This window comes from Anopheles merus, chromosome 2R (genome assembly GCF_017562075.2).
Source record: "Anopheles merus strain MAF chromosome 2R, AmerM5.1, whole genome shotgun sequence".
NCBI classification, from domain to species: domain Eukaryota; kingdom Metazoa; phylum Arthropoda; class Insecta; order Diptera; family Culicidae; genus Anopheles; species Anopheles merus.
Window position 1 is genome coordinate 24399092 of NC_054082.1, and position 1095516 is coordinate 25494607.

The 1095516-nt window shown below is 48.1% G+C and overlaps 76 protein-coding genes, 4 long non-coding RNA genes and 1 other non-coding gene across 191 annotated transcripts; 39 read left to right on the forward strand and 42 right to left on the reverse strand.

Annotated features, from left to right (window-relative positions):
* The first annotated feature begins 628 nt into the window (after positions 1 to 628).
* On the forward strand, positions 629 to 8333 carry LOC121590460 (transmembrane protein 26). Its single transcript, XM_041910177.1, has 6 exons — positions 629 to 822; positions 2019 to 2689; positions 2779 to 2947; positions 5726 to 5896; positions 6155 to 6394; positions 7613 to 8333. Exons 1-6 carry the CDS (start codon positions 629 to 631, stop codon positions 7914 to 7916), a joined length of 1749 nt encoding a protein of 582 aa, XP_041766111.1. The 3' UTR covers positions 7917 to 8333.
* Positions 8334 to 18118: 9785 nt separating this feature from the next.
* Positions 18119 to 57744, forward strand: LOC121587999 (arrestin homolog). 4 transcript variants are annotated; one of them, XM_041905446.1, is made up of 10 exons: positions 18119 to 19459; positions 40049 to 40682; positions 42816 to 42860; positions 45224 to 45388; positions 45935 to 46055; positions 47246 to 47393; positions 47725 to 48110; positions 51154 to 51309; positions 53736 to 53874; positions 54475 to 57744. In XM_041905446.1, exons 2-10 carry the CDS (start codon positions 40612 to 40614, stop codon positions 55350 to 55352), a joined length of 2109 nt encoding a protein of 702 aa, XP_041761380.1. In that variant the 5' UTR covers positions 18119 to 19459; positions 40049 to 40611; the 3' UTR covers positions 55353 to 57744. The 4 variants fall into 4 exon arrangements, with proteins under 4 accessions (XP_041761380.1, XP_041761379.1, XP_041761381.1 ...); XM_041905445.1 differs by having other exon boundaries at positions 18119 to 18824; XM_041905447.1 differs by having other exon boundaries at positions 18119 to 18824; positions 47728 to 48110.
* A 288-nt stretch (positions 57745 to 58032) lies between these two features.
* On the forward strand, positions 58033 to 59111 carry LOC121588008. The gene is made up of 2 exons (XR_006004143.1): positions 58033 to 58480; positions 58565 to 59111. It is a non-coding gene; the product is annotated as an uncharacterized LOC121588008 (long non-coding RNA).
* Positions 59112 to 59567: 456 nt separating this feature from the next.
* LOC121588007 (sex-regulated protein janus-A-like) lies at positions 59568 to 60313 on the reverse strand. The gene is made up of 2 exons (XM_041905465.1): positions 60137 to 60313; positions 59568 to 60061 (listed from the first exon to the last, which is right to left on the reverse strand). Exons 1-2 carry the CDS (start codon positions 60195 to 60197, stop codon positions 59667 to 59669), a joined length of 456 nt encoding a protein of 151 aa, XP_041761399.1. The 5' UTR covers positions 60198 to 60313; the 3' UTR covers positions 59568 to 59666.
* A 101-nt stretch (positions 60314 to 60414) lies between these two features.
* Positions 60415 to 62742, forward strand: LOC121588004 (mitochondrial mRNA pseudouridine synthase Trub2). Its single transcript, XM_041905455.1, has 4 exons — positions 60415 to 60688; positions 60768 to 60959; positions 61035 to 61388; positions 61458 to 62742. The coding sequence occupies exons 1-4, from the start codon at positions 60559 to 60561 to the stop codon at positions 61715 to 61717; spliced, it is 936 nt and encodes a 311-aa protein (XP_041761389.1). The 5' UTR covers positions 60415 to 60558; the 3' UTR covers positions 61718 to 62742.
* On the reverse strand, positions 62479 to 67003 carry LOC121588000 (heat shock 70 kDa protein cognate 4). The gene is made up of 2 exons (XM_041905449.1): positions 66871 to 67003; positions 62479 to 65179 (listed from the first exon to the last, which is right to left on the reverse strand). The coding sequence occupies exon 2, from the start codon at positions 65177 to 65179 to the stop codon at positions 63209 to 63211; it is 1971 nt and encodes a 656-aa protein (XP_041761383.1). The 5' UTR covers positions 66871 to 67003; the 3' UTR covers positions 62479 to 63208.
* A 600-nt stretch (positions 67004 to 67603) lies between these two features.
* On the reverse strand, positions 67604 to 70163 carry LOC121588001 (serine/threonine-protein kinase mph1). Its single transcript, XM_041905450.1, has 6 exons — positions 70038 to 70163; positions 69894 to 69947; positions 69749 to 69817; positions 68711 to 69680; positions 68527 to 68633; positions 67604 to 68442 (listed from the first exon to the last, which is right to left on the reverse strand). The coding sequence occupies exons 1-6, from the start codon at positions 70151 to 70153 to the stop codon at positions 67794 to 67796; spliced, it is 1965 nt and encodes a 654-aa protein (XP_041761384.1). The 5' UTR covers positions 70154 to 70163; the 3' UTR covers positions 67604 to 67793.
* Positions 70164 to 70265: 102 nt separating this feature from the next.
* Positions 70266 to 71908, forward strand: LOC121588005. 2 transcript variants are annotated; one of them, XM_041905456.1, is made up of 3 exons: positions 70266 to 70401; positions 70475 to 71072; positions 71141 to 71908. In XM_041905456.1, exons 2-3 carry the CDS (start codon positions 70650 to 70652, stop codon positions 71543 to 71545), a joined length of 828 nt encoding a protein of 275 aa, XP_041761390.1. In that variant the 5' UTR covers positions 70266 to 70401; positions 70475 to 70649; the 3' UTR covers positions 71546 to 71908. The 2 variants fall into 2 exon arrangements, with proteins under 2 accessions (XP_041761390.1, XP_041761391.1); XM_041905457.1 differs by having other exon boundaries at positions 70266 to 70397.
* On the reverse strand, positions 71659 to 78410 carry LOC121588006. 6 transcript variants are annotated; one of them, XM_041905461.1, is made up of 4 exons: positions 72880 to 73065; positions 72733 to 72761; positions 72571 to 72652; positions 71659 to 72505 (listed from the first exon to the last, which is right to left on the reverse strand). In XM_041905461.1, exons 3-4 carry the CDS (start codon positions 72574 to 72576, stop codon positions 72032 to 72034), a joined length of 480 nt encoding a protein of 159 aa, XP_041761395.1. In that variant the 5' UTR covers positions 72577 to 72652; positions 72733 to 72761; positions 72880 to 73065; the 3' UTR covers positions 71659 to 72031. The 6 variants fall into 6 exon arrangements, with proteins under 6 accessions (XP_041761395.1, XP_041761398.1, XP_041761397.1 ...); XM_041905464.1 differs by lacking the exons at positions 72733 to 72761; positions 72880 to 73065 and adding an exon at positions 78390 to 78410; XM_041905463.1 differs by lacking the exons at positions 72733 to 72761; positions 72880 to 73065 and adding an exon at positions 73072 to 73126.
* On the forward strand, positions 73158 to 74939 carry LOC121588002 (E3 ubiquitin-protein ligase RING1). 2 transcript variants are annotated; one of them, XM_041905451.1, is made up of 3 exons: positions 73158 to 74380; positions 74467 to 74642; positions 74750 to 74939. In XM_041905451.1, the coding sequence occupies exons 1-3, from the start codon at positions 73327 to 73329 to the stop codon at positions 74792 to 74794; spliced, it is 1275 nt and encodes a 424-aa protein (XP_041761385.1). In that variant the 5' UTR covers positions 73158 to 73326; the 3' UTR covers positions 74795 to 74939. The 2 variants fall into 2 exon arrangements, with proteins under 2 accessions (XP_041761385.1, XP_041761386.1); XM_041905452.1 differs by having other exon boundaries at positions 74467 to 74639.
* Positions 78411 to 80056: 1646 nt separating the features above from the next.
* Positions 80057 to 93734, forward strand: LOC121588003. The gene is made up of 4 exons (XM_041905454.1): positions 80057 to 80578; positions 91102 to 91437; positions 92723 to 92903; positions 93002 to 93734. Exons 1-4 carry the CDS (start codon positions 80559 to 80561, stop codon positions 93440 to 93442), a joined length of 978 nt encoding a protein of 325 aa, XP_041761388.1. The 5' UTR covers positions 80057 to 80558; the 3' UTR covers positions 93443 to 93734.
* Positions 93735 to 94866: 1132 nt separating this feature from the next.
* Positions 94867 to 110697, reverse strand: LOC121588237 (ATP-binding cassette sub-family D member). 3 transcript variants are annotated; one of them, XM_041905957.1, is made up of 8 exons: positions 110550 to 110697; positions 108166 to 108980; positions 100432 to 101261; positions 96859 to 97270; positions 95918 to 96795; positions 95753 to 95842; positions 95560 to 95685; positions 94867 to 95485 (listed from the first exon to the last, which is right to left on the reverse strand). In XM_041905957.1, exons 3-8 carry the CDS (start codon positions 101037 to 101039, stop codon positions 95365 to 95367), a joined length of 2235 nt encoding a protein of 744 aa, XP_041761891.1. In that variant the 5' UTR covers positions 101040 to 101261; positions 108166 to 108980; positions 110550 to 110697; the 3' UTR covers positions 94867 to 95364. The 3 variants fall into 3 exon arrangements, with proteins under 3 accessions (XP_041761891.1, XP_041761892.1, XP_041761890.1); XM_041905958.1 differs by lacking the exon at positions 110550 to 110697 and adding an exon at positions 110436 to 110534; XM_041905956.1 differs by lacking the exon at positions 110550 to 110697 and having other exon boundaries at positions 108166 to 109266.
* A 1396-nt stretch (positions 110698 to 112093) lies between these two features.
* On the reverse strand, positions 112094 to 142304 carry LOC121589586. The gene is made up of 2 exons (XM_041908614.1): positions 141433 to 142304; positions 112094 to 114653 (listed from the first exon to the last, which is right to left on the reverse strand). The coding sequence occupies exon 2, from the start codon at positions 114635 to 114637 to the stop codon at positions 113399 to 113401; it is 1239 nt and encodes a 412-aa protein (XP_041764548.1). The 5' UTR covers positions 114638 to 114653; positions 141433 to 142304; the 3' UTR covers positions 112094 to 113398.
* A 4339-nt stretch (positions 142305 to 146643) lies between these two features.
* LOC121602093 (all trans-polyprenyl-diphosphate synthase PDSS1-like) lies at positions 146644 to 161847 on the reverse strand. 2 transcript variants are annotated; one of them, XM_041930866.1, is made up of 2 exons: positions 161767 to 161847; positions 146644 to 149136 (listed from the first exon to the last, which is right to left on the reverse strand). In XM_041930866.1, the coding sequence occupies exon 2, from the start codon at positions 149121 to 149123 to the stop codon at positions 147906 to 147908; it is 1218 nt and encodes a 405-aa protein (XP_041786800.1). In that variant the 5' UTR covers positions 149124 to 149136; positions 161767 to 161847; the 3' UTR covers positions 146644 to 147905. The 2 variants fall into 2 exon arrangements, with proteins under 2 accessions (XP_041786800.1, XP_041786792.1); XM_041930858.1 differs by lacking the exon at positions 161767 to 161847 and adding an exon at positions 149489 to 149580.
* Positions 156202 to 163029, forward strand: LOC121602057 (IQ and ubiquitin-like domain-containing protein). Its single transcript, XM_041930832.1, has 7 exons — positions 156202 to 156961; positions 157330 to 157466; positions 157548 to 157875; positions 160970 to 161316; positions 161396 to 161574; positions 161785 to 161920; positions 162050 to 163029. Exons 1-7 carry the CDS (start codon positions 156543 to 156545, stop codon positions 162592 to 162594), a joined length of 2091 nt encoding a protein of 696 aa, XP_041786766.1. The 5' UTR covers positions 156202 to 156542; the 3' UTR covers positions 162595 to 163029.
* On the reverse strand, positions 162758 to 165345 carry LOC121602066 (FAST kinase domain-containing protein 3, mitochondrial). 2 transcript variants are annotated; one of them, XM_041930843.1, is made up of 6 exons: positions 165263 to 165345; positions 164619 to 164816; positions 164354 to 164541; positions 163202 to 164261; positions 163057 to 163126; positions 162758 to 162971 (listed from the first exon to the last, which is right to left on the reverse strand). In XM_041930843.1, exons 2-6 carry the CDS (start codon positions 164812 to 164814, stop codon positions 162758 to 162760), a joined length of 1728 nt encoding a protein of 575 aa, XP_041786777.1. In that variant the 5' UTR covers positions 164815 to 164816; positions 165263 to 165345. The 2 variants fall into 2 exon arrangements, with proteins under 2 accessions (XP_041786777.1, XP_041786772.1); XM_041930838.1 differs by lacking the exon at positions 165263 to 165345 and adding an exon at positions 165001 to 165216.
* Positions 165346 to 165371: 26 nt separating this feature from the next.
* Positions 165372 to 168352, forward strand: LOC121602142 (MOB kinase activator-like 1). The gene is made up of 3 exons (XM_041930907.1): positions 165372 to 165987; positions 166135 to 166295; positions 166682 to 168352. Exons 1-3 carry the CDS (start codon positions 165974 to 165976, stop codon positions 167152 to 167154), a joined length of 648 nt encoding a protein of 215 aa, XP_041786841.1. The 5' UTR covers positions 165372 to 165973; the 3' UTR covers positions 167155 to 168352.
* Positions 168353 to 168591: 239 nt separating this feature from the next.
* LOC121602132 (retinol-binding protein pinta) lies at positions 168592 to 170335 on the reverse strand. Its single transcript, XM_041930899.1, has 4 exons — positions 169960 to 170335; positions 169534 to 169860; positions 169362 to 169457; positions 168592 to 169291 (listed from the first exon to the last, which is right to left on the reverse strand). Exons 1-4 carry the CDS (start codon positions 170169 to 170171, stop codon positions 169093 to 169095), a joined length of 834 nt encoding a protein of 277 aa, XP_041786833.1. The 5' UTR covers positions 170172 to 170335; the 3' UTR covers positions 168592 to 169092.
* Positions 170336 to 170356: 21 nt separating this feature from the next.
* On the forward strand, positions 170357 to 172293 carry LOC121602109 (abscission/NoCut checkpoint regulator). Of its 3 annotated transcripts, none has more exons than XM_041930883.1 (3): positions 170357 to 170449; positions 171004 to 171148; positions 171220 to 172293. In XM_041930883.1, the coding sequence occupies exons 2-3, from the start codon at positions 171101 to 171103 to the stop codon at positions 172141 to 172143; spliced, it is 972 nt and encodes a 323-aa protein (XP_041786817.1). In that variant the 5' UTR covers positions 170357 to 170449; positions 171004 to 171100; the 3' UTR covers positions 172144 to 172293. The 3 variants fall into 3 exon arrangements, with proteins under 3 accessions (XP_041786817.1, XP_041786823.1, XP_041786809.1); XM_041930889.1 differs by lacking the exon at positions 170357 to 170449 and adding an exon at positions 170818 to 170898; XM_041930875.1 differs by lacking the exon at positions 170357 to 170449 and adding an exon at positions 170862 to 170942.
* LOC121602084 (nucleolar protein 56) lies at positions 172190 to 174284 on the reverse strand. Its single transcript, XM_041930851.1, has 2 exons — positions 174138 to 174284; positions 172190 to 174055 (listed from the first exon to the last, which is right to left on the reverse strand). The coding sequence occupies exons 1-2, from the start codon at positions 174138 to 174140 to the stop codon at positions 172508 to 172510; spliced, it is 1551 nt and encodes a 516-aa protein (XP_041786785.1). The 5' UTR covers positions 174141 to 174284; the 3' UTR covers positions 172190 to 172507.
* Positions 174285 to 175048: 764 nt separating this feature from the next.
* LOC121589472 (protein FAM50 homolog) lies at positions 175049 to 176409 on the forward strand. Its single transcript, XM_041908415.1, has 2 exons — positions 175049 to 175889; positions 175953 to 176409. Exons 1-2 carry the CDS (start codon positions 175190 to 175192, stop codon positions 176327 to 176329), a joined length of 1077 nt encoding a protein of 358 aa, XP_041764349.1. The 5' UTR covers positions 175049 to 175189; the 3' UTR covers positions 176330 to 176409.
* On the reverse strand, positions 176396 to 177874 carry LOC121589471 (26S proteasome non-ATPase regulatory subunit 6). Its single transcript, XM_041908414.1, has 2 exons — positions 177752 to 177874; positions 176396 to 177684 (listed from the first exon to the last, which is right to left on the reverse strand). The coding sequence occupies exon 2, from the start codon at positions 177666 to 177668 to the stop codon at positions 176499 to 176501; it is 1170 nt and encodes a 389-aa protein (XP_041764348.1). The 5' UTR covers positions 177669 to 177684; positions 177752 to 177874; the 3' UTR covers positions 176396 to 176498.
* Positions 177875 to 180370: 2496 nt separating this feature from the next.
* Positions 180371 to 198651, forward strand: LOC121587850 (ABC transporter G family member 20). Of its 3 annotated transcripts, none has more exons than XM_041905065.1 (12): positions 180371 to 180521; positions 182878 to 183328; positions 190868 to 191035; positions 194197 to 194493; positions 194570 to 194789; positions 194941 to 195326; positions 196393 to 196627; positions 196714 to 197078; positions 197175 to 197263; positions 197337 to 197513; positions 197591 to 197677; positions 197751 to 198651. In XM_041905065.1, the coding sequence occupies exons 3-12, from the start codon at positions 190926 to 190928 to the stop codon at positions 197960 to 197962; spliced, it is 2178 nt and encodes a 725-aa protein (XP_041760999.1). In that variant the 5' UTR covers positions 180371 to 180521; positions 182878 to 183328; positions 190868 to 190925; the 3' UTR covers positions 197963 to 198651. The 3 variants fall into 3 exon arrangements, with proteins under 3 accessions (XP_041760999.1, XP_041761000.1, XP_041760997.1); XM_041905066.1 differs by having other exon boundaries at positions 180371 to 180497; XM_041905063.1 differs by lacking the exon at positions 182878 to 183328 and adding an exon at positions 190565 to 190640 and having other exon boundaries at positions 180371 to 180485.
* A 174-nt stretch (positions 198652 to 198825) lies between these two features.
* LOC121587849 (biorientation of chromosomes in cell division protein 1-like 1) lies at positions 198826 to 202538 on the reverse strand. The gene is made up of 4 exons (XM_041905062.1): positions 202173 to 202538; positions 201698 to 201972; positions 200692 to 201623; positions 198826 to 200629 (listed from the first exon to the last, which is right to left on the reverse strand). The coding sequence occupies exons 2-4, from the start codon at positions 201928 to 201930 to the stop codon at positions 198996 to 198998; spliced, it is 2799 nt and encodes a 932-aa protein (XP_041760996.1). The 5' UTR covers positions 201931 to 201972; positions 202173 to 202538; the 3' UTR covers positions 198826 to 198995.
* Positions 202539 to 203736: 1198 nt separating this feature from the next.
* LOC121591055 lies at positions 203737 to 204738 on the forward strand. Its single transcript, XM_041911406.1, has 3 exons — positions 203737 to 203945; positions 204027 to 204167; positions 204240 to 204738. Exons 1-3 carry the CDS (start codon positions 203827 to 203829, stop codon positions 204592 to 204594), a joined length of 615 nt encoding a protein of 204 aa, XP_041767340.1. The 5' UTR covers positions 203737 to 203826; the 3' UTR covers positions 204595 to 204738.
* LOC121591054 (beta-galactosidase-like) lies at positions 204676 to 208136 on the reverse strand. Its single transcript, XM_041911404.1, has 9 exons — positions 207295 to 208136; positions 207125 to 207218; positions 206888 to 207045; positions 206593 to 206807; positions 206342 to 206506; positions 206156 to 206260; positions 205747 to 206093; positions 205393 to 205671; positions 204676 to 205327 (listed from the first exon to the last, which is right to left on the reverse strand). The coding sequence occupies exons 2-9, from the start codon at positions 207209 to 207211 to the stop codon at positions 204791 to 204793; spliced, it is 1893 nt and encodes a 630-aa protein (XP_041767338.1). The 5' UTR covers positions 207212 to 207218; positions 207295 to 208136; the 3' UTR covers positions 204676 to 204790.
* Positions 208137 to 208229: 93 nt separating this feature from the next.
* Positions 208230 to 215045, reverse strand: LOC121590461. Its single transcript, XM_041910178.1, has 14 exons — positions 214867 to 215045; positions 213689 to 214003; positions 212920 to 213612; positions 212554 to 212832; positions 212335 to 212466; positions 212011 to 212262; positions 211753 to 211938; positions 210972 to 211094; positions 210725 to 210882; positions 210235 to 210449; positions 209990 to 210154; positions 209795 to 209905; positions 209337 to 209723; positions 208230 to 209267 (listed from the first exon to the last, which is right to left on the reverse strand). Exons 1-14 carry the CDS (start codon positions 214978 to 214980, stop codon positions 208468 to 208470), a joined length of 3930 nt encoding a protein of 1309 aa, XP_041766112.1. The 5' UTR covers positions 214981 to 215045; the 3' UTR covers positions 208230 to 208467.
* A 1655-nt stretch (positions 215046 to 216700) lies between these two features.
* LOC121591052 (unc-112-related protein-like) lies at positions 216701 to 235307 on the forward strand. Of its 6 annotated transcripts, XM_041911402.1 has the most exons (7): positions 216719 to 216904; positions 217849 to 218449; positions 227316 to 227464; positions 231895 to 232287; positions 232363 to 232931; positions 233026 to 233716; positions 233792 to 235307. In XM_041911402.1, exons 2-7 carry the CDS (start codon positions 218323 to 218325, stop codon positions 233990 to 233992), a joined length of 2130 nt encoding a protein of 709 aa, XP_041767336.1. In that variant the 5' UTR covers positions 216719 to 216904; positions 217849 to 218322; the 3' UTR covers positions 233993 to 235307. The 6 variants fall into 6 exon arrangements, with proteins under 6 accessions (XP_041767333.1, XP_041767332.1, XP_041767336.1 ...); XM_041911399.1 differs by having other exon boundaries at positions 216701 to 216790; positions 231895 to 232931; XM_041911398.1 differs by having other exon boundaries at positions 216718 to 216904; positions 231895 to 232931.
* On the reverse strand, positions 235245 to 236210 carry LOC121591056. 2 transcript variants are annotated; one of them, XM_041911407.1, is made up of 4 exons: positions 235922 to 236210; positions 235776 to 235853; positions 235619 to 235702; positions 235245 to 235546 (listed from the first exon to the last, which is right to left on the reverse strand). In XM_041911407.1, the coding sequence occupies exons 1-4, from the start codon at positions 235935 to 235937 to the stop codon at positions 235362 to 235364; spliced, it is 363 nt and encodes a 120-aa protein (XP_041767341.1). In that variant the 5' UTR covers positions 235938 to 236210; the 3' UTR covers positions 235245 to 235361. The 2 variants fall into 2 exon arrangements, with proteins under 2 accessions (XP_041767341.1, XP_041767342.1); XM_041911408.1 differs by having other exon boundaries at positions 235619 to 235699; positions 235922 to 236208.
* Positions 236211 to 236486: 276 nt separating this feature from the next.
* Positions 236487 to 237807, reverse strand: LOC121588566. The gene is made up of 5 exons (XM_041906638.1): positions 237482 to 237807; positions 237326 to 237400; positions 237177 to 237257; positions 236958 to 237108; positions 236487 to 236815 (listed from the first exon to the last, which is right to left on the reverse strand). Exons 1-5 carry the CDS (start codon positions 237579 to 237581, stop codon positions 236761 to 236763), a joined length of 462 nt encoding a protein of 153 aa, XP_041762572.1. The 5' UTR covers positions 237582 to 237807; the 3' UTR covers positions 236487 to 236760.
* Positions 237808 to 238433: 626 nt separating this feature from the next.
* On the reverse strand, positions 238434 to 255636 carry LOC121589916 (putative mediator of RNA polymerase II transcription subunit 26). Its single transcript, XM_041909172.1, has 6 exons — positions 255530 to 255636; positions 254252 to 254678; positions 246346 to 246530; positions 243290 to 243506; positions 242561 to 243145; positions 238434 to 241932 (listed from the first exon to the last, which is right to left on the reverse strand). Exons 2-6 carry the CDS (start codon positions 254283 to 254285, stop codon positions 239444 to 239446), a joined length of 3510 nt encoding a protein of 1169 aa, XP_041765106.1. The 5' UTR covers positions 254286 to 254678; positions 255530 to 255636; the 3' UTR covers positions 238434 to 239443.
* A 36709-nt stretch (positions 255637 to 292345) lies between these two features.
* Positions 292346 to 306076, reverse strand: LOC121588152 (ATP-binding cassette sub-family G member 5). Its single transcript, XM_041905793.1, has 8 exons — positions 305809 to 306076; positions 305373 to 305672; positions 304994 to 305292; positions 304772 to 304915; positions 293684 to 293851; positions 293408 to 293619; positions 293005 to 293335; positions 292346 to 292936 (listed from the first exon to the last, which is right to left on the reverse strand). Exons 1-8 carry the CDS (start codon positions 305860 to 305862, stop codon positions 292636 to 292638), a joined length of 1809 nt encoding a protein of 602 aa, XP_041761727.1. The 5' UTR covers positions 305863 to 306076; the 3' UTR covers positions 292346 to 292635.
* Positions 293960 to 301399, reverse strand: LOC121588150. The gene is made up of 3 exons (XM_041905792.1): positions 301017 to 301399; positions 299104 to 300918; positions 293960 to 296119 (listed from the first exon to the last, which is right to left on the reverse strand). The coding sequence occupies exons 2-3, from the start codon at positions 299422 to 299424 to the stop codon at positions 294053 to 294055; spliced, it is 2388 nt and encodes a 795-aa protein (XP_041761726.1). The 5' UTR covers positions 299425 to 300918; positions 301017 to 301399; the 3' UTR covers positions 293960 to 294052.
* A 601-nt stretch (positions 306077 to 306677) lies between the features above and the next one.
* LOC121589334 (ATP-binding cassette sub-family G member 8) lies at positions 306678 to 338421 on the forward strand. Of its 5 annotated transcripts, XR_006004297.1 has the most exons (10): positions 306764 to 306853; positions 308755 to 309086; positions 332963 to 333163; positions 334817 to 335182; positions 335671 to 336888; positions 336967 to 337110; positions 337187 to 337446; positions 337515 to 337795; positions 337875 to 338313; positions 338369 to 338421. XR_006004297.1 is itself a non-coding variant. In XM_041908158.1 (9 exons), the coding sequence occupies exons 3-9, from the start codon at positions 332985 to 332987 to the stop codon at positions 338118 to 338120; spliced, it is 2694 nt and encodes an 897-aa protein (XP_041764092.1). In that variant the 5' UTR covers positions 306678 to 306777; positions 308755 to 309086; positions 332963 to 332984; the 3' UTR covers positions 338121 to 338421. The 5 variants fall into 5 exon arrangements, 4 of the variants coding, with proteins under 4 accessions (XP_041764092.1, XP_041764089.1, XP_041764090.1 ...); XM_041908158.1 differs by having other exon boundaries at positions 306678 to 306777; positions 337875 to 338421; XM_041908155.1 differs by having other exon boundaries at positions 337875 to 338421.
* A 2321-nt stretch (positions 338422 to 340742) lies between these two features.
* LOC121588168 (protein D2-like) lies at positions 340743 to 342099 on the forward strand. The gene is made up of 2 exons (XM_041905819.1): positions 340743 to 341610; positions 341702 to 342099. Exons 1-2 carry the CDS (start codon positions 341117 to 341119, stop codon positions 341841 to 341843), a joined length of 636 nt encoding a protein of 211 aa, XP_041761753.1. The 5' UTR covers positions 340743 to 341116; the 3' UTR covers positions 341844 to 342099.
* Positions 342100 to 343164: 1065 nt separating this feature from the next.
* On the forward strand, positions 343165 to 344792 carry LOC121590118 (phosphatidylethanolamine-binding protein homolog F40A3.3-like). Its single transcript, XM_041909521.1, has 2 exons — positions 343165 to 343595; positions 343703 to 344792. The coding sequence occupies exons 1-2, from the start codon at positions 343174 to 343176 to the stop codon at positions 343854 to 343856; spliced, it is 576 nt and encodes a 191-aa protein (XP_041765455.1). The 5' UTR covers positions 343165 to 343173; the 3' UTR covers positions 343857 to 344792.
* A 1745-nt stretch (positions 344793 to 346537) lies between these two features.
* On the forward strand, positions 346538 to 347679 carry LOC121590117 (protein D3-like). The gene is made up of 2 exons (XM_041909520.1): positions 346538 to 347001; positions 347093 to 347679. Exons 1-2 carry the CDS (start codon positions 346783 to 346785, stop codon positions 347582 to 347584), a joined length of 711 nt encoding a protein of 236 aa, XP_041765454.1. The 5' UTR covers positions 346538 to 346782; the 3' UTR covers positions 347585 to 347679.
* Positions 347680 to 348720: 1041 nt separating this feature from the next.
* LOC121589324 (protein D3-like) lies at positions 348721 to 350057 on the forward strand. Of its 2 annotated transcripts, none has more exons than XM_041908132.1 (2): positions 348721 to 349419; positions 349498 to 350057. In XM_041908132.1, exons 1-2 carry the CDS (start codon positions 348768 to 348770, stop codon positions 349551 to 349553), a joined length of 708 nt encoding a protein of 235 aa, XP_041764066.1. In that variant the 5' UTR covers positions 348721 to 348767; the 3' UTR covers positions 349554 to 350057. The 2 variants fall into 2 exon arrangements, with proteins under 2 accessions (XP_041764066.1, XP_041764067.1); XM_041908133.1 differs by having other exon boundaries at positions 348721 to 349407.
* A 1507-nt stretch (positions 350058 to 351564) lies between these two features.
* LOC121590661 (yemanuclein) lies at positions 351565 to 360917 on the forward strand. 5 transcript variants are annotated; one of them, XM_041910518.1, is made up of 6 exons: positions 351565 to 353147; positions 354321 to 354557; positions 354641 to 357349; positions 357420 to 357495; positions 358893 to 359157; positions 359544 to 360917. In XM_041910518.1, the coding sequence occupies exons 1-5, from the start codon at positions 352842 to 352844 to the stop codon at positions 359036 to 359038; spliced, it is 3474 nt and encodes a 1157-aa protein (XP_041766452.1). In that variant the 5' UTR covers positions 351565 to 352841; the 3' UTR covers positions 359039 to 359157; positions 359544 to 360917. The 5 variants fall into 5 exon arrangements, with proteins under 5 accessions (XP_041766452.1, XP_041766453.1, XP_041766454.1 ...); XM_041910519.1 differs by lacking the exon at positions 358893 to 359157 and adding an exon at positions 357603 to 357794 and having other exon boundaries at positions 351567 to 353147; XM_041910520.1 differs by lacking the exon at positions 359544 to 360917 and adding an exon at positions 357603 to 357794 and having other exon boundaries at positions 351567 to 353147; positions 358893 to 358911.
* A 684-nt stretch (positions 360918 to 361601) lies between these two features.
* LOC121590663 (atlastin) lies at positions 361602 to 375620 on the reverse strand. 5 transcript variants are annotated; one of them, XM_041910524.1, is made up of 8 exons: positions 375326 to 375620; positions 366920 to 367419; positions 366689 to 366838; positions 366439 to 366594; positions 365722 to 366351; positions 365360 to 365640; positions 365188 to 365254; positions 361602 to 363729 (listed from the first exon to the last, which is right to left on the reverse strand). In XM_041910524.1, the coding sequence occupies exons 2-8, from the start codon at positions 367112 to 367114 to the stop codon at positions 363595 to 363597; spliced, it is 1614 nt and encodes a 537-aa protein (XP_041766458.1). In that variant the 5' UTR covers positions 367115 to 367419; positions 375326 to 375620; the 3' UTR covers positions 361602 to 363594. The 5 variants fall into 5 exon arrangements, with proteins under 5 accessions (XP_041766458.1, XP_041766457.1, XP_041766460.1 ...); XM_041910523.1 differs by lacking the exon at positions 375326 to 375620 and adding an exon at positions 372305 to 372394; XM_041910526.1 differs by lacking the exon at positions 375326 to 375620 and adding an exon at positions 370130 to 370148.
* Positions 375621 to 410372: 34752 nt separating this feature from the next.
* On the reverse strand, positions 410373 to 411597 carry LOC121590465. The gene is made up of 2 exons (XM_041910181.1): positions 411331 to 411597; positions 410373 to 411236 (listed from the first exon to the last, which is right to left on the reverse strand). The coding sequence occupies exons 1-2, from the start codon at positions 411595 to 411597 to the stop codon at positions 410373 to 410375; spliced, it is 1131 nt and encodes a 376-aa protein (XP_041766115.1).
* Positions 411598 to 425005: 13408 nt separating this feature from the next.
* LOC121588341 (mucin-19) lies at positions 425006 to 574139 on the forward strand. Of its 5 annotated transcripts, XM_041906142.1 has the most exons (13): positions 425647 to 426134; positions 437630 to 437710; positions 437900 to 440429; positions 467934 to 468023; positions 529802 to 530228; positions 538343 to 538719; positions 552231 to 552349; positions 552540 to 552760; positions 555540 to 555958; positions 566074 to 566739; positions 567151 to 570306; positions 570498 to 570576; positions 572425 to 574139. In XM_041906142.1, the coding sequence occupies exons 4-13, from the start codon at positions 468006 to 468008 to the stop codon at positions 572439 to 572441; spliced, it is 5499 nt and encodes a 1832-aa protein (XP_041762076.1). In that variant the 5' UTR covers positions 425647 to 426134; positions 437630 to 437710; positions 437900 to 440429; positions 467934 to 468005; the 3' UTR covers positions 572442 to 574139. The 5 variants fall into 5 exon arrangements, with proteins under 5 accessions (XP_041762075.1, XP_041762079.1, XP_041762077.1 ...); XM_041906141.1 differs by lacking the exons at positions 425647 to 426134; positions 437630 to 437710 and adding an exon at positions 425006 to 425412; XM_041906145.1 differs by lacking the exons at positions 425647 to 426134; positions 437630 to 437710 and adding an exon at positions 425006 to 425412 and having other exon boundaries at positions 567166 to 570306.
* On the reverse strand, positions 473215 to 476749 carry LOC121588344 (major facilitator superfamily domain-containing protein 6-like). The gene is made up of 2 exons (XM_041906168.1): positions 476269 to 476749; positions 473215 to 476201 (listed from the first exon to the last, which is right to left on the reverse strand). Exons 1-2 carry the CDS (start codon positions 476650 to 476652, stop codon positions 474936 to 474938), a joined length of 1650 nt encoding a protein of 549 aa, XP_041762102.1. The 5' UTR covers positions 476653 to 476749; the 3' UTR covers positions 473215 to 474935.
* Positions 574140 to 582915: 8776 nt separating the features above from the next.
* LOC121588342 (interference hedgehog-like) lies at positions 582916 to 663545 on the reverse strand. Of its 19 annotated transcripts, none has more exons than XM_041906147.1 (11): positions 663417 to 663545; positions 661597 to 662096; positions 644459 to 644463; positions 631538 to 631606; positions 605854 to 606092; positions 590734 to 591364; positions 590337 to 590653; positions 589419 to 590272; positions 587885 to 588700; positions 587623 to 587795; positions 582916 to 585935 (listed from the first exon to the last, which is right to left on the reverse strand). In XM_041906147.1, exons 6-11 carry the CDS (start codon positions 591325 to 591327, stop codon positions 585111 to 585113), a joined length of 3579 nt encoding a protein of 1192 aa, XP_041762081.1. In that variant the 5' UTR covers positions 591328 to 591364; positions 605854 to 606092; positions 631538 to 631606; positions 644459 to 644463; positions 661597 to 662096; positions 663417 to 663545; the 3' UTR covers positions 582916 to 585110. The 19 variants fall into 19 exon arrangements, with proteins under 19 accessions (XP_041762081.1, XP_041762083.1, XP_041762086.1 ...); XM_041906149.1 differs by having other exon boundaries at positions 644423 to 644463; XM_041906152.1 differs by lacking the exon at positions 644459 to 644463 and having other exon boundaries at positions 663451 to 663545.
* A 1155-nt stretch (positions 663546 to 664700) lies between these two features.
* LOC121603123 lies at positions 664701 to 666877 on the forward strand. 2 transcript variants are annotated; one of them, XM_041931852.1, is made up of 5 exons: positions 664701 to 665013; positions 665169 to 665333; positions 665442 to 665622; positions 665736 to 665948; positions 666029 to 666877. In XM_041931852.1, the coding sequence occupies exons 2-5, from the start codon at positions 665238 to 665240 to the stop codon at positions 666337 to 666339; spliced, it is 801 nt and encodes a 266-aa protein (XP_041787786.1). In that variant the 5' UTR covers positions 664701 to 665013; positions 665169 to 665237; the 3' UTR covers positions 666340 to 666877. The 2 variants fall into 2 exon arrangements, with proteins under 2 accessions (XP_041787786.1, XP_041787781.1); XM_041931847.1 differs by having other exon boundaries at positions 664702 to 665017.
* An 892-nt stretch (positions 666878 to 667769) lies between these two features.
* LOC121603023 (mucin-5AC) lies at positions 667770 to 756519 on the reverse strand. Of its 10 annotated transcripts, XM_041931787.1 has the most exons (11): positions 755828 to 756519; positions 725662 to 725704; positions 679485 to 680440; positions 679063 to 679314; positions 677062 to 677983; positions 676482 to 676991; positions 676205 to 676382; positions 675933 to 676112; positions 675249 to 675835; positions 674823 to 675167; positions 667770 to 674730 (listed from the first exon to the last, which is right to left on the reverse strand). In XM_041931787.1, exons 3-11 carry the CDS (start codon positions 680437 to 680439, stop codon positions 674157 to 674159), a joined length of 4503 nt encoding a protein of 1500 aa, XP_041787721.1. In that variant the 5' UTR covers position 680440; positions 725662 to 725704; positions 755828 to 756519; the 3' UTR covers positions 667770 to 674156. The 10 variants fall into 10 exon arrangements, with proteins under 10 accessions (XP_041787721.1, XP_041787719.1, XP_041787703.1 ...); XM_041931785.1 differs by lacking the exons at positions 725662 to 725704; positions 755828 to 756519 and adding an exon at positions 703490 to 704594; XM_041931769.1 differs by lacking the exons at positions 725662 to 725704; positions 755828 to 756519 and adding an exon at positions 701237 to 702273 and having other exon boundaries at positions 675249 to 675832.
* Positions 706412 to 707946, forward strand: LOC121603140. Its single transcript, XR_006006610.1, has 3 exons — positions 706412 to 707273; positions 707406 to 707494; positions 707599 to 707946. It is a non-coding gene; the product is annotated as an uncharacterized LOC121603140 (long non-coding RNA).
* Positions 756520 to 757148: 629 nt separating the features above from the next.
* On the forward strand, positions 757149 to 760933 carry LOC121603081 (leucine-rich PPR motif-containing protein, mitochondrial). Its single transcript, XM_041931810.1, has 2 exons — positions 757149 to 757239; positions 757337 to 760933. The coding sequence occupies exon 2, from the start codon at positions 757343 to 757345 to the stop codon at positions 760520 to 760522; it is 3180 nt and encodes a 1059-aa protein (XP_041787744.1). The 5' UTR covers positions 757149 to 757239; positions 757337 to 757342; the 3' UTR covers positions 760523 to 760933.
* A 1448-nt stretch (positions 760934 to 762381) lies between these two features.
* On the reverse strand, positions 762382 to 768782 carry LOC121603092 (zinc finger FYVE domain-containing protein 1-like). Of its 3 annotated transcripts, none has more exons than XM_041931820.1 (6): positions 767339 to 768782; positions 764335 to 765647; positions 763998 to 764196; positions 763617 to 763914; positions 763171 to 763344; positions 762382 to 763096 (listed from the first exon to the last, which is right to left on the reverse strand). In XM_041931820.1, the coding sequence occupies exons 1-6, from the start codon at positions 767384 to 767386 to the stop codon at positions 762591 to 762593; spliced, it is 2538 nt and encodes an 845-aa protein (XP_041787754.1). In that variant the 5' UTR covers positions 767387 to 768782; the 3' UTR covers positions 762382 to 762590. The 3 variants fall into 3 exon arrangements, with proteins under 3 accessions (XP_041787754.1, XP_041787763.1, XP_041787758.1); XM_041931829.1 differs by having other exon boundaries at positions 763171 to 763275; positions 767339 to 768781; XM_041931824.1 differs by lacking the exon at positions 767339 to 768782 and adding an exon at positions 765766 to 765869.
* A 290-nt stretch (positions 768783 to 769072) lies between these two features.
* Positions 769073 to 770666, forward strand: LOC121603115 (dihydroorotate dehydrogenase (quinone), mitochondrial). The gene is made up of 2 exons (XM_041931838.1): positions 769073 to 769321; positions 769421 to 770666. Exons 1-2 carry the CDS (start codon positions 769295 to 769297, stop codon positions 770588 to 770590), a joined length of 1197 nt encoding a protein of 398 aa, XP_041787772.1. The 5' UTR covers positions 769073 to 769294; the 3' UTR covers positions 770591 to 770666.
* Positions 770667 to 770883: 217 nt separating this feature from the next.
* Positions 770884 to 776162, forward strand: LOC121588529 (intron Large complex component GCFC2). 2 transcript variants are annotated; one of them, XM_041906582.1, is made up of 8 exons: positions 770884 to 771511; positions 772059 to 772384; positions 773312 to 773573; positions 773641 to 773817; positions 773901 to 774614; positions 774697 to 775432; positions 775518 to 775841; positions 775922 to 776162. In XM_041906582.1, exons 1-8 carry the CDS (start codon positions 771172 to 771174, stop codon positions 775977 to 775979), a joined length of 2937 nt encoding a protein of 978 aa, XP_041762516.1. In that variant the 5' UTR covers positions 770884 to 771171; the 3' UTR covers positions 775980 to 776162. The 2 variants fall into 2 exon arrangements, with proteins under 2 accessions (XP_041762516.1, XP_041762517.1); XM_041906583.1 differs by lacking the exon at positions 770884 to 771511 and having other exon boundaries at positions 772299 to 772389; positions 775922 to 776161.
* A 707-nt stretch (positions 776163 to 776869) lies between these two features.
* Positions 776870 to 787363, forward strand: LOC121588276. The gene is made up of 10 exons (XM_041906012.1): positions 776870 to 777518; positions 778496 to 778692; positions 778775 to 779966; positions 780062 to 780455; positions 780533 to 780752; positions 780833 to 781061; positions 781138 to 782111; positions 785882 to 786193; positions 786265 to 786505; positions 786578 to 787363. Exons 1-10 carry the CDS (start codon positions 777467 to 777469, stop codon positions 787063 to 787065), a joined length of 4299 nt encoding a protein of 1432 aa, XP_041761946.1. The 5' UTR covers positions 776870 to 777466; the 3' UTR covers positions 787066 to 787363.
* Positions 783489 to 785619, reverse strand: LOC121588277 (arginine kinase-like). The gene is made up of 3 exons (XM_041906014.1): positions 785287 to 785619; positions 784227 to 785202; positions 783489 to 784141 (listed from the first exon to the last, which is right to left on the reverse strand). The coding sequence occupies exons 1-3, from the start codon at positions 785293 to 785295 to the stop codon at positions 783735 to 783737; spliced, it is 1392 nt and encodes a 463-aa protein (XP_041761948.1). The 5' UTR covers positions 785296 to 785619; the 3' UTR covers positions 783489 to 783734.
* A 114-nt stretch (positions 787364 to 787477) lies between the features above and the next one.
* On the forward strand, positions 787478 to 787549 carry Trnad-guc. Its single transcript has one exon. It is a non-coding gene; the product is annotated as a tRNA-Asp (tRNA).
* Positions 787550 to 788475: 926 nt separating this feature from the next.
* LOC121590112 (bromodomain and WD repeat-containing protein 3) lies at positions 788476 to 801368 on the reverse strand. Of its 2 annotated transcripts, XM_041909509.1 has the most exons (10): positions 801205 to 801368; positions 800892 to 800950; positions 800752 to 800781; positions 799451 to 799510; positions 793795 to 797498; positions 793542 to 793712; positions 793174 to 793447; positions 790212 to 793100; positions 789784 to 790126; positions 789526 to 789673 (listed from the first exon to the last, which is right to left on the reverse strand). In XM_041909509.1, the coding sequence occupies exons 1-10, from the start codon at positions 801245 to 801247 to the stop codon at positions 789621 to 789623; spliced, it is 7626 nt and encodes a 2541-aa protein (XP_041765443.1). In that variant the 5' UTR covers positions 801248 to 801368; the 3' UTR covers positions 789526 to 789620. The 2 variants fall into 2 exon arrangements, with proteins under 2 accessions (XP_041765442.1, XP_041765443.1); XM_041909508.1 differs by having other exon boundaries at positions 788476 to 790126.
* A 626-nt stretch (positions 801369 to 801994) lies between these two features.
* On the forward strand, positions 801995 to 811673 carry LOC121590113 (E3 ubiquitin-protein ligase RNF13). 5 transcript variants are annotated; one of them, XM_041909510.1, is made up of 8 exons: positions 801995 to 802198; positions 805274 to 806129; positions 807538 to 807695; positions 807788 to 807879; positions 807974 to 808173; positions 808463 to 808661; positions 808749 to 809310; positions 809394 to 811673. In XM_041909510.1, exons 2-8 carry the CDS (start codon positions 805935 to 805937, stop codon positions 809842 to 809844), a joined length of 1857 nt encoding a protein of 618 aa, XP_041765444.1. In that variant the 5' UTR covers positions 801995 to 802198; positions 805274 to 805934; the 3' UTR covers positions 809845 to 811673. The 5 variants fall into 5 exon arrangements, with proteins under 5 accessions (XP_041765444.1, XP_041765448.1, XP_041765445.1 ...); XM_041909514.1 differs by having other exon boundaries at positions 801997 to 802198; positions 808475 to 808661; XM_041909511.1 differs by lacking the exon at positions 801995 to 802198 and adding an exon at positions 802248 to 803117.
* Positions 811674 to 811725: 52 nt separating this feature from the next.
* Positions 811726 to 813099, reverse strand: LOC121590115 (dehydrodolichyl diphosphate synthase complex subunit DHDDS). Of its 3 annotated transcripts, none has more exons than XM_041909518.1 (2): positions 812986 to 813099; positions 811726 to 812905 (listed from the first exon to the last, which is right to left on the reverse strand). In XM_041909518.1, exon 2 carries the CDS (start codon positions 812883 to 812885, stop codon positions 811887 to 811889), a length of 999 nt encoding a protein of 332 aa, XP_041765452.1. In that variant the 5' UTR covers positions 812886 to 812905; positions 812986 to 813099; the 3' UTR covers positions 811726 to 811886. The 3 variants fall into 3 exon arrangements, with proteins under 3 accessions (XP_041765452.1, XP_041765450.1, XP_041765449.1); XM_041909516.1 differs by having other exon boundaries at positions 811726 to 812888; positions 812986 to 813098; XM_041909515.1 differs by having other exon boundaries at positions 811727 to 812888; positions 812976 to 813099.
* A 340-nt stretch (positions 813100 to 813439) lies between these two features.
* LOC121603651 (F-BAR domain only protein 2) lies at positions 813440 to 835751 on the forward strand. 12 transcript variants are annotated; one of them, XM_041932700.1, is made up of 18 exons: positions 813440 to 813644; positions 817247 to 818007; positions 823555 to 823899; positions 823978 to 824193; positions 824365 to 824463; positions 824594 to 824690; positions 825769 to 826593; positions 828586 to 828855; positions 831080 to 831191; positions 831263 to 831435; positions 831540 to 831712; positions 832540 to 832793; positions 832859 to 833046; positions 833124 to 833307; positions 833398 to 833907; positions 833997 to 834226; positions 834291 to 834467; positions 834537 to 835751. In XM_041932700.1, exons 2-17 carry the CDS (start codon positions 817978 to 817980, stop codon positions 834440 to 834442), a joined length of 3858 nt encoding a protein of 1285 aa, XP_041788634.1. In that variant the 5' UTR covers positions 813440 to 813644; positions 817247 to 817977; the 3' UTR covers positions 834443 to 834467; positions 834537 to 835751. The 12 variants fall into 12 exon arrangements, 11 of the variants coding, with proteins under 11 accessions (XP_041788634.1, XP_041788632.1, XP_041788631.1 ...); XR_006006694.1 differs by having other exon boundaries at positions 813441 to 813644; positions 834291 to 835071; positions 835141 to 835751; XM_041932698.1 differs by having other exon boundaries at positions 813441 to 813660; positions 834291 to 835751.
* Positions 815840 to 816650, reverse strand: LOC121603652. Its single transcript, XM_041932710.1, has one exon. The coding sequence runs from the start codon at positions 816624 to 816626 to the stop codon at positions 816051 to 816053; it is 576 nt and encodes a 191-aa protein (XP_041788644.1). The 5' UTR covers positions 816627 to 816650; the 3' UTR covers positions 815840 to 816050.
* Positions 835752 to 836430: 679 nt separating the features above from the next.
* On the forward strand, positions 836431 to 862405 carry LOC121590827 (protein maelstrom homolog). The gene is made up of 5 exons (XM_041910865.1): positions 836431 to 836721; positions 836776 to 836827; positions 860335 to 860527; positions 860595 to 860796; positions 860887 to 862405. Exons 2-5 carry the CDS (start codon positions 836805 to 836807, stop codon positions 862068 to 862070), a joined length of 1602 nt encoding a protein of 533 aa, XP_041766799.1. The 5' UTR covers positions 836431 to 836721; positions 836776 to 836804; the 3' UTR covers positions 862071 to 862405.
* Positions 836808 to 840425, reverse strand: LOC121590826. The gene is made up of 3 exons (XM_041910863.1): positions 840035 to 840425; positions 839516 to 839896; positions 836808 to 839416 (listed from the first exon to the last, which is right to left on the reverse strand). The coding sequence occupies exons 1-3, from the start codon at positions 840136 to 840138 to the stop codon at positions 837001 to 837003; spliced, it is 2901 nt and encodes a 966-aa protein (XP_041766797.1). The 5' UTR covers positions 840139 to 840425; the 3' UTR covers positions 836808 to 837000.
* On the reverse strand, positions 854343 to 859257 carry LOC121590829. Its single transcript, XM_041910867.1, has one exon. It carries the CDS (start codon positions 858474 to 858476, stop codon positions 858021 to 858023), a length of 456 nt encoding a protein of 151 aa, XP_041766801.1. The 5' UTR covers positions 858477 to 859257; the 3' UTR covers positions 854343 to 858020.
* A 979-nt stretch (positions 862406 to 863384) lies between the features above and the next one.
* Positions 863385 to 871973, reverse strand: LOC121590828 (1-acyl-sn-glycerol-3-phosphate acyltransferase alpha). Its single transcript, XM_041910866.1, has 3 exons — positions 871018 to 871973; positions 864790 to 864923; positions 863385 to 864710 (listed from the first exon to the last, which is right to left on the reverse strand). Exons 1-3 carry the CDS (start codon positions 871200 to 871202, stop codon positions 863974 to 863976), a joined length of 1056 nt encoding a protein of 351 aa, XP_041766800.1. The 5' UTR covers positions 871203 to 871973; the 3' UTR covers positions 863385 to 863973.
* A 478-nt stretch (positions 871974 to 872451) lies between these two features.
* On the forward strand, positions 872452 to 873548 carry LOC121588218 (NADH dehydrogenase [ubiquinone] 1 beta subcomplex subunit 8, mitochondrial). Its single transcript, XM_041905926.1, has 3 exons — positions 872452 to 872593; positions 872796 to 873019; positions 873102 to 873548. The coding sequence occupies exons 1-3, from the start codon at positions 872509 to 872511 to the stop codon at positions 873315 to 873317; spliced, it is 525 nt and encodes a 174-aa protein (XP_041761860.1). The 5' UTR covers positions 872452 to 872508; the 3' UTR covers positions 873318 to 873548.
* A 179-nt stretch (positions 873549 to 873727) lies between these two features.
* Positions 873728 to 875418, forward strand: LOC121590158 (WD repeat-containing protein 5). Its single transcript, XM_041909588.1, has 3 exons — positions 873728 to 874115; positions 874179 to 874275; positions 874366 to 875418. The coding sequence occupies exons 1-3, from the start codon at positions 873984 to 873986 to the stop codon at positions 875178 to 875180; spliced, it is 1044 nt and encodes a 347-aa protein (XP_041765522.1). The 5' UTR covers positions 873728 to 873983; the 3' UTR covers positions 875181 to 875418.
* Positions 875419 to 882356: 6938 nt separating this feature from the next.
* LOC121589625 lies at positions 882357 to 883048 on the forward strand. The gene is made up of 2 exons (XR_006004330.1): positions 882357 to 882485; positions 882579 to 883048. It is a non-coding gene; the product is annotated as an uncharacterized LOC121589625 (long non-coding RNA).
* An 11919-nt stretch (positions 883049 to 894967) lies between these two features.
* LOC121588656 lies at positions 894968 to 918040 on the forward strand. Of its 5 annotated transcripts, none has more exons than XM_041906846.1 (4): positions 894968 to 895301; positions 897077 to 897411; positions 913376 to 916712; positions 917160 to 918039. In XM_041906846.1, the coding sequence occupies exons 2-3, from the start codon at positions 897193 to 897195 to the stop codon at positions 916634 to 916636; spliced, it is 3480 nt and encodes a 1159-aa protein (XP_041762780.1). In that variant the 5' UTR covers positions 894968 to 895301; positions 897077 to 897192; the 3' UTR covers positions 916637 to 916712; positions 917160 to 918039. The 5 variants fall into 5 exon arrangements, with proteins under 5 accessions (XP_041762780.1, XP_041762779.1, XP_041762781.1 ...); XM_041906845.1 differs by having other exon boundaries at positions 894968 to 895287; XM_041906847.1 differs by having other exon boundaries at positions 894968 to 895283.
* On the forward strand, positions 898740 to 899597 carry LOC121588658. Its single transcript, XR_006004201.1, has 2 exons — positions 898740 to 898771; positions 898945 to 899597. It is a non-coding gene; the product is annotated as an uncharacterized LOC121588658 (long non-coding RNA).
* LOC121588657 (actin-histidine N-methyltransferase) lies at positions 908198 to 919893 on the reverse strand. Its single transcript, XM_041906850.1, has 3 exons — positions 918078 to 919893; positions 909394 to 909678; positions 908198 to 909291 (listed from the first exon to the last, which is right to left on the reverse strand). The coding sequence occupies exons 1-3, from the start codon at positions 918773 to 918775 to the stop codon at positions 908802 to 908804; spliced, it is 1473 nt and encodes a 490-aa protein (XP_041762784.1). The 5' UTR covers positions 918776 to 919893; the 3' UTR covers positions 908198 to 908801.
* A 294-nt stretch (positions 919894 to 920187) lies between these two features.
* On the forward strand, positions 920188 to 922172 carry LOC121589272 (beta-1,3-galactosyltransferase 5). The gene is made up of 2 exons (XM_041908046.1): positions 920188 to 920729; positions 920797 to 922172. Exons 1-2 carry the CDS (start codon positions 920444 to 920446, stop codon positions 921711 to 921713), a joined length of 1203 nt encoding a protein of 400 aa, XP_041763980.1. The 5' UTR covers positions 920188 to 920443; the 3' UTR covers positions 921714 to 922172.
* Positions 922164 to 924220, reverse strand: LOC121589271 (acid phosphatase type 7). Its single transcript, XM_041908045.1, has 3 exons — positions 923320 to 924220; positions 922828 to 923248; positions 922164 to 922687 (listed from the first exon to the last, which is right to left on the reverse strand). The coding sequence occupies exons 1-3, from the start codon at positions 923940 to 923942 to the stop codon at positions 922340 to 922342; spliced, it is 1392 nt and encodes a 463-aa protein (XP_041763979.1). The 5' UTR covers positions 923943 to 924220; the 3' UTR covers positions 922164 to 922339.
* Positions 924221 to 928717: 4497 nt separating this feature from the next.
* On the reverse strand, positions 928718 to 948066 carry LOC121589935 (dynein heavy chain, cytoplasmic). 7 transcript variants are annotated; one of them, XM_041909208.1, is made up of 10 exons: positions 947637 to 948066; positions 945794 to 947421; positions 945207 to 945716; positions 944762 to 944800; positions 939891 to 944132; positions 939320 to 939346; positions 935808 to 938831; positions 935493 to 935733; positions 933758 to 933956; positions 928718 to 932706 (listed from the first exon to the last, which is right to left on the reverse strand). In XM_041909208.1, exons 1-10 carry the CDS (start codon positions 947902 to 947904, stop codon positions 928809 to 928811), a joined length of 14076 nt encoding a protein of 4691 aa, XP_041765142.1. In that variant the 5' UTR covers positions 947905 to 948066; the 3' UTR covers positions 928718 to 928808. The 7 variants fall into 7 exon arrangements, with proteins under 7 accessions (XP_041765142.1, XP_041765141.1, XP_041765146.1 ...); XM_041909207.1 differs by lacking the exon at positions 933758 to 933956 and adding an exon at positions 935087 to 935288; XM_041909212.1 differs by lacking the exon at positions 944762 to 944800.
* A 120-nt stretch (positions 948067 to 948186) lies between these two features.
* Positions 948187 to 952065, forward strand: LOC121589214 (probable leucine--tRNA ligase, mitochondrial). Its single transcript, XM_041907949.1, has 5 exons — positions 948187 to 948205; positions 948904 to 949220; positions 949282 to 951085; positions 951157 to 951635; positions 951724 to 952065. The coding sequence occupies exons 2-5, from the start codon at positions 948993 to 948995 to the stop codon at positions 952021 to 952023; spliced, it is 2811 nt and encodes a 936-aa protein (XP_041763883.1). The 5' UTR covers positions 948187 to 948205; positions 948904 to 948992; the 3' UTR covers positions 952024 to 952065.
* Positions 952066 to 952167: 102 nt separating this feature from the next.
* Positions 952168 to 958574, reverse strand: LOC121589213. 2 transcript variants are annotated; one of them, XM_041907948.1, is made up of 2 exons: positions 958467 to 958574; positions 952168 to 958050 (listed from the first exon to the last, which is right to left on the reverse strand). In XM_041907948.1, exon 2 carries the CDS (start codon positions 956963 to 956965, stop codon positions 952661 to 952663), a length of 4305 nt encoding a protein of 1434 aa, XP_041763882.1. In that variant the 5' UTR covers positions 956966 to 958050; positions 958467 to 958574; the 3' UTR covers positions 952168 to 952660. The 2 variants fall into 2 exon arrangements, with proteins under 2 accessions (XP_041763882.1, XP_041763881.1); XM_041907947.1 differs by having other exon boundaries at positions 958124 to 958574.
* Positions 958575 to 963028: 4454 nt separating this feature from the next.
* On the reverse strand, positions 963029 to 979369 carry LOC121588322 (lateral signaling target protein 2 homolog). Of its 9 annotated transcripts, none has more exons than XM_041906109.1 (4): positions 979231 to 979369; positions 976548 to 976765; positions 964107 to 964724; positions 963029 to 964025 (listed from the first exon to the last, which is right to left on the reverse strand). In XM_041906109.1, the coding sequence occupies exons 2-4, from the start codon at positions 976554 to 976556 to the stop codon at positions 963837 to 963839; spliced, it is 816 nt and encodes a 271-aa protein (XP_041762043.1). In that variant the 5' UTR covers positions 976557 to 976765; positions 979231 to 979369; the 3' UTR covers positions 963029 to 963836. The 9 variants fall into 9 exon arrangements, with proteins under 9 accessions (XP_041762043.1, XP_041762036.1, XP_041762040.1 ...); XM_041906102.1 differs by having other exon boundaries at positions 976548 to 976854; XM_041906106.1 differs by lacking the exon at positions 979231 to 979369 and adding an exon at positions 978893 to 979025 and having other exon boundaries at positions 976548 to 976854.
* On the forward strand, positions 969905 to 970396 carry LOC121588324 (eggshell protein 2A-like). Its single transcript, XM_041906111.1, has one exon. It carries the CDS (start codon positions 969969 to 969971, stop codon positions 970341 to 970343), a length of 375 nt encoding a protein of 124 aa, XP_041762045.1. The 5' UTR covers positions 969905 to 969968; the 3' UTR covers positions 970344 to 970396.
* Positions 979370 to 982070: 2701 nt separating the features above from the next.
* LOC121588255 (ammonium transporter Rh type A) lies at positions 982071 to 985160 on the reverse strand. Its single transcript, XM_041905984.1, has 5 exons — positions 984788 to 985160; positions 983922 to 984709; positions 983010 to 983228; positions 982850 to 982943; positions 982071 to 982307 (listed from the first exon to the last, which is right to left on the reverse strand). The coding sequence occupies exons 1-5, from the start codon at positions 984966 to 984968 to the stop codon at positions 982177 to 982179; spliced, it is 1413 nt and encodes a 470-aa protein (XP_041761918.1). The 5' UTR covers positions 984969 to 985160; the 3' UTR covers positions 982071 to 982176.
* Positions 985161 to 986340: 1180 nt separating this feature from the next.
* LOC121588257 lies at positions 986341 to 987634 on the reverse strand. Its single transcript, XM_041905985.1, has 3 exons — positions 987424 to 987634; positions 986775 to 986858; positions 986341 to 986700 (listed from the first exon to the last, which is right to left on the reverse strand). Exons 1-3 carry the CDS (start codon positions 987467 to 987469, stop codon positions 986537 to 986539), a joined length of 294 nt encoding a protein of 97 aa, XP_041761919.1. The 5' UTR covers positions 987470 to 987634; the 3' UTR covers positions 986341 to 986536.
* Positions 987635 to 987756: 122 nt separating this feature from the next.
* LOC121588254 (dynein heavy chain 3, axonemal) lies at positions 987757 to 1002292 on the reverse strand. Of its 2 annotated transcripts, XM_041905983.1 has the most exons (17): positions 1002061 to 1002292; positions 1001451 to 1002001; positions 1001281 to 1001378; positions 1000495 to 1001218; positions 999474 to 1000435; positions 999220 to 999404; positions 998864 to 999129; positions 997565 to 998785; positions 996208 to 997497; positions 995587 to 996140; positions 995321 to 995525; positions 992520 to 995253; positions 992326 to 992455; positions 989728 to 992259; positions 989324 to 989663; positions 988628 to 989251; positions 987757 to 988315 (listed from the first exon to the last, which is right to left on the reverse strand). In XM_041905983.1, exons 1-17 carry the CDS (start codon positions 1002188 to 1002190, stop codon positions 988013 to 988015), a joined length of 12849 nt encoding a protein of 4282 aa, XP_041761917.1. In that variant the 5' UTR covers positions 1002191 to 1002292; the 3' UTR covers positions 987757 to 988012. The 2 variants fall into 2 exon arrangements, with proteins under 2 accessions (XP_041761917.1, XP_041761916.1); XM_041905982.1 differs by having other exon boundaries at positions 998864 to 999404.
* A 42135-nt stretch (positions 1002293 to 1044427) lies between these two features.
* On the reverse strand, positions 1044428 to 1045905 carry LOC121589634. Its single transcript, XM_041908710.1, has 2 exons — positions 1044771 to 1045905; positions 1044428 to 1044697 (listed from the first exon to the last, which is right to left on the reverse strand). The coding sequence occupies exons 1-2, from the start codon at positions 1045425 to 1045427 to the stop codon at positions 1044686 to 1044688; spliced, it is 669 nt and encodes a 222-aa protein (XP_041764644.1). The 5' UTR covers positions 1045428 to 1045905; the 3' UTR covers positions 1044428 to 1044685.
* Positions 1045906 to 1050496: 4591 nt separating this feature from the next.
* LOC121590159 lies at positions 1050497 to 1052200 on the reverse strand. The gene is made up of 3 exons (XM_041909589.1): positions 1051917 to 1052200; positions 1050925 to 1051830; positions 1050497 to 1050861 (listed from the first exon to the last, which is right to left on the reverse strand). Exons 1-3 carry the CDS (start codon positions 1052105 to 1052107, stop codon positions 1050606 to 1050608), a joined length of 1353 nt encoding a protein of 450 aa, XP_041765523.1. The 5' UTR covers positions 1052108 to 1052200; the 3' UTR covers positions 1050497 to 1050605.
* Positions 1052201 to 1095516: the final 43316 nt, after the last annotated feature.

Sequence of the window (1095516 nt, forward strand, 5' to 3'; positions counted from 1 at the left end):
CATGGAACTACGACATACGAACAACAATTGAGACGGTGAGCACTGTAAGACTGCAACAAAAATCTAACATCTACCTAATCTACGTGTTTAAATATCTGCACTATTTAACCAATACGACCGAAGCCGTCACTCCTGAATGAACATACGTGCATGCCAGACTCTACGCCACCATCGCACGACGAAAGGTCGTAATAAAACGGACTAGAGAATCGTAAACTCAGCCACACAGTCGAATGCAAAATTTTTGCAATTCACGGCCAATTTGCCTCCAGTCATTGTGGTGTCGTTTACATTTCCAATAGGCCCCCCTTCCCCCTTATTCTCCCCTACCTATTTGATTTGATTGGTCATGGTTCCTTTGGCACCCCGGGTGAGAAATGGGGAAAAAAGGACGATTCGCTTCGGCCACACACTCACCATAATCCGCCCCCTCATTTAAGTGCAGTCAGTTGAGCGCGATCGTTTGCTGGAATCGGTCAATATTTGATGACAGTGGTTCGGTCGGGTTCGGTGGCACCATACCGTACCATTGAAAGTGTGTCCAGCCGCAAGTAAAATTCCGTAAAACCGATCCGTGTGTGTAGACCGCTTGCGATACACGACCGAGCCCCACGAGGCCCCGGGTGCGATGGCGAAGCTGCTCGCAACGTTCAAAGCCACGCTGACGAGGATTCTGTTTGCCGCCCACGGGTTCATTGCGATCTGGCAGGTGACGCAGAACAAGAAGGAACCCATCTACTGGTGTCTGTGCGCCCCGATCGGGGTGCTCTTTATCGAGGGCATCTTTACGCTGGCGATCAAGAAGAACCAAGAATGGCGCTGGTAAGAGGAAGCTAAGTAACCCCCGGGGACGGAATGGGTGGTAGTGGTACTAGCTAAATGGGGAACCGTAAAATCTAATTTCCTGGCCTGATGCTGATGCCTGTAACAGGACAACTCAGGTTGTGGTGGACGTGTCTGTGGGGGGGTGAATAAACAGTCGCTCCGTAGAAACGTCGGTCGGTACCGGTAGTTAAAGTGATTCTATTTCATTTCTTTCCCTCTCAGTGGGTTTGTGTGTGTGTGTGCCTGTGGGGTGGGTTGTCTTCCTTTTTGCTATTGTTAGAATTCATTCAAGCTGGAACTTATTTGTGCTTGTCCTTAATGTCGCGTGGAAATGGAGTGCAGGTGAGCTTTTGCGCAGCTCCAAATACAGAATACGCAAAGAGCGTACTTGATGGCAGTAACAAGACGGTAACAAAAGACGAAACAAAACCAGTGACACCGGAGGAAAGTTGTGTCTTATCTTGAGCTGTGAAAAATCGAATTTACAACACCAGTGTTTTTCGTTCCCTTTTTTGCTTGCATGCGTTTCCCATCACCATTCATTGTTGTGAATATACAAACTTTGTCTTCTAAGGAGCGCTAGCCGCAGGAGCTGGCCTTAAAATACTGGCAAAATACGATTCCGTTAGACAAAAGGGGATTTTTTAAAATTTAAAGGCTCTCTATGAAAAACATCCCATCAGTAATATTAAACTTTTCTGTTCGTCTTTTAATGACCTTTGACTTCAAGATTTAAAATTATGCGAATTTATCCGCTTCTTGGTACCGAGTTTAAGCATAAATTTAGATTAAGTGAGCGTTAAAGCACATTCCAAGCTTACCATTTTTCACGTACCTAATCACGAGCGAACAACCACAAAGGCAAAGACAGCCGCAGCGTGCGCCAATTTATTACCGAGCTTGTTCACTGCAGCCCCACCGGTCTTCTTAACCTCCTGCTCCGCGGTGGCATGTTAATGGGAAGCTTTATTTTAGTTATTTTACAGACAGCTTTTTGTTGATTTAGGGCCGGCACAACAAGTCAACGGTTCTCAAGACATTAGAATTAATACAGCAAGCTCAGTGCCATTTTTCAACCAGTTTCGTCCTGAACTGTGACGCTGTGATTCGACGGCAAACAAATGATTCGTTCGTGGGGCGCTAAAACACAACACATTCACCATTGTGTGGGGTTTTTCTTTCGTTGCTGGCAGGTTCTGCCCATCGGTATTCCTGTACCTTTCCAGCATCGTGCCCGCCATCTGGCTGCTCGAGCTGGACAAGCTGGACAAGCGCACCCGCTACCAGGACCGGATGCTGAACGAAACGATCAATCTGGCGGCGACGGTCGGCAAGGATCTGAAGGATCTGAACAAGATGCTGGGCGTGAAGATCCAGCTGCCCGACATTCAGCTCACCGCCGAGATGTGGGTGACGCTGATCGAGCAGTTCCTGATGCTGGTGCTCATCATCGGCCGGTGGATGCTGCCCAAGGGCGACCTTACCCGCGACCAGCTCAGCCAGCTGCTGCTCGTGTACATCGGCACGGCGGCGGACATTATCGAGTTTTTCGACTCGTTCAAGGACGCGAAGATAGCGAACGAGCCGGTGCTGGTGCTGCTGACGCTCAGCATCTGGTCCTGGTCGTTGCTCCAGTTCACGATCGTACTGTCCGCGACGAGGGCGCGCAAACCGCGCGGCGGTGGTGCCCAGCTGCGCGATGGCCCGGCCGACGATGCCAGCTGCTGCAATGTGGCGTGCTGTAACATCGACGTGTGGGGCATCGCGCTGAACATACTGCTGCAGGACGCACCGTTCCTAACCTTTCGGCTGCTCATCATCGTGCACTACAAAATCATCACCTACATGAACATCTTCTTCACCTGTGAGTGTGCGGTTTGCTGTCGAGGGTGATGCACATTTTTTACATTTTGCTTCTTCTTTTTGCAACACACACCACGAACACACTGAAAGGCAAAAATACGCTCGTGATACTGCTCCAGCTTTACCGGCTGTACGTGGTAAACTCGGAAAATCGGAAAGCGGCCGCCACCAAGCGGCGCCTGAAGATGCGCAGCAAGGCAGAACAATCAGCAAACCGGCAGCAGCAGCAGCAGCAGAAGCAGCGAAAAATCAGCAAAAGGTAAGACAAATGGGGTTGGTGGATGGGTAGACGGAAATTAGTTTTCATCTGATTCACGGCAAGACGCCCAGCTGAAGCCCAGCAATGCCATGCAGAACTCACAGGCACTCAGCAAAGATTCCGTTAATGAGCTAAACTAATTTGGTTCGCTTTATTGAGCGTTTTGACGTGCGATCTTGACGAACCCACGTGGAGAATCGAACGGAAAACGAGAGAGAAAGAGAGAGAGAGGGAGAGAGAGTGAATTGAATTAAATTAACCTAAAAATAATTGCTACTGCTTTAATCATGATTTTAAGCAGCTTATGCCGTTCAGTAGTTGTTAGCTCGGTTGTTCGTGGAACCGGGTAAGCCATTGGCGAGAGCCCTATTGATTTACTAATATTTACAATAACATCAGCTCAACGGGATGCTGTAAATACCGGCAGAAGCTCTCTTTAGCTTTGAATTCCATTCCACACACTAAACACACAAGCTTCATTATTTACAAATGAATCATTTTCGGCGAATAGACATCCCCCCCAGAGTCCGACGTCGGTGTACGTCTGTCTACCTTTACCATTGCCCTAATAGCGATGATCACTAATTGCATACCATTTGTTTCGCTGTAACCTCTACCACCACCACCACCACCACCACGCAAACAGTTGCGCGTGTTTGCGTAGACCGTTGGCAGCGTGTTACTTTCCATCTTCTGCCACTGGATCGTTAACCTTTTCCAAAACGGTGCTGTGAACGAACGCCAAAAAAAAAAAAAGACGCGACCACCCGTTCCCGAGGGAACGCCCCATTAATCATCCCGCCTGCGTGAGGCGCGATCGCGCGTTCGTAACGGAACGGACCACAGGAAAGTAGGCCACCGAAACGGGGATGTGGTTTCGGGGCAGTTTTGGAGTTCGCAATCGATGCCCCGTTTTTCCTGGCGTGTCCTTGCCGCCCCTCGGAGGAGGGGAAGGAAATGGGCTGTCGTCTCGGAAAGAGGCCCAGTTTCCGGTCGCGCTTTGGCAATCGGTTGTGGACGGGAGTGTGAATGGTCTTCCCTCGTTCTAGCACTTTCTAGCAGGAGACGCGTGTTATCGATTGTGTGGCAAACTTGATGCGTGCGGCGAGACACACCAATCGCACGCTCTCTCTCTCTCTCTCCTTCTAGCACATCGCTGCCTCTAGTCAAAAGTCACAAGACAAACTAATGGCAGAGCTTTCCGTCCCATTCCACCACCGTTCGAAATGATATGGTAATAGTGTGTGTGTGTGGCACGGCCAGAGGAAATACAGGCGGTGATTTGATTTGGCTCCCTCGGGTGGTGGGCTCGTGCGGTTCCGCCGCACTCGAGTATTGAGCGAGCGAATAGATGATACATCGATGGCCAAATTCACCCGTGGAAGGAAGGAGACAATTTTGCGCATTCACCACTCAGACCGCGGCGTCGTAATGAAGGATCGTGGCGGAGCGTGGCGCTGAAAGTTTGCACTGCCACGGGGGAAATTAAACTAAAGATGTTTGCCGAAGGAAGCGTCTCGGGCTTTTCACAGTCATTAGATGTAATTTATACACGAAATGTATTCCACGAAACGGTTCCCCCCAGTGCGAGGACACGGCGTGGTCGCGGGTCGAGGGTAAATGTAACAGGGAGAACTATTTTTAATGATCCGCTGGATGATGAACGACGCTTAGGCGCTTCTAGGAACGATTGATGGCAAAGGCACCTCTCACAGAGATGCATTAAAAATCACTTTCATTTGATAGCCAAGGCCAACAATCAAAACTTTAATATATAATGTCCTTAAATTTGACAGATATTCGTGCTAGAAATGAAGGCTCCACAACAACGTCACTGTCTAACAAATGGCCTCAGCAATGATTGATGGTAAATGGGACCGCTTCCTTGTCTAATTAGTTTTGATGTCCTTTCTGCTAACAAGACACCCAAACTGGCAGGAAGTGGCTGGGCCAATATCACGGCCCAACGAAAGAAGGCTTTTAAAACCATACCAAGCTGTGATGCTCGTTGTTTGAAATTCTCTTTAAAATTGTAAATTTAATTTCCATTCGTTCCGTTGTCCTATCACTCGGACCACCGGACGTTACAAGCTTCAACAGCAGCAGCAGCAGCAGCAGCAGCTTGCAAGTAAAACTCTTAACTCTTCAAAAACTTGCTGGCACTGGTCGATAGTCATACACACACACACACAGTCAGCCCTTGAGAATTGCCACTGTACAGCTGTTTCACCCCCTTTGGAGTGTAGATCCGCCAACGAAACCTGTGCTGAAAAGTTCCTCTCTGTTGCCAAGCAAAGCAATCTACCGCCAGCTGAACAGAGATGGTGGCGAAAGTTTCACCGTTCGTACGATACTGCAACACTGCTGGAACTGCTGGCTGCACCTGTAGGTAAGCTCAGATTGGTGTTCGGTTCCTTGAAAAATGAAAAAACAGCGGCAGCAAACGATGCACTTTTAATGCGACTTATAGCGTGCAGCGTGACTTCAGTTAGTTCAGTTTCCATTCATTTCCGCGTGCTGCTGGTGCTGACAAATGCGCTTGATGCTCATTCCGCGAAAGCACTTTCATTGATGGCCAGTAGAAAAGCCCGCCAAATAAGCGTGGGCCTTTATTTCGAAACTTTTCCTCTTCATCATGGACCATTTTGTTCAGCGGGAGAAGCAGCCATTGACGACTGACGTTGGTGAATATCAAATCCCACCCGAAACATCTGTTTTGTGAGTTACTGTTTTGTTTGTTGTCATGGAATCAGTCTCATCAAAAGGGCGTAATCGTTGACCCGGTCCGTACACATCCTCCTTACTGCTGTTGATTATCTCCTTTTGTGTTGTTTTATTTCCCTGTCTTCCTCGCACACGCACACACAGAAAAGTAGCCGACATTGCAGACGACGAACCGGACCAGCTGGACGCTGGAAGAAAGTCAAAGTCCCATTCACGGAAAAGCCGGTAAGTGGCAGGGAGGGCAACAGTTTCTCGTAGTCACCAGGGAACGGGAGTCCGCGAGCACGATTAATTATGCGCAATTAATCACTCGTGACGGCACACGGGCCACTACTGTTGCGCATCTTGACGCGTCTGCCCTATTAGCAGTGGCAGCAAGTGTCTCATCCCGAACGACTTGTCGAGCCTTATCATCATCGTAATCATCATCGCTTACTGCTGAAGACATGTCCCGGGTTCATCGTTCGCTTTCCCTTCCCCCAGGTCGTCCTCGTCCCGCAAGGACACTGGCTACTCGACGGCCAGCAGTCAGACGACGGCCGAGCAGCGGCGTCTGCGGAAGTCGGCGGCGAAGCCGCGGCCCGGTACCGAGTCGGATGGGGACGATCCATTGCCACCACCGATCTACAGTGACGAGGATGATGGTGGTGGTGGTGGTGCTGATGATCGCAACCAATCGGATGGCGAGCGTGTTGGACGCCGGTCAAAGGATGGCAAGGACAGGTAAACAGGGCTGCACATGACCTCCTTGTCGCCCCGTCAGGAGTGTTAAGGACAGATTAAACCTTGCTCCAAACAATTTCACCCCTTGCTTTCGCTACACATATACAAGCCTCAACATTGCTTACCTTTCTTTCATTATCCTTTTTATTTTGGCCATTTAAAAAAGACCTCGAACTGTAGCTTGAAATGACACCATGTACTCCATGTACCGCAAAACAAATGCCTTCCATTCTCATGTTAGCTTCCTGGAAAAAAGGTCCAGCTTCTCGTGAATGTTCGCTTCCCTTATGCTTCCTCTAGAGCCATCGCAGTAACGGTTGAGTGTTTCGAGCCTTACCCGTCGTCGTCGTCGGCGTACTCGATTGTTAATGCTCGATCGCACGTAATCCCATTTCACTGCGAAAACCCATCATCAAGACATGAAAGCCACGAAAATAGGCTCCTGTGCCGTGTGGGGGAAAGCGAAGGGCGATGATCCCGCAGCCCGAAACGGTACGGTATGTTGGATTAATATTAATTGAGAAAGATATCCTGTAACAGTGCCTCATAATCGTGGCGATGCTGGGCTTTCTCCCTCTCTCTCTCTCGATCTTCCTGCCCTGTCCTACGCCAAGCAAATTAAGCGTACACAGCACACGCACATTCGTGCCCGGTATTTCGGTGTAAGAAGCTTTCCGTAAAAGCAGTAGAGAAAAAAGCAGCGCAATGGAAGATGTTGGACGCTTCTTCACCGAAGGGTGATATTGGTACATGTGATGAAAACACGGCGTTAGCCTCATCCACACGGGACGTTGATGATGATGATGATGTTTGTGTGTGTATGAGGTGCTGCTTGTGCACACGTGTGTATGCGTTTCGATGCCATATCCTACGATAAGAGCATGAGGAAAGCAATGTTTCCACTTCGACGGACTTTTATTCCATTATAACTTCACCGGAAAAATGCTCCACCAACAGCCGAGGACGAGCTCTCATCCCCGCTAATGCTCGTGTGTGTGTGTGTGTGTTTGTGTGTTGTAGCTTCAGTTACGATATAAATATACATGTAGTCATCCTTCATTATTACCCTTGTCCCCCTTAGTTGAACCCCTCGACCGGAGTGTGTTCTGTTATTGTTGCAGGTCTCTTATCTCTCTTACTCTCTCTCTCTCTCTCTCTCTCTCTCTCTCTATCTCTCTATCTCTCTCTCTCACTCACTCACAATATATCATGTGGCAGAAAGTCTAGCTCGCGCCACACGGACGGCAAAACGGGCGGCGGCAGCAGCAGCAGCCGAAGAAAGCAGCGAACCTCACTTGATAGTGATCGTAGCGAGGATGGGGCAGACACGAGACATCAGCGCAAAAGCCGTAAAGGAGCTGACGGAGCCGGCGGTAGTTTCGAGATAATACACGAAAAATCGTCCACCGGACAGAAGAAGCAGACAAAGAAGAAGAACAACAAATCCAAACGGCCAGCGTCGGATGAGCTGTCCTCATCGTCCGAAGCTACGACGAGTGGGTCCAGCTCGGGATCGGAATAAATGTACACACACACACTATGGTGTGCGGTTGGTTGGAAAATTTCACTACCGGAGAGAGATCCTTCGCGGTATTGGGTGCTTTGTGGGCCTTGCGGGTCCGGACCGTGCCCGGGAAGCGTAAATATTTGCTCGACTGTTCAGGAAAGGAAAGCTACAAATGCATACCACCGTGCGAAGGATAAATCTCGGCTGCAAACAAAAGCCTGCAAAAGTGTAGGCAGTACTCCGTGCAGCTTGGTTGGAGTCTCTGTTTTCGTTGAAACTAAGCGAGTAGGAAAATATTGGATGCAAAAATCCAGTAAGATTTTTTGGTCAGATTATTCGCAAGCTTTAAACCGTCTACAGGCTCATTCCAATGCGAATGGAGATATGGTGCGTTTGATAACCTGTTGTTATGATAGGACCGAAAGGGTGTAATTAAATTTTGCATTAAAAAAAAACACGACATGAACAAACAATGAGCACCGCTGTCCTGTCCAAAAAGTCCAGTGCCTTCAAAGTGGATATTAATAGTGGTAAAGCAGTGTTATCTGCCTTTTTTTGTCTTGGTTCTGTATGCCCACATCGTACGGCATTTTCGCTATACGACACAACAAATAAGGTCCCCAGCTGAGATACTGCCACCGGCAGAGCCGACCATTTCGGACACCGCAGTGGTCGGTCATTGACAACACGTGACACGCGGCGGTTCGCTATCCTCTTTTCCCATTCCCCATGGTACACAACGAAACCACTCATTCATCGTTGACGTGCATCGCACGCGCTTCGATTGTGTGCAAGATAATGCTTGCCATTGATAGGCCGTATCGGCATAATCGGCACGTACCGTGGAACACCACGGACGAAAAGTCCGTCCTCCATCATCATGGAGACGCCTGGTTGCCCGTGTGCGTGCGATCCATTTGATTTTGTTTTTTTTTTTTTTTTTTGTGTGGACTAAAGCATAGAGGGGCAAGAGCAGATGTCTTTTATATTGATTCGGTGTGCAGGGGGGAAAATCCCGCTGAAATTTACTATGTGGGATTAGCACTGGATGGGGAAGCATCGAGTGAGCGAGATAAAAATGCCATTTTTCCATACAGATGCAATACGCTTTACCCACACACTAATTTGACGATGAGTTGATATGGGTTTTACAACTCCACTGTTAGGGGTAAAAGCAGCTTTAACGGGCAAACGTAGATGCAACAGTGTAAAAGGTTTTGCTGAGGGAGATTGTTTGTCTAACAAATTGTAGCGATAATTAATCGGAAACACAAACCGTATTCATGACAGCATACGATTATGTAACCGGTAACGGTGGCTGGATACGCGTATTGTGATATATTGTTGTCCCCCAAGCTCCCCCACAGACTACCCTCATTACCATAATTGCCCTAATTGGGTAGCATATGTTTCGATGCTGGTCGATAGCGGGCCCAACAGCGGCTAAGGGAGAACCATAAAACAAGACACACTTTGTGTTGGAAAGCGAGGCACGTGTTACCGTCGCAAAACATAACCGAATGGATGCAGTGGATGAAACATGGTTTTTTTTAGGAAAATTCTAAAAATATTTTGATAACAAAATAGTAAGTGAAAGTTTTGGTATGAATATTTGAAACGTTTTGTGTTGCGTTTTTAAAAAAGCAAACTACATTGCAACCCTTCAAGGGGCCTACAATAATACAAACTATTCCACAACAGTAGTGCCTGTCACGAACGAAACTTTTTCTTTCAAATAAAAACGAACAGTCAAAGTAAAGGACTAAACAAATCCAACGCGTGCCCAACCGAAAGCATTCAAAAGCCTCCCAACAATGAACTTGTAAGTGAACCGATCAATGCCTCAAAAATAAGAAAAATAAAAAATACACCCATAACGAAAGCTGAAAGAGCAGTGGGCAAAAATGAAAATAACAGCATATCGAACTCGTTTTCCCTATTAAGCTTGCACAAAGCCACCGGTACGCTTCACCGGATAGCGAGATTTGAATACCGGATTGAAGCACGGTCTGCCACGGTGGCATGATACACTGGTGGGATGAACACAAAAGTCGTTCGAGGTTTTGCTGCGAGCAACACAGAGCAACAACGACCAAAAAAAAAAAAGAATGGCAGGAATGGAAGAAGGAAAAAAAGCGCTCAGAACACAGCGTAGACAACGAAACCCGGAGTGGCTTGGTTATTGTGATCCGAGGATTTGTATCCGTCGAATGTGCTGGCGTGGCGAAAGTCGCACGGTAACAAGCGAACGGTGTAGAAAAAAGAAGATTGTATGGAGAATGAGTTTTTGAAAAAAAAAAGCATAGTAGGCATAGAGATGAAACCTACAGGGATGCATCACACGGAAGTGATACTTTTCGGTGAAGTTTGAAAGTCAATTAACGATCTAGTAGCCAACGACTAGCTCGCGCTACAGAAAGGATAAAGCTTGAAAGCTCTCGATAGCTGAACCATGATCATTTCGGATTTTTGCATTTAAAGGAACATATTTTTAGGCTCTGAATTTGGGAATTGTGGAATAGTGCTATGAAAATTATTATCCAAAAATTCATAAAAAAGGGGGAAAAGCGAAGGCCGCCATTTCTGTGCCCAGTGTTGCTGTTGCCAAAATTACTTCTCTCCACCGGTAGCAGTGTTTTGAGGCATGATTCCGAGCACGTAGCAGTATGATTTTATTATTATCATTACCATAATATAATCGCTTTCCGTGAGTTATTCGTGGCGTGAAAAAAGTAAACACCGAAAAGGAATCATGAGAAGTGGCTGGAACGACAGAGAAACCAAACAGGCGCAAAGGAATGGCAGGCAAGCCTTTTTTGCGCAGGAGGAAAATTTTAGGGCCGGAAAATGGCACACTTTTGCACAAAATTCTTTCGCCCCAAAACTTAACTGAGGCTGTGCGAACGGAAATCTGGCACGGTTGGAAAATTAGATTCAATTCGTTTGCTGTTCGTTGCTGCGGCGGAATCTGGTTCGTGTGAACGGACTCCTCCTCCCTTGTTACAAGACGTTGAGAGCAAACGCTAGACCAAGCAAAAAACGCACGCCGGAAAACTCCCCTCGCCAGCCTGTAGAGCCTGCCCGCTTTGGCACGATCGGCACGAAGTCCTTCCACGAAACGCTGGCTGCTGGAAGTTTACTTGTAAGCGGGTGCAAAACAGAGGCGGAAAAGTGAAAAGGAGAATGATAAAACTATTACCAACCGAAATCGGAATTCGGTAGCAGCTGTTCAGGTGAGGTTTTTGATGTTTTGGCAGGTCTGGCAGTGTGTCGACACACCGGGGGAACAGGATCGACTGTGGGTTGTGACGTGAGTAGTGGCAGAAGTTCGTTAAAGTGAATCAGCATCGGGCTGTTTAATGAAAAGCTTTTTCCGCCGAATTGCTGCCGAGCGATGTGATTGGTGCGGAAAGTTGGTTAAGGGTTTAGTTTTGGATTGGAAAATGGAAAATCCCTGCAGAGGCGTTATAAGCCAATTATAAATATTGTTTGTATAAAAGCGAATGAGAGCGATAATTATAAAAGCGATTCGTTTGGAGCAGAAAAAGGTGAAGCAAAAGCGATACACCGATTATTAATATTGCAAATAAGAACATTTTTTGACGACGGATGGCGTAAGTGTAATATAAATTGTTAAAGTTGAGCAAAAACAGGCGAAAAACAAGCGAACAATTATACTGTTTAGACAATAAATCAACGAAGTGATGTGGTCGTGTTGTGTGGAAGATTAATTTTATTAAATATTTCAATAAAAATTACTTACATATTAATATGGAACTTCAAACGAATTGTTCTATTTCCTAGAAAATGGTACACAAATAAAACGTAAAAAAACATGCATGCCATAAAACATATTCAATCTTGACCACAGTACTCCAGTAATAAAATCTAGTAGAGTCTCGAGTCAACCATTGCCGTTAGGCACACGTAATAAAAATGCCCGTAATATTTTTCCCACATAAAAGTAAGCTTTCACGGTTCATTTCCTGCGAAACGATTAAAAATTAAAACTTTAATTCAAGCTGCAAGCAAACATCCGTCTCAATGCCTTCGCACGGCCATTTTGTCTGGCGTAATTTATTTTCGGAACAATTAAATTCACTTAGGCCCGTGTCTGTGCTCCATCGCATGCGATTTTATCGCACGTGCTGTCAAACGCTTTTTCGTATAATATTGCGATTATTTGGATGATTTTAATAATATAACGATTATGAAAAATTAAGTTGAGATTGTTCCTACAAAACACCACACATTTAGTTTGACAGATAAAATCGGATGCGGCGTCCGACGAAATCAAAATTTTTTGATTCCGTCGTACGACGAAATCGCACGTCCGACGTTATCTGTCAAATCCCATATAAAATTTTGACAGGCCTTCCGATAAAATCGCATCCGATGGAGCACAGACACGGGCCTTACAAACAGAACGTCGCATGTGTGGCTGGGTGTATTGTCACCATGGAGACTATCCATTCGGGGTGTGACAATTGCTGCGACCCAGCACAGCGCGCCACAATACGTCCAAGTGTGCGGAGAATAAATTAAAGCTACCCAGAAATTGGAAATATGTATTACATTCTACATTGCGCTCGAATAAAAAATGGCCGCTTACCGGAGGGGGGAGGGGGGGGTATCAAGAGGAACCATTCTTACCAAAATGATGCTGCTGCCACAAAACGAACAGTGAGCAAAAAAAAAACGAAACAAAAAATACAGCAAACACGGGAAGCACCAAAAGCTCACCCAGGTCGGATCGATGCGCGGCGGCCCGCGAGGCTGAGACGTGCGACGGATCTCCCGGCGGGGGTTTGGCGTTTCTTTTTGAGTGGAATTTTGTGTCAACGGTGAATGTCCAACTGGGAAAAGCGGGCGCGTGCGTGTGTTTGTGTGTGCGTTCATGTGTTGTAAGGGCCGTTTTGACAACTTTCTTCGAAAGCACAATTTCTTCCACCGCTTCATCGCTTTTTCAAACGCTTCACAAGGCGACAATCGACGACACACGGCGATGGAAACTTTGGGCGAAGGAAATATTGCTCCGCATCTTGCTTTTGCTGCCCCAATTCTTTTTCCTCTGCCATGCCTTTTTTTTTGCCAGCACCATTGTGTGTTGCTCTCGCATCCCGGCAGGCAAGTGCATCCTTCCTCGATTGCTGCTACACTCTCGCCCGAAAGCTTCCGGTCGCGAGCAAACATAGGCCTTCGCTTTCCCTTCTCGTTGCGTGCTCACGCTTTACGCGCGAACGAACACATCAACCGGAAGCGCTGGTAGGGCCGGAAAGTGGTGCCACCAGCAAGTAGCAAAGTGTACTTGCTCGCTCGCTCGGTCGCTCGCGCGCCCCGCCATATTGCGACTTTCCTCCCCACCGTAGGGCGTTCCGCGGAAAAAAATGTAGCATTTGCCGTGCGTCTTTCCATCCCTTTTACCTTTGGCTTACTCTTCGGCATTGTTGAAGACTTTTTTTTCGCCCCCAAAGTGGCAACAATAAGCGATCTAGAGAGAAAACTCCACAATACTGTGTCGCAGACTCAAGTTTGTTGCGGCTACTTTTAACGCACCGTGGTTACGTTTTGGGCCGGCAAAGAAAACTTTTCCCCCGATGACTTGAAGGGTTGTTTTTGGGGGAGAGGAAGGGTCACCTTCACAAAACAAACACGGATTAGTCTCCCGTTTTTTTTTCGTCCCGTTTTCGAAATGCTAGCCGGAAGGGAATAAATGTAATCCTTTCAAAAGGCGAACCGGTGGTCCGTTGTTATTCAAAACCAGTCGGCTAAGAGAGCGGCGCACTTCATAGTATTACCGCTTTCGATGGCTCTAGCTGAAGGTTTTTGGGGCGCCATTCATTGCTTTCGGTGGGCTTTTATGTACTGCAAGAAAGCGCAGCTACAAGAGAAGCGGAGCTTTTGCTGCTTCAACTGCATTCAGCTTCAACTTGCGCGGGAGCAACACTTTATTCGCGACAGTTGGCCACGGTATTACACCGTTTGGTGGCAAATAGATAGCCGGTTACACAACGCTGTATGGTGGAGACAAAGATTTATGGTTATTTTCCGCCGTAAGAAGAGCATAGCAGTTAGCAACCAACCCGTGTGCGTGGGATTAACTATGGGCTATTTTTGCTGCTTGTATCTCTCTATCTTCTATCTGCGTCTAATGCACGATAAAGATGAGATTTATGCGAGTTAGTGGTCGAGTTTGATTGTACCGCGGGAATGGCATGTGTCCGGTGCCGTGGAATTGATGGACGGGAAACAGAAATACCCATTCCGGTGTAGCGTTGGTAGGTGATTCATTGTAATGTTGCGGGCAGCAGTTTCAATAAACGGTCTTGCTGAGTACACAGCTTCACTTCTTCGGACGCGCTGAACATTATCGATTAAAAGGGCTATACTGTAGAAAAAAAGATCAATGCTCAAACAGCCACTGCTTCCACAGGCTCTGCGTTCCAGTTCAACAGTTTCTGGGACTTTCCACCTCGACAGCCATTCGCTTTAAAGCGAGAAGTCGTGAACGTCGTGGCGTTTTTCTCCTAATCTGCCTACGGTTTTCTTGCCAGTGTTGCCTTTCATTCGTCGGTGTTGCTAGTGTGTGTGTGTGCGTGGCTTAAATTCAAACCGATACGATTTAGCATTTCCATTTCTCGGAAAACCAATCGTCCCATCAAACCTGTCCTTATGATTTATTGCTTCAGCCCGCCTTTTGGCGCTGGATAGCAGAACACCAGGCCACCTGTGTAAAGCTACCCGTTTCTTACATTGCTCCTTTTTTACAGAAGCAAATTTCTACCGCCCCAATGCACGAAAAGCGCCCACACACGTGCACGCTCTCGTTGGAACGCGAGAAAAGCGCGAGACGCCGATCAATGTGAGTCCGTCCTCTCCGGGGGGCTTTCCGTGTAATTCCCGGTAACCGAGCGTACCCTCCGAGCGTTTGATGGTGATGGGTTTTGGCATTTCACGGTTCATCTCCCTGCCAACGACCGTGAAGGGAAAGCTAATCAATTAAGCACTTTCGTCACATTTCCTCCACCTCTGGCCTTTCGCTCCTCTGCTCCATCAGTCAGCCAGCGCATCAAAGCCACAGCCCTGCGGGGAATCAGGTAGACCGCTACATCTGCAAGGCCGGGTAACCCGGTCCGGCACGATAACGGTAAGCCACCGTACGGGGACTAATTGCTTAACCGTTTCGGTAGGCGAGTTTTCGAACCACTTGTTTGCTAGTTGAATCGCGTTTGCAGTCTGACAGAGACCCGAGCGACATTTCCGAGGCGAGATTAAACAAACTAAACGAACTGACGGCTAATATTGATAGAATTGTTGTTCCGTTTCCTCGCAGAGATAGGTAACAGGTAGCGGAAAGCGGGGCAAAATGGGCATGTTAAGCAGCTTAATGAATATTTCATTGTTTTCCTACAGAACACAATTATTCTTTCATTATTATATGCCTCCACGATTTATCTATGGATTAAAATTGCAGCACAACCCGAAAATAACGTTGCTACATAAAAAAAGTTTAAAATAAAAGTTTATTTTTCACGGGAGTGCTATTTTGACACGCGGGGCAAAATGGGTATATGTAAACAAAACGTGAAACGTCAAAACACTGGGGGGCAATATGGGCCACAGCAACGGCGCTTAGGGAATGGTCAAAGCTTCTGTGCCCATTTCGCGAAATGTATTCTCTTCCTATCTCTTGTTTTGCTATTCAGAAAAGCCCTTCACATTTTTTCCCGAATTGTATTATTAAAATTAAAACACTTTTCACTCGCTTCAATCGACGAAATCGAATCTTTTGAAGCTGTACCTGTTAGCATTATTGTGTGGACAAATACAACACCATAGCCTCATCAAGCACCATCTATCAAAAGCATCTGCCCATTTTGACGCACGTGAAGCATTTTTATATTTGTTGTTACATTAATAAAATTACGCAGTCAATTGTGTAAAAAAAATTCAGATCAATTGTATAGAAATATCATATCTTTGAAAATATACCATGTATACAAAAAACATCCACGCGCATCTCTGTGACATTGATAAAAGCTTCAAAGTGGTAAAAATTACATCAAAATGTTACTAATTTTTTGCATTTTTCTTGTTTATTTTATTAACTATGAGTTACAAAACTTACATGGTGTTCAATAAACCCTCCAATGAATACATTTTGAGCCTTGGAATTTATCCTAGCTGTGAAATAATGCTTTAATTTTGCCTTTTTGTGAAGGTGCCTATTTTGCCCCGCACGCTTATTTTGCTCCTTTTACCCCTACATGATCCTTTTCGGCCCAACAACCCTTCTTCAGATCGTTAAAGATGTAAACGTTTGCATTGGCAAACACAATATTGGTCTTTTTGGCTTTGCTTTTATTTGCTTGCCTCTGGTCAGAGAATGCTGAACAAATTCCACTGTGAAGATGCAACCAAATTCCATCCCTAGTACAGGGAAACAGGTGGTGAAAATGCTTCACATTCCTGGCCCTGGTCGAACATTCGCCATCGATCCATTTTATTGCTGAACGTTACCGAACGCTTGTGTCGTTACATCTACTAAAACACTGAGAATATGTAAGGAGTTTAGTATTTAATTTAAATTTCAAAATTCTTGAAATTACCAATCGGCTTAAAGCAGTTGCACCGGAACAAAAATAGCTTACAAGCACCGGTGTGCCTTCCCAACCAGCTGCTGAACCGGCTAATATAAGCTTTCAAGCTCACAATACACTTTCCGCTTTCCTCCACGCTCGCGTACCGATCTGTTCCGGGACGATTTTCCACGTAACAGACTGGCGCATTCATTCACCTCCATTTAATTATATTTACCATGAAGGAAAACTTCTTTCTATCCATCGTAAACGGCTTTTTCCGAGCGACATTGCACCAATCCCGATCGTTCGTTCGATCGTATTGATGCAAAACTTTATCACTTTTTTCCCCCAACACTTTCCACCGACTGGGCTTCTGTCGAAAAGGTGGATTTGCATTTCCATTCGATGTCAATCGTACCGCACGGGGGAGCGGTGTGCCTTGCTGAACTTTTCATCGAAAAAGTTATCTTGCCGATGGTTTCCGTTGCCACACAGCCCAGCACAGAGTGTCGAGTGTCGTCGTGTCGTGTCGGGTTGGTGAAAGAAGATGTGTGACTCACCCGAAAACTTTGCCTTTGAAATACAACGGAACCGAACGGCAGGCTCTTGTCTTTGAACGACGTAAGGAAAGAATCCTCACACACACACACACACACCCGCACGAAGAGTGGAGGAAGCAGTGAAGGTAAATCCATTTTCTCATTCCATCCCTTCTTTTGGGCAATTCGGAACGGATCGATTCTGCACGACCTCAGCCACCATCCTGTTTGGGGTTCGGGTGTGTGTGTGTGTGTGTGCTCGCGCGTTCTGTTTCCAAGGTGGAAAACTGTGGAAGGAACAGCAGTAGAAAGCAAATACCGTGTGCCAGTGGCGGTACAAAGGCACACCGGGGTGGTGGCCGACAGGTTCAATAATCAAATTTACCCTTTCCATTGAGCGATTTCCCCACAGGGTATATACATCGACCGACGGTGTCGCAACCCCCACCCGGCCGCTGTGAGTTTGGCGCCCATGCCACAACCATGTCGCCCTGAATTGCCATTCCTCTAACCCTACCATCTCGTAAGCGCGCTCTCCCCGTCTCTCTCGCTCTCTCCACCGGTGTGACACATCAGGGAAAGTGTACGCGACACACGATTGCTTTTCTTTTATTGCCAGCGAGATCTTACAGACCACTTTTGCTTTCACAGAGAGCGCCCCCCGTGCACGCGCACGCACGGCAGCTGTGGTGGAGCCAGAGCGATGAGCGACCGCCCGGCGGATAATACAGCGATCAACACTAACGTTTGTACAAGTGCGCCACAGTTCAGTGTAGCCCGCTGTTTTAGTGGCCCCACGATAAGGGTTGATTCGAGTAAGATGATTGCGCTCTCTCTCTCTCTCTCTCTCTCTCTCTCTCTCTCTCTCTCTCTCTCTCTCGCTTGTTCATCCTTCATCTCTTTCGGGCATTGATTGTCTTGGAATTCATTTCTCTTCCCGTACATCTCCTTCGCGCTGCGAGCGAAGCTGCTGTGGCGCTCTGCTCTTGGCGCTCTGTAGTGAGAGCACGAAGGAGAGAGAGAGAGCGAGTGAGAGTAGCTCACCGAGTTCATCCCCATTCCCACAGGTTGCTGCTGTTCATCGGCACAGGTCGCAGCGTGTCGGTCATTCGTGTGCGAATAGTCCGACGGCATCGAAGTAGGTTTTGCGCGCGGTTTTGTCTACGGCACGGGTGCCACTTACTACAGCAGTGTGTGGCCAAAGCTTCTCCAGCGATCTGACCGTTGGTGGTGTTTGGACGTGTGTTTTGTGCAGCAAAAGAGCGTTCTGTGCCGTCGCTTTAACTCAACCCGTGTTCGTGTTCGGATACTATCAAGTTCTGTGTAAAAGTGAAACAGGAGTTTGTGAAGGGGCTACGAATGCTACGAAGCTCCATTTTGTGACGTCAAACAGTGGACGAACGTTTCCGGTCGATAGAGGATTGTTTGCTTCGTTGCTCCGGTTGGTTTAGTGTTCGTCCTGTTCCCATCCAATCGCTCCCAAAAAAAAAATGTGTTGAAGTTCTTGTTGAAGCTGCCCCCGCCGACGTCAATCCTGTCGTTGAATGCGCTGAGTGCTATTTCAAGTTAATCCGCAGCTTGAACCACGCCGAGTGTGGATTACGAGATGTAGCTGGAGGTGTGTCTCAGTTTCGGTTGATCCCCTGGGTCAGCCAGCAGCAGCAAGGAATGTAAAGAATTCGAAGCAGCGAGGAAAAGAATCAGCTGGCAGCAGCAGATTACGCGGGCGAAGAAGTGCTCAGGAAGGCGAACGACTAGACCCCGAGCTGCTGCTGTACGTTGTGTATGTTTGTGTGTGACTGGTGAGTGAAAGTGTTTCCAGGCCCTGCTGCACGTGCTCCAACGACAGACAGCCTGCTCGGTAGGGCGGAGGAGGCTGGAGCACGTTTTTAATTTATTTGCAGTTCGCTTCACTTTGGTACAGTTTTTGGGGCGCCATTTAAACAGCTAAGCGGTAGGAGATGATTTTTACGTAATCCCTCTAACGCTAATGCAGGGTAGTGCATACCACAAAATGAGATAAAAATATAACCTAAAATAGATTGAAGGGAAGGGGAAAGTACACACATTTTATCCTCTCCAATCATCATAAATCGGTGGAACGTTTCAAATTAAAGTGGTTCGCTGCCTGCTCCCTCGTACGCACATCCGCCGTGCTAAAGATCCAAGAATTGACATTCCAGAAAATAGGATTTTGATTTACTACTCCCCCGAAACCGTCCATCCCAGCCAACCGTGACGAAAGGTATCACCTTGCCAGGGTGCATGGGTCGTTAGAAAGAAAGGAAAGACCGAACAGCACTAAAAACGGTGAACCAGCCCCAATCGCTGATAAGATAGCGTTTTAAGGCGGGGTGGAGGGGGGGCGTGTTGGAAGGAGACAGCTCAGTCAAGCGCGCACGCAAGTACACGCTCGAAGCAGGCGGACGCACCGCAGGTAAGCCGATTCCGTGTCCTTTACCTCGTGATTTGCCATGTTTAATTAGGTCCGCTTCCTTCCGCGATCGACGGGAATTCAATTACGGAACTTAATTTGCGGCCCTAATGGCATAATTATTGACCGGCGCGGCTCACAGGATCGCTCATGGGGGGGGGGGGGACACACGGGCTGAGAGGGTTTGATTGTAGTTTAGTGCTTGGAAGTGAAAGTTGTATTCATTAGGGGGTGTGACAAAAAAAAAAACAGCGGACAAAGAGAGAAAGAGAGACCAAATGGAAAGATTTCACTGTAAGGAGCACTCTGCGCATCTTCCACGAGCTTCCAGTTGGCCACAGTAACGATTCGTTGACCTGTCTTCTTACAACCCTTACAAATGGTTTCGTGGAAGCGGCAATCGTCGTTCTGCTAATGAAGAAAAACTCCCTTTGGTGGGGCACTTTTCGCTCCGTTTGCCGTAAACATTCTGTTCGGTGGTTTTATTCTTCCTTGGAAACATTAAATGCGCTTGTTTTTATTGCCTTTAATACAAGCACAAACACACCTCCGCACACATACTCATGTAACATTTACCTTCACTTGTGGATGCCTTTTCCTTAATGCCTTTTAACCTCATCACGAAAGTAGGGAATTTCCCTTCAGGAAGCATCAAGGTGGCCGAGGAGGAAGCTATTTTCCTAATGTCATTTCCATTGATTAAACAGGCAGCCGACGATTCTGTTTTTCATTTGCAATTCCAATTCGATTCGGATGAAGAGGGACGGGAGAAAGGGAGCGGTCTGGTTTAGCGTCATCCATCTGCAAGCAAGGAACAGTGCCATTCTCGCCAGCCATAAATATGCAAAACAAACACGCAGTGAGCAAATTGTAACGATCCAAACATTACCGAATGCTTGAAGCGAGCAAAAACACGAATGATAATTTATTTGCGCTGTTGATTCGGCTCCGGCACTTTTGCGAGATCAATCACGGTTGTGCGAGCGACTTTTGTGTCCAGGAGTTGGTTGTACTCGCGGCCGATCGTTTGTATCGGCCACTCCGCCGTACCATCCGGCCAATGTTGCTAACCAATTGAGGCACTGAAGTTGAGGTGAACGTGAGAAATCGTGAGAGGGAAAAAAAAAATCACACAATCATCTCCATCTCCATCGCGCGAATGAATGACGTTGACCTGTTAGCAACGCGCCCCACCACCACCTGCCGACCATCGATCTAGTGCTCCATGCTCCATTTGAAACATGTGATAAACGGTGGAGGGCCGGGGTACAAAAAAACCCAAGCACACACACACACACACACACTGACAGAGGAGACGCCGGTCGAAGTGTTGTTTCTATTTATCAGATAAAAAAGCACTCAAGCGTCTGTATGTGTGTGTGTGTGTGTGTGCGTGTGTTTGGTGTGGTGGAGGAAAAACATTGATCGAACCAGCAGCAGCTCCGGCCGGTCGATGGGTGATTGTTGAGAAAACACACTTCACATGACCGCACCCAGCAGCATGCCCTTCGTTTGGGGGAAAAAAAAGGCGGCATGCTCCTCCGTCCCACTGCTGCGGGGCACTGATGCACCCGGGCACCCGGGCAATGTATTCTAATGCGCAGCGCACACACCGCGGCGTGCTGGGTGGCATCATTATTTATGGCGAAAGCGTGCTACCGAAATGCACGGCAAAGAAAGCGGACGAATAATCACGCCAGCATAATCGAGTCGCCCAGTGGATGAAGTGTGTCGTGCCGGCGACTGAAGAGGCAGCACGAAGAGAGTGTGTGTGTGTGAGAGAGAAAGAGAGAGAGAGAGAGAGAGGTACGTGCATTAATTGTTGTGGTTGAGTCGATTCCGGTAGCTGCACGTGATACTTAAGAAAGTTCCCGAGAAGTTTGGCGAGATATGATATGGGGTTGATTATTCATATTCACGGCACCATTAGAAATACAATTGAATTAATTGCAGCAATGGTAAGCCAAAACCGCACGTGTGTTTGTGTTTGCGGTAGCCGAAACGAAATGAGGTTACGTTTGACACTATTCAGTATGGTTAATATGGTATGGTAATCTTGCTTTCGAATGGTCCTCATGTGCCACTTGTCATTTGTGCGTAGTTTAGCGTTTCATGCTCCAAATGATGCAAAAAGCTAGCTTCGTTTGATTTTATTCGCTTTATGATTATGATGGCATTAATCTCCTTAAACTGATACATGCAGATTAAAGTAGTTGGAAGTTTACGTGCGATACTTTAAATTCGCGTAAAATGGCTTAGCTTTTGATGTAATTCACTCATAATTGTTTAAATAAAACCAATCCAATTAATTCTCGCTCGCCGGGACCGATTTCAATCCCACCCGGTGCGCTTGAATTCATTATTTATTGAATCAGCTTTCAACATCAATCCCTCTGAGTGCTTAGTTGAACCCGTAATCCAAAAATGCCGTCTCTTTCATCACTCGGTCTTAAATTCCTGCAGGGAGTAGAAAACGTAACACACCCGAGCCTGCCGCCTTACCTAAAGCACCGTGCAGCGAATGTAATTTCAAGCAAGGCTAAAAGTGAGTCGTTACCCCACGCGTGTACTACTATGCCATGGGAGGGCGAGGAGGGTGGTCTTATTTATCCTTTACACCCATGCGGGGCAAAATTTTAATCAATCGCTACGACGCTCTCGGGAACATCACCGGGTGGTAAAGCTCGGAGCAGGGGCTTCCTGCCAGCAAAGAAGAGCTTCCACTTGGCACGATGGGAGCCGGTTAATGTGAACCAGATAAAGCACTTCATCTTACAAAAACTACCCCCTACCCTCCCACATTACTCCCAGGCATTGACAGCAATCGAATTCCGGGCCAGGAATTGTCACCCGTGGGGTGAAATAAAGCCTTCCGCCATGCCATGTCCCTTCAAGCGATTGGCCGAGATCTCTCGTCCCTCTATCTCTCTCTCTCTCTCGTCTTAGGGATTCCATAAAAGTGTTGCCAGTGATTGGTACAGTGTGTTTGTGTGTATATGGGTAGTAGAGCAAGCGAAAGAACGGAGCACATAATCACAGCAGGACTTTTGATGTGTTTGCTTTCCACCGTTTCCATCATTGGATCACGTCTTGCGGAAATGCTTTTATCGGTTCCGCTGAGAAAACGTGCCCTCAAAAGGCAGCGGGAGCAATGAGATAATAGTTTTGTGCCGAGGAAAGAGCGCGAAAGAAGCAACTGTTGGCCACTTAATTTGCCCGTCATAAAACAAACGCTGATTAAAATAATTCTCTCCGGAAGCGAAGATAACGGAGCAGCGGCTATTATTAAAGATCCCGCTCCCGTGGTCAACTGCATTTAAACATTTCTATTGCGCAGTTTCCAATATTTGTCATGTTAAAATTAAATTTCTTTCCACGACAAACAGCTGTCAAATCTTCAGATTTACTGCACAAAACAACATCCACTTATGGTTTCCATTCAATTACGGGGACTAATTTGCAATAATGGTACTTCGGCGAAATACGCTGCCGCTTTCGAACTGGATCGCCGCAACACGCAGCACACGGAAGCATTAAAATTACCCAAATTGAGCAAACAACAAACAAGCTCCCGAACAGTGTCGTGGCGTAGGGTCACCCCGAAAACCGCCGATTTTAGATCGAAATGGTAACAGACACGAAGCAAAAATAGAAGCAACCAACCAAGAAACACACGCTGCGGTCAAAACACCGCAACCGAGGAGGTGGGGGGGGGGGAATCTCTCAACCAGCCTCCCAATTAGCTCCCAACCGGAGCGTCCCCATCAACGAGCCCAGCAGCCAGCAACGCTGCAAAAACTTTATGTCAAATTAACGTGTCCCCGGGCTACGAAAAAATGGCGTGTCCTGAATACACAATCAATGCCAATCGCCGCAAACGGAGCGAGCGGCAGCATGAAGAAGCACGGCCGGACGAATAATTGAAATCACCCACCGGGGTAATTTGTCAACAGCGAACGGTGGCCAGCAGTAAGGGAGTAAGAGCTCGGTTGTGCTTACATTATTTTTACAGCAACCTCCGCCTGTATACATGCTTTTCGCGCGATGGCTTTTATCATTGCCTTCGTTCGTTGTTTTGCTGCGTCACAGTGCAACAAAAGGTGGAGGGCTGGAGTTGCTCATTTGGGGTGGAGTTGCTCATTTGAATAGTTATGTGTCTTTAAATAAGATATTTGTGGAGGGATAACAAAATGGCAACACTGTCGCATGCATAGTTCAACTTGAACCGTTCTCTCCGCCCGAATGCAACACGTGTGGTTTTCGTGCGCATCAACATTAATTCAGTTCATTTGCTGTCCATAACTGTGCATCTAAATTTGATGCGTTGCCACACAGAACCGACACCACCTCCAACCGGGGGCGTTTGATTTTACATTCATCGATAATCGAGATTGCGATTGGACAGCTCTTCATATCACGGTTCATTTCGCCCCCTTTGGAGCGCATACCGTCCGGGTGTCGGCACAGCCAAATGGTGAACATAAATTATGCTCGGTTAAGCTTCACATTTAATCTGACCTCGGACCGAACGTCCTGAATATGACACACATACACGCATGGTGGGGCAAGTGTATCAACCGTATGCAGATCTGGCAGTGGCAGTATGTGGAAATCGGGAACCAATATTTCTGGCGCCAACAAACGTCAACATTGAACTCTCGGATGCATGGAATGAACGGCAACAAAGGCGAGATGATTGAACTGGATTATTGGATTGCAGATTTGTACAGCATGGAACAGTTGAATGCTTCTATCGCTAAGGCTTTTATTAATGTGATTTTTATAATCCAAATTAAATGTGCAGTCAACGCGTATCTGCCGTATGTACGCGTAACACTATTAGCAAACGACAGTCCGTGCAGTGATGATCCAAGCTCAACGAGCGCTTTAGCATACGTGAGAGAACTTATGCATCTTTAATGTAGCACTTACCACTGATAAAGCGGGTTTTACAGCTACAAGCTTCGGCTATAGGTTTTAGTGGTGTTTAACCCCCACCGACTTTGCCGTTGGCACACTTCGGCATCAGCATTCCCAGCAAACAACCATCAGCTACCGATTCATTGATCAATAAATGCACTCTGCACCGTCATCACTGTCACACCAGCACGAAGCCGCCCGTAAGCAGCAGCCGTTGGCCATCGTGCGCCTTCGTTTAATTGGAAAATGCATTCATCCGCTGGAAAATGCAACCTGTCAGCTTTCTCCTTCTCCTTCTCTCCCTGCTGCTCAGTCAGCATTTCCTACGCGGAAGCTTTGCTCGTTTGCTGGTGCCGTTGCCGCTGTAGGTGAAGTGTGATTTAATGGCATGAGCGGCTTTACCAGGAAAGTACAGTACACACCTCCCTCCCCGTGCTGCGGTCATTGATTTAATGGATAGGGTAAATGAAGTCCATCGCATAAGCCATTTTGTCCCGATTTTCGTCGCTGTTGCTCGTACACGACTCTTCAATTGTGTTGGTGTTGGTTTGTACAAGTGTTGGGAGTGCGTTTAATCTGTTTAATTACCTTGCAAACTTGCAAACAAAGCTACTGTTAAGCCGTGCGGAAGTTAAAATGAAGCTTAATTTCCAGCACTAAGCGCCTACAGTTATACCATCCGCATGACGCCACTGTTGGTTTACGTTCTTATTAGTGTGCTGTGGCGTTTCATTTTCCACAAAAAGCACGAAAAACAAACAATGTCAAAGGGGCATCATGTTGCCGACGTGAACGAAATGTCGAACTCTCTCCCCCTCTCACCGTCCTTTGTTTATCCTGACCCAGTCTTCTAGGCCTACTATTGATCGGTAGCTTTTGACCTGCGTCACGGAAGCACCACTTACCTTGGCCTTTTACATTCTTCCCCGATCACGGTGGCGGTTCGCTTCTGTGGCCCATTGGTCAGCAAAAGCAGGGAAAGTGAGGTGAAGGGAAGAGTGCCCTTCACACCACAAGTGCTTCCGTGAGTGAGTACGTGCTTCAAAATGGCTCCGTACCCGCCCAATTGACCGTTGTCGATTGGTTCGGATAGACAGGCGGAAAGTGTAGAACCAACCATTAGGATCTCCATCAAGTGCCCTCGATTGGGAAACTTGCGACCCACTCGGGTGCACGGGGGGGGGGGAGAAAGGGGACACCAGAAATGTGTGGAGATTTCTTCGAAAGTCAGGAGCGAACGAGCAAGCGGAGGCGTGTTCAACAGCGGCAACTAAACAGGGCAGGAAAACAAATCAATATTAAATTACCCAATTAGATCGCTACACAGAGCGGTTATGTGGGCGCGGTAACTAAAATTCTTACGTTATTAAATCTTAACAGCCGCCGGTTTCGATTGTTAAAAGCCGCGGCACCTGAACCATAGCTGTGTGAAAGCTTTCTAGAATTACTCAGAACAGGAGCCACTGCAAAGGGAACCGGTAAGTATGGACGTGTTTACCGCGAACTACCAGCGATTTTATGCTTTCTTAGAAGCGAACTTTAAGTGCTTTCTTTCCGCCATTTTCCATTGGTGCAGATGTGGCTAAAAACATTCACATTCCAGCGCCGTTCGCTGTCGAGCCTGGTAGCAAACGGCAGCTGATGATATTAATAATTTCACACACCGCATCGCATTGCACAAACGCTCTGGCAGTGTCAAACTTTTCCCATCGATCAACTGGGCGGCTCCACCAGAGCACCAGAGCACCAAGTGCCTTTCCTGTGGCCTTCCTGGCCAAGTGTTTTTGTTCGCGATACATTTACACCAGCTCGTAAGCGAGGACGCTCCAAGGCGTACGTACGTACCACTGTGTGTATATTAAAAAAGTTCTCCCCACAGTTCACCCGGAAAACAAAAACAAAACAAGAATTTGTGGTCCGTACAGCTCGGGCCGCTCATTAAGCGAGGAAGGAAAGCTTTTGTGCTCGGTTTTGTTTTCTCAAACCATTGTGTTTGTGTTTTCGCAAGTGAGCGCGCATCGACATAGCAGTAAAATGGACCATCTTTAAGGATAGAGGCAGGGGGAAGGGGTACTCAAACTAGGAAAGCGACTAATTGTTACACTCATTTAGAGGTTTTAGAAAGGCATTTTTGTTCCAAACCATTAAACTGTAGCCACGCTGATGTTTCCTATAGGAGCATTCGGTTGAGGGTACACCATTACTCTGTCTCTTACATTGCCTCCATGTAGCCCTAATAATTTACACCCAAAAATTTAAAGGAGAGAGAGAGAGAGAGAGAGAGAGAGAGAGAGAGAGAGAGAGAGAAAGACAGGACAAGTATCGCTGCTCAATCAACGTTGTAGTTCATGTTAATTTTATAATTGCTACCCGTTCCATTCCATTAAATTCGATTAAATTACAAATTAAATTACAGATGACAAAACCAAAGTAATAAAGCCATTAAAGTGGCTTAATTAAAGAGAATTAGCCCATTAGCTAATGAAATGTGTTCAATTGAACTGGAATTGTATTCAATGAGGCTGAACATTTCAAATTTCAACAGTGAAAAAGCGCGTTCAAGTACACAGCACACAACAGCACACTGGTTCAACCGTTTTATTCATCTTTTGAACAAAACTTTACAAACTCTCTATCCCAACACGACGGCAAATGAATGGACGGACAATCATCCACAACGCTAAAATCGCACCAGTAGTACTGCAAATGACATGAGGCAAATTAATTTGTTTTATCGCAAAACCAAGCACGTCCGTTCAACAAGTGTTTGGCGAACTTTTTTTTTTTATTGCATGTTTGTCCGGGGCACGGCTTATAAGCTATTCTGTGTTTGTTTGACACGAATCATATCGCGCGGCACCTGGCGTGCGGTTAGAAAAAAAGGCCACACATCCCCTTCAGCGTGTCACCTGTCCACTTTCCCCTGCTTTAGTGCAACAGGTGAAGTTTAGCAAAGTTTTATTAAAAAAAACGAACGAATTGCGAATCGCTCTCCTGTACCACGTTCGGATCGGTTGTGCAAGGCGTATGGGAATGTGTCATCGGCAGCGTTGCAGGTCCATACTTATCGTGAAGGAAAAACTTTGCGATGGGATTGTTTCTCCCCTTTTTTAATGAGCATTTGCCTAGAGTGGGAAAGTGTGTGTTTGTTTGTTCTTTTTGTCTGTTTTGATTGCGAAATAGTTGCTTCAGACAGCTTGTTACGTCAGTGGCATTAGGTGATGTGGGAGAAAAACTGTATTATTCCACTGAAAATAATCACCCCGTACTTCGAAGCAATATTTAAATTTCTTCCATTTCAAAATGAAAGCTTTTTCCCCATATCAGTTTCAATTTGTTGCTATGATGTAAAATCAATCCTACATTCCTCCAGTATCCAGAAGTCATCAAACATCAATTTCCAATAAATTATTTCTCAGGCTCATCGACGCGTACTGCAATCCATGTGAAAAGTAGAATTGAACCGTTCCACCCACAGTGGAAAACATGTTCATTGCGACCGTCGCGAATGCAATAGCTTTTTTCCTGCGAACGGAGCGAATGGGATGAAAGCAAAGTTTTTAACAAACTACATGCTTTTCATCATGCTCTGCTGCAGGCGTACCGGTCAGCGACCGTGCGCGAGTGATTCGATCGAATTGCGCAAAGGATCATAAGCACCGCAGTAAACTGGGACATCGCATCGGAAAGTTTCCCACTATCGAACTTCCAGGACAGTGCGATAGCGATTGCAAACATTCGGACAGGGTTGCTGGCCTGCTGTACGGAAGCTGTACCCCACCCCACTTGCTTTGCGCCCGACGCATCGCCCGATAGGGTCAAAGAGATTCCGAAACTTTACGATTATGTGATAATAGTGCCAAGTGTCTTCGTTTTGTCGTCGCTTTGCTAGCTGGCTTTGCCGCGCGGGTAGAAGTAGCAATGCGAACGCTTGCTTACAAAAGTCCCATCAAAGACGAAGGACGATTCCATTACGCGCCATCCGCCCGGGAAGGGTGGGTAAGCAGGCAAAAGTTTTTCCACCTATTTGACCGCCAACTGCATGTGACATGATACATGAAAATCCTTTCTCCTGCTTTCGGCGGATAAGAGCGCGCTTCATCGGCTTGAGAATCAAAACTTTCCGCCAGCAAGCACGGCTCGCTTTCCTTTTGACTGGTCACCACCTCCTGCTCGGCCCGGCCACACCAGCCACTAAAGTGAGGCAAAACTTTATCATCCCACCCGCGCACATAAATCGTGCGCTTTGGCCAAATTCTTCGTGGTAAAACAAGCGGTAATAAATTCAGTCTCGCTGCGCGCAGCCTGATTTATGCACCACGGGAAACGATCCGGGGCTCCCAAAACCGGGCAGAGCTTCCCTTACACACCCTCCCTTACATCCCACCCCACCCAGGAGCAGTATTTTTTGACAGCAACCGCTCCAGCAGGAAATGTCAGCTAGAATTATCAAGATTGATTATGGCCGCTCTGGAGCGGCCCAAGTTCGTGTGCGCGCGCCGGGATGTTCCAACATAACTTCGCGCCGGTTGTGTGAACGGGCGAAAGGATTCAGGGTAACAAAGGACGCTCGAGGCAGGGGTTTATGAAAACCGCCGGAGCAAAACGGATTAGCGTTTTATTGCGAGTCGGCACCATAGGATGCGCTCTCCCGTGTCGGGTTTCTGAGGATGCTGCCCACGGGCCGGCGAAGTCACATCATGTGGTGATAGACATCCCGCCAACCCTGCTGCCGGGCGAACCAACCGAACTCGTTAGACCCAAGTCCCGGACCCAACTCCGATGATGGACGGGTGCTAATCCTATCGCAAGGGGGTCAAACTGCGCCACTCCTCTCCCTTCCACCAAAGAACGTTGCCTTCGTCATAATCGTGATAATAGTGCTCGTTCAAACAATGCCCCAAGCACTGGCACAAAATGGCGACGATTGACGGGGCGATAAAAACGGGCGCACATTGAAAGACGCGAGTGACGATGGCTATGTGAGTTTGTGTGTGTGTGTGTGTGTGCCTGTTTGCGAACACTCGTGACAGCCAAATGTCAGCGTTCCGTGACACTTTTGGAGCCACTCAGCGCTCGTCACATATGCCACACGTGCTTGCGTACACACAAAAGAGCACACACACACATAGAAGGGAGCATAAAATCTTGTCATTAGTGTCTTTCGGAAGCGCATCTCAGCCCGCGTTTGAGGGGATAAGAGACGCCGCATATGAAGTCGCACATCGTATGGGAGATGCTTTTAAACCGAGAAGTCATCGGTCATCCATCCATTGTGTGGCGTTGAGTTTTCAAGTGACGGAGAGCATGATAAATGATGTGTCGCCAGTGCGATAAGCTCACGCCAAACTGACAAAAAACATGCACACATAAATCGAGACTTACATTAGCGCGGCTTTGCTACGGTTTAGTGCGGCCGATTTCACCGTCGCAACGGCCATCAAAACTGCACATTCAAATGTACGTTTTACTTTTAAGTATCTTCCGCGCGCCAGGTGCCATTCTCACACCTGCCATCAGTCTTCATTAGACAGGCGAACGTGCAAACTGACGTGCGACGAAATCTGGCCCGCGAGTTTACCGGTTTACGATCGAAAGCAGCAGAGATTGTGTTTTGTTCATTTTTTTCCCGCGCACCATTCTGCATCATCCAAAACACACACACCACTAAACATGGGATGTATGTGTTACTGTTTCGTTCGGAAATGAAACATATTCATCGAGAGCTTGTATGTAGCGCCGCCTGAGCAACGGCGGGAACAACACTAGCCACACGAGCTCGGAAATGAAACACGCAAAAGCTACGAAGCTACGAGAGCACACAACTAAACATCGTGGCCTGGCGTGTGAGTGTATGCTGACCCATCCCGCCAGGATGATGGATCGTGCCCCATCAGTAGGGTCAATAAAAGTGATTCCGTCCCTGCCGCTCATGGGTTGCCATTTGGACCCATCCTGGCCGCTACTTGTTGGGCACAGTAACGCCTTCCCATGCGATACAGAAGACGGTGGTATAAATAACTTTTGCTGCATAATAGAAATTAAGTGCATCGCTCGTCCCACCCGGTCCATTTCAGCTCCAAGTTTCAACAGTCCGAGTTGTTTTTTGGCGACAAAGCAGGAAGTCGCTTTACGATTGGGAATTTGTTTGCTAATAAAGCCGTTCGAGGGTGGATGCACACAACACAAAAGGCACAGTGTGAATGCGAAACATGAGGCAAAATCTAATCCCCACCAAGCGTACTTTATTTGCTTCTCCGTTGCTCCTCGCGGTCCTTTTCCTCCCATTGGTGGACGGGCACGGGAGGGTCTAATAAAAACCCAGAACCATATTAAAACAAACAACCATTTTGCCCCGCTTTTATGACGGCTAGTAAACTGTCCGTCGCTTGCTCGAAAAGGTCGCAGTGTTAGTGTAAGAAAAACCGTTTATCTACGATTACACTTCGTTCGGGATTTCTTGCCTCATCTCATCCCGTTACTGCTACTCACCAATATTGGTGGCCTTTGTTTTGCTGGCGAGTGAATGGTTCGTATACATTTCATCTATGTCTATCGCAAAGTAATAACGTGTGTAACGGTGCGCGGGATACATTATTCATTTCGTATAAATCTAATATAAAGTAATATAAAAGTAATGCAATTGCAAAAGCCGGCGAACGGAAAACAGTCCCTTAAATGAACAGTCTGGCAGCAGCGCGGCCTCACAGGACAAGCGTGCATGCTTCGAAGCGGACGCGTATCATATGGCATCAGGCAACCCGTAGGCTCTTCAATACTTTCTTGTGATGAATTTCTTTCGCTGCTTTGCGAGTGAAACAAAGAGATGATGGGTGCGCATTGTTTACAGTGATCTTAACAATACCGAAAGCATATGAAGCGTCAGTGTAAAACCACTTTACACAGCCTGCGGTAGCGATACGGCAGCGGGGAGTAGAAATTGAAAATAAATCAAATTTTCAAGCCCATTGTGTTTGCTTTCTGGGGGGGGGGGGTTGTTTTTCTCCATTTCGAAAATTTCCTCTCCCCTACGTAAGCGGCATCATGTGTAAAACGCGCCAAAGTTGCTGACTTGCTGCTGTTTTTGCTGCTCATTTTTCACCCCCTTTGCGAGACGAAGAATAACAAGCAACGATGCAGTGAAGCAACGTTTTATCTTCTACCATCTCCTGAATCCCAAGAACAGTACGAAAGAAGGGAGTGTGTATCGATTACGGTCATTTAAAATTATGGCATAATTCCTTGCCAACGGTAGCGCCGGGAAACGCTCGGTTTGGATCAAGGCAACTGAGACGTTACCGCCGGTACCGATGATGCATGAGACGCCGACGACGACGATCATGCCGATGATGATGATGTTCTTCCTCATCCTTGTGTATTCCGCCCCATTGCATCGCTCCGCACCCACCCGCGTGGAAGTAATTTTTCATCGTGCTCCACATCGTTTATATTAAAATGTGAACACGGCGACGGTCCCCAACCGACGCGAGCGCATCCGATTCCACACGGTGGTTGCGCTTATTGCGGTATGACGATGGAGGCGCCCGGTTGCTCTCTGATATATGTTTGTGTGTGTGTGTGTGTGTGTGTGTGTGTGTGTGTGTGTGTGTGTGTGTGTGTGTGTGTGTGTGTGTGTGTGTGTGTGTGTGTGTGTGTGTGTGTGTGTGTGTGTGTGTGTGTGTGTGTGTGTGTGTGTGTGTGTGTGTGTGTGTGTGTGTATGTGTGTGCCTCCCTCCCGCTGGTGTTTATTTTTAAACCGCCAAATTGGAATGCGACGTGCCGCTCGATCCGAGCGCCGCACGTGACGAGTGAAGCGTCGGTGCATGTACCGGACGGGGGAAAACAGCGTAGGATGAGCGTTTTCTGTAGGCGGTTCCTTCTGTGCCGATTAGAGGTGCGCTCCATTCCATCGGTTGTTTTGTTTTGCCCGCCCCGTCACTTTAGAATGGGCTGTATGGCCGCTCCTGGAGGGTACAGGATGAGCCTTACAGCTTCATTGTGCCGCACAATGGATGAGTGTTATTTTTGAGTAATTTTCCGTCGTTTTTTTTTGCGACAAACTTGCGGGAGACAAATTGCTTCAAATTGACCTGATTCTATGGCGTGCCAACAGCAAGCCTGAAGTAATACAAACGAAAAAAAAATTATAATGCTCATTCCCTCGTTCGCACGTAATAACGCATACCCGTTAGTCTTTCAGACTCATTGTGCGCTTATTGAGCGTGAAAAGAAAATTCAGATGAAATTGCCCCACACAAAAAATCAACTCCCCCGAATGCTCGGTTTTCGCAACGGTGCATTTCATAAATTTAATATTTACCTTCATTTGTTTGCCCGTTTTATCCCTCGGACTATTCTTTTGCTGCTGCTGGTGCTGCTGGTGCGTCACCACAAAAGAAACTAATTAAATGCTACCTTCGCTGTGCCACGCTGTGACTTTGCGTTCTATTCTGCATCGCGCAACGAGATCCGCCGAAACGACGCACCGACCGACGTTGGCGTGCACTGCGAAAGTGTCCCCAAATCAAAAACAGCAACATCAACAAAAGCCAGACGACGCCAGTTTACCGCAGCTCATCAGTGCCAGCGGCACGTTCGCTTGCTGCGCTTTGCTGCGGATGGTTGCTTGTTGTGCGTCTTTCTCTCGCGGCTAATTTCTTACAGATGAAAGCTCGCCCGGGTTCCGAAACGGCAAAAGAAATGCTCGCTGCCGCTTATCAGCTTCAACGTTGGTGGAGCGAAATAAAAAAAACTGAAACAATCTTCAGACAAAAACACACACACACACACAGCTGGATTGGGGTTTCCTTTCAAGACCGTCTTGTTGTCTTTTTATTTGTTCGCCACAATGATACACTACGGGAGCGTGGGTAGGAGCAGCTTTTGCCTGTGGTCAGCCATGGGAACGCAAATGAAAGCTTCGGTTTGGTTTAAAAAATCGGCTACTTGAAAGTCTTGCCCTATTCAGCATCAATCAAGTGTCATATCTTTAGAACTATTTAAACGCACGCATTGCAAAGAAACGCTCCGCTGAACAAAGCTTCAATCGATAATTTTAACGAAAATCTGTTGTAACAGATTACACTCACCACTTTCCCTCTTCAACCGACGGATTACGCTTAACTCGTCGGATGAAACGGGAGAAATTCCACAATCTCTTAAGAGCTTCAAGGTGATAAAAATATTATTGAACCATTCGCACGCTTTCAATAAAAACAGGCCCCCTCGGAAGGGCCCGGTCCAGCCCGTGGAGGCAATTCGTGTGCCTTCCGAGAAATGTCTTTTACCAATCGTCAATCGTCCAAAAATGGTATGCCCTGTGCCACGGAGATGGTTGAATGAAGGGTAAAATGTTTACGTTTTTCTGCGAATTTCAGTTGTTACCGTATACAAAGCTTTTTGTATGAAATGTGTAGCAAATCGTGGGCCGCCAAGAAAGGCCAAGGAAGAAATTAAGCTGAACAATCTGAATTAATCTATCCAAAGAAATGAATAAAAATAATAAATAAATTCACATTAATCGATTGCATTCGCCGGTACAAGCAGCTGGCTCTCCAGAATTTAAGCTCGTTACTGACTCAAAAACCAGTTAAATTTTCCTTCTCATCGCTGTCGATGCTACACTAATTGGAACAAACTGATGAAAAGCACTACCGCTTACACGTGCGCTTTCCAAGAAGCAGAACATAGCTTTTTTTCTCTCGTTTTGTTCCGGATGGGGTCCAGGTGAGCAATGTCACACTTTTTCCCAGAATGTAGCAAAACTCTGCCCACACATGCTCGGGATCGCTACACGCGAAACGGAAGGGCGGGAGCGTAAAAATGCAGCCTCTCCATCGTCATTATGCTGTAATTATGCTGCCGAGTCGGCGGACACTTTTGCCTACGAAGCCAACCCAGACGCTGTCTTCAGCTGCAAGCAAAAGGGGAATAGGAGAACGCCGAGTGCCTTTAACGGGCTTGCCACCCAGTGGCACGTACTCCAAAGCGCTGCCATAAATTCCACCGGAGTTAGCACCAAGAGGCCCAGATGGTGGCCACTGCTCACAGCCACATTCCCCGGGCAGAACGCAGCATACAAGCGTAGAAAAAAGAATGAAACGCTGATCACTTTCTCTGCCCACCCACCCATGGTGGTCGTGCGCTCGGTTTGACGTCACGCTGCAACTGCACTCGGCTGGAATCGACGTTTTCCGTTACAATTATCAGGAAAAACACTTCCACACCGTTGCGCGAGGGTGCCGCCGCATTCGTTCGTGGTGCTTTTAGCAATTTGGGACGAAGCTGCCCACAGCTTCCGCCACAGGGGAAGGACGCAATGGGGCTGAAATGGGGACTGGGACGAGGGAATTTAATTTCCATACACCTTCTAATTGCGATCCTCTCGGTTATGGGATCGGCTAATTCACCCGGTGCATTCGGCCCGGTCCAGGTGGTGTAATTGGAAATTTAATCCAAACCGAAACACACACACACACACACACACATATACAAGTCACGATGGATAGGTAGTGTAGGATTACCCGGCAGCATAGCAGAGCTGTGAAATTGCTGAATGCTTTTGTTGGAAAATGTGTGAAAATGACCGCAATTAGGAGGTGCGGTGTTGGATGGATTATTCAGCTGAGTGGTGTGTAGTGTGCAACAATTTCCACTTGCACACATACAAATGTTGGCGACTCATCGTGTGCATAGTCCATACAATATGCAGTTGACCCATTACCTCCAATTTCTGAGTCGTTCTTGTTCTATAGTTCAAAAATTCGAACGAATCAAGCTCGTTTAAACATATTGAAATTAAAGAAAGGAAAATACTGTAGTTCTACGACAGCAAAAGCGCCCAAAAGCATCAATACTCAGCGTATCCTGCGTCGCCTTTTTTCACTCACCTATACTGTTCTGCACCCTAGGTAGAAATACATGAAAAGTCGTGGCGTTTCCTTCAGGCAGTATCGATTCAAATTTTGAGCTTCAATGTTCCACAGCTCACAGCACAGCCGAACAAACTTTACAAAACAGATGTTTGCAAGCAATTACGCATTTTTGTTTTAACATCCAGCTTCTGCTGCTTGCCTGGAGCGTACTTTTTTTTTGCTTTTGCTGCCAATCAGTATCCTAAATTTCCATCCCTTCTCTTTTGCTTCAACAAAATTCTTTTTGCGTGATTTTTCTTCCACTCCACTTTTAAAATCAATCACCACCAGTTTCTGCCGATGCGCCCCAATTACTGTTGTGCGAAACAAATCCAACTCATCGACCGAAAAAAAAACCCCAAGCCAGGGAGGGAAGTAAGTAAAAGGGGAAAGACATGTTGAATTTCAAGCAGCAGGCGACGGCTTGTTGAATGATGATCACTGTGTGCGGAAGCATCCATCCATCAACGGTTGGGCGACATTTTTTTCGGCAACCGATAGGGACCGACTTTTCCCGACCCATTACACCCATTACAATTACAACCTTCCAGGCGCTGCACGTGCCATCGGCGGCAACTCCGGTTTATTGAGTTAAAACACATCCTCCCTCCCCATTTGTACCACAGCCGGGCAAGTTTTACGACCCACGGCTTGTTTACGCGTCGGCAAAGGGGCGGTGGCTTCGGTCGTATCGGCCAATATTTGCACAAAGCACACAGGTGCAGCTCATAGGAACATATGTATTTATTTGTGCTCGAGTCGTCGTTACACGTTACATGCCATACACCTCTCCCGGCCGCCGCATTGATGAGCGATGGTGAGGCCAAACCGCACTCGAGTAGCCGTCGCCGACGCCGCATCGGCGAAACACTTTTGCCGCAGCGTGTATTGTTTTGTAATGTTTTCTTCGTCTTCTGCTTTGATTTTACAAGACTCTACAAACGACGAACCGTCACGTGAAGGCTGTTTGCCGCACTACGGGCAACCTATCAACACTTTTCTATCGCTTTTTCGAGGGCCCTTCACACGCGCCCTCGATGCACTGAGTCAATTTGTGCGCGAAAGTAATCACATTTTTGCGATAAAAGCACATTTATTACTTCCTCGGTGTGCTGCTGCTCGCTCGTTCGACCGGTGGTTGCCTCTGTGGTGTCGTGTCGTGTGATAAGTGGCATATGACAGCAGCAGCAGCAGCTTCAGCTAGGGTCGACTCCGGAAAGGGTAAAGACAACGCTCACACCCCGGTGAACGTGCTTCAGCGATGAACAGACAAGTAGTAAGCAATCGAGTTGACACATGCACCTTTGGCAACGTTTAGCCAACGCTCTTCTGTAGGTAAATGGTAAATGGTTAAAGTCGGTTCTATTCAAAGCAGCTGGGTTGGTTCTATTCCGAGCGTGCCCAAACTATCAAACAAACTTGTTTATTTGTCCGAGCTGGTAGTGCTGGAGTTCACAACATTAGTTCACATCTTCCATCCAATACGGCAAAGCATGACTTTCAGCAGCACAGAATTCATGCTCTGCCTTCCACTAACTGCTGCAGACTGTTTTACCGTCGGAAGCAAACGTGCACGACAAAAGATCATTTCCGGCCTGGTGGGCACAATCGTTTTCGCACAAAAGCAATGCTTTTCCAACGCAAAGAAAACACATCCACCCAACCCTGCCACACACACACACAGAAAACCTCGTCGCGATCGTCGTGATTCGGCAGGAAGCAAATATGCTTCGCGTCAAGCGGTCCCCATTGAAACGTGGGAATGATTGAAACGCTCGGCTCTCCGAAAGCCGAGAAACTATTCTTAGCAAACGGAAATCTCGGGTCGAACCGTGCCAAAGGAAAGGGGAGAGTGCACAGTTTCCGTCTTTCATCTCATTAGTCATTGGATTTTCCGATTTTGGCCGACCCAGCCATGGAGCGAGAATGAGGGGTTTAATGAGCGGATGGAAAGCGATGGCGCTCATTTCCCCAAGCATGACCAGGCTTGACAGCTGTGTGTGATGTACGAACATTCGCACAATGAAAGTAACCGACAAACGGGGGTCAGTTTGGGTTCAAACCTTTTGTTTATTTTGACAAACGTTTGGAAGGTCCATTCGGCCTGTTTTACTTTTGGTTTGGGTCTAATGCGTCTTCAAGGGCCCGATGATCTGTATGACGTGCGTTGCTTGATGCTGCGTTTTGTGAGTTCTTGCAATTTCATAAGATTGTTCGAGACACAAACAAAAAACCGCACACCAATACACCGAAACACAATTACGCTTACCTTGCGCTGCAAGCGTGAACCGGCGTTTAACATCAATTGTCAAGTATGCTCTCCGCCATTGTCCCACCGAGCAAACCAACAGCGAATGCTAAGGAGGGGGAGCTCTATTGATCGCTTGCTTTGCGAGGCTGTTTATTTGCACAAACCCCTCCGCCCCTGCCACAGCCCCTGCCAAACCGAAGCGACGGAGTGTACATTTCCGGAAACATCGGAAGCTACCGAGCCGGGTGGGCAAAAGTTTATCGTTGCCTCCGCGTTCACCGAGTTTGTCGCTGCTGGCGTTGCCAAAATTCGGCATACTACCACCACTACTACTACTACTAGCGCGATAGAGAGATAGAGAGATGTCACAGGCAAGACAAACTTGCCGCACCCTCACCACAAAGCACAATCGCAACAATGCGCGGCGTTTAATGTAATCGACACAATCGACTTCCAAAGCACGTTTGATAACGTTCACCATCTGGTCGGCCTGCCGCTTTTTCGACCCGTTTTCCCTCGGCTTCCATCGTCCCCATCAGCCGTACGGCACAACGGTGACGCATTCAAGCCATCAGATCCATTGCGATGGGATTGACGTTTGCGAGCGTGACCACCGCCGGTCCGGGTAGACATGGTGGTTGGTTCGCAAAAGCAAACTTACCCCCATCGGATGGTGGGGTCGATGCTTCCGAATGCCACTAACACGCAGGTGTTACTATGAATCGCAAACAGGCGGGACAATCTTCGAAGGTCAGGCGAAACTAGGGGCCTCTCGTTCTGTGAAACCAAAGCGTGTGTGTGTGCGTCTGCGAAGCAAACGACCAACTTCTAAGACCGCAATGGTGGTTTGCTCGAGCGAACTTTCGACGCTGTGGGTCAATTAAAACTTTCGCGACACGTACTGGGCTGATGGGCTAAAGAGGATTGCGATGAGCGATGGTAAACTTTGGCCCACGTTTACGGCAAAGCTGTCATCGGTTAGCAGATGTTTCTTTTTATTGTGATTCAATCGATCGGCTTCCACGGTGCTGGAACATATTGGTCGATGTTTTTATGATAGAGTAAGTTAATTTTCGTCATCGTGTGTCGTGTGTGAGTCTATCATGCATGGATCATTTAACGTATAATTTATGTGAGAAAATAATCCCATCATTAGTTGTAGTTTTTTTGCAGAGGTTGCACTCTTGCAGCTTTGAGACAGTAATTAGAGATGAAAATGAACCAAAAGAAAATATAGGTATTTTTTGGTTCCATTTATTAACACATCAGGCAATAAGTAATTAACTTAAACCAGGCTATGGATATACATGGTGCCCCGTCATACTGTTAAACATATTAAGAATCATTATCATAAAACCCACATTTCACTTTAACATTCAAGCTATCTTCAAGCACTCCAGTATACCGACTATTTTTTTAACCACTTAAACAGAATAAGATTATACTGCTTATGTCGGAAAACATTCCAGATAAGATGAAAACCCTCAACCCCCAATTGGACCGTAATGAGGCAAGTACCATGGACATCTGGTGCAAAACTGCTCTTTTCTAGTAACGCTGTCAAAATGTAATAACAACGTACATACATCAAATAGACGTGTTGAACTGTGTTTCAACAGAACTCCCAAGCGTCTGGATTCCTGTACCGAATGAGTGTACCTTTGTGCTAAACCACATGCTAAGCCTTCTCCTTTCACCCTACGTTGCTATGATTTTTTTTGGAGAATATTTCACTCCTAATAAGCAACCCACTTTGCGGCGCAAATTAAACAACACCGATGAACGTACCATAGCATAGATCCCGAGACCGAGCGGTTGCCGTATGACTGTTGATGTAAGTTTGAGCTAAAACCGATACCCAGAAAAGGCTCGTGTGCACAGCAGGTTTACAATGCAACCTGCCTTGTCCAACATTTCCTCGAAATTTCACCGCACACAGCACAGGATTTAAGCTACTGCTGGGAGTTTTTTTTGTGTCGAGTACGCATCCCAACCACGGTCCCGCTAGTACCTCCCATCTGGCCCAGTAACTCACGGGTGCTCTGGTTTGGACTGGTTTGGTAAAATATTACTTCCAGCTGAAGGGAAAAATAGCCGTGCAGGCTCGTTGAACGATGCTATGCATTTTTATGTTCTGCCCCTTCGGAAACGCTTCTGGCAGCCATCAGCACCACTCAGCCCAGAAATTAGGCAGATAAATTTAATTTCAACCAACCGTTTGGCTCGAATGGCTAATAAATTAGTCAGCTCCCAGAGGCCTGGCCATGCTACACACCGTGCCCACCATGCCCACTTTCAATTAGAACAAATGGCAACGGGAGCCTCGCGTTAATTGTGTTACGCCGGACGCATCGATCATACGAGCCGAACGGAAAGGCGCAGACGAGTGCCAGACGACCATTCTCCAACAGCCGAAAGTGTGCGGGGGGGGGGGGGGGGGTGGGGGGAGTGTCATCTTTCATCCATTCTTACACACTGTCACACTCTTCTCTTCCATTATCTTTACAGCTTCATCGATCGTCCCAGTCCATCTGCCGGGGTGAGCAAAATCGATACTGCTGCGATATCATCCTACACGTTTCCTGGGCTGCTCCGGCAGCGACTTCCTTCCTTCACGGTACCTTTGTACCATGAAATGCTGACTTCTTTTATTGCCGGCAACTCCTGCCGCCTTTGCCGCTGCTACAATGGAAGCCGAGTTGTCCAACCATCGCTAGGCGGAAGAGCAACATAGTGCACCATACACACACACCGCTATCCCAAAGGACGGCGCAATGCTGCAACCTGTACCGTCGCCGTGCACCACCTACCGACGCCTGCCAATGTCTGTCAGCATTTTATCGCGCCGGCATCAGCACCTGAAGCAACAGCACCGGCACGACGGTGCACGCCTCAGTTAATACCGTCTCCAGCGACGTCAAGCGCGTGAAGGACACCAGGCCGGACCCGGCGGTAAGGCTGCGAAGCACGAGACGCTCTGTGCACCCTTGCGCCATCTACGGGAGAGGCCGGCACGCTTTAAAAGGCTATCCATCCAAAGCAAAGCAGAGCACGGCGTGCACGGCGCAACGATGTTGAAGGAACGGGACGACCAAGATCAGGAGATATGCAAAGCACCGTCACCATCGTCGACGGAGGACAGGTAAGGACCGCGTGAGATATAGGTGCATCGTTAGCGTCTAACGTGCTGCACCTTTGGGTGGGCCCAAGCGGGACGGTGCTCAAATTATGCTTAACCGTGCTCGCCGACGCTTGATGCGTGTTTGGAGAGGGCGTGTGTGTGTGTGTGAACGAAATGCTTGGTTGCAGTAAAAAAATGTGACCCACATTATCACACGCGTCGCAGTGTCGGTGTGCCGCTGCGGCAAAAAGTGTAAATTCCCCATGCTGTACCTGATTCCGCAACCCGGTTGAAGCGGTTCTGCAAATTTGCTTTAATTAGCGTGGAGTGTTTCCAGTGCAACGGGCATTATTTCTTGGGTACTAGTTTATCGCAGCATTTCCAGTGCAGTTTCTTACGGGATTAGTTGAAAAACACGCAGACATAGATGGCACGGAGACGATGCACCGACGATTCTATTTCATTATTTCTTCCAAGAGCGCCATTCCGTAATCTCGCACAGCCTCCGGCAAACAGTTTCTTACCATAAGTGTGCTGCTGCTCAGTGGAGCAGCCCCAAAGCAGCATTTATCTTCATTGCCGCCAACTCCAGCCAGCTCGTTAGCCGTTAGCAAAACAATCAATAATGTATCCGTCGCCCCCTTGAAAGCTTATCGCCGTCCGTACGCTCCGTAACACGCGCCCTGGGAGCCCCGGGAACGGAATCGAGGGCGCAACACATTCTCTGATTTAGACCAGGGCCACTTCGCAGCGGGCATACCGGTGCCATAAATTGCACCCGGTCGCTGTATGTGCCTGGGTGTGCCTGTGTGTCGAAGGACAGCTTCGATGCAATAAAAGCAGACAGTAATATTTGTTTCCCAGTCCCCTGTGCTGAACGATTCGCACGTCCTTTCCCCTCAATAGATGATCATTCATTCTTGGGGTCCCCTTGGGATGGGGGGCGGGGGTTGCCTCCACACTCCACAGCCGGCAACAAACGGTGCATGTAAATTTAATTCCACAACACCGGCAAAGAAGACTATCTAAGGAGACAGACCTAGAGACAGGCCCTCCATATCGGATCGGAAGCAAAGCGCCACGTTTCAGCGTTGAACATAATTCTTACGAGTGCCACCTTTTTGCCATTCCATTCGTTCGCATCCGCCAAGCCTCCTGTGTATTGTACTGTGTGTGTGTCTGTGTGCGACTCTACCTGTCCCTTCATCTCGTTCGGCCTGTTTTTGGGGCCCATTTCGGGATTCACATCCGGCAAACTGGATATATAAGACACATATCGGGCTGTCTTGGCTGCCAGCGAAAACTTAGCGTCGTTTCGCAGACGTTCGACAGCAGAATACAATGAACAAAACACACACACACACACACGCACACAAAACCGATGACAGCACAGGTGGGTGGTGTGAAGGGCAGCAAAGGTTATGAGTAAATCTTCAAAAGGGCTTCGGTTCGGGGCAATATTTTTGGAAGCCCAAACCACTCCGAGCACCGCCGAACGCCGTGCTGCTCGTTTTACGAAGAAAGCAGCTGGGCAGAGTTTATAGGCTGCTCCCTGGCGACGTCTTCTTCTTCTTCTCGATCTCGACCCATCTCAATCGCCAAGGGAAAGTGGCTGCTTCCGGTGGCCGACTTCCCTAATATCCTTCGTCAGCGAAAGCGGTGCGTATGCCTGTTCCATCGTCTTGAGAGTTTAACCTAATTCTTGCCATTGGTGGTGGGATGGGTTCGGTTTTTACCAAGCAGCCCGTTTGCCGTGATGAATTAGATTACGAAACGGTTTCGTTTTGCACACAGCCTTTGCACGGAACGCTCCGGGGGTTGGTTTGATTTGTGTGCGGTGATAGCAATGACTATCAAATATCAAACACCGCACAGAGCCGAGACGTGAAAGCATTCGTTCGGCGCTGTGGATTACCGGTTGTACCACTAACGAGCAAATGGTTGGGCAAAACTTTCCCAAGGCTGGCTTGTTAATTACACTAGAAGCGTATTATTTATCCTTCTCGGTACAAAGTGGCTCACGTTGAGCTGTCTGGCTTCATTTCGACTAAGGAGGAAAAAGAAAACCCCCTCCTGTACCTGAACCGAAATTGAATCGGAAACTGTTTGACATTCTTTTGTCTTTTTCTTTCGACTTCTTTTTTTATCCCACAGAAAGCTACACGATGCGTCCGATGCGGATCCGGTTGGCTCCCAACGGTAAGTAAATGGAAGCATCTGCGCCTTACCATCACCTTCTAGCCGGACGCCTCCTGTGCAAACCCAATGCCGGTTTGATTAAGCTCAAATAAAACAAACATACAAAGGAGGGAACAGTTTCCCTTCGGGGCAAACCAATCTGACAGTAAATAAATTGTAATCCAGCTTAAATTCCTGATGCCACCTTTGCGGTAGCTGGCGGGCCAAATGTGAGTCGGGACAAAACGTCTGCATAAATGCACCAGAAACGCCACAAATAATGGAGAACCGACCACTACTGTGTTGAGCGTAGTGAACCGACCACTACTGTGTGTGTGTGTGTGTGTGTGTGTGTGTGTTTGTGTGTGTGTGTGTGTGTGTGTGTGTGTGTGTGTGTGTGTGTGTGTGTGTGGTGTGTGTGTGTGTGTGTGTGTGTGTGTGTGTGTGTGTGTGTGTGTGGTGTGTGTGTGTGTGTGTGGTGTGTGTGTGTGTGTGTGTGTGTGTGTGTGTGTGGTGTGTGTGTGTGTGTGTGTGTGTGTGTGTGTGTGTGTGTGTGTGGCAAATCTTTCGCATACTGCAACAATGGGCAAACATGAAAAAACACTACATACCACTGCACTGCACACCAGCAAGGGCTGATATCCGGGCCAGCCACATTTGCCACCACTCGGCGTCGCCCTAAAAAAACACCCACTGCCCTCCTGCCTTCCGGGCGTAAAACCAAAGGAATGCAACCGGAGTCGGTGTTGATGTGTGTATGTGTGTGTGTATATACCTGTGGTTTTGGGTATCCCGGGGAAAATGGTTTACTATTCCCCACGAGCAGTAGCAGCGCGCGGTAGTCGTCGGCTCCCCATTTTGCAGTATCGGATAGGATTGGACACAATCTGTACCAGCCACGAGAGGGTTGAGGGTTTGGCTGGATTACATGCTTACACCACCCGATCGGAGTGCACGCTTCGATGCTTGGCTTAAGCTTTCTCTCCATGCCATGCTCATTCGGATAAGTGGCGTGTAATGCGGTAGTTTTGATAGCACACGCTGCACACTGGCGCTTTGTGCCATTTTTCTTCCTCAACGCTAGAAGTCACACGCGGCGTTACCGCTCGCTGTTTCAGTGCTTCTTGTTGTGTTGGGTTACGTTTTTCATTTTGTTGTTTTTTTTTTACTCATCTCCTTTTTCTGCTCTATTTTACCATGGTGAACTTACCTTCCACTTCTACTGCAATTTACTGCTGGAATGGCTAGCGAAGGTTGTGTTTTCTTTTTTTCTACTGAACTCCCAACCAGGTACAAAGCACCGTAGATGGTGTGAGCTCTCGCGGGGGCTCTTAAGGCATGGTTTTTTTTTCAAACACGATCGAAATGAATGGAACGAACGGATGGGGGGAACGAAATCTTTGAGGCTTCCCTTTGCGATTGCAGGATTTAGATTGGTTGGGCTTCGAAACCGGATTATTCCGTACCGAGCGGGAGTATCGGCGAGCGAGCTAACATATTCCGTGCATTAGATAAATTGAACTGTGCGCGCGATCGAAAGCAGCATTTCGATTACTTTCCCACACGTTTCATTTTAATTTTTTGTAAATCCCATTTGAAACATTTGATGCTTTTTACAACGGCGAAACAATACGGCAGAAGCCCAACAACCTTTGAAGCATTAAAAAAAAAAACTAATTACATTGCCAGGCACGGTTCGGTTCCAAAAATAAACTCCCACCGAGTGCCTTAAGCGGCAGCTTCCGGATTAGCATAAAATATCACTCCCCCCCGATAAGCCAACCAGTTTTGCAAACACACGCACAGTAGCATAATAAGCTAATGCTGATTTATGCGGGCGTTCGGCGTTAATTCGTTTCCCACACGCAACAAAGTCCCCAAACGGTATAGAAAAGTGTGTAGTATGTGCGGAAAGAGCGTTTTGGTTTATGGGACGGTTTTTATCGCCAACTTATTCCACAAGAGTGTTTTGTCCGCTTGGGAAAATGAACAGGTGCAACGTGTCTCCGTGTCGCGGCTTAAAGCTGCTAAAGAGATTGGGCTTTAAAACAATTGCTTTGTACAATCAATGCAGAAGATTTGTGGTGCCGTGACCAGGATACACCTATCAAAAAGGCTCTCCCGTAGAGGTTCTATCGACTTTTTTTTCACAATTTAAGTCTACCCACACAAAAATCCCTTCCCATTTCGTGCTTTCAATGCAATCAGGCTTATTGTGGACGCTTGACTGTTGCGGCTCGCATCAAAAAGGAAGTAAAAACAACACCACTTTCCTCCGATTTGCTTCCAACAACGCTTTACACACCCGAACGATCGATTTCTTCGTTCGAAATTGATTCCAAACCGATAGTACAACACACCACCGTTTTCCGTTTCCCTTTCAGGGTGTACAAGAAAACCTCCTCCAATCAACTGCTGACGCTGTACCTGGGCAGCCGGGAGCTGGTGGCGCGCAAGGGCGTCATCGAGCCGCTCAAGGGCGTGCTCTACATCGATTCGAAAATCATCAACGAGGCTAAAATTTACGGCCAGCTAACGCTAACGTTCCGGTAAGTTGCTCGTAAGCGGGACCAACGGTGTTTTAATCGCTCGTCAAACCGACCGGCTTGTCCGGTTTCTACCGGCACCAACCAGGAAAGATTTCATCACCCTAAAAGGGATAGAACTGAGGGGAGAGGGGATGAACAAAACTTCCGCCATGCTGCAGTGTCCCGCACTTTCTTTCACTAGATAAAAAACTTGCCCCGGAACGACCACTTCCGAGCAAGTTTGCCCTGTCCCATCACTTCACCCGGACCACTCCGGGTGACGCTTTCGAGCCGGGGGGAGATAAGAACAAAAAGAAGATCTTACATCCTGAACAGCAACAGCAGCAAAAAAAGTCACAAGAAGAAAGCAAAAAAAGCGCACAGTAATTAATTTTCCCTCCAATACCGTGCTTTATTAAGTTTGTGTCTGCAATTTTTCTTCCCCGCTCTTTCTCTAACATGCCCCTGTGCCACCCGATGGATCCGTGCAATTGTACGCGCCCGTGTATCCTGCTTCTTCGGTAACGATAATCGCTCCGGAAACACAACCACCCCTCCCCCACCCAGGTACGGACGGGAGGATGAGGAAGTAATGGGACTAAAGTTCTGCAATGAAGCCGTTATTGCCCTGCAGCAGTTTTGGCCACGACCGGTAACCGCCGAAACGGATTCGTTAACACCCCTGCAGGTATATGAGTTAAAGGGAAAAGTTATGCTATAATTAAGCGACCACCCACCACCAGAGGGATGTAAGCAAGGGAAGGCATGATAAAACACCGCTTCCAGAAGGATTATAAGAGGCATTTCTTTGCCATGTTCTAATTTTGTGTACGGGAAAATCCGTACAAATGGTTACATCCGTTCCACTGCGCTACAAGGAAATGCTCTTCAAACACACACACACACACCCTTATCGAATGTCTGACTTTTTTTTTCTTTTTACCTAAAGATGCACCGAGCATCCTTTCTACGAGATCTGGAGCAGTTTTTTTTTTTCCAAACATTTTCAGTTAACTCTGGGGGGGCCAAAAGAATGTTCCCGCCCTTCGGTTTAGTGTATTCATACGTTTTTCGGTGCAAAAAAAAGCCATTGCTTAAGGCGGTTCACAAATATGTTTTCCCATGTGAGGCGAGCAAAATAGATACGTTGTTTACCGTGCGCAGAGAGCGCAAACACAAACAGGGACCATTTCACGAAATTAATATTTTTTCTCCCCGCCTTGGCAAGTCTTGGCAAGCCTTGGCAGGGTTTCTCAATATTGCCACCGCTGTGGCGCTTGGTGGAGCTCGTGCGGTGGTGGTGGTAGCCGGCGCTACGTCAGAAAGTCAGCTAATGGGAAGTTCTATGAAATCGAGCCGAGAGAGCGTAATGTTGGTTCGTTTTGTTTTGTTTCCTTCGAACGAAAGTTTGGAGGGTTAGATGAACCAAAAAGAAAAAAAAATCCATACCACAACAATAGCATCAAGAGGTACCGAGAATGCGCCATCACGTTAAATAGCTTCCTTTTTTGACTTTAAGAGAGTTGAGAACGAGAAACAATTTTGTTTTGTTTTCGATTTTTTTTTTTTTTGTTTTACTGTAATTGAACACTGGCTATGTAGTGTCCCATGTGAAGCTATGTATTTTTTTACATTGAAATTTGATCAGTCTCGGCAATCATCCCAAACCCCGATAAGCGCAACAAGCGCACAAGGGTACTACCACTAAAAATAGCCATTCCGCACACATACTGTTGTGCTTTTATCACTCACCGATAACCGAACTAACCTAACCCCTGTTTTGTCTGTGTCCTGTGCTTTTAACCTGTGCCGCCGGAATATCCGCCGGGCTGCAACAAACGCCACCACTGCTGCAACGAAAAAAAAAAAACGCCACAGGAAGCACTGCTCGAGCGGCTGGGGAAGAATGCGATTCCCTTCGCGCTGGAAATTGGCACGCTGGCCCCACCGAGCGTGCAGCTTTTACCGGCCAAGCGGTACACCGGCGCACCGATCGGGACCAGCTACGACGTTCGCGTCTACACAGGTAAGTGCTCCCAATTTCCGCCTCTGTGCAATATTGCGCGAAATGTGGCAAAAAACGAGCCATCGCGCTGTAAATATGACGTTCCTAGCAGCCAGCGTCGAAGGGCGACCAAAGCCATCGTGTCGGCCGTCGGTCGAATGTGACACCTTGTGTCTTGTTTTTTTTTTTTTTTTTCCTACCCAAGGACTAATTGATTTACGATGTCCCTTCCGGTGAGGTTGATTGTGTTTCGTTTTTTTTCTCTTTGTTGCAAACAATTTTCCAAACATGCGACCGGGAACCGTGGACGCGCCCGTACGCCATTGCAAAAACGCTCATCCCCCACCCGAAGCAGCCGAAGCATCCGGTGACGAACGTGTCCAGCGGAGATCAACTGTGAGATTAGGTATAAGATTAATCCATAAGATCTGCCTTGATAGTACCAAAGCGCCGGCCGCACTCGAGACGGCCACCGTCAACAACTCGTACGGCGGCGATGCGTCCGGCGGGTCGGCCGGCCCGAAAAGCCCGCCGGCGCTCATCCCCCAGGCCTCGATCGGGACGGACACGGGCGCGCAAAGTGCGACCACCATCCCCCGGGCGCTCCGGTTGCGCCTGTCGCCGAAATCGCTCAAGCTGTCCTCGCTCCACCGGCACAGCAGCAGCGTGGACAGCACGAACGGCGGCATCAAGTCGTACGGCGATCATGCCATCATCGAGCTGACCGAGACGAACAAGGTGAGTGTGTGTACGTTTATTTACGTGTATGTGTGTGTGTGTGGTTGTACGTGTGTGGCTATGTAATTTATTGCGAAAGCCTACGAGGAAAGCCTTAACGGATGGCTAAGCTCTACTCTTTGGGGTGTGCAGGATGCGGGAAATGAAATGAAGGATAAAATGAATCCAATACAAACTGCAATCAATTCTCGGCAAAAAACAATAAAGAATGCGGGAGGGGAAAGGGGGGAAAGAGACGTTGTCAAACCGTTGTCTCGGGATTGGATTGGAAGGTGTGTGCGTGAGTCGGTGTGAGAAGGTTTAACTTATCAAAAAAAAAAACCGGCTACCGAAGGAAGAAGTTGCTACTTCTGCGAATTGTTCGGTTTCGAAGTGAGCCCAAATTTAGGAATTTTGTTTTTTTTTCTTCGTGGCTATATCCCATCTATGTTTTATTAACGAGAAATGTTTTCGTACACAGTTTAGCAAGAAAAACACATAACGGTTTGGTGAGAAGATGGATGTTTTATTTTTTATTCCCTTGCCTTGCACTTTACGTCATATTGCAGAGCTTTCTGAGGATTTTTGACACTTTTTCATGATTTCCAAGTATTGTTGAAGTAATATTGTGGAGTTTTTTGCTTGAAAACTGGTCGGTTGAGACGAATTCAAAGACATGCAACAGCAAACGATCAGAAATGATTGGCGTCGCTTTTTTGTTTAATTTTATGTTTCGCACACATACCCTCCTTATAATCTTTAACATATTTGAGTCTGTGTGTATTTAAATACCGAACCGAAATAAAACGCTCACACAAACATTGGGGCTGTGCAGGTAAAATGAACCCACACACGCGAACAACCCTCGAAAAGGTCGTTGTCTAACAACACGTTGCTGTGTATGTTCTATGGCCGCCAAGTAAATCATTACTAGCTGTCAAAATTTAACCACACACTACCGCGAGCACACCCAACAACAATCACACACAGGGCCAGTGACGCAAGCGTAACGTCTAAAATTAAGGTGATTTTCGTAAACTACCATGCGCCTCCATGAAAAATGGCAACCATAGTGCTGGTACCGGAAAACCATACATTCCGCTACTTTATTGCCAAACCGATGGAATTGTGACGCAGGCAGGAGACTTCCCCGGTTGGGCAGCAGGCCAACAATGCACAGACATAAGCACGCAGATAGTTATCATACATCGGCCCAAATGAGATGCGACAGGAGATCTGACTGGAACGGCAGGTCAAAAATACCCGCTGCCCTCGCTAAAGAGGATAAATTGATGACAAGCACTTTGGCCGACAGTTGCGTCAGTTTCGGGGAAATAGTAACTAACGTACGGGAGGTAGTGCTTGCGAGTAGTAGCAGCAGCAGCAGCATCATCATCATCATCGCCGTCGGTACGTACTTGGCCCATCGCGCACAACGTTGCGTATCATTTATTCATGTCCAGTGGGACCAAATTTAGCGCACAAATGCTACACACGCTCGATAATGACAGTCGTATAAGGGACAGAGGGAAGAACATTGCGTGCACACACACTGTCACTTTTAGCGGTAAATGGTTGTAGTTTGTTAAGGGTGGAGCTATTTTTAGGTCGCCCGAATAGCACAAAAGATCGGCACAAACTTGCAATGCGAACAATAGTACACCGGTACCGGTTGAGGGTGACAGCAAACGAAGCCAGCCAGTCGTTTTTATCTTTTCACTTTTGCTTTCGACCACATGCGAGATCCTGTGCGGCTTGTTTCCCAAAATCTGCGGCGCTATCCAATTATGAAGGTCATTATTTGCCTTTATGATGAGGGATGATTCCGGATGCGTCCTCTGCTGGACATCCTTCCAGCCGGGGTCGGGGCATCTCGGGCAAAAATGGAGGAGCAGAAGCGTATACCATGAATAAACAAAAAAACAAACACTCAAATAAAAACTGACCGCATCTCGAGAGGGATAACATTCCGGGGCACACTACAAGGGCTCGGTCAGCCACTCGGAACGTTGGCACAAGATCAGAACATTGTCCCCTCTGTCCTGGGCGAGATCTACCTCTAAGAAACACTAAGCCATCAGTGTAACCATGAGTACGGTACGTTCGAGACGTAAATAATTGATACCGAACAGATGCTGCTTCTTGGGTGGTAAACCAAGTAAACCAGGGTCACAATCGACGCAGAACGGGTTGTGTTTGTAATGCTGTAGAGAATTGCTTTTTTAATTTACACACAATCTAGCATCTTTTGTACTTTCCTTTCCCAGAAGAAGAGCCTGCAATACTTCAAACAGATGAACGTGGGAGAAGGTTGTTCTAAAGAAGAGATATGTTGATGCGAGAGGGTGTGAAATTGAAGAGTAAAAATCAAGAGCTATTCGAACGATCTTCAATTAATTCTTACGAGGAATTTGGTGGAGACTTAACACACACACACACTCACACACACACACACACACACACACACACACACACACACACACACACAATTGGTAACGTATTCTTGGTAGAGAATCCATTTTAATCCTCACAAGATCCTACCCATCCTTTTCATTATTCCATTCCAGTCACTAAGCCTATTACGAGTATTGTTTCCTGAATTGCATACTTGTAGGCGCCTTTTTTGTGAATGAATGCTTGCAGTTTAGTAGAGCCGCGCCACATCAATCGGTGCAATTTTAACAATGGGATTATCTTTTACGTTTTGAGCGGTATTTCTTGAGCGGTAACCAATGCATTTGATGCCATTGATTCTATGCACTCAATGTAATTCAATGCATTTGATGCCGTTAATAGCGTTCTTTGGACTTTTTTTAATACAAGAGTGCTATTTTACATATTAATCGCCGATGAAAGTAACTTTTATTAAGGGACAATTATCCATCCAACATGTCGAATATTCACCATTAACTATTTTAACATTTAATAGGATTTTTTACTTATGTGCTAGCTTTAAAAAAAAACGTCCATTTTTATCGAAAACCTCACTTTACTTACATGCATATTTTCTCCTGTATTTATTTTTTTATTTTTTGTTGGATTGCTGCCATAAATTTTCCTACAGGGTCCGCAAGTGTCCGTCGATAAGCCGTTCCTGTGGGCGGACGGACGCGTTAACCTGAAAGCATCACTCAACAAGGCTGCCTACGTGCACGGTGAAAACGTTACCGTCACGCTCGACATCAAGAACGACAGCAGGAAAATTGTGCGGAAAATTCGGGTAAGCAAAACCTCTAGGTACACACACATACAGAGAGAAACGCAAAAAACGCAGAAAAACAGAGCGCAACCTGTTCTGCAAAACCCACATCGTGTATCTTTGGCCGTTTTTTTAGTCATTTTTTTAAATGGATTTTTAACGATTTTTGTACGAGGGCTTTACATATTCTACGCCTCTCTAGCTGCATATGATACAGCTAGAGGGATAAACTCATACATATGAGCAGGATGGAGGGGTGTGGGACCATAGTTTAGTTGAGCTAGTTTTGAAACCGTCCTCAAAAAAAAGGTTATCATGAATCGTTTTCTATCCCTCAAGCGAGCGTTACTGTGGGACATGACGGTACATCGGTTCCATAAATTCAACACGCGCACAGAGAAGCTCTACAGATTGTTCCCGCCGAGTGACAGAACAGTGACATATTTCTGTCCCAACGAACTCACAGTACAATGATAAAGGCTAGTTTCTGCTAAATCACTCGTTCACAATTTATCGCAGAAGGAAAATCCTTCTACGAATAAAAACTACACAGTTTTTCTGGTGCGCAAGCGGTAAGGCCACAATTTAATGGCTAATTTGTAACAGATTTTCGAAATTCTCATGACTTTTTTCCGGCAGACACGACAACGCTGTGTTCGTTTTAACTATCCGCACATTGTCACAATACGCTTTGTTCAGCATCTCGGCATTGCACGTGCTCGTGGAACATTTATATGATTTAATTTACTCCAACAATGGTCAAGCTGAGGTCAAGCGGCCACCCTTTTGTCCTTTTTGCTGCTCAGCAAACAATGCATGATTGTTAAAATTTAATTATGCTGCAAAAATCCATGATACCACACTGTTACTGATACATTTTCGACATTTCTGGTCTGCCCAATCCCATTGTTCTTTGCAGTTTTGTTCCCGCACACAATCAGTATCGGTATCAGTGTACATGCGGGCGCCGTTTTTTTTTTTTTTTAAATCGAAATGCAATTGAATAGTTGAACATAAATGTAACGTGAATTCAATTGAAGAGTATTAAATTAAATTCATTACACGCATTTAACGTGTACATATGCGTGTGAGTGGCTCATGGCTCGAATCGGGCCCGGAAGGGATTTCCCAACAGGCTATCGGATTTAATTTCACGTAATGATAAGATTAATGCGCTACGTACGAACAAAACCCGAGACGCTATTTTATGCCATCTGCGCCAGCTGCCCATCCCTCGAGGGAGGTCAGGAGTGAGGGGCCAGTGGACACGTCCCAAGCATCGCAGCCTGCACGCAGAACGTGTCCTGAAAGAATCGCTAATGATAAACCAACAACGTCTCGAATTAATTAACTACGAGCACAGGCGAACGACGAAACCCAACGACGGGGTCGGTCCGGCGAAACCGTCCTTAATGCATACTTAACAACATTTAAAATTCCGTGCTCCGTGTTCGTAACGCTGATCCGTTAATGTGCTTTATTAGCTTTTTCTGCAGCCTTCCTACTTTCCGCTTCTTCTTCTTCTCTCTCTCTCTAGCTCTTTCTTTCCTTTCGAACAACCAAGTTGACCCTTTGAATTGACGGCAATTGAGCCCATCGCAAAAGCCACACTTATGGAACAGATTTTTCACTTGCTGCGCCTAACTCCCGGGCGTGTCTGTTTCCATTAACCGGAGCGGCAACTATGTCATAATGTTGCCTTCGCTTTTCCGCTCTCTTTGCCCCATTTCGTACGTCATCCGTCAACCGGCTAGTACATGCATGGAGTCCCTTTGCCGGCGAGGCAACGAGACATGAATATTCATGAGAAACTTCATCAAAACGGACACCGGATTTAGGCTTTGGAGTTTTGCAAAGAGCAAAAATGTAGGATTGATGTTGGAGGCTTTTCACACTGCAATAAGCAAGCATCTTCTTCTAGCAATCTTCCTAGCACAGCTAAGCCTATTTTTAAAAAATGTTAACATTACGCCCGTTACACACATTGAAGTAGATGTGAATGGATTCTCTCGTAAAGCCTGCAAGCCGGATGTCTGGGTGGATGCTGGCCTCCCAAGTTAATCTGGTTTACTGTATCAGCATGTTTATCCATTGCCGACAACAATAGACAAAACTACACCCTACAGTAAGGAGGGGGTGAAACGGTATTAATAGAAAAAGGCAGAATGCAGCTGTAGTACACCTTCCCGGTGCAATAAAAGCGAAACGAATACACTGCTTCACTGTGGAGAAAGGAATGAGCGCCCCAGACCCTCGCACACACAGCAAACTAGGCACACAACCTGTAAGCAATGTATCAAGCATCATCCTACAGGACATTCCTCGATGAGGGAGCGATTTTTGCTTCTTCTTCTGCTTCTGTACCTTCCTCTACAAACAACAAAGCATACTAATGCACCCTTCGTGCTTTCCTTCTTCCCTTTCTGTCTCTTCCGAACGCCCCTTAGCTGGTCGCGGTACAGCACGTCGACGTGTGCATGTTCAGCAATGGCAAGTTCAAAAACATCGTCGCCGAGGTGGACGTCAGCAAACACATCGGGCCGGGCGATACGCTTCACGCGTCCTACTCGCTGCTTCCGGTTCGTGGTAAGTGATATTTATGGGCAACAGAGGATGGGATGTGAGAGTGTGTGTGGGTTGAGTGTCTCGTAGATGTATCAAACGCACCAAGGATAGCACACTTTGAAAAGTGCTGGCGTGTTTGGTTTGCGTTTTGCGTGAAACGGGCAACGTGGAACGCGCCCGGAAGCGAGCAAATGTAGGCAGACATACCCGCCCTCCCCGTTCTGGCGGCAGTAATGCATGCCCCATGGTTTTATTTTTTTTTATTTTGCATGAAAGCATAAAAGCAAACTTGTGCGTGTGTGGCAACAGAAACCATCAAAAGGTCAATCTTTGCGGTGCTGGAATATGGTCGATAAATTATAACCATTCGAGATGACGAGGGCTGGGGATGTTTGGTTTGCAAACATTGAGGGGAGAGCAGCAACAGCAGCAGCAGCAGCTGAATGTCCTTATTTAACTCCGCACCACTAGTGGCGTTTGTGCGAGGAAGAAAAACGACTGCTCAAGGGGTCGTTCCGGTTGATGTATGCGTTATAAATTGATCTTTTGGGGGGCTTGGATTGATGGGCATTCCTGTTGCTTTCCGTTCGTCCGTTAACCGACACACACTCCCTTTTGCAGGCACCACCAAAAACTGGATCGCTGTGGAAGGTGCCTTATTCAGCAGCAACAGTGCCGACCCGAGCTCCTCCGCCTACAACTCCAAGCTGGCGACGAGTGCGCCCCGCGGCATGCTGTCCGCGCCCGCCACCACCGCCGAGGAGAAGAACGTGTTCGCCATCTACGTCTCGTACTACGTCAAGGTGAAGCTAATACTCAGCAGCATGGGCGGCGAGGTATCGCTCAAGCTGCCGTTCGTGCTCGGCAACGTGGAGCTGAGCAGCGCGGACGCAACGAAACCGCCCGACACGCTCAGCGGGCTCAAGCGGCTGCGCGAGCTGCGCCGCAAGTCGTCCGCCATCGCGACGAACGGCGGCGTTGGCGGCAGCCTCGATTTCACGCCCTGCCGGTCACCGCTCTCGAAGGAGCTGAGCCTGCGGGACGTGGACGAACCGCCGCTAGAGGTGGACGAGGGCGCGTCAAGGGTGCGAAACCTCAACCAGCACAATCAACTCTCGCCCGGCAGTCGGCGGAATGTGTCGCCGACGATCGCAGCCGATCGCGCCACTTCCGGCGGCGGTGAGCAGGAGCAGCAGGCCACCATCAACAGCCGCCGGGAGCTGTTCAAGAACTCCAAGTTCAACGACAACCTGAACAGTACAATCGACATCATCACCGAGGACTTCCAGGCGATAACGGCCAACATCTCCAGCCTGATCGCCAAGTCGGACTCGAGCAAATCGAACCTGAACGAGGCGGGCGTGTCCTGCTGCAACCAGGAGATTAGCGTCGAGGCCCAGATCCACTGTCCCCAGTCGGTGGGTCCAGAGCAGGCGCCGGAGGACCCCGAGCCGGGGGGTAGCACGCCGCAACGATCGCCCCAGCGGGAGGAACATTGATAGCGAAGGGCGAAGCCCGCGCCCAGCAGCAGTACGCTCTACTCGTGCACGGTTTACGTGCTTTTCGTCGGTGTGTTGTTTCGCTGTGTACGTGTACGTGTAAGTGTTCGAAGGATCGGAAGCAGCACACAAGAAGCTGCGGCAGTTTTCTATTACAAATCGAAGTGTGACACAAACGCGTACTTCGCTACAACAGCCTAAAAGTCCCCGTTAGCCAGAGGCGTTGTACTGAACTGTAGGCTGATAGTGGAATTGTACTGTGTGTTTTTAAGATAACATGTAGACTAGAGAGAAGATGGCACTGGTAGAGGGTAGAGAAACACGCCAGCCAAGAGAGCAGAACCTCCTTCCGCCAATTCGTTCCGCTAGACTGCCTTCGCCAAAGCAATCAGTCAACCACGGCCAAGCACCGAACGGAAAGTTCCCGTCTTGTAACTTTCGCAACGATTGTCAGGGTTTGTAGGGCGCTGTAGTAGCTATAACAGTTTACAATCACGGCACGCGACAAGACGTGCCCTCCTCGGTACAACACTATACACACATCCTTTACAGTAGAGGTAGCTGAGAGATCGAAGCACGTGCCCCTAGTCACACTTGTCTCCGGAGGCTAACGTCAAACCGTCAATCAAACCCGCCAAAAAGTAACCAAAAAAACCTGTAACAGTCATCATCCTGTGTGCCTACAATTTTGAACCGACTCTTGGGAGAAAGTACCGCACGTGCACTTCCACAAAGAGGAGGCAAAGAAAGTGAAAGTATCTTTCCCACCGCCTCCCCGCTACATTACACACAACACGTACAAATATTGCTCATATTGGATCACGCCATCGCCCGGGTTTCCGAATCCCGGCAGCTACCGCCACACGCACCAAATCTGTGAGTTCTATGAACTTTTTAACCAACTTTTGCATGCGTCTGGAACAACACCGGAGGGGGTTTTGGGATGTTGAGAAGAATGAATCAAGCGATATTGCGACAAGACAAGTCGATTGAGAAAGCTCTCAAAACCGTTTCTTCTGTTTTCCCCCATTTGGGGCTGGCGGGTGTTCCCCGGTGAAGGATCTTTACATATTTATATAAGCCCACTACTGTGTGTCACTGATACATATCGATACATAATATAGGAAAAAAATGGGAACTAAGGGACATCAGGCAAACGGAAATTATGGACAGAGACAAACGTTATGTATTTATAGTAACGTATGTTTTTTTTATATAGTCTTTCAAAGTTCTTCGCGATCGCTTTCAACATTTAATTAAATTCTATTCTACCATTCATTCGTTGTTCAGTTAAAAACGTGCTGATTGCTATTACTAATGAAATTATTCCTTTATTTAACTCTGGTTCGGTTTAATTCACTATCGATTGCCCATAATGTCAACGGAACGTCCTGTGCACAAAAGAGCCTCTTGTAACTCAATTGAATGTTTGTACATGTAATAAGTAGTAAGAGCATTATATGAAACACTAAACAACAGCGAGATATGTGAAGCAGCAACACCGAGGACTGTATTGTCTGATAAGTAGTTTTACTAAATACTAAACAGTAATTTGATAAGTTGCAAAACCAGGACACGCTAGACAAGTTTAGGCAATTATAAACACGGATGAAAGTAAGTAACTGTGAAAGGACGACTAAATAGGAATTAGTAGTAGCGCTAGTAGTAGCATTTAGCAGTAGCAGCAGGGGCGTATGGAAGATTGGTTATGTTTCACTTGTTGCTTTATTTATGCCATTCCAGGTGTGTGTGTGTCCAAAGATTAATAGGGCACAACAACCCAAGTTGGGACAAGCGGGCAAACTCTTCCACAAAGCTGGGGAAGTTCCTTAGATCGTGCGTGTATGATTGCGCATTACGGTAAGACATTGTAAGCAAAGCAGATTCTTGTGCTTAACTCCTTAAGACCATACCCTTCCCCAAAAAAACCAGAATAGAAACAGAAAACATGTCGCAGATGCTGTGCGTCTTGCGCTAGTATTTAGTGTGCAGCGTGTGCGAAAAAGGGTAGAAGAAGGTATCCCCTTCGCTGTACGTTGCTATATATACGATGCTCTAGACTATTGTTCGGGTGTATACTAATAGATATTGTGACACTATCATTAAATGTAGAGAAGCAAGTGTAGCGAGGAAATACATTTAGACCGGTTTGGAAGGGGAAGAAAACATGGTGAAGAGGGGGGGGGGGGGGGATAATGCACCAAACCAGACGCAACTGCAGTGCAATCAGTGGGCTGGACTTTCAGGCATAAGCTCTCCCTCACTTCTTCCCAATGCCGTTTGTATATGTGTGTGTGTGTATGTGTGTGGCTGCAGTGTGTACTAAAAGTGGCATAAAAGAGTTATTTAACACGAACGAGTAAATAAATCGATGTTTTGTATGAAAAACTAATCCCCTCCGATCGATTCATTGTTTGCCACCAAAGTGAAAACTCCTCAAAAAGGCATCGGAAAATAGATCGAATTATTTTAAAGGGCAGAAGCGTTAAGCTAATAGTACCTGGTATTCGTTACACTGAAGACATCGGGGATTGAGAAAATCGGACTTGAATTGAAAAGATCATCCTTCTCGGATATGCAGCCGATAAACGATCATTAATACCCTCAACGAGCTTACGGCTCCCCCGTCCATGTGCAAAAAAAGGTATGTAAAACCCATGCGGTGAGGTATTCGATGTTTTTTCTGTTTTGTTTTTTCAATCCTACTCACAGTAGGCGCTTCCATTTGCCATTGCTGTCGTGGCATTTCTGCGAAACACAACAATCTTAAAACCCACACCCGTTCCACCCCACTCCCTCAGCCAACAATCGAAGCAGACTAGAAAAGGGCAGGATAAAAAGAAAATCGTTCGACGTTACCGTTCAATGTTTTAAGAATTGCACGAGGGCCCTCCTTTGCCGCTACGAATCGGCTGGGCCGGGGTGGGCTTGGCAGCAATGGGAAGCGTGGCATCCCGTGAGGCATCCGCGTATAAATATTTATAGAACATTGGAAAGAAAACCGAAAATCGAGCCGATGGGCGAGAAGAAAACGTGGGAAAAGCTCAACCTTCCTCCATCTCGCGTTCCCCATCTTTGGGTTGGGAGGACGAGAACAGACGAAAAACCCCATCGGAGAAGAAAAAAAGGTGAGTAGCATATGAGCTTGTGGGGTTAACAAAAAAAAACGGATCTATTCCTCCTTCCCTTCCTACCTATGGGCCTGTGCAAAGGTTTCTTGTTGTTTATTTGAAGAATGTGCCGAACACGAAAACGACAGCGGGATGAGGTGTCCCGGGTTCACGTTTCGATGGATGTTGGGCATGGGCGGATCGCCTCGCTAACGTGAGATATCTTCTAGTGTTTTCCTTTCTTTTCCACCATTGCCACCGAACGCGGTGTTTATTCAAAAGGGTGCCCTTTTTCCCGAGGATTGTCTTTGTTAGTTTTTCGTGTGGTTGGTTCACCTTTTGCCACATTGTGAAGCGAGTTAACGTTTCAATACCGTATTTGGGAGCGGCGATGATTCGGCCGTATTGAATTGTTATGTATGGTATCGACAACAGGGTTAGCCGTTTCGTTAACATCAAGTAGAGCGCCTGTAAATGCGCTTTTAATTTATGTCGCTTTTTCTGCAAATTGTTTAAACATGTTTGGTGTTGCCCAGAAGGACTGCTTAATGTTCCCTTAAGAAGGAATAGAAATTGCTTCTGCAACATTGTTGCGTGAATTGTAGCAAATCCGATTGCCGACCGATTTAATCAATGGTTCAAATTCGAATAAAATGACCTTTCCCCTACCGATAGGGCTTTTTGCCCTTGTTTGCTCCAAACCGGTAACTGATATTTAATGTAATCCCTTTGAGCAATAGAGAATCGATTTCCACTCCGCCTATCATCGTTATCATTGCCTCCTGGTCGGTCTGGTCGCTTACCCTTCTCAGTTGTGTCCGATGACCCGTGTGCTCGAGTGGTGGTGTTCATTGGATTGAAAGAATTTTGTGATTTGTTTGATACACTTTTTAAGAGAATGTTACCAATAAAAAATAAAATTGTGTCTAAGTGCTATTTAAATCCTGATTTAGCTCAGTGTATGCGAAGGCTGTCCGCAGGGGAATCGATAATCCCGCCTATCTCTAAGGACTACAGATTAAAAGGTTATCGTAAGTTAATACCATCGGTTCAAACTTACCCTCCAGACGTGAATGCAACACAACTCCCATTTCGTCTCAGCTACTACGGACAAGTTCATTACGTGTATTCAGTTCCAAAACTTTTTGCATATAAATATAAAGCTCACAAGGTGTGCGGTTTCCACCCTCCCCTCCACCGTTCTTCAGTATCCTTCATCGGAGCAGGTTATGTTGTGGTCCGGGTACTTGGTCAGCAGTAGCATGCGCGTTTCGATGTGGTCCGCCTTGCCGTACCCCTGCGAGTACCCGTACACTTTGATCTGCTTCAGGTCGGACCGGTTCTCGATTCGCCCACCCCCAAGACACTCCGTCTCGAGCCCGAGTCCGAGCAGGGCCGAGCTGACCTCGTCGTAAATGTCCGAATGCCACTGGGCCCGGTTGAAGCCGCGCACGATCAGCTTGGACGGTGTGGTGCCGTCCGTCTGCTCCTGGCCGTACACTTTGATCAGCACGTACTTGAAAATGCCCTCGTCTATGTCCACGACCGGCACGGCATCCAGCTTGGCGTCGACCATTTTGGCGAATGTTCTGCTAACGACTGCAATCGGAACATGGGGAAAGTTAGGGCAAACGATCCTCCGGGGGATTCACGCACGGCTGCGAAGATATTTACCGTTTCCGGGAATAGTTTTCCGCAAAATATGTTTGGCACCAAGCCGGCAAATTGGGTTCATTCTTGGCGTCAACTGTCAATCTCGCCTGTCAGCGGAGGGGTTTTATTTTTCTTCTCACCCGGCGCAAGTGCCGCGCAGAAGCGTAGAACGAGTGAAAAAAAATCATCGAATGAATTGGGGAAAATTCATACCATCACATTTTCTCTGCATAAAGCTACTAAAGCACGGGGAAAACCGTCTGAAAACTCGAATTGTATCAAGACGCATCCAACCCTAGGTGTATAAACACACAGTCAATTAGCTAAACGTCAAATGCGGCACATTGCGGAGCCGCGCAAAATGTAAACAATACGCAGAACGGAAAATTACAAAACATAAACCGAATAATATACTACACTACTCTCTGTAAAACTCAATCTACATGGCATTGAAATTAGTCAAGGACGCTCCAACGGTATGGAACTATCTAAACGGGGTGGTGAATCTGTACAAACCAGCCGGAGTAACGGTGCAGCAAGTTCGGAACACAATCATTCACAACTTATGCCGAGGTAAGGTGTGTGTGTGAATCACCCACCCCAATGTGACTATTTTCATGCAGTAAAAACCATACTTCTGGACTTGTTTTAGATTTAAACCAACTCGAAGTGAGACCTTCGCTTCAGCGTGTCGTTATTGAAAACAATCTCGATGCGAAACTGGTTGTGCGAAAGGTGGAAGACCTTTCCGACAACGTGCTGGTCACGGGGCCTCGCTACCAACCGGACGATATCAAGTGTCGATTTTGCGCTAATCATGGACGCTTCACTAGTGGTGTAATAGGTAAGTAAAGCTGTAATATTGCTGTCCTATGTCCTGTGTGCATGATCTAAACAGATCTCATCATTCATTTTGCAGCGCTAGGCATCAATAATGGCACAAACCTTGCCTTCCGACTGCAACAGAACCGTCCGCTGCGGGTGTACCGGGTGACCGGATTCCTGGGAAAGGCCACGGAGACACACTTCGCCGATTCGCGAGTAACGGCACGGGCCACCATCAGTCACATAGGTTCGGAAAAGATCGGTCGTTTGCTGGCCGCAATACAGGCATCACATCAGCGCAAAATGTTCGAGCTGAGCGGAATCGACATACAGTCGCAGGCCGCCTACGAGCTAGCGTGCAAAGGTACGATACGTCCGGCGGACAATCGGCTACCAATGATATACGGCATACGGCTGGCAGAGTATCGGAAACCTTTCTTTACCATCGGTAAGAAGCAATTAGTTGAATGAAAATGTTTCTACCGTTCTATTCACACAGAACGTTATGAAATTTTAGAAATTCACGCAATCAACGAAACGGAAGCGTACCTCGGCGAGCTCATCCACGAGATTGGCATCAACCTGAAATCGTGTGCGCATTGCACCGGTGTACGCTGTATACGGCATGGCCATTTTCTGCTGGAAGATTCGCTGCTTAAAAAGGACTGGAACCTGCAAAACATCCTCAGCGGCATGGCACACACAAACAAGCTCGTAAATCAGCATCCAGACATGTTGCAGCAAAGTAGCTCATCCTTGCAAGGAATGGAAGAGTAAGCCCAGACACCGATCGATAGGTGGCCGAGAACAAAGTCAGCGGACTGTGGGCGTAACACCCACGACACCATTTTTGCAACTAGAAAGTTAATGGTAGCTCAAGGAAAGTGTGAGAACAAGTTTCTTTTACATGCGTTCATTGTTTATGGTGTTCTCTCTCTGTAGTATGGCCTTATTGGCTTGCGTCTGGAGCAAGTTGACCATTGTCACGTGCAATAAACGATCGAGGCTGCGGCGTCCGACCCCTGTGACGGCACGCAAAGTTGGCATTGAGTTGTAATTTAAACAGTTCGTTCATGCATTTGTTACAAGGTTGGCGCAGTTTGCCATGCCGACAATGTTTCGTGCGCGCATTGCATCGAGTTAAAAATAGAAACTCCGGTGAGAAACAGAAATAAAGTGCCGGTAAGCGCTCGAGAACGGACCAACACACAAACCCACGCATTCGCGGAGGTCACTTGTCTTGGAGACGAAAATTCCATAATAGCAATCGGCAGCTCGTAAATAAACAGCGGAGACACTTTTGAAGGCTGATTCACCGAGCGTATTTTCTCAAGTCCAGTTACCTCAATTCCATATACCATGCTTGATTCCGGCTTTAATAAAAATAAATGAAGAGATTAAGCATCCAAGGCGCTGAACCGTTGATCTTCGTAGCACAAGCAGCACGACTAATGGAAGATTTTTAACCATACAATCCCCCAATTCTTATTTGTCATCATTTCCCGTTCCCCCCAAGGCCCCAGTGAAGAGAACAAACGTTTTTCTAATTTCGCTCCAATCGTGATGTTGTTCATTGGAGTGTTAACAGAGCTCTTTCTTTTATTTATCTGTTTGGTCTATTTCTTGTTTCGTTTGATTAAAATTTCAATCAGCACATATGCGCGCATATCATTATTGGCTGGGCAAGAGAAGAGCAAGTGTTCGCGTGTGCAATCGTGTAAACTGGGTTGCGCGACCGCTCCTCCGTTCCCATCGCAGGAAGACGCGAGAAGCGCAAAATAAACTAACATTCAACATTAAAGTAAAATACTTGTCAGCATATATCACGCGAGCGCACGTGCACACTCGCGCTCACACAACGATCGCTGAAGTAATGCCTTTCTCCCTACCGAACTACAATGATAAATGGCCACTAATCGACTGGCTGCTGAGGTGGTGGTGTTTTGGTGAGAAGATGAAAAAGATCAAATGAAGACTGGCAGAAGAAAAGAGGGCTGATGCTGTCGGGTTTGGTTTTTCACTGCGAAAAAGCTAGCTTTCAAGCAGCATACGACGTGAAAATACAGTGGGGGCAAGATGATGTGTTGTCCAGGGGGGTAGCGCCGCTAGCTGAGCCAGAGAGGGAAGATGACACTGGTGGTAAATGGTTTCGTTGAAGCACGGAGAAGCGATTGCATTCCCGTCCTTTCCCCTCCCTGCTGACAGCATAGTCTTGTGGTACACACACACGACGACGCGCCATCATCATCAGTCGGAATGTAGAGTGATTTAGTCGACCTCCTCGATGGTCGGTCCCGAGCCGGAACCGGCACCACCGGCAGCACCGCCGGCCGCTCCGCCCGCACCCGGAGCACCGCCCGGGAATCCGGGCATGCCTCCCGGGGCACCACCGGCACCCTGGTACAGCTTGCTGATGATCGGGTTGCACACCGACTCGAGCTCCTTCTGGCGGTGCTCGTACTCCTCCTTGTCGGCCAGCTGGTTGGCATCGAGCCACTTGATCGTGTCGTTGCACTTGTCCAGCACCAGGGTCTTGTCGCTGTCGGTGATCTTGTCCTTCAGCTTGTCGTCCTCCATGGTGGCCTTCATGTTGAAGCAGTACGACTCCAGCGCGTTCTTCGCGGAGATGGTCTCCTTCTGCTTCTCGTCCTCGCTGCGGTACTTCTCGGCCTCGTTCACCATGCGCTCGATGTCCTCCTTGCTCAGGCGGCCCTTGTCGTTCGTGATGGTGATCTTGTTCTCCTTGTTGGTCGACTTCTCGAGCGCCGTCACGTTCAGGATACCGTTCGCGTCGATGTCGAACGTCACCTCGATCTGGGGCACGCCGCGCGGTGCCGGCGGGATGCCGCTCAGCTCGAACTTGCCGAGCAGGTTGTTGTCCTTCGTCATGGCGCGCTCGCCCTCGAACACCTGGATCAGCACGCCCGGCTGGTTGTCCGAGTACGTGGTGAACGTCTGCGTCTGCTTGGTCGGGATGGTCGTGTTGCGCTTGATCAGCACCGACATCACGCCGCCCGCCGTCTCGATACCGAGCGACAGCGGGGTCACGTCGAGCAGCAGCAGATCCTGCACCTCCTCCGACTTGTCGCCGTGCAGGATGGCGGCCTGGACGGCGGCACCGTACGCGACGGCCTCGTCCGGGTTGATAGACTTGTTCAACTCCTTGCCGTTGAAGAAGTCCTGCAGCAGCTTCTGCACCTTCGGGATGCGCGTCGATCCACCCACCAGCACGATGTCGTGGATGCTCGCCTTGTCCATCTTGGCGTCGCGCAGCGCCTTCTCGACCGGCTCCATCGTCGAGCGGAACAGATCGGCGTTCAGCTCCTCGAAGCGGGCGCGCGTGATCGAGGTGTAGAAATCGGTTCCCTCGAACAGCGAATCGATCTCAATGCTCGCCTGCGTCGACGACGAGAGCGTGCGCTTCGCGCGCTCGCACGCCGTGCGCAGTCGGCGCAGGGCGCGCTTGTTGGTGGACAGATCCTTCTTGTGCTTGCGCTTGAATTCCTGTGCGAAGTGGTTCACCAGACGGTTGTCGAAGTCCTCACCGCCCAGATGGGTGTCTCCGGCGGTCGACTTGACCTCGAAGATGCCATCGTCGATGGACAGGATCGACACGTCGAAGGTGCCGCCGCCGAGATCGAAGATCAGCACGTTGCGCTCACCGGCGGTCTTCTTGTCCAGACCGTACGCGATGGCGGCCGCGGTCGGCTCGTTGATGATGCGCAGCACGTTCAGTCCCGAGATGGTACCGGCATCCTTCGTCGCCTGGCGCTGCGAGTCGTTGAAGTAGGCTGGCACGGTGATGACGGCGTTCGTAACCGTCTTGCCCAGGTAGGCTTCGGCCGTTTCCTTCATCTTGGTCAGCACCATCGAGCTGACCTCCTCCGGGAAGAAGCACTTCTTCTCGCCCTTGTACTCGACCGCGATCTTTGGCTTGCCCTCGATCGACTCCACCTCGAACGGCCAGTGCTTCATGTCGGCCTGGATCGCGGGATCGTCGAACTTGCGGCCGATCAGACGCTTCGCGTCGAAGATGGTGTTGGTCGGGTTCATGGCCACCTGGTTCTTGGCAGCATCGCCAATCAGACGCTCCGTATCAGTGAAGGCCACATACGATGGCGTGGTTCGGTTGCCCTGGTCGTTGGCGATGATCTCGACCTTGCCGTGCTGGAACACTCCGACACAGCTGTAGGTCGTACCCAGATCAATACCGACTGCTGGTGCTTTTGCTGCTGCCATCTGCGAACACGCAACACACGTGCGAGGGAGAGAGAGAGAGAAAACGAAACCACAAACCATTTACAATTTATTCACAGTAAGGAGTACACACATCTCAGATAAATGGGAGAATCGTGATGTTAAAATAAAAATGTGCAACCCATGACCCTAACCTGCGCCCCGTTTAATCATTCGCAACACAACATACAACACATAAGCTTTAAAAAGCAACGGGGCGTTTTGCCATATACAAAAAGGCGCTCGTCGCAATAAAAAAAACTACCCCGGACAGCTGCAACCAGTCAGCCAACAGCTGCCCGTTGCCGCCACTGCCGCCACTGTCGCCGCCTGAGACCTAACGCATGATGCGCGCGCGGTACTTCCATCGCCTTCTTTGGGCATCATGGAAACACACACACGTTCCATCAACTTTTTGTCTCTTTCGCTCTCTTTCTCAGCAAAGGGTGGCCGGCCATGACATGTGCTATTCTTGGCGAAACATCATTGTAAAAGTTTGTTGGAATTTATCCAGCCACTGACGCGAACAACGCACGTGGAACTATTTCTAACAAAATGCTAAAGTACAGCACCACCACCACCGCTTGAGAAAATCACTTTTCAACCAACATGTGAGATTTAGTTGCATAAGCCTCCATTTTGTTTCCGCTATTGCCCTTCACCGCCTTCTTCTTCCAGTAAGTTTCTTCACACTCCACCCCGCTTCTCTTCACACGACAAAGCGGAAGCGAAAACCATGCGCTTGGGGAGCCGTAGATGTTTCCAGAATCGACTGGAACCGTGGTAAAACACTGCGCGACAGCTTCCAAATTGCGTATGATTGGGATTAATTCTTAGGATAAGTAATTTGCACAACCGAATCTATTTTGCGAAAATTGTGTGGTCGATTCATGAATACCACGTTTTTTTTCTTCGATTTTTCTCCATGACATCTGTCAAACTCCCCAATGCGGCATGATACGGCAAAAAATTAGGACATTTCTCACACGCTCGGGGCTCGGATACGTCTTTTCTCCCTAGAATAATTGGTTAGTTTTATCGAAACACATTAAAAAAATTTATAGCACTCTACGGTATTCGTAGCACTATACAATAGAAAGTTAAGTCATTTCATTTCCATCCGAATCTCCAGAGCACGCGTTGGTCTTAGCGAATGCAGCGTACTCGGCGAAATGGATGCGAGTCATGGGTCATCCACTAATTCCTACTAAATGTGCTTCGAATCATTGAACTTACAAAATACAGAAAAAGGTACTAAATTGTAATCCTAACAGCAGTGCTAATAACTTCAAAATCCATACTGCTTTCAGGGGAGCTGACTCCATTTTGTTTCCAAGCGTTCCGGCTCGTTCCAGAACATTCCCTCTTGCTCACTCTCATATACAAGCATAGCACGCTAGAACACCACGCGCTTTGCTTCTGGAATTTTCCAGAACAAACCGGTCACAATTCCGGTGACTCAGAGCCTGTTTGGTGTGCAGTTTTGCATCAGAAACTTCATCATGCTACTGAATTAGAAAGAAAAGCTACAGAAAGCAATGCTTTGCACAATTTTCAACGCCCCTTTTTCAACAAATTCCCTGAACGACACCACCCAAACGACTGGATGATGCCGCAAGAAAAAACCGGCCCATTAGACTATCCCCCTCTTTTCACACACTGAATTGCTTTAAACTTAACGAATTCTGGCTTACCTTTGATTATAATGTGTTTTTTCTGATTTACTGGTCACTGACTTGCACTTGGAACGAACTTCTCGCGATTTTCTGCTCGCACCGTCTGCTTCTTCTTCGCTTGGATGTTAAACAAGAATTAAACCAAGTGCCGCTGCAATCGCTCCAACTGCTGCTGGAAGCGCGTAAAATCCCTCCAAATCAAAATTATACGACGTTCGGGTTAGATCATTCGCTACGTTTGACAGATGAAAGGAAGTCAAAGAACGTGGTCTTGTGACGTTTGCTCCTCACCGATTAGTGTCGCTATGACCGTACGTGTTGCTCCTAGCTAAATTCATACGGCTTAACGCTACCAAATGAGAGATTTTTTTTCTTTAAATATTTATGCTGTTTGTTTAATTTTCCGCGTAACTTTCCTTTCGAATTAATTTCCGATGTCATCCGGACTAGTTTGTGAAGTGATAGAACCTGTTGTTTCCACACTGTTCTAGAAAGGGCTGTTGCCTGACAGTTCTGCGCTGCGTTTATAGATGCCTGGTTCAGTATTTGTGTGGATTTGAAATGTGTCGAAGCATTGCCCTGAATCAAAATTGAATTGTACAAAAGGGTTAAACGGATTCATCAGTTTTAAAACCAATTCGGAGCAATTCTATCTTTTTCTATACCCGAAACTTGCTTATTGAACACTAAATATATAGATAATTTAGAGCGTACACAAAAAAAGAGAACATGTAGTTTCGTGTACCACCCAATACCAATGTTTTCGTTCGTCATTTATATGGTTTATTCGATACAGTATTTTAAATCCTCTTAATAATGCGCTATAGTTGTTAGGGTGAAAGTGTAGTATACATAAAAATCATCAACAGTATAAATAGAATACCAAATACAAACGTACGCTGAGCCAGCCAAGCCATGCCTGTGAAACATTTGTGACCATCCTATTTGTTCAGCGGGATAACCATATGATACGGATACTCTAGCAGATCCGCCGTGGAAGCACGCGATTTGGCGTCGTACCGTAGGCACCGTTTCAGAATGTCCAGCAGCATGGCCGGATAGTAGCTGGCCAGCGGTGGATACTCAATGACCGTGTTGGGACTCGTAATAACGTTCACCTTCGTCACGACGTTTTTGATGTGCGCGAACGGGGTCCGCTTGTAGAGCAACAGGTACAGGATGCAGCCCAACGACCAGATGTCGGACTTTTTCGACATTTTTATGCGCGGCTGCGAGTTGGCCGGGCTCATTTCGCTCGACGTGTCGATCAGTGCCTCCGGGCTGATGTAGTTGAATGTGCCGGCCTGGGAAAATTTCATAATACTGGTCGAATCGAACGAAATGCTGCTCGCAATGCCAAAGTCGATCAGTTTCAGCCGGCCGCGAATCATGAGAAAGTTGGCCGGTTTCAGATCGAGATGGATGACGCCTTCGCCGTGGATGTAGTGCACGCACTGCACCATCTGATACCAGATGCTCATCAGCGTGTACAGCGGAATGTCCGATGTGTACCCTTGCAGGATTCGATGCAAATCGCTCTCGCCCCGTTCCATCACCAGAAACAGTTGGCTTGCTTCAGGGATATGGGCACTGAAAAGGAAGAAAAAAAAAACATGTTCCCTTGTCAGTATCAATTTGTGAAATTCTGAATAATCTCAGGGAATTGTTACTCACTAATCGTAAAGAGCAATCACATTCTCGTTCGTCTGCAGCTTTGCAAGCATTTTCGTTTCGTTTAGATAGCCTTCGACCAGATTTGCATCTCCATTCAAATTGACGAGCTGTTGTGTAACAAATAAACGGAACAAATCAGGCGTTTAGTGATTGCACAAATATACCGGCTAACGGAAGCACATACCTTAACAGCACACTCCAATCCCGTCGCAACCTGTTTGGCAAGAAAGACGGAACTCGATCCACCAGATCCTAGCTTTTTCATCACCAGATATTCCTTCCCATTGATTACGATTGGCCGTTCCTTCGGTTGCTGTTGTTGTGCTTCGCCGGATTCAACCATCCTTTCGACCGTTGCCGGTGCGGCTACAGCCGGTACATTCGGTGCAGCAACCTTATCAGGCGCGTCCAACCCACCAAAGAGCTGATTCGTCGATCGCTTGGCCATATTTTGCTGCTCCTTGATGGGTGACAAATGTTTCGATCCCTTCGCCCCGTCCGGTGTGTTGACCACCGAGTAGTTCAGACTATCGTCGGGTAGAAAGCTAACCGGTGGCCGTGACATTACCACCGGTGTCGCGAACAGAACCTTCTGCGACTTGAACTCATTTTCGATCGTGTTGCGTGATTTGCGCACCGTGGTCGAGGTAAACATCTTTGAGCCAGTTTCCCGCAGCTGCCCGAGCGGAAACTTGTCGCGTGGAGTCACGAACTGATGACGATTCTTTTCCACTTCCATCCGTTCAGGTGCTGTCTCCGGTGGTGTTGGGCTTTGCACGCCGACTGGAACGGGTCTGTTGGTTGGTCTGCGTAAAGATCCCGCAAGCTCGCCGATCGTGTCGACTGTTGCGCTTGCACCATACCCAGAATCATGGCTGCGCGTGGACTTGGTCGGTGACGAATCGTTGATCAGCTTGGGATCGAGCTGGCTACGTTCAACCAGTGGGGCACGCTTGACCGTTTTCGGATCGCCTTCCGGCGCAGCGTACGCGGCAGGAAGCTTATCTTCCAGCTTAATGCGTGACCTCGGCACGGCATCCGTCACCGTTCGGAGGGTTGTTTTGGCAGGTATCTTCTTGTCCACACTGTCATCCTCCTCGATGCACTTCGACGGCGTCAGTAGGAATGAATCATTCAGGATCGCACAATTTAAGCTGAAAGAGTAAATTGGTCAGAGAAGCATGTTTGTTTGTTTGTCAACTTCCGCTTCGTGTTCGCTTACTTTCCATCCCCGTCGGAATCGGAATCCGATTCAAGAGGGGGCAACTCGGACACTCGCTTCGGTTGAAAGCTGAAACACAAAGAAAAACATTAACAACCGGGTACCGGGCCAGACAGCACACTTTGCTTGCGAATGCGGGATTTACCTTCTCGTCGAGCGAAAGCACCGTGGCGATGTTTCTTCGCAAGATTCCTTCTCCCTGTACCAATTCATAAGGAAAGCAAAGTTATAAACGTTTCCAACAATGGTTAGATGGTCATCGCACTACGCAAACCTGCTTTGATCGTACATTGTTATATTTACGGCGTGTTGCTGCAGCCCTTCCGCTGCATGTTTTTGGCTTTCCAGTGTGAACGACGATGTTGCCAGTGCAACTGCAGGTGCTTTAGTTTCCGTCTGCGGCATGCCTAGCGATTCGTTCCATCGATTTCGGATATATTGTAAATGATAAATTTCTTTGCCGTCTTGAACACCACTTGCTGCAGAAGTCCGCTAAAAGCTGTTATTATTTTGTAAAATTCAAGTGACACAAGGCTTTGACAGACAGTTGAGGCTTTTGAAAAAGCAACATGGCTGCCGAGGTGGCCAAGGTGAAGAGTGCTGCGGTGATGAACATTCAAATTTGCAGACTCCAATTTCAGAGTGCGACGTAGGTATGTCGAGGAGTTTGTGAGAATGGAGTTCCAAAATCTAATCGTGTGATTTAATTAACTTCACATTCAATAGCTTTGCCCTTCTTTTGCGGTAGCATGAGGCCCACAATCAAAATCAAACAAACCAAACGGGAAGTTTTTAACGGTTTTCTTCGTTAAATTCGAAAATTCTTCGTTCAATCGAAAGTAAACAAAACAACCCTTTCGAAGCAGCCCTGCAGTTGTAGGATTTGTTTCACGCGCTAACGATGGCTGCGAATAATTTGCGCCAGTTTTATACGGAATTTATTTTATTGTACAAAAGTTTTCCCTGCCTGTGGGACATTACCTCGAAGGCGTACATCGATCGGGCGGAAAAGCAGAAAGCGTACGACCAGTTGGTACAAAAGTATAAAGAAATCGACAAGAATGCGACACGCCATACGGTTACAAAGAAGATCAACACTCTGCGAACGTGCTACCGCCGGGAGCTAGGAAAGATTAGCAAATCCATTCGATCCGGTGCCAGCGAGGAGAATGTGTACCAACCGACGTTATGGTACTTCGATTTGTTCACCTTTCTGGACGAAGGCAAAGGTCAGGATGGGGAATTGCCATACGATGGCTGTGATACAAGTGCTGCGGCACAGGATTCAGCTGTGGAAGAGATTGTAGAGCATATAGAAATAGAGGTGAGTGGACTGGCTTTTGTATGATCTGAAGGTGGAACATAACTTTGGCCGTTTTCTTTCCCATGCAGTATATTGACGATGAAACACACCAGAATAGTAACGATTATGATTCGACTGGGGAGGAGGAACGGCTCCTTTCACCGTGCAGTATGGGCTCCATCAACGTAGCTGAGCCGTCCGCTGGGAAAAGAAAATACTCTTTCATTGAACAGAGAGTAGATACACGAGCCAGCTATGGCAGTGCTAGCAATAATGTACCATTTACTTCAATGCGGGAAGATGCATTTGATATTTTTGGCAAACACGTTGCGTACAAACTGCGTTCCCTGAGCAAGGAGCAGAATATTCTGGCGCAAAAGCTCATTAACGACGTGCTGTTTGAGGGTGAAATGGAAACACTGAACCGACATTGTAAAATATCCATTCCAAACGATCGTCGACATAGGGTAGCGTGCACGAAACACGAAATTTAAGAGGTTTTTCAATGTTTTTGAAAAGAACAAGTAATATTTTGTGGAAAAAGCGAGAAAAGACTTTACAATTCAAACGTGTATTCATTTATTTATTAATAAAAATAATTGTAAGCTGCCCAAGTATCTTCTTCTTCTGGAAGAAATGCGAAGCTCTAAAACGTTACTATATAAACTCAATTTTAAGTTCGGCTCTAAGACTTAGAGACTTAAGACACATTACTGGTACATTGGATGGATAATAACTTAAGTATATAAAACACTGACTGACATGCGCGTGCTTTAAAGTGCAATTAAAGATGAAGAGAAAAAAAAAACGATTCAGTGTGATGCATCGAAGGGTTTGCTTTACAGTTTAGCTAAGTCTTCAAAAAGTCTTTGGTAAACTAAAGTAAAAAATGCGAGTTCGAGAAATAGTTTAAATAAAATAGAGAAGCATAGTATCCGTAAGTATGAATCTGGTATATACGAAAAAAAGCACATATTACATCATTTCTCGATGTTGAGCTTCCCTGCGTGCGCTTTGACTAACTTGCTTATAAACTTTTCGTAACACTCTGTCTCGCACAAACGGTTACTATATTCCCGCACGATAGCTTCCAGCACTTCCGTGCGATTAGCGGCAGTGCTTTCGTCCAACCGTTTGGCCAATTCCATGTCCATGTCTCTATGCTTCGCCAACTCTTCGACTGCCTCATCGCTCAAATCCGCCTTCTTCATGAGCTCCTCACACTTTTCGATGAGTTCGAGGTACTTGATAGCCTTGGGTTTCGGTCTCTTTCCCACGGGACGTTGCTTGGAGCCGGAAGGTTGTGATTCATCCTCATCGGGATAGGTTAGTCTGCGGAAGACACTGCGTGCTGTTTCGTTTTTTAGAAAATCTTTTACACGATCCGATGAATTGATGATCAGTTCCAGTTCTTCCTTGCTGAGTTTATCGCAGCCACAGCTACATTTAAAGCACTGTAAATACGACGAAACATAGCCTCATTCATTGGACCCTTCGAACATCGATGAAATATACTAACATTCATGGTTTCCGATAATGGGTATTTACGAAACTCTTCTAAATGGTGTGTAGGTCGCAAAATCTTTGATCATCCAGTCACGCTGCAATGGTTATTGTGTAGAAGAGAAACAAGTTTAAATTGTTGCATACCATGTCATTAACATTTATAAAACGAACACACCATGTGCAGGCGTACATGGACATATGAGACTGCAATAAAAATAGTACGAATCAATCTAACTCTCTCTTATCTACTGTTCTTATCTATGTTCAATAATTGTATAATTCTTATCGATAGTTCAGGAATGTGTTTTACACTATTCCGTACATATACCACATTATGTAGAAGATTCACCAAATTTAACCTTTTAACACTGCACACACGAATACCGTACACCAGGAAATCCGTAATATGAGTAAAATTCAAGGAACTACTTAAAAAAGCCACCAGACAATACGTGCATTTTCATCTAAACAATAATATTCACACGCCGGGCTTACAGGGGCAGATGTTTTTTACCTTTCGTTCATCACCACTCGATCATCCGTGTTTGACTGCGAATGTCAAAGCACACTCTGTCACCCCGTCTGTACATACCTTGTGCTTTTGGTAACAAATCTTGTTTTGATGCCATTTTTTCTCTTGCCTTGTTTGTTGCTGTTTTCGTCACAACATTAGTGAGTGTGGTGCGTGTAGAAGAATAATAAAAAACAGCACCCGTGCGTGCAAAAGTGACCAAGTTAAGGGAAGTGAACTGCACAGAACCCGCTAAGCATGGCGTCCATTGAGCCCTTGCAAAATAAAACGTGGGATCTGTCGCTGTACGAACTGCACCGTACACCGCAGGAAGCCATTACGGACAATACGGAGATTGCGGTGTCACCGCGCAGCCTGCACAGCGAGCTGATGTGCCCGATCTGTCTGGATATGCTGAAGAAAACGATGACGACCAAGGAGTGCCTGCATCGGTTCTGCTCCGACTGCATCATTACGGCGCTGCGGTCCGGCAACAAGGAGTGCCCGACCTGTCGCAAGAAGCTCGTCTCGAAGCGTTCCCTGCGGCCGGATCCTAACTTTGATCTGCTCATTTCGAAGATCTACCCCAGCCGGGATGAGTACGAAGCGCACCAGGAGCGTGTGCTGGCCAAGTTCAACCAGAGCCATTCGCAGCAAGCGCTGGTACACTCGATAAACGAAGGTATCAAGCTCCAGTCACAGAACCGACCGAACCGGAAGCAAAAGGGAGAAAACGATGGATTGGCACCCGCCAATCCAACCTCATCGTCCAATGCAGCTCCGGTCCCAGCATCGGCAGCTGCCCCAGCAGCGACAGCGAACGGTACCGGCGAGCCGGGCAAAGATAATCAGGTTGCGGGAGGTAATGCCGCCCCAGCTGGAACAGGTACGGGCAGCACTGGATCTGCGACAACCGGTAGTGGCGGAGGCGGTGGTGGAGGTGGAGGTGGAAGCGGGGGTTCAACAGCCGGTGGAGATCAGATGCGCCAGTCGTCGAATCCACCATCGGTGCGGAGCACCCCGTCGCCGGTCCCGTCCAACATAAGCTCCGCCAGCAAGGCCAAGCGTGCCCGATCGGTGCTGACCTCGGAGCGGTCGGAAGAGTCGGAAAGCAACAGCGAGATGGATATGCGGACGGAAGAAAACGACTCGAATCTCGATACCGAGGGTGAGGGCAACTCCGAGCATGGCAGCGACGAGATCGAGCTTGTCTTCAAGCCGCACCCGACGGAAATGGCCGGTGATAATCCGCTGCTGAAAGCGTTGAAGGAAAATTCGATCCGATACATTAAAACTACATCGAATGCCACTAGTAAGTGATTACTTGTATTAACTTTATAATCCGTGACACACACACATACCGACCTTTTCACTTTAACACTCTTCTTTTGCTTACAGTTGATCATCTCAGCAAGTATCTGGCGATGCGCCTTACCCTGGACCTCGACCCAGCCCTGCCAGAAACGTACCGGTTACTCAACTTTTGCATCTACATCGCGCAGCAGCCGAACCAGCTGGTCGTGCTTAGCGGCAATCAGACGCTGCAGCAAGTGAATGAAAAGTTTTGGAAGGTAGTGGTACATATGCATATAGCGAGCGCAACATTTCCTACCAACCGAAACGGTCAGCTAACCGGAATATCGCTTTCCTTTCTCTCTCTCTCCCTCCCCTTCTACCACAGGTCAACAAGCCGCTGGAGATGTACTACTCCTGGAAGAAATCCTAGAACAACCGCACATGAAGGTGGTAGCAGTAAATACTGCTATTTGCAGATGACCATTCTACGCTAGCTATTAATCAGATCGAACCTTATTATTGTGGGATAGTGTTAAGGTAATGAGTAAATAAACAATGAGTAGTTTGCACAAGTACGGCACTTTGCGTCCTGTCGTGCCTTACCCCGGTGGCCCATTTCCACGAAAGAACCGAAAGGAGGCGCATGCGTGAGCTTAATTGTGGCACTTGGCACGATTTTCCCACCCGTTTGCAATTTTTGCACGATCAATCAACGATGCAACCGATTATAAAATGCTGTAAATACTTAGAAAGAAACAAATTGCTCCGAAGCGAAATGTGCAGCGATGTACCCGGCATACCCGTTGCGGTGCAAAATGCAAAAAAAAGAAGATGAAGCCGACAACAACAAAAAAGTCCATACACCCGCGTGAGAAAACTCTTTCTCTCATTAAATTTTCCTTATATTCAAACGCACACGACGAGCGGCGGATGGTGCAGCAAGCATTCGAGCATACGCGGGCGGCCTTTTTGCCCCTTTTGTCTCTTTAGACCTTAACTTTGAACCAGTTTTCGTTTCTAGCTGCAAATAGTAATAAGTTTGGCTTTCTCCTCGTTGCCGTTTATGCGAGAAAAAGGTGGCTTTTTGCTTTTTTTTCCTCCCTTCTTTCTACTTGCAAAATCTCCCTACTGCTATGCATTATTCAGTAGCAGCAGCAGCAGCAGCAGCTCGCGGGGTGCATTATGCATGCTGCACGGTACGAATGCATACGAATGCATCCCGGATTGACGTTACCGTGCTGCTGGCGTGCGGGAACGAAGCTGCCATTTGTGTTGGGAGGGGGAGGGTGGGTGACCTAATGGTAAGCGGATGAAGAAGAGGTGTCGTTGACTTGCCGGCGACATTGACTGATATATTTTGACTTTCATTGGCGGTACCATTCGGGGACAAGGTTGGTTGGGGCTAGATAAAGTGGGTTGCGTGTTCTTTTTTTGTATTTGACCAGATCCGGTGAAAAATAAACAGTTAAACGTTGGATACAAATTTAAATGAATTATCACACAATACGGTGCCGGCTGCTTTGATACAAACTACAAGATCAAGGACCAAACGCAAACACGAATCCGTCGCTTGATCTTAATTAAGCCGTAAATCAACAACTGCCTCTTCGTACAAAACTACCTACAGAACGTACAGAAATAATGAGCCATTAAAATGGCCACACGACGTACGCGTATGCCAAAATGGCACATAAAAATTCGCAAACCCGCGCCCGCAAACGACCCAAAAAATGCTGTTCCTCATTGTCAGAATGATCCCACCATTCCACACCACCCGACCATTCAGAACCTCATTTGCAAACCCCCCTCCTCCTCACGCGCACGTGATTGTAATGACGCTCGGGACGCATCGAATTGCAATTAACGCGCGTTGGAAGGGGAGCGGTCAAACCACCCTTAAAAGGATGGAACATTGTTGTGACCTAGGTGTACGGGAAGAGAAAAGGGAGGAATGCCGCAGCCCTGCCTGCCTGTCTGACCTCGCTAATCAACCGGGGCAAGAAGTTCTCGTGACGCTCGCTCTCTCCACGTTCGCTTTTTCTACTTATTTCTATTTTAGTGCGCCGAATCGATCGATGATCGTTGGAATATTTATGTCCTCAGACTTTTACCACAGATGACCACGTCGGGTGCACATCATTCCATATAATCGCACGCGCGCGCATATGTGTGTGTGTGTGTGTCTGGCAGAAAGGTAAAGTCATTCCATATTTCAAACCCCATTTGACCTTTTGCTGGCGTACACGCGCACTGTACATGCGGCCACACGATCGTGCGCGAGCATAGAAGATGAACGAGGATCGAAGTGTCGGTCATATCGATCAATCTTTGTGCGGTGGAAAGGGAGCCCACGGCGGAGGAGAACCGCGAGTAGGCAGAAGAAAGCACACACACACACATACACACATATATACAAGCGCGCGCGGCAATCCAAACAACCGATCAGTTAAGGGTTGCAAAGCGTACCAACATCAGCATACGGCAAGCAGAATCGCACACGATCGATGAGGATCGTCACCCGATAGGGGTAAATCCAACCAGAGGAAGGCAAGGGGAGTAGATAGAAGGTATGGCAAGAAGTTCCATCTTCAGCACGCTGCTTCGCCTTGTTTCATTGATCCAACGTACAGACGGGAGGGAGTCGTTTGGCGCTCCCAAGTGGTGGCGAGAAAGTTTTGCCTAACCGTGTGTCGAGTGTCCGGCGTGTTCTCGTCCGTGTTCGACAGCTTCGTCGAATCATCGCTTCTTCACTTTTGCAACTTGTTTCGGAATGGAATGGTAAGCCTTCGTTTGCCTTTCTCACTCACTCTCTTTCTCTCTCTCTCTCTGTGCTTCGCTCTTCCCGCGCTCTAAGCCCTATTCTTGGCGACTGTTTCGTGTCCAGCGCCCGGGAAAGACACTGCCATGCCGGGAATCGCTATGAGAGGATCGGGGGCTAAAAGTCGTACCTCTTGGGAAACGAAAAATTCCTCCACCACCTAACCTCCCTAACCCCGATACCCACTACCCCCATCGCAATCGGATAATCCTCGCAAATCATCCCAAAACGCCATTCTTGGAAGCGCTGACCGCATTTCGTGATCGCTTGCGCTGCACCTAAATGCTCATACATCGGTGCCAAAGGGGGAAGAGGAGGGGAAGCTCAATCTATCCCCCCCCCCCCGGTACGGCAGCGGCTATCTAAGCCATTGGCAGCACCCAACCACTTGGTGCCCACTCGGTACTTGTCCTAGTTTTGTGGGCTTCTCCAACCATCCCAAGCCGCAGGAAAGTATTACAATGGGACGTCTTGTCCGACTGCGGGGACAGTGGGGTGGCCAGGTGTGGGGGAACGTGCGGGGAGGGTTGCACTCTCAAGATGCTGGGCGGTGGTGGTGTATGAAAAATGCAGAAGCGCCATCGTGCTGTTCGAACAGCGTGCTGGTTTGTGCATCGCGCTGCGCGGGGGCTACTTTTGGTTTGTGTGTGAGTTTTTCTATCCCTGTTCTTCGAACCACCCCACTCCCCCACCTCCTCCTCTCCCAATGCCCTCTCCGTGTCATCCCATGCCCTGTGTGCGTGTGTGTGGGCCTACGCGCTTGGGATGATGCATTTTGTTTTCGGGATGCGTTTACTTTCCTTCTCACACACCCCCTGGGCGCTCTACCGACCCCACCGTGGCTAACCCACACCCCTCCCGTGGCGAGCAGTTGGCAGCAGTGTACGCGTTAGAAGGGATCGTTTGTCTTGCGTGGTGTGATCGTTTGCTTTTCTGGGATGCTTTTATGCCACCCTTGCATGCCCCCCCCATCCACAGTGGGTGCAAACAGAACGACCGAACCGGGTGAAGCGCAGCGCAGCGGAATCAGAGAGAAAGAAAAGCGAAACATAAAATTGGCCGACAGTCGACGAACGGGCGGAGCGGAGCAGCAGGGCGATGAGAACAGTGCAAAGCGCGCTAGAAATATATATGTATGTACATGTGAAGATCGCGGGCGCGCGCGTTTTTTTTTTTTACGCAGAGGAAGATGATGGCTGGTACTCACCTGCGCCACGGTCATAAACGACCGACAGCGATGATGATGGTGATGATGATGGTGATGATGTACGCGCCCATCACATGCGCCCAGGCTCGTTCGGTTGGGCTCTCACATTTCATTCCCCGAATGGACGGGCGGTGAGCCACCTGCAAGAGTCAGCCTTGGCCCTGGGAAAGAGTTGCGTGCCTGCCATGTCCATTCGCTGCTGGTGGGGCTTTGGAGCTGAGTGGCTTACGCTTCTCACTATGGGAAAGATGCTGCTCAGTGGAAGGTAATATGATGTTTCAATTTTAGTATTATTCTTAGGTACAGGTTTGGAAAAGATCAAAGCGTTGTGTTGAGTTATATCCCAATATATACGAGAAGAAATTAGTTTAAACCTGGGGCATTTCAAGATGTTATGATGATCATCTCACTAAGACATCAAGTGTGTAAATGGGTACGAAGTTGCCTTAGATATCCGTTACAACTGTATGTTTCAAGACTGTATAAAGGCTAGAAAAGCGATATGATCTGACCGTTCTTCTGTAATAACGAATTAGATCGAGACTAGAGCGAAACAGATAATTTCTATTGTATCCTTTATGAAGTAGGAAAGAATGAGACTGTTGTATCAAAGCCAGTGGCGGCTTAACACGATTGGAGGACCTAAGCTGACACACGAATCAGAAAGGCCCACTCTGACGTGTTAAGCGAGAAGTTGTATGAGTAATTCTAAACTAAAGAAGGATGGAGAAGCAAATTTACTTATGAGCCGCTGATCAAAGCTCTTGAAATTCAACGGCTTGCGAACTCAACGGAGTCGCGAGCAATCGATTTAAGGTTTCGATTATCTCCCCCAGAAAAATATTAACCTACAGAAGTTACAAAGTTTGGCGAGAAAAAATACATTACTTTTAAATACCTTCAATTCCACGCATATTCAAATTCAATTGAGTCTTATTGATCATGATGACGATCCGATACTTCTTCTTCTTTGGCACAACAACCGTTATCGGTGTCAAGGACTCTGCCTGTACCACTAGTGGAGCTTGGTTTTCAGTGACTTATTGATTACCCATAAGGATATAGTCAGTCCTACGTATTGGGCACGGTACATTTGGAGTTTGAACCAATGACGGACATGTTGTTAAGTCGTACGAGTTGACGACTGTATCACAAGACCGGCCTAACGATGAAACGATTCAATGTATTTTAGACCCAAGAGACTAAAGCTTTTGCAATGTAGTGTGTAGTGAAAATGATGCATCTAATGCTCAAGTGGATCCAATTTCGAACAGATTATTATTCGAAGTACAACATTATCAGTTTTAAACAGGAATTTTAAAAACGAAGTACACTCAAAGATTTAGTAATATTTAACCTGTACCTGATCAACCAATTCATTGAAATCTCGAACCTGTCCCCTTATTTCGTAATTCATTTTCAAAACTCAAATCCCACTGTGCATTCTGCGGGAACTTGCCTTCCCGATGACTTTCGCTCGCTTTGCCGATCACTCGCCATCGTTCGGGACTCCACACCACCCTTTCACCCTCAAACGTACCCCTATAATAACCCCCCTCATCCTCATCGAAATCCCTCCGCGCAGCATCACGGTGGTCGCCACCCGAAGCTGACCACGGCCACTCACGCTCACTCACCGCGCTCTCAGTCGTCAGTCGTCGAGCGAAACTTGATCCGTGCACGCCGAAACGTTTCTACGCGCGCCGAACGTTACGCCTGCTATCTGCGCATCACCATCACCACCACCACCACCGACCCGGCCGGTGTGCGTTACCAGCGAAGCTTTTCCTGCGCAGACCAACCAGTGCGATCACTTCATTCTGCCCGGTTCCGTCAACGCGAACGGATTGCACGATTGCAGTGCAGAGCGCGATTTTCCATTCAATTTTTCCGCCCGTGAGCGACAGCAAAGGAGAGTGTGCAAAGAAAGGTGTCTGAATAGTTTTTTTTGAGGGCTTTTTTTATAAATTGCTGTTTAATTAAAGTGAGAAAACAAAGTGTTGGGCCAAGTGGTTTGCAAACGGGTTTGAAGTGCAAGTGTTTTCCACCGCTTGCTTCGATAGGCGAGCTGATAGTTTTGCGTGTGCTTCCCGTGCTTAGTGACAGTAACGTACGAGCAGAGCAGCGTGGCAGCTACTGGGAGCAGTTACCCAACTTCGGCACGACACGATGTTTGGCAATCGATTTTCGTAAGTACCCGTTTAATAACCGTCCAAATCCAGGAACAGCTTGCACGGAAAGAGGCCGGCAAATGGGGGGCCCACTGTCTACTGTGGGAAGCGCCACTGGAAGAAGAAGGCAGCTTCCGAGGTGCGTGCCTGCTCGACCCGAACGCGTTCTGCTTCGCGGTGGTCGAAAATTCCGAGGAAATTTGGTTCCCTCCGTCCGTCCGGCCGGAGATGATGGTGATGCTGCGCAAAAAAGCAAGTAATGCTAAAGCCATCCCATCCTTCTACCATCCGTCCGGCGTGGCGCTCCACACGCTCCACGTACACATGCACACACAAAAGCAGATGATTCATTGGTCCACGAGTCCCAGGGAACCCAGGTTCTTATGCTTTCGGCTGTGCTGCAGTGCAGCGAATCTTCTCCAGTGTGCAATGGCGCCCTCGGCCAACACCAAACACACACACGAAAAAGAAAAACACAAAACTCGAAAAGCAGGCTTTTGCGCAAACCGGTGGTAGTGGACGGCGCGCCGCACCGGAACAGGCCACTGGCAGAAGAAGAATTGGCGATTGCACATTTCCAGAATTTAATATTCCAAAACGCAACGCCCCGGAGTGCACCGGCCCCACATGCATGGCGCTGCACCAACGAAATGCAACAAACGAAATCCATAAATTTTGCGGTCCCAACGGTCAGTCGGCGGAACGAATCGGTCCGGTGCCGCGGGGGCATTAGATCTTTCCTCGCCGCCCATTCGCTTACCCCCTTTTTCCCAGGGCAGTTTTGGGATGCTTGCATCTCGAGCCTTGGGGACGCATGCATCGGTTCTTCCCTTCGGGTGGGTTATTCCGAGAAAAGCAAAAAACAGAAAAAAAACAGATTGCAAAGAAAGGAAGGGAAAAAACACATCACCCCACACACACACACACATGCACGCAAACACATGCAAGAATAGACGGTATATGCAGAATGGTATGCGCAAAGGCACCCTCTCGTTGCGTATTTGCCATTTTCTTTTGCATTCCTAAGGGGACAGAGGGATGGAGGAGCGACCGGGAGGAAGGGAGGCACCATACCCAACGGTACCGTTTAGAAGTGTGCGGTGGACGGCGGCTTAATGGTTATGACCGGTGCAGCTACGGACGGGTATCAGGTTTTGTCCAAGCCAAGGGAGGACAGGTTGACAAGTTAAAACCCGGTTCCTCCAACGAGAGGAAACTAATAAGTGCGAGGGGAAGCTGGGGGGGGGGGGATGAGCAACTGGTGGGTAAGGCATGCCTGGGCAGAAGAATGTGAAGATGAGCCAACCCCGTGGGGTCGACAAGTGAATTTTGAGCTGCGCTGCCCGTGAGTCACATGAGCCAAGAACTTCCCATCGGCTGGCTTGCCCGGGCTTTCTTGCCCCGCGGGGTGCGTGCGTTTGATGGCGTTTTGATAATGGTTTTGCTTGCGCTGCTCGTCAATTAGATAAGCGAGCGGGCTGGCCCGGCCCCCGCACCGACTGTGCCCCCGGAAGTGTGCGGAAATAGCAGCACTAAAGTTGTGGTAAAGAATAAAAACGGCACCGCGGGCGGGCGGCTCCAGGGAGGGAAAGCGGTCGGGTTTGAAGGTTGCAGGTTCACACGCCGCGTGCGCCAAACGCGCGAGGGTCATTGTGAAGATGCGCCCATGTGATGGCGTTGATGGCGTGCTCTAACGAAAGATGCGGAAGCACATCTTAGCCCGCTCGCGGACGGGTGAGAACTGGCGGTTAGAATAATGCGCCCGTTTCGTTTGTTTGTGCCGTGGAGGACGCATTCCGTGGTGTTGGTGTGTTCGCCGCATCGCCCAGCGCCCACCTTGCCCCGGAGTCCGGAGCTGTTGATGGGTGTTTGGATAGAGACTCGTATATTTTGGGCGTTGTGCTGTCTGCAGTGTTGAGAGGAGTTTTAAACATTTATAAGTCTTTCTCCTGCATTGCACAAGACGCAACCCGTCACCGGGCGAATGTTACTCGTTTCTATTATTCATTTCTATTACAACAAACTCACATACACAACCGCCCTGTTTTATAATGTTTGCACAAGAGTGATTGTGTTGTACAGAGGAAAGCGAAATTTATAATTTTTTTGCTCCCCTCAAATAGTTTTTCATTTTAAACCCACAAAGTGTAACGAACAGTTTGCTTCATTTTTTCGCCCCCTCTCTCTTTCTCCAACTTTATCAATTATCTCCTCTGTTCGGACATTTTCAGCGAGTAGTGTGGCACGCATTTGTAATTCCAATTGTTTTACTAAACGTTTTATTTTGTAAATAGATACTTCCTTCCTTTCTTCTATTTTGTTTTTAAATTACGGTTACATTCACTGCTGGAGCCGTCGCTCCTTCCCTGTTTGTTTATTTAGAATGAAACAAAAACGACAAAAAAGAGCAGAAAATTGACGATCTGTTTGCTACGATCGCAATCATTTCCTTTCTCATCAGTCAGCCTACATTCTGCTGCCTTCGTTTTAAATCCCCCTCGTTTGCTAGTTCCCGCGCATTAGTTGCTATGATTAATCCGTCTCGTCACTTCATTTGGTGGCCTTTAAACACTCACCACCACCACCACCACCACCCTTTTAACGAGCTAACCTCATGCACAGCTAACGGGATGGATGGTGCGGGACACAATCGGAAGTTCCGATCGAGGGCTGGGCGATGAAGCGACCAGCGTCACGATCGCTGTCCACCGGTTTCGGGACGCTAGAATTAAATAGAAAATCGTTTTCGGAGAGTTTTAGAAACACGAAAACAACCCCCTCGGACCGTGCTGAAGATGAGGCTGATGTTGCTGCTGCTGCTGCTGCTGATGATGATGATGGGGTATCTCCCGCTTCGATGGCTCCCGATCCCGATAAGCGAACCCCATTCCGGCCGCTTGCTTCCCATCGCAGCGGGGAGGTGCTTTTCTCTTCCCAAGGGGAAAACGGGAGCAAAAACTCGACCGGCTCTTCTATCCCTCCCGGGGGCAAAGAAGGGGTACTGCCCGATTTGCCAATTATTTTCCGCGTCTAACCGGGCTCGTTCAAAACTCGTGATTTTTCAAACCCTCATCGAGGGAGGCAGGGAACTGCATGCCAAAGCGTCCCCAATTTGTGCACATTTGCACACGCACCGCTGCGACCCCTGAGGAAATGGGCCGCAATTGCAATTTAAGCCACGGGATCACGATCAGCCACGATCAGTGAATGAAAAAAAAAAACACAACACAACGTAAAACCAACCAAACCCGCCCCATTTGGAGGAACAAATTGGAGTAAAACAAACTGTGCAAAGCTGTTTGCTCTCTGTGTGTATGTGTGTCCCGCCGTATCAGACAGTGCAAATTAGACGCCTGGTTGTTGGTTTATTTTTTTCTTTCTTTCTTGTTGCTTTTGCGTAGTCGCGGGGCGCTGAATTTGGGCGCTGTGAATTGTGCTGTGCTTTCACAGGGCCTCACACCCCGCGGGAGCTGGTAGTGAGATAGGAGCAAAACAACAAAAATCGAGAATCATTATTTTTGACACCGAAAATTTCACCCGCAAAAGCATTAATCATTGGCACACTCAGGGTGGGTCAGGAGCTGGGTGCTTTTTTTTTGTTTTCGTTTTCAAGGAAGGTACGATCCACCGTGGGGCAACGTGAAAGAACGCGCACAGCATGATCGCAACATAGTTTTTTTTTGTGTGTGTGTGTTTTCGTTTTAATGTTGCCGTTGTTGTGGTGGTGGGGAGGGGTTCCTCGGTTTCTTCACCTGCATAAAGGATCGGCCAATTTCGCCATCCGTGTGTTTGTGGCCCGCAAGGCGGTGGACGCGTGATGCGCGATGGAACAAATTGAAAAACCAGAACGTTGGGCTGTGTGATGAATATTTATCGTCCGAATCAGGCAGCTGGCTGACAACGAAAACGGGATTGGGAAATTAATTGCATTCCAGTAGATTCTTTTGCACGATAAACAAAACAGACCCTATCAGGATCAGACTTCGGGCGTATGATTTGTGCCTTATTATTTAAATCATTTAGCTACAAAAAATTGCATAATTTCACACAAATATTCAGTGTGAAAATTCTTTAAAAAAGGGAGAAAATGATCAATTCTTTGCTTTCCAAATGGATGCTCATTATGTTATGGGCGATCTTATCGTACAATAAGCAGCAAAATGTCGTAAAATGCAACCTGCAATAACGCTGTAAGATCGATCAAATGTCCTATTTAACAAGCAATTCCGGATGTACCGATTTACGATGTGACTATTAGTGCTAATGATGCTCGAATGATGTCCAATTTGAGGTTTAATGGCGCTCATTAGCTATTTTCCTAAGCATAGTTATTCACACGGCTCTGTCATGTCCAGCCACCGCTTGGTTTAGTGTATACGATTATACAAAATATGATCGTAAAATTTAAAGAACGAGCACACAAATTTACGTCAAGTTTATATCAATATTTCATATGATGGAAGTCATGAAGGAAGAAGCATTTCATAAAAATAGAAGAATCATCTTCAGGGTCGACAATATTATCCGCTCCGTTCCTGTTCTGCTCGGTCGTTGAAGTCTTTCGCGCGCTCAAACCGCACCACACTGATCAGCGACCTCATTAGAAAGCTCGCGAAGGTAATTGCGCGTTTATGGAGCCGCATGTAGGCGTCAGATTGTAGATGGGTGCAGGCCCCAGCCCAACCACCCCAAAAAGGGAGCCAGCCCGGTAAAGAACCAGCTGGTGACGATGACGATCAGCAAAAAGTCCCATTAACGCACCTGCTGTGACGCGGCTCGCTTATATGCTCATCCTAATTTCATCGCCTAATTGCAACTAGCTTCCTCATCCAGCCCTTTCCTGCCTGCCATCCTGCTCCCTGTGCCAACCGTAATAGCTTTACCACTCCATCCTTCTACCCCCTGAATGGATCTATTTTGCGGGTTAAAATCGTGAATCTTTCGTTTGGGTTTTTTTGTATTATTTTCTTCTGCTTTTACGTTATTTTGCCATTATCTCCCGTTTTACTGACGAAGAAGTAAGTGGTTGCGCAAAACGGGAAGGTTCTGCCTGGCTTTTTTTTGCTTGCCGGCTTGCGAGATTTTACACGAGATATCATGCATACATACCCACACACACACACATACACTTGAGAACGTCGCTAACGGTTTAGATTTGGGGGTGCGTTTTCGTAACGGCAGGCGGCGACATACAGGTGTGCCGGTGCCGTGGTAAAAGATAAGAACGAAAGATCCCGAGCCGGCCGGCGAAGGAGAACGAACCGGGACACGACGGCTTCCCCGCCGTGACGGACGATTTTATCCACACCACCCGGTGGGGGTATTCGGGTGGGGAGGGGACCCATTTTTTACGATCACCAAGATTCATTAAAAGCATACTTATTGGGGGGCTACGGCAAGCGCTTCAACATCTCCCATCAAAACCCCATTGACCCGTTTTCCCGACGATCGCTTTATTTGTTCGCCATCGTGGTCGTTTTTATTTTTTCATTTAATTTATTGGTTCGGAAGAGTAAAATGAGTCATTAAAGTGTGTGATGGGCTCGGGTAGGATGCACGGCCAAGTGCATCTTCGGAGTGATGGAATATTTTTACGATCATGCCGATCGTTCGATCGTTAAGTGAAAATCGAAGGAAGAACCGACGAATTGATGTTCCGTCCCGTTTCGGCGGGACGTTGTTTGATTTAATGGCCGTCTTGAGATGAGTGGCCGGGGCGTGCCTCAGTGTGTTTGCTCTCTATTACGCACGGAGCCATACGAGAAAGAATTTCGGTAGCACTCGCTGCCCCATCTGCCCTTTCGTAGTTATCGAAAATCTGTCATAAAACCGACAACCACCGCCACTGGGAAACTGCGACCCCCTTTCATATTGCGTCTGACCGCATTCTCAGACAGGAATGCAGCAGTTGGTTAATTGTTAACTTAATAATAATAAAACAACTCACTCTCGCCGCTGACGCTAATGAGAAAGTCACTAAAGCTTCGGGATCGATTGACCAATCGAAATAAGTGGAGGGTTTGGGCCGCTTGTTACCCATTTAGCGCTGGAAAGCTATTGTTCGCCGTTTTCCCATTATTTATTTGTCTTCTAACCGGTGGAAATCTGTGCCGATTGAGGGATGGGATTGGTTTGATTGATTTTTCCTCCTCCAATTTCTATTACCTTCCGCTCGCGTGTGTGTGTCTGTTTGTTTTTTTATTTCGTTTGCTTCCACCGGCAAAATAGCGAATAAAATGCGTACGAAAATCATCGCGGCACGGCTAAACATAAGCCACAGTAAAAGTGGAGTGATGATTTTTTCTTCTTTCTCCAGTATCGAGCCGCTTTGCTGATGTTTGCATTGTTTTGCAAAACCGCAAAAAAGTGAGTGGAAAGAAATGATTTATTTAACGGAAAAGATTTCCACTTTCTGGTCAAGCTTGAAAAGTCCAATTCCGGAAAAAAACCTTCCTCCCTTGCTTCCTATCGGCTTAGCTTTCTCTATCGATCGCGTTCTCCTCCGCCGCAAAGGAAATTAGAGCCCCGAAAAGAAAAAAAATCCAAACTAGCTTCTCGCAGCTTCCTCCGCTCCAACGCCCCGAAAAGGGTACGAGGAGTAGACCCCCGAGCGTCCACCTAATTGGCCTAATGAATGAGCTTAGATTAGCTTAGCATTGGTTTGGGGAGAAAAGTAGTGGCCGAAACGGCAAACAACCGAAAGCCACACCGATGTGTCCCAGTGTCGATGTACTTTTTTTGCCTTTCTTAGTTTTTTTTGTTGGTGTCCCCAATTAATGTGAACGCGACACCAGAACGGGCCGTCGGAGTTGATATTGGAAGAACTGTGGTGAAATTTCTATCGTCTCCACAGCTCACCCTCGTCCCTCGCTCAAGGGTCGATCGTGGTGGTGTCGAATTAGGTTGGGCAGCTAGATAGAAATGTTAGTTTTCGGGGCCGTGAGACAATTATTCAAACAATGTTGACAGATGTAAATTTCGCCCGGGCGCTCCCCGGCCGCAACGGTTGGGTGGGGCGAATATTAGCCAACGGGCCACCGGGTGGTGTGTTTGAAGTAGTCTTTCATGCATAATTAATTGGCGAATGAGATTGCCGATTTTTCTTGCAGTATTAAAGGTCGTGTTTACATCGGTTCGGCGATTAATCTGTTGATTTTAGTGAACCGATGTGTGCAGGTGTGCGGCACAAACGGTTTCGGTTGATCTTTAGCAAGCTTTATCGTAATCTAGTTCCATTTTTCCAATAAGCATATCTTGATTAAGTTGATTGAATTCAGTTTGGACAAATCATTTTTGCTAAAGACGCCATACAGCTATAAATTGTTTCTTATTTTCACTCCTGGCGAGGCTTGAGTATTTGAATTATATTTTCTTCCGCTTTTTTACATCCAATCTTATAGTTTATATAAAATCTTCTCTTATTAAAAAGAATGGTTTAATGATTGCATGATCCTGCTTAAATGTAATAGTAGTAATATTTCACCATCTTCCAGCGATTATCTTCCAGCTGAGGTCGTTCAACTTTAGCGGACTGGTGGATCCGTAACTAATGGTTTTGCAAAAGCATGCAATTAGAAGCCATTTGTGGCTATCCTAATCCAAATCTTTTCAGCTAGTTGCCTGAATAGACTGTAAACTGGATATGATCTTGTGCGCATGCCCTAATGCCTACTAAACAACATTCATTCTATTTCGTGAACAAAATCATACTATCTACTCTGATTTAAAGCGATCTTCGAAGCTTGAATTGCAAAACTCCTCAAGCAGTGCCCGTTGAGCGTTATCGTTACAAATTAATTCAAACGCATTACTCATAGAGTTTTTTTTGTTGGTGGCTATTCCAATGTTAGTCGACAAATTCCGATCATTCTGAATAACTGAAACAATCTTAGCACCGAAACGGTAAAATTCCATCATCCGTACTTCCATTGCGCAAATGGGAAGAACTTTTGATTTGCGCCAAACGCGAACAAAAAACCTTATCCCCGCTCAACATATTACTCATCAGCCGAAGCAGAACAACTTAACAATGATACATTTTTATCGCATGACATCATCGTTCTAATTGCACCATAAAACGCACCAAAATAAAGCTTCAGGACACGGCACGGCAATTGCGCCGCACAAATTCCAGCCCTGTCAGCGTAGCTGTGTCGTCGTTCAAATTGATTCCTCACCAAACCTCGGCGAACCGAAAATTGGGTTCGGTGACGATGACGGGTCAGGTTTACTTGCGGAGCTTTCGTGAGGCAATTATCAAGCAAACTTCGCTTCACCCACTGGTCACCATTTACAGCATGATTTCATGCTTCCCGTGGGTTGTTCTAACTGTAGTAGCATCGGCCTGACCGGGCATGCCACTCGAACCACCCAAGCAGCGCTTGCAAGAATGATGAACAGGTTTACCGGGCCGGGAGACACGGGCCATGGCTTGCCAGACAAGTACCGGACCAGCAGCAAAGGTCAATAGAACGGAGGCACTTCCGAGCGTTCTATTATTCCGACCAGACCGCAACCACAAGAAATGAAGACGACCCCAAAACAACAAAAGCACCACACACCCGGCCACACAATGCGGAAAGCGCAATAAATAAAAAAGCATCATCAACAACAAAAAAATCATTCCAAAATAGAAGCAAACGATGACTGAAGCTGTTTTCTAGCTTACAGTGGGTAGAAAAGCGTACAGAGGAAAACAGCAATTCCCCCCGGCAGCCCTTTCCCTTCGGGCGGCTGGCGCGAAAGCACGTCGCACGCGTCCAAACAATACACCCAGTTCGCCGCCCAACGGCCCAACACTTGAAGAATTTGCCCCGCTCCAAGAACGCCAACTCGTTACGGGGTGATTTCGCGCAATCCGACCGTATCGCGATAATTGCCAGAAAAGCGCGAAAATCCATCCGCACGGCGTTGTGTGCAGGGTACGTTTGGGTGGACGATAAAAACAAAATGGTCCAGCGCCGCGCTTCGGTTGAGTTCGCTGACAGGTTGGGGCGGTGATGATGTGTTCTAGTAGCGCAATACTAAGGGGAGGAGAAGGGGGAGGATAGAGGACGGTAGAGAATGACCATTGTGAAGTTTGCCGCTAGAACAACGCTGCTCTAGTCGGAACAGCTTGATTTTTTATATGACCCTTTGGCTTTGGTTTTCTGGAACAGATCGATCCGATCGATCCGAACAGCATTGCAGTAGATCCGCAATAGAAATGGGTCCACAGACGGCGTGCACGGGGGATTATTTTTTGCTTCTAACTTTTCCCACTCCCAGTTCGGTATCGAACAGATATGGATACGCGATGTACACCGCGCCCTAGCCGGTACCATACCTGGACAGTATGTGGACAGTGATCGCGATTCCCACCCCGAATCGAATCGGGAACCAAAACTGGGACCTCTTCCGCACTAGGGTATCTTCCCACAGACACACACACACACACACATACTCATGGGCGGTGTTATGACCGCAAATGGTCAACCCCGTTCGGAATGCACACATCCATCTCGGGACGTCCTCGATTTACTGTTTTCCTCCTCTCACATTCCCATCTCGACCGTGTACCGTAGGAAATAGGAGGGAGGCCTAAAATCCTCCCCGATCCGATCGACTATCGACGCACGATCACGAACGCGATGCTTCGACTTTCCTTTGCACAATCCGATGCTCGAGGTGCTAATGTCCTGTGCGACAGCAGCTTATCAATAATACATAACAGCTACGGATTATACGCTACACGGTCAGTTGCGTATTATAGAGAGCGAGAGAGAGAGAGACACACACACACAAGCGCGTGCGCGATCTTGCCGTAGAACGCAGTACGGTTCTGTTGGCGCAGGTTCTTGCACCGTAAGCGGCAATCCATTCCGGCTGATTTAATGACGATCTGGGCACGGCAAGAAGACAGCAAAAACAGCAAAGACGCACACGCTACAAAGAAGAGCGCAAACAGCGAACCCCTTATCGTCGGGCAGCGGGCAAATGATACTAACGGTACCGGCCCGGCCGGTGTGTGTGTGTGTATGGGGGGGAAACCAGCGACCGTGTCAGTGTGCATCGCACGAGGCCCCAGCCCAGCGTCTCCAGTCTATCCGGCGGTCGGTGGACATCGTCTTGCGTTCGTCATCGTCTCGCATGACGCCATGCTTCACGACATATTGCCGGTGTTCCGTGCGAGTGGCGTAAAATGGCAAATTTCCCGTCCTCCGGGGCGAATGGCACGCACTGATGAGATGCTTCTTTCGCCCTCCCGGCCGGGGCCTCTCCCCTTCGCTAGCCCGTTTTGCCGTGCACAGAATTAACCACACCTGCCCGCTGCAGGCGGACCTTATTTTCCCCTGCCTGCCTACCTACGAGCCGCACTATTTAGTACCATTTAAGGCCTAAAGACACTCAAGTATTCATTTCCCATCCGTTTCAGTCCCCTTCCGCGCCCGGACGCGGGGACTGTGGGGTCGTTCGACAGCCGACAAAATTTATTCATACGCGAATAACTATTTATTTTCCAACTCATTTTCTTTTTTCCCATTTTCGTGCCCGCCCGGCAGGCTGTTGCTGCTCGGCGCTACCCTCGTGCTTGGGTGCGCACTGGCGGAGAAGGCACCGGCCACCGTCGCTAAAACCATATCGACCGACCACGACACGAACGCGAGCCCCGGAGCGTCCCTGGTGACCGGAAAAGCTGTCCGGCTCGGCAAGGCCAGCAAAAAGTCCACCCCGATCACGTACATCAAGACGCTCGCGATGGACAGCAGTGCAGCGCAGTCGAACGAGCTGGACGCAGGAGCGCACCATCACGGGCCGCACAAGAACGCTAATCGGTTCGCGCCGAAATCGCTGGACGTTTCCGCCAAGAAGGATCTGAGCAATGCGGAGCTGTTCGGGTGAGTAAAGTGGGTGATCGAATCGGCTTAGGGTAGGGGAGATCTATTAATAGAACTCGTATCGTTGGCGAACAAGACAAGCAGGCATGGAGTGAAACGCCGATGGCCGATCGCGATCGCTGCGAGATCTGTTCAATTCGAGCTGATTTTGGAGATCATCATAAACCTATCATTATGACGCCTTTGCACGCGTTTGATGGGAAGATCCGGTGTTTAATGCAAATTTGGGAAGGTGATAGATCTACAGGGGTGTGCAAAACAGTGGCAGCTGTTAGATGGTTTAACATTGAAAGCCTTGATAATCATCATACGCAAGACTCTTATGATAATAATCAGGCAGCTTTTTTTATTGAAATTAACTGAGTAGGAGACAATTTAGCCTACAATTCCAGAAGGAAGTGTTCCTTCTCAAATGATCCAAGCGTAAATGTGCAATAACTAAGAAAGGAGGCCACCCAAAATTAGTAAAGGGCGTAAAAATCAACAAAAATTATGGACATCAATCAATCATAGTTTTACTAGGAGAACAAGCATTTCGCACGTGTAGGTAGCACAGATCTTGTACAACGCATTTGCAACAATGCCATAATCAGTCAACTCATGTTATAAACTTGCACTTCCTTCAATGGAATTATGGGTCATCTCTAACAATACCAACAGTGAACGAAGAAACTGCCACTGGAATTATTTTGCACACTGTTGTACGCAAAGAAAGATCCACAGATATACCTGTTTACGTGGTGGCACACACAGACAAAAACATATTTGTTTCACTATTGGAAACTGCTCAAAACACTCTGACCGAATCGCGTTTGGTGTTGGCCTTTTTTTTTTGGAGCTCATCTTTCATGCGCAAAAACCTACCCTGTAGCAAATTATCGATCAACGCCACACGGCCAGAGAGCAAAGAGCGAGAGATAAACACAAGCAAAACCCCAAAATCACATCTCCACATTCATGCACACTCATGCTTATTGTATAGCTATGGCTTCAAGACGTCGTTTCGGTAGCGAAATAGCGAAACAATCTTCGCTTCTGCAGCACACCCGCCATCAGCATCGTAGAGCTATGGCTCGTCTGCGTCTCGGACGAGTCTTCAAATATTGATTTTTCGATTGATCGAGAATCCTCATTCCTCGAGTTCCCCGACACCGGAATGTGCGTCATTTCTTCCTGACGCTGGCTCGTGGGCGAATGACAGCAATTGTGAATAGGTTTCTCCAATTTAGAAATTGCGCGTTGCTAACGCTGGTTCGACATTTCGTTGCATGTACTGATTTTGCAGCAAGCTCGGCCTGGGGAAGGTACGTCCCGCGACCAACCACCACAAGAAGCGGCTTGCGGAGGAATCCCGCCACTACGGCCGTCCGGACGATTCGCACATGTATGTCATCAAGCTGCCCCCGAATCCGTACTACTACACGAACAACGCCCCGCTGAACAGCATTTCGGACGTCGGCAAGCAGGTAAGATTGGGGAGCCGGCTGCTACTCCCCCCCCACACTGTGTCCTCATTTGCTAACCCTGCGGTCTGCGGTCTCTGTGTGTGTGTGTGTTTTTGTAGGTCCCGGTTGGATTCAAATCGAACGGCAAACCGGCACGCATCTACCACTGGAACATTCCGGTGCTGAAGAAGATGCTCGGCGCGAAGCAGAGCCGCCATCCGAACTCGCGCCGCCACGATGACATCGACGAGCTGATCGACATTAAGGAAATTCCGACCTGGAGCAAACCGTGGGAGGCGGCACCGCGCGAAAAGTCGCTGCTGAAGATGGGCTCGCACGAGCGCGACGGGTCCGATGGGTCGGGGCGGCTGGGCAAGCGCAAGTTCCCGACGTACTACGCGCCGGCCAAGAGGCAAACCGGCGGCGGCAAGTCGAAAAAGCACGCCAGTGGCAAGTACAGCACGGGCAGCAATGGCAAGCCCCAGAGTTTCTACATTCTGGGCGACAAGGGCAGCAAAACGAAGATCGTGAGCCACGAGAAGGCGACAGCGGGGGTGTAGTATGGGGCCGTGGGCAAGCGATTTAAACTTAGCAGTAGATATTAAGCTTCATACTAACTAAGCATGAGGAAGAGCACGAAGGGAAGAGAAGAAACAGTAGGGTAGATTGGAGAGAACCTCAACCAAACACCAAGCTGCTGTGGCGGATGGCTAATGCTTTCAATTGCTTCCAAAGGACTGTCAAATTTCTTCAACATTTATGTATGAAATTGCAAAGATAGATTTGTTTTTAAACCACATTCAAAGGAAGACACCTGTATCTTACACAATACTCCAACACTATCGCAAGCAATCAAAATGAAAAAAGATATAAAAAACTAGTTGTAGGTTTTAAAACGATCCACCGTGCGTGTCTTCTCACACGAAGGCTGAGGTCACGGTAACGTCGTCTCCTTCGGAGGAACTTTCGCTTATCGCATTAATTCTAACGCACCTGGTGCTGCTACTGCTTTACTATTTACTTGTACTTAATTTATTGTTTAGACCAGCATCACATTCTTCCCGCTCTGAAGGTTTGCTGCACTTGGTAGAGTCTCGCATATTGCGAACGGACGTGCACAGTATAGGGAGCGTTATGCATAAAACGCACGGCATATATATGTTAATGTACGATTTTTATACAAGATTTTTTCTCTCGCCAATCAAGCCAGCAACCAGCAAACAATTGATCGTATTTCCAGGTGTTGAATGTTTAAACTAACGATTGTTTTTAAAACGAAACAACATTCCAAACGAACTGTGCTGTATTGTGCGAACTGTGCAGAACGTTGTGGTGCTTATGGGTTGATTAAGCAAGTGCTTGTAAATAAACATATCTTAATCTTATACGAAAGGGTTGATCTGTACGTAAACCACTCATCCGAACAGAACATTTCACTAACGATAGAACATCGGATAAGCTGTAGTTGCCATGCGGGTTGCATAACTGTTAGGCGTATTCGTTTACAGGGTTTCTCAAGCCAGCTCAGCATCGTAACACTATTTTTCGAACAGGTTAAACCATTGTCAACATCGTACATATAATTAGAATCCTTAAACTATTTTTAATTTGGTAACACTAGGTTTTGGACCTATAAAATCCCAACTCGAATCTGGAAAATGTATAACGGGTGACAAGACAGCCAACATACATTTTCCAGATTCGAGTTGGGATTTTACGCGTTCAAAACCAAATCGAAAAGAGTTTACGGATTCGAATTGTATGTACGATGTTGACAATCGTTTAACGTGTTTGAAAAATAGTGTTACGATGTTGAGGTGGCTTGAGAAACCCTGTAAGCGATGCTTACGCTAGACCCGATTCGATCTAGTGCGCTTGAGATGTATGCAATCTGCTATACATATCCATAAGGGGTGAGTAGTAAACTTGGACAAACTTACTTACCAACCATCCAAACAAAAGTATTGAAAAGTTATGCTTGCAATTCGTTTGGTAAACTTTATTTATGATTGCACTAAGTACGAACAAATTAAAAAAGTAACATTCAAATTGACATATTCACAAAAAACAGCGTTGACAGCGCTCCAACTCGATTCTGCGCGTAACCTACGTAGCAGTAGTACACGTAGTCGTAATATTTATCCCATCCTACTCCCTTAATGCTGGACTGTCCAGCAAACTCACAAATTTTCATTGTTTTTACCATTACAACCATTAAAAAAACCTATCCTGACATCATTATTATATATTTATCCACTGCTTCCTTCCAAAACAACGGTTCCGTAAGGTGTTTTGACTTATTTTTGGCGTGATGCTTGTCTGTTTTTGCGTTATTTTTACAAAATCGAACGATATAGAACGTTGCTAAACGCAAACACTTTCAAATAATCTCATCGTTCGTTTGTCTGCCGCTTCCTCTGCTCTGTTTGTGTTTTGCTTTTCTGTACAATTCTGTCCTATAGTTTGCACCCGAACAGACGATCTAGCTGCTGGACGTGGGGTTGGCTTTCACCGTAGGAACTTTTTGCTGGGCACCTTCCTCTAGCTTCTCAAACACCCACCCACCTTGACCATCGAACTGCAGGATGTGCGTGTGGAATTTCCTGTTCAACAAAAACGATAAATGGGTTTTTGTGGTTAGAATGCATTCCGGTTTTGGTTCTTAGCCTCTACATACCACAGCGTTGGACGATGAGTGATGGTTAGCAGCGTGATGTCCATCGATTTGGCCGTTTCGTAGATACAGCTCTCTACATCGATCGATACGGCACTGGTGCACTCGTCTAGCAGTGCGTACTTGGGTCTGTAAGGAGTATTTCAAAACGTTTGTTAGGCTCTCATCTAATTGACACAGTGCACGCTTCTCATACCTATGATAGAATAGTCGCGCAATCGCCATACGCTGCTTCTCACCTCCCGAGAGCGTATCCTTCCAGTCCCGTATCTCATCGAAGCTGTCCCTGCAGGAGTAAAACATTAACCATTAAATTCAGTACGCTTCCAACCACTGCATCCATCCCATCCCCGAAACAAACCTGTCGAGAATGTGCTCCAGCGACACCATGCGCATAATTTCCCGCAGCTGTGCCTCGCTGATCCGCTTCGCCTCCATGTCCTTGCGCGTGTCCGGATAGATCACCTGATCGAGCAGCGTCCCGCACGACATGTACGGCCGCTGGGGAATGTAGAACATGCTCGGCCTTCCGTCGAACGATTTCGGAATGCGCAACGTGCCCCCGTAGATCGGCCACAAGCCACTCAGGATGCGGAACAGGCTCGATTTGCCGCAGCCATTCGGACCCGTAATGAGCAGATGCATGCCGGCCTCGATCGTGAGGCTGATGCTTGGCACAACGATGTCACAGTTCGGCGTCACCACCGGCACGTTCTCCAGCGAGATGCTGCTGTCTTTGGCGTCAACGGAGAACACGATCTTGCCCTTGGCGACTGGCTGCCCGTCCCGGAACTCCAGTATGCCGTTCAGGTTGCGCTCCTCGGTGTACAGGGTCGTTTTGCGATAGATGCCCCGGTTCACCTCGTCGAACACCTCGAACATGCCGGCCACGCGGCTCGTGTATCCGGCCAGTGCTACAATCTCTTTGTACGACGACATCAACCGCTCGATCGCGTCCGCACCGCTCAGGAGCAGGTTTCGGGCGGTGGTGAAGTATTGCGTCCGTTCGCTCACGCCCTGCTCGTCCGATTTGATCAGATTGCTGTGCTCGGGGCTGACGGGTGTGGCCGTTGCTCCGACGGTCAGAATCGGCAACGATACCATCACCATACCGGTACCGGACCACACGTACTTCATGAAGAACTGCTCCAGCATGATAAACCACAGCTTCTGCGTGAAGATCGTGTTCATCTGACCGACCAGCCGACCGTAAGCTTCCTGCAGCTGTGTATGTTCCACCTGTTAGGGAAAATGAGAGGACATTATGAGACTGCACGCAAGTTTCCGGCGGGATCTACTCACCTTATGACCGCCGTAGAACGCGATCTCCTCCGCGTTGGTGATGATCTTCGAGTGTACGTGGCGCAGATAGCCCGTCCGGTTGGCTTCCTCCGCCACGAGCTGGCCGAACTTGGGCGACACTATCCGCAGGATGTGAGCGGTCGTCCCAATCACGACGGTGGCCAACGCCGGACCCATCACAATGTTTGCCTTCATGCGGCGAGACGAACGGGCCATTGCTATGCCGATTAGCAGCAAATCGAAGCAAGGCTTGGTCAGGGAGCTGTACAGATGCGCCACCGAGCTGGAGAACGTGGAGATGTCGTCCGTCAGGCGGTGGTCTGCGTTTTCGATACGCCCGTCCAGGTTGGACACTTTGTAGTAGGTTTCGTTTTTGAAGTACATGCCGTACGCATGCTTCACTAGGCGTGTGCTGGAAGGGAGGTAAGGATATAGAAAAGGTTATTGATTAGATCATCATTCAATCGTGGAGATTATACACATGAAGATATTGTACATTGAACTCGTTTTTATAAGTTTCCATGCGAAAACGAAGAAGTCTTGTACTACTTCTTACACAGTCATTGCTATCGTACCACGTCGAGGCCATATAGAAGCTGTCCAATAGATGACGAGGCCGTCCTTGAGCACTCATTGAGAAGATCATAAATTAATTCTTTTGGAAACGATATCGTGGTACAGTCGTCAACTCGTATGACTTAACAACATGCCCGTCATGGGTTCAAGCCCCAAATAGCTCGTGCCGCCATGCGTAGGACTGACTATCCTGCTATGGGTGGTTATCCAAAAGTCACTGAAAGCCAACCCGAATAGTGGTACAGGCAAGCCTTGACCGACAACGGTTGTTGAGCCAAAATAAGAAGTTTGGAAGCGATCAACGTTCTGGTCATAATGCTAGCTTTGACGCCAGTGACTGTCTCTATTTTATTACTCCAATTACTATTTAAATACATGCTCTTGGCCTTGAACATATTTTCAGTTTTATTCTGAATTCAGTGTATTCTCCGATTAATATTTCTTGACCCATTCCTGATTAAATGTCTTAAAAACCCTACTAAGCCCTTGTTTCTGAAAGCCCTTTTCGACGTTTTATCATTATGGCTATGAACACTCAGGGTTCTATCTCCAATGTATTGGTGTTAGTCTCGTCGGTATGCCTCCGAATTTAAGAAAAGAAAATTATAATAGTAATTCACAGAATGAAATTAGGAGAAATTTGTAAATAGATACCTCACTCACCTTTAAAACCCTCGAACGCCCACCGCACATCAAATAAAGCATTTATTATCGTACCGGTGTTGTTTGAGACATTCAAAATTTCCCTTTTTTATAGCGCCCCCTTTAGTGAGACATCGAAAACGACCTTCAACGGTTTCCCCAAACATTCTATAACCTCGAACGGCCACCCGTTCCATTACCACTGACCTAATTATTGCTTTAACCGAGTCCCGGCTGTGCCTACCGAATACCGTTGTGCATAATTATCATCCCAGCAGAAGCGAAAGTGCTGTCGAACATTAGCTTAAGCTTGGTGATTTTAATGCAATGTCTAGATTCATTCACACCTCTCGATTACATCGGCAGTTCCATTAGTTGTGCGTGTGTCGCCACATACATTTCTTTTGAAAGCTTCCGTCTCTGGCCGACTCCAAATCATAAAGCCCGACTGACCGACATCAAAGAACAGCTGTAAATCGCTGCATCGCCTCAATCCGACGCACCAAAGTCAAATGTCACATCACACAAAACGTGCCTCTGTTCGGGCACCGTGTGGCATGAGTGAGAAATTATTCACCGGGCTGGTTGGCCGCGACTGCACATTTAACACCCACCTCTCCGAAAGGAACGTCCAGTGGACGTCCTCATTCATTCGACGAAGAGTGGCAGCGGTGGTGCGATGGCCATCAGTTCATTGGCGTCCGTGTATTGCCCAATCGGTAAACCCCCAGAACGGGCTGGCCGGTCTCGCCGTGCCGAGCCCCCGAACAATCCCGCCCGCTCTGTACCGTGCCGCGTGTAGAATGTCGGGCGCTACTTCATCATTGGCCCGCTGCTCGTCCGCTACTCAGGCAAGGTGAGCCAGATTCTGGTTTGGCGAATTCTTCTGCAAACGGTTGATTGCGACACTTCTTCTGCACCAGTCACAGTAGAGGCGGTTTTGCTTTGGTTAGATGAGTTAGATGGGTTAACCCCGAACAAGCAATCATAATCTGAACCGGAGAAAACCGGCGTGCAGAACTGCAATCGATGCGGCGAGAAGAATGTGGACAGCCTTCAAGAATTTATGGTTTCGTGTCGTTTATGACCGGGCGTTAGGATCATGTTAGCAATCGTTAAGCAAACGGGTGTCGGGTAGCGATACGGCAACCCCCTCCTCTCGACGCCGTTTTCATCCGGTTAAAATGCCAAAGGCAGTGGCCACACACAAGTACGGAACCGCTTACGCTCTCCTTCACGGCCCAACGAACAACCGAACCGTTTGGGTGGAAAAGCTGTTCTGCGTGTTTTTTCTCTTCTTTTTGCAAGTTACTGCACGTTTTCGCTTGGAAACCAGCTTCGCCGCGCTGTTTTGCAAGCGAACGGATTTTTCCCATGCAGCACATGCATTTGTCCCTCCATTTACTACCCGCCGCTCACCGCTGACAGGCTGCAGTTGTGCAAACATTCGTGAGTGGTAGCCAGATTTGTTTGCACAGACAAACTCTAACGTTACTTTGGCCGATCACGATCCATGTCTCCCTTCTCGCTCCGGGTGCAGTTTTTGCGCTTAATGAAATAAACTCCCAGATAAAGTTAACCGCAAAGCTGCACATAAAAACATTACTAACCTAAAATGAAATACGCAAACACAAAAGAAACGATTAGCCTTATCGAGCTGATACGCAACAAAACGCATCACCTGTGCGCGATAAGATAACCGTTGCCAAATTTACGACCAAAGCACACGACCTGCTTAATCCTTCTTCCCCCAAGCAAAGCAGTGCCCGATTAAGGCAAAATGCGCATTGTTAGCGAGCGGTCTCTGTGAGGTTTGAGGTGCGTTTTATCTCACCAAACTTTAGACTTTGGATGCGTGCAGTGACGTGCAGTTTTGTACACGGCCCCTCCTGCGGCCACAGTGTATGGAAAATACCGGGGCAATAGTCGCTTGTGATTAGTAGATAGCACCCATCAACTAACAACCGCACACCACACTTAGCACTGATTGCATCCCACAGATACCTCATTATCCTTTCCGTGTACGGAGGTGCCCCGGAGGCATGAAAAAGAAAGGGAAAAAAAACAATCTCCATGCGTGCTTCCCTGTCACCCAGAGGGACAGAAGACTTTCTCTCCGTTTGGACTTTCTAGCTAAGGAAAACCGCATCTGTTTTTGCACACGTCCCGTGCAGTTCCCTAGGCGTCAAGCAATGTGCACACATGTTTTCGCACCGTGGCTCATTACGAGCTGAACCGCAATTTGTGCTGTAGATTCAATCCGACTGTTGCGGTCGCTGCCAATCTCCTAATTCCTCTCGGGTTCCAATTGCAGCGGCAAGTTAATGAGTGGTTCGTACATACGGTGGCACTTACCGGAACGCGAGGGCAAGCTTGTTCTCCAGGTAGCGGATCATCGAGTTGATGAAGGTGGCCGGAATCGCGATGCCGAACCATTTCAGCAGCATCAGCACGAAGTTGCGCACGTCCTTCCGCACGATGAACTTCACGATCGCACCCTCCATCGAGGCGACGTAGATGCTGAGAAAGGTGCGCGACACCAGGCAGAGCGTGTGGACGGCCAGCAGGCCGGACTCTTCGCACAGCAGCCGTGGCACCATGATTCGGATGAGCTGGCGCAGCTGCAGCAGAAAGTCAATGTTCAGTCCCGGCTGCCGGCCTGCCTGCCGCTGCCGGTTCCGCTTGGCGATGATGATCTGCTCCTTCTTCGCCTCCGGATCGTCCGGCGGTGGCTGCTTGGTGAGGTTGTTGTTCTCATTGCGGTGGCTGTGGGCCGGATCGGTCGCACTGCCCCGACCGACGTTGGCGGTCAATTTGTCACGCACCACGGGATAGGTAAGGCGCAGACAGTACAGTGCGACCGCGCCCGTTATCAGACCCTTCGACACGAGCTCCCGGGAGTAGCCGAGACCCTCGAGCGTGTCGAACGATCGTTTCGCGAACTTGGATATGATGGTTGGCATGGTTGCGGGGTGTGTGGGGTGTATGCTTGCCGATGGTGAAGAGAGGTGTGATCGTGTCTGGTTGCTACCTGCTGGATAGGTTGATTTTTATCACAAACCCGTCATTCGATCTCGAAGGGTTTGGCCAGAAGGGTGTGCTATCGGGGTTTGGTTCTGAAGTAATCGGAAGAGGCGGTACGTTTCTTGTTTTGTTTTTGTAATGCCTACCGTTCAACCCATCATCTGGAAAATAGAGGAAAAGCAGACAGATACAAGCATTAATCAATTGATTGATCTCTTATTAATATTGGTTATTAATGGACAATATTGCTTTAATGAGGGAATTAATTATTTAATTCTGATCGAGTGGTGAAGAAACGGATCTGGATATCAGGTACTACGACGACCGTGAAGCGAGGATCACTACTCTACCAACTCTCGATCCGGCGGATTGCTCTGTCTCTGTACTCTCTTTTTCCAAAAACAAAAACGAACAAAAAAGTAATAATCTGCACGAGATGGAATTCCCTTCTCGCATTAATTGTACGATTCGGCACGCAATTGGATCGAAAATCCACACACCCTTGACACAGATCTCAGGACCTCAATTGAAGTGACGTTCGGTACACACCACAAACAAGAAACCTTAACACCGCCAGTACACTTCAGAAAAATGTCTTGCCTAAATGTCTCATTTCGCCCCACGAGGGGAAAAAACCCTTTCTCTCGATGTCTTGAAGCCCGCCTCGTTTCATCTTTCTTTCGGGCCCGGTACTGCTCACTGACCTTGTGATGCACGCGCTTCGTGCTCTTTGAACCTGTACATAACTGCGTCTGTGTGCTCGAAGAGAGTGCTCAATGAATGTGATGGCGCATTAAGTGTTCCAGCTGGAGTTGTAAAAACGCGACCGCGCAATAAATAAGGGCTTGAAGTTTTGTTCCCCATTCTGGAGGACGCTAGGCCGAGAAGTGGACAGTGAGTGAGGTGAGCTGCGGAACAGAAACAGTCAACATTGTCGGCTTGATCGCTATGACTCACACACAAGCACCAACTCATACAAACACATGTACGGGCCCCATCTACTTCCTGCGTCACCCATAATGGAACGGCACGTTCGTCGCCTAGTCCACATGGCCCGCATGTATGCAAACTGCCCTTGCCGCTGCTGCTTATTCTTGCTCTTTATCTTTCAAACAAAACGCGCCCCACACAAAGGTGGCATTGTTGACTCCAAAAGAGCTGCCTAGCTGTCAACATGCCACGCAGCGGAACTTCTGGTTTTGACTCACCGAAGGGTTCTTTTCTTTTTTTGGCCCGCCAGGGTTTGTCACGGCCAGCGTGCCGCCAAAAAGTGCATGTACTTTGCGGAAGCAACGACGAATTTTTGCCTACCCGGTTAAATATACAACTAAACACACACACACACACACCGACAAACAACACATAGACACTTATGCGTATTCATAAACAATAGGGAAGATGGCCTTCCGATGGCTGCGACAAGATTGAACCGAAGCAGCATGTTCCGTGGAGTCACGTTTTTCGTGTGGAAGGTGTTTTTCGTTGGTGGTGGCATGTTCTTTTATTTCAGTTCCTCCTGCGCCTTCCACCCCTTTCCAAAATGCCTCTAATTGAGCCGTTTTTGCGAGGTTCGTTGTTTTATGCCCGTACGATTATGCTTTGTTTTGTTTGCTGGTCGGTGAGCATTATGCAACGACTGGCCCGGCGTAATGCAAATGCGCGAATGGGATGCCCCGCTCGGAAGTGACGATCGTACGTTACGGAAAACGGGCCGCGGTTGTAATGGTTGGTTGGTTGGATGGATGTTCGGATTTGTTCGACGAGTTTTTATCTGAATTTGCACGGGAACAATGAAGCCCACGAAAGACAAGGTGGTAAAGGTCAGTGCAACGGGCAATAATCCAACAGGTAAATGGTTGGATGTAATTTCTGTTACAATTGTAGCCATTTGGGGTAGCGTCAATCATAGTCGGTGTCTTTTTTTCTCTCTCAGTTTACTATCCATTTATATCCATCTGGAGAAATATAAATGCAACGTTTTGTTATAATGCGCATTGTAATTTTATTATTTATCGCGATTATTATTGCAGTTTTATAGCTTTAATACAAGTTTCATTTTCTTCTGCAATAAAATCCCAAAAAATCGTAAGAAATGTATCATTACATTTTCTTGAGCTTCATAAGTGTTTCATGTATAGTTATTCTACATTCTCTAAATTCAGTTATCTCAGGATAGAAATTGTACTTTTAAAAGTTACAGCAACATTTTAACTACCTTCAATGCAGACCTTAAACCACAACAACTTCAATTCCTACCGGCTACCGGCAAAAAGTTATCGTTACATTTCAACCCCGTACAGCATTTCAACATTGACACGACGAAAAACAAAAAAAAAACAATACTCATTTCCTGAAACACACACGTACTGGCTCATGTCAAACGGCTGTGAAATGTGATTGATTGTACGATAATAGCTACATACAGCTGATTACACAATCGATCATACAACGCGGCATTAATGAACCAACGAGAATGAGAAAAGATCCACGGGCAGCATACCATGCATGCATGAAAACACCACCAACTAGTGTCGCTTATTAATTATCATTTTCCATTCGACCGCCCGCCGACCGGTCAGGGCCGAACTTGTACAAAAAGGGAACCCCGTGCTAGAACAGAGAAGAGCCTGGAAGCGCAACAATTCCGGTTTGGCTGGCTGGCTGCACTCAGCAGAGAAATGGTCACTGTCTAGGTCAGTAGCCGGTTTTTCGGGCTGCCTGGAAGCATCACAATGACCTCTTGCACTCAGAGATAGATGCACTGCGTTGTTCACTTACGCCAGGCACGGCGCAATGACCTCCCAGGCTCGGTGCAAAACGGTCATGGACGGTCATGGTAAGGAAGATGCGAAAATTAACGTCTTCCACATACGGTAGCACCTTCAGGCGAGAGTTTGTTTTCTACGGGTCTTGTGGAAGTTGCCCGTCCGAAAGACACGTAGAGCAGCAACATTAATTTAACGCACCGGTTAAACTGTTTTCCTTTGAGCCTCGCACCCTGAAGCACAATAAAAACAGCAAGAAACGAAGGTTGAAAAGGTTAGCGACACGTGCGAACGCTTCCAGGATTTCCTCCTAATTTAGACAAATTGTATCGCCCGCCTCCACGTGGAGGCAAAACATCTAGTTGAATCGTTCAATGAAGCCATCGATTACTCGCGCACAATTTATTAATACCTCTCAATCCCACCGGATTGTGCAAACGCTGGGCGGCAGTCAAAGGTCTCACGCGCCTAGCGAAGCGGTTTATGGCGAGAAAATCGGTACCCCAACGTGATTGTATGCAGGCAGGCAGTGGTGGTAGCAGTCGAGCAGGAAATCTCATACCGGGCCACTGATAAGGTGTAATTAAGCGAGCGAGTTAAACTATTACCGCTGAGGCCTTGCTTCCCTGTACGTGGCCCGATGGATGACGTGAACTACGGTTATGACGGCGTTGGCTGAGCTGAACGCGTAGCGTACATACACAAATATGCCTCGGCTATGGCTGGGCTGTTAGTTAATTTCTATTCACTGTTTTCAACTGACCTATTTTTGGACGGGGTTGGGGGGCGGGGGGGGATTTTTCTATCATGTTTGTCCCGGGAAGACACACTCATTGGACTCACTTGAGCCAACATATGTCCGATCGACACTACCCACAGCAAAAGATAAGAACTTCAAGTACCAATATAAGCGATAACGCTCTTTCCGGTATGAGTTGTACAAGAGGGGCGAAATACCGTGGGGATGAATTTAACGGGCAGACTTTGTACTGCAGAGGTTCTGTGTAAACGTATTCACATAACACGTGCCTGTTGAATGGAACGCTTCGCCGAATCAGTAGGGTAATTATTGTCAATGTGACTAATGGAATGTTTTACTCGCCAGACGACCAGAATCGGCTAAACTGGACGCTTTATTCTTTGCCGAGTCTTTTGTTTTGCTACTCAACTGTAAGTTGTAATCGCCTGAAAGTATGCAAATATTCAACCAATATTCCTTTCTTAAGCCGATTCCTTGACTTAAAACAACTTTATAAGACATTGTTTGTATGATACAAGCAAAGATTATTGCCTTTGATGAATCGGGACATTACTACTGAACCATAGAAACAAAGAGCAACGATCGTTCTTTCTTTCCTTTGTCGTACGCTGCAACAATCAATAGCAAAAGCTCATGCACTAGAACCATGTGCTAAATCCATCCTCTCACTCTCTTCCTCTCTCTGATCCTCTGTCATCGGATCGAGAAATGTCCACAATCCACTTCACCCAGACCAATAACTTCAATAGCCAGCAAGACCATCAACAACCAATTGTTAGGTCCACACGGGTCGGCAGCTACGTGATTCAGCACCCAGCGACTGCTTAATAAGTATAATTGATTTATGTCCCCTTGTTGGGCTAAGTACACACGGGTCACACCTAAAACCTCGCCTTGTGGTCGATGCAGGTTGCGATAGACTTTCAGCAATGTTGCTCGCCCTATTAAATGCAAATCGGGGCGTGTGGAGCCTCCGCTTCCAAACTGTGCGCTTCACTGTGCCAGTGTGCGTCAGTGAGACGAGAACAGTTTTGCTAACGCCCGTTTTACATAGCAATTAGTCAATCCGAGTGTGCGGTGTGCGTACGGGCTGCAGATCAATCGAGCAACCAAACCACCCCGATTCACCTTCACCCCGACCCCGTACAAAGAACGGTCGACCGTACGATTCGTCCAACGGTCGTTCAATGTCGGATACCTTTTGCTTTCTGCCCTGGCACTGGAGTAGGTAATGGAGGCTGCATTTACCCCGTTTTGTTCAGCACCGATTACCATTACACAGCATTGAACCGCCGCCAAGATGCTGCCCGGGCAGGCAGGCTCAAGAGGAGAGCCGTTCAAGGTCTAACGTAATTAGAAACTCACACTACTCCATCTCCCATCAAACGGCCACAGAGAGCTTACGTTTTTTTTTCAATCATCAACAGCAGCATCATCATCTTCATCCGTCCTCGGTGCGGTAAAGCCACATTACAGGACGCAGTATGTTCAAACCACTTTTGGCCACGTGACGGTACGCGGAGGCTCCACCGGTGCGCTATTAGCCTTGCGCACCGCCTTCTCGAGGCGATCCTTCTGCAATGGAGCGCGAGCAGTACTTGTGCGTTTTAACGATGGCTCTAGAAAGGCCCCTCCCCGCGAGAGAGCCCCGGTTCGCAATGACTTCTAACCTTTTCCGTGCGCCGTGGGGGAAATTAACGCGCGCAAGCATTTTGTACCTTCGTCCACCATCTGCAAACTAGTAGTGTTTTTACGTGCGTTTTTTGTATGTACACACGTTCGTCATCATTACCGTGCAGTTGTACGTACTGACGTGTACTTCTTGTGCACCGTGCTGTCCGCTGTCTGCGTCGCTTATCGTAACGTTGCTTAGCCGTTCGGCAGCGTTATGAGGCATGTGTTTGTTTTAAAGCTAGCGTCAAATTTTATTGCTTTATTTCTGTGATATAATGAGTCCGAGGCGAGTTCAAAGTAATCCCACCTCTGGGCTCGCTTTACCATTTCAAAGTACATCCTTCACGGATCGTTCAATAGTAATCGTCACTTCACCGCTAAGATTACTGAGGCCCTCGTGATAAGCCAATCCCTTGGATGGAAACACGCTTTGGAGGCACACAAAACAAAAACACACACACACTCGGCGTGGTTCGGCGATAAGCGCAACGAACTTTACTCTCGTCCCGGATTTACGGCTCCGTAAGAAGGACGTCTCACTTCAGTCTCGAGTGGACCCTACAAGTTTCGAGAATGTTTTTGTTTTTTTCTTAAGGCTGGCATCGTAGCATTTGCAGCTGCGTTGGATGAGTTTCGTACCGCGAGGACTTTTCCATCACCGTAATGCCATACGAGAGCCATTGCGCTCTAACGGCTGGAAGTGGAACCCCCGGTGAGTGGGTTCGTGTTGCGCAAGAAGCTAACCAACCCAACACACTAAAACCGGAGGAAGCTGGTGGGCTGCAAGAGATACATTACCCCCATCGGTAGTGCCGGTGGTACCCAGCGTCACTTCTACATTACGGCGGCCTGCCAACTGCAAACGATCGTTAGTTAGGCCTGGCATGCAGGAGGGGAGTTAGATGACTGTCTGTTGGCACCTATGCCGAGGCCCTGCGGCTCTGATCGTCTGATGGTAAATAGCATTACACATGTCTTGCAATCCGTTACTCTCCTCCATCCGCCCCATTTTGTTCGTCTCACTGTGTGTGTGGGACCATTGAATGTTACCCAGCACAACGATTATTCTATTAAAACGATCCGTGCCCCGTGGAGTGACGCATACCTTGCCATAATGGAAGCCCCGCAACCACGCGTTGGACTTCCATTACCGGGCCGGGAAATGGGAGCAAGAGTGGCTCACTTTCGCCACTAAATCCTTCTGTCTGCACAACTAATCCGTTTGCTGCCATCTGGCAACGGGAGGGAACCGTAAGTGTAGCAACAAAATAAACGATCTCCTCGGTCGTATCGCGATCGCGATCCACACGGCGTGCATTAACTGTGCATTCATTCCAGTAGAGAGATGTGCGCAAAGTTAGCATCAAGATACACACTCTGGTCTGGCTACAATGGGGCTTCACACAACGGATGAGGTAATCGTGCACTTCCTTATGGATGGTGCACCGAGAACAGCTGATCCCTCGGCTCGTGTACCGGGTCTAACTGCCCAACTGGCGAACCTGTTCGCTTTCTGCATATACAATCGATTATGCGTGTGTGTGTGTGCGTGTTGCTGCCATTTTGCCCCTGCGGGCTACTGCCACAGCTGAATGAAGCCTTGGGGCGGTATAAGTATGTACCATAAACCAAAAACCCGTCCTCCTGTATCGATTATTGGTTCACTGTACGCGTGACTGGTGAAATGCACATCGCGGCCTACTTTGGTGTACGCACCGCACACAGGAACCAGCCAGTGGACAACTTCCTGCCGCTTGCAAGGCTAACTACGATGCATCCTGTAGTAGGTAGAGGTTTTTCTTGTATGTCAGGGTGAAATTGATTGCAGGGAGATGCAAAGAAACAACAAACAAAACAAAAGCTTACCTGTTTCATTCCAATCATTTCTGACACAGTCCAATGCATCGACACGAAGCTACAAACAATTCACCCTGCGTCGTGGTTCACAACAACTCTCACTCTTAGCACACTTTTGGAACTTGCTGGATCGATTCTTCGGTTGTTGTTGTGGTGTGTGTGTGTGTGTGTGTTTTTTTTTTTCGAAAGGACCGTAAGTACAGGCTGTACGCACCTCAGCATGAAGCTTTTGCTTTCACCTGGCCGATTCTTTGAACGCTCGCGGCACCAGAAACAACAACAGCAGCACCAGTACCGTCTTGGCACATTCTTTGCACAGATTTATGCAACGTCGCGTTGCAAACCACTACCCTCGGCTGCCTTCGATGCAGACACCGCCGTCAAGCGAAGGAATATTCGGCACGTTCGCTGGCTTCACCGTGTACAATTTGCGGTACCACTATCAACGGCAACCTCGGACACCGCGGTTCTAAGGTGGTACGCGTTCGCGTTATACAAACACTCCGCTGTGCCAAATGTACGCCGACTCGCGAACACACTGTGAACACTATGATCGGCCCGTGCTGTAAAACCTTGAGCCGTGGAAGCGTTGCCTAGTAGTGGCAGGATCTTCCAAATGCGTTCCAGTGCGCACTAAACTCAACACCTTTCTTTGCTTTCCACAGCAAGCACAGAACGGATAAATTCACACCACACCTTCTCGGACGAACATTCACCGAACCTTCACCACTCATCCACCCCACAGGGGGCGGGCCGTGAGTCGATTTAGAAGTTGGGACCGTGCACACTTCCTTCCTGGATGCTTCTAACACGGCAACTACTCACTAGCAAACAGTCACACACATGGAGAAGCACACAAAACAAAACAAAAAAACACGCGTTACAATTTGAAGGCAGTCGGGCAAATATTTATATTTGCAAAGAAGATGCTTCCTTCACCGGAGAGCGCAACACGCTTGGGGTTGGGTGTGCGGGTGCTGCGTCTCCACCGCTACGCGAAACTGTCAGATGTGCGTTACACTGCTGGCCCGGAGCACACACGCGAACACGGTCGACCGCGCTGAAACCACTGACGGAGGACCACTGGTTTCTCGCTCGCGCACTGCACTGGTAATGGTCGCGGTGCGCATTGAAATGGTATGTATGTTACTTTCGAGTCAACCCCCTTCGAACATCATGCTACTACCCCATGCAATGAGTGTAATTGTACGTATCCCCGTACTGGTGGCGCAGCCAGCTGCTGCGTACATAGGCGCGTCGGCCGTACGTAAATAGCGTGCGCCAGTGGGCGTCAACTGTGCTCTAGGGGGACAGTGACTGTGGAATCGTCTCGTCATGCGATATTTTTGTATTAAAAAAGTAAAAGCATGTTTAGTAAATATCTCAATTTAATTTATATAAATTTCCATTTTCCAGGTGAACTATCAATTCGTATCCTCGCCTCTGAATCAATCTGTTCAAAATCACAAAAAAAACTGAATTATTCCATACAACTAAACATGAATCGATTCGTTTAGCTGTATTGTGCTATATATTAAAGGAATAAAAAATCGTTTAAAAATGAAACAATATATCCTACGTACAACAAATCCATCGTTCGATTGAGTGCCACTGGCATAAACAACATCTTTTCACAACCACCATCACAATGCCCGTCGGTGGATGTTGTCGTGCGGGAGCAGCGGGAGGGTTGGGGTTTCGTTGGTTTAGCACTGTATCGAAGGTTGCAGCTCCACCAAACGTAAGGGCGAGAGCAAGACAGGCTGTGTCGCTCTTTCGTGAGTCAGAAGCTACGCCGAAGGACTCCAAAACGGACAGGGAAGATTAGGCACCGAGCGGCCATCCTAGTGGTGGAGGGTGGGTTGTAATAAGTTGTACTGAAGTTGGGGTTGCTCGGGTAATTTGTGTGTGCGCCTCCACTCTATACAAAACAAATCGTACCCTTCGCTGCGCACTGCTCATTACCGCACCACAAACGGACGCAGCAGACACCGCGCTGCTGGCAGCATCACCACGCTAACAAAGGGGCCGAATGGTTAGCACAAACACATTACAAGCTCACCCACAGCCGTTTACACACAGTAACATTACTGACCGAGATGCACTTCTGCATGTCGATCTGCAAGTGCATGTGTGTGTGTGTTTGTGAGCGGTTGCGTTTATTTACACGATGCAATTATTGTGTGCATCGTTGCAATGTGTGAAGCAACCGAAAGGAAATGTTATTTGTTGGCGGTTTCTTCCCGTTTGCTTTTAGCGCATTAGTATCACCACGCTACCGTTTTATCGCTGACTAATATTTATCAGCACGCTACACCGTCAACGGCGGAACACTTTTATCACAACACCGCACGAAAACGAAAAGAACTATACACCCCTTTTCTATCGCTCACCGTCCGCATGGTCACTAGTGAAAGAATCCCGGCTCGCGTGCAATCACGAGCATGTGGGGCATTATTTTTAGCCCGGCCAGTCAGGCGTCTCTTCGCACCAGCACCACCACCAGCACTGAACGGTCCGAACGCAATGCGAAAGGCGCCTTCCATCATGTGTGCGGGAGGCAGATTGCACCAAATAGGCGTTCTGCGCAAGCTCCGGCCAAACCGGCACGCTCGAAACTGCGGCATCGGTTCCACCAACAGAAGAGAAAAAAAACATAGCATCCGTTCTCCCACAAACGGTGTGTGTCTGTGGTTGTGTAAAGTGTTTTTGGAAGGCTGCACAAACACGCAAAGCGAAGGCAAAACGCGCAAAAATGTAAAAACAGAGAATGAGGATGGCAACGGCAACGAATGGAGCTGCTGTGGCAGCATGGGAAGCGAGCACGATTTAACGTTTGCTGGGAGCGATAATAATTACATGCGTGTGGCGTTTGTTTCCTTTCCTGCTTAATGAAGGTATGTTGAGGTAAGAAGAATGTATCGCTTAGTTCCCGCAGCAAGAAATATGTAATTCGTTTTCAATAAGACACTAATTGAATAATAAGATTTCATATAAAATAGACAAAATTAATTTCATTTCATATAAAATAGACAAGTCTAAATTAATGAGTTTATTTACATTTAATACATAAAAATAATATTAAAATTATTAAAAAATCAAACGAAAATTTGCGAAACTTTTCAATTTATTCGCTAATACTTTGTACATCACTGTGCCCTCAGTAAGTAGTAGTTATACAATCCGCATTACAAGCCCTTCACTTCCAGAAACGCTTCAGACTCCAGCTGGTAAAGCGTTTTGTTCTAATGCGACTTTCTTGCACTATCTAACTTCAGGGGCTAACTATTATCTACTTTCAGGCGTGTTAGAACAGCTTGCCAGTGGTGAAATTGTGGGTTTTTTTTATTACATACAGTAGAACGCCGTTTTTATCGGTTTATCAAGTCCCGAATAGACCGTGCCCTCATACGTAGGACTTGACTATCCTGCTATGGTAACAATAAGTCACTGAAAGCCAAGCTCATTTACTAATGGGTACAGGCAGGCCTTGACCGACAGCGGTTGTTGTGCTAAAGAAGAAGAAGTTGGCTGTAATATTCGGATTGCCAAAAGCCGAAGAGTATAGATAAAAACCGTTGTGTCCTTTGCGGCAATCTATTTGCTACTGTTTATTCACTTGTCATTTCATTACATATAGTTCATTTGTTAGTTCATTTCATTCTAATCCTAAGAGTTCATTCTCCAATTCCAATCCGTAACTGATCTAGTTCAGTTGAAATATCTCACCATTTGAAACAATGCACGAAAGACATGCAATTTCAATTAAACAAGATTTCTAAACTAACTATAATTCTATTCAATTCAATTTCCAACAATATGTTCTTATGTAAACATGATTTTTTTTAGAAATTAATAAATCTAAGTTTTACCAAAGCATAGTGAATCTTTAAAATCTTAACGAATGTGTTAATTGAAAAACATAATTAAAAAATATAATAAATCATAGGAACCCATTGTCCTTGTTATTCTAATCTCCGGGCGAGGTCGAGTGTCGATAAGCCCGGATAAACAGCGTTTCATTCACGGGCAGATTAAGCACTGCACAAAATAAGCGGCCGCGTGGGACCCCGAGGTTTGTAGGAGCCCCGAAAAAGGGACCCCGCTCATAAGTAAATTTAGTTTTTAATCCTTCTCTAGTAATCCTTTTACAATTGCTCGCTCAACACTTTGTAGCGCCTGGTTGTATTCCTAAATCGGTGTCGTTATTTGAAGTTAGAAGGAAAGAAACCTTTTTCCACCACAACTTCACAAAGGCCTACATTCGTGTGACCGCTTAGGGCCTCCCTTCGTGTTAATCCGCCACTGATTCCACTGTATTCCACCTGAGCTGTATGCGTTGTGGTGTACCAATCTTTGCTTTTACAATCCAATCTTACCAAAACCTCTTTGCAGGACACATTTCTTTCTCAAAACAATCAAATTCGTACGCCGAATGCTTTCTCCATTTGTTGGCGTTGTGCTTTTTATTTATGTTTAATTTTAATTTTACTTCTTTAAATCAAATTTACTTAACCCTCCGCTAAATCACTAGTCCCGATTGCTGTCTAGTCGTTTGACGATCCAAGTACGAGTATTGTTTTGCATTCATTTCGCTTCTCGTTCTCGTTACATTACTGATAAATACCGTCGTGTCGAAGAAACGTTCCATCGATGGAGGCCTTCGCGCGGGAAGATGGCAATACGTCTCCCGCGAATCCCCCTTTTAGCTAGATTTCGATGCTTAGCACCTCGAAAGTGGTTAGCTAAAAAATGATTGTTTGCATCACTGGTAAGTAAGGATGCAGCAAAAAGCTTCTCTCCCATCGATGAAACGTTTCTCCAAGTAAGTCATTTTACACCACAAGCATCCTCTAGTGTGCCGGGTAACCGAATGGTACCGGTACCGAAAGTGTCTAGCGACGCTTAGTCTATGTCTAGTATTTTACTTTTTGCTGCCTTAAGTGGCTAATCCACACTAAGCCTAATCGAACAATAGTATGTATGTGTTATCGCAAGGGGGGCCACCCACCTCGATCAGTTCCGATCGTTCGCAGTATCGATCGCAGTGTTGTATTGTGTATGTGTGAATGTGTTTGTGTAAAGTTTTGCATGATAATCGTGATATTGCAGTAATGCCGCTAAGCTGGCCCTTCATTGCCAAATGCGTTTGCTATAACCATCCCGGACACTCCCCCTAAGTCCCCATGGCGGATGTGAGTCTTTCGCGCTGGTCCACCTGCACTCTCCGGTCGCACTCTCATTAATAGTACGAGTTCAGTGGACTCTGGTAGAGCGGGTTGAAGCTGTTTTGCAGCAGGAAAATCTCCTCCGGCCGGCCGTTGAACAGGAACGGACCCTTCAGGTGCGTAATCTTCGAGTCCTGGATGAACGGTGACGGTGCGAAGGCGGGTCGCTGTGGGCGCGGGTACGGCAGGGCAAAGGTTGGCTGCGGTGGTACCGCCGGAGCAGCCGGCGCACCGTTCCACTGGTAAATGCCGGAGGGTTTGCCGTTCGACACGAAGTTAATGGGCAGCTGGTAGAACGGACTCATCGTCACTGGCGGTGGTGGTGCGAGCTGCGGATACTGTGGGACCGGTGCGGCCATCGGCTGGATCGTTGGGGGTTGCGAGATGTAGCCAACACCGGGCACGAACATGTACGGCGTCGGGGGCAGTCGGATGTAGTAGATCGGCGAGTTCTTCACTGCCGGGCGACGGCGGCCAGCCTGGCTGTGGCGGGACAGGATGTCTTCATCGTCCAGCGATTGGAAGTTGTCATTACCGGCCGCAAAGCTGGCGGCGAGACTCTGGAAGCTTCCGAGCGCAGCAGCATTCGATTCCAAACCAGCCAAGTTGGCGAGCTGCGGGTTCGTGGCCTGTTGTTGCTGCTGTTGCTGCTGCTGTTGTCCAATCTGCTGCTGTTGCTGCTGCTGCTGTACGAGACTGTTGAGCTGCTGCTGAAGGTTCGGCGAAAGGTTACTCATCGTCTGGTACGAGCCCATTCCGTTCGCCATGTTGGCGTAGACATTCTGCGGGTAGGTTTGCATGTTGGCCAGCATGTTTAGGCTGGGATAGTTGTCCACCGGCAGGTAGTCGTCGTAGTAGTCCAGCATCGAGTGATACAGCGGATAGCCGTAGGGTTGAGCGTAAGCCGCAGCTGCTGCCGCACTTAGCGCCGCCGGAGAGTACAGCCCAAAGTAGCCCAACATCTTGTTCTTGCGCAGATTCGGCAGCGGTAGCGTAATGGGAAGTAGTGGCTCACGAATGTTGGAGTCAGCGGAGCTGCTCTGCTCGCCCTCCCCGTTCGAAGGCAACTTCCCACTTTCTGGCTCCTGTCCGGTGGGCTCAGCTTCCAGCTCCTGCAGGTAGCCCGCTTCCTTGGCGGCGCGGGCCTCGTACTGGCGCTGCATCGCCGACAGGAGCTGACTTTGACGGACGGGAATGGCCGCCACGGTGGACAGCAGGCAGACCAGCACTATCAGGCGACTCGTTTGCGTCATGATGGATAATTGTTTGCTGTAATTGGAAGAGCAAAAAAGGAAGACGAAAAGAGCATTTGTTAGTTGCCGTTTGTTGTAGTTTGTGTGTGTGCAGGCGCGCGCGCACACCCGACGGAGTACGCCCTCGTAAATCCCAAGTCACTCCATTTTCCCATGGGAAGCTTCATGCGGCTGTTGCGTTGATTTTCAACACATTCCATCCCCGATGGTTCAACATCATCAATAAACCGTTTTTCAATAAACGCGAACGAGCAGCGCGTGGTGATGCTCCAGTTTATAAATCTTGCCATAAACCGGACACTACACACCACGTGGGCAGACCATGCCGCTGCTACGCCGGGCTGCGGTTGATTGATATGGACCGCGTTGACGCATGTAGACCGTGTGTTTCATTCATTCGCTCGGTGGTCAACAAATTGGATTCTCGCTTCGCGACTTTCGCGTTGGCTTTGCAGCTTGCCAATCTGCTCCCGGTCCCAAGCCGAGCTTCGATCGAATATATTTACGATAATTGATTACTTTAAAATATTATATTTCCGCAGCCAATTAATTGTGCCCATCATCATTAGCGTAGTTTGCCACCGTTTGTGCTCAACCCTGCTCGGCATGGCACCCCGGGACCGCTTTTCCCACCGAACCTTACCGCACATTTCCATCATCATTACGGCGGTCGAGTGCATCGACGGCCGCAACGTCAATTTTATAGCTTTCCCGAGCCCTCCGGAGCCTTTGGAGCCCATTGGATGCCCCGATTATGACCTCAGCCGTAAAATGGCAATTGTGATTTCGATTTATTTTTTGCGATAAAAGCAAAGAACAACGACGTTGTTGGGAGCTTCCGTGCGACGGAAGAGTGTATGTGTGTGTCTGGTGGAGCATCACAAAATAAATATATATTATTCCCATTCCCGTGCGGCCGGCGGCATTCTGTGGCAGAACCCTTTCGTGGTCGTGAAGATTCCGTAGGAAAATAATGAGGAAAAAAGACAATAACAACACACACACAGTGAGAGTGCGCACCAAGGGGGAAGATAACATCACACGACCATAACAACCTTGGCGTGACGTGACAATTGAAATCAAGTGTGATTGAATTACCTCCAAACCGCTCATTACGCCACCGGAACGGATTGGCCGAAGGGCATGGAGCGATGCAGCAGGCCACGCGCGATGGCGCCGTTGCCCTTTTATATTCTATTTATTTTTATACTATTCGAAAGTGCATTTCGAGGGGTGTGCCCAGATGAACCACACGAACGCGATACCCGGCCTGGCGGCGTGTGATCCGTTTATGTTTTTATCTCCGATTCTGTCCATCATCATCATCATCATCGGCAGCTGCAGCAGAGCCGCTCCATTCCGTTCTTGACCCGGCTCCTCCTTAGCACGCGCATTCGTGCCGGTGATGATGAGCGCAAAACCGCCAATAAAGCCAGACCGCTACCTAATAATTTGCCACATTCTGATTAATGAGATCGTCCGTAAACGTAAGCCTCTCCATGGTATGTGTATATGTGTATGTGTGTGTGTGTGTGCAGGCGCAGAAATTATCACCAAGCCCATGCGGCGATGTACCAGGCGATATGACTCTTCCCCCTCTTTCGGATTTAAGGGCTTAATGACACCCGAGCGAACGGTGTACATTTCGCGGTCCCTGCCCTCTGACGCATTGTGGGCGTGTGTTGTGCGCTGCTGCCCTTACGCCGGTCTGTGCGGTGCGGTGTGAAGGAACAGGAAGGACCCGGATCGCTGAGCCCCAGCCCGGGCATCTTAATCTGGAGCGGTAAGTAACGATTTAGTACCCTATCTCCTTCGTGCAATCATTTCCTAGCAATGAAATTGCCACATCTCACCCCGGCACTAAAAAAAAATACGGTAGCGCCATCACACCACCACCCATCGAGCGCAACTGGGCGTGTGTGTATGCGGGCACTTTAATACGTAACCTTTAAACGATAAATCGAAGCCAAAGTTCAATGCTACTAGCTCCAGCGATCCAGATCCATCCCGCACCGTACCGTATAATTTGCGTTCGACTTTAAGCGCTCGCGGGCAAAGCTGCAAAGCGCTCTACAGCTCTAGCCAGAGGAAGTGCCCGATCATTAGGCCGGATGTTGTCCGGCTCGCGAAATAAAATACAATTTTATGACTATTTTGCTACCAACCTCGAAAACGGTACGGATCGGAAGAGCGATCGAGCAGTGCAGGAGCGCGCGCTAATCGTCCAATCTTGGTCTCGAGCGTCATCGAGCCCCACCATTATCTTCCGGCTTGCTTTTTGGTGGAGTGAATTTTCTTAATTTCTTTTAATTGAACTGAGCTTTTGTTGCACGAAAGCAGCCACCTCATTTCAATGGAAATCGGTGCACCAATGAAGCAGCGAGAAGCAAAGCCTAAGTCGGGAAGGGGGAAATACAGTTACAGCAGCAGCAACGATCTATCAATTGATTAATTTAGATAAGCTGACCAACCGTGCTGGGAGTTCTTTTGTTTGCATCTTTGGGAGACGTAGAAAGACAAGGGATTGAGTGGGAAACGGATAACAAGGTTCTGACTGGAACGGAATTCAGATTTCTAGTTCAAGGTGATCATCATTCGGCCGGTGGCTAATCTTAGCTAACTGCCCGAAAAAAACAGCCTCTGAAAGCCCTACATTTCACATGGCAAGACTGTTGCTGCTACTGAAATGAGCTTGTATTTTACGCTTATCAACTTCTTCCTACCACGGGTGAGAAAATGATGCTTCTTCGTTTGGAGGATCGACGTTGCTGACGCACGCTCGAGCGATTTGTTTCATTCCAAATAGCAGTGATCGCGCCCTCGCGGTAACGCTTCATCACTCACATCCTAATCCAAATACCGAACGGTGTGTGTGTGTGTGTGTTTGCGTGGAACAGGGAAGCCGTTAGTAAAGCGTAGCGCGCGACACATCTATCAACCAGAGCCTGTCTGGAGCCCCGGATATGGAGGAACTGTATGCAGATTCGCATTCAAGGCAACGCGGAGGGAGTTCTCGTATTCCGAGAATCATACCCGAGGGCCCGAGCGGATTAATGATTTCCGGATGGCACGAATACAACCATCATTAGTCTTTGCAGATGTCTTACAGTAGCATTGAAGTCTATTGAAGGTTCTTTAATGGAATTTCTAGCAAAATGGAATGACACTGACACTGGTGTGATTAAGTGCATCTAATGACAATCCGACCTTCCTCGGACTGATCTACAGCGCTTAATACTCTGGCAAAAAGGAAATGTCCTCAGCATCTGTCACAACGTCTGACAAAATCTGACAAGCTTTTCCGCTCCCAACAGAACGCTCCTAGCAGAACTTCCTAGTGATCTTTCATTACCGCGAAACAGTCACTGAACTGTTGAAAGAAAAACGGCTACAACTTGTACAAATTGTGTACACGCGCTCGCACACGAAAGCTCACCGTACCGTACCTAGCTCGCACGCGCGTTTCTCGGTTTCGTGCCGGCGGTTGTACCAGTGCGTGCGTGCAACAGCATTCCTGTCGGACCTGCCAAAAGTGGATCACGCCACTATCAATTACCACTCAACGTCCCGAGATTCATTACTCTTTCCCGACATAGTTGCATGCCAGCGTACCATACGATACGGCCCGGGAGGAGCGACATTGATCCTCCATTGATCCACTCCCCAGCCTACGGTCCCTGGGGATGGACGCACTGCGCGCGCTAAACGCCTCGCGCGCGCTGTCCGAGGTTTTGCACCCGAAGCTCGGGCGCACATACTTATCCAGCCTCCTGGACACGCTTCAGCAGTGCATAAAATAACACATGTTATTATGTGTTGCATCCCGCAACGGCCCCTTTTTTTCACCCGGGTAGCTTTGAAGCAGCCGGCCCCAACCATCTACCACTCCGAAAGTCGGGCCTCCACAGCACACGGTTCGTAATTAGCATGCCGACAGCCCATTCACCGATGCTGGCCATCCTCCTGCTCTATGCACCTGATGTAGTTGTTTTTTCCTACTTTCCGTGGCTAATGTTATCTCCTCCTTCTTCTTTTTCGTTCTCCGCTTCGCTCCGGCTTTGGTTCCCCCTTGGGTAAAGATTCATCTCCAGGACATACGCTCGTAAATGTCGCGTGCATTGTGAAATATTTGATTACCCCTGATGCTGCTGCTGCTGCCAGCATCGCTCTTTGCTTTACGACCAACGTCCAATGTTGAAATGTTGAACATCAACATGCGATACAAGAGCGCGCGGACAGCATTAAACGGTCATCACAGCGTCCGTGCGGCCCCCGGGTAAAGGCCGATCGTTTCGATCGTGACCTTTCGCGTAGTTTAGGTTAATTAACTATCTAAGCGCTCGGAAACCCTTCGGCCATTCAACTGTAATGTCTTCCGCTGGCTCTGGATCCGTCCTCGTGGGGCAGGCCATGGGCAAACATCCAACGGCAAAGGCCAGACCGTTTCGTCGCGCATTGACGCCTCGAGAGCAGGGGAAGCTAAATATATTAGCGGCACAACCGAACCGTAACATCATTTCACCGACCGTCATGGGTAATACAAATTCATAAGCTTCCCGAAAAAGGTAAAACAAAGACCTTTGATGGGATGGATGGTTGGAATCCAATCGCTTCGGAATCAAGATACCACACCGTACGGGTTAAATGATCCGTTTTGGGGGAGGAATCCGTGGAAATCCAATTTTAGACTCTAATAATTAAGTGTTATAAATCGTTTATTCATTTCCAGATAGCTGGCAATAAATCATACATGATTAATGGTGGAAGAGCCGGGAGTCGTCTTCCCGGGTGATTTCGTGAAGGACGGTCGAAACGACCAGCACCGGGCGGTGGGCAGTAACTGTCAGATTAATGCTTCTGACACGGGACATGGGAATTGAAGCAGCAGGCAGCCCATCAACCTCGGATCCCGATCGACACTTTGTATGATGACTGCCTTTTGTTGGTATAACCGTTACTGGAATGCCGCCCGCAAAGTGCACACACTGGAAGGCGTGGGGTGCATTCAGTTTTCAGTACAATTCTTCAAAATTTGTCCATCCGGACGACACTCCGGCACACTGGACAACGGGGCAACGTTCGTAAATCCTTTCACTCTGCCCGCATTCTTGCGTCAGCCCAGGCGCCGGAGACGAGAGTGACAGCTATCCGGGCCGGGGGCGTACGGTGACAGTGGGGTGGCAGTTTAATCACCCGCCGGAATCGTTTCCCGCGGCCCATTCTGGCGGCCTTTCAACTCACCTGGCTCGAAGGGGCTCGGTTTGTTAATCGTTCCCGGGCACCGGTGGTTTCCCGTTGCACATGCACCTGTTGCTGCATTTTTTTTCTTCTCCCGCTTTGCTCCCCCCATCTCGTTATCCCAAGGAGATCAAGGGATTACTTAACCACTTGTAAGGTGTCGCTTTTGTGTCCGGTTCGCTTAGCCGAGCACCCGCCCCGGAGTGCTGTTGGGGTGGACGGGTGCGATTGAGGTTAAGCAGGAGTAAACGAACGAGCAAATGAGCTGTCATAATCGTGAGGGCACGACCGACTGGTGGCTGACACCTTTCACACCCGTGTTCCCGCAACCCCGCACGGAAGTCAGCGATCCTTCATAAACTGTCATGGCATCTCGGGCCTTTGTGTTGGCGCGTTGTGGGGCAAGAATTTCGCACAAGAATTCGCCGCACTCTGGCTCGTTAAATCTGACCCGCTGGGCCTTTCCCTTCAAAAGGGAGGAAAGGGCGGTGGGATGGGTTGGCACTCGAAACGAACGCAAATCACAGGTTAAGCAGAACTGCATTCGTAATCGAAAATTCTCATCTCCCAGACACGATCTGTGCAGGCTGGGCTGACGAACGGACGGGCGGCACAGGCTCATGCACAAAGCGAGCACGAAGCTTCCCACAGCGGGAAGTGAAGCGTCAACCAGCGCAACCACCAAACCCCTTCCGTCCGGGGACACAGACTCCCATCCTCCTTGAAACAGCACATTACCCGTATCGAATTCGAGCCTTTGCTTTGTTACTCGTTCGCTCGGCTAAATTAAGGCAATTAGTTTTTCCCACTGGACAGTGGAATCCCAATTTTGTGCAAAACGAAACCAAAGCGAAGGGAAAATCCCAATGCGGTCTTGCGGTCGGTGCAACGAAGCGGAGAAAGTTGTGCAAAATGCCACTGAAGAGTGAATGGTTCGATGGAGCGTACCGCTGTACAAAAACCACTGTCGCAGATTGCGCGCAAAACCGACCATTTGCACACCAAACCGGGACGAACTGAACTTGAGAGCAGTATTGAGAATGAATGAAAAACGAAGCTATGGGAAAATTCAATTTCTTAAGTTAAGTAAGTTCAGAAGTAAAGAATAAATTAAAATCAAAACACAGATTTAAGATCAACTGTCAACTTGAGCTTGTATCGTCGAATCTCGCTTTGAACCGGGCATTTCGTAGAAAACCACCGAAAGGGAAACTTCTGCTCCAGCCCTATCAAAAGCTTCCCAAGTTTCACTCATTATCTCCCAATTGGAAAGTACATCACCAATCATTCGGGCTAGCTAACGCGCGTCTAGCATTCGGTCCCAATCAGCATCATCATCATCATCCCCATACGATTTTGGGCTTTAGCTGCAGCTACTAATAAACACCACCCTAATTGGTCCTTCGATCGCGGTTAATTCCCCGCGTGCGGATCACGGATCAAGGCGATTATAGTTTCGATCTGACTGCCCCCTATACCCGCCTGAAATGGGATCCAATTGTGTGCGGTGCGCAATATTGCCACTAATTCGTATTAATCGACACAAATCGTGGTAACGCGGTGGCCGACTTTTTACCCCCTCAAACCCGTTGCTTATGGGAGATTTACGTGCTTTTTTGTGTGCGTTGCTCACGGACGGCGCTACTCAAAACCCTTAAAACAAGAGCTGGTAAATTTCGATCCGGCGTGATAGTTATTCCCAGCCCACTGGCTGGGGTCTGACGGGGCCGAGAAAGTTTGATGCAGATTGGCACTGGGAACTACCAGCGCCTTTGCAGGGCTACTGTCTGGACGTCTCGGAAGTGTGTGTGTGTTTGATTAGCGAAAGCGAAAATGCGTTCAATTTGTGGGGAAGATACGTGTGGTTTGGGGGTTTTTCCACGATCGACAAGCAGGAATTCGATTAAACAAAGGTAACAACACTGATTGTTATGCAGGAAGTGATCCCTAGATGGATCAGTAAAGGGAAGATAATCCAATAAGCTTTATCTCCTTGGCGATGATGAGTTGCACGATCCGCTGGTAAATCGATTGCGCAACAACAGCTGTACGCAAATCGAGATAGATGTGAAAGAAAATGGGGAAAAAGATACAGTAAGACCTTCGGTCAATCAATGATCGGTCGGCCATGCAATAATGGATCACGATTCAATCGAATCAATAAGCTGACGGTGCTTGAATCGATCGATTTGCTCGCAAAAGGGAAGAAGGTTTAATCTAATGATCGCTATTTAATTTACATCTGAACAATATGTCTATTGACGGCTAACCGGCTGGCTGAAGTCAGCTTGCGCCGCACTACTCGTCTAACAATGGCAAGGTCGCCATACAAAGCAAGATTAGCATCATTGACTGGTTCGCTTTAGCTATCCTTCTTCCTATGATTTGATGAATCTAAGCAATCGCAATAAAAAAAAACACACACACACACAGTATTGATCTTCACGATCTTCACCCGGTTGAAACCGAGTGCCCTTTTCCACAATGACCACAGTGGTAGGAGTTTTAATGCTCAAATTGGAATGTGTTAGATATCGATCGACGTGCGGTAGGAGGGCTATAAAATTAGGATTCCCATAAAAATCGCACCACAAGCGATCGTGTCCCCTGTCCATCCAGAAGCTCCATTCGCCGTTTGAGCGTTGATGAGGAATTCACCTGGTCGGCCAGACCTACCGGTACCACGTCGGGCTGGAACCACTTACCCGTCTCTTGACGGGTGGATGGCAAATGAAAAATAAATAATTTCAGCAGCACACACGGCCCACGTAGACCCAAACGTGCGCTTCTCGAAGAAGATGCTCTAACCTCTATTCGCGAGAACATTAATACCGGTCCATCGCGTGGGGGCTCTGCGTGCTGACGAGGCGAAGATTTATTGCAATCAATCTCACCGTCGTCGTCGTCGTCGTCGTCGTCGGTCTGACAATAACACGCTGATGACGGGTGCCCGATAGCGAACAAAAGGATGGTGCTAGGGGTTTGAAGATCGGGCGCGCGCTCGCCATTTGACGTGGGAACGTTGGCAGACGTGTGTAAACAAGGTGTGTGTGTGTTTGTGCGGAAAAATGAAGCATTCAATCGTGGACGTGAAGGAGTAGGGTCAAGTTTTTTTCAGACAAGGCTCTAAAACAAAGCCACAGCAATGTATCTATTCAGCTGGAGATGCCTTTTGAGAGCTGTGAGGCCAATGTGTGCCAAATGGGTACCTTTGTCCCGAGAGGGGTTTGATACGTTTGACGCTAAGTGGTTGATAGGGAAACGATACAGAGAAAAGCAATGCTTCAACACAAACGCCAGAATGTATGCAAAGTGTGTAGGAAAGGTTGCTTATTAAGCCTTTTTTTATTAAACATTTCACTTACGTTTAATTTGCACATCAAACACACCCGCCCGAATGGGCCGAACGACGCTCTAACGCACCCTTCTATTACCACAATTCAATGAGATTGTTCAACATTAAGAACAAAGTAATCCGCCATTATCGATGCCAGGGTGTGTTTGTTTTGTGTGTCGATTTTCCCATGATCTTCTGCTATTAGGCAAGCTAAACCAGAGAACATTGGAATTTGGATTCCGCCAAACAAAACCACACTGCACCACCAGGTTGAATCAATATTGTGCCAGCAAAGTTAGCGCTTGTTTCATTCTTTCTCGGCAGTAGATTTGCGTTGCAAAAATACCGCTGCCCCAAAAGCATAAACACACACACACTCTTTAGGTACTCTTTGCCGCCCAATCGGATAACCCAATTCTATCCTCACATGGGGGAAGGAGGCTGACAGAGGCAAGGAAAGGCACACGTTTTCCCACATCTTGGCGTGTCTGCCTCTCCCTTTCGTTCGACCGGAACCAATGCGCCCGAAGATAATAGAATCGACCAGGCCTAACAGGACCATCATCGAGGGCTCATTAGTAGTCGTTTTGTCAAAATTGCACACATCGCTCCACCGTGTGTTTCTTTCTGAATTCTTGTGGCCCAGTAGCGCCACCCGGTGTGCATCCATCCGGTGGTACCGTTTCCTTCATCCCCCACTTGCACCACCCACGCGCGGCTGTGTGTTTAGATGCGTAGACACTCACCGGTCATTGGGCCAAACACGAAAAGAACATACGGTTGGCGCCCTCCACTCCACTCACCTCCTCTCACCACTTCCTGCCCATTGCCCTGAGCAGCGAAGTGGGCCATTCGAGCAGCGCTAGAAATAAATCCGGGCCGATCGCGCGGGTGTGGGATGATGGGCCCTCGCGTTCCCAATGAGTGCTGTTCCAGAATTTCCAAAGGGAATCGCGCGTGTGTGCAAGCGGCGGGAAGCGAAACCGAACGATTCTTTCATCAACAGAGTGGCGGAACATCGGTATACAAGAAGAAGTTAAAGAAAACGTCCACACACACACACACACTCACACGCTTCGAATACGCTTTTCTTTTGAGATCGATGGTGAAGCTTTTCCACTCCTCATCCATCACGGTTCTCCCGCGTGCGCTCGCAGTATGATTGATTTATTAGGTTTGTTCTTTGGCGCTCGAGCTGCTGCTATTTTGAGCCCATCATCAGCAGTAGTAGCCGTTGTTTGCAGCATGTTTCTTTGCAGCACATTCTTCTCGAGGCTGAGCTAGGCGCGGTAGAATTGGGCACGGAAATCGGTACCGCTTGCGAGGCGTTTGGATGACCGTGTAAGAGGGCCTCTTTCTGGTTGATGGGTGTAAGAAGTAGAAGAAACAACAGCAAACAAACAATCGGATCGTGGTCTGACACAAACACACACACACACACACACACACACACACACACACACACACACACACACACACACACACACACACAATCCATCGTCGGGAGAGATAATGACGAGCAACATTGTCCATTGTGGCGTCTAATTTCGTCTTTGAACTGGCGAAGGGCAACCGGGAGGGCCATATTGGCCAGCGCGAAAGCAATGGGACTGGGGTAGGCGTCGGAGTTGAAGAAGGATGCGGTTGGCCAATCAGGCATGTAGCGGTAGAGCCAAACCCACCTAGTAAGCCGCTAATCAGTAAGTAGCCTTAAGGGAAGGAACCACGTTTCACGTTCAGCCGAGGCCATTGTCCTAGTTCTTCTAAAAGGGTTCTTCCGCTTGCATTGCGCGCTTTGGAATTTGACGTTGGAATTGCAGTCGTTCGGTGAAGTAAATGAGGCATTTTCTTTGCCCGGTAGTCATTATCCAGGCTTTGCCTTCTGCAGATGAGCTTAAAACAACAATGTGTTTGTTTACCAATTAATTGCTCAATTGCAAATAGCAATTCCAGTTCTTGATTATGACCTTATTGGGGTTGCGATTAAATCTTCCAATAATAAACTACCCAAGTAATGAAGTTGTGATGTGCATTGATGAATTGTCGAGTTCTTATTACATTTGTTCATTAGTGTATCATCCCCTCGTGGGAAAGGCGGACAATCCTGCACGCTTCCGTGACCTTGATACCGAACGTGTCGATCCATAAAAACGCAACCCCAGGCGTACGCGAGTTGACGTGTGGCGCATTAAAATTGGGGGTGAATTTCTTTCCTTCTCATCTCGTTGCAGCGCTACACTACCTTTCGCCACATTAAAGAAAAGGCATCAATAAGTGCTTCCCGTACCACTTCCCGTACCACGATCGCGAGCCATGTACGCGCAAACCACACCACACCATTCCTCAACCAGATGTGCATATGGTGCCTGAATTTTATTTCATTACATTTGTTTGCCCCTTTCCAGCAAGCAAGACGATCGCCAGGAAAAGAAACAACACAAAACCCAAGGCCATACCCATGCAGGGCAGGGCGGTTTGTAGCAGCAGCAGTATGTGGTGGACCCGCAACCCAAAACAACGAGCATGTGCTGCCTTAAACTGGAGCATACCGAAATGTGGCGATCTTGTCCAATCTCAGCCTCAACTAGGTATCGTTACGAGAGGGTCTGGGGGCGGGGGGAGTGGGGTGGCAAGCAAGGTTGGCTAGCGGCTTCGGATGACTAAAAACAATGAGCCGGGAGGGAAAATGAAAGAAAGCAACCGAGCCGAGCGCTGTCTAGCCATTAGAGCGGTACGGCCGGCGGTTGGTGGGAGGAGATAGGGCGGTGTTGGATTACCCATGCACAACAAAAAAAAAGAAGTTTGGACCCCATTCCCGATGTCGTGCATAAATTGAGCGCATAAAGATCAAACGGTCGGGCCAGGGAGGCCAGGCCGTTCGAAAGCCGGCCGTGGTACCGGCTAGATATTTTTAGTAGCCATTTTAAAGGAAACGGCGGTAAAAACCTGTCGAGCACCGGAACCAATCGATGAAAATTTGCGATCTTTCTGGGCGATCGTTTAGGAAATTGGGGTGAGCATTCGCTTTCGCTGGAAACTGGTCAAACCACGACGGCAGGTTTTTTTGTGCCGGTGTTTTTGTCTCGCCGATGGTCAATTCTTTTATTGTAATTTATCTGCACGCGGGCGAGCAGTTTGTGTGGCACAGATGGAGGAAAGAAATGTGGGCAGCTTGATGGTGTGTGTCACCTGTGGGAAATGAGAGTTGGGCAACTGAATTGGATTGTACGAATATAGACATCCAAATTGGATTTATACCCATTGAATGAAGTCAACCGTTGGGATTAACGATGAGCATCACCAACCCGGCTTGAAGACGGTACAACTGCGCGGAAGTTTGCAGACAAAAATGCATCAAAATGTTCTGTTGTTCACTGCAAACTTGGTTAATTAAACCACAATTTATAATTTTTTTCAATTATATCCCACAGCACAATAGAAGGACATCAATTATTGTCTCATTATACACCATATTTAGCAGAATTCATAGTCATTCGTTTCCGAAGCTCATTATCTGGACATAAAAATAATTTTAAATCACCTTCATTAACACACCGACGCTTTAGCACGATGACGTATGCCCGGGAAGCGGTAATTTGCATCGCGTCCTCGAGCAACGACCAAGTGCAGCGACACGCTACGTACGGCAACCGAATATCACTCACACGAGATGCATTCTATTCGCGCGGCCACAGAATCGGACACACACACAGAAAAAAACAACCACCGAAAAAGGTAGGTCAACCACAACACTGATTGATGGGCCTAATTCACCGTAACGAGAATCAAACAGGCTTGTTGAACTTTTAGAAGAGAACAAAAACGAGAGAGAGAAAAAAAACAATCAGCCAGTCGTGTTAATTTACCAACCCGATGAGGGTACTCGAAAATGGTTGTTACACCGTCGATCGCATAAGACACCGTCGCGACCTATTGGCGAGGATGTGCAAAGAAAAAACACGAGTAACGGGAGATGCAGAGATGCGTCGTAAAATTCTTGCCAAAATTTGATCGATCGCTTGGAGTGGAGGAAGAAAGGATTGAGAAAAAGAAAAAGCCGTCTGTCTGTTTGGGAGAATGGGGCAGAAGAACGCACCTACATTCGCTGGGCGCCAGTCCCTCCCGGTCGCCTCTCGATGACTGTAATGAAATTTTCAAAAACAACAAAAAACCCCACTCCCAAACGATCACATAAAAAAGGCGAACTCATAAAATAGAATAGCAATAAAATTAAACGTCCATAGCGACACCACGCGTAAGCATGCGAAACGCCAAAATCCTAACCTGGACCGGAGATGTTTTCTTTTTGTTTCTCGTATATTTTCGTTTTATTGCGATTTTTTTTTTGTTGCAAGACATCCACTTTCCAAGAGATCTTCCCTAAAAACAAAGACGGCCCCAAAAAGACACCCGATTGCCATCTTTTATTGAGTGCCAAAAGGTGGAGATATAGACAAGGTTTTGTTGTTTCATTTCCCGCAGACCCGCAAGCAGTCGTCGTTTAACATTTTCTAGAAGATACCCTAAATCCGGCCTAACCGCTCCAAATAAGCTACGCGGAAAACCCTGTTCTATGAGCCCTCGTTTGAGGGAGGTTGAATGGTTACAGCCATAAAGTAATAAGGTTGTAAACGCGTCTAGCGGCCTGTTTCGGATGAAGCCGGATTAGATGTCTGTTTGTGTGTTTTATTGGCCTCTCCCCACCCTTTCAGCTACATTCCGGCCGACAGTTTACACTCCCCCGCTACTCCGACTCGCGAGCGTTCTCGATCGCTTGTTCGCTGACAAGCGTTTACATAATTGTTAACCTGCTTGCGCTTTGATGTTTGTCAGCTTGTTGGACACTAGACGGCTCAGTAAGCTCGGCTGCTCTAGTTCCCGGCTCCGTCGGTCTGCTGTGTGGCTTTTAATAGCTTCCCCTGCCTTAAACTGGATCACTCGTGAGAAATGATCTTGCCAACGCGCGTGTGTGTGTGTGTATTCGGTTCGGTGAAGGATGTAACCGAAAAGGAAGCAATGTCTGCACTTACATTGCGGAGAAACACACGGGAACGAAACATTTTGTTACTTAAAATGCCCCTTTTTTTTTGGCCGTCGTACACGTTGCAGCACGCATCTGCACTCCGCCAACAGGGTGAGAGAAGCGAAGCACGGGGCAAGGGAAATCCACGTGGGAAACTCTAAACGAGCGATTCATTTTTTTGCTACCTCCTCCAATTTCCAAATGAGTCAATTAAGCGCCCTCCGCACCGCACGCTCGCCATGAACTTGCAAAAGGGTCGACTTTCCTCCAACAAATGCACTAAGAGAAGTGGGGTGCGACAGGAGGGTAAAGGGCTAAAGGAAAGGTGGAGCTAATCTCACCCGCCGAAAATAGGCGCGTGGGTACGGATGGCCCCACGGCTGGCCCCGGAACCACCGACAATCATCATCATGATGATGATGGAGATGAAGATGTCGGCGTAATGAATTGGACGCTTCCCGCCTGCGCGATCATGCAACACGCCGAGGGGATGCTCATTTAGCCGTCAACCTCGACCCCGGGCCCCGTTTTCGGAAGTCGGTCAAATTCCGGACCGGGCCGTGCCGTGCCGGGCCAGCCTCACGCCTCAAACAAACCGCTCTCCCTCGGTGGGAAGGGCAAAGGCGGCTTGCTTACGTCAAACCAGCGAGCGAAGGACGGACCGACCGCTCCTCACGATCACGCGTGATCGGTGTTGATAATGGAGTGATCGATTCCGATGTTTTCGGTTTGCCCGTTTTGCCAGTTCTAGCCCTTCTAGCGGAACCGTACCGATTCGGGAGCAGCCGATTCCCGCCTGTCAAAGAACCGAAACGGTAGCTCTAGCGAACAGCACAGATGCTACCAGTAACTTACGCCGCACGAGGCGACGAAACTCACACCGGAGCGATTTTATTATTTTTTTTTTTTTGGAGGAAAATTACAATCCTTTTGTCAAGCGAACCGGCTCTAGTTTTCAGATTTTTTTACGCCCCACAAACGGTGTGAGCAAAACTTGAAGCGTGAAATGAATTTAACGGCTGTTTTTAGAGTTCATCTTTGCGGCCAGCGCGACCCATTCTTGATGCCGTGCTTGCTGTCCCGTCCCCTCTCCACCCCGCCACAATGGGAAATCGATGGACCGGTATTTTGGGGGGCGAAATTGAAAAAAAAATCATTAAAACGCTCCCTCCATTCTAGGGGCAATTGGACGGACGGGCACAGATGGTCCACACGGCGGGCGCGTTTCTGACAGAAACGTTCTTGATACCGTTCTGAGCGTTTTGGTTCGGGGCATCGTACCACTAACCCTTGATGGTTAGAAAGCACATGTTTGGCAGTGTTTTAGGTCGGGTTAGCGTTGAGCTGCGATGCTGGCAAGAATTGTGGATGATTAGTTGCTTGCGTTCCCTTCTGTGTTTGGTATTGATATGCAATTAGCATTTACATTTCCTTTCTTCTTCACCAATCACTGATATGCTGTTCATTTCTGAAAAGAAACACTAAAATATAATGGTTTAAAATAACTCTTTTACGGACAAAAAAGGAATTTAAAGCGATAAATCAAATTCCATAATTACTTCTCAAGGGTTTGAAGAACCATCGTCAACTTTATTCCTGTCCCAACGGAGATCACTGACAGACAGATTGTTCCCTTGCTGATTGGAAATTCACAGCATCCTCCACAGCTCATGAAATAAAAATTAAAACCATTGCTTCCATCGCATACTCCTTCCCACCGCTAGCCATGGGCGTGCTGTTTCGATCCAGCGATCATCTGCGTCATCATTGTTGCATTCAAGCAAATGCACCGCTCTGTGTGTGTGTGTGCGCCGTACTGCTCACCACCGCTCCACCCCGCGAAAGGTGAAGAACATAAAGTATATGATGCCAAACCACAGCAACACATCAGCGAAGTGGTTTATTGATAAATGCCGAACGCCATTTTCCCACACACACACACACACACACTCCCAACAGTGGAAAGAAAAGTGGATTAAATCGTGCGTTACCGCCTCCCTCTTCGGTTTTGCTTTGCAAAGCGGGGAAACCGGTGAAGCAAAGGACTATTGGCGGTCTGATGGCCTTTCAGGAAATACGTTTCAAGCGAAAGCACACACCGAACAATAAAGAAAAAAAATTCTCCTCCCCGTACAGGGCCGGAGCAGTTTGGGTGAGCGGGGGCAAAATGTAATAAATAGAAGAAATTACGATCGGGAATGGTTTATGATGCGGGAACTATGCGGCATAATGGTTTGGGATGGGTGGGGTTTGGATAGGGTCGAGGGAGTGCGGGTAAAAACGGAACATCATGTACCATCATGTCTGGCCGCGAGAGAACCGGTAGCCGGTTGCATCCCGCGCCGCAGCGAGCGAGTGGAAAGGAGAGAGAGAGACTAAGATGACTAAGCGCAAAAACGGAAGCCATCTGCGTGCGTTTGCGCGAAGCATTCCGGTATGAATGGACGGCACGATTGGAGCGTGAACCTTCCCTATTCCCATACAGAAAGATGTTTTTTTTTCACCTAAAACCGCAACACCACACTGATCGGGACAGGTCGGACGCGTGATCCCGGCTGTCTCGGTTTCGGAACATGATCCGATTTGCTGTCTGCCGGACGGACGTCCGCGGCCTGTCTCTTCGGTCCGTCATATCAAAGGGGGAAACAGGGTAAATTGGATACACAAAACCCAAAACCCTTTCGCGCAATCTTGCAACAACGGAACGCTTAACGCAACGCTTCCGTCTCGCGCACCCCTTTTTGCGCTTTATTCATCCTATACCAACCCACACCATTGCTGACCGGGGCCGGGGAGGTTAACAAGCGACCGGCACTGTGCCGTATGATTACACGTGCGTCATACGCGAGGGCGACCTTTCCACTGACGCCGTGATCCACTGACATGGAGAGCGTCACGGGATCACGGTATCCCTCCCTTTTCCCCCCTCCATGAGGCCGCGCTCCCGTAGAGAACGATTTATTTTTAGCTGCAATGCCGCGGATGCTGCTCTACCCACGGGGAGAAAAGAGCGAAAGACCCGAGGCTCGAGATAGCGGCCACTGGTCGGTAGGCAAGGAGGCGCACACGGGGCTCGTTCCGTTAAACGCGCAGCGAACGGGCGCACCACGATGGAGCGAAATGGTACGGCGCAAAAATCGCACTCACAAGATTGGCAGCATACGTAGAGGAAGCGATAGATAAACGTAGCAAAAGGTAGGAAACTGCACAATGGTTCCTGAGTGTATGTGTGCGCGTGTGTGTGTTGCCAGGAGAAAAGAAGAGAAGGAATGGGGTGGGTGGTAAGATAAACACAAACACGATTTTTAGCCGTCCAAACGAAATTATACCCTATCTTGTACCTTGTCCCTGACCTGAATGCATATAATCAAACCACAATCGCGGGGCAAATTCTTCGCAACCCCCCCTTCTATTTTTCCCCGATATCATTTGGCACGCCATTGCACGCGGTCGCGAACATTTCCTGTCTGCCACCGGGCCGCTGCAAACGAGCGTGCGAAAAACGACGTGTGTGTGTGTGTTTGTATGTGTGCCTGTGTATGTGTGTGCATGATTGTCCGGCACGATAGTAGGCTGGGGCCGATGGTGGTCGCAGCAAAAGGATGGTGCGCGCGAACGCGGCCAAATAAGTACAAACGACTTAAACGCCGGTAAACGAGACGAACCCGGCTTTTCTCTACACGGCAGAAATATGAAATTTTCATCCATAAAGGAGGTTCGTTCATTATTATTATTATTATGGTTTACATTGACCATATAAAAGTTTTTGGGGCTTTCTTTTTTTTCTCCTGTAGCTGTTTCTCCTCCTCCTCCTACAAGCTGTTTTTGAATTTCATGATTGGAGGGTTGCAAACTGCGGGCGCTGTTTGGTGGGTGTGTTTAGTTGCTTCCGCTGTTCGGTGCTATTTTTTGCGCTTGCTTCACAAAAAAACACCCAAAAGAATGCGCTATAAGTAGACTTTTCCTTCCCGCATTTTTTATTGCTGCTGCTGCTACTGCTGGTGTGCCTAGTTTAGTTTAATGCCGCACAGGAGTTCGCTGATCGGTAAAATGTTTCCATGATATTCTATCATTACTGCGAGCCGGCTCTTTTGTTTCCCTGCGTGCGAGTTTTTTCTTCTTCTTTTTCTTCGCTCACTACAGTGGTTGTAATGTACTTAAACGTCTCTCTTTTTTTGCACTCCAACAGACTGCAGAATGATTGCTTAACTCTCTTTTTTTTCTCACCACCCCCTTTGGTTTACGCACGGGGGCAGGCAGGCAGGCAGGCAGGCAAATTGGATATGATCGAGATTGGCTATTCGATTCAATCTTTACAACGGGCGAGAGGTCGTACGCCGATAGGACTTGGTGATCGTGGTAGTCGTCGTCGTCGTCGTCGCGGCAGACGATCGTTTGCGCTCCGCTGGTGGTGCTGTTCATCAACATTTCACCATTAATTAATCATTGCACGTATCTACACCGTGTAGCGCGGTGACGGGTTTCCCAGTGGCTCTGTCCCATCCCCACGGCATCTCGGTGGGGGCACCCAGGGAGCAAGATGACGACCTGTGAACAGGTAATTTCTTTTTTTATCCATCTTTTTCTCTCCACCACCACCGCTGGTCCACTCAAGAACGAACGGCTCAGAATGTCCGAACCGGGCGACGCTACATTCCTGCCAGCTCCAGGAGTGTGGTGCTGTTGTTTCACTTCACCTGCCAGGGCGTGTGCGCTAAGTGAACCGGTCCACGCTTGATGTGAAAGGACCAGGGAGAGTAGGGGAGGTCCGTGGCGGGGCGGAAAAACAGCGTGTAAGATTCGCCCCGAACGGTCGCCACTTTGCGCTGGCGAATGGTAAACATTGCGGTAGGCTATCCCCGGGACAGGCGTATCACATGACTGCGACACGGTCCCCTTTCCAGCCGGCCCGCCTCCGGCTCTCTCTAGTCTCTGGCTCAATTCGTATAATTTAGATCCTAGAGCACGATCTAATATGGATTTTCCCTCGGTGCACTCAGCGCCATGGTTGTGAGCGAGTGAGCGAAACAAACCGACCAACCAGCCTCAGTCAGTGCAGATCGTGAGAGCGTCTTGGTGCGGAATAAATTTATCCGGCGCAAGAATCCGCTACCTGGGCTACAGGAAATGGGCAATCGATCTCGCTATCTGCACCACATAGCACCAGCAGCAAGCCAGCGCACGCGCACACACACACACCGGGCGGCACCAACAACAGCGCCGTACTTGCGCGGCATCGATTCAAAACTGCGCGCGCACCTGCGCCATTCTGCGGGCAATCAAACGGAGGTGATCTTCCCCGGGCCCGTTCACATGGTTCGGGGGGGAGGTATGGCGGGTTGGTAGAATCGGTGGTCGTAAAAATTCCTAATGTATCTCGGAAACGTTACGCGAGCGTTAGACATCTTCTGGCGTGCTAAAAGCTACAGTTTCGTGGTGCTCGCCAATCACCACCTCTTTCACTATCGCTTCGAAACAGCATAGGGGATGACGGTTGGAGCAAGGGAAGGGGAGTGTAAAAGTCTGTTTAACATTCCCGCACTTTCTACCACCCTGTGGTGGTTAGTGCGCTAGGGTGTCGCGTCGCTTTACGGCCACTAATTTCAGCCGCTTTGTCAGTCGTTTTTAAGCTCTGCTCTGTCCCCCGTGCCCACTGGGATGCCCGAGCAGAAAACATGAATTAGACAAGACCCCTTCCACACGTGTTCGCTTTGGAAAGGCGGAGAGTAAAAGGATTAGGACGTGGAAAGAGTTGTTTCAATAAAATCGTTTACAGCGAGCCACACTTTCCTGTCACTATCGGTAATCTCGCACTGGAACGCCTTTATGGGGCAAAGGAATGCTCAACTGATAGGCTAATCGCTCTGCTCGAGGGAACATGCATTTTGTGCGGGTTGTAAGCGGTATTGTTTAAGTGAGTTCCAGCTGGTTCCATTTACAAGCGATCGATTAGATCGTTTGCAGCATGCAAATTGTCATACACTCTACGGACGTCGGAATGGCGTCCTTTGAAGATACTGCATCTTTTCGAAGATAAGGAATTAAAAGTATCAGTAAATCTTATTCCACAGCGATAAATGCACAATAATATTAGAAGAGTTATATACAAGGGCTGTATTGATTCAATGATATGGACAAGAGTATCATACAAAATTATATCGTTAAAGGTAACATAGCAGAGTTTATATCAAATCAAATTCATATTTTTTACGATATCCCATCAAAAACCCAATGAAACACTACCCTTTTATTGATGTTTATTTATCCTTTGATTGATGTTAATGCCACATTTCGCAAAGTATGTGTTAACCATGCACACCAAGGTCACTGCGCACGCCAAGGTCATCAACGTGTTGAGCCTGACCGAGCCGAACGCTGCCATCATCAATCAACTTAAAACAAACTAACAAATCGACGCGCGGGAATAAGCCGCACGTCTCAATTACAGACGCAGAGGGTGGGGGGGGGGGGTAGGGAAGGCAATATAAATCTATGCTTTATGATTCCGCTTCAGCTACCCGTACGGGCCCGCACTAAAGCTCCAATTAGCACCGCTGCTAAACGAAACCTAATTAGTGCCGCGGCTCTGCTTCAGGTGTGAAAACGAACGTGACGTGGATGCGTGAGAAGCCGATGGTCCACCCGAACCTCGACAGCCTTCCGTTTAATGCCACCGGGCAACCAAACATAACATGTCGTGAAATATGAAATCCAAATGCCGGGCTCGAGAAAACCCCGTACGTTCAACCAGGCTAAAGGGGCACGCAGCGTCTTGGCCGTCGTTAAACACGATCGCTTTTGCGTGGAGCGGAAATTTTGGTACGAAAATTAGAAAGTGTACAACCGTTTTTACTACCCTTTCCCTCTCCCCGCCACCCTGCAATGTCGGTCCCAGTGTCCGGGGAAAAAACGGATCGGGCTGGTGTGGAAATTTTATCCCGTTCGACGCGATTGCCTCAAAGTTTGGCAAACCGAACCTGGCTTAACCAACAACACAACCAACACAACGTCTTGTCACGAACCTGAGCGGGGATGTTATCATGCCGATGACATTATCCTATGACAGGTGATCTCAAACCGTGATGTATACGGTTTGCGATTTTTAAAGTGGTCCAGCGGTTTGGGGATGAACAAAAGTATCACGACCTTGCTCTGTGTGGCAGGTGTTTGTGTTGCGCGCCGGAGCAGTGTTGTTCCGCGATACGATCTTGCACCGGCCGTAATGTACACCACCGGCAATTTTGCCTTAACGGGACCGTGCACCGTGTGTCGGGCGGCTTAATGTTGAGGCGGTGTTTAATTGAGTGGACAAAGGTTTGATTAATTCCTATCAGGTGCATAAATCTTTGCCTGCGAAAGATATACGATAAGGCATTGGCACGCTAGCCCGAAGATGGTCTGTTTATCTGGCTAATTGAACGAAATTAATCTGCCTGAAAGGGGGTAGTTATGGGATGATAAAGTACATCATTTGGCGGTTGTTTTTTTGTGGCAATGGCATTGAAGCGTAATGTAGTCGGAATGACGGTGTTTCTTTGTACGTTCAGCTAGCTGCAAAACGGTAAGAGGAAAGCATAAAAGATATTAGGAATATTTTGTTACGATTCAACCTATCTGGATGGTAAATCTGTCTTCGGGGGTAATTAGAGCGGCAAATCATTTCGATAACATTAATCACGTATGATTTGCGCGTACGAAAGGAAAGACTCAAAACGACAAACCTGATCTACGCTAACGTTTATAGGAGGAACATTTTAAGAATAGAAGGAACATAACATTTTAAATTAACTGATCTAAAAATATCCTTCTTCTGACGTCATAATCATCAGCTACCATTTATATTACCCACACAGAACAACAACAGTAATTTATTGAGCAATTTATACAATATACAGCTTTAACATTTCAAAGCACCGAACGACACATTCCCGGTAACAAAGGAGCCATAATCTTCCGACATTGAAATGAACAAACAAGGTTAATTTGTTCGCGGCAGCCAATCTGTCCAATATGCAACACATTACATTCCGTTGCGGCGGTTTCCGTTAATCGGGGCTCGCCGGGCAATGCAATCTCACTTACCGAATTATAACCATTTTCCGGTTTGCTGGTCGGATTTGTATTTCGGTATGGTTTTGGTATTGCAAGCAGTTTGTGCATTGTTTGCCACTGCCGCCGGTGCCGTATGCTCCGCTTCCTTCCATTTAAGCAGCAGCTCACTTTCGGCGGGCGACACCGTGGAAAGTGAGCCGATTAATGAGCTCTACTCTACGACGGGCCAAAAAGGAAGGCGCGCAGCAGCAACAAAAGCAGTTTATCGCCTCGTTAACGGTGTTACTTTCGGTGTACGGTGTGTTTCGAGGGAAAAAAACGGGGGCAAAAACCAATTTCCATTCATATGCAACCGCGCACGGGCGCGTGGCACGGTTGGCTGGTTGGTGGTAGTGTTCGGCGCAAAGGCGTTCCGTAAGAAGCAGCGAAGCCAGCTTAGCCAGGTACGCAGCACGTACAATGCGGCGCGGATCTTATCGGATTGCATCGTAAGTACAAGCGAAAAAGTGGCAATAAGGTCAGCGTCTGAAACCGAGTTGGGTACGTGTGTGTGTGTGTGTGAGTGTGATAAGCCATTCAGCCGTTTTCAGGATTGCAATTCGGAAAGCCCGGCTGAGACGTTCTTTAAAGGCCACCAATCGCTTGGAACGGGGAAGGGAAACCGGAGCGTACAGTTTTCTCCGCCCGATTGCATTCAGGGGCCTTATTTGCTTGTCCCAAATCGACCACCGTCCCAGCGTGTGGCTGTGCCGAGGCTTTAATAGCTTTGTTCGCTGCCGAGCTCGCCAATCAAAACCAAATCCCATTGTCTATGGGAGAACACCCTTCTTCCCTCCAAAAAGGGGAAGTATAGTCAGGGGGAGTAGGCACCACCAGCAGGTTAGTAACTCATTAATTTTTGCACCTAATATTATCGCTTTTTCACTCCATTTTTTGTGTGGACTTTCGCTTCCAATCACGATATGGAGCATGGCGATGAAATTACTATTTTCTTAAGGCAGCAGCCGTCCCGTTCGTGAGTCAAGGTCTTCTCGCTCCCGTTCAGGGCTTGTGCGTCATCATCCATCTTCAGTTCAGGGGTTCAGGTTTGGTTCGGTTTCGGGTAATTTATTTTTCCCTACCCAAACCACTTGTGGTGGTGTGAAAACATTTTTAAAAACGTAAATCTCCCAAGCCCAGGCGAAAACAAACGAGCGATCTAATCAGGTTGGCGCACATTTGCGGTTCGATTTCGTTTCTTGATTTGAAATTCACACTCGCAAATTAGACTGCACAAGGGTGGGAGAACGTTGTTGTTTTTTTTTTTTTTTTTTTTTTTTTTTTTTGTTTCGGTTGGGAGTGCGAGAAATGGGATTGATTTCACTTTCCCCCTCCCGGCTAAAGTGGTTAATATATTTCGCTTCAGCGCGCATCGATTCGTTTTGTTGACTTATTTTGAGGGGGAATAGGAACAGGCGGCTGGGTTTTTTCGTTTTTTTTTTGTATACTTTTCTTGTGTTGGTTCCCGTTGCTAATGTGACAGTTTTGATGACGGTATCATCCAGTATCGTCACGTCGGGTTGGTCAGTCCGTGTTGTAGCGCAGCCAGCACTACTAACGGGATCTGCTACCACCTGCTGTCTTACCAGGCCGAGACTGTACGCTATATAGCGTAAAGCGACGAACCCGATTAAAGCGTGACATCTTCGCCGTGGCCTGATTGTACTGCCTTCCGAGCAATCCCGAAACGCGTGCAAATTTAATCGCGTCTGGCTATTGATCACACAGCGATCGAAGGTATTGCCAGAACCGAAGCTCGGAGCGATGTCGATTAATTGAGCTATGATGGATGAAATTAATCGATCGTACCACGGCGCAGATAACACCTGTGGCGAGTGACTGGAGCTGGAGCGTCCCGAAATTATGCACAGGGTTCAATTGGGAATGAGATTCAAATCGATTCCCTTTTTTGGACCCCGAGAAGATGATGCTACGGGTCTTTTTGGCACACTCTGTCTGTGCCGAACCTTGCTAGCGTACGAGGTACACAAGGTCTGTCTCAGGTTGGAGTCGTTGGAGCGCGATTGCGCAAGCCACAAGAAACGATCCCGTACGAGAAGCAAGAAGCGAATGACACGGATGGATGCAAGGAGAGCAGAATAAGAACGGAGAAGAAATACACTTAAAAAAACTATAGGAAACCCGCTCCTCAGCACCAGCCAGCAACGGGACGGATGCGACACAATAACTCGAGAGCCACAGAAACCAGTTTTAATTTAATCGTTTTTGGATGGACCCCTTGACTGGGGCCGCGCTTGGGAATGCTGGCACCCTGTGCTTCACCAGCTCTTTTTTCCCCGCTAGAGCTCATTCCTCTTCTGCTTCTCCTCCTGTGTGCTTAGAGCTGCTGCTGGTCAACTTCGTCCTGCTTCGAATGCGCGGGGTCATTTAACTGCTCGGTACAGATTTCAGCAGGCGCACCAGCACCAGGCTCATTATTTTGTGGTCATCGAGCATCCTCAGTTTATTTTTTGTTGCACCCCTTCAAAGACCCAGTGGACAGTTTGGTGGAAAAACGATGGGCTGTTCCTTTTTGTCACATTATCACGCATCCACCAGACCAGTTCCCAAGTCCAACGCTCTCCGGAGTTTCTGCCGGCTGTGTTCTGCGACTTAAGATTGCTGTGTTTTCGTGTCCCCTCTTCTATTCCCAGGCCCCCGTCCGCTGGAGAGTTATCCGTTCGCGCTTTATTTTTATCGCCTTCTTCGTTGAAGTGTTGCAAAACAGGACGTCGAGACGTCTTGCGAACGGGGGACCTTTTTTTTCAGAACCTTGACCGTCGTTCCACGGGCAAGGTCATTCGCGCAGCTGCCTTGGTGCGCGAGGACGTTAATTAATATTTTGCGCCGCCAAGACGAGTGGAGCGACGATCGAGTAGCATCGATCGATCCCATGCCCGTCGAGCGAGAACGGGGAAAAGGGTCGATTAAATGTTGCGTGTTTCTTGTTGTTGTTGTTGTTGTGCTTCTTATGAACGTGTGCAGAAGATACGTCGCGAAGCTAAAAGCGTGACGATTTACTAAACACTGCCGATCTGTCAAACAACGGGGAGCTGCGATCGGTCAGACGTTTGAATGTGACGATCGACTGCAGATGACACTTCGAGACGAGCAGCAGTACGTAAACAGATGCTGCACTGATTACAGTCGGGATGTACGCCCATCTTGCCGAGTCTTAAAAACGCGTCGATAAAGTTCTTAATGAAGCCCATATTTATCATTTATCTGGACCGTGAATCGCGGCTGAGTGTGTGGTTCTTCTTAAGAGAGAGAGAGAAAAAAACAAACAAAACCACACCCTTAATGGTGCGTTAATGAGCTAATTCATATGCGTGCCAAAAATCCTTATCGCTGCGGCCAACCTGATCCGATCACTACATGGGCGCATGCATGTGTGTGCTTAATTTTCGCTGATCACCAGCAATCACCTTGGCCCAGGCAGAGCGCGTTAAAAGCGATTCCGTGACCAACGTCGCCGTCGTGGTCGCTGTTGTTTGCGATGTGATCTTGGGCGTCCGTGTCGTTAACCCTACGGCCAGCAGGAAAAAAAGCAGGATTCGTGTCCCGCCCTTTCGCCAGTGCTGTATCCCTCCCCATTCCTTTGGAGGCCCAGAAGTGCAATTTTTGGACGGGTTGGTACGTGTGTGTGTGTGTGTGTCTGGGGACTCTTGTGCGCCAATCAACACGAAATAAAGGGAGGAAGACATAAAGTACTGCGTGTGTGTGTGTGTGTGCCGGTTGAGAGGCTGTTCGCTTCGGGGACTTGGCCGTTGTCGAGTGGCGAAATATGGCAGGACGGATCGGATACAAGACAAATTATAAGAATCGCTATTCTTGGATACACACACGCGTGCGCATAACAAAACCTCATCCCTTTGGTTCGATCTTTTCCCAGACCATCCTGACCATAATCACGGCGCGCGCGCGCGCACGGGACTGTTTTGCCCAGTTCAATGCCCTGGCGACTCCGTTCCCTCCGTTGCGAGATCGTACGTGTGATCGGGGCGATATGCTTCAATGACCTTGGGCAGTTTGGCGATGGCCGTGAGAGGCATTCTGCCCGCAGGCATCTCCCGTACCCCAGAGATTCAGCCCGATCCCGCAAGATCGATCGACCGACCGGCCAGTAAAGCATGCTCGAGCCTGATGAATCCAACACCGCGGGCAAGAGCCACAGGTTTTGTTGTTTAGCTAAACACTCCCTGCCCACCGAAAAACGGTTGCTAAGGCGGGGTGGTAGTTGTTCTTGTCGGTTGTGGGAGGTATGGAGATAACAAAAGTAAAGCTAAAAGAACACCGATAGCCGAGCCATCCCGAGAAGGCGGATCTCGGTTGCGTAAAGTTGCCGCTGCGTGGGGCAAACAAACGCGAGCAGCACGGGTGGGGATGGGAGCAATTGAACAGCGCACACCCACAAAGTACGTACGGCTTCTGGATCGAAAAATCATCTAACGGCACTCCCGCGACGTACAATGTGGCCGGATCGATTCCAGCATCTCTAGTAGCGCGCGTGTACCTTCTTCACTTCCCCAATCAACCGGTTGGTTCGTTGGTACATTTTGCGCCCCGCTGCTGTATTTCGTTATTGTTTCCTTCTACTGCACGTTGCTGGAGTAGACACACAAAAAAAAAATACATCAAAATCATCCCCTAAAGCAAGTAGCCGATCATCGTTTCTCTCGATCAGGAACTAAAACCAAAATACGCACACACACACACAAACACAAAAAACAACGGCGATTGATGATTGGAATAGATCTTCAATTCAATTCCCCAAAAAAACTAAATGTACCCTCTCTCTTGCGCCCCGAACGTCCGGTGTGTAACTTTCTTTGGCAAAACTACACACTGCCAAACCCCCAGCCCGTTGCGTGCGTCCGCCCGTCCGTGTAAGCCAGTGAGTGCATAAAAGCCAGCGAAACAACAACACTTACAGTTCGCAAGCAACTCATCTGCATGCTCCCTCCCGAAGGCTTTACTTTTTCCAACAAAGGCACCACCATTATTAACCCCCATTCCGAGACACACTTCCCTCCGGGGGATGGGAGGTTTGTCTAACGCGGTGAGAAGGAGTTGTACAGGTAAAGTAAATACAGTATCACATACCACTTGATCGATTCCGGTCGGATTGGTGCTAATGTTGCAAAAATATGCTGCTTCTGCTGCTGCTGCTGCTGCTGCTATCTGCGCGGATCTGCCTCTCCCGTTGGGGTTGGATGCAAATTTGCCCTCCTCCGAAGCGGGCCTGCCTCGTCTGGCCGGATGCTGTGTCACCGATTCACCGACGCGTTTGACCCGCACACCACGCGGTAATGGACACACTGGCACACTGGACTGGTGCGGACGGACGAGCGAACGAACCAAAACTGGCACGGACGCACGCGAGACCACGATTACTCAACGCGACGCGCGGTTGGTGATCACTATGCCACAATTATGTCGCTCGCCTGTCCCGGCGATGCGCTGCCTGGCTTACACCGCACACCGATACGACCCGATTCTCATGCACCGACACACACACGCAAACGCACATACGCACTTTGGGGAACACGCACGCCAAGAACGGGATCGAGCAGATGTCTCCGATGGGCGATGGAAATGGAAGCGTCGTCGAGAGACAGCCGAGACTCTGGGCACTACTGCGTACGAATCTGTCACCGAACGAATCCGAACGAACCTTTCAGGCTGGAGGCTGCGCTGCGTACGTTACTAAAGACGACGGCTTTCTTTGCGTCTGCACCGCTTGATGGACGGAAGTGAAATGATCGCTCGCATCACCCGGCCGGTCGGTAATATAGCAGCGGGCCTCGTGTGTTTTCGCACCGCTGGTACCGCTGGCGCTCTGGCGCTCACTCTTCGGTTCGGCACGGGGAGACAGGGTACGGTGGCAGGCTGGTTGGGCGTTTCGCTGGTGAGCTCCAGATCTTCCGCGAGCGAACGATCGAGACCCGTCGATCGGTTCGTTCTTGGCGCATCTCGCGGTTTTTGGCTCTCGCTCGCGTCTTTCACCATCATTTAAGCTAACTGCGCTTTGGGGTGGGTTTTTGTTCGCTCTCTTTCTCACTCCTGCTTCCCCCCATCCTTGGGCTCTCCTTGGTGTTTCGTAAGTCGGTAGGGAGAGGGGTAGCTGGCTTCTTCTTGTTTGATTGGCGATTTTGTTGCTGTGTTTGCTCCCCGTTTCCCTGCTTTACATTCTCCCCTTTGCTATTTGTTTTAACGCAAACTCTCAGCTGATCGGACGCCTTTTTGGCAGCGTGAACAGTGAAAAGCTTTCAGGTAAGTATGAGAAATTGCATGATCGCGTATGATGTCTATTAGAAAAAGCTGGTCGGTTTTTTGTCTCTTTTTTTCGTCGGTAAATATTACAAAACTTCTTCCGCAAACGGTAACGATCTACGGACATACGAAGGTGCAAATACACTTCGAAAATGTTTTTTTTCACATTTGCAACACAAAATACCAAACGAGGTATGACGAAGCTCTGTCATACGCAGCGTCCTTGCAGCACAATCTCAGTTGACGGTGTTTTGATGTGCATTTTTTTGTTACAGCGACACCGCGATTGCTTAATTATTTTTGATTCTATTTGCAAACCGCTGTAAACTGGAGCTTAAGTGTTCGTAATTAGTGGGATAGATGAATTGGCTTCCCCCTTCTTTTTTTTTCGACAGTTCTCTCTCTCTCTTTCCCAACCCCTAATTGCGTCCTTCATCTCCATTCTAACGGAAGATGAGCTCATTTCGGGCGATGGAACGCGGTCGTGCATTGTGGCGAAGGGTACATCAGCTTGCTAGTTATTTTCAATGTTTATCCTCACTCTTTTCGTTGACGTTCATTCATTTTGATGGTCTGTTTCAACGTGATAAAGAGACGAAAAGACGTAATGTGCGGGATGTGGGAGAATGTAATGAATGATGATAAAGTCAAATCTAATTAGCAACCCTGAAGTGAAGCGCAGTTAGACGTGTTATCGTGGTACACATTACATTTGTATAACTGCACTAACGCAGGTGCCTGTTGTGATGTTTGTAATAAAAATGTCTATCAAATGGCAAGTGATGGCGATAATAATATACATAATTTCATGTTCACAGATTCATTTTAAGTGTGTGTTTTAAGATTTTCAGACACATTCATCGTCGAAAGTTCGGGTTCGTCGCTTGTAAAAGTAGAGTCATACGAATCTTTCGATTATTTCGTGCGTTGATGAAGAATGTACCATTTTAAATTATTTTTTTGTTGATTCCTGCGAATCAGTTTACCAAAAAAAAGTTTCCGTCCACAAAAATTTGAAAAGTTCCGTTTTTTTTCTACAGTCTCAATGATCGCCGCATAATATTCAAATGAATAGTTTTAAAATATACTGCCTAACAGTTGGGCACTTTCTCACCGAGGCTATGATAGATACAATGCTGCACAAACCGTGTTTCGGTATTGCTTGAGCCTAAACTTCAAAACAATGCCTTTAACGAGCCCATTCTTATCATCGCAATTCTTTCGGATGCTTAACCATCTCCGAACAGCATGGTCACATCTTTAACCTAAAAAAAAGAGAATGCGAACCATAGAATAAGCACAAGTGCTAGCAATTTCGGCATTCGAGTGCTATAAAAAATCATTTTGCAAATAAAAACCATCATCACACGCTCAACACCATCCCGAACAGTGGGCCATCCTAAGCAAGGCGCACATTCCTGCTTAAACATAAATCTCTCCTCACATAAATTTCCCCTTTTTATATCCTCCCCCAGCACGGCAAGGGTGTTAGGCTGCTACACTTTACCACACAAACATTCTTATCCCACCGACACGATCTACTTTGATGTGCAAAAAGTAGCATAAAATCGCAGTGAACCGCACGCGCAAAATCATTGCCCCAAAAAAAAAACAAACAAAATACAGCACCGTTTACTTTTCCCTGCAACGACAGTTCCATCTATTGTGCAAAACACTTTGCCCTATTTCTCTATCCCGCCCGCGGATGGACCAGTTCACGGGTTTAACCCCAAAATGGCGATCACCTGCCGCGTCAAGTCAAGCAGGGTGATCAAAACTCTCAACCCGCCACTTCGGTGCGATTGCTCTCGATAGTTTCAGTTTCATTTGCACACCACACCCCGCCCGAAAACTGCACAATGACAAATCTAAATTTCAATGAAGCGAAGGTGGAAAAGTTTTCCCTCCCACATACAGAATGGGGGTGAAAGAAGAAGAAGAAGAAAAAAGAGCGGTTTCAGATGCCCTGCCAGATTCATGGGAAGCGCGATGACCCGCGGAGGTGTGAGGGTTCAGGATGAGAGACAGCAAGAACCACGGCCACAATGGGTCCGACCCGGACAGGCAAAGACGACCACCCTCCAAAAATCAACCATTACCAGTGGTCGCTTTTACCCACGGTCATGTTTAGAAGTATCAGCGGAAATCACTCAAAACGTAGCCAAACGTAGGCCGGCAGGCCGGACTTTGGGTGCTGACGCCACCTGTGCTGCTGATGGTTGTGCGCGGTACCGCGCCTGCAGCCTATCGCCGAAAAGCCAAAGCAAAAAAAAAACCCCGGCTACCCCATTCCACAATACCGACGCGGGGCGACGGTTGGAAAACTGGACCGCGCCAGCCAAGTGCCACAGTGTGTGGACCGGTGAATTGTGAAAGCATTCCAAAACGGAAATAATGCATTTTTTCCGGAATTCATTATCGTTCCGGAGTGGGCTCCCGCCCGATTTTGTGTGCCTGGCCGCTTGGTGGTGGTGGTGGTGGTGGTGGTGGCGGTGATGATGATCTTGTTCCAAACCGCCCAAACACCCTGCCCTGCTGCTTTTGGACGGCTAACTGTCTGTCGGCGGGCTGGTTAACGGAGCAAATTCGCGCATTTCGTATGCCCCCGGTGGGACGTCACTTAAACGGAAGGAAGCAAATGTGCCTGCGAAACAAAGCTGGCAAAAAGGGGGCCAGGAAGGGCTGGAGCCGCCGCCGGTTGATGAGGTTGGACGTGCAAAGCAAAAACAACCACCGCACACAACAAGACACTTAGCGGGAGGGAAAGCAAATGAAGAACGCAAGTGTTGAGTGGAATCGTTGCAAAAAAACAAAACAACACACAACGCAACGCATAGGCATTTTAGCCACTAAGCACACACACACGTACACAGTTAAATCGACGATTTTTCCCTGGCTGAGCCGCAAACTGAGCCCTAAAAAACTGAGAAGCAAAAAACACAAGAGGAAAATAATCGGACTGCCTGTACGGTAAACAAAACTAATCACCCTTCCCAGTGTGTTGGCGAGGGCGAGGGAAGTGAGGTTGGTCCCCGCCGCTCTCATCACCAGGGCGGCGGAGAGGCGGGAGGAAAGACCCATGCCAAGGGTGGCAAATATAGAGCACCTTCCGCGCGAGTGCTGTTAGTGAAAACCGTGGAAAAGCGCTGGTTGTCTCAACGAAAAAGCGCACAGACAGAAAGACAGAGACAGAAAAGAAAAGAAAGAACAAAACAATCCTTAACTCTAAAATCCACACACTCGCTACAAGACTCGTCTCTGGTGTGTCAAGAACCGTTTTCGACGCCAAAGTGCATTTCGTCGTCGGGGGCGCACTGCAACGGAAACGGCAGGCAGCAGCCACCGACCGGCGGGCGCGGATGGCATTTCCCTTGTAATTAAAACAATTTCGAACAATAGCCCAGATCTTTAACAGGTTTTTTTTTTCCTTAGGCCGCTGCCGGCTGCATTCGTTTGCTGTCCCTCTTGCAGGCTGCTACCAACTCCCTCCCCCTCCCCTTCTCGGTGTATATGCATCTTCCTGGAAGCAACGGGAGGCGAGCGCAATGTTACGCTATGTTGATAAGTGATTTATTAACCACCTCACCCGTGATTCCCGGTCTGCGCATCTAATTATGCTAAAGCTAACAATCATTCACTCGGTTCGCCCATTCATCGGTTAGACTCGGGTACCCATTCCCCGCCCCATCCGCTCCTCCTTTTGGATCCGCACGGTGGGTGAAGGGTTAGTCTTTGATTTTTGTTAGATAGTTTAAAAAGACGTTTCGCAGGTTGGTTCAATAAAACAATCCAACACAGCTAGAAACCACAAAATAAAGGCTTTTCATAAATGAAGGACTTTTGGGACATTTTTGGGAAAGATCCATTAACATCGAAAAAATAAATATGAAATTTTGAGAGTGGATCTTTTTTATGATTTTTTTTCATTATTATTCACTATGATATTTTTAAAATATCATTCAATTTTAAAACCAAATTTTCTTCCTTTCTTTCAACATGTAACGCACGCAAATCTATCAAAAACACACATAAAACTTTAATTAACAAGTAAGTAATTCAGTCCACATTTTATGCCAAAAATTGATTTTTTTTAAATAATGTTTAAGTCTTACACTTGCGCACCGATTTGTTTTTTTAATCCCAACATGGAACATTATCCTCAACCAATCACTCACGAGCGGCGCATTTTGTTCCCAGCGCTTCCCACTGTACGGGAGGACACGGCGGAAGCATCGGAAAGGGAGTAAGGGCGCTGCGGTTTTCCCCCCTGCTTTTTCCCGAGCGAGAGGATGAACCAGTTGCAATCCGATCCTCGCCCCGTGCTGTGTTAGTGTGCGGGGAGCCAATGCAAGCCACACGTACACATCATTCATTTACCACACCTAGCGATTCTACGAAATGCGCGGCCCACCCTGAAGTGCGGACCGTTTGGCAGTGCATTCCCGCTTGTTTAAGCGCGCCCTAATTGGGGGAAAACAACACAGCGCCATGACGAAGAGGGGTGAAGGGGGGGAGGAGTGTTAGGGCGTCATCCTTCCCGCTTTTCGCTCATTAGATTTTTGAGATCGCTACGGGCTAGCTGGGCTCGTCGCTTGTTGACGCTTGCCTAAACAGACTGGTCAATGGAACGAGGCTACGCGCGTCAAAGTATCACCCCCAAAGGGGGGGGGGGAGAGATGGCTAAAACCGATCCCACTAACGATATTCTAGGAATGATTTAAGGAGAGAAAACAACAGAAAGAAAGGCTTGAAAGAACGAAAGCAACAACAGAAAAAGGTGATGAGTGCGGGAGTGCGTGAGCTTTATCGTTTACTCCATTACACGCGTGCATGTTAATGATCGACATTCTTCGTGGCCATAATGATCGGTTGATGAGAACTGCATACACACGCACAGACACATCTTTTCATGCTTCTCCCGGCGGGTCCATAAATATGGAAGTATGGTTGAGCGCGTAAAAATACAATTACTTGCGTAGTGGAGGATTGCATTGCGTTGCGTTTCTGTTGCGTGCCCACGGATAAGGATCGAATCCGTTCGTTCGCTGCCCCCCCACCGCCCGCACAACGTTTTAATGAATGATTTGATGGGCGAGATTTCAAGCGTAATTTTGGGTTTCGGCCGCCGCAGTCCCCGCAAGACGGCTTTTCTTGTGCTTAATTGACAATAAATATGTTATGACTACCGCAATGACTACCGCATGTTTTTAGCGTACATTTACAGATGTAAAGTAGTAAACTGTGTACAGGCGTGTAGAATAGTTCAGACTCTCTTTGGCAGCGCGCGCTTAAACGCGCTATCACTACTTCATCCGGTTCAGGACAAAGTCACACACCACCACCAGGGCCTGCTGGTACGGCGACTCGTCGAACTGGCTGGCGAGCCGGCGTGCCTCGGCGCAGTGCTTGCGGGCGAGGAAGCGCGTCTGCTCCAGCCCCTCCGACCGGTGCACCAGCTCGTACGCACGCTCAGTGTCCCCTTCCCCCCGGAAGCGGCGCACAATCATCGCATTCAGCTCGGGAAACTTCTCGCACGCGAACAGTACCGGGGCGGTGGCGAGCCCAAGCTTCAGGTCGACGGCCGCCGGTTTGCCCATCGCTTCCGCGCTCGACACAAAGTCGAGCAGATCGTCCACCAGCTGAAACGCTAGCCCAAGGTTCCGCCCGTACTGGAAGCTAATCTCGGCGGTCCGTTCGCCCACCCCGGTCAGTACGGCGACCGCCTTCAGGCTGTTCGCTATCAGCGATGCCGTCTTCCGGTAGGAGCGGGCGAAGTAGTGCGCAAAGCGTTCGTTTTCCGTTTCCTTCGTGTCGAGCTGCATCAGCTCGCCCTGCACCAGATCGGCCAGTATCTCGCTGAGGATGAGCGTCACGTCGTTGTGCTGCAGCCGGGCGAGCATCATCGACACGACGGCGAGGATGTAGTCGCCGGCCTGGGCCACCTGCTGCTGGTTCCACAGCACGTTCACGCTCGGTTTGCCGCGCCGGGCGAACGACTGGTCGATGACGTCGTCGTGCACCAGGCTGGCGGTGTGGATCATCTCCGATATCATTGCTATCTGCCGCTGGCCCTGCGTAACGGGGCGGTCGCTATGGAGCGCCTTCGCCATCAGTATCGTAATCATCGGCCGGAGCGCTTTGCCCTGCCCGTCGAAGTAGTAGGTGGCGATTCGGCCCAGCTCCGGGTGGTTTGTGGCGAGCACGATTTCCTCCCTAATGTCCTGGTAGATGTGCCGCAGCTCGCCTTCCAGCAGGACGTACGGATCGACCGTTTCGTGCTGCTTGGTGCAGAGATGTTGAAGGATGGAGCAGCTTTTCTGGAGCACCGATCCAACGGGTTGTGCTGCGATGGGTTTTACTCGTTGCGAGGGGAGGAAGCATTTGCTGGCGGTGGAATGAATTGGACTGCGCGTGACGGTCGCTATCGTTGGCGTTCGCCATCCTGCTGGGTTGATGTGGCACAGCAGCGTGCCCGCAATCCTGGATGCTAGCGGCAAGGCTTGATTGTGCAGGATAATCATTGCCAGACTAAGACTAGAAGAAAAAGAACAAAATGAAAGGTTTATAAATACCACGAAACATTGCATCGTATCAATATGCTGGTGCTATATTTGATGAGTCAGCTCCAGCACAGTCCCAACAGAGTCGATTTCCAACCAGACTCAGGACTCATTTCAACCGGATGCGTGGTACTAATAGGGTCGACAGCTTGTGCACGACGCTGTAGCAAACATTCTGCATCTTGGTTTCTTTTTTTTAAAGTTGGTAAACATTAGCCAGCAGAGAACTCAGATAAATATTCCCTTCTTTTGAACCTGACAACACACTAGTTGTTTAGCAGTAAACTAACAGTAGCATAGCAAAACAAAAGGTCACTTTAGCTTACCATCAGCGCGAAGGATAACAACAGCATTGCTCTCCCTGTGCTGGCGTTACCAACTGCATCCGAAAACAACTGAATTTGCATAATGATCCAAGGACACGATGTACGATGTTTACAAGAGGAGAAGACGAAATAAACATCCTTACTGCGCATGCGTGTGCCGTATGTTCAAAGATAAACAACAAGGGTGTGGTGGTAGTCAAGACTCTCGCCGTTTAGGGACACACACGCAGTCAAGAGAAGAATTGTAGTAAAAAGACAATTGAAGAAATCTGAATCTGACTAATTATTATAAATTGCAATAATTGATAAAAATTGGATTTCAAACATCAAAGACATGGAAAATAGGGAAAATAGGTTTTTGCGTGCATTTCTCCTGAGCCCTAACTAGCAACAAAACTGAATAAAAACAACTATTAACATGGCATAAATCACCACAGCAATACACACAACACCGCGAACGGACTTGGCCAGTTCAACCTGTTCGCATGAAACCCCAACGTATCATTTCGGAGAGCACATAAATCAAGTTAGTGCAACGGCACATCCAGGGGACAGGCCAGCTAGCCAGCCAGCCAGCCGACCGGTACCTCGCATTGTCCCGTTCACTGTCCCAGCACCAACACGAATCATTTAACAACAACCCCTGTTGCTCGCTGTTGCTTTTGATGAATGGTTATTAAAATTCTAATTGACTTGTTTTCCATTTACAATTACATCATCGTAAAAGCAAAACCAAACACAACGCCACGATCGATCTGGGGAAATGAAAAATCTAGTTTACACCAAACCACGGGGCGGACTTGGAACGCGCCATATCTCGGCTAGAGAAATCGATCATTTCGTCATAAACTTATCATTACGCGGCGGTCATCCGATCAACCGTTGCATCCGCTCAGGGCCGCTTCAAAATGCGCCACCAAATCCATTTATACTCCCGCGTGCGCGCGTGTGGCCGGTGTGTGCGCGCTCGTTTAGTGATCATAAACAAGAAATGGATACCACCGGCACGGCAGCGCACGATGGGAGCTTCCTCGGTCGGTGGCAGAAATGAAGATATTCTCGACATAATATACCCAACAGGGGAGAGCGGCTATTAGAGAGACCTCCATAAACCAAAAACGTGAACCAACCGCCACACGAGGGAAGTGGACCACCACCCGTCCGGCAGTTGTGTGATTTGTGATCGTTATTCCTGTGCTGACGTTTATTCCCTCGTGCCTTTTGTGTGTGTGTGTGTGTGTCTTGGTTTTTCCAACCAAAACCGAAAAAGGGTGTCCAAAGCTTTCCGTTAATGGATCCGCGGCTGGTAGGCCGCCAACGGTCAGCGTTGGTTCCTCCTGTCGTCGTCGTCGTCGTCGTTGCATGGGCAGTATGCAATGCAACTACTTCTTTCCACCAAAGGGAGAGGGGAAGTAGTAGTCGGTAGGAAGTTTTACCAACCGCTTTAGGTGTGCCATTGGGTCAGTATGCTAATTTCGCGTTATTATTTTCCACTCCGCTTTCGACCGAGACACAGCGCGAGGGGGGCAAGTGCAGACAGGCGTCATCTTAAGCAGGTGGAATTAATTTGTACCAAATTTTTGGGCCCAAGATGCGCCTCCAACGGGCTACCCGTAGTCATCCAGAGTGATTAAGTGTAGAGAGTCCAGGGACCGGACGACTAATGTCTTACCTTCTGCGCTCCACGCGACATTAGAGCAGTGCGCCGGCTTGTCCACCCACTCGCGCTGAATGAGTCTGGGCTTGAGAGCTTGGGAATTCGGTACCCGAAAAATTATTCCCCAAAAATGGCCCTACTGAGTGAAGCAAAAAAAAAAATGACTGAAATGAATTGAGCGGCATTAACATTGGTGACATTCTCCAAATCGCATTCTGACGACTCCCTGACGACTCCCGATTTCCCGGTGCCCCGTTCGGGGAGTCTCCGTCGACCAGCATGACAATGAAATGGATACATCTTTCGACGGGATGCCACAGCCACACAGCCCGGTGCGAGTGTTCGAACGTTCCCAGACTTGATAATGAGCCAAATGAGCGGGGGCCATTGGGGACACAGTTCTCGCCAAACGTAATTGTGCGAAGGATTGTCCACACAGTTACCAAGTACTGTTAGCTTCTTTTTTGGGGAAAGAGTTGGTGGTTTGCATTTGAAGTCTGGATCAGAGGGCGAAGACGAAGCGTTGAATATTCATTACACATTACACCGTTGTTGTTATTCTGTCTTTTTTTGCGATTCCGCGTGACGTCCGGTACCGGATCGAACGTTCTTGCGCATCGTTCTTGTACCGTGTCTTCTAGAAGTGGCGCGCTCTTATGTCATAACACACCCCGACGCAACCATGGAACCTTTCTCTCCCCCACCAGTGTGTGTGTGTACAGGCACATTTGCATGCTGTTTACCGTCGCTTATTTATAGCTCCCTGGTGGGCACGGAATCAAACCGACCACGGCACAAATGGATAAATGGATCGGCAAAGAAATGCTGACACCCAGCAGCAGATTGTCATAAAACAAAAACCGGCCTAGCAGCAGATATTTCTATCACGTTTTCCTTCAAAATGATCCACAACCCCTTTTAGATCGGGACGTCTTCATTAATCATACCCCTGCGTTTGCATGGCTGTTTCCATCTTCCTTTACTTTCGATAGAGCTTATCTTAAATACTAATTTTCTTCCACCATTCGGACCATTTTGTGCCCGAGTTCATGGTCAACGCTGTATATGGGCGGAGTTTTTTTTTTTTGGACAGGCCGACTACCGATCACTTACACCCGGCAGAACGCACCCCAATTCCCAAAAGCCGCAATTTGTGCTCTAATTAATGCAAATCGAATCACAACTTCTCGCGGTGCTTTATCTCCTCGGGCCACACACATTAGCCGCCCGCCGCCGGCGGGTCGGCCGAAGGTGAAGGTTAACGAGAGAGCGCACGGTGTCTGCTCGTGATCACCACACTTCGTGCCTCCCCTCCCGCCCGTTTGCTACTGTTCTGTCCCGGAAGCGACAGAAATCTCACGATAATGATCGCGTGATGTACGATGACGGTTGTTTGAAAGGTTCGCAAGAGTGGCGCTGGAAACGCGGCCTCGAGGCCCGAGTCCTGTTCGGTCCTTTCTTGCCCCACAGAAGCACATTATCCAAACAAAGGCATTGAATAGAAATAAAAGAACACGCCACGGCCCGAACGCAAACAACCCCCGGCACTCGTGTTCGGTTTTCGCGCAACGGTTGGCGGTCTGGTGCGTTCCCCACCAGCGCTTCCGGTAAGGCGTACGGTGCGCGGAGCTGGAAAACGTTTGGAATGGAGAGAAAAGATTGATGACTTTTAATTTGATCACTATTCATGGCTCAAACCGAGACAGTGTAGGGCAGCATCGCTCCCCCACCAGCACACGACACAGGCACTACTGCACTGCGCCAATCGGCACGCCAAAATGGGGTCAAATTCTTGCCTCGCACGGGCGCACTCCGGTTTTCACAGGCAGACTCGCCTAATCGACTGATCGGGACGGAGTCGGATCTAAGTTTGTTGCAGCACACGGGCAACGCAGCTGGGCAGTAACTGGAGCCGAGGGCTTCCCATGGGACGTCGCCCAGGACAGGGACAACGTGGCGGAAAAGGACAAAGCTCTCACCACACGCAATGACAAGCGGTTGACATGTTGACATGATACGCAATCACTTCCAAGCTTACGCACCCGCGGCCCGAACCCCGGGAGAAGGTTTGAGGTTTTGGGGCCTTTTTTGTCTCTGTTGCATCTTGTTGCGTGCAAAAAAAAAAAAAAAAAACATCCACCACAACAGCTTCCCTCCTCTCCTGGCTGATTGTGGCGGGGTTTGTGTCATTTGATGCTCGTTCCCAACGTTCTGCGGCGCATCATCCATCACGCGCGACTGCAAATCAATGGCTGCACATAATTCAGCACCGGCAGAAACAGTTAGGGCGGCCCGGCCCCCGTTCCATTGCTGATTACACCCGTACGCGTGGTAAAGTCACTCAGACCGCGGGCGTCCCGCATCACGTGCATCAGTTTTGCCGGGCCATCGTTGCCACCGTACGGCACACACACACACACACATTTCCCACGCGAGGGCACACCGAAACCGCAGAATGGATTTAATTATATTCTCGTTCGTTCGCCAGTTCGTCCCCCCCCCTTTTTTTGCGGGAAGGGTCTGAGAGTGCCAGATCGGCTGACAAAGATTTGAACCAAACCGAAGCGACTTTCTTCCCCATTTCGGTCTCCATTTGGTGTACCTTTTGGAGCGGGGCAACGATTGCTTCATGGTATTTTTCTTGCCCCGGCTCCATCTTCGTATCCTTCCACCTACACTGCACACATCCCGGTGTATCTTGTTGGTGGATGTTGTTTTTTGCGCTACGCTCTACTATCCCGTTACCCCACCAGAAAGACATCGCGAAAGGGGAGAACGCGAAAGACGCGAGCGCACACCCGCAAAAATGGAACACTGCGCGCGAATGACGAAACCCCGATGGCCCCGAATTTCATCCATCCAAAACCACCAACGCGCCAGTGAGTGTGTTTTTTTTTTTTGCTGCAAAGAGCTTAGGGTATTTTTCTTGTGCAACAAAAAATAACCCTTCCCGCACGCAAATAGACGCAAAAACAGGAGCGCAGTATAGCGTACCACCGGGGGTACGCGGGTTCGTGGTTTTCACTTTCGCGCATGTTACTTGTTTGTACGCAAAATCGATCGATCGATCGTTGTTGTTCGGTACCACAAGGGGAGTAGATACGTAAGGAAACCGTTTCTGCTTCCTTCCAAGGTTTAGAAATTGATCACTATCGATCAGAAAAAGAAAAAAAACATGAGCGAGCTGGGGAGGATCTCCCTATCCTCCCTTTTTTTTTAAACCCGATCGCCGGCGTTATTTAAAATGGCCATAGGAAGGAAGCGTACGATCAACGTTGGTACGCGGAAACCGACACCGTTTACACCGTTTCTTCTATCGCAAACGTGCGTACTAAAGTGTCGAGTGCTGTGCTGTGCTGTTGCGCACCGTAATTGATGGTGTGCTGGAAGGGCGATAAACGTTCCATGAAGGCTCTGCTGCTTTCACTGCGCGCTGTTGAGGCGTCGTGCCCTTCGGCCCTTCTGTAAAACACGGATGTCAAAACGGCTGCTGTGATTAGTGCATCGGATTAGCGTGCGCTTCCGCACCGTAAGGCTCGGCGGATTGGTGGGGTTTGAATCGGCCGGGTAACGGGTTTGAAGGAACGGCAAACTGCTAGACGTTCCTGTACGACACAGGCTTTACTAGGTCAGTTATGCAGTAAATTTAATCACGATAAAGAGCTTCAATTATAGTACTAAATAACGTTAATTTTACATTGCGTGTATGCAAACATGTGAGTGTGAGCTATCAAATTTTTCTTTTTTTTTGCAACAGCCTGACCGATCGTGCGTCAATAATAAAAGAGCAAAAAATAATATCACAAAAAATATTGTTTAGGATGCGATCCCTTTCGCTCAAGGTATGTAGAGGCTAGTTTTTGTACACAAATCACGACCGTCATATATTTCATGTTGACCTATTTTGACATACAAATTCAAAACACAAAACAAAAAATACAAACAGCAAAATACTTTACACTGTGAAATAACAGACAGAAAACGTAGAGGCAATAAACAGGAACGTTTGTGGAACCCTTTCTCCTACCGTTCGATCACATTCTCTCCCTCCCTTTTCGCATATAAAATCCAATATCGCGCAGAATGGTTTTAAAACGCCAGTGATTTGTGATTTCCGCACATTCCCTATCGTGGCGCCGAAGGTTCTGCATGTTTTGAGTTTTCGTCGCTCGCTCCAAAATCGATTCAAATGTTGTCAAACGATCACAGATCCCAAAACGGTCTACAAAAAAAAAGCTCAACGGCAATCTTAACCAAACACAGAAGATACATCGATACGGGTTGGCACATGTGGGAAAAGCACATGGCACACACTCACTCACTAAGCAGTCGTAAGGGCCGGCCAAGCAATAAGGGCGAACTGTGTGTGTGTGTGTGTCTTTGTCTTGCCACATCAGGGCGAAGAGGCGAATTGTACTTCCACTGTCTTTACAGTTATTTATGCGATGGCAAACATCTCATAATTAGCGGTTGGCGGCACCCATTTCCCTCCCGGTAGACGAGCGGGACCGGTGGGCAGAAACGAAGAGCAGCCGTAGCTATGAGAATCGTCATGTTCTGTGCTCTCTTTCGGTCACCTTTTATGCACTGCGTATTCTAAAGCATTATACATTTTCACTTAAGCCGACGGGGGTCGTAGGCCCCTCATGCCGGACGGATGAGTTTTCGAAAAATGTATATTCTTGTCTATGCTCCCCCGCCCGCCCGTTAGTCATGCTGCTCCTTTTTTTTTCTCCAGCGAACGATTCGATCCGATCGATCCGAATCGTGCCGCGTGGTGAGTCTTGACCCGAAGACGGTCGCGGGGTGATGGGGGGGGGGACAGTGTAATAATCATCATCATTGCACCTACCCACCCGCCTCGTATGGAATGGAGAGTGACGTTGGTAGGCGGCGTTCTAATATCACATTCTGCCACAAGGGGCCAAATCGCAGGCGCCGACAGCCTTAGCAACCGTCGCGCCGCGTGAACTCCGCGCGTTACCATGTGAACTGCCGCCGTTGCCGGTGCTGCTGCTACTTCGATGTTCGTTATTTGTTTTTCACCGCTCAACAGCGCTTGGGATGCTTTCCATCCGTTCTGCTGCCCTTTGCTTCAGCTCAGTGCACACACACACACCGAGGGGCGGAAAAAACACACAACTGCTAACGTCACGCGCTTCATCGCAACGCACCGGACATTGCTTTTCTGCTGCTGCCGCTGCCGCCGCTGCCATCCGGGGGAAGATAGTGTTTGCCAGCGGTTCCGGCAGTTCCGGCCGAAGTTCCAGCCTGTGTGTGTGTTTCGGGAGAGGGGTGAAAGTGACGAGCACGCAGGTCGGCGAATAACCTCCAGCAAACAGGGCGCGCCCACCCACCCGTACAGCAATATCAATTACAAACGAGCCGCCCTCGAGGATGGGTGGTGAAGAGGGCGAATCATTCTCGGTGGCGGGCACGAGCGCTTCCGGCGGCACGCTGTCCATCTCGGTGCCGGGCGGTGGCAGCAGCAGTACTGCCGGTGGTGGCGGTGGTCCCGGTGCCCGTACGACCGGCCGAAAGGATGTGACCGTCAAATTCCATCTCATGAAAGCACAAGTGGTTGCCCACGCCTACCCGCGCCAGCACACGCTGGAGGAGGTGAAGGAGCACATTGCGTGCAAGTTTCAGGTGAAATCGAAATTCCTGGTGCTGCGCCAGGCGGGTGCGGAGCTGCCCGGCCACCGGCGGCTGGAGGAGCTGTGCGTCAGCGAGTACAACGTGTGCGATCTGGAGCTGCTGCTGTCCGAGCCCGCCCGGGAGGAGAATGTGCAGCTCAACCTGAAGCTGTACTACCGGTAAAGTGGTTGTGGTGGTAGTGGTGGTCGGCTGGGAAGCCGCCGTGGGAAGACTCCCACTGGCGTGGCATATTTTTAGCTTAATTGGGCGGCAAGTGGGTGCATTTGCTTTCGGTGGTTGCAGGAGCGCGTTTCCAGCACAAATTCCCCTTGGAGATGGAGTTTTCCTCGCTGGGAAATGGTTTGAAGTTTAATTGTGGAAAAGCGGGAAGAATGTTTGAGTAGAGCGCCTCCGGGGAGGTACATTCAGTTCGAAAAAAGCGATTTTTATTCCAGCAATCAGACATTCTAGAAATTCCAATTCTTCAATGGATATTAATTGGGTCTGTGATACTGCATAGAATATTAATGTGTCTATTCCTTTCCAGCAATCTCACCCTGCCCGACATCATAACGGTGCGCATTGCAGGCGAGGACGGCAAACCGAGCCGCGACGTAGTGGTGGAAATTGAGAACCAAGTCATCACCAAACCCTTCGTCGGGGGCTACATCAACAAGCAAAACAGTAAGCACTGCACAGTTCGTCCCCCCCCTACTTTCCCGCCCACCTTTAACGCTTCTGTCCGCGTTTTGTCGCCATTTCCAGACGTTGAGTACCATCACGCCTTCACGCAGACGGGCCCACCGGCGGACCGGTTAGCTCGGCCCGGGACCAAATTTAGCCGCGACACGCAAACCGTATGCGAACGGACGACCACCACCACCATCCCGCGCTGCCAGGCCGTGCAGCATTCGGGGCTGGCGGTGGCCGAACGCAACGTGCCCGACGGACCGTGCCGCCAGCCGCTGCCGTACGAAACGGCGCAGGAGCTCGAGCGGCGCAAAGACGTCGCCGGCAAGGTGCTGCTGATACAGCGCAACTTCCGGCGTGTGCTGTGGCAGCGGCTCGTTAAAAAGAGTGCCGCCGAATGGAGGTAAGCGGTGTGCTTGCGCAAGATGATCAATTAATTTCCTCTCCAACTATCGCACTATTATTATGGTCGACAAATTGTGCAAAAAAAAAGCAACCAACCCCATTGCCTTTTTTGGGCATATTCGGGTGGATTAGACAGGCGTTACGGCGGGCCAAATGCATAGAAGGAAAACCCCCTTTTTGCTCCAGGAAGTGGCCCCTTTGTCCATCACGGCACCCAGCCAAACGATTGCAAATTTGTCAAAACAGATGAAAAGCTTACCCGGCATAGGTCCACTGGGTTTGGGTCCAGGGAGGAAATTGAAAAAGGTGGTGAACAATACTAGCCAAAGCGTACACTGCCCCTGATGAGATTCGTTCTACACCACCACGGTTCCGTACCTTTTTGGCGCACGGTGTGCGCCTTCCAACTGGTGAAAAGTGTAGCGGAACGCCACAGTTTTGCGCACTCAGCCTGCGCACGCCTGCCTGCGCAGAATCGAACCCGGGGAACAAGGTTTTAACCGCAGGCCATAAACCTGCATCTGGACCGGTGCGTGATAAAATCTCAATACATAAGTTCTGGGTTTCCCCGGTTGTTTGGGGGAGGATCCACCGCGTGCCGTTGGCCGGTCAGTTTTCCTGCTCGTTCGTTAGTTCTTGACCAGTGAGCAGGTGTGGCCGCCCGGTGAGGTGGGAATGTAATTGCGAGTGACGTCAGCGGTGCCGCTACCAAGCGTGCACTCGATGTGCATTCAATCTTAGGCCCCTTTGATGCCGCTAGCCACACATCACCCACATGCCTAATGTGTCGTAAGCATGCAGCAATACATCTTCATCAACGAACGCACCACCACCCAGGGGAAGGTTTTCCTTAGCAACAAATGTGTGGATTTTAGCAACATTTTAACGGACCGTTCCATTGGGGACCTACCGCAGTGTGTTTGCGATTTATGTTCCGTTTTACAGTTCCCTATTAATTGTACTCACCTATTCGGCTTTCGGTTGGGAATGTAAATAGAGCCAAATACTCCCAACTCCTCCTTTTTAATGCCTTGCCGACCCACTTGCTAAGCCGTAACAGCGCAGAGTGTGCTGTTCGGCAGCTCATCTCGTCATCTTTCGCTCGGCTAATGATGCGCGTTTAAGTGTGGCAGCCCCCGCCGTCCAGTTCGCCCGGATTCGCGATCGGATCATCGGAATGCGTCAGATGTCCCATTAAATTGCTTAACTGACCAACGCTCATTAGAACGCTCCACCGACTCACCGGCCGGGAATAGTGTCGGGCTGAAATAATTGCAATCGGGTACTGCCGGGAGGGTACCGACCGCTAGTAGCGCCACACCGTTGCCGCGTACCCCAGAAGGAAGGTTGGTTGCCACCGGGCCGATATTGATTCAGGGCCTCTGCATTACACCGATTAATCTTACGATTTACTGGCCTCCACACCCCACCATCGTTATGATCGGAAAAGGGGCACTCTGCTCTGTGTCGTGATCGTGGCACGATCGCGTCCCTACCATTGGGACCCGCTTCGCCGCTCACTCGTGGGCGGAACAAACCCAATCGATGATTACTACTCTCCTCGTTTACCCCGCAACGGGAATGAATTTATCGATCACTTCCTTAACGGCAGCGTGCGATCGGACACACGCCGTAGCTACGAATTAACAAGCTTATCAAACGAATTCCTGCGCAGGCGGCAGCGTGCGACGGCCTCGTGTCCCGGCTGTTCGCGAGAGCCGCCGCAAAAGCATCGGCCCAGCAGTCTGTCTTCAACCTCGTTTCATGGTTTAACAGGGTCTCGCTATATAGCTATTACTCTGCACAAATGCACACCGCGTGGGGAATATTAATTCATTAGAAGGATTTGTTATGGTAATGGATATTGTCGCACACGGTGGGTGTGAAGGGAAGGAGCCACCCCCCCCCCCTCCACAACACGGTTGGGTGGATGAAAAACGCGAAAAGTGGCAGTTAGCAGGTGGGTCGGCGCGCGCATGGGTCTACCATTTGTGTTCATTTCTCGCCGGCTTTTCATAATAGGAATTAGGACGAATTAATCTTTTACTCCCAGGAGCTGCTGTTGTTGTTGCCAGAGAGCAGATTTTGCTATAATTATTGTTTAACACGTTGGCAGCCATGCGGTTTAGAGCGAAGTTCTCCGAAGTGCTACAGGAATCGGTTTAAGGCGCACGCTGCATGGTTTTGGTGCTCAGTGCTTCCCTCGCCTCGATATGATGCTTTGTAGATTTTTAACAATAATATTTATTAAGATTTAGAGTTCAACAATCTAAAATCTTAGAAAAAGCCATTCAGGTCTATTCTATTCTTATAATCGAGTCGTCTCGCCGTCGAGTTGATGAATTCATCATGGAGATCATTTTCTCGCCTCGAATCGAATCGAGTTCAGAATAGAATAAGCTCAAAGAGTTATAAATTTGTAAAGAGCCATGAATCTCTAATCGCCCCGAACTTGAGATGATTTTTGGACGACTAGAATCGCTCGCACGAAAAGCATAGCATATCAGTCATAACCCAACATTTCGACGAGACATGGAAATGAGGTCGAATTCGCACAAAATCGCTTTGAAACAAGCCAAGAATCATAGCGCAAAAACCAAGTTTCAAGAATCCTTAGAGTCTTTGGAGAATCAGACATTTTCAGAGGTTCCGACATCTTCAGAGATTCATGTCATGTGCTAGGATATTTATGAATCTTAAAGCTGGCGATTCAGATTCAAAGATTCAGTTTGAAGATTCATTCAGATCCATGAAACTGAGTCCGTATTACCCATCTCTATAGTTAGTACGTGTAATATATGCTACTGCTCTATATGTTTAGCAGGAGTAAAGAGGACGGCCCATTCGTGCTGATAACCTTTTCTTGTTGTATGATGTGTCCTCACCTTGAAAGCGGGTGATGTGCCCCCGTTGGAAACAGTACCATCACCCGCAAACGAGCCCTTTTGGAGCTTTTTAATCCTCATACTAGAAAGCAAACCCGTTGTGCCTGAAGGCATCAAAACAGACAACTTGGGCCACTTTTGCACCTCAAATTTCGCAAACAAATTGCACAGCTCTCCCTTTCCTCTGTCCCAATTCCTACTCACCAGAGCGTTGCAGCAACGGCAGCAGGCAAATGAAGCCGGTGCACAGGAATCGAAAACCCTCGCGCACAACAAAACGGCCGTCGCCCGGGCGTACCCCAAAACGAACGAGGAGTTCGACGCACTGTTCGCTCAGATTCACTGCTGGAAGGAGAACGAGATGAAGCTGATCCGCGAAAAGTATTCCGGGGCGCCCAAAATAGCCGAGATGAACATACTGCTCGACAAGGAAATTCAGCTGCTGAACGGCGTCGAGCGGCAGCGGCGCGCCATCCGCCGGGAGCAGCTGGAGGAGGTCGTCGAGCGGCAGCTGGCGAAAATCAGTGAACCGAAGCGTTGGGTCGGCTACAACAGTAAGTAGTACACCGTGTAGAGGGAGCGTGGGACACGCCGGCTAATGGATAGCTTAATATCCCTCGCCTCCTCTTCCAGATCGCGTTATCGAGATGGAAACACCGCAAACGCAACGGGCCCGCTTTCTGTTGGTGTACTATCGTCGGTTAAAAATGGCCCTACCGCCAAGTGCCGGTGGCGATCCGCAAGAGCACATGGCACTGCTGGACGAACTGGCTGATGTAATTGTGCAGGAGAACCATCCCGCCACGGAAGAGGTACAGCTTACGTGCTCCGTTTGACGTTTAATCACATGCTTCAGTGTGTGTGTGCGTGCGTGCGTGTGTGTGTGTGTGTGTGTGTGTGTGTGTGTGTGTGTGTGTGTGTGTGTGTGTGTGTGTGTGTGTGTGTGTGCGTATGTGTTTGTTTTTGGCACAATTTAAAATCTAATTCTAATCCTCTTTCCTTACCGCAATTCAAACGGAAAGCTGGAAAACTTGCTGCAACGGGAACGCAAACTGCTACTCTGTCATCTGCGCACGGAAGATTTGTCGGTTCTGCGGAAACGGCAGCTAACCCTACTGGCCGATATTATACGCACCGATCCGGAAAAGGCACGCGAAAGTAAGTGCACATCCCAAGAGTACACAACATGCGAATTTGGCTTTGGATAAGTGTAATTCTATAAATACCTGTCCTACGGTACTCTTGCTCTCTTTCTCTCTCTCTTTCTTTCTGTCTCCAATTCTAAAGGGCCGGTTACGAAACTGTGCCGCAAATGCAAAAAACTTCGCCCAGCAAACGCATTCACCGTGCACACACGCCAACGATCGGCTGACGTTTGCGGCCAGTGCACGTCACTGCTCGGATCGACCGTTGATATTGCCGTCTATCGCTCGATCCTGCGTGCAATACGGCGCGACGAGCGGAAGCGCGGTTCGCTCGCGTCCTACGCGTTCATCATACAGGAGAACGACATCAAGCACATAGTGGAAAACATTTGGCACGGCCATTCGGTCATCTCGAACGATACGGATCGGGCCGACCTGATGCTGCCGCGCTGGAATGTCGCCCAGGACTGGTCGCCGTGGAACTGTATCTGCCTGACCGAGCAGGAAACGCGGGCCCACCTGAAGCTGCAACGGCTGGACCGCTTCTATCAGCCGAGCGTGCTGAAGGAAATACAAAGCAAGCACGCACTGGCCCGGTCCGTGTTCGGGCAGCTGCGCGAGATCGACCAGGAGTTTACCGAGTCCGGCGACTGGTGGCAGGTCGGGCTGGACGAGAAGCTGGTGTAAAAACGCCCCGCGAGCCGGGGTTTGCACACACACACTACGTTTTAGGGGTAATATTTTATTCTCTTCATTCTTAACGACATAACCGAGAGCAGCCCCGCGCCGACCGGTCACTAGGTAGCGAGGCGAGGAACCTCCAAAGGATGTAGCGCAGCGCGAGCGGCGCCTACTGTTTGCTGGTAACGATGGATTTGAACTTTTTCTGCAAATATTCCACGCGCTTCAGCAGCTTGTCGCTGGTGCTGAACTCGTTGTACGGTATCGACAGTACGGTGTAGCCCTCCTGCTCCAGTAACCGCATGTTCAGTGCCTGTATGCCGTTCAGCGCGACGTGCGGTCCCTGACACATGTCGTGATAGTCGTGCACTAGCAGCGCAATCCTGCGGACGAATGGAACCAGAAAGCGAATAAATTTATTTTGATTGTGTTTTTGGTAAATTTGTGCTGGTGAAAGGACTCACGTACCTCGTGCCTTGCTCATGTTCCTTATCAACGGGCAGTGGCAGGCATTTATTATCCAAAACGCATTCAGCATCTGAGAAAAGAGAAGAAAAACACTCATTATTTAGTACTCCTTTAACCCCTCGCCAGCTTTCAATTCGATGCCTACCAATCGTGAATCCCATGGTCGTTGTCTGACTAATTTTGACCATACTTTCCGACGGTATTAGACTCTTCAGCGCGTCCAGCATGCCCGTCACCAGCACTCGCTTATCCTTCGACGGTTCGAACGGTACAAACAGCTCCGTTCGATGGGTGGCAAGCAGCGATTCCTTCGCACCGGGCACCCGTTTGGCTGCTGCGGCCATATTAAGTAGCTTGATTTTCATCGAAGGTTGCAAATTGCCGCGTCGCTCGTCCTGCAGCCGGTGGAAAAAGTCAGCATTCAGCACGGACGACAGCTGCTCGCCGCTGACACAGTTCAGAATGGTTAACGACCACACCGTGTTGAGCCAATCGGTCGAGCGTATGAAATCGTTCTCGGACACGTTCGCCACCAGCTTCGCCTTTATCGTGTCCATACTGATCGGCTCGTAGTTAAGCGTGGCCAACGAAAGTAGCAACGACCCGAGCTGGGTCGGTTTGCACAGCTCGTGGTGTGCTGCGATCCACCCGCACAGATTGTCCAACACCGCGCCATCCCGATACCGCAGCATGCCCAGGCTCGTCAGCACCGACACGATCGGGGCCATTTTGTCCGTATTTTTAGCCAGCTCCCGGTCGACATCGGCACAGATCCGTCCGGTCAGCACAACGTCGCGAAAGTTGAGGCACGCCATCGCGTACAGCAGATCGCCACACTCCTTCAGGTTCAGCTGGCCCGGACTGCTGGCAATGTTGAACGACAGCGAGCGAAGCAACGGAATGCTGCGCTTCTTCTTCGCCGCCAATGATGACATGACTTTGATCATTTGAGGCAGCGTAAGACCGGCGATGAGTTTGGCCGCTTCATCATTGGCGGTGATGCCCAGCACGGTCTGTAGATCGTCGCCCTGCAGCTCGGTCGATTTTGCCGAGGAACCCCCGCCATTGGTACGGGCGCCGCCCGCCGTGCGCTGCGTTCCCGTGCGTCCAAGCAGACTGCACAGTTCGACAAAGCGTGAATCGTTCTCAAAGTCCGACAGGTTGACCTTCTTTATCGAGCTCCATTCGGCCAATATGGAAACGATCTAAAAGTGCAAACAGACAAAAAAAAAACAAACATACACTTTTAGCACGTGGTGCAATTGGCAGCGAAGGCTTCTCCAGCGAGGGCACACACTTTCAGCGCTTGTTTTCGATTCACTTTTGTCACGTCCGACACGGCCAATAGCTCTGCGACCGTGTTTGCCTTCATAATCATCTCATCGATCTGAACGTCCTGCTTCGCATCGGAACCGCCGGCGGCACTATCCTCCCTTCCATTCTCGTCACTGCGCAGGGAAGCAAAAGCGGCTGCCACGATAGGATCTAAAAGGACACCCAACAGATGTAACGTTAGTTAACAAAGCCATCTCCGGAAGCCAGAACATGTTTGCTCCCTTTACTTTTGGAACCTCCTGTCACTACTGCACTGCCGGTGCTGCCGGGTGTGTTGCGGGAAAGTTTTGGTTGCACTTTGATGCGGTCCCCGTTGCCATCCGCAGCAATCGCCTTGGCCGTGGCGGCACTCGTCGATATGCTGTAGGTGCGAGCATTTAAACAGTACCTGAAGCTGCGACCGATACATCGTAAGTTAATCATATCTGTTGTTTGGGAGGGTGAAAAAAGCACAAAAACACATTTCACAACCGGGTTTACAGCATTTTATGTAATATGTTTATCCGCGAGCGGTGCCAAGGTGGGAGCGGTAGGAGCGGTTTGACGCGCAAACTGGCCATTTGATGGGAGAGTTTGGGATGCACTGGGCCACCCCTGGTGTGTACTTACTGCTTATTCTAATGTTGCACCAAGAAATAAGTTAAAAAACTCTCTAAATCTAAACTTAACCGGATGATATCTTGCGGTACCGAGTGGCCCCAAAACATGTCAAATTTCGATGCGTGCAAAAATGACAGCTGGAAAATGCAGAATTCAACAACAAGAAGACATTTTCCCTTTCTGCTCTTATCGACCAAGGAGCATATTCAGAAAATTGGACTTTTATCTGTAAAATTCTTACAAAATTAATAGAAAATTGAAAACAACACACCAGACGAGAAAATTCGCCAAACCAAATCAGCATCGCCACCTGTTGAGTCGTCGAGAGGCGTGTGTAAACCCGCACCGCCACTGCGGTGGGCTGTCAAAACCACACACACCACCACCACTCGGAACAACAAATCCAACACAAACGCCCACACATGCATCTGGCCATAGGTGTTTTATTGTACTACGAGAAGTGTCGCTCCACTGCCCAGAGTGTGTTCCAAAGATTCGTTTTGTTTCGTCTTTAATTTTTGACTTTCTCAATTCGCCTTCATGTTGCTCCGTTCGTAAGTTGTTCCAGTCCATTCCGAGGCAGGCCGTACTATTGTTTCCGTCGTCGTCCCATCGTTTCGGTACCACGGCAGGTTTCCTCACCCTCTCCCGGTTTCTCGACCTGTTACGTTTCGGTCCGTCTCGGTTCAGTTTCGCTTTCTCGGTTTTTTGGTGTGATAAGTGCGAACCGCCGTTGTTGGCCCAATATACCGTCGAGGACCGTTCCATCCCTTTGGCTTGGGACAGTGCAAAGGGCAACGAGTGGTAGGGTTCTGTTTTTTTCTTTGACTAGCCGACCACACCGGGAGCAGGATAGGATCAGTCCGTCCTATCTGCGCGGTCTATATCGGAGTGTGGGCCCCTTTCCCTCCTTCGTTTCGTCGATCTGGGGGTAGAAAGCAACGAGGGCCGAACTCATTCAAGCAGCACAGAACCCAGCGCAATGAGCTTCCTGTTGTAAGTATCCGCTAACCCCGTGTCCCGTGGTGAAGAAGATTTCGAGTGCACCTTCGCAGCCCGGGACGGGGGCCCCAAAAATAACACCAAACACGCCCGCCCCGCAAAACACTAATCGTTTGTCTTCCATTTCCCCTTTCCCGGCAGTCGCTCGAGCAAAACATTCAAACCAAAGAAAAACATTCCGGAAGGCACACACCAGTATGACCTTATGAAGCATGCGGCCGCGACGCTCGGGTCGGGCAATTTGCGCAACGCGGTACAGCTTCCCGACGGCGAAGATCTCAACGAATGGGTGGCAGTCAACAGTAAGTGTGCCGCTGTGTACCCCCCTCTTTCCTTCCTCTTTCCCCCGTTTTCCCGTTAACTTTCCATTGCGCACCTGGTATGTATGGTGCGCATGTGGCCGTGTGTGTGTTTACATCCAACCGAGCGCAACCGGGCACGTTTCCGCGGACGTCACGTTCGTCCACTTCCATTGATAAGTTGGTGGCAGATAATTTTATCCTCGTGTTGGTACGCGTGTCCGGCCACCGTATCAAACGCCCGTATCGTAGTTGTTCTTGCTTTGCGCCCACCTCTCAATTGCACGATTTGCTGCTCCCATCCCCCCGCCTCATAACACCGCCACCCAACCCTTACCGTTCCATCGCCTAACGGGACCCAAAATTATGCCTCTGCGTTCTATTTTTAGCGGTAGACTTCTTTAATCAAATCAACATGCTGTACGGTACAATCACGGAGTTTTGCACCGAGGACACATGCAGCATTATGTCGGCCGGACCAAAGTACGAGTACCACTGGGCGGACGGGCAGACGGTGAAGAAACCGATCAAGTGCAGCGCGCCCAAATACATCGACTACCTGATGACGTGGGTGCAGGACCAGCTCGATGATGAGACGCTCTTCCCGTCCAAGATCGGCGTACCGTTTCCGAAGAACTTCATCAACATCGCCAAAACGATCCTGAAGCGGCTGTTTCGCGTGTACGCGCACATCTACCATCAGCACTTCTCCGAGGTGGTGCGGTTGAGCGAGGAAGCCCATCTGAACACTTCCTTCAAGCACTTCATCTACTTCGTGCAGGAGTTCAATCTGATCGATCGCCGGGAGCTAGCGCCACTGCAGGATCTTATCGACAAGCTCATCACAAAGGATGGCCGATAAGTGCGACCGAACGCCCGGCTGTCGGTTTCACACTTACCGGGGGGAGGGTTTGGTAAGATTCATCCAGCGTGATGGTTGCGGGACGATGTGACACACAACACACAACGACTCGCTCCACTCTACTTCCCCCCCACTCCTATTCTTAGCGGCCTCATCTCTCGTCCTTGCACCGGAAATCCGCGACCCTCTCTCACTAAGCTAATTTATTTCTTTTACCGCTACGATGTTCTCGAATGTGTTTTTTTTTTTTAAATTAAAGTACGTTTTACATGTTAAGAGCTTTGTGCCCGTGCCTGGCTTCAACCGGGAGTCCCTACTCGCTTGCAGATGATAATAATGGAGCAGAGAAAAAAAACGGTAGGGAGCCTAGGCTCCAGCGGCAGAGAGGCGGCAGTGTGGTGTAAACGGGTGGCATTTTATGAAAATGTCCTTACAATGTTTGTGTCGTACACGGTCGCAGTCGGGTTCCGCAATCCGCAATTTTGTATATATCGTTGATAGATACCGCCTGTGTTTCCTTTTTCGGTTTCCTTTCGTTTGATTGATACGCACTGCGAATTTTGTGCAATTGCAATTGTGCAACCCAGCCAGATGATCGTTTCTGTTCGTTTGCTGCTACAAGAGCAGAGAGAAAGAGAGAGAGAGATACAGAGAGAGAGAGAGAGAGAGAGAGAGAGAGAGAGAGAGAGAGAGAGAGAGAGAGAGAGAATGGCATTGGCAATTTAGTCCCAAGAGTAAATCGAACAAATTTCGCGTGTCCGTGAATGCATTTAGTGGTACTGCTTGATTTGAATTTTACTTCCCCGTACAAAGAAACAATAATGATCTAGGGAAGAGTATTGGTTTGAAGAGATATGCCTGTCCGTGTGGAGACAATTTAAACCCCGCTTCAGCATTCTGCACGCGAAACAGAACAAGCTCGGTACGACAGAAAGACGATTACACTCGACTTTCATCGCCGTTGATACGCTTTTCTGTGAACACGCTCCTTGTTTCTGCTTTGCGGACACTATTTAAACATCAAAAAAGACAGGGAAAGAGTCTAAATGCAGACACGAACGATGAACGAACGGACGAATAATATGCTAAAAGCAGCGCCAACAATTGACTGATGACGATGGAGAGAAATAAACAACAACAAAAAAAAAAAAAAACAATGCACAGGGCAGCAAAGGAAACGGATAGGCTTACAAGGAAACATACAATTAAAGAAAGTAAGAATTATACTATACAACTCCGTAGCAACAGTAATGTGCCCCAGGAAATGTAAAGAGAGCTGGAAATGGAGCATTTTTAGATTTCAAAGAACGAAAAAGAACGAAGCTATTCGAGTGAAGCGCGGATGCAGAAACAGGACATGGGGGCTGCGTTTGGCCGATGATTGCAACGTGCGAAACGATGTGAACGCATTAAAAACAAAAAGGTACGATAACTGTAGATTTCTTTTAATTCGCATGTGTGTGTTTTGTTCCCATCCAGTGGATTAGGCGAAGAAACGATGAGGCAGCGAAAGAAATGTCCCTCTGCTCTGTTCATGACCCTGGTCAATGGATGGTGATTTCCGCTGGTTGATTGGCATTGTGTACTGGCAGTCATTCGGGTGTGATAAGAAACACCGCCATCCCCTTCCTCATTGAAGCGCGGATGTGTTATCTTGCATGGCATCCCCGAACGGCACACCGATGGTACGATAATGGCAATCGGGGTTGGATTATCGTCTCGGTTGAACGTCAATCAATCTTTCGTGGCCGGCACAAAAACAACATCTGCTTTAGCTGTGTTCACACTAAAATGTGCTTAAAAATTGTATTCTAAAAGTCATTTAGACATGCTTACACATCTATTCCGCGTAGCCCCGGAAACCTTATTCCAATAGGATATGATTCATTCAAAGTAGCGCTGCTCATCATTCCCCCCCCCCACCCCCTCACCTCATCCCTATAAGTGGAACACGTTCTCTTCCATTTTGGCATAGAACGACGCATTGTCCTGTACCATTTGCTTCCAGTGCTCGGAAAGCTCGTAATAGCTCTCTCCATTACCGCCCAGCTCGAGCGGCAATGTGATCGACTGCTCCAGCGACGAACCCTTGCGTGATATGGTGACGCGTTCGCGCATCTTCGCGCTCATGAAACTCCTGCAACGGGAACGAAAGGAGATTAGTTGACCGTGTTCCGGGCAAAGCTCCCGGTTCGCATGCTACCTACCTAAACACATTCAGCACAATGTTCACGTGCACAGGTACGTTAACGAACTCGAGCAGCTTCGGTTTGCAGGGGTAGTTCTCCCAGCTTTCGACGGATCTAACGGAAATGAGTCATTCGCACATCCAACCAGTCAGTATTACACCAAGAATGGGCATTATCTCCCCGTACTCACTTTTTAATCATGGACGGCGTTAGCTGCAGTGCGTGGCCAAGCGTGACGCCCTGCATATCGAATATGGCCACCACCCCGTGCACGGAAACCGTCTCGTCCAGGTGCATCAGCAGATCCAGTATCATCTTGTCCACCTTGAACACATCGTCCTGCTTGTGCTTCTCGGGATCGTGTGCGGCGGTGCGGATGACCACCACCTGCCGGTTCAGTGCGTCCTTCTGGTGCAGCGGCAAAAACACCCCAATGTCCAGCAGCTCCTGTATCTCGGGCCGAAACGGATCCCGGTCTTTGAACCATTCCGTGAGCTTCTCTCTGTTGTTTAGAAACCTGCGGCCGGGTGGGAGAGACAAAACAAAAAAATACACCAACACGTCACGCTTTATCACACGATTGGCACACCAGAAGGTTCCACGCGATAATATTTACGTCATTAGCTTCCGCTTGGCTTTGTCCAGGTCGTACTTGGTCGTACGCAGGAAGTACAGTATCAACCGCGAGCCCTCGGGGATGACCAGATCGGGCCGCTCGTCGAGCAGCCACCGCGTCACGGTGGCAATGCTGGTCGTCCGCAGTTCGGCCGTCTCTTCCACACCGTTTCCAACCATCACCACCGGTCCCTGGTCGGTCGTCGTCTTCATGGTTGGAGCTCCTGTTTCCCCCCTCTCCTCCTCACCACTTTCCGAAACGGGTCACTTGCAGCTAGTAGGCGCTCCGTGCTGTACGCTTCTTCAAGCGCGAACGCAAGAGGGTTCACTGCGGCAGCGCGCTGTCGGCGTTCTAATCGGCGAGCACGCTGTGTTAAAAGCGGTCACGCTGCTGGCCTGCTGGCGCACAGAACGATCTAGGTGTATCGGTGGTAATTTGATAACGCTTCGCCACGGAATGATAACGAACGCTGGAAGTGCGGGAAGTGAGTGTGAGTGTTGCAACAAACCTCAATTAATAATGACAGTGTAAAGTCTCGCGCACACAGGACGGGCGGAGGAGTGTGTTTCCAGTGCAGCACAATGAGTTAATTGTTATCTCACCTCCTTTCCTTCCGTTACCTTCCCCTCTCTCTCCCCTTGCCGGACCGGTGGAAGGTTGTAATGCTCCCGGCTAGGCGACGACGCTGATCTCCGACAGTCACGCTGCTTTCCGTGCTACTGCGATTCCATCAGGGCAGCATGTTTTTGTTGCCTGCGTACTACGCAAGTCCCTCACTCATTCCCCCCCCCTCCTCCTGTTCGCGAATGCAGCACGGTTCTCTAGTCAGCTGTTTGACGTTTTGTTTACACTGGCGGGCGTAACGGTGTGTGTGCGTGTGTGCCCGTGCGAGCATACACTGTCAAAACAAAACAAAGCGCTGCTGATCGGCTGCGGAAGGTCGTCTTTTCTTTTCCTTGAATTAAAACAGTTATTTTTTTTAAGTACGCCAGTGGAAAAGATTGAAAACTGTAAAGGGAACAATACAATTATAAAATATTGCAGATAAAATAGACAAAGACGGAAGAAAATCCCTAGTGAGTCATCGTGTTCCGTCGGTCGCGGTGTGACTCAGCGCGCTCCCCGCGGAACAGCAACAGGAATGGCCTGCACTATCTGCGCCAAATCGTTTGGATTTTTCAACAAAGAGGTAACCCGTATTGTACTTTGATGTGCTGAATGGAAAAATGTGGAATAAATGCATTTTTTGTACCGTTTCAGCACGGCTGTCCGGTGTGCAAGTTTTCGTTCTGCTCGGGCTGCCTCAAGTACAAGCTGGTGCGCGATGGCAAGAAGCTGAACGTTTGTTTGCGCTGTTCAGCGCTTGCGACTGTGAGTGTGAATGAGGCTCCCAAAAAGAAGGCAACAGTTGCCCCGAACCATCCAACGCCCAACGATGACGCAGTACTGGCGCAGGGCTCGAAAGAGCCGCCAACGGAACCGGATGGAGATGAGCTAATACGTAGCAAGCTGCAGGCACTGAAGGCAATCGATTTGGGCGAGGCAGTCGCACCGAAGGAAGGAGAACCGAGCGATAATACAGATATAGAAAAGCGTTTGGCAGCGTTAAAGGGAGTTGAGTATAAGGATTACAAGGATGCGTCGCATCGGTTCATGGCGCCGGACAATCGGACGGAGGAACAGAAGGTGCAGGACCTGCTGGGCCAGTTCGTTGAGGAAACCAAGCTAATAAGCGTGATGGACGACAAGCGTACCGAGCAGGATGAGGAAATAGCGAAGCGATTGCAAGCATTGAAGCAATTTCCAACAGCAGGTGATGGAACAGAGGCGACTGCGAGCGGCAACTCTAAAGGAACGACACTCCCGGACAGTGACTCGGACGAAGGCCTGACGGATGAGGAGTTGGCACGAAAGTTAGCCCAACGGTACGCCGAGGAGGGTAGGCTGGAGGCAAAACTGAACCTGGAAAGTGAGCTGGAGGAGATTACACCAACCCCGTCTTCGAACGTTGAGGAAGAGCTGCCTTGGTGTACGATCTGCAACGAGGATGCAGTCCTACGGTGTCGAGGATGTGATAACGATCTGTACTGCAGGGCGTGCTACAAAGAGTTCCACTACGACGAAGATCCGCCGGAGCATCCAACGGTACCGTTCAAGGGCGGAAAAGGGCCAACACGTGTTTAACACGTTTTTTGTTCGAATTTGCGATACCAAACGACAGCCGGCTGAATAGGTCTTCTACGGGTAAGTTTATTCCGATACATAATTGTACGAAGACTCTAGTTACATGTTACGAAAAAATAGAAAAAAAGTATGCTTTTTGTGGAAAAATAACTGAAATACGTTTGCAGAAGAAAGAGTGTACGAGGACTGGAGCTCCGTACTCTTCCCTGAGGGGGCGCCTCCCTAAGCTATGGCGTTTAACTCAACGCTTCCCTATTCCTTATGCTGCGAGTGCCTTACAAATGCCTCACACACTACACACACACTCATACACAAACTTATTGTACCTTAATGTCGATTACTTATGTCCGCTCCCTTCCCCTGCTCATGCTTCAACGGCCGATTGCCGGTTTTTGTTTTTCTTCTTTTTCTTCTTCTCACCATTCGTAACGTTCATCGAATCGTCAAGGACGGCGGAAGTATTGACCTGCATCATCGACTCTTCGGCGTCCCCCCCGTTGGTATCGTCCAGCGCCGCCGCCTTCTTCTTCTTCTTCTTGGCCGATCCGTTCACCGCGGCCTCCCCATTGCCGTTCGTTTCCTCTGCCTTGCGCTTTTTCTTCTTGCCTCCCGTTTCCGCCTGCTTGCTGGCCAGCTGGATCGCTTCCTTCATCACGTCCAGGTTCTTGCGGGGCGTTTCCCCCTGCTCGTAGAACTTCAGCCGCTCCTCGACCTGGCCCTTCAGCGCCTCGCCGAACACGGTCGATGGCGTTTCGGCGAAGCAATCGATACGCGACGCGATCGTACACTTGTTCGCCAGGAAGCGGGAAATGCGCCCCTTGTTCTTTGCGTTCGCTCGGCCGATGAAGGACGAGTTAAACAGCAAGCCGTACTTCGGTGTGTTGGATTTGGTCTTGAGCGCGCGGAACAGGGCCTTTTCGGCGCCGAGAATCTGTACGGTCGAGGCGGGGAACTTGGCCAGATTGGTCAGGCTGCCGGCCTTGGAGATGAGCCGAGCGCCGACCTGGTCGCCGATCAGGGCCTGCAGGTTCGGCGCCACGCTGTTCATCTTCGAGTGGAGATAGTTGGCCAGCTGCTGGCGGTAGTCGGACAGCTTGATCACCCGCTTGGCGAACATCTCGATGTTGATCAGGTCGACCACGGAAATGTCCATGCCCATCGACATCTTGCCGGCGTCCAGCACGGCTTTAGCCTTTTCCGAGTCCATCATCAGCTCCTCTAGCTCCTCGAGACGGTCGTCTGTGAGCGACTTGCGATCCTTGATAAAGTGCGCCACCTTAGCGAACATGTAGTTGTCCGGCACGATCTTGACCAGCTCCGGGAAGTGGTACGAGTACCACTCGCGGATACGCATCGAGAACGTGTTCACGTCCTTGTCGAGCTGGTCGAGCAGCGCGATCGACTGGATGATCATATTGTCCGACCGGTGCACGTTGAACTTCACCTTACAGCGCGAGTAGCTGTGACCCAAGCCCAGCTGGGCCACCGCAGCCGACTGGTCGGTGAAGCCCTTCACCATGCCGGCAAAGTGGAACCGGATGCCGCGCAGTATCTCCGGCACGGCACCGATGTGCGAGCACTGCACCTCCAGCGCTTCGGCAATTGCGGCACCGAGCTTCGCATCGCTCACGCCGAGCGTCACCTGCTTCTTCTTGCTCGACTTCGGCAGCGTGGTGTCGAGGAAGCCTGACAGATCGTCCGGCACGAGACCTTCGGAGATGGCATTCACGTTGTTCAGCGCAGCGACGGCCGTCTTGAACGGATGGAAGCCCACCAGCTTGACGATCGCGTTGAACCGGGACAGGTCGAGGATCGATGCCTCCACCTGCGGCAACAGCATGCCGATCTCCTCGAATTCCTTCACGCTGAACAGCCCATAGCCAGCCGCGTGCTCGTACAACACATACAGAGCCTATCGTACGGGGATGGTGAAGCAAACGGTGGAGCCGAACATTAATATAACGCGCACAAACGAAGCAACTAAAGTTACCTACCATCTTTTCACCTTTCTACAACCAGTATGAACAAAAACAACAATTATTTTCTTGTTTAATCGTCCAAAGATACAGAATCCATTCCACCTGCGCCAAGCGGGGTGGTCAAAAAAGAAAACAACACGCGGGGTTCACTGTTTGACAGCAACCGGAAGTTTAACTATGGCGCTGTTCGTGCGGCTGACAGCTTTGCGAAGAGACAGTGGGCGACGGCTGCAGGGTTTGAGGGCACTTCTGTTAAATTATTTAAATTGACCGTTTGTCACACGCGATTGTTCTATTCTGCTATGGGTAAATCAATAAGGTAGCGATAATCGCTATTGCGGGGGTCCGGGCGTGCGTACTGAAAAATCAAAATTGTTTGATTCTGAAGCATACGGTTTCAAACTGTCCCTTGCTGTGAGTGTCAAATTCTATACATTTTCGGAAAACGCACGCACGTCCGCATCAGTGACTACCTAATCGCTGCCTAAGACACTGAAAGCCAAGATCACTTCACCAGTGGGCCGACAACGGTTGTTGTGCCAAAGAAGAATAAGAAGAAGACGACAAAAGATCTATGAAACCTTTTTACAGTTCACTGAGCAATGCTCTGGTTAATCATATTGAAAAAAAAAAACAGATTCGGTGGTTTTCGATTGACTCATCCTCTGAGTAGCTTCTCAATTTTACATTCTGAATGAATTGATAAAATTGGTCTTTTTGGTATTTTAGTTATTCTCTTAGTTTATTTGCCATTTAAAGAAATCATAGCTCGGAAAACATTGAAAGCAAAATCACAAAAAGGGAAATTCAAGTGAAATCCACCTGTTCCGAAATGTTTCTCATCCATGATTTCTCATGTTCGAATTCTCACATCCACTTCTCACGAACCGCGACAGCAGCATGAGAGTAGAAAACACCCTTACCAAAACGTCACTTGATTGTTTACGAAAATTTCTAGAAAAAAACAAAGCTGCAAAACCAATTCCTTCTCTCTGTGTGGAAAATTTTGTAAAGCATTTCGTGCACTTCAACTAAACGCAATATACAAACTGTGAACCAAATAAGCGATGGCGTACTACAAGGGAGCCGCCTCGGAAGGGGGCCGTGCGGCCCAGCTCATGAAGCGGCGCGAGCTAGCCCAGCAGGAGGTGGAGTTTCGCAAGAAGAAAATCGAGGAGGACCTGAAAGTGAGCAACATCGAGAACAAATTCGCCGCCCATTACGATGCGGTGGAGCAGCAGCTCAAAAGCTCCACCATCGGGTTGGTCACCCTGGACGAGATGAAGGCCAAGCAGGAGGACATTGTGCGGGAGCGGGAGAAAAAGCTGGCCCAAAAGAAGGAGGAAAAGGACAAGGAAAAGCTGAAGGCACTGGAAGCGAAGCTGGCGGAAAAGGATCGCCAGAAGCGACAGATACAGGCACTGTCCTTTGATCCGGACGATGAACCCGATGGGGATGATGATAATGATGGGGATGAGGGGTCGGGGAAGGAATCAGAAAAGGAGGATGTCAAGGAGGAGCTGACCGTTGTTAAGCGGTCCTGGAAGGAGCAGGTACCGAGCGGGGTGAAGAAGATTCGTAAAAACCCGGACGTCGATACGTCGTTTCTGCCGGACCGGGAGCGTGAAGAGCGGGACAATCGTTTGCGCGAGGAACTGCGCCAGGAATGGGCGATGAAGCAGGCGACACTGAAGGACCAGGAAATCACGATCACGTTCAGTTACTGGGACGGTTCCGGGCATCGTAAATCGGTCGCAATGAAGAAAGGTAGGGACTTACCAAGAGACTTACGAATCAAATACTAACGGGCTTCATTATCCTTATTTGCAGGCAATTCCATTTACCAGTTCCTGCAAAAATGTCTCGAAATGCTGCGGAAGGACTTTAGCGAGCTGAAAACGGTGATGGCCGACCAGCTGATGTACGTGAAGGAGGATTTGATTTTGCCGCACCACTACACGTTCTACGACTTTATCGTGACGAAGGCTCGCGGAAAGAGTGGACCGCTGTTCAACTTCGACGTGTACGACGATATCCGCATGATAAGCGACGCTTCGGTCGAGAAGGAAGACTCCCATGCGGGCAAGGTGCTGCTCCGGTCGTGGTACGAACGTAACAAGCACATCTTTCCCGCTTCCCGCTGGGAACCGTACGATCCGACGAAGGTTTACGACAAGTACACGATTAAGGACAAAAGTAAGAAGTAATTTAAGAGATTTTTACCATTATTAGAAGAAAGGTTTTAATGAAAACTGCCTCCGAAGTGGCGAAGACGTTTGTTTTGGGGACAAAATTCATTAGCTTTATTTTACGCACGTTCCGAAAATACAAAATTAAGCGACCAACCTCAACTCGCAAACCCGGCCCTCCAAAGGCTTAGATGTTGATGACGCGGCTGAGCTTCTGCACGCGGTTCAGTAGAATATCACCCTGCTTGATCGTGGCCTGATACTGCCAGTTTTTACTGTCCGGCCGGTTCGTCTCCACGATGCCGCCGACTCGATCCACCTTGCAGTGCAGTCGGCCGGCGGAAATGAAGCGCGACAGTTCGGCATCGACGTAGTCCACGCTCACGCCGAACGCGTCCGCCATGTACTGCAGCGTCAGCGAGCGGTACGATTCCAGCAGCTGCGTGTACGCCAGAATGCGCATCTCGCGCACGTAGTAGCGGTAGTGCGGATGGAACAGAATGTCGTTGCGCAGCACCGCTTCGACCGACGCCAGATGCTTGAAGAAATCGGCGTACTGGCAGTTGTACAGCGAGAACAGGTACTCCTTCACGTCGGGCGTTTGGTGCAGCACCTCCTGTATTTCCGCCCCCTTGATGACCTTGTCGCGCAGCTCGTTGCGCGGCAGGCTGATCATCGCCACGTACACGGTGTAGCGCACGAACGTCGCGTACTCCATCAGCTCGTAGCTGGTGAAGGTGCTGACCGTGTCGAGGAAAAAGTTGGCCGCCGCCTTAAAGTCGCGTATCGCAATGCAGTACGCACCCTGGTACACCTTCAGCCGGTTCCGGCGGTCCCAGTCGCCGCCCTCCTCGATCAGATACTTGGCCTTGTCGATGTTGCGAGTGATCAGATCGTGATCGAGATAGAACAGCCCGATGCGGATCTGGTGAAACACGATGTCGAGCCGGTGGCCGAGCGAAACCGTCTTCTCGTACGTCTTGCGGAACGCCGTTATCGCGCCCTCCTTGTCGCCGATCCGGCACAGGTACTCCGATTTGCGCAGATTCGCCTCCCGCACCTCCATCTCGCCCAGATTCTTCTCCGCGTCCTCGATGGCGGCATCGAGCTGCTCCAGCTTCTTGCGGTTCGTTTCCCGCATCTCGGCCAGCTGCTTCTGGTCGACGGTCCAGCCCAGATCGGTGCACACCTGCTCGTACCAGGGGGCCATATTTTCCGTCTTGATAGCGGCCAGCAGCTTCTCCGACAGCTTCTTGTCGCTGGCAAACTCCGGCAGACTGAGCAGGAACTTGCAGTGCGACAGCTCCAGGTTGGGGTTTTTCTCCAAGCCCTGCTCTTCCAGATTTTCGACCGGCATGATTTTCTACGAAGTGCTGCGAAAGTGCGTCAGTGCGTTAAACCGTTGCGAAGCCTGCACGAAGGTGGCGTAAGTATACTTACATTTCTTTTACGGAGAGAGAATTGAATGAATTTGCGAAAACAATAAACACACGGGCGACGTTCGATCTCAATTTTTGAGACTCATCAAACTAGTGATGGTCCGATTGGGGGTTTGACAGGCGAGCGTTGCACAGCGGAACTGTCATTTGAGCAATCCGGGTCGCCATGTTGGATCTGTTTTTATCGTGACAAGATGAAGGGCGTTTTTATTTAATTTCTAGTTATCTATTAATTTAAATTATTGTTTTCAATAAGCTAAAATCTGGGTTTTCTTGATAAATGTTAATTTTTGTGATAATTGTATCACTAGAATTTAATCAATATATTCAAAAGGAATGTTCGACCTTTGCTCTCATTCGACCAAGGTTGGTAGAGCATGTGTCGACCAAATCGACATACGATCATGGTTTGAAAAATGCGTTACAAATGGTTTTCAGTGATTTTCATCGATGAAGCCATTTTCTGTGTCATTACAATTAGTTTGTTGTTTATGGTTTCAATAAAACGTTTTTGGGGTGTTTTATAATATTCAGTAATATTTAAAAAATATATAATTTCATGTTTCATTTGTTGCGCTTAGTCACGAATCTTAGAAATAACGGTCTTGCTCCTTTATCTTTTAATTTTCTTCCTGGCTCAAACGTAGAATGTGGCAACTGGCCACTTCTGTTTGCACATATTACTTCTTTTCGGTGAAAGTGCCTTACACCATTCGGTATAGCTCCCCACACATTTCTTACAGAATGCTTTGTCATGAAAGATTTTTTTTCTAGAGTTGATTTTAATAGATGCCAGCCAGTAGTGGATTTAACGTTTACCAGACTAAGCGGTCAAAAGGCCCCAAGGATTATATGTACAGCATATAGGTTAAAGACAGGGTACTTACATTATTGTATCGGGTAGGGGTATCCCGGCACCAAAACTCCGCTGCTGATGCAAGCTGATCCCATCGCACTATCTAATATCCTATATTGTAAAAAAATAATAGATATTTATATGAAATTTTAATATTCCTTTTGTATGATTATTTCCTTTGCAAAAAAGATCATAAAATCCTTGAATAGTAGACCAACGCCAAACGCGCAACTGACGTCACAGCCCCGGAAACGAAGATCCACCTTAATCCACCCAATAAATTTATACTTCTTTTTTTTTTAACGTGTTCGAATTGACGTGACAAGTAGAATGAGAAATACCCACCATTAGTATCTTAACTGCGGCAATATTGGCAGTTGGCGATTGGCAATATTGGCATGCAAATCATTTCACACACGCAAACGATCGCAAACACGTCTACGTCACACACTGATGTGTGGTTTCGCATCTGCATACCGTGAGCGTGCTGAAAGCTTTCCTTTTTCTTCTTGTTTCGAGAACATCCTTTTGAAAAATAATACTTGCTTTACCATGTTTGGTGCAAGGGGGGGGGGGGGGGATGGAAGGACAAAGCATTCCGAACGCGAACCGTGGGCCCCGACACCGCACAACACCCGGGCAGCATTTGAAGGACGAAGCGAAAGCAAAACGCCAACTAATGATGATCAGCAGCAGCACCCTGACCACCGTTCGTCGCCTGTGTGTCATTGGAGTCGTGCAATTTTTGGACATGTTAGAGGACGGTCGCAGAATTCTACTCCCGGCGTTCACCAGCGTGCAGCGGTCATCTCGTTTGCCGTTTGTTGACCCCCCCCCCCCACTCCCCTCCATTTGCGCTGATCATCGATCGACATCAAGTCGGCATCGTCATCACCCGCCCTGCCATTTGAGATGATGGATTAGGAGAAGGATGTTGATGAAATAATTATTGTGCTTCAATGTAATTTAACACTTACTGCTGCCCCCAATACCCCAAACCATCGTTCGGCACAGCCTTGGCAGAGAGTACTAGCCCCTAGTCCAAGCCGAGAAGGCAACAGTTGGACAACAACAACAACAACAACAACAACAGCTCGGGGTGGGAGGGGGTAATTCATCAGCACTAACTGTGAGCCGCACATGCGACTCATTGAAGAAGACGTGTTTACCAATCGATCGATGCCACATTACCCCCCCCCCCCCGCCCCCAGCATCCTGTGCTTAGGGAACGGGGCAAGAAACCACCCCAAACATTAAACACAATGAGAAGCCCGAAAAAGGTACCAATCAGCATCAGCACGGGAGCGAGAAAAATGACTCTAAAATAGAAGAAAAAAACAGTCGAGCAGTACAAACACATACACAACATAAGCTGCCCAAGGGAGAGATAGAGAGAGAGAGAGAGTCTGTAAGCAAGAGAATGTGAGCAATAATCGGTTTTGGCATCCCGTCCATACGCCCCCCCCCCCCTACTGTTCTGTGTTATGCTGGATGCTGCCAGTTGTGTCCAACATACGTACAGACGCACATAAACACACACACGTACACAATTCCTCCAGACCCCGTCCCGGCACATCGGATCACTTTTCGGGCGGTCTTGCTCTTCCCGCCCAGGCGCGCCCGAAGAAACCGCGCGATGAGGTAACCAACAGCAACCAACGAGCGGACCCGACCGACCGACCGACCGACCTCTGCCTGCCTGCTGCGTTGCTGGTTCGTGGTTCGCCGCGAGCTGGTGGGAGACACTACACTACACGCCAGCCAGCCACCGTTGTCCAAGCGACCCGGGCAGGCTTCAGTTACAGCTCGCCGTCCGTGCTGAACAGTTGCACACGTGTCCCCCCGCGCTCTTATCAAACTCTCTCCTGTGACTGTGACTGTACGTGCACCTGTGTGTAATTCGACAGAACATTGCGTGTGTTTAAGATTATTTTGGTTTTATTTCTGGTGTTTGCTATTGATTGCTTTTTTGTTTGTTTTTGTTGGAAAATGTGAATGCGCGCGTGAGCGAGTGGCGGGTGAAATGGATTCAGGATTTTTGTTTGGTGTATCCGATCGCTCGCGTTTGTTTTGTGTGTTTTTGCCACAGGAGATTGTGCAATTTCAACCAACCAACCAACTCTCGTCGTCATCGCAAGGCTAAACGAAACTGACCACCGTTTGGGAAGTGCCGGCCCGATCCAGGCAGCAGCATAGGGGGGATGGGGTTTGCAAGATAAATGCTCCCTTTTGCGTGAACCCTGTGACGGGCACACGGGGCGACGTGCGTTCCTAATCGAACCGAAATCGATGAAGAAATGAGCTAACGGTTTCCCTCTACAAACCCCCCTTCCGCCCCCCCCCCTTGGGTGGCTCCAGTATAGCATACACGCAACCTCTTACACAAAAGGGGAGGCGGTAGATCGGTAGGGACCTTCGCTTTCCCGCACCAGCACTACCCCGTAAACCTGTGGGAGCGAAGGATGAAGTTGAGTCACCTTATTATTTTTTCTTCGGGGACAGATACTTACCCCCGGGGGAACCGGGCTGTGCGTATAACGCACGCGAGCTGCCCCCTTGATTCCCTGCTCGTACGAGTGTTGATTTTTGCTTGCACTCCGCCGGCCCAGGGACCGCGGCCTCGGCCTAGTTTAGTTTGGTCGTTTGTTGTCGTTTCGGTGGCGGTGGCTCGGTTGCGGTTGCATTTCTTGCCTGCTCGTTCAAGCGCGCAGAATGCGATGTGTATGTGTGTGTGTGTGTGTGCACCATTTATCTCGCGCCGAGTTGTGGTGATTGTCACGGGTTGACGGTTGTGCTGTTGACGTGCGTCGAAAAGCGTGTGTGGAGAAAAGCGACGAACCCCCCCCCATCGCCGAAAGTGAGCAGATCAATCGAGAAAGATCGTTTTTTTCTTCTTTGAAACACTTTTTACTCCACCATTATGCAGTTTGCGGGATGAAAATGGAAAGGACAGAAACAAGAAACGCATAAAAATGTAACAACGAATTTGTTGTGGCTCGGTGGTGCGGTGCGGTGTGACCGTGAATTTGCTAACGGAACGAGAAGTTGTACAAATCCGGTTGGCTCGCGTTCGGCCAAGTAACGCCAAGCGAGAAGGCAAAAAGACAGCTAGCATAATTATGCACACACACACACACACACCCGTTTTGCATATTTTGAAACGAACGAAAAGGCAACATGCCGAGAATGATCGCGAAGCGCATCGTTGGAAGCTATTTTTAAAACGCGAAGCAGCGCAAACGGAGCGATGGAGGGAAAAGTGACTTTTCTTTGTGAACGTCGTTGGGGCAACATTTTCGAGATCAATCTTGATGTGTCCGGCGATTCACGTTTCGTTTGAGTGGTTTGAGTTTTTGAGTTCTATTTTTTCCCTTATTTTTAACATTCTTTTCATTTTACTGCTTAAATGCGATGAAAATGTGTGCTCCTCTTGCATCTTCGATTTTATGTAATAAACTTTATTTCTCAATTATGCGCCGGGGCACAATAATTGCTGGTGCCTTTCTTTCCCCTCCTTATATTCATTTTTTTTTATGTAAATGTCTGTTGCTCCATCTCTGCCCCGACGCCTACTTTTCACGACCTCGTGTACACGCTCACTGAGCTGTGTGTTCCACTTTTTGTCCTCTGGTTTGGTTTTGTTTTTTTGGGGGGTTGCCCTCCCCAAACCAAAGGGGATAGCGTTATCACCACACACATCTTCTCTTGGTGGTCGTTGGGCTCAGGAGCGAGAGGGGGGGGGGGGGCTGTATTTTACCCCTCTCCATTCGCTGCAGACAGCCGGAGACGGCGGCAGAAGGCAGACGGTGGTGCGTATCTTCTTCAGCCCCCGTTCGCGCCCGATCGAGACGATCGAGACGATATTTACTACATAATGCTCTTTCCTTTTGCGCTACGCGAGATGACGTTACATAAGCGAATATTGTCTAATTTCTTGAATGAAGCAACCGACAACAACGCGACCGCGGCGAGCGTGCTTCTTTTTTCTACAGCTCTCGCGGTGACGAAGCGAGCGCGCGCGCGCGCCCGCAAACACGCGATAAACCACCGCCGACACGCAAAGCAAACAAATAGAAGACAGTTTAAGAAAAGACAGAGAGAAGGAGAAACAATAACATTAAACACGCTTCAAGCACACACAAAAAAAATAGAGGAAGCGTCGGCAGACGAGCACGCGTTCGCGCCGACAGTTGTCCCCGACCGAGCGATGGTTTAACTGTAGTTTTAACGTTGTTGTGCTTTTGTTCCCTATCGTCCACTATCGCGAGCAGCCAGGTAGCCACCAGGTAGCCAGGTACTACCAACTAACACTCTCCCTCCAGGCCACTAAAACCGTGCCCAAGTGACGGGGATTAGGCGTAAGCGGCAGAACGGTGTGTAAGTGTGTTTTCTGCGTCCAGTGTGTGTTTGTATGTGCGTGCAGTGTATGTGCTAGTGCCGCGAACCTCCTCGTTGAAAGTGAAGGTGAACGGCGTCCGTGTGCCTAGCTAGTTGAACGGCGGTAGTGTGTAGGAGAAGCAGAAGTGGAAGAAGGAAAAGAGAAAAAAAAACACCTCGTGCTAAAAAGGCTTGCAAACGCGCGTGCTCACTACAAGGGAAGGCGGCTGCTACAACGTGTGGCGAAGCCCCCAACCCGCTTTCATCACACTTTTGCCGCCCGCCTACCTCGATCCGCACCGTGCCTAATCACAGCCGCTACTAACGCCGCGTTAAAAAAAAAAGGTAAACCAATCAATAGCATTAACAACAGCATCAACAACTACTACCACCACATACACATTTTTAAAGGGAAGGAAAAGGAGCAAACAAGGCAATGTATACCATCTCACAACAGCCGTTTTTTTTTTACTTCACCTACTGCCACCTACTCACACAGCGTGTGATCGTGAGCGTGATCGTGAGGTGGGATCGGTTAAACTTGAACTAGTTTTTTATTTCTCCTCTCTCTCTCCATTGGTGCCGTGGTCCGGTTTGTGTCCCGATTTTCGATGCCCGTCCCATTTCACCGTTCGTTGTCCTTTGGTGGTCCGCCCGGTTTTATCAGCGCGCGGAGTGGAATGTGGCACACTGTGTACGCTTTTTACCAGGCGTGCTGAACTGATAATGGTCAGTAGTGTGTCTCCTGCCATTTTGTTGTAGTCTTTTTTTAACATGGGATTGAAAGATAGTATTGCAACTGATGGAATCGTCGGGTTGGTCGGGTTCGTCGCTTTTATGCGCTATGCTACAAATTGTTTGAAGTGGCAAACAATACAATTTTATCTGATTTTACGAGGTTCGTCGCTTTAAATTAGCTGTTGAAGTCTTTCATATTCTGCTATATTAATGGGGAGTTCGTCACCTTCAATTAACTGTTGAAGTCTTTTGTATTTTGATAAATTAGTAGGGGTTCGTGTCTTTAGAGTAGCTGTTGAAGTCTTTCATATGTTGCTCGATAATAGCGAGTTTGTCACTTTTACTTGGCTGTTGCAGTCTTTCGTATTTTGCTCGACCTTGCCTGAACATTATTGTTTGCGAATTAAATTCATATGAAATTATACATTTACATTTATTTAACATGCATTTTAAATTGTGTCTTGGTGGAGCATTCTTGATGCAAATGTTGTGCGGCTCGCTACTAATTTGCTTAACGCGGGTGAACGAAAAAAAAAACAGCAGAGCATTCGATGATCGCAGCCTCTGCAAACGACACAATAGCTCTTGAAAGAGAAACCGGGTTTGCTTGGGGGATAATGAACAACGCGAATGCGACCGCAGCCAAGCAGCAACAACCACCAAAAGCTGCAAATCGATCCACACCGGCAAGGAGGTTGTGCGATTTCTTCGGACTTTCTTATTCTTAGCAAAACCCCGGTGGCCTTGCCAACCGTACTCGTGTGATGCAACGCATGCCAACAGCAGCAGCAGCAGCAGCACACACACACGCAGCCCGCGACACAGCTGAAAACTGTTATGACAACGTGCAGCGGGTGCACACGGCAACGCACGCACGCACAGACACGCCAGCGCGTCAAGGCAGCTCGGACAGATTCGGAAAGCGTGCCTCCAAACGCTCAGCCCGCCCGTGGTGGGAGGCAATGAAATGGCCACACAGAGGACATCGGCTTTTTGGCGTGTTTCGTTGTTGCGCGAATGTCATACAGCGGCACTAGCAGCAAACAGCGTGTGTACGCTGCTCGACGGAGCGCAAGTATGATCGCTCGCGCCCGCGCGCGCGCACACACATTAATGATCGTGAGCATGCTGCGCATTAAGGGAGGAGTAAATTACACACACAAAAAAGCATTTAAGCCCAAATGCTTTGGCGTTGTGTGTTTGTTTTAAGGTAGAATTGGTGCGATGTTTTCCGCTGATAGTGTGACGGAAATGAGTAGCGATCGGTCTACCGACACGGCTAATTTATTCCGCCCATGTGGTGTGTGGAGCTGGGGGTCGTTTGGGGGTGCATTAGGGTGGGCTGCTCATTCAGCTGATTTGAAGATAATTGAAAGTATTCGGCGAGTAAAAGGGGTTGCGGAAAGGGAATGGTAATTATTCCGCACAATTTCGTTTGCTGACTGATTGTGGTGAAAAGTGGAAATTGCGATCTGGCCCGCTCGTTATTGTTCACCGTTTCTGCCGGATAAAGCCCACCGCAAGCCGCTATCAATCCGTTCGATCTATCGTTCCCCAAAATTGCCACCGCATAGACAACCCGTTTCTATGTTGCCGTTTGGCTCCCCATTGGCGTTTTTTTCGTTCGTTCGTTCGTTCGTGGAGTAAGCACTCACATGTAATTACGCTAGCTGCCTGTTTTTTGCTTTGTTTTTCAACTGCACACAGGGTTGATCAGCTAAGCAAAGGCCTCTGCCCTTTCGGCATCTGTTTAATGATAGCATTTGCGGCTGCTCGAACTAATCGAGAGGCCAGACACCTTGCCGTGCAGGGAGGGAGCAGGGTGGGTAAGAAAAATGCTCCTCCTGTCTGAGTAACACCTGATCGCGTCGGTGCCCGATTTGCGTGCACAAGGGCCTCTTTGAGCTTTTTGAGCTTCAATTACCGAAACCGTGCACCCCGAACTCCGATGCTCCCAACTCCAACCGCCGCCCACTCGATCCCAATGCCGTGGGTGAATCGATTTTCACCATACCGATCCATAACGATGGTGTCTGGTGGCGGCCGCGATCATCGTAGGCGACCGGTACACTGTTCACTTTTGATTTTTGTTCCTATTTTTGGCCGGCTTTGGTTGCTTCGCCCGCCCAACGGGCACTGGAAATACCGGTACGCAACGGGGTAGGCGAACGGGTGTGGTGATCTTGAAGTAAGGTTTTCCCGCGCGTGAACACACACACATACACGCATGCACACACGGACACGAGCACCACTCTCGTCGTCCCGGAAAACAGCCCCTTTTCTTTGCCAGCGTGCCAGTAAAGTGTGTCACGGTGTAATCGTGTCGCTGCTCGCTGTTGCGTCGCCTGTTGCTGGCAGAAGAGCCGGCGGCCAAATGTGGGGAACGTGCGGAGCGGTCGTAAATGAGTTATTCCAATATTTGTCAACACGAATCTTGGCCAACACACGACGCGGAAGGGTGTGGAGTTGCGGCGCATCTCAATGTATGCATCGCTCCAGCTGCGCACCGTGAATGCAATCATGCGCAACGCGATCGCGCATTGCGTTGTAAGAACGCTTCTTAATTTACGCATTGGCGGAAAGGAATGCTAATGTTGTGGCGTGCGAATTACAACTGAAACTTGTGCACTGATAACACACACACATTGGATGTTTTTTTATTGATGTTTAGTCGATAATATACACGCCCCTTTTGTTTGCTCTTTGTTGCCCGTTTGAACCGGCTCCTAAACCGCAATGGCCGGAATTGTGCGTCACGCTTACATAAGAAGCGGCACGAAAGTGTGCGGTAGCCGCGATCTTTTATCGCGCATATCACAACGTATCATAAGATTGATGAAGCAATAAACAGATTAAAATTCTTCTCTAAGAATTAATGATACATCAGGCAACGTTTAATCGGTGCGCCCTACTCAATCGCGTGGTGCGTTTGATCGACAATTTAATTGGAAATAAATATGTTTTAATTACTGTTACTGAAATGCATTATTTTCATCACTTCTGCTCTCAATTGGAATTTGGAATAAGTTAAAAAAAGAGTTTAATTACCATATCAAGAACATGCATTCTCGAGGGCCTATAGTTGCATAAAAAGTTGGCTCATTAAAAAAAAAAAGAAACAAACCCACCATAAGAGCGATTTCCGAATCGAACCATTCCGATCGGCCAATCGGATGTTGATCGGAGCATTGTGCAACACGTGCACTGCCTGCACCATACGTGTGCACCATATTTAAGGACTTGAGGCGCGCACACACACACGCATGTTTTCCTCGTGGTGGCCAACCCCGTCCGTACGGGGAAGGGTTGCCGCTCTAGGGCTCGCTGTTGTTTTTGAAGGTGAACCGGTGCGAGAAGTAAATGAACTTCAATGCAAGCAGCGTGTTTGTGCAATCGCATGGCGACCCCCAGTGCAAAGCCGGTTCTAAGGCAGCAACAACAACAACTAAAAAAAAGGCTCCCTGGAGAACGCAACGCCGGATTGCGTTCTGAGCGGGTAGATGACCAACGCGTTGGCATTGAGCGGCATCGGTGGTTTGGATTGATTTTGGATTTGGAAATTGGACAGGATTTTGCAAAGCCACTCGCCGCACCGGTCGTGGTGCACGATCGTTGCACTCCTTCCTCAGGCTGGTGACGGCTTCAGGGCGACCAGCCACCTTGTACTGGCGTCTAAACACCCTTGTGACAACCCCCCCCAGCAACGCTGTACATGGTGTACATACAAAAGCACTTACACACGCACGCACACACACACACGCCGATCAGTGACCGATCGCCGGTAACGAGAGGATGGCGCAATGGCGCGAGTGAACTGTGAACCAATTAAGTGCGGCAGAAGAGAAACGGTGCGCAGTGTATAGTAATCATCGCCCCTGGGAGGGCGGTACGAGTGCGAATACTACTGAGACAACTACCACCACCACTACTACTACTACTATTACTACTGCGTCTGATGGTCCATCATCCGTTGCTGCTGTACCAATTATAACCGCTTTTCTATTGCATAAATTCAGCCATGATTACGTGTTGCGTGAAAGATGTGTGTGTGTGTGTGTGTGTGGATTGGATGAGATTTTCATTCCGCCGGTTTTGTGGATCGCATGTGGGGCGATCCATGCGATCCTCAAATTTGCATATCCGTTTGCAGCGGAGCAAAAACAGCAATCAAGCGAGATTTTACTCCACGCCACGATCGATGCGACAAACTGGAAGCCTTGAGTACCTTTGAGAGAGAGCGGCAAACAGCGTCGTCGCACGGTAGAGTGCTACCCCTGGAAGCACTGCGGGACAGGATCGGCCCAATATGATCGATCGATCGAGCTGTCAGATTTGTCCTTGTGAAAATGCGTGCATCGTGGCGAGCAAGGAAGGGGGTACGTCGTGGGGTTAGGACCTGAGGTTAGGAGGTGCGTACGTACTTACCACCCCGGCAATCAGGGGGTAACCGTTTGGAAGATGTGAGGTGAAGTTACTCCCGCCGCACAAGTGTGTGACCTTGAACGGTGCGATTATGCTCGGTGTGTGCTTCATTAATCGCCAACGACAGGACAGGCAAGGTCTTGGTGCTGGCGTACCGCCGTGCACTACACTTTGGACGCGATCCTCCACCTTCCGGCAGGTTGTGTGTGCGGTGATCTTCAGGTGGTACAAGAAACGAACCGCTGGAAAGAGCAATACAGAAAGAGAGACAGAGAGGGCCAAAAATTGAGACACTGGAGAAGCATCACTGGACACTTACATCATCCGACCGATCGATCGTACAGATGTGCCACTTCGACATAGCTCCGTCGCATACACACACGCACACGGTCTGGATTGATTGGGCGCGATCACTTACATAAGCTCGGTGTGGCCTGTGCGCCACACGACACAGACCTGCCACCGCTCGGTGCTACGGATTCGAGAACGATTGTTTACCTCGGAGCGCCTGGATTTGCCCGCTGCCAATTGTTTGCGAAAGGTGAGGTTGGCACGGCGCATGAGCGACAAACCGAGGCGAGGTACTTGGGAGCGAGAGCAACAGGCCTACATCGCCCGTCATCCGTTTGCCGAGCTGTAAGCCATTAGCGTCATCTTCGTTTGAGTTGTTTGCGCTGCTCTTTGTTACAGTTACACCGCACAGATCCCACCCGGCAAGTGCAGTGCTCTGAGTTGAGTCTGCGTAGGGGAATGTGTTCCAACCGACCCGAGCGGAGCGTAAAGGAGAGCCCGGTCTAGCCTCTCCGGGCTCTGAAACCGGATCACGCATGACGGGAGTTTCGCTTTTCCACCGATCTTCGCCGAAGGTGAACGAAAGTGAACGTGAAATCTTCGCCGGCCCGCAAACGTAATGCGAAAAACGCTTTCCTCACATCTGGCCGACGTCGCAGCTACTACTGCAACTACGCGTGTTGGTCTGTTGCGATGCCTCTACGAATGCGATTTTTTTTGTATTTTTGGCACACCGAAAGTGAGTTGTCGTCTTTCGCTTTCCGTACGATCGTAGTATCGGCGTTCTCTTTCATATTTTTTTTTTGGTTTTGGCGGTGGGGCGCATTTGCGATTTTGCTTTTGCTACGCATTTTCGCTACAGCCTCAGAGCCTACGAATCGAGGCCACGAAACCTCTGCCCACTGTTCGCTGCGCGTTGGGGGCTGAATTCGTTGACCTAGTAGGGCCCCCACCTGGTTAATGACCCTTGCCATCGTGCCGGCGGTGTGTTTGAAGCTGTGCGCGCGCCGAAGGCTACTGCCGGGCTGTCGTCTGCGCGTCCGGATTTTGTTCCAGTGTTTCCAACATTCTCACCAGAATGGGCATACCGGGAGCAAAACCGGACTGACAGGTTGGGCAAGACCAATGCTCGATGCCAACGGAAAGACGGCGAACGCATCAGCAATGGGGTTGAAGGATGAAAAAAAGAAGACCAAGATGAGTGTTTTAAACACTATTTGTTTTGGGCGATCAAGCCAGACCGCTGCCGGTAGCTGGCACCATCTTGCGATGACATTTTGCGACGATAAATAATAACCGGTACAGGGAAGGATACGCATGTACAATGTCAATGTGTTTGATTTGCATTCTGACGATCATGTTCATTTCCTGTATTTAGAATTGCATTTAAACCACACTCACAGTTCAATCTACATTGCTTTTAACTTGAGACTCAAACTGTAAGTCCGGTTGCTTAGATGCGCCAGTACACACAAGGCCAGACGTTGATCGTTTCCCATGCGTACTTTATTCATTCTTCTAGTCTGCTGTGCCCTGAAGCATCTCTGCTAAGTTCCAAAAGGAATTAAACCGGTTTTTGAGCAATTTTACGGTGAAAAATAGAAGACAAAGAAAGAGAGGATTTAAATCTCTCACGCTACTCTAGATTCTAGATTCTGAAGTTGGTTATCTGCCAGAAGCTGAAGTTCTTCACATTTGGCGATACCAAAACATATTCTCGAACCAATCAAGAATCTCATTTCAATAAATTGAAATCCCAATGGACGACGAACCCCAACAACGAAACTCTGCTAAAAGAGAATCGCACGTAATCTCCCACCGGTTCCGTTAGGCCAGATATTTTTATGTGTCTTCCCACTATCGACGCCCAGTCCAGATCCGGGGAATAGATATCGTTCTTGCGAAATACGCGACATTACACAACTAGCTTTCCCAGTGGCCGTAGAACCTAACCCAAACTCGCCCTGTTGCAGAGAAGGATTGTTGTGATTCAATCGATCAGGTTGTTTGTATCACACCTGCTTACTAACCAACTACACCTCGAGACACACACACGCATCACGTTTCGCTGCCTGCGGCAGTGTTTTAGAAGTGCCGATTTTATTACCACCTATGTTTGCCTGCTTATAGCATCCAATATTGACCACCGTGACGGGGGTGTGTGTGTTTGTTGCTGGCTGCACCAGTGTAATTACATACTAACCAGGTATACCAAAACACTTCAACCGATCTGATGATTGCCGAGAGAGAGAGAGAAAAAACCCCATTACGCGTCATGAGTTTTATTTCCATTTGTCAAACCTTAAGCCTGCTTAAGATCCAGTATTGATCGTCCTTTGTCTTCTGTGCACAAGTGCCCTTGAAATAAGTTTCTTGAACCTGCAACGACTTAAGATTTGTTTTTTTTTTTCGCTTTCTCAACTCTTTCCACAGGGGAGGCCCAGACAAGAACGGCAGGCGCACGCACACACACAGCAACAACGGCTCCAACATGACTGCGGTGGAAGTGATATCCGGCTACAAATACTATGGCAAGGCGAACGATCCCAACAAAAAGATCGTTCTGAATCATCTCAACATGAGCGTGACCCGCGGCTCGATGTAAGTAGCCCAGGTGTTGGCGAATGTCCACACCACGAATGTCCAGCGTTTCGCTAGTCTCAGCGCACAGCAACAGACTTTATAGATTCTTTCAACCATGGGTAACACGAAGATAGACGCACACCTGGTCGGGCAGGTTTCGAAAGGGATGTACATCGCTCTCTGTCCGTGCTTTCGGTGAGATGTTGTAGGAATTTTTAATGAACTCGCAGACGTGGCCCTTACCTGGGTGACTTTGAAAAAGGGAAATCAGGACGGGAGCACAAAGGCGCTGTAGCAAGATGGATGTTCCGGGGTCGCTTGGGAAATTGGATGCGCACAAGGCTAACGCTCGACGAAGTTCAAGTGGCAAGGATGTGTCGGGGCGCACATCGAACACCAAGTGGACGTCCTCCAGGTCACACCGCTGCGCCGGAACACACGACACACGTTGATCCGGGCTTTGCCATTGGGGTCGTTTCATGGTCAACGACAAGTTCTCCACCCGATGGGACGGACAGTAAAGGGGGGGGGGGGCTGTCTGGTTCTCGCTTTCTTGTTTTCGCTTGGACCGCACGCCCAAAGCAACATACAGGGGCGCCCAAGGAGTATCATCAGATAATAACAGGGGGGGGGGGGCGAAAGCGGTTTTCACTTGTCCTTCAGAATGGGTGGCCCTACACTAGACGTTGTTCTTTGACTTCCGAGCGAGCGCTCAACCTGGAGCCCCCATTAGGAGTCGTTAAGTGGATCTCGATCTCAAGTTCGTACGCAAATGCGAAGATCACGCAACAATGCTCTAGCTTTTTTTTATTTTTAAATCTTTTGTGCTACGATGTGAGAGCTATCAACACACCATTGAGCATTCCTTTTTAGGGAGTTCCCGCGCAAATACTGACGATGGTGACGATCTGTCCTTCCACACGCTGGAATGAGGTTGCCTGTGTTGTGTTTTGTGTGGGTTTGCTTGCAACCTCCTCGCGTGTTTCCGCGTGCGTGTCGTCAGGGATATAGAGATCCATCAGCAAAGGTAACACCTATCTCCCGGTGTGAAAAGTACGCCATGTCAAGGCCATGCACCATGGACGCAGTGACATACGCCGCATCTTATACCGCTTTCGTCATCCTTCGTACTGATAGTCACCCGCTCCGTTGTCGTACGAAGGAGTTGGCCGACGGCAAACGGTTACAAGCTTCCAATGATGAATGGGTCGTAGTGTAACCTCAAAAAAGAAATTCATGCCCGAGCGCTTCATGGCTGGCATGGCGGTGTGTGTGAGTAGCAGCGAAAAGATCATCTGTCTACGAGCTGTGGCAGACATCGCTGAAGACACATTCAATCACATTCAATTTGATTTGTCCGAGCGGGGGGAATGGATCGGTTTTCTTCCCCAATTCGATGCGCAGCTCTTTCGAGAGCTCTCTTGTTGCCAAAAGCCACGGTTACATAAGTGTGGTGAGCGCGAGTATCAGTTTATGGTCCCCACGAGTGGGCACTGTGTCATAGAGAACCGGTTAGGCCTTTCGGGAAGACCTTTCGGGAGTTCGGGGGGCCTTTTTTTTTGGGGTTGGGGTTTGGGAACAGCGGGAGCTTAGGAATGCAACGCAATGGGAGCGACTAAAACTAGACTTTAATGATGATTGTTCTGGTAATTAGGGGGGGAGGGGGGGAAATAGAAGGCAAAGGAAGTTGCTTCTCGGTATAAAATATTGATAGATTTAATACATCTCGCCTACGTCAAACGGGTTCTGAGCGCTCCGTAATTAACTGCACGCCACCGAGCGGGCGGGTATCGATAGCCGTGTACATAAAGCCACATGTTTCAAGAGCAATTTAAATCCACCTTTTTTCCCATGGCACGCGCGCGTTTGAAGGCATGGAGTGGTGCCACCCCAAATTGTGTCACTACGAGCGCACGCGCGCCTATGTCACCCGTGGTAATGCCGAATGCATTGTTTGACATTGCACAACATCAAGGGAATTAATATGTCCCTTCTTATGCGGCGTAACCACAACCACCTGAGGTGACAACGAGCCCGCCGGGTCGTAGCTAATTAATGTTGGTGCCATTAATTATTCGGCCACTTTCGGCCATCCGGTGCTCCAGTTAAGGTGCTTTGACCCATTTCAAATCGCAGGGCGCGCTGCGTAAGACCGTGAGATAATGTAATGCAGCAACCTCCCCTAGCAGCAACTAGAAAGAACCTCCAGTTCACGTTCAAAAAGTGAATTGCCAAAAAAAAACATGAGTTAATGCTCCTGTCCTCTGTGTGTTTTTTTTTCTACTTCGTCTTGTGAACGTCAACGGAAATCGTACAAGACAACACCGCACAAGCCGCACGTGTAACGGTAGCTAACGTCTTGTCCACTTTGCCACTACAGCACTGTCCCGCTCGTTAGTGAAGTGTCGGGCCACCAGTTCGTCGCCGCCAAGAGAATGTATACACATTGTTTGTAAGCATTTTTCGCAGCACTCAAAAAAAAAAAAACAATCATAACCTGAGGAAAACACTCACCGAAAATGCATTGCAACCTTGCGCGTTGCAGAGAGGCACGCAGAGGCGGCGGGCTAGGAGGAAAGGCATTGAATCGCTCGCTCGCTCGCTCGCTCGCTTGCTTGGGGGTTGATTAGGGTTTTCTAACCTGCTTTCGTTGGCCCGTGGCAAGCTTTTTAAAAGCCTATGACCTCCTTCTAATCGATCGGACTGTTCGAGAGTGTCATTTTCTATTTTTTGGTTACCGCTGATTGCCCAACACGTGCGACCGATCGGTTGTTAAAGGCTTGACTTGGTTTGGTGGACTTGTTAAGTGCAGTTTGATGTAGATCGGGGCACATTTTATGGTTTACACGTCTTTTTAACACTTTCAATTATGGCGATCCGGTGGTTATTGATAGGAGACAACGAGCTATCAGACGACAAAACCGCAGCACTGAAGGTCACACCACTGACTGAAGTTGTCATAAAATGATACTCAAAAGGTTGTAGAAATACCTTGGAGGATCGTTTTCTGTCCCGAGGTTGTCTAGAAAAAAGGTTTCTCGGTCAGACATCAGACATTGGATGCTTCGGTTGGAAGTGATCGGACAATGATCGACGATAGAATATCATTGCAGATCATTTGCATCTGAACTTTTTTGTATCAATTTTCTCACGAAACATCTCATCTTACTTTGACACAGTTACGGGCTGCTCGGCGCTTCCGGTTGCGGCAAAACGACACTCCTCTCCTGCATCGTCGGCCGAAAGTTTCTCAACGATGGCGAAATCAACGTGCTCGGGGGCACACCGGGCACGGCCGGATCGGGCGTACCCGGGCCCCGGATCGGCTACATGCCGCAGGACATCGCGCTGGTCGAGGAGTTCACCATCAAGGAAACGATCTACTACTTCGGCCGAATATACGGCATGTCGAAGGAAAAGATCCGCGAGCGGTACAAACTGCTGAAGCATTTGCTCGAGCTGCCCGGTGACGAGCGGTAAGTGTGTGATGGCTAACACCAATCTGCAGCCTTTGCGTGACGGTACCGGTACCCTGTTTTTCTCGATCCCCAGGTACGTTGGCAACTGTAGCGGTGGCCAGCAGCGGCGTGTGTCGTTCGCTGCCGCCATGGTGCACGAGCCGGAGCTGCTCATACTGGACGAGCCGACCGTCGGGCTGGATCCGCTGCTGCGCGAAAAGATATGGCAGTACCTGGTCGAGACGACCAGTACAAGCAAAATGGCTGTGATTATAACGACCCACTACATCGAGGAGGCCAAGCAGGCGGGTTTTGTAAGTACTCATTGTGGTCCCTCCCCGCGGGGAGAGTGGACGTCATAGCAACCCAAGAACGTCACCCTGGAGCGATCGATCGCTTAACTTCGTTTCAAGCACTCACAAGCTAAAGCTCTCTTGCGCAACTCTTGCCACCTCACCGTAACAGATCGGGCTGATGCGTAACGGCATTCTGCTGGCGGAGGACTCGCCCACCAACATCCTGGAGCGGTTCTCCTGCACGTCGCTCGAGGAGGCCTTTCTTAACCTCTGCCAGAAGCACGGCCCTTCGGAGGAGGCCGACCGTACGACACACCAAACGGCGACGCTGCGGGCAATTGCTGGCGCCCAGGACCTGAAGAAGGTGATACCGGCGCTGGGGACGAACGAGCAGAAGGCCAAGGACGGCGGCGGTGGTGGCGGTGGCGGGGGCCTGTTTGCGGAAAAGCGAAAACCGCTCACCAGCACAATCAAGGAGCTGGTCAGCTTCACCAGCAAGCGGCGCATGAATGCACTGCTGTCGAAGAACTTTCTGCAGATGATCCGACAACCGGCGTGAGTAGCTTACGGAGTTAGGCAGGCATCGTGTTAGTCGGTTAGGCCCCAAGGCCCGGGGCTAGCTAAAGCCCTTTCTCCATGGTTGTTGTAATTATACGTGTTTGCTTGTGATTGTGTATGTGTGTGTGTGTGTGTGTGTGTGATCTGGTTTGAAAGAGAAGACTGAATGTTGCTTACAACAGATACTAGACAGTAGTACTACATTTCATCGCCATCTCCATTATCCATCTCTCATAGAACGTTTCATCGGTCAAGCAACAACGGACTGTTCTGCAGGACATCTACAGATACACACAAGACACATGTGGGAAGTGTATGTGTGTGTGTGTGTGTGTGTGTGTGTGTGTGTGTGTGTGTGTGTTTTGAGGGGGGGTTTTATGTTAAACAGGACGTTTCGGGGCACTGTGGGGCAAAATATTAATCACTTTTTCGTTAGCACTCTGTGGACTGCATTGCACAGAAATTAAGACCACTTGGACATGTAAATATGGCGCTTACTACTCGAATTGATACATTCTCGGACGCGTAGAACAACTAAACCCCATTACCTTACTGTGACTATACTAACTGATTAAGACATGAGAAAGGTGTGTACACTAAAGAAGTGCTTTCAACGCTTTTATAAAATTCGCCCGCCCTCTACAGTTACTGTTACCAACATTAGAATTCCCTTACTAAACAATGTCGCTTGCACATAGTCGCTTTTGAACGTGTTGGAATGATTTCGACAAAAATGATTAAAAAAACGAAAATTTAGTTTCCCCAACCCATTAAGCCCTCTCTTCTAGATGACGCCACAGGTACAGGTACAACAGTACATGAAACATGAACGTAGAACGTAGACCGCGACAACCAACAGCACGTTTCGTTCATTAATGCCCACCAACACCTCGTTAGCTTCATCGATCGTCCAACAGATCATCCTCTTCGACGCGTATCGCGATCGCGTACCTACTGCCGTGTCTACACTGACCACGCGTGGTTCCGGTGCTAGTTGCGAACTAATCGAAACATTTGGTTTTTCATTTTCGGTGAAATCTCCCCGCTCCCCATTCCGAAACAGTGGGATGGTCTTCCTGTTCCTGTATCCGATATTTCAGCTGGTAAGCTTTTACGTCGCAGTCGGCGGCAACCCGAAAGATCTGCGGCTCGGTATCGTGAACGAGGAGCTGACCAACATACGGCAGTGCTTCAACGAGTCGCTCATCACCACCTACTACCGCGAGGACTACGACTGTGATCTGTACAAGGTGTCGTGTAGGTTTTTGGAGAAGCTTAATCGGAGCGTTGCGATACAGGTAGGTGGCTGTAGATCTCGCAAACTCATGACTTGCTTCTTACAAGACAAGGTTTCTTACAACGTTACACACACTACCCGTTGCAGGAATACTACGACACGTACGAGGATGCGTATCGCGATGCACGCAAGGGCAAGATCCTGGGCTTTATCCACTTCTCGGAAAACTTCACCGAATCGCTGCAGGACGTGCGGGACAATGTGCGGGACGCGGACGACGGATCGTTCCACACGTCCGAGATCAAGGTGTACCTGGACAAGTCGGACCAGCAGATCACGTTCTTCATCGAGAAGAAGCTGCTGCAGACGTACCGGGAGTTTGCGGAAAGCCTCATGACCGACTGCCGGCTGCCGAAGCAGCTAGCCAACATACCGATCACGTTCGAGACGCCCGTGTACGGCACGTTCGACGAGGAGTTTACCGACTTCATGGCACCGGGCGTCGTTATGACGTAAGTGTTGGTGGGGTTAATGAGCGTTAATCGAGACTTTTGAGTGTCTTCTCTTTTTTTGTTGTTGCTTGTCGCTTTTCACCCCTGATTGTGTAGGATGATCTTCTTTCTGGCCACGCTAATTACGGCCACAATCTTCATCACGGACCGGTTGGAGGGTGTTTGGGATCGGACGATCGTAGCCGGTACGTACGACGAGCCGTGGTGGAACGGATGGGGCGGAACAATTGAACTATTTCTCCTTCCATTTGTCTGCAGGCATTACGGCGCTGGAACTGCTGATTGCGCACATCATCACACAGACGTCCATTATGCTGCTCCAGTGCATAGAGATCATTCTGCTGGCCACCTTCTTGTTCGATGCCCAGAACCAGGGAAGCAATATCACGGTGGTCGGGTTGCTGATGCTGTTGGGCTTTGCGGGAATGTTGTACGGTAAGTGGTATAGGAAGCTGTCTGGCAGTAGTGGATGAGTTTTACAACCCCCTTTGATTTTGCATTCTCCATTGCAGGCCTTCTAATATCCATCTTTTGTGATGCGCACTCAACCGCCAACTTTATGGCGACCGGTAGCTTCTACCCAATGATCATCCTGTGCGGTAAGCGCTACTGATCTCCATCGCCCTCATTGAGCCTGTACTTACTTTGCTACGTGTTCGACCATCTTTGCAGGGATCCTGTGGCCCCTGGAGGGCATGCCCCAGTATCTGCAGTACGTCGCGTACTGCTTCCCATTCACCATCCCGTCGATAGCGGTGCGGAACGTCCTGACGAAGGGTTGGAGCATTACCAACTCGCAGGTCTACATGGGATACGGTGCGGTCGGCGTGTGGATCATCAGCTTACTATTGCTGTGCCTGCTTGGTTTGAAGATAAAGAAATGATCATGCCAGCGTCCATGGGGGCAATTTAAGGGTGAACCATTTTCTGGTAAAAGCTATAGATATTATTTAATGTATTTGATACCAATCCGGGGCGAAGGAACAGTGGGGTAGCATCCCCGAAGGCCCGCCCTAGGCCACTGGTTTCGGGAGAGGGCTAACACTTACATTGGCATCCCTCCCTTCCCTTGCCATTCCCTTGCTTTCCCAAGTGTCCTTATCCTTCGCAGTAGTGAGTGCTAGCGGAACCCTCCCCAAGATCCCCAAAATAGCGAGTAAGAATGTGCACACGCACGGGTTTACGGGTTGTATAGGAATGCTTCTAATCCAACCCCACGTCCCAATCTGCTCAACCTGGTCACCGACCTGTTCCCGGACAGGAGACCCAATTTGGCTAATTTAATCAGCGCGTGTGAATGTTTGTTGTATATATAGGACTGTATATTGTTAGCCGGCTGCGCAATACATTTGGCGCAGCGCCGCAAATCTTACAAACGACAGCAGTGTTGGGTTTTGTGTTTTCTCTTCCTTAGCGTAACGTAATATCTTAGTCATAGGAGGACGGCGAGGAACGAACGACCCTCGAGGAGCAGAAATGTGTAACAGTGAGCAGTAAGCTAAGGAAGTTTGTGCAACCAAAATCGAGATAGAGGACGCAATTTAGCAGTAAAGAGGCGGGCGTACAATATGAATAGCAGAGCTGGTAGAGCTGTAAGGTTTCCGTGTTGGAGAGTCTGTGTCCTAGGCTAAGAAACTGTTTGTACTATGTTTTTTTGCTTATTTTGTGGTATGTAATGAAAAAATAAACAGAAATGCATACAAAAGAATGCCTCCCAATTGTCTCGGTGTACGCAAAACTCGTGATATAAAACTAATATAACTCTTTATTTACGCTCGTAATGATCATCGAAATCAAAGCCTAACAGTTAATAAAACCCTCCCTCGGAAACTGGACATTGTTGTCTTTGTCTGACTACGCCTTTAATAGCTACTCTACACACGCACATCCACACACACACATACACACACGCCCTTCTTATGCGTCCGTTCCGACGGACGGCGGTGTGCTTTTCTCAACCAACCGATTCCTGATGGATCGTTGCTTGCGGATCGTCGCCAAACCGGCCCGCTTGCTTTCGTCTTCCACCGTAAGGTCCAGCTTTTTCGCCACCCCGTTAACGGTCGCGGTACGCTTTGCCTTGCCACTGCCCGCCGTACCCGGCGTGGCAGCTCGTTTCGCTACCTTCGGCGTTGCCACGGTGAGCGAGTAGACGATCGTACGGTAATGCTGCACCTTAAAGTTCTTACTGAACGTGACGCCCTCCGTCTTGGAGCGCAGAAAGTCGAGCCGCTTCTCGTCGAGCTGGAACACTTCCTGCTCCTCGGGGAAGTACCGTAGCTCCGGATCGCTCCCTCCACCCACCTGCACACTCTCCCCCGTCGGTTCCGCCTTCGGGATTGGGGAAGAAATGGTCGGTCCGGGCGATTTACGCGTCCCGTCGCACACAAACTCCAGCTCGATGCCCTGATCCTCCATACAGCGGCCGCCGAATGCTTTGCTCTCGCTGATGTACTTTTTCGCCATCGCTAGCGCCTGCTCGCGACATTTCTGCTCGTGGCGCTGCATCTGCTTGCGCACCTTCATCAGGCGCCGCGCTTCGGAAAAGTTGGAAGCAAATTTGGGCTTTCGGATCCTGCCCTCCGTCGACTGCCATTGCCGCTTGAGCGATTCGAGCGTTGCATCGTTCGTGTGTGTTTCGCCGTTGAGCAGTCGTTCGATTTTGTCGTCCTCCATGCTCGTCAGCATCTGATCGATTACGACCGGCTGCACGGGTAGCACGATCGATTCCGGCTTGCTGTACGATTTGAGCGTTTCAGGGCTCTTCTCCGAATCGTCGCCCGACTGGATGCCGGAGGAGGATGAATCCATGGGCGCACCTTCACCGGTCGGTGTGACGGATCCACAAAGTCGGTCCCGCTCCTTGCTTAGCATCAGTGGGTCGATCCCATCTGTAGGCTCTTTTGCGGGGGATTTTTCCTTCTCGGGAGCTTTCTCACTGGATTCCTGTGCGGAGGGATTTGGCTTCTCTCCTGTACCGTTCGCCGATGGTGCTGCTGATCCGCCCGAATCGTGCTTATCGTTACCATCCTCCGAATCACGATCGCTCGATCGACGGTTCGGTTCATGCTTGCGATGCTCTTGGTAGTGATCGTCGTCGTCTTTGTCAGATTTTGGACTTTTATCCTTCCGTTCGGTATCTTCCTGTACTTTTTCCTCCTTTGTTTCTTCCATTGCTTTCTCTTCCGGCTTTTGTTCATCATTCGCAGCTTCGGGTTCCGGGTCGGGCGGAACCTGTTCATCTTTCTTATCATCTGCAGGAGTTGCAGGAACATTTTTACCATCGTCATCGCTTTTCACGCTGCAGCTGCTGGCGTCGGTAAGTCCTTTCATCTTTGACGGACTATCCTGAACCGAGACGGGAGCATCTTTGGACTGGGAGTCTTTCGTATTGTCGTCACTGAACGAGTCTTCGCAAATCTTAAGCGAATGTTCCGACTGCGACGTTTCCTCATCCTGCAGCGTGAGGTTCGGCTCTTCGGAGTCTTTGGGCTTGGTTGGTGTTTCTGTTGGTGTTTCCGTAGGCGTAGCCGTCGGGGTACTGCTGTCCTCTGCAAATATGTTGTTTCGTAATGTCATCAATTTATTCCACAATTAATAACTTCCCACTTACCTTCTGGGTCTGGCTCGCGATTACCTTCGGCGTTGCTTTCCTCACCCAAGGTCATTGCTGACGGACGCTCAGTGCCAACGAAATCGTACTCATCCTTCTTGAAATCGAACGTAATCTTCTTACCCGCTTCTTTGCCCTCCTGTTCGCTCTCGTTCGAGCTGGACAGCTTGTCGGTGGAGCTGCTGAACAGCGTTGGCATTTGCGCCTCCTCGGTAATGTCCAGCCGCTCGTTCTCTTCTGGCGGTTGAGCTTCCTCGCTGGAGGATGCGGCCGTCGCCGTTAGCAGCTGACTGTTGCTGGACACCTGCGACAGCTGCGAGTCATTCGTGGGCGCCACTTCCTGGCTGAACTCGGAATCTTTCGTCGTTGGCGTTTCCTGCTCTTCGCTCGGAGGCACACTGGTGGTTTGCTTGGCGGCCGCGTCGGCCACCGGATTATGTTCGGGCTTATCGTCGCTCTCTACCGACTCCTGCGACGTTAGCCCGCTGATAACGGACGAGTTGGAATCGTTCGTATCTTCCTTCGGTTTGCTGGGCGATCGCATTTCGAGCGGTTCGAAGGCGGGCGATTCGAAATCATCCTGCTCCTTCGACTCGTCCAGCGCATCGTCCTCCTCGTCGATGTCCATATTCTCGACCCCATGCTCCTCCGGCTCTTCCGGCGGTGGTGGTTGCGGTGGCAGGGGCGGTGGAGATGGCGTGAGACTTCCTTCGGACTTTTTGTCCGAATCCGGGCTCACCGCTTCCAGGTCTTCCAGCAGCGATTCTGGCCTTGCCACTGCCTGATCATTCCCATTGACAGATGATTTGGGTTTCTCGATGCCGAGATAGTTGTACACAATCTCTTCCACCTTTGGCTGGAAAATTGTAGCTATTTTGGGGTTCACTACCTGGTCTACTATTCGCTCCACGCCAGTGTCCAAAAAGCCCGATCTGCAATCAGTAATCAGTGAAAGTGAAATTAGCACCCCTCGTATAACCCCTTCCAACCTCATTCAACCACATACTCGATGATGTTTTTACGCAGCTGCTCTCGGAGTTGATTTTTGTACCGGATGTTGTCGGACCATTCCTGCTGCCCGAGAAACTTGTTCACCGTCCCTTCCACGCGCTGCCGCAGGTTCTGATAGGCGGGCTTCGTGTCCACGTCGGCCAAACACTCCTTCCGGAACTGATCGAAAAGACCTTGAGACTTGAGCTCATGCACCATGGCATCGATGAAATGCGGATCATCGATCATGATGGCGGCTGTTACACACGGGTACGGGTGCGTAAAGCTTAACTGCAAAGAATGGGGAAATGGAGAATATGTTTTTATTACAATTTACTTCGGCCAATCAGCAATGAAATGTTTTCAATGAACACGATGCTCAATGCCACGGGGACAAGGCCACTATTGCGCACTATGTATACCAAACAAGAGGGGTGATTTAGGGGTTAATTCCTTTTCAACCCACAAACTGTAGCATCATATTAACTTACCTAGAATGAAGAATTTATATTTTACACATCAAACACAAAATTATCGTCCCGAACTCACTCAAAACAAATAGCTTTTGCAGCAAAATACGAAACTTTTCACATAAACAAACCAACGCCGACCAACACACGGGCAGTGTGGCCAGATTATTTTGGCGGTTTTCGGTAGGCGCATCAAAATTTTATCGGTAGTTTTCGGTAGGTTAAATGGTTGCGTTCTTAATGCTGCTCCTGCCGAAATCTGCCAATATAATCTGGCCACACTGGTCCGGAGGGCAAAAGCTCGCTCGAAAGGTCAATAACCGTCGCAAAACGTCAAAAACGACCGTCGCCAGCGCCTCGAAATCGTTGCGAGTTTCGCTCGCTGGCGACGTCGCTTTGCAGTACATGCGACGTCGCTTTTGACGTTTTGCGACGGTTTTGCGACGGTGGCCGCCGAAAAGCTCGCCTGACCTGCGAACCAGTGTGGCCAGATAATATTTTCAGATTTCGGCAGGAGCACTGTTGAGAACGCAACCATTTAAATTTAATCTATTATTTTAACGATCAATTTCTTCTTACCCTACTAGCATAGAGAATGAAAAAGTGTGCGTCTTTTATAAATAATGTGTGAGGTTTGAAGTAAGATTTTGTGAAGCTATGAAGTGAAATGTGCGTTTAATTTGCAAGAAAAGTGATAAAATATTTATAAACCAAGTTTGATGTGTTAAAGTTTTTCTTTTGATTCGGGTGCACCAAGTCCGTGTAAAGGAAAGCGCACAGCGCGCTAAGAAAGAAACGAGCGGGAGGGGGTTTCAGTCCAGCGCAGCGCAACTCGCTGGAATCAATTGGGGTACCAATTCAGCGCAGCGCAAGCCGAAAGAAACGGAAAGGAAGGCGTATAAGGAAAATACAATGAAACGGCGCGAGCGACCGTTATTTTCAGTGAGAGCGCCTCGTGCATTTTAAAGGCATGCAATAGAGCGCATTCTTTCCGTGGTAGCGCTCCATCCGCCATTTTTAATTTTTAGCCCAAAACAACGGACTTCGGATTCGATCTTGAGCCGGACCCCCACCGTGTGTTTCTGCTTACCCCTCGCCTGAAAATTTCATTCTCTTTGTCTGTCGGGTAGGCTTTAACCGCCGACAGCGAGATTCAAATTCAAATTTAAATGATTTTCTTTCACGAGCAATTCTCGGAATCCACGCAACTGACATTTTCTACTTATTATGAACATTACATTTTAACGGATAAAAATAAAAAGTGCCAGGCAAACAAACGTGCATCAGCGCGATAAGTAACAAATGAGGTTAGCAATCCTTGAAACAGCATCCCAAGCGCCACAGATTAAGCTTAAACGACTGAAATATCAAATATCTGTGATTTTCGGTAGGTTAAATGAAAAATCGGTAGTTTTAGGAGGCTTATCTGTGAATCGGTAGGCATATGAAAAATCGGCAGGAATACAGATAAATCGGTATTTCTGGTCACTCTGCACACGGGTCCGCCAATTGACAGCCGTTTGACAGTTGAAATCAACCTCGCACAAGATGCATAGAAAAGCGGTGTCGTCTTTCGACCAGGCGCGTGCGCACCTTGTTGTTTTGGTCAGTTTCGTGATTTTGCCGGCAAGCGGTTGTTTACGTTTGCCCCAATTACCAGTAAGTGCATGCAAACATGGACAAAATGCAGCAAAATGGCACAGAAAGTGAAGCGATCACGGAATACTACGATCCGGTAGCGATTTTGCTGAGCAGCGTCAATTACGATACGGAAAATCTTACCGACGTGCTACGGTAAGTGTTTGTAGGCTCCTTCGCAATGGTCGTTGGCCACGAGGAACGATGCTGTTGTAACCCAATCTTACCTCTTTGTAGACAATGTGGCGTCAAGTACAACCAGCTCAGTGGTTTGGTGGAGGAAGATTTGCGCCTCATGGGCATGAGCAACAGCAAGGCGATTGAGGAAATATTATCGGAGCTATCAACGCTATCGAATCAAACGAGACTGTACGACAGGTAAGCAAAACCGTGTTCATGCTCATTTTAGAATGATCTTTTTTAAAGTAACCCATGCCTTTTCCACTGTAGCGTACTGCGGAACGAATTCAACCCCAACGAATACGCACAGACAGTGTTTAAGAACAGCTCGGAGCACGTGGAAGCGATACGATGCATGATTGAGCTGGTAAAGCTGAAAACGCAAACGAATTTCCCGCAAAACGTGCTGCTGGATGATCGCTTTTACGCGTCGGAGTTTTCCTTGCAGGCGGTCGATAAGATTGCCGCGAAGCTGACCGATATACAGTCGGTGCTGAACGAGAAAGCCGAGTGTGATAATGCACCCTCTCAATTAAGCGCAAGGAAATTAGGACTTACAATACTACTAGTCTCGGGTGCCGTACTGTTAGCGGTCCTGTACCGTAAAGCTAGAGCATTACTTTAGAAGAAATTTATCAGGTAAGCTTTCCGCGATGTTATGTTGAACTCAAAGTGAACGCCAAGCGTTTTGTACAAAAGTGAAATGTGAAATTATTGATCAATATTGATCGGAATGAATTTTTATTAAACCTTACTGCATCTTTATTATGTTCACTGTAATATAAGTTCCATAAGTACTGCGTTTTGAGAAATTCCCCCACTTACATAAAGATCGGCTTATCGATAAACTGCACGTACGGATGCTGGATGTGCTGCTGGTACTCGATCATGACGATTTGATTGTTTCCCTTCTTAAGAATGTGTCTCGGCACGTAGAGCGTAATCTGGGGTCCAGCCAATGGCCAGTAGCGGCCCAGGTTGAAGCCATTGATAAACACCAACCCCTTGCCCCACACGCTCGGGTACAGGTAGGTGTCGTAGATGGTGTCGCTACTGATCGTGAACGTGCCGTAGTACACCTGTGCTCCCGCCCCATCCAGATCTTCCTGCTCGGTGGGCTGTTGGGTTAAGAAGTTCTCCAGATAGCGATAGCTGTCCAGCGGGAACGAGGTGATGGTCCAGTTGTACAGTGGTTTCGCATCCACTGTCACTGTCCCGAGGATGCCCTTGAAGTCGTTCGGGATGTTGTAGTTAATGCGTCCCTGGCTCTCCACTAGGAGCTGCAGCCGCGTACCAAGTCCAACGCTCAGCGGAATCGTGTTCGTGTTGGTTTCGCGGGACAATATACCGGCAAAAGCCTGGTGGTGGGATAAAAGGCGGTCGTTATTCTGGTTGTCTATAAAAACCGATTCTTATTGCTTACCCCGTCGATATGCACATAAGCACGATCGTGAAGATTTTCCACCTTGAGCGTGTAAGGATCACGATTGTACCCAGCCGGCAGCTGGGTTTCGTACAATACAAACCCGGAATGCTGATTGAGCGCTTCGAAGGACACCGGCGTTACGGAAGTAACTATCTTCTGTGCGAGCATCGTTCGACCGTGCTTCGACAGCATCGATCCACGCCGTTCCAGCCACACCGTTTCGAGCGTCATTTTGGGCAGCTTTACCGGTGCCGGTACGCCCGGATCACCGAAATACTGTACAAGTGGAGGGAATGCAAACAATCGGTTACGATAGAGACACGGAGAAACAAAACACAAATGCTCCCTTACCTCAACGAGCACCTTCCGGATGGCAAAATACTTTGGCGTCGGATCGCCCGCCTCATCCAACGGTGCGTCGTAATCGTAGGACGTTATGTCCGCACTATACTTACCCGGCCCGACATCGTTCGCACCGGCAGTGAAACCGAAGTTGGTGCCACCGAAGAACATGTAAAAGTTTACGTTCGCCTTCTGGTTAAGCATCAGCTTGAGCGTGTTGACGACCATACCCGCATCGACACGGGCCGTCGGTTCCATCCAGTGCGTTAGCCAGCCGGGATAGTACTCCGCGTTGACCAGCGGTCCCTTCGGCAAATACTTTCGCAGCTGCTGCCAGAACGCGTTCGGATTGTTAGCTGCAGGAAGCGGAAAATAAGTGGTAAAAAGGGAATGCGAGAAGCAGCAAACGATCTATTACTAATGCCAAAGTCCAGCGTGGGTAGAATGCCAGGGATAGAACCGCACTTTAGAAGCTCCGGCCCATCGTTCGTAAACAGCACCGCTTTATCCTGCACGAAATGGACTGAAAATGGGGAGTAAAACAAGAGGCAAACATGAATCTAACGTTACATGAGTGCGAAAAAGAATATGCCTTATGCCTTACCGGTTAAATTCTTGAGAAACTGCATGTACTGCCCATCGCAGGCCTTGAATGAACCATACTCATTCTCAATCGAAACCATAATCACTGGACCACCATTGCCGTACAGATAGCGGACGAGCCGGGGCATCAGCTGATTGTACCAATTTTGCACCTCTCTTAAGTAGTCTGCAGAGGGGTTGCAAACAAGCAGAGTAAGACACAATTTTAATTTAAGTAAACAATTTATCATCTAAAGATCACTCTGCAACTACCTGTATCGTACGTGCGCAGCTTGATGGAAGGATACTTTGTCAGCAGCCAGTGGGGGAAACCGCCCATATCCCGCTCGGCACAGATGTACGGACCGGGGCGTAGGATCACGAACAGATTCTCGCTCTGTGCTATCTCTATGAACTCCTCCAAATTGGCGATACCCTCCCACTGGTACTGGCCCGGCATCGGCTCGTGCAGTGACCATTCGATGTAGCTAGGCGTACACATTTACTCCCTTCGTTAGTCACTCGCATCCCAAAACCAGACGGTTTCCCCTCCCCCGCCCGTACTTACGTCATGACCGTGTTCAGTCCGGCCGCCCGCATCGAGCGCAAAATGTGGCGCCACGATTCTGGCAGCGCGCGGAAGTAGTGAAACGAGCCGGAGATAAACTGGAACGGTTGCCCATCTTTGGTGAAGGTATCGTTTTGGAAGTCGATATCAAACTTTCGCTAAACACAGGGCCGGTGGAAAAGGAATCACGCTTAAGATTGCGCTCGTCTGTTGCTTAGCAACGCTAGCCCTACTTACGGGTGGTTGTTGGGCGGCCGCTTCAATCGTGGCAGCCCAGCCACTAAGGCACAGCGCTAGCAGCGGTAGCACTCGATAAGCAATCATCTTCGAACTGATGAATTAAAAAACACTTGAAAATCTCCGAACGTGAAGTGGCGTTTGAAGTGGGCGAACAGAGAAAAACACACCACGGGATGATCCGTTGGACCCGCGGGCACGCTCACGACTGTTCTTTGCAGGCACGGCCAGGCACGGCTCACGTCGGAGTTGGGCTGACGGTGAATTGGCAGTGTGCGATCGCGACGAGAACAGGGCGAGATGATGCCCCAAAGGAGGAAACCGGTTGTGGCAATTTTTTTATAAGTGTCTTGCTTGTTGTAGTGGTACTCCCCAAGTCCACCCACATCAAACAACAAACGGGAACGGATTTCAGCACGTTTGAAGTAGGAAGATGACCCGCTCACAGTACGATCGACACATGATCGTGACGGGAAACTTCGTTGTTTTTTTTCACTTCAAAACTAAACAATTATTGTTACAGCAAAGAGCAACAGCTTCATAAAACCTTTATTACAAAACGCTCAACATCAACCCCCTGTACTGTTCACGATCGCTCACACTGGGCACAAGAACACAGAACCGCTCCGTTGCAGGTGCACGCCGCTACTAAGCGACATTCGATACGTACCGGGTCTAAACAACGAACCCCTCTGCCAGCGGGCGCCATCGAACGCAGGGGGGCTTCTTATCGTCATCCCGCCGGCGTCGGCTAATCAGACCAGCCCCCGAAGCCTTTGTTCGTGTGTTTTCACTTTACCTCCCGCAACGCAACGTGGCCGGGCAGAAAGGGGACAGTTTTATATTTAAAAGTTTGTGATCGATCAAATCAACTGCTACAGCTGTTAGAACATATGCCAAACATACCCATCGACATCACAAGAGAGGACACCCCGTTTGGCATACATTCTGGGCCCGTTTTGTGTGTGTTATGTCTTACGAACACGTCCAGTGGCGTTAGTGTTGTCTCGCGCGCGGATTGTTTTTTGCGGAATTTGTTTGAGGAACAACACGCGACACGTGTTTTGTTGGCGGAAGAGTGCTAAAATCGCTTTATATTTTTTTACATTGTATGTCAACAAAAGAGTGGGATTGTTTGGGTCGTTAGTGTGTACGATTTAAACCTACTTACTTACACACCCGGCTACTTAAGAGGCGTCTCAGTGGCTTAAGTGGGAGACGCGTTTTGTAACAGTGCTGCGCTACAATTCGGTATCGAAACCAGGTCGATCGATCTGGAAATGCGCACAGACGATAAGATAGAACCACGATTGCAGCACACGAGCAGCACGATAACAACGCGCTCAGTTAAACGAAGGAGTTGCCGAGAACTTGAGCGGCGGTATCGAGTCACCAAACTCCTTCTGATACTCGATCACCGCCAGGTAGTTGTTCTTTTGCGTTAGCAAATGCTTCGAAAGGTACAGCGTAACCTGTGGCCCCACCGTGGGCCAGTAACGACCGAGCAGGAACCCGTTGACGAACACGATGCCCTTGCCCCATCCGGTCGGATCGAGATAGGTGTCCGCCAGCTGTCCCTCGATGTCGAATATCGCATAGTACAGGGACATTGGCGTGCCGGCGGTCTGTGACGCCCTGCGGACACGGTGATGATGCTTCCGGTGGTGCCTAATCGCGTGGACGATGGGCTTAAAGTCGCTCAGCGGCAGCCCGTACATCGTCCAGTTGTACAGCTGCCGGGTGTTGACGAACACGCTGCCGAGGATGCCTTTACCATCGTTCGCAATGCCAAAGTTGATACGGCCCTGGTTCTCGACGGCGATGCGCAGCGTCTGGCCAGCGTCCAGGGCGAGCGGCAGCGTGTTGATTTGGTTTTCGCGCGATAGTACACCGACGAACTGGTCGCCCACGAACACGTACCCCCGATCGTGCACGCCTTCGACGATCAGCTTACGTGGGTCCGTCCTGATGTCGTCCGGTAGGAGCGTCTCGTACAGCACGAGCCCGGACACTTGATTCAGTGCCTCGAACGACAGGGGCAGTCGGGAGGTGACCGTTTGCGTGGCGAGCCGCTCCAGCAGGGATGGGTCGAGAAGACTGCCCAGACGCGTCATGTTCAGTGGTGGGAGTTGCACTTTGTTAGCTGCAAAACGAAACAAAAGGTGTGAGCTACACGTGCCACTGTCTTTAGGCCACTTCCGGGAGGACGTACTCGGTTGGGGCACGGGCAGATCGGGCTTGGGGAAGTACTTCAAGATTGTGTCTCGCAGGGCGAAATACTTGGGCGTCGGATCGCCGGACTCATCGAGCGGTGCATCGTAGTCGTACGAGGTAAGATCGGCTGCGTATCCCCCTGCGCCGATGTTGTTGGCGCCAGCCGTGAACCCGTAGTTGGTCCCGCCGAAGAACATGTAGATGTTTACGTTGACTTTGTTCCGGAGCATAAAGTCCAGACTGTCCACGACCGGTTTGGTGTCCGTGCGAGCCATGTGCGGTTCCTGCCAGTGCGTCAACCAGCCGGGATAGTACTCCGCGTTTACCAACGGGCCCTTGGGTTGCGTTTTTCTCAGCGTGGTCCAAAATCCATTAATTTCATCCTCTGCGAATAGTGCGAAGCGGGGCTCAGTTTTTAGCGTAACTGATTGAGCATTCGCAGACATTCCAGCCTACCTGTTCCGGGTCCAAAGTCGAGCGAGCTTAGAACGTGCTCGATTGCGCCGCATCCCTCCAGCCCGGGCCCATTGTTGGTGAAGAGGACCGCATTGCCCATCACGTATCGCTCTACGGGAGACGGAGATTGCATGAAAGGTCAAATTATTAGGAGAGAGAGCTAGAGCAGGAGAGGAAGCCTCGGTGACATTTTACCCGTCTCGTCACGCAACCAGTTGAGGTACTTGTGATCGCACGCATAGAACGAGCCGTACTCGTTCTCGACCTGTACCATTATGATGGGACCACCCTGCCCGACGAGGAACCGCTGGACGCGAGACAGCAGCTGTGCGTACCAGGTGCGTACCTCCCGCAGGTACCCTGGGTATATACAAAAAGTAAGAAAGATTAGCAGCACATGAACCAAAGCACAAGGGCCACCATTTGTTGAGCATTCCTACTGAGATCGTTTGTGCGGAGCAGTATGTCGGGATATTTGTGCAGCAACCAGGACGGGAAGCCGCCCATATCGCGCTCGGCACAAATGTACGGTCCCGGGCGCAGTATAACGTACAGGCCGGCGCTATCGGCCAGCTCGAGGAAGTGCTCGATGTCCGCCATTCCCTGCCAGTTGTACACATCCTCCTTTGGGTTGTGCAGGGACCATTCGACGTACCTGTGGGAGAGAAAGTAGAAGGCAAAAAGAAGTTGAATGACCGCGCCCGGTAGAATGGTTCCATTTGCAACGCGTGCTTATCAGTTTCTCCACTGCAGGGCGACAAATAGACGTAAAAAACTGCGTGCTTATCTTGCCCACAAGTATCATCTACTTCACAGACGCCCCCTTGATTAAACCTATTATGCTGTCATCGCACAAACCCCCTGGTGGAAAGCTCGCTATCCTCATGCAGTGAGATCTTGATCACTTTGCATTGTTGTTTATACACTCACGTCGTAATTGCATTCAGGCCGGCGGCGCGCATCGACCGCAAGATGGATGGCCAACTCTCGGGCAGGGCGCGAAAGTAGTGGAACGAGCCGGCCACGTACTGGAAGGGTTTACCGTCCATCACGAAGGTGTCGTTATCGTAGTCGATGCTAAACAGTCGCTGTAGAAGTGAAACAGTAAACAGCATCCGTTCGATTAGGCCCCAAAGCGTTGGGTGGATGGCAATGGGAAAGGAGCGATCGACCGTACCATATCGACCGACCGGGGAGCAGCAAGCAAGAACACCAAAGCGAACAGAGTGCACACCACGTTAGCCATGTTGTTGGTGCAGTAGGTTTTCCACAGAGCACATTTCCTACGGGCACGCACCGATCAACTGAGCTGCGGGTTCGGCGTCTACCGCACACATTGCGCCTAGAGCGAGTGTCCCGTTGCCTGGGTTGGAACTCGCATGTAGATAAGCGTGAGACGCAAACCGACCATTGCCAGAGAGCAAACAAAAGTACACTGTTGTCCCCGAGTGGCGTATTTGGGGGGGTTGGTCGTGCGTTCTTTAGGAGGCAATTATTCAATTGGCTATGGTTCTGCTGTTCGCCGGCTGTAAAAGTCAGTGAAGGCAAAGGTCAGGGTGGATGTATTTTGGCATGTTTGTGAGAGACCATGGACGACCAAGAGAGCAAGAGCATGGATGAGTCAAGCTGGACTGGGGGGTACGTGAGTGAGGAGAGAAAAGTTGTAGTTGGAGTAGTGAGAGCTGATTGTGATATGAACGAGAGTGTTTGGCCAAGAAGCCGTGGAGCTAAGCAAATTCGATAATATGCTTCAGAAAGAATTTTATCTCGTGTGATATCATCTTGTGATATCATTCTTGTGACATGATCATACGTCATAAGCGATCGCAATTTTCACTAGTCACAGCTGAGCAGCAGTGTTTGTTTCTGATGCTAAATAAAAGATGGAATGTATTTATTCATTTTTCTGGTGGCTCTTTTCGACCACCAATCGAGTAACGATCGCGTTTCCACGGTTAGGCTTCGTCCAAAATAGCCTTCGCAGAGAAATGCAGCATACGATCGGCGGGTACCTTCTGCTGTTCGACCACCACGATAGTGTTGCCGGTCGGTTTGAGCAGCTCCTTGGGCAGGTAGGTCGTAACCTGCGGTCCAACCACTGGCCAGTAGCGTCCCAGATTGAAACCATTGATAAAGATGAAACCCTGCGGAGAAGCGAAGCAAATATATCTCACTAAGGACCCTATGTATCGGGAGGGAACTGATCGACACCGTACCTTGCCCCATCCGTCCATGTTGATGTAGGTATCGTGAATCTCGGACGCCGGAACGTCAAACACCGCCTTCAGCACAACCGGCCCATGCACGGCCATTCCGCGACCATTCACACCGGAACCACCGGAAACGGTATTGATGAACTGTTCCACCTTGCTGTAGTCATCGAACGAATAGCCGGTGATCTTCCACTGCTCCAGCTCCTTGGTGTACGGTTCGGCGAACGTTTGAATAGTGACGTTGCCCAAAATGCCCTGCGATTTAGGAGTCAAATAAGAAGGGTTCGGAAGCAGTACAGTTGAACAGCTCTCATAATGCCGGCTTACCTTGTAGTCATCGAGGATATCGAAGTTGATGCGCCCTTGGTTCTCCACGAGAATGGAAAGCTCCGAGCCGTAACCGGCGGTGAGGGGAAGCGAATCGATAGCGTTCTCCCTAGCCAACGTACCGGCGAGGAACTAAAATTTGGTAGCGAAGAAGAGCCAATTGATAATTGCTACACTTATCAGGATTATGCCGGCATTCGAGTCGTATCTGTACGCTACCTGGTCCAAGTACACCTGCGCCCTATCGTGCAGACCGTTGATAGTGAGCATATTGGGGTCACGTGTCAGCTTCGGCAGGGTCGTCTCGTACAGCACGAAGCCCGAGTTCTGGTTCAGCGCTTCGAAGGTAAGCAGCTGGCCCTCCTTGTTGGCGGCCTCTACACCGAGCATTGCCCGGCCACGCTCCGAAAGAATCGTATCAACCATGGTCAGGTGCATAGCTTCCAGCGTCATCTTCGGCGCTGGATCCGGAATCGGCATCACTGCCAGCGGAATGTACTGAAAAATGTATCACAATTGATATGATATGTTAGTCTTTCACTAACACTAACACTAACATCACAAGCACCCTCCCTTTGCGCTTACCTCTCCAATGATGTCCCGGAAGATGGTGTACTTCATCGTCGGATCGCCCGCCTCATCCATGGGTGCATCGTAATCGTACGACGTAATGTCCGCCATATACTTGCCCAGCCCCCAATCGTTAGCACCGGCCCAGAACCCAAAGTTAGTGCCACCGAAGTACATGTAGAAGTCGACGTTCCAACCGTCCCGCAGCATCTTGCGCAGCGTGGCCGCCAACGGTTGGGCCGGTCGGCGCTGGTTCGATTCCTGCCAGTGCGTAAGCCACCCGGTGTAGAACTCGGTGTTGACCAGCGGACCCTTCGGTTGGTACGAGCGCACCTTGGCCGCGTGCGTATCGACCTCCTCCTCCGTCATCAGCCCAAAGTCGGTCGTTATGAACACACCATCGATCTGGCCGCAACCGATCTCGTCGTCGTACGGCCGGTCGACCGTGAACAGCACCGCCTTGTCCTGCACGTACCGCTCCGTCTGCTGCTTCAGGAAGTTCAGGTACGGCTTGTCGCACTTGCCGAACGCACCGTACTCGTTCTCGATCTGCACCATGATGATGGGCCCACCGTTACCGTACATGTACGGTTCCATGCGGCTCATCAGCTCGCCGTACCACTTGCGCACCTCCTCCAGGTAGTTGGCGTCGCTGGTGCGCACCGCAATGCCCGGGTACTTGTTGAACAGCCAGTACGGTAGACCACCCTGATGGGAGAAGAATATCGCGGAGATTGAAAGGTTACAAACTTCCACCCGTTTCAGTGTTGTGGGTTGAGCTTACATTGTCAATCTCGGCACAGATGTACGGGCCCGGGCGAAGGATCACGTAAAGATCCTCCTCGATCGCCGCCTCGATGATGTCGGTAACGTTCGCGATACCCTCCCAGTTGTACACGCCGTCGCGCGGGTTGTGCAGTGACCACTGGACGTACAGGTCGACCGCATTCAGCCCGCCGGCACGCAACGTGCGCAGCTTCGTGCGCCACGTTTCGGGCAGGGCGCGGAAGTAATGGAACGATCCAGCCACGTACCGGAAGTCCTTACCGTCCATCACGAACGTGTCCCGCTCATAGTCGATTTTAAACGATCGCTCCGCCTTTGGTGGAAGAAGCATGAAACGAAGATAGTGAGAATTGAAATCAATCGCAAACCTTCCGTCGGGGTGTAGCGGCAAAGGCAAAGTGTTCGGATCGGATGATATTCACTGCACATATCATCACACGTTACCTTCACCGAGCCAGCGAAGGCCAGGCACAGCGCCAGGACGGTGGCGCTACGAAGCCACATGATTTGCAACACACACACTTTTGCCAAACACAAACAGAACTCCCTCCCCGTATATTCCTAGGTCAAATTTGTGCGAGACCGTGGCGGCGTGTGGTGCACCGGTCGGCAGTCAGCGAAAAACTGATCATGCGTTGTTGCACGGTAGCGTTCATTACAAAATCTCGCGACTACCTTTTATTTACCCCAGCGGCGGCGGAGCAGGTGGAGGGGTTGGTTTATCATCAATCGCCAACACCAATACGGTTTGATGGCGTTTTTTTTTTAATTTCGTCGCCGAGCTGGCATTAAGGTAGCGCGGTACCGCCGCCGAAGCGTGCCAACACTATCACAAGGACGAGTGAATCCTTATGCTAATTCGATACTCCACGGTGCGCATTGGACGTTTCAGTGGAAACATGGGTAAACAAACTAATTTAAATATTAATTTCAATCGAACACGTTGCCCTTCTTGTCCTGTGATTTGTGATCACCCTTCTCCTCACATGATGCCCCTAGCTAGCGTGTGGCGGAAACGGGACTTGTGATAAGACAATTATCGAGAAGCTCCCAGTCTATCTGGTGATGGTTCTTCTCTCCTGTTGGGTCAGCTTGATAAGATTGTACCGCCTAATTATTAGCCAGCCGGTCGGTGACCAGTGTTTGGTCGCGTTTGGAATAATGGGAAAATCTTACTTCGTCCCCACCGTCGTCGTCACTCTGCAGCCCGAACACGAGCCCCAACGTTAGCGCCAGCACCACCACCAGCACGACACCGCAGATACCGAGCAGCTTCGTTCGACGGATCATCCTCACTATTACTCGCCGTTGTGCATCCGTTCCCACAGGTAATGCGGACAAGACTGATAGGGCGGTTAATCTGGCTGTTGCGTTTTAGCGTGCTCTGATACGGGATTGGAGTGTCCTTCGGGATGATAATACACTTGGGGGTCGATTTAAAAGTACTTACGGGTAACCGAATTAGATTTTTTAAATTCAAATTTGAAGTGCATTTTGTCGCACTTATACATAAACAATAAATCAAACGTTTTCTCGTTAATTAGCTGAGCATCATTCTGATAGATTCAATCAACCAATCGCTTCCCGCATAATTGAACTGATGCATAATCGGAACGTAGTTAGGCGCAAACATGTGGGTCACATCGCTTTCACTGTAATTGGTTTAAACGGAGGATTTAAGTGAGGACAGAGGATTAATAAGGGTAAGAGCGAGGGGAAGATGTGGAATTTTTAATACCCGTACATAAATTTATGAATCTCGGCACAAAACTCGACGTTGGAAACATTTGAAAAAAAGACCAAGTTACAGCTACCGGCTAACAGATGGCGCTACAAGAAAGTACTTGCCGACGGCTGTTGTTTGCAATGGCAGCGAGTAGAACCAATTGAGCCGTTTTTTTATGCTTCGTGTAGTTTTTAATGTAGTTTAGCATGTTTTACATATACACAATGTTTAAACGTTAATAAAATACAAATGAAAACTATGTCATTCGACCCAAAAGTGCACCCTGAGCGCGTATGGGACTGATCTAGATCAGTTGAGCATATTTTACCCCTTACCGTCATCACGGGGGTTGCTCATCGGTAAATAACACCCTCTCTCTCACACACATACACACATACATTCAACACCAATGTCGTTAGATATGGGCACGAACGATGCTGCTAATGCGCCGTTTACACACATAGGGCAATGCGTTCGATCGATCGATGGCAAATGCAGCGCTGTTCCCTTCGACCAAACAAAAGGGCTGGAAAACCAAATTGATGAATATCGTTACATGTTTTGTTGGTATTTTTAAAATGTTTAATAACATAAAAATAACAAATATTTTTTATTTTACCCACAGTCAGAGGTTACGAAATTATTGGGAAGCATTTTTTTTTCGAAAAATAAACAAAATTAAAGGATGTTTAGCAGATGACAGACAGAGGGATTTGGGTATGAAAAATTATCAGGTAAAATTTTGTAAAAATCCAATTTCATAAATTGACTAATATTACTAATTTAGTGAACACATAACGCAACGAAAAGCAAAATCAACATCATTCACAAATGATTAAAATTTGATATTTTGTTACAGTATTTTAGAAATTGTAAATAATTACTTTTAGAGCCGGTCTGGTGGTACAGTCGTTAACTTGTACGACGTAACAACATGCCCGTCATGGGTTCAAGTCCCTAATAGACCGTGCTCCTATACGCAGAACTGACTATCCTGCTATGGTAACAATAAGTCACTGAAAGCCAAGCTCACTTTACTAGTGGGTACTGGCAGGCCTTGACCGACAGCGGTTGTTGCGCCAAAGAAGAAGAAGAAGAAATAATTAATTTTAATTGCTAAACCAATGTTAGACAGTGATTATATATTCGATGAATCACAAAAAAGATAGATCGCCCACAGCACAGCATAACGCCAACATGTTGTACCACTTGTCCCTTCGCCATGGAAACTGCGCAGAAGCTGCCGAAGATTGCACGCACACATCGCTACACCCGTCCGCGCAAGCATGCATTCCGAAACCCGAACGGAACGCACATTCGTTCGCCTCCTCCTCGGCTGTGCAGTGGACAAATCATCAAGCCCCCAACAGTAATGTTAGTCGCTCTCGGCAGCACCTAGCACACAATAGCAGTGTGGTGTTCGTTCCCGGTTCCCTTGCCAAACGCGACACGCCAGCGATGCCGCGCTAAGATACCAACAAGATCTCGGTGCGTACGCCGTCGTTTCGCGTGACCCTCGCTGCGGACGACATTTATTATTGTATCTGCCCACTCCGAACCCTGCGTGCGTGTGGTTTGCGGAGGTGCTTTAAACGCGTGTGTGGTGTTCTACCGTCCTTCTTCTTGTTTGTTCAGCAATTGATTGATTATAATTTCTTTTATCGTGGGGTGTTTCTTTTTGTATGTGTGTGTGTTGTGTTATGTGAATTTTACACACCGCTAGCGCTTGGCTGGTGGTGTAGTATGGGTGAAGATTCCGTGGCAGCGCATTCCAACAGAACAGTGAGTGAGCGTGTGCGCTTATCAGTGTCGGCTGCCCCGGTGGTTGGTTCCGTGAGCGTGGATTTTTTTTTAGTTTTTTGTGGCCCAAGCCCCTTTGGAGTTCCCTCGCCCTGGCACTGTCCTCGGCGTGCCTGTACACGTAAACACGTCAAGACATCAAGCGCTGGCGTGTTGTATGGGGGTCGGTCGTGCAAATTCTCGTCCACCATCATCATCACCATCATCATCAGCACAGCACCCTCCGCAAAAGGGGGTTGTAGGTAGCGCGCACCCCACGACGACTGATTACGTCAACGTTTATTCGAGAAGCGCTTTTGCTGTTGTGGGGCAAAAACCACGAACCGACCAACCCACTCACACATACACACACACACAGAGACAGACGCACGTCCCTAGTAAGGGGTTGGGGATTGGAGAGCATACTGGTACGCGCGATCGACGTTCTAAAGGGGGGTGAGATCTTCTCGCGCGCGCGAACCAACTGATCGCATGTGTAAACGATCACGCAAAACAGCGAGAGAGAGAGAGAGAGAGAGAGAGTGAGGGCTAGAGACTCCGTGCTGTGCCTATATCGATTCATATTCATAGAAATTAATTTATGTGTTTTTCTCCCTCTTCTTCTTTTTTGTATTCGGCATAATTTGGTACAGTTTCAGTGTGTCTTCCCAAGCAACACAGCATCCGTTTGGCCACTGTTGGCCGTTTGAAGATTGTTTCGTTCGCAAAAAAGTCTCGTTTTCTGCACCGAACCGCTCGAGAGGCGTGTAAGGTACAACGGCAGAGAAAGTGTCGTGAAGAAAGTGGCATTCCAACGGGGAGGCCAGTGCGTTATCCGGGTCTGAGATCAAGTGCCTTCCAAGTGTGTGTTTGTGTCTGCGAGTGTGGGTATGTTCATGTGAAGAAGTGAAAGATAAGATTGGCAGTTTTACATCCCATTCCCAAAAAAAAAAAATCATAAATTTTGTGTACTGATTCCTGTCCTGTACGGCAACGTGCAAAAAGGGCGTGCAAAGTGCACTTGTCCCCTGCTGGTGTGTGGTAGTGGCTATAAGTAAGTGAGTGTGTGTGTGTGTTTGTAGCGAAGGTAGCCGGAGGCGGCGGTAAAAGCGGCACAACGCGACAACATGATACACGTAGGTGACAATACCTGGAACCTGAAGGTCTACATTACCGACCTTCAGGTGCAGAAAACGCTGCGTGTCCGGGGCGATCTGCACATCGGCGGTGTAATGCTGCGTCTGGTCGATCCAGGTAAGTGTCCCCCCCCCGCCCCCTTCCCTTTGAACGTGGTGGGCCCGTGTTTCTGTGTGTCTGTGTTTGTATGTGCGTGGATAACATTGTGGTGAGAACGACGGCCGCGGTTGCACACCAAAACCGGACCACTTGCGCGAGCTAGCTGCTGGTGTCTTTGTGGGGAGGGAAAAAGGAAAATAAACTCGCGAAAGTATATGGCGAAAAAATCTCCTCCAACTGGACATCACTGGCGGGAGGTTGCCGGTGGACCAGTTGCGTTGGCCTGCGGTGCAGTTGCCTTTGGCAGGCGGCAGGTGTGTATGACCCATTGGAATGCGCTTTTACCCATCACACGGCACTTTGGTGTTAAAAGATTGTACCCATGGGTGGTGTTACGCATCGTAACGCATCAGGCGTTATGTTTACCTTATCTACTGTAAGGCTTGGACAGTAGTGGGCTGGGTGATAAAATGAGCAAAATTCAAACAAAGTGGCTTTAGAATGGTGTGCAAATTACTCCCAAAACAGAGGAAATAGTCTTGAAAACACGATTAATCTATTTTAAAGCAGTAACAGCTTTAATATTAAAAATTATTCTACTTTTTGTAGTCAAATTGAATTCTGTTGCACCACACTTGTTGGGTATTCTATGGGTAACACACATGAGATCGTACCTAAAACTTTTACCAGTTGCATATTGCCACGAGTCACGAGAACCGAAATATGACTCAGGCAGAACTAGATTAATGGTGTGTTGTCACGGAGCAATGAAGCAGAGGCACTTTCACGAATGTTTTCCAACGATTGTCAAAGAAACTATTCTATGAAGTGCATATCCTCCCGATTCGTGCGCAGGAATCTTCAGCAATTGGAGTAATTATGCATAATACTTTATTGGGTAACGAATTGGGTATCATAGTAGCACAGTCAAAGGCATAAAACAACATCATATTCCACTTAGAAACAGGACATGGATTAATTGATTTTTTTAAATAGCATAACCATCATGGAGGAATTCTACAAAAAAAGGACTGGGATACTCGTGAGATACAACTAATTATTCAGAGCTATACTTCATATACGTAGTAAAGTATTATACTAAATAACGATACTAAAAATTTAGAAAATAAATCCCGACAATATTGAAAATTAAAGTAAATTATTGGACAAGAAGTAAGAACGGCAGGTCCTCCGATCATCCGATCTTATTGTCGCTTGAACTAAATTGTAAACATAACTATAGGTCTAATGAAACCATCAAAAGACTTCTTTGATTCAAGCCTCTACATCTAAGGTCACAGTCACCGACAGCGGTCCAAAGATTGCTGAACACGCTCTCGTCCACATTATAATGTCTGTTTGCACTTACCGCAGAGTTAATTAATGCCCCCGCGAGCGGGGCGGCGCCGATAAGATGTCGAGTCCAACTCCAACTGTGCAAAAAGCTCTCGGGCACGGGTGAACCTGCAACCAAATGTGCAACACAGTTCGCATTTTTCGCCTTCTGCACCAGTGCATGGTGCGCCGCCGTGTGTTCCATTGGCTCCATTCCATTGGTCTCTGTGTGCGTGTGTATGTGTGTTGTGTTTTACGGCTTGTCAGGCCCCAGTGCAAAAACCCGTTCCCAATACTGGAATGCCGTCGTTGCCCGTTTGCTTGCAAAAAAACAAAAACAACACCACTACACTTGAAGAAACCTCCCCGCGCGATTGGCGTTCCAAAGTTCGCACTGTGTGTGTGTGTTGGCGGAACCAACATTTTCGCCCATCAAAAAAGGGGAAGGATTGTCCAAGGCACGCGCTCGCAATCAAGTCCCCGCGGGACCCGTGCTGGCTTTTCAACATTCACGTCGTGCCAGCGCCTGGGCTGCCTAACAAATCTCGTACCGGATGTACGTACCCCCCCCCGCCCTTCACCGGAACCAACGCAGGCCCGGATGTGTGTGTGTATGTGTGGGGATCGAAAAGTTGCAGTTCAGATCAGTGTGACTCACGGACCAAAAATAATTATTTGGCCATCATCCCAGACGGCAGGAAGGTGAAGTGGCTGCTTACGTCATCGTCGCGTTGTTGGACTTCCCGTCGTTTGAATGCAGGAGGATTGAGAAATAATTATGGTGCAAAACTTCGGTTCCGGATGTTGAACTTTCTTATTGTTCGTCCTTACGATTTACGAGTTTTTTATTTTCCTTGGTGTGTGTGTGTGTGTGTGTGTGTGTGTGTGTGTGTGTGTGTGTAACTGATTTCATACCATTTCACCTTGGCCGGTCGCGTTCGCTCATCATTGCTAACGCACCCTTTATTTACATTCTACAGCATCCCCTACCTAACCCTCAGGGCCATGCATGCAGGCCCGTGTGTTTGTGTGAGTGCGTCGTCTACAGGCGGGGTTTAAAAAGGAAAAGAAAGTGTTTGTCTTCCCAGCGGGCCAGGAAGGTAACTCACCATCATTTGGCGTTAACACGTCAGCGGGAAGAGCGGGCGAGATCCGTCCCTCCTTCTCGCGCTGGTACGATCGGTCCCTCGCGTAGATCGGTTGCGGCGTCTTTCGGTTTGCGGCTCAGTTTTCGATAGTTATTAATAGAATATTTTCATTTATTGAGGTGTTTGAAGCGCGAGTAAGAAAGGGCAAGTTGGGAAAGAGAACGCGTTCTTCATTCAGTTGCGATTGCTCGTCCTGCGGGGATCGCTCGAGACGATGCCCTTCTACGCAACTCACACTAATGTTTTGGGCGTCAAACGTGAAGGCACCGGGCGCGCCTACCGCAGATCAACTATTCGTCTGTCATCAACAACAACAACAAGAACACGTACACTAATAGCACGAAGACACGGAGGGAGGCGGGGGAGTAGTAGTACGTGCCGAGGCCGAAGGGCTGACCGGTAGCAATTCGAGATACCACCTAATACACAACACTACTGACCCGCAAGCTGATGACGCAGCACTTACGACGAACGGTAGCCACCCAGCACAGGCAGCTTATGGCCGCGGATGGATTGAATCTGCTGCTGCCAACCACACCTCGAAGCGAGAGAGCACTACATACACACACACACACACACACACACCGAGCGCGTTCGAATAATGGGGTGAGATAAACAAGCCGCGCGCGCGCGATCCTCAGTGATCAGCAGCACCAACACCACTTTGAACTGCGCGTCTCGACGAAAGATTTATCTTCCCTTTTGGTTGGTCGGTGTATGTGTGTGCTGGGTGCTGATGAGTCGCTCGAGTGCTGCACCGTATCGCGCCTATATGGGCTGTGTGTAGAGGTACGCGCGATGCCTTCATACACCTGATAAAGATGGCAATGGCGACGCTACTATCGCGACCCGGTGGTGTATTAAATGGCCGTCGGTTCTCGTGGTAAACACTAATTGAAGGGGGCGTTCCTTTTGACGATTTGTTATAATTTTACCTACATTATCGGACCTTCTTGCTCCAAGGCTGGATGGATTGGAATTTAATTGGGAAAAGTTTGTTTAAAACTAAAATATAAATTGCACTACAAAGGGAAAAAAGGGAAAGCAAAACTCACCATCATACGCTGTCGCAGCACGGTTCGTTCGCTTGCATCCATCCGCACCACAGCCGTATAGCAATGTGGTCTTGTTCTTGCTCCATCTCCATCCCAACCATCCAGTTCGGTTCACCTCAGTTCACTCCTTCCCTCAAGCCCATAATACGACGATGGCATACACTGCGAAGGTACCGTTTTCTTTGCCCGCCGCACTCTTACCATATAAGGAACTCGTCCTTGGTTTCATTTTAAGCTGTGTCCGCGCCAGTGCCTCCGGTTCCGCCATCGCGTTATGGTCGTCGTGCGTGATCATGCTGCAGCAGCAGCATCATCATAACTACTTCGCTCGCACAGGGTGTTTCGGTGATCATCGGGTCTCTCTGTCTCGCTTCATCGCCCAAAAACAGCCGTGTCAAGGAAGTTCGAACTGCTTGTTCGAGGGTGTAGTGGAAGGGAGAAACCTTGCACAAGACGGGCGTGAATTCTAATGCATTCCCCTCTCGCACCAAGTTTCATCCCCGCACACACAAACATTACATTACCAGCACACATGGTGTTTAATATTTTGTTTACGAAAATACGGCCGACCGTTTCCTTCGGTCGCTCTTTTGCCCGGATCGATCCAAGACAGGCGGCCGGGGGAGCAAGAGAGGGGGCGGATACGACGCACGTAAAACAAAACACATCAACACACTTGTTCCCACACACCTCATCGTTCGTGCGGAGGCAATCTGCGTCCTCCCTTCCGATGGGGCTATACTGGGATTCTTAAAACCATCAAGTCCCTCAATCATTTCCACACGGACCAAACGCAATGTAGCGCGTCCGCGCGTACACACACACACACACGCACGCATACCATCACTCCCAAGACGCGTTTGAATGATGCACAACAGACAGAAAGACCTTGTCGCGCACTGGTCTTGTACTCCTATCCGCTGCGTAGCCATGGTTGCGCGTTGAGCTAATGGTTCGGCTCCATGCGTCTATACACCTTGGGCAATAGTGCGCCTACGAGCGAGCAAACGAATGATGATCGTTTGTGTGTGTGTGTGTGTGCGGGTTGAGAGGAAGTAGAAGTGAGGGGACACACACGCACACATTCAGGCCCACTCCGGGAAAGGAAGTAGCGCAGACGGTTCCGATCGACAATCTCGACATCGGAAGAAACCCCGATGGTGCTAGAAACTATTCCATTGAGCACATTGAGCACGCCGTGTTTCTTCTTCCTCCACCTCCTCTTTCACGTTCACGTTTGTCAGCCCGTTGGTACTTGGTACCGCAGGCCTGCTTTAATCAGAACTCCTTGAAGCGGATGATCTAATGTGTGGAAGGAGGTATTGCGGAGGTGACTGGTCAGGCCGCCGAGGGATTTCATCGCAGCTTGTGTCTCATTTACATTCGAAGGATCGGGCGTGTTTGTTTATGCTAAATTAATGGTGGACAATCTCCGATACCGTCAAACGGGGACGGTTCAGTAGTCGCCACAGCAACCCTAGATCAGATCGATTGCGCCATCTGAGTTGGCCTTGGATTGAAAGGAATGATGTCGTGTTGTGTGTTGAAGTTAGGTTCAGGTCTATGAAAATGTTACATGAACCATTTTCGGACGTTTTTTGCATACCAATACGGATACAAACTAATTTCAACATAATTTTAAATTACGTTTTGGGAAAAAATATGTAATTTTTTTTTAAATAAATAGAAAAATCCGGATATGCTATTGGCATTGAGCAAATGTTGCCGCAACCCGGGCCTTACAAATACATTCGTTGAAGCAATGTTTTTATGAGTTGTTAAACCCTTTTACTCATTAAAATAAACCCTTTCTTAAGAGCTTTACATACATTCTACAGAAATCCTTCAACCACTTCCACATATTACAAAATGTGTCCCCGACAATAAGACTCGTGGTTAACGCGACAAACCATTTGTCCCCGTTTTTTCGTTTTAAACCCCCAAAAACGCATCTTAAAGCACACGCCCTTGAGAAAAACAACGACATAAACGAGCGAGCGAGAACATTATGACTGCATGTGTTCCAATTTTTTCTCCCCCCGTCGTTTGACAGAGGAAACACCGACACGATGTTCGGTAGCAGCAGCAGCAGCAGCAGCTGGATGTACTTCACCAAACTCCCTCTCTTTGTGCGTTGTGAGCACGAGGCGCGGGCGGCACTCCATCCTAAACCGCCAGCCGACCATCCACTTCTAACCTTCTACGAGGCGTCCAGCACCACCACAAACGCGGCCCTTCCTTTCATTTGGATGGCATTTTTGCTTCGAATCATGACAGTTTCGGCGCAGCTGCTGCTGCTGCTGCTGCTGAACCCTGACCAGCCGCTAGGGCGGATCGCGTACGCAAGGGAAGCACACGAAGCGCAAAGCGCAAAACAAATGCTGGCATTCAAACATCGCACAGCGGCGGTACCGACCCTGATTTCCAACGCACACTCTCCTCTCCTCCAGCCGTTGGTACGATAAAATTCTTTTCGCACATACGCCCGGCCGCGGCATTAGCTTCCTTGTTTTTTCGTGTCATTCGAGGGGCGTCGTCGCCGTGATCCCGTCGGTACGATAAGGCGTTGCGTTTTTTTTTTTTTCGATGGGGCACCGCGCGCGCTTCCCCAGCATTGACATTGAATTCCACCAACCATCGCCCCAAATGGCGTACGTTGGCAGCAGAAGCTCGGGCGCGCGCTCGAGCCTAGACCTACATTCGGAATCTTCCGCTGTTTGCACAGTTTGCGGCAGACATCACGTGTACCATTCCACCACTGCCATCACCATTAGGAACACTATCAAACACAAGACACCGTGCCGTGGCCGTGCCGTAGCTACGCGCGATCGAAAAAAGGGTCGTGGTGTGTCCGCTATCTTTTCAGCACCGGATAACTCCCACCCGTCCAGACACTGCAGCCAGCCACAGTGACACTTTTACCGTCATCGGCGCTGGATTAAATGGGCAATTTTATCACCAGTGTTCGGTGACGGTGAACCAGGGTTCCGAGTGGACGGAAGGCCGGCTCTAGGCGGGATAGTGAGCAACCTTTCCCCCGATATTGAACGGAAGGAAGCGGGTTAATTTCCTACCACAAAGCCGCCCGCACAAGGTTATGGCGTGTAAATTGAGTGATTAATAGTGGCTAATGGAGCAATAAAAATGTCGGTGGCCGGTGTCCTGCGTCCAGGCGGGTCGATATTAGAGGTTTAGAGAGGATGTGAGCTGGAACAGCAAGGATATGATGGGGTTTACTGTTAGCGTCTTGTTTGATTGATTAGGTCAGGATATAAAATGGATGATGCGGGAGTTTTGTGCAATAAACTAAAACAGAATGAGATTTAATATTCGATATTAAACGCATTACTATCCCTGAATCATATGCTTCTAATTAAATTGCTTCGAAACACCTTGCAACACGGCACGGTGCCACCCCGTACAAAGAGCGATAAATAAAACTCGAACACTCCTTTCACCGCCCCAAAAACCCTCTTCTGTCGTATCTTCTGTCTAGTGAAGGTTTTGTTTTAGCTTGAAACACACGCTTCCTCGCTCGCCACGAGATGATGCTCAAGTTCGGCTAGCGGTTTTTGTACTATTTATAGCACCAAGAAAAAGCAAAAACCCATCGCAATCGCACAGCCATGCATAAACCATTCTCCTTGGGAAGAATTATTAGGGCGAGCGAGGAAGGGAGGTAGGTAAGATCGGAGTCTAATGTTTTCGAAAAACAATCGCCTTCCCTCGTATCACCTCGCACTTCGCTGCTCGGTTAGAAATCTTCCACTGTCGGAACTGTTGAGATATTGCCGAGCATAACTTTAACCTTCGCCGATGTGTGTTTCGAATTCTCATAAATATCTGCGAGCATCGCTTTTTATAGCTCGCACAACAAAGCCCCAGTTCCCCCGGATGCCGAGACAACTGAGACGACGACGCCGCCGCAACCCGCCGCGCTCGTAAATGTCGACTATAGTCGGGTTGGCAATGTTTCGGTTCGGTTGGCAACTTTCCGTCCAGGGACAGGGCGGGTCCCGGGCCCGCGGACGGATTCCAGTGAAGTGCGAAGGGAATTGGGAAAGCCGGAGAGTACACCGGAGGTGTCATTACGGGTCGGAAGAAGATGCAAAAGCCTTTAGAGGAAATCTGAATCCATCCGGAGAGCACTTGAGATGAGTTACTGTGTGTGATCCTCATGTGTGCGTGTGTGATGAAAACCACACATCTGCAGTTGGTTGTGTGCTTATGATTACTGCTCTACGAGTTCTTGCGAGTGATCGATGCCAAAACGACCAGGAAACCCGCATTCTAGTCGTGTTGGGTTATTTTTAGGGTCATCTTCCAATAACCAACAACTGACGAATCATTGCTGCAGTAGTCTTTTAAAAACGTTACCAATATCGATACTGACCGATCTGAATGTCTTTCAAGTGGTTGCACAAATTCCGAAATCAAACCCAAATAACGGCCCATCAGTGTGGACGTTCCTGAAGGTCCAACCATTCAGAGGCAGGAGAAATAGACAAAAAGGAGCGGAAAATGAAGCGGAATGAATTACACTGTGCAACGCGCATACACACCCCCGGTAACTGCCAGCAGATGGTTTTGCTCTGTTGGGCGATGGTACGGAATGGGCCGGGCAAGGGGGCAACAAATGTACGGGACTGTGGCCGCCGGAGATCTGTGGGCAGGGTTTAAATAACGACCCAAATGTGCGGCGGTGTGCGCATCCCACTGGGAAGAGAAAGTATGCACACAGTTGCACTAAATCAAGCGAAAGTTGTTGCGAGTGAACGACGCGTACATTGTAAAGGGATATTGGTGCAACCATTAATTGTGTGCATCCTTTTGTTACATTTTATCGGTTTCAAAGGGGATGGCAAATTGACCCACCGTTGCGCCGTTTATGGGCCATCGGGCCATCGACCAGCGGCTGCGGATGTTTGACAGCTTAATCTACCAACGGTTTATTGCTTCGTGGCAGAGTGTTGTTAGAACCATACCCTGTAACGTTTTCTGCCAACAATGTAGATTAGCACCGTGGGTACTGGGGGTCTTATCTTGGCAAATGTTTGTATGTTGTATGATGTTTTATTTATCTTGGAAATAGGTCAACATATCAAGTAATGTACGATGTTTACAGCAACCGTATAAGGATCGTTGGTTGGTACTTAACAGATCAGCAGTTTGAATACCGTTTGAATCAGCATATACAATAAAGCTTTACATTATCGATGTCAATATAGCACAAAAAGAAAACTTAGGAAACATTCACTAGGATTACTGTGATAATCTAAACCACTCACTGTTGGCTGTTATGGCGGATTACTTAAACATCTTCTCGTTTGTCTTTCCATTTTCCAGAAAACCCGAAAGATTGGTCAGACCACGCACTGTGGTGGCCGACCCGGAACCAATGGCTGACGCGCACCAAGTCAACGCTCGACCAGGTGGGCCTACACGCGGACGCCCTGCTGCACTTCACACCGATGCACAAAACGTTGCGAGTTCAGGTAAGGAACGTTCAGGAACGAACCCACTCTGTACCTGTTTTATCGCATCAGAATGGGTGGATTATCGTTGCTACCCTGTCCAACACCAACAGTACACACTGGATCTTAAGCTATGTAAAGAAACCGTACACGTTGGAGTCTCAAAAATCCATCTCCTGGCTCTACTGGAATGGCTTAATTGGCCAATTTAGTTGCTGTAGTTTCCGGTACAACGACGCCATCTGTACGAAAACCGCAACGTGGACAATCATTTCGCAGGTCAACGAGCGGGGTCTGTTTGGCGGCCTTTTTCTCTTTGAACGTGCTCTTGTGGCGGCTGCTGCAAATGAACAACACTCGATCGGTCAACAAGATGATCGTGTTATTTGACTATCCCAAAAAAACAGTTGTCCCAACCCTCCTCAAGTATTGCGGTATCGAATTTAGCACCGCAGCAGCGTTTGCTGGTCTTGCGTGTGTGTGTGTGTGCTATTTGATCTTCGCACGTCCCACACAGAACCGATCCGAGAGCAACCGTGCGATCACATAGCAGCATACAGAGTGGGAGGAACGGTTATGAAAACCGAAGACAGTGCCCACCCCATCCCTGCGCACATCTAGGCCATTAAAGCAAACAAACCAACAACAACAAAAAAGGGCCAACTCCGACGCTAAAAATATGAAACGCGACCGATCACTTTCTGGCGTACCCTAGGTCCGCCATTTTTATTGCCTATTGACCTTTTTCGGGGGTTCGTCCGTTCGTCGTCCCGCCACAGCAAAACACTCTCTTAACGAGCACGTGTGTGCGCGGCTTTTGCAGCGAAGATGCGCGAGCTTCGGCACTCCATCACCGCACGGCCGATCATAACCGGAGATGACATGGCCACACTCCATCCCCGTCCTAGCCTAGAAGAAGGAGGCCGTGTGTTGGCGTGGCGTATCGAAATGAACCACATCCGCTGGCCCCACGCTGCTGACCAGCCGAGTGCGCGATCAGTAGCGCGATCGTACACAGCGGCTTTATTTTTAGGCATGAGAGGCCATCCCCGCCCGCCCCGGGTTGATGTCGAAGTCGAACGTCGAACGCGATCGACCAGCGACGACAACCCCGGTGGTGGGTCTCCGTGCGTCCTCCCCACCCTCCCCTGCATACGATTGTTTTTGTCGAGCGTAGGTTTGCCGGTTGCGCAGTGTAACGCAAATGCATTAGCATACGAGTGTGGCAGGGGTTAAAATGTACCGTACAACTTCGCACGAACCACCTAATGAATGTGTCTGAAATGTGGCACGATGGGCGGGTTTTTGGAGCTGTTGGCTCACTGGAGCGTAAAGCTTTCCGCCAAGTGCATGGTTCTGCGTACGGGAGGCGTCAGGGAAATTCAATCTCCACCTCCAGTGGTCACATTCCAGCCGCAGAAGGATTCATTAATCTTGACTCGGGAGACACCTTACTGCCGCCGAATGGCGTTTGTGAGTTAGTTTGGATCTAGTTTGGCCACAACTCGAGTCGGGTCTGCTTTGGGGCCTGCGCGTGGAGGCGTTACGGTGCGATCGACGCTTATTATGTGGATATGCATATTTTAGAATGTTAAATGACTCCCCCTCAATGGTGAGCGTAAAATGTCAAGTGGTGGCGAGGAGTGCTCGTTCCGCAGTGATCGTTAATCCAATTATGGTACGGTTTGGTGACGTATTGCGCTATCAACAGTGATCCGCACCTTTGCGCGGCTAGCAACATCCGGTCTCCGTTGGAGTACGTTCTCCCGCAGCTAATAAGGTGTGCAGTGTGCAGGTTGGAAGCATTCTTGCAAGCACACCACAACGCTCCACGCCGTTGGTCGATCTCCTTAAATCTCCCACCGGATGGGTTTGGTTCAAGGTTTGAATCACGCTCCCCGCGGCAGAACACTTTACCAAGAGAGGGACAGAGCAACCAACACACACACAGACACCTACGAATGGTTACAGCAGGGGGGAGCAGCACCTGTTGGTTGGTTGGTTGGCCCGTCCAGAACAAACCTGGCCACCGGCCAACTGTTCGCGTTTGGGTGCGTTTGCGCACCAAACCGTGGGTAAATGCCAATTTGAGGCGAGTGTTTTAGAATTTTTCGAAGTAAAACTTTCTTTCCCCCGGTCGGAATCTTTTTGTTTTTAAGTAGTTTAGCAAAACAGATTGTGATGGGGGACACCCACACACACACACACACACACACACACTGTGCGCTACAAAGTGGTGGATACTTGACATTTGACGCGAAGGGCGTCGAAAAGTGGCCGCCTGGTTTAAGTGGGCGACGACGTCGACGATGGCGACGTGATTGCAACAGCGGCCCAGGCTGCTAGCACACAGGTTGGCCTTCTTTAGGCGTTCGGAATGGACGTGCGTGTGTGTGTGTGTGAGAATGCCAGAGTCGTCCCGACCATTCGGTATCAGAACCGCGCGTATCTCCCGATCCACGGCCCCGCATGTGTACCGTGGTGTATTTGCTCTGTTTATCAGTGGGTACACTAACTAGTTCCCCACAGTGCACCGTTAAGCCCGTGGTGTTTGTCATGAAACTCAAGCATTTTTATAACCCCTTTTGCTTGCGCTGGTTCCATTACAAACCTCTACCAGATGGTGAAGGTATCGGGTTCAGAGTGAAAGAAAGAGGCACGAGAGAAAGATGGTAAATGGTAAATTAAGTATTAAAACATGACGCAAACACTTCGTCGTCGGTTATCGATTGTAGTAAATGGTTGAATAAAGCTATTGATAGTTCTATGCGTTGAGTTCTCACTTGAGTCACCCGCACAACTTTGAAGCAATCCAAAAGCGAGAATCGAGACCACACATTTACCCATTTGCGTCCCAGCTCAAAGCAAACACATGCGATTGGGACGATGCTTTTTGTGATGCATTTGCAAGCGCTTTGTTGGCGCCTAACCTAAAGCAGTTGTGCTGCCCCGTGGTTATACGCTATCGCGACACGGAAGGGGGAAAATGGAGTGCCAAGGCCCCAACCGGACCAACCAACGGGACACACTGAAAAGCGAAAAAAAAGGGCGCTCGCTGATCACACTTTTTCGCATGAATCACTATCACTATAATGGATGGACAAACATAAACCAGGAATGACTCATGCAAAATGCTGACCGGCGCGCTCGTGCGGCACCGCAACGAACACTTTCTCCCAAAAAAGGTCGTGATTTGTTTCGTGACACGCGATATGATGAGGATTTTCGGCAAAAAAAGCTCGACCCAACAAATTAGGATTAAATCTTCATTTTGCTGCTAAAAACGGCGACCTGTGCCAGCTCCAGCGGACAAGCGAGCCACACTAAAAGTTGATCAACGGCGAAGCTGTGAATGAGCGGACAGGCCATTTAACGCCTTTTCAAACAATTCATTAGAGTACACGCACAACTGGCGACGCCAACAGAGAGAGAGAGAGACAAGAGTTACGAATTAATTATTCCGTTTTGGCGCAGCTCACACACTCGGAGAGCTTTTGGGGCCATGACATCAGTGCGATACACAGGCCGTCCAGAGCGGCGTCCAGTTTTGCACGCGCCATCGAATGCCCGTTTCGGAGTACGGTGCTGGCCATTGGTCACGATTTTACCGTGCGCCATGCCGTATGCGGGAGCCAGGGATGGAATAACTTTGCTTTGTTTCGGGCACGGGAGGATTATTTGTTCGCTCCTCGCAAGATAACGAAACAACGGCCGCTGTTGCTGGGACGTAGAACCAAGGCACACACACACAGAATATCGCGGCACACACCAAAGTGACTGGAAGCAAAAACAAACCGCTCCAGTATTGGTGTGCTTTTTTCACGCGATGACTGGATAACGGAGAAGATCGCAGCGCACATGAAACTGGGTCACCGAAAGTCCCTCAATGCGTCCCCCACGATGATCGAGAGAGAGAGAGAGAGAGAAGGGCAGAATTTGTTTGTTTTTATTAACTAGTTGATGGGCCAGCCAGCGATTAAATCAATGAATGAGCGGGGGAAGTAGGGGAGCTGTGATTTTGTGCGCATCAGACATTTAAATTCTCTCGCAAGACTTTCTTCCCGTGCCGCGCCGTCGGCGAGCGGAGGATGGGCATAGCGCGTAAGGAAGTGAAAGCGCGCGGGGTTAATTTAAACGGTTTGCTGCCCTGCTAATGAATCTTAATTGAAATGTGCCACCAACACATGCCAACGGTTTGGTGCCGCCCGCTTGGGGTATCATCGTCACGTTCGGCACGTTGTGCGCACGGGAATGCGTTAGCCTTTATTATTATGGGGCTGCGGACATGAACTAAATTGCTAGCCACAGTGTGGGCGAATGACGAAGGTTCAAGGTTCTAATTGATAGCTAGTTTGTGGTTTGCTTTATGACACTCTCGTTCACGATTGCATGGAACAATGCATTAATCATAGACGTTCTCTTGCATCACATTTACTCCCTCCATTTTTTAGATGCCGGACCTCCGATACCTAGACTGTCGGGTGGACTTCTCCATCAAAACGTTCGGTGCGGTGGTCGCACTCTGCAAGGATCTTGGCATCAGACACCCGGAGGAGCTGTCCCTCTGCAAGCCGCTCGAGCCGATGCATTTGAAGAAGAACTACGCCGACCTGGCGAAGAAGAAGATCCCGATCGAACAGAATGGCAACGGGCGGGACTACATCCATCTGGCGCCGGACACCAACACGTTCATCCCGGTCGCTGCCCACAACCTGAACGGTAGCAACGGTAGCCTGGACGGCCCGGTCAACCAGGGACCGTTCTCGTGCGCACCGGTACCGAACGCGCACTTCTCCACGCCGAAACCGGCCCTCCAAAGCACACCGATCAGCTCACCGACGGGCGTAAGTTGTAGCTCCTATCGTACCTCTTCGCTAGCTGCAACCGGTTGTAATGGTAACTTCCCGTTCCCCTTTCAGACACTACGACACGGCCATGGGTCGGGCAATAGCGATTCTTCGTCCAGCACGGGCGATGGGAATGAAAACCTGGCCTACAGTCCGTACGCACCGAGCCCGGAGGCACGATCGCGCCTGCTCAAGCCGAAAACGCTGGTCGAGCGGGCGCGCATGAACATTAGCTGGCTCGATTCGTCCCTCTCCATCATGGAGCAGGGCATACGGGAGTTTGAGACGCTCTGCCTGCGCTTCAAGTACTACACGTTCTTCGACCTAAACCCGAAGTACGACCAGGTGCGCATCAACCAGCTGTACGAGCAGGCCAAGTGGCAGCTGCTGAACGAGGAGATCGACTGCACCGAGGAGGAGATGCTGATGTTCGGCGCACTGCAGCTGCAGGTGAACAAGCAGAACGAGGTGCCGCAGGCCGACTCGGGCATCGACACCTCCAGCCTGGACAATGCGGCGGACGACGACGTGGATGCGGCACTGCGCGAACTGCAGATTACGCTCGAGGGCCCGAGCAATGGGGTGAACGCTGGCGACATTACCCACATCCCGGAGCTGACCGATTATTTGCGATTCTTGAAGTAAGTGTGTGTTTTCGGTGCTGCTTGCGCGGGAACTGTACGCTTTTGGGGACGAGACTTTAACGTACCCTTTTTAATCTTCCCTCTTTTGCAGGCCGAAAAAGTTCACCCTGAAGGGCTACAAGCGCTACTGGTTCACGTACAAGGATCTGCATCTGCATCTGTACAAGTCGCGCGAGGACGCGCGCGCCAACAGTGCGCCCCAGGTGACGATCAATCTGCGCGGGTGCGAGGTGACGCCCGAGGTCAATCTGGCGCAGAAGAAGTTCAACATCAAGCTGGAGGTGCCGCTCGAGCAGAGCATCAACAGCGAGATGTGGATCCGGTGCGACAACGAGGAGCAGTACGCAAAGTGGATGGCCGCCTGTCGGCTCGCGTCCAAGGGCCGCTCGCTCGCGGACAGCTCGTACGACAGTGAGGTGGCCAGCATCCGGTCCTTCCTCAGCATGCAAAAGCCGGCCCAGGCACCGGCCATCAACATCAACCCGGGTGAGATCGATCCGAGCGAGTATCTGGCACCGCGGTACGCGAAAAAGCTTAAAAGCAAGGCCATGATTCGCATGCTGGAGGCGCACGCGAACGTGAAGGATCTGTCGCTGATCGAGGCGAAGCTGAGCTACATCCGGGCGTGGCAGAGCCTGCCCGAGTTCGGCGTCACGCTGTTCGTGATCAAGTTCGACGGGCACAAGAAGGAGGAGCTGCTCGGTGTCGCTAGCAACCGGATCATGAAGATGGACATTGCCACCGGCGACCATTTGAAGACGTGGCGATACAACACAATGAAGGTGGGTAGTTTTGTTGTGGGGAGTATAATCTACAGTTACTGACTCATTGCGCTCTACGATTCTGTTTCACTGCAGGCCTGGAACGTCAACTGGGAGATTCGGTGCATGATGGTACAGTTCCAGAACGAAACGGTCGTATTCTCCTGCCTGTCGGCGGACTGCAAAGTGATACACGAGTTCATCGGTGGCTACATCTTCATGTCAATGCGTTCGAAGGAAACGAACCAGACGCTCAACGAGGAGCTATTCCACAAGCTAACGGGTGGCTGGAATTAGGGAGGTGAAAAAGGGAGGCGCCAATAGCATGCCGTTCCCAAAACAAACACACACACACAACCACAGTATGGCATGGCGATGCCTTGGCATAATTTTACTTGTTTTACGTGTAAACTTTAATCATCGTTTTGACTCTTTTGTTGTACTGTACATAACATTAGTTGATTAGAGAGTATAGCGTTTACTGTATAATCGTGTCCCTCTCCCTATCCATTGGGAGGGGAAGATCCCAATTAACCCATTTTCCGTTTGTATTCTTTTGAGCCGTTGCTTCGGGATTATGTTGTGGCAGTTGGACCAAAGATCGACAGGGTCCCATTGCTGTATCACAGTTTTCTTTGGCCAAACACAAAGCTTTTGTTGTCTAACAAATTTCTGCAGCAACAAGCAGAAGCAAAACCAATTCGATTTAGGATATGTGCGACACGTGAGCTCGGGCTTGGCGTCCTAGCTCCAGCGTGCGATTTGAACTATTTGTGTACGATTTTTAGCTAGCAATTGTTAAAAGAAATATTGGAAGCAAGCCCGAAGGAAAGCAAAAAGCGAAAATACAATCAAATTGCCTTACTTATTGATAATTAGAAACGATTAAAAGTATTGAGGTGGCACGGTGTTTACGGTGGATTTGCGCGAACCGTCCGTATCGAGCGGGATTGAACGCGTGAGGACAATCGTGTCCGCGATAGCCTTCCAAGGGGGTTGTAGTAGGTCCTGTACTGTCTTCCTGTACCTTTCTGCAGGAATATCAAGTGACAAAAATTAGCGAGAGTAGAAACAAACGGTGCCTCTTTGCAAAAGGATAATGGCTGACGTAGGCTGTAGCATGCATCTATGCCAACGATGGCAGTGAATGTGTATGTGTTTGTTCGTACGTTGTTTAGTATGTTTGTAATTGAGTTGGTCCCTTTTTCCTGCCTAATTTTAACACGCTACTGGTTAACAAAAACTTAACTTGAAACAGCAACAACTTAGTAGACGAACCAGCGAGCGACGTAACTGTCGAATGTAGACGCACCAAGCCCTTATCCGAAGCTACTTAACATGCTCGCACGGGGTGGCACTTAGCGAACGACTTACGCCTGATTGGTGGATATCCACTTACAACTAGCACAAACTAATTCGCTACCTCCCATGCACTCGCTGTTGTTCGGGTTCGGGACACGGAGCGAGGACGCACGCCAGTTTGCAGCGACAGGGGGGACGTACTGTTTTTTTTTGTCATGTGTAATTCGTTCTTCTTTTCGTCGGCAAACATGTTAGGACTAATTTTACTGTTGTACTGAAGCAATAAATTCGATTAACAATTAATAACTGATGAGCAGTGGTGTTTTTCTCTTTCTCCTCTCTCTGTGACTGTGAAATTAGAAGATTATGTACCACTATTGGCGTTGGCTGGATCGTTGGGAGCAGTTTTTTGTTCGCGATGTTTCAAGGTGAAATTACGATGCCGAGCTAGGATCTCCGTTTCGAGTTTGTCTACTAGTACCATTTTCTTTATAGCCGACACCAGACACGCTTTGTAGCTGGATTTGACACACTCTCCCGTTTTCGGAACTAAAGCAGAACAAGAAACCACAAGCAAACGTGTCCGTTGGATGTTGGAAGGATTCGTTATTCGTTACTTACGAGGTTGTGTGGTGCGTGTCCTTCTTGTACCCTTGGTTTGTATCTTTCTCTTCCTTTGTGGTTGCACGACATGGACAACGTCTGCTAGCAGCGTAAATGACAACGTTTGAGATTGGCGGCAATGTTAAGTATTTTGAGTCGGTTTTGTTGGACCTACCTTGGATTTCATGACCGTTGCCGGATGGGTTGGTTTCTACGCTGTAGTTGAACGTTTCCTGGGATGAGAAGCTTTCAGCTGGAAGGTAAACGTGCCATTAAAATCGTCACCAAGCTGCTGTAGCAGATGCAAAGCATATGTTTTACCTTTCTCTTCCGACATGTTGAATGTTATATGTTGACTGCTTGATGACTTCACGGTTCGATTTTGGCTTGAAAAATGAACTACCTGTAGATTTTTGTTGTACCACTGGAATGACAGCTCTTGTGGTTCTGCTCTTTTCGCTTTCTATGTGTTTTTTCGCCTTTTATACAGTTATCTATTGTATTCCACGAACGTTTCTGGCTGAATTGCTATGTGAAATTAGCAGAAAAAGAATTGCCTTTTAATGAACACGAACGAAGGAAGCAAACAGAAGGTGTAAAGTGACGTGCCGATCCCTGGAAAGCCGATGTTTTGCAATATGTTTCCTATAAATTCCGATAGATGGCGCTTTGCGCAATTGTTCGTCTAATTTGAATTGACGGTTACACGACTACATAATCAATTGTTATCCGAAAATCAATTTTACAACTGTTTAATTTATTTGCGTCATTTACCGTGTACTGTTATTACCATTTTTATGCAGTTTTCCAAACACAAGGGCAAGATCCTCGAACTGAAACATAAACTCATGTCATCATTGTGCGCTAAAGTTGGTCGAAGATCATCTTTGTTAGCAGAACCCGAAGATTATATTTATCCATATTGATGTTACAGACGACACGATGGTAAAACAACTATTCAATCCGCTCTCTCGCCCTCTTTCTCTCTCCCTCTCTAAAAGCCAGTGCTGATGTACGCGTTAGAGCACATAATAGAAACGAAGGCGCAACGAAGTACGAGGTGAAACAAAACGCTTCGAACCAAACCGAAGATCGAAGTTTGCAACGCGAGATCATGACATTGTGCTCTAACACACTTCCCAGTAAGGCGGCCCGCTGCATTAGGCGGCCGGCCGATTGATTCCCGGTGGTCGATAGTTCGTGCTGATGACACGCCTGAAACAGATGTGGAGATGTTTAGGGCTGAGACCAGTGAGGAGCAGGGACAGGGGGTACTGGAAAGCGTGCAGCGTGCAAAACTCGTCCTCATGTGAGCGATTAAGGGTTTGCAGGTGGAGGAATGGGTCAGTCTATTTACACTCGATTAGCGGCAGGAATGGCCCAGCTCAGGATAGCACCCGGCGACCGTTTGGGGGTGATGCGCGGAAAGTAAAAACGGGTCGCTTCCTTCACCTGCTCGGCATCGTCCGTCAGCGGTGCATCGAGATTGTCCTTGGCGAGCATCATGTCTGGTTGGGGGTGATGATGGACGACCATTAGTACACAATCACTTTGAGCGGTTCAACATTCTACTCACTTTTGTACCTGTTGACCGTCCGTTTCTCCAACGGTTCTCCCATCCCGAGATCGGTGAACGAGCTTGGCGTCCTGTAAAAGACTGAGAGGAGATTCATTGTGAACACTAAGCCAAAGCAGGCAGTATACAGTTCCAAACAAAGGACTTACAAAGCTTTGGTGCTTCGAACTGATCCTCTGCTATCATTCGCTCGACATCGTCCTCATTTTTGTTACGCAACCAGTCTGGTGGATGAGGCAATGATTATACCGTTGGTAAGTCTTATTTAGGCAGCATAAAGGAAACGCAATGCTTCATACACGAACCTTTGTAGAAATTCACACCTTCGGGATAGGATTCCACCAAGCACAGGAACCAAAACAGCTGAAAGGCAAACAGCCACAGGCAGCGCTTGTTGACTTCCATCGCCGTACGATGGAGAGTCCGTTTGATTGCCGAGTGCTGAGCGGAGTGTACTTCTCCAATAAACCTCCCACTCACCAACACGAAAAACCAACTGTTCGTCTCAGTCAACGGCACGCACTAGGGGTGCCCTTAGCACTTGGCAAGCACTATAACTTCAAAACTCCGCGAGAGCGACTAATTGCTCCTTCCAAGGGTGAAAAGAATACTAAACGCTTCCAGGCCGGGTGAATCCCGTTTTAAATAGCAAATCGCCACTGTAACGATTTACTACGCAAATCGCACACAACGACTGCATCCCACGGTGCGTCATACCAGGCGAACGCAGTGGATGTATAGGAAGAAATAAAACGAACCTGTCACCCGCAGGCAGAGCTGCGTGATGCGCCAAACAGAGGGGCACTGGTTGACGACGAATAAGGTAGGTAAGGGTTCATTTAGTTCCAAAAGCCAAGTTTAGGCAAGTTATAACAATTTTGCTAAAATTTATCATTTGTAATTAAAACAATAATCAAATATATTGTAAAGAAATGTCTTATATTGGACAATATTGTGTAATACAACTCGAAAATGGCAAACGAAATGTTACACGTGTCACTTGCAGACCGTCCGTTAGATTCTCTGCCCCCGTCCATTTGGCACGTTCATCTTCGTGCACGTGACTACCAACAAAAGGATGTATATATATACAAAACAAGAGAAAATAATCTTCAACATAGGTCATCGTGCATTGCTCAAAAGCAAAAAGTCAAGCAAGAAGGAAGAATGTAAACAGTTCGTATCTATTTTTCAATGGTTACCCCTTTCGGATGGAATCTACTCTCCCGCCTAGAAATCCCACGCGCTCGGTTCTGTTTGATTAAAGACATTTATTTACAAAAAATCTTTTCCTCCTTAGCTGTCTCGTTACCACAATAGTCGGGGCACTTTTGGCTTTGGAAAAACCGTCTTTAGCACCTTTTTTGCATTTTGATCAATTGCGAAAGAAAAGATTTGTGGAACGAATTTTTCCTAACACTATATGTGGTTCGCGTGCAGAATGGGAAGTTGCTCAGGCTCAGCAAGTGCTCAGGGTTGAGAAAAGGAAAGAACATAGGATCTAAGCGACGTATTCTAACCTTTAAAGGGAATTTAAACTCATATGGAGTAATTGTGTAAATAATATCATTTGACATGATTTTTCAAGAAAGGAACAGAAAGAACAGAGAGGAACAGATAGTAAAAGAAGGAGAAAACAAAAGATTGCTATGTGATAAGGCTATGTGCCGGAAAAGATGGATACAGTGCGCATTTCTGAGTGTACTACAAATACTGGCTTCCTGCTGGGATTTTGGGGACTGGTGGACCCCGGAAAGACATCTATCCTTTAAGCTCCTGCATCCTTTCTACGCACCATCTGTATGTGTGTAAGTTTGTGTGTGTGTGTGATTGTGTATGTATGTATGTGTGTTTGAATGTGTGTGTGTATGATTGTTAACGCTAATGGCAGTATATTATCATTATTATGTGTAGCGTTTTATATTCGCAGCGACATCATCCCGACGTTGTTGCGCTTCCCCGCCACTTCTGCGTTGACTTCGACGTATGGGACGCGGGTCAGAAGAAGCGCCAGACTGATGTGTCTGGTAGCCATCGCCGCGGTACTTACAAGCAAAACAATACAAACCCAAAAAACTAACTTATTCATTCATCCCATTCACTCACGCTCACACGCGGCTACTTCTCCCGTAAACAACTAATTCCACAGACACTCCATGCAGGAGGATCACGTCGCGCAGAGGACGCAACGCGTCCAGTGCACTTCCTCACACACGTACACTTCGCGCAAGCATTCTTCCGTTTAAGACTACCGGCTCGTGCTGGTTTTACACCCGCTTCCGACCAAAGTCCTCGATGATGTCGTACTCGGGCACATCGGGACTGCCGCTGTCGTAGTACGCGTAATCGTAGCTATCATCTTCCGGCGGCCGTTTCGTAATCGTGGCGTTCGGTGGGATCGTGGGCGCCTTGGAGAAGGGTCGGGGAGTGGCATTGCTGGTGCTGCCGCTACCCTTCGCCCCATGGGACGACTTTGTCCGGCCCGAGGAGTCCTTCGAGTGGTGGTGCTGCTTCGACGATACCTTCGGCGTGACCGTTTCCAGCTGCTCCTTCCGTGCCGTTGTCGTTGGCTTGACCGAGGAGGACGAGAAGAACTCGTTGATCCGGGCGGCTGCCTGGCGGGCCCGCTCCAGTATCAGGTCGTTACCGCTCGCGGCAATGTTTTGCGAGTGTGCGGTGCGGAAGATTTCCTCCTCGTCGCTCGTGGAGAGCGATGCCAGTCCGTTGGTGTTGCGGGCCTGGGCAAGGGCGGCCGCCGCCTGTGCCTTCGCCTTGACGCGGTTCCGGTAGAAGTCTTTCTCGTACAGCTCGGGATGGTACTGCCCATCGTCTTCGTCGATTTCGGCCTGGGTTGGTTCCGGTTTCGCCGAGGTAACGACGATCGGGGATTGGGTGAGCGGGTTCGACACCTTGGCGACGGGTGGTTGGAAGAAGCGATTCGGTGCCGGTGGTGCGTTGGAAACAGTCGTGGTGGTAGTGAAGGGAGCCCGGGTGGTGGTCGTGGTGGAGGTAGAAGTTACTGGGGGAATGGTGGGTATGTAGCCCGGATAGCGAGTCGTCGCCGGGGCCGGCGCCTTCTCCGTTGTGGTGGTGGTGGTGCTGCTGGTCGTGCTGGTGGTAATGCTGACCCGATCCGTGAACGGGGACTTCTCGAGCCCGATCACGCTCTTCTGGTTGACGAACTGGAGCAGCGCCTTCTTGCTGATCGCGTTCGGTTTGAAGGTGGTCGGATTGTACTGATCCTTCGGGACGAGCGTGGAGAACTTCTTCACCGTCGAGGGCGTGTGGCCTTCGTTGCCGGAGCGCTGAATCGATTGGTAGCGATCCTTCGGGACGGCCTTCTGCACGATCGCCGGCGGGATGGTCGTGATGGCGGGGGCCACCGTGGACGGGTTGCTGAAGAAGGGATTCAGGAAGGAGCTCTGTTGTGGCGCCCGCTGCCGGAAGTTCGCCTGGGAGGGAGCGAACGTTGTTGGGGGCACTGGCGTCGTGGTCGTTGTAGTAGAGGTAGTCGTTGTGGTAGTACTGGTGCGACTACCCTGATACTCGTTGTAGTTGAACTGATTGAGCCGGTTCGGATCGACGTTGAACGTGCGCGACTGCGGACGGATACGTTGCGATTCCTGCGGCGTTGTCACGGCGCCCTCATCGAACGAACGTTCCGTTGCCCGATTATCGAAGGTACTGCGCGGCCGGACGGTGGTCGTGGTCGTCTGGGCAGCGAAGAACTGGAACGGATTGTTAACCGGGGCCGAAGCGGACGTTGTGCTCGCGATCGGGGCCTGCTGGCGTGGCAGCGCGTTGAAGTTAAACTGTTGCTGCGGCTGGCTGAAGCTTGGCTGACGATCGTTCTGGGGCGAGGTGACGGTAATCTTGAAGTTGTTCGTGGCGGGCGGATTGCCTCCGAAACGCTGCTGTGGAGCCGGCTGGGTCGTGGAACTTGTGACCTGCTGTAGCTGTTGCTGCTGTTGTTGTGTGTTGAAGAACAGAGTGTTTCCTCGGCTTTGTGGCTGGGCCGGTTGCTTAGCGAAGGGAGCCGGTGTGGAGACGATGGCCTGTCCGAAGGATGGTGCCTGGGCGGAAGACTGTTGCGGTTTCAGTACCGTCGTTGGCTGCTGCCGGAAGTTCGGGATCTTCGGAATGTCCACAAAGTCATCGGGTGTCGTCGTTTGTAGCTTGGTGTTTTGTTGGCGTGCGGGCTGCTGTTGCGATTGCTGCAATTGCTGTCGTTGCTGTTGCGGTTGCTGCTGCTGTCGCGGTTGAAGCTGCTGTCGTTGCTGTTGCGGTTGCTGCTGCTGTTGCGGCTGAAGCTGCTGTCGTTGCTGTTGTGGGAACTGCTGCAGTGACTGGAATGGTTGTCGTGGTGGTTGTGGTTGCTGCTGCTGCTGCTGCTGCAGTTGCTGTCTTTGCTGTTGTAACTGTTGCTGGTGATTGAACTGCTGTTGGTTTGGTTGTCTCTGCTGCTGTTGTTGCTGCTGCTGGGGTTGCTTCGTCACACTAACCGGTGTAGTACTGGTGCTCGGCTTCAGCTCATTGCGCAGCGCATTCAGATGATGGGCCCGAACACTTCCCCGACCACGATTACGACCCCTTGACGTTGCCTGAGTCGATGAGGCGCGGTTCGCTCCGGTCGCCGCCGCCGTCGATCGAGGCGTCGTTGTCGACTTCCGGTATAGCTCCTCCTCGTAGTCTTCCTTGCCATTGTTGCGGTTGTTGTAGAAGTGCGAGCTGTGCGAACCGCGGAAGATCTCATCATCTGCGTTGGCGAATTGGGTGGCGTGCAGAACGGGTTGCAGCAGGACACATAAAAAGGCGAGATAATAATTGGAAAGATGGAAAAGAAAGCAAAAGAAAAACAACACAAAAAAACGGAAGCAAAATTAAGAAAGCGAGAAGAAATGAAAAAGAGAAGAATAAACGGTTCCATTTAATAAGTGTGAAAACCCATCAGTAATCATTCAATTATCTTAGTTCGATCTGGTGGTGAATGATGAAGGAAAAAGCGAATGGTGCCACTCCCCAACCTCCAGGTCCAATTGGGCCTGTGTGAGCCTTCCCAGATGCTAAAGCGGCATGCAAGAGTGGAGGAAGCGTAGCGAGTCCGGTGTATGCTGTCAGCGTTACAGAAAGCCTTCACAGCCTGCGCCGGTGAGTGAAATGAAGCGCGTAATTATCAATCAGTCCAGTTTGCCAGTCTAGAAATAGTGGTTTCGCTACGTCCGTGAGTCAAGTGTAACAGCTGATGGTCGAGCCCCGGGAAGGAAAACTTCCGGGTGTCAGATGTCCGTCCGGCAAAATGGGTAGCGATGGAGATCTTGATGAGGTTGATGATGATGGCGATGATGATGAAGACCTTAACTAAACACATTAGGCTACGTATTTACTGTTGAAGTCGTTGTGCTGCGCCGGACGGGACTGTGGCTGCTGCTGCTGCTGTGGCGAGCGCTGCTGTTGCGGCTGCTGCTGAGGCAGCTGCGTTTGTGGTTGCCTCTGCTGTGGTTGGGGCTGCTGTTGCGGCTGCTGGGATCGTGCAAAATTGTTGGTGAAGGATGGCGTTGTGGTGCGCAGCTCGTCACCCGCCGGGCGACGATCGGCAGGTGTGGCCGTAGCTGCTGCCGCCGTCAGCTGACGGAAGTGCTGGGCCTGCAGGAGCTGCTGCTGATTCAGCAGCAGCTGGTGCTGCTTGTGCTCCGTGTGCTTTTGATGCAGCTTCGTGGGTGCTTGGCTCGTTTTGTAGAAGATGTTTTCCACCGGGGTGAACGGGGTGGTCGTTGTGGTCGTCGTCGTGGTGGTGCTCGCCGTGGTGGAGGTGGTCGTGGTGGTCGGTGGCGTCACCGGTTGACGGAAGTATTGCTGGGGCTGCTGCGGATAGGACGGTTTCTGTACGCCTGGGATCTGATTTGGGCTCGGTGGTTGCTGTGGCTTGGAGCTCTGGTTAACAATGTACTGCTTGCTTCTTCGAGCATCGCCTGCAGAATATGAAGATCGTCAGTTTGTGTGGATCGAATCGAATGCAGTGTAGCAGTGTGCAAATGTTTAACTTTAGCACAAACGCATTACCTCATTGGCTCAAAATAGAGAAAAAAAGATAACATCAACAAAAAGACACTTACTCGTTTCGGCACGTTGCAGATGGAAGGTGGCCTCCTCTTCCTCGGCGAACGGTGCCCGCTTGCTCTCGAAACCGGAACCCAACCGGTAGAGGTCGAAGTTGTCACTGCCGTAGTACAGTGTGGCCGCCTCACAGTCGACATCGCCCCAATCGGCACAGATCTGAGCTTCCTGATCGAAAGCCGTACCATTGGGACAGAGGAAGCGGAAATCTTGCACCTGTGTGTGTGTGGGTTTGAGAAGAAAAAAAAGGAGAGTTTGAGAACAATTAAACTGTCATCCAACAAAGTCATCGTGGTAGAGGAATTTTCCGTTGCAAGATCAGCGGAGTACGATCGTACGTGGTGAGAAAGAAAGGAAGAAAAAAACGATCAAATTAATTTGTGAGAAGTTTTGATCGAGTGGTGGAGTCGTATCTGAAGAGTGAGCAAGAGCACCTAGGTGCTAGTAACTTCGCAAGAATGCAAGAATATAAAACAATAGAAAACCAACAAACAACACCACTCGGAGTCGGGGGCAGGCATTATTGGGTGAGGTGTGAAGTAAGCAATCGCTAGAGAGGTGGCGCAATACGGCACAAGAAGGCCACCTTGGTGCGTATCTCACTCATGGCGTACGAATTCGCACGCACTACCATTCGTGGTCTTGTTTGGTGGTCTGTCTCCACTGATCTCCACTGGCGCTGGAGCTTAACCCGCTGCTTGGAGGCTGAGGTAGGCACCAGCGGACAAAATACATCATCTTAGGGCTCGCTGCTCGGTGTAATTACCGGCTGGCAAGGTTGTACACACGCGAACGCACGTCGGCACGTCAGGTTTGGTTCTCGTCGCCGCTCGTGGCTCTGTTTCTCAGACAGTCTGGCGCCGCCGCCGCTCGTAGCAAATGTTTAGCAAGCGCAGTAGCAAGCATTCATTCGACGGCAGATAAGATTGGGCGGCAGATAGGACGGGCAGCAGTAGGCAGCATTGCTGGCAGCGTACCAAACAGCTCTGGTGGCCACCGGCGCCACCAAAAGGTGGTGTGTGTGCGCACGTTCGGTGTGAATATGATGATTAATTGTGAGTTGGCGGGAGTTTGTTTCTCATGGGGTTTTTTTTCTTAAATGCTCCGTCCCCCAGTGAAGCAATCGGCGATTTGATTAACTACATCACCACCAGCACGGTGAAGGGAGTTTGAAAGGGTGGAGTTGAATTTGTGGGTTTTTGTGGGCATCGCACCACAATCCGTCTAAATAATCGTTTATTATTCATCGGGCACTGAGGGCAAATTATATAACGATCGTTGCTGAAACGATGGTTTCGTTTTCATTGCCATTAAGAAAAAATGGACGATTCGCCTGAGACTGCGCGAAAACGATGAAACAGCAATAAAATGTAAACAGTTTCGTGTTTGATTGATAAAAAAAATACTGATGTGCAGATTGGTAAATTGTTTCTGTGGCCCAAACCGAAAGTGAAAGGAGGATGCTTCGCTAATTGAAAGTAACATTTCAACAACGATTTGCAATTTGAAATTCAACTTCCAAGACGCTTACCGGTAGCTGCTGTACTTGGACGCCGCTGAACGCCCATCTGCTCCACAGTAACAAATTTCTGAGCAATTATCTCGACCGCTCATCGGCAGTAACGGTGTGAACTTTAAATGTGACCTGATTTCGGTTTTCCGGTTGGAGGTTTGTTTTTTTGTTCTCTTTCTTCTTCTTCTGTTTGCTTACCAAATAGCTGGCATTGTATCGTGGCGCCATTGTTGGAGGGTTTTTTTTTTTAGTTGGATTTCGTTTGATCCACAACATGCTCTCGAGGATCATCGTAAAAGCCCGGATCTCCGTTTTTCGAGCCATAGTTGCGAAGGTGTGAAATGTGGGTCCACATCGATCGACGAATTTGACTTGAATTTGAACATGTTTGCCATTTCGGTGTGACGTACACGGCCTCACACGTTACGAAACGTCCTTTTCGGGTTGAACGTAGTAAAGCCTTGAAGCTGCAAGAAAAGATGCTGCCAGCTTGATCGTAAACTATTACGAAGCCAAATTTAAAACAAAGTGTTTATGGTGTATCACTTCTCCCCCCCCCCTTCACTGCTGCGGGTTCGATTTGATGCAAAACTAAAGATAACTCCTACTGGAGGTCTCTTCTCGCAGTTTGTGTGTGTGTCTCATTATCTATTCCATCGGTGGCATTTACCAGGGCCCGACTTATGGAATGCATCGTGCAGCTTACAGGAGCGTATACAAACACCGTGCCACTCTTTCGAACATGCCTAACACACCCCTACCGGAGGTGTGGACGTCCTTGGGTGTTTGGAAAGGACTCCGCCTGGAGTTACATGAGTTCCGCTATTTTTTTTTGGATTGGTGACTTGACACCTGATCGTGCAAAATGTGTGTCCGTTTGCGAGTGGATGGATCACGCTGGTGCAAGGACGTCCTGCTGCTCCACGCGGGTGATCACACACACACACACACACATAGTGGCCACAGGTGGCCATAAGCAATGAGATGCTGGAAAAAAACGCAACCGGCAAGCGACAATAGAAAATCGTGTGGCAAAGGGGCGACAATCCGCGAGAGGCTCGAAAGGCACGAGCCCCAACTGGAGGTTCGAGAAGTCAACGAGCGTCAACCCACCCTTTGATGGAGCAAACCCACCCCCTTGATGATGCCATGCTCGTGGCACTCTCGTCCCACCACCCGCTCTCCAGCCGCGTGCATAGCTTCGATCGGCCGCAAACGCTTCACGCTAAAGGTCACGAGAGTCTCTTGGGAACGGCCGCTCGGCCGACGGAGCGGAGACGATCTGCTGACGATGGTGCGGCCGTCCCACCGTGCGGCACCATCCAACCTCAGCCCAACGTCATCGATTATGTGAAGCGTTTATTTTTGCCGTGGTTTTGTTGCTGTTTTGTTTCTCCGTTCGGTTGCGTTGCTCCCACACAATTAGGAGCGAGCGACCCCTTTTTCGGCACAGTGGGGTCAACCAGTGGGGTCGTTGAGGTTGTGAGAATTTATGACTTTTTTTTTGTGGAGAACATGCCTCCCCGTAAACTTCATACTTACACCGACACCGGCCACCTTCACGCACACGTGAAACATCTGGCATTGCGTTTCCGAGTCCGCGTAGTACCCGCCGAGGATCTTGTCCCGGCAGGTGAAGCCCGTCTTGGGCATGTTGTCCAGGCTGTAGCGCGGTCCGGGCAGGAACTGTCCATTGTTGCTTACGATTGCGGCGACCATCAGAAGGGCTGGGAAGGTGGATGGTGAAGAAGGAGATTATTAGAAATAATTTACGATCATGCGACAAAGCGGGTATCGTTCGCAAAGGTAGGAGCCGCTGCAGTCCTCCGAAGGTATAGAATAGCTCCAAGCATTCTGCGCGACCTACCAGCTTAACATTTAGAAGATGTTCTGCACCGAACCAAAAGGTCGGCAAATGCTTCACGAGAATGTAGCAAAGAGCAAAGATGCTTGTGTGTGTGTGTGTGTCTGTGCAACGGCCTTTACTGCCACCCAAACGACTGCTGTTAGACATTTCCTGTGACACAACGCGAGACCCTCTCCCCTTTGGTTGTGGTTGGCGGCTAATGTCACCAGCGCCCTAATGTCGACCTAATGCCGATTCGATAGCGAATATTTGGAAGGTGCATCGGTACAACCGAAACGGAGGGGCTGTCCCCTTGTTCTGTGTTTTTTTTCTGTGCCCCATGTTTTATGCAAATCGCAACCGAGCGATCCGCATGATGATGATCTTCGGTTTGGTATTACAATGGCGCTCTCCAAGCTGTCGCTCTACCATTGTTGTTCGATCCGAGAGGCGGTTTCCAGCACTGCATGCAACAGAAACATCTTCAGCGATCGTCTTCTGTGTCGCTATTATTGGCCTCTATTTGGTTTAGAAAGAAACGAAACAAAAACACAACAAAAAACGAAGCGAACGAAGCGCAGTGCGCGTGACCGGTTGCGGCGGCGTAGCTTCTTAAATGCTGCAGCATCCCTTCCGGTTATCACGATTTAGGTGTAATGATTGCCAGACCCACCGCTGCGATGCTTGGGTCCCAAGCTTGCTGCTACCCTCTCGTGGTTATTCGTTTAGTTACAATTTGGTTTCGTTTGTTTCAACGACGTTTCCGTGAAAGTTGACCTTTTTTATGCGCGCTATTTGACCTATTGGGTGGTGAGGTCTGGTAGCAAAAGGGTCTCTGTGGGGGTTTGCATGTCTGGCTGTGTGTTACAACGGCTACAATAGAAAACAGTGAGCGATGTCCCCCGATCTTGCTTCCTGATCGATTCGCTTGGACGGCTCTAACACCGCCACAGTGACTCCGGTGCACCATAAGACCACGCGAATCTTACTGTCCGTCACCCGGGTTTGACATTGGGTGCAGCAGCAAAAACCGTACACCAACCCAACGTGTTGCACAATCTGTGTGCGTAGCTTTATCGAGATTGAGCGCGAGAATCATCCGCTCCCGCTTTGCGGGTTTTGGGGACCAACCGGTCCCCTCATTAAGCTGTCCATTGTGTCCATCAGCTACGCGAAGACGGACGGAAAGCGTCCCTTTCAGTACTACACGCTCCGGTGCAAGCGCTAGCCCCAGCTGTCAACGGACGTGCCTCCGCCAGAGGGATACCCCCGCGGTCGAACATTTAACCTCAAGCTCATTACCCAATTACGGAGGATCGCGGCGAAGCTTTGGCGAGGGTGAGCAGTTTTGTTTTAGGTAGACGTGCCCGCAGTACTTTGCCCGCTGCTACCGTTAGCGCTACCGTTTTGTGTGCCTTTCGCTGCAAGCTCAACAACACCATCCTCCCGATTCTACAAATGCACGGACATCACATCACGCTGTAAGACGCTGCAAAAAAAAAACAAATGCTCCTCGTGGGCACAATTACCACCGCACTTTGGCTGGTTTGGTAGATGATGGTGATGATCTTATTTCGACATTGCACAGCAGCAGCAGGTTGATTTCGATGCGATGATGCTTCGACATTTCGTTCCGAAGGTCACCGAAGCGATGGAATTCCAAAAATGGTGTTCACATAGGTTGTTAGGCACGCTACGCAAAATGGAAGTGAATTGTTTTCGGACGGTACGGCGACAGCATGAGGGTATTTAGAAATGTAACAAATTTGATTCGTTATGAAAATAGCTGTATGCATACAGTATACACAGTATGATCAATGATTGGCCGTTAGAAGGATTTTAAAACCTATGTAAGAGGCGCTGGGAAATGCTTTTGTAGATGTGCATAAAGTTCAATGATAAATTGAATAACATTTGCAGCGTTTGGAATATGTAAAAATGTAAAAAAAGAAACATAATTATGAAATAACATGAAAATCCATAAAACGGATATAAAACTGTAAGGCAATCGTATTAGATTAACGAAAAAGATGAATAAATAGGAGGATAATAATCTAATTAGAAAATTTCAAATTAGGATAAAAGACAACAAGAATAGCAAAATGCTTAAAAATTAACAAGAATGCACATTATTTGAAAAGGACAGCATTTAGTAAGGCAAAATCGGTTATTAAACATAAATTCCTCACACAGCCATCAGGATTGAACTGAAACTAGTAACGATCGCTAGTATACTCTTCGTGTATAACAGTATACCAGTTCCATGTCATAATCCCGAAATTTTAATATTCCTTTCCAAACACGCCTGGAATACACCCGGTATTATAAATGACTTCTATGTCGAGATATTACACAACCGCTAAATAGATATTATTTATCAGCCATATCTGATCCATGTTGCGGTATAGTTTACAGCGAATATAAATCATCCATTTCGTTCGTTTGTTTTTTTTCAAACGGCATCAAGAACCTCCCAAACATGCCACCGGTACCAAACCATCTGCAATGCAACCGATGCAGGATCGCTCGTTTACATTAAACGGCGCCGAAAAATTCCAGCCCCGCTGCACTTTCGCAAAAGACGGCGAATGCTCCGAAAGCGATGCAGCGATCGGTCCGTTGCGCTGGTATGATTGATGAACACCACCAACACCAACAGTCGCTCGGTGCGATCTTTTTACCTGCATTCGCGGATTGAACTCGTGGGGATCATTATTTTTGTTCCAACAATCCAGCATTGCACACCATTGGCAGTTAGGGCCCGCACGGTAAATTGAAAGATTGCTTCCATTCCAGCTGAGGCATCCGTGCTGAGGGTGGCCGCAGAGAACTCTCTACACTCGTGGTCGCAGGCGGCGAAAACTGCAAACCAATGGTGAGTGAATGCGGGAGCGAAGAGGGCCGATGCCAAGAAACTGCAATCCAGTGGCGAAAGCAACGGTAACGTGGTTTTCCTCCCCAATTACACCATCCGAAAAAAAAAAATCGGCAGCCAGTTGAGCTGGTTTCGTCGGTTCGTGTACGAGCGCTTTTGCATGCGCGTACGTCCAGCACGTGTCCAGCAGAAGAAAACAAAAAAAAAAGCCCCAAACAATGCATACATTGGCGCACGGTGGAGGTCACCGGAGGCCACCGAACTGGACCGACCGGGGACGGGGTTTGAACCGGACCAGATACGTGGACGGGCTGGCGTGATGATGAATGGAATCGTTGCTGCATTCGCCACATGGACGTCGCGACCGCTCGGCGCAATGCAAGCCGACCGTTGCACACCCTGCTGATGCGTTCTTGCAGCATCAGTACCGAGGCGCAGATCCACAACGCCACGGTGGCGGTGTGTTGTAAGGCTGTAAGCAGCTGGCGGTAAAATAAATTACAGCACCCATCGTGAAGTGGAGTGTTTGAACCGAGGGGTGTACGGCGATTTTTTGGAACGGGGCTAAGGAATTTTCGGTAGCGCGCCGTTACGCAGTTACGCATCGCGATCATGGTCACAAGGTCAACTGGGCCGTTTATGCGGCGGTGGCCGACCACTGCCGGTGTGGTGCTGGTTAGATCGGTAGCGGTAATTAGCAAAAAGGTGAGCTGATCTTCGAAATGAGCGCCCAAATGCGGTTGCGCACGGGGTGATGAGAACCGTGGGAGTCGTTTGCGGCCGGCCGGTGTTGCATAATCACGCGATCGCGGCTACCATCGAGCTCGCTGGGGATGCTTCCGAGCGCAAACCCAGCAAGCAAACAATTGCAGCGCACGAGCACGATCAGCCCACGGGGTTTGAGGTTGATGCATGCATGGCGAAGTGTGGCAGAGTGCGGGCCTGAGTGCGCTAAGAGATGTTGTACTGGATGAAGCATATTACGACTGTGCGGTCAAAGGTGATGTGTGATCGTAAGACACGCTTCATCCTTTCGATCGCCAAGATCAGCTTATCCACTCGACCTGGTTGACCTTTGGTCAATTCTAAGTACACGTACCACAATACACAAACAAAAAGGAAACACAACATCAACCGTACCAGCGATCGCGTTGTATAACGATGCGTTAGCTCCCCGCAAAACGTGAAGGTTCGTCTTCTGTCGATTAACACGTGGAAAAATCATTTCGATTTTTATCACCCCCTGAAACCTTCCTCTCCAGTCCTTCAATTAAGGGTTCGAAGCGAAGGTTGGGGATGGTTCACCAACGATCAGGATGGAATGCCATTTTCGCACCCATTCACTTTCCTCTTATCTGGCAAACGCAGCGGCGGAAGCGAACGTTGCACACGAAAAGGCTGCAATCCCACCCCATTCCGTAATCAATCAGCGCTAGGGTTTGGGGTTATGATCATTATGTTTTAATTTATGTGTCTTTTTTTGTTGTTGCTTCATTCCAATCCCCCCCTCTGCAGGGTGCGAGAGTTCATTATCAGCACACAAAAGTGTTCCGCCCTTTGGGTAGTCGTTTGGCGGCGGATGAAGATTGTGCCGCGATTAGCGCTGGAATCCAATCCCAGATTGCCAGCTCGCAGCTGAGAATGTGTAGCTCGCTTGCCTTGCATGTTGCTGGATCGACCAGCTGTGTTGGCTGTGTAATAAATTAACGCCCCAGCTGCATCGGATCCGAAGATCCGACCCGCAGCCAAAGAACACTTCGCGCGCGCGTGTGTGTGGTGTGTGTCTAGTTGTTTGCTAACGAGGTCAATTATGTAATGCCGTTTGTAACCGATTGGGATCGGAAGTAGGATTTAGCCGGGGGGGGGGGGTTTTTTGCTTCACCACCCCTTCGACCATTGTATGGAAAGCAGCGGCAACGAAAGCTGCCAAGCGAGCCTGCCTATGCAGTGCAAATCGCTGCTCATAATGATGCGGCTGTAATTTATGCTCGTAAAAAACTAGGCATCATCAGCATTTTCTTTTCGCTTGGGAAATTGGGTAAAGCAATGCGAGCGGGCGTGCGGGCAAAGGATTGGAAAACAATGCAGCCGGAGTTGTGATTAAAGCATGGCAAAGCAAATTATTGTAATTCAACAAATTGTCGATTAATCACAGTGCAGGCGAAAGTGCCAAAAGGTTATGCGATGCGTTCTACGGGCCGGCTGTGGGGTTGAGTTTTGAAAATATTATTAAATTAAATTAATATGCTTGATGTGGCACTAGGCAGCGACAGGCAGCGGGGAAACCCATGGTACCAAGGAAATGAGTTGTTTTGTAAAAGGGGGTTTGAGGTTGCATAATTGCGCCTGCAATGATTGTTTGATTTGTTTTGTTTTTATTAAGCAAAACGCGCAATTTAAAGATTGAAGTTAATAATTATGTTGTTTGGGTACGTTTACTGTGAATATATACTGAAGGCTACAACCAACATAATGGATCGAATGCTTCGCTTTCGAGCCTTTCAAATGCTCTTGTGTTGAACTTAAAAAAGCTATTTTTCTCCAAGAAAAGTTGTCTACAGCACAGAGCAAGAGTTGCTTAATGAATCCGTACAGTACAGGGCTCGTTGCGTGGCTGCATGAGTCATTTCAAATTAACCTCTCCTACAAATTCCTGCCTATTGCACGGAAGTTGGGAAACACGGCGCTACATCTGCAGTAACATTCGTTGCTTCATTTCCCCACACGTGCTCCTCTCGTGGCTGGTGGCGCGGGTGTACGTTTGAGAGTTTCCCCATCAAGCGGACGAATTAAAGTTAGAGGAATACTCACATAAAGACCTCCCCCCTCCCTTATTGAGCCCATAAAACTAGCATCACAGACCCGGGTGGGTCGCGCGGTTTTCAACAAGCCACCCAAAAACCAGAGGCACCGCTGGATGAAATAATTCTTGCAACCGAGCCGACCCGCTGCAACTCCGTCCATTAATTTGCTCGCATTTCAAATCGTGGCACGCTCCGGCTCGCAGTGGAGAACCAGCCGCGGGTTGATATTTGTTTGAAGATGTACCCTCAAGGTTAGCAGCGGCACCGAAAGGGATTGCGGTTTGCCGTAAAGTTCATTTCTTCACGCGATCACCGCGGGATGCGCTGTGCGGCCGCATTGCCCAAGCCTAATGGAATTGGGGGGTTTGGGAATGGGACAAGAATTTTTCTCACGATCGGTTGTAACGCCACCAACGCCGATCAATGCCCTCTTTCCTCTCCCCCGGTTCGAATGTGCGCTCGTGTCCGGGTTGATTGCTATTTTACCGCTACAAACGACCGCAGAAAGGATGAGTACGGTTCTCGATGAGCAGTTTGGTTTTTTTTTTTTGTGTTCGTGCTACCGAATGCGAGCAGAGTGGCCTTTTCTTGGTGGCGCACGAATACCTTTGCTCGATTGCGCATGCCCTCGAGCGCGTGCGCGCTTTTTTAAAATGTCGGTTAAGGTGTCAAAATGCTGATTAAAAATCGACTTCCAGCTGACACGGGTGGGGAACGGTCGGTGATGATGGTATTATTACAGGCGGTGGTGCCGATCGTGCGATCTTCCTGACCGTAATAGGCAAATCCGGCAAAGGCAATTGCGGGGTCGAATGGTCAAGGTTGTTGGTCGGGCGGGTGTGTTCGATCCATCCCGGCCTAGCACTCCAAGAAAGGTGTGGATGCCAAGGTACTGCCTTTTTTTTCGGTGGAGGGGCGAGAAGAAGCGATCCAGATCGTTAAAGACGAAACCTTTAATTGCGACATTGAGAGCGGGGCGGCAAAGCGTAAACCAAGGCCGGATGTAAATTTCCTGTGACAGTGACAGTTTTGATGCGTCTTCGAGACGGGCTTTGCATCTTGAGCTGATTAGGATGAGCATGGCCGCGCGAAAGGTCAGCGGAGATTGCATCTTCCTGTGCGGCATAATTACATGGGCGTGTGTGGTGCTTCACTACTCTCAACAAACAAGATAATGTTGGGGAAGATCCGGCTTAATATCAAGCGGATCACGGTAAAACACGTCGTTTTTACGGTTAGTTTTGCTAGATAGTCGTTAATAAATTTTAACAACTGCTCTATGTTATCAGCACGCTATCTAAATGCACATTCGCATCAACTTTGCCAATTAAATCAACAGGAGCAGGACACTCATCTCTGCCTTAAATTCAAGATTGTGCCACCTTTTGGAAATAAATCTCATCAAAAAGCAAGCCCACACCTATCACACTCCCGACCAGCTGTGCCGTTCGGGTGTTGATCGCGATCCTTCAACACCCACGAGCAGGTCTTCAAGATTGGGATGGGAAGCATTTGCATATCCAGGGAGTTGCAATTTGCCCGCACGACTAATGGTTGTACGGTGCGGAAAAAAATGGTGTCGAAATGTGTCGTGATCGTGGATCGTTGGTGTATAGCAGCGACCGAGTGAAGCTGAAGATCGATTCAAAATACCTCAGCATAATGTTAGATGTTGCAAGTGACTACCGAGCGACTTTATTTGTTGTTGTTAATATTCTGCGTGGGCTAGAACAGTTTTGCCGAGGCTTCGCTAATTGGTTTCGCTGTTGCAATGCTTCGCTGCACAATAATTGGAGGCTTAGAAGCGTTGAGATCAATCTCGAAATACAACGTGCTGCTTGTGAGTCATATTTTGGAGTTATGGCTTTGCAGTTCGATGTCTATGACATAGCCATATATTATCGTATTATCGAAAATACTTACCCGTGCAAAGTGTAAGCTGCTGCATCAGCGCCATCATGTCTCGAGCGCAATGCCTGCTGCTCAGTATTCAGACGAATGCCACAACTAAGGCTCCTGGGCGATATTCCACAGCAGTTCTGGAACCAAGACAATCCTCTCACCGGGGCACCGGTTGCCAACAGCAAGCTTAAGCTTTAGTACACTTACACTCCTCACCGAGCCAAATTGGTGGCACTTTTCTTTCCCGAATCCACAAAACCCTTCAATCACTATCCCACTAAAACGTACGTTCTATTCACTATCACTATCGTTTGCTATTTAATTGGTTTTTGTTTTTTTTTTTTGCAGCCACAAAAAACAATAAACACTTAAAACGTCGTCACCATTAAGCGCACGATCGAGATGGTCATCTCTTGAAACAGAAACCTAGGAAAAAACATTGGAAAAACTGCGAAAAATAAGTGAACTACAATACAGGAAGGTACACAGCGAGTAGTACACGTAAGGTTTCACTCAACCGGAAGTTCTGAGAACCGTTTCACTGGCACCGTAAATCATAACTGACAGCGAGGCACGGACCGCGGAGCCCTGAAGTTCGGAACACTGAACCGTCCACCGTCACTGGCTGCCAGCTGTGGTTCCGTCCTCTGTACGTGCGGGAGGGGACACCTTAGAGCCTTCTCACATTCGCGCCCACGTGAAGTGCATTCCATCGCCCGGTGGCTGTGGAATGCATTTCCCGGGGTGCGATGCGAGTTCTCGTGGCGTGGGACGTCGATGGTTGACGGTTTATGATGGTGGAAGGTAGTGACGGCGGACGGGCACAGAACACAATGCGCTGCAGACACCTGCTGCAATCAGGGTCTCACTTCCACCGCTCCGTTTGTGCGCGGGGAGGGAAAACTTGCAGCCAGTAGTTGCAGTCAGCAGTTCTGGGAAAACGGCTCAACTGAGCCCCGTGAACCGGAGAAAGAACCGGCGTTGGGGGCCATTGTTTGGGAGGGCGAGTGATTTATTGTTTTCTGCAGAAACAGTATGTTCGCACGTTTGTGCTGCTGGGGGGGCTTCCAATTATCGGGGCCCTAATTCACAATTTGATTGCACAAAACCGAGCTCCGAGAGTGGAGCGATTCTTCCAAGCTGCTGCACTTATTCTTCCACTTGATAAGTCACTCCGCTGGCAGCTGCTAGAACGTTCTGGTACTAGTAGAGTAGTTAACACTCCTCGAAAGCTAATAGCAACTGTACACTCTGGGCTGTGGGCTGCACAACACAAAAGAAACGGGTGCGAAACGTTACCGAGCGGGCGTCCGGATGTCTAACACTGGTGGGCATCCGTGAGGCACTGGGTTTAGCGCTCGATCCCCCGAGCTCGACTGCACTTTCCTGCGGTTAGTATCGAAGTGATGCGAGCTGAAAATGAAAGGAAGAGCTAAGACCGACCGACATCTTCAGCGCCTGATCCCCGCTGGCTTTTCGGACGGCGCGAGTGTCTGTCTGCCTGTGTGTGTGCGAGAGCGAGAGAGAGGGAACTTGCCAGTGATCGTGCAGCTCGGGTACTGCGGGCGAAGATGCTGTGCTATGCTACAGCTTCTTCATCGTAACCCTCCCAGACCCCAGATCGGTACTACACCAGTAGGAGGGGATCGGTTCATCTGCTCCCCCGTTTTCTGGTACCAACGCTTCTCGGATCGCGTAATGGGTCGTACTTTTTGTTGTGTTACGATCTGCAACAAGCGTGGCCTCGGGTGATCGAAACGGCAACCCTTCATTGCCGCGCTTGCGGCGAGAGACATTCTGATCGTTTGGCTTACTCGCTCGGGGCTGTTTGCGAGTACCTGTGTGTATGTATGGTTTATTATTTTCTAACATGGGTCTAGTTTTTTTTTGTGAACCGTGCTTAAAGATGACATACGTGGCACAGTGAAGCGTGACTTTTGAGGGCTTCGGGAGGGGGCGAAGAGTGGTCTTGTAGGAGACTAAATGTTAGTGGTGACGCTGCGCGGGGTGTCTGCATTGGGGATGATCTTGTCTCGACGGTTGGTGACAAATTCCGGATACTGGAGCATCGCTACAGTTAATTTTCCTTGTGACTTTTAATGGAGGATCTGTGTATTTTGTCTAAGGTCATTTGAAATACGAGTCTGGATGTACAAAGATTGCTCTTTGTAAATTGATTATTTTAATGCGCTTCTTGAAATTTAAACTTAAAGTAAACCTTTTGATGATTCTGGAGTAGATTTGAAGAATCAACAATTTTACAATTTTACAAAAAAGTGACCTTTTTGGACCTTTTCAATTGTTGTTGTTTGTTGTTACAAAACAATATCTTACGGACAATTGCATTCACAATTCGTATGATCTAGTGAGCATCGGATAGAGGCATCACATAAGCATCGGAGGATCAGCTGAGCCGCAATTTATCTCTTAGAATCTCCGTATTTTGTAAACTTGGGTCCACAAATATGCGATGTTTTTGAGAGAACTAGAGGGATATGTTCAGAATTTTCTAAAGTTCATCAACAGCTGGATTCTGGACATCATTATATATCATTGTTACATTACTAACACAGCACAGAGGATTTTAAAAGTTCTATAGTTTTGGTTAAGTAATTTGTTTATATCGGCTTATGATGAGATAAGACTGACAACTCAAAAAAATATGTCCTGGATATCTATCGGGAAATCTCTATATTTCTAAATATATATGAATGTATTCAAAATACTTAATTGAAGACTTCATTTCTCCAGTGGTTTCGCTGGACAGCAACCCATCTAAGATCCAGTCTGTTTTCTTCAGACATTCTTCAATATTTCACACTGATTGCCATTTGAAGCTCACACATCAGCTTTAGCATGAACTTAACAACAATTCCAGCGTCCATTCCTGTTCAAATACTAGCCACATACGTACACATGGGCATCCTAGCCAAAAGGGCATCGTTATTTGGTTGAGAGGCTCTCCGACACTCCCCGAATGTCAGTAGGCTTCCCCATTACGTCACCGTCAAATGAGGCTTTCACTTACTTTCATTATCGACCGTACCACACAGCCTACCTTGCCGTTATGATTCTCCAACTACCCCTTTAAACCTAGGCTGCAGTTGACACAGTTCGAAAGACGAGTGCCATTACTCCAGTTCCTCCCCCGTGCCGGCAACATCTTCAAATTTGCTACGAAACCTCCACCCGCTTCTGCTCGTACACTCGATTGCTTAGGGGGGTGTGTGCGCATGTTTGACATTTATTTCTTTCCGCAGTTTTGTCCTTCCCTTCTCCGTCCCTTTCGGCATCCTGTGCGGGAGGAGGATACACAACGAACCCGCTCCGTCCACCGGTTTGGGTGATACATTTCAATACACTTCGCCGCGAGCAGTGGCATCTTCGGGTGGGAAGAAAAGATCGCTCGTACCGACCGAGCCGCACGGTAAAGCCATAACCTTAAAATGTCGTTTCCGTCCGCATACTGGGTTCAGCGGGAGTTATGCAAAGGGGAGGAACAGAGGTTGGATTATAAGCAACCGTCTTTATGGCAATCTAACGATGCGCTTCTACGACCAACGGGGTTGCATTCCGTGAGGTCGGGTTAAATGGTTTGACGACATTTCACTGCGAACGGTGGACAGGGAAAAAGCGGACTGAAATGGGTAATACCGAGAGGATGGTGTATCTGGCAAAAACAAAACGTTATAGAACAGCTGAACGGTGCAATTTGCCCGTACTTTGGCGTGTTAGGAAGTTGAGCGAGTAATAAAATTATAGAAAAAAAAAACGAAAAACCCCAACCAACCAATATCCGAGTCTAGCCGGCATCGTGAGTGATTGATGTTGGAAAGTACCGTCGCAGATCTTGAGTCAAGGAGTGTTGCAGTTTCCCACGCCGTGTCTACGGACACCCTCCAGGCTCCAGCCTTGACATTCGACTCTCCGGCACTGGCCTGAAGCACTCGCTCGAAAGGGACACCGGCCGGCTAGCCACTTTCGCATAATAATAATCGAACTTAAGGGTACGCAAATTGGAGGCTATCATTTCATCATCCACTTTAGCGGCATAGACAACAGCCACTGCCGCGAAACTCACCTCTCGTCGATGATTGGTTTTAATTGAGGAAAAGTGCTTTGTTTTCGGCATTTTCTTTCGGCTGCGGACGTTTGTAATGCCGTTGTTTCCTGCGGCGCGCGTAGTGCGGCATTGGTTGGCTTGGGAGCTGAAGTAACACTCCAAGCTGTTGAGGTGGTGCTGTATTTTGAACCCTGGATCTAGTGGCTGGTGTGCGTGTGTGCTGTGTGGATGGGATCCGAATGTCGTCCGATCGATCGGCGCTTCGGCGAATTTTCGTGGCCAATCGATGGTCAATCAAGGTCATACGGATCAACCACATAGTAACAAGACGGATCAAGTTCAATTGTGTCTGTATAGTTGAATTAAGCTAAGTTGACCGCCTCTTGTATGTACATTATTGAGGTTTTAAATCGGTAAAGATATATGTAGCAAGTAAGGTTATCTTAAGTATTATTTTATTTTTAATATTGTAAAGGCCCCTGCGCGCACCACGCAATTATCTTAAATAAATAAATAAATACTTTAAAAAATATAAAACCTATAAAAAAACAAACAAAAAAAACATATTATTATTAAGCTACTATTTCATAAAGCAACATTACTAAGTCATTGTTCGTCATATTCATCGTTCTGCATTCATGATGATACAAATACCATATATTTTCGATTTTCTTTGTCAAGAATTTGATTATAAAAACACGGCATAATGCTCTATGCATGCTACCGCGACTCCAAAAAGTCTGCCACGGTTGTTTTGAGATAGAATGAGCAGCCCTGTAATGATATTGCAACACTTTCGTTTTTCCCTAGTGCACTAATTTCACTCTCGTATTGCCGTTACTGTGGTAACGACGCTCCTCCTATCTGCTTTTTCTTTTTACATCATTTCTTTTTGCCAGCATTTACTCTCTCACCCTCAACATAGTGCCCTTTCAGGGGCGTACAAGCTCACCCACCCGCCAAGAAGCTGCTCGACCAAAAACCGCAAACCGGCAGCCGGTCGTGTGAGGTGCTCGGGTTAATTTGACTTTAATGCGCACGCTATCCGCCGGGGAACCGGGGATAATCTGGCTCGCAAATTAGTCATTAATTTTCGAGCCGTGGTCCGCGGTTCCGAAGATGCCAGTGGTTGGCATACGTACTTAAAAACCCGATCTCTTTTTGCGTTGTGGGTTTTTTTAGTGACAATCAGAATGCCAATCAAATTCGAACGCTTATCGATCAGTTGTGCGAGAAAAGAAGGAGGTTGACTTATCAGCCTTGACTTAATTGTGTTTTATTTCGTTCACATTTCGCTTAATCCCGTTTCATTTGCTAACACCTTGGATGAGCAGAGTCCACCACGCAGATTCACACAAAGCTAAGTGAGTGCTTCGCTTTTGAATAGAGCCTATTAGGCAGCGGCGACCGCAAAACACCGAAATTACCCTACAAAAACGGACATTTGGCCTGGCTGAAGCGTTACGCCATCGGTGATGTGAGAAATGCGGACGGTGTTTCGGAGCATCCTGTGCGGTGGGGGGGGGGGGGGAGGTGGTTGTTCGGGATTGGGTGGGATGCATGCTAATTGATTTTATGATCATGTGGAGTTCAGTACCAGTAGCAATAGTAGCCACAAACCTTCTTTTTCATGCCTGCCCCTATGCCATGTGTCATAACGTTTTATGGTGTTTATTTGTTTGGGAGGGGGGTCGGACAAATCGAGCAGCCGAAAAGAAGCGTCGGCGAAAGCCATTCGCCAAGATTGTTTGCTTCAAACGCCACCGCAACAGTAATTTCCCTAAACAGTCCTGTGCTTGCTTTTGTGTGGAACAAAATGCGTTCTCTATTGGGCGAAAAAGAGTTGCATGCGCGTGGAGTTGGCCAGTTTTATTAGCTAACCCCGTCGTAAGGGTGACCGATTCAGATAAATGTAGGAAATCAAAAGGTAGTTATTTGCACCAAACTACAGAAACAAAACAAAAAAAAACGCATTGCGAAACAATGACACCACACTGGCTTATCATTGCATCATAATTCTACCAGTGCTCAGTCGTAGCATTAGTTTTCCCAACAAAGCGGGAACCCCTCGAAAGGGAACGAAAATGATGGACATTTCTTCGAAAATAATAAAACACATCCATTACAGGATAGTGTCGTTACGGTTAAAGCCATAATTTTAGCACCATTACGAAAGGGTGAGGTGAGCGATACCGGTGCGAAGGTGGGATTTTGGGCCGTGGCGGGAAGCAAAGATCGAAAAATAATCGCCAACTAACACCCTTGCGGTGGGTCGGTTAGCCTGGCCGGACCGACAACCTGTTGCGTAAATATGAACCACCCACCGGGGCAAGCGGTCCATCAGCGGGGCGTGAATTTTCGACCACTTTTCCCGCCTGCAAACGGAGCTTGAGGACGATCATTTTTGGCTTCACTGATGTTTGTCAACGAAGTGTGAAGAAGAAGAAGGAGAAGAAGAAGAAGAAGGAGAAGAAGAAGAAGAAGAAGGAGAAGAAGAAGGAGAAGAAGAAGAAGAAAGGAAAACTTTCATTTATGACACACTCGAATCAAATCGGATTAGAAAGGGTTGGATGAGAGCAAGTAGAATCGGTACATATTAGTTGGAGGTTGAACACTTGAAGGAAAAAGGGGGACCAAAACCTGTCGTGGCATATGTTCACAATTGTGGGGTCGTACAACATCTTAGTGTCAGTTTTTCCTTATTTTTCCTATAAATTTGAAGCTGTTTGATAACATTCAAACTATCTTTCTCGCGAAGTTATTTATTTTTACTTAAAATAACGACCTTATTATCGGATCTAGACCAATTCCAATACTAATTGTGTCTTTCTTTTAAATACCAAAATACATAAAAAAAGTCATACAACAAATATCTGTTTCATTCCAAAACAAAAGATTCTTTGGCAATGAATTGTTCTCTCATCTCGAAAAAAAAAAGATTCTCCACTCCAACCACACTTTACATAATTAACGATTCGCAGTGCGGCAGCGCAAATATTCAATCGTTACTCACTATCCCCAATCTCCCAAAGCCAAACCGTCCGGGGATGGTACCGTCCCCCGCCCGCAGGGGGGTAGGGGGGGGGCAGGGTGGGAATTATTTTGCAAATGCGCCATCGCTCCTAAAGCTAAAGCGACACCAAAACTGCCCGGGCAGGCGACCCGTGCCAATGCGCGACACTCGACCGACCGGCTTTAGCGAACCGGGCTTGGGCCTGACGCTCTGATCTGTCCATTGGCAGTCGGTCAGCCAACGCAAAAAGGGGGATCTTCTTCAACGCGCGCAGATGAAGCAATAGCAATGTCGGCATGCTTGCTGCTGCTGCCCGGTTGCATAATGCTTTCCACCTGAGGCACCGGACAACGGGAAACCCTTGAGGGAGAGGGACGGTGAGGTGCAGGATGGAACATTGAAATGGCCCAGCGACACGATGCGCGAAACGTAATGAAGACGATTGCTGCACAGCGGTGGTGAATGTGTGAGGGAGGCCGAAAGTCGAAAGCACGTCGCGGGCGTCGCATCGCTTGTTGATAGTGGTGGGTAGAATAGGAATAATCAATGCTTCACTGCTTCTATCGGTACAGGGCAGTACAATGAGGAATGATTGTCCGAAGAAAAATGTAATTTCGAAGGTATGTGAATGTGATTTTCATAAAAAGAGAAATGAGAAATGACACATTCCGTGGATGCTGCTTTTTTTTTCCTAGACGTCATCCTGACCGATCGATTGATCATCCCAGCGATGACATTCCGGTATCGCAGAGTGCTCTTTTTCTTTTCGCTTCATTTACATCATAACTTTCACTGTTGATCGCCGCACGACGCACAAACAGAAACAACAACAAAAACCAGTGCACAGCCTCACCGCAACCACCGCGCTCCGGTCAGTAATTGTGACGATCGGACGATCTTTATTTTAAGAGCAGAGAAGAAAGACAACCCATCCCAGTTCACCGCACGCGAGGGACGCGCCATAAATGCACGGTGTTTATTTTGTGTTGGTTTTTCCCCTTCATTTGAGCCATCTTTAAGGTTTATGTCTATTCCAGTTTTCCTTCAATGTGCGTTTGGCGTTTGCTGTGTTTCACATTTTCGGGGCCCTTGTAACACCTTTTTTTTTGTTCTTCTCTCGTTTGCGGCCGCTCAAGCAAGCCAGCCCGCGCGTATTGCACGCGTGTGTCGCGCAAAGTTGTGTGCTTCATGCGCACAACAACCAAAAAACATCGCAGCCTTCCCCCGTTAGTATGGACGGGCGTTATGTTGGGCCCCCCGTTTCTTCTATCAGCCTCATTTTACTATTATGCTGACGCTACGGTGGAGGAGTTTGCAGCGGCAAACGTAGGGAGAGGATGTGGGAGTTTACTGTTGACTAACATGGCCACGATTAGACACAGCACGGCACGTTGTCATGGGCTACTCGCGGCTTCCTTTTATCGCGCGCGCCTTGGCTCCTCTTCTTCAATTCTCCAGCGGTTCGCACGTCAACGTTGGTGTGGCGTCGGCGGGATGGTAGTGACGGTTGGTTTTTGTGTTTGTCGCTTGTTGCTGCAATTTTTTTTTCTCAGCTTTTTTCGTTTCTTGTGCTTCAATCGCTTGCTGATGTAAGAAAGAAAAGTAAAAACACACACACAAAAAAAAAACTTAATCCCTCGTACCCCATTCACCCCAGACCAGTTCACTAAAGTGGCCGCGTGCGGACGGAATTAGACCGAGCGCTAGTGCGCCCCGCGGCACACAATTGCTCCATATTGTGAGAATTTCGTATCGGAATCGCCCATTTGGCAGGCGCGACGCTTGGCACGAAAATGTGGGTCATTTCCGTCATTTGGCAAGGTGCCGAGATATTTGCGACGAGAAGAATTTTTAGGGCACTTTTTATGCCTTTTGGTCGGTGTGAGGGCGGGTTGGTTGTTTGTTTGTTTGCTTTTTTGCGGGGTTTTTCATTGCTTGCCTTAATTAAAAGTGTGGTGTGCAATGGTGCTGCTGTCGAATGTGAAAAATTAGCGAAGGAATTTTCACTCGCCAGCGCTTAAAGCGGGGAGAAAAGTGTCCAAGAACCGCTTAATTGGGGCTGCGATTTTCTCATGCAAATTAGATCGATGTGTGGTGAAATTTCAGGTTTGTGGTTCGATGTGAAACATCAAGAAGTTTCAAATTACTTCCTTTATGTTTTGCAATAAGTTGTAAGTCAATAGTATTAAGTTTTTATTAAACATATTTTAAATTCCATGAACTATTTTTAAACAATCTTCACTAACGAATGCATTTCTCGGAACTGATTATAATTATCAGCGAAATGGGTGTTACCTAAGCTACTGCAAACCGCGCGAACACAATGCGCGATTCTTGTTTTCAAACACATTAATTCGGTCGTTCACACCAGCGCAACGAAACAAACCAGCGGTAAGCTTCCGTACCTTGTAGCAAAGCCGAAAATTCGCACACTTTTATTTCGAAAAACAATTATTCATCAACGGAAAGGTTGGACCCGTGGCCAGTGCTCGCTGAAGACAGGGAAAATTCGCAACGACGAAATTAACTAAAACTGCAATTCAAAAAAAGCAAAATAAAGACAACCTCGGAAAAGTCGAAGAGAAAAGCAAGCTGCTTTTTAGATGATATTTAAAGCATTTTCACTCCCAGTAGCGGTGAGTGGTTCCAAAAAAAAACTGTTGCGGTTGTGTTTATGCATTTTTTGCCGCTAACATTTGCAGTCTATTTTCAGGTCCATACTTTTCGTGCAACACTTTTTACTCGCTATCTCTCCCTCTCTCTCTCTATCTCTCTCTCCCTCTCTCTCACACACACTCACACACCACTTCAGAGCGTAACGCCATCAATGTTAGAAGCGAGGAGAGTGCGATGTCATTTCGACGAGCATCAGTCAGTCATTAAGGCGGTGACTATTTTTCCAAACCGGCTTCCCGCTGCCTGCCCGCTCGAGGTCGTCCGTCCGAAGCACCACGGAGTGTGGGAGTGTGGGAAAATGTGCAAGCAACTGGGCCCACCACGGGCTCAGACACAGGGCAGACACGATAGCGGCGCGCTGCATTCGATCTCGATCTCGCTCCCTTCCGAACGTAAGCGACGAACCTTTGCTGCTCGGTGTGTGTGTGTTTTGCTTCTGCAATATCAGTACGCTCCATGTTCACCTTTCCTTTAGTTGCATTTCCCTCTGACTGTGTGAGTAGCAGGAAAAGAAGGGGCCTTGGTACGGTTTACCTCTAAGACGATGTAAACGAAGTGGCATCTTTAGAACATCCCTTAGTACCGGTGAATACTTTTTTTGCGGTGAATGCTTTCGCTTTTAAAGCACTTTTCCCCTGTTCGAAACATCCCGCTCAGCCGAAAAGGGGAAAGATTACGTAGCCCGTTCTGCACACCGGTACCATTTTTCACTCAATTCAATATCCATATGCTTCGGGTGCAGCTATTAGGCGCAGCATTTCAGCCAAAGGTGTCGATCGATACCTACCGCTAATGACTATCATTAATGACAAACGATGGCAACGGTTAGGTCGTGGAGCGGCGTTGGTGGTGGTAAGGAAATTACAGTTTTTTTCCCGACAAAAGCTGCAGCTGGATTGTCGTGAAGCAGGCATCACGCTGGATTACGTGTTGGATTCGCGAATATTATGTGTGAGAAGTGTCTGCCGGTGCACGGTGAATGGTAGAGTTCACTGTGCCGCTCCGGATGCAGAGTGAACGATCGATACGTCACCCGGAAATTGCATTAAAGCTTACCGCTGTGTGAGTAGTAGTTGGTAGCTCCTGGGAGGGATGGCAGCGTGTCCGCTTCGGTGGGTAAAACGTGTGTGATTTTGTCTAAATTCCAAATGCTTTCGATGTGCTAATTAAGATCCATCAGCAATAATGCACGGCTTGATCGCTTCGGGAATAGCACGAACAGTGAACCATTAATTTCACTATTTTACTATAGTTTTTTTTGAAATACAAATATTTAATACTAATTTTGAAATAAAATTCTAATCTAAAAATAAAATAGCAATTTTTTGTGCATTTTTGTTGTCGTGTTGTTATGATCTTGTTAATTGATTCACTTACCGCGATGAATCCAATCGTCCGTTAAATCTCCGGCTGCATCAAGTCATGCATCCATGTTTCATTATCTTAACGTTTATGATTTACGGTCATGTGTTTACATAAAGCACACCACAACATGATCAACTCGCGCGACAAACACCCATAAAGAAACAGTGGAAATGTCCCATAACCGTCGTCGTCGTCGTCGTGCCGCAGCACTGTTTTTTATCGTGCACCACCCCCCTTGGTAGGACATTGCCTGGAACGAGCTCAATAATTTAAGCAAAACGTATGCAGCCACATTATGTACAAAGTCCGGCGCGTCCCTCGTCTCTTGCGCTGCATCATTAGTGGTGTAATAACTTCATCGTATCACCCGCGCCGTACAGCTGCAGTGGAGCTGCCGAACGAAGCTGCCGATCGTTCTAGCCGTTACGTAAGCGCCGCGCCGTGGGACGAATCACGCTGCCGCGATGCAGCGAGCATCGAGACGCCATAGGCCACGCACCTTTCTCCTTCTCGGTCGATAAAATGGGCACCTTTTGGGAGACGGTCGACGGCCAGCTGTGGTAAATTTGAAAGCATCCAAGCGGGTGGATCGAACACTGAACACGGTGCATAGAGGAACCATTGGGCAAGCCAAGCCCGGCCCGGTCCCGGTAAGAGCGCAAGAGGGAAGAATTGATGCAGAAATGGAGGTGATAAGTACGGAATCGCGACATGCTAATTGTACAGCTTGTTTCCTTCGCTGCTCCACTCCATCGGACGGCTTGACCCAATGCCCTATTGCGTGCATGCGGTGCGGTAGGGAAGGTGACCGACGGTCCGTATTGTTCGTAGGGCGGCCGGTCTGGATGATGCATATGCCACTAACCCAGTTCACGCGAGCCGGACGGGTTGAGATTGTTTATGAGATGCAGTAATTTTAATACGCTTTTAATTGCACGTCGCAAAACATTTCACCATACCATAGTGGTGTGGGTCCATTCATGCTGCCCAAGTCTATTAACAGGGGGTGTATGAGTGTGGTATGCAAAAAAGCAGCATCTCCCCGCAGCAGCCTACAGAATCAGCAATTGTCCACCGAATTGTATGCAAATCGGGCGTTCAATTTCTCGCACAAACTGGACCGAAACCGGTCCGACGGGCGTACGCGCAGAAACAAAAGACTTGCCCGTACGAGCAGGCGACGAACGTTACCACCTACTCTTGCTGCAAGAATCGGCCGGTCGGGGGTGAGGGCGTTTTTTTTTTTTGGTTTCTTTTTGCTTCCAATCTTGACCTGTTCGTGTGTACTCACACCTCACACCCTCCGCGGGTGGGTGATTATTTTGTCACCGTGTGAGATAAATACGTCATTCCGCCGGGCGCCATTCCGATGTGGGGTGGCCTCCATTACAACGTGCAAAACATGATTATGACACCCGAAAAAAGGTACGCCGAGGCGAAGGAAGGTCGGTCGGCAAGGGGTAATCGTTTTCGTTTCGCTCCACATTCAACCCGGGTTGTGAATGAAAACTCTTTTTACTGGCTGTAAAGAAAAACACACACACACGCAAACGAGACCGTGTATGGCGTTCGGTTGGTTTCCCATCGCACCCGGTGCACATTTGTCACAGTGCAGTGTGGTCTGGCAGTTGGACAAATTTGACAAAATGAGCCCAGTGTGTGCGAGAAATGAGCTCCACCCGTTTTGGGGGCAGGGTAGCAGCGGTAAAGGGCTAACCGTTTGTTCTCACCACTGAATTAAGGTCGTTTTTTATTGCCATCCCCTCCTCCCCATACACCAGAGCAGTATGTTTGCTAAGTAGGTTGAGCTTTTGATTTCCGAGTTCGATACGTCTGTCAAGGAGCGTAATGGCCCACGGCCCAATCAGGCTGGCTCCCGCTTCAGCTGCGTTGTTCCATTGATTTTGCTGATGGAAAAGGGCATCTGTAGTTATTGATTTGTTTGTTTACCGTACCGTTCTGTTTTGTTTCTGTGGCCGTGCCGCCGAGAGGCCTGCGTTTGATCGATTTCGATGTGTGAGAGCTTGCAATATTATGCTCTCAGCATATGTGGCCGCCGCCCAAGAGCACCGCGAAACAATAACCAAACCAGCAGTGTTGCAATGCGCGCGTGTGTGTGACCCCCAGTACTGTGCGGTTCGAGAGGTGTCGATGGCATTGGCTGTCGGCAATTCGTCAGCAGCCGATCAATCGACAGAACGGATCCGATTCGATTCGATCCGAGCTCTGATTTCGCAAGGCGTTGAACTGCAAAAAAAGAAGGCATGAAACCGTACCGGAGCAGTTGACGAAAGCACTGTGTTTTGGGGTGGATCTGCGATGTCGATCGCGAAATGTCATTTGATGGGTTACGCACTTTTTGTTTGATTTGGTGCGACCCTTACAGGGGTGCTTGCAGGCTGATGGAAGGCAAGCAATTGTTCTTTTTGTTTGAAATTTGAAAATAATTTTTATTGCTTGAATTATATTTGTGTGATGATCACAATTGGATTCATATAGGGTTAACCATGTGGAAATCCCATAAGAATGCACAATCTTCCCATACAATCAAGCCATACAGAAAATAACATTTTAAATTAAATTGAACGAGTACACTTAGGACTTTGACGAATCTCTGCAACGAGCCCTGCATCGCAGTGAGCGAATCGATTTCAAATCTCCCATCATCTGACCGATCGATTCGGCATAATGCACGCATCGCCCTGCATGGTGCAACAAACCATCGACGGCGGAAAGGTCGTCATCGAATCCGCGCAAAAGTGACCAATTAAGCTAGGCAACTTCCAATTTCAGTGCCCACCTTCTTCTTGGGTTGCCGCTGCTGCAGTCCGGTTCAAAAAATTGTGTAAATCCGTCGTTGCAGGCTCAACTTTTCGACGCTCTTGCGGGGGGGTGGGTGGGTCGGAAATTGTACCTTTCTTTGTTGCGAGCGGCGGCACGGCGATCGTGAGCGGCACCCGCTCCATGTCACAAGCGTGCACAATTTCGGTGCGCCAACACCACCGACAATTAGTCCGGCCCTGGCGCCGAGCCTGGGTACCATCTTCCCGCTCTGCCAGGGACGGATCGACATTTGCGGATCCAATCGAACGAAACCCACCAATCAGCCGCTATCCGCCGCCGGGGGGGGGGGGGGGGGGAGAAGAGCCCGTCCGATTCGGGATGTACTGGGTGGGAATCGCGGCTTCCTTCCCGGGGGTTTTTCGGTTGCCGGTAATCGATGACCACATCGCTAGGATCATCAATCGACACCGAATCGATCCGCTGTGCGGAAGACTGCCGTACGATCGTGATCGTACCAACCCACCACAAAATGACCAGCAGTCCGGGGGGCAGTCAAATTTTTATGAGCCATTTAACACGTTCGCTCACGAGTGCCGTCCCACAGGAACAGCCTTTCTTTTCTGAAAAGGTGCGCTGGAATTAAACTGATTGCAGGGCGCATTATTGTTGTGCGATTGCGTGATTTGAGATTGAGTGAGTGCGATCAATGCGCGTGCGACATTTGCCAACATTAAAAAAAAACGCGCCTCAGAATGTGGACGATATTACGACAATGGTAGAAAGGTAGAAGGCTTTAAAGACCTTCAAATCTGGAACAAGCTCATCTAGAAGATCATCTCAACACACAGAGCGTCAGACAACATTCCACCATGTTTTACCTTTTTGCAGCTCGTGATGAGCTCAACACAAACACACATACACACACTCGTAAAATCGCACGCAGAGAGATCGTGTGCATTCTGCGCCAAGGGTGCTGCTGCGTGTGCCCTGGGGAACGGAGGGGACTTCAGCCATCCGAAGAACGCTCGCCAAAACCCGGTGGCGAGCGGGCTTGAAAGTCAGCGATCAACGTTCATCCCGGCCGGGTAAAGATCATCTCGCCTCGCGACGGTCTAGATTTATGACGGCTGCCTGTCGCTACCGATCGGCGTTTAGCCGCGTTCGAAGTAGAACTATGTGTGGTTGGCAAATGTGTTGCAAGCCACCTCCGCAAACGAACCTTTCCCTTTTTTTTTGGTCTGTTGCTGTTGTTTCTTCTACTACTAGTGCAGCTCCCTGGGCTGACATTTTACATTCGATTCGTCGGCGGAGTGGCGGTGGTATATGAGCCCAATCGATGACCTGAGCGCCATTCTAGCTGGAACCGATCGTTTGTTCTGCGCATTTGTTGCGCGAAGGTGAGAAGGTCAAAGGATGAGCTTGCTTTTCGAGCATGAGCGAATGGCGCAGTGTAAGATGGTTGCGAAGGAGAAAGGATTCGCATTTTACTGTGCACCTCGTTCCTTTCACCCGGCTTTGGATGATAAGCTCTTGCGCGAAGGTGACATCGATTTGTACCAACTACAGGATGGGTTTCTTCTTGACTGGTAAGATTCAAGGCGAATAGAAAGCAAAAGTTGGGCAAGCAAAAAATGGGCAAAGAATGTAATAAAAGCTTAAATAAAATAAAAAGGCGTAATTTGATACGGTATTGCATACATTAAGGCGTATAAATTATAGATGGTTCGTTTTATTTCATTTCAGCCGCTTATAAGCTCAAAATTGACAAAAAGTGTTCAAAGATTAGCAGGAAGAGATGAAACGGTTAAACTTACTTTCAACATTTGATTTCAAACATTTGCGAAAACGACGGATCAACTTCTCAGCCTTTTTCTTTCGTACATTTCCCCACAAAGTTCACGCAAAGCCCCCGAAACCGAAACCTGTCCCACGATAGCAAACGCTCCAGTTTCAATCACAGTTTCAATCACAGGGTAAGTTTTGGGGCTGGTCGCTATTTTCTGTTGCATTTGATTTACGATTTAGCGATTCACAGTTTTGGGACGGGTTTAATTGTTTTGCCATGCCGTGCTGTTTCCCAGCCGGTGGCGGGTTGCAAAAAGCCGAACGAAATTAAACGCGTGCACCATTCCGGGCGATCGCTCGCTCCGGTGTGCAGAAATCGCTCTGTGAATTGCAGTGCTTTTGTTTGATTTTTTCGATTCATGCCAGCATTCCACGCGGGGGGGGGGGGGGGATTGTTGGAATAAGACTGCACTGGACTGCTTTGCATCGCCCCCAACGGGCTAAAGGGAAGATTTGAAAGCAATAAAAATGTCAGTTCAGATGATTTCATTTGTTACGTCACTTTGTCACACCGTCATTGCGATCGGGAAGGTTTTTTTTTCCAAGTTTAATTGTACCCTTTTCTCTACCACACATTGCCTTTCCAACGTGTCTAAGGTGAGCTGCAGTGCGGTATTCTTAGCATTATGTTTATTACACTCTACATCTCGCCGGCACTCGCCTCTTCCTTGCGATCCCGAATGGGAGGTTAATTGAATGAACTTTCGGTGTGGAAATTAAAGGCCATCTTCCTCACGGATACCGGTCCCTGGTGGCAGTGCCCAGTGGCAGCAGCCGGCTTAGAAGAGGCACGAAAACGGTCACAATTCAGGCAGAAAAGACAGAACAAAAAAAAGAGCATTCCAAACAAATGAAGCATCATCCTCTCTTTCGTAGAGTTCACGGTATCGTTTGCGGTTTGCGGTCGCATTGTTGGGCGGTCATACAGAGCGCACGAGCGCCAGCGAAGATGGACCGCCAACCACCGGGAGAAGAAGGCCACCGGCTTCACATGGCGATCCTTTCCAGAGTGGTCGATCCGATGGACCGACCTTCACACCAGCCGATCCGGGTTGTAACGTGTGCCGGCAAACACGCAGGATAAATGTTAATGGAGAATCCGTTTTTATTGGCATTTAGCAAATGGCACATAAAATTAGAGGAAACATTAGCGAGGCAGTTGGAACGGTGTGTAGCGAGCGGGTGGGGTATGATCTCACCCCAGGCATAATCAAGCGAAGATGCAAATGGTAGTTTAATCCATACCTTAGTGGAGGGGATAATTTAATGTGTGCGTTTTTTACGCTTCCATTGCAAAGCTGCTTACGTTTAAGCTATTGGTTCTGTTCGCAGCGGAAGCTAGAACGTGGTGTAATAAGCTTATTAAAAGCTAATGAATGGGCTTGATTGCTTAATTTAGGGTACTTAACCTTTATCATTATTTAATACATTTTTCTCCCTGATGGGAACGGGTTTTGCTTTGCAAGATTGAGAGAGGAAAATGGCAAAAAATCCCATTACCTGTTGTGTATTTTGCAGACGATCGTTTTCTAAGTTCATTATATTGACTGTCTCGCAGTGACGCTGTTGAGAAGATGCTGCCTCCACATCGTGTCGTACCAATTTTGGATAACAAAGGCTACCATCCTATCCCGGGTGTCACAAAAATTGGCATCAAACCCTGCGTATCATCTTCCCCGCCCGGGGTCGTCGACTTGCTCGACGCAGATCAGGGATCATGCGCATGCGTCGTTCGCCTCATCGTTGTCAGCATGATGAATGGGTTTGTAATGAAAGTGAAATCATCTCTTTTTTTGCGTAATTCCTTCCCTCGATACCCCCTCATTGATTGGTGTAAGGCATAAAATAAACATAATCACGCCACACATATGGTAGGTTCGCTGGCAGCATCCATATGCAACGCGCTTGCCTCATTCAGTCGTTTGACCTGACCGACCGCGTGCTGGGTTTTTTTTTCTTACATTCGACCTTTCCCGTGCAGGTTCGTCGCTTGATCGTACCAACAGCTTCCCGGGGGCTAATTTTATTTCATTTTTTTTCGTACCAACACTTCCAAAACGGGTTGTTAAAACACGAACCTTCCCGTTTTATGATGAGACGGTGATTTATGAATCGTTAAGTAAAGACACCCCAAATGTCACATCTCATGCAAGCAGGTACGGTTCATGGTTCGAAGTGCCAATTGTAGCGAAGATTTGGAAGAGCTAAAAAAAAGGGAAGCAAGAGTGGAGACAGTGGATTTAACCATGTTTGGGTGGGTTTGTATTGGGGTGACCTTGAATTATTTGCAATTCAAAACGGCGCACGATGTTTCTGCTGAGGCAACTTGTTCGTGACAGTTCAGGTCCTTCCACTTTACGAATGTTGTACAGTAATAGTACAAGTGTAATTTGTCGATTTTTCAATTATGTGTACGGCCCTACAACCTCGAAAGTGCGATTAAAACGTTACAATAACATTGCTTCCTGCACAGAAAGCGCTCAAACCTTTGCAGAGCAGAAACGGGTAGCCGTAATGTTTAATGCACGTAATAGATGTGTTATTATTTTATTACGCAAAACGGATCATCAGCACAACGGTTCCCACGCCCTTGATGCGGATGCGATACAGAAGATGGGCAGCCGAAACAACACACAGCCAAATTTCACATATTTATCTATCATGTGGTGTTTTTTTCCCCCGCTTTTGAAAATTTACAGCAACCAGTCGAAGAACCGAGGTCGCTGTTCATCTTCTCCCGGTCGGGGCAGAAAGAGGTTTGATGTTTTTAATTCGCTGGGCGCTTGTAAAATAACAACCACATTCGAATGGCGTTTGTGCGAATTGAACGAGTTTGCGTCTATTTGTTGGGTACGAAGCAGAACGCAACGCAGCGTAGGAACGATCGGTCAAGCTTTGTGTCATCGTGGGTAATTGGGCATGCGATCGTACTGCGCATGAGTTTCGCGCCCGTTTGGTTTCACACAGCCAATAATCTGCCGGCCAAGGGATCGCAATAACGGCCGACACAAACACGAGGAAACGAAAGTAAAACTAATGAAACGTACAATCAAATCGAGTGCGTTTGCCTTCATGAAGTTACGGGGGTAGTGTGAGTAGAAAAGGAAGGATAAAAAAGGCACAAATGCATAATTGCAACATGATGAAATAGTTGCTTGGGCCGCTGGTCGGACGTTGCCGGTATGATGACAGGAGAGTTACATGTAAATGCCCATTTGGGTTGTATTTTTTATGATCAATCCGATTTTTTTTGTTCCCATCTGCCATCAAGGTTTTTGCTTCGGCAAGTCGTTCGCTACGCCATCGAAGGTCGACGAAGAGTGGTGAAGTGCACACTGCTCAAGTGATTCTATTTTTACTTTGTTGCAAAAATAGTTCAATTTTTTTGAAAAATATTGCATGAGCGTTCAAGATGTTGAGCCACATCACTTTGTTATGAAAATTTTATCAAAACACACTGCCAACAAAGTTCCTACGCCCGATAGCAGTTGTCCATGAAGGCAAGGGCGTGTGTATTTGAGATGATCTTTTCAATAGAAAACAAACTACAAAAAAGAAGACACTTTTACACTTTTTCTTTCAACCCCCAAGTGGCAACATGTGTCCATGTACACCTGCGGTGCCAACAATCGACAAGAATGCTGAAGGCTATGCAATTGAGCACGATCGCTAGCGCGTCTTCACGTGGCCGATGGCTCTCTTAATCAAACCCAACTGCGAAACGAATCGTCTCCAATTCCATTTCCACCGGCCAATCGAACGGCCGGTGAAGATTCGGTGTTTGTCTTTTACGTACGAAAAGGCGATTGTGGGCACAGCGTTACATGGAACTTTGTCTCCAAAACCGTTTTAGTCAGCGACGCAGCACTCGCAGCGGGTGATTGGGATGCGATGGATCAGGTCATAAGGTGCACGTGCAGTGCCGTTTGGGGGGGGATGAAGCAGAATGGAAAGGTTGTTGCTGCAATACAGCTAGCTGTGACAGTAGTGTGTGTGTGTGTCTTCTTTATGAAATTGACCACAAAAAGTTATTTTCGTTTAATTTTTTCACTGTTCGCTGGGGAGCCAAAAAGGTCGCCGACGTTTAATAGCATGCAACGGAAGAAGCTTCTACCTATTTATAATATTCAGTGAACATTATAATCTTCAATGAAAGCAGCGAAGTAAACATGTAAATGATAAAGCTTCCCATTACCCTGGTTGAAACGGAGCTGTACATGTTGCAACACGATGCGCGAGCACTAGCGAGCGCATCGCAACGACCGCCTGGAGGGAAATTCCTTCACCACGTCCGAATCATTGGAACGATCGATTACATCGGAATGAAGAAGATCGGTTGCGTCACCGTGGGGTCTTGGACGTAGACTACACGAACGGTACGCGACAAACCAGGGCCTGAAAAAAAAGCAAGCACGATGCAGTATGCAATCCAGCGCTGTCCCTTTACACCTTGAAGCATGCTGGTTAATGCAGTTTAAATTTTATCACATTTTAATTTTATTCATAAAATGATGAAAAATTGCAAACCGTCATCACTTTAAATATGGTGATGTTGCAATTTTAATTAACTTAATAAAGCTACGATACACTGTGCACCTTTTACATTTTAAAGGGAAACATAATTGACTACACAATGGCACAAGAAAGCGAAGAAAACTTCGTTAAGAAACCATAAAAAGCGATCTACAGAGATAGTTTAAACGCACGAAGAAGCTACGATATGATGCAAGCCTGAAGCGATCACATTTTGCAATGCTGTTCAAAGATAAAACCCACACAGGAAACGAAACAAATGATTCACTTACCGCGTTTGACGGCGCAGCGTGACAACAAATCGCTTTATGATGTGTTGATCAAAAGGGTAAAGAAAGCTCGTCACGCTTGACCAGCCAGGCAGTATGCTACTGGGTCACCCGCAGGAGCATCCCGCTTACATCACGCGCCAGCGAGACTTCAATGCGCGCGAAGATGCGCGTCAAGCGACGAACCTGCGGGGATAAAAATCTGTCCCCGATTCGGCCCCAACGGCGTCCTCAGTCCCATCACCCATCGCACGGCAGGTTGATTAATGGTTGAGGCTCTTTCTCCTGCCTTGGATTGGCCATTCGTCGACAATTTCTCGCTGTTCGTACCCTATAATGAATTGGTTGTCCTGCGGCCGGCCTCACGCCGGACGTGGGAAGATTGAATATTACAATGTCCGTTGTTTATAAGCAAATAAAAGGCATGCTTTGAAAACATTCGCAAACGCTGGCGCCATACGGCGCATCGCAAGAGGACAGCGGAAGCGCGGGGGCTGAGCTGTTTTGACATTTTCAGCGTAGGTCGAGGGTTTTTGCCGGGGAGGGTTAAGTAATTTTTCATCCCATCGTCACTCGCGGGGCGTACGCGCGGGAAGATTCATTCCTTGCCCACAGGCTTCTCACAACATGATATTCGCTTTTTTCATGGTTGGAAGAAAACGGGCCTTGATACAGGTGACGCTGGGAGCGTTCATTTATTAACTGAATGAGTTATTAACACCATGTCCGATCGGATGAAAGCGCACCATTATGGAATGGATGCTCTCCAGTGGTTTGTACTATACCAAGATTTGTCATCGCAAGGGGATGATCTCCAGTGGATAGACATTCGTTTGACGACGTTGCAATGCGACTAAAGCTTTCAAGAGAAGGTTGAGCTCAATGCTTAAACATTTTGGCTTAATGTGGATGGAACTTCAAGTTGTCAAAAGAAAAAGGTTTTTTAAAACTTCATACGCCTGTTATATAAATCAAAGCTAATCCTACTTTACTTTCTTATTTAGTGCTAAAACTTTTGATTTCAGGTGCCCTTGCTACAACACCTTTTTGTCATAAATCCTGTTGAAAGTAACAGAAACATCCTACTAAAACATAACTCCGTCCAGAAACACCTTCTCTCCACTCGCGCACAAAAGACTAGGCTGGGGTTCTGCGCATGATCATGCCCACCGAGCATTAGCAAACCGCAATAAACCGTGTTCCGTTTTGTTGTTTTGCATCATCAACGCTCGCATACGGTACTCGCTGGAGGCAACCTTGAAGGCCACCACCATCCACCGGCCGCATTCAAGCATAACGCGCGGCTGTGAGAACCTGCCGGCACAGCTAAATCCGCCTCCGATGAGCCGCGCTTCCCCATAGAATCACAAAACCCGGAGCCGGAGCTGGAGCGTATCCCCGGGTCCGGGGAGGCACAGGCAGGACGCGGCGCAAGGACTGACCGAAAGTGACCGATTTTCCATCGTGCGAACGGAGCGCCGCGTGGTGCAAAAGTGGTTTACCTTGCGCCGGTCACGTGTCGTGCTGGCTCGCTCGGCTACAACTGCTGCTTCACCCGTTGCACCTGTGTTCTGGCCGATTGCGACGACGACGTGTGTTGCAGGGTCCTCCCCCCTTTGACGCGGGTGAATCGTGCCTCAAGGGTCCGTTCGTCCGTCGATTGTTTGGCTGCAAGGGTCGTTCGAATTCAAACGTTCTCCACAGGTCCTTTCCCTTCCCGGCTGGCCGTCTCCCTTTCGGACCGTAGTCTGCGGTCGTGCAGGAACCATCACAACTATTCAATTATTGGAACCCCTTCGGTGGTGGTGGTGGTGGTGCGGGAGGGTTTTTGTAGGGATGGATGGTGTTCGATGGTCTGTAGGATAGGAGCCCACAGTGCTGGCTCGCTTATGCCTCGGTCGGTCATTATTTGTATCTGCTTGTGGGGGGTTTGTGAGATGGTCCGTTTCGAGCAAGCCCTCGACGGGTGAAAGACAGCTGAAGGTTCTAGAGACGTGATTCACTCGTCCCTTAAAATGGTGCGATGTTCTGCATGTGTTCAAGTGGCAGTCCAGCAAACGGTAATATTTCCTAACCGTTACCATAAACTACTGCATTAAATGAAGTTGATAGACAACATAGCTCATTTTAATGCTTTTATTCAAAAGAAACCACTTTCCCGCACTGTTAGTAAAAGGCAAATACTTCAACAACAACAACAACAACAACAGCTAAATGCTACTTGCGGCAGTCTAATTTCACAATCCTAGCGCTTCAACGGCCACCGGCACACCCACTGTATTGCAAGGGACGGGGCAATGCGCTGGCGTAAATAATTATGGTACCCAGACAGTGGGCCACCGCGAAATACCACTGACCGGTTGCTCCCTATTTGAATGCTGCTCTCCGCTTTGTGCAGGAAAGAGTGCAATCTTCGCGCGATGAAGATCGACTTTCGACCTCCCTTCCCATCCAGCCACGGTACGATCGCGTGTGTTGCAATTTCCGGTGATTCTTTTAATTATTTTACCTCACTCGGCTGTAACATGGGCAGGGCTGGCGTTGTGGTTAGGAATGGTGTGGAGAACACTCTTATGAGACCATGCTGGGCGCATGTTTGAGTGCTGAGTGCTTTGGAAAAGTAGAACATTTCCTGATTACCACCATTCAACTGCGCGGGGGATCAGTGGCGGATTTAACGGTACGCGGACTGAGCGGCCGCGGGGGGCCCCGTCAATTTAGGGGCCCCGTGAATGGTAATTCCAGCATATGCAAAAATGTGTACAGTAGCCTCATCGAAAACTTCTGTGCCCAATAGGGGCCTCATGGACGAAGAGACTCATACTTGGTGTTTAAAAATGATCTAGAGCTATCGCTTGATATTTTTTTATTATATCGTTTCCTAGACTTGAAAAAGACATCAAGTATAATTATTCTTTGTTAGGCAGTGTGTTAGATTGTCATCAAAAAGTTTGTGATCTAGTTTACACTGTACTCTAGTTTAAATTTCCATTTACACGTTGACAACACTGTTAACAAGGCATACAAGATGCTAGACAATTCCGTGAATGTAATGATGTCTTATTTCTTAAGTCGTTGTTTACTGGTGTGCTCGTGCATGGAATATTGCTCAATTCTTTGGTTTCCGAATTTTACTACGATGATTAACACAATAGAGGCAATAAAACGGAAGTTTACAAGACTTGCCTTAAAAGGTGACCAATTCGGAGGACTTAGAACCATACCAAATTATCGCTCACGTTGCCTTCTGCTTGGCCTATAGAAGCTCAAACACCGTTTTAAGGTAAAACAGTGTGTATTTGTTGCTAAAGTATTCGTCTAAAAACGAATTAGACCTTTTTTTTATTCTAGAATAGCAACATCTACGTGCCATCGAGACCTCTTCGCTCTCATAACTTGCTTGTTGGTGAGAGCAGACATACCTTATATGGATACAATGAGCCGTTACTAGCTATGTCAAGGCAATTCAATACACGGTCCTATCACTTTGATTTAATTCAAAGACCAACATTTAAAGAGAATATTTTACTAATTTGCAATTTTGGCGACACCAGATTAAGGCAGATGTTAGGGGAATAAGTCAGGGATTAGGTGTTAAATAATTAGTAATAATAAATTAATAAATTAAATTATTGATTAATAAATAAATTAATAACCTATCCGAGTAGTTCAGGGAACAAACCCCCCCCCCCCCCCGGCAGCAAACCGTCACGCTGAGTTTAAAACAAAGCCAAGTGTAATACCCTCCCTCACCCTCGCTCGATACCAACAGGGGGCCTCAACTTCTTTTACCGCTTAGGGCCCCCGATACCCTAAATCCGCCACTGCGGGGGATACGCCTTGGAACGTGGTATGATGGATGAATAACTCTGGTTTGATGAAAATGTTGGAATTTATGTTTATTTACGAATAAAGGAAGCATTAGAAATTGAAAACAAAATAAAATACTAGGCAGTTCCGTTTCGATTCCGGTAGTGGTTTTAAAACAACACTTAAAAAAACTGCGGAAAAAGCAGAAAAAACACGCTTCCATAAAACGATCCATCACGATGGTATTTGAAAATCAAATCATTCCATTTTATTGCCCGTTCCTCTATTAATCCTTTGTGGACGAAGCAAAAGTCAGAAACCGGATCTCCGCAATCGATACGACCGTAAACACGTCAGAAATAAAGCTCTCCACAGGCAGCGTGAGCCGGTGCGGTTGATGCGGTGATCTTCGCTTGGAGTTATTTCGAACATCACTGGGCATGCAATATATGTTCCAACCCGTTGTGTGTTTTGTGTGCTTCGGACAATGCGACGATGAAACGCATGCACGGGCTCAAATGTCAAGGATCTTTGCTACGAGGGATCCGTGGGAGATCTAATCGCCGCCGGACGGCTCTGGCCAGGACTCCACGAGCACACTAATTAGTGTGATTTCTAATGTACGCATCGAATCGGACTTCTGGTGTGGAATGCGATCAAGTGAAAGGATTAGATGGCCGGGCAGGCCGGTCCAGCCAGTGAGTATCCGGAATGTAGGCTACACGAATGTACGAGCTATATTGCGGGGTCGGTGTGTCACGTACGGTAGATCACATATGACGGTGATAGGCAACGGTTTGATGAGCTACAATCTCTGACCAATCTTTCACTCAATCGATGACGAATTGGAGATGGTTGGCATTTAAGGTAATCGAATGCATGATTTTTGGTCGTCTCAATTTAAGTAGATAATCGTTAAATCAGTCTGACAGGGATTACCTACAATTATGGCTAGATGGATTGAAATTGATTCAATGTGAATGAGAGTTTTTCAATAATCGATTAATAATGGCGAACACGATTAGATAACGCATATGGAATTAAAATAATTTCACTTTAGTTTTATTTATTTGTTTATTTACATATTATTCTGAATGCACCTCCTTTTTTAGCCGTTTTTGATATGAACAAGGATTTCAGAATGCAATCGAGAATAGGTGGTACTTTCCATGATCGCCCAAATAGTCTATTTGGTAAGTGCACTGAACTATAAATAGCAATGAAAGGTGAAGTAGTTCAATTCTCTCCACCTGAAATGTTATAGTATGTGGAATGTTTTGAATATTCGCTCAGGAATCTTTTTCTCCAGTCCGTTCACCTCCACAAACCCTAGTCGAAATGTGTACGCGAGTGTGGGCATTCGCAATTGAAAATGAACAACACTTTTTGAAAGTCCACATTCCACCACAAACTGTTACTATGAGGCAGTGATAACGCAATCTTAATAACCGCACCATATCGTGTCCCATACTGTCTGCCCAGTTTCGATTACATAGTTACCACCACCGCGTACCGCTTTTATGCACTCCTCCATTTTTAATACAACATGCCGAGGAAGATTCCCCGCATTCAATGGACGTCGGCGCATGGCGGGGCGCACGATTCTGGCACGCTACGATTCGATAATCAAAATACGCGAATCGCCCGCAGCCATTGCCAGCGTTGCAAACATTGCGAACCGATCTGCACACTGGCAGCCAGCAACGCTGGCAAGTGAAAGGGCTACACACGCTGGAGAGGATGCACGTGTACCTTGTGGCAGAGACGGAGGACCGATTGCCAAAGAAGCTGCTTGAGTCGCGCAGCTAGAAGCGAGAGAATCATTCGAATCTCGTACCGATCTGCCGCCGACTGGCACAGTTTATGCGGGGGAAACTTGTTCCAGAGCGCGCAACACTGTGTGTTCTCGTGGTCCACTTGTGGACCACGTCCACGTGCAATTGATATGTTACGCTCGTCGGAGGTTGTCGTTTGCCCTTCCAGCGACAGGCCAGTGCAGGAGATTTGTGGATGAGGGTGGTTTTGGTTTTGCAAAATGAAGCAGTGGCCGATGATTAACTACTGCCCGAGATTGTAACTTTAAGCTGCAGAAGAACCATCAAGCATCGCTGAAGATGCGCCCGGGTCTGGGGCCGTGCCTAGCAGATGGATGAGAATGTCACTTGATGAGATGTGTGCAACGCGTGACACATAATTCCTTCATTTGAAGCGTTACTGGTGGCAGAGGCCGTTAATTAGAGGCGCTCTAATGTCTTTGAAATAGGTGCCTTTGCTCAGTGAGCTGCCTGCGCTTTGCTAAGTACGCTGTGAGATGAAGGCACCTTTGAGCAGCCTTTCACTTCACGTCAGCTGATTATTGATGCGCACTGTTCGGTGAAAGGATCGCTTGGGGTGAACCTTATTAAAATAAGTTTAATTCAATTAGCCCCTCAAGTAGCGACGCAATTGAACCCGCGCGTACTAAGCTGAAGTAGTCAAACCAATAGAGTACACAGCACGGTACAGCGAAGCCACGAATAGAATGACGTTTGCGTTTGCTTGCCAACAAGCAGCGTGCATGTAAGCATGAAAAAACATGATGGTTGTTTTTATCGTTTCGATCTATCTTTATGATGGCTCTATCTAATGTGTTGTTTGGGAACATTACGACCTACAGATAAATAAAAGGGTAGGAAAAAACAGGCTCGTTTAAACAGTGCAGTACAAGCTAGCTTCGCCCACGGGAGTAGGTCGCTCATAAGTGTCGATTGCATAACCAGGTTTCTCATCACATTCCCCTTGTTCCCCATTCGAAGCCACTCCGGCGCTGGACGCTGTCCGTTGAACTTTGACACCTTACGCGAGGGACACTATCTGTGCGCTCAACATCTGCGTATGCTCACCGGTTCACGCACATCAGGCGGTGATGGTCAATTTAATTAGCTGCGGGCTCGCTCGCTTAACGACCCCGTCAAATGTGTGTCTCACACCTTCTCGGTGGTCACCCTTTACTTCTACCTATATTTTACGCCCTGTTGTGTATGTGAGCTTGGTTTTGCACTGGAAGATAGTGGACGCGTACCACCTCATCGTCATCATATCAACGGTGCTATGCTTTCGCAAAAAAACACAGTACCCGCACGGCGTGTGCTTTCGTTCCACCCCGTTTGGATGACACTTGGACAGCGATCACGATTTATCACTCGATTCAACGCGGTACCAACCGTACCGCCAAGCACGCCCAAGTACGCACGCGTGGCTGTGTCGCCCGAGTCTGTACAGGGAGGGGTGCGTAGTACATTACGCGTATCACTGTGCACGACGTGTGGCGCTGTAGTGGAAAATTGTTTCTCCGTCATACACCGCGGCATGGAATTGGGCGGCTCCAGGGAATGCACGATGTCACTGGGACAGCGAAGAATTTGATCGTGGTACGTGTGGCACGAAGTGAATGGGGCCTGCTAGGAAGTGGAAAAAAAACATCTCTCCCAGCTCTCACCCCACAGGCTGCTGTTCGGTGTAGTTTGTTGCAACTTCTGGTCCACATCGTTAGAGCGAAAGGTTAGGCTGGAGGACGTCCTCCAGGCCCGGTTCGGTGACGCTGTGCCATATTTTATGCAACCGCGCCACCGCCACCGAAACGGGCGTGAAATGTGATTTGCGGCGCAAGTCGAGGTTCGTCACATACGCCTGTCCAAGTCTTTCGATTATTCTTCCGTTCCGTAAAAGCGGGGTTCGTTGCTTCAACGCTGGTTATTTCGTACAGTGCGAGAGGAGGTGGTGGTTTTTGCTTGCAAGTAATGGTACAAGGAGGTACGTCAGGTCGCGCGCAGCTTGGAGGATACTCGTTGCGGGCCGGGTAACTCGATCTGCCCGGCAGGCAAATTGATCGTTTCGATGATCGGTGGCTCGTAGCACTTCTTTCATCTCGACAAAGTCCGGGAAAGAAGAGGTTAACGATGGTACGCAACGCACGTTGCATCATCGTGCTCGAGTGCTGAGGATGAGCTGCAAATTGTTCAACTACCCCCATCAGCTTGCGACTCGATCGATAATTGTGGGACAGCGACGTATTGCGCGCATATATTATGCACGACCCTGACATGTTAATCTCTTCTGCGCTGGTTTTTGTCACTCTCGCTGTACCGTTTCGTCGTCGATTTTTGAGTGTCTTGCATCGAAAGGAAGGACAAAAAAAAGCCTCCGAATTCGTCCTCTCGAGTTGATGCACGCTGAACAATATAAATCGCGCAAAATGGGTATAGGTGTGAACAGCCCGAATCGAATGTGCCACGCCAACCGACGGAACCACCCATCGCACGGCATCAATAAACTTTATGGAATCGTCACACAGGCGGCACCACAGGAAGCATTTGTTAATGCACATACGCCATCGCAATTTCGAATGGTGCAGCCAAGGATCGGTTTTTTACGGTGTGTTCGCGGTCGGTCCGCGAAGGAAAAGGTTAAGCAATGGAAATGATATGGCAGTGCCGCACCGTGGCACGTTATGCGGGGGCGTTTGATCGTGTCTCGCGCAGCAAAAGCGTGACAGGTGTGCGCAGGGGGAGCGAAAAAAAAACGGGGACGAATGTGTGAGAAATGTGGTCGGGAATTTCACGATGGTACGGTCGACGGTTGTTTATTCGTATAAAACCAGGGGAAATAATACAAAAGGCTGCAAATATCATGGGTTGATATTTATTGCAGGGTGGCAATTCGCTGTGTATCGTGCAGGAATGTGTCGCTGGGGGAAAGTTTTAAAGGTTTATGATACCGTTAAAAATAAACAGTAAACTACCAAGGATCGCTTTGAGGTTTTGTTATACCGCTTGCGCACCCTTCGCGACGCTTGTGATCAACCTATGCATAATTCATCCCGAATGAGTAATTACAGCTGTTCGAAACCCGATGTACACATTAACCTACACCTATCAAACATCAAAACAGTAGTCAGCAGCATTCAATTTCCATCAAATCAAGCATCAAATTAGCATAATTTCCTCCCATCCCGCAGCGTCGTCCCACGATTATTCGCGCTTCACGAATTAATCAATTCCATCGTCGTATTACGTTGGCTCGCGGTGGCTTTCCTTGCACCCGGCCCAGACCCAGCCACGGGTCCACTCACGGTCGTGCTGAAATGACCATAATTTATCCCCAAAAAAAAACAAAAAAATCACTACCTCCTCCCTTCGGGCGATTATTAGTGGCCTGCTGGCGGTTGTAGCGGTTGAGCCGTTCGACAAATTAATGCTCACTGCTCCCGAGGAACTGCGCCGCCAGCGATGGCCCGGAATAGCCTTTCCGACCCCAGCACCACCGTCATTAACCGGAAGGTATCAATTTAACGCCGAAAGACGAAAATCGATCGTGCCCGTTTTGGCTAGCGTTTTTGGTGTTTTGACCCACGCGAGACACTAACACGACCGACAACCAACCGGCAGAACAAATTGATTGTCGATTTTGAAGCGTTCATACCGAAGCGGTAGCGATCCACGGTGACAGTTAAATGATAGACAACAAGCCATTGTAAGTTGGTTCCGTAATGGTTTGTGAGTGGAGTGGTGAGCAATGTTGAAGCAATGACCCGAGGGTAGTCTCATCATCTTTAACACAAAAATGCAAGGACACAGCGGACGGGACGGACAGGACGGACCAAAAAAGGTTAAGATACTTCCTGTACTTACCCGGATTTTAGTTTTTAGGTGGTTCGCTTTCGCAGTGCACGATTTAACTGGGAGCAAGTGAATAAATGAGCGCAAAGATCGATCATAGTGACAGATTAAACAACGCTGGTGAGCCGTGGGAACTGGGCGCTTAATTTCCACTGTCCAAGTCGCCACATCAAAACCTCTAAATGTTAAAATACGCATGTCAAAAGTCACCCGGCAGCAAACGATCTCATTAGGCAGTGTACAGGGGCGCATCCCGGAGCAAGTACTTGCCGGGGCCGGGGGTTTTGTACTTTTACTTTCTCACAGGTGCTTTTCGATTGAGAGGACGCACACACACACACCTAGTCTGATTGAGCATTTTGTCTCCTGAGCGGGGAAGCTCTAGGCAATGGGCGATTAATCACGTTAGATAATATTCGTTGACTCTCTCTTTCTCTCTCAGTTGCTTCTTTTTTGTTGTCGTACAGAATCGCTAATGAGGTGAAAAGTAAGATGCACCAAAGTTTACTGATTCAGATCTGGTGGCCGTGGCAGTGCGTAGTGGAGTGTGTGTGGGAATTAATTTGTTTTACGAGCAAGTAACGGTCAGTGAGGATAAGATGAAACTTTGGATGCCGTTAAATTATGACAGAGTTTTTTTGCAGCACCAGGGATATTATTTAAAATTAGATTTTACTATTAATTGGTTGTTAAAAAACCATTTAAACAAGGCTAGAAAGTTATATTTTAACTAATATTTCGTTTTTAAGGTCAAGTTGGAATTCATTACTCTTTTCGGAGTGCTAACCGTGATCATCCACAACCTACAATGTAACACACAAAAGCAGAGCCGCCTACCGATCGTACACATAATCGATCATTCCTATCACTATCGAAGCGCCGTCAACTCTTTTATCGCGATCCGAAAGCACAATGCCAACACAAGAAGATGAACACCGACGCGAAGATGTCGGAAAAGCATCTGCACGGAACGCGACAGCACGGTTCTGGGTACGGGGGTCCCAGGGGTTGTGTAACCATTACCGGGCCACTGGAAGGGAAAAGCTGTGGGAAAAATTGATACTGTCTCTCAGTGCCCGGGTTTGGATATCACGTGGTGGCAGCAAGCTGTTCCCTTTCGTGCCGTACCGTCATCATGCTGAACCCTTTCCTTCTGGCAAGTTTGTGGGCTGTCAAAAATGTTGTTGCCACTATCGCGTGATCGATCTTGAACCCGCCGTCGGTATGCGCGATTGCTCAACGAGTGGGATTTTGGGGTGGCAACGGACGGGTGCGGAGGATGGGGGATATATATTGGGGAGGGGGCATTCCAGGGGGCAAAGATGAACAGAGGTCTCTCCATTAGGACGATACGTGGTGGTCAAACATTGCACTTAACGGTGTTTCCCGTCAGATACGTACGGGGTTTCTCGCTGGATGTTGCGTTGAAGTCTTCCGTTCGATTTGCTCAATCGGGAATGTCGTTTCAGTCGATGCACAGCGGGAAATGGCAAATGTTTTAGCTTGATTGGGGAGGATATCGGTTCGTTCTTAATTATACGTTTCAGGGAATGATTTACTGTACGTGTTGGGTGCAAAAATGAACCACAAGATCGCAGTCATCGTCTGCGGGATATCTCACATTAATAGACAAATGAACCCTTTCGTGGGATTGGCAGATGTTTACAGGAGGAAGGCATTATGGAATATTGTATTTGATTGTTTCGCCTCAAACTGGGTAACAATTTCTGTTACATGCTTTAAGTAAAACAGATAAAAATGAGTTATGTTTCGCGTCCCATGTTTATGAAACGATAAAAGAAACTGCATTTTGGGTTTGTCTAATTACAAATTCCAGCATTGTTGCGACATTCAGCCAAGATAACGGAGGGAAGTATTTGTAAGCAAATTTTATGCACGGCAATTAGGAGACCGATACGGACAAAGAAAATTCCTCCTACCGGCTAGGGGATGCCATCCCATAAACACTACAACTGGTCGTGTCATTACCATTTCTAATGAAAATTTACAATCAAAACTATACTGCGTTCCGCCTACCGTTGAAGTTGGCCGGAGATGCACAACAACCAGGAACAAAGAAGCTATAGCTTTGTCAGTCACGTAGTCAGTTTTCAGGCTGTTTTGAACAAACTTCCACGCTCCCCGAAAACCATTCCGCTCTCTCTCGTTTGTACATGAGACGATCGCGAACTCTTCACATTCCGGGGGGGGGGATCAGTTTTTTCGGATAAAACTTCACAAAAGAAAAGGAAAAAATAAAGCCAAAAAGCCCATATTACGTGCATACTCACCACGGTCCTATAATTATCACATCGTCATTATTCAGGTCCTACAAAACGAGGAAAGAAGGCAAAAAAAGGTAATCCACTCATGGTACGGTTCCTTTTACTTTTTGTGGCTTCGCCCTACAAATCATCTCATAAAATGTAACACATCTGTGTGTTTAGAAAAGGGAGGCGAAAAAAACAGAATAACAAATAAATTCGAGAGCTTCAAACAACATTAAACGGTGAAGGAAAGATGTTCCAAAAATTCCCAAAATTAAACGATGGTAACGGGCTCTCATCAAGATGGGGATTTGTTTATTTTGGGCAGCGTGTGTTATCACGACCTCACTATCTTTTACACTATGGTGGTGAGGTGTTAGAGTTCGCTACTGGTTTTTAGTAACTCAACAGCCCGGGGGAACAGGTTTAATACAGGTGAAGGGAACAAATTTGCTTAAAAAAAAACGAAAGGCAATGGTGGAGTTAGTAAAAGTGAATTTAATTTTCATTACATAAGCAAAGAATTCAATGCTTTGGATTTCTTTCTATGGCATCATATAATATTTGACGTAAAAGCCTATTAATTATTCGTAATTTCACATGTTTGCATAAATTAGAATGCCTTCTGCATTTATGATTTAATGTACTGTTTAATGTGATGTTGAAAAAATTAATTATACGTCAATTTTTATTTTAGCAGAATATTTAATATTGCCTTATATTTCTGTTGATTTTAACCATTTTTTCATGAATTCATGTAGAACGAACAACCACAAAAAAACTACTTTTCCTTTCTCACGCAAATTTAAATAAACACTTCCATGTGTAGTGATTTGTAGTAACAACAAGAAGAGAACAAAAAAAACAAAAAATGCCGACACTAGCAAAAAATAAATAAAATAACCTACGCGGCAGTCGGCATCTCCAGCAAAACACATCGGGGCGTACGTGGCAATGGAACGCCCGCAAGCACATGCGTTCCCTCCCATAGATTTACTTCCACCCTTTCTAACCATCTCTCACACACACAGACAAACATACCTACAAGCTAAAGGTATGTTGCGCGATTCAGGGCGGTTTAGCCGAAACCACCCTCGTGTAGCGAAATTAGCCCGTGGGATCCGAAAAGGTAACGCCTCGCCACCTCGCGCAGAAATCAACCGAACAGACCAAATTCGCAAATTACCCCGTGTGCGCGGTCGCGTTTTTCTTACGTTACGCAATAACTGGGTACAATAACAACAGTAAAAAAGGGCCTCACAAACAGCAAAGCAAAAGCTCTCGGTGGGTAAACACAGTTTAGGGTTGATTGGAGTTTTGGGAGTTGAATTTAGTTTAATCGTTTCGGGCGTTGTAATTGTGTGAGCGTCGTGCCCGATCTTACTAGATAACAGAACGATCTGATGTGTCAAACCCAAATCATGCTTGACTGGCCTTGATGCTGGACAGGCGTATAGAACACGACGGGGAAAAGGAACACCTGAGACAGCTTGGAAAGATCTATTTTACAATTGCCTTGGCATCTTCGTGTCATCTTCAATAGAGGTTCTTCCTTTAATTTAGTATTACCTCTAGTGGAGCGAAAAACAAAAACAAAAGATAGAAAGATTATTCTCAGAGCAATAGTAGAGGCAACTTAGGCTTCCTGACACCCCCAATTAGGTTGGTAACCCAGTCGACCTTCCAACTCAAACCAGTGCCCTGGGGGTTCGGAACAGCACGGAGATCACACGCATTATAGCAAGCAACATCCCCCACTCCCCCTCCTGTGAACCGAAAGGAGGTTAAATTCTGTCGTGACCTTGGCAGGTTGGATGATTTTTAATTGCTACCCGCTCGCGCTTGCTGTCGAAGTGAAGATTTACTCGAGCTTCAGTCAGATCTGCCCGATGACGATCAGATACTTGCTTCCGTGGCGTGGCGAAGAGACGCACCTAGCAAGGTGCACGATCAATCGTTAGATCGGTGCGATTGTGTCGGAAAATCTTGCCCATCCTACGCTGCCCGGTGCAGCGCGGTCACAAGAATTGGATGTTTTTTTGTTGTTTCTTGCTGTTGTTGATGCTTCGTCTTAGCTGACCCTAAAAAGACGCGCGTTGATGCGTTTGTTTGAGCGCACAACGATATTGCGTTCCGAGTAGATGGGCGGGTGGTAATTTGGTATTAACAATGCAAATTCTTCCCTACCTTCTTGGAAGCTCCCTGGCAAACATTAACGCTTTATTACTGCTGTCCGCCATGATTATACAGTGCGCGCGCTCGGGCAGAGTTGGTGAGGTTCTGAGCATCACGTGGCATCAGGGGCAGGGGTACGATTGTAGGCCTCACTTATTATGATCCAACCGTGTGGCGCCCGGTGGTCAGTTGCAGCTTCATTCGAGTGTGATGAAACCGTGTGGTTAAACGCATCGCGACATACTAGTACGGCCAGGCAAAAATTCGCAGCCTGGCAACGAAAAGAATGAAGCATCAATTTTTTGTTGGTTTGCGATACTTTGCATCTCTTCTCCTTTGGTGGGTGCATTTTTTGTTTGCGATCACATAATTCACCAAAACCGGGTGCTAATCATGCCATTCGACGCTCCCCCTCCGTGGGAACTTTGTTGGTACGCGAAGAAAAGGTTAAGAGTTCTGCTGAAATCGGTCGGATTGGCTCGACATGGTAAATGAGGCGCAAAAAAGCAATGCCGCCGCATTAGCTGAGCTGGGCACGAGGCTCGAGAAATCGAGAAGATCTTAATTGGGTGGTTGGTTTGGCGCTTCGTCAGGTTCGGTATGCCGGTATGGCAGGTTTGATATGCACCCGACTGCCCATTATGTATATTTCTTCTTTCTTTTTTTTATTGCAGCATGTTTAGACTGTAAAGATTTGTTTGTTTCTTGTCAAATAATGAGATCTTGTGTGAAATGTGTCAAACGATTTGTGAGGGAAATTAAATTTAAAAATAACTGAGCGTACGTTTAAGCTTCAGTGATCAGTGTTGCTATTTAAAACTTATAATTATGATAGTATGTTACAGTAAGCATACAATGTAATTGATCGACGCAATTTATGCTCTAAGCAGACTTATCAACTGCACATTACACTTATTTAGGAACGAATCTACTAAAATCGATCTTATTTTACCCTTCTCGTATCCTCCAAAACGCGTCTTCTTCAAATACAAGCAGCCCTTTCAACGCCATCACCCGATCGCCTGCCACCTTTTGCCTTTCGGCCGACGACAGCCGCCTCATAATTCTATTCATCATCCCGCCCTACTGCCCTTCGCTAACCACCGGGTGATGGTAATTACCGATGGATTAATGCCTTCACGTTGTAAACGCCAAGTCGTTGTCGCACACCCGCACAAGACCGCCTCAGCTCGGGACACCGATTCTCGATCCCATTCTCCATCCGTTCGCGCATCCATCCGGCTTGTGCGGCTTGTGAGTGCCGAAGAGAACGCGCGATCACGCGCTGATGCGCAACCTTCTCCGGGACTGGACCTTCAAATAAGTGAGAGCGCACACGCAAGATCTAGTTCAACTACGACGGCTGCTGCTGCTAATGAAATACTTGTAAAAAGTTCGAGCGATCAAAAAGTCGATTGTTCTCATCGGTGATCCTCCGCTTTTACGACCACTCGCACTCACGCGCGTATATTATTGTCTGACCTCTGCACCGCTCAGGGGTCGGCAGGCGACATCGGCAGCGGTAGCATCATCCGGTCGGTGCGGAATCTGCACCGCGTGGAACGGGACCTCACCGGGCTCGCACTTGTCACACGGCCTTTTCCGTGTTAATGGCTTAACGATCGTTAAATCGTTCACCGATCGGACGGACCAAACCACACGCGATATCTTACCAACGGTTGCTTGATCTTCGGGCAAGGACGGCACCGTTGGCAGTGCGATCAAGATCAAATCCCCCAAAACGTTCGTGAAGCAAATGCAACGGAAACACAACAATCGAAACCAATTCAAACCACACCGACTGCGATCGTCGTTTCGGTTTTATTAGCTACGGATGGCAACTCTCGGATGGCTTCGCACAGCTAGGTAAGTATTGTTGGTGGTAATTAACCGACTTCCTTTGGCACGAAGGGAAAGGGACACATCGAAAGGTGGGTAGAGATGGCCTCCTTTAACAGGCTCCTCTGTTAACGTTCTATAGAGTCAGCGGTCTGTGGAATGTTTCATCTACATTGCGAGCATTTTTGGCTACTGAGTTAACCTTTGCGCTTGTTTTGTGAGTTTGTGGAGCGGATATTAATGGGAACTGCATTCAATGAAATCCAGAGTGGAGGGATTCATTACAAACAGGAGAGATGGATCTAACTATACGTGTGAGACTGCTAATGGAGGCAGTGAAGTAAATTAGTCAGATTGGTTTAGTGTTACGATAATGGGACAAAGTTCAGAATAGACCGATGAACCTGAGACTTTGTGAGTTTTATTGTTTGTAACATAAGAAGCCACGAAAGCCTTATAGGCCGGCATGTCCGCGTAGGACATTACGCCAAAAATTGAAGAACACAAGAAGCATAAACTGTATCTTTTGAATCTTTCTAATAATTTAGTCAAAATAGTTTTGCTTCATATTGATACTTTAATGATCACTTTAAAGTATTGGACGTATCGTATCGTGTATAAGTGGACCGTTGGACGTATAAGTATCGTGGAACTATTTTGTTGAACAAATTGAATACGACAAAAGTCCCTTAACCCTTTGAAAAAATCTTTGAGCCATGCAAATAAAACAAAATCTTCTGGTTTACATTTCGTTGAAAATGGTAAGCTTGTAAAATCGTCTCATTTGTTTTGAGTTTCAAATCCCTGGTAAACATATCATTTGAATAAAATGGTTTGATTTGAAAAACTTTACCATTGTGATCTGCTTTCGTTACGATTTGTTCACAAGATTGAACTCAACTACCGGGGGTGACTCGTACACAACATTGCATACAACTGTACAATGCAACCTCACCGTGCGCCCAGACATACCGCGAAACAGCGACGCGCCGTGAAGCGTGAAACTAAAATCAGTGATATTTGATGAGAATGATTCTTGGTGTGTGTGGGCGCATGGTCACCATGCAACGCATTGGAGCAAAATCCTGGTTCAAGATTTTTGCGACCAAGCACAAAATGACCATGAATTTTGCAACCAAGAATTATGCGACCAGGTATTTTGCTATCAAGAATTTCGCGAAGATTTAGCAAAAATTAAAAAAATCTGCAATTGTCACAAACCCAATTCTCCAAAACCAAGTTTGCAATTTTCGGATAAAAATGTGTTGCGATTATCGCAAAAAAAGAACTTTAAAATAATGGAAAGGGTAAAAGAACGAAAGAAACGGTAAGCGGACAAACAAATTCATATTCACAAAAAGAACTGTACTATGAAATCAGTAGACTGTATTTTCCTGAAAATATCGACATTTTTCGTTAAATGTGATATCCTCAAATTTATGAAAATGCCAACATAAAACTAGAGGAAGATAGCACAAAACTAGAAGAGATGAAATAAGTATAATGTATGAAAAACTGTATTTTCCCAAAAATTTCAACATTTTTTCATTAAATATGATTTTTTCTCCAAATTTATGAAATTTAATTTATAAAAAATGAAAAACTTTAAACTTAAATATCCCAGAAACTATGAGAGATATTGCAAAAAGGACTTCAAATAGTGAGTATTACTCTTAACACCATTCGACAGATAAACTTCCAGTTTAGGGGTCGTTTTCGTCGGTTTGAATGTATTGAAAGTGTTTGAAAGTGTGCAATAATTGGGTTTAAAGTGTGCAATAACAGAATTTCGAGTTTTTGTAAGTATGCAACAATTGAATTTTTTATAGGTTTAAATATCTGTATTTCTTGATATTATTCATAATTTTTCTGCCTACAATAAAATACACGAACAGTTTTTAGCAATAATCATGTATACTAGGCTCGCATAACATGCATATTGTGATTTTATCCATCTCAAACATATTAATTACGTTGGTCCTAAAATGTGCCACAATTGGCAAATTACCCTAATTAAACTTAATTTAAATAAAATACAATTATAGATTATCCTTAGACTGCACGATAATCTGTAAAGGTATATCTCTCTCACTCTCTCCCTTTCGCTCTCTACTCGCGGAACTTCCGTCGCACAAAGCGAGGCATCGGTAGTAGGTACAGTATCATGTTGAACGCACACAACCCCAGGGCAAAAGCAATGCTGGCGGCAATATCGGTCGTTTCCTGGGGATTCGGGCGGCCCAGCCGCTCCATCAGAAAATCAGCCGGCTGCGGACATACGATCCCGTTGGCGGGTGTGCAGTTCATCTTGCGGCCCAAAAACGTGGCCGTGTGCAGCAGCGAACTGGCGTACTTGGTGTGCACGCCTTTAGCGTTTTCCTGCAACCATCCGGGCAATCCTTTGGTGGATCTGTGAAAAGGGGAAATAAAACATTAGCAAAACAGACGTAGAAAGTCGTATTGAATGTTCCACCTTACCTGATAGTACCACTGGCGAGCGTGAGACACACGATCAGTATGTACGAGGTAGCGATCGCCGCGTTCAGCTGTGACTTCATCACCAGCAAAAACATCACGCACAGCTGCTCGGCCAGCATGAAGCTGGTCCAGAGCGCCACGAGCAGATACGTGAACGTCATACCGTCGGGATTGGACGGATCCAGGACGAGCGGGTACAGCACACAGGCAGCGACGGCCGACGAGATGAAGGAAAACGGTATCGAAACGGTGTTGTACGCGATCAGCATCGTTGCGCCAGTGTAAAGGCCCTCCGCATACTCCTGGCAGAAGCGTTTTCTCCACGGTGGAACTAAAGGGAAAGAAATGAGGGTTAATGCTTTAGCAAAAATGCAAAATCTTCTCGTTTACAACTCAGCCGTACACAGTGAGATTGTTGCCCATATGCCGACACCGTAGCTGAGTGCCAGTACGCTTAGGATGAGACCACCCTTGCTGAAGAATCCGTGCGCATCGTCGCCAGTTTTGCCGTAGAACAGCCACAACAGCCCCATCGTTGCGGGCAGCGCGAGAAGACGCAGGAACAGCGCCTTCATACCAGCATATCCGCAGGAAAACGTGGCCGCCAGAAGTCGTCTATCGAAAGAGGTAAGTAAGGTTAGTTTCATATTGGTCCGATTTACTCAACAGTGTTACTCACAGATAAAGGATGCCCCATACTTTCAGCTCGCCCGGTTTTCCGTACGCCAGCGGTATTTTGCCACTACCGATCGGGTTGATCGGTGCTTCCGGGATGGGTGTTTCACGGGCGAATCGTTCCACCAGCGCTTCAATCTGCTGGCTTGACTCCAGGAAGCGATCGCGCGATCTAAAGTGTAAGTCAAACAAATTCAACTGGATGTTATCAAACGCTCAAAGTCTTGCTTCCACTGTTTCGGACGCTGCAGGGTTCCGTTTTTATCTCAAGAAGAACCAGTTTTAAAAATTAATAAATATAAACTTTATTCTTATATCCTGCAATGACTCCCCTTCTCTCCCCCCCCTGCTCTCACAAAAAAGCACAATCTTACTACGGACTGCTCACGTTCTGATGCAGATACATCACCATATCGAGCTCGCTATTGCTAAGCGCGAGCCGCCGCTTCTGCAGGTCCCGCTGGCCGGTCTGACCGAACAGCTGCCGCATCTCATCACAGGCCGCAGGAATGTTTAGTATGCGCCGGCACAGGCGCTTCAGCAGCGGGAAGGCCGTCTCGTTCCGCCAGTACGACATGATGTCGACCGCGCTCTCCAGCTTCACGTCCACGTACTGCTGAATCTCGTCGTCCACCACGTCCTCGCACTCGAGCTTCAGCGAGGCGTCCATAAACTCGTAGAACGGCAGCTCCGACGGCGCCAGCGAGCTGCGCCGCTTGCGCACCCCGTGCGTCCCGTACTGGCCCCGCTTGACCCGCTCCACCCCGTCGAGATCGGCGTGCAGGTGTTGCTTCACCTTGGCAAGCGTGTCGTTCCGCTCCTCGTCCGACAGGAAGCGCAACCCTTTGAACTTGGGATCGAGGAACACCGCTATCCGGTGGTAGTCGTGCAGCGGGAAGTGTGCCCTCAGCTGGTCGAGCAGCGTTTCCTTCAGCAGCCGCACGTCCTCCTCGTCGTCCGGCTCGGGGCGGAAGCTAAGCTCGAGCTTTTTGCGCCACAGCACCACCTCGCTGATGGTGACGCCCGTGTCGGAGGCGAGCCCCCGGATCGGCTCGCGGAACGGCTCGAGAAAGCGCTGCAGTACCGCCAGCTCCGCCGGTACCGTCTCGTCCTCGTCCTCGCCACCGAGCACGAACCGCTCCAGGTAGCGGCCACTGTCGTACTGGAACATGTCCAGCACGCGCCTCATAATGCCCCACAGCATCGTTACCGCGCACGGTATCAGCTCGTACTGTTCGCGCTGGTTGCGCAGCGTCCTCTCCGGCTCCGGGCAGTCGTCCGCGTCCGGCGGGCCCCCGTACACCAGCTTGAGCGGATCGGAGAACGACCGGGCGAGGCTGTCCTCGATGATGCGCTGCAGATGCTCGACGTAGGCCGCCTCCTGCCCGGTCACGTCCAGCGTTTTCACGTGCAGCGGCCGGAAGTAGTAGTCGGACGCGACCGTGTACGCGTTGATCGCGACGTACGTGCGCCGCTCGTGCTCGTGCCGGAACAGGCTGAAGCTGAACGTGAGATCGCAGTCGGACAGCACCTTGTTGAGCTGGCCCTTCGCCTCGTGGTACATGGCGGGCAGTACGGTTTCGAGCAGGGCGTCCCGGGACGCGAGCAGCCCGTCCGGCTGCTGCCCGTAGAACGCACCGATGTTGACCAGCATCTGGGCGAGCGTGCGGAAGCTCGGCTGATCGAACAGATCCGCACTGACGATGTCTTTGTACAGGACGCAGGCCTGCTGCCGCACCAGCTCGTCCTTCACGTTCTGGGGCAGCACGCCACCGTACTTCACCATCTGCGGCGGGGTCGTCGTGACGGCCGTGCTGGACGGTGGCACCGCGGGCTGCACCACCTTTGCGGCGCCAATGGCTGTGGCCGATTTGGGCGCCGCGGGCGCTTTGCCGCCCTGCGAGCTGTTCCAGCTGCTCGACACTTTCGGCTCCAGCTTCACCTCCACGCCGGAGGGCAGCTTGATCTTGCAACGGTGCCGCAGTAGGCTGCCCGTGCCGGTGCTCGCTTTGTGCAGCACGAGCCAGCCGCACTCGAGGCAGCGCACGTAGTTCTGCTTGATGCCCTTGTAGTACATCGGCATGTAGCGCTGCCAGGTGCTGTTGTTGTTGTGGTGCTTCCGGTACTCCAGCTCCGGGTCTTTGTCGCTGATCATCCGCTCGAGCTGATCCTTCGTCAGCAGCAGCGGATTGTGCATGGCGGCGAGCGCACCGGATTTGAGCATCTGGTCCGTCAGCTGGTACGTCACCTTGCCCATCTGCAGCCGGACGACGGCACCCTTGGCCGGGTAGCCGTCGGATGTGAGCTTGCGGAAGGACTTGTCCGCCTTGCCGGCCCGTATTTCGACCTCGGGCTCCGGTGGTGGCGCTTCATCGTTCGGCGTGTCTTCCAGGACCTGCACCAGCGCGTGACCTTCCTCCAGGGACAGTTCGGAGTCAGCCTACGGGAAGGGGAGATCGTTAGTTTGGTTGTTCTAAGCGTAATCCGGCGAACCTCGTGGGCATGATGGTACCCGTGACAGAACGTGACTGAGACAGAAATGGCAACCGGAGTGAGAATTTCTTCCACAATCGACAGAAAAAGTGGATCGTGGAAAAAGAAGGGAAAAAATTAGTCCTACGTTAAACGGGCGTCAAAAATCAACAAGTGGCCTCGTGTCTGTGAGGTCTTTTTTTAAACGGCTGCCCTCGGGTCATAAAACCACCTCTTCAGTGGGAGCCATTTTGAAGTGAAGAGAAAATACGCACGAGATGAAAAACAGAATCGTGAGAGAGGGAGAGAGAAAGAGAACGAGCAGGTGGGCAGCAGAGTGTGTGAGCGAGCAGGAGCAAGTGAAAAGGAAAACAGAACAACGTGAGCCACTGACTGAAGGGAGCTTTTTTCGGTGCGCTCTGTGATCCAAGATGCCTTTGGGAACGCGCGCTGCTTCTTCATGCCCGCTTGAAGGCAATCGGAACGGGGAGATGCAAAAAAAGGAAGAAAGAAAACAAGCCAACACGAACGCAAAGAACGAACAACACGGAATGGAGAACGCGCAAGAAGTCAACATCATGCGATGGGGGAGAAGGCGCAGAGTTGGCACGATCGAACCTCTATCCAACGGGCTCGTGATGGAGTAGAAAAAGGGAGCTGGCAGAATGGGGAAAAAAATGTTCTGGAAGTGAAAGAAAAACCACCCCTTCCCTCGATACTCGAGCGAAACAATGAGCTAATGTGGTTGAGTGCAGTTCAAGGGAATGGTTCGCGTGCACAGGGAAGACACGGGGAAGAACTCCAAGAAGGCACCATACCTTCACGACCATCCCTCACACGCGGGAGGAAGATGTCGTACAGTGATCGGAGAGTTTTGTGTGGTCTGCTGGAAGGTCTGCGAACCGCAGCAAGAATCACCAACGCTAAGGGATGTGGAATGCGCACAAGAGCAGGCCAGCCAGCACGCTGAAGCGCTGAAGAAGAAGTAGAAGAAGTAGAAGAAGAAGAAGGAGAAGAAGAGGAAGACCAACAAAACAAACCGCGCCGCGCACAACAACAAACCCGGCGTTTTGCGTTAATTGAGGGGGATGGTTCGAGGGAGTAGTACACACAATCAACCCCCTTGCCTTGCACCTACACGCTCCAAGAGAGAGAGAGAGAGAGAGAGAAAGAGCGCAGCAGTTGTACTCTCTTGGCGGAATGAGAGAAGCGTGAAACGGGCTTACAGTGCTGTGCACGATAATTGCAGAAGAAATCAGTCTTGTTTTAAATTAGTTGGTCACACAATGAAACCTGGGAGATGTTAACTGTCGAGAATGAAAAACATGATAACGCTAATTTTACGCTAACGTTAACATTAAGCAACATGATCAACATGTCCAAAAAGCCACAGACAAAATCTAGTCCATATTTTGTATCGGGAACAAATCCGGTCCACTCATATATGTAGAAGGATAAACAAATGCCGCTTTCGATAATCATTCGAAAGAAGTTGCTTTTGAACCGGAACATTCACAAAATAAAAGAGTTGATGGACTATAGCTCAAAAACTACCGCAAAGCTTGCTTTTAAAGTTCATGAATGTGTTTAACTGCGCTTTTGTATACGTTACTTGCTTACATAGCATAACAGTTGATTGTTTATTAGATTAGATTAGCTTTACCAGACGAAAATATCTGTCAAATAGTTAATTTCGCCGTGTATTTCACTCATTGTTATATAATATAGCAAAATTGGATAAATTCGCCCTAAGCAGACATTCACATTGAAGAGCTCAACATTTAATGTATTGAAGACATCTTAGAGTGAATTTACTGTATGTAGAAAAACTTTGTTGACTTTTAGTTAACCTATAAATTCAACGTATGTCCGAATTTTAATGTAAACATTCCATCCAAAACATCAAGACATAGGAGTTGCCGTATGAGAATCATCAGGAAAAAATGGTGTTTTAAAGACATTAGTTATACATTTTGGTACACACTGTACAACGCAGGAACACGCAAATCTTATCTCTCTAGATACTTCGGACAACAACAACAAAAACGCGTGAGCACGATTCTATTACGCTCCGTCTCATTCACTCGTTCACTCTCTTTCTCTCTCGCACACGATTCCATTGCTCTTTCCGTCTCGTTCTAGCGCACGTGTGTTTTGGCAGCCTCAAAACGGAGCGGTAGCCTACCGAGTTGTGGCGAAAAATGCGTATCTCATTAGGTCGTTTGTTTGGCGTGCAAAATGTGTTGTGAAAAATTTAAAAACAAAAATCAAACTAAAATTAAAACTTTACCAAAGCTTGCACGCCGTTTTTTTAAAAACCTGGAGCTAAATATTTAACATAATTTCCAATGCTTTCATTTGAGCCAAGTGGGTTTCTGCCACCGCTGTCCGGTGGGGTGTGCAACACCGAAAGGTGGGATTTGCGTGCAGTGATGCGCGGCGGCACAGGGAACACAGAGAACCACTCTACCGGACGATGTGCACGTGTGTGTGTATGACAGTGTTTGAGTGTGTCTGTAATGCGCGTGAGTAGAGGCAATACAACAGAACGCACAAAAAAAGCACACCATCTTTGACGTGACAAACGCTGTGACAAAAACGCAGCAGCGCAATAATAAAACGCTCACTCTCTCTCTCTCTTTCTCTCTCGGCGACCGTTTTGCTAGCACTAATGAAGGAGTCACACAACCTCCCCCGGGGGGGGGGGATGCGAGGAGGGTGTAAAGTGTGGGCAAAACCAAAAATTTGTCGAGTCAGATTTTGCAAACAAAAGTGGAGCATTGGCCGGGTCCCTGCTGTACACTGCCATCACACCTGCCTGCCTGCCTGTCTGTTACGATTTTGCCCATTCGGACAGCGTAATGTGCGTGAAAGCTGCCCACCAAATGGTCGCCATTTTGTCTGTCACGAACTGTGCGTGCTGTGCCGCGTGGGCACACCGCCCCTTCCTACCTGTATTTCCGGTTCCGGCAGCTCCTCCTTAATGTTGGCCAGCCCCACTGGCATGTAGAGCACCTGCGCTACCGATGGTGGCTGGCCGGTGACGACGGCCGGTGGTGACGCCGCCTCACAGGTGGACGCCGACGAGCCGCTGGTCGAGGAGGAGATCGAGGACGGGGCGCTCGGGGAGCTGCTGCTCTCGCTTCCGCTACCGCCCGTCGCCGGGCTGAGCGGTGATTCTTCCGGTGAGTCGCCGGCGGAGGCAGCGGCGGCGGCGGCCGCGGCAAGGATGCTGCCGGCACTAAGCGTACCGACAACGGCGGCGTCGTTCATGTCGTTTTTGCTCCTCTCCGTGCAGTGGGGGGGGGGTTATTTTTTTCCTTCCCCTTTTTTAGATGGTGACGAGTTTTGCGACAATGTTCTGATCACGTTCACGGTGCAAACTCACACACAAGACGGGTAGGGTGCCCCCTTGAATCCTGTTTTTGCTTCTTCTCTTTGTTCCGTTACTGTTTCACGTTGAGCAGACAAGAGCTTTTAACCTTGGCAAAAAGCAACGGCGGGGATGGTGGCACGGTTGTTCCGTGTCCGTGCTGCACGACGGTTGTTGTCAAAATAGATCGCGCCCCGTTCGAAGGGGAGAGAGCTTGAGCTTGGGGCGTACGTGCACGACTCTACCGAGCGACGGCGACCGTGGTGGCACGGAGTAGCAGTAGGCTGCGTCGTGCCGTGTGGTGTGCGTGAGATGACGCCATGATTTCGTGCGCACCCGTGTGCACCCCCTTCTTCACCCACCCTTGCGTTGTGGTGTCTGCCGTCTACTGCCGTTACAAAAGCACACACAATGATAGTTCTGTGTGCTCTCTCTCTCTCTCTCTCTCGTAGCGCAACACACACCAGCCGAGGGGAGAAACGTTTTAATGTTGTCACGAAACGCACACACTCACACACACGCGCTTCTGTCACGAACGAACGAGAGCCGGTGGTTGTTTTCGAAACGTTTGTATTTGTGTTTGGCTCCGCTGTGCGCTGCCCGCTTTTGTTTCGGTGAAGCCCCCGGTCGTTTTGACGTTTGCCTGTGCTGTCACAGGGTGCGTGCGTGCTTGTAGAACGTTCTGCAAACGCACACACTCACACATACAGCTCACACCGTCACTGGAGGGTGGTTGTCCACCCCGCACTGAAAGCGGAACGGTTAGGTGTAGTTAGATTTTTGGAAAAAAAAACACGCACAAAACGAATGCCCGGTGTCCGGTTACCGGTTAATTCCACCTCAAATCGCACCGCGGAAGTTAAAAAAAAACACACACACACACACACACAATGCGATTCAATTTCCGCACTCGCTCGCTCACACACAAGCGCTTTCTCGGTTCGATGCCGTAGCCGTGCGCTCGCTCTCTATCTCCGTCTCACATTCACACACCGCCAACTGTTTGTGACGCACAGGTTCCCGAACACGGCGAATGTGTGGCTGCTGCTGCTGCTGCTATTCCGTGCCAGTGTGCGTTCCTCTCTCGCAGGATTCCGGTGAACGATTGAAAGAATGCGAAGTCAGCGCATCAAGCGTGAGCCTCGAGGTTGTGGCTCGGGTTCTTGACAGTGCGCCCGGTCTCACTCTCTCCCACCGGCGCGGTCTCTTTCGCTCTCTCGCCCGCTCGCTCGCTCGCTCGCTCATTCACTCTCTCGCGCACGGTATAGGCTCACGGCGGGATTCTCGATTCTACGCAACCTTTGCTGCTGCTGCTGCTGCTGCTGCTAGAAGTTATACCCTTTGCTCACGGCACGTACACACACAGAGACACACTGTCCGGTGCCCGTTTCGTTCTGCGAAATCAACATCCACGGTTCAACATTCTATATTCACTCACGTTTCTCCTGGCCATCCCCTCTCTCCGACAACCCTTCACCCCCCTGTGGCTTACCCTGCCCTTCCAGCGAGCGTCGTGTTGCGTGTTCAAATTCTCCTTTCCGTGTGTGCCGCGCGTCGTTGGTCACGTTTTTCCATTACACACCCGGTTCTGCTGGTGTGCAGCCGCCAACAACGTCACACCTTCCGCACCTACCAAACCATGGTTCCCTGCCCGGTTCCTGGTTTGTTGCTGTGGGACACTGTGCTGCGTCCGGATGTCACTGTGTGGTGTGGTTTTGCCTGTCTTCCTTTCCCAGCGACCCTTTTCTCACATGTGCCCTCACACACAAACACACACACACACACACGGGGTTGCTGGCTACCTGTGCCCCCTTGTGCCTTGCACCTCCACACAGTCGTTAATGTGAAGTTTTGTTATTTATTTTTTTAGTTTCATTCTTTGTACCTTCCAGCATCACAGCTAAGGGTTGGGGGGGGAGGGGGGGGTTGACGAGAGCATAAAAAGCATAGCGGTGCCCAGGGTTTTGAGCTCGTGAAACGGCCAACAGAGCGGACACGATTTCATACGTTTGCTTCCTGATGTTAGTTTTCCTTTTTTTGTTTGGGATTTTTCCAATTTGTTTCTATATTGTTTACATAAATTTTTAACTATGAATGTTCTATAATAAACAGTACACAATATGTTTCAGTACTAACAGTAAGTAGTAAGAGATAAATGTTGTAATAAAACCTTCACAGTGTTTATAAGTAAAAAAAAATATAGATAACAGTTTTAAAAAAATGAAATTTTGTAATTTTTTCAGGAAAATACAAAATACTAAAAATGGTTTAGTTATATTTTGTTACTAAAAACATGAACAAATAAAAACAAAGAAGGAACTAACGAAACTGAACAGGAAAACGCTTTCAGCTTTTAGCTTTTTTCAAGTCAAGAACACATCAAATACACGTGTGCGTGCGTGTGTGCGTGCTCGTTGATCTTCATACAATCTTCTTTCCCATCCATTCTTGCACAGGTCAAAACGACGGTTCTTACCTCGAAAACATAACAACAACAACAACAAAAAACAACAACCCTGCAGAGCACCTTTCGTGATCAACCTAAAACTATGGCGCATTTTACCATTTTGCGTGACTGGATCTTCTTTCTCTTCTTCTTATTATTCTTCTTCTTCTGATTCTTCCCCTTCTTGTGCTGCTGCCTGCTTTGGTTCACTTCCCTTTTCCTTCCTAAAGAGGCCCACGGCAGTACACGGACCGACCGTTTGCTTGCCCCCTTTTTAAATGTGTGTGTGTGTGTGCTTTTTCTTTGCGCTTTTTCCTTTCTCCTTCCTTTTGTGTTGCATCTTCGCACCTTCCGCAGGACAAACGAAGCAGGCCCCTTTCCCACACCCCCGTTCCCGCGTGACAAGTGTATGGCTACGTGTGTGTGAGTGTGTGTGTTTGTGTACCTATGTGCGCGGTACCGTGGTAAGAGGCTGGTGAAACCGTACGCAAAGCGAACCTAGAACGTTCAACTCGCCAACCGTCGCAAACAAGACGCACGCACCAACCACCCCCAAAAGGGAGGGGGTTACAGCTCAGTGTCTTTTTTTCTTTGTTTGTTACGCGGAGCAGCGTACGGTTCGTGCGCGTACCACGAAACCACCACCACCAACGTACGAACGCTCTTTCACCCTCACGAAAACTACCCCTATAGTGGTGGCGTGCTCCATGGCGCAAAACGGGGGAAGCTTTTTTTCTGTTCCGTTTGCAAGACGCAACATCTCACCCGTGGGTTTCCGTGGCAGGTGAGCTGCGAGCTTCAAGTGAGATGAGAGCCGCGTGAGAGTGAGCAAGTGAGCCGGCGTGATGTGTGTGCGTAGCGTGAATCACACTATCGAAACGGGGCGCAAAGTACGCAGCCACATTTCAAGTTAGAATCCGCGTTTGTTGGACAAATAAACACACTCATTGAGCTTGGTTTGGCTCCACAGTACAAGGTGGAGGTCAGCCCTAAACCCTACCGATTCCCTCAACGTGACATGCTGCAGATTTAATACTGTGTCGCTCGGGTAGATGGGTACTGTGCAGTGGCATTTGTTTTGCGCTCCGTGCACGGCGCACCACAAAATCGTGCCATTTGCACAAGCCAGCACGCTGGCAAGGCACGGATGTGGTGAATTATGGGCGGACGTTTTATGGTCGTGATTGTAACGGAAGGTAGTAACGGAATGACGTTGGATTATTTTAATATTTGCACGTTTCGTGCGATAGTGTTTATGGTATTGGTCATTATGTTGCTACCATTAGCAAAAGTAATAGAGCATAATTGCAAAAATATTTTACAGCGTGGGGTATGATTTTAAAAGTTGTATTTTTTTATTTGTTCGAAAACATTTAAAACGGCACTTGTGTTGTTTGTTTTGAATAGACAGAAAAGTATAACAAAAAAATGGAAAAGAAAACACAATAACTATAAAAGCAAACAAACATGATGAGGAAAGTGGCACCGAACCATCTAAATCTAACAATGGTAATAGTTTGAGCTGGAGGATTCATTACATAGGCAACAAGATGATTTATAAAAAAAAGTTGTACTGCGTTTGTACATTTACTAACTATACCAAATTTACTTAATTACCTAAGTATAATTTAATTTGAAATAATTGAGCATAAGACATTGTTGAAATCGAGCTATTTGAATGAAATTTGATACATTTGTAGTGGAAAATATCACTTCATTTTTCCGACTGGAAACGGGTAGAGATCATGTTAGAATAATAGGATGAAAACAAAAATTATTCCTCTATAAATGTCTACAACACAAAATTGTTCAGATAGCCTCGAACGAATGCATGATGCTTGAATTCTAATTACACAATATAACAAAAACAAAACAATGACTTTTCATAAATTATTCCCATTTGCCATAGCAATATATATTAATTTTAACACATTGAGTCTAAGAGCAAGAGCAAGAGTTGCAAGAGTGCAAGCGTTCCTGGGGGCCAAGCACATTTTGTATTCATAATTTATCGCTATCATATATGGAGGAAAGTCACGTCCCCCAAGGAGGTATAATGGAATATAAGCATACTAAAAAAATATTTAAAATAGTAATTTTAATACCTTTATGAGATAATTTCTAGTGGTTTCCTCGTTTATATTGTGGGTTAATTCATCAGCTCGGGAATATTACAGTTTCATGTTGTGTATGGTTAGGATCTCAACAACATATTTAATTTGATGGAAATGGAAATACCGATCATATAAACAGCGTAGTATAATATTTAATGATTATTTTGTAGTTATATTTGCTATCTATTAGATGGTTTAAAAATTCACTATATAGCTATAACATTTTTGGCTACAATATATTAAACAAAGGAATTGTTAATTTCGATTTCAGTAAAAAACAAGATTTGAAGTCAGTATTCTCTATTCCTTAATATATGATAGTCATATCACTCAATGTGTTAAGCAAAACTTAAAAAATCTAAAAGAAACAATCATGAACGACCATGGCCACACTTAATGATCACCACTACCTTAATCCTAAAAGCTTTTTTTCATTGAATGAGTTGTTCGTTTTGCAATTACAAATTTAATTTACGATATTGAATGAACATTATCGAAAGGTATAATATGTTGTTTCATTTTATGGTATAAATACTTGCTTATAGTGACAGATGTGTTTTTTTTTTAAAGATAAAACTAAAAATGCACAAAATGACAGTTTCATTGACAGAGTATGTAACTATGAATATTATGTAGAAATTCATAAAACAACAATTGTTCGATATAAAACAAAGCAATGGCACTTACCTTCGATCCACCGTGGACAGGCATAGATAGTACATGAGAGGATTTTCCAGCTGGGGACACGGGAAACCAATACCGTGGAAGTACTCCAGCATGGCGCGGGTACCGCCAGAGTAAACAGCACCTCCCAGGCACAAGAATAATGCCCTAAAACAAAAAGAAAAAATACAGCCAATTAGTCAAAAAAAATCACTGTTAAGCAGCGTTTGATGCCATCCAACTTACCTATCTAAAAAGGGAAACACATCCGACCGTGGCTTCTCGAGCGAAAGCAATATACCACAGCCCGTTTTCTTGGCCGAGTTAGACAGTATGCTAATCAGCAGGTAAGCGCTCAGCGGATCAAGCCCTTGCGTCGGTTCGTCCAGCAGCAGCATCACCGGATCGCGCACCAGCTGAATACCGATCGCAAGCCGGCGCTTCTCACTGATGTTGAGATTTTCCACCTTCTTGTGGGACACCTGCGACAGGGCAAGATCAGCCAACACCTGGCGTACTTTGGAGCTTTTCAGATAACCTCCCAACTGGTAAACAAACATGGGGAACGAGAAATGAGTTTAATTAAGCAGTCTAAATATGAGTTTTTAACTCAGTTATCACTTACGATCGTTGGTGTGTAGTGAAGCGTTTGGGAAACCGTCAGCCCGGGAATAAAGTCACAGGCATGCGTGACATATCCGCACCGCTGCTGGAACAGTGACTTCGTCAGCGGTGCCCCATTCAGCAGTACCTGGCCGCGGGACGATCCATCCGAGCGGCGGGCGATCACATCGAGCAGGGCACGCTTTCCACTGCCCTTCGAGCCGAGGATGGCCATCACCTCGCCGCTGTGCACGGTCAGATGCACTCCCTTCAGCACCAGCGCTGACTGGCCGCCGCCATTGAAGCACCCGCCCGTATCAACCTGCCAAACCAAAACAAACGACATCAACGAGCGCACAGGCACAGAAAGGTGCACCTTGAGAGTGCCTGATCGCTGCGGGAGCACGTTCGCAGCGTACACAGCGTAGGACACTCAGGTGGTGGCTGGGTGTACGTACCTCGGTCGTGTGGTAGATGTTGTGTGCCTCAAGCACGTAGTCGCTCCCGATCATGACGATCTGACCTAGTGTTGATGTTCGACACAGCACAAGCGACGAACCTGAAGCAAATGAAATGAGCTCGATCGCTCACCCACTGAGTGCGCGTGGTGAGTGGTGCGTGGCGCAACCCTTGACAGATGGTTACCGTGGCACAGCAGAACGGCCACCGATCGGGACAAAACAGCGCGCAACCTCCACCGACAACGTTAGAAGCGAGACTGTCGGGTCGGTTCCATCATCCACGATGTGTCGGCCCGTTTCGTACGCCATTCCGGTTAGGGAGGGGGGAGTGTTGAGGAATCGTTGACCGGATTCTTCAACACTCGTAGCCGGATGCGTCCGATGGTTTGCTGGTATTGGTAATGCTACGGAATCTGACGTTGAAATGGGGCCTTAAAAGAGATTTTAAATGCTTCGGTACTTTTCTTATGCTGTCAATTGGATTTTTTTCATCTCCATTTTTGAAATATTTTCTCTTTTTTAAAGATATCATCAAAAATTATTTAAAATCATTACTGAGTGTTATAGTCTATATTTAAATTATTTATATAAAGTATTGTTTAATTTATTTTCTCATTTATCAGACTTAATTGTTAAATGTTTATTTTTCATTATATTTACGTTTTTACTGTTGATAATCTTTACAATTGATCATCAAAACAAATGCACGAGAACCTACCCTGTTCCACTCTCACCCCCTAGGTGGCTTTGACTAACCGACTCTCTCATCCCTCACGCCCCTGACACAATGTTTACCTTTTTGCCCACGACACGGCTGCAAACGTACCGTGTGCGTCACAACCCACACAACGCCAGCCCCAGACGCAACCGCGCTGTGTGTATGTTGGTAGTTGTATGCGCGAGTCACAGCCGAGGCGTATCGATCGCGCTTGGAGCCACCCGAACCAACATGGCGTCCCGAGCAGGGTTAGTTGTAGTTTCGCCTCGCTGCCAGCAAGCCGCAGCAGCGCATCAACCGTTTCAGCAGCGCGTGCCCCATGCAGTGAGTTGCACTACCGTGCAGAAGCTCTGTGTGCACTCTGTGCAGCTTTGTGAGTGAACCGCGGACGGTCGGAAAACTCCCTCCCCTTCTATCAGTGTGCAAATTGTCCTCCGCTTAAGAATTACTCATCAAAAGTGAAGAAGCTTTGCATTCCAACGGGTGTACCGATTTCCATCTGATGACTGATGCTGACTATGTGCTAGGTGTGTGTGTGTGTGTGTGTGTGTGTGTGTGTGTGTGTGTGAGTGTTCTGTGATTTTCTGTGTGTGTGTGTGCGGGTGTTTTGTGGTAGAACGAAAAAAACGCACAGATTCACCGAAAGTGTTTGATTAAAATGCAAAACACTGCTGTGATCCGCGTGCCTGAAATGAGATCACGCTTTTTGAAGGTTACCACAGTGCCCATCGCATTGTTTCACTTTTCGTTTTGTACCGCGTGTTTCCGCCGACGCGCAAGGCGCCTCAACGTTCTGCCGTATGCTTCGTGCTTTTATTTTCCTCCCCTGGGGCTTTTCTGTTTGGCGTTAGATGCTTATATTTTTTGTTTTGTTTTGTGTGTGTACATTTTTCTCCAATGTGTTGGCTGTAGGGGGTGTTAGAATATTCTATGAATTGGTTTCGATACAGCTGGCCGGCAGTAGTAGCGAGTAGGTGGAAAAAAGCGTGGCCGTTGCACAATTGCACAACCGTTTGCGGGCTGCATTGGCTCTGCGCTTTCGCAACGCTTCATTCTTTACCGCTCTGGCGTTCTATGTTCGCAACACACCCATACATTTAAAGAGGGCGGCGAGCATCGGTTAGACGCGCTCGGTCGCTCGGTCAAAATGTTTCATGCCATGATCGTGAAGAGTTTTCTTTTGCCCCGTTCTGACCATCGGGTTTTCGGGTTTCTGGTACAGGATGAAGAGGAAATCATTATTTTCAACCAAATTAATACACCAATCGAACTAAACTCCAATGCAGGCTAGCGCTGAGGAGATGATATTGAAGAAAGGTTCTTTTTTGCGATTACCCCAAGAAGAGTGTGCGTGAGGGTGTGTGAGTGTGTTTGAAATGTTGAGAATGAGTGGATGACACCAGTTCGCGATCGTCATCCAGGTGCTCTTTCTCCATTCGTGCTCCACACAAAGACAGCGTTCCGCAAGCGTTCAGCAAAACGGAAGATTTCAACGATGGTAAAAGCGATGAAGCTGCGATTAATTCTCGATCGCGCTGTAGACACCACGAGAATTCTTTTATCGTGCATCAAGTTTTTCAGACCCCCTGACTTTCAGACATTCCAAACAAATATCATCCCCTGGAGCGAACAGGTCCCGAGAGAGCAGGTTACTTTTTTATTTTATCTTTGGCTTCCTTTTCTGTCTGAAAAAAAGTCGTTTCTTTTTTGTCTTTTTCGTCTAACACTGGACGTAGAAAGAAAAAAAGCGACAGAAGACAGGTGTGAAAATCGAAACCCTTTTCTAACCTCACCATGAAAGAGGTGAAGAAAGCAATAAAAAAGAAGTAGAAAAAACGGCAGACACACTTAGAATGTAAAACAGTTAACCCCGATTCGGTGTGAGACAAAAAAAAAGTGTGATCGCGGTGTTTAGCCTTTAAACTCGTTGGTGACACAGGGTGGAAGGGGGAAAAACCCCCACTGATCCCCGAAAATGACCAAAAATTCCGACCAACTGACCGTGAAACAGTGTCAAGAGTGAAACCTTCCGTAGGGGGAGCGTAGAAATGGGAACTGTGAACCACTGTGAAGACGATCTCCACGGTCGCCAAACAAGCGATCATCAATGTGCCCGGAAGACGACTGATCTGCCGCCCGATTCCCATGCCCCTGCATTAATGTGGTCCAGTTCGGGGGTGGTGGGACTCGTTGTTTTACTTTTCTAACTTCGTCTCGCTTCTCAGTGCCGCCCTCTAGCCCGTTCGACGATTCGACAATGTGAGCGCGCCGTGTGAACGCGCGGAATGTGTTAAGAAAGTGAAAGAAGCTAGTTTGCGGGTGAAGTAGATTGAAAATAGTTTTGAAAGGGCGAAAAGCCTACGCACAAAAACAAATATTTCGAGTGATCGTTTTGCCAAGCGGAAAGGAAATAAACAAATAAAAAAATCACAAACAAGCAGAGTGATACAGCATCACAGTGAAGCCCACGAGGAACACGGGAGAGCAGTCGAAGAAAAATCGTTCAACAGTGACCGATTAAAGCCTCATCTTTAACATATTTCTTTGGAGCAAAACGGTAAGTGAAAAGATCAATTTTCAGCCGTCATCAAAGCCGTTGCGAAAATCCGGCCCCAGGCCAGATGATGACGATAGCGATAGTTTTCCACACACGTAATAGGCGATAAAGGAAAATGGTTGGATGAAGCTTTTAATTAATAAAATGCAAATTTAAAGACGATTCAACCCACCCAAAGCTATTTAGTGTCGAAAAAACTATGAAAAAAAAACAAGTCTTTGTGTTTATCCTCCAGCCGACTAGTTGGTGGAGGTCACAGCGTCTTCCTAAATACACACATACACTCACACGCGAACGAATCAAAAGTCATGGTAACCGAAAAAGTAACTCAAGGTTTTCTGCGGACCAAGATGCGATAGGTCTTTTGCCCGATTGCGCTTGTTTTGAGCGTTTGGCGGGGATTCTTTCTTTGCGCGGGGTTGGATTCAAAGACAGTCGCCGAGGTGGAGAAGGAAATGGTGCATCGGCTTTTCCGGCTTCCATTCCCCTCTACGTCGGGCCCCCGGGCCAGCGGAGGAAACCGAAAAGCCGGCCGTCCATGAATTATGGATGAACCTGAAAGCAACTGAACCACGTCCGCACGGAGCCTGCCTTTGCCTTTGCCAGCGGCAGTCTTCGGTGACTTACCGGTGGCACCCTCGACGTGACGTATGGTGGTGGTGTGCGCAGAGATCTCAGCTGAGACCTCAGCACGCAGCGTTCATCGTCGCTGCGTTTTGCTTCTGAAGCTGGGTTTGCGGTTATGTTTATGTGCGCACAGAGATTTCCTGAGAGGTGCACCTATCGCTCGTTCGTTTTGTAAGCTTTTGTGTGATCGCGCCCAGGCATGTGTGTGTGTGTGTGTGGTTAGCAGCATTTCTTTTGGTTTCATTTTTTAAACGAACTTGCACGGTTACAGCAGCAACTATCGTCAACCGTCGCACAAAACGACAATGGTCGCTCGAAGCCTCAATGAGGTCAGGCACGGTGCAGGCCTGCAATCGGGGCGGCTCACTCGTGCGTGTTCCGCGCAGGGCCGCCCCGATCAACCTCATCCCACCGCACCCAGCGGCAGTTTTATACGAGAACGTGTAACTATTAGGAAAAACATAAAAACATTACCAAATGCACACAAAGGAGGGGTCCCCCCCGGGCTCAGAGGTTTTCTTTGGGAAGTGTTGTTGTTTTTAATCTCCCGTCACTATCATAACATCGTAGCAGCCAAGGCTATATATATATACCGCCGTGCGAGTAGATGTCTGTTTTGCTTTCGGAAGCTTAAGCCATACCGTGCGCGACTACACGAGTATCATAACGCCGTATAAACAAGCGACCGCTTTATGGACCTTAACGGTTACCTTCAAAGCAAAGCAAGGGCCACTGCTTTTAACAAAACCGTTCAATAAACCCCTCCAACCGAACTGATTGCACGGGGTGCATCATGGTCGATTAGGGTTTGCAACATTGCGTTACGCGTGCCATCGCGCACGGTTTGCTGCACCGTATATTGCTGCAGCTGGCGCATTCCAGGTGGCTAATAAAATGTAACATAATGACCATTAACAATCCGAAAACTGCACCTGCACTGTGCGGTTGCAAGGGTGGAACGTGCCGTTTAAGAGGTTGCAGGCGTCGAGGATCGTTGGTGCAAGATCGTTCCCAAGCTTCCGAGATGCGCTACGCGGGTAGGAAGCAGCCGCCAAACAATGCGTGCCATACGTGGGCAAACAGTATCAGAAACGACACAGATTTGGGAAGCTGTTTAAAAGAAAACCAACTTGAAAATTGGCAAACAGACGCGATTGGAGCTCTAGCGATGACTTTGTCGGAATGTCGTTTAAAATACATTTAGTGTACAGAGATTTATTGCTTGGTCTTGGAATATTAGTGCACAGTAGCTCTAATGCCAACCCGGTTGCTAAAAGCTTGTTGGAGATTTCTGAAAAGTCATTTTGTTTGCATTGCCGTAACATGCTACGTTTACATAGTAAAAGTAATTATTTGTAATGGTCTGTTTTAACGGTGGTAGAGCAAAAGTGCAATGTTTCAATAGTATACAAATAACTTTCTACATAGTTTTACACCATAAAGCACACAACCAGCTGAAAGCCTTGAGCAGTATCTCTTGTCCAAGTACAGGAGACGCTCGAGGAGATACAAACCCCCCGAGTTTTACGACTATTTTGATTCTGACAGTTAAAAGCTGTCATTTAGAAAAACAATGAAGGATTTTTTTTTAATTTCTCACTCATATTCATTACATACACATTCCCCAAAATTCCCCAGCTACTCGAACTTGAATACAGTAGAACGCCGTTAATCATTTTATCTGGTTGTTCGTATATCCCTGTTGTTTGAGAAATGACAGTTCAATACAAAGATGACATTACGTACTGAAGAGAATCGTTATCAGAGCACATCGTCATAACAAAAGGCACAAAATTTTTTGGCAAATTTTCAATATTTTCGTTGAAATAACATGAAGTTCATCAAAAACTGACCAGGCTTTATCAAAACAATATGTATATCTATTAAAAAAAAAAACAAAACTTCAAGAATTAGTGATAAAAAAAAGTTCTTGAACCCAATATCCGTGTTATTTAAGTATTTGGGCTAGGTAGAGTCCCGATGAGCCCGGATATACGGCGTTCTAATTCTGAAAAAACCGACGTTGGAATAAAATTAATACATTATCTAAAATTGTTTTCGTATCCCGGGGGTTTCCTGTAATGAATACATAAATCTGTTGATTTTGTTTCGAATAATATGAAAATTTTGACAAAAAAAGCACCTAAAAAGTAAGACATTTCATTCAATTGCATTGTAGAAGCTCAGTATCGTTTTTATTTGTAATGTCCTACTCTGAAAGAAGTATAAAATACATTCGATTGTAGAGGGTGATGAATTTATCAGTACAAAAAATAGTATAAAAGTTGCTCATACTATCCACGCTACTACATGCACAGCTTGAAAACTAGAGCAAGAAGATATGCTTGCTCAAACGGGCCCAACTAACACGTTTTCTAAAGTGGGATCAACTGGGACCCACACCTGGCACATTACGCCCTAATACGGCATGGCAATCGCGACTTCCGCGCCAATGCACCCATCTCGCGATCGCATTGAGCTCATCGAACCCTCATCATTTAGCACCCCCTTTTGATAACCGAAACGTGTCTACCCCTAAACCGCACTCGATTGCTCACAGAACGCGGTAAAAACTGCCTCCCCCCTCCGCTACCCAACGGGTAGTGTGGTGGTGGCCCAGTTTCACCAAGCGCCCGCGTAAGTGCGTAAATAAATAATAAAAAAAAAAAACGCAAATAATCGTGTGGCCAAAAGCGCAACCGGTCGGTAACGGTGCTGGTTGGTGGGGAGAAAAATAGAGGGGGGGGGGGGGGTGAGATGCAAAAGAGAAGAAGGGAAAGAGAAAGAAATACCATCAAATCCTAAAATTGGGTTCACTTCTTGATGTTTATGTGTTGTGGTTTCTTTGTTGGGTTTTCTCGAGCGCCGAATTTCCCAGCTCGCAACGCATCGCACGTACCACGGAAGTGCGTGGTGATCGATTTGTGGCGATGTGTTTGTTTGCACACATAATGCGTGGTTTCACTTGCAGCACCCACTCTGCCATCCTCTTGGCGCACCTGTATCGATCGAAAGAAATCGCTACACCGAAGCTAGAGTGGAGTGGCAGACGAAAAGTAGATTAAACGAGAGAGAGAGAGAGAGAGAGAGAGAGAGAGAGAGAGAGAGAGAGAGAGAGAGAGAGAGAGAGAGAGAGAGAGAGAGAGAGCTATCGAAGCGCATTCCTACACACACCGCGGACATCATACATCGAACGTAAACAAATGAACAATTAAGTAATATTTCAATTTACCCAATTTTACATGCACTACTTCGGAGCGATGATGAGGGCTTATGATTGACGATCGTGAACCGCGATGGAAAGCCGGACCGGAGCGAAAGCGGTGCAGGCAAGCAAGTGCGGAGGCAGACCGGGGCAGGAATCATCTTTCCAATCGATTTACGATGCGTTTCGCATATCGACGGCAAACCGTGCACCATTTCATCGTCGAGATTGCAATTTGCATTAGCGTATCGCATGCATCGCATCTCTCGAACGCTCGGCGGACGGCCGGACGGGTGGAAAATCGATCGATCATCTTCCATTTCCGGAGCTTTCGCCTGCCCGGCGCAATGGGGGAGGGAAAGCCAGGGAGGGCAGCATGGGTAAGAGTTCATACTGTACCAAAAAGGGGGGGAAAGGGGTTGGTGGGGGAAGCAGGAAGGGTGGTAAAGAAAAGCAGCAACATTTGCACCAAACGATCGGAGTACATAATTTCTGGCCAAAAAAAGAAAAAAAAAGGAAAACAACACTCACACACATACTTTTGGAGAAAGAAACGCTGAAACCCACAAAGTGTTCCGGTAGTGTGCCGAGTGTAGCATAATCTTCTCAAACGCTTCCCCATGTCCACCTCGCTACCACCGCGCAGGCTCGGTTCAGGCTGATCGGATTTGGTTTGGCTGATCGTGCCCGAGCAGTAGAAATGGGGTTAGGTGGTTTTTCGTTTGCGGTTGATTATTTTTCCCTCCTCTTTTGCCAATTTTGCGCCCCAAGCTCAACGCTACTTGCTCGCGGTCATGTAAATATATGGACGGAGTGGGCTGCCAAGATCATGTTGCTGCTGCTGCTGCTGCTGGTCGTGGTCGTGGCGGTCAGAAGAGATTTTGGAGAGTTTTGAGTGCAAAAGAGAAATTCAATGCTCGTCGCGATGTACGTGTATGGCGGGCCAACCCGGCCCGGTTGTGTTCGGTAGCGGATTTTCGGGATTCTACGCACGTCATTTAAAGGAGCCGATGGGCCGACATTGGGCGCGTAATATTGTAATCACTGCGCCACGTTGAAGTTGACCGATGAATAAAACATATGCTCAAAGGTGCCACGAAGCATGTCAGTGGGTGCGACTTGGTTAAACATATTTGCATAAATCGTGTGGCCCACGAATGTTTTTGAATTGGTAGCATTTTTTTGGGGGCGGATTAGTTTGCACTTTGTGTGTTATTTCGCATAACATTATCATCACGACATCATCGTTCAATCGATTATTGCTGACCCAATTCAGTGGCTCAATCATTTGTATGGTCGTGATGGTTTGCTAGAAATTTGACGCTTTTGCGAGCTGTTGATGTATGTCTCTGGTCAACACATGTTAGAGCATTTAGCTTCAAATCGCATTCAATTCAAACGAACCACCTGCCTCAAGTTCCCTTCAAAGAAAGACAGAAATAACCAATTTCTCCTCACCGTCCAATCCGAATCGTTTCAATCCAATTGGATTTTATATCGTACCTCTCTCGTTGCTTTCTGGTTATCGAAAAGCTCTGTCCACTGTCAACGTTTTAGCCCAAGCCACCCATTAGCATACCGCAGCGAAAAGCCCTTAACGGTATCGTGAGTATGGGGTCAACGAACCGTTGCCCGATGCGTGCCATTAAACCGACTTGGGGTGGACCGTTCTAGGCCTGCGATAGGACTTCACCCTAGACACCGCCGATCGAGTCCGATCGTTCGATTGAAACGCATTAAAGGGCTTTTCTCCATTCAAATTTACACCCGTACCAATACCGCTGGCAGCCACAGCTCGAACGATTGTCAGTGCGGGATGGGGAAGTCTCGGTTGATCTCTGTCGAAGGAATGCCAAAAGCAATTAGCAACCGCGTCGCTATCGTCATTTTTCTTTCTTCTCAATTGCACTCTCTCTCTCTCTCTCGCTTGGTCATTGATCGAAAGGGGGTGAGAAGGGTAGGCCGAAAGGGCTACTTTCTTCTTTGCTGATGCGCGATCGTTCGGTTCGGGTAATTTTTTTACCGGAATGGAGGCCACCGACGGAGCTCATCGAAAAACAATACAATCGATCGTCGTCGTCGCTGTCGTCGTCGTCGCTGTCGTCTTCGCAGCCGCTGGGAGGCTTGCCTTTATGGCTTTGTAAAGTGTATATTGCTCATTCCGTTCTCATTCAGACGCTCTCTCCCTCTCGATCTCATATCAACATCAATTCCATTTTTCCATAACAACAAAAAACCCTCTCTGTTCCCCTTTTCTTCACTACTATTGGTCCTTCATGCGGCGGCACGGTTGCGTCGGTGGCACAGGCCACTTGTGCCTTCCGCCTTCCGTCAAAACGTGGCTTCGTGAAAGTGAAACGCTCGCAGCATTCGCGGAGAAGAGTTGAAAACTTTCCCCCGCCGAAGCAACAGCAGCGAACAAAACCACGCGATGCAATAAAGCGTACAAGCCCTCCCACATGCCTGCCGCACGTTTCCCTTCTCTAAATCGCTAGCTCCACAATCGCCTGGAAGACATCGTTTTGTTGTCTCGCGTCTCGCATAAAACACACGTCACAACATCACGTGAATGCAGGTATGTGGTGCACGGAATTACCACTTTCGCCCGTGCAAGTGCATACGATTGTTCTCGCCCGGGCGCTAGATGCCGCCTGCAATAGCACAGCGCGCGGCCCACGTGGCACAAAACGAAAGACTGCGGATGAAAGCGACGAACCCTACTTGCGCGACGCGACGCCATTAGCGTCACGGAGGTGCATAGAGCAGCGTTTGCGGGTAGTAGCGCCGTGCCCCGGCGCAAGGGATCGCTGGGCCGTACGGTGGAGTGTAGTGGCCACGTTTAGCTTTCGAGCAGGGTCGAGCGACCGGCCGGCCGGCATTATCACTCTGCCCGAGCGGGGATGATAAATGAGATTGGTCGGGATCGAAATGGACGCTTTGCGTGTGCTGTTCGGCTTTCTTTTGACCGTGCACGTGTGTGTGTGTGTGCTGGCGAGCAAATTGAACCTGTTTTGAGGACGCTTCGAATGCCGCGGGGCCTACACAGAGAATGGGGCGTCCGATAGCAATGATGGCCAGCGGTGTATCTCATCGGTAATGTAGCCGAGCTCGAGGGGCGTGGAGGTGCGGCTGACCTCAAATTTGGGGGAAGATTTCGGGCTCGTTTCCATTACAAGCCGCCAAGCAGAAAGAAAGTTGGTCACCGTGATTACGACGAGGCCATTCTCGCTGTTGGAAGGGGGAGGAATCCATTCAAGTTGGCGCTGTCGGGCTTGAGAAACTGTTATCATGTGATTAGAAATGGAAAGAGTGAAAACAATTACATTTATCAACCCAATTCATCACAATGATAATAAAATTGCAATTTGTGAGTAATGTGAGCACACAAAAAAAGAGAAATTGTAGAATACAATGCAACATTTCAATGCTGAACCACTTTGCAGCGAGTGGTTTAATAATATTTCAGTGAAATGTAATCTTGGATTTAAAAAATTGTTATCTTTTTCATGATGGATTGATGTTAGGTATTTCATTTTAATGAAACATAAAGCATTCAATTAAATCATACACGCACTCAAAAATTTCTATCGTCCAAAAATGGTTTACCCTTATTCCTCCCATGATACAGTTACCGGATCGCTGAGATAGGATCAGCTGCCATCATCACTGTGCCATGGTTACATCAGAACGGCCGTGTGCCTGACGCGTGAAGCGTTTTACAAACTCCTGATCCGTATCAGTGCAACCATGTACTACCAGCTCTTGTCTCGCGGCTGCCGTTGTCTTTCCCTGTGTCGCTTTTCTTGAGCGCTTTCCACCATCGAAACCGTCATCGTGTAACATCATCCATCACGAACGAAACTAACCACTCCATTTCCCGCCACAAAAGCCGCCATCCCCTACACCTGGGTCAGCTGTCATTGTCCTCCAAATACGCATACGCCGTTCGTGCCGTCATACAAAAAAAAGGTTGAATTGAAAAACGCTGTTTCTTGCTCCCCTTCCTCCCCAGTAGTGGTGCGTATCCAATTGGACACCCGGTTGTAAATGATGTAAAAGCGCGCAAAGGTGCTGTACCGATAGAACGAACCCGTTAAAAATGAGTTCCAGTGGACGATCTTTAGAAAATGGTTAATTGTTGCGCTGCCGTGTTCTTTTACCACTGTCCACAGACATTATGGCGCATCGTCGCAGGCTGTACGCTGCTGGGTGAGTTTAAATGTATCCCCCTCTGTTGACACATCCCATGCACAGTGCCGAGGCCACTGAACCTGCCGCATTACGCATGCTTGCAAGGTGAAAAGTAATATAAACAAGCTCAAGAATCGATCCGTTCCCATCCGGCCGCTGCCAACGGGAAATGCGTGGACTTTCGTCCGCCCTGCGGAAACTCATTTGTTACCATTTGTGTGACCAGATGGGAATGGTCTTTGCCGCGCGGAAACAATGAATCGAAAACTGCACACTAAATAAAGCAAAACCCTCTGTCATCACAGCCTCCAGGCCAAAGTGTAGCAAATAAACAAATGTCACGAAAGTGATCAACCAAAAACATAAACACAAAAAGCCCGTCAACCGTCGTGCTGGTGGTACAGAAACTTTCTTTCACTTTCAACACACTGCGGTTAACCTGTGGTTGATCGCGGGGAACCACGTATGAGGTCGCGTGTTTATTTGCATAGCGACAAGTGGCTGTTGGTGTTGATGCTGTCTCCGTCGGGTCGGACGCCGCGGTCGCGCTCGGACGAAGGTTTGAGCGCATAAAATCTTCACTCTGTGTTGGAAGAAAGCATTAAAACAACAACAACAAACTAATACGATCGACTCCACTCTGCATCTCTCACACTGTGCGACTGTGATCTGAACTCGACCGGTCACTCAACTTTCCCTACGCAATGTTCGCCGGCTGGGAAGGAGATATTTCGAAGAAAAAAAAACCATCGCGAACGCGATGTGAAGGCGTTTTCACTCCCCGGGGAACCGGTTCACACGCGGAGGGGGAATAAATCTCCAGAGCTCGAGACATGTACGGGCCGAAAATAAATCGATTCCCGCCCGTCCCCCGTTATGCAAAGTGCGAGAATCGGTAGGTTGAATGCACCGCGCGTGTGCGAATGCTTGTTGCGGAAGGGCAGCAAAGTGGTCGGGAAGATTTCTCTCAATAACTTACACCCAAATCCCAAGCACGTTGAAGCGTTAAAGTATCAGCCAACGAGGAAAGAAAGAACAATCATCCGACCATCCGGTGATCGTACCCTGAAGAGGCTCGCGCACCTAAGTGTCGCTCCTTAGCGTCTGATGATAGTGTTTATCTTCCCAGTGGATAGGGAAAAAACATTCTTTCCCCGATCTTGTTGAACGATCACGAACCAAAAAAACGGAGCGGCCTTCATAGTTACGTACGTTTATCAGCTGTCATGGTTATGTTTCTTCGGGCTGAATTCGAAGGAACGAAAATCTTCCCCGCCTAAGTGTTCTTAACCGCCTGCAGCAAAGCTACTCTCCCTCTCCCAGCATTCAGCAGCATCAAAACAGCGTTGGGATCCGATTTTGATAGGGCCTCTTCCGTTCGGGAGTGCGCTTGCTAATGCTGGTTACAGTTACTTCCCTCACTGGACCTGTTCGCTAAGGCCTCCTGCTTCCCGATTGAATGCTTAAGCACACTGCCGAGGCAGGGAGCGAGCTAGAATTAGAATAAAGACATAACAAGCGCGGCGATACTTCTCACCCGCAGTAATGTCCGTCCGATTAGAGTTAAAGTAACAAGCGATGGGATTGTAGCTACTACAATTTAAAAAAAAATCTAGCTCTCACAATTGCTTGAAACGTTAGCAGAGAAGCAGCACCAACCAATTGATTGGTGGAAGTGTGAGCATCGAAAGATTTAAATGAGTGGTAGAAAAGGAATGTTTACAGACATTTTTGCTTTGGCTGTTTTTGAGTGCTATTTGCTGATGATTGTGGTTGTGGAGAAGTGGTTAAGTGCCGTATTTACTAGGAGAAATCAATTTCTTTAAAATTGAGTGTAAAAATAATGCTATTTAAGAGTTTTACATAAACAAAACTCATCTCGATTCGCTGTAATTTGTACATTTTACTACAAATTTAGCTGTTGGGCCATACATACCCAAAATGAACAACATTTCCACAACAGCATTTTAACAACCATACACACAACAAAAAAAACCCGCAAGAATATATCTTGCAGGAGCAGCAAAAGGAACGCCAAAGCAAAAGACGCCAAACCGCCGCGGGAAAAGGTCAATGGCACAGCGGAGCAAGCAAACACCCGCACACAGACGTAAGCGTATCCAAAACGACGACGAAGACGACGCGCTTAAAGACGGCCACCACCGCGAAGACGGTTCACGTGAGCTACCCCAGGCCCATTCGTGGGCAGCAGCGCGTTCTTACGAGGGTGAAGAGTGCGCGCGCGCGTAGGCCCGGAGGAAGCCAAGGTTACGAAAGCTTCGCTATAAAGTGAGATGGGTGGGCGTACGAAGCAACTTGCGGAAGACATGCGGCGGACGAGAAGAAAAAAGGGAAAATTGCTACTGTGTGAGTATCTTCTGGAGGGATGAAGGGCTGCGTTTAGAGCGCCGTAAAGGTAGTTTGCGCATTTTTCCTGCTCGCTAGAACTGTTTCAGCATGAACTTGTAACCGCATACGCAGCATCCGTAACTTGAACACACCCGGGGCCGGTACAAGGCGATCGCTGGCATGTCATGCCCGTGGACGATCACGCCTGACACCGTGGCCTCCAGTGCTTGGTGTGTCGCAGCGAGTTACGCTTACGTTTGACAATTTTGACAGCTGTCAGGTTGACCCGTAAAAGGAACCGGGGCCGGACCGGAGGAACCAAATTTGCAAATTCAAATACAGCCTGCAAGCATATGGCAATCCGTGTACAGCGACACACCGGAACGGTACCATCCCCACACAAACCCCCGCATAAGGAAAGCTGCGTCTGCACATGTGTTATTTCCTTCGCAAGTGCTATTATTACACCAAACCAGCGTTCTTATCGCGCGCGCCGTGAAAAGTTCAGCGACTTTTCGCCTCACTCCCTCACTGCAAACCCGTCTCCAGGCCTTGCGTTGCACTGCCGCGGTGCGATTTTGTCCATGAATTTTCCACCGTTCTGCTTCGGCGTTTTTTTTTCTTCGAGTTCCAAGCTTTTACGCAAGAAGATGATGGTACGTTCGGTTGGAACGTCCGTTTCGTTCCAGCCACTCCCCACAGCCGCGGGATGGGTCGTACCGGCCGTGCAAGGTTGTGTTTGTGACGAAGCGATCTTTGCCGTCCGATCTGAGGGGAAAAGTGGAAGAATTGGCTTTTCCTACCCATCCCGGCGTCGTTGTTGGGACGCTGTAGAGGTAACGAGCGCGATACGCCGCCCAACTCGGAGCTCCGGCCTGCCAGCTGAGCGAATTGACGCACAAAGAGTACGGGCGTTTTTTCTGTTACTTTGGTTCGCCCCTTTACGGCAGCCCTCAGAGACGTTGCGTTCGAGAGCGAGAGAGCTTCGAGCCATTCTTCGGGCTTTGTTTAATAAGATAAATGTTTAGCAAATCCAATAGGAAAAACATTCGACCGCTCGGAACGTGAGGTTCTGTTGTTACTCGCGATGGTATTTCGTTGACATTTTTATGCGCTCCCTCCGACAGAACACACATTCAAATTCGCTATTTGCCATAAACGTCAAACGTGCCCATTAAAGGGGAAGAAGTCAGCTCGACGGAAAGTTCTACGCAACCTTAGCTCCCGGATCTTGGCAGGGGTGGAAAAGCTGAGCGGTCTAGGCACACATCACGCGGGACGCACCACATTCGTTCCATGTGACGCTCCAGGTGTTTACAGTTACGTTTCTTACCCTTACCACGCGTAGAGCAGAGAGAAAAAGATAGTGATTTAGCGTGATGTTGCAGAGACTTTTGCAAGAAGCACTTCAAGAAACTGGTCGAGAACGGCGATCAAGCGATGACTCACTGAGAGAACATGACCCTACTGTTAGTAAAGCCACACGTGATTTTCTCGTTGAAAACACTCTCGCAGACGTCAGCAAACATCGGCCGAACGTCAGGGCCAGCTGGTAGGTAGTAATACAGGCGCCACGGTGACACGTCAAACGTTCCCTCTTTACCGCCGCTCGAAGCCTACGCTACCCACCAAGTAAGTCACCAACCAGCGGCATACCGACTTGGTGTTTCCGAAAAGTATAGACCATCTGGAGTAACAGCAGAGCAGTGGATTTAGACTTCACTCTGCATTTTGTCTCTCTCTCTCTCTCTCTCTCTCTCTCATTTTTTGTGGGCTGCTTACTCAACCTAGTATAAACAACCGGTAATTTACTGGAAATCACACGACCACTATTCCGGCCGACGCTTGCGGTGCTCTCGTTTGCTCTTCCCGCAACACAAAACTTCGTAGAAGTCGCCGTGCTGTGTGGGGATTTGTGCCTACCGTGGCACGTCCGAAGCGCCCCAAAAGCGCTGAAGCACGATTGATCGACTCTCAGTGGCCGCCGATCGTTTCAAACAGTTCCTGACCGCCGTTCCTACTACTGGCTAATTTGTCTTCCGTTCCGTCACTCGGCGACTCGGGATCGCCACTGGACGGACGGATTGAGACGCCACGAAAGCCACAGCTCGCTCCAAAATGAGAAGACTTTTACTTTAATGGGGTTTGGGCCCGCTTGTTGGCCCAATTCGACCCGGTACCCGCGTCCCGGCCGTCGTCCGAATCCCCCGGGTATGTGCTACCGGTGTTTGTTGTTGTGTCATGTTTGGAAATCTTCTTCCCCCAGTTTTCTTACCGAAACTAATAAACAGACGAAACAAAAAAACATTAAAATATTTACCTCCCCATCTCATATACTCAGTGGTAGCAAAATGATCGCGAAAGTTTGATGCACACTGAGCGAGCATCATCAGAGCGGGTTCTTTCGCTCATTAAAATAGGTTTGCAATGTTTGCTGCTTTCTTCTGCCGCAAGTGATCAAGTCACGGTCGAGTGTATGATGGTCAGCAAGGGTTGTTTTTTGCAATGAAACGTAAAGCTGTTTTTTGTTTTGGTTTCGTCTATACAGCAGTCTGAACAGTTTGAACGGTGAATGCCAAGGTAGCCGCAAGATAAATTGCGTGGGAATGTAAATGCCAACGGGAAGCGCAAGCGAAAACAATGGTACGTATTGGAGCAAACGATAGCTTCATGTTGTTGCGTATTTTTTTTTGTTTTTGCCTATCGTCAATGATAAACGATCGTACGCAAAGTAGGTTAAATAATTTGTGATAGGCAGGCAGGGCAGCGTACTGCCGAGGTACCGTTCGTTCGATGGCGCGAACACAAGAAGTGTGTGCATCAAAGCAACGAATCCGGTTCGAAGGACCAAACTTAGCAGCACGCTGCCGTTTGGTACGCTACTGCAGGAACGGGTGTGAAAATTCTAATCCAAAAGCCCGTCCAATCAATCTTCCAAGCCAATTTGAAGGCAAAACCTAAAGCTGAACTGGTCGCACCGACATGACATAAGGTATCATTCGCCGCGAATTGAAGGCAATTGAATGCGCTGCTAAAACTGAGCGACACGTTGCAGCTGTCCGATGCACTAAAATCCACTTCTCAAGGTCGTAAACGTTACCCGTGTAGAACGGCTTTGGATGGCCGAAATTGGCGGCACCGTTGCAAAGCAGAAATAAAGCAAAGCTTAAAACAAACACAGTTTGTGGCCTCACGGTGTGGCCGGCACAACTAAAACAATTTGACAGCAGTTCGTGGTGCGGTTACCAAAGACGTACAATCTTCGGCAACCGGCCCGGGTCCTGGAACCGGTAAGGGAGGCATAGTTTCAGATTATCAAACCTAACGGTGATATCACTGCCCGTTGGAGTTGCACAGTTGCGTAATGTAGCCGTTGCAACGTTTCGTGTGCATCGCTGGATTTGGTGAGAGCGGGTGTGGTGCCGCAATAGGAGATCGATCTAGCTCCCTCCAGTTTTTCTGATCGGCTGTTTGGTCCGGAAAACTGGACCTACGATAGGTCCGCATTCCGTGCGTCCAAGCTGAAAACTGGAATTCTATCCTGTTTTGGGTCCCTCTCTCTCTCTCTCGCTATATCTATCTCCGTGCAAGATGCAAAGATGTCACTCGCCCGTTGGCAGTTGCCATTTGTCGGCGTGCAGTGGTTGTGTAGTTCAAGTGCAAGTCCCACCGTACGCCTTCAGCACATCTCGAGGCCTGCCAACGCATCACATTTGCGTCTTGCTGTGGGATATTGCATTACCTGTGCATGTTCACTTTGACATTTGTTACTCTGGAAGTGTAGTGGGACAGCCGCGCTCGACTACCTTTTTTTTTGCATGATCGATGAAGCAATCGGATTTGTGCCGCATTCCAGTGAAATGATCGATGATCGTGAGAGTGTAGCAAAGGAGCAATTTGTTGGAGTGGAAAATGCATGCATCTTTGTGTTTGTTTTGATTTGACGTAGGCAAATTACTACTAAAAGGTTGACTAAGATGTGTTTATAGCGTTGGGTTGACTTCTTATCGAGTCGATAGATAAGTTCGGCGTATTTGAACGGTTTAAATGGGCACATTTCTAGAAACAAACACCACAATGCACGTCGTCTTGATGGTACAGCTTTGAACAATCGTCACAAATTCATTTTCCGAGGATGTCGCAGTCATAAATCGGAACCTCGACGCAGACACACTTCCCCTCTGTCTCGCCGGAAATGTCAATTTATTTGCTTGCCATCCTTCAAGGACCTAACCGTGACATCTAAACCACAACTTCAATGCGCAAAAGCGAAAACATCTTCAGCATTGTTGCAGCCTGTTTTGTTTCCTAACTTCAGCTTCCTATTTCTCCTTCTATTCCTTCCACTGGGCCGGAAGTTCATTAGTATTCTTTTGTGCACTTCATCATCTCCTCAGAATGCGCGTAAAGACAAAACAGAAACGTCACACAAACACAACGTTGGCGCTGGTCGAGAGTGCAATTTGTTTGCTGTTCGAGTTTGCGCTAGCCTTAATTGCAATGCTTCGCGACATATTTGGGTCCGCATGGAGTGGAATTTAATTGAAAGCAAACAAACCGCCGACGCCAAAGCGCACAAAGCGTGGTCGTAAAGTGGGCCGCGTAACCGGACGGGTGAGCCGTTGAGGGTGAAAAAACATACACCCAGGAAAGCGTCGAAACGCATCATTTACTTGTTCAGCATTTCAAGGTGCACCGCCTAATGAATCGCGACCGAACGGTAAACCAATCCCGTTTTTTTTCATCAAATAATTGTTTGACATTCACCCTCAGCCATCGTTTGCAAATCGATTGGAGCAGATCGAACGGCTTTGTAATGTGATCAGTATGCCCGAAAGGTGTGGTTGGCGCAACATCATTCAACGTATTGATCGACTAAAAATGAAAGCATTTCACACAAAGCGGCCACATCAAACCAACCGAAAACCGATCCCATAAATGCAGAGGAAAAAGCTTCTCTCAATGTTACAGAACTGCAGGTTAATTGAAACGGACAAAATATACAAAATCAGACGCACACAAGCACAAACCCCGCACAGATGTGTTGCAGGAAGTTGACCAGCAGGAAGACCTTGCCTTTGTTGTGCTGTCTGTCTGCATGTGCATTCCGGGTTGGGGTTATATTCGGGTGAGCTATTGTTTACGCAGGGCGGGCCAAGGTTGACGCGTTGCTTAGAATTTAATTTTATAGCCCTTTGTTAGGGGGTTTGTGTCTCGCGTTGTGTTTAAAAATAGAATTTAAGATACAATTGAAGGGGCTGAAACATATGCACGACGAAGGTGACTCTCATAACTTTGAAGGTTATTAGCAGACACTTCACTGTACTATAATTAAAGCTTAATTCCATTAAAAGAAAGCTTAAATTAGCTTTTGTTTTTCTTCTTCTTCACATCCATAAGTGAAACCGAGCAAATCATAAAAATCAGAAAAAACATTATCGCGACGCATTAACACCCTTTTTCCCGTACCCGTGTGCGCGTGTGCGACACGAAAGCGTTCATTTCATTTGCGCCAGCGTGTTATTAAGTCAACCTCTGCCACCCTTTGCCTCTAGTACCGACCACGCACTCCCGCAAAAGCTGTTCGACTGAGCGCTCAATTACGGGTGCACAGTGCACCAGCGTTTGTCAAATATCTTTATTTAAACTAATTACCCACAAAGTAAGCGCCCTAAGGTAAGGTAGGTGTGTCTGCTGGTGTTGTGTGGCTTTCTCAGGGCTCAGCCGAAAGGTGGCCGCGTGTCGACACTACCCTACCCAGACTGCCAATGCTTTGCTCCCACGCAACTTTCCCTGCGCGGCTCGGCTCGGTTCGGCATGCCGTGGCAGGTTGGTTTCCCATGCTCCAGATTTGTCACCACTCTCGCTCTCGTCTTTCACCGAAATTTGGGGATGCACTTCCCAGCGTGAGATGCGGTGCGTGATGATTGCACACTTTATTGCCCTTTGCCATCTTCCATCCCCCCCTGTCCCTAAGCTCAATGAATCGTTTAACCGATTTGAATCGGGCTGGCGAGTTTTATTGCCGGTTTGTTTGAGAAGTTTTGGAAAAGTTTAGCGTCTCGGGCTCATCCATACATTCATTGGCGGTTGGATATCGCTCTTCTCCACCGCACGCCTTTATGAACATTTCCCGCACACACGCGTGCACCCTTGGGCCATTGTTTCAAGGTGCAATTTCGGTGTCCGCACCCTTGGCACAGGCGCGGCAGCGAAAGCGGGATGGACCAAGCAGGGTGCGCGAACGGTCTACGGTCGGTGCGCGAATTGATTAGAAGGTTCACACAGGGCGGCTGAATTGCCCTTCCGAAAGCGTTTTTTTTTTAAGCAGAGAGAAAAACAAAAATGGGCGTCACAAAACACGAACCGGCGCGGTTCGTCGCCGTACCGCACAGTGAAGTCTTTCGTTCGGGTGTATGCATTTGCGCTCGAAGCTTGATGCGGACGGCTACGCGCGTACGCCCATCGCAGGGGAGGGAAAGGGCCACCCTACTTTTTGGGGTCAAGCATCCCCCTCCCCTCCCCTCCAATCGTCAATAGTCCCCCGGCCTGCGCAGGTCACGGACAATCGGACGACGTCGATTGACGATTCGCTACGCGCGTAAGAAAATGCCGTAGCGCGGGTCGGTAGGAAGTCTCGGTTGCCTCACCGTGGGCGCTGCGATGCGACAACTGGACAGTGGGAGCCCTTTGCAGCGGGCCGCTCGATTGAAACGAGGCCACCGCTTTGAAGCCAATTTCCGTTTTCGGGGTCTGTTTCGGCGCATCTGCGCGCTGTGACACACACTGTGCGAAGGCGGAGCGAAGGGTGTTGGAAGATGTGTTGCAAGGAAAGTGGTAACGGACGTGGCTTCGCATTTCGTCTCGCGTATTGCGTACGTAGCCGTCCGCGTACGCGCACATCGAACGGCAAACGGACGTTACGACGTACCTGTGACTAATTTGCTTTCCACTGCTGCGCTTTTCTCACCTTTACACGTGATTTCCATAATGCAGTGGGGCTGCCCGCAAGCAGTAGGAGTACGGGGGCCGTGTCATTTACTTTTATTATGACACCTTACGTGAGACGACTTACATACTCAACGCAACGCATTTAGACTGTGCTTCCTGCGATTCAAAAGTGTGCTTTCTTTCGCTCGTATCACCACCGTATCGCGCAGTCACACAACAACTAAAAAAACCCTTTTATGCGTTAGCCAACACACCTAGCCAAACTCCCCGCGAGACGATTAGTTCCGTGGCATTATGCGCGATGATGTAATTTAAATACTGAGCCAGGTTATCGCATTACTTCAGCACCCTTGTTGGTTTGTTGATTTGCTCTCTAGCGGGGAGCCGTTTTACCCGCTTTTCTAAAGATGTTTGATTATCTACCCACCCAAAACCCTCTCCCGGGCGGATTCAGGTCAATCAAAGGGGTTCGGTAAGGGGGTAGATGCCGGGGGGGGAGGGAAACGAAAAAATCTCGGTGTTAGTAGGTCATACTGGAATTTAAAATAATCAACACCTCCCCTTCCCGGCAGCTAACGAGCCGGAATTCGGAAATTCGAACTGAAATAGAAAAGAAACAAGCAGGGCTTGGAATATAATGAGTGCTGCACCGCAACAACAAACCCCTCCGAAAAGCTCACCATCCGATCCGAACCGGCAAACGGCAGGGAAATTTGGGCAGCATCTTCCCAATCGAAACGAGCTGATGAAAGCAGGCCCGTTAGTCGCCAGCCAGCTCGCTCAAGCAGCTCGCCTTCTACTGCAGCAGCTGATCTTGCGGCTAGCACGGCGGCCCGTACAATCGGCCACTGCCCTTTCCCGGGCACCATACGGTACATACGCGGGAGTAGGGTCTGCGAGCGTGGAAAGGAAACAGTTCCAGCACATCCACTTGGTGGATAGGAAATTCCAGCGTTAAATAATATAGAAAAAAAGGTTTATTTCTTTCCACAGCCCTCGAAAACAGCCGTTACAAGCACGGTTTCGATGGGTGATCGATCGATCGATCGAAAAGCAAAACCCAAAACTCCACGCTCCCCTGGTATCCAGTTCCGATGGGAGCCATCGCCGGAATTCGATACGATCGAGTGGAGTGGAAATATTGGTGTTTGGCGTTTGTGCGGGCTCGTCCGGGGACTACGCTAGCCACATTGACCTCGGGCCATCGAGGGCGACAGGTGAATGAAGCTGGCAAAAAGGGAAAAGCGACCCGGCTGCCCTGCGCTTGCTGAACTTGAACACTTCCAAGGGTTTCAAGCGAGCTCGGAATGGCTAATGAATTGCTAATGAACCGTTTCGACAGTTCGTTGTGGTGCGGTGATTTCGTTTCTATTTGATCACAAAGCGTTTGGGGCGGAAAATTATGGAAATGCAAGACGAAAACTATTTTTCAAAGATTTTCATGCTTTTATTAGGAAAAGTTAATCGGTCTAATTGTGTACTCGTTGGAGGGCAGAGGTGAAAATAATGCTCGTTAAAAGGGATCGTTAGCACAATCAAGTATTTATTAAAGCCTGTTGTGGTATTGGAAAATGGAAAGTTTTATTATTCATAACTTTGTAATAAAACAGTAAATAGTACAGAAAATCATGTTCATTAATTTAAAACAAAAAAACTTAAAGTTTAAGCAAACAAAAAATAAATTGATCGTGTGGATATAAACAAAGCAATACACATGTAAGGAGCCCAATTTTGCTTTCATATTTCAACACACCATTTGCTTTTTCCGATTAGAGTTTCGCCTTTTAAAAACCTGTTTTGCTTTGAAATTAGCAACCCGACTGTAAATTAATTTACTCTCCATACCCCCTGTTTACCTTAACCTTCGATCGAACTTTTTCCTACTTATCCCTACCACTCGCACTCGCACCGAAAGCACCACCGCCCCCCGCCACAGGTCCACCGATAAAACCGAAAACCGAACGCAACACAAACAGCACTTTCATCCCATCAAAACTCCATCAATTTCGCTCATGATCGCCACCGCCACGAAATGGACAACGCGCACCAACGCCCCTTTTTATGCCATGCTCAATCATAACCACCTGAATCGGCACCACAGCACACACACACACAAACACGCGCTATGGCTCTTGGGACATTCACTGTCTCCGTGTGCTGGGAGAGCCTTTTTGCCCTTAGGGGCGACAAATTTAGACTCCTATAGCTGGGGAATGACATTCAGCGAGCCACGCCACGATGAATGGGGCTGTACCATGGGTGACGAAGCAACGCGCGAAAAGAAAAAAAAGGATGCAAACGAGCAACAGGGACAGCGGCGCGGGGAGACATATTTGTGATGAAAGTTTTCGGAAACAAACAAAATCGCGAACGTGCGGCAGCCACGTCCGGGGTGGAATGTGTGTAACACTTTCCCTGGCAGTTTTGGTACGGCAAGAGTTTGGTGCTGCAGTTGGGCAGACAGATGAGGGCGGGGCAAAAGGATTCGCGAGGTAAATTTATGTCGGCTTTTGTTGGAGACATTTTTTTTTTCGGACGCGAGAAAGTGATGCTGAGATTGATCACATTATTAATGGCTGTTCGAGCTGACAGGCTTTCAATGATTGTATGCGATGTGTTTATTGTCTGTGCACAACACAAAACCCTTGATGGTTTAAACAAATCGAAGCGTACCATTTACCTTGAAATTAATAAAGAAATGGTAAATAGAAACCTTCAGCCCGGCGTGACTGGGTAAGCGAACGGAGCGATGGTCCGCTCATTGCAAGCAGACTGTCCGTGCCGCGAAATGGTAAAAGACGGCGCAAATGCAGCGCTAGCACAAAGCGAGCCATCCCGTGCTGTGCAAATGCAACCCTTTTGCAGGAGGGAATGGTCAGGAAAACTGGGCGATCACGGTGCTATGGTGAGCGTTCGGTGCCGGTGGAAGCAGAAGATCCCGCGGGAACGGGAATGTAGAAGAGAATCAGCAACAGCCACTACCACCAGTGCAGGGCAAATAATCATCATAAACCGGTATGGCAATAGGGAAGAAAAAACAAACCGGTGAGATGGCCCGTACCCGTGTACGGATTTACAATTAGCGTTAGACGAGCAACCAGAGATCGGCGGTCTGCGGGGGGAAGCGGTCGGGGACAAAGCAGGGAAGGGAAAAGTGTGTTACGCTTGGGGGAAATGGACACACGGTGGTTTGGAACGCTGCTGGTCGCACTGTTTGCCCGTCGTTTATCAAGACGACCGAAAACCGGACCGCCGGCAAGGCGGCCAGGGAACGCAACCGCCTGGAATCGGGACGGATCATCGGGACGGGCTGCCGGGTGATGATGATGATGATGATGCACCGAGAGCACCGAAGACACATTTGGTCGAGTTGGGTGGAAAAGCAGCGCTGCTGGAAATGTTGTGTTGCTGTGTGTTAGACGCGTAAAAACGAGAGCCTAGAAATTCATGAGCTAAACTGTGCGAACTAGAAATGTTATTCATTTCCGTAACCATTTGAAAACACATTATCAGCTTTTTTGTTCTCATTTTAGCTAATTTTTATCGTAGGTATATGAGAACATTCGATTTCACGAAATAAGTTAGGATTTTTTAGCTTTTAAGCTTTCATGCGACAAAAAAATCAATTTCTGCTAACAAAATCATTACTTTTGATAAAACCTTTGCATACATTTGGGCGCTAACGATGCAATGCGTTACATTTTGCATATTTTAGCGTTTCAGCACTCTTTGCCACTTTTCTAATAAGAAAATCTTGAACTCCTAGCTGGACACTTTCATTATTCAAAACAATTTCCAAAGACACTTCACCGCCTCCACCCGTCCACCGATCGATCGCGGGTCGATCGTTATTCGCTTGCATTCGCCTCTAGATTCTCTCCCAGCCTCTTCACCACATATCCCACATGGCTCGTGGCAAAAGGAGCTGATGGTGATGGGTGTTGTAAAACAATAGACACACTTTCCCATCTAATTACCTCTTTTACACCCTCACCCGGTGCCCGGCCCCGCGCGAACCTTTGCGCGATCGACGTGAAAGTGACGTTAGGGGTTGCCGTGGATTCCAATAAGCAAAAAAGCACAATCTCATCCGCCGGCTCCGCTCTAAAATCGAAAGCAGAAGCAGCACAGAATTTGCGGGATCGAATAGAGAGAGAGAGAGAAAGAGAGAGAGAGAGAAAAAAAAGAGAGAAAAAAAATACAAACGAATGTAATTAACGGACCAAACGGACCAGGTGCAGGGTGTTCTGTGGCTGCTAGGAAGTGAAGTGAACACACTGGAACACGCTGGACAATCATCCCACCTACTCGGCTAACATTTGTTGCAACTCAGCCACCCCCCCCCCTCCCCTGAGATTGGTTTACTTTGTCCTGGGCTGCTTAAAAGTAACGTTACACACCCGTTGAAAGCCATTTTGACGGACAATGCAAATGACGTGTCGTGCAGTGTGAAGAGGGCAGCATCGAGGGTGCTTTGGTACGTTCTACAGTAGCCTGTTGTGATGCACAGAACAGCAAAGACCACTTGCGGAGGGGAGAAAGACATGAGTCGCTTCATCTCCCTGCATGGTGTCTTCCGCATTTCCACACAGCCCTTGCACCTCTCACCACTCGCACACCGGGCAAAAGCTGCACCATCTTCAGGCAAACCCACCCTGTCCATCTTGTGCGTGTGTGTGTGTGTGTGTGTGTTTGGTGTGCGGATCTTTCTAACGGCATCTTTCGTCCACGGTGTTGTGGTCCACACGCAGCGCCAACTCATAACTGTACGTGATAAGGCGTGTAAATTGTGGCATCCCCGGGTTGTGGCAGCACGCAATGGCATAATTTCTTCATCCGACCGCTGCCGAGCATGCGTCGGTACGATAACGGATGCTTTCGGTGTGCTGCGTCGCTGGCGTGGCGCACCGTGGGGATGCCGTCGTACGTGATTCTCGCCAGGGTCATCTGCAACGGGGGTTTTGGGCAGCTGGGAAATCACAGCCGGTTTAGCAGGCGCATGGGACGAGAGGCTCAAAATGCAACAAACGCAACAGTCATGCGTGCGTTTATGTGACAGCTCAGCAAACGGATTCGTTGGAAAGGTGTGTGTTTTACTCATCAGGCCTGGATCAGCCGGCCTTTGACGTGCACCGTTTTGTTGGAGCCGTGTTGTTTATGGTCACGTCAAAAGATTAAACTAACGCGTTTATATCACCCGAAGTAAATAGCTTTAAAATTATTCAGTTTAAAGTGTTTCTTGGAGACGAATGTCTAAAGTCTTTCAAACCATGCAGGTGAAAGTGGAGCCTACGGTTGCATACGTGTAGAAATGTGATGGTTTGTACCAGAAGAGGAGACCAACGCTGAACACAAAAAAAAAAGAACTTTGTAGAGACAATGTGTAAACCTTGATCTATTGTGCTTTTTTCTGCTAAGACTTTTTGCCCCCCTCACAAACTGCATCTTGCATTTACTGCACCGCTGCACACACTCGCCGGAGTGGTGTGTGTGTGTGTGCAATTTTTAAGCCCGGTACGTTACTTGTACTCCACGCCACGCGATAAGATCTAATCCCATCTAGAGCTGGAGCCGTCCATCAGGCTCCATTGTCGAACGTCCAGTCCAGTGTGGACTGATTGAAGCATAACCCACGACCAAACTCACGAAATGCAGCTTAAAATGCATTCCAAAAGGAATGGAAACGTTTTGAGTTTTTCCTTTTCGGTACAGCGCCTTCCACCAGCCAATCTATTCGTTGATGGTGAGGCAGAGGAACGAAAATCAAAACCGCTCATCCCATCGACGTGCCCAACGGTACCACGGAGTAAGCCTCGAGAAGTCCCGATTGCGCAACTGTGCGACTGTGGGTTTGAGCTGAAAGGAGCTCGGATCGAACGAAGGAATCTCACAAACACTGTGTAGGTTCATTTCGTAACACCACCCCGGCACCCCCGGTCGAGTTTATGATTTATTGATAAGCGATGGATGAAATAAAAAAAGGCGCACACTTTGGTGGTATAAAAGTGATCTGTGCGTCCTGCAAACAGCAAACGTAAGCAAGCACCTCACCCAGCTTCTCCGCTTGCGGGCGGGCCAGTACGCTAAGAAATGTCATGATGAAATCAACCGAACGGAATGTCCATTCCGTTGCGCCTAATGGATCGAATGAATGGCCCGGAAGGGTGTCGGATCATTACAAACAAAAAAAAAAACGAAGGGAGCGGTCCCAGGCACCACCCCCCGTTAGTGGAAGTGGCGGAGTGATTTAGTCAAACGCTCTTGCGGTGACGAAGCTCTCCGGAGAACCGGAACCGGAGATGAAGCCCCCATTACGCCGTGATGGACAAATGTGTCCCATGGAGAGGGAGGCACATGATGGCTGGGAAAATTGTACGAAACTGCGGCACAGTGGCACAGCTTATTAGGGAAACCATTCTGCGCTAAAGTCTTGTCTCAAATGACACCAGAGTGTGTTGTGTGTGAAAAATAAAACATTGAAGTTTTATCACATTTGTATTGAATTACTTCTAATCATCTACCTCGTATGTTCTTATTCTCCACCCTCTTTCAGACCCCCATCGGTTCTGCATGGTATGGAACTGCGCAAAATGAGTACGGCCAAGCAGCAGCAGCAGCTCCAGCAGCAGCAGCAGCATCAGCAGCAGCAACACCAGCAGCAGCGCGAAGATCGACGGTACTCGATGCCGCACGGTATGCACGGCACGCTACCACCCGGAGCAACGGATGATCTGCACGCGTGGTCCATCTATCGGTAAGCGGCACTTCACACCCGCCAGCATAGAATGGAGGTGTTGAAATATGAAGCAAACAAAAAACTGGAACGAAGCGATGTGAATCTCATCGCTGTGTGTGTGCTAAATTCTAGGCCGACAATTAACCGTAAGCGCGCGTAATTAATTTGTATCGGGACTTTGTTTTGGCAAGGTAGTTCTTTTCCCGGAGGAGAGCTATGCGTTGCCAAACGTAAGATTCAATTGAATTGAACTTTCTTGTAAAAATGCCCAACATTGAAAAAAGGGACAAAGAGAGCGAAAATCACATCCAACAAACTGAATAACATGACAGACAGAAAAACGTGTTTAAAAACGCATTAAACCAATAGCCCCACAATTGCTACATCTTTCCGACACCTAGATCGAACCAAACCCCTTTTCCACCTGGGCAAGAAAATAACAACTCACCCCAGCCCGAATGATCGTTAATCGAGCGGGAAAACTGATCATATGATACCAACAGGCGTAAGCGCGCGCCCACCACCGGATCGCATCAAATTGAATTGCGCAAATCGGGGCGCGCACGAAACGTGCCCGTGTGTGCGCGTGTTAATGACGCTACACTTTTCCCGAACTTGTTGCCCGGTCGAAGGGGAGGGGGGGGGGAGAGTGAGAAAAGCCACCGGCTAGGTGCGGTACGCACTGTAAGCCTAATCGATTCGTGAGCAGTTTGGCTGACCTGGATACCGAACGAGCTTGTTCGAAACCCTTTTTCAACGAGTTACATCGAAACTTCTAATAAGGTTGCAGCAGTCTGTGTTTTGGATGGGCGGGAAAAAAACGGCAAGGGCACGGCTTTTCTTACGCCTTTGAATGTCTCTCTTTGTCTCTTGTGAAGCAACTTGAACGGATCGATTGCAAAACGGTTTCGGCGTAGTTCTATGGGAGGCCCGTGCAAGGAGAACAGGCCCAACCCGCTGTAGATTGTCACCTTCGACTCCATAGTTGGGATCGATTGTTGCAATCGTACGGCACTAACGAGGGGGGTTGCATGGTCTCTTAAATACTCCACCCCAGGCAGCCTAACCTTGCGCGTTTGCAACGCCTTTAGCAGTGCGGTGCGCTACGAAAAACCACGCCAAGTCTAATTTCAAGCCCGTGAAAGCATTTCCGTCGCGGCATTCGGGGACCTACCCTAGCAGCTGTAGCGCCCACAGCTAGGTCCACCGTTTACCCAGTACCTGTGTGACCTTGGGCGGTAGGCATCGACGCCTAAAACCTAAAACTATGCTACAAAGCCTATCCGCCAGCGGAGACTGACGCTAAAGTGCAACGTACCAACCTAATGTACGCCTCATCAGACGCAAAAGGGAACGGACATTGTGCAATCCGACAGAGCGTATGTGTGTCTGTAGGGTATACCCGTAGGCAGTGCTGCGCCGTTGGAATGTAAAAATGCATTGTGAGTGTGTTAAGCCGGCCGGTTGTTTATTATTTGCCGTAGACAGCGCTGGCAAGGTTTTACGAGAGCGTGCTCCAATGACTAGAACCTTGATTGTACTTTACGTTGCGTGACTTGCATGCAAATCTTTGCATGATAATGCACTTGCCTATATATGTGTGTGTGTGTATGATCGCCAAATTCAATTAATCTTTTGCACCGTTTTTGTTTTCGATTCTCCCCATCACAGCCAGAACCTCAACTCAGACTTTGCCGACTCGGCGCTCGGCTCGTCGGACAAATCGCCCAAACCGTACGCCTCCCAGTACCATCAGCGAGACACAGCCATCCTCAACCATCCGCGCTATGGCCCGAAACAGAACCCGATCAACAGCAACATGTACACCTACCTCAAGTTCGGGCTGCCGCGCGTCTTCCCCCCGAACGGTGGCCAACCGATGGCGAACGGGCGGCCGGGCCGGGCCTCCTCCAAAGCGAACGGACGGGGCCGGGTGAATCGCGGATATCGGGACAGTACTGGGCCCGGGCCCGGCTCGTCCGGCTACGACAGTAGCGACAACGAAACGAACCGCGGTCGTGTGCCAGCTAATCTAAGGTATGTGGTGAGGGTATGGGGTTTTGCAGCGGCTCTGTTACTTTTGGCACACTTGCTGAACTCCTGGTGTTGTTGCAAAACTCGACCGAAATATCGCAAGAACCTAAGGAACGATGTTACAGAATTGTTTGTAAGTGGATCAGCTAACGATGACTTATTGTTGACAACTAGTCCGAGTTGTGATATGGATCAAATCCATGATGTCCCTGACGTTTATATCCCATATGTTTCTACAAAGTAATGATTATTTGAATCCCACATGTTTCAATGAAAGTTCAGAAATTGTACCTAAAGTATCAGAACTAATGAACCATAGCTACTAGCCATCGTTGTTGAATAAAAGTATGAAAATGGGCAAGCAACAAAGCTGCATCTGCTTTCAAATCCAACTACAACTTTTTGGAAACAATGTCGCCCAGAACAACATTTCATTTAAGGTCTTCGCTTCACCAAATCATCTCACTAATTCCTTCCTTCTCGAATTGCAGAAAATACCGCAGCGAGTCCGATTTCCGAGCGATCGGTGCCACCAACACGTCGCGGCCGAGCTCCCGTGCCCAGGGCATACCGCTGGCCGCCCTCAAGCAAGCGAACAGCCGCGCCAGCATAGCCGGCACACACGTCTACAACCCGTACGCGACGAACCTGCGCCATCACAACCTGCGCTCCCAGAGCGAAGCGGACCTGCTGGCCGAGTGGGACTACGACGATTCGCCGACGTACGGCGAAACGCGCCTCTACCCGGAGGAAGCAATGTACGCCACCCAGAGCCGGCGCCACTCGATGGCCGGGCTGGTGTATCCCAACATCCAGGTGCACTGTCTGGACGTTCTTCCCGGGCTGCGTGGCGTTTCGCTCCAAGCGAAGGCGGGCGATCTGTTCGCGATCATGGCGACGGCACAGCGCGAAGGCACGGCACTGGTCGAAGCGTTGGCCGGTGTGCGGCAGCGTATGGCCGGTGAGATTCTCGTCAATGGACAGCAGGTAAACAGGCGCATCCTGCGCCAGCTGTGCGGGTACGTCCCTGCGCTCGATGCCGCACCGCTCGATCCGCGCATGAGCGTCCAGAGCACGCTATCATTTGCGGCCGCCCTGCGCGGCCCGTACGATCGAGCAGACCTGAAGGAACGCATCGACATACTGGTCGAGGACCTGGGCCTAACTGCTGTCCGTTCGGCGAACGTATCGCGCCTGACGCACTCGGAAAAGCAAAGACTGAACGTGGCCTGCCAGCTGCTGACGCAGGCGTCCATCCTGCTGCTCGACCAGACCACCATCAACATGGACATCTTCGACACCTTCTTCCTGGTGGAGTACCTGCGGCAGTGGTGCAGTGCCGGCCGGATCGTCATCATGACGCTGCAGCCGCCCACGTTCGAGATCCTGTCGATGTGTTCCGGCGTGCTGCTGCTGTCCGGCGGCCGTACCGTTTACTCGGGCAGCCGGGCCGACCTACCCCGGCACATGGGTCAGCTAGGGTATCCGTGTCCGCCGTTCAAGAACCCCGCCGACTACTATCTGGATCTGGTCACCCTGGACGATCTTTCGGCGGCGGCATTGCTCGAGTCGTCCGCGCGCATCGAATCACTCGCCAACTCGTGGGATCACGTCAACTCGGAACCACCGCTAGCGGCACCCGTTGCTAATCTGCCCGAGCCGACGCGCAGTGCCGGTTTCTTCAGTCAAATCAACGCCCTAGCCAAGAGGTAAGAGGTGGCATTTGTCGAACGATCTGTAGAGGAAGCGGGACTCTAAACATAAATTATGATATGTTCTTTCTACAGATACATGACGTACAAGCAGCCGGGATCGCTACTGACCTGGATTAGCCGGCTCATTCTTGCCGCCGTTCTGTCGCTCCTCATCGGCTGTATCTTCTGGGATGTTCCAGCTTCCGATCCCCAGCTGAACCTGAACGATCGTCTTGGGTGAGTGGAGTCTTAGGCTTTATAGGATCTCTTAAAAGGAGAAGATCGCTAACGACGAGATCTTTTATTCTCACAGCTATCACCATTGCATGATGATGGTTGCACTCTGGCCGCTACTACTTCTTCAGATACGAGACGTACAGGAGGATCGTAGACACGCGGAGAAGGACCTCAAGCTAGGCCTGTACGGTCGCTTTCTGTACATGATCATTCAGAGCACGCTGAGCGTGATGCCGAGCCTGTGCATATGGCTTGCGTACCTGCTGCCCGCACACAGCATGGCCGGACTGTACTCCTACACCACCAACAACGATACCGGCATCTATTTGTACATGGGTAAGTGGACACTGCAGTGCATACGATGCTCTATTCGTTGGCTAACCAACCTCCGATCATCTTCACAGGCTACATGCTGCTCTATCTAATGGCCATACAAACGATAGTGCTGTTCATCGCTCACCTGGTGCCGTGCGGCGTGACCGCCTCGATAGTGACCACGCTCGTCCTGCTGACGATGGCCGCCGTCGGTGGCTTTGCCGTGCACGTCGCCAACGTGCCCGACTATCTGCGCTGGATGGAGCTGGTGGCGCCGCAGAAATGGCTCACACCGCTGCTGACCGAAAACGAGTACAGTGCGGAAACGCTCGCAAGCATCACCAGCCAGCAACAGTGTCGAAACAAACAGGTACGAAAACAGGACTGCTCCAGCCCATCAGGATCTTAACGGCTCACTAAAACCACCACCCCTCTGCGCTCAATTCCAGGTTCAGTACACTGAGATTATCGTGCAGCAGCCGTGTCCACCACCGAACGGTACCTTCGTGCTGGCCGACCATCAGCTGCTGCCGCGCGATCACGTCCTGGATGCGGCCGACATGTACACCTCGACCGTGCTGGGACTGCTGCTGACCTGCATCGTGTTCTTCGCCCTTACCATGTTCGTCTTCCTGCTGAACTGCCAGTCGTTGATGCGAAAGAAGAGCACGGGCCGTTCCGGGAAGCGCGTGTAATGGCAAGGCCGTTAGAGAGGGAGCCCCCGTTGAAGCATTAGACCTAAGCCTGCAGGATGTAAAAGTGCTAGTTAATTTTATTCCTAATTATCATTTCCCCCCTGATACGACCCTTTCGATCCATTTCCGCATACGAAACGGTCGGTGCACGGCGATGGAGCTTCCCGTATAACACAACCGTCCAGATTAGGTGGTATGTTTCGCTTCCGTCCTTTCATTATGTGTATTATGATGTTTTCTATTTTTAGCGAAATAATCAAGGTAGCAGTTTTCTTTTTACATACATACATATACAGCCAGCCAGTTGTAACCGACTGGTAAGCTAGTGCATAGGAACGACGAGCAGCTGTTAGCTAAGTAGAAGAGATCGATTTTAATGGTTCTAACATAGATGACATGCAGATAGTGGGAGTAGCAGTTAGGGGCCAGCATATCTACGCAACTGGTTCGTGTTACGTGCTAGCGTACGCGTGGCATTTAGGACGATTTGGGAGGGCAGCGGCAAAGTAGGATACATGCATTAGACAACGGATAGAAATTGAATGAGTAACATTTCTTTTAAATTAAACGACAATGATGTACGAGGGAAACAATACCTCGAGGTTGTTAGTTCTGTTCTGTTAGTTGATGACATTTCTTTTTCTTCTTTTTATTCTTCTTCTTCTTCTTCTTTTTCTTCTTCTTATTCTTCTTCTTCTTCTTCTTCTTCTTCTTATTCTTTGTTGGTCTGGTGACGGTTGAGCACGTTGTGCTGACATTGCTAGATGTTCCCAATATTTCTCTAGAGGAGCTGATCTTCATAACATCCTACTGGTGGTAGTCCTCTGAGTCTCGTACAGAACCTCTGTATATCATCAAATACAAGTACAAGCGGGGCAATTGGATCTATCATTCTTACAAGCTAAGCAGGCAGACCAGCTCGAGATACAGTGCCTCGTGATAGCTGAGATCCGCTACCAAAATGGTTTCCGATGATCGATCGATTAAAAACGATCGTAAGTGCGTTGCAAAATTCATCGATTAACAGATTTTTTGTTCTACTTACTTCTAATCTGTTGCAAAGTTGCAATCTGTTACAACATCCCTTCATTTAAATTTAAGGTTATTTAATTTCAAGTTATTTAATTTACTTTAGTTAATAGCGATTGCTCCTGATAGATCGATAATTGAACTTTTTTTTTACATTAAAGTTCCTTTGTTTTTTTTTTAAAGTTGAGCCACACACAAGCACTTAAATGATAAAAAATGCTTGTTGGCTGTCAATAGGCTCATAAAAAAACCTTTTACCAATACGATAGCGATCATTAATTTAGTCTGCGATAGTTCATCTGTTGTGCATGAATATCTGTTGGGATTTATCTGTTCTGTTCGCCTTCCGCAATGTGATTGGCTGAGAGAGAATGTCGAGCAAAAAATGGGAGGATTATAAGGACCAACCGCTAAGCTGAGGATCAATATGTTTACCACTTACATGCATAATTTCGTGGTAAGTTGCTCAAGCAACAGACCTCACTGCATAGTGCGTCACAACCAAAACCGAACATAAAATTTGAATTGCAGAGTTTTCCAGTACTTTTTCTCATGGGAAGTGAACTTCATATGATGGAAACACTCAAATAAATAAAAAAATAAATAAATAACATATTCTTGCTATGCAGTGCACAAGCTACGAAATAATTAATGACGTCGGCATTTCCCAAACAATTTGAACTAAATGAGAAGACACAGCATGGGAAGTCCACACTGTTCGGGAACAATTATCACTTTACATTCACTTGCATCTTCACATTGATCACAAATCATGTATACCGCAAAACAAACAAACCTGAAGTGAGCTATTAGCATTAGCGAGTAGTACCATCGACTCCTCCAATGTAACGAGCACAGGTGAGCAGTGTTTGTTCTGTACAAAAATTGTCATTCGGTGTGTCGAATCTGTTTTGCAGCTAGCGTGACAATCAACCAGTCCCCTCGTTTTGCACCCAATTCATTCCCCCTTTTCGGTGGGAGGGAGGGTCACACATTTAAAGTGCCCGCTAATGCAAACAATCGTTTGGACTGTACAATGTCTCTAGTGCGCGTTCACATTAGTTGCCGCTTGCAGCCGGCCGGCATTAAAAGTCAATTATCATGCGCTGTCCGAGGTAGCTGCACACCACATACACATTCGACGGAATCTGTCTAATGATAACCCGTGCAAAGGCATGCAATGGTCGAGCGGGTTGTGCACAGCAGGAAAGGGGGAGTGGGGCAAACATATGATTTGCGAACGTGCGGGTTGAGGGCAGTGCACGCGGGGTTCCATCGTCAGCAGCAACATCATCATCAACCAGCATTACCATTTCACAAACACAAAGCAAGCTCGATCATCATCGAGCTCGGCAAGCAAAACGGCACACTCTGTCTATCGCCCGGAACGAAAAAAAAAATCGGGAAATGGGCTGTACATGTGTGTGAGTTGTTGTGTGCGGCAAATCGGGGAAGAGCCCGCACGATGGGGTGAAGTGTAGTGCGACGCGAAGGGATCATGATGGATCGATGTGCAACCCCAGCAAGACCGTCTGACTCGTCTCGTTGAAAGTGTCTATGTGTGCTGTAAACGGCTGGTGGGTATATAAAAGAGCATCTGGAACGGTGCTTTACATAACCGGTCCACGGGTCTGCTGTCGTTGTAGCCCGTCTCGTACATCGCGCTTGATCTGCCATCGTCAAGGAAGGGGAAGCGTCTTCTAAGACGCAGACGAACACAAACACAAACGCCCATCGCAAGGGTCCCACGAACTGGCTGTCCGTTCGTCCGTCCGTCCGGCTGTCTGTCTGTCTGTCTCCGCCGTCTGGACACTAGGGGACCCGCTACGAACGGCCGCAGTCGCAGTCTTTGTTGTGCACTCGCTCCGAACGGAGTTAACGTCGGCGAGGCAGTAACGTGGCCGTGAATCGGTCTTTCCACTGAATAAAGACACACACACACACAGGTCGAGTGAAAATATAAAAAAATGGCACTGCTACTCCGTGTGACCGTTGCGTGCGGTGCAGTTCTAGCGCTGGTGACCGTTCGCGGTCAAGCGGCGAACCCGACAACCGAAGCGTTTGAGCGCAACGAAATCGTGCCGGATCTGATCGACGTCGCGCCGGAGCAAACGATCAAGATCACCTACCCCCAGTCGGACGTGGAAGTGTCGCTCGGCAATCAGCTCACGCCGACCCAGGTAAAGGCCCGCCCGAAGCTGTGCTGGGAGGTGGAACCGAGCGCCCTCTACACGCTGCTGATGGCCGATCCGGATGCACCGTCGCGCAGCAATCCGGAGATGCGCAGCTGGAAACACTGGCTGGTGGGTAACGTCCCCGGCGCGGACGTCGATGCGGGCGACGTGCTGGCCGATTACGTCGGTTCCGGACCGCCGCAGGGTACCGGGCTGCACCGGTACGTGTTCCTCGTCTACAAGCAGCCGTCCCGGATTGTGTTTAACGAAACCGTGCTCAGCAGCAGGTAGGTTTTGGCGCGTTGCGGTTTTCCAAGTCCTTCCAGTAACTGCTTTTTTCTCGACTCCAAAAAACCAAACCCCCCCCCCCCCCCCCAGGAACCCGAACCGTGGCAAGTGGAATCCGGCCGAGTTTGTGAAGGACTACGAGCTGGGCGTCCCGGTTGCCGGCAACTTCTACCAGGCCCAGTACGACGACTACGTCCCGGAGCTGTACGCCACCTTTACGGACACTGCGTAGAAGTTTGCGAACAACAACAAAAAACAAACGAGGCAGGATCTTCGTTAATCGTTAAACTCCCCTCCCCAGTTGCCCTTGCTTCCTTCCGTTGCGCTCCTTTCCCGTATCCTCTCACACTCCCCCACACACACACACACACGCGCTCTCCCATGTCCCCACACACAACTTGTTTTTCGGTTCCATTCACCGCACAAAATCACCGTGTTACAATAAAAAAAACATAACGAAAAAAAAGTACTTCGCAAGAAGAAACGAACCTTTCGATGTTTGCTCGAGTGTTTCCTTTTTTTCCCCCACTATGACACAGACACACACACACACACACACACATTTCGCACATTTGCAACAGAAATAAGGGAAAGGATTGGGGTTCCACTTTCGCTCATCGCATGGAATGGAAGGGCGAATTTGTTCGCGAGTCCTTGGCGTGGCACTACCGGGAGCCGCCTCGTTTGACAGCGATGGCGTCGGGGCTGGAAGTTATTTGTTTATTATTATTTGGGCAGTGCGGCAGGTCCAACATAAAAATGCGCCTTGGGGGAAGGGGGTGTGGCAGAAGCCTGGAGCCCACTTTCATGCAGCGTGCGGGGACTGTTGCGGAGTGCACACAGCGTGCTACGGGAAAAGGCTTCGGTGGCCAGAATCGGGCTTTCCCTTAAGAGGATATCTTGAATGTAATTTTTCTAAAAAAGGGACATTTGATTCTCTTTTTTACGATGCACCGATGAGGTCATTAAAATTAGGCAAACAGCATTTGCAGGTCATTGCACGCCAATGGGCGTGCCGCCCCAAGAGTTATTAGCAACGATTTCCGGAGTGGAGTTTGGAAGTTGGAAGGTGCTGTCAGCGCCTCAAATGACACTCGCTTTATGTTTGCATTGAGCGGTGGGAGCGGAGGGAAAGCAAAAAGTTTAATTAATTGCATTCAGTTTCTTTCTACACTTTTTCGCTGGAAATTTGTCGAAACTTGAACGCTTGGAACAAACACGACGCCTCTCTTCCATAGTTCGGAACAGTGTCGGCGAAAGAGGCTTGCGTGTTTTACCTTTCCTTGGATTTTCCAACAGTGCTTCGCGTTCTGGACGTGTTGTAGTAGTGGTAGTAGTAGTAGCAGTAGCACCAAACGACCTATAAACCTAGAACACAGCCCCACAAAACTAGCGCACCGTGGGCGGTAAAGGTTTTCTCTTTCCACCCCCCAATGCACCACGGATTTCTCCCTACCGCCCACAAACCTGCTTCCGGTGTTGTTACGGTGGCTCCTGCACCCGAAGGATGGGTGTTGTTGTTCGCCAGTGCCAGTTTGTCGCGAACGTTCGCCCCCGGCAGGATGTCGGACTTTGTGCGCGATATGCGCAACCACAAGATAGTGCCGGACGTGGTGCCGGTCCCGCCCGAGAGCCTCCTGCACGTGACCTATGCCGGCGGGCTGCGCGTCAACCTTGGCAACATCCTCACCCCGACCGAGGTGAAGCACGTGCCGGAGGTGGCCTGGCCGGAGGCGGAACCGGACGCCTACTACGCGCTCGTGCTGACCGATCCGGACGCGCCGAGCCGGACGGCGCCCAAGTTTCGCGAATGGCACCACTGGCTGGTGGTGAACATACCCGGCATGGACATGGCGAAGGGGGACACGCTGTCGGATTACATTGGCGCTGCGCCGCCCCGCAAAACTGGCCTGCATCGGTACGTGTTTCTGCTGTACCGACAGAACGAGCGGATCTACTACAAGGAGTCACGGCTCTCGAACAGGTAGGTACGGGACACCTTTTCGTACCGGGTTGACCCCACGGAAGTGCCAACATAACACTGACCCGCGTGCGCGTGTGTGTGTGTGTGTGTGTATTCTTCCTTAACAGAAGCACCCAGGGTCGGGGCAAGTTCTCCACGCACAAGTTTTCGGAAAAGTACGAGCTGGGGCTGCCGGTGGCGGGGAACTTCTTCCAGGCCCAGTTCGATGACTACGTGCCGAAGCTGTACCGTCAGCTGGGACACTTTCAAAACGCATTCTAAATGCTGCCAACAGTGCGCAGGATGAAAGAGAGATAGAGAGATAGAGAGAGAGGGAGAGAGAGAGAGAGAGAGAGAGAGAGAGAGAGAGAGAGGGAGAGGGAAGAAAGTGCGCATCAACTTGCGACCATGGGGTCGTTCAACTTTCGGGGTCAGAAGCAGGATCTTTCTTGCGATCGGTTGAGAGGATAATGATAAAGTGCGATGCTCGTGGTCTGCTGCGCAATAAAAACGCACACAGACACACACACACACACATTCGCACAGACAGACAGACAGACAGGAACGAACGGTGAAGCAAACAGTTCACAGCATCTGTGAGCTCTGTGGGGAGGATGAAAGGATTTGTGAAGTTGTGGCTAAAAAGGAGAGAAAAAAGCCCAAACGAGTGGCTGGCATAGGGCAGGATACATAGGCCATGGGATGGAAATGATCATCTCGAGAGGGCAGAATGGCATACACACACACACACACACACACAAACAAAGACGTGCTTCGCAGATCGATTTAACGTCCTGTCTCACCTGTGGTGCCGCTGTTGTTGCCATGGTGCCTTCGGAAGGGATCTTTGCCACCGAGCGGACAATTCCGGCGAAGGGCAAAGGCTGCCAGCCGGTTGCTGCATCCCCCCAAGCATCCTTCGCGCGAGCCGTGGAAGGGCAGACAAAAAACGATAAAGGATAAAGCGAAAAGAAAAACCGAAAATTAATAAACAGCAAGAAAGGAAGAAGAAAAGCGCAAACAAACAAAGGAAAAACGGAAGCAGAAGAAACGATTTTATGTAAAACAAAGATCCCCAAAGATATGTGGTTGTATGGGTAGAGTGATTTAGCATATAACGCTGTACGATCATCAAGTCAGACAGTCAGAAGAGGATGAAAAAATAAGAGAAAAACAAGCACTAGCGAATGTACGTTTGCACGTTGAGGAAGGGCAGTGGAGTGATGAGAGAGAGAGAGAGAGAAAGAGAGAGAAAGAGAGAGAAAGAGAGAGAAAGAGAGAGAGAGAGAGAGAGAGAGAGAGAGAGAGAGAGAGAGAGAATAAATCGATTTTATTATTCTTATTACTGTTTAGTCGCAAGTTCCGACAATAGGTGGTATGTGTTTCACGAAAGGGCGGTAGCAGTAGGGTAGGATAAACGGGGTGCCATCCTTGCGCTCACACACAGGGCTCACGCTATGTGTACGTGTGAGTGTGTGTGTGCTGCAGACGATGGAACTGCGACAGTTGGAGTGTTCAATAAAAATTGCGACCTCTTCGTGCGCACACGGCAGTGCTGGGCGGAAGGGGCCAATGTATCATTGTATCGTATCGGTGTCCTTTTACGTACCCGGTGAAGCTTGCTGCGTGCGTGAGAACAGGGCAAGAAAGGGGCACAATGTTGCAAGCGCGGCTGTGCGGCTGGAAATGGATTGGTGCTGTTGGGATGGAGCGAAGGATTTGGACTGGGTTTTTGTTTTTTTTTTTTGCTCGAAGGTTTCCGCAACGCAGGACGTAAGTTCGATTCTCAGCCTGATCGCTCGCCGCTCCGTGTACGGTATGATAACAAAAATAGGTTTGTAAGACTTGTGTAGAAAGGAGACACCATAACCACACATTGTAGAACGTTGCTCCATGGAGAAAGAAGGATCATTTATCGTTGTTTTATATTCTTTATTTATTTATCTTCCATTACAACGGCATATGTTTGAGTCGTTTTTTAGCCCTTCAATGTTGATCTACTTCAACGCATTTCGTCCGTGCGAATTTCCTTATCTTGAACATACGCAGTTTATCTCTTTTTTCAATAATTTATTTATCCTAAGTATTACGTTGAAGAGTTACAGAGTTCCTGTGACTTTTTTTTAACATTTACTCATCATTTTTATATGTTGTTTAAATCATTTCACCAATTATGGACACTTCCCCAAGTATTTGCTCAATCTGTGCTACTTTTTATTGACTGGTTCTCGACGTTTTCAACAGTGTGTTTCATACAATGATCGGCATTTTAAAATACCCTCCTCTTACAAGTTTAGATTTTTTGTACTTTAAGTAGTAAGTATTTTTACTTAAAAATAAAGTTTTACTAATGCATTAATTGATTAATTTTGTGCAATACCAAACCATGACTAGATAGCGAGGTTTGATTAAAAAGTGATTGTAATAATAATGTATCAAAATTGGACAGAATCACATCGATTGGTGTTACACAGCTTTAAACATCATACTCATAATAGGTAAAATATAGTTAAAACGAAAAAATATTTCATTTTTAACAAAAAAAACTTAATTGAACAAACATAAAATTGTAAGAAGTGGGTACTTTAATATGCCGAATGTTTCGCATTATTAATTGGCATTGATCTACAATTTTTGAAGCAAACTTTTCCAATAAAATTAGAAACCAAAGAGTATGGAGCCAAAACAGTATGGAAAGAATTCAAAAACGTTTGAGAAGCTTTGAGTTTGAAGTTTAAAATATGCTAAATTTCACCCTATCCCAAAAAAACGGAACAAAATAACAAAGAGAGATACAATTTGTTAGAATTGATCCAACGACACACATCAAACGCCTGCACACACCAACACAATCAACGCGCCGCCCTACGCAGCTCGATCGCGTCAAATGTTGGGGGCACGATGTCACGCAAACTATGATAAAATGGATGTGTTAGATTGAACCCCTCTACTCCAAAAAAACAAAACCGGAAAGGTAGAAAGCCTCTCAACAGCTCGAGAGGGACAGACAAGACTCTCGTCATCTCGTGACTGCTGAACGCACTCAAATCGTCCAGTCCAGCAATCTCTCCCAGATCGGTGTGTTATCATCGCACGCCACGTCTAGAAGAGGAGATTAGTGTTTTGTGCTGTGGTATAGCACTGCAAACAGGCACACATCTAAGCTCACTTGTAGCTTGTCAATTGTTCATCGTGCGAGATAAGCGTGATGGCACCGGCACGCCTACCATCAGCCCGTCGCCGTACAGCAACGGTAGCGCTAGTTTCGCTCTGGCTGTGTTTGGTGCTGGACGACATTTCGAGTGCCAGCGGTGACGCAACGACAGCCACAACCTCCAACAACATGACGACCGAGGTGCAACAGGTTTTCGCCCAGCATGAGGTGATTCCCGACGTGATCGACGCCGCACCGAAAGAGTTTGCGAAGGTAAGAGAGCAGTGGTGGTACGCTTGTCTGTTGGCCAGTTTGCAGTGATTGATATCTCTCTCCCCCTCCCCCCCCTTTCGTTTGTTGCCAGATCACCTACCCGAGCGGTGTTACCGTGAGCGGCGGTAACGAGCTACGACCGACGCAGGTGAAGGACCAGCCGCGCGTCGAATGGACCGCCAAGCCGGACGGCTACTACACGCTGTTCATGGTCGATCCGGACGCACCGAACCGTCAGGAGCCAAAGTTCCGCGAGATTGGCCACTGGCTGGTGGGTAACATTCCCGGCACGCAGGTGGAGGACGGTGATCATATGTACGCGTTCGTTGGCTCCGGCCCACCGAACGGATCCGGGCTGCATCGGTACGTGTTTTTGGTGTACGAGCAGCCGGGCGGCAAGATTGACTTTTCTAAGGCGCCTCGAGTTTCGAACCGTAGCCGCAACCATCGTGTGAACTACCGGCACCGGGAGTTTGTAAAGCGGTACGGGCTCGGCGAGCTGGTGGCCGGGAACTTCTACCAGGCGCAGTACGATGACTACGTGCCGACGCTGCACGCACAGCTATCGTCCGGCACGGAGTAAGCGGATGATAAGGGCGGAAATGTATTTTTTTTTTTTGAGCTCTGAATCTGTTCGAGGTATTTTTCGTAATAAAAAAAACAAATCTGGTGGCAGCACAGGCCGAGTTTGCATGCATCAAATTATCAAGGTTTTTGGTCTCATAGGCATCCACAGCGGAGTCATTATCACCCGATTCCATCCAATTAGGCTCAGTTGAGCATAGTGTGCTCTAATGATCGATTTTGCTTGGTCTGGGCTTTCGTATAGTGGTGGACTGTTGTAATCGGAACTATTTGGGTCCGATTCATGAAACTATCCTGAAAATAATTCCGAATGTACCCTGGAGTCGATTCCGAAATCAATTATGAAGCCTCTTCTGCAATCGATTCTGATGTCTGTAAAGCATTCGATACAGGTACCGTAACAGGTTCCTAACCACGTGGGTTCAAGCTTAGAATAGACCGTCCCCTCGTAGCAAGGACTGACTAACCGGTTGCGTGGTACTGAATAAGTCGACAGATGCTTCCGACTATAAATTAAGACTTAAACATTGCATAAAAGAGTTCGCATCATCGTTGAAATTGAACCTGTTTAAAATGTAGACTAAAATCTACTCATTCTGATCTCGGATTAGATTCCGATTTCGGAATCTAACTCCAATCCCGAATTTCATGTCGATTCTGGAATCGATTCCAATTCCGAAACCTATTCCGATTCCAATACCGATTTCATAATCATTCCAAATCCGGAACCGATTCCAGAGCCGATTCAGGTTTTGCAACCGATTCCCAAGCCGACTCTGTTTCTGGGCTTATGAAATATATCGATATCGCTTCCAGATAAATTAGGAGCTTGTCGGAATCGATACCGTCTGCACCACTTCATTATGTCCATCACTACTCTCGTGTGCAGAATGCAATGACCCGTGCTTGTTAGATAATCGATGCACAAAGACGGACGGGCATCTGCTCTCCGTTCACTTTTCACTCTCACACCGGCGTGGAAGTGGAAAATTCTACGCATCGTGGGGGTGTCCTCATAAGGGAGAACCAGTTTTTCGCAACGACACAGCCAGCTGCTGTGGGCTATTGAACGGTTGCAGCATTCGATGTTAGAGGGGATTAGTTTAAAAGGAAAATCTCACCACCGTCCGGAGGACAGTTAGCTGACGCCATTCGTGACCCACAGTGTGTTCCCCGGCAGAATGTCCACGTGCGTGCGCGGTGTAGCGTTGTTGGTGGTTTGTTTGCTGCTGCTAGAATCTCGTGCCTCGGACATACTGAACGATGCGCACGTGTACCGTGCCTTCGCCTCGTACGAGGTCGTGCCGGATGTGATCGACGAAGCACCCGACTGTTGGGCCCGGGTGTCGTTTAAAAGTGGCCGCCAGGCAGAAGGAGGTAATCGGCTAACTCCAACACAAATACGAAACCCTCCGGTTGTGAGCTGGAACGCGAACGAGCGTGCGTTGTACACGCTGATCCTGACCGATCCGGACGTACCGTCACGGGATGATCCGCGCTATCGGGAGTTTATCCACTGGGCTGTGGGGAACATCCCCGGCAACGATATCGATCGGGGTGAAACGCTCGTGGAGTATCTGGGAGCGGTTACGCCACGGGGCACAGGGTTGCATCGGTTCGTGCTGCTGGTGTTTGAGCATCTGCAGAAGCTGGACTTTTCGGCGGAACCGAGGATCACGGCACAGTGCGGTACGGTGCGGCGATACTTCTCTACGCGCAACTTTACGCGCAAGTACGATTTGAGTGGCGTGTACGCGGGCAACTTCTTCCAGACGCAGTACGACGATTACGTGAACACGCTGCAGGCACAGCTGCGCGAATGTGAGAGCGAGCGTGAGTTTGACTGGCTGGTGCAGTGAGTTTGATGCTAGAATTTGTTTTGCTCTTTCTTTTCCCGGTGTCCCCATCTAGGTTCGCTGAACGAACTGAACGGCGCGCGCAATGGAACCGTTTTCGGTGGGCCGTAGGTGGCAGAAGGGTTAGCCCAGTGCTGCCACTGTTGCTTGGTAGGGGCTGCGACGTGTGTAAATGTGGGGAAGGGGGTCTTCATTTATGGGGAAAAGTCGTGTGTGTGTGTGTGTTTTGAGAAGTAAATAGTTTTTTTTTATGGTGGAATCAGTAGTTGTAAGATAAACGTAACAAAATCAAAATTTCTTCCAAAAAATCTCAGCTTGGTTCAGCGTAATAGAAAAAAAAGAATAGTGGTGATACAGATAAATAGACATCCAACAATAACATTGATGTATTCATTATGTTTTGAAAGAATTGTGTTGACGGTTGAACTTAGAAGAAAAGATAAAATTTAAATATCATCAGCATGACCATCCCGTACCGGTAACCATAGCAACGGCCTGTGAAGCTCTACAAGTGATGTGCGGTAACCGACATTTGTAGGGTTTTCCCAAAAAGCTTGTTGAAGCAAGAGCATCCCCAACGAACAGTGAAATGTTATTTAACGTCGAATAAAACTTCAAAAAAAAAAAATGGTTTGAATGGTAGTACCTTATACAACTACGAATGGAAGCACTGATTCGAATGTTTTAGCCGAACTTGTCATGAAAGAATGTTCGGATTTGGCTTGAGTTCACACACACACACGCTTAAAATTCGCTGATTTTACGTGAATTTACTAATGTAGTGGTACAATTTAGCACGCCGGACTTGCATGTGCAGAATATCACAACCATGTGTATGAATTCTTTCTATTTACAATTCATTCCCTCATGAACTTTTATAATTTTTTGAATGTAAGCTATTTTGCTATCCCGTTGTTCAAGAATTACTGAGCAATTTTAATTTTCACTTCAATGTTGATGGAAACGATACGTCCGTCTTCATCGACTTTCGGTAAACTTGGTTTATGTGCGCGTAACTCGAATATCCGCGTAAGTCGAATTTCACGTTTTTTGACTAAAATACTATTGATTACTTGGAGTTTTTTATTTAGTAGTACTTTTATACACTTTACCATTTATTTGATATGATTCGTGCAGAAAATTCTAATATTTCTGACTTTTAAGTGGTTTCAATTTGTTAGCAAAAATGCAATTTTTACCGAACTTGAACCAAATTGTACTGAATCGACATTTAATCTGTCAAATTTAGAAAACCGCGTATCTCCGAATCCGCGTAAGTCGAGAACCGTATAACTCGTGAACAGACTGTACTGTGTTTGGTGCCACCGTACTAGCAAAATATGACATGCTTTCTCGCTCTAGCATAGAAGAAAATTTTCAAATTATTTGTTTATTGGGTTGACAGTTTGCTATGGCAGCAATGGTGAAAATACCCAATTAACAAATCTGCAACACCGGATCCTGTAAGGCCGGATGTGAATTGTTTTCCATTCAGGTCGTTCATCTCAATTCATGAAAGAAGATCCTTCGCAAAAGGGTCGTCTGTGAGGATTTTAATTGAAACAAAAAATATATATCTTTTGATTTCAACTGTTCTAAATTCACAAACAAACATGTTTTGCTCGCAATGTACAACGATAAGGCCGCAAATACACGACGCGCGTTTCCGCGGGCGCGTTCAAACGCGTATAACAGTTCCGCAGAGATATCCAGCAAGAGCATCTCTGCGTTTCCGCGGTAACGCGTTCGAATGACATTTCATTTCTATGGCTGGATTGTTATACGCGTTTCCGCGGGCGCGGAAACGCGCGTCGTGTATTTGCGGCCTAATAGATATAAGACGCATTTTGCTGTGTGAATCAGTTTACGTGATAGATATTTTATTGATTTTTTTTATTGAAATTAACTTTATTTTAACAGAAAAACACGGTTCAAAGTTGAGACAGTAGTTATGCAGTTATGAAAATTGAAAAAAAAAAAAATACGTTCTAAAATAGCAGAATTACATAATTGAGTTTAAAAATCCATCACGAAAAATGCATGTATTCCGCTCTGAGCCATCAAAAAGAAAAACCCCTTTTCCAACTGTCAAAGCGAGCAGACTTTGACGCACGGTCGCATTTTGTTCGCTGGGTCACCGAGCCGCACTGACGTTTACGGGCCGATTGTTTACAGCCGCAGAAGCTGCAGACGGAAGGCAGGAAGAAAAGTCTGATTGTCCGTGTTCTCGATGCGTGCAAGGGCCGACCAATTTTTTTTGTGCAAAACCAATCGAGTGAGAAGAGTCACTGGTGAACTATAACATAACCTACGGAGAAAAGTGTGTTTCCTTCACCCTCCGTTGTGCCCGTGTAAACGTTAGTGTGTCCCGTCTTGTACTGAATCGTGTAATCGTAGTTGAAAAGCAGCGGACAGTGTGCCACACTACCAAACGGGCACGTCCAGCTGCAGGTCCCCAAGGAGAAACACACACACACACACTCACACACACGCATATCACAAGGGTGTTTTTTCTTCTTCGTCTCATTGCAACGTGCGTGCCGTGTATTGCCTTTCTCGCGCGCGCATATGTGTGTATGTGTGTATGTATGTGGAGTGTGAATTGTGTGCGTGTCTCATTTAGTGCGCCACGGGAGAAGGTATCGCGAAAATCGAAGCAGCCGTCCCTAGGAAAAAGCCTCGTGTGTGTGTCGTGTGTGTTTTTCTACGGTGCATTTCGCTGAACCGACGCGTTCGTACGGAAAGTCCTGCCGAAGCTCCATTTTGTAAATTAGCCTACCGCTCTCCTCGTTTCCCGTTGCGTTCGGGAGAGCGTTACCTTTTTTTGGGGCTCTGGTGGTGGTGGTGTTGATGATAAGTGCCGTTCGGTTGTGTCCTCCGTAGCCGTTTTGCACACCTTTCGTTACCTTCCATCATCGGTGACCGCGCGCGCGAGTGCCTTTGTGTTTCTGCGTGAGTGAGTGTGTGCGTGCGTGTCGATTTCATTCTCTATCCCCCCCGTCCTACCCCACCCGTGTTAGCGGGGTCGTCACCCTGCCAGCCTGTGTTGCCGAATGAAGGGGCCAAACGGAGTAAGCGCCGCCGGCCCCCTCCTACCAGTACCATCGTCATTGCCGTGCCGTGACGGTGTGCAACGCATGTAGCGTGGCCAGGAGGAAGTGCAGGAAGCCGACGTAACGAAGAAGCCACCGCGTGTGTCCGCTCTCTCACACACACTCACACAGGCACGCCACACATCGTTTCTGCGTTCACCGCTCCCATGAAGAGGAGCCAGCGCGACTAGAACGAAGGGCCGTGCTAAGCGAGGAGGAGCGGGTGCAGCGTGGTAGAGAGTGAAGAGTGAAGAGTGCGTGCACAAGCCACGGCACCTTTGCTGGGGGGGGGGTTGGTGGACAAATAATGTCGGATGTAAAACGCGTCACACTCACGACGATCAGTGATGTGGTGAAAAAGGGTGGCACCAGCCCGTTCGGTGCATTGTCGTCGGCGTTTGAGCCGAGCACCGCCGCGGCAATTCACCCGTTCGGCAGCAGCAAAGGAGGGGAGACCACAAACAGTGGACCGAACGCCGGAAGTGGTGGTGGTGGTGGTGGTGCGACAGCAGCGAAGAAGCTCAAAACTGTCCGCCTCGAGCTGAACCTGTTCGAGCCGACCGCAGACAGTTTTCCCGAGTTTAACTTTTCCAAGCTGATCCACGTCGAGCAGGTAGGTAGCCGCAAGGCGGTAAGGGGGAATGTGTGTAGAAAACGTGGCCATCTTTGTCGTGTCTGTGTGTGTGTGTTCGGAACGCAGTTTCTGCTGTTTTGTTTCCCTTCAATTGTCAAATTCTGTTACGGAAGAAGGCGAGGGGGGGGGGATGTTTCGCCTATTTGCCAATCCTTAGTAGGCTGGGGAGGAAGGGTACTCTCCGCCTCATTCGCCCCTCTCCACCAGAGTGCATTTCCACATCCGATGGCGTGTATAGAGTTTGGTGCGCATCATTAATTCATCGCTTTATTACAGTGCAATTGAGGTGATTCTTTTTAGGGTGTGCGTGTGAGTATTTTGCTCGCGTTTTTACCCCTCCCCCCTCCCCCCTTACTGCCACCACTCCTTACCTGAGGGTTGGAATAGTGCATGTGTGTTAGTATAGTGTATAAGTACGCAGTTTTTGTGTCTTTTTTTGGTAACATATACTCATGCTAAAATGTTTTCTGTTCAAAGCAAGATAACGCACTTTGCTTTTATGTTTTTTTGTGTGTGTGCGTATGTGCGTGGGTGAATGCAACCCACAGAGCGAAGAGGAGGGGTGTGGGAAGAAAGATGTCACTGCACCGTGCCTGTGTCTCGCTTCCCCACCTACCTCCTGCAATCGATTGATGCGCTTCCGTTCTAATTGCGCGAATCTTGCGGCGGAAGATAATTCTCGCGCTTTTTTTGTTGTCGCGCTTCTTCTTGCGCATTATCTCCCTTTTGCGTACGTGACTTCGGGCGGCTGGTATGCTGCTAGACGTGTGTTTTTTTATGAGTAGCAGCGCAACCCATGGTCAAAAGGGATGTGTGTCAGTGTGGTAATGTGTGTTTGTGTATGCGTGTGTTTTGGTAGAAAAGAAAAAGAAGAGAGGTGCGTTTTTGACGTTTCTTCCCAAAGTTACGTCAAAGTGGTGCGATGAGGGGGTTTAAATAGATGTCAACTGTTGTGTTTGACTTTTCTCTTTTTTTTTGGTTAATCGAGAACGACAATTTATGAATGAAACTGTGTGAATGGGCCATTTTTGGAAGGAGTTTGTTTCACTTACTTGAAACTACTTTTTCCCCTTAATTAAGTTGACTATTTTCTATTACATTTTGCATTTCCACCGATATTAATTTGTGTAATGCTTTCTGATTTCGTTGTAGAAACGGCTGAAGAAAGCACAGAAAAAGCAGCAGCACGACGATGAGGCGAACGGGTTCCTCTCCGACCCGGAGCTGGACAACGACGTTGCCCGAATGGCCCGGGAGCTGGAGCGAAAGTACGGCTCGGGTTCGGACTACGCAACCAAGGGCAAGGCAGCCCGTCCCTCGAAGCTGGACTACTACGATCGTGGCGCCGGCTACGACGAGGAAGACTCGTTCATCGATAACTCCGAAGCGGTAAATGCAACTGGCTCCCTATTTAATGATATTGAAGAATGCTTTTATTTATTTCTTTTCCGCTCCTCCTTCTTCCTTTACAGTACGACGAACTGATCCCGCAAGAGATAGAAACCGTCGGCGGTGGGTTTTACATCAACTCGGGCCAGCTGGAATTTAAGCAGCTGTCGAACTTCGAGCGCCCCGAAGATGCGCACCGGATGCCGAAGCCGAAAAAGCGCGCCCTCTCCACCACATCCGAAAGCAGCGACGAGGATGAACCGGCGGGAGAGAAAAAGAAAGCACCGGCGGCGGAGAGTAGCGCCAGCGGCGTACCTGGGCAGTCGAAGCAAACGGTGGAGAAGCCCGCGGTCACGGCTGGCGTGCTGGAACCAGGTCGGACTCAACCGGACGGAGTCGAAAAAGGCTCCGATGCCGGCAAGACCGGTGCCGGACCGGAACCGGAGGACAAAGCGCGCACGAACGGACACGTGGCCAAGAAGCAAAAGATCGTAGATAATGGGCAGGTGGCGGCCGAGCAAAAGAGCAAATCGTCCGCCAACGAAGGACAGGGAGTAGGAGGTGGTGGCAAAGAGAAGGCGAATGGTGTGAAGGAAAAGGTAGCGGTAGCGCCCGGCGGTGTGTCGTCTACGGCTGGAGGCGATGAGGCCAGCAAAAAGGACGAAAGCGGTATGAAAGCGATCAAAACGACCACCGTGAAAGATATGCTGCGGGCCAAGCGGGACAGCTTGCGCAAGATGGAGCAGGAGAAGAAGGGACGCAGCAGTGGGTCGAGCCGCGTGTCCAGCTCGGAGGCGGAAGAGGACGGCGATGGTGGCGGGGACGACGAGGACGAGGACGAGGAGAATGACGAGGAAGATGACGAAGACGACGAGGAGGAGGAGGAGGAGGACGATGAGTATGATGAGGAGGGAAGCGAGAAAAATTCGCCCGAGTCCGGTTCCGAGGTGGACATAGCGTCGGAAAGCGAGAGCTGCCATGGGAGTGAAAAGGACGCCAGGGCTGGGAAGTCGGGCGACCCACTGCCGGTGGCGAATGGAGCGCTGGACGGTGGTGAAGGTGCCGCCGCCAGTGAGCCGGCCAAGGAGCGCAAGCAAAAGGAACGTAAGCTTCCCGAGGACATTCCCGACCAGCTGCGGCGCGATGTGGATGCGCTGAAGGAGCTAGCGCGCGGCCAGTCCGGTGCAGGAGGGAAGCTGAACTTGTTCGAGAGCAAAGTGGCGGACCTGCTGCTCCGCATCGACGACGGGGCCCGCGCGTCCGGTTCCGGCAGCAGCACGCGCAATGCGGTGTTCCGCCATCTCGAGGCGCAGCTGTCGGTCAGCCGGCAGTCGCTGCAGCTGAAGCTGAAGAAGATACGCATCCGGAAACTGGAGGGCAGGACGAAATCGCTAGCATCGAAGCTGGAGGACGTGATCGCCGATACGATGCCGGCGATCGTCACCAAGTACGAGCTGAACTGTCTGAAGGTGAACGAGCTGCGGCTGGCGGCAGCTCAAACCGTCACCAACAACCCACTGCCAAACGGGGAGAAGGGTGATGCTCCACCCAACCCAGTCACGCAGCAGATACGCAATCCAAAGAAAAAGTACACCTGGAACGAGCGGTCGCGCGATCTGCTCTGGGAGCTGTACAACGTGCGCCAGCAGCTGTTTGCCCTTGTGCGGCCGCGCAACCAGTCGGAGGACGAGGTGCTGGCGGAGTTCATGCGCACGAAGGTGGTGCCGCTGTGGCCGAAAGGTTGGATACGCTACGAAGACATACAGAAGGAGCTGGACCGGCGGAAAAAGGCACTGGCAAAGGATCAGGCTGCTGGTGCTACTGGTGGTGCGCCGCTTCCGACGGGGAAGAAATCTACGCCGGTCGTTTCCCCGCTCGTGTCACCCAGCACGACACCGTTCGAGTCGGCGGCACTGCCCGTGCCCACTCCGAACGGTGTGAAAGCACACGATGCTGCCTGTCCACCCCGTTCGTCCACCCCGGTAAAGTCGTCGGGGACCGGTAAGGGTGGAGTGGACGGTGACAAGAGCGCCGCCACTGCCACACATCACTCACTGTCGGCGGCCGCCAACATGTCGCCCAACGCTGCCCACAAACGTACCTCGGACCATAGCATTATCAACATTATGAACTCACCGCCACCACCGCCTACGGCGGACAAGCAGTCCGCCGGCGATCAGCGTCGCTCGTTCGACGCGATGGACACGTCCGGTGCCCCGTTCGCCAATCCGGACACCGGTGGGACGGTGGGCAGGGACAGCTTGAAACGATCTCCTGCCACGCCGGCAGACAGAAGGAACCAGCTGCCCGATCGGCAGCGGTGGAACAGCCGGGAGGACGACAGCGACAGCAGCATCGAGATTATAGCGGAATACAACGTTCCTAGGGCACCGGTTGGTGGTGGTGGTGGTGGTGGTGCGGCAAGCGTACCGTTCCAGGCGGGGAAGCTGCCCGCTTCCGCGACGGTGCTGCAGATGACGACGCCAACCCTGCCGGGTGCATCGAATCTGCCCGTGCTGAACAAGGAAAAGTATAAAAACTTGATCGCGGCCAAGCACAAATCGTCGTCGCACGGTGGCAGTGGCAGCAGTGCGGGCTCTAGCCCGATCGGCATGGGTGGTGGTGTGATTGGTTTTGCTGCACCTTCGGGCAATGTGAGTGGTGGTGGTGGTGGTATGCATGTTCCCGATATGGCCGGTGGCACTGGTGCTGGGAGCGTCCGGCTAAAGGATACACCGTCGCCCATCGATGTGGACGTCCATCAGATCATGAAGGATCTCAAAGAACTGCAGGTAAGTGGAACGGGTAGGAACTAACAAGAGCCATTCTTATACTAAAATGAGGCTTGATACTCGTTTTTAGGAACTCCAAAAGCAACACAACACCAGCGGTAACCGGAAGCCGGATAGTTCAGCGTTACAATCACAACAGCAGCACGGTAAGTGGAAAGGACTTTACCCTCTCACTCATACTAACACGCGTTGAGGCGATCAAATTCATTGAAAGTACACAACACATCACTTCTTGTCCCTATTAACAACGTAGTGCAACAAGTTCCACTGGCCCAGTTTGTTCCACGATCGTAAAGGTTGTCCCGGTCGTGATGCTGCATCCCTTTCATACTTCAAGGGGAGGTCCGTCATATTGCGGTGCTCGTTTAACGTAGGAATCGTCGCAATCCGACCGATGTGCTGACGGATCATACAATAGCGTTGCGTTCGCGGTGGAAGGTGGAAGGTGTGGATTTTGAAGTATTTTAGCACTAAATTTGATTTGTTTGTGGCTTGCCGTGTTACCGTTGTTGCTCGATGTGCTTGTTTTTGTAGCGATCTCGTTAGAGAATATTTGTTTGTTTTGCTGTTTGCTTTTTTGTGTATAATCGGTCTTGTAGTAGCATGAAGTCATTTGCCTTTGTGGATATAATCGAAAACGATCGTCAAATCATAGGGTTGTGCAGTGTGTCGCGTTGCTTAAACTTGTTCGTCCTCACGGGTTCCCGTTCCCGCTCATGGGTTTCCGTTGCCTGAATTACAAAAATCCTGTATAACATGTTTTTTCTTATAAGAATGAATGGTGTTTTTTCTTATCAACAGTTTAGTTGTTCACTGCTAAAAGTACAAAACTTGGCTTAACGTGATACACCATAAGGTATACTCAATAATCATATTCACCTACAAAACCAATCCGTCAGGATTGCGCAGCTCAAAACTTTTCGGGCAACTCCGGAATCAGCTCCAGAATGGGCTCCGGAATCGGTTCCGAAGTCAAATCCAGTATCAGCTCCAGTATTGGCATCCGGAATCGGAATCTGCTTCGAAACGGAGACGATTTCGAGATCTCATTCTCATTCCGGAGCTAATTCCATTTCTGGAGTCAATGCTGATTCCTTTACCGGGGCAAACTGCAATTCCAAGGTCGATTTCGATTCTGGAGCCGATTCTGATTCCGGAACTGATTCCGGAACTGATTCCGGTCGCTGAATCGACTCCGGAGCCGACTCTGGAATCGGCTCCGCAGTCAACTCCAGAATCAGCTCCGGAGTCAACTCCGAAATCAGCTCCGGTATCGGCTCCGAAAGCAACTCCAGAATGAGCTCCGGAATTTGCTCCAGAATCGGCTTAGGAATCGGCCCCGGAATCGGCTCTGGATTTGGCTCCAGAATAGATTAGCTCCAACGTGGTGAGGGCCGTTGTCTCCCTCTCACTGTTTGAACCATCGCTCGATGAAAGTGATTCTCCCCCCTCCCTAATCGCTGTCTCTCTCTTTCTCTCTCTCTTTCTCTCTCTCTCTCTCTCTCTCACTCTCTTGGACCTTCGTGTATGTTCTCCCTTCCAGCCGCAACGGCGACCACTACCACCACATCCAATGCAGCAGCCCGCTCCAATACTGTTGCCGATTACTTTATCGACTGTGATATGGATGAGGAAGATATACTGTTCGCCACCAACTTCACCTACGGTGGGGGTGCGCACAAGAACTGAATAGCTGTCCCCATGTGCATGTGCTTATAGAGTAGTGTCGTCGTCCTTCCTACCCATCCTGAAGCATATCTCGGAAGTGTGTCCCATTCGCCACAGTATGTCGGTATTGCGCAGTGGAGGTAAACTATGACTGTATGCCGGATAAAATGGTGTTTAGACAGGTTGTTCCAATTGATCGGTGTCTGGGAGTAAATAGTCGTATCGTGTAGAAACCGGTGGGTTTACGTAGAATAGTCTTTTGGTGTCTTTAATCTGCTCTCTGGTGTCTTTGGGATCATACTGCTGTACCATTAAATCATACACAACCCGCGGACACTAATTGCCGACCTACACGCTAATTGCCCACACTTTCCCGCCCACTCATCGCTCTATACTGATGCTTGCATGCTTCTTGTTAGTTTTAGTCGCTTATGTAGTGATTATTGGTTTAATTGGTGAAATTCTAGTTGGATACCCAAAACGTGTTTACTGATTACCTGTCGTTTCTCAAATCTTTTTTTTATAGATCGTTCTGATAAGAAAAAAATGGCAGCATAAAAAGTACCGCGTGCGGCGGGAGGCGCGCGGGGTTCGTTACTCGCGCGAATTCAATGGAAAAATTGCTTTCCTAAAAAGATGACCCCTCATCACCCACCCCAAAAAAGGCAAACGAGGATAGGGCTTCTCCCGCGCGCTGCGCATGAATGCGCCCGAGCGCAAAACGCCACTGCTGCGTGAAATGTGGTTTGTCCGGTTGCGCTTTTGTGGGAAACCGCGTGCGCGCCCGCCCGCCCGTTAATGTGTAGCGAATGGTTAACAGAAACCCCTCCCGGAGACTAATTGGCAGTGTATCGACACGGACACAGCTTCTGGACACAGCAATGCATATAATTGATCCGAGGGTTTAGTTTAGGACGTGTGTGTGTTAGGCTATAGCAGGCGGCTGTACTACCCCGCACGCACTTCTTCTGTTGCTCACGAGAAAAAACAAATGCCAGTGGAAGTGTAAGAAGTAGGTTAAACAAAGGGCTAAAACGATAAGAAGAATATTGATTCCCCGTGTGGTGGTGGTGGTGGTGCGTTTAACGACAGATCCCATCAACCCGATTCAACTCGCAGTACTCTACCAGAGAGATCTATGGGTGCATTTTTGTTTCACACTCTGTTTTGTACATTCGCGTTAGCAAGGCGACACACACACATAAACAGTAACCACACACCCACACACTCGCGGGGGTTTATTGTAGCATAAATAGAACGTTGATTGTGTATGAATTGTAAAAAAAAACAAGAAAGGAAGAGCTAGATGGACTGCATACAAAGATAGCCTAAAAGAGCGATAAGAACGTAAGATAAATGATCATTTTAAATTGAATAATTTTTCATTCAACTTCCCACTTCTCGTCCCCTTCGTTACTGCCTAATGCAGGTGTTACTTACGAATGTTTTTGTTTTGCTCATGTTATGTATAAAGAGTGCGTGTGTGCTTTTGTTTTGCTATACTATTTATCCCCAACAAGTTTCTTTCTGTTTTCCGATTTCCACTTCTACTGCTTACGTCCCTTTTAATGTAGGATATGTTTTGTTTTCCAAACACTCTGGGAACATTTTTTGTGTATAATGTTTTAACTTTATCCAACATCGTGCTGTGTTCTCTCTCTCTCTCTCTCTCTCTCCAGACTGGGACGGAGAGGATGGGTAGAGGATCTACCGTTACGTTTTCTAATGAACTCTCCCAGAGCACAGGGTAAACGAGAGGGGAAGAAAAGGGGCATGGAGTCTGGCAAATGAATCTAAAATTTAAGCCACTGATTCAACGGTTCTCCACCAACACAGAGTTACAGAAACAAACACACTTAGTAAGATGTAATAAAAACGGAAATTAGATTTCTACACTGGACGAACTGTTGTTTAGGGATTTTGCTGATAAAAAAAAACAAAGAAAGAAAAGGTGCTTATCAACATGCTGCTGCTGGAAAGATAGATTGTTTGGAGTGGAGGTGTAGATATTTCACTGCTTGATTCTGCGCCACTACAGCAGGGTAAATGAAACAGCAAAACGGCTTACGTTTTTTGACAATCGATAAAAGGTGGTAAATCTTTATTTAAACAACCAAATGATATTTTTTGCGAGTGAGAGCACGAAAAATTTTCAGTCACAATACCGTGTCGCAATCGAAATAAAATTCACCTCAGCTTACATTCTTCCCTTTTTTTGTTGTTGCTCTGTGTGTCCTAGCTAAACCTTACTGCTGAATTGCTAGCGTTAGAGAGAAAGAGAGATGCATAAATAGGATGGTGTTGTGTTCGCAGAAAAAAACCGAAATTTCACATTTTTTCTCACCATGACACAATTACAGCGAAAAGCGCATTAGTCAGACCGAATCGAAACCGTTGGTGTTGTTGTTTGAATGTGGGTTTAAAAGGGTTAAATTTAGAAAACGAAAAACTATAACAGCTTTTTGTACAGTAGTACTACAAAGTACTTGAAAAGAAAAGGGGGGTTATTGTGTGTTTCTTTCTTCGACTTTTACACGCTGCCGACGATCGGCGATTGACACACAGCAGAGCAAGAGGCGGGTCGGCCCAGTACTAGCTTTTATGGTTTTATATATGTACAAGAGAATTTGTTTTTAAACCGCTTTTACATTGCTTTGCACCCTCTTTCCGGTATCCGTTCTACTAACAAAACAAATATTACGCATAATATAACAGAACAAAAATATATAAATTCTTATCAAAATCAAACAAACAAAAAAAAAAACACATTTCGTAAATGGCGATGGCGCGAGCGCCCGCTGATGATTGCGATCTTTGCGGGTAAATCCGTTTCCCCTGTTCTGCATCTTCCTTTCCTTTGTGTTTCAATGCACACACTGACGATGCTGCTTTGCAGTTGTGTGTGTTTTCCTCACCGCCGGTACGTAATTGTGGATTTTTGTGTTTCATAATAGTTTGAAAAGCTCGATGCTTTGTTTTGCCTCGATTGTTATTCATGTTCCGTGTTCCGTGTATGTGTGTGTGTGTGTGTGGTTGTTGTTGTTGGCAAGAGTTATTAAAAGAATACACTATATGCTATATGCGCAGAAGAGAATTTGCAATGCAAAGGGCGCTCGCCAAAGGGCTGCATGCGGGGCGTTTGTTTCAATTTCTTTCGGCTTTATCCAAAATTTTTGAGCGTACGATGTTCTGTGTGGGTTTGATTTGACCAAGAGACAAACGCCCGCCAAAAAGGAGCTTTTGTGTGTGTAAACCGATCTGTTCTAATTCATTTCACATGTTTTTAGTAACCGTGTAACACCGTAATATTTCCACAACGTTTGGCACAATAACACTATCTCTCAATCGTTCTAAGCGGCGCTCTCCTAACTGCACATTAATTCTGTTTTCACGACGCTGCTGTGCTGGCTCCACAAAAATGCAGTATGTAAATAGAGCGCGCGCGCGCGTGTGTGTGTGTATAAAACAAATAGCGCATATTTAACAAATGTAAAGAGTTCAACAAAGTAACGTAACCGTAAACAAAACACCGCGCAAAGATGCATGAGCGAACGACGAGGACAGAAACGGCCCCACTCCGCGATCCGTTCTACAACAAGTAATATAAAGTGGGTGTGTCTAACATGGGCACGGGCGAGGGAAGGGAGAGGGTTTAGAAGCTGAGCAAAATTCCCTTTTTTCTCGTTAGAGTGTTCATGTGTTCGTTTTTCGTTTACTCAAAAGGGATGGTTAATATAGGGATATGAGGGACAACACTTCAGAGGAAAAGAGAGCGCGAGGCGCGTGACCCTTCCAAAACCTTCTTATGTGCGCCGGCTGTTGTTGTTGCGTATTCCATTTGCCGTGGGTGGTGCTGCGACCTCCCCCGTCGGTACTTTGTGGCGTCCCCGCTTGGTGCAATCGGTGAATTGTTCGTTCGAGCAGCCACCGCCGGTCGCTCGCTTCATGACGGACGTCGATTTGATCACCAGTGGTCTCGTGCTGCTGTTTCTGCTGCTGTTGCTGCTGCTGCTTCCTCCGTGATCATCGCCAGCTCTCAGCAGCAGCTCGTTGGTCCTGGCGTCCTGGCGCTGTTGCGTACCGCACCCACCAGCAGCGTTGCTACCAAAGGCGTACTTAATGCTACTGATAAATTTACTAAACCTAGTGCCGCCGTCGCTGGGGACGGCGGGTCCATTGCCACTATCACTACTGCTGTCGCTGTCGCTGCCCAACAAGCTGCTGCTATGGCTTCTGCTGCTATTCAGGCTGTTGTTGTGGTTGGTGTTGTTGCTGGTGGTGGTGTTTTTATTGCCGTTGCTATTGCTGAAGGTGGTTGCTCGGTGGAGAAGGATCGTTGCTTTACGGTCACCCGCGGCAGAAGACGCCACACAGTACGCGGACGTCCGATCGGGTGCGTTGTTGTTCGTTGGTTCTATAGCAGCAGCAGCAGCAGCAGCGGGCGTCTCCACCACACGATACCATCGCCAGGACCATCGCCAGGGCCAACTGCCGGAAGTGCTGCTGCTGTTGGTTGGCGGTGGTGGCGGCGGCGGCGGCGTCGTCGTCGCTACCTGCCATCGGCTGGAAGCGTACTCTCAAGAGTGCTTCACCTTGCCGTTCAGCTGACGGCCGCCGCCCGCATTGCCGCCGCTGATCGCGTACTCGGTCGCGTGCGTCGCCACGTGCTGGATGCCCTTCTCCATGCATGACTGGTAGATTGGTTTCATCATCTGGAAGTGGAGGGGAGAAGAAGAAGAAAAAGAAAAGAGCACACATACGCATTGCGGCGGATGGTGGGTGAACAAGTACTCGAGCGATTAGAATCCGTAACGGAGAGACGGTGAGAGAAAGAGGGACTGTTCTTAAATGCTATACCCAAAGGGTTTGTAATCGACACAACTCCACACACCTTGGACGAACGGACACACACATATATACATGCATTACCCCTTTTTTACCATAACCCGCTGAAGGACACACAATTTCGGACGGCACCACAGAACGGAACATGGACTCATACCCCTTCCCCCTCCATACCTACCTACCTAGATAATGATCGGAGACGAAAGGCAAGCAATGGATTCGAAAAGGAAACGAACAAGAATCTATATCCCTCCGGCAGAGTGGGGAAAGAGAGAGAGAGCGGAATGAAAGAATGAAATTTTGATTTCATTTTGTTAAAGGAAAAAAAGCCAATGATGTGTGTGTGTGTGTTTTTTTTTGTAAAATGAAAATATAACATAAGGAAATAAAACAAAACAAGAAACAATCAAACAAAAACAAAACTAAGAACAGAAAGCAAAGAAAACGCAACACATTTACCCAAAACATAAAAAAAAAACTGAAGTAAATAACATTGAAGCCACAGACAAAGTAAGACAGAAATTAACAAATCAAACAAAACGACACTAGACACAGCCAGGACACGAACCCCCAAAAGGAAAGAGAGAGATAGAGTGATCGAGTACGGTTTCGTTTGGTCAATTTTGATTGACTTTCTTTGTTTGTTTTTTTTTTCGCTTTTTGCTTTTACAATTGCTTTCGTGTTAGTGTTCTATTTCACTCAGAGCTTTGGTTTTTTTTCTTACTATTTTGAGTTTGGGTTGCGCTTTTTCTTCTGTTTGGGGTTTTTCGATAAATAATCTTGCGCTTTTTCTTGGGTTCCAAAAGGTATCTCCCGTTCCTTGTTGTCAACAATCATAATACACCACACATCGTACTACTGTTAGCATCCACACACAGGAGAAGGGGCTATTTCACACCTGGTTTGGGTCACGCTTTTACTTGCTTTTTGTTGCTGGGAGGATTAGTAGCAGCGGCTTCTTCTTCGTCCTACGGTCTTTGAACGGGATTATTTGTAGGGTATTGTGTGTGTGTGTGTTGGATGCTCTCTCGAAACGCGTGATAAATAATATATTGCTAAATTGAGTTAACCCACCACCCACCCGCCCACCAACGACCTACCCTATGCACACCCAACACGCTAGCCACACGATATAGCTATTCCCGGCATCCCACCCGCTACAACAGAACACTACAACACACACCGCCCGCCCCATGCCTTCCCCGTCCGCTCCGCGCTTCTACAGTACGTTCAGCATACGCATATAGTACACGATCTCGTCCTGGTGCAGGTACAGCAGCGCGCCGACACCGACAATATAAAAGGAATAGCAAAAGTAACTTACATTTTCCCACAGCAGGTTCGCGATCTCGTCTAACCGTACGCCAAAGTCGCTCAGCTCGCCGCTATACCTGGGGAGAGGAGGGAAACGATCTCAGTAGCACCATACCGGGGTCCGGGTTTTGCTCCTCCACAACACCCCACACACACACACACACACACACACACCCACGTACCTGATGTAGGCCCACGTGCCTAGCGTGATCAGCGCCACGCCCATGATGAGGTTGGCAAAGTTGGCAAACGTGTACAGACCGACCAGCCCGAAGATGCCGCTCATGATGTACATTACCATCGCGATCACGAAGTAGACGGCGGGCGTGCGGGCGGCCTTGAAGATGTTCTTGCTCTCGTTGTGCGCCCGGAACGTGACGAACGTTTCGTCCAGATCCTGTTCCAACTTTTCCCGATACTTTTCCGAAAACTCTTCGCCGCCCATTTTTCGCTTGGACGAAAACTGCAAAACATTAAAACCCCAATTATGAGCATTTCGATTCACCATTACGGTTACTTCCGCTTCCATCGCGGTCCTCCCAACCTGATGCAACGCCTTCTCCTTGATGCGGTTGTGCTCCGAGTCCAGGTGGGCCGTGCTGAGGTACGGTTTGGTGCCTCCGCACACATCCTCCATCAGCTGCGTGTAGATTTCCTTCGCTGCGGCGACCGCCGTCAGGTTGTTCGCTTCCGCCGTGGCCACTAGCATGCTTTTCGGCTCCGGCAGCTCGTTGCCCTTGTAGATGGCCATGTACGATTTGAAGTACTGCACCAGATCCCGGGCCTTCACCCGCTGGCCGTTGATTTCCTTCACGATCAGATTTTCCGGCGCCAGCAGCATCGGGACCAGCTCGCGCAGGCTCTTCTTAAACTCGGGCGTAATGTCGGACAGGCGGCCGTCGAAGCTCGGATTGGTGGCGACCGTCAGGCCCGGGTGGGGCATCAGGAAGCAGGCGATCTCGGAAAAGCAGGACGTGATGTGGCGCCGCAGCGATTGCAGCTCCGGGTGCTGCTTGTCCGACACCTCCAGCCGTCGCTGCAGGATCAGCTGACCGCCGAGCGCACCGTACTCGGCCTCGTACGGGAAGCTCCAGTCGCGCACGAGAAACTGTAGCCGCTGGAACGGCTTCTTGCCCGAGTCTGCCAACGCCAGCCGGCCGTACTCTGTGAAGAGCTGCGAAACGAATTGAGAGAGGGAAGCAAACATTTGGTGGTTAGGACGGTTGACAGAGAAAAGGCCTACCCCTTTTCTACGATGTACCTGTAGATGTTGCAGATCATCTTCCTGTATGTTCTGTGAGAGGTTGTAAATCTGCACGGAGGATAGCATGGTGCTGAGGGCGAACACGGTTGCACAGTCCCGCACGGTACTCTGGCTGTCAAAGGCGCCTTGTGTGTCCATCAGTATAATTGCCAGCTGAAACCGTGCCAAACACGAGTACAATTAGAATCACATTGGGTGACCGACGCCTCTCTTGGCCAAATGCACCCTCCTCCTCTCTTCTCTTTACCTTCTCGCCATTGGCTCTGTCGTGGAGGAAAATGTCGGACCACATCAGGATGCCCGTTGTGTCACGCTCGCTGCCACCGCGCCACGAAAACCCGGACAGTGGTTCACTCTCATCGCCCAGCCACTCCAGCACGCTCTGATGATGCACATACTGCAAACGGACAGACGGAATGAGTTAAATTAGCGATGCACAAACCATTCATCCCCAATCGAGCCAAACCACCACCCCTACCTTGGCGTACATGTAGCGGAGGAAAAAATCCAGCAGGAAGCTTTTGCCTTTGCGGAAGGCACCGGCCACCGAGACGACCACGATCGCCCGGTCTTTGATGCTGTCCTGCAGCAAAATTTCTGACAGTGCCTCCTCGTTCAGCAGAAAGCTGTGATCTTCGCTCGTCTCCACGACCTGCACCGGTCTGGCCTCCATGCTTTTGGCTGTGTTTTCTTTTCGTTTATTTTTGCGCACTCTATTTTAACTATTTCGAAAGGGGACACGAACGAGCGCGCTTTTGCCCTACTACTACTATTATACACTAGATTTATTTTCTATCTAAAAATTTGCACTAAACCGGTTTCTTATTTAAGTTACACACACGCACACCTCTATTTCTGTTTGTGGTTCGTGGGAGTTCAAAACGTGCTTAAAACGTATTCGTCATTTATACGCCCGACCGTGTGTGGGTGTGTGTTACACTGTTGCTGGGCGAACTTTAACACGGCGTCAGATCCGGGCTGTTGGGAAAAAAACAAAAAGAAACAATTTAATACAATGCTAACGTTTCAAGCTTCTATGTGATCAATTCTTTGAAAACATCCGATTATGCGGTGAAACCCTTTATACTTCTATTAAATAACATGATATTAAAACATCTGAAGATCTCCATAACTCCGTACGATGCAGAAGGATGGGAGAAGAATGCGTCACACATTTGGAAACTGTTTTTTCCCTCTCTTTCTCTTCAAGATCGCAAAGAAACCATCTCGACGCCGAACGTGCGACTGGACCGAAACCGTCTAATGCGTTAGAAGTGGCTCAACATTTACGGCGCAACCGCGATCCTCAAGGTCTTCCCCGAACAGGGGGCCACTTGGACGCGCGTGTAGATGTATGCTATAAACACAAACACGCCGAGAGCGTATCCAAAACGATCAACGATCAATAACGACACACTGGTGGGGCGAGTTGCGCGATATAGTGTACCGAACGATATAGTGGGGTCGATAGTTGGAATTAATGATGGAGTGAAGACTCGCGCACAGTTACTACCACCACTATATATGGGAGGTTGGGTTGACGGACACACAATTACAACCATGAAACACGGGGTGGAAGATCGCAAAGTCAAGATCAGTAGCGTGTTGCAGAGCGCCGTAATTGGCCTGTGAAGCTAAAATGGGCATATACTGGGTTTGCGATCGAGCCACGGTTAGAAGATCGAGACGAGACTTTTACTGATCTCATCTTCTTTGAAGCAACTCGAGAGCGAAGTTCAACTTCACAAACACATGGAAACTCTCTCTCTCTTTCTAAATACACAGACCCGAACAGGTTCTCTAATGGGCGTTCTTGTTATGGGGCTTTATGGCTATTATATCTGCCTTTCGGTGACAGCGCCCTGTTGCGATTACAATCCCTACTCTCTTCGCTGGCGGCTCGCCGGGTGACCTGCTTTCTTCTTGGGTTGACTTTCCAACCCGTCAAACCGGAATAGGTGTAACCAAATCATGTATTTGTGTGTGATAAAGGTGCACGTATAGTTTTGATTTTTCCAAAACCACAAAGACATTAAAGATCGCGCGACCAAAATGTTGCATTCTTTCCACCGCAATGACCCTGAAAGGATAGACGAAAAGACTGTGGCCAAAACAGTGTTACATTAGGCTCAAAGGTTTGAAAGGTTTGAGACCTTTGCAACAGGAAGATGGTGTATAGTACTGAATTAGAAGGTTCTTATAATTGGCCAGTTTTTTTTTCTGGGATGACAACCCCATCCAAGCCCTTGGCACACATTTTAGCACAACAGCAGCAAGGGTGTAATGTACGGCGACAGCTGGGCAAAACAAGTACAGCTGCAAACAAATGATTTACTGAAGGGTGGAGAAGAACACATTCTTAGTGTGAGCTAGTTCTTACTACTAGAGCGGGTCAGGGTGCTAGCTTTTTGGCGTACGAACACGAAAAGCGCATCTTCCGTTTGGATTTCAAGAAGCCGGGCACCATCATATTCCTGAGATTTTTGTGCCCGTGAACTATTAATAGAGCATCCCCCGCCCGCGTGGTTGAAACAATTTTTGATGGTTTGTTGACGACGACCGGGGGCATCGCATCCGTGAGATTATTTCACTCCCGCCACACAAACCGCTTGATCTTCTGCTTGCTAGCTTCTTGTTAGTCTGTATTTCGTTGAGTCGTTCAGTCAGGATCACAAGTGGTTCAGGGAAGAGGAGAGGTGGTGCAAACTCCTTCCCTTGATGTCATGCGCTTTAACCATCTGACAGACGTCAGACCAACACACTGGGGGTTGGTAAGATTTATTCTCGCCGTGCTTGATGCTATTACATCACTTGATCTTGTAATGCGCCGGATCTGCCTCTGTCTGCTTGATATCTTCATGCTCTATGTTTGCGTGATGCAGTTGTGCATCCAGAAGGCGCCGCCCCATACCTCGGGAATGGTAGGAAGCGGCTGAATTCCACAACAAAATTCACTCTCCATGCAGGGAATTTGACCCATCAGCCGTCTCGATTACGTGTTAATCGCTGTTTTATGCCCTCTGTTGCTTCACTTTCGACATCACACACACACACAGCACATTGTTTATATGGTGGTTGTTGGCTTTTCTTTCTTCTGCCTCGTCTTCAAACAACTGGGCCAGAAGGCATGGGGAGTTCGGAGTTGAAGCAGCGAAAAAACGGTTATCAGGGCGCATTTTCGTTGGACGCGGGTGTGCGTATGTTGTGTTGCATATATCGAACGCTTCCATCTTCGATAGTGCGCGCACGACTCAGCTACTATTGCGTGGAATGTAGCAGTGTAACTTACACTTGATTGGCTGTTTCGTTTTCGATGACGCGCGCGGGGTCGTCTCTTGATCATCGATCGCGATTAATAGAGCGTGTACTATGATCGTGTTTGAAGAAGAATTGATTAAAGCAGGTACCCATGTTAACACCAGCAAAAAGGAGGGCATATGCATTAGGTATGGGTAGGTGCATTTTGAAGATGTCAAATTATACAACTTAACACTAGTTGTGTTATTGTACATCATTCCAAACATTCCAAAGAAGATCACAACCGGGGATGTTTTCCTTTTCAAACTCACTAACAACCACACTGATTCGCTGTTTCGCGATCACGCTGATTGATGGACGAAATCAGATAAGGCTGCCTCGGAAGAAAAGAGGCGCCCATTCCTTTAATCTTCAAACGAAAACAACTCACTTTCGGTTTTGGATCGGTCTCGGTAGAGGGCTTTGAGGAAAGAAAAAAAAACAGAGAAATGGAAACATCAGTAGGGCTTCGAACGAGGCGGGGTGGGTGAGTGTTTTTGTGATGCGTCTGCAACGCTGGATGAACTTGAATTAGTTTCCCACCACGGCTGCTGCTGCTGTTGCCCATCGTAAGCCGTGTGCGCAGACATTGACCGATATTTCGTCATTGCGGGCGCATTGCGTAAAATATATGAAAAAGCAGACTTCAACCACTCCACCACTGCTGTTTGTGGATTTAACTTTCAAATCCATCACAATAAAATTCAACATGCAATCTCGTGTGCGGGAGGGAGGAGTGGAGGGGCAGTGCTTAGATAACTCTTATCGTGCGCTTTTGTTTTTTGGAGCGAAAACATGAGTTAATAATGAAAAAAGTAATAAAATCATTTGATTATAGAGCCATTATTTGTTAGTTTTTACGTTCCAATGTAAACAAAAATTAAAAAATGAAAAAATATCTTTTCTATCTTGAATGTTCACGTTGCAAATTGAAAAATATAAAGTTATAAATAAAACCAATTTGATTACGCAGCACAATCGCGCACTTGTTTGCTTCCATGGGTAAGAAGACGCACGAAGACACGCAAGGCGATATTCTACCTGTGCGTTGTTGGCTTAAGTCCAATTAACCCTGATGTGCCCTCGACAGTGGTGGACCAGGTAAATGGAACAGAGAAGGGAGAGAAGAAGGAACTAGAAAAAAGGGCATCAACGCAAAAATAATACACAAACCATGTGTGTGTGCCTGTGTGTGCGTGTGTATTTGTGAGCCTCCCTTTGCGACTGGAAAGGGGGTTTGATGGGAGAAGCGTTGCGCACTGTACTTTGACCAGGATCAGCAACACAAAAACACACACACCACTTTGCAATTGCAAATCATTTCCAATTCCTGGAGCGCCGAAGGTTTTTGAGGGGTACCAGATAGGTGTTTGCTGTATACAATTTCAATTTGAGAGGTACAGCCAATCTCATTTTACTTTAAATTGGGACATCAGTCGCCCCAAATTGAGGTTGCACAATTGTTGTTGTCGAAGATGACGTGGCATTCGAGGCTCGTTGTAAGAGTTTCAAGTCAACTTAATAGAGCCAAAGGTAGACAACGGTGTACGATAGGAGGTGCTGGTGTGTCCACGTGCAGCCTTAGGGGGAGCTGTAGCTTTTGCTAATTAATTTCTCCGCCATTTGGAGCAGTAGTGTGTCCGGGGGAGGTTTCCGTTCTGATGATGTTGGGATATTCTCCACCAACAGCTCCTTTCCGACTCTGTGGCGTGTTCGGATGGTATTCCGGTCTGATAAAACACGCTACACCTGGCCATTTTCACGCAAACACCACCACAAACGCACACACACACACACACACACACACACACACACACACACACACACACGCCGAATAGATTGCTCTCAATAATTCACAATTGAGCTGTTGTGCTGGAAAAACTCCACCGAAACGGGGAGGCTTCCTCGTGGAAAAGGGCAAATGAATCGCCACCAACACCGAGATCTTCCACCTGCCGAGAGCCCGTGTGCGCCGTGTAATGTGCTGTAATCATCATTTCTCCGTGCTCCTTTTCTTTCCGGTAGCAGCAAATGTAGCAGAAAACTGATAACGATTAGAAGAAGGTGTGAACGATGCACATAAACACACCCACACACACATGTTCACTCACACACACACACACCAAAGATTATCAGCTGCGTGGATTAATTTATCGCGCCAATCATCCCCACGAAAAAACACCCAGTATATGGACTATGGCCTGGGTTTTATGAGCAGAAAAAGGAAAGGAAATGGTTACGCGAAGCAGCTGTTCCACACATACACACACACACATACGTCAATGTGATGTGTTCACCCACGCACTTTCTTTTCGCTCTCTTTCCATCACGCATTAAGCATTAATTAGTATTAGAAGGGAGACTTTGGTCTGTGCTGCTCTGTTTTTTTTTTGGCTTTTTGTAGCGCTCCCTGGTCAGAGGGTTTTTGGGGTACTATTTTTAAGGACCCATCGACACACACACACAGGCGCGCGCCACCTACGAGACGGGGCGCGACGGGGACAGTAGCGGTCACGTTCTGCGCCTTTCTCGTGGCGCAGCAAAAGCGAAAAGCGGGGAAGCTTACACGAAACCACCCGGGAGACACACGATCACGGCGCGCACCACAGACGACGACCACACGGAGCGTACTGATGAGCCGCGCGGCCGTCGAGCCGTTTTCCATCGCCCCGTGTTCATGTGTTTGTGTGTTTGTGTGTGTGAGCGTGTGCGCGCGCGTGTTGGACCGACCGTCGTGGCGGTTTCCGTGGTCCGGTTGCGCTGTGTACGTGGGGCTGCGCGTTTGCGTGTACGTTTGTGGTGGTGGCCGACGTGAGCAGCATATATTCGCGTCACGCGCCGTCGATCGTCGCGTTGTTGTGTGAGGATGGCTGTGCGCGATCCCCGGCAAACTTGAACGTTATGTCCTCCCCTCTTGCCTTTCGCCGTGTCCCTTGGGAGTGACGCGCCACCAACACCTACATATTGGTGGACTTTTTGTTTATTTATATGCGATGCTTCCCATGCGTTCGCGTTCTATGCACTTCCATGCGGTGACGGTGGCTAGTGAAGGATTTCCAGGTGTATTTTGAAGAGAGATGAGCACGTTTCGCCGTTAAAGAGGAGAATGATAACAGAGATGTGTTTATTTTGTGCACATCTTAACTGGACGCGTTGTGGTGGCTTTGAACTGCTGGAATAGGCAAAAAAAATGTGTAAAATTAGCTCGGTTGCAAAGGCACGCATCTTTTCTCCACTTTTGTATGATGTAGAAGAAGCAATTCCCAAATTCCAACTCACCCAATTCGGAACTGTGGTAGCAAGGGCAATTTTCAATTCAAAATAGAGCATTACTCTACTTCGGTATCTTTCGCTGTACATTTTCCAGCTCAATCAATGGTGTTAATTTAACAGCGCATTACTGACACGATGCTTCCTCACCACTCCACTGGTGTGTTTCCGTGCGGCGTTGTACACCAGCAGGTTTGATAGGTTGATAATGCTTCTTCTACTCCGACGAACGAACTGTTTGATTCGTGGTCATTCCATGCAGCAGGTCGGCCGGGCGGCTTTATCGTCATGGATTTCTCAGGGTCGGTCGATCGGTCGGTAGCAACTGATGGGTTTTTGGTTGGTCAAAAGATAAGATGCAGTTTCGGTTCTTTTCGATGTTCGGCTGACGCAATTCGGTGCAAGAAAGCGCGGAAAAAGGTGTGTGTGACGTGGAGGACGGACGCATTATTTTGTAATCAACTTAATGAGGACTGTTGGGCGAATATGCCGATGGCGCATGGAGTGGCAAAATTTTGCTGCCTGGTACGGAGAGGATGGAGATTAATTTGCGTGGAAATATCAAGCTGCTTCACAAATACAATATTTTTACATTGTTGGGGAGCGCATTTTGTGATTAAAGAGGCTTTAATTTCTCGTCAATTCATGTTGATTGTGAAATTATACTTCTCTTTCTATTGTAATGTGCTTTATCTGCCTTCAAAATGTCTTCAAAATTCAAATAATGCTAAAACTCAATCTGCATGCGAATTCCTTTAGTGATTTTCAGTGAGTGAAGCGAAACAGATCAGCAGAAAGTGCTTCTAAATCATACCACATCGCGACATAAAAATGGGACACAATTTTCATCCGGAGCGCCCGCATCCGCCTCAATGCTTCCCCAGTGGGGATTTTTAAGCAGAAAACCTCATCAAAAAAAAGGGGTAGACAGTGGCAAGAAGGTGAAAGCCAGCATCGTGTGTTGTTGGGACGGGGTGGAGTGAAAAAGAAAACAAAAAGAACAACATAACACACAAACACACGGCCCACATACAGATTTCCCCTGGCGGGCGCCTCTGTTGTGTAGAGTGCTGCGTTTGCGCATTGCCACGAAAACAAATACCGTTCCGTTCTCCCCGTTTCCCTGCTGCTAATCGCCTTCTTTCTCTACCCGAGTGTGTGCTGGCTTGCATTCATGCTGTCCGAATCTTTCTGCAAGCCAGCGTCCCTTCCCTTTCCACGTGGATCCTCTCCCGAGACACAGTGAGCTTCCTGTTGCACTGGGGAGAACCATTCTCGCGCCCTTCATGTGTCCACAGCCAGGGGGTAGCACAAACAGAGCAATGCGTGCTGCTTCACCCGGAGGCCTACTCCTCTTTGGCAAGGGCAGAAGCATAGCAAAATGATGTCCAAATTTTGGACCGCGTGCACCTTTATTCCCCTCTTCTCGGTTGGTATCGGCAATGGTGGGAAGGTTTGGTTGTTTTTGTTTCTGTTCCATTCTGCCACTGGAGTCTCCATCTTTGTGGAATCGCTGTGTGGATTTGGCTTTTTTGTTTCGTCCGGGAAGGTGAACAATGGCCTGTTTTGTTTTCACTCTCTTCACGGCCGCTGAAAGCTGTGGTTCCATGGTTACTGCGAATGGCCCTTGAAGCAGCGTGCTGGGAATGTAGAAGTGGAGCATTATTAAGGCAGGCTGTGTCAAATCGGTAGCCCTTGCATTTGGGACCAAACATTCAGCCTCTTTCGGGCGGCGCTGGAATGTGCTGCATTTTTCGCATTCCTTCTTTGTGGGACCCATTTTCCACGCACGGAGCAGCGGCGCTTTTCTATGGTCAGCAACGGAGATTCTTCTTTTCGTTCCACACAATGCTTCGTGTAACACGAAACATTTCGCTGCTACTGTGAGTTTTCGCCTTTCACCTGGCACACAAACGTACACCAGCTATCCCCCCCCCCCTCCGTCGGCCTGTGGTAGCCTGCGTGGGGACACAAACATTGTGGATTGGAAAGGTGATTGGGGCCAATTCAACAGACATAGCCCCCCCACACACACAAACACACATACACTGCTGCATCTCGTACTTGCACTTTTTCCACACTACCAACACTACACCAACTTCGCTAGCACGTCAGGGTCGCACTTCGGCAGGAGCCACCTTTCTTCACACCAGTAGCTTCCTCCATCACTTCACAAGAAGAAAAAACACGACTCGATTTGCTGAATAATGCAATGTCACCCTAAAAGTGTTGACTGATTGCTCGACAAATTGCATTCCTCCAGCAGGAGAAACAAACCAAACAACCAAACGAACCAAAGGAAGAAAATATTACGCACTTATTTTGATCTTTTCTCTCGCTGCTGGTGTCGACGGAGTTGGTTCTTCATCAACAAAAGTTATGACACGATGTTGCTCCACGCGCGCACTGCCACTGCTTTTCAATGCCAATCGTGCACCACCGGATGTACGATAAACGATACACTCTGCACTTGCTAATACGCACAGCACATTTTAGGACACGCAATTTTTGCCAATTTGGTGTAGCACAATTTACATCACACATCAGCCAGTGCGATGATGGAAAAGATGACCCGTACTTCGGGAAATATCAGCGCTAATGCTGCCCGAACACGATGACGTTTGCCCCTTTGCAAGCAGTGCTGTTGGCAGTGTGGCCAGATTATTTTGGCAGATTTCGGTAGAAGCGTCAATATTTTATCGGTAGTATTCGGTAGGAGTTTCAATTTGTATCGGAAGTTATCGGTATGTTTTGAAATGTTAAACGATGGCGGGGGGGGGGGTTATATGAGAAAATACATCCTTTTTTTATTTTAAGGAGATGCATCAGATTTGGTCACACGAATGAGGCCTTTCTGAAGTGTCGATCTGAAAGATGTACTAGAAATTCTAAGTCAACGAAGGTTTGAGATGCATAATTTCTTTTGAGCGGTGGCGTTTCCCTTTTCTCGGGGTTCCACGCGGCCGCTTAGGACCTGTCGCAGTGGCAGTTCTTCTTCTTCTGGTTCTGGTCGATGGAGATTTCGATATTACATCTGGAGTTTATAGTATTAAATCGTTTGGGAAATAGTTTTATGACTTTTCGATCAGTATTAAGAGATAGTTTGTGATTTTTGGTAAGATAAATGAAAAATCGGTATTTTTAGGGTGGTCATCTCTGAATCGGTAATCATATCAAAAACCGGTAGGAACACAAATAAACAGGTATTTCTGGACACTCTGGCTGCGGGGCGGATGACGTTTTGGGATGTGCGTGTGTTTATGGTGCACGGTTGAGGGCGCTGCTGGTTTGCTTGAAAAAGAAACCCAAGTGTACGGTTTTCTTGTATAACAGTTGAGGGCTTTTGCATTCAAAAATATACGTAACGGTAATGTTAAAGGGAGAAATTGTGAAAAATATTTAAAAAAAGATTTTGAGCTTGCCTGGCCATTTTTACATAGCCTACTGTAGTTTATTAGGCTCCGTTAGGTCTATTCTTCTTCTTGTTTGGCACAACTACCGTTGTCGGTTTTTGTAATTTCGTCATAAAACAATCGTTCCGTGGAGAGTTTCAAACCCTCCTCAAACATAAAAACAACTACAACAGGTCCAACATTCGAAATGGGAGTTAGATGTGCGAGGCTTTATTGGGAACTGGGAACTGGAAAACTCCTGAAAGTATGCAATAGATTAATGCTAAAATGTTTTAAAGAAATCACATTGCATACGTGAAGGCGTTTATTAGCATTTGTTAGAGCTAAAGCTTTCAAATATGCATTTAAGTAGAAAAACTACAACGTAGACACAGCTTTGCCGACCGTAGATGAAGTAAACAGTTCGGAGTAGTAGTAGAGGGACTTCTACCAAGTACCAGTGCTATTGAAAACATAGTTGCTGGATTGGAAAACAGGCAACCGCATTCTCTGGTGCGATTGCCACGCCGAATTGTGACGTATCACGCTTACTACATTGTTCTGCGATTCCTGTTAACCTTTATTGTAAGAAAATAGAAAAAAAACCCGTAATATACGCCTCTAAATGATAGTATTTAAATTCAAAAATTTGTGAGAAATGACACAGCATCGCCAGCGGCCCCCAATTTTCACCGACCGCACATCGAGTTTGGGCCGTATAAAATGGGTACGGGTCTGCTGGCGTACCTTTGTGTGCTGTACGTTTTACCTTTGATTAAATGTCAGCGTGTCTGTGTGTTTAAATTTTATCGACGCACTGTTCCAAGAAGGTGAACTCAAATGATGGTGCCACTCTTTGCGCGAACTACTGCAAACACTGCCACGTCATGTCGAGGATAACGTTAAGTGATTACCGTTTCGCAGAGTGAATAATTGCAACGGACCATCTGCTGGTAAATTGTAGGATGTTTCAGTGGAAAATACTATCTGCGAAAGGCTCTAAACATGATCACTATCAGCGTTCTGTCTGTCAGAGTTCATGGAAAAGTTCAATCGCGGCAGTTGTTTAATGTTCAAAATAGAGCGCTGATGTATTAAAGTACATTCAATTGTTTTATTCCAATGAATGTTGTTGCATGACACTTTTTATCACAACTCACACTCACCCGGTGTGGATGTGGGAGTTTAGTATCTCAAGCTTACCTTTTCGGCAGCAGTTAATGTTGGATGAAACAGTCTTTAAAATGAATTACTGTTACATAAAACCACGCACCATTCTCTACGGTTTGACATTCTCGGGAGTGCGAATGATAAGATAAAGCTGTCGTGTACCACAAAGTACTTGAAACTTACAAAACCGCAAAAACACTTCTTGGGGCGGTTTTAATAAACAATCGCTCCGGTACGGATGGGCGACATCCGGTTACGAGCAATTAATCGATTGAGTACCGGTAGTAAACCGCGTGCTACTGTCGAAATATATCGTTGTTTTTTTTTAACGCACACCGCATTGGAAAATTGTGGTAGAAAGTTGGCAAAAAAAACACTCCCCTTCTCTCGCAGTTCTACAGAACACACGTTCTGCGGGGTGTGGTGGATTCACGGTTGAAAGTGACAATTACGACCACTCGAGCATGTGAAATAAACTCACCACCTCATCCGGCAGCGTGTTTGCAGTCGTTATAAAACGAAATCGACCGCGGTAGCGAACAGTTTAAGTGTGTCATCTCGAAGGCGCGCGCTGCCTTCAGGTTATGGAGGAGCCACCGGGTGGGTGACGTTTGTTTCGGCACTCCCTTTGCTGGAACATTTTCTGCAGTTGATGGGTTTTCTTAGTAGAAAGCAAAGTGTCATTAAAACGTGGCAAGGTGCAGGAGTTATGCCCGCTGAAGATCGACGTCCTACCGCGGCGAGGGGGCCGTTATCGGGGGACGTCTGTTGGGTGTTGGGGGAGACGACGAACCTTTCGCCATTTCACGAGATGATTCTTTCCGCTTGAAGGGGGAAGAGGATGAAAAAAATGAAAACGCTTTCAACCATCTCTCGAGCGCGCTTGCACCAGATGTGTCTAACGACGCACTCTCGTGGCAGCAGGTAATGCATCAAACGCGGTAGGGGTGGCGCCTCACCAGGCTCAGAGCCTCTATAGAGTGTGACCGGCAGCACCGTCTTCTCGAGGGTGCGGCTGAGTGGCGTTCTATTAAAAAGTCGTTTCCGACAGCCAATCGGTGCCATTGGCAACTGGGTTGAGATTTTTTGTTGTCGCTGTGCCTTTCGATGAACCGGAAACAGGAGTAGCAACCGTCCCTTGCACTGGGCTGATATTGTTTTGGCTTTCCGCTTTGTGTTCTTCTGTTGTATGTTGGGTGTTTTTTGTTGCTGTTGTTGCTGCTTTGTACAACATCACATGAAATAGTGTAAAGATTTTGATCGATCGGCTGCATGCGAATGGGAAGGTGCCGGATAAGCGATTGGTGCGACAAGCATATGAGCAAGAGCGTACTCTGGGCGCGAGTGCCCTCGAGCGATGGATTGTTGTAGAGTTTATTGCATTACGATGCGTAGGATACCTTTTTTTCACTGGCAGGCGCTTCCTTATGCACAAGTGGGGCAAACAAATCCCAAACATCCAGTCAGATTGATAGTATGCTGTCGGGTGCGTGGCACGGATTAATAGATACGGTAGATCTGGGTTCAATTCGTGCGTCCCAACAGTATGGGCTGATGAGTGAAACAAAAATAATAATAATTAAGCTGCAAAACAAATTGAATGGAACTATTTTTAGAGTAATGTGAGATACCCACATGAAACCACAAAAAAACATGCAATTTTCTAAAAATGATTCCAGTCAAGGGAAACAATTGTACCTTTCTTTCAAACACCTCTGAAACTAAGTGCGCCTAACCGTCTGCAACATATAAATCTAGTTGGCTGGCTTTGCGCCTTAAGATAAGCAATATCGTTACGTTTTTTCTGGCAATGTTTTGTGCACAGTACGCCTGAAGGTATGCAATAAAAGGTAGCTCAACTTATAACTATTTGAGAAGCTTATTGAGAATGCTGAAACAGCTAACAAATGATATCAAAGCAAGACAATACGATGTTATAAAAAAAGTGGGGTTTCGTTGTATTTATTCGACCCACTGTCGGTAAAGTAGAGCAACGCCTTTCCAATGAAATTATGAACTCGAAATGATGAATTTAATTAACGAAATTGAATCCGGTGTAAAACAAATACACCGTATTCGATGGAATACCTCAATGCATTGCACTTTCTAGAACGCATTTCATTGTTCAGAATTACATGTTGAGAATGCAATACCACACCTGTATTGTTTCACGTGAAAGAAGGTATACGCTACCGTCACACATGTACACAAGAGTGAGTTCATTGTTAGATTGTTGTCAAACCAAACACACTAAAGGCCACGACTGGACGCGTCTAGGTCAGCAGGGGCAGCAACAGTGCCTAGTAGTCACCCGCTGGTTTGGATCCGAAAAACGCTGGTCAGCATCTCAACTCCGATTGTTAGCCGGATTGTTTCGGTATTCCAAGAAAAAGCCGATGCTCTAGCGAGATACGCACACAGGCCCTCATCCTTTTTCCCTTGAATTCCAGCCATAGCAGCCTCGAGCGGCAAAGGCTGAAACGGATACGTTTGATTTGATTTGTTCGCCCATCCCTCTGGATCGCTCTTGCCCCACATTTCACCGCTCACGTGAGTGGGTGGAAATAAAAATACATTCTCTTTCCATTATTTGAACGCTTCAGTGTATGGCGCAACAGCAGCACCAGTATGAAAATTCCACGGAAAACCCCGTTTTTACCTGAAGATAAAGGTTCCAGCACAATGTACAGGCTGCCCAGAAGCAGCAGAACTCTCTTTCGCTTTCTCTGTCTCTACCACATTGATCCATTTTGCTTTTGTCGTTTTTGTTTTTGGGTGGGAAGGGGGAAGGCGGCAGGAGGGGGCTAACGATCGCGCGGTCATTGTTTGTGCTCACTTTTGTGAAAAGGGAATTTTATGGTGAAAAGACGGGCATTGATTCCCGCGAAAAGGTCATGTGGAAAGTGAGAGCCCGTGTGCATGTGTGCGGAGGCTGCCGTAGCAACGTGTTGCGGCGCTACCTTCGTTCGTACGGGGCAACAGGTGAACAGGAACCCCTTTTCCCATGTCGGTTTGGCATTGCGTAGCAACAGCCCGAGCAGCCCAGTGGAGTGGTGTAGTGCATCAACAACGTGAAAACAAAAACAAACAACGGCCCAGGAAAAAGGGTTAAAACAGCATAATACTTTTTTGTTGTTATCATTGTTGTTGCTGTTGCTGGATCGTAAGTGGCAGCAGGTGAAAATGCGAAGAAAATGTAAACATTTTCCATACCCATTAATTCGCAAGCATTTGGAGGGAAAACACACGGAGAAATGATCTGTGTGCTGTAAGCCGCATTAGGGCTGTCTCCGGTGCGCTCTGTATATATGTGCCACAGCGTGTGTGTGTGTTTATGTGCAGAATTATTCCTGTGCAAGGGCGTGTTGTTCTTTAGGCAAGCCGATAACAATGCCCGACGGTTTTTGTAGTGGCAAGCCCACGCTTCCTTCCCCATGGTACGTATCACCGTGATAGGTGGGTGTTTTGTTTATTGAATTTGTGCAGCACTTGTTAGTTGGGGCTGGTTGGTGGTGGAGTGGTACCTTACGCGGGAGAAGAAAATCATAGAATTGTGCGCGTATTACACGAAGGACGAGATGACGAGAGAGACAAATCGGCGAATTGAGTGCGAACGGTATTGCGGAAGCGTACGCATTCGGATTGAAGGTTCGGGCAAACAGTGATGGGTTTTGGGAATTTGGAAACATTTTCTTGAACCCTCCTGTCGCCCCTACCAATGTGGCACCGGTTTCTGTAGGACGGCATTGGGAATGTGTGCACAGTGAGAGTGATTGCTGGGTAGGGATTTATTTTTGGTCACAATTTCGTGCGTTGGTGGTTTATTCATGTTGGCAAAGTGATGGATTGCTAGTCATGGAGGCGGTTTCCAATGACCGATCAATGACGACCGATAGTTCATTCTGTGGAATGATTCACTGATGAACAGGTTTTTGGTTCATTTTTAGCCAAAATTTGTCCGCTGGGGGATCGTTGAAATTCATTTTTGTTAATTTCAGATTCATTACAGGGGCCTTCACGATTCTAGTCAGTTTTTTGTATGGGGTTTGTCAGTTGGAGGCTGAAATCATGTAAACACTCCATACAAAACCACACAAAAAACTAGCCTGCAATTTTCAGTCTAGATTATTCTAGTCCAAAGCTAGAATTACATTCGAGTACCTGCTCGAAAACACGGTATTGTTTACATTTATCCCAAGGTGCATTAAAGAGATCAGGTGGTGGAATCTAGAATCAAAGTGTATGTAGTCCAGGTGGTCTCATAGCATGTTTTTTTAAACCAAATTTGAATATCACTTTTTGACAGGATGGGTGAAAACGTTTGTTCAAACAAGTTTTCTTGAGGCTTGACGAATACTCAAAACACTCTTAAAATCTTCATTCAGAAGCAGAAGCGATAAAAATTAGCCTTATGAATTCATACACCTTGGAATAAGCCCACCTGTATATTATACCTACTTAGAAAGCTGCTCGAAAACTGCTATATAATGCAAACATCTGACAGGCTGAAATTTCAGCCTAAGAACTTACAACGGAAAGGGCCCCATAGTTCATTTTGGTTAATTTTTTATTCATTTCATGAAATTTTTATTTCCTGGGTCGTGTTATACATATATTCTGAAGTTAATTTTTGTTCATCAAGTTCATCGCAAACTATCGATCATCATCGATCGTTGGTCAGAAAGGGCCTCATGCTATGTCCGTTTTGCGCTGTGAGTTTAATATTGGGGAGTAAATTGATGATATCTGCTATGGGACGATAGTCGATTGGATAGGCGTGCTGGATCCTAACAAAAAGGGCGTAGTTCGAATCTCAGCCTGAATGTTTTATATCAAGCAAAGGCAGAATATGCTAACATTTCCTTACCCTTTCAATTACGAAAGTGCATTATAACCGCAGATAATCGCATAAGAGATTAATGTTGAGGGTTCTAGCTTGCTGAAATTGTTGCAAAATGTTGAAATTGATCACCATTTATGTTTGGTAAGAACGAGTGGTTTAAAGGTGTCCCTGTGTACTTTCATAACATAGAGATCAAAAGATCGATTATCGTACGATAGTTTTAGGCACTCTCCTATCGTTTAATGCTTCCGCATCATTCGTCCCGTTATGTGAGACTACAAATTAAAACATATTTTCATCAAATATTAAAAATCCTACCTCCAATACTGTCCCAATGTTCGAAACTGTTTCACGTATAACGAAACGTTGTTATTTTGAGAATGGTGGCTAAAACGAACAAGGCGAAGACTTCGTGTTCGAACCAAAAAGTGTACCGACAACATGCGGGATGTTGTCCAATCAGCAGACATTCACCTCAATAGCAGCTACACGGATACGGCTAGGTTGAACCACCCGTGCCTTGACGAGCGCGCGCGCGCTGCAAACGCTTTTAAGTGCTTCTCGTTCGTACGCCAGTCAAATCTTCCGTTTGCTAGTGGAGTCTGCTGTCCTGGAAGGAAATGTTGGTAACTGTTTGCCAGTGCGTTTTACACACGCGACACACACACACGGGCGTGGGCGACATTTGCCATCCGTCCCATTCGGGAATCAGGTACGAATCTCTGCCACAACATCACTCGTCCCCGTTTGGCGCGCCAAGCGTGTTTGTTCGCCCCGAAACTGCTCGTTTCCGTTTCTTGTCAACGGCAGCAGGCATATCCGTGGAACGGGGTGTTTTTCCCCTCGCTAAAGTCGTCATCCCGAGTGAAGCGCCACCGGTGGTAAGAGTTTCGCTATTCTGATTGCTGCTCCCTCTCTCGCTCCGGCTGCCCGTGCCCGTTTGAATTCACTGTAAGCGTAACGAAGATAAGTGATGAATGGGTAAGGAAACTGCTGCTTTCAATTTGATTCAATTGCGTCGTCTTATGTCCGCAGAAGGAACTAGTTTGTCATTATTTGACGAAAACTTTGTACCCGGTGTATGGCTATTCTGTCGCAAAAGTATCATTGTTGAGCACACCGCGGTGGAAGCAAGCCAAAGTTGTCCAGTTGCGCATTGTCATGGTGCTGCTTGAAGCGCCTTTAAACGATGGTAAAAACTCTTTCTGGACGATTTCCAGTGCAGGGCAATGCTGCAGGTGGGTGGGCTGCTGATTGTTTCGGTAGGCATTAACAAGGTCGTTCATTTTGGAAATTTAATTTATTGCTTCGCTGTATTCGCTCCGCAACGTCGGAAGCAGCTCAGTGACAGGGCGATCTGCTCGCTGTGTACCCATCGCAAATGCGACTCTATCGAAAGGATTATGGAGGAACGGGGATGAGGCCCTAGAATGGGTGCATGAAACGGACGGAACCGGTATTAGTTTCCGGTTGCGTTGGTTGCTTCTTCATTGCTTCAACTCTTTCTCCTGTAGCTTCCTTCCACTCGAGCCACCAATGGCAGGGCAGCAAGATGATGCAAGCGATGCTTTGATGATGCTGTTGTCCGTGGTAACAACACTCGCTAAGGGTGGTCTTTAAAATGAAACACAAGGGCATGAGTCGCTGGCTCGAATTAAAAGCAAATTGATTTCGAATGTCATTTTGCTCGTTCGGTGCTGTCCCGGTCGGATAGAAGAGAGGATTGGAGATTAGAAGCACGTTGAGCAGGAGTTGTTTTGCCGGATGCTGGCTGATGTTCCTCTGAGTCTTGGGGCACCGGACCCACTACAGCACGGCTCGAGTCGATTGCCCTTTTAATCCACGCTACGACCGATGGACCGTGCGGATTAGCGAGAAATTGATGTCTAAGCTGTGGTGCTCAGGTGTTTACTGTGCGGAAGTAGAAAGCTAGGATTAGCACTACCTAACCCCCTCTGCTTGGCGAGCGTGCCGGACCGAAGATGGTGGAACGTGGCGTCCTTCCAGCTGGAGCTGAAGTGTATCGTGGTTAGTATGGGTGACTGTTTAATGAGCGTGAATGCAAATTTCAGCGTGTACGCTCACAACTAGGCTATTGTAAAACACACACATACACACACGGTGAATTTCAGAGTAGCAGTAGAACACGGTGCAGCTTTTCATCACAAATTCAATTAGCGTTTGATGGTTTTGATATTGTTACATTTGACTATTGTATTCTTTGAAGCTTTGAAAGGAGAATTAGTTACGCCGACAAACAAGTGTGTAGTTCTACTATACTATGTCCGATATTGCTTAAATCTATTGGAAATGTTGGTATGATTTAGCTACACCAGGTGAAGAAAAATACGCCTAAATGTATGCAGTGCTCTGAACAAATGTGTATTTTTAATGCTGAGTATTAACTTTTATATAGTGCACGATATTTTGAAATGTAATCCATTACAGTTCATATCGTCATGCAACTAACAGAATGTACATAGTGCAAGTACCAAGTAAATAAAGAATTAGACGAATCTTCATGTGCGCACGGGAGTGTTTTCCCATTGAGGATTACTCAAGATTGAATAAGAAGCTACCATTTTTCCAACCAGACACTAGATAAAGGGAGGACAACGAGCATCCCGCTTACCGAACGGTGCGAGCGAGAAAGTAAAATGATTTGAACTTCATCGGGTGTGTCTGTTCGAGTCCAAAAGTAAACTTCGCGTCTCCCCACTGTTGTGGCACTCCGTAGTAGTGGCAAAACCCATTGTTTAGATACTGCGTACCGACTGCCAGACAAAACCCCCCCCTGGTGCCACTTTGTGACAGCTTTCCTATCAGCATCATTTTTACGATTATGACAGTTGAAGTCGTTTATCGTGTGCTGTCTTTACGCTTTCACTGTCCCACTCTCACCGGCTGTCTCGCTGTCTTCTAATTCCCAGCCGGGCGAGCTCCGAACCTCGATTGTGCTGCTGCTGCTGCTGGTGCTGCTCTGTTGTCACTGTTGCCCGGCAAATCGAATCATCACTGTGCAAAACTTCCTCGGGGACAGGCTCCTCGAAAGGGCCCCGGTTCTCCCGGTACCGGTGTTTTTGCGAACTCCAGGGCCCCGAGACACCGTCATCATCGAAACTATGCCAATCGGAGCGAAACTTTGGAGCGTACCGGCCCGGGGACCAAATCCTCGGCGGTGCGGCAGGCATCCGTTGCAGGTAAGTAGTTGACGATAAAAATCACACCCATTGCGTTGGTTACGGTTGGCGAAAGGTGTTTGTGTGTGTGTGTTTTACTTGGAGCGTTGAGTACGCAGTAGAGATATGCAGTCGTAACCCTCCTCCTGGGGGCGATGTTATCCAGCGGTGGCAAGATGGGTTGCCACGACTGGTAAACTGAGTTGTCTGCAAGGTACTAGACAGCCGTGCTGGAGGCACTTGATGCGTTTGGATGCTGCGAAAGACGAAAAGTGCTTCTGGCTGTGACGAAGACGAAGAGGTCCTTACCTGATTCTCGGTACGTGTGAGTGTCTTGCCCGCGCAAAGACATGGTTGGTGTTCTGTTGCTTTGCTACCTGCCGGCCTTCTTCTGGACGTGTGCCAGGTGCAGGATCTGCAGATGAGCACACTCGTAATCGCGTCGAGGAAGAGCGCTGTCGTTTGGTCGACCCGGTAGTTGGTGACGAGCGGGCACTGTTTAATTTCCTCCTGGCTTTGGTGCGGGAAATTCGTTGATATGCTTGAGCGATTGACGTTGATTTATGGAACGGTGCTCGAGCACGGGCGGAGCGAGCACGTCGGTCAAAAGTACTGCTATCAATTAGGGTATAAATCTTGTGTCCTGGGGTATCGAACGACAGCAGCAGCGTAGCAGGATTAATGTGTACCGAGCACGTTCGGAATTGAATTGTAACGAGGTTGCTAAATTATTCACATCTTTTGACGATTGCATTACAGCTCCGGCATCAATGCGTCGTCGGGCTTGAGACAAGCCGTTCGGGCTGGAAAAGCATCGATGGAAGCGGGTGTGCTTAAATAAGCAAACAGCAGTAGAATGTTTTGGAGCGAATTTGCAAATCTCATGTTATGGTTTCTCTTATTTTCTACAAAGGGTTTCGCTAGAAGTTTTAGAAGAATTTGCACAATTTTCTGGTAAATGTTTCAACAATTAAATGCGTTCCCAAACCCATCCCGATGAACATCAGATTCTCTGTTGTTTCGAAGAAAATTCATCCCCATCATCTAACGTAGAGCGTTCCTGTTTGAAACGATTCCTGTTGGAGAACGATTCTTTGTGCAAATCTTCAAACAACGCACCAACAAGCGCATCCGGAAGGCCTCTCACGTACTTGGGCGAGAATATATTTATCGTTTGTCGAAAAATTCACCCCTACCGTGTGTGTGTGTGCGCTCTCGTGTGTGTATGATGATGGAGGTCGTGGTTGAGCTTACCGGGTACGATTCGGTCGGTTCGAAGTACAAGGGAATTAATCCTCCGGGATAACATTTATGACAGGAACCGGCTTCTCCTGATATTTGCCAGCCCCGTTCCGCATACGTTCCCGCTCGTGCAACCCGCCGATCAGTTTCGTCTATCTAAACTGAAAGCAAAACCCCGTTCTGCACATTCTACGATCGTACGACAAACAGTGCTGGAAAGTACGGTACCAAGCTGCTGTGCAAGCAGCTCGAACAACCTTGTGACGTGTGCTGCACATGCAACACTGTGCGGTGGTGCTTCGAACACCAACGATATGATTTGCTGATATGGATGTCATAAATCCAGGCCATCTACTCGGGCGCTCTCCCGTCGTCCAATCTGGCTAATGTGCAACGCTCGGAAAAGTGCACAGTGCAGATGAAGGGTTGTCTTTGGGCGGCCGTTGCTGATGCACTTTCAGCCTAAAGGCTTGGGGCTATATGAAAACTGAAGCTCTACCCTTACAGTAGTGGAAAATCTTGGAAATAATTATTAAAAAGTACTCTATGAGGCTCTAGCAAACGTCGGGTGCTAATGTTTTCGCCTAAATGTATGCAACAAGAAGTACAAAAAATCACTTGAATGATCGTTTTTTGCGATTTGCTACCGATAAGGTTTATATTGCAGTGTAATGCTCCCGCACTACAACAATCTGACGAGCACGGTTGAGTGGAATGGGAGTGTTGTTAATCTCCGTTCCCTTGCAACACAATTTATAGATGGCAATAATCTCATTGCTCGTAAGCTCTCTCTCTCTCTCTCTCTCTCTCTCTCTCTCTCTCTCTCTCTCTCTCTCTCTCACACACACACACACACACAAACTCTTTTTTAAAAGCACCTCTTCTCTTGTTGATGTTGAGATATTGTTAGTTCCCGGTCTGTTTTTTAACTATATTTGAGCGGAAATGGTGCTTCACTCATCCGTACCCGTCGCCTTACTTCCGTCATTACTTTCGAGTGCAGCCGAAGAATTCTTACGCTTCATAAAGTTGTGTCTAGTTTGCTTGATTCTTTTCAACCACCCTCCCGTCATCCACAAGAACCGGAAGTGCATCGCCGGCTACAGCTTGGCCGGCACAAGCGGCCGGTCGTCCGGAGGTGGTACGAATATTTGAAGAACAATATTTTTCACTCCCACTGGCACAAGGCATAAATAAGGCGAAGCAGATGCACTCGAACCACCGGTAAGGCTGTGTGTGCGTGCTTTCTTTTTCGCATTCTCTCTACCATTCCGAGACGCTTTTTTCAGGGGCGGAAGTTTGCTTATCTTTAATCGTGCTTATTTATATCTTCCTGCTGTTTGCCGCCGCTGCCCTGGGCTCTGTTTGCCGCCGCTACCCTGGGCTCTGTTTGCAATGCCAGCATCCGGTTTATTATGTTCGGTTGCGGGCTGGTGGGGCTACCCTTTGCCCGGTGCCTGGTTCTGGTGGCTGGCGTTAAAGATCTTCCCGGCATCTTTGCGTTGGGTTTTTGCACACCAGTGGACACGTTTCCGGCCGTCGGTTCCATCGGATGAAAGATGAGCGTTCACGGTGCAATACAGCGGGCACGCTGGCACTGAGACACTGGGACAGGGAATTGCTGTCGTCGCATTTTCACCACGACCCGAGGTGGATTCATCATAAACGCCGAAAATATTGTCGATGGCTTATCGTGATCGGGCGGCGGCGGTAGTGTTGGCGTCACACCGTTGCCTCTGTTGGAGCTGGAGCCTTTTTCGTGGAAGGTTTCGTTACTGCTCGATTAAAGAAGGAAGTTTCCGGCAATGTCGTGGGCACTGGCCAGGTACCTGGGTCGGGGAAAAGAAAGTAAATAATCAAGAGAGTTGATTGATGGGAGGGGGAATAACAAAAAAAACACCGTTCTGCAGCATCGGCGGATGTCTGCTGACAAATATGGTTCCCGATGTGCTCGCCCAATACGCCAGCCATAGTCTGTTTGTGTGGGCAAAAACAAGCCACGGCTCGCACAAACAGCGGAAGCTGCGAGGCAAACAGATCCTGTTAATAGTAATCGTTCTCCATCTCGGTGTGCAAAAGCTTTCAGGCAGGATTTTGTTGTTTGCCGTTCAAGCAAGCATCAGCACATTTTCGGCTGTTTACACAGATCGCTACAAGGGCTTTGCATTGAGCTTCGACAAATGGGAGCAATTAGTTTGTGGAGCGATGCAATAGCTCATTCTCCTGGAAATGTATGCTTTATGCGGGAGCCGTTGACGTGGTGCAGGATTGTTTGGTTGGTGTTGATTTGAATTTTAGAAACGTTCCATAACGTTATAAAGTTGATTCTTAAAGTGATTCTTAAACAGTCGGTCGATGTGAGAATTGTGTAAAGCTTATTGAAGAACTTATAAGTACTCCTATTGTTGTCGTAGGGTTGCTCTCTAGAATTTCTTCACATTCTTTTCTTTTTTTTCTCGAAGATTATGAGGCGGTTTCCAATGAACTGGTCAAGAATGGAGGTGCAAGACTAGAAAACGAGATTCATCAAATCGTTACTGAGGTGTGGGATAGTGAATCGATGCCTTGTGATTGGAATCTCGGCATCATCTACCCCAGGCATCATCTGCCCCCATACAAGAAGGGAGACAGGTTGGACTGCAACAACTACAGGGGTATTACGGTGTTGAATACCGCCTATAAAATATTCTCCCTGATCCTTCAGGATTGCCTTGTCCCGCACGTCGAAGAGATAGTCGGAAACTATCAAAGAGGATTCCGAAACGGAAAATCAACCACTGATCAGATCTTCACCATGCGGCAGATCTTGGAGAAGATGGCTGAATACAGACACGACACATACCATCTCTTCATTGACTCCAAAGCCGCATATGATAGCATAGCCTCTTTTGGAATCCCGGCCAAACTGATAAGGCTAGTTAGAATGACTATGACCAACGTCACATGCCAGGTGAGGGTGGATGGAAAACTCTCAGGACCTTTTGCTACCACCAAAGGTCTGCGCCAGGGGGTCGGGCTTGCTTGTCTCTTATTCAATCTGGCGCTAGAGGGGGCCATCCGTGACTCGAGGGTGGAGACTACGGGAACCATCTTCTATAAGTCAACCCAGATCCTGGCATACGCTGATGATATAGACATCATTGGTCTACGGCTCTCCTATGTAGCAGAAGCCTACCAAGGGATTGAGCAGGCGGCAGAGAGCCTCGGATTGCAGATAAACGAGGCAAAGACCAAACTGATGGTGGCAACATCAGCGAGCATACCAACGAATAATCAGAATCTACGTAGGTGTGATGTGCAGACGTTAGACATGGACACTGTCCAAATCTGACGAAACCCTCTTAGCCGTGTTCGAGAGGAAGATGCTCAGAAGGATACTTGACCCCGTATGTGTGGAAGGACAATGGAGGAGCCGCTATAATGACGAGCTATACGAGATGTACGGCGACCTCACTGTCGTACAGCGCATCAAGCTCGCCAGGCTCCGGTGGGCTGGCCATGTTGTACGCATGGAAACGGACGACCCAGTCCGTAAAGTCTTTTTAGGCCGTCCACAAGGACAGGGGAGGAATGGTAGGCCCAAATTCAGATGGCAAAGCGGTTGTAGCGCCGGATAAGTAAGTAAGTAAGTTCCAATGACCGATCGATGACGATCGATAGTTCATTCTGTGCAATGATTCACCGATGAACAGGTTATTGGTTCATTTTTAGCCAAAATTTGAAAACTGGGGGACTGTTGCAACTCATTTTTGCTCAATTTCAGAGTCATTATAGTTCATTTTGGTTCATTTTTATTCATTTCAGGATTTTTTTATTTCCTGGGTCGTGTTATACATAAATCTCAAGTTCATTTCTGTTCATCAAGTTCATCGCAAACTATGGATCATCATCGATCGTTGGTCAGAAAGGGCCTCTGTATCTGTTTGTCCGTCACTAAATTTGTTTGTTTTCATGATCATTGGGTGTAAACTCATCATAATACATATATTTAAACATAAACAGTGGAACCCCTCATAATGAGTAACCATTATGACGAATTTTGACATTAGATTGCGCATAGATTTGCTAAATGTTTTAAAAATGCTCCTCTTAACGAGTAAAATCGTGCATAACGAGCAATTTCATTTTTGATCCCGATTAGAAATCGTAATCATTTCGAGAGTTTTATTAGTAATCTCTCCACCTCCAAATAACTCTTATCAGATCAAATAGCAGAGCTGAGAGTTTTGCTGCGCTTGTCGACAGGTGGAGTAAGTGAGGTAGTGTCTTCAGTGTAATTGCTCCATTTCCTTCCTTTTATTTCCTTCTTATTTAACAATATTGGAGTCTCTTCGGCATCGGCAGTGGAAGTGGACAGGGCGTAAATTTTAGTATGAAGTGTGTTTCACCTCCTGAAAAAGTATGTGTTTCACTAATGTGAGGTGTATTGATGAATGTGTTCTTGCATGTATTCTTGATTTACTTGCGAGAATTTCGATATTAAAAATTGAACAATGCATCACTGTTGCCGCTTGGAGATGTTCTTTTTCTAGTCCTAGAACCAATAATTTAACATTTTATACAAATTATAAGAAAAAGAGCTTCCCGCATAAAGGATATTTTTTCGCATAACGAGCAAGTCATTGGAATAGATTAAATTCGTTATGAGAGGAGCCACTGTATATATGTTACAGTTGGTTTCTTCGATGTAGCTCCTGTTTCTTGTTCAGTTTCTTGCCCTCGCAGTCCGCATTCTTGATCGCATTCCTAGTTTCGCATAAGCGATGATGCAAATTTCAATTTTTGTTATCCTAGAACTGGAACAGTTCCAACTTCTGTAGAACTGTGCAATACAACTACATCGATTAGACCGAAGAACTACGTCATCCGTTAACTTGGCCATATTTTATCACCGGCTTCCAAAGGTCGTTTCATCGTATTCACTTACATAAATCACAGAATATTGCAATCATAAATGAGTTTAAATTGTAATTAAAAAATATCCATTGAAGCATTTCTTTAACAAAAACCATGCTCAACTACCCTCGTCGTATACACTTCCACACGAGTCAAGCGAGAAGTAAATCACTGAACACAGTAAAAAAGAAGGCAAACAGCTTCAGCTCTATACCGTTCGCCAAATTACTGTGTTATGAAAAGGATGGGTTAGAAAAGGAACGGCAAAAAAAGCCCAATGGAACGCAAAAACTAGAAATGTTAGTTGGAAACCCCAAACAAAAAAAAAAAAAAACTTGATCAGGAACTGCAAATCTTTCCCGAAACGTGTGCACCCACCATTCATTCGCCCGCATACATTTGCGATGTAAATTTGTCTTAATTCCATGCACAAACCTTACATAAATTAAAAGACAAACACGCGTCCGGTAGTGCGGTGCGGTCGGTGGGTCGGTGGTCGGCGTTCTAACCACTCTGCTTTCCGCTTGTCCCGCGATGTGAACTTCCCGCAGCTAAACTCGTGGTACCCGGGCTGCTCGGCAAAGGGCCCGGAAAAGAGTTTAGACGTTCGCCCCGCGGGCTATCGGAAAACTATGTCCAGCTGTGTGCGAACGCTTCTCTGCCCTGTCTCCTCTGCTTCCTAGCAGGCTGCCCCGAACTTGCCGAGTGCGGTGGTACGATTTGTTCAAATTTAGCGTTGGGTGGGGTTGGTACGCTGGGTACGGCAGTAAGTCGGTTGCCCTTGCGTTGATCGGTCGGAGTGGATGGGATTTGAAAGCGAGCGGAAGGGAAGGAAAAGCCATCAAACAGAGTTGAATCCGATGTTTTAAAGTCTCGCTTCCTGCCTTGTCCGGTCCGGGACGGTGAAAATGGTAGAACAGCACGAGAGTGTGTGTGTGTGTGAGAGAGAGAGAGAGGTGGGGAGGAAAAGGAAATATTTTCACTTCCGATTCCGCTGTCCGCAGGGAGGGGGGGGGGGGCAGGATTTTCACATAGTCATCGCCGGATGTCTTGACCAAACTTTCGCCTTTCACCCTCCCCCACCCAATCGTGCCGTGTGTCGCCCTGTCGATCTGCTGGCATCGCTTCGGGTTTTCCACCACGCCCAAGCGCTGTTTGGTCAGCTTAGAGTCTGACCGTGACATGGGCAAACATTTGCACATTCACAGACCTAACACACATACACACATACACACAAATATAGCCGCGGGCACACTTGTACAACCACCCATCCGGGTTTGTGCTGGGAATGGAAAACCGAAATCTGCGGGCAGTAACGTTTTGCCAGTGAGCAAGCAGGTGAACTCGTTCCAGTTAGCTGTACGCTAGTGTGTGAGAGTGTTTTATTTTTTTAATTTCTCTCTCTCTCTCTCCTAGCAATCAGTTCAGTTTCTCGCCCACAGCCCCACCTCCAGGTGCGGTGAGTTAGTGTTTTCACTGCGAGGGAAAATGATTTTACATACTCACATTTTTTGTTCTTTCCATCACTGTATCTCTCTCTCTCACACACTCTCTCTCTATCTATCTATCTGTTATCCTGTTCCGTTTGATAGCTATAGAATACGTATTTTTCCCACAGTTTGCTATAGAAATCTGATCACGTGCGCAAACAAAAAATAGAACACGCTTGTACGATTAGAATCGTAAAAGTTCGTCCCCCTGCCTGTTCGACGAATCGCGCACGGATGGGCTAATTTGTTGGCGGCTGGCGGGGCCAGAAACAGCGCATCTCCCCTTCCCTCAACCTGCCACCACCCAATGGATGATAATTTTCAATCTATTGCGGAAGGCGGAAAAGAAAACGTACAAATTGGGTGGTGGTAATTTTGTGGCGGTGTAAATTGCGACGGTAACACTCCCCAACACACCGAGGGTGACCAAAGGTGGAAGGGAGGTTCGGGTTGTACGCGTAAGTTCGTGCAACTTTTGTTTGCGATTGAAGACTTTGTAATGAGAAGTGGCAAAATTGTGAGCGGTTTGTAATGCAATTTGCATACCTTTGGGCGATTTTCATCAGTCGAGCTGCAAAAGGCAGTAAAGCCGCCTAAAGGTATGCAATTCGATAAACTCGAGTTAAAACTTCATACACCCAACACACGCAACGCGCACATACCGATCCTACCCGCATTCGCCCATCTGCCAGGTTTAAGGCCCGGAAGAGGAAACAACCTCCTTCTTGGGGGAAAAATTAAAGAAAACATGTTACATCTTTTTTGAGCGTGGGCGTTCTTCGAACGACTCTTCGAATGGGGGCGGGGAACCGCCAGCGCAGAAAGCAAACGCACCACCCTGGACCCTTCGTTGGCGCACCATCGAACGGTGGAAATCGAAATCGACCCAATTCGCTGCAAAATCGAAAGCAAAACTGCTTCGTTTAAATTCAAATGAAAACAAAATCCATTTAATGCTTCATAAATTTCTCCCTCCACACACACACACACACACACACACACACACCCCCCGCCTTCTTACGGTTGCACAGGACGCGCTTTTCGCCTCGGCGTGGGGAGGGAATGTTTCGAATGGGAAAGTTTCGATGTGAATCGAGAAAGCCCTCCCGAGCGACCACTCTCGAGCTCCGGGGGTTTTTTGAGGGAAGGAAGGAAAGCGAAGCAATAGAATGGGAGATGTAGAACTTGAAATTGGCTCACGGGGCGCCGACTGGTGTTGTATGCCGAGATGCCGAAAGGAAGCTCGCAAAAGGCAATTCCGGCGCTGGTCATTGGTAGGGAAAAAGCTATTTTCTAGCCGCCGTATCGTATTCTGTCGTATCGAGGCCTGCGCGCTAGCCGGACGACTCTTTCAATGTCGATTTTTCCTTCGGACGGATGCCTCTAAAGGTCTTGCCTGCCTTGCCCTCCCGTGCCCTCCATCCTCCCACTGTAGGTTTTGCAGGTGAAGCAGGCCAACCGAAAACAAGTGGCGTTTGGTGTAATATCGGTGTGTTGTTTTGCTTTCCGTTTTGCTTTCCGTTGAGTTATCTCGCCGACGTGTACACTTGACCGTACACGGACGGACATTTGAGCAAATGGGGATGGGGATGAGTGAAAGGATGACGGCGGCGGCGGCAAACCATTCGCACGTGCAGTTCGTTCGTCCACGCTCCGCTTCCACGAGCGAGCCTTTCACGGCTCAACGGTAGCCTGAAGTGTCTGACGCTTTCTTTGGCGAAGCGAAGATCAGGTGGCCAAACTGAGTGCATCCTTTGCCCGTGGGCCGTTATTCCTGTATACGTATCTACTTATGTAGTATTTCACCATATCGTTTTACCTTCCATGGCGGCGACTACGAAAAGGCACAAAAAGAGCTATACTAAAAGGGTTGCGTTTTTTTTGTGTTACCAACAAGACACGACAGGTGTGTTATGCTGCTGCGTACCCGGTGGATGTAACGCTGCTCGGTGCGATAAAATTGAGCTGTAAAGTCGAATTAATTACCGTGCATACCGTGGGCAGTGTGGCGTTACACAGCGCCATTAACGGTGCTCCGCGCTTGGATTGTGGAAAACGTGCGAATCGTTAAGGCGTGCGGCCATTACGGCGATGCTTTAGGGGTGCATGGGAACGGTTGAAAGGTAGCAAAGAGACGGGGAGAGAAAATAAATGATAGAGATAGCGTAGAAAATGCACACACACACACCCACAAATATACGAAAGAGGGAAGGAATTTTAATAGAAAATTTTGTTCGTGTTGGAACTTTTTTTCTCATTTTGGAGGCCACTTACAACCTTTGACCACTGATTTAAGGTAATGGGTTGTTCAGTAATTCTTCATTTCTTCATGATTATTATGGAATAGAAAGCTGGATTAAATCGATGGCTAAAGCTGCAGCAAGGTTTTACCGGAATATTAACATTGGTATTTATATATTGTATTACTTTGATGTAGAAAGGATGCACCAAACAATCTTAAAATATTAAAAAAAATAATGAAATACTAGACGATAAGCTATCATCAGATAAAGAACCATAACTTAAACAGAAAAAAACGCATAAAGCCAAATGCTAGAAAAATGCACAAAAATAAGCAAACAATTGTAGAATTTGAAATAAAAATTGAACTGCGCTACTCAAACCCGATCACGCAACACACACAGCCAGGCTGAAAACAAAAACTGCTTCAGCGCCCCCGTGGAAAACCAAAACCAAACAACAGCAACAAGCAGGGAAGCAAATGCGAGGGAAAAATCATAATAATGGCCGTTAGATTGGCGCGCGCGCTCCGCCGTCGTCGTCGTCATCGTCATCATCAAGCCGGGCTTCGGAGCGCCGGTCGGACAGCAGACAGCACACCGGTGCTGTGCGCGAGCCGCGCTTCACGGAGCATAATTTAGAAAACAGTAAATTTTATTAAACGCTCCACTGATCACCGTAATTGGGTTGATGATTTTATTGAATTTATTTCGCTTTATTTATGGTGCGGCTGCTGCCACCGGCCCGAGGGGGGGGGGGGGGCTCCCTTGTTGGTCTCCTAGGGAAGGGTGCTGGGGCAGACACGGGCAGCTTCGGACGGGATACGTGAAGAGCAATACAATGAATTTCCGGCCTGGATGGTTTCCTATCTGGGAGATGGGAGGTGGAAGGTGCTGTGATTTCGTGTTTTTTTTTGTCTATTTATGTTTTCGAGTTTTTTCTTCTCAACGATGCTTAATATCCGATGGGATTGCACTGATAGGCTTGATGGGGAGGACGTGATAAAAAACACGCAACACACACACACACTCGCGTAGGGAAAAAGCTAGCATGAATGGACCGGACAGGATCCCATACAAAAATGATTAATTGAATTGCGCTGTTGCGTGGCGCTCTCGGCTTGAAAATGCTCCTGCGCCGATGGAGGACGCCTGGTCGTTTGTGAATTTTTGCCGTGCCTAGCGAGCGGGCAGATTGCAATTTTACGATTGCGTGAGCGAGCCTGGTGCTTTGCCTCCTTCACCGTAAACGGAACACGACCTGGTCCTTCTGCTCATTATCATATACTGCTGTTCGTTGGGCTCGGCTTCCGGAGAAGTGTTTAGCTTTTCGCCAGAGCTGGGCGCTAATGTCGGTCAGCTTGGTTCGTCCATTAATACGCTCAGCTTGTGGGTGGGTGTGCAACATTCCCAAGAACCCGTTTTGCCCGCTGCTCGCCACCCCCTCTAGTCAATGAACACTGATTGAACGTAATCAAACCGGTCGCTCGTACCGTCGATTTTGTGCTCCAGTAATTTCCAGCCATGTTTCAATTCGCTCGCCCGCCGACACCGGCGCTCGGGAGTGAGCTTTCACTTGCCTACCGGTCGCCGTCCATGGAACAGGCTTTGGGATGAGATTTCTAAGTACAATATCATCATGCGTGTATGTGTGCGAAGAAATGGATTCACACGGGACACAAATATAGCAAACGAACGAACGAAGGTGAGCTAAGCATCGGTTGATGTTGATTTGTTGGCTTGTGACATATTTATTTAGCCGCACGACCGTTAAATTATGGAATATTATAGCTTTCGATAGCCAGTGCTAAGGTCCTGCTGGCTGGCGGGAAGCAAAGGGGGAGACCGTTGAATGCAATCAAGGTGAGCTGTCACGTATAGAAAAGACCCGATAGCCCATTCGAAGAGCTTCACGGTCGCGCAAAGGTTGGTAGACTGGAGCGAATGGGATACGAGAGGGCTAGGCTGGCAGGCTGGCTGGGTAATTTTCTCTCGCACCAGTTTGGGCCCTGACCGGTCGGGCTTTGGCTAGCCAGGGCTGCAGGAAATATGCACCATCAAACCCAATCAATGGGACTCTCGGCTCCCAATAAATCGTGCTGCCTACGTGCTATTAGTTTGGCGAACCGAATTTGTTTCAAGCACAAGCACACACATAAGCGGCTTTTGGTCGGGTGTGTTCGTGAGGGTCCTCTCGGGGACGGAGCGAGGCAGGTAGACGGGGCGAAACTTTGTCTGGATGCTATCGCTGTGGCAATGGAAGAACAGGCACGTTTCCGGGTGAGCAGTGAAACTGTCTCACAAAATCGATCGCTTTAATTTATGGAGCATTAGAAGTTTTGGCGTAAGCTGTGGAGCTGGAATCGAGAGATGATGCTTTATTGTTTTTAAATTAAATTCGTTTGAAATTGTGCCTGAATAGGCATGTAATGAGGGTGTATGTAATTTATAAACATCATTGGATATGGTGCGTTGTTTGCTTGTTGATAGAAGGTACAAAAACAGCAATGTTTTACCAATAATGTGTTTTCTTTATCAATGTCTCTGAAGATTCCTCGTATTGTGTAAAGTTTTCTTATCAATAAAAGTTCTTTTTTTTGCGTTTAATGTACGTCGGTACCCATTTTTCTCTAATAATTTATCGTTTAATGCTCTCAAACCGAAGCTGTACGTTTTGTAACCATCCCAGCGGCTGTCATCGTATGCTGTAAAATCTGACTATAATTATCAATTTTATGGCCGCACACAGCAAGCCGCAATCATTCGGCAAGGTGAGTGCGTACCAGGGAATGTGAGTGTGTGTGTGTGTTTTTTTTTCAAATTGAATTTTAAATCTGATAATAATTGGCCCGGCGGGAAAATTACAATCTTTGCATAAAATCATCATTTTACCCCTGTGGTGGGTCCCTTTTCGTTCGCTCGCCAATCATCCACAAAGCGCACCAACGCACTACAGACACAAACACACACACATACATGGTACTGGTGCGATTAGGGGATGATCAATTAATTTAGTTCGACAATAAATTTACATCTCATTTGGCACGGCAAGACAGTAACGCCGCCCCGCCAAAACGGTTGCCGCCGGAAAAGCGGGGGGGGCTGTATTGTTCCGATTTTATTATGAATCTTCACTCGAGACACGCTCCGGTGGCCTCTCCGTGGTCGCGAACCCGGTCCCGGTGTCAGGCACACCGATTGCCATAGTCTCAAACTACCACAAATCACCATAAAACGGTACACCGGCACCTCCTACGGCGGCCATCCAATCACCACCTGCATGCTACTCGGTCGGTGAAGCGCTAAAGACCGGCAGGGCGAGGTAACACCATGGCCTCCGCAGCGCCCCCACTCCAAACAGCATACGCATAAATCATGCGCAATTGGTTGCGCGCGCGATAATGCTAATTGCTGGCGCTTATCAGCGAGTGGCGCATCGTGGAGAATCTGCGACATATACTCCGCTCCGTCCGCCTCGCCGCGTGCTATCGATCGGCAGAACGGCTCTTGGTCGGGGGTTCGGCGGCTTCCTAGCGGGTCGGTCGGTGCATTTTTGTGCAATTCGAAACCACAAACTTCCGCCTACTGCACCGGCGGAAGGGTTTTCGGACCGGTTCGCGGGATCGTTCTTCAACGAAGCGCAGCGCAAACTGGGGAGAAATTTTGCGTTAGGATATCCGCGGCTGGAATTCGATTTCAATATCGATTTGCAAATTATGTTTGGGCCACTCGAAAAGCGACAGAAGAACAAGCGGTACGTGTGTCTGTGTGTGTTTGTGTGGGGAGGGGGGCTGTGTTCTCAACGGCACCGGTGGTACACAAACGCGCACGTACAAATACACATAATTGCCGATCGGGAGCCAGCTATGGAGCTATGGTGCGTGTGGTTTTTGTGCCCATTTGGGGCGGAAAAGCGGGATAAGGAGGGGAAAGGGGCAAACGACGTGGAATTGTGGAATTGTGGCAAATCAAGAGCTTCGCTCGAACCTGGAAACCAATCGAATGCGTGTTTTTGGTTTAATGAATTTTTAGCATCCAATAGACAGAGGGGCGGCTGCGGGTGGGCTGTGGAGTGCAGAAAGCGGAAAGCAATCACATCCACCTCCAGCTAGCACACTCCCAACAGCTCCCCTTTCCCGCTCGCTCCGTTGGCGCTCCGGTGCGCTCCGTCGGCTTTACACTTTTACATTCTTGCTCGAGCATTTAATGAATATTTGCGTTACAATGTGCGGCAATGTCGGCACTGGTTCTGGTGAATCCAGCTGTATGCCGGGCGAACCGGGCGGTTTAAATGCAATCGGGGCAATCGGTAGGGCGGTGGGAGGGTGGGGAAGAAGGTGGAAGAATTTAATAAACGACAAATTTATTCCATTTCATGACAAAAGTCAAACGGATCTCGCACTGGGTGGAACGGGGCCAGGCGTATCGATTGTGGATGTAAAATTGTATTTATTTACTTAGAATGACAGGGAATAGCGTGTCAACCGTGGCAAAGGGTGGTGGTGGTGGTGGTGGTGGTGAAATGTGCTGCATCAACAAGCTAGAAACGCTTGATCGAACGCTCCGTGTGGATTGATGGCGGACAGCGGAGCAAATAAATCAAATGTAATCAGGTCGGTACGGTGTGCAGCTCGGCCTGGTAGAGGATGCACTTTTGCTGCCTGCTGTTCCAGAAATGGATTTCATTTATGGATTAGTCCAAATAGGACAGCATAGCAAAGACTGTTTGGAGTATAATTTCCAAGAATATCTGTTCTCTGTAAGCCTACGATGATGGATAGTTGGGAAACAATAGGGATGATATCAATTGCAAATGATTCGTTGTACAATGAAGGTTGGATGTGTTTTTTTTTAAATAATTTGCATCTATTGCATGATAAACACTTGGGAAAAAATTCAGGTGTTTTAAAATGGAAGTCAAACAATGCCATTCTCGGTATTGCAGAATACCTAAAAGTATGCATCAGTAATATGATCATCGCTAAAAATGCACATTTGTTGTTGTGGTGCTTTGATGTTTTTAAAGCTTTATTAACAAGAAAAGAAAAAAAAACAATTCATGAAAAACAGGCGCCTGAAGGTTATGCAATATAATGTTTTGAATTAAATATCGGGTTATATTTGTCGAATATTATTTTACTTATCGATACTAAGTGTAACTAATCGATAGTTTAAATTTCAAATTGAGCGAAAATCTGTCTACAAATGCTGATGGATTATGAATCTTTGATGACAAAGAATCAAAAATGTACACAAAAACGCCTTAAGTTATGCTTGCAGCAGTACAAAATCACATCAAAACAGGGCCATACGAAAGAAACATACAAACGTATGGTGTTTAAGCTATTCTTCTAATTCTAACTACTGCCTAAAACTACAATAGTCGAGACACAATTCATGTCGAACGTGCGTCATAACTCGCACTCGCGGCTACACTGAAACAATTAGTCAGGATTAGATCGTTCAATACCGCGTGGAGGGCATGATGATGAATATTTTCCGACACGCACAGTTGGTTGCCCTGTTTCTCGCCGCTGCAAAAAAGAAATGTGACGTAATTATTCAGCCACGTTGTAGCGCAAAAACACACACACACACACAAACACACCACTTGAAACACTTTCGAGCGGGTGCCGTCAACCGAGGATTAACCGCAAATCCTTATTGAAACAGATGAGCTCCGGGGACGCCAGCAAAGTGTCGGTTCATCATCGAGCGGCGTACCGACCAGATTCCAGAATCGGGCCAACACCGACATGTTCTGGCCGTGGCAGCCACCCACCAAGCAGCAGCTGTGAGCGCTGCTTGGCTTGGAAAACTAAACGATCCGGAGCGTAGCAAATGCGTCAAGCGACCGATTGCTGTCGTTGCTGCTGTAGCTGGTTTTGTTTTGGCGTCAGCAGCAGCATCTTCAGCAGCACCATTAATAGCGTGAGATTGTTTTCGCCCTCCAGAAAAGACAGTGAACGGTAGGGCTCGGTTCTCGCACCCACCGTTAGCAAAGTGGTGACCATTATTTTAAGGTAAAGCTCATTATTCTTCATTCGCGGATTACATCTCCTCCACGTGGGAATGCTTGCGGGACAGCCAAATCGAGGTTGGCGAAATCGGTTTGTGGAATGTAAACCATTTTTTTTTTCGGTTTTCCGTGCGACCGTAACACCGGAACCGTAGCGTAACGAAAATGCGCAAATTCGAAGATAAAAACAGGACAATTTATCACCTGCGATGTTGTTTTTTTTTTTTTTTCGTTGGGAAATAAATGTCGGTGCATTCATTTTAAAACCATCGGTGTCGCGTGCATCGTTCGTTTGTTGTGTTGTACGGGTGTGAGTTCCCAGTTTGGTGCACAGTTACAACGTGAGATCGAACCGTGCCGTGTAACGGAGAGCAATTTAATGTAGTTTGGTTAGAGTGAAACTGCAATTGCAATGATAGCGCGGGAAAGAGCGTCGGCAGCATCGGTAAGAATAATGTGTAAGTAATAGTCATTGTAAGTTCACAACGGTGGATTAATGTGATCTACTGTACAATAAATTTACTTGGAAAATATTAAATCACGTTTTATTTTATGGTGGATTTTAAGAGAAGAACAGAATTGAATAAATTCGTTTTTTGTTTTGTTTTTGCACATGACTTCGGCTCCGATTATAGCTACGGAGCTGAGCGAATTACATACGCTAAGGCGGATTGAAAGGAAACGCCTAATATTATGCAATGTATTAAAAAGATTTTTTATTATTTCTCATCATTTTTCATCGTTTTGTTGTTTGGCTTGTGGAAGCTTGCATCGTTGTGTAATGCACACACCAGTCATCTGTATATTTCTGGCCGCTTTTGTATGCCAAAGACTTATTTACCTAACCTAATATACGTTCCCTCTCTCGCTGCAGGAGTTACTATCACATCAAAAGCCACCGGCTGGCCTCAATAAATAAGCTGACGTGTGAAATATTTCGCAAACGCAGAACCACAATGCATGCGACACAGCGAGTGCAACGTGCATTCGCCATCGTAACCACAACCGGTGCGGCGCCTGGTTCGGATTATCAATTATGTTGTTTGTTTGTTCAAAGGGTGACAATGCAGTTCGAATCGAGCAAATGAACAGGCAAGCTGAAGGACGGACGATAGTTTGGAACGATGAGGAAGAGTGGTGGAGGGCATTTGTCTGTGTGTATTTATGTTTTTTTTTGCTGCTCCACTTACCCACAAAGCATTAGTGTAAACCAGGCGCTAGCTTGATGCAAACAGTAAACAAATGGCAAAGCGTTGTACTATTATCATTAGCTTAGCACAATGAAATGCAAACACACGCACACACACACACAGAGCGTACACCCCTACATCCTTTGCAAATTGCACTAATGCGGGCAGCACAGCAGAGAGTGTAGTAGCAGGGCCGTGTTTCTTCGCCGCTGAACAGAATCGAAAGATCTTTGGTTCTCTGGCAAGAAGAGAGTGTCGCCTTCTAGCCAGCCGAATGTCTTATCCTGGCTAGCAGGATCGTTCCAGTGTGTGTGTGTCTGTATGTGTGTCTGTGTAAGAGCAAGTTGTGCACATCTTCAATGGTGTTCCGTTTTCTTCTAGCACCAGCGACCGAGCGCAAGTTCATTGTTTGGTTTAATGGTTTCGCAGGACTTTAAACTTTCAGCGAAGGTGGCCGCTGGAACGCGGGTGCGGTGCAAGGATTTGGCTAACGATTTTGGCCTCGACACCATGCAAGATGGCTGCCCGACAAGGGGTACCCGTTCGCTCGCACTGGTACACTGCGCGTGCACTGGTGGTGGGCGGTGGGCGAGGGTGAAATTTATGTGTGTTGTTGGAAAATTCCACCCGTAAATCATGTAAACAACATTCAAGCGAACCAGCAGCGTAAAATCAAAAGGAAGCTGCTGCAGCTGCACCTATTCCCGGTTGCTACCCACATCCGGCCTGTTTGTCGGTTTGTGTCTGTGTCTGTTTTTGTGAGTGTGTGCTGAAGAATGGCAATGGCAAGAAGAAGCGGCTCTTCCGGGGTTCTCCGGATTCGCACGTTCGATGGCCACTCTATCGTCCTCACTATTGCTCTTTCACGTGTGTCTTCTATGTGTGTCTGTGTGTATGTGGGCTGGTGGGAGTGGAACTAGCTTTTGTTCCATGGTGCAGTGTTGCCGCTTGGCTACAATTTACCTACGAGCTGTTTGTCCTTGAGAGCACCACGCTGCGCAACGGATCCAGAGTCCAGAGACGCAGCGGAAGAGCCGCAGCCAGGGCAGGGCAGGTAATGGTGATGCTCAGTTAGTGCATTTGTTATTCTAATGATAAATGATTTTTGCCCGCCCGTTTGCAATTTGAACAGCTGAGTCCGTCTGACGATGGCGGCGATGCTGCTGCTACCGATGGAATGAGGGGGGGGGGAAATCGCGCGCCAACCATTCGAAAAGACCGATGGCTGGTACGCTTTACTACGCCACCGTGTCATTGTAACGTCCTTCTTTTTTTTTCGTTCGTTGTGTAATATTATTACAGTTGACGACGCTGTGTACGTGGGAATATGGGCTGCATGTTATGGCTGCATGGTGCCGGGTGAGTAATTTGCATGGACGGGAAGTCACGCCGCACATAACTGTCACATACGCACAGGGGGGCTTCCTCGAATCTGCGAGCGATCTGGGAGCGTTGTTTTATCCGAGTGGGAAAGCAAGTGGGATGCTTTTATGATCCGGTAACGTGACCTTTATTGATGCTGCAAACGGGATGGATAAGGGCGACTCACTGTCTCAACACTCTTGAAAAATCGTTACCGACCCGTACTTGCACTCGATGACATTCAATATGACATGCCATTTTGATGTAAGTGCAATCGTCATTGTTTTGGCGGGAAATTTCAATCGAAGATCATGCAAGCCCTTTATTTGACTGATTGAGGCACCTCATATGTGTGGCAACTGTTGCAACCCTGTCGCAGGTCAGTTGATTTTACACTCAAAGCGTTATGGCTGTGATTCTACGTTTGCCATATTGGCCATAAACATCATCATGGTGTAGATCATTCGGCACGTTTTAGCAAACAGCTCGGCCGATACCGTGGTCATCCCGCCGGCGGAGAAATCTTTCGTCATGTTTGCCTGCATCATCATCAGCATCATCGGCCGCTTGATGGTGCGTCCGTAGCGCAGATACTGGGGCCAGCTGAACTCGTACAAGCTGGTGCTGACCTTTCGATTCTGAAGCATAAACAACGTGTGTTGTGGGATTAGAAAGCTAGCCTGTTCAACTGTTCGATACATACCAACTGCACCAGCATCTCCACCAGCATGCACATGCCGAACGTTTCGAGGAAATAGATCGACGTCGCCATCAGCGGGATGGCCAAGCCGAACGCCGACCTGCCGGGGATGATAGAGATGCGCGTCATAAACGTGGCCACGATGATCATGTAGAAGGAGAAGTGCACTAGCGAGTAGTTGCGCAGCAACGTACGCAGGTGCGTCACGACCACGACCAGCTGCGAGTGGTACCGTGCGTGCTCGTACAGCAGCTCCCGCAGGATGCGCTCCTCGTCCGGGGCGCCCTGCGACTGCTCGCGACGCTGCCGCAGCTGATCGTCCAGGCTGTCCAGCGAGTGGAGAAACACGCGAAACTCGGTAATGGCGTAGCGCAGCAGGACGATGATGGTTAGCTGGGTGGCCCCATGGTACCAGCCCCAAACGTACCCGACGAGGCTGTAGCACAGGTCGGCCGCCCGCTCCAGCACCGGTGCCCGCTCGGACAGGTCGACCGGGAAGCTGGTAATGATCTTCACGAACGAATGTTCCCTCACCATGTTCTGGATCACGTACATCGTTACCGTGAGCGAGTGCATCACAAGGGCCACGCCGAGGTAGCGACTGTTCTGCAACGCAACGTTTCGGCGGCTCTCATCGGCGTACGGTGTGCCGACGCGAAACGTTGGCCGCTTTTCCAGCCGGTCCAGTGCGTTAATGTGCGCCAGGTACTGGCGCATGCAGGTGCTACGCAAAATGATGGAGACAAAGAGTGACAGCATGGATAGCATGTCCATCGCAAGACGCACATCCGTCTGCTGGCTGAAGTCGTACGCTAGCGCTATGGCGTGCGCAACCATCACGCTCAAGCAGAGCGTCTTCAGGGCGACCTCCAGATTCGAGCGTGGGCGCTGTAGTAGCATGGCCGCTGGGGGGAAATAAAGGATGTTTAGAATGCGCTTACGTGCGAAAAAACTCCAACTCGATCACGAGACACTGACGGGATACAACGTCCAGACAGCGCAGCAAGAAAAACTGTTCCGTAGGATGTCCAACATTGAAGTGGCGCTGGATAAGGTTGAAGCCAAAGCTAACGATGCGGTGCACTACGGTCATGTCTGTAGTTGCCCCTCTGGTTGAGAGGGTTTAAACTGATGCTACAACCTTTCGATAAGGTACTGAGACAACTGCCCAACATTCGTTGGGTTTTATAGAGGAAGGCATGGGAACTGACACGTGGAATCGCTCACAGGCGTAAGCTCAATTATTGACTGTTTGCAAGTGTTTTGGAATGTAGAACTATGCATTTCAAACCATGTTATGTGATGCTTTCGAGAGTTTCGTTTTACAAAGAGACTTGATGATGAACGTATGACGATTGATGTGTCTTTTCAATAGAACATAGGAAATATTTACAAAATAATCATTCGTGAGGATTTCCTTGTCAATGTTTCGATTTTCCTTGTAGTTTAAAGCGAGTTTGTTTTCTTTGAAGAAAGGGTTCTATTTCGTTTGGAATGAACTAAAACCATTATTTTGAATTCGTTGTGTAAAGTTGCCACACATTTCAATCATCACTCATCACTTGTATGCTGCAAATTTGTGTGCTGAACCATTTTATTCCCATAAATCTCAGATATTCAACGTGTACTTCAAATTTTCAGTTTTCAAAACCTCAAATAACCGAAACCTTTTCCATTCTAAATGGAAACCACAATATAGTTAAATAGTTGTAATAAATCCCCATTTGATGTGTAATTTCTCTCTCTCTTCTTTTCCTTGTCTGCCTTCTTTGCTTATGTGAATAACTTTCACATGAAATTTAACACACAACTCATCGAATCCCAGAACCGAATGCACGGTACGGTACGGTACGTAAAATATGATCAAACATATTACCGGTTGAACCTTTGGCAAGTATATTTACTATCCGCTTCAATGTGTCTGAATGTTGTTTGATGGGCGGGGTTGTGTAGCATGCCCAAATCAAGCTATTTCGTCAATAAATGTTGTTAATTTAACGTTAACTTTAAATTGAGCTTGTGGTTTATGTTGGCTACGCTATATAGTTATATACAAAATTGCTAATTTCAGCTACTAAAAGCATGCCGAGTGCTTCCCTAAATAGGCAACTTTATTGATCAACATGTTTCCAAAACAAATTAGATTGGAGCCTGAAGGCATATGCTTCGACAGAAATGGTAACTGTTGGACGGCAACTGCCTTATGCCACTGCCCCGCTTATGCTTAATTTGATGCATTTTCGGATGATTGGATTGCAACCGTCGGCCCAGGTCGGGAAGATCGGGGGTATTGAAAGAGTCCTCCACATCAACAACAACAACCAGACCTTCTAATGATTGCAGAAGCATTCGATGCAGTTGGCTGCAGTTCCGTTGCGCTGCTGATATTCGAGTACTAATTCCCGGCAACTGGCAAACCCGATCAAGTGTGAGGTTATGAATTGCTCATGGCTGGCATGGTGGCTTTCAATCGATATTTATTTTTCATCAATGCAATGACTGTTGGCTCTATTGCTGCCCAGTACAGTCAGTACCACGGGCACGGTGGGTGGGCAAAAAGCCTCTTTCCGGGTGGTTCGATGATGCGTTCGAAGGAATCAAATCGAAGGGAGACATATATTCTTCGAGCCGCACATGCATACGTATCTTGGCAAACGGTTTGGTGACGTCGTGTCGATGGGATGCATATTTCATTGCGAAGCACTTTCTTTTGAAGTTGTCGCTTTGGACACACGCTATTTGTGGAGAGTGTGTGTGTGTGTGTGCAGTTGTGTACCAATCGAACGTTGTCTTCTGCTGAGCTTCTGGTCGCCCGTGTCTGGTACCGTACGTGCATTGGGCTTATTAAGCTTCGAGCGAAATAAATAATTGACGTCGGAAGTATGTTCGTGGAGTTGTTTTGTGTGTTGAGCGTTTGTCTGGAAACAGGGCATAAGTTCGTCGATAAATGCTAGTAAAAGAATTTGATTCTAAATTGTCTCTAACACAGGTTAGAACCGGTCAGTTTCGAAAAGATCCAAGTTTGTGATTGCTTTTTGAAGTTGTTGTTATTGTTTGAGTGAAAGAGTGTAGGAATGCAATTAGCAACAGACTACAGATGAATGTTGTTGTTCTATAAGGCTTCGGCATTAACTTAACCGCCAGTCATTGCCAATCAAGGCTTACCTGTTCCACCAGTGGGCTTGACTTTCAGTGACTTACCGATTACACATAGCAGGATAATCCGTCCTACGATTGGGAACACGGTCCACTCGCGGCATGAACCCATGACGGGCATATTGTTCAGTCTTACGAGCTGACACTGGCCCTACTAACCTTCGAATGTCTACATATATAGATACTATTAAGCTTTCAATATACGTTGATTTTTTTTCAATATCGGAAGAATTACGAAGCTTCACTAAGCTTGGTTTTTCGAGTGCACGGTATGATTTTCTACTCTCCAATTGCTAGTGCCAGACCACTTGTCTTTGCGTCCTACCGTGCTTCAGTGTGCACTGTCAAGTACGCCAGATATTTTGTCCGGAAAAGCCAGATGTACTTCTGTTCAGTTTCCACCGATTTCGCCATAAATTGTAAACTGTCACTTGAAAAGCGAAAGAAAATTTGGCTCCGGAAAACGATTAAACGATGTGCTACTTGTCTCTGCTGGAACGATACTCCGTGTGTGTGTGTGTGCACCTATTTTTTCGCGACATACATTTGCCAGGGATTTTGGGGAAATAAGCCATTTCAACAAAAAAAAAAAAATCTTGTCTTTGAGAATGAGAGCAGATTGCAGCAGAAGTAATATCTAACCGCCCCTCTAGGGGTATAGAATGTTTCTCGGGGTCGATTGTGTCTTGTTTCCAGCAGTTAGTTTCGCAATTCTGGCCCGCCTGGAACGGGGCTTCAGTGTGCTCTCTGGGATGTGCAATTCGGCTAGGAAAGTGGTTAACTTTTTTGTGCCGCAGCAAAAGAATGCAGTTGGAAGGGAAGAATATCTGAAGAAGTATTGCATCTGAGAAGCATTGTGAACATTTGTGAGTCCTTGTGGAAGCAATAAAACAGATCTCTTGCAGTAAAAATGTGGCTAAAGTTTGAAGCGATTCACGTGCAGTTGAACATACGTCGGTTTTTACTCCGTATTTCAGAAGATTATCTTACCTTTTGGGGGTTTTCTTGAATTTTCTACTAAAAATCATTTTCGAAAGCATAGAGTAATGTTTACAACCATCTGCAATTAATATTATACAATCATGATGGCGCAGAATGGCAGTTAATGGAAGTTGTATTTAAAAATCGCTTAGAAAGGAACCTTCAAACCCTCATCTCAACGGCATCCTTCAAGTTTCGGCGCTGGATGCCTAACGAAAAAAGCCTAGCCTAACGATCACCTCATCTCGTATCGACCAAAAGCTCAGTTCGGAACTTTCAAGTGACCATAACTACCAAATGTGCGATTTGTGGGACAGGTGGGTTCTTATAGGCGTTACTTCTTTTTTTATTTTGTGTGTGTAAGGGCAGGAATAATTCTCCTCCCCTAAGCTGACTGCTCTTTCCGTATCAGAGTCCACTCGACTTCGCACCGGCCGGTCACAATCCAACGACGGAATATTTATGAATGCAATTTATTTTTATGATGCAGTCGCTCCGTTCCCATGTGCCGTTTTCCATTTCCTTCTCTGTTTCAGAGTTCTCTTCTCTACGAGCGCGGTATGCGTGGTCTCTACTGTGTTTCAGCACAATTTCCTCGCTGTGGAAGCACACCTGCGTCAGCCGGTGCAGAGCCGGAAAGGTTGGGAAAGTTGAAAATCCTACGATAGTCCTTGCGCGCCCGACGACTGTCTTCAGTGTCACCATGGATACTTAGGAAGTCAGACATTGCACACAATCTTTACTGCGTTGCATTTGCTCGTGTTTGAAAGAAAGCAAAGAAAAAACATATATATATATACACATACGCAAGGCGAAGTTGCATCCGCGATGTCCCCGGGAGTTTTGGTTAGTTTTAGTACGGCGGAATGCAGTATTGTGAAACGGAATGGTTCGGCGCCCCTTCTTCGATAGCAACATCAATAGCAGAATGAAGGAAAATACTGAGTGTTATTTATTAGGGCAAAGAAACGTAGCGAAATTAAGAGCTTTTAATATGTTGCAAATGATATATGGCTTAAAACCATTGCATTCCTACACGTCTTGTGGTTTGTGATGGGAAATTGGTTTTGCAACAAGCTTACCTTTTTCGTGGGGACTGCTGATTTCTCGTGCACGACGAAGTATGACCGTGCGTGGCACACACAGGCAGAGAAGGAAATAGTTTCTTCCGGGTAGCAAGAAGTGGGAACATTTACACCCGTACCGATTTCCGGCTAGAGCAATGGGCAACTGTAACCAAATGTAGTCACGGGGATGGCTGCAAGTTGTGAGGCTCTGCTAGCGCAAAGGTGTGGTATTAGAGGGATATGAAGAATTTATAGGTCCATCGATAAATGGGGTACATTTCATTGCGACCACCGCCCGACGATGGTTTGTGCGAATGGATGCATTTAAACCTGGCTAAGACAAGCTCAATGCGCACCGGTGTTGATGCTTCTGGTGACAGGTGTACAAAACGAGAGCAAAAGGGATTTTGAGATCGTATTGTTTTGCCGCAGCTCGCTTACTTAAACTGTAAAAGCATCATAATGAGTGAGTAGATAAATTGCACAACGGAGGCAAACAGCTCAGTAGACAGTTGATACATCCCACCGCACATGAAGCGCAACGGCACCTGGGCCATACGGATCGTGATCAGCAGGAATGGTTTCCACTGCATGATGGCACCCGCCCATGGGGTTGAGTAGACGGCGAACGCTTGACCCTCGTGCAGCAGCTCCATCTCATCCACCTGCCAGCAGTACTGGAACAGCTCCAGCAGATAGATCAGGATCATGCTGCTAGACAGTGCCAGCTCGCTAAGATCGGTGGTGGTGGTGCACAGGCGTAACCCATTGAGCGCAAGCAGGCACACGATAAACAACAGCTCCAACAGAACGCTCCCGTTCATGTGTCGCTTGATGGTTCGGATGTGCTGCAGCAGTGCCGCCTTGTAGACGACCCGTTCCTTCAGGAATGCCTCTAACTGCTGCGGGTCGGTCGGTGCAGCAGCGTACGAATCGTTCAAGATGCGAAGCTCGATGGTAAGCGTCAGCAGATAGCTGCTCGTGATGATATAGCTTCCGAAGAAGGTAAGCATCAGCTGAGCGTACGCAAGGTAAGCGTACAACCGAAACGCTACCTTTGTGACTAGTGGCCAGTGGGAAGCGTCAAACGGTAGATAGATGAATATGGGCAGCAGCACGTCCTGCCGGTGGGCCTGCAGCTCAGTTAGCGCGAACCAGAAAATAAGCGTTACTATCTGGACGGCTAGGAGCGAGGACAGGAATCGGGCTGCGTTGTGGATGGTTCCGGCACGGATCTCTTCTGCTCGCTCGTTAAGATGGTGAAATTTGCAGGCATTGATGAACTCGGCCGTGTCCTTGAGCTGGGGACGATAAATGTTCTGGAAAAAAATGGGATAAACCATATCATCACACTACCCTTTGCAACCGAGATCAAACGCGCGGAAAGCTGCCTACAATCGCGATGACACGGGACAGGGTCAGTAAAATGCCACCGAACTGGTTGAACTGTTCCGCAAACGTTTCGAGCGAGATGGTGTCGCTGCTGCACAGCACTGCAAAATTGTAGCCATTCAGCAGCTGCACCAGCTGAAGGGCGTAAAACGTGTACTCGAACGCCCGAGCTAGGCGTGAATCGTCGTGCAGATGGATCCCGTTGATCGTGTCCATCCAGCCGATCCAGCGAAGGAAGCAGATGCTTGATGGTTGGTTTGCCGTACCCATGGCTTAGAGTTGTTGCACGGTGCAGTGTTGCCGAGTGACTTAATGCCATGGTCATATTCGCGAGCGTGTTTTATCAGCTTTCTACCGCATCGCGAACAATTATTTTGATTGCAGTGTTCAGCGCCTTCCGTTCCATGTGCTCTGTGATAATGCTTTCAAGTGTGGAATGTTGGTTCTTTGATCGTGCGTGAGTAACAGGTGTGATCGTGTCATGGATATTGTAATAGACAGGTTTATATTTCTATTCATTTCTTTCTATGGGTTATAATTTATTTTTCAACAGTTCAGTATGGCATTATTGATCAGTTATTTAAGGCAAAATTTTACTTTTTCTAGAGTTAGTTGTTTGCTTTATTTGTATTGTGGTTCTAGTTGTTTTGGACACTTTCTTCCTCTTCCACTCTCAATCATAGTTTTCAAATCTTTAGTGTTTTAGTGCTACTGACTTCCGGGTACTACCTACTTACTTATAATACTTCTTCAAAGATATTTTTTCAATTTATCGGTTATTGATAATTTTATCCATTAATGCAGTTTTGTATTTCTTTGTATCTAGTGCTTGAGTTCATCACCAATAATATTTCTTCTATTCCTTGTTTTCTCTGTTATTCAGTTCTGTGGTCCATTAGCGCCGACTGTCGCTCCAGTCTTAGTGTGTGACTCTGTTCTGGCCCAGATGGCTCTTAGTATCAACTTCAATTCATGAATGTTTTGTATCTCATTTACCGTTTATCTCGTAAAGCTTTCCATGTCATAGGAAATATTCTCATCCAGGATTTACAGCATTGTTTATTCCTTCTAACACTCCAGTCCTGATGTTAGTATTATAGCGCTTTTTTCTATGGATTACTGATAATTGAGCTGGAAACCCGTTTAAATAGCAAACCGGCATGATTTCGTAGGTAGCTGCGCCGAAATTAAGAAGTATCTTCTTCTTCTATTTGGCGTAACGTCCGTAACGCGGACATGCCGGCCTATACAGGCTTATCGAGACTTAATTCATTACCACTTAACCGGATAGTCAACCCTTGTTACGGGGGGACGGTCCATGCTAGGCTTGAATCCATGACGGGCATGTTATTAAGTCGTTCGAGTTGATAACTGTACCACGGGACCACCCTGGAATGAAGAAGTATTAGTATCGCGAATTGAATTATTACAGAGTTTAGCAATAATTGTATGCAGCATTAGACATACAGTAAGTTTAAAAAGTATTCGTCTAGCTGAATATTTTACAGAAAATGCGAATTATGGCCGCAATAGGTATATGACGGTAAAAATAATGGCTGCTAGCGTTAAACGAGCTTTTGCTGCTGTATCTTAGTAGAATGTGTTCGCTATATCAGACGGCAGCCGTAGTACTTTAAAGTCTTTTTTTTTATTCATGAGGAACAGCTTTGCCGTATTGCTTAGAACTTTTACGTCTTAAACTTGTTTAAGTATTTTAGTAGAGCCTAATTTGAAATTAATTTTGGAAGGTTTTTGATACTCCTTACCAGATTTGGCCACTTTCTGCGTACGGTATTATTCAAACAAAAGATTTGTGTAACAACCCACTCATTCAAGCCATAACATGACCAGGTACAATGAAATGTAGCATGACCGAACAACCAAATGTGACCTATCTCGTCTCCTGATCTTATTGGCCATCATAAAATGCACTGATTCTTGGATTATGGTACTTTTTTTGGACTTCAAACCGCTTCTTCTGTTAAATAAACGGTCAAGAATGGCGGCTTAGTTGACAGTTTAACACACAATTAGTGGGGCCCTTTCTGTTGTAAGTTCTTAGGCTGAAATTTCAGCCTGTCAGATGTTTGCATTGTAAAGCAGTTTTGGAGCAGCTTTCTAAGTAGGTATAATATACAGGTGGGCTTATTCCAAGGTGTATGAATTTATAAGGCTAATTTTTATCGCTTGTACTTCTGAATTAAGATTTTAAGAGTGTTTTGAGTATTCGTCAAGCCTCAAGAAAGCTTGTTTGAACAAACGTTTTCACCCATCCTGTCAAAAAGTGATATTCAAATTTGGTTTTAAAAAACATGCTATGAGATCACCTGGACTACATAAACTTTGATTCTAGATTCCACCACGTGATCTCTTAAATGCACCTTGGGGTAAATGTAAACAACACCGTGTTTTCGAGCAGGTACTCGAATGTAATTCTAGCTTTGAGGCTAGAATAATCTAGACTGAAAATTGCAGGCTAGTTTTTTGTGTGGTTTTGTATGGAGTGTTTACATGATTTCAGCCTCCAACTGTCAAACCCCATACAAAAAACTGACTAGAATCGTGAAGGGCCACAGTGTCAGAAAAATGGCCAAACGCTGATCAAATGAAGAACCTTCCACATGTTTTGTAACCTTGCCCATGCCAATTGTGGCCATAATTCGCCTTTTTCTGTAAAATATTCAGCTAGAGAAATACTTTTTGGACTGACTGTATATGGAATGTGGGCATAGAAGTAAATATGCATTAGCATCGAGCAGACAAACTACATAGGCAAAGGTCACTGCAGGCGAATACCAGCAAGCAGTTCGCAGTGAGTGTGTGCTGCAAGTTGCAGCAGCATTTACGGAACAGCTCGCAAATAAATACCGCCATCATGTGTGGCCGCGTACGAGATAGGAGAGATTTATCGATTTTCCATCCGTGCTGTCACTTGCTCTCGCTCAATCGCATTCTACCTGTCTATCTCTCTCCCTCTCTCCCTTTGTTGTGGAGTTTCTATGCATTCTGAATTACGTACCTGCCTGTCGAGCACCCACACTCAATCATGGAGTCGCGCCATTTGCTTCACCACGGCTAGGCGTCGTTCGGCGTCCTGCTACTAGCTCGTGGCGCTTTGGGATGGTATGAATGAATGGAACGTGTAACAGTTGGCTGTAATACTCACAGTTACTATGGTTTCCTTCGACCGTCTGATTTCCAACGAATGGCGGTACTCGCGCATTTTCCGCACGGAGGTGAGCAGGGAGGGCAAACGAGCGAACCGTTGCTAGGGTGAGCGCTCGAGTGGCGGGGGCAGCTCGAAAGCGAACAAAACACCCAGCACTGGATCGAAAATGGTAAATTGAAATAAATAGACTGGAACTGAGAACAACAACAAAAAAAAAAACCCAAAATGTTATGAAAGGAGAGGACGTGTGAAAGAAATGATGCAGCGAGCGAAACAAGTGGAGTAAAGAAAATGGAAAAACATTGAGATGTTTACAGCATCGTGCAGGATCTTAAAATTATGATGTACTTTCAATTGCGCTTTCCCTTGCGTTTGTCACACTTGTTGTTTATGCTCCTGTCACGTGTTCGCTGTACTTTTGCAGTGCTTGCAGCTTTACTCGCTTGCACTTTCTTAACTTTGTCAGTTTGAATATTTATAGCAGTCTGGTGCTTTGGTGCGTTTTTTTCTGCCATCCTTCTTCGAATTCTTCGTTTTTGCAGAACAGTTTCTAATGATTTTTTAGAAAACATTTGGTACTTCTGCATTTTTTTGCTTGTGTAAGTAGGTAAGAGCGCGATTTTAACACTGTTTTGTTTTTCCAACTTCCACAATCAACCGGCGAGCACTGTTGAAATATTGCTTTGCAAGTTATTCGGGTAAACTGGCAAGCTCTTTGCTGCACCCACGGATCGGCAGCGACGAGATCCCCCCGCAAACCGGGAGGAAGCAAGAGTCCAAGCGAGCAAGGGGAAGGTTTGCAAAAGTAAAACTTACTTTGCGTACACTTTATAATCTACCACCTGTGCGTTCGCCGTGCTGAAAAGCTGACCCCTTTTTGCGTCACCCAACGAGGCAAAGTTTGATCGCATTTTCCGTGCGAAAGAAAAGAGATAGAGTAAGGAGGAGGGACGGGGGGGGGGAATGTTTATTGAGAAAATTGTTTGCTCATAAAATGATGAGCGCACTCTCTATCGGCCGGTGGAGAAGCGCCCAACCGTACGGGTGAGAGGAAAGGATTTGCACCTACAGCGTGCACAATGAGCGTCAGAGCTGTTGCTGCCGTGCAGCTTATGTGCCTCCGCATGGCACAGCTTTCCATTACATATTAATTTGCAAAATCCATGCTCAGCCTTCAGGTTTTATGCCGTTGGTTGTTGTGTTTTAATGAGAGAGTGTACGGGAGACACTTACAAAGGTGGGTGCAATGAAATGTAAGCAAATTGAAAAATGGTCCCAAACGGAGCACAAACGCAACACCAATGGCTAAAAAAAAAACGTAAGCTTAACCCCGAGCATGCTTTTGGGGGAGAGAAAAAGAGACGGACGGGAAAGAGTGAGGAGACTTTAAGAGGAAAATGATTGCGGGTTCGAGGAGCGTGCGGAGGCGTATGCATTTGTGATGGAAACAGTTAGAACAGGTGTCTGTGGTCAGTGTACGGTTGGAATGTTATAGGGCGAATATGCTGCTTGGAGGCGTATCGTTTGGGTAATGCAAGCAATTTATGTACGGTAGCGTTGTGTTGGTGTGCCAAATCAAGAGTCGTTTATCTGGCCTTACAAGTTTCCCCCGTTTGCCCCTTTCGCTTGCCGTAAGTGCAGCGCCACACGGTGCAATGGAACGGCCCTTTTGGTCGGTAAGTGATTAGCAGGTAAAGTCGAGCGAAAGTATGCTTCCGCATATTCATAGTGCATATTCAAGTGAGCTTATCCGATTTAAATTGAATATTTTCCTAATGCTCCTGAGCACGTGCAAAAGAGCCGTGTACCGAGTGTGTGTTTGTGTGTGTGTGGGGAGGAAACCAATTTGTGTGAAATGTTTCCCCCCGTGTGAAAGTTGCTTGTGCAAAGTGTTTTGCGAAAACCTTCGACGGTCTCGGTGGTAAAGGGGAGAGATCGGCGCACCGATCTGCACATTGTTTCGAGACATGCTCGTTTGCTGAATGTTTCGTTTTTTTTGTTGTGGTTGTTTTAGTCTCTGCTGCTCATCAAAAACCACATCTCATCAATTAGTGAGCCCTCTGGTCGGGCATTAGTGTGCGACACAACAATATATGTATAAATATACATTCATAATCTACCCCTTTACGGTGATGAGTCCTTCCACTAATTAACTCCTCGTACATTTTGTCACTTTTGATGTTTTTCCCACCGCTGTGTTAGATTTCAATCTTTGCGCTGTTGTTGAGTGTTGCTTTTTCTTTCTCTCTCTCTCTCTCTAGAATGTGTTTGATCGTGTGATTCGTTGGTTGGTTGTAATTTCATTAAGCATGATGAAAGCAGCAGAAGCTAAAGCTGTAGGAGACTGTGGTACAGGGTGCAGGTTCGGTGCCGTCGGCCATAGCTGTTGATGACACGCACAATAGGTTGTAGAATTCGTGGAAATTCTGTCCGCAGGCAGCATGTATGTATGTGTGTGTGTGTGTGTGTGTGTGTGTGTGTGTGTGTGTGTGTGTGTGTGTGTAAGTGTGCTCAATGTGGGATCATCTATTGTCTGCCGCACTCTTCCTTTTCATCCTCGGACAGAGAGAGAGAGAGAGATAGGTCGGCGGTCGGCGTACAAGTGTCGCAAATGCGAGAAGCTGTAGGTTATTTTTTAGTGTATTTATTTTAGAATCTCAAATACAATGCCGAACACTGCATGCAGCGAGGTTGAGGGGTAAGGGCTGAAGGGTGAGGAATGGGGGGGGGGGGTAGGTTTGATGCCGGAGGAGGGAAATTAAATGATCTTTCTACTAATAAAAATAGACCGACTTGTTCTTGGGGCTATGTTGCGTCCGACTGTGTGCTTGAGTCGCACGTTTGATAAGCACCGTGTGACCTTTTCGTGACCGATGCTGTGATTTGGGGAGGAGAATTTTTTTTTTTAGTAAAAGTCAAACGAAGGCCTTACACAATGGTTTTTGTGTGATGGATTGACGGATTATTAGTTTTTTATGTTAATTTATGAAGAATTATTTATTATCATTTCACTTTTCATTTTTCACATTTCCATTGCGTTTTGTGAGTCTATGCAGCGTATAATATTGCATTGCACATTTTCAGGCTCACATCAAAGTGTGTTATTCCAATACGGAATGCCCCTGAGTTAATGCAATCTGATTTACAAAATCAGCTTGAGACGAAATTTCGCCTGTATTGTTTGACATTTATTATTCTTAAGATAAAGTTCCAAAATTGAAGATCTTTAAAAGCAAAGCATTTTCATTTGTTTGATCTATTTATTTTTTTCTTTCTTTTTTATGACAGACACGAATCTGTGGTTTAATTTGGCACTCTTAATCTTGATTATTTTCCCAATGCTTATTCTGAATATATCATTATATCTCACCTCGCATCGTGTTTGGTAGTAATGGACGATCGAGCCGCCACACGCTGGCGGAACCACATTCATGAATGGTTTGGCATCCCATTTGACCTCTGGGGTCAGTCGCTTGCCCGCCCACTAAATCACTTTGGCAGCGGATGCTGGCACCAGTACATGGGGGATTGATTTGGACCCGGTTTCCCGGCCTACCACTCGCGACGGCCAGGTAATGGTGGCCAACAATTTCATCCACAAAACAGCGACATCATCTGTTTTCATTTAACACACAAGCAGCATTTCTTACATTGAGCCAACAGTAAACAAAACAACATCAACAACAACAAAAAATTGAATATATGGAGACAAATCACTCGGCACAATGGACGGAAGTGAGACAGCAAGTGAGACAAAAGCGCGCGATCGCCGGTAAGGTGGTTGTGTGTTTTAAAGTGGAAGGAAATGGGTGGGTGACAGACTCGTCTTCCCATGCTGCCCGCTCCACGCCATCACCTGCCCCATCTCCGGCAAGGTATAGAAAATAAATGGATCACGACAGTTGATGTGTTTCTAAAATTAGCTATTTTTTCACGCGCACTCTATCCCGCTCGCGTGCTCGCGTCCCTCGCACCCGCTCTCTCTTTCTCTCTCTCTCTATCGGGCAGTGTTCAGTGTTTCTCTTTTTCCTCTGACACTGTACTCGCATTTGTTGATTTGTCTTCTTTTGTTTGACGTTCTTTTTCTAGTTAGATAGCAAACAATCGTGGCCGTGAAGCAACACAACGCACACATTTTAGACACAATGTGGTTGGTCTTCGAAAAATAAAAGCCAAACAGTACGGAATCGTAGCAGAACAAAAAAAAAACCATACCATCAATAAAATGACATCGTCCACAACAATTGCCAGCACGACCTGGTCCTCCTCCATTACTGCCTTTTCCACATGGTGGCTCAAAACTCCTGCCCAGCACAGCACGAAAGCTGTGCTGGGTGGTGCACGGTGTGATGTTACTTTTTTGTTTGTTTGTTTTCACTGTTCGTTATCTTTACATATCTGCCTGGGTGTACATGTTGCATTGTGTGGCCGTTTTTCTTCTGAAAAAAAAAAAAATCATTCGCAATCAAAATGAAGCATAGATAGGAGCGGAGGAGAGCATGGAACAGATTTCACTAAACCCGGTGGGTGTTGACTCACACACACACACACACACACACACACACACACACACACACACACAACGACAAAAAAGACACCCTGTGCACCACTCCCAGTAACGCAAACAGGACTTCGCAATCTAGACTTGTGAAATTGTGTAAATTAAAATTGACATTGCTTTGGTGGAAGTGTTCCTGGGGTGGTTTGTTAGATGGATGGCAGATATTGAGAGATGAGAGATGTGGTCAAACTTTAAATCTGTTTGTGTTGCCTGCTGTAGAGCAGTGCTTGGTTCGAATTGGTTAAAAGCAAACACTTGGCTTTTCATATATATATATATTTTTTTTAATTTGCACAATCTATGGTTCACAATCTAATGTTATTGAGTATTGCTGTATTGTTATATAAATGTTATTTGATGTTTAAAGCATGGGTGAGCTGTAGACAACTTTCTTTCATGCTCGAAACATTCAGGGTCTAGCTCACTGCAATTTCATTACCACTCCTGCAGCACGAGGGGTGTTCGATCAAAGCATGAGCTCTTTCAATCATCGGCGGAAACCACAAGAGGATGGAAATTGCGTGCGTTAAATATTATTCGCATTAGACAAACGAATTCGGAGAAGCGTCACTCAAATTCGTTGCCATGTTTTGCGTCTGTTTCATTTGGTGTTAGGGCTCCCCCTCGGTATGTCCGGTGTTAAGTTTGGGTTGCGTTTTCTTACATCCTGGTAATGTGCATTATAGGTTGAAGTGTGTTCAGTAGATAGCAATGGCGGACAGGGAACCAGAAGTAAGTAATTGTCTCAAGCCCGCAGGAGCACGATGCAGACGACAATTGTCGGATGGAAACAGAGCGGTGGGAATTGAATTAACGACGATAGTCTAGGGCAGGGTTTGGCAAGAGAATGAATAAGATGAATATTCTCTTCTTCTTCTTCTTCTTCTTCTTCTTTGGCACAACAACCGCTGTCGGTCAAGGCCTGCCAGTACCCACTAATGAAGTGAGCTTGGTTTTCAGTGACTTATTGTTACCATAGCAGGATAGTCAGTCCTACGACTGGGGGCACGGTCTATTCGGGACTTGAACCCATGACAGGCACGTTGTTACGTCGTACGAGTAGACGACTGTACCACCAGACCGGCCCAAGATGAATATTAGGAACTTGAAAAGAAATTAGACAACGTTTCTTCTGTACCGTAAATGTCTCATATTGAAGTTTTGTCTTTGTTTTGCCAAAAAGAATTTGCCATGAGGTTTTCCAGTCGAAAGAGACTGCCAAACCCTGGCGATCTGCTTATCTTTTGCCTTGATGAAGCTGTGCTACGAAGGTTCTTCCCCCTGTAGCGCTGTAGATGGAGACGAGAGGAAATTTTATTCATCACTTTCAAAAATCTTTGACAGTCGTCAGTTGACCGTGTGGTGGAGAGGAAAGGGAGACGCATAGACCAGTAGCCACTGTACGCAGTGAAACTTTTTGGCCGCTAGCACCGGCGGGCAACTGCGGGATTCAGATATAGCCCAAGCAGTACCGAGTACGGACCAATCTCGAATTAACCGTCATTCCGTGAGATGGATGGGGCACCGGGCAAGCAAGCTCGGGAATGTCTAACTTTCGGCGAAAGAAAATTGACTTTTCATGTTCCGCCCAGTCCAGACGTTCCGATCAAACTACCCCACAACACACAGTCCGATCGTTCATACAGCAACCGTACCTTATCGGTTTCAGCGAGGTTGTTTGTGCAAAAATATCTATTAACTTTATTAAATCGACGTTTGTTTGTGGACTGTTTTGCAAACAAAAAAAAACCCTTAAACGAAATCCCTTGTTGCAACGACTGCGCAGGCACAGCAGACATGTTGTATTGTGTGTTGTAGTTGTGATTTTTAATAATATTTTCCCATTGATCGCGCTTTCTATCGATCCCTTGTTCTCGCTCCCTTCTTGGTGGTTTATTCATTTCACGAGCAATCGAGGTCTGTCAATAGCATCGCGACTGCGGAGAGCGTATTCTCTATCGCTGAAACTGTTTATTGAATCCGTTTGTCCGTGAAAATTACAATTTTCCGTATTTTATTCCACGATTTTGTACTGTTTTTTTGTTTTCTTCTTTTTCAATGACGATTACTACGTTAACGAGCAGTTTATGAAGAGATGAAAGCTGCTTGTGGCATGATGATTCGTGTTAAAAACGTATTTATACAACACAGAATTCATAAATAATACGGTTTATACACACAAAATGAATTGCAATTCGATGAAAAGCTTATATTTCATAACCTGACTATTAGCAACAAAATTACTTTTCTTTCTGTTGATCAATCGTATCGCTAGTTATCCCCATCAACTACCGCATATACTGCAGGAAACGCTCGAATCGTAATATTTTTCGATATCCTGCCCGAATTCTACGAAAAATGCTCTGCTTACCCGGTCGCATACATTCTTCAACCAACCTGCCACTGGAATCGACGCAGCACAGTGACATTTCACGATGGAACTTTTCTAATTTCCCCCAGTCGGTTGTTTCGCGTGCCTTTCACTCTTCAACACTATCTCCTCCAGGCCACCTACACCTCCTTTCCTTTGGCGCTGGTAACCGATGTGCCGTTTGTCAACTTTTATCAGCTCATCTGGAAGTTTGTCCCTAGCATCTTCATCTCGTATCACAGGATGAGCAAGCAAGCGGAGGCAGCGGAGTCCGAAACCCCAAAAACGGGCACTTTGGGAAGTGAAAGGCTTGGCATAGAGATAACTGTCCCACGCAGTACAACTGACGGTACATATAAATAATTCATTTTTGCGGTACCACCTGCGATGGGCATTGCAGCAGTAACCCTTATCTCGATCGGTTACTGCCATTGCGCCCATTAGTCGGTGTGTGCGTTGGTTGCTGCCGTTCTGTTACGAGTATTATTAACGAAAAACCCCATCGAAAAATACGGCAACTGGTCGGAACGGGTCATATCTAAAGGATCGTCACCATCGCGATCCGTGCAGTGGGCACGTGGCACCCATCATGTGCTTCAATTAATATGCGGTCATCCGTTCAACCGAATCCAGCAGGTCGTTTGTATGTGTGTGTGTGTGCGCCAGTAAATGAAGGCTTATGAATTACGGCATTGGCTTTAAGATTAAAGCCAAACGCCTTCTGTCGTGCGATGAGTGCGTGAGATAAAGTTCAACGTGCCATAGATGGAAAAAGCAAACACTAAACAGATTTGATTGTGGTTATCGGAGAGCGAGCATTGATTGATTTGCGAGCGAACTTGCCATTGTTTGTAATTAGTGCTAATGGTCTGGATTCTGGCGACGAGCTACGAGATGGCGAACCTACATATGATGTAAATTGATTGCAATCAGCCTGCAATCACTGTATTGATGCAATCATTTGTACAAATTGGAATGGACGGATGGATTCGAAGAAGCTTTGTGGTGGTATCAAGTTAGCCAAACGCTTTCATTACTGTTTTTCTGTTGAAGTTTGTGGGAGGTTGTGGGAGATCTGTGCGATTTATTTTAATATTCGTTGTTTCTTTGTATTCAAAGTTATCACGAGTCTAGAATGTGAAGTTTTTTATGCAACATAAAATAAAGCTCCGAGGAGAATTACATTTGCTTACAGTTCTGATGTGTAATTGCCCTCGTCTCCACTAGTGATGGGTAAATACAATTTTTTTCCGGAGTCGGATCGATCCGACTCCGGCACCCCTCGGAGTCGGACTCGGAGTTGCTCCGGACTGTTTAGCGGGGGGGGGGGGGGGGGGGGTGCATACGGGAAAACCCTCGGACTCATCAACTCCGAGTTCGGATCAGTCCGGATTACTCCGGATCACTCCGGATTACTCCGGATTACTCCGGATCACTCCGGTTCACTCCGGATCCGGAATGACTGTCCATTATCGTTTAGACAATTCTTGATGAGCTCATTGACTTTGAAGTCGTACATCGAATATGTACGAAAACTGATCCGGACTGATCCGGACTGATCCGGACTGATCCGGACTGATCCGGAGTGATCCGGAGCGATCCGGAGTGATCCGGAGCGATCCGGAGTGATCCGGAGCGATCCGGAGTGATCCGGAGTAATCCGGAGTGATCCGGAGTGATCCGGAGTATTCCGGAGTAATCCGGACTGATCCGGAGTCGAATCCAGTTATGATCCGGAGCCGGAGTCATATTTTGCGCACCGGAGTCGGAGTTGATCCATGACTCCGCTCCGGATTACCCATCACTAGTCTCCACCCACGTTCCCGAGCAACATGTTGCGGACTTTGTTTTTTTTTTTTGTATAGGTAAGGCAGCGCGGGCTGTATGCACTCATGTATTTTGCAACCAAAGCCAGATTACAAGGGCGTAAAAATGCAATTGTTCCACGCAGCTCGTGGCAGTAATCATGGGTCCATTATCAAACCGCCTGAAACCCGTACAAAAAGTGCTTTATGTTTATTCTATCGTTTTTAGTTCCCATTTTCACAACTGAATTTACGCCGGATTATGGGGCCGGTTTTTACTCGGCAGGGTCGTGATGGACTGTAACGCAAGAGCAGCTGCGAAAGGGTGTGAAGTAACATATTTTACCTTCTCGAAACATTCGGTCGATTTTGGGGCGAAAAGCAATGATGGATTCTCGGTAGTAACCGAACGGATGGTATTGTTTATTTTTGCACTGCAGTTCGATTTAATTTCAATTTGCGAACACTCATCCCGATAGGTGCGTTGAGGAAACAAAAAAAAAATGGAACATCAACAGGTAGTTTGTGACTCGCTGCTTTTAATTAACTTTTCCCTTAAATTGGTAAACATGTTTGCCGAATTGATACAGAACACCATTACACACTGTTACGTAAAGTTGTTCCATTTGGTATCAGAGCTTATACGGCTCGGTGAGTACCACCAGTTTAACACAAAAAGAAGGCAAATATTTTTTTTTTGATAACGTAAAATAATCCTTAACTAAGCACACGGTAGCTTATTTGCTTGTGTGTGGAACATATTCGTAAAAAGTAGCTTTTGATTTTAATAGCACTGTACGAACATGAATCGATTCTATGTAATTTAATATTTAGCTTTTTTGTGACTCTTTCTCTCATTCGTATTGCTTTGCCATGAAAACGGATTTTTTTTGTTCCCTGGATCGCAACTACGCATAAAAAAAAAAGATGCTATAAAAACACCCAAACAAAAACACAAACACTTACGAAAGGAAAGGAAAGCGAGCAAAACCTAACGAATGCCAACCATGCCGACGAAACTTAACGAAGGTCTGGGATGTGTGAGTGTGTGTGCGTACGCTTTTTTTCTGTTTTGCTCTTCTCAAATCTCCACCATCTTCGGTGCGCGTGGCGTAAAACGTGCTAAGGAATGCGAGAGAAGCTGAGTGTGAGCACATGTACACTCTCAGCATGTTTTGATGGCCGATGGCATTGTGGAAAACAACGGCGCACGTTTTGCACATCACTCAGCATCCCCTCAGATACTTTTGCGGCGAGAGATGCCGAGAGCATCTTGCTCCGACGTGGAAAAGCGCCACAACTCAACCTCTACTCAGCTCGGTGCCAAGGCTCTCTTTGTCCATTTTCCATTGCTGCTCGCGACACGCACACAAATTCTTTCTCTCTTTCGCTTTATCTCTCTCTTTTACTCTTTATTTCTCGCTTTCTCGCTCTCTCTTTCTCGCTTCTTTCTTTCTTTATCTCCCGTCTCACACGGTGTGTTTCACGTGGTGCGCGTGCTTGCGCATGTTTCACGCTTACGATCCTTTGCCCCCCCCATTCCCACGCGGTACCGACCCGCGTCGGAAGGATTCGTGACCAGTGAGCGCCTTCACACATCCTCCCGCTCAGTGCGTGAGCAGACGGGAGAGCGCCTCCATCGTGACCATCGGGTGGCCATCATATTCCATCACTGTACTCTCTCGCTAGCACAGCTCTCGCTCTCGCGCATCGCGCGCGTGCTCTCCGCTGGGAGGAAAAACCACGCCGATGGATGGATGGAAATTTTCATGCTGCCGTTTGGTAACGCGAAACAGTGGCGTTGGGTTGCAGAACGCGCCAGTTGTTGTCTCCGATCATAGCCCAGCTCTCGCTCATCACAACACACACACACACATTGCACTGAACGCGCGGGGTGCAAGAGCGACGGCATAGCAGCCATCCCCACACTGTGCAGGACTTCCACGCCCGTGTGGAAGGAGGAGAAGAAAAAGCAGAAGAAGAAGAAGAAGAAGAAGAAGAAGAAGAAGAAGAAGGACAAACAACAAAAAAAAACAACAAACAACAAACCGATCGGTACAGGTACAGCAGGACACTGCGTGGAGTAGCCAAGCAAGTGCGTGTGACAGGAATTGTTCAAGCCACATTTTGTGTGTTGTTTCCCCTTGCACAGTGTGCATCGTTTGTGCTGGCAGTAAAGGTATGCAAAGGGGGGAAAAGGGGGATTTAGTGTCGGGTGGATGGGAGAAAGGGAAGGGATTGGGCTTTGTTGTTGAGGAGGATAGTGAAGTGCTGTGAGTCGTGTGAACAACAATGCACTGCAGGTGCAGGTGCTAGCAGGTTCGAAAAGGTGTTTGTTTGCGTGTGTGTGTGTGTGAAGATGCACACCTTGTCCATGGTTGACCTGATTTTGTGTATGCAAGCAAAGGTGTGCAAAGTTTGAAGTTACCAACTTCCCATGTAAAGCAGACGTGTCCCGTCCCGAGCAGAATCCGTTAGGGAGGAAGTGCAGTGAAGTGCACTACCGTGCGGCACACGTGCGGTGCCGTTGTGAAAAGGTGTCAGTGTGAAAGTGTGCGATGGCAGCATAGAACGTTGCAAAACCTTCCCGGAAAATGGACAATGTTGTGCAGCCGACGAATGCTGAGGTTTCTAGTTTGTGCAACGTGCTGCCGAATGGAGTTTGAAGCGCCAATGTTCACTCGTGTGGATTGTGCAAATTGCAGCCGAAAGTTCACTTTAACAACTGAAATATAGTTAGCGCCCTTCCAGCGTACAAGAGGCTACATGGAAAAGCATTGGAAAATGCCGTCGGTACCATTGAAAATCATCGAAAGCTGTTCGAATACCCGTTCGTGTGTACGCTCTTTACGCGGCTGGATAAAGTTCTGCACCAGGAAAATCCCCGTTCAGGAATGCAATGTAAGTAGTGCTGCAAAAGAGGCTTCACTCGTTCATTTTCACTGTGGTTCAGGTGGAAAAATGCCTTTAACTTTCTCGCCCCTGCTGGCGTGCGTGTGGAAGAGACGATCGATGAAACAAAAGCCAACGTTCGCAGCGAAATCTCACACCGTGAAGCGAATATGATCATGATGATGATGATGATGATGATGGTGGTTATGGTGGTTGTGATGAGCTTCAAGTCGTAGGAAAATCGATTTTCCATTCTCTTTCCTCAGCCTTACCAGCCCATCATCATCATCATCAACAACAAGAGCATCATCGTTTGCACGGACTTTCTCGAGCCATATTACCCAATGGTTCCGGAAACAACACTCAATGCAGAAGCGCTTTTCTGCCATACGGTGAACAGCTAAAACTGCACACACGCACACACACCCACACTTTCACCTTTATAAACATACATACACACACGCATACAAGGAAAAAGGTTCATGGGCTTGGTTTTGTGCTAAATTACCATGTGTGTGAATTCTTTCGGTGAGTTTTTTTGTTCACTTTCTCGCGCTGCTCTGTCCCGTGCTGCTGCTGATGCTGCTGCTACTGTATGGCTGCTTTATCATCACGGGCTGTTTCACACCATTCACCCGTCGGAAGACACACGCAGCAAAAAAAAACCACGTGGGGAAAATGGGGCAAAATTCGGTTTCCATCCTCTTCCGTCACGTTTTCCTTCACACAAGCACGAAATGGGTAAACGAGAGGCGAGGATGCTGACGGCTCGGGTTGTAAAAATGAGCGGCAGGAGAGATGTGAAAAATGAAAACGGAACCCCTCTAACCACCCCGGCCAGGTAGCACACGGCGCTCTGCTGGAGTGAACAAAGGAGCTGAAGAGGTCGAAATGTTAAAATGGCTCACGAAAAGCAAAAAACAAAAAAAAAACTGCGGAAAACGATTTTGAGGCCCGCTTTTTTGTATGAGTGATTTCCGTGCGCCATTCCAATGCGTTGGTGTGCGTGTGTGTGTGTTTGTCTGTGTGTGTATGTGTTTGTGAGCGAGTGTCGCTCAGGCTTAGTATGAATGAAAAACAGCAACCTTAAAATCCTTCCAGGAAAGCCGAAAAACCTTCCTTAACCTTTCATTATGGAAATCTTTGACGAAAAGCGTTGTTTGATTTAGAAGGGTTAGAAGGGAGGGACCAACAACCGCGACAAAAGATTGCTTTTGCGCAAAATGGGGATCCGCTTGTCAGTGGATTGTTTTCGGCTGATGTTGGCGCTGTTTTTTTTGGTGTTTTGCACAATATGCTTTAAATGCAAGATGTATTTGTTTTTGTCACGTTGCTTTCTGTCACATACCAACACCTCTGGAAACTGCTGGCTTCGTGGGGCGGACGTCGCGGTGTGACGCATCTGAACATGGTGTTGCTTTTTTAAAAATAAGTCATTGCTCACGGCGGTACCGGACGCCTCGACCGCAAGCAAACACGAGCAGTTTAAAAGCAAGAATAAAAAAAAACGCATCTTCCGGACGCATTCCGTATTTCGCGACAGAGAGAGAGAGAGAACAACAAAAAACACTCCACACGACGCATCGCGCCGTTGCAAAACCTATTAATTCGCATTACGCTGTGATGTAAACGCATCGCATCGTTTCGCCAGCCCCCGTTTTGCAAAAGATGCTGTAACATCACACGTCCTTGAACTCGTTGAGAAAACGGCACGAGGGTTGCAAAACACGGCGTGGCACAGTTGCCACTGTTCTGTTGTGCAGTTTTCAACCACCCGGCCACCACCTTGCCGCCGCGTAAAAAGCAGTGAGCACGCAAGCAGCGAGTTCACGTCGCCCAAAACGCTCGCGTGTGACGTCTGGACGCAGCGGGAGTAGCCGCCTGTCTGCCTGCCTTCTTCGTGTGTATGTGTGTGTGTGTGTATTGGCAGCCCCCGGTCCCCTTGGCACCCCGTTGTTGGTGTCACCGTGTCACCCGGTGACGATCGGGATATGTGTGTATGTGGTCGACCTTCCTCCGTTCCACGCGTTCCGCATTCTCTGCAGCATCCTTCCGTTCCTTCCGATGGCCAAAAATAAGCCACCCACTGAGTTGCTGCTACCACCCCATCGCCGTGCCACTGATATGACGTGCGTGTTGCGTGAATGCGAAGACCGCCAGTCCTGTTGGAGGATTTGACGACCGTTGATGATGCACGGATTACTCCGGGCTGGTGATGGATTGAGCCGCAATTAACGCACGCTAGCGCCGCTAGCTCCCTTCGGGAGGCAGGAAGGGAGCGAGTAGGATTGGGCAAGGGGTGTGTGGGTGTTTGGGCGCACGAAGCGGAAGAGCAGCGTAACGCGAGACAGCGTGCGTGTTTGTTTGACTTGCATCGGCGGTTACATTGATTGTGGATACACATTAATAACAGTTGATTGGGTGGTGAGCAAGATAAGATTAGGCTGGAGGCTGGCGGGTGCATCCTGGGACCAGCATGCTGCTGCCATATTGGTATGGCGACACGCAATTTCAAGGACGGTTTCCTAGTTGCATCTGCAAAACAGTGTACCACATTGTAAGGTAAATATAGGAAATATATCCAACGTATGTCGAATGCAGCTTGAGACGTGCACAAGTCTAGCTGGTTGTGCGTAAGCTTGATGGATATGTTTTACCATTCATGGAAACATCATTACAAGGTAAAAATGTAAGAATCTTACCTATGTTGCATAACATCAGGCGTTGTTTGTGTTCATACTGTTCGCCTACAAGTATGCAATTTTTTGTACCAAGTTGATTTTTGCTCATCATTTGAAGCTTGTTAGCTCAAAGTGGTTGTTTCAAGGCCTGTAATCTACATATATTGATATATTTATACATATGCGTCTGCAAAACTGTGTACCACATATATCCAATGCATGTCGAATGCAGCGTGCACAAGATTCGCTATACATATACTCTATTATACATATATTGTTATATACTCCTTCATTTACCGTACCCGCTGCATGCATGTTATTACAGCGGCCTAGAAAAAAGCGTATTCCACCTATTTCAAATAACAAAAAAGCGCACCATACGCTACCCGCTCATAATTATGTATTCGCAATGCATCGTCAGCCATTGGTAACGCCGCGGTAACGCTGTTATTATTTAGTTTGCAATTTTCGCTCCCACCCTACCACACTCCCAACGTTTCAACGGCAAGGGGTTGAATGCAATGCAATAATAATGAGCAATTAAAAATACGGCTACATTTAATGATGATTGATGCATTTCACGCAGGTAAACGCATAGTTAGTGCGTGAACGAGCACCGTTGTCGTGCGGGTGGACAATTACTTTTAATCAACCAATTCACGCAGGAGCGCACGCACGCGGTGTATCATTAACGGCACCCTGCGGGATAATTCGCTTTTCGCGCGATGGAGGAGGGGTGGAGGTTCTGGGGGTTTCTTTTTTTTTTTGGTTTTTAAATACCTGACACTGATGTGCGTTTCTTTTTTCCGATTTTGTGACTCCCTTTGTGATGGAGTTTGGAGTAATATTGGTCCCAAGTACTTTGGTCTCGGGAGAGCATGAGCAAAATCTTGCACAAAAAAAAACGTCACCAAGGTGTAGTAGGGGAGGTGCAATAAATTACATCAATCCCGCCACAGTCTGATTTTCGTGACGATACGGATGGAGAAACAGCGAGCGCCACCACATGAACGAACCTCCCGTTGATGTGTGACACAAAATGGCTCATTTTGAAATTTTTATACCTTTTTGATTGCATCGCCAGCCCCGGAGCTTCTCACGGACCGACACGGCGTGGCGGACGAACGGGCTGACGGGCGTTTTGTTTGCATGTTTGCACTTTACATTAACGGCACTGTAATCGTTAAACGGCGAGAGCCAAAGCTCATGGAGCAGGAGAACGAGCGCGCGCTGGTGTTTGTGTACCAGTGTTGCTGGGCTGGGTGGGTTGTTGTTGGTTGTTTTCTGCATTGTGACTACTTCTAGCGGTAATTACAAGGCAGCGTTCGCTCGCAGCGCCCAGGTGCCGAGGTAAATGGGGAAACCGTTGCAGGTATTGAAACGTACTTGTGCAATGCTTTCCACCATTTTGCTGCCGTAATGGTATGGGAGCGTCGTTTCGAAGCCGTTTTATGCGCCACGAGTCATTTGATATTCATAGCATACAATGTGTGTGAGTGTGTGTGTGTGTGTGCAAAACCGGCCAGGCGGATGAGGAGGAGCAAGAAACGAGGGAGTGAAAAACTTCACAAATTTAAATACAATTTTCACGTCCCTTCTTGCTCCTACCGCCGTCCGACGCTCATTTCTGCTGCCTTTTGTGCTGGTGTGAAGTAAAAAAGAATCGAAGGAAACAAAAAATCATCACTCGGCTCAACTTGATCATAGCATAATAATGGAATTTTCACCAAGGAAGTGGAAGTGCCATTTTCTGGAAAAGGAAAATAAGCCTCTGCGCCGTCTTACACCGAGCTTCTTCAATCGCTTCTTTTCGCCCTCCGCCCATCCCCGGACCGGGCGATGCGTCATCGGATACTATCAGTTTTGCAGTGTGGAAAATGAAATTTCTGATTTACGACAGTTTGCAGCGAAGAGGCGAAAGTTAGCCGCCATTGGTTTTGGGCATTAAAGCCGCGTGAACACCACGTAAGCTCGAGGGTAAAGTAATACCACTGTCGCTCTCGGTGGATTCAAAGAAGGTCCTTAAATCTTTCTTTTTATTTTTTTTTCTATCCAATATCATATTTTGTTTCGGGGCACCTTCGTCCTGTGCATGCTGTTTTGTGGACGGCCTTGAATCAGTTTGTTTTAGGCTAACAACGAAAGTAATCCTTGGAGAGGGTTTTTTGGGCTGTTTTCAGCAAAATGATGCAAAGTAACAAAACTTGCTAAAAGAAGATTCGAGAAAAACTGGGAAAAAATATTAATCTTTGAAAAACCCCGTCTTCGTGCTGGAGGGGCTGGATTATGCTTTTGTTTCTGGGGGTTTGGATCATTATAGATCAAGCGGGAAGCAAAAAAAGGAGGAGGAGGTAAAATCACATGCTTGGACAACCGATAAAAAAGGGCGACAGGAAATGCCCGCCAGGCTGGAACGTTTCTAACACTCGAAGTATAGCATTAATGATGCGCAGAAGCGAAACGCAAAATCGCACGTAAAATATACACAAATATCAAGCAGAACGGGGAAAAACAAAATACATTGAAAACTCATTTTCGTTTCCCAACTTCGTCGCTGGGAAGAAACAAAAAAGCCCCCGAAAGCCCGCAAGAACCGGCCGAAAGGAATTTTTGCTGGCCTGCCTGCGAGGAATGAATCCAATTAATACATCACCGATTTAGCGGCCGGGGATTTTGCTGATTGGGCTGCATTATCGGGAGTAAGGGGATGTTTCTTTTTTTTTTTGGTTACTTTCGTTTGTTTGCCTGCGTGTGCGTGTTTTGTGGGGAGCATTTTGAGCCCGATTTGTGTCCCGATCGTGACGATTTTTGGCTCTCTGTGCGAGTGCAGGATTGTTTGGATGTTGGTTGAGATTGATTGGATCACGCACAGGATTCGTTTTCTCGGTATTGGCGAAATCTTTCAGCAACGATACTGTCGACGATTAGGTGTGTGTGGCACCAGGAGATTTGGAAGCTTTTAAAACAATTAGTATTTTATTACAATTGATGTATTAGACGGTACTTTAGTGAAGAGTTTATAGGTTGTTTCTCGAAAATGTGTTTTCCGTTGAACAAAACTTGTTTTAACCCATAACTAAGCTGATACATTAATACATTCCCGTCCCTACAACATGTGAAACAACACCAAGACAGTTCCGTTCAAAAAATCCACATTCCAATGTGTTTGCGTTTAGCAGCAACCAAAGAAAAACCCACATCAGCCGTCCCGTTGAGACGCAAACGCATGAGAAAAAAAGCCAACAAAATCATTTCAAACACTGACAAGCCAAAAGACACATAAAGCGAACAGGAACGGCTTCTGCTTCTCAGGCCCCACATTACGACCCTAGCGGGCGTGGGCGTAATTGTTCCAACACGCCCCCTCCCCCCCGCGTAGGGCTGCTGGATTGGGACGTTGGATCATGTCACTGAATGGCTTCAATGCCGCCGAGTTTACCCTTCGAACTGGCGCGTTTCGTGGTTTGGTTCTGTTTTTCGCGTCTGCACCGTAGATCATCAATCATCGACAGCAACACCGGGTTTGCAGTGATCGCGATGATCGCGGAATTTACTTTGTGCTTGTGTGTGTGTGTTTGTTTTTTTTTTGTACGAATAAGGTGCCCGCAGGTGGTCAGGAATGTGAATGGGAAGATTTTGTATTTATGGCAAAAGAATATGGTACGCGTGGGAACTATTGTGTCGTGGTGGTGCCGCGTGTATGATTTCCACCGCTCCTGACGCCATTGCAGGAGATGTGGAAGTGATAGACGCCGCTTCACTATCGTTTATTTTTCACCCTGGTGGAAAGTTAGACCGAGAAACGATAGACCAGCGAACGCGAGTAAGGAAAACTAACCTTTTTGTAGTCAGTGAAGTAGTCATTTGCAAACAAAATCGTTGCCCGCTTAAATGTTAATAGCGCTGGTAATAAATGCAACCGTTTAGTGTCATTCTGTGCACGGGTGCGGGTCAACTCTATCCCTCTTCCATCCACCTACCCCCTCCCCCCACCACAATCGTTTGAAGTTCTTTACGAGAACGATTAATTACCGGGGGCTCCTTCTCGCTGGGGCCCGTCGTTGTGCTGCTGGGAGTTAAAATTTGCTTCATTTTTCATCACCAAATTTGAGCATAATGTGTCGAGCTAGGAGTGTGGAAACCGATGGGTGGATGGGTGGTTGTTGACCGTTTGTTAGAAAACGACCAACTTTTACGCTGTCATTTTTCCCGCTAGTTTTTTTTGTCCATTCTCATCATTAACCGGACGGGCTGCTGCTGCAGGTCCCTCGACACGTACCCCCGCTTGACGCCCCCCCCCCCCCCCCCCCCGAAACGTTGCGTCGTACGTCATCCGGCGCTCTCCGATCCGCTGTCCGGCAATCGTTTGCTCCCCGGGCCCAACTCCGAACCCCCGGCCTGGTGAATATTTTCTTTTCGCCCACCGGTTCCATTCCATAGCAAACATGTTGTGCCGCCGCAGCAACGACCCGACGACCGACGTTTGCTTCGCGCTGCGGTTTTATTACTCCGCGTGTCGCAACTGTGTTTTGTTTTGCTCGGCCTCGGCCTGAACGCGGCTGGACGGTTACGGTACAATAATTACTCTTCAAACTGTCGGAGGACGCCAACGGTTTTGCGTCGGGATGAATGAAACCGCGTACCCCCGGGCAGCGCGTGATCGTCGGATGGAACGGAAATGGAGTCGTCATCGCAGCAGGGGTGTGTAGGTAGTTCTGTAGAAAAGCAGTACCGCCACCTTCCGCACACTCCCCGCACTGCCACACTAATGATGATGTCCGTTGCCCCGCACGGTGCTGTGGCCTTCCGCCCTTCGTTTTCGCTCGGGGCGGCACTGTGCGGTGAACGCGCGATGATGATTGATTGGAGAATTGCGAAAGATAAATTACTTATAGCGGTGATCGATGTCTCGAAATTCGGTCGCGGAAATCGTTTTGTGAAGTGAAGAAGTTTGCTTAATTCGGAGAAGCTCGCGAAGATAACCGGCGGATGGTTGGCGTTAGTCCTGAAGTGACTTCAGGTTTTCGATTGATTGATGAAGTGGTTCGCGTGTTTGCAGCCGCGGTGGGGAAGAGGGTGGAAACGATGTTGCGGATGGGATGATTTGAAACTTTATTTTCGAATCGAAGAAATGTGTTTCGGTATTGGTTGATTAAATGCGCCCGTTTCGCGAAAGGGTTCATCGAGATACGATGCACAGGAAGAGAGTGGGAGGTTGAGAGTGTTTCGTTCTCTTGAATCCTACACCAGATCTAAAGGTAAAGGCCTTTTGGAGTGTTGTTGTGTAAAATTTACTAATATTCCTTTGACAAGAAACAGTGAAGCGAGAGAAAAGATTTCAATAAAAAGGCGAGTAGCTTCGAGTGACAAACACATCACTAATACCGCGTAAAAAGGGATGAAAGTTATGCGGATTGCATAATTTAAGGCGCATAATAATGATTTGTATTAACACTATTTGGACGTTATTTGGACTCTGGTCAATGTTACTCATTGGGATTGAATGTCTTTAAACCTCGATGTTTATTTTTGAAAATTAATACAGAAAAAATCGTTCAACACATTCAAGGATCAAACATTTAGGCTAATAGGATCGAACATTCAGAATTAAATTTCAACAAGTCCATGCCCAACAAAATCGACAAATCCAATCACCTAAATGCCGTATGCAACAACTTGGGTGTGGCTTTCTATTTGCTCGTTACGGTTCATTAAGGATAAGTTAATTTACACCGCAGCAATGGGAGGAGGCATCCGCGTACACTGCACATAAAATCAACCGTACCAAAAATCCCACTGGACACACACACACACAGGCCGTTTTTGGCAAATAATCATAATTTAAAGCTAATCCCAAAGTCTCGCGCCAAAAATCCCATGGCTTCAGAGCTGGCGAATGGATGGCGCGGATTTGTGTGCGGCCAGCCTCATGAGTGGGTTTTGCGGTATGTGGCTGTACTGAATGCACCCGATTCCTTTTTTCTCACGAGCGCGTGTGTGTGTGTTTAATGCAGGGACGGTTACCAACGTTGGCGCAAGGATTACGTTGAAATCCTGCTCCCTTACTGGTGATGCTGGAATGAGTTTATAAGCCCTTTTCCCGTTCTTCAACCGCACATGAAAGCCTGTGGATTGTGATGGTGAGCAGCGCGACGAAAACTGAAAGGCACGAAAGCGATCGTATTACCACCAGCGTCGATGGAGTTGTTTTACAAATTGAAAACTTCCTGGAAGAGTTTAATTCTCGTTGATGAAAGTAAATGCTTAAAATAGGCTTGTATTGGCACATGCTCACCAATTCATCAACAGCAGATCGTTACAGACAATCATGCACTGAGCCATGAACAGCGTTGCCTCGACAACCTAGCTGGGAATATCTCGTGCCTGAATGAATGGATCTCTGTATGAGCATGTCCCTCACGATTCTTGCGCTGATGAGCGTTGTCTGGGCCTTTTTGCCATTTGCGGTGTCCATGGGGTGTGATAAATAAATCATAAAAATGGACAATGTCTCGACGAGCCGATCAACTGTACGCTAGGGCAGTTGCAGGACTCGTGGAGCCGACCTGTTGTCCGGAGGGACCATATGTCGCCGTGCTGAATGGATGGATTTTACTAATAGATTTTATCTATTATTATGATCCATTTCGAACCGCACGTGCAGGGATGGGAGCTTCGAGGATTCGGTAAATATGTGTGAAGTTGCTAATGGAAAGGTGGTTTTGTGCCGCGGAAATCCATTCATAAACGAGAGAGAAAGAGAGAAAAAGCGATAAAGGGGCAGAATGAAGGGGATAGTCATGATAATTGATCATAGCTAGTACTATGTTCAGGTAATAGACCTTAAATTAACTCTTCGTGCAGCGGAAGACTCTCTCTTTCCTCGAATAGTTGACAGAGGCAGCAGAAAAAAGATAATTAGAAGATGAATAACCTCATCAAGATGCATTTCCATCACCGCGCGGCCACATGAGGTGAAATATACAGCGAAATGAACTATTTGACAGGCGAAATATCTGTCAGATAACGCATCACAGCAACCAGGTGATGTGCAATGTAAATAAATAACGTGCACAAAATCGTAACTAATTCCATTAAAGAACTTCAATGTTAAATATTTCGTTAATTTTCATTCAACAATTCATCATTTCTTTCATTTTGGGAATGTTATGCTTAAGAAGATATCCTTTTAAAGTTACTTTCGAAAGCGGATGTTGTATCACCCGCAACCCTTTAGCAGCAGCTGTCAGATATTTCACCTGTCAAATAGTTCATTTCGCTGTATATTTCATCTCATGTGGCCGCGCGGTCACACTCACTGCCCTTTCATGTTTTGCATACGCTTTTGTACAATCTCAGTCTTTCCGGTAAGCAGCAATAAAGGACATTCCTTTTACGTAAAAACACACGGCCTGTGCTGTGGTTTGTTGTGAACCAACGCAAATTAATTCCAGTGGGAATACAAGCTTTACAGTGTCTCTCGTGCGTAACCGTTGCCATCGTGACAGGCTAGTCCGGTTGCGAGAAAACAGACCATCGCTGCACGGTACGGAAACCTATCCAGCAGTCGGGCAAGCAACCTCGGGCACGGTAGTTAGGAGCGTTCATAATTAATTACATTTACATAATATTCCACAACGCCTGCCGTTTGTCTTTTTCCGCTGTCCATCTCACTGTGATGTATGGGTGTGCAGTGTGTTCCCTTATTCATTACGTGTATTTAGATGTGTGTGTGTGTGTGTATGTATTTGTTTTGAAGCACCTTTTACATGGACCCAGAGGGAACTACCGAGCGCGCTCGTGTGTCGCGGGCGGCGTCGAGTGTCATTCTGCTGAGGCGTTGTGATTTTTCCTCCGCAAATACGGCCAAACGGAGCCGTGTCACCCTCGTCAAACGCGTTGCTAATGGAAACCCCACGGGCAAATGCGTACTGCTTTCTTCCAGCCCGCTTGGCCTGTGTGGCGTCTGTGTTAGGAAATTTCTTTTTTTTTTTTTTTTGGTCCTATTTAAGCATCTATTCTACGTATCATCCTGCTTTTTGTGTGATGTTTTTGAAGGTAAAAGCAAATGTCCTGGAAGGTTTGGAGAGCACTCACCTTGCGGGTGCGAGTGAGAGATAGATATTCGAGAGAAAAAAAACAGGTGAAAAAGGTATTTCTTTTTCGCAAACCACTCACCTCTCCCGCGTGCGCCGCCCCGCAAAGAGAAGAAGGCTCGAGGGTTTTGCGATACTTCCGTGCGGATACTGTCAGCTGCGGGAAATGAGGGAAAATTTAATTTTCGTTTTGAAACGTTTCCCTGCGCTCGTGGGAAACTGGGGAGTAGGGAGTGCGGGAATGGTGGGGAAATTCGAGGAAACGAAATATTGTGCGGTGAACAGCCCCGGTGCTTGATGCTGGAATATCGCTGCCGGCTTGCTAAGCTGGCGGACAGTAATTACGAAATTGAAGAAGCGCCAGCGCGGCCGTTTCTTTGTAAGTGGCGAGTGTGTTTCTTGGGAATGGACATTGGAGGAAGAAGAAGACGAGGAGAAAAACTGGTATGATCAGCTTTAAGCAGGCTTTGCGGAGTCGTAATGCTGTTTGGAAGCGTTGAATGGAGTTAGGGCACGTGTAGAAGCAGATGAAACGCAGCATTTGAAGGTTAATGGTTAATTGAAATTGATGTTTATGTTACTATTTTCGCTGGAAGCGCAATGCAATGCGTCTTTTGTGGTCATCTATCGGGTCTAGAGCTGTGTAATCATTCATACTTTACTGTACATAATAATAAGCTTCAACCATTTTTGCTGATAAAAGTTCTCTTTTACTCTTTCTTTTCAGAAATTATACTCGTAAAAGATATCAGCAATCATCGCATGACTGAGAGGAGCTGCAAAGCATGCAGCAGTCGTAAAGGAAACGGTTAATATTACAATCCATGGACTCTTAGCGCTGTGTTGTGTGATAGTGATAAGTGTTAGGGACAGTTAAATTGCTCTCCAAAATATGTAAACGAACAGCTCAAGAATCTACAGCGGCGAGAGTGTAACGATGACAGTGTTAGCCTAATTCATAAAATCTGCTAAACCATATTCTACTATTCTCTTTCAGCATCCTCCCCGGCCATGTAGTGTAGTGTACAGTGAAATCGCTCAAAAAAAAACTGCAAAAATGTAACCGTTCGTGTGTAACGATTTGCCCGTTAGCAGTGTAAGCGAACCAGTGTACAGCAGATGCATTACCACAGTGTGAAGTGAAGTGTTGCGTTGTACCGAACTGTGCCACCAATAGTGCAGCCAGCACGGCAGTAGCAGTACGTCGGAGAAGCGGAAGTGGCATGAGGCACTAGTAGTAGCATCAATAGTATTAGTAGTGTAATACATCGCTCAACTATTCTTCTACCCAGTGAAGTGAATTTCGAAGGTTGTGCACACTCTAATGTTAATGTTTTCACTATCGTGTACCGTGTATCTGTGGTTGTGCGTTAATTCTGTCTTGTTTTCGGTTGATGTTGATGAAGCGTCGCGCCAGCTGTGTCCGCCGATAGTGTTGCAGTAGTGTCGCTAGTGGTACGTGCTACGTGAGCTAATGCAACTACCTGGCGCTACCGCTGTAACGCGTGTACGAATGGATGTTATCGATAATAAGATATTTTCTATCACCTGTTTATACAACGCATTATACATCTCTCGCTCACTCTCGCTCTACATGCATACGGACAAGCCGTAGCGTGTGTAAACCAAAAAAAAACCCTGTGTTGTGTATAGAGTAAAACTGTGGTAGCGCTTGGCGTCTATTTTGTCAAGGACATTCACGTGTGTGTGTGTGTGTGTACAAAAATTAAACCCAAAAGCCCTCCTGCCGAAAACCGGTGCACACCCATTGGCACACGATTGACGGACGGGCTGGAGTGTAGATCGAAATCGCGAAACCTCGTACGGTTGTGAGCCAGTAACGGTTGGCCGGCAGGCCAAAGCCAGCAGCAGTGCTCGGCGCCCGTGGGGCGAATTCTCGGTCGCTGCAGTGGTCTTCCCGCGGTCAGACACTTCCCGAGCGGAGTAGGCTGTGCAAGCAATTGGTGTACAGTGTAGCCAGCAAGCTGAACAAAACAGATAACCAATAACCGTCCTCTTTAAAGTGTAAGTGTAAGCAAGTAACCGTTGTCCCGTCTGCGCGGGACAGAGCAGCGAGTTTGTCTCGTTCTTTTTAACTCATCAGCTCATCCATCTCTTTCACGGTGCAGGGCGGTACGTTACCGTAACGCTACCGCGCACTGTTACTGTTTGTAGTTCAACTTATACGTGTAATATTAACCCACGAGCGAGTGATTGGTACGATAATCAGCGAAGGAAGGGAGTCAGCAGCAGCACCAACACTGCAATCCGCTTGAAACGTGTGTGCCAAAAAAAAAACCCCAACAATAATCCACCGAACTGCAACGAGCGATACAACGTAGAGTGCTAAACGGCAACGAATCGAAGAGGCCACGCTCAACGAAGGCAATTGACAGGCGGCTGTCATTTAGCGTGCGACTCGGTACGAATAGTAGTTAGGTCGGTTTACCGCAAGAGGGCCACATGCGTAGTAGTGTCGGTGGCCGGTTTACACGCTGTAACCGTTTAATTTCCGGTGCGGCGGAACAAAAAAACACAAATCCATGCAACAGTTTGCATGGGTAAATGGGTTAAAGCCTAATTTTCGTTTGCCAGCGCGGTAAGCCGTGGGTTGTGACTGTGTAAAACAAAAAGCAACGAGTGTTACTAGTGCTATTGCATCCAGTACGCATCCTGGCAAGCGGTGATAATGATGGTACGGCTCGTTGGGCGTGATTGTGGAACTGTGGCACCACCGGAAGGACCGGCAACGCGATGGTACTGAAGAAAAATGGCTTCCTTAAGCACCGAACGGCGCTGGTCGTTGGCACCGGTGATCGAAGCAACCGGTGAATCAGTAAAGGATTCTGTTGTTTAACGTGGTTGTGAGCAAGGTGCGTGCGTGTGTGTGAGTGTGGAAGGAATGTCAAAAGTGCGTGCGTACGGGTGTGTACGAAGTTGGGAGTTTTACCGTGCCCGGTGCGCTGATGGTGCCGTTGCTTTCCGGTAATTGCACCGCACGAGCAAAAGCTTCCCACCCTCCTCACCGCCTACAACTGGCAGTGTAACAACCCGCGCGGGATAACGATTGCGATAAATGAGCTTTGCGAACGATTGTGACTGCATGGCGTGCGTGTGCGATTGCGATTCGTGGTGAGGCAGAAGGACGCCGAAGGTGAGCGGAAGCGACCGTGTGTTAGTGAGCGTGCCAGAATATGTGTTTGTGTGTAAGCAAAAGGTGTTGGGCTGAAAGAATTTGCAACAACAAGTATCCCCTTTAAGCATCGCGTGGGGAAGCAAAGTCGGGGAAGGCGCATGTGGAAAAGTTATTTCACGCGCAATTGGAAAATCCACAGCAGCGGCCCAAACGGAACGCGGATCAATTGTGCCAACCGATTGCCTGTGAGAGTGTGTGTGTCTGCGTGTGGGTGTGTGTTTAGCTGGCAACGGGCCTCTGTTTGTGTTTGTGTGTGCGTGCGCGCGTACGTGGATGTGTTACGGAGTTCGTGGCTGTCCTGAAGGAGGAACCGTTCGGCGTGGGTGTTAAGGTAAGTGAACGGGGAAGTTTTCTCTTTTTCCTCGCTCCTTCTCGTACGCTTCAATACGCGAGGCGATGATTGCTTTTTATTAATTTATGTAGTGTCGGTCATAACAAACGATGGCTTATGGGACGGGTGGATGTGGTGTGTGTGTGTTCTTTGCGGGCACCACAACAACAACCGTCGGGAGAGGGAGTAAGATTTGCTCGAGGCTATGATGATCCTGGGCCCCACAGGGAACGGGGAAGTGGGTTATTAATGAAATTTTTCTCACCCGCTCCATGCTGCCTTCGCTGTTGCTGCGGCGTTATGCGCTGCTGTGTGCAATGTTTGAATGGCAATTTAAGAAAGGTTTATCAAACAAACTGGCATTACGCTGTTGGGTGATTTGAACGTTTGTGCAGGGCTGTGAGTGCGATGCACTTTTTAGTTCGTTTGTATTATTGTCGCTTTGACATAGAGCCTTCACTGATGTGAGTTACTTTACTGAGTAGATAATATAGCTAATATAACCTTTATCCTTTCCCCATCTAAAATAAACTATAATACAAAATTGTTTGTTTGCTTATTTATGTGTATATTCTTGTACGCCGCGTTCGGCTCAACAAGAGATAGAGATGAAATACAATCATATCACATTAGCTAAACTAATGCTAGCAAACGTTGATACAATCGAAAAATAAAGGACCTTATTGTGATCGTTGGATGACAAGTTAATATCAAAATAAGAGTAGTATAAATTGAACCTACGTGCCATGGCAGGTTTTGTTCATTTGATGCGCAAAATATGTGACACTCCACTTGTACGAAACTGTTCTGCCTTGAACTAGATCTCGGAACGTAAAAATGTATTTCACTAAGAAGGCTTGGCGCATCTATTTCATTATATCACGCGCACAATTCGCTCTATAAAATCAGTTTTGCATTTTTCCGACGATTTTCTAGGCTTTCAAAACCTAGTAGCAAACACCTTGATCTGCAGGGAATATCAGAACTGTTTGGCCATCTAAGAAGTCGTACAGTATATCTAGTCATACTTTTTTTAATCTTTTTTAATTCGTTTTATCCAGCGATCTGCATAAGGGAATCACACTACAGAAGAGAACTCTAATAAAGAACGAACGTGACTGACAAATGCCATTTCAATACACATAGGATCATTCAATTCATTCGTCATTTTACGTACCAATACATTGGCGTAAACAGTGGCGTACCAATACATTGACGTTACAGTCCTATTGGCTCTACTTATTATATCATCGTAGTGGTCACGCATTGATAATTTGTCGTCGAGTAGTACACCTAGGTCACGGATCTCATTGACGCGTAGCATTGGAATCCTCGTCTATTGTATAAATATGGTTGATCGGCCGTCTCAAACGACTAAATGATGCTGCAGCACAAATTTTTGGACACAAATGACTGAGTAGTTACTAGTACACCAGTTTGAAAACAAGTCCACACGGTGTTGCAGTTCTCGAAGACAATCTTTTTCACATTGTTTCTGCAAGATCAGCTACTTAAGACGGTAAAAGTAATATTCATACCAACCTCAAAACGTCATCTTCTGCAACGTCTTTATACCTTTGAGGGAAGTTCCGTTCGGAATGATTGCCTTTGATAACGAACTTGGCAACGAAAGCAACGAAAAAACGCAAAGCTGTATCTATTATGTACTACATGGAAATCTGCTCCCAGGTTTGCAGGTAAAAAAGATGTTTACTGCTACCTGCTGGCAACAGTAGCGGGCGCAGGTTGTTGTACCACATATATATCATACATGTAAGATCGTGCGTAAGATTGCAGAGGAAGCTCAGCCTCGGAAACATTCCCGTGCCGTTCCGTGACACAATGTTCCTCCAGATTGCACACGCACAATTCACGTACGCGGCAGCAGATCTCTCGGTCACACATACAAGAACACACACACATTGAAAACATACACATACGCAATATTTATGTAAACGGGGTCGTAATTTATGTTAGCTGGGCAAAATTTACGGCCCACCTTGCCCTTTTACATCCAATAAAGATGTTTCGGTTGTCTTACGTTTTTACGCGTCTAAACAGCGAACAAGAACAACACACACACACACACCCTCATGCGCGCGTCTAAGAACAAACACCGACCAAAACTAAACCCCTCGTGATGGTATCTCCGGCCCGTAAGTGAGGTTGGAACGAAATCATTGACAATTTTATGTAGCAGAAGGCAAACAAAAACACACAAAAAACAAAACTGCAACAAAAATAAGTTATGGAAACGCGTTTTATGTCGCAATCCGGCACGCCGCGTCCAGCGAATGGGGCGACACAAGGTCGCCGCTCGGAGCATTTGGAGGCAGGTGTAAAATATGTGTGACCGGTGTCGAAATAATAATGCAAAAGCTTACAGCCGTATGATGCCACACCGGCACTATCTCCCCCTCGCTCCCTCTCTCTATTTGATGGTGTAAAATTTATCGTTCACCAGACCGTGCCAGTGGACGTGACAATGTATGTACCAAGGTTGCCCGAAGTTTGTCGCTTTGTTTTTCGTGCCATTCCGAGGGTGGTTTTTGTTATTGATGACGAACCTTTTGTCTTTGGTCGAATTGTTTGCCAACGGGGTCGTAAAAAAACGGGTCACCCGTCTTCAAGATATCGACACATTTTGTTTGTATGTGTGTGTGCTTTTCTTGTGCCCATCGCCAGGCCACCGGCACGTTTCGGTGGAACCGTATTATTTGCCAACTTTCCCACAGCGAAGTGTTTCCGCACAGCGACGAGAGTTGCCCGAGGGCAACGTCAGACAGTACGGCCGAGAATAATTAAAATTATAGCGAAGATAATTCGCCATTCGGTTTCATTGCGAGTTGGCGCACACATTCCGAGTGCTGCTCCTTCCCTACTGCAGTCCGCCGAAAAGGGGTAACGCGTACGAAAATAGACGCCATCTTCAAGAGACGAATTTATGTCCATTCGGCTACGACTGCTGGTGGCGATTGTGTTTTCTCGGAATTTAGAGGAATGATGGAGGTAATTTTAACTCTCGTTACTGCACGGTCGGTACCAATCGTGACGCAATGAGGGAGAGGGAAAGGGGCTGTACTGGCGGGGGGATTGTTGAGAGGTAGTGGTCGCAATAGGGTATTGGTGTAGGGTATTAGATACAACGATGAGAAGTGTCTTACAGTGTCTTGCGGCTCGGCATGACGAGTCACTGAGGATGCAATTGTGGTATGTTTTTATTACCTCATTTGATGATGCTCGTTTCGATATAGCTGTGTGACTGTGTGTGTGTGTGTGTGTGTGTGTGTGTGTGTGTGTGTGTGTGTGTGTGTGTGTGTGTGTGTGTGTGTGTGTGTGTGTGTGTGTGTGTGTGTGTGTGTGTGTGTGTGTGTGTGTGTGTGTGTGTTTTTCTGCCTGAGCTCATGCGATAAGAGAAGCAAAAGATGGTTAATACGAATATGTTCTGATTTATGATCTATTTATGTGGCGATTCCTCTCTTTTACATCAAACTTGTTTGTAATGCACTAATTGGAAAAATAACTTGATGCAATTGAAAGTTTCTAAGTACATAATAAATTGCAGAAAACATTAAAGGAATATGAAATCAATTGAGCTATTCAAATTAAAAAAAATAATGGTAATGATTGGGCTAAAATTGGTAAAAACGTCAAGCAAGATTTGCAAGATTATTATTTGTAATCAATTGTCGATGTACTTCAATACAGATACTTTCGCAAGATATAGAATCAATTTCCCTTCCTCCATTCTAGTCGGGCACACAAATACACACACATTGCTAACACGGTAAACATGAGCCTCACAGCCCTTTTCCCTACTGCCTTGAAGAAGGGTTCCGTGGTGTGCCGAACGAGCAAGAACAAAACGTCGTTTGGCTGATTGTTATTCAGCACAACGACGTAATGGGACATGTGGGTTCCCGCTAGCACATTGGAATTCCCCGACCGCCCTTTGGGCCACTTTTGCGCGCGCCCAGACATCGAAGACATCAAAGGCGCACGGTACACGGTGCAAAATAATGGTGTCGAAAACTTCTCCAATCCATTTATCCACCATCGGCAACGCATGTGCTCTGGCATACCGGTTGTGTGTGTGTGTGTTGTTGCTGCTGTGCTTGGAGCGTGAGTAGTGCAAAACCACTTGAAACATGGTTGTTCTTGTGCTTGTTTCTTTTGCTCCGTTCCCTTTTATTTTACGCGAAAAATACAACGCCTCTCCAGTGGCATCGACAGTCGACACTTGAGTGGAAGGCGTTCGCGAAAGGGCGTCTGCTGTTGTTGCTGTCATCGTTTGGTGGGACCGTGGGGCCACACGCATCCAACGCCACCTGCTTCTTCAATGGCATGAGGTGGGCAAAAATGGTTCTTGTTTTCACTTGTTACCCTGCCAGTGTGTCTGTGTATGTGTGTATTGGCCCAGAATGTATATTGGTTGCGGGGCGTGTCGAGTCAAACAATCATGTCGCTCCGTGGCTGGTGTACATTTGCTGTTGCGTCGAGTGTCGAGGGGCTTTGCACAAACGCCTTCCCGGCCACTACACGGCTGTGGTTGTGAACAGTGCGCCCAAAAGTGGCCCGAATATTTCTACCAACAAGTTGTTTGATTCATGCAGCTCGTTCGAGAGGGTGTAAGAGTAGGGAAGGCACAAACTCCCGGCCAACTCATCAGCATCGTGCAGCAAAAAGGACCTCTTATCGCCTCGTTCTCGACGCGGTCCACTTGGGCCCGGGCGTCGAGAAAAGGGCTCTTCTGTTAATTATTCTTAATTTCTTATGATAATTTCTTCATCTGCTTATTTTGGAAATGAAATGTTTTTTTTTTTTAATTCACCCTTTTCTATTGCGTTCGTTTGCGCAATGTGCACTGACGCAAATAGAGAGTAGGAAAGTGAGAAGGAGAGAAACGAAAGGAAACGGTGTGCTGATGGAGTTTTCCACGAAACGGCAAAGGTATGCAAACATAATCCTGCTCGAGTGAAGTGACTGACGTTCGGGGAAAGGATCCAAGCTGCTTGCAACTGCCGTGCTGGGTGGTTGATGGCATCGCTGGCTGCTGCTGCTTGTGCAGATTGCTACGTTTGAAGACGATAGTGCCCTGTGTCGGGTGAAGCGTAAAAATACATTTTGAATGAGAAAATATTTGCGCAAGATAGCTTAGCACGAAAGGCGCTCGATCCGTGCGATGGAAGCCAGCGCCATAATGAAAGTAATGGCAGTGAAGCATAAATCAAAGAGCGTATGCTCATGTTAAAACATGGTTTTGTGTTCCCGGTTTTGGTGTGAAGCGTTGAAACCCCTTCCCGGTAGTAAATTTGTATAATTTTCTCATGGTTCATGCAATTGTGAAATGGCAACTTTAACCTCTGCACCTTCATTTTCAACAATTTTTAAACACAATCGCCTCGAGCTGGAAGTTGTTGGAGCTCAAATTATTATGCAACACATTCGATAACGCTCAACCCGTAGCCCCTGCCTGTCGTCGGTGGAATGAAACTTTGCCAAACTGTTTCACCATTTTCTCTGTGCAACTTCTTCCACCATCATCTCGCAATCCTTTTTCCCTCTGTAGGGACGTAGTCCTTTGTGTGCCGCAACACGAGTGGTCGATCAAAAGGCCACCACTGTTTCCATCCCATGGCTAGTATCTGCGTTGTTTGATAACCATTCTGGGAAGGGTATTCCCAGTACGTGTCACCTTGCTGGACGTAAAGCCGGCCCTGCTCGCCAACTGTCAAGAGGTAGTCAAGTGTGTGTGTGTGTCTATGGTCCAAAGGATGGGATGTTTAGACGTTAGATTTCCTAATTAGTGGCTTGTGAAGGAGTGCTCCGGAGGGTGCTTACAGGCAGCACAGGGAGCGGCAGCAAGGAAACTTTTACATCCGTTTGCTTACTGTAGCCAAGCAGCCCGAAAGGACATGCCAATGCCACTAACGCCAAAGGCAGGAAGCGAAGTGAAACGATGTTCGTTAGGTGGAAATTAAAAAGGAAGTAAGGATGGTTTGCTAGGCAGCTTGTGGTACTTCCATCGCCGTACTTTGTCCTTCGTTTGAAGCACTTGCACACTATTAGAACACACACACACACACACACACACACACACACACACACACACACACACACACACACACACACACTACGATGCGTACGATAGTAATGAATATCTTTGGGGCTGGCAACATTTCAAGACGCACCCGCCGCTCCGTTCGCCATCTGGGGCACTTTGGTCGTGAACAGCATAAACAAATGCCACCCGAGACGCTTTGCCCGCTTGAGCTGGAGTGGTCAGAAACTTTCCCTCGTACGATGCCTTTAGTCTTTTAGTTTCTCCAATCGCCGAAGAGTCTCGTAAACTACCGGAACAAACTTTCATCGATCGAGATGCACTCCGAAGATATTGGTCGCTTGTTTCTTGGGCAGAGTTTTGTGGGTTGCTAAAGTTTCCCGTTTCTGGGTGTGACATGTGATGCAATCTAATACACTCTCTCCTTCTCTCACACACCCATGCGCCGAAATGCGTCCACTTCTTGAAAAGCGAGTTTGATTTTCAGCGAAAGTTTTACGACACTTTTTACGACTGCATTTATGTTGCATCGTTTTTGGACATGTGTCCGGCACAAATGAAGTGTTCGGCTAATATTGTCCTTAGCATCGGGTTTTTTTTCTCCTTTTTGCCAGCTTTTCTTGCGTAGTGTTGGGGCTGTTGCTGGCAAGCAGTGTAATCAGTCGGGTGGTTTACTTTCTAAACTGCAGTTGTTTTTACGACGGCATCCATCGACTACCGAAGCGTGGCAGACTCGTGCAACAGCGCCAAAATGTAGTATTTTGTCGATAGAAAATGATAACGATGGCGATCAATTGATTTGGTTACTGGTGATTTCTTGTGCAATAATCTTTAGCATTTTAATGCAACAGTAATTTTTTGACTGCATCAAAAAGCACTTTCTCTAAATTATTTTATAAATATTGCATTTTATTGTTGGTTTTTGTTCTACTAAACTGTTTGTTTATTGGGAAGTGTTTAAATTTTTATTAAAGCTCGTCAGCTTGAATGCACATGCAAAAGCAGCACCTACAAAGACAAGCAAGCGGGCAGATATGCACACAGAAAAAAAAGTTGAAAAGAAGTAATTAAAAGCAAAACAAACCCTCTCCAGGAGTGATAACAACGCAAGGCAAAGAAGGAAAACCGTTTCGAAAAGCATACAAAACCGGGCAGCATAACAGAAACCCTCGTTGCAGCCAATGATGAAAAAACAGAGACAAGAAACAAAGATAAGTTAACGAAGCACTGGTGGAAAAGTTGACTTTCGTTCCACCGTCGGTCCTGTTTTTTTTCCACCTCCGTAGCGTCCCATAAGCCAGGCGATTACAAAGCGAAAGGTCCACTTAAGAAGATTTTGTTTTATTTTTGCTTCCCGGCCCGGCCTTTCAACTGCCGCTGGCCTGCCTGCCTGCCTGCCTGCATGCCTGCCTGTACACTGTCTGCCGACAAAGCAGCAAAGTTATTTGCCTTCCACCTTCCAGACACCCTTGAGGTCGGAAGACCCGTTTTCCAGGGTCCCATGCTGCACCCGCTTGCACCCGGTAGGATGTTGGAAGTTGAGAAAACAAGTGATAGAAGCCGCCAACAAAACACGTTCAGGCAGCGGCAGCATCATTTTGGGGATTGTGAAAATGAAGAAATGAAAATGACCAAAGTATCGCAGGTTGACAAGTGGATGGTACTTCTTTTTTTTCAGAGCAAATGTTTATCGGCTTTCTTATGCACACACACACATACAAACACACATAAACACAAACAGCGTTTACTGTTCACTCTGTCCAACGCTCAGCCAAGTCAGCTTGACTGCTGGACCTCCCCTGGGCTATCTTTTCTACTCCGTTCGTCGGCCGGCAGTGCGAAAAGGTCTCCGCTGCCAATTGAAATGCTAAGTTCAAAGAACCTAACTTTTTGCTACTCAAAGTAACAGAAACAAAGCAAGAAAGAAGTGGCTCTATCCTCTCCTTCCTCTACCCAGACAACGCAACAGTGCGCACAAGGGTGGGAGGATAGGAACACGAATACGAAACTACGAAAATGCCACCGGTCGGGTGGAATTCAACTAAAATGTAACATAATTAAATTTTTATCATTAAATTACGCCTTGCGTCTGCTGCGGGTGAATCTGCTTTCGCTGCCGCTGGGTGCTTCATTTTACTCTTCATTTGTGTTTTTTGCTCGAGGTTCGTTTAGTGCGCTGATGGTTGCTTCGGTTGCTCGGTTTTGCGCTTCACTCGCTAGCTACCAGTGGGCTGCCGATGAAGTGGGGGAGCGGGGTGCGACATTTTGCGAGATTGGTCGACTCGAGATAGGAGACTTACACTCTTGCGAGTTGGGAGCGTCGCGAGACAAAACCTTTCCTCGCTGAGGCAGGCCGGCTTTCACCTTGGGTGCGCCGCTCGCATCAGGTTTGAGTTCGCTGGGCCGAACGGCTCGGTGCAACCATGCGGTAGTTTTCCTCATCAGCGTGGAAAATCTGACCGATTCATCGCAGGAAAGCATCCGTGGCGTGGCCGCTCGCAAGCATTTGGAAGTGACGTTTTGGCCGGGTCGTGGGGACTTGGGGACCGCTGCGTGGACCTATCCATCCATCTATCCACGGGTGACCGAAAGACACACGCTGCTGCAATAGCATGAAAGCGTCGGCAAACGAGCACCGACTGACGCTGGCAGGTGTGGCCGATTCGTTCTCGACCGAGAAAAGCGTTCGAGTGAACGAGTCATTTGAGCGAAATCACATTAGAAGCGCGAACGGGCACGGTTGAGAAGGGGGACAGCGATGGTTGATGGTGATGGTCGTTTGATACAGTGTTGATATAGGCGTTTTGGCACCGTGTGTTGTCGGTGTGGAAAGGCGAAAGGCGGCACCGGCAACAAACCCCATTACGGCAGCAGGTGAGCAGGGATTAGGAATTATTTTGGACTCCATTTCGTCCGTCGCAAATTTATCGTATTAATCTACGTCTGCGCTGTGTTGTTGTGGTTTTTTTTTTCTCATCGCCCAAGCTTGTTGATGATGGAATGGAAACGGTTGCTTCAGAACATTAGCAAAATTAATGGAACGGGAATGGCAGCCTGTGTGCCGCTGTAGCGTGGAATGTGTCGTTTTTTGTGCTTTTTTTTTCATTTGTTGTTGTTTTGGAACAAATGGGTCCGTTTGTTTCCATCGCGACACAACAGGCAAACTATCAAGGGCAGTTGGAAGTATTTTTAAAACGCGTTAATAGTTAACTGCCTTGAACAGGGTGGTCAATCCGGCTACTCTATCGGTCAAGAATGGAGACGCCTGGTCATGACGACGCCCGGCCATGGAGACGCCCGGTCATGGAGACGCCTGGTCATGGAGACGCGCGGTCGTGGAGCTGCCTGGTCATTTACACATTTCGGGTTTTAGCAAAATCGTCGAAACAAAGTTGAAACGGTAAAAGGTGTCTTAAATTTGTCTCAAGCTGAAAACCATTCCTGTCTCTTGTTGTTTCAATCATAAATCATCTCTTGATGTTTGTCCACGGCGAAGGCGCTGGATGTATGGCAATGTTTAACAGCGTTGCTTTTCCAAGTGCGCGCGCGCACGGGCCATCAACAAATATGACACAACGCGCTGTTCGTATTGTGAGAAAACATTGAAACCGTCCCAAAACAAACACTCGGTACGGTTCAGTTCAACGTACCAATTTGGGCACCGGTCCAAAGGTTTCCCTCACAGTGCACGGCGCGGCGGGAGTCGAGGTCCTTGTTGGCAATAGTATCATATTTCGGTGCTACATGAAGGTCTTGAGGCAACTTGTTTTCGGTAACAAACATCTAGAAGGATAAGTAAGTGAGGATTTAGATACTCGTTCGTTGCAGTAGGCAATGGCTTGAATGAGACGGTTTGATTTTAGGGCATGGAATGTCTTAAGTTTCATCCAAATCGTGTCCTTTTGTTGTTGAGGTGGAATATTAGATCACAATGGGAAGAAGGTTGTTCAGAAATATGAGTAGTGTGAACGATAAACACTCACGCATACAACGTGAAATGTGTCAGGAAAAATGAAAAGTGTAAAATCTGCAACAACATCTTGAAAGAAGCTTTTATTCGGGATCAAGAATCAAAGAACGCTTCGGGCGATCAACACCTTACCCGGCTGCATCACCTTCGCTCCACTCACCTTGCGGTGCCAGAATTGTCAAGCTCATCTAGCCCCCCTCCCGGAATAGTTTATTCCGCGCGTCCTCGGAAACAATGGGCGGGGGCGAAAGGAATCGAATAAATTGAAAATTCAGCGAATCGACAATCGCAACCGGGAAATGGTCGTGGCCCGAAGCAAAGGTTTGGAGACGTCGGTGGAGAAAGCAATCGAGGCGTTTCCATTTTGGTACATTGTTTTTCGCCGTTTCGGGCCAAATCCCCAGCCTCGTCGTCGTTGATCGGTTCTTGGAGTCTTGGAGAAATCCTTCGCCACTCAAGTGCCGTGAACGGTGGATGGTAGGGGAAGGGTGAGGCGTGGTGGGTTTAGGGATTCGATTCCATGTTGCCATTGGGTATGTCGTTCGGTTGCGCTCAATGCCGGTCGACACAGGATGACGGGGCAGACAAAAGCAATCGGCAATACGGAATTTCGGACCGTGCCCCAGAAAAGGTTCTTCATTTGTACGTTTCCGGTTGCCTTCAATCATCGTCATCGTGCTCACCTGTTACCAGCGCTGGGAGGGTGGGTCGGGTTTCTCTCTTTCCATCGAATGCTGGAAGGAATGTTCTAGTCAGGATTTTACCTTTCCTCTCCTTTTCTTTTTTGCTCCAATAGAAAAGGGAAAATTTAAGAGTTTCCTTCGAACGGCCAAAACCAACACTCGCAGCCCACATGCAGGCACACACACGCCCGTCCAGGTGCCCTTTCGGTCGCACCCGGTAGACATACACATTCGGATTCATTCGATTTTTCTCCCTCCACTTCCGACCCACTTTTTTTTTTTGGCTGATAGGTTTCGATAGCTTTAGCAAATGGATTGACAATGTGCAATGGGAGGAGGTGAAAAAGCAGTGTACGACGCGAAGGTGAAAACTCCTACACACTCTGTACCACCTGGCACACCTGGAGCAGGGAGACGGTCCAAGAACTGTAGGGAAAAACAAAATATATAGAAAATCGAAATCCAACAGGAAAGTGAAGGTGATTCTTCAATTTTACTCTTGAATAGAAACGATAATGAATATCGAATAAATTGCTTTTTTCTTTTTCGATGCTCTCTCTTTCTATTTTTTCACTCTTTCACACACACACACATACATACAATTGAAGAAAAATCCGTGTTCGGCGTAACAAGCAGTTCGTTTGTGTCTACGTTCGGAATTTTCTACGCGTTGGCTCTTTCCCTTGCTACACGCTTTCAGGCCCGTTTCCTCGCAGCTCACCGCCAACCAAGGGATGATTTTCGCCATTTTAACGCTCACCAGCCCGCCAGTGTCCGATGGTTGCCAATGCCGCTGCGATTGGGATTGGGTTTTGGGCCCCTCAATGTAAGCATCCGGCTGGTTCTTCCGGCTTGAAGCTGGCGTACAACGACGCCGAACCTTCACAATCAAACCAGGTCGCCGGTGAGCATGATTTATTTCGCACCGCTCGCTCACTCAATCTGGCTGCTGGCTTTCAGTGCTGCAGAGCAACAAAAAATCGCCAATTCATCGTACAGCGGCAGTGCGGCTTTAACAAAAGGTTTTTGGGCCAAGCAACTGCGCGTCTTGCCGGAAGCTGCTCGGAAGCAGAACGTCGTCGATTCTCGTAGCAGCGTGATGGATGGGAAGTCATAGGTTGGTGTTAGTTTTTTGTTTGGCCGATTCAGCACCACTACTTATTTATTCATAGTCACGTACCAGCGGCTGTCTTGGCGTGTGTTGCCCGATGGTTCAGATTTTTTTTCCTTTTGCCTCCCTTTGTTTGCCCCCTTAGAACTCGATCGAATTGGCAGTCAGTTCAATTTTGCTTGATTTGCGCTAACTCAGTTCCATCTCCTTCGGTCTCATCGGGGCAGAAAATAATTCACTTTTTGTCTATTTCCTTTTCTTTGTCTCTACTTTTCACGCTTGCTCTCACACAAACACACACACACACACACACGGTGTATTTGTGCTCGTGACACGTGTTTGCGTGTGGAGTAGCACTTTCCTCCGGTAGCACTAATCTGCTTCTAATCTTATGTTCGAGCGAGCCCGCGTGTACAAATAGAAACGGGGCCCGTTCCGGCAGGGAAAACATACATCACCGAGAACCGATCATAATGGTACCGGGAAAGTGGGGCATGCCGGGGGGAGCATGCTTGTGGTCGGAAAACAGTGTCGCTTCATTTGGCAGCGAGGTCGCTAAATTGATTGGGGTCGATTAAATGCTATTTGTCTCGGTATCGTCCTGCTGGAGGCTGCAGATGATAGCTGCTTCGTCCAGCGAGCGTACAATTTTACGACAACACCATGACGATACCGTTAAGCGCAAAACCCGCGGCCGGGATTTTATGGTCCTTCCGTATCCGGGCCGGAATGCTGTGACCAGTGGGCTTGAGTGGAAAAGAATGTATGGAAAAGGGAGGAAAAAGAATGAGTAAAAACTGATCCATTTTATTATATCCCTGATTTTTCCCCGATTTTCCACCCATACTCTACTCCGCCAACACGTAGAAGCTGCTGAAGCATTTGATTAGAGGGTGTGTGGACAAAAGCGTGTTCGCTGTTAATTACTTTGTAGAACAAAGTCTTCAGACATTGCCTCCTCCGTCACCGTGCACCAAATCCTCGACATTCGACCGGCTCGCGCCGGTACGCCTGGATGCCAATCAGTGGCGCCGACTGCTGACAAGCCAGTGAAAAACTTCTGCCCCTTTCCGCCAACTCGGCCATCCTTTCCCGCTTCCGCTTCCACTTTGCACCACTGTTCCGGTGCAAAGTTGTTCACTCTTTTTTTTTGTTGCTCACGCTCTTTGTTCTGCTTCTATCTGTTTAGTCCACTTGGTCCATCAGCTTACCAATTAAAAGTTTTTAAGTGCGGGGCCCTGTCGTCGGCAACAGTGAAGTGGCTAGCTAACATAATTTTGGTGCCTGTTGGTATTTTGTCGGAGCGTTCCTTTTTTTTTTTAATTTTCAAACTTGTTTAGAATTTTTCATAAATCGGAGGCTTGGAGCACTGGAGGATTGGGCTTGAGCGGGGTTTGGCAGTGGTTACTGACGACGAGTTGCTGCTAACAATCCATCGCTAGACATCCCGCGCGCGAGATCAAAGGATAATGAGCACGGACTGGCTGATCAGGGCCCGTTCATCTCTTTCTCTCGCTTTTATCCGCTCTCGATGGTGTTTGGCGCTGCAGAGGGTGAAAGTTTTGCGCTTCAAAACCCTTGCCAACTTCAGGCCAGGCCTGGAATAGAAGAGCTTCTTGTTGATTGAGATCTCGTTTGATCATTCGATTAGATGGATATTTAATTTGAGTTAAAGTGTTATCATCAAGATTGTCAATTTTCGTTTCACGGTTTAAACATTTTGAACGATTGAGCTATTCATTACCTTAGCTGAAGTTGCTTTTACCTACAGTATCTTGCTTTCATGCATTTTATGCTTAAATTAATATCTGCTTTACGCCTATTAAAAAAAACCAAGTTAATTCTTTTTCACCCAGCGTTGTTGATACTAGCAAAAGAAGGCTCTTGGGTAACACTTCATTCATAAAAAACAGCATCCACACAACATCTCATTGCCAGCAGATATTTATACTACAACATGAGTTCGTGTGTGTGTGTGTGTGTGTGTGTGTTTATGCTGATCTCTTTGCATTTTCTCTTACTTATAATTACCGCCCTGCCCGTGTTGGTGCTGGTTTTGTGTGCTTCTTTGTTCCTTTCCAAGTAGAACGTTTGTCGCTTTACGCTCGTAAGACAAGCCGCAGTCTAGGGCGGCTGCTCTGTAGCCGATGCTATTAGCATTGCTCCCGAGCAGAAGCACCGCAACCATGTGCCGGCCGTGCCGGAAAGATGAGCTACGCAAAGGTTAAATAGCACTTGAAGCGAACACACCAACACGCGGTCGGTTGGAAACGGGGCGTCACACCAGCCAGCGATTCCGGTTCGAAGGACCAAATGAGGCGAGCAAGCATTGGGCAAACAAAAGCCTGGGCACCGTGTTGTGCGCCTTTTCGCAGAACGACCCCAGGACAGCGGTGTGCAAATACGAGGGCCGAGGCTTTCGGTTCGCTCTTCCTCTCGGGCTCGTGCTGCTCGGCAAACCGGCCAGCGTTTGTGTGCAGCAAGAAGGGGAGGAGTTACGGTTATCAATTTGGTAAAATGCCGCTCACCTGCGTGCTGTCTGGGTAAGACGTTTCTCGGCAGGGGTGCGAGGCCCGAGCGCTGTCGGTTGTGAAAATCTTGTTGTTAAGGACGCACCTGATGAACTGACAGGTGCTTCTGGGTACCGTGGTGAGGTGGGTTTTATTGCGAGTGGGCGCACCGAATGCCCACCGGCAAGCGTGGTGTTGATGGGGGAAATAATTAAATTAAATTTCTCAACAGCCAGCAATAGCGACTACCCAAACACAGAGCAGCAACAGCAACAAACACACAACCGCTTGAGGGAGGTGAAACGAGCTGGCGAAAGTCCAGCGACGACGGGTGGATCTGGCGATCCGAGTGTTTGTGCTTTCATTGAGCGACTGGTTGGCATTGTGGTGGCACAGCAAAAAAAAAAAAGGACAAAACAATGTGCTGCACCGGACAGATAACGGCTTCATTTAATCAAACGGGGCGATGTTAGCACGGTTGGCAACATTTCAAACCTACGCCTTCGGCCGGCCACGGTTTTGGGGTTTTTGTTGGCATTCGGTGAGTGGGATTGTTTAAATGAATGGGTGAAAATGAGACCGATTCCCATCTGTGCCTGGTGTATTTGTACGACAGACTTTATGATAAATGATTGCTTAATTTAAGATTGATAGCGTTTTCGATGTTGATTGGTAGGAACCCCCCCATATGCTCACTGAAATGAATATTATGATGGTAAATTTGAGCGTGTTTTTGTGTATCAGATGCTCAATTTGCTGCCAAATAGCAAACACCCTCTACTATGTGTGCTTAAAAATGGTTCAATTTATGCTTAACTTTGCCAAGAACGGCGGGTGTTAGACTTTTCCATTCGCTAAGACATTTTTAAGCCTTCGCTGGGCTGGAAGCGCTTGTAGCTCAAGATTACATCTCACCCATTGTAACATTTGCTGTTGAGGATTAGCTGTGTGTGTGTGGTGTGTGTGTATGTAAAAGATAACAGCAGAATTGCAAAAGTACAAATGGATTTAAAAACACGAATTAATATTTTGTTTGTGTCTGCGCGCTCCAAATGCGTGCTGCTTTCGAGGGAATTACAATGCATTGGAATGGAATTTGGAAAATGGAAAGCAATCGCCGACAGCAAATGGATCATTCCTGAGGCGAACGCAAATGGAACTTTCCAACCCCGCAGCTTCAAATGGAATAATTTAACAGCATGTTTGAAGAGATAACACAAATGTTTTAGGCCGAAAGAGCAGCATCAATGCTCTGCCGAGCGTACACGCGTGATGTTTAATGTCAAAAGGGCTTAAACGTTAATCCATAGGGCAAGCGTTCACGGTGTGTACGTTGCAAAAGGCGCTGCGTATGTTTTGAAAGCAGCTTTGGCTCCTCCAGATAAAATCATCATCCAGAAACCAGGGTGTGTTCATTGTTGATTGTTTATGCTGTTTACTTCTGTACGTTATTCGCTACGTTAACTGCTCCAATTTTAACCAGATCCACACAGACAGTCGTATAACAAAAATACTCCCTTTTGCTGCAATTAATAATCGCTTGCACCGGTCTTAATTAATGGTACGTACAATTTTACACATGTTCACCTGCGGGCACACGGGCGATGGAAACATTGTTCATCGCTCTGTCGCTCTGTCTGACTCGTAAACCACACACCGCTCAACAGATTCATCACTGTCGCACTCGCCCCAGTCGGTCGGTTGCATCTCTTCCGCATTCTACCATGCACGAGCGTAATGTAAAACTCTTCTGCACGCATCCAACACACACTCACACTCTGGCCAGACACTCTATTTGCGCCTAACAAGCGCACGGGAGCGTCGAAACGCAGAAAAGACGACAAACCGAGCAAAATAAACGACGTCGCACCGAAGTCATCTTTGTGTGCACCGAATGCACACCGCTGCACCCGGCAAACGCCAGAGCATTTCGTGCATAGTACACACATTCCCCACATTTTCGCCACCCAAAGCAGACGGGTTGAACAGCAAAGGTAGGGCGGGCGGTGTCTTACCGCAAGGGTCGGAAAAGTCGCAACACACGCGCGCACTCGCTTCTTGTTTTACTAATTTGCCCGAATAGCTCACCTTTGCGTATCTCGGCTATCGTCTGTCTGCAAGTATATGTGTGTGAGTGTTTGTGTGATTTAAAGACGAATTTTAATTAGATGTTGGATGTTTTCGCCACACCATTTGCTCCGCTACACCTCCCCCTGGTTCAGCCATGCTGCGAGAGCGCATAGAAACTTAACGCAAAATTCGAGTAAATGGTGATGTATTTTTTTCTTCTCCGTTTCGCTCCGGTGACACAGTGCGGTGTGATTTTGTGCCTGGAGTGTGTACCACTGTACTGTGTACTCGCTTTTTTAATTCGCACTCATGGTGCGTTAAGAAAAAAACAACAAAACCCCACGCCCCAAGATACACCGACAAAACGGGAAACGCAAAAGTGAATAATGAAGGCGTGTTATTCAAAAATTAAAATACGAAAAAGCAATCTTCTCCCCGGCACATGGCTTATCGTATGGCTTTGGCTCCGGAAGCAGTGCTGCAGGATAACAATGCACAATCTGGCACCATCCAGGGTGGGAATGTGAATGTTTTTTTTTTTTCGTTGTGGTTGTCTTTGCACGTTGATAGCGAAAAGAAGCAGCGCATCGCTTTTCTCAGAACACTCGGCTGCGGCTTTCTCCCAACGAGACAATAGGGCGAGAAAGTTGGTCGATGGGGCGCCTTGGTGACATGGCGAGCGGGATGGGACTGAAATTCCCGTTTTCCTTTTTCTGCCTTCTCACACTGTCTCTCTATCTCGTTCTCGCCCATCTCGTATCCAAGGAGAAAATCGCACGGGAAAGATTAAATATTCACTCGTGGTGGCGGTTATAAAATTGTATAATTAGCTTTGTTTTGCAACAGAATGTGGCTGTACGCGGGGTATCAGTAGTGCGCAGGGGTGTGTCTCTTGTGTGATATGCCGGTTTGTGTGTGTGTATGTGTGTGTGTATGTCCACTTCTAGAGCAAGTAAAACGCAGAAAGCACATCCAACTCGCTAAAGGCAACGGGGTTTTCTCCCTTCCGAAACGGCTCGCCCTTGTCGCACTCCGCTAGGCTTGCCGATGCAGGGACGGTTGCATAGTTGCATAGTTTAGACGACGGCCGTCCAGCAAGGCAACAGTCCCCATGGGAATGGTCGTTAAGGGCAGACGGTTGAATGCAATTGTTTTACCATCCAAATGAGCAGCTAGATGCGTTTCCGGGGCAAAGAACGATTGTGCGCTTCCGTCTTTTCCATTCTTTTGCCTTTGCACGGTCCCACAGGGCGCGTCCCGGTGCGCATTGTTCAAATTCAAATGTCCTGTCCATTTTGTTGCACAGGAAACGGTATGAACTAGGTACGAAAGTCGAGCAGTGGAATCGAGCATGTACGCGGGTGGCTTTAGTGATTTGAATAAATGTGTTTCCGTGCGTCTTGTCTTGCTTCGGTATTTAAATTCATTCAGACAATTATTAATTGGCAGAGGATGATTACTTTTTAAATAGATTTAAATTTAACTCTATCCCGATTTGAGAAACTAACATCTTGTGTCTATTTACACCCAAGCATCAACAAACACTTTTGATTGTTTTTAGAGTCCTTTGGAGGGTCCGCTCACACCGTGTCTGGTCGTTTCAAATAATCAACACCCCACCAACATTTAACCCCTGCAACAAATAATCATATTAAAGCGTTGCGCTGCTACATTCGTTGTTCTGTTTGCCGCATTAATAAACCTCGCCAGGTTTGGTGGCGCAGGACAGTAGTGGCACTTCGGCACTTCGTTTTTCGCTCTTGTTGCTCCCTTTCTGCTCTGCCCTTCTCGGACCACTGGACTACACGCACCGTACATTGCCCGTGGCGGTGGTGAACCGTTTAGAAATAATTTAATCGAAAAAAAAAGAGGTTTCGGCAGTGTTTTTGGTGCAAAATTTCGAATGCAGAACCCGTTTTCGCATGATGTTTTCGCCAGTGGTTGTTATTGTTGTTGTTGTTGTGTGTGTGTGCTCCCACTTTCGGTCCGTTCGCATGCCGGTCAGGTATAATTTGGTACGCGCGCCATTTTATGCGCGTTGCGTTATTGGCTGGAGCTCCCTGTACAGTGGTGTCTGGTGCACACACCCTAGTGCCGACACACAGCCGAAAGGGACAATTGTTTTGTAAAATGAAACCGTGTAGTGCTTTGGAAATGAATGTTCGCACGTACAAAAGGGTTCCATGGCAGTACAATGGTCAGTTGCGCACGGCCACACGGTGTTGGTTGATTTTTGTGTTCTCATTTTGTACCCGCCTGGGAAGCTTAACATAAAGCTGTGCTGTTTTCAATTCTGAGTGTATTAGTTTCATTGCAAGCTTATTGGAAATGATAGCAAAGCACGTATTTTAACAATTATACTATTGAAAGGAACATGCCGGTTCTGTAGGTAGCCTTGCAGCGGACGCAACTCGTAACATAAGTTGGTGTACGCCACAAAGTGGAAGACAGAATTTATCATCCCTCCTTAATGTCGATTGACTCGAGCCGCACAAAAGGCATCGCCATAACAGCATCGACGAATAAAAGTAATTAAATCAATACGATATTGATGGGTACGATTATGGCAATAGCTTCATTGCTTCTCCACCGGCCATGCGCTGCGTTGCTATGTTTGCGGGGTTTTTTTTGTCCTGCTTTTCTCAGCTTTCCTGCCGCACTCGAGCCTTCCCATCTAGTCAAGCTTCGCTCCCTACGCTCTGAACTGAAGTGAGCACATCAGGAAATAATATTTACTTCTACGGTGCGCTCGCAAGCGTTTTCCCTATTTTCGGCCAATCCGGTTATCCACAATAGAATTCGTAGAGCCGTTTGGGAGGAATGGTTGCGTAGTTTGGTATCAATATTGGCCGTACCATTCCGGCAAGCTGTTTATCTTTGGGTGGGTTTCAGAATGCAAGGATAATTAAGGAACTGCCTGGATGAGGGGCCAAACTGAATGCGGTAGCAGAAATCGAATAAATATGAAGCTGATTTGGGAGGATTGGATTTTTTTTGCTTTTTTGATTAAAGCGGAGAAAGTGCTGGTGGGGAAGCAGGTAGGAAACACTAAACTGGGGTGAATTGCGTAGTACATATTGAGTTATGGTTTGGGTGTGTTGGTAGGTTGTTGCTATATTTCTCTTCATGCTTTGCTCAGAAACCGAACGCAGTGGATACGACCAGGAACGCTCACATTAATCTAATGCTCATAAAATTAACCATAAAATGTAATTGTAACAGCAGTCATCCAAGCAAAGCAACAGATTTGTGGCTGTAAACACGCTCTAAAGCAAGCACTGTTGCAAAAGACTGTCGAGAACTTTCTCGTTACACCCAAACCCCTGCGGCAGGACCGATACGATCAGCCTCAACGATTTGCTGTACCGCTCGTTCCCATCCTCAGCAGCCGGGCCAGTAAGTCATGCAGTTTATTTTGATGGAGCTGAGCTTTCCCTCAGATAGGCACAGTTGGTCCGCCATACACCCTCTATACCCTGCTTCACCGCAACACTTTTTTCACCCCCGGGCTGAACATGTTTTTCTCGCTGGGAACGCATTCTGCCGGCGGGCAAGCAAACTGATTCCCGTGAGTGTGCTATCGGTTAGATTCTACCATGTTCCCCCCCCCCCTCCCAACACAAAGGCTTGAACGGGGCAGACCGGGAAGACCGACCGGTCCGGACGGACCGAGCCCCACTGCTGCTATCATTTGTCGGGAGTTATTGATTCCGATGACCTAATTTCGCCGCTTCCGGGGGTAGAGTTGGTCCTGGTCCTGGTCCTCCATTTTGCTGGCACTGCTGTTCGCGTTGTGCTGGGCGTAGAATGTTCTCCTGTGCTGTAGGGCCGTGCACAGGAGAGCAACTCGTGCGATAAAAACAAAACTTCCTGCAATAGCAATCGAGGAGGGATAAAAAAACTGCCGTATCAGAGCAAAACGTTGGAAATTACATAGTTTCACCCTGTGATAGTGGGCGATCTCGTGGAGCCATGCTTCCCGCTGCCTTCCGGTTCGGTACAGTTCCGCAAAACACAAAACCCTGTGAAGTACTTTTCATATCGAAATGTTTCGAATCGCTGCGCTTCTCCGGCACCGCCCAACTCCAACGCCATGAGCGGAGATACACTACATTTTACACTTGTTATGTTGTTTGGCCAGTGCGGCCAGCGCTCCTGCCTCTCCCGCGCTTACAGCAGTAGTGTATGTATTGTGCGCGATCTGCCGTTTTTGTTGCTGTTTGGTTGTGCGTTTTGTACCACCATCCTCCAACCGGCAGCGGGGAAATGCTGCCAAAAGGGAAATTGTGCACGTGCTCTTGTACGAGCCAATTTTGAGCGAAGTTTTGTTTCCTTCTTTAGAGGTGTAAGAAGAAGAGAGAAAAAACGCGCAACTCGGTATGTAATGCAGACGTTGCATGAACATGGGTAAATTATGTAGCTTGTGTTGTGCGTCTTTTTTGCGTTTTGTTGGTGGAAAGATTGTTGTTTACGCAAGTGGTTGAGTAGATGTTATCTGATTTTATTTCAGGCACAGTCCTTGGGTACAATTGTTGTAAACAAAGGTTTAAAAACATGCCGGGCAAATGTGCTGATTTGGCACGCAATAAATGAGGTACATCGAGGCGCATCACAGAAACATAGAAATGATTTATATAATAAGAAAATGATTTGATCGTACAATTTGTCTTGTAATTCAATAGAATGACCCGAACTGTATTGATGAACATCATAATCCACATATTCAACCTTTTCATCTTTCCATCCAGCAAAGCATTCAGCACTTTCCGTCCAATCGATCAGCCCTTCTTAAATAACCACAATTAGTGGTTTCACACAGTTCACACCCATTCCCACCCAAGACGCTCCTCCTGGTGGTCGTCGTCGTCCTAAGCTGACACCCAGTGACATCGCTGACCACCACCCAAACACTGACAGTTACGAAACCGCGTTCGTGTTCAAACGAGGGGAGAGGAAAACGAACCATATACCGGGGGTGGCCGATCGAACCGGCAAAAGAAGACTTGTAGGCGTGCACGTTTTGCTACCACCACCTGCCAACACCCCGAGTACGCCGGTCACACGGACGGACGGGACCTGGCCCGAGACAGTCTCAAGTGGTTTACAGCTCAAGACAAATATTTATATTTTCATAATTCCCTTCCCTTCATTGCTGGCCCCTGCGGTGCGGAACTCTGAACTGACCTTTCGGGATCTGCATCATTCATCTGATTCGGGAACCGCGTTGCCGTCCATCACCGTTCGCCGTTCACTGCCCGGCTCGGCCGCGGATGCGTGTGAATTAGATTGGCTGGCCGGTGGTCGATTGTTTGTCTTTTGAGGAGCTTCCTCTCGAGCAGTTGAGAGGGTGCTTAACTTTTCACACTGCTTCCGCATCGGCACCATTCGGCCACCCTTGGCCGACCCAATGGGCGCCGTGAATGAATGGGCAGCAGGGGGCTTTCGGACGGAAGCAAATTTTTGGCCCGCGACTGAATGTCATAATAGTGTGGCAGTGTTTTGGGATAAGCTTTCAGCTGTGGAGAAGAAGCACCTTTGGTGAAATGTGAACAAAAGAGTGGTTGATGTTGGTAACAGTAGCGTTCCGTGTTCCGCTCGGGTTCGAGTTGTGAAGTACAGCTAATCGTAAAATGCAACGGAGGATTTGCTCACCGCAGTTGCAGCTTTGAACACGCATAAATCAAATCGGTAATAATTCGGTAGCGCTTACCACTCAACTCTTTAGCGCTGCGTGCTCCTCGAGCATGATCCAATGCCTGCGCGCGATGACTTAATCACGCCGCCCCGGTAATAATACGCAGATGTGTCATAATAATAGCGAAGTGCGAAGCGATTTTATTTTTAGCTCCCATCTCAAGGTGTCATCCGTTCACTGGTGCTGCGGTGGTTGGTTTGTTGTCTGTTGCACCGTGCCGCAGCTTCGATGTCAGCGGCATCTAGCGATGATGAAGTGATGTCTCACTCGGTTGTTTGTTTTTATTTTCCGGCCAGCACGCGAAGGTGACGCGGTGCGTCGGGGGTAGGCAATGCAATGTTTAAGAAACGGGAAAATGTTTATCGAGCGATGTTGGCTGAGAGTGGTCAGAGGTTCGTCAGACTGTCAATGAGGATGTTGGTAGCGTTTGGCTATGTTTGTTTGTTTTTGATTTGCTTCATTAAACAAAAAAAGTGAGAAAGATGATTAATAAAGCAAATACTTGCACACTCAGAAATGAGCCGTAAAGTATGCAACCCGCTAAACAAAATTGGTAGTAATGTGCAAAACAGCTCGAATCCACTGCATGATTTAGTATTTTACAGAGCAAGTGGTGTAAATACATTTTTTATGAAACAATAATGAACAATAAAGCTATTTCAATTGCAAACCATCTTTTCTGTTTGCTCTGTCCCGCTTTGGTCCATCGGTACAAGAATTCCTTGCCCAGTTGCTGCTCCATTTTCGCACTCGGGCTCCCAAACCCCAAACGGACACCACCAAGGGGAAAGGAAAACCGCAGCCCAGTTCGGTGGTTTGCATCGAGCCGCTTCAATTAAACATTTTGCACCGAACTAGGAAGGAGGCTGCCTATCGTACCATGAATCAGGCGCGCCCAGTACACGGTGGCATCCAAACTAAACGAGTCAAACACAAAACCGAAGCTGCACGAGAAACGGTGACCGGTACACATTCGTCTTGCGGCGTGCGGAAGGCACTGTTACGGCGGGTGCACACAAAATGCAATTTATTCTCGAACACAAGAGCAGATGCTGCCCGCCCCATTGGCTGAGGTTTTGGCGCGGCCAGAGCGCGTGGTGGAACAACGGGGTGAGGGAGCTACACTCCCAGTGGCTATGAGTTCCCGTTTTGTACGAGAATCGGTTGTTTTGTGTGCCGGTGCTGCTTTGGGCGGATGGCCAGACAAAATCCAACGCTGGATTTTGGGGTGGCAAGGAGGTGGAAGGAAGGGGGGTGGGCTGAATGAGAATAATTTAAATGTTCATATGTTTATTTATTTGCTCTGGCAAACGAATTGGATCTATACGGTGGTGTTTGGTGTTGGGAGTAATGAAGGAAAACAGAACGCAAAGGATAGAGCAGGAAGGAGATGAGGTGAAAAACAGAGAAAAAGAGAGATAGAAAGAGAGTCAGAGGGAATGCTTGTACGAGAGTATGGGATACGGCTATTCGAGAACGTAAATTAGAATTCGGCGATAATTATATCCCATTCGCTGACGCTTCGTTACCACCATCGAATTGGAAAATCGTGGTTTGCTCGTTGTGCAAGTGAGCATGAACGTAGCAGGTACACAGAGGAAAAAGGGAAATAAAAAAAAACACATACCCACAGCACCGAGTCCTGCGCTCGTACGGTTGGAATCTAAATCATTCCCGCTCGGCACAGGATGCATCACTAATCGCGTTCTGGCAGCGGCCGCACCCGATGCAATACGATCGGTGTCTCTCAATCAGGCAGAATTTGCAGTAAATCACGAGCGCATCATCAATAAACATTTTTCTCTTGTTGTCCAATCCAAGAGGCATCGGGGGTCGGGTGGATTGAGAGAGCGAAACGCGATGTTCGCGGCACGAGAAAAATGTGTGCGCGCACACGCGGACATTGCGCGGTGGTAGGGCGCATCGCAATTAGCGTGCGGACGGGACGACACACCGGGAACACACCGATTCGATGCAAACGTGTGTACGTGGAGCGATTCATTTACATAAATTATCGTACCAAGGTGACACGTACGTGCCGGCGACACCGCTTGCCGCTGTACGTGGAAGGCTGTTGTATAAATTTAAACCTTGTCAAACGATTCCGTTCGAAACGCGAGAATGCGATTAGATAAGAGGCCTGTTTTTTTCAAATAGGATCGTAATTAAAACTCTTAAGCAAACGGTACCGGTCTTCAATCAACGCCCATCGGTTGGTCCAATTTTTCCCATGGCCCTTGTATTAAGCTGCTTTCAATTTGCTGCTAAATAATTAATATTTCATCGCGTAATGGAACCATTTTTATGCCCGAAGATTTCCCATCCTTCGAACGAGTTGCTGGAAGTATTAACTTTTGTGCCATAGAGCATCACCGAGGGCCCTTGGCCGGGGCCACGAACCGTTAAGTGGTGCTGGCTGCCTTACTGGGGAGCCTTCTGCGACCGGTGAAGATGGACCGGTTTGCCCATGAGCATGCAGGCGGGCAGGGATCAGGCCTGAGCCATAAAACTTGCCTCCACTCAATCATCCACCCTGGCCGAAATGGAAAATCCATGTTTTCCGTGCCCAGCCAGAACGGACCCTTTTTGGCGGACACGCTTTTGGCGGGAGCGCGCGCGCCCACCGGCTGAGAAGGGCAGGTGAGGTGAGCGTATTAATTAATGGCTAATTAATATGATCTGCAGCAAAAATAGCGCAAATAATTCATTTTTGGTTGGTGTTCACTTTTTTTGTTGTTGTACTGTTGTTGTTGTTGTGGTCCAACCAAAGCGGTTCTTTCAATTTTGCTGGGTTTTTTTTGTCGGGTTGTGTCGGTGAAATCCGCTTCGGTGGGCCGTGTCTTTATTGATTTTGTGAACGTGTTGACTGGGTTAGTGGTAAAATATTCATGAATTATACTTTGGGTATTAAAACAGAAATAGAATCATGTTTGTTTTCTACTAAAGCTGTACATTAAGTCTTTAATTTAATTTATATTTTTAAACGCAATCAAAACTAGCAACAATCAGCTTCGGTGCCGTGACCAGGATGCGGATATGACATACCGCGCCGTTTCTATCGTACAATAATGTAAAATGCTATCTTTGGCGCAATTAAAAAGTTGATACCATTTCTTTTCGCTGCCAAACACATCGATCGTGCCAAAAAGTTGACACACTACTGTGACGTAAAGTGATCCAATATGTCAGCTTGCCAATTGAGCGGCGTCCTGCTGTTGGCTCTAACCTCCACTCAAATAACAACTCAAATATCGATCGAATGCCTCAGTTTTTGTTCTCTGTCGTTTTCTGAATTCCGCACCTCACTGTCCCATCTTCTACAGCAAAAAAGGGCGACACACACACACACACACACACACACACACACACACACACACACACACACACACACACACACACACACACACACACACACACACACACACACACACACACACACACACACACACACACACACTCACACACACTTTTCCCAAACATTTCTCATGGGGCAACGATCGAGCGGAGATATTGTGTCGAAATAATTCGAGTAGAAATTCGAGTCTGCCTTGCGTTCTGGGCGGTTCGGTGTTTTGTCCTTGTCCATATCATTCGTTCATTTTCTCTTGCTGGTGGGCTTTCTCTACATGTTGCGGGGCGTCGTTGCTAGGCGCCGCAGCAGAACAATCACCAGCCCGCACGCCAGTGCAAAATGGCGGACGCGCATTGTTTTGGCAGCGGTCCCAGAGCGGTCTCGGCACTCCGGCTGCGGTTACTTGCGAGTGCAGTGCTGCCGCGCGATCTGACGGACCGATGATGTGCACATGCCCGAAAGTGCATACCCCAACGGTGGGCAGGTTTGCACGCGGGAGGGAGGTTGCGCCGGCGACGAGAATTGCAGGGTGGTGCAATTTATCGCCGGCTGAAATTTGTTTACCGTCTGACGGCTTCCGTTCCCCTTGTTTTCGGCCGTGCTGCACGCTTTCCTCCCAAAGGCCTCCGCATCCTCTCGTCTGCTGTTTGTGCCTGTTTGTCATGTATCGGGCTCGAGCCGGTGCTTCATGTTGTGGTTGGGCCGTGTTTGTCACACTTGCGATGAGTGTGTGTACCGTCCCGTACTCGTCCGATGCGATTGTGTCCTTTTCCGACGCGCTGCCCGTTCCATTCATGGTGCGGTGGCAACCGCTCTGAGGTGCGCGCGGACGCACCAGGACGAAGATGCCGCTACGGACGATACTTTCGCTTCGCTAGGTTTTGCGGTTGCGAATTGTCCAAGGATATGGGACGGCTGCCAAGTTGCCAAATCGACCACCGTTGGGCGCCCGAAAATAGACTAGACCGCGGCGATGATGACGGCGGCGAGCGAGCTGAGCGAGCGTTTGGGCATGAGTCAGCCGCACTACCTACTTGGCACATAACCACCGGTACCCAGGTCGGTTGACCCATTCCCGCCTGCTGGCTTATCCAATGATCATATTGAGGATTTGTGTCTGCGTTTTATTTTTTGCTGGTGTCGTATGGTGTTTGTTGAGACGACAACGAAGATCAGCGGACATTCCTGGGGAGGACAATCTTTTCGTACGATTCACGGTTGAGTCAGGCAAGGGTTACGAGGCACGTTGAATAGCGAGGGCTACCACGGCTACCAGCAGCACACATGCCCGGCCGATGTTGGTCAAGCGCCAAACAAACGGTGACGGGTTGATCATGGATTCACCGTTGCGTGTGTGTGTGTGTGTGTGTGTGTGTGTGTGTGTGTGTGTGTGTGTGTGTGTGTGTGTGTGTGTGTGTGTGTGTGTGTGTGTGTGTGTGTGTGTGTGTGTGTGTGTGTTTGTGTGAATAGTTTTAAGCACGGGATTAGAAAGAGAGAGACTGGCTGAGAAGAAGTAACGAATAAAAGTGGACGAACTGACGCTGCGTGTATCATCATTTGACGGGCACGGTGGCGGTGTTTCATTGCATGACGTTTCGGATCGCGAAACAAGCACAGTTGCGGGAAAGTAATCTACACTAACGAGGTGAATTTGTGACGAAACAATCAATCTTAGCATTGTTACTTTTTGGTTGAAACGTGCTTTGTACGGCTCTATAAATAACGCAACCTAATTTTTAACTCGGATCATAAAAGACGATCTCTGTAAGCATGGAGCTGTAAAGAGCCATTTTTTTGCTGCCCTTGTTGCGGTAGCTCAGGCGCATTGTGTAGCTGTGTGAATATTGCATTAGTTTCTATTGATATATTTTCGTTAGGAATGCTGGCACTAGCTACCTATAATTTTCTTGTTTAATTTGTCTTGTACAGCCAAGATGGAAATGCCCATCAATACATTGTTAATCATTTGCACCGCAGTACCTCGATAATGTAATTTCCCATCGCTTCATACCACTTCATACCTAATTTTTCTACATCTACTTTTACTTCTAGCGGTGAATCGCGTCTCGTCGTCCGCGTAGCAGCAAAACAGCGTTATCCTGGTACACGTGAGAAGGACAAGCGATGGCTGCTGTAAACTCGGTAAGTGTTGATTGGATTTTGTCCCTCATTTTCGATTGCTTGCTTTGAATATACACTAAAATCTCTTTACCGAGCTTGCACTTTACAACGAGTTCATTTGTGCACCTTGTGCAAGGGACTGTAATAGCGAACGGTACAATTTATTGTTCATGCTAAGCGAAACCGCCAGCTGAATTATGCGATTATGACGTGTTAATAGCAGCGTTCGCGCTCCCTCGATCGCCCAGTCGCGCAATTACCGGGCGAATAATCATTCAACATCAACCTAGTTTGCGTCTCCACCTTCTGCTCCTTCTTCTCCTTCCTACTCGTTTCCCACGCTGCAATATAAAGAATGCAGAAAAGAAGCGAATACCACAGTGGTCGAAATCAAATCGATAAAAATGTTACGAATCAATGATCAGCGATCAGCGATGCATGGAAATGGAACACGATGTGGCAAGCGGGGTGCAAAAGGGACAGAACGATCCAACGGCAAGCAAAGAAGGAATACAAAAAAACACGACCGGTTGGAAACAAAAACCTTCTACAACATCGTTGCGACCTATTTTTATTTCGGTTTTCAAACCTTAATGGGCAGCTATTTATTTACTCCCTTGGCTCCCATTTACCTTACCGGGCCGAGGCATCACGTGCCAGCGGGCGGATAGCGTAGCTCTCTCTCGCCCATTCTATTCTCTTTTCGCTTCTTGGACAGGGATGGTGCGGTGGGAAGGGGGTTGAAAATAAAAACGCCAAGCGCCCAAATGCCTGTTACGTGACCGGAATTTGGAACGGCCGTTCGATCCGGTGTCGTCCGAACGGCTGGGCCCGAGTTTTCACATTTGGCCACCGCCACACCGTTACACCGTCGCACTCTTCGCGCCGAGAGAAGTTTCCTTTTCGCCCGGTTTCCCCGGCAACCGCACGCGAGCTAATGGCTTTTCTTTGGGACGGTGCGGTGCGGTCCCAGGGCGAGGGCTGTGCAGGGCAGGGCTTTTGTTCACATGGTCTGCTGCCATCGCATGGGTAAGCCCGTACTGTGCGCGTTTGATTTTTTGACCAGTTTTATTTTCCATCCTCCTCGTCTGTTGTACCTTCCCAACACTTCGTTCGGGGCCCGTTTGTTGCGCACCGAACACTAGTGAGCTGGAAAATTGAGTCATTTTGATTGAGCCCAAGCAGTGGGTCCCGGGACAACTGCCTCCGGGGAAGGATGGTTGTGTATTTCTGTGTACGAGTTTTCGTTCGCACAAGTAGAGCGAAAAGTAAGGGGTCCCAACCGGGACCGTTCGGCAGGATTAATGAAATTGGCAGTGCAGTGGCAGTAGCTTATGGTTGTGATTTTCTAACCGTCTCCCTCCCTTGCCGGTTCGGGCGAGAGTGAGCGAGAGATAATGGCCGCTAAACGATGCTGCGATGATTGATTGGACGCGACTGGAATCGAAATGTTCGGTGTGATTCGGTGTGATTCGGTGCGATCGAATTCAATCAATTAGCGCGTGACTGACGAAAGACACTAACCGGTGGAAGCACTTTTAAATTTAATCAGAATAATAAGGGAGGTTGAGTGTTTTAGATTTATTGCGGACGCTTAAATCAGGCGAGAGGGAAGTTTGTTTGCTTTCAGTTGATGACCATTGAGAGAGGGTTGCATCAGGTGGTATGCAAAAAAAACACCTTCAAGAATTTAATTGGAGCATCATTTCATTTTACTAATTATGCATAATCACAAGCCTAAATAGATTTGTTGTAATAAAACCTTCACCATAAAGGCCAGGGGGACATAGTCCGTACTCGCTAGTGTAATTTCGATTTTCACTAGCCCATCTGGCGGTGGCTGGTGGAAGCTTTTTTTGGTCATCGAGGGAATGGTCGTGCTGGATCTCAAAATAAAGTATTGTTTTCATCGCTTTTCAACGCGAAAATGGATGCAATGCGTGCAGAACATTTGTATCTACAAAACTTTTCTTGGCCGATTGAAGTAAAAAACATGGAAAAATAACAAATTTTCTGAAGCGGCTCCAAATTGTTCTGCAAAATGCTTCGATCAGCGGCCGCCAGATGCGCTAGTGAAATTTGAAATTACACTAGCGAGTACGGACAATATGTCCGCACTTCGTGAAAACGTTCCAAAATCCAAAATTCAAAAATGCTCAAAAATAATATTTCTACCTCCAATGGAACAATGCCGACATAATCAGCTCTGTTTGAGTTTCCTTCCCTTACTACAAAAATAACAAAAATCCAAACAAAACGATGAAATCTTTACACGCCTCCATTGAAACGCGGAAAACAAACGAAAGCGCACATCTACGCTCACGCCGCATGCAAAACTTCCCGATCCAATCCCCGTAACCATTACGCATACACACCCACACACACCCACACACACCCACACACACCCACACACGTATCGCAATCCTTCATTTCGGTGATGCAATAGCATCCCTCAACCCACGCCCGCGAATGGATGCGGTGCCCGTGCAATGTACCCCAACGGTTGTTTGATTCATGATCTGTTCCATCGGTGGACGCTCGTGAGCATTTTGGCCTCCGCCACTCCACCAACATCTTCCCCGTTGCAGCACCACCGACAAGCATGTACACAAGGCCATGTTTGTTTTGTGGCTCTCGTTTTGTGCGTTGTTTATTTTCGTCTTCTTCGCCTCCCGCGTGGATGTGTTGCGGGATGAAAACGTCTGCTTGGAATTGTGGGCAGTGGGTGAAACATTTTGTATGGTGGGGGATGGTGGGGTGGGGTGTACGCATGATGGAAATACCGAACCGCGTAGCATCGTTACCGGTTTGGCTGGATCGTTTGTTTACCTTTAACTCCATTTTCACTCACGCATCATGCGTTTGCAAAACACATTTTCTAAAGTGCGTAAGGTGCGTGGTCAGGGAGCGGGGGGGGGGGGAGGAAATCATCCGGTGGTGGTGTTTCTTTTGTTTTACTTTACGGAAGGCGTAGCTGTTTCGGTGAAGTGGATGTGTATATGTATGTATTTTATGTTTTCCATTTTTCACATTTTCAGGGGGCCGTTTCGATTTCGTCCTGTTGTGTACGCTAGACGTATCGGTGGCGAAACATTAGAAAGTCAGTATTTTGTGGGCGAGTGTGTGTGTGTTGATTTAAGAGTAACAAAGCACAAAAAATGTACCAAACGCGACTACAACAGCAACAACAAATTGGATCGAATTCCATGACGTATGTGTTACCGACGATATCATATTTAATGGAAACGATATAGCATTACGGAGAATGGTAGCTTATCGAACGATTCAAATTCGGTCGAATGTTTAAATGTTTGTGCTCTTGGTTGTGGATGAAAAGTTCACGCTGCTCAAGCAGCAAATAGCATCGTTCACTCCCACCGAGCAGCTGCCACATGTAGCAGGCAAAGGTGAAATTTAATCTTCTTCGTAAGCACATGCGGCATAGCATGATTATCCCTCTCATTTGCATTGCTGGAAATAAATTATAAACACATTTGCTGCCTGCTTGTTGACTGCTACTACTCGTGTACGACCTCGTTACCTATCGCTGGTTCACACACACAGACACACATGCACATACCGCCCAGTAGGAATCAATTCCTCCGTCCATAAGGCGCATGCTTAAAGATTCATTCGATTCACGGAGCTCGCACGAACTGCTTATGAGACCATTAGCAAACGGGTTCGAAGAATTTGAATCATTTTTTGTGTGCCTGCTCCACAACACCTTCACTGTCCAAGTATTCAAAGCGCAATGCAAAGTGCCTGGCAATGACGTAAAATACGGTCCAACGGCGTAACATTGACGTGCTGCTGGCCGCGTGCATCCGGCGCAAAATCCGCCTCGCCAGAAAGGTTATTACATAGCAATGGAGTCTGGTGGAAAATGTGAAAGCATCATCTTTACCGTGCACCGCATCTCCTTCCTTCCATCTCAACTGTGTGTGTGTGCGAAGGGAAATAAATAAGACGCTAATTAAATGATGATGTGTTTTCGTCCTCTCCAAACAACTATGTGTTTGTGAGTGTGTATGTGTGTGTGTGTACATGCGTAAGAAAGCCATGCCCCCACGCTTAACATGTGGAACAGGTTGTTGTTGCTTAGCCGCTAATGAGCGACATTTGATGGAAAGCGCCGCAGGCCCGTTTTTACGACGCGTCTCGCAACTTCTCCGCTTCCGTTTCGCACGGACCGGATGACGTGGATGTGAGGCTGGTGGCTAATGGATCGTTTTGCTGGAGCGTGTCGGTGCCGTGTGGCAGCTTTTCATTCATTCGGCCAAAACCCATCGACATCGACACTTCCACTCATCGGAAGCGGCCGTTCGCAAACAGCTCACACGCTTCCCGGCATTCCCGGGCCCGCACTGACAGTTATGGTTCATAAAAGCAGCGTTCGTGGGAGGACTGTGGCTGGTGGACGTTCTATCTTAAGCCTTCTCCGGCCTCCGTGAGCCATTTCGGCACTAATGCGCTTTAGCTGGACGATGGGATGTGTGATGCGCCAGCGTAATTACGTCCCCGTTTGATCGCACGCGGTATTAAAGTCTTTGTGCGGTTCAAACTACCGCCCCGCAGCACCAGCGGGTGTGGGTGGTGATGGTGGCAAATAGGTACATCATCAGCGGATTGCACGGCCATTAATAGATAATGAATGTTTAGCAAATGATAGCCCGTTTGGTGGGATGTTGTTGCGCAGATGTGGCCTGGAAGCGAATCGTACAACACAGAACGGTTAAATTGTTTGTTGTTTTGATAAAGATGTTTTGGTTTTTTCGATACAGTTATTGGTATACATCAAGTGATTAAAATAACACCAGGCAGGCTAAACCAGGCAGAGTTGAACATATTTGAAACCTTTCGAGCGCTGTTGCTGAAAATGCTTCAAATTATTGAGGAAGATTAAGTAAGTACAAATACAGTAAATACAGGGTTTCGAATCACGTAAAGGAATAGTTCAATCACTTAGGGGAATATTGAAAATCGGTAACGGAATGTTGAAAGCAAGCTGTGGATGTTTGCAAACATATAGCGGAGCGTTGCAATGGACTAGGGGAATTTTGCAAACATACTGTGGAGCTGTCATCAGATTGTGGGTGCCGCTGTAAATACCTCAAAATATTTTCTTTAATTTTACTAACTTATCATGTTTAATTATGGCTTTGCAGCGTGATTTATTTAGCTTCACATTTAAAGCTCACTCAAACACAAATCGAAAAACATTCAAAAATTCTTCTTCAAAAGTTAATTGTTACTTGCCAAGAAATTGAAAAGGCTTAACATTATTCCAGGTTTACTAGCTCCTCCCCCGTTAACTCCGGAGTTAATCCGGATTCGAATCCGAAAGCAGCTGGATTCGGATCAATTGAATAAATCAATTTTTCCATCACTAGTTCGAACCTTTTCTCTTGAAAAGTGTCCATGTGTTACGGGTTCAATAATAAATTTACTTCAGTGAACATTTTGTTCTAAACTTCCGCTCAATGAAGCTGTATCCACGTGTGCCACGATGTCCCGATTGGAAATCTAATTAATTTTGCGTATGCAATGAAGCCAACACGGCATCCAACAGCGATTTGATGCATTTGTTTCACTCGCAAATCTGCCCCACGAAAGTTTACGCTCCTTACGACTGTGTGCACACTTCCAAAGGATGTGCTTCTAACAAAAATAACACCGAACGATGAATTCAAAGTTGCCCCACCAGAGGCCAAAGTTTGCGCAACGCATGGTGGAATACATTATTGAAAGAGCAAAACGGCCTCGGGGTTTTCATCAGAGTTTAAGGGACCTGCATGGTAAAAAAACTCAGTGAATCAAACACACACACACTCACACAAACCATAACCAAACCACCCTGCTTTGTTTGGTGACAATCCACGCTTCTAGGTCAGCGGATGCAGATCCACTCCCGTGCGATCCACCAGTGCACTCTGCGGAAGGTCGGGCCAGGTGTGCTGCAGGAGGCGCACCGCAGCCGTTAGAACTTCTGTGCGCTTTGCCTCCCATGCTGTGAGTGTGTCGGTGTGCTGGGAGATGTTTCCCAGTGTTTGTGATCGTACTTTGAAAAACGCATCCTGCCCTACACCTTTCCCATCAGCACGACTCCCTGCACTACCACGGCGCAACTTATTCGCTCACGGTCGGCAGCATTAGAAGCACGTTGTGGGGAAAGTTTCAAGAAAGAAAGAAAAAATATAGCACGCTCCCATCCTGCCACGGCCATAAACTAGACGAGTCGTTAGGATGCCTTAAACCCGGCACCCGGACGGGGAAGCGAGCGCGCACGCGGGCAAAGAATAACGATTGGAAACTTTATTAATAACGAAAATCAGCATGTGGTCTGCGGTCGTTTCGATTCCGCTATCGGGATGTTGGCAACGCGGGAGAGGACACACCCGCCCGTCCTTGGGGCAGCCGGCGGGCGAAGATGTTGGAGGAGCGTTTCATTAAAGTTTAAAGTATGTGATGGCAAAGTTTTGGATGGCAGCAAAGAAACTTGATTGGAGGCTGAAAGGAGGTTTTTTTTGTTCGTTCCTTTTTTTTTACCTCTCGGTCCTTAACGTTATTATCTTCTGGCCTTTCCTGCGAAAGCAATCGAACGAATCGGGTGGGATCGGGAGCTTCAAGTTTGAGATATGAATTATCTGAACGGCATATTGGTATTGGTAGCACACAGCCGCACTGTATGGAAGCACTGGGAAGTTATGGAATACTTTTTGGAGGTGGCTCTTTCGACAAGAAATGGTCCAAGCTTTTTTTTTATTGTGCCCAAAAAACGAGAAACAACCTTCAAGTAAGTTTTTTGTTCCAGCAATAATGGCAACAGTCGTAACTTATGGTACACCTCCAGGGTTCCGATAGCAAAACGATCACGTTCCAACAAAGCGAAAGCGATTTTATGGCACTATTGACATTTTCTCCAATGGAGGTCTACTCTTCAGCACCCTCCTTGTCATGCGCATCTTCCGCTTTCGTTCGTGCGAGTCCACCGAACGATACGACACTGCCGAACTGATCAACCTTCGGCAAGATCGAAGCCCTCCGTTTCACCAGCTCCTCCACGGCACGTACGGGTTCCCGGTCGGGCAGCGCTCGTCCATCGTACCTGTGCAGCCATAGCAGATGCACCAGCTTGTACAGCACACCGCAGCCCACGGCCATATACCCAACATAGCGGAAGGCCAGCACCAGCCCAACGCGCGCTATTAAAAACCCACCCACAAACGCACCAACGCCCTTCCCGAGACAGAAGTGCACCATCCCGGCAATGCCGATCAGCGTAGCGACCAAGCTGTTCGGCGCCAGCACCGCACAGTACGTCGTGGCGACGACCCACATAAAGTAGCACGAGATGGCTTCGTTCAGCTCGATCGGGAAGCACCAGTACGGGTTGGTGATCCACGAGTAGCCGAGAATGCGGAGCGCGTGGGCAAAGAACGCCACCACGAGCAGGTTCACGTGGCCGACGCGCTGCGTAATGCGCTCCAGCAGGTACATCATCGGTATGCTGGCCACCGTCCCGACCGTGTAGGTCAGGCCGAGCAGATAGTTGGGCGACCCCATCGCCTTCATGATCACGAACAGGTAGCTCTCGATGAAGCCCCAGAAGTTGCCGAGCAGAAACAGAAACGCCAGGAAAGCGAGCACGGGCGGCAGCCGCAGCAGGCGGCGCGTGTCCTTCATCACGCTCTCGGACGGGATCTTGCGGCCGATTGGCATCAGCGACACCGAGACGAGCGAGCCGAGCAGCAGCAGATCGTAGGTGTAGAAGGCGGGCGTGTAGACGGTTTCGGTCGGGCCGGACCCGCTCGACCAGGCGTCAATCATGAGCCCGGTCAGGGGCGTGAAGATCGCCATGCCTACGCTCGAGTAGAGCTTCTCGCGGCCAAAGTCCCCGCCGTGCTGCTCCACCATGTCGAGCGCGATCGGATCGGTAATGGTGAGCGTGGAGGCGAGCATGGACGCCGCCACGAACCGCACGGCAAGGTACGTCCAGAACGTTGCATCGTACTCGCTTGCCGGTGGGATCGGTTCCAGCAGCATCAGCGTGCCGGCTGACAGCGCAGACAGGGCACAGTCGGGAATGGGAAGGTCGGCGCAGCTAGTTTCACTCGCAGCGAGGTACGTCGGTAGGGAGGTAGTGCTGTTGGAGCTGCAGGATGCGTTGAGGTATCCTTGGAGTGGACAGTTCGTTCCCTGAGAGCAACAAAAACGCAGTTAACTTCGAGCCGACCACTCACAACCCTTCGTCCTATTGACCTACCTGTAGAAGCAGAGCAGCACCGTCGCCAGCAAGCGACACGTTCCAGCTGCGGTGCGTCACGATGACGTTTCGGGCCGGGATGAAGTGGATCAAGTGATGTGATACGGCATTAAGCACAATGCTCGTCAGCAGAACCGGTTTGTAGCGGCCAAAGCGATCGATCAAGTAGCCCGTCAGCGGCGGACTGAGGCAGGAGGTGAACAGCAGCGTCAAGTACACCGACGCGACCTCCTCCACCGTCAGTCCGATGCTTTGCATGTGGATCGTCAGGTAGGGCGTGAGGGCGCTCGTTGCACCGAACAGGAGAAACAGTGTCACCTTCAGCTGCACCAGCTGCGGGTTGAACCACCGTCCGCTTGGCACACTCTTTGGCTTCGTATCCATTGCTGCAGTTGAGCGACCGGGAGAGAGCGCGCTATCTTCACACTACCACGATCACTATCACAGTGAATAAGGGGGCAGATCACAGCACTTTGGCACACTGGACGTACAGCAAGACGTCGAGATAAATGACGGTGAAGGTAATTGAAGGTAATTTGTACATCTGTCCACACGTGATAGCGCCCGCGGGATTGGGCGGTCGCTTATCGGGCCCCGCTGGAAACGCTGGAAGCCGGGAGTGTAAACGAACGCTAGCTGCTTTACTTTTTTTATGCGTTTATTGCGCTCATAATCGGTGAGAAATGATGGCCCTAAACGTGATGCTTGCAACCCGGGGGAAGTGTTTTAGGTTAATCCATCAACCTCGAATTAGCGTGATAAGTTGAGCAAGCAATGGTGCGTGATACGAATGTATTGCTCTCTATGTTCGCTTGCTCCACGAGAGCAGCCGCTTGGCAACTTTCTTTGTTTGCCGCCTTGGTTTGACGTTGGCCCGAGGGAAAGAGCTTCGAGCAGGGTCGGGCAAGGCGAAACGGTTCAAGCCGACAAACAAGCGGTCCTGAGTGTAGTCAATTTAATTTTACTCCTTGAAACATTGCTTCACGCTACGGTGCAAGTTGGAAAAGTCAAATTGGGCCAGGCTGGCTGTGGAAATCCATCAACCGACATGGCTCCGGTTCTTTTATTCTCTATCGCTCACAAACACACACACGCACACATACATCTCTTCCCATCCTATCTCTCTCTCTCTCTCTCTCTCTCTCTCTCTCTCTCTCTCTCTCTCACACACACACACACTTTAACGTTCGTTATCAATGTGGGAACGAAAAACTCATTTGAAAGTTCTATCATTGCAAACCATTTATCCGTTGGCGCTGTTTCGTAGGCTGTGCCTTTTGGCGACGCCACATCAGTCTTGGTGCGTCACTGCTTCTCCAGCAAACCGGGAACGATTGGAGAGATCGAGTGGACGGCAGCAAACAAACAAAAAACACATTTGTAAAGCAGGACCTGCAAGGGACAGCAGAAGGGTGGGCGGCGAAACAGAATAAGAAAAACGGTAGCGCTAGAATGGAAAGTTTCTGTCCGCCTTTGCCCGAATGACTGACGAGCTGGGTCGATGGCGTTTTGTTTTTATTTTTGTGCTTACTAAGTTTTTAGTTTGTGCACGGTGCTTTGTTTTGTATCATTGCTGTTCAGTTGTGCCCTTCGAAAAAATAAGCCGTGAAGGGAGGTGGGGGGGGGAGGGGGAGAATCAGCCAACTTCCCGTTTCCGAATCGGCGTTGCGTAGGGCACGGCGGGACGAGTAACGTTGCTTCGAGGAAGGAGCGCGAAAAGTTTGCAAGGATGCTTGGTACGCAACCGGAAAGAAAATGTCGAATGCGGTACGATGCTGTGCGCCGGTGCTGGAACCAAGTGGAGCGATGCGCAATGGGAATGTTTTTATTTACTTTATACCGAAACAGTATCGTAAAATTGAAGCAGAACGCTGGAAGTGGAATGAATTGTCCCTGGGACTGAGGGTACGGTGCCGTTTTCTTCGAAATTGATTGCATCAATAATTGAAGCAAGAGTGTTTTCTTGGCTAAAAATAGTTGCAATGATGCGTAGGTTTTTTTTATACAAAATGATTGTATTTGATTGAAGTAAACGGTATTAAATATTGCTTGGACATTTTTCCTCCCAAATAAATTATCCTATCATCACCAGAATTTATGGATGTTACCCAGAAACGCAACAAAACTGGAAACAAAAAACCGGCACCCATTTGTCAATGGGACAACCACGGACATAAACGAATTACACAACACCACCGTCCACTCATTTACACCTTCGCAAGTGCAATCTCATTTGTCAACAGTGAGGATGTACCGAATCCTCGGTCCGACTTTTAGTTTGGATACGTCTAGAAGCAATTCAAAGACAATAATATTGCTGCGACTAAAATATGCGGATTCGCTTCCACCTTGTACGAAGGGAACGCGCGTAGCAGCGTAATAACACACCCAATAATTCAGCACACAATTCGTTTATTATTGTGCTGTTTTCGGTTCGGTGTGCAGAAACACAATCCTTGACTGGCGGTAGAAAGCAGACAAACAAAATTAACTATAGGAAGAAGAAATAGGGTAACAAAACGACAACGGAAAGAGACACCCTCTGCCATGTACAAAACAGTGGCCCCAACCGTCGGCCCCCCCTCCCAACACAATTAAATAGCTCTCAACATATTTGCAGCGCAAAGAAAAGTCCTACGTCCTACGAAATCAGTTTCACACCTTCTTAAAAATAAACCACCAAAAAACACCAAGACGTGTCCGCTTCCACGCGTTCGCCGTTTGGCACTTTATGCTCTCAACACATGTAGATCAAAAGGGGAGCAGGGGTGCAAACAGTGCACAACGATGAAGACGTGTTCCCGAAGCTGATGATGGTCAGTCGGTTTGAAGAGTTTTCTTTTACTTTACTCAACCCTCCAACCCATGGCGTACCAACCAAAAAAAAATTAAAAAAAAAATCAAAAGCGACACAACAATACAGATCATCTTCCTGGTGTCTTATTTCTTTTGCCTTACTTTTCTGTTGCACTCTACAAGGGGAGTTTTTTTTTGTCTCTTCCCCTTACAGATCGATCCAATGACACAGATCTATGCTTTCCTTAGCGGCCCCCAAAAGGCCGAGGATTAATGGCGTAGTGTTTGCGTAAAATTATCTCACACACAGAAACACGCGTGCACGATCGGGAACCGTGCACACCTAGCAAACGAACCGCATGGTTGCGAAGATTTATGACAAATCGTAAGCGCTACCGTCTGACCCGGCCGGCATTTTTATGTCCAATACGAAGTGCCCGCGGTATTTGCTTCGGCTTTCCAAGGGAGCGCGGGAAACCGTCTCCGACCTCGCGCGCCCGTATCACGTCATTTGGATCGTTTCTCGGAACTGATTCTCATATACCCTCCACTTTACGCATCCCACAACCCCGGCTGCTCTGTTTGATGACAATGAAAAACGAACTTCTAGGCGTAATGCTTCACCCTGCTCCGAATGCCGTTCATGATGTGACCCCGTACAGCCCCATCGCCCAAATTCGATCAATTAAAATAGAACCATTAAACCCCTAGCAGTACAATAACACACATTCGCACTCGAGAATGAAAATAAAAAGGCAACGCATGTAAATTCCACCGCCAAAGATAACCCAAATAAGCTACGAAACCGCCGAATGTGACAGAGCACGTACTCTGTGCGTTCTATATACTATCGCCGTTTTTAGAGATTGTAACAGTTTTTAAGTGTGCTTTCTTTATGACGTTGGCGGCTTCTTTCGTACGCTTTACGGGCACCAGCACGATAGAGGCCAGGCCGGTTCTATGTTGGTGTCAAAATTATTCCCATTTTTATTGCTTGCGTCTCGCGTCCTTCGGTTTATGGGCGGCACAGCAGCACTGCATGATGAATGTCTTTCGTCACCCTAACTTTGAGGAATCGGGTGTTTGAAGAAGAGACTGAAAGAAATTTTACCGAAACTGCAGTGACCTGTGAGAGGATTTTATATTTTTACGAGCTTCAATTTATTGTTCTTATTTGCTTAAATTCACCAGTGGTTGGTTGAAAATAGTCTTACGAAATGTCATGCATAGCAAAGGATGGTGTTTTTTTTCTCATCATAAACAATCAATTGATGATATCATTTGGCTGAAATTCAACTCTGAAAAGTAACTGCACGTGATTCCTCTCCTAGTATCTTCTTCCCGCACGCCGCCGTAATTGAACACGGGTCTGCAAACTTTCCCAAGCCCAATTCATCTCGCCACACACACACACACTTTGCCGACATCCACCAGCATAGTTGAGCTTTGCAACTTCAAAAGCAGCGCTCCGCAAATTGACAAGCACGCACGCACGCATACGCAACAAGCGTTCGTTTCAAGTATCATCGTCTGCGGGATACGGTAGAAAGCGTTTCGCATTGCAGCATTGGGTATGTATGTATATACTGGCTTGCTATATGTACATGCTGCTCTTGCGGCGTGCCTTCTGATTTGCTGCAAACTATGCGAAAGTCTTGAATGCCGCTGGGGTCTGGTGCCGGCTCGAAATTGGAATACTGTGGCTAGCCGTCCTTTTGCGGGGTACTGGGAAGGTTCATACACAAGCTGGAGCGGGTAGGGTGACGAGACGAGGCGAGGAGTGATGTGATATTTTGCCATTTTTCCGAACGCCTTTGATGTGCTGTGGTGATGTTGTACGTATTTTTTTTATTAAAAATGCCTGAGCTATAAATAGTAAACTGGGCCAAAAATAATACTTTCATATGATAATACACATTACGGTTACACTACCAACAACATACGTGCAGGTTTTCACCACTCTTTCAGTGCGCAATAATGAGGCAAGGAAACAAAAGCATTTCAATGTATATAAACCATAACAACCAACGTCAATTATTGGGGAAATGTAATCTTCTCTTACACACATTTCTGGTAACCAGCAGCATGTTAATGGTGCACGTTGTTGGTTTTGTTTTCAAACGAATTGAGTTATGGTTGGTGGTTGTAATAATGATTGATGATAACGGTGCGCATTCCATACCTTTGCATTCACGGGCTTCAATCATTTATCATGTTGCTTCAAAAACCTGTCTAATGCACAAACAGGGAAAAAACACACACACATACTTTCCTCCCCGTAATACTTGATTGCCAACCCCGTGAGCTATTTGTTTGCATTGTCTATAAACGGAAAATTGTACTGGTTTTCCTATCCCGATACAAGTGTGTAAACGTAAAAAAGCGTTCAATTAAACTGCACTATTTGCACAAGCGGCATAATTAATTTGCAGAGTTTTTCCAGCTCGCTGGCCGTAAACAGGTTTGTGGTGGGACCGATGTATAGCGTCATTTGTTCCCGTGAATCCGCTGTGTGATACCACAAAAATCCGCTTAGCAACGCAATGGGTTGTGTTTCACAATACACATTTTGAAACGTGTTTGTTTAGTTCAGGATTGAAAGTGCATTGATTGGACATGGTAAAATACTTACAATGGATAGCACTTGTACGTGTATCTGTACCACCAACGATCGGTGAGTGTGTGCACTGTTAAGCTGATTTGATTTTAGCGGAACGATATTTTAAATTTCTCTCTTGCGATTTGTGCAGGCAATAAACACATTAAAGTAAATTGTACATTATATAGTAGAAAAATGCGTTCATTTTAAATTAAAACCATACGTTATGAACTATTGTTTCGAATGTAGCTAAACTATACATGTAACCCGTACACAACAATCATGCTGCAACTACTTTGGCTATGAGTCCGACGATGCATATCGCCTCAGAGCGGCTTCATCGACTGTTCAAAATCTCAAATCTCAAATGCTTTGCACGAATCTTAATGGCACTCGTTGAACGAGATAGCATAGAACGAGGCTCACGCGCATACAACTACAGAGAAAAGTGGTGTTAACGTAGCCAAACGTACAACCAGTGAGTACGGTCGCAAACAAACATTGCACAATAGCATATATTTTGAGGAGCACTGTCGATGTATTTTGTTTTCCTTTTTTCATGATTACACTGTCGACGTCTCTGTACAAAGCCACAATGGGAAGCAGTTGGATTTTGTTAAGGGCGGCTTTATTTTGTCTAAATATTTTATTCTTTTTACCATAAGCACATTTAAATTTCAACATTTACCACAAAAAGGTGTTACTCATTTTCCTCTTATATCTTTAAACGGGAAACCCAAAATTTGACCCAAATGCACGCCAAGCTGTAGCTACTGGGCATTGTTTTTCTCCCATTACCAGACGTGGCCTTAGAACTTTCATTTAGCCATTTGCTGCACCCTAGCTCCCGCTGTCTGCCACCGGCCGATCCTGCCACTGGTCGACAGTAAACACTTGAATGCGGCACTAGCTGTAATACAATGGTTGTGAGCGCTCGCCCAGGCAAAACCCACCACCTCTCGGACACCCGTCTGTTCAGCGTGCAGGGCTAGAGTTGTGCAAGTTTCTTTGGCAGGACGTTATCACATTAAAAGCATTCACAAGGCTGAGTATTTTCCAGCGAGGAGCATTTCTTTTTTTTTAATTCGCTCGTGCTTCAGCATTCTTTTTTCCCCGATGTTTTTAGCGGACTTGCAAGCACCTTCTGCGCGAATCGCACAACATACAGCCCTGTGGATGGGTAGCGCCGTTCTCTGCAGCGATTACTTTCCCGCTGGTTTTTATGCTCTGCACAAAGGGGATAAATCCGCCGATAGTGCTGGCGTGTTGGGAAAACAGGAATGGCGTAAAGAACGGGTGCAGCACTCCATGCACCATATCCTCCATCGCGTTTCTTTGTTTTACTTCGCACTTTCCACCCTTTGGGACCCACGTACTACCCCTTTGCTTGTTCGTTAGTGCTTGAACATTATCGAGTTTCGCTGCCGAGCGGCAGGCAGTTGGGTGAAATTCAAGCGAGAGACAAGGCGATGTAACGTCCCATTCGTCTTACCCGTTAACTATGATGTCAATAGCTTTTCACTATTGAAAGAGCTGGCACACCAACACACACATGCTGCTCTTGTTCTTGCTTGTGGAGCTCGAGCGTAAGTGGAAAACTGCTGGCTCGAATGATGATGCTGTGCTGCTGCCTGCACTGGGACCGTCAGCACTCACAATGGAAACGGAACTAGGGCGCCGTTTCGACAATCGTACTTCATCAGAGGGGGGGGGGGGGGTGAAACCGTGGGATCTCCCCGTCATGAGGCGGGAAGGTGTTGCATTGAAAGAGAAAACTTCAGCACCTGCATCTTCTCGAAAGGGTAAAAGACTGTAGTGGGCGAGTAGAGCGAAAGTGTACCAACACTGTACAGAAGCAGCGAAAAAAAAAAACAATAGCAAAATCGATAACAGTTGCTAGGAACGTTGACAGAACGATACAACCTTACTTTTTGTTACGGGATAGCAACCCAGAAGATAGCGAATGCGCAGCTGTAAGATTTACCGGGTTGCGTTCCAGCTTTTGCACGAACTTTTGCACATCTTACTGAAATTAAATTAAGGATAGTGTATTGGAAATGTGTAGCTGTTGAGCATTCCTTTTAAATGTTTTGAGAGAATTTCAGTCTTTTAAGTCACAAGCTACGCCAAGCCAATAACCTACGCAAGCTAAGGTATGTACATACGGAGCATATAAGCTGGTTTTAACGAGCCGCTGTCGTTTATGCATACTTTTAGGCGTATTAGGTTGGTTTGGTTTAACTTGTAAACGCTTGGTATGTTTACAGCTTTCATTTATTTTAAATTCCTAATTTATCAAAAACTGAGCAAATTGATGAATTTTTACTCATTCCCCTATCCTGCAATAGTACATTGATATTCAAACACATATATTTAAGAGCTTGAACCAAAATATTCAACAAGCTCATCTTAAGTAAACCTTAAAGTGGTACACCTTCCCTACCGATCATGATTGGCCCATCACCACTAGCCCGAGAGCAGGAACGCATAAACTCTTCCACCCCGACAACATCGGTCGACAGTCGGCTTAATCCTTCCGACAAGACTGCTGGCAGCAGAAACTTTTACAGGCAGTAAACTTTCGTTACCACTTCATTACCCCTCGAGCGGTGTTGCCGTGCGTAAATGCTGCTGGAGCGGCAAAACGCTACCAAACATACACGCACAGAGCGTTTGCTGGGTATGCTGATAAAGGTTCTCGTGTTCTTTTTTCACTTTGTTTCGAAAACTTACTCGAAAAACTTAAGCCGAACTGAAACGGGGCGAGAAAGCGCACGTTAGCGCACACCGCTCGCATCGGTCGGGCAGTGTTTGGTACCACTCGGCGAACTTCCCGGACCCGGCACACCATATTGATTGAATGCAAGGCAGCGCTCCAGCACAAGTAAATCCTATCCGGCCCGCTGGAGCGGTTTGGAACGAAGCCGTCGAAGGGTAAGGGGGCCAGCAAAATTGAACAAGGATGAGAGAACAGCCCAAAATCAATTACTTAAATTAGCAGCAGGCGTAAGATGTGCTTACTTCGCGTTGTTTGGGGCAGTTTTTCTCTTCTTTTTTCCTGGTTTTCCCAAGCGCTCGAATTTCTTTTCTGTTGCCCGATCTGCTCAAGACCCTGCCCATCATCAATTCCCGTTCGTTGGTCTGGTGGTTTTTTGGGTCGTTTTCGGATAGCTGTTTGCTTCTCGAGGTTCGAGCGGAAGTTCGTCGATTCAATCGAACCCCATTCCGCACCAAAGTGGATTGGTTCGAAGTGCGGTAGTATGTACAATTTAAATACCATCCTGTGAGTGGAGAAGTGGACGTTCGAAGCAGAGCTAGGCTGCTGTTAGAGTGATGAGGTTTTGCGATGCGCTCCGCAGGCAGCAAGGTTTGCTATAGCTGGGTAATACGAACAACGAACTTCGAACGCTACGGGTGAAAATAACGCACAGATCCCTTCTGCCCCGTTGCGATAGAAAACGAAATTAATTAACCGCAAAACTTTACCCGCCTGGGGTAACTTTCTTCTCCTCCTCTCTATCCTTGCAATTGTTGGGCCAAAATTAGTGCATTGAATGAAGGCGAACGAAAACGGCCTGCAGCCATTCGAGGCAATGCTGCACGATGGTCATCATTTATCTTGAGCGTCGGGGCTGCCACATCTCAACTGACCGGCCTAACCACAAACAGCTTTCATCCATGTTCTCGATGCTCGCCACGGTGCTCGGTTGGTGTAATATGAGCCGGTCTCGACAGACACTACATTACTATTTGGTCGGATTTGAGCAACGCAGCCACCATTACGCCTTCTTCGGGTAAGGGTTATTAAAATATCCCTTAACACATCACGGTGTGTATATTAGAGCGAGCGAAGCAAGGCACCTGGTAGTTCTTGGTACCGACAAACGCTTCCGTCTATTACAGTAGTATGCAGGTGCATTGTTTCGGCTGCCCTGCAAGCGCAAGGGAAGCAAGCGTACACACTATAATTAATCCTCTTGACGACACCCTGGAGGACAAGCACAAACTTCCTCCGCTAACGCAAAGGACAAGCAAAACCCAACATTCCTCCCTTTGCATTAACAATCAATCCATCAGCTGTCAGCGGATGATACCGGGCGCATCTTGCATCCGGACGCAACGGTGCATCGCCACCACCACCACCACCTATTGTGCGGCAGCTTCAGACAACAGCGTTCACGCGCGCGTGTGCAGTTAATTATAACTTAATTGAATATTTGCATCGGCAACTTCCAACCTCCGGTTCCATCCGGCCCAACTGCAAGACATCAAAGCAACTGCTGTGGCTCGAAGGCTGTGGCGTATTGACTAAGCGAGGCCATCCGGGTGCGTACTAGCTTGGAATGCACCAATCTAATTTAGCCTAGTCGGGATTTTGTGTGTTAAGCGTTCATAGGTTTTGATAGTAATTCAGCATAAAGTGTGGTAAGCCAAGAGTCTTTGGTCAGTATCTTCCGAATTATTGGTGATTGAATCACAAGCATTAAATGTCCTACCATTACAAACATTGAATTCAGCTCCAAGCGCTATAAAGTATGGAAAATGAATGTCAAAACACATTCAAACCTTGAAACTTAGACAGTTGCTTGACGACTGGGAAACATTTTCGAGGAAATTATGTACCAAACTTTTGTTTCCTTTAATTCCCTCATTAAAACACTATTAAAGTCCTACAAATCGCAAAGCCCGCTAAGTTGAATTAAAGCACGAATGTACGCGCTCGTCATCATGCTGCATCGAGTACACCCGCCTTCTTCCCTTTCATCCTTTTGTGAGCACTCTAGAACAAAAGTTTCCTGTATCGCGTACCGCACCCTACACATTCCCAGACCACCGGAGGACAGTTGGTTGCACGTCATCGTAAAATAATGCTACCACCGAAGTGCTGTTGCTGGTTGCTGCATCATGCTCTGTTCTGGCCGAACCTTCGAACTGATAGATCGAGTCCCGTATGGCGTACGTGCAAACAATAAGCCGCCCCACCCTTTTCCCAGCCCTGCCCGGCCGGCGGGATTAAGCTGAAAGGGCTCAACGGGTGACCGAAACTCTTCAATTTGTATAATTACTTGTCATGTGCACCGTCATGTCCCGTGTACCGGCGCAGCGCATCAAACTCATCGATCGAACATGCGAGCAATACAGCAGTGTGTGTCCATGTGTGCGTGTGTTCCAAAGGATTCCCGAAACTCGACCTGAAACTCGAATGGATCGGGCGGATCGAGCACAAGTACACGAGGGTTCCGTTTTTCCGTGTTGATAGTAGTGTGGTGATGCTGTCGTTGATGATAGTGACGATGGTTTACGGCATTGGTTCGTTTCAGCAGCCCTTTGATCTGCATGTGGGCGGTATGGTCTAAAATCGAATCACAATCGAACACCGCAGCCACTACTTGTGTGTATGTATGTGTGTGTCGCCATTGTACGTGGCTGTGTGATATTGTATTGTGCAAAGGGGGTGATGGTGGCTGGGTTGGGAAAACGGGTCCGGATGACAATCTTCAAAAGGACGAGGCGCCCCATTTGATACAACGCGTCGGCCCGATAACGTACCATACCCCTGAATCGTGATAATGGTGTTATTGGTTATTGGAAAAATAAAATGGTGTCCTTCGGCGAATGCGGCCCGGCGAGTGCAGTGCCCTGTATGCAGTGGCGTGGGTGCGTAGCATGGAAAAGGATCAAAGCTAGGTTGTAGAGCGATACAACAGGGATCAGCTCGGGCTGTTGCATTGTACCTGTGAATTTACTTAGAATGTTTATAAAAAATTCTGTTTCAAAGGTTCTGTACATAATGTTTCACTTCAATTGATCGAGATAACGTTCTTTGTATACCCTCAATCTATCAATTACATTTAAACACACATCTAACTAAGTGCAGACGACCCCAAAAATGTTGGCCCATGTTGCGGGCACAATCAGGGATTAATAGCGTGATTTACTCCGGTATAAATTATGATTGCCATTAAGAGAGTTTATTTCTTTAGCGGCCGCCGCCGCCGCCAAACTGTGCGAAGCTTCTGCACACTAATTCGGTCCGATAATATATCGACACTTTTGCTCCCGCGGGTCTCGTCGGACCCGGCCGCTGCCAAAATATGAGGCAGATGAATCGATCCACTTGGAAAAAAGGCGGTGAATCGGCAAAGGCAGCAGACCGGAGAACCGGAGCCCGGGAGGGGCAGAACGAATGCGAAGCACAAATATTATTCCACTGTCAGACACAGTGCCAAAACAGGATAAATACGGAAACTTCGCAGCCCGGAAACGCAACGATCGCCATGGTGGGTGGGGGGGGGGGATATCTCACTCACACCAAAAAAGGTTTTTTGTTTGTTCTTTCCGGCTGGAACTTTAGACTTTTTGCGAGGATGAGCCAAGTTTTTTTGTTTTGTTTCACCCGCGTCTGACCCCTTGCGGGAAGGTGGCGGTCTAAAGGGGACCATAAATCAACGTCATTACATCACTTAATCGAAACAAACATTCGCGTTACATAATAAAGAAAGGTTTGATTTATCTCTTCCGGGCTGAGTTTTTATGCGGTGTATGGGGCATTTTTTTGCTGAAGCCAACCAAAATAGCACAATTATTTTCCCCGGCAAGCGCGGGTTAAAGCGCAACCGAATTCGAGTGAAAGGACGAATTCCGGTAATGGAGACAACGGCGGAAGCGTTGGTCATAAATGCAGATAAACGCAGATCAAAAACAGAACAGAACTGTCCTTCGGGCTCTGGTGCCCGATCCATAACCGGGAGAATTGCACGTGTGTGCAGCGAATGGATGAGCTGTTTTATGGTGGTGTAATTTATTTGCACAATCTTGGTTTCGATTTTTGTGCGAACGAATAATGGAGAGTACATTATTGGTGTGCTAAAAATAAAAAGAAGAATTCGTTCATTGATAATAAATACGTGCTGTGAGTTTAACAGAAACAAAACAACAACGATGGACTCTGTGCGCTCATAAGAACCGTATCCATTCTGGACAATAAAATTAAGCAAGAAATTCACAACGCACCGGAGATGCTTATGTATTTTTTACGGGCTTCCTTTTCAATCTCGTCCGTTTGGGAAATGCTGTGAAAATGGTGCTCATAATTCATTTTATTTTTACCATAATCTCGACCAAAAAACAGCAGAAGGTTTTGTGGCGGTGTCTTTTGCCGGACTGTTGTGCACAGGTTAAACCTTCCGAAATCTTCCCGGGAGGGGAATCCTAGCCGCCTTCGCGTCTAGTGAAATCATAAAAATAATCTCGATCCTAATTTACTGCCATTCACGGACGCATCGATCTTGGGGTGCTGTGGATAAAGCATAACACACAGGCACACAACACATAAAATGATAAAACAAAATATTAGCTCTCCGGGAAATGGATCGCGAAAGGGCGAAAGAAGACACGCACCGTCCCGATATGGGTTTGTTTACGAAACATATTTGATGAAGATTACCAGCCGTTACACGGCTCGAAACGATGTAGTGATCCCTGGGACAGGAGTCGGTGATGCCGAGCCATCACGAACTGTGGACACTGCCGCATCGTCCATCGTTCGGTGATGGTGGAATCGGATTGAAACGAGCCCACTGTCTAAAAGCAGTCGTTTATTATTATTATCATCATTGGGGAGAACGCGTGGCCGGCAAAGGTCACCGTTGCAGGAGGAAAGACAGCAAAGGGGATGGATTGTTTTCCTCCCAGTGATTAGTTAACAAGTTATCGGAATCGGAAGTAGGTCGTTAAATGGGTGTCCCAATCAACGCTGGGCGAGTTTTGTGTTTATGTGACGATTTCGGGACAGCAGCTGATGATAGGATTATTCATCGCATTTATTTTGCAGTGACAAAACGCAGAAGCAAAATAATGGATAACAACAAGCAAACGTTTTGTTGTAATTGTAAAAGTGAATGTTGTTGAGCTTGTTTGCTGTGGATAGTATTTTGTTTGCTATAATATCTTACATTTGATTCTTACATCGTTGCCCGTTTCCTGAATCTTACCAAATGATTTGTTGAACCGAACAGACTCCTTTTTGCTACTACAAGATACGTAACACAAACCGCTAATAAGATCCCTTGCTCGTGTATATGCTCCAATCCACACTCTCCCCTTCAAACGTGTGTTCAATCCCTTCCTTCCACACAGTACTACACAATGCAACCGGCATGCGGACATGGTCCAGCGTGTACGTGTACGACCAACCTCTGATATGTTCTTTAGGGGTTTGGTTGGATTTTTGTACGCTTGTTTGTGCCCACCGTCAAGTGCTTCCACCGTCAGCATGCTTCCACCGTTCAAACTGCCATCGTGCGTGAAAAGATGCTCAACCATTTGGAAGGCATGCGAATAGCCCGATGCTTTGGACGGATTGAACTCATACGCTTGTAACAAGTTTGCCGATCTATTAAAGCGTTGCGTTTCCAAATACACAGAACGAGCCGATCTCGTTTACCTTTTGCAGTGTTTCAATCAAACCACACAGTGCACAATGTATTCGTGCAAAAATGAAAGTTTATTAGTAACATAATTTTTGCTACCAAGCCAAACAAACATACAGCAGCCGTACGCTCTAATTTTGCACAACGAACGTCGCCCTTCTGCCAACAAGTGACTATGACAACCGGACCCGGCACAACACAGGCATGACAAACTTTACCGCTGGGCTCATTTTTGCAATGATTTTGATCATCGTTCGCTTTTCGGTGTTTGGTGAGTCGCAGTAAAATACTCTGTGCTAATGAGAACGACAGAGAGAGATACATACACAGTGGAATGAGCTGTGTGAGGCGCAGCATACGACTACTGGGAAGAGGGAGTATGAAGAGCGCTGGGTGAGGGAGGATACGAACACGGTGGCAGTACAAGATGAACGATGTCAGCAAATGGATGTTTTCAATCAGTTGGACTTTAATTAAATTAAAATAAACCTTCCTTTAAGGCAGGTTGTGGAGACAGTGGCGCAACGTGTCGGGTTGTGAGTGAGTGAGTGTAAAAGAGAAGAGAGATAGAGAGAGATAGATAGAGGTTGAAACAGCAATCAAAGCCATGCTCGTCGTTTTTGCTGTGAATTGTATATAATATGGTTTCAGCGGAGCTCATGCTCTCGTATGGTTGATATCACTACGACAAGACAAGCCGATCTGGCAGCGTAGTTGACAATAGTGGGAAGAATCAAGCGGAGGAATGTCTGCTCCGTCCCAGCGGTGGGGCATGGCATGTTCATCTTTTACCCTGCGGGTAACATATCAAGAATAATGCCACACACGTTCGCATTGACCACCCGGTGGTCGGTACGGATCAAACCATACGATGGTTTGATTCTTGTGATGTGTTCTCCGAACCCGGATCGATGGCGGATGATGAACAGGTGGATCCCGTCAGGTGGCAATTGTTGAAGCTGAACGAACCGGCTGCTTGATTGTGACTTCCGGCTGCTGTAGCCAGAGAAGAGCTACTCGATTGAATGACCTCTTCATCTTAATGCCATTATGCATGAAACCGGCACAACAGAATGGTACACGGCTGGATGCCAGCTCCTGTCGGAATCGGTACGGTTGCATCGCGGGGGAAGTGCACTGACAATGCAGAAACAAGAATTGCATCGCTTTGCTACCACTCGCTGGGTATCCTGCTAATGAATTTTACCTTTATTTTGCTGCGAAGCACGCTGGTTTTTCACACACAAAGCAAACACAATATTTTTTTTGTATCTTGAACTAATAGGCTTCTATAATTTTTACTCTTTGCAGGTAAGACAACGCGGACAATGAAATGCTAATCCCTGCCTGGTGCTTTCATCAGTAGAACAATATCGCAATAGAGGTAGCGTTGACTCTTGAATTTTAAGTAAAAATCGGTTTTATACTTCGCTGCCTTCAAAAACTGTGTTATGAAGAACGGTATTTTTTTAAAAACATGATTATTATTTTTAAAAAATCTTTGCACTTTTTAAAAGCTATCATGCGTCTCCATCCCATTTTATTTGGTATGGAGCGTTCTTCTTTAGGTATATATTTTTTGTTCATTAAATCACTTTATTCAAAGAACAAATATATTGCAAAAAAAGTCATAAATGAAGTAACATGACCTATAAATTGACTTTTACCAATCTACATGTACCAAACTTATTCATCGAAAAAAAAAAAACAAAATCTGTTGTAAAACCACCCACTACCGTCGAGGGCAGGCAAGGCCATGAGATTTATGGTTGATTTTCGTATCTGATTTTAATATGCGCTACTGCTTTGCCGACCGACCGACCGACCGCCACCATTTCCGGCAACATTCGCCCCACGGCACGGCAGGAATCTATGCTGCTGCTGCTGCGTCACAGGAAAAGCGCAAGCTGGTACGAGGGAGGGATTGCACTCGGGGCCACTCTATCTCGACGGAACGTCACGTGTGTTATTGTTATCGTCGCGTGGATCCCACTGTTTTCGAGAGCCGTTTTTGCGTACCACTGAATTGTTGTTGGTGTACACTGTTTTTTTATGCTTGATCTTACTTGCCGGGATGACACACAGCATACGGTCGGTTGTACGTAGTCGGCCTCGCTTAGCACGGCCTCGCTCGCCCCGAGTGTCGTCCCTCCCTGAGGGATGTTTTTGTTTGATTTCGAAGTGCCTCATCGCACATAGTAAGTGCTCCTGCTGCGGAGACGGTGTCCCGTTGCGTTTGGTTGTTATTTCCTTCGTCTGTTTTTACATCGTTTTTCCTAAAAACTCGTCCAAGCTCTCACCGGCAACGATGCGTTGGACGGACGGTGAAAACTGGGGATGCGTGGTGCGTGGGAAATGGGAATTTCTAAAAAAAAACGAAGGCAAATAAACGACACGAACAACTCTCAACAAAAACCCCCTAGAGTGAATAATTTGTATGCAGATTTCGTATTCACAAAAGTCAACCCGAATGAATGGCGTGAGAGAGTGAGAGATAAAGTGAAGGGAAGGAGCATGAAAAGAAAACTACGCAACGGAAACGGTAAAAACTGTCTGGATCCTTTTTTTTGTAGCTGATCGCGTGAGGAAGTGTCAGCAGGATCAGGTGAATCACAAGTCAGTGGGAATCTTCTTGCACTTGCCTGTGGCCCGTGGATCGACTATATGAAACTCCCACTGTGGTGTGCTTTTACTATCGCATGTTTTATAAATGGCACCGGGGGGGCAGGATTTGAATGCAGGAAAATGAAGCGAATTTTTGTGCTTGGCAATTTTTTGTGTGCTCCAACTGTTTTGGCATGAGCATTATTTTTACTTGTGTAGCGTAGTGTGAGACAAGTGTATTTCAAGCGGGTATTTGCATCAAGGTTTGAATGTGAATGTTTTAAAAAAACCGGTTCTTTTCGATGTAGTTGTCCATTTGTTTTGACTCACTAAAACTGTGCACTTTCTCTCTTGTATTGTATTGCAATGCTGTCATAGACATTGTAAAGTTTTCACCACTGTTTCATACTCTAAAGATTTCGTTCAATACACTTACTACTAGCAGTCCAGTACTCTGATCGCCTTACACAAGCTTAAGAGTTACTTTGCGCTTCATCGTGAAGCGTCAATAATAATTTAATAAATTTTGGCGAGCTCTTTCCCGACTGATTTTATTTGCGATGAGTGATTAAGAATTCAGGTGAACCACTGTGGCACACTTGAGTGTGCTGCTGGATGGTTTGGAGTGCAAGAGTATATATGTGTAAGCCTTACTATTACTCACAGCGTAAGTGACCGATGGATAGTGGTACTGATAGGTGAAATAAAATGAAAAACTTTGATTTGCCTTCAAGAGAAAGTGCAACAATTAAAGCTTTTGAAGGTGCATTAACAACCCCCTGAATGGATTATGTAATTTCCTGTGAATTTCATAACGTTTTGCAGTGAAAGCTTTACAAATTAAATGATCTTCCCCGCCAGGCTTTCGCTTGAATCAATCGGTAAAAAGAACTCTACAAACATTAATTCTTCCTTGCTGAATATAAAATAATGCGATTCGTTTTCTACGAACATTTCCTTCCAGCCGTTCTGCGTTTGAATTCCTACATTCCAATAATGACGCTCAGCATTACGAAAGGATTAATTTGCTTTCCGTTGCTCGTGAATCATCCAGATAAAATTGAACTTGCTTTTCATTTGGTGGTGCTGTCCCCAATCATCGCTATCATCGAAAAACTTACGCTTGCACACTGAAATATGAACCCCGTTGGACACAAACGTCGGGAAGGCTGAACACCTAAGCTTATCTTTCAATTCCCGCTCCCATCCGACCGCCCGATGATAAGGAAATTTAGCTACACATTAATCCTACTCCTGATGAAAGTTTAGCATAATCGTTCAAACTCCCAGCCAAAACTACCAATGGGCTGTGCAGGGGGATCCTGGTTGAGAGAGGACGGAGGTAGCCAGACGACACTTACCAACCCATCGAGTGCTTCGTCGCACCCCGAAAGAGCAAAAGCGAAAGAGAGGGGTGGCAGAGCGTATTCGGGTATTAAACCTCTTCTCTTGATGGAACCCTCATCATCATACCATAACGTTGCGGGCGATGGAAAACTTGTTCCTGCCAAACTCGGGCTTTGGAAAGGGGACCTCAGTGGAGGAAAGTTTTCGTGCCAACGCGTACACTAATACACCTGACTCGTTACGTTTACACGACTGAAACTTTTGACGCAGTTGTCGGCACAAAGAGCTGCCACAGTGGGTACGACGTAGCTACACATTATTGCGCACAGTTCGTTTTTCACCTACCAGGAACATTGCTGATATCAAATAAGAGTTTTCCCAACCCGACCAATCTCATTTATGTCGTCCGTTAGATGCTTCACATGCAGGGTAATTAAATTTGAACATTCATTTCACTTGCGCGCGACGATCACAGAAAACAAGCAACAGCAGGAGCACACCGTAACGTTACGCTGAACTCCAAACAAACAGACACATAAACCATCGAATTTAAGAAATGGAGAATGTTGTACACGCTTTCTGTACTAAGCACTGGGTGCTTTAAGCCACGGTCGAATTTCATGCAATCTACACCTAATAAACTTCAATTACGCTTAACGTTTCTTGCTCGCAACATGAAACGCTCCGCTCCGAACCAGGGCTAATCCATCTGGGTGGAAAATCTGCAACGCAAATAAACTGTGTGTGTGTGCGTAAAGAAAACATTCTTTGCTGGTGGTTTTTTCCTTCTTAGCTTTCGTTAGCTTTTCACATCCCCTTAAACTTCACACAGTTCGTGCGTTGAGGTGTGCTACTATGTGCTTGCCAGCCCTAAGCAGTAGAACATTCTCATTTGCGTACACGAACAAAATACTTGGTCGTAACTTGGCCTCCAAAGAGAAGTGGGCCCCACAAGATGCCCTCCCTTGCTTGTGCATGTCGAGTGAGGGAAAGCTTCCACCGCGTGTGCCTGTTTATGCCCCACTCGCTTCGTGTTCTTCTCGCGTACGCTTTACCATCAACGCGCACCAAAGGGCTTCTACGGCCATATTTGTAGATCCATTTCGTTCCACTCCGCAAACGAGCTGCAAATTGATTTGAACAAGTTTTCAACTTTCCAATCCGTCTCTGGGGATGGCATGGTGATTTGGGGGAGGAGAAAACCGACTTGGGCGTATTTTAATACGTCGTCGGAAAAAGCCCATCCGTTATGGGAAGCAAGCCATTTCAGGGTAGTGTGCGTGCGGATGGAAACTCCATTAGCCGCGTTAGGCAACTTGGCTTGTGATCTACGAGTTTGGCAATCGTATGGAATGGGAAAGCATAATTTAATTCTGCCGCTGTTGATGGCGTATGGGAGGGAAAAAACACATATCATCAGCTTGTATCGGTTGGAAGCGATGAGAGCTTATTAAATATTCTACATATGTGATCGGGAATATTAAGTTGGGTGTAACAGAAATGAACTACAAAAAAGATGAGTTTGATACAGAAACTTATGAGAATTATGCTTGATTATTTTTTAGTTATTTGATACTGTACTACTTTTCCAAAACAAGGAAACTTTCAAATCATTTTTTAAAGAAAATTTAATCATCCTTATCGATTTTGACTGTTATTGTTCGCTGTACCACAGACCACGTTGAATTATTAAGACATGACATTAAAAACAAACCAATTAAAATTAAAATTACTCTTTTTAATTGTCCTTGTTTTGCTGCTGTTCTTTTGTTTACATGTTTTTACATCCCATGATACCAAACAGCGCTCGTTGAACGCACACCAAGTCTTCTCCAAGTGTCTGCTGGTGTTTACATGCTCCCCAAACGAGCTTCTTACACCAAACCCCTTACATCTTCAATGCGGCCTTCCCTGCGTTTGATATTTTCTATACCACGACTGTAAGAACACAAGCACACACAAACACATACTCACCAGGACGTCAGCAAACTTACAGCAGGAAGAAACAGCGGGACAGGGCAAGCATCGCGGGACGGCACTTTCCGCTGGCACAAATTCGGCGCACACGCTCGTAAATTTTCCACAAATCCCAATAAATAACAACCTTAATTTAATTATGATAATAAATATACGAACGGAGCCGGCAAGTGTGGCAAACTTCTGGTCTGGTTGTGGTTTACGCTTCGTTTCGCCCTTTGGAAGCGAAAAATCGTGATTGTGTGAAGCAGGAAATGGAAGAAACTCCATGCAACAGCAGTAGCAGTAGCAGCAGATACTGTGATGCTGCTAAGCGCTGTGTATTTTGGGAAGTGAATGAAATGAGCTCGATGCGATGCCTAATGTTTCGTCGTTCGATTGTCGTTCGTCGTTCAAAATGACTGATTAAGCCTACGGGCCGGTTCGCCCCAGAGCATTGGGAGTTTGCCGTCTTTGGACGATTTTCAAGCGACTCTACATTAAGCCACAAAACACTCCTCCGCCCATACGTTCGTGGGTCGGGCAGATATGGTTTACGACGATGTACGGCATCGAGGACACCTGATTTCCTCCTACCCTCTCACCCCTCCCCATCGTACACCCAACGCTGGGGGTTTGTTGAAGCAAGGCTGCCATTTGCAAACATATTGTAAATAATAAATTACCTCCCATCGGGCCATCATCAGCAAGCGGCGGTCCGAAAAGCTTTCTTTATCGGGGCAAGGCGACCGAAGTGGCAGATACATCTTGCGCGAGCTCTCTCTCTCTTTCACACAAACACGCGCTATCGAAATGAAAAGCCACGAGAATGGTGCATGTAGCTGACATGTTTATACCGCCCGAGAAGCGCCGTCGACAGCACGGGAACACGGCCAGAATTCTCTTGAGAAGGTTGAGCGCTTCCTTCTGGTTCCGCCGAGACAAAACCGGGGCAGGGCGCAAATGTACATAGGCGCTGGGAAATAACAAGTCGAGTTATCTCGACTCCTACTGGAGTTGATGGAAAATGTGAAATTTAATCAAAGTGCAGAATTAATGGTGAGTGCTTGATCGCAGCAAATGGATTATCGCTGAGAGTAACTAGCTGCGGGGAGGCGGTTCAAGCCGGCTTACATTGTTTGCGGGTTATGGCGTCATTTATTCGACAACTCCGCTGGGAGGCGGGAATAGATAATCAAACTGTTGGTTTACGCAACTGAAGCAATTTTTGGTAGTTTTTTCCCCGGCCAATGAAAACCTAATGCTTTCTTTAAATAAGAGCTAAACGTGTAATTTGTGATTGTTAAAAAGATTAAACTGTTGGGGATTTTTAAGGTCCTAAACTAGACAACAAATGAAAGCTAATGCAGCTTGTTATTAAACAAAAGTATCATTTTTTTTAAATTGGGTACACAACAAGGCTTATCCTTCAATCAATATTTGCTTGGATTGTTAATGATGCAATTATGCAGTGAAGATAGTATAACTTCAGGCGTTTAGAAATGTTCAATGCATAATAAATCATAATAATGAATAGTAATAAAGGGTTGAGCAGTAAATTATATGAATTTTCTTATACAAATCAAGATTTCACAACAAACAACAGTACAATACCCTCTATCGGTTCTATTCGCAACCTTCTTTATTATGTATAAGGTTCATTCCAGAAAGCTCCCGTGAGACGTTTTCCCGTCATTTCGAAACAAACTTTTCTTTCCACAAGCAAACTTTATCTTCCCGTCTGTCTTATCATCCAGAAAGCCTATGTCAGTTTGAGGCCTTTCAAGGATTAACCCTACAATCACTGATAAGCGCTACACTACGACACACATTTACTTTCCTTGCCTGGCCAATAGTCAACCGTTGCCTAAATTCCTGCCTTGCCTGGCGGAAGATAATCTTGTGTCTGTTCATCTCCCATCTCCCGCTCCGAATAACAAGGAATAATAATAAAAAAAGCCAGTCGAAAACACCAGCACGCTTTCGTTAGCTCTTGCCTCGTGCTCTATTAGTGCCACTTGAAGGCACTTAGCAAGACAAACTTTGCCGTTTTGTTGTTGCGCATCGTTCGCGCCTGTTCGTACCGCGCAAACACCCATCTCGATTCTCTCGCTCTTCTACCAAATGTTTTACAAAGGATACATATTTGTCGGTCATATTTTATAGCCAAGATCACTTTGTCATTCAAAACATCCTTTCCTGCGGGCCGGCCCCTTCAGCCCGAACGATTGTCCTTTTCCCAATTGCCGCGCCAAACCGACCCGACCGGCCGGGTTAGATTACGCTGGATCGGGTCTGCCTTGTTTCGTCCCGCGTGTGACGCTCGCCACTTCATCATGCGGACAAGCTCTTGTCGAAAAGTTTGGAGTGGACTGGGCGATTCCCGAGCGGGAGCGGTTTTTGCTCGTGTTACACCAAGTGTCAGTCAAGTAGCGGTGGCGATGGTAGTGGTAGCAGTAGTGTGGATGGCAATCGACCGACGAAGCCGGCGAAATGGTATGGTGCAAATGGTCGTTTATCATCGACTCTGAAGTGGGGCCTTGTTTCGGCCCACTGGCAGGCAAGAAAAACAAACAAATCCCAAAACATCTCCTTCCCCCTTGCTGGCGCTCCCGCGGGTTCGCTCGCTGAGCTGCTTCCGTACCGTCCGGTGGATTTTTTAGAGAGAGAGAGAGAGAGAGAGAGAGAGAGAGAGAGAGAGAGAGAGAGCGAGAGAGAGAGAGAGAGAGAGAGAGAGAGAGAGCAGGCGAGTTGGAATTGGATGCCAGGGACAAACGCCGCCGCCTTACAGCGCTGACATTGTAAGTGGCTACTTTTAGTCTGCAACAACAAAAACAACAACAACAAGAACGGCAAACAAAACAATGGCCACATTTCGACAGCTTCCGGTCGCTCTTCTTCGGGCCTATTGATATATCATTCCGCCCTTTGTCTCCACGCACCAACGGGCCCAACGAGTTGCGTGGGCGCAGCGTTGTGCTCGCCCTGTCGTCGATGTAGGTCGAGAAACGTAACAGACCAGATCGCGGATAAATAACAGTACCGTAAGCGCAAGGCCACGGCGAAAGGCAAACGACATGCGACAGGGTGTGGAAAAGTTAGAAAGCAGACCAGAGAAAGTTAATGTGTATTTCTCGATGCGGAGGAGTTGCCCTCCCCACCCGGAACCAGACCGACTGGCCCCTGTCTCGAACCGCTTCCATTTCGGGTGACTTTTGCGTTCGCTTCTCCACCGGCGTTCTCCCACCGCTGCAATGCTGCCCTTTTGTTTCGCTCCCCGTTCGTGCTAAAAAACTTTTCACTTAACATCAACCGAAACATCAATTTTCCAGCCGAGCGTAAAAACACAAACCGCAAGCATCGCTCACACATATGGGACTTTCCGAAACACTTTGTTTGGAACTTTGCGGTCGTAGCTCGTGTTTTGGCCCATTTTCTCGCTTCCGCTTCCGCCTCCGCACCGAGCCGATGCTTCGTTTCCTTGTTTCGAACGATATAAAGCAACAAATTCGTACCATCCATCGTTTTGCGAAGGTGTTTGAAATGTTTCACTGCGTGTTGCATATTTTACGCGAATGCGAATGGAATTTAAAACTGACCAATGCTTCGCGCTCGCATGGAACTCGCAAAATCGGAACATGTTTTGCCACGATTTGTCTGTGTCGACCGTGTGTGTGTGTGTGTTTGTGTGTGTCCGCACAATTATCCATCAACACGTCGTCGGCGGAAGGCGACCAAAGTCGAGCAAAAGTGTATGCCCTTGGGAGCGGGAAGCAATAACATAGCACAGCCAACGTTGTGCTGCATATTTGACAACGGTGAAGAATGGGTAGCGGCCACGAATTCCAAAACATTCCTGCAATCGTGCTCACGAGAGTGGCGTCTGCAGAGGTGAATTTGAGGAGAAATTCAAGAGGTGAATTTGAAGAAGAAGAAAAAAAAAAGACGTCGATACCGATGACATCATTATGGGTGCAAAAGTATTCTGAACATTTTTAACGCAGCAAAATATTTGCTGTAATAAATGTAATAAAAATGGTCATTTTTGTATTTGTAAAAAACATGAAAAATGGCCACGAAACTCCTAAAGGTACGCCATCTAAAGAACTCATTTTATGTGCTTCATTTTTGGCACGAGATTTATTAAAAAATCGACGAGTTTTTCTCAACTTTTATATTTTCTACAGCTATAAATGCTAGAGCTTTTCCATTGTCTTCTAAAACTAAGCAACACTATCAAAATCGATAGTAATTTGTTCCACAAGCTACAAACTAAATAAACGCACAGTCAACCAACATCGCCAAACGGTGGCTACAAGTGTGATTCTTCCCAACTCATCGGAAACGACACGTTCGCCCCCTGCTACCCCAAAAAAAGGGACGCCCACGCCGCACACATGACACGGTTCGCTAATTAACTACCAGGTTGACGACTTCATGGTGATGGTGTGCGCCTTGTGCGAACGTGCGAACACTTTATGGGAGCCGCCCGGTCTGTGGTTTCGTGCGCTCGACGCTTCCGGCAGGATGAAAGTTCTTAATTAATAACGAGAAAATATAACAAAGTTAGAAAATCGCTTATCGACCCTGTCAGCAGAAGCGGCCGGTGGGTGTGGAGGGAAAGGGAAGGGAACAATAACGGATGAAACAAAATAGAATCGGAATAGCCACCGCAGGAGCATAATGATGGTAGATGGGTTTGGGGTGGACGCTGAAGGACACCTGCCGGGCATCGTACGGTTCGACGCCTAATGTGTTGCGGGCAGTCGCTCCCGGAAAGCCATGCAATCCAAAGTCCTCTCTCCCCCCCATTCACAGCAAACGACACAAAGCGCGGGAGCCCTCGCTCGATGTCCCTAGCAGTCGGGGCAAGCCATCGTGAACAGCTGTGGCTGTTGCTGCCGGAGCGTCCAGCGGGTGCGCTTCCGGCACAAAGTTTATTTACTAACCAACTCTCCATCAACGGGCACGTTTGTCACACTGCCGCAGGGGCTCGGGGAAAGGAAAGTCGGCTGCAAACGAAGAGAAAAATTACCCACCCGGTCGGAACAACGAACGAACGAGCGGCAAACGGGTCGGCGACGACGCTACAGATACGACGTAACAAGCGACTAGCGATTGTACGGTGAACTTCCACCTCCTGGGCCGGAACTGGACCTGTGCTCCTTTCTAGCTGCGGGTTCAATAGTAGCCACCGTCGGTGCCATTTCAGTGCACAATGCTACGGTGTCGTGCTCGCAAACTAGTTACACGTTCACAGCGAGATTGTGGTTCATAATTTCCTGGCCCCCGGGCGTCGGTATACCGACGGGGCAGCGCTGCACGGTTGATCAATGTATCGTTCGATAGTATCGTTCGAATCGGCGGAAGCGAAAGTAAATAAAACAATCGTTCGCTCGCTGTCAGCACCAACTGTGAGTGATCCGATTTATTTTCTCTTCTCCACTATCAAACCACATTACCGAGTTGTTATCTCAGTGGAGCGTAGGAGCGCAACTGCTGCTGACTACACTAGCCGTTGAGCACAACAACAAAAACAAACAAAATCAGTCACAAGGAAACATTGCTTTCTAAACATCTGTAATAGAAGAAAACGTGAAGCAAAGGTTCAAATTCTCAATTCAACCCACAGGACAACACGGCAGCGACTTGCACGAAGGCTGCCTCCCAGAGCACGCTCTGGCAACGTGTCGCTCTAAATATATGACCATGTCAACCTTTTTTCCGCGTCTAATTTTAATTTGATTTGTCACTCGACAGACCCTGAACTGGGGGGGGGGGGGGCGTAGAGGGCAGTGTTTATACCTTATCTATGACGATTGATGCCGTGATGGAGTAAGCAGTGTTTGCACGACGTTAACAGCTAATGTAAGCAAATGGGAAGGATACTAAACTAATCACATCGATGCGGGGTAAAGCTTTGAGCAGATTAGAGCATTTCATTACACACCAGCAAGCAGCACCTTCTCGCTGCCAGAGGCTTGAGCACAACGCCATTTAGTGAATTTTTGCAGCAACGTTATCGCTGTCCTCGGCGTAGAAACGTGAGTTGTACGTGAAGCGTTACCGGCTGTTCTAGAAGGTGTTTGTGTGTTCTTGAGACAGCGTGCTCCGCAAGGCTCATAAATATCATAAAGTGAGCGATAAATTTACACTGCGAATGGCCAAGCACAGCGCAAACGGGGAAGCGAACAACTGCTATTAACATTCCTGTTGCTTGTAAATAGTTTAACTTCGAATCAATACAAGCAGAGGGTGAGAAAGAGAGTTATGCAGTCCCGAGTGCTGAGCAAACGGTTTTGCTGTATCTCGTTAGAACATTGAACGGAATTAAACAGAATATTTAATGCAAACTAACAACAAACAAGTTTCAGGGGCAAATATTGTACATACGACGAGCAGAAGATTATCAACTAAGCCTAGAGCAACGGGGCTGCGGCCTTGTAATCGCTAACCTTCGCCGCCGAAGCCACACAGCCAAATCCCCGAATGAAAAATGGCGTACGCTTCGGAAACCGATAAAGCCCGCCGCGCAACACATCACAACCACCAACCACCGTCGTTGGCCGTCGACGGCGCGGTACGCATATTTTTATGTGCGTTTGATTTTATTCATAAATTTCACCGCTGACGGCGGCAATGAAGTGTTTATTTTCACAATTAATCTATGCACAGCGAGCAAGCGCACGTCTCGGGCAGGGGCTTTACACGCACACGCATACTGCCACACTTAACGGGCTTGGGCCCATCCAAACCCTTTCCACCTCGTTCCATCTTCATTGTTTTCCGGCACCTTCCTGCTGCCGTCATTGTGTGGGTTTGCTTCGTTTGCGCCATCGCAATTTAATACACGCAACATGGGTTTTATCGGCTCATTGCTTCACGGCATAAGGACGGCGAGGAGTGCCGGTGTGACACCCAAAACCCTCGCGCAAAACCAACTCTCTCTCTCTCTCGCTCTCTTTCTATCTCGGTCTCTCTTTCTCTCCCTCTTTGCTCTTTCCCTCCCCGCTGGTCGTATCTCCAAAACACGGAGCATTTATATTGTGACACGAAGATGCGAGCGCTCAAGTGAAATGCTAGATTTACGATCCACTGCCGCTTTCTGTGGTTTATTGTGGCTGAAAATAAATTCCCACTCCCGGCACCACTTCGTTCCCTTCCCCCATGCATGAAATCGGTGCCGCTTGCGTGTCGTGGCCCGGTAGCCGGATTTGTGATTTTCTTCGCAACAGTAACAAAGCGTCGCTCCCCCCCCCCCCCCCCCCCCCGAAGGTGAGGCACAACTATTTCTCCACCTTCCCCGATTGGCAGTAAGCATCCGACGCTGCACATTGTGCGGACGGTTGTGTGTCGAATCACGAACTATTTGTAACGGTTGGATGAAACGTTGTTTTCTTCTTGCCTTCGTACTCCTCCTCCTTTTCTCTTTGCCGTGGGTCTGATGAATGCCAAAACGAAGGGAACTGTGTAATAGTAAGCATGGCAAACTGCTTTCCATTCGATGTTGGCCGTGATAGTACGCGTCGGGTTCGGTTTGTAGTATTCTTTGCCCATCTTCCTTTCACGAAGCGATAGTGGAAGAATGTTGGATGCTTTCTGTTACTTTTCCATAACGTGCAACAGAGCGTGAGGCAATGTCAAAAGGCGACGGCAGTAACGGTTTCTCCATTTTCCACCATCGCCCCACCGCTTTATCGAACGCGACGAAAGCCATCATCGTTCTGACCGACCCCGGGAACGCTGAGCGCATCAGCATTCCGCATTCAGCGGCCTGGGTAGAGGGAAGGTTTTGATAACTTCCATCGTAATGGCATGCAACGCTAACTCAGTGTGTGTGTGTGTGTGTGTGTGTGTGTGTGTGTGTGTGTGTGTGTGTGTGTAGGGTACATAAAAAATGCAAACTCTCTCTCTCTCTCTCCCGTGCGAAACGATCGCAGATTGTCGATTGTGCTGATGGAGCGCCGCCCCGTCGATAAACCTCATCAGTGGTAATGATTTTCGATTTCGATTTCGACTGATTGAAAAGCTTCTATGCCTTGCCTTTTCGCACACGCTCTATCTCTCTCTTTTGCACATCAATCTTTGTATGCTAGACTAATGCGAATGATAGTTCGCTGGCAAAATTTGCTGCCGCTTTTCTCCAAAGTGCAACATTGTGCAGGCGGCTGGTGAGCAATTGTGCGAAACACGAGGCCACCCACTTCGTCGATACAGCCCCCCCCCTCCCCCCCGCAAAGTTTGGTGCTGCATTGTGCTGCGCCATAAAATTGTACTCCCAACGGCTGCATCCGGTTCTTTTGGCCTGCAATCGCCCTCCCCACTGAATGACAAATGGTTAAATGCAGATCGAACGCGGCTTCCGGTTCGCGTACACGATTGACTCCGCACTTGAGCCCGGGTATCGCTGGCCTGGCGTGCCTCAGCAGTAAGCCTCCGCAACGAGTAACGGCACCGGAAACCGATTGATCTAGTCCATTGAGCGGCGGAAGGGTTGCTTTGCATGGGTTGATGAATTTTCAATTTCCATCGTACCGCTGCGCCCGACAGTTGACAGTTTGGATGTAAAATATTTCTATTGCCACGGACGATCCCGGCGAGATGATTATACAGCTGGACGGTAGATTAGCTGGCTGCGCGATAACGGGCGTCGGACGCTAGCTAGCTCGGTGGTTAATCAGAAGCTAATGAACTCGATTTATATTGTGATTGGTGGTGGGTTCATTTGAAGGGCCAGGGATTGTGTGAAACTGGCAGCTGCTGTGAGCGCTGTTCAATCGAGCAAGAGCCGTGTACAAGTTGGGGTGAGTTTATTTGTTCGCAGTTTGGTGTTTGCTTATTGACTTTAATTATAGTCTTTTTAGTTAAGGTAACTTGATAATACATTTACTCCTGAATAAATAAATAAACTTGATAATACATTAAATAACTTTTGTATGTGCTATGTAAAACAACATAAAAACTAGATTAGATAAGTAAGAACTTGCCACGGCTAAACTAAATATCTTTCCTTGTTTTAAAACTTCATATTACATAATGAATGGATTACATAATGGACATGATATACCATTGACATACTTGAATAAAAATACAAGCCCTGTAAAATATGCATCATTTGCACACTCGATATGAACATTGTACGCATACCTTGGATGATATTTTCGGCACTTCTAACCCTTCCGAACCGATTATCTACCATCAATGACCGAACCAACCCCCATTGCAAAACGATCCTCTCGAACCTTTGCATTGGTGTGCGATTGGTGTACTTCCATCGCCAGACAGGGTTTTCTCGGTTTCCATCAGCAGCTCCAAACGGGAACGATACCCAAAACTAGGGCTCCATTTCCGTCCATCTTATCGAAACGCAAAATGAACCCAATTGCGCCCAACCACCGCTACACGTGCTGCTCAAATGGTTCAACTTTACTAACGTTGCACCCCCTGCACACCACCGCACAACAAATTACATTTTTGTCACGTTCGACCATTGGCGAACCGTTTCGTCTGGGCTGAAACAATAACTGTCCAAACTGGCTTCAATTCCCTCGCCGGTGCGGTTCTGAAGAGCGATGCAATTATCCACTGGGCTCGGGACAGTAGGCCGCTTAATGACTCATTTCGATCACGTATGACCTGTCTCCGAAGTGACTGCGAAGCAATGGAAATGGTATTATCATCTCATTTCAATTACCCTCCGACACGGTGAAACGGAAAGCTCCTGCCGGAAGTCACGTTGCGCGTCTCAGCGGCAGCGACGCACAGCTCGTCACGTCCAATTTCGCACGACTTGCTGCAGGAAGCGGCGAAACACATACACCGCCACCGACACACCGTCGTTGCGTCGATATTGAATAATGATACAAATTTTTGCCCCTTCGCTTGAGAAGAATGCAGTCCTGCAGCTGATGGAAATAGAAACAGAACAACAAAAAAACAATATCTCCATTTTATGCTACCATACCAAGCTGGGTTGGATGATTCTGCAACGGTTGCTAGCGTGTCTAACTAGCCCAACACAGGCACGGAAGACGGCCCCGGAAGCTGACCTGTAAACTGGTCAGCTTGTGTGTGTGTGTGTGCTTGTGTGTGTGTGTGTGTGTGTGTGTGTGTGTGTGTGTGTGTGTGTGTGTGTGTGTGTGTGTGTGTGTGTGTGTGTGTGTGTGTGTGTGTGTGTGTGTGTGTGTGTGTGTGTGTGTGTGTGTGTGTGTGTGTGTGTGTGTGTGTGTGTGTGTGTGTGTGTGTGTGTGTGTGTGTGTGTGTGTAAAAATCTGCCTTCCCATGGCATGTGTGTAGCATACAGGTAGGGACAAACGGTTAGAGCGGAATGTTACACGGTACTAACACACGCAAGCCTGCTCGCCTGCTGCTCTGCCGTACAAGGACACTCGGACAATAACGGGCAAAATTATATCCGATACGTGCCGTTCGTTGGACGATGTAGATAATGGTGCTGCTGCAGGCTGCCCCATTTACTCCCCTACTCCCCCCTTGGTAGGTGGTAAGATAATTGGAGATTGTGCGAAGGAACAATGCACGAAGAAAGCACCGACCATCGTGCGGAGCGGTTGATGAAGCGAGTATTGTATCGAAAGTTACAAAAATATGTAATAAATGGTGCTTTCGTAGAATCAAACAAGAGCTGAAAACTAAGCGCACTGGGTGGAATGGAATGCAGGCAAAATGCTATAAAATTATGTACTTATTTCATACTAAAACAAGACCGACCGGTACATGCAGCAATTATTCTCGTAGGTGGATTTGTTCGTCTACCTCGTTGGACACTGGCTGTCACACGATCCTGCTACACCTTCGATGAACAGCTCTCGTTGCTCGGGGAATTTGCTCGGGGATGCATTGGAGCATTATCCAACCCCGGGTTTTACCAGCTTCACCTTGTGCTGCATTCTTTGTTTTATGAGCTCTAGCCCCGTCTCCACTCACTCGATTCCCGACCACTGACCGGGATCGGGGTTTTTGCATCGTTCTTAGTTGCTAGAACCACGCTCAGTCCCTCTTCGTAGCAATGTCTGCTCTGCTCGCTTCCGTTCCGGTGGCACGGTAACAAGTTCTATTTTCCGAGCGACAATGGCCGTTGTGTCCGATGTGCTCGGACCAGTAGTGGGTAGTGCTGCTTTTCAATAAAACCTTCCTTTCACACACACACACATACATACACACTGCCACATCTTGTAAAGTACGCCTCGAATCAACCTTATATGCACGTAATTCCTGCTAGAAAGTTTTCATTCTTTCTGTTTCGTAGTATCCCTTTGCACGTACTGAATGTTCTGCACATTGCAAGTTTGAGAACCGGGTTCGTTCCACTTTTCCACCCCTCTCCCAATGCTGTCATCCACCCACTCGGGCCCAAGTTCACACCCCGGGATGACAAGCGAGCGTTAATGAACGTCTTGTGAAACGTACGCAAAAGATTTAAGCTTAGCCGTAATGATATTGTGCGGCTTTTTGGCGTAAATGGAGAAGTTTTCGTTGGTTGAAAGTTTCAAAAAATCTTTCGCTTCTTGTTTCTTGCTTTGCGTGCCACTGCCACTGCCGGTTCGGTAATGTCTTAAACATTCCTTGCGGACCCGAAGAGAAAACATACAAGGACAAATTTTCCTGCACGCACGTACTGTGTGATATACGACAAAAGTTTTTGCTACCGTAAAGCTAATGAAAAGTGTTTTCTTTCTTTTTTTTTGCTTTATTATTGCAGGTAAGTGAAAATACGCCTTTCTATGGATTTGACGAGCTTCATCTTCCACCGGGTAAAGTAGATAGAAGGATTCTTGTTACTAGAACGGTTTGAGTAAGTTAAATTTGTAATGTTGCATGAGTTGAACAAATTTCACAAACCAGTAAACCAGTCGTTTCAACTAAAATCGCCTAAAGTTATGCAATCCGCATATCATTTACATCTTTTAATGACACCACTGTATGGCTGTGGGCCGGTTAAGTTCCCTTTGGGCTGTAGCGAAGAAACCTTTGTTGCTCCAAAATGAACACAGCTCGATAAAATCAGCTTAAATTTTCCAGCTTGTTAACATAAATTCATTACGTGGGTCGGGGGCTGACCACCGCATCCACCATGTTCCCATGTGGTTTGTTTTCGGTTTGGCTGCTAGCATGGTAGCTAGCGCACTGACGTGCTCTAACCACCGTAAACTACAATATTCATCAAGGGTGTCCGTTGCCAAAGAGCAAACGATCATTAATGTACAATTTCCTGAAACTTCAGCCGTAGCACTGCTTACTTTTAGGGGAAGTAGTAAACGTAAAAATAAACCGACCCAGCCCAAATCGGGTGCAGTGGAACAGTCTCTTTCGAACAGAACCACTCACACCCGTGGCAAGCATGTCGGTGGCGTGTGTGTTGTATGTTCTCTTTCTTTCTTTCGTCTATCTTGCCCCGCTTTCTCCACACTTATCACTTGTATAGAAAAGGGTATCGCTTATTTCCTAGAAGGGAGTAAAACATATTTAAAAAAAAACTCTTCGCAATGTTTTTGGCTTTTGCATTTTATATTACCCCTTTTTCGGGTGAGTTTACGCTCCGACTGCTTTCGGAGAAAGTTTGCTCGGGCAGAAACGTTCCCCATACTGGCCTCCATTTCCTGCGTATGCCCCGCCCCGCGTGTATGGGTCGGTTGAGAAGGAAGAGAAATTAATTCCCACGTACCCGCTCTCCCGCTCGGGAAGCGTGGGCAAATTAATTTGTGCCTGTTTAATATTAAAGCCAACGGTACGATTTGTGTCGGCAGTCTCGTGTTTTCCCCCCTTTCGGGGGGTTTCGTTTGTTGTTGGACAACGTTCGAGCACCGGGACAGTGGTTGAATAATGCATGCCTCTGGGCGTTGGGAACTGTTGCACGAGGACAAGCAAAAACGGAACGACAAAAAAAAACATGTGCTTTTTAAGCCACACCGTATACATCATTCATACTGCACCTGCCCTTCCCTGTGAGTGTTTTAGTAGAAAGTAATCCTCTTAAAGGTAATGAAAATTCTGCTGCTCGGAAAGTTTCTAAAAAAAAAGAAGCAAGAAACGCAATCAGCTTTTAACGGGTTTAAAACTTGCCAGTCACAAAAGCTTCGCACTGAACGATTAGCGCCAACAGTACTCTCGGCGCTGCTTCCGGACTCTTCCGCTTCGGCTTTGCGTAAGACGACCGTACACTCCAGGCAAGTAGTACACTCCAGGCTTCGCTGAACCGGAAATGCACTTAAGCTGGTAATAAATTAGCACCGAAATGGGGACCAGCCCGTTCGCAGCAGGGTGGCTACTGCTGGACATGAAGCGAGAAAGAACGAGAGAGATGGTGTATGTATGTGTGTGTGTTTTTGTATGCGTGGGTTAATCGGCCATTCGCATCCAGCACCAACACTCCCATACAGCCGAGTTTGCAAAGCGCTGAATGATAATGAATGGCTTTGTTTTTACATCCTTGCAGCTGGAAAAGCAATGGCAGCAATGGTTTATGTCTGAGCTTTTTCTTGACAACACTTTCCGCCCGGAGAAGGAGCTTCTTCCGGCATTTTCCCGTTTTTTTCTTTCTTGTGCGTACGTTCTATCACTGTTATTGAAAAGTGGATCAGCCGCTTTTTTGTGTTGCTGCTACTGCTGCTACTCCGGCTTTTGTGTGTCGTCGTTCTGCTTTAAGTACGTCATAAGCATCCTTCAGCCAGCTGCTCACTTCACTGGTGCACTGGTGCAATGTGTTTTCCCGCTGAGCAGCTGCTGCTCCGGACTTGGCGCAATGCGTTTCCGCCTGCCCGGCTTTTACCACGCTGCACAAACACAAACCAGTGCACACACATACACACACACTCACAACGCAATGCTCCCGTGAGTCATTCGTCGCCGCTGATGATGATGCTTTCGGTAAGCTTTCGGTCAAGCATTTACGCACGTAAAAGAGCCCATTTGTCAAGTGAATGGTGCAGCAATGTTGAGCATTTTTTCCACCTTTTTCTTCTCAATGCTGCACACTCTCGTTCCCTCTTCCATTATTTTCCCTTTCGCCTGTGTTGTCCTGCATTTTGGCCCATTTGGCTCAGCAATGGATCATCATTAAGCTGGACAGGCGGGGTGGCCATGTAGGCGGCGAATGGTTGGCACTGGGGAGGAGATTAATGCAAAGACAAGCTTATCATATTCACCGTGCTGTGGGTACGCTTTTATGGAGGCCATTTTTGTAGTTCTCATCGAGAGAAGCAGAAAAGAAACATGCTTTAAAGGCACGCTGATGAATAAGTATATTTTGTACACACGCGTATACAACAAGAGGTGCTGAAATTTCAAATGTTTGGAGCTTATGTATTGAAATAAAATAAGAGAAATAAAAATATAAGAGTATTTAAAGATTAAATCTAATTTCAAGATCAATGGCTGAAATTTCAGACTATCAGCTGTTTGCATTGCATAGCTGTTTTTGAGCAGCTGTCAAAGTTGGTTAAATATACAGGTGGGCTTATCCCAAGGTGTATGTATTTAGAAGGTTGATTTTTATAGCTTCTGCTTCCGAATAAAGATTTTGAGATTTTGTTTTGTGTATTCGTCAAATGATCAGAAAGCCTGTTTGAGTAAAAGCTATCATCCGTCCTGTCAAAAAGTGACGTACAAATTTTTTTACAAAAAAAAAACAGGCTGTGAGACCACCTGGTCTACATACACTTTGATTCTAGATTCCACGACCTGATGTCTTTAATGCACCTTGGGATAAATGTAAACACGACCTTGTTCGAGCAGGTACTCGAAGCTTGTGTGTGGTTTTGTAAAGAGTGTTAACATGATTTCAGCCGCCAAATGTCAAATTCTATATAAAAAGGCCCCGCGTGACAGGCCCCAATATTGGTAAATTACTATAATGACTCGATTAGAAATACATAATTGTGATTTTTGGTTTAATATTCAACAGCTTATTACACAACTTCAGTCGATTTTGCTATACCGCTCTGACGTGTTTTTGTCGCAGCAACTTCGTTCCACAGTTCATTCTCTGCTTGCTGCATTAGCGCAAAACGTACATGACGTATCATTGCACAGCTTCTTAAACTATCTTCTCTGGCCACAAATTTTTCCAACCGAAATAAATTAACTTAAAATTGTGCTAAATGAGCACTCTGCCCGTCCGTTTACACAGTTCCCTTTTTGGCGCTTGTAGAGACGAACACTTTTACTGGGTCTGTTTGCACTCGCACCGCCAGCGCCATTCATTACTATCCTGCCGAACACGGGTGTGCAAATAGCACTCGCTGATGGATGCCAAATTGTTCGGCCATTTTGTGATTTATGGCAAGCGCCGGACGCTGCAGCACCGAACAATGGACACACTTGTTCCCGGCCGCTCCGGCGAAATGGCACACGAAACAACATTTAACGAACGACTTTCCAGGGCCGATCGTACGAACAGGAAAGGTCATGCCGTAGTTTGCCGTGGCGATGGTGGCGGCGGCGGCGGCGGCGGCGCAAGTGGAAGTGGGAAGGCTTTCACTTGCCGCTTTTGTTGCCCCGCATGAGCGAACAAAAGTTCCGCTTCCCGGTTTGCAGCTCCCGGGCGGGTTAACGAACGAATCCTTACGCGCGTGTGGCTGCGAATGCTGCGGGATTGCGAGGGTTTGAAAGCCTTTTTGTGAGTGGGTGGTGTGTGTGTGTGTGTATGTGCTTTTTGTTGCTGTATGTCGACCTTTTGCTTTATGCTTCCCCATTTTCTGTAATGTTCTTTCTCTTTATTTCCCGTTTATTCGCTCTCTCTCTCTCTCTCTCTCTCTCTCTCTTTCTCTTCTCTTCTCTCTCTCTCTCTCTCTCTCTCGCTCTCTCTCGCTCTCTCTCTCTTGCTCTGTTGAAAACATGATGACGGATGGAAGCACGGAATTGTGGCGTTTTTTTTTTCGCTGTTAAAACATTCAAACCAACCCTCAACATTCAGCCCTGTCCGCCCTCAAACACACACACAGACATATCCCATTCGAGCATGTTAGGCTTCTCGAGATGAAAATTTATGAATGCCGAGTATGTTGTGTACCAACACAGGTCCAAAAAATAACAACGACTGGGGGGATGAGAAGGGAAAATGAACCAGATTTTATGTTGCGTTAGCGCTGCTGCTTTTATCTCACTTATGCGCTTTTGTTTTTTCACCCTCGCCACAACGTTCGTACTGCGTCACCGGTTTTGGGGCCCCGGGTTCCCAAGCTGGTGGTGCATTTTTATGAGGATATTTATGCTTTCCCACCATGGAGTTTTTCCAGTTTCACAGCCGCACGGTGGTGGAGCCCGCACCGTGCTAGAGCCATAAACAGAACGAGTCTGTCGGTCGGTGTAATTTGCAATGACCTATATTCTAGGCCGTGTTTTGCGTGCCGGGATCGTTTGTTTTCGTAACCCCGGGATGGGACGTTACACCATTTCGTCGACGGGCGTGTAATAATGGTGCCAAACGGTTGCTGTAGGTCACCCGTTGGCCAACGGCTGGACAGCGGGTGGTAGTGCCGCGATAGTGCCACATTCAGCACTTTAGCAAATTGCAACATTTCACCTCGACCAGCGGCAGCCATTAACCGTTGCTGAGGGCGAATTCCCCCCCCCCCCCCCCTCTCCAATTGTACTGTGTGGCACTGGAGTGGTGCTGGCTTCGCTGGTTTGTGCGCGATGCTTCCTGGGAAAGTGCAGCGCTCCACACAAAGCATTGCTGATGAGCGGCAATTAAAGCTAAAATGCTCACCGCATCATTTAGCCACCCGGCGAGGGGATTGCCGATGTTGTAAGAGTTACATTGTGGTTGGATTAATGTTATGCTCAGTGTTAAGTTAAAAAATCTACGAAAAATCAAAAAACTCAAAGCGCCCCGATAATTTAATTAATGGAAGGGTTTTATACAAATACATACGTTTGTAATCACTGTGCAGGCATTCTAACTAATTTTGATTTACCATTATCATTGATCATTGAATATAATTGATAAGCATTTGGTACATTACATGCTACATTCGATTAGAACAATCATTCGATTTGCTTTTAAAATAAAATCATAGATTTCAAACAAAATAATGTTCAAAGTAACTTAACACAATAACTCAATTAACTAAGCACAATATTATCTTCACACAGCTAGGCAAAACAGAACAGCACCAATGCTTGACGCAAACAATATAAACACACTACTATCGTATATATATAATCGTCATCTTCTTTACGCAAAAGCAACGAACATCAACAACCCTCGCTTTGCTGACGACGGTCGGACGCAAAGTTCAGTTCTTGCATTGTGTACACAGCATGCGCTACTGCTGTACCCGACCCTCATATCGTGTGTCGTCTGAATGCAACCCACCCACCGCTCCACATTCCGCTCCAGTCGATTCCATCGATCGCTGTATGTTTGCCGACTTGTTTGTGTTGATGTACGTAATGGTGAATTTTTGATATTTTCTTACTTTACCCATTGCACGGTGGCCTCACGACATCCTCCCCTGGGAGTGTTCGAGATCAGAACTGTTGGGGGAGGCAGGGAGGCAAAAAAAAGAGTGAGTGGGTGTGTTTGCCCTCGTATGATGTGATAACGCTCGCCCGACCTCCCCTCCCATTCGGTCGGAGTAAAGTTTGTTTTTATGATTGTTTCGTCTTATCACTCGAACCGAGAGGCGCCATCCGTACGACAACTGGGTATGAGGGCACCGGGCTGGAACGAACGAAAGGGCCGCGTTACATTGCTGGCTCCCGCTGTGCGTCCCTTTACCCTTCAGCATCTCATCGGCTTACCGTCATCGAAAGCGATCCGAACGGAAACAACAGCAACGTGACAGTTTCATCTGAAATTGATATGACGTCGTTTACGTTGGGTAGTCGCGCATGGGAGGGTGGCGGGAAGCGTGGCAGGGATGTAGCTTTTCTTTCGAATCGCAAGTGTAGGGGGGGGCGGTACGCTTTTCGATTTTGGTTATTTTTCACCTCCACACAGCACCTTGCGCTCTTTGCCGGGGGTTTTCGTGGGAGCGTGTGCTGCAAAAAAATAATAATAAACGAGAGCTTCATATTAGGTTCGTTCGTAAATGATTACGCTGGAAGTGGCAGAAACGGATTTCGCAGTGAAATTTCCTACGAACGTATCGCTACCAAAACAGGCATACTCATCGTTACGCTGTTTGCTTTTTGTCGTGTTGCTTGTTTTGTGTGAAGAGAGAAAGTTGATGCTGCTGCTGTTGCTACTACTGCATCGCGGAAATCGAGTGGTAAACACACTTCAATCAGACTGTGTTCTGTGCCTCGACAAATGAGCGACAGCCGCGGCTGCAAGCGCTCCGAAAGGTTTAATATGCTTGCCTACCGAGTAGCTTTTGCACCGGATAGGAAGCGAAATTGAAACGCTTCACTATCAAAGTATCTATACTGCAAGTCAGTTTGAGCAAGTAGAGGCTCATCGTGTTTTTCGTCATGCTTTTGACGTGGAGTTTTACATCCTGTCGATCGGTGCAAAACCGTCAAGCTTTATACAAACTGTATCAACTTTCAATCGAAATTCATTTTGTAAATAGATGTTGCTGTCATGAAACAAACTCACTGGGCATGGGCACCCATCGGATCAAGCCAAATTTAGCTCATATGCGTACAGGCAACCACGCGCGGCTAGGTTTATCGCAACCGGAATGTGAAATCTTCCCTTCCGGTCTTTCGAAAAGCACGTGCACTTCATTATACGGCTGCCGGAAGGTTCCGGTTCCGTTTCATTTTCCTGCAACAAAGCAAAAGAAGAAGCAAAAAAAAAAAGAAAATCGAAACACACGCATCCGCTCGTCTCACCATAACCGCAACGATATGTGGCCCTCGGGCGCATGTGCGCAAGCTAACAATGAGTAACGATAAACGTTTTCGTACCGCCTTCCCTTACCATCGTTCCTCTTTGCCCTGTCAGCCGATTGCTAATATTCTTTCACACGTTGGCGTTTTTCGGCCCGGGTTTCATTCAAAAATTCAACCCAAAATCAACGACGCCACGATCGCTGTGCAAACAATGGGAGGGGGACGTGTATGGGCGAGCGCAAGTGCGCACCATTGCTTAGATAGCTTCGCTGCGTGTACGCGCGCCGGCACTGAGCAAAGCATGGCAAGCAAAGCGGATAGGAAATTGGGCACTGGCACACAAATAACATAATTTGCGAACACAGTGCGAGCGGTACGAGCTAAACATCCTAAGGAACGAAAACGAAAGCAACAACAGCAGCAGCACGCAACAACAACAAAAAGCACATCCTTCATGACGCATGGAAACGCTTTGCAATCGCATCGTTGATTTCACGGTTTTCTTGTATTTTTTTTTCTCCCCCCAGTTTGCTTACCGCGGAGCTGTGGAGAGATGCTGTGTTTTCATGCTGAAAGAAAATGAACCGTTTTTTTCCTGGCCACCAACTCGCGCCAGTGTGCGTGCACATCATGCTACGCAGAGTACGAAGCACCCGACAGGCGTATCTCGTGCGTACGCGTTGGTGCCCCTTGGTTTGTGACGCTGGATGGTTGTTGATTTTTCTTGCATCGCATCTCATCATTTTACTTCTTCTTTTTTTTTCTCCCCCTCTGTTGGGAAATCACAATGGTCCATTCCATTCCAGCGGCGGCGAATTGTGCGTGGAAAGGAAACATTCGGAAGCGTGCCGGTTATGAAACGGATATCTTCTCGTTTCGATTTGCCGAGCCCCGTCCCGGCTCTCCGACCTAATCAGCATGATTCAGGCCACGCACAATGGTTGGCAGTTAGCGACGGGCACGTTCCGCAGATAAATGTCCCCTTTTCCTCCGGCGGCGGGCATCTTCCCCGTTCGCTTGCACGAACACACTGTATCGCGTGGCCTCGATTGCTCACGGATTTGTTGTTTCGTTTGGGCCCTCGCAACGGGGAAAGCAATGCGCGCGCTGGTTGCTGCTTCTCGTTTACTGCTTTCCTCCTGCGCCGTATTACCGGTCCGTTATGCTAATCCAGCCAATAGAACAATCAATCTGATGAATTGCCCTACGGCTCTCGGGCTTGTTAATCATAAATGTATTATGATGGTGGTGCTTTGTTTTGCTGTTTTTTTTTTGCTCTCCTCGCCGTTCGTGCCTGTTTGGCACAGTCATTGCCCGTGGTAGGTTGCGATAAATGGTAAACGTATTTATGGTGCGATTGGTTGAGTATCATTCACTTACGATTGAGTGGTTTGTCGGAAGTTCTGGTTTTGTTTTGCTTTTATTTCTGCCATGGCAAGCATGCTTAGCAATCATTACATTAATCTGTCTTTCAAATAGTGCTGTTTGGGTTTAATATATGTAGATTGGTGCTTATGGTGTACAACTTGATTTGCACAGATTGGAAATTTGTTTAGTTTGATAGATGATCGATGGTTTTTTTTGTATTTTAAATGGTCTTTTAATTGACTGAACGAATTGATGAGCTCATTCTTTGCTACAAGTGGAGCTGAACAATGATGGGTTCTCAATAAAACTGACAAAAAGCATCAGGTATTACTCTTTTGATCCGCATGAGGAAACATTCGATGAAGCTAACGACAATGATGGAGAAGCCCAGTCGTTTGTAGTTTACATATGGGGCAGCCCAGTCGTTTGTAGCTTATGGTGAAAAACAAAACCTCAAGAAACGAACATTCAAGAGAGCTTTTGTCTTTGAAAGAAATTTATTTTAAAAAATACTACACGTAAACATACTACCTAAACCTAAACCATTACTAATAGAACAGCGTCTTATCGCGCAACAAGATTTAAAATGGAGAAGCCTGGTGCTTTGTACCGTGTGCTGTACATATGATGTAGCTTCATTTGATTTATGGCATTTTTTCACCACTGTAAAAGCCCTTACTGTACTTTCTTGCACAGATCGCTTAACTTTAAAGCCACCTACATTCCAAACGACCCTACATCGAGTGGATTCGTGCCGTTGCGTATCCTCTCAGTGCAATAAAAAGTGAGCCAAAATATCCTTCCCCAAATTGATGCTCCCGCTTCGGTTTGAGCAACCTTTATAAAAAAAAAAAACAAAACTCAAGCGCCCCCATTCCGGGAAGGACAAACCCGTCATCTCGACAACCGTCGGCAACCATCAGCCGTAGCAACAAATCATGTCCATTGTTTCACCCGCCCGCGTATCGATTGATCCATAAAAAGAATCGTCCCACCACAGCGCAATGTGCGCGTACGCAACGCATTTGTCTCTCGCGTACGATACAACACAGTCACGGGCTATTTGTCTTTGCCATCAAAGTAACGATGGTAAAGGTATGCACGCTTCCTTTCTTGCTTTTCCCAGCATTCTTTTTGTTTTGTTCGTTTGTTTCACAAAGTCATGTCCTGCCCTTTGACGCAAGGACACGCTCTGGCTGAGCTCCGATTTTGAGCGTGTGTGTGTGTGCACGCTTTTGTCCATGAATCAGTCGCTGTACTTGATTTCGTGACAACGCCAACAAAAAAAAAGGACAGAACGCAACAACGAGCTCGTCTACAACGAACGCAACTGCGTGGCTGAATGGCAATCGCTCCGGAACGGCATGAGTTGCCATGGGTCCGTGACCAGATTGCGTTGTCTTCGGCGAATCATGCACATCCGCACACGCCATCCTTTGCTGTGTGCAATGAATCAAAACAACAAAAAAAAGCTTCATGACTCATACCAGCCCGGCACAGGAAGTGTTTTATCTTCAACTGTCTTCTCCACTGACGCCGCCGTTCGTCCACACCGCACTGCCGAGCCGCTGGGCTGTAATTTTACGAACTTTCCCGTGCCACCGGGCCCGGGAATGCTTCACCGCCACATCGGCCAGCGCACACTGGCGGCTTACAAATTCGGTGCTCGCGCGCTTCACGTTCGCGGGTGCGTGTGTTTGCTCTCGGTGTGAAATATTTATCACCTTCACCGCCACCGGCGGCGGTACAATGTGCTTTCTTCGGCGCTGTTGTTTGCGGGATCACGGGCCCCAGCGCGGGTAACACTAACTCGTTTGCATTCCAAAGAGCAACCACCGTCAGCGTGTAATCCACGTTTCCTCAGCACGCTCGGCTCGGGCTCGGAATTCAAATACAGCACCCTGGAAGCGATTCGTCAAGAAAGGGAAGCGAGGCTAAAAAAAAAGAAAGACATCCCGAAAACACTAACCTACCATCTGACACCTGCAACGGAATACCTAATCCTGCGGTGTACCGTTTGCCCGTAGCGTTTGCTTATCAACAAGGCAAAGCCGTACTGTACCGTGCAGTGTTTGTTGGTGCTGAGCGCCTCCGGTTAACCACGTGCTACGGACGGTACAGCTGAACAATCTCGCACCATCCGAGAGCGCGCTGAGGAGAATTTGTAATATTTACAGCCTTTTCTCCACGGCCACTCGCAAGCTAGTTACGTCCAACAGCGCAAAACCGCGGTCGGATGGAGGATTTATAGTACTCCTTTCGCACTTTATGGTTCTTTGATTATGACGTTATTACTATTGCAGTAAACATGTACCATTTAACAAAAAAAGCTGCTCTTTCCCGCCGGTGCTCTGCCAATCCAACCAGGCGAGAGCTGTTAAATGAACGCATAAATATATTGTGTCCTGTGTGCAATGCGAGCACAGATTGGTTCACACAATTTAAAACTCGATGAGCTCTGCACACCGAACCCGAGCGATAGCAACATTTGTTTGCCGCGGTGTCGTTAATGGAGAGGCTCATCTTTTGGTATCCCCCTACAGAGCGTGGCTTTTTAACATGTTTTTCTACTCAATCAACAGAGAGCGAGGAGAGTAGAAGGAAAGCAAAAGCTTCATCTTACACACTTTGGCAGTGTGTTGCCCAACAGGTGTCATAATCGGATTTTAACCGTGCCCGCGCACAACGGAACAGTAGGATGGGGCCTGTGGCGCTTCTGCATTTCGCGGACACTGCTTGCAAAAATGCGACCCCATTTTTCTTATGCCTCTTCCACTTGTAGCGCCGGGAACGGGGGACGCCCTCCCTCCCATGATGGAGATTAATTTCGATCGTCACGGTGGTTCTTTATTAAAAATTTCATTACACTTACAGAGCAGTCTGCTTCCAGCGCGTAAGCGCTTACGCAGCCCTCGATGGCAAAGTGTGTGAGTTTGTGTGTGTGTCGTGGGTCATATTCTGTGCAGCTACCGAGCAGGTCATCACCGACCGAGCACCGAGAACAGCTCAAGATCGCGCCCCTGCTCGTGGTGAGCGAAGCGCAGAAAGTAAATAAATCGCTCTCCCCTTAATGTGGTTTTCATTTACCACCATTTTCGTGACCTTTCGCGCCAATCAACTTCAAAACTCCCGCACCCGCTGCAAACGAGGACCGGGAAACAAGCTGCAGTGGGGAATGTTTGTGTGTGTGTGCCCCGGGAACGGCGACGAGATTGATGAGTTGATATTTAATTTTGTGGTTGAATTGATTTGATTTGGGATTCCGGTTCGGGGCGTTTGCGTGTTTTTTTTCTTCACACACCCAGCCGTTTTCAGGGAAAGTATGTTTTCAGTGTGAGATGCGATGCGGTTTCTTTTTCTCTTCATTCTCCTCCACCCTCCACCATAAATCACATCCAACATTACCATGGATGGCTTCAGCGCAAACACTTGCAAACCCGGGGCACTAGCGATCATCCGACAGAATGTAATTCAATTAACGAAGGTTAAGCGAAGGAAATTATCACCTGCGGGGCGGCCAGCTAGCCGGAGCAGGATCGGATGTGATGTGACTCGCAAGCATTAACGGACAACCTTTTTTTTTTTTTTGAGGATAAAGATGCAGCACGAGCGAAAAAAAAACTGCGACCATTCGTGCTACGATTTCTCCAGCACAATTACGCCCGGGTGGGCAACTTTCCTTGAAAGGGCGCGTAATTAGTTGGATTTTCCAACCGGCACGCCCCATACACAGAAATGGCCGTTGGCGATTTGGAGTCTTTTTACCTGCGCCATTGATGGAGATAACTATATTAGTAGCGGATGGTGGCGTGTGTCAGGCAGGAAGATAAGTAACGATAAAAATGAAAGGGTTGCTGACGTTGCTGAACACGGCTATAATGAGACACGTTTGTAGTCATTCCATCGGCTCAACGTAATCATGCCAAACGTAACCGGGCAGGTGAAATTGTGCCGAGCAAAGCATTTTGCTGCAGGTTCCGTACAAAAATTGAAATGACAATTTTACCAAAAGTGTAGGAAGTCAAAAAGAGGGCAAATAGTGTGGAAAGAATGCTTAGAAAATCAGTAAAAAATGAACTGGTAGACGGTGCATACTTTTGGGCGCGTAACAAGAATCTTGTTTTTATTAGTACAGCTCTGTCATGCGGAAGCATACTTTTGGGCGTCTTTCGCTTAAAGTTAAACTCCATCAAGCTTCTACAACTAAATAGATAAATCTTTGGTCACATTTGCATAGGAAAGTTCATTAGCATAATAAATTAACAAAAGCATCCTAGCGCCTACAAACTCGTGTCTGCCACACGTCCAGAACACAACTTGCCCACTCATGATTAATACAATTGCCAATAATTTACTTCTCCCTTCGTTCTCCCTTCATAATGCTGCAACTAACAGCTTCAGATTTTCTGCATCTTTTGCAGGGTCGTTTTGTGCCAAAGCCAATCAACCCACTTTTTATGTCCAATGATAACTGATCCATATAATGCCGTACCTCTTGCTCCCTGGCTCACGCAAACTTATGAACACTATTTTGCAAAAAGCGACTAAGTAAGCACATTTTCATTTGATACCGCTTCGCACCGGCACCGAGCACGGTGGTCGTACGCAAATGAAGAGGACACTTCAAGATTGCTCCACGCGCTCGAACGCTCGATCCGAACAGCGAGTGCAGAGTGTGCGCTACTGTGTGCTACGGCGCTTTGTGCACCCCACACGCCCACACTGGCCAGCTGACACAGGCCGCGGGGAAATGCCGAAATTCGTCACACCATTTACAATTGGTTTCATTGCTGCAACGACACGAACACGGACCGCTCGCTCGGTGCGGGCGTTGTTCGTTTCCCGGCATTGTGGACATTTCGAACCGTCCCGATCGCCCGGAAGGGCGGGCCAGCTTTGTTCAGTTTATTGGCAAAATTAAGCAAAATGCAACACCGAATGACACCGAGGCAGAGCGAACGGTTACGACAGTCTGTCCATGGCTCCGTTGTCGAATGGAAAAGGGCCGGCCGGTGAGAATATGGAGAAAGCACGAGCGAACAATGAAGTGGGTAGCATTTACATGCTTGGTTCGTATTTTCCAGCAACGAGGAAGGTGGTGCCTCCTCTCGCCAAACCCAAAATGCTTCCGGTGCAAGCGACTGCTGTGCTGCACACCATGGCTTTCCGAGTTTGGACGCTTTTCCGATCGTCTGACGTCTGATACGCCGGTTTACGGTTACACGGGACGCGCGCTCAGTACGCTGCGATTGTCCCCTAGAGACGACGTGCTGGTGGGGGAGACGATCATAGGACGGTATCATAACCCTGGAACCCTGTGTTCGGCTAGTGTTCGGCGTCATGTCGTACAATAAACATGAATCGTAAAACTCAACTACCGTCGCTTGCCGGGGGTTTTCGGTGCAAAGTTTGTAGTGTAGAGTTGTGCTCGCTCGGCAGTTGGCAGTAGTTGGCTGGTAAACAATCATCGTGTCTGTTTTACAACGCGGTGGAAGGGTGGTTTGAACAAGACCAATGTTGCAAGTACTAACCATGGTTTAAAGCGACGAGCAGGTGGCGTTTGTTTTTTCCTACATTCTTATTACAGTTTTAGCGAATCAAGTTCTCCGTAAGTTAACAAAAAGCCAGCAAAGAACTATTGAGCGATTTAATAGAAAATAATTTAAATAACTTCCAAATTGTATGCAATCCTTTCGCCAAACAACTCAATATTGTTTCCCCACACAACACTCAATCCTCAGCTTTCCTTACTAAGTAACAACACCGAGCGGATAAAATGAACTATCTACGTGCTGCTCAAGCTGCACAACATCCACAACACACGCTCAGCTCAATTGCGTTAGCTCGAGAGACGGCACACGGCATCTCCCAGGCTGCCGGGCGAATTGTTACGCCAAACGAGCAGCGTGCTTGGAAGGCGCATGGAAAAAGACATCATAAAACGCTACCCTCACTTGAACCCGCTCCGACCCACCCTCCCGTCGTGAGAGTTTGGCACGTGTGCATAGTTTCATCTTACCCAAGGATGTGTGCAACGGATAATACCCGGCTGTGCACGAGCACACACACTCAATCCGAACCCGGGCAGCTCTCCAGTGCCGGTCCGGCGATGGATGGTGCTGATGAGAACCCTCCCCCGTGCCGACTCGACATGGCTCCCCGCTTGCGCTCCGGCATGGCTTGGTCGGACTGAATCATTGCTTTCTAATGTTGGGCTGAAATTCGAGCAACCCATCGGCCGTCTCGCCGGACAGCACACCACGCGCTGTTTGAAGTTTGATGCTGTTGCTTTGCTTACGCCGGCCTGTCGGTGCAATTTGATGGGGCTAAAAACTGGTCGCCTTCTTTTTTTTTTTGGGTTGTTGTTTTGTTCTCCCGACATCAGCAGCGAATATCAGAAGAAGACCTTTTGCCGGTGTACAGGGTGGGTAGGGAAGGAATATTCTTTTCGACCGGCTTAAACGAAACATGCCGATTGTAACGCCGGTTTGTTTTTTCTCTCTTGAACCGGATCACCGTACACGGGCGTAATCGATCTTTGGTAAAACGGTATGCAAACGCCATCCGCTCGAACGAGGCTGCAGAGGAAAGACGCCAGCCCTAAATTTGGCCCGATGATGATGATGATGATGATGATGCTGGCCGGGCGGTAATGTAATATTTTAATGCACTTTACATTCGACCTTTCGGCTGAGCTCTGGGGTACATTCCAACACAGGTAACACGATCGAGTCGGCACTTTGCGCTCCCGTCAGTGTATGAAACGTTCCAGACGTCGTCCGGCCGAGTGGAGGAATCGCCGAGTCGCGGGCCGCGCAAAATGGTGACGAGACGCAAACGGAGCAAAGACGACACGCTTTAAAGTGCGCTTTGGAACAAGGAACGCTTCGTTAACATAGGCTAGATAAAAAAAAAACCCACAGCGCAGCTCCAAAGACCAGCAAAAAACCAAAAACAAAAACACAACACTGACTCCTCAAAACCTTATTTACCCGCAGTTCGCAGTTTTCCATCGCTCACCGAGTGACTCCGGGTTGAATGCGTCATTTTTTATTTTTTTGTTGCGCGTGTCAATCCCGCACGCAAACACCCCTTTCACCAGGCCCGTTCAGCGGCAGTTGACGTAAATACGTTGGCGATGGTGTGAAAGGAATGCACAGAATTAAACAAGGCAACTGTGCGATGGTTGCCGTTCACACACACACACCGGGCCACGAGTGCGAGACCGTTCACGCGCACAATACGCATCGTGTTACGCAGACTGACATTTACGCAATGTTGGCAAAGGTGACACGGTGCGAGCGGGTGGTGCGGGAGGGTATGGCTCGGCCTGTTAGCTGGATCTTAAGTGCCGAAGCATCCGAGCGCGAATTTCCATTTCGGTAGTGGATCGATTGGAAAACTCGCACTCGATCTGAAGGGGCGAGGGTAGGGGAGAGGTAGGGGTAGTTATTTGCTATCCGTTGCCCTTCTTAAAGAGATGACGAAATATGCTGCGTGTGTGAGCGTGCGTGTGTGTGTGGTTTTGGCGTGAAATTAATGGATGCAAATGTGTTTCGGGGCTACTGCTTTTTTAAAGTGACCTTTCAATACTCTTCGCTTATGCAATCTATGACAGCGATGGAAAGGAATGTTCTGGAATTAGTTAGTGAGCGTTATGAAATGAATTCAAAAAAGTGGACAATTGTCTATCTTTAGGGTGGGATGATTGTACCCAGTCATCTCCATTTTGCATTAGGAAACGCTTGGAAAGCTACATTGTTTCCTACTACCATTCCTAAATTCTTGCATTTTGTTACACAAAAGTTGGTTATGTACACCGAAGAGAATCCCAAACCTCACTGCCACTCGTCCAGCAAGTCTCTTCCTGCTCCACTAGCGTTCTTTTCATGCTTTCCATTGTTTGCCACCGTACCCAAACCACACGTTAACTAGCGTCGCATGCCGTACACGCGCGCACTTGGGCCAATTGAATTTAATTTGGCAATATTGCGCGCGTCAATTTTAATCATCCCACACTCATCATCAGCCCATCATTATGCGTGTCACCGAGGGCCGGGCACTGCTTGCACTGCACACTGCCGCCCGGCCGGCCGGCGGAACAGCATGACAAAGGTTTCGTTCGAAACTCATAAATCAAACACGCAGTGCAATGACACTCAAATTAAGTTCGCGGTGGAACGAAGGGCGGAACATAATATTGCCCGTACCAGGCGTAGCATCGGAATGGTTGAAAAAAGGACAAAAAAATCCTCTCCCCACAGCCGTGGAGCCATGGCAAAGGAAGTGGAAAACGCGTCCACCAAATGTCGATCAATTTTCATCTTGCTTTAGCGTGCTTTGAGCGGGAGCGTTGAGCGGTGCAAATGAATTTTTGTTGTCCTCTTCTGTCTCTCTGGTGTCTCTGTTGTTTTCGCTTTTTTGTGTGTGTGTGCATGAAATAAATTGAATCGAATTTACCCTACAATGGGCTGCGCGGTGCGGTGTAGAACAAAACGTAGCCATCACAATGACAAAAATATCAACAGCAAACCTGGCAACCGAGCAAGAGCAACGCTGCAAAATGAGCAGAGCAATGCACACACACAAAAACACATTATTTGCGATCAAAAATCGTCCAAATGGAAATGGTTTCCGGCAAACCCGGATAACAGACACAGACACACAGCCACTCACACGCTCACCCACAACGGTGCCTACCGGGAAGCAATTTGCAAACTCAATACAGGGAGAGCTCGATAATAATAATAAAGAAAGAAAAAAACTGGTGAAAACTCTTCAATCCCGACCCCGGGCGGAAAATAAATAAATAAAACAATTTCATCATCATCACCATCATCATCATCGTCCGATCCACCGGGATGCGCTTCTCTTTTATTTACCCTAATTAAATTTTAATAATCACATCATTGCTCCATCGGTCGTTTCGGATGGGACACGGCAGGCGGGAAAGCATTCGAAAAAAGGATGAATAAAATACAGCTTCCCTCTCCTCTGGCACGCCCTATTCCAGTGCAGCTCAATATGGTGCTCCCTCCCCCACTGAACCCGGTTGATCACCACTTTCCCGCTACGCGACGAATGGCACTGATGACGGCGATGATCATAAAACATTGATAGATATTTGCGACCATTAAAAATGCAGCGTCCATCTCACGTCCGGTGAACGCACGCTGGCCATTGCTCGATTCATGGTATTCCCATCCCCGTACCATTTTCCCGCTTTTCCTCGCTGCCCTCGATTGTCGGCGCGTACGACAATCGCAATCGACAAGTCGTTCATGCGTTCACGCTACAGTGGCCGGAGCAAGGGTTTTGAGTGCGAGCGCCGTCTCGTTTCGGGATCAGCGCAGTGGAAACTTCGTCCGTTCGTCCGTGACTGGCTATTTTTCTCCGGCCCAGCACTTTCCGGCGAGTGTACAGAAGTGGAAGCAAAACGTGAAGCAAGCGCAGAGCCCGAAACCATCTACCTCTTTCGCCGAGGCATCGAGACAGCAGAAGACAGCATGACGCCAAACGGCGTCAGGCACTGCGAATGGGGGAATGAAATATTTATTTACCGGAAAACTGGCTGCCGGACGCCGCTGGCAAGCGTACGGGGCGTTGGGAGGGATACGTGGCAGTGTGCCCGAGGGGGAAGGTTTATTTTTATTTGTATTTAAACTCCGATCCCGCACTGGCCTGATCATTGTTGGGCAGGACGCTTTGATAGCGTGGTCAGAACTTTAAGTCCGTCCGACCGATAGGATTTCGATGCAAGGATGAAGATGAGCGTTTGGTTTTTCGTTTGAAAATACGCCGACGATAGTGAAGGAAGGGGTTTGATGGTGGTTTCATGATTGCGTCTCTCGTGTTTATTCCAAATGCCGCTCCTTATAGCATACATCAGTCGACCCTTCATAATTGCAAACTATCATTTACTGGTCGAAAACATGCTCATCTATTTATACACTCTAAATGCCCTGACAGCTTACCATCCCACACATCGCATCACCCGATGCAAACAGACAGCCAAACGTCAGCGGTTTATCTGTTCGCTATCGTAAGCATCATCGCTAATAAATGCACTCGGTAGCTCAGGCGCGCCCGTTTGCGCTCCATCAAAACGGCTCGCCGGGGGCTGCGTGATGGTCCCGCTGGCCGAATGTTTTACGATCCAATAACCATTCCCCTAATCAAATGGTCGATTTCGCACAAACAACTACCTTCGGTGTCCTCCCCGACAGTTTGGGGCGCGCGGTTGCGTACCTTCCTTACAGCGCTGCGAGGTTTAGTTTGTGTGTGTGTTTTTTTTCTTTCCCACTCTCTTTATCGCCTATCAACACATTTACGACGCGGGACGCGTAAACGGATAGGAAGAAAGATGGAAGCACCAGGCGGTTCACGAACGATTTGGATAGATTTTATTGATCACAAATAGCGAAAGATTTCCACTGCCCCGGGTGGGGGTAACCCGTTGCCCCACTGTTTTGGCAGCTCGGTCTTTGTGGCCATAAAAATACGGCTTCCCTCTTTCGTGCCCGGGAGCGAGTTTCGATCAATTTCCGAGGTTCAGTTTTGGCCAGTTTCTGTCAGTCCCGCGCAGTAACATCCGGCCAAACCTCGTTCAAGGGAGAGGCAGGTAGGGGCATCTTCCATTTTATGATGATGCTTTCGGACCCATCGTTCGCCGGAGAGGATTTGTTGATTGCATTTCTTCGAACAGGCGGGCTGGATGACGCCGTTCATTTCCGGTAGCAAGCGCCCGCCCCGGGCCGGAAATAAATACAATAAAACTTTAAGACCTCTTCGCCCGGCCCAGCACGACTGGCCTTCAGCGCATTGACCTTTGGGACGACCTTTTTTGACCGAGGGGGGCAGCTAAGGGATGGGTGGATGCAAAAACATATTTGCATTTGCATATCAGCGCAGCGCGTTGAGTTGGGCAGGCAGAAAGCAAAAGAGATTGGTGCTCTCACACACACATACACACAGATACACAGATACGTCAGATTATGTTAACTTTTCGCTTCCATACCGTTCCCGGCCACATTTTGAGGCACACATATGGTTTGACTGAAATCCAATTACATTCGCGGGAGGGGGCGGCTGGCAAGACATTGCAGCGAGGAAGAGCCATCTTTAGTGTAAGACGCGTCTACAAGATCCATAACAGACACCCGCATCCACACGCATATCGTGCTTAACATGCAGACCATCCGGTGGCTAGCCATAAAACAGCCTGCCTGCCTTAGGTGAATGGTGTCGATGAAGGGAAAAAAATATTAAAATTTGATTACGATCGGAGACGATTTGAAGCGTGCTTGTGTGTGTGTGTGTGCTCCTACCGCCGCCCGAAGCAATGAAACGGAAAATTGAAGTCCGATGCGGAAATGGTGGGTGAAAATTGCCAACAAGCCAGGAAGATTATTTGCTTCTCGCCGGGTAGGTTGGCAGTGCTTACAAGTGACACAACTTAACGGTGGATTTTATGACCACCATCGAAGCGAGGTAGTAGCCCGTGCGAGAACTGCAACCGAGCGATGCACATTCGCTTTGTTTGGCGTGCTCGGCTGGTGAATCTGAAGCGGTTTGCGGCGGGGCAAAACATATTGACCAACTTTATGGCGTTTGCAGGCGGTGGCGTTTCATAAAGATACTTCGGAGATGGTGGTTGAGAAAAATAACGCTCACCAGCCTTGCAGGAAGCTGTGAAGGTTTATTTTTCGACCTATGATGTTTATATGTTAATGGCAGAATTGAAAACTATTGTATGCGGATGGTCTCACATTCACATTTGATAATTGCTCAAAGCATAGTACTACGACTGTAAAATAGTTGTAAAAATGATTTGAACAAAGCTATAATTAACGAATCTGGTTACAACTTTAAAGCGAGTAAGACTGTGCACAATTTTGTTGGCCGAACGACTGCTTAATGCAAATGCTGCAGCAGCAACAAGCACAACATCCCCTGAGTGGAAGCGCAGTCCTAACTTTTACATGCAAAGTAGCAGCATACAAATTGCCATTCTAGCTACGCGGAGGAAAGGAACGGTAATGCACCAGCCCACGCCAACTATGCAGAACAATCCAACATGCAACATGGGTTTGGTTTTGTTTGACCCTGGTGGGATGGGCAACATATCCCCAACCAGCTTGTTGTTTAGATGTATAGAACCATGTCGATTTTATTCAATTGCCGTACATGGTTGGTATGCGGTTAGCAGAGGTTTCCTCGTCCACGAGATGTTGTTGCTCGTTGTAACGAAGCGTTTGTAAATTAATTTTAAAATAACCTTTGTGCGAGTACAAGCAAAGGAAACGTGGTTCGAATTCCAGCAATGCGGTAATCCCTGCGAGCTGAAATATGTGTGTATTTATAATTGAACAAAAAAAAACTCCAAAGCTTTGTGCTCTGTAATACCATGAAATGAGTGAAAAAAGCACTTTCCAGACGTTTCGCAGCATCATGCGAAGGGATCGCAGCCCTCCCTAGACCCACCATGAGAGGCGGATTTTTATTTCACTCTTGCAAATATAGCATGGGAATGATTTAAACCATCCCAGGGACGGTTGCCGAGGTGACGAATTTGGTTGATGAAAATAACTTTAACAAAACGGTTTTTATAAACTTTAGCGGTAGCAACACGACCAACAAAAAAGAAAACAAACCCCCTGGAAACGGTCTTTAAAGGATAACAAGCACAGCGGAGAGTAAAAGTAAAAACGGAAAAAAAGAAAGTACCAAAGAACTCAGCGCACTCTGCAAAAAAAGGGACTTTTTCGGTCGGCTGATGGGAAGGAAAAGGTCCACGAGCAGACAGACAGTGTGACAGTTCGGAAATCCTCGTATAAAAGAAAACCCATTAAAACGCAAATCCCACGTTTCGCGTGGCCCATCAACGGCGATACATCATTTCCCTTGGGAAAATGTACCACCGTTTGTTGTGTTTTTTTTTTGTTTGTTCTTATCTCGAAAAGCGCTTTCCGAAGCATGGTTTAAAATGATGGTTTACGGTTCTTAAAGGCTCCCATGCTTCTTTGTACGTGTGTGTGTTTTTTTATGTTTTAGTTACCGTAACAATTCCACCAACACTTGCCCCTGGCAGCCCACAGTCACGTGACAACCCACCGGCAGGGACGAACAAAACCGTTCGCTTACATGCACCGCGTGACCCATAAAAACGGTCACCAAACGATGGCAGTTATTCAAATTGGCACCGATTGGAATATGCCAAGCGGTATGTTTTATTTACTCCAGTTTTACGACACACGCAGCAACAGCAGCAGCGGTACGGTTTGGGTACGGGGAACGCGCGCTGCCGAGCAACTTTACGCAACTCAACGAGTCGTAAAGTTCCGTCAGTAGCGCCGGGAAGCAGCAGGGAAATTATCCACCGCCCGAGGGATGCGCATTTGTAGCGTGTGCTTAGGCAACGATCGTTAAGAGCATTTACCGTGGATCCGTTCCGTTGACATGAAGCGTTTGATTTATCTAGCAGATCGTTGGGTGTGCCTACGCCGTGCTATCAATCTCTGCATCGTAATTTACACTCGACACACTTTTCGACCGAGCTTCAATCTCCAAAATCGCAAACCAATTCAATCTTATCCTATTACATTTTGTCCCATTTTCTTGCTGCTTCCAGGTCCAGAACAGCATTCGGTTGCCGTTGGCCGGCCTGGCGCCTCCGCGCGTCCTTATGTGTAGTGCCTCGATGGGTGCGGAAGGTTCCGTCACACTTCAGCTCCGGGAAGCGGTACAGGCGCCCGATGCGGCCGGCTCGCTCGACGGAGCGCTCACGATCGGCTACCCGGATCCGGACATGCTAGCCGACATGCTGGGCACATTCCAGGGCGCATCGACCGGTGCGTCCGGCGATCCGGACGCGGGCAGCTTCGAGCTGCTGCAGGACAGCAACGGCAGTCCGGCCGGCGCTACCTTGCGCACGTCGGCGGCCGAGCAGCTCGAGCAGCTGGCTGGCGCTATCCTGACCAAGGCGAACAGTAGTAGTGGTAGCAGTGGCAGCAACGCGACAACTGGTGCGACAACGGTGACGATAAAAACAGAACCGGGTAAGTGTTGGAGAAAATTAAAACAGAGATAATGCACGGAATGATGGGGGTGGATGTTACTGTCCGTATTATATACGTTTAGAGTGACGTTTCCCAATAATTTCACAACAAATGGGGACAGCACGCTAAAGTCGGACATTTCATATTATTAATTAGCTTGTGACTTAGAGGCATTTTGTAAAATTTCTTCAACCAAGTATTAAAATAGCGTCTTTGCATATCGATCCGGATACTCTTAAGCATTGCCGCTGTAAATAACAGGATGATCTCGCGTGAAGCTAATGTATTCCTCTAAAATGCCTAATGAAATGGACACGCAGCTTGCCAATAGTAATGGGTAAAATTGGCAATAATCCGGAGTCGACTACGATCCGACTCCGGAGGGTAGGTCCGCCCAGCATTAACCAGAGTCGTTCTGAATCGTCCGGAATTGCCCGGAGTCGTCCGATGTCGTTCGAAATCACGCGCAAAGTGATAGACAAAAAAAACACAACGAAATGAAATGAATCATCACAAGCACAATCTGCTGGGCGGCTCCTGTTGACTCCGACCGACTTTGATTCCAATCGACACCAGATGACTCGGACTCCAAACAACTCCAGGCGACACTAGACGACTCTGGACGATTCTTGACGACTCCGGATGACTCCGAACGAAACGGCGCGACTTCCAACGAATCTGGACGACTCCGACTTCCGGCGGAATTAATGGTTCGGATTTCGCCGAAGTCGGGATCGGACTAGTAATAGCCGGAGTCGGATCGGAGTCGTGGGTGCACTCCAAAGAACACTTCACTACTTGCCAATATGGGCCAGTGCGGGGCTGATGTTGGTTAAGTATGGTTGTTGGTCATTATTGTAATTCAATTAACTGTATTGATACTGTAGGTGCGTATTAAATTATCTTTGTTTACTTGGGCTATAATTATAATAATACAAGTTATGAACATTCATAGTATGTTTTCACTTGGTTTTCAAAGAGTGTTTTAAAGCCTAAGTTTGAACATCCTAATCGTTATGCGAAGACGGTATTCCGGATCACCCTTGACATAGCACACCCAAAAGATGGCCAAGCAAAACCAGGCATTTGTTTCTTAAACGTGCTTGGTTTAATCCGGTAATTTCAATTCAACTCGCTCAGAAATCTGACCCAGCGTTACGTACACTTCAACAGTTTTGCTTCTTTTTTGTCATTAAATCTAAATATTCAACCCAGCAATCAATAAATGTACCATGCATTCGCTTGCAGCGTCTGGAAAACTCTACAAGTCCCACTCACTAAACGTGTTTCATCCACAGACAATAATCCCATCCTCAGCTACACCGAGGTACAACCTGTTGGTGCTGTTGTTTTATGAAACTAATCTCTTTGATAAACCCTCCAAACCATCAACTTTCAACGATGGGTAAATCGAAACCCGAATGGTAATGAACAATGAAAATCAGTGACACTGCACTACGCTGCAACTGGTTCTGAAGTATCGGTAGCTTGTTCGATGGATTAAATTATTTAGGCAAAGCTTTTTACTTGTTCGCGCGAACCAACTGCTCCGTTCGTTACTTTTTGTGGTATTAAACGGAAGAGAACCAAACGTATCACCCAAACAACTAGTCGATATGGGGGTTCCCTGTAGTTTGTTTTATGAAAATTGAGATTTTTCTCCTGAATTGATTCATGTACAATTGCCCTGTTGTTGCCAAAACCATACCAATAGGATGGCGCATGTATTGAACATGTTTTTTTTATGCAAACTTTGAAACATGAAACATGTTCTACTCCTATTATTAGAAGGTTTCAATTCGTGCTAGATTAACTGCACAAAAACCATGCTCATTAGTTTGCACAGCTTCCAGGCCACCCTTCAAACGCTCACAATCGTATTGCATCGCTAGAAACGCGGGGAAAAAGGGCAACGCATGAGTACGCCCGATGGCGTACACTGCACATCGTCATGGGGTTCTTTGTGATGTACGTTTTTCCCTCGCAAGCCTTCGCCCCATCCACCACATCGCTGCATTGAATGTTTATGCACTCGCCGGGCTCATGTTTCATGATTATTCAATATCCTATCGCCGTGCCCGTTCCGGGAGAGATTTTTCCCGCACTCATGCGAAATTCATACAAAAAGACTGTCTCGTTTTTTTGCGTTTTCATTGCTCAGTGGTTTTTTCTCTCTCTCTCTATTTCTCTCTCTCTCTCTCTCGCTCTCTCCCTCTCTCTTTTGCCTTATCTCGTCCTGCACTGTTTTGTAAAATTATCGATAAAAAATTGATCAAACCCGGCTCCGCACACTGTCCGCTACGGGCATCGCTTTCTAGCAAACACAGTGAAGGACAGATGGGTGGGGCAGAGGGCAGCACAGGGGCGCATACCGCCCCAGTACGGTACACACCAGCACATAAATTTATTGAAATAACTCTGCATATCTCCGTCACGGGTCAAAGGGAAAGGGGAAGAATGAACAACAGCAAAAAAACACTCATACACGCTCACACACAGACACACAGCTTCCATTCCGTACCTAAACGCTTCGAACCTGTTATACTCCGAGCAACATTTCGCTAACGGTCCTTATCAACGGACCAAAAGGATGAGTATCTATGTGTGTGTGTGTGACTATGTGCACCATTGAGTGCCGTACGGATAGGCAACCGTGCACCACCCACCATGTACCAGCAGTGCATAAACTTTTCAGCTAGGTTTTATGGTTTTAAAGCATATTTATGTGCATGCACATGAGCTTTGATATCGGACTCCCGCCGGACGGTATGCTTTCTTGTGTCTGGCCGTTCTCCCGCCCGGGGATGGTCTCGGGGATGGTAACCGGTGCCGTATACAATGCGCCCCCTTTACTCCTCTTCACTGCCACTCTCTCGTGCCCGTGAAACCGTAGCAAAACGGACAAATTCCAGCCTGTTTGTTGGAGGTTTATTTTTTGCGTTACGTTGGGTTGCTACGTCGTTGCCTATCGTGCACATGTGCACACGGCTCTGCCCCGCATACAGTCCACATTCTGCACCGTATCGAACCGATGGTAAAGTAAACTTTGGCTACACGTACCACCGCCCGCACGAGCTGGACACACTGTAATTGTGCTAACCAACAATAGATATGTGTCTGTGGTCGGTTGTAACAGGCGCATGCACACTCCCGAATACAGTGTGTGTGTGTGTGTGTGTGTGTGGTGTGTGTGTGTGTGTGTTGGGAAACGTAGCCGGTGCCCCCCGAGGAGATAAATCAGCTCCCCTAAAAACCCACCCTGCAAAGGGGGTAATTTTCTAGGCAAGAGCTTAATTGAGTTTCAATTTATGGTGTCAGTTGTTATACAATCGAGTAATTTTTTTTAATTAATTTTTTGTTCAAGTGTGTGTGTGTGTGTGTGTGTGTGTGTGTGTGTGTGTATTTTTGTAACTTTAAATGCACTTAGCACTTTATTTACAATCGATTTATTTTTACCTACACATATTAGTTATCTTTCTCAAGTGTCACTTCACCATTGTCCTGCACTGTAAACGTTCGCTTGGGTTCAGTTAAAATGTATCCCGCTTTGCTCCCGCATACACCGCATGCACATGTGCAGCGGCCGTTGAAGTACGAATGTGAAATGGTTTCCGGATCCCGGTACCCGGTACGGCCCCCTTCCCTTCCCTGCTCCCTTTTCCCCGCATTCCATCATCGCTCGTAACACACCGCACCGGTGTTTCGGCCCGGCCGATTTCCGGCCGCTGAGCCGCTTTAAAGCAACCTCATGCATATTTACATGCAATGTGTGTACTATTTGCATTTTATATTTATCTATCTAGTTTTGCGAAATTATAAAAGCAAGCCTTGCGGCTGTTCGACCGTCTGTTCGTGTGGCTTTGGGTGGCGGAAAAGGGGTAAGCAGGCGGTATTCCGATGCTGGCCAGCATGCCATCGTCGCATCCGAGCATAGGCCTAGGATTTAATGATTATCATTGCATTCATTTTCCCACCATTTGCTCGGTCGCAAGGTCGCCCTGATCTGGCCCGAGAGCCCCCGCCTTACTTGAATGTTGTCATCCTGGCTGGTCTCGATCGGGCGGAAGATAATAACCCTTCGGGTTGCAGACCACCTACCTATGGTTGTGGGAAAATGGACAAGAAATTAATGACACAGATTTCCTCCCGCTGCACACGCGGGTGCAGTGGAGGACCATTCTCCCCCACACCCTCGAAAAGGTCATTGGTTGAACGGAGGAACTGTGGAGTGATGGTGGCAACGGGCGGGTTGCAGGAAAGAGGGAAACGGCATGGGATGATACGTGAGCAAGCGCATTTGCATCGCTGCATGCTGCACACTCGGTGCAAACACACGTGGTCAACGGATGGCTCTCGATGGTCCGGGATGCAAACCAATGCCGCCCTCCTACCACCCGCTCAACCACTCAACCACTTCCAGTTCTTCCGCTTTAATGAACATGAAATGTTAAATGTCACGGTGATTGACGTTTGGGACCGGTTCATTAGCGCTGCGGGACCTTTTGCTGCAGGATTTATGCTCATAAATATAAATAGTGAACGCGCTCGGAGCGTATTTGCTTCCCGGTATGTGTGCATGTGTGTGTGTGAGTGTGTATGCATGCAATGGACACATTGACTAGCGCTGGCTTCATAATCAACGCTTTGGGTCACTGCCGGAGCTGCTCAACCAGATTCTATGGAGCTCATGTGAAAAGCCCTCCGGGGCTGTGAAAAACACACACACATGGGCAGGATTGGCCTTTGGACGGTGATGGGCGAGAGGCGATCTGCCTGTGACGGAATTTAATTATTGACTTTTTATCTAACAAAGCATACGCTGACGGTTGATTTGCTAGAACTCGGGTGATTGGGGTTTGTGTGGTAAAGTTTTAATTATTTTACATGACATAACCTCATACTCATTACAGTGTTTAATTTGTTTTGGCAAAAGCTAATACATGAAAAGCCAGTTGAATTTCTGCTTAAACATCCGCAGCCGTATGGTAATGTGTCAGTTAGACAGCATACTTTTGCACGGGCACATTGTCTGTGAACGCTATTGTGTTAATCTCACTTTGACATGTAAATTGCATATATTCAGGCGAATTTGTCAACGTTGGTAAGAGCTTGTATGAAATCCCTATACAATGCTTTCAGCACACACGGTATTGTTGACCTCTTTTTGATGTAGATTACTCTTCTACTACCCACGCTTGGAACACTAAATCCCTAAAATTTATTGTGAAATCTCCTTTGGCAACAGTTTATTTCAAGTCATATAACCCATACATAGACACTACCATTCATACAAAAATCCATTCGTTTGGCAGGGTTTTGATGTAAATGCTCGTATAAAACAATACTGCACACTTGCCTCACCAATTGTGCCCGGCATATTGTAATACCTTGGTTGTACTGTTTCGCTGTACATCATACCGAAGTTTTCTTGCCTCGCCAACATAGTCGACACGCTAGCATACCGTACTGTTCCAGCGCATGGTAAAAACTTGTTTAGAAGTCGCCAAGCATTCCTTAAACCTGCTGGATACGCTGCTCGTATGTCCTACCCTAACGAAAATATCACTTTACGCGCTTACCGCTTCCCATTTGTACGTGGATCACGTCTCCCGCGCAGCGCAAGCAACCGTACCGTCATGTGGCACTATAAACGTAACCTAGTGCAACCAACGATGCAGAACAAAATAGTATCCTTTTTCGCACTTTTAACACACACCCACACTCACTCACTCGCCAAAAAATCGATTGTGTGTGTCCCATTTTGTGTCTTTTATCTCGAGCTAGCAGCGAGTGTGCGGTGGGACGAAAGTGGGATAGAAAACTATGCGCCAGAGCGTGGCATACACAAAAGTCTTAGCCAAGGATCTGCGCAGAGCCCCTTTGCTCCAGCCATCCAATCAGCACAATGGGTAAAATCGTTCTCTCTGCCCGGTGCTGCCACCTACCTGATTCTATCATCGCAGATGGTTTTGTTAACCCGGGGAACCCTTACCGAGCGCACTGGCAAAAACGGCGACAGAGAATGCGAAAAAAAAGCACCGAAAGTCGCTACGGTACGGTACGGTACCGTCAGTCGGGGTGAAAAAGCAACAGCAACAACAACAACAAGAACAACAGCGAGCAAAAACGGCATACATTCGGGCGGGTTTGAATACTGCCATTTTTAACGATAAATAAATACACGTCAACACAGGGTTGTGCACGGTGAATGCGCCATCCTCCATCAAACACCCTCCCCCAGCAGGTTGCCTTCTCCCGTAGGGCGAGATGCTTTGCTATTGCTATTCGAATTTCTCTCGTTGAGCCGGTAGAGATCCCGGTCAGAGCTGGGTGGGGATGTGCCGTGGAACGGTGTAGAAAGAGGAAAAAAAAAGAAACATGAACTATCGGTCAGACTAGCAGCATCAATATAAATAACGGAAAAACGGAGCCAATTCAGTTAAACTAACGAGTGGAAAAGCTTCAAAGCAGAAGGGCTTAGAGTCTGGCAGAAAGGCGAGCTTCTAACCCCGCGCTGCCATTGTTTGCGAGTGGGAGTTTTTCGCAATTGCAACCGTGCGCAAAATGGTGTGCGATCGGCAGCGTGAATCGTTGGTAGGATTGTAGTGGTAGAGAAAAGTAAAGGCACCAGATACGACCAAGCTTGTACATTTCTGTGTTCTGCTTTAAGTTTTGGTTTTATTTCAAAAGAAACTTAAAATTCTTTCCCAAGCAAAATTGTTTAAAATTGTAAAGAACATTTGGGAGATGATAGCTTAGTCGCAGTCATAATAATGCAAAATAAAATAAAATTATATTACATTAAGTGGGCAACAAACTACAGGACATTTTTGGACTTTGACTTCATTAAATGATGGAACAGGCAAAATCAAGTGTTATAAAATGGAGATAATATTTTATTTTATAAAGCTTCTTCATAGAAATATAATTATCCGCCTAAAGGTATGCAAACATCTTTACAAATGGACTTTTTTAGTATAATATGATCACTTCTTTTTGCCTGGTTATATGGTTGTTTGCAATTGCGATGTTGCTCCTAGATCGCACGGTCTATTTTTCCTCATACACCAAACATCACAATTACTGTCCTTTTGCCATCACCGACTCTAATTAAATCGTGTTGCAAATGGCAAAACAATTTGCTAAGGTCGAAACCGAAAAGAGACCCCTACCGATCGGCTCGCACCCTACTGAAGGGTTGAAAGGGCTGATCCGGCTGTAATCTTTGTCGGTGTGTATTCAATGGGAAAGTTGCAATATGCCATCCCCGCCCCCTACATTCTTGCTCCCATCCCGTGTTGCTTTCATTTGCTTCATTAATTACCGGAAAGCTTTCAACTGGTGTGCTAGCCATGGACGTTCCACTCGCACTCTCCACGCATCCCACTATCTTTACTGACCGAAATTAATTTGGATTATCGACCACACACACACACACAAACACACAGATACATACATTTGCAATGCAATCGTATGCCACACGAACACACAAATGGGACAAATCATGCCAACTCGATCGCAGCGCTCGATGCATCCTTATTGCATTCCGTTCAATTATCCCTAATCCGGATAAATTCCTTCGCAACTACGAGCATCTCAAGCACACCGACATCAAAGTGGTGGTGTTTTTTTTTCAGTTTTCGATACTTTTTACTCTATCTCTGTCCCTCTTCCTCTGGTAAACTCGATGTCCTTTATTCGTTCCGACCTAGCAAGTGGTAGGAGGTTCTTTCGAACAGCGTTCGCCCTTCGATTGGCTCACTAGTTGATTTTTTTTTATTCGCTAAATCCTTCCAACTACGAGCAACGCAAACGAGAGCTAATCCGACAGACGCAATCTAAATCCTTACCCAAGCTTCCAGTGCTTAAAGCGGAGTGTGTCACACCAGGGCGACTGTGAGGTAGTCCGAATCGAACGAAGAAGGATTAGGAAATCTCATTTCGATAGTAACTCCATTGCAAAGCAAGTCTTCCGGTGTACGGCTCCCTTTTCCTGCGCCGTTTGATGCTGCTTGTTTGCGCCTCAAAGCGTATCGAAAAGTCAACCTGATATTGATCGGATTTCTTTCTATCGTTTCCCATTTCCCTCTTCCCTCTCGCTGTGGTACTTCCAGGGGCGAAATCAACCGCGGAAAAAACGAGCACAACCACCAACCTGCACCCGACTAGCCTCACGCCCACCAGTAGCATCGGCAGCAACAACCTGTCTCCCTCGTCGACGGCCATCTTACACCACGGCACCACGATGGTGACCGTGAAAAGCTCGCCCGGAGGAAGCGGCGGTACCATTGCGACCGCCGCCAGCCCAACCAGCCTCATCCTTACGACGGTCGGTCGGGCCGAGACGGCGTCGGGCGGTTTCGGTGGAAGCAGCGGCAGCGCATCGTCGTCACCGTCGGCGGCTGCCTCCCCCGTTTCGCTGAGCGGACTGGCGAAGAAACCGCGACCCAAGACGGTATCACCGACCCGGCACGGACCGCAACAGTGTCAGGTAAGTGTGGCGGGTAACAACGAACCTGAACCGAAACAGCAGTCTCTTTACTGATTTATTTGAAACGGATTTCTGTTGTGCAGTAATGAAATGACTTACGATCAATATTTTTCAACATATTTTTAACCCCTGCTAAACGATACATAAAACATCTTCAAACAATGCATATGTTTTAAACAATCGTCCTATACGCGGGGATTGTTCAGTGAGCAACGGTTTGATCCTCTACTTCCACAAAGCCCCTCTGATGGCAAACAATCGAATCAAATAACTTCTAATGAAATGCATAAATGCTATTTCCTCGCCGGCGCAATGTGCCCGCAAAAGCTAAATGTTGCTAGCAAAAGTGTACCCGGCGCCCTGGCCAAAAGCCCTGTTCAACATCGAGCAAATCCTTTGCCAGCACTCACATCGAAGCGCACTCCTCTCTACGTGAGCGCACGTGTATGCATCGCCGGTGATTGCAGTGCGCCACCGCTGGCACACAAGAAAACAGAACCCATCGGATGCCTTAATTTCGGTTCCAGCGAGCGAACGCTATTTATTTAATTTTCTCCTACGTGCCATCGAGAAAAGCGGATCGGAACGTAAACGGCTTTCGTTGGTGCGGATTGCTGAACAGCGAATGTACGGAAGGAGCGGCAGCCGGATGGAGGGGAAAGAATCTTTTTCACTTGCAGCTCGAGCGTAAATCCTGCTTTTGGGTCGTGACGCTTTTGCTATGATGAGCGAGTCGTGCACACACAGAATGGCGCTCATTTAGAAAAGCGTTTCTATTTAACCGTTTCGTATGCTGAAGTGGGGTATGCACGACGATTGATGTATGCTGTGTACGGTAAGGCAAGTAACGCGAGTGAAGCAACCACAGCGGAAACCTTATTAATAGCATAAAAGGGACAAAAGTGACACATTAACAGGCGAATTGCATACATTTGGGCGTATAATTTGCTTTCTTTGAAGCGTCCATTGCTGTGATCGTTCTAGTTGGTGAAATAATTCAAATAAGAAAACTACTATTTACTCATATGTCATCTTTTTCTTTAATTTGCATGTATCTAGAAAGCCTTCAAGAAACAATCCCACTAAACAGCCTGAAATGAAACCATCGAAAAAAAAACGCACCAACCAAAATGCTAAGGACCAAACTCAAGACGCTTCGATACTTCCCCCAAACTGCACCGCAAATCGGAAAACCCGGAAACGAGCCGGGTTTCCGTTTCACATGCCGTGTCGTTAATTTTTCTTCCGCCTTTGCGTCCCGTTCGCGGCAGACGATTGAGCAGCGCAAAGGGGTGCTGCGAGGCATTCGCGGTTTCGCTAAAGAAGAGAAGAGCAAGCTTCCCCACCCCCCCACCTCCCCTTTCTCATGTTAGCCTAGCAGCGAAAGTGCTCGGTTGAATATGAAAATCGTTTAAGAAAAGGAACCAAAGTTCTTTGCAAATATTTTCCCTCAACCCTCGGCGCTCGGTGTAACGGTTTTGCTGGCGGGAGATCGCCGTGTATGTATTTGTATGTTTGTGCCATTACGCTGATGGCAGCAAGGAAATGGAGCGAAATTTCACTTTAGCCGCTTTCCTCCGAGCTCGACTGTCTGCAAATGAACGCTTCCGAGTGTGGTTTATGCTCCAGATGCCATGTGTAGCGCTCACCCAATACCGCTCGCTATGATCGAGTTCACCCAACACTCACCCTACCTGGGCACTGCCGGGATTCGATCAAGGAAAAGGGGCGGGTAGGAATGGAAGAAAACGCATGACATTTCCGTAATGGAGACGCTCAGCGCGGTGGTTGTCCTGATTTTATTTGGCTCTCGTATCCGGCGGTACGATCTTTAGCAGCTCGCCTACGACCCTCAAGCCAAGTAGATGGTGAGGGTAGTACCGGGCGTAGCAAATCCATCTTAGCCGGAAAAATGATAGCGACGATAGACGAGAACTTCAAAGCAACGTATTTTCTTTTCCGGTGCGTTTGAGCGTTTGCGGGGCGATACTGTTTTTTTATATTTCATTTATTTTTTGCTTCACCTCTCCGGTCTTCCAACGAGCGGGAGGGCGAGCGACGACGCACAAGGACGGCTATTTGCGCTAGGGCATGATAACGATATCCATCTTGTTTTCACTGTCCGCCTGCACACACACACACACCCTTCGCCCGGTAACGACTTGCCGTGCTCGACGCGGTCTGGCAGGCACCGACCGGTAAACATTCAACAGATCAAAAAGATGTTCATTAAAAAGATGGTGCAGTAAACACGTTCTTTCTCGGAAGGGGGATCCTCGCCCTAGCAAGACTAGCGAGGAAGGAAAAACCGGCGATGGATGGGGCGGCTATCAAGCAAGCTATCAAGGGATGCCCACGCCCAGCATGCCATTAAATTGAGCTGGAATTTCAAAACAAAATTTCAATAATGCAAACGATTCTAATTGCATACATCGCAGGCACGGGGCCGGGCAGGTTGCAGAAGATTAGCCGAGATTTGTTTTCATGCTGCTGTTTCAATTGTTTCCTTCATGCGTGTGTGTGTGTGTGTGTGTGTGTGTGTGTGTGTGTGTGTGTGTGTGGTGTGTGTGTGTGTGTGTGTGTGTGTGTGTGTGTGTGTGAATGTGTTTGTTTGTATGTTGGGAGGCTATTAGTAGAAAAGAGCATCCGAGCCAATTCCTCAACAGTAATTACAGTGAAAGCTTTTAGGCGATAAGATTAAGTGAAATGTAGATCCAGCTTTTACAAGAATGTTGCTGCCCTACCATCCGCACGTTAACCTTGCATGGTACGGCGCTAGTTGATATTCGTTATCCAATTCGTTATCTTAAGTTGTGACGAGCAGGAGAGATGGGAAAACAATTTTCAGTCCCTTGTTTCCTTCTCTATACCTTTTCTCAATTTGCAAACCTATTTCCGAGCGTTTTTTTACTGCTTCCCCCTTTTTTTCTACAGCCCGACACCAACCCTTTTGATTAACATTTTTGGCCCCTTTTATTTTGGAAACGGTTCATGGAATCGCATGGCCTGCGCCGTGTGTTTGGTCCTAGGGCCACGCTTCAAGGTTAAATCAAAACGAATTTTCCTCCATTAATCAACTCGGTTGGGTATGGCGAGAAAATGAAGTTGGCCCGCCCGTGAGCAGCATCACTCCGGAAGCGCTTGCAGCCAATCGGGGAATCTTTTTAGCTTGTTGTTTCTTTTCCTTTTTTTTAAAGAAAACTTCATTGTTGTTATCGGTAGGTCTAGAACACTAAAGAAAGGGTTTAAAAATATAAAAGCAACACACTTTTATGTAGCTTAATATCTCCTGTTTCGCGAGCAATTGAGGAAATGATTCAAGTCATATTTAAGAACCATTATTGCTGTAACAGAGATTGACATCATCAAATAACATTTTCTAAGAAACTTGTTGTAGAGTAGTAATAATTCCAAATGATTAAATATCTCGAGAAATCCTGCAAAGTGTTCCAAAAGATAGTAACATTTCTAGTAGATGCTGAGTTTAGTCCACTGAATGAAGTAATAAACTATAAATCTTCATCTCAGACTCATTCCACTGCCCCAGCGCCGTTTTTCCGCATCGATGTGCCTGTTTCGGCCCCTCGCCATCCCTCGCTGTCCCTCGCACCCATCCATACTAACCCTTTCAAAGTGCACCTGACCGTTGCGGGCCTCGTTCCCATTGAAAGGAAAATCTAATCGGCAGGTAGCTCATTTGTAACTTTATGACAAGCCGGCGGAAACGGAACGACGAAACCAACCGGACACAAAAATACCGTCCCATTTCACCCCCACTTTATGGCGTCCAATGCTGAATGGAACGGCCAATCCGCCCAGCTGCTCGCTCTTTCTCTCTTTCGCTCTCTTTCGTCACGGGGCGCCAATTTCTTTGCGAAATTACTGTCCTTCAGCACACAGCGCTCCTTTGATGATGAAAGGCAACTTGTTAAATCCAAATCCTCCATCTCGTTTGCCCGCTCGTCCGTCCGAGTATCCCGGACGACGGCAGCGATTGCTTCGGTCGGCCGAGTTGGGCAGCGGAGAAAAAAGGACTCGAGATTAATAAGGATTTTCCTTTCCGGAGCGCACTCAATAGATCACTAGCAATTGAGGGCCATTAATTTGCACGTGAAACGAACGGCCCTCCGTCCGGGTGTTCGGGGATGGGAGCTGCCCGGACAGTCCGGCGCATCCGGCTGAAGGGGGCAGCCATCAAGGATCCGCTGCCGGTGTGCTGTGCTTTGCTTCGCGTGGCTGCACTTAACGAGATAAACCATTCGCCCCTTCCCCAAGGGGAAGGGAGGCATGAAGCGAAGGGTGGTAGAACGAACTGAACTTTGGCACTTGTTCCTATTAAGCTCAATTTGTTATCGAGGCGCCCTGTATCGTTCCGGCGGGTTGCAGCTGCCGGCCCGTTTTTGTGCCGGTTGTATCGGCCATCCTTTTTTGTTTTATCGTTGTTAAAGCTCCTATTCACTACTAGCCATCGCCTCTACTTGGCGCTCTATAATGAAGACAATTTTGCTGTACCGATCAGCCCAAAAAGGGTCGCGATCCGTGGGTCGTTAGGATGGAAAACTGTTCAAATGTTGCCATTTATCATAAAGCATTGGGCGTTACTTAAAGAGTTTGGTCGGTTGGAACGCCTTGCATAAGGAAAAGCCAAGCTGAAACCATTCCAAATGCACAACGCCACTTCGATCCTTAATGGCCTCTCTCTGGATCTCTGACAAAGAGGCACAGAGCAACTAGAATCCAATACCGCTTGCGGTGGTTTCCCGTTGGTCTTTAATGATCGTCGAACGGTGAAGGTTAAGGCAACGATAACATCTTGCCGCTTGGGGAAGCTACAGTAAAACAAAGCAGAAGCGAAATTAAAATCTCATTAACAGATATTGCGAGCCATGTAGGCGGAAAGGAAGGGGCACAAAAAAGGGAAAAGACTGAAAGCAATTCGTTGGCGTAAAAGTTTCTTCGATTTAGCGAACTATTCTTGCGTGCCTTCTCTCCGTGCCGCCGTTGGGAGCCTTCGGGGCCATTCGAACTGTGTGCAGCTGCTGGAATCTTTTGATGTCGATTAGGGCCATATTCTGCATTTTTATACATTCTCTTGTTGGAAAAACGATTTGCTAATGATGCTAGTTTTTCAGCGTTGCTGTTTATAAGACCACAATCCGTTCAGTCTTGTGAAGCAGAGCAAGCTTTATGCGCAATAGTTCAACGTATCTTCCGTACTAACCGCCTAAAGTTAGGCAATTTGTGTTGCAAAATCTGATTGAAAGTAACACTCATTGTACAAGACAGCAATTTTAACCGTCAGTTTCACAACTGAAACGGTATTGCTCGGTGAATTGATTAACACACACACGGTACATGATTAACACACACACACACGCACACACACACACACACACACACACACACACACACACACACACACACACACATACACACACACATCTCAAACTCTTAATTACGATTCCTAATGCTTTCAACCTGCACTTAAAGCTCCTTTCCTATTCGTATGTAACAACTTTGACCGTCGTCGAGCGAACCGAATGACGACAGCAGTAAACACCGACCAATCCGTAAACCCACATGTTTGCCCAACTCGTTAATCGACGCTTGGGCCTCATATTTCACGGGATTTTCGTGCACTCGAAATGAGATAAAGCGAGACGCCTTCCGGCAAATGAGGCACCGCGCATCCCTTGTCTTCGCCACCCGCATCCGCATCGCTTTAATCAATGGTGCCGTGTGAGCAATCTGTTCACAGCGTCTAAGGGCGTTAAGCCGCTTTGCAAAACCTTCACTTAAAAGAACATTTACGCTGCCGGCATATTGCATGTACTACATGCCTCACCGTAATGAATGGCTTGTGCGCTCATACGCCCGAACAAAAGGAAGCAGAAGGGACGGAAGGTGAGAAATAAAAAAGCACACACACATACACACACATACACCTTCTTATCCTCTTAACTAAGGCGGTACAATAGAAAAAGCTTCCTCGCCGGAGCCACAGCACCACATCCGACGCTTCCGCTGAAGTGAGCACGGTGAGTTACGGTGGAAATTGCTTCGACATAAATTAAAACTTCCTCCCACCTTTTAGCCGGCAAGAGCCGGAAGTGTGTCATTTGTAAGTGTGGTTTCATCTTCCCGCTTCGCACGTTGCGTCTGCGACCTTCTCTCGCTTGAGGAGCTGCGGGATGTGATTCTCTCTGAACTTGGATTTTTATTGTCTGCTGAAGAGCGGCACCCTCACCATCCAGCACCACGCCCCACGTTCCCTTCGGTGCTAATTCTTGAACTAACGATTATCCCTTTGCCATTCTTCCCTCGGGGGGGGAGCGATCTGGCTTGCTAGATTGGTAGCCCGTCGGTCGGCCATTGTGAAAATGGGCTTCGCACAGCTCACTGCAGCAGGACGGGGGGGGGGGGGTGTAGGGTGGAAACGGGTTGCTGGTTGGGATAGTAGTAATTACGGTTGATAGAGCATCAAATAATGCTCGGACTCTTCGGGCTCTGGCACGGTGCACGGATAGATTCCTCGCCCGACCTTCGGCCGGCGAAACCAAGACAGTTAATGAACTAATAAAAATAAAATGAGAAACTGAACGCCCTCCCGATTGTTCGTCCCTGGGAAACGCCACCATCATCATCGTCGCTTGCTGTTGATGTCCTCCGCGTAGCGCAGTAAACGTCAGAGTAAAAAGCGAAGCGGACGAAGAAGAGATTCGTCCTTTCATAGCAGCAAGGGCAGAATAAAACCATCCAAAACACACGCCACAACAAAAAAAAACTATCTCCAACGGAAACTTTCCTGCTGCCAAGGAACGAACTGGGAAGCAATGGGTGGAAAATGGCGAAATAAACATCGCCGCCAACGGTGGCACTTGGCAAACCGGTGCTCCGTCGCATCCCGCTCGTTGACCGTCGGGCTGCTAATTTACAAAACTGAGTGGAATAAAAAGTGGGGTTCCGTTTTCTGCACACCCTTGCCCGGGTGTATCGGGTTCAATCCATCTCCGGAGCCGGGAAGCGACCGCTCCATTACGAGGCTAATAATCATGGCCGGCGGGAGTTTCGTTCTGCTGGGGAATGATCGCTGGCGAGCGAGAGAACAAAGTAATTAAGCGCCCGGGCCCGACACTAATTACGAATTCCAACTAATCATAGAAATATGAACGCAATACGTTTCCATACCATGTCCATGCAGTGGAAGTATGGGTGTTTTTTGTTCTGTTTTGGTGTTTTTGTCTGTATCTCATGCAGCACGAATAATTAAAAACGAGTTTATTCTACAAATAGCTTGGAAAAATGGTATTTTATTCAAAAAGCATGCAAATAGAGTATGATTAAATCTCATAATGAGCAAATACCTCAAATGCATTTAATAACGCATGGAATGCTTTTGCGGGTTTTGCACAAACAGAGATGAACCTAATAGGCTAGCATCGACCACATTTCGCTAGAAAAGCTCCTCAAACCCTGTACCATTCCATGATTATTTACACCAGTACATTCAAGTAAGCAACAGGCTAGTGAAAAGCACACGATTGCCGGCCATTTTTTCCCCTCTGTAACGACTGCTTTTGGCAAACCTTTCAATCATCATCATGGCGCGTAAATGCCGGCAAGACATCGAGATGCCCGTGACTAATGGATGGGCGCCCGTGCCCGCAAACCCATGCAAACCCATGGCACGGCCCCGGGCAGCAACAAGACAAAATCGAAACCTTTTCAATCAGTCCGCCTCTCCTCCGCTGCCATAACACGACGACGCATCGACGCGTGTTCCGGATGGACGGGTGGAAAATTGAAATAAAATAAAACCGAAACCTCACTTTACGGCTAGCACGCGTACCCGGCGGACACGTACACGCACACGGAGCCGTAGGCGCGTAAAAACACGCCTAAACCATAACCATCAGGGCTCATCAATAATGCAGCCCTGCCTGAGCTTCGCTGTCGTAACGTCGCACGTTGCCGGGAAGGGGGAAGAGCAGAAAGCGGACAATCCTGTGACTGCTGGTGTTGCCATACTTTGCTCCACTCCACTTCCACGCTGGACTTCCGTTCGAGCCGCACTTTTTGGCGAATGCGTCCTCCTGCACGCCCGTCTGCTAACTGGTCACTGGGGAGCAACCGGTTCGCTTTTCACGCAGGCTTTCCGTCCAGACCGGCGCTAAGCACATTACACGCTCTCGATGACAGCGGTGGACGCGCACACGGCACGCACGGTCCCGGCGTACGGCAATCTCATTAAACGGTTCGCAGTTGCGTGACAACTAAATTTATCATATTTTCACGCAATCACACGCCAACAGAGCGCGGGCAACAGTTTGCTGCCCCTATCCCAGGTGACTTGCGTGCGCCAGATTTAACCTGCCACACACATGTTGCATGACTGGACTGGCATTTGGTGGAGGAGGCGGTTGGGTGAGCTTGGCACCGTGATTGTCGGGGTAATTACACGGCGGGCGTTTCTTGGAAGGGAGGCAAGCAATGTGATGGCGGACATTGTTTTGGCGATGAAAAGCAGCTCTCAAGTGATGGGGGCCGTTACAATGTAATGTCCGTGTTGTCGGTCAGATTTGTTGCCCGCTTCATCGTGTGTTTTATTAGTGGTGTGGTGTGTTTCTTCTTGAATCAACGAATCCATTTTACGGCAATAACTGTCTGTACAATCACTCTCTACCTTCCAACTCGCCTTAATTGAGCACAGTTCAGGCAACACTCATTAAAATATAGTCGCGTTTGATGCACCACCAACAAAAAGCGTTCGCCCACCTGCGCGTTCTTCATTGTACGGTGGAAACAATGTAAAACGAAACCACCCAAATACGCCCAAATGCGACACAGCGGCTACATACGGTTTCCGCTGTCGCACCTACGCGCAAGGGGATTAGAGCTGCTCGCTCCGGGCGGCAACGGTGTGAGCACGCCAGCTGTGCAAAAGCGGAAGCGGATGCTGCCGTGCGCTGCTGAAAACGCGGGAATTAATTAACGATGTATTGTGTGTGTGCGCCAGTGTGTGTGTGTGCAGCAGCTGGTTCGGTTCGGGCAGCGTCATCGGTGAGCTTTGCCGAAAACCCGCCCTCCCACCGATGCGATCAGCATGTTCCGTCATGCAGAATGAAGAAATTGGTAAGGAACCTGCCCCCATTCTGCTGCCGCCGTCGCGTGGTTTTAGTTCGAAAAACAGCTTTCCAGGCGTCTTGTAAGTATTTGCCACCGTATTTCGGTAGATATCGCTTACGGCGTGTAGCGTTCGCCTGTGAGATTGAATTCGCCTTGAAGATGATGTTGATGTCTAAGATGTTGCAAAATAATGCCCCATTCTCCAGGAGAAGACGTTGAGCGTTTGACGGAGACGGTGCCCGCCTGGCGGGAAACCTTTCCCGGAAGGCGTGTTACTGGTGCCGAAAGCACTCCCAAAGCACCGCATGCCGAGGAAACGAGGAGCCGTTGTTTGGAGAATTATTAATTAATTTCTCACCGCTTCCTGTCCTACCGGGTTCGGTTTTTGAGGGGCGTGGAGAGAGTTGGGGGGGGGGGGGGGGGCACTGTTTGAAAATTTTCACCAAAGCATGCTGGCGTCCTCCCAGCCGGGCGAGGGTGCACGACGACAAATCCATTGGCAGCGCAAGGCCTGTTCGCGTGCCCCGGTAATTGCTTTCATGTTCAATTAATGGTTCAATTTGTTTGCTGCGCGCGGGTCGCGTCCGGCCCGGCGATGCTACCAAGTTTCGCGAGTGATCATACTAATTTTTCACCCAAAAGTCAACCGCACTGCTAATTCAATTGACGGACCCAAAGGAAAATAGCGATCCTGCCAATAGGCGCGGGGCTGGAGGGCCTGTTCAGGAAACGAATTTCTTGCCCAAGAATAGAAATCACATTATTTCTCAGAATGCGTCTTTCAATTCATTCGTGATTGAGATTCTAACCGTAGGTACGCGAGTTAATTTAGCCGATGGATGTTTTCCACATTGTGCTGGCTACAGATATTTGCAGTCAAAACATTGTTGGATTAATTTTCCCTAATTTGATTCTCTGCTAGCAGCTGCGCAATATCACCATCCTCACTTTCAGTCCGTTAATTCCCATTAAATCTTTATGAATCGTGTACTTCATGTCACCCAAATATGCTATACCAGATCCTAAAATGCATTTTGTAAGTTTGAGATGTTTTCTTTCTTAATTGAGATGGTTAGAGAAACCCTTATTTAATTTAAATGTTATTCCTTCTAAATAAGTGTCTAAAAAGCAGACAATTGTGAAGCGCATTGCATACTTTTAGGCGGCATACTCAACACAACGCTTCAAGCGAATTTGATACACAAAACATTATTGAAGTATGAGAGAAACATATTGTGAATGTTGCTCAAACGCATCAACGCATCAATTAAAGCACATGTTGATTGGATTTTAATCGTCTAATATAAACATTCTTCTTCTTGATCTGCCAATTATGATTGTACGCCTTAAACTTTCCCTTTCACGCTTGCGGTAGCCACGCACACGTCCTCGGGCCTGCAACCGATGTCAAACATTTATGAGTTAACATTTTCCACCCCCTCCGGTTGCCAGCCCGACCAGCTGCAGGGCTTAATTAAAAATCTCTTAACTCAACCACCCGTTGCCCCCTTCTGACAGCTGCCGGTCGGCCCTGGTAGTAGCAGTGACCGATGCCGTAGCACAAGCTGTTCATTTTAACGGACACTTCACTGCGGAGTGAAAGTTTAATCGCTTCTAATATCGACAGTCGGTCCCACCGGCACAGCACAGGGGCGGGCGACTGCCAGGGATGGAGAAAACAAACGCATACCCCCGCCACGCACATAAACGATCCGGTCGAATGTCATGCGAGTGGTGGGCGGAGTGAAGGGGGTAGAAGCAACCGCTGGAAAACCGGATCTCGTCGTCCATTTCCTTCACCCAACACCCCCGGGTTGGCAACTGGACAGTTCGGGGCAGAAGCTGGTAATCGGTACCATTTTACGACTCACTGACCAAGCTGTCCGAGCGATTCATGGTTTTGATAGTTTTCGGACCCGCTCCGGGAACTACCAAGCACGGGGAGGGAAGGCGTGCTAGTTGGAAGGTTGGGACAATCGAGCTTAATCGGTCCTGGGAGAAAATTAAAAGCCATTTTGCTATCAACCGTAAAAAGGGTTGTAATGCCGATAGTGCGCACCGGGTTTGCAGTTACACGCCAGGGACCTGCGAGTGATAAACGTCACAGGCCGGAGCCGTCGCTATCCTCTCCACTTGCTACCACTACTGCCGGGGTCGATATAGTTCGTTCGGGCCACTTGGGCAACTGGGCCAATCGGCACAGGGCAGCAGCCGCAACCGTTGTTTATGGGACCGATGGTGCCGGGTTTATGAACAAATCCAACAAATATATTAGCCACGTTTTTTTATGTTACGCTTGGGCAAAGCATTTAAATCACTATCACCGAGTCCATAAACTGGACGGACGGCTGCTGTACGATAATCGCCTGTAAAAGCCGTGCGTGCCGGTGAATCACTTTCGCCTGTTTGCCATTAATTTTCCCACCTTAATACGGCCGTATCGCTTGACCATATCGCACACAGGTGTATGAGGGGGCATGTGGTGTCTGGAGAAAGGCGCCGAACGAGAAAGGGAAACGTAACATCCCTGATCTTCGATCTGCACGAGCGTGTATCAGCAAAGCTTCATCTCAAGCGCTTCCGTGCAGGTGTACATAGCTAGAATGTAAGACAGTTTCAAGCGTTTGCAAGCGTTGCCCTGTCCAGAGCGGACCTTACTCAAACGGAATGCGGCACTACCCCGATCTGGGCACTCGCTACAAAAACCGTTCTCCATCCGCTCGCTGACGCTAAAAATAAGCCCAAAACAAATTTCCGCACAAAAGGAGGTCGCCTTCCGGAAGGATAAACCCGGGTGCCGCTTTTAATAAGACTGGGTTAATAAATAACCGAATGGAGCATCCCTCGGCTCCCTTATCGGCTTCTGCTCCTTCCGTATCGATCGGCCAGTGGAAAAATGCTACGACACCAGTAGTACATCCTCGTCTGCTGTTTGCTTTAACCTTTCTCCCGCTTTTAAGCCGTCCAAAACTAAACCAAAAGCATTCAGTGGGGCGGGGGAGGGAGAGATTGCTGCAAGAATTTCTATCCTGCCTACACTTGAACGTGGCAAGATCACTTCACCAGAAAGGAGATTATTTGTTTGTTTTTTTTTGTTATCACGCTACCTACCCCAGCTTTAAGCTCGCCTCTTCTTCAGAGCATTTTTACGGTGGTTCTGCTTGCCTGCACAGCTCAAAGCACAGCTTGCTTTTTTTTTTTACTCAACCCTTCTCAAATGAAGTGAGGTTAAGTGGACGTCAAGGTACACGATCGGACAGCGGCTCTTTTCAACAAAATAAACAACTTACCATGCTCGGTGGCCCACCCACAGCAGCAGAAATGGACGACAAAAATGTTGCAAAACACCAACACACACACATACACGTTGATGTAATAACAGCTCTTAGGGCCGATGCATCAAACTGCTGGTGCCCGGAAAGGAAGGGAAAAGAATAAGAACGGAAACTAACCGAACACAAAAGCCTTAGAAATGGTTCGCTTTCTTGCTTCACTTGTTCCCATGGCAAGTACGTAGGCCACTTAAAAGACTATTTCTCCACCCGGCTCTTTGTGGGGCAAGAGAGCAACATCAGGTAAACCGTCATGATGACGGTGGTGAAAGAAGAAAGGAAAAAACAGTTCCCATCCTATGCAAAGAACCCGACAGCCGAGCGGCGAAACAGAAAAGGATACACATGCTTTCGCATCAACAATGTGACCTTTTTTTTTTTTTTTTTGGTTGACGAAAGTGCGTAAACCCTCCCGCGAAACAGTGCAAAACCCGGTCGATTCAATACCATTAAAGGCCGCCCCAGCAATTGTTTCATTCCAGGGCAGTGGCCGGAGATGAGGTGGACGAATGCCGCCTCGCAGCCAACCGTCCGGACCGACCGACCGACCGACCACGATAATAAAGCACACGAAACACGGGCCTGTCCGGTCCCTCCCCCGGAACACTGCGTGTTTTGGTGCCTGAATTATGCCCGAAAGCTTTGTGCGGGGGAGGTTTTGTTTGAAATGACAATGGAATATTCGGCTGGTGTTGGTGGAAAATGGGCAGCCAACACAATAGGGCAGCTCCCTTTTACCGAAAGGGTCTTGCAAAAACAAACTCGACCGGAGAGCGGTAAAAACACAATAACACAGTTTCGCATGAAACGGGCAAGACGCTCATTGAGGTTGGGATATCTTAAAACGCAAAGAAACAACCCTACCTAACAGCGACAACAATGCAGCATGGCTTTTAAGCGCGCACACACACACAAACATTCCTTTCCAAAGCCAAAGTTCCTTTTGCGGCGTCTGTAACATGTTTCGTTTTCTTTGTTTTTGGCGTTACATCTCCCAACAGTTAGTACAAGGCTTTAACGATCTTTTCCCTCTTATCTTCCTCCCACCACCAGGTCTGCAGCAAAGTGTTCGGCAATGCGTCCGCCCTCGCCAAACACAAGCTAACGCACAGCGACGAGCGGAAGTACGTGTGTGGCATGTGCTCGAAAGCGTTCAAGCGGCAGGATCACCTGTAAGTAGTCGAAGGGACCGATACTAGTTTCGTGCATCGCGTGTTTCATGTTTTGTACCACGAATGATGAGCCGGACTTTCCGTTTTGCTCCCTCTTTCTCTCTCTCTTTCTCTTTCTTTCTCACTCTCCCTCTCTCGCTCTCTCCCTCTCTCTCTTTCTCTCTCTCTCGCTACTCCATTCTCCACACAGCAATGGCCATATGCTGACGCACCGTAACAAAAAACCGTACGAGTGCAAGGCGGACGGCTGCGGCAAATCGTACTGTGATGCGCGATCGCTCCGGCGCCACACCGAGAACCACCACAGTGCGCTCGGGCTGGCGAACTCGTCCGGCACGGCCAGCCCCGGCCCGGGTGGCAGCAATGCTGGACCGCCCGGGGGGCTGAGCCTGTCACCGGCGACGGCAAGTGGTAAGTAGTCGTCTGCTCGTGGGCTAATGAGCTGCTGTGCTCTTCTCCGAATCTTACTGCAATTAATGATGAAAAGATGTATTAAAGCATGATGGTTGGTCATTTTTTCACTCGGAAAAAGAGGATCTCATGTGTGAATGGGGTTGTTTTGGCAGTACAGGTTGAAATGTACAGAGAAATCTAGAGAAATTCAGGGAAATATACCTGCCAATCTGATCTTTTATATGCGAGTAATCAAATTCCAGCAAATTGAACTTGGAAGTTGTCCCCCCGGGTTGGTAAACAATTTCAACATATTCCGGCTGGAAAGTTTAGTTTTCTATCTCTTCAGATCAAAATCTCTCAGCCCTTTTAGGGAGAAATTCATCAAACTGTAGAGTGAGCTGTCAGCAGATTGCATCCATCTCCAGGATAGCTGTAGCGTTGCACAATACAACAAAACAAGCTTGTTTTGTATATTTTCTGATTCTCTTGAATACCCCAGCGGGATGTAATGCAATTTCGCTGCGTGCAGGCGGTAACAAGTGCCCCGAGTAACGTTACTGGCAGTGCGTTATTTTTAATTTAAATTGAATGCAGGGCGCACATTCTCCCGCATCTAAAAGGGAACAAAAGTAGAGCTCTACTCCCTGTGTTCCTGTATGGTTGGTGGAATTCTAGCGTTATATGTTATTGATTGCATGCACGCATACAAGCTGAAATTCATTTTTCGATAGAACATGTTTGCCAAACCAAACAAACAAAGCAATTCCAATGAAGGATGGATGCAGACACGAGGCCGATTTATTGTTCTGCCGCCTCGGCCGTAACAACAGCCGTAAAAGTTTTCAGAATAAAAAAAAATAACTATGTTCAATAGAACAACATTTTTAATGCCATTTAATCAGATCAGCCCTTCTGGCTGTGACCTTTCCCGCTGTTCCCTTCCTTCAGTGATGCTTCGTTTTTTGTGCACAACCACTCAGAGCTACTCAGCCGTACGATACGAGCTAACCAGTGGGGAGTGTCAGCATGTGTGACACTCCTGCCCCGGTTCCGTACGGGCCGATTTTCTGTCTGCTGTGTGAAAGCTTTTCAGCAAAAACCCCAAACCAAAAAAAAAGAAAAACAGAACCACAAAAAGCCCCCTATCCGACACCCCGTGTGGGGGAAATGTTGACGAGAAAGAATTCATTCAAAGTACGTGCAAATGTGCGATTGTTTGCACAATTTTGTGCCCACATTTCTGCACGTTTATTTTCACAGATAGCAGAAATGAGGCAGCAAATAGGAAGCAAAAAAAAACCCCCGGCAAGGATGAATAAAAAACAACCTCCGTAGCACAACAACACAACGTTTGGTTTTGTTCGTTATTGTGGAGTTTGTGTGTTTTTTTTTCTTCTTTGGTTGATTTGGCGATTAGGAAAGAGACGGCCGCATGCATGCGAGCGGTGCCAAACACAGGTCCTTCGGTGAACTTCACAACCGATTCTGCCCTTCACAGTCGTCCGCTAGTGGGCGACAAGGATAAAGAGCAAAAAGGGATTGCTGTTGTCGTTGTTGGAAGGTTTCAGAGGTGTTTTTGTATGTGTGTGTTGCTCCCCAGTGAAAAGTTCGTTCCCGTTTCTGGTACACCTCCTTCATGCCTGCTGACGTAGCCCCATGCTCGATGGTGATGCTGCTGATGCTGGTGCCAAAAAAATGGGGGGGGGGAATCGAACTGCTTACGGACCCGTTTTCCCGAGCGCAGGTACGATCGACTGTGTATTCACGTTCACGTGAAAAATGAAAAAAAAAAGAAACGTAGCACCGGGGAAAATGGAGAGCAGGATAGGCAAAAATTTGATTGGTGCTGACAGTTTATTGAAATTGAATGGGATTTTCGGTTTCCACCACAGGGCTGGCGAAAAGCGGGGGAAGCAGCCGGGGGACGGAGCAAAACTTGGCCGCCCGCCATCTCGGTTGCGTTTGGCGCGCAACATATTTCGATTATGCGCAGGATAGGGTAAGCCAAGCGCCAAGCAAACTGCCAATCCATCGGCACTCTACCCTGGAAATGCTTTCTCATGTGCGCACTTTCTGAGATAAGTTCCAAATTTTTCCAAGAAGGAGGGGGGAAGCGCCGTGTGTCGATTGCACAATTTCCAAATTTGCTGATGCGATCTGTCGGAACGAACGTCGGTGTGTGTGTGTGTGTGTGTCTGCCATGTCGGAAAGTGACGCGTGTGGACGGGCTGAAATAGAGGAAAGCAAAAAATGGCTTGTGGATTCGTTCGATTTCTTTCGCCGTCTCTTCAGTTCCGTTGAAGTGCTTTCCACACGCGAGCCTTTGTGGTAAGGAACCGCTGGAACAATTCGAGCACGCTTCGCCAGTTTGCATTCGATCCGATCCGGCGGGCGCAGCGTGTTCGGCGAGATAAGGTGAATAAATCTGATGATTTCTGACGCTTAGACGCGCACATTTTGCATTACAAGCGGCGTGCCTGACTGGAGTGAAGGAATTGGCCCAAATTTAAACAAAATCTGAGTGTTGATAGGAGGGTTGGGGAAACGGAATAGTGAGACGGAATTTAGGCGAGGTCTTTTCGGACGAAAATTTGTTGGCGTTGGTGTCCAAGTTCGGTGGCATCGAATTGCAATTGTTTGCTTTTGTAAAATCCAGCCAGCGATTCATGGAAGCTACTCATGTGCTTTAAATGCAGACAATCCTTTCGTGTAGGCTTGGGGCTCCCGCCTAAAAAGGCAATTGCAGGCACCTGCTAATAACTCGTAATAATCACATTCATTCTCTTCCACCCAGGCGATGCGAGCTCACCGCATGGAGCAACACTGGTCCAGTACACGACCACGACCGGCAGCGGAACGCCCGGCAGCAGCAGCTCTAACTGCAGCCTTTCGAGCAGCAGTTCGAGCAGTAGCTCGAGTAGTAGCAGCAGCAGCAGCAGCAGCAGTAGCAGTGGAAACGTCAGCGACTCTAGCTCCAGCTGCAAATCGCCCTCGCCAAGCTCGCCGGCACCCGGCACAGGCAATGAGGGACTTACCCGCCAACAGCTCGATCTAATTTCCCAGATCATGCAGCAGACGAAGCAGGCGAATGCGGCAGCTGCTGCAGCCGCCGCCGCCGCCGCCGCCGCTACCAGCACCACCACGAACGGTAGCAGCTCGGTACAGTCCACCAGCCAGAAGGTCCCGGTACGACCACGCACTTGGAATATGCAGGTAAGCTTACCCCGTACGCCTCCAGACTTCCCCGCAACCTAATCAGCGCTAAACTGCGCAGCAGCAGCGAGCCAACGAAATGTGTGCGCTGCGAGTCCTTTAATGGTCGTTAGGCCGCACGATGGTAGCATCAAGCATTTTAACGGCACTTTCCCGCGGAGCCCCCATGATGCCCCCACGTGCTGGTCGCGCTGGGCATTCGCTTTTTGTGTCCCAACTCCCACCCAAGGAGGGTAATTTAATTCTTTCCGCTGCTCGCGGTCCGCGTCCGTTAAGAAAGGCCGGTAAAGAAGGGGAGAGAAAAAAGTCCCTCCCAATGTCCGTTTATATCCAGCGTCTGTCCGACGCGGGCGTACCTCGCGCTGGAAATGGATGCCATTATCATATCCTCATATATCCACACGCTGCACGGCCACCGGGGTTGGAGAGGACACCAGGGACACCCGAACGGAACGGAAAGCGCATTTGGTTGCCATTGCGCCCGCTGGGTTTCGGTTCCGGTGGCGGCGCAACCTTGTCCCGAGAACAATGTCCCGGCGCTGTTTTGCATTTTGATATGGATTCAAGCTTTCCGCTTCGTTCTTTTGCGATTTCAGCGAACATAACGACATTGGGAGTGAAGATATTCCGTCGCCATCCCGACTTCACTCTGATGGAGTTCGAGGGGATGGTGAGGCTGTATCGAAATGTGTCTGTGTGTGTCGCAATGCAAACGATACACCGTGTATTTTCAGCGATCCCAGTCCGAACAACAGCTTCCCACTGGGACCGCTAACGTTCCGCCATCTAGGCCACTCTTCCGAATCGCTTATGCTCTCGATGACAATAAGGGGGGAAGGATACCGAGTGATGTTTTATTCATAATTTGCTCTACCACCATCCACCGGTTCTCCATTTTTCCACACACACTCACACACACAACGTGTCTGCCAGAAAACTCCGGCATCGCGGTCCCGTTCGAATGGAAACTGTGTTTGATTGCGTTTCTCCCTTTTCTCTCTGTTGCTTTTTCGCGTTCATTTTTTTTTTCTTCCTTTTCCTTCCCGGCTCCCTGTGCGCACGTACGAGCGCAGCACTTGGAAACATTCCGACTTACGCCAGCCGCTGGGACGGGCGTGTTGTGTGCTTCGATTGGCACAATGCTTTGTGCCAAGCAGTGCTGGTATGCTAAATCAAAATGGCAACAGCCAACCCGCTCTCGCCTCCCCCCCACTCCCGTTTATGGTCGCACGGTTGGCACGCATTCAGCACGCGAATGGGATCTTGTGAAAACCCTTCGATGCGCGCATTATCGCTTCGGTAGCTTTTAGCGCACTGTTGGGGAGGGAAGGGGGGGGGATAAGTGTTGATGGAATTGCGTCAGCTGGATGTGCTGGAAGCAGCGTACCTTGCTGTGCTGCAAAACTAATGCACTGTTGGCACTTGTTGAAAATGGGCTGACGATACAGTGGGCTGCCTTGATTATTGAGTACGATGATCGGCGGAGTGGAAGCGAATAATGCGCACGAGCGGTTTTCTAAAGGGGCTATTATTCATCCCATTTATGGGACGTTTTGTGAAGCGCTATTTTTAGTAAAATAAGATTCAATCAGGTTATAAAGTCCAATGCGTTAAAACTGTTAAGAAGGGTACCTTGCTTAATGCACTGCATACCTTTAGGCGCTTCGTAAGTGAAGCTGATTATTAGCTTCACATGATTAGCATCTATTGTAGCTTAACAGAACTCAACATTTCTGTAGTTATCCCTCAAAAACCACAACTGCTACTGTTATTGTCCTTGCTTACGAATGATCTGCAAATGGCAGGAGCTAGATTTTGTCCCCAATCCCATATGCTGTATCTAAAAACAAAATAAGATTGAAATAGGCGCCCGAAAATGCCTCACCATAGCAGCATGTTAGCATCACCGATTGTAATCCAGTGTCGCCTAACGCCAAACAATGGTATTGAAAAGAGAAACCGTAATCTCGCCTGTCTGTAACGGTTCATGCGGACACAGGTGTATTTTCAATCATACCGAAGAATGCGTTTTCCCCTTCGCTTTTGTGTGTAAAGTGCATAATGATGCGATCAAAGTCCGCTTTACGAGAGGGACTGCCCATGTGACAATTGTGGCTAAGCAAACCAATTAGAGTGGCTTTAATTAGTGCCGACGTTGTTGCAGGGGTACCATTGGAAACCATTGAATCCTCCCTTTTTTCCCGCACACTATAGTGTCATCTAATTCGAAGCATCTTCCAAAAAAGCCTTTTTTTCGAGCACTTGTAATCTGTTTTCGATGCAATCTTTCCTGCTGCAGGACAAGCATCATGTTGGCTAGAAATAGTCCTATGATTGCCTACCGTTACATGCAATGTTCTACTTCAACACTGCCCCCGTTTCGTTTACAGCAAATGTACCCCCTGTCGCTCCTCTAGTAACGCAATCACACTCAGTTCTTTATTAACAACTACATCTACTGGCCACGTCCGGCAGAGGTGCCGTTTTATGGACAAGGGCCAAAATTCGAGGTATCAAGATGGGCAATGTTTTTTTTTTCGATTCCAAACCCACTGCGTACCATGTACCAACCAATATTGTGTCGGTGCGTTAGTTGTCTCCCGGTGCAGGTACTGTGCCAGTGAATTGCAAAACATCCCTACCGAATGGACACTCGCAACGCAATCAACCTAAAACCGGTGTCCTCCCCTTCGTAGTAGCTTGCTCACACAAGTGGGCACCTGAATGGAGAGACTCAATTTTCAAAAATTGCTATATCTTTTGAGAGCTCTCACCCAAACACACCACACCCACCTCACCCGCAGATAGTCCAAGAGGAACTCCCTTTCCGGTAAGGTGTGGTGTTGGCGCACACAAAGGCAACAAAAGGCAAGGATCAGGCAGCCGGAGCAAATGAAGTCCTTCGACCATTTTGTGCCGGGTTTCCATCATTACCATCGGGGGCCCTTTGCATCAGGGACAGGGATGGGTGTTTTTTTTTATTGTTGCCAGCTCACGGTGCCGATGATGCCGATGGCCGGTAAAGGTTCCCAAGGTATTATTATTATTATTATTGTCATTATCAACAACACCACCGTCATTAAAGTAGATCGAGCTTGGAATATTGGCAATTGTGGCGTGTGTGTGTGTGTGTGTGTGTGCTCTTTTCCCATCGCATCCTTCCTATCCACAGCAGTGTTTCTAGCACCTTCTCTTAACAGGTTGGCATCGACAACAAAGTAAGAGCGGGTACGGTCGAAACACCCGGTGTGAAAACTTTTTATTTTCCCCGGAGAGTTTGAAAACACCCGAAAAGGGAAAAGAAGGCTCTTCTACCGTTGCCGTATCACTTGAACAGTACTTTATAATTTTGAATTCTTAACCACCCGTTGGCTTTTCCCTGGCGACGTGTTTTCGTTTCTCTGCACCATGTGCTTTTTCCCAATTTTAGCAACGAAAAGAAAATACCCCCGCGAAAGCACCTGCTTGAGAGTGTTTTCCTATGAGGTTGGTTTTTTTTAAAGCCGATGAGTGGGGAAAAAACAACAACCCCCACACTCGCACACACACGCATAAGAATACTCATGCCTCCTTTTGCATTGGCAGCGCATAATGAAAATGATCCTCACGCACCGTTGCGAGCTGGGAACGGCAAACAACGGTTATCGGGACCTTTTTTTCGCACGAATAACGAAAAAAAAACACAAGATCTTAACAAGCCTGCTGCTTCTTCTACACACAAACGAATCCACCCAAAGTGGTAGAAAGTGGAGCGCATTATGATAATCGATATGGCAAGTGCTTGCTTTTTATTTCGCTCGCGAAAAGTGTCACGAAATAAACGCTAACGAGTTTTCCCTTCTCCTTCCGTGCCACGGTGTGACCCTTCCGCGTCGTGTGCTTTTCAGTTCAGTTTGCCTCATTATTTCGCAAAGGAGTATTTTTCAATTCTGTTTCAAGCACCGGCTTAGATGAAGGGGCAAGCGCGTCTGGCTGGTAGGGGACGACAATCGACGTGAATTCTTTTCCACCTAAGGTTTCTCAGTTTGCCCTCCCGCATCGAACGGAAGGGATTGTGCGTCCCTGTTCAAAGCCGTTTAAATAAAATACCACTTTTGGTAGCTGCTCCTGCTGGGCGGAAAAAGGCTGACTTCAATAATTCCATGTTTTATGCTATCGCCGTAACACGTTGATTAAAGAGTTCCATCGTTTTGCGGTGCCATTGTGCTTGAAAGTCACACCGCGCAGCGGCCCGATAAGCCGAACGGGCTTTACGCCGGCTCGAAGCAATTTAGCGTCCGAAACAAGCTCCTTGCAGGTGTAATGAAACGTCTTGCCAGCACCTTTAAAGTCGATTCGGCCTTTCCCTCGACCCGTGACGGTTGTAATGTTTCACGGGCTAATGAGCAGCGCGGCGCGATATGAACGCCGGTTGAGCAGAAAATGAAAATTAAGCACATCGGTTTATATCGGCTTCCTTGCTGGCACGGAAGCAAGCTCTCTCTCTCGGGGGTTTCCTTTGCTTGGGGGGGGGGGGGGGGCAGCAAGCACACAGGGGCACCAGATTTTGCTGCACGCCGCCACAGAATTGGTCCCATTCCGGGCCGTACCTTCCGGTATGTGCGGACCCAAATCAGAACCGTGTCAGCAATTCTCGGCCGGCTTATGAATTATTGCCTTCCGCCCCCCCGAGATGGGACGGTCCATTAATTTTGCCACAACTTCGGCGCTAACCCTTATTTTTCTTACGTTTCGCTGGTGTGTCTTCTCATTCGTCTTTTCGGGCTCCGTTTCATTTCCCTAGACGAAGGTGTCCTCCCTCCCTGTGCGGCAAGATAGTGAAAGCGATCGTTTGAGAGAGAGAGAAAAATCAAGAGAACACACACCCTTTTTTGTTTTTCTTTGTGGATAGAATATACGAGTACAAGATGTGGGCATCTAAATGGAGATAATGGTTAGACAATAGCAGTTTTCTCGGTGCGTTTCAATAGCATTGTAATCGATGTAGGCGGCGTAATAAGATAAAGAACAAGGACTAAGATTACGCTGTTAGAAACGCCTAAATGTATGCAATTCGCATCGCTAAAGTATCCTATTTATGGTATGTAAAGCTTAAAACTATGTAAAAAAAAAGGTTCCATAGTAAGGATACTTCTGCGCGAGTTGCAATCGATCGTTCTTCTTCGTAACCCATTAGCACATCGCCAAACACTGTGCTGCGCTACTAACGTACCTAAATGGCGTGGCACTTTTCGTGGGATTTTATATTCAAAGCCACCAAGGGCGAACGCTACAGCCATTGCTATGCTAGATTGAACCATTCCATTTTACAGCCACTAGCAAAACCCAAACAAAAAGCCTTTTACTACCCAGTAAAACCCCTTCCAAAACGGTACACATGTACACGGGCGCAGCAATTCCGGAGCAGTTATAAAAAAGGTGATCTCCACCGATATCGAAATCATCCGACCCTGGTACGTAACGCCGTACCCATCACGTCCATTTCGATGCGTCGTTGCAGGCCGCTTATGAAGAATGTGAATGGATGGCCACCATCATTCACCGTGGCTCGCATCCGCGCTTCATTTCCGATCAGTGCTTTTACGCTACCCTCAAATCAAATCCTTTGCCCAGGAACAGGCTGAGTGGCATAAAGGTTTTAGCGTTTTACCACTGCGTTTCCAGTGTGCGTAGCGCTGGTCTCCCGCGCGACGTGCGTCGAGCGGCGAACCAAACTAATATACGACTGCTTTCAACCGATCGTTACGGCCTATATTTACGACCTTATCCTTTAGCTCACCGATTCAGGGCCCTTCGCCCCAAGAATCCCTTTCGCCGGAAAGGTATTCAGGGAGATGATTTTAATGAACATACACTTTTAGCCTTTGGACGCAGCCGAAAGTAAAGCCCTGTCAGAACCACTCACCATCCGAAAGTTGTGAGTGTTTGTACTGTCATGTATGATTTGAAACGGACATCAAACCCAGAAAAAAGCACTGCTTCGTAGAAGGTTAGAGTATTGGTTCGAATGTACCAACCTTTCCCTTCGACCAACCACAACCCGCGGACGTACAATTTATAGCTCGATTTGGAACGATCCACCCCATGCCAGAGTGGAGCTATCTAGCCAGAAGGACAAGCCTCTGTGCCCCCGTTATTGATGGGCCCATTTGGCTGTAAAACGACCAGCACGGCACGCATATGGGTGTGTCTACAAATCGCTCGAGGTACTTTGATTTTAGCCCTATCTACCCCGTGTAATGGAGTTGCGGCAGTAAAGGATTTTGCGAATGTGGCATCATCATAATTGAGAAGACATCACATCAACCGTGATGTGGGGCAGGTACAGCTCCGATGCAAATCAGCCCGAAGCTTTTACCGTGTTCGTGTCGCTGCCAGATTGCCAGCGAAGCCATGCATGCACGGCACGATGGGTGTTGCGCCGCAAGACAAATAAGCGATAGATATATCTAGAATAGGGAGAAGGGAGGGTCCGGATAGCGCCGGTGGCGACGAGTGTGCCGACGAGAGCGTGTGTCTCTACGTGCCGGAAAAGTCGATGCGTCTCCCCGGATGGGGCATGGCTTAATTTCTTCCCGGTAAGCCCAGCGGTCGCGTTGACAAGCGTGATTGAGAGACAGATCGAAGGGAAGCTGCTGGGGATGGGAGCGGAACGGTTGGGTCGGTTCGCTCGTTAAGGTTAACAGACAACGGCAAACTTTGTCTGCGACTAACCGAAACCGTCCCAAACGCCCGACTGGAAAACGGAAGAGAAGGCAGGAGGACATACAGAAGGCAGGAAAGGAGGGAAGAGCGAAATGGCTACAAAGAATCCTTGATTCTGTGATCATACCGGTTGTATCCCTTTCGCTACCAACCACTTTCCGCCAACCGCACGTACTGGGTGCCGGCGTTTCCTTTCCTGGCTTTGCCATGCTTCCCGAAAATGAATATGTCACTTTTCATCAAGGATAAGTGATGAAAGATAACCGAAACCGAAGAACGGCACCCTCTCGACCGCCCACTCGCACATTCGTCAAGGGACTGCCGGCGCCCTGTCGCGCGCCCCTTCGATGCGTCTGTGCTCTAATGGGGAACATCCGACGTCTCTGTGAAGCTTACAGCAGGAGCTGGCGGGCCGATTCGCGCTTGGAAGGAGAACTCAGCCCAGCTGGCAGTCTTGTTAGTTTTTGACCAAACGAACCGAAAATAAGGTCATTAGGAATTTGTTTTTTTTTTTTTCACTAACGAAGGTGTTTGCGAACAAGAATGATCATCTGTAACGCTTGCTAAAGTCGCTTTCGATTAAAATACGCCCAAATGTATGCAATGCGTATGACAAAGATGTATCACCTTTTTTTACCTTATTACAATGCCAATAAGCTCCTTGACAGCTACAGCGCTGTTTCCTGGTGTCCGTTTTGCTTCGTAATGCAACCGTACGAACCTGTCTAACTCGCTTCCCAACAGCACTGCTGTACCACTGCGCGCTGCCAAAAATATCCTTCTAACTCGGCTCCCCACCCCCCATGCTCTCAAACCCTAAGCTCATTTGCCACGACGGCATGGCCCCGGTACAAAACCGAAAATCTCATTTAATGGGTTTCGAAGTTTGATCCCTCGCTCCGTCGTGTGCCAGTGTGCCATTCAGCAAATGGTGCCGACAGCGCACTACTACACACTGCCGGAATGCGCGCCCGGAATAGAGAGCAGCGAGACCACCACCTTTTCCTCCTTCTCCCAGGGGGGAGTTGAGAAGCGAGCCCAACGCAACGCTGGTGACGGATTGAATAACGGAATTTGATTGAATAGATAAGTTTCAATTGAATTACGGAGTTAGACGACGACGGCAAGCGCTGGGATGACACGGTCACAACTTTGGCCCTCGGCCCGTCCGACGGAACTGTCACACAGCAGGCGTGGCACAACTGGCGTGCGGGGTAGATTTCCCGGTAGAAGAAACCAAACGCCGCCTGTAAAGAACGTGCCCGAGACCATCGTCATCGGTCCCTCCCTTCCCTGGAGGGCATTGAGTGCTGCTGGAAAACTTCTTTGCCTAGAGTGCCTTTTCCGAACCTCATGACATGTGTACATGTGCATGTGTGTGTGTTGACGAAATGGGTTTATCATTGTAGCCGCGCTTGTCAGGTCGAGGGGGCGGCGAATGCCTGCCGGACGCTGCGTGCTAGCCGTGCCGGGAAAAAGGGCAGGCTAACGAGCTTTCGGGTTAGGGATTACAACAACTCGTCGAACAAACAACTTGTCGAAAGTGGTTACCCAAGTTTAGTCCCCGAAACCGGGATCTGTTGCTGTCGGTTTTTAGTGGTCCGAGTGCGAAAGAATGCTATGCGGTGTGCGGTGTTGCATACATTTTTACGGGGATTGGGCCGAAGATAAATGAAAGCGATATTTACTGGCAGAAGTTGCAGAACTTTTTGCACTAGTGATGGGTAAAGTAGGCAAAAATGGCCGTAATCAACTCCAATGCTACTAAACTAAAACACAAACGAGACTTTCGGAACCGACTCCGCAAGGTAGGTCCGCTCAGCATTATCCGTTGCCGCTTGGAGTCGCCTAGAGTCATCCGGAGTCTTCCGGAGTTGTCTGGTGTTGCCCGAAGTTGGAGTTGTCCGGAGTAGACCGAAGTTTGTAGTCAGGCTTTTCATTTCCGTTCCCGACTCTGGTCGACTCAAATGGCTATTCTTACAAAGAAAGAAAAAAATAAAACGAAATAAAGTGTCTCCTCTAGACTACGACTCCGAATGACTCTAAACGGCTTTACGACTCCGAAAAACTCCAGACGGTTCCAATTTTGGACGGAACTAGTAATTCCAATTTTACCGGAGTTGCAATTGAACTAATGATAGCCAATAGTATGATTGGAGTCATGGGTACAGTCCAGAAAGCATTCCACTAGCTTGAACCATCACTAGTAGAGTCGTTAGAAATAGATTTCGTCTATCAAATGTCACTTTTTGTACGCTTCTTTGCAGTGCTGTTCAAATAAGTTTTCATATTGGTTAGAATATTAAGAAAATTAATGTGTCAAAGCATCTTGAAAAAGAAGAATATTCGTTTTGCTCGGAACTGTTCATCTGCTGTTGATATACTTAATATCTATTCAACACTACAACTTTTCCTCTTTGCCGAAGGCTACTTTCGCAAAGCATACAGCCTCCAGTGCACTTCACTGCTCACGATTGGGTAAAAGCTTTTCCGGTTGGCTTTCCGTTTTTTTTCTTGCTTCTTTTGCTTCTCTCCACATCCCACTCACAAACCAGCCAGCCCTCCAGATAAGCACCGCTGTTCCTCTGCGAGGCACAAATTCCAGTTGCAAGAAATGTCCCCGCGCGTTCGGAGCGATTCTCGCTCGGAAGTTTAACCCTTGGTTGAATCCATAAATTTAACACCAAACCCACCCACGGCGAAAGATTAAGACAACTTGTACAGTCCGGTCTCTTCTCTCACCCTCCCGGGAGTGAACCGCGGACGAACCGCGTAATCTACCGGCCATGGAAATGGGCGACGACGAAACCGCCCATTAGTAGACCGTCCGGAAGTGCCAGATACCAACCGAAGCAACGGGACGGGCACAAAGGGCACATTTCCATTTTAAAAGATAATAATAGTTTTACTCTACCGGTGGGGAGGGAGGGAGTGGGGGGGGACACTATTCTCAGAGGGATGGCACTGTTCATTCTACGGCTGCAGTGTGGCTGCAGATGGCAGCTGGGAACAGAAGGAAGGAACACACACAAAAAAAGGCCGAACCGTAAATTAACATTGTGCTCCGTTGACTGCTGTACACTCGCTGTCTCTTCTCTCCGTTGGGGTGAAATAATCTAACGAGATAGAGTGGGGAAGAGGAAAAAATACAGCCCGCCTCTTTGGCTGCTCCGAGCGCTCCTGGGAACTGTCAGCCGGAGAAGTGGGAAACGGAATGACCAAAAGTCAAAAGCAGATTCTGAGCCCATTTGCGCAAGGCGCTATTATACCCACCTTCTGCTTGAGTTCTGGCCGAAACACGTCCCCTGTTTGAGCGTTCTTTGTTATAAGCACACACACACAGACATAAACTGGATAAAAAACGAAACACCATAACTGACTCACACAACGCCCTTTACCGCCAATTTCAGCTGCAGCTCAGCCAGAGCAAGCTATCCGCATCGACCACGGTGGCAGCGACGACAGCACCGACGGTCGTCAGCGCCGTCCCCGTGCCTTCAATGGCAGTCACAGCGACGACCACACTCTCCGCCTCGAACAGTGGCGCCACCATCGTGCACCAGAACGGAGGAACCCTTAGCGGCAACAGCAGCAAGGCGACAAGCGCTGGCAGTGCTAGTGCCGATCCTAATGGACCGGTGACGGCCACCCTCACGGTGTCATCGTCGTCTGCGGCCAGTACGTCCTCGCTCAGTGCGGTCAGTGCGGTTTCGGCGACCACGCTGACGGCTGGGACAGCAGGACCGGGTAGTGTCAGCTCTTCTGCTGCTGCTGCTGCTGCTACCCAACAACCTGCCACCGCTACCACCGCTACCACAACTACCACCACCACCACTACGACCGCTACCAAGCTGGAGCAGAAGCCGGTCGAGTGTAATCTGTGCCACCGGAAGTTCAAAAATATTCCCGCCCTGAACGGGCACATGCGACTGCACGGCGGCTACTTCAAGAAGGACTCGGAGGCGAAGAAATGTGATAAGAAGGAAAACACGGGCCCCCCGCTCCAGACGGCGAGCGTGGGCGTGCGGGCACTGATCGAGGAGAAGATTATCAACAAGCGCAGCAAGGATTTGAAGGTACGATATGCCGACTTTTAAATACGTATTCGTGTGTATGTGTGTGTGTGTGTTAGAGCCTTATTTTGTGCGTCTATTGCGATCGATTGTTTTGCTGAAGAGAATGTTCGGGCGTTGGTGCTTTTGCGAAAAGCAGATTGCATACCGAAAGGCGTTTGCTTAAAAGCTCCTGAAAGTATGCAATTTGTTGTTTGCAAATCGCCTGTCCAAAAGAGTTTTGGTGCATCATTTTAACGCTCCGAACGTCCCTTCCAAACGATCCCTCACGCTGCATGCATCGATACACTTATCGTCTCTTTCGTTTTCTCTTCCGTTCCGTTCCCTAATGTGTTGTGGTATTTTTTTTTTACTTTATTTTTTCCTTCGGTGTACCAATTCCGTGCCACCCCCGCGGCATTTGCGTAATGATAGAATCTCTTGTTGAAGGGTTCGTTCGTCGTGCCGGCACCGCCGCTCACCGCCCGCCGGCTGATCGACGCCAACGAAGCATTCCTCTCGTCCAAACCGAGCACGGTCGCGATCGTCTCCACGTCGAACGGCACCACGCAGATCATCAACACCGCCACCCTGCACTCCAAGGCGACCGTGCTGAGCGTCAGCAGTGCGCCGCCGCCCTCCAACAACACCACCACCTCCACCACCCTCGCGCCCTCGATAACGATCAACGGGCTGGGGGCGGCGGGCGCGGCAACGGAGCTGAAGGATGCGACGCTCATCGAACTGCTCAAGCGCGGCACCAAGGTGGCCGTCAAGCGGGCGATGGCGAGCGGGGACACCTCCACCGTGCTCTCACTACAGCCACAAGCCACGCCCAACCCAACGGTGACGGTGGATTCGACCGCGAGCAGCACCAACCCCGCCCAGCTGCTCACGTCCGCCAACACGCGCACGCTTACGGTTGTCCCGACCGGCCCAGCGCTTTCCACCAGCACCACCACCAACGCCGGCAAACCATCCGGTCAAACGATCGCCGGCCCAACCCTGCTGGCCAATGCCACCGCCAGCACCGAGCCGACGCCACTGTCGCTTACCATATCGCAAGCGCCGGCCACCACCCCGGGCGACGTGTTCACCCTCGCCTACTCGACCGACTTCGGCGACGGCGATGTGTACAGCGTGAGCGACACGGCCATGCTGCTGCAGGCTGTCGATCCGATCCAGCTGCTGCACGACTCCAGCTCGACCGAGCCGCTCGACGAGATCGCCCTGTCCGACTACGGCTCGATCAGCGACCAGGGCTTCACCCCGTCCCGCCAAATCCAGGCCGTGCTCGACTCGCCCCTGCCCGAGGGATTGGCCGAGTTTAGCGCCCTGCACGGCAAGGACTTTAGCGTCCTGTACGGTGGCACCGGTGCGCCCGCGACCGAGCCGAACGGCAGCAGCAGCACCACCAACACCAGCGCCCTGCTACAATCATCCCCCTCGGGGGCGCATCTTTCCCCGCTACCCTCACCGCTAGCCTACCCAACGCCACCGGCATCGCACGAAGCGGTCGCACAAGCGTCCCCCTTCCTGGACGACTCGCGCCACTTCACCGATGCGGGCTCCTTCTTCGACGACAAGCGCAGTGCGCAAAGCTTTCTGGACGATGGCTTCTTCAAAACCGAACCGAAGGACGGCGACTGCAAGGCGTCCGAGAGCGCGAAGATACTGGCGCTCAAGCACGAGCTGCTGGACGAAAACCACGACCTGTTCCGGGCGAACAAACACCATCTGCTGGACGAGCACTGCTCGGAGCTGTTCAAGACGGAGGACGGGTTCTTCGCCGAGTCGAAACCGTCGGCGGACGGGACGTCCAAGATGAACCTGGACTTTCTGGACGACGCGCAGGTGTTCATCGAGGAGACGCGCAACGCGTCCTCCCCGCTGTCGAATGCCTTCTTCTCCGCCACCATGTCGTCGGCGGCGGAGGTAAAGGAAGCGCTCGACGAGGTCCTGCCGAACGATGACGATGACGACATAGGCGTGTCCGAGGGCGACATCGACCTGTACTACCTGAACGGCCTTTCCTCGCTGCAGTCGCAGATGATGCCCAACTCGGACGATCCGCTGCTGTCCTCCTCGCCGAAGGACTTTGCCCACCGGCAGCACCAGAAGTTTCTGTTCGAGCAGAGCCAGGCGGCCCAGCAGCAGCAGCTCGCCCAGCATCAGCAGCAGCTGCAGCAGCAGCAGCAACAGCAACAGCAGCAACAGCAGCAACTTCAGCAGCAGCAGCAACAAGCGGGTGTTGCCACCACCGTCACCAACCACCACTGTATGCCTCCCAGTGCCAAAAAGTCCAAACCTTCCGACGTGGAAGCGAGCGGCACGTTCGGGGCGGACGCCAGCAAAGCACCACTCACGGTCCAAACCGACCCGATGCCAAAGGATGCCGACAGCGTGTTTCTCAGCCCGAGCAGCCTGTCCTCGCACAGCTGCTCCTCCTCTTCGTCCTCCTCCTCCTCGCTGTCGCTCGCATCCGTAGCTTCGCCCCGGCTGCAGCATGCACTGCTGGGCAGTGCCCACCCGGCCGCCGGTGGTGTCGGGTGGCCCCGCAAACGCTCCCAAACGTCCGCGTCCTCATCGTCGCCCTCAGCCAACAGCGCCGCTGGGAGCACCGCGCCCCATCCCGCCGGTCAGCGCAAGCCGACAGTCTACCTGTCCAAGCTGCGACGATCCACGGCGGCACTGCTGCCCGCCCTGCACTACACGCCCGCCCCGATGCTCAACCCGGAACGGTCCGGCACGGCCGGGCTGTACGCGAGCGTCGCGTACGGGCGGCCGGGCACGGCCGGCGGCTCGATCGTCGAGCCCGATCTCGACTCCACGATGGACAGCACGAGCGATATCTTTTCCGAGCCGCCGCTGCCGATCCGGCCGCGCATCAACCTCGGCCCCGACTATCAGGCGACCTTGCCGGACTGTACGCGCCCGGCCTACGCGGCGCCGTTCCAGCCCGGCGTCCCGCCGGTGCAGCGGCTCTGGGATCCGGCGCTCGCGCCAAACGACCGTCAGCTGCAGCGGTTCATCGAGCTGGCCCGTTCGTCCGCCGCACCGCTGGGTTGCCACTCGGAGGAGAATGCACTGCGCGCCCTGCTCGAGGCGAACGGTGAGATACACCAGGCGATACTGGGCATGCTGCAGGGCCCGCCCGCCACCATCCATCGCCGGTGGACGGCGGACGAGATCGAGCAGCTGATACAGGGGCTGGAAGAGTACGGCAAGGACTTCCACCGCATCGCTCGCGATCTGCTGCCCGGCAAGTCGACGGGCGATTGCGTGCAGATGTACTACTTCTGGAAGAAGCTCGGCATCGACTACGGCAAGGGTACGACTGCCGGGCCGAAGTACGGTGGACTGCATGGGGCGCTTTCGCCTACACCGTCACCACCGGCACCGACGCCGCCGGTAGAGGATCTGCTGCTCGATCATCTCGACTATACGGCCTCGGCAGGCGCTGGAGCGACGATGCCCCGGGGGCAACAGGCTGGTGCGTCGAACAGTGGCCATTTGCAGCCGAACGGGCACGGTAGTAGCACGGCCAGCGACGTCCGACCGCATGTGTGCGAGGTTCCTGACTGTTCAGCGGTAAGTCGAGCTATCTTAGTTTAACTTACACTAACAAAATGATGCTATAGACAAGGTCTTGGGCTGGATTTCGATCTAAAATACATTACCTAATAACAACACTAAGGGCCTGTTGTATCTCCTTTTTGATCTCTTTGTCTTCCTCTTTCTATTTCTCCCTCTTTCTATTTCTCTCCCCCTTTCTTTCGCAGAGCTTCTCGTCCAAAGCGGCCCTTCACGGGCACATTCGCATACACTGCATCGGGCGTAACCACAGCACAGTTCAAAATGGTAATTTCTTGAGTGCCGCCGGTAACCCCATTAACCCTAACCACATACCGACAAAGGATGACTATCCCTGCAAGGTGTGCGGCAAGTAAGATCACCCCATAAATGCTCGTTTTACGAATAACAACAACAACAACAACAACAACAACCACAACTCAACTTCACAGAAATACTTAGAAGAGAGAAAATGTTTCAGAAGCAGCACAGAACAACCAAAACAAAAAAAAGAAACAATGTTTTGCATTTGTTTTGCATTTATGTTTGCGCATTTTAGGTTTTCTTTTTTTTGTAGGGGCGTCCTCCTTTCCGAGTGTGGCGTTTGAATCGTTTTCGGGCCTTGTGGGTAGGAGCAAAATGGGGATTGGCCGACCCGCTGGTTTAGTTTTATGCTCCTTGTCGGTGTCTCCTGTTCAGCTTGAACGATTCCGGGTTGGGCCGTAATTACTGGGTTTCCTAGTTTCTTCGGGTTTTGCCAAGAAGGGTTAGCTTTGTAGCCAGCCAAAGGAAACTGGGAAGCTCTAGAACCTTCCAACACCAACCACAAGCGTCGAGAGCGGAAAACAACCCCTTGCCCGGACCGGAACTCGACGCCATCTCGTATCAGTTGCAGTTCTGTTAGCTCTGATTTCTAACTAGATTGTGTGTGCGTGTGCGTGTGTGTGTGCCTGTATGTATGCGTTAGTATGTGTGCGTCTGTATCAACAGCTAAAGAAACACACACACACCAAACACACTCCAGTACTCGGTTGCATTCACCACAACAACAGAACAAAATTCAACACGCTTAGTTAGGGGGGAACATGAGCCTTAGCAAGTGTTCCGGCATGACTCGTGTCGCGTGTGTCGCTACTAGCTTCTCTCTATCGATCTTTCTACCACTTAGAGCCCATCTGGCTGTTTACTTTACTCCACAAAAGCGATGAGAAATTCCTTCGTTTGCCCTCGTTAATATGGGCTCTTCTGTGATGTGTTCTATCTATTCTTTCAACAAGTTTGAGCATCTCTCTCTCGCTCTATCGTTCCTCATAGCTACTACTATTAGCATACATGTGTATGGGTGTGTACAGTGTGAAAGTGTGCGTGAATGTGTGTGTGTGTGTGTGTTGTTTATTCATGTAGATGTGTTTATGTGCTGTCTGTTGTCTGTCTGTTGTCGCACCAGCAACAAAGTGTGTGCCTTTTAAAACGAGCATTCTGGGTAACTCCCCTGAGTGCCCCCTTAAGTACTCCTTCTCTGCCGGAGTACTTCTTTCCGACTGCTCTCCTTCCCTCTATGGTTCTCTCGCTCTCTCTCTCTCTTCTCTCTGCTCTACTTCTCCTTTCTAAATGCTTGCTGCTTCACCTATGCCGTAGTGGAAAAGGACGGTCGAATGAGACTGCAATGCCCCTTTAGCTACTACCATACTAATGTCTCACTAATGTACACCTGTACAACTTACCTCTACTACTACTATCACTAACAAACACTACTGCCGATCTAGATCTACTACCGCAATCACTAATGCTATAACTCAAACCTTTTAGCTAGTACTATCTCTACTACTACTACTATCGCTGATTTACTAAACAGAAGAAAAGAGAAAAAAAAGATTACCAAATAAACCCGCTTCTTACGTCAGTGTGCGTGTGTTTGTGTCTTGCGTCCCCGCCCCGCTTCCTAGCGCGTAGTGAAAACAATGCCAAAGCAAACAACGACTCCCACTCAACTAACAAAACGAAAAACCCGAAACCAATCCACTCGCATCCACTGCGAGTCTGCTCCGCCAAACTAAACCACTATTAATTTCGTTTTCCCTTTTCTTTCTGTTTCCTTCCCATTCGGTGCGGTATCGCTTTCCGAACGGCCTGAAGGGTATTCAATAAGGTAAAAAGCCGAAGCGCTCACATGAAGTCACACCGGCCGCAGGATGCAAGCGATCAGCTGCAGCACCAGCTACAACTGCACCAGCAACAGTTGCAACAGCAGCAGCAGCAGCAGCAGCAGCAGCAACAACAGCAGCAGCAACGGCAGCAGGATAGCGAAAAGCCAGAAGTGCCCGAGGAAGGCACGCAACTGCAGCTAACAGTGACCAAGTGAGCCTAAGAATCGCGGAAGAAAGCGTTACGCAAAACAGCATCTAGACAATCTTCACAGAATACATCAAGGCGTACGCTACTGACGGGGTCGCCCCGAAAGCCAAGCCAACCAACCTGAAACACGTCTCACCGTTTTATTCACCACCTTGACCGAGGGGAGCGCAGGAGTGAAGCATCAAGTAGAGAAATAAGTAGTAGAAGATAGTAAGAAGAAGAAGAAGAAGAAGAAGAAGAAGAAGAAGAAGAAACTTTACACTTAACTAACGAAAGGTTGTTAAAGCTACAAATTACCGTGAAGAAAGCAAAAAAACTTAACCCCACAGAAGAGATAAAACAAACAGATTGTAAGAGAAGCTAACCGAGATGAGTGAATGGCAGAAACGCAAGCACGGGGAGGACACTAATGGTTCCCCTTTCCCTGTTTGCTACGGTGTACTATTGTGTAAGTACTGTGAAAATACCAGGTCAAATTATGTCAAAACTTCCAGCGATAACCCTACTATAACCCTACAGCTAAGTGCACGACGAGTGAATCCAACAAGTGAAGAACTTTAAAATCTCTCAGCAGCGGTGCGGTGCGACACCACCGAGTGTTCGTGCGTGGGGGGAACTCCCCAACCTTCGAACCTGCTAGCATAAACCACCTAAGGATCTATATACTTAAGGACCGGGTTACTCTACCGCCCCGGATCGGCTAGCAGGCGTGTGTGCGCGTGTATGGGGGGTGGGGGTGTTTGTACACAAAACAGTTTTTTGTGTTGTTAAATCTTTCTACTCTAGTCGTAATATTTGGAACTGCTCAACTTGCACACACACACACATACACCGACACACGCATCCTCTTCGTGTGCTTCGTGCGGTGCATAATATAAATGTAATATTAGAGTGTAACAAAAAAAGAACGTAAAAGGTTGTCGCCAACAAAGAGCAAAAACAGCACACACATTATAATGAAAATAGGCAAAGCTGTTCGAGCTGGCTTGATATCGATGTTTGTTTTTGTTGGTTCCTTGTAGATAAAAAATACCCCGACCCTCCCAGAGGATCATCTTGCATCTCGTTCGCTCATCGATTGTACATACAGAGAAAGACTTGGTGGTGTTCTGTATTTTAACCCACACACACACACACACATTCATTGTTATATCATACACCCATACACATATAGACACTAGCACACGTTTGTGTGTGTGTGCTTGTGTGCTTTAGGCTTAAGCTCCGTTGCGACGTAGTCCGCATCAGCCAAGCGTATAGGAAAAGACATCGGCAGCAGCGCGCACCTTGATCGCGTTTTGCTGTTTGTTTAGTGCAAGTGAACACCGCGCGTGCGCGCGTGTGTGTGTGGGTTTGTGCGGATAGAAGTAAGTGAAAGAAAAGTGAACGATTTTACGTTACCAAAAAAAAAAAAAGACGAATAATTGTTCATCCCTCACAGAGGAATGAACGGCCAGAAGAGCCGAGCGCACACTCGTCCCGTTTCCAGTATTAAAGAAACACTCTTCCAAAAAGAAAACCGCTCAACTCGATTACAATCACAAAAAAAAAAGGGAATTGTCCCGCCATGCGCCAAAATTCAATTTGTTGTGACACCTTGCCACCTATGCGCGGTGTGCAAACGAAAGTGAGCGGCAGACACGCAGCAGACATATGTAAAGTAGAGAAGAAAAAGAAAAAAAAACAAACGAAACACAGTGCCGTAAATGAGGGTGACGATTTAGCAGAGAAAGAAGGAAGACGATGGGAAATGGGATGAACAAGCTCCATTTGAAAGAAATTGAACAAAAAGACACACGTTCATGTGAGACAAAAACGAAACAACACACTACACTGACCGAAAGGAAGAGAGAGACAGAGAGAGGTAATGAAAGAGAGAGTGAAAGAGGAAGAAAGCGAAAGAGAATATATATACATATATAGATACGATAAGAGCGTAAAATACAAAGTAGTTTCAGTAACACGCGATACACACTCTATTTCCTGTCGAACTAACAAGTTTTACTAAAATTGTGTAAAAAAACAAACAAACAAACAACAAAACATGGGAGAAGAAAGGAAAAACCGTAAACTTGAAAAACATGGTTGTATCTAGAACTTAAGTGTTGATCAATGTTCTTAATATTCTATAAACGATTTAATTGTACGTAAAGCCTCGAGCGGGCGAGAGCTGCCCACAGTAGCACAAAGAGTGTTTAGAGTTAAGGAGAGAGAAAGAAGGAAAGCAAAACAAAGCACGAGGCGAGAAGAATGTGGTCCTTTTGTTAAGTGTGTAATAACGAAAACAGAAACACGATACGAGAGCGATAGCGTAACGAGTTAAGGCGAGAAGCAATGGGGAGAAACAGAACAAAACTAAGTGACTAAGCATTGAACAACACAGGGTTGACACGTACTTGTACACAGCAAACTTTACTATGGCGCACGCAGCAGCATCAGATCCCTTTTTGCTAATGCTCTCTCTCTCTCTCTTTCTTCCTCTCGCCCTAAGCAAATATCTTTTCGCGCACTTCACGAAAGCGAACGATGTAGCAGTGTGTTATACAGTAGTATACATTTATTTTTCTACTTCCAAATTTGATACGTGCAATGTTCGATCTTTCGAACATTGAACTAGTCAATACTAAACAAACAAAAATCGAAACAAAATACGAAAAGAACAGCACACACACACCCTCGCGTGTGCATTTGCTCATTGTTGCAAGCAGTCGCAAAAGGGGTGGCCGAACAGATTTAGTACCATTTGAGATGCTCAATTTCATTACATTGGTTTGGTCTGATTTTGTGAACGGAAAATAGTTTCTGTTGCTGGTTAGTGCTAAGCTGGACAGTTGCCGTTTGATGATGTGATAAATTATATTATCAACTTTACATGACTGAGTGAGTGAACATTTTAATTAGCTCTTTTTCTCTTTATCGCTCTCTCTCTCTCTCTCTATTTTGAGTGACAATCAGTCCGCTCTAGCACTCCGCTCAAATTGCTCATCGAATAAACACTACTTACAACGATAAATTGCTAGCCCCATTATTTTATAATAACGTCTCTGGCGCGTTAGAAACGAAAACAGAAGATAAAAACCGCAGCACAACAAAATCAAACCCGTAAAGTAAAGCACTCGGCAAGATTGATTGAGCTGAGCAGCTCAGTTTGCAAGTGCAAATAAGTGTGTACAAACAAAAAGGGAAAACGAACAAACAAACAAACAAACAAAAAGGCAAAATCAAATACTCCGCGTTGTGATTTTTAACGAATTAATGAAGAAGAATGAAGAGGGAAAAACACACACAAAATAGACAGTGAAACAACCAACAAATAATACCGAGCAGCAGAAAACTCATACTGTTTTTCTCACTCACTCACTCTCTTCCTCTCTCTCTCTCACACACACACACACACTCTAAACTTTTTGCTGAATATTCTACCACTACTACTATTACTACTACTACTACTACTACTACTACTACTTCGTTTACTGTTTGTAAATGGTTCTAGGACAATTTTTAGCTATAAATCTCGTCTCGGGCGGAATGTTTGTGGCGCTGTAGTTAAAATGGAGCAAGCGAAGCGGAGCGCGAAATGATGGTTCGTTTAAAACGAGCTCGCAAGTGAAATTCTATACAAGTAAATTGTGTTGTGTGAAAAGGAGACGAAGAAACAGAACGAAAAATGCAACAAACCAGTTACCTCCTTTAAGGAATTGTATTTTTCCGTTCCTGTGCTTTTGTTTTTCAGTGCTAAAGCAATGCGCCCTATTTAAGCGCTTATTTGGTTTTGGTGTCGGGAAGCAGTCTTTTGTGTCTTTCTTATGAGTGTAATGCTTTCTCTTTTTCACACCAGAACCGGTGCTTTGAACTAGTACTAGTTCTATCTTTTCTAACTCGCTGTGTTCTAACCCTGGTGAGGAGAGAAAGTGCTTCGAAGAAGAAGAAAAACGAAGGAAAACAAACAAAGTTGTAAAAAGATGTAAAAGTTTATAAAAAGGAAGCAAAAAAAAAAAAACAGCCGAACCGAACGAAGTGAAGCAAGCAAAAACGCAACCCCTCTAAAGTGCACGAATGAAATGAAATTGAGATAATAGAAGTTAATACATATCAGTTTTTTCTAGAAGAAATTAACGATAGACAAACGAAAACAAACTGGACAAACGCAACCCAAGCTGCAAAAAAAAAAAAAACGTGTATTTAAGGTAAGAGAAGCGCTTGTAAAGTCTTCGTCACTTCGGAAGAAACAAACCAAACAAGAACAGCACACAGAACTCTGTGTAGCTTGTGCAATTGTGTAGGGCGAATGGGTGTGGGGGGATAGGTGGAATCTCTTCCTCTTTTAATCTAAAACAAAAGAGAACACTAGAAACACTTTTTAAAATGCCCCTTTCAACACGTGGACAGAACTCTCGTACCCGTGCGGCTTGTACAGCGAAGCTCAAAAACCTTTACAGAAACGTTGTTGTGTACCTTATACTTGTATCTTTAAAAACAAAAGCAAAATACTATGATAACGTTGACAATGTATGTGTGTGTTTGTGTGTATGCGTGTGTTTGTGTGTGTGGATGTGTGTCGCCAAATCCGGAAGGATCCGCCTGTAGAAATGTGAATGCGAGGTGTATGTGTGTGTGTGTGTGTGTGTGTGTGTGTGTGTGTGTGTGTGTGTGTGTGTGTATGTGTGCGTTTAGTGATTAAGTTTCTTCGTTTCCCCGGTGGGATGAAGAAGAATAACAAAAAACGATGCCAAATGTAGTTTACTTTCTTGACGAGTCAAGGCGCATAGTGTGTAAAGGATGATCGTCAGGGTGTGCGTCGGCAGAGGAATGAGAGTGGGAGCGCGAGTAGGGCACGAGTGAAGGCCCCCCGAGTGTCATCTTCCTTGTTCTTTTCTGTTTTCTGAAAAAAAAGTCTTCGAACATTAATTTAAATCAGCCAACTGAACAGCCAAAGTAAGAGAATCTCAGTTTCAAAAGTTAAAGGAAAAAAAGACAGCGATGAAGCAAAGCGAAATGAAAGCGTTAGGGATGAAAAGAAGAAGAAGCCGAGGAGGAGGAGACGCCTTCCAGGGAAGCACAGGCGAAGAAGGTAAACAATATGTAAAAGTAAGACTAAATGACAATCCTAAGCAAAAGCAACAACATACAAAAATAATAAAAAAATAAAGAAGAAGAAGAGCAAAGCAACAGAAGACGGCAACGGAAATGACGCGCAATTAAACAAAGCAAGCGAGCAAAACAGATAAAGCAGGGCTGTTCTAGGATGACTGTCCGGTCCGGCTCCACCCATGCAAGCTCGTTCGTACGGAAGTGTGTGCAGCAGCAGGTCCATTCGTTTCGTTGTGCTAAATGCGATTAGTAGTGTGTAAGTTTGTCATAATGCAGATGCATTTCACTTTTCTGTAACACACACACATACACGCACACACGCGCACACACTCACATGAGCTAATGTTCTATATTAAGCTAATTTTAGTTGCGTTTCACAGTAACTCCGTTTGATCCTAACACGCGTGCCATCCATGGAACAATTCCAATACGAAAAACGAAATGCTCGTTAGTTTAGCTAAAATCCAATAGGCAGAAAAAGCATTCGTTTTCAAGTAAGACACTGTTTTTTAAGACACTACACAATTAATACCCTAAGGGTTGGGCGGGTGGGGGGTTGAGGGACCGCGTTTACTAAGCAGCATAAGGAACCCTCGGTTTAGATTATTCTGTTTTTTTTTTAAATTTTGTTTTTAATTCAACACGTTGACGTTTGAGACGGATCAACGAGCTAAATGAGCTTTGTTTAGTGAAAACTATTACACCCCGTCGCCTTGCGATGGTTTAGCGTTTACTTATTGTAACTTTTACGCACACAATTAACTAGCTAAATGTCACAAAAACCCTTTGAAACTGGTTTTCAAACGGAGTTTATTGCTTGTTTTGTATGTTTGTTTAACTTTAAAATGTTTGCGTGATTTTTTTATTTATCCCTACGTCCATTACGTTGATCGTTCGATGTTATTCTACCGATAGATATTAGAGGAATTCATTATTGCTTTATTGTATTGTAATTAAAACATTTACACCAAAACACACACACACACACACACATACACATACACTTTCTCCAACACCTACCGTCGCGAATGGGAAGCAGCTTTTACGCTCTTCTCTTCCTGTCCCGGCAGCAACAGCAGCAATCACCACCATTTTGAAAATGAAACTCTTCCTTACTTTTTACGCTTTACGTGGCTCTGTGTGTGTGTGTTTGTGGTTTTAAGTGATGTGCGCTGCGTATTGGAATAGTATGGATATATTTATAAATGGAATTATCGAAAGTATATATTATACACATCATTATAATTAATTAACGCAAATTAAGTAATCGTTATCATTGCGGAGACAAACGTGTGGTGGCGTGCGAATGGTATGTTAATGTAAGGCGTCTGCACAGCAGCCGCTTGCACACGAAGCTTGCAGGAAGAAACACAACACACACACAAACGCAGAAATTGTTTTCGATCCGATCGCAGCCAACATGAACATAAACCAAACAGGAGTAATCAACCGAGATTTTGAGGAAATGGAGGGGAAAAAAGACGGCAAAGGGAAGGTAAATGAGAGGAAGGAAAATATTTGCTTTTAAACCAACATGCACAAACAGTAAACTGTAAAGAGAAATGGCAACCCAAAACAACACACACACACACACGCTCCGGCCAGCCAGCCCACAGCAAAAACATAAAATAAAATATAAATGTTTTTCACTGTTAGTTTTTAATGTGATTATTACTTATAAGAAGATGCGAAAAGCGAAAGGCAAGCAGAAAGCATGAAAGACATATACACTATGGTGAAATGTTACAACAGCAACAACAACAACAACAACAACAACAACAGGAGAAAAAACAAACAACAAGTCGATTAGAAATTGACAAAAGATAAGAAAACGTAAGGAGCGCAAAAAGGAGCAGGAAACACGACGAAAGCATGGCAAGAAGTAAAACAGAAAGTGCACGTACAACAACACTACTCACCCTGAGTGAAATGAAGTTCTATTTTTTTCGTATTTTTACTACTAATAGTCTTCCTTTTTTGTTTCATTTCTTTTGCTTGTGTTGAGCAAAAGTGGTTACCTTTTTTGTTTGTTAATTGGTGGATGGTTGTAACAATGGTTCGCTCATTCATTGGTTTAGCACATTTGTTTACACTGTTTACACTAGAGCTTGGCTTCATTTTACTGCACTTTTATAAATAAAATAAAAAAGACAAATATCTGTTTTGCTCAAAAACTCTCACTCGTGGTTAGTGAAGCTGACTAGGAAAAGTTAATAAAAAAAAACAGCTAAATTCTGTCAATTTTGTGATTGAACGCTACGGTCAACCACACAGCTCAGCGAAGAAAAATAAGAAGAAGAAGAAGAAGAAGAAGAAGAAGAAGAAAAAGAAGAAAAAACACACACACATCGAACAGCTTTTAACAAACAAACAAACATATTGCAACACACATCGATTACTGCAGAACGGATTTTAACGCAGAACAGCGCTTTGGTTGGAGAAGCAGCACGATTTTAACCGATCACCTACAACAACGCATCCAAGCCTTCGCCTGGCTCAAAAACAACGAAAACCAGTTTTATTCATGCAGCGTGTAATTGCACCGCCTACTACTGCACACGCAAATGCTACTGTTGAACTTTATGGCCTACTGAGCCACTCAGGCTGATCGTTTTCATCGATTGTTGTGTTTTCATCGACATCTATGACAGCGGTACCCCGTACCGCCGTACAAAATCAAAAAGAAAATTGGGTTTGTTGGTAGAAAATGTGGCAATTCGGTTTGCTTTCCGCATTCACAACGATTGAAAAAACATTTATTTACGGTGCTTTATGCAATACTCACTGACTTTAACTTGCCAACAAAACCGAACGTAGAAGCGCAAAACAAAAATCAACACAAAACAAATAGAACAATCCATCACAATGTGGCCGGAAGAAATGGAAATGAAAATTAGAAAGAAAGAGAGAGAGAGCGAGAGAGAGAGAGAGAGAGAGAGAGAGAGAGAGTGAAAACTACAGACAAACAAAGAAAACTTTAAATAAAACATGTTAAAGTAGAAAGAACGTAAAAAGGGCAAACGAACAAAACAAAACAAAATGAAAAGAAAAACAAAATTCTGTGATTTCCAAAATTGCACTTAAATGCACCCTTTCCTTTCCTACTGCTACCAGAAAAAAAAGGAAAACTCAACCCATCTATGCAATTTGTGACGTAGGCAGTGGTGTAGGAAAACGGAATGATGATATCGATTTTTTTTACAAAAAAAAAAGCACACAAACACTTTTACCACTAAGACTAAGGAGGTCTGAGGAATGGACTGTTAGTAGCAAACCCTACGCGATGGCTCTGTAATTTTGTCTTTATTTCCTTCCGTATCTTGACGAAACATGGTTTTGAAGTTGTTGTTTTTTCTTTTCTTTGTGTAACTTTTAATTCTTGCAGGTGCTTGAAGTAAGCTTTCCCATTTTGTTGTTGTACAAATGGGAAGGCAATAACATACATTAACGCAAGTATGTGTGTGTGTGTGTGTTAAGCAAAATGATAAGAAAGAGGCATAATTACACAAACGCGTTGATAAGTAGATTAAACAAACGAAACGTTGAGCACACACACACACCGATTAATAGCAGCAGAAAACAAAAAATGTAAAAGAGCAAACAGTTAAATATTCCAGTGCCAGTGCTATTTTTAACACACAAACACAAACAAAAAAGACACGAGCAGAGAGCGAGGGAAGGGAAAGGAAGCTTCCTGTGCACAAAAAATTACTAGATGAAAGCGAGAGATTGTTTTAGAGAAGAAGAAAACAAAACAGAAAAACAAAAATTGAACCGAAACCATATGCCGTTCAGTGAAAGTTACCAACTGTTAAGACATTTAAAAACATTTCAAACAGCAAGGAAGGAAGCAAAGCAGAAGCTGATTGAAGAAAAGAGCCAAAAGGGTTTGAAGAAACATTGTAACCAGAATGTAGTGTTGAAGGAAGAGGGTGGGGGAAATCGCATACATTGCGCTGCTGGGAACGGAATCAGATGGCCGATGACCCAGGAAAAGAGTGATTGAAATCAACCAAACCACACCCACACACATACATGCAATACATGCAAATACAACCGAGGACCGATTGATTTTGGTAATGATGTAGTGTGGAGCGTATGTGTGTGGGTAAGAGGCTGGTGGTGGATAGTAGGACGAGAAACGATGTATATTTTAAACTAAATGTGTGTATAAAACCAGCAACAAGCAACCAGAACAACACAAAACAAGAAAAAAAAAACCTGTGAAAATGACAGAAAAAAAGAAAAGAAATATATGTAATGTAAATTCTATTTAAAAAAGAAACCAATCTGCGTGTTTGCTTATTTGCGTCATGGTAATTTTGTAATTCGATTGTGAAGATGGAATGATTCAGTAAGTAATAGATGTCAGAATTTAATTATCAATCAAACTTTTTTTCCACAATACACAATTGCTTTTAATTGCATCTCCGTTTATTCGTGTTTGTTAATCCTTTTTTATTTACAATATTTTAACAATTTTATTTACTAATCTTCCGCATCATACCAATGTTTGCACATCACTATACCAGTTAGCGAAGACACAAACCATTACAGCAAAAGCACAGTGTCTGCTATTCACCACGCTGAACATTCACCACGGCAGTTATCGAACACCGAGCACAATGTTCATCGAGCAGGATCATACATCCCAGCAGGTCGCGACAACAAGATTCGACATGCTGCAAAACAACGCACAAGAAGAATCGCATAGAAGAAAACAGAAAAAAACTAAAAAAACGATTTGCGCTGACACAACCTTTCCGACTGCTTGTAACAGTAGAGCATGCATGTCGGTAGGCAACACGCAGCGCAATACACACACGGCACGCCGTTCTGCCGACACTAACATTTTGCTACGTTTTTTAACAGGAGCACATGATCGATCGCAGTACACCGTGTTGTCGCTTTCATTCGCCCGAAATTAGTGTGTCGTGTGACGTGTGGTGCTCCCAGCACAGATTCCTGCGCTCCTGTTACTTTTTTCCATATCGCGTACGGGGTCAAAACCGATTTCGCTTTTTTTTTTTTTTTCTTCCATGGGATGCGTCGGCGAATGAGGGACGTCATTGCGGGATGAAATACATTTTCTTTCTTGTTTTAAAATGCTTACCCGTTACCATTGTTCTTCAATTTCTTTCCATTCTTCTGAGCGCATACAAATAATCAACACACAATTTGCATTCTTTTCACGGTTTTTCTTTAATTGTTTCGCCATTTCTTACAGGTGTTTCTTCTTGTTTTGTGCTACGGGGAACGTAGAAGCAAACGTAAGTAAGCATACACCCCCCAAAAAAAAAGACACGCACACACGCACACATGCCAACCGTCGTTATGCGATCATCTATCTCCCTCATCCTAGTACACAAAAAACGGACGTTTGCGAAGCGCTGATCAAGTAGAAACAAACAAACAAAAAAATGGACACGCAGACGGTGATGCTGGAATTATGATTTGATTGGGTGAATTTTTCCGCATTTTCCGCCGTTTTTTCTGCCTTTTCTCTATACTTGTTACACAAAATATACACGTACATCCAGTTGGTTCGCTAATAACTGCTCAGACTGCTACCGTTTGTAAGTAGATGGAGGTTTTTTCTATCCTAGTTTTTTCAGTGTCCTTTAACTATTCCTCTTCGTCGTTATTTACAATCCTACAAGGCGTCTACATTCGGTGTTTTGGAGCTTCTTTTGCTAAAGAACAAAACTATAAACAACGCAGAACAAACGTTCTCCAAAACATGCTAAATGGCAAACCGGCTGGACTCCTTAGCTCTCTCTCTCTTTCTCTCGCTCTCTGTGTCTGTGCGAAACGTTCGATCTGGAATACAATGGAACCTCTTATGGGTCTTCCGCGCATCTAGCACATCTAAAATACTATCGCCCGTTTGCTGCTGTGCGCTGGTTTCCTTCCACTAACGGTTAAATAAATAATTTACACACATTTGTATAACAGACGGCTGGCCGTCCGGCTCGGTCAAGCGTGCCAGGAAATTGTTAGCACTCCCCTCCCTTCCTCCTCTATCCTAACCCCATACATGTATATTTCGCTAATGATTAATCAGTGCCCATCAGTCAGTTAAAAAGAAAAGCTCAGTAAACATCTCACTATTATTCCCTAGTTTGCTCTTTCCGTTTCTTCCCGCCTTTTTGATTCGCCTTTCAAATTTGTTACACATACATATACATCTGTGCTACATTTAAATAGTGTTTGTTTCTGTGTTTGTGTATGTGCGTGTTACTATGGTGAAGCTAATGTGTTAACGGAACGATTGCGTCGCTTTCTGTTGCAATTGCATACCTTCCACGTGGCAAAGCGCCTAAATGTATGCAATTTGTTTGCGTTACATTGCAATTCAATCATACTTTTGAGCTACCAAAATCATGAAAAACTAGTTTTGAACAGCTTTTTAAACTATGTGCCAAACAGCACAGATTCTAACACATTGCATAGCTTTAGGCGCATTGCATCGCTAGCCATCCAGCAAGCAGGCCGAGAGCTAGCAGACTTGTTACGGTTCGTTTCTAGGCGTTACATTTCGGCCTCCTGATTGTGTTGTTTGTTGGTGTGATTATCTAATGTGTGTACGTTAAGTATCTGTAGTAGTAGTAGTAGTAGTATTAATAGCCGTATTAATAGCAATAGTAGTTATACGTTAAGTAGCACATTCACTGCTCGCCGCGCGTTAGTGTGTCTTTTGTCTTCGCCTGCTCTGCTAATCTGCACACACAGCTGTTAACAGTAGTTTCCCTCCCGTATAGCCTAAGTATAGCGTTCACGCCCCGTTCCAAACGAGGAGTCTTATTTACAATTATGCACCGACCCACTGTACCCGGGGCAGGGCCAGGGTGCCTTTCAAACGGAAAGCGAAAGGTACATCGAACTAAACGAACGACCGAGATTTAAGTACAGCAGCGGCACCCCTTCCTCATACGATCTAGCTTTAGGCACTAACTTAACCTTGCTAAAACCCACGCCCCTCGCTAACTCTAACTCAAACAGGATGTATACAGGACAACTCATGGACGGATGTAGTAGAAACAAAAAAGTAAAATGGGGGTCGAACCCCGTAAACCCGCTCTCAACCTCTAAACGCTAACCACCAGATCGTGCAGCACGGAGAGCAGCAGCTCGAACGGTGACACTCAGGATATTAGCCGGTACCCGTTCGCCCGCTCGTAGAACGCCTGCTTCTGGCAGTGGTGCTCCACGTCCTGCTGGGGCAGCTGGCGTGGCTTCCTGGCATGGCGCCGGCGCACCAGATACAGCAGCTTGAACGCACGCTTGCTGCGCCGCTTGCGGGTGATGGTGGATGAGGAGGACGCGCCGGTGGTTGCGCCGTCGGCGGCGGTCGGGACGGCGCCGGTCGGCCATTCTCATACCTCAATACTGTTCAAGCTGCCCGAGGACATGTTCTCGGCCCGGCCCAGCCTTGTCGCGGCCGATCGCTTCATCCCGGCCGCACGCATCGGCATCGGCGAGCGGGCAACGGTTACGCCCTGCTGCTGCTGCTGCTGCTGCTGAAGGAACTCGCTGCTGGGTCCTCGACCTATCCGTGGGCTGCCTGGGACGGAGCCGGAACCGCGCCGCGTACGCCGTATCGAGGACTGGCGGCAATCGACGGTCGGCTGACCGCCGTCCAGCAGCAGCTTCGGATCGACGCCGTACGCCATGGTGGCACCGTTCGGGATCGGTCTGACCGCGGTGCGTTCGAGCGTGCGCCGGTGGGGCATCGAGGCAAGCATTAGCTGTTCCTGCTGCTGCTGTTGGTGCTGCTGCTGCTGCTGCTGCTGCTGCTGGTGCGCTTGCGGAATGCCACAACTGTTCATTGCCACGGTGGCGGCACTCGGATGATGCAGCGGTGGAAGCCCTCCGATGTGTTGCTGCTGCAGGTGATGTTGCTGCTGTTGGTTGGGAATCGATTGGTGGTTGTTATTAGTGGCTGGCTCGTGAGGCATCGTGGCAGCAGCCGCTGCCACTCCACCCGGGACCGTCGTTTCGTCGCCCTCGTCGCTACCATCGCCCGTCCGTCCGCCGTCCGCCGGTTCGTCGCCCTGCTTCGGCACCGCATCGAGCGCGGCGTTTCGCTTCTTCCGTCTCCAACCGCCCTCGATGGCGGTAGCGGTGGCCGCCCGTGCCAGCCCGGCATCTCCCTCGACCAGCGTGTTCGGCAGGAAGCGCAGCTCCATCACAGTGCGATTCTAGAACAGTCACGCTGATTTCTGAGCTAGAATAAAACGCGTCCTCGCAAATCGATCTACACAGCAAACTGGCTACTGGGGTGGCGAGGAGAGGGTGGGGGAGGGGGGGGGTTTGAGGGTGACAGATGAAAGTGAGGAGCAGGTCAGGGGGAGCGAAAGGGAGCGGGGGGGGGATGTTTTCCCCCAAGAGTCGTGAAGCGAGAAAGAAGCGGCAGCTTTTATCCTCCACACACTAAAACAAAACAGATTGCCTACATTTAGGCGCTTCCTCGTGGAGAGCGCAAAGATTCAGTTCCGCCGAACGTAGTGCTGGAATTGTGGGCATCCGACCACAACAACAACAACAACAGCAACAAGTGAGATAGTAGTGTGTAATCGAAAAGAAGGGAAGGAAAGAAGAACACAAAGAAGATCAATAGTAAAGAGAAGATATAGAGCGCAATCGCAGTGTACGCACCACGTGATGATCGTATGGCGATCAAAACGGTGCAACAGGTAGAAACAGGACGGTTAGAGTAGGTGTAGAAAAGAAAAATGACTGTTAAACCGATCCTCTCCCCAACCCGGAAGCATGATGGAGCCGGGCAGGATGGGTGAAGAACGGTGGAAGAAATAGATGATGGGAAAGGTTTGATGAAAGTGGGAGAGAGAGAGGGGACGGGATTGTGTGGAAGGAAAGGATTAGCGAAGCGAAGCCTAAACCGAGCTCCTTCACCGTACCGAAACCGGGCGACCGTTAGGGCGATGGTAGAGCGAGCTATCCGTGGGCGACGAACGAGGAGTTTTGCTTGGGCTGAAAATTTGCGATTTATTTCTTGTGGGTTTTATTTTAATTTTTTTTTTTTGTGTATATGCAAGAAAGTACTTGTATAAGGAACGCTACGCTGTACACTAAAGGTCGATTTGGATCAATATTTACATGCAGTTTGAACTACGACAGGTAATGTGAAACATATGTACAGAAAGAGTGAATATTCTTCCATTCAAAGTGAAGTTCAAGTTACGTTTAATCATGAACAGAACAAAAAAAACATTCGAAATGACAAAAAAGACAAATATAAATTACACAGGAAAAACTAAATAAAGGGAAAAGTACGCTTAAACGAACGTGTAACTTAATTATGAAGAGTATCAAACATGCTCAAAAATTCAAGGAAAAAAAACAATATCAAAATAAGGACAACGAGAGCGAAACCAAACAAAAACAACATCAAATGGGAACAAAACAATTCAAAACCAAAACAAGGGAAAAGCAAAACATTCATCGCGCAACTTGGATAGTATACTTGTTCGCTTGGTCGTGCAGGGAGCGGTTGAAGGGAGCAGAGAGCAAGATGAAGCAATCACGCATGCACGTTATACGCAAAACTAAGGGCTTGTTAATGGAAGGGAGCGGGAAAAAAACATTAGTAAAGCAATCATTACCGGGCGGGCGAATAAACTATGGCGACTGACGTGACTGAAAACGTTGCGCGTGATTTGCGGATTGCATACTTTGAGGCGCAACGCTTGTAAGTCCGTTTTTGCCGCTGCGCTTGTAATATGAAGCTATTCAGCCGCCCCGCCGGGGTAATTGAGTAACAACGCACATGCAGTGTGGGGATTTGGGGGAAGGAAACGTGCGGGGTGGAATGTTGTGTCAACCGAACGCATAACACTAGCGGTACGAAGCGGCATGAAAGCTCACCGTTACCTTGTCGCCATCCTGTGCCAGCGGGTTGGGCGTAATGTTCATCCGTCCGTTCATGCCGTTCGTGCGCGTCTTGTGATGTGGCGGCGGGCCCCTTGGTCCCCCATTGCTGACCGCACCGGCAAACCCGTTCTGATCGACTGGTATGTGTACCTTCGCATCTGGTTCATCTAAGAAAAAAAAAATAAAGCAAGTTAAAGGAGCGGGAAACATTACACATTATGTTTTAAGTGGATTGACAGAAGAAGCTTCTGCTTACCTGCACCGTGGCCACGCTTCTTGCGCCGGCTAAAGCAGCAGCACAGAAACAGCACGAGCAGCACGCTCACGATCAGCACACAGCCGATCACGAGCAGATAGTTGACCGGGACGACCTGGCTACCGTCCGGCCCTTCCGCTGCCGCTATCACCGTCGGTACGGTCGGTGGCGGTGTCGGTGGCTTCAGCGTCCGACCGGTCAGGATCGCACTAAAGTCCGATGCGGCCGACGCGGTGAACGATTGCAGCTTAAACTCGTAGGCCGTGCCCGGCTCGAGATGGTCGATCTTGAAGTGGCGGGCCGTGCTGCTGTCGACCGTGGCCTTCGAGTATTCGCCCGCCGTCGTGGCCGGCCGGTAGTACGCGTAGAAACCATCGATCGGGTGCGGCAGATGCTGGGGGAACTGCCACTGCAGCACAACGGCATGCTGCGAGACGGGCTCGATGCGGGTGAGCGTCGGCGCCAGCAGATGGTTCTTGGTGAGGCCGAGCTGCGAGCCACGCTGCAGGTGGAATTTGCCCGAGGCGGCTCCCTCCTTGTTGTCGTTGTTCGAGTAGACCGCCACGATGCGGAACCGGTACAGGTGGTCCGATTTGAGGTTGTTCACCTCGTAGGAGCGCGTGTACGGTGGGATGTCTTCGTTCTCCGTCATCCACTGGGTGCGGGCGATGTTTTTGGTCGGATCGCCGAGCATTCGGTACTGCACCTTGAAGAACTGGATCGGCAGCCCGTCGCTGGACGGTACGGACCAGCGCACCATCACCGATTCGTCCGACAGCCGGGTAATGTTGGGCCGGGAGGGAGGTATCATTACCACTGGAAAGAGAGTGGGACGGGGGGAGAACAGTTAGGGAGGGTTTTTTTTAGTGTAAGGGCGTTGACAACCAACGGTTCACTGACAGCGGATCAATGCTTTCGTACACGTTCTATGAAACGTCAAACACAAATCTAAGTAACCACAGCGTTCATGTCACTCTGTTTTGGTTCCCCTAAATTAGGACTGTGTTTACAAATTTCCATTACAGTTTAAGTGAATTAAATTTTATTCAACTTTTTTTAAAGGATTTAACTCCAAAAATGTCCAAATCGAAAGGCAAAGGAGCAAAGGGTAAAAAGAAAACCACCGACCCCAACCTCGTCTACTGCGACGACAAACACTTTGACGAAGCGCTCGCCATCGTCCGCATCGAGCACTGCCTCAAGTGTCCCATCTACCGCACGATGGCCGAACGGACATTCGAACAAATCGCTCAAACCTTCCCGGACAATCGCTTCAAGCTGATCGTGAACGAGTTCGACCGGCTGGAACCACCGGAAGGTAGCTTCGAGCTGTCTATCGCCCGCAACTGCCGCCTACCGGGCCAACAGCTCTGGACCGGCCTCAACCGGGGACCGCCGAGGCGCGAAAAGTTCCCCCCACTACACGCCGATCATCCGGGCTGGCAGCAGCTTATCGAGCAGATCGGAAGCGTAATAAATCCACCCACGGCCCCGAAGCAAGCGGGCCTGTTCGGGATGCGCTTGCCATACTTACGGTTTTTGTGCTTCTTTCCACCCTTGCGCTTGGGCGAATGGTCCCCGCCGGCGCCGCCGCCGCCACCGCCACCGCCCGCCTTCGGGCTGGACGGGACGGACCCGAGCGGTGTCGTGCCGACGCCGCCCGGTATCTGCTTCGGGATGACCTGCAGCAGATTGCCCTCGCTCGCCTCCCCGACCGCGTTGCGGGCGAAGCACTGCACAATGCCGGCGTGGCGCTTTTCCACCGACTGTATGATGAGCCGCGTGCCGTTCGTGCGTATCAGACCGTCCCACTCGGTGTAGTCGCCGTTGATCATCCAGTAGATGTCGGGATGGGGCGAACCGCGTGCAATGCACTCCAGCTCCAGGCTGTCACTTTCGTTGGTGAGCGTCGAGCGGGGTGGAGCGACGATGCGCGGCGGCTCCAGCACGGTCAGCCACACGGAGTGTAGCAGCGGCGGATCGATGCCGTTCTGCAGCCGGCACAGGTACTGGCCCGCGTCCTCCGGATGGACGTTGGACAGCTGCAGGCCGTAGTCCTGGATGCGAGCGCGCACATTCAGCGGGATGCCGTTCGCTCTCGTCCAGGCGGGCACTGGGACGGGGTTGCCGACGCCCGGGCACTCGAGCAGGGCCGTATCGCCCGGCAGTACCGACACGTTCTGGGGCTGGGTGAAGGCACGCGGCGCCGACCGCGGAACGTAGTCGACCGTGACGGTGGTACGCTGGGGCAGTATCACTTCGCTGCCGGTGATGGAGTTAACGGCCGAGCACCAGTACGTGCCGGTGTCGCGCTGCGCCAGCGAGGCCAGTATGAGCCGGCGGCCCGTCTGGAGCTGCGTCACGTTCGGATAGATCGTCATGCCATCTCTGCGGGAAAGGAAAACATAAGATTACTTATTGCAATCAATTCCGTTTACGCCGGCACACTTACTTGTAGTAGCTCCAGATGGGCGGCGGGTTCGAGACGATGTCACCGCAATCGATGATAATACTGTTGCCGGGAAATACCTTAAAATGCTGCTGCGGTTGTATGCGGCGCATCGTCGTCGGTACCCGATCGTGCCGGCCCGGCACACCGGGCGCCTCCGCCTCCAGCCCGATCGTCGCCAGCGTCAGGCGGGCCGGTATGGACGCAATCGCCGACGCACCGAACCACGCCACACACTGGTACTCGCCGATCGTGGATTCGCTTACCGACACGCGCAGCTTGTACCGTCCGTCAACGACCGTCGCATTGTACCCATGGTGCTGGAACGAGAGAAGAGCGTTATTAATACAAAAAAACGGGCCCGACGATCCGTGTCCTAGTCCCCCTTCCCCCGACTTACATTGCTCTGGATTAGCACGTAGTCTTTGCGCTGTCCCGCCGTGCCCTGCGCCCGAAACCGCCAGTCCAGCTGCTCCGGCATCAGGTTCAGCTCGCACTCAAACAGCACCTCATCGTCGGCGGGTGCGATCGTCGACTCCGGCGCACGAATGATGTACAGGCCGAGACCGCTGCCACCGCTCGAACGGGCCGAGGAGCCGCCGGAGTACTGCTGCGAGGATGGCGGGACACTGCCGGATCCACTCGTTCCACCACCGTGTGCCGGTGCCGTTTGATGGTGATGCCCATGGGAGTGATGTGAATGATGCGAGTATGAGGACTGCGGGGAACCGAACACCGTGGGCAGGATGCATACGGTTAGCAGTAGGCACAGCAGTCCCAATAAGCTGTGCGATATCCGCCGGTCCGACCACCTACTGCATCGATGGCAGTGAGGCAGCTGCTGCTGGGTACGGCAGGTTCTCCTCCTACTGCTCACGAGTGGTCGCCGTGCTGCTGGAGGTCGTTTGCTTGCTTGCGTGTACATTGTGGAGCTGAGTGGCGCTGCTGACGGTTGAGTGGCGGTGTCGCTGAGTCGATCGTTTGCTGAACACATTGTTAAACGCTTCCCGGCTCTGGCTAGTGCATATCCACTGGAAAGAAACGGGGAAAAAAGAGCAGATATAGGGCTTCATTAGGGACATGAAGGCTGAATGATTGTTCATGTAATATCCCTTGGTTTTGTGGGACATAATAAACCTTTAAAAGAGGTAACTTTGGGAAGGGTTTCAGTGCGATAAGGGAATTCAGGATGTATCAGGGATCGAATGACATCGAATGGAGTTGCTGGTACGGGGCGAAGTTCACCAAGATGTGTTACACATCTGCAAAGGTTTGCGATGGTCTCATTCCCAACAGAACCTTTCCAGTTATCCCAATCCTTTCCCCAAATTTTCCCCCAAATCCCATACCGTTCCGAACACAAAACCGAACCAAACCCAAACCGATGGTGGAATGCAGCAGCAGCAAGCAACCAGAAAGCATTACGGTGCAGTTTACAACACAGCTCACAGCTGAGCCTCTACAACCAATCCAAATCCAAATTCGGGTCCCCGAAGTTTGGACGCTCGCCCGAAAGTGGATCGAAATCTCGGCCCGGATGAGTTGCGTCTTGACGTGGTCCGGACGTGATTGATGATAGATTAATCACATCGTCACGGCGATCCCTCACGGTGCGCGTTTTGCGTGTGTGTGTGTGCCTTGACGCTGCCTAGACGATTATTCCGACCCTTTACCCATGTCCCCTTCTCTTTCCTTCGAACGGGACCGACTCATGTCAGTGCCGTAAGCGTTGATGAGCTGTTAGATTTCCAAACAGTTTAGGTAGAGATTATTCCCGAAACCATCGCCCAGTGTCTCTGACATGTGTCTAGGCGCGTTCCATCACTCTCAAGCGCCTCAAGTGTGTGTGTCTGTGCGTGATTAGAAAAGGAAGGGGAGAAAAAAGCAATTAATCTTGTCCCCGAAACGTTCGAGCCGGGGAGAGAGAGAGTCTGCTTTATTTGTTTTCGATCGACATTTTGAAGCAAACGACGAAAGCGATAGAGTAAACGATCCTCATCTTCCTCCTCCTCCTCCTTCTGCATGATAACTGCGAGATCCCAGACAGAATGGACAGGACGGGAAAGGCGTTGACTTATCAACTACACGTACCACGAACGGAGAGCCCGTTCATTCCTGTAAAACCTTCCTATTCGATCGTTAGGTCTGCTTACAGGCAGCAGAGTTCTTAGAAACGCCCCACTAACGCCCCGAACGCACCGTTGACTAACAGACAGATATGTTTGATTCCGAACGGTCACAATAACTCAAACATCTTTCCGTTCCAAAAAGGACACTCGTCGATCGTAGTTTGTGTAAACATAGAATAATTTATCGTAAACACATCAATACCGTTTCGTTTCCCGCTGCCAACTCCCAGCACTGACCGATCACCATAAATTTGGGCACTTGATCAGGTTGCTTCCTTCCGGATTCGACCCTCTCACTCTCCCTCTCTCTCACACACACTGCCTACTAGTACCGCCATACTCACCGCACCACCGTGGGAAAACGGGAAGTCAATTTCCAACTCCTCCAACGACCGGGCGCGTTTATTTGAACCAATGTTTAATCGCTCGCTGCGTTGCGTTAGATAAACAAACACTCGCCTTGCAGCCGCGCTTATGTTTATCGCACTGTTTTCCAGGGGGGACGAGGTAGGAAGAATGATGGTTTGATTACACATAAACTGGCACGCAATGCTTAATTGATTGTGATCGATGAATGACGAAGTGAGTGAGTGGTAGTGAATAGTGATGGACCTTACAACAAGCAATGATAATTACCTGCCCCGAGATTGCGGAACTCACTCAACGACGATCGGTATCGGATAGGGTTTACGGGGTGGGTTTCGTGAATTGATTTGACGAAGGGGGGATTTTTAATTGATTGAATGGCTTTATCGGGGTTCCTCGCGTGGATACGATCGATCGATCGATGAACGAACGGAGAACAGGTGTATGAATATAGCACTCTTAGGGGGACGAAACTGTTCAACAAAAATAGAATGATTTATTCTATTCAAATACACCAAGCCAGGGGAAAGAATTTGTCAGCCGCTGAACTTCGAACTGATAAGCTGAACACTATTCCATCAATCATCGTTCGGTTAACATTTCTCAGCAACGCCACCCCTCTGCGCGCTGCGCTCCACCTTTTAATTAAAACTACAAATTCATTCCCTTGGAATGAACGCGATCAAAGGAAGCCATGCCAGGAGATGCCTTCCCTATCTCCAAGGGCAAAGTTTATTGCACCGTCCGTACTCCGGGGGCAGTAAAGTTTATGGAGCACAAGCGTTTATTATATTCGTTATGAAGCCATAATCGGTCCCTCGTCCCGTCGTTTGTTCGGTGGTCATTCTTTGGGCTTTACAAATTGATACGAAAAGGAGGAAAAAAAAAGACACCAACATTTACAACGCACGGTGCAGAAAATGCGTTCGGCTTCCATCGTGTTTCCAATGGAGTACAGCTCAAAGCACAGCGCACAGGATGTGGAGAATCGAACGCCGGCACCAACACAACAGCAAGAACAAACCCACACGCCCCAAAACGACCACGGGGCGGCAAAATAACACAGACAGCAGCATAATTTTACGACAATGTTTTGAAAACCATAAACCACAATCTCGTCAATGGATGGTGCGGATGGGGTGTCCCCGTGTGCCGGTTTGGTGTGTGTGTGTGTGTGTGTCTCCGTTCTTTAATATAATCTTGTTCTTTTCTTATAAGATTTTCGGTGATCTACGATGCGCTGCAGCTGCCCTATAAAATGGGGTTTCGAATTATTTTAATTTTAGATTAACGACCGTCCGACGATCCCTCCTTTCTGAGCTGGGGTGAGGAGGGTTTAGTGCTCGATCTGTCGTGCGAGTTGCGATTTAAGCGTTAAAGGGTATGCAGGTGCTATCGTGCGCATCCGGCGGCCGATGGAAGGTGGTGAATAAATTAGGCGTATTTTACGTTCCAGTTCCTTTAACTGTTATTCGATCGTGCACTTAGATGAGTAGAATTCTCTCTCTCGCACACACACACACACACAGCTAACATGTGTCAAATCGCACGAATTGGTGCATAAATTATGCTGCGAGATTGATTTTTCTATCAACCCAATATTCCACAGCGCATGATTAGTCGCGGACAGGTGCATCCTACATTTTAGGATTTTACTGCACAAGAATGACACCAAACGCTGCTCTGAATAGCTCACAATTTGATGTATTTTAACCTTGTGATCATGTGTGCGAGGGGGAGAAAACGCACTCCCCCAGAGCTGCGCGGATGATCGAGAAGAATTATGTTCGATACATACCGACCGCTACACCAGCACGCCGCCCAGAGCTTAATGGTGAAGAAATCAATCAACCATATTCCCGCGCCAAACACTGTTCGGACACTCGCCGCCTAGACGCATCGCTTCGGTTGAGCGATTGCCAATTTCCTAAAAAAAAGAGGTTCCTTCTTCACTAAAAATTGATCACCCCGATCTGGAACTCCATCCCACACACGGGTGGGCCGTGCGCGAGCGCGTGCGAACGCGCGAACGTGTTTCATCAATCTTAATGATGTAGTGCCGCGCACGATGGCCAATCCGTATCGAACGCTTTAATTACTGCACATTTTAACCCCTTTTTAAATTTATCATCCCCTTTGCCGCATTTTGTGCGGCACGATCCAGTGGGCGCGCGCGCGATCTTGACTGCGATCACCGTTGCCCCTCCATTTAACCATTTCGGAAAGAGCGTTTTTCGATGGACGGAATCGATCAGGCGGCAGAAGCATCACAGCTAAACCACACACCACCACCCTACGGAGCGAATTGCGACAATTGTACTGTAAATGGTGATGGTGAGGAATGGTACAGCCGGCCCCTGCCTTCCTTTGGCTGATCGTAAAAGAGATCACATTAGACACGAACCATTAGACGAAAAGCCGACCGCAGGGACCGTGCGGGTTTGACCCTGCGCATTCATCTTTTAAGACTCGTTCTCCGTCCCGTTGCCGCCACGGGCTGGGGGACTATGAAAAATCGCCCCATTTTCCCCTTCAAAGATCGGCAGCGGACACCCTGGTCGGTCGGCGTTCCGTGTGCGGCATTTATTCGTTCTTCGAGCGCAATAGGTATCATGATGCTAGAGCGTTTGCTTTACTAGCGTTAATGAGATTACATTACCTATTTGCCCATGGCTGGCAGTGAATCGGTGTTCATAGAGCACTTTTTTTTTTTGCCAAGACTTTGCAATCATGCGGAAATGATGACAAATCTGGCACAATTTGTGGCTCGCTTTATTTTACGCCCCCAGAGAAGACGATCCGATCCCTTAGCGATTCAGAAAGTTACGGTCAGTTTTTTTGGGACCGTGCAGTGACTCGTATTTAACGATGGAATTGGGAACTTTACGGATTTGTTACTGTTGCGCAAAAACGTCATTCGTGTGTAACCTTTCTGTTGGAGACTGTCCAAACTAAAGCCCACAATGTATCTGATCAAGGATATGATATGTCTTTTTGCTCCCATGAAGTCACCTCGATCAGGACACATTTGTTCACCATCCCAGCACAGCGATACAGCATTAATTATCGTTTCCTTTTCACAGCAAAAAAACGACAACACAAACGTACGCTTGGTGGATGGATGATTTGACGTTGTAAAAATTAGCCCAATCGAATTAATGATTGCCGGACGGCCATCCCAGACAAACGAGCAGTCACTCTTGCCGACCTACACCTCGCCGTTTCGCTCACTCCACACACTGTTCACAATCTAATTTTGACGTTTTCCTTACCATCATCACAACCTTTTGGATCGCGAATTAATCACAAGAACGAGCAATCTAATCAAAACCGCGCGAGCTGAAATCTGAGATTCCAGATCAGCCCAAACACACACACACAAACAAGCGCTCTAGGGCCGCTCCCTGCCTGGGCTGCCTCATTTCAAGAGAACTCGTTCAACAAATTTCATCGACCGCCCGGAATCACGGCCGCGGGGCCCCCGGAAAACACCGACCTCACCAACTTTACTGACTGCACATACACCGTCTTCTCCAGCGTCCTCCGAACAAACCGTCCCGCACACAATTTGTTGGCCAAAAGGTTGCTCCCCACAAACCTCAATGTGAATTCTGAAGCTTTTTTTTTGTTTTGCTTTCGTCCGTACCCCCCTGCATCATTACCCCTCATTTGTGTATCCTTCGATAAGTTCGATCGGGAACTGGTCGATAAGACGGCGGATAAGCGCTGGAGCTGGAACCGCCACCGCAGGTGGAAATAATCATAAAAACATAAACCCGCCTCCTCTTCTTCCTCCGAGCCCGCTTCCATCCGCCCGTAATCGACACAGCGACACCGACACGAACGTACCGGGAGGGTCATCATTAGCAGCAATTCATTGGCATTCTCACGGAATGTTAATTGATTTTAGTCTGCTGCTGCTGCTGGATGGGGTAGCAAAGAAATAAACAGTCTGCAAGTCGGGACGGCAGATTATGATTGGAGCACCTTGTGTTATTTGAGGCGGGCGAGCGCTCATGAACCACCTGCCCCGTGCAGTTTCGAGGGAAGTCGAACTCGAAGGGATAGAGACCCCTGGTCCTGGTAGCCTGCCCGCCTGATCAGCAGCGGGTGGTTGGCAAGATATTTTCCACCTCACATAACGAATAACGACAACAACAAGCAAAAAAAAGCTTCTCGATAAACACCGCTCGATTACGTTTGGAAGGGGGGACCAGCGTTAAGGAAGCAGCATAAAACAAGCGGTAACAATACCTCAACACTTATAACGAGTTATTCGGATGTGAGGTACACACAAAAACACACAAAAACACACGCACGTCAAACAAACGATGCGTGTGTATGCTGATCAACCCTGGAATCAGGCAAAAGGGGCAAATGATTATAGTTTTCTTTTCTTCGCTCTCCCGTTTTTTTCCTTAACTATTATCCTCCACAACACTAAACTAAAACGATTGAGGCGCACAGAACGCAGCAAAAAAGGCGGTTAACCAACAGAAAAAAAGCCAAACTGGTCATGGCGATTGGCACAACATGATAATAAATGAGAAGAATCATCGTGTCCCGATCGCTAAACGAGCGACCCATGAGCCGGGCTGGTTAGAATCCGTCAAGTGTAACCAAACTTAAAACCAGCCGAGAGAGAGAGTGAGCGAGAGGGAGAAAACATGAAAGCTCTCTCCTCCCCTCGAAAATGAAACATGATGAAGCGATGGATGGGACGCAACAACAACAGCCAAAAAACCACATACTTCAATTCAAGTTTCAAACCACCAAACCGCCCAGAAGAAGCGAACGTACGAAACCATTAGCAAAAAAAAAACAACCCAACCCCACTTGTAGTGGAAAATAAGGGGGGAGAGAGAGGGTCCTAATTTAGGTTGCAGCGATCAGCGCACACGATCTGCACAACAACAAAATCTCCAAGGATCATAAGGAGGATCGTGTCGCAGTGACTCAGCCCGCGACCACGGCATACCACGGCTCTCTCGGCACGGCTCTGTGTGACTAATCGTGTTTCAGGTGGCCTTTTTTCCACTCCACAGAATCGATAATGCCCCCCTACCGCTCTCCCCCGGCTCGGCTCACCTGCTTTCCATCCCACTAGATCCCAAGGCAAATTCGGAATGATTGGAATCTCGCCCGAACTAACAGCACACATTAGTCTCCCGCGAAAACAGTTTAAGATGATCGTGGAATTGAGCAACACACTCAAAAAACAACAAACCTCCAATGACAACCATCAGCACGACAGGAAGGCGGGGATATATGCTGGCGAGGAAGAGAACAGAGAGCGACAGCAAAAACAGCGCCACCTTAGATGTTAGTCTGCGCGGGGTGAACAAAGGGTGAAAAGAGTCGAAAATTACGCTCACAAAAAAGGGGAGAAGTTTCCAAGCGATGATCGCTCCACCAGGGCCGAGGGGCGCGCGGCAGGGTGTAATAAATTGATAAAATTTAAATTACAATATTTATTTATGCAAATCGATTGGACACAACTTTTGGGCGAACGTTTCTTCTCTCCTTTTTTTGTTAAAGGTGGTTTGGGGTTCTATTCCTCTTTTCCCCGTTTTTTTTTTTTGAATATGCGCCTCATCATCGTCTCCGCGGTACGCCATTGGCACGGCGCGAACGCAGCACCGTGACACAACAGCACAGCAACCTGTTGCTGCGTTGGAATGTGTGCGCCGGTAGGGAGCCCGAGAATGATCCGAGCACACTGGTGGGAAGACGGGCGCTGCTTTTCGTTGTTTTGCTCGTTGTTGCAGAGAGCAGACGGAGAACGCGGTTTACGGTTTTTTTTGTTCCTTCACGACCGCAAGAGAGTCAAATTTTAGCCATTTCCCTCCACCCCAAAACGCGTGAGCGAACGGCCGGAAAGGTCGGACAAATGTTTTATGGCCACATTCGGGTGTCAACCCGGACCCGGCGTCAACATTCGGTTCTTCTTCGGCGTACGGCTACGAACGGAACCACTTGTCGCACAGCGCGTGTTTTGTGTATCACAGCGCGCAAAAAAATGAGAGACTTCCTGTAGTGAGCCTGCCTGTGTATGTGTGTATGTGTGTGTTTGTGGTGGTGCAATAAATGACAGCCAAAGCAGCAAAGAAGAAAATCAAATTAACAAAGTTGCTCCCACAATCGATCGATTGTGCGAGTGGTTTTGAAACGACGGCCACTAGGAGAATAATTTATTGAAAAGTTTTTGCCCGAGCTTCCGTCAGCGCCGATGGGACGCGGAATTCACTTGTAATGAATTCAACGAAAGCTTTCAAGACGAGAAAGAGATGCGAACCGACGGAAATACACTGCCTCACGCCTGCTCTACTAGATAAATGATACAACTTCAACTGCATGATAAGATATCAGGTGGGAAAAGGCTGATCAAGACACACAAATTAATTAGCATTCTTAAAAGGGTTTGAAGGTGAATGATGGCATTTAACGTTGGGAGTTTTTTGGGCGTGAAAAGGAAGCATTTCAGATCGATAAAGCAGTACCTAATTAAAATATCAAGCTCATAGCTATCTTACTCATTAAAAGCCGATTGCGGGTAAAAAACTGTTAGACGCTTATTTTTGTGCTGCAGTTTGCATACCTTTGGGCGCTAAATAAGGCTTCACTTTAACGGTTAAAATTAATTGCTTTTACTCGATGCTTTCAATGCATCGTAAAGTCAAGTCAGCAGCTTCTCTAGCTACGATCAAAAGTGGGACAATAAACATACCCAAAGCACTGCATGAAACTCTGTCCAGCAATGTCGAAAGGGACTGCAAACCACACTAACACGTTCATCGCAATGCGGCAACGGTCCCCCCGGTTCTGGGGAGGACCACTTACTACGAGACTTTTTAATTTTTATTTGCTTCTACCTTCCCACCCTAGCAGTGGCTAGAGCTCAGGCCCAGGCATCAAGCCTTCTGTACTGACATTTTTCATTTTACCACCCACAACCACCAATCAGCATACCTTCTCCTCTATCCAGCTTTTGTCAGGCGGTTTCTACCGATTTGGTTGATGTTTTTTTTTTTTTTTATAATCCCGACTGCAGCCATTTTTATTTGCTTCCTTCTGCGGCAAACCCGTGCATGATTCAACGGCCGTGCTCTGGTGCAAAAGCTCGATCTCTCGTGCCCCGTAAAGAACAGCATTTCAGTTCAGGTCGTAAAGTACATTCCTTCGACCAGCTCGAACCGGGTGGTGGCGATGGTTTTGTTTCGCTGGCGATTCACCCACCATCACCCATCACAACCCGCTAGATTCGTTCTCTTCAGCAAAATCCGAGACAAAAAATGCGGCACAAACGATAATGGAATTCGCGTTCGATGCAACTGGCGAGCTGCACCGAAACGATCCGATCAGTCCACGCACTGCCAAAGCCTCCATCTAAAAGCCCTGGAGCCTAATCTGTGCGGCGGAAAAGTTCGCGCTGATTCATGGCGTCGAAATGTGGAAACGAGAGCGCGCAGATAGGCGCACACAGACACACACACACACACACACACACACACACACACACAGTCAGTGGCCGGCACCAAACATTCCGTGCTACCTGGCCGATTACGTGCGAAGCTTGTCTGCACCAGATTTATGCCTTCTCATGCTTCCCTTGCACCGGCAATCGGGGTCAGTTACAGTTTCCGCCAGCTACAGCTACCATCTTTTCCCTTCTGGAAAGCGACGACGCTCACCCGGGAGTGTGTTGTTTTGCGTTCCGGTTTAGGTCGCTCTCTTTTTCTATCTCTCTCTCTCTCCTTTGAATACTTCTTCATCCATGGCATGCTCCAAACAACACTTGTGTCTAAACGAGGTGAAAAGCTTTGTTAATGGGCACAGAGCAGGACGCTCCACACGGGGAGCGGTGACACTAAACCCTTCCTTATCCACCCTTGCCCTCCACAGTACACGGATTGAATTTCCACACACTTCATCCATCCATGCATGTAATGCCTGTTTGGTTGCGGAATTCGTTTGGAAAATCCCAAGCGTACAGCAAGGTGCAAAGCCGCTAAAAGGCCTACATTTTTAACCTACAAGTTAAGCCAGCTTTAAACCCCCCCGCAACAAGGAAGGATGTGTTTGAGCCTCTTCTGTATACGATGCACCAATTTTCCCATCCATCTCCATTACAAAAGAGCGAACTGGGGCCGGAAGACACTGCCACAGCCACTTCCTCGGCCTTCCTTAAGGGCGACAGCTTATCCAATTTCATTCGCACAAGTGTTTGCCGTCGGTCCTATGTCACCACTTCAACCACTTACCCATCGGGCATTCGTTTCGCGAAGCAAAAACTTTTCCGTGCCCAATTTTACTTGTCGCGTGGCGGGGAAGGCCAAGAGCGCCTCCGGGAACTGGGCTTTCTTTTCCTTTTCTCTCCCCAAAGTTTGCACAAATTGCGCGTGCAAATTAACATTCCCGAGTCCGAGCCGCGGAAATGAATTATCGTTTATTGGCGGGCCACAATTTTTGCCCGACGAGATTCCTCTACCGGGCCCCGCCATTTCCAGGCCGAGGACACGCTGATGAATGTGAATCTCCCTCCCCATCGGCGTTGCCAGTAAACTTCTCCGATGACAAATTCCCACGGTCGTGCATGTCACATTCTTTGCAAAGGGAGCTTGTTTTTTTGTTAATTTTCTTTCCAAGATATATTTCATTTTGATAGCTCCCCACACCTTCCACTTCCAGCTACCCCCGCGGGAGCCGAAAGCCTTCAATGGGGAAAGTTAACGAGCAGGATTTATCCGACTTGGGGTGGGTCCTTGAAAGGCATCTGCACCAAAGGAGAGAGCGCGAGAAACGGAGAAGCATCCAAGAAGGTGGTCTCGATGGTTGAGTTCTGCGAGCAACAGGACGACCACTCCATCACCCAAAGGCAACCTCCGACCAAAAGGAGCTTGTTCTTAATTTCATGATAAATCAAAATAAATTGACAGTCTCCAACTTTGCCGCAGCTGCCCGCGCCCACCTTTGCACGCAGCAACTGCAGCAACTCCTATCCGGACACTCGATCGGCACACGCACACGCACAAAAACGTAAACGAAACGAAGAATTATTGGCGAAATTAAATCCAAATTTGCTTCCCTGCAAGCGTGCACACCCTCTGCACTTAATCGCTTCCACAGCGATTAATATCCCCATTGCAGGCATCAGAAGCCTTCCGAACCTACGCCCAATCGGCCGTATGCCGCGGCTGTACTTTCCCTTCCAGCAGGAGATATTGCTCGCCGGTTTTCGGTGTTCCTCGTAATCTCTAAGACAAGATCCGATTTCCATTAAAAAAAACACAGCTTCCATATCTTTCTGTGCTGTCCTTTGCTTTATAGTTTTGGGTGCCACCAGCACTTGTTCTCGTTGGAGTTGGCTGCTATCTCGCTCGGCTTGAAGTATCTTTCCGTGCTGCTGCAGATATCCAAATCAATCTTTCGAGAATTTGCGAATCGAAGCATAACAACAAAAGAAAAAGCTCTGTATAAATGGCAAGACAAGCTGTTCGGTTCTGCTGCCGGTGTACTTCTTCTCCAGTGGTGACTGGACGGTGGACTTATTCGCAGAACAAACCACCAGCACCACCATCACCTCCATCCAAGGAATGTCAACCGGTAAAGTGTCCCCACAGAAAGAGAGGGAGAGAGAGAGATTAACCCACCAGAACTGAGCCGCAGAATGCAGATCAGGGAGCAGCAGCAAGCAAACACCCGCGGTCAGATCAATCCAACCAGAAGAGAGCCCGAATCGATCGCTGGTCGCGTTCGAAAGTCGTGGCCGTTGTGGTGATTACCGTGCGCTGATCTCGCTTGCAACCGGTTTGGGACAACGGGCATGATGATAGGCGCAACGGGGTGAATAAAAATACCAAACTGCTTCGCCCGCTCGCGAACTGTGAAAGCCAGCGGTGCACACATTCCAGACGCGCACGGCTGACAACCCACGGCCGCGAAAAGTTCCGCCTTTTGCTTGTGTGTCCAACGAAATATCTTGCGCACCGAAATCTTCGAACCCGTCTTAGCTGATGCTGCTTTTTTTGTGCGCAAAGACTAAGCTCTTGCGCCTTGCCGCCTGCCGCTTGCGGGAACACAATGTTCGCACAAAATCTTGACAACGACTCCCACCAATGCAAAAATGTTTTAATCATCCCCGGCATCCCGGGGGCCCGGTTGCAACCTGCATAAACGTGGCAGGAACACACCGTCGTCATCGTCATCGTCGTCCTTTTCGTCTCAGCGGGCGTGATTTATCCGTTCGCGACACAGGCCTTGGGATTCGGCCCCTTTCCGAGGCCACTCTACCCTCCCGCTGGCCATCCTGTAAGATGAATGGCTTTCAGATCTTGGTGGGATGATAATGTCGAACCGTCGGTGGTGGTACCAGCGCGCACCAGTCGTGACAGTTTCGGCCCCAAAAGCGAAGAAGAAACAAGAAAAAAAACGCTGAATGTGTCTTTTTTCCTTCTCCTTAGCATTGGAGGCAAATTGATACGACATCGTCCACCACTGCCGATCTGTTTTTGCAGCATTTTGTCACAAAGTGTCTTGTACAATATTCATAAAAAAGATCGAGAAGTTTTTGAAACAAAACTGAAACTCGAACCTAAACATCTAGTTTCTGCATTAACCGATAAAGAGCATATCATATTGACGTTGCATCACAACTCGTCATCAACGCGGCTTGCCGAACGTGACGATAGGGCGCGCACTTTGTCGCATCGGGCCAGCTGATTGACAGCTCGCGCGCCCTGAAGCACACACTCGGCGGCGGCATGTGCGAAATGTGCAAATTTGTGCAAACCGTACCCGGCATCAAGCCGGTCTATTAAGGGGCTTGGGGACTTTTCGGGATGGCGTTGCATCCGACTCGCCGCGCCTTAAACGGGCCGCAATTGAACGGCGAGGCGACGAGCTTTGGGGGAACACTTCACACCGCCACCGACTTCACACTTTGGGGCGGGAGTGTACTTATGGCACTCGCCTGGAATGGGGTGCCACACAGGAGTGACAGCGAAAAACTATCTGCCACTAACCGGATGTTGCGCCGGAGTGGCTGGGACAGACAGGCAGGGGGATTGTACAATCGCTGCGTTATCGACAGTGTGTGTGTGGACTTTGATTGAATGCTGAAGCGTAATAAATAGCAACGTCAGCAACCGTTGGTGCATGATTGTTGATGTGAGAGACAAGTATCATGTGGTTGGTTAATTGATTGATTGTCACGCAGATTGCATTGCTTCAGGCGTTTTGAAGTGCAAATAATGATTTTTTTAATTTCCAAATTGATCTACCCAATACGCCTAAAGTTATACTATAGCCAGTACAAAGTTACTCTTTTAACAGCGGATTTATTGTAACAGTGTTGTTCTTAGCTATATTATTATCTTTATTACATGTTTGTGTTGACTAAACAATAAACAGATTATCTTCTTCAAACATCTCGGGATTGTTTTTATTCCCAAAACCCTCCACCAAAGTAAATAAATACAAACAAGGGCCCATACTAAATGGTAGTTGGTTTTGTAAATCATAGCTCGTCTGTTTGCTTGCGATGCTAATTGTTGCAGTTTGTTGTTTCACTTCCAGGAAAGATTACATTCCCCCCCCCCCTCCTTCATCATCCGATCTACGCCCGATTACTACTTGCGAGCTGTGTCGATCGATCGGAAAACTACTACCACACCCCCCTCAATCACCAATGGGCGCCCTTTAACCGTACCACTAAATAAATAATACACCGTAATCAATTTACGCATGCACGCTCGGAGTGCAGATCGGCGATGCGATCGAGCCGACAACGATGAGTGCGGAGCAGTGGCCATGATCTTGCGTTCACCTCGAGATGTTCAGCCGGCGTCTTGCTCCCTCCCTTTTGCCGCCTTCTTATCGCACTTGGCGGATCTGGCAAGCTGGCAAGATCGTTGCAGTAGGAACAACCGCACAAGGACGCTCAATACATACACACACATACACACACACACGTGGCTACATACATTGGCTGCAGCGAGACGCTCCTGCTGCACACGGGGTTCACTCACAAACAATGCAGAGCAAGCGCGGGCCACCACTAAACGTGTCCTTTAGTGCCGCTGCTGTTGCTGGGATAGAGAGAGAGAGAGAGAGAGAGAGAGAGGTCACCGATGGTGTACAACGACAAACCGGAGGCATCCCGCCACTCCCCTCGCATTGCATCCCCTGGCAAACCGTACGCGGGATCGAGAAGCAAAACCAACAATCGCGGGCGGGAAAAAAAATCGCGCGATCGATGCGCGATCGTGAATTCGTTCACCGGGCGCGTACTAAAAAACACCATTAAAATGGAGTGGAGTGTGCAAGCCACAGTGGGTATACCGTCTCACCCTCCCTTCCTGCCACAACAAGCAAACGATCTCCTGCACTGCCGATTCGCGGTGGTCGCGCGAAACATGCATTCCACGCAAAATGAGGATAATTTTTTATTATTATTTTATGTTTACTTTAGTTTCGCTCGGTCGTTTCGCAAGCGCCCTCCCCATTCTCGGGTCCGATCTTGGGAGGGTTTTTGCTGATTTTATTGTACTCTCGCTCTCTCACACACCACCCACCCGTCCACCACGGCAGAGGATGCATTTCTCTCTTTCCCACCTGCCTTTCTGTTGATCCCTTCCTTCGAGGTGGGTTTCAAGCGCGTGTGTCGACCCCACCACCCACTCCACCGCTCTGTTTCTGCGATCATTTTCCCATCGATAGGAAGAAACAGATCTTGCGATTTCGAACGGGCAAAGAAATAAAAAAAACAACCATCAAACTAAATCGAGAGATATGTGCAAGAAAGGAGAAAGGAACTGTGCATGTGTGTGTATGTGTGTGTGTTCACATTCTTGCCACCCAGCATTCCCACCCTTGCGAGCCGCGGATGTGTGTGCTGCTGATCACACGGAAGGGGGGGGGGGGAGAGGAGGGATTTGTTTTATGGGATTATCTTGTACGATGGATTTGCTTCCACCGTGGGGATGGCATTGCCGTTTGGTAATAAATATTATCCCGCACTTACTTACCTTCAGTTTTGTGTTCCGTCTCGCTCGCTCGCTCGCTCGACGTTTTGGTCCTGGAGGGCCACACTCTGAGCCAAACAGCAGAGTGTGTAGTCTTTTAAGTTCGCTAAAAAAAAGGGGACAACGCTTTGGGGCAGTGTGCGTCCAGCGGACAGTGCCGGGCTGAACAGTTATCGATGGCTGTGAGGGCTGCTAACGTTCGCCGCGTCCTTTCCCTGTTTAGTTCATTAGCAGCCAATCAGCTGGAAAGAAAAACAACCCATAAAATAGATGCCCATTAGTAGCTGTTTAGTATGTACGGAATCTGTATGTTTATGTCATGTTGAATATCCTACATAAATCAGGTAATTCGCATAAGGTCATTTTATGCTGGCCTTAAGAGTAAGATAATCCGTCACCAGAATCAATTCAATTTGCCATAATTGAAAAAAAAACTTTAATAAATGTATAAAGCACTCCTCATAACGCTGCCAACAAACTGTTGCCTTACTTCAAGCTTTAACTTCAAAAAATCCCACTAAAAAAGAAAACCAATCACACTGATTGTAGGCGTGGATGCAGCATGCACCCTTGATGTTGCAATAAAGTCTTTTATGCAAACGCCAAAGCACACAAACACACACAGACACATCGATCCCGCCCCGAAACGGATCGAGAAGGCAGAGAATGGCGATTAAAAATGCATAAGAGAGCTCATTCCGTTGCCTCACCCAGTCCAAAATGCACCTTTCGAAAGCAATTAAGACACCGAGAGCAGAGCAGCACCGTTGGATTTGTACACCGTGAACAAACAAACAAAAAAAGGGGGGAAAGAAAAAGCCAAACCACGGGAATTCTTCCCGAGGTTTGGACCGATCCGGCCCATACGATACGATGCAGCAGCGCACGGCATACTGCAAATGCAAATACAGAATTCGTACGAAATGGAAATATCATACGTAATAGCCACGTTTCGTTTCGTTTCGTTCGGGCAAGTGACAAGGGCGCAAGGCGTAAGACATGCCCGGAAGGAGCGACACTGCATAAACGGACGTCCACGAGATCTGAGCGGGAAGAGCTGAAGAAGCTAAGGACCCAAAACCCGAAGGATGCCCATATCATTTCGGATGTATGGTTAATTGTGAATCGAGCGCTGAAAGGTAAAACACTTTCAGCAATCTAAATCTGCCCCCAATGACCATGCACCGACGAACTGCGACGGAAAGGTGATTTTCTCTCTCTCTCCCTCACCTGCTGTCTGCTGTCTGTTGGATCCCTGCGTACGTCCATCCGCCCAGGTGTCGCCTCTTTTTCCCACTATACTCCCCTGTATCCCTTCCTTCCTCCCCCGATGGCAATGCATTTAATTTGTGCAATTCCTTAAGTCGACGGCCGAGAATCGATTAAAATTCCATCTGTCCCGGTGTCTGCCTTCCTGTTGGCCCAGCCTCCGACCGTGTAGCCAACCATCAACATTCCGGGAATCAAATCTTTTCGGACACTTTCAGGCAGACGGATTAATTTCCTGCAAACGATGCATTTATGCATCGTTCTACCACCACCAACAAGCAGGCCCATTTCGCCATTTCCCCGTTCCAGCCGGAGCCGGAGTTGATGGCCGGCTGATGGAGTGCACAAATGGGCTGGCGAAATGGCTAGTCTCCCTCACTTGAACTTGTCATGACCATGCCTGCCACACAAAACGACAAGTTGTGCGATGACTCTGTGTGTGTGTGTGCGTTTCAAAAATAAAACACACAAAATCATATCACGGGCACAGCACCTGCGGGAGATTTATGTGTGTGATTGAAGCGAGGGCTTTCAGGGGATTGTGTTGGCGCATTTATTGCATATTCGCGAACGTTCGGATAAGATGCTTCGAACCAACCTAGCCTTCGATCGGATCCCGATGCCGGAACGGCTTTGACGCACAGATGTGACGGGGTCGGTCTGTCGGTGGGTCGGCTTTTTTTTCGGCCGCTCACGGAGTAGGTTCCACGAGCTAGCTAGCTTATCGAGAGTGGCCTCGAAGATACGGACGGATTACGAAAGCCGCCCTTCTTATGGAGCGCTTTCCAAAAAAAAAATGAACCTGAGCGCATATTAACCCCACGCGATGCTCATAAATCCACCGGTGGGTTGGGAAGCGAAATGCACCGTCCGAGTGGGTCGGTCCGCATCCGTTGGGGTGTAGGATGGGGCCAGCATCCCACGTTTACCGGAGCAATCGAATCGTGTGTGTGTGTGGTTGTGAAAATAAGCATACAATTGCGCTGCAGTTCGCTGGTGTGCGCGCAACGTACAGGCTGAGGTATTTATATGAAAACAGATAAATTAAAGCATCGCGCAAGCTTAAAGCGTAAACATAGATAGTTTCCCTTGCAATGTCAATATACCTGCTTGGACCTTGTTTTAGAGCTGCGAACAGCGAACAAACCGATGGCATAAAAAATGAGCAATTTTTGAGGTCTTCACCTCCTATCGTATCGGGCATATCATCTGTCAACCCGTTGCCGATGCAGGCAGGCAGTGATCGTCAAACCCGATTGCCCAACGGCAACCGCCGGCACCACATTTTGCTCCGGCGACTTCCGGTGTAAACGAGACGCAACCGTCCAGTATCGATTTCCACACATCACCGAACCAATGTGAAAGAAGACCCTCAAACATAACCGATTGTACCTTCTTTTTTATTTTGGTCATTAATAAAAAATATTACAAAATCCCCCCCATGCTTTAATCGAAAACTCATCGAAACTCACCCAGGCACGCGATTTCCCCTTCGATCAGCACGATTCGTTCCATTGCACTTTCCACGAAATGCAATGCACTGATGCAATCGTGCCAACCCTGCCAACCCCTGTGTCCGGTCCGGGTCCGGTGCAGACGGTTGAAGAAGAAGACGCAAAAAACCAAAACCACACCACCGAAAAGCCACACAACAAACCTCACCTCCCATCCCCCCCCCCTCGAACGGCGGAAATTGGTGTCCCTTTCCCGCTCAAAAATTGGGGAAATCACTTATTCAACCCGACTTACCCAAAACAACAAGCAAACACTTAGCTAGCGCGCACCCCAACCCAACCCAACACAGGGCAAGCCAACCTCTACTTCCTCCCTCTCTCTACGCAATACCTCTAGCGGCGAGGTCGGGCGCAAAAATTGGGGTGTGTGTGTATGTTGTGCAAAATATTTATTTTTATCGTCTTTCGTCTGCGAACGGTCTGTGAGCGGGCCCTTACATACACTTTTGGGCCTGACAACTGCTGAACGGACTGTTTACGATTTTTTCCTCTCCTCCCCCTTCTCATTTTATACTACTCCTTCCTTACCTCTCTCTCTCTCTCTCTCTCTCTCTTTCCCACTGTGCATTTCCGCCACTTGCAGTGGCTAGATGAGGATGCAATTTGTTTATTTTATTTGCTTTATTTATTTTGATGATATAAATGAATGCCAAAAGGGTGGCGAATTATCAACTCATTCTTCAACAAAAACTGCCCTTCCCAGTTGAACTTTATACACCGAGCAGAAGAAGCAAAAAAAAGAGGGACAGGGGAAAATGTCCTGAATGAAATTTTTACGACATCAAAAAAGAAATGCGATAGCCCACTCATAGCCGGACGCCAGCAGTATCGTTTCGTTGCCAAATTATTGTCTCATTAATTCGCGTGTGCAAATGCGCTGCCTCCCCCTCGCAAACGTATGTATCATGCTGGAAGTGCGCGCCGGGAAAGCAAGGGGCCGAATACTATTTATGAGTCATTCTCTGCCGGTGGTGACAAGCCAAACATAAAACGAAGCCAAGGTTTTCTACCTCAACATTCGTTACTTTGCGCGAGAATAATATGCACCATGTTGTGTTGACGATGGGATGTGAATTTTATGCTCCACGATGCTGAGCTAGAAGCGCTGTGCTAGAATCGAGAGGTTCATCCGTTTTGTTTGTTTGTTGGCTGCGTGCTGCGATTTAGCTGCTGACAGTGCAACATTCAAGGTCCGTGCGATTACGAAAACTGCAACTCGCACGCGTCTTTAGGCGACTTACAACAGACACCACACCACCGTCGCGACCACTATTGGGAGCACTATTTTTAATTTTAAACACCTCACACGCACACAAGCATCAGCAGTCCGTGGCGGCAGCATTAGAAAGAAAGTATACGCGCTTGGAAAACTGAAATCTAGTGCAGCCAACAGCACCGTGCAAACACACCGGACCAGTACCAATGTAGAGGCCAAAGTCATCGGTCCCCCAAAACCGTGTGTTTGACAGTCGGAAGTAAGTAACGGGTGCAGCAGCAGCGCGGACCAGGGAGCAGTTGGGAAAAGGGGGGAAAAAGGGCCATTCACTTTTTTGGCGCTGTACACTGCCACTCGGGGATGGCAGTGTATTAATAACTGCTTCAAAATCGAACCCCTTTCGACGACTGTTGGATCATGACCAACGAAATCGAGAGAAAACCCGCCCGAGCTAGAGCGCGCGGAGTAAACCGGCGAAACCTTGAACTATAAAGATAAATTGGAATCGATCGAGTCTATACTTTTATCTTGCCTTTTTTCAATGGCCACAACAATCACTGGAGTGAAAATAAGCGATAAAAAATACTAGGTACTGCGATTTCAACAAGTTTGTTCCGGATAACGGTACCGGGTAGAACAGTTCCTTTCTAATTGACAACCGATTTTAAAAGAGATTGTTTACGTTGAACATTCCGGCAGTATTTTTCACTTAAAGTTTCGATGTGCATTCCGGCATTCTTCACCAAATAGGTCATCCCCTATTTGCCCTGTTACACCATTCGGCCCAAACCACGCACATACCAAACCCCACGCCGAACACCACCACTTTGCAAGTGCGCTCCACTTACGATGCGAGTAAAGTTTATTGCAAACTGCTGGAAAGACATTAGACGCACGGCACACCCACTCGGGGAAAACCGAGAGGACACTCCCCTCCACCCTGGCCATCCCATACACCGATTGGTTTGGTTCCACTTGAGCGGACAGAGAGGATGGCGACTAAAATCTAGATATGTGTCAGAATCAGTATCGTCCACTCTCACACTCTCGAGAGTCCGCGCGGTACGGTGCGGGTAACTATAATTAGTTCATAAGCAGTAGCTACTACTACTACTACGTGGACGACCCGAAAAGCTGAATCCGCCCGCCGTAGGTTGGTCAACCCTCTGTGGTACTGGCGAGACCGCGCCATGTGTGTGTGTGTGTGTGTGTGTGTGTCAGATGTGTCAGTTTGTATTGAAACGTTAATTTACGAAAACGGATCCTCCGACGACAGCGACACAAGGCAGACAGCAACAGGGGAGGTTGAGACCCCGACAGGGTGGACAAACTTCAGCGTAGGCGATCGGTCGTCAGTGGTGCAAGTGTACCATAACACCATAATACCGTACGGAAGAGGTTAGACTAGTTTTTTGGATTGTTCAGGTGTAGTTCAGCTCTTGCACAAGAAGATTTTTACCGCATCCGAGACACACTGCAACCCTTTTTGCAGTATCTTATCAGTTTGAATTCTTCGGGAATTAATTTGGTGTCAAACTTCAAGGCCTACTGCCTGCAGACTACTGATGTAAAAACCTTCCCAAGCCAAACAGTCAACCAGTTAGCCAGTTGGTGGCAGAGCATGCTCCACTTACGTCAGCCGTTGGACACGCTCTCGGCCACCACCGATGAGCGTGTCATTAGTTCCGTGCCGTGTATCGTAAGTTCACTCAGTTCACTCAGTGGCGTCGTAAATTTAGCGTCATAATTTACAGCACTAACGAACACGCCCGCGCACATTAGTTTCTAACCATCGCTTCCTGACAACTTCACCTCTGCCCTGCAGGCCACAGCAGTGCCGTGTACCGGGAGAGGGTTGGCTGGCTACGCTCTTCATTCTATTGTTAATTAATTTTGCAAACCTAGCACCACTTTCCGGACGGCCGGGCGGGCGGGTTTGCGACGACACACACACTGGTGCATGTGATGGTGCTGCACAGGGGATGCTGTGGATCCTCCCCAACAAGAAGATACAACCGCAGGTTAATGGAGATACGCCATGCTTTTAACAGTGCCATTGTTGCCTGTTTCTGTAACTGCACTCCCCAAACCGAACTTGTTGAAGGGCCGCAAAAACTCGCCCCACAGCTGAACTTGCAAATCAATTACAGGCAGGCATGGCTGGGTGGATGGCTTCTTTTATGGATGCGGTGCAATTACTTCTCACACACTCACACACACTCACACGTTGACGCCTCAACGCTTGACTTTTACTTCCAAGATTTATGGTACGGTTTTTGGCACGGATATGATGCCTTCTTTCACCGGGCATCAGACTACTTGGAGCTGTAGGTGAGCTGCCCCCAAGGTAGGCAATTAATGTGGAAGCTTCTTTTCCCCTGATTTTTTTGTTTTTTACAGCCATCAGTGCCAATCAGTGTATTTTTGCTAATAAAAAGCCAGCAAAAAGGCACATCAATGCTTCGCAGGTTTCGTAGCTGCCGGCGTGTTCCCCAGGCCTCCGTCAACTGTTGCGCACGATGAAGATCGGCCGTGGCATACCAAACGAAGAGAGGAGGGGTGACAGAAGCTCCAGCTAGCTTCCTGCACCGTGCACAAACCATTCGAATGCCATCCCAGGAGGTATTATCAATTAAATTATGCCGACCGTGGCCCACCACCGGGCGGCACCCTTTTGACGCGCATCCACGGTGACTCAGACCACCGCTCGGAACCGTGGTCCTGTGATCGGATTTGAAATTATGCTGATTTCTGCGTGCCCGCTCTCCGATGGTACGACCGACCGGTGCCCGTGTCGTAAACTGTCCAATCGAGACCGGGCCCCTTCGTATCGGCCGTGTATCTAATCCCGAAATGGGATCGACATTTGCACGGTATTAAAATAAACGATTCCGGCCACGGTCTCGGCCACAGAGCTTCGACCGTGCTGGGTACTGGGACGCACGATCACGATAAGCGTCTCGAGCGGGGGGTCATAAATGCTGAACCATCATCGGAATGGGGGGGGGTGCCGAACGATCGTAAAAAAGAAAAACCTATCAGACCACATTTCACGGCGTTAGAGCGGGGCAGCCCGGAGACACATTTCGGGCTCGTTTCGCATGTGAATTATATGCCATCGCTTCGAGAGCGGTCGATTTGTTGGTAATAGTAAATCGCTTTCCTGCTTTGCTTCTTCGCAACACTCGACCGAAGCCGGTTCCATTTGTCATCAAAAAATCAATCCACCCCCAAAAGGGCGATAAATAATCATTTGGGAGCTCCACGGCAAATCTCGGCGCGAGCGCCATAAATCCATGACTAAGTGGCGGTTTATTAGCAACCAAATAGTGCTTAAATGTACGGGCAAAATGAAGAGGAGTACAGCACCGGATACACTCGCCCAGTGCCATCAAACGTCTAGACTAAACAAATAACACACCAGAAAGTGGTGCTTCGAGTGTCGAGCAATGGCACAACAATAACCTGCACACACACACAATCACACACGTCCGGAACAAAACATCCCAAAAATCCACTCGTTGGCAAAGTTGGAAATAATAAGGCCCCTTCCCCCCCTTTTTTTTGGAAGCAGCGCTTAGCGCCATTAGAAAACGAGAATCAAAAACCCCGACCCTGCCCACCAATGGACGGAATGGGTACCGTGACGCACCGATGCACCTAAAGAAAACAACGGCCACCCTTGCTCCTTCCCTTTCGGGTTCGGAGTACAAAAGGCCGGCCGCACATGAGAACTGCACTGTATGCAAAGTGCGGCCTGCGAGTGCATCAAACCATAACAGCACAAGCCAAGCACGCCCCGAGTCCCCATTAGCTCAGCAACGGCTGGGTCTGTTGCGTCGTCGGTTCGTTCTTCCACACCCCCCCCCCCTCCCCCGGGGAATGTATGTACCAATCTTCTCTCAGGCAGCAGTGGCAGAGATGCAGATATTCTCTAGTTGTTCGCTTGGAAACAACCGCCCTTCCTCGGTTGCTTGCTGCATCTCCCGCCCGAACGGGTACCGAACGGGCCCATTGACAGTAGCGGTTAAACATACTCACCACCGACCGGCACACACGACAAGGGTGCGCGAAGCATACACGACACAAATGCTTAGAGAGGCTGGCAATTGAAAATGCATTTACGATGATTATGATTATTGTTGTCGCTGGCGCGTCTCTACCCTGCCCCCTAGGGGGAGAGAACTACGTTTTTATCGCAATTTTGTGGCCGCGCAGACGACGACGCCGCCGCCGGAAAAAAGGGAGGTTTGCAGCGTTCTCCCAGAAGCATAACCCCTCCCCACCAAATAGCCGGAAGGGGCACCACCGCTGCCAGTGACCGATCGTAGGAAGGGACAATCTCCCTGGAGGGAATGTTGCCCGCTTTGATCCTCCCCACAGCTCGCCAAAACGGTCCAAACGGAACCAAAACAAGGAGAAAAGGTAGTGCAAACAATGGCACCGGCCAAACCGACGGCAGCATTTGCTAAAGTTCCTCGAGCGTACAGCACCGAACGTTTCCCGGTGTGATGTGGCGGGGAAAGACAAGCAGCACTAACCGTTGGTTTTGTAATCGATAGTTGCTTGCCTGTGTCTCGGCTGGCTTCAGTCCCGTCATCTTCATGACGGGAACGGGAAACGCGGCAGCTATGTTTGCTGTCATAAATCTCTGAACACGAACAAGGCAATCGCTTAATAGCGCGACAGGCACTGGGCGCACACATCGGGACCGATTATTGATTGAGGCGGATTGACAGTTATGACCCATCCGGAACGGTGCGAAACGCGCCGACGTCAAACGCGACATTCGGTGTACAGGTTGGGGTTGGAAAGGGGTAGAGACTCGACCCGATCGTCGGCCGGCTCGATCGTTAGCATATGAGCTGCTTAAGTAGTTCATTATTTATTTAAAACCTTCCTTCTAAACGGCGGTGCACAGCGCTTGGTTGTGTTTTATTAATCCTCCACCGCAGTGCGCCCCTGGTGTGCCCCTTAAAACGAGCGCTAGGTGCAGTTCCAACGACTCCCAAGCCGTCCCCGTGTCCGCACACGCGCTAAACCCTATCAAGCTAAACGGTACGGAACGATCAGGTTGGATATTTATGGCCGCTTCCTTCTTTCGACGGCTACCGAAATCAGCCTTCTATGCCTCAGACCAGTCGCCACCGACTGACGGCATGCAAACGCTTTGATGCGCGACGCGACGCGGCATAAATCTTCGAAAACGATCGCCCCCGCCATCCCTGACATCACACACCCGGTCACACGCCAACCTAACCGTGGGCAATTTGAACGGCTTTTGTAGCTATGTCTCCCGGGTGATGTGAGTGTTTCTTTTTACTAACCAGGAACAATTTTGATCACCTTCCGTGTTGTTTATTTGCTTGCGATAGCTGGTTAATAAATTCAGTCTATTTCTAACGCAACGTAAAGCAGGGACAGCATTACGTGACGCGTTATCAACGCTTTGAAATGTGCGTAAACAAACATGCCTAACGAGATGCTTTCGAAGTGAATAAACGCCTCTAAATGGAGGCGTCAAATTGGGACAGAACTATGTCAATTGGCATTTGGTTTCTCGTTAAAGCGCTGTAAGACACTGAAGACAGTTCAACTGTACACATGACACATAGCACCACAACGACTCTGTGGGACTGGTGCACAACTACCTCCTCAGAAATGCTTGGATCCAATCGCACTCACCAACGCCTACCAACTTCCGGCCCAGCGAGTGATCGATAACTGCAGGCAAAACACGCAAACAACGTTGCCCCATTCTGTCGGTGATCTCTGTTGCGATTTGGACGCTCACATCACTCGTACCGATCCAGCTGCAGGCCCCCCAAAGACCTGCACATGTCACCACAGGGCCTGGGGGGAAGAAATGCCGCGTGCGTAGGAAACTGAAATCTGAAATTATTGCGCGTGTCGCACAGCTTTGCACAAGCTAGCATGTGCAAATAAATCGACGAGGCGTCATCGACTCCGGTATGAAGCACGAACATATGATATTGCCTCTGCGACGCCATGATCTAACAGGTGGCACGTGAGCGGACACGGTACGCAGATTTAAAGGCTAAGTGTATGCCAAAGTGTGCCAACAAATTGCACGCAAATCTTACATTGTATCGTCGGCGGATCTGTACGATCGCACCGGGCGATAAACAGCCAAGATGCCGTGCAGCCAGGTGTGTACATTTCAATCAAGAGAGTGTTTAAGAGATCTTCCATTGCTGGCAAAATCGGCATCATCATTGGCACCGGATCGCTGCTGCAGCTGCTTGTCCCTTCGCTGGACTGTCTCGATCGCTCCCCCGTTTACCTCCGAAAAGTACCGTTCGCTCTGTTATAAATAGCTTCGCCAATCCTCACCAATCAGCAACATGGAATACCCCCTCCTTGCGACTTGGAATGTTCTTGGCCCAGTTATCGACACCCGATAACAGTTATCGAGTTCGCATGGAACCGGGCACCTGAAAACTGCACAACATAAGGGAACGCAAACGCACTCATTAATCGCACAACTGGAACAAGTGATGTGGCCCACTAGTTGTTCCCGTAGTCGTAGTCTTCTCAGTAATCGGCCCGCCAATGCCCATGTGTCGTCTTTCGCCCAATTTCCATGTACGGTTTGTTGGCGAACAAGAGCAACTTTTCCGTGTGCTTGCCCCGTGCGCGCCTGCTCCCGACAAAACCTAATTCGCTTTTGCCCTGAAAAACCTGTCTCCCGCGTGCTGTGTGTGTGTGTGTGTCCAGTGTTCACTTCTTCAACCCGCGAATGCTTCCGATCAGGAAAAGGATCAATCACCGATGCCCTGCACGCGTTCGGCCGACGACGAAAAGACGCCCGGGCTAGGTACCACCGCCAGGAGTAGCCTTCGTCGATCCCTTTTATGGTTGTAGATCAGTTGCAAGCGATAGCAGCCAACACAGAAGTCCCGTTCGATGGACGGGCTGCTACTGTGCCCGAAGGCTACACAGCCCTTTCCAGCCACAAAACCACATTCCGGGTATGCGTCTGGAGCGGTCAATCAGGAAAGGTTCGCCAGCCACAAACGTGTCGGTTAATAGGGCGACAAAAGTGTAAGCGGCTCGGAAGCGCAGCTTGAGACGATTTGGGTTCTAAACTGATTGCGAGAGCATTTACATCGAGAGAACTCCCTCTTGTACTCACAACTCCGATCGATATTGTAGTAATCGAACACCCGACGCATATCTTCGACCACATACATCAATCGGAGTGGGATGCTATTGTTAATGGAGTAAAAAGAAGCACACTCCCTAAATCCCATTCTGCCCATGACCTTCTTACTCGTGGAACAACGACCAACCAAAACACATCCGACCACACTCCAACTGATCATTATCGGCTTAATCGGTGCTTTGCCGCACGGCGATATACCTGCAGCTCCCAAACACTGGTCCGCCGATCGATCGAGGTCGAAGATCACCGATCCGTTAGATCGGGGCGGTCGGTCGGTCGGTCGGCGTACGGTTTTGTAGTCGTGAGCGGACCGTGAGGCATCAAATATTCGGGAAGCGGGTTAATACGATAATCGAACCGCTGCAGCCGTACAAGTTATTCATGCTCAAGTGGCTTCATCCAGCCACCAGCACGGCACAACCATGAGAACCGAGCCCGGGCTCGGAACAACAACACCACTAACATAAAAAAACGAACCAAACTCAGAGGTCATATTCATACTGCGGTCCACCTCGGTACAAAGAGCGAACCGATATACCGTTAAATTGGTTTGAAAAAAAAAGGGTTTATAAATAAATAATGCATGCAGGGGGGTGATTGGAGGCTCTCTCTCTCTCTCTCTCTTTCTCCATAAGGCGGCATGTTATATGCCGTTTGCCGGCTTACCGCACACGGCACACAGCAAGTTAAGCAATTCAACTGTGCAATTGCCCATCGGTTCAAACTTCCAGATGACAGGTAATCCGCCGTTGGATTCGCCGCACCAGACGCAAACCGCACATAACCCACACAGCGTTTGCCGCTGCCGCTGGTGCGGGAATGTTTGTAATGGTTGTACTTATTGACGATTATGACTTTCTATGGCTGCCTACCGTTTTATCGATCCTACCCATTGTGCTTGGAGAGGGGTCTAGCAAGGGGGGCAGCAGAACCGCAGCTCGATCGGTCCGTCCGGGATGGGTATTGGCATTATTGCAAAGCCTGACACTGGCTTTTGAATTGGAGATACCGAGGGTGTCGCTGCACCGATACTGCCGAAGCTGTGATGCCCGCCTTTCACTAACCACACGGCAGCGAGACCACCCATCGATGTTGGTGCCGGGTTTGTGCAAGATCGTTCAACATATTTCGCGATGGAAATTTTACCACCGTCTTGATACTATCCAGAGCCGGAGCCTGTCGTTGGGCCGCCGGTGCCCCCAAGCTACACGATCGACGGAAACGCCAACAAGAACGAAATGACCACAATAAGCACCAAAAAAAAACAACCTTTTCCATTCGCGCATGGAGCAGCCATTCTGCTGGATACCGCCAGTGGTGGACATTGTGTAAAAGGGGCGAAGGAAATTAAAGGTGCTCAGTTGAAGCTGTGCCTTTAATCGCTTCCCATCTGCTTTTTCCCCATTTCAATTTTAAAATCTAATTGGCAAACAACCCACCGCGGCACCAGTCTCGAGCCACAAAACATTCCCGATGTCAATGACATCCATGCACCAGGCAGGAAAGTCAATTAAAGGCCTGAGCAATATGGTCAGCTTCTTAAGCTCCACACGAACCCTTCGCGCGCATTAGGCTGCGGCGCAACGCATACGGTGTGGTCGATAGCGTTGCGATAACATACGATCTACCACCCCACCCGGCCGAAAACGACCGGCGGCCCTGTCTGTACCCCCTGTTGGTACCCCTTTTCCGAAACCGTGCAGGCAAACACTCCGCAGGTAAGTGTGCACGCGGAGACGATCGTAAAACTTTATCGTGCCCATAAAAACTTATTAATGAAGATGATAGCAGCATCAGCGCGCTACCACCGTTTGGGTTTGCGTACTGAAGATGGAGAAGATTAAAAAAAAACGGATTGAAATGCATCTTCAGCGGATGGAGTAAAAAAAAAACGAAGGGTAATTCAAACACTACTTGCACGATTAGTGCTTCGCGTAGACAGGGAAGGATATTGATTCTTTCAAATAAATAAAACCTAATGTCCATCGTGCGCTCTGTTGCTGTTGCCCCTTTTAGCTGGTTCGGGCTAACGGCCCGCGGACTCACTTTAGCGGTATTGGATTGGACCATCTAACTTCACGTAAAACACGTGAAGTACACGATTAGACTCCATTTAGATGGTGCACACGCCAAAACGCACTTAACGCTGGGATGGTGCAGAGCAGCAGTAAGCGCACACATTGCCACACATTGTTTCCCCGCTTTCTTTTCGCCATTTACGTCCCACGCCACGCCGTCCCCGAGCGAACTATAATCGAATCATTAGGAAAATTAAATTCCTTTTACCCGGTTTGGCCATCCCCAAGGAACACGATTCTAAGCTGCACGGTCGAGAGGCAAGCCGCACAGTCGTCCACAGCGCCACCCGGCAGGAGGAACCAATTGATAAATGGAATAAATGGCAAAGCAGTAAAATAAACTTTGTTCTCCGCGGGCGAAGGCAAAGGAAAGACAAACACGAACAGATGCGCGGTAAAATTGCAATGTGAGCGTTGCACTTCTTAATTCAATTTCAACCTTGCTGTGGCAGCGTGCTGTGGCCAAGCGGATTGCAGCCGGCTCACACAGAGCGAACAAACCGATCGGTAGCCATACGGCACCACCATCGGCAAATATCATAACCATTACGGCCGGGAAGACTGACACCGGACAGCATTGAAGATGCTGCAAGGAAGATGCTGGGTAAAGAAATTGGTTGCACGCTCCAGCAAATTGTGCTCCAGAGCCCGGGGAACTCGTTAGTGCAAACAACTGACCACTGGAACATGCTTTTCTAAAAGCTTTCACCACGTGGGTTAGAAATCTGGGAAAGAGTGTTTTTTCTGCTGTTATCATCTCTTGATAAAGTTTCCGAATTCTTTGCTACACAAATTAAGTTTGTGGACAAGTCAGCACACTTCAAATCGTATTGCAGCTGGAGCGATGGACCTTTTGCACCACGATGGACGTTCAAAATCTGCAATTTTTCATACAATTTTTGACACAATCTTTGCGCCACATCTTTATGTACACAAACAGCCGCCGTATCAGCGCCATCGGAATAATGGTGCACAGAAGCACTGCCGCGCTTGGTATAACCTCACTTTTGATCATTAAAAACCTACTCCAGAGCATAATACACACACCAGCTGGGCTCATTAAAATTTGTGGTCTATAAAACCCTGGGCCCACTTCACTGCTCGCCGAGTTCTACAGTTTCGCAGGTCCGCAAAGCATCGGCGCCAAAAGGTTCACCTTTTCCGTTACGTCCCACCGTAGACTCGGCCACAAAGCGGCAGGTGAGCAGTACCGCGGCCGGACACCAAGGTACCTGAAGGAGAGGTCAGTTTGGTGAATTTTTAAACCATTTCCATTCGCTGATTATAAGCATCACCCTTTCAGAACATTTCGGCAAATGGTGGGGGGAAATGCTTTCCAAAAAAGCATCGTTAATCGTCTACTTTACGCCCAGCATCCTTAGGGCCTCGGCACAGACGCTCCCAACACACACTGTGGTCGCTGTGTCCGCAATGCGGTTGCGGTACGGGCTCAGAGGCCGGGAGGCATTCTTTGAGGTTTGAATTGAATGGACGGTAGCGGCTTTTACGAGGGCACGCACACAGGGGATGGGCAGAGGAAAAGTTAATGAGCCCAAACCGCGGCGCTACACAGAAAGACATAATTCTATAAAGCCCATTCAACCAACCTTTCCAAGGGGGGTCCAAGCCTCGCTCTTCCCCTCCCCGCTCCATCCGGTGGTCAGTAATGGAGCCATTTTAACGTGGGCGGAGAAGGTGGTAAATTCCACACCGCAAGCGAGAGACATTTCATTTCCGTTTGTTAATGTTTGCAAATAATCTCCGCTCGGTGGCACCCATCAAAAAGACAGGCACGACGACGACGACGACGAAAACACGGATGCGAAATGATGAATAAAACGATGTCATAACGATGCCTCACAATGAAAGACGGTAGAGACGTGGATGGAAAATAAATTGCGGGCCCAAACTTTTGCCACCATAGCTTTGCAGAGCTCCGACCCGGCAACCGCGACAATAATGTGACCCCGCCCGGGCGTGCTTTGCTCACGGTCTGCAGGTTCATCTTTTGCTCACATTTACTACCCAAACCCCTCGCCAGCTGCCTTCGCAAAACAGATGGAACATTCATTCGCTGCTTGAGGAGGATGCAAGAAAAGCTAATCGAAAGACCTGTTCCATCTGGCGGGCTCGTTTGTAATCGTGATCTCCGCTTATGGACAGGACAGTACGCGACATCCTATAGAGCAGTAATCGTGAATTAGCGCTCTGATTTGGAACAGATTTACAGCCCAAGGGTAACTGGTTCCAACACACCGCCCACAGTGTTTGAACAAGTGTCCGACAGCCGGGACAGGAACTCCATAAATATCATACCCCAGCGTACAACGCGTGCCACGGATTCCACGAGCCGGTGGCGCTAATTTTTGTCGAAAGCTGACAAATGTTTTCGCATCTGTGGTTTATTCGTGGGGATAGTTTTTAATGACCCCCCCATATTCGAGTGGGGCAGAATACAGCATCGTACAGCATCATGTTGGGGACTGTCATGCCCTCTCTCCCTCTCGCTCTCTCGTTCGCTTTCAGCAGCAAACAAGATGACGCAAGATGCAAACACCACCACCGTTTTGTATGATTTATGCGTCCTATTAAATATGTGTCAAGTGTGCCGAAGCCGAAGAAAGCAACGGGAGCAATGTTTGCAAACCTTTTTGACCGGCTTGGCTCAAGACGAGCTGTTTTAACAAACCACGATCGCACTGCCGCTCACACGATCACGAGCACAGTATGAGGTGCAATTTTTCAGCACAATCTGTCAAAACACCGTTTCCCCTCTTGCGCGGTGTAAATGTTTGCTCAGCCGTGCTACTAACCTCCTGTTCGGAATGGGGGAAAAACATTGAAGCCGTACACAAGTAGGCACCCAAGACACAAAGACAAAAAGAAGGGGTAAAGAGACATAAAAACACATTGGGAATTCTGGTTGGTTGGGCCGATTGGAGTAGTATGTCCGCGCCTGGGAGGTCTTCCGGACACGCGTATGTTAAGCCCATCGATTTCTCGCACTTGAAATTCGTATCCAAAGCGACTCGAATGGTAAATTAGCACCACTTGTTGGCGGTGATCAGCGTGCTGGTTGGCGAGAGTTCCTTCCTGAAGCTGCGGCATGCGTGAGGTAAATCGAAGAAAAAGCATTTTCAACCACCATCCACTGCACAGAACACGCACGTACTCCACACGAAGTAGGGGAAAATGATCATTAGTGGTAAATCAAATTGGATTAACGCCACCGACTAGAGGCGATGCGGCCAGCATTAACCGCAACAAATTGAACATTTCGGAATAGATGCCGGAAGGGTTCGGGGTCCACGCGAGTGGTGTGATGACATTGCGTCGTGCTTCGCTGCGAAGGCGGAAGTTGACGACCTCCCACGTGATGAAGACCGACCATGAGATGTGTTGGGATGTCTTTGGAGAATGTCAATCGATGAGCATCACGCGATAGAAGGCTTGATATCAATGAATTATTTTAGTTTTTCATTAGAAGCTTCTTTCAATGCCATTAGCGATCCAGACAGATACATTCACAACGAAAGAAGTGCTGTAAGGCTATCCAGGTATTTCCTTAAATCTCAAATACCTTGAGCTTTACGTGGAGCACCTTGAACACAATTTATAATGCAAACCACCACCACCACCACTCATTCGGGAATATTTAGACGCTCATCTTTCCTTCTACCATCCTAGCGTCAGGCAGCTATTTATAACCGTCCTTCCCTCCTGCAACACTACCGTTGAATTTTGATGAAATCATGCACTATTTACCGTACGTGAGGTCTGAATCACTTCCGCCAAATCTTATTCCCATTCGCTCGCAACCTGGGCAGTAACGACACGAACATTCTTGTCGTACCTCTAACCTCTAAATCTAGATGATACTCTCCTCTCTTGCACCACCACTTTGTGCTTCCTCGTACGTAATAAGTTGTCCATCATTTCTTGCAGCAGTGAGACAGCAACTTACGACAGGGTAGAACATTCCGTACCAACCCCCGCAGCTGTTACATGATCAGCCCTGGGGGTGCCTTGGAAAATTCAAATGTAGCAAACCTTCTTTGCATAGTTTTGTGCGAAACTTTCCCATCCCAAAACCCCATCCGGGACACTGGCGAACGCGTGCTCCATCGACCGTATGTTACAACCGTTCGTTGTATCTGCGGGGTGGGAGAGAACAACTGCTATTGAATAACGAAGCACAGTTTAGCGACAACAGGTAAACAACAACGGCATGTGGAAAAACAAAACACAAAAGGACATGGAAAATTTTCCAATTTTCCAAAAGCTACTCTCTCGCACGGGTAGCGCTACCCTCCTTCCCACCGGTCTTCAGGCTGTGGCTGTGTTCCACTTTTGAATCGTCCACAAATCTCCGTCCACACAACAATCTGGGACGTCGTCCTCGGAACGGTTCCATCCTATATTACACTACCACCGCCACCAGCAGCAGCCGTGGGCTCGAGGGGCCGACCCGCTCTCCCGCAGTGCTCTGTCAGCACTATTTACATTTACCGGTTTCGCTTTTATTATGGACAAAAACCCCACAAATCCACATACAAACACACACACACACACACACACACAAAACACGCCAACTGGGCCAACGGAAAGGAAAGTGAAGTCCTTGTTGTATCGAATGGGTATGGACGGGCGGGGCCGCACATTCGTCAGAAAATGAATGTCATATTTTGTGTGGATGTGTTCACCGGTGTGTTCCGTCCACCCCGCTCACTGCCTGTGCAACCTGCTTCAACCCCGCTGCTCGAGCATATGCTCCCGCCGCCCCGCGGGGGCACGATGCACGATTGGCAGGCATGCAGATGGAGGCGAAAGTGAGAATGCAGTTCCCACAGGCCCCCAAACCACCCACCCAGAGACGACACAACACACAACAGCAGCGAAAGGTGCACACGGCAGAACTGCATCATTTTTCCCTGTTTGGATTGCGAAATGGAAATGAAAATCCGGTTCCCATCCCTTCCCCTCTTCCGCCTTAACCCCGGAAGGTGCAACTCATTTTCATTTGCACTGGTGCGCCACTGGTCGGTTTGTGTGGGGACGTGGTGCACGCTGCCGCCCTACCTTGACTCAAAGGCACCAAGAATACACATCAAGAGAGAGAGAGAGAGAGAGAGAGAGAGAGAGAAAGAGATGGAGGGAAAAAAAGAAGAAATATTGTCACAAAAATAGCTTCTTCCTTCCATACCATGTCTCATGTCTTCGATTCTTGCTTCTTCAGGTGCACTAGCAGACACACACTCGTACACACCGAGGAGCCAACGGAATGATGGTTCCGCGCGCCGTGTGCGACGCAAAAAGGTGTGCATTTGGTGCGCCTTCCATTCGTGTGTGTGTGTGTGGCTTTCGGTTTCTAGCTCACCCAGAAACGACGAGGTGACGGTAAGAAAAGTTGACTAAAAAGAGGGTGGAATAAAAACGATTTTAACCAACTGTCGATGTGGGTGTTCCTGGGAGGGGGGGAGTTGTGAAGGGAGGGAGAAAAAAGGTCAATCGTAGGCATGCAGTGTATGGGCTAGAACGCGAAACAAAACGTCAAATTTATGCACACTTACAATACTGTATGTTGCAGTATGAGAAACACGTTTAGATTTATATTATTTTTTCTCTATTTTTCATCACATCTTGACCATAACTGATTGATAAAAGTAATACGTTTTGAATTTTTTTTTTCTTAATTTTCCACTTAATTCCAGTGTGCCTGTCCCACCGTGCGTTGGTACGAACACACCCGCGATCTTTGCTGGGCTGACGAAGTGCCAACACTGTCTCTCCTGAGGGAAAGCGCTGCAAATGGTTCATTCCGGTTTGTCAACCCCGAGTCATTCCGGGTCGCTGCATTCGAAAGAACTCTTCGCCCCCTCATTGGGGAGGGGGAGAGGGGGGGGCTGGCTGGCATTAGCTTGTTGTGGCAAGATGTGACACGGCCTCATTTTTTTTTGTTACCAAATCGGTCCATTTTGTGGTTGAAGGATCATCCCCGTGTTTACCGGAGAGACCCTTATCTAAACCGCTTCCACTGGCTCTTCTCCCCATATCTTTGAGCATCATAACAACATTCAAACGGTCGGTTACATACGACGATGTAACCCGACGTGCTGCACCGCACCCAACCCGGGAACACACATTTAAAGGTGATGTGTTTGTTGCCCGTTCGTCTCGCGAGACTTCCTATGGAGCGCGCGCATTCAAAAAACCAGGTCAAGAATTAATCATTCCCACTGCAACTTGGAGCCTCCGCTGCAGCGGGGCCCATTTTCCCCATTGCTGTGTGTCCAAAACAGCATCAAACATCTCCATTTGCGTGCCGGAACGTTGGTGTAGTTGGTGTGCCCCGTTCGTTCAACTACCACGTGGGTGACACACACTACGACGACGACGACTTGCGTGTGGGGAGCACTGTGTTTTGATGATTAAGGTGGACCCTTAACGCACCTACACAGTCACACACACGCACACACCTTCAGACGCACTCTATGAATGGGTAGACTATCTATATGCCGTCCGGTTGATTTCGAGAAGGGCAGGGTTAGAATGTCTTCCCACCCAACAGTTAAACCACACACACACAAACACAGAGAGATAGAGATAAAAAAAGATGGACGGAACGGGTGTGATGGGTCGTGTTTTGAAAGCGTGTGTCAAAATGGGACAGTTCAATAAATTATATTTTTAGCAGCTAGCAGCATGCTTGTGGTGTGGTATCGTCAGGGGTTACTTTCAAGCAATCGTTGCGTATCTTTCCCACATAGCGTTTGAACCGTTTCGCTTCTTGAGTTGCTGTAAGGCAACCAACCATTCTCAGGTGTAAACGTCACGCCAACCCACTAGCTCAAAGGGCGGTAGTTTTTCTCCCCTTTTGGGCGGGGGGGGGGAACCGTCCTACAAAACGCTCACATTCGGCTCACGTTTGGCATAATCTTCGTGCCGCGTGAGGAAAATAAATGTCCATTCAATCATTTTCGATCGAGCAATTTCTTACCGCTCCCCTGTTGGTGGGTTTAGGTTTTCCCCCCCCCCCCCCCCCCCCCCCAAAATACACGAAAAACTGCGTCCCACGCTGCTTAGTATTCAGCCAGCATCCATCGAGCGTTCGATTGAATTGCATTAAAATTCATACCCCATTTTTCCATGCATCACTCCCTGTCCCCCGTTGGCCCATTTGGGGAGTAATTACCATCATCAGTGGATCTGCGAAAAAACTTCCTCCCAAAAAAAAAAGTCAAACCAGTACAATAATGATGCCGAGGGGATGCACTGTAAGGATGCGGCACGCCGAATGCATCATTCATTCGCAGCACTGCAGCACGTTTCGAGTGGATCGTGTTTTTATTTTCCAACCGGCTGCTGCTGCTGCAACAACCCACCCGAGAGGACAGCGATGGAAATTCGCTGTACTGCCGCCAGGGTTCACAGCAATGCCTTGCCGTTTTCGGTGGAGTTTATCCTCCACCCCGTTGTCACCGCCTTCGATGACCAACGACGATAGCACAGACGCTTGCTGCGGGAGGGGGGCTTTTTGCAAATTTTCTCACGAACTTGTTGCCCCAGCATCCGGCAGCCGGTTGCTGGAAAACATTGATTCTGCATTCAGTTGGCCAAGATTTTTTTTACACACACACACACACACACACACACACCGGCTGTAAAACGTCACCAACCTCTTCCTTTGCCCAAACCCTGAAAGCTTCGTTCGTCAGCGAAACGGAAAAATGCGCCCAGCTGCCTAAATGTCCTACAGGTTATTTCCGTTTCCGCAGCCCAACTCCAATGTCGCACAAAAGCGCACAAAAGTTTGGGTTAGGGAGTACAGCAGGAAGAAAAAAAAAAGCCCCCAACGACTCTGCTCCCGGAATACAAAGTATACTTTGCGTATTGTGGTTGTTTCCATTCCTTTTGCCACAGGGAGATTGTTTTTGTTTCGATGCTTTTGTGCCAAACAGGGCTGAATCTTCTCGGTGAGTAGCATGGCATTGCGATGCGTTTGCCGTTCCGTGCTGCAAGGCTGATGTGGCTGAGGTAAGCGGTGTTGCATACATACATTGGAATGATTTCGCACAACCTGTGTCGGCAGCCGTAGGGGCCATTCTCGGTTGAATGCATCCATTTCGATTAAAAATGCGTTTTTTTTTTTTGAGGGGTAAAAAACGGCTCGAATGGGAACTGTTCCCGCGTTCAGGTCGTTGCAGGTTTACGGAGGAAATATTTCAAACCTCCATCAGTATTGTTGTTCTTTCACAAGAAGACAATACCCTTTACAACTTCTAAGCTTTAGTCTTGGTTTGCTGATTGTCCTGTCCATTCGGGGTCGGGTTTTCTACCGTCGTCGGGCCAAATCCTTTGGCTTACAACAACACACACATAAACGTAGTGTGCTGTTGGGCCAAGGTAATTTTGTTGAAGCAGCAATTACAGGCAACCTCTTGGTGTGCACCATTTCTTGCACCAACCTCCAGGTCCCCGGTAATGATAATTACGTGACATTTACGAGAGCGTCGTGTCGTGTACGTCAGGCACACCACCTTGTTATCCATTCGGCAGAAGTAGTTCAGCTCGTACGGCGGCGCTCTGGTCTGTTGGCTGCATTAAATTTCGGCCCCATACAACCAGACTGAGGACGAATCAAGGGGACACCATTGCTCCGACGCGAACAATCAAATGGCAAGAACAAATCCCTGCCGTAGCATCACTTTCAGGGCCGCTCCTCGCTGTCAAAGCTCGTTCGCTTTTGCGAGGTATAAACTGATGCAACCAATAAAAAGTGGTGCTTCTCTCGTAAGACTCAAGTCGCGTACTTTTATTGCCAAGAACACCACCACCATCACAAGAGATCTTACTCGTGTCCTCGGGTCCGTTCCGATGGGGCTACGGACTATCACGTCTTGCCCGTCAATGCTTGGGCGCATGCACACCAAGGTTTGCTAATTACCGGTCGTTACGAGCAACGTTCCATATAAGGATAAGTACAGCTGCGGGAGCTCAAACGCCCCAGGACTTAACGGGTGTTTGCGGCCCTTGGTCCCTTGGTCGAGAAATCAATCAGACCGCAGCATCCCTGTGCTCTGGTCCATTCCCCGACCTTCGCCCACACCTCTTACCCGTGCGAGGCGTGGCGTTCCATTTTGTCACCCCGAAACTTTGACCCAACCAGTCAACCGTTACACACGCCAGTGCGGAGGATTGCTGATAAGCCGTGAGGATGGAGGGCAGACACGATACCAAGGCAACAAGGGGCAGAGGGGGGGGGGGGGTGCTCACGCACCGATGTGATAACCGGTTCGAGCATCGACGAACTGGAACCGAATCTCTCCTCTCCTCTGTCACGCTCGCGCAACATTCCGTAGCGCCCTTAGTAATCCTCCACCGGAAGAGTCGCCCTAGACGGTCGCCCCGAACACGCGGCAGCCCATGCGACAATTGATTGGCAGGGGTTTCAATTAAAAATCCGTCTCTCGCTTATCAGTTTCGGTACGGTTGCTGTCGCTGGAGTAGTTGAAGAAGCTAATCGTTGTACAACCGGGCACTGTAATACTCGCTGTCGTACAGCAGATCGAACGAATGTCACGTTTCACGTTTCTCGCTTCCAGGGGATGAGAGGGGTTTTGCTGGTTGCTGAATTCTTCAGTGTACGAATGCCTGTTCCTGTCGGATGTCGGCCGCCTACCGTTCATCATTAGCTGGCGCCAGTAGATCCAGCACCGGCGACTCTCACACGATACACTTCCAGACAATGGTATGGCTTGATTATGAGCTGATTAATAGAATTCCAAGAGGCAGCTTCCTTTCGTTTCTTTCCTCCGCGTTGAAGTGGTACGGCATTGTGAGCCACACGAACTCTGTCGAATGTTAGAGCTATCGTAGTTTTTGGTAACGGCCACCCAAATCTCTCTCTACACACACACACACACCCAATCATATTACACCGCTTCCTGTGTGAGGGACTACATAGAGAAACATGCAAGATGCGCACCGAAAAGGGAAAATAGATGTCGCCACCCTAATGAACGAGTCGTTTCCGACCGGAAGAGACGAGATCATTCATTCATCTTTCACTCCCTTCTTCCTTTTCATCATCGCACACGCTTCACACCAACCACCCCGTGTGCCACCGTGATCGAATCGGATATCGGAAAACGGAAGTGCGCCGCAGCAGCACGTGCTACACAACTACTGTTCGCTCCCTGCGGCTTTCCTCTCTTCTTGTTTGGCAGCACACGCGCGTGCGTACCTCACAGGAACCCCGAGAAGAACACCCGCGCACGTTGCGCAATCGCAGGCACGATCGATGCGCCAAGTCAGCATTGAAATACGCACGAAGATCGGGAAGATCACGTGGGAAGTGGTTGTGGACGCCACTTCACAACTCGTCTCGAGACAGAGTCTACGAGCCCGGTCTACACCGGAAGCCGCAGTTTTGTCCCCAACAGCCATCGGAATACAGGCAAGTGTTTTGCGGGGTGGTTGTTTATTTTTACCCGGATTTCCCTCTACCCCTTGTAGCACCAACGCGCGTGCTCGTGAAGCTCCGCTCGCATGACAGCTCCGATGAGCAATTACACTTTGGAAACATCACGCCTCAAGACTCATCGTCCAAACCACCCACGGCGTTTGTGTGAGAGAGCCGCTGCGAGATGAAGTTCTGTCTGGTGACGAAATTATTCACACTCAAAAATAGAAAGTGACGACCCATTTTTGGTGATACCGGCCAAACTGTTGGCCCCTCCTCCTCGTCGCAATGCTTATGTAAGATCAGTCTGATGTTCTGATCATTGAGCATTGCTTTTATAGTAACACCGATGACACAGATCATTCAATTCTGAGAGTTTTTTTAGCGGCATACTATGTTCGGAATTCTTTTGCAATTAAAATTCTTATTGACTCAGCTTCCCGATCTTGGACCGAAAATGCACTCAACCGCTTAATTTGGTCGTTCTTCTTAGATCAAACACATCTATCATTGGCAAATATAGATCTCCATCTTGCGTCAACTACCATATCAAGAACCAAAATCAACGCCAACTAAAACCAACCAGTTCAGCATATGCGCACAACCAGCCAGCGCTTCTTCACCGGGGCTGTGTTTGACAAACTAGCATGCCGTGACTACTGATTGATCGGTGTGTATTATGTACGCCACCAATTTTTAAAATAAACAAAAAATAAACGACCACAAGCACGTCTCGCCCAGCTTTTCGTTCCCTCCCGTGGCACCACCGTCTGTCAATTAGTGTGCGGAAGAGAAACGCGCACACATCGCCACTGCATACGACCTGCAACCTGAAACCGTATGAAATAACTGCTTTGCTGGACAACAAGCAGCGGTACCGCACGGCCTCCGAACGACGGCCAATGTCTCAACGCGATGGCGCATCCTACTCAGCAGCGCAATGTTGATGTTTTCTTTTTTTTTTTGGGAGGGAGAGGGAGAGAGAATAAAAACATAACAGAAGATATAGAAGAAGAAAAAACACCAAACACTACCAAACATTGGTAGCGCGGTAGATCATCGCGGTGTTAACCAGAATAGCTAACAAGAAACAAACAAAAACCTTTCGGGAGTGAATCTACAAAAGTCACATACCCAGGCGGATGCATATGGTTTCGTTGGAACTGCGCGCACTTGACTTGGATGCGTGATGCTGCAGAGCCAGCGTGAGGCTAACCGAAGACTGAAGTGACTACCGGACCGAAACGACGGTTTGTTTGGACAAGCATACGAGTGAGAAAATATGGTAGTGGTGTAAAACTTCTGGCCGACGTGGTTCTGGTCGGAGTTTGACTACGCGCACAGGTGGCGTTAGTTTGTTGATTCTTCCCGTTGCTGGAAGATATATATTCTCCCGTGTTTACGACTTACCCACTACGTACACGCCCTCCGGAAGAAGGAACGAAGTCACAGGCTCAGCCTGTAATCACAGGAGCTATCCTCAATTTACGTGGCTTGGTTCTATTAGCAGCAACAAAGTATCTGCCATCCCTACAATAGACGCAAAAGCGGTCCTCCCGATGCGGTGCGTTTGCCCAGCAAACGAGCAAATACGACCCAAAGCACACACGAACACGGACTTAATGAAATGTAAAGAATATTACTCATTCTGGTGCTGCTGCTTAGCTCTACCACCGTTGCCTTAGCGCCCTAGCCAACACACGCGTATGCAATGGTTGGCGTTCCGTGGTTGCTAATGAGATTAATCGGATAGCAAATAGGCACCAGTAATTAGGATACTGCCAAGAGACAACCGGTACGCCCGAAATCCTGCCAACCGGTAGCTCTCGGCACTGTCCTGAACCTCCCACTGAACAATGCCCCACTCCGTGATAAGTGTTCGCGGGTGAAATTACCTTCGCATAAGTTATGTCGCGCCATTTGCCCATAATGCACGCATGTAACCCTCGCACACGCACGTACCTTTATTTTGCCCCAGATGCCACTACGCTGATGCCGCCAAGGGGTGAGATGGTGGTGCCACACACTTATCTGCGGAAGAGAAGAGCAAAGATAGCGGAAATTGTATTTTTGTGTAACAAAGCTAATGTGCACAAACAATGGGATGGGGTGCGGATGCACACGCGTCTGGGAACGGATAACATATAATGGGCGGGTAGTTTGGGGATTTATCGCAACCCTGCGAACCGCACCATTCACGACGAGTTTCAGGCCCCCACAGACCTTAGATAAGGGTTTGTTAAGTTACACTCGCTCCAACGGTGCGTAACGCACTACTTCATATATAACAACCATCTTTCTTATCTATGTACGAACCAGAAACGAAACACCTTGCTCCAAATAAATCCGCGCAGAATTCCACAGGTCAGTGGGTCGTAAAAACGTTACATGGAGTACACTCCCACAACAACAAGTGCATCATAAATCAATCCCCCCTGAGTAACACACACACAGGGTTCCACGGTCCATATCCTTTCCACCTATTCACAGAGGCGCAATCTCTACACCATCGGCAAAGGCGCCGTAAATTGATATGAATGTCTATCTCTGGTTGGTTTGGTGTAAATTTGCCCTCCCTGCAGGCCCGATAAGACACTCACCAAAACCGGCCCCAACGGCTGTGGCCTATCTAAGATTTCTTTTCGAGCTTCATTAATTCTTCATATTTTTGCGTCGTGAAGGACGGCACCACAACGCTGAGTTGCTTCCAGGTGGCGGGACTTCGGGACCACCTTCGTCCGTTCCGACCGACAGACTGACAGCGGCAACGACGACGGCTCAGACCGGAGAGAAGAAGGAACTGTTTCTGATAACTATCGCCGCAGTCACGTCCGCAAGCGCTGGAGCTGCATTTTTAATTAGCCGCCCCGGGTCTGTCGCAGTAGTGTGCAGTGCCGGCCGGGGCACGAACTCGTCCCTGGACCTCTCACCCTGTTTGGTTCCACGGTGCCGTGCGGTAGATTGCTATCAAGAAAGGCCGACGGCGTACGCGCCGAATATTGTTTTCGTGTGATTTTATTACGTGGAATGTGGTTTTAACAGATTCGGCATTGCCAGAGCGATTAAAGATCTTTGAGGGAATGATGGAAGATAAAAGATTATTACTCCATTACCTTTTCTATGGCCATTTAAATTTTCAACATAATTCAATCGCAGAATTGATCATTTATTTAAGTAGTTTCATCAATTTCTTACTTTAAATTACGTATTTCCAAATGCAAAATATCCCCAATCTTACTTCAAACCATTTTTCTGCATCCCAAACACTATATCATGACAAATTCAATCCATCGAAACATTAAAAACTACACCATTAAAATGAACCCTTCTCAGAATGCCGTTGACAACATCTTTTCACGCAACAAAACTAACAAACAATTCGATTCAATATCTCCAGCCCAACAATATCACGGCTTCCTCCCAAACGGTCTTCTTCATTCTATCCCTCTTTGGCAGAAACCCACCGCGCCTCGCCTCGCATCACACCCGTAACGAAATTCTTCATTAAAATGATGAACATTTTGCAAAGTGGTGTCATTTTTATGGACCCAACCCGTTGCCCTCCCCAAGGGGTTGGTGTCGCGTTTTACTTCCGCCTTTGCACTGCACCCTAGTGGGTGGAAGGGGACTTCAATACTACATTTTCATCCATTTTGGCACGTCCGCAAGGCATCACATTGTTTACGCACACAGTCCAATAGCGTCCCGTCCTGTCGGTCCAGCCCGTTATGGTGGGGGGGGGGGGGGGGAGTAAGGCTGTAAACTGGAAAACGTTCCATTTTACGAACCGAGACGGATTGCATTCTACGACCTCCTGTTTATTGTTTGCAGCAGAGTAAGGTTGGCGTGAAGGAGAGAGAAGGATAAAAAACGCGATACAAGCTCTGTAGGGTTATTTTATTATTTCTGCTACGGGATATCCTGCCGCGGTTCTGAGTCAGACGAACCGATCTCATCATCATTGCGCTCGGATTCGTTCCCGTGGAAACTGATTCGCGCTACCGCAATGCAATGGTCGAAAAGGGAACAGCGTGCCAGCGGCGCAACAATGTGAAAAGTTGATGGATTTTGTAACCTCAACCGGGAGGACCGTACACACACACACACACACATTCCAACACGAGGACCACCTCCTACCAGGATCACCGCATCCGCCGAGCGATCGTAAAGTTGTATAAGTTACGCGGCAAAAGGATGCCGGCGCGCACACATGAGAGGAGGGACGAGTTTTGTGAACGGAATTGAGATTAATACTAGTGCAGGTATCCGGCTGGTGTTGGGACCGCACGCGGTCAACCCCCAAGACGACAGTCTTCACCCAAACAAAAAGGGGTTTTAGCTAGCGCGAAAAATGGTCCCACGACACGGCGTTCTGCGCGCGGCTCAATCGTTGAAGATATCAATAAACATGTATACTTTACGACCGTACGCTCGCCAAGGTGGTTCTGCACCACCGCTGACTACACCTGATTAGAAGCGCGCAGAGATGGAAGGATCAAGTTGTCGTTATAGATGGAGTGGGGCCGGTTTTTGTTTCTGCTTCTCATTACCCTTTTGTGATCGCCGAGCGTTCACGTTGATGATTCATTTTTTCATACACGCTACGATCGAGAGAACGGAACAGCCGTATGTATTCAAATTTACGTTTTACCACAAATATATCAACTTTTTATGAAGACAGCATCGCTTCAATCTCAACCAACCCCCAAGGTGGTTGGTTAATTTTGCAAGCCTTTACTCGCCGACAAGTCCCGCAAAAAAAAGTCCTCCCGTGCAGAAAACATGGCAAATAAAAAGGCATGGATCGTGGTAACACGAGACACGCTCGTTCAAGTCTCCCGCGCGCGCCTAATGTCTGGATCGTGGCTAATGACGTTGTCTGGGGCTTTGAGAACGACCGAGCCAGTGTGTGTTGCTGTATGTGTGTATGCCATTTTACCCTCCTTCAAAGCAAAAGCCTCCTCCCGAACGCAACATAATGATGGATCTCCCGCGCATCGGGTCAACCGACAGTTCGATGGGCACCCATTTCCGGTGCTGGAGTCGGCAATCAGGGGAGAGATCACATTCGCCGCAACCACAACACGTTCCAACGATGGAAATGGATCGAATTTCTCGTGTGGCGAAAGTTTCGCCAAAACGCAATCTCGGTGAAGCTGTAAAACTTGATCCCGTTTCTGTCTCACTCTGTCCGAGGATCGTTTGTCCTTCCATTCAAACGTTTGGACGGTACTGTTGCGGTCGTGCATATTCGCCAGCAACAAACCAGAAGCCAAACTGGAGCTGCACCAATTAAACCCGCTAAGCCGCTCATCAATCACGCAATCAGCACCCACAGAGAGAGGGAGAGAGAAACGCAGGGAGAATTGCCGAACGCCATTTAATGAGATCATTTTTAAAATACCACTGTTTTGCTGAATGGCTTACAAAGGCTTAAGGTTTCGTGCCGTAAAGTTGTTCTACCTATTTCGGGGTATCGGTGCAAAGAAACACATTAAGGAGCACACGTTCCGAGGTAGCCACACAGAAACAGAACAAAATGAAATGTTTAATTTAATTTCTTAGGTACGTTTCGTTATTTCGTTACTCTTGGTTGGAATTGTTGGCCGATTACGTGATCACGCTTAAACCACACAGCCTTTGAGAGTCTGCACGCATTGCGGGTAGGAAGCTCGTTAGAGCTTCAGTACGCTTTCAACAAAACCACTTCTCAGCATTTCGTTATGTGAAGATCGTTCAAGTTCTGCTCATCGAAACTGGTCAAGAGTGGTGTCCCTACTTGAATGTCCATTTAGTACTGAGCATTCGGTTGTGTGTGTTTAAGAGAGCACTACATACATGCAATGGGATGGATGATTTTTCATACATGACCTGTTCAGTTACTTTAGCTGTATGAGGAAGACACCTAGATTTAGTGACACAAGACATGAGTTTTAGACTCACATTTCCCTAAGTACAATTACACAAACAAATGAATTTAAACATTTCCACAAGAATATTACTATAATTTTGTAGCCACGTTTTACGATTTCATCTCAAACAAAACCCATAGTTCAACGCTTCTTACCCCTTTGTCCCTTTTAACCACAGCGCAATGCCGAATGGGAAAATCCAAAACCCTTCCCGGACGCTGAGAATTAAATCTCTAGCCTAGCTGAAGAGTGCTTTCATCAAGAGGCTTTAAACGACTGCAGTAAGGGGGCGATCAATAGAAGTCAATTTAGGAAAATCATGCCAGTTGAATTTCAACAACAATAATAACAGCAAAAAACACCCAATCCAATAGGACGAAGAAGAGAGAGAGAGAGAGAGAGAGAGAGTGAGAGAGAGAGAGAGAGAGAGAGAGAGAGAGAGAGAAGAAACACTTATTAAACGACAGCACCATTTCCAGCAGTTCGCCCAGAAATGATGAGCTTTCGATGAGAACACCCCACCGGCAGGGCATACCAGCATCATTTTCGGGGCTTTAACAGAGTTCTTTCCCCTCTTCGCTCCTTCCCACCTGTGCTTGCGGGCCTTTCTTCTTCGTTCAGCATCTTACACCACCTCACAAACGTACCCCGGTGCGTCGGGTGGCGCTGACGATCGAAGATCGAAACGGTTTTTTTTTCACATCTTTGATTTTAAACCAGCATCATCCAAGCCGCAGTTTCAATGCCGCGGTACCATCGGCACCAGTCTTCCGTTCACTAAATTCTCTCAAACTGGCCGCAAGAAGAAAAAAAAGTCCCAACGAACACTGCACCGCGTGCGATCGCGTGGCGAATGCGAAAAGAAAGGAGTTTGTGGCTGATGAAGGCAGACACACCAGGAAAAAAAATCACGAAACATAAGCACAGCAAGAGTATGGACGAAAAAAAACATTTTGGGAAGGTTTTGTGTCCACTGCGGATGCGAAGTGCTGAACATTTTTGGCCCCATATATATGTATGTGTGTGTGTGTGTATTTGTGTATCTCGTCTTTGAATGTCGGTAATGGGCTGACGTCGATGATCGCGTTCGATTGGCCGTACCTCGTTAAATCGTGCTCGCAGGCGGGACTGCGGCAACACGGACACGACGGGGAAAGGTCTCAGGTGAAGATGACCATCCTTAAGCGCGGTGTACTCTCTTCTGTTCATCGTTAAGTTCTTGTCCGCTTCTGGCAACACCGAGCCGAGCCGGACCGTGTGTCTGTGTAGCGTTTCGTTCCGTTCACGAATTCCGCATTCTCGTTGGTTCCTGCATTCTCTCTCAATCATTACACACCGCCGAGACGGCAATCGGCAGGTAATAGCGGGCGAGCGAACAAGAACATGGATGAAAGCCCGGCGCGGATAGTCGGGGCAGCAAAATTACCGCGAGGGGATCATGATGCCATCATAAATCGTTTCCCACCGGCTGCTGCTGCTGCTGCCGCTTGGGAAGCATAAATTTTCCGCTCATTTCCGAGAACGAAAAAGTGTGCGTCACACCATCTCGTGCACGCTTGGTATGTATGTGTGCGCGAGTATGTGTTTGCAGCAGACGGCGTCTTGAATTTGCGACAAAATATGTGTATGACGATCGACATCACTCGTCTCCCGAACGATCGATGATCGTTTGCCCCAAAGCTCCTACAATGAGGTGCCCCGAAAAAAAGTGCCCCACTCACGTCCATCTTGGCTGGCGAGAACGAGATGGGCATAATGGGGACATCGACATCATGGAAGGGATATAAATAATTACAGAAGCCCGTCCGATTGCATGATGCGCCGCCGGAAGCACCGCGAACAGCAACACATAAAATGGCGCCGGCAACAGTGTGTTCACGCGGCACATCACGCAATCCTGAGATTGGGGAACAATGGAACCATTTGCATTCCACTGCCGAGAGAACGGGCCACGGTTCAGCAACCTTTTGCACCAGATTGTTTATTAGAAACTCCTTTTTTCTGTAAAGATATATTGCTGAATCCAGAACACATTGATAATTGTGAGTCTTCATCGATCGCGAGTTACCGGTTCATCATACAAAAAAACCCTCGGAACTGGTTGGTTCGATGATGCCTTTCCAACTGTCCGTGGTTGTCTTCCTGCCATCGAGGATAAGCAAATAACATGGAATGCAGAAATCTTCACCCGCTTTTTCTGCTCCCCTGCGATCATATTCCAGGGCATGACGACGGCAACATCCCCCCGGGGCGACAGGTGAAATGCGGCCAGTGATTAATTGATCGTACCAGTTTCTTGGGCACCGTTTTTTTTTTTTTTTGCAAACCTGCTTCACCGGAAAATATATTAATGGACTCGGACATTAGCTTTCTTGGGGAATACATATATCAGCAGCAGGTTATATGCTTAGGTCTCGAATCTCGGCTATATGCTTAGGAGATGCCCTCATCTGGACTGAGCACAGATAACGAAGAACCGAGGTCGTCCATATCCCAACAGCTAGCAGATGCTCTCGAGAGGATTTTGAATACTGCAAACTATTCACCTCCATTCCTGGACGAAGATCACCACACTGTAATCCAGAAACTGCGTTCCAGAGATCCAAAAACGTTCATCCTCCTTCTCAAGAGACATTCACTGGATGAAATACTGCTTTTATCGTTTGTGTTACTCGCACTCTTGCTCCGCCCAACACCCATCAGCGAGGATTAACTCCTTCTCAACTTTTCACCGCACGATCATTCATTTCACATCCACCAGACCATCGCCAGGCTCTCTGATCACCACTACGTCGTCTGTGTTCGCTATTTCATCTTCCAGGGAGCCGACAGATGATGTAAGCCCCCGGCCAAACCGACTCCATTCCACCCGCCCCTGAGCAGCGGTTCCATCCATTATCAAAGATGAAGATGCCATTAATGTCACACACCCACCCCCAGAGACCCCAGGGACGGGTATATGTCACCCCGCTGACGACATCTCGACTGGATGAGGTGCTCCACTCGGCTGTACGGCTGTGCACCAGTTTCAACCATCATCATAATACGCACACTCACCTTTCCAAGAAGCAGCACAACAGTTTATTCTCGAGTTTGTGTGCGTTTCATTCATCATGGTACGGAGCCGGCTCGAATCACACAAGAACACCGACCTATTACACACCAGCTAGAGTACTTGTACACCATGTGAATGCATGCACAAACACCGTAACCAGGCCGGTAACAAGACTCCTCCAAACGCATTCCTCCCGGATCGGATGTGATCGTCAAAAACGTGGCAAACAAGCGCGCAGGAAGGTGGGGAAGAGTCTTCTTTTTAGAAAAAATAGATGAAGACACCTTCCTAGACACAACAAGATGAGTGGTGGTGGGTGGATCGGTTTTTGGTGCCTCACTGCTTGTTGGATTAGGTAATTATCTGTCAACGTCAAGGAAACAAAACTTGTAAAACTACGTCCGACAAGACGCACCCGACACCACACACACACGGTGCGGATCTTCGCCGCGACTAGATAATCCAACCAAACCAAACACGGCCGTACAGGAGGGCGATGTTGGCGGCCCATGTTGCAATACCGTTTCAACTTGTCAAAGGTGGATCGAAGACGGAATTTGTTTTGTTTTCTATTTTTTTACACACACACACACACACATACTCCCCTATATGACCAAACATAACAGAAACGAGCTAAGGTTAGGCTTGGTCGCCGTCACTGTGCGCCAGACGGTTGGCAGTGGGATGGATCGGATCATCATTTCGGACGCGGTATCGCTCTGTTAAGCCACTTATGGGGCGGTGCTATGCTTTATTTTGCTATCAGAATTGATCAACATCAGCATTTGGATTTCTCCAGTCCAGCTGAACCCCTCCACCAGTCTCAAATGGTCAGTTTCACTTTTGGTGTGAACCAAATATGGCGTCCTTTGTCGGTAATGAACTCCATTGGACATCAGGCTTCAGTTTGTTGCGACTCCGGACAAGGCGTGTGTAGATTTGTAGGCGGTAAAATGCATTCAAAATATTACACAATCAAACGTACCTTCTATTCCATTACTAATACCTTCTGCCATGAAGCAACGGAGCAATCGGTTTCGTATTGTTCGCAGCTAATGCTGCCTATCCAACCAACCAGCACTGATCGCAGGATGTGCGGCTGAGCTTCTCAACCACGCTCGATCTTCATACTGCCACATCAAGTCCCATTATCCGATGGATTTGCTTGCACAGATAAAATCATGTACCGCATCACATGTCGTCCCTCCTTCCTGAAGTGGGATGCAAATCCACCAACAAGCGAACGGTGTATCGCCATTGCCGGCGACAACGATCCGCGCTTGAGTAGGACGTCGTGCCCGTGGATTAGCAGCAGGCAGCAACACAGTGGGTCGCACGGAGGGACGAAAAGGAACTCGGTCGCCCAGGTTTGCCCCTCCTTTTCTTATCCGAACCATCTTTAAGTCGCGTTTAAAGCACACAATCCCAAAGGAAAATGGAGAGAAGAGCACAACAGAGATGCAGAGTGAACACAGCCACAAAACAATCGAGCGAGAAGCAGTGGGAATTCTTTTGGACCGCTGGAACCCGCTCTGACTAGCGCGATCGAGGTTTAAACAAAACACTTAAGCCTACTTGATGTCTCGGTTCGTTTCCAGCATTCTCCCCGCGCTTTGCAGCCGCTTGCAAGATGCTACACAAGCGGAGAAGGGAAACACACTGGAGACTGAAGAGGCAGCAGGAATTGCAAGCCCGGGTTCACAGGTAACCGAGGCTCCGAATCGTACGACCGGTCCAGAAAAAGAGATTAATCGTGCTGCATTCCGAAGATCTCGAGTGCTGCTGTGCAAACACATCGTCGGCATCGTCCTGGGGGAAACGGCGACGGGAACTTAATCGTTGGATTTAAGTTCTCACGTTCGTAGCCCAGCAGCGACAGCAGCAGCAGCAGCAGCAGGCTTGACCCAAACCAGTGTCCATTATGCTTCGCTTTGGAACTGTCAACACCGTTCGCTGGTGTCATTCTTGTGCACAACTCGTCACCGGTTGTACATATGCGCTGCTCTCGTTCTTTTGTTTGCAGTGCAGAATAATATAGCTTTCTCTTATCTTTTTTTTATCTGGTTGAGAAACTTTATCCGTAACAGGTCTCAAGAGTTTCTACTGACGCATTCTTGAGAAATTAACAACGGCACATACACAAAAAAAAGGATAGAGACACACGCGATCGCTCCCATTTTAACGACCGAAACGAACCATTTGTACCGAAACATTCCGATCGTTTTCATCGTCCAAGCAGCGACGCGTCTGCTACATCAACGTTCTACTCACGTTCCCAATGCCGCCTCAGCAGCAGCAGCAGCAGCAGGCTCTTACATCGTACAACTCTAGCAAGCGGATCCCTACAAACACAAAAAACCTGTCCCTTCAACACCCGAACTCGCAAGCCAGTAACAACAAAAAAGCCTCCTTGTCGATTCGATTGTACCTTTTTCCCTTCCTTCCAAAGGAGTTTTGGCTCAGCACGAGCAAAGGAATCGTACGGTTCGGAGATCGGGGTTGTGCATTGGGATGCATCATAAATCAAACTACGCGCGTAAGGACCACGGGGAAGGGTCCACGCCGTGCACACATTTCGTATTGCGTTTGCATCTTTGGCCGGCTTTTGGGTCCGATCGTAAAATGTGACCCTTGGAATGGTGACCATTGTGCTGAACCAGCAGGGAATGCAGCGCAGTGCACAGGACGAAACGGAAGCGATCGTGCGATCGGAGAAGATGAAGTTGTCAAAAAACCGGTCAGACAGCAGCAGCAACAGCAGCAGTGGCGGCTAAGGATTGTCAGGCTCTTCCCGGCACCAGAAAGGTATGTACCAGAGAGGTGTCTTTAATGGTTGCATCGTAACGTTAGTTGGTGTTGAATTTATTGCATTCATATCGTGCAGTCGGATCCGAAGTGAAACCCATCAGATAAGGCGCTGCTGAATGGTTGCGATAGGGAGGAACCGAAACTCCCAAACCAAATAGAATGAAGCCAACAATTCTAGAGTGCTTTTTGAAGCCAGCCGTTTTAGGCGCATATTTGTAGTTCAAGTTCAATATCCTCTCTCGAATGAGCAACGAAACCCGCATTGGAAATATACTTATCAAAACGCAAATAAAGCAAGGCACAACAAATAACCAAACACGCTCACCATAAAACAGACTTTATCACATTTTTTCCACGCTCCTTTTTATGCTGATCCTGGCCAAAAAAGACAATCACTGAGAAAGAAGAAAAAACGAATCTCCAACAAAAAAGTTCACCTTACCCCACGGAACTCATTCCCGCAAAAAAAGAGGGCGTAGGAGTGGGTGAGATATCGGTGTTTGCACAGTGAGGAATACAACTGCAAACGCTCAAAAAACGATCTCCCAACATAAAAAACAACTTTCTGCCCCACGCTTTCTGCCGCACGAAGGAGCGCAGCTTGTTTAATAGATATGACATTTTCCACAACATGCTTATCGCTGCAACTATTATAGTCCAATAAAGTAACAGCGAACACGAACAAAAACTGCAAACACGCACACGCAAAATATCACAAATATCGGACGGGACATGGCTCTTGCGCGGTTTCTTCTTCCTTTTGCGACAAAGGGCAGGGGTGGGCAAAGAATCAACAAAATAAAAACACATTAGGCACGCAAATATACCCGCCCCGTGGTCGTTTGTTAACGCTGGTTCCCTTCTGCTAGCATTTGTTATTTTTTTGTTTCCTTTTTTTTTTTTGTTCTGTTAATTATCAAATGTAGATAAAAAAGCCAATTAACTCTTCGACCTCCCTGCCATGCAAACGAAAATGCCCCGCCTGTGCAGCGAGAGAGAGAGAATTTGCTTTACATTCTATTTTCGATTTGTTTGTTGGCTTAAGCTGCAGAATTATTCGTGCGCTTTTGTGTATTTGCTACCAACAACACAAAGCTTCTCCCACCTACGTCGTAAAATGGGATGACAAATTTCAAACCAAACGATCACCTTCTTCACGGTTCGTGCAAGCGCTCCACTCAATATGGCGTGAAATTCATGATCTTCACTTGCGAATAAAATCTTATTTTATAGTATTTTAACGATCCTTACACAGCGCCCCGCTAAGGAAACACGATCAATCTATCGTTTCAATGGATTTAGCGACTTTGTAGCAGACTGTACGGTGTCATTCTGTGACTATGACCTACAGTCTCTAAACACTGTGGTTGTAGTTGATACACTGGAAAATGGAAATGGAACCCTTCGGGAATGTAATTATTGCTACTGTGATGCACTTCAACCGCGCCGAAACGCTGCTGCCACACTTTGGCGAATCCTGTCACAAATTATGTTGTTAAAAACACAGCCCCATCATAATGGAATTTCCACCTTCATTAACCCTCTAGCAACACACCTACACAGAGTCCCTAGACTACTGCGGTAAGGAATTATCGGTGATAAAGTTAGCTAGACGCTAGACCATAGGACCACACGGCTCCGAGCGAGAAAATGAAGGAAAGCGCACACGAAGCAAACTCTGCCAAAAGGTGTGGTTTTCACAGTAGTGACGGGGCGGTGCGCCGGGTACCACACACAAGCCGTGATCGTTCATCCGCGTTAATCTCATTAATTAAATGTTTGTTTTGGCTGCCGCGGGTAAGTGCTTTCTGCGACCGTCCCCAACCCGTCAAGCTGGCCAAGAAGCGAAGAAGATGGTCGGTCGGCTTACTACACCGCCCCAACGCCAAGGTGGTTTTCCCAACCAGCATCACTACCGTTTCCGTTCCCTTTTTGCATCGATTCGAAACGCAAGATCAAGTCGTGTAGTAGCGGTAGCGGTTGACGTGCGGCTGCTGTTCGTGCTGTACACTTCGAAAAGGTAAACTAATTTTTCTCACCGGGAAACTCTCACCAGGCCAGAGTCTAGCACGTTCGTTCGCATGTTTAAGACATGTTTTAAGCATTATCTCGAACTTGGCCCCAGCTGCGCACACACACACAAGCCACAACCACAAGGAGAGCCAAACGGTCTTTCTTATGTGCCTCGCACAAGACGTCAAGCCGAGTTTGATGGACAACTCGGAACGGCTAGTAGAACGAGCTAGGTTGCTGGTTACCCATCCTGCACGTCACTTTCGATCGGCAAACGGAGTGAGGGGACGCAAGCGGCGCTACTCGTGACATCCCATCTGCTAAATTAAACCTGATTTCCCGAAAGTTTGGTCGGTACAAAACTACTACCATAGGGAACTAACTGATGTACCTGGAGTTTTCATGTCACAATTCACACTTTTACGAGCAAATTATGAACACGAAGCTATGGTAAAGAAAGAAGGCTCCGTTTGCTGATTTAAAGAGGAACTGCTTGACAAACAGACACATACAACGAGGAACACACGCACGAGACTACTCATACGATCAATGACATTTCCCCAGAAAAGATTTTCGGTTGATGTCAACAATTTTGACAAGAACCAAGTAACAGAACACCAGCAACAGCAAAAAATGAAGCAAAAACCAATAATAAAAAAACAACACAAGTCCTCACCCGGTATGTAATATTCAAACACAATCCTCCCACCACTCTCTCTCTCTCTCTTTCGGTGGGTTGACGCACCCCAATTCTACACCCCATGGGTTGGAATGGGGCGAAGAGCGAAGGTTCTGGCGAAACTCGAGCTTCCAACTTGTTTGTTAGTTATGCAAATCAATACACTTACCGCGTTTGTGTTCCTTTGTGTGTGCGTTTTGTGTGTTATTGTAGCTTTTTTTCTTCTTCTTCCTTGCTATTGCGCTACTGACTCTCTCCCCTCCCCTTCGAATTCCTGTGTACGAGTCATCTTTGCATACTACTACCACTACTGCTACTACTGCCTCTACTACTACTGTTGCTGGAATTATTTATGGCACAAACGTCCCCCGAAAACGAACCTTTTGAACAGGAACCAGCAGGACAACCTCGCTTACCTCGCCTGCAAACGACAACGAAGAATGAAGGATAAAAAACACATATACAGTAAGCATGGAAGGTGAGTGGAAGCAGGTTAAGAGAGTGTAAGAAACGAGTCAATATTTGATGAACTTCACAGCGGCCGAAATCGGGTTGTAATGGCAAAATGAAACATTAATCAAAACGATTTAAGCGCAGTAGCAGCCCATTGCTTTTCCCTCTCACACACACAAACAAGCGCCACATTTTTTTCATCGCAAAACGCAACCCAGAGCGAGTATCTCAGACACAGAGCCGCAGCACCGTTTGATCGTTATTCTAGCAGGGCCAATGGTAGAAGTGGACGATAAAATATTGCCTACTTTATTGTCTCGCGTGGACAAATAACGTTATATACCAATGCCGATGTATCCAAATGAAATCTAAACCGGATGGATGGAAGAAAGTTTCTATTGGGAGGAGAAAAGAGGGGGACGAGAAAAAAAAATCTCCTTCCTCAAACGAACGAACGAGAACGAGAAGCACCTGTTTGTCTAACAAACAGTTTCTAAACCTTCACAGACCCGACCCAACCCGACCCGATGCGAGGTAAAACGCTTCTTGAAGCAAACTTGGAAACATCAATCATTTCTTTATTTATCTTTACCATCTCTTCCTCTCTCCCCCCTTCCCGGTGCTACATATCGTTTGGGTCATGGTGGGTCATAAAATCAGGTACCTTCTGCACGCCGACAAGTCCGACGAATAGTTTAAGGCCCCCAGTTTCACCCCCAGCGCACGATAAGAAACGATAACCTGCACCCTCGTCCCCTTCGTTTGGGAACCTTACAAAACGTCTGCCCTCAAAACCCGGCTGGCAGAAACTATGTCGGAACTATGTGTTGATAACTCCACACACTCACTCATGTAACATATTAAAAAAAGAAATTCCATTCCATCTCCAAAGGAGACCTCGTAGGAAGTCGCACCCCAACGCAAGATGTAGTTTGCCGATACGATAGCAACCATACCGTGGCAGAATACGGTACAGAGCTTGTCACCTGTCGCTAAGACAAGTGCGAGGACATGATAAACCGAGCCCCGAGCCGCCGATTACAACACGCTTGGACAGTCCGCCGCATTGATTAATTCGCCCAATTCTTTTGTGGGTTCTGTTTGGAGTTCAGCTCAGAAGAACGCTTCTTTGAAAATTTCGGGTTTTAAGACGTTTAATCCTCCCGTTTTCAAATACACCGAAGGTGAGACCTTATTTATCACCAAAACTTCAATTCGGGACGGTTCAAACCCATTTCAAATAGCTTCCAGTGTCCGGTCGAGCTTCTCGGCGCGCTACTCGTAAAACCTTGCTTTATGTCGTTCCTCCCGTCGTTCCCGGGATATTAACATTCGTGTCGCCACCATTTGTTTAGCCGAGGTGTTATCCGTGTTTTAATTTCCCCCATTTCCCTCCAGCACCGTGCTTTTAATGCCGTACGGTCGTTCGGCTGTGTTGTTTGGTGTCCTTCTGGGACACCGACACTCGGAGGTTTCGGCCGTTGGGCTTACCAGACACCGACAACACCGAGGCAACCAACGGCAGCAGCGGCAGCAGCAGCGAACGAACGACCAAACAAGTTACTCCCATTAACCGGTCCCTTCACCGTCAGCAAAAGCAGAAACTAACAACATTTCAGCTGACAACGGGCTGAAACGCTGAGCACACAAACTGGAACTCCGAGCGATAAAAGGCACTGCCAGAAGAACATTGCCCGGTGCCCATTGCCCTGGAAGCAAGCTGCTGGACACACCGATCGAGCCCGCTCATGCAACCTGGGACGCGGCCGAAGGTCAAGTTCTCGTGGGGCATTCTTCATCTTCCCATCGGAACGGTGAACCAGTTCTAAATAAACACCACTACATCCACAACACCGCTGGTAAAGCGCTGGAGGGTCATACTGGGCCCCTTTTGCCCGCTGCCCCGCTACCAAAAGCGAACGCTGTCGGACATGTGAGGACTTGTTAATTGCTTCGCGTCTTCTGCTCACACAAATACACATTCCACCGCGGTCAAGCTTGCGGTCGATGGGTCAGCCGTCGTCGAGGGCTTAAATCTTTACTAATTTCCTCAACCCCACCGTGGACAGGGCGGTACGAGCGACATTAGAAACGGAGAAATTTGTGCTGCCCGCTCCAATGCGTTTCTAAAATCGCCGGAAACGCGCGCTCCAACACGCGTTCTTGTCGGAGCGGCATCGTAAAACCTGCTAACAAACGATCGAACGCTTTACGGTTTTTTTGGGCTCTAGGAAGGTGGCACTCCTACGACACCGGGTGAGATCCGTACGTAGCGACACTTTCCCATTCTTCTCCAAATTCCATCTCGTAACCCCGTTTCGAAAACGGAATGCTGCTGACAACGGACGCTTATGGCTTTATGGCGTAATTCGATCCGGAAGTTTCCTCAACGGTCGTGGGAAGAGGGGGAGGGGTGCCGCTGCGCGCGTTCTTCGCTGAATGTATGCTTTTCTGGTGGGAATGCCGGCTGTCGGCAGGTATGTTTCGGGGGTCGTGTTTCATTCATAAATGGCTCGCGGTGGGCGAACGTGGGCCCCTCCGTTCAGAGGTAATGCTTGGCTGCCCGGGCTGCATCAGCATTCATTCAAATTTATCGCACTGGCTGTGGTGGTTCGAGGATTCGTGCCCTCAACAATTTACGATTATCTTCGTGCACCTGTGCTGAGGTACCGTGGATGGGGCAGGTGTGATAAAACATGTGCTAAACATGTCATAATAGAGCTAGAAAAGTATTTTTTCCTCCATTTTGTTACTAGCCATGAGGAGAGCCAATTTTTGAGGTAGCTTTTTTGCGAGATTACAAGAGTATTGTAAGAAGAAATAGCAGAGATATTGAAGTTCCCTACCGAGTCCAGTTTTTGTGGTGCAGACATAAGAATTCGTAAGTTTATGGCTATTCCCGCACGAAATCCTGGTCACGGCACCAACATAGAAATCTCCAACAAGAAGGCTCTCTAATATATTTTGATTTACTTTTACTTTATTTACTTTATAACCTTTTTTTAATAAGGCTCAATTAAGATAGACACTTAGTTCAACAATTCCGAAACCGTTCTACCAATTATTCCATTCTAATATTCCCACAATAACAAAGCTTAAGCCCTACAATCTGCACATAATCATACAGCATCATCCATCCAATCCCTTTCTTATCCCTTTCAGCATTTCAAACATCACAACTTTATCCCACAAACAACGCAAACACGTACACACAGCAGTGTGCCCCTTCCCGTTGACGCGTCGGGCAGCAACGGTTTGTGCAGCATTATATCATCAAACCGCCCAAACCTTTCCGGTTGCGGAACTGTAAATTTTGGCCGCCTTAAGACACATCAATCACCGATCCTGTGTCACCGGTTGCAATCATCGCACAGCAAAACACATACACAGGCACAGAGAAAACCGAAAGCCAAACAGAAAAAAAATAAATATGCTGATCTGATGCTGATGCGGTCGTCGGGTGCGCTCGCTCGCTTCGCCCGACTGCAGCAAACGCGCGTGCCATTGCGTATACGCAGCGCGCGCACACACGCACTAAAACAATCCGTCACCCTTGTCGCATGTTTACTTATGCTACCGCCCTCGCGGCACGTAATATCGCGTTAACGTTTAACACACAAACACACACACCCATCAAGCCCGGCCTCGACGTAATTGGGGCGAGTAAACAATATTTCAATCATCACCCACCATTTCCGCTGCGGGCTGTCGCTTGGCGCGGCCAAAAGGGAGCAAACTTTCTGGTATCCCTCACCAAACCGATGCTAACCATGTGTGTGTGTGTATGTTTTTTGCTACATCGTTACTTAAAATCTCATACCGCAGAATGGTTTGTTTTTATTTCGCTGTCAACAAAATAAAGCACACAAGGTACAGAAGGGGACAAGTAGCAAGAAGGGAAGCAAACTCGCCACCGATCGAATCGAAAGTTCTTGATCTGATTGCCGTGCGATTCGGCATCGGACTCGTCAGCAGCACTGGCAGCAGCATCATCAGCATAATGCTCCGAAGGTGCGTTACAATTCCCCCAGCATCATCATCATCATCATCATCGACGTCGAAGCCAGCCATGCTTTGGCTGCGATGCACATTAAACTAACGGTCGGTCGTCGTCTTCATCTTCGTCACTAATGGAGGCACCGGGGGCCTGCTTTGATCTTTGAGCCACACATCCCTCCCACGGAATGTTGGCCCGTTTGGGGCAGGATGCCTACAACACGATTGTAAGAACTCTGTGGCTCTCTGCTCCGCCCTTAAAATAGGGAAGGAAAGAAATTCGATTTAACAGCAGAAGCCGGCCGGGACCAGAAACTGAAACAAGCTTCTACGTACGTGCAGCATCGTAATATCATTACAGCGACAGCGTACGCAAAAGCAAGCGAGACGCACAGCTTACGGGAGAGTCATTTGGGAAGCGGCTTTTTTGATGAACTAGCAAATTTTTCTAAATCGTAGCAAAGTGGGTTTATGTTTTTTTTTTCTTTTTTTGTGTTGCTACTCTGGGGCAAAAACAATTACATGCTGTGAAAAAATGGGGGGATCAACCCACCATCAAATACAGATGACATTAACAGGAAGGTAAACAGACGCGCTAACGACTTCCAAAAACCTGGCACGGAATTTGTGCAGTATTGTTTTACGTTTGTTTACCGAAATAAATCATCTTTTAATAGTATTACATAACTTTGTTTAAATAATTTCTATCATTTGTTAACCTCCAACGATTGCACCGCCAAGCAGCTGTGTAGAAAGCTAAGGAAACTCTTAATAAATCATGCAAAACTGCTTCCACCAGCGGTTTGTTTGTTTATGTTTCTTTCGCTCCGCCCTCCGCCTGCTTCACACTCAATCGAATCTAGCTAGGTGCGCTCTCCACTTCTAGATTGATCTTTCCTGCCATTGCTTCAAATCGTTCAACACCCGGCACGATCAAGTCACCCGGGGGCGGTCAAGTACGCCTTGTCTAGTCGCGCAACGCGCAGCAGATGCGAGGGATCCGCGGACGAAACCGAAAATAGATTATCTCTGCCAAAAATCACAGCCCACGGCAGCAAAAAAAAACAAAAAAAAGACCACTCGTGCCCGTGCAAAGTATGTCCTTCTCGCGGTTCAAGCTAGCAGATCGAACACCACACTTAATCGCATCATCCTACCCCCCCCCCCCTCCCCATCTGCTGCGCTGGTTCATTCACGCACGCACGCACGCACGGGCATAGATGGTCGCGCTCGGCCAGACCTTGGCTCACTTATACGCCGGCCAACCCCTCAAGCTCGTTACTGCCCATCAATCCTTCGACAGGGCGGCAATAGCTCGCAACATCGTTGAAATCTCACACACACACAGAGAGAGAGAGACAGATACGTCAGTTGTGTAACGCCGCGTTACACCTTCTTCGCACCACCATCGAAGGGACAACTCTTCATGCACGCCGATCATTCATCATACTGCACGATGATTGGGGGCCACGTGGGGCCTGAGAGCACACCTGAGCAGAACCATTCTGCACAGATAGGGTAGAGGCGGGGGGGAGGGAAGAGGGGCTTTCTTTTTGCCACTTAAACCGCCCACCGGGTGAGTGGCGATATAGAATCGATTGATGTTAAGTAATGCCGAGTGCGCGCGTCAAGTGGAAAGAGCCAAAATGATGATTTGACATTTCCTTCAAATCCACTTCAAATCAAGCGTTACAAAACGGAGAAGGAAGAGTGTGTGGAATACACGCTTTTCCTGTTCGCTTTTGATGTTGGCGGAAGAAGTGGCTCTGATTGTGCAACCCCACCCAATATGTCCTTACGGTTCGATCTAAGAAGGAATTTATGCTTCAAATCACACACTCCGAACAAGTTGGGAATTCAGGTGTGCAGATATTCTTTGCAAACAACCAAAAATACTTAAAATAGAACGAAAAAACGGCCCTTTATAAAGGATAATATCAAACTGGTTTGCTCCTAACCTTAAGCTTACACAAACGGAAGCACCTTAAAGACCCCGGAACAGCCTAATTACACCAAGCGCTCCAATTAATAACCTTTATGCTGTTCGCCCCAAGGGATTTGTAACGCAACTGATCCGAAATTGGCAATTGGATTGAAATGGCTTGAACCCGACACTAAACAGCTTAATTAGCTTCCCCTCGTAGCGCCCCACCCACCCCTTAGCTTCGAGCCCCTTAACGCCCCAACAATGTGTCGCTTCCGAGAAGCCGTTGGCTTTCATTTTAACACCCGGAACACCATTGCACCAATGGACATTGGAAAAAATTTCAAATTAATTAACGTAGGTACGAAGGCCCAAGAGCGAGTAGCGAGCCCGGCACTTCCTAATTGAAATCAGACATTGCGTTCGCTTCACATTTCTCGCATTCTCGCACACTTTCTCCCAAACAAACCACCTTTAGCGCGCCAATCAACCGAAACACCGGGGGGAGGCGCGCGTTTCATTACCGAAAAATCCTACGCTTAGTCAACACATGCGCCAATCAGGGCTGAACAAATAGTGTCCCCCGTTGGTCTGTCCACAATGGTCGTGCTGGTGTGTGATCCCTTTTTTTTAACGCTACTAGGTACGATTCCACTACCAATTCGATTCCAGCGACTCCCCAACAAAACTTCTTTGGCTCGTCCTTTTGCCAACGAGACGAGGCACAAACACACACAGAGCATACCGACACGGTCACGCTCCGGGCTAATGATGTTTGCCGTTGTGAAAAAGGGGAGCTCTCCCCTTTTTCGTCTGAGCTACGTGCCCTTTTTCCCTATCTGATCTTTCTTTTTCTGTGTTTGGGAAATCCTTTTTTTCGCTCTTTATAAAAAAAAAGTAAAGCAAACGAACTGATTCTGATCAATGCACCATGGGACAAATTTTCACCACCCTTCCTCCTCTCCCCCAAGCCCATTAATGCTTCGTTTGATCCCGAGCGAAGAAGCGATTTTTGTCTCCTTGCACCGACCGATCTGTTGACGCGGCCGATTATTTGTGAAATCTCCGCGAACCGTGGAGTGCGCCGCCGAGCCCCAGTTCCCAATGAGCATCGCCGTCATCGTCATAAGCCTGCATAAGAATCCAATAATTCCGCACCTCTTCATAGCGCATTTGCACGCCCAGCCAACCCCAACCCCACTACGTGCACAACGCTGTTGTGAATGCTGTTGTTCGCCGTCGTCTTATCAGCTTGGCCGGGGAACGGGGGCTCGCCGTGCTTCAATTGCTACCGAAACTGCAACTGAACACACACACACACAAACACACAACTGCAGCTTTGGTTGATGCGGGGGACTTTGCTTGCACAGTTTGTTAAGATACGATAGCAAAGGCAAGCGGGAGGCGACGACGACGACGAGATGCTCCCGAGTGGAAGCGTGCCTTTGCGCACGTAGCCCACCGGCTAGGGCATGTGCCAAGCACCGGGGTGTGGGTAAACGAGATACTCTACTCACTCACTCGTTGGCAAGTGACAAACTGTTACCGCGTTTAACCCTTGACAAGTTGTTTGGGATGATTTAAAAATTGTAGGCCGCAAAACAAACGTAGCGATTGGGTAGTCATCAAATATCTATATCTTATCGTGAAAGCGGTTGCAAAGATAAGACAAATTGCTATTAATTGAGTTATTATTTAATAACCGGTTTATGATTAATTTTTTCTTCTCAACAAACGTTTTTGAGAATTTTTGAGATAAGAAAGTGAAGATAGAACAAAAATCAGTCCTTGTTGTTTTAAAATAAGTTCTAGACAGTTTGGGGGGAGGTTCAAGTCAGGATTCGAACGAACGTCATTCAGCTTACCAGTCGAGCACGCAGCCAACTACTCTATCTGCACCACTATCATACGAACAAGATAAAACGCCAATAAAAGCTCAGATTCAGGCAAGAATTTTTAATTTTCCAGAGGCAATTTTTTTGCCATTTATTCCTCTTCTTATTTGAACCGACATATTATCTATACCAAAAAATTTCCTTCACAAAACAAAATCATTTACATAAAATAACCCACTCGATGCTATAAAGGGTTCACTAGCGCCACAAACCTCGGTGCGAAAAGTTCGGTTCAAGTGCATCGTTCACATGCCAAAGCACCCGTCTGCCCCGTTGCCAAACAAATATACCACCCAACCTTTGGGGACCGGCTGTCTCAATCCGCCGTCCTAGTTTGGTTAAACTGACTCCGAAAACGAAGGGAACAAACCCCCCCCCCCCCCCCCCATCTAGGATCAAAAGCAAAATAACACACATAAACGCCAAAATAGAGCGAGAAAGAGAGCGAGAGAGAGAGGGAGAGATAGAGAGACAGAAAGAGAGACCAGGCTAGTGTCTGGGGCTAGTGTAGTAGCACCCCCAAAATGCGCAACTTGGAGCACGAATTTTAAAATTTACCCATCCATCCGTCACGTACTACTGCCGCCGGTCGTACTTTTCGTCGCAAGCAAGAAAAATCAAGCAGCAAGAAAAGCGAAAGAACGAATGAAGGCTTGTGGCCACAATATATCTCCTTCCCCCGGATTGCTGTTCTTTGCCCACCGTTCCCCACCCAGGAGCCCTGTGCTGTCGGAGGTACATTTGTGGCAACGAATGTAAACATCGACTGTTTATGCTTTTCCATATCATAGTGGAGACTGGAGAGGGGGGGTAGCGCTAAAAGGGGTTCTGGGAACAAGGACCGGGAAAGTGCAAGTCCGTGATCCTAGATCCAATGCACCAACCGGGCTCCGGGTATTTGCAATCTTTATTGCATTGCCAGCACTGCAACCGCGCGCTCTGCGTCATGTTTCAGCGTACACCGTCGTCGCCCCCCGTCGTGCAGGAAGACGCTTGGAGACGTGTGAAGAAGCCACGTTTCTTAAAGATTCACGTTTTGAATGGTCCACTGTGTTGGGTTGGAAGGCGCATGGATTTGTCAAAAACTGTACTTGGGAAAGAGCGCTTTTGCCCAAAAGCAGCAAACACTCATCGCCCTGTGTGTCTGCGTCCCGTTCCCTTCTCGCTTGCCGATGGGTCGAACGATGCTGCCAGCGGGTGCAAACAACGAAAATGATTCACAACCACATAGCCTCCCTATTTGAAGGGGAAGTTTTCGGCCCCAGTGTCTGCCGGGGGGCCATGTTTCTCGGTCAATAACCGGCGAGAAAAATATCGCAAACACGGTGCATTATTTCGTGCACTATTTGATGAAGAGGCTTTATTTGTAAATAAAGAAACACCTTTTAACAGCACCTCTTGCCGCGGGAATAGGTGACCAATGTTTGGCTGCCAGCAACCACACACCGCACCAAAAGGCTACAAAATGTGCAACAGTTTAACCCCTCCGCCAAAAAAAAACAAGCCAAACAACGCCCCAAACGCCAATCCATCTCGCTCCAAGCCAAACCAAGGCTTGGCCAACGAGCCACCACCACCACCACCACCACTGGTAGGGTTTCACAAATTGCGACAGACATTTTGCAAACAGCAAATACCAATAAAAATCCATCAAATGGCCTTTCCGTGTACAAGGGTGGGGCGTTTGTTTTTCTGCGCCCTGCCCGCGGGAAACAGTCCCGAACGCTCCCGCGCCCGACAAACGTTGGCATCCGACGTTGGAATTAAAACTGAACATCGGTAACAATCAATCGATGGCATTGGGCAGAGGAATGCCATTCGTATTTTATGTACGTGTGTGTATGTGAACCAGAACCGGAACCTGGATGCAATCAAACTGGCTTGTAATGTTTGCACTGACCGGAAGCATTACATTCAGGGCAGCGCCCGTCCGCACTACTCGGCACAGGGTGTATGAAACAGTGGTAAAAGCGAAATTGCGAATCTCTTGATATATTATCAAGCCATTTCTTCACTTTCCAACCCACGCCGGTTTAACGAACCCACCGGGGTGCAACGGACGACAACTGCTCGGCGATCAAAGTCAATTCGTTGAGGGGTTTTTTTTTTGGTTCTCAAACGAGTGCAAACATATCGCTCTACGCGAGATTGCTCGCACACACACACATACAAAAGCTCTTACCGAGGCCGTAATCCATTCGGGCGCAAAATATGGACCGGATGATTTTTTTTTGGCACGGACGAGATCAACCGAAGAAATCGCTCGTTAATGCAATTTTAATGCACTTTCACACACACACAGCATTGCGGGGGGCGGGGATGGCAAACTGGCAGGCAGGCTGGGTGAGTAATGTGGGTGACAATTTGAATTGTTCTTTTTTTTTGTTCTACCGGTCCGAGGATTGGTTTGACCGATGCGTTACTCCCCTCCGTTGCTCACGGTTTCCTCCCCCAGAGCAAGTGCAAGTGAATAATGGGGCGAGTAAATTGTCTAAAGTGAAAATGGCATTAAATGCATTTGTCGGAAATAAATCTTGCCAACGTTGCTTGCGAGAGAGTGAGTGTGTGTGTGCGTGAAATGAGTGTCTGTTTGTCGTCCGGAATCCGGTTCGAACGACCAAAAACTCGTATGGTCAGCAGATAATCTTCAGTTTGATTATTGAAGCAAAAGTCGTGCTCAGTTGATGTAAATACCTGACCTTTTAGCCAACGAAGAAACATGTTGAATACTTGTTCCATTGAGGTTAAGTTCATTGATTGTAGCAAAATAATCGAATTCCTGTACGTTACATCAGACACACTTCCTCTCTAATTCTTCCCATTCCCGACTAAAGGTTGCTTCCACCACCTTCCAAATCAATGCATTCTCCACCCTTGCTTTTCTTTTAAGAGCCAGCGCATTCCTCTAACAAGCTAACACCTCCCGTCAAGTGGTATATCGGTTAAGATCACTCGAAAAGGCGGTACGGAAACTGGCGAAGAATATATTGCCATAAAATCCACCCCCCTCCCGCCGGTCCGATCATTACAAACCAAACATTGGCCAGTGTGTAAACAATCTTCAACCCGCGCCCTCCCAATCCCAATCCATAGATCGGCGCATCGGCAATCACGGCGAACCCTTAAATCCCTCCTGGCTGGCTACAATAGGTGGTTTGTGCTCAACCGAACCGAACATGTGTGTGTGTGTGTTGCTTCAGGGCGTGCGAATGTAGAGGTTGTTGAAGTGTTGACAAAATCGATACGTGATCAAGTGACCGTGTCGGAGATGGGAATGATATCATGCCGAGGGAAGCAAAGGAAGACTTTTGCGAAAACATTTGCAGCAGATTCCGCAGCATTTGCTCGAACTCAAAGTCTATTGTAGCACCAAGCGTGTACCCAAGCATTGATTTGTGCAAATAAAAGCACAAGCGGAGAAGCAAAAATCGTTCCTTTATAATCAAAACATTCCAGCAAATGTAGCATTTCCCGAGCACAAACTTTGCAAAAGAAAACATTTCCCCCACAAGGTAATGAAACGTTGGTTAAAAAACTTTTCTCTTTCATTTCAGCGCTCGACAGCGAATCGGCTTGGCTCAACGGTCAAATCCCTCCACCTCAGCCTCAGCTTGCAACACACACACCACACTTCGAGGGGGTTAAAGCGATCGATCGTAATAAATTATATTTTGCCACCCCGTAAGGAGCTGGCAAGGATGAAAGACAAACAGACGAGCTCGTGACGCGGGCGAAGCGGCGAAACTGTGCGCGAGTGAGGGAAAACTTAACGCAAACACGTGCACCTAATCCTTTCGAAACCGGTGCGCTGGGATCGTTTCGTTTCCATGTGGAGCGCTTCAAACGCGCCATCCATCGTGCGATTGCTGCTCCCTCTGTTTGCACGCTGGCACGAGGAAGTCGAAGGATCGATATTGAATGATTCCGAACACCGAACTCACTTCCAACTATTACACGCGAAGGAAGCGGTTCATCACAATGAGCAAGGGCGACGATTCAACTTCTACATTCAGCTATCACTTTTATTACTTTAAAAATTGAATTCTCAGCGAACACACACACACATAAAACAACAGCGCTGTAATCCCACTGTGCTTTTGAAGTGGAATCACTACTCGATCCTAGCCCGATTACTTGCGGTGGCTGGAGGGAAAGGGCTTCGATTGTAGCCTCCACATCCATACTGGCGTTGGTTGAAACAAAGTTTTGTCGATCCCTTTTCTCGCCGCTTTCCCACCTCGCCGGCAGTGCACACACAATAGGATTTCAGCAACAGTCGGGCCTGTGGTAGAAGCACACACCACCAGTGTTATGCTTGCACCGCATTTCCCGAGTGCCGAGAAAGCTTTCCCATGTCCCATGCACACAGGTACTACTCAACATCCTTTAAGCAACGTTCAACAAATAAGCAACCGCGAAAGCCAACCAGCGCCACAGCCGATGCATCAGGTTAAGCCGATTGAAGGGTGCTCGAGTGGGGAGCCTTTTCACAGTCACACTTCTTGCACTTGCAGCGCTTGCATACGCAGTTCGCCAGTGTGTGTGTGTGTGTGTGTGTGTGTGTGTGTGTGTGTGTGTGTGTGAGCGAGTGTGAAACGAAGGAAATGGAAAAGCCCTGGAATGCATCAAAGGCTTCAAAAGCTCGAAGCTTGAGGGGCACTTCTGCCCAGCTCTTCCCGCCAGGTGACAGCAAAGCAAAACGCTAACGTTTGCGGACATGCAACCCATGCAAATGATAATGCTCAAGATGATAAGGTCCAATCAAGCCGTCAATCAGCCGGCCGGCCGGTACACGCAACTATGCGCGCTCCGCAGCCGAGCAGCAGCGCGGTTAAAATGGGGCGGACATAACAAACAAACAAAAAAAAGCAGGGCAAGAATGCCCGTTCCCATTTCGCTCACAACGTTTGCAGGCACAGTCTGACAACCCAACGCTGGTCAGGGTAATTTGGCAAGCAAAAAGAGGTTCGTAAAAAAAACAAAGGAGCAACAACAACAGCCAACAAGCCTCTCCGACCCGGATGGATTGATTCGTTCGGGTACGATCGAATGCTGTATATCAAGCGAAAGGCATTACTTATTCTTTATTTTATTTTGTCAGTAACTAAAAGACAGTTAAGATAACATTAGATTCACTTTAAGTCGTGATCATTCTGACACAAATCCCTCTCTCTCTCTCTTTCTGTGCCTAATTTTAACTTCCTGCAAGCTTCCTGGAACTCCTGACAGAGCGACGATCCCCAATTTGGAAACGATTAATTTTAGAAGCAACCGTGCAACAACAAAAAATCCCTCCAATCCAAGCCATTGACCCAACCCAGCAAACCATCGGTGGAAAGAATGTCTGTTTGCGGTCGCCTAACCCTGGTGCGGCATCATTCCCCCCCACGCTCGCATTCGCTACAGCGCGCAACCCTTCCCTTTTGGTGTGCTTTGGGTGTGGTAATTATCGGGTTGTTACCGAATCACATCCCTTTTTGCACGGTATTTATCTTCACCACCAACACCACACCACGATCAACCCCAATTTGATTTTGGCATGCTCAGGCAAAAAAAAAAGGAACGGCGCCCGGCCGCTGCACAGTTGAGAACGTTTTCGCAGGAAGCTAGCCGCCAACAGTCAACAATCACATTAGCTGCTGCATCGTCGTCGCACGGGGTTTTGCTTCATTCACAGTTTTGACAAAACACAGATCCTCCTGGGCCAGATCCTCCGCGTGCCCGAGTAGCCAAGCGCGTTGAAGAAGCGCGCGCCCCGACACGAAACGAAAGACACACCCTGGCAACAGGAAACGAACCCGATAATGACACAAAACTGCCTTGGCCGGTGTATCCGTACGATGTGCCAGTGTGTTGGTGTGCGCTCACTAGCAGCATTAAGCAACGGTGATCACTCTCCACGGTACGGTGGTGATGGTGGTAGATGAAGTGAAGGAATCGTTTCTTCCTTTTTTTTAACTGCAGTCACACTAAAAGAAGGAAAGCAGATGGACACGAACTGAACGAAGCAGACGACAGACAGAGCACCGGCACCGGCTCAAGTTGATGAGTTGGTTTTTGGTGCGCGATGTCTTGCGGCGGGGTGCGCACACTAGTGATGGGTAAGGATGGCCAAAAATCCAGAGTCGACTCTGATCCGGCTTCGATAATTTCGATACCAACTCCGGAAGATAGGTCTGCCCAGTATTATCCGGAGACGTTCTGAATCGTCTGGAGACGACCAGAATCGCCCGAAATCGACCGGTTTCGGAGTCGCTTGGAGACGCATGGAGTGGGAGTCTTTCGAAATCATAGTCATCCGAAATTGGAATCGTCCGAAATCGGAGTCGTCCTGAGTCGGCCGAAGTCCGCCTTCGAAACAAAGGCCTGTATACAAAGAAGCACATTGCACAGGTCGGATCAGGTTGACTCGGACCAGATCCGATTTCGGTCGACTTCGGGAACTCCGAATGACTTAAACTCCAGTCGACTCCGGATGACTCCAGACGACTCCGGACGACTTCAGACGACTCCAGACGACTCCGGATGTCTCCGGATGACTCCACACGACTGCGGAAGACTCCGACTCCAAGCGGAACTAATGGTTCCCCTTTTGCCGGAGTCCGAATCGGACAAACAATAGTCGTTGTCGGATCGGAACCATGGGTGCGCTCCAAAGAGCACATCACTACAGTGCATTCCCCCGACACACCCGACAGCCTAAAAGGATTGCTGGCGTCGTCGATAGTGTGCATAACAAGCTTCGGCGTATGTGTTCTGCACAGCGCATTCCCTTCCCCACCGGAGTGAGTGTGTAGAGAGGGAGATGCTGATGCTGATGGTTTGCCGTGGCGGAAGGGTTCGTCGCTTTGTTCTTCCTTCATTATGTGTGGGCCGCTTATTTGCGCTTCTTGCGGGGCAGGATTTAAGTTGTTCTTTTTGTATTTTGCTTTCATTTTGCAACAACCGGCGAAACCAGAACAAGTGAACAAGGATAACGAACCGAACCGAGGCTGGGGCGGCCCTCTGATCACATCGCCAAGCGGGCAGGCGGGCAGACAGCAGCAGCAGCATGCTGTTTCGCATACGATCGCCGTCATGCTGGGCAACGTACTATCAAATAAACGCAGCTTCAGGCGGCAGGGAATGAAAAGGGAGCATTTCTCCCTCCTTCCAGGAGGTTTCGTTTTGGGTATGAATTTCAACGCAAAATTGCTCACACACACACACACCCTTCCTCGGAGGGCTTGGAGCGGATGACACTCGATCGTGTGTATGTGTGTGTGTGTGTTTGTATATCGCTTGCATGCCACAACACCGAATGTACCGTGTCATCGATGTTGATCGGTACTGCGCGGTACGGCAAAAAGCGTCAAAGCACACACACGCACGCACAAACGATCGTTTAACAAATCTTCGATCGCACGTGCACAATGGAGCGGGAAAGGTGAAAGGTGCCTGTCCCACTACCCCCGCTGGGACGGAGCCATTCTCAAAGCCCTCTGTTGCGGCATTCGCTTTGTAGTTTGCGGTGCAATATTCAAAGTCACTTGCAGCCGCCGCCGCTGCTGCTGCTGCTGCTGCTGCAACAACAAAACGCATCATAGCATCGTAACCGAAGCGAAATGGAGGAAGAAAAAAAAACATATCGTCCCACCCTGTTAACGTGTGTGTGTGTGTGTGTGTGTGTGTGTGTGTGTGTGTGTGTGTGTGTGTGTGATAGGGATAAGAATTGTCACCGTGCAGAACTTGCCGAACGGGATGAACGGTGTGGAAGTGTTTACGCTTGGTGTGGCCTAAACTCGTACGTAAGCAGTCAATTCGTGTCGCACCGTTTACATTCGCTACGCGGTGGGTTTCCCGAAACCATTCAATAACTAACGCCCGTTCCTTTTTTCACATCAAAGGTTTTGTTTGGCATGTTTTTTTGTTGTTGCTCAATTCGTTTTGCTTGGGGAAAAGCGGCCCATAAAGGATTTGTTTTGTGTAAATAGATTTCTAAGGCTTTTTGCGATTGTGATTGTAATAAATGTGGGTTACAACACAACATGGTTAAACAATTTAATTTACTGCAAGTAATATCACCATTTTATATAAGAAATATGCTCACCAAATAAAAGCAGTAAATATGTTAATTTGAGTTTAACAAAATTGAATTTTAGAGGTTAAAATTTGAACGTATTTCGATCCAAAATATTCTATTTATTAACGATTTATTACGATGAATAGTTAATGGAAATGATGCTTCCAATCATCCTTTACGTGATTTTCTATTTTTTATGAGCTAAAACTTTATTCCCTAAAGATTTACAAAAAAAACACCTCATACAATCCTAATTGTTCTGCTTTTACTCTCCCAACTTGTCCCATCACAGAGGCCGACACCCGGAAAGCCCTCGCCCTTGTGTACGGTACCACTGCTTCCTCTCTCTCTCTCTCCCTCTCTCTCCCCATCCACCCATTCATACCGGATCGAATCCGGACTAGATCGATTCGTTTCATCGGTCGATATTGTACTCGATACTTGATCGTGCTTTCTTTCGTTCGGAATTCTGCCTCGCAGACGGCAGGCTCTTTGCCCGTCTTTCATTCTCCCGTTTTCTTAAACCTTTTCCACACACACACACACACCCAAACACAAAGAGCAGAAAGAAACAGAACAGACGGAGGAGAAGCAACCCATTAATACTGATACCTTGCCAGCGCGCCTGAAACGATCGCCGGGGAACGTTGGTGCCCCAAAAAAAAAACCCCTGGCACAGCAGAAAGCCAAGACGAAACCAAGAAGGAAGAAAATTTAAAAGAAAAGGAAAAGAATTTTCTTCCGATGCTGGCCGCCGCTCTGCCTCCCATCCTCCGATTCCACCCTTCCTTACACTGCCAGTGGAAGCTGTGTAGCGTTTTTCCCTCTCTTTCTCTCCTTCATGCCTTACGATCGTCGTGCTTTAGTTTGCCGTTTGCCCATATGATTCCCACAACACGGCGGGACGCTAAAATCTTGCAGCAACAGCAACACCACCACCACCACTATGAAACTGAAAACAACCCCGGCCTGGGCCATGCATTCCTGAGCCCGTTTGGGTGTATGTGTGCGTGTGCATCGTGCACGCATACCAACGCTTAAACGTCAAGATCACAGCAAGCGCGTCAAGACACGGGAGATGATGTACTTTATTTGTTGTTGTTTGCGAATGCTCCAATCAAAACTACTCGGAGACAATGCAGACAACCACACAGTTCATCAATCTTACTTGCTTGTTGGGGGATTGTAGAGAAATCTAATGGGGAAAAGTTGCTCAAAACTAACCTCTTTTGAACGAAACAAACCATCGGCTACGATCGTCGTATTCTCTCTGGTGAGGTTTGTTGTCTCTGCTTGCTGTCTTCCACAATCGTACACAATCGTTGTTTTTATATGTTTTTGTGTACACCACCGTCAAACACACTAAACTAAACACACTGAATACCCATCCACCCACACACATGCACACTGTAATACACACCCACACACACAGCACTACACTGCACTGCGCTCTTTACGCTATGAGATGAGACACTTCAACACACACCAAACCACACTGCTCATTGATTGATGCTATTTCATCGCACCAGCGATCGACGTCATTGAGACAGTGAGCGCGCACTAGCAGAACATCGCCACAGGCAAATCAAACACACACACACTCACTCTGCACAACGCCGCTGGCACGATTCTCGTCACCGTGCGTGAACTACACGCTAAACTACACGCACATACACTCACACTGTGAACCAAACTCGGGAAGAGATACGCACGTGTGCACTCGGCTAGGGAAGATCGGGCGAAACAAGAGGTTGAATGAAAAGTGGAATGAAATCACTCTGCAAACGTCACAGGCCGTGTGCGGTGATCAGTGTGTGAGAGAGAGAAAGAAAGATCGTTGCGAGAGAATGGCTAGCAAACGATCGCTTCTGTGTGTGTACGTTTGTTGTCTTTTTGCTTCGAACGCTTTCGTGCGCCTGAACGTTTCGACCGGTTTCGGGTTCCGGTGGGTTTGTGCTTCCTTTCAAAACATCGCCCAACACACACACGCAGTGATGATCGAACGAGTTATTAGAAGGTTAAGAAGAGCAGATCGAAAGCTTCACTCAACCTGATGATCATTTGTAACTGATCGTTTTCGTTTGTGTGTGTGTGTGTGTGCAGCGCATTTTAAGGAGAATACAGTAATGCGATTCCTCTCCAATGCAAACAGCAACTCCACACACATACAACACCGCACACACACACACAAACAAAAAGACAGAAAAAAAACATCGCAAGCCTGGCCGGGCAACCTTTTGGGTGTAAAAATATCATCACCATCCGCTACAGCGATGACAGAGATCGGGGAAAGATCGCCGCCGATCTAACGCACACAAACGGCAAACGGCGGCAATGCAAAACACACAAGAAAGCAAAAATATCACAGCACAGCTAAAACCAAACACAACGCACGAGAAGGATAGCCGCCTATACACAATCGCATAAAGTTTAATCTTTTTTTTTCACTTTTCCCAACATTTTTGTGGCAAATCTCTTTCCACCGATGTGTGGGAACAGGGCAACTGGGCTGCAACTGCGTTGCCTTGGAAACGTTTTGTGTGTAAAAATGGCTTGCCCAAAATTGGCCAAAATTTTTATTGTTTGTTATGAGCCAACGCGTTCAGCTGTCGCAACCGTTGACGGCACATTTGAAGGTTTGTTAGTTGTTTACCGTTTTCAGCGGGCGACTGTTTCGAAAAAAAAAGTGGTATCGTTTTTGTTTTTTTGGAGTATATTTTCAAAAACACTCCAACGTTTTGATAACCAAAAACCACACTGCAACACTTTTTTCTGTGGGAAATGATGGGTGACTGGGATTTTTTTTTTTTCGATAGTTTCCTTAGCATGGTGTAATCGCAAAACTTTTAAAACATTTGTAACACACAGTCACACACTAATCTCCACTTTTCCAACAGAACAATCAAACACTTTTTCTTCTCCTTGCCAAAAACGCGCTGATTGTTTCGATCGTTACTCTGCATTCAATCAAACCCACACGAATGCGTGATAATATAAAAATGTACCCCCCCCCCCCCCCCCCTTTTAAAAACACACGCACTCACTTGCACTTGCCACCAACCCGTCCGTCGATCGCACCTGATCACGGGATCTTTGACGCCGGCAGAATTTTCTACTGATCCGTTGCCCAGGCTTCGGGAGATACGTACGCGGCGAAACACACTTTGAAAGTAGTGCCCGAGCGTACAGCGAAACCTGCCCGTACGTCCGTTCGGATGTTGAGAGAGAGCGAGCGATCGAGAGGAAGAGAGATACGAGACAGCGAGAACGAGAGCGCACACCGTTCGTAGGCCGGGCGCGTGTAGCATAGCACCAGCATAAAATCATCGTCCGTATAGACGCAGCAGAGAGAGTGAGAGAGCGAAATACAGGGAGAGCGAGATGGAGAGCAATTATTTTGTTCTTTGCACTCTCTCTCTCTACTCGTACGCATCGCACCGGCACGCCGGTAGCTTGGAACATTGGGAAGAACGAGACCGAATGAGAGTAGCACTGGCTGCATCGCACTCACACACTGCGAGAGCGGTGAGCGTTATTTGGGGAGAGCGTTCGCTAAAGCGTGGTTTAGACTTCGCCAGCATCCAAATTGTGATATTTTGCAGCAGAGTTGAAATGAAAATTGTACAAAAAACTATATGAATGTGTTTCGTCAGTGCTTTAATTTTGTTTTGAATTGCTTAAATCGAACCTCGTCTGTTTTATTCAATAATATGAAATAACAATAGATAGAGAAGTTAATTATTACACAAGTGCTCTCAGCTCTTAAGTTTTTATGTAAACTTTTTAAATTTCACCATTTCCGTAATTCGATTACATTTAATTGTTTCTTCAATACAGCAATTAATCTTTGAAATAGCAACTGATCAATTCAACGTACCCGAGACACAAACCCCACCTTTTGTCGACTTTTGTCGACCAACCATGTTGTGCGCTTAAGCTGTCCGTTGACGTTTTCCTACAAACAAAAAAAAATAACTTAAAAAATAATTTAATTGGGAAAATTCAAAAAATAATTACATCAAAACTGTGGTACAAAACAATAAATCCTTTTAAGAAAATTTTAAACCGCATTTTCAACATGCTCCTGATGATGAAAAATTCTTCTTTATTATTATTATCCTGTCATTGGCTGCGTGTTTTATAACCCAGCGATTCCACTCGTTTTTTCGATTGTTTACGTTCACAAAAACCCCACGAACACGACCCGCTTCAACCACAGCGGCGCATGCTCCATGAATAAAAACATTACACACATCCCTTCCAGACAATCCCTTTCCCCCGCAAACCCACTGCCAGAGCAAGCCGCAAACCGAAAACCGAAGGACGACTCGATTCGATTTTTGCTCCCATCAGTCACGATGTAATTCTCTTCCAGCTAGGGACACAAACACAAACACCTCCGGGAACCTGCTGCTGGATCTGCTGCGTTCTCCGGCAAAGAAAGTGCTTCGTTTTGGTGCCAGTAGTGCACGGCCCCGTAAAACAAAGCAGATAGTCTCAGACCGTAACCTGGCGGAAATTTGCAACACCCCTTCCGTGTTTGACCAATTTGCAGTGCGTTTTCTTCCAAAAAGAACCAGTGAAAAAAACCAGGCGCCTCCATAGCAACTGCAAGGCACACTGCGCCATTTTCTGTACTCGGTCGGTAAGAAAGGGTAGAGAGCTGAAGTGTCGCAAAAAACACACACACACACAGCAACCTTTCCATAGCATCCTTTGTTCTGATTTGCTGGTGGCGCGTTCTTCATCCTAACATCCTGCATACCCATTCCTCTTTTGCCACTCTCCGGTGACAGGAAGTTGTCGATAATAATCATCACCAGCGCTCGGGCACTGGCAGCAGCCGAGCACCAGGCCGCAGCAAAATGCAGCTCGTTAATCGAATCATCGAGGCCGTCAACTTGCCGCTGTCGCCCAAATATCTGCGCGTCACGGCCATTCTCATCGCCATCTATAAAGTGGTAAGCGCGCTGGGTTGGTGGTTGGGCAATTTCCGCTCGAACCGTTGCGGTGCATCGCATCGAAGTTTTATTACGTGCACATTATACAACCCTTTCCCGCTTCCACAGCTGACGGCACACGTGTTCCTGTTTGTGATGCTGCTCGGGCTGGCGCATGCCGAGGAGATGAGCACCATCCTGCAGATGAGCATCGCCGACCAGAAGGACGGCGAGTACATCTGGACGACGAGCGAGCAGGAGGAGTCGATCAACGAGTGGCGCTTCAAGTCCGCGGAAAAGCTCGCTTCCGGTAGGTTAAGTGGTGGATGGCTAGGGTCGTAAAACTGGTAGAATTTAATGTCCCAACTCGGGCGAGGCGCTGTTTTTTTTTTTTTCATTATTATTTTTGTTTCCCTTTTGCAGTGACGCTTTGCGTGCTTTACATCGGCACAACGGTGGCCACCATCTATGTGCTGAGCTGTTTGGGGCTTTTGATCGGTACGCTTCGCAACCGGCACGAGTTCTTCATCCCCTGGATGGTGGTGGACTTCTTCGGTACGCTTGCCATCGGATCGGTGGTGCTGGCGTGCGGCTGCAATGACTCCACCTACCAATACGTGGCCGAGTGGGAGTACTGTAAGGAGCGCCGGAAACTGCTCAGCTTGTCTCTCGCTGCTACTCTCTCACCACTCCCTCCCCTCTTTCCTCTATTTCAGGGGGTTTCTGCACGATCATGTTCATCTTCAACGCAACCGTCTGGTGCGTCATTCGGCTCTTCTACAAGAATCTCGTCCACATGACCAAGCTGCGGGAGGTAGCGATCGTGGCGATTCCGTGCCCGGCTGCTGTACCGCCGACCGCAAACGGGGCCTGCACCAACACTACCACCAACACCACCACCACCACCAACACCGGCAAATGCCCCAACGGCATACCGCATCACTATCGCAAGGAGAACATGCACCTGAGCGACGGTGGACTGAAGCACATTCTCTTCGATGCCAACGAGGCCAACTATCTGGTGTAAGGCGGTGTCAGCCAGCGGACCGAGACACAGTTGGGCGACAGTTTTCGGCGTCTTCGTGCACGCACAAATGGCAATGATCGCGATAGTGGAATGGTACATTTATTGCTGTGAAAAGGAGGACGATGAAGGAGTACCATCTCTTTCTCTCGCTCCTCACATTGATTGTTCCAATCATCATCAACCATAAAAACTGCATTTTACTGTTAGCTGTTGGCCCACAGGCAGCCAGGCCGGCTTGCGTAGTTGGATCCTTCTGCTTCCTTCGCGTCCCTCCCATTGGAACGTTCCGAATGTTGCCGTGTGTGGTTGTCTGGTTGTCTATCCCCCTGGATTGGAGGGTAAATGGGAGAGGGAGGGTGTGGGGTGATTTTGTGCAAAGAGCGAACGATTTGCAAATTTAGACACATTGGTTTTGCTGACAGAAAAAAAACGATACAAGCAGCAGCACGTCACAAGCGCGCGCGGCTGCACTAGCTGTTTGTTGTATTGGAATATGTAGTAGAGGAAATTCTCCTATAATAAAAAAAATTACCAATAACTGGATGGATTAACCCTGGCAAAGGTGTTGGCTCTTAAAATTTAGAAGAGAAAGTCATCCGAGAAGAATTAATCCCATTGCTTCAAGTCTCAAATGAAGTCACCGAGCTCACATCACATTGGAACTTGGACGTCATCATAATGATTATCCCTGGACACTGTGGTTACTCCTTTTTTTTTGAAGATTTTTATTATTTACTCAACATTGGTATTCGGTACCACGGATCCACTGCACAGTGGCTTAGAAGAACAGCTCCTACCATTAGTCTTAGCCCATTCACGATCTTCGATCGATCTGCATCTTCTCTCTGCTCGTGCCCGTGCGATTGTATAGTGTTGACAAGCTGTCGGACTGTGTGTGTGTGTGTTCGATGCAAGGGAAGGAGGTGTGGTACTGTGTGCTGCTGATACGCTGTGTCCACACAGGCTCCACAGGCTCTACTTGTACCATGCCATACCATGTTGTATTGTACTCGATTCTTCGGCTTGCCATACGCACACCGTGTTGTCTTAAATTGCATCTCTTTTAAGGATGAGTGGTTTTTGTACAGCGGTACGGTACGGTACCAGGCTGCCTTCTACTGCTACAGCTGGTCGCTTCGCGTGAGAGAACTATGTGTATGCAATATGTGTGTGTGTTTTATTATTATAATGTTTTTTTTTTTGTTGTATAAACAGGTTAGTTTGCTTTTTGTTCCTGTTGTATTACCCATCCTTTGTATAACATACTTTTTGTTGTTCTTGTTGCTTTGCTTTGTTGTGTAAAAACCATGGTGTTTGAGTGAAGATTTGTTTTTTTGTCCTTTCTTTTTGTTTTGTTTTCTTTCCTTTTTATAAGAGCAGGCAAAGAGATTTGCTTTGGTAAGTCATTACTACTTCAGGCATTTGCTTGCTAAGTGTTGTTTTTTTTTTTTTTAATTTTTGTTTGTAGCATTTTTCTGATTTTAATACCCGGGGGTACAATATTTCTACGATTTCTATATTTTTGTTACTGGTTTTTATCTCTTTTTTCTCCCCTTTTGTCCTCTACCATATTCTTCCTCTTCTTTTCATTTTTTTTTTGTTTTGTTAGCTGTGTAAAGAGAGTAAGACATTGAAAAAGTGTATTGCTTCTGTGTTTTATATTTTTGTTTCATCTTTTGCATTTATAGATGCATGGTTTTGTTTGTCCCTTTCCTTTCTGCCTGCGACTATCTTCTCAAACAGTGTACGCACTTCTTTTCGTACTAATAATTTGTCTTTTTTCTTTCTTCTGCGTTCAATTGCACTACACCCAAGCCTACCCGCTTTTACTTCTTTGCTATGCTTGATTTTGTTTAAAGTTTACGAATGTATAGAGTAATTATTTTCCAGTGCAGTCTATTTTCCGTTTGTTCAACGATAAAGGATTTGTTTGTTGGTTTGTTTGTTTGTTTGCTTGCTTACTTGCTTTTGCCTTTCTACCCTTCCCCCCGTTCTTTAACTATATGTATATGTATATATATGTTTGCATGTATATATAATATAAATATCATATGTGCGAGTGATTTACTTGTATGTGAGTATGCGCTTTTTGTTGAGTGTGAGTGTTGTTATTTAGTTTTGCGGTTTTTTAGTAAATTTGTATGATTTAAACAAGATAGCTACAATACAGGGTATAGTGTTTGTATAACAAGCGAACCTAACGAAGGAATCCGCGCTTTTACTTTGTAGAGTTAAACCTAAACTTTAAAGCTCTTTCAGACAGTGTAACAACATTCATTGGGCATTTAGGCACCTGTTTTGAACCAAAATAAACACTCAAAATACAGAGCATCATACCTCCCTCTCTCTCTCTCTCTCTCTCTCTCTCTCTCTCTCTCTCTCTCTCTTCTCTCTCTCTCTCTCTCTCTCTCTCCCTCTCTCCCTCTCTCTCTCTCTCTCTCTCTCTCTCTTCTATCCTTTTAGGCTGCGAATCTTTCCTACAAACGTGCGTACGACGAAAACAACTTTACACTACATTCATTTCTAAACTCCAACTGGTAGTAGAGGAGCAGCAGCAGCGCAGCACTGCTATCTTAACTGTGTTCTGTCCAGTTTTAACATAAATAATAGACCAATAGTAAAGAAAAACAAATACATTTAGCACATTCAAAGGTAACACAGTGAACACGCGTTAACGCTTTGAAACGAACGCTTTGCTCTGTATCGCTCATGTCCTACGCAAACGGGGCCATAAGGTTTAGAAAGGTGTAAATATACATCTGGAAGACTATAGTAGATGATTCCCTTTTTCTTCTCTTTCCTTTTGTCCTTGCTCGGCTCTAGTATTCTAATATTTTTGTTTTGTTTTTTTCCATTCTCTCGCTTTCTATCTCTAATTTAGCTTTGGATTAGCTTAATTTTGTTACCATTTCCATCTCTCCTCGCTGGTAGATGTTTGTGAGTGTGTGGTTGATTTATGGCTTTTGCTTCTACTATTCAGCTACACACAACATACTACTATTTTGAAGGGAAACTTGTGTAGTTGTACCTTTAGTAGAACAGACTTGCCTTCTGACAGCGACATCGAACGAAACCACAGACAGAAGGAGGAGCGAAACGGAGAAAGATAGAGCGAGGGTGAGTGTGATAGGATGCTAGCTGCTTAACGGCTTAACAAATACACGCTATAAAGCTACAGTACAGTGGTTATTTTCGAGCGTGCCCTTTGACCTCGTTCGGGTACTTGTGTACCGAGGTACAGTGACCGATATTTATGGATACTGAGTTTGTGTGATGAGATGTTTGCTTTTTTGCTGTGATGATGTCTCTTTTCGTAATATATCAGAGGTTTTGGCACAATCGAAATATCGTACGAAGCAACTCTGTGCATTGCTTCTTGCGCCCATATATCTATGTTCTCTTCCTCTCTCGATCTACTTTGCTTTAAAAAAAACAACGGCTACTTCTATAAGGCTCTTTCTCTTACTAACGATAGTGCCGGCTGCCAGCTGCATAAAACACAGTGCGTGTACGATAAATTAAGGCGTTCTAGTAAATAGAGAGAAGGAGAGAGAGAGACAGAGTAAAGGGAAACTCTAAACAAACAACATGATTTAGCATTGAAATGGTAGTGCACTATGTTATCCATGTTCATACTACACCCACACACACACACACATGCACACACACACGTCCACTAGCAGCAACAGCAGCAGCAAGCGTACTAAATGATGATTATCTTTTTTATCCCCATGACCCGTTTGCGCGATATAAAATAATTCTCCCGTTTTCCCATGCCTCTTTACATATGTATATGCTATATGCGTTGTTGTAAAGTAATTTAGTGTTTATCTTTAGAATAAACAGTGATTTTTTTTTGCATGCTCTTGATCGACATGATTATGATTGTTCTGCGCTTTAAGTGTGTTTTGCTGGTGTGCACCGTTTTGCACCACCAGCAACCCCCTAATGAGGAAAGGAGCTTATTGCAGATGAAAAGTAGTGTGATAGGGGTGAGAATAAAACGAATAAAAGCATCCCCCCCCCCCCCCCAGAAGCGTTTGGTAGCGTTTTGCACTGCTTCATGGAATGACGATCGGCACAGCAGTCGTACATCCTGTATAATAAAAGCAAGAAAGAGTAAACTGAAAGGTAAAAAATATAAAAGAAAAAAAAACATCAAACGTAAAACGAGAGATAATAAAAGATAAACAATATAAAAAAGAAAAAAAACACTAAATAAGACCAAATAAACGAATGAAGAAGTGATAATAGACAAACATTATCAAAGTAGAAAAAAAGAACAGTATAGAAAAAGAAAAAGAGAATAGAGAAGAAAATACAACCAGAAGCAAAAAGTTAACAAAACGAACATAAAACAAATCAAAAACCAAAACAGAAAAGAAATAAAACAACGAAAAATGTTCTTCTTATTCTGAAATCAATCATTTGCTATTAAATATCATTTAGCGCCATAGTTTCGTATTACAATAAACTGCTGTGCTACTACTACTGCTAAACTTATTCAACAAACAAATCCACCGTCTAGTCCGTCTAGCCTAGCTCACACTAGTCGCACGTACGCTCACACACACACACACGCCCACACACAGGCGAGCATAGCGGGGGTCACCGATAAGATAAGCGAGCATTTTTACAACAACAAAAAACGCACACACTTACACCTCTTAAAGGCCCCCCCCCCCATCCGCGTGGCTATATGTGTGTGTTTCGTTTCTGGCTCAGATTTCTAATTGTAGCTAACTATTCACTAGAAAACTAGGAAATCAACAGTGTACATGATCAACCGGGATAGATATTGTATCAAAAAACGAGAGGGACTAGGTTTTCCCTTTCTTTTCTTTAGTTTAGTTAATAAGAAAACAGTTGCTAATAGTAACGCAAACAAACAGGGCTTAAGTTCGACAGGAAGCTACGTCGACGATAAGGCGGCTAAGGGGGGTGGGGGGGGGGGAGGATGATGATGCATTGTTGCTACTATATGCCTTTCATTGCTAATATAAAGGGGACTATATAAGTAGATGATTACGTTGCTTCTGTTGCATTGCTGAATGCCGCACCAGGACACCAGGTTCCTTCTCCTAAATCTGCCTGCTACCCCTCCCCTTCCCCTTGGTCCGTGCAGCGCGTTACACGTTAACATCCTTACTTATTTGATTGCTTATGTTAGGTGTGTTTGTTTTTCTGTTTTCTCTCTTTTGCCTACCCAACTACATATGATTGGCGTACGTGAAAAATACGTGATATTACAATTAGTAGTAGTAGTAGTAGTAGTAGTAGTAGTAGTAGTAGTAGTCAAACAAACTGTCAAACTTAAACAAGGAAGTATATAAAGCACTAGATAAACGTAGCAACTCAACCACCCCGGCTTCTCGCACATCATTAAACTCTAAAACGCGCGCGTTGCGTTCCACCGCTATTGGGAAAGCCATCCAAAGAGGGGGGGGGGACCGTACTGAAATCCGTTGTTCTTTTATCTTTTTCTCTTCCTACCGGCCCTGGTCTCCTTCTCATTCGATGGCATCGCTAGACGCGAACGGCTTACGTCGCACAAATTACACCTTAAACGTTAACCTCGTAAACAATAGTTTGATTGAAGCAACCGCCCAAATTGGGGGGGGGGGGGAGGGGAAATGGCGCTAACATCACGGTTGGGGACGGGGACCGAACACATTCCAACCCCTTCTCCCCGCGTCTGGTTTTATACCAAAATCGGTCAGGACCTTAATCGATAGTAGGACAATGGTGTGTTAGGGATAAGTGAATAACTAGATTGAAGGCGCGAGTAGATAAGTTCTGTGTGTTGACCACTTTCCTTTTTCTTCTTCTTCTTCTTCTTCATCTTCTTCTTCTTCTTCTTCTTTACCTGTGGTGTGGTTCGGTCGGTTTCGGAGGCGATGATCCCCTGACACACTCCTGCACATTCCACCTATTTTTCCGCTTATCATATCATAAATCACTCGTTTCTTATTCTTCTCTTAGCTGTAGGTAGATGTATATATATAGATATATAAATGTATGCATACAACATAACGTTAATTAGTCTTAGCAAGTTCGCCCCGCTCAAAGGTGTATATTTCTATACTACCGCCGCGGCTAAACGACACGTTTGCTTTGTAATCGATAACTGCTAACAAATAGGGCAAACATAAACACGGAGCACTAAAATCGAAACAACTGTTAAACAAGTATATAAAAACAAAAAAAATGCAATTTTGGTGCCATTTTGACTACGGTTTGCGCGTTTCCGCAACTTTTTCCCTCTCTCTCTCTCTATCTTTCACTCTCTTTCACTATCCCTCTTTCTCTCTCTCTTTCTCTCTCGCTTCATTCATTTTCTTTGTCTTGCTGCTGTTAGGTAAAGGGTTGCTTACATTACAAACTTCATTGATTGGCTTCTTGCAGCTTCGTTTTCTAAACGAGCACTGTACACGGGGTGGCCGATGCGTGGTATGCCGGATAACAGATAGCAGGGTCTTCCCCCTCGCCACACTCACCGATACGAACGCATCGTGTATCGAAAATAGTAAAACTCCTCAATCGTTCCTACATCTCTACACTACACTAAACCGGAAAAACAATTAAGCAAATGGTTGATTGTAATGGAACATGATGAAAACGGGGCCACAAAACACGGCCCAAAAAATAACAAAACAAGGTATACGCAAAGGCGAGGATTGTGTTCTACGCTAAAGGGACAGCGGAAACACCCTTCCGACGGACCACTAAAAACGAGCTCGGACAAGCTATGCTTGTGCTTCGGTGAACAAACTTGCGAAAGCATTAACGAACGGCCCCCTTCCTAACATGCTTCTCGCCCGCTTTCCGTACAACGGAGGCCTGTCTAACGAACCTATTCCAGCAGCTGGAGAACCATTTTTTGAAAACGATTTACAATTTCCTCTCTTAGAGATGTGTTGCTTGTTTGTTTTTTTTCTCGCAGAAGAGTTCAACTCTACCGAACCGCTTTGATGATGTCAAGTGGCGAAAACAACACACACACCTAACACCTAACTACTATATTACTACTACTACTGCATCGGTGCCGTGTTTTGCACCAAATCGATCCGCTAACACACAAAACAGCAACGAAAGATAGCTAAAACACGGGATAAAAACAGTTCGCAGGTGAACGTGATTGAAACAGATGCGCCTGGAGAAAGAGACACGTACGGTACGGTGGTTGCAAGCCGAAACCGAACCCCTATGGAGAGGGAGGAGATGGGATTGCCGAGGTAAAAAGATGCTAAGGTGTTCCAACATTATCACACTTTATACATTCCCCATACAGTGGTGTCCGCGTACCATGTACAGTGCCGCACTGTACACGTGCAATTGCAATTCGAAAGTCATGCAACCGTTCCCTCTCTCTTTCTCTCTCTTTCTCTCTTGCTGCTCCTCGCCGTGCGCCGTGTGTACATCAATAAGGCAATAGAGTGTTAGAATACCCGAACAAGAACATCTAAACGGGGAAACGAACAATGGAAGACATTGTTGGCCGTTTCCTATAGCTTTTCCTTTCTTCTCCCCCCACGCCAGCTCCCATCTTTCGCGGGGATGAGAGTTTCGCTTTTTAAAATATTAACGTGAATTCAACAGTAGTGTGCTTCGCTAAGAGCAGCAACAATAGTAACAATACAGTGCGCGCGTCCAGTGATGAATCTAGAGGTCCGCCCACCGCACCCGCCCAGAGCGGTGATGCGTGCGAGCGGTGCGGATGTGTGTGTGTGTGTGTTTGTGTGTTGTCAGTCGTTCCAGATCGGGACGGTACCGCAGCAGCGATGCGGCCGATGCCAACGGTGGCGCGACCCAGAGCATTACCGGCCGAGCGACTTTTTCTTCAGCTTCTTGAGCGATGAGCGTGGTTTGGTTTTCTTTGCCGGTGGCGGCGAAGCGTACTGGCGGGCTAGATCGACACTGCTGGTGCTGCTGCTGCTGCTGCCGCCACCACCGCCGCCGTAGTAGGAAACGATCGGCATCGTTTGCAGAATGTTGCCGCCGGCAGGAGTGTTTACACCCTGCTGCTGCTGCTGGTCGGCATGCATAGTATGCCCGTTCGCTTGCAGGTGATGGTGCAGATGCTGGTGATGTTGGTGCGCCGGCGGGAGCTGTGGCGAGCCCGTTCGGACGCGATCGGGCGAACCGGTGGCGGTGTGCAGCCGGTACGCGCTGTTGTGGAGCGGCGCGTACGGCGCGTCGGAGGCACCGTTGGCCGGTGCGGCACGCTTCAGCGAACCCGTCGACGAGGCGGGCGACGACAGCGTGGACGTGGACGAGGACATGGACGAGGCGGGCGAGTAGGTCATCTGGGCGAGGTTGAGCAGCGCGAACACACCTTCCTGGCGACGGCGTTCTTCAACGTCTTCGGCGGAGGCAACATGAGCGGGATGGCTGAGAGAGAAAAGACACACACACACACACAAGTTAGTATTAAACCACCGAAGTAAAAGCTTCATTTGCTTCGCATTCATTGCAGCACCTACCTTTCCTCACTGCTTTCGTACGTAGCGTCCGAGGAGGTGCCATTGCTGACGTTGTCACTGTGCCGGATCGAATGCTGCTGTGGCTGGTGCGCATGAGGGATCGCCGTGTGATGATGCGGTGCTGGCTGGTGATGGTTGTGGTGATGATGGTGGTGCTTGCTGTGCTGCGGCGGCTCGTACCGTTCGTCCGACGACGAGCAGCAGCTAATTCCATTCGCTACCACCGCGGCAGTGCCGCCGTTTGCAGCCGCTCCATTGGCGCCCGCCAGCTGCTCCTGCACGCCGACACCGCCGGCCGAGTACGTGTGGTCCTCGCTCGGGGAGGTGGTAATGACCGGTGGGTTGCTAAAGCAGGAAGAAACATCGGCATGAGATGGTACCTTCTCTTGCGCTCCACTCCTCCACGCGCACCCGAAAAACACTTACCCATTGCGGAACGAGCTTTCGGTGAAAATCTTAGGTCCATGCTTGAGCGCCAGCATTGCGGTGGCGGCGTTCACATCCTCTATCGTGTCGGCGCTCCATTCGCGCCCCGCCACGAGCTCCTTCGGCAGGCTGGCGGCACCACCCACGCTGCCCCCATTCATGTACACTACGCCGCCCGGACAGGACACAATCGTCGTACCGTCGGCGGTCGTCAGGTAGGTGGTGGTGGTGGTGGTGGTGGTCCCGGTAGCGCCGTTCGCCGCCCCATTCATGGGCGGTTCGGGTGAACCGTTGCTGTGCCGATGGAAGCCACCGCCCGCCACGGCAATCAGCTGCTGGTGAGCGTGATGCACGGCCGGCAGCGGGTGCTGTTGCAGCTGCTCGTGCGCTATGTGATGATGCTGGGGCAGATACGGGCTGTGATGTGGCGGTCCGCCGACACCGGGGGCCAGATCACCACTGGCACCACCGTCGTAGTCGATCGGTGTCGAGGAGCGGCTAATGTCGTCCAGATCGTCCTGATGCAGCAGACCGTTTTGTGCATCGGCCGGCGCCAGTCGGCTCGTCAGCTGAGGAAAGTTGTCCTGCTAGAAAGAGAGAGAGAGAGAGAGAGTGAAGTTTTTAGTAAAAAAAAACCCCAAATTCTCCATTCAAACAGTCACAAATCGTTGAACACACACAAACCTTGGAATAGTGTGACCCATTGCCGGTGGGGCTGGCATTGGTGGAGCGTTGCTGCTGCATGCTCTTGTACGTTGCCTTGTCGATGCCGGAACCGGCGTGGAACGGCGAGCGCGACAGTGCCTGCACCAGGTTCGGCCGGTACTGCGGCTCCACCATCCACAGCGAGCCTTTGCCGAGATTCTGCAGTGAGGATAGGGGACAAAACGTTTGTTTAAACAAAAATGTTGGCCAAAACTAAGGGGCACAATAACAAACAAAAAAAGGAAACCTACCGCAGCCTTTTCCACCTTCTGGAAGCACTTGTTGAGCGACAGATTGTGGCGCACACTGTTCTTCCAGCCGGTCGGGGCGGTTTTAAAGTACGGGAACTGATGCACGATCCAGGCGTAGATCTCCTTCACCGGCAGCGCCTTCTGCTGCGAGTTTTCGATGGCCATAAAGATGAGCGAGCTGGGAAGAGGAGTGGTAAAAAGTCAAATGAGAAATTATATTGAAAGCCATTTAATTTGTCAAATCAGAGCCTTATCGGTTGCTCACACCCATACACACCTAAAGCTGAACGGTGGCTTGCTGTTGACGTGTACAAGCGGATCGTATGGCACGTTGGTCGGATGCTTTGCCTTCGGCGGAGGTAACTTCGACGGGCTGACGGCACTGCTCGATTGTGGCGATGCCGGCATGGACGTGGTGGACGGTGGCGGTAACGGTTGCTGCTGCTGCTGGTGCTGCTGTGGTGGAGGTGTCGCAATCGGCTGCTGCTGCTGCTGCTGCGACTGGTAATGACTTGGATGATGCTGGATAATTAAACCGTTGCCCGTGCTACCGTTGTGCGCTGGCGACAGCAGCGTCGGCGAGGACACGGGCGATGGTTTGATCATGTTGAGACCACCGTACACGGTCACGGTGTTGCCGACGCTGTTGCCGTACTCCTCGCCGCTGACATTCGGCGAGCTCATGGTGCTGCTGCTGCCACCGTAGCTGCTGCTGCCGTTCTTGACCGGCGCTGCCGGCGGTGGATAGTGACGATCCTCGTTCACGTCATCCTCGTACTTCACAGCACTGGCAAAGAGAAAAGGAAAAGGGTTAAGAATGAGCACCGCAACAGGTGGAAATGGTGCTTCGAGTGTACCTGCCGTACCTGCTTGTTAGTTGTTTCATCGGTGTGACGAAGATGTTGCTGCTAGCGCCACCGGTTGACATAAGCGTGACTGTGCCACCGATGGAGGCGGTTTTTGGATTTGGTTGATGCTGTTGTGGTTGCTGCTGCTGCTGCTGTTGCTGCTGTTGCTGCTGCTGCTGCTGCTGTTGCTGTTGCTGCTGTTTCACCAGCTCCTCGCGAAGATACTTTTTGTGGAAGTGTTGATGCGGGGTGGTAGTGCTGGTGGTGGTGTTCGTGGTGGTACCGCTGCTATTAGCGGTAGTGTTGGAATTCGTGCTGAGCGGTGTCGAAGCGGCCACGGGTGCTGCCGCCACCGACGAGCTGACGGGCGAGGAAACGATTCCGTACGCCGACGGTACCGTGCCTGCTGCGGCGGACCCGGCCACAATGAACGGTGACGCTGCTGCCGGGGACGGGCTGGTCATTACCGACACCTTCATCGTTTTGCCACCATCCAGAATGACCTGTTGCTGGTGCTGCTGCTGCCGCTGCTGGACGGTGCTACCATTGCTTCCGGCAAGCGCGTGATGGTGATGCTGATTGACCGCTATGACCGGAATGCCAATGATCGTGTCCCCGTTCAGCGTGGTGATTGCCTTCGCCGTGCCGGCCCCGTGCTGGTACAGATGCTGGGAGGGTGTACGACGGTCGGGCGTACCCGGCGGCGCCGGATCGGTCGAGTAAGCCGACGCACCGACGCTGCTGCCCGTGCTCTGCTCCGCCGACGATGAGTTGGCCGACGAGTTGTTGTCCTCGGAAATGCTGGACGAATCCTCCACAAAGTCACTGGTGGGCGAGATGCGGCCACCGGCAACGCCACTGGCAGCGGCAGTACCGCCACCCTGCCTGGGACTGTCGGGCGATGAGACTGGCACTTTGGACAGGTTGATACCTGCGTAGGTGACACGCAACAAGAAGAGTAGACAGTGGTAAGTGAGACAGTGGTAAACTAAGACACGATTCCTGCTTCTCGTTCCCCGAAAAGTGCTACGCGTGAGTCGCCTAACAACGCGTCATCACAACACACACACTCACATGCACCGCCCAAAGCGATCGGTCATTTACCTTATGACACAGTCTGACACATTGCACACACATTACATTCCCCCCGTTACTAAGCTTGTAATGTCGGGGAACATTGTACGCATCATTCCCAGCATTGCCCTGCTGCTGCCTCGCACAGCCTCCTATGTCGACAAAGTAAGGAAATGCTAAAACGCGCCGTTGCTACACTGCTGACGCATCTGTGACCCTCGCTGTCTCTCCTTTGCAAGTGCGCAGCAACACGGCGACCATTCTCACCGAACGCGCATCGCGGGACGCACAATACGCACCACCAACACGGTGCGTAAACTGCGAAGAGCGCGCGCGCGCGCACACACGCCCGTACTACTAACTCTTCCTAGGCTACGGAACAACTCGCCACGCCTGATTCGGATGATACGTCATTGACCTGCGTTTTCGCGATAGCTGCCCCGTTCGTTTCATAGGGAATGGGGTGGTGGTGGGTGCGTTCTCCTATTGCTAGCTTAGGTTCTCGCCTGCTAAGGTATCTGTGCTTGCTGTCGGTTGTTTGCGCATTGCAGGAGAAGATTGAGAAAGAGCCTTCGCCTGTTCCTGTTCAAGCACGGCCACTCTTGTGAACATAGCACACTTGGTATGTGTTGATCGAGAAGCGGTGGTACGCGCTGTTGTGCATCTTCACCGCGCCATTGAGGTTAGTTAAACGGCAGCAACAGTGCGCTCCGCTGCGTGCCAAAAACAAACAAAAAAAAAACGAATCAAAACAACTCAACAGCAGAGCCGAGATCTCGTTGGCCTGATCTAAATTCCGGCATACTTCTGTACCCCCGTTTCCTTGCCACCCTTTTCCCATCCTACAGCGTACCTAAAAGAGCTAACCCGTCGTCGATGGTTCTTTTTTTGTTTTTGACTTTACTTTGCCGATGATGATGATGATGCGATCGTTACCTTTTAGTAAATTCTTATCCTGCAACCAGGACAACGACGTGAGCTCCTCGTCACCGTTCCCGGGCGGCCCGGAACCGGCGGGCGAACCACCGTGCGCATGGGCGGGATGCGCGGGCAGCGCGACGGTGCGCGTCGTACCACCCGCCGTGCTGATGATAACGTTGTTGTTAATGATGTCGTGCTCGGCCATATCCATCTGTTCCGTTGCCAGCAGCACGATGTTGCCACCGTTGATCGTCTCGCCCGTCGTGGCTACAGAGAGCAAGAGGAAGGTAGCACAGAAAAGGTTAGAAGCCTGATGGTATTTGCCGTTCAATTGCTATATGAAATATGTATTCTAATTGGAAAGCCTAACAAGGTCACCGGAACCATTAAATCCTACCCGAAGGAAACGCACAGACACTGCGCGCACCCGTACTTACTTATATAATCTTCGCCCGCGCGCCCCTGATGCAGCAGCACCAGCTTGCCCGTGGTCGTCGTGGTGGCGGTTCCGTTGCGATCCGTCACCACCAGCATTCCACCACCGGCGCTACTGTTGGTAGGAGCACCGAGCGATGCTACTGCCGGAGAGGAGGAGGAGGAGGAGGACGAGGACGGTGACGATGGTACGGCTGCATTGACCACGGTGGTGGCGGCCCCTCCGGTCACTAGTGCGAGTGCACCGGCCGTTCCACTGCGGTCGGACGCCATATTGCTGCTGCTGCTTCCGCTGGTGCTGTTGACGACCGGAGCACCGTTCGACGTTACCGTGGTAACCGTTTGGTAGTGGTTGGTGCCGTTACCAGCGCTGCTGCTGCCCAGACTGATGGTGTACGTTTGGTGGTGCTGCGACTGCTGCTGATGGTGGTGTGGATGCACAATCTGGTGTGTAACTGTGCCACTGCCGCTGTTGTTGTTGTTGTTGTTGCCGAGCAGGATGTTTTTCCCTGCGTGGCTACTGTTGTGATTTTTGAAGCTCGTATTATTGTTGTTGATCGTATGGTTCACGGTGTGTTGCTGCTGCTGCTGCTGGTGCTGCTGCTGGTGCAGGTGCAGAATTTGCTGGTGCATGATGGACTGGTCCAGGGGGATCGCGGACAGTACCATGCTGGTGCCGGTGGTTGCCTTGCTGGCGGCGGGACCCTCGGTCATACCAGCGCCACCGAGCAGGCAGGCGGACAGTGTCGTTTCCGCGCCGGGGCTTGGCACCGGCGACGACGTCTCGACCGTCACGTGATCTCCGACGATCGTTTCCGCCGGCTCGAGCAGCGTTTCCTCCTCCAGCAACTCTTCCTCGATCGATTCTTCCGCAATTAGATGGTGGACACTGGTACTGTCGTTGCTATCGCTGCTGCTGCTGCTGCTGTCTTCATCAAGTGTCCTTTCCGGGGACATCCTGTAAATTTGGGAGAAAAGAAAACAGAGGGGGAAAAGATGTTAGCCAAATGTTACTTCCTTTTTAGGTATTGAGGTTACTTGTCAGGTATTTGAACCTCCTTTAGATGTTGTTCTAACCCACAAGAGGGTAGATCCAACTTACAGAGAGAGAGAGAGAGAGAGAGAGAGAGAGAGAGAGAGAGAGAGAGAGAGAGCGAGCAAGAGAGCAAGAGAGCGAAGAGGAAGCAAAAGTCTTAAAGACTAAGCACACGCGTCGCACTGCTACCAATGCGGACCCTGCCTGCCAAAGGACTCATGGTGGAATGGACAACCACCACCAAAACCAAACCATCTGCTCCAAACATCTTCACCGTTTGCGATTTCGATTTCGCGCACCAATATTTGTTTCTTCCTTGCACAAACGGACGAACCACAACAAACCATAGAAACGGCGATGCGCGGCGAACCCCAAACACTGACGCCGTTCCAAAAAGGGCGAACACATCACCATCGTCGGATCATCGCGCGCTAACGCCACCCCCCCCCCCCCTCGATTTCTAGGGCGGTGCGGGTAAATCCCACCAGCATCGATTTAATAAACTCCGGCCGTGGTGACCACCCGTACCGGCCTCACACACGCTTCGAAGCTGTGGCCCGGAGTTGCCCTTCTTACCGCTTAAGGAAGTGTGCACCGTAGAGCACACTCCATGCCTCCCGGTTGATGGAGGAGCTTTTGCTTGTATATAAGCCAAGCCACCTAGATCCCGTGAGCAGTGCGCCCGTACATGTGCCCCTTACAACTACCACCAAACAGTGCGCGAGATGGTGTGGTCGCGGGCTGGTGGCTGTAACAAACCGTAACCCAGGGTAACGCTGCAAAACGAGGATCACACCACGGCGAGAGAAGCGTCGGTAAGGAAGGATTAGGCTTGAAAGGACCTCCTCTTGTTTAGGTACCGTGCCCGGTGTGTGCGTGTGTTTATTTTCCCCCCTTTTAATCCAGTTTGTTTGTCTAGTTTCCAAAACTACAACACACGCCTAGGAGGGGCACCGTAAAAAAAAAAACCCCGTCAAACCTGCGATTGTATGTACCATGTACCGCACCTCAGTGCATTTCGGCCAAATATTGAACTGATAGTGTGTCCTAGTCGCCGTGTCCTTCAAAGTCCTTTTCCCGCAGTTATCGAAGCGGCAGTAGTCCAAGGAAAAGCAGCACCTTGCTCACCTTCCGCCCCCATTGTAGCTTAATGTTGACCCAATTGTGCTTTCTTATTTAAGCTTCGTATTTTTTTTCTGTCGCTTTCCCTAGAAAAAGGGCAGCAATTCCTCCGGGATGGCTTGACGAATGGTGATGGACAGCGCTGCCCGTGGTGATCGGTCTGATAATCGGTACCAAGGGAATAGGAGAGTGTGTGAGAGAGAGAGAGAGAGAGAGAGAGAGAGAGAGAGAGAGTTTTCCCCCGTCGTGGCTCATCAAACATTGACGAAGCAAACGGACTAACAACCTGCTGCAGCCAATCCGATAGGGAAATGGTACAATTAACATTAACTTTTCTTTTCTTTCTCTTCCCCATCCTCCCTTCAGTATCGTCCCGTTTGCACCGTCAAGGATGAGTTACACCGTCTTAAGGCAGCAGGATTAAAGTGTGGCTAAAAATAAGCATCCTTCCGTTCTACCCGGGGAGACCTTTGCAGGTTTCCCTGTTCAATGCTATTTTCCCATCTCTTCCGTTATCTCTTTCTCTCTCTCTCTCTCTCTCTCTCTCTCTCTCTCTCTCTCTCTCTCTCTCTCTCTCTCTCTCTCCTTCTCTCTTGGGTGAGTAAAAATTGGTTTACTTGCGCGTTGAGACCTATGAGGCCAATATATAGATCAATATATAACACAAAAAAATCATTTCCAAAAGCATTTCCTTGCAAAAACCGAACTAAACTTTAGCGCTAAACGGATTTTGCTCCTATTCCAAGAAATTCAACAGTGCCAAATACATCAAATTAAAGTTTTCCACTAGAAACAGTACCATAAAGTTCGCACAGTTTTGCAATGAATGGGACCGACGGCGGCACCTGGAAACGGGAACCGGCACGACACGCGGCCACCATCATCGACGCCACGTTGTCGCCCGTCGTCCGGTGGATAATTTGGATGTGAAATGTTTACACACACACACGCTCCTGGAGGCTTCTGTGACAGCCAGGCAGGCAGGGTGAAATTGGATCAATTTTGTAACGCAAACACACACACATACTCTCGAGGAATCGACGAGGACCCACCTTCATCGCCTCTCCGTTCAAGAAGGAAAAGTTGCCTGGACAACTTGGCCCATGCTCCTCCTTTCAACGACAACCGAGCAATTGGAGTTTTTTTCTGTGTGTTTTTTGTTGTTGCGACTCCGAAGGGAAAGGCGAAACATTCCACGCGGAGGAAAGCATAGTCACAGCATTATTATACACCTGACCTGAAGGGTTATTTTGATGGGGGGGGGTTTTACATTTGTTGTGTTTGCAATGGCTTAAATATTACCAGGAACAAAAGGACACATACACACACACACACGTTGTAAAATAGTGTAATCAACAAACTGTGTATTATGTCACAATTGGAGCGGAAGTTTTCCTTTTCGGTGCAGTGTTTGCGTTTGAAGGACAGGAGGGACACAACCCTACACACAGGAATTGGAAGCTTCCTTTACCAAAGGCAGGGATTAGGAGGAGGTGGAGTTGGAGGAGGTACTGACTACAAGAGTGGTAGGTTCGGTTAGTGATTTTTTTTTAGCAGTTACCAAAGAAACCACCCTTCGACAAACAATTGACGGATCATGATGGAGTAAGGGTGGTAAGGCGACGACTGTGACTCTTCCCATACTAGGAAAGGTTAGTACTAACGCCTTGCTAGTGGTACTAAGAGCTACCAGAAAACAGGTCACGGAAGGACCAGGAAGGGGAGAGGCCTTGGAATGGCGCCGCTTTAGTGTACCCCTTTTCCCCCCTCACACACACACAGTCGTTGGTCGTCGTAAAACCGTTTAGTGTTGGTTCTTGTTGCTAACGCAGCACATTATTGCAACATCATCATCACAGTCCAGCCAATTTCGCTGCAAAGGTGCACAAACGCAGGGAGCAATATTGGGGGCAGCGTGAGCACTTGCATGCGCCACGCACAGAGCAATGCGCCTGCAGGGTATGCAATCCTGCACACGTATGCGCGGTGGTAATTGCTTTGAGGTTTGTTGAGGCTGTTAATTAATTTGTCGATAGAACGGAACGCACCTGCAGGAGGTTGGGTGGTGGTGGTGGGATCAGAACCTGTCCTGCCTACTTCACCCCACATACCCCCTCCTCCAAACCATTCACTGCTTGAAGTTTGTGCGAATAACATAACGATTTTATTTTTAAAAAAACAGAAAGTGAACATAAAACAAACAGGGAAAGAATGCGGTTCCGACTCGCTTGGACCGAGATTAGTGCATTAAACACGACCAATTTCGAACAGTCTCTCTATACTGACAACCAAAAAAAAAAAAAAGATAAAAAACGGCACACACCACACATACCAAACACGACAAAGAGAAAGGCACAGCGCGTCGCGACCGACGAGTGGTTGGTTTTCGGTGGTCTTCTCTTTTACATACCGATATCAACTGATCGTAACCGGGCTGCTTCTGCTGCTGCTGTTGGTTTGCCAGCCGCACCAAACCGCAACCACCACCATCACCACTACCCAGGGAAGGCTTGCTGCAACGCAGAACCTGCCACAAGGGTTGAACCAGAAACGTAAACCAAACAAAATAAAAACATGTTTCGGGTCAGTTGTTCGGGCAAGAGAGTTTGATCGAACTTGCAAAGCACTTGCTTTGCGGCTGATGGAAAGCAACATGAACAGCAACAGCGGAGCAATGGTGTAAAGACTTTCCAAATTATAATCCGATTGTGTGTGTGTGTGTATTTTTTTTCACTGTAATTTTGTATGCATTACAACACAGTGGGCGGAAATGGTATAAATTCTTGTACACCAACATAATTCCTTACTAACAACATTCCTTACCTTCCACAAAAAAACGAGGGTTAGAAAAAGAGGCCAACACGCCAAGCATTACATGATGGTTATGGAAGGGGAAGAGGCTCTTTTAAGGTCCTTTCGCCTAACCCTAAAGAAAAAAAAAACAAGTGCCGAGGAGCAGCAGCAGCAGCAGCAGCAGATTGATTTGTTGTTTGGTTGCCAACGTAAACAAAATTTCAACCTTCTTCTTGGTTACTGCCGCCCCCCCCCCATCACCGAGCCACACTCTCCCCTCTCGTTTTCTTCCACCAAACAAACGGTGTATTTTTATCCCACACTAACACACACACGCGCATCAGAAACATCACTCTCCTTTTTTTATACACTTTGCTCTCTCTCTTTCCATCGTTAGGCCGCTCCGTAGTGATGACAACGGCGTGTTGAGCCGAGTCCTTGCAATGTCAAACAACGCGTAAAAGGTAACCATCACACGCACACCACCAACATCCAGCGCGACGTCGACGGTTTTCCGCAGTCTACTATGCTGTGTCCGACAGTATACTGTTTGGTCGCCTTTCCTAGCAACCCTCATTGAAGGTGGCTAAGTGTGTCTGTGTGTGAGTGAGAGAGAGCGCCGACCAGCCTGACGACGCATACTCAGCAGCAGGCAAGTCGCCGCACACAACAGAACCTTGCTCGTCCTAGGGCACACCACGTAACAGTCTGTGTATGTATGTGTGTGTGTGTGTGTGTGTGTGAGGAGCGCAAAAAAAAGGTCAAGGTCACACACAGTGTGACAGCTGAATACGGAGAGGGAAAGCTTTCCGGTGTGTGTAGAGATGGCGACCACCACTACTACCACTACTACTACTACTGTTCGAAAGGACGAGAATGTGACAAGCAGCGCGCAGGAATGTAGAGTGAACTCACAGCTGCTGCTGCTTTGGCTGTGGAAGTGGATGGAACGAATGGACAGGGGGGGGAGCGGAGAGAACGCAAAAGCAGGATGTTTGACCGTAGTTTCCATAGCTGCTGCTGCTGCTACTGTGTACTAACAGTGCTATGCTGTGGTGTGGTTTTAGTTGCATCAAACGCGTCCTTTTAATCTAGTACTCTCCTACTCGCACACACACTCTCTCTCTCTCTCTCTCTGTTTCTCTTTCAAGTGGTTTTGTACACGGACGATGGGGATGATGCCCGATGATGGCCTGATTATATCACCCTCTGGGTGTGTGTGTATGTGTTTGTGGCCTGATTTGCCTTTGTGTTGTTTGACATTGTTTTTTGTTCGGCCGGTCGTTGCTGGCAACGCACAAGAAGCAAACGCCTTTTGCAGGCGCACAACGCTTGAAAATTGCACGGTCACATCAAACGGGGGGAGGGAGCACGCCAAGTTTCAAACAAAATAAAGAAAAACATTGCATAGGAAAGCGAAAATACGTCACGAGAAAAAAATTAAAAAAAAATAACAATGGAAGCACAAGGAGCAGGGATGTAATGATTAATCCTTCAAGCGCATTCGTTGATCCATTGTGTAGCAACAATCTGCTTGAACGGATTACTTTTATGTGCGTTTCTTTTAGATTGTTCATTATTTGGTTTTTATTATTGTTATTCTTTGTTTATTCTGTAACAAAAAAAAACTGTCCTAATTGATTGTTTACTAACGCTGGGGATATCAATCAGCAAACGTTTCGCTGGCATTCAATCAGCGTTGCCACAACCCTCGTCCAGCACACCAAATACAGCCCCCCCCCCCCCCCCTCCCGCTCCTCTCTTCCAAATGCGCCTTCTTCTAGTTGACCTTTAGAGAAGGAACGATTTTACAAATCATTTCTACAGCTGTACGAGACGAGACAAAAAGTGAAAGAACCTTTTAAGCCATATTCATCAATATATCTGTTGTTTTGGACACACTTACCACCACAAAACAAAAATTTCAAGGTTTTCCGGTAAGTGACACTCACCCTTCGCCGTATCCCCGTGTCGACCGTCTACCCTTTCGAGGGGGCTCGCACACACACACACAATCGCAACCAAATCAAGCCACATCATTCGCGCACACCGAGAGAAGAGGCGCATGTGAAGCTACAAACACGTGTCCTTCGCTACTGCGCGTGACAGCTTGGTTGATGACTCGACGCCTTTTGCAGCGAGAATGAGAGTGGGGGGGGGGAGCATTAGTGGCACTGGTGGCGCAAAAAGTGGAAGCGTCAAACGCCGGGCTCGCGAGATAAGACTGTGCGCGGCTGGTGTTTTCGAAACATGGAACCCATCCATGAGCCCTCTCTCTCTGCCTGCTCCCGGCGCAACGGAAAGCCAATTAGGAATCGGGCGGTGATGGTGGTAGTACCACAGTGCGTGTGTGTGTATGTGGGAAATTGGCCCTTACGCCACACACTTTGCTGCACACACAATACAACCTTATCGCATGGGAGCCAAACACAAACGCCACCGACCGTCCGACAGAGGCAAGCGTGAAACTTCCCCCCACGCCCGGGGGCAGTGACGGTGCGGGGTTTGGCGTGTCCACAGCCAGACCCAGGCGCGTTCATATGCCGCCGCACTGCCTTATAATGAGCATGAGCATGGGCAATCAAATATGCACACCCATACACACCCAGCAGTAGTGTGTGTGTGCCTGTGTGCGGACGATGGAAATGGGAAACCGCAACACCACTCGAACCTTCCGAAAAGCGTTTTTGTTAAGGAAAAAAAAAACACGCAAATCGAATTACAACAAAACAAGAGAACACACTTCTAGAACAACCACACACGACGATGGTGTGATATGCAACTTCATATTCCCCCATTTGTCTAGGGGGAAGGGAGTGAAGATCCGGTCCAAATCATAGTCGAGGACTTCATGTCTTACGGTCACGAGCACGAAACCAACCATCGCCAACATCGCCCCGCAAATGAAGCAATCGCGCGAACTGTTTGCAACTGCTCGCAAACGATTCCATACAACCTTTGCTTTCTCAAGAACATTTAAAAGACACACACGATGTTCACATATATGCATTAAGCACATACACACCCTGAAACACACGCAGCACGCAACAAACAAAGTGTGTGTTTGCTGATAAAAATGCAGCATTTTTTGGAACTGCACACCTATTCTACGGTACGGCGCCGATTATTACAAGCACAAGGGAAACAATATGCACCGCGCATAAATATTGATAAGTGTCTGGAAACAAGGGAAGTAGAGGGAATGAAGAGCAGCTAAAGCGCATACGGGGAACGGTCCCGTACCGGGGTTGCCGGCCGACCCCTTCACGAGTTGAACCGCTTATTTAAAGTCCACCACGCAGCCGGGTTGGTTTGGCTGCGGTGGTGCTGTTAACCCACAAAAAAAAAACACACACACACACATACAAACACGCAAATAAATGAGATATTTAACGTCTCAGTACAATGTAGCACCTTCGCACAAAAAAGAAAAGTCATTCTAAAGACGCGTAGAAGTACACTTTAACCTTTCAAATGACACGTGTATGACACGATCGGTGTGTACGGTGTTATGATCAGAAGCGACGAAACTACCACAACACAATCGCCATATCATATCGACGCTAATCGATTGGGGATTTCTCACCATTTCGATTCGTCTGGACGTTAATGGATTATTTCTTTTTTGCAAAAAAAACCCCGCACCAACACACACACACACACACACACACTAAACGATGAAGATAAATGAGACGCCTTGCATAACGCGCAATGGCGTCCTCCCAGTTCCCTATAAAAGGTTGTGGTTTTGATGAAACAGTCCCACCCCGTGTGTGTGTTTGTGTGTTTAAAGGGTTACAATTTATATGCTTCTTTCTTGTTCTTTTATTTTTTCGTATCGTCTCAATGTCTCAGCACAGCTGGTGTGTTGCCTTTTTGCGCTCTCGCCTCGCAGAGGCCCGCAAAATGGTAGGGAAGGTGTACTTTGAACCGGTGAAGGCACCCGGTACGTGTGTTACCACATACGAGGCGCACACACCATGCCACTATCGCCCGACTGCCGGACTGCCGGCAGCAACAATCTACTAAAAGGGGGTAGATAGTGGAATGAGAGCCATATTTAGCTCCTTTCCCACACATAAGCGCAAACGCATCTATATATGTATATGGAAATGGGGGGGGGGGGGGATGGAGCGTGAACCGCTTTTTGCAGTGTAAACTTTGTGTTAACTAATTAGAAAGTTCTGTGAAGTTGTGCTCACAGTCTATTCAATTGTCCTCCGTTGTAGCTTCTTCAACAACAACATATTGAGCAACGATCAATCCAGAAGCATTCATATAGGTTCGTTGCGTGATTGAGGTGTGATCGTCCACTGGTCTATTGGTTAGATGCACCGGCTCTTTGACAAAGTCGGATGTGGTTCGATTCCCTCTCCCAGTTTCAGTTTGATTGTCTGTTTTAAACAGTTTTTACACGAAAAGAATTGAGCTCAAGCGACGAACTCCTCTCCTCATGTTGGATCTGTACAACAGATGACACAATATATGATGCGCATACTGCAGCATAAGATCATCATAACATCTAGATATCACTAACAGTTTAAGGTCCTTCTTTTAACCATTGAGATAGGTCACACCTATCTACCGCAACTTGTTCTGGTTTTGTCAAAATATTAACGCAAAAATCGCTCTTTGTCTTTAAGTACCGCATTTTCTTCCATTGTTGAACATTTCCTCGCTCTGCTTTCAATTCCCTTGAACCACCCCCACCGTGTACTCTCAAAGCTGTTTGGGTGTGCTTCGGATCGGAGATCACACTCCCGTTGTTTGTCATTCCGAAACGTGTAACGGCAGCGACAAACGCACAGCCGACAACAATTCACTGTATGACATCCAACTGCAAACGACGTTCAAACGTAATTCCACTGCAGAGGGAACCTCTTCTCAGTCACACTGACCTCTCTCCCCCCTCGGTGCCACGTGATCATTGCTATTTTCGTAAAAATGGTCCACCAGCACCGGTCGCAATCTTCTACCTTTAATTCTTGCCTCGGTTTGGTTGCTCCAGTTGTACAGCACAGAGCATTGAGCGCATTGTAGTTTTTGCGTAGGCGACAGCACACCACAAGGGGCGTATGCCGAGGGGGCCAACATGATCTTCGTTCAAGCGGCACCCCCTACCCACCCGGTGGTCGTCGGGCGGTCGGTAGGAATTCGGCCAACGCAAACGACTACACAAACAACGAAAATGCGTCGATTTTTCCCGTCCGCCGCAGAAAAGGTTTCAAGCTTAGACGAGAGAGAGAGAGAGAGAGAGATAGAGAGAGAGAGAGAGAGAGAGAGAGAGAGAGAGAGAGAGAGAGAGAGATAGAGAGAGAGAGAGACTACAAAATCCCGGGGTGTGGCATGAGTTTGATTTGTGTAGTTTCGGTGTAGCACGGGGTTCTTGCGTCTTGCCGGCGTCTTTAATCCATTTCCACCACGCGCACGCAAACGCGCGCGCGTCGCGTACGCAACATATTTATGGCCAACAGGTGCTTGTTGCGCGAATGAACGAGGCCTTTCGCCCTCCTGAGTCGCGCTTACACAGAAAGATTACAAGACCGTTTGTCGGCGGCACAGAACACTGCACAGAGAGCAGACTAGAGAGAGATAGTGAGGAAGGGAGAGCCGAGAGACATCGAGACGCCCACCACAATCATGTCTCCGGCGCTGGGCGCATTTGCTGCTTGCCTAAATCCCAAAACATTTCGATTGGTGGCGCACCGCACTGCACAAACACCGAACGCTGGAAAAACCCCAGCGAAGTGGAAGTCGGGCAAAGGCAGCGAGCAGTCGCCCACTCTGTTCGATGTTGTTGCGCACAAACGTTATAGAGCATACGCATCATCATCATCGGGCTACCCCTTTTTCGTACCGCGCCTGCAGTGCACAACAACAACCCCCGGAATCGGGAGACAAACAGGCAAACGGTGTGCACACTGGAACGATCAGCCCGCTCCCCATTATTGTACAAACAAATGCGCGAACGGCAGCAACAATGCGCGCTTGGTTGCTGCATGGATATGGTAGCGTCTCTCGGAGAATTGATTTTCTTTTGCTGGGGGGGGGGGGAGTGGAACGATGGAACGATGAGGGAAAATTTGCTTGAAACAAAGCAAGAATGCTAAATCTTTGGGAGGAGCACGAGCTTGAGGAATGCGCCGCTGCCATTTTGGTGCGTTCGGCGATGACGCAAGAGCCACATGGGATCGAGCATATTGGAGGAACAGCACAAAAAAAACGATTGCCCCATAATGAAATGCTGAAATGAAACGATTGTAAACCATTGCGTTTGTCGGATACGGGAAGACGACCGTTCGATGTGCGTGATCAAGCCAACTTCAAGACAACACAATGTTTAGCAAACGATAAGCCAGCTCGGCATGGGAAGCGAATTTCCCACAGCACAGGAGTCCCTGGGAATCAACCATTCGGAGGCGTGCTGTGATAAACCAACCGCAACTCATGATACCGAACCATTCTCTTCTGCCGGAGGGGGGGCAAAAGAAAGCAAAAGTACAATGCGTCACGAAGATGTCACGTCAAGATTTGCTCCCAATTGCTCGACATCTACGACGCCTACGCCACCCAAAACCAAGCGAGACGACAGTGGCATTAGAAGTCAGCGGAAACGACTGGGACCGGGGCGCGTCCATCATTTGTCACGCGGAGCAACGTCAACTCCAAGGGGAAGGGGGGGGAATTACTCGTCTCCGTCCGTACGCACACCTAGCTTTTCTAAGCATGCTTTCAGAGGGGGGGGGGAGAGATTGTTTCCTACTTCGTGACCTACTTTCTAAGCAACGGTCATTTCGAACAAGAACAGAGGAAGAAGCGAAGCAGTTCTACTATTTCGGGGAGGTCGCTTTCCCTGGCTCCACGGCTGGATGTAGTTACAGCATACGGGCCACATGACCATAAACACCTCAACGCATCACTACGCCTGCCAGGATGACGACGCATTGCGTAACGCGTGATCGCGTAACGCCATCTGCGCAGAGGAACAACCATTCTCATCCGCAGCCCCGACTACACGTGTTTACCCACTTCGGTAGGGCACAAGCGTAGCGACGAAGACGACGACGTTCTTATCGTGGGACGCACTAAAACATTATCACGCCAATGTGGCCCCCTTCCCCACCCTTCCTTCACTGCTGCGAAACGCACGGCCTCGAGACGCGAACGACTTTTGGCGTGATGCAGCTAAAAAGGAAAACACAGACACACACACACACGCGCGCGCGCAAAAGCCACATTAGAAGAGAGCGAGAGAAAAAATAGGTAAAACCCCCCGGGATGGGATGGGAGGGGATCGCTTGACTGGCAACCTTTTTTTTTTGTTTTGCTTAACCTTGAAATTGGCGCCTCGCTGGAAAAGATGGCGTCGCTTCGCGTCAAGCGTGTAGCGTAAACATACACATGATCGTATATACTTTGTATGGGGAAGCTAAGGTGGGGGGGGGGGGGTGAAGGGCTGATCGAATGGGCAGCACGCGCCCATTACATTTGTGTGGTGGAGGGAAGGGGGGAGGGGGGATGGCGTATTGTGTGCGCGCACGAAAGAGGATGACACGCGCAATCCACCTGCCAACACAACACAGCAACGATTATGATATGTGTATGTGTGTGTGTGTGTGTGATCAATGATACTAACACACACACACACACACACACACTACCAGCTTGTGACTCGTGTAGAATGATGAAAAAAACACACAAACAAACGATAACGAGCCTATTTTACCCACAAAGCCTCTCTCTCTCTCTCGTTCTCTCTCTTACTCTGTGTTTGTGTATGTACTTAGCTTATATTGTAAGCGCACGGGAGACGCCATTGCTACTGAGGAGCTGAAAGGTTTCCTCATTTTCTTTTTTTTATTTTCGCTCTCCAATAGGAGGAGGAGCACTATTTATTATACGCCGCAACATTATAAAAGCCACGCGGGCTTCTTGTTTTGTTTGTTTCCAAACACACACACACACACACTGACATACACACATGTCCATGTGGCAGGCACGCGAAAAAGGCGTCATTTGAGCGTCTTCCACTGCCTGCGTTAGAGTGGTGACGCCTATTCCCTCCCCTCCCCCCCCCCCCTTGAATGAGACGTGTTACATGTGCAAAAAATAGAAGTAGAAAAAAACGTTCCACAACACACACACACACGTACAAAGACAGAAACGGAGCAATAAATACACAACAAGCTGCGTCGTATCGGTAAAACGTGGCACCAGTCGGCAGCAGCATCGTCATCATCATCATCATCATCATCGTCGGGTGTAGCAACTCCACTCTTGCTAACATGGATTAGTGACATGTGGGGAGGGGGGGGGGGGTGGTGCTTTCCAAATTAACAGTTTTAAAGAGAAATCAAGCACACGGACGCAGAGCCTACTGCTCTAATAAAACAGTAGACGACAGAGGAGGAGGAGGTAATATTTTCCAACTGCCAATAAAGCTCCCAAAACCAATATCTAATCGCATTTTAGCAGGCGTTGTTGTATACAACTGTGGTGACTGTTTCTTGCTCTCTATATCTACATCTCTCTCTCTCTTTTTCTTAGACGGTTTTTGCGATTAATGCTCAAGGTCAGAGATAAACAAAATTGCAGCAACAACAAAAAAGCACGCTGTGTTTGTGACACGTTTTCGTCTTGTAGCCTCGCAGAGAGACTTCCCCATTTCTTTTTGCGAGAGAGAGAGAAAGAGAGAGAGAGAGAGAGAGAGAAAGCGAGATACAGCCAAAGAAAAAGGTAATTCAATGAAGTGTGGTGGCATATAATACATATAATTGCCCTTTTAGTGGTCAGGAGCCTTCGAACTTTGTGCTCCGGTCACAGAAGAGTATTTTGGTTCCATCAAACGCAACACACGCGCGCGCGAGACCCTCGTACACTACACACTCGGAAGCTACAGCAGGGTGAATACATTTTGGGTGAAAACTCACCATAGCAACAGCAACAGCAGCCAACGGTCAACACTTTACCGGTGTGTCTGTTTGTACGCGTTTGCCAGCTTTTGGAGCGTAAAAAGCCGAAGCGAAAGCTTTCGAGTAAAAATAAACACACACACACACTCACACACGGAGGACAAAAAAATGGGAAAAGCGAGTACAGTCGATGGCACACTGTTTATGGGGCCACTGCACGCGTGTCGGAAAATGGAAGATCAGCAAAGATGGTGGACGCCGCAAATAGAAGGCAAATGGAGTGAGAAGCAGGAAGCCATACACACAGGCACACACACACACCATCCTGCGGGTTAAATACTTTTCCACGGCGCTTTTCATCATGCCCTTTCCATACTGGCAAAAGGACTCCGGGTGGCGTCTGCTGTCTGTGTACATCGTTTGTATCCAATGCTGCCCCCGCCCGTATGTTTGTGTTTGTGGGGAAGCAACAGAAGAAATAGAAGGAGAGAAAAAAAAACGATTCATCAAGTACGGCAGCATCCTCGGTGGGCAGAAACATAACCCCACCGACCACCACCACTACCAATCATTCTCAGTTTGTGGGGTGGCTGTCCTTCAGAAGCGGCCTCTTCTCGAAAAAAGGTGCACTCGAAAAAAGGCCACGCGTTGCTTGTAGTGGTGAGGCAGTAGCTTGCAATGAAGGCAGTAGCTTAGTAGTGGTGGTAATATTAGTAACAGAGAGGTAAATGCTTAAACGCTGCAGCTCAGCTCGGCTCAGGGCCCGTTATCGCTTGACATTTGTTTACATACACCGCGCGCGCGCTCGCTTGTGGCGCGGCGTCTTTCAGCCCCCGCTGCTCTGTTCCAAAACCGCGCTCCACGATCCATCGCCTGCTCCGTTTGCTTTCTGCTACGTCAACGATACAAACACACACGCGTAGAAGCTGCTGTGCAACGAAGCAGCAAATAAGACGAGTAGCACCACACAACAACAAAATAACAGCAGCAGCAGCAGCAGCAAGAGGAACAGAAGAGAGCAACCAACAAAAAAAAACATAAACCAAATAAACACAAACAACGCCATCTCGTTCGCTTACTACTAGTGTCTCTCTACTGGAAAACGGTAGGCCAAAGGAAAAGAAATGCGCCTTCGCCACACGGATTTTTGCCAACATCACCACCATCCCCTGCCTGGCTGCTGCTTGATCAACAAAACTCGTCCAAATAAACACATTTTTGGGGGCGAGCAGCAACGGCAGCAGCAGTAGCAGAAATGGTGACCCGCCCTGAATCATGATGACTTCATGGTTCTTTTTCGCACAATCCCTCTATCGTGGGTCGTGAAAATCGAGTTTATGGATAGGAGGTTTGTGATGAGTAATTGCACTAAACTCACACACACATGCCTTTTTATCAAATTGTTACAACTGTAAGCGCCGGTCATTCGTGTTGTGTGTGGCTTTCTTAACGGCGGGTGACGGCAATAAAATTGTTTCTTCATCGATCGCTATCTCTCCTACTTTGCAAGCAGAAGGTGATGTGTGGCCGCGCGTGTCCGGATGTTTATTGCACCGTCCCCTCTCTCACCCGGTAGCGCAGCTACGGAGCTTCGATGGACGAGCTAGTAGAAGAGTAGCGCTTCGCTTTCTGCGCAGTTTTTTTTTTTTTACAAAACAAATCGAAGTAAGATTGATTGGAGAAGCTCCCTCTCTCGAAGAGTTGCCAACGGTGGCGCACACTTGTAATAAAACAAAAGCTGTGTAATAAAACACGCCTCGAAACAGCCCCCTGCTTCTAGGGAAGGAGCAAGAGAGAGAGAGAGAGAGAGAGAGAGAGAGAGAGAGAGAGAGTTTAAAAGTTCATATTGTGTTTTATGTTTCACCCAAAAATGGATAGAACAAAATTATGCAACGATGCGGCATCGCGGCATTGTAAGTCTTCATAGGCTCTCCACCCTTCAACAAAAAACCACGCACTGTCATTGATTTTCCAGCACGCCACGAAGGCAAAACTCCATCCGCACCGGGGTTCGCACCCAAGAGAGAGCGCGCGCGCCGGTGTTACGTCATCGCGTGTCTCGTCTCTGGCGGAAGCAGACACACGCACGGAGCTACAACACAACACACGCGGTCATCAGAACAGCCACTCGATACACCTTGGATGTTCCCCGACAAACCAATCGAAACATACGAATTTACATCCCCAAATCTCGGTCACGTCACCACCACCGAAGAAACCTACACACCATACGTGTGTTGGTATGCGTGTGTAACGTTCGCATTACGCCGTTGCGCACAGACACCAAACAACAAAGTAGCGGTAGCGCCGCAATGCTATCGAACACACAACGAAAGTGCACACGGCGGCGCGGTTGGTTCGTGCAAACAAACAAATCTCCGCAAAACGACCGACGACCGTCAGATGACAGGTCTCTTTGGGGTCGGCCCGCTCAACAGACACCACCACCACTCTCGCGCTCGTGTGCAGCAGCAGGCAGGCTTGGATGACAGGTCACTTCTGCCTGTGTTGTTGGGGACGGATCGATCCCACCCAATCACGCTCTTTTTGTCCCTGTGTCCGTTCGCAAATTGTAGCGCGGCCTACATTTTGCGTGGCTGCGGAAAAAAATGGCCACCCGATGGTGGATTTCGCTTGCCCGCTAGCTCCCCCCACCTCCTATTTACTTTCGCCCCATATACACTCACACATGATGGTGACGCCGGTGGCGAGAGTAGCGTATTAAACGTGTTCGCGTTGCTATGGCGTGGCGAGATTACTGCTGACAGACGCGCACAGGTACGCCGCCTCTCGCTCTCCCTTTCTCTCTCTTTCTCTTTCTCTGTGTCTGGGGCACTCTCCTCGGAAGCTACAAAGCTTTGTTGTTTTGACAGCTAGAAGTACTACCCTATGGCTATGGTAACGATCCGGGTTGGCGACGGCCACCGTCTTCAAATCTACTTCCCTCCCATTGGAAAATGAATTCGGTGTGCGGTAAAAATACGGTTACATTTCAATATTCATTTACTACAACCCCAGTTACAGACCACACGAACGACTGGGTAGCTGCGGCTGGGTACTGTGACAGAAGGGGGTGCCAGAACACAACCCGATCGAACCAACACGGAAGTCTTGCGGCAGAAGCGTAGCAATCGGCACTGAACATTTACATGCGTAACAAACACCGTCCATAGTGTCCATCTTCTGTCACTAGCGCACAGAGACATTACCGCGAGCCAAGTAAGGAACCTTCTCTACCCTTTTTTGTTCCGCTGTCTAGTCTAGCCATCAAGCATTGACCAACCCTGAACACGGGAGGAGATGACGGTCGACCCCCCCCCCCTCCCTCAGCAGTGTAGCGCATCTTCTTGTTTTAAACTGCCCCCAGGGACGCAGCAGTTCCCCGGTACCGGCTCTTTGCCCACCCTTTTGGGTGTCTGTCATACCTTATCTGGGTCACAGCTAGACGGACTCTTCGTCCCCGGGAAGCGATAAACGATGCGATACACTTTTCGGTGTGCACACGATGCAAAACAGCTAATATATATATCACAAGGGAAGGATGGTTTGCGGCAGCGTTGAGGTTGATGGTTTAGGATGAAGGTGGGACGGTTTCGGGATTGCACAGCAAAACATCGCGCAGCGCCGCGTGATTGGTTTGACACGCGCGCATGACATCGTAACGACTACGGTGGGAGCTGCACACCGCCACCAGTGGAAAGCTTTACACAGTTTGTACATAACCAAACAAAACAGCAACAACAAAAGGAACCGGACCGGCCCGAGATAGTGAGGAAATGTTTTGTAGCGAAATTGGACGGTTGGCGCTAATTGGAGAAGAGCCACCTGACACACAGGTGCATACATCCCCATATACAGCCTATAGAAGTGCACGGGCGGACCACTGGCGGACAGGTACGAGCAGGAAGGTACCAACCGAAATGTGCATCACACGTGCAACGTGCTGCTGCTGCTTTTCTATTATACCTTCGGTGCCTTATGGTGGGGAGGGGGGGGGGGGTGTGCTCAAGTTTCCAACCACTGCGGGCAAAGTGTACATACAGCATACGCTGAAGAAGCGCTTTTAAGACGTTCTCAAGTACGAGAAACGCCATCAAGTGTTTATTTCGCACACAAACATACATTAAGCGGACATTGTGGGGAGATGGAGAGCGAGAGACAGCAGAAGAAGAAGGAAAGGAAGTCGTGAGGATGCACACATCCAAGATGTAACAATTAGTAGGACGACTTCGAAGTCCGGAGGGTGTTGGAGGCTCACCCAGCCTTTGATACCGGGGTCGGGAGGTTGGTCTTGTAAGTGCATCTTCAGAACCGCGAATGGTGTATGGGCGAGTTTCGGCAAGCTTTCTAGCAAATGCAAGACAATAGAGGTTACTAATGAACATTTGGAGATGTTTCGGGGAACTAAGAACATACGGAATGGAACATAATCTTACTATTGTGCAAACATTATAGAACAATGTTCTAATAGACCCCCCATCTATGGAACTTTTGGATGGAAGTTACGGGCACAATATGTAGATGTCTAAGACCTATCCTCCGGGAACATCGTCTAGATGTCTAAGACCAAATGCCCAACTTCCCCTTCACATAAGAGATGCCATCACATCATTGAAATTCTAACGGAATGTAAACTCTTTTATTTCTAGAAAACATCAAAAAAATCGCTGTCAGTTCTGGGATATTAATGATAATTCTTCATCCACATTGCTACCACAGCCAATATTAGATACTGGTTAGCATTAACCCTGATCTAGAGCAATGACTCAATGTTAGCATTAACCCTGATCTAGAGCAATGACTTAATGTGCTAAATAACGTGTCCAAAATAGCTTCATATTTTGAATAACAACATCTACAAACTGCAGAAGAACTAAGAATCCATTATTCTGAAGTAACTTTTACAAAACCCCGATGTTCCATGTCGCTTCTGTTCATCGCAAACATACCCATTTAGAATGATGATGATGAAATAGTTTGTGTATGGATTTGAGCTGCGTTTCGTTTTTAGAAGAATACTGGTGCCGATTTACACACGTCATTAAGAGTTGGCGAAGAGTTATAGCTTCATTGCGTACTGTTTCGTTGGATGCCCCAGGCTATTCCCCATGCCCTCAGGGGGGCGGTGACACAACACACCAAACATTCCCGCAACCAGGGGGATTAGGGGAGAGAGGGAGAGAGAGTGATGGTGGGTGTTAGGATAAGCGTCGTTTATCGCGTCCTGTCGCTTCACACACACACACAGACACTGTTGTGACGCATTCATCCAAGCGACGCCGTTGGACGGGGTCGGCTCAACAAAGTAGGCCCTCTGTGCTGTCGACTTTGAGGGGCAGGGGTTGCGTTATCACTGTTTGACAGCAACCATTTATTGTACCGGGGTATGGTATCTGTGTGCGTGCGTGCGTGCGTGCGTGCGCACGTACGTGCATGCTGCTATTTGCACTCTGTCGTACTATCTCTATCCTCTGCAATCGCGCTCTCTATCGCGCAACACACAAATCAACATGTGAAGCCCGTGGATCAAAGTCGGTTTGGCTTCTTTGGTAAAGCCTCCCCTCCTGAGACACACGGTACCCAGACACACACACACAAGGTGTCTGACATTCCTGCACAGGGTGGCAGATGAAGAGAAAAGTCCTCCTCTTTACAGACACCCCCCCCCCTACCCCCCTCCCCCGCCCCATAAATTTGCTCTTTTTGCTCTATTTTCGTACACGCACACAGCACACGCATCCGTGACGCGCTTTGCGTCGAACGGACACGGTGGAAATTGCTAGAACGGGCTCGTTTCGGGCGTATTACAGAGTTAGAGAAAATAGGAATGAAGTAGTCACACACACACACACACACACACACACACACACACACACACACACACACACACACACACACAAAGCTTCCTACCGCGAGTGGGTGCTTTACCAGGGCGAATTTTCTTTTATAACACAAAAGTTTCGCTTAGTTACTTCGAAACCAACAACACTAGATCACTTTGTGCACTCGCTCTTACTTTACATGCAACAAAATTGTTCTCGAAACACACACACACACACACACACACACACACACACACACACAGCCGATTCACCGTGTGCCGGATGACGTACTTGCAGCCGTAATAACGAACCGATTTACGGACCCGAGGACCGTGTGGCCCGGAGCAGCAAAAAGGCAGCACAAAAATTCCCAACCATTTGCAGCGCGTCATTCCCCGAGCGGGCCCCGTCAGCGAATTGATTTAATTCCTCACACACATTCCAATCATCCAATGTGTGCGGATGGAAATTAGATGCAGCGGCGGCGACGCACATCACCATAATAAAATGGTCGCACGTACGGTACACAGGCACAGGCACAGGCACACACACTGCGGTCGCTCTCTATCGGTGTGTTAGCGCGCGTCCATTAAATCGTTAGACGACACAATTTGTTTACTAACGCGGCGCTCGCACACACTACTAGCAGCAGCAACGGCTGCTGCTGCTGCTGCTTTTCAGCCATCATCATCATCTTCCACGGCTTGGGGAATTGCCACGACGCCAAAACCGATGTGTGCATGTGACAGGGCAGGCAGACATATCGATTGCGTCGTTTGCGTAGTAGCAACTGGAGAAACGAATGATAGCGCAGCAGGTAAATTAAAGTGGTTCATTTTTAACCGATTGCCAAAAGGTGTAAGGAAACAATTGGTACAATGTATGGCTATAGCGCAATGGATACAGCAACCTTCCGGTGTCTATTTTTGGCCGACAGCAATGCGATAAACACACACACACACACATACATAAACACAAACTATACCACATACCGATACAAGAAGGGCTTCAAATTCCGTCACATTGCAGCAGCGGTGGTGGTTGGTTGATTGGTATTACTTGGTGCTGCTGATGATAAGCAAAAGAACCAAAACGGTGACCACACACACAAACACAGCTGTAATGTCTGTCAAATTGCGCTCTCTCTCTCTCTCTCTCTCTCTCTCTCTCTCTCTCTCTTTCTCTCTCATGCCGAAAAGAGTTCCAATTTCTCGCAAACACATCATCATAGCAACATCCCCAAACTGGGTGTGTGTGCCATGGAAACGCGTTAAACTCCAACATTCCCTCCTTCCACCATCACTTCATGTGTATCTGTGCATCGTCCTTACTTGCGCACGTCTCTGTGTGTGTAAGTGTGTGTGTGTGTGTGTGTGTGTGTGTGTGTGTGTGTGTGTGTGTGTGTGTGTGTGTGTGTGTGTGTGTGGGGGGGGGGGAATACGTGAAAGGCGGCGGAGGGAACACAAACAAACATACACACACGAGCGCGCACACACCATCATACATGCTGGTTATGGTGCGCCTCGCCGGAAGGAACTGCCAAATAGGTGTTGTCATCGAACCAATTCTTGCTTCCCGATGCCCACAAGCACAACAAACACACCGATGACGCAGTGCCTCGACCGTGGAATAAATAAAAGAGAAGGATAGAGAGAAAGAGAGAGAGAGAGCAAGAGAGAGAGAGAGACTGTGCGAACGCTTTTTGAGTGAAAACTTTGCCCTAACCATCCCAGCTGCAGTACTGCAGTGTGTGAGTGTGTTTGTCGAACAAACAAGAAGTAGGCGGCGAAAGGGGTGGAAAGATTAGCACAGATTTTCTTGATCGGTTGCTAAGGAAAAGAAAACAACCGCACCAACACACACACAGACGCACGCACGGACCCACACCGCTATCCATCAGTCATAGCGCACATTAGCAAAACGCAAGCACACACACACACACACACGTTCTCACACACTCCAGCAACAGAGCAGTAGTAAAAAAAAAAAAACAAACAATTTTCGTGCGGCTGCTGCCGCTGCGCAATCTGCCTGCAACACAAACGGAACAAAACACGGCAAGAACCTACACACACACAGTCGCTCGCTCGCAAACGCTAGATGATGCGTAAACACACGGTGTGATGATGTAAGGGTAAACAGCGGGCAGTGTTGTTCGCACACGGCCGTACGCAAACCAGCCACAACAACCACCAACAACTCTTCTCTCCTGGCGACGCTGCTTGATGGTCGGAGGATTTATCCGCGTCACTAGTACTGCGGGCGCCCGACACATACACGGCAGCATACGACACGCACGACAATACCATTCCATCACAACAGCACCGAGCACCGAGCACCGACACTACTCTGCGGGAGAGGCTCTCCCGCGTGTGCGCGTGCGACTGTGCGCGAGCGTGTGTGTGTGTGTGTGCAGTATACGTGGGGGTCCTTTTTAGGGGGTTTTCCAGTGAAAGGGAACGATCGGGAAGGGGAGAGCTCACCAGACGCAATGTTTCCGGTTTTTCCAATCAGCAGCCAGCGCACAGACAAACACACACACATACATTGCGTAGAGTTCGTACCATATTGGGTAATGTAACATTTTGCTTCTCTCTCTCTATTTCTCTCTCTATCTCTCTCTCTCTCTCTCGCTCTCTAAGGTTTTTATCTCTCGCTCTCTTTTCAAAGTTGCGATAATGTAAACGGGATTGTTTCGAAAAGAAAATAACAAACGGCACACTACACAAGAAAGAAACGCATTTCATGATAAAGATGATGATGAGAATTAGCAATAAAAAAATCCTCACACGCACACCGGCAGCTCAAACTACTGTGCCATTTAGCCAATCATTACCCCCCTCGGTGGCCTTTCGCATAAATAAATGACACCACACATAGCGACAAACACTCCAACACACGGACACACACAAAAGATGGAAGCAGAATTTTGATGAGAACAACTGTCAGGGAAAGGGAAGGGGATGCGTTCACAGATTTTCACCCTCAAAAATGCCTCCCCGTCAAGCGCAAAGAAGTACAACAAAACCCAAGGCAACCAAAGTGGAGAAACCACACACAACATAGTTGATTGCGAATTGCGAAACGGGTTTATCAACGCCGATGCGCTGTCGCATTGTGTGTGTGTGTGTGTGTGTGTGTGTGTGTGTGTGTGTGTGTGTGTGTGTGTGTGTGTGTGTGTGTGTGTGTGTGTGTGTCGCCCTAAAAGCGGGAGAAAGCAGGATATGACGCGCGCTCGTCCCAGTGAGGAGGAGAGGGGGAGAAAAGAAGGATAACTGCCCTTTTCGGCTTGCTTTACCCACTGTCTCCACAATCACTGACCAATACAAACGTATTATGGGACAAATTCCATACGAAAGCATAGTGGAATGGAAGGGGGAGTGAGAGGGATGGGGAGGTCACACACAACATTGCGTCGTCAAGGAGCCGGAGCCGGAAAGCAAATTGAGCAGCACAGCAGCTACAAAACTCACAAAAAAGGACCATCAAACCTCACTTTTCCCTTGTGAGAAAACGAGATACGTATCAAAGAAAGAAAAAAAACTGCACTATTTTCCATTTTTTTAAAGTCTCTCATATAAACCCAAACTTCAGTGATTTTTAGCCAACACTCTCTCTCTCTCTCTCTCTCTCTCTCTCTCTCTCTCTCTCTCTCTCTCTCTCTCTCTCTCTCTTTCTCTCTCTCTCTTTCTTTCATTCTTTCTCTCCTTCTTTCTGTATCTGGTTTATTTTAGTTGTGTTTTATTTTAATTCCATTTTTTACTTCAAATCCACGCTGGCGCTGCCTTTGGGAACTTTCGACACGGTTCCAGTGACGTCACGATGCTTGGGGATAAAACTGTACTTTGCCAACAGGGCGGGGAAGGGCCCTAACCCTGAATAAAGCAGTTTAATCAGCGCAAGATGAGGTAACACTACTGATTGGCCCCTGTGTACCGCCGCCCCGACACGCGAATATAGCAATAAACACAGAAAGAGTGTAGGGAAAAATTGCTTCACAACACGCACACACACACACACTGCTTTCTCCTATCGCCCTTCAGTCGCCCTGCCTCTTTCCACCAACCCCTTTTTTGTCCACGATAAAAGAAACGCTATACCATGTTGTCATGCCAGGAAAGTGACATTTCTACATTTCGGCCTACTCTTCTTCATGTGGGCTACCCTAGATCGAACGCATCGATTTGTACACACACAGCTGCACACACACATACACACTTTTCGCGAAACTAGCACACCACACGCACGCACGCACGCACGCCCGCACACACAAGACACAAGTAAAGGCACAAATCGCGTCAGGGGTCAGGCATTTTACTTACCGATTTGTTATTTCGCTTCAATAAAAGCGTGATGCGTTTTGTGGAGCAGCGGCGGCGATGGCACTGTGGAGGACAACACCTCGGGCTGCAATGCGTGCGCTTACCCCGGGCACCTCCGTCCCTGGTCCCTTCTCTGGGGGCCACAGTGCGTGTGTGTGTCTGTTGGCCACGTTTTACTTCGAAAACTTTTCGCAAAAACGCACACCGTGCACAACGTACACACACGCACACACACACACGCCGTTTTCGCGTTCGCCGCACACAGGGACACACACACACACAGTCGGGCAGGTTGCTCCTTTCCTACTGCCCCGCGAGCGCACGCCACAGGTACCACCACACACCACGCAGCGGAAGCGCACACGCACACACCGCACACTGCGTGTGTCCGGTTTTTTTTTTATTTGTTGTACACGCCAGCAGACACTTCAGCACCCAAAAGGCGATGTGAAAATAAACCACAAACGGGGGGTATGGGGGGGATCAAACACGCGGCACTCTTCACTGCACTGGAGCAAGGTGTGCACCGTAATCGTTTGAATCCTTCTCCATCATGTAACAAACGCACATACACACACACGCGCAGGCAGACACAGAAACACACGCGCGTGCACAGCTCCGTGAGAGGTAACCCGGGGAAACCTTGGGACAAAACGTACCACGTCCGTGTGTCAAATGGGCCAACTGGTACAAAACTGTGCGTTTTTCGTGCGTGTGTTTGTCACGCAGTATGTACCGGGGGCAGGTTTTGATCCGTTTAAGGTGTTGTAAAACCTGTACACGCAGCCACCCCACACACACACACACACACTGCCGTCTTGGATGACAAAACGCCGCCGGAAGCCGATCTTGCCACACAGAAACTCTCCGGGCACAGACGGACCGAGAGAGGCGGACACACACGCGCGCGCGTTACGACGGTTCAAACTGAAATGAAATGCCACCGCACAGTCGGGGCGAAAAAGTGAGGCTAACCCAATGGGGCCGACAAACCAGAGCATGGCTGTGTGTGTGTGTGTGTGTGCGTATGTTTGGCGCTCGTCGCATTCGAGCGCAAACAAATTTACCCACAGCGTGTGCGCTCGCTCTGGCTCGCGCAAGCACAAACTGACGCACTCTCTGTTACTCGAATGCGGTCGCTCACCAGACGGCGCAGAGATATTCGCGAGAGCGGGCGAGAGTGTGTGACAGAGAGAGAGAGAGAGAGAGTAAGTGTGTTGCTGTTCGCAGCACACCACCGTTGGATGGAATTTTGTGTGCTCGTCGATCAGCTGTTGCTATAGTTACCGTCGCAGCACACCCCACTCACACACACACTCGCAGCGACACGGACGCGCCAAAATGCCGGTCGACAGAGCGAGACAACACGTGCGAGCAGCGCACTCATTTGTATGTACATGTGTGTGTGTGTTGCTGTGCAAGAGTGGAATCATCTCACACGGCCGCGCGCTTGTTTGTATACAAGTGTAAACAAATCCGCCTGTGCCCGCGAGAAGAAGCACCACCACCACCACCTACACCACGCGCAACCCCTTCCCGCTTTACACCTTTTTATCTAACGATCGGCCCGTTGACACGCGTGCAATTTAAAAAAAAAACAGGAAGAAGCAACGCTGCGATGTGTAGATGTGTGCCCGCGTGAGGTGCGATAATTCGATTTGATTCCCTCTTTCGACCGGCTGACGTCCTGCTTTCCCGCTTGTGCACACAGCGGTTGGCGGAAGGGGTAGGAAGATGGAGAACGAAGGTTCAAACATTCCACCGGAGCGAAAACACACACACGCAGAGCGCATAGCGAAAGAGAGAGAGAGAGAGAGAGCGAAAGTCGCAAAGCAACAAACACCGTTAGCAGCAGGCGGTGGCGAAGGGTGTTTTGAGAATGCGGCCAATGTTTACACGCCGCCTGTGGCGGTGTGCGTGCGTGCGTGTTGCATTTTGCAGACCGTTTTTGGCTGCGTGTTGTTGTTGTCGTTTTTTCTTCTTCTTCTATCGTTTGCTCATTCTCTCGCTTGCGCACATCGGGCGCGCGCGCTCGCGGCAGCAGTGCTCTCACTTTCAATTGAGAAAGACGCAACCGAACGGTTGTGTATGAGTGTATGGGTGTATTTTGGTATGGAAGAGTGTACGGAACGGGGGGAATAGCGCGATAGCATTTATCAGAAATCCACCCCCCCCCCCCCCGCCCCGACAGGGCACACACACACACACAGTGCTGTGTTGCAACGTGTACCAGCCGGCCCGTGCATTACGATCAGAGCGCACACGACACAAACACACCCATACTGACGCATATCTTTTCGGAGCGGATCCCTGCATCGACCTGGATTCGAACTCGAGACAGACGCGCGCGCGATAGAGAGAGAGAGCGAGATTGCCGGCGGTGTCGACGCACTATCCGCCCGGCAATCCTGTGAACCACCAATAAACCAACACAATCACAGTGCGCAGAGCCGATTTTGGGGCCGATATGATCGGTAACATCTTGTTTGGGGGGAGCAAATTATTAGCCAGCCAACGCCAACGGTAATAAGGTTAATAAAACCGCAAGCTAACAAACACACAACACGCAATTGTGTTCGGTACTGGGAACCCGGGAGCGGAGAGACACCACACACACACACACACATGCCAAATGCCATGAGCACGTTTTCAACCCAAACGCTTCGATTGCATGATGCAGTGGCTGCTGCAATGGGAGCTGCGGGGTTTGGCGTTTGCTTCCGCATCCTCTGGCCTTGCTTCACACACAATTCCGAGTGTCTAGTGCTTTCTGCTGAGACAGATGGACCAACAACGTAACCCAAGCAGCAATCACGAACACACTCACACACAAACAATCTTCCCGGATGTACACTTTTCTCCCTTATTTTAAACGCTTCAGTGTGCTTTCCTTGCAGGGGCTAAGAGAGACCCCCCCCCCCTCCCTCCGGAAACATCCGAAAATTCCCGTCGCCAGCGCAAAAGCACTTGAGCTTCCCACAACGGCAACAACACAGCACACCGGAAATCGATCGTTTTCTGGTGCGCTTCGGTGGCGCATGGAGAACATGGTCGCGGATCCGTGGTAAACCCTTCTGCAGCTCTCAACGACCACCATCAACACTCCCCCCACCCACCAAAAAAAAAAAAACAAGCAACAAGAGGTAGTGACCGACGGTGCCGGTCCATTAACTGCACGGTACATTAAGGTCTGGTAGCTTGAATTTTGATTTCAGGAACACACACTCACACAAGCCTGATCGCGTCTCTCTCTCTATATATATCTATCTCTCTCTCTCTCTCTCTCTCTCTCTCTCTCTCTTTATATCTCTCTTTCTACTCTCTCTCGTTGTTGAATGGCCAAATATCGAGCAAACTCCAACCCAGTAACCAACCCTGGACAGGTGAAAATGTGTTTTTAAGTACCATCACCCCTGTTTACTCTCTTCTCCTTTTCCCTTTTCCCACAACCGAAGCTGAAATGGTCAATACGCGTGGGTGTAATAATTGCCAACCAATAACTGCACACACACACACACACACACACACTGTGCGAAATTAATAAGAGAGGGCGAAGAGATGCATTCGATTCACCTTTTCGATATCTTTCCCGTTTCGCTTTCTCCCTTCACCGGAAAAGGAGGATTTAGGAGGGCGATGGATTACAAGAGGGGGATGGGAGGCAGGGGAGCGGGTTTACAAAACAACGACACAGCATTGGCAGAAGAACGGCGGCGGCCACTTGCCTGCAATCACATTTCATTCACGGCTATGAAGCAAAACAACATTACCACACTCTTTAGCTGTGAGTATTAGCGCACTTCTGTCCAAAAAGAGAGGACGTGGGCTTGCCATGGATTTGGTGGACCATATTGGGATGGAAGGAAACCGGAGGACACTACATTTCTAATCATTTTGATCCATTCCATCCATCCAGCAACACCGAAGAAGTCAAGAATCGCAGGTAACCAAATTCTGAATTTTGGTCGATTTTTGTAATGAAATAGAGCCCCCCAAAATATACATGTAAGCAACATAATTGAGCAACAGCAATAACCAATAAATTGCTTAAGGTAACAGAATTGGTCCACTTGATCTTCTTCTTATTCTTCTCATTTTGTTTTTTTTAGTTCTACGTACGGCTGGAACCCACGATGGGCATGTTGTTAGGTCGTACGAGTTGACGACTGTACCACGAGACCGGATACGCTTGAACATGACACAAAGTTGTTATTATCGTTCTGCACTGTTTGGCGTACACTTATGCACCGTATTTAAGTATTTTAAAGTAAGGCAAATGAGATCTCCAGCGGATGGATATGATTCGCCATCAAATTAAACACTTTTCACATAAGCCCGTCACAATGGGGAGAAATTGATACAATAAAAATCCTATTTCAGCTTGTCTTGTAGTAGGCACGTATTGCAAAAAGTCTAAATTTCCACTTCCACTTCAATCTCTGTTAAAGAATGGGACAATTCAGATAGCCACATGCTTCATCTTGAATAAATAAAAAAATATAAATAATTGTTAACTATCATATTATTACTAACAAGCTATCGGCTGTGAAAATGAAGCAACATTTTCGTCACACTTGTCACATTTTAAGGTGGAATTATATTGATCATCATCATATACATCCATTTTTATGTCAAGCGGCAAACGGAAAAGCAGAATATTTCCGTATCAAGCGTCAAACACTAAAATTACATCACATAGACGCTCGTTTGATTGCGACACCTCAACTGACTTTCATTCCTACCCTACAGCTTCCCCGCTATGCAAAAAAAAAGAGATCACACCTCCTGATTCTAAATATGAAACCCATAAACCCAGAGAAAAGACAGGGCAACATCCACCCAGGGGGGAAACAGCAGTGAGCGGATTAATCTGCGATAAAATACCTACACCAACCATTTCGCGTGCTGCGTATTAACAAATCAACGCCGTCCGCAGCAGAAGAAAAGAATAAGCAAACGCTCCGGACGCTCTTCTAAACGCACGGACGGTGTCAAAAAATCTGTCCTCCAAATCCAACCCCAACGTCCCCAAATCTAAAGGCACACCGCACACGCATAGCGAAAGAATTTCAATGTCACCAAAACCATTAGCACAACCAACCGCGTATCTCAGCATCCCAGCCAACGCTTATCAAATCGTAGCACACCATGGCTACGCAAACTCCCAACCAAAAGCAAAAAAAGAAAGGGTTTCCTTCCTCTCCGTACACCGCCGCACCAAACAAACCAAGATGCTGTTTATAGCGTCGCATCAGTTGACAGTTTTGGTTCCCTGCTTCCCACCACTCTATAGAGCAATAGAGAGCTTGCGGGGTAAGTGTTTCCGGTTCGTACAACAAGACAGACGCTAAAGACAGATCGTGCAGGTTGTACCAGACGACCAAAGGGGAGGTCTTTTCTCGAACACCGGCTCTCTCTCCCTCCCTCTCTCTGAGTATATCTTCCCGTTGTGTCACTGACACGTGCTAATCGATCCGCCTTTATCCGCCGGGATGTCAGGCGTGTCAGTGCTTTAGTAATGCCCGACTAGCTAGCTGGGGACCCGATGCCCATTTGCCCATTGCTCTAATTTATTTCCTGTGACAAATCGCGCGAATCCTCACCCTCCCACCGGATGGGGTGATTCTGTTTATGCTTCCAAAGATGAGCCAACAGTATGAGTGTGGTTGGGAGGAGATAGAGAAGATGAAAACGAGCATTTAAACCAAGCAAATTGTTGATAAAAACGTAAAACATTGTTGAGAATGGATCTACAAACGTTGGACCCTTCTCGGAGGAGGTAAGAGCTGCTCGTACATAGAAAAGGACGAAGCGCAAGATTTATTTACGCGCAGTTTCAAGGTTGCACATAAATTTAGACCATTTGAAACGTAACGATAATAGAAACAACAAATACAACAAGTGAAATGCTGCCCCAACGAAAACACCATCATCGTGTTGATGGTTCCGCTTTTGTCGTCTGCAAGCAAGTTTTTATCGTACAGAATTGGTAGAGTCTTTTGTAGAGTGTGGTCTTTTACAATTTACAATTTACGGTGCAACTTTTGCTAACTATTACACATGAGCTCCAGAGATGAGCTACCAAGACATCAAGACATTGGATGAACATCAGACGACTCTGCATACGAGATTATGGCTGATTATTACGTATTAGAGATCAAAAATCTCTTAAAACCGTCTGTTCTGTTGTACAACTTCAAGTTTCTCGAGCCTTCAGCCACCGCACCTTGCCGGTGTTTCCAATCGGGCACGGCTAACAAAACGTAAAGAGACACACGGCAACGTTCCACCAACATCACCACCATCACCACTACCAGTAGTGCTAGAATTCGGACAAAAGTTGAATGCGCTCGGTGCCACGGTTGTGCGTTTTAATTTAATTAATCCACCGTCCTGCTAAACACACACACACACATAGACCGCGGAAGCGGAATGGGACGTGAACGCATAACCAAATTTTGGGCGTCGTTAAACATCGTCGCCCTTTTGCGTGCACCCTTTACGGGTCGCCCTCTCTCCCTCTCTCGGGCCGAACGGGGACCAACACCCGTTGCGGACGTGCGACAAAACATGATAAAGCATTAGACATTGTGGCCACCGCGGTGGCAAATGGGGCAGGAATGTCACAGGACCGGCAGGCTGGGACCAATTAAGCCGCTCACACACGTTGATTGAAAAGTTTACAGAAACGATGATTATCGGTGTAGGATTATCGACTACAGACCAAGTAAAGAGGCAAAAAAAAATTTAAACGAAAACTTAAAAAAAGAACACACAAAAACTCAAAATCACAAAACTGACAAATGTATAACATGATCGAAATCAAAACAAAAAAAGAAGAAAACAACACAATGAAATTTGAAAAAAATGAGAATTTATGAAATAAACATCTAAACGCACAACAAAGATAAAAAAAAAACAAATTTTGTTTAAAAGTTAAGATAAAAGAAAAAAACAAGTATATAAATTGAAAACTTAAAAACAGACCTAGTAAAGACGAAAAAATATTAAAAAGTATTTCAAATAAAAAAAAAATCATAAAACTTGAAAAAAAACTATATATATATATATATATATATATATATATATATATATATATATATATATATATATATATATATATATATATATATATATATAACATGACCAAAATCAGAACAGAATGAAATAAATAAAAAAAAAAAACAAACAAAAAAGCAAAGGAAAAGATGAAACAAAAAACGTAATTAAACAAACCCTTCTAAATCTGTGAAGCGCTCAAAAACAACGACTAGAAAGGAAACCAAACAACACGCTCCCGATCACATAGCCAATGACAAAAGGTGACAAAAGAAGCAACGACACCGAGACATAGCTACGGTACAACCCAGAGCAAGCAAACGCAAGTCAGTTGTGCTCGTTTTGCTCTTTCGCTTTCAATCTGTAAACGCTGCCTGTATTGTGTGTGTTTGTTTGCGGACGCGCTCTCTCGGCTGCTGTGGTTGTTGTTGATTTTCCTTGCTAGATTGTGGCGGCTTGTGGTGGCTACCGACAACACCTCTATGTATCAGTTTGCCTTCTTCTTCTTTCTCAGTGTGCCTCTTTCCCGCGTCGTCGTCGTCGTCGTCGTCGTCGTCTTCGTTTTGGCTTCAACTAGACCGACTAGAAACAGCGCTTTGCTTCTTTGTTTTCGTTTCGGTTTGTTTGTTGTTATTTATACATTTGTTCTCAATACTTAAAAATAGCAACGCCGCTAATTCCATCGACGCTTCGCTATCGTACCATCGTGTACCGTATGTCGTTCGGTGTTAAAGTGTATGTGTGTCTGTTGGTACATACCCTCCTCTCCTTCACTTAAGCCTCTCTTTGGTCTGATCACCTCACAAGGGGGAATAGTACGCGATCCTCTGCGCTTTCGGTTTAATCGCTCATGACACAACAGCGTCGCCCCGCGATCCCCCATCACAACCAACGCTACCTCCCATGGTCATTGGCTGTGTGCTGGTGTGACGCTTTGCCACCGGTGCGACACGCGCAATCGCCCGACCCTTCTTCGGCCGCTTTTCACCGCGGAAAAGTGGCGTTGTCCGCTGCGCTGCGTTTGAAACGTCGACCACGGCGCAAAGAGGAGATGTCGTCGACGTAGATGGCGGCGGCCGCCCATCGTGCTTCGACAGTGTGCGGCGTCGTCGTTGTCGAGGCATTTTCTTCTTCTTCTTCTTCTTCTTCGCTTGTTCTCATCGAACGCAGTAGTTCGGGGTCCGGTCAAGTAAGATGTCAAGCATTTCTCCTTTTTTTTCTCTCGCTCTCTCTAATTGGTGGTTGGGGATTTTTCTTTTTTGGCAAATGAGTGTCACCACCAAGGTAGGCGCTGCTGTAGCAGCCGAGTAGGAAATACCTTGGCGGATTGAGCGATGAAGGATGACGGAGGGAAAGACAGCCGGAGAGAGCGAGAAAGAAAGTAAAGTAAACGAAATCAACGGCAGAAGGACAAACGAACGCGAGCGCGCACGCTCCCTTTTGAACAAACCTACAACACACAGTTTTATCGCTAGATTTTAAGTCTAATAAATTACCTAATTCATTCATTTTTATTTGTCTTCGTCCCTCTTTTTGCTACATAACTCCCACCGGCGTTAAACGGTTTATACTACATGGCGTGGCAATTTGTTGTTGCTGTTGTTGTTGTTGTTGTCTGGCCTTATTTATTTGCCGTCCGATACTGATAAAGCAGCGCTAATGTGCTGGTGGGGCAGATGTGACGTGACGGGGGAGGTAAGGGGGCAAAGATGACAGATATGCCCTTTTTGTCAATCGTCTGCCGGGGCGGGCGGCTTCATCGAAGGACAAGCTGAAGCCACAGAGCGTCCACTTATCGACAGCACAGGGACAAAAGAGTGTATGGCGCAGCTAGAGCGCAGTTTGTAAACATTTTTGGGACGTAGCGTGTGGCGCTATTTTGCAGCCCCTTTCCCGTGTGCAACAAAGTTGATCGATGGTAGGGTGACATCTTTAGAACGGAGTAAGCACTGTGTGGCTATGTCCAAGAGAGAGAATGTCGAAGAAAATTGCGTTGAAGACTGGGAAGAGTCAACACGATATGAAACAGATGCCAGATGGTAAAGTATTAATCATAGTGTAGATCTACATTCACAACATCATAAGACAGATCATGCACCCAAGATCATGCACAGATGAAAGCTCGTACACAGCGACAAGACTGTCCTACTTCTCTTAACAATTTCTCTGAACATCCCTTAATAATAATATTTTATTTAAAATAGGCGGAGAGAGTTACAGTTTCTACATTGTAAAGGCGTGATCCACCTAATGGAATGATCCTCCTCCAACGTAAATAATGTCACTATCATCACGCATTATAATTCCTCCGCCATGATGATTGTCCAAGCGTTCCACTGCCTGCAGAACGGGCCGGTCGGGCTTTGTGTTTCCTTGCACTACGCTACAAAGTAGCCACAACCGCCATGACAAACAAACACCAACGACGCACACGCTAAATCATGGCGTCCTTTGCTATACGCCCCACTATACGCTTCGAGCGAACACATCTTGTGTACACACACCCACACTCCCAAAGGCAAAGCAAACCTCGCCATAGTGTGCCGCAGTAGCAGCTCCTGCGCAACAGCATCATGGTGTGTCGTAGCCGTTTCGCTATGCGGTGAAGGCATGCGAAAACAGAGAGAGAGAGAGAGAGAGAGAGAGCGTAACTCACCACTTGTTGCTTGGTGATTGGGTTGGGTTCTCCGTTTGCCGTGGTGACGACGGTTTCGACGGGACGCCCCGGGGTTCCGTTTGATAATACATCTCCGTTGTTTACACAACCGTTGCTCCCACCCCTCCGGTGGGACCAAGACCACCCTCCCAAACTTGTCATATTTCCGCGCTGTCCATGGCGATCGCGATCAAACGGAACGATCGCTGCAGAATCGTAACAGACAACGGCATCGAACGAAAACAATCGCCAAACATTGAACGAGTACATACGCTTACGCTTTGTGTCACCACAGCGCTGATCTCGCCGTCGGAGAGGGTGCAACTGTTTTAAAAATAATCTCTCACTATCTCTATCTCGCAGGCATCTATTTATCATCGAGGGGGGCCTCCTGAGATGCCTTTTTTGGTCGCGGCGGTGGTCGATAAACGTAGCAAATGATTGGATTGAGCGGCGCCCGCAGCTGAACATGTTGAAGCATTAGTTGCTTTCTCCAAATCTAATTATCCTCTAAATCAATTACCTTAAAATGTATTTATCGGAGACAGAGAGAGAGAGAGAGAGAGAGAGAGAGAGGGAGAGAGAGACAGAGAGAGAGAGAGAGAGAGAGAGAGAGAAAGAGAGAGAGAGTAAAAAACAGTGAAACATCGATTTTTCAAGCCCGGAAGGCATCTGTCAAACGCAAATCAAATGCTGATTGAAAAATTCCAAAAAAAAGTGACCATTTCTTCGGCAGGGGGAATAAACATAAACACACAAATGAGGCCACCCTGCTTCCCAAAATGTGACTTTAAGTCAAGAAATGTCCTGGACGTGCGGTGTATCTAGCTAGTCCGACACCACTTCGAGTTGCAGATCGCGGCCCGCTCGGCTGGCTGATTGACAGACCCTGAGACGATGACGACCGAAATGACCAAGGAGGTAATAATAACAACAACAAAACTGAAGGATAAAGATGCTACGGCACTTTCAGTAAGCCAGACAGCGGGCAACACCCATCAATCGACAGCGAGCGTCACGACGAAAGATGTGTCGTGCGCGGAAAGGACCGTTGTCCGACCTGGGGCGACCCCCTCCCTTTTTCGTTACGTACTAGCAGTGAGACAGAGAGAAGAAGAAAAAGAGAGAGAGAAAAAAAAAAGAGAGAGAGAACCTTAATGATTAGAAGGCAGCCCCAGGATGGCCTACATTTGACCAGGAACGCTACACGATTTGTGGTTATGTTTTGCTTCAGATTTGTGTTTCGTCGTTCATTTTTCCAACGTTTTTTCCTGTAACACAACAGGGCAGGTAGTAGGTAGGAGTAGGGTTGAAAGGCGTGGGGTATACACCTCGAGTGCATTTCTTGAGCAATTAACTTCGGTCGCTAACGAAGTGTGACTCGGTCCCGCTCCCTGGGGGATGATTGCATCGTCCGTTCGAACCGATACAACCGAGAGTGCGAGAGGAGTTCGCTGCTCTTGCTGATGATGCTGTTCCACCACCCGTAGGCATCTAGTAGTAGGTGACATGGGGTGACATTTCTTTCTTCATGAAAATAAGGGAGAAATGCAAAGACAAATGTACTCAAGGTGGTAAAAATATGGTAGATGCAGCAGCCTTGGTAGATGCGTTATCTACCTTTTTCTTCGCATTTGTTCAATCGTGTAAACTTCCTCGTTAGGCCATAACGTTTTGATTTTTGTGTACAATTTTTTTCAGAAAAATCCGTAAAAAAAAAATCACAAAAACCTGAAATTTATTGAACAAAATACGTTTGGCTAAAAGGTTAAAAATATATTAAAATGCTATTTGTATAAGACCAAAGAAGCATTACAACGCGTTAATTAACAAGATTAGTTGTTTCTAAATATATTTCCTAAATTAGTAAATGTGGGAACTTAATACACGTTCGGAGCAATCAAACGTCTGATGTTCACAATCTATTTATCTGAAAACTCCAAATTCTTAAAGCTTTTAAATACTTTCCACAATCGATCAATCTTTTGTCCAATTACGCGCACTATTAACTTTACCATCATCATAAGAAAAACCCCCTCCGGCCATTCTCATTAGCATCATTTAACCGGTTTAGAATCCTTCAACGATTGCAACCTCTGCCCTTCCCACTACCAAGCACCTAACCTTCGCATCATCACTAGCATCGTCACACAGCGAAACACAGCGCGTCCCTGAGTTGCGTTGTGTCATCTGCTTCTACCGCCCAACATTGACGGTCGTGATTTTGGGGCATCGAAACACACGCACACACACACACACACTCACAGAAAAGATAGCGCTTTCCGCGGCGGATGTGTCTTTCCATCGTCAACGCCAAACCAACCGACGCTAATCCATCCAAACCGGGCGATTAGCGTCTTCGTCGTCGTCTAGCGCGACGCAACCGCAACACCGGCTGCAATGTTTTGTTTGTTCCGTTTGTGCGGAACACTGCCGAGGGTATCGACGGCTATCGGGTATAGAGCTGTACGTTGCGGGCAAGATAAAAACAGAAGCGGAACAAGGTTAGACAGCAGCACCGGGAGCGCTAGCTGGCTGGCTGGCTGGCTGGGGTCGGGTTGACGGAAATAAGCTAGCAGCAGTTTATCGGTCATCGGGTTGCATAATACGAAGAAATTTCATCACACACACACACGCGTGGGTGTGCATACCAGTTGTACCTTTTAAATCAATGCATGGTTTACTTTCACGGTGCCGATCGTTTCGACCATCCGATTGTTCACCATCAACCAGGCGCCTCCATCGCGTGTGTCCGCAACAGTGCCACTGTGACGTTTTTTGTTTGCTCTTTTATCCGAAACAAATTAAATACAGTGAGAGCCAGGGGGAAGCAAAACTAACTTCTACAACCAAAGAGGCCATCATTTTATCGCCTTTTAATCCTCCCAGCTGTCGGTGCAATCGCATACTAATCGCCTTACGATCGCGATCGTATTTTAAAGGATTGTCAAAATACGTTTCCTACTCTAACGACACACGCCGTATGGTGTGAGTGTGTGTGTGTGTGTCATAAATTCTTTTCCCGTTTTCAACAGTTCCCCAATTTCGAGCAATCTTACTTCGGGAAGCAAATGGTCACCACAGCCCATCGCCGGCACTGCATCCCGAGCAAGACGCATCAGGGAAGGAAGCTTGTTCCGGGCGCACTGAGCGTCGCCCGGGCGCTCGAACGACCCAGACAAACAATAATTTACCCCCGTACTGCCCCATTCCGCACTGCTCTTTTGGGGTTCGTAAATTATTGGCCTCACTGCTGTTTCCCAAGAGACACATAATAAAATAAAAAACAAGTTCCTTCCGCCATGAGATGCACTCATGATGCCATTGAGCTGCAGTTTTGGGACACTGAAAACATCAAGCAAAAGAGAAAACACGGATGGGAAGCGTGTTTGCAAACGTAAAAGATTATTTAAACTACTGGATAATTTAAAAAAAACCATCCACACACACACCAGTCACCGAAACGTCGTAATCGAAGCCAAGAGGACAGTCATAAACAGCCAAGTACAACCCTGAACCAGAACAGTTGAGTGCACAATTAAGGACAGGATAGGTGATATCCTGTGAGCCGAAGGGTCATAAAGCTCACGAAAAACCTTCAAATTTACCGCACGCACCAGACCAGACGTGCATCTCAGCGTTTGCAAGCGTTGCCGTGTGTCCCTTCGGTCAGTCAACCAGCCCCTGTGGAAAGTGTTTGCAGCTGCAGAGAACAGCCATCGCTCGCTTTCGTCGCCTTCTTTCTTCTCGCGTCTTTGGCCACCGCTTGATATTCTCACGGGCAAAATCCGACCACGACGACGACGACGACGACGACGGTGGCGACTTGTTGCCGTCCTTGCTGCTGCTGTCAGCTGCCGGGTAATTCATTGCCACCGGTGCGCCGTCGTTGTCGGGCGGGGAGGTCGTTGTCGGCGGTGCAGTTTGCATTAACCGGAGTGAACCGGGGAGCACCGTGTTTGTGGGTCGGTTTTACGCCGATTGTTTCTGCTTTGCAGCGATTTAGTAGATCACGGTCTTTGCTTTTGTGCCTGTTTTGGAGAGATGATTCATGGGAGAGGCTGCGCTGCTTGGCGTGGGGGGTATGACTAATATGCAGTAATGCTAGTTTAGTGAAGCGTCTGGGTTTGTTTAAATAGCAATAAATAAAGGATTATTGAGGGGACGTGCAGAAATATATTAACATCAACGTTGGAATGAAAAAAGGTTGAACAAAAACAGTTGTTGTTTATTTCATTCCAGAAGCAGCATTAATCGAATAAAGCATTTTCGTACGTTTAACCATGCGTAATAGTATTCTGTGTAGGAGAAATTACGTAAAATATCCCTCCGAAAGCTTGTGTTTTGAGCTTATGAAAACACAAAATTCAAAGATAATATTTTATGTGCATTTGTGCGAGTCATAAATATACAAGATTCCATGTACTACATCGACAGAGTTAAAAAATGCATCAAAATAAAATACCAAACACAGTAAATATCATTACTAAATCACACAAAACGGAATAGAATTGAAATTCTTTGTGTAACAAAAGCAACACCAAACATTACAACACACACACACACACACACACACACACACACACGCGCACACATCCACCTCTTTCACCGCTGCACCTAGCCGAACATACATAAACAATCAAGCAACAATCAAACAAAGGCTTGTTATTACGAAATCCGTACTGGCGTGCTATTTTTGAGCCAATCCATCGTGCCAGCATCATCACCATCATCATCACCGTTTTCCTTCCACGGCTGTGCCGTGTTTAATTTTCCAGCCAGCTCGAATCTCATAAAATTGTGTCCATCAAACACCACGGGGCCACACATCAACACGCTAATTCTTGCACACAGAGAGGAAAAAAAAAACGAATGTAAGAATTACCATAAACAACTGTGCGGCTGCCGAGAGTGCTGGGTGGTGCTGGTGGTTGCAATGCGTGATCATAAAGTATATTTAACCCAAATCTGGGCGTCGGAAGAGTAGACATTCGCGTCACCGTAATTGCACGCGGCAAGATTGGCCGTCGGCGAGAAGGAAAAATAGAAAAATAAGAAGAAAAAAAAATAAAATCATCCAAAAAGAGAAAAACGTTCAAAAAGGAAGAATACATTGGCCAAACGACAGCGACCACCATTAGGTGCGGCGCGTGCGGAAGATCAACCACAGCAAACATACAGATCTGGAACAAACACTAAAAAGAGCGAACGGTGGTGGTGTGTGGGAGCAGAATGAGATTAAAATGGAAATCTTAAAATTTGTGCACCATCATGACACCGCCATACTGGCGGGACGAGCCGTCCTGTGCCGTCACTGGTGTCGTGGTGCAATCCAAATCGCACATCGGAAAGTGCACTAGGTGCACAATGCTATTTGCGCCGCGATTAGCTTACAACCATCTTTTGCACCATCCATGGGCGATGGATGTCGAACCAACGATGGACCACCAAGGCGCACAGAGGAGATCTCCGATTTAGTTGTGTGCTAAATCTGCTACCGGGCAATAAAATCCGTGTCTGCACGCCGGTGTGTGGCCACTGTGAATGGGCAGCATTGTTTGTGATCGAAACCACCCATGACGTTAATGGCTAGATCATGGCTCTATGTATGTGACCCTGTGCGTTCGTCCGCGATCGTTTCCGGTCCTTGCTATGAGCGTATGCTGTGCGTTTGCGGTCCTTTAGGCTTTCGTATGTATCCAAATTAAATTATGTGAGCAATGATTGGTGTGACTTTTTGAAACAAAGGGTAATCTGCTTTTAGAATGAAATAATAAAAACAAGGATCAAAACCATGCACAAACAGAATCTCGAATAGAGAAATGGTAATAATAATAATAATAATAATAATAATAACATAACATTCGTTGTCGGCCAAGGTCTGCATAAAGAAGTACTGGGGATTTACTTGCAGTGACTTATTGAATATCTATGGCAGAATTATCACTCCTGCATATAGGAGCGCGATCCATTAAGAGCTTGAATGCATGATGGGCATTTTTTTAAAGTCGCACGAGGCCGACCAACAAATAGTCATAATATTAATAATAACAATCGGAATAATAATAATAACAATAATAATAGTAGTGGTAGTAGTAGTAGTAGTAGTAGTAGTAGTAGTAGTAGTAGTAGTAGTAGTAGTAGTAGTAGTAGTAGTAGTAGTAGTAGTAGAAGTAGTAGCCGTTGTAGTAGTAGTTGTAGTAGTAGTTGTAGAAGTAGTTGTAGTAGTAGTTGTAGTAGTAGTTGTAGTAGTATTTGTTGTCGTTGTTGTTGTTGTATTAGAAGAAGTAGAAGTAGAAGAAGAAGAAGAAGAAGAAGAAGAAGAAGAAGAAGAAGAATCAATAATAATAATAATAATAATAATAATAATAATAATAATAATAATAATAATAATAATAATAATAATAATAATAATAATAATAATAATAATAATAATAATAATAATAATAATAATAATAATGATGAAAATAATAAAATTAATAATAATAATAATAATAATAATATTAATAATATTAATAAAAGCCATACACTCCGAACTAAAACATGACCAACGGTCGTTACGTCCCTCGAGATGACCAACCAAACGACTCCTTTTTGCTCTCAATCTTCTGTGCACAAATCATTGTGACACACCCACGGTACGTTCATGTAACATGCCATACAAACACCTCACACTATTACACCCTCTCTTGGGGCGGGCCCGGTGACATGTCTGTCTTAATTTTGCTCTTCTCCTTTGAAACAACGACACAAAAAAAAAATCCAGCGCTACACCTCACAGTCGGCAATGAACCCGCATCGAGAGCGAGGTTGTGATTTTCCTAGTTGCAGTTAATTTCCTAACACATCCAGCAAAAGAACTAAACAACAACCAAAAAACAAAAAAATCGACCCTAAACCGACGCACCGTAGCATGCCAAACATGTCGATGTCGCCCCCAACGCCTGTGTTAGATTACGCGCGTGCGGGGGATGTGTGAGAGAAGGCGGCAAAAGACAAGCCACAAACTGCCCGAAAGCAAGCTACGCGAGTGCGAAGAATAGACCAAAAACCATCAAACCATCCACAAAAAAACGATACCTTATGGTACAAACACACATTATCGCCCACGGAACGAAGTCAGAGCCAGCAGCGCCATCCGCGGGGCGTATGTCAGCGACCAAATCACGTGCCAGTGGTGCGCGAGTTTTCGAACGATTTGTGGTTAATGATTGTTCTGCTGTGGACGCCATATTCCGGGCGACGACGATGCACCCGTCCGCGCTCTCGGTGGGAGGTTTTTTTTTTTTGGTTTGTTTGGGAAGTTTAAGCGCATTTCGTTGCCGTTGCCTAAACGCACCCACCCATTACTGTGGCAAGGCCATTAATCATGGGCTGAAAAATGACACAACTTATGCAGAGAGCGGGAGGAGGATCATGAGGACCCCATGGACCGATGAGCATGCGTTTGTGGGAAAAAGTATGCTGCTGACGTCCCCCCTTCTATTTCGCCGGGGTTAATCCAAGGCTTTTTTTTGTTTTCTTTGGGAATAAACTCTCAACAACACTTATGAGTAATAGCTTAATTTAAAACAAAAACGGACTCCGTCACTTCTACCGCCTACATGTACTCATGTATGACGTCATGTCAGTGTATGTGTGTGTGTGTTTATGTGCCGCCAGACCAAACGGCAGACGTTTCGTAAACATCGCTTCAAAGCTGCAAAGGCGGGTGCGCCATACGGTTGCAACTGTCGGCCGTCGCTCTGTATGCTGCTGCACGTGTTTTCTGCTGCACGACCACGGATTCTGGCACTGCACTCTTAGTGCCATTCGGAGTGCGATTCGCGAACGATAATAAACAACCAAACTTTACGCATCAACGCGTCTCCAGCATCAAACGCGCGCTTCCTTCGTTCAAACACACACACACACACGCCGCATTGGGGGAAATAATCATCCCGCAGCACGCAGTGTGCTCACGATACGCCAAGCACCACGCCGCTGCACAGCCTACTGCGCCGCGCGCAATGTTTTATTTTCGTTCCTGCCAAGCGGTAAATAAACAATCGCACCCTCCCCCCCTCCCCCCCCACACCGCTCGGTCGTCACACAGAGAGAGAGAGGGTGGAAAAACGATCCAGCAAAAACGCGACGCCGCGAAGGGAAAGCCCACGCGAACGGTCAAGAAAAGCCCAAGGTGTGTAGCGTGCCGGCGAAAACTGTGCCAACGAATGTTGTGGTCGCAACAACGCATTCGATCGCAAGAACATGGGACGATCGCGACGAGATGACAAATAATTAACTCTCTCTGTCACAGCCTGACGATACCTTTTTGGAGATGGAAGTGGAAAAGAATCTGCCCCGTGCGACCGGGCTAATGAAGAGAGATGCGCACTCCCGAGCTCGAGCTGCATCTGCAGCCGACAGGTTTTCCCCCATCGTCATCTTCGTCCTCCTCCGATGGGGGTTCACCCACGGGCTTACACACACACACACGGTGTGCATTTAGAGGCTAATGGAATTATAATTCACCACCCGGAGCTGAAGCACGGAACAGGCGGCTCGTGTCAGCACGATCGTAAATTTCTGCACGCAAACGATGATCGCGCCCGGCCGTGTTCTTAAGCCATGCCAGCGTAACAAAAAAAACTGCCCGTACAGGCCCGGACAACAGTTTGGATGCCTTAGTCCTCGCATCACACTCTCCCTCCCCGTTCGGCACCGTCTGCCACTTCTGCGGCACGATGGATGCAGTCTTCTGCCTGACGCCTTTTTCCACCCGCGCGAACGCTAGATGACGCATCGAACGCCGCGCGCGCAGACAGTGAAGGCGTGGGGAGCGAGGCGCACAAAAAACCGCGACGCTGGCGCTAATTTTAACCGAGCGCGAGTACGGACGGGGACGCGTCTGACAAATGGTCAACATACGCCCGTACAGTGCGGGCCGTTTGTTTTTTTTAATGCACCTTTTTGTGGTGTCTGTCTACCACCATTCCCGGTGGACGACGCTGTCTCGCGTTATCCTTGCCACAAGCGGTTGACAGCCAGCTTCTTACTTTGTAGCGCAGGTTCGGCGCAGTGCAAAATAACTGAGCGCTACACTGAGCACAGTGCATACGGGGGACAGCTTCCTGGCGATAAGGTAGGCTTGGCGTATGAATAATTATTTTAAAGGGTAGATCTTTCAGCGAACTAATTTCGCTGGCATTATCGCCAAGGAAAAAGAATTGATAACATTAATGTTGAAGATGCTTTGGAACTAGAATAAACTTTGATCGTACAGTTCAAGCGATCCAACATAATTAGAAAGATCATGTTTGACTCAGTTTCCTGCAGGCGGAACTGTTAGTAATGAACAGATTTTAGTTCATATTGTGTACAACTTCTAAATAAATTACATGAAGGAATAAGCAATGAGAATTATGGTTTAGACATATTAATTAACACAATTTATGGTCCAAAACTAATAAAAACATCGATCTTTTAGTTTCTATTAATATCTTTAAATCATCCGATCCTTTGTCTCATTACGTAAAATATCTATTCTTTTGCAAAACTCAACATTGCGAAATTAGCCCCTGGTATTGTGCAATCGATCATCCTCTCTTTGCGCTGCAGCGGGCGCAATTGACGCAATCGTCTAGGCCAAAACAAAGCCATCAACTATCTAACCTTTGCGAATTGTGCTGCTGATGATTTCACCCAAAATTTCTACGAATTCTTCAAATCAAAGTAGGTCACAACCGATGCATCCATATCGTGCACGAAGAAAGTTGATTTTAACGATCACTTTAGAATTTAATGATCCTGTGTGCGCAAATGTCCGTACAGCAGCCTTACTTTCTCTCTCTCTCTCTCTCTCTCTCTCTCTCTCTCTCTCTCTCTCTCTCTCTCTCGCTCTCTCTCTCGTTGTGCGTATCGACGTCCGGTAATAATGTGTCAATAAAACAAACAATACGCCGGTTGCAATCCCCCCGTCACAAGACAGTTGTTAGGGTTTCTTTTCGTTTACATTTGTGCCTTCTACTGCACAGCTGAGAGATCGTGTCATCGTGACTTGATACACACAGAGAGAGTGAGACATAATGATCATGAGTTTGCGGATTAAACTTGCTTTGCTCGTGTCGGCGGGGGGAGAGGTTAATTTTCATCTACTGAGATTCCCGGGCTCAGTCCCAATCGCTAGATCTTGGAGGTGACGATGACGCTGCCACTAAATCGTGCGCATCGTGCACCATTTTACACCCCCCGTGCGCGGCTAGGCTTGCTCCTGACACCGGGCGGAGGTGATCCGTCGCTCGGAGGAGGATTTCTCGTTACGGGCCATAAATTTTCCACACACCCGAAACCCCGTTCAGCCAAAATCCAGCCCCAAAACAGCAGTAACGAAGCGAAAAAAGAACAACAACAAACGAGCAGCAGATAAAACGAACTCCCTTTGAAGCGGTGCAGCTCCCGGTCAGACACTCATATGCAACCTGGCATGCCCAAAACTGTGGGCCGATGCATCGCTTATGCTGCTGCTAGGGAATACGAACCAACCACTCGATGCACACCTTATACGTACTTGGTTTAACCTCACGAAACTGTGACGAAACGAAGGGTATTTCACTCTAATTAATACACATTCGACCGCCGATCGCCGTACAACCCTACCGGGCACCCTACCGTGCACATCTTTTCGGTTGGAGAGGATGAAAACTTAATGATGGTGTTCAAATGCCGGTCGTCCTGATTGCCGTCGCGTTCAACTGCAACCATCACCATCACCAGCGGCCCGCTCTGGGCGGTAACGCGATGAAAGAAGCCTCATTGGGTCATTACTATTTCGAGCAATTCCGCACACCCAATCGGACGCTAATGGATGGGTTTTGGAGGGGGGGGGAGAATGGGAAGACGGCGAAGTTGCGTTGTCCCATGTTTTATGATGTTTTATTTTTTGCCATCGTAAATCTTTGCCCCCCCCCCCCTCCCTCCCTGCCCAACAAACTGCTTCTTCGTCCTCTGGTATGGTAAGAAGGCGATGCCAATCCCATGCTAAGGGACGCTCTTTCTGAGTGGGAAATTAAGTTGTGTTTTTTTGTTTTGGTTATTTACTTTTCTTCGGTTTTATTATTTCATTTAGATGTTTCAATGCTCGTCTCCTGAGAGGGTCGTGTCATACTCTGGACAAGTTTTACTATTACTTTGAATTTGTTTTAACAGTAAATAGAGATTCATTACGGTCAGCTACAAAAAAATAAATTTAAAGATCAACAGTTGTTACCACTAATATGACTGTCATTAGAAGTTACTATAATAGAAAAAAGGTATTACTAAGCATTTTTACAATCAATAACAATTATTTGTAGGACATAAGCATAAAGCTTAGTTCAATAAAAACGCTTCAAAAGTATTTTTAGCAGTTCACTCGATAAATCTTACCATTGAAAGCATGTACAAAGCGCTAAATGTTGACAAGTACACGTGATTTATTAGCATTATATTACCCCTCATACATTTAATTAGTTGAACGTTTTAAACGTTAATTAGTTGAGCGCAGTTAAGGATGACACACACACACACTTTGTTGTCCTATTTTTACGTAGTCCAATGACCAATTGATTTGAGCACCATTAAGGCATAACTTCATCAACCAATACAGCACCACACGCCCGAAATGCAATTAAAATGTCCCGCGCGCCCAAAGTAACGTGATCCTGTTGTTTTGACGATCATAAACGGTCACTTAAACCATGACAGTTGTATTTCAATCCACCCCCAGTGAGCAGGTTTTGAGTAGCTTGGCGCACGGCTGACGTTTTTAAAAACCCGTGCCTGATGCACACTTCGCCAAAAAAACAAACAAACAAACAAAATATTCCACCGAGGGAGGAAAACTGAACGCAAAGATATATCTCTCACCACCTCCGCTGGTCAGACCAAGCCCAGGCCCAACAGGCGGGATAAAACAGAGTCTGTTTTCGTTTAACAAGCGCACCCCGTGTACAAGCGCACCGGATAGAACGGAATGTTTTGACAGGCGCCTTTAAGACACGCGTCTTACGAACCTGTACGAACCGGTGACGTTTGGTTGCACTTGTGTCTTTGGCTGCTGCTGCCGCCGGTGCAAAATCGTGTGTTTGCAACGCATTGCAACCATCGTGGATTGGGCACGATAAATAATAATGCGCACCGGGGTTTCCATCTAGTACTCACTGCTGTCGTTTTAGGGGAAGAATTTAACCACAGTCGTGTAAAACAACCAGCCCAGACAGACAGACAGACAGATCGAACCTAAAGTGTCCCCTACGCGGTCACGTTCCACACACTTGTAGGGTACAATGATTTGTGCAGCCGTGTGAAAAAACAATCGGTAAATCATTATCTCTGTGACGGGGGTTTTCGGCAAACATACGCTAATTGTAATCCCCTAACAAGCGGATCGTGCACGCCTTCACAACAAACATCATCGTCGCCATCGCCGTCCACCTACCTGCAGCTGATTTATGGGTGAAATTTTCGTCGACTCTCACGAACTGGAAAGAAAAGAAGAAAAAAAAAAGCACGGGTTAAAAATATAGAGCAACATGAACAACAAGAGCAACAACAAAAAATACTAAAAACTCGTCGAGCATCGGTAACGTTTGCATCTGCTTACTAAATCCGCTCCTGCACCTCCACCAGCTAACGACCGATAATGGCGGGCGAGACAAGTGTGCGATCCATCATGTTTTAAAAATATTGCTCCCTGTGGCCCTGTGGCCCGCCGTCGCATCGATCCCAGGACTCACTTGCTGGGAGGTCCCGGGCAGGTCAGCAGCGCTGTGCGGCGATGTAACGTAATCCTAATGCACCTGGACAGAGTCCAAAAAGAAACGGTGAGTGAATCACGCGCGCACACAACACACAACGACCTGCAGCAGGAATGCATAACAGGGTACGACGAGCAGCCGTCTCTCGTCACGCGCCGATTGCCCTTAGCGAAACGCTTCCGGGAGAGACGACCCCGAGCGGGAGGGGAACGGTGGGGGCCGTGAATAGCATTAGCGAGCCGGGATGATTTTGGGCATATTTTTGGGACACCCAACCCGAAAACAACAACAACCCGTTTCGACGCGCAGACGACGAACTGTGCTCAGAACAAAGTTGTCAAGTACGCATGTCAAGCGGGCGAAGGACGCGTAAAGAGACGCGTTTATCGGTGAGTAATCTTTGTCAGGCGAGTTGGTCAAATTACCTCATACCTTGAACGATTCGAGAGGCGTAGTAAGTGGTGGCAGTGGCAACGGTGACGCTGTCGTAACCGAAAACGCGCAGCACACTAAAACGATCTGGTAATCGAGTACATCCGAGCATCGTATCGCCATGGTAACGGCGCGAAGGAAGGAGCTTCTTCGCTGTCACTCCCGTACAGGGCAACGTATTCTTCGTGCGGGATACTTTGTCGCCGGGCAAATGTAACCCTTGAGTGTCTCAGTTTCGTTGACTTTGGTTCTTACAGTACTATGCAAGATAAATTATGGTTTAAGGGTCTACCTTACTGGCATTGCAATGCCTTTCCCCGTTATTTCAATTCCTGATAAACTTCTTCAAGGGTTGACTTGAGTGTGTTTGGCTGCCCCTACACGATCGGTACACGACCAAAAGGCCAGCGACCCAACACTCCATAGCTTGCGCATCCATCCCGCAGCGGATAATTATAGCCGAGACAAACGAACGCGAGCGCCACACCGTGACGCGTTCGATATACGGATGGACTTCCTTGACGCTTCCTAGAATGCTGCCACCAGCTTCTGAACGAGAAAAAGGAAACCAAGGTTCGGGTTATTTGGGCTGTTTTTGGTCTCTTCTTTACTCATTCTCTGCAGACAACTCCTGATGCTATTTGTTGGCGTTTTTGGGGGGTAGAGCTTGCCTCCGAATCGTTTATTGGGGGCAGAAGATGATGCCTCACATTTCTTGGCTGTCGCACTAGTTCATTGAACGATCTGCAAGGCGTCGCCTCATGTTTTATTGTCTTGACGACGAAAGGATAGAATTAATTTGGGAAAAAGTTGGAATAGCTCAGTACGCGTTTACTTCCCAACCAGACTCCGTGGTGTTAATGTACCGATCAGCAAACATGTGTCACATTACTGTGGCACTTCAAAACCCCCGATCGCACTCACCACCGTCGGACGGAGCTCGATCGAAAGTGCAAAATTCTGACACGCCCTTTGATCTCCTGCCATACCACCCGAGTGCCACATTCTGCGCGAGGACGCCGACACCCTGCCGACAATCCCGAACTATGCGCACCGTCCGCGTCAACATCAACAGCCTCCGCGAACAAACATCGCGATCAGCCACTTGAAAACCACCACACATTCGCAGCATTCATCAAACGAATGCCAATGCAAAGCTATGCGCGCTCACTCAGCATGCCCCCGAAGTGGATGCTGGTGTTTTGCGTACCCATTTTTCCTTTGGAATATCTTGCAGCCGCGCAGGACGATCGTTCAACCCACCAACGCCCCCAAACGAACGACCACTCCAGCTGCTGATCTCGCTCATCGGCTGTCCAGAATTTGGGTACCACATCCAGCTCCCTCTTTTCCGCTCTTTTTTTCACCAGCCGACAACACACCACAAAAAAGCCGGTCGTTCAAAGGCACCTTTAGTGTCGTAGCAGCGGCCACCACCCCACGTGATGCGGTTGGCCCCGTGCCAAACCATACGACACACATCGTGCCCCGGTGTGGCACAAGGAATGATTGATCGTTCGCAGCATGGTGCTGACGCGGCTTTGGCACTTCAATTGAACGGTGTGGCGTGTCTGCGTCGCCGGGTTTTTGACGAAGGCTGACCCTACGACTGAATCGCACCGTGCAGCAGCAGCAGCAGCAGCATCACGTACGGTTCTCTTCCGGCGTATTGCGAAGGTAATGGATCTTGCGTGTGTGTAGCGAAGGGTTTGTAGTTAGATTTTATCAATATCAGCGGATGTTGTTTGATATAATTGACCGATAAGGTGATAACATCTTTGCTAATAATCGTTAAACCCAGCAGCGTAGCAATATGCAGCCGCCACCCAGCAAAAACACACACACACACACAGTGTGCACACAGCGGAGTGCAGCTGCAACATAACGCATGAGAGCCGCACATCTTCAGCCAGTGCCAATTTGCATATTAAAGCGGCGACTTTTACTTTCAATCGAGCGTTTAATTGGCATGTCGGGAGTGGTTAAAATCTGAGCCGAAGTCGAAGCGGCGTTTACGTGCCACTTTCTGGTTGCCCCTACGTTTACGTAGCAGGGTGTGCGCGTAATGATCGCCCGCCAAGAGATGATCGTAAAACAAGAGAAAAAGTCTTATTTTATACGCTTTATGGGGAGGTAATTAAATCGTTGAAAATAAACCTCTTTTGAAAGGATAACCATGTGGTACACAGAGCTGCGGATTTGAGCTCTCAAAAATACTCTCCCAAACTGTCAGTTTTCTGCAGCTGACAGCTGTCATAGAGTGACAATGTTGCACGGACGCACAAAATCGCCCGGTGCTATTCTTACGTTATTTAGATCTTTTAATTCATATTTTAGGCAGCTCAACAACAACGAAGGTGTTCATCTCTAACTACAAATTATAAGTCTAAATACACAACCAAACACACACGTCAGCTATTCCCGTAACTTGTCCATCCACACAGCAGCAGCAGCAGCAGCAATGGCAGCAGTGGCAGCATTCCTGATCATTAACTATGAAGTCATTTGCTGTGCGCCAAGCCGATCGTGCCGTACGTACGCTGAAAATGCCGGTTGCGTTAGACCGGCAAACTAACGGTCGCCGCCAACAAACCTCTCACCACCAGCCCACTCTCCCATATACCCCACCCGTCGTAGGGTATGCAATATAATCTCTCTCTCTCTCTCTCTCTCTCTCTCTATCTCTCGCTATATCTCTGCCCACCAAACCACACACCGATGACCGAATTTGTCTCGCAGGGGCGAAAGAAATTTGTTTAATTTTAGCCAAACACATCCACCGACGCAACCCTTGGGCTGCAGCGCAGCCAAACCCGCCACAGAGATGGAAGTGGGTGGGTGTCGGGAAAGCCATCCATTCACCGAATGGTTTTTCTTCCCATTTTCCGCATTTGTATCTTTCTTTTTTTTTTGTGTCTCGTTTTAAAAAAAAGGCATCAACGGTCCGTTGCTTTCCCCTTTTCCTTTCCCCTCACTCTACCCCTCTCTCCCTCTCTCCCTCTCTCTGTCTCTGTAACTCTCTCTCTTTCTATCTCTGACTCGACTAGCGACAAATGCGACAAAAATCCCAGTCAAATTGTTGCTAACACTCACCCCATGCCGGGGCCGTCAGACAGAATGTGGCGGCGGCGCAACAACCCCTCGGCATGACGCGCCGCGGAAAATTAAGCATTTTTCCTTCGCTTTTTCGCCCACGATCGTGTGTATGACATTTTAGAGTTGTATGTGGCGGGGGGGGGGGGGGGGGGGAAAGGGGCAGAGGGCGGCAATAGCAGGACACACCAACCAAACCAATGGGCCGGACCGTGTCGACGTGCCGGTCCAATTAGTTTCACCATCACCGAGCGGCCCCTGGACCCAAGAAAATACGGGAACGTTACGCCGGCGCGCGGTGAAAATGGATGGGAGCGAGCGGTTGCACTCCCGGCAGCAACAACACCGCGGTGGTGGGCGTGCATGCAATTTAGGTGTAGTGCGGTGCGACGGTCGCGATCGGATCGGAACGGTGGCGAAATTAAGCAGGTGATCCCAGAAGGATCACAATTTCGAGTTTTAACCATTTTCCGGCAAACTAAAGTGTTTCGACTGTAATTGTAGTTTGCAGGGTGTTCCAAGGGTTGTCATAGCTGTCGGACACTTTCTTGATTCGTTCTTATCGGAAATGAACTTCAAATGGACTGTATGACATCCTTTTTGGAGAGACTCCTTGGAAATTCTTATTGGATTCGCCCAACAAGAGTGCTATAGAGTCCAATTCCCATTACATTAAGTTCATTTCGCGTAAGAAAGAGTCAATAAAGTGTCCCACAGCTATGAGCACTACTGGAAAACCCTGTAATGTTATGGTCAAATAGAAAACCAGAAACATCTTACACTATAATTAAAACGGTTTGGTAGCTCACACAAGTCGAAAAGAAAGACAATGTACCACTTGTATCACTTCATTTCATTGTTTAGCTAGAAAAATGTTCCTCTTTCCAAGGAAAACACACTATAATCTAGATCAATAAATTACCCATTAAACAAATTGCCAGTGCAACACAGCGCTTGTAACGTTTGTACGACTTTATACGTCATTTTCTGCCGCCTCAGAGCTGAACGATTGTTCCGATCCGATCGACGTGTCGCATTCGATTAGTTTTTTCCCAATACCACCTTTCGCCCCCGATTCACACCCCACCCAGTTACACCCCTCATACACACAATCGTGCAGAGCGAATCAAGTTGATCAAGCTCGCGCTCGCGGTTGTGTTGTGTTGGTGGTTTCCGCTAATTGCGATTACGATCGCGCGGTGTGTGTATGGCGGTGTAGCTCGCTCGCTTGCACAAGATGGACGGCGGCGGCGGTGTGTGTGAGTGCGAGCTACCAGGTAAAGCAGGTTCTTATCTTATCACAACGAAAGATGCTCGCCACTCCGAAAAAGGCAAATGAGAGAGAGAGTGTGTACTTCGAGCGTCGTTTATTGCGCTAATCAATGTTTAGACCCATCGACAACTGTAAGTTGCTCATCACGCGTGATTAATTTTACGCGACGCCTATAAACGAAATGATGCCGCTGCGGCTTGTTAAGACGCGGTGGGGCCGTCGTTCTCGCCGTACGCACGATCCGTACGCACATATATTATGCAACAGGGCCTGAGCGGACAAGCGCCCTAGCGCGTAGCCGAACGCTGCAGAAGAAACGCGCGTTGACACCGATAAAGCCGCGCCGCGCCGAACACCTTACTCGATAATTAGCAAAGGCGAAAAGCGGTTGGAAACCACACCAAGCGCACGACGTGTCACAAACACCAACACCACACAAAAACGTACTGACGCAATGGGTTCTCTACGGTTCTTCTCCGTCCCGCGATCCCTTTGCAATCGACGTGTGCAATCTGCGTCAGAGGCCGCGTTCCGTTGTGCCAGTGCAGCACAGCGACCAATTAGAGCCCCAGCGGCTCTGCAGCGTAGAATTGATACATTAAACAGCGTCTTTTTAGGGGGAGAGTTGTCGTGGCAGTACTAGCAGCAGTAGCGGCGAACGACAGCCTCGTTTGCTGGAGTCACGCTGGACCGGACCTTCAAAGGAGATGCGCTGCAGTGCAGTGGTGGAGTAGAGCTTCACACACCATTAGCATTGCGGTAAAAATTGCTACACCAAACTAGACGGCGACGACTCCGCGCACCCACCCGACCCACCCGACGCTGGCTCATTCGGGGTTTCGGGGACACATGTTTCGTCTGTCGTGCTAAGTGACCGTGCACACACACACACACACACGCGGGTATGCACCACCATCAGGTTATCTATGCAAACAGTGGCGACCTTCATGCCGGGGTGAGGTAAAAATTGGACCAACTCGCGCACCACAGACACCATCATCGTGAGCCGGTGTACTGGTCTTGTTGGAGAAAAAGCGAAGTATTTTTATCTACGTTCTTCTGCAAGAGCGTTACGGCAGTGCCTCATCGACACAGGGTGAGATATGCGTCAACGCGTTAAGCAAGCGCTCAGGAAGTTGCAAGGAACCTCGTGCACACTGCTGCGCGAACTACTTATCAATCCTGTACAGGCAACTAAGTAGCTGCTGAGTGTTTGAATGCTTTAGAATATTGTTGAACAAACTATCTTCAATCTTCACGTTCTTCAATCTCGGATCAGACAAAATACGGCAACATTCACACATTATTGATTTCAATAATAAATGCAGCTCCCATGTATCTTCCTCATTCCAAGGAATTTAATGATAATAATTGCGATGCACTGTGCCTCAGAGCACAAAATGTGTTTGCGTAATTTAATTCATTACTCCACAACACTACCACCTGGACTATTCCGACCAAATATAGCAACAATTAAACAAACATTAAACCTTGCCGTATGCAATTATAATCCACACAATTGATTAGTGCGATAACGAACTAATCAAACTAATAAGTTGAGTGCAACTTCCTCTCCAGTGCTTATCTTTCTTTCGATGCAACGACCATTTGGAAAGAGAATGTTACGCAAGATGCATCACTTGCTCTACCTTTACGCACTGATAAACGTAGCTACTGGTTCTACACTACTATCGCCATTGCTTTCTCTGATCGTACAGCGAGAATGTAACACTCCCGGAATTGTAGATCTGCGTGTGTTGTTCGATTCTTCGCTTGCAGTGGACGGCATCTTGAAACCTACTACCAACCGTTCCAACTACTGTACGGGAGCCAGCATTCTTCAACAGCTATTCAGCAACGTTTCCTTCGGACATCATCTACGCAAAAGCCGACTGAACGTGGTGCATATTTCCAATCTCACGGAAAACAATGTACGGGAGGCGTCAGCAACGGTTAAGTACGATCCTAACACTAACGATTGTCCTCTTAAACTTCAACAGCTGCAACAAATTGGAGCCTACATTAAACAGTCCGCCAACTATGACTGGGGAGCGAAGTATCTGTTCCATCTACCCTCACTGACTGCTGACCAGCTAAGTAACTTCACAGCAGTCGCAACCATCCTTACCGGACAACGGCTGTACAACAATCTGTTTGCGATCAATCATAAACATCTCCTTACCTTTAACGTACTAAACAGCGCCATTCATCGCCACGATCAGATCCGTACGGCAGTGCAGGACCTATTCCGGGATAAGTTCCGCCAAATGCATCGCTACCATCTGGAGGATCTGGTCGATGTAGAGATTTATCCGTTTCACTTCGTTATTTACGGAAAATTGAAGATATTCAACCGGGAAGCTTACTTCATCACCATGGCCGCCGATCGGCTTAACCTATCGATGGTGGAACGTGAGGATCAACTAAACTTGGTCTTCAAACATCAGTTCAAGGATCACGTAAAGGAGAACAGTATCATCGCCACCTACGGCCACAGTGAGGGAGATTTCCGGCGCATATGGACCAACGATATGGAAGGTCTCTGCATAGTGGTTCCGGCTGCGAGTATTTTAACCATTTTCAACGACTTGATCGATCCTTTCGATCGGCACATCTGGCTGCTATGGTTCGTGTGTAGCGAGCTAACGGCTATCGTTTGGACGGTTGTTAAGTGTGTCCAATCTCCCACCGCCAGAACACCGATCGCGTTCCTCCAGCAGTACGGTGGACTTCACCTGGTTTTGCTGCAGTGTTGCGTCCTTGCACCGCCGCAGCTTAAATGGATTCGCAAAGTGGAGCAGCTGCTTCTGTTTTGCTACATTCTGGCCGTTTTCCACATCGTCACGGTGTATGTGTCTGTAGTCATCTCCAATCTATCCACCGTACGATATGCCAACACCCTTGATACCCTGCAAGACTTGATCGTTCATCAGACTCCAATTTTAGGCACGGATACTCAGCAACAAATACTACGGCAACGTGCGTACAATTTAAACTTCTATTCTCACGGAGAGTACGTAGCCAATGTAATGGGGTGCAGTCACGCACAGTTGGCGGTAAAACATTCGCCGAAAGTTTACAAGCTTATACGCGAGCCCTTGATTTCGCACTACATCGTTTATCTGCTGCACAAGGAGTCGATCCTGCAGGAGGTGCTGGAGCGATACGTTGCCCTATCGTATCAAGCCAACCTGTACCGGTACTGGGACAATTTTATCCTCCAAAAGGTACCGATAGCCCGCGATCGTACGGCACCGATGGCGGATGTGATTAAATTTGACGATATTATTTGGTTTTTCGTGCTGCTACCGGTTGGAGCAGCGCTTGGAATGGTCGTTTTCCTGCTGGAGATCGCCTGCTACCGCTTAACGGGGGGACGATCGAAGGGAATGTACAAGTAATTGCATAATAAGACACAGTTTATCGAGTGTTTTTTTTTTTGCATAAATGGGTACCTGTAGTCGATCTATACCTGTCTCATTTACTTCAAGGCTTATCTAATCAGTGACTGTATTTCACCAAATCATTGAGAAGCACAGTTGTTATTCCCTTTCCGAGCAACAATTCAAAAACACTCAAGTAAACGGCTAATAAAAATGCATTCTCTTTCTTCTTCTTACACCCAACATCGTAATATGACTATCTTTCTCCCCGAAACGCGCTACTACACCTCCACTTCCCGTAGTTTTGTGCGGGAGTCATTTAATGGCCCTCTTCTACCGACCGATACAACGCTATGCGTGCAGAGTTTAACGATAGTTTTGTTACGTTTTGTACTACCGTCGCCGGTTCGTCTTCTGCTCGCATTTGCTCAAGCCTACAAGCAAAACAAGCACACAACACCGAAACAAAACCCTCCAAACGTGTAGTACTGCGCTTTGTTTTTATTTCGGCAAAACGCGTCGCTACATAACCAATGGCTGAGCAGCTACCGGTGTGTCCCGGTAGTACAGCAGAGTCATCCATCCATTTGTGTGTTCTTTTTTTTGTTTTTTGTTCTTTTTTGTTTGGGATATTTTAGGAACAGTGGTGGCAGCAGTTCGATCTGGGCAAAGGATGGCACTGTACCAGGGGATGGGAAGAAGATGCAGGGGCCTTTTAGCCCTGCGTAATGCTTCTTGCGTATCGTGGTGCAGCACATCACGGTCCACCGATTGGGTCGGTTGCTGCGAGCCACCGGATCGTGTATCTAAGTGACACTTACCCTTCGCCAGAACTCCGCAGTACCCCGTTCCTTTGGGTGTCCCGTGTCTTCATTGGCAGTACCCTATTTATAGCGGTAGCATAGGTGACGCCGATCGGCATCTCAAACATCGACAGGCTTGTGTCGCGTCAGAACCGGGAAAAGCGCGTCCACGCTTTGCCGCAACCCTGCTGCGGGTAGAAAGGTACGAAAGGATTGTGCCTCTCGGACGCTGCTGCTCGAATAAAAAGCACCAGTGTACCCTTTCCCCCCGCCCTGAACACATCACGAAACGCGCAAAAATCGCTGTGATCGCTCTCTCAGCGGCTCTAGCTCTCGCGGTGGTGGTGTTTTGCTAGCCGTTTCTAACGCATACGAGTCGATAGAATTACCTTCCCGTGATCGTTCTCTCGAGTATATTTGTGTGCGCGTCACCTGCAATAACGCACATCTGTACATCATGGTAGTATACATTCCACCGCAGCTTAGCTCCGAGATATCGACTCTTCGCTCTCTACATGATTGTATCAGCGGCTTCACTCTCACACTGAAGCCTTCGGATCTGCTGTTTGTTATTGGCGATTTCAATCAGCCTAGCATAAGCTGGTCCACAGCTGATCCTTCGTCCTCGCCAGCATACTCATCAATCACGCACTATGAACCAACTGCGCGCTCACTGGCCAACAACACCTTTGTGGATGGATTTAAATTTAACGGATTAGTGCAACTTAATCACATCAATAATTCGCACGGACGCATGCTTGACCTGCTCTACGCTAACAATGCTGCAGCTAAATTGTGTTCGCCTGTCTTTCCAAGTGTTGTTCCGCTTGTACCTCTTGACTCCTATCACCCGGCGTTTGACTTCAATATACGTATTAACTCGTCGACCCGACGCAATTCGACGACTCGACAAAACTCGACGACAACCGCATTTTATCGTTATAACTTTGCTAAAGCTGACTATGTGAAACTGAACGACATGATTTCAATGTTTAACAATAGCTTTCATTGTTCCAATTTTATTTCACTTGACGAAGCAGTATGTTCATTCTCGTCCTTCATGCTGCAAGCCTTTGTTGTATGCGTCCCAGTTCAGCGTCCTAAACCTAACCCCCCCTGGGCGGACCGCACACTCAAACGACTCAAACGTGTAAAAAGAGCTGCTTATCGTCACTACCAAACGCGCCGCTGCCAAAGATCTCGCTCGATCTACTTTGACACGCACTCTTTATACTGCAGCTATAACAGGTTTCGATATCGCAGATATTTGAGTAAAATCCAACGTAACCTCTGCAGGTGGCCTGACTCGTTTTGGCGCTTCTACCACAGCAAAACAAAATCTACGCATACACCGAAATCCATTACGTATAAAGGAGCAACAAGTGCCAACACTAATGAAATGTGCAATCTCTTCGCGGATCGCTTCGCAGATTGCTTTTCACCGGCCATGAATGATACCGATACCATTGATGCTGCTCTCGTCAACACTCCGGCTGGCGCAATTAACATGAGCACTCCTTTCATCGACAGTGAGATCGTTTTATCTGCCCTAGCGCAACTAAAGCCTTCCTTCGCTCCTGGACCCGACGGAATTCCTTCTACCGTGCTGAAACGCTGTCAAACGACAGTAGCACCTATCCTTGCAAAATTGTTCAATGCATCGCTAGCCAATGGCTACTTTCCCAAAACATGGAGGAAATCTTGGATGGTTCCTATTTACAAAAAGGGCGACAGGACAGATGCCATCAACTACCGGGGTATTACATCTTTGTGTGCCATTGCCAAGGTGTTCGAACTAGTGATATACAAACATCTGCTACATGCATGCCGCAGCTACCTAAGCCCGTATCAACATGGATTCGTGCCAAAAAAGTCGACTACCACGAACCTGGTTGAATTTGTAACCTATTGCACTAATCAAATTGATGCCGGAGCTCAAGTCGATGCAATTTATACAGATCTGAAAGCAGCATTCGACTCTCTTCCGCACGCAATTCTTCTCGCTAAACTCGACAAGCTAGGAGTTCCCAGCTCGCTCGTACAGTGGCTTAAGTCTTACCTAACTAATCGCACATACACCGTGAAAATTGATAAGCACATGTCCAAAGAAATAGTCAGCAGCTCGGGTGTGCCACAAGGAAGCAATATTGGCCCGCTTCTCTTCATATTGTTTATCAACGATGTTACCCTGGCTTTACCTCCCGACAGTATCAGTCTGTTTGCCGACGACGCAAAAATTTTCTCGCCTATTCACAACACAGGCGATTGTACATTCCTGCAAGACTGCATCGAAATTTTCTGTTCGTGGTGCAAGCGTAATGGACTGACTATCTGCATCGAGAAATGCTACTGTGTGTCTTTTAGTCGATGCAGGAGCCCAGTGACTGGGACCTACTTCATGGACGGCACTGCAGTTAATCGACAGAATCATGCCAAAGACCTGGGCGTTCTGCTTGACTCTAGTTTGAACTTTAAACAGCATATCGATGACGTTGTAGCCAGAGGAAATCAATTACTTGGCGTGGTTATCCGGACAACTAATGAATTCCGTAACCCCATGTGCATTAAAGCTGTGTACAACTGCATCGTTCGTTCGGTTCTGGAATATTCGTGCGTAGTCTGGAGCCCAACTACCGCTTCTTCAATTGCTCGACTTGAGGCGATTCAACGTAAGCTCACGAGATATGCCCTACGCCTACTTCCCTGGCAGGATCGCAATAATCTTCCTCCGTATGCTGCGCGGTGCCGTCTTCTAGGCCTTGAACCTCTTTCGGTTAGAAGACGCAATGCACAGTGCTCTTTCATCGCTGGATTGCTAAATGGCTCTATCGACTCATCGCCTTTGTTGCATCGAGTCGATATCTATGCACCATCCCGAACACTTAGGTCTAGAGAAACTCTACGGCTCGCTCAACCCCGTTCCAGTGCTGGTCGGTCTGACCCTATGTTCCGCATGTCGGCTGTCTTCAACACTGTCTCGGATTGCTTCGACTTCGATATCTCAACTCAGTGCTTCAAGGAACGTCTCCGGCTTTTGCCGTGGCCGCAGTGAATTGCGATGTAAATCTTATTTTTGCTATGTATTTTTTTTTTTCTCAATTGAACTGTTACATCTTAATTAGGCCATACGGCCCGTTGAAGATTAAATAAATAATAATAATAATAATAAAACACGGCCCACCGGAATGCGTCGCGCACGAAAACCTTGAATCGAGCAACCGCGGCGAGAGACGGTGAAGAGACGCCGCCGTGTGATGAGCGCGCGTGCAAAAACAAATGGCCCGATGCTGGGCAGGGCGGTAGGGTGTTGATGCTTTACGATGATGTAAACACAGTGCCATAACTACTTGCGCTACAAGCATGTGAACCTACAGTAAAGCTTCTTTTAACAAAAAATCCACCCTATAGGAGGTTGCTTGCTCGAAAGTAGTCGATCTTCGTTGCGATCCTCCAACATCCAACGCTGTTGATCGATCGATTGCAGATTGCAGCGCAGTAGAATGCACCCAGATACGGCTACAAGATGGCGGCCCTTGCGGAAGATGGCCACATGGCCTCGATGCTCTCGATTGATCGCATCAAATTGAGCGGACAGTGGACGAATTTCCTTTCCGCTGATGCCTTCCTCGGGCGTGGTGGTGGCATTGCGTACCGGCGCGTTACACGTGCGCACGATAATGATAAGAACAAACTGATACACAGTCGGTGTTAAATCTCTCGAGACCGTCAACACACATCAACAGCACAGCTACCCCACCCCATTGGGGGTGCCCCCAATACCCACTTGTAAAAGCAGGCGAAATAAAAGATACTTTACTGCTCTCTCGCTCTCGACCCGTGGAAAGGGGTAACCGCTTTTTTTGCGTTCCGCGTTACGTCACAGCTCAATCACAGCCAATTATGGTAGTAAACGAGTGAGAGCGGTTCGTGGCACAGGCCGCCTATCCCCTCCCACCCCTCCTCCTCCCCCTCACACACACACACACAGACATTCTAAACATGGCGTCAGGCTGGTGTAACAACTACTACAGCGCATCAGTGGGTTGAAGGGTACAGCATTTCACTGTTCTCGCATGTTCGCAGCTACAACACATATCACACGCGGCATTGATTGCACGATCGCACGTCACCACGTCTTCCGTTGTCGGATAGCCTTCCAGTGCCCGGGTTTCTAGCTCCAGTTCTAGCGGTTGCCAGTGGCGGTAGCGCGGCCATGCTAATTTGTAGCATCAATTGATTGGAACAGGCGGCAGCAGCAGCAGCAGCCGTTTGTAACCTTCAGGAGGAGCTCTAACCTTTGCCGAACGGGGGGAGCACGCAAGCAAGCCCCAACCAAACAAACAACCGAACAGACAAACAAACAAAACGTGCCCACCAAGCGAACCCCACGTGTGATCGCGGGGTGAGCGTGGTAAGACGCGGTGTTTGCTCTAGTGTAGTGAACTGGTTTCGCGGATGCTTCTTTACTGTCTCAGCACACACACACTCACACACGCACCAGTGCAGCGGTGATGATGTTGGAACCATTTCGTGTATGATGGATGTCATATCAACCTCATCTGTGTACACGTGTGCGCGCAACCCGGACGCGCCACCGTACGGTGTGTGATACACGCGCGGGATGCATTGCACAATTGTTGAAGCTGCTGCAAAGCGATCTGCGTACGAAAGCGAGCGGGGCACGCGATACGCGAGCCCTGATAAATTGGTTCCGCCTTCACACCGTGGCCATAAAACATGGTGGCGTCCGGTGTGTGTGTGTGTGTGTGTGTGTGTGTGTGTGTGTGTGTGTGTGTGTGTGTGTGTGTGTGTGTGTGTGTGTGTGGTGTGTGTGTGTGTGTGTGTGTGTGTGTGTGTGTGTGTGTGTGTGTGATATCTCTCTACGTCGCGCTCGCGCCTACCAACGTCACCCGGTGCGCAAAGAGGCGTGATTTAGGCGGACTGTTCTAACGCCCTGCTATCTGAACTGCTGAACATGACGCCAATTATGACACACTTTTAAATGAAGACACTGATTTACATGTAACCTCAAGTCCGTTTCGGGGGGACGGGAGGCGTTTTCACGCAACAACCAAACAAAATGTCATGGCTGCCATTGCCCCTCCCTCCCTTTGCACCATGGCACACTGGGTTTACAGGAATCTAATCTACCCATCTGTCAATCTGTGTCGCTTCTGTCAGCCAGTGTGTGTGTGTTTGACAGCCGTAACGCTACATTTAACCCGATTCGCAGCAGTACACAAAACGGTATGAATTCGGAGCTTGGTCGGCTTTTGTTTATCAGCGAAAGAGATGGCGTCGTTGCAGCCATCGGTGTTGTGTTGCGGGCGGCCCAGAGGAACCAATCAAGGGCGGGATGTAAACAATATGTGTAGCCCCGCACACACCAGCTGAGCCGGCTTCCGTCGTTCGGTGTGTTTGGTTGGCGCCGTAAGCAGGGGGATGAGAATGATAAAACAGACACGCACACACACACACATACATGCAAAATTACCTCCCTGCGAATGGACGGTGTGGCGTAAATCACACACTCCAATCCCTCCTCCTTCCAATCGGTGCGCGTTAAACGAGCAGTGCCGGACCCGGAGGTATTGTTAGAGGGGCTGCCCCTGTTTACAAAACAATGCCATTCCGCATGGTTTTGCCCCATGATCTTCCCACTATTACCCAGCCTCCGGAAAACCTATCGATAGCTACACCCATGGGCCCAGCTTCTGTGCCATTTAGCGCCGATTTGATGCGAACCGTGTGGCCGTGGCGTGGGGTAAGCACACGCTCGATTCAACTGTCCAAGACGATATCGCAAGGCCATTCTCAGCCTTTTTTGTTTGGGCACCGGACACCGTCAAGCTCGCTGTGGCCGGATCATTTCACTGCCCGTGCACTTTCCCGTCGTGCGGTGCGGTGGGACAACGTTACGCGTTCGTCACCGTTACGCTAATCAGATAGCTGGCGATGCTCACGCGATTTCATGCCGTAATCGGGCACGAGCATGCCCTTGTGCCTCCCAGACGGGATTAGGCTCCTCGCCGTCGCATTTGCTCGAGTGTGAGCTTCCTTGAACGAATGGCAAAGCAACGCTACGCGCTCCACAAGCAGACAGGCGCATCAACGTGCAATCGGTTTTGAACGGATTTTTCTGGTATGTTCTGCTTGGGTCGTCAGAGGACTCTAAACACAGTAAGGGGGAGAAGTTACTGTCACAACAGGTTACATTTAGGCTAGGATGTTGTAGGGGTGACACTAGAATTAATTGCCAAAAATTAATGCAACTCAACGAACGTGATCTTAGGATCACTTTTTTATTTATTTCCTGTAAGCTTTAACGGGTTATCCTGCGTCATGCTAGTTACGTTGACAACGCCACAAAGACTGATACGCTCACGATTCTGTGATATTCCAACATCTACAAGATTTGTATTAGAAGCTACTTACTAAAAGTACTAAAAATTACTAAATAAAATGGATCGTACACTTTTAATAAAAAATACTGTAACTTTGACAAGTTGTCCCATGACTTAGATCTATTTTGTCTACAATTAAAATCGTCTTCAATGTGGTTCAAACACTTGTTTGAAACAGCATATTCAGAGGCTTACTCTCTCTTTTATTGACTTCGATTGTCTAGAGTCATACATATCATTAAAGTATCATAGTTCTCCAAGCTCCCAGCTTCTTTTTTGGAAGCTGTCTGTCATTTAACCATAAACAAAACCCTTCAAAACACGCTAGTTACTATGCCAGGCACGTCGAAATCATTAGAACCAGAAATCAAACTCCCACAGACACACACAGACACACAACTAACACCAGCAAAATATTCATAGCTTCGTACGCGATGCCAAACATTCCACCGAAACGATATGGCGCCACCGTACCAGCGGTACAGGTGCAGTCGGACGTACACTTTTCTGGCATGCTGTCGGTGGCGGTGGTGGTCGCGCCAGCGGTGCGATCTCGCACCGGCCAATAGCTTCCTCTTCGATGATCACCGTCATGCACCTGCCGCTGTTCGGCGGCCAGCAACAAGGATGCGCTCCTGCGTACCGACCTGGACCGAACAAACATTCACACACACACACCCGATGACCTCCTTTTTCGCTTACTTTCCCGTTCATGTCCGCGCTCTGCTTCTCTGTCGACCAACTCCCTCCCTCGCTCCCACGATTGGCACTACATTTCTTCAACAGGTTTATTGCAACAGGTTCGCATTTGCATACGATTAAAACAGCGCCGATTATGCTTCGCCAGTGACTTGCCCCCCACCGGGCCTTTGGTCCCGAAGAAGATGACCCGCCGCTTGGAACTCTTCTAGCGAAGCAAAGCGATGTCTTATTTGCGCACGATCGACAACAGCGCAAACGCATTCCCCGGGATTGGTGCTAATGGTGTGTGTGTGTTTGTGTGTTGCAGCCAGATCACAATTCTAACCTCAATTAGAAGCTTCATCTTTGAACGCAGAAGGGGGGGAGGCAATGATACTCCTCACTCTCTCTCTCTCTCTCTCTCACACACACACACAACCAAACACACGATCGAACGTTTGGCATGCGCGTCTCGAAAGAATGCGCAATCGTTCGTGATTGTCAGGCGTTCGTGTCCATCCACCTGAGCCTTCCCGATCCCAGCAGTCCCGTCTAATCACAGAAGCAAAAAGTAAAACCCGACCGAACGAAGAAAATAAATAAACCACCCCCTCGAATGCCACCCTTTCCCACTGTGTCCCACCTCAGATTCAAGGGCCGGCGTGAAGGTTGTTGTTGCGTGCGTTATACGGCGCGGGGCCCGGTCAGACACTGATCGGAGCATGATGCTGTACAACATCTGTAGCTGTAATTGCCACACGCACCACACAGTGGCTGTGCTTATGGAAACACTATCTGATGTGTGTGTGTGTGTGTGTGTGTGTGTGTGTGTGTGTGTGTGTGTGTGTGTGTGTGTGTGTGTGTGTGTGTTGTGTGTGTGTGTGTGTGTGTGTGTGTGTGTGTGTGTGTGTGTGTGTGTGTGTGTTGTGAATGTAGAAGCTGCCAAACACGCCTAATGTAATGTCCTGTTACCAAACCATAGAGAATGCTTCAGTACTCCACCCAAAAAAATCGGTCAAACCCCTCTTGGACACAGTGTCACAGATCGATGACAGTGTGTGATACTATCACGATCATCTCGATCGTTCTCTATGCCTTGCCCCTAGCAACAACGACAATCCCTCCACTGTACACACAACTCCATCGTTGGACAATCCGTTGTAAATTAATAACCTGTAATGTAGTTGGAGCCACGTGTACGAAACTCGTCGAGTCGATCAGTAGTGGAAAATCAAAGGCATTGATTGGCCTTCCCCAAAACGCTCCCCCAAGATCTGGTCTCCCACTCCCACTCCCGAAACCAGACCCGAGAATTGAGGGCACATCATGATAAGCATCAGCATAAGCAACACACTGTTAAACGGTTTCTCACCACCATACACTGAGAGAGAAGGGGGGGGGGGATAGATCACCCAGCAATGCTGTAGCTGTAGAAGCCGCACGGTCTTTACAATGTTTAGAAGCGGGCCAGGCTGGCTGCATACAACAAATCATACATTCGTGTGCCGCCAAGAATAGCCACCAGACGTGAAGGACGGAACACAGGTGGAAAAAGCCACGGTGGCGACCCATGGCAGTGCGGTGGTGTCCAAGGAGTCCAAGGAGGCGGACCGTTGAAGCGTAGGGCGGCTTAGGTCGGGAATGCAAATCATTCGACCGGTTTTTCGTCGTCGTCGTCGTCGTCGTCGTCGTTGTCATCCGGTGAAGGCGACGCACTGGCCGATAGCACCGGGGGCAGTGTGAGGTGTGAAGTTGCTAGGTGTGGGGAAGCGGAGGGCCGGGTGGTACATGTGATCTAATTACCGAATCACGATGCCATTTTGTTGTGTGTTTCGGGTCGGCCACAACTACAGAAAGCAAGCCCAGGGGCAGGAGGGGATTGAGAGAGGGGAGAGAGAGAAAAAGAGAGAAAGAAAAACGCGAGAGCACGCGATGCGGCAAACCGACGCGCACCACGATTTCCCTTTTGCGCCACCGAAACCAAGTGCTGGTGTTGGTGGCGGCGTAAAGGTCTCTTTCGCGCAGCAACCAAGACGCGTGGTGGCGTTCCGCTCGGCACTACCGGTAACGAACAATTGTGGGTATTGGTATGCGTTTCGCACAAACCGAAAACCGTTTGGGTGAGCGGTAAATAAACACACATACGTAAAAGTAGCGAGATGGACGAAACAGCCGCGTGTACGATCGCTTACCATATCTACGCCCTTTGCTTCTGTTAAAAAGAGATATTACCTCATTTTTTTTTAAATTAATATTGCCAGCTCATGGTAAAGCCCACACGCTAACATTGTACGCAACCTCACGTGGCACTGATGCGATCTTCGCATCATACAGTCGACACATAGCAAACCCTACCCCTGCCCAGCTGGAAGGGGTTGGTTCGCAAACAAACACGCAAACAAAAACACAACACAATTTGTGTATCCGACTGGCCGCCACACATCCGAGAGGCGTCTCTCTTTTAGTGCGATTGTACAACACACTGCTCTCCTATCGGTGTGTGTGTGAGTGTGTGAGTGTTTATCGGTGCCGCTGATCCTCGCTCTCTCATTGCGCGCTCTCAGCAACGTTGCCCCCCCCCTCTCCCCCCACACACACATACGATGGCGGACCGGTCGTGGTTGCCATGACAACCGGCAGCTCCGATGCTCCCCTATCTGCATAATGTCGATTGAATGAGGGTGTGTGCGTTGTTGGGGATGGTTTCTCACTCTCACCCCTGTTGGCATACTAACACACACTCAACCACCCAACACAGTACAGTAATCAAACAGAGAATGCCAACGTGGGGCACTGTTTGCCGTGTGTGTGTGTGTATGTGTGTGTGCGAGAGAAATCAAAAGAATTGCGTTGATTGCTCTTTCTTAACTAAAACGTTGCAGGTAATGTAACTTCAGTTACTAAACTCAACTTCTATCCCCCCTTCCGCCAGCACCACACAGAACGGTGTTGCGTCATGATGCTTCTTGGGGGATGGGGGTCGGGGTTTTTTTTTGGTAAACAAAATTCGCTGCTCACCACTACATGCGCGTATGCGCTCGTCTGTATTGTTTCTCTTTTCTTGCCTCTCACTCCCTAGTAAACAAGTGCCACTAAGACAGTGAACGAAACATAGATAGAGAGAGAGAGAGAGAGAGAGAGAGAGTGAGAGAGGGAGAGAGATAGAGAGAGAGAGAGAAAGAGAGAAAGAAAGAGAGAAGATCTCACACATTACAGGCGCGTCAAGCAACACCTGATTGAGACACTGGCCAATTGATAAGCGATCACGGCGTGCGAGAGCTTCCGAGGGCACCACCACCACAACCATCCCATCTCTCATACCTACCACCACCACCACCACCCAAACACCCGCAACAAAATCCGCTTTTATCTAGCGGCTCATCGATTTGGCTGTACTCTCTTGCAACAGAGCAGCGCACCAACTGAAAAAAGCAGTATCGCAATTAAAATAGCACACACACACACACTGTGGGACGGGTCTTGGGGCCGAGATGGCCAAAAATGGATTTGCCGGCCTAAATACCACCTCGGCTGGTGCCGACCGGTATAGATTAGAGCTGTGCCCGTGTGTGTGTGTGTGTGCGTGCATTACTTTCCACAGGTTTCCTCCCACCACCTCCCCCCTCCCCTCCCCTCTCATTCCCCATCGAAAACCAGTGCGCCGGTTGGCACCAAGTGTGCGGTACAACAAATATGCGTTCCGGTTACGGTTTCCCTTTAGGCCGATCAGTTCAAAATTGAAGGAAAAAGAGTGAGGGGGGATACATGGGGAGGAAAATTGAGTTGCTTTCTCTTTCTCTCTTTCTCTCTCTCTCGCTCGACCTGAGGGAGGCGGTGGAGGTGAAATGCGGTGCACAAAACTTCCGCCTCGTTGTCGGCCATACAGACACACACACACATACACACTCTGGGCGTTGTGCTGTGTTGGGCGAGACCGTATCGAGCCGGACCGGCCAGCACAACGCCCAGAAATGTTGTTTGACGCAAAGAATGGGAAGTAAAGACACCGAAAGGCACAATTCCAAATATGAGAACCACCATTCCCCCTTTCTATTCCAACCCTCTACCCACCCTGTTTTTTTTAAGGTTCTCTCCCTCTCTCAGATAAATTTGCTTCATTATTTGGCCACACACACCCAAACACACACACACACAAATACGCTCTTGCTTGCCGGTCATCGTACATGGTGGCATCGTCGTTTGCCGTTGTCCGCTAGCTTGGTGTCCAAAAACAGCCGGTAAAGTACAACAGCAAGGAAAAAACAGCTCCCCTAAACGCTACACATTGTGTATGTGAAAACACCCCAAAATGTTAGGTGAAAAAAAGCTTTTAAAAAGTAGGAATTTACATCTTAATTACTTATCTTATTCTTAAAAAAATAATAATAATAATACAACAGGCCAGTAATAATACAACAACACATACAAAACGAATTCATGCAACTTCATTTATATGCCGTACTTGGGGTGTGCAACGCGCACATCGAGTCGAGAAAGTTCTACCCGTTACCCAAGTGACGGGCGTTACATATGTAACCGCGCGGCCACATGAGGTGAAATATACAGCGAAATGAACTATTTGACAGGCGAAATATCTGTCAGATAACGCATCACAGCAACCAGGTGATGTGCAATGTAAATAAATAACGTGCACAAAATCGTAACTAATTCCATTAAAGAACTTCAATGTTAAATATTTCGTTAATTTTCATTCAACAATTCATCATTTCTTTCATTTTGGGAATGTTATGCTTAAGAAGATATCCTTTTAAAGTTACTTTCGAAAGCGGATGTTGTATCACCCGTAACCCTTTAGCAGCAGCTGTCAGATATTTCACCTGTCAAATAGTTCATTTCGCTGTATATTTCACCTCATGTGGCCGCGCGGTAATGAGCAGCCAACAAAGTCGCCGCCAGCGACCGAAAGCTCTCCGTACACTCTCCTGTCCTCGCGGGGAGGGATGATAGTATCGACATACTGTGTGTACTGCTACTACCACTACTACCACGCTATAAAGCTCCATTACTACAAAGCAAAGGATGAAAACATCACACACCAAGCTACGACGATCCACGGTCAGTGCACACACACACACATTATTGCTGTGTGCCAATGCTACCTTCGGAGTGATTGCTTTTCCTCCGCACAATTCGCACCCAAAAGGAAAACTGTGGGACTGTGTGTGTGGAGATCGGAGGGACAGAGCAGAGGGAAGATGATGGTTGTGAACTATTTTTAACCACGCCGCAGCCTACTGCAGCAGCATATATGTGCCCGGCACGCAAGCTTCATCGAACGCGCGTCCACTACGCACACACACACACACACACACACACACACACACACACACACACACACACACACACACACACACACACACACACACACACACACACACACACCACACACACACACACACACACACACACACACACACACACACACACACACACACACACACACACACACACACACACACACACACACACACACACCACACACACACACACACCACACACACACACACACACACACACACACACACACACACACACACACACACACACACACACACACACACACACACACCACACACACACACACACACACACACACACACACACACAAATGCCGTGAGTCGGTCGGTTTACCCCTGCCATCTTAGTTGTATTTATAAAAGCGTGTTTGTTTATTGACATAATACGGCTTATCGATCGATCAAATGGAACAGTGTATTTGTTTTTATTTGCATTTGAAAAAAAAGTCTCATTTTGCACATCCACATTAATTTGTGTCTTCATCTCTCTGTGTGTGTGTTTATGATTTTATAGTTCGTCAACATACAGTAAAAATGTAATATAAACACTCGTGCCATTCCTACGCCGCCCGCTACTACCTGGTCCCGGGGTCAAACTGGACTTAATTAATTATCTAATTAATGTCAGACAGTTTTCCTCGTTCTTTGACACCGCCTTTTTTTTTTGCTGGTCCAATCTTGGACTGCTTCTTTTTTTGCCAACCAAACCCGAAACCACCACCACACCACAACCCTGTTATGTGCGAATTTTTGGCAACATACTGAATTCCATTCAACCAGTAGCAGCAGCAGCAACGGAAAGAAGAACAGGAAAAAAACACCCGAAATTGCTGCTCCACAAGTGAAACATCGCTTTGCCACGCATCGGCGCACCAATGAAACATAAATCAATCAGCACAGGGCAAATACACACACACACACACACAGACACACCTGATCGTTGCCACCCCATTGGATGGTTGAAGTTAAATTAATTTCGCAAATAAGCAATCGTTTCGCATCATCGTATGTTGAGCAATAAAATTATGAATCCAAAGGAAATACCGTCTAATAACATTACACTGCTGCCCCACCACACTCGCTTCAGTGAAAATTGTCAAATCAGTAGGAATAAGGAAAGGCATTAATCAAAGAGCATAAAGTCACACACTCACACACAAAAAAAGAACGATACAAAAACGGTGTGCTAAACAAAACCACACCGATTGGGTGGGTGTAAATTTGGCAATCGCACCATTAACCATAACAGCTACAAGAGAAGCCAAAAACGCATCACCATAGGAAATTAGCGCCCCGTGTTACGCAGCATTAAAATGGATTCAATTTCGCGGCTCATAAAATAATATTGTGCGGGGTTCGCACTCGCGCAGAACAACAACCACTAAGAGAGAGGATATGATTAGCACTACGCAGCATCTACAGAACTTCTTCGTTCTGGTGCGTTTGAAGCTACTACCAAATGTCAAACCGTGTGACAGCTGTGTCTTTAGAAGTGTTTGAAATCTTTCCTTCTTCTTCTTCTTCTTTTTGGCACAACAACCGCTGTCGGTCAAGGCCTGCCTGTACCCACTAATGAAGTGAGCTTGACTTTCAGTGACTTATTGTTACCATAGCAGGATAGTCAGTCCTACGTACGGGGGCACGGTCTATTCGGGACTTGAACCCATGACGGGCACGTTGTTACGTCGTACGAGTTGACGACTGTACCACCAGACCGGCGACATCTTTCCTTAGTGTTTAATTAACATGAATATACATTAATTAGGCATTCCCAGTTCTTTAGATACATTCAATATGGTCTATTAGCGGGATGTATTAAATCGATAGGTTCGACATGGCAGGACGGACTATTTGAAGTTGCGATGTTCATTTCAAACTCGGAAAACAAACCCTGTATTACTTAATTACGCTACCCTCCTTATCGCAAAGTGCATTTGGGCACCTTCCGAAGTTCGCTCATTCCGCTGCAAACTCTCTTCCCACTTGCACACTGTGCCCCCTTGTTGAATCTTGAGCCTGACGAGCTCCTCCGAATTGAAAGCCAAATGGCGTCAAACGGCCAGAACTGATGATAAGAAACAACAGGCAGTGGCAGTGGTTTATGATTGCATAATCACCCCACCCGGGGTCGGAACCTGGAACGTATCCACCGCAGTGATACCGCAGCGATGGGTGAGGCGGCGGTGGTGGTAGTGATGGTGGTTGAGCGGTGCTAATAATCACAAACAACCTTGAGAATGAGAATACATTTGCAATTTCTGGAGGGCACCATGTGGCGCCATCTCTTGCATTTTGAAGCCAACGTTACGGTTTGGTAGGTTTGGTGGATGTGTTAGTAAGTATGTAAGAATACTAGTTGTAACCCCAGTACAAACACCTATTCAGTACTGGTTGAAATGATAAAGTGAGATATTGTTTGGATTTTAGGCAAAGAATGTCTCCTTATCTAAGGCATAACAATCGTGTCGTGCTTAGAAACTGGTATCAACAATGTTGAGGACTTGGGGGAAAGGGAGGCAGGGTGGTGTGGTAGAAGGAAGAGGAGGAGGAGAGGACGGAACATCAGCCAAAGAAGGTGTACAGGGAACAAAGGTTTACAAACAAAAGCGGTCTAAACAGCATGAAAAGATAGCCACAAAGAAGCTGATGCGCGGTGTGAACCTTCGATGCGCTATTGCAATGTTGGCTCCCAACTCACTCCAAACAATCAAACACACACACGCAAGCCAACGTGTCTTTTACAGGTTTTCTGCCTTACCTTCTCACCACAAAAACTGAACACTTGTTTGTTTGTCTGTGTGTGTGTGTGTGTGTGTGTGTGTGTGTGTGTGTGTGTGTGTGTGTGTGTGTGTGTGTGTGTGTGTGTGTGTGTGTGTGTGTGTGTGTGTGTGTGTGTGTGTGTTTTGTTCTGTTGTGGTGTGAAGAAACGTCGCGTCTTCAATTGATTTGATGCCTTTTTAACTCGCGAAGCGCAAACACACTACCACTACTACCACCATCAACGACGCATTGGGAGGGGATGGGGGGGGTTCTATATAACCTTGCCGGTGTGTTTCGGTTCGTTTGGCTCGGGGATCGGTTCACTTTTCTACGCAGTAGTGACCAAAAAATCATATCTGATAAGCTTGGCATATGGCGGCGAGCGGCGAGCAGCAGCAGCAGAGTTCAAGGAGAGCGTGTGTCGTTTCTCTTCGGCCGGCGTTTCTGGAGATGACCGGAACCACGCTAAGAAAACTTGCTATTGTGCTGGTACCAGTGGAACCTCTCTCTCTCTTTCTTCCCTACCACCACGTGTACCGATTTGTTGAGTTCGAACATGAGGTTGAGATGGCCCTCACACAAAACCCAAAACCACGTGGTCAAGCGCACAGCGCAGCAAAAAGCACGTGGAGCGAAACACAGCGGATGACAGAGCGAACGAGTCTATCTCGCTACAGCAATCCAACGCAACGACTACCCAAATACCCAGTTCCGTAAAATACAATGCTCAAACACACAACGCGTTTGCCACGAAGGAAGGGGACAAAAAGAGATAAAACAAAAGAGAGAGAAAGAAAAGGGATCAATGGCAGTGGCAGAGGGAGGCATGCTAAACGATAACACGCTCATAATAGTTTGTGTGTGTGTGTGTGTGTGCAGTGTGATCATATGATGGTAACGATGCGACGCCTGTGCCCGATAATGGTGGCCCAGATAGCCCGGGACGCGGACACGTTAAGCCGCAGCACCGCATAAACACCGCACTATTACTACTACGGGACACCACGGGAAGTTAGATAAAGTGAAGAATTGCAGGAAGCATTAAATTAATGTACCACATCATATCGTGTGTGCGTGTCTATGTCTGCGGCGCACGTACACAGTTGGAATGGAACTGCAGGAGAAGAAAAGTGGTGCAGGAAGCAGCAAAAGTTGCCCTCTGTTCCGGGAACAAAGGAAAGGCCGTAAAAAAGGGTCTTCCGAGGGGTCAACGGGTGGCAACGGGTCACCTGGCCAGCCTGGGAAGCGGATCATTGGACGCACCATTCTGGGGCAAAGGATAATCGCCCTGCTGAAGTGTGATCCTTGCGAGCGATAAGCGATCGTGCAGGTAGTTTAAGCGGTTCTTCCCTTTCTCGTTGAAAGGTTAAACGTTCTAATGAGTTGCGTCCTTGCGTAAGTGGGAAGATCATGCAACTATCATCGATTCTTCTTTTTTACTGCATATCATGCCCGATCGTATGCTGCCGTGTTGGTTTCTTTTCGTTCTGAAATTGTGATCACTATTCTGAGTCGCTTCCATTTGGTGTTGTTTCAAAAGCTTTGCTTTCGATATTACACACACACACACATACACCGGCAAGAATACACTCATCTTCCAGCCATAAACAGCGAATTAATTACGACGTCCGCTACTGCAGTGAAAGATGATGATGGAAACTGCATATGCCATCCATTACACATGGGTATTATGAGCAGTGGCGGTGGAAAAAAACGCCAATTGCAGCGTAGACGATCACACACAAACGTTGGTTACACTAGCAAAGACACCTTCTGCTCCTCACAACCCATCTCAAGCGTCTCAGTTAGACAGACCCTACAGGTACCCACATCCCACTTCCCAGACTCCCAAGCTATCACTTCGCACTAGGCCACGCAGGGCCATCCGACAGCGAGATGACGTTGTGGATGTCCAATGCCAAGACAACGTAACCAACGTGCGAGCGGGCTGCGGCGGCAGTAAGACCGATGCACATCCTGTTCCGAACAGACGCAATGCATTAGCCGAGACCGAGCAGACCACTGCTTCTCTTTCCCTCGCGGAATTTTGTGCCGCGAAACCCCACGACCATGGTGGTGTACGAATGCTAAAAAAACAACAAGAAGCTATATTCTGCCATAAACACCACCCACACATTGGGCGGGTATGGGAGCCATACTTATGATGCAGACGCCAGACGCAATGCAACCGACGCGGGCGGAAGTGCACTCGATGCACTCGAAAACGTTTTGCACCTGTGAATCATGCAACGCTCGTTCGCGCTAAAGTCGCTTGCATGCTTTTGCAAATCTTAAGTAACCTTCTCCGATTGGTGGGAGTAGTGGAGGCGTACCGGGGTCTGGGAGAGCATTGGAACGGAACAGATCATTCAGTGCATTGTATAGCTGTTTAGTTTACTTTAAGCGAAGAGCGAAGCAACGCTTTTTTTCGAGATTAATTCTTTAATTCTTGATATTGATATTAAATATTAGATTATGTACATATTTGTTTGGTTTACTATTTTTCTATTAAATTTTAAATGCCTGTTTTTTTCATACATAAACCCCGCAAATTACTCAGTGTTATCAATAAATAAAGCAAACGATTCACTCGAACTCAAATAACGCCACATTTCTGCATCATTTCACACCAATCAACGCTCGAGAGCCCTTTTTGGAAACTGAATTCCCCCCCCCCCCTCCCCCCTTTTCCAGGAACATCGGTCCACCCATTAGAAACCGAGCAATTGATCAACCGAACTGTCAAACTTACAGCGCCATCTAGCAACCATCGACATAGTCAACACAAACACACATGCGCTACTACTACACGATTAGTTGCTAGTGTGAGTGTGTGTGTATGTGTTATTTTGTGCAGCTGACTCGTCACATCGATTGACGCTGGCGTTGCGGCACACGTGCACAAGGAAAACGTCAACACCAACAAAAAACGGTTCCGTATCGTGCTTGTCACAAACCAAAAAAAAAAAAAAGTGAACAGTCACAGCCACTGCCAAACATTGGGATGACTGTCCAGACAACATTCGTCACCGAATAGCACCCTCCCTGTGAATGGCGGTCCGCAGCGTAACGTAACGGTCGCGTGGTTCGATGACGTAAGCCGTTCAAGAGTTGCACGGTAAGATGTAGATGAATTGGCTTAGAAGAATCCTACCCTGCCTTACCTGATACCTGGACGGCTTAATCGGCCTATTTTGATTCCTTTCCGGAATATCTTTTGCGCACCTCACACGCAACAACGGACTTCCTACCTTAGCTTAAGCTGACTGTCACGAGCAACGGTGAGTCTTATGGCCAATCTTAAAATGATTTAAAATCGATTCCACCAACCCACAAAATGGCAACAACAACAAAAAACTCCCCTGTTAGCGTTACACAAAAGGCACACTTTTACACGCACCCGCCAGCTAAGGAAAAGGAAGGATCTCGGCTGCTTTCTCAAACAACCAACACCACCGGTTGCACCTTGTTAGGTCCGCGTGTACCGATCGAGGCCACACGCCGCCCTGGTTGGTTCAGAGGTTTCGAGGGATGAAAGAGAGAGAGAGAGAGAGAGAGAGAGAGAGAGAAGGAGAGAGAGAGAGAGAGAGGAGCAAAAAATAAATAGAGAAGGGATGCGTTCTTCGTCCATGGGCTGTCTGCGGGTGTGTATGGGTGGAAGGTAGTTGCCCACACACAATACCAGAATTTAAAAAACGGTCAAAAACAGTGGCACCACAAATAAAAGCAACAGCAATTCTATCTAATCTAGCGCCAACAATAGAAACCATCGGCCCCAAGATATGTTTTAGAGGTGCGTCTTTTAATTTCTTATTGCCGATGGTCGTTGCCGTATTTGCCAATTCACCAACAACCATTGCAACAACAATCGAATTGCGCTCAAATTCCAATGCTTGGCACACACTTGTCACTATCGCCAAATTAGCGTGGCTGTAGCAGCACCAACGCTCGAGATAACGTGCATAACTTGCACGGAGCGGTGCCGTGGATGCCTCTACTACCGAGGATGAGGTGGAGGTGGTTTTGATCATACACACAGCTAGAAATAGACCTTCTAGCGGTGACCGTGCTGGCTAGGTAGTAGTAGTAGTGGTAGTAGTGGCAGCAGTTGTAGTAGTTGTAATATACACCGATCATGTTAGACTGCTCGTTTGTTTAGGTCTGGTTCGGTACCGACGCCAATGTTAAAATGTCCGTGAAATCGATCAACGCACAATCGGAACCAATCGATTGGTGAAGCAACAAAGGGGAACAGCAAGTGGGTAAGCTTTATAACGGAGGGAGAGCGAATAGAAACTGCAAATCTATGGACTAATATGTATCTAATAGTGTATCTTTGGACGAAACTTGGTCCCCAAAAGTGAGATCGTACATACGATCAGTAAGCAACACACCAAGCAAAACCCGTACACTAAATATTGAAATTTGATACTATGCTTTGACAGCTGTCAAAATGAAACTGAAAACAGCAATACACGTGGTAAGGGAACGACTTAAAAAAATGGAAAATTATTGCACCAACTCAATCAAGCAAGCCTCTAACCGACCGACTAAGTCGGCGTATCTATTTTAGCAGCTTTAAACAAAAACACAAACTGCTCCAAAAACGGCGTGATTCTGCAGATGAAGCCAGCGGCACAACCAACACCAAGACGCATCAGCATCAGCCAAGCAACCCCGGCCCGCGCGTCTTTTACGCAAACGAACTGTGCGTTTTGTTGCGGTGCGCGTTTCAAATAGTTGTGTTGCCGACGATTTGCGCCCCACAAGGACACACACACACACAGACGCGATGATGGAGGTGGTGGCGTTCTACGCCACCAGTACGGGGCTGGTACTGTACACGGGAGGAAAAGGGGGCCGAAAAAATTGGCCCCCCTCCGCACAACACTGCATCCCTCTTTCTCTCTTCCTCTCTCTCTCTCTCTCTCTCTCTCTCTGTGTATCGTTCGATTGTACCCGAAAATAATACCGGCCCCGTTGCGAGGGGGGCCGCCGCCTGAAATGGTTCATTTATGCTGTATCTCTACCCCCCCTCCACCCCTCTCCCCCTCCCCCACCACACAGCAACGGGAAGGTGGGTGGTGAGGGGATTTTGTTAAACCAAACGTTCGGGTGTAATGGCGGCCGGTGTATATCACATACTCTTCCGCCGTCGCCCCACAGGTCGCAGCCCGTACACACACACACACAAGTACCACGCGGGCACACATGTGGGCAGGGTTTCGGAGGTGTTTTTGTTGTTGTTGTTGTTGTTGAAAGCTATCAGCCCTGAAAGGGGATGATCAGCTTCCCAACGCAACTACAACCACTGCTTCTCTAGCTACCTTTCGTAGTAGTGGAAGAGACTACTAATTCCTCTACCCTCTCGCTCTCTCTTTCACACACACACACACACACACATACACCTCACCCATTGATGGATTGGTTGCTACGGGCAGCCGCGGCAAAGAAGAAGCAACCCCTGAACCCATAACAACACATGCACACCCATCATCATTGACGAACGTGTGTTTCGTTGCGTAGTTCACTGACGAGCCCTTGCGGGGACGTGGGGGACGCCGTTTTAACCCATTTCGATAAAGATACGTTTGTGCACAGTAGATGGAGGGGGGGAATGAAGGTTTAATTAGATGCAAACTAGATGATTGGGCACGCTGGGGGTAAGAAACTGCACACACCAGTATTGAACACTCTTACCTGATAACTGCCAGCCAATCGCACACACACACACCACGGTAAGTACAGTGCGTACAGTAATTATAATGCAATCCCCTAACTTTGCAGCACGTCCGGTTTCTTCCGCTGGAAAACCACGCGGACGTGTACACTGTAGCCCACACGGCTAGAAAATTCACACCAACGTACACACACACGCACAGTGACGGCACGGTCGCGTTGTCCACGCGATGGTCCCGCAATCAATCCCGTCCAAAGGTCCGCCCCTGCCCGACACTCAACACAACATGGGAGAAGCTTTTGGTTGGGTGTTTGGGCTTGCTTCGATTTCACTTTCCAGGCACACGCGCACACAAACGGGAAGGGCGATTTTTGGGGGCCAGAACGCGTCCCCAGCCTACTACTACTACAACTTCTAGACACTTCCTTTTTTCTGCACAATCACACCACACTGCGGTTTGCGGATACGCAATAGAGGACGGTAGAGCGTGTTGGTTTGCGGTTTCCTGGCCCGTCCCACGCGTTTCCGAGTCGTCTGCGTGTGTGTTGCAGCGTCCGTCCGTCCGTAGAAAGAACAAACACACAAAGAAAGAAAAAAAAGAGTTAGAAACGAGAGCAGCCGCGCAACCGAGTTCACGATCCGGGTGGCGTTTGTGCCGAGCGGTAAATAAAGCCGTGGCCCCGTGTATCGCCTGTACGGCCGGTGCGATCAAGAGGAACGGAGTACGCACACGCACACTGTGAGAAAGATTGGCACCGGCGGCACGTACACACACCCTGGCACAGCACTGTAATGTCATTCGCGGGCGGATGGCGGATCTGTGTTTTTGAATGAAAAGCGATGCAGTTTTTTTTTGTTTTTTTGAATGGAGCGTTTCATTCGGATTTCACTTTCCTGCCTCGAGCGGGCAGCGTAGCAAACAATGGCAAGCTTCGCGGAAAATTTGCCTGTAGTTTTTTCTTTAATAATGCTACACCCTGGTCTTTGTAGGGGCGAAAAGACATCGTTCTAGCTTCATTTCGTTCTTTTTTTTTTCTTTTTTTTTCTATTTATATAACGCATTTATTCATTTTCTTGCTCTTCTTTTTAACACTTTTCCATGCGTGACCTGAAAAATCGTGATCTCCTCAACGAAACCATCTCCAATGCAGTGTTTGATCATTCTTTCCCATTTGCTTACCTTTCAAAGGGCACAAATTAGCGTAAAGTTTACGCAACTTTTTTTCCTCCTCGCCACAAAACAAATCCAAACAATCGGTTTGTTTACATCACCACGTGCTCTGTCCGACACCGGGACGCGACGTCTCACGCACACACACGCACACAGTCGCGCCGTGGCAGCTGACACTGACGTTTCTAGCTGTCAGTGTGGTGCGCGATTCAAAACAAACCAACCCCCGGCCTCGACCGAGCAGCTTTTGCACACGTTCATGTAATCACTTTCCGAGCGCGCGCTGCACCGGGCGAGCGACTTTTGCGTTTCGTCCGTTTTCGTGACCGAGTGCTGTTCTTTCCCGTTTTTCTTTCAGGCCGCAATGAATCACCTTCGAGTGACCCTGCTGAGACGGGTGGTGGTGTGCCAGCGGGCCGCCCTACAGTGTGCTGCCGCCGGTTCGTGTTACGGTGCCGGAGTGCTGCAGCAACACACCGTACCGTTTGCCAGACTGCTGTCCCAGTCCGTTCGCCACTGCCAGACGGTCCCGTCGGCCAAGCAGCAAGAATCGACGGTCCACCAGCCCGATCGAGCAGCAGCGCCATCCGGCAAGCAGCAGCAAAAGCCGGTCGACAGTGTACGGCTGGTGGACGAACTGCGGTCCGATGCGATTGTGTACCGGCGCGTGCAGCTGGAAAAGCTGAATCAACTGCTAGCGAAACCGTTCGAAATACCGCCCGATGCGTACGAGTTTTTGCTCCAGTGCTGTGGCTCCCTGCTCTGTGCGGAAACGCTCGAAACGCGCATGAAGGTGTTCGAGCAGTTCTGGTTCTATCTGGGCGAACCGCAGCAGAAACACTGGAAGGTGCTGCTACAGGTGTACCGGGAGAACGAGCGCACCATCACGGACGTGCCGGCGTTTCTCGCGACCATGGGCGACGCGGTCGAGAAGGATGCCGACCTGTACCGGGGGCTGCTGGGGGTGCTGGCCGAGAAGGGCGACATCGCGGAGATGAAGCTCGTCGGGGAGATGATGAAGGAGCGCAACCTGCCGCTGACGGTCGACGTGATCAACCTGATGATACGCGGGTACGGCCGGGCTGGCGATCTGGACGGCGTGCAGATGGTGCTGGAAACGATGAGCGCCAGCAGCGTGTCGGCGAACGGCGAAACGTACGGCGAGCTGATGATTGCCTTCCTCGAGGACGGTATGGGCGACCGGGTGCTGAAGATGGTGCGCGACAAGGGCTCGCAGCTGCAGGAGCGGCACGTTCTCGAGCTGCTCGCTCTCGCGCTCGGTGCGAAGGTGCAGCCGGAGCTGGTGCGCGCCCTGCTGAAGCTACTGCCAGAGGAGCTGACCGGCGACGGTCGGATCCATCCAGTGCTGCGCAACGTGCTGAGCGGGCTGGTGCGGGCCGGCCATCTCGACGGCATGATGGCACTGCTCGACGACCTGCCGGCGCCGCAGTTCCGGGCGAACGAAAACACCGACGGCTACGGGACGTTCCTGATGGTGGAGATGCTGCGCAACGATGTGCCGTTCGATCGGTTGAACCGCTTCCTGCAAAGGCTGGTACAGACGGAGCGCAATGCACGCGCGTACCAGGTCGCGTGCGAGTGCGCTGCCAAGGCGGGCCATCCGTACTTTGCGCGGCTGCTGGCGGCGCTCGCGCCGCTCGAAGATCTGCGCCCGCACTACTTCTGGCCACTGTTCATGCAGCGCACCAAGACGGACGGGGAGGCCGGCGTGCTGGGGGTGCTGCAAACGATGCGCAAGCTGAAGGTGGACCCGGACCAGGAAACGCTCACCCAGTACGTGCTGCCCAAGCTGGCCCTCACGCTGAAGGATTCCCGGGCGGCGCTGAAGATTTTCGAAGCGTGCGGCGTACGGACGGCCGTACTGATGACACCGTTCATATCGCACCTGCTCTACCAGAACCGGTTCGACGAGGTGCTCGAGATTGTGCGCCGCTACCCGACCAAGCTCGACACGGAGACGCTGCTGTGGCCGCTGATCCTGCAAGCGAACGTGAACCGCTCCGGCGCCCACCAGCGCAAGCTTGCGGAGGTTATACGCGCGATCGGCGAACGGTCGGCTGACACGCGGCACGATCTAGCCGGCCAGCTGCTGCTCGAGCTGATCAGCAACAAGAAGAGCAAGCACGACGCGGCCAGCCTGCGGGCGCTGCTCGCCGAGTTCGATCGGTTCGAGATCAAGATATCGCGCATGGCGGCCGGCGTGCTGAAGAATCATTTCGGGCGTGCTGGGAAAGCAACGGGTGCGAACGGGGCCGAAGCGACCGATGCGCTGCTGAAGAAGGTCACCGACGACCAGCTAACAATCCTGTCGAAGGAGCTGTTCGACACGATCGGTGTGCATCCGCGCGACATGAGCTACGACGAGCTGGAGTGCCACCTGGTGGAGCTGGAGCAGAAGAAGCTGAATACGCGCGGCGTGCTGCGCCGCCTGCTGCAGCTCAGTGTGCGCGAGGGCCGGTACAAGCGGGCGCTCGAGCTGAAGCAGAAGTGCGACCAGGCGAAGGTGGACCAAAGCTCCGGCATGCTCGCCTCCGTGGTCGAGCTGTACACGAAGGTGGGCAACCCGGAGCAGGCCGGCCGCACGCTGGAGCAGCTACGCAAACAGTTTCCCGGCTTCGTGGTGGACGAGCACAAGATACTGGACTACGCCGCGCTGCTGGTCGAGCGCGGCCAGCTCGACGGTGCGAAGAAGGTGCTGCGCGAACGCGCAGCTGGCGGTGGTAAGCTGCGCGGCGCCGAGGAAGGCTCTACCAGCAAAAACGTCTGGAATCTGCTCACCAACACGGCACAGTGGGCGGCGGCCAACGCCAAAGGCGAGCAGGGAGGAAGTGCCTCTCCCAACACCACCCAGCAGCTGCTCGATTTGCTCGTCCAGCTTGGGTACTGTAACTACGACAACGCACTGCTCGGGCCGGTGCTGCGCGAGTACCTGCTGGCCGGCCACCGGCGGGCCGCCATCGACGAGTTCAAACGGATCGCCACCGAGAAACGGCGGACACCGTTGCAGCTGGAAATCATGACGCTGCTGGTGGAGCTTACCAACGGCCAGCAGCAGGACATTACACCAGCCGAAGCCAAAGCGCTGCTAAGCGAAACGATCCAAATCGTGTCGCAAATCCACGGACCGGTCAACACGAACAACACGCTGATCGTGGCACTGGCGGTCGGCGGCACCGAGGCACAGCTGCGCCGCATGCTTATCAATCCGGAGGTGCGCGTCAACCACGAGTACATCCTCACGCAGTGCGAGTTTCTCGTCGGCAGCGGCAAGCTCGAGCCCGTGCTGCGGTTGGCCAAGTGCGCCAAGGGGCTGGCGAATGTGCGCGAGTCCGACTTTCTGCAGCTGGCCCTCGGGCAGTACGTGCGGGACAACAACTGCGAAGCGGCCGTCCAGCTCTTCCAGCGGCTGCTGGACGAAGGCGACGAGCTGAAGATCACGACCGAGTTCGCGCGCAAACTGTCCGATCTGCTCGAGGCGAACAACTTCGAACTGCCGGCCGGGTTGCAGATGTACCTGAAGTGATGATTGAGCATTGGCCGGCTGCATGGACGTGTAAATAGTGTTAGTGATTTTTAGTTTTTTGCTTAGCAAAATGCCCGAGCGTACTTGGAAAAGATTAGCCTAAGCAATCGCAATAAAGTGCATAATCCTTATGTAGGGTAAGAGAGAGAGAGAAAGAGTGAGAGCGCGCGGGAATGATCGACAGTAGAATAAACTCAATCATTGTTGCAGAGAAAAATGAAAATCAGTTTTCCAATTCCTAAAATAGACACCGTGCTGCTGTTGTCCTCGCTTGACGTTGTTTTCAACTAATTACATCGATTGTCGTACCGATCATGCTTGGTGCTATTTTTATGCATCACGAACAATGTTGATCGATCGGTTTTGTGTACCAACAGCAGTACATACAGTGAATCAAATCCAATGCTGACCGTTTCTTTCAAAAGTCATTGCTAAAAATAATAAAGAAAAGAAAAAACATTAATTTATTCTAAAACTGTGCCATTCGAATTCTTCTGAAGAGTTATCGAAATATATATATATGTATATATGTATGTATCTTTATCTGTATATATCTGTTCTATATATATGTGGTTTTACGTGCCCGTACAGTACATACTAAGATGCCACACGAGGGACTGCCGGAGGGACACAGGAGTGTTGTTCTGCTGGAAAAAGGGGGAAATATCAATTACTTTAACTACACATTATCCGCCACATAAACTATGTTTACGCGGCCGCGCCATGGCGCAATTGCTCCGTTTAGCTTCCCGGGTTTTTTTGTTGTTGTTGTCGTAATTTGCCAGCAAACAGATACACACGGCTAAATCCGTGTCACTCAGCGCGCTCTTTTTAATCACGCAAAAATGGTACAGAGTTAAATTCAATCGCTTATGCTTGTTACATGTGTTTTGAGTGTGTATTGTGTGTGTTTGTGTGCATTGCAACACCCACAGTGTACTGAGGTGTACATATAAATACCGGATGGCAGCATAACCGTTATTTTGTTTTGGTTTTTTTATATGTTCGTTTTAGGAAGATGATCGTGGGTGGTTTGTTTTGTGGTAATTTTGATTCTGGCCGTGCCCGATCGGGCGATCGGGCGGTTTTTTTTTTTTTTTTTGTAGAGTTTTAAAACCATTTCAGGTTTCCTCGGGATGATGATATGAAGCGTACAATGGTTAGCATCATTTATCGTCACCATCATCCTCATGGCATTCGAAGTTGTGTCGCATCAGCATCATGAAGGAAGCGAGCGAACGTGCAACAAATTTCCAAACCTAATAAAGCCCTGCTTTGTTTTTCCTGCTACACACCAGATCACTCTTTAACACCAGTACAGCTTTTCTTGAGTTACGGAAAAACAAAATATCTATGAACAAACTGAACAAGCAAGGAATCAAATCGACGCGGAAACGATTTAAAGCTAACGTTCTAAACTACACTTTTCCTTCAACAACCCTACTCCACGCATTCAAATACTAGAGTCTTTTCCGTTTTCACGCCACAGTCTCTTCAAAGCCGAACCATATTAGGTGTACACACACAAAAAAAAACAAAATTAAACAAACAATCAAAATCATTATCAATATTCATAAGCTAAGAGCTAGTAAAAAAAGTGTTTGAAAACAAAGGTAAATATCATCACATTTTTGGTCGTTCGGCAGCCGTGACCTAGAATGCCACGCTGTCGCCACCACCTCAAGCTTGAAGCGTTGTTGTCGTTTGTTTTGTTTTTCTTTTGGCTAAACACACATTTGTTGTTTGTCACTTCCCCCGCCACACGGGTGAAAATGCAAAACTGGGGAAGAGAGGGCTTGAGAAGAAGCTTGAGCTTTTGGGGCGGCTGCATGGTGCCGCGGTGTTTTCTTTTTTTTTTGGAAGGAAGGATTTATCCAGGAAGGTTTCACATACAGCCACATTCACGCTAGCCCTACAACGGAAAGCAAGCTACAAATTGTACTAATAATTTGCTAAACGCTGGGTGTCAACGATCCGCGAGAACTGGTCTGTGGGGTTGGGGATTGGAAACGAGTCTCTGATGGAAATCTTACAAACTACTGGTAGCGTGCTCCCCCTAGGAACGCGCCTAATCTTCCGCCGTGTAGCAGCTGTTGCAAACGCGCACATCACTCAGCCATCCCCGTTTCGGTACGGGCCGACGGTTCTGCGAGCAGCCGGCACAGACCGCATTGCCACACGCCCGGCAGTGGTGCCTCCGGCGATCGATCGCTGAACGGTACGACGCCGAGCCGGCAGATAAACGTTGGGCCGGCGGCACACCAGCAACGCCAGCCTTCGGGGGAACGGATGCGCCACCGCCCGAGGAGCGCTGGGTTCCACCGCCCGAACGGGCCACCGGGTCGGCGGCACCGCTGCTCTCAGCCCGCTTGGCAGGCGACGCTGCTGTCGCCGGTGTCGATGTTCCGGAGGCATGGGGCGCTACTACTGATGCTGGGGCGGCAGGTTGGTTGGCAAGTGCTGCCAGCGCGTTCAGCTCTTCCGGCGAACCGAACAGCAGCTCGCAGATGTAGCAGTTCGGTGCCTCCGCATCCGGCACCCAGTAGGATGGGCGGGCCGATTCCTTGATAAAATCTACGCGAAAACAGGGCACGTTAAAAGCATGATACGAAAAGGAAAAAAAAAACATGCACACAAAAAACACACACCTTTCGGGTACTCCAGCACGGCGCCAATGTTGCTGATCGTGTTGATGACTGCCTCGCCGTAGCGCCGCACCAGCACGTTGTTCGCCTCGTCGATACCATTATTGCCTGCAGAAGAAGACGGCACGAGGAGGTCAGCCTCATCAGTAAGCGCTTGCTCAGCAAGTTCTTCCCGCTCTGTGCCGCGGACGGGATGGACGACGTGAAGGGAGAATCACGATCGCGTGTCATCGTGTAACACATCGCCACCATCATCACATCGCACGCACGGCGGATCGAGAAGTAAATAGGGAAACACAGAATCGTGCAGCAGCAGCAGTCGAGCCAGATTCAGCGCAATTTTGAACAGCAACGTTACACAAATGTTGGGGGGGGGGGGGGGGTGATGGGGTCGGGTTAGGATTTTCCCGGGCCCTGCCTATCTGTCTACGTCTGCGTCTCACACCTACCTGCATTCCGGTGCGTTTGTTCCGGCGAGTGATGGCGGTGGTGAGGATGGTGGTTCCCGTTCGATGTCATTCCATTCACGGCTGCCCCCGGACCAGCCAGCCCTTCCGTGCCCACGGTGCCACCGTTTCGGCCGTCGTTCCAGCAGCTGTTGCACACGCGCACCGGATAGTTCCAGCCGCGGCTCGGTACGGCCATCTCGTGCTTGGAGCAATGGTTGCAGAACCCTTCGCCACAGCTGCGACAGTGATGCTTCTTCAGACCCAAGCGCTCGAAGTTGCTGATGCATCCTTTGCAGTGCTATTTTTTTGGGGGGAAAGGAAAGGAAAATCTCAATTAAACAACGATCTATTTCACACGAACTTTACCCCAAGCACGCTTACAATAATTTCACTGTCCGGGCGCCAGTACGCGGGCCGTATTTTGTCCGTTACCCACGATTTGACCAGCTTCGTCGGCTGTGAGCCAACGCTGGCCATGGCATCGGTGATGTAAGCTACCCCGTCCAGCACGAGCTGAGCCGAATGGGTCGGGCCCTGCAGCTGCAGCCCGCCATCGTTCCAGACGTGCACAATTTCCGTCCTGAAATGAGTGGGGGGAAAAGCCAAAATCGTTAAAAAAAACGCTTCCCAATCGCAACGCTTCATGTGTTGCTGTAAGGGCGCCCTCTCGCGGGAAAAAAGCAAAGCAACTCGTACGACGAACGATGAAACAGCTTACCGTACTGCGTTCTGCTCCGGCGGCTTGTTCCCGTACCAGTGTTGCCGCGAGCGGTAGATCTCCCCGCAGTGCGGACACTCGATGACGGAGCCGCTCCACGCGTACAGCGCTAGCCCCATCCAGGACGAGTCGTTCGACTTTTGCGTCTTAATACTGACCACCACCTGGCGCCCGTTCACGTAGCACCGGTTGCACAGGTACACCTTGTTCTCGTGCTGATGCTGGTACTTGCAGCTGCTGCTGCCGCACCGGTGGTCCTCCTTCAGCTCCAGGTGGCCCATCGACAGCTGGCAGCGGGCGTCGCACGACTTGCAGTACGTCGTGCAGGTAAAGTACTGCTCCGGGAAGGCATGGAACGGCAGCGGGCTCAGCTCGCCGTTGAACTTGTTGTTCAGCGCGAGCAGCGCCTCGAACACGACCCGCGGCAACCGGGGCGAACGGACGGCCGTGTTGCGCACCTCCTTCTCCCACACCATGCGCAGCGGTTCGTAGTTGGTCGGCGGTTTCGAGGTGCGCACGCCCACGTACCGCAGCGAGCTGAACGCGCTCAGCTCGAGCCGCAGCTTGGCGAACCGTTCGCGCAGTATGTCCTCCTCCTTCTTCCCATCCTCGTCCTCCTTCAGCACCTCCGTGTTGTGCGTTTCGTGGAAGATGATGACGGCGGGCCCGAGCGCCTGGGGCGGACCGGGCAGATCGAGCGCCTGCAGCGCACCGGAAAAGTACTTTGTGAACGCTTTCGATGCCGTGCCGAGAAACTTGTACATGTCCGTGCGCAACCGTTCGGCGCGCGTGCGATAGATGATGATGTCGGAGATGGCCAGCACTTTGAGCAGCATGCGCATCTGGCGGTTTTCGTTCACCGTTTCACCCAGCAGCCCCTCGGTGTCGAGCGCGAGGACGTTCTTTTGCCGCTGGTACGCCGCCCAGATGCCCATCGTGCAGGACGCCTGCTCGGAGGAGGTTTTAAACACGTCCCGACCGCCGAACAGGGCGTGATTCATCGTGTGCGATTTGCCGTCGCCCGTGTTGCCGAATATGGACACGACCTTCAGCTTAGCGTCGGGCGATACGGACAGCCGCTTGCAGAACTGTTCGGCGGAGCGCACGCATATCCGCTCCTGCTCGTCCATTAGCAGGAAGCTGCGCTCCTTCTTGGTGCCGGTAGTATCGGTGGGTCCGCCCGCCCCGTGCATGGCCGGCGATCGCCGATCGTCGATGTCGTCCGTGTCGGTCATGTCGAGGGTAAGCGATGTGAACGGACCGGACACCACATCCGGCGGCTGCACTGCGAGCGTTCCATCCGTCGTTGGTGGCTGTAAAGGGAGAGAAACAGAAAAGAATGTTTAATATATGGAAAAAGCTGTATTAAAAAAGATAAACTCTACTGTCTGAACCCAATCGGTTACGACTTAGAGCCACACGCTTCCCTACCATGTTGAACGAGCCCACCGCTGGTAATGAACCCACGGCGGTGTCCCTAGAGGCTGTAAAATCAACACTTAAGTCGCAGCTTTAATCTTTTGCGTCATCAACTGTTTGCATCGCCACTCGCTTGCAATCGGACGACCTGCTACTACTGTTATCAAAACTGCTGCCCGCGGCCCCATGGACATGGGGTGTGGTGACGTGCCCGCGAAGAGGAAACAAATAGAATGATTACATGCTAACCTCACACATGGACCCCCCCCCCCCCCTTGTGGGAACGATCCTACCACCATGGTGAGAGGAGGGGAGGGATCGATTGGGGGCCACACCAGATTGCGCAGCGAACGGCGATCGCGCAAAGGCTCGGTTGTTGCGCGATAACAATCGCAACAAGGATTGGTACACCACACTAGGCACACGTTCATTTGACCCCCTTTTTTCAATTCGGTGCAACGGCGTTCGGGCCCCGGATGTACCTGTTCGAAGGGTGGTGGGGCCAAGCAATGCAAGCGATGCAAGAAAGAAGACACACTTCCGATAGGGTGCAACAAAGGTTCCGGAGCAGTAACAGCTGAGAAAGGGAGCGTTTTTTGTGTCGTTTCATGATAACTTTTGTTATTGATCTCACATTATGCTTGTGCAGCAACATTTGCTGTCGGAAGCTGTTGGAGGGTGGCTCCACAAAAAAATCAATTTTAATTCCGCCTAAGTAGGTCGCTTCGGCGCTGCCGCTCGTTGCTGAGGAAAGTGTTTGCTTATTAAAGCTGCTGATCGTACGCTCGTGTAAGTTCATTTGTTTGATGCCCGTTGTAACGGAAGCAGCGCCAAATGTGTGGTTGGCGCCTTTTGCATCATATTCGCTAAGCGCTGCAGCGCCTTTAGAACCAAAGTTGAGGATCAATGTCATGCGTAGAATATTAATTCGACCAGCGCAGCGGGGGCACGATCATACCATCCCCCTCCAAAACTCCGTCGCGCGTGGTTGTGTGTATGTGTGTATCAACCGTTTGGCCATCGGAAAGACCTTGAACGTCGAACGCTCTCGCTTCTAGCGCGTTCGCGTAGAAGGGAATGATGGTTTGGCTGGTGCACGCGCGTGGCGCTCGATACGCAACGCACAGTGGCTACGCTGCTGCTGCTGCTGGTTTTGTTTAAGACCCTCCAGCAACACAAAGCATTGCTTATGGGGCATCGTTTTACCACATGTTTGTGTTATGTGGTTTTTCTTTATCGTGTGTGGTCAGGCACCAGGCAGTTCAGTCGGTTTCTACGGTACGGGTCAGCGCCTATCTTAATTCCTTCAAACCACCACGCAGTGGTAAACAAACTCCCTTTTGGGAGAGGGGGGGGGGGAGCATGAAGTTCGACAAAGGGCTGCAAAACCGCATGCACCCACAAACTCTCTGTGCACACACACACACACCCACACCAACGCTGGGAGTTCATCGCTGTTGGTAACAATGGGGGGGGTGGTCAAAGTAGGCCAAACGCCGAGACGCATTTCGTGTAGCGTGTTGCTTGCCCTGTGAGAAACGAAAAAAAACCCTTTTACCTAAAGGTGGACACCTTTCGCCCTTACCTTATCACTGATCCACGAAAGGCTCTCGGAGTCCTCCGCTTGCATCATGGTTGCAGTTGCTGTGCTGTTGTTGTCCCCAGCGTTTCAAACCATTCGCTCCTTCAAGAAAACGTCGAAGAAAAGAAGGTTCCCCGCGCTAGATGCTCCAGGTGGGGCACGTGTGGATTGTATCTGTGTGTGTAGTGACACTTTCTCCCTGTGCTGGGCGCTGTCGCTGATGATGGATGGGAAGGATCGCTGAGTTTTCCCTCCCTCCCAAGTGGCCTTGGGTGAACCCTCTTCCCTATTGGGGGTTACTTTTGGCAAGAAAATTCACACACGCACACTAACACACACTGTTCACGGGGAAACCAGAAGGCTTCCTCACCATCGCCAGCAATCGCGTAAACGTAAACATGCAGAGCTATGCCTGCCTGCCTGCCTGCCTGCCGTGCCTGCGCTGCCTGTGCGCTAGCGGAGTGTCGCTTCGTGACCTTGGCTGGTCAAGAGGCTGCTCCTACTCTGTGCTCACTGTAAAGCCTTGCTCGAGCATTAGACGGACGGAGAGAGAGAGAGAGAGTATGAAAGAGCGAGAGCGAGCGTGCGCGCATACGTCAATTAGACAAATCGCGTACGAAACAGCGAAAGAGAGACAGGGAGCGTTGTAGCACCGTACGTAAGTTTGTGTTGGTCGCACTAGGAAACGGGTGACGGGTGACGATGGTGGGGATTTGATATTTCTACTACGCAACAGTTCCAAACGGAAATCCTTCACGCCACTTCCGGTTGACGAGACGCACAGACCTGCAGGTAGCAGGAGCTATTTCACTGGGTAACAGTATACCTTTGTCAGCATGGAAGCACGCCCCACGGACAAGGGGTTATGGCGAACATGCCCACTGTCCGAAACGGGAGGACGGGGGAGCAATTTTGTAAACAAAGAACTCGCACTCGCTGGCAATGGGGGGTTCACATTACCGTAACTACTTAAACTGAACGCATATACACTCGCGCACACACACACGCGCACACTTCTGAGCTGAACTGATATTGCACTGGAAATGGCAGTACTCCGGGAATTAAAACCACAGGAAAAGATGCACCCCTGGCAGGGCAGCAACAACGCCTTCTACGATCGCACCCGTTGAGCACAAAGAAAACAATCGCGCTGCTCCTGGCCTGCACGGGCCCCCGTCCTTCTATTGCGCCGAGCAAAGATATGATGGATTTCCTCGATGAGCTGCCTTTTCGCTGGAACAATCTTTACTTTTCCGACGAGGATATTCTGGAAAACACTTCACACAAACGCCTTTTGTTGCGTCGTCCAGTCGCGTATCAGCGATGATAAGCAGGTTTTTTGCACCTTTTTTCGGGTGCTTCTGTTTTTCTTCGCTGATTCACACGCACTGCCTCAGCGAGTTTTTTCTCCTCACTCCCGAACATGACACTTCGCAGGTTTGCAGGGTAGTGTGGGTGAGATCGGGCTGTATCAATAACAACACAACTTCGCCACTCGACTCAAGCCGGCTCGAAATGAGCTGTCAAAGGTGGATTGAACTCGGTTTGTTGTTGTTAAAAATGGAGCAAATTTGTTTCCCCACTCTTTTGCCTTTTTTTGTTTTAAATGCTTCGATTTTAATCCGATCATTTACATGTTTTTTGTAACATAAATATGCATTTTGCAAAAAAAAACCCTCTAGCAGCACACAGTGTTCCCGCGCGCCGCATTGGTTTGACATTTATGGCAAAACGTAAACAAAATCACCACATTTCCCCCCACAGCACACGCACACCGTGGAAACTTTCACTTTCTGCACGATTCACAAACAAGCAAAACAGTGAAGAAGTATCATCCGGTTCGGTAACGGACCTGTTTGAGCGTTCCTCCGTGTAAAGTGCATTTTTTTTTTTCGAATTAACGAACACTTTCCGACAAATTAAGCTTAACAATATTGCATTTAACCTTGCCATCAAACCATGTGTGCATGCCGCGTAAGAACACCGGTAAATGAACGCCTCCTCTTCTCCGCGTGGCCCCTGCCGTGACGTCGCTGATAAGGTTGAAATATCAAGGTGTCTTACTGCATTTCACTTTCTTTCCAGAATAAAATCCGCTCCTTGCTGAAGGTAACCGGGCTGGCGGCGGGAGTCTTCAGCGCGTACAGCGTGTGCCGGGGCGATGAGAAATTCTACAACAACGTGTTCATGCCGATCGTCCGGCTGATACCGCCGGAAACGGCCCACGATCTGGCGGTGCTGGGCGTCAAGTGGAAGCTGTTCCGCCCACCGTACCAGGACACGGACCGATTGCGCACCCGGCTGCTGGGCATGGCGTTCAGCAACCCGATCGGCATTGCGGCCGGGTTCGACAAGCACGGCGAAGCCGTCCAGGGGCTACAGCTGATCGGGTTCGGGTTTGTGGAGATCGGCTCAGTCACGCCCGAACCGCAGCCGGGCAATGCGAGGCCGCGCATCTTTCGCCTGAACGAGGACAAAGCGATCGTCAATCGGTACGGGTTCAACAGCGAGGGCCACGACGTGGTGTACGAACGGTTGCGGGAGTGCCGCGAACAGCAGCCACCGGACCAGCGTGTCGCCCTCGGGATCAATCTGGGCAAGAACAAGCTGTCGCTGGACGCGATCGCCGACTACGTGCAGGGCGTGAAGCGGTTCGGGACGTTGGCCGACTATCTGGTGATTAACGTGAGCAGCCCCAACACGCCCGGGCTGCGGACGATGCAAAGCAAGAGCACACTGCAAACGTTGCTGACGGAGGTGCTGAAGGCACGTGCCAGCCTGCCGGCAAATGAGCAGCGCCCGATACTGTTGAAGTTGGCGCCGGACCTGTCGGAGGAGGATCTGCGCGAGATCGTGGATGTGGTGCGGGCGAAAGCGTGCGCGGTGGACGGGTTGATCGTGTCGAACACGACGATCGACCGGCCGGCTACGCTGCGAAGCGTCAATGCCGGCCAGCTCGGTGGATTGAGCGGACCGCCGCTGAAGCACCGGTCGACGGCGATGATCGCCCGGGTGTACAAGCTGACCGAGGGCAAGATACCGATCATTGGCGTGGGGGGCATTTTTACCGGCGAGGATGCGTACGAGAAGATTGAGGCGGGCGCGAGTGCGGTCCAGCTGTACACGTCCTTCATCTTTCACGGGCCGCCGGTGGTGCCGAAAATTAAGCGCGAGCTGGACCGCCTGCTGGAAGCGAACGGGTACGCCAGCGTGCAGGACGCCGTCGGCAAGGGCGTGGACAAATATTTAGCATAAAATGTGATGTGCTCCTCAGGAATTAGTGTAAGCTACAAAAGTCGAGTCGAAATATATCTGTGTATTGTATATAGTTGCGAAATCAGCCAGTGTTTTTTTTTCTCTTGTTTTGTTTTGCCCATTTTTTTCTGAGTTTTATTTTTCCACGCGGAAATTTGAAGCACTCGACCGAGGATGATAGACGCTACAAACTTCACTGCAGATCGGTGGTAGTAGTTGTCTCTTTCGCTCATTGGTGCCGACTATTGCTCTTCCTTTCACACTCCTTCGGCAATGCGTCAAATAGCAACTGTCAAACGGGGGACAAGAAAAAAGGGGAATGAAAATTTTACTCTCGCCGTAGCAAGGGCAACGCTACTCCGTCTGGCGTGTTTTGATTCAATATTTCCATTCTATTTTGCGTGAAAAGTTGTGAAAAAGTGTTTCTTTCCATTTCGACCTCTGTTCCGCTAACTGGAACGGTGTTTGTGCAATGGTGACTTATCAGTAACCCACGCGAAACGTACCAAACACACACACCAGGCACCGTAGCAACAACAACAACAGCAGCAGCACACAGTACACAGCAGTGCGACGGTGCGATGTCGCTCTTCCGCAAGCCCAAAAAGCCCATCCAGCGGCGCGTTTTCAGCGGCTACGATGATGAGGACGAGGAAAACCACGGCTCGTCGGCGAAGGATTCGGTCCATCCGAACGGTGCCGGCAACGGGACACAGAACGGTAGCAGCGTCGACCGGTCCACACCGATGGACGTTGACCCCGTGCCGGAAGGTCCGGCGGTAGCGACGGCATCGGTCGCACCGTCCTCCTCCTCATCCAAGCGAAAAGAGCACCGTGCTGCGGCGGACTCTGGCTCGAAGGGCTCGTCGTTGAAAGCGAACCCGAGCACCAAACCCTCTTTGCTTAGTTTCGACGACGAAGGTAACAAAAAGCCTCTAATTTAGCTCTTCACGTACCTAAGAAACACACGCGTACACGCGTAGCCAAAAATGAAGCATTGTAGCCCATCGTCCCCCCGGTGGCAGTGGTGCGCAATAGTGTTTTTGCGTGAGTGGAGTAAGATCGACCACAATTAGAACGAAGAAGGAAGAGGGAAAGGGCTTCCCAGTAGTGTTTCCCAAAGCCAAGAAGAAAATGGTGGCGAAAAATGCACTGAAAGTGTGTGTTTTATTTGTCCAGCATTGAGTAGAAGAAATATGTGAAATTGTTGCAGTGGATGTCCCCTTACTGCTTAGAAGAGAGAGTGTGTGTGTGTTTGTTTGCCGAAATGCGAAAACGCCAAATTGCAGGACGGATGTTCACATTTCCCTTTTATTGAAAACCGCAGTTTCCGTCGTGCAGCTTTCCCCCCTCGATCCGCAACCGCAAGGGACGCATTTAATGGCACTTTTTTTTCTTCTTTCCGTCCGTCTTTCTTCTTCTTTCTCTTTATTTTCCGTACCCATCCCCTCGCTCACATCGCACACAGAGGAGGGCGGCGAAGTTTTCCAAGTGAAAAAGTCCTCCCACAGCAAGAAGGTGATGAAAACGCTCGACAAGGAACGGCGCCGGAAGCGGCACATGGAAAAGGGCAACGGCAGCGGACCGCCGGGATCAGCGTCCGGTGCAGTGGGTGCAGTGGACCAGGCCAAACCAACGAACGCACCGCACCGAAAGCCTTCATCGTCGTCATCGAGCGTGGCGGGCTCGTCGGCTCACGGTGGTACCGCCGACAGTAATGATAAGATAAAAAGAGAAAAGTGTGAAAATTCTAGCTCTAATATCCAAACAGAAATACGCACAGACGACTTTGTGGTAAGGTTATTATTATTCAATTTTCTACTACTCTTTTCTTTTAAGTTGTATTTAAACAAAAACAAAAAACAAATAGTACGTTTAAGTTTGTTCGAAAACACCCCCATACATACGCGAACAAAAAGCTAGAAGATGAAGGAGCAATGAAGCAAGCTACAAGCGAGAACAAGAAATGTCTGCTTCGCATTCGGTTTAGTTCGCATCGTCCTTTGTTACGATTTTTGGTTTTAATTATTTCGGCCGTACGTTCCTTGTTCCTTGCTTTTTTTTTTTAAATTCGATTGTGCCCTTCGCCGGAATTCATCGTGTTTAGTTTGATTGGTAAACTGTTATGAACGATTGGGCTACGATTTGCTTTGAAGCGGAGTCATTGCAAATATTTTACAGCACTTTTTGATTAGATTTTTTATTTATTTCGCAAATGGATCTGTTAGTTTACAAAGCAAAAACCAAAGCCACAGCAAGTGTAGCGTACCGAGTGCGCGATGAGCAAAGCTGTGCGTTAATTGTGTCCTGCAAATTTCAATCGATCCCATCATTCCCTTAACTGCACCCTGACCCCGTTACATCCCTACCACCATCATTACCTCACGCGATCGGTGAAATGATTCTCAAAACGTCGTACAATTGACAGGATTTCCATTTGCACCGCTTTTCCGCTCCCTCAAAATCCCCCTCTCTGTCTCTTTCTCGCTCTCTCTCTCTCTCTCTCTCTCTTTGGCTCGTCGCCTTGTTGTCTACCTTGCGTCTGTGAACCCACCATTTGAAAAGATGGCCATTTTAAGATTTCTGCTAATACTCGGTACTTTCCGGTTTTGCTTGCATTTTGCTGGGCCCTTGGCTCTCCTCCCCCACCTACTCTTACGCATCCCGGAAATCACACCCCTCTCCCCCACCGTTAACCGTTGATGTCGATGGATGGCGAAGCTGGTGGTTAAGAAATCGGACCCTGAGAATATGATCCTGAACGGGCGGGCGGCACTGTGCGCCGGGCGGAACGATATGTCGTCGGAGGATGACGGGAACGAGGAGGACGAAACGGATGGACGGATGCAGCAGCAGCACCATCATCATCATCGGTTTGCGAAGCCGCAGGACAACTTTAAGATGTGTCTGGAAAACGGGGTTATACCGGACGCGGCCATGATTCATGCCGCTCGCAAGCGACGACAGAAAGCGCGTGAACAAGGTTAGAAAGGATTGCAATTGTGTAGAAGTAGTAGAAGAGCTCATGTGTTATTGTTGCTTTATTTTAGGCGAATTTATTCCGGTCGAGGAGCCGAAGGAGGACAAGACCAAAAAGCGAACCGTGCAAGAGGACGGCGATGGCGATGGGTCCGATGAGGATGACGACCGTATCGACATGTCGGCCATAACCGGTGCCAAAGAGCGCGAGGAACGGCGGGAACAGTTTTACGCCGTTCAGCGTGAAGGTAACACTGTCGATTTAACGCTTGGTCCACTCGAAAAGACAGAACACACATGCTAATTGATCCTTTTTTTAATAAATAAACAGATTCCGATGCGGAAGATTCCGACGTGGAAACGAAGGAATGGGAAAATCAGCAAATACGCAAAGGCGTCACCGGGGCACAGCTCGTATCGGCACAGCAAGAATCCGTCATATCGCAGTACTTAATCGGCGGCAGCTTTAGCCAGACGTTCCAGAACAAATCCACCCTACTGCTGGACGATCAGCGGGCGGGCGACGATGAAACTGGCGAGTTCCGGGCACTGTCAACGGCTGCCCTGCTCGAGAAAGCGTACGCAGCGTCGAGCGGCATCCGATTGGCCGGTACCGGCGCTGGCAGCAAGCGTACCACGAATGCGTCCAGCAATGCCGGCAGCAAATCTTCCGACACGAAACCGACCGGTCCGCGTATGCCGCAGCAAATCCTGGCACAGCTAACCGAACGGCACCGTACGACGGCCGAACTGAACCGAAAGCACGACGAAGACATCGAACACATCACGCAGGAGGTGAAGCTGCTGCAGATGGATTATCGAGCGTGCGAGCAGCGGGCACCGGTTGCGGCGGCCAAGTACCGGTTCTACCAGGAGTTCCGATGCTACGTGTCCGATCTGGTCGAGTGTCTGAACGAGAAGGTACCGCTGGTGACGGCACTCGAGCAGCGGGCGCTCGCCCTGATGGGGAAACATTCCGGCATGCTGATCGAGCGACGCCGGCAGGATATGCGCGACCAGGTGAAGGAGGTCACGGACGCAAACAGTAAGTGTCGTGCTGCTGCTAGACATTGCAGACCTAAGATACTTTACCATTTACAATCCTTTTGTTTCTTTCGCTCCAACAGAAATGGTTAAACGGACTGGTCCAGAGGATCAGGAGCGTGTGCGAAGGGCGGCCGAGCGGGAGGGTCGCCGAACGCGGCGGCGGCGCGATCGCGAAAAGAACGAAACGGCCGAAAGCCACTTCGACGGCATGTCGAGCGATGACGAAATCCCCGACATGGACGCAGCGCGCTACCGGTCCGCCCTGCAGGCGATCGAGCTGGAGGCGCGCGACATCTTTGCCGACGCGGCCGAAGAGTACGGCGAGGTCGGCGGCATACTGGAGCGGTTCGAGCAGTGGCGCGAGCACGACCTGCCCGCGTACAGCGACGCGTACGTGAGCCTCTGCCTGCCCAAGATTCTCGGCCCGCTGATCCGCCTCGAGCACGTGTGCTGGAACCCGCTGACGATGGATGCGCTGGTCGAGCTGGAGAACGAAAAGTGGTACCGCACGGCCGCCCAGTACGGCTGCTCGGCCACGACGGAGGCGGCCCTCGCGGCCGATCCGGACGTACGGCTCATACCGACGCTGGTGGAGAAAATATTTCTGCCCAAGCTGACCGCGCTGGTTGAGCAGTACTGGGATCCGCTGTCGACGACGCAAACCTTCCGGCTGGTGCGGCTGCTGAAGCGGTTCGTGCGGGACTACCCATCGCTCCGGAGCGGCTGCCGGCCGCTCCGGGTGCTCTTCCAGGCGATCCTCGACAAGCTGAAACAGTCGATCGACAATGATGTGTTTATTCCAATCTTTCCGAAGCAGTAAGTATTGTGGCGGATCTGCCGATCGCGATCGTGCTCTGGGCGTGTTCCTCACAGCTATCTCTCTCTTTCCCTTTTTTTCCAGAGCGCAGGAAGCGAGGTCGTCCTTCTTTCAGCGCCAGTTCTGCAGCGGCCTGAAGCTGCTGCGCAACATCACCAGCTGGCAAGGGATTTTAGCCGATGCGGCACTGAAAGATCTCGCGATCGGTTCGCTGCTGAATCGCTACCTGTTGAACGGGATGCGCGTCTGCTCGCCGGTGGACGCGGTCGGCAAAGCGTCCACGATCGTGTACACACTGCCGCGCGTCTGGCTCAATCCGGGCGCATCGGTGGTGCAGGGCATGGATCAGTTCGTCACCATGCTGCGCCATCTGCAATCTCAGCTCGATCCTGCCCTTCCTCCGAATGGGTAAGTCGGTGTGGAAGGTTAAACAGTGCCGATTGTTTGCAGTAAATGTGTCCTTTCCTCTTTTTTCCCCTTTTTTGCAGCGAACTTGCCGAACAAATACGCAAAATTCTAACAAGCTTGCACGTGGCGGCAACGTAGTGTTCGTTGCCGGTGGGCAGCTGAAGCAAACGCAAAGCGAAGAGGTGCTTCACAGCAAACACCTCCATCCCGTTTGGAAAGCCGTTTTTTTCTGATCACTGTTTGAAGCAATACGCGGATGAATGAAGAATGCAAATAAAGTGCTCCCGATCGTTTTAAAACTGGAAATGAAAATTGACGGCACACGGCGAGAGCGAAGAATAATTCCGAAACAAAACAGAAAATGGCAGAATTTCAGCGAAGAAGTAAATGCGAAAAAGGACACGCCGAACACTACCGCCCTGCCGCCTTTTAAAGCAAGGGCCAAAGGCTGTTAAATGATGTTAATCAACTGCAATGCCGACGCAACGAACGATGATGTCATTTGGTTTGACCATCTTGGCGTGCCGTCGTGCCGGTCCCTTTTCATGTGCCTTCCTTTCGTCCTTGCCGGTGGGCTACACCGACAACCGAATACGTGCTATAAATAGCCGCCCCATTAAATTGGCCGCTAGATAGCTTAACGCAGCACGAGACTCCCGAAAAGTGCCGATTGCATTGACCCTGCTGCGTGCTCGGTCCAGTAGGCCCCAATCTGTTTTCAACCACATTCCTTGCCTTTTCTTTTAATGTTGCCTCTCTCTCTCTCTCTCTCTCTCTCTCTCTCTCTCTCTCTCTCTCTCTCTCTCCCTGCTGTGTAAATGGTTGCATCATCATTCGTCACGCGGGTCTGTGGGTCGCACGACGCCTTTTTGCGCGATTGTGCCCGACCCGAAGGACCACACTAAAACAAACGAACCGACAAGAGCTTATCAACGGTCTCGTACCGCGTACACCAAGCGCACGACACGACCGTGCTATGTGTTTACCATTCCAGGATGGGGCCTACAACGCGCAGAGCACAGCGCAGCGTGTAGCGCCAGTTCCTCCAACGGGCTAGGAGCGTGAAGACGCAAGTCAGATGTCCTATACGCCGAGCCTGAACGCGAAACGTTGATCGCCATCCGTCGGTTACTACTGTCGTATGACACCGCGCTGGGGTCACCGACGTCACCGATCGGACCGTATTTGTGTGTATATGTGTGTGTGTGTGTGTGTGTGTGTGCGGTTAAGTGACCGCAGCCGTCGACGCGTCCAGATTGTTCAATTGACAAACGCGCGCGCTCACACACATAACCGTCCCGGGCGCCGCGAAGCTGGATAAAACCAAGCCGATCGATGCTGGTCGCCAGTAATGCCGCGACGCTCGTCCAGCACGGACTGATTCGGCTGCCGGAGAAGAATGTGGTGATGTGTTGAGCAGTGGCAAGCGTGTGCCATCCAGTGCCAGATGATGTGTAACTTCGCTGTCGTTTATTAATTAATCAGCATACGAACGACGATTCCTACGAACGACTATCGTGAGCGGTGTTAACAGGAGTGACAAAATATTGCGATTATTGTGATCAGTAGTCGGTACTGTTAAAGCCAGAAAAACTGTCTGTGAGTGTGTGTCGGCGGCGGCAAGGATGCGCGGCACTTCGGCTCCGGCCAATCGACCACTTCCGGTGGTAGTGTGGGGTTAGTAACCACTTCCGAAATTCCTGCTCTTCCCAACGATAACGATTTTCCGGTTCCGGGCCAAACGGCGAAGAAAGGCGCGACGCGTAAGGAAACGAAAAAAAGCCGGCCCACCCGGTCGGTCAACACACTCCGCCGTCACGGCCCCGCCTGACGCTGACGGATGATGATAGTGGCTTATCGCGCGCTTTCGGTCACCACTACGGAATTTGTGGCACAAAAATGCATTTGCACATCCATCATTCCAAGCCCTCCCATCCTCACCGTTTCGGGGGTATGGGGGGAGAAGATGAAGAAGCAGCAAAGCCCGATGATAGTGATACGGAGGCGTGTTACAGCGAGCGAGCCTTCATTCGTTTGCGTTTCTTGCCTTTGCGCCCTCACAGTCTCGTGATCGTCGTTGACCTTTGCCGGGCGCGTTTAATTGCTTTCCCAGGGTTGGCCAAGGCGGCGCGGACTGACTTCTTCTGCTGGCTGCGCAAACGACCGTTTCGAGAGAGAGAGAGATAGATAGAGAGAGAGAGAGCAACCAATGTGTGTTGTTGAAGCAGAGTAGAGCAACATGTTATCGTTGGAATGTGTTTTTTTTCGGGTGTAGTAACTTACTGTCCATGTTCTTATTTCTACTGGATGCGTCACCATTGCAGTCCGTGCGAAAGGATATGCTTATCGCGGAGAGAGAGAGAGAGAGAGAGAGAGAGAGAGAGAGTTTGCTTCAACGCTTGCGCAACTTCCACCTTTGCTGTTGCCGCGACTGTTGCCCTATCAAAATTGTGCTGCGAAATGGTATTTCCGTTCCGAAGCGTGTCATTTGTTTGTGATTGATGCCTCATCTACCGTGACCCTTCGTGGGAATTTTCATTTCCATATTCTCGGAAATCGCACTCCCGCGCACTCTCTTATCGTTTAAGTGATGCCAAAGTTTGATTCTAAAATTTAGTCCATGCGTCACGCTCTCCTTTTGCTCCTCCTTTCAGTTCTGCTTGCACTGTCGCCGGCTCTAATCGACCGTTGCGATGCGTTTGATATTTTCCCTCCGAACTATGACATCCGATACCGGCTGGAAACGGACGTAACGCTAGTGCCGGATGTGCATGCGACCGACAACTACATGTGGTATTTGAACGGGTACCTGCGCGTTCATCGGTACGATGCCAAGAATCTCGCCGCTCAGGTAAGCATCATTATCTATTACATTCCGCAATGTTCAGCACTAGCAGCACTGAGTGTACTAACGTCCTAACGCCACCCGGCAGATCGAGCTCGATCGCCACCACATACCGCAAAGCGAGGGCGATGTGTCGGCCCTCCTGCAACCGTTCCGCATAGCGATCGCGAACGATACGATCCTGAGCATACAGTTCAAGCTGAACGAACCGATCTGGTCGGCCAACATCAAGCGCGCGCTGGCCTCGCTGCTGCAGGCGCACGGTGACGGTCCGGGTGCGTACGTCGTCGACGAGCAGGGCATCTTCGGCAGCTGCCCGACCGAGTACTTCGTGGTGAACAAGTCGAACGTGTACGAGATCTCGAAAACGTACGGCATGGACCGGTGCACGATCTATCGCGGTGCGATCTACCTGACGCGCAGCAACATCCCGCAGAACCACTGCATCCCGAACAAGCAGCCGCAGGCGATCACGTCGCGCATCGCCAACTACAAGCTGCGCAAGATCGAATCGTACCGGTACATGCTGACCGAGCTGGACGGCACGATGCGCACCAACATACGGACGCTCGAGTCGTACTATCCGCAGTTCCTGTACTCGCGCGTCGTGCTGCGGTACGACCGGCACCAGGTGCTGGAGGACGGGCCCCCGGGCCGGCCGGTAGTGGACATCGTCAGCGGGATGGCGCTGCTGTTCAGCCCGATCCTGTTCGACAGTCCCGATCTGGAGGCGACCGGCGGCCGCAGCCCAAAGTCGAAGGAGAAGCTAATCAAGCGGACCGCCAGCCTGCTGAACGCGATGGCGGACAATCTCGAGACGGTCGACAACAAGCTGAAGGAACCGTACGACGAGACGGTGTCGGAAATCATCCGGCTGATGGGCACGATGGATCTGGAAACGCTGAAGCAGCTGTACGAGGAGATCGATCTCGGCACGTCCTATCGGCAGGAGACGGCACGGAACATCTTTCTCGAGATAGTGCCGCGCACCGGGACGACCTCGACGATACTGCTGACGCGCGATCTGATCATGAACAAGCAGGTCAACCCGATGACGGCGGTGCAGCTGCTGATTTCGCTCCCGTTCTACATGGCCGAACCGTCGCCGGAGCTGGTGAAGGAGTGCGAGGTGTTTCTCGAGGTGGGTGCGGACCGGCCGGACATTAAGCATGCGGCCGTGCTGAGCTACGCTACGATGATCTACAACACGTTCGTCGCCGGCAAGCTGACCGCGGACACGTTCGAGAAGTACGTGAAAATGTACTTCGATCTGTTTCTGAGTGAGTGCGAGAAGGCTTCATCATTTTTAGGACTTTTTAGAAATGTTTCTTCTTCTTCTCTTCTTCTTTCTTTCTTCCATCACACACACACACAGACAGCTTCGAGTACGAGCAGCAGATGCTCTATCTCGAAGGGTTAGGCAATCTGCAGCTGGAAAACGTGGCCGAATATCTGGATCCAATCATTCGTGCCGACTATCCACAAAACACGGACATTCGCTTTCTGGCGATGCTGGCACTGCTGCCCACCGCCCATCTCCGCCCGAACCAGGTGTACGAGACGTACTGGCCAATCTTTCACTCGCGCACCAGCCCGCTGCAGCTGCGGGTAGCCGCCTTTACCATGCTGCTGTTCTCCAACCCAACGCCGGGCCGGTTGCTGGGCCTGTACAGTGTGATCAAGACGGAGAATGATCCGCACATGATCAACTTCTATCGCACGACCGTGCTGAGCATCTCCGAGACGACCTACCCGTGCTACCAGCATCTGTAAGTATGGCGGAAAGTGATCCAGGAACAGTTGAAGGATCACCCTTTTTAAACCCACGTACCATCTCCCTCCACAGCAAACTGCTGCTCGCCTACATGACCCGCCAGCTGCCGGATGCACCCGCACCCAAGTACTGGGTCACCGGGAACTATCTGTTCGACTACCGAGACCGCAAGTTCCACATCGGCTCGATGCTGCAGACGATGCTGATCGGTAGCCACCAGACCGATCTGCCGATGATTGCATCGCTCAAGTTCGACACGGAGGCGCTCGGACGGTTCACAGGCCAGCTGGGAGTAGGTTCCGGGAGGAAAGCGGTCCGCAATACCAGCGCGTGTGTAATGTTTCCATCTTGTTTTCCGATCCAACTTCACAGCTGTACATTAAGGCACGGGGACTGAGTGATGCCGTCATCAACCGGCTGACCACGTTCAACTCGAGCCACCTTCGGCTGGACCGGCTGAGCAGCATTCTGAAGACGATGAAGCTGTCCACCATCAGCCCGACGCCGCTGCACTTTGAGTTTATCGTGCAGTTTGAGGGCAAGGCCGTACTGTGCTACCATCTGAATCAAACGACGTTTCACAATCTTACCGATGGAAACAGTAAGTACAATGCATTGGGCGGGTTAGGGCTTTAAAGCCGAAATGTGATCTTACGAACAATTTTCCAACCTTAAAGTCATCAATCGGATCAATCTGCTGCGGGACAGCCACGTGAACATGCAGATCGTGCGCCGCCCGTTCATGATCAAGTACGCGCTGCCGACGCTGCTCGGTACGCCGGCCGACATACTGATCGAGAACACCGTGCTGGCGACGGTGCGCGGCAACACTACGCAGCAGATGATGCTGATGGATAAGGTGGCCCGCAGCAACCAGGTGGACGTGCGGTACTCCTCGTACGCCGTGGTCAAGATCCGCAGCTACAACCCGATCAACGATGTGGAGTACTCGACCATCCGCGAGCAGGGCTTCCTGGTGTACATACCGGTCAACAACGAGATTGTGTGGGACATTGCGGGCAAATCGATCAGCTATAGCTTCTACCGGCCCGAAAACATGACCAGTGGTATCTCGCTCAAGAGCCGTACGCGCAACACGCCGGCAAATGGGTCGTCGGCGGCGGAAACGCTCGAACCGAAGGAGGAAGATATCGCCAAGTACGGGTACCGGATCGACGATCTTGGCATTCAGCTGCTGGCCCGCGTGCATCAGGACTACACCAAGGACAATGTGATGTTCATGCTCGAGACGGACATACTGGACAATGCGAAGGTGCTGACGAAGGCACCGTTCTCGCTGGTGAACAATGTGCTGCGCATCGTCAGCCTGATCCAGCTGAACACGATCCACATCGGGCGCGACAAGCATCTGACGCTGCTGATCGCGAACGATCAGAAAACGCTCCTGCAGGGTACGCTCAAGTGGGACACGCAGAACTACTCGAAGCAGCCGGCCGTGCCGGAAAACGAGGTGCTGCGGGTGAACCTCATACTGGCGCACACCATCCCGAAGCCGGAGGGAAGCCGCGACGAGGTGAAGGTGCTGCACAAGTGGGACATTGTGTCGCAGTACACCAACTTCAAGTGTGACCGGGCGGCCCGGATCTTCTTCTCCCTGACGCGCCACGAATGGAACAGCTCTCACTGGAAGGTAGGTGGAGGCGGGGGAAATAGGGGGAGATGGGGGGGAGGGAGAGGTATTTTTTGGGATGCTGTGGGGGCAAGCAATCTGGAGCGTGCGCATCAACGTGTCTCGTAGCGGGCGCTCGTTCGTTTTTCAATTGAATTAAACTCAATCAGGGAAGGGTCAATTTTTTGCGCACCCTTCCGTTCTCATCACCGGCATCATCACCATGGGCGGCGCGGATTGCATTTCTTCGCATTGGACAATCGAATTGTTTTTAATTGTGTACGTGGGTTCGGAATCCGTGCAAATGTGCATACCACCCAGACAGCGCAGACTCGGACTCGACGACACCGAATATTGAATGTTGGATGATACGGAGTCGATGTCTTTGGACGGAGTGGTCAAACTTCGGGGCCCTCGGGGTCGTTCGGTGCATCCCGCTACCGCTTCAGGCCGAAATTTATTTTACAGTTCTGCTTCTGTGTAGTTTTCAAAAATTAAAAATTGCCTCTAGTTATTATACTGTCCATTAACGGACTGCTATTGTATTTGTGATGAGAAACAGTATAATGTCATCAATTCAATAAGTTGGAAGTGCAAAAGAGAGTCCAATTTCATTAAGAACAAAGGTCTTGAAAAATTCACACCGTTCTGACCAGTTTTTTCATGAAAGCATGGGATCGAAACCCTAACATAGAACTTAACATAGAACTTTGACTATTCTGCTATGGGGGGGAATCAATAAGTCCACTGAAAGCCAATCCCCACAAGTGGTACAGGGCATTTCTTGACCGACAACGGTTGTGTTGAGCCAAAAGAAGAAGAAAAGATATTTAACCTTATCTCTTATCTCGGGCATACTCGGCTGTGTGTTCATCCCGTCCTATTACTAGGTGTGGAATGATGTTTTGCTGCTCTCGGTTGCGGCTTTTAGTCACCAGAATATCACGAATAGGGATGCTCCGCTGTTTTCCGATTCTTTCGATTTCTTAAAGCAAGCAAGATCTTGCAGTTTCGAGCTCTCTACACAGGACCAGATGATCCATACCGTCTATACGATGTAGATGTGTGCGCCCGAAGTGATTCGACATAAGTCTAAACATCATTCGTATAAAGGCTCGATTGAAAAACTTGTGCTTTATGAAAGTGTTCACCGTTCTCGCAATTAAACTGTTATCACAGTATGAAGTGAAATGAACTGCTTTTGATTTTCTATAACTCGATAAAGTCTAATTTTTGGCCACTCGCGCTACAATATTAAGTAGCAATCTGATCAAATGAGTTTGACATCTCCGCCTTTGGACATTGAAACCCAATTGATTCTTTAGTATTTAATTTAACAGGCAATAACTGATTGGAAGGTCTATCATTATTTTAAAAAAATCAATCTGCAAGATTTTATTAGGGCTTCATTCAACGGTTCGATAAATATGATTTATTTTTAACTCATGTCTACAAATTTGCTACATCTCTGCTAAATCTCGGATTTAAAAGCAGCAGAGATAACTTCATTTCACGCCTATGCTGCTGCTGCTGCTATTGCTGCTGACATTGGTGATTGTATCAGCAAAAAAATTGTCTAGCTAAAGCGGATATGGCAAGCCGGCGGACCCGATGCAACTAATGGCACACAGCCCAGGAGCTATCTTACTCCTCTGCTGCCGGAGCCTCTTCTGCGGCGGCTTCACCACCTCCGCCAGCCTCGAGCTCCTTCTCCAGCTCGATCAGTGCCTTGACGCCGTCCACCATCTCCTTCACCGCCTCGAACTCGGTAAGCCCGAGGCGTCGCTTGTTGGACACATCCAGCACACCGTCACCGGTGTCCGTATGCTCACCGTGAACTCCGCGAATCTGCAGCTTGTGAGTGGCGGCCGCCTCTTCCATCCGTGCCTTGTCGGCGCTCAGCTTCGGCAGGCGAATGTGCACCGAAGCGCGGATCGCCGTGCCGAGGTTGGTGGGACAGAAGGTGAGAAAGCCGAGTCGCTCGTCCCGCTGGAAGGGAATCTTTTGACCCAGTGTCTCCAGCGCGGTAATGAACCGCTGATAGACTTGTGCTGCAAGACAAGTTGCCCCCGGATGGAATTATTTTTTTTTTTTTGGAAAAGGGAGGTTTTCAAAATCCCTCCAGTTAACACTTACCGATATCTGCGCCCTCCTGCATGGAGATGATGCGCAGATGGTCCTCCTCATTCACCCACAGGACGAACGTTTTGCTCTCGTTCAGAAAGATTGCACGTCCCGCCGGGAAGAACCGGTTCGCCTGTGCCTCGTCCAGAAATCGGTCACACTCCTTGAACAGATAGTGCCCCTCCGTCAGCTCCTCCTTCTGGCGGGCATCGAGCGCCGCGAGCAGGTGCAGCTCGCCTTGTAGCTCCTCCGGCAGGTCCTGCACGGCTTCCCGCACCTTGACGTAGATCTCCTCGTACTGGTCCTCCTGCATGCGCGGATGGAACGGCATACCCTCCACCGACCGGGCACAGCGTACCCGCGTCGACACAACGTACTGACCCTCCGGGTCCGGATTTTCCAGCTCGCTCGGTTCACCCCAGCTCAGCTCGGGCTGTTGACCATCCGACCCGAACCCTCCATGGTACTCCTCGATCAGCGGATCGAACAGGGCGGCAAACACGCTGTACGCCATCGGGTCGGCCGCATACACGCCCACGTGCGAGTCCCGATTCTTCAGCCCGGACTGGACGCAATCGAGCAGCGTCGACTTGAAGGCCGGTGTTTTCAGCTCCCTGAGCGTTTCGAGCACCTCGGGCGTAAGATGCTTCTTGAGCAGCGAATCGCACGCTTCGTCCTCGGCCAGACCCGCCAGCCCACTGTCGAGGGCAAGGTTGGTTTCGCTCGCGGTGCGCCGTACGCTCAGCAGTAGGCCTCGATTTTCGCGCTCCAGGTGCCGTATCCGCTTGCGAGCTTCGTCCAGTTCGGCCATACTTTCCGCCACCTGCTCGTCGGTGGGGCAGTTCTCGCACAGCACCTGGCGGATGAACTTGCACGCATCCTCCGGCTTGTGGTCTTCCTGGTACAGGCGTATCAGTGCCTTGCTGAGGCAATCGATAGCGCCGGCCGATTCGAGATACTTGCGGAACGCTTCACGCTTCTGGTCCAGCTGCCGCACGCGCGAGATAAATGGAAAAAAAGGTTGTGGTTTAAACCCAGCGAGGGGGAAAATGAACTCCCAATTTCCACTTACCGAAGCCATTGTACTTGTTTGAATGGATTTCTTTTTTTTTTTTCAATACTTCCCCGGACGGGACAACCTTGTAGGGCTTTCCAGTGAAGTGCACACTTCTCTCTCGTTCGATAAAATTGAATCCTTACCGTCCTCTTTAAGTGTGTGTGGGTTTGGTTTTGTGATCCTTCAAAATCCTTTTTACTTTACTCTCTCTCTTTAAAGTTCACTGCAAATTTAGACGGTTTCAGTTTTCCAGTGTATCACGATTTGCACCCTGCTCGTTGGATAGTTTCACCTTGAATGAACGATGCGACAAACATAGCAATGTCTACTGAGCCCAAAAGTGTGCACACGAGCGCAAGAAAAGCGAAAGTGGCTCCTCTGGTGAAGGAGCAGGACGGTTGGTGCAGCAGCGCTACCAACAGGCAGCAACCAAACAATTCTGTTACCATGGTGATGCAGGGCTTACTCCCGAGTAGGAAAACCCGCAATGGGCAGGTTCTAATGTCCCCCGTCTTCTGCATAAAGTCTCCCTCTGTAGTGGGGAGCAGGCATGGTCGTTCTATGGTGTGCGCGCCGTTTTCTAAACTTTTCCTTTTTTATTTCGTTTCAGATGTGCTTTTCGGCGGATTATCGACCGCTGGTGTTTCTGCAGCGACCGTTCGAGCTTACCGGTGACGTGGTGTTTGGTGAAACGCGGGTACCGAAACAGTGCCCCAAGGAGCCACGGATTGCGTTCAATGTGTCGTACCATCTGCCCGAGTACGTTGAGCGCATCTACCGCGCACTGGACACCAAGGATCGCAGCTGCCCGAAGGAGATTCTGCGACTGACGCCACCACCGTTCTCCGGGGAATGTCGCGCAAATCGGTTCAGCCCGCTGACCACCGTAACCGGCCTTGATGCACACCTGAAGTTCACTAAGGTTGGTGTAAAACAGTAGACTGGCTGGGATATCGTTTGAAGTTTAATGAAATTGCTTTAAATTTATTGTAGCTTCCGTCGTGGATCGATATGCTGCTGCACCGGTTGGATCATGCCGTCTCGGCCGTTGTACCCGGGCGCGTACAAACGCTCAACATGACCGACCACATCGATGTGCAGGCCCGTGTGCTGCAGTGGTCGAATGATACCGAGATTCAAATCAACGGTGGCACCATCTGGTTCCCTTCGCGCTTCTATCACAACGTCAAGATGCAGCATTCCTACACGTCACGGATCGAGTACGGGTTTCTGAGTAAGTGGCGCGTTTGATTCACCATGGCCTGCTGTGCTCCCATGCTAATACACCTCTCTCCACCTCCCGCAGGTGTGTGCAGCCTGATCTACGACAAGCTGACCACGTTCAACGATCGCGTCCTGCAGCTGACGAACGAGGTACGGGACGAGTACCGGGTGCGTGATAGCTTCCTGCTGACCGCCGACTGCTCGCTCACCCCGAAGATGGCCGTGTTTGTGCTGGACGACCAGAAGGGTGTGCAGATCTACACCGGCGGCAACTATCTGATCTACGAGCCGGGTGGCAATAGTTACAACGCCAGCAGCAACAGCTCGCCCACGATGACGGTTAACATTAACGATGAGCAACTGATCGATCTGCGCAATATCGTGTACCAGTACCCGCCGGACGATGAGTTCTACGACTTCCGGGTGTACATCGATCGGGAGGGTGTGCTGGTGGTGGAAAACCAGCTGAACGGTGCGGTCGTACAGTACGGACCGGCGGGCATAGTCAATCTGCTGCTGCCGACCGTCCACAAGGGCCAAATGTGCGGGCTGTGCAGTGATCGCGAGTAGACAGAGGCAGAGAAAGAGTGTGAGAAAGAGAGGGAGAGATAGAGAGAGTGTGTGTGTGTGTCTCGTTCGGACTGAGGTTTACAGGGGATTAGCATTGCCACAGCAACATTATCCGCCGGCCTCCCCCCATGTTGGTCTCTCACTATACGCGCGACGGCTGTGGGTGCATAAAGCTGTGTGTATGTGCAACGCAAGCGTAGCATTAGGTAAACAGAAAACCAGCGCATGTAAGCATATGGTTTTGTGTCTGTGTATGTTAGAGTGCTAGTGAATGATAATAAAAAAGGAGCTTTTAAAATAACCGATAATGGTTTCACTGATTTTAAATCCAGCATCATGTGCGAATATGCGTGCACGGATTAAAGTATTCGGCCGTGGTTGAAATGCACATGTAACGGCGCCTCTCGCAACGTCCTCGATAGTATAGTGGTCAGTATCCCCGCCTGTCACGCGGGAGACCGGGGTTCGATTCCCCGTCGGGGAGAGGAAGTTTTGTTTTTTTTCGTCGGGTGTGTTTTCATAACATATTTTACAGGGTTCTTTTCTCATAGTTTACATGTTGTTTACAACATATTTTTGGATGCTTCCCGAAACGTATTGGATTCGTTCTTTGAAATTGGATTGTAATAATGTTTCAAAAATATGTGTGAAACGATTGTAAGACGAATCTAAAAAAATATCAAGAAGCATCCAAAAATCTTTGGAAAACACTGTATATAGTACTTACTAACTTACTCAGAGACAACAAGAGAACGCTAAAATTGATTCTTAGAAATAGAAAAAAAGAGAAAACACATACAACCGTTCTTTTATATTTATCCACGTTTTTATTACTTTTCTGTAGCACATTACATCTCCTCTCTCGGTTCTAGTAGTTACTTTTGTTTCCTAAAATACGCGACACAGAGACACTCTTAATACGCTTAAACTCTACATTTTTAACCAGCGGGAGAGGATGATACCGAAAAGCACGATCGGTGTCCACACAACACCTGTTTTACGGTCACGTTGCACCACGAGAGAGATAGAGAGAGAAAGAGTTGCGGCGGTGACAACGGGAAATATTAATAATGATCGATTGATATTCGGTTCCGGCATTGATGACGATCAACACGGGGGGCGATTACATTTACACATCCTTTCCTTCCTCTTTTTTACAAACCGTGGTGTCGCCGCCTACTCCGCTGCTACATTCCCTTGATAGGTAAATTACTTTGCTATGTAAGGAAATTAACTGTACTCGCTCTCTCGCTTTCTCTCTCGCTTTCTCTCTCGCTTTCTCTCTCTCTCTCTCTCTCTCTCTCTATCTCTCTATCTAGTAGGGCGCTTAGGTATATTGTACAAAATTATGAGAAATTATTCCCGCGATCCTTTTCTTCCGCTTTCTCCTCTACTGTTACTGTTTTTTCGTCTCTTTCTTTAGTGTCACTTTGTTCACGCGGCTTGCTGTATAGCGGGCTGTGTGTGTGTGCTTATAAAGTAGTGTAGTGTACAACTTCGTTCTATCAGTAAATGATCGAATCTGGCAGCAGATGAGATATATAGACCCCCGGGGGAGTGAAACGGGGGGGAAAATGAACTGGTCGAACTAATATAATCCGATCGCGCAAACACCTCAACAACACCAACCAAACGCAAGATGGTGCGTGGGAGTGTGTGTGTGTGTTTGTGGGTTATCAGCAACGAATTGATTACCACGTTCGCTCTCTAATAATCAGTCTTACACGTTTTCCCTTGCGATACTTGCATCGACGAACGGACTAACGATGACTCAAATAATGGATAGCGGTTTTTCCAACGACCGACAAACCCTGCCCGCCATAAGTAAGGGATTGTGGTTTGGCGCTTGTTGCTTGGATGCAGCGCGCCCATTTTTTTACGTTCCAAGGATAAACTCTAGCTCCTCGATCGTTGCACCGGATGGGCTGGCGGAGAACATCATCACCTCGCCTCCTATGTCGTACACCACGTCGTCCACCTGCACATCGAGGCTGCTTACCGTCGTGGTGGTGGTGGTAGTCGTGTTCGCATCGTGCAGCAGCAGCTCCTCCACACACTGTTCGTCGGAATACTGGCCAAGTTGGAGCTGCTGCTGCTGCTGCTGCTGCCGGTGCATTCTGCTAGAATCGAGAAACATTGAAAGGTCCTGCTCGCTGCCGGAACTGCTCGCCGTGTCGCTGGTTCCCTCCTCCCACGCGGAACCATCCAGGGCGTAGTACTATTCGCCGAAAATCTTGCGCACCCGCGGATTGATGCGCCGTATGCGGCCCCGGCTACTGACGCTGGTGAGCAGTGTCGCGGCGCTTCCATTCTCCGCCCTCCCATCCTCCTGTGCGCTATCCGGCTCCTCATCGTCCTCGTCGCTGCTGTTGTTACGATGCCCCCGACCGTCCCCCCGTCCTCGTGCAAAGCGTGATGAAGGCCCAGCTGCTGCCGCTGTCGCCACCTCCGCTGCGGGCTGGTGCGGATAGTTGCTGCTACTACGCGGCGGACGACCACCACCAGTGCTGCTGCGGTGGTGCGGAGGCGAAGTAGTTGGCCGGCCCAAACTGCGCTCAGCTTCGTCGATGGTATCGCGTCGCTGCTGCTGACTGCTGCCGGCTGCTGACTGATGGCGAGAAGGAGGAGGAGTAGCATGATGATACGGTTGTTGCTGGTGTGTTGTGGTGTGGTGAGGAAGGTTGTCCACCACCCTATGACTATGACTATTGGTACTACCGTTGTTGGCCGCATCGCCGTCTGTGCCGTGCTGTGCCGCGGAGGAGGAGGAGGAAGCAATCGTGCGGCGCGATCGTTGCCGAATGTTGGCCAGCGCCCGTGCAATGTCATCCTCCTCGTCGTCGTGCTCGTCCTCGTCGTCATCATTCTCGTTGTCGTCCTCCTGAGCAGTCCTGAGCACTCGCTGGCGGGGCCGCATCGTGTGCCGCTGCGCTCGATGATGTGAATGGTGATTGTTGCCCGCGCCACGACGGCCGTCCTCTTCGTCGTTCTCTTCCGACTCTTCGTTGTACCGGGGCCGTTTCATCTTGCGCGTCGACCTTCCACTCGACGGACCGGGAGCCTAAAAGCATCAATCAAACATTTCAAATTATGCGTTTAAGAGTGCTATTTGTGCAATGAATTCAATGCACAAGGCAGACACTTACCTCATACTCCTCATCGGACGTGTACCGTTCCTTTCTTCGCGCCCGATGTGGCACGATCCGACTGCTACCGAACGACGCCGTACTGCTGTCGTTCTTTTTGGGCGTTCCGGCAACGGATGGGGGCTGCGAGCGACCACTCCTCGTGCGCGACGACGATGATCCCGCCATCATTTTCAGTGGCGTATTATCGTCATCGGAATCATCACTGTCCTCACTGTCGCCGGCTGCGGCACCGTCCTCCGGCAGGTCTTCCTCGTGCGATGACGAAATGCGCGTTGATTTCCTCTTCAACGGTGTACCACCACCACCGCCAGCGCCGCCTTCACCACCATCACCGCCAGCGCGCGACCGTAACTGACGTGCCGTGGTGGACCGTGACGATCTGACGGCGGCTGATGGTGCTGCCCTTAGCGGTTGATTATCGTCCTCATCGCTTCCATCCGCGGGCGCCTCCGGGCGATGAGGAGCCTCGGGCAACATCACGCCCTGATCGAGCTCGTCCGGATTGCGCTGATGGCGGGACAGCACGGTACTGCGCGTTCGCGTTCTTCTCATCGCACTCACACTGCCACCAACGGTCGGGACGCCAGCAGCAAGTGTCTCTCCCCGTCCCGCACTAGACGTGCCACCGGCAGCAATGCCTGCTGAAGAACCGCTCGTTGCCGCTGGCGTAGCAGATGGACCCGGCTGCTCGCCGTAGTTATGATCCACGGTGTGTGGCGGCGGAGTAGCCGTCCCACTAGCCGGATTCGCATCCATTCCACGCAACCGGCGGCCAGACGTACTGGTGCTGCTGGTAGCGCTTATCGTTCTTCGTACGATCGACGAGCCACTCGCCGTCCCGTTGGCGGTAACTATCGTGCTGGATGAGTTCATTTCCATCACCATACGACGTGACGAGCGCACCGAATGAAAGCTGGTCGAGGCGGCAGGCACGGTTGCTGCTCCCCCGGCTGCGGGGTGATGATTCCCGTCGTTGTCACTCTCGCTGGCGTACCAACTGTTGCGCGTGCCGCTAGATGACGCAGCTTGCGAGGCGTTTGGGTGATTTCGACCGACAGTCGCTCGCTGAGCGCGCTGCGTAGCCGAACTGCGCTTGCTAATGTTGCTCGTCTCCTCGGCGCTCTGCTCATGGTCGGACGGAAGCTTGCGTGCCCGCATCCGTCGACCGGTGCCGGACGATGACGAAGGTGCCGCCGTCCGACGGCTGCTCGATCCGCCGGCAACCGCTTCATCCTCTTCCTCATTTTCCGAACGCAGTTTAGCAGTACCACCCCGTCTTGCAACCTTCTCCTCAGCACCGTTGTCGTCATCATCATCGTCGTCGTCGTCATCCTCGTCGTCGTGCCTTTCTTCCAAACTGTCCTCGCTCTTGCCCCACTCGGCCTGTGCCCGCCGGACGCTGCCCCTGGTCGAACGGGACGGTTCGCCAACTTCGTTGTCCGAATCCGAAACGATCCGCGCCGTCTTGGGACGCTCCTTGTGGTAGCTGTGATCGGACTCGTACCGGCTGCGGTTACGTTTCGCCGGCGGTCCTCCACCCCGATAGGAGCGACTTTCACGCGCTGTCACCGCACTGCCCTCGCCGCCCCTTGCCACATCCTCTTCGCTTTCTTCGTTCTCCTCCTCCTCCTCCTCATCGTCGTCATTGTCGTTGCTGGAGTCGTCCATCTGGTTGCGGGTGCTCCGGCGCGGCCGCTTGCTGCCCAGCGACGATGTCTTTGGCTTGCTGTGATCGTTCTGCATCGACGATCCTGCTTCGGTTCCTGCTGCGTAGGAGGTAGCAGCACTCGACACGGTACCGTTGCGAAGCGCCCGTGTACCACCACCACCACTTTCACCACCAGCCGGCGAGGAAGTGCCGAACAGATCCTGCCGCGCTGCGCGCACCGCTGCCGATGGCCGCCGAACACCGCCACCACTGCTGCCCGCTTCCGGTGAGTCGTCCAGCACACCCGGGCGCTTTCGTTTCGTCGTCGAGCTGACCGTATCACGCTTGCCGCCCGCCTTCCGATGCACCTTCTTCTTGTTTCGTTTCTTCTGCTTCCGCTTCTGGGGCGACCGTTTGGTGCGCCGCTTGTACGGATCGTACATCTCGCCGGAGTCGTAGTCCGCCCGGTGCGAAACCGGTACGCCCGTGCTATCGTCATCGTCGTCATCGTCGCTGTCCGATTCGCTGCTCGTGTTGTCGCTGCTGCTCATATCCGACTCCTCGCTGCTGGCCGCCTCCTCGTCCTCCTCCTCGTCTTCGTCCTGCGACCGACGGCCGCGGCGCGTTAGCATGCGCGCACCGCCACCGGTGGCCGACCGACTGCCGCGGCTACTACTCGGACCCGGAATAGCCAACGGGTCTATCACATTGTTACTGTTACCTGCTCCACCACCGGCCGACGATGACGACACACCGTTCGAGCCGCCCGCCACGGTTGAATGACCACGGCGGGACGAGGACGCTACTAGCATTCCGCCATTGCGCGTACGCTTGCCGGCACGATGGTTCACCGCCCGGCGATCCTCCTCATCGTCATCATCATCGTCGTCGTCATCGTCGTCGTCATCCGAATGTGCCGCTGTGTGGCTGGCAGTGGCACGCGACGAGCTGCCACTCGTGTTCATCCCACTGCCGGAGCTGCTGTTCAGTGCGGCCCCGCCTCTTCGGCTGCTGCTCGGACCCGCCGCCGCCTCGTCCCGCCGATCTCGTCGGCGCCGTTTCGTGGACGATGCTAGCCCATTGCTGCTGCCGGTGGTGGAAAGATCGTGGTTTCTACCGCTGCCTCCACCGCCACCGCCACTGCCTCGACTGCGCCTTCGGGCCGATTTCCAGTTGTAGATAACAGCCTTTATGTGCGCCTCGAACAGCGTGCTCAACCGAAGGGTCATCGAGTAGATCTAAAAGAAAAGGGCAAAAGTGTTACATTTGAAATGGGATGGCACACAAATGGGAATGATCCTTCGTACTCACCCTCGAACGTTTGTTTGTGTTGTAATTGCGCGAGTTTTGAAAGATGAGCCGCATGTCTTTGCAGAAATCGTACGGCGACTCGTAGTTGCCGCCGAGCAGATCTTCCTTTATCGTGCGCAGATCCATCGGCGTGTCGATAATTTGCAGATAGTCCGGATGCTCGATGGTGTCGACCGGCTCCCGGAACGGTTCCGAATCATCGCACTGCCAAATCATCTCCAGCAGCTCCCGGCAGTCCACTCGCCAATCCCCTTCCGGTACCAGTCGTCTTGATCTTGAAAAGTAAATAGAGGAGAACGGTCGTTTATTGTACACCGACTGCATCGCTGCCGGGGAAAAAGCTTTCGTAGCGAACGGACGATGGTTACCTTCGTGATCCCGTTCGTCGATTGTTGGAAACACCACTTCCGGATGGACCAGCAGCTCCGGCCGAACTTGTCGATGGGCCAGGCCCGTGCCGCTCCGTTTCCGAGTCGGACGATAGGTATGTATCGACCAGTTGGTGGTACACAGCTGGCACATCGATTTCATTGAGATCACTGCCATAACACATTTGGGACGAAAAAAAGCATTGATTAGATTATGCTTTCCGTGCTTCTTTTTCCTGCTTCCGTTACTCACCTCAGTATGCGCAAGCAGAGATCGGTAATGATGCGAGCGTTCCGCACTATCGTACTGTGCGATTCGTTGAACTTTTCCGCGTTCGTCGCCAGGTAGCGCACGTCAAACTGGGCCGATGTGATGCGCCGGTAGAAATGGTTCTCGAACCGCGACTTGATCGTGTTCAGATCGATCGGATACTCCACCACGAACGCATACTCGGGATAGATGTTGAGATCGACCGGCGCAAGGAAGAGATCCGCAATCGCCAGCCCCATCACCTGCTCTAGCCCGGCGATAATGCGCCGGCATGACGCATCCCGATCGCCCCGGGGCCATTCCTCCGGCTTTGGCTGGTACAGTGTGGCTTGCAGCTCCTCGGGCAGCACCGGCACCGCACCGCCCACCTCCTCCGGCTGGCGCGTTTCGTCCACCGGCTCGAGATCCCACGGGCTCATCAGCTCGTACTCGCCATTGTCCCAGCGCACCCGGAAGCACATAAACAGCGAGTCCGGGAAGTCGGCCGACAGCTGGTTGTGAGATTCGATCTGCCCGGTCCACCACACGTCCTCGATCATGCAGCGGAACCGATCGCCCGGGCCCCAGCTCCGCCCGACCGACGTGTCGAACGTTTGCTTCAGCACCAGAAAGTCCAGTACGTCCGGCATATCGTGGTACTTGATGGCGAACGAGCGCCCCGTCAGCTCGCCGTCCTCCGTAATGATGGCCAGCTTCAGGCAGCAGAGCCGGGGCGGTCGGATCTCGTACTTGATGCCGATCACCTTGCACAGCTCGTGCGCCTGTATCTCCATCGCGGCCCACGGTTCGCACCGGTTGCCGAGATTGTACACCGACTTGGTGCGCACCGCTTCGAGGTAGCGCTGGTGGCCCTGCCGGAAGTACACGACCTCATCGCCCATCTGCGGGTAGTACGGCGCCTTGCGCGGAATCACCTCCGACAGCCATTCAGGCGGCCGGAACTGTTCCGGGATCTCACCGTCACGTGTCAGCGGTATCTTGCGTACCTTGGTCGAGCGACGACGGCCACCGCCCGTACCGCTCGTGCCCGGCGTCGCATGGCTCGGACCGGGCTGATCGGGATCCGGCGGCGAATAGGCACGGCGTTGCACGTGTTTCCGCTTCGACCGCTTCGGGGGTTCCAGATTGTGGCCCGGCTCGTGCGACACCCAGTCGGAATAGTCCGAGCTTTGGGTGTCGCTCGAGCTGCTCCCGGACAGGTCAAGCTTCTCCTCGATGGCGGTGGAGTAGTCGCTGTTGCTCGACTCCGATGACGACGATTCGTTCTGCTCTTCCGCCGCATCGTCTTCGTCCGGTTCGGGCATGGGTTCGTTTTCGCGCACAGCCCGCGTCCGGTAGGCTGGGCGTGCCCCGTTCGCTCCACCCTCACCGTTGGCCCGGCGCAACGAACGGTTGGCGCCACCGCCGGCACGAGCCGCTCGCCGACCGCTCAGCCCGGACGGACCGCCGGACGAGGAAGCACTGTTGGCAGTGTTGATCATGACCGGGCGACGGCGCATCTCGCGCCGATACACCTCCTGCTCCTGCACTCCGGCCGCGTACACGCGCTGCTTCAGATTCACCATCGCCGAGTAGCTCATCGGCCGCACGTACTGTCGCCGGTGAAACTTGAAGCCTTCCTCCGTGCGGTGCCAATTGCCTGCGGAACCAAACCCACGCTGCCCATTCCTACCGCCGGTGGGTTGATTCGCGTTGTTACCCGGTCGGCCACCGTTGTTCGCGGGCTGTAAAGCACCACCGGCGTCCTCTCCACGTGCCCGATCATTGTTCGAATCGGGCGCCTGTTGATCTTCTCCCTGGGCCGCTCGACCTGCTCCACCCCCCTCGACCTGTCGTCGATTGGCGAGAGCTTCGATCATACGATCGATATTCGAGTATGCCCCACCAGCAGCCTCCTGCGGGCCTGCCTGACCACCACCAACACCGCCACCGCCACCAATAGCCGGCTGTAGCTGCTGCTGTTGCTGCTGTTGCTGCTGGACCTCCGCGCCCTCACCACCGACACTGATGTTCGGTATGAGCTGATCCGTGGGACAGTTTTCCCTGCCCGGTACCAAGCGCTGTAGCGCCGGTGGATACGGATTGCCATCAATATCGACCAGAAACGGAGGCGGCATCAGGTGAGGCATCGTTTGCGTCTGCTCGTCCATTACGTGCAGCGCCGAGTCGCGTATCAACGGCCGATAGTCCGTGTGGAAGAACAGCTCCGGTGGCAGCTGCTTTAGCTTCTCGTGCCCCGACCCGTACCCGAACATCAGTATGTGGCCGTGCGAATCGGTCGCCGCAATCATCATACCGTCCGGGGACCATTTCGCATCGTAGATGCCGCCCTCGCAATGGTCGTCGATGCGGTTGACGAAGTTTGCCATCGAAACGCCCTGCACAATATCCCAGATGAACAGCTGGCCGTCGTGGCCGGCCGACAGGAGCACGCCAGAGTCCTTCTGGTGCGACTCGAGCACGTAGATCTCGTTCGTGTGCCCGCGCAGCACGCGGTGCAGCTTGCCCGTCTGCGCATTCCACACCTTGATCGTGAAATCGTTCACCGCCGTTATCACCCAGTTGTCCGTGTTGTCCCACGACACCATCGTTACCTTCAGCTTCACGTTGTCGTCCGGGTTGACGGGCGGACAGGTCGGCAGCCGGTCGCCCATGTTCAGCCGGATCGATTTCCACTGCTGCGACTCGAAGTGCCACACCAGCGCCGTACCGTCCTTGCTGCCCGAGATGAACTTCAGCCCACCGTGGGCCCACTGGATCGAATCGACCGTGTCGGAGTGCGATTCCGTCTCCAGGATGCGCTTCGGCCCGTCCTCCGACATTAGGTACACGCGCACGTGATGATCGGCCGAGCCGGCCGCCATGAAGATGCCGCCGGGCGAGAACGAGGCACAGATCATCTGTGCCTGACCCGGGCGCAGCTTTTCGTGGTAGGAGGTGGGCTTGGACGAGAATGTCGTCTTTCCGTTGCGCGTCGTGTACTCCCAGAAGGCGACCGAGCCGTCCGTGCTGGTCGTAACCAGAAAGCGCAGGTCCGTCTTGGGCGAGGGGCAAAAGTTGACCGACGTTATCATGCCGGTGTGGCCGGCCAGTACCGCTATGGGGCCGCCGTATTGCAGATCCCACACGCGCAGTATCCGATCCAGCGAACCGGCCGCCAGCATCGTGTTGTCGAGATTGATCGCGATATCGGTGATTTCGGCGGACGCACCGCGGAACGTGGCCAGCAGCCGGCCGTCGATGGCCGACCACAGCTTCACGAGAAAGTCATCCGCCGCTGTGATGATGTACTTGCCGGTGCGATCAAACAGGACGCAGTACACCGCGGACAGGTGGCCGAGGGTGCGCCGCTGCAGCGTTTGCTTCGAGTAGAAGGAGGTCGGGATGGCCTGGCGGCGCGTTAGCGGGCCCGCACTTTCCCGCCCGTACAGCACCTTCACGAAGTTGTGCGTGTTGTTGCGATTCACCACATCGCTCAGCGGTCGGTCGTGCCGGCGCGTGTAGTAGTCGAGCAGCTGGCGCGGCCGGGTTACGCTTTCCTTCGTGCGCAGCAGGCTCTGCCGCCCGGCGCCAAGCACGGACGAAACGCCGGATACGGCCGGGGGCAGCACTTTGTCCAACAGCGGTCCGATACGGCTGCATATTTCGAGCAAATGCTCTGGTCCAACGTGTGGATATTTCCTTTCCTAAAAAACAAAGAGGTAAATTGTAGGGTAAATTATATGGTAGGTATACAAGTATGACGAATCGACCAAATTACTATGGCTAATTTTTTCATGTATTTTTTACTCAAAAAGTCATTTAATATAAAATAAATTGTATTTTCATCGTCATGTTAGCTGTTTCGAACACAGCCAACGACGCGACTGCTCGAAATCATCACACAGACACAAGGTTGCTATATGGTAGTGGAGGGTCGCTCTACACAACACGCACACAGCAGTGCTACGTACATCGCATGACGAAATCGTCTGCGCTGGTAATCAGATGCCGCGACGGAAGATGAATTTACGAATTTACGAAACATTCATAATTTACTGAATATCATAACAATTTAAATCCTCTGAACATCTTTAAACATATAAAGCATTTCTGACTGATTATACTTTTTTACTAAGGCACGCATTCAAATTCCAATTTATGGTGTAAATTCACAGCAAAAACATTGTAAACAAATCCCGCAAAGATGTGCAATCGTCATTTGTTTTGATGCATTTCTACAGATTGCAGGCACAGCGTTGCTTCCCCGTCGAAGCGAACTCATGTACAAGGCAAAAACCCCACGGCAGCAGGAGTGCCGTCAAGCACAAAATTAAACTACACTACTCACACATACACACTCACTCGCTGCCAGACCTTTTACACAAAGAGCGCAGGGCCCTGCGAAACGTCGTACGCGATTCGAGCACTCTATGCTTCTGCGTACGAACATCCCATACCAACACACGGCGCGGCTTGGTGTAGTGGTGTTGTGGCACACGAAAAAATACAAACCCCCCGTCACGGACATAGAGAGGTGGTGTAAAAACGCAGAACGAGTCGCTGTATTTCAATTTCACATCACAATGGCGTCACAAACATAGTCTTTTTTATGAATTTAAATAATTGTTAGGTAGTTTATTTCACTAAACTATACAAAAAACTCACTTATTTGCACATTCGAAGCATACACGCACAGAACACAACACACAAAGCGGTGCTAGTTTACATTCGATGAAACAATAACACGATTCAATGTATATGTATGCACAAGAATCACAGCAGAATATCACAATGCAATGATGAATATTACATTTTATCAATTAAAAATTAAAATTCCATTCCCGACGGCGAAAAATCGAGCACTTTCAACACAGCGAAGCAGCTGCGTGTTACCATTCGCGCACACACACACTCGCACACTTCGCGTTCATTGGACAAAGCGAAGCAGGCGCTGCTTCGATTGAAACGGCTAATAGGGAGGGTGGTAGTGGTGGTGGGCGCAACGTACACTTCCGTCGCGGACGGGCTAGAGATGAAGTGGCCACCGCGTGCTGTTTTTTAAACCCGCCCTGGTACGAAATCAAGCACGACCGCGTCACTTCCGATGAGAATGAGAACCAACATGGCGGCCACCATTAGGTGGTAGGGTGTATGTTTGCAGCACAAAAACACGGAACCTGGTTCCGGATGTTCCGACATCCGGAACCAAGCACCGGAGGCACCGTCCGATCCGGAAGAAAGTTGGACATGGGACACAAGAAAAGTTTTGTCATAGAAAATATCATTTTTTTTTTTGCAATAGAAGTATGCAAATATAATCCAAAACAATTCCGGTAGTCACATCCGGCGCGCCACACCGGAGATAATCCGGATTGCAGTATGGCGACCTTCAAAACGGTCCGGACATCTAGGCGACACAGCACACCTTGGTGGCGCATACACAGGGGAGAGTCGCAAAAGCTGCGCCGCACACTAACACACCGACACGCCGACGCCCCTACGGACACGTTCGAGCTCGACTCGATTCGAGCGTGTGCGTGTGTAGTGGTAAATGGCCCACTTACTAGCCGTTCAGCATTTCCGGTGACTGCACCGTGTCCAAGCAATGGTACCAAAATTCAAACTAAATTGTTCATAATGTTATTACTATACTCACAAGCTCATCCAGCGACTGTCGATGCTCCTGTCCGGTCCAGTCTAGACGCCGGGGTAGGATCTGCTTCCGCGAACCGTGCAGCAACACAATTCCGGTCCGTTCATGCCACCGGAGGAAGAAATAGCGGCACAGGAGAGGAGGCAGCAAGAGGGAGACAAAATAAAAACAAAAATATTACATTTCATGTCAATGAACTTTGGAAGTCGAAAGACAGGAGAGCGAAGATGCGGTAGGAATAGGGCGGGGCACGGGATTTACTATAACTGCCACATGACTCATCGAGTGGTAAGGTAGGGCGGTGTGTGGGAAGGAGGGATGGTTGAGGAGAAAAAACATATAATTTCATATTGTCAATACTTTAACCCCAAAGTACCAAATGCGAGAAAGAAATAGCACAATCGCTCTGGCTTTTCGCTTCCTCGAAGCAAACCCAGCAACACTTGCAAGGGACCAACACAACAACAACGTCAAAAAAAAACAGAGGAAGAAGAAAGTCTCTTTTCTAAACTAGGACAAGGTCAAGGCCGAATGTATCAAGAGGGAGATTCCCGCTTGATTCAAAATCGTCATCTGACGTGTTACTTCTAGCCTAGACGCCGCCAAGACTTCGGGAATTCCCTACCATGGGGAAGGGGCAAGACGGACGGAAAGACGCACTGACCCTGCTGCTTACCGGCAAATCCAACCGGCAGAGGGCGAGAGGAGGTGTAATGCCAGTGGAAGGGAGGGGCGGGGTGAGCAATACACGTGCTCCGATGATTACTAACGATGCTACCCGTTTTTAACGGTGCGGCGATATGGCGCGTTCGCGATTGGAAACAAGTTTGCTTCTGGATGCCTTATTTTTTCGCTAAAAGTTCAATTTTAAACTTCATATGAAGAAAAGAGGCTCATGGTTATGCATAACAACAAACATAATTATCATAAAAGATGATCGCAATATCGAAAATGGCTTACGGAGAATCGAACGTTACGGTGCGCGCGTGTGTTTTTTCATTGAACACTTTTTCAATGCTCGACATACACACACACACGCATACACACTCATTCACGCAGCTACAAAAATGGTCTGCAATAACAGCAGCGTGTGATCTCTTTCTTTCTTGCTTGTATACACCACTAGTGGAAGCGAGACGCAGCTCTGTTTCAAGGTACTGCTGCTGCTGCTGCTGCTGCAGTGTACAACAAAGCTTGTATAGAGTAGACAGAGGGGACGACGGAAGGGTAATTGGAAAGGAAGCGGGATGAAGAGCCGTGGTAGAAAGATCGTGAAATGACAACAAAACAGCGTCTAAACTTACGTCCAAATGCTCCAACTCCTGCACCAGAACCTGCAAATAACAGACGGCGAATCAAAACACAAACGAAACGTCAATTAACGAACGCGAATAGGCGTACAGCATTGAGATTTGTCCACCGTTCCGAGCGTCCCCGCACTTACCTTTGCCGTCTCACGCAGTGGTCCATTGGCCAGGAATTTGGAAATCAGAAAATAAAGTTCTGTGGAAGAGAGCAAACAGAACGAAAAACCGCACCATTTAACCACAAACGTGAACAACTTTCCAGGCGTATGTTTTTGGGTTACAGTTCCGTCCCCATGTTTTTTCTACCACACAACCAACACACACACACACAGTCATAGGTGCGCGCTGGGCACACACAGAGCTCTCACACTACGCGAACCCCATCGTCTCGCGTAGGGCTTCGAGCGATTTCGTACGCCGAATTTAACCACTGCACGGCACCGCACTTACCTGGAACGAGAATGTTTTGCTTCACTAGGCTTTGATCTTCCATTTTTGCACTGGTTCTGTTGTCACACTCATACAAAACGGGTAGAAAAGTTCATTTTTTCGACGGAGCACCGTACGAACACATCCGCCATTACTTAACGCTGAGCTCGTAAAACAACCAAACCCGCTCATCCGGACGCACGGTCGACGCAGGACCCGCTCGACAAAATAGACCCGCCACTGCTCGACATGTTCGGGTCGCGGGTGAGCAAACTGCTCGAACATTTGAAAAGGCGAGAGATGTGCGTTATTCAAATGTGACTGAGGAATATTTTGCAAAAAAAGGAAAAATATTCAGAATAGCAGAAAATTATAATTATTTTCTTTTTTAGTCATTCTACGATTTGAGTGGACGTTTTAAATACAAAGGGAATTCTTTTTTCAGATCAAAAATTGTAAACTGGAGCTGGCAGTGCACTTGGCAGTTGGACAAACGTTTGCATCAACTTCATCCGCTGGCCAGCAATTGTTCGCATTGATGCGTTGACTACGTTGCAAATCATTTAAATTAACTCCTGAATTAGAACATTAACAAAAAAAAGTGTTAAAAAAACATTTTAGCATTTTTCGTTTCAGTGTGTTGAAGTGAAGTGCAACCAAGGCATGATGTCTTTGCTAAGTTCACCAGCAAACGGGCAGCTGATTGCGCTCAGTGCTAGAAACTCACCACCAACCTACCAAACCATTCCGGCTTTGTTGTTGTTTTTCTATGTGCGTCTCGCTCGTGCCCAATCCCACGAAAGCAATGCGCCAGAACAGTACCGACCAACGAGCTGAGCTACAGCTGTGCTCAGCCGTGCTGTGCTATATTCACCTCGAAAAAGGGCCCATTTCATTTCATTCAGCGCAGGCCGAAGGGAAAGAGTGCATTTTGTTGCCGTGCATTATTTTCTGCTGTTTGCAAACGAGAAGCAAGTTGGCAGCGTTCGGGCGCCGCCAGTACTCGGCAGCAAAGGTACGCGACAATTGTTCACCTGAATTCGCAACAAACGGCAACGGTGTGTGATGTTTCCGATCGGGATTTGTGATGGGGTTTTGCTTCGCTGTGACGCGTTCTGCGCTGCGGATACGGAAAGGCGAAGATTAATCACGCAGTAGAATAGTTGAGGCTCCCTCCTTCTCTCCCTCCACTGCTGGCTCTGTTGGGCAGCGGGCGATGGTAGTGTTGTTGTTGTTGTTGTTGTTGTCGGACAAGCAGACGAATCTCCTTGCGCAAAGCAGTGCCGTATTCACGTTCTTCTTGCTCATCTAGTCCAGTTTCTTCAAATGCATAGTTCTTGCGAAGTATTTCGTTCAAAGTGTGTTCTTTTCCAAAGGCCCCTCTCGGTGTGAAGCACGGAGCATTCGCTGCTGTTTGTGAGTGTATGAGTGTGTTGGTGTGTTTTGTGTAGCTGTGTGCGTCTGTGTTTGTACAATGCGAGCAAATGATTGCAATGTTTTCAATCGCTAAGACAATAATGGCGACCGCTGCTTAGTGATTACGTCCTCGCGATTCAGCGCCCAGTCAAGTGGTGGACGTTTTTCCATGCCCGTGTTTCATCCGCACCCCAACGTCAGCAGCTTCCGGTAGCACGGTGAACGGGAAATGATTCATTCCAGCCAGATAATCGAACTACAACGAGCAGCAAGAAGCTGAAAATTACCATCAGAGCACAGCACGGACGGTTTTTGTTTTGACTTTGTTCGGCCCCCTCCCGTTTTACGCTTTTCGCCGTCAGCTGTCATATCGGTGTGTCTTTTTGGTGTTTCTAGTGCGATGTAAATTGCGCACCGCCCGTACAAAGGAAAGTTAGGTGGAAAAAGTATTTGGATGGGAGTGAAAATCGCATTCGCCAACTAGCGGAAGAAACATACACACAAGCAATAGTGTGTGGGTAAGTGAAAATCCTTTCCGCTCCCCGTATATCCCGTACCGTGTGATCAATTTCGGTTTGTTTTCATCAAAGCAACAGCTCTATTTTGAGGGCCGTGTGTGTGTGTGTGTGTGTGTCCGTACACTTAGCAAACTACCAAACAGAGAGATGGTGTGGTGTGGTACGCTAATACAGGTACGGTTCGCTTTGTGCGTGTGTGTGTGTGTCTATCTCCCTTCAAAGGAAGGGAACAGGGTTGGTGTTGTGCATAGTTGGCCGTTTTTGTCTTCCTCCGGAACAGTAACAACCATCATCAAGCTGACACGAACAACGCGCTGACTGTACTATCTCACCCGGGTAGAGGACGGCAGACGGTACCAGCCCCAAGGTCAACACGTTCGACCAATAACTTACGATTGTCTGTGAAATTTGCATCCCTGGAGGGTGTCGAATTGTTGTGAACGTGTGCGCAGCGGTACAAGCGAACCGAAATTAAGCAGACGCAATCGATCTGGCAAAAGCTGCCCCGGTGTGTTGTTGGATTTGCTGGTAGATTACACCCCCCCACAGTGATAAGCGAAGTGTGTGGAAGAAGCCAGAAGAGTACGTGCCCTTTTTCCCCACATCTGGCTGAATGTGTGCGCGTGACTCAGTGCCTTGACTTGACTGTGTGCAACACACCTGGGAGATGATAACGCAAAGCTACAAACCATCCGACACACAATGCACAGGGAGAAAAGCAAGATTAACAAAGTATTTCAAGCTGAAAGGCGGTACAACACACAGCAAACACATAAACTCGGTTGCATATCGTTCAGCAATTATTGCAAGTGCATTAGGAATTGGAAAATCTGTTGCTGAAGTAGCCAATGGTGTTGGTATAAAGTTGCTTAGAAAATCGATCGCTGTTTTCCTTTCTTACTTCCTTTTCTTTTAGCTTATCGGAAGCAGAAATTGGTGTCTCCGTTTGTTGGTTGCGTTGCGTTTCGAATGGAACACATACGCAATACGCAACCAGAATGGAATGGCAGACACGCAAAGCACGCACTGCATGCATCATTCCCTAATCGCGTCTAAGCAATGTTGTCTCCTTCGCGTTGGCTTGGATGCGTTCTCTGTTCTCGCAAACACCATGATCAGCAGTTGTGTTGTATGATCATGCTGGCAAACACTAACAAACAGAACACACACACACACATAGCTGTGGGCAGTCATTCTAGAACGTCCCTCCTGGGGAGCGTAGAACATATGACGCATGCCAAACTCGAAAGGGCCGATTATATGTCGTACAACCCAAAATCATCCCCTATCTTTAACTGTACACGACCGCTAGACTGTCTTTGTGATTAAAGCACCCGCGCGGTAGGAAGTCGTATGGTGTGCGTGTGAGTGAGTGCGTAAAGCATCTCTCAAACCATATGATTGGGGCTGATTGATTGAGGCAGAGGATGAAAACGTAAACGAATGGTCGTTTACAACACCAACTACTAATACTAATAGTAACAAAGCGCATACAACTGGGTTTACGATCTGCAATTGTTTCTTGAATTATCATAATTTTAGCTTCATCAAACGAGCATCATGCGATGCACATTTGCATTATACTCCACCCTAAGGAACGAGGGTGATCGTTTTCTAAGCTTGATTTCACGGAGCTCTACACACACACATTCGTCCGGTAGCTTCGTTTGTTAGATAGTGAGAAGCAGCTGCTAAAATCGCGTTCAAACTTTCCGTGGTCGTGTACAGCGGGACCTTCTTGTCGTTCAAATTGTAAAGTGGTGTTTTTTCTTCTTCATTTGTTTTCGCTAATCTCCACGATGCTGCAACGCTCAGCGATACAGCGGGGTCGAAGCAAACGTGGTGGTGTGGTTTCGTGCGTTTGTTTGGGATAAGCAGGAAACAGCAACAGTCACCAACAGTCCTTGAACCTCCGACGCACATACACACAGTAGGCGCAGCGCTAGTGAACGAACGTACGTGAACCGTTTTTCTCCCCCCGGGGGTGTTGAACGTTTCGGAACAGGTGGCATCGTTTGTGTGCGTGTACGTTGCTTTCAAATCTTGGTTCGGAATATTTCAGTTGGTCCATTTTCATTATTCTAAAATAACTAAACAATAACAATCGATTTTCTTGTGTAATTTAATCTCTCTTTAATCCCTTTTTCTCATTGTAGATATCAATCAGGCTCGTTGCTTGGCCTTGCTGCAGGATCGCGAATATACACACACACCCCCCAATCAACCACCATCGGTAATGGGAAATACTAAATCGTGAATGTGCATTCCATCTATTGTTGCTTCCGGTTTGCAACTGTGCAAAGCAAAAGGTGAACGTTTCCTGCCCCTCCCCGCATAAAAGACGCATGTGAAGACAATCGTGCCGCGAAAACCACTAACCCTCCGCGATCCTCCTCTGCTTCCCGTACCTGATACGCTGGCCTCTAGCCTGATCTTGTGTTCCTTCGATGCCGGCTAGCTGAAGTGTGACCGTTAGACATGATCAGCACCATCATCATCATCACTCTCCTAGAGCCGGACAGGCACTAGAGAGCTGTGAACGCTGGTGCCGTTCACCCTTCCCCCCCGATACCCAAAGGGACGGCCGCGTGCCGCGTGAAAAGGAAAAGACAGACGAGCGAGCGCGTACGCGTTAAACCGACCCTAGCGCAAAAGGGTATCACAGACGGTGGACGGCAGGGGAGGCGACCGTGTACTCCAGGGGCACAAACCCTGAGTCGTGCGGGAGCTATATATAGAGTACGAATCGCGATTATCGGGTTTGTTTTGGGGCCCATCGTCGCAAAGCATTATCGCAAACGTTTCGGTGGATTGAACATGCTGCCGCAGTCGATGATAATGGTGAAGGGCGGGTGCGCGCGTTTGCCGATGAATCGGGCTCCGCACCGATCGCCGAGGTTCGTCCATCGGCAGTACCATCATCGGCTGTTGATGCTGGTCGCCATGGTCCTGATGTTGGCGCAGCCCTGCGTACGAGCGGACATACTCGTCTATCAGATGCTGAACGATCAGGTAAGTTGCTGAAAAGTTCGACCACCATGAACCTTCTAGATGGAAGGCCATATTGCCTGCGATTATGTGACCCCGTAACCTTCTACCAGAAGGTGCATCGTCTGAGGATACGGGTGTTATCTTCACTGACACGGGGTACACACAGAGAAGATTGTAGGGGGTGCTTTGTACGGTATGCAGCCAACAGCAAAGTATCCCGTTATCAGGCCAAACGGATACATAATACACCTTCACTTATCGCTGGATATGTTTTATCGTCTGCGTACCCCATCCGAGGACGCGTAATCCATTCGACGAAAGCAATAATGAGTATGAGTTTGTATAGAAGAATGAGTTTGGTTTAATTTTTTTTAAACATTGTCCAGTAAAGACATTTTCTTATGCGTCTGGGTGTCTGTGCCGGCGCAACATAGACGTCACTGCTTTCTGCCCATCTGGTGTTAAGAGAGTGGCTAAACAACAATGTCATCTTTTGCGAATGTGCTTCGTTTGTGAGTAGAATAACGATTGCACGAAATTCGTGACTGGTTACTTTGTACGGAAATAATTTCGATGTGATTCCTGCTAGCTGTTGCTGGGGGGAAAAGATTTAAAAGCATGTAGAAAACATAGTAAAATTTTAGGGTCGTTAACTTTGCTCGGCAATTCAAATCGACGGCTATTCGAAATAATGGAACGATTAATCGGTTTGAATCTTTTAACAACGATACTGTTCAAGTATAACTTAACAAAGAAAAATTGAAATAGAAGTGTGTCTTTGTACTCATTTGTATTTTGTATTTGTATCAGTCCTATCAAGAACACTACACCAACAAATGTAATCGCAAAACACGGTGCACGGTGCTTCACGTTGCACACACTACCGTTTGGCCCAAATCTGTCTAATGCAAAAGGGGCTCCGGCTTTAAGGTCACCAATAACATACGCAAGCCGTGCACAACGTGTTACAACATGCCGCCATCCGCAGGAACGATGATTATTGTTGGACCTTTTTTTTATTGCATGCACTCTTTCTAACCCCCTTCGGACCGTTCCTTACTCCTCCTCCGTAGTTGCCGACATCAGCCAGCTAGCGCAATGACCATTCGGTCGTTTGATAGCGTTAGGAGATAGTAGTGGCCGAGCTTTTGCACCGTATCAGTAGCCGGGCACGAGCGATTTTACTGTTAATAACCGTTCTTATGATAATACACTCCACATGCCACCGGCTAAAACAGAAGAATGAATACGCCTTGCGACAGTGAGCACGGTTCACAAAGAAAGTGTGTCCGATTGATTTATTTTTTGTCTTCTCTCCTTTTTTGTTGGCCGATTTTGCCGGCATGCAATCGTATTTCGATGCACTGTAGATTATTATGTTCAATGTTGTTTACTAATTTCCATTCGTTCGTTTGTGCTCTCTTTGTAGATCATCGAAGAGTTTCGTGACCTTCCAGCCACGTTCGGCGGCGAAATTCCCGACTCGGGGCTGAAGGTACTGGCGGACAAGGCGGACCCACCGGACGGTTGTACCGAAATGCGCCCAGCGCCGAATATAACTAGCAAGTTTGCGGTAGTAATCGCACGGTATGGTTTATTGAGTATAACAAAGAATCAATCCCTACCATTTGTGGATGAAACACTAATCGATGGTTTATGTGTCCAATTTCTCATTTTAGCTACAACTGTTCGTTCGAGGTGAAGGTACGGAACGCTCAACAGGCTGGCTATGCCATGGTTATCGTTCACAATGTGGGCAGTAATGATTTGGGTAGGTTTTGTGGCAACAAACAGCAAATTAATTAGAGATACAGTTGGGAGCGTTTGTGTAGCATAGCAATTAATTATTCCCCTCACTACCGCAGAGCACATGTCCGCCAACCATCCGCAAGATCTGCTAATACCGTCCGTGTTTGTGGGCGAATCAGCTGGACGCAGCATCATCGAGGCGTACCTGTACGATCACGACTACGCACTGGTCATAACCGATGACATCCCGTTCAACATTAGCAATAATCTGATTATTCCATTCGCCATCGTTGTTGGGCTGTGCTTTATCATTATGGTAAGCCCTTGTCGCTCGAGCCAGGACTTGATCAGGCTCAATCGATTAGTATCACCTGTGCGCGCGCGCGCGTGTGTATGGGTCATTTGGATCAAGTCGGACACTTGTTGTTTTTGGTTTGATTCAAAACGATTATCCTCTGGTTTCTGTGATGAATAGAGTCTTTTTAAAGATAGCTTTCGCATACGGGTTTCAAGTATATAGAGACAAAAACAACAACAACACCGCAAGTGTCCGGCTTACCAATGAGGCCAACTGTATGTATGTTTTTCCCGCTGATTTTCGGTAGCGTGTCTTGCAGGTGCTGTTCATGATCATTCGCTGCATTCGTGAGCGACGACGGCGGATGCGCCACCGGTTACCTGCCCGCGTGCTGCGCAAGATCGGCATCGTAAAGTTCGCAAAAGGGATGCGCTTCGACACGTGCGCCATCTGTCTGGAGGACTTTGTCGAGAACGAGCGACTGCGTGTGCTGCCCTGCCGGCATGGTAAGCCTCACCTTCACCTGGATCTCTCCAATGTTGCTTGTGATGCGATTATTTACAATGCATTGTTTTCTGCTCCTTGCGCCGCAGCTTATCATGCGATCTGCATCGATCCATGGTTGACGAAGAACCGGCGCGTTTGCCCCATCTGCAAACGGCGGGTAATTGTGCGCGGCGAGGCACGCCAACGTCGCTACTCCAGCGACAGCATGTCGTCGACGAATGCGGACGAATCGACACCACTGCTCAACTCGACCGAAAACAGTACTTCGGGTAGCGCTGCCGGTGTGGTTACCGCACCACCTGCTACATCGTCTTCCAGTCCGGTCACTGCTGCGGTTCCACCCTCGGGTAACAGTGGTGCCGGGGCGCAAACAGCAGCTGCTGCTGCACCGCAGCGTGATCAGCAGCAACTGCAGCAGAATGCCGCTCCCGACAGTCACGTGATGGAGGTACCACCTTCTGACGACGACGATGAGATGCTGGACGATCGGAATGTACCGAGTGCGCGCTGGCTGTTGCGTGGCCGTACTTCCTCCCAGCAGCAGCATCAGCAGCAGCAGCAACCGCAACAGCAACCCCTTAATGAGTCTCCATATAGTCCGATCGGTGACAATGTGGTTACTCCTTCCCGTTGGAGGTTTTTCCAAAGGTACGCTGCAACTAACAGCAAACTAGCGGGAAAAGGGTGCGATAACATGTACTGATTTTTAATACCTCATTCTCCAATGATAGATTTTTTACCAGAAGTACGGCGCAAAGCGATACCGAAGGCAGCAACATACAGGAACCGCCGGCAGCGGCGCAAGCATCGTCACCCCAACCGTTCAGTCCCACCGTGCCGCTCGGCACGGGTAACAACATCCTCAATGCGCACCTGTCCGGTTCGTTCCACGGCTCGGAAGACACGACCGACGACGAGCTGCTCGATGCAATGCAGCGCGACCGGACCAAGCAGCGCCAGTTCCGCTCGGCACCGGACATGCCCTCGACCAGTGTCGGCGCGCGTCTCGGGGTGGCCGCACTGCCGAACGTTAACTTCAACCCGGCGGTTGGTGGCGCAAACGCGCCGACAGCACCGGCAGAGTCAACGTCCGGTGCTGGTGCCCCGAGACGGTACCGCCGCCAACCGATGCCCCGGCATGAGCGTAAACGTAATGGCAACAACAATAGCCATATTGTGTAAATACGTGCCTAACCGAACGTGGCGTGACCCCTGGAGTGGCTGCGACGTTCGGAGGATGGTGGTACACACACACACGCGTGATTCGGTGTGCTATAGCGTTTTTCTTTTCTTCTTTCTCTCCCGGGTGCGGACCACTCCGCCCGAACCCCGCACCACGAGGGAGGAAAGTTTGGAAGGGTTATTTTAGGAAATCTTTTAAAGGGGATGGAGCGCGTTCAGCCGAATGAAGCGAACGCACTACGGATACCTAAATAATCATTATCATCAAGAATCCCCCCCCCCCTCCTGCATAATGTGCGCGACCATATTGATGTCGCTTACACACGTGATATAGAGTACATATATGTAAGCATAACACAACAAAAAAACAACAAGTAAGCTGGCCAAGATTTTGTTCCTTTTCCGGGGAGTTGTCCCTTTTTTCGAAGGCAAGATCGTGGTAGAGGTCCGGGCCAAACTGTCGCCAGCAATGCAATGCAGCATCACAACCCTCATCCATCCAGCCGTCAGTTATCTTGTCCAATCCGCGAACATTCCCCGGGGGGGAAGGCAGATATCGCTCGAATTGCGTGTCACAAAACACAACACACTCACACATAATATTTTTTTTTTGTAACAGTAGTGCAATGCACCACGTGTGTGTGTGATGTGGGCCGCGTTGTGGTCGGTGTTCGGTTGCAGGCTGTTCGTGAGCCCGTTGCATTGCGTTGTTGTTGTCTCTGCTTGTCTTGCAGGCATCCAGTAGCCCGGTGTGGCCGCTTGCTGTTGAAATAATTTACCTTATTTACCATTTAAACGTATAGTCATTCGTATATTAATCGTTTTTTTTCTCTTCATTTTACTAACGGAACTGAGAGCAGAGTAGTAGAGTGAGTAGATCGAAACAATCGAATAGATAGTAGTGTGCGCCCACCAATCGTGTGCTTGTGTGTGCTCTGCTTGTATTTGCGAGCAGAACAGTAATCAGTTTGTGTACCCTCCCAGCAAAAGAGTAAGTTTGCGCGCAGTGTGTGATTTTGACACACATGTGATTTTGAATTATTAGAGCGATGTTTTGTTTGTTTTGTTGTACAAAGAACAAACAAGCACCACGGTAAGGACAAGATATACCGGACAGTTCCAAGAGCTGTTCCGATATGTACTATCTTCCTTGGACCCCTTCCTCCGGCACGGATTTGCCGTACAGCGTTTTTGTTTTTTGGCTAAAGAGCGAAGGAAAGCAATAGAGAGAGATCCCTATTTTTAGTTGCTAACCACATTGTGCAAACGGCGCGTAAAGGTAGGGAGTTGGGAGTAGCTGGCACAGCGGTACTCATGATAATTAAGGGTCGCCACACATTTTGTTTTTGTTTTCCGGTTTTGCGTCCACTCTCATCATAGTTCGAACCGCGACTTGTACTACCACGGCGTTAGGGAAAATATTTGATAGAGAGAGGTATTTAGAGGTAGTGAGGAAATAAAATAGAAACCCCGAACTATCTGCGTAATCCATATATATGTATGTGTGTGTGTGCATTCGGACTTATACTGTGGGATGTGCATCGGTACTATGAACAGGATTAGTTCGGTAGGCTAATTTCGACGCATTCGTTTATCTAATCCGGACGATACACGAGCGCAGACAGTGAACTCTCACGCTGAAGTGGAATCATGAACGTTCTCTCAAGAAAAGGAAAGGAAGCGAGCGAGCCTTTATAGTGAAATAGCCGGAGCAGAAGGAGAAGCTTGCGTTTCTTCGCTCACGGAGAACGGAGAAAATGCACTATTGTAAACCAGATTATCCCGCGCTAGATGAGAAAAGGAAGAATAAACTGTACAATATAGTTGAAGAACACGTGTACACAGCTGCTCGGATGTATCGGAGAAAGAAAACTCCCGCGCAAACGGTAAGTGTGTGTGTTTTTATGCGATTTTCATAGTTCTAGCATTGTTTTATGTAAACGTAACACCTAGTGAAAAGAAAAAACAAAATTTTACACAATTCCCCGCACACGCTCACGGGCCACCCCCGCGGAGAGAACGGCGTGCTGTGCGCGGCGGCTCTACTTTATACCCATCCCCCGCACCAGCCGCACCAGGTGATGTTCCTCCTCCCGCTCCACGTACTCGAGAAAGCGGCCGACGCGTTCGTTACGCTTGCCGCACGCCGATGCTACACCCTCGTCGGTGTAGTGGTCTAGCGCCTTCCGCACGTCCACCATGCGCCAGCGCACCCGCTGATAGGAGAAGACGGCGCCGAGCAGATGCCAGATGGTGAACTCGGGCCACAGCGTCTCGGTAAAGTACATCACGGTGGTGGCCGACTGCCAGAGCAGAAAGTCGCTTAACCGCACCTCGCCGGACGTGCGCACCAGCAGATCCGGCTCGGCAGAATACTTGGTGTAGAGGCAGCGGGTCAGCAGCTCCTCGCTGACGTCGTCCGGCTCGAGCTGCCCATCGCCGACCGCCTGCGCGACGGTGCGGATGGAATGTGTGATCTCGTCCCGGGACGTGTACGCGAACGCCACGTTCAGGATCGCCTTGCGGTTGTGGCGCGTCAGCAGGACCGCTTCCGCGATGCTGCGCCGTATGTCCGGCTCGAGCAGATCCCAGTTGCCGATGATGCGGATGCAGATGCCGCGCTCATGCAGCTTGTCCCGCTCGGCCAGCAGGCGCTGGAATTTGTCCCTGGCCAGATTCATCAGTGTGTCCACCTCCTCCTGCGTGCGCTTGAAGTTTTCGATGCTGAACGCGTACACCGTCACCTCGGTGATGCCCACCTCCAGGCACCACTGGAGCGTCTCCGACAGCTTCTCGAACCCGGCCGAGTGGCCTTCCGCTTTGGCAATGTTCGCTTTCCGGGCGTACCGCCGGTTACCGTCCATGATGAACGCGACGTGCCGCGGTATCGGGCCGGCCTGCAGCACCCGGATCACCCATCGATGGTACCAGTGCAGGTTGCTCTCCCGGACCCAGGTCGAGGCAGGTGGTTCCGTTGCTGGTGTCGGTGGTGGTGGCCCCGACACTTCAACGGGGCGGACGCTAGCGGCGGAAGGTGCCATCGCCTGCAAAAGAAGGAGTACTGTGAGCTTGTGTGTGCGGACGGTCCATTTGATTGAGTGTAGAAGCAGGAAAGTGGATTGCGCGATTACCTGTAATTACCTGCTAAAATTGAACTATTTCATTGAGGTCTGCTAGAATTAGAATCACCAAAAGGGGGAAAGATCTTCTCGTGAGTTGTTTCTTGCCGATTTGGAACCTCACATGACAGCGGATTGTTTTGAAAACTCCCAGCGAAAAAACTATCCCACATGGTATGCTGATGTTGCGCATTCATCTTTCGTAGCTGATGCTTTCTCTTTCTTTTTGCTGAATTATTTTAACCATGTTGTTGGCACAAAGTTTGATTCTTGCACAGTTATATTTCAATGAAACTTTTATCCCACAAATAGGAATTTAAAAAAAAACAAGTTTTGCTTGTATTTAGGCAAAAATGCGTAACGTACTGTTCGAACATGAGCTCGAAAATGCCAGCGCCACAAACTGTCAACAGACGAGGGCCGGTGCGGCGACTGTTGTCAGGCTCCGCGACAAACAGTTGCAAAACAAGAAGAGGAAGAGCCCATTTGACAGCAAATTCCTTCATTCCGTCGTCGTTGTCTGGTGTCGTTTGGTTTTTTCGTTTGTTTCTGTTCGCTGTTGTCGGTCGCAGGCAGGCAAGAAAATCGGTGAAATATTAACGATTCGCTCCGTCTGAAAGTAGTGCAGTGTTGGGCAGTTGATGTGCGATTCATCCAACACTTCCGTCGGCGCTGCGTGATGTAAGCAGTTTGTGTGGTAAAAAAGACAACGGCGTAGAGCCGCCGTACGGGACCCCAGCAGCACCACCTTCCAACACACCCTGCTGTGCGCACCTTCGCTCAGAGGGTGATTAGCATATTCGCTGGACGATCTGTGCTGGGTCGAAATACGATATTCCCGGATAGCGAGTGGTGTCAATGGGTGTTAGCAAGTGTGAACTGCGACTGCAGAAAACAAGCAGCCAACTAGGCGCGCGATACGCCCACATCTCCAGTGCGAAGCAATTCCGTGTTTGATAGCAGGAATCGGTGTCCGGGGGATTCGCTGGAAGCAGCAAGCGGTGATGATAGCAAATGGCGACCGAAAGTGCACAGCAGGCTGCCCTCGCGAATGACGATGTATTGAAAGGAGCGGCCACCGAAAGGGTGTTTTCTCTCTATGCTTCAAGGGTGTCGTTCAATCCCCTCTCCTGCCCTCCACCGTTGGGCAAGAATGCAGCCTGCTTGAAGTGAAATTTGTGAATGTGTTCGCGAGGCTTTCGCAGTGTTTGTTACGGCATTCCCGTGTGTGTTCGGTGCACGGAATTGTACCACCCCCTTTCATCACCCCCTACCGCGCTGCCCCACTGTTGTTTCACATTGAGCGTGCAAAATGTCCATTTTCCAGCAGGAAAATATCGTGCAATCAAAGGTTCTGCGTCAGTGTGTCTGTGTGTGTGTGTGTGCATGTGTGTGTATGTGCACGCCCGGTCTTTAGTTACACGGGGGAGGGGGAGGATGATAGAATCAACAAAAAAGTTCAACGGTCGGTGCGCGACGCGTAACACGACGATGGCAAATATTCGCTCGAAGGTTTATTGATTCGAGCCGACCCCATTAACCGGGTTGTGTTTTCGTATTAGCCCCTGGAGAAAACAGATGGAAGGGAGTGGGTGGGATGAGGCTTACATGAAGGAGTGGAAATTGGAGGAGAAGGGTGTGTGTGTGCGTGCTGCACAATAATCGCAATGGGGCGGAACTGGCTCGACTGCCTACCATGTCATGCCATCCGTCCATCCGTCCATCCGTCCGTCCGTCCGTCCGTCCGTCCGTCCGTCCGCCCGAAGAGCAAGTTGCAAGCAAAGTGCAAGGTTGTCCTCCGAGAGCACGACAATAGCGGGCAGATTGTGTAACCTGCAGATAGTGTGTGTGCGTCTGAGTGTGTGTCTGTGTGTGTATGTTTAAAAAAGTATGAATACTTAATTATTGGAAAATCAGCAGTCGCGTGCCACTCTGCGAGCGTGTATGTGTGCGTGTTTAAACATGATACCGCATTGGTGCAACAACAAAAAAGGGAGGAAAAAACAGTTCTCGACCAAACTGTGTTTTTGCTTCTTTGGAAAAGTGCTTCACGGCCTGAACTCGTGCATGTTCCCGGTATTGTGTTGTGTCTCTGTGAGCGTGTGCTTTTCATGTTTCATGTCGAAATTTTATGCGAATTTCGCCATTTCATGTTCACATTTCTAGAGGAATGAGACGATTGATTTCTTACAGTGTCACGAAATATCTAAAGATTGGAAGCAATAGGAAACGTTTAAATTTAGTTTTTCGAAGCCTGTCGATTTGAAGTTAGTGGCTTTAACGTTGTTCGGTTATCAGGTTTATATCGGGAAAATATTTTTTCAGTGTTAGGCTACTAAGATCTCAATAAAACCTATTGAGGAGTGCACGGGTTTCAACCGGATTAAGGAAGCTTCCATTGCCCAGTGAATCGAAACTATTCCCTTTTTACCACCAATTCGGAACAAATAGTTTGCCTATTGCCTCGTTAATCACTATTAATCCTTCTTTCTGTCGTAATTAGCCGAATACTCATGGTTTCATTTCGATGAGCATGCAGTTCGGTCGCCTACTTTTCCGATCTTTTCGTTGTTGGGGTAAATGGAGTTTTTGCTTTATCACTTCCCAGTTTGCGTTCTGCGAAGCGAAGCGAAAGAGGGACAATATTGAAATTTCCAACATATTAAATGTCAAGTCTATGGTAAATATAGCGCATTTGAAGCCGTAGAGGTTTAGTAGACCTGTTTTTTTTTGGTGCAAGGAAGCAAGCTGGTCAGAAAGAGAGATAGAAGGTAGAAAAGGTTATTCCGGTGCCCATAATATTCATCCTTTCTCTATAATTCAACGAATGGAACGAGGGCACAACAAAACGAATAAATTAGGATATTTTTGTGCTATTGATTTTTTTTATTAGTTTTTATGCGTTTTTAGGCACCATCGCCGGCGCTCGTGCTCTAACACATACCACGCGCTGCTGATGATACCCTTACCCCTTCGGGCACAACACACAGACACACATCGAAACAAACGTTCCGTGCACATGGAAACAAACACGCAAAGAAGAACAGTACGGCTACTACACCCAACCAACACGAACGGGCTTCTTTTTTAAGGATGCAGCATTTTCAGATCGTGGCTGCACTTGGCCTGATGCAACAGTCCGACCAGATCGTGGAAGTGGTAGTCCAGATACTTGGCGATCGGCTCCTGGAAGCACAGCTCCTGCTTGTACGCGGCCGTGCACCGATCCGGGCAGGGCAGGGAGTTCTGCTGCAGGCAGACCAGATGGCGGTTGGAGAAGTTTTCGCAGCATTCGCCCAGCCCGAACTGTACGCAGTGCCGGTCAAGATCGGCACCCTTCTCGTCGCAGTACACGCCCAGCTTGATGGCGACGCAGCGCAGGAAGCACTTCGTTTCCGGATCCTCCGGGAAGATGCCGGACAGGTAGGAGGGGAACCGCTGCAGCGGGATGCGCAGCGTGTTGAAGCAGTCCAGCACGATCTCCATCACCTCGAGGAAGGAGGCGGGCCGGAAGGCGGGGCTGGTGGTGTGCTTTACAAACTCCACCGGTACGACCGGCTCGTGGGCCAGCACCGCCGCCGGATGGTGGTTGTACGGGTGTTTGTACATGAAGGCGTTGGCGCAGCTGGCCACGATCAGTATGCAGACGAACGGTTTGATCATTTTGCACTCTGGCTGCTCTGTCTGTGTGTGTGTTTGTCCTGCGAATGTCCTGCTGAAGCGCTGATGGAATGGTTTAAGCTAACCTGCCGCACTGTACCGGTCGGTCTGTGGTCGGGGTAGTTTTATACTTTGAGGCTACCACCGGCGGCATGTCTTGTGGACGATGGCGATTATCAGTGCGCCACCAATTCTCCGCAACCCGTACAGAGGTGATACGGCACGGAGCGCACGGTTCGCTTGCGTAGCGGGCCGCACTACCGGGTCCCGGCAGGCTTTTTGTTTGGCTAAATTTAAACCTACCTTTGGGGAGTCTCTTTTTGTGCATTTGTTTTATGTGTTTTTTTTTTGACGTCCAGCGAACAGATCGTTGAAACACACGTTTCGTTGTGGTGATATGAGAAAGCTACCCTTTTTTCTGTGTTGTGTTGTGCAGGAATGAAACAAATTGTTCTTTTTTCATTACATCAAATGGTTCTACTAGTTTCATAATGTACTTGAAAATGGCCTCAAAAATAGTCCTTTATTTATATAATTTTAATATAATTTTAAAACTTAGCTAATAGTTAACTCACTCATTGTGCTAATTATTTATTAACAAATTAAACGCTTTATTCACACAGAAGAATACTTGCTAAACGGAAGCAAAAGTTACACTCGCCACCAGATGGCAATGTGAGATTACCAGCCCTCAATCTGTTAGAACAATTACTCAGCGTTAAAAATGAGTGCCGGAAATTAGTCCAGAAACGCGGAGCATCTCCTCCAATCAAACAAAAGAACATAAAAAAAGAAAATTCTCCCTCGCCGCTAGGGAAAAGTGAACCGTTCCAGAACCATCCGTCGCGCTATTGCTTCCGCCCCGGCTCTCTCCAACCTCATCAGCCCATCCATCTCAGTGCTCTCGGCGGTGTTCGAGCGTTTGGTGTCCTCTTGGCCCATTGCCAAAGCGGCAGTGTGTTTGGTGGGGTAGCCTAGCATGGGCAGGTTGTAATGAGGCCACCACACTCTGGGCCCGGGGCATACGTCAATCGGAACCGGGCGGCACGGTGATGGAGCGAAGATGAACAACCACATCATCATGTCACGGTAGTAGTAACTGCTAAACGGTGGCCGGTGTGTGTGTGTGTGTGTGTGGTACTGGTGAAAGTGTCTAGTCCTTGCTGGAGAACAAAAGAAGCAAAGTGTCGGTGTACGTGTGTGTGTGTTTGTGAAAGTAATTGAAACCAATAGCAACCCCCCGGGCCAAGCAGTGTGACGCGGCGGCGGTGCAGAGTACGACAACGAGGCGCGATATATCGGCACGTAATTTCATTTCCGTGGGCAACGATTATCAATCCCAACCACTGACAAAATGACGGTCGATTTCAACGATTATTTTTGGGTAAGTGTGTCAATGTGCGATAAGGATTTGTTTTAGGATTTTCTGAACCTTTCTACCGGATTTTCTGTGGCTTGAAGTGGTGTTAGTAGTGCGACCGTGCATGGTTGATGCTCGCCCAACATTTCTAATCTTGTGTTTTTCCCGTCTCTTTTATATTCATTAATGTTTTACTTGTTTTACATACTAGAGTGCCACGGAATGTCGGCGGCAGTGCTAGAGCATATTTATCACTCTCGCCTGACCGTCCATAGAAGTAAAAAGCGCTTCGATGCTGATAATGTGTCTACGCTACTGCTTTCCATCACCACCATCACATACCTCCGTCGTCCAACCCAGTACCCAGTGCGGTCCATTTGCAAAACGCTTTATCTTTGAACCCGTCGAACTTGAACTCCCATGACACCAGGCAGGGAAACAACCAGTTTCCAGTTCGTGTACAGAAGAAATTCTCACGCATTTCCCTCCCCTAGCCTTTTGCCGTTCGCTGTTGCATCGGGGTGGGTGGTACGTTTGAGGATCGGAATATGTCGGATGTCAAGACAGAGCGAGCGCGTGTTATCATAGTGTTTTTTTAATGTTTTTTAGACGGACAAATGTTAGTTGAACCCAATGATACGAAGGTTTCATGGGTTTGTTGATAAGAGTGTGTAGCAGAACGAATGATAGTTGAAAAGCAGCTGGAAGTTTTGCAGATATTTGAACAGGACGTTTGAGAACATTTACATCGCTCTACCCTTGCAACTCTACAGCAACTTACAGGGTTTTCCAGAAGTTCTCATAGCTGTGGGAAACTTTATTGTCTCTTTCTTGCATGAAATGAATTTATTGTAATGGGAATTGGACTCTCTAGCACCCTTGTTGGACAAATCCACTAGGAATTTCCAATGATCCTGTCCAAAAAAGGTGCTATACAGTCGAATTTACAGCATATGGAATTCACTTCCCATTCCCAGGGCCGGTCTGGTGGTACAGTCGTCAACTCGTACGATGTAACAACATGCCCGTCATGGGTTCAAGCCCCGAATAGACCGTGCCTCCATATGTAGGACTGACTATCCTGCTATGGTAATAATAAGTCACTGAAAGCCAAGCTCTCACTTCATTAGTGGGTACTGGCAGGCCTTGACCGACAGCGGTTGTTGTGCCAAAGAAGAAGAAGAAGAAGAAGGAATTCACTTCCAATAGGAAAGAGTCTAGGAAGTGTCCTACAACTAACTATGAGAACCGCTGGAAAACCCTGTATCAACTATTTTAGAACATAGTCGTATGATCGTTCTTATGAGTTTCTCTCACTGCGCGCTGAATGGGATATCTGAGTGCTGAATTGTCCTGCTGCTGTAGTAAACGCCATTCAAAATGCCGCAGTTTGGCATAATCGGTGACGCAACATGACCATGGTATGATGGTGTAGGTGGTGGTGGTGGTACGGCCGACGCCCAATGCGCTGCTCACATTATACTACGTTCCGGGTGTTTGCCGCTGACTTGCGAGATCGTGTTACTTGCTCTCTGTTGTTTGTCTTCGTCTTCGTGTCGCTTATTGTTATTTCTCGTGCGCGCAGCAATGGGTGTGGGCTGCCCCTTTCGAGATCCCCCATAAGACAACCATCCTCCCACCTCCACCCGAAACCCCACTGCGGTCTCTCCAAACACCACTTCCATCCGCTTTAAAGAGCTAAAGAGCGTTGATGCTGAATGGAATTATCTTGCGCGCCGCCGCCCTGTTTCCACCCAAGTAGGCGCGGGGTTGTGTGATATTTGCTGCGCTGGAGGCGGCAGCCTGCGTATGCGCCACCGAAGTCGTTCGGTCGTTCGAGCAGGAAATAAAGATAAAATTACTCAAGTGCGCCACGTGCCGCTGCCCCGTTGTTGCGTTTTAAGCTCTGTTTTCGCGTATGCTACTTTCATGCAAGAGTGAAGGTCAATTTCGAGGGTTGGGTGAGATTGTAGCATGTGCCAATGTTTTGTTCCTATTGTTCGCGGTGGTGGTGGGGGTAGGGTGGGAGAACAAATAGCTAGTTGAGGCGCTGCCGTGTTAGACATAATTTGAACTAATTCGATTGTTAAAGTTTATAATTATTTTTCCATAATTGAGCGCGGTATAACACGTGAGGATACTGCGCTTAAAGTAACTGCAAACCGTATTATGTCGGTTATCACGCTAACAACATTCCTTATCTTATACGATTTGCTGCTGTTACACGTGTTTTACTATTTTGCTTGTTTAAAAACATTTTATGTGATCTATTAAGAAGCTTGCACGAATGCTGGGTTGTATTTGAGATGTTACTGTTCATTTTTTTACCCATTTGACCTCCAGCCTGTACTTTGCCACTTTTCCCGGTTATGATTAAGTGTACCGAATGACCGTTAACCTCCATTGAAATATAACAACCACCTCTTCTCTACTCTGTAACGTGTGTGTGTGTGTGTGTGTGTGTGTGTGTGTGTGTTGGGCAAAACTTCAGTATCAATTTCATTCTTTACACCCGTTTCTTTGTGTGGCTTTGCGGGTGTGGAGGGCGTGGGTCGGCGCGGGAGGGCCGGGATAAGGGCGTTATAAAATCAGCTGACGTGCGTCGTCGTTTTGCCCTGGCGCCGTCGAACGTTCCTTTCCGCTACTGTTCCGTTACGATGCGGTTCGTTGACTCGGACCGACCGACCGACCGACCAAGCACAAGACGCCGCCCGTTTGCTTTTTGCTGAGTGGCAAGAAAAATGCAATTGATCATGAAATAATACATTTTATTCTGTCACAATGTTTTACGCAACGACGGGATTTTCCTGCTGCGGTTGTGTGCCATCTTATGTGTGTGTGTGTGGGTGTGGACATTTTTGATGAGTCATTCATTTCCGCTGCGTGGGTTGCGATTGTTGTCGTTGTTGTGGCGTTGTAAGGGCTTTTCCACTTCATGTACGAAATGATAAGACGGTTAAAAATACATTTGATATGAACATTAATACATATTAGGAGCAATATAAATTTAAGATCTTGTAGCAGGGAGGGTGCTTTCCAACGATGTTTGTGTATGCGCATTTCAAGGTCAAACCCGTGAGATGTGATTTTAATAATGATTGCGTTTGTTTTTTTACCCGATGTAACGCCAATCTTTGTGTCCGAGGACAGGATGTAGTGAATTAATGCAATCGTGCTGCTTCTTCATTCCCCCCTCCCACCGTTGAATGATACAAGTGCAAAACCCAAGACTGTATAGGGGGGAGGTTGTCCCGGATGAACCATTCTGACCCGGCATCCAGACGACGGGGACACGAGCCTGCCCTGATGAAGGGAAGGTGCTGTCACACCATAAATGCATCCATTTGTATTCATGTGACGCAAATCGGTTGTAAATGAGCACTGCCTGCTGCCTGCCCGTCGAAGGTGTCTATCGCTGCCAGTGATGGTGGATCAAGATCGATGTAAAACAGACAACATTCCCCGTCGCGTAGCAAGTGTGCTTGAGTTGGTTTCGGAATATGTAAAAGGAATGCCGGACACGAGCACGCTTGAATATTGGGGTTGAATTTAGTCGAGAAATTTAGTCTTTTAGTACAGAATCGCTGCTGAACTTTGCTATCATTGACTAGCATTTTCCGGAGATACGCAACAAACAGCAAATATACTTAGGAACTAACTAATGCGCTCCTTCTGTATCTGGTGAAACGTCCAAACGAAATTAATTACAATTAAACTTATCTTTCTTCGGCAACCAATCTACTCGCAACTAGTCATTAATTTCGATTTATTGTACTGTACGGTTACAATCATTACGTTGCCCCACCATCCCCCACCCATCTTTCATTACGGTTCCGTGTTTTTTATTGCTTCCGACTGGCTAAAAATATCTTCCACGATGGTCAAAGATACAGCATACGCAGTGGCCGTCAGCGGCTCTTTCTTTCCTGGTTGCCAGGCTAGCTCCGATGTTTCGCTGGAAAGGCACCAAAACCACGTGTTTGCGCGTAGGAGTCAGAAGAGTCTAATCATCTACTTCCTTGCGCTTCCTGCGTTCGCGCTGCTATCCATCCCTTGTCGGAAGATGTTTGTTTTGTGTGTGTGTGTGTGTGTGGGGTATTCACTACACCATAGGAAGCCATGAAAAAGCGGACCAATATGAAGACACCATGACGACACTACTTTGTAACTGCGACGCGGCACAGGGTATTCGATGGAACCAACCATCATCTCGTCGTCGAATGAAAACCAATTTATACCAGTAATTTTATAGTGGTAGGAGTCAAATTAGTAGTAGCAGTCGTGTCGTGGTGGTGCATGTATGTACGCCGGACAACTCGTGGGAAAAATGCATTCCATACCACCTCAACCAACAGCGGTTAAGCGCCTAGCGCAATGAAGCTTGTTTTCATCGATGGATGGTTTTCTCATAATAAATCACCACCATGTCATGTTACCACTCGTGCTAGAACCGGTTCTGGCTTCGCAATGACTCTCGTCCTCCCATAAAGCATCACACCTGGTTGGTTGAGGAGGGACTGTGTGGTGGCCCCGTTGTGTGTTGCATGTGAGGAGGAGGTCAGTTGCAATGTCAGTGACTTGTTGTACTCGCAGTACTTCACAATTCTCATGCTTCTTCGAGTGACATGTGAATTAAATCTGCCCCTTCCTAAAAACAAAAAAAAAAACAATCACCAAATACAAGTATGGCTGTGTTTGGTGGGTGGTAGTAACATGCGATCCCAAGGAAGGTGGTGGCGCGTGGTGTTCATGCTCATGGGAAGAAATGTTCCTCAATTGGTCGACTTCTGCCACCGATGATCAAAATAATTTGATTTAACTCAATTTAAGCTTACGTATCGACCAAACAGATCCCCCCCTCCCACCCGACACATGTTGTTTTTGTGTTCCACTTCATGGGTTATGACCTATCTGTGGAGCATTGGAGTTTCGTGTTTTGGGTTGGGTGGGTTGGGAAGCGGTAAACCAACTAGCCGTTACGTATATGGGTTTTGCGTCGAATTGCTCAAGACTGTTTTAAAAATATCATGTTCATTAATTATAGCGCCAGGGGCTTATGGTTTGGAGAAAGATAGATTACTATTCTGGTGTGGCCAGTCTGCTGCATGGCGTTGGTTTTTGCACCCTGGAAACAAACACACTATTTCTAGATAGCATACAGGCAACTTCAGTGTGTGCGTTGTTACTGTAGCATAATGTGGGCGAAGCAGCATTTCAACATCGACAGAAAAGATCATATTTTTTATACCAGAACTATGCCCGAGATAATGGAGGTCGGATCTAATACAAACACACGTGCAAATTGTTTGTCATAAGCTGGCACACCGATGGGTTGTGTGGGACTGTTTCATGGATTTTGAATTCTTCACGTCTCGCACGTACACCGATTGCACTATTGAGGAATAAAGTACACAAATGTGCGTGCCTCTGGATATAATGGGCATAAGAATGAAACAGTAATAAAAAATCTAAAAATCAAAATATCAATACTTTAGAGCGATGGTGGATTTGGAAATTTCGCTGTACAACCAATTAACTAACTTATCGTTCCCCTTTTTCCACTGTCTTCAGGGCGAGAAGAACAACGGGTACGAGGTGCTGTACCAAAACATGAAGTATGGCCTATCGGCGACGAAAGAGCTGGCGGAGTACTTCCGCGAGCGCTCGAACCTGGAGGAGTACAACTCGAAGCTGCTGACAAAGCTGGCCAACAAGGCGGGCTCGAGCGGTGGCGGTACATTTTCCCCGCTCTGGATCATCCTCAAGTCAACCACCGAGCGTCTGTCGGAGCTGCACGCCCAGAAGGTGCAGAAGCTGACGGAGCTGGTCAAGAATGTCACCAAGTACGCGGAAGACCTGCACAAGAAGCATAAATCGGTGAAGGAGGAAGAGTCGGGCACGCAGGATGCGGTGCAGGTGAGTAAACAAGGATACACACACATCAACGGAAAGAGCATAACATGACGCTTTGTACTCCATTATCCTTCCCAACAGGCAATGAAGGAATCGACCGCGGCTGTCGCCAAGGCAAAGGACACCCACAATGCCCGGCTGCAGGAGGTGGAGAAGGCACGGAAGGACAATTCGGCCAAGGAGATCGAAAAGTCGGAGGCAAAGCTACGCAAACACCAGGACGACTACAAGGCGCTGGTGGAGAAGCACAACATAATCAAGCAGGAGTTTGAGAAGAAAATGACAATAACGTGTAGGGTGAGTGTAAATGCGATCAAAGCCTCCATTTTGCCAGTGAGTCATTCAAATCGGGGCGCGTACAACCGAAGCCCTGGCATGGAGCGTCATGAGCACTGTGTGCGGTGCTACGAACATTCTAATCACACACGGACTAAGCTGATTGTTTGATATGTTTTCTATCTGTTGCAGCGTTTTCAAGAGATGGAAGAAGCACATCTGAAACAAATGAAAGAGTTCCTCTCGTCGTACATGGACATAGTGCAGAACAATTTCGATTTAGTTGGCCAGGTACGTTCGGGCAATGGTGTGACGTGACGTGCGATGCGATGGCGTAGCCGTAAAATCCGATTATTCATCGATTATCTCCTTCTTTCTCTCGCTCGCTCGCTCACTTTCTCTACTTTGCTTCCTGCGCCAGGTCCATTCTGATTTGAAGCGTCAATTTCTAGAGTTAACCGTGGACAAGCTATTGGAACAGTTCGTGCTGAACAAGTACACCGGTCTGGAGAAACCAGGTAAGTAATAGAACACGGGAATGTTCGAAACCAACCCTGCGTGGGGTGTAGTGTTTTGTTTTCACTCCTCCCTCTCCTGGCGTACACGGAAGCCACGAAAAAGAGAGTGAGAAAAAAACTCCAAATATATACAGTGTATTAGATTCCCAGTCCACATAGCACAACACCAGTCGAGAAACATCAATTTGGAATTTGTAATCCCTTTATACACTCTTCCTTTTATAATTCAATGTTTTTATTCTTATTTTTTGCCTTGCCCGAACGAACACATTGTTGTTTGTTGCGTTTTTTAATCTAATGCATGATTTTTGTTGGTTTTTGCATGCGTTTTTTCAATTATTTGAGAATTTGCCTACAAGTTTTATGTTGTATGCCCTCTGGTTCGTTTTTGTTTGATTTTTTTGCTGTAAGTGATCTTTTTGTAGATGTTTCACGTTGAATGGTACTTTTATAGCCAGTAAGCTTTGTTTTTGTGTTTTTCGTTGTTGTGTTTGAAAAAGCTTAATCGTGATTTGATTAATTTACTTACAAAAGCTAATGTGACTCTCAGCAGGGACAGCTAGTTATTGTAAACATTTGTTTAGCAGTTATGATCGATCGGCAGATCGATCGATCAGCCCAACCTTCCTTCCAGCTAAGGCGCGATACAGACCGCTACTCGCAGAGGAACAATTTAAAAGCCCAAAATAATTGAAAATGCATGTAAAGTAGATTTATTTGCTTCTTTTGCCGTGTGCTATTTCGCCGTTAAATTCTTATTCATTTTAAATTTGTCTACATTAGTAGTGGCTGTAAAACGATACCCCCTTCGTCGTTGGAGCATAGTTCCCCCCTGTTCGTCTGTGCAATAGTGAGCGCTTCCTTGTCTCCGGTACATCCCTGCCACGTGTTGCGTGGTGCGTTGTCGTACAGTGTTGCCCGGTGTGTGCGTGTTTTGTAGTCGTGCGATTTTTCGTCTCTCTATTTCATTCTCCTTTCAATCTCTGTTCCCGTTTGCCGGGGGTGTACGGGTGTGTTCAATCGGGCGACCGGCTTAATGTGTGCTTATGATCCATTACAATATTCTCCTTTCCTTCAGAGCTAATTGAGCTTGATTTTGAAAGTGGCACCGCGAGTGGTTCCGGTGCGGGTGGGCATAACAGCGGCCACCAGCTGCTAGTAAACACCTCGGCCCCGCTGCCACCGGGTGGCAGCATATCGCCCGCTCCATCCTCGCTGGCGGGCGGCGGGCTGCTCGAATCACCGACCCTGTCCGCGACCAGCTCCTCGCAACCGATCAACATCGGCACGGCGCCCGGCAAGAAGGAAAGCAGCCACCTGCGGTCCTGGTTTAGCTCCAGCTCGACGGCAGCCGTCCCAACGAACTCACCGGTCAATCTATCCACCTCGCCCACGTCCACCTCGATGGGCGGAGGTGGCGGACGGTGGGGCGATGGCGGAACGGAGTTACCATCAGCCCAGCAGCAGCCCCATCCGGCCTCGTTGCGTGCCATGTCGCCGGTGCCATCGGTGCTGAACGAAAGTAACGTGTCCGGATCCGCACAAAGTACGGGCAAACAGTCAAGTAAACCATTCTACGGCGATCTGTTTTCCTTCAAGCATCATAGTACCAATCCCTCCACTAATCACAATCAGCCATACCACCACCCGCCCAACCTAGCCACTAACGGTCACAATAACGGTGGCAGCGGCAAACAACAATCGCAACAATCGCCGCAAATGAAACAGCAGGAACAGCAACTGCAAGAATCTTTACAGCATCCACAGCAACAGCAAGACCAGCAGCAGCAGCAGCCTGCGTCACCTCAGCAACTACCACCACCACAACAACAACAACAACAACAACAAAAATCTTCCCGCCGCACTACTTCCCTTCTCAATCTCTTCATGTCTAACTCCCAGGGTAATTTTATCTTCTTGATTTTCACATTCGCGATATGCGAACACAACTTTCTATCTTTCAAAACACTGCAAAAAACAACCTAAAAACACACACACACTTACAAAACACTTACAGTATTTTCCACTTTTGCTGTTCCTATCTTTTTTTCCTCTATTCTTTTTTCCATAGTCTGTCTCTAGTTTCTGTTTTCTATCGGTTTTCTTATGGGTTTTATATATCCTTTGCCTTATCTTTCCATCTATTACTTTTGAAAATAGTATAGCTTACAGTTTTGTTTTTCCGTTGGATCACCATTTCTATTTTACTATCTTTACCTGTTCCTATGCGTAACGTAGATTTAGCTATTATTTGTCCTTTTTCATGTTTGCATATTTCGTACCGATTTTTTGTTTGTTTTATTTTGACGCTATTAATATCTTTAATGCGCCATTTCTCACTAGACGGGACGTGGTTTCGTTTTAAATCTACTGCTTTCCGCTTTCTATTTCTATTCACACACACACATACCATACCTTCGTTCTTCTTACCCCTGGCACTAACACGCTTTTAATTAATTTTGATCGATGGCAAATGCCAGCAGTACGGGTTTCGAATTTTCGAATTGGATTACCTGTTTGCTTGAAATGCCGTATCCCAAAACCGAACAAAGCTAAAAATAATAGCTAAAAAAGCAGATATCGCTAGAAAAAAAAGGTCCAATTAATTGACCTAATTACTTCATTGCTATTGCTAGGTTCATGATTTCATGTTTCGATCGTACGCTCAATTTTAATGCAGTTTTGGATAATAATAGTTTAAAACAATAGCTAAGTTAGTGTGGCATCCTTTGCCCATTTTCAGCGAAGTATCTACGTTGCTGCGTGCGTACGTCTTGCAGCAAGGTGTACGAACGTGCCATTAGTGCTAGTGCTATTAGCTGGGTGGAAATGATGCGCGCCTGCCCAACAGTAATTGCAAGTAGCTTTCGGCACCACCGTTCGTCCGCAGGCTGCTGGAGTGTCTACCGCTCCCATTATCGTCACTCCTGTGAAGGGGCGGGTCGTAAATGATGTCATTTGCACTATTTTCGGACCATCATTTGAGCGCAATGGTGGTGGTGGTAATTGGGGTGTGTTGGAAGCGAGCGTCCCTGTGGGAGTTACACTTTCATTACAGAATCCTGCCCCAGTGGAAAAGAAGGTGTTTGGCAAAGTGAAGAATAGCGCTTTTTTTTCTTCTATTATGGTTACCATCGTTAGAGATATCAGCATTAGTTTCAGTGGTGGAACACGTCGGTTGTTCTCTGTTTTAAATGGTTGAATAGGAAAAAAATTTACCCTTTATCCCAATCTCAGCCACAAAATTGTGGTCAGTCTCTTTTCAAAGCTTGGGTACATTTTATCTCTTTTTTCACATTATTTTCCCCACCAAGCATCACTTTTGTAGTTTGTTTTTACCCAAAAAACCGGTTCTGCTGCACTCTCTTCTGTAGTTAAATTATGGTTTCATTCTTTGGTGGTCTGTTTTCGTTACAATTTTGATAATATCCTAGACTCACTTCACCCTGTCCTAGACTTTACCCTCTTCTCTTCTCACCAGCGGTAACATTGGCACGAACTGTATGCCCCACAACGTTTCAAGTACGTTTGGGCGATAACACGCGCATTAAAATAACACATGAAAATGGTTTTCAATATCGATATTCTTATGCCCATTTTTTTGTCTCTTCCCCTATTTTTCAATCTCTACCCCGTGTATTTATTACACCTCTCGATGATTATACAAAACAAAACAAACAAACAAAAAAAATCTCCCCACAACACCTCACTCTTCACTACACGCCGCCATCCATACATCAACAACAATTCATTCCACAACGCATACAATATATAATTGCTTCGCTGGGCGGTCGGGGTATGGCTCCTCGTTATCCTTCTAATCTCGACAATACGTGTGTGTGTGTGTGTGCGCGCGTGTAAATGGGAATGGCAACGTCAACGTGTGGCAATACAGGAAGTCGCGATAGCCGAGAAAGCCGCGAGTCGACCACAAGCAGTGCGGGCGGACGTCGGAACAACAGCAACATCGCCGGAGGCACCAATGCGGCTGCATCGGAAGTCGGTCGAAATTCGGTCTCCTCCACCGGCGCGACCGTCTCTGCCCCGACCAGCCCGAACGATCCGGACACTGGAAGTAGCGGGGGCGGCACGGCGGCAGCCATCGATGAACGGTCACAGCAGCAGTCCTTTATCGGACGAAATCCGTTGCTGCGGGGCTCGAAATGTAAATCACATATCTTCTCATCTCGATTACATTGCGTGGTGTTGTGTTTTCTTCCTCTCTTTCTCTCTGTCTCTTTCACTCACTCTCTTTTTAAATCCCTTTTATTGGTGTTTTGTTTTTATTTCAATGATCTTTTTCTTATATCTAATTGGATTCTCCTGCTACTAGAGAACAATGGATGATGATCGTCCATTGATCGGTATTCGTTCGGAAAGGATGTTTTACTTTTTACATTGGACTATCTTTTCCCACAAACGGTTTGGAGTGTTTAGCCTGTGTCTTCTGAAGTGTGTTGCAAACGACTGTTTTCTTCTGTTTTGGTTACTTTATTGGACTTTTTTTCTATTCTTTTGTATTCTTAAGGTCTTCTACTTCGATATGTGCTCATTAGCAAGAGTGAGAGTAGTTTTTTGAATGTTAGCACTAATCTATTCAGGTCTATCTGCTGTACCTGAATCATATTAGTGCCATTTGATATTAGGTTTATTATTTGCTTCTGTAAAAAACCATGTACCATTTGTACCTTCTTATATAGCGTGGGTCTTAAGCTTTTGGTTATTATTTTTTCATTAGAATTATGTTTACGCATTTCAAATTGCTTCTTTTCTAGCGTCTATTTTTATCCTAGTACCATTAGCTAGCATCCCTTAATTAACGTCAATGATTATATTTATCACTAGCTTTTATCCTATTTTCTAGCTAACTACCTATTTTCTAACTGTGACCTTTTCTAACCTAACCCTGAAGGTGTGCGGGAAGAAGTTGTTCTTGTTATCTCTCGACAACGGCTAGGGTTGACGAAGTCAAGAAAACACAGAGACACACACAGGAGAAGTTCTAGGTAGAGAAGTGTTCAACACTTTACGCACTGACCCGGTACGGAACGCAACGAACTGAAAAAAAAACAAAAGTCTGACTCTCTTAGGTCACGTTCATGTCAGTAGAATTGTTGCTAATCGCCAGTTGCCGTCTAGTTTCATTCATAAGCCAGCCGTTATAGGAAAGCGCGTCCATCGCGCGTTACTTTTCAAAATTTGCATGTCGCAAATAGCGTGCTTGTTATTATGGTACGGCAAAGAAAGGTTATAGATTAAGACTGAGCACATAAATGTTACGCGCGAACGTGTGTGATAGGAAGTGGCTTGCGTTTGATGTGATTATAGCACAGACACAGTGCATGAGTGTGTGTGGTTGTTAGGCAGCGTGCTGTTTGTGCATTTTCCATACTAAACCTTGAACTGAGTGGACTGCAGAGAGGACTTACAAAGAAACAGAACGGACTGCCCCTGGCACAGGACGAAGCGCAAAGGTCCCCGTAAACAACCGGACAAAAGCTGTGCGACCTCCTCAAAATGCGTAGTGTTTGTGATGTGGCTTCTCATGATTTAAACCTGTTTTTTTTATTATTAATAGCAGTAGTGTTGTTGCGTTATGCAAAATATTTACAACTCTTTATTTGTGCTCCTTATAATAGCGCTCAGTTGTTAATTTAGTGCGTGCTTTCATTTAATGCTGATTGTTGGCTGTTTCATTGTTATTTTTTTAGTGGCAAGAATTGTTGTTTCTGTTGTTTTCCGTTGTTTTCAAGTTAAAACCAACTCTCGTTTTCATTTCATACCACATCCCTGCGTGTCTGTTCTCCCTTTCCATTCCTTTTTCCTCGAATCCCATTTGATTTTTATCTTTTCTATCGATTTTATCACATCAAACACCACCACACTCACATGCAAACAGTCACATTTGTACTCTTAACTTAATGCGATCAAGCGATCGTGATCCATTTGTGTGTGTTTTTTTGTAATTCCTATGTTTTTATTTTCCTTATTGGTGCATAACCTGACATCACGAAGAGAACCTGGACAAAATTCTCACCATTTGGTAGCAGCAGAATTACTTTGCCGATAGTATAACTTTCCTATAGTTACTAAATTTAAATCTTCATTCTGGCGTACGGTTCTCTTTCCACATTTCCTATTTTGTGTTAGATCTTACCTATTGACATTTTGTTCTTGCATTGAGTTTTTCCCACCCAGTTTTTAACCCCAGTTTGAAATTTAACAAATCACAACAAACAAGACATCTTATCCTCTGTTTTACTGTAGGTAAAAGACGTGTTCCGTCTTGTTAGTTGTTTCGATCGAAGTTGAGAACATGTGTTTGTGTGTGTATAACTATTATTTATCTTTTTTGTTTAACTTTTGCTTTTCGTCGCTCCCGCTCGAAGCAGTTTCCGGGTTTCTGCGCAGCCGGCGCGAGAAGGCCAAATCGAAGAAAGCCAAAAAGAAGAAAGATTCCACGGAAAACTCCAGTGCCAAAGATGAAAATATTTTGGACGGGTATGTGTTAGCGAAGTCTCGTCGTTGCTGTCGATGCACTGTTTGAACGTTATGCATTACTCTACTTGCAGCGATAGCAAGGGCGATACAGCGAATGCGGACAGCGCCACGAATCTGCAAACCACTTCCGCGATCAGTGCTTCGAATGTAGCACCCACGGCAACGCCCGAAGTGGATGAGGACGGTTACAGCATACAGCCGCGCGAAACCACCTGGGACAGTGCGACGATCACGGAAAAGAGCAGTAAGCATACCTCTGAGTGCCGCCCATTGAACGTTTTTAGACTGAAAAGATAAAACTAACCCGTTCGTTGGTGTATCGTTACTTTCCCGGTCGATTATTTGCAGATAATTTCTACTCAAGCTCGGACAGTGACAGTGAGGATGAGCGTGAAGAGAAGAAAATCCACGTGGAAATTAAACCGCTTAACAATGGTGCCGCACCTATTTCGGCCAGTGTCGATGAGCTGCGGGCAACGGTGGAAAATCTTTCGCTATCACCAATCGGTATTCTAACATCGGTAGGTATCAATCTTCTTAGCGGCCGTGTGTAGTAATGGACGGGCTTGGTGTTTGTGTGTGTGTATGTGCGGTAGTGATCATCGTTCCATAACAGATCTGTGCTTTCATTAGTTTATCACAATTTTCTAGAGCAGTAGAACGTTTTTGTTGAGTTGAAGTTGTTTTATATGGATAGAACATTATTTTTCCGCTTCATGTTTGATAGTTAAGCATATTCATATCGAATGCCTTGTTCGTTGAATTAGTATCACTAGAAGCTTGATTTTACTAAATTCTTCATACCTCTATCATTACATCTTTAATTTCAAAACAATTCTAACAAAACTACTCGAATGCCTTTTTTTCCTTTCATCCATTTGTACACCTACCCACTACCATCTACGCACTTAATAACAATGTCTGTCCGCGCGTGTCGTGCTGTCGAATTTTCGTGGGTCTATGTGACGATCATCATCCATGCCTTAATATCATCCAACCCAACTCATCATCACTAACCAAACTCATCTGTGTCTATGGAACAACTAAAACAACCCCGTCACTGATTCGGATGATTTGGAAACGCATTCGTGTTCATTGTCCCGTTCGTTAATTATGGTTGTGTCGCGGGGGTTTGCTTACCGGTGGCCGGTGCTCTATGTAACGCCTCATAACGTACTAAAACATCCAACACCAGGCAAGGCGCGGTTCAAGCTTCGACCCGCAGCACCAAGACCGACTGCTGCGCATGAAACGGTCCAAGTCCGTGTCGCAGCAGATCGGCGACAATGGCAACGGTTGCAAACCGAGCCACGATCTGCTGTCACTAAACCACTCTATCTTCCAACAGCAACAGCAGCAGCAGCACCATCAGCAGCACCAGCTGCACCACCAGCTACACCATCAGCAACAGCAGGCACAGCCCGCCTCCCAGGCACACGCGTTGCACCACCAGATATCGGTCGGGAATGCGTCGCTCCTGAACAATAGCAACGCCGCCACGCACCTCACCAGTCCGAATGCATCGAATGCGTCCACGCCGACGACGGTACATCCGTACGCGCCGCTACAAAGCCCTACCCTGTCGATGTCAACCAGCTCGAAGTGAGTAGTAGACTCGTTAGAATATGGCATGGGAGACGCCTAAACTCGCCTTTTTTACGTTACAGCAATCGGTATGCAGATCTGGGTGACATCTTTTCGGAGGTGGGTGACATAAGTATCTCGGCACCGGCTTCCGCAAACCTAACGAAGCTTACCCAGCGGCAAATCCCCACACCGACGTCAGCGGGCGGCAGCAGTATCGCTATACCGAGACCACCATCGCGAAGGTCGGAAGCGGCTGGTAAGGGCGCAGGTGGTGAACCCTGTCCTTTCAGTGGTTTAGACCGCGGCTGTAATGCTGTAATTTTCTTCTCTTCATTCAATCCTCAGTTGCACGTGATCGTGTCAGTCCGGCGTCACAGATTGCTCGTGCCGACAGTGTCGGCAGTTTGGAGTTCCGTAGTCCGAGCGTGGGTATCGGATCGTCCCGTGGTCCGTCCCCGCTAACGATCGGCATGTCCGATACGATTCCATTGGCTGTTGCATTCCACGAAATTATTCACGCCTATTTCAAGTAAGAAGGCTTCTCCCCATCTGTGTTTCTCCGCTGTTGAGTGGTAGATTCGAAAGTCTAATTAAACTATGTTTTCTTTCCCTCTGCCAGAGGAGCGGACGAGTCCCGGTGTCAGGTGAAAATGTCGGGCGACATGATGATTTCGTTCCCGGCCGGCATTGTGAACGTGCTGACGAACAATCCGAACCCGGCCAAGCTGGGCTTCCGCATCAAGAATCTCCAGAACCTCGACAACGTGCTGCCGAACAAGCAGCTCATTACGATCGATCGGCTCCAGTCGACCAGCTTCAGCACGACGCTTGAGTTCAACATGCCAGTATTAACGGCGACCCTGCGGCGCCAGTCGGAGCAGAACCCGAACGCGCCGCACATCAACGTGGACATCCTGAAGTACCAGATCAAGGCCAAGCCGGGAGCGGCCTCCTGTCCGTTCCAGCTCGTGTCCTACTGGAAGTGCGAACAGCGGCACACGGACATTAAGATCGACTACAAGTATAACTGCCACGCGATGGCCCAGCCGTCCCCGCTGCTGAACGTTTCCATCTCGGTGCCGGTCGACGGCGGTGTGAAGAACGTCCAATCGAAACCTCATTCGGCTTGGTGAGTAATTGCTCTTCAGAAGCAGCTGCTGGGACCCTCTGACCATGATTGCTTCGCTTTGGTGTGGGATTTTTTGGGGTCGCGCGCAGGCAAGGCGAATCGAATCGGCTGGTGTGGAACTTTACGGACATATCGCAGCACTCGGAGAGTGGCGGTGTTGATACGCTTCGTGCCCGGCTCGAGGTGGGCACGGGACCATCGACGCCGGCCATCATTTCTACCCAGTTCAACTGCGAAGGGACCACGCTGTCCGGCATTGAGTTTGAGCTGGCCGGCTCGGGATATCGGCTATCACTTGTAAAGCGACGATTCGTATCAGGTACGTACGACACTGCTGGTCGATTTGGTCTGTCAAATGTGCAAAAAATCATCTTTGCTTTTAGGAAAGTACATCTGCGAAGGCGATGGCATACGGACGGTGAAAACACCTACGCCACCGAACGTGTCCGGCGTTATGTCGCCGATTCCGTTCGGCAGCAGCAGTAGCAACAGCAGCAAGTCGGCCAACCCCTCATCCGGTGGCACCACTGGATAGTATCGGTTTTTCTTCTGCTAGAAAAGCAAGTACCACCATATCCTTTCCCCCGAACGAGAGCGTGAACTGAAGGTAGAAGTTACCACTGTTACAGTGCTGTTGGGTGCAAAACCGGGACAACACCCCGTCCACATCATTTGTCGGCCATCGGGCAGCGAACGTCAAACCCCCCGAGCGAGCGGCGGTTGCTGTTGCACTAGGGCGCGCACTACACGCATACCGGGCGTCGGCTTGTTTGTCGGTAGCGAGTAGTAGGGTGAGTGGAACTTTCCAACCAAGACTATAGACTAGTGCAAAACAAATTGTACTGCGTACTGGTACTAAGAGAGAAGTCGAGAGAATGGTGATATGTACCACCCCACACGCGCGCTACATGGAAGGAGGAAAAGCGAACGTTGATACTGTACGTACGAGAGAAAGAGAGAGAGGCTAGGAGGAGATTTCAGAAATGTTGTTTTTAGTGGATGATGATGGGGGTTCTGCTGTGGCGGTAGACCCTGTGGAGCGAAGGAGCTGGATATCGGATAAGCCTGTGTAAAATGGGTATGGTGCCTTCCTTCTTTAGTGCAAACCGTCGCCGGTCCGTCGGTGAGAGCGTGTGCCTCGGCTTTGCTTATCCTGCCAGTTCTGTACGTCTAATTTCTTTCCGCGCTCCTCCTTCCTTATTATTATACCTTTCGTGTTTTGTTTGTTTGCAGCAACAACTGCTAGTATTTTCAAAAGGACTGACACCCCGAACGCCATTCCTGACGCTAGCTTGTTTTGTTTTTTTTTTTCTTTTCTCTCGAAGATATCTACTTGTTATCCGTTTCTCAGCTGCGTGAGAATGCTTTAAGTAATGTAAATTTCATGTTATACCCTCGTAGAAGGCGCTCGCTTACCCACCAAACAACGCATCACACAGGGAAGCGAGTGTCCACCTGCGAGTTTATATGTGCTAGTGGTAAGCTGAGTGTGGTGTATGCCGGTGTTTTTTTACGTATGCTTTCCAACAACAACAGCAAACAAAAGGAAGAAGTAGTTGCGATGTTAAATGGAAATACTCTTAAGATAACATCTGCAGTAACAGAAAGTGTAACACAAACATTCACTATTAGCAGCCCCAGAGAAAATTTGATACACTACAGATAAGTGGCACTGCATCAGAATGCTAAGCTTGAATGTTTATACTGTTGTTTTATGCTTTATGTTAGCATATTTTTAAAACGTGTAAACTCTAATCTACGTTCGATGTGTATCGTTGTGGATGCTATATATGCTCCCATCACTTAGACCTTAGTTAAAATGCCACACACTCCTCGTTTTCGGTACAAAACACTAACACACACACACTATACTGCTGTATTATTATTATCCCGTTTGTGCACTAAGGGAAAAGAAGTAGGTTAAATGAGATGTAGCGCGTAGCATGGCAAAAGGAGGGCAAGAATCTGAACTAAACAACGGACTGTTTCCTAGTATATTGAACTCTGAACAAGAAAGTGATCCGAATGTGTCTGTCCACACACCGACCGACCCTTAGGCACCCGTTCCTCTTCGTAAATAATGATTAAACAAAAAAAGACTCGGTAACAATTGTAGGCTAGGAAACGACAAAAAACCAACAGGCGTAACAGACAAACTTCCCCCTCCCCCCTTCCCCTGCTAAATGCAAAGAAAGCAAACAGTGAAATACAATTGAATTCAATTTTGAATACAAAATCACTCTTTCCAAAACATAGGGATACAGCAAACAGGACGCAAACATTTAGCCCAGGTATCATTACTATTATTATTATTATATACTGCCTGCATCGTGCGAAGGAAAAATAAAAATTAGGCAATTATCAATCACAATACACACACCAACGCGGGATTAGCATTTCATTTCTCACAATCGTTAAATGTGGATTGTGCTGAATGTTACTTCCGTTTATCGAGTAAGTTCCTAGCTTCTTGTTCATCAACCTACTTACAGGAGAGTGCCCGCCTGCTGGTTGTACACTCAACATCCGAAAACACTATGGTCTGATCAGTTGCTAGGATACTAATAGGCGAAAAAGAAAGACAAAGGAAATCCATCTGCAGCAGGCGGAAAATGTCAAGCAATCTGTCAGGAAAGGTCCGGTTTGCATATCACAAACCAACGCAGCCAGCCTGTAAAGGCTTTTGAGTTCGTCGACATGGATAGTGAAAGTGTTTTAGGCCCAAGATGAAACGGCCAGTGCGTCTTGGACAAAAAGGCCAAGAATAACCGGTGGATCTAGATCGTAGAGTGGTCACACCGGAATTACTGCAGAGTAAGTAAGACGACCAATCCTTGCGATATAATACTAAATTTCATTAACCAAAAGGGAACGAAAATGAAACCGTACACTACACGATGCACGATTTATGTTCACAGCAGTGAGTATTATTTTTATTTCAATGTAAAAAAAAATTGCAATACCAAAAAAAGCGAAACTCGTATAACTTTACAATCACACCTCGGTGCGCAGAAGAATTTCTCTCTGCTGGCAGCACTGATATTTTTACCTATCTACTTAAGCTAAACTTGTCTTTCCTTTTCTTCTCCTCCCTTAGGCAGTGGGCAGGGTTCCGTTGTGGCTGAGTTCATGCGTAAATTTGCTAATGTTCAGCAGACTTGCTCTGCCGGTGGCAGTAGACTTGGTTGAGGTATAGTGGCTGCTTCCGGCGAGCGAGGCCGGTGACGAGGGTGGCGCTTTGCTCGCGAAGCTGGCAGTATTACCGAAGGGCGTGCACACCCCTGTAGCAGTAGTAGTAGTAGTGTTATGGCTAAACTGATGATGGTAGGATGGCGTTTTGGACTGCTGGGGCGGGAAAATGTGACGAGCGGCCATGTGCGCCGTAATGGTAGAGCCGGTCGCTGTAGACCCATTGCCGATGGTGGACGTGCGGGCAAGTTTGGGGAAAAAGAGTCCCGATCCTTCCATCGTCGTGAAACCACCACCAGCAGTAGTACCTCCTTGTGCGGGACCCATTCTACCGTCGATTGCTGCGGTCGGTTGTTGCAGTGCACTGTTGAAGAGGTTTTGCTCGCTAAACAGTGAGCGCTGGTGCTGGGAGGATGATGTCGCCTTGCTGCCAAATATGGACGCTCCTCCGGTGATGTTGTTCCACTCGAAAACGGACGCCGACGATGGGACTGGTGAGGGTTGTTCGCTGCGGGGCTGGGAAGCGATATGCTGCGACAGTAGCTCATCGGATGGCATTTCGACGTTCGCCACACTGTCCACCTCGGTTGGAGTGTTACGGCGCGTAGTGCCGGCCTGCGATTCGAACCCGGAGCTCTGGGATGAGGTGCGCGACATGTGAGTTAGCTGACCACCGAAAAGGGAGCCACCGATACCCCCACCATTACCACCCGTCCATAGTGTGTCTTTGGCGTAGCCTTTAAATGGTTCGGGCGCACGGAACACGCGTGCCCGATGATGCAGCGATCCGGCTGATGGCAGCATCACGCGCTCATCGTATTCCGGCTCGTGCAGTGACTTCTTCGCAAAAGGGTTAGTGGTGCCACTGAGCGATACACGGCTGCGCGACAGCACTGAAGCCGAATTTAACGACACACGCCCGCTGATCGATAGCCGATCGATATCGTCCGGGATGAGTGGGCTGGGGTGATCCTCCTCTTCCTGCTGGTTAATTGTGCTCATCGAGTAGTGGAACTGGTTGTTGGCCGGTCCCGAGAAGCGAGAGTGGTTTCGCCGGTGCGTTAAGCCGTGTGATACCGTTTGAAAGTTGTCCACCGAAAAGGATGGTGTTTTCAGCAGCGAATGGGCTGATGAAGGGTGATGGTTGGACGAGACGATGGTTCTGCCGCTAAACAACGACTCCTTATCGGCTGGTCCAATGCTGCTGCTGCGATGATCCGCGCAGGCAGCAACGTTGAACAGAGAGCCACTAATTTTGCTGCCACAGCCTAGCGGAGGCGATCCGTCCGCCATCAGGAACGGATTGGTGGTTGAGAACGACATACCCGAAGGGCTGCCGGATTTTGTAGTATCGAGCGATTTACCGCTCATATCGCCAACCCCCACTATGGTGCGATGAAGCAAAGGGGGGCTTTTGCTACCGAACGAGCCATGACCTTGACCCGGTCCGGTGAATGAGGTGTCTCGCTCACCAACGGTGCTTGTTTCTGCGTCGGAGTAGTCGCTTTCCTTGCACTGCTGGGAGTAGATTTTGTGGAAGCTAGAGTTGAGATTGCTGGCCGGTACATCGCTGCGTATTAAACGCTGTCCTAGGCAGCTGAGCGATACTACGAGTGCTCCGGATGTAAGCAGAAATGCTATTGTCGCGGCATTTTTCGCCTCCGCAAACACTACTGCACAATCGGCGGCACAGAGCACTACGATTAGCAGCTGTTTGACGATCGTTCGCTGACTGCCCAGCGAGGCTAGCAGTGCGGCCAGCGCTACTATCGCAGCGTTCAGCAGTGCAGGAGAGCTGCGCTCGTGTGGCACCTGTGCCGATAGCGATTCCAGATAGTGGGCGGACGTTTGTACCACCGACTTGGGCACGTACTGGAGAAATATTTCGTACCCAATCGTTTCGAAACGCTCCGTCGTTTGCTGCACGCTCGGCTCGGCTAGCAATCGGTCAGCTAGGTTCCAGAACAGCTCGCGCATTGCCATGCCGTACGATAGGGCCATGTTAAAGGCGGAAAGTATTGCAGTCGGACAATGCAGCATCAGCTCGGCAACGGTCCAGCCCGAGTCGGCAAAGTGGTGCTGCAGCTTCACCGCCAGCAGTCCCGTGATGGCCCAGACGCACACCTTCGCCCAGCGTTGCCGCTTCTGGTGGGCCAGCTGCTTCCCCGACGCCCGAATGTGCATGTCGAGCGCGGTCAAGCTTTTGCTACCGATCTGGGCCAGCTTCGAGCCGAGTATGTTGCGCTTCACATCGTTCAGCGTACGCTTCAGCACGCGTTCGCATCTGCCGCACAGTTTGTATGCCTGTTCCAGCTGTTTGCTGTGGGGTTTTTGTTTTTGTTTGGAAAGGGAATATCGAATGAGTATTTAGGCTTATAAAGGGCAAAGCGTGGCCACACAACACGCCTCTCTTTCTTACCGGTATTCTTCCACCTCAGCATCATAATTATCCTCATTTTCCGGCACGAACGATGCGAGTTGATGTATTTTCAGCTCCTGGTTGCGATTGCACCCGAAGCACAGTCCGTTGCTGGTGGGCTGGGGGCGTCCACTGCCGGCAACTGACCGGACGGTGGAACTATCCCATTTATCATCGTCGGTGACGTTTGAGGGATGGTGATAGTGGTAGTTGTTCAGCCGCTGCTGGTACTGTTCCGGGATCTCCCGGTTGTAGTCACCGTCAGCGCTAAACCCATTGTACTGCTTGCACGCCGGACAGACGAACGAGTTGGATTGCTCGTACGGCACGTGCGTATCGTGATTGCAGAACCAACAGTTTACCTTTGCCGGGAAGCGTCTCCTACGGCGGGGAAGAAGAAAGTGTGCGTGAGAAGGTACCGATAATTAACCCCTAATGTAAACAATAGCTAATGAAGGGAACAAAAACGAGAAGAACATAGAGAAGAAAACAAAAAACCATCTTCAAATCGTGCAGTACCTGACGTTTAAGTACAGATTAACGAACGTAACGATCGACACGAAGCAGATCACAACCAAGGGCACCACGATCGTGCCCAGCATGATTAGAAAGTTCGCGCCCATTTTCTTAGCGGTAGGGCAGGACCCCTTCCCTTTCCCTGTTCGGCTTTTCCGGGGTCCACGGGCTTAGAGCACGAGACACACACACACAAACGGTACCACTCGTGCGGAACACTGTTTCGATAGTTGTTTCAATCACTTGAATCCATTCTCCGTTTGTCTGTGCCTGGAAACAGTTTATATGCAATGTGTTTTTTTATTTATTCAAAGCTGGGATTACGGAAACTTTTTTCACGCACGTTTTGGGGCAAATTCGACCGCAAATCCGAAGCACAAGCAAAGTGTCAAAATTGTTGACATTTGAATTTGCCGGCATAGCGAACAAGGTGCATAGAGTCGTCGACGTAAGGGTTGCGTGAAATCGACATTGCAGTGTGATTTGAATGGGACGTTTGAATTTATGGCAACGGTTTGACTTTTGTTTCGTTTGATGTAATTTGCATATTTAATCTATTGCTAATGGTAGATTGTGAATGCGTCCCTGCAAAATGAATATGGAATGTGACAGAAATGTGATAATCAAAAATAGGACACTTACACAAAAAGGTGGTATTTTTGTTCCCAGCACAAAGTTTAACCATATTTGGTTGCCGTTAGATAAAGACACCCACCGTGTGTGGATTGACGCACATCGGCGCCGAGTTAACGTCAATCGAATGAAACAAAAAGAATGCTCGAGTCGACGGAGCAGAGCGAATGCAGAATCGGAAAGAATGTGTGTAATGAACCATCTTCCGTGTACGGTAGCGTGGCTTAATTATTTCAACCATGTGGTGGTTCAATACATAATGCTGCTGAGACTAACAGCTTCGCACGATACATAATTAATGCTATATTCGCATCAAAATTATTGTCGATGTGGGACGGGTACACCTCGTATGTCCAGAGCGGCGCAGATTCTACACCAACTGGGAGCATCAAAACAATGTAAAAACGTTTGACATTAATCCCTCCCGACAGCCGGCAATATCCACCGTGAACCGGTAATGGTTAACGATGTAAGCTAGCAACGGTCAATCCCCTGTCGCCCCTGCCTCCACACTGCCCATCGATCGGCTGCGAAACGTGATTGTGGCGCGGTATTGAGATCGCCAGCGAATCGTACAAGATCGCATGCACTCTCGGAAGCTGCCCGTGCGTGAAGATGTAGAAGGATGTATTTTTAGAGCACGGGGTACAACGGATATAGGATCTCCTCCGCCCACCTTTGCGGCCGTGACGTTCCTCGGTGGCGTGGGCAGACATTATTTCGTCGTAAACAAAGCTATTTAACTAACCGTTGTTGGGACTCTGGTCCCCAATGTCAAGCTATAGCTGTACTACAAATAATCTCGCTATCTCTTTCTCGGTAAAGGGGGTTTGATCCTCAGCTCGTTATCCTCAGCTATGTGTGCAGTAAAATGTATAAGAACAACAGCACCAGCTGAAAAAGAAACTCCTCACAGCGCTACGGACCGTGCGTGCCGGCACGATCATTCTCGTGCGCGGGCCCGTCTGTTATATCACCCATCGGTGGCGGTGTAACGCCTCCTTATCCTGCTCTTCATGATGACCTTTTCCATGCCATACGTTCTCATCGTCATCCTTGTCAAGCCAGCAAGCTGACGCGCGTTCCGTTATCCATGCCCTGTTCCGGTGCATACAACCCTGACATTGGGAAACGGCGATCGCGGAACAACTGCTGCTGCCGCTGCCTGCTCCATCCCAGATGTGAATGCATGCACATTGACCCACAAATGCGTGTAGGATGCCGTCCTTGTCGACCTATTAATAAGGAATGCTGTCGAGAACGGATAAAAACAGCTCCAGCCTGCTTCGGTGGTGTGGCTGTCCATGAAAAAGCTTACGTTTTTCTTACAATACAGGATGTCACTTGTTGTGACTTTGCCACGGGGGGGGGGGGGGGGGGGGGGAGTGGGGTACTTTACGATCATTCTTTACACGAGGGCGAGGGCGTTGGTCGACTAAAGCGAGCGCTTGTTTTACGGTGTAAATTATTCTACCGCACAAAACAAAAAGCCCCTACCGCCGTCCGAAGAAGATCACACAGTGGCACCTTGGGTTGCGGCATTCTTGGTGCAGCGACGTCAATCAATCCCGCATTGGAGGGGCCTTATGCCACCGCCAGAATGTCCCTTGAGCTACTTGTGTTCCCTTTCCATTTTGCTTGTAAAGTCAACAAACCCATCGTACGATCATTTTCCCTATCCTGCCGTTGCCTTTTTATTTACCGTTGTTGTGTGAGGAGGCAGCCACCAAGGGGGTAAACGGAAAGAAAAAAGGAAACCCATCTGTCGCCACCGAGTAGTCCGCGTAGTCCGTAAGAAAGCTCGTGCCTATTTTTACCTACCTGGCACGTCGTGGCCCTTGGCACAGGCCCATACAGACAACGGCCACGCTGTCGCCAGAAGTAAAAAAAAAATAACAACAACCAACCAAAACAGAATACCGCAACACCAGATCAAACCGGCCATCGGGGCAACGAGGGGGACACTCGCACACACACACACACGCACACATAGGATGGACATGCAGTGCAGGCGAGATGTTATTTTTAACCATGTTTAACAACACCACAACGACAGCAACGATGGCCGGCCAGGTACGGGAGTTGGTTTGAGGTCGGTGGAGGAATGGTATGCAGGGAAAAACAATCCGGCTTTCGGGTATTTAGGATTGGAGATCGTGATTGTTGCGACCAAATGCCTTTGGGCCAATCTCTGTAACATGGCCGCGATAATGTAATCACGCGCACAATTACATACAAATAGAATAAAAATAAAAAATAACACCCGTTAATTTGGGTGACATACGCGCGCTTGATAGTAATTGATCAAGACACGACATGCGTAAATGATGTTCCGCAATTGCGCAAAGCTGTCGCGTGTTTCGCGTGAATCGCATCGTTCGCGCTGGGTAACGGCTGCACGGGTTGGCGCGTACAATTGATTTGCGTCAGCACGAAATGGACGAGATGATAAATTGCTTCTTTTTAAGGTGTGGCATGATCTAGGTTGGATCTAGCATTGTAAGCGATTATTAAGATTGAAAATTGATTGACAAAAAAAAGCGGAAACGCACTGGATGTTTATTGAACCAATGAAACAGATTGCAATGTACAGGACAGTTAAGCATAGTAGAAGTTTGTGTTAAGAAATAACTCTCATGAGTCAACAAATTGTAGTAGCTCTGGAAAAGGTGCAGTAGATTTGTGATAATTATACAGTCACCAAGCAATTTTGTTACGATTTGACGACTATTTTTATAGCTCTAGCAAAAAAACAGAAAGCAAACTTTACTCTCAACGTCACAAAACAAAGCGGAGATGACAAAGCGAAGATCGCACGGGGTGTGTGTCTCTGTGTGACCGTGCCGCTTGATCTGCTTAATCACGGCTGTATCGTAGTCATTGCACAGCGCATGCTAACACACACACCAAACCCGATGACGCGCTTGAACCACCCCGCGCGCTTGAACCAACCCCTTCCGGTGGCCAATCAAAGCCGTTGTCTCGATCGAGCTGCTGCTGCTGCTGCTGGCGCCAGTCGATCGAAGCCGCTTTCGACACACACACACACACAGCTGCCATTGCTGCTGATTTCTGGTCACTCGGCTGTGTGCGAGTGTGCATGTAAAATTCTCACGAGTCAAGGACGACAACCCGGTTGCGGCGGCGGCGGCCCGCCCACGTGAAGCCACAGTTGGGTGCAATTAAAATGTCTCCTTTTTCCTCCCCCCTCTCTTGTCACATTCACATGGTAGGCGGGGGGTGGGGGAAGGAGGGATTGGTGTAAATATTTATGAAATGGCGGAAGTTTATTGGCAGAGCACGAGAGATGAAGCGACCCGGCCGGTCCGGCTGCCTTTCCTTTTCAAGGCAGCAGAGAAACGGTAATGTGGGGGAAAACAGGGAAGAGCAGACTGGTAGAAATTCCTCATTCCTTCTGGTGAAGGTTTATCGCCGCCCTGTCCAGCATGATTTATAAGGTGCTTCCTGAATCCGTTTGGCCACACTGTTTCCTCGGTTGGGGGGGGAGATAGATAGAGAGAGAGAGAGAGAAAGAGAGAGAGAGAGAGAGAGAGAGAGAGAGAAAGAGAAAGGATTAGAGGATTATCTATAACTACTACTGTCCACTACGGTACGGTTCGACACAAGCGCCGGAAGTGGCCATCTTTTAAACTCCCCCTTAAGTCAGGTTCTAACGTCATCTAACGTGGTCTCGGCGGCGTGTGATGCAACAGGAAATGGAGGGGTTTCTACGTGAGCCTACCGTTCAAGAGCCTACCACAATTTTTGCTGAATAGTTTACAGAAACACTTGCGACTTCCACACGCACACACGAACACAACCATAAAGTGCACGGGTTGCGCAACGAGACCCAGGCCGGCGCAATTTGCAGTTACGCGTCATCGTCTCCAGGGGTTTTTTTCAATTGCCCGTACATATAAGTGTTGCACACATCGGGGGCCGTCTGTTGACACTGCACTTTATTTGCCCTAATCGTATTTGCAGCTGACAGTTGCAGCCGGTTCCACACAACCAGGCGATATTGCACAATATTGCATCTTAAGGGTGATCTTAAGGGCGCTTTCTGTGGCAATATCACAGTAAATGGCAAAGCGTCATCTCTGATGATTGGCGGTTTGATTTAACTTACTGCGACATTTAAAACTCACTCTTGTCTTCGGCGCTCCACCGAGCTCGGGGGATCAGCTGAAGAGGATTCCATATCCTAGACAAACTGGTTCCAGGTGGTTCGTTCCAGCGCATTCTTGATCCTCTGTCCCCCGTCTTCTTAAACGGATTTTGTAACTTCTTGGATAGTACTACTCTGCTAAACCGGTCTGCGACTACAGCAGTACAGCAGGGGTCAATCACACACACCCACCCATTGGGAATGGGTGGGAAATTCCAATCTTTCGTACAAAGCCCTGTTTTGTCCAGCCTAAAAGGAAATGGAATCTGCTCATACCGGAATGAGCCGTAGTGAGCGGTGGTTCACGTAACTGGCTAGAACCGGTTGCTGCTACTGTAACCCACTCACCTCCCCCCCCCCCCCCCCCCCCCCCCCAATTAGCAATGCATTTGTGTGCGCTCGTGCTCGTCCAGTCATCGATCCCTTCCCAGTGCTCTGATCGTGCAGGGGTTTTTTATTTATTGAAACTTAAGGAAGTAACACCACGCTGTGACGCAGTGCAACCACTCACCCAATGGACGAGCCGGTTCCAATACTGTAGCCATGTGCTTTGTTGCACAAGGCAATTGCAATTGAGGAATGAACTGGTTTGTACTGTACTCTGTTGTGATTCATACAGATGGCGCTTTTCATTCCAAAAAAATCTGTAAATTCATTTAAAAAATACGAATCTTTAAGTTTGTAACCAGACAGAACGGGTTACAGATACCCCCGTTGGGATAGGTTAAAAAAGCCCGTAATTCTAATTTGAGCTAAAACACAACGCTCCTCACTTTATGGTAATGGTGGAAATTTTCCATAACTACCACTGCCACTGCTCGTTACGTGTCCACACGGTAAAATCTCGCATACGTGTCCCGCAAAAACGATAAAACACCGCGCCACAGTTGCAGTATAAAGAGGAGGGGGGGGAGGGAGGGGGAGTGCAACACAATTTTACAACGGTGCAATATTCTGGTGTGCTCCCCGGGGGTGGGGGTAAGGGTTAGAAGTGCTTAGTAAACACTGCTCTCCATCGAACCGGTTTCAAAATAAAAGCAAAAAAATAAAGAAGAAAAAAAACAGCACCACTCAAAGGGAAACTCATTCTAGCTGTCACTCGATCAGCGATCGGGTCGCGGCACGGGCGCGGGGTACGTACGCCCAAACGTGAAATGCAACTCTGCTGCTGCTAGCACTGGGAGGACCTACTACCGCTGCCGTCGCAAGGAATGGTGAATTCCCCTTTCGTTTTTAGTTCACGTTTCGCTAGACGTTTCGTTTGGTTGGCGAGCGCGGTACGCGGACGACCCGTGTGACCGCCGAGCGGGCGCTAGAGTGGCGCACACGTGTGTGACGCTCGTGTGATATGGGGTCTCGGGTCCTCGATTCTAGCCGGCTCTTTCTAGGGGTCAGAATTGTGGGAGGGGTGGTCGTTCCGAGGTGTTTGGTGGGATATATTTCATAACATTGCAAGATCCATGTAATCAGAGGCTGTGCTTTACACCGTGTGCACGGCATTAGTTTAACCCCCCCCCCCCCTGCTTGTGTGTCGAGGGGTTGCGCGAGAGTGGTTGAGATTATAAAGCCAATGTGAGGTGTACTGGATATTTCTGGATCGCTGGAAACACACTGAATGGCGCCATTTGTCCCCATGTAAGCTGGCATTAAAGTTCCTGTGGCTGGACTGAGTCATTGCATATTGCTAAATGTACACATGGAAAATACCCACAAGGGCAATCAAATCAACCTATAAAAGCACTACTTGTACGTGCGTATGTGTGTGTGCGGATGTTTACATTGAAATTAGTTAAAATCTGACTGAAAAATGCAGCTTTTTAAAAGGGGTTCACAATAGAGGTGTGCCCCAAGAACCAGAACTGTGCGATTCATTCAATTCTTCCTAAAGAACGAACGATCTACGTTCGTCTTGTACTGAGTTGGCTATGAAAATAATATCCTACCCCTTCGAAACAAGGAAAGATTTAGTTATTGCAATTTACGGTCAGTTCTTCATAATGAAAGAACTAGTACGTTCACGTTTTTAAAAATGAACCGATTTGCCCAAGCCTAGTTCACAATAGGGAACAAAGGCTCATCACCAAAACCCGGTTCCGTCAGGTAGGAGATGAATCATTGCAATGAGTAATTTGTGCAGTGATGATACTACAACCTAGACAGTGACAATTCCTCCGGCTTGGTTTGATATGGGACCAAGAGTAAACCGTCCGTCTTAACTCATCTGTCATCCCCTGCTGACAGGTCTTGGGGCAAGGCGCAAAAACGGGAACTATCTGAAACAATACACAATCATGATGCAATCGTTAGCAATTATGATGATAAGCGGGTGATAAGACAGCCTGGGGCAAAATTCCTACTACCCCCTATTTTGTGCGATGACGTCGTGCAGGGAGTTTCCGGATGGGTGGAATTATGCGTAAGAAGTTCCCTCTTGTTTTCGAAATGCGCACAAGGAGACTCAAGGGAAGCCCACGGTCAAGGATTCGCCGTACTGGCAATCGCAATACTTGGAAGAAAGGAGGATGATACGGGCAGTTTCATGTAGCTTTTAGCGTTGTGTCATAGCACGCTTTGATTAGGACAGCTTTACAACTCTTGTATATTAGCCAAGGGTTATCTTTAGCGGAGATATCCGTGATTTACGCCACGCGGCTCGTTCTCTCTGCCGTGGGAATTCGATAAGGTGCTACATTTCGCTCCGTTATGGTGTTTGCTCCTTTTGAGTTGTGGCGTTATGTGTCGTTTATTGGACATGCAATAACTGCTCTCTGATAAGCAACGATTTGATTTACAAGATACACGCTCTCTTTCCATTTCCTTGTTCGCAGCATGATGCATGGTTTAGTGTGCCTTAGTATACCACCACCGCGTAGTAGTGCATTGATTAGTCCCCCAACCGATCCGCCGTCGTCATTCATTCAACTGTGCCGATGAAGCGAAACTACGCAATTTGCGTGTATTGCAACGCAGTACATCCGGCCCCATACAATCAATTAAGTGTGGGAAGCGCTCCATACCATTTCAAGCTCAATGGCAACCGCGTAGACTACTTTCGCCGAAACCAGTTCCAATCAAACTGCTGGCGACACAACCAATTGGACGACGCCTGTCAGTGCACGAACGATCGTTCGCCTTCTGCCTTCATCGATTGTTCATCTATGGCGCATATGGCCATCCTTTGTTATGTGTGGTTAATTGACCCGACGACCACGGATCGTACCCGGACCGGCGATCGCTCCAGACGCGTGCCGAGTCTTTCTAGCACCACATTTCAAGGGTTTGGAAGGCGGGATGCGTATAGTTGGACCGGGAACACCATAGGACACGCAAATTAACGAGAACCATTTGCGCCCGACGCGCCTGGGCGAATTGCTGTCCTCCAGCGTCGGTAATGGATTATGTTAGCCGACTGGCCCCTCCCCTCACCCCCCCCCCCCTCATGGGGTAGTTTGTTGCTTTGCAACGCCATCATCACTGACGATGGCCAACAACATAAACGATATCAATTGTGATCAATTGAGCCGGAATGGACATGATACGCAAAATATCTTCTACAAAGACGACACGGAATGCTCGCCGGACTATACAACTACTACCTCCCGTGCGTCATTCGGAAATCTTCCCATCCGTTGGGGAGAGGGCGACAGCCCGATCTGCAGCGATCTGGAACGTTCGCAGACGAGTGCATCAAATCCGGTTGAATGAATCAACCGGCATTCAACCGGAATCGCAGGGAATGCTGCACTTATCCCTTGGCGGAGAGGTTAGACAACTGACAGATACGGATCACGTGCATAGGTCTTGGATCCATGTAGGTCCATGTACAGTGAAGTCGAAGCGTAAACAATTCCCAACGCTGTATGCGGCCGGACACGCGATCCACGTGTGGTGTGGCAGCCGAGATAAGTACGACCGCAGAATGTTACCCCATTCATGGAATGGAATTTTTCTTTTAAAAATAAACTGTAAACAATTACCCGATATCCGTTGGACGAAGGCCGTTTGGGACATTCCATTTCTGAGCGCTATCTTCTCTGGATGGCCGCGGTGTTATGGGATTGACGGTGGACAACACATTTTTTGGGCTGCACGGGCCTTGTTGTTGATTGTTTGGTCTTGTTAGCAGAGGATTTGTTTACAGTGGCCAACGATTTCGACCTCGGCAGGTGCACACTCCATCCAAAGGCACACTTTCGTGTGGGGTTGTAAATTGGGCAATATTATCGCCAACCATCAACGCCTCATTGATGGTTGTGACAGCCGTCAACAGCTGGAGCTGGATTGAAGCGGTTATTTTTAAGGGACAACTATTTGCGCTTTACGCTTTGCGCACACTGCGCGAGCAAAGTGGAGATATCAGTCCGTACGATTCGTCCGTTTTATCATGTTTACGTATGGAAAAATACAACCATTCGACACGGTTGGAGCTATTTTTAGGGAGCAACTGTAATAAAAATGGTCAAAATCACGTCGAGTCTCAGGAATCGGGACAAATAAGGCCGTACCTTCAGTAGCATTTAGTTCCAAATTGTATCTGAAGCTACCATTAACCAGTCATTACCGCTCATTGCACTGAGCAGCTTCATTGAACTGCAAGCGCAACACTGGGTTTATCTCGGACACTTGTTTGTTCTTCTGTAACACGTGTACATCCAATAGATGTACTCCATGTACCGGTTAAAACTGACTTTGTTGTTATCAGACTCCCTCTCTGTCTCTCTCTCTCTCTCTCTCTCTCGAGCACTTAAAGCAGGGCAGGGAAGTTCCTCTGCCCTTTTATGTTACTCATTGCCACCATTGACCTTCAAACCTCCTTCGGCAGAGGCAATCAGCGCGGCGCAGCAAACGATATGTCTCGTGCACCACCACCATTGGTATCACATTCCGGCTAACGTATCATTTCGTCGGTTCAAATAACAAGGGATTGCATTCCAACAATGCTGCCCTTCCCCTACAAAAACCCCGTACCGTACGCCGTGCGTACGCGCGCGTACTGCGTAGAAGAAGGTGGCCGGGCCATCCCTTTCCAGGGTCATCTTTCCTATTTTCCGTTTCGCCCACTGACACACATCGGTAAACATACGAAAACTGTTCGCCCGCCTGTCTGATTGCTGCCCTGTAACGCATAGACACACACACACACACAGAGGCACTCGAGCACACCACGTTTTTATGCGCCTCCAGATGATCCACATTCGAGGTCAGACGGGGCCGGATTGGTCCGGTATGGTATGGCGACGTCTTGACCGCTTACCGCCACAGCACCATCGTCATCGTCTTTAATGACACATACCGGCTGGTGCTGGGGGAGATGGTGTACGTTTTCTTGCCATTACTGGCGGTTGCTAAAAATAGCAACAAAGTGTTGCAACGACACTGCTGCATACAGAGTGCATGCAGCGCGGCGCGGTGCGTCCAGCAGACCGCCTTGCAGTTCGCCTGATCTCGACACCCTACGCCCTGCAGTTTTAGTGGTAGTCGCCACCGACCACTCGAGAAGCTTCGGGCCGCGTCTGCTCATTATGTCGTTCCATCGGGTGGTGGTGGTGGGTGAGAATTTGAAAAAAGGAAACAAAGCCCACATTTGTTGTGGCCTACGCCATCAAGTCAGTCCTCCCGTAGGTGTGTGGCGATGGGTCTTGATTTACGGGATACGGTAATTGCTACGCAAAAGGGAGGGAGAATCCCGTGGGTAGCGATGGAGCCTAATGGATCTATAAATATATACAGCCGTACAACTAATCTTTAATTATTTTACTTAGTGTTGCTCCACAGCAACAATGCTATCTACGCGTCTTCTACGGTGTACAGCAACATTCTTCAAGCTTGTTGCTTAGAATATCGACCCTCCCAGCCAGAGGGTATGCAACGCGTTTATGGAATTTTCCGCGCGTCGTAGCTTGAAATGCCCCACACTGCCCCTCTGTGTCTCGGTTTTACTATTATCATTCCTTTATATTTAAAAAAAAGTACACACTACAAGTTGTATTCTAGTATGCGCACATGTACGTTGTAGTCTTACGCCGATCCCTCGTGGAGTAGTTGTATCGATTCGTTTCAACGAGGGATGCCGCGTGATTTCCGCTCAGTTTCCGAAGCTTTGTAGCAGGGTCGCTCAGCCGGCAGGGGTTTTAGAAAAGAAGGCCCATTTAACCCCCCCCCCTCCGCCCCCTTCTACGCCGCTCGCTGTTCAGTACAGTGACAGTTGGCAGTTTAATTTCTGGCCATTATTTCGTGCGCGCACACCACCACCACCCGTTGCACGTGGTGTGGAAATGATCGTGTTTTCGTGACTGTTTTGCTTACCCGGCAGCGTAGCTCGGGCTCGCCTACTAAGCCGGTCGATGAGAGAGCCGGTACAGGTTAGGAACACCCATCAATCAAAGAATGCGTACTATCGCGCAGTGTCAATCGCAGTGTGCTCTACAGCCCAGTGGGCTATAATTAGTATGGCTTTAGGCGACGAAAGGATCCAAACTGCCTGTGAGAAGGAGTGGTAGAGGGATAGAGAAGATAACTACGGAGTCTTTGGGGGGTGGAGGGTACAGTACACCTGTCATTTCAATTGCCGGTTAAAGGCCAATGACAGCACCTGACGTGTAGTGGGGGGATTATTATGCAAGCGTTCTCGCGGGCGCGCGCGCACACACTTTGTTCTACGGGAGCATACGCATAAACATCCCTAATGATTGGGGGGGGGGGATATATTTGCTCTCTCTCTCTCTCTCTCTCTCTCTCTCTCTCTCTCTCTCTCTCTTTCTCTCTCTCATACATTTCTTGCTCTAGTAATGCGCAAATCAACTCGTGACACCGGGGCGTCGGTTGATCGGTCTCACTTCTTTGTAAACAACGCGCGAGCACACGTGTGCCAAAAAAAACACAGCGATCTCGTGAATTGTGTTGATTATGATGGCATGGCACGGAGGTGTGTCTCGGGCTTGCTAATTAAATTGTTTTTTTTTTACGAGTCAAATGATGCCATATGGTGAAGCAGTGCGAATCGAGTTAGAAAAGCGATGATAATTCGCTTAATTTTCATCTCGCAAATCCATTAGCTTGTTGAAATGATGCTTGACTGTGAGCGAATCATCAACATAGTAATAATGGGGTATAAAATAAATAAAAAAAATGATAAAAATACAACATTCAGTGTGTTGATTAGGATGTACCGAGATGAAAGGTTAGCAACAAGTGGGCGGCTTTAATGTTCAGCACCCACGCGGTGCCCTCACTCAGCACGTACACAGTACGCATAATTTTCAACCTGTTGCCCACACGCTTTTCCAACAAACAATCGCACAGTGCACTGTGATTCATCTCTCTTAACAACTCTCTCTGCTTTGGCAGAGCACCCTTTGCAACAGCAGCAGCAGCAGCACCAAAATGTCAGTTAGATAATGTGCACAGCTCGTTAGAAATCGTGGTGCTACGCGGAAAAAGGATCTACCCTTAGCGCACACGCCCGGCGTTTTTTTTTCCTTTCCTCCATAAATGGCACACATTTGCATTCATAATTTTGCCACTCACCCCGCCATTAATGCGGCGGTGAAACTCGTTTCGTTGCGTTTGCTGCCATAGCTCAACCTAGTTCAACGAGTTCTTGTACGATTGCGGCCATTCAACCGCGCACCATGTCCGGCTGAAGCGAACGGAACCGGTTCGTCGGTTCGTCGTTGGACCAGCCGTTCGCCTGCACGAGAGGGCTCGTCCCCGGGTAATGATTTTCTAAAACCGAAAATCCGGTTCTAACGTTTTGGATCTCCTTTTACTTGCTTGCTGGTGGCGAACGTTGGATCGTTCGAGCTAGTGAAGCAACTTGTGCCAAGAGTTGTGTATCTTAGAGTAGCGTGCCCCATCCAGGCGTAGCAAATTGGAATGTGAAGGTAAAATGTAGCACGCCCCCGGTTTGCATCCAACGCCAAGCAGCCAGCTAGGAGCTAAAATTCAGCTAGAATGGCAAATGCAGACCGCCGCGCTCTTGTTTGGTAGCACCGGGAGCAGATGATTTGCACCCGGAAGTGGAAGGAGTCGTGCGAAATGGAGTCGGTTGTCTATAGACTGTGAAATTAAAATTCTACATCTCGACAAAATCCGACAGAATAAGAGCCTAAAAATTGACTAACAGCAAAGCAAAAATAACCAAATTATAAAATGTTTCGAAAAATTTCGCTCGCACGAATGCATTAGTCGTGGTCGAGTGGTCCCGGGAATATGTAAAGCGTTCAAATTAAAATACCATTACTATGTAGCATCACTCTTCCTAATGAGCAAAACAGTTTACTACCTCTGCAATTACCCCTTTCCCATGCAAGTAACGAGTTACAAGTGGGTTTTGGGATTTGAGGACGGGTGACACACTGAGCGGAAGTAGGACTAGTTTAGTAGGATCTTTCACGGGACACTGGGGGGGGGGGGGGGGGGAAGAGACCGTTTAGGAGGATGAGGAGAAGAGAGAGACAGAGAGTGTCAGCAATTCAATTGAACAGAACGATGCAAAAACAAAATAAAACAAAACGAACAAGATCTCTAAAAATAAGCACCCAAAGCACACAACCATCATCATCCTCTTCAAAACAGCAGCAAACGGTTGACCACAGCTTCTCTGCACCACGCCGTTGACTTGTGAGGGGGATAGTTGGGCGAGAGGGGGCGAAATTTTTAACGAAGAAATGGGAGAGCAGCATGTGCTGGGGGCTGCGGAATGGCAGAATTTGCAACAGTGATTTACGACCTGCACATGCTCTCGCCGGCTGCTTTCGTACCAGAGCACCGTCCCTCCTCGCTCTTCCATTGGCCGGTACGGTCACAGAATCGTGCAGCGAAAATCTAGCGAGATGCAGGTGAAAACTCGAAAAACAAAACTGCCACCCATCGTCTGCCGGCGGCAGTACGTGCCCGGGACTGTTCCGCACCAACCAACACTGAAACGCTGTGCGCGCGGATTCGAATCTGCAGATCGCTCTTGTATTTGTAACCGGTACGGTTGGGTTACTAAATTTAACCCCCGTTGACGTAGGCGGCGAAGAATTTTGACGCTTAAATCTGACCGAACGCCGGACGGCCGCCGCTTCTGCAGGGAATGGCAGAAAGGCAGCGGTTGAACCTTTATTGGACATTCTTTCTCTCTTGATGGACAAATTGGGAACAACGTGCACAAGGCGCTAAATACGATATTGTTTGTTTGTTTGTTTATTTTTTCATATTTTGGGTTTACAAATGACGGAACTGTGCAGTTCCGGTTTTGTTGGCTTATAAGGGTATATAGATGTATGTATACAGGGTAATAATATATGCTTATACAATATGTATGTGTGTTTTAACTTCGATTCCAATCAGTTGATTTCCCATGGGGTGTTTTCATTTATTTGCACCTTATTTTTGCAGCATATTCGGTTATTTTAGAGATACAGATATAGGTAGATAAGGTTCTTACGTCCAACGTGGAGCAATGTACGATTATTGAACGATTCCGAAAAGAATTTCAGAGGACATTCTTGTTCTTTTATTTTATCTGCCTCTCTTTCTCTCTCTCTCTATCTCTCTCTCTCTCTCTCTCTCTCTCTCTCTCTTTCTCTCTAAGTAGGCGATAATTAGAGTCCCGGCATCGAGTTTGGTCTGCCAAATTTTTGTCCGATTTTTGTTCTGCTTTTTGCCAGAATAAATTTCCCCTTTAGCATAGACACACGTGTGACTTAGAATTTGGCAAAGGTGGAATGTGTCTTTCGTGTGGGTATGTGCCCTGTTTTTTTTTTTGCTCATCTCCCTGTCTGCCTGCATGGCTGCCCTATGGTACGTACCGAAGATCAATAAACATGTTTGGATCACAATTTATTATTTTGCTGATCAGTTGCTTCAACAGCATCTTCTTCTGGTGCTATACCCGGTACCGGTGACGGCTCCGGGCTATCAATATTAAACGCTTGGTCAACTGGTCAGAATGCGATGAATTATGGGTTGGAGGATGGATGGACTGATGACTGGTGGAGGATGATGACCACGCTCTGTGCTTATCGGTGCACTACAGTCGTCCCAATTCTGGGACTTCACTACCCTACTAAACTTTAGGTCGTTTCCGCAACGGGAACGCAACGAGAGAAGATCAAGATCGCTAACAGGAACGGGCGCAAAGGGGGAACTATTAAAAAAAAAACTCCAGCAACAGTCTTTAACTAACAATCGAAAGTGAGCCTCCGGGTGTAAAGCCTGGTTAGCTTCGGTTCCTAGCGCTCACGTAAAGCTAAGCCAGGTTGTAGCATATGCAATTATCTGGTGCAGATACAATTATCAACGCCTATTAAAAAAAATCTTTAAAATTGTGCATCCCAATGCTTTTTCCCTCGCTCAAATCACCAATCGGAACGTTTGCGGAACTTTTGCGAGTTGCACCTATCGCTCTAGCAACGATCCGGAAAGGTCGCAGCAATCTGTGAAATGGGCCGAATTAACAAGGGTGGGGGGTTTCCAAAACATTACTGCCTCGTGGCAGCCATGTTTGTTTGCTTGATGTATAGCAGCAGTACATGATAGAGGAAAAAAGTGTCTAAATTTACTATTTGCACCTTAAAACAACGTTTTACGTGTAGTAAAAATCAGGGAGATGGGAGGGTATCCATTTACACGTTTGACCTCCTGCTGTTTAAATTGGATCGTAAAAGAGAGTGAGAGAGATGGGAAGTCCGCTAAATGTACATGTGTCCGTTTAGTTAAGTCATTCACGTTAAGCGTATTTCTGTATGTGTATTGTATTTTATTATCGCATTACAGTACAATCAATTCTGCGCATTAATGCGCCAACTCCCAGCATCGCCACCCCAAAAAAACACATTGGTGTTTGTATGTAGTTCGTGTCCTTTTGTTATCAATACATTTAAATTTCCATATAGATATAAAAAAAAAACAAAAAAAGCATCCACACCACGCTACGTGTGTGGGCTACGTCAAGTCATCCTATTGCGTATTTTAGAATTCTTTCCCTCCATCTCACCCCACAGATCCAGGGACTTATGCTCTATAAATATTGATCTAACCGCCTTCCCGAGCGCACTCTTTCTTTCTCACTCTCTCTCTCTCTCTCTCTCTCTCTCTCACACACGCACGCTGTGCTGTGCAAGATGTGCTCCCTCCCTATCGCCTGTCTTTTTTAGTATTGTTTTGTAAATTCCAATTTTCTATTCGCATACACACACACACGCAAACAAAACACAGTATGCGCTAATGTTTTTCCCCTCCCCGTTTTTTGTTTTGTTTTAGGGGTATTAAAATATATGCTCATTGCTGAAGCGCGACTATTAGTGTTCTTCTCCGGTTCGTTTCGCTACATAAAAGCATTCACAATTCGATATCAACACATTCCTCACCAGCATGAATCACAGATTGTGTAAGTGTTTTGTATGTCTCTGTGTATGGGGGTAGCTTGTTTAAAAGGAAATACCTCCCCCCACCTACTGCAGCCACCTGCCGGGGGCAGGCTAATCAAAATAGGACTTGCATGTTTTTTTTTCTCTTTCGTATCGTTTTTTTGAAACACAAAATTCAACATCCACTTCCAATTGTACAGGCGTGCATGCACTAACACAAACAAACAAAAAAAAACTGTAAACAGCTAATGCACTTTCCAGATGGATGCAATTTCATTGTCCAATTTGTTTCGTTTCTTGTTGTTGGTTCGTTGTGCTTCCTTCAAACTCGTGTCCAATACAGAAAGGGATCGGAAGGCGGAATTTCGTATGCGATTGCATCGCCCCCCCCCCCCCCACCCCCTCCCCTGTTGATCGTAATCTACTGGGTGTTGTTGGGGATGGGTTTTACGATATTGCCGTTGGAGCGTATCGCGTAAGCAAATCGCTCCATGCATCCTACCTACTTTGGCGCTCTAATACAAGATGTGGTGCGATCTTTTCTGTACAGATTCCGAACATGTATCACAGTTTTGAATAAGGTTGTTTTTTTTTCTGTTTTGTTTCCTGTGAACGTTGGGGTGTGCATACTGCAATATGTATGTATCAATTTTCGCTTCGTGCGGCCGTTATGATCCAATAACAATTTGCGGCACCGTACGGTTCCTTGCGGATTGATTAGTGTAAAGAAGAAAGAAGAAACAATCTCTTTTTTTCAACACTGCTAGAAACTGATATGTATGTACGCGTACGATGGCAAAACGTGTGTTTGGTGATTATTAGCAGCTGATGGTGGGAATATACCCTCGTATGAAAAGAACCGGCATTGTGAAGAAACGAATCATGTTAAAAGAATCGATGGAATAGAGAGAGAGGAGTTGCAGTTTTTGTTCCATAAATAGTTGTTCTACCTTAAGGGACCTAACACTAGGCAGGAAACGAACCATCATTTCCCTGCCCACCCCATACTAATGTACATACTAATATGAGCCAGAGACGCGATTGCGAGCATAGTTGATAACACTTAAAACGTACAGGTATTATTGAATAGTTTTGATTCGGCGAGCCGTCAAATGGCATTACGCACTTGTTTTTTGTTATTACTTGCTAGTATGAGCGGGATGGTGATAGGTGATTAATATTAGCTAGCCGTACTGTAACTATAACAAGTAAGCTGTGTATGTGTGGTGTATATGTTGCTGGTTCAATGCGGCGCACCCGTGTTTAATGTTTTCTCTTCTACCCCTTCACTCAACTATTGCAATGCCTTCTTTGACTCTGCTCTAATGCTGATAGTACTGCTGCTGCTGCTGCTGCTGCTGCCCTGCGTTTACTCTAAGTAGTTTAATGTTTAAGTTTACTAATAATAAGCCATACTCGTCTTATCCGTGTCTCTCGTTGCTCTAAATGTTTGAAATCGGCCGGGGCACAACAAAACCGAACACCATTCGCGGCCACTGCTGCTGCGGCCAAGTTACCGTGGCGCACTGTAAGTGCCTCGTCGGGAGCGGATCTTGCCCGCCGCCCTCACGGACGATGTCGACGTCCGCGGTAGCGGTGGCTTCCGGTGATGCACATGCAGCACACTGTCCGAGCAAGCTTCCCGCACCTCGTCCTCCAGCCGCCTGCTCATCCGGCTACCATGGTGACTTGCTTCTCCGGGCGTCTCGTCATCGTCCTCGTTGTTGTTGCCGTCGTCGTCGTCATCATCGCCGCCGCCGCCGTCTTCGTGGTTCGGTGCCGCATCGGGGCTTTCTCCCTCCACGGCGCCAGCACCCGCTCCTTTCCCCTCTCATGACCGGCCATCGCTCGACTTGCTCTTGCGCAGCGACTTTCGCAGCTTGTCGACCAGCCGGCTGTGGAACTTGTTGAGGCTGCTCTGGCTGCCGGCGGCCGCCGGTGCCGGTACGGCCGGTCCGGCCGCACCCTTCGGCGGGCTGCTGCCCGCGCTCGCTTTCGACGGGCTGGACGCGATCAGGGAGCTTTGCGAGGTGCGGGACGAGTTGCGGGAAAACTGCGACCGGGAGGCCAGATGGGACATGTACATCGGGTGGCTGCGGTGGGCCGGCGAGCTCGACATGAACCCTTCGGTGCCGGGCGACGTGGACAGGCTGGGACAGTCGGAGCGCGAGCTTTCCGACACCTTGCGCGACCGGCAGTTGCTCTGGTTCGAGCATTCCGATATCCGCCGCTGGCGCCCCTTGTAGATGTCGAACTCGTTCTTCATCACCGGCATCATGAAAGCCATCTTGGCGTGCGTGAAATTGGCGACCGCTCAAACGCGCAAACAAAACACACAATTCCTTTTCGCTGTGGCGATACGCACAGCCACACACAATAAGCGCGCGTACACACACACACGCACTCACACACCAAGGCGGCACACCGAAACGGCAAATACGGTGTCTGTCAAACGGAAAAGTTGTGCTCGTAGTCACGTACTCCAGCAGCGTTTTTTTTTCGTTTTCCACGCTTTTCACACACTGGGACGAAAAATCGATAATCCGTACCCGTGACGGGGGGGTTGTTATTTTACTACGCGGTGGGTGTATTTTTGTTGTTGTTGCAGTTGCTTTTTCTGTTATTGTATTTGCTCACGTTCGAGGCACGTTGTAAAATTCTGTGCTAGAGCGAGAACGCATAGGGACACACATACACACGCGCGCACGTTAGCGTTGGAGAAAAACTAACACGATGCGTTTTTGCCTCTTTTCCTCTTTACAACAACGACGATGCACGCAAAACGCATTCCCTGCAGAAACAAAACTTTCACTTCGTTCGGTTTTGCCGTGTATAGGTGTTTGTGTTTTTCTTTACACGGACACAACTAATTCGCACACGACGGTGTAGAGAAACGTTTGCAGCTATCGCGGTTTTCCGATTTGATCGATTCGCAACACGCTGTGCACTTCACAACGATACACTTTCAGCTCTGTGTGTATACTGTTACGGGGAACTCGCGTGACGACCGTTTTGTCGGTTAGCTACTGGCTCTTTCGGCGGTTCGAGAGAGAATGACGAGAACGGGCGTTCGCTCTCTGACTTTACGTATTTTTTCTTGAAGGCCCTGCTACACGACAAGCATAAAGTCGTTGCTCCTCGCAGTGTCATCCGGTGACGTTCATGCATTCGAGCTCGACGGTTTTGATTTTTTTTATCGTATTGTTTTGTGATTAAAGGGTTATTAGATACGATAAACAAGAGTTATTAGACGAGCTAAACGTATGAATTGAGGCCACAGATTTTCACTGTTTTTGCCGAGCATCATTTTTGAGGATGTCAGTACACAATTAGCATTTTACTGTTCCGATCAAGGACAAGAACATCACATACAAATTGTAAATTGGTCATTGAATGTTTCACTAAATGTATTGATGCCTCTTTTAGTAATAATGGTTTGAGATTTGGTGAGTTTTACAGGGCTTTCTGCCATCAAATGGCATCCACGATGGCCAAACCCAAAGTGGGTAGAAAGAAGGTGTCATCATGTAGAACATTTGGCCATCAAGGCTTTAAAAGAAAAAAAAACACAAAACCAGGATCGACGGCAGTCGTCAAATGCGAAGATTGTTGGTGGTGTATTGGTTTGATAAACGAATTGTTTACATTTAATAGAAATCTGTCTAGCACTAAAAATTTGTATTTTGCTACCACACTTCATAAATCGACATTTTTCACGTTATATTGAGGCTGCTGCCTGTAAACAAATATCGACGGCTGTTGTCAAACTGAATCTCAAAATGGCAACATGCCAAACGCTAAGAAGGAACCTCCTCTATATTCCACATTGGGCCAAACCGATTTTGGCTAATACTTAACCTCGTTCCCACACAGTCCTTGGTTTCTATGATTCTCTCCTCAAGTCGAATACCACAACACAGTGAAATGGAGGTCCCTGGTTCAAAAATGCTCCAAAAGAGAAATTTAGCGATTTTACATTCTATTAATTACATTCTTTGCTCGAATTTGTCAGACTGGTTCAACAAACTCCATTCGAGCAGTTCTCTATGTGTTGTGTAAATGCACCCTTAGCCTGTGTCAAATCTGGCTGACATTTGGCTCAGCTGTCAGAACGTTATCTCGGTCAATTCCTGTTTAATTCACAGAAGAGGCAGTTGCTATCGGTGCACAACATTTGCTAAACTCTTTTGCCACGAACCTTCATATCGAAACACAAAAATGCCGAAAAAGAACGGTTTCTTTTATTTTATGCTCGACTACAAGAAGCGCGAGGAGGCCAAGGGGCGAAAGTTCAGCGGCCTGGATCAGGTGGCACCCATTGCCGGCGAAGTATGGAAGGTACGTAGAAACACTATCGTTCGGCCACAATGCAATTCATGTGTGCGCTTCTTTTATTGTTCTCCAGAAAATGAACGCGCAGCAGCGTGAACCGTACAACGTGCAGGCGAAGCAGGACGTGTTAAACACGAGCGGTGGCAAGGGCAAGATAACCAACATTGGCATACCGATCAGCGAAATTACGCAGGAAAAACGCGACCGGGAGAGCAAAGCGGAACGGCTGAAAACGCTCGTCAGCACGCTGGTGATGAATGCTGCATCGAAAAATGGTATGTGTGGAGGGAATCGCAGACAAGCGGAGAGTGTTGCTCATACCGCCGATACTCACGTTCGCCTTTTTTCCGCCTTTCTTTCCGCAGTGCTTGAAAAGCAAGAGTTTTACTTCATTTCCATGGCCTACTTCTGTCGGACGAACTCTGGCGTCCATCTGCCGGCCGAGCTGGCCGTCGTGCGGTACAGTCTCGAGGGTGGCGTAAAGGACAAGCTCCACATGTTCATCAATCCGGGCAGGCTGCCGATCGGGATGGCGTACGATGCGCAGCGGCACGCCGAGGAGGACCACCAGCTGCCGCTGCCACCGAACGCGATGGGCGTGTCGGATTACGGTGACGTGGCGATGAAGCTGTTCTCCTTTCTGCTGCAGAACGACGACATGCCGCTACTGTTCACCGACGAGACCGATGTGCCCCGGGTGGAAAGCATGCTGGAGCACATTCTGAGCGACCATCTCAGCGAGATTGAGCTGCGCATCTGCCCGCTGGCGGAGCTGTTCTTCCGGCTGAAGCAAAACGTCGAGCTGTACATGATGGACCAGACCACCTTCCCGTCCGTGTACATTGCGCAGCAAATCATCACGAAGGACGTGTACGACTACACCAAGGGCATCAGCTGCGACTACCACGAGGAGAAGGACAACGTGCTGTACTGCCCGCTGTCCCGGTGCATCCGCTGGGCGTACATCATCTCGGACAACTGCTGCCAGGACATGGGCATCGAGCCGATCCCCGGGAAGCATGTGCCGCTGAACGCCAACACCAACCCGACCGCCTGCACTTACGATCTGTCCTCGTACGTGTCGGCGCACGACGACAGGGATTCGTTCGTGTCCGGGTCCAACGTCAGTCGCTTCACGAACCCGCTGACCGGGGATTCCTATGCCAGCAGCCAGCTGCCGTCGTCGGCGGGCCGAGGTGCAAAGCGTTTCGGCCCGGGCGGCAGTTCACGGGCCAACAGCAGCAGCAGTGCGGTACGGTCGCACTTTGAAAGCGTCGAAGAGTCGATCAATACAAGCAGCTCGCTTGAAAGCAGCTCGCTGGAAAGCAGCTCGCAAAGCGACGATAAGACGGAGCTACACGAAAGCCTCAAACGTTCGGCCGCGTGGGAAAGCAGCAGCATGGCGAGTGGCAGTGCCTGGGGCCCGGAAACAAAGTCGCCCGCCAGTAGCAGCTTTCGTGGGGCGGGCCGTGGACGGGGCCAGCTGCTGGAGGAGTTTCCACCGCTGGCCGGCGTTGGTGGACGTGGCCGCGCTCGACGGTTCCTGTGAGCCGGGAATAGTGATTATGTTTCATTTTCTTTTTTGTTTTCGCATTTTTTTATCATTCATTACTTTCTGTGCGTGTGCCTTCGGTTAGGGATATAGTGCCATAGGCAGATTTCGAGAAAAAAAACGCAAACAATTAGAATTCCATCCAAAACGAACAATCAAGAGCTGACTTACTTACAAGGGCGACGACATAATTTTTTTTTTGTGAAAGCATTTTTAATTAGGCTCAACCAAAGCCAATGATTATTCCTTTCTTTCGAAGATTCCTAACCACTCGGTTTCGATATTATGAAATCGTCTGAATTACGTGTTAATAAAAGTACGTTAAGAACTTATTGGCACGCCTTTGTAAAGTTTCATTGAATGTTGTGAATACAGGTTTTGTTCTTGTTTATTATTATTATTATTATCCCAGGCCATCTTTTGATTACATTTTTTTTCTTCCTTCTATTATTTAGGCGAACAAACTAGGTACGAAAAATTATGATAAAAAGAATGTGGAATGAATATCATTAATACGGCACATTACTTCCTTCATCATCTCATATGGGGGGGGGGGGTTCTTTTCTATACGCTGTGCCTACTATGGTGTGCCTCTGCAATACTATCTTTAGCACGTTTGCCGATCCTCTCCTGCCCGCCGCCCCTTTCTGCCACCTGTTTGCCGACTAGTGCCAAGTGCCAAGATGGTGAACGTTACAAACCCATGTGGAGAGACGGGGCTGACACGTGTCTATCACGAACGTGTCTGCAAATGTGTGCTATACTATACAAAAATATACGGGCGCGGGGGCTGGAAAAGGACGAAGCGAATGGACAGTAAAACTTTTGTTCCAACAGTGTAAATGTGTGCACAAATGTAACTAACTTTTTACATGACAGAGTTACACCGTGCCAAACGAGATCAGCATGTAAAACAAACAAACTGTGTAAATAAACAACAAAATCAAAATAACAATTCGCATTTTTTCCCCCATTTTCGCCAACATTTGAATACCTTCCTTTCCTTCCTATTCAGCCATATTTTTCCTACTATCCTTTCCCTTCACTCGATACGAACTACCATTCAACGCGCGTCCGTTTGGTTACGGATATATAAGAGTAAAAAAAAATATAATAATAATAATAATTTAATACAAATTCGTGACTTCTCGAACCAACATGTACACATATACACAAACGTAAAAGGGTGATGAAGATAAAAATGGGTGGTAGAGGCAAAACGAGGACGTGTGTGTGTTGTGTCTCTTTGGAGTGTTCACATTTATGGTGCCTTCTTCTTTTCCTCCTATACGATGGCACATCGATTTAACCTTTTTGCTTTAATTTTGGTTTTGGTCTAACTCTCTAAAAGTAATCTCTTTTCAAAATCTGTTTTCCTGTTCGATTGTGGGTGTCTGTGTTAATCAATCTCGCCTTTCGACTGCTACTTCTCCTCTTCACAACGCTCGCCAGAGCGTACTTTTTGCTTGCAGTAAGCGTTTGAAACGTCCACAAAACAGTACTTATTCGCGATGGAAACGATCCCTTTACTTGGACTCCATCTCTTTGCCTTTTTTTTTTACAAAAAACACGCATCACACGGGGACGGGAACCCCTCTCTTTCTCTCTATTTCTCTCTCTCTCTCTGAGTCTCTGAGAGACGCCGGAAAGCGTTTATGTTTGTATTAAAACTCACTCGATCTTTGGGTCATGAGGAGGATAATTGCAATTCCCATACTGCCCATGGGATCCTTGAACCTGCTTCCTTTTCCTTTCCAATCGTAATCAAATTAAAACACGCTTTCACCCCTAACCAATCGACAACAAATTAGGTTGCCCGTGTGAGTGCGCGTGTGTGTGTGTGACACCACATTGCAGCGGGCCAACAACAATAACAAAAAAACTAAAAAAAACGAGCAAACTAATCCCGCTGTACATCCTTGCGCCGGTAGGCGGTCGGTTCCTTAATCGGTGACGCATCGCCACCCCCCATCAGGGAGCCAATCTTTCGCGCTTCCGGTTCAATCAGCTCAACAACGGGCCGAACCGGAGGGGCTGCCACGGTCATCATCGGCTGCTTGCTCACGCCACCGGGCAGCGCGGCCGCAATGCGCGAGATCACTGTCGTCGTACCCTTGGCCGGTGTCATGCCGTGGCCGCTCAGATTGAACCGATTCTCCACCTCCTTGGTGGTGGCCTTGAACGTTTCGATCATCGCATTGCGGGTGCGCTCGATCAGCTCCGGGATGTCGTCGATTGTGAGGCCCTTCGTTTCGATCGGTGACAGCGCCGTCACGATCACGTGCCCCGGGTTCATCACCTTGTTCTTGGTGTCCAGGAACGTGTGGTACGAGCTGTACACGACCGGCAGTATCGGCAGCTGGGCCCGAACGGCCACGTGGAACGCGCCCTTTTTGAACGGGTGGATTTCGTTCGTGATGCGGCGCGTACCCTCGGGGAATACCCACAGCTTGGTGCGCTTTTCGATCAGCATCTTGGTGGACTCGTTCATTGCCGTCTGGGCGCGCTGCGCATGCCGCCGGTCGATAAAGATCAGCCCGGACAGCCAGGCGGCCAGCCCGAACGGCCAGGCGAAGAACAGCTCCCGCTTGGCGATCACCGTACACTTGTCCATCAGGTGCCAGAAGTCGAACATACCTTTTGAGAGAGAGAGAGAAAGAGAGAGAGAACGAAATTATTATAAACGTTTATTAATATACACCAAACACACACTTACCCAAAATATCGAGTGAGCTTTGATGGTTGGCCACCATTACCATCGCCCGATCGGCACCCATGTGCTCGGCCCCGCGCACCTCCCACTTCATGCTGATGATTGGCGACGCAAGGCGGCAGAATTTGCTCGCCAGTCTGTAAGAGTAAAATGGGGGAAAAATCATTAAAAATAAAAAAAATGCATCGAGTTCAAGGTGTACGGCCCCCGGGGTGGTTTAGAGCAGCGATTGACATATTTCTCCCCCCTAAATGCGAATTTTCTAATAAGAACATTCTATCACCAATTAGATAAAACAGTGTGCGCGCCGGGGCTCCTTGCACGGCTCACGCACAGCACGCACTTTACGGACGCAAACAAGGCAACCTAGACACCTAGCAGGCCATGGTTACGCCGCTGCCTGCGACGTGCGTTGAGCATCCTTAATAGCGCCGGGCCCAGAGAACTGGTCGAAGAAGTATGTTCGTTTGTTCAACCGGACGGCATGTTACGGCAGAGCTTGACAGGCCCGATAGCACACGTCCCTCTCGTACATGGTACGGTAATAAATTGCCTCACTACTGCCTACTGATGCTAGGTGTCACTGGATCGAGAATGTCACGAAAATAATACTGCCTTCATCCTTAAAACGAGAGGCGCACTCAGAGACGCCTTCTGGACGGTTCTCGCAAGTGGGGGGCTGCTAAAGCGCGCGCGTCCGCCTTGACCTAGGATACATACGCAGATATTGGACGCCGCCAACCTCAGAGAGAGAGAGAGAGAGAGGCAGTGAGAATGAGATAGAGAGGCAGCAACAGCGCGAGGTTGTTAATGTACCGGCATAAAAAGCGGGTCAAGCTAAACATACTCCCTCCTCTCCTTTTCGCGTTATTGGTACCCGCGTGTTTTTTTTTCTGCACCGAGCAGGCAGCGGTGGTCGCGGGGTGTGCGGATAATCCTTATCAACAACATCGGTAGCACACCGTAGCGCACATCGCTAATTGCTTGGCGGGTGTGAATGGGTACCGTTTTTATGCTATCTATGTGGGCCATGCAAAGCGTTGTTAAATTGGCGTCCAAGTAGGCCTGCATTTTAGCCGGTTCTCAGCGTACGATCGAAAATGTGATCTTATAGACCGGGGGCACACCAAGAGCGAAAGAGCACATTTGCATGGGCAAACGTTCTTAATTAACCGTATTAGAGTTGGATTGGACAAGAACGTTCTTTAAAATCGCGAGCAGGTCATACGGAAAGCTGCCTTTCGTGTGTCAGCCAATAGGGGAGGCATGTGGCAGGGCAATTAGCCGCCACACTCCGCTCCCTTCTCTTATCATACCGCCTCATACGACACATATCTATTTCGATACCATAATTATAATCATATCCACCCTCACCCCCCCCCCCCCCCCTTCTAATGCTTCCATTTTCTCTTAAAGCACCACTAACGCCCAAAGATAGCGTAAGCCCATTGTGACTTTAGCACGCGTCTACGCGTCCCCTATCCGAAGGGAAGGAGGCAAGCAGCGTCGCCGTTTACTTCTTTTATGATCATACTTTTTTGTTTCCTTCTGGAAGTACCCCATCATAAAGTGGGTGGTGATTTAATTCACATTTAAGCTGGCGGAACGTGTCATCAGGTACAAAGTACATCTTGGTGCACGCAGGATGGAACGGTAGCAGCTACTGAAGCTACTGGAACTTTCTTCTTCTATGCCGCCCGTGCAAGGCCGAGGGGTATGTCCCCATGTCTATAAAAGACGCCCCCTCCCCCCTTATCACTTGGACGCGGCCGCGGCGTGGTGGTGCGGGTGCATCATCGAGTGTGCCGGCGGTTCGAGAACCGTCTGTGGCGGAATGTGTGGCATTAGACGTGTGCGAGCTTTGTGATGATGATGCGCCGCGCTGTCGTCATCGACGCCCTACGGCTAGCGTTGGTTGAACTCTTCCAGCTAAACATTTGTTCGATTTGATAAGCAAAAGAACTAAGGAACTAGCATGGAAATGGTCGACACCATTTGCTGGTCATTAAACTCTCTACCTCTAACAACAAACAATAATCGGGAATGGGGGGGAGGGGGAGGGGGGGGGTTATTTAAACCGTCACCCTTTGATCTTCTACTTAAAGCAATCGGTGTTGTTTTGCTTGCTTGCTTGCTTGCGCACACCACTCTCGCTAATTCCTTACAAATCCCAATTATCCTCCTTCACCTTAAGATTCGCTTTTGTTTTATTGCACATAACCTTTGAGCGAGGAGGGCGAAGGAACACAGCGGAACCCGAGGATCTAAAAACCAATCGCATTCTTCGGTTGGTAACGATAATAGAAGAGCAAGGTCCCAAAATAACGATTAGGGATACGATTGCGCACAGTGGATGGGACCGAGATAACCGACTGCCTGAGATCTCCTCCTTTTTACCCTCTATTTTCTGCAAAATGCTATCACCAAACGATAACCATCATTATCGGTGCTTCGAAGCGCCCGTATCGGTGGGGATGGGGGGGGGGGGGGAATTTATTATTTTGGCCCTTGTGGATTATCGTTACGCCGTCTCGCTAGAGCAAGGAAACAAACGGTGCAGCGTTGACGCCAACCGCTTCTGCGTACAAAGGTGCGCTCGTAATTAGAAACACACCAAAACTCTAAAGTGCATTCGTACGGAAGGGGGCGTCTTCGCTGCAACAATGATAATCATATGGGCCAGTTGTGTGGGATTTAAACGTATTGTATTTAAAGCATCGGCTCTGTTAATGCATCCCCATGATTGACGTAGGTTGATGGATTGCATTTTTGGATTATTATTTTTTTTTTTTGTAGGAAGATTATTGTTGATGCAACAGAAATAACTCCGGGCACATCGGGTGTCGTTTGAATTGCGGGGCTGTCTCCAGGCAAGATAAAAAAGGGAAACCTGCCAGATATACTGTGTTGTATCATTGTCATGCCAGCTTTAACCACGGGTCATACCCTCCACAGGGGGTAGCCGGTACTTCCGAAGCTCCTATCTCTTTTCCGGCAAACCGTAAGCAAAGCCTTTTTATGCTGAGCTATGCACTTTTCTTTTCTTTTCGCCCGGTGCAGCATTCTTTGCTGTGGCTTATTCCGAGTGGGAATGGAAATGTTTTGCTTGGGCAGCTAACAGTTCTTCGCTCTCTCTAGCTCTCTCTCACACACACACATACGGGTGTGTTGAGTTGGGTGCATGAGCCTTGAGCAAATGTCCCACGTCATAGCGTGTGTGGTACCTTAAGCCAAACAAAAAAAGCAGTACATTATCGACGTATGGCCAACGAGCGTTTCCCAAGGCCACACGACACGTGCAGCTGCCCGCCGGGTCTGTCTGGCCTTGTGTTGTGTCCGCCAAAACCACTGTGACTTAATGTTCAAGGATGTTTGGGTACTGTTTGGTACTAGCAGCATCTGCTATCTGCAGTTTTTATGCAGTTAATTGTAGGCTTTAAATCTCATTAGAAGGAAAGTAATATACCACAAAAAAACGGAGCGACAGCGGGTTGGCGGCATTGTGGTGCGTTACGCAAAAGTACAGCAAAATTTAGTGTTCATTGCAGGCAAATGAGTCGCTCGGATTAATTTTAAAAGCTTAATTCGATGCCGTAAAAAAATGGCAAAGAGGATCATGCACTTCATTAACATGAGAGCATTATTTTGCAATCAAATTCGTCACATTGTTTCTGATTGCAAATTATGCTCCAACGCGTAACCTTGTGCGATCATGCCGCTTGGTGAAGAGTGCATACATTGGGACGAGGGCACACCGATCGCATCTTTATGACATCCGCCTATATGATGTGTCTGTGTGGCAGGCTTCTCAATTCATCAATCCAAGCAAGCGGTGTGTTTCTCGCTGTCTCGTGCTGCAAACGAGAACGAACCGCAACCGTGTTTCCATCGCTACCGCTTCTCCGATTTTTGAGCTTCCTTAACGAACCGAGAATTCCCCGAGTTCTTGCCGGGAAGAAAGTGATGTGCTGTTTTATTATCAGCAGTTCCGCACGGCCGGCACCGAACCGGCAGCACTTGACAGCTAATTGAACCGAATTGAGTAAACATACCAGCACCAACACACGCGGAGCAGCCGCCGGTTCCTCCCAACCAAAAACGACGCTATGCTCCATCCATTCATGGCAGATTTACTCTTTCGTCGCGACATCTAGATCTAGTGCGCGCGAACGTACGCACATGATGATCCACGCCACGGGCAAATGGTCCCTGCTCTCCTCACAGGGTGCCGAAGGGGCGAAAACGACACAACGGCCCTTGTTTGAGTGTGTGCGCGAGCGTACGGCGATGTGTTTTAACATATAGGAATTATGGATTGGCGGGAGTGGGCCGCGACAAAAGTGTCCGAAGAGGGAGGATTTCGGATGTGATTCAGTTCAGGCAATGCTGTGCGCAACGTGCCCCCAGCGGAAAGCGCTGTCCAGACAGATTGGTACTGTGTGGGCTGCCCATGTTGAGGTCGTTTCTTTTTCGCATACTGTTGGTCGTTGTCGTTCGGCGTTCTACTTCTTGTACTTCTTGTAAGGAAGTACAAGGAATGTTTGCCTTCTTTTTGAATTTAGTGTACATTTTGTGAATTTCAGGTGTGTCGTGGAACATATGCTTTAATAGAAAGGTTCGTGAAAAATACAGAAAATAGAGAAATTTTTTAAATTTTTTATTAAATATCTTACAGTCATTTTCAACCGTCATTATTAAGACTGGCCCCCAGAGAAAATACACATCATCACGTTGGATTGTAGGTGGGTGGTGCCACTTCAGGTGGCCCTTTGGCAATAAATGGCTCCCTGTGGGCACGATAATGCGCACCAAACACACCTCCTCCATTCTTGGCGATTGAATTGTCCCGGACACTGGCGGGTGTGTACGGGGCGTGTATATGAACCACATCCCAATCATCTCGCCCTATCTTTCGCCCACCATGGTGGTACGAATTGATAAGTGCAGCAGCACCACACTACCACACAACACTGTATCGCACACTCTTGACACCGGCGGCAGTAGTGGCAAAGATGTACGGCCAGGTATGGAGGAGGAGAGACCTGAGAGAACGAAGCAAACCACGATACGCCAAACGGAGCCACACGGCGCATATTTGTCCCCTCTCTCTCTCATCAATAAGCTGATTCATTGTGGAGCATATGCGTCGATGGGTTTGATGATAAGCATGGTCGGGGCTCTGGAGGGCTGTAAGTATACCGGACGATGTGTGTTTGTGCCGGTGTGTTGCTACATGGTAATTGAAAACGGCCCAATGAAATCGCTAATTTTAGATCTGGTTTTAAAATAATAATCATGCTTCTCACGAGTGTCGCGGTGGGGGGCGAAAAAAAGGATTAAATGCCATCGATTGACATTTGGATGAAAAGGTGAGATTAAACAGTAAGCGGTTAATAAGAACGAGCCGCCGGGTAGTTTGCACTGCCAAAGGTAAACATTTTGGGAAATGTACCATAAACAAACGGGATTCACTTTCATTTCCATTTTTTTGTGGTGGTGGACTGGTTTGGGGTGGTGAAAGAATTTCCAAACACACTACGGCACTTGGCACTTGGTAATGGTGTACATCGTAAATGTGCACCCTTGAGTGCCTGTCCGCTGGCTGATATTAGATCGATACGTTTGCTAGCGCCAGCGTATTTGTCTTCTACACGTAGAAAGTCCCACACAGCTGTTTGAGGAGACACTTTCCGGGCACACTAGATGGCATTTCAGCTGAAAAAGTGCTAAAAGAAAACCAATAGTAATCGAGCACACACTATTAACGTGCCTTTCACACAGCCAACGTCAACTGTCCCATTTCCATGGAAATTAAAAGAAAAATCCTTTTTTGTCCCGCCTCCAATCGTAGTAGCATGGAGTAGTGTGAATCCGTCATCTGCAAAGGAAAGGCACCAATTCCCCAAAGGACGGCCAGAAGTCGAATATCGATTATTGCGACGACACGTTCCGTGTGTCTATTTTCCCGGGGTCGTCGCTTTTTCACAGCGATGTTTTCCACGCACCCTGCACGCACAGCTCTGCGCTATTCGCTATCGGTGCCCACCTCTCGCTCTCTCTCTCTTCCTGCCACGAAAAGGTGGAGGGTGAGCGGCAGCACCTTGGAAAACGCATAGCGAAGGAAAAGCGGGTACCCCAGAACATCCTAGAAGCTTTTTCGCCCTCTACACTGCTACCCGCCACACGCCTACTGTCTTGCGCCCATCTGTTTGGTGGTGTGTGGCTACTTACGTCAGGTTTCTCACATCGCACGGTCGGAACAGGAAGATGGGTATGAAAACGAAGGAGTTCAGTATGACCACCGCGTAGTAGACGAAGATTTTAAAGTAGTACCGGAAGCGGCTCGACGTTTCATAAAATATTGGCATCAGTATGATGGCACAGATGAGAAACAGCTCCGCGTAGTTGGACAACATTTTGGATGATGTACGTTTTTGTTGTTGTTGCACTGTTTTCGTGTTTTTCTTGCTTTTATTGCTGCTCCTTCGCACACTGTCCGTTCACGGAAGGAGCGAGAAAAATCTCGGGGAGTTGGTTTGGAGTTTCGTTTGGTCACGCACGGACGGTGATGTTACTATTTGCCACCGGGTGCACTGGTTTTGCAATGGTTTTTTTTTTCTCTGTCGTGACGGAGGTGGAAAATATCAATCAACGCTTTTTACACAATGCTCCTACAATCAATACACTGTTCACACGCACACATACTGACACACGCGCACATCTGATCAGCGAATTGCACTTCTGTATGCACACTCTGCCCGCGATTGTCAGGAAAAAGCAGCAAGCGTGGAATATTTTGTTCCACCGCGCCCGCTTTTCGCACTTTTACACTACACACACCAAAATATCGATTCGTTGCACTGCACACGTTGGTTTCTTGCCTTTTTCTTGGGGTACGATCCTTGAAGGCGAATGTCCTGACGGAAAGGCGATGCTACGAATGTTGTATCAACTGTCGGTCCGGCACGGGTCCCCTAGCATGCTCAGGTGGATGTGGACGGGTAATGCACTGTTGGATCAGTGGCCGATTCTGGTAGAATACGTCCGATGTTTCCAATGCGGCGACTGTTTATTTACAGCATCGCAGGTCTATGTCCGCCATGCGTGCAGGTCGCTTGTGTTTTTCACTGGCTTATGGAGCCAAACCGATGTTGCTTCGCTTCGTGCGAAACCGACGTTAGAGCGGGTTGAACCTTTTGCGTTAGCGTGAAAGAGAGGGGCTATCGATTCGAACCATCTGCATGCTTCACTCCTACGGAGTGGAGGTTTCCGGCCGAAAGTTAACCCTTAGTGGTCAGGGGTTGATGCGAAATATCAAAATGCTGTGTTCATAAATGATTTGATTCTTCTTAAAGGTTGATTATTGAAAAATGATTTACAATCAGCAGTTATCAGTCTTGGTTGATCATTATATAAAATTATTACACGTCTCCAAATGGTCTGAATATGCCAAGAGAATTCGCTATTAAACATGTAAAATTGGATCGCATGAAAATATGAGAATTATTTTCGTACAAATCTAGAATGTTCTGCAACATTTTGCAAGCAGAGTTTGTAATATTCAAGAGGGACAAAACGATTTTCAAAAAAGGTGCAAAATATTTTTCGAACTAGTTTCGAGAATGTTTGACAATCAGAAGAATCCATGTTTCGAGGCACCCTGTGTGAGCTGTCAAGGGGTTTTGCTCGCAAAATAATACGACGAAAAAACACCTCTTGAAAATGGCAGCGCTGATCAAGGGTATTAAACTTGCGGCCCAAATCTCGAACCGAAACCCAGCAATACTGTACACGAGCGTAAGACATCGTAAGTATCTTTCAAGAAGAATGCGTGGAAGTGTAAATATAGTGTGGGGCGAGCAAATAGACTGAATCTTTTGCTACGCTAACTTTACGTAACTTCTGTGACAAGTGCCGGAGTGTCGCATAGAGAAGGACTTTGATTTGTTTACGTTTCATCTTGCGGGTGCGCTACTGTGCGGTGTACTGATGTACATTATCTCTTTCAGATGGCTGGAACAAAGACTTCAAGCCTGGTAAGTTCCCCGAATCGGACAAGGATCGTGAAGCGGCCGCTAAAAAGTACGGCCTGACTACGGCCGAGTATCAGCCGTACCCGGACGATGGTCTCGGCTACGGTGACTATCCGAAGCTGCCGGACGTACCGGTGGAAGCACGCGATCCCTACTATCCGTACGATTTTCCGGAACTGAAGAGAAATCTTCATGATACAGTAAGTCGTGGAACCTTTTGCGCCCTGTTCCAGCAGAATAGTAGTTGTGTCATGATGCTTTGTTATTATTGTTCGCTTCCAGCTCCACGCAGAGACCGATTTCTGGTCGGAGGATCGATTCGGTTCAGCGGAACCATTGCGCTACGAGATGAAGACCTATTGGTTAGCATTTTTGGGCGTTATGACCGGTTGCTTCGCGGTGTACTACTGGCTTGAAAATTACAAAATGTTCCGACCGGTGCTTGCCAAGCAGTATCCGTACGAAGGAAAGTCTCACTACACGTTCGACAAGAAGTAAGCCGGCTTTCGGTGGTTGGAGCAATAGTGCGAAATTTGCTAAAATTGCATGCTGCTACAAACTCAGAGCAATGGAGAACATCCTATGAAAACGAACAGCCAGCAGAACAACCATCACTGCTGCCGCCGCGTGGTACTGGTACCGTATCCACTGGTTCTGGTCAATACAACAAAGTAGATTGAAACAATTGTTATGAGCGCTATGTAAATAAATACAAATTACAAAGCCCAATCGACGTAATGGTTGTATTTTTCTCATTTTTTTTTAACTTGAAATTAATGTTTATATTGTTCTAAATCTGCAACGAAATTTTTAGCACACGTGTTTTGGTCTAAAAACTGCCACCCTGTTTGACAGTTCTGCTGCTCGAAAACAGTCGAGCAAAATTTCCGCTTCGATGACAGCAGAAAAGACGCGAACTCGGTGAGATTAATTGTTTGGGTTTAGCATTTTCAGAGTGCTTGTGAAAAATTGGTCTCAAATCTTGAAAATAAAACTTTAAAACTGGATAAGAAGTATCTTGCACGTAAAACTGCTGTCGCCATCTTCAGATTAACGGCAGTTTGCTTGTGTTCTAAACCATAAAACACCAAAAAGGACGAACAGCATTTTAGCTCGCTGTGCAACCTTGGCTTGTGTTTACGGTAAAGACATACTGCCGAAGCGATGGTACCAATCGGGGGTCCTGTAGGACACGGTGGACATCCGATTCACATACCGACTCCGATACAAACTGCTCCTCCACCGTCACAAAGTCAGCATGCACCATCCAGTCAGAACCGGCAATCACTATCGGTGGTACGTATTGGCACACCATCGTAGCCGTAGCAGATTGACTAACTCTTTGTTTTGTTTTTCCAGAAACCAAACTACACCCTCAAGTTCACCCTTGCCGGACATACCAAGGCGGTGTCGGCGGTAAAGTTCAGTCCGAACGGTGAATGGCTTGCAAGCTCCTGTACGTATGCTCCTACCGTACCGTGTCCCCCCTTTCCGTGCGTTCCTTCACACTAACAAAACTTCCCTCTTTTCCTCCCTTCCCTCTCAGCGGCCGACAAGTTGATCAAAATCTGGGGCGCCTACGATGGTAAGTTTGAGAAGACGATCTCCGGCCACAAGCTCGGCATCAGCGATGTGGCGTGGTCGAGCGATAGCCGTCTGCTCGTGACGGCCAGCGATGACAAGACGCTGAAAATCTGGGAGCTGAGCTCGGGCAAGTGTCTGAAAACGCTGAAGGGCCACACCAACTACGTGTTCTGCTGCAACTTCAACCCGCAGAGCAATCTGATCGTGTCGGGCAGCTTCGACGAATCCGTGCGCATCTGGGACGTGCGAACGGGCAAGTGTTTGAAGACGCTGCCCGCACACTCCGACCCTGTGTCGGCGGTTCACTTCAACCGGGACGGGTCGTTGATCGTATCGTCCAGCTACGATGGGCTGTGCCGGATCTGGGACACTGCCAGCGGCCAGTGTCTGAAGACGCTGATCGACGATGACAATCCGCCGGTATCGTTCGTGAAGTTCTCGCCGAACGGCAAGTACATTTTGGCGGCAACGCTCGACAACACGCTCAAGCTGTGGGACTATTCAAAGGGCAAGTGCCTGAAGACGTACACCGGCCATCGGAACGAGAAGTACTGCATCTTTGCCAACTTCTCCGTCACCGGTGGCAAGTGGATCGTGTCGGGCAGTGAGGACCACATGGTGTACATCTGGAACCTGCAGAGCAAAGAGATCGTGCAGACGCTGCAGGGCCACACGGATACGGTCCTCTGTACGGCTTGCCATCCGACGGAGAACATCATTGCCTCGGCTGCGCTCGAGAACGATAAAACGATAAAGCTTTGGAAGAGCGATACGTAGAGTGGGAGACGATGGAAGCGGAGTTAGTTGCGGTGCGAGGAGAAGCTTCTTCACTATCGTTTAAGGGTAAATTCATAAACCAGAACAGTAAGTAGACGGTAGGCGATGCGGACAGTTGTAGCGAGGTAAGAAAGATTCAGGATGGTTTTATAAGACTTCGACATCTTGTGTATAATAATATACAAACTAAACGTGCATGATAATGATACAACATATATAAGGAAACGACACCGTGTTGAGTGGTTTAGCGCACACGAAACAGGAAAGAAATATGTTTAAAAATTATAGCCGTATTTTAAAAATTTCACTCTTAGCAAAACACACCCTCCTTCCATGTAACAATGCCATTTCTTTTGCTGAAAGTAGTTTTGCTGCGCCAATGGGCAATAAAAAGCCAACTCGTTATCGTTAAACATAAATTACAAGCAGCAGCCAAAGAACGGCCGCTAAACCGTTGATTCGGAGAGGGGGTTTCATTGTCGCCTCCCTCCCCCCCCCTTCCCCAAAACAAATAAGCCAAAATTATGCGTGAAAGTGTCGATTGTGGGAACTCCATTGTTTGCCGGAGCCAGCATATTTTCGTCAGCCTGTTTGCAGCTGACAAATTTGCAAAGCGTATTTCATAAAACACAAAAACGGTCAGTAGTGATTTGGCAGTGTTGCATGTTTACCACATGGAAGGGTGTTTCTTCAGCGGGTTGTATAAAACGGCACATCTACCGTTAATTGATGCTCTCCATACAATTCCTTAACCCTGCGCGACAGAAAGCGAGAGTCAATCAAACGCAGTTAGTAGCGAACGAAAACAAAAGTATCCCCAAGGAAAGTTTCACTTTCATTAAACCCGCGAGCCCCATTTTTGTTTGGAGCATTCAACGCGCTTCCGTGCTCGATCACCGACCGCCGATCAGTGTTCGGTGGCACTGGGTTTTGTTTGGTGATCTCTTTCAAAGCAACGTGGACTATGGGAAAGATAGAAAAGGGAAGTTTCGATCGATTGAAAACAACTCTACCCCTTACTAATAAATGGAAGCGATCGCGATTGTCCACTTTTTGGGCATCGCATTGTCCGGCACAGAAATGGATGGTTTCAGTAATTACACGACTGCGGTTATAAAGCAGCACCATCGTCTGCACCATCGTCGGCATTTTTTTACTGACTCAATTTATGGTTTAAATTGATCCCTTAGTCTTGTTTTTTTTGTCGTGCCAACAATGAGCGGGAAAACAGAGCAACATCTAGCAACGAAAAATCCCAACCTGAGGAAAATTAGGCTTGATTTATTGGGAGACGTGAAGACGAGCGCGCGCGCGCGTAAAGCACGTAATAAACGCATTATGCACTTTACCATTCTGCTTCTTACTGCGCGCGGTACGGAGGAATTGGAGCTAGTTGTAATCCACCACGTAGCGATATGATCGCGATCACAGCCACTTTCCGTTTCGGGCTGTGTTTGGGCTAATGGAGTTATTAATTTATTTCATTGGAGTTGCTTGCTGTAACTTCCGATTTTTTTAGTCCCAGCCCCAGGCAAGATTGTGCAATTTGTACAGAGAGCGGTTGAACGGTGCCGAGTGCGGTTGGGTTTTATTTCGGGGAGAAAAAGGGAGTAAAGTAGCTGCGTATATTGGATGGGAGTGATTTAATACTGACGTAAGATCGTAACGGAGAACGGTGATCATGATCGTACTATAAATCCGCAGCAAAGGGGTAAATGTTCAGGGGATCTTTATCGTTCGAGACATTCCGAGATCATTGCTTTTTTTGTTGTTAGTAAAAAATGAAGATGTTTCAATCTAGAAGCTTTACATAAGTGATCTTTTGTAAGTACTGGTTTTGCGGTTTGGGAAAGTAATTATCGCATAATTAAGGTCGCGGTTAGCAATTGTTAATTAAATCGTTTTTGTACCAGTGACAACACTAATTACCTTCACTGACTCTTACGAAATTAATTAAGCAATTTTTGTGAAGTAACGACTAACCGAATTGTGACAAAAACTATTTTCCCAATTAGGCTAAAGGTATGATAAAAAAAAAAAAACAATACCTAGATATACCTACAAACCACATATTTTGATTATGTAAATTGTAAACACTTTTTCTCTAGGTTGGCAATCATTTGATTTGCCTGCCGCTGTCCCTATTTAGGACCTAACGGCAAACTCAGCACTGCATCATTCTGATTTCTATATAAAACATAATTGAAGAATATGTTTACAAAGTAACAAAAAAAAAAAAAAAACATTAATATGTAATGTTTATTTGTACCACTTACTATCACGTCGCCATGCCCATGCCGGGTTTCGGTAGCATTAATTAAAACTCCCTGCCGCAATGCAGCCGCTGCTTTGAATAGGTGTCCACCCATCGTTCGTCCGCTCGCTCGCCTGCGCCACACTGTGCTCTACATAATGGCCTCAATTATCGGACAGGAAACGCGGCACCGCTCCAGCAAAGGCAAAAGATCCACCAGCAGTACCAAGGGGGGAGAAATTCGCGCAAAAAGCCCCGCACTCACCCCGAAAACCCGCTCCCGAGGAGAAAGACCGAGCAGACGACACCGACCGATAAAACCTAGCAAGTGAGAAAACGAGATCTAAAGCCGATGGAATTCCGAAGGTCATTGGCCCGAAATGCGATGGGCTGGGGGTGTCGTGTGGCCATCAGGTGTCAAGTGTCCCAGTGTTCCCAGTGTTGCCCTCGGCTTTCCTGTCTGCTGTCATTCGGAGCCAGTCCACGCCACCGGAAGCTGGCAAATCTCCACCCCAAGCAAAGCCACTGCTGCTTGAATGAAAGTGAAAAAAAAAACAGTGGCTGGTGGGTTGGTGGTGCCCTTTGGGGTAGACAGCACAATCACCTAACCCGCCCTAGGGTCTAACGGATACAACCGAGCTGGGGCGTGAAAGAAATCTCTGCCCCATTCAGCTGGTTGGTGGTGGTGAAGTCGTCGGGCCTTGATCGTAAGTTGTCGTGTCGGTCTAAAAACGGGCATTACATTCCCTCTGTTTACTCTTTTTCTTCCCGGGTTCTGTTTTCTTTTGTATGTGAGTGTTTTTTTTTAATTTGTTTTCTTTTATGGTGCACTATTTTGGACAGTCGTCATGTTTATTTCTCTCACCAACGGTTAGGTAATACCAAATGGCACTACGAACTACGGAAGGTGAAGGTATTTCGGTTTTGCAAGCTTCCTTCGGCCAATTTCCACGGGAAATGGTTGACACCCTGCGGGGCAATATGATATCCGGACCGTGCTTTCACGTGGGACAGCAACGGCTTGGAACTTGAATCGTCAACGGTTTCGATTTTCTCTTAAATTTTTAATATGTTTCACGAACAAACATGCAATAAGTTCTATGAAAGTTGCATTACTTTGGAGATTATTTCTACACTGTTAAATAATCAGAATAAATTGTCAAATGTACAATACTTTTGAAAGGGTATTAAATCAGTTCACACACACACAGTAGTGGGGAAGGCGATTTTATAGAAATTGATTTCGATACCAACCCCGCTGCCGTATTATTAACTTTACCGCTTGACCGAACCCCTGCCGGGAGCTTTTATTTAAAAAAAAAAAAAAAAACATTAATTTATTTAATTGCTGAGAAAAATGGCCACACCTCTTCAATTCCATTCCCCCCCCCCCACCCCCCTCCCCCTCCTGCCAAAATGGAAAATGAATGTATATCTTCTTTATCAAAGCGCGGCTCTGATAATTTGTGTTGATTTGGAGCGCTTGGTTCCGCCGGTTTGAGTTGGGCAGCATGAAAATGTAATTAAAATAAATAAAAAAAAATCCCCTGAACTCATCAAAGCGCTTTTTTTCCTGCAACGAGCCGCCAGCTGGAGAAGGGGGGAAAAGTGGAAACTGTGAAAAAAAGTGTAGCGTAGATATATCTATCTGTGTGAAAATCATTGGCCGTATCGCGTCGCGCATTATTCGGGCGCAGTTTTGCGCCGCCACCACCACGCGTCACAATGCTATTAAGTGCACCAAAAAAGGGGATGAAAGAAGCCCAAAAAAGCAGCTACCCGGGGTGCAGGACGGGGTGGGAAAATGGAATTTGTTTTCGTCTCATTTTTGGTTTGCCCCTTTCCACGTAGTTAGATTAGCTGTGAAGGTGCGCAAAACAAAACCGATGCGTACAAATCCCTAATAGTGATGGGTAAATACGATTTTTTACCGGTGTCGGATCGATCCGACTCCGGTACCCCGCGGAGTCGGACTTGGAGTTACTCCGGACTGTTTTACCGGCGGGGGGGGGGGGGGGGTGCGCACGAGCAAACCTCCGGACTCATCGACTCCGAGTCCGGATCAGTCACTCCGGATCACTCCGGATCACTCCGGATCGCTCCGGATCACTCCGGATTACTCCGGATCACTCCGGATCACTCCGGATCAGTCCGTATCACACCGATCCAAACTGATCCAAACTGATCCGGACTCATTTCAACTGATCCGGATTAATCCAGATTGATCCGGAGTGATCTGGAGTGATCCGGACTGGTCCGGAGTAATCCGGACTGATCCGGACTGATCCGGAGTGATCCGGAGTAATCCGGAGTGATCCGGAGTGATTTGGAATGATCCGGACTGGTCCGGAGTGATCCGGAATAGTCCGGACTGATCCGGAGTAATCCGGACTGATCCGGACTGATCCGGAGTGATCCGGACTGATCCGGAGTGATCTGGACTGATCCGGACTGATCCGGACTGATCCGGAGTTGAATCCGGTTGTGATCCGGAGTCGGAGTCATATTTTGCGCACCGGAGTCGGAGTTGATCCATGACTCCGCTCCGGATTACCCATCACTAATCCCTAACGCATAGCAAGCTCACGCCCCACGGAAGCCTGTTTGCACGTTTCCGCTAGAGGGCGTTGCGTGTCGCTACTAACTCACTGCTGTCAGCATAGCAACAGCATAAGCTTACTAATTATTACCGTGAAGTTATAATATTTGCCAATTGATTCCATTTGTGCGATATGTGGTGCTTTTGTGAAGCGATACGACCCGCAGGCGGTTATCGCGTATTTAATGCACTTAATTAAATGAATCATTCATTGTCACACGTTTTTTGTGTGTCTGTAAGGGTATGAGTAGGAGGGAAAAATGCCATTTCTGGAATTAATGAAAAGTGACAGTTGTTCACTTGCACCACTTTTGACCGCACTCTGACCCGCGGTTCGTAGTGTATGCAAAGTGAAATGTGGTGCAGATAAGACGACAGGTAATGCAAACCCGCAACCAGCTGTATTGTGTAAATGCGCGTGGTCTAGTTTGCTAGTGATAGGAAAGTAAACGCATTCCACCACCACCACCACCACCACCACCACCAACAACAACCGGCCAGCCGATCAGCTCTTTTACCCATAAAAAAGCATACCGACGGAGCCGACGAGCAAGATGAAAACCACTCACTACCGGGGCCTAACCCACCCACCCAAACTGCCCATTTTCAAACTCTGCCCTTGGATCTATTAGGCGATCTCGGTGGCCTGGTCGGAAACACCGGGAGGTGAAATGCCGGAAAGTTAACAAATTAGTAAATGCGGAGAAAATCTGAGTTAAATCAATTATTCAAATTATAAACGTCCATCCGTGTCGTCGTCTCGGATTCACACTTTCTGCCTGCCCTAAATTTGGAAAAGCAACGTCCTATGAAAGGATTGTGAACTGGTTAACGGGAGGAAAGGAAGGAAGGAGGATAAAGGCGGGTAAAATTTGTAAATTGGCAGCGGAACGAATGGGCGGACAGCCACTGTTGTTCCATCGTTCCATTTTTTCAAGGACCTTTTCATCAAGAGTAAACGGCTGGAGTAGTTTTGTCTCACGAAATGATGCGTTCTTTGTAGAAGCTTCCATCCAATGCTATAGATAAACAGGATACTTCACGCAATTTGTGTTTTAAATAGCAATTTAACAACTTAAAAAAACACTTCCCAAATCTTTTATAGTGGAAAATTTAACAGCACAATGCCTTCCTAAAAGTCCCATTCCCTTTCCAGCCACTTTTCCATCTTTGCCACAGCGTGGCACAGCAATGAAACCCATTGAAGCGCAAACTCTTATTCGGTTGTGTATTGATTATTTCACCGTCCATCGGAAAGTTTACAGCGCTCTTGCCCTATGCCCATCGGGCTCCCATGCCTTTTACAGAGTCCGGTGGTTTCCCTTCGACGATCCATGGATGTTTTCCTGAGCGCTTGTGTCACACATAATGTTTTTGTAATTCATTTGCAGATCATCCTACCTTTTTCCGTGGTGGAACAGTGGGTGGAAAATCCATATCTTTTCGTAGAAATTAGTGAAACACGTTAATTGAATCTATGTGCCAGGGGGGGGGGGGGGGCGGTTGTACCAAAGCGAGCGCTTGCGAGTTACGCAGGGCCGACGAACGACGATTGTGTGGCCAAACAGTGCGATGTATCCATTTCCCTTGAAGGGTTTAGTTTTTTCCCCAGTTCAAAAATTTCATTTCAATTTCATATTTTAAAACTCATAACCTGTAGTTCGGTATCAGTTCAGGCGGAAGAGGTGGGATGAACAGATTTGCTTGTAATTTGATTTTGCACGCAAAATGAAACATCCATCGCCGGAAGCAAATTGAAGGTAAATTTCTATGTGCAGATACAAGTAAAACAAAAAAAAAAACATGTTTTATCACAAAACGTGCACCAAAACCATGTACACACATTTATCAGAAAGCTGGAATGTTGCAACTTGGCCAGACTCTGTTCCAACGGAACCGTGCACGCTCCAGGCCATTTTTTTGCCCGTGTCCATATCAAAACCATTTCGCCGGGTTACGTAACGCTTGCCGGTGGGTACTAACTACCCCGGATGGTTTTGGTGGGTGTGGAGGAGGGAAGTAATGCAAAACACACCTCACGCCGTGGAAAACAATTACGGCATGGGATCACTAGCGCCACAAGCTCACACGCCAGCATCCACACGTTCCCGATGGAAAGCAAAAGTGAAACGGCAGCTAACGGCAAAACGGCCATAACGGTGACGTGGGTGGGAGGGGTGGGGTATGGTTGAGGTAGCTGTTAGCTTTTCCTCCCCATGTTCCCGATGCAGGCGGGCAGCATGTTCACATGTGTGTTTGTGTGTGTGGCAAATCGCCCGAAAGCGTGAGGATGACGCGGTAGATTTGTTTCAGGCAGGCCATGATAAATATGGATTGTGACAGGAGATGTGTACACATTACAACACTGACAGAAGAGCCTCCGAAGACATCGGTTAGAAGGAAGGAAATAAAGGTAGCCTAAAACTGCGATAAAAACCTTATCTGCAATGACGTAGGTACTAAACCGAATCTCCGGTATTTAACGGTTCCACAAACACAAACTCCATTGATACAGTCAAATAATCTCACACTTTTACTACCCCAGGATAGCCCTACACTGTTGCTGTTGCTCGGCTTCTTTTCATCTGTTTTAATGCCATTAAAACAAACACTGACGACGACGTGTTAATGCAATTAACGAGGTGGACGAAACACACGATCGTCACGTCCTGGAACGACCCGTACAATGGCGGCGCGGGTTCATTTGCCGCACAACTGCTGCTGCTGCTGCTGCTGCTGGTATCATCACCTTTGTAGCTGGTCAGTAACAAGGGCACGGTGTGTTTGAGTTAGGGCATCCTGATTTGTGTTGCCCGGTGATGTCCGTCCGTCCAGCCAAACTGTTGAGGGAGAGAGCTCTTTTGGGTGTACGTGGCTGTGGATGGTGTTCCTCCCAAAGCATCTCGTTTAGGACGAAGACAGGTCCATTCCCCGGAGTTTTGGTTGCTTCTTTTTCTTTTTTGGTACGTAAACGATTAAAATTGCTGTATGCGACCGCACGCCCATGAGATACCAGAACAACAGCTCACACGTGTGTATGTATACTCATACCGAAAGTAGAATTTAGGTGTATAATGAAATTTTAACGACTGCGGGTGTGTGTGCCTTGTGTGCCTTCTCGGTTTGCGCCGGATTCCGGTCTGCATGTGCTGCCGATGCTGATAAGCGACCGACGGGGCAAAAAGCGTGGCCCGTAAAATACGTGCAGCACGAAAAACCAAGAAGCCGCCCACATAGCCCAGCGCCATAGTTTTCCTTCGCCTTTTCCTCGCACAAAGATATCTCTCCGGAGGTCGGCCAGCAGTAAACCGACGAAAGGGGTGGTAAGCGAGGACTGCCAACAACGGAGAGAACAGGGTAAAAGATAGGCATAATAATGATAGACTTACTAGCCAGCAGTCCCGGCCAGCAGCTTGCCGGCAGTCTTCGCTGGAAAAAGACACTTCCGTTCCCGAGCCGCGCAACCGGAAGCGAACGACCACAATCCCCCGGTCTGAGCTACAGCACGCTTTTGTGGAATTTCTGGGAAGTAGAAGCAGCAGCAGCAAAAGGGATGCCTCGACGGTATTGCTTTTGCACGGAACTACGGAACTGCCGGCGCAACGGACGTCACAAACAACGTTCCTTCTAACCGTGTAACAGGATTGTACACGTGCTTAACCCTCGGCCGTCAAAGTAGGCGAGTTTGGGTGGTTCGGGTGAGTCGGGGTGAGGGTTGCTGAAACCGATGGCAATCATAACCCATCGTCATGGTAACACGCTCCCAGCTCGGCAAACACCGCCCAACGGTTCGGAAGAAGGATCCAAGGCATGCTATTACTATTTCATCGTTTGCCATCGTTTGTATCTATTCCGTTCCCTGGAAAGGATTCTTGGAAAGCAGGGCAAAGGAAGACCGGAAGAGGGAGACTATACATGGGATGCAGTTTCATGAATGGAAATGGGGTCATCTTGTGCCTAAATCGCTTCCGACACCTTCCGAGTCCGAGTTTTTTTTTTGTTCAGTTGTGGTTGCGGGTGGCTGTCGGGATTCTCACAAGCATTACTTGATGTGTTTTTGCGTTTTGTTTTGCTTGACCAATGACTGATGTTTTGTAGGGCGGTTTGCTGTCGGAGGCACTTTTCAATCTCTTCTGCATGAGATGAGTTAACATTTATTTGCCTTTTTTCTTCTTAATTTCCCCATCACAGCCACAAACATCCCATGCATGCATGTGTAAGGCAACTAGAGGGAAAATAGAGATATTGGGTGCAAAAAAACGGCAAATAATTTAAGGAAATTTGTGTTGCTATTCCAAACAATCCTCGACAACACATTCAATAGACACACACACACGGTATGGTCCTCATTATGACTACGACTCCCACGGGAGGGAGATGAGTGATTTAATTTGATGGAGCAACAGTAGTAGGTAGGACTGGCAGTGGTAATTTTCTTCCGGAAAGATTGCATCCCCCCTCGCTCAGCGGCATCAGCAATGCAGTGGAGATGAGAATGCAAAACTGTATGCACCGTAGCTGTGTGCATTTCCACGCTTTTTGCAGTGTATTCTGCGGTGCCCCTTTTTTCCGTGCCCGCGTTTGTGTTTTCCTTCATTCACTCATGAGATGTGCACGTGCAAATGCATGATGTGTTTGTACTTCCCCGTTCGGGCTGGCATGTATGTTTGCATTGCTGGAGATTTTTGAGCATTTCCGCTTCCGGCATCTGCTACTCTACTAACTCACCGGTATTCTCCTCCCCCAACGGGGGAGATGATAGAAACAATTGCAGCAAATGACTGCACACACACACCCTTGTGTCGAGTGCGGTAGTTTCGATATCTTCATCCGGGAATACGGTACGCCGGTACGGAAATGCATTGTCGCTTGGGAAACGAACCGCCAGCAGTGAACAGCATCCGCAAAGCGTGCGCTCCATGGGGAGAGTGGATTGAACAAGAGGCGCGACAAAGGAAAAAGCTTTGGCGGGTGCAAGACTATTTAAATCACATACAATTGGCTACACTTTAAATGATATTTTTATGCGCAATGTTCCCGTTAATGGAATTTAATGTTAAAAAGTATTTCACTGGTTCAACGGGCGCATAGGAAGCGTTTTGTACCCGTTGTGGTGCGATAATAGCTTTTGACACATTTTCAGACATTCGATATGTTTGAGGGCTTATTTTTCTCGATGTTTCAATAACACAAATGTTGTGTAATCGAACCCGCAAAACCAATCGCTGGATGCTTAACGCGGGCGCAACGCAAACAACTATCCACGAATCGATTCGCCTCAGCCGACGAATGCGCACCGTCGAACACGTGGTCAGCCTGCTGCGATGAGACTTCCTGCTGCTCCTCCAAAGCATCTCCATCGGGTGGCTAATCTTTTGCCGGTCCGTTTTGGGGCAGCAGCTACACACACACACACACTCTCTCTCTCTCTCTCTCTCTCTCTCTCTCTCTTTCCCTTTTCCTCGTAACCCTAGCATTGAAGTGTGCTGATCAATTTTCCGCATTTACTATGCCCAACGTGTGCGGTTGGCTCTTCAATTGTGGGGGCTCATGGTTGCGAACACGTTCGGAAAACACTTTCAGCGCGGGGTTAGTATGGAAAAGTGATTTGCTTTTATGTTTTATGGGATGATGGTAATAGGTGCACCAATGGGATGTTTGGCAAAACAAGCGTAAGCAACACATCTTAGCGTTTGCTTTTGCGGCGGATAATCGCAATATCCCTGGTTGTTGCATAATCTCCGCATGTGGCGTCTGGGTGTGTGTGTGTGTCTGTTGTTCGTATGTCACTGTGGGCAGGAAAAAAGGTGTGAAGCAATGTGCGAAAGGTGCTCGAAAGCCTGTTTTCCCTAACACGTGTGCGTTTGTGTTGGCGATGGCGCAAAATGAGCAAAACAGTTTCTGCAAATTCACGCGTTTACGTTGTGTCAACCCTCGGGTACGCGGGGAAAATGGGGGATAATCTCCCTCTAAAGATGATCGAGATGAAGGGGAAATGTAACCGCTGATGAGGTGAATTATGCATAATCGCGCTGTTTGTCTGTCTGCCAACCTGTTTGAAGTTTGTATGAAGTGTTTTTTTGTATGGTCAAGAGGTAGTGTTTCAATATGTTCATGCAAAAATTTGCGTATTTTTGTCAATCTTTTTTTGGTTTTTAACAGCATCAATTATTTTGCTTAGATTTGACTTGTTTGCTAAAATGCATTTGGCGTTTTTAGTGGTAAAATTGAATGCGATTGTTGTGATCTAATTTCTCAACAAGGAGATAATCTCCTGGTTGTTTTTATTGATTATGCGAATGTAATGAAAGCAGAAGAAAATTTGAAAAAAAAACACCTCAACACAAACTCAACAAAACCATTTACACATGCACATGTTGAACATTAAATCAGTTTTATTGGAATCCGGATTTTTGCGTTTTATTGTGTGTTGTTTGCAGCAGTCAGATGTGTTTTCTAGCTAAGCTGGTCATCATTATCATAAAGAGCACGATGACACACGCATGCTCCAGATGGGAGTAGAAACCAGTTGCGTCTGTTTGAAAAGAGCTCTAAGCACTAACCGGTTCCACTAAAAGCTCGTCCCTTTCGATGATCGTTAATTGGCGATGATATGTTAGACCTATTTATGAGTCCCTTAATTTAATAGCTATTAACATTTTCGATGCTCTTTGATTCATTAGTGTGTTCAAGATTTTCAATTACATCCAATCGATTCTCTCATTTAAATACATCACTGTTTGCACTGTTCCACAGTCCGCTCGAAGACAATGTAGTGTAAAAGTGTAAATATCACTCATTATTAAACGCTACGAAGTGCATCTACGGCAGCGCTGGTTGCATTAATCGAAAAGGTCACTGCTTTCCTGCAAGCATCTTCCTAAAGCAGCTGCAACTGCATCCGCTTTCCTGCTTATTAGCACTGAACTTAACACAAGCGGCAAAAATCAACACACACGATTGCAATCAACGTACCACGGTACGGAACACGGTAAGTGCATCTGTGCGCACACGCCAGCGAGGGGTGGTGGGTGGGTAAACCGGTCCTTAAAATGCAATGCTGCGCCAATTTGCCAACTCTCCTCTTCTGTCGCCCATCGTACAAGGGCATGGTCCCAGATGGGTCGGTTTGGGGTGGTGCGCGATCGAGCTCACTTTCTTCGATTTGGTCCGTATGTTAACCGGAAACTGGTTCCCGGGACCGTGGCAATGGACTGTGGCGGGGCGGCGTTCGATTGCGTGCGCTAAACAGGAAAAACCTGGAAAAATCAGCAGCAGAGAAAGTGTTCGACTTGAAGGCGTTGCGTCCCGGGGTGGCAGGATCGGAGGGGGGATGGGATTCGTCTGCCTGCAAATCCGCCTGCCCGTCGGATGAGGCGACACTTGCGATTCGAGAAACGATAGCGAAAGTTGCAATCCGGTTTTGATGGGCTGGGTATTTCTTTTCAGCACTTCGGATCGAGCAGTTGGATACATTTACTGATTGAGATTTTATTAATCTAACGGTCTTGGATTTCAATTCACAGGTAACATTACGTAAAATGTTTCATATTTTTATCAGTCTTTGCCACCAGATGGAAAGCTATTAAAGATATTACAAACTCTTTTTGCTTTAATTGCTTTAGGAATTGGTTAGTTACTTTGACGGACTTACCTTTCTTCCGGATGAGCGATAACGCAGTGGAAATTAGATATTTAAATATGGCCCATCTTGTAGCCACCGCTAAAGCAAACGAACCCAAGGGTTGAGGTTTCAAAATTCATTCAAAGTAATAATAATTTTCACCCCTTTTCCACTAGCGATCGAGTGGGCACGGGTACGGGGTGAAATTGTTGTGGGGCATACTAAACTTTTGCCACAACACAATTAGCCGCAAACTTGTGCCCTTTGCTTAACCTTTTGCTCCCCAAAGAAGCGCGCGCGAAGCGTAATTAGATGCAGCAAAGCAAGCTCTCTCTGAAGCTCTGAAGCGAACCGTCTGTCTGTCGGGTGAGTTGTGTAATTTAACCCGGAATGGCGGGTATAATTACGCCCACACGACAAATAATGCACAACCAACGAACAGACGATCGAGCAAAAAATCGCACAAACGAACCAGAGCATGCCTCGTTGTAGTTGCTTATGCTGCGGCATTTCGGAAATGGACCGGACGGGATGGACCGCCAAACCGACCGGTCCGTGCTGATGCCGGAAGGACATCTTAACAGCTGTGTTTAATTTCCTTCTGACTCTTAATCTTACACCCTGCGGGGCAACGGTGTTGATTTAGTTTGCGGGCGAGATTTTTCGTTTGCGCGTTCGGTGTGTGATGATGGTTTTTTATTTTTTTATTTTTTTCATGGACCACCGTGCTTTACTTTAAAAAAAAACTAATTACGCACGAATTCACCCTTGAGACATCTTCCAAGCGCGAGCTGGAAGATGATTAGATTAGTTAACATTTTATAAGCCGCTGCCAGATCCGGGTGCGTATACGAAAGGGAAGCGTTTATAAAAAGTTATATTTGTAATTTTTAACAACAGAGGAATTAAATTCACATTCATCTTGAAGATGTCATTTTTTAAAATAAAATTGAAAAGATGTCATTCATAACGTCAATATTTTAGGCATTAAAGATTCTTTTGTATTCTATTTATATTTGACTAAGGCTAATACTGGCACAATATTTTCACGATATATTTCTGAAAAAGTGTCATATTCGAATAAAAAAATATACTTTTACAGTATTTATAACAATTGCGGTTTATGATGTTTTATTACTTTTATGAAACATCAAACACTGCTAGGTCCTTTCAAGCTAAGATTAAACCTTTCATGCGCCAATATTAAAAAAAAAAAACAAACAACATAACGCAAATCTTTTAAAAATAAAAAAAAATTAAAATTTACATAATCGTTTTCCTTTGCTTGAACAGTTATGGCGGCATTAATCAGGGTTCTAGATAATTGTTAAATTGTTTATTGTGATTAAATGATTGGCCAAACATACGACCTCATCACTGAATTAAAATTAAAACTTAAATAACTATAACAAACAGCAGATCAAACGCAGTGTATAAAATCGAGAAAGATCAATAGAAACTTGTAGGGTGGTGTCAGTGAAATAGCACGTAACGCTGATTAAATTTACGGGCCATCGCAATCGTAGGCCAAATGTTGCAATCGAGTGCCTATCAGCCCGTTAAGATTTCAAAAAGGTTAAAATAATTTGAAAATAATAATTTTGGATTGGATTTATCAACATTATAACACTCTAAACATTTTACATTTTCAGTTTGAAATTCATGAATCTTAACAATAAAAATTAAACGTTCAAAAATGCAAAAGTAACGTAAAAATGGTCCTCAGCAGCGCGGCCCGCAAACTGACAAGTTTGGAGACCCCTGCTATAGACCACCGAGCCACTCCGTGGAAGAGACTTCCGGCATCTTATCTGAATGTTCGACACGGCCATGTCCAGCTTTCAGCATCGGTTCAGCTTAACTAAAGCGCTGCAAACTCCCAAATGCGGCAATGCGAACCAAGAAAAGAGCCACTAGATTTTACGCTAGAAACACGAAGAACCATCCACAAAACAATGGATAAACTGCACAATAGCTAGGCTCCACTGAACTTGTACGTTATAAATTTCAAATACCTCCAAATCACTTGGCTCCCCAGCCAACAAGAACGTCCGTGCTCTGCTACCGCCCTTACAAATAGCCACGATGCCCGTTTCTATCGGAGCTCGGAGCTTAAGCTCCAGGAAAGTGATACAATAATTTCCCACTTGCGACAATTTTTTTACTCTCCACCTTTCACCATTTCCTGTTCACTTTTTGCACTGTGCACCGTCGCTAACAACTTTACCGAGTCACTTTACTCGCCCGCCCCTAAGGTAGCCGCCCAAAGGTAGTGTAGAATTAGGGGGAGGCTGCAGGGATTTGATGTACGCCCTCACCTTACCGAAGGTAATGCTAAATTTGTTAACAAAATCGTCCCGAAAAACGGCCCCCTTCCCGCATTCCGACCGGGGGGGGGGGGGGGGGGGGAAGAAAAGCTTGACAAAGTTTACCTTTTTCTCCGCAAGCCAAAATCTTTCTTTCGCAAGCGTTGGTATTTTTCTTCCCCTCCCACAAAACCAAACACTTAAAAAGGATGCACGAAGAAGAAAAAAGGCAACCCAAGAAGGTGTTGGTGGAGCAAAACTTTTCCATGCCCGTTGTTCCGTCTTTGCAAACGCTTTAGACACTTCGTTTGCTTTTACGCGACACATACACAAACATATTAAAAGATGGAGAGGTAGGGATAAAGCGATGCTGCATAAATCCTCCAAGGATAAGACAAGTACCTTGGCTCGCTTTTGGCGCACGCGAGAGCGTTTTTGGTGGGTCGCACCACGTGGTGATGCTTTTACTACTTGGTAATAGCGATGCAGAAGGGAACACTACTGTTCAAAGTCCCCCCCCCCCCCCGGGAAGGACAGCCTTCCACCGTTACGGTAAGATGACACCGGAATCGCCGGGAGCGACTTAAGCTTGGACTGCTAATTTATGGGAAATGCACTTTTATTGTTTTCTCGAGCGTGGTCAAACAGTTGCGTGGGTTGAAGCAGCTTCTTTCCGACTCCGGCGCCACCGGGGAAACCATTTTCTCAAGAAGTTTTACACACAGTGCCACTGTCTGTCGCTTCCAGCGGGTCCGGTAAGTCACCTGGGGCGATAAATTTTCATCCTCTATCCAGCAGCCCTTCGAACGCGGTTCCGTTGGTGCTGCTGCTGCCGCTTAATCGATAACCAATCTGTACACGTGCGGTTCATTTGAGCAGCCAGCAGACGGTCAACGACCCAAAATGCAACGCAGGCAAAGGGTGGTGCTGGCTCTTTCGGGTTGTCTGATTGTGTCACTGTCATCCGGTGTGGAGCGTGTCCGAATGGTTACGCCGGTGAGTGTTTCCATAAGGTGCGACGGGATTTTGATTAAGGGCGCAAAACTGTACCAATCTGCATCCGATTCGGTAAAAGGTCTGCACGTCTCAGGGGAGTCAAAAAGTACACAGCCGTGGGCAACATTTTAGCGGCACAATTCAACTATGAATGGAAATTAAATATTTAATACAGAAATGTTTGATTTCCTAGCTCTTGAATACTTGGAACTACTGGAAGAAACTTACAATTAACAACCTTATAATTAAATTCTCCAAATTATTCGTAATAGAGGAAGAATATCATGTTGTTTTTTATGCAAAACTTTCTCTATCACTTCAAAAGATATCAATGAGAGTTATTTGTCTTTCTTCTTAATCTTGAACGTAAGATAATTCCGGTACAATAGTTGGTTATATACCAGGTGGGACAATATTCGGTACAATAGATGGTTACATATCTCTTTGTACAACAAATATTTATATGATGAAACGTTCCATTTACCTGCAAGAACTGTAGCTCTACAGAACGACGCAATGAGATTAACTATCGGCCAACCTAGCTCTTCACCGTACAGGTTATACTTATTGCAGCACCGCACTCCGGCTATGATTCGGTTCCGTGGTACAGTCTTCTAATGAACGACCTCATGACATGCCTGCCAGGCGTTCGAATCTCAAATGAGCCGAACCTCTCTCATTCGCACCACAACTCGTGAAACTATATTGCTATCTTGTAATTCACTTTATAAACCGAATTCCTCAATAAGCGAGGTTATGGTAAGTAATAATTAGGTTTTAAATGCTTTGGGTGTTTAAATGCTTAAAGGTGTTTAAATGCTGGCTGGGATTGTTGCAACAAATACCCCATATCCATTCTTGAAATTATTCACTGTTTTGCTCCTAGCCGAAACTTAAGACCAAGAGCATTATTTAGTGCCGAATTTAGGTCGACAGAATTTGGTTTATGTTCCTTCCAGAAGGTTTATGTTCTTTATTCATTTATTTATTTGTTTATTTATTTATCTATTTATTCGTTTGCCTGAAATGCTCGTTTGGTATTTGTTCTTTTTTTGTTGTTGTTATTTATGATGTACATTTCGATTACGTCCGAGATTATTCAGATGTAATTATAAGCTGTGAATTGTTAAACAGGGCACCGGCTAGATAACTATAGCAATAATAAATAAATAAATAAATAAATAACATTTTCCATATAATTTCAAAATATGCTCAGTCAATTCGTTCCCTAAAACACAACATATTTGACGATCTTCTGTTCTTAATTGTGCTGAGTTTTGGCAGCGACTTTTTGGAGCTGCTAAAGTTACGGCAATGGGTGTCCTCCGATCGCAAGCGTATCCTTTACTTTGTGCGTCCCAATGTGTATGTGTTTGTGCGTTGGTCATGTTTTGTTATTCACGCCATTTCCTCCATCGATCAAAAGTCATCGAGCGAAAACACACAACACATGAAGAGTCGGTTGTCCGTCTCCCGCCAACGGTTGCACAAAGAGCGAAGCGTTTCAGCATCAGTAGACTGATTGTGCCTCCCAGAGTGTGCAGCATGTGTCCTTCCGGGCTGGTGTGTGTGTGTGTGTGTGTGTGTGTGTGTGTTGTGCTTGATTCTCGAGTGGGCTTGATTCGAAACTTGGACAATTCACAATCCAGCCGTTACGGTTTCGGCTACCACAGAGGTATGTCCGGGAGTGTGTGTGTGTGCGTGCGTGTTTGTGTCCACCAGCAGGTAACGGGAAAATGGAAAATGGCCACACAGAAGCATTTAGTGTCCTATTGTGTTGCGTAGTGTTCCAATTATCGCGCTGCAATGCAACGCATCCAACAGCATCCAAGTGCACCTTCCCATCCCCATGACACTGCGGCGGCTTGTGCTATGGTAAACGTGTGATTTTGCATACATTCCCTTTGTGGGATGAGTGGATTTTTTTTTGTCAACGGTGCTTGCCGTATTTGACATTGCGGGTCATTTTAATACGCACGAGGAATATTTTGCTCATTTCGTGCGCGGTGAATTAAAATTAATATCCATACAGCACACACACACACATACACACATTTATTAATCATTAGCAAAAGGTGTGAAGCGGGTATGTGTTTTATGTTTTTTTTTTTGTATTAATTTCCTGCCTCCAATTTGTTTGGCTTCCGGGAGGGGGTTTTCACTTTCATTGTCCCCATCGTACACCTCAGTTTCGTGGCGAAAGCAATTATTAAAATGACGAATCGACATATCGACGCGATGGGATTGTGTGTGATTCGCGGGTTTCGGTCGAAATCACGGTTCAGCAGAAAAATAATAAAAAAGTGAACACAAACACAAATAAAGAGGCAGCTTTTTTCATATTATTTGCTGTATTGTGTGATTGTGAGAGAAAGAGGGAGCGAAACGTTTCGTTTCGATTTTTAATTTAATGATGCATTTTTCGATTGAAAAGTAATTCTGAAACAAATTGATAATGATCGGGCGACTATAATTAGCCTATCGCGAACCTGTTACTTTGAATTTTTATTGGAATTGGGCTTGACATCTACGATAACTGCTAATAAAATGTTGTGTTTGTGAAGATATAGTGGAATGCTGTTTCTGGAGATGGATATTGTGGAGATGATGTGTGGCATGAAAATCCGATCCGATCCTCTAGTACGAGCCAATTGTTGTTATTGCAAAAATAACATAAAAAAATACACTACGCAATGTTCAAAATCGAGTGCAGTTGATTCGCATTCGCATTGTTTTATTTCTTCCTAGATGCTAGAGATTGTTGCTTTCATTCGTACCCTTTGTGGTCAAACTTTTTTGGGGTGGCACATCTTCATCAAAATCTTTTCGAGTATTTTTGACTCACCGAATTCAAATGGCCCCGCTTGCCCTTGCCAAAGAAATCTGGCTGACTTTCGTAGATAGCAAAACTTACGGTCAAAAGTTTGAAATAGCAGAAGCAGAAAAGGGCAAACGCACAGCAAGCAGTTGAAGCAGGCGCAGGACAAGGAAGATGAGGTGAGTACAAATTTAGCTTGAAAGTTGAATTTTGCAGAAAGAAACCATACCACAAACCCAACTCATCGGTCGCCGTCGCTGTAGATTTAAATTAATCGTTACGAATCCCCCTACCCAAGGATTCAGCAAGGAACCCCGGCAGGGTCAACAGTATGGTGGAAGTTTTTCTGGGCAGTTTTATCTTGTTTCGGGAGCACAGAGCTTAAGCATAACTTTTGCGGCAACAACCGGTAGCAGCAACAGCAGTAGCAGCCGCCAGAAAGTTTTGGTGCGATGCCTCTGCGCTTTTGTTTTCCTTCTACTGGTGGAGTTCTATTCCGGGCAGTGGGAAGTGAGTGTAATGCGGTATCCACAACTTCCACCCCGCTTGCAGGTTGGTTTTAGAAAATTTGGCTTATTTTTATATTTATGTTGGGAAGCATATTTAAAAAAAAAAGCCAACACTAAGGAGTACAATTCACAAGAATAAAACCCCTCCATTAGAAGTTTTGCGGATTCGCTTTCGGGGAAACAAACAGCTTGGCTAAGCGGTTTTTGAGGGCCGAAATCAGCTGACATCACTAATGATGGGTGTTGCGGGTGGTTCGCAAGTACTTCAAAAGCAGATTGCGGAAAGAACAAAAAAGTTAAACACCGCTTCCACGAACAGCGAAACGCTCAACAAATGGAAGTTGCTGTTTTTTTCTTACTATTTTTATGGCCACCTGCCGAAGACGACGCAAACAAACCATCACCCAACCGAACGAACCGAAGCCCGATCCGGCGGGACAAACCAGCAGAGCAACAACGCGCGGCTGAACATGCTGGCACGAGCCACGCCACCGTCGCAGCATCCTCCAACGCGCGCATGAATTCATGTGCTCATGCACGGTTCATGCGAAGCCTCGGCGCAAAGCCCGAAGCTGTTCATCCCATCCGCTTCCATGGCAACCGACGTGCCGGTTGCAATCGCACTCTCCCGCTCTCTCCAACGGGCCCTTGCGCGCGCTTTCCCATCATCTCCCGCTTCCCAGTCAGTGGGGGTTGGCACTACAACAACAACAAAAAATCCGAAAGCTCGCCAGCACCCGACCGATCGACCGAGCGACCAGCTGGACCGCTTTGCCGGATGGACGTGAAATGCCAGTCTGTTGTTGCGCTCGGGCGTAGAAAGTGGTCTCCGGCTGCGCTTTATCATCACAAAACAGAACAGTGACCGTTGCCGTTGCTGTTCGGTGTGTTCGCCAGTGTTTTACCGAGGGTGGCCAAAACATAGCACCCGGTCCAAGGCGAAAAGTAAACGCAAAGGGTGGCCCAAGCCGTAACGGTGGCGTAATTTTCCAACTTTGTGTGTACGTGCATCGGTGTATGTTTTTAATTTGCTATAATATAATTAGTGTGTTAACATTTCGGTGAAAAACAAACAGCAAATGGAAAATGTTGCGAGAATTGGCAAACACAGTGCAGCGTTGTTCCGGGATGGGGTGATTGCAGATGGCGAAGATAAGAGGAAACTGGCCCAGCACGAGTGGCATCTCGTTTGATCGGTCGAGATTTTGCGCTAGACGTCGAATTAAATCCCTTTTTTAATTCTTTACTTTTTACCAATTTTTTGTTTGCTTTTTTTATGCACCACCAAGAGTCAAGTGTCGCCAAAGTTGTGTCGGTCGGACGGTCGGTTGGCGTCCGTGGCGTAAGCACTGCCCGCCCACTTGTGTGAGGCGTGAAAAAAAGAAAAAAAAAAGAAACGAAACTGGACATCAAACGAAAAAGTGCCTCAGACGGGAATCGTATGACCGATGGGATGGGGATGGACGTGTACTTTTTTTCTTTTAATTTGTTGGCCGTAATGTGTGATCTTTGGAGAGGATGGTTTTGTTTTTCTCTCTTTCTTTATTCTTCATGGTATTTCTTGGCACATTTTTTTTTCGGAGAGGCCTATTAAGTAGGTGTCGTGAGGGAGCAAACACAAATCGGTTGGATGTAGTGTGGTAGCATGTTGCGACAAAAACTGTCAGGACAGACAGGGCGGGTGTCAGCTCTAACCTCCAAGAAGACTCATGCTTGACTATTACGAAAAAAAAGGCTTGTAAGAGTTTAAAACAGTAAAAATATACGTTAGCTTTTGAAAGACTCGGTGCGGGTAACAGCCTTTGTTAACGATCATCAAGCCTCTTTCTTGGAAGTCAATCCTTTTGATGTGATCCTATTTGATAACCCGGATCAGCTATCACAAAATCTGTCGCCTTAGTTAAATCCGATGTTTTTCGAACGAAATTCACTGTCTGCGCGATTTACACAGTTAGAGCGTGGAATAATTAGAGCGTTTATTGTGGAGGGTGTAATCATACGCCCCATGTAGCATTTTCTCCTTCACATAGCACAAGAACGTAGTTGTCGAGGATACGCGTCAACCGTGATGCAGCGTGAGCATGCATACACACATTAGCGCCTGGTGCGGGTGAAAATGCGCAAGTGAATGAAAGTGTGATGCAGAGGCGAACATAGCAACAAAAAAAAAAGAAAAAAAAAACAAAACCACATCCCCCCGTCAAGACGCAACAACAAAATGCAACGGGGTGCGTTAACACACACACACACACACACACACACACACACACACACACCGATCCGCCGGGCAGTTTTGGCGAGAGCATCAACAAGTGAAAACGCATGCACGCGATACCCAACGATGACGATGATGATGATAGGTGATGCTGGAACAAATTGTTGTTTATCGAACGCGAGGCACAATCGACCGTGGCGAAAATCGCATGATTAACGTACTGAAGCGTGTGTGTGTGTGTGTGTGTGTGTGTGTGTGTGTGTGTTTGTCAAAGTGACTTGATTGAAAATGTGAAATAGGGAAATGTGAAACAAGGGTGTGTGTTTTTTTTAAATTTCAAGTCAAACTCAAGTCGATTCTCCTCTCCTTCTTCGCCAGGGAGTTATTAAAAAGACGTTTGCGTGTTTGGGGAGGAAATAGAAAAAAACGAAGATTACATTTGATAGGGGGTTGTTAAATATGTCAAATAATGACCAACAGTTGTGACAGCAATTAAGACAAAAATTTCCAATTGCGTCACCGATCATAGCAAGCCGGAATGTTGTGAAATGTCATTTCTTTTCTCCTTCTCTCAGGGTAACAACAACATAGATACGAGTGTGTGTGTGTGTGACTTATTCTGTGCGTGTGTGTGTGATTGTGCCCTGTAACCATCCTTGGAAGCGAGTGTTCCCGACAAACAGTCCTCCAAATGATTCCACATCGAACTGTACGGCTGCATCGATTGCAGCGAGCAGGAAGCGTTTGGAACGGCCAACGGTCGGTGACCAAGTTTGGTGGTGCAGTGCTGGCGGTGGTGCTACTGTGTGCCGCCACCGTGATCGGCAGGGCTGAGGGATACAATGCGTCCGCGGGCAGCAAGCCGGAAGACATGCCGAGCAGCGCAGAAGGCGAGCAACTGATGCCACAGGTAGGACGCAGCGCAGCGGTGGTCGTTGGGCAAGAGATGGGGAGAAGTAAAAAAACGAGTCATTTTATATGCTATTTTTCAATTAGGTAATATTTCAATTAGGTATAATTTCATTACGCAGAGATTAGGTAGATTTGTAATTTAAAAATACGTTGCGATTTTAAAACTTCAGAAAAATAAATCCCATCCATTAAACCCAGTACTGTTCAAGCCCACGCTGGAGCGGCAAAGTTCACCGCCATCGCCACCGGCAAAGGTTATGTTTAATGCACGAACGTAGAAGACACCGTCGATAGAGAGACAGGACAGCGAGAGGGGGTTGTGGATCGATTGAGCCATGAAAAATGTAGTGACCGAGTGGGTAGAGAACGGATACAAGCCAAGCAGAGTATCCCGTAGGAGTTATCGCTAGGGAGGAAAAAATAGGAAACAATCGCTCTAGAAATAGTTTGTGCGATCGGGCGGATCCTGGGGAGGCCAACGGATCGAATCCCGGCCAAAATAGTCATGGGCCTGGATTTAATTGGATGAGCAGGAGTATTGAATTTTTAATCACTTGCTCTACTTATTTGCGACCTAGCGCGACCGGCATTTGGGCCGCAGCACACGCCAATGTTGGTGTAAAGTTTCGCTGCTAAACAACTAACTAAATCATCTCATTCGCATTATTGTATTACTAGCAATTTCGCCTACATTACGGCGATGGCGCTTGATTAGTGGAGTGTAATGTAGCGAATACAAAGGGGCACAATGTTGCTACCATCCACGCCCACTGCTTTACGGTGAAAAGGATGAAAATACACACAAATTAATAATGCTCGTGTGTAATCTACTTCCCCGTGGAAGTGGTTCGTTCTCCCTAGCTTGAGGAGCTCCCTTGATAGTGAATACTAATTTGATCAACATCGTGTAGCTACACAGGTCCAGGCAACCCGAGAAGGGGTTCGGCCTAGCCCCGGTAGCCTAGCATACTACATCACCAACGCTAGAGCCTACTTCCCGGGTGGAGTATAAAGTTTCATCAACTTGCAACCGAACGATCGAGGGCAACGGAATAGTTTCCTTCGGGGCAAGCGTTACGAGCTTAGCCGGAACGGGGGAACAAATAAGAAATTCTCACAGTCCTGTCTTACGTTTTTCGCTGGAAACCGGTGTCGACTGATCTGTTACATAAAATAAAATACCTGCATCAAATTTTCACATAAATAAAAGCAAACCCGCCCTGCACGGTAGCAGCAAGCGGGCTTGGGCGACGATGGGTGGCCCGTGCCATATCGAGGGGTTTTCGTTGGAAAAAGCTGCAAAGATAAGATGCAAATTTAGCACAACTTGCCCATGCCGGCTTGCCTGGAAGAGGGTGGTAAGCATTTTCCCTTCCTACCCCCTCTAAGTATGTGCTGAAGTTCCCTTGCCGGCTGCAACTAACGGAAGTGTGCTGGGGTCGGGGCAGCAAAAGGGACATACAAGCATAAGCTAAAGCGATATTGATATGAATATTTTAATATCCCCCACCATCCTGATCCGCCGACCCAGGACATTGCCAGGAGCTTCATCGTCGGATGGGGAATTTCGCATAAAAACGCTCCCAGCAGCAGCAGCAGCAGCAGCAGCTCGAGATGTGGCGCGCGCTCGTACACGACACACGAGACAGCCTTGCGCGCCGTATCCTTCTTAACCCGGCTAACTCCTGGTGCCTGCCGCGAAAGAAGTGCTGCAAACAAGTGACTAAGCCTTCAACTCTCTGCTGCCATTGTCCCCGTCCCGCGTCCCCGCCGATTCCCTGGTGGCCAGGCATTTCCCGGAGTTCGTTCGTCCCGGTTGTGATACGCCAAGCAGTGGAGCGAAGTGATGATGATGATCAAATGAACGCCAGTGATTTGGAATATGTATGGCAGCGGGGTTGGGAGGGTTTGGAAGCGCATAGTATTTGCATTACGGGTTGTTGATTTTCTTGTCTCACTTGCTCGCTTGCTGCTGGTCCCTTGCCGCGCCCGCCAGAACAAAAAGAATGCCTCTGCTCCGATTTACAGCGCATTTCTCGGAGCGCTGAGCAAGCCCGTCCCTGCGGAGCGTTATACCCGAGTGCGAGCAGCAGCAGCAGAAGGTGGAATGCTTTGGGCTTTGGAATGTTTTGTTGTTGTGCTCGAGCAAGCAATAAATGGAAAGATAACGCATTGAAATTTCCATTTCCGAATGCCTTGCCTTCGGGACGATTTTTGGAAGGATATTTTAAACGCAAAAAAATGCTCCCACCGACACCACTACGCCACACTTCAAAAGCACACGGATCAGGTTGTGTCGAGGTGTAGCTGATTTTTCGGATGAGCGTTTTTTCTCCATTTTTTTTTGCCTCCCCCGACAGGCACGCTCGGTTTCCATTAAGGGACTGCCCCTAAGGATGGGGAGGAAACGGAAGAGATAATTGTAATTGTGTATGAAATGGGCTCTGATGCTGAAAGCTATGCAATAAATACAGTCCTGGTCCCTGGTTCCCATAACGATGGGAGTTCTTTTGCTGTGCAAGCAGGACGCATGATAAAGACAAATTCGTTTGTAAATTGAAAGATAATCTTAAGTGAATGTGTCCTATAATGCGTTGAGTGCTGAATAGTGTGCATACGATAAGATCTGCAATAGGATCTCATTATTCGGTGGTGAGATGGTGAGACTTCCCGATATCGGTAAGCCATCGTTCATAGAATGCTTGCGGCTTTGGGACATTATTATTCCTGACCGCCTACGTAGTCCGTAGCCAGTGTGTGGACCATTGCATTGGAATCAAATCATGCTTACTAGGCGCTAAGTGACTTACATCTATATGACTTTTTATAACCATGAAAACTCGTTCAACTTTAAGGCATTTGACTACAAACGGTTCCAAACACTTCGGGAACCGTGCAAAGAGATCCAAAATTCGTATTTTAAAACGTAAAGTTGTGTAGTAAGCTATCGTTTTACAAGAATTTGGACTCCGATTCAAGCATTAAATGAACAAAATGGTACGGAAGTAAAGTCCAAAGATGCAAAGATGTACCAAGATTCATGCAAAACTTGAGGTAACTTTCATCCACTTTCAAGACGACGGCAACTAATAGTGTCAATTATGATGATGATGTAGCGTGTTACATCTTACAGTCATTGACGCTAAATTTTGGCTCTAACACACCTTGTTTTTGTCTGTAAGGTACCCATTTTTGACAGCATGCCACAATTTTTGCCTCCAAGGCATCAATTTTCGACTGTAAGTCAATTGTTTCGTTTACAAAGTTTTAATTACTATCTGAAAGAGTGTGTTCTAAAAAAAATATTCAATTTAAGTCCATTAATTAATAATCCAAAGGATGTAATTTAAAATATTTAAATTGTTATGCCAATTTTAGAATGAAAAAATTGGCATGTATTTTCAGGTACAAACTATGGCTTGAGAATATGTTAAATTTTATTTGTTTTTTTTTTCACAAAAGAAGAAAACAATTAAATGATATAAATTTTGTAATGTATTTGCAGATTAAAATTACGATTGTCTCAAATCAGTTCAAATAGCTTATAAATGTATCATAATTCCTACAATGAGTCGAAAATGGTTGACTTACACCCAAAAGTAGGTGCGTTAGAGTCAAAAATAGGTGTCTTAGATTCATAATTGTATGCATACTGTCAAGCATTGATGCCTTAGAACCAAGATTTGGTGGCAACGACTGTATTAAACATATCTGGCCAAACTGCTACTCGGAACATCAATTTTAAATGTGATAGAAAAGAACAGCATTAATTGGTGGACTTTCCTTTCATAAAACCATCGGTTGGTAATCAAAAATTGATATCCCAACGCTACGTTATCAAAAACCAATATCGGTGGTCGTAGCTTTCTCGTTAGTTGGATAAAAAAATTGCATTACTCATAGCTTTCAACAGTGATCCTACGCCACCAGTGTATTATTCCACCCGCAACTCGCCTGCGGTGTTGTATGCAATATTAATCTCAGACGAGAATCTATTTTACTAGCTATGAATCCTAACTCGCAACGAAGCTACTAAAAACCAGTCGCAAACCGTTTTCAGCGCACCATGTATCGTCATACGCTCTTTCCCTTGTGTATCACTTGTTCGACACTTGAGATCATCGCCATCTCTTGATCACGTCAGTCGACACAGTGGCCCTTTCTTTTTTCTCTCTCTCTTTCTTTCTATTTTTTATTATTCATTTTCATGTTCACCGACACTGGGTGAGTTCCTTTTCCTTTCTCAACGTCTTTCCTGCTCGTGTTCACAACATGACATCCTTCATTTTACTCCTTCCTCCGGAGCAACAGACACACACACACACACACCGGGATGATGCATCAAACCAATTCTTCGATCGATCAAACTCTTTTGCTTTTCACTTATTTCACTCTTTTGTTTTTATGCTGCTGCACATACACCCTTTGTGTGTGTGGGCTGACACGTTCGCTTCTTTTCATGGGAGCCGGCGATGCATGCCGATGCCATTGCACATTCGTCTGGCATGCAACATGCGCCCGGCATGCATCATGCATCAAATTCCCCTGCCCGGGCGCAGCATCCTTTTTTCGCATGCTGTGGCGTCTTTGGGCCATGCCGATTTTCACCACTCCGCGGCTGATTTTCACCCAAAAGAAGGGAAAGATGGTGCAGCCAGAGTGGTGGTGGTGGTGCTGCTACTGCTGCTGCAGTTGCTCGTGTATTGGAAAGGCAGGAAAACTAGCCGATACCCTACTACGACATGGGGGGCGCGCTGGTGGATAGGAAGGAAAAGATTTCTCTTTTCTCCATCCACGGCGGAGGTATCGGCCACTGAGGCACGTACACGTTCGTACACAGATTTCCTACGCTTCAATGAACCGGTTCGAATGGTGGAATGCCCGACCACCCGCTGAACAACTGAGCCTGCCCAACCTCTCTGTCCACTTCATCAGACACCGTTTTCTGCTTTATGAAAATTAACGCCCGACCGGGGATGGAAATGGAAAAGAAAACTCTTCTTTTCGATCCACACACACACACGCACACACATGAGTGAGAGTCCTTCGGTACGGAAGAAAGGGTGGGCCGCTCGTTTGGGTGTTGTGTACCACCCTCTGCCTCCCTTTGCTGGTTGCGCGCGTTTTCCTCACTTGGGTTGCATCGCAAAAAGGTTTCGCACGGGGACGCGAGCCAGCAGCGTGCCGAACGGAGCGATGAAACAGAATTGATAAGCTTCTTACTTTCCATCTCGATGCATTCGCGTGCATCGAATGCGTACGTGCGTGTGTGTGTGTGTGTGTGTGTGTAGGGGTGCCTTTAGTGCATCGTTTCGGCATTGATCGATGGTATGGGCCGGTCTCTCGATACAGCTGCGGAAAACTGCATCGACGGTGTGGAGTGGTTGTGTTTTATTTTTCGTTTGGAGAAAATATTAATCATTTTCCGTCCACTCCATATGTAGCAAACGATCGTGTACGGGATTAGAAGTGGGGAGGGGGAAATGATTTTCCCCGTGATGTGAATTCCGAGAAAAGAACGCGGTTTCGGGGAAGGAAAACCGTGTTACGCCAAAACGTATTTCATTCGCATCAAATGCGTTTATGTGCAGTAAAAGCTTCGAGTTCGAATGATTAAACACCGGTTTGTAGTGATTGCTGGGCAGGATCAAAACGTTCGTTTGTGGGTAATGGAAGAAGCTGCACTACACGCTTCTTTCTCATTCAATTGATTGATCGAGGGAGAGAGAGAGAGATCCCCAATATCAAACATGTCATGGGCAAATTATTATTCACAACTGCTGGTCCAATATGGGATTGTCTGTTCAATTTTTAACCAAAAACCAGCACCCTTGCGGTAGCATAAATTAAACCACAATCAGCATCAGCCCACCGGGCATCGCTCCAACATCGTGTGCAGTCGAGCAAAATGCACGTGTCTGCTGTGCACCGCAATGCTGTCGAATAGTTTTATCGCGCAATGGCTGGGGGGATTTTCACACGGTATGTGTCAACATTAATCAGCACTCCCGAAACCGATCACTCCCCCCCCCCACTTTCATGCTGTTCTGCACCACCTTTTCACCCTTTATTTTCGAGAGCCAATATGTTGTTGTGTTTATAAAAGCGACCGTATAGGAGAAAAAAAAATATGTTTCCGTTTTCGTCCTAACAAACAGCAACAGACAGAACATGAAAACTGGTTGAAAAAAAAAAAGAAAGAACGATCCAAACACACTCCAACATATTGCGGGGAAAATGGGTAGAAAAAAACGGTTACAATATAACGAAAACGTTGTGACAAGTGGACAAACACCGATTCGCACGCCACACTACCGAAACGGCTCAATCAAATGGTGCTAGCGCTTTAGGGGTGCGGGAAGGGTGTACATACTACAGGTATAACAAAAAATGCTTAAAACAAATGACAATAAAACGTGGAAAATAAAAGACTAATGATGCATTCTGCCCGCCTGCCACGGACTAGCAAAACAATAGATAGTGCGCACAAACCGGTAGCGCTCGGCTCAAAAGTGCACGTGATACCGGTGCGGTAGAGAGAACAGTGTGTGCCAGCAACAACGTTTGCCAGCAGACATGGTTGTTGTGCGAGTGAGTTCCAATAACATTCAAGTAAATAGAATTCCAAAAACTGCAGTTTTTTTTTCAGGCTGTCTTTCATTTATTAAGATTGGTAATGCACTTTTTACTAACTGAAATAGTTCGATTTGTGTTGGGAACTTTAAATTTACGCTTAATTTAACCTTTCGATTAAGAACTTCCAAACATCGACAATTACAGGTCGAAATATCTAGATTATAACAATGAATGAATACACATGAATGAATTGAAACTGGGGAAAATATCTCCATAAAACCCATCGAAGCTATAATCTACAATTAAATCTTTCTGTTAGAAGCAACTCATTGGGCTAGCCCCGTGGTACAGATGTCAACTTGCACACAATAAGCTTTAACAGCATGCTCCTTATGGGTTCAAGCCTTTGGGTCACCATCATGACACTATTGAAACCACTATTGACTATCAACCCCTTGAACCCAAACTTCCCTTTTATACATGCTACATACAAGGTTTTTAGGGGTTCTCATACTTTCGAGACTCTTTCGTACTCGAAATGAATTTCATGTGATAGGAATTGGACTCTATAACACCCTTTTTGAACAATCCCAATAGGAATTTCCAATGAGTGTGTTCAAAAAGGGTGCTATAGAGTTCCCAATTCCCATTTACCATGAGAATGAGTAAAAAAAGGACCCACACTGTAGTTGCTACCGCCAAATAAATAAGTTCAACGCTCCTTAAACCAACGAAATTTAAGTATACACAACGACAATTGTTGCGTAGTAGTAGCAAGCCAGTCCAGCAAGCCAGCCTGTTCATTTTTGGCTTTTCGCTTTGACGCTACTAATCACTTGCCTGCCAACCCTTCCAATTTCACTAATCCTACTATGCATTAGAGACCCTGACGCACCCTGATCCTCTGATGCCTGCCAATATTGCCACCGCAATTAATACCCTTTTAAAATGGACGTCAAAATATCCTCCAGCAAAACCACCACCTGTTTGCCACTGTCACAAGTTTTGGATCCAATTATGGGTGGTGTGGTTGAGAAAATTGTTTTTCCAGTGCGCCCTCTCAACGTAGCGCGAGAGCAAGATTGGGCCAATTTTCCGGACACCACTGTACAGGACACGTGGTCGGGGAAAGATCGATGTTGTACGCCACGGAACACACAGGTACAAACAGGATCCGAGGGGGGGGGGGAGTGGTGAGCAGGATGAACTGCCGGAAGGAAAAAAAAGCAGAAAATTCTGCTGTAGTTACGAGAACACACACAGGCAAACATCAACATGACACGTGGTAGGAGGGCGCGCGTACGGCAACGCGGTTTGGCAAAGTTGCTGCGCGCACAGCACATCATGTTTGCACAGCTGCCAGGGAGACAACAGTAATAACTGTTAATCAAATTGTGTGTGTGTGTGTGTGTTCTAACGAGTGCAAAAACGTAATCTACGCCACTCGAAAGCGCAAAGCGTTCCGGTGTAGAAGGGCTTCCGCTGGCCATGATGCTTCATCAGTAGTAGTAGTAGTAGTAGTAAAAAACTGGCATCTCTCGTTGTTATGATGCCCCGTTGTTCCGATATATGAACCATTAAACTACATGCCCATACCCAGCCCCGGAAAGGAGATAGGGTTCTGTTTGTTTTTGGTTGTTCATCTCGATGTTTTTGCTGCTTCCTTTTCGTTGTGCCCATCAAACCAAAAACACAAAAGCTTATTCGTGAAAAACACGAGCGGCTTGGCAGGAATCAGGCGCCCCAGGAGTAGCTTCCGGTGGAGCATTTATTTTGATGATTATTGTGCTCGGGCCATGCCAAGCCAAAGGGCCGAACGTTTCGGTTAAAATTGTTACTGTTGGAAAACAACACAAACTGGCCCCGGGGCAAAACGAAGCCGATATTAACATGCACGCATGGGTGGGTGGGTTTGTTGGTAAAAATAAACCACAACCCATTCCTGCACGCGTGGCCGAGAGATCGAGGGTAAATAAAACCGCCACGAGAGATAAATGTAAGACCCACATTGCCCCGTCCGTGCCGATAAGCACGCAAAAGGATTGTGCCCGGAAAGGATAGGTTTTGGGGCTGTATAACGAGCTTTTTCGTTTTAATCCAATTTTCCTGCCCTTCCTTTTTTCTACCTTCGGACGGAGACGACGGGGGCCTGCACGCGTTCAGAAATCACTTCATTCGGCTGGATTAATAGCATTAAATTAAACGCGTATCTTTCGCGGTAGCACCACTTGTGGACCAACGCTGACAGGACACAGGGACTCATCAGGGCCGGTACTGTGTGGTTTTTTTTCTCGAGTGCCTTCATGCTCCGGTTCGTGAGTTTTCTCTCGCGCCGTGGCCCTTTTGCGGATGCCCGCGGTATTTCATAATCTAATTTTCACCAATTTGCGCCATCGACAGCGTCCTATGACCGGTGTCTCACCGTCGCAGGATGAAATTAATCTCAGCGTACCTGATTGGCACCAAGAGGCGTGTCTGTGTGCGACGATGCGACGATGTTCCGTTTAGTTTAGAAAGCCACGCCACACAGCATCCGTCGGGCAGCGGTCGTACGATCGGGTTGACTTTTGGCAGGGTGATTTGGGGGAAAGTCATCGTTTTCCAATTTGTTTATGGCTGTCAGCTATTATTGCTAGATCGGTAATCTGGTCCTTCCTTCGGCTGCGGCGCTGTTGTGATAGCTGGCCGGTATAGGTAAACTGTAATTGGAAATGAAAATATTAACATTCGCACTAGAAAGGGAGAGAGAGAGAGAGAAAGCATCGTGTGACATGTGACGGTTTAATTACGCGGCTGTTTAGCATCATAAATACTCCCCTTGAAGGAGGGCAAACATTTTGCCCACTGGCTGTTAAAGCTTTAATGTACGATTAATTAAGGCAAATGGTTGCATTTCTAGTGAACAAAAAACACCCATCGATAATGGATGGGACGGTAAAAACTATTTGTTAGTTGCATGCATACACACGGTACGCCATTGCCACACCGTACCGCACAATCAAACCTCATTAACTACACCTCTAACAATCCGCACGAGGTGTAGTGTCAATTGTGTGGGTTTCTGCTTAATCTGCTCCGAAAACTAAATGTTTGAATAAAGTCCATCCTTCCCCATCTCTCCGTCGGCACACATCTCGGTGCACCACATTTCAATCTATCCGGTCATCCGGTATGGCCATTTTACCGTTTCGGCGGTTCCATGAAAATTGTCTCTCTGCGCTTGTTCGTTGTGGTGGTTCGTTTTTTGTTTTTGGTTTTTGTGTGCTCCATTCTGGTTGAACAATTGCAATAAAACCACACGCGAATCCGATTCTCCCAAATCCACCCTTTCATCCCCCCCCCCCCAAGTCGAATGCACCAGTGAACGAAACTGGTGACCGCACAAACCGGTCACGGTGTGGGTGTCACTACGGAGCGGCAAATTTGCATGTGCGTTTTGGAGGTTTTGATGGATTTTCGACCTTGCGAACCTTAACCACCGACAATCCGAAACGGTGTGAACCTATTGTCTCTGTAGCGCCTACACAGGACGAAAGGAACGGAAGGAACTAGTGTGTGGCACAAGCGCTGACCTAACCGAACCCCATCCGTACTGGAGAGCATGCATAAATCAGCGGCAATAAATCGATTTATGCTTTTTGCAACGATGTTGCTGGGGATGTACGGTACACCCGTTAACCACCGGGACAGCATGAAGCGGGCGGCCTTGCCAGATGGTGTACAGGCGCAGGTTTGGTGGCTACATGGTGAAAAACTGCAATAAGAGTGTGTGTTAATGGCTGGGTAAAGGAAGGTGTGGTGGTCAGGATTATAGATGCTGGCCAATGGACAAATGGACCAAATCGCTTTGAACATTGTTTAGATGGGGGGAGAAGTACGATGGGGAGCGGCTTTATGGCTGGTACTCGCAACAATCGTATCATATTTCGGAAATGCATTGCAACGCAACCGATTCACATTTCAGTGATGCTTGCTTATGCGATTTTGGTGCATAAAGAGAGTATTATCGAGAGCGACTATTGAAAAGAGATTTGCTATGAACTAATTATAGTTGTTATGTGATTGATTTCAGTATTTTACCATGAATTAGCCTGATTCATTCATATTGTTAAAGATATTGCACTAGGATATTCTTTTTTTCATCTTACTTATCTAGTTTAAGCCGGCGATATCTTCTTTCGTCACGGAATAATTCTACGATTATTGTCTATCAAGAATAATGTATGATTTTTTTTAATTTAACTATAACGTTAGTTTCACATTCGTTACACGATTTATAAGCAAAGTATGCTTCCGTGGGAGACGAGAAAAACATACAATAGAACATGTAGTAAGCGTATACAATTATACAAAACGAAACGTAGTATGACTTTTATGTGATACGAAAAACAAAAAAAAACGCTACAAAGCGACTAAATCCAATCAGTGGTTGTGCATAGCTAATCCTAATTTAAGTTAACCATAACAAGAGGAAAGTTTTGATAGGTTTTTTTACGAATTTTAAATGCAAAAGGTTTAAGCAAAATAATACTATTTCATGTTCAATGTTTGCTGCACCGCGAACTAGAAGATACGCTCGTTGCTACAAAAGCTTTATTCGTATGGTATTGCAAAAACCAAAAGACAGCGGTCATGTTGCCGTGAAGCAACTATTTGGTGGTGGTTGATTAGAAGTGCGCAACCGTCGCTTCCGATCCGATTGAAAATGGGTTTGTCAGCGATAACAAGTTCTCGGTATTAGAAAATAGTATTTCAAAGAACCCGATTCAATCAGAACGGGTGCCCACAACATGGTTGCTTTGCATGTACAGCTTACACCTCGCGAAGGGTGCACCAGCTGCGCAGTATCTGCTTCTCCCCGAGCCGATACTCGATCAGCAGCCGGCGGATGTGATGCCGGTTGGTTTTCAGCAACGCTTCGTCCTGCTCGATCGTGGTAGGATAGCGGAGCAGCATGATCTTCATCACCGTCGCCAACCATCGCTCGGTACGGGCGCACAGTTCCGCGGGCAGTAGCGCCTGGTACGTGCGCAGCGCTTGCCGTTGCGTCTCCTCCATTGCGGTATATTCGTCCAGCTCCTTAGCGGTCATGGAGGAAACGCGGGCCAGCGAGATTAGTTCCTGGGATATCGGTGTAGTTGCAGCGGCAGCTGGTTCCCGCGCTGGTCCAAAACTAAACGTTCCCGTCGTCGGCATACCGAGCAGCTCGAGCAGGTGTGCCCGCTCCTTGTACAGGGGAATCGCGGGCACCAGGGTAAAGCGCTTCTGTACGTTCGCGTGCGGATTACGGGGGCAGACAAAGCTGAAACAGGGAAGATATGCCAGTGAGCAGTGTTGTGATTTTATTATGATGGAAAGTGTGAACAAATAAAACATCTGCATGCTTGCTGCTGCTGCAACTTACCCATTGTGTACGAGAAATTCCGCGTCCGTTCTCGTGCCGTAAACGATGAAAATTGGCACGCTGGCGGTGTCGCTTACTTCCCGGGTCAGGCTACACTCCAGCTGCTCATTGGTGGCGTTGTAACAGGTTTCGGCCACGCATCGAGTCTCGTTCGAGGTGTCGGGAAATGCGTGGTTTGCCATATCCCAGAGCGGGATCAGTGCCAGCGTGTGGTCCATCCCGTCGAACTCGGCCAGATTGACCGGTACTTTGTTCTGTCGTGTCATAACCGTCGAGACAGCCCAGCTGCGTGGGATAAGCAAGGAAAAGAGGAGCAATCTGATTTAGTAAATTTCTACGTCTATTGTGCTGGTTACAGAGGGGGAGAGAGATGTTTAATTGCTAAATATTATCGTTAGAGCATATTAAACGCTGCCGTTTGCTGATGCCCAACAGTCCGCAAACAGACCTAATAAAATGGGATTCATGTTACCAGTAACATAGTCACTAACGAGAAGGTAACATCGATCCAATGCAAACCAAATACACATACACACACAACATAAATTTTGTTTGGCAAATACCGAACCTAAGCTAGCAAAGACAGCCCTCGATAGTCGAGGGAATAGATCATATATCGATCGTTTCGGAACAAAAGCAAACCTGCCCGTACTGCAAACTTTCACACCGGATCGAAAGCCATCGCCAGGATTGTGGGTATTGCTACTTGCAATAAAGTCAATTTTCCCTTAATTCCGTTGCTTGCTTGTGCTATGCCAGGCTCCAGGCTCCGCTTGCCGATCGTCGTGGTGGCAACATTCCCTATATAAGTGGACGACGATATGCAACAGGGCATATTCGGTCCGGAAATAAACCTCTGGTCCATGCTGCAAGCTGTTTGCCAGGCAATTTATATCCGATTGGGCTTCCAAGCAAGCGGCAACTGTGAGCTGGCGGTGAGACGGAAGACGGTACGTCGGTGCATAGCTACGAGAGCACGTAAAACGGAGTAGAATAATGTCCGGGAATGGATGCCGGGATGGACTGGACCGACCATAAGCTACCGAGAGCGAGAGCGAGGAAAGAGAGTTAAATCAATTCTACTGTGATATCAGCATTGCAAAGGCATAAATTCGAGGCCACCAGTGCAAAGGATCGGGGCAAACTTCTTGGAAATCCCCTGGCCCTAGCGTGCTCGAGAAGCTGGCAAACGGTTGTACGAATCTTGCCTAACAGTGTCGAGAGTGCCTCCGGGAAATCGATTGCCAGCTATTAAGCTTGTTTGGGCAAAGTGCTGAGCGTTTCACCGCAAATCACAGCCCGGTATTTGCGAGAAGAATGTTAAGCCGTTAAAAGTATTTCAATCAATCTCATGCTAATTCGTACTAATCTTGAGACAGCCTGCGGCAAAGGGGTGGAAGGAGACAGCTGGAGTTCTTTTTGTGTGCATTATTACAAGACTGCCGAAACAATGGGGAGGAACACAATCCTTGCACAGCCAGCAAACGGGGTAAGGCATATATGATGAAATGCAAATATGTTCCTTCCAACTTTCGCCAAAAATTTACCATTCACCGTAACAATGTAGCGGACCCAAACAAATACAGCAGCCCACCTTCTGCACACATATCCTTAAGGCTTTGGAGCTTATTTCCTAAACAAAACAAAGCAACAACAACAAAAAATAAGCATCAACAAACTCATCCTTATGGGGAAAGGTATGGGAAATAGCAAGAAAAAAGGAGGCACCATTTTTCCCCACACAAACCCTTTCCGAAACCCCCCCCCCCCCTCGGCCGAGCCTTGCCCCTATCGTCACTGCGTAAAAACTCGCCCATCTGTGTGCGGCATTCAAATCAAACGGAAAATGTCAGCCTCACTGTTTTTCTCCCTTTTCCAGCGCGTGTGTTTGTGTGATGATGTCTTGCTTAGGATCCTTTGGTTTGGAAAGAATGCCTCCCAGGATACATCCCCGGTAGTTGGAAAGATATCCGATGTCCTTCCTGTGGTGTCTTCATCCGTCATCCAAACACGATGACACATCTGAACACGATGACGATGATGAGGATGATGACGGTGAGACATTGCCACTAAACCTCTGCCGCCGCTGCTGCTGCTTTCCGATCTACCACCGTTGGTATTGAATGGAAGAATGTCCTTCTTTGGTCCTGTGTGTGCGTGGCTGCGTGAAAGGACTTTGCTTCGGACAGGCAGAAGTGATGCAAATCGGATCGGAGATCGGAGCAGTACCGAGTTTTGCCCCAAAACGCATGACTGCACTTTATGAGGGTTGTCCGATTTATGAGACGTGGTTCGGGTATCCTTAGTGATGGTAGGATTTTCATCAGTCCTATCATTCTCCCCCCCCCCCCCCCCCCCCCCCTCCCCTCCTAGTCCTATATTCAGTTCGGACTCTAATGAAAACCCCGGCAAACACAGCTGTTACCGACCGTACCGGGCCATCGAAGTTCAACTAGGCGATGGATACGAGAATTTAATAACTCAAAGTTTTGCCGTCCCATCTACTGGACGGGTTCCCGCCGCCTGCAAACAGCACACAACATATCAATATCGAAATGTGACGACAAACTGTTGTGTGTGTGTGTGCCATTTATTTTGCAAAAAGTGGCTGTAACATTTGTGTTCCCATCATTTAAAAATAATATCATTTATTGGCCAACAGTGGGCACAGCGCAAAAAGCGCAACCCATGCGACAGGGGGCTTGTTGGGGTTTGTTTGCAGTGGAGTGGATGCATAAATGAAATGTCCTCCCGGTCCCGGTAAAGCAGAAGCAGTTAGGTAAACAACAGAAATAGGGCCAGATTTACACCCCGGCCGGGTAGAGCAAGCCAGGATTTAGCCAGAGTTGAGAGCCGCTTCCGACTCGTTTCTGGTGCAAGAAAAATGTGCTTAATTTCGAACAATAGAGAACCGGGTTTGACCATACTGACCATATGGCTTTTCTGCCGCATTATCACAGACAATGTTGTGCCCACTGTGTCACCTTTACTTTATGATTAGTTTTGTGATGCGTTATGGCCACCCGTTGTGTTGTAATTGCTTTTCCATGTTTTCGTATCACTCAACCCAGCAGAGCATGGCAGCTCGGGCTTGCCGCCGGAGACGGGGGCATTAGGTTGGAGGAGTTGGTAGGGCACAACAAAACAACACACTACAAATAGACAGTGTTTCAAGCTAGTTTTAGAATTCCCAGGAACTAAGGAGAATTCGGACTTGCAAGTGGACAGATGTGGGTCGTGGGGGAGCTCACTGGAAGCTAGCCTAGCAGATGAGAACCGCGTCCTGATTTATCTGTTTGTGTTTACGCGTGTGTGTGCGTATGTGGATTTGCAGGACGGTACGTTTTTCGTATTATTCAAGGTAAATGAGCTTGATTAATCCACCCAAAAATACCAACCACCGAGCTCAGTGTCCATGGTATAATGGTTCAACATATACATATATTGGATGCTCTAGAAAACTTTCCAATCGTGAACTTGGAATGGAAAATGGCTTTTGCTTTTGAGACATCCGAGCGCATCGGGTCGATGCTGGCGTGCGTTGTCATGGAACGGTGTCCGATTTTCGGGCCGTCTGACCTTTCGGAGGTGGAGTTAGGTCCACTTTGTAATAGAACGGGAAGCTTAACTGACGTATTGCGCTATTGGAAAGGAAAGGTTAAATGTCCATTGCGAGTTCACCCGAAACGTTCAGTCTGCAGGTTCATTATTGAATGCCAGAATTTGATATTACGGCATAACATTTCATTAAAGAATCGTTTCGTTTGGGATACAGCAGCTACCAACTGCGGCGAGTACTTAGCAGGTAGCTAGAAGCATTGAAGCCCTGAGCCCTGCTGCATTGTGCGCTTACCCATTTAATTGGCTATTAGTATCATCGCACTAGACATGCATGTTCACATGTGAGATGACGTGAAATGCTGTTCGAACGGCTTTCCCGATGTGTTAATAATAATGTTTCTCAACCCTCCTCTCCTGCCAGGCACTCTCGCTAACGACACTGCTCTCGGAGGATCCAACGGCGGCAGCGCTGCAGCACCAGCCCGGCCAAACCGATGCATCCCTGCAGCCCCTGGCCGAGCACGGCCCGTCGGCACCATCCAGCTCACCGCCCGACGGACGACGGCGACGTCGGCTGGGCAGAAAGCGCAAACGTCGCCCACTGCAGGACGACTACTGGCCGCCGGCCGCACCGGAAGATAACGATACCGAATCGAACGTGTTTTCCTCCCCGACGGCAGCGGCGGCCGGGACGCGCGGATCCGAACGGAAGCGTCTGCCAGCACGGTGGGAAGAGGCGGGACAGCAGCAGAAGGTGCCACCGTCCTCCTTTCGGCAGGGTGTTCGCACGAATGGCAACTGGAATCATCACCAGCAGCAGCAGCAGCGCGCCGGCGACTGGATGCACAATCCCTACACGGATGCGGTAAATGTGGAGCAACCGGCGGCGGCGATGGCGGCGATACCTGCAAGACGACTCCCCGGGGGACAATCGACAGCGGCGGCATCGGCCGGCGGGAATTTGCCACCTATGGATGCGAATAGGTCTCGGCGAATTGCCGGCGGCCGGCCGACCGAGCAGCCACCGACCAATGGGAAAGCGTACCGGAAACCCTACTCGCAGGCCCGGCGCACCGAGGAGGAACACGGCGATGGTGGTGGTTCAGGCGAGACGGCCGGCAAGCTTCCTGCGTCGGCGGCCGATCTGAAGGCCCTGCTGAAGCAGTCGGACGGGCTCAGTCTGAGCGAAATACTGCAGCAGCGCAACATTTCCCTGCAGGATCTTATCAAGGGCAAGCAGATGGCACTGGCCGCCCTGACCCAGAGCCCGCTGGAGGCGACCACAACGACGATGCCGTCGACGGCGGGCGAAACCGACCCGGCGTCGACCCTCTCGCCGACACTTTCGAGCGTACGGTTTCGCGTGTACGACGATGATGGCGTTACCGGGCGACCGTCGCAGCCGGGCGGCGAAACCACCACCGGCGCGATAATGACGAGCCCAACGACGAGTACGGTGTTACCAGCACCGGCTAGCGATATGCTAACGACGTCCGGCTTCAATGGTCATCCGCTGGAGGACGACGAATCGAGCAATGCGGTTGGCGATGATAACAACGGCCAGAACGGTGGTGGTGGTGTGGGCAACATTTTCCCAACGGTGGAAATCAAACAGCTCGCCCTCAACCCGGTCCTGCCCGTGCACAAGGAGGAGCAGCAGCGCGTGCGACCGATAAAGGGTGTCGCCTCGCGGATACGGCCCGACCTGAGCAACACGCACATCCGCACCGAACCGGGGCTATCCACACCATCGACGAGCGGGCTCACGAGCCCATCGCTGCTGCTGCTAACACCGACCACCCGGGAAAAGTGGACACCGTCGGCCGCCCTCGTCGGGCAGCGGGCCAAGCAGCAAACGATCGGCAGCAAGCAGCGGCACCACGGTTACGGCACCACCCTACCGGCCAGCTTTAGCTCGTCCGGTTCGGCTGACCGGCTGACCGTGACGACGGTCGAGCCACCGACGGCGAAGAAGCTCGTTGCGCCCAAACTGAGCTCCATCGAGGCCACCTCCATCCTGCCGGAAGCGGAAGCAATGGTGGAGCTGTCGCCCGATCGGCCCCTTCAGCAGCATTTGCTCCGCGTACCGAAACTGAAGCCCCGGATCGCCATCAAACCGAAGCTTACGAACGTGGTACCGCCGACGCTGCCCGCCGAGCCGAACGGGGGAACGTTGGTGTCATCGCCGTCATCACCACCACCCGACAAGCGGCCACCGTCGACGAAAGATCCACTCGACCTGTCCGACGTCGAGCTGGAAGATGACAGTACTGGGGACCGAGGGACAGTGGCTACAACTGACCCGCCGACCGGCAAACGGCAACCGCCAACCCGCCAGCACCGGCTGCACGACGACCTGGAGGACGAAGGGGAAGAAGAGCCGCGGCTGAACATCATTGAGAAATTCACCTCGTTTGCTGATTCGTCCGCCGGTGTGCGGCCGCACGCCGCAGCGCAGGACGAGCGCGACTCCGAGCAGGAGGCGGCGGTGGCCGATTTGATCGGCCGCATTAGCGAGCACACGCAGCGCTCGTTCACCGACAGCCTGGAGGAGCTGTACCGCGACGTGACGGAGAGCAATCCGTCCCTGTTTAACGACCTCTCGCCGATCACCAGCGCGGACGAGCGGCGCGAGCTGCTCGAGCTGATGGAGGACCGGCGGATCGGGTCGCGGCTAGCGAAGGTGCTGTCCCAGCGCAACATGACGCTCGACCAGCTGCTCGAGCACCGGCGCCGCGGTTCCAGCCAGCTCCATCTGGCGGAGATTGCGAACGGCAAGGTGAAGCCGATCGACGACAAGATCGACATCGTGACGGCGTTCGAGCACTTTCCGCGCTTCAACATTGGCAATCTGCGCAGCATCCGGCCCGACGACATCAAGCACGATTCGCAGGGCTTCAGCTACTTCACCTCCATCATAAACATCCGCCCGTCGGACGAGGGCTACAGCAAGGAGGGACGGGCACTGCAGCAGGACCGGCACCGGTCGCGGGCCGCCGGCAGCAACCACCAGCACCACCATCGCAGTGAGTCGCATTTTTTAGTGAAGGGCGGATCGAAGGATAGGCTGCTCGTGCCTTCGAGAATGTCCGCCGCAATGGAACACGCGCACGGCAGCAATGGTGAGCAGCAGCGTGGGGATGCCGGCACCGGGGACGACCGGATGGATGTGGACGGCGATCTGCTCGATCTGGAGCTGTCCGGGCACGGGTTTCAGCACCACCGGGGCTCGGTAACGATCGAAAGACCGTCGATGCCGGTCGGCGTCCGGTCGGCGATCGTGGCCAGCTCGGCCATCGTGGGCGTCTCGCTGCTGATCTTTGTGGCCATCTTTGTGGCGTGTCGGGTGCGGCAGCGCCGGCGCCAGAAGCTCAACTACACGGAACACTTTCACATGGCCAAGGGTCGGCTGCCGATACTGCATGGCGGTGTGGAACAAGAGCAGCAGCAGCAGCAGCAGGCCCGCAACAGCTGCACACCGGCCGGTTCGGGCCGGTCGAGCAGTTTGGGCGAGCAGCAGGTCGTCTACACGACACATCGTGCCCTGGCGGAACGATCCGGCGCCACCGGTGGGGCTGGCACAACGTCCACAGCGGCAGCGGCGGGCCGGCAGCGCACCATGATGGATCCGAACTCGGTCGAGATACAGGACTACCTGTGGGACCGGAAGCCGTTCCAGTAGAGACGGGGCATTTACGCTGTAAATGTGGAATGTAGACGGTTGTGATAGCAGATGCTCTTTTTATCTGTTTGTGTAGGTGAGTGTGGCAATAGTGATTGGATTGCTATCGTAAAGTTGTGCAGCGGAAAGGAACTATTGGGAAGATTTCTTCCCAAAAAAAAAAAACCGACAGCACTCCGTTTTGGATGTGTTTGTAATTAAGCCAACTTTCGCTGCCATCTTTTCAACTGCACAGCATCGACCCGAAGCATTGATTTCTATGGCAACAGTAGCAACACAATCCGCACTGGTGTGGATAGTAGTGTGCATTTTGCATTGGTGGGCAAAGTTTAGGCAAACTTTCGTTTTCCCCATAACCGCCACAAGGATTGTGGTGCTAATTTCGTGCTAAAACTTTGAAGCTCTGAAAGGGTGCAATTTAATTACACAAACCCCTATCGCTCGCCTGCTCACTCGGCACGACCACGAGACGTAAAAGTTGCACTAACGCAGCGCGTACCCATTTTCTTATCTTTCCTTTCAGATTGGTCTTATCACACCGAATGAAACAAAAAAACACACAAAAAAGAAGGACAGCACCGAAACCGTATCGAACTCTTATTGGGGCGTACGAGAAGTAAGGATGCATTCCGGCGTGCTGTATAATGGGAAGACGTTCAGTTACTGAGTTTCATGCTGTCCACTAAAAGTTGATGCCCTCGTGCCCGAAACGGTACGGACGGTCATCCAGTCCATGCAGCCGTGGGGTTTGCAGCAGCAGCATCAACCGCAGATTGGCGACATCTCGGGCACACGATTGTCCATGCGACATGCGACTAAACTTCCCAGGAATTGGTTTGTTAGATATGGTTACGAGCAAAAGGACCAACAAGGTCGGTTGTGGCCGTTCGTTGCGCGTAGAAAGGAGCAGAGCAGAAACGAACAACTGTAGACCAGAGTTTCCAGAGTGATGTATTAAAGAGACAAACATAATTATCTACACAGTAGACTAGTAACGTGCGTACGTTGTTAAGACGATTAGGGAGGAGATGGAGCGGGAACGAAATCTTGTAAGATAGACAAAACCAATGTGCAATATTATGTTCGAAAGGAAGAATAATACATTAATTTAGAGCAGCGATAGTGTAAAAACGACCCGCAAAACGACACCCGTCGGCGGTAGCGGACGTTTGTAGCCCGGTAGGGAAATAATTTATAGATTAAAACAACGATCCCGTATGTCCGTTTCTTTTAAGGATAGGTTGGGATGGTAGAATAGGAGTTCGAGTTGCCCGACGCCCGCCTGATTGAGCACCAAGGGGGAACACTAAGGGGGGGTGGGTTTAGCAATCCGACTTAGCGTCGATGGTGAAACCAATCCGAAACTCTCTTAAATTACAATAAATCTAATTCAAAGGTAGTGGTGGCATCGTCCTCTTTTCCCTTTGTTTCCCAAACTCACCGGAACACATCGTACGTGAAGCAGTCCCGCAGCTCGTCCACCTTCTCCTGCACAAACCTCCGGATGAACCCGTACTGGCGGGCGATGTGCTTGCACAGCTTCAGGGCCGGCAGAAACGCGTCCGTCTCGGCCAGCTCGGCCATGTCCTCGGTCGTGTAGTAGAGCGGTGTCGTGTACCGGTCGGGCAGCAGGTCCAGGTACGGCTTCCAGTCGCTTTTCGCCCGGAACCGCTCCATAATGAGGGCGAGCGCGAGCATAATGTTGCCCTGCTCGCTCATCATCGCGCCCGGCATCAGCTCGAGCAGCTTCCGGTAGCGCGGCTCGTTGGTGACGTAGAAAAACATGCTCCTCGGTACGGTGATAATGCATTCGCCGGCCGGAATTGGCCCACAAGACTCGAGCCCAAGGCCCCCGTACTCGGCGTGTTCGGCGACGCGCACATTGTCCACCTGGCAGCCCCGCTCGACCACCCACCGCATAAAGTGGGCGACCGTTTCCATCCGCGGCCGTCCGTTGGTGGTGCGGAGCTTGGGCTCGACGCGCCGAATGCGGTCCAGCACGCCGGCCATGTCGCGGTGCTGGGCCAGCAGCTCGTCGGCACCGTTCGCCTCCCGGAACCCGTGCTGCATCAGCTCCTCTACCAGCCCGTTCAGCTCTTTCACCTTACCCTTCGAGAGGGCTTTGGCTGGGGCGTTCATATTGAGGCGCGGATGGGGGTGGCGTGGTGGTGCTGATCCGACTGCGTTGTCACGTGCCGCGCGGCCCGTTCTTCTACCCCGTCGTTATATTGCTTGTCACGGTGATTTATGTATTTTTGAAAGTTTTGTCGCCAACCCCCCTTCCGTGTTTTGTTCGTGTTCTGGGGGTCTCCGTCGTCTTCAGGGGGATATTTATCACCTACGCACGCACGCACGCTCGAATCCACATCAAGGAGTGGGGGGGCCTGTGGGAGTTAATTTTTCTATGCTCCTTTGATGAGATGTCCCAAGCCAAGCGAACCTTCTCCGCACGCTAGTTTGGTGTGTGACGGGTTCGCCCCGTACTTAAAATAGATTCCGAAAAAATGGGTCGTGCGCCGTAGATTGACTTGCTTGCTCGCTGAGGCGGAACGCGATGATCTACTAGTGAACCACCCGTACGGGCGGAACGTGTGTATGTCCGAGGTCGAATTTGCAACACTCCGCTTCCTTCCCAGCTGTTGTTGCTGCTGCTGCACCAAATTCCTTACGATCTTGTCCCCGGCACGCCGGCAGCCGAAAGCCACACACTTGACAATATCGTAATTTTCCGATCAAAACACACACACACGCGCGCGCGCACGCCAAATAAATGATCTTTGCCGGTTGGCCGATGCACGATCGGGGTTGAGCCGACTGTACCAAGCGTGCAAGCAAAAATTGCCCACTCGCCTCTTGCTGCTCACCCCGAGCGGTCGGGGGTCCGGTGGCGAAGTATTTGGACTATTCGAAAAACTACTCAAACATGCCCATCAGCGCTGACAGGGACCGGTACGTAAACAACACGTAAATTACCCACGGCTACACCACACCGGAATACCACACAAATCACCGTCGTACTTATCGTACCCGTACCGGCGGCCACTGCTGCTCTCTGTGATCACGGCTTTCTTGCACAAATCAGTACACAATCACGTACACACACCCACTTTCCGACACTTTTGGGAGGGTGGGTCCACTTTATCCGCCTTTCCGCTCACAACACGATTCGGAACAGAAAAACTGAGTTAAATTGCATAAATAGGCATCGAAAATGCAGCGAGCCGACGAGCTACGCGGTGACGTGCATGCGTGCTGAAATGTTGTTTCTTTGCACTGTCTTGCAGGGATCGTCGCCGGTGTGTGAGAAAATGTAACACAAAGTGTCGTGAATTTGTACACAATGGAGGAAAATGATGGAAAAAATACATTTTCAATAATTCTTATATTATATTTAATTATTTTAAAGATTATTTGAATGATAATAAAACACGCGTTTCGTTTTGGAAAATATACATAACAATAAATAAAGTTGACCACCCCTGTGATAAGTTTGCTTTGACGGCGTTTGACAGGAAGCCCCATTGGAGTGGTGTAAACGACGCTTAAGCTCGGTTTGTTTACACATTCCGCTGCAATCGGTTCGCAGCCTATCAGCACACACACTGAAAAGCAAAACAGTGCCATCATAGAAGTGTGATAAAAAGCGTTTTATTTTCATGTAATCTAATGTAACATTCATTCCCCAGTGCCAAAATACTCAAACAACCAAGTGCCAAGTGTTTCACGTGCGTGCCCGCGACAGTTCTGCATGGGCTCCCGTACCCTTTGTGCCGTGTGCCCGTTGCTGTCCACTTGTTGCTTCGTGCGATGAGAAAGTTTCAACGGTTTCTCGCTTCCGTGGTAGCTTTGGCCGTGCTGTATGGCGTGTATCGATACTCCTTCCGCAAGGACAGTGAAGGGAACTATCTGTTTCTGCTGCCCGGGGAGGGTGGAAGGTCAGCGAGCGACAGCGAACAGCAGTCGTCAGCAGTCGTGAGCAGTGAGCGGGAGTGGTCGTCCGTAGATCCTTCCCGGTTGGCCAACTTGACCGGATTCGAGTATGTAATAGCGAACGATATCTGCAAGGAGAACGGCAGCTTTTCGGAACTACTGGGTAAGAAGAGTGCGCCCTGGGTATGTGTGTTGTTGTCGTGGTCACTGGTTTTCCTCTTTCCCCTTAGGAGTGATTCTGGTCACCTCGTACGTCGGTCACGATGAGATCCGCGCTGCCCATCGACAAGCCATATCGCAGCAGAAGCTGCTCTCGATGGGGCTTTTGCGTATATTTTCCCTCGCCTCGATTCCACCAACCGAGCGGTTCATCACGCAGGCCGCCATCGAAGCCGAACAGCGCCTGCACGGCGATCTGATTCAGGGCAACTTCGTCGAGGCGTATCGTAATCTCACCTACAAGCACCTGATGAGCTTGCAGTGGGCAACGCAACACTGCCGCGGTGCCAAGTATCTGCTCAAGATGGACGACGATATCGTGTACGATCCGTTCTACATCCAGAACTATCTGTCCGATCTGCACCAGAGCGACGATGCGCGAACCCACCACCACCACCTGCTGGCCGGGTACGTGTTTCGCAGCAAAAAGGTCATCCGTTTGCAGGCGAACAAGTGGTACGTGTCGCGGGACGAGTTCCCGGGCGACATTTACCCCCCGTACCTGTCCGGGTGGCTTTACATCACGAACCAGCGGACGGCCCGGGCACTGGCGGCGGAGTCACAATCGTCCGGTAGCAATTTCTTCTGGATCGACGATACCTTCATCACCGGCATACTGGCACAGCGGCTGCAGATACAACCGACGGCCCTGAACCGCTGGTACAGCTCCAACTCCGAGTTTCTGGACTGCTGCATCCGGGACATGAAGCGATACTCGTACCAGTGCGACTACTACGTCGGCCCGAACGGTGGCAATGGGAAGCTGATCATGGAGTTCATCCAGGAGCTGGAACGGTGCTACGACAATGCGTGCTACCAGCGGCCACCGGGCAAATCGCTCACCGCGACGTGCGTTGCCGAGTACAAGCAGCAGATCCAACCCGACCACGGTACGGCCATGATCAGTCAGATGAAGCTGAGAAAGTAGTATGGTAAGCTAAGGGTACGGGAATAGTTACCAATCGATATAAGTAGCCCCCTCAATCCACTAACATGTGCCAACGAACGAAACAACGAACAACCTTTCCTCCCTTACCATACTATCATTGCCATTTTAGGGAGGAAAAAGACACATTTTTTACACACATCCGTCCTTAAAGCACGTGCACGATCACACAAACGGTACTGCCATTAATTTTTAATCCGTCTTACACTAAGATAGAGACAGAGGGGGATGTATTAGTATTAGTAGTGCAAAACTTACAAGTAGATTTAGTTAGCAAAAGCATATTATTTTACATGACCGAGAACCATTCCCTCACAAAACTTACGAGACCGATCTTTAGAACCGATCTGTGATACAAATTGCTGCACAAAACACACATACACACACATTACCGGACCGGAATCTCAGCCCCAAAAAAAACGCGGTGCAATATAGGTAATTCCTCCGATGTGTTTATTGCGTGGTTTCAAGTATTATTTTGATCACTAAATAAATCGCTTGCATAGTAGCAATCTGAACATCGGCAAGGGGTTTCATATTTGGTAGTGGCAAAAGATAAGATAGAAGTGGAAAAATATAACGCATGATGGTGTGCGTGCGTATGCGCTTTAAAGGAGATTCGATTCCGCCTCAGCGCCGCCGCTGCTCTTCGCACGCAAACGCTCCTGCTCGTCTCGCTGCAGCAGCTGTTTGTACGGCAAATGTTCGTCCTTAATGATGGTGAAGGAATCGATGACCGCCCCCTCCTTGTCGACGGAAATTTGCTCAAAGTACAGATGAGACTCATTGATCGCCTTCATGCGCGTGTAGCCATAGTCGCGGCTGTGAATCGCACTCCAGGTTGGTATTTTGTTGATGAACGGCTCTCGTCCCTCCTTGCATCCAGCCGAACCGGTGACGAGGTGTACGGGGGCACGGGGATTACGGTACGGTTCCTCGTACGAACCGTTGTACACCTGCGGAGGGGAAGAAGATGTTTCAGTAAGGTTACGGGGTTTCAGCACCTTGTCAGCATCGATTGTTCAACCACGGGACTGTCCGCACTGGCACGATAGAACGATAAGGCACAAATTGCACAGACAGCGGTTGCCTTTACCTTGTAGTCGTAGATCGGAAACAGCCGCTCGTACGAATGCTCGTGGGCCCAAATTTCCACATCGACACCGTGCTCGTAGAACAGATCCTCCAGCCCGAACCAGTGCATGAACGGGAGGCCCACGCGCACGAGCGTTTCGCTGTGGGTGCAATCGTTATCGTTATCGTTGCTGCAGTACATCGGTCGGTGACCGTAGGTGACGATCCAGGGGCGCAGTTTGCGATTCTCCGGCCGGTTCGCTTCCTCCAGGTCGCGGCGCAACCATTCGTACTGCTTCACCAGCGGCTTCAGCCCGTAGTTCATGAAGTAGTACACCTCGGTGGAGAAGCCGATGAAATGCACCGGTCCCAGGTTGAAGCTGTACATGATGTTTTCCGTCCCACCGGGCATGCTGAACCGTGCGCGATAGTTAGAGAAATTGCTGCGAAAAGGAGAAAACGGGATTGTGAAACGGTGGTGGAGCAACAATGGACAACCCAACTGGTGACTCACTATTTCTCCTCGTGATTGCCCGCACACACCATGTACGGGGTGTAGGCGGCGATCGATTGGATCTGGTTCATAAACTGATCACCCACGAGCGCATCGTCCGTGTTCATGTCGTACGCGAAGTCTCCCACGTGCAGAATCGCGTCGTACATGTGGCGCTGCGTGTCCTCCTGCAGCCGTGCCATCGACTGTGCATTCTCGTTGCCCATATCGCCGAAGATGGCCAACGACGGCGACCAGTCCGTGCCTTCCGGGGTGGTGTGGAAGTAAAACTCCGCCGACCAGCCCCACTGACTGCCGCAGTGGTACTCGTAGCGTGAGGACGGCTGCAGGTCACGCAGCACCACCCGGTGAATGTATTGCGTGCGCTTGGCAGGGCCACCGTCGACGAACTTCGTTTCCGTACCGGTAGCGCTCAGGATCAGCCCTCCGATGCCGTACTCGACGATGGATTCGTTTGTCGGCGTCATGGTGCTCCAAGTGACGACAATTTCGAGCGGTGATTCGCCGAAGGACAGGTGCACCTGTTCCGGTTGGTAGTAAAACACTTGCCCATTGCAGGCGGTGATGAGCAGGAGCAAGAGTAGGTGTCCTGCCAGAGGCCTTATACCTCCCAGCAGCCCCATTTTACGTAATACTGCGTAAATGGCAGTGACAAAAGGGTAATGCGTCTAGGCAAGTGCGTTAACTTCCGTGGCGTAGTTTACACTTGAACGGAGGTAGAGACAACGTTCCACCCTTTCGAAGAGGAAAGTTCTAAATGCTAATAAATAAATGCGATACCACCAGCAATCACTAGCCTTGGGAGATAAGGTAGCGATTGGCCTATTTTGTGCAAACAACGATTACAGCCGTTCTTTGTTTTGCGTTGTTTTCGTCACCAGCTGCGGCGTCAAAACATTTGTTGACGTGCGCAGAGTGACCAGAAATACCGATTTATCTGTATTCCTACCGATTTTTTATATGCCTACCGATTCACAGATGACCGCCCTAAAACTACCGATTTTCCATTTATGCTACCCAAAATCACAGATATTTGATTTTTCAGTCGTTTAAGCTTAATCTGTGGCGCTTAAGATGCTGTTGCAAGGATTGCTTACCTCAATTGTTACTTATCGCGCTGATGCACGTTTGTTTGCCTGGCACTTTTTATTTTTATCCGTTAAAATTTAATGTTCATAATAAGTAGAAAATGTCAGTTGCGTGGATTCCAAGAATTTCTCGTCAAAGAAAATCATTTAAATTTGAATTTGAATCTCGCTGTCGGCGGTTAAAGCTTACCCGACAGACAAAGAGAATGAAATTTTCAGGCGAGAGGTAAGTAGAAACACACGGTGGGCGTCCGGCCCAAGATCGGATCCGAAGTCCGTTGTTTTGGGTTAAAAATTAAAAATTGCGGATGGAGCGCTACCACGGAACGAATGCGCTCTATTGTATGCCTTTAAAATGCACGAGGCGCTCTCACTAAAAAGAACGCTCGCTCGCGCTGTTTCATTGTATTTTCCTCATACCCCAAGTGCCACAAATCCACTAAACGACCACTAAACGGCTTCTAAACGACTCAAGTTCTCTACCTAAACGGAATATAAAAAGACTTCGTTTAGCAGACGGCAAACGACTCATACATTCTAAAAATAGTGAAAAAGCTGGTGGCGCTCTCTGTTGGTGGGATACCCCAACCAGTTGAGCTTCATCGCTTGGAGGAGAGCTTTCTCATTTCCTCTGTACTGTTGTATGGTTTGACATTGTAGTTATGCATCGCTAGAACTAGAACGGCGATACAATTGTTTAAATACTAAACTCCAATGGAAACCACCAGCACTGAAACAAGTGAAATTTGAGTAATGGTCGTTGGTGTTGATACCCACGTATTTGACCACACGACCATTCATATAGATTTTTGCTCGGAAAGTTAGAAGGCTATATAGGTCATGATAAGATGAAACTTGCCGAAACACATTGCAAGAAAAGGATAGCAATATAATAATCAGTTTTAATACGCCATCTATAGATCAAACCAATGAAGCTGTGGAGCTTTCATTTTTTTTCTATGGATATTCAATTTTCCAGTCGTTTAAGCTTAATCTGTGGCGCTTGGGATATGAATTGTTTTCGTTTAATACACATTTTTTTAGCATTAAAAATTCGTATTTTGCATCCACACTCCATAAATCGACATTTTACACGTTATAATGTAGCTGCTGCCTGTAAACAAATACAGGCGGTCTCCGAGATACACGGTACCTCTTATACGCGGATTCGGAGATACGCGGTTTTCCAAATTTGACAGTTCTTTGAGCAAATTGTACTGATTTGACACATCCATTGTGAAATACCAAATAATTTACGTATTGAACGAATGTAAAATACTATTTAATAAGGTTTAAAACTGATCAATTCAGTAGAAACATATCAAATAATTAATATGGTGGCGAAAACCACCCCCTACTTGCAAAATTGCTCGAAAATTAGTGATATTTTGGCAGAAAATCATGAGATTCGACTTACGCGGAAATTCGAGATACGCGGTATTTTGCGGCCGTTTTCGGTCCCCATTAACCGTGTATCTCGGGGACCGCCTGTATCGACGGCTGTTGTCAAACTGAATCTCAAAATGGCTACATGCCAAACGCTAAGAAGACACCTCCTCTATATTCCACCTTGCATTTATCCTACCGAAAATCACAGATATTTGATTTTTCAGTCGTTTAAGCTTAATCTGTGGCGCTTAAGATGCTGTTGCAAGGATTGCTTACCTCATTTGTTACTTATCGCGCTGATGCACGTTTGTTTGCCTGGCACTTTTTATTTTTATCCGTTAAAATTTAATGTTCATAATAAGTAGAAAATGTCAGTTGCGTGGATTCCAAGAATTTCTCGTCAAAAAAAAAATCATTTAAATTTGAATTTGAATCTCGCTGTCGGCGGTTAAAGCTTACCCGACAGACAAAGAGAATGAAATTTTCAGGCGAGAGGTAAGTAGATACACACGGTGGGGGTCCGGCTCAAGATCGGATCCGAAGTCCGTTGTTTTGGGTGAAAAATAAAAAATGGCGGATGGAGCGCTACCACGGAAAGAATGCGCTCTATTGCATGCCTTTAAATTGCACGAGGCGCTCTCACTAAAAAGAACGCTCGCTCGCGCTGTTTCATTGTATTTTCCTCATACCCCTTCCTTTCCGTTTCTTTCGGCTTGCGCTGCGCTGAATTGGTACCCCACTTGATTCCAGCGAGTTGCGCTGCGCTGGACTGAAACCCTCTCCCGCTCGTTTCCCAAGCGCCACAGATTAAGCTTAAACGACTGGAAAATTGAATATCCATAGAAAAAAAATGAAAGCTCCACAGCTTCATTGGTTTGATCAATAGATGGCGTATTAAAACTGATTATTATATTGCTATCCTTTTCTTGCAATGTGTTTCGGCAAGTTTCATCTTATCATGACCTATATAGCCTTATAACTTTCTGAGCAAAAATCTATATGAATGGTCGTGTGGTCAGATACGTGGGTATCAACACCAACGACCATTACTCAAATCTCACTTGTTTCAGTGCTGGTGGTTTCCATTGGAGTTTAGTATTTAAACAATTGTATCGCCGTTCTAGTTCTAGCGATGCATAACTACAATGTGAAACCATACAACAGTACAGAGCAAATGAGAAAGCTCTCCTCCAAGCGATGAAGCTCAACTGGTTGGGGTATCCCACCAACAGAGAGCGCCACCAGCTTTTTCACTATTTTTAGAATGTATGAGTCGTTTGCCGTCTGCTAAACGAAGTCCTTTTATATTCCATTTAGGTAGAGAACTTGAGTCGTTTAGAAGCCGTTTAGTGGTCGTTTAGTGGATTTGTGGCACTTGGGTTCTTTCTTAGCGCGCTGTGCGCTTCCCTTTACACGGACTTGGTGCACCCGAATCAAAAGAAAAACTTTAAGGCCGCAAATACACGACGCGCGTTTCCGCGGGCGCGTTTAAACGCGTATAACAGTTCCGCAGAGATATCCAGCTGGGTATCTCTGCGTTTCCGCGGTAGCGCGTTCGAATGACATTTCATTTCTATGGCTGGATTGTTATACGCGTTTCCGCGGGCGCGGAAACGCGCGTCGTGTATTTGCGGCCTAACACATCAAACTTGTTTTATAAATATTTTATCACTTTTATTGCAAATTAAACGCACATTTCAATTCATAGCTTCACACAATCTTACTTAAAACCTCACACATTATTTATAAAAGTCGCACACTTTTTCATTCTCTATGCTAGTAGGGTAAAAAGAAATTGATCGTTAAACTAACTGATTAAATTTAAATGGATGCGTTCTCAACAGTGCTCCTGCCGAAATCTGCCAATATAATCTGGCCACACTGGCCCGCAGGGCAAAAGCTCGCTCGAAAGGTCAATAACCGTCACAAAACGTCAAAAACGACCGTCGCCAGCGCCTCGAAATCGTTGCGAGTTTCGCTCGCTGGCGACGTCGCTTTGCAGTACATGCGACGTCGGTTTTGACGTTTTGCGACGGTTTTGCGACGGTGGCCGCCAAAAAGCTCGCCTTGCCCTGTGGGCAAAGTGACCAGAAATACCGATGTATATCTAGGGTTTGAAGGAAAAAATCTCAATTTTTTAATTATTGAACTTAAAACTCAGCCAAACAATCAAATCAGTGTTAAATAATCCAGCGAAAATCAAATGACAGCACATCCGATGGAGCACTGCAGCGGCTCTAAGGTCGCGTCGAGAAAAAGAACTTGCCACCATTGAGAAGAAAATGTGCATCTTAGTCCTTCTTTGGCTTAGGATTCCTAGTACAATTTTCAGATCAACTCTTCAGAAAGACCTTCATTTGTGTAACCGCTAAACCAAATCTAGTCCATATCGTAGGTAAAGGATGCATATTCTCTTGAAATGGAAATTTCATCTTGCGCATTAGTACCCCCTCCCCCTCCATCCCGCTTAACACTTCTTTCGCTTTCATTTTTTTTTAACTCGAGTTAAGTTTTAAGTTTTAACCTACCGAAAACTACCGATAAAATTTAAATTTGACAGTTAGGTTCCCGGGAACCGTTAAAAGGTAGTTTCTGAAATGTTCTTATTTTACGCATTCCGTTTTCTAAATTCTTAAGGTATTTTGAATGTTTTTGCTTTCTTTTACTTTTAATAGACATGAATGAAAACTCGCGTCGTATTTTTTGTTTGCATGAGAAGTATATTTGAATATATGAGTTAATTGAGTAAGCAAAGCCCCCACACCCGTTCTTAGAACGAGGGAGTTAATAATTCTACTAGCCGTTGGATAATTGTATGTAATTCCACTTTCTTTTCTCGCTCTCTAAATACTTGCATGTCAACATGCGTAAATGTGTTAAATGAAGATAAATAGCATGATTCCCAATAACCTTTTTTATGCACCGTTTAGTTGTTGTGTGTTGATATCGCTGTGATAGACATGTGTGTGAAAAGCGCCAGCACGTGTGTTTGCTTGCTGCCCCCCATTTCGTTTAGTTCAAAGCAGTTGAAGCCAGCACGGCGACACCGCGTTCGTAGAAGCTGTGCGGATCCTGGCCCGGTGCTACCGTCATGTCGACCGTGAACAGCAGCTCCACGCGCGTCGAGTTCAGGTAGACCGGCAACGTGAGCTTCGTGGCACGGGCCGACTCCGAATCGATGCGCGTCCACTTGAGCAGCGTCAGCGGCAGCTCCGTCATGATGGCGGACGTCAGGAGCAGCTGGTTGTTCTTGCACTGAGCGCCCTGCAGCTTCAGACCCGACACACCGAAGCTGCTGTCCTTCAGGTTGTCGTAGCTGTCGGAGCCACTTTCCGTGATCGTTACGGTTAGCGTTAGCTCTTCCAACGACCAGCTGTTCGCCTGCGCGACGCACTGTCGCGTAGCGGTAATGTACGCTTCCGGATTGAACAGGCCGCCCAGCCAGACGGGGAAGCTCTGCAGCTCCTTGGCACCGGCCTGCGATACCAGCGTCGACACCTTCTGCAGCTGCTGGACGCGCTGGCTAAAGTCCGTGATCCACTGGATGACGGTGCAGCCCGCCGGGACGGTGTAGCGGCGCCATCCGGCCGGCAGTATGCCGCGCACCAGCTCGCTCAGCATTGTCCGGTGGTAGTTGGTTTGTTTCTTCTCGCCCTGACAGATAAACACCACGTCCTGCAGGTCGCTAACGACCGTCTGCAGCAGCTTGGCGCCACTCGAGACCTCCCGCTCGAAGTACCGGTACAGCGGGTCCTTGATGTTTTCGACCGTGCGCTTCAGCGTGGCCAGACTCTTGGGCAGCAGCTCCAGCCAGGTCAGTGCGCTGTTGTGCAGCGTCTTCATCCACGACGGGCGGCCATCCTCCTGGCGCGTCTGCATCGTATCCAGGCTCTCGTCGTTGCTGTACGCCAGCTCGTCGTCGTCCTCGAGCTGCTGCATCTTGAGCAGCTTGCTGATCAGATCCGTGCCGCGCGTGGTTAGCAGCACCTTCTCCGCGTTGTTCGGCAGTCCGAGCCAGGATGGCGTCTGCCGGTCAGCCAGCGCTTCGATCCACTTGAGGAAGTGATCGCGCCGCGTACCGTCCGGCATGGTAATGTGGCGCTGTCCGTTCGGCCCACCGGCCACACCATCCACGTTCGCGACTAGTGCAAACTCTGCCTCGAAGCTGTGCGCCGTAAAAAGCTTCGACAGGAACGAAGCCAACAGCCGCTGGTCGAAATCGTTGTCGATCTTGCCACCGTAAATGCTCTGCGAAAGCAACGTCACCAGCGCATCCCACGGGACCTTCTCGGGCGGCAGGTTCGTTCGGCCCATGGCGGTCGCGTCGATCCACGTGTCGAGCGTGTCGCAGGCGACGCGCAGATCCGACTCGTTGAACTCGTACTTCTTGGCCCATCCGAGCGGCACGTACCGGAGCCGCTCCTGCACGATCGCATGGAACCAGGACAGCAGGAAGTACAGCCGGGCGCGCTCGCTCGGCTGCTTCATCATCCGGGCGGCCGGCACGGTCGAGAACGTGCGCAGCAGATTGGCCCGAATGCCTGGCGGTGGTTCGTACACGAAGATGCGACCGGCACGCAGCAGATTCACCGGCACCTTCGGGTTGATCTCCATCGTGAGGTACAGCCGGAAGCCGGAGTGGGGCTGCAGCGAGTGAAGCTTCTTCTCCAGCTGCACCAGCCACTGGGGGGCCAGGTGCACGTTCTTCAGCAGCACCCAGCGGCCCGACTTACACGCCATGTTGATGGCCCGCTCCGCCTGGTTGAAGCCTTCCGCCGAACCGATCGCAATGCTCGAGATCTGCTTGTTCAGCTCCGCCGCGAGATCGTCGACGCGCGACGACGCATCGTACCCGGTGACCGAGCAGAGCAGGGCCGGCGTGTTGCTGGTCAGCTCCTTCTCGACGCAGGCCGCAAAGTCGAGCTCCTTCTCTGCCTGCGGCATAAAGTCTTCTCCCAGCACGGTCGACACGAACAGGTGCGCCGCGGCAATGACACGATCCGGCCGGAACGCCTGAATCAGCAGCAGCTGATGCATGGCGGCCGAAATCGCCGACAGCGCCTTCGATTCATCCCACAGCACGGGAACGTTCTGTTCGGGCGAGCCCTGCTGCAGCCAGGCGGTCAGCTCCGGCATGGATTTGATCTTGTCGAGCAGCTTGCGGAAGATGGGCAAACGCGTCGCCAGCCGGGTGACGGACTCGAGCTGCTCGGCACTGACGCCATCGACGTGGCTGGCCGACGCCACCAAGCCTTCCTTGTTGCGCAGGAAGAAGTTGAACTCCTGGTCGAGGTTCGGTTCCGCCGTGCCCTTCAGATGGATGCGGCACAGCAGGATGGCGAACGTGAGCCGGTCCGCGTGCAGCATGCCGCGCGCCACCCGATCGTAGCACACGCGGTACAGGTCCGACGTGATGATGAGCAGCCGGGCCGTGTGGTCCGATTTGCCCTCGAGCTTCGGGTTGTTGTGCAGCACCGTGCTGAAGATGTCGAGGAACATCTTCAGCGAGTACTGGTAGAGGAAATGCACCTGGTTCAGGCTGTCCATCGTGAAGTAGATGTTCGAGCAGGCCTGCGACAGGGACAGGTACTGCTGCGACACCGTCTCGATCTCGCCGATCACCTTATCCGTCTCCTCCACCTTCTGCCCGATGTCGGCCGCCTCCTTCTTGAGCGTTTCCAGCGTGGTGATGACGGAATCGTCGTCCAGAATCTTACCCTTCGCGTCGTTCAGCGCCTGCAGCAGGCTCTTTTCCAGCTGCCGCAGCCGCAGATGGAACTCGCCCTGCAGCTTCAGCAGATCCGACCGCTTCTCGTCGATGTCGGGCCGCTCGGCCTTCAGCACCTGGTTGAGGCACTGCGACTGGAGCGAGCTGCGCGTGACGGTAAAGTTCACGAACGTCACACGCGAACAGATGTCGGGCGGGAACTCGACGGTCGGGTCGCGCGTCGACAGGAAGATCACGAACGACGGCGACAGATCGATGTCCTGGTCGCCGAGCGTAATCAGCACGCGGCCACCGGTACGGCGCAGCTCGCGATTCAGCACCGGGTTCAGGATCGGGTCGTAGTTCTCCACGTCCTGCACGAGCAGCGGATTGCCAAAGCGCAGCGCCGACTCGAGATTCTTCCGGAAGGAATCGTCCAGGAAGCTGGTCTTGGTGATCTTCTTGTCCTTGAACTCGTTCATGATGAACTCCGTCGCCTGCCCAGACGGGTCGATGATCAGCGGGTAGCGGTTGAAGCGCTTCAGCATGATCGCATTCTCTGTGCACAGATCGTCCGTCGGCAGTGCGTTCGCCTGCCAGCGCAGCCGCTCGTCCGGGTTGGACAGATACTCGGTGCGAGCAATGTCCGCCCGGAACTGTATGTTGGCCGCCTGCAGATGCTGGCACCAGGTCGAGAACAGGTTGCTGCGGTAGTGCTGGTCGAAGTAACCGCCGTACGCAATAAAGGCGGCCGACAGCAGCACGTCGCCCACGATGGTGGACATCTGCGAGCGGAACGTTTCGCTCGTCGCCTCCCAGCGCTCCCGCTCGATCACCAAGCTCTTGAGCAGCGCGATCGAACGGTCCACCTTCGCCTGCACGTTCTCGAGATCGGTCTTGATCGCCTGCGCCTGCGAGATCAGCTGCGCGTACTCCTCCTTGTACGCGGCGATGCTCTGCTCGAGCTGCGCGATCAGCTCCTTCACCTCCCTGCCGTGCTTGATGTTCGTGTCCGCCTGGCGCTCCAGCGAGCTCAGCTCTTCGCGCAGCGGCTCCACGCGCTTGAGCATGTCCGCGTACTCGACCTGCGCGATCGCCCACTTCACCATGGGACCGCACGCCATCGAGGCACGGTTCACCTTCTCGAAGTTGTAGTCCGGATTGCTCAGGTACTTCGATTTCATCTTTTCACGCACCTCATCGCTGTTGTTGTATGGAGCGCCGGGGCCCGGAGAAGGGAAAAGAAAAAAGTTTCATATTAGCGTACTGTTTCGGAAAGGGGTCGGAAAGCGCAACGGAAAGCGTGATACAAGCAATTGTTTGGCATGCAAGGTGAGGCAAACTTTAGAAGCATTGTGTTACGTGCGCATGTTATGATCGCAGTCCAGAAAGGAAACCAATAAATAGAGGCACAAATGAATGCGACCATTTTAATTCTTAATTTTAATGTTATTGCGTAATATTCATATATATGTGTGTAAAAAGCAACTTTCTTAGTACGTGTCATGCAGGCTATTTAAAGGCGGTAAGTAAGCATCTCTTGAAAAGATCAACTCACTTAAAGTAGTTGCTGTTGGAATGGAACAGAATAAAAAAAAAAACACACACACACACACAGTATCTCTTAATAAATCGAACGGACATCGGTAGTAGTCGAAATGTGCCGCGGATTGTAACGGGTTTTTTGTAATGTAAATTATTAAACAAAATAAAAAATAAAGCAAAAAAGGTAATCGAACTTGAAAGTAATCGCTTTTTACAGTCACACACGCCATGTGGAAAGGAACACACGCACGCAGATGTGTCGCATAAGGATGAAGAAGGGTCCACACTAAATCCATTTTCTACGTCTTCTACATCTACTAGAAATAAGACTGTGCACTTCTATATACTGATAGGGGGACAGAGGAGTTCACCCTAGTAGTGAGAAAGGTTACTACTACTATTGCTACTTCCAAAGGTGGGTGGCGTTCAGTGCTCAGTAGACACTTTCACACTAACTCCAATGTGAATAAGCTCACACAATTTTAAGGGGAAAACATGATTAAAAAACACTCGAATCGAACAAAGGAAACAAACAAAATAAATACAAAAGAAGAAAGGATGATTTTTCAGAAACAATCAAACCACAAATGTGAAAAAAAAAACCAAAAGGAAGGATAAGAAAGAAAAAAAAAACACGGGAGCAAATATAACAGAAAGGGAATGTGAAGAAGAAAACAGAGAGGGAGAGTGATTCAGAGATCATGCTTACGTTATGTCTTCGGTACTGAAATTGGACACAATCAAGTTGATAAAGTTTTCCCGCATTATAACGGCACGAATGGATTTCCAGTCCGATGCGTTCTCGCCTAGCAGCAGACAGATCGATTCGAGCGCCAACTTTACCACGGCCGGTGGGTTCGCCATCGAACGTACCTCGACGAGATGCTGCTTCTTGATCGACTTTACCGCTGCACGGTGGGGTAAGTGGGTGGGTGGGTGGGTGGGTTTTTTTGTTGTTGTTTTTTTGTGGGACAGTTGTTTTGTATCGGGCGATCATCATTAACGGTTCCGTTTGGAAAGAGATTAGTGTTTTTGGATTACGAAACGTTCATGTTGTGAGATGGTGTTAACAGAACAGAGAGATTATTGTATTACACAGTTTGCGCATCAAGAGTTGGTGTAGGAAAGTAATTGGATATTGGAAATTATCATTCGAAGGCACGCAAGAGTTCGTTAATCGTTTAAGATTAGAAGAAGAAGAAGAAAGAGAAAAAGAGGGAGAGAGAAAAGTAAAAAGATAAAAGAAGACATTTAATTATTAGAAAAACTGGTTCAGATCATTAAACATATGTTAAACATATATGTTGTTGTTTTTTTTCCATTTCCATAACATAACGGGTAAGTATGTAGCTCTGCTTTGAGCCAGGAGCAAATCATCACACCCATTACGACGATTATTATATTACGGAACATACACACACACACAGCCGTCGTTCTGTTGTTGTACCCACACACCCTGTTTTGAAATCGCATAAGAAATCGTTGAAGCCAGCGTACATTATGTTCGATTATAGTAGCATATAGTGCAAACGGTAAGTAAAGTAACAGCCAAAGCCATGTTTGCAGCACGATTACAGCGCTGCAGACAGTTGACCACGTGTGAAAATAAAGCTGGTGAATAACAAGCTGTTAAAAATGAGTCACAAACACGGATACATAGTTTGGCGGTGCACTGGAACCCTTGACAAAACACTTCATCATGCTGATTTGCTGCCTAAAACAATAATAACTCAAATTTCGATTGGGTTATTTAGATTTAGCGTCTTCCTTTTTTTTCGTTTGTCAAGTTTTTCCGTGTGCACCACTTTGCAATTTAGTCACGAAAAGCCGCCGGAACGGTTACGGATGAGTGTTTGCTATTATCAATAGAGAGTATTGCGGATGGAGGCTATAATGCGCTTGCGCTTGTCCGATCGAACGAACGACGTGGCCCCTTTTCCTCCTCCCAAAAGAAGCAGGATGAAGAAAACGGGGCGCCCGAGCGTGTCGTGTAGCTATGGGGGGGAAGGGGCGTCAAACCCCAAATCGTGATAATTACGTAATGTGCGATGTGTCCAGCTTGACGATCGACGCGATGAAGCTATCCTTCACCATGATCGCGCGTATCGCTTTCCAATCGCCGCCCCGATCGTCCTCCCCGAGCAGCAGACACACTGACTCAAGCGCCATCTTGACCGGAAGGGGCGGATTCGCCATCGTGCGCACCTCCGCCAGCTGCTTCTTCTTAATGTTGCCCACGGCTGAGAGGTGTTGGTCGGGTTTTGTGGCAAAATTCGATCGACACAACAACAAAACACGAAAATTAAACAGTTTGAGATTATTACAATTAAAGTGTGTTGGTGGTGGGTACACACATGTGCCGTCTTAACATTCGACACGCGACCTGAAAACTGTAAAACATGGAAACATCCCCCCTACTCCCGCACCCGTAGCACAGTACTTACCGGCTTGCGCGTCGATAACGGCCGGTTCCACCTGGGCCAGGTCGGCCATTACATCCTTGCGCTTTTCCTCGATCTTTACCGTCTGCTCGGCCAGCTGCTGCTGAATCTCCTGCGACTGCACCTTCTTTATTTCCGCCTCCTGCTGATCCTTGAACATTTGCTTCAGCTTGGCGTTGGCCGCCTCATTCTTGGCCTGCAGTTCCTGCGATTTCACTGCGAGTGATTTTTGCATTTCCTCAACCTAAAATCCATTAAAGTGGCAATCGATTAGCTTTGATGTGTCCTTTTCGTGTCGTCTATCTCTCCCTTTCTTACCTGCTCGACCGTTTCGGCGATCTTGTTCAAGCCGACGTTCAGATGCAGCTGCTGCTCCTCCAGATCGCTGCGCTTCTCCGAGTACAGCTTCACAAAGTGATGGATAAAGTCCAGATAGTGACGGGGTGTGATGGCCATCGTACGGCTGCCACGCTTGGCTAGCCGTGCGTTCGCCTTGTGCAGCGTTTGATGCACGTACACGCAGCTATTAATGACCGCGTCCCGGTGGGAGGGCGTGTTCGAGACCAGCGGACACACGGCCGGGAAAAAGTCCGGCGCCGACCAGGTCGGCTTCTCCAGATCCACCCGGATGGTGAACTCCTTGCCCACCTGGAACAGGGCCGAATCGGACCAATCGCCGAACCAGTTCAGCACGCAGCGATTGAACAGGGCGGGCGAGGTGGCGGCCCGATCCTTCAGCCCGTCGGTTGACGGGTTCATCGTGAACACGACGTGCAGATTGCGCATGACCTGCTGCGTGAACCACTTGTACAGCTCGTCGCTCGAGTCCAGCATGAGGCCCTCGCGCTGCGCACCCTCCTTGCACTGCGTCATGAGCGTTGTGTACTCGTCGCCCTCGAACAGCCCGGGCACCTCACCGTTCGCCAGCAGCGTGTTCATGCGCTCCAGGAACCCGGAATCCAGCACGTTCGATTCGTCCAGAATGAAGGCAATCTTTTCATCCTTGCAGCCAGACCGGCGCAGCACGCACCGCAGATCCTCGTCGAAGTCCTCGCTCGTGTACTTGTTGTGCACCTTGATCTGGAAGATGGACAGCCCATTCATCCAGGCGACGAAGCGGGACAGCGTCGTCTTGCCCGCACCGGACACACCGATCAGCAGCAGATGGCCCTGCGGCTGGCGGAAGATTCGATCGATGCGCAGCACGTGCTCCAGCACCTCGTCGAAGAGGACGAGCGGAACGTCCAGCTCCTCCTCGTAGAACACCTTCAGCCGCGCCTTCACGTAATCGCGCAGCTCGTCCCTGTTGACCGGCATGTAGTCCTTCGACAGCCAGTTGCTGTACAGGATCGGGCGGGCGAGCGCCTTGTCGCGATCGACGCTCGGGAAGTGTTTCGTCGCCACCAGGTCGATGTTCTCGTTCGTCCAGCGGCGCTCCGACTCTTCCACCAGCCGGTCCTGGAACAGGCGCAGGGCTTCGTGCGCCCACAGCCGCACCAGTCCCTCGACCGGCAGGTTGTCCAGCGGGCGAATCGCCTCACAGATGCCGCGCACCCAGCGGGTCATCTCGCGCGGCGAGTACACGTAGTGCGGCTGCATGTCCTGCGTGAACCGATCCTGCGACGCGAGATAGAACTCGACCATCGCGTTCGTGAGCGGTTCGGCGTAGCCGCGCAGATTCGGCATCAAGCGCAACATCGCACGGCTGAACGTGCCGTAAATCTGCTTGAGTGACGTCTCCCCCGGGTAGTCCACGTAGATAATCGGCACGTGGCGCAGGAAGCGATGGCTCAGCGGCTTACGACCCGGATCGGTCGGCGGGTTACAGGCTCCCACGAACTGAATGCGCTCCAGCGACACCCACGATTGGTCCGCGGCACGGTAGAAGCCCTTATGCTCGACCAGCTGGCGCAGGAACGAAATGACCCGCTGCGTACCGTACGAGTCCATGTCGGGCAGATTGATTTCGTCGCAGAACAGCACCAACCACTTGCCGAGCTGAACCGGGGCGAGCACCACCCCGTTCGGTGTCTTGCGGTACTCGCAGTAATGGTCGAACGTTTTCAGCAGCAGCTCCGGCGTGGTGGCGGACGAGAAGTTCAACCCAACCACCTCCATGTCGGGCAGGGCGCGGAGGGCCGAGAACAGGGTCATCGTCTTGCCCGAACCGGGCGGACCGCACAGCACGAGCGGCTTGTGCTCGGCCAGCCACGTGTACAGCAGCGATTCGTGCCGCACCGTATCGAGCGTCGGCACGACCACGTCCGGTGCCGCCACCTTGTGCGTTTCGATTTCGATGACGGGCACCTTGTTCGACCACGGCACCCAGTCGCCCTGGATGTTCACCTCATAGTCGATGATCGGATTGGCGCCCTGCGCCGGCAGCGTTACCGTGGTGATGCTGCGCAGGAAGTCGCCCAGATCCGAGCGCACCTTCAGCTTGGAATCGCCCGCGAACGACCACAGCATCGAGTAGATCAGCAGCTTCGGGATGTACTGTTCCAGCTGCTCCGGCGGCACCGGGAAGTCCGGATGCTGCTGGTTGAACGTAAGCACGTTCCGTGCGCCCTGATTCAGCATCGAGAACAGCGAGCTAAGCGCACGCAGCCGCGTAAAGTCCATGATGTGCTCCTGGCCCATCGCATACTCGAGACAGCGCACCACGAGCCCGTCCGAGCTGAAGTACGGCTGCAGCAGGGCCGCAATTTCGCGCTGCGTTTGCAGCGCGGGCGTCACCTCGTCCTCCTTCTCGGTGCTGCCCTTCGGCTGCCCGCTGAAGCTTTCCTCCTCGCCGTCCTCCAGCGGAATGTGGCGCAGGCGCGACATGTAGTTTTCGAAGATCATCTCCGTGGACAGGACGTCCTCCGAGAACCACACCATACCGCAGCGGGACACGGTGGCCAGCGTGGCGTACTTCAGATCCTGCACCTCGAACATGATGCGCACGTTCGGTGGCAGCGACAGCCGCTCGCCGTTCGGTAGCGTCAGCAGCTTGTTGTCGTCCAGCACGGAGTTAAGGTTCTCCACCCACTCCGGATCGACGTCGCCGTCAAAGATGATCCACTGGCGTTTGTTAATTTCGCCGCGCACATTGTCGATGATCTTGCGCAGAATGTGCGTAAACAGACCGTCCGTCCATTCGCGCGTGTTCGGATCCAGCACACCGTACAGGGCCTCCTTCGAGATGGCTTTCGGGTCGATGACGTGCGCCACACCCTCCGTACCTTCGAAGCGCTCCAGCGCCTTTAGCAGCACCTTCCAGGCGGACGACTTGCCCGACCCGGACGGGCCGACCATCATCAGACCGTGGTTGAGGTTCGAAATTTGATACAGTTGCAGAACCTGCAAAACGGTGGTTAACGAGGATAGAAACGATTAGCGGTGATCGAGCGAGTGCTTGTCCCGTATGTCGCGCCAAGCACATTTACAAGGAGAAAATGCAAAATTCAAGCCACACACACACACATTCAAACGCACTCACACACGGACACACAAAATAGAGACACTCGGTTACTGTTCTTCATTTTTACACGGTGGCGGGTGGCCCAGCGAGCCAGCCATTAACCCGGTGAGAGCTAAATGTCCCTAAAAAATGGCGTTAGATCAAAATGGATTATCTTTACGAATTTTGACAGTACCAATATCCACTGTGTAAAAATGATGAGGAGATTTTAAAATCAAAAGGAAAATCTTAATACAAAAATAAAACTTAAATGCGTACACGGAAACAGGAAGCAAATCAAGAGGACAGTGGGAGCATAAACTGCAAACAACTCAGAACCTCAAGCGGGTGTATACTTATGGGCTTCTTAACGATTAATTGCACTCACTTTGTCAACCCACGTTTCGCCGAATCCCTTGTGTTTTACATTTTTTTTGCAGGCGGATTTCGGTACGGTGGATATAGTTTAGATTTTTGTTTGCATATTTTGTAAATAAAGCGTTGGATTAGGTGAGAAAGAAAAGGGCAAGAACAGGTTAGTTATTCGCCGTACGGGGGTTTTCTTTTGAGGGAAAGGCCCGCAAATATTAGTTTGGATAACTAAAGTATATGGATAAACATGATGGATGTTCGAATGAGTCCCTGTACAGAGTTAATGTTACATTCGTTTTTTTTCAGTCTAATAGTCTAATAGTCGAATATTCCCTGCAATCAAAAGGTATCCTAACAGCCTTTTAGGCACAGTACTGCTGCAATACTGGTCATATTGAATAATTGGTTAGTAGAATCATAATGCAGAATAAGTGTTATCGATCTATCTACAAGTTTAGTTCCCCCAGGTTTGCTATCGAAGAATTTAGTTATTGATTCTGGTTTGTCATAAGAACTGTTTGTAGCAATTTTTTTACAGCAAATGCCAGTGTGTAACGTGATCGCTATTCTATCGTCCCTTATCTTACCTTCTCCATCCAGGCGCCGCCCTGCTCATCCCCTTCGCCGCACACGAGATACTCCTCCGAGCACACCTTGCGAATTTCGTCCTTCAGCCCCTTCATCTCCGCCCGCGTGTAGCCCACGTTCGGGAACACGTCGCTCAGCAGCGAAAACAGCAGCGGTATGTCCTCCGCCACCAGCTTCGGTACCATCGTTTCGCACACCGACTGGATCAGAATCTCCTGCTCGGGCAGATTTTCCGCGATCGACGCCTCGTCGATGTTTTCCTCGCCCTGCTGCTTCTTCGTGTCCTTGATCTTCATTATGCGGTCGCGCTTGACGTTGCCGGCCGACACCAGCACCGACTTGAGCGCACGCAGCCCAAAGTCGTAGTGCGACTGGTTGGACAGCTGCTCGTCGCACAGCTTGAAGAACGGCACGATCTTGCACGCCAGCTTCTCGGCCGTGCGGAAGCCCTGGCTGAACAGCATCACCTCCGCGATCAGCTGGCGATCGGGCGTGGTCATGGCGAGCGAGCGGAACAGCTTCTTCAGATTGTCCGGCAGGTTGGAGCGCCCGGCGTAGCCCGGATTCATCGTGATGAAGATGGCCATATCGGTCGACACGCGCACCTGCTTGCCGACCAGCTCGACCGTGATGCTTTGCGCGTCCCGGTTGGCGTCCTGTTGCGATTTCAGCGCCTCCTGGATCGTCTGGATCTGCTGCGACACGGCCGAGAGCATGCGCTCCTCGAGCCGGTTGAACTCGTCGAAGCAGCCCCAGGCGCCGACCTGGCACAGGCCGACGAAGATGCGGCCCATCGCCTGGAAGTCGAACGTTTCGTCGCAGTTGAAGACGAGTACGAAGCGGCCCAGCTGATTACCGAGCGCCTTCACCGATTCCGTCTTGCCGGTACCGGCCGGCCCGAACGGTGATCCGCCGAGCCGCGCCTCCAGGGCCTGCGTCATCGTCAGGTAGCAGCGATCGGTGAGCGGCGTCTGCACCAGCCGATCCTGCACGCCCAGATACTCGAAGCCGTAGTAGAAGCGCGCGTTCGCCATGTGGATCGTCAGCTGCTGCAGCACCTCCGTCTGGCGCGGATCGAAGTAGAAGCGCATCTCGCACAGCCAGTGGAACGATTTCGGATTGTTCACACCGTGGGCGATCAGGCGCCGGGTGACCGTGCGCTTGTGCACGAACTCGTTGATGAGATGTTCGAGCTTTTTGCGCCGCAGCGGTGGCTGCTCCTGCAGCACCGAGTCGGCCAGCACGTTCAGCGTCGTCTCGACCGTGGTGAGCACGCGGTGCAGTGGGGTTTTGTCCTTGCCGTTGCCCCCATTGCCACCGTTGCCTTCGGACGTTTGCTGCAGCGCGTTTTCGACGTCCTCCGACCAGAGGATCTGTGCGGCCAGGACAACGATCTGCGCCTGGTACTTGTCGCACCATTCCATGTACTTTTGCGTATCGATCACGTCCTTAAACTGCTTGATGTCCTGCACCGCCTGGGCCAGGTAGGAAGCGAGCGTGAAGCGCATCTCCTTCTCCACCAGCGACAGCCATTCGTTGATCTTCGGATGTTCGATCGTCGAGACGGGTTTGATGAACCGCACTTCTTCGCCCTCGCGCGATGCTATACCCAGAATCACCGTGTTGTCCTCGTTCAGCAGGATCGAGGCCACGCCGGCAAACATCTTCTTGAAGTGCTTCTGCAGCCGGGCCACATTCTTGCTGTTGCCGATAATCTCCAGCAGATCCTCGTCACCGACGAAGTAGAACCGCGGGAAGGAGGTACGCTCCCGCTCGAGGTACTCTCCCAGCGCTTTCTGGATCTTGCCCAACAGGTCGGCCAGCCGCTCGAGCGACCGCTGCACCGCCGGAATGTTCAGCACGTCCATCACCTTCGGCGATTTGGCCACCTTCTTCATCAGGCCCAAAAACTCCGAGCTGATACTCTGGAAGCGGGACGTTTCCACCGGCAGCAGCGTCTTGATGTCGGCACTGCCCGAGAAGATACCCTCCAGATAGACCCAGCGGCGCTGCACATCGATCCACACGTCGAACAGCGAGTTGATGCGGTTAAGCTTCTCCTCCCAGGTGAGGGCCTCCTCCTCGAACACCTTGTAGTACGGCGACAGCTTCATCGCGGCGACCGAGTTTATGTGCTCCTTTACCTTGTTGAACAGATCGTCCCAGCCGCGGATGATGCGGCACTTGTTCTGGTAGTTGATCAGGTCCAGCTCGTAGTTTTGCCAGCTCTCGCGCACCTGCTTCAGGAACTCCTCCAGCGCCATCTCGCCCTGCGCCACCAGTATGATGTCCTTCACGATCGACTCGTTCTTCAGCAGGTTCACGTCCCACACCTGGCCGAGCGTCAGGTCGGACAGCACCCAGCTGACGCGCAGCTGCTTGGTCAGCTGCTTCCAGTGGCGCTCCTTCAGCGCGTCCGACTTCAGCTCCACGATCATCATGTTCACCTTGATGTAGCTCTGGAGCAGCTTCTTCACGTACTCGTAGCTTTCGTACATGCGCAGCCGGGCCGGCAGCTCCTTCAGCTGGTTCATCATCGCTTCCAGCGACTGGCGCAGCTTGCGCGGCTGCACCGACAGCCACGGCTTTTCGCGCGTCTCGTCGATTTGGGCCCACACCTTCGACAGCTCGCTCCAGACGCCGCGCAGATCCTGCAGCTCCTCCAGCACCACCGACATGCGCTCGGTGCTGTTGTTCGGGATGGCCGATTCCTGCAGCTCGAGCGCTTCCTTCGCCTTCGCCACGTTGTCGCGCTCCTCCTTCAGGCGCGAGAACTTGGTCTCGAAGATGTGCAGCTGCTGCAGGGCATCGTCCGGCCGGGTGCGCCCACCGGTCGGTTTGTTCTTCTCCCAGTCGTTCAGGAAGTCGACCGTGCGCGTCTCGACCGCCTTATCCTCGGCCACGATCTTGGCCTGCAGGCTGGCGACCTGCGTCTGGATGGCGGAATCCTTCCGCTTCATGATCTCGTTGAACGCGGACCATTCGCCCTCGATGTTGTCCACGTGCAGCCAGTTGTTGGGGAACTGGAAGCGCTGCCGCTCGAGGATGCGTTGCGCCTCGCGGTACACCTCGACCTGCTTGTCCCACACGAGCATCTCCTTCTTGAGCGACTGCACGTACGTGATGAAGCACACCGCGTCCGACGTGCTGGCGGCCTCGATGCTCTGCTGCTCCAGATCGCTGCGGCTCTTCGACACCTTCGAGTGGAACGTGCTCATCTCGTTGCCGAGCAGCTGGCCGAACTTGCTCAGCGCCTCCTTGTGCCAGGAGTCGTACTTGAGCGTTACCTTCGCCTGCACCTTCGCGTAGTCGATCACGATCGGACCGTACGCGCGTCTAGTATCGGACGTGTCGAACGTGGTGCGCGATTTCTTAATATCGTTCAAACACTTGATCCACAGGTTGATGTCCTCGCCGAGCCGGCCGTACAGCATGTCCGCCTGCAGATCCCACAGGCTCTGGTAGCGCAACCACTCGTCGACGTAGCTGCGCACGTCGCCGATCTGGTTCTCGATCGCAGCGTACGCACCCTCCAGCGGGTCCGGCTTGTTCGGCAGCTTCGTCAGCAGATTGCGGTACGTCTGCGAGACCGGCTTGTCCAGCCCGACCTGGTAGCGCGAGCTTTGCAGGCGCGTCTGCGACGTCACGATCGCTTCCCAGGCGAACAGCTGCTGCATAATCTGGAAGCGAGCCTCCTCGATCGAGGGGTACAGATACATCTGCTGGTTGGTGATGCGGATCTCGTGAATCGCGCGCTGAATCTGCGGATCCCCGCCCGGGCGAATCGTGGGCTGCGTCGGAGCGTCCGTGTCCATGGAAAGGTCGACCTCCTTCTTGTTGCCCGTAAGCGCATCGGTCCACGCCTGGATGCCGGCTTGCAGCCGTGCGGCCAGCTTCTTCTCCACCTCCTCGTCCAGCCGGGCGACCCACACGTGCAGATTGGAGTACTGCTTCAGCGACAGATCGTCGACGGCATGCTGAATCTTGGACAGTATGTCCGCAAACGTGGCCGCACTGTACGGGCACGTTTCGAGCGAGCGTACGTCCACATCCAGCTGCTCCTCCACCACGAGCAGATCTTCCACCTTCTCCTGGAACGATACCACGTTCTCGGACAGGCGCTGCACGTACGGATCCAGCTTGTAGCTCTCCCACACGAGCGCAATGCCTTCGGAGATGAGCGACAGCACCTCCTTGCGCAGTCCAGCCACCAGCGGAATGATGCTGGCCCGGTCTTCGATCTACGTCGGTGGTGTGGGGGAAACACGAGAGAGATAAATGTTAGCAAATGAACACGCACAGCAGGAAAGTGGGGTTTATTCGAACAATAGAATTATTTTAATGTTGAGCACAATTCGATTTGTAGCAGTTTCGTGCAACAGTAGATAATAGCATTACTATATGAAGCAACATGATTAGAAAGAGAAATAAAACATCCAGAAATTACTTTTGTAAAGCATCAATGTTGTACAATTTTGCCACTTTGCGCCAATTGTTTCATGTAGATGAAAAATTAATTTTAAATTTTGTGTAACAAAAGCTCCAAAACGATAGAAAATTCATAACAAAAGGAAGAAAAGGCTAAATACGATATAAGCAAAGTAGATAAGCATATCATTCCGTAATGGCAAAAGGAAGCAATAACTAAAGCAACGACAACCATTCAAGTACGATTGATATAAAGTCGAGCATTCGAGCAAAGGAACAAGAAAAGTGCTGCAACCTGCGCGGTACCAGCAACACAGAACAACAAATACGGTATTACGAAAAAAAGGGAAATCAACACAAAACAAGAGCAAAATGTAAGCCTCTCAACAAAAGAACAAGATAGGCAAATAGGCTAGGAAAACTGGTTTTAGCGGTTCGCTACCTTAAATACTGAATTTTGTGCTAATGTCCTATTGTTTAGCTGCATGGAAGAACAAATTAAGGATACGAGATTCTTACTGTGATTGACAATGGTAAAACTCTAATGAGATTGTATGGGGGTTGGATCGTGTGTGTGTGTGCCTGTGTTTTGTTTGTTTAATTTTACGATTACGGTGAAGTAGTGAGATAAAAGCACAATTTCGTCACATATTGAAGAGAATTTCTTGTTATTAGCCAAACACGAGTGTCGAATGGAATGAGCAGAGCGCCATATTGTTTCGAAAGTGGCGATCATATGGGTGGTATGGGGTTTTCTTTTCATTTCAATTTGCAAAATGTGTGTGTTCAGTCCAAAGGGAGATGGATAGGCGAAAGTTTGAAAAGACTTGTAAAGAACAAATGATAAAGTTTGGTTGTCGGACACGCTGCGTACAGTGCACACTTACCTTCTCCAGCGTGCGCTCGTACGTACGGATGCTTTCGATCAGCGAAATCGCGAACGGGTACAGCTGATTGGCCTGGTGCGCCTTGTTCACGATGGCCAGCGGCACCCGGAAGCCCAAGCTCTTCAGATTGCGCACCTCCTTGTACAGGGTGATGATTTCCGGCAGGAAGTTCACCCGCAGACGCAACGTATTGCCACGGCCCGTTCTCGAGCGCGTTGCTTCGATCGAAAAGATCCGTCCGGTGATGCCGGTGTTGCGTTCCTGCACCTTCCGAGCCCAGTCCTGGAACACCTCGGCCGTGGACAGCTTCGCCCGGAAGCTATCCCCGTCCGCCTTCAGCTTCTGGCCATCGATGTGCGATTCCCAGCCACGACCGAGCACATCCTCGACGCGCTTCAGATACATCGTGAGCTGGTTGTCGATCTGCCGCGCCCAAATGATTGAACCGGCAACGGGCGGCAAATCGCGCACCACCGACAGGCGACAGCTCTTGCTTTGCGGGTATTGCACCTGGAACGAGAGAGAGAAAACAAAAACACCAGCGTTAGGCGAAACTTCCAGTTAGGGCTGACCCTTTCCCACCCTACCTTAAACTTCTCGTGCAACGCCTCGATGTCGTCCTTCACGCGCTGTATCAGCTGCGTCTGGTACTCGCGAATCGCCCCACGGATGTGCGGCCGCACGAACAGTGCATTGAAGCGCGAGAAGATGCGGAACATCTCGTTCGCGTTCTTCGCCGTACCGAGCTGATCGCGCAGATGGGCCGTAATGCGTGCCTCCACGCGGTCGATGCGCTCCTCGTAGCGCTTGATCGCCGCATCCCACGCTTCCGAGCCTTCCTTCGAGATGTCCAGGCACTCGATCTCCTTCACGTTCTCGTACGCCAGATTCACCTCCTCGATCGCGTTCGCGTCGGCCGTATCGAGACTGTACGGCTGCTTGCCCTCGCCACCGACACCGGTGTCGCCGGCCGCGGACAGAGCGGACGACGGTTGACGGGTCGGGCGCAGCACACGCACAATCACCGTGCGCAGCTGCTCATGCTGCCGGCGGAACTTGCGCATATGCTCCATGCGCTGCTGCAGGATCTTATGCGCGGGCGAGATGCGCCACACCATCTTGATGTGCTCGTCGCGCTTGCGCTTCACGATTTCGCGCAGCGTACCGAGCAGCTTGTCGTACTCGTCGTCCCAGCAGCTGAACACCTCGAAGCACTGGTTCATCACCCGCTCGAACTCGTCGAACGGGATGTGCATCAGGCGGCGCGTGCCGAGCACCTTCAGCAGCTGCTGGCTGAGATCGCGCGAAATCGCCTCGATCAGGCGCAGGCAGCGCTGGATCGGGTACTTGGTGTTGCGGATCTTGCGCAGATGGTTGAAGATCGAATGGACCGCCTGCCGGATCTTGTCGAGCTCAGTCGCCGACAGCAGATCGTTGATCGGGAAGTCCTTCATCAGCGGGTTGTAGTCCGCGACCATCGCGAGCGTTTGCTTCAGGCCCGTGTCCGTATCGAACGAGACGGTTGCGTGGAAGCGCTTGCCGTGCTTGAGGATGTTCAGCGTCAGCGCCACTTCCGGCGATTCGCGCTTCTCCTGGATACGGTGCAGCGCACGCTCCAAATTCAGCCAGAAGGAAATCTCTTGCAGCGCCGTGCCGGAGGATGGATCGCGGTCCAGCTTCGTCACCTTCTGGATCTCCTTAATCCACCGGTTCACACCGTTCTGGAGCGTGTTCAGAAAGGTCGAATCCTGCACCTTGTCCCCAAAGTCGGTAATCTTCGCCTTGCGCTGCTCGTCCGCACACTTCTTCACGACCTGCGCCACCGTGCTGTTGATGTTGAGCGTCACCTCCGGGATGTCGATGTTCTGCTGCAGATGCAGCAGTCCCATCTCCAGCTCGGCCAGCTTCTTCTCGACCGACGGTGCCATCTTGTCTCCATCGCGGTCCGCCCGGCCCGATTCCTTCACGTAGCTCTTGAAGAACGGCGCAAGCGTTTTGCTGATGAACGCATGCAGCGTCTCGTACGGCGAGCCCTCGGAAAAGTTGATCAGCCGCACCTGCGAGTGGATCGACTTGTCCGCCTCAATCATCGCGCCACGCTTGATGCACACCAGCGAAGCCATACGCTGGTTGGTGAAGTGCACATCGTTGCCGAAGTAGTACGTAATGGAGTCCTTCTCTTCCTCACCCTCGGTCGGTGGTTCATTCTCATCATCTGTTGGGGGTGGAAAGAAAAAAAGGCAAATCAATTCAACACACAGCCCCAAATGTAACGCCATGCAACGCCTATGCCGATGAGTCATGATTGCCCATAAACTTTCATCTTTATCGGCTGACTCGCTCTCTCCCACGAACACGCCCAACCTGCGCGAAGAGGCAAACGCCTACTGATGACGTGATACGTCAGCATCCCCCCTACGCTCCCCCTACCTTTGAAGCAGTTCCGCTGGATGTACAGTGCCTGCGTTTGCGGATCCGAGATGAACTTTCGAATGCAGTCCTGATTAACACTGTCCTCGAGGGCAGCGTTCAGCGGACCGAACGATTTCATATCGTCCTCCGGCAGCAGCACCGTAATCGCCTTGCGGAGATAGTTGGAAAAGTTGTCGAAATCGATAATGGCTACCACCTCCGGCTCCACCGATGGTGGCTGCTCGCTGCCCATGCTGGGCATCATTGCCTCGAGCGAGTCACCCATCGTGGCGACTGTTTGCGTAGCCGGATGAACTCTTCTTTTGAACGTCACACAAACACAAAAATTAAACTTTGAGTACTTTTCTCTTCACACAAAATTGATACTTATTGGAACGCGCAGACACGTCTGCACGTCGCAAAACTAGGACCAAAGTGAAAAGAAAGATGGCGGCCTTGGGTTGCGGCTTGCTTGACAGCTCGTCCGCAGGCAGAGTGGCCAGATTATTTTTGCGGTTGTCGATAAGCGCATCCAAATTTTATCGGTAGTTTTCGGTAGGAGTTTAAGATTTTTTCGGTAGTTTTCGGTAGGCTTTGAAGTGTTGAGCGGTGGGGGGGGGGGGGGGGGGGGTTTCGGTGATGGAGATAATCACTTTCACTACAAAATTGTGTTTTGTGAAAATTTCTACCGTGTTTGTGCAGAATTTCACGTTTTTAGCTACACTGCCGAAAATAGGTACACTGCCGAAAACTGGTACAGTTACCCTATTACGAAAAGGATGAATGAAAAATCGGTAGTTTTAGGGGGCTCATCTGTGAATCGGTAGGCATATCAAAAATCGCTAGGAATACAGATAAATCGGTTTTTCAGGTCACTCTGGGCAGGCGGTTGTGTTTATATGACCTTGGAGAGGTTGCACAATTCCTAGAAAAATGAAAAAAGAACACAAAAATGTACACTGCTAAGGATGTTGGAAGTAATTTGCAATTGTAAAATGTACTTCAAATATTATTTTTATCATTTTTGAAGTGCTTTGAAGGAAACCTCTGATGACTGTGTTATTGATAACAATTTGATAATTTTAACGCAAAAGTATCTATTAATTATGAAATATAGACCGTTTCCTAAGCTAAATAGACCATGAAAGTATCAATAATATTTATGAAAGATCTAAATGTAACAATAGTATGATCGAGATTCAATTATTTTTCTAATATATTGAAAGTCAACATTAGCACAAGATTTCCATTTTCAAGACCAATGATCGATCATTTTTCCGTGTAGCTTTGGTCGATTGCAAATCATGTCATTTCACCGACAGAGCGAGATGCAGCACGTTGTTTACAACAACAATCGACCAAACTGAACAGCTGATGCCGGTTGCCGCGTTATCGCGTCGTTTGTTGTGCTTCCCTCATTCGCATCCGAATCGACGAAACTGGCCCAGCTTGACAGTTCTCGCGCGTTATGTCATCCGTGTGCGGAAAAGTTTGTTGTGGGATTGTGCTCGGTGTGAAAACATGCGACTTTTTCACGTATCGCTATTGGAAAGATGGTCAAAAGGGCGAAGGCACTTGTGTTCCGCGGTCGGACAGTTGACGGTAACTATTAAAACGCAAACGCACTTACTGATTGATTATATAATTTGCCTTCCGTTGCCAGACATGCCGCGAGTTGACGCCGGAGATGAAGCATCAGCTGGAGCGGAAGTGGCAGAACAAGCTGGGCGACTGCCGGTTCGACCCTGCCGACACGGTTAAACCGAAACGCTACGTGCTGGCCATGTTTCCGTACCCCTCTGGCAGCCTGCACATGGGCCACGTGCGGGTGTACACGATCAGCGATGCAATGGCCCGGTTTTACCGGCTGAACGGTGCGAACGTGCTGCATCCGATGGGTTGGGATGCGTTCGGGCTGCCGGCGGAGAATGCTGCCATGCAGCGGCGCATCCCGGCCGACACGTGGACGCAACGAAACATTGGGGAGATGCGTAAGCAGCTGGAAATGCTTGCGTTCAGCTTCGACTGGGAGCGAGAGTTTGCTACCTGCCAGCCGGAGTATTACCGCTGGACGCAGCAGCTGTTTCTGATGCTGTACAGGGATGGGCTGGCGTATCAGCGGGAAGCTCTCGTCAACTGGGACCCGGTCGATGAGACCGTGCTGGCCGACGAGCAGGTGGACGATAACGGTTGCTCCTGGCGGTCCGGCGCGAAGGTGGAGAAAAAGGTGCTGCGCCAATGGTTCGTGAAGACGACTCGGTTCGCCAAACCGCTGCTGGAGGGTTTAAGCGATCCGGGGCTGGAAGATTGGAAGGATATCATAAAGCTGCAGCGGCACTGGATCGGCGAGTGTGAGGGATATGCGTTCGAGTTGCCGCTGGTTGGAGAGCACAAAATGAAGAGCATTGCCGTGTGGACAAGCGATCCGGTCGAGCTGGAACGGGCTCTGTTTATTGCTATTCATCCCACGAATCTCCTGAACACGGCTAAACAAAGCGATTGCTTGCTCGAGAACGTTACCGTACAGAATCCGTTCACTGGGGATGTGCTGCCAGTGATCGTAACGGAAGCGGTAACGTTCCCGGAGGGTTGCGACACCTATCTGGCGGTCGGGAGCGAATCGAATCGGCAGATAGCGACTAAAAGTGGGTTAAAACTGAAGGAAAACACACCGAGCCCTGCCAGCACTGGGGAGGAAATAGTCCGCAAAGCGGTCGAGCAAGGAATCGGCGGTCATCCGGTCAGCTCAAAGCTACGCGATTGGCTCATCTCACGGCAACGGTTCTGGGGCACCCCGATACCGATCATTCACTGTCCGAGCTGTGGTCCGGTGCCTGTGCCCGAGCAAGATCTCCCCGTACGATTGCCCACAGATTCGGTCGGTGTTCCGTTGGCCCAGAACGAGCAGTGGCTGCGGGCGGCGTGTCCCACCTGTCACCGGGCCGACTGTCGGCGGGAATCCGACACGATGGACACGTTTGTCGACAGTTCGTGGTACTTTTTGCGCTTCCTGGATGCGCACAATCGGCGGGAAATGTTTGATAGCGCGCTTGCGCACCGGTTAATGCCGGTGGACCTGTACGTGGGGGGAAAGGAGCACGCGGTGCTACATCTGTACTATGCCCGGTTCGTCGCACACTATCTGCACGGCAAGGGATTGCTGCCGACGCCGGAACCATTCAAACGGCTGCTCGTACAGGGCATGGTGATGGGCCGATCCTACCGGGTGGCCAGCAATGGGAAGTACATTCCACCGGCGGAGGTCGAGATCGTGGATGAGAAGGCCAACAAAGCGATTGAACGGGCGACGGGCGAACCGGTCACGATGCTGTGGGAAAAGATGTCCAAATCCAAGCACAACGGTGTCAATCCGCTCGAGGTGCTGCGCGAACACGGTTGCGATGCGTTGCGCTTGATCCTGCTGGCCGACGTTGCGCCAACATCGCACCGCAACTGGTCCGAAGCGAGTAAGTGGATGAATTACTTACCGTTACGAATAAAATCTATTCTCCTTGTTTTTGTTTCTTATTCTTTGCAGCATTCCCCGGCATTCTGAACTGGCAGAAACGGCTCTGGCTGACGATGTACGATTTCCGGGAGGCGAGGGCAAACATCGATCCCAGCTCAGGCGCACCAACACCAACGCCCGAATTTACCGAGCACGAGCACAAGCTGTGGGACGCACGGAACTACTTCACGGCCGGTGCAACCTTCAACTATCGCCACTCGCACCAGCTGAGCGTGGGCATCTCGAAGATGCAGGGCCTGACGAACGCGATCCGGCGTGCCCCGCCGGCCGTGGTGAGCTACGGCCGACAGTACGAACGGGCACTGGCCGCCCAGATCATTATGCTTGCCCCGATGGCACCCCACTTTGCGGCGGAACTGTGGGAGCAGCTTGCGACGGCACCGCACCGTTTGGATGACGACGCTTCTGGCCTGCGCTGGGACGGGACGGTGTTTGAGCAACGGTGGCCCGAAATCGACGAAGAGTTTCCGCTCGATCTTACCTTTAAGGTGCCTTTTTCTTTCTTGCCAAAAACACACACACACCATTTAAAGAGAGAAGTACCATTTATTAATTGTTTTGGCTTTCGTTTTGCAGATCAACGGTGCGGAGTGTTGCATACTTAAAATCCCGGCCAAGCGCTTCAACCTGCTGACGCATCAGGAATCGCTCGATCTGGCACTGCGGCAGGAGCCGATCGTGAAGCTGATCGGCAAACGGCCGCTCCGGACGAGCGATTTCACCCTCTACCCGAGCTGTGAGGCGATTCTGAACGTCGATCTCGATCGTGCGGCCGCGGAGGAAGGCGGGGAGCCCGAAATGAAGAGCAAAAAGGAAAAGAAGGACAAGAAGGCGAAGAAGAAAAAGTCACTGCAGGTGCTGCACGTGGGGATGTGATAAGCGTGATAAAAAGCAATAAATTGAACGCCCTGGTGTGTATTTGCTGTGCTGGTTTATTTGCATTTTACACCAAAAGACACGTTTTAGTACTAAGTTTTGCATTGGCGACGTTGGGCGGGATGAATTTTAGGAAACTTAGGACAAAAGGTAGCGGATAGAAATAGAGTATAAAGAAAGGGGGACAAAATTGGAGGATAAACAATGAAAGTGTGTGTTTTTTAATGTTAATATTTGCTCCTTTCCTATTTTCACTAGTTAAACGGGAAACCGACGTCCGCGGTCGAACGTTTACTTAGCAATGTATAAAACTAAGGTACGGGAAATGCATCATACAGGGTTTTCCAGGAATTCTCACAGCTGTGGGAAACTTTATTAACTCTTTCTTACATGAAATGAACTTATTGCACCCTTGTTGGACAAATGCAATAGGAATTTCCAACGAGCCTATCCAAACAGGGTGCCATAAAGTCGAATTTCCAACATATGAAGTTCACTTCCAATAGGAAAGAGTTTAGGAAGTGTCCCACAACTATGAGATCCCCTGGAAAACTCTGTAATCACCACGTGGCGGTTAGGCCGCGTGCGTTTGCTGAACACATGTTTGCGTGCAACGCCGCATTCGCTCCCCCCCCCCCTACTTGAGCAGCTCGACCAGCATCCCCTTGACGTACACGTCGATCTGCGAGTAGTCGATCAGCGTGTTCCGGATCATCTCGAGCAGCAGCACCGGCCACATCGTTTCCAGCCGCTGCAGCTTCTCGACCGCATTGCACGTGTTCTCTAGCATGCGGCCAAAGTACGCCCGGCCCTTCGCCCGCATCGCCGTGTCGTCCTGGGCGGTGCTGTGCTTCTTCCACTGCAGGGCCTCCTTGCCGACGATGTTCTTGAGCGACGGGTCCGCCTGCATCAGCCACTCCTTCGCCGTCATCTTCGAGGCGTGCGCCGTCTCCTCTAGCCGCAGCCGCTGCAGCAGCGGCTGCAGCAGCCCTTCCGGCAGGGACCACAGCACCAGATCCGACAGCCCGGCGTACGTCGCCTCGGCCTGCTGCACCTCCTCGGGCGTCACCTCCGTCCCGTTCACCTGCTTCAGTCCCCAGTGCGACAGGCGGTAGATGGCGTAGCTGCGCCAGGGCCGGCCTGCTAGCGGATTGCCTTCCGGGTCGATCGTGAGCGACGCAATGCCCTGGCTTTCCGCGAGCGCATTGATCTGCCCGAGGCAGGCGATGTTCGTCTCGCGGAAGATGAAGTTTTCCGCATTGACGAACCGCACCTTGATGCGGCACAGGATCGCGGTGATGCTGTTGAAGTTGATGTAGCTAAACTTGACCGTGTGCACGTCGCACGCCTTCTGCATGTTCCACTGCTTGTCGATGAACCGGAGCGCCCCGAGCCCGTACACGTTCAGGTAGCGGCCGCAGATCTCGATCAGATAGTCGCCGCCCTGCTCCCGCTCCCGTTCGCCCGACTTGCCGGTGCGGCCGGTGCCGGCCGCACCCGACGGCGGCCCATAGTTGCTGCTCGGTATGCCGGCGTACGTACCGCTGGGGGCGTTTGGCGGCGGTGCACCCGCCGCGTTGCCGTGGGCCAGATTGGACGAGTTGGCCAGGCTGGTGGTACCGCCGGACGGAAGCGTGGATGCATTGCGGGCGGTTTGCGTGCGGGCGAGCGTTCCCGTGCCGTACCGCTTGATCGGGGTGGTCAGCTTCGTCTTGTGCGTTCGGCCCCGCTCGGCCGTTAGGGAGGGAGTGGGGCCGCTCGTACTGCTGCTGCCGCTGCTGCCGCTGGCAGCACCGGCACTGCCACTGCCACCGGCCGAGCTACTGCCGGCCGAGTCCGTGTTGGAGCCGGTCGAGTCCGAGTTGCAGGAGTTGGAGGACGCATTGGTGATGACCGACTCGGTGGCACTCTTCGTCGAGACGGTCGACAGTGTGGACAGCTTGTCCAGATTGGCGTCCAGATCGGGCGGTGGACAGGGCTCGGCCATGCTGATTGGTGGTTGGCAGTCGTCCGAAGCAGCGGGCAACTTCAACTCCTCTCTTGGCGGTGCTCCATTCTCCGCCGGCACGGGAAGATCACGAGGCGCAACGGGATCACCGGAACTGGAAGGGTCTCCCACCACATCCAACGTTCTCCCCGGTGCCGCAACCACCCCATCCGGTCGGTCAGTTTCCTTTTCCGGGGTGGAGTTTGCACTTCCACTCGCCACCAGCGTGCTCTGCTTCTCCATTTCCTTCTCCAGATTCGCCTGTTCCTCGTTTTCCGAGCTAAATCCACTGGAGACGCTCGAATCGGCATGCGTTCCCACGCCGGACGTAACGGATGCCTCACCTTCGCCCGCACTTTTGCCAACGGCTGGTGCGGATTGCTCTAAAAACGGGGCCAAAATCGGGGGCAACCGGAAATAATCTTCCCCGCCCTGCTCGGACACCTGCGAGCTTGAGTTGTCCTGCGAAGACGATCGCACCAGTGGCTTCCGGTTGGACGCCATTTTCTTCCCATTGGCGGGCCGGAACGGCCGCGTCCCTTGTGAGGACGCTCCATTCGCTCCCTTTTTGGTCGGTTTTTCCACCGCGGTCGTCACGCCCGCACCCGCTTGATCGCCCGGTGGCAGTATTGCGCCATCGCCCAGCAGCAGACCGTCCGGCTCCTTCGCAACCTCCTTCCCGCCGGCCGCGGGTCGCTGGGTGCCGCGTGCGATCGCCGTCGACTGCTGCGACCGGAGCAGCTCCCAGTTGGTGCGCGCGTTCGAGATGATCTCCTCGCGCCGCATGCTCTGGCAGACGTCGGACGACAGGTTGGAGTACTTGCTGTCCGACAGCTCCTTGTTGCGGCGCCAGGCCGAGGCGGCCCGGCGCACCTGCTCGGTGATCTGCATCTGCGACAGCGACACCAGCCCGGGCAGGTAGCTGACGAGAAAGGAGACACAGTCGCCGGCGAGCGAGACCGGGTTGTTCTCGATCGTAACCTCCTTCAGGTTGATCGCTTTCGCGATCGCCGCCATATCCTCCACGCACTGCAGATCGTTGTGGCACAGCCAGAGCCGCTCGAGATGGTGCAGATCGTCGAAGCCGAACAGCTTCTTGATGCGGTTCCGCTTCAGGTTCAGCTCCTTCAGGCTGAACAGGCCGGCGAAGTCGTGCGCCTGGATTTGGCGCAGCGCGTTCCCGGCGAGGTTGAGCGATTTCAGCTCCTGCAGCTGGCAGATCTTGCCGCTGATGTTGCTGATCTTGTTGCCGTGCAGGTCGAGCACGCGCAGCGTGCTCTTCAGTGACACCAGCCCTCCGATGTCGGTGATGCGGTTCTTGCCGAGCAGCAGCACCGTCAGGCTTTTCAGCCCGTCCAGACACGAGATCTTCTCGATCTGGTTGTCGTACAGGTCGAGAAACACCAGATTGCTCAAGTTGTAGCGTGTGACGAACGCCGGCGGGACCACAGTTTCCGCCCCCGGTGCCACCAGGGGACCGGTGCTGGTGGGAGTTGTTTTGCCACTGTTGCCCGCGCTGCCATTGCTGCTCGACTGTCCGGTAAAGTAGTCCTGCTCGCCAAGGCCCGCACCGCCGGCAGGCAGCTCAGCGATGTTGCTCAGATTATCGATGCTAAAGGAGGGCACCAGCAGCAGCTTGCCGGCCCGCATCTTCAACATCCCATTGGAGGTGGTGGTGGTGGTGGCCCCATTTGGCGGGGCGGGCTGTGTGGCCCCCGGCCCACCGGTAAGGAACATGGTCGGTCCGCCGATGAAGCTGTTGGACTTTTTGAGCAAACTTTTCTGATGCGCCGTAATGGCGATCGGCCCCGTTGAGCCGTTGCTGGTGGAGGCAGCTGTCGCCGGAGGTTTCTGAAGATGCGGCGACACCCCGGACATGGGACCGGTTGACTGGGGAGCACCATTCGGCGCCCCCGGCTGCTTGCTACCGATCGTAATCTTGCTCTGGATGAAGCTGCTCGCCACGGAGTTTCCACTCCCACCGGGCCCTGCCAGCGAGGCCAGATTCGTGCCCATCAGCAGCTGCCCGCGGGAGGTTGACTTCTGCCGGAGGAACTGCTTGGCGGAGGGTTTCGTGCCCGCTGGCCCGTACGCGGTGGAGGAGGAGGAGGAGGAGGAGGAAGGCCCGTTCGTCGGCGTACCGCTGGGCGAGGGTTTGGTCGGCGTCGGTGGACTGCTGGCCGCTGCGGGGCAGTAGTGCGCCGTGGCCGGCTTAAGCTCTCCATTCGACGCCGCTGCACCGTGGTGCTGCCCCCGGGTCGGCAGATTGTTGTTCGAGTCGGCCTCCGGTGGGATGTGGAACGCGTTGATCAGATTGTGCTGCAGCGAGAGCAGCCGCAGGTTCGGCTCGTCCTCGATGAGCGGGATCGAGCTGAGCCCCTTCCGGTCGAGGTTGACCCGGTCCGGGTGCTTCTCGCGATCCTTCTGCGAGCGCCTGATGCTCGGTACGCCGTTCTGCACGATCAGCGTACTGTCCAGGGGCGGTGTTTCGGCGTACCCAGCCAGCAGCGCATCGTGGGTTGATTGTGATGCCGCTGCTACTGCTGCTGCTCCCGCTTGCGGCGGTGGTGGCGATGGGCCACCGTAACCGCCCCGCTCGCAGATCGGTTCCGGGCGGATGGTGGCGCCCCCGGTCGGATGGATACGCTGCTGCCGGTTGTAGTCGGCGGCCGCCGCCGCCGTCACCTTCCGCAGGTAGGACGAGCTGAGCGTACTGTGCGACCGGTGGAAGGTGCGCAGGCGGGTGGAGTGGCCCGCCGCCGCTAGGGCCAGACTCGAGCCGGGACCGTTCGCGGCCCGGCTGCTCAGCTTTGGCACGACGGATTCGATCTTTAGCAGGGCGGCGGGTGGAACCGGTCCACCGCCGGTCACCACACCCGCCGTCGGTGCACCCGTGCCGATGATACCGTCGGTGATGTGGAGGGCCGACTTTCCCCGCATCTTCGAGGTGCTCATTGTGCTGCCTGTGACTGTGACCTGCTTATTTCCTCTGTTCGTTTTGTTTTTTTCTGTTAGTTGCTGTAGGATGCCTCCTCCGCAATAACCTTGCCAGCCTGTCTTGTGCGGATTGCTGATTGACAGCTCACCGCCTCACGGAATGTGCCCTTTGCGCGTCGTTTCGCTCTCCGCACAGTCAGCACCGGGATGGTACGGTGCATCGTACGCGCTGCGGTCAACTTTGGCGCTCAAGGGATCATCCCGGGTCCCGGGGAGTTTTTTTTGCAGACACTTCTTCAACAATACTCTTCAGATCCTTATCTTACACACACACACACACACACACACGCGGACACAGGTTATGAAGACTGACGAAAAGGTTGTATGCCACTCGGCACAAGAACGTTGGAAAGTCCTTCGGCACAGTGGCAGGAGTCGTCCTTTCGTTAGGATTTTTCCTCCGCTGTAGTAGTGATGCAGTGCAGCCGTCTGTAATTCATACGCTTCATAAAGTTGTTTATGAGCTGTCTTGGTGAAAAGGGTGGTGGTGGTGGTGGTAGTCCTTTCTAACTGTCTCCGTTGTTTGCTCCCCTCTCGCCGTACACCGAGGCCCACATCAAACGACACAGACACTGTGGAGCTCACTCTATTTCTCTCTCTCTCTCTCTCTATCTCTCTCTTTCTCTCTCTTTCTCTCACACACACACACACACACACCGTCGGCTCTATCGCGCCGCCCTCCCTTTCGAAGGATAGTTGTAGTGAAAATCAATTGAATGCCGAAAAACTTTCGTGACCGATTTTCCCGAACCGAAACAACCCGCCTGCGCCCACCGCACTGCCCTCTATCGCTCGCCGCACTGATTGACAAAGTTGGCGTTGGCGGCGCGCACTGTTCGCGTTTGCTTCTTCTTCTTCTTCTGCTTCCTCTTTAGTAACCTCTTTTTCCTATTCTTCCTCTTTCATTCACTCAAACGTGGCTCCTCGGCTGGGCATGGTTGGCACGCAGTCGTTCTTGGGCAGGATCTTGGGCTGGGGGGGGGGGTCCGTTTACGGACGGACCATCCGCACTGCTCTGGCTGCCCATTATTCGGCTTTTTATCCTGCAGACAGACACACCAACGGTTAGCATATTCGTACTACATTCGTGTACAATGTTTAATGTAAAGCACGCACTACACACTGCATTAACGTGTCACTTTAATAAGCGAAATGTCAAATGTGTGTGTGCCAAGGCAAGGGTCTTAAAAGAGGAACACCCGCACACGTGGAGCTATGTGGCCGTACCCCTGGGGCCAGGGCCAACACCACCGAAAACACATCCGCACACGCCAACGCGATCCTTTCGACTGCTGCTCCTGTGACTTCGGCTCAAACTGCTCAATGTCCTGTCCTGCAGGTGTGTTGGTGTGCACGGCTCGGGTGAGTGGAGAAACACTCCCCACCCTCTGCTCGGGACAGTTATGTGTGTTTTTTTTTTGCTGCGCTCCTTTTATTCTCCCCCCTGCCCCTGCGTTACGTTGTTTATGATTGAAAATCGGCCAACAGTCCCGCCGCCGAAGGATACGTTGCTTTGGTGGGTCGCTCGCTCGCTCGCGCACCACGCTTTTCGTACCGGTTGCGCACACAGTGGTGGTGGTATTGAGGGAAGGGGTGTCATTTCAGCGCACACTAGGATACGCCGCGCTGTTGCAAATAGTGCGCTATCTGTGCGCTGGGTGCTGGGGACTGTGGTACTGCGTGTATTGAGGTTAGATATAAACAAAAGCCTAGTGATTGCTGGGTGCTGAGAATGTTGTTAAGGGGGGCCCTACATAGCAGGCGTGTGCGTGCGATACCCGACGGTTGTTTGTGGTCGGTTGCCGCGTTGCATTGGTGTTGCTCGAGGGGAGTCGTTTTTTTCCCTTTCTTTTCTGCTTTCTTTCTTTGTTCGCTGTTTGCCACGCGAGAACCGGTCGTGGAAAAGGCGCTTCAAAATCATATCGCCGGAAAATGGTCGAAACACGCTCTACCGAATCACCGGCCCTGCCCCGGTGATGTTCCGCGGTCATGGTACGCGCGAGCATACTCCGCTGCCGGTCTGATGAGCCGTGCTTCACGTGTTGATGTCAGTTCGGCTTCCATGGGGGAGGACGGCGAGGAAGCGAACAAGGGAAAGCGATTCTCAACCGGAAAACGGTTGTTCGTGTAAGTTTCGTCCTACCGATGGGCCGAGCGAGTAGCAACCGAACCCACTAAAACTGGTCCCGGGTTCCAAAACTCGACCGAGGCCGATGTGTGTGTGTGTGTGTGGGAAGGTGAGTAATTTAGTCATGTTCCCTCTAAACCATTGGTCTGATTAGAAGTCGCGTCCATAGATTACGCTCCAGGCGGAACTTTTCGAAGTGGAACCACTACATACACACATACACATACACATGCATACCAAAAGCAACGGAAAATCCTAACCCGCTTGCTGTGACGTGGCTCAAACGATAAACGGGTACGATGAAACTACACGTCATAGAAACTGTGGCAGATGTTGTGTGTTTGTGTGTGTGTGTGTTTGCGTGGGAGTATAGGCAGGGTAAGGCAAACTTTCGAGCCAGTCTGCCCCAGCTCCAAGGCTCGCCCCATATGCCCACATGGCCGCTGCCGTGTTGGCTGCCGTATGGTAGTGTTTCCGGTCGTCTGAATAGTTTCGCACACTGGCCCCTCTCCCCGGGACTCACCTGGGACTTCCCCCGGGGACTCACCCGGGACCTCCCCCGGGGGAAAGGTTGGGCTGGTTCAAATTTTTGTCCCATTTCATCTCCCCCCCCCCGTTACCTCCCTCTCTCTCTCCCTTTCTCTCTCATACGCATAACACGTCCCGTTAACCCATCGTGACCCCGCTGGGTGTCTTTGGAATTTCCGGCTGCAAGTGTTACTTCCAAGTGCCGTAAACTTTCGCAATAGGAATTGGTGGTACCAAATAGAGTGAACAAACAAAAAAAGTGAAACTCGTTGCAAACGAAATCTGCAAAGTTTGCCCCCGCCGTCACTCCCCCGCTGTACGTTCTGCTCTAAGGCGGGCACTGCGCCCAGGCATCGTGCCCGATTTCGCATTCTTCGGAAGGTTGCACACCGGGACAGGGCGCTCTGGTTGAGTGGCTTGGTTGGAGGAAGGGAAGGGCACATCGTGTTGCGGAATTCGGCCTACATTTTCCGGTGCCATTTTCCATCATTAGCACACTAGGTTCTATTTGTGGAACGGCGCTGCAACTGGCGGGATACTGGCGGTGGTGGTGGTGGTGGTGGTGCTAGGCAAACATTCTTCTCCACAACCACGCAGTCGTCTTTCGGAAGCTATTTTCAGCGTACAGTGGGTGATAATTTTAAGCGACAGGCAGTAAATGCTTGGAAATAGGATCTATTATTAAGTGTCTATTTTGGCCAAGTCCCGTAGCACAGATGTACACAAAGATTAAAGGTTTATTATGAGCAAGTATTATATATGATCATTGAAGGACCAAATCTTAATAATATATCCTACTATTCTTTTCGGTATAAAAACCAATTAAACAGTTTGCTTAAGGATATGGCCGGTCTGATGGTACAGTCGTCAACTCGTACGACGTAACGACATACCCGTCATGGGTTCGGGTCCCGAATAGACCGTGCCCTCATACGTAGGACTGACTGACTATCCTGCTATGGTAACAATAAGTCACTGAAAGCCAAGCTCACCTCAATAGTGGGTAGACAGGCCTTGCCGGACAGCGGTTGTTGAGCCAAAGAAGAAGAAAGGATATGGAGAGAAGTTCAAACGGGAGTTGATACTCAACCGGAGCATATACATTCATCATGCACGCCTATCGATCAGACTATCTAGCCACTCCGCATTGGAGAGCTTAATAGATGACGTGGTTTGTTCCGTTTAGTTAATATGTTTGTAACTAATATAATAGATAATATGTTTTGTATTCTGTACTGTTTAATTCCGTTACGATTTTAAACAAAATCTTTCACGAAAGGGAAACATTTTTTATAACTCAATGCTTATCATACTAGCATAAAAGTGGGGAAAAAATCGCTCCAAATGTATAACAATGTCACACCCTAATTAAAACATGATTGGTACCATTTCCTCCCCTATTCCCACGGTAAAATGCATCCTTTTGCTGGCCTTTTTTATTCACCCTCCCAAAAGAATGATAGCAAATCGAGCAACTCACCAACCCGACCCATCATCGGTTCATCATTGGCTATGCAGCGCCGTGGGTCGAACTAGTCCTCGGAACGGCAAACGTACAACGTTTGCACCAGTCAGGCTCGATACACAAAGGAATGCAACCTGAAGCCGGAAGTGAATGTACTAAAAAAACCAACACCCACTCATAGCCCCCAGGTTAACGAACGCTAAAGTTCGCAATCACATAATAGAATGGCATGAAGTGTGTGTGTGTGTGTGTGTGTGTGTGTGGGTGGGTGGATGAGTGAGCTTCACCTCCCTATTTTCCTTTCGCAAGGAGCAGGTGAAGTGGACTAAGTGATGGACTGGTGCTCTAGAAAAGGGCACTGCTCGAGTAATTAAGTATAAAGCGCGCGTGTGTGCAGCAGTACAGAACGGAGCCGACCGGTTCACGGGGCAGAGCAAGTTAATAAAATGTTGCAAAACTTTCCCCCCAATTCCCCATACCACGCGCCAATTGCTCACTTTGTGTGTGTGTGTTTTGTTTTGAGGCAATGTACGGTGAAAAGGTTGAGGAAGGCGTTCAGAAGCTGACGGGGTAGTTGATTTGCATTTCTGGTGCTGGGTTTTGGAGGCAACGCTTTACGCCGGGAAAGCATTGGAATGATGACAAAAATGAAACCAAGCAAAGAGAGAGAGAGAGAGAGAGAGAGAGAGAGAGAGAGAGAGAGAGAGAGAGAGAGAAAGAGAGAGAAAAAACAACTTGAAATGCGGTAAAGGACCCCGAACCCCGATTGTCCCTATTTTTTTTATTTGCTCAATGTGTCAGTTCTCGATCGTACTGTGCATAAATTCATATGCGACCGTTTGGTGCAATCGGTGTCCCACCCCGCTTATGGGAGCAGCTGTGACAGGGAACACCCGGCAGACCCGATCAAAGCCTACTCGGCCGATTCGACTTGAAGGTGTATGGGGATGTATTGGACTACGTACTACGAGTGTGTGTGTGTGTGCATGTGGGGTAGTTTGTACGGGGCAAGTTCAATGGCGTGATTATGCTTGGCGGATGGCGCTCATACACCGGCCCGCACGGTCACGTTTGTTCGATGCTTGCATAAAACTAAAGGAAGTCAATGACAAAAGTTATGACCGCACGCGAATTGTGGGTGGAATGTCGCGGAAAGCAAATCTTTTTTTTCGATTTTCGATTTTGGAGACAAATTGATTCGGCTCTCCCCTAAGGCTGGCCCGATTTCTGGGAGATTGATTTGTTTTTTTTTTGTTTTGTTGTTGCGGGAAGTTAAATCATTCGTTGAAAAGGATTGTATTTTTCACGTGTGACTTTAAAATGTTTAAAATGTCATGCGATGTACGTTTAACTCTGCTTAAGAAAACAAGTCAATCATTAAATGATAAAAAAAGTAAATGAAGGGAAACGTACAGTTTCAACTATCTAATGCAAAAACACATTTAAAATAAATTGGTTTAACGCACATTTTTCCTTAATAAGCTTTTCAGAGGTTACAATCAATTGCTATGATAATGAGCCATGAACCATTAATCCGTTAAGGTCATATAATTTGAAAATTTAGATTTATATTAAATTAGCATTTTAAATTGCAGCGATATAAAATTAGGCTAAATCTAGATTAGATAAATCTTTAATATGCTATATGACAATACGACAGATACACACAAGAAAACGTCATCAAAGCGTGAAACATTATTTTGCAACTTATTTAAAACTAGCTCAATCTATTCCACGTTTTGCTTGCAACGTTAACTCACTTAAATTTCACGAAATGAGCTTTAAATAAGCCATCCGACCTTCAAATATTGATAATATGAAACTCAAATTATTCCCACGTGTTGCAGCTCACTTTCGCCAACGAAAAAGAAATAAGAAAAAAAATCGAATGCTTGCAGGCTTTTTTTACTAGTTATCACAATTGGATCATTTATTGTACAACCTACACAGTGTTCGGAGTAGTTTAACTTACGTATAATTTTCTAATCTAAAACCACCCTCCCCCCCTCCCCCCTCGCTCCCCTAATGATGCTCGTTAGCGTAGTTTAAAACCCGCCCGCCACTGCGACAAATGACGCGAAGTGATTGACCTCGCAGGGGACACTTCCAATGCGGTGACACTTTTAGGCTGATGGTCTTACATTTTCTGCCTATAATTATGCTGGCTAAGAAGCGGCAGCGTTGAAACGGGCCAAGCAACGGGGGCACGCAGCGCGCGGTACAGCAACAAAATCGGTGCTGTTCCCGGAAGCGTTAAATCGAATATTGGATATGTCGGAAGGGAAGAGGGAAAGGTACTGTATTCCAACATGGCCCGTAAGCCAATTATCGTCGAGGACGAGGACATTTGCTTGGTGTGTCTCAGCGCTTGTCGCTGGCTATGCTGGACAATGGAGCAGTGCACGGTACGCACTTAGCAAGAAGTTGCAATGTTAGATATGCTATCGATTTGGGGGTTCTCCGTTCGTTCTTTGTATGTGCCATTGCGTTCGTTCGCGTGTCTTTTGAACCACCGCCGAGGCACTACAAAGCCGCCGACATGCAGTCACGAGGATCTATCGGAGTGTAATAAGGTATAATAGGACTGGCCGGACCGGCGCGTACTGAAAACAGCTGGGAACGATGGCGACGGCTTCTCCAGCACAAGCGGCACACGCACGCACGGCGCATTAGGCGTGTGCCGAGATTGGCAAACGAATCCGGGCAGGTTAGGTGACCGGGGTGCCTTCTTCGATCGGTGCGTCGGTGTCGATTTTGTAGGGCCATTCGCGATGTATCACCGGACCGATGTCGCCGTTCAGGATGGCGATCAGCTCGTCCAGGAATCGTACATCGTCCAGATCGTCTGAGAGTTTCTTCGCGTCGGCAATCAGGCGGTTAGTTGTCGCCTCCAAGGACTGCAGGAATGGAGGAATGGCGAACAAAATGGGGGTTTTAGCGTTTGGGGCAAATATTGTAATCCCACGGACCCTGCTTACCAGTATGTCATTATGCAGCTCGACCGATTTGTACATGAGCGAGTGGATGTTCGTGTCGAGCTTGCCGATCTCCTCGATCTTGTCCGAAATGTCGTCGATCATGCTCGATGCGGTCGAGCTGCAGCTCGTCTGCCCCGAGGAGCTGGACGAGTCGAACACGCTGGGCGTCTTGCGGCGAAAGTTTTGCAGCTGGAAGCTGTTCAGTATGCTGGACTCGAGCAGCCCGAACGTGCGGTACCGCTCGTTGCGACGCGTCACGCTGTCCCGCCATCTGTCGGACAGTGTGTTGTCGCACCGGTAGTCCTCGTCGCTGGTCGAAACGTGAACGTTCGGATCGGTGTCCTGGGAATGCTGCTGTTGCTGCTGGTGGTGATGATGGTGATGGCGATGATGTACGCTTTGTGCATCGTCTAGCTGGCGCCGGCCGGTAGGGCTGGAGGTGGAAGATTTTGGCTGGTGGAACGGCGAGGTGCGCAACAGACCGCAGCAGCAGTTGACGTTGAGGTTGGTCGGGTTGATGTCCGTCTGCTCGAGCTCCTCGTACAGGGTGAGCGCATTTTCTTCGTCCGTAGAAAGCGTAAACTCTAGCTTTGGTAGCCGTTCGTCCACGGGGTTCATCTGTGTGTATATGGGGAGGGTAAAGAGAAGCGGAAGAAACAAGTCAAAGAAGGTGTAAAACTGTATCACAACTGGTAGAAGTGTTGGAAGAAGCACAATTTTACTAGATCAGGACAGATGCAATCATCAATGTGTATTCATTCTCAAAAGTTTATGAGTATTTAATAGGCGCACTGGTTACGTATCTCAGGTATAAAGGCATGGAATCACTCGTACCACAGTCATACAGCAAGTCTGCCCACTACCGTCAACTGCTCTTGTTCGAAACATCTAACCAAACCCAACCCAACCCACAACAATGAAGGCTACTCTGTTCTTCCTGATCGTCGTCCTGTGCGTCGTGGCTATCTCTGCGAACAACAGTGAGCAGCATGGTAAGGGACAGGGCAAGGGCAAAGGAAAGGAACAAGCTTCCGCTGGAGCTGCCGATGGCTCGAAAGTAGGCGTTGGCAACGGCAAGGGCAAGGGACAGGAGAAGGGCGACGCTGCATCCCGTGCTGAGGCTGGCCGTGCCCATGCTCAGAATGGAGGAAAGGGCCAGGAGAAGGCCAAGGAGCACGGAAAGGGCAAGGGAAAGAACTGAACGGAACATACGGAAATAAAATGATACATTATAGCTAAACAAACATACCTTTGTAGTTATTTGATAACACAGCAAAACAATACATGTGAGCTGATTGAAAGAAAATGATACCAATGAGGGTATCCTATGGAAATCGCCTCAAACATTTGAATATCACCAGCTTTGATTTTGCATGGTATGATAGTACAAACAAGATGTTACAGTACGAGGGCCTATGGCTTCTGCCGTTTGCTCATGAATAAGTATGTTACATGTTTCACTGGGAATGGGATAATTTAATCTGAAGTATGCACAAACGGCACTATGTAGCAGAAATAGTGAGATTTTAAGCATTGTAGCTTTCTATTGAACATTATTAAATTTTACACCATAACCTTTATTCTTCATACACTTCGGAGCATGGTATCATGAATCGGAATATGGCAGTTATTAGTGTAGCAAATATAAACATAATCAACAAAGAATCTGGCGAAGACTTTGTATCGCTTATCGGTGAAGTTTGCGATGTATTTTTGGTGGAATCTATGAACATGCAATTTTTAGAAAGTCTCGGATCTGAGAAGATTACAGTTTAGTAAAGTAATACTATGTAATACTATGTAATACTCTGTATAACTTTAATCAACAGGCCGGCCTCATGGTACAGTCGTCAATACGTCATACGTCATACGTAGGACTGACTATCATGCTATGGGGGGTAATCTGAAAGTCATTGAATGCCAACTCCACAAGTGATACAGGCAGGCCTAGACCGACAACGGTTGTCGAGCCAAAAGAAGAAGATATATGATCACCTGATGATGAGAAGTTCCATCAACTTGTTGAGATTGAAAACAACAGATGATGGAAAGTACATGATTTCTTAACGATCGTTTTGTTTTATGATAATAATCGGAATGAAATCTAATATGGTCATGTGCCAGATCATTAATTCTTGATTTCAACCTATTTGTTCACCCTGACTTGTTAATTTATTGCCTTCAGTATCCATTTTCTTAATCGCAGTTTAATAGCTTTGCACGTATGATATTGTAATGTTATTTGTGACGATCATATTGGTTGACTATAAATACCGATGAACAACCCTCGAAACAGCACAACCAGCTCAGCTACCAGCAGCTTAACCAACCAGCCAACCTAGCTCCAACCAACCAATCCAACCCTGTCGAACCAACAATGAAGGCTACTCTGTTCTTCCTGGTCGTCGTCCTGTGCGCAGTGGCTCTGGCTGCTCCACCATCCGAACAGAAGCGGGGTGGAAAGGGAAAGTCCGAAGTACAGGGCAAGGGCAAGGGCAACCGACAGGACGAGTCGGGATCGATGGAAGACGGACAGCAGGGTGGTAGCTCGGAGGAGAGTCATGGTGGAAAGGGCGGAAAGGGTGGAAAGGGCGGAAAGGGCGGCAAGGGAGGAAAGGGCGGTATGGATCGTGAGATGGAAAGCTCGCCGCGCCGCATGGTGAACCCGAAAGGAAAGGGAAAGCAGGAGCAGCAGAAGGAACACGGCAAGGGCCGTGAAAACGGCAAGGGCAAGAAGAACTAAGGTGATGATTGGTTCGAGCGATGGTTGAACAATAAAGCATCTTGAAAACAAAACAAAAAGACTTACGTGTGCAGAGTGTGAGTTACGCAATCCGAACAAACGCAAACACGTTTCCATAAATGTTGTTGATATTTACTTGGAAGGTTGTTGATATAACCGACCTTCGATGATATGATCGTTGGTATTTGTAATGATCTTACTTATCCGGCGCTACAACCACTTTGCGGTCTTGGCCTAACTCAGGAGTTTCCAAAGCTGCCCATAGTCTTGCGCTTTCGTTTACCATTCGGTTATCTAGGCCTTAATGGTGGACGCCGCAACGCCATCTTGCAAACCTCATTTGGGCCTACCACGCCTCCTCTGTTCTTGCAGACAACATGGCCAGCCCACCGGAGCCTGGCGAGCTTGATACGCTGCACGACAGTGAGGTTGCCGTACATCTCGTATAGCTCGTCGTTATAACAGCTCCTCCATTGTCCTTCCACATATACGGGGCCAAGAATCCTTCTGAGCATCTTGCGCTCTAATGCGGCTAAGAGGGTCAGATTTGGAGGGTGTCCATGTCTTAGGTTCTTTGAGGTGAACTGATTTCTCGAGCCGTAGAAAGACCGGTTGGCAGCCAGCATCCTTGCGCGCAACTCAGCTATAACGCTATTTTCGTTGCTGACCTTTGACCCGAGATAGGTGAATTCTGGGCTGACTTTAAAAGTGCGTTCACCTATCTGTATGTCACGCCTATGTAGGGTTGGATTTGTTATTGGTAGGGCCGCTGATGTTCTCACCATCAGTTTGGTATTTGTCTAGTTTATCTGAAATCCGAGATTTTCTGCCGCCTGCTCGAACCCTTAGGCTTCTGCTACATAGGAGTACCGCACATCATTGATGTCTATATCATCAGTGTATGCCAGGATCTGGGTTGACTCATAGACTCTAGCGCCAAGTTGTATAGGAGATAGGCAAGCCCGTCCCCCAGGTGCAGATCTTTGGTGGTAGCAACAAGCCTTGAGAGTTTTCCATCAATTTCACCTGGCAAGTGATGTTGGTCATAGTCATTCTAACTAACCGTATCAGTTTGGCCGGGATTCCCAAAGTGGTTTTCAACAAAACGAATATTAGTGTTTTGTTAGTTATGAGGGTTTGTTTGATTTAGCAGCTAAAAATGCGTGGAAAGACTACCATGTGGCATATAGGTTTTGTTTTTGTTTCGGTACCTGTGAACCAGGAATAATGCAGGACAGATCGTCGAAAGGAATCAGCAGCTGATCAGACAATGTAAGAAGTCATGATAATAAGACGAATATGTCGTATGTTAAAGATCTTCTACGAACTATTTGCAAACATAATTAATCAAGTATGAAGAGCTTAGAAATTGGATCAATCTATTGACATTATGATCTATTAAGTGGTATTACGACATTATTTATCATTTTGAGTCAATGTGGTCATCGCTGTTTGTCGTTGAACAATATTCAGTTACAATTTTCTTGATCGCAATTTAATAGCTTAACACGGGCATTATTCTCACTAACGATCATGTTGGTTGACTATAAATATCGATGAACAACCCTCGAAACAACACAACCAGCCCAGCTACCAGCAGCTTAACCAACCACCCTACCCAGCTCACCAACCCAACTCAACCCACAACAATGAAGGCTACTCTGTTCTTCCTGGTCGTCGTCCTGTGCGTCGTGGCTATCTCTGCCAACCACAGTGAGCAGCATGGTAAGGGACAGGGCAAGGGCAAAGGAAAGGAACAAGCTTCCGCTGGAGCTGCCGATGGCTCGAAAGTAGGCGTTGGCAACGGCAAGGGCAAGGGACAGGAGAAGGGCGACGCTGCATCCCGTGCTGAGGCTGGCCGTGCCCATGCTCAGAATGGAGGAAAGGGCCAGGAGAAGGCCAAGGAGCACGGAAAGGGCAAGGGAAAGAACTGAACGGAACATACGGAAATAAAATGATACATTATAGCTAAACAAACATACCTTTGTAGTTATTTGATAACACAGCAAAATACATGTGAGCTGATTGAAAGAAAATGATACTTAAGAGGGAATCCTATGGAAATCGCCTCAAACATTTGAATATCACTAGCTTTGATTTTGCGTGGTATGATAGTACAAACAAGATGTTACAGTACGATTAAGAGAAAGAGGGCCTATGGCTTCTGCCGTTTGCTCATGAATAAGTATGTTACATGTTTCACTGGGAATGGGATAATTTAATCTGAAGTATGCACAAACGGCACCATGTAGCAGAAATAGTGAGATTTTAAGCATTGTAGCTTTCTATTGAACATTATTAAATTTTACATCATAACCTTTATTCTTCATACACTTCGGAGCATGGTATCATGAATCGGAATATGGCAGTTATTAGTGTAGCAAATATAAACATAATCAACAAAGAATCTGGCGAAGACTTTGTATCGCTTATCGGTGAAGTTTGCGATGTATTTTTGGTGGAATCTATGAACATGCAATTTTTAGAAAGTCTCGGATCTGAGAAGATTACAGTTTAGTAAAGTAATACTATGTAATACTATGTAATACTCTGTATAACTTTAATCAACAGGCCGGCCTCATGGTACAGTCGTCAATACGTCATACGTCATACGTAGGACTGACTATCATGCTATGGGGGGTAATCTGAAAGTCATTGAATGCCAACTCCACAAGTGATACAGGCAGGCCTAGACCGACAACGGTTGTCGAGCCAAAAGAAGAAGATATATGATCACCTGATGATGAGAAGTTCCATCAACTTGTTGAGATTGAAAACAACAGATGATGGAAAGTACATGATTTCTTAACGATCGTTTTGTTTTATGATAATAATCGGAATGAAATCTAATATGGTCATGTGCCAGATCATTAATTCTTGATTTCAACCTATTTGTTCACCCTGACTTGTTAATTTATTGCCTTCAGTATCCATTTTCTTAATCGCAGTTTAATAGCTTTGCACGTATGATATTGTAATGTTATTTGTGACGATCATATTGGTTGACTATAAATACCGATGAACAACCCTCGAAACAGCACAACCAGCTCAGCTACCAGCAGCTTAACCAACCAGCCAACCTAGCTCCAACCAACCAATCCAACCCTGTCGAACCAACAATGAAGGCTACTCTGTTCTTCCTGGTCGTCGTCCTGTGCGCAGTGGCTCTGGCTGCTCCACCATCCGAACAGAAGCGGGGTGGAAAGGGAAAGTCCGAAGTACAGGGCAAGGGCAAGGGCAACCGACAGGACGAGTCGGGATCGATGGAGGACGGACAGCAGGGTGGTAGCTCGGAGGAGAGCCAAGGTGGAAAGAGTGAAAAGAGTGGAAAGGGTGGAAAGGGCGGAAAGGGCGGCAAGGGAGGAAAGGGCGGTATGGATCGTGAGATGGAAAGCTCGCCGCGCCGCATGGTGAACCCGAAAGGAAAGGGAAAACAGGAGCAGCAGAAGGAACACGGCAAGGGCCGTGAAAATGGCAAGGGCAAGAAGAACTAAGGTGACGATTGGTTCGAGCGATGGTTGAACAATAAAGCATCTTGAAAACAAAACAAAAAGACTTATGTATGCAGAGTACGAGGTACACAATCCGAACAAACGCAAAAACGTTTCCATAAATGTTGTTGATATTTACTTGGAAGGTTGTTGATATAACTGACCTTCGACGATATGATCGTTGGTATTTGTAATGATCTTACTTATCCGGCGCTACAACCAATTTGCAATCTTGACCTGGCTCAGTTATCTCGGCCTTAATGGTGGACGCCGCAACGCCATCTTGCGACCCTCATTTGGGCCTACCACGCCTCCTCTGTTCTTGCAGACAACATGGCCAGCCCACCGGAGCCTGGCGAGCTTGATACGCTGCACGACAGTGAGGTTGCCGTACATCTCGTATAGCTCGTCGTTATAACAGCTCCTCCATTGTCCTTCCACATATACGGGGCCAAGAATCCTTCTGAGCATCTTGCGCTCTAATGCGGCTAAGAGGGTCAGATTTGGAGGGTGTCCATGTCTTAGGTTCTTTGAGGTGAACTGATTTCTCGAGCCGTAGAAAGACCGGTTGGCAGCCAGCATCCTTGCGCGCAACTCAGCTATAACGCTATTTTCGTTGCTGACCTTTGACCCGAGATAGGTGAATTCTGGGCTGACTTTAAAAGTGCGTTCACCTATCTGTATGTCACGCCTATGTAGGGTTGGATTTGTTATTGGTAGGGCCGCTGATGTTCTCACCATCAGTTTGGTATTTGCCTAGTTTATCTGAAATCCGAGATTTTCTGCCGCCAGCTAGATCCATTAGGCTTCTGCTACATAGGAGTACCGCACATCATTGATGTCTATATCCTCAGTGTATGCCAGGATCTCGGTTGACTCATAGACTCTAGCGCCAAGTTGAATAGGAGATAGGCAAGCCCGTCCCCCTGGTGCAGATCTTTGGTGGTAGCAACAAGCCTTGAGAGTTTTCCATCAATTTCACCTGGCAAATGATGTTGGTCATAGTCTAATTAACCGTATCAGTTTGGCCGGGATTCCCAAAGTGGGTTTTAACAAAAAGAATATTAGTGTTTTATTAGTTATGAGGATTTGTTGGATTTAGCAGCTAAAAATGCGTGGAAAGACTACCATGTGGCATATAGGTTTTGTTTTTGTTTCGGTACCTGTGAACCAGGAATAATGCAGGACAGATCGTCGAAAGGAATCAGCAGCTGATCAGACAATGTAAGAAGTCATGATAATAAGACGAATATGTCGTATGTTAAAGATCTTCTACGAACTATTTGCAAACATAATCAATCAAGTATGAAGAGCTTAGAAATTGGATCAATCTATTGACATTATGATCTATTAAGTGGTATTACGCCATTATTTATCATTTTGAGTCAATGTGGTCATCGCTGTTTGTCGTTGAACAATATTCAGTTACAATTTTCTTGATCGCAATTTAATAGCTTAACACGGGCATTATTCTCACTAACGATCATGTTGGTTGACTATAAATATCGATGAACTAGCCTCGAAACAGCTCAACCAGCTCAGCTACCAGCAGTTTATCCAACCACCCTACCCAGCTCACCAACCCAACTCAACCCACAAAAATGAAGGCTACTCTGTTCTTCCTGGTCGTCGTTCTGTGCGTCGTGGCTATCTCTGCGAACAACAGTGAGCAGCATGGTAAGGGACAGGGCAAGGGCAAAGGAAAGGAACAAGCTTCCGCTGGAGCTGCCGATGGCTCGAAAGTAGGCGTTGGAAACGGCAAGGGCAAGGGACAGGAGAAGGGCGACGCTGCATCCCGTGCTGAGGCTGGTCGTGCCCATGCTCAGAATGGAGGAAAGGGCCAGGAGAAGGCCAAGGAGCACGGAAAGGGCAAGGGAAAGAACTGAACGGAACATACGGAAATAAAATGATACATTATAGCTAAACAAATATACCTTTGTAGTTATTTGAGAAAACAGTGAAATATTTATTTATTTATTTGTATAAAATGAGGTTAATATTATTTTCAATGAGAACTTCCTCTAAAGAGTGGTGAGAAAATTATTGTTTTTTTTTTTTTTAAATAATTCCATTACTCCATTTGTATGTTATAACTCAAAACTCTGAAATTGTTTACTATGTTGTTGGCCATGTCACGACGACGTGCTCTATTGTGAGTAGGCCAACAACAGAGAGCTCCTCACAAACATACTAACATCACGGTTGTTGATGTGGCATTATGTATTAAATCGTCACGCAAGTATGCCAAAAGGATCAAATGCTATTAGATAACTCTCATCTTATTGAAAATGTAGAAAAAAAATAGATATTTTGAACAAAACAGAAATAATAAAAATATAACGCTAGTCCTCAGACCACTTGAATTTCTGATGATATGCTACTTAGTATATCTAATATAGTATATAGTAGTCAAAGAATATATTCTTATTTCGTGAGCTTCGCGAGGTATAACAAACTTACCTTTGTTGGTAGGGTACAACATATACAAATAATATTTTTTATTCGTTCTTCGTTGCCATGATCACCATCATGATTCATGAGCAAAAAGTCGGCCCGCTTGATCAATCAAAACTTGACCGTTGGGATCTAGTTTTGGTGGAATCTATCTAACATAGCATGCAATTTCGACGAGAAGATAGCAGTTTAGTACAGAAATACTCCGAAAAAGATTATAAATATATCAAATCTAAATTGAACAGAGGAGACCTACCTATACATAGAGGGAACATTATATTACAGATACCAAGGATCATATCGTCGAAGGTCGGTTATATCAACAACCTTCCATGTACATATCACCAACATTTATGGAAACGTTTTTGCGTTTGTTCGGATTGCGTTCCTCATACTCTGCACACGTAAGTCTTTTTGTTTTGTTTTCAAGATGCTTTATTGTTCAACCATCGCTCGAACCAATCGTCACCTTAGTTCTTCTTGCCCTTGCCATTCTCACGGCCCTTGCCGTGTTCCTTCTGCTGCTCCTGCTTTCCCTTTCCTTTCGGGCTCTCCATGCGGCGCGGCGAGCTTTCCATCTCACGATCCATACCGCCCTTTCCTCCCTTGCCACTCTTTCCGCCCTTGCCGCCCTTTCCACCCTTTCCGCCCTTTCCACCTTGGCTCTCCTCCGAGCTACCACCCTGCTGTCCGTCTTCCATCGATCCCGACTCGTCCTGTCGGTTGCCCTTGCCCTTGCCCTGTACTTCGGACTTTCCCTTTCCACCCCGCTTCTGTTCCGATGGTGGAGCAGCCAGAGCCACTGCGCACAGGACGACGACCAGGAAGAACAGAGTAGCCTTCATTGTTCTGGGTTGGGTTGGTTTGGATAGTTTCAAATAGTAAACACGAAATGATAAATTATATCGCTTTCCGATGGTCTTTTATACTGATGGTCATGCTTAGTGCAGTCATTATAATGTAATTTAGTTATGTACTGATCGTTTTCAAATCTGCCAAATATGCATGTTGTTTTAAGGTTGCAAATGCGGCAATTATTTTTACAATCTTACGCTTGTATATAAAAGGCCTTGCGGTGAGCCATTCTTCCAGTGCCTTGTCTATCACAATGGGAACTATAAGAATTCTGTTGCTTCAGGTTTTGGTAGTTTCGTTCGTGTGAAACGACTAACTACTTTCTTTTTAAAATTAAACCAATTATTAAATTATTTTTATTTGGTATTACGCCAAACCAACTAAAAACTTTATTGCACGAGCCAAAACCACCACCAAACCACCTGATAACCGTTACCAAAGTGCCGCGTCTTTTTTTCGCCATCGCGCCGCAAAACCGCTCGATCATCGTACCGCTTCGTCCGATCGCTCGCTCTCTCGGTTTTTTGGTTCGCTCGTTCTCCTCTCGCAACTATCCGCAATATTTATTCTCACGGCCGCCCCTTTAGCCGCAGCTACACGTAGCCTTATCGAAAACGGATCGTAGCGGGCAAGGTCGCTACATGTCATTACACTTTTTTTTTCGAAAGCAAGAAAATTTGCATATGTGCCTTCTATTTCAAGCCTGCTGCCTGCATATTATCAATTCGTTCAATTATCCTACCACTTCCGTCGCATAAACGTGTACCGTGCACCAGCAATCGCTTTGTCCCTTATAAAGGATTTCTTGCTTCTTGGCTTATTAGCATCTCTCGCAACGGCAGCTACGGCTGGAACCAAATCTGAAGTGAAGAAAGAGCAGGATAAACCTTCTACCGAAAGCTCTGAAGAGTACACTCGCTATCGGGTACGTCGTTCACTGTCTCCAGGTAACACTGGGTTAGCAACGTTCCCGCCTTTCAAACCAAAAGCCACGCTTCCGGGAACAAATGCTTTGCCGTACCGACCACCGGTTGCCGTAAAAGGACCAGAGAATGTTGAGACCAACAAACTATCAGTCATTACCTTGCCTAAAACTCCACCCAAAGAACTGACCACGGAAAAGAGCTCAAGTGTAGTAAATCGCATGAACATTCCTATAAGACCTGGACAACCAGCAACGAGGCCACTGCCCATTAAACCACTGGAACTAGTACCCAAATATGAGCAGCATGTTAGTGAACCTAACGACCAACCATCTCGTAGCAGTAGCCCCGGCAAAGGAAAGAAGAAAGGCCACGAAAAGAATGGAAAGCATAATGGCCGAGGAAATGGGAAGCAACGTGCTGATGCGAAGGACAACTCTAGCGAGGAGAGCGCGAAATGGTAGAAGGTATTTATCGACACATTCCTGTTTACATAACACTAGCTGGTGACTAAATTCAAAGCATATTGAAGAAAATAAATATTAAATATTCTCTGCTTCAAACCCATTACAAACGTGATCCAATGATCAAGATTTAGAATATTTTTTGTTTCACCGTCAGACAGTTGTTTGTTGAGATTACACACCAGCTGGGCACCAGTTTCAAGCTATTGATTGCTCTCCGTTACAGCCGGACGTACTATCAAAAAAACGAGATTTTGGAATACTGTCTTATCAGCACACTGGTTTTACGGGTAACGGTTTGCTAACATTTTAAACAGAAAATTTAAAATTTCAATTAATTGAAAAAATCCGTTACGAGATAAGAAATGGAGTGAAGTGAAAAAAAAAGTCGTGTTCTTATGAGTCATAAACGGGACGCGAGCAAGTGTTCCAGCAATTAATGCAATAAGCTGCTGAAGCATTCCAAGGGTTCAGTGTTGCTTGTTGATTGAATTTAGTGTATTAAAACGGAGGTGAATATCCACTGAGTAGAGGATCATGCATTATGCAAACACCAATAGTGATGTGTTTCTTTTTACAAGATTCACTGTTCAGTTTCAGCTTGCTCGCTGAAGAATAGAAACTAACGAGCCATATCACTTCACTAATTGCCCGTATCACCTCCAGCGCTATGCGGGCATGATTGGAACAGCCACGTAGCAGGTTGGGGAAAACACTCTCCGAAGCAAACCTAACACATTGCCACCAAACAGTCGATGGCCCATACACGTGTCTGTGCGGGATGGTGTTAACGTGTTCACATGCACGGTGCTACCGGACTTTAGGATGGTGTGTGGAGCGTTTGTGATAAATTGAATTATTAACAGGAGTCATTAGGGCAAGAGAGGGAAGTAGAGAACACTAGCACACAGGGTAGTTCACGAGAAGAAGGCAGTAAACAATCATTTCCAGCTCGCAATGGAAGGTGTAAGTGAAGTAGAATTTTGTAATAAAAATGAAGTTATTCAAAGATAGCTTCTCATCACAGTTTATTACTGTATCTTATTGTGTATTATTTCACCATGTCTATTAAACTCGTGTAGAAAATCGAAAACCCGTCTAACAGATCAAATGCTGCTTTAAGCACATTCTCTTGATCGAGCTCTCAACTTCACTCATAAAACCTTGGTCCGAAATACAGGAGTGTTCGAGTAAACTATGTGAACTGTAGCATTCCTCGATCGTGAGATGCTTTTCAACAGCAATTACATACTTTTGACAGCTGGCCAGTTGAAAAACGTCTCTGTTTGCATATGAAAGCGACTTGGAACGCGCTGCGTTTCTTCTTGGCGCAACGGCTTATGGCTCAACGAATATAACAATGCAAATTTGCGATGTCGTAATGACCTTCAATCCTTCAAATATTGAAACTAGTTGCACTAAAGATGGGTACTACTCAAAATATTCCTCTATACACCCAACTCATCTTAGAGACACCCTGTACAAAATAAAATCAACTTCTGTGTACGTACCGTATCCATTTAACGCTGTTCGATGGTCAAGTTTACGGACGGCGACAATCAGTGAGTGAGATCAGCAGTTGTTTAGCAATCCGATGACCGGAAGCATGACTTTTTCAACACACAAACACACACACACAACAAGTTGATTGGCACAGAACAGTTCCGCGACAAAACACAGCAGCAGTACACTTTACTGGATCTGTCTCGCTGCAACCTGTACCACTCGCCTGCACATTAGATAACAAATTGAAAGGCCACTCATAAACACGCGCACTGACGGCACAATCAACGGATACGACACTCTCGCTGGTTCAGGCTGGTGGATTGAAGGAGGATATGTATAAGATTATACCACTGCAGCCGTAAACGTTGGAAATAGCTCGCCCCCATGGAAAAGCAAAGACAGAAGAAAACAGAAAGAACATCTCTCAGCTTTTCCTTGGGTGGCCGCGCAACGGCATGGGCTTCCAAGCGCTTCGACGCGTGTTTGGATTACTTCAGCCGGTGTTGTATGTGTTGTTGTTGTTGTTGCTACTAGTGCGAGACACACTCGCGGAATCCGAAACCATACGGGGAGGGGTAAGGGATGGTGGTGGTGGTGGTAACGAAACAGCCGCGTTAGATGACGCACATTCTGCGAGGTGCAATTTCGATGATTTCGAGGTACGGAGGAAGGTTGTTTTTTTTTTGTTTTTCTGTGTCAAAGCACAATTTTCGCGATTTCACTCCGTGACCTCCATGGTCGGCTCCTCACCGTTTGGCCGAGAACGCAGAGGCATTGGGGTTGAACCGTCATTGTATCCTCCAAACGGTGTGTGTGTGTGTTGTGGAATGTTTTTGTTTCCGTTTGTATTTGTAGGGGAATGGGGGGGGGGGGGGGGGGGGGGATGGTAAGGTTGTGGAACACGAAAAAATTGGAGAAGTATTACGCAAAAAGGCGCTGTTAGAAAGGAAGCTTCTTATCCAGCTTAGCGGATAGAATTACCATTCCGGTGGGTGATCCCGCTTGGGGGAAGAAGAGGGTGTATCGAATGAAATGGACACTCGAGGTTTTGCTTTGTGTTTTTGGGGGCTCAGGGAACACTCACTTGAGCAACGCTGTGATAGTAGAGCCTCAAGTGCCGGATGGAGCCATTTGGATTGAAAGTTATATGATAACACACCTCAACAACTCAACACGCTATAACAACAAATAGAAAAAAACAAACACACCCACAAACACACACACACACACACACTTGTCACTGCTGCAATCAGTGGTCGTATCCACACTTCCTCGTGTTAGCTGCGTCACGTTACTTTTAGCGCGTACGCTCGTTACTCCATCACTGATTAGCGGGTTTCGCCACAAGAAAACCGAAAAGTTGCGAAAAAACACAAAACCACTAGCCGGTGAAACAGTTGCAGCAGTTTACTACACGTACATGGTACGTACAACCGTGTTGGGACCAGCCTTTTTGAGGTTAGTGCGTATGATTGATCGCGCTCGATCGTAGGCAGCGAAACGCGTCTAGCATTGAAACCTACCAACACCACACACACACAAACACGCACACACACACGGTGATGCACCGTTTTTTCAATGTCGTTCTTTGCACCACTTGACGCAGCCAACTGGAGGACTGAGGCGTGAGGCGTGCGCACTCACGTCCGAACCACAACGTCCGATAGATGCGCGAAGTTGCGTTAGGCATGCAAGCCGAGATCATTGCGCTATCATCGCCCATCATCGTCTAGCATCATTACCTGGCCGGGCTGCGAGTCGCACCAACCCCTTCCCTCCCTACCGGGCTGTGGTTGCGTGTGAGGGTGTGGTGTGGTGTTTATTTTTAACCGCCTGGCCTACTGCCGTTCACCCACTGTGCTTATGCTTCGTAGCGACGGCGGCAGCACGATGCGTTTGTACGCTCACTCACCGCACACGCTCTACTGCGACAATCGCGCGCCTACCCCCCCCCCCCCCCCCGCCGGACGGACGGGTTGGGGTTGCGCGATGCTGCTCGGGACAAATTTAATAAACACTTGGCCGGATCGAACTCACTCCCCTCCCCACCCCTCATACCATGGGCGAAAAGGGGAAACACAAATGGCCGGTCGTCGGTTTTGCACGGCGTGAAGAAAAAATGGAACAGCACAAGCGGTTCACGTAACGGTCGAAACTCACACAGAAATGGAAAATACAAAAAAAAAAACAAAAACAAAAAACACACAAGCACACACACACACACACACACACACCTGTCTAATGATTTTACTTTTCTCGATTCGTTTCACTTTCTCGATCGTTTACTCGGTGGGAAAACAGAAGGGAGAGTCACAAAAACACACACACGGAGCGAATGATTAGGTTTCACCTGATAGGTTACATCCGCGCCCCAATCGGCTCTGTCGGATCGATTTTGCTCCGTTCGATCACAGCGTCAAACGGGCCAGCGCTACTGTACGATTCGCTAACAGGCAGCCGTCCGGAAAGATTCAGGAGGAAATGAGCACCTTTCACACACATAAACGCACGCACAACAGACGGTACACGATATCCGTGGAAAATGGTGCGCGCACACTTGGATTCCTTCCCGACGGAATTTTCTTCAATTTCTCGACGCAACGCACGAACGACGACGTTGGGGCAAGGCGACGGGAAGAGGGGTGCTGGTGATTATGAGGGGAGTGAAAATAGACAACGGAAACCTACGGCTGCGTGCGAAGCTAAACACTGCACACTCAGTAACTGCGGCCTGCCTCGACGGGTGCCGCTAACGAAATGATGGTCCGTCTGCCCCGATGGTGTTTGCTCCATCGCGGGCGCAGTAGCTGGCGGTTCTAATTACCGCGCACCATGCGTTCGAGAGAGCGCGCGTCTTCGGGAGCGTCGTAGTTGTTGCTTGTTGGTGGATGGGTGGTGTATTGGTTTTTGTTTCTTTTTCGTAGTTGCTGTTGTTGGTTTGCTCCTATACGCCATCCGCTCGATTGGTTCGTTAAATTTGTACGCTTTTTGCTTTCATTCTGTCTGTGCGCCGGGCATATGGTAACTGCACACTGAGACGCGGCCGTTAGCTGGTGGAGGCTAAAATTGAATAATAGAAGAACTGTTGAATTTGGAAGAATTAATGATTACGGACGGTCCCCGGGATACACGGTACCTCTTATAGGCGGAATCGGAGATACGCGGTTTTCTAAATTTGACAGTTCTTCGGGCAAATTGTACTGATTTGACACATCAATTATCAAATGCTGAGTAATTTCTCTTTTGGTTGAATGTTGGGGCCCATTTCAAAAGTTTTAAAACTGTAATTTTTAGTCAGAATATCAAATAATTAATAAAATCAAAAAAATAAATAATAAATTCGAAATACGCGGTATTTTGCGGCTGTTTTCGGTCCCGATTAACCGTGTATCTCGGGAACCGCCTGTACTTGGGTAGGAGATTTCAGGTGGTGTACATCGAATTTATCAACCGAAAGCAGCTCATACACTCATAGACATTGCGTGTAATATGGGCGGTATCGGAACATTTTTCCAACGACGGGGGTTTGGAGGTTGTAGTGTTGTGGAAATATGTAGTCATATTTTGGACAATGGTAATTGACAACTTAGATAATATTTTTAATTAGCTATGCGAGAGTGTTAAAACAGTAAATCAGACAGTTTTGCTACACAAATAGCATAACTTAAGGCGCCCAAACATTATAGCTGGATCTTCAATATGATATTAATACATTACAACCATGTCATTCCCAAAAAAAATCATTCCCTAAAAGTTATACCATCTGCTTACGACGGTCACATTCAGTGTTCACGCTCACAAACACGTCCAGCTGACCAGCGCCGAACGACACTCCGGTGAGGGCCGTTCTGGGAATCGTTACGAATCATGCACGCGAAACTCCTGGCATGCGTGGAGCGTGAAAATGACCCCCTCCCAATCCGCACGGTGTTGCCCATTTTCCGTTCCAATTTCCCTCCCTCCTGGCAGGGTGGAAAACATGGGCTCCGCCCGCGAGACACGGACATTGTGTCGTGGGGCTTCGTTCATTATACCTTCGTGTGCTCATTTGCGGAAGTGTCTGGAAGTGTCGCCCCCCTGCGTGGTAGTGCTGTGTTCGGGTAGGTTGTGTAAGGTGTAACCTGTTGGGCGGTTTGCTTGCGAGAAGATGACCGACATTACACCGAGATTGAGACCAATTAGCGACGGCGAGAACAACGACGACACACCGACACGACAAGGGTTTGGACGTTGGGAAAAGGATTGAAAGTTCGTTCGCCTCTCCCCAAAATGTGGGTCACTTTTCATTCGATTAGAAAGCACCGAGCGAACGCTTTTTCCAGTTTTTGATTTGGTGCTGGTGCCTGGTTTTGCGACAAACGCGGTGCGCGGTTATTATGGAATGTGACATAATATTGCTAACCTTCTATCATGCGTAACGCTAATCGGATCGGTAGTTTAGATTTCAGGCGTGCGTTTTTGTTTTGCACTTTTTTTTCTCTTTCTTCTGTTTTGGGCTAAGGACGAGGCCAACCGAGGACGTACGAAATTATTGCCCTGCCGGAGGAAGTGACATCACAGTCCAGGGACGTTACATTCCAGGCCGTCGGTGGCCGTCGTTAATTGGATTGCTGGGAATAAGGCGAGCTAGCCGGAGACTAATGCGACAATTTTATGCCACTGTTTATAATATATTCCTCGTACGGTGCGCGCGCCCGCGCCAATGTACGCTGCATTATTTCCCTATACTCCTTCTGTGTTTAATGCATTAGCATTAGGCTTGGATGAGTTTTAGGTTGAAGCATAAACATGCGACGACACAAACAGACACTGGGTCCTTCTTGATCCGTGAAGGTGGAAGCAAACGTGAGGGTAAGTGGGCTTTCACGCAGGCGACGTGGGACCGAGTGAACAGGTGATACATTTCACGCTTGTTAAAAGAAATGGAGAGTATAAAGCAGGCGCTCAGAGCGCCTATGATCGCGTGATAAAATGACAGCTTAGCGTGACCAACGCATTGCCGCGTGTGTGCCGGAGCGTGCAAACGAAAATTTGCAAACGCGCCGTCCAACACGATCGCGGGTGGCGGGCGAACGGCCCACTGGCCATGTGCTCTGGTGCGGAGGCTCATGTTTGTGTGCTCAGCGGGTTGGATTGCCGTTGCCTTAATCTGCGATCCGGAATGCGGTCTAGCTGTGGGGAAGGGGGGGGGGGGGGTTGCGATAATTGAGCCGGTTGGCATGAAAATGGAATTTAAATAGGCAAACACGCGCGCGAGAGAGAGAAATGCGTCTTGATTTCAATCGTAATAGAAATCAATTTACGAACCACGGTGGAAATCTTTTCGCAGATGACGTGTGTTTGTAATGAGTTTCTTTTTTGTTGTTTTTCTGCCATCTTTTGAACATTTTTCTTTGATTTCGATACATTATGAAACGGCCGCATGCATTAAGACACATTATAATGGTCTCCTCCGTTGAAGTATTCCTTCATAGGGGGCCTATAGGGACCGTTCCTCTTCACAAATATTAAAAAGCTCTTCTAGAAGATCAGTTTGTAATTTGCTGTGGTTTATTTTAATTCGACCACTACGAAGAATTGAACACTGTTCAACAGAAAGATTCTTCGTTCGTTGTTTTTAATCTTTTTCTATTACTAGTTGGATGATTCGTTGGTGGTGCTAGTAGTGTTCGTCGATTCTTCTGATGGCGTTTCCCAGAACGCATCGTCTTTGTGCAGCTCATGTTCTTCCAACTGACGAACTGAGGGTGACTTGAGTATCAATCCTTAAAATTGAAATAAACAAAAGCGACAGTTAGTAAAACGCGTAGAGCATAATCTGTGGAATATGGAACAATAGTACAAGAAGAACTGTTTGCATACGCCTAAAATTGTGCATCTCATAAAGCAAAGCCACAGTTTTGAGAAATGTTTTTATCGCAGGAGAAATAAACCAAAACGAACCACATAAACACAGAGCAACAGAGCTTTCCATTAAACATTCAATGTGCACGGTACAAGAACGGTAGTGAACAGCGAGCTAGCCATGTTTCGTTTCACTAACTACCTTTTAAGCGCGCGTTTAAACACAACATTTGCCTTTAGCGTCATGCTAGGCACGGAGTTAACATTCGGAGCTTGCTTTGGGCTTTCGTTTGGCTGCAGCTTCCACCAAAGTGCATCGCTGCACTGCTCCGATGCTATTAGCTGCCCTCCGAACGTGTTCATTCTAACGATAGCTCCTATCGAACAGCGCAATGCATTGAAAACAGAACTGTTGGAAGAGCGAATGTGTGAAGAACGAGCGATCGCCGATCGCTCTACTTACCGGTAATCAGCCCGCCAACAATGGCGATCACCATCGTTAAGCCAATTGCCATTAGCTGGAAAGCACCCTGCTTAGCACCAGAACGGCCATATCCCTGTGAAGTGAAGGCAAATGGGATTTATAGAAAATTACTTCCAAAAACGTGCAAACCACTGCCTACCCCGATGACATATTCCAGCGGTTCCATTTCCGACGTGGCATTGGTGGCGTTCGGATTCTGCATCGCGGGGAAAATCGTAGCCAATGAGGTGCCGTATGTCTCGACACTTGCAAACGATGCATAAATGGCGGAGAAGATGGCCGACAGTACGGCGGGCATGCCGTGCAGGTTGTGCACACCGCACGTATCCGCAATGCGCAGATTAGACAGTATGGCGGGCTAGATGAAAAAAGATGACGACAAACAAAGAGAGAAGTGAAGGTTTGAATATTTGGCAATGATTTACAAATAGCTAAAAAGTGTACGAAAAAAATGAACATATAAAAATAGATTTCGTATCCGCAATGCGCAGATTAGACAGTATGGCGGGCTAGATGAAAAAAGATGACGACAAACAAAGAGAGAAGTGAAGGTTTGAATATTTGGCAATGATTTACAAATAGCTAAAAAGTGTACGAAAAAAATGAACATATAAAAATAGATTTCCATGTTTTTGCACTGATACTAATGAGCTGCTCTGCTGTCGTGCGCGGCAGGCTGTACGATCGCCTTCACCGATTTGCGTATTTATCCAAGCGTTATTGAGTGCTAAGTAGAGCACTTTGAGATCGCTTTTTAGCAGCTCGGTGTGAAAATGATCCTAACACATCCAGTCGTGTTGAGAGCGTGTTAAAATCTAAACCGTTGCTAACAGTGCGGCGAGCAGTGGAACAATTTCGTTAGCAGCATTTAGCAGGTTGTGCTGCTGATAAAATGTTCTACTGCCATGGTAACGGCGCACGGTTAAGATATCAATAAACTACGGTTGTCTAAAACACAGACTACAAGAGTGAGAGTGATCGCTGGTTAGATAACGGCGGGGTAAACAATCACATGAGAAACCGCATTAGATTGCACACCACGCATACATACCGTAAGAAACCGATAGCCCAGCACGGAAATAACGCCTGCCATAACGCCGACGATCAGTGCACCGAACGGGTGGATCAGCAGATTGCAGATCGATCCCACCGCCACACCGCCAGCCAGCGTCGAGTTCTGCACATGCACCATGTCCAGCTTGTGCTCGTGGGACACTAGCGCGGACAGCACGAACGTTGTCACCGTCGCTCCGGCAAGCGAAAGATACGTATTGATGATGGCACGCTCCTGGTCCGCTCCATCGACCAGTGCCGAATTGAAGCTGGGCCAGAAGATCCACAAAAAGATCGTTCCGATCATGGCACTGATGTCCGAGCTGTACGATGACCCTTCAAGCGGACCGGCCTTCGCCTGTTCCTTCTTCGGTCGTAGCATAAAGCTCACGGCCAGCCCGAAGTACGCACCGAATGCGTGCACCGTGATCGAGCCACCGACATCGGCCGCCTTTACCAGCTCCAGCTGCAGGTACTCGTTGCCAGCGAAGATCGCAATCTCCAGAATGCCCATGATAAGCAGCTGGATCGGTGTCGTACGGCCGAGCAGAGCGCCCATGCTGATCAGTACGGCTGCCGCTGCAATGTCCGCACCGATCAGGTTCTGCAGCGAGATCGGTATGATGCCGTCCTCCATCTCGTAGCAGCCCCGCATGATGATGGCCCACTGGACGACCAGGGCGGCCACGAGCAGATTCAGCCCTGATGCACTAAAGCCATACCGCTTCAGAAACGTCATCAGGAAGGCAAACCCGGCAAAGATCATCACGTGGATGTCTTGAAAGTCTGAAAGAATGATGGCAAGAATAATCCACGTATGAGATGCTGCACGTGATTACCGTGGTCGCAAACATTCGGTATTACGAGGATATTTCCGCAGATTTCCTCCCTCGGTCTCGGCAGGGCTGTGGACTCGGGCCGTTTCATTTTTCACGGGCAACAGTTCCTTGGCGTAATCGGTGCAGAATCCGAACACGATTATAAAAACCACCTGCACGATCAGCAGCAGTGCGTAACCGGCCGTCGAGGATCCTGGTGTGTGCATGATGGTGCGTTGTTTTCTCCTTTCCGAAAGATCACTTTCCTAGAACCTTATAACCGATTGATGGTTTGAATAATTTGGGCACTTGCTTTTTGGGGGATTCGTAACAAGTCCACGGAGCGCTAGCCGTGGTACATTTTTATCCGCGCACTGTCCAAACGGAACTGATTTCGGTGTCAGAAACGATGATAGGTTGATGTTGGTTGGGATTTGAGATTCGGGTTGTAAAGGTAGGACGGTTAGACGGGAATGGGGCTGCTGTGTGCGCGGTGGATGATAATGATGGTGAACACAGTGGGAAAATGGGCGTGTTTTAAGGTGGACATAAAGAAAGGAGCAATATTTTTGTAGAGCTTACTCATGAAATAGTGGTTCTCGTGTAGAATATGGAATAATTTAAGCAACGCATATTTTACCAAGGAGTGTTACTTTATTTAGAATCCTTATGCAAAGATAAATCCATCCCTTTTTCCCATTGTGCACATGTCAATCAAACAACTCCATGCTGGCGGTCGAATCTACCAACATGGTTTGTGAAACATCTGAAGTGGCTCAATATCAACCTGCACGTCCAAACGGTACCCTATTTTTTGCACGGCCAGATACATCCTTCTCTACTTTTCCCACCGAAACCCTCAAACCGCGACATTCCCGCTCCGTGCGCCAATTGGATTGAAAGTGAACATTTAAATTAGGAAAAGGGGGTAAATGAATTATGTAAATTTATACAAATCGTTAGCCCTCGCCTTTGCTACAACCCCTTTGGCTACTGCTGCTGCTGCTGCTGCACAGCTTCTAGTTTGACCGTGACCGTGGATTAGTGGAGTAGCTGTAATCGGTGCAGAACATAACCCCACGCCTTGCCGGAGGTACACGCTGCTCTTGAACGATTTTGACCAACCGTCCCCTCATGACCTATGCAAACACCCCGGCGCAGTTCGGAATGTAAATTTCGAGTGGATGTTCTGATCGATCGAGCCGATTTCGGCTAGGTTCGGTCTGAAGATGAGCGTTCGATGGATGGATTGGATTGGATCCACCGTACGTTGTGAAACTTTGTGGTAATCAAATATGGAAACGATTCGATTACTTTCACGAATGTCTACTTACGGACTTCGGGCTTGGCAATTCAAATCCGGGTTGTCTGTAAAGTTAAAGAGGTTTTCCTTTGTGTCAATAAGGTAGAAAAACAACCATCGAAAACGTGACGCCTGCCGTCACGCAATCTCAAGTGTGGCTTCTGGAACGACATGGCATCGCTCGACATGGTAATACCGTTCGGGTTCATTATTGATGAAAAGCTGACTCGGTTGACTCCGGGTGAATGGTGCACCGGGGCGTTTGTTTTACAACCAATAAAACGAAGGTCTGCTCGTTGGTTTGGTTACCTTTCTTCGAAACTGATCTGGTGGTTTATTGATTTGTGAATCGTTTCAAGGGGATGTAAGGATGTACAAGGGGTAATGCTTACAAACTACCGGCAGGATTCAATTTGCTGCTGTCGTGGGATGGGGGTAGCATGGTAAATGAAGTGTTTGTGTACGGCTGGATGGGCCGTTTTGAAAGGGAGCTCAGGAGCTGTACTCATCCTGCATGGCCGGCGTGTAGGAGGTAACGTTTTCGATCGGTGCATTGAGCACGACCTTGCGGAATATTAGATAGGCAATGCCGCCGAGCAGCAGATTCACGATGGCCACTATCGTAATGATGGCCCATGCAGGAATCATTGGTCCACCTGTAACGTGGGAAAGGGGCGTTTTGGGGGTTAGTGTAAAGCCCGCGAAGCAATCGTTGCTCGTTATGACTCACGTTTGAAGGTTCGGTTAATGGTACGGCGTCCGCGAAGAATTTTGCGACGTGCCTCGGTTTGATCCAAACACATGCTCAATACAACTGTGGGGTATATAGAGGTAGATAAATGGAAGGTGTTAGATGAAGTCGATATTTCGCTGTGACTCGCTGTGTCCCGCTACTACACTTGACGGACGCGCTTAAAATATTAATTTTTACAGTTAAAACGCAAAAAAGGTTTGTTATTACTTTAGTACGGTTAAGTAATCGGGAACAAAAGAGATGTAATATCGTTTGTGCATTCTGGTCAACACTTCACTAAGCGAAAGATTCCGTACGAATGATAAGGCCAGCAGGAACTATAATTTGGGGTATAATACGCTGACCTACACTTTCGACCATCGAAATGACTTCACTTCCAAGTGACCCATAACACAATCGTTAAAATTACGTGCTATGGCTCAACTTTATGACGTTTAGCTCGTAAACTGCGTTTAGTTTTTATTTTCGCAAGTATTTACAATATGATCACCATTTGCATCTAACTTTTCCTAACACCGATGAACTAATGCCACAGTTCTTGGAAATATTCTACCGATGAATCACACACGCTCACTTCAAGGTGATTGTGCTGCCCTGCGTGTAGTGGTTGCGCATTGATAATTACCGAGCATGAGAGTGAAGTAAACGGCTTTGTTCTTTATGATAAGCATCTTGAAGCGGCACTGGACAGGACACTTTTGTAGAATCACACAAAACAATACAAATGTCAACACTGTTTTAAGTTGCTTTTCTTTCCAAAAGCACAAACTTTCCTTCACGCTTAAATTTGTCAAACGATTCAACCTGCTACGAAGCAATGGATGGCACACAATAAGACCTGTTCCAATGTGGATGGTTACACCCTTACCGCTACGCTGTGCTATCGGTGGGTGATTGGCAAACGCGAGCACAGATAAGATAACGCACCTTTCCGCCCGGTACGGCGTACCAGGGTTGTCCTCTCTATTTTGGGGCGAAGTTGTCGCGTCGTTTAACGGACGCTTACCTTACCCGCGAGTAACGGCGAATGTTGCAAGATAAGATAAGAAACGTGTTGCACTAAATAGAGTGGATAAAACGACTACAAATTTATTGAAACCCATGCCGTAGGTTAGATGCGATGTGCCACACCAAAACAATCAAAACATTTGTGGTTATAGAGACGGTGCAAAAGATTATGAGAGAGAGAGAGAGTGCTTGCAGGCCTGGCTAGATTAATCGTCCAGTTGGCAGAGACAGGCCGTTCCGCGCAGAACCCAATGCTCCAGCGGCATATCAGTTTCCAGCTCGAGGAACATGACAAAGTTGGTCGAGTGGCCAGTGGTGGATAGGACGCCACGCCGTTCGCTTGTTTTGTAGATGGGGCAGTCGTAACGATTGACGTGCTGTTCACTTTTTTCCGACTTCAGTATTGGGGTCATCGAGATGATCGGCAGTGTGTCGTAGAGGATGCGTGACAAGGGCTCATCCAGCCGCATGCTTTCACGATTCCAACGGGCACCTTCCAGGTAGAGGCCCTGTTGAGATGATAAAAGCAGTTGGATTAGCGGTTGCATCGTTACAAAATGAATTAGTAACTGTTAGAAAGTAAAGTGTCACATCAATACAATGCTTAGGCGAGTACTTACGTCGAACATTACGTAATCAACGTTGATGAGTCGTTTGTCCTTTTGTAATGCAGCATTAAATGAGTTAGTTTGCGTCGTTAGAATGTTATTAGAAATGTGTATGTTATGTAGTATTTGTATCTCATACCATCTATATTTATGTGAAGCTAGATACTATCTATTTTCAACGTTAAACAATTTGCAGAGAAATATGAATATTACCTTAACAAACGTTTCCACCTCGGTAGAATCTTTGACCGCTTCGTCCGACTCAAAGCTAGTTACATCGAAGTTCATTACCAGGTCATCGATGCGGAGCTTAAATTTGCGCGAGTGGTTCTGCATGATGCCGGTCAGAAACGACTGCGTAAAGTAAAACCCACTCATCCAGTACACGTTCGGTTCGCCCTCGTCGATCCAGCGCTGGAAGAAGGCTAACCGCTGCACAAAGTCGTTCACGTAGCTGCCGAGTGGCTTCAGCGAGGGATAGCTCTTCGACAGCCACGCTTTCGGTACGCGCGATATTTTCATCGCCCGGTAAATGTTCTCCAGCTCCGGTATCATGCTAATCTGGCCCTTGATGGCTCGCTGCACATCGATCAAGCTGAGGCGAATGTACTCTAGCAGCCGGTTGAAGCGCGTGAGCTCCTGGCGCAGCACGGTATTCATCGAGTTTTCATACTCGATTGGATACAGTTCGGCGACGGCATCGACATCGTACAGGGTGGGTAGCTTTTTGGCGATCTCGGTGCACAGCAGCAGCACCGGATCCTCCTTTTGTTCCGTGTCGGAGGAGGCCGTTCCCGCGAATAGGTGCGTTTGGGTGAGCAGAACTCGATCTAGCAGCTGGAATGAAGGAAATTAATCAGCCTTTATTGAAGAACACATACTACGCAGGTACTTGCGATCCGTACTTACCGACGAGGTTTCATCAATATTGCGCGTGATGTCAGCGTTCTCGTGCAATCCAAACACCTCCGGGTGCGCGATCATTGGCATTGTGGAGATGTATGCAAGTGCTTCAGTCTTGGTTGGCAGTACCGGTACTTTATAGCGGCCCGATTCCGTCAGGGGATAGTTTTCGACATCGATCGTGTCCTGGTTGTAGATTCGGTTCAACAGAGCCATCAGCAAACGCCGATCCTTATCGTCAGTAACTCGGCCCCCGTAATTACACTCTCCCGTAAGATAAATGTGTCCCTCGAATGGTATCTTGTGATACTGGTTCAGGAACATCTTCAGTTGCATCAGGGAGATCCTTTCGAGAAAAAAATCGCTCATTTCGGTACAGTTTTAAGCTACTTTGAAACTCAAATACTTACTTCAGATCAGATTCATTGAACTCGTACGGGATGTTCCAACCAAGTGGACCAAATTTGCATCGCTCCTGCACAACGGCGTGGAAAAATACCAGCGAAAACACTCCCCGAAGCCATATGTTGGCGAGTTGTCCATCGAAAGCGTCCGAGTAGAACGCATTGTTGGACAGTGGATCGGTGGTGAAGATGCGTGTCATATTGTTCTTTACACCTTTCGGTGCTTCGTTTGTCATTTTGACGCTATTTTGCAGTATCGATACTGGAAAACGTCGACTGGGGTACGATGTGCACCACAGCCGATACTTGGGATGGACCGACTCGTACAGGCTCGAGTCCATGCAAATTTTCTCCAGCTCGTCCATGTACGATTCGGCCACGTGACAGTTTTGCAGCACAACCCAGTAGCCCAGCTTGATCGCATCGAGTATAGTTCGCGTCGCTTTCGGTCCCTGGCCCTGTCCGAGCGAGATGACTCGACAGTCGTCGCTCATGTAGTGAGCGTTAGCGAACGTGAAGATGTTGTCCATCGGGTCGGAACCGGGCGAGAGCATAAAAATGAGCGGAATTCTTGGCGAACTATCACGGTACGATGTTTCCAGGTTGAATTGTGGCGGCTCTACGTACGTTTTGCCAATGTTCTGTACAATGAAGCGCTGCAAACCGGGAACGACCTTATCGGGCCGGAGACACTTCAGCACGATCAGCTTGGTGATGTTTTCGTGCTGATCGTACGGCTCCGGCAGCGGATGGGCGTCGGGTTCATTGAGATCGTTGTACGCTTTCCACTGGGCAATGTTCTGTATGATCGATTGGGGCAGCTCTTTCAGGGAAGGTAGCGCTCCGGCACGCACTATCTCCGACCAGCACTTGTCCGTGAGCCACTCGGGAGCTGGATTGGGGTAGGGGTTATCCAGCGCAAGCCCACCGGTCAGCAGGAAGGAAAGCTCTGGATCCTTAATGTCACCCCGGCCACGCATGATACCCAGACACAGCACGAAGGAAAACATTAGCTTATCCTTCTCGAACAGCGAGCGACACACATTGTTGTAGATGGCCATGGTGAAGTAGTCGGTGAGATGTTTCAGACGCTGCTCAAGATCGTCGGACTTGGGCGAGTTTAGGATCGCCTGTACGAAGATATTTAAGAACCAGGTGAGGTTGAACTGGTACATTGGGTCAATATTTGCCAGCTCGGCGGTGCAGAAGAAAATCACAGCCGAATGGCGAGCCACCGGGATGTATTGTTGTCTGGCGGCATCGATTTCCGCTTCCGTCGCCACGGCTACGATCTGTTTCGCCTGTATCTCTTCCGACAGCTGCTTGCTGGAGGTGAGAATGTCGATCGCATTTTCATCATCCAGTATGTTACCCTCCGCAGTGGAGAGCACCTGCAGAATCTTTGCCTCGGCATTGTACAGCGCTTCCTGGTTTTGGGCAGACTCGATGATGAGCGATTCCTTTTTCTCCTGCAAATCGGGACGCTCCTGAACAATGACCGTACCGAGCAGCTGCGACCGTAAGCCTTGCTCCGTAATCATGAAGTTCATCAGCGTCACCATGACGGCGGTTTCGGGCAGATAGTGAGGATTGCGCAGATTCGTCGTGATGTAAAACCGGAAGTTGTCGTTGTACTCGATCATCCCGTCGCCGAACTTGATGTTGTACGATCCCTTCCGGTAGATGATGTTTTTCTCGAGGATGGAATTGAACCCGGAATCAATATTCTCGCCCACGTTCTCGAGCAGCACCGGATACCCATTGATGATGGCGTTCTCTACGATGCGCATATAGTTGGCTTCCATCTGCTGGATGATCTTGAGATTGTTTGCTTTCTCCATATTCTTAACCCACTTGTTAGCCTGCCCTTCGGGATCGATCATGAGCGGCCAGCGACGCGCATGCTTCACGATAATACCATTCTCAACGGAGAAGTTATCCGTCGGCAGGCCCCAGTTAGACCAGCTGCGGATTTGCAACGGATTGCCAAGGGTGGTGATGAGGGAGAAGGCTTCCGTACAGGGTATGCGTCGCGTGACGGCTTCCGCGTTCCATTCCTGTACGATCGTTGAGCGAAACTCGGTCGAGAAGCAGCCCAGGTACGCCACACACCCGGCAGCAAGCAGTACATCACCCACCACGTTACTAAGCGACTGGTGCAGATTGAAGGCACACTCTGACCAGCGCCGCTTTTCGCCACCAAGTCCACCGATCAGTTGCTCCGCACGTATCAGCTTCTTCTCGCAGCTATCGATCTCATCCTCTAGGCGTTTCTTTTCGCGTGACTTTTCGGCAAAGAAATCGTTCAGCTTCTGCAGCTTGTCGAGAATTTCCTGCAGCTCGGCACGCTTCGAGTTGAGCTTTTCCATCTGCATCGCCAGTTCCGCTTCCGCCTCGGCGAGGGCAATCTTTTTCGGGGCGACAATTTTTGCGACACGGTCGTAAATTTCCATTGCCCGTACCCACCGGCACAGACCTTCGCAGGCCATGGAGATGCTTTTGATTTTCTCCGGCACAAACTCACGATCGGCGATGTAGCTGTTGCGAGGGAATAAAAGTTTAATGAGTAGGCGTAGGAAAGGAGTGATTGGAGGTGCGTCTTACACTTCTCGTATCTTCTTCATGACGGGTATAGGAATGTTGTCCTTATCGAAGGTCTTTAAGCTATCCAAAAACTTGAGATCTCCCAGCATCTTTTGTGACGGTCCCCAGTAGTCCTCCACCAGATGTCCATCTGCAATAAAACGTATAAGTGAACCAAATTTCGATGTAGTAATTTTCCCCTCAGTAGCACTCACTCGGATCTGGTTTTCGGTCCGGTTTGATGCCACGAATGACACAGACGGCTTCAAGCACAAGCTTCACACCGGACGGTGGGTTCTTCATCGATTTTACCACGGTAATGTCAGCTGGCTTGAGCGTGTCCAAGGCAGAAAGAGCGGCTTCCAGCGCCGGCACTGCTTCCTGCAGGTCGCTCTCACAATCATCCTTGATCGCTTGAGCAGAGGCGGCCGCCTCGTTCGCTGCCGTCTCGTCCGCACCAACAATTTCTTTCTTCTTTTCGGCTTCGGCCGTCTCACGTTCGATGTTGACCATAATTTTCTCCGTCTCGTCGGACGTTTGTTTCAGCATCGGTTGCAAATCTTTCAGCTGGTCCTGCATGACCGACACCTGCCCGGCGGCAAAGTCCAGCTTCTCCAGACCGGTAGTGTACCGGTCGCGTTGTGTAATGGTTTCCGAGTACTTTTTGTGGTACAGGTCTTTGAATGATCGTAGCATCTCTAGATAGGACGTGGGCGTGACGTAGTTACGGCGGCCCAGCTCGAGGAAGAACCGGTTCGAATTCTCCACAACGCTTTCGTTAAACACAAGCACGCAGTCGATCAACTTACACTCTAGCTCGGTCAGTTTGCGCACCTTCTGGTCCTTCTCGTCGACTGGTTCAACAACCTCGACGCTAGACGACTCGCGGGAGGACAACCGTTCCTGGCTGCTGACGAGATCCATCGAGCGAATGAAATATTCCGCCACCTTCTGCAGCGCATCATCGGGCCAAGCCGTAAACCAATCGATTGTGCAGCAGTTGATAAGAGAGGGATAGATACGCAGCCGCTTTTTGAACGAGTCCCCGATCGGGGAGAAGGCCAGCGCTATGTGCAGGTTCTCGCGCACACGCTCCACGAAGAAGGTGTACAGCGACAGTGCTGTCAGATCGATTGGCTTGTTCGTGGCCTGGACGATGATTTGCATTTGTTCGAGGATCACCGCCTTTTCCTCCGCCTGGAACAGATTGGGCAGGTCGGCCGTATTGAGCAGTGAGTTGATGTCTTCCACGAATGCTTCCTCCTTCGCCTGCGAGTCGTTAAAGAGAAACACGGTACGCTTGCCTTCGCAGCCCGCATACATGAGCAGCTTTTTCATATCCTCGCGCCATTCGTTGAGCGTGTAGCTGCGTGTCACCTCCACCTGAAATACGAGCGAATCGCCCATAAAGGATGCCAGCTTGACGGCACTGCGCCGTCCGGATCCGCCGAGTCCCACCATCAGCAAATGTCCCCGTGGCATCTGCAGCACGCGCGAGACGCGTGAGATGTGCTCAATCGCAAACCGGAACAGCACCAGGTTCATGGGCGATTTCGATCGTTCGTTGTACTCGGACAGATAGTAGTTGATGTTTTTCTCCAACTGTTCCCAATTGTCCACCTCGTCGTAGATGCGTGTTACCGCCGCGGGCTCCATGTAGTTACCGAACAGCAGATCGCGTATATGCTTGTCCGACACCTTCTGGCCCGGCTCGAGCCGATCGCCAAAGGCTTGCTCCATCTTAAGGCGTAGATGCGTCACGCAAGCATCGTCGACTAGGCGGAGAAGCTTCAGCTTGTCGTCATCATCCACCAGCCGGTCGCAAAACACGCGATACGATTCGTGCACCCAAAGCCGCACAAGTTTCTCCGGATCGGGCAGCTTTTTCGAAGGCAGCAACACAATCCCCTGATACACCCGGGACACATCGCGCAGTGAGAACAGATAGTGTGACTTTGCCGGCGTAGGAAGGAAGCTTTCAATTGCTCCACGATACACCGCAATGGCCGCTTGGCTGAGCAGCTTGCTAAGGCGTGCCACGGGCTCCGGGAAGCCTTTCGCAAAGTGCCAATCACCGATCGAGGAGAAGATGCGCATCAGAGTAGTATCCTCGAAGGAGTCCACTGATATGACGAACATGTGGCGATACAGTCGCTGTGGAATGAAGTTACTGCCCCCGATCGGTCCCATAGCAGCGATGAGTAGCAGATCAATAAGCTCGATCTTGGATGTATCGCGCAAATCCGACCATATGCGATGGTCGAGCCAGGTACGTACGAGCTCTAGCGGTGGCTGCGAGCCATAATCATCACGTGCCGGCATGGCAAGATCGTCGATGAAGTTGACACACTCTTTCCCGACCGGTGGCCCATAAACACCTTTGCGCCGTCGATCCAGCTTGCCCATGATCGTGTCCTGCACCTGTGCGGCCGTGCTGCGTGCCGAACAGTTGATAATGTTTGAGATGAATTTCGCTTTCGGCAGCTCGCGGATATAGTTGGAGATGGTGGCACTTTTGCCTGTACCGGTCGGACCGGCTAGCATGATTGGGATACCGTTACGAACGCACAGATTGGTCCAATAAAGTATGTAGCCAGTTTCTTTGGTCGGTATCATAAGCTCGGACACTATGCATGATTCGGGCAGGACCACTTCCTCCGTCGTTTGCCATGGCCACCAATTTTCATGCTCATCAAAGCGATAGTCCATAAAATTCATCTTTTCCGGATACATTTGGCCACGGTTCAGGGAGAAGTGCTTCGGTTTCGGATGATCTTCATTGCCACCGTAAAGTATTTTGCGCAGCAAGGGATCGATCATCTTGCGCCCCTCGTTGGTAACAGATGAGAAGTAGCCCCAGGCGTAGCAGAACAGGAACGTCTGCTGAAACTGTATTTGAGTGTAATTTTGCATGCGTGTGCAAAAAATGGAGAAAAACTTGGAAAACATCTGAAAAGAAGAGGAAGGTGAAAGTGAATGAAGTAACGAGTTTCTTGATCGGACTACTTGGTATTACCGAATAGCACTGCATCTCTGAGATCGGTAAGACGGTTTTAACCATTTTAAGAAACTTGAGCGAAGGTGGAATCAACCACTCAACAAGCTGTTCGAAAACGCCGATACTAATCTCAGACACTCCTTTCTCTTCCAGCACCAGCAAGAACGATTTGTGCAGAGCTATCCAGCCGAGCTGATGTGGCTCCATATAGATCATGCCGCATCTAGAAATAAATTCACAACAATTAACAGAAAAAAATCTTGGCATTGCCTTCATACACTTACCGGGACACAGTAGCGGGAGAAGCTTGCTCTAGATCAACAGGCTCAAACACGAGGTTCATTAGCTTAGTCATCTGAATGATCTCACCCGACATCAGGCAGAGCTTTTTGTTGTCGTCGAGCACCGTGTTCAGGTTCTCAATCCACACCGCATCAACCGGCCCATCGAAGAGAATCCATTGGCGCTCCAGGCTCGTTGTGTTGACCATTTCGCGGAAGGTGTTCGCCAACACACCATCGGACCATTCGTGTGAAGCCGGATCAAAGCTACCGTACAGTTGGCCCATCGAGATGGACTTGGGATTGATGATACGGTATTGTACGCCCTGCTCGTCGCACTTCGGACCCTTCTCGAGACGTAGCTCGCGAAGCGTTTCGGCCAAAACCTGATAGGCCGTAGTTTTTCCTCCCATCGAATCACCAACGATCATTAAACCGTGACGTACGAGCATCATCTCGTAGATCTGCATGATTTTGTCGATGTACCAGGCTGTTGGTTGTAGCTTCCGCTTCACCAGCCTCACCAGCAGAATACGCACAATATCGTCTCGGGCAGGCTGATTGTGAGATAATGAGGAGATTAGCACATGGTAGAGCAAAGAAGACATTGGAAAAGGTACATACCGGAGGAAGATCCACTCCAGGAAACAGATCCTTGTAGATGCCTTCAAACAGTGGAATATCTTGTTGCAGAAATTTGGGAAGGTTCACATCAATAATAGCTCGCAGTACGATTTGATCCTCCGGCAGGTGGGGTTGAGCGCGACGCAATGAACCAGCCGCCATAAGGACGGATTTTACCGCTCGCATGCCGTAGTCGTAATGGAACTGCGAGGAGAGTTGCTCCGAGCAGAGCTTGTACGTATGTACAATCTTTTGTGCAAGTACGCGTGCATTATCGAACCCGTTGGAATAGAGCGTGATCTCGCCGATCATCGCATAATCGGGCACCATCATGGCAACCGTACGGAACAGCACCTTCAGATTGTCCGGCAGCTCCGTGCGCCCGGCGTAGCCAGGGTTCATCGTGATGAAAATGTTACACGAAGGATCGAGCTTCAGGTGCGTATCTTCAAAGGTAAACTTGACAATCTTCTGCGCGATGGCATGCTGAATGGTGAGTATCTGTTGCGCCACGACCGAAAGCACTTCCAGCTCGATACGGTTGAACTCATCGAAGCACGCCCACGAGCCGGACTGAGCGAGACCCTTGAAGAACTTGCCGAGCGCCTTGTAATCCAGCCCGTCGGAACAATTGAACACGACACACTTTTTGGCAACGGCTTTGGCAAGATCTTTGCACGTTTCCGTCTTACCGGTACCGGCAGGACCCTCCGGTGCACCACCAAGGTTGAGCTTGAAGGCACCCATCAGCGTGCGGAAGCATCGATCGGTGAGGGGGGTCGTAACGAGACGTCCCGTATTGCCGAGATACTCCATGCCGTACTTGAGGTCGGTCGTAACCATGCTAACGCCGACGTAACTCTGCTTGTCATCGTCGTCTATACGCCAGTAGTACCGAAGCTGTGAAAACCAGTTAAAATCGCCCACATCGCTGATCTGCTTGTCAACGAGCAATTTGACAATGTCGCGTGCGTGCACATCGACGACGATCAGCGCTTCGATCGTAATCGTTGCACCGGTGCTCAGATTTCCACGCACTAGATCCACCAGCTCGGCGATCTGATTGCTGCAGGTTTTAGCGAACTGCGGGAGCTGGCCCTGCTGGATGGCTTCTTCGGCCTCTTCGGTCCACTTGAGGCAGGATACAACCTGTACCGCTTGTCCGGGCCAGTTCAGCACCCACACTTTTCGCGGATCGTTCGGGTAGCGCTCGTACGATTGCCAGATCTGCTCCTTAACACTCTCCAGCATTACTGTTTCGACCTCTTTAAGCCATTTCTCTACCAAACCCTACCAAAAGGAGTTACGGGTGATGAGCTGGCAAGGTAGAATATTTGATCGATTGATGCATACTTACATTAGCAAGATTCGGATTAACCTTTCGAACACACGGTATCACTTCCTGTTCTGCCGATGTGATCGCAACAATTTCCATCTGTGGATCGAACTGCAGTGCGTGTATGCCCTCGAAGCACTTTTTCAGATGAGGCTGCACACGGAGCGGATCCTTGGTTTCGGACAAAATTTCCAACAACTCATCGTTCGAGAGGAAAAAGAAGCGCGCAAAAAACAGCCGCTTCTTCTCGAGATACATGTTGAGACCTTTCTGTATCTCCTCTAGATCGGTGTACGCCTTCCGCAAGGTGTTTAGCAGTTCTGGGTAATCTGTCGCCTGAATGACGTGTGCATCGGCCGTGGTGTGTTTCATGATCTTGCGGAATACGCGATCGACAGCCTTGAAGTGACGGCCCTCGGTTGGCATCTGGCGCAGGATGTCCTCGGAACTGAAAATCGGCTCGAGATACATCCACGTCGCCTGCACCTGCAGCCAGGTATCGATAATGTCCTGCATGGAGATGAGCTTATCCTCCCAGTTGTTTGCTTTCGTGCCGAGCGCAGCGATATAGGGTGATCCTCGCATCGCCTGTGCCTTCAGAATGTGATCGTCCAGCAGTGTTTGGATCTCGTCGACGGAGGATAGAATGTACATATCGCTGTCCCGGTACGGTACGCAAACGAACAGCACATCGGTCCACTCTTCCTGCATGTTGACAAGCTGAATGTTGAGCTCGTACTCTTTGCCGGCCGCATTCGAGATCTCCTCGAGCCGGTCCTGTATCTTGACGATATCGATCTCCACCATCTGGCTGAGCGAATTGTGCACGTCCGGGTTCACTTCCTGGCCAAGCTCTTCCGAGATCTGCTTCCAGTGGCGATCGCACAGTCCCTGGCGACAGATCGACTCCAGAATTGGAAGGTACACCTTAAACTTTTCCACCTTCATACGTATCTGTTCCGCGACACGCTTCGCCTGCGGACTACCGGTAAGCTCCTTCAGCAGTAACGATATTGCGAGATACATTTCCTCGACCGCATTCCGTATGATGTCCGCATCCAGATCTTTAAACGGGCCGAAGTACCACACCTCGTGACAGGTGTCGAACTTGTACGCCGTGTGCCACAGCTTCTCGATCGGTCCCATCTTTTCGATCATCTCGTTGAGCGACGGGAAGAACGACTGATCGATCTGCAGCAGGTTTTCGTTCGTGTTGATCTCCTTTGCCTCTCTGCTACAATCCTGAAGAGCACAGAATAGGGTAAAATAGGGGTTAGAAGGTACACCTTAAGGTTGAAAGTGTAACATAGAGGTAGATACTTCTAAGATCTTCATTAGTCCATCCACTGTATCCACTTTATCGCGCAGATCGTCGAGTGAAAGCATTTCGCGTATCTCTCTCGTACGGAAGTGATCCATTTTCTTCTTCTCTGTCATGAGGTACTGCTCAAACTTAACCCGCCGTTCGCGTAGAGACGTTTCGAGATTATCACGCACAACGGATAATCGAGCTCCGCTAAGATCGAGCACCTTTTCCAACTCCTTCGGCCACAGGAACAGACGAGAGTTGAGATTGATATCTTCCTCTGGAAAGAGGCAGAGAGGAACGAACGTTAAATGTACGTCATCGTCATTGGACATGCTGAGTGCTGGAGTGTGTCGAAAAGAAAACCTACGATCAAGAATAGCATGTGTTAACAGGAAGATAACACGCTGTGCGACCTGCTTGATCTCAGACGTCAGCTGGTACATGCGTTCCTCCCTGCATTGGGTAAGATAGTTTTGCAGGGCCACCACTTCGGGAGTTTCCTTAGGTCTCTCGCCAGCATGCAGCGACATATCTTCAAACTCATCACAAATTCTGTAAATAACAAAAATTGACCAGTAAATCTTGATCTTGAAAGCCATGTCAAATTACGTCGATATTTACCTCCTATTATCCACTTGATTTAGTGTAATGAAATAGTTGATAACAAAGTTCTTCAGATCATTAACCAACTTTTCCAGTACCTTATTCAGCCTGCTGTTATCAAGCATGAATAGATTCAGCGGTATAAAGTCTCGCAGATAGTAGATCCCGTTGAGTAGATCGGTAAACTTTTGCACCAGCTCTTTAAAGATATCCAGTGGCGGTAGTTCCACTTGCGAGAAAATGCCCTCCGTTATAAGTTTCATCTTGTTTGCCAGAACCGGAAAATAGTACTCGTACATTGGGTAAAGATAAACCGTCGGTCCAGTCTGGTTGGCGATGACAATCTTCTTCACACGCTCGTACAACTTCTCCATATCGTCGTTGTCGGTGCGTATGAAGTGCAGGTAGCCGAGCTGCTTCTCATCCTGCGTTAAGTAGTACTCGAGACGCGGTATCTTGTAGCCCACCTTCAAGATCTTCACGAAGTAGCTTTTGAATAGATCGGGGAGCTCCTCCATGTACGGATAGATGATGATTTTACCACTGCTTTCAACAATGAAGGACGTTCTCCGTTCATCACCGTTCGTTAGCGCGAAATCGTCCGACTCCGAGGACAGTATGTCGGGATCGTCATCATCTACCTGGTACAAGGAAAGATCACTTTTCTCGGTCGTTTTCTCAATATCTGTGTGGTGTTGGCCAACCACCGAGACGGTGAGTGTCATAAAGGGCTTCTTTCGTACTTTCGGCTCCTCTCCTGCCACATCACCATCCCGGTACACTTCCAGCGCCTCGACCAGATGGTCAAGACTCTTCTTGATCAGCTCCTGCAGATGGTAGGAGGTGAGGGCGTGTATGCAGTTGAAGAAGATTGTCCCTCGTCCACCGTGGGTAGAGTTGCGGGGCACCAGATCTTTCCAATATTTGCGCATCACGTCCACCAGATCGGCCACCCGGGGCATCCAGTCGTTGATTAAAATCTAGAACAAAATACACCGTACGTTAGAACCTCTCAATAACAAATTATGTGCGCGCTTACATCTCTAGTTATTCGGCAGCTGTTATGTATCATCTCCGTGATTTTATCGGCATGCATCGGTATGTCGGTACTGTAGAACTTGACCGAATCTACCACCAGCAGATTGCTGTACAGCTTGTGCCACAGCATGTTGATCGCTTGCAGCACGGGATGATTTATCATGAGCACTTCCTCGAGCCTGTTCTTGGCGAGCTGGATCGAGCACTTCCACGGCACTGGAGCCACCATTGTGGCCATGGGAAATTCGGGTGGCTCAATGGCAAGCTGTAGCCGCGATCGTTCTGCCTCGGAGCGCAGTATGTAGCGAAGAAACGAACGCTTCACGTAGTACCGATAGTCTTCCTGCAGGTCCATCAGCAGGATGATGAAAAATACAGCCTGATCGCGTGACACACCATGATCGGCATCGAAGAGGTAGTCCATCAGTATCACCTCTGGATATATGTTGGGCCACAGCTGTTCTTCTTCGGAAATGAATTTGTGTGCTTGTTTGAGATGGTTTAGACGCTGATCTATGCGTGGCAGTATTTTTTTGATAAGATGCGACGGGAAGTGCTCTATTTTGCGTACGTCCAGCTGATCGAGCACATTCAGCGTACGCTGCTTCATCGCATCGTCAAAGAAGCACATCGCGTGCCGGAAGTTATGCTCGTACCGTTGCAATATTTTATGCTTTTGCTCGTCGGGATGGACGGGTAGCAGAGCTTGCAGATATTTGAGCTTCCTGATAAAAACATTTAATACCATTAATGGGGAATATTCGTGCGATACAACTTAAATACTTACATGCTCTCCGATTGCTTGAGTTTCCTGATGTATTGCTCATTGCTAAGACGTTTCTTTTTCACCTTCACTTCGTAGACATTCTTGCTCTTGGATGTACACTTGGGAGAAAAGAAGGCAAAAATATCACAGAAAATTAGTCACCAGTTAGACCACAAAAAGACGAAACCTACAAACTGTGGCCTTCTCTCCTGTTCTTCCTTCTCCCGACGACGCTTCTCTGCCTCCCGTATGCTCTTGGCAATCATGCGATCCAGATGTTTCTGAATTTTTCGCAACGCTTCCTCGTTTTCTTCCGGCGTGCGATAGGCAAACTCATCGAATTGAAACTTTTGCGGGCGCTTTTTCCTCCACAGTGATGGCAACTTTCGGCGACCGGTCTCATCTGTACGGCCATAGCGCCGGAAGAACTCATTACCGCGGAGCATCGGTTTGGTGAGTGCTAGATCGTGAAATATTTTCAATCGAAACCGTTTGTACACATCGATCATACGATCGGTAGCATCTTTAGCTTTTGCGGACAGTGAACCGCCACCATCACGAGCCGGTTCACCCCGACAGTAAACCTTTGAGGTCGAGGGCCGTGGTGTAGCTTCCGGGTGATGAAACAGGTTGACAGTTTCCGGTGGCAATAGTTCCGGATCCAGCGTACCATCTCCGCGCGGTGAAAGATGCAAACTGTAGTCCTTGGTAAAGCAGCTGGACTTGGTCGAATGAATTTTTCCTGCAAAGAGAAAAACCAGTAGATGAAAGGGTGAAGGCATTGTTTGACTAACAGCCTACCGATTTGTTCTTCTATGAAGGAGCGGGCCGGATCCAGGGGAAGCTCGTCCGGGCCATGAGAGAATTTATAAAACGGAACATCCTCAATGTGCCGTTTAAGTTTGGGTTTCGGTTTTTTTGCACGTCTCATTTTTTACAAGTTGATCTTATTCTTTTAGTCAGTAAAATATTTCAATTAGTTTAGTGTAACAACTAGCAGCGTTAAAACCACCTTCACCATTAACTGCAGCCTACTTGAATGAAAAACTGTTTGCATTGTTTACTACCGGTAAACGAAGCGAATGTAGCGAAGCAATCATCTCCAATGGCAACCGGCTGGTAGGTTAGGCACGTGCTACACATGCAACACGTGGTTTGTTGAAATTTTAGAAACGCAACCAAAACCTGTTGAGTATTTGTTATGATCGGTTTCTTGTTGAAGGTAAACAAATATCAACAAGTGTCAAAAAACAATAAAATAAAAATGGATCAAAATATTGTTGAATGTTGGAATTAGGTCAATCGAACGGTTATGAGGGTGGCCTTTGAAGGTGAAAGTTTTGTTTAATGTAGAGCTATAAAGCTTTCATCACAATGGATCGTTTTTTTTTTCAAAATTTGGTTTTAAAGGTCTTTTTTGTGGAACTTATTTAGGTTAGGAAATTAAATTTAGAAATAAACTTGCTTTTTGGTTCATACTCCGAATGTTTGAATATAATTAAATATCAGTTAAAGACACTTGCATGTATTTGTTTAGGAATAGCTCAAATAGAATAATATTCGATAAATGTATAGAATGTTTGGGTTGGTGATATAATCATCACCTAGCACGAACTAACAACATGCCCGCCATGGTTTCAAATTCCCGTATGAACTGAGCACCCCTTACGCATAATTCACTATTTTGCTTTGTATACACTAACAAACATCAGTGGCTTACGTAGGCCTAGACCGACAATTAATGTTGTGCCAGATAAGGAGAAGAAGAAAAATAATTGAAAGAAGAGGAAGAACTGGTTCCGGCAAACACATAATTTTTTCCCATTGTGATGCAAGCAGGCAAACTTGAACGCAAGATTGCCAGCACATTGTAAAAGCGCCATCTATGAGCAAGTAGTGTAAGTTTGACTTATGTTCGTATAGCTTACCATCCAAGAAAGGGGATGTGGCCTTTTTATTTAGAATAGGTTGATTTAAAAAATGTGTTTGGCTGTTTAACATTGTTTATTACTTAACTACGAAATTATTGATTGTGTTGGGTATAATTGATGTCAGCTCATTTGGAATATTTAAAGATACAAAAAACATGAACCATTTTCGGAAATACATTATTGCTATTAACAATCATTGAAATCATGCTACCTTAGTAGGATGCATGGTTGCTCATTTGTTGCGGAAGGAAATGGGTGTTTGTTAAGTTTGTTGAAACGATTTATTTCACAGCATTCTCGCTGAAAGTGGCTTGCGGCTTTAATAATACTTCATTCAGGGAAATCGCTTATGCTGTCAAAATAGAAAATTTATGAACTTAGCCACTCATCCCCTACCAGAAGCGTATCCATTCCACCGTCAACGTTGTCCTACCCACCCGTAAATGAATTTGTATTTTAAATCCCCTCGTAAGGCAGGCGTGCTGTATTCCCTCCCCCTCCTCTCGTATTCCAGTATCAGCACTAAACGGTCGCGTTTGCCAGCCAGCACCTTGATCGGTCCGAAAATTAACTTCCAAAGTCAATGAATGCAGCCCGCGGCTTAAGGGTCAGCATTTTTATCGCCCCGCGCGAGTTTGTACAACGATGGGCCAGCAATGGGGACGAGAGCCAATGGGTAGGGCTATAACTTACGCGCGTAATCCACCCTTCAGCCGAAGCGGGACTAGGAAGCGTTCTTACCGCCTGCCGGTGGCCGCTCAGTGCCCACGTAAGTATCAATTAGTGCGAGAGTATTTCGTGCAACTAATCAACATTGGGCAGACCAAGAGCCAGGGCCCTTGCGATTGCAATGCTCACTAGGTGCTGGAGGTGCTGCCCTTTCTGCTGGAGTTGGAGTTCGTTATCTCTCCGGGACTTGTAGTGGCCGTGCTGGGAAGTGGGAACCCAGCTGTCCGGAGGTACAACCCCTGGAGCATAGAATCACTGGAGCGCAGTGTGCGCAGTGCCCCACGTATCCTTCTGGAGCTATTAGCAGTCATTTACGTATCTCCTGGGACCGGCACAATTGTCCGTCCGACTGGCTGTGGCAGCGAGAACTTTCCCTGTTTTATCGAGGGGATTTAGGAGTCTCACTCCTGGGGAACTACGATGCACTGTCTCGTACACACACACACACGCGCCCTCTCGAATAACAGAAAGCTGAATAATGTCGGAAGCAATTTTCGTGCCCGAAGCTATAATTAAACGAGCGAGCGCAGGGGTTCATGTCATTGGATTAGATCGCGAGGACTGGTAGGGTTTGGAATACACCAGCCCGGAGTAGAACGTTTTGGAGGTTTCCTGGTACGTTATGGGTCGCAAAAAGGGCGACCCTGTGATGGTTCGTTTGAAATTACAATGACATTATTCGGAACCCGGGGGGAAAGGAGCGATTTGTAATGGCGTACCGGTAATGGTATGGGTTCGATGTGACGGGATGATTCATGCTCAAGCCCAACAGGTTGGTTGCACGTCAGGTGTGCCTTCGCGTTCGTCGTGATTGTTCGTTTTAGTAGCAATTGAGCTTAAATATTTGGAAAACGTAGGAACATCATCATGCTGATCAAGGTGTACATGGAACTGGAATCATTACAATATTCCACGAAGAACGTATAATCGCTAGCAAGAAATACATAAATGACGAATTTCTAGAATTTACTGATAAAATGTTGCAGTGTAGATCAAATGGGATCATCAGAGCTTCTGTATGAGAAGAAAAATGCAATTGCCGCCACACCAAATCAACTTTGTTTGGTCGGATAAATATTATTTTCCTCTTTGCGTTGCAAAACGCCTCAATGTATGCAATTGGCACTGCATAAAATGGATTACAGTGTACTTTTTCAAAGGTTAAAAAGGCAACAAAGTGATATCGAGCACACAGTATACCGGATTCAATCGAATATTTCGCAATCTAGAAAAATGAATCCTCGCTAAAACCAAAAACTAACCATTCAAATTTGAGCCATCGCTCGAGTTCATTCAGGCTCATCTCGCCGTGCTCTGTTTGCTTGTGCTAAATAAAAGTGTCCGTTTTATCCTAATTCGTTCATATACGTTCACACGTACTCCCCTTTTTTATTGATTCTGTTGGCATTGACCTCGGTGGGGGGCACCGTTTGCATTCGAGCACATCCGTTCAATATCAGCAGTCGCGGGCTAATATTTGCACGCCAGTCTAGCTATAGCGGATGAAAGAATCTATTTGATTGGCACTATGTCGAGGCTCGACAATACAGCCCTTCGCTCGTGTACATTGAATAAAAAATTACCATTTTTTTAGAGAGCGCAAGCGTGCCCGAGCCGGGTGACGGGTGAGCATAATTGCTTCGTCTACCGTTAAGAGTCAATGGTGGCAATTTGTTCAGCTAAAAATGGGCTCACAACAATTAGACGATCGCTTTATTCGACCACCGAATCGTGGACGAACGGAAGCACAGCATAATGAGTCTGGCCAAGCACGGGGCTTATGAATGCTGGCCGTGCGATATCCGATGGCTCTAATCCACGGCAAGTGCACAAAACCTCGCAGAGGTGCGGAGTCGAAAATAGCGTCCATTGCCGCGTTCGATGCAATCTGGAGCGTGTGCGTGTGCCGGTATGCCGCCTATCAACCCGTGCCGTAGCCGAAATGTGTGCGGTGGAAAAATCTGCTCGATTGCGCGAATAATGTCAAGCCCGCATTGCCATCTGGCGGAAATGCAGTCCCCGACGGGACACGGGCACCGTTTGGCGAAAGAATTAATTAAATGAGCAATTTACACATTGCCATTTATTTATTGTGTAAAAGTGTGTGCGATAATGGGTTCGGCGTGGTGCATTTGGTGCGACGGTGCATCGCAATGGCAACATGGGTAGGTGCGGGATGATGTCGCGTGCTGAGTGAGATAAAATAATAAACAACTGGTTCATGCATCCTACCCGCACTCGTGTTGCAACGAGCGCAGCAAGAACGTAGGAAATGGATGGCACGCACGGAAATCGTCAACATATTTTGTCGACCAAAGCGATACGAATCGGGTTGATAGGGACGGTGTATCAGTGTTTGTTCGGGAATGCATTTACAGTGAGCTGCATTCGGAAGGTTGCGTTTGAAGATTTGAAAAGTTAAATTTGAAACTTGTTGATAGTACTAACTTAGATTTGGGTTGGGATGTTTTAATTATTGGATTGACATACGGATAAAACATTTCAAAAAAACTTTCAAAAATATTTTATAAATTGAGTTTCTTATTTTCAGACGTACTTAAGTCTATTGCAAGCAAGCCTCTTGATAAACCCCTAAAAGTTATGCAATTGTCAATATAAAAAGGATTTTAGAAAGGCAAAAGTTCACTGAGGTAAATATGGAAAACTTACAGTGGCGTAGGGAAATTCATCGCTATTTTAATTTTGATTGTCTAACAAAATATGCATATGCAAAATGTAAAATGCAAATATCAATATGAATGTTAATAAACTGAAAATACAAAATACACCTAAACGATCGAAATATTTTAAAAGTTTTACATTAATATTTATGTTTGACTAATTAATAAAAGTTTTACCTTTCCCATAATATTCAAGTTCCTTAGAACTAGTGAATATTTCAATGCGCTTAAAACGAATATAGAAACTAGAGCCAATATACGCGTAGAATCCATAGTGGTTGAAGGTATAATTAAAACTTTTGCAAATAGTGCCTTTTTTTTGTTTGGTTCCAGTATTTATCAATTGAAAGCTGAAACGATGTCACTTCTCCCATATCACCAGGGCGCCACTCCGGAGAGATTATGTCGGAACGAACGGGAATGGAATAAAAGTACACGTATAAGCGCACGAGCTCAAAAAAGGGGACAGGAATGCAAACAGCAAACACAACAACAAGGCAACAATCCGATAATAATCAATAATGAATGGTTTCAATTTTGGTACGTCTCGGTGAGCATTGTTTTTACGGACGGGTGGCAGTGGCCGGGTATTAAAAATCAGTCTCGCCATAGGCGGGAATTATGCAAAGATTTATTCGTGAAATGAAATGTACTGTTGTTGTTGTTGTTGTTGTAGGGGGTTTTGTTGTAGGGGGTTTTGTTTGCTTTCTTTAGCATGTGTACTTATTTCAATGTATGCTGTTGGGTGTAATTGTTTTAACTGTAATTAAAACATGTATGTACCGTAAATGTCATGGTGCATGTAGTACACATAGGTAAGTATTGCATTTTAAGCACATTTTGATGTATATGTTTAATGTTTTAATTAAATAAAATGAACAAACATTGTTGATTTGAAGAGTATATCTTAAACCACACCAACGAATTGTTAATTGCACTTTCCATAATAGTATCCCATGAGTCTCTAACTCTAACCGTGATGGCCAATCTATAACATTTTGGTATTATTACACAACAATCAGAGCATCGAGAGAAAGCCGAGTTCCGAATGGCCGACGTCCCAGGAAGATAAGAAGCTCCACAGGATGCTAAAAATTAAACTTCGCCTTCGCCGGGATGTCGATGTAACCGTTTAAACAGTGGAATAGTACCTGGGAAACATCAATAAACATATCAGGAAGTAGAAATCCCAATGGTGCCAAAACTCAATGCTTTCATTTTAATCGAATTTTGAAGGAATTTCGATATGATACCTTCGTCCACGAACCATGCTAACATTCATCAGCCCATTCACTAACACTCAATGTGCACATCCGAGTTTTTCTGAACAAACATGATGCAAAAGCTGTACTCTAACAATTTTGTCGCGAAAAATGAATAGGAATTTTACAAAATCGAAGGAAGACCTGAACGTTATTAGGAAAAATGGATTATTGATTATTATTGATTATTGACACAATTTATCATACTTTTTGTGATGCAATTCCGTAGTTTCAAGTGTTTGGCATTGATTTCAATTGATAATGGTATTGGAAATGGAAATCATAAGTGAATGCGTATTTGCTGGAGCGTTTAAACATACCATTCTCAGTGCTAAGAGTAAAGTGGCGCACAAAACAAGCATATGCGTATTATTACATCACGTTCATTACACCCAGTGCGCGCTCATGTTTGTGGAATGTAGTGGATCATGTTAATGATATTAATTTTCAATTCCGTTCCTTTCGACCGTATATTCCATCATGTTCAATGTAACAAGCAAACAATATGTGCAACAAATGCATAGCTGTAAGCATAATACGCTATTTGGCATGTGTACGAGCGAAGCATTCAAAGATACGCGTTAAAAAGATGAGTAAAAACATGTAAATTACGGTCGTGTTGCTTGCTGTTCATTTCGTTAGCATTTTGTCAAACGATTTACCAACGAAAAACGGCTCTATGCACTGTAGCCATACATAAGCAATTAACAGTCGGTGGTTTATGCTTGACATAAAGCTCCATCCTGTTTGTGTACATTAAAGGCTTGAAACGAAAGACAAACGAAAAGAACTCACTTTTATTGCAATCTCAGGCGGTGTGAATGGAGTGCTGTACTTAAAAACGAGCAACGTAGCTGAAGCAGAAGCAACACAATACACGCGCGAATGGTTGGCAGCAGGTTGTAAAACAGACAGGACTCATCAAACGTTCGCCCCAAAGGGTGAAGAGGACGTAAGCAGTGTGGCCGAATAGGGGTACAAAAATAGCTTGTACAGACGCTCCCGGGGATAAAGCTGTTGTCCGTTGGCGGCAGCAACTCTGTTGTTGTTTGCAATTTCGTGTCCAAGCTCTTTGCGAAGCAGACGGGAGGCGGAATCAGCATCAAACGGGGTCGCTCCTTAAGCACACAGGGGGCAGGAAGAAATTGTCGCTACCAAGGACGATGTGAATTACCATCCTTGGCCTGTGTGCTGAAGCATTCGGCTGGGTATGCTAACGTGAGCCATGTCTTTCGTGCAACCGTCGTGCTGAAGCCTACACTGCCGGCAAACATACTCACATACAAACAAACAAACACACACACACACACACACACACACACACACACACACACACACACACACACACACACACACACACACACACACATAGATCGTGCTAGTGCCCACTTGAACCGTGTTCCCGTTCCTTCATCCACTTAACAGCGAACCTTAAGGGGCTTCCGGGTGTGAAGTCCTTTCCTTCGGGTGGAGTGTCTTCATCAATCATGCCGTGTGCTGGGCGGACGGTTTCTGGCTGAGATCCTGCTAATGCGGCACACGGGCTCGGTATCTTAGCGACACCTCCTGCTTTCGCGTGCTTCCGTGCTGGGGCAAAGTGTCCCTCGTCTGCTATTAAATGCAAATTAATTATCCAACAATTAATGTAAATACCACTTGTTGGTGCAAGTTACCCACGGCGCTGGTGCGTACATGCTGATGGGGGTTTGGGAGAGGGAGCTGTGTTGACGCTCCCGGTGCAGGAAGGCACGGGGAAGCAATCATTAATCCGGCCATGCTTTGACGGATGGTTGCCTGTATGCAGCCAACTTCCGACCAATTTCCTTGAAGCATGACTGTCGTTCCTAGACGCCCATCTTGAGCGCTTCGTACGGTTTACAGTATGTTACAGCAGGAACACTGCTAAAAAATGAGACAAGGAGACAGTTTTTCTTTTCAAAATTTCAACAATTAAAGAGCCTTTTGATTTGAACTGGTGGATTAGCAAATGTAGAAGTGTAAGCAATTTGGCTGATTAAGTTTAAAAATTGCAATAAAAGTGACAAGATAGGACTTCTAAAACAATGGTGCAATGCTTATTGCATATCTTTAGGCTTTTATTAGTCGTCGGAGATGATTGGATATTTTACGAGATATTTGTGAATGTGAAAAACAATACATAGATATTGTTGGGACCAAAAGATTGGGTCTGTTTTCCTACGTTGTGTTTTTTATTTTAGCGAAATTGCAGTGCAAAAAGAGGACGATACAAAATTCAGACTTCTTATATACCCTTCTCTAGAACCTGTCGTTCCTGACGGACATAATCCTATCCGTTCCCAACTGACAAAAACCCGCACAACGGTAGCTCCTCATTCCGTTAATTCAAATTATGCATGAATCCTAACATGGCGGCCACCAAAATTGAACAATTTTTAATTCTCAAAAAAATCTCCTATCTCTCTCTCAAAAGGTAAAAGGCATACCTTGGACACTGGTCGTTTGTAGATCCCTTTCGCTGTTCTAACTGTAACTACTCGCACCACGCTGTCTTTCCCTGGATGAGTATCTACTACCCTCGCCATAGACCACTCTCCACTAACCTTATCCTCTTCCTTTAGCATTACCATATGACCTTTGCTCAGCTGGTGCACTGCCCTATTCTTCTGGTAAGAATTATGCAACTCTCCTATATATTCTACCCGCCATCTTCTCCAATGATCTTGAACAATCTGTTGCAACTGATCTTTTAGTTTCAACCTATTCATAGGAACTTCTAACACATTCTGATCGGGTAGTGCTAACAATGACGTTCCTATAAGAAAATGGCCTGGAGTAAGAACATCCAGCTCGCAAGGATCTTCTGATAATGGTGTAAGGGGTCTAGAATTGAGTTGCGCTTCAATTTGGGTCAAAACAGTTACAAAATCTCCAAACGATAGTTGTCGATCGCCCAGCACTTTCCGCATAGTTCTCTTCGCCGCCTTCACCGCTGCCTCCCAAAGTCCGCCGAAATTGGGAGATCTCGGGGGGATGAAGCTCCAAGTTATGCCAAGCTTCACTGCTTCACTCTGAACGATCGCTTTAGCCGACTTGTTTTTCAGCATGCCAAATAGCTCCAACAGTTCCTTCTGCGCGCCTTGAAAGTTCAATCCATTGTCCGAGTACACATGGATCGGTAGTCCGCGCCGAGAAATGAACCGACGAAAAGCCGCGATGAAAGCTCCAGTCGAAAGATCTTCCACCAGCTCGATATGGACAGCTTTGGTGCTAAAACAAACAAAAATAGAAATGTAAGCTTTTAAAGCCGCCGCCTTACGGTGCGTTGGCTTTAGAAACACCGGTCCACAGTAGTCCACTCCGACGAAAGAAAACGGCCTGGATGGTGTTGTCCTCTCAGCCGGAAGTTGTCCCAGAGGCTGCACGATAGGCAAAGGGTCCGCCTTGAAGCATGTCATACAGCTGCGACAAACAGCATTCGCAACCGATTTTCCACTCAGGATCCAAAACTCCTGCCGCACCAAAGCCAGAGTTAGACGGGGACCAGCATGCATCGCCAACTGATGATACGCCTTCACCAGGATTCTAGTGAAGTTCGTCTTAGCAGGGAGAATCATCGGATGCTTCGCACCATACCCGATGGTAGCATGTTTAAGGCGGCCACCAACACGGAGTATACCTTCAGGATCCAAAAACGGTCGCAAGTACTTCAAGCGCGAATTCAAAGACACTTTGTCACCCTTCCGTAACGCCAGCAGTTCATCACCAAATTCTTGCCGCTGCAGAATTTTCACCAACAGTTTCACCGCATCACGAAATTCCTTATTAGAACACTCTCCTTGATCGTGTTCCTTTCCAAGACGTATTTTCACAAATCGGGAACAGTAGGCAGCAACACGAACTGTTTTCCAGTATGAAGAAAACTTATCCAGCAAAAAATGCGGTTCGAACACCTTTTCCGTCGCACTTAACAACACAATTTTCTTCCGCTCTTGTAACGCTTCTTCAGGATCAGCCAATACTGTCGCACGATTCCACTGCTCTTCATGCATAGATAGCCAAGAAGGCCCTTTAAACCAACACGAATGTGCTGCAAACTCTTGAGGTAGTAATCCTCTAGAAACAATGTCAGCAGGATTTTCTGAACCCTTTACATGGAGCCACGGAAAACCCTTACACGTTTCCTGCACTTCAGCCACTCTGTTTGCTACAAAGGTAGCCCAAACATAAGATGGAGATCGGAGCCAACACAATACCACAGTGGAATCCGTCCAGAAAAAACACGGAATTTCCGGTTCCTTGAAGGCCCTGTAAACCGATTTCCACAACTTTGCTGCTAGCAAAGCACCACACAGCTCGAGTTTCGCTAAACTCACACGTTTCAACGGTGCTACTTTGGATTTAGCTGCCACCAAAGACACCTTCACACAACCACTATCATCCACCGATCGAACATAAAGGCACGCACCATAAGCCCTTTCCGACGCATCCGAGAAACAATGCAGTTGGAGTTTGCACTTTCCAGGCAAAAGCACAAATCGCGGAACACGTATACACTGCATACACGACAATTGCTCCACAAAAGATTTCCATTTGATCTCGATCTCTTTGTTAACCGGTTCGTCCCAACTCGTTGTTGAGATCCACAACTGCTGCAACAGAATCTTAGCCCATACTATCACAGGCGCAATGATTCCCAACGGATCAAAGAGACGCGCAATTTGCGAACAAATTGTTCTTCTTGTAAGAAATTCATTTTCTTCCGGTTGCCTGATCTCTACACTTATGTCATCTGAGCACGGTCGCCACAACAAACCCAAGGTTTTCACAAGAACATTTTCACCAAGATCGACGACATCAGGACACGATAGATTTTCTACAGGCACATCGTTTAGCACAGCTGATACATTAGACACCCACTTTCGTAATTGAAAACCTCCTCCACTCAACAATTCACTCAGCTCAGCACGAAGGGTTTCTGCTTCCTGAAAGCTATTCGCGCCACTAAGAAGATCGTCCATATAGAAATCTTCCCTGAGGACACGCTGCGCATTAGGATACCTTGCACCATCATCTTCTGCTAGTTGCTGCAAAACCCGCGTTGCAAGAAAAGAAGAGGGAGCCAAGCCGAACGTCACTCTTTGCAGCTCGTATTCTTTAGGCTGCATTTCCACTGACGATCGCCACAAGATTCTTTGCAATGGTGTGTGGTCTGGATGCACTTGCACTTGCAAATACATTTTCTCAATGTCGGCTGATAACGCTATCGCATGCATTCGGAAGCGCAGCATTATCGCAAACAACGATTCCTGTATCACTGGTCCAGTAAGCAACAGATCGTTCAAAGCATATCCACTTGCGGTTTTCGCTGATCCATCGAAAACAGGTCGAATTTTCGTGGAAACACTGCTCTCCTTCACCACTGGCCTATGAGGAAGATAACACGAAACCACTCGCGAATCTACACTTGTTACCTCCTTCAAATAACCATTAGCGCAATATTCACGCAACACTTCACCGTAGCCGGATTTTAATTGAACGTCACAGCTCAATTTTTTTTCCAATTGCTTCAAACGTCGCAAAGCTATTTCTTTAGAATCACCCAGCAACATTTCGTACCCATTTTTCAGTGGAAGTTTAACCACGTAACGACCACTAGAATCTCGCGAAACGCTTTGTACGAAACTGGTTTCACACTCCTTTTCCTCATCGGTAAGCTTCGATGCTTCTTTTACTTCCTCTAGCTGCCAAAACTTCTCCATCGCCACCGTTAGGCTGTTTCCAATCAACACACTATGGACACCTTTTGTTTGCGCACAATAACCCAATTGTCCGAACGGTACCCATCCCAACTGAGTTAATACAAATTGCAAACCATCCACTTCGCAGAACTGTATTGTTTGGTTTGTTTTATGCAGCTCATAAAACACTTCTTGCCCCAATAGAATATCAATTCCACTACACTTGAAGAAACCGGGATCCGCCAATTTCAAATCTCTTGGAATTACCAGCTTTGACAATTGTAAAGTGTTCAAAGGTTGTTCACTGGTAATTTTTGGCACCACAATAAATGAAACGCCTTTCCTGAACTCATTGTATCGCGAAGCAATATCTGTCTCGACCACACACGTCGCCTTTAGCTCCTTACCACCAACCACACTAATACACACATCCGCACATTGTCCCGAAATCGCCAACGAATTGTACAGCTGCTCCGTCATCAAGCAAGATTGCGCACCACCATCCAGAAGCGCACGCGCAATTTTCCATTCTCCCGTTCCCGTTCGCACCCGTACCAATGCAGTAGACAATAGCTGATACGAATTCCGCGAATCTCTCACTTCAGAAGAGGACAAAGTCGTCACATTTACTCCCGAGGTCGAAGGTTCTGCCGATGCCTGCTGATCTACGGTTGTATTTGTGAACAACGATGTTGCTTCACTCGCTTGATGCAGCAAAGAATGGTGTTTTTTGCCACAAATTTCACAATTTCGCTTCGATTTGCAAAACCGACTAAGAAGGCCTCCAGCGAGACAGTTCCAACACAACTTTCGAGATTTGACAAAAGTGATCTTTTCTTCACTAGGCATACTCTTAAACCGTTCGCACACATACAACAAATGTGTACCAGCGCAGGCTCTACACTTTGGCGTGTCGCTCGCCGCGTTCACTAACACTTTCACAGGTTGCTTTCTAGCCGAACTTTCCTGTACGTTCTTGTTTCCCGACACTGCTTCTAATAAGCGATTTGCATTACGCAAGAATGTAAGCAATTCGTCATAACCAGACTCAGGGTTACCCACTACATGCTTCTCCCATTCTTTCTGCGTATTTTCATCCAACTTGAGCACTATTAACTGTGTGAGCAAAATGCCCCAACCATCAGGCTTTTCATCTAATTGCCCTAGCATTTTCACGTGCGTTTCACAGCAATTAATTAATGCGCGAAGTCCCTCCGAATTGGGAACTTTCATCTTCGGAAACAAGATAAGCTCGTTCACGTGCTTTTTCTTTATGAGATACTTATTTTCGTATCTTTCCACTAATGCCGACCAAGCGACCTCATAACCTTTGTCACTTATCGGGAAAGCTTGCACTATGGTCAACGGTTCACCTTTCAAAAAACTTTTAAGGTAAAACCCTTTTTCCGTGTTTGACAATGCACTGTTTTTGTGAACCACTTCCAAAAACATGTCATGAAACGATGTCCACGTTTCATAAGCTCCGCTAAAAGTGGGAATCGTAAGTTTTGGGAGCTGCACTGGTTTTCTTTCACTACTGTTAACTGGTTCTTGCAGCACACACACATTTGCATAGGCAAGCTTTTCAAGCTTCTCCGCGGCTTCGAAATAGACACACTCCACTTCCTCGTACAATTTACTGTCACATATTTCAAGCTGCAATGCGTTGAAACTCGTCCAAGCTTCCTCCAAAACCTTACTACGCACACTTATTTTCTCCTTTTCAGCGGTCACATGCGATTCAGCAAACAACAGTATGCGTCGCATTGTTCCAACCAAACACTCACACTTCTTCCTATGAAGATCGTTTGTGGTACCTCCTACCTTCTTCGGAGCCTCCGCCAGCGTACTGTTTGACTTTCCAACGTAGCCGCGGAATTCTTCATCGCTCGACTCGTTCTCCATTGTTGACTGCTACACTTTTGCACCGACCGGTCAATTTCACGGAATTCAATCCTGGTCACGGCACCAAATGTTGGGACCAAAAGATTGGGTCTGTTTTCCTACGTTGTGTTTTTTATTTTAGCGAAATTGCAGTGCAAAAAGAGGACGATACAAAATTCAGACTTCTTATATACCCTTCTCTAGAACCTGTCGTTCCTGACGGACATAATCCTATCCGTTCCCAACTGACAAAAACCCGCACAACGGTAGCTCCTCATTCCGTTAATTCAAATTATGCATGAATCCTAACAGATATCATAGCATGTAAAGTTTATTTAAGCTTTTTGATAGTTTTTTATCTGCTTAAATTAAAAAAAACTGCAATATGTACGTGCTTTTCCTTCTACAGCAGTTAATTTAATTCAGTATCTGTTTATCTTTACCCTCTTAAGAAAATCACCCCCATGGCCTTTTTATGGCACGCCCCGTAAGAAGACCCTGTTCAAAAAGCTCCTGAAAGAAAGCTTGTTTGTACGGTTACCACCCAGCTGGACCCATCTTATCAACCAACAGGAGCCAAACAACCGACCCAAATGGTGTCAATTTTTGCGACACTATGAATTTTAAATGTGCCACTTCCGCATCCGCATTAACACTTCGGACAGTAAGGAAGGGCCGGGGCCGAACCATCTTACCGGTGTAAGGAGGGTGGTCCGGAGGGCCCGAGGACCAACATTGTTCGTGTGCGAACACTCTCGTCGATGATTGTACCTCCACTCCACCCCTGGCAGTGGAGAAGGCGGCAACGGGTTAAGCTCAACCTACCGCAAGTACACACAGACACACAGTACGGAAAGGGGCAAGAATTAGCCCACAGTAGGGTGGTCGAAGTGGATGCACTTCACACTGTCGGCTGGTTGGGGGGAGGGGGAGGAGGGGGTTCAAACAAGGATAATGGTTCCGCCGGGGGCCACTCATCTAATTCAAATCACCGCGCACTCATACCGCAACACACCGCAGTGCAGTGAGCACTTTGCCGGTTTGGGGAAGAGCTGGCCAGTTGTGCACTTACTGCACCACCGGATGCAAACAATTTCGTTTGGTCAAGATTTGCGCGCACACACACATACACTTCATCCTAACGTCATCGGAACGGTGCGGACATTGGGTCGTTGGGGAAAGTTTTATGAAAGCGTACACTTACAGGGCTGAGGTACGATGGTACGAACAAAACTTGAAGAAGTAAAAATAAATGAAGTACCTTCACAAGTAGTAAAATAGAGATGGGAAAAAAAACAAACTCCGTAGACGAAGCATTAGACGCGCAATTGGTGCGAGGGGAACCACAGCCCGGAACGACAAATCTGCAGTACTTACACGACATCCATTTGGTTGCTTCCCGAAAACCCCCATCGTCTCAGTTGAAAATAAAGTCTGTAAGTTGTTGGCTACGGCAAAGAAGTCGGTCTCGCGCACCCCTCCGCCAGATCAAAGCACTACTGTGCGCTGTGACTATTGCAGCGTGACGTAAGTGCGCGCGTCTCATTATAATTTAATGGACAGCATCTATGCGCGGGTGCGGAAAATAATGACAACGGTGATGATGGTGAAAAGTGTACGCAGCAGCCTGAAGCAGCAGTAGCAGCAGCAGTTGCATTACTTACCGAATGGCAGATAAACACGGTTTCGCGTGCGCGGAGATGAAGTGTATAAGTAAATTTTTGATTACGCTGGTGGATTATAACGCGCTGGCTTGATTATTTCGTTTCGTCACGACGGCAGAAACTCACCCCGGCTGTCGATGGTACATGGGGTGGTGGGGTAAAGGATTTTTCCACTCAATGCGACGGCATTTGCGGCTAAAGAACCCGGAACGGAGCGTAGTACTTTGCCTTCAGCAAATGGTTGCAAATAATTTAAAAGCTTTAAATGGAAGATTCCACAAGTTTTGCCGTACGTTTAGGGGGGGGGGGGCTGTCTCGAGTTGCATAACAAATGTAGAGTAGAGATTTCGTTTAGGTTGCTGCCTATCTAGTGTAATTATTTGTTGTTTTACCAGGTTTGAAAGAATTATTTTAATATTAATTTTTATTTTTATCATTTTATCTATTGTTTTCGAAAATGTTGAGTTGGTTTTATGTGTACTGTTGCATGTTATTATGCGTTTTTAATAGCTTCGTTAGAAATTATTAGCATTCTCTTATATGATTCTTTCTCGACTTATTGTATTACTTTATAAAAAGGTAGACACATATCTGGGAAAAAATCTTTAGCAGCCATTTTTCTCTCCTTTTTAATGCACTTTTTTCTTAATTAATTGCAAACAGATCATCCACGATTGCAGCAGAATAAATCAAATAACTAGTAAATGTCAACATCGCCGTAGAGTTTTCCGTGTCACTGGCAGCCAACTGTCACTTTTACACCAATCAGTGAATCGGCACCGCGCTCCCCGTTTCTGGGTGTCTCCTGCCGTAAGGCTTGTGCCGCAGCACCACGCCAACACCATTATTGTGCAAATTGTGGCACATTAAGTGGTCCTTCGAGGTCAGGCCGTAGACCCACTCGAACGATAACGGTGTGAACTATGGGAACAAGTAGAAGTAGTAGGAAGGAAACCAGGTTGGAGGACCTTTTTGATTGTTGTGTTAAACAGAGAAAGAGAGAAAGAGAGAGAAAGAAAGAAAGAAAGAGAGAGAGATAAGAGAGAGAGAGAGAGAGAGAGAGAGAGAGAGAGAGCGGGAGAACTAGCGTCAGCATTATAAATGATTCCACTCGGCAACGGCTGGCAGGAAACGTTCCATTCCCGAAAACCCGTTGTGCGGTAGGACGAGCCCAGGCAACAGGAGGAAGAAGAAGAAGGAGGCTTATTGTAATAATAGGCATACCAGAAACAAACACTTTTCCACGGATCACCGAAGTCGGCGACGGGGAAAAAACGTGCCCCGTTTGTCGATCGCTCGACGAGGGTGAATAAATTTGCATAATGAAGAAGACGCGACAATATCTACCCGCGCGTGCCCCTCTCGTTGGCTCTTGCTACTTTGCCGGGTGGGTGCTAACGGGGCTAAGGTGTCCATCGGTCTTGGTTCGATTTTGTGCGTCCCAGCCGGCAGGCAGCAGGAGGCCGTAGTCTTGCTCGGTTCCGGTTCGTTTGGATGAACGAAACGAATGAAAAAAAAGGATGCGTGCGTCTTCGTTTCCCACTCTTCGAAGTCTCCCAGTGCGCCACCTAGCGGTGGATAGCACGAAGCAGGAAACGCAGCGGTACGCAGTGCTTTCGTTGGGGTTTTTTTTTTCGTGTTTTATTGTTCGTTTCCCCAAACACGGCGCTCGGTTTCTCGTTAAATTAAATCACTTTGAAGTGCGGTACCCGGAGTGTCACGAGATGCGCCTAACGCGTCCCTGCTCCACCACAAACACCCACAGACACACAACCATGGGTACAGGACGTGCCGTAGCGGTGCAGATCCTTGCCAGTGGATGAGTAGGCAGTGGATCGGTTGGAGTAGGTCGCCAGTTTCGCATCCACTGTTGCGCCAGCGAGATTATTGTGTGAGCGACAGTACCTCTCTGTTTCATCGCTCCTATCCCTCCTGCCTTGCTTTAAACTCATGTCTCATTTCTTCGCGGGATCTGCTCAATTTTACGCAGCCTTCTTTTTTTTTTGCGCAGTGGATGATATCAATTTCGTGACGCACCGACGGGGTACGATGGCACGTGGGCTGCAATTTCAGCTGTAGTCGCCGCCGCTGTCGACAGACTCATCGCTTCGCGCCAGCATGGAGGCAGTGGATGAAGCTTCAGGGACGGCGGGAAACGGGATCGCTGAAGTTATTTAGCAATTTATTAGGCGGGCTGGCAAGCGCAAGCGTTTACCGTCTGCTGTTTGTTGCGAAAACGAGGCAGCAAGAACAAAAACGAGTGGTGGGTTGTAAAAAAAAACCCGCCTCAAGAATACACATACACACATACACATTGACAGCATAAAATGAGCCAAATTCTTGCCTCCCTTTTTGCGGTGTTTGATGCCCGTAGCATAAATGGCTCTCGGGTGGGCTTGGGAAATTGAATTCGGGATGAGTGAGCGAGAATGAGACTGTCTAGCGCTATTTTGGTATCGTTAGCTGTTTCCGTTCTGTCTGTTCTTTTTTTTTGTCGTTTGGTTATCTGCAGATGCGTAATTGAAAGGTATCTATCGGATGACTCATGATTGTAAGTGGGTGACTCCAATGCGAAACTTGTTTTCTGCGGGGGGAGTGAAAAAGACATTATGTTTATTTTTATTGACCCGAGCACACAAGCAGCTCATCAACGGGATATTATTAGTTTATAACCATCCTAATCGACAGCTGAAGAAATAGATAGTCATGTTCGAATTGGGATGGGAAATGGAGTCCGGCATTTCCGGTCGGAGAGCATCGGGGCATGAGTTTTATTTTTATATATCGGTTTATAAATAATTGTTGCTGGTACAGCAATGAGTTTAACGCCTTCTCAATAGTAGCGTAGGTATTTTAATGTACACCCCTTCATCAAATACCAGAATAGCTTCAGGATACAAGAACAATAATTATAGTGCATACCTTTAGGCGCTTGGGAAGAGTATTGCGATAATATAGCGAATGATACTTGCCGTTGCCATCGTCGGTATACTGAACTGTTGCTAAAAATTGACGAAAATTTGGTCAACAATTTGTTTAATAATGTTCCAAAATATAAAATTTGTTCCACACACGCAGCTTGTCTTTCGGCTGCGCGTGTGCGTTTACTACCGAGCGAGTGTTTGCGGCAGAAACCGAATAGCAAAAACCCGGAACTAAATTATTCACGATGGGTTAGTTAGTTCTCCTTTCAACTGCTTTCTGCTTCTATTTGTGCTTTACTGTACAAGAGTAAATTGATACCACGTAGCAAGAAGGCCGTTGGTCCAATCGACCGCCTTTCAAAAACACCCGGACACGGCCGGCCTTCCTTATGGTTTCTCCTGTTTTGGAGCAGCAGGACGGTGACGTGCTCATTGCTGCATGATTCCTTTTCCATTGGTACAAAATTGCGTTTGTGCTTGTGTTTTGTGTGTATGTGTGTGAGTTTGCTTTCAATTGCACCGCCAGAAAGGAAACCAACACTCCCGTGCATCTTTTACGAAATATAAAAACGTAACAAGTAAATTCTGCCCTTCACACGCCCATACTATGCCAGGCCTGTCCTAAGGGGGTTTCTTTGTCGAACGGAAAAAGAAGCGTACCTCGAACACGGCAGCAGCGGGAGGACAATGTTTTATTTAAGTTCCCTTTTTTTTCTTCCTTTCCCTGGTCACTAGGTGGGCAGACGGCATCTTTGGTGTGAATCAACCGGTCGGTTCAGGTTATCCACAAGAAAATAAAATACTATTGTACAAAAGTGTGTCTTTGTGTGTGTGAGTGTGTATGTGTATAACATGGGAGGGTGGGGTGTAAAAACGAAAAAAAAAAAGAATAGAACAGAAGCACAAACATGACCAGGGAAAAAACGAGAGAATGGGTTAGAGACACGCAAAATTCCGAAAAACACGTGTAGCATTGAAAATTCACCTCAACCATGCTACCGCCTGCTGCTACGGATTGGCAAATGCTTTCGCTCTCCACTCGTGGGAGGTACGTGAAAAAGGGACCGCAAATAAACAGCACGAACGAACGAAAGCGATTTGATTCCGTCAGGGAAACTGTGTCCCTGCCTCTTAGCCTCCACCGCTTAGTTGTCGAAAACCGAACCCCTTTTCTGTTCGGTACGTTTTCGTCCGCTCGCACGGCGGAAGCTCAGCTCCATGCCAGATGGTTATCACAGGACGACTTATCGTCAAGGATCGCTTTCCTTCTTCCCGAGTGGTCGTGACTTTCCACTCGGGAGCGAGAGGGGTTGGCGTCTTGTTTTTTTTTTACTTCCTTTCTGTTCTGTCGCTTTCGTCTCCACTTGAAGCACTCCGTAACGGATGAGCGGGAATCTATGGGTAGAACAAATGTTGACAATACCACTCCTTCCTCCGGCCGCCTTTGCCTGCCCCGTGCGTCGATACTTTTCCGGCCACCGGGCTCCATGCCGACACACACCGAGCTCGCGAGCAGGGTCGGAAAAGCATATGCGGTGGCTTGGGCGTCGATTTCATTTCATTTTACGTTCTATTATTTATGAACCTGCCGCACGCTGACAATATCATCGCAATAATACAATGCGTACGTGCGCGGAAGGGAGAGAGAGAGAGAGAGCGGAGAGAGGCAGTGAAGGAGGAAATACGTAAGACGTTGATGAGCCGTACCGTTGGCGTTTGGGTTTTGGGCAAGATAGCTGGCTGCTTTCCTTCTATTCTTCTAGCCGGCAGCACGTTCATCCGTCCCGTATCAAGTTGACGCGCTGCCATTCAATCAACCGAGCGCGCGAGTTGTCGTACGATATGGGTTGGTGGGTTGGTGCGATCTTTGTTTTTTTTTGCATCTATATTTGCAGATGTGTGCCCCAGTCGAGAGATGAGATCGTTCGCTTCCGCTACCGTGATGCGATGGGAGCGTACCACGCGGTACGCCGGCAAACCTGTTGATGCGGGGGACCGGTCGGTACAAAGGCGAAAGACACGACCGGGAAAGGCTGGAGCTTGAGGGGGGAAGATAATAAAACAAAAGAATCTCTTCCGTGGGACCATTGTCGAGTGGGAGGGAATTTCTACGATAAAACGAAACATTGAATTCTGTATTTGTCTGGATTTCTGTGAGTGTGCTTATGAGGGAAGGGAAGAAATCAGCCAAAACGTAACAACATGCAATTCCTTTATGGAGGTGCAGTAAAGGCGACGGTGAGCTGTTCTTTAGAAGAAGGAAAGGCACGGCGTATGACCTGGGACTGTACCGTGCGCTAATGTAATTACGCTGTGAATCGATGGAAAGGGAGGAAATAGAAAAGATATAAAAAAGAAGAGAAGGAATGGGCAAGGAATTAGCGTTCCGTTCTACCTGCCCATTGGGATGTGCCGTCACGTGACAGAGCTGGTGATGTCGTTCAGGCACAAACGCTCAAAATGTTTCCGTAGATGGCTCCCCAGTCACATGTCATTCGTCAATTTGGTGTAAGATGAGTAAATATAGAGCACAGCAAAAAGTAGGCAACACAGCTATGCAACATGTTTGGCAGAGTTGTTTCTATCGCGCTAAATGCTCATGTAAAGAAACGTAACGTTTACACTAATTCCTGTGTTTTGCTTCGAAAAGATAGGGAGATATGCTCAGCAAGGACAATGTTAACTAGATTAAAATGTTATTGATTGAAATTCGATACGTTTCATAAATGTACCTCTTACCTATAATGTGTTGCTCTGGTCTCAACAAAACAGGAAGCTTTCAGGGTTGGTAGAGGAAACAAAATCGCCTACATGTATGCAATTTGTGTAGCAAAATTAGTTTTTTCCTATTTATATTTATCGGTCAAGTACATCACAACGAAATCGCTAGCATTTTATTGGATTCGTCAAATCAATAAAACTCCGTTGAAACTGTGATGAAAAAGTTCATTATTAGCTGTTCCATACATTTGTCTACACGTTAATACCTGGTGAACATCAACAAGCTTCAGGCTTCGGTGCAGTTGTCAGAAATGGTTGGAATGTTAATGTTTATGCTTCAACGGAACTGTTTCTACACGGGGTCGGTCATTCGCGCTAATAGTTCCACGAATACAATAGCGTAGCTGTGCTATAAAATTACACCAAACAGCAATTACGACACGATCGCACTATAGCACAACACAATGATTTAATTATTAAGAGGGTTGTTTGGAATACGGTTCCGCAATCCTTGTTCTAGCGATTGATGGTGTTGATTTTTCTGCAAAATAACATTGTTATGCATAGAAAAAGAGCTAGAGAAAATAAACAACAGCGCCAACCCATCGGTTCGGAGAACATAATCCATTTCTAGTTGCAATATTCGTGGTACATCTTGGGAAGGGGTTGATCCTGTTTGCTTTGGCGGCATGGTTTGGTTATTATAATTTTGATCGCCCGACTCCAACATCCTGAGCAAGCGTGTGCATATTATTGTTATGTTGATATTCTTTTGCAAATTTTCCTCCCACCCCCCTTAAGGAACGTTCGTTTTGTGCACAAAAGCGCACGGGAATCCTCGGGAATTGGAAATCCTTATCACCCGTAAGGAGTGAGCTGCAGTGCGGCGTTCGCCGTTGTTTTCATTAATCCTACTCGTTCGCGTAGATGCCGGTTCCCCGCGTATCGGCGCTGTATCGGAAGCTTGTGCAGGAGAGGTTTTTGAAATCCGACTAACGAGGAATTGTTATTGTCGACGTTGCGCCGGCTCCCCGGAGGAGATTTCTTCGCCGTGCCAATCGGCGTGCTTATATTATTTCTGCAACGCTGCAACGGCACCGGGCCAACTCTGGGCCTGAGCCTGGCTGAGACGCATAAAGTGGCAATTTAATATTGATTCTCCCGATCCGTTCGATGTACATACCGCCACATCCCGGCTGGTTGCATGGCGATAGCGTCTTTGCGCTTATGCGATGCAAGCTACAACTTTGCTGGCTGATGTTGCGAAATTTGTACATCCTTTTGCAGGAAGAATGTAGGTTTCCGACAGTCGTAGCTTCTGGAGATGGTCTAGATGAAATGAGCTTTGTCAGTTTGAGCGAGCGTCCACAGATACACAGGCACACATACACTCTGGCACAATCAAACTCATCTCATCCGCCCCGTACTGTGTTAGTGTCGTGCACCGATACATTGAATGTCGCGTTTCTCCTCTGGGACGCGCGGGCGTGAGGGCGCCGGGTCGCTCGGGAACGAGCGGCACATAAATTATTGATGACAATTTCCGATGCGATGCGTGTGTATTTTAATTTAATATTTTCCGGGGCCAGGCTCCGGGCAGCGAAAGAAGAAAATTGTCTGCTAAATATTTCATTATGCTCATCGTTTCCGAGCAAGCCTCCGAACGGGCTACGAGCAAGCGAAGCTTTCGAGATCCCGCCACCGACAATGACGTTGATGAAGATGATGACGATGGTGATGGTGATGATGACGAAGATGACGATGGTGATGATGATGATGAAGACGCTCAAGATGATGCGGTTGGTGAAACGCAGCGTGTTCGCAGGGCCACACGGCGACAGCCAGGGTCTCCGTGATTGCACGAACGAGGCAATCTTTGCTCCGGGCGCTTTCACGATCGATTGCTGCAGTGGGATTTGAGTGGTTTTGGGTGACAGAATATTTAAAGTGAAGCGTTCACTCTAGCGCTGCACAGCGCACGCTGTCCCGCGAGCGCTTTGGTGTGGGAGGGGATGGTTCAGGTTTTACGATCCTTTGAATATTTAACGCCCCGACAGCAATGGAAAGGCGATAGAGCGGACGCACACACTCACAGGCACCGAGCACTGGTTCGTGTTTTTGTGGTGGTGGTGGGAAATGTTTGTGTGCTGAAATTCCATGGACACTTTTCCAAACAAACAAAAAAGCAGCGAAACGATGAATGATGAAAGGGATTAAGGCGATAAACTAAAATACAAAGCACTTGAAGCGATCGTGATTGAGCAGGCCAAACAACGTCACCACGTGGCGATGGCTGTGAATAGTTTTTTTTTGCTGTAGCGCAGCGTCTAAAGGCTTGATTGATAAAATATTTAGAGCAATTGCTGGGAAATGAATTTGGAGCGTTGAAACGTTTTTTTGAATCGTACTGCGCTTTGCCTAGTTTCTAGGTTTTGGGCACGAGCGTGGAGATGGATAATTCACTGCTTTTTTCAATTATTGAAATCGTAAAATTGTGTTTTGTGGTAAAGTGATGCGTCTGTATATTGGATCGGAGTGGGAAAAAGCAGGGCTGGAAAAGATTGTAATGTAAATAATATTCGGCACAGTTTAATAACGTTGCTCGCCCTTGGTGCATCAGATGCGCCTGAAGATATGCAATGTGAAGTACATGATCAGCTTCATTAATTTTTGAGAACTATTTTTAACATACTTTGCTTGAAGAATGTATAAAGCAGGAATAAAATTATACTTTTAAAATAATTAAAAAACAATTTCTAAAAAAGAAATGAAATATGTGCTAAATGTCTTTAATATATATAAAGTATTCATGCAAAATTCTTTGTACAGGGGCAATGAGGAGAACTGTATGGCATGTAATAAGGATCAACTAATTTTATACATTTTTTTTTAAAACTGTTGCATTCAATTTACACATTCACAGTTACATTTTACAATTAAATACGAAGACATACTACTTTGCATTTCCGAAAAAAATAAAAGTTTGTAAAGCATAAAAGCCATGTCCATTGCATACTCTACGGGTTGCACTAAAATATGTAAAAAAAAGTCGCTTCCAAACCAGCAAGAGTATTGTGATTTTGTTTTTGCTCTACGCCAAACAAGCGCCTGCTTCATTTCCGGCCGAACGTTGCGGACAATTTTGCAATTGCACCAATCGTAGGAAATCACGAGACAATTGAATTACAGCACGGCTCCCGGTATGGCGTCGGTTTTTTATGCCGCAAGAAAAAAAAAGCACATCCTTCGCGCAACTCAAAAGCGAGCAGCCGCAAAACGAAGCAACATAAACTGGTGCGACCGTGCACGGAATTGAATTTCGATGATTTGCTGATGGAGCAGGGTTTCGAAATTTGGCGCCCTTCTTCCGTACCGGTTAGTCGCCGTAAGAAAGGAGCAAAGGAAAAAAAGCACACACACACACACATACACCATTCCTGGTTGCCCGTTTCCGATTGTGAAAACTAAAAATACGGCCGAAGAAAATGAATTCCACCATGGGCTGCCCCGGATTTTTCACGGGAAAAATTTCCATTTCCACCACCACCAGCACCCCGAATGCAAGCCGAAAGTTTTCTGGCAACGTTTGCTAGATAGAAAAGAACAAAAACCAAAAATACCAAAACCATGCACAGGAGACCTCCTTGCAGCAACCAGGTTCCCGACCACCGCCGGTATCGTTTCGCTCGATGGTAGCCAAAATTTGTCGGGCATAATTTGCCCGATAAGCATGATCAGTGCGGCGCAAAAGTGTTTGGCAGAACAAATTTCGATCAATCTTATAATTTTTCGGGTCAAAAGTTTGTCTTGTGAAGTTCGAGCGATTGGGTGGAGGGTTTTTTTTTTACGGAGAAACATACTTTTCACGCTAGCGACATCTGATAAATGAAGCAATCGAACATTTGATGGAAGGAAAGACTTCAAGTAGCTGGGTCGTGAAAATATTTCATCCTCACCATAAACGGGTAGTTAATCGTGATAGCGAAAAGGTGAAAAATCGATAGCTCGACACAATCGATGATTGCTGGGGTCGAAGGAGTAAGGGCGAAAGGCTCACACAGCGCCGAAACATTCATCACTTTATACGGGCGTACGCGATTCGCTTTTATTCGTTTCCCGAGTTTGTGTTCCACTTTTTCCCAGAACCGTTCGTCCAGCGTTCGACCAGCGGAGCCAGCGAGTGGGAAGCAGGGTGGTATATGGTACAGAAGTTTGCATAATTTTACTTGCACATTAACTTTTCACATACAACTTCCGGCCATCCGTGATGATCAGCGTCTGTGCTGCTTCTGGTGCCGAGTTTTGCCGAGGTTTGGTTATTCCATGTAAGCTATGTGGGAAGGGGGAAAGGCGAGTCACTTGACGTTGACTGGGAAGGCTAGGGGAAAAAAGTTTGCAAATCTCATCAATAATCAGGCGGCAGCTAATTTGCATATTCGATGTATCGGCAGAAAGCCGAACCGAAAGGTGAGGCTGTCGGCAGCCGGAAAGCCCGCCAAGGCTGTTGGAGGCTGTAGCAGAAGTTTAGAACTGCCAAAAACGGTATGAACAGGATGAAAAATTCGTCCGAAATCCGGAACAAATCTGCTGTAGCTGTTCGGAGTTTGATGCTGGCACGGGCTGCTAAAAGCTTTCCAGGAGATGGCTGCCTTGAAAATTGTGCAGGAGTTCGATTTGCTCCACGGTGGCACGAACGGTTGATGGGGATTACGGAGATAGTGATCGGAGAGAAGTAGTGTGATCTTACGGCTCGGAAACTTTGCTTTCTTTTGGCCTTTTGGCGTGTGTTGCTGGAAGAGGGTAAGGTATCGTTTTAATGTCAAATGACAGCAAAAGCTACAAATAGAAGTGCTGTGAATGATATAATCTGTTCGATTATACGGTCTTGCAACGCTCCTTGCTGGAACAGGGTTGTTATGAAGCTGTGTTTGCATATAAAATCTCCTTAAGCACCTTTGAGCACCTTAGAATGCAATAAATAGATAAAGTAAGTGCTGTTGCATTATCCAGCGTGTTGTTCCTTAGCTACTTCGCTCCGGTGAAGATGTTTTTCTTTTACTGTTGTGCGGACAAAGAACAGTTAATCATTGCTCAATTTAATAATGCAAGATAGGTTGTAGCGAAAGTGAGGACAAATTTTTTTTATTTCTTCTAAAGATTATTGGAAGCAATTTTAACAAAGAGGAAAAATATGATTTCCTTAGTTGAAAAATTACTACAAGATTTATTGTTTTGGAAAACTCAACCGTTCATTATCCCGAACATCATTGGATCCTGCATAGTTTCAGCATATTTTTTGCGCCTAAAGGTATGCCTTTTTATGTCATACTTACAATTGTGCAGGAATCACTAGTCCAGGTGAAAAGTATTGAAAGGCTATTAGAAAATAAAAAAGATTCTACCATTCCAGATAATTGGCACATCGTTTATAAAGTAACCTCTCAGACGGTTGACTAACTTCGTTTGAATTGTGGCAATAGAACAATATGTATATGAAAACAATAACATTTAAACAACAAGACTTTTTGTTGACTAATACTTTAATACTCCAATTAATTTTTGGCTGACATACTTTCACCACGCTTCAAAGAAGCACACAAAAAAGAAACACTTGAATACAAAGCAATCCACTTAGCGCACTGTCGATCAAAACACCTCCGAGGCGGGCGCCGTCGTGGGATGTGGATTATGTTGCCGGTACATTAATCTGCACCACAAAACGGTCGTGGGCTGTGGGACACAAAGGATGAAAAAAAAAGAAAATCCTATTCAAATAGCTCCGGTCGCCGGCACTATTCATGGTCTCTGGATGATCGAAGCCAAGTTAAACAATGACAGCATAATCATTTAAACCCAAACACTTTCCCTGCTCCACTCTGCCCGGCCTGGGCTGCCCATCGGCGGTAGCCATTTATCGACCGGTGAAACGTGAAGTGCCTTTTTAGCGTGTCCTTTTTGGGAGGGGAATCTGAGAGCCTCCCTCCCTGTCTGTCTCTGGCCACCCCCAGAAGGGGTGGTTTCAATTTAAGCGTTCGCTTATCGCGCTCGTGCCCATAAACAATAGATAGCGAATCTCGCTAACAAAGAAAAGCTTGCGCTAATGGGGTTCACTCTTCATTCGAGTATTGTCCCTGATGGAGACGGCTTGGGGATGGTGAGTTCGGCAGTGTGCGGAGGTAGCGAAAGGGTGGAAAGAAGCACGAAACTCGCTTTTGATTTTGTAGCCTGATCAAAAACTTGTTCATGCTCCGTGCCCGAGGTATTGCAACTTTCGGGGGCCCGGTTCACCTCTTGAGTGTCTTGAGTGACTCTGGCAACCGTTTTAAGCAGTCGTGTAAAATAGTTGGCACGCCGCTTGCAAGACACGACACGTTTTGAGTGGTGCTTTAGTCAATTTCCTGCAACTAGGGAAGGGTTTTGTAAATCGAGTGTTGCTCGGCTTAAACAATAAACTTCTCGTCCGGGAAACTGGCAAAGCACGGGGATGGAAGGGATTTTTTTCCACAAGTTTACGGCGTGTGCTGTGTTTTGGAATTGAATTTTCACACTCAAATCTTCTTGCCTTTGGGTGATAGTTACGATTCGGTAAGTTTTCTGCTGAAAATGGCTGAAAATTCGCTTGTTACGAAAGGTTGATCTCTGAAAAGGCTTAAAGCATGGTTGCTGCAGAAGAAGTTTTTACTATATTATCACACAAATCATACATCGAATGGTTAACAACATCCCCTTTCAGTCGATTCCGAGAGCGATGCTTAAGGTTTGCCATTCGTTTACAAGCAATTTCTTTCTCTATGTGTGTGTGTGTGTTAAAACTTGAATCGTTTGACGTGCAGCCTTATCTATGCTAACAGCTCAGAAGTAGAAGTATTTTTTTTGGCATCTAAAATGAAGATGAAGAGAAAAGATTGCATACATAATATTGGAACGTTTGGTTGCTCTTCGCAGACGTAACGCATGTTGTTGCCTTCCTTTTGTCACGTAGACATTTCCGCTGCGTTATCTTCACACGCTGCGAAACAAATTGAAAATAGGGACACGTCAGTGGAAATAAAAATAGACTTTGTAAGGGAAAGTTCGCCTTTGGCTCTCTGCGCGCGACAGGTGCGATAAATACAATGACAAGGTACCAAAAATAAAATTCTGCACTACGCTGTAGGCGAACAACAACGGTTTGTCTTGAAGCAGTGAAGAAGACCCATGACAAATACGCCTAATAGTATGCAAAGTGCGTTGCAAAAGAATTTTAAATAATTTTTTCTACAGTTATTGAATTTGAAGATTTTTAACTTTACAACAACGGAACGGCTACAATGCTTTGCCAATGCAACGGACACCATGATAAAGCTCTGTGTTAGTTTAGCCTTGCTGGACATGGATCATAATCTGCCCAATTATCCTGTTGTTGTTTTGTAATTGTCATCATGACACATTTTGACTCAATGCTGTGATCGGTGCCCAAAAAAACTCAATTTATAACATCATAAATCTCCTTCAACGCCATAGTCTGCTAGACAAAAATGCGACGGATGAAGGTATGTGGTTGCATTTTCTTGCTCACTGCACTGTACCGTGCCAGACCGGGAACAAAAAAAAAAAATGGCCACCCTGATACAATTCATCATCTAGCGCCATTCGCGCCGATTCCAATCAGGCCAGAACTTCTTCTCCGTAATGGCGCCAATTCAGCGTTGATTTGCGTACTGCACAGCGTTGTAAACTCCGCCATTCTTGCCAAAAGCGTCGCGAGCTTGTTGACGCACTGCAAGGAATGTAAAGGAAGGACAAAATCAACTTCCGCTGTCGTTTCACTTCTACACTCCGCTGTCCTGTCGGTGCCTCACGGCCAGACAGTCTCGCCGAACGAAAACCCAGCAGCAGCAGCAGCTGAACACGCGGCAGAGCAACGAAACAGAACCAAAATAACCTCAACTAACGGCCACACCGATTCGCGCTGGAACGCAGTGTCTGCAATGTTCGGGGTTTTTGTTGCGTACGATGCCGCACTAATCAAACGCCGGAAGCCGGCACCTTCGGCCTGCGACCCATCGGTTCCCCGGGTGTCGGAAACGACCTACGGGCGTTTGGCGACCGAATCCAGAGATGCAATAATTCTGCCCGCCAGAGGGTGATCAAACGGGCGTTTGATTCAATCATGATGCGACGTTCGACACATCGATTGCGTCGGCAGGGCCGGACACAGTTCCACGCCCATTTGTAGCCTGCTGAATTGCAAATTTAATCGGCACGCCTACTTTTTTCTACCCTTTAATGCATGCAGCATGGTGTAGTGTGGAGGGAGCGAAGCGGTAAAACCAGGGGGAACTAATATGTGTCGCCAATTTCGGAGGTCCGCTTCCCAGCGGCACTGTGGCATGATTGCCTTTTTCGGCGTTGTAAGTTGTAAGAAATGAACGACGGGTTGATGGATTGCCGCCGGGTTGGAAATTATGCAAATCGCGTAAACAGACACTAGGGAGAGGGGGTAGAAGGAAGGGCTGGTCAATGATAAACGGGTAAAAGGTAATGATGTTCTTGACCGTAGAATAGTTTATGCAAATGCTGGGTTTCTTTGAAGTTGATGCACCGGAGCACGCATTTACGCGGCGTGATTAGTTCGGAAGCGGAACGAGCAAGGAATCGATGAGTGTTGGTTGAGGTTTAATCTCAAAGAGTTTTTCTATCGTTAGATGAGTCTGATTAGATCATAGAAAAGGGAACAATTTAGTAGGGAAGCAATACGTTAAGGCTAGAGACATACATGTCCTAAAACGGGAACAAATGTTCTACAAAACACCAAAAATTTTGAAAAAAACAAGTCGGTGATGACACCATTTTAAATGTGTGAACGTCATTTGGCGGAATATGTCCAGTGTATTTAACACGAACCTAGAAAGCACACAAATTCGTAAACCATCTCCTACTAATTATATTTACTGAAAATTGTCTCTTTTTCCCTCGCAGAAATGTAAATACGTTTCTATATTACCTGATCAATCACGTCCCAGTTGAGGACCCTGCAGCTACAACCTGCCTGCGTTGTAATTAAGTAAAAGATAAAAATACCCACCATCGCTAACCCTCCGGCAGCAGTAATTAGTTGCTGGGCCACAATTTTCCCAGCATTCACGGGCTAGAGTATGCTCCAGCCTCCACGTCCATGTGACAACCCGAGCATTCGAGGTTCAGTGAGCTAGCTAATGAAATGAAACTGCAATTGCGCCGCTGGGCCGTAAACTACCGGCCGGCCCTACCGGATTCGGAATCGTTCTCTACAGGGCCCTGCCTGTATCGGGCCGCTGGTATCGGTAGTAACAGTAAAAAAGGCAACTGTACCGTGTCGCTAGGAAAAGTGGCATAGAACCATGGATGAGTGGTTAGTTTAAATCGCACGGTTCAATTAATTTTCAAAATCCCGTAACGCAAATCCGCCCAAGCAGCGTGCGGGGTCGATAAAGGTGAGATGGGATTTTTCCCCATTTGGTTTGTTTGTGGCACTTTTTTTTCTTCCTTTTATTGTTATTTTCTATTGCAATGCCCCTTTTGGCCGCCGTCATCGTCCAACAGGTAGCGGGATGTAAGGGGCTTCGTTTTTTTTGCTGTGTGTTTGCTGTTGCCCCTGGATGACTACGTGTTGGGCTGTAAATAAAAATCGGTGTCGGTTTTCACACCATTGCCTTGTTGGCTTTGTGTATTTGGGGCCGACACGGTACAGTACCTGGGTTGTGAAACGATTGGCAAAGGTTTGGGGCTAATGGTTTGCTGTTGTGAGGGAAACAAATGCCGGTTAAGATATTTTTTAATGAATGTACACTGGTCAAAGAAAACGAAAATTGGCTTCGAAAACAAACAGTCAGAAGAATGCTAACATGTTAGCTGTTCGAATCGATGCCAAAAGAAAAAAAAAAACGAAAAATATCGGCATCCGGAATTCGCACTGGCATACCGAGACGAGCGCTAATTTAATCCCGGTTAAAATTGCATTAGTCGCTATCTAAATTTGTTTACAGCTTTAGTTTGGTCGCAATTTGGCAACCGCAAACTGGCGATCGTACGGGTACGGTGCCGCATAATCTCCGGCTTCGGTTTCCGGGCGGAAATGGAAACCGTTCGAATAGTATAAGGTTTGTTGGTAAGTTTTTCAGTCAAAAGGTACAAATAACTTAGCTTTCAAACATAGCAACAAAATGAAGTATTCTGTACGATTGCTGTTAGAAGAGTGTTTGCTTACCAGTTTGCATACTTTTCGGCGTTTATCGCTATTTTCATATAAATGTAAATAAAACAACATTATGATTATTTGATATTTTAAATGATTGATTTCAGAGATTTTGGAGATGTATATGAAATGAATAAGTGATATAAAGAAAACAAAAAAAAAACAATTACTGTGTTTGAAAGCAGGAAACAAGCGTGTAATATGAAATAACAAGCGATGATAGTCGTAATGATTAGCAAGAAAATAGAGCTCAGAGAAGAAAATGGCAGAATGCGGCAAGGCTTACCCAAACTATTACTAAAAAGAGCAACTTATTTGCAAACCTCACCTGGCTAAATCTTGCTGAACGGCAACAAAAAAGACGATAAATTAAAACAAAACCTTAAGGGATTATACGCGATTCGGTAGGCGTATCGGAAAGTGACCATTAGCGGGCAGCAAGAAGGTACAGCTTCTGCAGTTCTGTTATAGCTCCCTCCTCATGTATCCTACATGCAAAACACTGCCAGTCCGGTCCTGCTCCCAGAGCCCATGGCTAGCATTTACCGGACTTGGTCTTTATAGTTTTGCGCGCGGCCAACACTGGCTCGGCAAAGTTTCTACCCAGTATTCGCACTTTCTTCACGCGCGCCCGCTGACTTTCTTGGCATTTTGGCTACAGTTGCACACAGAGCGCACAGTGGAAAACTTTCCCACCCTTCCCTCCCCACTCGGTACACTCCCTGGTAACCAGTGCTGCCCTCCAGGGCTCTGGAACGGGCGCTCCACACCGGGAGCCGCTGCTATGCTGTGCCGGGCTGGGTAGGTTTTCGGTTGGCAAATTAATTACGGTCTGCTGCGCCGCTGGAAGTTGGAAGTTTTATTAAAATTGCACGCAGGCTTGGCTGCCCGGGTAGCCCCGGGTAGCTGGCGCCATCTTTCGGGGAGGAAGAGTTTACCTTTTCGCCGTACGGGTTTCGTTTTCGGGTGTGTTGTAGGCTTTGTTTGTGGCATTTCTTGGAGCTTTGGTGTTTGGCCGCTGGTTTGTTTTCCAGCAAACGTTTTTGATCGAAAGTTTTGCACTGCAGCTAAAGGCGCTGAGGGGGTCGAAAGTTTTATCAAACGACCAAGCCTGTTTGATGAATCCGTTCGGCTGTTTGAAGTTTTTGACGTTTTGGTTGCCTGGTTGCAATATTGGGACGGATGCGGGAGCCACGGCCACAGATCAAAGCGATCGTGTTTCGTGTGTAAAAAGTACGTAATCATAGTTTATTGCTTACCATAAGAAGCGCAGTGGAAGTAACATGTTGTATGAATATTTTCAACCTGAAGGAAGCATAAAAGTGTTTGTTTGATTTTTTGCTTTAGGAGTGATTTGCACAATGGAAAAAAATCATTAAACTTGAAACCTAAAAAAAGGAAGAGCATATGTGCTGTTCATGAGGAGAACGCCGACAATACATCAAATAATTTAATGAACCGTCACAGAACGACATAAATTCGACGAGAACGAGTATTTTCCATTTCGGATAGACTTTATTCACTCGAGAGTTGATTTTGAAATGGTTGTTCTTGCTGAGCTCTTTATCGATGCACTTTTACGTGAATATATTTTTCATGACCAGCGCATTGTGAGTTTATTTTTTATGAGAATATATGAATGTGTTCTTCCATCTAGTAAAACCAAACTGCCGGAGTGACTTTATACTGTGTTTGCTCACTACTGCTACTACTACTACTACTGTCTAATAAAGAAAAGCAAAAAAAAAGTAGATGATTACCTTGCTTCCTCCAAAATGCCAGCACAATTCGTTGACGTGCTCTGTACGGTTTGCCATCCATCGGTGGTACTAGCTTTCGGGCACAAACGCCCTAGAATTACCTGCCCTGAAAGAGAGCGCGCCTACGTCTGTTTTGGCAGTCACAAAAGCTCCCCACAAACGAACGATAAGAATCTCATCTTATAAATACTTTTACGAGTGGCCCCTGCACGCTTGTTGACATTATTGGGCTGGCAAATAAACCCCCACACTCCACCCGGCTGCCGGTGACCTGTCTGGTGCAGAGGTATCTCGACCCTTCGATAGCGCACCCCTCGTGTGAGCACGTTCGTGCCAGTCCGCCAGTTGAGTGACAGGTTGCACACAGTTGTCGAAACGTTGCACATGGCTCCATTAGGGTGTGCAGTTGCTTTATTGCACACCACAGCGAGCCCGAGCCGGTAAACGGGAAGTTTGCGCCCCGCCACCGTGCCCGTGGCATCCCCTCGGCACCGCGAACAAACACGGAACAGCACAGCAAAAAACAGTAGCAACCGAAAACCCGTTCTCTTCTTTCTCGATCGTTTTGAATGTTGGTGGGTGGGGGGGGGGAAGAGGAGGAAGGGGGGGAGGTTTAGGAAGAATGACCAAAGCAAATAGTAAGGGAACGGGCGGGAGCTGCACCACTGTTTCCACCCCGTACCTGAAGGAGCCTAATAAAGTTTCATCAATTTAACGATGCAAAGTTATGTTCCCATGCTTTCAATGTTTTCAGCGCAGACCCACAAATAGTCTTCCCCATTTGTGCCGGAAGAAAGAAGCAGCGAGTGGTGGTGGAATAGAGGTGGAGGGCGTTGCTAGTGAATAAAATATGATTCCATAAAGGAGGCCAGTTTGTCACTCATCCCGACAACAAGCGGGGCATACGGTGACGGCATGCAGGGCGGCAAATAAAACATGAACACCACAGTTCTCCCCTCCCCCCGGTACGTTGCTGCCAGCCCCGCCCTCTCGACTAAGCTTTTGGGTGTCTTGGGTTTGTTTTGAGGCAATGTGTGTCCGCTTAGCCGGCGGGAAAGGAAATAGAAGCTCGGCAAGGACGGAAGGGCAGCATAGGACATCGAGGGTGGCTCCCGCCGTAAAAGTAGGTGAAGGCGCCCACAAGCACACCTTTTGAGTCGCGTTTTTGCTCGCGTGTTGGCAGGCGAAGGTCCTCACATGGTGTGTTTGTCCATGCTGCATGGGCTGCTGAGCTTCGGAGGAAGTTGGAAAATCTAGAAAAGAGAGAAAAGGCAGAGCCTAGCAACTTGTGGTTCGCCGGTTGTAGTGGATGTTTTATTTTGCTGAAACATTTGCATTGTTCCCTCTTATAGGATTTTCCTGAGCGCCCGAATGTATGCAAGATGTGTGTTTGTTCAGAGGTAAACAGTGGAGCCTCTCATAACGTGTTTAATCCGTTCCAGTGACACGCTCGTTATAGGAAAATCTCGTTATACGGGAGGCTTTTTTCATACGATTTGCATGCAAAGTGAAATCATCGGTTCCAGAACCGCTAATAAGTGCTGATGTAAAGAACATCGACGAAAAAAGGTTTCATTATTAGTATAGGGAAGATAGGGGTAGTTCAGTACTGTTGTCGTTATTGAAAAAGTTATGAATTGTTGTAGACTTTGCTTTCATATTTCGGAAAATCATAGTTTTTAGAACGATATATTTTAGTTTGTAACTAAGAAAGCTTTGTAGATATAGACATTTCCTGGTATACCGTTGCAATGCTGTTTAAGTTTTAGCAATACGTATGTATTGATGGTCCTTTTATCAAACTTCTTCATTTCTTTTGCCGACCCATGCTTATTGTGGCCTTAATTCGCCTTTTTCTGTAAAATATTCTGCTAGACGAATAATTCCTGGACCCATTTTGTGTAGTTAAATGAAAATCTTGCAAGAGGCTGCAGTTACAGTATTTTAGGAAATAGTTAAAAAAAACTCTTGTATACTAAAGAAGCAAAAGTGGTTTTTTTCAAAACATTTAGGCGTAATATATCCTACGGAATTTTAATAAAAGCATGAAAGTGCTAAATTACAATCAAGTCGAAAACATTATTTGTAAATTAGCATCAACCATTTTGTTGTAGAAAACAACGAGGTCGGCGAAAAGTGACAAATTGTTGTTTACAATTTGTGTTTATTGATAAGCCGTTGACAGCCGAACCGAAACGTCGCCGATTTGCCGTTACCAGAGGGAGCAGAAAAAAAAACATCGCCGCGCGAATCGAAAAACGGCCATCGCGCGAGCGCCATGAGATCAAGTCAGAAAGCGTGAGAAAGCGTACGTAAAATTTTTTAACCGATCCGCCGCGAAATTTACTTTGATACGTTGTAAGATTTAGAGCAATAAAGTAGTGCAGTAAACTACGAGTTAAAAGATCACGTTTTAAGTTTGAGTTGAAGAAAGAACTTTGCTTCTAGTACACATTTTCTTTCACTGTTTCTAGGAGTAAAATTCGCACTGAAACATTCTCTACGTAACCAGCTTAACAACCCCTGACCTAGATACTTCTGTGTGATGCATGAAGTAACTATGCTGGTGAAATGTGACACAAGAGGGACAAGCAAGGGACACACTGTCCTGGTAAGCACCTCGTTCACCACCCCAAAAGCTTGACAGAGGAAAGGACGAATTCGAAACGCTATGATGTGCTGTTTGTGAAGCCATTTTTCAGACCCAAACACAGGCATCGCTGCATCTTCCACTCACACGAAAGTACCCGGCCAAAGCGCTGCTCGGTGGGTGGAAAATCGAAACCGTAGACACGATTTTTATGGTCACCCAATTTTACGACCATCAGCAGTAGTAGTAGCAGCAGCAGCAAAACAACAGCCGTGGCGATGTTTTTTTTTTTTTTTTTACAAAACATTGAACCAATACAACCTTACATGGTGACCCGGTGCGACCTACCCAACGGGTAGGCTACCCACCGAGCGTTGCAGCCCGAGCTGGTTGAGACGGTGAAGCTTGATCTGTTTGCCTGCTTTTGCCTGCTCACCCACCCGTCAGCGGAAAGCTGAACGGCAAGTGAAGGATTTAACCCCTTTCTGCGCTGGTGCTGGTGGTTGCGGCTGCTTCTCTAGCCATGAAGGTCGAGAACAGTGGGCTGATGGAATGCAAGCGTGTACGTGCCCCGGCTCGATGCCGGCAAGGTTCGCCACCTGTGAAAATGACGCCCCGGCATGCCGAGTGCTCTATCATCTTCCACCCCGCGGTAGGGTGATAGAAAGTGTCATAAAAAGCTCATCATATCAACATAATAAACTCCATAAAAGTAGCAAGAAATATATCGCTTTATGGGTCTGTAAATCATGCCCACGACATGGGTTTGGTAGGGATGGAACCGAACGGGAACCCCAAGGGTGCAGATGGTTTCCTCTCCCGCCCCGCTCTGAGTGGCTTCCCGGTGCAGATTCGAAACGATCGGAAGGAACAACAAGCTCGTACCGATCGTGCAGTGATTTAGACCGCCATTGGCAGTCGTCCACCCGGTTGGTGCTGGAGAGAGTGCGTTATTAATTTAGTGAAAACGAAACCATCCGGTTTTCCCGCATCCGGTAGGCGCGCCTGGTGCGGGAGTTCCATTTCCATCGCTTTTATTGATACATTCGCAACAGGGAAGGCGCTGCCACCGGGCGCTGGACAGGAAATGCGTCCACATGTTCAGTTCGATGCTATCGTTTAGATCCATTTACGCAGCACTCGATGGGTTTCCCTTGTATCGAGCTTTCGGTGCGAAATCGGTGAGTGCTTTTCCGCTGGATGTGTTGGGGTGATTTTTATTTGTAGTTGTGGTTGTGGTTGTTGTTTTGCTCGTGTTTTGTGCGGAGCTGTTTCTCGACAGTGGGTACGAGCAAGCTGGTTCCGCTAGCTTAGCCGGGCCGGGACGAGTGGTGAATGATTTTCCACATTACGATGATGTATGGTGTGTTTATTTTGCAGCATAAACAAGCGTGCGAAGCGTGCTGGCAAATGGATTGCAACTGCCTGCCGGGGAAAACCTTTCTGTCAGGATGAGTTTGCTGGTGTATCGGGCATGGTTAGAGCATTTTTGTTTGGGTCGTTGAAGAGCATTGAGGAGAGGTGCTGTATGCATACAGCTATGCGGGGTACAGGTCGTGATAAAAGCATGCTAACAAAAGCAAACCAAAATGGGACTCGTATACTTTTTTAGCTTTTGTTAGCATGGAGAGATATACAAATACTAAGCCTTTTCTGTAGCGATGGTATTTAAATAATTGCTTAATCGACAAATAATTGTTCGTATTGGTATGTCTTTGTTATGGATATTGCATAGTTCGAGGCGTTTTTAACGCGCGTAGCGTAATACTGAAAAGACTTCTTTTAAAGCAAGCAATTTCTAGCGTTAATGTTTGACATATTTCATTGCGAAATTAACTCATTTGGCATGCAATTGGATGAAAGGTTCCCCTCTCATTACGCTGCAAAGCTGACACAAGTATAATACTTAATAACATATGCCGCATGCAAATTGCGTGTATGTAAAATCCGGTTCGAAAAGGGGGTGGCTTTTTTTTATTAAATCCCGTATTCTTTCCATTTCCATCCCACTCTAAAGCACTCGAACGATGTGCTGTGCGATGTGCATTCACGCTTCCCTTCCCAATTACGTGTGTACCGGGAACTCACGAAAGGGGCAATTACCGTGTGCCGAGGGGTTTCGGGTGCCGGGTAAAGTGCAACAACGTACGTCCCGCTCCATTTACTGGCCATTTCGTTTTCGAGATGTCTGTTTTGTGCCCCTGTGGCTCCCACCGCTATTCGCACATGCTGCTTTCTTACGCGCCGCAGTGCAGTTCGCTGCCCATTAGTACTCGGTCGCTGCAAATGACATTGAGCTGCGGTAGGTTGGAGAGAGTGGGCCGAAAGGCAATAAAAACTCCCCACCGGGCTTACGCCCTTTCAGCACAGGAGTTAGTCATACGATTGGGAAAAGAATTGCAATGAAAAAAGTACCGCCAAGCTGAGAAGGAGTTGGGAAAAAACAGTACAGGAACAAAAAGGCACTCATTAGGTATACAGGCGGTGTAATTCCGCCTGCATTTGATTCTGGCACCGCAAGGCACCTTAACCCCGGAGCTCGGTGGTCCAGGAAACGATTGATCGCTGGGAAAGCTGGGAAGAGGCGATGCGGAGCGGACTGCACGTGGCACGAAATGAAATTGGCGCCATATGTGTGTGTATGTGTGTTGCGCTGGCTTAATTTGTTTTGTTTGCAAACAGTGTGTTTTCTATGAAACTCCAAGCATCAATTTCGTAGTGGACGCACGATGTAGCCGATGTGGAAGGGGCAGAGTTGAGAAGCGAGTTGAGCGGGATGGGAGAAGAAGAAAAAAACAAAAACAACTCCACTTCTGACTGGGATCCTCTGAATGGGGGAAAAAATGGGAAGAAAACATACAAGCACACGCTCCCAAGGCTGGGTTTTGCAGTAACAGGACGGGTGCAATTGCGGGTAGGTAATTAAGGGAAATTTTCCACCCAATGAACCACCGCCGGTCGGAACCTGCTCGCAAACGTCCGGAACGGGCAGCACACGCTCCCGGTGCGGTCGAATGCTGAAGTGAACCACACTCGAATGAATACGCTTTGAATTTATCGCATTCGAAATGAATGCGAATGACGGCAGTGTGGGGGTGTTTAAGCGTAATGAAGGAAGCAGAAGGAAAAAAACTGGCTCACACAAAAACACACATACACACATACACACGCGCGCACGAACAGAGCTTTGAGATGGTTTAACTTTTGCAATTTGTCGTTCGGTCGCCTTTTCCGTATGCAAATTAGCACCATTACGTTGCGGGTAGTGCGAGTTAAGGGGAAAGTTTGGGGTGAAAAGATGAGAGTGAAGGTAGAGTGCGAGTGTGGTTGTGTGACGTGGCACAAATGCTCATTTTGTTTAACAGTAACAGGTTACAGGAAATTAACAAATCAACACGTCCGGTGCATTGCCTCCTGCCGGCTGGTTTGAGTCGAGCGGACTAAAACTAATGTTGCAACTACAGTGGACGGGAACATGAATTACATGTTTCGAAAGTTTTACGTGGGATTGGAAAAAGTATCGTTAGGAGCCTAATGTAAAAAATTTTTGGTAAGATTCTTTCGTCTTCGTATGGCGCCTGAAGGTATGCAATATGTTTGGAAATATTAATTATTTGCTGTTTGTGTGGAAAAATTATTAGTGGCGCCTAGTATGGCGCCTGAAGGTATGCAATATGATTGATACAAATAGTTATTTACTGTTTGTGTGGAAATAAGATGAAATACAATAAGCTTAAAATCTTCATAAAAAGGGACAGTTTGATATTGAGCAAAAACTTATTTTTTTAAATTATAAAACTATTCTGAACATAAATTGTTACAATCAAAACCATCCTTTTCAAAAGAAACAGAGTGCGCTGTGTCTTATTTTGGTTACAATTTCAGCAGAAATAGCTATAACACATTTCTAAAGTAAATCTTAAGTTTGTAAACAACGTCATATAAAATATTCTTAAGGACTGAAGGACATAAGACACAGAATTACACGTGCTTTTCCAACTGCGTACACAACGTGAATTCCCCTTTTTATTCTCTTTTTCTGACAGCTCGGCCGGGTTGCCAAGATTTTACATTTGTACAAGGCTTGGACATTATTCGGTTGACAGTTGATGTATGAGGTTGACGTTTATGATCCACATTCGCCTACAGCTCGGCCATCCTGAACATTTAATTGCCCTCAATTTAAGCCTAGCCTAGTTCTTAAACTAATCTAAGGTAAATGTTGCCGTTAATCATCATTAGCCTAAACACGCAAGCATGGTTCTATCCATTTCTTTAGTTTATTCGCTTCTAACACACCATCGTATGGCATTTGAGTTACCTGACAACCATCTATATCTCTGATAACGTACCGATCGCTTGGTAAAACTTTATGAATGACATATGGCCCTTTATATTTTGGAATCAGTTTTTTGTTAGTGTTCGTGGTAGTGTCAACGTTACGTATAACTACAAAATCACCTTTTTGGAATTTGGTAGCAGGTTTATGATTTTTATTGAAGTAATTTTCGTTTATCTGCTGTGATCGTTTTATATTTTCTGAAGCTTTATGACGGATCTCGATCAGTGGTCGATTTACATTTAGAATATTCTTTTCATCCAGAAATTCCTCCAATTCATCCACTTCGCAACTTCGCTGTTCGATGCCAAAAAGAAGAATAGAAGGAGTAAAGTTTGTAGACGCATGTTTAGTGTTGTTCAAAGCATATTCTGCTGATCGTAATTGAGAACTCCAATCGCTATGATCATGAAAGTCCGAGAGCTTACTAAGCATAGGACGAAGAACGCGATTGACTCTTTCAACCTGCCCATTAGCTTGGGGGGAACTTGTGGCATTTAAGATGTGTTGAATACCATTATGTTCGAGGAAATTTTCAAATTGGTTAGAAGTGAAACACGTAGCATGATCGGTAATGATTCGCTTTGGGCGGCTATAGTATGACATGTATTGGTTGAGGATATTACAGACCTCTTGGGCATTTGTTGAGCGAGTTGCATACATTTTCGTAAATTTAGTGAAGGCATCGATGACTACTAATATGTATTTCTTTTGTGATCTAATTGAAGGTAAGGGACCCAAATGGTCTATATGAAGTGTATGGAACGGTACTGGTTCTTTTGGGATGCTATGTAGGTTTTTGTTATTAATACGAGTAGGAGCCGAATAAATTATGCATTTTAAACAATTTCGAATGAAATGTTCAACTTTTGACTTCATATACGGAAACCAATAATGTGTACCAATTTTGTCATAAGTCTTGTCGACAGCTAGATGACCTATTTTTTCATGAACATGACGAATTATGTTTTCTGACATTTCACGTGGAACGTATAGTTGTAGTCCCTTGGAAGGTGATACGCGATATACTAACCCGTCCTGCAATGTAAAACCTGCAACAGGCCCCAACTCTAAGTTTTTTTTTATTTCCTCAATGACAGAATCTCGGGCCTGAGCTACTTGTAGTTGAAAGTCCAAATCAATTTCATTGACAGCGCAACTTGATTCCAATCTGCTTAAAGCGTCAACATGATTCATAGAGGAACCCGCACGATGTTGAATGGAATATTCGTAATTTTCAAGGAAAAGCGACCATCGAGCAATTTTGGCTGAGGTGTTACGGTTTTTGAGGGTTTCCACGAGAGAGTTACAGTCTGTAACAATTTTTACGGGTATTCCATGAACATAAACATGAAAGCGCTTCAAAGCATATATGATCGACAATGTTTCTAGTTCATAACTATGGAGCTTAGATTCATCCGTGGTTGTGCTCTTAGAAAAATATGCTATGGGATGGAATCTGCCATCATCTTGTTTTTGTAACAAAACCGCACCGAAACCAGAAGAACTGGCATCACAGTGCAGTTCTGTCTCACGTTTTGGATCAAATATCGCCAATACGGGAGATAAAATGAGTTTTTCTCGTAAGGATTTGAATGCATTTTCACACGTAGAATCGAAATCAAACCGCTTTTCATTTTGTAACAAATTAGTTAATGGTTTCGCTATGTGTGAAAATGAAGGGACGAAACGACGGAAATATGAGAAAAGCCCTAGACATCTGCGTACCTGTTTGGTGTTTGTCGGTATCGGATAATTTTTAATAACCGCTATGTGCCTGTCACTGGGACGTATCCCACAAGAATTTGCTTTATACCCCAGATAATCTAATTCTTGTTGACCAAACCTACATTTATCTAAACGGAGCTCTAACCCATTTTGGCGTATTTTCGTAAGGACAGCACTAAGAGTGCTCAAATGAGAATTGAAGTCAACTGAAGCAATGATGATATCGTCTAAATAAACTACTAATTTGTCTGCCTCAATAAATTCACGTAATATGTTATTGATAAATCGTTGAAATTCAGAAGGAGCGTTTTTTAATCCGAATGGCATTTTGACATACTCGTATTGACCATCAGGGGTAACAAACGAGGTATATTTAATCGAATCATCGTGCATTTTGACTTGATGAAAGCCACTTTTTAAATCTAGTAATGTAAAAATTCGCTTATTACTTAAATGTTCCAAACATGTTTCTATTAACGGCAGCGGAAAATTATCTCGAACAGTGATTTTATTGAGAGGCCTATAGTCAATACACATGCGAATTTCCCCACTCTTCTTTCTGACCAAAACTAGAGGCGAAGCATACGGCGAATTACTTGGACGAATTATTTGTTTTTCTAATAAGTCATTAACTATTTCACGTACTTGATTTCGCTCTCCATATGATAGTCGACGGGGTTTTGTGAACAAAGGTGTGTCATGAGTAAGACTTATTTTCATGCTGTGATCGGGTGGAATAATTTTTTCAGATGGATAATTTAAATAATTTTGATTTATAGAACATAAAAGAGCTGAATTTTCATGGCCAGTTAAATGTTTACCTATATGGAGTTCTGAAACATCATCAGATAAATCAATCGCACATATTTCCTCAAATGCCTCATTTTGGGTGTCGTGATATTCTGCAGGGCATAGTCTTTCTAACTTGAATGGTACTAAATCTAATGTGTCTTGAGGCAACGGAATACTCTGAGCCAATGATGACATGCATGTTTCTCTGTTAAGATTGGTAGGTCCTTTATTAAGTTTAATTTTTGATTTGTTTTTATACAGAAAGATATTGAATTTTTTTAATAGGTCACGACCAATAATCATAGGCCAGGCAATACTATCGCTAGGGAGGATGATAAATGTATGTACTGCCTCATCCTTTCGCAGATTTATTTTGCAAGACACCTCTCCACAGACAACAAGCATCTGGTTTCCGAGACCCTGATATCTTGATGTCAGAGGTGGTTTAACCAAAGTTTTTGGAACTATAGAAGAGTCGATAAAGCTCACTGGGCTTCCTGTATCAAGGAGAGAACGCACGCATGTCAACACTTTGCTCGGGTCATTTTGATTTTGGAAGGCAACACTCACCTGTTCAAATTCGTCTAAAGTTGTACCCTGATCTTTATAATGCGCGGCAGCCGATGGGATGATTATTTTAATTGGGCAGTTTCGAGCAGCATGCCCAACCTGATGACACTTAAAGCACGATCCTGGTGGTCGACGTGGCATAGGGCAGGAATTCTGATAGTGTCCAAATTGAGAGCAGTTGTAGCATCTCACTACAGCGGGTGCCTGCTGGTTATCCGATGTTTTTGACACATTACTTGGTTGGCGGATGGTCCCTGATGATGATGGTGTTGCAATGTGTTGAGGGCGGATTTGCTCGTACCGTTTCAATAGTCGCTTCAAATCAGTTAAAGAACGAGCAGCGAATCGAATAGATGCTGTGTTGATAGGATCATTGATTCCATCGATGATGATATTTACCAGATCTTCTTCTGGTACTGGAGTTCCCCATGCTAAGGCTTGCATATCTAGAACGTACCGTGTGATGGACTCGTTTCTTCCAAGTTGTCGTGATCTGAGCTGCTTGTATACATTTTCAAGCGATTTGGTTTCGCTGAAAGTTTCTATCAAACTATCTTTCAATTCATGATAGGCTGTAAAATCTAGTGATTTTGCAAATTTTGCAGCCGTACCAGTGAGCAATCGACGAGTATAGTGGAGCTTCATTGTATTATCCATATTGTATGGGAGAAACGCACGCTCCAGTTCCTTGAACCAACGCTCGATGTGATCATTATTGTCACCGCTAAATTTATCGATGTGGCCCCGGGAAAGGAACGGTTGGAGCTTCTAAGGCTGTAATTCGTTGTTTGAGCTCAAGAATTTCAAGCTTTTTTTTTAGCATTTCAATCTCATCGTTTAAATTGGGTGTGTCGCTTTGCGGATTTCCAGCTATAGTTGAATCATGCGTAGCGGTATTGTGTTCATTGCGCAAAATGGCGGTTACGTCGTTCTCAGCATGCGTCATGGTGGTGGCATTGTTCTCACTAACATGTGTCTCGCTTTGTAGAGCAAGTGCAGTTTCTTCCTTAGGCTTTCCACTAACCGATGGAACATCATATGGATTGTTCATATTTTGTACGCTTTCGAAGGTAGTTTCGTACATCTTACGTATTTGCGCAATGGTGGCATTCGGCGACACAGGAACATTAGCGCATTCCAGGGCGCACAGCATTTGGTCTTTTGTCAACATTCTGACCGACACGCTAAACAACACACGCTTGACAACGCTATTAATTTTCACTCTATAATTTGTCGTATCCCACTTCTGAGATGTAAACAACGTCATATAAAATATTCTTAAGGACTGAAGGACATAAGACACAGAATTACACGTGCTTTTCCAACTGCGTACACAACGTGAATTCCCCTTTTTATTCTCTTTTTCTGACAGCTCGGCCGGGTTGCCAAGATTTTACATTTGTACAAGGTTTGGACATTATTCGGTTGACAGTTGATGTATGAGGTTGACGTTTATGATCCACATTCGCCTACAAGTTCAACAAGAATAATTGAATTCTTTTAACAGACAATGCAAATGACATTGATGAAGCAAAAGAAAAATGAGATAAGACAAACCGAGTTTTCAAAATGGCAAGACAAAAAGCTACAGATAAAGATAAATGAACATACAAAAATATCTAAAACATCAATTTATTGCTTTCAAAATGTTTATTGCTAGCGTATAAAATACATGGCAAATAACAGCAAAACATTATCCAACGTAACAAATTTACTTTTAAAATAAATTTCAAACCTTATCAAACTCACACCATCTGATCTTATTCCTTAGCCAATCCGTACGCGAAGGGGGTTATCGCAATCCCCTAATGAAGTGATTAAAAATTAAACTCGGCCTATTCCGCTAATAGTCCACCGATTCTCGTTCCCCGGCCGGTACCGGCGGTTCAGCTTGGTACGCAACATTTTAACGTCAATTTACCGATGTCACATTTAACCAACGAGTTCCGCTCTACTTTTCACCATCGTGAGCAACGCAGCAATCAACATTTGCCCATAACCTTTGCACGGAAAACCCTTCTCAATGGGGACAGTTTTGTGCCTTCGTTCGCATAAACCTCTACCGCTTGGCTTCATTTAAACACCTTAGCTTTGCTGGTGGATTGTGGAGATAACGCCTTGAACGCAGCTCCCCACAGCTGAAACAAAGGCAAGCAGCCAAAGAAGCGTGTCTTGGAAACTTGGAAACGATTTTGCTTTCACATCTATCACGGCGCCAAGAAAGGTGAGACAGTTTGTTTTGCGGAGAAAACTATCCGGCTGACCTTTTCTCGGGGGACTGTTTTCGAGTGTAAATTTGTCCCGAATAGCGTCACCACGTACGTAGGATAATTTTTTTGACTCAGAGATGGTAAGGAGATATACTTTAATTTAAATGAACAATAAAATACCAAAACAAATGGGATAATAACAGATAAATATCGTGAAAGAAGAAAGGCATAGCTCCAAATAGAAATCAAACTATCGAATGAATTGTAAAAGACTCTGAAAAAAGCTTCACCATTTCTCCATCCAGCAGAACAATTCCATCATCAGCAGTTCTGATCCAAAATCATCAACCAAATCGCTCAAGATGGTTCGGTGGTGGCTGTTGTTGGAGTAAAGATTTTGCATAATGAATTTCAAATTGTTAATTGTTGATCTTTGCCGTTCGCTTTACCGCGGGGCAGGGTCGACCTTTTGTTCCACGCGTTTATAAACCCCCCCCCCCCGCCTTCTCCCTCCAGACCAATCGCTATCGCAGCTCGAGCAAGGGGTGAAAATATTTTAAACCGATTAGCTTGATTGATTCCTTTTCTTTCGCCAATTTCGCCGCCTCCATAACAAAAGCTTCGCCGGCGGGCACTATCAGAGTCGGTCTAACACAATATTAGTTCAATCACTCAATCGCTCGGCAAGTTTGGGGAGGAAAGGATCATTTTTAACACGACCAGCTGACTTGCCCGCGGGCTACGATCGATGACGGTGGAATTAAGTTTTGCTCAGTGCACTTCGTACCCGACCACGGTGAACGGATGAAGTGGCTAAGTGGTGGCGTTGGTGTTTTTTTTCTCTCTCTTAATTTCATTCTTCTGTCAGCCATTGTGCCATTCTACGAACGTCATCGTAATTGACCGCTCTTGGCCACAAGACCACCGTGATTATGATTGAGTACGGAGGAAATCATTCCCCGCCGCTAGTGACGGAACGAGGCGAGAAAATTGACGTAGGATAAATGCAGATCCAGTTTCCGCGCTTCCGCGTAGCTGTTTTCAAAGTGGCAATTTTTCTAGTCCGTCCAGATTGAACTGTTGTTTTGTGATCCATTCCCCAATCCACCCTCGTAGCTCATACCGGTGCTTTATCAGTTAAACGAAGTCGCAATATAGGAAGGAAAGAATGCTTCTAATACCACTTTACGTTAAAACGCCTGCTCGATTCTATGAAAATACAGATTGCCTTTGCAATTGCCGTGAATGAACAATTCCCTGTAAAGGTAAATGCGCACGCGCGCACTTCCAAGCACCACATGCGGGGCTAGTATATTTGTGAAGCAATCGTCATTGGTATGGCTTTGATGCTGAACTATATTAATGGTAAATTTATCTCTGGCTTTGAGAAACTTCCAACCATTCACCCTTTTGATGCGGCACTCTGCTGCGGTGGTGAAAAGGAAGCACTCACAGTGATTTGTACAATTTTCTTCATTTTGTTTTAATCTTCCGAAGCGGTTTGCCAGCAATGCTGTGTTTCGGTGTTGCACTGTGATTTTTTTTTCCGCCACGGCCAACATCTGGCAGACGGCCACGTTGCTGCACAGTACCAAGAGTCAAAACATGAATCGCTTAACAACGATGAAATAAGCAGGCAACAGGCACAAATTGAAGTCGGGCGGCAAAAAAAGGGTGAAAAACGAGCGGTCCAATAAAAAATGTCACCACACTTTTGTGGCCTCCACCATTTGGTCGATTATGGAGAGCTTTTTTCGGTCAACCGCCACTTGCATCGTGAAGAGGGTGGGGACAGAAAGAGCACATTAAAAAAAAAGGCACGAAAACCCACCCAACACCCCCTCCATAAGTATGGAGATTTTAATTCAGTTAAAGCCATTCGAGATTTCAGCCTGTACGTGTCGCTCTGTGTGTCGTACCCGCGCATGCCTCTGTGTGCGTGTGTGTGTGTGTGTGTGTGTGTGTTTGATTCAGCCATCCAGGCAGAAAAATGTCCCCGGAAAACGTTCCCATTATGCAGCCCGAATGCATATTATCCCACTGTGGCACCGGAAACATCATTGCTGTAATTCATTCGAAAATTGGGTGAGTGTGTTTCATCGTCATCATCGAGCTAGGCGTACCGGAGTGTTCCTTTCCATTCCACCTTCATACGCTACAGTTGCACTCGGTGCACTTGAATGTCTCATTTTTGTGTGTGTGTGTGTGTGTGTGTGTTTTTTTTTGTCGCACATTTACGTTCTCGTACCGGTTGGAAATTCCCCTGTTCAAGAAGCGTCGGCCGGGGTAGGAGCGTTTTTATTGTGTGTGCCATGAGCAAGAAAATCAAACACACCGAAACGGAAAGGACCTTTCAATGTGCATAAATAATCTGTCTCTTTCGTTCGCTGCCGCTGCTGTGAACATTATACATTATGGTTGGTGCGCGCTGTTGTTTTTTTTTTGCTTTCAAACAGATCGGCTTGGTGATGGTGGGTTTGATTGTGACAAATTATCACTCCTCCTTTGTGGGACCGTTCACTGGAGTCCGGCGTCGATCCCGGAGAGACGGCTCGGGGGCTGGTCCAACTCACGATGGGAAACATAAATGTCCAACAACTGTGCAGCTATGTTCCATTTCCCGATCCCCTCCACGGTGGGGTGGGCAAAACTTCCACACCGGGCATTTGAATGGTGCAGCTGTGTACTGGTTGCGTCCTGTGTCTGACTTTATAATCGTTTTATAGCGCACATTTGTTTAAGTGCCGCACAAAACGGCACAAAGAATGTGACGAAGAATGTGGCGTGAAATATAGAGCACGGCCAAACTTTTAGACTTAGCTCTCAGTTGCATTGATAGGATGGTTGTGCTAGCGCAGTGCAAGTCAAGGCGTAGAAAGACAGCCATGGAATTCCCCAGGAAATGATAAAACATGCTAAAGTTTATGGTTAAGAAATGGCTTTAAGCGGGTTTTATAAAATAGTTTGTTTCCACTGTTTGTCTTACCGCTAATCGAATGTACAGTGCAGGTTTATCACTGTTGCACCATATCTCCAAGACACGCAAGACAGTCACGCAGAACGGCGTCAGCACCGGCGTTGGATTTCCGTTGCTGCCGTAGTGCCGTGAAAGATTCGATGCTGCTGTGCGAAGATTTTCCATCCAGACAAATGGTCCCTTCGCACGGTTTGGTCAGGGAGATAAACGTGATTACGGGTAGCCATTGCTCTTATGGTCATAGCATTGCCGGTCACTGCCTCGGTTACCGATGCCGTGCCCAATAGGTATCCAATACAGCACCGTTCGCAAGGGAGCACGTATTTTTGGGAGCAGCAAATGTGTGATAAAACTATTCTTTCGAGTCGCCTAGCAAAACTGCTGCTGGATGTTCCGGGATACTTGCACTTCGGACAAAATTTGTTACACTAAATCCGATGCGACACGGAAGCATATTTATCATGGTGAGATTGCATGGTGCTTTCTTTCGTGTATCTGTTTTCATACCCTTGATGTCTTGGGCTAAAAATACGTTCTGCAATGTTTTAGATGGTTTATGATTGTTTTGGTTTAAAAGAATAATGCTAAACCTCTACATAATAGGTTGTTCTAATGCATCTCATCCTCTCAGCAGCAGTAAGAGATTCGTTATTCCTTATCCACCATATCCAGATAGCCTTGCTGAGCGGCATGTACCATCACCTTGGAGATTCGTTCGTTCACCATTTCACCTCCCGCAGTGAGATAGATCTGACGGAATGCATCCGCCGTAACGTCCGTGTGGAAGTGATGCACAATCTCCTGTACCTCCTGCTCGTTGGCTAGCATACAGGGTAGAAACTTGATCGCTATGATCGCACCGTAAATAAAGTGCTTCTGCAAATGCTCCTTCATTGCGTCGAACCTATGATGAAGCAGGAACAGTTTAAAACCGATTCATGTTTGGTAAATGCACATTATCCCATACCTGTACGGTTGTAGTGTCTCATCGTCTGGTTGTAGCTTGACAATGTCACACAGACATTGCATTAACTCCCGATGGTACACTGCGAGCAGATGATCCCAGCCTCCGTTCGTCCACGCTTCCGGCGGCATGTTCATGTACATGAAGAACGACAGATCAAGAGCCGGGGAGCCGTACCGATTCTCCTGGAAATCGATCAGCATTACATCCTGTGGCACTTTGCCCTCGTAGCGAAACAGCACATTGTTCCGGTTGTAGTCTCCGTGGAGAATCACCGAGTACTGCTCGTCCCGCTCGAGACAACGTTGCATCAGTACGGAGGGAGTGGTACCATACTTGCTCCGCAATGCCCTGACACGGTCCCCTACAATGGCCTGTTGAAGCAGTGCCGGCTTCTCGTCGAAGTAACGAAAGAGTCGCTCAAAAACGACCTTGAACACGATATCGTAGCTTTCGAAGAAGATTTTACCATCCTGCAGGAAGTTAAGGGGAATGATCTGTTTGACCAGCTGGCCCAGCGTATCCGACTGTCCACTAACGCGCAGAGCGTAGGAGCAGGCGTGGAACTGGGCTATCTTGCGTGCCATAAGCTCCAGATGGGTTTGATCAAGGTTCAGCCGGGGCCCTGGGATAAAGCCCGCCACTGACACATCTTCCATTACGAGAAACGTTTCCTCCTGGTCGCTGTAGGCGGGATAGCGCACGCCCGCCTCGGCCAGATAGATCCGGGGTGCGAGCGTGCGAAGATCGAGCGAAGCGCAAGCATCACGCAACAGCTGCTCGAACGCCGGAATCACAGCCGAATAAACGTGGATCTCGTTCGGGAAGAGTACGAGTCCGAGTGATTTCTGGCGAAAATTATCATCACCTTTCATTACCTTCACCATCACGGTCAGACATTTCGTAGCACTGGCGGTGGGATTATAAAATGGTAGATAAAACTATTGATACCAGTGTGAATCTGGCCGCTGCTTATCGCGATGCGCGATGCTTACCCGCTGCTTTGGTGGGTGAGTTTTAACGTCAACCGGTGTATGACCGACATAAACCCATCCAATCCTTGGGGTGTGGTAAGTGTACGGTCTCCCGCTGACACTGTGCGATAGTCTTGCAGATCGGCATTCGATTGTATGATTTTGTCAACCAGCTGCGATGTGAGAAACCTTTCCTTTTTGTCCGGCTCCATTGCGTTACGGTCACGGTCACACACAAACTGCTCACCCACTCAGTTGAAGTACGGCAACATACTGTTCCGCTGCCGAAGGGGCAATCAAAGTGATCAGAGTCAATGCATATAAAAAACGCAGCAGAAGCGACAACACACACACACACTTGCAAGAGCGTCTGAACGATACGGAGGCGCAGTGTGAAGTTCGTTGGAAGTATGTCCAATCTTATCACTAAACACACACCAAACAGAAGTTGGCGTTTTTTTGTTGTTGACCTTGTCGTAATTGGTGTGTCATTCACGATGGGATGCGTCTGAGTGTGCGTGTGTTTAGCGAGGAATCAAGAGCCGTATAGAACCAACATATCCACGGTTTTTGAAGACTCGGTTGAATTTGGTACTGGTGACTTCAGCGTTGCGTGTGGTCATGAATCCGAGCAAAGAGGAAAGAGTATGTGTTGTTGCTCTCACAGAGTCAATGACTTCGGGCTATTGGAATATTATGATCTTGAGCTGGTAGAGGCCCTGTTGTCTTATTCAGGGTCAAGATCAAGAGGGTTCTCCATCATATCCTTCTGATTAGTCTTCTAAAACACTTTTATCCCCATTATTAGGACGCTAGAAGACCACAGTCCATAGACCATATGGTCCACAGTGCCTTCCAAAAACGAGATGTATCAAATTTTGGACTCATGTCTTGATGAACAGTTGCGGTCCAAATTCATGCAATCTGGAGAAGAATGTTTTATTTTTTTCATTATAAAGAAGCATTACTGTGAATTTTGTTTCACCACTTTCAGCTTATGTAAATGAAATTGGGTTTAACTATTATTCGTTGATAATAAACAGGAATAAATGTGTAATCCCCTTTGTCATGGTAATGCATCTTCAAAGTTTTGGAAATTTGCTTGATGCGAACGAGGAGCTACATGTCATAACTTCATAACAACAGAACGTGGAATCATCTTGGGCACACCAGCTTGCACCAGCATTATCCACCAGAATTTGGAGCTGCAACATTTCAAATGACTGTTACGGCTGCAAAACTTTGCACCATTCTCCAACAGCTCGCCTTTCCGTGCAAGCGAAACTGTCACATACACGGCAATATTTTCCATTTTTTTCCGTTCTCTCCTTTCGTGGTGCGGTATGGTAGTATGCATGTCAAACTGCACTTTCTGCACTTCCGCAGGACTCGGATACCGTACCAAGTGAAGGAGACAAACATGCTTTCTCTGGTTAAAAAAAAAAAACAGAGCAACTTCCAACTTTCCTGGAAGACGAACAGACAGATAGACAAATAACATGACGATAATGAAACTAATTAAATAGTCGTAAAACTTAAGCAAAAGCCATAAAACGAAGGAACTTTTGGGACTTGGCAACGGAGCAACGTGGGCCGTGGCAGGATCGAGCAGGGATTGAAAAATCGGGCCGGCGCCCGGTCCGGACGCCAGTAAATTCATTAAATACAGCGTACCAAGCGACAACATATGCTTCTGACAATCGCAATCAAATTACGCTACCCGAAATCTCCGTGTTCACCCTTAAAATCACCCACCCTGCGGGAGGGAGATGTGTGGCTCGATCGGGAAGGGCGATGGGGAGGGATGTTGGTGCCTAGCGGGTTGCCGAGCGTGTGCCGGTGTCGGTAAGGCAAAACTTTCCCATTCAATTACCCGAAAGTGTTTGTTCTTCTCGAGAATCAGGGTAGAATCGTCTTCAAACCTTTTCTGGCAGGTTTTGGCTTCTTTGTCGGCGGGAGAGGGGGGGGGGGGGGGGCAGGGAAACGAAGCCAAGCCAGGGAAAACTTTTGCCAAACAGTGAAGTGGAAGCATCACAATTTCGGATGTGGGAATCACTTTCTCCATTTCCGGTGCAAACCGTTTCGTCTTGCCGGCCAGCTGCCTCGCACCTTTGTGCCATCGTTTGTGCCGAGGCCGGCCTTAGTCTAAATCAAGTTAAGTGTGCTGGCAGGATATGCACATAACAAGCACATATATCGCGCGCGCGCACACACATACACTTATACTCGTGAACGACGATCAAGTACGTTTGTGAAAGATCAGCTCGTATTTGCTTGGGTGAAGGTATTACCGCACAACCACACACGAGAACAACCAGGGACTGCCGGAAAGGAATGCCGGGTTTAGCATTGTTTCTGGTGCTGTGGGAGGAGTGGGCGGTTTGCACCTGGCGGCAGGTAAAGACAAGATAGCAAAAACACAGCTCACCGGTAATAGTCAGCGGAAAACTAAATTTTCGAACGAAGTGCTGGTCGGTTTCCCCGCTGTTAGGAGGATTTTGCCGGATGCCCGTTAAAGGCGAATGAAAAGTTGGCTCCCAACAGCGCCGTTGAATGTCGCGAATGTGTGCGCATCAAGCGATGGGAAAGCGTTGTTAGTAGTTGTTTTTTTCTCCTTCTTCTTCTTCTTTCATTCCACTCCATCTTGATGTTGTTGTTGATGTCGCTCAGCGAAACCGGTGAGGTGGGAAAGTTTTCACAAAGAATTCAAATCCATATCAACTCCACCATATTCATTATGATAATAACAATGATAATGGCACAGCACACTTCTGACTCGGCAATCAAAACACACAAACAACGGCATGGTACACATACGTACAAACTTTACGAGGCAGGTTGAGGCATTTGAGGTTCTTCCCTCCGCCCCGGGGGAAGGCGACTGGCACACTGGCTGCGGTTTGGCGTACCGGGCCATACGCGAAGAGCTGTTGTTTGGCTTAGGCATGATCCGAACGAGCGCAAGCCTAAAGTCTTTGAGGCTTTGAAGCTTTCGCAGGAGCGGCGAAGAAGATTCCCACGGTTGTTGGGCACCTTGTTGCTGGTACGCTGGTGTGGAAAAACACTGGGAAACGAAAATTGATTTTGACTGGAGGTTTGGAGCGATAGAAACGCGCTTGTTTCTACTGCGTTTATCGAAACGGAGGAAATGAGCTTCTAGCTTCGGTAGTTTATGCCTCTTGAATGGGAAAACATGTTATACATGTTGGTTTGTGAACCTTTTAAACGGGCGACCATACTGAGCGTGGCAGTTTTTGCTGCTAGACGGTAATGCTTTGAAGAGCTTTATTTATTTATTTTATCGTGAACCTGCCGTTCGTTTGCGCAAGTTAATTGGTGAATACGATGGGAAACATACATGCTCTAATAGAGCTATGAAGATATTGAAACGAGTGTTTATTGTTGACAGGAAAGTGTTTTATCAGAAAATTCATTGCCATAAACGCCTAAAAGTATGTAATGTGTATGACAAAAGCTCTTTTTGATTGTAAAACGCGCTTGCAATCTACGGTAGGTTCAAAATGTAATTTATCTTTGCCCTTTTATAGTGGCACCGAACTTGTTTGTCTGAATCTATTAACATTTCAATGGTTTGTTCTCGAAGTACCGAGCTTATAAATAAATAATTGTTCTCCAAACTTGAAAGCGAATTTCAAATAACCTTTTGCGCTGAAGTGAAACGCAACCTGCAGTTTTATCTCTTTGTTTGGCAGTGCCTAATTTACATGCTGGATGGATGTGCTGACTGTGGCATCTTGTGATTGTGATTTCCACCTTTGTTTGTTCTCATGTTGCTGGCTCCCCCCTCTCAGCACCGGACCCAATGGACCGCTGCCAAAAAGTGTGTTTTTAATCCCCGTTGGGAGCAATCCATTCGGGCCCCACCTCCCAACGCACCTTGTCAATCTGGCACACAGCCTGGCTGCCGTTGGATCAATGCTGAAAGGTGAAGCGGTAGAAAGATTCGGTGTGCATTAGAAGATTAATAAAACGTTCGTTCGTAGATGTGGCCGTTGGGCCTGGGCGCGTACACGTACAAGCCAAAACATCACGCTGAGCATTGTACTTGAGGATTTCCCCTTAGCAATAATATTGCTTTTCCATACACCAAAGTTCCCCGGGGGAACCTTACCGGGCGAAACGTTGGCTGGTGGAATGTTTGCTTACTTTTATTGGTTTGTTTACAGCAGAGTGCAAAAAAAAAAAAAAACCCCAGAGGATGAATCCATACCAATTGAAATGAGTACATCGTTTGTAGGGATTGGTTTTGTGTTCGAGAAAGATGGCAAAGATTAGTGGGAAGAGTATATTTAACCGTGAGCTTAGAAGGTGAGCTTCGAACTGTTGGATCAGCTGCGTGATGATAGGGACCGTAGCAATATTGCGTGACCTGTATGTATGTATTTCTGTTCCTACCATTCACGTCATCTTTGTTTTCTGTTTGATCAGATGCCACAATTCTTTAAGAAGTTTGTTCGACCTAGAACAGGACCTTTTTAAGTGAGTTGAAATCTTTGTAGCGTCCTACTTTAGACAAATGAAAACTAAACAAATGTTTCCGTTTTTGTGTATATTGTTTAACTTAGGGGGTTGTATGTTGTTTTAAAGGAAAATTTATTGTTTATATTGTTGTTTATTGTGTTTAAGTGATTGGCAAAAAAGCGGTCTTATCACCGAGTTGAAACTAGAACTTAACTAACTATAACAAACAGCAGGTCAAACGCAGTGTACAATATCAAAACGACCCGTCAGAATCTTGTAGGTTGCTGCTTGTCAAATAACATGTAACACTGATTAAATTTACGATGAAAAAAAAAAACGATTAAACGTTTAAATTTAAAAGGGAATATCTTAAAAGGCAGTTTATTAGAATTTCATCCATAAATTTATGGAATTAAAAAATATTTTGAAGGATACTTAGAAATGCAATAATTCTTAGTCTCTTCTAAAGGTATCTCAACGTTGTAAGATAGCGCCTAAATGTATGCAAAACCAACGGTTGCCATTTGTGGCAAATTACCTGAAAAGGTTTAGCTCAAGTTTTATGTCAAAGTTTGACTCAGGCAATTTATCAAAAAAATACTAAATATTTGATGTTTTGCTGTTTTACAATTAAATATTGATATAGAAAAAAATAAAATTAAAAATTCAAAGTTCCATTTGTTGTACATTATTGTACACACACACACCTTGATTCGCTAGACGACGCTTTAGCAAATGCAAAGCACTGGTGTAAGTGCTCCTATTCTGCCATCTCATTTGTAGCCCATTCCGACTGACCAGAGGCCAGCCATTAAAGCATCCATTACAATTATACAGACCCTTACCCGCAAGTGATTCCCGTGCGACATGACCGAGTGGACAAGCTACACAAATAAGTCCGCGAGTGTGTGAAGTTGGTCGCTGGTGATAATGGAATGAAAAAGAAGAAGAAAACAAACTGCATTGCTGACCACGCGTCAATGGCTCAGCAGTGAAACTTAATGGAGCGTAAAAGTTAGAAAAAGCGAAGAGCGAAAGAAGCGAAAAATGAAGCGAGAAAGAGAAAAAACGATCGTGGTCATCATTAGTCTTGACAGCTTTAGCCTTTGGGGATGAGCAGTTTAGCCACCGAGTGTGTGTGTGCGCTTTTATGTTCGCTTGCTCCACAAATTCACCAGCTTCTGTCGTCGGGCGGTCGGGCGGGAGTTGTTTGTGCACTCGTGTGTAACTGCAAGATGCTGCGCCCGGTATGCCCGGGGCGGCTCCGTCTGGCTGCTCCGGGGCGTTCCAATGTTCGATTCCCGCCGGGTGCAATCATATTAAGTTACAGTTTATGATCGGTCGATTGCAAACGTGCTGGTGGTTTTCCCGCGGGCGATGAAAGTTCGCAGCTATGGGGGTGTGCTAGGAGTGGTGGAATAATTTCAGGACAATTTTACTGTCTAGACGGTAGCGTAAATCGGGTTCCTGGTTGATGCTTTGGAGGGGGGGGGGGGGGGGGCAGACACTGGTTGACAACAGTGGCGAGGGCGCGCACTGGTGGTGTGTATGCATATCTACGCTCGGAATGGAATGGAGTGGAAAAAATACTATCAAGCACTGTGAAGATTCAACCACGAACAGGCTATTCCGTTCCCTTTTGGCAGTTGCAGCACGATTTTTCAATACTGCAAAAACCTCCAGCAGCTGCGTCAGCGTGAACCGTGCACGGGGTTGTTACTGCATGGAGCATGGAGCAAAAATTTATGTCCCATTTATGATTCCGCCAGGTCCCGTGCTTCGATCGGGACGATCATGGCTCTGATTGGAAGATACATGCGCTGAACCGTGTAGTGCAAGCTTCGTGTTGATGTTCAATGCAAAAGTTTTGTCACCGAATCGGAACCACCACGAACGAACCCGCTCAAACTACGCTGCATGGAAAATGAACTGGACCCAATCGATCGACCCTTGGTTGGGGAAGGGTTTCGGTCGGGAGGGCCACGATGTAGAACAGGGCAAAACTTTGTCGATGCACTTTTGGCACAATTTTTCAACCTCAACCCCTCTGCCACAAAGGTGTACCGAAGGAAACCGCAAACAATGAGCTGATTGCTTATATTGCAGTGCGGTGAAACAGTTGCTGTAACCTGCGTGTCTGCGGGTGTTGTACAACGAAAAAGTATGCACTTTTTACGGACAGATCCCCCCCCCCCCTCTCTCTCTCTCTCTCTCTCTCTCTCTCTCTCTCTCTCTCTCAGACTGCAGGACTAGGGTGATACGGGCGGCAAACATGCGGCAGCTGGTAGCCATATTTATTGCTTCGACATTAGGTTACAATTTCGATCGCTTGCTAGCATGCGGGCGTCGCTTCTGTTCGTGCGGTTGGGTCGGGCTTTGTCTCTCGGTTCCGATTTGATTGTCGCACGGGAACCGTGCTTAATGTTGCACGTTGCAAATCAGAACCATTCCCGATCGTAGCAGCATGGAATTTCTAAATTACCAAAGTTTTCCGCCGTGTGGGAGAGTGTGTTGTTCAAAATGCCCGCTACTGGCAGTTTTGGGGAGGGGCGGCAAAGTTTGCATGAAACGAGCGCTGGCTACAACTTTTGTTGTAATGTCAGTCTGCACGCTGAAATGGATATTACACATACGAGCTATCCGGGGCTTTGATGTTGGTGGCAAGCAAATTTGTGCATACTTTTTACTGGGCGTCGCTCATTTCGGGGTGCATGAACTTGAGGGACCGTTTAACGCTGTGACTGTCAGCTGTGAAGTGGGTCGTCTATGTTTATGTTGTTTGGCGATTTTATTGTTTTATAAGCAGTTCTGAGTTTTGTGAAACTTGGAAATTCTTATCAAACAAGGTATGAAAGCCATTGACACACGATTAAAATTGTCGTTAAAATATGTAAGAAAGGCGTACGTATTTGAAATTGAACGATAATATATCTCGGGTAGAGTGGTTCCTTCACTGGGGTAATGAGGAAGATTAATTAATTTAAAGATAAAGAAGCTATAAGGGGAAGGTAATTAAAGACACATTAAGGAAAATGTTTGAAATCTTGTGATGTATAAATATGGCGATCATGAAAATGTGCAGACCTTTTTTTATACTCATATTTTATCAGAAAACATGTTGATACTTTAAAGTTCCTATAAAATCTTATGGTTTCAATTAAAACATAGTTTTTTCAAGCCGTTTTGAAAAGTAAGACGGACACCTGATATTGGGAAAGATAGACACTATGAAGTGTCCTGTGAAAGACTGTGCAACACGTTGAAAATTGAAGAAGTTTACTTTATTGGAACATTACCTACTAATGGCTCGTTCAGTAATGCATTAAGGAATTATAAGCGCCACTTCAAAAACATCGTTGATTGCAGAATCTAAAACATTATTGAAAAAAAAATCGGTAATTAAGAGCTGACGTTGACTGACCTTGATCTAACAAAATAACAGTTTAGGACTTCCTCTTAACTTCAACATTTTGATATTTGTCTTCCAAGCTTTCCTGGCATTATTTTGGTTCTCGTGAAGAGCCTCAGCAGTATCGAGCGAGTAATAGTATATCGCATGACAATCCTATTTTAATCGGAGTACTGTTTCTCATATATTGGAATTCTTCCTCTAGTTTCTGGATGGTTTATATCTTACGATTAACCTTCCTTAAGATGTCTTTCGTCCATCACCAATTGATATCAAGCATTCAGTGCCGTTCTTTCTCCAGTTGTTAGCTTTAGAATTACCAAAACTCATTCAATTGATAAAACTGCCAAAAAGCTTTAAGTTTTTCAATGATTACTTTTATCGTGTATTTATGAGAAGTGTTCATCTTCTCCGCAGTGTTAATCTTTATCTACCTTTCCCTACATAATACTATACCAATTTTCTTGTGCTGTCCGTTGATTTGTGACAAATAGCTCTGGCCATGGTTGTTGCATTCTTTTTGGCGATGAAAAACAACTTTATTCCTACTGAATTCTTACTGTTTTATGTCTCATTTACTAAATTATTTCTTCCCTATTTTCCTAGGGACTAAATAAAATTATCTTGATGCTTAAAATTAACCATCAATGTCGCCTGAACCCATGCTTGATAGAAGTAAGAGCTTAGAAAACATTACTAAAGTTGTATTCCACACGCTAACTTCCTACTGCCGGAACGCCAAAGCCAATTAGCAACAGCTCACACTCACAGCCGCCTTAAACATCGATCCCCGGGGGGTTCAAGCCACCGGATGACTTGAAAACTGCCAACCACAATTCAAACGGTTAAGCACGACCTGTACTAGGCTCGAGTGTACCTGAACCGTGTACTACCACCTCATCGGAACAAACGGAACGGAAGTTTCTTGCGCTCCGATTGACCCATCTCGAGAAAATGCGGCCGCAATTAGGCTTGGGAGCGCTAAACGAAGAGCTCCAATATCCGATCCCAACCGCTCGAACGTACGGTGGGCACTTACGACACGCTTGAGATCACAGTTGGAGCCGGAAAGTTTTTCGGTGCGCTTTATCTATCGGTGGCCGCCGAGACGCTATCGCGCACCGGGAAACGAATGGCGTGCAAAAGGTGGCCGGCGTTCGGTTGGAAAAACACGCTCGTTATGATTTTCCCGGGAGCTAATTACAACAGTTGATAAACAAACGATTAGCCACGAAGGCAGGCGATGGACGGGTCAGAGCAGTCGGGGGGTTGTAAGTTTTGCAGTTTGAAAGCGGCTGCCAAATGGCTAGTCGCACAGGCAATTCAGACAGTTGTTGCAAAAGTTAGCTTAGATGCGTATCGGTGCCGTTTTAGTGGGAAATGCGGTCGGACGGTGCGGATGGAATAGGTAACGCTCCCTTCCCACCGTGCAGGCAAAGTCAATTTAAACTCAAGAACTGGCTTTGGCTACTTTCGTGAGCTTTGATGGGGAGAGAGGGAGAGAGAGATAACAGTACCACTGCTTCCCATTTCCAGACGAATCACCTTTCGAGCCGGTCTGATGGCCAAGCAGGATGGAAAGGGACGTGAGCTCCGTCAACACGTTCCAAGATCGTGCCGACATCCCGAAGGAATCGTTCAACTTTTCAGCACACTTTGCAAGATGATTATTTTATCGGAGCAAATAAATACAGGGAGGGTGAAAGGAAATAAAACCTACCCAGCCCAGAGCACCGTGCTGGCCGCAGAACGGAAATGGCTCTCGGTGGGAAAAGCCGTTTTAAAAAATGCTTACAACGGGTGGATGGGTTTCTCGCCCACGACTCGGCAAGCGGGCGCTTCTTTGTCTTCATGCCCGGCGAAAGTGACAGAAAAGGAGTAATGGGTCCGTGAGAGCTGTTGGTCCGTATTTAGCTGTATTCGTACGCGCCGTTCCTTAACGAGTGTCAGGGACTTCGACGCTGAGCCGTTGACAGCGCTGAAACTGGGCGGATGTTGGTTTTTGTGAAGGTGTTTTTTTCTCCCCCATGCTTGCGTGTGCGTTCAGTTTCTTCTGGCAGCCCGGGAAAGTGTGAAACTTTTTCTTGCAAGAACGGTGGAAGGATCAGCGAAGGGAAGAAACGTGTGACAGAGATGGTTCCCATTTTTATCTGCACACCATTTCACCGATGCCTGCGATGCGATGCTTGCGGTGGCAAATTGAAAAAACTATAACAGAAACTAAACCAACTGACAGATCGAATAAGTTTCCATTCGATCGACTTCGGGAGGGAAATGGGTCGCCCGAGCTGCTGAAACTGCTGTACGGTGTTGTGAGCTGGAGGGTAAATGGGGAACCGGAGCACTATGGGACCGTCTGCGATGCTGCAAGGTAGTTTGGTTGATTAGGAAAAGCAATGCAAAGTTAATTTCATGCATTGCATACCTTTGGGGGCAGCCCAAAGGCAGACGAGGAAATATGTTTAGTTAAATTGATTTTTTTCCATAGTTAAGCAAAACTATTAAACAATGATCATTTTTCAGGCTTAAAGATTACAGCACTACATTAATTTATAATTTTTGGGAAGCGATTTTTTAAACTGCTAATAATTTTGTTTTGTTTTGCGGATTGCATAGAATCAGGCGGACGCTATCCCTTTGACCGAAACTTTGACCAATACCACTGCAGCTTGCAACCGCTGTTCTCGGCTGTTTCGAACCGTTGTCTCTGTCTTGGAACGTAAGGACAGACTCCCGGCAGGCGTAAGGTGACAACCAGGCAGTGAGGCGGAAGCGGATTGAGTGCTTGCGCTAGGGATTTGTTTCATATATTTCAGCTCATAGCTGTCAGGCAGTACTCAAACGAGCAGCACAATAATAAGCAAACCGAACGCTAGCAACAATTTGCCATTGGATACAACTTCCGTGAAGAAGCCGGGCTTCGTCAGCTTTGCTGGTCCCTTTCGTACAGTGTCTCGAGCTTTCTTTATTCTACTTTTTTTCGATTGCTTTTGTCGTTTGTTTTTGCATTTACTTCCCGTGTCCGGGACATTGGGTGTTTTAAAACGTATTCCACAGTGTGTCTCCATCGACAAGCAAGCGAGCGGCATACGAGTAACGAATGTGTCACACGGGTGCAACGACTGGCTGAGGCGTGTGCAGTAAATGCAGACGTATCCTAAATGTGGCCGTATCTCGATGCACCCATGAGGAAGGTGTGGGAAAGACAAAAAAGCGATTCGACGGAAGTTCACACTGGCTGCATATTGTGCAGGGAGGTGTAAAGGTTGTGAGAATTTGCTCATTTGCAAAACACGATGCAGCTGCATGCAAATAAGGCTTAACGGTTGGGTGATTTTAGTTTCGATTATTTTTTTTTCGCTTGCTTTTTTGTGACAAATGCACAATTATATTATCTGCGTGTGGGTGCAGGTAATGCGATATTCCGAGATCCAATAGAAGTTCTCGGGAGGAGTGTAAAAACTTGTTTGAGCACAAAAACTGCATCTGAAACTATTTCGATTGTTTCTGAAAGCTGATGGCAAGGAAATATATTCACTGATGCTACCTCTCGCCTAGCTCCCCCTAGCTGTTACATCTTCATCATTCGTAATTGTAGCCCAAACCACCATCTACCAGGCACCAGTGTTGGATACCAATCAGAGGGAAATGTTTTTTCCTCTATCAGTGCCAACTAAATGAAGCATGAGTTGTGGGAAGCTGCTGCTGCTACGTCGGGCGGCCGAGCTACGAACCGACAATTGGTGCGATTGGCGGGGATGAAAAAACGCAATCGAGCTGCAATGTTGCAATTTGGAAGCTGGAATTTTATGAGACTGATGGAATGTTACGAATGGAGGAAAAAACATACTGCATACGAAATAATAACCGATTCGGCAAACAGCACAACGGAGAGCAGAGAATGAAAAGGAACTATCTGTAAACGTAGGAAAAAAACACCAAGCGATGAGGCGGGCTCACATATTTGCTGAAACGAGCAATGAAACAGTTTAAATATTGATGGTATAATCTACTCTATTTTCTTGCTGCACGCAAACTACAGACAGACTGCGGTAGTGCCTGGTTGTTGTGGGCCGTAACCCTATAATGACGGGATGGTTGCGAGTGGTTACAAAGGCACACAAGGGCTGATAGTAAAGTGCGGTCACCATTACTTGATGCTTGACAGCTTGCAATGCAAGCACACACAAGCAGCCCAAACAGCATCCGATTCATCATTGCTGGGCCTGTGTTGGGATCGATACGGGCGCTAGAAGAGTTTTTGTTTTTGCTGAGAACGAAACTGCCCTTTGCAATGAAGAGTGCGGCATTTGAGGCAGGTTTTTTTGCTGCCAAAATATTTAGTAACTTCACCGTCTGTATTGACGGTTAGTAGAGTGTGAGGCAATTTGAGGCGAGGTTTTTGGCGAAACGGTACGCTCCACATATGATGTGAGTGAAAATCTAAGCTGCATGGAATGGCATTTTGTATCGCAGCGACTAATGTACAATAAAACCCGCGAACAATCCGTCGAACAATTTGGAGTGAGCTTTCGGCGAATAGAATGTAAACTGGATTGAACTGTGCAGTGCAAATGGATGCTGATGAAATGTTTTTGTGTCTTTGTATCTGTGTGTATGTATGTAGCAATCAAACAATTCGTAGAAATTCTAAACCAACGATTTTAAATGCCAATGTGTTAAAACGGCTCGGCTTATGTTGTTTTTAAGCAACCATAACAGTTCGCTACCGATTGAAAAAATAGATTTGTATTTTTTTATTTTTTATTGAAATGATGCATTAAAATTGTTATTGAAAAATGTACAGACTTGCGGTTGATTCTAAGAGATCGTTGATCAAGTGTATGGTTGAAGGATTGAATGATCGAATGTCTCTTTCACACACGGAGGACCTTTAAATGCATTTTCTGTTTAAAACATAAAAATCAATTATCATTAGATACAAATTGGATTTTGCGTCATAGTTTTAGGTTAGTTAGCTTATGAGGAATATATAGCTTAGAATGGTTTCGATCGTTAAGAGCTATATATGATGATAAATCTTTTTGCTTTGTTTTATATAAATCATTATCAATAAATGTAACATTTGTATAGTTTTCGGTGTTTTTTAATCATTTACATTTACAGAGAAAAACTTGTTTCAACCGAGTGTCCCCGGTGTAATGTTTAATATACAGGAAGCAAATGTGCTGACAACAAAATCTGTCGATACACGATGTATAGAAAATACGGCCGAAGAAGTAATAATGTTAATGTGAAGAAATGAATAAATTAATTAATAAAACTTGTTTCATCCGGTAGTTTGGTTGCTCTCCTTATGTGCCAAAAAAACATTACTAATCAAACCACACAAGCATCTTAGCCGAGCTTTCTATAACTGATTGGTATTCCTTCAACTAAAAAGGTCATGTCGTTCGGATCAAAAAGTTCACTTGATTGTAGCAGATGCTGTCATGATTTTTTGCTTGAGCTTTATTCAACAAGTAAATCACAATTGAATCCTAAGGGGATAGGTTTGATCGGTACTTTTTCATATCGCCGTGTGGGCCAACAGCACCCACAAAGGATCGTCTGTGCCCATTTATGGCTGTGGTGTGTAGCAAAAGATCGAAATTATAGAACATGCTTTGTTTCATTCGTTTTCGTTTTCTCTGTTGTTTCATGTACTGATACGAAGGTACCATTTGCCCCGTAACCTATACACTCACGTTAATCAAAACACAGGTGGAACTGTAAGCTTGGTACCACTTATCGACCTTAACCTGTAACAGAATGAGAGGTAACGAAGTAACGTATGAATAGGTGAAGTTGTTTTTTTGTTACTGTTAGCATTACAGTTCGTTATGCTTTGGGCAGCTTCGCGATGGCCGCCGGTACTACCACGGTTTCCCAGATAGGTACGTGCATCGTTGTATAAAAGGTACGTTGACCAACGAAGGCGAACAAAAAATACCACTATAACAAAAACAGGCCCCATAGCAAACTAGCACAGAATAGGCAAGGGTTTTTTTTCCGCCACCGCCAATGGCACAAACAAAGTTGTTCCGTATTGGCTGTGAAAATTTCCATCCCGACAAATTAGTTACGAGCATGAAATGCAGTTTTATAAATAAAAATTCAACCACCCTGTAGGTTTTTGAAGTGGTCTCAAATGGAAGAGAAAGAGGGAGATCCAACCATTGCGCGAGGTCATTCTTGAAACGCCTCCCTCCCCACCACCATATCATCCATTCCGTAACGTCGTTTGGTCGTTGAGGACAGGGACTAGACGAACAAAGACGAACCTTGCCACATCCTCACACCGGGTCACAGGGAACGGTTTACTCGTCCGTGTTTGTTCTGCGAGAATTTATCAGCTCTTGGGAGTGCTGGTGTACGGTGGCGGCTACGGCAGGAGCGGGCGCACGTCTCCTGTGTGCACGAAGCAGCAATCATTACTAAGGCGATCTACGGTGGCAGATATTGTTTCCTGCCTTCTAGTAATGCCGGTGCACCATGGGGTAGTGTTGTGGAAAGCGTAGCCCAACATACAAGCTTTAGCCCCGGCGCACTCAGCGCGTTGGATGGCGAGCAGTGGAGGTAGAATTCAGCTACGGGCAAGCTGTCGGAAGCTGAAACAATGGACGGTTCGCTGCCGCTGCCCAGGGAGGAAATAAATGAAAACATGTAGTAGCTTTCCTTCCTCCCGCTGCTGTTCGGATGCATTTTGGGATGTGTGGGTTTTTTTTTCGTCAGTCGCAGTTGTTTCGTCGCAGTGCCATTGTCGTGAAAGGTATTTTGCAACCATTCGTGAGCCTTTTACCGGTCTGTGCTGCTGTAGACAAGCCAGTGTGTTGGTACGCTTAAAATGGGGTTTTGCCAGCTTCTACACGGTGTGTGTGTGTCAGCAAATGGGCACATAAGGTGATGCGACAACGTCGAGACACGGGGACACCTTGGCTTTACTGCCGGCAGATGGTGTGCTTGACGTCCCCAGTGCTGACCATTCCGTAGTGCGAATGCAAATCGGGGATCTTAGGGAGCAGAAGCTTGTAGTGTGCTGTTTCCAAGAAGCTGTAAGCATCCTTTGGTGCTGTAAAACAGTAACAATGTTTTATTAAATCACTTTACGTACTCGGAAGCCTTTGTTTCGAGAAAACGGACGCTTGTTGATGTAGACGCATTTATGATGGCATTTGCTGATTCTGGCGAAGAATATTTACAAATACGCGTTTCATTTTAGTTAAGTGTGTAATAGGATTCATACTCTTTATATGAATAATTATAGTGCAAGCATGCTGTTGAATATTTCGTGAAAAAATAAAAATAACAATGAAATATTCACTGCTTTTAAAGTTTTTCCATTACTACAATTCTACAGATTCCAAATGAGAATGATGAGATTCCAACTAATTCAAATGAGCGGAAAATAAAATTACTACATTGTGATTGTATCGTTAATTGCATACTTTAAGGCGTTTGACGTTCGTGTTGGCCTGACAGTCGTGTTTCTTAAAGCTGTGTGATGGATGTCATATGCTGCTTAATAAACTACATGCACTGAAGCATGGAGCATTCTGAATGCTTAAAACAGCTCTTTAATATTACACGCTCCAACCATAGATTCGAGTTTTAAAATGTTCCAAAAGCCCAAAAATGTATCATGAAATGGAGCATGGGTGTGTGTGTGTGTGGTGGGGAAAAACTGTGTGCGCATTGCTGTTATTGCACTTCAAATGGTTGCAGTTGATGGTGGCCGGATGTCTTCTTCGTTCCGATGCGCAAAATTTCGTACACTTGAGCAGAACGTTGACAGAGCTCAAGTGCACCTGAGATCCAGTCCAGCCGGAACGGAACGGGTTCGCCCGAGTGTATTAAACGTTTCGTCGCCGTACCAGAATGCATGCAGCGAAGATCAAATCTCATAAAATCGGTCGAAAAAAGGATGCCACGGGACGTGCAGCAAAGAGAGCAGTAGGCGGGCAGCCTGCTACTACGACAAGAACGAAGCCCCAGCACTCGAGCACTCGTGTTGGGTCGTTCTCGTCAGCCATGTTTTCTTTGGAACAACGCATCCCTGCCGCTTGCGGGTAGGTGGTATGTGTAGATCTAGAAGGTGATGTCACTGGTTTTGCCAGCACGATGGACCACGATGGTGGCCAGGTGAGGGATGGGACCAAACCTTGTGAAGCCCTGTGAGACTGCCGCTTCATATTCCCATAATTTTGAGATGGTGCTGCAACGGTGAGTGAGCTGGCTCGTTTCGTGGGTTCGCCTGCTACTTCTGGTAATGGTTGCAGTGGTATTTGCAATCCAGCCCAGCCCGTGTGTCCGTGTGTCGTTCGGGTTCAATTTTGCGTCATGTCAAATGAATTGCCGTTTGGCTTCTGGCAGGACGTGACCGCACACGCGACGCAGTGCAAACGGGTCGGGTCGAAACTGTACGAAGCGTCCCAGGGGTGTAATTACGAAGTGTTTCCTGGGTGACAGACATTTCTTGTAGCAAGCTTCCGGTCCGCTACACACTCTTATCGACATCATCGGCCAAGGAAGGAAGTGAAGTGTATGTAGCTTATAGCACAGAAGCACAAAAAAAAAACAGACGGTGTGCTACCTTGGGGAGGAGTTTTTAGTTGCAAATGTGTGTACGCTTGAACACCGCATGTTAAAACCTTTTCTCTTTGGGTCGTCTTGCCATAGGAGTAACAGTTTTGTCGTTTAATGATGAGGGATTTTTATGCTGAACTCATTTAGCGCGAGTAAAAGTCCCACGATACGTATAAAGGTGTGAAAGTTCATTGGAAGGCAGCATGAGCGAAAGAAAAAGGAGTGTTACCATTTGAATGTAATGAGTCATGCGTTTCTTTACTGCTGCTATTGTCAGATTTTTTCGTGTCATTCAGGTAAATAGCTGGTATGGACGTTTCTGTATGCTGATTTCACCACCTGAATGTATGCAAAAGTGTTTAACGCCTCAATGTATGCAGCACTGAACGCTATTCGATTCCGATTTACATTATCAATTTTTAACAACTTATCTTTTAACATACTTTTCGCCTGAAGGTTTACCACAACTGACCAGCAAAACGTGTAATTTGTGTTTCTAAATAAATTTAAAAACAACTTTCGATAACAATGACATCCCGCGAGCAGAAACAGAAAACCTCCATTAAATGTACAACAATAACATACTTATGTGCTCTAGTTTCATACGATACGTTGTGGTAATAGAAATGATAATAAACGAATGAAAAACGTGTGTATCAGTGGTGTTGAAGCACGCTAGAACTTTGTACAAAGCAAAAGCATCGGCAGTATGTTTAATGAGACTTCATTATTTCACTACATATTATTAGGTTTGAGCAACTATGGGTAGCAAAAGTCGACCTAATGTTTAGCTAGTTTACAGTTTCATTTCTCGATTTCGTGTATGCCGTACCGCTCCGTCTAGAGCTTTCTAGAAAACCCCGCTCGAAATGAAAACAAAAAGCTTTCTCCATAACCTCCGAATGACCATACTGAGTGCCGCTCATTCGGCACGCTAATCCGAACGTCCACCTCGTGAGGCGCATTCAAAACAAAACAGGCCCACCCCTTGCGGGCAGATGGATGGGACTGCCGTTCTATCCCGGCTTGACTTTTCATTGTGAAGCTTCCCGTTCGAGGCCGCCGCCGAGCGGACACCGAAACGCTGGCCACGAGAAAAAGAAAGCCACCACTAATGGATGTTATTTATTTACACAAAATACCATGAATTTTAAAATGAAAAATGCTTTTCCACCGCGAGGGAGAAAGGGATGTGTCGGTCGTCGGTTTGCCAGCCGTTGTTTTATTCAGCCTCATTTTGAGGGCTGATTATTTTCACCGATCCATAGCATAGAGTGAAGCAAATGTGAACGTGCTGAAGGAAGGGAGTGCTCGGCCGTGGGCTTGGGTGGTACCAGTTCAACGTTGCATACGCTGAGCGGTCACGTGAGACCGGTTGTGGTCTGTAGCCAACGGGATATGCGCCCCAGCAGAAAAAAGGGGGGAAGATCTTTTCTTTATCCCTTCCCATTTGGCATCCGAGCATGAGCTATAGCGTACAGTGCGGACAGGGGCAGCGCCGGTTCGCAAGCTCACAAAACCCCGCAAGGAGGTTGGGCGGAACTGCTTAATCACCTCAAATTTGAACAATCTCAAATCTTTTGATTCCGGTACAGCAGAGGTATTCGGGTAGGTCCGCCAGCAGAGCGCATGAATAAGTGGTGTCGTTTCGCTTTGGAAAGGATGGTATTTGAAAGCGCACGGCGTGGGAACGGCAAGCAGCAAGGGTTGGCAGCTTTGCGTGGTGAGATTGTGATGTTGAAACAAATCTTCTGAGCCGCCCGGTTGGTGGTACTGGTGGTAGGAAAGGAGCGCATCATCGCACCGGGTGCAGTTGCATCGGATCCGTGCGCGTTGCAGCAGATCCGAAGCACGAGCAACAGTGCCCGAAACCCAGCACCCTGAGCCTGGACCGTGATCCGTTTTGAGTGGGTGTGAAGCCGGTGCTTTTATGCTCTGTACGCTCCCAAAATCGCCCATAATCGCCACTTGTTGTGCGAGTGGAGAGTGAGGTTTTACCTTTCATTACCAGGTAAGGGGAGGGCAGGATTTAGGCAAAGGCTTGGGCGCTGTTGGAGGAGGCCGAGATTTCTTGCCATCATCCATTACCGTCCGGCATACCGAGGCGGTTCTGTTGCAATTGTGCGGCTACGAAATGCGATACCTTTGGTAAGCCGAATGTGAATGCATTTTGTTTCCGGTGCAAGGTGCAATTTGAATGAACGGATTAAGCAGCAAAAAAAAACACCTGTTTTTGCTAATTTCAGAATTCATCCCTCTTTCCTGTGGGTATGAACGAATGATTCATTTGGTAGGTTTAAAAATGTACAGCTTGATGTGTTGGACGATTACTGAAACTAAATTAGTTCGTTGATGGGAAGGAGGGAGGTAATTTATATCTGTATTTAAGACTATCCGAGGGTCACTTAGGGTTTAAAGGTAATGCGTTTGATGGTAGGCAATCTGTGCGATAAGAGTTCCATTTTGAGACATCGTTTATGGCACTTTAGTTTCTTACTCTAAGATTCGTGTTGTGTTTTGCCAATTTAGTATTAAAAATAGCATACATATTGAATAAAACAGAGGCAATTAATTTATTTGTTCAGTTTGATTACTTCTGCAATTTAATTCGATTCAAATTCAGTTCAATTTATAAGCGTAATGGTTTAATAATTTCTAAATCTAACAAATTCCCATATTATCCTACTGAAATATACATGAAATTTCTTAGTTATGCGAGAGTAAAAAAGAAAAATATAGATACGCTCGAAGTTTGAAAAACAAATATTAAAAGCAGTGTTCAATCTTACGATTTCGGATAATCTTTTCTTTCGTGTTTCGGTGTAACTTTTCAAGCGTTCGATATTTACCGGCGGTTGTGGCTTGTTCAGTTAGGCAAAATTAGAAGAGAGTTTATTTCTAGAACTACACTTATACTTATAAACTAATCGCCCGAGCCGAAAGCTCAACGAAACAATCTTCGTGTTTCGTTAAACACGATTAGATGACAGGGCTTCCGTGCCTGTCCCTCTACAAGTAGTTTAACTTTAAACGAATATGAATCACTACAGACATGAAGAAGTAGAAAGGAAAAGAAAAGAGAAGAAGAAGAAGGATGTGAGGAATCGCATTGAGTGGAAAAGAGGAAAATAAGAATAGATATATAACAAAAAAAAAAGAAATTAGGAAATGAAGAGGCAGATAAAGTGTATCAGGAAAAGGACTTTAGTGCGCTACGAGACCTTTAATATATTAAGCCATTTTCCCATACTCGAACACAGCGGGAACGATCGAAACAATGGTCATGAACGACATAAAATAAAATGGTAGTTCACTTGGATGTTTTTAAAACATTATGTCATGTTGTACGCATTACTTAGCAGGATACTCATAAAAAATAAAAAATATCGTTGTTTCTAGGCAACTGCCTAGAATTGCAGCCCATTTCTCATTCAATTTTGCTCTCAATTACTACTAACTACTTCGAACACAAGAGCTGCCATCGATGTGCTTGCTGAGAAAACGAGCCAATCACGTGTTTGCAGATAAGATGCAGCATCAGAACAAAGCGTACAACGATGATTAAGATACCATCCGAGCACAATGTGCACCGTTGCTCGTTGGTGGTGAGAGACGTAATTGGACTAATGGGTGGCTCATGGGTCGGTACGGATACATGGCAAGGTACGACTGTTATGCGTTTAGCACAGCTGAAGTATTTCCCAGCGTAACCCGACCTACCGTTCTGCTGCTGGAAGTGCATCTGGCTGCTGCTAGGCGTAGGCTCGCGCAAGGTCCCATTTTCCTTCATGAGCATGAAACGCTGCGCTTAAGGATGCGGGCTCCGTTTGGGGTAGGCTGGCGCTAGTAGTTTTCCCATTAATTTTCATCATTCTAGCAGCAATGCTGAACTGCTGCTCGGGGTCTCAAAATAGTTATAAAGGGGGGGGGGGGCTCAGTAAAGGGATACTTGGGCGGGCAATTTATGTTGCGGTTCACATCCTAGCAGAAAAGTGTGCACATTCGAGTGGAAAGTGTAGTTTTTTTTATGCCTGCTCTCCGTTACTGCAACTGCTGCCGCTCATCTCATCTCAAGCAGCGTGCTCTAGCGGGTGCTGCTGTTAAAACACATACATGCCGACGACTGTCACGGTGCAAGACGAGCGCTCACACTGGGACGGTAATTAGGACCGCTGGGATGCGCTTCTGTCATCGTCGCGCGCTTTGCGACAAGAGAAGGCCCCAAAAAGATACACTTTAACCGCTTCCATAATTCCGGAACTAATCCATCAGCGGCAGCAAAGCCTCCGTTCGGATAGTGGGGATGCATGGCGCCTCGGGTAGGGCAGACCCGGATAGCAAACCGGGAGATAATTTATGATGTGTGTGTGTGTGTGTGTGTGTTTGTGTGAGAAAAAGAACGCGTGGCAGTACATTGGGCGAATGGTACGGTGTGCTCCAGTGATCTTGCAGGCCTGCTGAAACAGGTCGTGAGTGTGCAGAAAGAAGTGAACCAACACACACTCACACACACATACATACACACAGATACAAATTTGAGGGAAAAAAGCGTCCAGCACTGATGCTGCTGTCATAAAATGAAATTTATGGTACGCATCAGCTGAAACACTCTTGACAGAGTGGTGCCAGAGTTCTCAAGCTCTCGACCCCTATCGCTGATGATGTCCCTACCGCACTGGTGGGCTAGCCGGTGTGAATATGCAATCGCGAGTAGATCAGACTACACACACACACACACACACATACACACACACGGACATAGACATCACCACATGCTTCCGTGTTGAACACCAGGGACAGTAACGGGCAGCCACTGTAACGGGGCAAGTTGGAAAAAATATGTATCCCAGTGGAAAAGCGGACGTGGGCGCGCCTAGGTGTGCCTAGCCCGTAAAGCACCGAAATTCACAGCGATAAATTTTGATTATATCACACACACACGGGCTGACCCGGAGCAAAGGGTAATTGTACAGCCGACTCGTTTCCCTCCGGGCGGTAATGGTTGCTGCGCAGCGGGAGAAAGCATTTTTTACACTTTGCCTTTCATTTTTTAAGACAAAAAAACAACACACACACACACTTGCACAGCTTTCGCACATATGACGATGATGAGTCGAGTGAAGTTATGCTGGACGTGGTTGGGTAGGTGTTTTTTTCCCTCCACCTCAACACTTGATGGTTTTAGAGTTTGTCGCAGTAATGTGCCCGGCGGCTCACCCTTGGGCGCAGTGCATCGGCGCAAGTGACCAGCTGCTGAGGCCACCGCTAGCGAGAGAATGGGCCACTGTTTCTGTCGACGATAGTGCCGCAGTGTTGACGAGTGTTTGCGATCCAGCGTGAGTCCATAACTCATGCTTAATGGCGAGCAGGGGGCCTTTCTGGCGTCGGATGATCGACGTCTGTGATCGTTTCGTGGTCCCTCGCCTACGGAGGATTTAAGTTTAATCTTCTTACGGGTTTTGTTGTTTGTTGGTTTGAAATTACAGCGTGTTTCATTCATTACAGCCTTGCTGAAAGCCCATCAAGGGGGGGGGGGCATTGTTTGCTTGCTGTGAATGATTAATCAAAGTAAAATAGTGCATGGAGGCGCATGGTAGCTGGTGCGTGGTGACGATGGATGCGCCTGGTGGTTGACTATCGGTTGTTTACAATCGTCATATCAATTAGGATAATTAATCCGCTGTGCGATCAATTTATTACACTGCTCTATTTTTGCACTGTTTCATAGGATGTGTGGATCTTTAAAAAATGGTGTTGATTCCATAAAAAAGGCAAAATAGATAATAACCCTTTTACGCGTGAATGACAAGCATTTTCATGTAATTAGAACCACCATTCATCCCGCACGGCATGATTCGTATCGCTCGCAATGGGATGCTCTATTGTTTCACCGGCTGCAGGCTCGGAACGGTTTGAAATTCAAAGCGCTTCAATCGCACCAAGCAGCCTACGCGATGCAGCACCGAAACGTAACAATAGCAAGCTCCCGGCACTGCCCACCCTAACCCCCACGGCGAAATTGACTCAAAGCCAACGCTCACGTGCTCGTGCGTTGTTCGCGAACAATTGTTACGATTGTTCTGGTACAATGGCGTGCTTCTCAACGCACGAGATAAGAAGGATCCAATTTACCTTGGGCAGCGGGTGAGCAAACAGATGTGAGCGGGCGTGCGTGCGCGTGTGTTGGTGCTTTGTGCGTGGATGAGTATTACCGGTAAGGCATGTTTGCCAGCAGGCGTTGTAATGGAAAGCAGAATGTTTGCTGCAGCAGCGAGAGTCAACAGTCAACCCGAACTCATGTGCGTGGAAGTTGCAGAGCCAGCGTTTCTAACGGGCGCAAGATGTATGGGCTGAAATAAATCATTTTATTATTGTGCCGTCTTTGACCCCGGCTATTGGCTGGCTCGGGGACGGGTTGGCGGCGGGCTGGCGGGTCCCGTGGATCATATGTTTCATCAGCCACGGTTGACAAATAGCCGTCGGCTGGACGATGCTGTGAAAGGCGGAGACATAACGACAGCTGAGCGATCGCATCGTACGTAGCAAAAGCGGAGAGCCGTCTTGCAGCGTTTGGTAAGCCGTTGGTGGTGGTCGTGGCAGGCGTTGCATGATTTATGTACATCCGGAAGGTATCACCAGCGCGCGGTGAGGCGAAGGTGCTTCGCCAAAAAGCTTCGTCTGCTTGGACTGCGATGGACTCTAGGAGAAAGTTTCCCCAAACTCGGCTAAGCTAAGAACCCCAGGGAAGGGTTGGTTGGTTTGAGCTTTGGGCAGCGCTTAAAGCTCAATCTTTGGGTTGAGCCGGATGATTGAGCGGGCTCTAGGAATGCACTTGCTTGACACACTATTTTTGTGCAATTTCATACAAAACTCCTTGCGTCTAGCAAACATTTATCATCCTGAGTGGAGGAGAGTTTGCTGCCCACAGTGAACTGGCATGAAAAGTGTGCTGTTTACCGGCTCACCCCACGGTGACATGTGCTGGCTGGTTCAGGCAGTACACGCTTCATCCGCCCAGCCTTTCCGCTTGCTCTACAGTCCCCACTCTTCACCCTTTTGCTGCTTGTTGATACATATTATCGTTATTGGTTGGTGTTGTTTTCGAGCTCATAACGACTGTTTAGGATTGAAATGCGCCAAAATATAGGCAATTTGATTTACACCGTAGTTAAGCCATAAAACCAATAGCAGCGCCATCTCAAGGCAATGACACAACTACTCCCCTTTTCACAATAGCGCCATCTACGTAGTTAGTTATGCAAATCATGGGGTCAAAGGGTGGTGTCTTAACTAATAATTAGGAAACATTTGTATGTCCACGGAAAGAGGGGAAATGAAGCCAGCGTACAAACCCAAAAATGTAAACATCGCTACCGGAACACAGCACGTTGTAATAAGTACCCCAAGAAATACATGCAGAATTTAGTTAACAGCACAGATTTTGGAGCTTGAATTTATTTCTACATCTTCATATCACCTTGCTAGCAAATCTTGCATAGAGTCCTTGGCGGGTAGCTCTTGCTTGACACTTGTTAGCGCTCTCCGGTGAATATGGTAACTGTGCTGATTTTTGCTCCCTTAGAAAACTCGAGTCGCGAGTTTTAACTATCTAGTGTAGGGCGCAATCCTACACATTTTGGTCCTTCGAACCGGATAGCTGGAAACCCTGAAATTCCGGTATGTTACGTAGTAAAGTGAAGTAACAGTGAAAAAGTGAAGACATGCCAAACATGGCGGTAAACATTCCTCGAACCAGTGACGACGACATCTGATGAATAACATCCCTTCGTGGTGCGCGTTGATTTGGTCAACGGCACACGGCTGGCCAGCACAGGTTCATCCACTGGCAGCCGACTCATCCCTTCGTGGTGCGCGTTGATTTGGTCAACGGCACACGGCTGGCCAGCGCAAGTTCATCCACTGGCAGCCGACTCATCCCTTCGTGGTGCGCGTTGATTTGGTCAACGGCACACGGCTGGCCAGCGCAGGATCATCCACTGGCAGCCGACTCATCCCTTCGTGGTGCGCGTTGATTTGGACAACGGCACACGGTTGGCCAGCGCAGGATCATCCACTGGCAACCGATTCTTCCCTTCGTGGTGCGCGTTGAGTTGGTCAACGGCACACGGCTGGCCAGCGCAGGTTCATCCACTGGCAACCGATTCTTCCCTTCGTGGTGCGCGTTGATTTGGTCAACGGCACACGGCTGGCCAGCGCAGGTTCATCCACTGGCAGCCGACTCATCCCTTCGTGGTGCGCGTTGATTTGGACAACGGCACACGGTTGGCCAGCGCAGGATCATCCACTGGCAACCGATTCTTCCCTTCGTGGTGCGCGTTGAGTTGGTCAACGGCACACGGCTGGCCAGCGCAGGTTCATCCACTGGCAACCGATTCTTCCCTTCGTGGTGCGCGTTGATTTGGTCAACGGCACACAGCTGGCCAGCGCAGGTTCATCCACTGGCAGCCGACTCATCCCTTCGTGGTGCGCGTTGACTCGGGCAACGGCACACGGCTGGCCAGCGCAGGATCATTCTCTGGCAGCCGATTCTTCCCTTCGTGGTGCGCGTTGACTCGGACAACGGCACACTGCTCACTCAGCGTGAGATTCATTTCATCATTCGGCACATTTCATTGGAAATCATTGTATCGCAAAAAATCAGTGTCGAATTAAGTAATGCCAACAACTCGATCCACATCGAAACGTACGGAAAGCCAAGCAATGCAATCAGAAAACGCAACACCTCAGCCTGAGATGCAAGCCTCGCACTCAAAAACACAAGCTGAAGCCATGGAGTCTAAAGCGAAAGCAGTTGTTGAACAATCATTCCATGATGCAGAGTTTTCTACTAACCAACGTGAGCTGAAGATGTTGCGACTGCATCATTCTAGTCAGCAGCGAAAACTCGCAAAGTTGCTGGAAGACGTCACAACAACACCAGTAAATGCAACTACATACAACGTGAAATACAGTTACCTGCAAGATCTAAAAGCAAAACAAACAGAGATCTTTGAGAAAATAGTAGCCCTGGACCCAATAGACCTCGAAAACGACTTTTCTGACGACGAAGCATGTGCTTGTATGTACATGAAGTTAGACACCATGATAGCACACGGAACTCCAATTGCTGCAGCTACTGCAGTGACTTCCGTGGTATCTTCTTCATTACATCATCTGAACATCCCAATGCCAACATTTGATGGAACATATGAACAGTGGCCTAAGTTCAAGGCCATGTTCCTGGATATTGTGAAGGAATCTAGCGCATCTGATGCGGTGAAGTTACATCACCTTAACAAGGCCTTGATTGGAAAGGCTAGTGGCGTGCTGAATGCAAGTCTCATCGCAGGCAACAACTTTGCAAGTGCATGGCAATTGCTGGAGGATCGCTTTGAAAATCCTCGCGTAATCGTGGACAAGCACATCGCGGGATTATTGCAGATGAAACCCGTGGTCAAGGAGTCTGCACGCGGGCTGCGCGAGTTGTTGGAATGTTGTAAAACTCATGTAGATGGTCTATCCTACATGAAGAAAGAAGTTGATGGAACCAGCGAATTAATCATCACCCACATCTTGACTTCATGTTTCGATCCTGAAACAAGGAAGCTGTGGGAGCGGACGATGAACCGAGGAGAGTTTCCGAAGCTGAAGACAACATTGGAGTTTTTGTGCAGACAGTGCGAAGTGCTGGATCAGTGTGCCTCTGAGAGAGGCGAAAGAGGCGACAAAGGCAAAATGGTGAGCGCCGAAGTGTACACAGCTTCCATTCAAAACTGCAAGCTCTGCAACGATGATCAGCACAACATCGTTCACTGCCCTGAGTTTTTGGCGTTATCAACACGAGAGAGACAGATCAAGGCTCAAGAACTTCGTCTTTGTTACAATTGCCTTGGAGCTGGTCACTCTTCACGACGATGCGAATCAAGGAGAACATGCCGTAGATGCAACAAACATCATCACACGTTGCTTCATTTTGAGCAACCTGTTGAAATGCCAAGTTCTGAACATGTAGCAACCGCGTCACATCAAGAAGAAGAGACATCAGGCACAGGGTCATCATCTTCAAGCAGCCCATCATCACCTCAGATTGTCTTGAGTGTGCAAGGAGCAGCAAAATCTACCGTCCTGTTATCGACAGTGCTTTTAAACATCGTGGACGATCAAGGAACGAATCATCAAGCTCGTGCACTGCTAGACAGTGGCGCACAATCGAACTTCATTTCTGGACGACTGGTGCAGCTGCTACGATTGCCACGGAAGATAGTGAACATTCCGTTGTCGGGCATAGGTGGCAGTTCAACCATAAATGTGCGACATTCGGTAAGAGCTACAATACGATCACGTTGTTCCGAAGACGCCTTCACTTTGGATATGTTGGTCTTGGCTACCCCGTCGGCATCTTTACCAACCCAACCGGTAGACATCAGTAGCTGGAACATCCCGGAAGACTACATCTTAGCTGATCCCACCTTTAACCAGCCGGGACGTGTTGACATCATCCTTGGAGCAGAACTGTTTTACGAATTCCTGAAGGAGCGCCGCGTGTCATTTGGTCTGCATCGTCCAATATTGCAAGAATCCAAATTTGGTTGGATAGTCAGTGGCAATGCACTCATCGAACCAGCATCTGATCCAGTAGTGTGTGCAACAGCTTTAATCACGGATAACTTGAGCATGGTGGCAGCAGAGGACAACGCTGAAATGACCTTGTCACATCATCCAGTTGTCAGCAACGCAGTCATCAGACATCGTAGTGATCTTCAAAGTGACCTGCGAAACGGAGTAATCGAAATTCAGGATGACGAGTTAAGGGTCGGACGGGCCAAACGAGAAGGAGCATCCGTAGCTGACGTCATCTATCCTAAATCATCCGAGAGAGCAGCTGAGACATCTACAAGTGATTCTACCGCAGTCTGTCTTGGTGGCAGTGACTTTGGTGACATCATATCAGCAACGGGTATACCAAGAAACCACGATTGGGAACTTTGGGCACGATTGGGAACATCACTATAATTGATACGTAGATCAATTTCGTCGTGCACACGTGTGCCATTTTACATGCATTTAGTCATTATTTCACAGAGTTATTAATCTTTCATATTGAACTAAAGGTACAGACATTTCAAGAATCAGGGTAGATCTAGCAAAGGGCGAGATTATTTTGCTTAAGGACTTGCATGAAATTAAATTGTTCCAATTTAAGGTGGCAGGATGTTTAGGATTGAAATGCGCCAAAATATAGGCAATTTGATTTACACCGTAGTTAAGCCATAAAACCAATAGCAGCGCCATCTCAAGGCAATGACACAACTACTCCCCTTTTCACAATAGCGCCATCTACGTAGTTAGTTATGCAAATCATGGGGTCAAAGGGTGGTGTCTTAACTAATAATTAGGAAACATTTGTATGTCCACGGAAAGAGGGGAAATGAAGCCAGCGTACAAACCCAAAAATGTAAACATCGCTACCGGAACACAGCACGTTGTAATAAGTACCCCAAGAAATACATGCAGAATTTAGTTAACAGCACAGATTTTGGAGCTTGAATTTATTTCTACATCTTCATATCACCTTGCTAGCAAATCTTGCATAGAGTCCTTGGCGGGTAGCTCTTGCTTGACACTTGTTAGCGCTCTCCGGTGAATATGGTAACTGTGCTGATTTTTGCTCCCTTAGAAAACTCGAGTCGCGAGTTTTAACTATCTAGTGTAGGGCGCAATCCTACACAACGACCCTGAGCCTTTGATTATTGTGCCTGCTTCGGGGCAGCAGCCGTGCGGAGTCGTGTGTTGACACATGGGAGCTACGGGGGTGGCTAGCCGTCGTTCGACTCATACACACCGGTTGTTTATCTGTTTTGTTGCGTTGCTACAAAAGCCCCTGTGGCACCGAACCGACCGAAGCACGAGTTATGTCCCTCGCAAAAGTTCTAGGGATGATCCGTATTTGTGAGCACTGAGCAATCAAAATTTCATCCCCGAGCATCCCAGGCTAGGCCGTAGGTTGTGATTGTGTGTCCGCATCTCGGTCCGCAGGTCGAAAATCAGCTTCGGAGGGTTTGCAAGCTGCAGCAAGTGGTTTAAAATATGTAAATTACTGCACGGTACTGCACGGCCGGTGCGGGCCTTGTACGGGTAGCAAATATGGGATGCTTTCAAACTAATTGGTCCGAAGGAATGTTGGGCAAGTTTGCTCTCGGTGGGTATGTTTGTTTGCGTGTCGATTGAATTGTGCAGCCAAACCGGGTGCCGGGCGAGTTTGGCACACAAAAGGTGATGCCTGGGTAGGGCATGCCATGTTTGTAGAGCTTTTGTAAATGCCGATTGCTGTCGATACGCTGTTTTACCATCTCGTCCAGGTATTATTGTCTCGACCAGCACAGATTTGATAGCTCGTACAAATAAAGCTTGAGAAAGCCGTACCGCTTGGATGGGTCGAAGGTGGATCAGGGTGGTGAAAGGCGAGAAGGGAAAGGTTAAGCGTGTCATAAGTGAACGTATATTGATGTGTAAATAATTAACATCCAATCTGGGTCGGTACTGGTAAAACATGTACTGATTGTTTGTGTTGTTTTCTTTTTGTGGTAACATTTTCAAGAAAGGCAAGAAACAGGGGAAATGCACTGTTCTTGAGTTTAGATTTATGATGTGTGAATGATTACTTTGGAAAGTTACATTTTGGTACAGTTGTGATGAAATTGAAAAGGTAAATTAATTTCTTTCTGATTTGCGGATTGCATACTATTAGGCGTCTTGCAAGACATGAATTTCTGTTAGTTTTTTTTGTAATTCTTCCTTGTTTCCATTTTAATGCTTGCAATATTTATACACAGTGTTGTGTTGTATGTTTAGTCATACATATTACCTCTACCATATGCATGACAGTCATCTAGTTAACGTAAAGTGGCAGAGTTGAAAAACAATATGAAAAAATTCATGATTTCCGTCCATCCGTCCAGTGGGAATGATTAGTTCGGCTGGAGAGCAATAGAGGGGGTAGGGTGGTCCAAAACTTTCCAACACCATTTGGCCACACATAATGCAGCAACAGTGCGGTGACCTGCGCTGCCAAATTGCAGCTAAAAACGGCAGCACCGCGATCACCATTTCGGACCGTGCGGGCTTACAGTCGAAAGTATTATGATAATGATGATGATAGCAGCAATAACTATGATAATAACCGAGCTGATATAAAATTCAATTGAATGGACCCCAGCGCAACAATAACTCGGCATCAAGAATTTACCATTTCATTTCGTGCTCGCGCCACCACCACCGAATACCAAATGCAGCCAGGGCAGATTGCATTTGCGTTGCAGTTCCGCTGTACTGCATGGAAACCTACGCTCCCTCCTCATAATGCAAGGGGAGTTTTGAGGGGAAATGAAGAACGCTTATGAATGCACTCGCAACGACGAATACGGCGGCAAGCAGCCGAGGGACAGACCATGCGGCCAGCTTTGGGCTCCCGAAGTGCTCGTAAAGCTAATGAATGTTTACGACCCAGCGCAAGTATGTATGTGGTGGCCGGAGTGCGATGTGAGGATCGTGTTCGTCGCGTTTTGGCAAAACTACATTAATTATTTTCCGACCAGAGAAAGGGCAGCTTATACCGCGCCGTGCCGCGGTTGCCAGTCGGGGCATAGCTTTTCTATGTTTGCTCGTGTGAGGATTTTGGGCTTTTGTAATGTACGAGTGAGTTGCGCCAGGTCGCACTACAAAGCGACAAGAACAATGGGTTAAGTTTTATGCTTCAATCAATTGCGACGGGCGTAATAATTTCGGTTCTTTTGCAGCCGTACGTTCGTGGAGTTTTGCGCTGTAAGGATTACAGGGTTGTAATTTATGAACGAGAGTCGACCGCTTTTGGTCCACAAATAAGAACAAATATTCGTTCAGCTCAGCACTGTCAGTGGAGGGGGCGGTGGTTTGGGGCTGGTCGTGTGAAGGAGAATAAAATGCCTGCGGTGGCGGCCTATCAGTGGCCTGTTAGGCGATGCACATTTCTTGGAATTAAATGTCTGCTGGCAGACACGGCCAAACGGCACGGAAGTACACATCGTGTGCCGCCGTAGAGCACACTAGCCAGATCGTTTGTTCATTGCGTCCATCTGTTGCCCGGCTACAGCTCAAACGATGCCGGTGCTATTTAATTTCAAGCGTGTACAGCCGTGCTTGGCGAGCTTGGTCTGACGCACGGTTCCGTACCATAAAACTGAGCTGTTCCTGCACGCGGAGCAAATACAGTAATTGATTTCATCCGGGTAAAACTGGGTGTCAAAGGACACCGTACCGAGCGGGCACGTACCGTGGGCGACACGGTGTGGCGCTTAAACGGATGTTTTATTTTTCAATGTTTACTCCTGCCTGTGTCACTTTGCCGCAAAGTGCATCGTTTCATTTACATTAGCGAGCCGCGAAAAGTACGCTGTGCGGTTGGGCGTAACCCTTGGCGAGAAGGCACCGGCAACGGTGACCGCGATAGTGCGATACGGATCGATTTGAATGGTTCGTCGAATTGGCCTTGTCCGAGCAGGGCAAACGGCAGCCACCGATTGTAGCCAAAGGTGATGGTGGATTAAGTCCGCTGTTTCCCAGTGCCAGTGGACCACGATAGGAGGTGTTTGGACAGTTGTCCCAGTGAAAGTTTAACTTATCCCTTTCGCTGCTATGGGATTGGTTGGAGCAGTGGTAGACACTTATCCACCAGTAAGTAGGTGGTAGAAATTGTATACATTTCGCAGCAGTAGCAGCATGTGCAGTGTATGAAAAGCGTTCCATTTGTATGGATAGAAAAAGAAAAACTATGAAACCACTGGTCGTAGTATTTTGTATTTATTTCATCTTATATTTATACTTCGGAAACTCATTTGTAGGATTTACATAGTAACATACTAAGCTCACAGATATTTGGATGATTTTGACGGGCAGGTTGCATACGTTTAGGCGAATAACGATAGTTTTTTAGCGTTAAGCGATTAGTTAGCGATAGTTTTCTGAAATTATAAGTACTTGGAAGGTCAAGAACAGCGCCGTATGTTAATGGATTAATTATTCCTCGAGAAAGTAGTTCCTCGAAAGAGTAGCTAATTATGTTACGCATGTTGATATTGCGGAGTGAATAGTTTTTGCTTTTGAGAGCAAAGCAAATAACAAACATTTGGATTAGTGGCTACCAATTGCTGCAGTTTTGTTCCCGTTGCGTACAAGTTTGCGGTTAACTACACTGTCTTTATGCATAGTGTGCCGCATCCCGTATCAGAAACCAACAGCCGAACGGAAAAGCATGCGCCACAAACCCACACGACCGCTCCACGGGCGGCCACAGGGATGGGTAAAGTTCGGTGTACTAGAAAAGAAAACAATTTAAATTAAAAGTTTACCATAATCCCACTTTTCAATTTAATGTTTTATAATAATAGTAATCAAAAGTTTCCGCTGAGCGCAACGCGAATCTACCTTCCTGCGGCGTTCCTGGCCAAAGGCAGCCGAAGAACGCAACAGCATCGGCATAGTGGGTGTGTGTGTGTGTTTTTTTTTCATCAAACCAGCGGTTGCTTCGCTATTACGAGATAAAAGTCAGCTGAGAGATAAGAGCACTTTTCCCACTCCGGTACAGCAACGGCATCGTTAGTGGAATATTTATATGTATAAGTCACATGATAGTGGTACCGTGTAGCCCGTGCCCATGCCTTTGGTGGGATTTTTGTTTGTCCCTTACAACCTCAACGGCCTGGCCTGCGCAAGGGAAGGGATTGAGCGTTTTTTGTATCGTTGGCTAGCGAGCGGCATGGCTGCGGTGAACACTACTACTACTACTTGCGGTGGCAGCGAGACGGGCGGCTGCCTGAATGAAGGGGTACTCTTTGTTCGAGTTTGGCTTACATTTTACAGCGCCCTTTGCACGAGCATGAAGTAACTACAGAGTGGTAAAGTTTTTCCCCCCCCGCTCCCGCGCTGCAGCGTTGGATTTTAACCTGGGCTAATCATGATGAAACTTGAAATAGTTAACTGTTTGCGACTTTGGTGCGCAGGAAAAGTTCATGTGAGGGTTGGTACATTAGGAAACAAAAAAAAAAAAAAAAAATAGGCGGTTCGCTATGCAGTATGAAAACTTAAGCTGCTTAGTTAAGAGTCACGAGGGAGTGGAAGAGGCATTTTACATCAGATAAGGATACGGAATTTACTTTGAAGGTGCCAAATTTAATGAAACAGAAAATGGATAGGTGTTTTATGTATACTGTCGTTGAATGAGTGTGTTTACTTTTTTATTACACTTAAATTAAACAGTTGATAACAAGCAAAAAGAATACGACAAAATAAACTATCAACAGAGCATTAATTAGATAAAAAAAGGATAGACAGCTTGTACACCTTTGGGCGTATTTGTTGGTAAATCGGCTTTTAGACTTGCAGCTCTATATATTAGTAAACTTCCACTCAATAAAAAATACTCCTCCGTCTCATTATAACAACTACAAGTTGCAAGTAATCTGCTACACCCAACAGCCTCTCAAATGAAGCAAATGCTTTGAAAACATTTCATTTCATTTCATTTCATTTATTAATTTCAATATGTCTGCCTCTGAGGTTGAACATGTAATTGGTTAAAACTTAGTTGGTCCTATAGGTACTAAACTAACTGTATGTAACAAAGGAAAGGAAAGGATGTAACAGAATGGAAATCCATAGTGAAAGGAAAATAAGCAGCGGATAAGAAGAAATTTTTTTAAAACAATAAAGAAATTAAGAATAAAAGAGACATAATTAGAAAGAATAACAAAAAGCTGGAACATAAAATTATAAATTAAAATCGCGGTAATGTTTATTGAATTTACGCAAACAAGTTAGCCACGGGTCGTTAATGCCAAACGCTGTATTGCGGACATCAAATGATTGTTGCATACTTTCAGGCGTTGTGAAGTCAAAACCGGAAATATTTCACAAAACTTGTTTTTTTTTGCATATGGTTAAATTTGAAATTGAAATAAATTTGATTTTAGCAACTGCTTCATAATTATGAAAAAATGGCAGCTAATTTCTGTTTTCTCATTTCGTCCACTAATAATCTCTTCACGACTCCGGCGGTAATTAAGCGATACGCATTAGGAAATTAGAAATCGTACACCGGTGGGTCAGGTGTGCGGCTATGGGGAGGTGAGGCTAGGAATGTGGAAGGAAGTAGTGAAAGGATCCGCTTGACGAGCGTTTTAATTTCGTGATGAATTGCTACACTTAAGCGGACTGAGCGCGGAAACTGAAACCAGCGTTCGGGTCTAAAGATGAAGAGATAGAGAGAGAGAGATAGAAAGAGAAAAAGAGATAGTGAGAAAAAGAGATAGTGAGAGAAAGAGAGAGAGGCAGAATAATAGAAAAAGAGAGATAAAGAGGAATAGAGAGAGATAGAGTAAAGGAAAAAATCGCTGTCAAAATGGCACCTTTTTAGAAGATTTAAGATTCATCATTTTGGTGTCGCGCCACACTGACAGCCGGAGTGCTTGGCGAGATGTAAAAACGTCCATGATGAACTAACAGCGGTCGGCAGGGGCGGGGTCAAATAAAACGCTTCCCCCCCGGAAGCTAACGTTATGGCCGTCCAGATTGAAGCAAAGGTGAGACCAGCACCAGCTGCTCCAGAGCTCATTTTTCATCGCAATTCATGGGATACTTAGGGGTACATAAAAAAAAACCCAAACACATACATACACACACACACTATACTCGCTCACGGATACAGGAATGTAGGCAGTATCATCATTGCGGGCCAGTGTGGCACTCCATAAGGATGTCCGGATGGTACTGCGCTCACCGCACCGTACTGGTAGGCTGCGGGATGATTAATGAGCCGAGCTGCAAAGAGCGAACGAGCCAAATGGCCCACAGTGGAAAGACAAAGGCCCCGTACCGTAAATCCGTGTGGTTGTACCTTGATGGTGTGCCATTAGCATCCGTTGAGTAGCCACGGTGTAGTGTAGTACATAAAAATTCAGAGCCACCGATGTCCGACTCGGCGTTGGTGATGACGATGGCGGTGCAAATTTGTTGCATATTTACCACAATGCTGGTCTTCATCAGCATTTGTCTTGACAGTCGGTGAGTGTGGGGAAAGGGTGGCATATGCGGAACCTTCTTGGGACGAGCTTTCCTTTAGCCGAGGGCCCCAGCCAAAACGGAACAAGGTTCGACTCATCCTGTTGTTCCCGCTTGTTATGCCTGTAGCGATTGCCCTGTTTCGCTCTGCTATTCCGCTATTCTTTTTCTCCAAACTGTTCACACACAAACACACAAGATGGATGAGTTGGGTAGCAAATTTATTTCATTAACAGCAAAGCCCTCCCACCCACGGAATGCGTCACCCAGGAGGCTTTCGGGGGAAGTCAAAAAGAGGTGTGTAAAAAGGCAGTGGTAGCGGTTGAAGATATTGCCTCAATTCTTCATAGTTCGTTTGCAGCTTCCTTTTTCTGGAGCTGGTTCACTTCCTGACCCGGTTCGACAAGAGGTGGGGGGGGGGGGGGGAAAGAGGGAAGGCTTGCCAACGAACCGAGTCGAGGCGTCCAATTTTGCTTCCATTTGCATGCAACTACTGCCCGAGCGCGGACAAATTCATTTCCCAGCCGGCACGGTGCTGACCGTGTGCAGTGATGAAGAGCTATTACGCTGACCGAGGCTTTGTCTTACGGGCCTTTTGTCCCCGTTCTTTTTTATCCTGTTTGCCCTCGCCCACCCACCAAGAACGTGACCATGTCCTTCCGGAAGTTTGTCTGTTTTTCTCGGTATTTTTGTGCTTTTTTGTGCTGTGTTTTCGTAGGTTTTGCTTGTTTCCCATTCGCTGCTGCTGTTTTGTTTTTTGGTTAATTATTTTCCCCTACCACGCCCGGGCCAGGGCCCTTGTGGGCGAGGGGTAAGAGTGGGTTTGTCTTTCTTTATGTGTGTGTGTGGGTTTTGTTTCGCTCTTTCTGTGGGATGTTATTTGAATGTTTCGCTTTACTTGCTGTCTTGTTTTATGGCTTTCTGTTTCTGTTTTTTTTTTGTTGTTCGTCTTCTCTATCCTATCTCATTTGCGCTCAATTTGTGGCCCTGCACAAGCTGCCCATTTCGTTCCGGGTCAGAGTGGCGATGAAGCTTTTGCATACTTTTTTAACATCTGTTTTTCCGTGCCCTTTCTCATTCCTTCCCTCCCTCAAAGAAGCACCGGAATTACGTTGCTAACAAGCGTAAGAAAATTGTTGTCATTAATTTGCTTCGAAAACAATTCAAAAACTTTTTCCCTCTCGTTCGGGGCGATGGTCGTGCCATTCCGGGAGGGTGTAAAACGGTGATGGCAACCGTTTTGCAGTATGTGAAAAATGAGGAGAAAATTAGTCAAAGTTTCTCTCCCCGGCGCACGGTGGTGAGTGGTGAAGGATGTTTTTTAATCATCCTGCTCGTGGTGCGTTCGCTCGAAGTTAATAGGGGGTGGAAATAAAAGGTAAATTAAATAAAATGGTAAAACAAAATCCACTGCCCCGGTGTTGGAGGAGATTTGTTTGACAGATGAAGCTGATGATGTTTTACATTTCATCTGAAGGTTGAAAAGTAAGCGGTATTATGTATGGGTGTATCGGGCTGATTAATAGCAAAAAGCGGCGTGAGGGTTTGACGGTTGCTTAAAGGAATCGATGTTGAATCATGTTATTTCATTCAAAACAACCGCTCACCGATCAAATAATGTGTCAATCTTAATTGACAACTGATTCAACCATTATCGCAATACATCGAACATCCAGCCCAACTGCAACGTTGGAATACAGAATAATGCACCGTGCACTCAACTCGCTGAAACTCTGAGCCAACCGTAATGTTGTTCAAATTTCGCTTGGTTTAATTGTATGCAATGCGCGTGTACATGTGTGAGTGTAGCCGCAGTGTTCGGGCAGGATTCGGGCGTACCCGGGTATCCGTGTTCGACCGTAGGCGGTAATTTAGAAACTACTAATTATCGCTGGCGGGCCGAGTGCGTACTGAGCGATCGGCGAAAACAAACAAAACCCCATGTTCGAGCAGCCACTCGATGGTGGAAAGTTATAATTAATGGTTACAATGTGCAATGGCGTTGGATCGGTCCCCGTTTCCGTATCCGCCCAGGGCGTGGCGTTGGAGGCGCACTGTAACACGGGTAAGCGTAAGATGAGCGTTGGGCATTATTATCCTGCAGCGATGCTGCTGCTGTTGTGCAGCTTGATGCCGATTGGATACCGCTAATTAGCTCGTGTTGAGTTTACACTCCTGTGGTGGAACCGGGAATTGCTGGTGCCTATCCGTTGGTAGGACGTTCATGCAAAAGAAGGCAAACTAAACCGTGCAGCATTGCGGATAAGATATGAAGTGCATTTCAATTAGTTCAGTTAATGGTAGTTTTTGAATAAAAGGTGTGACTTAACAATATATCCGTCATTGGTTCTAATCGGTGTAATGGAGTAGGATACAGCGCTGCTCTTGGTATTGGTAATGTATGTAATAAAAAAAGTCCATAAGAGGTTTATGACAGTCCTAGATGTACTATAGTTGTTTTGCAATAATTTACTTTCTCAAGCACTATTTTCCAGCGTCGAGCGTACAGCTGGGCGCACAGTGTGAAGTGTTTTGTTTTGATCATCTGGATGGAAATAGTTTTCATGATAATCTTTAGTTGTTTACGGGAAGGAAAACAGTTCCAAGAGACGAAAGCATATTGATAGCAATAGTTCTGGAAACAGAAGCGCTTCATCCCAGTTGCTCTGCTCGGACGGCTGCCATCCATAAGCGTGATGCGGGCTAGCAGATTTCAATGTTAGAACGGGGAAAAAGGTTTGAAAAGGCTCGCTGTATGGTTGTTTTGTGCTTTACTTGAAAGAGTCTGCTTGTTGTAGGCCATGTACATAGTAGCAACATGTTTTCAGTCAATGCATCTTGTTACAGAGAAAAATACAAACCCGGTTGCAGCGATACGTAACGATTTTGCAAGAGCTCTCGTTACTCTAGGGTGCACCCTAACGGCACGCAAACCCAATTCTAGTGAGGAGCTTATGACGAGCCATTAATTGCCCTACAACCGAAACCGAACCCATACCGGTCCTTGAACTGATAGTGAAACCAATCAAGAACACTTTTCCATCGTTTGAACAGATACTGAACCAGTGTACGTGCATCGAAGGAATAGAAAGCGTAGAAAATCAGCGACAGAACTAGCGTAGGAATTGCAACATAATTTATACAGTGATTAAATCAACATTAAGCGCCTGAATGTATGCAATATGCAATGCTTGATGCAGGATAACAAAGTTGAAGTTAAAATTCAAAATTCTTTCATTTCGTAGCCATTTCTTTCCTGCTTGCTTCTTTCCAACCAGCCTCCCAGCACAGCACTGCTCGAGTATCAGATTCTCGCGGTACTTTGAGCAAGCGGGGCATTTTATTGTCGCATTACGTTGAACTTTATGGTCGGCATATTTCGGCTAGTAGCCAGGTGGCCGAAAACAAATTGTGTACAGAAAAGTGCGCCTAGGAAAGGTACTCGCCATTCGCTGGCCAGCAGTGGCGAAGGTTTTGCAGCGTGCAGGACCGAAGCTTACACAACCTTCGCCGCCAAAAACGTGTCGCTGTAGGCCTACATTGCTAAGGAATGCAAAGGCAGTAAGACAACAGCGCACCGCACCATTTGCAATTAAAAACGTCAATAAGCATAAAAATCTCTATCGTCTGGTGGGCTGCTGGCCGTGGGGCGCAGAAGGAAAATTGGATTACGTAAATTTTATCGACTTCTAGATTGACCATACCTTTTAATAGCGTCGGGTCACACCTACTTTAGCGCGGCGAGGGCGGTAGTGTCCAGGACGGCCGACCAGGAAGTGAAAGAATGCCAACTCGGACCGGACCGACCGCTGCCAGTTGGTTAAGCCCATAGTCCTGAGCGGTGTTTGGGATTTACGGCGTTCGTTCGTTTTCGCCGTTTCTCGCTGTGTCCTAAAGTGTCAGCAGCAACACCGACCCGGTGTACAGGTGCTTGCCTTAAAATGTCGTAATTTCTACCGGCCTATAGGCTCGGTTCCCTTCTCGTTGCCAGCGTTGGAGATGGAGATGGGCTGTGTTGGCTCCGTACACCTCCTTCCATCGAAGCAAAACGGAAGGATAAAAATGGTACGTAAATTTGCAACAACTCTTTCGACGGCAACGTCTGCCCAGCCACCTGCGGTCCCCAAACGGACCGCCGCTCTCCGAGCACCCCAGACGCTCGCTCGTTTGACTGGCGTGGCGGGGCCATAAAATGAAGCAAATTTCTCCATTCGTTACACTTAAACGAAATAACAAAATTTAATATTTTATTAAATACCCGTTTTTCGCCGACTACGACAGTTTTACGATTCGGAACGACATAAACCGGCCGATTCCGCGTCCGAAGGGGTTGTTGCTGTTGCTGCTGCTGCTGCTGCCTCTGCTGTTGCTGCTACTGTCGCTTTTTTTATAGCTTCCCGTTTCACTCACCTTAAATCGTTTCACTTTGCCGGTGGATTTTGAAGCACGTTATTACGGCTGCCGGGACAGCACAGGATTCACCTTTATGTTTATCTCTTCTTGGTGCGCCGGACCGTAGCGGAGGTTGATTTAATACAGATTCTAGGGGAGCCATTCGCGGGCGAAAGTATCTTAAGAATGAAGCGAAACTGCACGTAATGTTGGTAATGCTTTTAAAACGAAGGCAAGGCACGGTGCAGCCGGTGGCAGACGACTGGGACGACGCACCTGCTCCGAGCAGGGAGGAAGAAATTGTTGTCATTTTTCACCTGTTGGTACGCTGTGGACTTTGGGGAATGAAGAATGTTGCCTCCTCTTGAAGGTTTGCCGTCGTGGAAGCGCAAGATGTGGCATGAAAAGATTGTCCTCTTGCTTCCAGACAAAGAACAATCGCACAATCGGAAGCGTCGATAGCAAAAGAAAATAAAATTAAAAGGAAAGTTAATTCCACCTGAAGAGTACATTGTTGTCTTCAGAGATTAAGCAGTTTTTTTTTAAAATAGAAAGCTTAACATAACAGTATATTTAGCCTAGGGGACTCTATCCGAACGCCTGAAGGTATGCAAAGATACACAAAGAACGGTTTAATATAAGACAATATGCACACAAAAATGACATAGTGGAACAAATGTACACGGCTGACATTACTCTGCATGATTGAGGGCCAAAGGTTTGGCATGGAATTGTATTTCTTTAGGTATTTTTAATGTTTAGCTCGTACTTTTGACCTAACTGCCGTTCATGTTGTGTCAGCAAATAAACATACAATCACAATCACAAACATAACAATCACAAACATAACACTGTAACAAGTCCTGCAGGTACGGGTGTAAAGGTTTCAAAAAGAGAAATGTACAGCATTAAAAATGAGGAAAAATAAACCAAAGTATTTGAAGGGCACTTCAAAGGCTCTAAGCTAGTTATCAAATACATGTACTTTTATAACATGTTTTTTATTTCTCATATTCCTTTATAATATAATATGCTTTCCTTAACAAGCTTTACATTGTGTAAACAAGGCGATGCATTGATCATGTTAAGCATACTATCAAACGTTCTCTCTATGATTATTCATAGCAGCATGTTGTATTATGAAGCGAGACTTAAAAATATGAAAAAAAAGGTTTCTATGATCATTTCTTCAAAATAACACGCATTCAGCTTGTGGCTTCCAATCGATAGATGCCGCTATCATAACAAAAGATACTCAAATTTCAATGCCCCATGTTAAGTGGTCTTTTCGGGTAGCTCCTTTCCCGACGTCAGGTCGTCTTGGTTGCCTGGTCAAATTACCAATCGCTTAACGACAACCCCGGGATGCGGGGTGGATTATAAAACATGGGACAATAATCGCTGCCCTTCACTTGATGGTGTATAATCAAGTTGATTTGTGTTTAATCGATTGCAACCATCCCACCCGCCAGGTCCGTCTAGAAGCGAAGAAGCGAAAGCGAACGGCCAAAAGCTGGCGGTGAAATTGGCTCATGCAAATAGGGAAACGGATAGAAAAAAAAAAACAAACATCTTCAAGAACAATTGCAGCCCAAACGAAGCGCGATATTATCGAAAAGAGGACGAAGAAAAAATGGCCGGACCATCTGCGCGTAGATCATTAGCCTTTTTACAAGCCGGGCACTGCCGGCACTTTTGTCATCGAACGAGTTTGCCTTATTTTCCAGTCCGCCGGGCACGTTAACGAGCCAGTCGAATCGGTGGACGGTGGAACGAATCTCGCCAACCATGGTGAGGAAATATTTGCTTGACGCTGCGCTCAAATGTTCAAGTGCCACTTCTTGCGCTCGTGTTTGGTGGATGGAAAAGGGAAGCGATTGGAATTGTTTATTCGTTCGCGAACGGTCAATCTGTCCGTCAGCCGGCATCGAAGTCGATTAGTGTCCGACGGCGCAAGGGGTCGCAGTCGGCAGTCGCTGGCACAGCTGGCCTGTTTCTGGTAATTCAAATTGATTGCAAATGAGATGCTGGCCGGACAAGCGTATGCTTTTAGGTCGTGTGTGTGTGTGTGTGACTTGGTGTTATCGGTCCATATGTTGATTTGATTTGATCGTTGATTCGCTGGAAGCTCATTTTTGCCATTAATAGCTATTCGATTAGAGGATCATTTCATTCATTTCATTTCATTCATTTATTTAATACAATATCTGCCATCAAGGCTAAAATAATGGACTTAAAACTAATTAAAATACTAAAAAAAAACAAAATGATTCATGAAAACTAAGCCTAACTAACCTAGTCTTGACCTAGCAAAAAAAGAAAAGAAAAAAACAAGGGTAGAGCGTAGAGACTAACACTTAAACTTAACTTAATAAACTTAACAAAAAAAAAGAGAGTAAAGAAAACTAAGAGAATAATTAAAGGGAATTAGAAGAAAAATACGGTTACGGAAAGAGTTAAGAGAGGAGTCGAAATCAAAGAGATAGTAAAAGTGGTTAAACAATCTGAAACAGGACAGAAGAGGGTCATTGAAAGTATAAAGAGTATGACGTGTTTCAATTGACAGAGGATCACGTGGACGAAGAGAACGAGGGAACATACAGCGAGATGGACGAGAGTAAATCAGGAGCATCAGTAGCAGAAAGTAAAATAAGCCACCAATAAAACAAGCCTGAAACACTTGCGGCGGAAGCTTAAAGAGTGAAAGATTGAATAACTGCAATCGCGTTTCATAGGGAGGTAGTGAGGCAGCACCGAACAAACGACGAAAAGCAATCCTGGTAAAGAGGCGCCGAATGCTTTCAATTCTCGAACAGCCATCAATAGTGGGAGGATTCCAGATGATACTAGCGTATTCAAGAATAGGCCTTACCAAAGCACAATAAGGATTCTTAGGATGCTTTGATCTCTAAAAATAGAGGTTAAACGTAAGATAAACCCAAGGGTTCGGTTTGCTTTTAGTAGCACCTCATCAAGCTGCAGTTTAAAGTTAGACGACAGTCAAGTATAATACCAAGGTCACGGATGGACATAACACGAGAGAGGGAAGCGCTAGAGAGAGTATAGTTAAATAAAACAGGAGAAAGAGAGTGAGAGAAAGAAATAACAGAACATTTTTCGGGACACAGGCGAAGTAAATTGGATGAACACCAATGAACAAATGCATTGAGGTAATGCTGAAGTCTCAGACAATCAGAAGAAGAAGACACAGGTAAAAAGATTTTGATATCATCCGCATAAAAAGAAGATGACCATCAGGAGGTAAAACATTACAAACATCATTGATGAACAAAGAAAACAGAAGTGGACTAAGCACACAACCCTGAGGGACACCTGACGTACAAAAAAACTCCTCAGATAAGTACGACCCGGTTTTTAACCCTGCATGATCGATTATTTAAAATATGAGGACAGCCAGCTAATAATGCCATCACCAAACCAAGTTTAGACAATTTAGCTAATAATAAAGAGTGAGGTAAACTATCAAAGCAGCATGAAAGTCGGTTATTTGCATCAAGTTGGGTACCGGCCTCAAAAGATCTAAAAATATTGGAAACAAAAGACATGAGATTAGTTGAAGTAGACCTACCAGGCATAAACCCATGCTGTTTAGCGCTAATAGCTGAACTACAACTATGAAGTATGGTTGGAAGGATACATAGCTCAAAGTTTTGGCTGTGGCGCATGTTTGGGTTATCCCACGATAATTAGAAACAATGCTACGGCAGCCCTTTTTGTATACCGGAAAAAGCCACAGGATTTCCAAAGAGCAGGAAAAACCCCAAGAGAAAGTGAAAGGTTGAAAATTTTAGCAAGGTGTGGAGCAAGCACGTCCTTACAGTTTATTAAAACAGAGGCAGGAATGCCATCTGGACCAGGAGTAAAAGAACGTTTCAACCCAAATAACACCTGTACAACTGTTTCAGAACTAACCGAAATATCGGAGAGATTAATTAAGTTCTCTGGCGTGTAGAGAAGCCCAGCCTCAATAAGGTTAGGGTCACTAACCGGTGGCTCAAACATTTGGGGAAAAATGTGCAGAGAATAGCTCACAGATCTCACAGGCGTAGAGGCAGTTCGAGAATCAAGTACCATTTCATTAGGTAACGTATTGCACCCTCTTCGTATTCTAACAAATTGCCAGAAGGATGCTGGATCAGAACGGAAACGCGATTGCAGTCTACTCGAATAGGCCTCAAAACGAGCCCTGTTGTATAGTCGATGCGCAGAGGCAGCGTACTTAAATAACGAAAGTTGAATGCAGATCGGTTCAGACGATACCTGCTAAGATATTTCATTCTACTTCCTTTTTCAGGTTGCGAAGAGTACGATTGGACCAGGGAGGATTAGGAGGGGAACGAAAAATAGGTGTACATGAAAGGAGTGCAGAGGTTAACAAAGCATTAAACGATTGGACAGCCTCGTCGACGATGTACATTGATAAAAAAAGACCAGTCGGAACGAGATAGAATGAATTAAGTTTACGATAGTCTGTGAGCCGAAAATTATAACGAACACTCAATGAATTAGGAGCAGAAGGTAATACATTCCTAACCCTACTAGCCCTAAATAAAGAAGACGGTAACGCAATTTCTAGGCGGATGATGGCATCCTGGGCAGGAGCAGTGACGAGCAGATACACAGAACAACAAGCAGCTGCAG

Coding starts and splice junctions, on each gene's coding strand:
- LOC121590460 (XM_041910177.1), top strand. CDS start 629: ATGGCGAAGCTGCTCGCAACGTTCAAAGCCACGCTGACGAGGATTCTG. Junction 2,948..5,725: donor CAGCGAAAAATCAGCAAAAG/GTAAGACAAATG, acceptor GCGTAATCGTTG/ACCCGGTCCGTACACATCCT. Junction 5,897..6,154: donor TCCCATTCACGGAAAAGCCG/GTAAGTGGCAGG, acceptor CCCTTCCCCCAG/GTCGTCCTCGTCCCGCAAGG.
- LOC121587999 (XM_041905446.1), top strand. CDS start 40,612: ATGTTGAAGGAACGGGACGACCAAGATCAGGAGATATGCAAAGCACCG. Junction 40,683..42,815: donor CCATCGTCGACGGAGGACAG/GTAAGGACCGCG, acceptor TTTATCCCACAG/AAAGCTACACGATGCGTCCG. Junction 51,310..53,735: donor AAATTGTGCGGAAAATTCGG/GTAAGCAAAACC, acceptor AACGCCCCTTAG/CTGGTCGCGGTACAGCACGT.
- LOC121588007 (XM_041905465.1), bottom strand. CDS start 60,197: ATGAACCCAATTTGCCGGCTTGGTGCCAAACATATTTTGCGGAAAACT. Junction 60,062..60,136: donor GAAAACTATTCCCGGAAACG/GTAAATATCTTC, acceptor TTCCGATTGCAG/TCGTTAGCAGAACATTCGCC.
- LOC121588004 (XM_041905455.1), top strand. CDS start 60,559: ATGGCATTGAAATTAGTCAAGGACGCTCCAACGGTATGGAACTATCTA. Junction 60,689..60,767: donor CATTCACAACTTATGCCGAG/GTAAGGTGTGTG, acceptor GACTTGTTTTAG/ATTTAAACCAACTCGAAGTG. Junction 60,960..61,034: donor CTTCACTAGTGGTGTAATAG/GTAAGTAAAGCT, acceptor TTCATTTTGCAG/CGCTAGGCATCAATAATGGC.
- LOC121588000 (XM_041905449.1), bottom strand. CDS start 65,179: ATGGCAGCAGCAAAAGCACCAGCAGTCGGTATTGATCTGGGTACGACC.
- LOC121588001 (XM_041905450.1), bottom strand. CDS start 70,153: ATGCCGCAGACGGAAACTAAAGCACCTGCAGTTGCACTGGCAACATCG. Junction 68,634..68,710: donor GATTGGAGTGTGCTGTTAAG/GTATGTGCTTCC, acceptor GTTACACAACAG/CTCGTCAATTTGAATGGAGA. Junction 68,443..68,526: donor GTGATTGCTCTTTACGATTA/GTGAGTAACAAT, acceptor CTTCCTTTTCAG/TGCCCATATCCCTGAAGCAA.
- LOC121588005 (XM_041905456.1), top strand. CDS start 70,650: ATGGCTGCGAATAATTTGCGCCAGTTTTATACGGAATTTATTTTATTG. Junction 71,073..71,140: donor TAGAGCATATAGAAATAGAG/GTGAGTGGACTG, acceptor TTTCCCATGCAG/TATATTGACGATGAAACACA.
- LOC121588002 (XM_041905451.1), top strand. CDS start 73,327: ATGGCGTCCATTGAGCCCTTGCAAAATAAAACGTGGGATCTGTCGCTG. Junction 74,381..74,466: donor AACTACATCGAATGCCACTA/GTAAGTGATTAC, acceptor TTTTGCTTACAG/TTGATCATCTCAGCAAGTAT. Junction 74,643..74,749: donor ATGAAAAGTTTTGGAAGGTA/GTGGTACATATG, acceptor CTTCTACCACAG/GTCAACAAGCCGCTGGAGAT.
- LOC121588003 (XM_041905454.1), top strand. CDS start 80,559: ATGTTTGGCAATCGATTTTC. Junction 80,579..91,101: donor ATGTTTGGCAATCGATTTTC/GTAAGTACCCGT, acceptor CCCGCCCGGCAG/GCTGTTGCTGCTCGGCGCTA. Junction 92,904..93,001: donor TTTCGGACGTCGGCAAGCAG/GTAAGATTGGGG, acceptor GTGTTTTTGTAG/GTCCCGGTTGGATTCAAATC.
- LOC121588237 (XM_041905957.1), bottom strand. CDS start 101,039: ATGCCAACCATCATATCCAAGTTCGCGAAACGATCGTTCGACACGCTC. Junction 97,271..100,431: donor AAGCTTGCCCTCGCGTTCCG/GTAAGTGCCACC, acceptor CCTCCCTTCCAG/CACACGCCTAGTGAAGCATG. Junction 95,486..95,559: donor ACTCATCGTCCAACGCTGTG/GTATGTAGAGGC, acceptor TTTGTTGAACAG/GAAATTCCACACGCACATCC.
- LOC121589586 (XM_041908614.1), bottom strand. CDS start 114,637: ATGACGCAAACGAGTCGCCTGATAGTGCTGGTCTGCCTGCTGTCCACC.
- LOC121602093 (XM_041930866.1), bottom strand. CDS start 149,123: ATGATTATCCTGCACAATCAAGCCTTGCCGCTAGCATCCAGGATTGCG.
- LOC121602057 (XM_041930832.1), top strand. CDS start 156,543: ATGGGTGGTGAAGAGGGCGAATCATTCTCGGTGGCGGGCACGAGCGCT. Junction 161,317..161,395: donor GCGTTGGGTCGGCTACAACA/GTAAGTAGTACA, acceptor CTCCTCTTCCAG/ATCGCGTTATCGAGATGGAA. Junction 161,575..161,784: donor ACCATCCCGCCACGGAAGAG/GTACAGCTTACG, acceptor TCAAACGGAAAG/CTGGAAAACTTGCTGCAACG.
- LOC121602066 (XM_041930843.1), bottom strand. CDS start 164,814: ATGATTAACTTACGATGTATCGGTCGCAGCTTCAGGTACTGTTTAAAT. Junction 164,262..164,353: donor ATCGAAAACAAGCGCTGAAA/GTGTGTGCCCTC, acceptor TTGCACTTTTAG/ATCGTTTCCATATTGGCCGA. Junction 163,127..163,201: donor GACCATGGGATTCACGATTG/GTAGGCATCGAA, acceptor CTCTTTTCTCAG/ATGCTGAATGCGTTTTGGAT.
- LOC121602142 (XM_041930907.1), top strand. Junction 166,296..166,681: donor CGAATGGGTGGCAGTCAACA/GTAAGTGTGCCG, acceptor TTCTATTTTTAG/CGGTAGACTTCTTTAATCAA.
- LOC121602132 (XM_041930899.1), bottom strand. CDS start 170,171: ATGAAGACGACGACCGACCAGGGACCGGTGGTGATGGTTGGAAACGGT. Junction 169,861..169,959: donor GCCAAGCGGAAGCTAATGAC/GTAAATATTATC, acceptor ACCCGGCCGCAG/GTTTCTAAACAACAGAGAGA. Junction 169,458..169,533: donor ACGCCGTCCATGATTAAAAA/GTGAGTACGGGG, acceptor CATTTCCGTTAG/ATCCGTCGAAAGCTGGGAGA.
- LOC121602109 (XM_041930883.1), top strand. CDS start 171,101: ATGGCCTGCACTATCTGCGCCAAATCGTTTGGATTTTTCAACAAAGAG. Junction 171,149..171,219: donor TTGGATTTTTCAACAAAGAG/GTAACCCGTATT, acceptor GTACCGTTTCAG/CACGGCTGTCCGGTGTGCAA.
- LOC121589472 (XM_041908415.1), top strand. CDS start 175,190: ATGGCGTACTACAAGGGAGCCGCCTCGGAAGGGGGCCGTGCGGCCCAG. Junction 175,890..175,952: donor ATCGGTCGCAATGAAGAAAG/GTAGGGACTTAC, acceptor CCTTATTTGCAG/GCAATTCCATTTACCAGTTC.
- LOC121589471 (XM_041908414.1), bottom strand. CDS start 177,668: ATGCCGGTCGAAAATCTGGAAGAGCAGGGCTTGGAGAAAAACCCCAAC.
- LOC121587850 (XM_041905065.1), top strand. CDS start 190,926: ATGACTGCGGTGGAAGTGATATCCGGCTACAAATACTATGGCAAGGCG. Junction 196,628..196,713: donor ATCGGAGCGTTGCGATACAG/GTAGGTGGCTGT, acceptor TACCCGTTGCAG/GAATACTACGACACGTACGA. Junction 197,264..197,336: donor GGATCGGACGATCGTAGCCG/GTACGTACGACG, acceptor ATTTGTCTGCAG/GCATTACGGCGCTGGAACTG.
- LOC121587849 (XM_041905062.1), bottom strand. CDS start 201,930: ATGATCGATGATCCGCATTTCATCGATGCCATGGTGCATGAGCTCAAG. Junction 201,624..201,697: donor CTGCGTAAAAACATCATCGA/GTATGTGGTTGA, acceptor TACTGATTGCAG/ATCGGGCTTTTTGGACACTG. Junction 200,630..200,691: donor TCGCGAGCCAGACCCAGAAG/GTAAGTGGGAAG, acceptor ACATATTTGCAG/AGGACAGCAGTACCCCGACG.
- LOC121591055 (XM_041911406.1), top strand. CDS start 203,827: ATGGACAAAATGCAGCAAAATGGCACAGAAAGTGAAGCGATCACGGAA. Junction 203,946..204,026: donor AATCTTACCGACGTGCTACG/GTAAGTGTTTGT, acceptor ACCTCTTTGTAG/ACAATGTGGCGTCAAGTACA. Junction 204,168..204,239: donor CAAACGAGACTGTACGACAG/GTAAGCAAAACC, acceptor TTTCCACTGTAG/CGTACTGCGGAACGAATTCA.
- LOC121591054 (XM_041911404.1), bottom strand. CDS start 207,211: ATGATTGCTTATCGAGTGCTACCGCTGCTAGCGCTGTGCCTTAGTGGC. Junction 207,046..207,124: donor CGGCCGCCCAACAACCACCC/GTAAGTAGGGCT, acceptor CCCTGTGTTTAG/CGAAAGTTTGATATCGACTT. Junction 205,672..205,746: donor TCCGGAAGGTGCTCGTTGAG/GTAAGGGAGCAT, acceptor CCACTTGTACAG/TATTTCGGTGATCCGGGCGT.
- LOC121590461 (XM_041910178.1), bottom strand. CDS start 214,980: ATGATCCGTCGAACGAAGCTGCTCGGTATCTGCGGTGTCGTGCTGGTG. Junction 212,833..212,919: donor TCCGGGACATCATTGGAGAG/GTAAGCGCAAAG, acceptor TACATTTTTCAG/TACATTCCGCTGGCAGTGAT. Junction 210,155..210,234: donor GCTCCGCACAAACGATCTCA/GTAGGAATGCTC, acceptor GTATATACCCAG/GGTACCTGCGGGAGGTACGC.
- LOC121591052 (XM_041911399.1), top strand. CDS start 218,323: ATGATACACGTAGGTGACAATACCTGGAACCTGAAGGTCTACATTACC. Junction 218,450..227,315: donor GCTGCGTCTGGTCGATCCAG/GTAAGTGTCCCC, acceptor TCCATTTTCCAG/AAAACCCGAAAGATTGGTCA. Junction 232,932..233,025: donor GATTATTTGCGATTCTTGAA/GTAAGTGTGTGT, acceptor CCTCTTTTGCAG/GCCGAAAAAGTTCACCCTGA.
- LOC121591056 (XM_041911407.1), bottom strand. Junction 235,703..235,775: donor CAACGGTCATGAAATCCAAG/GTAGGTCCAACA, acceptor TTACGCTGCTAG/CAGACGTTGTCCATGTCGTG. Junction 235,547..235,618: donor GACACGCACCACACAACCTC/GTAAGTAACGAA, acceptor GTTCTGCTTTAG/TTCCGAAAACGGGAGAGTGT.
- LOC121588566 (XM_041906638.1), bottom strand. CDS start 237,581: ATGGAAGTCAACAAGCGCTGCCTGTGGCTGTTTGCCTTTCAGCTGTTT. Junction 237,401..237,481: donor AGGTGTGAATTTCTACAAAG/GTTCGTGTATGA, acceptor CTCATCCACCAG/ACTGGTTGCGTAACAAAAAT. Junction 236,816..236,957: donor ATTCCTGCCGCTAATCGAGT/GTAAATAGACTG, acceptor CATCTGTTTCAG/GCGTGTCATCAGCACGAACT.
- LOC121589916 (XM_041909172.1), bottom strand. CDS start 254,285: ATGGCGCTGATGCAGCAGCTTACACTTTGCACGG. Junction 243,507..246,345: donor TGAAGGTGGCCGGTGTCGGT/GTAAGTATGAAG, acceptor ACACACACACAG/GTGCAAGATTTCCGCTTCCT. Junction 243,146..243,289: donor TCTGCAACGTGCCGAAACGA/GTAAGTGTCTTT, acceptor CATATTCTGCAG/GCGATGCTCGAAGAAGCAAG.
- LOC121588150 (XM_041905792.1), bottom strand. CDS start 299,424: ATGAACGACGCCGCCGTTGTCGGTACGCTTAGTGCCGGCAGCATCCTT. Junction 296,120..299,103: donor TGCCGGAACCGGAAATACAG/GTAGGAAGGGGC, acceptor CCCTTCCCGTAG/GCTGACTCCGAACTGTCCCT.
- LOC121588152 (XM_041905793.1), bottom strand. CDS start 305,862: ATGATCGGGAGCGACTACGTGCTTGAGGCACACAACATCTACCACACG. Junction 304,916..304,993: donor GTGTTTCCCTTTTTAGATAG/GTAAGTTGGATG, acceptor TTTTTGTTTTAG/GGCATTATTCTTGTGCCTGG. Junction 293,852..304,771: donor CTGTCCACGGTGGATCGAAG/GTAAGTGCCATT, acceptor CTTACACTTTAG/ATCGCGCGATCGCTTCCTGG.
- LOC121589334 (XM_041908158.1), top strand. CDS start 332,985: ATGGAACTGCGCAAAATGAGTACGGCCAAGCAGCAGCAGCAGCTCCAG. Junction 335,183..335,670: donor CGTGTGCCAGCTAATCTAAG/GTATGTGGTGAG, acceptor CTCGAATTGCAG/AAAATACCGCAGCGAGTCCG. Junction 337,447..337,514: donor CGGCATCTATTTGTACATGG/GTAAGTGGACAC, acceptor TCATCTTCACAG/GCTACATGCTGCTCTATCTA.
- LOC121588168 (XM_041905819.1), top strand. CDS start 341,117: ATGGCACTGCTACTCCGTGTGACCGTTGCGTGCGGTGCAGTTCTAGCG. Junction 341,611..341,701: donor GAAACCGTGCTCAGCAGCAG/GTAGGTTTTGGC, acceptor CCCCCCCCCCAG/GAACCCGAACCGTGGCAAGT.
- LOC121590118 (XM_041909521.1), top strand. CDS start 343,174: ATGTCGGACTTTGTGCGCGATATGCGCAACCACAAGATAGTGCCGGAC. Junction 343,596..343,702: donor GAGTCACGGCTCTCGAACAG/GTAGGTACGGGA, acceptor CTTCCTTAACAG/AAGCACCCAGGGTCGGGGCA.
- LOC121590117 (XM_041909520.1), top strand. CDS start 346,783: ATGGCACCGGCACGCCTACCATCAGCCCGTCGCCGTACAGCAACGGTA. Junction 347,002..347,092: donor CACCGAAAGAGTTTGCGAAG/GTAAGAGAGCAG, acceptor GTTTGTTGCCAG/ATCACCTACCCGAGCGGTGT.
- LOC121589324 (XM_041908132.1), top strand. CDS start 348,768: ATGTCCACGTGCGTGCGCGGTGTAGCGTTGTTGGTGGTTTGTTTGCTG. Junction 349,420..349,497: donor GCGCGAATGTGAGAGCGAGC/GTGAGTTTGACT, acceptor GTCCCCATCTAG/GTTCGCTGAACGAACTGAAC.
- LOC121590661 (XM_041910518.1), top strand. CDS start 352,842: ATGTCGGATGTAAAACGCGTCACACTCACGACGATCAGTGATGTGGTG. Junction 353,148..354,320: donor AGCTGATCCACGTCGAGCAG/GTAGGTAGCCGC, acceptor ATTTCGTTGTAG/AAACGGCTGAAGAAAGCACA. Junction 357,496..358,892: donor ACAATCACAACAGCAGCACG/GTAAGTGGAAAG, acceptor TCTCCCTTCCAG/CCGCAACGGCGACCACTACC.
- LOC121590663 (XM_041910524.1), bottom strand. CDS start 367,114: ATGGAGGCCAGACCGGTGCAGGTCGTGGAGACGAGCGAAGATCACAGC. Junction 366,352..366,438: donor ATGATCTGCAACATCTACAG/GTACATCGTAGA, acceptor TTCGTTTCGCAG/CTCTTCACAGAGTACGGCCG. Junction 365,641..365,721: donor AGGAGAAGGCGTTGCATCAG/GTTGGGAGGACC, acceptor AATGTTTTGCAG/TTTTCGTCCAAGCGAAAAAT.
- LOC121590465 (XM_041910181.1), bottom strand. CDS start 411,597: ATGGGTACGGCAAACCAACCATCAAGCATCTGCTTCCTTCGCTGGATC. Junction 411,237..411,330: donor TGTCCCGTGTCATCGCGATT/GTAGGCAGCTTT, acceptor TATCGTCCCCAG/CTCAAGGACACGGCCGAGTT.
- LOC121588341 (XM_041906141.1), top strand. Junction 552,350..552,539: donor TTCAAGCGGCAGGATCACCT/GTAAGTAGTCGA, acceptor TTCTCCACACAG/CAATGGCCATATGCTGACGC. Junction 552,761..555,539: donor GTCACCGGCGACGGCAAGTG/GTAAGTAGTCGT, acceptor TCTTCCACCCAG/GCGATGCGAGCTCACCGCAT.
- LOC121588344 (XM_041906168.1), bottom strand. CDS start 476,652: ATGGATACGAAGCCAAAGAGTGTGCCAAGCGGACGGTGGTTCAACCCG. Junction 476,202..476,268: donor GTGCTGCTCTGCTTCTACAG/GTAGGTCAATAG, acceptor TGTTGCTCTCAG/GGAACGAACTGTCCACTCCA.
- LOC121588342 (XM_041906152.1), bottom strand. CDS start 591,327: ATGTGTTCAGCAAACGATCGACTCAGCGACACCGCCACTCAACCGTCA. Junction 590,273..590,336: donor CCCATCTGGAGCTACTACAA/GTAAGTGTGCCG, acceptor CCTTTCCCGCAG/AGATGGCATGACGATCTATC. Junction 588,701..589,418: donor TGGAAAGAAGCACAAAAACC/GTAAGTATGGCA, acceptor CTCTCTTTCCAG/TGGTAATGATACCTCCCTCC.
- LOC121603123 (XM_041931852.1), top strand. CDS start 665,238: ATGCAGCTCGTTAATCGAATCATCGAGGCCGTCAACTTGCCGCTGTCG. Junction 665,334..665,441: donor TCATCGCCATCTATAAAGTG/GTAAGCGCGCTG, acceptor CCGCTTCCACAG/CTGACGGCACACGTGTTCCT. Junction 665,949..666,028: donor CGTGGCCGAGTGGGAGTACT/GTAAGGAGCGCC, acceptor CCTCTATTTCAG/GGGGTTTCTGCACGATCATG.
- LOC121603023 (XM_041931762.1), bottom strand. CDS start 701,481: ATGGAATGGTATTGTCGTGCGTGTCGTATGCTGCCGTGTATGTGTCGG. Junction 676,992..677,061: donor CTAACAAGCAGGTACGGCAG/GTACACTCGAAG, acceptor TCTCTTTGCCAG/TGCTGTGAAGTACGAGGATG. Junction 676,383..676,481: donor AAGCCACCGTTCAGCTTTAG/GTGTGTATGGGT, acceptor TCCTCTTCCCAG/CTCGCTCATCTTTATGGCCA.
- LOC121603081 (XM_041931810.1), top strand. CDS start 757,343: ATGAATCACCTTCGAGTGACCCTGCTGAGACGGGTGGTGGTGTGCCAG.
- LOC121603092 (XM_041931820.1), bottom strand. CDS start 767,386: ATGATGCAAGCGGAGGACTCCGAGAGCCTTTCGTGGATCAGTGATAAG. Junction 765,648..767,338: donor TTTCGTGGATCAGTGATAAG/GTAAGGGCGAAA, acceptor CTCCCTTTACAG/CCACCAACGACGGATGGAAC. Junction 764,197..764,334: donor CCGGAGCAGAACGCAGTACG/GTAAGCTGTTTC, acceptor CACTCATTTCAG/GACGGAAATTGTGCACGTCT.
- LOC121603115 (XM_041931838.1), top strand. CDS start 769,295: ATGTGTGCATGCCGCGTAAGAACACCG. Junction 769,322..769,420: donor CATGCCGCGTAAGAACACCG/GTAAATGAACGC, acceptor CTTTCTTTCCAG/AATAAAATCCGCTCCTTGCT.
- LOC121588529 (XM_041906582.1), top strand. CDS start 771,172: ATGTCGCTCTTCCGCAAGCCCAAAAAGCCCATCCAGCGGCGCGTTTTC. Junction 774,615..774,696: donor GGAGGTCACGGACGCAAACA/GTAAGTGTCGTG, acceptor TCGCTCCAACAG/AAATGGTTAAACGGACTGGT. Junction 775,433..775,517: donor ATTCCAATCTTTCCGAAGCA/GTAAGTATTGTG, acceptor CTTTTTTTCCAG/AGCGCAGGAAGCGAGGTCGT.
- LOC121588276 (XM_041906012.1), top strand. CDS start 777,467: ATGCGCGGCACTTCGGCTCCGGCCAATCGACCACTTCCGGTGGTAGTG. Junction 781,062..781,137: donor CAATCTTACCGATGGAAACA/GTAAGTACAATG, acceptor CCAACCTTAAAG/TCATCAATCGGATCAATCTG. Junction 786,194..786,264: donor CACACCTGAAGTTCACTAAG/GTTGGTGTAAAA, acceptor AATTTATTGTAG/CTTCCGTCGTGGATCGATAT.
- LOC121588277 (XM_041906014.1), bottom strand. Junction 784,142..784,226: donor GCAGGAGGGCGCAGATATCG/GTAAGTGTTAAC, acceptor CTTGTCTTGCAG/CACAAGTCTATCAGCGGTTC.
- LOC121590112 (XM_041909508.1), bottom strand. CDS start 801,247: ATGGAAGATCAAAGCCTAGTGAAGCAAAACATTCTCGTTCCAG. Junction 800,951..801,204: donor GCAAAACATTCTCGTTCCAG/GTAAGTGCGGTG, acceptor TCTCTTCCACAG/AACTTTATTTTCTGATTTCC. Junction 797,499..799,450: donor GACAGTCGCTGGATGAGCTT/GTGAGTATAGTA, acceptor TTTGTTTTTTAG/GAAAGGAAATATCCACACGT.
- LOC121590113 (XM_041909510.1), top strand. CDS start 805,935: ATGCTGCCGCAGTCGATGATAATGGTGAAGGGCGGGTGCGCGCGTTTG. Junction 807,696..807,787: donor TTTGCGGTAGTAATCGCACG/GTATGGTTTATT, acceptor TTCTCATTTTAG/CTACAACTGTTCGTTCGAGG. Junction 808,174..808,462: donor GGCTGTGCTTTATCATTATG/GTAAGCCCTTGT, acceptor GATTTTCGGTAG/CGTGTCTTGCAGGTGCTGTT.
- LOC121590115 (XM_041909518.1), bottom strand. CDS start 812,885: ATGGCACCTTCCGCCGCTAGCGTCCGCCCCGTTGAAGTGTCGGGGCCA.
- LOC121603652 (XM_041932710.1), bottom strand. CDS start 816,626: ATGATCAAACCGTTCGTCTGCATACTGATCGTGGCCAGCTGCGCCAAC.
- LOC121603651 (XM_041932700.1), top strand. CDS start 817,978: ATGACGGTCGATTTCAACGATTATTTTTGG. Junction 833,908..833,996: donor TCGAAACCTCATTCGGCTTG/GTGAGTAATTGC, acceptor GGTCGCGCGCAG/GCAAGGCGAATCGAATCGGC. Junction 834,227..834,290: donor AAAGCGACGATTCGTATCAG/GTACGTACGACA, acceptor CTTTGCTTTTAG/GAAAGTACATCTGCGAAGGC.
- LOC121590827 (XM_041910865.1), top strand. CDS start 836,805: ATGCACGATTTATGTTCACAGCA. Junction 836,828..860,334: donor CACGATTTATGTTCACAGCA/GTGAGTATTATT, acceptor TTTAATTCACAG/AAGAGGCAGTTGCTATCGGT. Junction 860,528..860,594: donor TTGCCGGCGAAGTATGGAAG/GTACGTAGAAAC, acceptor ATTGTTCTCCAG/AAAATGAACGCGCAGCAGCG.
- LOC121590826 (XM_041910863.1), bottom strand. CDS start 840,138: ATGGGCGCGAACTTTCTAATCATGCTGGGCACGATCGTGGTGCCCTTG. Junction 839,897..840,034: donor AATCTGTACTTAAACGTCAG/GTACTGCACGAT, acceptor TCCCCGCCGTAG/GAGACGCTTCCCGGCAAAGG. Junction 839,417..839,515: donor GCTGAGGTGGAAGAATACCG/GTAAGAAAGAGA, acceptor AAAACCCCACAG/CAAACAGCTGGAACAGGCAT.
- LOC121590829 (XM_041910867.1), bottom strand. CDS start 858,476: ATGGCTTTCATGATGCCGGTGATGAAGAACGAGTTCGACATCTACAAG.
- LOC121590828 (XM_041910866.1), bottom strand. CDS start 871,202: ATGTTGTCCAACTACGCGGAGCTGTTTCTCATCTGTGCCATCATACTG. Junction 864,924..871,017: donor TGCGATGTGAGAAACCTGAC/GTAAGTAGCCAC, acceptor TTACTCTTACAG/ACTGGCGAGCAAATTCTGCC. Junction 864,711..864,789: donor AAGCTCACTCGATATTTTGG/GTAAGTGTGTGT, acceptor CTCTCTCAAAAG/GTATGTTCGACTTCTGGCAC.
- LOC121588218 (XM_041905926.1), top strand. CDS start 872,509: ATGGCAGCGCTGATCAAGGGTATTAAACTTGCGGCCCAAATCTCGAAC. Junction 872,594..872,795: donor GTACACGAGCGTAAGACATC/GTAAGTATCTTT, acceptor TATCTCTTTCAG/ATGGCTGGAACAAAGACTTC. Junction 873,020..873,101: donor AGAGAAATCTTCATGATACA/GTAAGTCGTGGA, acceptor GTTCGCTTCCAG/CTCCACGCAGAGACCGATTT.
- LOC121590158 (XM_041909588.1), top strand. CDS start 873,984: ATGGTACCAATCGGGGGTCCTGTAGGACACGGTGGACATCCGATTCAC. Junction 874,116..874,178: donor ACCGGCAATCACTATCGGTG/GTACGTATTGGC, acceptor TTGTTTTTCCAG/AAACCAAACTACACCCTCAA. Junction 874,276..874,365: donor TGAATGGCTTGCAAGCTCCT/GTACGTATGCTC, acceptor CTTCCCTCTCAG/CGGCCGACAAGTTGATCAAA.
- LOC121588656 (XM_041906846.1), top strand. CDS start 897,193: ATGATTCCACATCGAACTGTACGGCTGCATCGATTGCAGCGAGCAGGA. Junction 897,412..913,375: donor GCGAGCAACTGATGCCACAG/GTAGGACGCAGC, acceptor CTCTCCTGCCAG/GCACTCTCGCTAACGACACT.
- LOC121588657 (XM_041906850.1), bottom strand. CDS start 918,775: ATGAACGCCCCAGCCAAAGCCCTCTCGAAGGGTAAGGTGAAAGAGCTG. Junction 909,679..918,077: donor TTCACGTACGATGTGTTCCG/GTGAGTTTGGGA, acceptor TATCCCACGCAG/CTGGGCTGTCTCGACGGTTA. Junction 909,292..909,393: donor GAATTTCTCGTACACAATGG/GTAAGTTGCAGC, acceptor TCCCTGTTTCAG/CTTTGTCTGCCCCCGTAATC.
- LOC121589272 (XM_041908046.1), top strand. CDS start 920,444: ATGAGAAAGTTTCAACGGTTTCTCGCTTCCGTGGTAGCTTTGGCCGTG. Junction 920,730..920,796: donor CAGCTTTTCGGAACTACTGG/GTAAGAAGAGTG, acceptor CTTTCCCCTTAG/GAGTGATTCTGGTCACCTCG.
- LOC121589271 (XM_041908045.1), bottom strand. CDS start 923,942: ATGGGGCTGCTGGGAGGTATAAGGCCTCTGGCAGGACACCTACTCTTG. Junction 923,249..923,319: donor GGCAATCACGAGGAGAAATA/GTGAGTCACCAG, acceptor TCCTTTTCGCAG/CAATTTCTCTAACTATCGCG. Junction 922,688..922,827: donor TTCCGATCTACGACTACAAG/GTAAAGGCAACC, acceptor TCCCCTCCGCAG/GTGTACAACGGTTCGTACGA.
- LOC121589935 (XM_041909207.1), bottom strand. CDS start 947,904: ATGGGTGACTCGCTCGAGGCAATGATGCCCAGCATGGGCAGCGAGCAG. Junction 945,717..945,793: donor CGTTGCACGAGAAGTTTAAG/GTAGGGTGGGAA, acceptor CTCTCGTTCCAG/GTGCAATACCCGCAAAGCAA. Junction 932,707..935,086: donor CTGGACACATCGCACATTAC/GTAATTATCACG, acceptor ATACAACAACAG/CGATGAGGTGCGTGAAAAGA.
- LOC121589214 (XM_041907949.1), top strand. CDS start 948,993: ATGCCGGTTGCCGCGTTATCGCGTCGTTTGTTGTGCTTCCCTCATTCG. Junction 949,221..949,281: donor CCGCGGTCGGACAGTTGACG/GTAACTATTAAA, acceptor TTCCGTTGCCAG/ACATGCCGCGAGTTGACGCC. Junction 951,086..951,156: donor CCGCAACTGGTCCGAAGCGA/GTAAGTGGATGA, acceptor TATTCTTTGCAG/CATTCCCCGGCATTCTGAAC.
- LOC121589213 (XM_041907948.1), bottom strand. CDS start 956,965: ATGAGCACCTCGAAGATGCGGGGAAAGTCGGCCCTCCACATCACCGAC.
- LOC121588324 (XM_041906111.1), top strand. CDS start 969,969: ATGAAGGCTACTCTGTTCTTCCTGGTCGTCGTCCTGTGCGCAGTGGCT.
- LOC121588322 (XM_041906109.1), bottom strand. Junction 964,026..964,106: donor AGCTGCATAATGACATACTG/GTAAGCAGGGTC, acceptor CCATTCCTGCAG/TCCTTGGAGGCGACAACTAA.
- LOC121588255 (XM_041905984.1), bottom strand. CDS start 984,968: ATGCACACACCAGGATCCTCGACGGCCGGTTACGCACTGCTGCTGATC. Junction 983,229..983,921: donor TGGGCTATCGGTTTCTTACG/GTATGTATGCGT, acceptor TTTTTCATCTAG/CCCGCCATACTGTCTAATCT. Junction 982,308..982,849: donor TGTTGGCGGGCTGATTACCG/GTAAGTAGAGCG, acceptor TTCAATTTTAAG/GATTGATACTCAAGTCACCC.
- LOC121588257 (XM_041905985.1), bottom strand. CDS start 987,469: ATGCTTATCATAAAGAACAAAGCCGTTTACTTCACTCTCATGCTCG. Junction 986,859..987,423: donor TTACTTCACTCTCATGCTCG/GTAATTATCAAT, acceptor TATACCCCACAG/TTGTATTGAGCATGTGTTTG. Junction 986,701..986,774: donor CATTAACCGAACCTTCAAAC/GTGAGTCATAAC, acceptor CCCACGTTACAG/GTGGACCAATGATTCCTGCA.
- LOC121588254 (XM_041905982.1), bottom strand. CDS start 1,002,190: ATGAGACGTGCAAAAAAACCGAAACCCAAACTTAAACGGCACATTGAG. Junction 997,498..997,564: donor TTAATCCGAATCTTGCTAAT/GTAAGTATGCAT, acceptor TCCTTTTGGTAG/GGTTTGGTAGAGAAATGGCT. Junction 989,664..989,727: donor TTCAATGAATCTGATCTGAA/GTAAGTATTTGA, acceptor TTTTCTCGAAAG/GATCTCCCTGATGCAACTGA.
- LOC121589634 (XM_041908710.1), bottom strand. CDS start 1,045,427: ATGGATAATACAATGAAGCTCCACTATACTCGTCGATTGCTCACTGGT.
- LOC121590159 (XM_041909589.1), bottom strand. CDS start 1,052,107: ATGGAGCCGGACAAAAAGGAAAGGTTTCTCACATCGCAGCTGGTTGAC. Junction 1,051,831..1,051,916: donor CTCACCCACCAAAGCAGCGG/GTAAGCATCGCG, acceptor TCCCACCGCCAG/TGCTACGAAATGTCTGACCG. Junction 1,050,862..1,050,924: donor GAGACACTACAACCGTACAG/GTATGGGATAAT, acceptor GCTTCATCATAG/GTTCGACGCAATGAAGGAGC.